At 31.6% G+C, this 1,127,586-nt stretch overlaps 8 protein-coding genes and 4 long non-coding RNA genes across 22 annotated transcripts; 6 read left to right on the forward strand and 6 right to left on the reverse strand.

Annotated features, from left to right (window-relative positions):
- Window positions 1-27,670: 27,670 nt before the first annotated feature.
- LOC126738736 (zinc finger BED domain-containing protein 3-like) lies at window positions 27,671-28,179 on the reverse strand. The gene is made up of 3 exons (XM_050444173.1): window positions 27,969-28,179; window positions 27,720-27,910; window positions 27,671-27,676 (listed from the first exon to the last, which is right to left on the reverse strand). Exons 1-3 carry the CDS (start codon window positions 28,093-28,095, stop codon window positions 27,671-27,673), a joined length of 324 nt encoding a protein of 107 aa, XP_050300130.1. The 5' UTR covers window positions 28,096-28,179.
- Window positions 28,180-44,256: 16,077 nt separating this feature from the next.
- Window positions 44,257-915,381, reverse strand: LOC126738159 (kinesin-like protein CG14535). Of its 4 annotated transcripts, XM_050443348.1 has the most exons (23): window positions 915,049-915,381; window positions 863,653-863,677; window positions 856,309-856,331; window positions 724,146-724,261; window positions 685,418-685,607; window positions 603,698-604,359; window positions 259,026-259,194; window positions 104,552-104,773; window positions 94,410-94,503; window positions 82,909-83,106; window positions 60,110-60,328; window positions 59,253-59,420; window positions 59,025-59,189; window positions 58,765-58,962; window positions 57,822-58,059; window positions 57,650-57,769; window positions 57,193-57,495; window positions 56,969-57,131; window positions 56,563-56,912; window positions 56,270-56,494; window positions 55,898-56,202; window positions 55,382-55,713; window positions 44,257-49,275 (listed from the first exon to the last, which is right to left on the reverse strand). In XM_050443348.1, the coding sequence occupies exons 4-23, from the start codon at window positions 724,256-724,258 to the stop codon at window positions 49,111-49,113; spliced, it is 4,599 nt and encodes a 1,532-aa protein (XP_050299305.1). In that variant the 5' UTR covers window positions 724,259-724,261; window positions 856,309-856,331; window positions 863,653-863,677; window positions 915,049-915,381; the 3' UTR covers window positions 44,257-49,110. The 4 variants fall into 4 exon arrangements, with proteins under 4 accessions (XP_050299305.1, XP_050299304.1, XP_050299306.1 ...); XM_050443347.1 differs by lacking the exon at window positions 863,653-863,677; XM_050443349.1 differs by lacking the exons at window positions 856,309-856,331; window positions 863,653-863,677; window positions 915,049-915,381 and adding an exon at window positions 742,225-742,334.
- LOC126738186 (uncharacterized) lies at window positions 181,028-182,155 on the forward strand. The gene is made up of 2 exons (XM_050443397.1): window positions 181,028-181,113; window positions 181,274-182,155. Coding segments are annotated over exons 1-2 (696 nt in total). The 5' UTR covers window positions 181,028-181,111; the 3' UTR covers window positions 181,968-182,155.
- Window positions 325,576-329,177, reverse strand: LOC126738181 (uncharacterized). Its single transcript, XM_050443387.1, has 2 exons — window positions 328,946-329,177; window positions 325,576-326,527 (listed from the first exon to the last, which is right to left on the reverse strand). Exons 1-2 carry the CDS (start codon window positions 328,978-328,980, stop codon window positions 325,735-325,737), a joined length of 828 nt encoding a protein of 275 aa, XP_050299344.1. The 5' UTR covers window positions 328,981-329,177; the 3' UTR covers window positions 325,576-325,734.
- LOC126738194 (uncharacterized) lies at window positions 332,974-347,646 on the forward strand. 2 transcript variants are annotated; one of them, XR_007661246.1, is made up of 7 exons: window positions 332,978-333,417; window positions 342,411-342,555; window positions 342,846-343,098; window positions 343,520-343,657; window positions 343,720-344,082; window positions 344,135-345,078; window positions 346,662-347,646. It is a non-coding gene; the product is annotated as an uncharacterized LOC126738194 (long non-coding RNA). The 2 variants fall into 2 exon arrangements; XR_007661247.1 differs by lacking the exon at window positions 346,662-347,646 and having other exon boundaries at window positions 332,974-333,417; window positions 344,135-344,518.
- On the forward strand, window positions 592,272-593,380 carry LOC126738183 (uncharacterized). Its single transcript, XM_050443390.1, has 2 exons — window positions 592,272-592,754; window positions 592,822-593,380. The coding sequence occupies exons 1-2, from the start codon at window positions 592,388-592,390 to the stop codon at window positions 593,199-593,201; spliced, it is 747 nt and encodes a 248-aa protein (XP_050299347.1). The 5' UTR covers window positions 592,272-592,387; the 3' UTR covers window positions 593,202-593,380.
- Window positions 693,181-695,356, forward strand: LOC126738195 (uncharacterized). The gene is made up of 3 exons (XR_007661248.1): window positions 693,181-693,584; window positions 694,744-694,874; window positions 695,109-695,356. It is a non-coding gene; the product is annotated as an uncharacterized LOC126738195 (long non-coding RNA).
- Window positions 718,338-720,711, reverse strand: LOC126738197 (uncharacterized). Its single transcript, XR_007661251.1, has 4 exons — window positions 720,336-720,711; window positions 719,318-719,479; window positions 719,129-719,259; window positions 718,338-718,855 (listed from the first exon to the last, which is right to left on the reverse strand). It is a non-coding gene; the product is annotated as an uncharacterized LOC126738197 (long non-coding RNA).
- Window positions 915,382-953,216: 37,835 nt separating the features above from the next.
- Window positions 953,217-1,050,766, reverse strand: LOC126738158 (ATP-binding cassette sub-family C member 10). 2 transcript variants are annotated; one of them, XM_050443344.1, is made up of 26 exons: window positions 1,050,612-1,050,766; window positions 1,024,988-1,025,148; window positions 1,024,778-1,024,925; window positions 1,010,396-1,010,545; window positions 1,010,128-1,010,338; window positions 1,009,922-1,010,075; window positions 1,009,714-1,009,842; window positions 1,006,964-1,007,129; window positions 1,006,649-1,006,734; window positions 1,006,343-1,006,566; window positions 997,658-997,895; window positions 993,960-994,228; window positions 992,622-992,888; window positions 990,740-990,857; window positions 982,053-982,290; window positions 981,690-981,874; window positions 981,282-981,550; window positions 980,080-980,207; window positions 979,867-980,020; window positions 979,627-979,759; window positions 974,629-974,802; window positions 974,025-974,231; window positions 967,618-967,840; window positions 964,929-965,120; window positions 964,600-964,843; window positions 953,217-954,887 (listed from the first exon to the last, which is right to left on the reverse strand). In XM_050443344.1, exons 2-26 carry the CDS (start codon window positions 1,025,139-1,025,141, stop codon window positions 954,639-954,641), a joined length of 4,710 nt encoding a protein of 1,569 aa, XP_050299301.1. In that variant the 5' UTR covers window positions 1,025,142-1,025,148; window positions 1,050,612-1,050,766; the 3' UTR covers window positions 953,217-954,638. The 2 variants fall into 2 exon arrangements, with proteins under 2 accessions (XP_050299301.1, XP_050299303.1); XM_050443346.1 differs by lacking the exons at window positions 1,024,778-1,024,925; window positions 1,024,988-1,025,148 and having other exon boundaries at window positions 1,050,612-1,050,757.
- On the forward strand, window positions 954,057-1,009,161 carry LOC126738196 (uncharacterized). Of its 2 annotated transcripts, XR_007661249.1 has the most exons (4): window positions 954,095-954,187; window positions 985,153-985,438; window positions 1,008,752-1,008,923; window positions 1,008,980-1,009,161. It is a non-coding gene; the product is annotated as an uncharacterized LOC126738196 (long non-coding RNA). The 2 variants fall into 2 exon arrangements; XR_007661250.1 differs by lacking the exon at window positions 985,153-985,438 and having other exon boundaries at window positions 954,057-954,187.
- Window positions 1,050,767-1,061,837: 11,071 nt separating the features above from the next.
- Window positions 1,061,838-1,064,185, forward strand: LOC126738174 (insulin-like growth factor-binding protein complex acid labile subunit). Its single transcript, XM_050443375.1, has 2 exons — window positions 1,061,838-1,061,975; window positions 1,063,022-1,064,185. The coding sequence occupies exon 2, from the start codon at window positions 1,063,037-1,063,039 to the stop codon at window positions 1,064,147-1,064,149; it is 1,113 nt and encodes a 370-aa protein (XP_050299332.1). The 5' UTR covers window positions 1,061,838-1,061,975; window positions 1,063,022-1,063,036; the 3' UTR covers window positions 1,064,150-1,064,185.
- An 11,248-nt stretch (window positions 1,064,186-1,075,433) lies between these two features.
- On the reverse strand, window positions 1,075,434-1,106,885 carry LOC126738185 (THAP domain-containing protein 1-like). 5 transcript variants are annotated; one of them, XM_050443395.1, is made up of 7 exons: window positions 1,106,404-1,106,885; window positions 1,106,203-1,106,338; window positions 1,105,884-1,106,098; window positions 1,091,239-1,091,422; window positions 1,090,923-1,091,158; window positions 1,076,102-1,076,227; window positions 1,075,434-1,075,980 (listed from the first exon to the last, which is right to left on the reverse strand). In XM_050443395.1, the coding sequence occupies exons 2-5, from the start codon at window positions 1,106,268-1,106,270 to the stop codon at window positions 1,090,930-1,090,932; spliced, it is 696 nt and encodes a 231-aa protein (XP_050299352.1). In that variant the 5' UTR covers window positions 1,106,271-1,106,338; window positions 1,106,404-1,106,885; the 3' UTR covers window positions 1,075,434-1,075,980; window positions 1,076,102-1,076,227; window positions 1,090,923-1,090,929. The 5 variants fall into 5 exon arrangements, with proteins under 5 accessions (XP_050299352.1, XP_050299349.1, XP_050299350.1 ...); XM_050443392.1 differs by having other exon boundaries at window positions 1,090,384-1,091,158; window positions 1,106,203-1,106,321; window positions 1,106,404-1,106,880; XM_050443393.1 differs by having other exon boundaries at window positions 1,090,384-1,091,158; window positions 1,106,203-1,106,342; window positions 1,106,404-1,106,880.
- Window positions 1,106,886-1,127,586: the final 20,701 nt, after the last annotated feature.

Raw genomic sequence — 1,127,586 nt, forward strand, 5'->3', positions numbered from 1 at the left:
GCAAGTACTGAATTGATGATTCAACACTTACCACAATCTCCTTCAGGTTGTTTTTGCAGTTTGAAACTAGTGCAAAGTTTAGACCCTTATTGAGAACATCATGTTCTTTCTCATTAAATGACTGAGAGGATTGATTTTCACCGGTATTAATGGGTTTTTCCTTTTGTGGTTGATCCTTCGCACTCACTAATTTTTTTAGTTTTTTGTTTAGTGAAGAAAATTTGCTAATGTATAAAATGCGACTGTGATAAAAAGTACATAGGACAAATCAGAAGATCAATTAATGTCAGATTTAAAGAACATGTAGCTAATGTGAAATATGGAAGAGTTGAAAAGTGAAGTGTGACTAAACATGTTTTAAATACTGGTCACTATGTAGGGATAGACAACTTAAAATTACCTAAACCAGTTAATAACAATAAAAAATTAGGGATTATAATTATTCCTAACAGGGATAAAGGTCCAATCTCTTATAGTTTAATTAGTGTTTAAGATTTATTTAGCCAAGCTTCATTGTTTTTTTTTCCGCTTTATTGCTTTTTCCGCTCTATTAGTTACATCATTAGTATATAAGGAGACTGTAAGTAGTTTTAGTTTAGTTTTAATCTTCTTCCGAAGATGCTTCGTTATCGAAACACGTGTCGAGATTAAAAATAAAGAGTTTTGGTTAGTGATAAAACTGTCTCGTAATTTCTGCTTGTTTATGCCTGGGAGAAAGCTTATTTAATTATTGTGTCTTCTATTATTTTGGCTTTAGTTGGTATTATAGGTATTTGTAGGCTTCATTTTCGTTCATTGACTCTAGGAGTCCTCCATTTAAGAGAGCACGCCCCTGTCTCATTTTTATTGATAAAGTAATCCGGTCGAAACTTGACATAAATGTGTTTAAAGAACTTCTAAACATCTTCAAGGCAAAACAAAGAGTTAAGCGAGATAGAGCGACTTAGCGAAACCAGAGTCGAGAATAAGATAAAGAGTTTTGGTTTTTGATAATACTGTTTTGTGATTTGAGTATTACACCAAAGGTTCCAATTATAGGACTAAAAAGGATCAGGTCTTTAGTATTTTCAATAGGGGGTGCTATATTAAGCAGACCCACAATGGGCTCAAGGCGTGCCCTTAGAAAATTCCTTATTTTATTTGTATTTTATGAGTAGATAATATTGTGTTTACCAAAAAAAATTAACTATTTTACAATATTATTAAATTAGATAGTAACTTGAGGATTGCAGAATGGATGCAAACCAGAGTCGCAGGCTTCATGTAGCAGCAAGAGAATTTCAATTCTTCTTCTTCATTTAGTTGGGTTTAATTTCGTCTGCGTATCTAATATCTGTTCGTTACACCATCTTCTGCCGCAATACCCTTTTAGCTATATAATATATATGCTTAATGATGCATGATGTGATTTTATATTTCATATATTGTTTATAAAAATAATAAATAAACTATACATTCTAATATTAATATTTTTATATAATATTAGAATAAGATAATAAAGATAATATGTATTAATATTATTTAAGCTTAGATCAAATCCATTTATTTTAATAGGACATCGTTATAAAGGTCTCATATTTTTAGGAGTTTGACATTTCATCCTCAAATTTCTTAAAATAAAATAAATATATTTATTTACTTTATATATTTATATATTTTAATTCTTAAAAAAATGAAAATATAAAATTATATTTTCACGAAGCTGTCAATTATAATTAATAATTTAGACTCAAGCAGAGCTGATGAATGATTTAATAGAAGCAATTTTATTTTTTTTTATACTTACATTATAATAATTATAGGTAATTAAGTTAAAATGGATATATTAAAGTTGTTATGATTATATAGAATAAAAAAGTCTCGTTTTAATACTACCAAATATTAATTTCAAATATTGCAACTAGGTATAAAGTAAACAATCTGGTATTATACACAAAAGTATAACGTCCCAAAAAGTAGCAAATAATTAAATTTTGTTGGTTTTGACTCTATAAAGAACCTTGTGAAAAGAAGTTACAAAATTTTGTTTTTAAGGAATGAAAGCTAGCATGGACAGTAAAATGGCAAAAAATACGTTAGTCGGGATACTCCGTGACACGAAGCAGAACAAGAAAAGACGGAACATCATATCTGCCGACACGTGTATCTGCTTTTTTTACCATTTTACTGTCCGTGCTAGCTTTTATTCTTTGAAACTGTATTGACTTAGGTTAATGTTGTATCACACAGGTAGCTTATGCTTTCTTAGTGAAGATGCTGTATTCTTCCTCTAAAACCGGAGTTAATAGTGCTAATTACACAAATTGGTTGTTTGCTCCTGTTCGTAATCCCTTATGTTATATTTTTTGTTTTCATTTTTCCATTGGTTTTCTGGTTGCCCTGCCCTAAAGAAGTCAAAAAGCAGAAACACGTGTCGGCAGGTACCATCTTTACTTGTTCTGCTTCCTGTCACGGAGTATGCCAACTAACCTATTTTTTGCCATTTTGTTTGAATTTTATAGAAATATGGGTTAGCCCAGGTAGTATTTTACCAGAAAAATTATGATAGTTGTGCACCGTTAACCGATTGCGGAATCTATAATTTACTTCAAACGATGTGTATTTTACCTATAGATTATAGGTAAAAGCTTGTAATTATAAACATACATAGATTAAGCAACTTAAGAGTTTTCTAGACTGAATAGTGCCCAGTATAGGTTAGATTTCATATAGGTTGTACCCAGCCCGCCGTTGCGATTCCTGGTATTCATTATTTTCAATCCTGGTTATTCTTAAGAAGCAATAAATGTCTAAAATCAACAGTTCTAAAGTTTATGTTTTTCAGTTATTTTTATGTCAGAGTTTTCTGTCATTGTATGCACTGTTTACATCTCCATTTATACATATTCTAAAAGTTATCATACCTTAGAAAGGCCTGCCAAAAAAGAGACATAACTTGTTGTGCAGAAGACATGATAAATAATTATGGTTCAGTTTTCTACCGATTTTCCCGAAAAGTCCGGTTTTCTTGAGCACGTGTAATTAAAGCTTGCATACAATTCACAAATATTTTATAGAGAATAAAATGTTTCTTATTATTTCCACGTATCATATTACTTCTTTTACTCGTAAAGATAACCCTATAATATATGACAAGCTATCTGACACTGTAATTTTTAGAAAGACAGAAACGGGATTTCAGATTCAATCAAATCGCAAAATCTCAAACTCAAAAAGTAATAAACTTTTACTAGATGTATAAAACTATTAATGCAAGCAAAGAGTAATGCTAGTAGTAGTATAGTATAAACAAATACATATGTACTCTATACTATAATTCCTATATGCTTCTAAAATTGATAAAACAGCTTTTGTGATAAACTCTACTGAGTTGTAGCCCCACTTTGAAGATCAATCTACAAAGAACAAGTAAATGCACTAATTATAGTTTTATATCATTCCCTGATTGCTTTTATCATAATTTATGTGACATTCTTTCTACCATCATTTATTATACAGTGCACTTGTTACCCATTATCAGCTTTTAATTTAAAGCCAAAGAAGAAACTTATGATATTTATATATAACAGAGTATAAATATCTTACATAATTATTGTGATCTATATGTAATGTTGCTTAAGGCATTTTGAGTAGTAAGTATAGTAAGTAAGTATATTGAATGTTTCTCTCCAAGTGGTCCACCTCTTAATAACATGTGAAACAAATGCAACAAATCATCCAAAATTGCAATTAGAATAATTTAATATATTCTTTTTCCAAGAGACCACACAGAAAATAAAACAAAAGTAAAAACTTCAAGTCAGGGTTTCATTAAAGTTATATATAATTTTTAAAAAGCTACACGTATTTCGCTCGTATCATCATCAGTCATAGCATCATCAGTCCTAAAAGTAAATTAAAAAATGAAAAAAGGAACGGCTATAAAATATACTAAAAAACTTTTTACCTATAATATATACACATACACCTATAACACAGATACACAGATCACATTACATACGATCAACGAATCTTTGCGTTCACGTCATCATTAAAACATGACCGACATTCATCCGATTCAATCCGCTGTCAATTCAGTGTCGTCAGTTTGAGGGTTTCTACTTCAAATAAACTATTAATTAAATTTTAAAAAGTGCTTCGTTTTCTACATTATCTAGTTAAAAAAGTTAAAGAACTCGACTATATTAATTTTAAATATACCTGCCTATTCGCTTATGATATTTGTTAACCAGATATGTTGTTAATGGTCCAAGCTAACCTCAAATCCAAAAACAGGTTCGTTGGTTCGTAAATAAAACTGATAAATGGATACAGAATTTGATTTAATCAAGCTCTCTTAATACCATATTTATGACCAGAGTAATTAAAAGTACAAAATCAAATAAAAAAATATGTATTTCTTTGGAAATAAACTAAAAATGTTATAATCATATTAATCGCAAGTTTTTTTTAATGAATCTAAAATAAAATAATGAATTGTAGTATGTAAAATATTTAATCACTTACTTTAAAAATACATATAACATTTCACTTTGGGTAAATCACTTATTAGGTTATTAATGTTTTCTAGTAATGTTTAAATTTTATTTTACATTAAATTTCAACATTTGTACAAATGTTCGTCTGATGTATTTCTATATTTTTTTATTTAATAATTTACAGGATTCACTAGAACTTTCATTACTATCACTTTCTTCATTGGTTATCTGGATAATAAGCTCTGGGACTTCTTCGATTATGACTTCACGGGCTCATCTTGAATTAGTTTGTCGGTATGACACACCTTCGCTTGCCATACTTCTGGCATACATTTTTCTAAGACTTTTTCCCTCATTTCTAAAATGTTTTCATCTGTATGCCCATCTTCATCAATATATGTATTATAATAATGTCTTGTATCTGCCCAAATCATTTCAATAGCATTGAACTGACAATGGTAGGGTGGCAATCTTAAAACTTCATGTCCATTTGCTTGTAATAATTGATCTATTTTATATTTCTTCGGTTTTTGTGTAACTTTGCTAAGCTCAACAATTCTGCCTTAAACATCTGCTTATCAAATGGAATTTCATTCTTCTCGAGCCACTCAACAATTTCACCTCTTTTCCAAGAACTTGCTTGGTTGCTTTTCCAACTCAACTGAATTATATGGAGCATTATCCATTACAATTAAAGATGGTTCTTCTAAATTTATAATTAATTGATTTTCTACCCACTTTGTAAAGTTCTCACTATTCATTTCCACATCAGTTTTGATTTACTAGCAAAAACTAAACTGGCATTTTTTATAAAACCACCTTTGTGTCCAGCATGTAATGCAATGAAGCGTTTTCCATCAAATCGACCTGGTCTATGAACACTCTTTACATTATTATCTTGCCATGATTTCATTTTGTTGCCCTTTGAGAAAATCCATGTTTCATCGAGAAAAACTAGTTGACGTGTAAATTCTGAATGTTTATTTTTCATATATTTTCTGAAAAATGCTGCTCTCATTAAAGCTATATTAGGTGTCTCCATTAGTGCTCTTCGGTTATCATCTTGTATTTAAAACCCAAATGACAAAGCAGGGTTCGTAGAGATCCATAACTTTTATCAACTATTTCTTTTTGGCATAGCTCTTCTTTAAGCCGCTGTATGGTTACATGTTTCTCTGAAAGTATAATAACAATATACAATTTTTGCCATTTTGTAAAATATATAACTTACTTTGTGCATACATATTATATACTACATTCCGAACCTCCATTTTAGTATTCTCATTCAGGTCGAGGGTTATGGTTTTTTTTCGAGACCTATTTTTTCCAGGTGTTGAAGGCAGCGCATTTTGATCTTTGGAAACTTTAATGCCGGTTACAGTTCTTAAGCTGATTTGCAGGGCATGAGTAACTCTCTATAAAGTTTTTCAGTTTCTCATATTATCAAATATTAAATAAAAATAGTATTATTTACCTCTGGGACTGCGTTTAGAGAAATAAGCGGACCATTACTATTTCTTTCAGCCTTAAAATAATCAATGAGATTCCCAACAAGGACACGTGCTTAAGAATTTAAGCCTTTTCCCGGCATGTTGAGGTTATGTTATAATAATTATAACAGAGTAGCAACTCCTGATTATTATTTAAACACTAATAAAGGTTATGAAACCAGCTATTTAGATATAATAATATAAAGAAATAAAATTGTAACCGCAAATAAGCAAACAAACTGCTGAGAATTTAAATATCAAAAAATAAAACTACAAAACAACAACGCCAATGGTCTGTGTCAAATATCGAATGTCGGAAACACGAATATTACTTTTCTTTGTTTAATATATTGCATTTATCCTTGTTTGACACATGGTTTTTAGAATACGTATTTCTTTTCGACTTAAGACATACGTTCATTAAAAATTCAGAGATTGGAGGGACACAAAGTCAATGGTCTCAAATTATGTATTTTTTTTAAACGATTACACGATGTTTCGCCCTAAGACATCGTGAGATCGGTAAAGCTATTGGATTAACACCACACATTTAAATTAAAACAAAAATAAATACATAAAAAATAAAAAATAATGCTGACGTTCACATTAAATCCGGTGTCAAAACTAAAATAAACATAATTTGAGACCATTGCCTTTGTGTCCCACCAATCTCTGCATTTTTATTATTAGGAGGACTTTTTAAGAAAAATGGACTACTTTTTTGAATTTTTTGAATACGTTTATTATTCTCTAAGTTTTCGGCGTATATTAAAGCTTCTACAATAGTATAATGATTGTCTTGAATAGATGTAAAGAACGATGACGTGAACGCAAAGATATATTGATCGAACTATAAATAGCAACAAATCTAAAGCCAGGTTAGGTTAACAATATTCACCGTAGATAAAAATAAATATATAAAAAAATAAAAAAAGTAAAATATCTTAAGTAGGGAACGATCCAGTAACCATAAGATGCATAGGCGCGCCTTAAATCCATAGGTCATCAAGTCACACAACGAACCATGACAATAATCCTAACTATATCAATAATGTATATAATATTTTAGCAATAAAAATTTAGAAGAAAAAATTTAAATTCAAACAGAGAGGCTCTTATATATGAGGTGATGTTCAAAGGTGAAAATGTCATTAACATACACAAAGACGGGGCTTTTCTTGGCTTTAGTAATTTGCATTTTTTCCAACAGGTCCAGCTTTTTTGCTTTTTGAGCATTCGTGTAAAATATGCTACTCCCTGTGTTAAAGAAATTTGATTTGTTGTTAGTTGTATTGTGAGCTGTGTAGGTCTATGCCTAGGTAATAAGTTTTTTAGCATAATTTATAAGCGTTCTTTTTGTACAATTTTAAATTTATTTTCTGGCCTGATGATGCTCCGATAAGAGCGAAACACGTGTAGCTTTTTGAAATTTATATATGTGTTTAATGAAATATAAATATGTCTTAAACATAGTGCCTAATATGCAAATACATTGATAACAATCACCTGTTGTGCCGTGATTTTCCTCTTTAAAATTTTACTTTTTATTGTTTTTTATGTAGTATTTAACTTTTTACTCTGTTTTTTTTAACTTTTTATATAGTGTTAGATATAATATATCTAGATGGTATATATATATATATATATTGCCTTGTATATATATATATATACTTGCCTTATATATATATATATATATATATATATATATATATATATATATATATATATATCTTAAGTTTCCTCTAACAACTGAAATTTACATTTCATTTTTGCTTGACTCTCGGTTCTCTTTTCTTCCCTTTTGCACACTTTTTTTCTCCTTTTTTTTTGTAATTTTTGTGCCTCTTACCTTTAGGATGTATGAGTTTTCTTTCTAACTTACACTTACAGTATCGGACAAAAATAGAGCAACGATACAGTTTTTTTCTTTTATTAAAAAAGCAAAAACGCAAGAAGAATTAAAACTCAATAAAACAAATACACTCATTAATAAACATATATTTATTACATAACATACCAAAATTCTTCCGTATAAACAAGATCATAAAAAGAAAAAGAAAAGTTAAATATTTTTATACGACAAAAATTAAGCGATGCTTACAATAAAAATAAAAGAAAACATTATCAGATTGCGCCCTTAATATTTAGTCCACAAGCCTTTATGGCTGGTATAAATAAATAAATATTTGAAAAACAGAATTTAAATATTTATTTATTTACCTTTTATTTTAAATATTTAGTTATTACCTTAACCGATAAAGCATGTAAAGTAACAACATCATCATCATTAAATTACGTTACGGTAAAAGTTTGATTAATATCTACTAACTTATTTAAATTAACCATTAACCTATATGAATTTATAAGTACCTCAATTAAAAATAAACTAAAAATTAATTTTCTTCTAAAAGATTATTGTTATCAATAAAAGTTAACGAAGAAGTCTTATCAGAGAGTAAACCTATTATTTTTGAATATTGACTTATTCAATAATATTTTTATTTATAAAACTTAAATTAAATAAATACATTTATTCATTATAAAAATAACTGTATTATTGATTCGTAAATATCATTGGCGTAAAGCATGATATCTTTAATTCTTTTTTATAATTGGTTAAAAATGGTTTAAAGGCTTAAATTTATTTTACGATTTAAATCTACTCCCGAAAATACGACAGTCCCATAAAAAAATGGAAAACGAAAAAAGGTTTTATATGTTATTTAATTTTATTATGCGGATTATGAGTCACATGTTTCAATAAATCAACCTTAATTTAAAAAAAAATATTTAATTTGATGTTAAATTTGAATATTAGTGCCACGTGTTGCTAATATCATTACTAAATAGTTATATTTGGAGATAAATATGAGGCTGAAATGTTCAATATTTTAACGATGCTATTAAATTAGTAGTTAAGGTGGCTAAAAACCAATTATCCCAATAATAGTCATAATATTTTAATATAAAAGTAAATATACATGAAACTAAATGGGATATTAATTCTATTTTCCGAAAGGTTTTAACAAAAAAGTAAAAAATATATATTATGATTTACTCGTAGATAGATAATTTTTAATTTACAATTAATAGCATGCTGCATTCATTACCAAGCCTATAATGGTACGTTAAAGTAATCATCGCAAAATGCCGACATATTATAGTCACGAATTTTTTAAGGGAAATGTATAATTTTTTAAATGAACATCCGGCTATTGTTAGGGAACCATAAAGAATACAATTTCGAATAAAGTAAAATTAAAATACATTATAAGATTTAAAGGTATATATAATATGAGCTTCCGACGTTAATAATTATTATTTTTGATATTGTACTGATTGTATAAGAGTTACCGTTTTATATTTGTCACATAAATTCGTTTTTAAAAATAAATTTACTTTTAATAATCTGTTGCAACCTTATTTCATATGAATTATGAAATTATTCTTTAAAAAAAGTATAGGAGAGCTTACTGTTAAAAAATAATATGGTTATGCTAAAGTGGTTGAATATGTATTAAACTATGGTAAAGTTGTTTAAAGTAGCGCAGATTCAATAATAATAAGAAACTTCAGTTTGCTCCGTATGTCACTAAAATCGAATTTCTTAAAAAATATATATATTAAACTGAACAACAAAAAAATGAGCAAATTTATTTTAAGGCATTAAAATTATTATAACAAGATTTGCAGTAATAAAACTTTACTTTAGGAAATTAAATTTTATGTAAGATTGCAAAACACCAGATATTCTATATATAAATCTCACATATACAGTGTGTTCGAGATAAAGATGGTGTGTCCAAGGAAGAAAAACAAATCGTGCATTTTTAAGTCTAACTCTATGCCGTTTATATGGCTTTAAAATGCAAAGTAGTACTGAAAATATGCCCAAAAAAAAAAAAATTTGCCGACTTCGTTTTTATTTCTTTCTGACGTTCGTTAACCCTTTGTTGACCCAATTTAATTTTTAATGATTTTAAGGATGTTTTTGCGAGTTATGGCCTTTTAAGAGTCATCATTTGACAATATATACTAGTTAAAATAAAAAAAATGTATACAGGGAGAGCAAAAAATTGTGGGACAAATATAGGGGAAGCAGGGGGAATGCCGCTCAGTTAAGGAAAAAACGCAATATTTTTATAAAACTTTGGTTTTTATTAAAAATAAGAACAAATGACAAAAGTTTACCTCTTTGTGTGTCAATATGTTAACAAAAAACGTAATTATAGTTTACCTAAAAACAGTAGGAAAACTTCAAAAAAAAATCAGGGTTGAGCGTCAATGCCCCTGGCTATGGGTAATACCGCTCACCCATAGGGGTAATGACGCTCAAATCTGCTTTTTTAAAAAATAACCGTATACACATATTTTTTTATAAACAAATAAAAAAAACAACCTTAAATAACTAAAATAAAGTATTTAGTCATAGTTGAGCATCACTAAACATCATCATTGTAGTTTTAGTTACAGAAATCACAGACGTATCCATCTGGAGAATCCCATCCGGTGCACATGGCATGAGTCCAGAACCCACATATGGTACAGCGATACCACATTTCATTATTTCTTCCAAATTCTTCGCAAATATTGCATTTATTATATTCATTTCCTTCCACACTCAATTCATCATCACTGTCATCGTCACAGACATTTTCAATTTGTTCATCGTCATCTGATGAACTGTCTTGCAAAACTTTGCGTTTGCAAGATGTTCCACTTTTATTTTTATTTCTATTATTTCCTGTGACTTTACTTCTTGTTTGATCTTTTCTTCCGGTCTTATTGAGTTTTTTTTTCTTGTTCGTTTCTTTCTCTTTTAATATATTTTTCATTGGAGTCGATGTTAATATGGTAGAATGTTGTTTTTTCTTCCTTTGAGCTGGCTTTGAAGTTGACGCAATAGTTGGTGGTGTTGTTGCTATCTTAGAAAAAGGAACATAAGTTTGTTTTTGTTCACCCAAAAGTGCCTGGTTAGATGGACCAGAATTGGGTGATTTATTTTTGATAGACTGGGACTTAGATGCAGCATGTACAGAAGCTTCAAGATTTTGATTTGGCGCTTCCATCAGTGGATCAGGAGCAGGAGATTCATGATCTTGGTGGTTTGACATATCAAGCGATGAACCAGTAACTGGAGATGCAGGTGCTTGATTGATCGTCATGTGATGAGTTTGCGCAGCTCCAAGATTATCGCCAGTTTCATTTTCGTTTTGAGTGGGTTGTTCTGAGTTTTGAGCCATCAGAGATGCTGCCAAGAAGTCTTGTTCAGTAAAAACATTTGGATTTAAAGGGTAGATTCCAGTAGCTCGGAATCCTGCTTCTCCTTTGCTTATGTTTGCAACTTGTGCATATGCCTTGTTAAATAAACAGGCGACGTCATATGGAGTTATTTTAGCCATTAAGTGTGTCTTCATATGCATGTTGCATTCGTGTTTATAAGCAGCTTTCAGGGGACCATAAAAAGACACATCGAGAGGTTGTGTTCTGTCAGAGCTGTGTGGTGGAATGGAAAGCATGGCGATGTGATTTTTTTTGCAATAGTTAAAAGCTGGAAGGGAGATGTGGCTGCTATGGTTATCGAGTATTACGAGTACAGGAGAATCTTCTGTAGGCTTGACATATGCTGCAAAATGTTTAAGCCACTCTACAAACAATTCCTCATTTATCCAGCTATTCTTGGAGTGGGTGTAAAATGCACCAGGCGGTCCATCCTTTTCTAGTAACGGTGTCATCCTCTGCCTGGGAAAAATAAACATTGGTGGTACGAAGTTCCCAGCCGCACTCATGGCACACATGACTGATATATTTCTGCCGCGTTCGCCGCTCGTAACTGCGCCTACTCTTCGTTGCCCTTTTTCTGCAAGCACTTTTCCCGGATCTGTGACGGTTGTGATCCCTGTTTCGTCAGCATTGTATATATTATTAGGAGGAAACCTATACTTTTCCATTAGGTCACCAAGCATTTGGTAGAAGTGAGTAATCTCTTCTTTGTTAAAAGCAGAAACCCTATTTAAACTTGTTGCTTCAGCTTTACGTACAGCAACAGAAGGGTTGCGTCGCATAAAACCTTGTACCCAATCTAACCCAGCCATTTTGCTGTTCTTATCAAAATTATTTTTGATACTGTTAATCTCTGCATACTTGTAAACGGATTTACGCAAATCTGTAACGCTTAATCCATAGTATATTGATCCCAGCAGCTTAACCTGTTCAGCTATTTCACTTTCTTGTTGTTGATTAAAAACTGGTTTACGACCCAGTCGTGGACGGCCTATGTTTTGATTCTTTAGCCTATCTCTTAATGTAGTAAATGGAATTTTATATGTTCTTGCTGCTAGTCTTTTCGACATCCCCCTTTCAATCGCAGTTCTGGCATGCAGTAGGTCTTCTTCGGTCCAAGCCGCTTTGGCAGTGGTCCTTTCACGTTTTCTGGGCATATTCTGAAAAAAAAACCTTTACTAGTGGGGTAATGACGCTCACTTGAGCGCCATAACCCCAAATGACCGTTTTATATTTGATTTAAAATATAAAATATATACAAATACAATTGCACAACAATGTCTACATTGTCACAAAACAGAATGTCTTAGTACTTTAGATAATAATACATGTGATTAAAAGTGTTGAAAATCTTGACTTACCGCTAAAAATTCCGAGCTAAAAATTAGATGAAAGCTGCCGAAAAGAAACAAACGCACTTCACTCTTACGGCTACGGAAGCAAACTGCTGTTATGGCGCTGGGCGGCACCGACATCACCCCCTCGCGTCTCAGCCCATGTGCTGTGTTTCTATGCAACGTATGTGTCAAGTAAATAGGGTGAGCGGCATTACCCCCTGAGCGCAATTACCCCTGCTTACCCTATCCCAGCAGGATTTTTAGGTGGGTTATAAATATCCCTATAGGGGCCAAAAAAACACATTTTTGTATTTTAAAATTTTCATTTTTTTTATTCATAAAAAGACAACCCGCAAAGGTAAGTATTTTAGGACGAATGATAAAGCGCAAAACAATGCTTGCACAACCCTACATTGCACATTCCACAAATAGTAGTGGTTCTACGTTCTTTTTTCTGAAGAGCACAACGAGCACATCTTCGCCGTTTCGATGTTTCTATTGGAGGACCCACATTTTTCATTACTTTTGATCTCTTTGATGGCCTTCCACAACTGTTTCTTCGAAGTTTGACTGAAGTTTGCTGTTGTCCTTCTTCGATTAGGTCCTCTGATAAGGTAAATAAAAATTTCAGTAAGGGTATCTTTTTTTGGGTACGACGTAAGTCATTATATATTACCCAGCTGTTAACAACAGCAATCATCAAAAGTCGATAAAATATTTTTTCCACCATTTGCATGAATTTCTGCCAAAGTCATACACACCACTCATCTGATCAGCCAGATCCACACCACCCATGATTTCATTGTAGTATGCAATAGCAGTGGGATATGGTACGTCAACTCACGATACAAACAATAAAGGTAAGATATTGCGCATGGTGGGCGGAGCTTCACGGCGAGGATGACGTCACCAATTGAGTGAAATGAGACGCCATTGCTTTATGTAGCATAACAAAGGCTGTTGTTTTGTATTTGTGGTGAAAAGTGCGAATTATTATAAAATAAAATATGCGTTGTGCCGTATATGGATGTAATTCTGACAATCAATTGCAAAAGAATCCTTGTGAGGTCAATTTTTTTCATTTTCCAAAGGATAAACTTGTGTGCAAGAAATGGATTCAGGCAACAAAGCGGGAAGACAAGGTTAATATAAAAACAGCATGTATTTGCTCAAAACATTTCTTGGAGACTGATTTTAAAGTCAATCTTCAGCATAGCTTGTTAAATTATACGCCAAAACGTTATCGTGGGTTGAACGATGACGCTGTCCCAACTCAGAATTTACCAGCCAGTAAAATACCATCAAAGGAACGTAGTTCCGTAATAAAAAAAAAGGGAGAGGAAACAAGTAGTAGCGGAGTTACTAAAAAGGTAAATAGTTTTTTACATATTTTTTGCTATTATTAATAATTTATTTATTTATGGTTAGTAGTTTGGATGGTGGAGAAAAAAATTATGTTAATAAAGGTGAAGGTAGTGGTAGTAGTTCCCTTTCAAATCTTCCAGAAGTAATGCCTGGTACTGACCTTGTTCCTGATTCAAATAAAACTATATGGTATTTTATTTAAAATTTTTAAATTTAGAAAATAATCATAAAATTGTATTTTTTTAGTGTTGAAACTAGTGTGACTGGTGCGGATATTAGTCAATTAGAAAAGTCAGTGGAGAGCAAAAACCAAGAAATATTCTTTTTAAAACAGAAACTCTCTGCCCAGGAGACAATTTTTTCAAAAAATCAGCTTGAAAAAATAAGATGTAACAAGCGTATACAATGGTCTGTTGCAGGGATTTTAAGGAATGTTTTTAAACTTGTAGAAGCATCAGATTTAAAGAAAAAAGATAAAGTGTGCTGTTTGTTATTTGACGAGATGAAGATTAAAAAAGAATATATTTATGATCGTGGAGAAGATGAGCTGTTAAAACCTTTTTCATATGTACAAGTTGTTGTTATGAGGGGACTTTTTAAATCAAAATAAACCAACAACCCATTTGGAAACAACCCATTTTTTTTATTACGATATGAAAATGACCTCTGAAAAGCTGCTTCACATAGTGAGATTTGTCGAATATTCTGGTAAGATTTCTATTTAAAATGTCATTCTAAGCAAACCTGTAAATCTATATATTCTTAGGATTTCATGTAGTATTAGTCGTTTCTGACTTGGGTGGTGGAAATAGAGGCTTACATAAAGAATTAAATATTACATATACAAAGGCTTACTTTAGTAATCCTTTTAATAATGAGAAAATATTTGTATTGGCAGATGTTCCACACCTATTAAAATTAATTAGAAATCATTTTGTTGATGAAGGCTTTATTATTATAGGAAAAGAAGTATTATATATATTTATTAGAATATATTAAAAATCACTAATAAAATTAGAAAAGAAACATTAAATGTCACAGAAGCTCAAAGACAAAAAGTTAAATTTGCTGCTAAACTTTTTTCTCACACCATTTCGAAAGCTATCAGCAGGTGTGGGATTTTGAGACATCTTCCACCTGATATGAATTGGCCAGAATGTGCAGATTTTTTCAAACAGGTACACCTAATACATTATAAAATTTAATTCTATTTTTATTGATTTTATTGTTGTAGGTAAATGACTGGTTTGATGTATTTAATATGAACGAGGTTGCACCAGACTCAAGAACCAGAAATAAAGCCTATGGTCTTTCAATTCAAGAGCAAAATGAAATAATCGATAAAATGTCTAAAACTATGCTCAATCTTAGAGTGACAGGGAGGAAATATTTGCTTCCATCTCAAATTGGTAATACTTTTATGAACTTTTGATTTAATATTGTATATTTTGAAAACATCTTGTCGAACTTGCATTGTCTTATTTATTTATTGTAACACGACGTTTCGGTTGGTAAGTATCTCCAACCGCTTTCAAGTTGTGTTACATTGTGTTGTTTCAAATAAAAAAGACAATGCAAGTTCGACAAGATGTTTTCACTGTACCATTGTCTACCACCTTCAAAAAACATTGTATATTTTGTCTCATAATTACAGGAATACTCATTTCAAATAATGCCCTGAAGTTATTATTGCCGGATTTACAGCGAAGATTTGGTACTCAATATATTCTCACAAGACGCATAAATCAAGATGTGTTAGACAACTTTTTTGGAGTTATTCGTGCAAAGGAAGGCCTACATGATCACCCAAATGCCTTGGAATTCAAGTATCGATTACGATCTTACATCATGGGAAAAAATGAGGGTGCCTATTCTGAATTCTCCAATGTAGAAGCGGATGATACTCCAGATTTGTCAATAAGTAAGCCAATGATCCATAAACTGGAATCTACAGATAGTCCAGTTGTAGCTGTGCATGAGGAAAATATTGACACAGAACTACAAGAACTGGAATATGATGGGCTAGAACATCTGGCTGGATTTATTTGCTATAAATTAGAGGATCCAAATTTAGAAAGACGCAATGAACCAAAATTCACTTGGACCGACCATTTAAGCGAAGGAGGTTTACGTAAGCCTTCTGATGATTTTCTCTCTAAAGTAGAGCAACTTAAAAATGTTTTTAAGTCAGTTAACGGAGCTTCCTTAATGATAACAAAAAATTATATTAACAATTTATTGCTAAAAAGTAGTCATGTTGAATGCTCAGAAAAGGTTAAAAGACTGTTTTTTAGGTCTCGAATGTATTTTCGTATTAAAGAATTAAATAGGTCCGAGTTTGTTAAATTAGGCAAACGGAAAATGTTAAAAACTGTTACTTAAATAAGTTTTTTTTTTCTAATTTTAGTTGTTTAATACTACATTGTAGCATTTTTTTATGCCCACATTTAAATCACAAAAAATCCTACACATAAATTTTAATGAGTATTTTTAGTGATCAAGAATTTAAGGATTTTATTTTGAAGCCCATTTTATTTTCCGTTAGGTACGGCAACAATGCTTTTAGTTTGAATAATACAAAGACTATCGTATCGATTTTAATGATGAATTTTACTAAGTACTAAATTTTATTTAAACTAAATTTAAGTTTTTCTTGGTATTTACATAGATTGCTTTTATCATTTTGAATAATAAAAATACATTTATTGATAGTTCTGCCCATATATTTCATGAAAATAAAGCCTAACAAGAAACAATCTTGCAGTACTATTTTCTATTAGTACTGGTGATGCGTTATTTCAGCATCTAATTTTACTTGCTGCTAGTTTTAATAAAAGTCTACTTTTTGCTTAAAATTTGTATATTTTTTAAGCTACAAAGCCAAGAGATGCGTGCATGGCGGCAGCGGATGATAGAAGAGAGAGAGAGCGACGTAAATTTCGTCACAAGCACATACTTCGAGGCGACGTTGCCGCTACATACAAAACTTCTTGATACGTAGTGAACATACCGCCGGCCATTGAAAGGTTCAACTTTCAATAAACAAATTAATCATTTAATATTTTAACTACAAAGAAAATGGCTTGACTTAAGCTAAACACAATTCATTTACAATGTTACAGAAAAAGAAAGATTAAATTAACTCAAAACTACACCTTACAACTAAAATTAATTCAGTTCTGAATTTTATAACCTTCACTATTCTAACACATTCACATGGGGAGTTTAATTAAGAGGTAACTTGAATATTCACCAACGAAATACTCTTGTCTTTTATTTGAACATATCCCCCATTTCCTCACACCTCCTCAATTGCATTGAAGTCCTCAAAAGGTAAAATCGCCAGCTTCTGGACTGCGCGCTTGAACGTTCCAGTGGAAGTTCGCACACTGACTACTCGGACTACCCCATCATTGCCTGGGTAAACTGCTATGATGCGGCCTAGCTTCCAGTTCAGAGGCGGGGTGTTGTCTTCTTTTAGTACGACCATTTCTCCAACCTTGACCTTCGCAATCTCGTGCCACTTGTTCCGTTGTTGAAGGGTGGTTAAATATTCCAAGGACCAGCGTTGCCAAATATGTTGCATCATTTGTTGCAGCATGTGGTACTTAGTAAGTCTATTGATAGGTGTTCTGGATACATCTTCTTGGGGCACGGCGTTCAGTGATGCTCCGATTAAGAAATGACCGGGTGTTAAAACTTGGAGGTCATTTGGGCTGGGCGACAAAGGAGTTAGAGGTCTAGAATTTAATACTGCTTCGACTTGACAAAAGAGCGTCGATATTTGCTCGAATGTTAGATTTCTACTACCTATTACCCGTTGGATTAAATTCTTTGCTGACTTTATTGATGACTCCCAGAGACCGCCCTGGTGAGGAGATCGTGGTGGAATAAATTGCCATTCTATTCCTGACTGAGCGCAGTAATTTCTAACTAAACTATCTCTTTCTACTTCAGCAAATGTTTGGGCAAGTTGGCTCAACTCCCTATTAGCCCCAATAAAATTGGTTCCGTTATCGGAATAGATTTTGGAACAAAACCCACGGCGCGATACGAATCTTTTCAAACAATTCAAAAAGGAAGAACTTGTTAAATCGCCAATTACCTCTATATGGACGGCCTTGGTGGCAAAACAAATAAAAAGGCACATATAACCCTTAACGATCGCCCTATTACGCAGCTTGCCATCTTTTATATTGAACGGCCCCGCGTAGTCAACTCCGCAAACGGCAAATGGCCTCTGAGGAATCAGCCGGTCACGTGGCAAGTTACCCATTTTTTGCGACAAAATCTTAGGATTAACTCTAAAACAAGTAATGCATTTGGCTAACACCTTCCGAATTTCATTTCTACCATTAATTATCCAAAAATTTTGTCGCAATGTTGCTAAAAGGAGTTGGGGACCCGCATGTAGTTGCCTTTGATGTTGATCCTTAATAACCAAGTAAGTAAAAATGTGCCCTTTGGGTAATATAATTGGAAACTTAACAGCATAAGTTTCAGAAGAGTTACGCAGGCGACCACCTACCCTAAGGATTCCCTTGTCCAAAAATGGATCTAACGTTTTCAAACTACTAGTACTAGGAACTAAGCCTCCCTTCTCTAATGCCTTAATGTCACTTGAAAACTCTTGTCCCTGAACTATTTTTATTAAGTAGTTAAACGCAGTCTCTATCTCACATAATGATAAATCTCCAATTTGCCTATCATTGGGTGCCCTTTTTTGATTACTATAAAACCTAACACACCAAGCAACCACCCGTTTTAATTTGTAAAGGCAGGAAAATCTTTTAAACAAAGTAAAATCCGATTGTACGGCAACTAAGTTAGTTTTTACTTTCCTCCGTTCGGGAGGTACTACCGAATCATCTAGTCTATATATTGGCCAGGTTTCGACATCTTGATGCAGCCATTTAGGCCCATGCCACCATAGATCGGATTGTTTTAAGAATTTAGGGTCAGCACCCCGAGATATTATATCTGCAGGGTTATCGTTTGATCTAACGTGATTCCAAATGCAATTTAAAGTTAATTTTTGAACTTCCGATACCCGATTTGCTACAAATACAGACCAGGCACTCGGCTGCTCTGCCAACCAAGCTAAGGCGATTGTGGAATCACTCCAGAGAAAGGTCCTATTTATCTCGAGTTCGATGGAGTTTTTCACCTTATTAAATAATCGAGCTAACACGAAAGTTGCACACAATTCTAGCCTGGGGAGCGATATACTTTTCAAGGGCGCTACACGAGATTTCGACGCTAATAAATGGACTACAATGTTGCCCATACTGTCTCTACTACGCAAATAAATACATGCTCCGTATGATGCTTCGCTGGCATCCGCGAAACCATGAACCTCGATTTCAACGGCATTGTCTAAGGCACATTGTCTAGGAATTTTAATATCATGCAAAAATTCTAACTGACTGTAAAATTGATTCCAACTTGTAAAAATGTCTAAGGGCACTGACTCGTCCCAATGAATATTTAATTTCCACAACCTTTGCAGTAGAATTTTAGCCCTAACTGTTATCGGACCTACTAAGCCAAGAGGATCAAAAATTTGAGAGGCCAATGATAAAATGACTCGTTTAGTGACATTTTTATTTTGTAATGATTTTGAGTTAAAAATTCTAATTCATCCGAATCAGCGCGCCAAAAAACACCCAAAGTTTTTCTGGTATTGTCATTGGTAATAAAATACCCAGAATTTTCTACTGGTAAATCAGATATTTCCTTTAGGACTTCCGGTTTATTAGATACCCATTTTCTTAATGGAAATTTATACTTATCTAATTCAAAGGTTAGAGCCTTTGCGACTTCTATAGCCTCTGAAGTCGTGTTGAAAGTTGTGATTAAATCATCAACGTAGAAATTTTTTGAAATAATAGAACTTACTATCGGTAACCTATCGCTAAGATCAATTGAAATTTGCTTTAAGCATATAGTAGCTAGATAAGACGCGGATGAAGTACCATAAGTGACCGTATTTAATCTAAAATGCTGTAATTCTGAACTTGGATGCTCGCGCCATACTATGCGCTGCAAGTCGCGGTACTCGGGATGAATATTAACCTGACGGTACATCTTTTCTACATCTGCGGTAATAACTACACTATATTTACGAAAACGGATTAAAATATCAAAAAGTTCACTTTGTACCGTTGGGCCAATTTTAAGTACGTCATTCAACGAGATGTTAGTTGTAGTTTTGGCACTCGCATCAAAAACTACACGAAGCTTAGTCGTAATACTTGAATTGTTTATTACAGCATGATGTGGCAGATAAAACGTTTTCTTGTCAGTTCTAAGGTCTTGCGCTTCTAGTCTAGTCATATGCCCTAACGATTGATACTCGTTAATAAACTCTTTATATTTCCTATCTAGGTTAGAATCTTTCCCTAATTTTTTCTCTAACAGATAGAATCGTTTCTCCGCTTGTTCGAAAGAATCTCCTAACACATTTATGTTTTCTCTTACTGGCAAACCTACACTAAACCTACCGGAATCGTCCCTAGTGACACTATTCAAAAATGAAAGTTCACATTCTTGTTCTTCCCTAGAATAAATTGGCTGATTGTCAGAACACTCTTCTACAGACCAAAATTTTTCAAGTTGGTTATGAACCTTTTCTTCAACTGACAAAAAATTGCAAAACTCTGTGTCCTGATCTATCTCTATACTATTTCTACTCTGCTTTTCGTAGAATGGCCCTGAGACTACCCAGCCTAGAACGGTTTTTTGAAGAACTGGTAAGTTTCGTCCTAACTTTATTTGTCCAGCGCAAAGCAAGTCATAAAAAAGTGAGGCGCCAATAAGTATATCTACTTTTGCGGATTGACTAAAATGTGGGTCAGCTAACTTACAATGAGCAGGAATCTTTAGATCTAAGGGGTCAAATGTTTTTCCCGGTATGCAAGCTGTGATGTTGTCTATAATTAAAAATTAAACAATAGCCGTATAATTGTTTTGCAAGGACTTAATTGTTGTTTGCGTTTGTTTCATAATGTTGGTAACATTTTGGCCTACTCCGGTAATCGGTATTCTAGTTTTTTCTACGTTGAGACCAAGTTTCAAAATTAATTCATGGGTAATTAAATTAATTTGAGATCCACTATCTAGCAGTGCCCTACAGCTCACAAAATGTCCTGCTTTATCCCTAATTTCTACCACTGTAGTGGAAAGAATGACCTGACTACTAGACTTAACTACGTTGTAAGACCCTGTTTCTTGGTTATAACAATCTAATGATGGATTTAAGGTTTCAGCACTAGACGTTGTTTGTATTGGCATGCTAGCTGACTCCCTATCAATATGCAGCAATGTATTGTGCCGCTGGCTGCACTTCCTGCACCCAAAAGACCTGCAATTTTTTAATTCGTGACTAGAACGAAGGCAATTTATACACAATTTGGCTAATTTTACCTTGTCTAGGCGTTCAGACACAGGAATTGACTTGAGACGTTCGCAATGGTACACAAAATGAGAGCCTTGACAAAACTCACATTTGACCTGACTAATATTGCCTACAGCTGGTAAGGACGAACGATACTCGACCTTATTTTGTGACTTAACGGGTTTACTTGACATGGCATAACCTACAGACTCTAAAACTCTACTTTTATTTATGAGAAAATCTAAAAAGTTGTCTAACTTTGGGTTGCCTTGAAAAGAAGCTATAGACTTCTCCTCCCATTCAAGTTTTGAGGCACTATCTAATTTTCGACTCATAAAAAATATAATAAGCCTATCCCAATTTTCTACTGGCTCTCCAAGAGCCTTCAAAGCCCTAAGGTGTTTATTTATAAGATCTACTAAGGATCTAATTAAATGAGCTTCCTTATTAATAACAGGGGTATCAAACAAAGCCTTTAGATGTGTCTGGATAATCACTGGCTTGTTAAAAAATCTTTTTTCTAATAGTTCTAAAGCGACTCTATAATTGCTACGGCTTACTTCCAAACAATCTAAAATTCTACGGGCATTTCCTTCTAATGAATCTAATAAGTAATAAAACTTTTGTATGTCGTCTAATTGTGGGTTTTTATCAACTAACGTCTGAAATGTTTCAAAGAACTGCGTCCATTTTTCGTAGTCTCCTTTGAATTTCGGTAATCCTAAACTAGGAAGTTTTGCCCCGCCAGCAACTCCCGTTAACCCAGAAGTACCTAAATCGCTATGGTTTAATCCTAATCCTATACTATTACTTTCAGTAATAGGCTCTACCTTAAATCGCTTTTTAACGCGCCTAGCCTCCGCGAGACCTTTATAATAATACGCTTCAAAATCCTGCCGTTCCTTACTTCCATCAAACGTATCGTCTAAAAGCTCAATTTCCGTATAAATCTCATCGATTTCGGTATAAATGCCTTCTATTTTTTCTACCCTAATGTCTAACTCTTCTAATTGCTCTTCCTCTACTTTATTTATAAAATCGCAAAATCTTTTTAGTTGCAAATTTAGCTGTTCTACCCTTTTGTAAAGTTTGCTTAATTTTTCTTCCGATGTGTCCTTTCGACCCATCTTTCTAAAGCAGCTACTCTTTTCAGCCTTAATTTAAAACTCTACTAAACACTTTCTACGCAAAAATCTATTTGCTGAAAACAAAGAAATAGCTTAACGTAACACGCGCGAAGAATCACTTTATTTGCTACTATGCGAAAACTCCCCGACGATCGCGATGTAAGTGTCAATGACGTCAGCTACGTTTGCGCGCGTAGGTAATCTACCTAACCTCTAAATAAAATCGATTGATTTTGTTACTAAATGGCAATAAATTCCTATATCAAATCACCAGGGGGATTAATCTACAACTACCAAAATAATACAAATGCGAATCTAGACCACTAATCTATAGGGAAAGGATACAAAGGAACGGAGACTTACACACTTTTTTGCCGCCGGCCATGCAATACGAAACGCCACAAAACACCCCGAAATCCGACTAATTTCACCAAATCCGAGCTGCGAAGGACCATTAAATGATGCGTTATTTCAGCATCTAATTTTACTTGCTGCTAGTTTTAATAAAAGTCTACTTTTTGCTTAAAATTTGTATATTTTTTAAGCTACAAAGCCAAGAGATGCGTGCATGGCGGCAGCGGATGATAGAAGAGAGAGAGAGCGACGTAAATTTCGTCACAAGCACATACTTCGAGGCGACGTTGCCGCTACATACAAAACTTCTTGATACGTAGTGAACAACTGGTTTTTTGAATTTTTCGTATTTCGAGCACAGCAGTAAAAAGATTGCAATGCTATTGTTGTGTTGACGGTGGTGCCATATTTTGCGATCTATTATGACAATTAATTTACACTTCCCCTGCGCAGTAAATTCATGAATTTTCCCCAAGTATGAAATTATACGATTAACACCGTATCTTGATTCTTTTGTCTCGCAATTAAATTCATAGAGCTACCATTTAAGTACATATATTTTTTTGTAATTTTTATAGATCGAACTCTTTCTTGCTAAGCCTTTTTTATTAGCAAATTCACCTTCATTTTATATATTTTGTAAATAGTGTCAATATTCTTGACAACAGAATGACAATATTAAATTTTTGTATATTTGGTGTAATTTAATAAATTTGGTTTTTGAGTAAATATTGTTTTACTTGTAAGTTAGCGCCAGACCGGGTCATTTATCTTTTTATAAGATATTAATTAAGTTTTCTTAATTTACTTAATTAATTACAGTTACATTTAATGAGTTATTAAATCATTAAATTTTAAATAAATTAAGTGGCGCCCTTGGGAGAAAATTAGTAAGTTAAATAAAACATATTTGTTAGATTTTTCAATATACTTTGTGTGTTTACTAACAGGTTAAACCATATTGTAGATATAAAGATCATATATAAAATATAAAAACCAAATACTTCAAAAGATCTAATATTAAAATAGTGTAACAAAATACATGGTACTTATATCGCACACAATAGTTGATATTTGCGATTATTGACATTCGTGCGTTAGTACGATTATTTATTTATATAAAAATATAATGGATATCCTAGTTAAAACTTTTGATGAGAAAAGGGTAAGGTTTTATTATAGAGTGCTTTCATTTCAAAAGAAACCACCGTTAATAACTAAAAAAAAAACACGTAAAACTAGATATATAGGGACACGTTAAATTTTATATTTGTCAAAGTTCTGTTAATTATTAGGTCAAATGGAAACATCATTGTAAGCAGCATTAAAATGTCTATTCAATAGTGCCAAAAAAAAATGAAATCGGTTAACGTACCAGCAAATAGTAATCAAAAATGTCTAAGGGAATAATGGACACTTAATCGACCTCAAACTTTTATATTTTAGATGGCTACTTTAAGCGTGATACATCGTTTTAAATAGATATAAAATATACAATATTCTATCTAACCAAACAAAAAAAAAAACAAAATCGGTTGACGTATAAGTGAATAATAAGCAAAAATGTGTGGTAACAAAAAACTTTTTTTTTTAATAACTTTAACTTTGGTAGGTCAAATAATTGCCCCATAGTGTCACACATTATTTTAAATGGCAAACAATTTTCCCTCTTACTTCGCCAAAAAAAATGATGCAAGTGAAAGCAATTTACCAGTAAAAATGTATGATAATAAACAGTTTATTTAGTCCAAATGTTTTTGTTTGGATGAAATTGGTGATGAGATACTAAACTAAAATAAATTGTATTTCCAATAAGATGGAGCTCTAATACGCTTTAACAGTTCGAGAGTGGCTAAGTGAACAGTATCTAGGGATGTGGATTGGCCGGCGTGATGCAATCGAAAGGCACGGTCGCTAGACTTAACACTGCTAGATTTTTTTCCTTCGGAGGGATTTAAAAAGCAAGGTTTATAAAACCCCACCTGAAAGTATTAATGATTTAAAGGATTAAATTGCTCGCGAATGTAGAGATATTAGTGGTTAATTAAGTCAATGTTCGTGAGGAATTCAAAACAGACTTTATTAGTGTCTCGCGAATAACGCAGAGCATATTTTGAGCACTTATAAAATAAATCTATGAACTGATTAAAGTGTTATTTTTTGAACATCTTTTTATACCCCTACTGTTTATAAGTCTTGTAATAGTCTAAGTAACTTACATTTTTTATACAGCGTTTGGTGGTAGATTTATGCCCTTTAAAATGGTGTTTCACACTATAGGATAGCAATTTGACATAATTTGACAAGTATGACGTTTACATAAAATATTTATTATCACCAGAAATTTTAGCTCACTATTCGCTAGTACGTCTTCTGATTTAATTTTGTTTGCACTATTGAATAGATATTTCAGTGCTGCTTACAATAATGTGTCACAAAATAGAGATTCTCATTTGACATATTAAAGTGAGGTTAGCTAGAGGTGAGGACATGATTGACAGAACTTTGTCAAATAGAGAATTAGACCCCCTATATACTATATATAAAGTGTTGTTTATTTGTTTAGAAGTTAGTCAGGGTGGTTTTTTTTTTAAATGAAAGCACTGTATACCAATATTATATAAAAAGGGAGAAATATAAACTAAAAAAACAGCAACAGCACATATTCTACTATAATATATTCGGAAATATATTCTATAAAAGAATTCATTGCGAATCATCATCAAAGTTGTATAAATACAAATAAGATGGTGAATTTATAAATACGATGTGTTTAAGAAATTCCTTTACGTGCTATTGGAATTTTACGATTTATTTTATACTTATATCGTAGTTTCTCACTATAGATTGAGTTTCATAACTAGACTAACTATATAGATATGTCGGCTCCATATTTAGAAATAAGTTTTAATATATAATATATGATTATTAGTAGAGATGAAACGGATATCCGGTAACTATCCGGTATCCGGCCTATCCGGTCTACATTTACTATCCGGCCGGATGCCGGATATTGGCTCAGTATCTGTCCGGATACCGGATATTTAAACAGTAACGTAAATAACAAAAAATAGTCGAACTAGACTTCTAATAGCTTTTATTAAAGATAACAAAGTCATAGAAACCATCTGAAAAACTAAATTACTCGTTATAAAACAGTAAAAACTAAAAAAAGAAAATTGTAGCTACTTAAAAGTTTTAAGTATACTAGACTAGAACAATTCAACCACATATTAAAAAAACCGCAAAGGGATCCTTAAAATTAAAAAATACATATACCTAATAGTCAAAATTAAGAAGTGATAAATTATGGTGAAAGAAAAGCAAATTTTCAGCGTTTGCCGGCAACAGGCAATTTCGCTTGTTTTCGTAAACCAAACCTGCTTCGGAAAACAGCCTCTCACTGAAAATACTGCTGCAAGGAGCTGAAAGGTATACGTTGGCAAACTTCATCAAATTGGGATACTCTTGTAAATTAGCCGACCACCAAGCGTACGGATCCCGGTTGTGATCAATTCGAACTGTCTGCAAATAACCGCCAATCTCTCTTGCAATTGGATTTTTTGCTTGATTTTGACTTTGATGACTTTGACTGTTATTTTCATGTGCTATTTCATTGAAACAATCACAAAAGGTGTCGTGGGAATCGCGAGTCACATTGGAATCAGTTTCATTTCTGCTTTTTTTAGAAGGTGGTGGTGTGGATGATGGCGATGTATCACTGCTGCTGGAGGACTCGTCGCAAGTCATTTTTAAAAACTCTAACAAGATCTTTTGTCGCGCTCTTTCAGCTTCAAGAGTCCCTAAATAGTTTGTTCTGAATCTGGGATCCAAGAAAGTTGCAATAAGATAATTCGGATCTGTAGATAATGAGCTAAAACGAGAATTAAATTTTGATTTTAAGGCAGCTCTCATATGAAGTAAATCAGCTGTTCGTTGCGCAGTCTCATCCTTGCGTAGGTATTTTTTCAATGCTGCTATAGATACGGTATTACTTCGGATATGCAGGAGAGACCAGCACTTCTGATTTTAAATATCTCTTCGAATAGCTTCAAAAGTTTGACACATTGTTCCATCAGACACCACTCATGAGTCGTTAAATTAGTCAGTGTGTCGTAATCGGCAAGATAAAGGGATATAGCACGTTTTTGTTCTAACAAGCGTTCTGACATGTAAAACGTGGAATTCTACCTCGTGCTGATATCCTGCACTAATTGATGTTCGGGTAAACTCAACTCCTTTTGAATTGCCAACAGTTTTTCTTGAGCTAACCCCGAATGATTAAAATATGTAACGAGACGTCTGCCTTTGCTTATCATTTCGATTACTTCGGGCTGTATCTTTAATGACTCAGTAACAACCCCCTGAAGCGAATGAATCAAACATCTGGCAGAACTATACTCTGCCATGCGAACACCTTTTACCATGTTTGCACCGCTGTCATGAACAAGTACATGTTTTTGGTTTTGGTGAATATCCCATCGAGCTGCAATAGCATTGAGTTCATTTGCTATGTTTTCCCCTGTGTGGGATCTGGAGAATGGTTTCATAGCAAGAACTCCGTGTTGAAGTTGAAATTCCGGAGACACCCAATGGGCTATGAAACTCAGAAACCTAGAGTTATTGTGCGCACACGTCCATATATCAGAAGTGACAGAAATTGCGACAGCATTTGAAATGCTTCCTTTGATTTTTTCAATAATTCTGTTGAAGATATCTGGAATAATTTTTTGGGTTATTTATGTGCGACTTGGTAATTCATAGCGAGGTAAAGCATGTTGAAGAAGTCTTTTAAATCCAACTCTTTCTACGATACCTAGCGGCTCATTATCTAGTGCAATCATTTCTGCAATTAAATAATGATATTTTTTTGCCTTTAAATCACTAACATTCCAAACTTGTTTTCTCTCAATGCATTCTAATAAAGTTAGCTGATTTTCTGTCGTTCTCAAAAACGAACTTGTACTAGACGCATCAGACTTCTCAAGCATGGTAGTTTCTTCTTTGCCTTTAGCTTTGTTAAGCAAAGCAAACTTCTCGGGATGTTTGGATTTTACGTGGTTAGTCATGGCGGAAGTACCTAGAATATAGGTAATTTCTAAATTTACCCGAAAATAACCAAACAAACACACACTTACCAGCCTTTTCTCCTTCTCCGCCCCGAGATATTTGAAGCTGGCACAGCAAACAGTCAGCCAACCTATTGTTGTTTTTAATTATGTCAAAATATTGCCATATTGGCGACCTTTTTGTGTTCGACGACATATTTAGAACTTCTAAACAATAAAACTATCTGCACTCTATCTACGTAGGAACTATACCGATTTTGAAACGTCACCAACAACACGCACCCGGTCAAACTACGCAGAAACTAAACTAATATAAAACCGACGCCACGACATGCCCCGGTCGATTGCCCCCGGTCGCATTTAAACATTCCGGTATAGAATTTGACACTTTGACACAGGCGAATTTGATTGGTCCATTTCAAATAATCGACTAATCACAAAGTAGTGCTGAAAACTTGCGCATTATCAATTTTTTTGTATTAAGAACAAATAATCATTTAATATCTATATTTTAATAAGAACAGTTAAGGTAGTTTGTCATAGTTTTTGGCAGATAGCATAACAATGTTTTTTTTTATGCTAGGTATATGCTGACGTTATATGAAATAACAATTAGTTATTATCTTAACATCGAACTAAGTGCTAACCCATTTTTGATACGACGTTTTTCTAATCATAAATAAAAAATGGTTCCTTCACTCAGAACACTCTAATTCATTGTACTCAAAACAATTCTTGTTAAAAGGTCTTCATAAAATGCGTTTACAGCCAAGAAAGCTTGTAAACCATAGTATACCGCTTATATCAATTATTAACCTATTACATAAATTAATGGGAAGTTTTAGCTAAGAAATATTTAGATTACCTGTATGCAAATTTTTTAGCGTTTTTAATACTGGACTGATAACGCCATGACGAAAATGCCTGTTCCTCATATTCATTCATCCATTCCACGCCATCTTTTTCATTTTTCATGTTGCCCCTATACAAATTTTCGGTAACTTTTATTAGTCTCTCCATAATTAATTAATTATTACACTCCAATATTGCACGAATTGTAACGAAGTAATATTGCACTGTAATACTGCACGAACAGAGAACGCATTAACGGATTGTTGACACGTGGTCAGCCTATTTAATAGAAAAACCGCGCCAACTACATTGCAACAATCCGATTTGTGTTTTAGCACCGTCCAACATTCTGACCCTTATTTTGGCACTTCGCATTTATTGGCGAAACAAATTCAAATCGACCAATTAAATTCGCCTGGGTGTCAAATCCTATACCGGAATGTTAAAATGCCCCCCGGTCGATATAATCGAATTTTAAACGAAAGACGTCGAATAAACCCGATTTCGATAGCAGGATCACAATTTTGTTGTATTTAAAATTTTTCATTAGTATTTATTTAAATTGTTCATTTTATACGTGTTGACAGATTGACATGGTTAATTTGGTTAATTAAAATAACAGAAAGGCATGACCAAATTAAGGTGTTAAAATCAAATTTATTATTCGTTACAAAATTCCAATATAGTATTATTTAATCGCAATACTTAAAAAACGCATAATCAAAAAGATTTACTGAAAAAAATAATTTTTGTCTGATAAATTAATTTATCATCCCATTAATTTTTAGTAGTGACTTTTTCATTGTGCCTTTACTTTAGATATTATGATTAAATATTGCAATGATGAACTTCCTTATAAAATAAAATTTAATTGCAGATAAGCTATGGCATAAATATCACCAATCCCAAAATAAAAATTTTTACGATTTTTTTCTAAACGTAGATATTTTATTTTCCCGAAAAATAACAACTTAACAAAGTTTTAATAAAATAAACAATCACTCATAATATAAATTTTAATAAATTTAAAAATGTTTTAAATTAGGTTAATTAAAAAAACATTTTAATTTTACTATGCCAAATATATATTTGATAAAATATAAATTATTTTTAGTTAATTTGTGATTCTACTTCATAAAGAAAAAACATATCTAGCCAGAAAAAAAATAGGATTTATTTTTAATTATAAAAAAAAGATAAATGTAGTTGCATAATACATAACGAGTGTCACAACGCAGAAACTTGTAAGTTACAATTTGCAAATCTTTGAGAGTAATAACAATATTTTATTTTTGTCCTAAAAAACACGTAATATTTATTTTATAGATATATTTGTAAAAAAATAAATATAATAAAATTATTATAGAAATTTATAACCATTTTCTTTTTTTTGAAAACTACATTTACCCGATACTACGTTTCATAAGTATTCTTATGATATAAGGAATTGCAGTCTTAAAAAAAACAAAAAATACAAACATAAAATTTTTTTATCACTATATTTTCTATATCAGAAAATATAATATTATTATTATACTTAATATTTGTATACTTAGGTATACTTCCGAATAAATAATATTATTAATAACCTATTGCAATAATATCAGCAAACCCAAAAAATGCTCGACTTGCTAATTTTAAGTTTAAAAAAAGAATTTGTTAACAATTATATGTTTTAGGTATTTATTATAAACAAAATAAAATAAAAAAATAAGCAACTAATATAATTGTCTTGTCTTATCTTATTGACTTGATGGCTCTGCTGCAAGGCAATTGCCAGCCCGATTTGTGTGAGATCCTACTTTATCTGGCTCTGGACCATGTAGGAGTCTCAGGATACTTTGCTGGACTGTGACTCTTTAATAAGCAAATATAACTTATGGCCTCTAGGCGTATTCTGTTTCTATCTATGGCTGTAAAACAGGGGAAATATTAGATAGGAGTATAAGATCTTATATAGGTAAAAATTAATAACGCGATTAATTGGGCACTCAAAGAAAATATGGTCCAAGTCGTCCCATGAACCACAATCACACAAAGGGTTATCTTTCATGTTAATTCGATAAAGGTGGGAGTTAGTCAAGCAATGTCCTGTACGCATTCTAATAATTATTGTGATATGTCTTCTGTCTTTATAGTTCGAGTTAACAAACCATTTTTTGTTGGTAAATGTAGGTTGTACCCTAGCATAGATGATTGTTTAACATTAAAATTTTCCATTTGTCCCTAAATGTACTTATTATTTCCTGCTTTAAAATGTTGAATATATCCTGAATATCATAGAGCATTCTTCTAGGGATGTTTAAATCAGTTCCCACTTTGGGCGGAATATCTTCCTCATTATTGCCTAATATATCTGAATGACCTGGAATCCAAGACAGTCTAATATCATAGCCATTGTTGTTAGTCATGGCAATTAATCTTTTAGTTTTAAGAACCCAATATTCAGAATTTGATGTAAAAAAAGAACCACTGAGCTTTGTAATTGCATCTTTTGAGTCTGAAAATATTATTACTCTCTTGACTTGTTGATTGATAGCGGTTTCTACAGCATCATGAATAGCAATTATTTCGGCCTTATAAATATTAACGTTATCCGGAAGACGTGACAAACATCTATAGTTCAAGGATGAAAAAATAGGGTGATTTGTAACCACGTCCAATCCTTTCAGAGCCGTTTTTGCACATGGTTTAAAAAATATCGAACCAAAATCTAGATGAGATTGTACCAAGTCAAAAAAGGCAGTCAAAAGGGTGTGTGGGTCTGCACCCCACCATACTCTACACAATGTTCGTAGGACGTTCAGTGATTTTTTTGCCTTATTTTTAATTTTTAAGATGTGAGGTGGCAACTTTAGATTCTCTTGCAATACTATTCTCAAATATTTCACATTTTGTTTAAAGCGGATAACTGAATTATTAATTTGTATGGGAGGTGGGGTGACACTTTTTCTCCCTCTAGTGAACAGGTTTAAGTCAAAAATATTTTTTTATTAATTTCTAAAACTTTAGCACCACATGATGACAATACATTTGGTCTACAATTGTCAGGGTCCAATGGATCTTTATTTGGTTTCAAAATACTAACAACATTAAATTTTTGCCAGGATATCGGTATTTCCCGTTCCATTAGGATTTTATTATAGATATTTAAAAGAATTTGTTTAGTTTTAAAGGGCAGAAATTTAATCATTTGATAGGACACATCATCCATACCTGGTGCAAATGATTTCTTTTTATTTAGGGCCAGGTTTAACTCATTTAAGAAAAAATGCAAGAAATTGTCGCCTCCATTGGCCGGAGCCAGATTGAAACTGGGGTCTATATTTATAACTGACATATTGTCTAGAATGGATTGCTTAAAATTGTCTGAAATAACATGATTAAATCTACTTATTTTAGAGTTGTTATTATTCGATTTCCTTAAAAATAAGATTTTTTTTAATACAGGTGACCACTCCCTCATAACCATCATGTCTGTCATGCCTGATTGTGACGTATGTATTTATATTGAAGATGTCATTAGTTTTTAGCCATGATTCAATTATTAAAATAATATCGGGACTTTCTTTATGCACAAGGCTATTTAAATTGTCCCTATTTTAATTAGAATTTATAGTTATCAGATTCTAGCAGATGATTTTTAGTTTATTTCTGTTAAACATAAGGGTGAGAAGCAAGGTAGGCTTTTAGGTTGAATCGGATTGAAAACTGGGATCGATATCCAGGTCAAGGTTTTGGTTATACAATATAATTTGGAATAATCTTTTATTATTTTCTGAGGTGTTTAAAATTGCATTAATAATGTGCCTGACATCATCAGGGTAAGGAGGTTCTTGTAAATCATAAGTGTGAACTGCACTAGTACTAGGCAATGATGTATTTAAATTATTTTCTGAAATTTGTGGAAAAATAGGTGCTCTAGTTTCTTTTTGAGGTCTTAAATTGGGAAACGTTAAATGTTTATTATATGCTTTTTTGTCATAACCCTTATGGATTATGCGTTTTTTCCTATTATTTTCAGTGACAACTTGTTGAAGAGATCTTTTTACAGGTGCTGTTTTTGCATGTTGTGTGCGTCTCTGTGATGGTTGGATTGTATTTTCTGAAGGGTCTTGTCTAGTTATATTGTAAGCTTGGGAATTCTGTAGGACGATATACAAATTCATCTTTTGAGATGTAGTTTTTTTTAAGTTTTTTTTAAATTCGCTAGCATTATAAAAAGTAATATTTTCAAAAACCATTAGTTTTTTAATATTTTTCTGTCTGGTATACTCTGGACAGCTTTTGTCTGTTGACTTATGGGGGTTTTTGTAATAGAAGCATTTAATTTCACAACAGGAGTGCTCCTCTTCATTGTTATTTTTTTCGTCTGCACAGGTAAAACACTTCTCTTTGCCTCTGCAATTTGTACGAGTATGTCCATAGCGCAAACATCTAAAACACTGTGTTACTAGATATATATGGATACTGATCTTTCAAGCCTATATAAATTTATAGATTTAGGAAGACAAACACCCTTAAAAGTAAAGAGGACTGACCCAGTAGGTTCATATACGGTTTCTTTATCTTTAACAATTCTACGATTCAATCTCCTGACTTCAAGAATTTCAACTGCACTATTTGTTTTAAAGCACTCTAGGAGTTCTTCTTCCCCTATTTCTAAATTTACCTGCCTGACTAACCCCTTGCATGTCACAAAATTAAAAGGAATGAAAATTTTATAGCCTTTATTGAGTACAGTTTTATTTTTTACAAAGTTATTTGCTGCTTGATAATTAATGAATTCTACAGAAATTCTATTTAGGCCGTTGTTTTTAATTTTTTTTTACATCATTAAGATTCGGGTTAAAGACATAAAGCAATTTTTATGTTATTAAACTTGCCTATACTGAAACTCACTTTTTCAGTGAATTCCAGATAAACTAAAAATGGACCGTTATCACATTGTAAATAAAGAATTGGTTCTTTTTCAAAGTTTGCCATTTGTAGAATCTTGAAGAATACCAGCATTACCTACAACATATTCCTCTAAACTTTTTACCTTAGGCAGGGTCCCTCCTCCCCCTGTATCGCTCATAATAAAAAACAGCAGATTATAAATCAGATATAGATGACAGACACAAAAACCATAAGAATATTTAACAAATTTTAATTTTCATATCATTAAAAAATGTATTTGACATTTGTGTTGGGTATTTTATAATAATATTATATCTTAGAACTGCAATGTTATTAAAATATAAACGAACTATAATATCGAATTGAAAACAAACTTTACCAAAAAAAAATGTCTATTAAATCATTCATTCTATTACTAGTATTCGCCTAAAAGGAATGGTAAAAATTTTTAATATTTACCTATATAAATATTTGTTGCACATGGTAAAAAAGTTTACAAAATTAAATTTAAAAAAGCACACTACAAATCTCATAAATTAAAAACAGATAATTTAAATTTACTCTCAGCTATATTAAAGTATAAACAAAAGTTACTCAAAAATACTATAATATGCAATTTGGTATACATTTTTCCCTTTTTGTTAAAATGCTTGAAATAACAGGAATAATCGAAATCATTTTTTTTTGCCGGGATAAACCTTTATTGCAATTTAACCAAAATCACACCTAATATTAAAAAACTAACATTGTAAAAATATTTAAATAAACCGAGTGGCAACTAATCTCTAAATTGACATATAAATGCGAATGAAATAACTCATAACTCGGTAAACGTCAACAATGTTACTTGAGTCAAAAGTTCGTCAACTAAGAAAGGTGATGTACAACAATGGCGGGAACCGAAATCACATGTACATGTGATTTCGGTTCCCGCCATTCAGGCTCAAATATAAGGGATTAGTCAGAGATTATTATTATTATTATTATTATTATTATTATTATTATTATTATTATTATTATTATTATTATATTATGTTTACAGCCAGTTAAGGCTCGCACTCCCTCTAAGAAGGGGTCCCTTTACTTATCCCAGATACCTCCGATATCAAAAGGATTAAGCTCTGTGGTCTGTGGGGGCCTTTTCGGTGCCCTTAAGTGACCTGAAATGTAAAGTTATCTCCTAGGAATTTTCGGGTGCTGCGAGCAGTTGCCAGTAGTACTGCCTTTTGCATGTGCTTATATAGATGTTCGCCAGTTCCTAGTTGTTTAAGGTATTCCAGTAGACTCTTTGGTATTACACCCGTTGTCGATATAACAATTGGGATGGTCTGAACATTATCCATTCTCCATTGCCTTCCGATTTGAATTTTTAGATCTCTCTATTTGGCGATTTTCTCAGTGTGTTTCTCTTGCAGATTATTGTTGTTCAGTATGGCTACGTCAATTAGAGTTGTTTTCCGGGAAATTTTATCTATTAAAATAAGATCTAGTCTATTACGCCTTACATGTTGATCGGTAAGTACACTGCGATCCCAATATAACTTATATCGGTCATTTTCCACTACGGGTTCTGGAGTATATTTATAATACGAACCTTCTCTGTTGTAATAAGTTCCAACTTCATTGCCAGCTCTTGATGTAAAATTTTCCCAGCTGAGTCGTGCCGTTCTTTGTATTCTGTCGCTGCAAAGGCCTGACATCCTCCTGTTATGTGCTGGATAGTCTCTGATGTTTGGCATCCATACCGGCATTTGTCGTTTTGTAGGGACGGATCTCTGACGATGTGCTTGAGATAATTTCTTGTTGGTATAACCTGATCTTGGATGGCGAGTAGAAAGCCCTCGGTTTCTGGAAACATCTTGCCTGATACCAACCAGTAGTTCGACGAAGCAGTGTCGACATGATTTTGGCTCATCTCATTAGGATGCCGCCCATGAAGGGGCTTTACCATCCAGATGCGGAGTTTTTTCTGGTCCGTATGTCGTTTGTGATTGTTTCATCATTGTATTTGTAAATTTCGTGTTCGCCCATGGCCTCGATGGTCTGGAAATTCTGTATCTGATATTCTCCTGGCTGAATTTTTCCTCGGATTATATTGAGAGTACGGCATTTATCTAGTCCAAATTGCATGCCGATGTCGTTGGAGAACTCTTCTACTATATGCAGCATTTGGTTTAGCTGGTTCCTAGTTGCAGCCATTATTTTTAAATCATCCATATACAGTAAGTGATTGAACTTTGCAATCTCGGTGGTCTCAAAGGAGGGGGCAAGGCAGAACCATAATGGGCTCAGTCTTGGAGTCCCCTTGGAAGATTTTCTGTTCGAATTGGAATGTTGTTTGTAGTTACTGCATTTTTACTCTGTACTTCCAGCTGGATCGTTGTTCTCCAAATTGTCATAGCGCTCTCTAGAAAAGACAAAGTATTACCATCAACTTTATACACTTTTAAAATGTTTATACACACAGACATACAGACACGAATGGCTTCGTGTCGTACTGAGTCGAAGGTTTTCTTATGGTCGACCTAGGCAGTAAAAATATTTCTCTTGTTGTGATATGTCTGGTTGTTGATGACAGAGTCAATAATAAGTTGTTCTTTACAGCCCGTAAAACCTTTAGCGCATCCTTTTTGTTGTGCGGCTATGATGTTGTTTTCCTCACAGTGTTGATAAATGTGCTGTGTTAAACATGAAGTGATAATTTTATACAAAGTAGGTAGGCACGTTACCGGTCGGTACTTAGACGGACCTTGTGTGTTGTTCTGGTCTTTAGGCAGTAGATAGGTTACTCCTTGCGTTAGGAACGCTGGCATTTCCTGTGGGTTAGGAATAACGTGGTTAATTAATTCTGAGAGTTTAGGATGCATACTCCGTAGTTTCTTTAGCCAAAAGTTATGAACTCCATCTGGGCCAGGTGATTTCCAATTATGCAGTTTTTGGATAATCTGGTTGACTTCCTCGATAGTGAATGATTGATGTTCCATCTGGTTATATTTATTACTGTTTTGTTTCTCTTCAGTAACCCAGCTTGCGTTGATATTGCATGTTGTTTGAGTTGCAAGTTGTTTGGCCCAAAAATCTTGAATTTGTTTCTTCGTGGGGTATTGCTTATCTGGGTGATCTGAATTTAGCTCTCTATATTGTTTTTCGGCCTTTTCAAAACGAAGATTGTCTCGTTTTCGGTTATTACTGGTCTTGTATCTTCGTAGGCGCCCTGAAAATAAGGAAAGTTTCTGTTTTAGAGTATCCACGCATTGTTGAGCTGTATTATTTTCTGGTTCATGCCGAGTGTGGATGTTGTTTCTCTGCAAAATTTCATCAACTTTCTGTTTTAGTCTGTTTGTTCGTGTACCCCTCAGATATTCTGTTAGTTGGCCGATATCTTTTCGAAACCTCTGAATTTTTCGTTGAAGTCTGGTCTCCCATGGCGGTATCGGGAGCTCGGTTCTTGCAGAGTCATTGTGGATCCTTATCTTAATCTTCGTGGTTTTATTAACTTATTATTATTATTATTATTATTATTATTATTATTATTATTATTATTATTATTATTATTATTATTATTATTATTATTATTATTATTATTATTATTATTGACCAGCGTCTTTCCAAAGCGCTTACCAAAACAAGAGCTTAAACGGTGACTGAAATTAAACTGGTAACGCTAACCTTTTTATTTTTGTACTTAGTACGGTAATTAAGTCAGATAAGTTGACACATTTTTCCGCTAATTAACATTAATTTTATCTAATCATATTATTATTTATTAGAAAACAAAATTACTGTTGACATTAACGATCGGCAATGCTTTAGTATAGATATACAAAAATGTATACGTATACGGAGACGTAGTCACAAAACACTAAACTTAACTTTTAGGACTAAAACAATTTCGGGTATATGTGTGTGTATATACATATATATATAGTGCATCCGTAAAGTAAAAAAAATTCAATAAAAATGAAGTAGAGCGTTTCTGAAAAAAATGCCCGAACGGGTCGATTTTAATATTGCGTTTAGGGTTTTTCTACGTAGAAATTAAATTTACAGGGTTACTCAGGGTATAAATAAATTGTGGTTACATAAGCAGTTTTAAACGAAAAATGATGATAAAATCTAAAATTCAAGAAATATCTATCTAAATGAAATGTTGGTATTTTAGTTTTTTATATAGACTCTAGTCACTTTCTTAGGTACGTTCAAATTATTGTCAATTTTAGCCATTATATCTGCCTCCAAATTGCCTGTGATGTCTGGATATTCTGAAATCCAATTAAGTCTAATGAAATTATATTTAGTTTAATTATATATTTTGTTAGTTAGGTCTATCAGGCTCTGTTTTAGGTTAAAAAAGTTTCCACTAAGTTTAGATATGTCACTTTATGAAACGAAAAAATTATAGCATACATATTATATGTTTATTGAAGGAAGTTTTCACAGTGTCGCTCCCACAATCCGATAGTCTTAACGAAAATTTATGTTCCATCTTTCGGATTGATACTTCACACCCTTTAATTAACCGTCTTGAAAGCATCAGAAAAATTAAACTTAAGTTATTGGTCTCCGCCGTAAACTTTGGTTTTACCTATACCTCCTTTTTTTAGAGATTTTAGGATTTTGGATCATTTACCGTATTAAACAGAAAGTTATAGCTTGGGAAAGTAGCACCTCTATATAAAGACTAAATTAGACGAAATTGCTGTAATGTATATTATAAATAGGGAGTACGATTTTTTTGCCAAAATTCTGGCCTGTGATACATCTTCGTATATACAGAGTGCTCCGAAACTATTGTGCCAAAATGTAAGGGTGCGTAGATTTTGCCAAAACAAACGTTTCTTACTTATTAATCCCTTATTTCGGTACTAATAGGTATCACAAGAAAAAAGTTAAACATAATGTACATACATAAATAATATCGATATTAAATGCCCAACTCTACCCGATTTTGAAATTAGAGACCAATCGCCGCGCGCCGGTCGCTCGCACTGCGTATGCTACTCATTTATTACTGCGTCGTGGCAATGTGTAAAAGCTAACTTAATATAAATTGTAGTGTGGCCGTTTAAAAGTTTAAAATGGAGGATTTTACATTCACTGAATCACCAGACCTACACCTAGCATTTCTATGGAAGACGCGCGTTGCGGATTTACCAAGAATGCTTTCCGCAGCGGCGCTTACCAAGCCGGGGACTATTTGCACGCATTCAAGATTGTAAGAAACCGGATCATTACGGGTAAGATTTGTTAATAAAGTGTTATTCATCTGGATTGTTTAGAGCAATGAAATATTTAATTTACATAAGCCTCACCATTTAGGGGGGAAGACACAGTGCGTGTATGGAATGAAGAGGAAATCTTATCGCAAATTGACGAATCTCCTTCCATAAGTACGCGAGCTGTAGCACACTCATTGCAAATAAACCATGTTAGGGTATGCGAGGTTTTACGCAAACAACAAGTGCATTTATTTAATTTTTAAAAGGTGCACGGTATTATCTCCATTGGGTAGAATTCGCTCAATGGTTTTTAAAACAAGCGATGCGCGACGCTGAATTTTTGTCGTTAGTGATGTTTACGGATGAAGCTGCAATTACCTGCAAAGGGATTTTCAATAGCTGCAACAGCCACGTTTGGGCTAAAGAGAACCCCCATAGCATCTGCGTGGCTTCCAACGAAATGGTGAGTGTTTATGCAGGGCTTGTTCATAATACTCTGATTGACCCGTATCTCTTGCCACCACGACGTGATTGTCAGGGGTGCACCAAACGCATGGCCTCTTATGTTTACCAGACCTGATTGTGTGCGACTTTTTTTATGGGGTCACATGAAAACCCTTGTGTACGACACTCTGGTTTAAACAGAGGAAGAGTTAGTAGAAAGGATTGTTGCGGCTGCTGCTGAAATTCAATAAATTCCGGAAGTTTTCTCAACGTATGTAGGAAGAAATGTTACGACGCTGTCACGTTTGCATTGAAGCGGGTGTTCAGAACTTAATTTTTTTTTTAAATGAAAACATGTTTTTTTTAATAAGCCCAAATATTTCTTGTGTTTTTATGTCATTTATTAACACGCTTTTCGGTACCAACACATTTCCCCGTGTCCGAGGTTGGATACCAGTGCGCGGACTTAATGTGCTATTATGACTGAACGCATGCGCCTATAAGTTAATAAGTAAAAAACGTTTGTTTTGGCGTGATCTACCTAAAATGTTACATTTTTACACAGTTTCGGCATACCCTGTATGTTATTTTGTAATATACATATGAACGTTATAGGGTGATTCGTAATCAATAAAAATTTAAAGGCTAATTTAAGAGCAAGAAGTTTTGTCCTATATTTTAAATTCACCCCTGCTGCTTTCTCTAGCAGCACTGCTTCTAGAGTGTGCACATTTCATAATATGGCATATTCCATTTTAAATATTTCTATTGGGTAATACCTAAATATGTTTGAAGTTTATTTTAAGGAAATTAATAGTCACGTGATTCATAATAATACCAAGGGAGTAACTTTCCTTTTATTACAATTAAATCAAATTGCCTTATATTAAATAATTATTGATATTAAGAAAGTTATTTATTTTTTCCAGTCAGGTATTTATTCAGTTTACTATAGCAGCGCCCATACATTCTCTAAGGAGGAGCGCCAGGACATCACGTTAAGGTTGCATCCCTCAGATCTATATTTCTAAAAGTTTCTATATCAATTAAACAGCAAAGTTCCTAAATGTAAAGCCTGTGAAAGCCCTATCGTAGCTGGACCGGACCCAAAAAAGAACTATTTTTGCGCTTAAAGTATAAGTCTGTTTTTTAATATATTAAATATCATATTGGATTACTGTTTATATATTTTCAATTCTTGTAGTTACTAATAGAAAAAACCAGGAGGCAAATATCTAATATCAGTTTTAGTTCTTTATTTTAATCTGTCATTTTTTAAATTACTTTCGGTGAACCGTAGTTAACAAAAGCTTTTCTGTTCTTATACCTCCCATCTTGTTCCCTTTTTTTCTTTCCAGTATTCAAATTTTCTCCTTTCCACCTCACCAACAAGAAAACATTTCTTACATTCCCGGCATAAATTATTTTCACCGCTAGAAACATCGCTAAAATTATTTAAATAATTACAATATCTTTTACCCTTTTATTGCTACAAACTTTAGCTAACTGACTCTTGTTTTTACCGTTAAAACAAAAAAATAATAAATGCGTTCATTTACATTTTGTTTACCACATACTTGCCAACCTAAACTGCCATTTTTGTAACTGCAGCTTTCTGGTCCTGCGTCCCAAGTCCTATTAATCCGTTTCCTTCTTGATTGGCTTGCGTCTCCACGTAACCTCTTCAGCTGACGCAATTACCTGTGGCCATTGGCCGACGGTTACGTTGAACGACTCGGCTCGAACTTCGGTTGCATCCGCCTGGGAACCTTGATCCACTAAAAGCGCTGTCACCATGTTGAGCTTGAAAAGAATCTTGGGATCCAATGAAATTAAAATTTTTCGCCAGGTTTATGGAATCTTTTGACATGGTCAGTGTCAAAATTTTCTATGATAGATTGCTGTCTGATTCCTCATATAGTCGCTCCAGTAAGGTCCTGGTCTTAAGCCTGTAATTTTTTTTTAAGAATTAGATCTAAATTGTTACCGTACTGACAATTTGCTGCAAGGTTTTTCAAACGCGTAAAATACTCTTAAACCGATTCCTCCATTGCCTGCCTGGCTTCTTGAAATGTTCTTCGTTTTTTCCACGTAACTACCTTGGGACTGAAATGTTCTGTCGGTACTTTGTTTAACTCTTCAAATTCCTTAGAGTTAGGCTTGTCTGGTAAGCACAAATCCCCGAAGAGCTTATACGTGTATAGACTTACCAAGCTATTTTGCTAAGGGCTTGGACACGACACGCGGTACTACCGTTAAAAGGTTTTACACATAATACAATAAATTGACGATTACAAATTATAGACGCCACATTTTTACCTAAAGTGGGATTCTTTATTGACTTTATGGTAATCGTAAATGCTCCCTCATAGCTCGCAGCTCCTGAATGAATCATCCCTTACCATTTTTTGATCTTATAATATAATGATTTTTTGAATAACTTCTGACATATGTTTTATTTAAAATACCTGCAAGCATTTCACGTTTACTTTTTTTACGTTTTTTTTTTGTTTCAAAAAACGTTTGTCTCTGACAAAGACAGAAATACTAACTGTTTTACCTAAACGATGAGATATGTCAAGATCTAATACCTCGAACTGATAAACATCCTTATTTGCACTCACAAAGACATTATTCAAAAGGGTTTTCTTTCTGGTTGCAGCCTTAATAGTTTACTACATGTTAAATCTTCTTGATTCTATTCATGTCTCTGAGCTTGACCTTTATTTGGCACTTCAAGGCACTATTTTCTTGCAGGTAACTGTTTATTAGTTTTTTTCTTTTCTGCATCATCATCATCAAGGAAACTGCGAGGTGGAGAGATATTTTCTATGCTTGCCCTATGCATCGTTTTGGATTCAATCTACACGAACCAGTTCGTTTTCCCCACGCTCGCATGCGTCTCATCGTCATATGGCATATGTAAATAGATATTTATTTATTTACATATGCCAGACGAACGTTGCGTAATACGCTACTGCGCAAACATCAGTCCGAGAATAGCATTGTGGAGATAGCAAACTTGCCATGTAGGATTTGGGCCACCCAGCATAGGCAATACTGTACAAACTTCTCCCCCCAGTCTCCTTCGTCGTCATCATCAGCAAAAAATACTTGATTAATTATGTTATTTTGATTCTAATTGTCAGTATTGTTATTGTTAATTTGATGTGAAATTTCTCTTTTTTCAGACGGATTTTTAAATTTGCTATTTTAAGCCATATTTTGACGAACAAACGCCTATAAGCGTCTTTCAGACATGTCATTCGAGCGAAGTCATGACGTCAGCGAATAAGATGCTTTAAGTCTTTGTTAGCAGTTTCCCGAGTCTCAAGATCGCTAATCAACTCGATATGTGTCATAAGGGCTGCTGTAAAAACAATAAAAAATTGATGTCACATTTTTTATATTTTGTTGAGTTGGGAAGCATTACATTTTTTAATTTATTTAGTTTCTCTCTTATAAAATTTTTCTGTGTTAAAAAGCTCTGAGAATGAGAAATTTGGGATAATTATTACATACTGTGATAAATAAATGAATATTTTAAGTTGATGAGCACCCAGCACTCTAGAAAGATATGCTAGAATGTACGTATTGTCTAGAACGTAAGCAAGTAGTTGAAAAGAAATAATGTACAAATCCCGCACTGCCTGGGGCTGCCCATTTAGAATCTGACAGATGTTAGATATGACATCATCCGAACCCAAAAATATATTGAGGTAAAGCTTAAGACATCGGAAGACAACCGCGTAAAGCGTTTACTCGCTAATCGTAAGGTCTTTACTCGCTAAATCGCTTTAATGTTTTGAAATGTATTTCTTCTGAAGCGGTTCAAAACAAAAAATATAATTATATCATTTTGCGCTCTGTCATCTGGTTTTATTTTAATTTTTTTCGCCTTTTCCGTTTCTTTACCTATTTTTTTATCCAGAGATTCGTTTCTTTTCAACCTTTCTTCGACCAACTTTTTACAATTTTTTTTCACTACTCTGTTGTACTCATTTACGAATGTCTTAAAACTTTCAGACACATTTTCATCCCTTTTTGAGGTTAGTTGCTTGATTTCCTTCAGTCTACGATTACAGAAAGCGTTTTTTTGGCCCGAAGTCTGCTTTAAACATGCATATATAATTTTTTTGTGCGATCGAACATAGACGTTAATTGTCCGCAATCTTTTTAAAAATTAGTTATTGTTACGTTATTGTTACATGATTAGTTACATGTTTAATATGGATGAAATAAAACACAATAAATATAATTTATTTTTATTACATGGCAAATACAGTAACTGCAATATTTTATCTAACAGCTATTTTACAAAAAGATATCAGTTTAACAATATATAATTAAATAAAAGAAAACATAAATAGAAACACGTTTTTTACACTAATTACATGGACAGACCCAAAGTCGATAAAGCCGTAATAAGAATGATTATTACATACAATAAAAAAACAATTTTTAATTATATAAAACTACTATATGTAATATACAATATAAAAAAAACATTGACACTACTCTAAGTATGTATATAAGAGGGCTACAAAAACTACTTTACACGATAATGGTACATATTATAATATCACAAATTACTGTATATTATTTTTATAGAATATATAATGCGTTATAATACAAAAAAACTTCCTACACAGCTTACATTCATAAAACATTTTAAATAAGAGAGTATTAAACAATAAGGTGACATTCAGCTAAAATCAAACAATATCTGTGTATTACAAGCAAAGTCTTGATTTTAATTACTTTTAAATACTTTTAATAATTTATTTTTTATACCCTGCATTATAGGTATAAAAAATAATACAATCAGTCTCACAAGTAGTAGAATAAACAATCCTTACAAAATTTAAATAATCTTTACACCTGACCTTAAGGAAGCCTATAAAGGAAGAACAAAATTTGATATGCAAATTTATATTTCTCTTGTGTTAAAAGTAGAATGGAATTCATGCAGCTTTTTGGTAGTGAGCATATAGATTTTTTAAAGAATAAAATATAATTTTTTTGACCATACTATGTAAAATGTAAAATCATAGAACCTATTGGACAGACAAATAATGTTGCCGATATCTTATAATTTAAATTGCATTTTTTGATAAAACCTAATTTTATGTTCAGTGTAACACTGCATTTTATTGAATTATATAATTAATAAAGTTTAGCGCCTTAAGTGTTAAATGGACAAAAAATGTAGCAGGCTTAGAATTTCAAATAAAACTGAGTTTGTTTCGAAAGGAATGCCGATGTTTCAGCCTATATTTAGGCTTATATTTAATTATCAAGGTTATTTCTGTTTAAAAAACCATTGGCCATAAATTTTTTTAATGTATAAGGACTTAAAAAGTTTATTAAAAGCTGCCAGGATTATGACTAATATTCCCTAATAGTGTTTACAGAATAGTACAATGAGTAAGATGTAAGAGAACAGCTAAATATTTCAAAAGAAAGATTGTCATCAGAGAACTCAAAAAAATACTAGTAACTGAACTCGATACGAAACAAAATAAGCCATATGAACGAAGATATTAAGTTGTCTTATCTTCAGATGAGAAGCAAGGTGTGGATCGAATGTGAAATAATTAGAGACCTATCTGAATAGACCCCATTTCAAATAGTAATATTATCAACTAATTCCTTGATCAATCACAATATTATTTATACTCATACTAATTTAATATGAATTCTAATGAATACTTTTTCTAAACGAAATAATATTAACACTTGCAGGTAAAACTGTAGGGCTTAGAGCTTATCTGCCCTATCAACTAGGACAAAGGCAAACTGTTGAACTTTCTAAAATTATAAATGCTAAATTCCAGAACCGAGAGGATGGTGTGCATCAAGGCGGACAAAAAAATACATCCATAATGCAGGCCAAGACTATTGCCAGCCCAAGTACATAATTATGAGGATTCTGACTTTAATTGGCACTATCCATTTCAGTTTATGTTCTGCAGTGAAAATGATGCGTCTGTAGACCTTTTATGGTGCATATTATAAATAGTGTCCATTAAAAAATACCTTATATATATTGGCCAATATGGAGAAAGTTTTATGGAAACCTCATTTGCCTATAATCGAAAGGAAGTATTTTTTGGCGATTCCTACCAATAACTAATATATTATTTTATTTTCTCAAATTAATCCAAAGCAATTGTTTTTGCCATTATATATAGATAAACGGACTTATTATGCTGTTTCTTCACAAAAATAAATGAGTGTGTCTGAGTAGATGCGTCATCGATGAGTGCACGCTTAGTGTACCACAGAACATATCCTTCCCATGAGATTTTTAGAACATTATTTTATTCCCAGGTTGCGCTATACGCTAAAGTGTTTTTCATGATGTTGTTGTTTTTGACCATATTTTTTTCTTCTACTTCTATGTATATTTCGTGTTTTTGGTTCACGAATACGTGAATGTAGTATACTATTTATAAACATTACTATTTATAACAAAACTATCATTGATGGCTAAATAACTTGTCAGAGCTGTGTGCTGAATTGTGCAGAAATTAAACTAGATATTTAATAAATTTCCCGTACTGAAAACCCATTTTAATCGTGGTCAGCCAGTTGCTTCAAATCATATTGTAATTTTGTTTTAATAATGGCAATAGTGGATACATATTTAAGTGAGGTAAGGAAAGAAGACAAGAAATATAAACTAATATTATTAGTTCTCTTAGAAAATCACTTTATATGAATTTTGAGTATTTTTTCTGTTTGCTTTTTTTTCTTTTAATTTAATCTGTTTCCTAAAACAGATCCTGTTTTCTAAAGTTAAAAATTATTTGGTTTAATTAAGCAATATTTATTATAGATATTGATGATCTTGAAAATCACGAAACAAAAATCACCCATTTCTTAAGATATAGCATATTTCCATTTAATTTGATCTTAAATGATAGCTCAGATACTAGAATAAGTATTATATGTAAATATATAAGTCAGGATTTCATATAAAAATTAACGTAATCCGCCAAGAAGTTTGAATAAAAATCGTTATAATAATAGACGGCGCCTCCACCATCCCGGTAGAAAAATCATCGTTCATTTTCTTAGTTACAGGTGGCGCAAAATTTTAAAGCCATATGTGCATATTGCAAATGATGTCCTCGTAGTAGGAGGGTTCTATGTTCTCTGATCTGTACTTAAAAGTCTGCGAACACTTCGCATAAAAAATAAATGTTTTAATAAAATAAAACTAAAAGTGTGTTATAATGTGTTATATAGTTTTTAATTTAATTAAGACACAAAATATGATTTTCCAGAAAAGCGACATAAACCCGTGTTTGTAAAGTTTTAACTTACTTAGTTACGGCTCTCATGCTATATTTTATTTCTTTATGCATTCACAAGTTAAAACACAATAGTTGGCAGGTATATGGACGTGGTGAATAAATTCTTCTAGCTTAATAGTACTTTACTAAAATTACCCCTACTGGAAGCAAGCGCTACCTATAGTACGTATATCTCTATACGGAGCAAAGAGCAACGATACTGCTCAGATCTCCTAATAAGTTCTGTTAAGTGCCAATTAAAATAGGAAAATTAAAAGTCATTTAATCACTCTTGCCTTATTTAGTTGTTTTTTTAAAAGGAAGAGTATTATAAGTTATGAAATTTGTAAAATTATTATAAATAAACGTGAATTAAAAGACCTCTAAGCAATTATTACATAGTGATAAGAAACAAAATAAAATCGCGTTTCAATTTGTTGCAAAAAAGAAGTTTTAACAAATTAGTTAGATCTGGTATATTGGAGCAAAAACTAGTTTTAGGATGCTAAAGAGATTCAAGCCACTTGTTCGTAATATTTGATAAATATAACACTTGATTATATAAAAAAATGAGCCACCTAAAGTTAATAGTTTTTTTCATTGTAGAGCTTCGCAAGCTATAATAGAGTTAAGTCCCAAAATATAAGAAGAAAAGAGGCAAAAATATTTGCCTGATTTTCGACCTAAGATATACATATATAAGACATTTTGCTACAACATTAATAGGCAAAAATGGCGTTTAAAAGATATTACTTCCATTTTATTCATTTTAAGTATTATATGTAAATATATAAGTCAGGATTTCATATAAAAATTAACGTAATCCGCCAAGAAGTTTGAATAAAAATCGTTATAATAATAGACGGCGCCTCCACCATCCCGGTAGAAAAATCATCGTTCATTTTCTTAGTTACAGGTGGCGCAAAATTTTAAAGCCATATGTGCATATTGCAAATGATGTCCTCGTAGTAGGAGGGTTCTATGTTCTCTGATCTGTACTTAAAAGTCTGCGAACACTTCGCATAAAAAATAAATGTTTTAATAAAATAAAACTAAAAGTGTGTTATAATGTGTTATATAGTTTTTAATTTAATTAAGACACAAAATATGATTTTCCAGAAAAGCGACATAAACCCGTGTTTGTAAAGTTTTAACTTACTTAGTTACGGCTCTCATGCTATATTTTATTTCTTTATGCATTCACAAGTTAAAACACAATAGTTGGCAGGTATATGGACGTGGTGAATAAATTCTTCTAGCTTAATAGTACTTTACTAAAATTACCCCTACTGGAAGCAAGCGCTACCTATAGTACGTATATCTCTATACGGAGCAAAGAGCAACGATACTGCTCAGATCTCCTAATAAGTTCTGTTAAGTGCCAATTAAAATAGGAAAATTAAAAGTCATTTAATCACTCTTGCCTTATTTAGTTGTTTTTTTAAAAGGAAGAGTATTATAAGTTATGAAATTTGTAAAATTATTATAAATAAACGTGAATTAAAAGACCTCTAAGCAATTATTACATAGTGATAAGAAACAAAATAAAATCGCGTTTCAATTTGTTGCAAAAAAGAAGTTTTAACAAATTAGTTAGATCTGGTATATTGGAGCAAAAACTAGTTTTAGGATGCTAAAGAGATTCAAGCCACTTGTTCGTAATATTTGATAAATATAACACTTGATTATATAAAAAAATGAGCCACCTAAAGTTAATAGTTTTTTTCATTGTAGAGCTTCGCAAGCTATAATAGAGTTAAGTCCCAAAATATAAGAAGAAAAGAGGCAAAAATATTTGCCTGATTTTCGACCTAAGATATACATATATAAGACATTTTGCTACAACATTAATAGGCAAAAATGGCGTTTAAAAGATATTACTTCCATTTTATTCAAGAATTAAAATTACCTCGTTGAACACAATTTTTAGCGAGCCCCTGTATTTTCTATATAATGGACATATGTATTGAAGGTAACAAAATATTTGAAGAATATCGCTTAATAATTAATTATAGACAGAAGAGTATACATAGTTTTTATCTGCTTATACTTAATTGTATAATATGGTCTTGGCATTGTATCAAAGAAAGAGTTTGTATATTATTGAATATTTTGTACAAGTAAGGGAGTAAAAAAATGAGTATTATTTATAGGTGCAACAAGCGTATACAGTCTACCGAGTCCTGAGATCATAAACAGATTCGTTTTGGGAATACACATTTTATAAAAATAGAGTCAGAATTAATATAAAAGAGGTTATAGAGAAATTACAAATATAGGGAAGCTTTTTAAATTCATAATTTTCTTGATTAGATGTTAACTAGTATATAAATACATTTGTAAAAAGTCTATGATAGTTTTTAATAGCAGTGGGTATAAAAGACAGATTCTTTTAACAAATTCTTTGAGAGTATGATACAATTTTATATTATTTTAGTTTTATAACACAGAATTAAAATAATTACATAATTGGCTATAAAAATCGGCTTAATTCTAAAAATGAGTCTCAGGGGGTTCGTCAATATATTTACAGGTAAAAGGATTTAGAAACCAGGAACAAAAGCTTTTTTCGTGTTTGTGCTTACATTTCCCTCGTCGATTTACATGTGAGAAACGGGTTGGTTCAGAGTCTATGGAACTGCTCTCACTATCTCTGACCTAAAATTAAAAATCCATTGCTAAATTATAATTTTTATATATAGGGAAAATACTAAATGACTTGGTAAAAGATATGTAAAAGGCAAAGCTAATATTAAGCAAAATAAGTTAAAACAGTAATATTTTTATTTTTTATTGTTCGCTAACATATGGCGTTAACAGTTAGTATTATTGTGAAGCCCCCTTAATATCTCATAGTGTGAAAGTTGCTTTACTGTTCCAATCTGAAGGCAATCTAAAATGTCATAATAGCGAATTCCATTGGAAAAAAAAATGTGTCACTAGGGCAGCACCAACACTGGTTCGGTTCAGGTAAAAAACCGCGCTGTTAGATTGCCAATGGTTATTGGATTTAGCCTCGAGGAAAAAATTCAAAAATTGGTTGTTGTTAGTTCAGGTTATGTTTTACATTACCTTCCCTTAAAATTTAGTTTTGCTTATATGCAATTATTTATCAAGTTCCCCACATAATAATCGCCATGTTTTCTACTTACGAGATAAGAACTAGAGCCGCACGACCCCACATAGCTAGTGCAGCCAGTTCCGCACGAGCTGTGGAAGGTCGTGTGGAACTGGCTGCACTCAGGGCAAAAAGTGCCACCTTGGTGCCCCTCTTGGATTACACAAAGCTGCACTAATTACACCAATGGCTTGTAAATTTTGGCCTGGTTCCGCACTCGTGCTACATTTTTTCCCCCAATAGATTTCGCTATAAGTGAATGATCCAGTTTCAAACCCTTTAAACGCCTGTTACCACTCAACCTATTTAACTCCCAGTGCTACCAACGAAAATTTGCTTAAATGCCTGATGCATCCAACCATCGTGCAACTACACAGAGCAGAGAACAGGTACATTTTCAATGATGATATACCTAAGTGTTTTTTAATCAAGTTGAGGTGAATTTTGGATGTATTATTATTTTCCAAGGTATAATTACAGTTTTAATCCTATTTTGGACATATCTATGTCATAGTTCTCAATTTTTAGAATGGGAATTTTTAGTCGGGCATTTCCATTTCCTTGTTTTCATCTAGGTTAAGATATTTATACAAATATCCTTGCACTAGTTTTTATGTATATTAGTAATTGCCCAGCCAGTTACAGAAATCATAAACTTTTAATATTTTCGTCGAATCAATCCTTACAAAAATCTTAGAGGGAGATCTGTCATGTAAGTCCCAGCAAAAATGTTACCAATTATCGAATTTCATTAAAGTACATTTCTGGTTCCAAATTTAACAACCCTGATAATCCTGTGCGACTTAGATGGGATGCTGTACCATGGACATCACATAAAAATCAAATGCAAAGTGAGCATAATTACTCAAAGGACTCTAATGCAAAAAGTCGTATTTGCAACTCAGTCCCAAGGTGTATCTCAAGCTGTATTCATTGATGTTAAGAGAGAACAGCTTTATTAAATAAACTCTTAAGTTCATTTCATGAACAAAAATCTTCAATAATCAAGATTATAATTCACCATTTTTTCAGACCTTGCTTCAGACATTGTGAATTTTGATAGTACGCCAATATCCTCCAACTTTGATTGCGCCTATTTAAAAAATAATACGGGTCATAGTGACAAATTCTTCTACTTGAGAATAATAGGGGCATTATTGTCATGGCAGGAATGTCAAGGATAACCTTACATAGGTCTGTCATGTGTATAAGTTATCTAGGCTTAAATTTCTTCTCAGAAATGAAAGAGCTCATGTTACATCTTCAAAATCGCTGTATAATGATAACAAAGGAATTTATAAACTCACAAACTTTTCGCTTTCTACATTTTAAACGTCGTGCCAGACTGTAAGTGTAGTACTTAACACATTTTTTCGAATTACCATTAGCTTGCACTCTTGAATCAGTACTTTCTAATATTCCCTTTGCATGTCCCTATTCTTGAGCTAAGCTAATCGTACAGGCGGAGTCTATGAGTGATCTAGACCCCTGCTGTGCTCTTATGTTTGATGAAACTTCTTTAATTTCTGGGATTTTTTATGAAAAAGTAAAGAATCTTTGGTTTTGAGGATTTCGTAGGATTCCTAATCAGGCAAATCATGCTTTGGTTTTTATGGTAAGGGGCCTAAGCAAACCGTACAAGATTCCTGTTTCTTATTTTTTTACAAAAAAGCCTATTAAAACTGAGACTTTAAAAAATTTATATTATATTTTATAAAAGATTTATATTGTTATAAAATAAAATATATATTCTGTTTTTATTTGCTCTTGTTAAAAAAATAATGAAAAAACATGTGTATTAAGTTGTACATATGTATTTGTGTAATATCTGGTCATTATTAATTTATTCACTATAAGAAGACAGATTTATTTTAAGAAATAGGTAGCATTTCTGTTTTTGTTATAAGAGCTAATATTTTGTTTTCCATAATATGTGATAAAATATTATAAGATATACTTTATTGTTAGGAAATATAAGGTTTTCTATCAACAAAAGCAGGCTAATGATTAAATCGTAACAATCTATTTGTTATTATACCACAAACTAAAACTACATTGAAATTAAAACTTGTAGAATTTGGATAAGCACAATTAGATACAACATTTAAAAGACAGATCATAGATCAAAATTTGGTAAAGTACATATTTTTAATTTTCCTCTAAACTGCTTGACATAGACTGCACATCTAATATTCTCACGAAGATGATGAAATATTTTTCTTTCCTCGAATATAAATGATTTGTGAGTAAGAGCACTTTCCGGCATCGGCCTTGATTGAATATTTGGGTCAAATATTCAATCTTGATTCAATATTAATCAAATATTTAATCAACGGTATCGGTAAGAGAACAGTAAATTCTTGTTTAGTTTGAAGATTGGCTCTGTTGTTATTGTTTATTTTATGATTGCAGTGTTGATAAACAAGACTAGCTGTGTCAAGTATGTATATCGAAGCGAGAGTCAAAATTCGAAATATTTTAAAATTCTGTCTATAGGATTGTCTCTAGCGATGCCATACCTGAGATGGTATTCAAAAAGAGAAAAATATACTGTCCTAGCCATTTCAACTCCCAACTCCAAGCTTACACACTTAATTGCAAAACATCCTGCAGAAAGTTTTTGCTTAATTTAAAAAGATTGTCTTCAAAACGCAGTTGACTGTCAATGTGAACTCCTAAAAATTTTATTTTAGATTTATTGTCAAGAGGATTATTTCCAACTTTTATATTTTTTATATCGTATTTAAAACTTAGTATATTATGGTAAGTCATAATGGTATTATGAAAACTCGTTTATGATACTTTAGCTATCTTTCTGTAAGTTTTTCGAAGTATGTAATCTAATTTTGTATTTTTCAAAGTATGTAATCTAAGCACTTTACACTCACTCAACTTTCTCAATGTTTCAGCAAATGTAGTCGTCAATGGTTGACGCAGTGCTATTAGAAATTCTTGTAGGTAAATCCATATGCATTACTAACCCATAAGCTGTTTTGCATATTTTTGAGCATTGTAGAGTGTATCTGGTTTTCATTACAAAAATCAATATTAAATTACCACCTGCAATAACCATTTAGCATTAGAAGAAATTTCGCACAATATAGTGTCAAGTTTATTTAAAGTCATTTATTTTAGGTGATGGAGACGATATAAACAGATGACATAAAAATTTGAATTTCCACAAAAGGATATTGAAAAATCAAAGCAACCTCTTCACACATTTCATTAAATTTATTGAAGTTTGTAAAATGTATTGATTACTTTGACAAAATTAGAGTGCCTTCATGGGTGAATTTTCTCTACAGAAAAATAAAACGGATTAATAGTTACGGATGTTATATTTTGAAGCATGATTATTAATTCTACGTTATTTTCTAGGTCATCTCTTCTGGGGGGTAAGGTGGTAGATAATTTGTAGATGTGCACCCTCCACCCGATATATTCAGAAGGGGTTTGTTAATCTAAGAGCTAATTTCAATTTGTTCATCAGAGGAATCTTTATATTTTCCAGTAGTAGTCTGAATATTATTTTTTTTTAGAGAAGTAAAACAAAAATCTATAAAATTATATATTTTTTTTTTAATGAAAATTGCGATCTTCTTTACTGTTTAGCGATATACCTTTGTTGTAGTAGTCTTAATATCTAAATTTGTCATATAAGTCCAAGAAATTTATTTTTGTTGCATACTGTCTAAGATCTGTCACCACACTCATAATTCTATTATTAATAAAGTCTATATTTTTATAAGAAAAATATGTCCTGTATTTAGCTGGTGCTGTACATATAATAAGGTTAGCGTAGAAATACATACAGTAGGCCGTAGGGTTATATCACTTAACATCAATATCAAAATTATTAACGCCAGCCAACACAACCACGAAGTCACTCATTGTCAACTCAGAAATAGAAGATTGTTGGTCATTTACAATAAAATTCCGTGAAATGTTGCATTAGGTTTGCAGACAACCTGTATAGTGTATATTATAATTTAAAGAAAACTGATTTTCATAATAAGGATAAAAATATTTCCTATATTCGTCCGTTAATACAAGAATACTGTTTTTATGTTTAGGGTCTTTATGTTTTTTATATTTAATATTGTTGTAATTTATGTTAGCCCTACAGTTATTGTTATTTCTATTGCTATGTTTATCCCCATCATGAGTAATTCTACTGCTATTCTTGTTATTTTTACTACCCCCACTATTTGCGCTGTTTTAATGTTCAGGGTTTGCAACTTACTTTTGTGCTGAACATCTTCTTTAGTTGAAACAGTTAGTTATATAAGTTAAGTCTCCCTATCATATTACCGCATTCCTCTTTGATTTCGCTCATCTCTTGTTTCAAGTAAAATTTTCTTTTTTAATTAAAATTTTCTCCGAGTAGTCTTTAATTATTAACACTGAACTAAAAAGTTTAGTCTTTAGGTTCTCACTACATACGTGACTTTCATTAAAAATATTATTTTATTTCCCCCCATCTTCAGTTTGTCTTTTAAGAAAATCTGTTTAAAACTTGGTTTTTAAAAGGTTTTATTGTATTTTCTTGCTCATAAATTTTCTTTTTAATGTTAAAAATTTTCTGTGATTCTATTTCAAAATTATTTTTTGTTACAAATACATCGTCTTAATAATCTAATGTCTTTCTTCTTAATCTCTTCATTTGTTCGTCCTTTTCCATAATCTTGCTATTAAGTCGATCTATATCGTACTTGAAATTCAGAACTTGACAGCTTAGACTTTTCTTCTAATTCCAAAAGTTTTTCACTTAATTTTCTATTTTCACAATGAATTTTCTCTATTTAAAGTTCATAAGAATTTTTTACACATGTACATTCATTGCAAAACTAGTTTTCTGGATTGTAATGTAAAATCGAATCTCCGTTGTGCTCTTATTTCCCGCAGTTTCAACAAGTGATAGATGTCGGTACATATAATTTTATTATGATTGTATAGATGGTTAAAAAATATATATGTTTAATTTTTTAAAATTTACATTATGGTAAAATCCGAAGGAGGATCTTTTTAGAATCATATTTTTCACTTAGATGTGTTTGTTATATGCTCCCTAAAATTTTTTTAACACATATGGAAACAAAAAAAAGCAGATAAGAAAAGTCTGAAAGGCCAGAAATTATTAGGATTTTTAGCTCAAATATGCTTAATACCTACACCAATTCCATATTCATACATAAAAAAACTTATTTTACGTTTTAAAGCCCTTTGAAAAAACAAAAACACATCCTCAAATATCAAAGCATTAGGAGTAAGCAGCGTTAAAATGTCTTATCAACAGTGCCCAAAAAAATAAAACGGTTGACGTACCAGCGAAAAGTGAGCTATCGTATCTCGTAATAACAAATATGACGTCATATTTTGGTATGTCAAATAGCTATCCTATAGTGTGAAAATGTCAAAAATACCATTGAATTTATGACGTATTGAATGCATTTTATATTCCCTACTTGATTATTTTGATGCCTTTTTATATTTATATTTTTGTTAATGTCTTAAATTATAACTTCTATGATTGTGATGGTAGCTTCATATTTCTTTAATACAATTAATCTCAATGATTACTTAAGGCTGGAGATTGGTTTGGCCAAGTAGGATAATATAATATTACTTCTTATATTCGCAACTTACCACGGAATCGTAGCCACTTTCAGCTCTTCGGGAAATAGCAGCCGGACTATGTTTTGAAGTTCTTGGCGTAGAGTCATGTCCAGAATCGTACTCCTCAATTTTTTGAGTAAGTTTCAATCCAGTTTCGAGACTTAGAATCGCCCGATTGACCCTTTCGGTGGACGGCAACGAACTAGGAGGTGGTATATGAGCTGTCTGTGGCTGTGAGGTTATCGAGGGTCCTGAATTCATAGAAGCTGTATTTTTTTGGTATTGCGGATCGGTACTCGACGGTGCACCTGACAGCGCACTTCTAGACGCTGTCTCTTTGAGTAAATTTGGGTTCGATGCACCTGAAAATATAGAGCTTCATTATCTATTGTAACTGATATTATAAACTGCATTTAGTAATAAAAAAAAATATCTAATTATTATATTTTTTACTATAAGTAAGCATGTAGTAAAAAATTAATAATGAGTTTACAATTAATTTCAAACCCCTCAAAATAACAAAATAATGAAAAATCTTAATCTTACCGTCGGGATGCCTTAAAAAAGCCAGATTAGTCTCCCTATTAGTTAACTTGCTATGACAATAATTTCGTCCTTGATGAAATCTACCACTCCTAACATCACAAGGTCGGCTTAAATCTTGAGTACTGGCACTTAGAAAACTATTTTCGTACCAATTCTGAACCGTGTTGGGCCTGCTTATGCTACTTCTACAATTCTCGCAGAACTTTTCTTGAACATAGGCTGGTTCTGAGTAGATACTACTATTGTCTGGTATATCTTGCTGCATGCCACCGTAAAGCATGTCATTTAAAGTAAGACTCTCGCATCTGATATTTTCAAAAAAAGGAAATATTTAAAAATATTGCTAACAAATCGTAAATTGTATGAATGTACCTCGTTAGTAACTTTGGGTGACTTCCTTCATGATGACTACTTTCTTGAGATTGAAAAGTTTCGGAGTTTCCAACCGTGGCTTTGGCCAGTCTATTACTGTAAAGCTCGTGTAATCTTGCCAGTTGGTCGAATTTCCTTCTTGTAGTATCATCATACGAAAGGTTTCCATTAGTTCGCGGATAAGGATTGTCTGGATCTTCATAGTCATCATAATACCTTTCATACCTAAAAAAAATTTTTTTAAACCTAATATTGATAATAATTGAAATATTAATTAGTTTTTAAAAACATACCTATGCCTAGGCAATATCCTCTCCAGATCTGTAAAAACACTCATTGAATCCGTAAAAGTAGAAACTACAGTCAAATTTTCTTGACTTAATATCCTTAGGGGATGATCCAAAGGATTTTCTTGGTCTACCTCGGGCAGTGGATTTTCAGACAAGCCCATACAAAGTGCAATATCTTCTTCAGTGACCTGTAGGCAACTGTCCATCATTGGTACGGGCTCTAAGGGTTCTTCAACCTCAATAATTTCAAGAACTTCATCCTCTTCATCCTGGTTACTTATTTGGTCCTTTTGGTCATTAAAATTTTGTTGTTGGTAACTTTTGTTGTACTCAGCATTAGAAAGCATTCGTTCCTAGAAGCAACCATGAATATATGATATTGCTCTACTTCTAGAAATAAATAAATTACCTTTAAAATCATATCCAAGCTCTCCAAAGACACTTCACGCGAACTTAAAGGTTGTATGATAGGCAAAGCTGGTGGGAATTCTGGTTCTTCTTCATCATCACTTTCGGACTTTTTCTGTTGGTCGTCTGTTGGAGTATCTGCCTCGAGGATTGAATTTTCTGCTCTAGAATTATTATATAAAAATATACTTATTGCCCTCTTAAAATAATAAATTTGTCACTAACCTATTAAGCTTTAACCCAGTTCTTATAACACTTTCTTCAACAATCTCATTTTTTTTACCAGAACTGATTGGCTTAAATACAGCTTCATCCTCATGGACATTTTCGGATGAACACGTTTTAAACTGAGTAAGTTCTTTGTTATCTCCTCTTCCATGTCGTGAAGAGCTTGACGCTTCTTGCTGATTTCTGGGATGAGCTGCAGGAGAAGATCCAGGCTGATATTTAGATTTTTGGATCTGAAATGTCTGGTGTTCGACCCATTTACGGATCATATGTTTTTTATGTGAGTCCATGTAACCATACCTAAAATTTAGTATGTGAATATGAAACCTTTAAAAGATTTGGAATTAAAAAAATAAGAATAAAAATATGATTAAAAAAATATTTAGATATACACTAAATTGCTTAAATTATTGTTACATTATATTGAAAAAAAAACATAGAAATATTTACTAACCCCTGCGATGCCTCGTGCGCTGTACCTTGCATGGGACCATCGATCCAAGTTTCCCGTTTTTTAATATGACAAGGTTCTTTAACCAAATGCCGTGCTTCAGCAACTTTACTTTTAGATATCCTAAAAATGTATAAGTCATAAATAGCTCGTAACATGATTAACTTACGGGTACCTGGGTCCGTCAATCCACTGTTCATCACTAGCGCCATTTACAGAATGTTTCGCGGTTTCTATGGGTTTTTTAATTGATGGTATCCTACTGGGTGATCCCTTTGACGTACTAGTATGCGCCGGCGATGTCTTGGCACTCTGACACGGAGTTTTTATTGGACGGTAGGTGGACGATTTTTCTGGCATGTCACGATCTAGTTTTGGAGATGATTTTATGGGACGCTGCTCTGCTGATGAACCTACAAACACAATTTTTACATTAAATGTTCGCAGGTATACTTTTAATGTCTATTATTTCTTATATTAAATGGAATAATATATTAAAACACGAATAATCCTATAAATTTTGAGAGATTAAGATTGAGATTTTAATTTAGAAACCATAACTAGTTACAACAATACTTTAAAACAAATATACGTTCTAACAGTATATTTGTTTCAAAGTATTGAAGTGTATGCGTTTAAGACCATTCATTTACTTCTACTACTATTATCTATAGAGTATAAAATGTTAAGAACTTTGTAAGCGTAACCTGACAGAATTCTAAAAAATTGATAAGGTTCACTTTTATGTCACTTATACTATACCCACATTTGAAGTATTGCAAGTTAAAAATGTCTCTATAAAAACACAATTTTAAGTATGTGTAAGTTTAATTCTAAGTAATTATTATTGTTAGGATTTATGTGCCCGATAAGTATAATTATTTTTATAAGATTGCTCCATATAAATTCCATATAAACCATTGCTTATAAAAAAATTACGTGTCCGTATTTTCATGTCAGTTTTTATGTTTTAGTAAATTTGAATAAAACCATGTTTTCAAACCGAAACATGATAAAATATGATTTAATAGCAAAACTTAATTAATTTCTTGAGAAATAATGATAAAATTTTATTTAATTTTTTTATTAAAATCATATTTACTATACAAAAAATATACCTCTTAGTGCTTTGCTCATTGAACATCGATTATCTCCAGAATTCAAACTAGGTATATAAACAGGAGGGTGTTCTCCATCTGTAGCATCGTCAGCCCTACCAACGTAAATTACTGTATCAGCCGATAAGTCACTACTAGATGGATCGGGTTCACTACTGGTCCCTGTTGTACGAGTTTGTTCTTCACCTGATGAACCACCTAACAAAATTAATATTTATTGCACATGATGTCTTTAAGAATTTTATTGCTAATTTATTTACCTGAGCCATTTCCAGTTGCAGTGGAGACAAATTTAATTTTTCTTCTGCGCATCCTATGAATCCTCGAAGCAAGTTGTACGGTAGTTAGTGTTTCGGCATAATTTTGTGCAAACGGCGAGACGTGAACTATCATGGCAGCATGACAGGTTAAGGAACTGAGACAGTCTGTAAAAACCAATAATATGAATACTCTGCTCCATACTCTTGCGCTTGCTAGTACTCTCTTACCTTTTAGAAGATGGGTTAGTTTATGTTCTTTGTAAGGCAAATGCTTTTGGCCATTAAAAATTGCTAACAGAATATTTCCTACGCCGGATAAAGGTATGCCTCCACTCGCTTTACCTCGTTCTGAGTTTCCCAGGTCAATAAGGTGAAGCCTTGATCTTCCTCCGGCAACTATAAATAATAAATGAAAAATGTTATTTTAGTGACTCAGTTTGATTATTTTAAGATATTCAGTAAGAACCTAGTTGTGGAAGAACATATAGATAGATCATAATAAAATATTATTTTTAATTTAGATTATATTTTACTAAAACCAGTTTTTTTGATAAAAATGATATCTTGATTACGGTCAGAAATAAGCAAGAGGCTATAGCTAATCACTTATCTGTGCATTCTTTAAATATGGTTTTAAAAGATATTACCATTTGCTTATCAGGAAATAAGAATTTTCCAAAACTCAGTTTCAAATTAAAAGCAAATTTATGCAAATACATTTTTCACCGTTGAGAATAAAGATGTCCTGGGACTGCGCTGGCGCGAACGAATTTATTATAATTGCGTCTCCTTATCTCGTCCCTCCCTCGCGGACTTCCTAAAAACTTATTCTTTCCAGTCGCTTTTTTAATCTGAAAGATTGTCCTCGTATAGGGTATGGCATCTCTCCGCTTTTGCCTGAAAAGCCTCGGGCAAGAACTGTCTCAATCTGATATACTGGATTTTGCTTTCGAGGAAATTTTATTTTGCAATTTTCAAACTCAGGTTTAAAGTGAAAAGTATGGATGCGAGAGTTTTATAACTTAATATGGAAAATTATTTTAAAAAGGTTTTGAGTTATATTACTTTAGTAAATAAGTTCTTACCTCCTCCTTTTCCAGCAACACTATATTGGTAAACATGTAGTGTAAATAAAAGGTGCGAGTCCCGAGAATCATCTCTCGATGAAGGTGTTCTTCCATCTATAGCAGCATCTAAGTAGTGTGCGGCTTTTTCTGCAGATGGCACCCTAAGCTCGCAGTGAGGAGGTTGATTGCCAAAAAGCGGGTCATCTCTAAGGTACATTCCTGGAGATTGTTCAGAGTCTGAAACAAAAATTTGCTTATAAAATGTCTTAAGTAGTGGGTTTTTGAACTTATCTTATCTACTATGTTTTAAATATTTATGTTTATGTCCCAGCTGTAGAGGACAAAAAGGGATGTAATTGCAGTTACTGTGTATTAAATAACCAAATAAATAAAAAGCATCATCTAGTGAACAAAAATTTAGCTATTTAATTGTAAAAAGGAAAAAAAAGTTATTTTTACAAGCATAAAACACAGAGCAAACCAAACGGGTAAAAAAAACTCAATAAGAGGGGCACATCAACGAAAAGATATATTCAAGAAACTCATTTATTTTAAGACTATGCATTTCAGCCACTTGTACCATAAACAGGGAGGACATGTGAGTTTTCTACAGGTTCTTAAATATCTAAGATAATAAATAACTACAGTAGGTCAAATATGATATAAGAAAAAAGTCAATGTAAAATATCCTAAAGTAATTAATTATATTTAATAAACATATATTTTATAAACACCCTGTATTCGTTTAAAAGTATCTCAATCGCCCGAGAATTATCTTACATTCTTGAGAATCTATACCCTAAACATAAATAATAAAATAAGCAGAGATTGAGAGAGACCCAAAAAAGTAAAAGAGGCAGTGAGTGCTAGCACTTCGGCTTCTAAAGAGCCATGTATATAGAGTGGTCATAGTTGACCAGGTGTGATGGTGTTTGTCCACTAGGTGGATATTAGAATGGTTGTGATTATTTTGTGCACAGGTTAATCATGTCGACATGTGAGTAATATTTTATATTGTTGTTGTATAAATCCATTACTAGAGTTTTATGGGATACCAGAGTTTGTCGCTGTTTAGCGAGGTATTACCAGGTTGTGGTCGATTGTGTAGCAATCGACAGCGATGCCCTCTGAGCGCGCAGTTCCTTCGAGTTGGTCTTGTGAGTTATAGAGGGCCCTCACTTGTCTTCTCGATTGACACATTTGGATTCTAAGATCTCGGTATATGTTATCTTAGTTTCCGAGTGTTGAGATGCTTACTGCTTAGCGGCAGTGGAGCGTCTGGGGTAGCCTTAACTATTTTAGGGGACCCTAGCTAGTCGTCGAAGAAAGAAGATATATATGTAAATTATTAGCAAACATAAAGTAACTATATTGAGGGTTATTGGCATGACTGAATCAAGGGGACCGAGGTTCCCCGGTGAGTAAACTTAATCTTTATTAGATGGGTCAGTACAGTAAATCGTAAACATTTCTGTTTCATGGTACTCTCAATCTCTTGCTGTATATATGGTGGAGCTCGCTGAATGAATTGCATTGTCAATACTCAAGTAAGTTTAATTTTAAAATACCCAAATTTTACATATTTCTTAATTTAATACGAATAATAATTTATTATCTGACTAAAAATAATAATTCAAACTTTCAATCTATATTATTTAGAAAATTTTCGTGTTTCTCTCTGTGTAGTATGTTGTGCAACAAAAGAACATTTAATTTATTCCAAAATACGGAGGAATTGTAGGTTAATGACACAGAAACTAACCCAAACATAAACAGTGAAATTCCTACGTCAGAACGCCGGCATGCTAAATGCTTTTCTGGCGCAAAATATCACCCACTTTATATATTAATGCTGTAGGTTTCGCATTGTCATCGCTATTTTTTAGAAAAAAAAAAAACATGGCTTTTTCAGCATAAACTATCAAATTTAGTTTAGATTTATCAAGTTAATTTAAATATTAATCTGCATTTTGTATTGTACTATTTAATGCTCTTCATAACTACAAAGTAAATATAATACATTTTTTTATATTTTTAACATTTACTTAAACAAATTTTTCTCCAAAGATGGGCCAGAACGCTTACTAACCAGCCACTCTGTACAAGATAAATTATTACCGTTACTGAAAATGTGCATCACCAGCTGTACCTTTATCTAAGCGTAATGGTTTCACAGTGCGACAATGCGATTTCGTAATTCTTTCACAGTTTCTGCTGGGGTCATTTTAACTAAACTTAAACGGTCGTAAAAAGGTGACACTAAAGAAAAAAATTTAAGGAATTTGAGTCTGGAGACCTCGAGAGCTTATATTAGCGAAATACATATCAAACATAAAATTTGTTAATAGTAAAATGTTTTGTGATTTGGAACGCAGATAAACGTACGTTTAATTCCTTATAGATATTTTAAAAAAGTACATTTGGTAAAACAGTTTTTTTTTAAATTTAAGATTCTTAATGAGTGAATTATCTGTTGTATGTACTCACATCATACTACTTTGATCAATTTAAATAGTACATTTATGCTCCCAAAACTCTTGAAACCTGAGTTCTCTCGGGCGACCAAGTCAGCACGCTACCTTGTCATTTTAACGGCGTTTTCGAATTTGTAAACGCCACGCATATCGCGGGGGTTAAAGATTAAATATAAACAAAGCCAGTGATGAATGACCTATCAGGTGAAGTTCACGGGCCGATCGTTCACGTCTTACAGTAGCTGTAAAAAAAATGCGTTCGAGTAAAACGTGAATCGAATTTTGTTAAATGGGTAAAGAAAAAAAGATTTAATTTACGATTGAATAGTTAGACATCAAGCTTTAAATAGAAAATTGAACTCCTTATTGATAAATACTTTTAGTAAGATATAAAGATAAATATACTTAACCTTATTGGTCATAAATCATTCTGCTGTAGGACGTCGTATTAAGGGCGACGAGCAGCAACATAAGTTAAAAGTTTTTTTGCACGAAAACTTTCTTTATACTTTTCTATTTACGAGCCTCCAGCTTTTTGTGATATGTACTGCAGGGCATTAATTTTCGCTTTGCACTACCTGTTTTATGTTTCGGAACGTTTTTAGAGCGATTACTGTCGTAAATTACACTCGCGACAATTTCCTACGTGTAAATTTTATATTAGACGACAGCGCATAATTGCATTTTAGCATTTTTGTCAGTTTATGGGTAAAAATACTATGTGGATAAAATACAATCTAAAAATAAATATGCAACGCATATCCAATTACCTTAAATTAATCATTAGTTAAACAGTTTAGTTTTTCAGCAAACATTAGCTTCAGTTACTTGAACTTGGCAATTTATTTTGCAGACGATATATTTCAGATAAATTATCGACTTTGAATAAGTAGCACGGCAAACATAAAGGCGCTGTGTGAGAATGATCATAAGAGTAATGTTATTGCAAATCGCACGCCGAATCTGAATTAAAACTATGCCTATAACCTTCCTCGGGCAAAAACATTTAAGTGTGCTTATTTTCGTATTATCTAGTAGCACAGTTTAGGCTCATTGCTAACACACACTAATTTATATACATAAATTATAAATTTTTAATTTTTACATTTTTAATTAATACATAAATAACAGTTTTGTATCACCTTGCATCTGCATATTTTAGGCATGGTGCCCAGCCCTCTGTGCTCTAGGTGTGGTGTGGCGGAAGAAACGGCATATCATTTTATAGAAGAATGCTAAACATGAGCTAGGATTAGAAGAGGAATCATGGGTACTCCCTTCCTGCCACGCGAGGAACTAAAGGACCTTAACAGAGAAGACCTGCTCTCCTTGATTGGGACTGGTGGCATGCTTAGGGAGACTAGAAAGGGTAGCGGAAAGGTCTTCCCGTCGGATCTTGTCCCTTCACCATTACTACTACTACTTTGCATCACCATGTTTTAATTCGAAAATATTCTTAAGCGTCCGCAATTCTATCTTACCTTGATTATCAATTTTCATTTTTAAAAAACTAGAAAAAAATTATTCTATCCTCTTGATTGTTTGAAATAATTACAATTACTCTAAATAATTACAATAATATTAATGGCGATGTTAATAAAGTTTACAATAAATTAATTTACTGTGAGCTTATGATGTCATAAAAGCTCCCATTGTTACATTTGCCCATGACATGCAGTAAATGTAAAAATAATATATGTTAATGTATATAACGGAAGCGATATAAGTATAATATATTTAAAGGAAATAATATAGTATAGATACGTATAATATAATAACTTAATGATAGTTTACGATAACAGTGTCAAGAATATCGCCAGTCAGAAAATTTGGATCGCCACTTTACTTTTTTGAGTGTAATAAACTTTCAACTACTGTGAAGCAAAACTTGATAATGTAGAGATAGGGCTTAATAGGTTGAACCACTGAATTATGAAGTAAACCTCACAGCAAGTCAATGAACCGACCGACACCGCAAGGATAATAGTTAAAACGTAGAAAGAAAACCGAGAAAAAAATTAGAATACAACCGTGATAAGTATTCCAGAACCATTTATATATAGTATTTATAGGCTCACTTTTACAGAGGGTTTTTCTCTAGCTAAGAAACTGAAACTCAATAAATCAGCGATCTCTACGCTCTTGGCCTATAAGCCAATGTTAAGACTGGTGAGTATAATGAGTAGTGGGCACGTGCGTCGAATCCACAAACGAGTATGAATTTTCCCTCAGGAACATATCAAACCTAATGGGAAATACTACTAGTAACAGTGCCGGTGAGATTCTGCTTAGCTGGAAGCCAAACCAATAATAAACCAAACTAACTTGGCAAAAATTACCTGATGCTGCTCAAGCACTTTACGGCACCACTAACTCAACTGAATTAAAATGGCCGAGCCGAAACTCCCTTTTACAGAGGCGACAAAACTACCAGAAATCTAGTTCTATTGCTCTTCCTTATCAAAACAAAACCATAGTAAAAAAATTAACAATTTACTTTTCCTACAAAAGGAACGAGCAGTGACAATAGCTCCAGCTCAACCCTGCTGGCTAGCATCGTCGGCAAAAACACACGTGGAGGATATCATACCCCGTCAACACCCCAAGGGGACGTCAGATAAACTCCGAAGGCTTCAGAAATCAGGCATCAAAGCCTTACCGAAAATGCTCGTGACGCTGTCATCAGAAAGACTACAACGCCACCAGGAATTTTATATTGATTTAAATCAAGCCCATAAATATACACACCAACAGATATCCGATTTCTCGTACCTGAACCTATCACACCACTCACAAAAATCTATCGCGAACGCTCATAAAAATCAGTTCCAAACATGGCGTGATAAAACATCCTATTCCGTAGGACTTTGAAGTATTCCTTGGCAATGCTGCAAGACTACAGCGCCTTCATGTCAATCAATAAGACCGAATCACGTGATCCGACTTACTCGGTCATAGTTGATCTGACACCCAAGCGAACAGATTAATCAAGCGCTGAATATCAAAAAACAAAACGTCAAGATGACTAAATGAAATCAAAATACTGGCCAACAAAAAGAAATCGACTCCGTCGAGATCAAGCCCTACGAAGGAAAAGTGGCAAGGGGTAAGTAAACAGTCGCAATAAAATTATATGAGTCACCATCACGGTCCGAACAAGTTGATCACCAATATCCGAATTCGCTCCAAAATTCCTCCAGGCTTTTCTCCTTCTATAAGTTCTGTATGGGGCTCCTGAGAATGCGAGTGCTCTTTTAGAAAACTAGTAGCATATCGCGATCAATGGACAACAGATAACCAGTGACAAAATATGAAGAACCGGTATACAGAGTGGTCCCAAACTGAAAGCATCAAACAGCAGATCGAATACGTCACAGAGTGTAAGGTCAGGTAGGGCCTGTAAGGAACAAGTCCTGGGAATGAATAGTCTCGGCATATATAAATACTTATATATCATACATTGCCACTATAATAGCCTTTTAAAGAAAACTTATTAATAAGGTACCATATTTATTACAATTAATAAATATTTATAAGAAAAGTTCTCTGGCCTCACTTAGCATGTTCTTAAAACAGAATTGACCCGTGATAGAATCGTAGTTTTACTTGAAAAATACTACTCTCAAAGGTTTGTGGCTAGTAGAGTTGGGGTTTGGCAAAGTGATGGCAAGCACTTGTTATCTCCAGAATAATTCTTTTTCTTATAAACCGAGAAGCGGTAGAGGGCATTTCAAAAACACAACCGTTATACTTATTTAACCATCCAAAAAAACTCAACGATGGCAATACCAGCACATCAAAGAGATATGCATTATGCTTTGGGAACTAAAGTATTGGTCTCTACATTGTACTACCCTTTGCAATAGAAAATGCTATGTTCTGAGCTGGTATTATGTTTAATATTCGCACAGAAGTAATTCATATTCAAGGCCCAATGACTAGGGACAGATACACGAAGTCAGACTTTGAGGAGGAGATATTGGTGGAGGTTTTCATTTTTGTGGATAATAACGTCCAACCTGAATGATCGAGAGTAGTAAATAAGTATCTGGGAGCGGAAGGCTTCAATCGGTTGGATTCGCCTGCACTGCCGTCAGAGATGTATGGGACAAAACATGCTTGGGACATGCTTTCAGGGCAGTGGCAGCACGCAAAACTCACCTAGAACTATTTAAGAACTTTTTCATGCCTCACAATATGCCACAACAGCTTATCTTTAATCTCATAGCCAGTGTGGGGACAGGCGTCTTCAAGCTCGCGTAAATCTTAGAGGTCGAAATACACATCAGGTAATAAAAAGTTTTTCACTACCTTTATTAAGAAAAACTATCAACTTATTAATTTTAATTTGTATTAACAATTAATTAAATTAATTAATAAATATTCTGATCTGTTTTTGTCGATAGAAAAATGCTTTCGGAATTTTAGGGTGATGCAAACATTCATGAATCTATGTGTAGCTCTAGACAGTAGTGCTGCATAGAAGGGTGATGGTAGGGAGAAATAACCAGCGAATAGGAATTCTAAAGAGTGGCCAGTCCTGGAGTGAAAATTAATCTTGCTTCAAAAGGTGTTGTATTAGTCGATTTGGGGCATCTGGTAGGGCTTGAGCGGAAAGGGCTTTCCATGGCGCATGATTCATGAAGGTCGCAAGATAAATTTCTTTAAAATTCTTTCTTTCTTCCCTTTATAAATTCCTCAAAAGGAACCAGAGTCTTTTTTGGCTAACGGTGTTTCGGATGATGTATTGAAGAACCATCGGGATGCGATAATGCGGAGACTATAATTATAGCCTCATTTTAGAGAGGTAGGTGCGTCTTGCTAGGATTTGCGGTCAATCTCCACTTATCCATCCAGCCGGCAGAGGATATTAAGATTAAATTGCAATTGACAAATCATTTTGCTATCTTTGGTAATTAATATACGGATCACCAAAATAACCTACCCCGTATAGTTGTGGCCTAGTGCTTATAAATTATGCAAGACATTATAATATTTAATAACTAAACATTTTATAGGACTTAAGGTACTACGGTAAAATTTTATCACTAAGTGAGTTTCGAGCCATTTAATTATCTTCAGCTATCAAAGAGTATTACGTACCTAATAAATATTTAAATTTTATAATTAGGTCTTCTAAATTCTCATTTACTTTAAACCTATCGCAAACAGTTCATAAATTAGTTATAATATGCAAACCATACTTAAAATCTTAGATATCCTCTTAAGGTAATGTAGGAAACCTTAAAATATGCTTGAAATTAATAAATTTAACTTAAGCTAAGATATTTAGCTTCAGTTTATTTATTCATAAGGTTTCGATAACTTAAAAACCAATTAAGAATTTGTGTAATTTATTAAACAAATTCAATAATAATATAAATAAATGATCAATACTAATATTTTTCATATTAGATCTCCTATTTAAAATAATACATTACTTTTTTTATGTAGATGTGTCAAGATATAATGCATGCTCGGTTTTCTAACTCCCATTGTAAAGTCTCGTTGCCTTCAGAGATCCAAAGTTACATAAGGATTAGTTTAAATTAATTTAGGCAATTATCCAAATATTATAGCGTGCTTTGTTTCATCCAGACGACTTTAGGCAGTTTCCCTCAAGTACTAGAAATTCATTAAATTCATTGCTGTTTCCCCTTAACGTTATGTCGAGATCATAAAGGTATCAAAAGGGTTATACCAAAAGACTGTTTGTTTCTGACTTCTGCATAGAAATTAGTGAGAAAATGAGACATGGAAAATTTAGAAGTATTATGTAAATAATTAAAAAATGGTTTAAAATTGTTTTTCTTTAATTACTTAATAAGGAATTACTTAAGAAGCAAATTAGATTAAAATTTATTAAGCAACTAATAAAGGAGGTCACTTTTAAGAAATACTTAAAGGCAAGTTAAATTGACTAAAGAGTTAATGTGGGGTATAAAGTTTGACAGTAAAGTAGGTACGCACTTAGTAAAGAAAATTTTTTAGCTATTCAACTCTCCGTGCTTTCATTCTTTGAAATACGAAAAATATTATTAGCTAACTGGTTGTTATTAGGCACGTACAAGGTTGTAAGTTATAGTTATGGGACTTTCCAGTTAAGACCTAGAGTTCATTATTAATTAATCCCAATAGATGTTTACATTTTTCTTAAAAACTATTTTAAAGAATCTATTGCCAATTTTAACTAAAATATTTCATTATGACATCTTAACAATGTTACATTGAGGCAATCATTTATACCGTACTTTAATATAGCACAGGTATAAATTAAGGTTTCATGATATTTGTAATAAATAGAAAATCTTGCCTTTCTAAAGAAAGTGCTTATAATAGTTCATAGCTTATTGTTAAACTGCCCAAAAAAAACTTTAATAAAATTTTAAACCATGCTTAAGCGATTTAGTATTTAATTAAAAAATCAACTGCAATCTAATAAAAGTAACCGGAAAAGTAACGATTCTGGCAAATTAAAAAATAATTAATTTGCCCTAACGCCGAAACGAGGTTATTTTAAGACGGGCAAAAAGAAAATTTTGTGGCAGAAAAAAGGGGAATTGTTTAATAAACTTTTTTTCTTAGCAGATTGGGGAGTTGGTGCCGATACGAGTCATGGCGTTTTTATAAAAGTGGCCGGAGGTATCGGTCGGAGTTGCTTTGGCAAATTTGGAAGTTGAAAGATAATATATTATGGGAGTTTTTGCAAAAGCCAGGAATAATCTTTCACTTTAACGGGCAAATTCTTAAATAAATTAGTAAGTTTTTTATTTAATTAATTTATAATTTGCTATTATTTGAACGAAGTAATTTATTATCTGTTTTAAAAACTTAGTGTACTGATTTTTGAAACAATAATAACCAGAGCAATACGATAGATAAGATCCATGTTCAAAACGCATGCGCATTGGATTTTAGTTTTATACTCTTCGGGAAGGTAGCTGTAGTAAATCGACTTCCAGTAGTCTACCTGTGGTAGAATTAAGAATTCCATTACTTAAGAGGTATTTATTATAGCTGGGAAAACATATATCAAAAAATAGAGGCTCTTCAATTTGAAGTAGACAGGGCACAGTTTGTCAAAACATGCTGCCGAAAATTCATCATCCATTATAAGGCCCAGATTTCTAAAATATTCAATACAAAGGATAAATACTACTTTTATATGAATGGTTGTAAAATTAAACTTAATGAACTTAGTCCTGACAGCCTCGGATTCAAGTATAAATTTTTTTGGCGCTTACCAACAAACAATGCTCAAAACTGGTCTTTTCAGAAAAATATTGACATCATCGATTCCCCCGCAAGAATCTTTAGGATAAAATGATGATAATAGCTAAGTGTCATCAGCATATAGATGTGCTGAGCATTGACCAATCTGAGATGATAAATCGGCAGTAAGAAGGGTAAAAAATATGAGACCCAGAATGGACTCCTGAGGTTCTCTATGTTGAAGATATTGAATATGAGACGTAGTCCCAATAAGATCCACAACCTGCCTTCTATGGTTTAAATATGTTAAGAACCACCCAAAAGCTTGATCAGAAAATTAAAAAAAGTGCAGCTTAGCAATACAAAACAAATATAACATGGTTAACAAGATCAAACGCCTTACTATAACCTACAAATACAAGATAGTAGATCCTTTATAGATATGCAGTTAGTAATTCTAGTAAGTGATGTTGCTGTACTATGAGCTATAAATCCAGATCTATCATAACGAAAACCAGTCATTCAAGCATTTTCCCAAGGATCCTCAAGAGGCTAATTGGACGTAATTCATCCAGATTACTGATATACAGATCGTGTTTTCGTTCGTTACTTATAGGAAACGGCATAGAGGCGAAATTTTGCAACGTCGCGCATGTTTGAGTGCCTGCGACAGAGCACCGCCCCGGCCGACCCGAGGACGGGATTAGTAAACATCTGACTTTCGTGGGAGTTGCGTCGTTTGGCGACAAAATGTCCCAAAATATTACGCGAAAATCCAGGAATTTTTAAAATATTTATTCTAATGCGGACTTTACAGACATGACAATGTGTAAAACCCGCATAGAATTGTAATCTTAAAATGTTTAATATGCTGTGTTTTGCATAATGAAAATTAAAGTGTTATTCTAATAAAAAATAAAATATCAACTCTGATAAAAGTATAATAAAAAAATCAGAAATAAAACTCTAATAAACAAATTTAACAACATATCATTTTTTAAATGAAAGGCCCAATAAACCGCCTTCTTTCGCTAAACAAAAACTTAACTTATTGTAAAAGCTATTTTGCACCTCCAAAAGAGTTTCAGTTAAAATGGAATTGGCACCTTCGACAATTTTATTTCGCAACTCCTCTAAATTTGTTGGCCTACTAAATTTATGCTTATAAATGGTCTGCTTAAGGTAACTTCACAGATAAAAGTCATTTGGAGACAAATCTGGAGATCTAGGAGGCCATTTAATGTCGCCAGTCCCACTAATAAGGCGGCTAGGAAAAGTATTTGTTAAAAATTCTTTTACCCTAGCTGCGTTATGAGCAGGACAACCATCTTGCTGAAAATAAACCGATCTCAGGTCTACATCAGGTAGGATTTGAATGGCAGGAAGAATTTGGTTTTGCAGCAACTCAAAGTACTTTTGGGCGTTTAAAGTGCCATCAATAAAAAATGGCCCTATAACATTGTCGCCCAAAATACCTGCCCAAACATTCAATTTCTGAGGATACTGGGTACAAAACTGAAAACTTCCGTGCTCGTTTTCCTGAAACCAATAAACAATGGAAGGATTGTGTTTGCCATGTAATGGGAAAGAAGATTTATCAGAAAACAAAATATTTTTTAAAAAATATTCGTTTTCATTTGCCTTTTCCATCATGGTTTTACAAAATTCCATTCTTTGCCTTTGGTCTTCAGGAAATATTTCCTGAGTTTTTGAATACTTGAAACATTTGTACCCATATTTTTTCCAGATACGAGCAACAGTTTAATAGTGAGCAATTAAACTGTGGCCGTGTCGAATCAAGTTCTAGTGTACTGCAAACCATTTCTTCTCGCCGTTCTATATCCTGGACCACTTCAACAGGTGGTTCTTGACGTTTTGTATGACATTTTTTACAACCTTGAAGACAAAAAGATGTCTTAAAATTTGTAACCATATTTAAAACCGTTTTTGCACAAGGAATCGGTCTATTCTCAAATGTCACTGATCTCTACATTGTACTGCCGAATTGCCTCCATAAAACCATTAAACCTCCATAAAACCAATCAATTAGTTGAACTCGTTCGGAAGGAGTATAAAGAGCCATAGTGAAAAAAACACGAAAATAACGCTCAAAAATTATTAACGCAAAGTGAGGTCTGCTGACTCCCGGTTCAAAAAATAAAAACGAAAAATTCCGCCGCCTGCAAGCGGTGTTGCCATTATTTTGGGTAATACGTAGCTCACGATAACACGATCTGTATGTAGTAGTAGTAATAGTAGGGGTGGGGAAGCTAGAGCTCGGCAAGTGGCCCTAAACAATCCCTTTTCGCCAACCACAGAATCACCCACTCATACGCATCCACTCCCAAGGCTTGAACGTTTTCCCAGTCTAGATCTTTAAGATCTTCCCATTGGAGTATTGTTGCTCCACAAGTTTTCCTCCTCAAGCAACTTGACCTATCGCAGACACCTAGTATGTGGTTTGAGGTTTTCCCCTCGGTACAGCAATTCGGACAGATTGGGCTTTCTCTTATACCAAAAAGGTGTAAATGCCTATTTGGGTAATTATGCCTTTGTCTTTGATACCTTGTCGGGTCTTTGCTAGCAGTCGCTTTGCTTTAGAGTCATCAAAATCTACCTGGGAAATCTGTTTTTACTGACAGCGAGACACGGTTAGGGGCCTAGAAAAGGGCTAATTGCCCTCGACACCCTAGTGTCCTGGGACACTCAGTCCAATGTGTGCTGCAAGTCTTTCTTGCAGCACACATGCGTCTCTGCACTCCTGGTCTAGCGCTGAGCTGGGTTTCTGGATTGCCTTGAGAGAAGCTTGACTATCAGAGTAGATGCACATCCCCCGTTACCTTCCAATGCTTCCTGTTTGTTTGCTACTTCAAGTCTAAAAAATTGTGGTATCATTCCGTAGCCGAAATGATTTCCCTGTGTTTGTTTCCATCCTGTACAGTCCGGCTCTGGTCGAATCGGTGGTTTTTATTCATGACACATCTGTGTACTATGCCTGGAAATCATTTGGCTCTTTAATTTGGTTAGTCGACAATTCTTTCTGCTGTAGTGCATTTATATGTCAGAATTGGTATATTCTTACACAGTCTGAGAGTAATAGTGATTGTCTAACTAACTAAGTATTGCGCCACTCTCCGCTATCCTTTACCTTTTTATGCGCCGCCATTGCCTCTCTCTCAATCCAGACTGAGAGCTTCGTTAGCTCAAGAAGAATATTTAGGGGCGCCGCAGTTGTTGTTCTCATGGCTCCAGTATTTCCCAAACAGACTAGTCTTCGCAATATAGTCAGTTTTTGGGCGTTGTTGACCTTCAACGCCGCGAGCTACCATACCATTGATCCTTATGAGACCCTTATTAAGTATAAAGCCACTGGAAAAAAAAATGGGGTTTTAGACCCCTAACTGATATATGTAGTGTTGGCAATGGATTTGCTAAAGCAGTTTTCCATATAATAGGATACTCACCGTTCTGTAAATTTCTTTTCATAAAGCCTTCCTCTTTTCTCATAGCCTTCGGAAAATTGCTGAATGATGCTTTTAAAAGTATCTAAACTGACTATAATGCGGTCTCAGTATCTATTAGAGTGTCTTATGTTCTTTTCAGCGCCTATTCTGGTGCTGTAAGCCACCGTCTTAAGATTACCTTATAAATAAATGTAGACTATTTATATCTGAAGATCTATGTGGTCGCGATTGTATTTCTCTCTGTAATTATTATATTGGTAAATAAAATGCTCATATTTGATTTAAATAGGCTAGTACTCGACCATACATAAACCACATAGGGTATCGGGTTACCATAATCACAGCCTCTAGCAAATTTGGAAAAGTCTTTTTATGAAATAAGTATTTCCGTTTAATATACCTGGTTAAAAAATAAAATCAACCAAATTATAACTAACAATTCCAACCCATACGTCTACATTTGCAATAACATTTTGCAATCAAATTGAGGAATTTCGGCAATCATTTAAAATTCTTCGCGCAATATTGTGAGTCCATTTAAAGCAGTTGCTTGGTTTTAAAAATCCCCTGTCTAACTCCATTACCGTCAGCGAGTCCGTCCGAGTATTCTTTTTAAAATTTAAGCAAAGTAAAAAGCCATGCCTAACAATATCTGCATAAACTGCTTAACTTAAATTATTTTATAACTGATATTATTTTCTTTACAATAATATTCGAAGCCTCCTTCACAATTTTAGAGAAGTCAATTGCTCATTAATTAACTGATTTTTAAAAAATATAAATCCGTTCAATAGATGAAAAAACTCAAGAGGAAAACTTTATTAAAAAGAGAATCTGATTGTTGAATAAAATATTTTGCCTAAAAAGATGATAGCATACGTAATACCTTCCAAAGCTCAAAAGGTAAGAGGCTAAGGACATAAGTTAACACTTTTCTTCTCACAATTATATAAAAATTACTATCTTAAAATAAAATATCCTGTACACCCTTAGTAAATAGATAATATTCTGTTATGATAAATGAATTAATGGAACACATTATGTATATTACAATAATTTTTTTTCTAATTGAAATTTGTATAATAATTTAAAATTTTTGAGTCGGCACTCAAAAACTCTTCGAAAGTTTCAGCGTACGACGCGGCAGCCGATAAAACACATCTGTGCTGTTATGAAAAGAGGGTCGAAAATATGTAATACACCTTGTAACACACCGATAAGACGTATTTTTTGGAAAATACGATGAGAAACTTGAATTAGATAGTGGCGCCCGCTTTCCCGAACTTTACCAAGAAATATTTAATTTAATTTTAAGACTCGGTCTCGAGATCGCTTTGATTGATCGGTGAAATGACTCCCTTATTATTAAATATAAATCATGGAAATTTATGAACGATGCTTTAAATCATAGCAAGAAGTTTTTGGAAGTTCAAAATTATATAAAGTTAATTTAGGAGGTTTTGACTTATTTAGGTCTGAAATAAACAATTGTTAAAAAAATGCCATGTTACTACTGCGATTGATAGATTCATTTACAATTTAATAGTATAAAGTAAGTAAATTAACAAATCTATATCAATGTAAAGTAGTAGGGTTTTTACAAATTTTAGCTAATATTAAGAATCAATGACAATACAAAGGAATCCTGTAGAAACAACAGTTAAAGAGTTAATTAAAGTAAAAAAAAAATTAAAGCTGGCAAGTCGAGATCTTCGAAATTAATATAAATTCATTCTTACTTAGTATCACGTAGAACGTAAATATTAACTGACATAACAAATACATATAACTAACACCTTGTATAGGCCACATAGCTAAGCAGTTGCAGTATTAAAAACTGGAACCAAAATCTACCTTAAAAAAATACTATAGAAGCACATTAATACCTAAGCATTTATTATTAAGCTCTTTACAGTATTGGTTAAAATATTAAATAACTATAAATAGAAAATTATTGATAATTATAGATAACATAAATAGTAAAATATAGAAATATAGAAATATATAGAAATTTGTTAAGATACCAGGCTTATTAGAAAACTCATATTTTTAGTTTTGGAATTTTCGGTTATACCAAAAGCATTATTTCCTTAATATTTAAATTTTTAGATTGTACATGAAAACCAAAGCACATTTTATATATTATTATCTAATTTATATACTTTTTAAGATATCTTAAATTTTAAGAAAAAAATTGTTTTCAGGTCGTTAAAAAATCTTAATTCTTTTCCATTTTCATTACCAATTTTTGCTCTGATTACTTAAAGCAAATTATCGACTTAAGTAACAGCTGAATAATATTTAACAAATTTTACAGGACAATTAAGCAAAAAATGTAGGTACATATTTTTAATTTTAAATATTATAAGATATTATCGCGCTTAGGATTAAAACTTAAATTAATTAGATTTGTTTAGGGTTATATATTTCGATAAATGGTAGTTTTTCAAATATTTGACAGCTTATGTTCAAATTTTAAATCTTTGGTTTATTTCTGCGTTTAAGTTATTTACCTTTTTCGGTATCGGCATACTAAAATGACAAAAATAATATATGGAAAGTATTACAAGTATGTATATATATCGCAAAGCCAAATTCTAGTATCTTACCACTTAAGAACACATCGAACAATAAATATGTTTTAAAAATCGATCATTTAATAACTTAATCACATCCTTTACCGAAGTCATATATGCTGCCTGTAGCACTTTTGCAAAATCGCATTTTTCAGCCATCACTTGGCCCTAAAGTGCACACTACTATACAATTAAACCGTAATTTATCAGAGCGCATAAAAGAAGTAAGCTAGGCAGATTAATTAAAAAATATTACAATTCTTGCACGACATATTTCAATTATTTTTAAATATAGGAAGCTATATTAAATAAATATTATGCAAATAAAGTTCATAGAACTAGCAGTTTTTGTTAGTTCTTTTGAAAAATAATTAAATTAATAATGATGTTTCAAAAAAAAAAGGATCATTTAAAAAAATAAATTATGATATAAACTCATGTTGTCGCACTTATGCAATAGTGTATGTCAAGCAGGGCGTGGATGAGGTAATTTAGGGCATTCTTAGATATGTCATCACAGAAACTTTAAAGACAATCACGTACTATTTTTTATACCCGTGCTTCAGTTCGGAGCTATAAGCTACCCGCTATAATATGATATTGGCCAACTTGGAATGTATATATATTATTTAGCTCTTGAATACATGGTATAGCTTGAATGTATAAAATACTTTACCGGGTGGTGCGTCGCCGAGCGGAACATAGGAAATCCCATGTAAATTTTAAGGGGGTCAATTATTGGCTTCCCTGTACATTTTACAGAAAAAATGTAAGATAACTTTTTGAAGAGACCAATCTGGCAAATCCTCGTGCAAAGTTTCAAAAAAATTTAATAAGCGAATCTTGAATTATTCAATTAAATGTAATTGCAAAATTACCAAATTTTCGGATCAGGTAAAACCAGACACCAGCCACCAGCAAACAATTTGTTATAAGGCTTTGTCAAATCTGACGTACAGCCGAATACAAGAAATGTTTTTTTTTCGTTTTATCAATCTCACAACCATACATACAAAGTAAGTCACGTTAAAATTACTTTTTTATCTAAACTTTCATTTAATATAACGATGACGTTAAACAACAGACGTTAGACAATAACAATAATTATTATTGATTATTAAAAAAATTATTTTATCATACTTAGAATTTAATTGAACCAATAGCAGTATCTGAAATATTTTCAATTTATTTTCCCATCAAGAAAAATAAAATAAAATACAATAACTTTTTTAAAAATAATAGAGAATTACATAAAAACATCAACTAATCAAATGTTTAAACAACCCCCATTAACAGCCAGAATGTAATAAAGAAATTTTATTACATTCTAACGAAATAGCGTTTTGTAACTGGTTTAATGCTCAAATTTTACACTTTTAAAAATGACACTTTTTAAATGACCCCATAAAAAGAAGTCATTCGGTGAAAGATCAGGTGACCTGGCTGACCAAAACATCCGGTACCGTGGACCAATAATATTGCCGTTAAAAGCAGTTTCCAAGCACTCTCTAACCATACGGGCATTATGGGCCGGGCAACCATCCATTTGGTACCAGATCATTTGATCTTCCTGAACAACTTCTTCCAAGGCGAGTCCAATTTGATTTTGAAATAAGTCCAAATAGGTTTCAGATGTTTGGTAGTCCATAAAAAAGGGTCCAATGATATGGTGTCCGATAATTCCCGGGAATACATTTGTTTTTTGGGGATATTGTGTCCGAGTATGAACAAAGCGATGTTCATTTTCTTGGCTCCAATACCGGCAATTCTGAACATTTGGTTCATTGTTGAAGGTAAATGTACATTCATCGGTAAAACAAATATTTCTTAAAAAATTCCTATCATTATTTGCTCTTTCCATCATTTCAAAACAAAATACCATTCTTCGCTCTTTATCTCTTTCCTGCAGCTCTTGATGTTTTTCGAATTTATACAAATATAATATTTGTTTTTTTAACGTGCGCAATACCGTTGTATGATGTTTATTTACCTCTTGCCCAAGAACCCCCGTACTAACCATCTTGTTTTCCTCCACACTCAGTAGAATATTAAGCTCTCTGTTCTCTCCTTCTTCGCCTCTATTTTCGATATCCTGAGTTGAACATTTAAAATTATTTATTACGGTACCTTTGGCCTTGAACTTATTGATAATATGTTTAATAGTTGAAATGGACGGAATGGGCTTGGTGGGGAAATAAACTGAAAACATTTCACATATACTGCTCTAAAACTGTTTCCCGCATAATGCCACTTAATTATGACTATTTTTTTGTCGACTGAATAATTCATACTTGTTTTCAAATATCGACTATCACTGATTTATTGACACTTTTCCTCATGTCAGTGACAATATTCATTTTACTGGTGCCCGTTTGGTTTTACCTGAACCGAAAGTTTGCTAATTTTGCAATTACATTTAATTGAATAATTTAAGATTCGCTTATTAAAATTTTTTGAAAATTTGTATAAGGGTTTACCAGATTGGTCTCTTCAAAAAGTTATCTTACATTTTTTCTATAAAATGTACAGGGAAGCCAATAATTGACTCCCTTAAAATTTATATGGGTTTTCCTATGTTCCGCTCGGCGACGCACCACCCGGTACCTATATGCACTGAAGCTGTAGTCTTTTTATTAATGTATTATCAGGTATTTAGCTCTCTACTGGTTAGGGCTAAAGTAGATATGAGAACTTTAGAACTAGCTTCTCTGATTTATGAAATATAACACGCATTGTGAATAATACGAACACATACAACACCTGAAGTTTTTGCTAAACGGTTTTAGACCATACTATGAAGCTGGCAGAATGATCACTGTAACTGCTACTACGGGTAGCAAGCCAACAGTTGCGTAAGGAAATTTTATATTAAAAATTATAATTAGAATCCCAATACCTTAATATGAGTTAAATATTTGAATCTGATAGAACTTGAAATTAACTTTTAACTCCAAACTAGTCAGGCGGTATGTCAGGTTTAAGTTTGCATTCAATGTAGACAATCACATTAATATTTGATAATTTTAAAACAGATGTTTGAATTAAACTATTTAATTTAACATATTTTTATTGTCACGTGATATTATTACTTTATATTTAATAAGAAATTTTGTAAATAAAAAACCTCACTGGTAGCATTCTTTTAAAAAGGATCTTAACCTATTAAGGCTTCTTTCCTGTCTATTTATATATTTAATATTTATAAATGTCTTAAATATTACTTTTATTACATTGTGACGGATACGTTTCACAATAATTTTAGCGCTCTACTGCACGGAGCAGAGACCCTCCTAATTTCTTGAGGGATTTTATTGTATTTCCAATCACTGGTTTGCCCAAGGGTTCGCCTTACTTTGGGAAATAAATCAAGCACCTTTTGGTTTAACACAACTTTATTAAACCCGATTAATTCATAAAATGGTCCAAAATATAGTCTACAAAACTATACGTTGTACAAATCACTACTAATAACATCTAAAAGCTTAGTTGAAACATACCGGGGAAGTACCGCCGCGAGCTATTATAAATAGCACATAAAAGATACCGATCGGCTATTGCGCGCCAAAATCGGGAGCAAAGTTCAAGACGGAGACCGACCGTGCGAAGGGCGACCGCGATATACTTTTTACTTGGTCGATCGACGACTTCATACCACAGAACACAAATATATAGAGAAGTGGTGGTTGCATACAAACTGAAAGAAATTCTTCTGACAAATCAGCTAGCGGCCTCTCGCTTGGCAGCGGAAACTGTTGTTTCCTAACAACTAACTTGACAGTTTGACTTGTCTAATTGGACCAATCGAAATGGTAGAAAGGCGTGGCCAAATTGAGGCGGGAAATCACATTTTATTTAATCTGACAATCTTATCATTTAATCGTAATATCTAAAGCAAACGCCTAATCAAAAAGGTTACTCACAGAGAAAAGAGCCTTTTTGTTTAGGTGTTAACATCAGATATTGATCTGAACAAAAATAAAACTTCAGCTTTATTTTACATATCTAAATAGGTTAATTTACTGCAATAATCTACGAGAGTGTACTAACAATAGTGTACGACATATCACCAATTGGACAAATGGAAATAAAACAATGTTTTTTTTGCTTTAATACATTTATTATTTAATTTTCCTGGAAAAAAAAATTACTTAAAATGATATGTATAATATTCAATAATTCATTATAACAGATATAAACATTATATAAACTAGAATTAATCTAAAAATGTTTAAAATTATTTTGTTAGCACTGAACTACCCTAATTTTATATAGCTTAGAAAAGGTTGTCAACATTTTTGTGCTATTTTCTCATAATACATCTAAAGGCATTCCTATTAGGTTAATAATATCCTCATTTTATTAACACATAGAGTCAATAGAGGATGAATCATTCTTATTTAATATGTACTTGTATCTGTTTCCTAAAGAAAATGTAAACAGATTTTAAAATTATTTAAATTATAATCTAAATATTAATTTTTAAAATTAATTAAAAATTCTATAACAGAGTATTATCGAAAGAAACAATATATCCATCGACAAAACAAAATAAACTCTTTCAAAATGAAAACAACTTTTTAGTATAAACATATCACTTACATAGAATATATTTGTTGGTCTTTTATAATACTAACAACATATCTTGGAACTATAATATTACTAAAAACTTAATTCAAGGATAGATGTTTACATAAAATAAAAAGAAACTCTTAAAAAAACAAGTTGTAAGAAAAACATTAATTCTGATCCATTCCGGGTGCTCAGGTCTCTTAGCCGCTATACCTATGTCTTGTCTCAGTGAACACAGGAAGTGGTATGATACGAGCAGGAAATAAAATAAAAAAATAGACAGTGCAAACCTTATAAATCAATTTACTAAATGATTCATGTAAGAAAAAGACAGAATAAATGTATAAATAAATATGTATTGTAATGTAAAGCCAGCGGTATCAGCATTATTAAAATTTGTGGAGAACTGATCAGAAGAAATTCTATAGCTCAAAGTCTTAATAATATTTACATTGCATATCCCTCTGCATGTTTTTCTTGTATTATGAACTGAAGGAAATTTAAAAAATCTTTTATTACTGTTTCTCAGAAACATTTAAAATATACATACTCTTACATCAAGGTCAGGAAAATTTCAATCAACTTTTAATTGGTGAATAGAAAATGAGAGGCCAGACATTTTGTAATATGTATTTATAATAATCAAGTTAAAAATTAAATACTTGAAAAGTGAAACTTCTTCATTGAAATCAACTGAATTTGATTTTATTAAAGACTAAAGATTGACAATACAAAAACATAATAGTAATAAATAAAATTAGATTTTCTTACCAGAAACCTGGAATTGCTTGCCGCAAATTAATTAAAATACTACTCCCAATATTGAAAGAGAACTTTTTAGAAAAAAAGTAATAAATTTAAAATAACATCCTTAAAACAAATAGCAAACTGAACCCACGCTGGCATTCATTGAAATGAAAAACAAAACAAACTCAAATGGTATGACAATGACAAATGATGTTCTATCAGTCAATGTCAACAACTGTCTGTCAGCTTCCTGTCAATTTTGCCAAGCAAGATGGCCGATATACGATTCCGATTTTCACCATACAAGTTTCATCCATGTGCTTCATACTGCATACTCATTGATTGATTTGGGATGGACGGCGACGCGCGTTATTAATACGTCACAGTTACATTACTTAAGTCTAAAGTTAGATGGCGTCACTATAATTGTTTTTAAGCCTTTTTCTATTATTGTCCTTATTACTAAAGTTGTGCTGGCCACAACATACATATAAGTACAATTAATATTCTCATTTTGAAGCCATTTAAAATAGGTAAGATAGAGCTTTAGAACTTATAGCTTTTAAATTTTATAAATTTAGGCAATTTTGCATACTCTCAGTATAGAATTTAACAGTTGAAAAAAAATCATATACATTAAAGTGGAAATAATACATCAAAATTTAGCTGTGTAAAATACATAGTTGAATTTAGCAAGGCAAAATTTAATTTTTTTATTTGGGCTAGAAATGCGACTTATTTAGCGTCGATACCTCGAAAACAATTAAAAATAGAAATTTAATATCCTTTAGGGTTGACGATAAAACTTAAAATAAAAAGCGCGATTTATTTCTCGTCTACTTAATCCTCCGATAAACTATATTTTTTGTAATAAACTATAAAAATATATCTAAAACATTCAAATCAGAAGATCTTACAGGACCATTATTGCCAATCCACCTATCACCAAACCTTTCTATAAGATAATTGAAAGAATAATAATTTGAAACTTGTCGTGTATAGTGTGGGGAGTACCATCATGATGAAACCAAACTTAGTAATTTTCTAAAGTAAGTTTTTTTTTAATTTCTTCATTCATTTATTCTATCTCCATATTCACTTTTAGGCTTTTTAAAAGAGCCAAACATATCAAGATTTTTATTTAAAGTCTTAAATAACGTATGGTGCGGTAGTTGTTGTCGCTCCGGATACATTTTTTTGGCGTTTTAATGGCATTTCTATCGTATTTATAATAATAAATTTTTAATCATATTTCACTTTTCTTCATTCATGAAAACCATAATTGGTAAAATTGTTAGTAAAATACGTGTCACTTGGTACTAGAAACATAATATAATAAATATGACAGTTTAAATATTGCCTTGTCAATTTATCACAGGCCTCCTGCGGCAAATTTAGTTTTTTCCAGAAATGCGGGTTTTTACACAAAATAAATATTATTTGTGATACATCATTAAAAAGGTAATTTTGCAGAAAATTTTAAAATGTGAAAATCCAGTATGGTGTTCAGAAAAAAAAAAGTTATTTTTTCATACATTTTTAACTATTCGTAATTTGTTTAAAAGCTTAAAACTTCTTGCCCCTATCTTACTATCTTCGTATCTCTTATAGATTCCGAGTTCTGTATATATTTTTTTAACTTACAACCCTCAACTTTAATAGCATGCTGCAAACAAGCCATTTAATACTATCATTATTCATTTTTAGTTGTATATGTTTATTATAGAGTAAGAGAAATAATAAACGTTATTATTCTGTAAAATATAAAGACTTACCATTTGAATATCCTGCTAAAAGGTCTCGAATTTGATTGGTTGGTCCGTTTATCTCCACCGCGCTAACACGCACAGAGAACCTGGCTCCAGTTTTCTGTTTCTGCTCATTAATTCCCTTAAATAACCAAGAGATGGCACAAGGGACAATGCCAAGAGTATTAGAATTTTCTGGCGTACCCAACATTGTATAGGATTTCCCTTGAAAAAAAAACAACAGTCTAAATTCATTCAAATACACATGATGTAATATCAATACTTTAAAATTGTAAATATAATCGCATAAATAAGTGCAAAAGTATGCATAACTTCTTTAAAGATACGACGGCCATGTTTCTGGTAAACACCAAAATAAATCTATATAAAGTGAGGCTCGAAGTTCATACGCGTGATTATAAAAATGCTCATAAATACGGTTTTAGAGGGGTTAATTGCGTTTTATCCGAAATTAGCCTATCCAGATAATTTTTACAGCCCGCTAGGGAGTCATTTTGTAAGCGAATATTCACGCCATAGGGCAAAATGATAGCGGGCAAGTTTATAAATCGTCATGTATTCTGAGTAGTAGGGATTAATATTAAGTAATTAAAAAGTTTTTATTTATGAGTTAGTTTCTCTTATATACATACATTAAGTATGATCCTTCTACACATTTTAGTGAGTAAGTTATTCATGTTAAAGGGATTTTTATAAATTTTTTCACTATACCTTTTAGCAAAAAGAAACAAAACTTTTTTTCTTTTTAAGTAAATTTATATTTTATGCTAAGAAAGTTAATTAACGAAAAAGTAAGGTACTTCACTAAATTCCAATCTCTTTTCCCTAAAATGTAGGCAATTTTTTTATAGAAAATTTTTTGCAGACGTAAAGCCATAAAACTTATTAACCTTCTGTAAAACTTAGATTAATAATTAGAATATACAACGTCTTGAAATTATTTTCTTTGGAATAATTTCAGTATTATAAATAAACAGCACAGATAGTTTGTAAAAATAAAATATTGAAAAATAAGATGGAATGAGAAAATTTAATAGGAAACCAACAAAGAAGTACCAAAAAAAATCAAGCTGAAAAAGCTATGAAAATAATTTGAATTTTTTTGTAAAAACCTAATATAAAAACTACCTAAAAAGCAATAAAGGGGATAAAATATTACTTGTTACTAGTATAATATTGTTAATGTTCTTTTGCAAATAAGTTTTGTCTGAGAGACTAAAGGTTCTGTAAGGTATAAATAACTTAATATAGAATTAAATTCTTAATCCTTAATTTATAGTGAAATGTAAATTCATTTTATTAATACGAGCATCAGTAGTAACACATTTGTATCAAGAGTATTAACTTCGCACAAAATAGGTGTAACTATAAAAATAATAAACAAAAGCACTATTCCTAAGATTATTTGAAGCAATAAGAAAATATGGCAACCACTTTATTTTGGTTTAGTTTAAACACAAGAAAAATAAACTTTAGACCGAGTATCGGAAAAGTCAAATAGAATAATAAACGTTGTAGCGTTTTATTTTTCTACTCCTTATGTTCACTAACGTTCCAATGATATTTCATTAATTTCAATAATTATATTAATAATTTCAGTCAACTTCTTTTATTCATATTTCTTTAAATTCACACTGTCAATGACACATTACTACTGTAACACATCACTCTCCTGGTTTAATTATCCATGCTTTCTGTTGACGGTTCGTCACTTTTCTGATTGGTCTTAATTAATGTTTTCTCTGATTGGCTGATTTTGACAGCTCAGGCGAGAGGTGGGATCGTTACTGGGTCCATTTTTCGAGGACTTGTTCCCGTGCTGCAGATAGGAGCGCACGTAAAAGGCCAGTTTTTTATTTCCGAAGTTTGTAAAGCAGGAAGTGGCCAATATGGTTTGTAATTTATAGTCCTTAATCTTGTTCCTTTAGGGAACCGTTTAATTCATAATTCTGGTGCAGGATGCCCAGGATTTTGATAGATAGAGAATGAAACTTAGCAAGGGTTTTGCTTTTCCTCTTTATTCATCTTCAATTGTTGATGGCTGCAGGCTTATGATTTCCCCGGGAAATTGTTGAAAGCGGTGGAGCTGGAGCCAGAGTTAGAACTAGTATTAGAGATTCCCAGTCCGGATAGCTGAGCTACAAATTGCATACATTCACAGCCTCGGTTTTAAAGGCTAGCCGTTCATTTCTTGGAGGAATATACGGGCCAGTTTATTCCATTTATTTAAATATTACTAATCATATTGTCTCACTTATTTAAATTTTTATTAATATACCTTTTATTTCAATTTAACATTACAAATATTTAATCAATGTTATAACTTAATACGTCAATTTCTTATCTATAATATTAGTTAATTTTTGTTCAGTATTTTTTAGTACCCTTTTTGGTAATTAAGTAGATATAACACGGTTAAGGCTGATATGCCTTAGGTAAAAAGGTTCATGAACTTTCCCCTGCGTACTACAAATATATACAAAAAACTTCAATAATTGCAATTTATTTTTCAAGTGCTGAAAACTACCTAGTAGCGAAATCATAATTTAAATGTTACTTTTGTCAAACTTATTTTAATCATATCAACATTATTCATATTTTATTTCATAATTAATTATTAACATTTATCAGATTAGAACATGAGGTGTGTACATATCTTTGATGTAAATATAATTTGGTTATATTGTTGAGATTTTTTTGCCTCTTTAAATTCACTTTATCCAGGGTCATTTAATTGTTAATTGAAACCTATATACCAAGTCTTTTTCTTAGTTTTCTTTCATATATAAAAAAAACTAAATGGCGCCCTCTTATTTAATACTTATAATCAAGTTTAGATTCTTTAATAGCCAGTCATAAGTGAACCTTTGAATAATCCCAAGCCTGAGCTACCGTCTGAAAACTCTTGGCAAAATAGTAACACTGTAAAGTTAACGCCACAACGTATTCGATTCCAAAAAGGCAATTTTATTAGAAAATACGTCTTTGTTCAAAGAAAAAATAAATTTGTTAAAAATGCCTACCAAACATACAAAAGTAAAATTAAATGTTGATATTACACGTCTTTTTAAAGAACACGCTCAATTTTACATTGGCATCATCGCCCAGACCAGCACAAGTCCCGGTATGAGCGTATCGACAGCTACAACCTCAATCATGTTATATGCCAATAAACTAAATACAGTATAAACTTGGCATCAAAACAAACAAACAAAACCCACTCCAATTAGTGCTAAACACGTAAATTTAGCGAAACTATACGAAAATTCACTTTCCTCCACGTCTTACGGCCTCATCCACAAACAACAACAGAAAACATGGTAAACTTAATGAAAACACACCTTTTAGAAGTAATATGGGAGATTCGTGAAATTCATGTACCTCTACGAAAGTATCAATTTATAGAGACCACTACACGGATGCTTGGATCTAAGAAGATATAGCCTGCTGTATAACACAAGAGTTGTTTCCTTAAATCAAACCTCTACATAAATGCACCAACCGAACTCAATGTAATATTCTTTCAAACTATAATGAGCTTGTAAAATAAAGTAGACTTTTATCAGATACAGTGGAAAAGTATTAGACCGACATTATTTGTTTAGCTAAGCCTTTGATGGTTTTAACCTGGCAAATTATTATTTTCATGACCTATTATGCCATGGAGGTTTTTGCATATATACCAAAAAATATCCAGAGTTCTAAGTCATGTATTGATAACTGTCTTACAAATGTAAAAATGTAATAATGTAATTTTTTTTTAATTAATGAAAATTATTGGTAAAAAAAAATAATGCCGCAAACATAGTTAAATTTAAAACAATGCCTGCTATATCTGAAAATAAATTTATAAAAGAAATGCTAAGCTTCAACTAAACTGAATAATTACTTACATACTAAGATATACATTCGCAATTAACTGATTTTAAAAAACTGTTGAGAAAAAAAACTATAATTAAAGATACTAGTCTATCAGAGACAGTCTTCAGTATTTTGTTCAATTTTCAAATAGTAATCCGCATATCGGTTGTAAAAACATTATTAAAAATCTTGGAGATCAGTTTAAATCAGTAAACCCAAAAGAACAGTAAAATAGTTTAGAAAATAAAATTATTACTGCTAATGAGAAATCAAAAGATATTTGGAAAGTAATAAATGTGAAGTAAAATGAAAAAATAAATAAATTTTTTTAAATTCAAGAACAGCAAATTACTTTAATAACTTTTTTGCGAATTTGCAATTAGATATACAAATATTAGATAAGAATAGAAGAAAGAAATATTAGCCAGACGTATCTGCTATAATTAATAGTATAGCAAACAGTAAAATATATGATATATTGGACCTAAGTAATATAATCATAAAAACAATAGAAGATGCTTTGGTACCCGCATTAACCATTTTGATGAATTCTTGTTTTGCTGTAGGTGATTTTTCTTTAAAACTTATGAATTAAAATATTTGTCCAATAATTAAAAAAGAAAATACAAATGAAAAATTTAATTATCCTTCAATATCAGTTGTTTTGGTTCAATCTTAAATATCTTAAATAAGCGAAATTTGGTAAAAGAGAAATGGCAGATATAGGAAAACACATTTCTAACTTGCGACTATTCTTTTTTAGGTAACGTGAAATATCCGAAATGCACTAAGCAGTGTGTGAGGTAAATGACTCAAAACTGCCTAAATTCCGGGAACATCAAGTTCAAACTCATAGGACGATAAGGTCGAAAATTCACATTAACGAGATTCTAAAGGAGTTCGTCAAAAATGCGCTGCCACTAGAGCGACTGACCTTGGAGCAGTATTTTCCTCAAATTGAAGGATTTTTAGTGGCTATATAAGACCAAGTCATTCCAACGAGGAATTATCTAAAACTTGTTGTAGGTGACCAAGCAATCGGATAGATATAAGTTACTGATAACGGATTGTACTTTATATCGTTGATCAGCGGATAAGTAATCCTAGGCCTAATTTAATTGTAATAGATACAGTTTTTAGGAACTACTCCTATTCATTTTTCTATCCTAAAAAACCTTAACTGAAGAACAAAATACAATAAACATATTGTTAAATAGACTAATTTAGAATACCCGATGATAATGAGAAGAGACATAAGTACAGACATTGATCATTATATGATCAACAGGATTAATTCCGAGTAAACTGCTACCTACATCATGCATTTTCTGAAAGTTTATAGAAAACTCTAATGTATTCTAGTTCCTACAAATGGCAAACATCTATCATATGTGCGCTGATTAGCTTTAGTTTAGTTCATTGCTAGGTAAGTCCCTACAGAGCTATTGATCCTTATGATCCTTGGATATTTGGGATTACGGTTTGTGCCTCCTGAATTAAAATTCAATACATATTAATATTAATAATGGGAAATGAGAGAACTATGGGTAATCCCAATTATTGCATCAATAACAGGAGTAATACCAAAGAGCCGGATCAAAACCTCAAAACTGCTCAACCTTTGGGAAAGCATCTATAAGCTAATGCAGAAGTCGCTATTATCGACATCTCGAATCGTCAGAAAGTTCATTGGAAACGCAGATAACGTCAGCTAGTTTAAAAATCATATGTAATTTTAGTTTAAGCGTATTATTTGTAAATAAAGGTAAAAAACAGTCCGATAACATGGAAAGGACTTTATCAGAGAGCTTCATCCTTTTGATATCTGGGATAAGTGAATGTTTCTCCCTCCCTAGGAGGGAGTGCGATTGCCGTTTAGCATGAAGTCTTAATATATATAAATCATAATAATGATAATAATATTAATAATAATAATAATAGAAGTTTATTTATTTAAAAAGAATTCTAGTTTCAAAATATTCTACTTAACTTCATAAAAATACAATTACCCATTTATTCAAAACATCGTAGTGAATACAATAAATAAAAAAGACTAAATACAATAAACTAAAATATCTTAAGAGCATGAAATTGTAACGCAGATAAAATTTTATATTTTTTTTGAGAATTTAGTAGTAAAACAGTTACATAATTAACAAACATTATTGTATATAAATCTACAACACACATTTTGATTTTGTTGTAAGTTGATATCTTAAAATCAAGAATACTAAAAATTAGAGACTTTGAAATTTGAAGCACTCCTAGCTAACTTAGATAAATGAATCGTAAAGCGAATATCAATCATCCTTAAAAATCAAATTCAGGTTTTTAAACCATCTACAACTTTAGTCTGATGAACCCACATACAAAACTTTAAATTACTCAAAAATATAAAGAATTTTGGGAGAAAATTGAAAATGATTTTAAACTCTTCTTTTGACTAATATATTTATTTATATTGAATAGGTCTTTGTCTAGAAGCCATGATGCTCCAACAACAATCATCAACAAAACTCTACATTCTGCTAGATCTACTTCAGAAAATAAGTCTGCCGTATAAGTAAGAAATAAAATACGACTTAACACAGAGTTCTGCCTTACAAGATGAAACTTAAACTAAAGGGTTCTAATGCAACTTTGAATTCCGAAAATAAGGCCAGAACAACTTTAAAATTTCATTAAATCCCTAGTATCTTAGTTGAGTAAGAAGTCAATGATCTAATGTCCAATTCAAACCTTTTTAAAAAATATAGCAGCCTGAGAAATATTAAAGCCTTTTAGATATTTTTATCCACAGATAATATCATATTAAAGATGACATATCTCAAAACAGAGGTGCCTTCAATTCTATGTCCTTTATTAAAGCTTTACTGTAAATTTAATTTTATTCTAATAGAAAAACAATATGAACGTATCTCTGGTCGAACATTTTTTTTTAACATCTAAACTCCACAATTTTTAAGCAATAAACTTTAATTTGTAGTGGTTTGCAGCCATCTTAAATCCGTTAAGATATTTATTATATATTATATCATTGTTAAAAAGTTTAAGTTATTTCCTTTCAAAGTTAACATTTTAATTAATTTTCACAAAAAAAGCTACCCACTATGAACCAATTTAGTTATTCATTGTTAATATCTAGATAAAAAAATTATTAAAACTCCTTTGCAATTTCAGGAGATCCCGGCATTATATTGAATAATTAACAGTGGGCGCGGACTATGAATATATTGCTGACAAACGACATATGCTGCGTTCTCGATTTTGATTTGTGGATATTGACTAGACCCTACCGTCATTTTGCACACATTATTTTTGCAGAATTTTGTGTTCGAATAAGCAAAAAAATTGCTATATTATAACAATAATATACTTAATTACACATTTTTATTAATATTTCCTAAAATAAATGAAGGGAAAAAGCTTAGTTTTGGTATGAATACTCATTAGATCTTGCACAAATATGTTTTCTTTTATGATATTATACTACTAGATAGAAGTATATACTAATAACTAGAAGGATGACACCAATGACACCTAAGTCGCCTATGAAAGAAACGATTTAAATTTTCTTTTTCCCAATATATGTAACCTACTTCAGACTTCTTCATCATTTTCCGCAAAAAGAGAGTTTTTAGTTTTAATATTAATTAAAAAAACGCACTGAAACCACTCAAAACATCCTTTTAAAGTAATACTGTAATTACTGTACGTGTACGAAAAAAGCACTAGAATCTAGGGACAGAAAATTCTACTTTGATTTCGGCATAATTCGGCAATTTTCAGCAGCGTTCGTGGCTATCGTTTTGATGCAAGCCTAGCGGTGTTGCCAGATTTAATTTTCTTGGTGGTTTGGTTTCGTCTTCAGTTATTGGCGATTGGCGGCTAAGACGTATTTTTGAGGTTGGTAAAAAGTGAAAATTCCAAGTCATATTTTATTAACAAAACTCTTTGTTCTTGTTTAAGGTTCGTTAATTAATTAATAACCTGCGTTAATTAATATTTTTTGATCGTAATTAGTGAATACTTAAATAACATTAAAAAAGTTTCTACCTAGTGACTTCTGACTATATATGAATATGGACAAAACATTAATTTGTGGTGATTGCAAGAAAACTTTTTCAACTCGTTCTAACTTATTTGCTCATGTGAAGATATTTCATCCAGGTTAGTTTATCAAAATATGGAGAAGATCAAAACGGAGTAAATACTCGTTAATGAAGTAAATTTTAATCCCCAAGAAGCTTCTTGTTTTTATAAACTTTTTTAGTTATTATTTTAGCTTTTTAGACATTGTTATTGTTAATAATTTTAAAATACAAAATATAAATTTATATATTAGTTGAAAATTATAAAATAAAACAACATTTTTGTTAGTTTTAGACAAACTTGAAACTATCAAGCCCAAGAAAACATATATGTACGAATGTGTTACATGCGGAAAGAATTTTAATCATATACACAATTTAAAATATCACCAGTCCAAAGTGAACATCCTGCAATAATAAGTAACATTGGCGAAGCAAAAACAAGAAAAACTTATCGTTGTGCATTGTGTTTACATACTGCTGCAAAATTAGAATTAATTGATCATTATCAATCATCCCAGGACATCAAAATCGAGAAGAAGCTACTAGAATTTAACACTATTCAGGAATTTGAGTTATGGAAAATGGATATCGAAAAATATACGAAATCATCATATGTCAAAGAACATGGTACTTATAAAAGTAAATCTTTTACTAGAACTACATTTGTGTGTCACAGATCTGGGTGCTATAAGAGCAAAGGAAAGGGTGAAAGACACTTAAAACTCCAGGGGACTAATAAAATAAATATTTTTGTCCCGCTGCAATAAAATTAACTCAGACACAGGACAAATGTAAAATAGAATTTTTAGAAACACACCTTGGCCATGAACATGACTTAGGGAATTTATTTCTTTCCAAATTGGATAAAGAAACAATAGCAGCTAAACTTGCAGCAAAAATACCAATGACTGCTATCTTAGATGAAGTAAGAGACTCTGTAGCAAGCAAAGATCTAGAACGTTTACATCTATTAACACGTAAAGATTTGTACAACATAGAACAGCAATATAACTTAAGTTCAACAGTTGTGTGCAAGTGTACAAGCCTGGGTGAATGAAGTTAAAGAGAATGGATGTGTTTTGTTGTATAAACCACAGGGTGAAATTATAGATTTGTATGATTTAAAGGAAAATGATTTTATATTGGTTATCATGAATGAAGGCCAAAACCAAATGCTAAGAAACTATGGACAATATTGTATTTGCATCGACTCAACACATGGGCTTAATGCTTATGGGTTTGAACTCCATACTTTGTTAGTACTAAATGAGATAAGGGAAGGATTTCGATGCTGTTTTTGTATTACAAACAGGTCAGATGTGGAAGCTATGAAAATATTTTTTCCGCTATTAGAAAAAAAATTGATTTTGCTATTCAACCCAGAGCATTTATGTCGGATATGGCTGATTCATACTACAATGCCTGGATTCAGGTGATGGAAGCTGCTACTTTCAGGTATATATACCTCATTTGTTTTCTTTAGTATTTAAATTGATGGGATTATGTTTTAATTTGTAGGTTGTACTGTAAGTGGCATGTAGATCGGGCTTGGAGAAAAAACTTAAGAAAGATTAATTCTAAAGAAAAAAGAGCAAATAACTAATTTTACATTTTTATAATCAAAAAAAATTAAAATTCTGCTATACCACAGTGTTTTCCCCATCATCTTCATTTTATCATTTTTTTTTAAAATATTGAAAAATAGAGAAAAAGAATCTCTACTAAAAGAATTAGCAATTATCATTGTAAGACGCCATATTGGATTTTGCAAAATCAAACAGTTCATGAAAGGGAGACCACACTTTATTTTTGTGTCAAATTTCAACCTTCTAGGTCTAATCCTTGCATATATAGGAGACTTTTTTCTTAATTTTTGGGTTCCATATGATCTAAAATGAGGTTTAAAAAAAAGGCTTTTTGCCGTCACAATGACGGCTGAATGATTTTCATATTTCAAGGTTATTTAATATCATAATTCCGATCAACCAATTAATTTATAAAAAAAACTAGTTCAAAATAATATTGCTACGGTCGATATAAATAAATTAAAACCTAAGTTATCCACATCCATGAAACAAAACAGAAAAGCCTTTAAAAACATATATAGGTCACCGAAACAGCTCACGTGAAATCTATAGCCATTCCCTGGCCACTAAAATTTTACGACATAGTAGGCAATTCTTTTAGCAAACAATGCGGACGGGTCGACCAAGCGTGCGTTCAATATGCGGCACACGTCATTCCAGGGTAGAATATTGCTGAAATTCTGGAAGACAAAACCCTATTTTATAAATAATGCCTAATAATGCTGAACGACACTTCTGTTCGTGATGAGTTCTGCATCTTTTAGCTGCGAGTTAGCATAGAAATAGCGTATTACTTGCACTGTTACCCCGTTTTCGCCCTGGTGGGATAACTTTCGCAGATTCGTTAGGGATGGGTTGAGTTTAAGATTTTCAAATTTTACGAAGACTGAGTATGTACCACTAGAAAAGGATAAGTGCTAAAAATATGGTAAACAGATTTAGACCTTGCCAGAATAAATTAAATTTAATTGGTTGAAAAAATCGTTGACGTTATTGCCGGATATACGTATACAAAATACATAGTGGATTTCGCAATTTTTACCCCTACAGAATTAAACAAGCAGAATGCTTGGAATATATAACCAAAATTCATAGGCTACATAATTTCATTCGACCTAGAGATATAAAATATATTCGAAAGGGTCGAAAAAAATATTTTATTGATTCGCCCAATGTATTTTGGATGCATGATGAAATAGATGCTTCTTGAAGCGGGATATGAAAAAATCTTATTATCACAGAAGTATCAATATTTAAATTTAGGGTTTACAATGCATCCTATTTGAATTTAAACCTATGAAATGTGCTATCTTCTAAAAGAAATTATTATGATCCAAAAACTATTTTGTGACGTGAAATTACTTTATAGGATGGTTGCTTTAATATATCATATTATATTAAAGGATAAATTAAATGGCGAACAATACGGTCTTAATATATAAACACATGCTAGACTACATATTAGTTTGAAAAAGTAGTTACTGGCTGATCGTGAAATCGATTCGCAAAGTTTCCGAATTCCTACCACGGCGAAAAGTAATACTGTATTGGATTTAGCCGTTTCCAGAGACCCGATAAGCCGTTTAAGGCCCTCTTTAGAATAAATACCGTGCCATAAAGCGAGATGTCTACTTTAGGGGATTATGGATATTTTCTCGTCGCAACCGTTACGCCAAGTTGCAAAACTTTTTCTTTTCCGAAATTTCCTTTAGAACCTGTCGACATCTAGTAATGGCCAGCAATAAATAACGTACGTATGTTTTTTTCCAAAAAGAAAAAAGGCGATTGCTATATTCAATTCTATTTTAAGTCAATAATAGCGATAGTATTTTGTTATTTTAAAATATATCGTTTACTTTAAAAATCATCAGTCACAGCTATTTTTTAAATTATTCAACAGTTTAAAATAATTTTATCCATGGAATCATTTAATATTACCGTATTTTTTTAATAGAGGAAAACTTACCTAAGCCTGCATGTCCGAAACAAAATAAGCATCCATCAGTACCATTGATCACAGCATGAATGACGTCAGTTAATGCGCTTGAGCATACCTCACTCTGTAACAAAGGAAAAATTAAGTAAGAAAACTGGTTTCCTTAAAAACCCTCAGAAGATATGACAAGTAAAATTAAACTTTATTTAAACTGAATAATGATTGTGTAAAGCTTCTGAATATTGATTTTCTATGTAATAAAAATTTAAATTCAAATTCAATATGTAAGGCACACCATTAGTAGCGCATTAAATCTTAAGAGATCTAAAATCACACAATACATACAATATGTGAATGATTACTGATGACAAGCCGCCTACACTTAACGGACGACAAAAGAGAAATTCAAAGTAAAAATAAAGTGCTGAATTATTATTATTACTATTATTATTAACAATATATGTTAACATTATATTCTTACTCAATGCTATGTGTATGGGCAGCTCAAGGTCTTGTAGTTGAATTAGTATAGAGTCGTCTGTTTCACATACTGTACTAAGAATGTGTGATGTTTCAGTCTTTCTTAAGAAAAAGGAAAGCAAATTACTAATTTGCTGAGTCAGCTGCTTCCCTATGTCGGCCATTCCTTTTCCTCTTATAGGTCGAGGTAGCGTAGTTCGTTTTACGGCACTGCGCGGTTGATGCTTATTGCGTTTTGCTAGAAGTGTTCTAGCCTTTCTTTGCAAATTTTCGATGTTCGTTTTAGTTTATCCCATGATTCCAAAAGAGTAAGTTAATGAACTGACTCTATATGTATTAGCTTGCTTTAAATAGATTTCAGCTATTAAGACTTGTTTTAAAGAGTCATCGCATTCTTGTAGTAAACTTAGTAGTCAGCTCATTCTTTCTAGTTCTATGGTCTATTCTTTGCACCCGCTCCATTCCTAGATATTTGTAGGATTCTTCTCCGTCCATAGCATTAATTATCTGACCGTTTTCTGTTTGAAGTCACCTGGTTGTCGTTTACAGTCCAAAGGTCAATTCTATTTCATAAGAGAATTTTTTCACTTTTTTAAGCATCTGTTCTAGTTGATTTGGTGTTACCACAAGAATATTTAAGTCATTCATATAAAGTAGATGGTTTACTTTACTTGTTAGTTCTCTATTATCCTTTTTTAGGCCAAGTCTGTATTTAGTTGAATTGAGTTGGCTAGAGAGTGGGTTTATAGCAAGACAGAACCAAAGTGGACTTAAGGAATTTCCCTGGAATATACCCCTACGAATAGGAATCATATTAGATGATTCCTAGAGATTCCCTTAGAGATTTATTGATGTTCGCCATGAAGCCATAGTGAATTCTAAAGAGGAAGTTATGTGGTTATCTATTTTGTACAACTTAAGCACATTAATAAGCCATTTATGCGGAATTGCATTAAAAGCTTTTCGGTAGCCAGTGTATGCTGCGAAAAGGTTTCTTTTATTGTTAAATGCCTGATTGCAACCTACGGAGTCGATAATTAGTTGTTCTTTAAACCCCATGGCACCTCTAGTACATCCTGTCTGTTGAGCCGCTATGGTGCTATTTTGATAAAAATGGCACCATAGGCAAATTCTGAGGACTCATAAGCAGTTCATTTAGAATGTCGGTCAGTTATTAATGTGTTGACTATAATTTCTTAATCTAGTAATTGTAGACGTGAACTGGGCATGGAGCAAATGTCGTTAAGTTTTCAATATTATAATAACAGAAATTTATTATTATGAAGATTTCATATCAAATGGCAATGGCACTCCCCTCTGGGAACAGAAGGAACATTCACTTATCCCAGATATTCCAGATATCAGAAGCATGAAGCTCTTATGGAGTCCTTTGCATGTTATCGGACTCTGTTCGTTGCCTATATTTATACATAATACACTTAAACAAAAATAACATATATTTCTTAACTAGTTGACGTTATCTGCGTTTCTAATGAACCTTCTGACTAGTAGCAACGACTTCTGCATTAGCTTATAGATGCTCTCATCAGGCTCTTTGGCATTATTCCTGTTGTTGTCACAATAATTTAAACTATCCGCACTTCTCTCATTTCTCATTGTCTTCGTATTTGGTATTCAATTTCTCTGTACTTAATAATCTTTTCGTTATATTTCGCTCTTATTGTTATTATTAGTTTGCTCTATTATTATTATACTCACTTGCCGTGAGTATTATCTGTCCAGTTGCAGAAATGTTAAGTTCTTTATAATAACTCTGGATGGGATGGATAATAACCTAACATTATCTATTTAAAGGTTGGATTAAGTTGTGCTGGGTTATCAGACCGTATATGCTTAAATTTTACGTATGAAATAAGGGATCCTTACCAGTTTTAATTAAAAAGAAATTATATAAACGGTTGGTGGCTGTTAAAATATAGTAATTATTATTTTAATATTTTTATACTCATTATATGAACCATAGAAAATTCACTTACGAGAAATTCTGAAGTAAAAACCAACATTTATTTAAAAAAAAATAGAATTGACACATTGGAGAGTTGTCGCATTGCAATGACGTCATTTAGTAAAAATTTTTTTTTTTGATCAAGATATGATGAATCGTATGAACATAACAAATTTTGGTTGAATCCAACAATTGTTTTGTTTTAAAATGTTCTATAGATTGTACCATTTTTACAAAATAGTGTTTCGGAAAATCGTTTAGTCCTGAATTGCTGACATTGCCTATGGGCACTCGTCATAGTGCGCCCATTGACTCACGAAGTGACAACAGTCCAGGAGGTCAAACTGCCATCTCGTATTCCAACTTTGAGGCGATACATAATATATATATATTTCTGCACTGATCACTGATGACTTCATCCCACATTGTGAAACAATCAATGATACTTAAGGTTGCATAAGGTCGGGGAAAACCAATTCTGTAAAGGTAGCAAGAAAATCTTTATTTATGGGTTGGGTGCCGGTTAATGCTGAAAGACGAAGTTTTTTTCTTTTATTTGGCCAACAGCTCTGTTAATAGTATGAGCTCGGTTGCTGCTCCCATAAAAATTTAATTTTGAAGTCTTCTAGTAGTAAAATTTAACGGTGAGCTTCGTTGTTCAGTTTCACGATTCCTTGAGTTCATTTTGTATCTACCACCATTTAACATTTTCGGTCCCATACTTTTCGCGATCCTATTAACCTCACTCACAGCAGTTGGTTGAATATTATACGTGGAGCTTAATAGCAGCCAGCCACACAAAGTTGAAATTTTGATGCTTCCTTAGATATCTTAAAAAAACTTGCAGCGATTATCTTTAAGGTGCTAAAAAGGGCCATTTCTATTTGAGAGAAATAAACAAAATTTTCTTAAAATAACTCAAAGGCATCAGGCGGTCTCCAAGGTCAACCTTGGGGAGGTTCTTATCTTATCCGGTATTGTCCTCTAGTTGTTTGAAAAACTGACTCATACTGCTATTCATAAGCCAACGCTTCTGACAGGATAAGGTTAATATCTTGACTTATCACTTTATTATTAAAATAGCTTATACACACCAGTACACAATTGTTATATTGATCCTCACAAGACATTGTTTTAAGTATTTCGATAGCATGCCCTCTAATAAATAGCTTAAGGTTAATTGCCCTTTTTTCATTATCCCCGTGGCTTTGAATTGATTTGCACTCATGCTCTTACTCGTCTAAGTTTCCCTTTAACTATTGCTTTGAAGTTGATAATTAGTGTATAATAATAATTATTTTTCCTTTTCAAGATCTTCTAGATGTTGTGAATTATTTGTTATTATTTTTGATCTCGTTCTTCTTCCTCATTGTTTTTTACTTCGATCTGCTTTTTAATTCGCCTTCTTTCATGTAAGATTTATGTGGTATGTATGATATGTGTTAGTTGTAATTTATTTCGCATAAAGTTGTTATAGGCACTGACCTCTAAAATTTCAGATTTTCAAGTGGAATTACTCTTGCTAATTGTAAATATTGGAAAATCAGATACAGCAATAAAACAAAATTATAATTATAACCACGAAAATGAACAAAAAAATAGCATAAACAAGGATGAGTTTATTGACTTAGTAAATTTGAAAATAAACAGAAAAACTTATATAATTTTATAATAATTTTATAATAATTTTTTTCATGCAGAATCACTCCCAGAAGTTTTGTGCACTTATTTACTAACACTCTATATATTGATTTTTATTTTTGTCGACTATTAAAAGATACGATCAAAACTGCGTTCCTTCTTAAAAAAAAAATAGAAAAAAATATTATTTTAAAACTCGACAACTACTTAATCAATGAATTTTTATTCAACATTTTTAGCACTTTAGAAGATATGACTTAAAACAACTCGTCCCCTTTTTTATCCAAAACCAATCAAACTTTTCAACCAGACACCGCAGCACAAAAACGAAATTCGACAAGAAACACAATACTTCCTTAATTGACGATTAATTACTGCCCTCAGGGGTGTCCCCAAATCGTCGCCCAATTATCCCCCTCGTACGCCCCCTTATTCCTTCGCGAGAAAAAAGAAAAATCGGGTATCGCTCCACTCGGTTTATTTCGCGACGATTTTCTTAATGAACACGATTGCAGCCTAATTTATTACATTGGATTGTGTCGCATTGCACCCGTGGAATTTATGCTTCAGTATTTGCCCTAAGTTAAGGCTAGGTTGCCACATGATCGGGCTTAGACTTAGCAAAAGATTGAAGAAAATAGGAGAAAGGCAGCAGTAGATTTAAGTAAAATAAATATTTTTAAAATAGTGATAAAATGTAAAAATATTCAGGATAGTATAGGTTTCTTTAAATTAACTATCCCAGATCAGAAGGAAACAACTTTAAGCTTAGTCTATTTCTTCCGTTAGTATTTTAACAACATTTATAACCACGCATAAACGTCTATACAAATCTACTGACTCCCCAGTATTTAACATTTTTAATTCTTTCATTTGTTGTTGAAATATTTTTACTACGAAACGTTTGACGCAATTTTATATTATGGTACTAAGGGAGCAAGCAGCTTCAGCCTAAACTCATCAGGTTAATCAAACTTAATTTATAAAGTTTGTTCCTTGAAGAAAAACTAAACTAAATATAAAGGTATAAAAAAAAACTATAACAATTTATTATTATTAGTAACTTTATATACATGCAAAAAATATTCTATATAATTGGAAAGAAAAGTTAAATATAGTGGCAACAATGTTAAAGTCTCAAAGCTATCCAAGATCCTATGGAAGGGTCGCAAATGTACAAGTTGTGTTCAATCTTTCTTATATTTCCAGTTCTAACTTTCGACTATAAAAGGGGGAATAGGCTTAAAAATAAATTTGAAAGTTTTATTTCTTTCTGCCTTTCTTTCTATTGCGATTTTGAAAACTCAAGCAACAACGTTAAGAGTCTTAAAAATAGATTTATTTATTAAAAGCAGATTTATTTTTTAAAACAACAAAATTATTTTAAATAAGTCAAATCTTAACACTTTAGGCAAAATGTCACGTTTAGCAAAATATTTCCGAATTTCAGCAAAAGAGATTCATTTACCAGTCCAAGAGAGGTCTATTAAAATAAAGCATTGAGGTTATTGATGTTGTATTTGATATTAACGGCGTATCGCACTTTGCTATATTATGAAAACTTTGCCTTAAGATGGCTTAGTTGATTCACTTATGCTGAGAAATTTAAGAATGTTTGATATTTAGTTTATTTCTATATTATTTTAAATTCGTTTACTCTAAGTTTTTCTTAATATATTAAATGTTTTTATGTACCTTGATGTTTGTCAAAAAAAGCAGAAATAGTTTTTGTAATTGAACCATATATAACAAAAATTTTAATGCATCACCTCCTAAAATAATACAGAAAATATTGTAGCACTTTCAACCATTCGTTAAGGTGTGAATTAAAATAATCGATGCACAAAAATAGTTACTTACAATTAACAATTAATACAATTACATTACTAAACATGATCACTTAAGGCTCCTATAAATAATTATTTATACCATATTTATTTACTATGCGATTTAAATATAGCGCCAATATTCCAAACTGATTTGAATTAAACTGTAAACTGCATCCCATCGGCGGTGGGGCTCCTTATATACTCGGCTAATCATGATTGCGGAAAATCCGCTCCCACGCGTCTCCAGAGATATCATACGATGTGCCCGCTTGTATCATTTGGGTATCACAAAGAACAGCTAATATTCGTGGCATTGCAAATATCATTACACTTCTCCGCCCTACGCTCATTCCATCTTAAAATGACCAAATATGGTGAATGTTGATATCGACAAAAAGTTCCCCTCTTACAACTGAACCTCTTGTAGAAATAACAATTAACGCTTTTGTTAAGAAAACGACATTGTAGACCTAAAGCCCACTGTAGACCCAAAGACAATTTCTAAAATGCTGCAAATTATCCTCTAGTCTAGGTTATCATGTCCTTATGTTTAGGACACTAGGATTTCTTCAGAGAATACAAAGTATCTCAAAAATATTTTTAGGCTGGCTTCTTATGTGACACCTTTTTGGTAATGTGATAGAAAATCTTTCTACCAGTCTCTCTATCAGCTATGAGTTCTTGCCAAACTCGACTTTAGACTGACAAAACTCATAAATTTTTCAGAACAGAAAACCTCAGCTATTCCTCCAGACATTTGTAAATTTTAAGCCACACAGATGTGCTAGATCATACCCAGCTGGAACAGTAAAGAGGCTTCGACACACTTCACAGGTCACACCTTACCGACTTAGCCATTAGAAGAATAGTCCATGAATTTATCGAATGTCAAATTTGACTCTCAAACCAAGTTGTCGTTGTTGTACCTCTGACCTTTGACGTTGATATACGTCCTTCATTCGATCGCTGGCATCTTGAGTGTCAATCGTCATTTAAATATGAACGACATCCATTCTACTATTCAACTCACCACCATTGTTCTTCCCGGCAACATCGGTTCTTAGCAGGTAACCAAACTTCAAATTGCATAAGAAACGCGTTCACTTCTTTAGACAACTTTAGCCAAAAAACCGATTAATGATTCTTTTCATTTATTTTACCATCTGACTGCGAGTGAAATGCAGTAGTTTAGCAACTCTAAGATCCTACTTTTTTTACCAGTTAGTGGTAAACCATTTTCCCAAATGTTGACATCGGTAGAATACTTGGCAACTTCCTTCTGACTTGGCTTCCTTTACCCTTCTTTTGCCCAGGTTAGGACTATCTGGATATTGAGATCTTCTTTTTGATATTTTATAAGATCCCCATTTTGTAAAATATCATCGACGATGCTTAACAACTTAATATCTTTTTCCTCTGCTTGCGAACAATTCTTGAGGTCTTCCAAACGAGAGGATATTCTTGCTATGACTTGCTGAATACAAGTCGACGATCGTTATTTCGCATCGTTCGTTTTTGTTTAGCGTTAGTAGAACTAGCATCTTTTAGAAAATGTTCTTATATGTATAATATAACTTATGGTATATTATTTGTTCATAACTTTCGGTCCTAGCAGCCACACCCTCCATAAGCCTCTCTAATGATTGCCTGATCAGTCACGCGAAAGTCTCTTCTAAAATCACACGCCATCATTTTACCATCCCGGAGTGCATCTAGAAATGCTTAAATTACCAAACGTTCCATGATGTTTTCCTTGACATCTAGATATGCCAGTCATACTAAACGTGCAATATCAACTTAATATTCTTGCAAGGACTCCCATGACTTTTGGCACTGATTTTTTAACTGCATGTGTTAGACATGTTCCAGGAGGCTATAACGCATTTCTAAATTCCTCACTAGCGATCGTAGTCTTCTTGTTCTAATGAATCCATTCCTTGAGGAATTGCAGCACCATCTCCTGTCAAGGTCAACGTAATGGCAGTTGTCTTCTCCCTGGATGACAAACAGTTTGCTTTTACAGCCGCCTCAAACTGACGCTGATCATTACTTCATAATGTACCATTAAATGAGGTGGTTTAAGGCGCAACAGCCCTACAGATTTCGCATTGCCACAAACTTCGTGTTTTACTATCAATTACGGAAAGTCTACAAGGCAGCTCATTGGTACTGTTGACATGTAATATTGTAATTTTTTCCTAACATCCTGGATCCTGTTCCTCCAATCAAAGTATCCGCTTCTTCAGTATAGCAATATTGCAACACTTGACCGATATCGCTTGCACCAGCAAAATCAAAGTTGTTCGTGTCATCTCCTTCCTCTAGTAATGCATTACGAAGCCGCTTATACAACTACCGTTTTATTACTGCTATATTTCCCGTCGTATCGCAGTCCCTTTACTGCAGCGCCAATATTCCGAATTGAACTTAAACTTTCTGGAATAACTGAGAGTGACGTTACCAATGTCATCACAATATGTTGAAAATATTTTCGTTGTTACTACTAAAAGCAAGCAAATCTTATAACTTTTCTATTAGGATTTGATATTTTGAGTGTTATCTTAAATTTATCATTTTGACAACCTCAGTACGAAACAACATTTTAAATCCACCTACTGAATAATATAATTAATTTAGTGTTATAATTTAAAGTATATCCAACTCGGCATTTATTAAAGAAAGGTCTAAAGAGATCGAATCAACTATATACGCTTTATAATTAATTATTGTCTCATTTGGCTTAAAGAAAAACTTCATTACTTACAACTATACCATAGATGATGTTATTCTGCCTAGATCAACTGAATTTAGAGATTTAGGGGTGATCTTTGACAGCTCTTTCTCTTTTCAACCGCATATTTTAGATAGTGTCAAGCGCAGTTATAGAATGTTGGGATATATCATCAGGAACTCGCAAAATTTTAATAATGTTCTTAGTCTAAAAATCCTGTACTTTTCTTATGTCAGATCAATATTGGAATATGCATCCCAAGTTTGGTCACCATATTATACAAATCATATTCATGAACTTGAAAATATTCAACGAAAATTTCTCAAATATCTTTGGTACAAGAGTGACGGAGTGTACCCAGAAATTGGTTTCCCACATCAGCGTTTATTGGAAAGATTTTCGTTTGCTTTGCTGGAGGATCGGCGAAAATACGCTGATTTGCAATTTTTATTTAAGTTGGTAAATAATATTATTGATTCACCAGATCTATTGCAGCAACTAAATTTTCATGTGCCTCGCATATCAGCAAGGAATACATCAACTTTTTACCTATCAAGACCTAGAACCAACATTTGTAAATTTTCTCCTCTGCGCAGAGCATGTAACATACATGACTCTGTTCTGGATCAGTGTGACATCTTTAATTGCAGTTTGTCGGAAATTAAGAGTACACTTTTCCTAGATGTTTTACTTTTAATTTACTTTGTCTATATTTCTTTTAATACCATTTGCTTGTAATTATTGATAATATTGTATTCTTTTTAATTTTCTTAAGATACCTATGTTTTGTAATTTATTGTTGTAATTTTCCCACTCATTAATTGGAATTTATTCTGTGGAGTGGTGTAAATAAATAAATAAATAAATAAATAATATATATATTTCGATTTCTAAAAAAAAAATGAGTAGGATGCTTTTTTATGAAAGTGTTTAAACTTGCTTTATCTACGAATTCAGAAGTTGTAAGTCGGTAAAATCTTTAAGCTACTGTAATTGGCGTATATCAGATCCACTTAAAACTTAGACAAATCTTAGGCTCCATTAAATATTTTCTACTTTAGTCACGTGATCTTATTTATCAGCAATATTATCTACGAACAACTGGTTTCAAGTATTCTTTGACTAGGTTATTTGTGAAATATCTTAATTTTCTTAAATATATATTATTTATTGATAAAAACTACATATAAAGTGTTTCGTTATATTCAATACCATTTTAATTTGAAGTGCCCTGTATACAGTATCTAAAACAAAGGCATACTGCCCAAACCATTTTCGATTCGGGGCATAGTTTTGCCAAATATGCGACCTTGCTCTAGTAATACTTAATTAAATCACGATCCTCCATATCATCAAGAATTCTGATTAAATTCTCCATCACGTTTAGCGAAGGAATTTTTAATCGAACCTGTCACGTTATACGGTATGGGAACAAAATATCGGCGTCGGTATTTACTTTTCCAGATTTTTCAGCATATTAAGTTTTTTACGGTATGTATGGAATCTTTTAGATTTTATTTCTTACCTGAGAATCATCTTGGCTAAATATGGCGTCAAAAGCAAACATTTTTGGTGCGGCTACACCGACCCTTCGATCTTCTGGGGCTGAAGATCCATTTAAAATGCTAGGATCTACTAATGTAACCTGCTTTTTCCGCTTGTCCAAACTAAAGAAATGATTGGATCCCCCTCCAGAATCTTGAATTGCATTTTGTATTGGATTTGGCACTCTCAGCATTACTTTCACCTGTAAAAAATGTAAACAAATGATAATTTTGTTGGATTATTGATTCTTCTATATATATATATATATATATTCTGTTATATAAAACTTTAAATTTTACAAAACAGAGGATTACGAAGTATTAATTAGTAAAAACAACACTGTGCATAAACAAAAATATATATATTTTTTATATACCAAAAACCTATTCAAATAAATATTTTACCACACATAAGTATATAAACATATGAACAATTTAATTCAGAACCAGAAAAAAGACGCGAAAAATCTCCATTTCCAAATTTTTCTCTGGTATGGCAAACGACACCCTTAGTCGTCTCATATATTCGTTTGTAAAGAGCCTAAATGAACTTTTCCCTTATCGCACCCGATCGACAGAAGCCAATTTCCGTGCAGGATCGACTCTCAAAATCAGCGTTTTCTTGCGTATGTATTCGTGTGCTAATCTCGGTTCCGATCTACGGTCTGTTTGGAAGTCTAAATCCCTGAGAAGTCAAAGTTATTATCTTAAAATTTGTCAGTTTAAGTATAGTATATCAGATATATGAGCAGATGTTCATTGAGGTTTTTTTGTTAAGATAAGAATTGAGTCTTAGTTCTTTGGCATGTAATGATAAGTTATTTCTGAATAAGGAGATTGTTTCAAGTTAGAGTTACGTTCTTAGTTAAGACTTACTTCTTCTTTGACGTCAAGGCTTTTTCCAGTTCACCTTTTGCGGTTTAGTATAACGCTGGTTAGGCGTTCAGCCTATGAATACATGATCTGTTGTAACTGCGTACTACACCCACAGAAAATCCTCCTTTAGAAAATGGAAGGAGCGTATTGGGTTGTTTTAAGGTTTTCCGCTCGATCAAAAGATGGCGCGGAACGTAATTTTACGATATGTTGCAGAAGATGTTTTGTTTTAATTAATTTACCGGTACATAAGGCACTGTGTATTTTTTAACTTGCGTTTTTCCCGATTGCCTTTTTGTTCTGGTTGCCATTGCCATCGGCATTCTTACGTCATACGTCATTTGATTTTAATATTCTCGTTGTAGACGTTTAATTGAGAAACTAAAGTAATAAAGACTATAAGCTTGTTATCCACATTAACATTTAGTGTCCAGTGCCTGTCAAACAAGATTAGTGCTCCTCACAAAATAGAAATTAGCTACCTATTTATAAATTTAATAATCTCGGGTACTCCAGTGGTGTACTTTCTCGTGTGTTGTGTTATCTAAAACTTTACTATTGACCTTGGTTATTAGCTTTTTATTATTAACATTGAATTGGTATTAAGACCATTTCACAAAATGTCTATGTTTATGGGTGACGTAAAAGCAAAACATAAATGCTATGCCCCAGGCTGCATAGAGCTATATTCTAGCCAGTTCCTTTTTCTAACAGATGCCAAATATAGATAGCAATGGATAATTAATATTAAAAATCCTTGCTTAAAAGCCACTGGTGAAATAATTTAAATAGAACACTTTGTGCCAATGATTTTGTCGCTGAATTCATTCTACCCCCAATCATCAGACGAAAACACTAAGTAAAGTCCAGTTCAGAGATCTATTAGAATCTTTGATGTGTCGCAGATGCAGCACTAAATAGTCTGTGCGCCTATGTCGTATTTATTGTCGCATGATATACATGTTTAAATGGAAAAATTTTATATAGTTTATCTATGAAATCATTTTAAATATACGTAAGACCCCATGTTTTAAATTTTTTTATTTTTCTTTCGAAAATGTCCATTTTGGGGAAGAAAATATTATCACAAGAAAATAATATAAAAAAATTGACCGCGGACTAAAATCCAAGCATCTTACACAATATTTTAAACACTTCCAGCACTCACAGACTTGTCACCTCTTTTTAGCCAGTCTATTAAATAAAGATAAAACACCTGCGTTCTGGCGACTCCTACTTTAGGCTGTGCAAGTGATTGTGGTGTATCTCTCTCTATCCCACTGATTTCGAGAATTACGGGGCCGTACCCAAATAAATTTTTGGGCTGTATTTGATTACTTTCGCAGGGATCTTTAAGAATGGGTCTATCGCCTTTAAAATAGTGTTGTTGGATGGATTTCGCCTTTAATAGTTGGGAGGGGGGAGATGTTGGTACTAAATATAGAGATGGGGTTTTCATGAGTAAGTTATTATAATAATATATCATAAAATGTATAAATAAAAAAAAAACAATAATAAAGGACACTGAATGTGGCAGCCAAAATCCCCTAATAATATAACCAGCAAATAATAATACCCACCAAATAAAAATAAATCTCAATACCCAAAAAAAGGAAATATATAAAATTTGAAGAAAAACCAAAATATTTTACCCTTTTGTGTCAAAAAGTAAACCTTTAATTAAGCAATTTGTTCCACCTATTCTCTCATCAATTATTATAAACACCCCACTGATGGCGCTAAAAACTAAACTTATTAAATTAAAATTTGTGGTTAAACTGATTTTACGTACTTAAATCTTATCTTTAAATTAAATATTATCTTGCTATCAACTATCCTGAATTTTTAGCTTTATAAAACAAAACCCAAAAATCCCGAATAATAAAATTTTAAGGCCGGACCTATGCAACTTTTCACGCTTGAGTGGCTGGATAGTGTTGTGAGCAATGGAACGTTTCCGTTTATTCTCGAAGAACGTTCGCGAACGTTCACGACATTTTTCGTGACGTTTTTTGTTGAAGAGCACAAATGAGCATGAATCCGAACGTTCCCCAAAAATGTGAACGTTCCCATAGCGTTAACGTTTGGTGTCGGTTTTCGGCAGTAACGGTCCTTTAGCAACCAGACGTGGCTAAACCGGATCGCCTCGCATTAGGTTGGTTGTCGTTCATCGTTGACAGCAATGACATCTGACATTGTTGATATTCGGAGATTTACAGATTGGTTTATTGGAAATTCATGTTATTTTTCGTGATTAATTTATGCTTTGAATTTGAAGAGTTTGCATCGGAGTAAAAAAAAAAGCGGTTTCTAGTGTTTACTGTTGAAAATGCCAAGAAGAAAGTGTCATATTTTTAACTTTTTTTTGTTAAAATCGACGGCTTCCACTTCTTTAAGTACTTCCAGTTGTATAAATACAGATATTTATCAATGTAAGTTTTCTTTTAGCAAATATAAACGGCACGCAACCCGAATGAAAGCGCATATAATGAAATGCCTAAAATGCCCATAAGAATTGAAAAAAGCCTTAAATGATGATAGTATGACTACAATTATTGCTGAATCTGACATTGCTCAAAATCAAGGTAGTACGGTAGGAGTGGTAGGAGGTAGGTAAATATCCTATTGGATGTTATGCATTTTAGTAGTACTCTGTGTTGTGTAGGTATTAGTATTTTAGGATTTATATATTGTTAGTTTTAGATGAAGGTGAAGATGCAGCTTCAGGTACTTTTACACCCACACCCAGTACCAGTTTGGGTATGTCAGCGTCAGCTACTTCCAAAAGCTCAATGGGTTTGGTTGGTTCTAGTTCAGGAAACCTGCGAGTTTTTATGGATTCCATAAACAATAAGGAAAATGTAAGTTAATAGTAGGTAGTAAATAGGTACATAACTGGTATTGGTAGTGTAGAGTGTAGTTAATAATATTTCTATATACTTACCAGGGTGTCCCAGACCTAATTAGACACTAAATATCATAGACCCTGTATATGTGAGAAAAAAAACTTAAGACAAAACATATTTATTGTAAAATTCTGTATTTAATAGTGTTTCAATTAGGTATACAGGATATCTTAAAAATACACTTTTTATTATCAACTTAATTTTTTTAAATACAAGAACCTGTGTATTTTTGTAAATTTAACTAACTTTTTTTTCTAACATATACACAGGCTGAGATATTTAGTGTCTAATTAGGTCTGGGATATCCTGTATATTAATTTATTGTTTGTATTATTAAACATTATAAGGAATTGTGTATTACCTTCTTAATGTAATTTTTAGGATATTCTTAGTCGAGCACTAGCTAAGGCCATATATGTCAGCGGTTGTCCATTAAGGCTTACTGAAATCCCCCAGTGGATTGAGTTTTTTAAGTTATGCAGACCTAGCTTTCGTTTGCCATCAAGGTTTACCTTAACAAACACTCTCTTAGATAATGAATATAAAGACATAAGCGAGAAGATTCATGAAAAATTAAGAATGTACTAACAGTAGGAATTCAATGTGATGGATGGTCTAATATAAGGTATGTTTTTTTTCTCTATACTTATGGTTATTATTAACTTTTTTATTATTGTTTATTAATTTTGAATAATTATTATAGTAGTAATATTTTATTATTAAATCTAATAACTATGTTACTTTATTATAAAATAAATTGTGTTTTTAGAAATGAGGCTGTCATAAATGTAGTGGTCACTACTCCACAACCATTACTTTTAAGAGCGTTTGCCACTGGTACTGAGCGACATACTGCTGAATTTATAAGTGAAGAATTGCAAAAAATTATAGAGCAAATTGGGTTTAATAAGGTTATTGGTCTTGTTACAGATAATGCTAGTTCTATGATTAAAGCAAGAAAAATAATTGCTGAGAGAATAAAAATTGTTGAGTAAGGCTGTATTTTACATAGCTTGAACCTATTGGCAGGAGATATCATGAATAGTAATTCTCTTATGTCACTTAAAGGATACTGCCAAAAATTATAAAAGAAGTTACGAATCTCATATTATCTTGGCCACTTTTAATAGGATTCAAATGAAAAAACGCGGTACTTTAATTTCTTTAAAATTGCCTGTGGCAACAAGATGAGGATCGATACTTGGTTGTTTAGAAAGTTTGTTAGAAAACAAATATTCTTTACAACAACTAGTTATAACTGAAGAAATTGGACAACAGTTTAGTCCACAAGTAAAAAAAAACTGTTTGGATGAAGATATATTTTGGATAAAAATTGAAAAAGTGTACAATATTCTTCGTCCATCAATTGTTACGTGGATCCATAGACTCCAAGGAGACCATATTCACCTATCTGAAGTAACCAAAGCATTTCACAGTCTTCAAAAAGTTTTTGAAATAGAAGTCCCAAAGCTCAAAATACAATCAAAATACATAACTTCCTTAAGGAGAGAAAGGAAAAAGTGGTGTCAGCTGGTGTCAACATTATGCTGCAAATATATTATATCCCAAATTTCAGGGAGATGTTTTAAGCAGAGAAGAACATTCAAAAGGTAAAAAAAACACATTAATATTAAGCTTTTTAATTTATCAAATAATAAATTCATTGCTTGAATATGATTTCATTGATTTTAATGTATTTTTTAGGAATTGACTTTATTCATTGGTTGGCAGAAAATAACCGGAACTTTCAGGATATTACCTAAAATATCTTGGTTGCGTTAGGAAAATACATGGGGAAGACCGACTACTTCGAACAAGCCTATCTTTGGAAAATGGTGGACAAAATTGATTCCAGGACATGGTGGAGTGGTTATTGCTCAAAGACATTATTGAAAACTATCGCATTAGCTATTTTAACTTTGCCACCGTCTTCGGCTGCCACTGAAAGAACTTTCAGCAAGTATTCTTTCTTGCACACAAAAAAAAGAAATCGAATAACCACTGAGGGCGGGAAAATTGGCATTTGTTGCTAAGATTAATTTAGAAACAAAATTTAAGAGTCAAAGTATAAGCTCAAATACCGGCCAGCCAAACACCTCTACCAATTTAATGGAACCGAAATCAAAAAAAATAAAACTCACTACCAAATCTGGGGCTGAAATTAATACCATTGAAGATGATTCTTCTGAGTCTGACGAGTCTGAATTTGATTTAACGGAAATTCTGAGTGATTTAAAATCAAGCGAGCGCGAGGAGGGAGAGGATAGTTCAGAGGAGAGTTCCTAAATAGGTTGTTTGAAAGTTTAACTTAATAAATAGAACATAAATAAACACAAACATTTTTAATTTCAGATATTTTCCTAACATGTTCCCTTTGCATTTTTTTCATTTATGCTCGTATGTGCTGAAAATTCTCGTTCGTGCTCGTTCATGCTCGAGGAACGTTCTCGAAAAATAAATTCTCGAGCATTTTACAACCTAGCTGGAAATGAGGTCAGATGTCTAACAAAATAGTACGTGGGCGTCTGAAGTCAAATTTTACGAACCAAATGTATAAATTTTAAAAAAATTGTTTAAAACATTTATTTATTTAATGGATTGATTAAATATCGCTTAGCATATTAATTTATGACTTTTTCCACATAAAATTTTGCGATTTAAACATGCATGCCATATGACAAGCAACACTGGCACACGGACTATTCGCGGCACATCAAAGATTCTAATAGATCTCTGAACTGGACTCAAATCAAAGGATCAAAGCACTTAGAGAGGCTAGGTTGTACCAGGTGATTCATTAACGGTGTGACGGGTTAGCATATTTCAGAATCTTTAAAACATGTTAAATAAATGTACCTGGATGTAGCTATATTTCCTAATTATTATTTTTTTGTAGTACTAAACGTAACTAATTTTATATCTAAAAAGAATATTGGTGTTTTTTCTAAATAAAATATTAAATTAAAAAAATTATTTTTTTTAGTGGATTAATAAAACTGCAGCCAAAATCGCAAGCAAATCTGAAAAACCCATAATAAAACATACAGTGCCTTTTTCTATCGGATAATGAACGAAACAAAATAGCTTCCGTATTGTACCGCAAATCGATGACGTGCCGCGCCATCTTTGGATCGAGCGGACAACTTAAAGCAACTAAACATATTCGTTCCATTAATTTTCATTTCTAAAGGGGGATGTTCCGCGACTACACTCAACCCATTATAGTAATGAATGATAAGTATATTTATGAAAGTCGATTTTAACTAATTTTCGCTGTCCTTCTGTTTGATGTCTGTGCCACGTATATGCGTGATTATGGATGTGTAAAATATCATCTTCATATAGGAGAATAACATTTCAAGGCAAGCCTTTGTGAGAGCAATTGGTAAATTGGTTTTTGGAAATAGAATATATCTTCAACAATGTTATACTTTGAATTAATTGACATATCTGCTAATAAGGTCCAGTTCTCTAAGGTATTTTAAAAATCCACGGCGAGCATAGATCTTAGACTAAAAACATTAAATATTTTATCAGATATTTTCGGTAATCGGCTAATAAATATAATAAATTTATCAAATACCTTTCTGTCTTAAGCACGTTCAAATAACTTACTAAATTAAGTAAGTCGAATTCTGTATGAAACGACTACAAAAGTCTAATTATTTCCAACCACTTTGGAACTATTATGACGTCGTTACTTCCAGATGCCCTCGATAAACTCGACTCGTGTCTCCAATTGTCTGGATAGTAGACAACTTCAATCAAACTGTACACTCTGCATGTTTACGGCATGTGTTTTAAATATTCTTAATGTCTCAGACTTTTGTTTGAAAACAAGAAAATGCAATACAAAAAATAACATATTATTATAAAATATTTCCGACCGATCTATTTATTAGATCTATTGACAGCGGACTAAAAGAGTAATTATTTTAGGAATAATTAAAATAATAAGAAAATTCTGAAAGTACCTTAGAAGATAACAGTGTACCGAAATAAACATAAACTATTTGTTTAACAATTAAAAGGGTTTTTGAGGTCACCGTTAATCTGTCTGCTTAATGTTTCCCTTCCAAACGGAGAGCCTGTTCTAGCTGTGCTTTTAACCGATAAGCATCTCCAAAACATATTTATGAAAGATAGGAATAGCATGTATTTTTAAAAAATGGTCGGCCTAATCTTTAGTGAATACCACCGACGAAGTTTGTTCATTATTTTATTACTAAATATTAAGTTATCCAGCTTAAAAGTGATACCGCAGTAAAACAGCTTACATAAGAAATACATAACTTAATCCGATTAAGTTAAACTGAAATATAGTTGTTTTTACACCTACATCTGCTTCAATTTTGAAATCAACCTCACTACAGTTCTTTAGCAGTTTCTACCAAAAACTCCTAGCCAAAATACGTTCCGATCATAAACTCTAAGGGACACATGTTCCACTTCAAGCCATCTTATCCCAAACCAACTTTATAGGTTTTAAGTTGGAATTTAAGTGCAAACTTAAACTTATACGAACTAACTCGCTCATATAAAACCGGTTTTATTTCCTTCCGACTTAACGAAAATATTACTTTGTTAGAGGCAATTTGGAGGGTCGTGGGGGGAGTTAGGACCCACTCCTCACCCTTCTTTGCCAGCTTTAAGTGCCCTATAGAGGGTTGGGTAAAGGGATATCTATTATGGTAATGGTGTCGTAAATAGAGTATATGTTTCGGATTTAAAACGGGAATTGCTTATTTTACACCAATGTAGATTAAGATTTTTATTGATCATTGTACACAATATATAACTTAATGTATATAATATGTAATATATTATATTAAATTTGCTCGAGTTTAACAATTTTTTGGTACTTGACTGGATGTTTGCACATTTGTTGAAAGTAAGTTTCTCTGACACAGAGTAAACTGAATCAGACTATCTGCAGCTAGACTTAATTTCATTTCGTCTTGATGCTACACCATTAACTTTAAATAACAGAATAAGCTTGAAAAAAATATAGAAAGGATAGTTTCGAAATGTTAAAAGGAATGTGCTCGAATTTCTTTTTTAAGGCGGTGTAGTCTTGTTTAGTTGCCAATTTTCTGACATCTAACCCGCTCTCGTAATTGGCTACTTTTCGCATCTTAGAAAAATACAAGAAAGAAATTTCACATTAAAATGAGTTGAAAATTAGTAAAAGAAAATAGGATATACGTTCGATTTTTTCCAAGAAATTTGTTACTATTCCGCTCAGACCGCTAGCTCTGAGTTACAAAAGGTACACGTACAGGTCTAACTTTTCTACTACTAACTGTAGGAGCAGATCTGATAATATCAGATCTTATTAGTCTCAAATGTAAAAACAGGGTGTCAATTTAAAAAGGTATCATCCTCTATATTTTTGCCATTGTATAAAATTTAAAAATTTCCACGTTTAATTTATTTTATAGAGGGACATTTTTAAGGTTAGTTTTTAATCAAATTGCAGCAGCTCCCTGGCGAGTGCGGACAGAATTTCTAAAATCTTTCTAAAATCATTTTAAAGGTCCTTTAATTACCTTTTCTAAAATACCACTTAGTCGATCTTTTGATTGAGCAGTTTGCGAAAAATCAAGCAAACATGATAGATTTTCTCAACTAGTACTTGCGTGATAATCATTTTAGTAACCATTGACAATATAAAATAAATAGTCAATGAAATCATAAACATGTTTTAAAATTAATTGCTAAGTTTATGGAAACTGGTTCAGTTGCAAACAAAAAAAAATTAGTAATGATCGTATTTTGGATGAAGCTGCATTACTGGAAGTTTTAGGCACCTTTAATGCAGTGGCCATGCCAGGTCAATATGTCTTACGAAACAGTCAGAAAAGCACTTAAGTTACATCAATTTTACCCGTATAAAATGTGAATTCTTCAACAGCTTTTTGATGACGATTTTGATAAAAGAATTAAGTTTTGTGAAATAATGACTAATTTTATAAACGAAAACCAAAATATTTTACAGAATATTTGCTTTACTGATGAGTGTTCATTTTTTTACATGGTCAGCAAACCAAATTATCGCTACTGGAGTAATGAAAATCCGCGAATTTTTAGAAAAGGTCATACGCAGTATTCAGGGAAGATAAATGTTTGGGCTGGTATTGAATCTGGTGGTAGAAAATCAAACTGATGCAGCGGGTAATATGATTTTGAAAAAGTTTTATTCACTTCCAAAGAAGATGGAGTTCCACCACACTATTTTTTCTAGTTAGAGAATGATTAAATGATAGATTTCCTGGCCGGTCGACCATTCCTAGTCGGATTGGTCGACGGAGGGCAATTAAATGGCCACCACGATCACCCGATTTATCACCTTTAGATTTTTTTTATTGGGGCATTTAAAATCAATTGTTTTTAAAACACAGCCTAGTAATTTAGAAGATTTAAAAAAGAAGAATCATAGCTGCGTTTAGAAAAATCCAGGCAGAAGTTTTTCAAAATGTTAGAAAGGAGTTTGAGAGCAAACTTAATAATATTTTGAACGTTTTATAAATTAAGTTACCTTTTATTACTTTTTTATGTTCTATTTCATTACAATAGTTATTAATAAAAAAAATAAATGTCTTTACGAATTTAATTTGTTTCTTATAAGAGACAAAATATTCTATATAAAAACCTTTAAAATGAGGTATCACTCGATTCCCCTTTCCATTTAAGATTTTAGAGGTTATGTTTATGAGGTATCCCCGCCAGAGAGCTGCTGCAATTTGATTGTAAACTAACCTGTTTAACTAAAAACTAAGCGTGTTTTTGGAAATTTTTAAATTTTATAAAGGGGCAGAATATATAGAGGGTGGTACCTCTTCAAATTGACACCCTGTATATTATTTATTTCAGCTTTAATTAAAATTATACTTTACTTTAAAAACACTATTTTGAAAACAAATTTTATAAAAACAAGATGTAATTTATTGAATAAAGTTTTTTTAGTTAAAATCACACTTCAACTCGTAGTTTTTCTATTGTAACTGCTCTACCTCTAGATTTCTATGGTTACATCCACGTTTGTACATATATGTAGGTGGCCCCCTTCGTTTAATTATACCGATAAATTGAAAGTGTCTACACTACCGCTTGACCGGCCGCTATAAACCAGTCGCCTCTGACCACAAACCGCCGCTCTACTACGAGCCACGTGACCTTAACGTATATCCATCTTTTCAAATCGCTAAAATATGTATAGAGGCATGTACGAAATAGCCTGGCTTCAAACCTAATTTGCTAAATTTTTAAAAACTTAGCAACTATAAATACTTATAATTTAAAATTACTTTACATAAAGGATTCTGTAATTAATATTATTATTTTTGAAACGCAAGAATTCTTAATGTACAAATAAATATCAATAAAATCCCAAGGAAATTAAAAGCATCGTGGAAAATGTAACCATTAATTGTAACTTAATTGCTGCTCTGATTTGAAGTGAAGATAAGCAGTACTATCTCGTAGCTTAAAAGATGTAGGAAGAGGAGTATTATATAAAGATAATATACACCATAGATAATTGCAAATATAGTATGGACTCAAAACGCAGTAATAAGAGGAAATTGGATTATTTCCTTTTAAGAACAGAGCAAATATTTCCAAGCGATAATACATCATTTCCATATTTCCTAGGTTGCAAAGTGTACTCAAATTTGTCAGACTCAGGCTTCTCTAGAGCATCAGACATATAATGATGAGCCATATAAGGCTTAAATCCTCACTGGCTACTATACAGAGTGCCTCCCATTAAGTCAGTTTTTTAAATAATATTTAATATACAGGGTCGGGTAAATTAGCAAACTAGTAGGCTTTTTTGTTGTTAAACAGAAAATTTAAAATCGCGTTTTCAAGAAAATGTAATTTTGTTAAATGAAACTATCATGAATGCACCTGAAGAAAATAATAATATTTTAAACAGTATAATTTGGAGCGACGAAGCTAATTTTTTAAACAAGGGTATTTTTTATCATAAAAATGTATTCTATTGAACCCAAGAAAATATTTTTCTTACTGATCTCAAAAATCCTCTTAATCAATTTAGTATAAACGTTTGGTACAGCTTAAGAGGAAACCAAATAATGTGTTTTATGATAACACTTTGACCGGAGGCCTTATAATACGCTAGTCATGACACTGGAGCGCTGGAAGATTATTTGTATAATATTAACTTGGAGGGATGGCAACAGATCTGTTTCCAAAAGGATAGAGCACCTCTCATGATATAAGAATATTACTTACTATACAGGGTGCCTCCGATTATGTCGGCACTATTGGTATCTTTGTTAATATTTAAGATACAGGGTCGGTTAAATTAGCAAACTAGTAGGATTTTTTCTGTTGATTAAAATGGTGAAAACAGAAAAAAAATTGAACATCGCGTTTTCGAGAAAATGTGAAAAATGTACTTTTGTTAAATGGAATCGCCTATATATTTTTACATAAATCAAAAGATAAGAATCTTCTTAATAAAAAAGTTTATTTACACCAATAGCCTAAACCTAAAAATAACAAAGTTATAGCGATATTAATAATTTTGTCAAATTTAGGTAAGTTGGCTTTGAAATAAATAACATCAAGTAAAACTACTAATTTACAATAAATGAGCAAAAACATCGCCATCTTGTTCAATACATTTCTGAGCACACTTAAGCACACGTCTTGTAGCCTTTAAGCTTGATCTTCTATCTATTGATACAATTATTTGCCTAATATGTGTTTGAAGTTCATCAACGGTTCTGTATTTTATTTATACACTTCATTTTTTATGTAACACCAAAAATAAAAATCTAGAGGGGTTAGGTCTGGTGACCTAGGTGGCCAACGAATCGGGCCACGTGTCGCAATCCATTTATCATCAAACAGTCTATTAAGTAATATTCTTACATCATTTAGTTGATGAGGAGGTGCTCCATCCTGTTGAAAATAGATTTGTTGCCATCTCTCCAAGTTAACATTATCCAAATAATCTTCCAGCGCTCCAGATAATATGAGATCAACATATCTCCTTCCAGTCAAAGTGCCATCATAAAACACAGGTCCTTTTACTTGGCTTCCTATTAAGCCGCACCAATACGTTACCGCACGTTTATACTAAATTGATTTTGAGGATTTCTGGGATTAGTAAGTAAAAGATTTTCTTGGGACCAATAGTGTACATTTTTACGGTTAAACATACCTTTGTTTGAAAAATTAGCTTCGTCGCTCCAAATTATACGGTTTAAAATATTATCATTACCTTCATATGCATTACGTAACCAGTTGCAAAAAGCAAGTCTTCTCTCGTTATCGCCAGGCAACAATGTTCGTACTGGTCGATACTTATATGGCACAAATTTGTGTTTCTTTAAGACCCGCCAAATTGTTACTAAGCTCACACCGTAAGCTCTTGCTAAATCTCTAGTTGAGTTTTCCATATGAGCTTCAAAATATGCCAAAATAGAAATTTCAACATCCTCGCTTACTATAAATTGGTTCCTTCTTCCAGTTCTTTTAAACACGTTTTCGTTACTTCTAAATTCTCTGTAGAGAATTAAAAAGTATCTATGGTTTAGCAAGTTACGAGTCTGGAATCTCTGGCGGTACTCTTCTAGCGCTCTGTCACTATTTTTTCGACATACAAGGTAACATTATTACATTTTTCAATATGCGTAAAAGGCATTTTACTAATTTAGATTTTACAAAAATCAAAAACTTTGCTAACATATAACTGTCAGTATTTCTTTATTTAATAAAATCTCTACGGCTACTGTCATTTTATTATTCAAACAATGATTTATTTGTTTTGCTCTCAAAAAGTTCAAGGCCAACTTGTCTAAATTTGACAAAATTTTTAATATCGCTATAATTTTGTTATTTTTAGGTTTAGGCTATTAGTGTAAAAAAACTTTTTTATTAAGAAAATTATTATCTTTTGATTTATGTAAAAATATACAGGGGATTCCATTTAACAAAAGTAAATTTTTTTACATTTTCTCGAAAACGCGATGTTCAATTTTTGTTCTGTTTTCACCATTTTAATCAACAGAAAAAATCCTACTAGTTTGCTAATTTAACTGACCCTGTATCTTAAATATTAACAAAGATACCAATAGTGCCGACTTAATCGGAGGCACCCTGTATAGACTGTTTAACGATAAATGGAACGTGGCTCGATTCGTTGGCCACCTAGATCACCAGACCTAACACATCTGGACTTATTTTTAAGGTTACTTAAAGAATAAAAAGTATCAAAAATACAAAACTGTTTATAAACTTCAAACACATATTAGACAAGTAATTGTATCAATAGATGAAAAATCAATATTAAAAGTTTTAGACGTATGCTTAAGCGTACTCAGAAATGTGGTGTTTTTGTTTTCAGTATTTTAATTAACAGAAAAAAATCTTACTGGTTTGATAATTTAACTGACCCTGTACCTTCAACATTAACAGAGATACCAATAGTACCGATTTAATAGGAAGCACCTTGTATAGGCTCGTTCATTTCTTGAATCGTCTTTGGAGCCTGACATCCAGGCAAATGTTGGATAAATGTATGAAGGTCAGAAAATAAAATTTTGGAATTGATTGCTATTATAAAATTTTGTCTAAACTGTCCTAATTTATTTTCACAAAATTGTAATGTAAAATTTGGACCTAATATTAATCAAAACAAATCAATCTTAAACTCCTAAGCTTCCTCTACACGAAAGTGTGTAAGAGTAGACAATATAAGTGATAATTATTATTAGTTAAAATATCAAGATGCATTAAACATATATAGATTTTTTTCAATTAAATAAAATATAAATTTAATAAAAAAATATTAAATATAAATAAATGTATATCTAGTTGTTTGCATTTTAATTAAATGCTCAGACCTTCAATGACTTTTTTTAATATTGCAGGCAGCATAATTTCTGAATTTCCAATACCCACCAAATACAGTACCTCATATCACTTACTCTTTTAATTTTCATGATACTACCTTGGCTACTAAGAGTTTGGTGGATTTTGCATCAAATGGTCTAAAGGGTTTTGATGCATATACCTTATTCTTTGATCTGACAAAGGCATTTGACTGTATATCAATAAAAATTCTATTTACTTAGCTATCCTACTATATCTTCTATCCATATAGCATTTTCTTTGTATGGTCATACCTTTACGACCGAATCTAATATATGATATCTGATCCTGGTTTTAAAAATACCAATGTATCTGATCAGCAGCCTCTACATCATGGAGTACAACAAAGATCAGTTCTGACCCTATTCTTTTGCCTAATATATATAAATATGATATGTTTACAAAACTCAAACAGACATGCCACAAAATTAATGTATAAAGTTTTTACGGTTATTATTTCTTGACCCAAGATCTGGGAAAGGCACACAATTTAACTAGCCTTTAATTTATTAAAATGAACCTTCCTGATAAGAAGTTTATCCAAGACTCTATCTATGGCTATTTTGCTCTTGGCTTATCCTGGTTACTTTCACTTTGTGATGTCAATTACTGTACTGAACTGGGGCCACTTCACATATGTAGAGAAAATATTTAGATTACTGGGACTGTTGTCGACTTACTCGTCGCAATGTGTATATTTGGATAGATTTTTACAGGCTTGGGAGAATCTGCTAAAGAAATAGTTATCATGAGATATGTTTTTAAAATATTGCCACTGAATCTTAGGGGGCTCAAATAACAAGGTTCTATTAGAAAATTTAAAAAACTATAAAGTAAAAAAAAACTTGTTTTTGCTTTTGAAACTAGTTGTCTAAGTCTTATAATTTACACAAAGAATTTATTTATTTTACTGTACCGAAACATCAATCTTAAAACATTCTTATACGTATTAAATGAAAATCGAATCTCATTTCAAGTCGTGCGAAGTCATGTAAAAACATTGACGTGTTGAAAATAAGATTTCTCCCTCGAATAAGTCAGAGGGGGTGCAAAACTGCCAGCTTCGAACGATTAAAGTTAACCTAAGCAGAAATGTGACAGGTAACGACCTACGGCTAAATTCAAAGTGACTGGTTTAAAATATTTATGCGATTTTGGATTATTTTTTCTTTCACGTGGGGTGGGCCTAATTTCATTGATGGGACTGTTAATGTAAGCTAAAATCATAAGAAATACAGCAATTCTGTAATGGATTGTTTTTTTTACAAACATCGTGATAAAGTATATTTTAAAATAGCTTTTTTAGATTAGTTTACATTCATATATCCTTAAACTAAGGATAAAAATAAAATTCCTATGAAACGTACTGTATATAAATAGTGTACTTCAGGATTTTCTCAGTTAACAAGCGCCCCCTTACGGGATATCACGTCATATTAATTAATTACACTAAAAGGGGTAAAACTTGAACAATACAACATCGCAAGATTACATCAGAAATACCTAGTTTAACGCTTAAGGCCTAGATTTCCCGCGGCGCGCCTTCCATAAATCTATCCCCCGTTCTGATTTACTGCCAGTTAACCGCATTTATCTGATTTTCATAATAAAAAATTATTGTTTTCGTTTGTAGTTAATTTAAGAAATGCATAACAATTATTATTGATAGCTAGTTTTATTATTCTTCATAAAAGTTATTTCAATTTTTATACTCAGACAAAATCAAACTTTTTTTTATTTTAATTAAAAAAGATTTATTACAAAATGTATTAATGTAGGTATAAATAATTATAGGTCTACAGGACTATTCACATTTAGCATTCACGTATCGGTTCTTTTCTGTCACACAGTCTTAGTTCTGAAAAAAAATATCATTTCCTTTTAATTTAAAATGACAAACTCAAACATATCTATCCATCGTCGTCATTGATTTAATGGCCAGTCTCTGTTCAATCATAATTTAAAATAATCCTATATAGAATATTTTTGTGTTTTGACTGGCGTCTTTTTATACATATTGTTTTCTATATGAGAATAATATGGAATATTAAAAATTATTATAAACTTCTAATTGTTCTCTTTTTATTATTGATTATTGATGACTCAAAATTTATATTTTATTATAGTCAAAGGTCATCTATTCAATATAAGTTAGAAATTTAGATCTTTTAATACTACGGAATTAATAACCAGTGTCTTGCTTATTTTACAAAACAACATATTAAACCTTTTTACCCTATTAACAAATGTGTTTAGAGAAAGGTAAGTGTAACGTCAAAATCCTACATCATTAAGACATCAGTGAAAAATGGATGGTAAAAAATCTTAAAAACGATGTTGTTAATAAATTTAACAAAAAATTAAAAAATCTGAAAAAGGTATATGTAATATTAGAAGTAATACTTGGTTACTTGATCATATGGATAAATTCTATTTACCATATACATAATTTAAGCTTTTACGTAATAAAAAAAAATAAATAACCATTATTTAATTATCATTATGATTTTTTGAATTAAGCTTATATGATATTGCTTAATTGCTATTAATTATCCCTAGCTAAGTCTTAATAATTCAAGAAATTTCCATAACGGATTTCTATGGGAGCGTATGATTAGTTACAAGATAATCCTTATAACCTAGGAACTATATATTCCTGGCCTGCTAACAGGGGATTGTAAGGGCGCAGTGCATTTGCAACACGTTAATTAGTAGATCAGAAAATTGCATTAACCTTGTTGTTATGTTAAATGCCGTCGTTTAAATGTTGTTGTTAATAGGGAATTTTGCGGTCTATAATAAATTTTAGTAAATGTACATGTATGCACACATAAATTAAATCATTAAAAATTATATAATGTAGTATGAATAATTTAATATATATTTATATATGAAAATTAGCAATGCTAAGGCTAGCCTTCTTATTTTCAGTACTATCTGTTTTTTCCAGCAAATCCAGATATCTGGTGGCCTTTAAATTATACTTAATAAAAAATTGACCTATATTACCTTATTAACAAATATACCTGCCTGAACATTTACCTTTTCATGATACTGGATATTTGTTTCATGCATCTAGTTCGGATTTTTATCTGACCAATATCTGCAATTATGTTGATTCATCAGAAGAAACAATTTTTTTTTAGATTAATGTTTTATTTATATTTTTTTAAATTTATTTATTGGTTTAACCGAATCATCACTTTTTTTAAGAAAAGTTCTTAACAAATTATATATAAAAAGGCAGATACTATGTATTTTCGAAAATAACATTTTATGAACACATGATCATTTATTTTAAATGATAATAACAAAAAGTTCCAAAAGTATACGTAATTGATCATGAGAATTAAACTTAACCTAAATTAAACCAATCTATAATACTGAGGCTTGAATTAAGAGAGAAATGCCAGTGAAGTCACAATCAGTACAATTTGCTAACCTGAAAAAATGGCTCAAAGTACTGTTATACATATAGTTTGTTTGATGGTAAGGCATATGGAAAATAGCATTATTTCTTATGTTTCGGCATGGAATTCGAAAATTGATGCTGTTTTGAGCAGAATAGTGTCAGTCACCCAAAACCAGTTAAATAATGGTCATAAATCCAAAAACTATCGATCATCTTTCAAACTCCTCACACTGCGCATTGCCCTTACATCCTAAAATGTCCATTTTTACATAAGAATATAAAGGCAAAACCTACAATATCAGAAAGTTATTCTGTATAGCTTCAATCCTGTCAATTTGCATCTAGTAAAACGGAGACCACACAAGAGATGAATAATTAAGCAATGACTTTACTAAGGAAATATAAGGAATTTGTACCGAAGACACACATAGTTTAGCAAAATTGCGCAAAATATATATCAATCGGCTCAATCCTCTAGAATCATCCAAAACCACTCCCAGGTCGGCAATTATTATAGACCCTCTTCATTATTCTGTAGAGTCTATTTAATAATTAGATATTATTGGCGACGCCTTTCGTGAAAATGTTATTCAATGGCATTTACTAGTATTCTGAGACATTCCATTTAGAACATACCGTGCAACCAAAGTACTAATGTTAGTCTTAAGTTTGTCACAGCTGTCCATACTCTCAATTTTTAAATAAATTTTCAGGCATCAGCAAAAAATAGTGCTTTACAGTGTTTAAAGCACTTAGATCTACTAGATATAACACAAAAAAGTATGGTACAATATGGGACACCTGAGAAATTCTGGACAGAACTGAAATCTCTTCTGAATAAACTTTTTTTTTTAATTCAACACATTGGGTTCTATCAACTAAATAAATAAGAGTCAATTTGAGAATATTCCTCAAATGTTTGCAAGATATCTTTTTGATATAAGAGTAGATTGCTGACTGTTGATCTTTGGGGAATAAACCCACGAGTCTAGTATCAAAAATTCACTTCCAATACCAATTAAAGGATGGTGTTAAAGTTCAGGAATTAATAGAAACAATAGAACACTTATTATTGTTCAGTAATCTCCAATATTATTTTGATTCCCATTCTTAAATATAGGGACTATGTAGCTGAAAAGCCACATTTCAAAGAACTTAATTTCGATGATAGACTTATTAAACAGTATGTGAAGAGGACTTACTTAGTGAGTATACGCAGCATTTTGAGAAGAAGAAACTGACATTATCTGGACCAGAGCTAAGTTTGTTTGAAAAAGACAAGATGCCTTCAAACACTTCAGCAAGGCTGAATATAACTGAATTAAATTCAGATATCTTAGGACATTTTGAGTTATCAATATTGGTATTGAGGGATCTGTCACTGTAGTAGATAGATAAATGTCTAGCAAAGAGGTTTGAGATATCATTAGCCTCTGAAGCAGTAGAGGAGTCCGGATGCATGGTATTTGGCAAGTTGTTATTGCATCTAGATGAATTAACAAATTTCGAAGATTGAGCAGAATCATCGATACTCCAGACCGACAATATAGTTTCAACAACACTCACCGGCAAGCCCTTTACATCTTGAACGAAAATGACAAAAAAGAAAATATGATTTCTTAAACTAATAGTGCGCTAACTTTTTTGCCCTGATTAATTGTTTAAGTCCAAGAAAATTGAAGTTTTTACAGATAATAACTGTACGATATACTCTAGGATATATTGGACTCCATTTTCACAATGCCATATTGCTACAGGCAGCTTATAGTCACCAAATAAGCAAAGAGAGCTACCTGGATAGGTATTTGCAATTGTTTCAACCCCAGTGCAGTGACTGGCATACATTCCTCTGGTGAACCTGAGAGATGTAAACTGCTTTGATGACCATAGTTTTAGGCCCAATAATTATGAGTGTAAAGACTTCGGTCTGTACGGTAAAGATGTTGGAGGCAAATTTGTGGAGTTTTGCACAATTTATGGTAGTATATAGATATATCTGGCCTGTTATCTAGTTTTTTAGGCTGGTGCTTTCTCAGACATAAGTATCTTTGGCTTATCATCTCTATAAATTATTAAAAGTTTCTTTTTACCTTGATCCAAACCACGCTTTAACTCGGTCATGGTCTCCTTATATATATTTTGTTGCATCTTGGTTTTATCAAAATTTACTAAATATGCAAGCTCCATAAGCTTCTGTTTATGTTTAACTACAGAATGCCATATCTGACGGTTGTTAAATATTAGACAAAGAGGTCGCTTTTCCGATTCTTATCAGCTTTTTAAGATGATTCGTGGATGCTGGATATGTGTTGCAATACCTTTACCGTGATCAATTTTATCCAGTAGCTTTAAATTCCTTACTTTAAAAAAAAATTATATTGCAAGCTCTAAAACTCAGCATATGTTCAATATCTACTTTGATAACATAACATCTACTTAATCACTTCTGCAATTGTATTGCTCTGATTTCAGTAGGACTCTGCGATAACGGCTTTGCAGCTATCGCAAAAACAAAATTCCTCATTATTCCTAATTTTGGTTTGATATTTTAAGAAGTCAGGCACCATTTCTAAGACGTTGGGCAGAAGTAGATAACGTGGCGACTATTACGTGCAGATTAGATTTTTTATTTTGTTTTGTTATTTTGCAAACAAAACTGATTGAAATTGCAATGTTTTTCCACTTAAAATAAACTTAAGGAATCATACAACAGCACAGCATACTTTTATAATTTTTGAGTGAGTTAGAACAACAGTTTTTGTTTTCAACAATTTTTACAAAAGAAAGTTATAAAAGCAAATTTTCTAAAGTCATATACATAAGAAAACATGATGAAAATATTTTCGAACTAACTTACAAAATAAATTAAACATTAATCCTTAAGAATACCTTAGAGGGAACGATTTTATTAAATTTTAATTCAAAGTTTTCCAACCTCAAGGCTTTATGTTTTTTATGTATCCATATCTGAACCAAATATCTCTCCTTTATTATGTTGTTTACCTTTAAACTTTCTATAAAATTACGTTAGCAAATTTACAATATAATAAAAAAAGTTTTTTTCATATATTTGCAAGATATGCGTCAGAGAGCACTATAGTAATTTAGGCACAATAGACTGTTTATTCAAAACATCTGGCTGCCACTCAAAAGTATTAATGCAAGCAGGGAGTTCAGGAGTTCATCCTAAAGAAAAGACAGTTAAGTTGACCCAGTTAGGATAGGATGTGTCTAATTTAAGGGGCTGCTACATCTCGAAGCTGCTGGCTGCTGGTTATAAATGGTAAATTTGATGAAGAGATTGAGATGACTAATATTTCGTCCTTTCAAAGGAGACAATGAGGGGCTTTGTGTTAAGTACTTGCAACGCTTCGGAACTAATTAACAAACTTAGAGTCCCATGTTTAAGTTCTTGGTGTCTTCGCTAAATTAAGGGTAACGGAGAAAACATTTTATTAATATTTGATATCACAACAGTTCATTAACGCCGTATGCCAAAATTAAGTTATGAAAACTAAAACGAATATTTAGGATTTTTATACTTTAATGTACAGTTATATGGTTTCTTTATCACTTCCTATTTAATACAGGTTTATCTCTTATAGGGATTTTTATACTACGTTAAACAATATTCAAAGTTGATAAGTTTTGTTTGTACATATCATTTAATAATTTTTTTTACGCAGGGTGTTACTAATTGTAACAAGTGCAACAGGGGGTTATTCTGTATTAAGAAGTAATAACGGTTTATGAATATAATAACCGCAAATCGCTTCGGTTTCCCGAGATTTCTTGTTTAAAAATCTTTATTGGTTTTTTTTTAATTTTTTTCACTACAGAATCCAAACAACACAAAAACTAAAGCAAGTGGACCACCAACAACACCTTTGTAATTGAAGTACCAATAATTTTGTTTTTACCTTTAGGGTAGCTTAAAAGGTTAACTAGATTCAAGTTAAGAAGATGAGGTTCCCATAATACCAAACTTTTCAAGGTAGTCTCACCAAATTTTGACCAAGACCGAGTTTTTTTAAGATATTATACTAATCGGCTTTATTGTCTGGTAAATAAATCCAGGTAGATATTCGGTAATTTTTTCAATGTATGCTTTCTGTAAGTATGTTACTTTCTACTGACATGGCTAAGTCGATGATAGGGGCACATTTTGCATTTTTGTTTATGTACAAAATTATATGCTTGTTATGCTGCATGTGTCTACTAGTCACAATCACTATGTTCAAATAAAGCAGATCAATTTCCATTAACAGGGATTTGGTTTTACTTGAAATATAGTAAGCTCTTGTTAATTTGTTCTATCAAATTGTTGTGTCTATTCAAGTATTATTTTAAAGCAAATATACTACATTCGTATTTTGTTGAATGGTTCCTGACTGTAAGTTTTGTACAAGTCACTTAAAATGTTTTGACTTAGAGCATTTTGATTGTAGTACCTTGTATCCAAAACCTGATCCGCGCTACGAATATCGCTGGGCCAAACATATAGAGTTCACTCCCCGTTGTCTTCAAATCTCAATATCTTATATTATACGATATGCAGTTTTCTTACTTTTTGAAACTGTGTATGAATGGCTGGGCCAAGGCTAATTTTATTTAGGTCTTTTATGAACGAATTAAGAGTAACGCAAATTGGCTAAAGGCTAAGAGTATATTTTCACAAAGAAACTATGTTTCTATAGTTTCTTCATTTCAATCACCAATATTATGTAATTCTATATTTTTTCTTTCTTCCTTCTGTCGGATTTTTGGGTCTGACAGTATTGTGATGTCGATTAAATAGGTTGTTCTCTTCTTTTTAGGACAAATATTATCTCTGGTCTCTTCTATCTGTATGAATTGGTGTGTTCACATATAATTTTTATCTAATCTATTTCTGGAGGGTTATTCAAATAAGGTTGTTGGCTTATGAGTTGATATTTTAGCGTCAACTATTGCTGAATAATTTAAGTTGACCTATTTTGCCCAACTATATATTGCTGTTGCTGCATATAGTTGACATCCACTTATTAAATAGGCTATTGTATTTGGGTGTTAAAACTTTCTGTTCATGTTTATTTTCTGTAGTTTCTTGTGGAGGTGACTTGCTCTTGAATGGCCATAGAAAACTACTTGTTTCCGAATGCATCCATTGCACTTCTTGTATTTTTTAAATCTATAGCTTATTATACTGGAATTTTCTATATTATTCAATTAACTCTATAAATACAATTAATATAAATAAATACAAGTCGTTTAATTAGAAGACAACTTTAGCTTTAAACTAAAAAAATATACTTAATATTAAAAGTATTGTTCACTCGATGGATAATTAGTTTATAAGGTAAAAAAAAACAGAATATAATAGATATGTGGTTACGTTTTATTTAAGCTTATAGAATATTTAGGCATATTATAAACAAACTTAAAAACTAAAAATAGTACAATAATTACGCTTTGTACTAGTACTAGTCTTGTGGTGTAATTGCGTTTACTGAATAATTATTAGATTGCGCCATTCCCGATTGTCTCTTTTCCTACCGGTTGTTATAAGAGTTACTCAGAAACTTTCTAACGGTTCTCGATGTTGCTAATAGAATCTACTCTTGCATTATTTTGGGTGAATTTTCGCCTCAGTTGAGCCCGTTGTTGTTGATATTATAATAAGTACCATACAAACTGCATGCATTTGCCATGGTCTTATAATTCGGCCTTTAAAATAGTTGTATTGTGCGGTCTTTTTAGTAAGATTTTCAACCATATTATTTTTGACGGGAATGATTACTTTAATAAACGTCGCTTTCTTATTCTCTTTATCTACGAGTATAATGTCTGATCGGTTATGATTCAATGCTTGATCTGTAAGGATCCTATGGTCCCAATTGAGCTTATACTGGTTGTTTCCTAGGATAAAGCTAGAAGTGTATGTTTAGTTTGCATCTTTCTCAAGTTCTTATAAACGTAGTTTAATTAATAGTTTATAATGGACAATTTTTGTACTATCATGATGCTCTTTGTAGTCAGTGACAACAAAGATTTGGCACCCTACCGTAATATGCTGAATAAATTCTGAGCCATATTTGCAGTTATTGTCATTTACGGTTTTGCCATTTATTATATATTCATGGTAGTTTCTTATTGCAATTGTTTGGCCCTAAATAGTCAAGACAAAATTCTGTTTCGAGAAACAATTATCCTGAGACCAACCAGTAGATCGACGCTGATTTATTGACACAGTCTTGATTAATCTTATATTAGTATCTCCTATGCAGTGATTTCTCCTTCAACATCTAGATTTTCTCGGTTTTGGTTAAATGATAATTACACTTATAATGTGCCATATTACGGGAGATATCTATAAATCTTGGGTACAAGCAATATTACAGTTACAGAAAACTTACAAATTATTCTTATAAATAAAACAAAGTACAACCATACAATGTGTTACCTGTAAACAAAAATCAAAATGACCATACAAATGTAAGACAAGAAGTCCGCAAAAAGACTCATGAAATTAAACATGAAGCAGAAAAGGTGCACATATAAATAACATAACTAATACTTAATTTATGCAGCAATGGATAAGGTCAAATGTTGTCATTCAGATATTCCTCAATTCCTCAATCAGTATTGAGGAATATCTGCAATAAGCCTTGGGCAGCAATATTTTATTAGGTTTCTTTTCAATTATTTTAGGTCAAGAATATTTCTTATGGAGAGAGGAACATGGTTATAGATTTTTTGGCTCAAATAAATTAATGAATGCCTAGTAGTGGTTATGGGGAGTGAAAAGTCATTCAACCAATGGGTAACATGTGGGATTTTTCGAGAAGACCTAACATACTTGTGAATCAGCGCCGATGTTTCCAAGATGAGTGTCAGGATTCTTACCGAAATAAACAGAGATCTACATGAAGCATTTAAGGTAGAGGAACAGAGCTGCCTTCTTTTGTAATAAAAATATATTATTTAATAGACCCTTGCCAGCCAAATCCCAAAATTGCAAACCATATTTGATATATGATTTTATCAAGGCAAAGAACACTGAACGAGCAACATCCTTGCCAAGCGTATGATTCACAACCTTGAGAGCAAAGCAGTCAGACGTCAACTCGGACGCTGGATTCAGAATATGATTCTTAAATTGCAGTTGACCTTCAATGGTAGTTAATATCCTTTGATAAGAGTAACAGTTTTTGGCTCTTTTAGTTTTTTAAGTGAAACTTGATGATTTTACAGTCCTATAAAAATATTTTCCACTTTCATATCATGACAACTTTGTTCGTTTTGACACTTTTAGGCTAGTGTTCTTGGTTTGCCTCTTAATTCGGTACTCTAGTATATGCTGCTTATTGCAATACCAATGAGAGTAAATTGTCTAAGAACTGAATCTATTTAAATTAAGTCAGGTCTGTAGGCTCAGGCCAGTCTCAGTATAATTTGTGCTCATTTCATAATTTGTACTTTATTTTTATGTATCGGCTTCATGGTATTCTTGTGATATGGTACCTTATATGTGCCAAAGGTTTAGTTTCTCTGTTAGCTCTTATTGGAGTATTCTGGCTACTAGATCATGTCGCTCTTTATATACTGTTGCCGCAAATGTCCTAAAATTCTTTAGATTTAAGGAAAAACTACCAAAAGGCTAGCCAGTGGTTCGATGCTGCATTGTTATTACAGAAAAACAAATTTTAGAATGATTGGTTGTTGTTTGTTTTTAAATTATTTGATTAAGTTAAGGGTGGCTTCTGGCAAAATAGGGGAATTCGGGGTTTAAAATTGCCTCCAGCTAGCCCACGAGAGTGGTGTGGGTAAACCTTACTTAACCTACCTTACCTTAATATTATTTATAAGCGCCACCTGCTTTACTACCCTCGCGCAATGATTCTCCTGAAAATCTTGCTTTAATATGGAACTGAATGTGGCCCAGAACAGAAAGCAGTAAATATCTCTAGATAATTTAAACCACACCTAATTTAGGCCCGCAAAAGGAAGTATTAAAAAGTTATCCATAAATTCAGCTTTAGTATATTGACAAATAACCTAACCTCTTATTATCAAAGTTCCAAATGTGAATGTGCCAAATGCTAAATAAAGAAATGGGTATTGTCAGATGAAATTTATAAGTTTTAAACTTCACTAGAGTTTATAAATGCAATTTATAAAAGATAAATTAAATAATAACAACCGGCGGTTTATGGTTAAATAAATATGGTACAACTTATACTATACCTCGCATATACGTATATACTCAGTTCCCAACAAAGATTATAGCAACAAGGTGCCAAAAATAATGTGCGTGGGCTTTGTTTCACACTTCTGAATGGTTATATTATTCTGTGATACCTGTGGTCCTTGTTCTCGCCCTGGTTGACGACTAGACGACCATGGGGCTCATCTGGTGTGTCTCAGGAGGGACAGTGTCTGCTGTGGTAGTTGGACAAAGTGATTCAGCCAGTACTATACTCTGTCATGGATTTCAGGATATCCAGAAGAAGCTCAAGTGTGAAGATGGGGCTCAGACCATCAAATTCTATTAAATCCTTCACAATGTCAGTGATGAATTGAACAATTAGATGAGGGAGTCTAAGTGGAAGTTATAAGGGAACAAATAGGAAAAGAAGAAGAAAGAGAAAAAAAGAAAAGAGAAAAGTGGAAAGGCCTGAAAACAAAACTACATGTGAGAAACTGAACTAAGGAATTTCTGAGGTGAGCAAAATTATATTTTTATTAAAATTTCGCTTTAAATGTTGGATGTCTTTATAAACTTAAAATTAAAATAAAAATAAATGCAAATATTTAATGGGTTATAAGAAAAATTATAAGAATAACTTGACCATGTGCCATGTGCAACTTACCTAGGTTGGAATGTGGCCTTTCTTTTGAATTTTTATGACAAAATAACACAGGAAACCTTAAAAACTCTTAAGTCTGTTTGTTTAAAACTGCCCTCGGCAAAACTTTAATTTAACTCACAAAAAAAAATCAAACCTAGATAAGGTATTTCCTTTGTAAATCCGCTCAAAGCGAAACCAGCTGAAGTCTTCAACTCTCAGCTAAAAAATGATCCATTAACCCAAATCTGTCGAAATGGATCCCCTCCAGATCTTATTATGTTTAAGTCATCTGTCAACCTTGGAATCTTACTGAAAATATAGACAATTCCTGCATGAAATAAGTAGTACTGTAAGTATGTACCAGCCACAATAGAACTTAAAGAGGTCTTAAGAAGAAAATCAATATTTGGATTTGACAGTTACTTTGTTTACTATTTTATTGAAATGAAGATTCACTACACTTTTCCTACAATAAAATTATGTGAAAAGAAAAAGCAGCAAATTCTGCTCAACTGACTATTGCAGACATCACACATAATAAAGTCTCATTCTAATTTTTAGATCGACATTGGCCAAGGCAACCGAAAGAAATCAGACACCTGTACAACCTTACAATGCAATATCAAGGTACCAACAATATCAACCTAGGCAAGATTATGCTTTAATATGAACTTGATTCCTAATAAGTAAATACTGCTATAAAACAAAATATATCTATCCATTAATGTCTATATTCTGTTCTGATATATTTATACATATATTTGCCATTTAAATACATTTGCAATAAATTGGTTATTTTCTAAACTGATCAAAATTTTATAATTATTGAAACCTATATAATTATGGTTGATTTTTCTATGGAGATTACCCTTTCTCATAAGCCCAAACCCTATTTGCTTTTGACTTTTATAACCACTAATCTAAGATTTTGATAAATGAAAGAAGCTTTATTAAATTATATTAAAATATTTCAAATTTAAATACATTGAGTTAAAGTGTTATGCTCACAAAAAAAAAATTATAATATTGTCGACCTGTAGGATCTTATTGTCGAGACTCTTATGTTGAGGGACTTTTACCTAAAACTATTGAGAGTTAACTGTTGTTAAGTCGCTTCACATATCCTTTAATGTATTTCCGAGGTTTTAGCTTTTCCAAAAAAGAATGATCGCAAGTCAGAAATTTACAAACTGACATAGTTATTTGCCGTGCTCGATATTCCCATCGTCGATCTGCGAGATTTCGCAATGAAGTCAATGTGTTTTGCTCAATCGCATTTCTCGGAGGTGTTTTTCAGCTTTTGTTAAAAGTATTCTGGCTTTGGTCTTATTCCATTTTATTATAATACTGAAGAAATATGCTAATTTAATAATATCATACTTATTTATTACTTTACCTTAGACGTTTCTGCTGGCAAAATCATTTAAAGAACAAGATGCTTGCGTATTATAAAAAAATGGAATCAGACCACCATAGCTTGCATCGGAAAGCCAGAATATTCTAATAATAATAAATGGCAAAACCGTAAGTGACAATAACTGCAAATATGGCTCTAAATTTATCCAGCATATTTCGGTAGGGCGCCCAATCTTTGTTGTCACTGACTCCAAAGAGCATCATGATAGAACAAAAATTGTCCGTTATAAACTATTAATTAAACTACGTTTATTTAGAGAAAGATGCAAACTAAACATACACTTCTAGTTCCATCCTAGGAAACAACCAGTATAAGCTCAATTGGGACCATAGGATGCTTACAGATCAAGCATTGAATCATAACCGATCAGACATTATACTCGTAGATGAAGAGAATAAGAAAGCGACGTTTATTTAAGTAATCATTCCCGTCAAAAACAATATAGTTGAAAATCTTACTAAAAAGACAGCACAATACAACTATTTTAAAGGCCGAATTATAAGACCATGGCAAATGCATGCAGTTTGTATGGTACATTTCAGCAACAACGGGCTCAATTGAGGCGAAAATTCACCCAAAATAATGCAAGAGTAGATTCTCTTAGCAACATCGAAAACCGTTAGAAAGTTTCTGAGTAACTTTTATAACAACTGGCAGGAGAAGAGACAATCGGGAATGGCTCAATCTAATAATTATTCAGTAAACGCAATTACACCACAAGACTATTACTAGTGCGAAGCGTACTTATTGTACTATTTTCAGTTTGTTTATAATATCCCTAAATATTCTATAAGCTTAAATAAAACGTAACCACATATCTATCACGTCCTGTTTTTTTTACATTATAAACTAATTATTCATCGAGTGAACAAAAAAATATGTTTTTAAATTCGTAAGAGCGATGCATAAACCAATGACACGGATGGAAACCCTCTCTAATCCATTCGAGCTTGAAAAAATACCCACCCCTTAAAATAAATTACATAGCCGCTTAACGTCAAGCAGAGTCCTTTTACTTTAAGTGATAGAATATACATATAAATGCGACAGAAACCGTATTTGGGAAGAGTGGGCGGCTCAACAAAAATTCCCTCCTATCGTTTATTTTTTAGGAGATGTATCGATTCTTGGAAGAAATTGCCTTATTAAAAAAGTTTGGTGCACATTGTTTACATTTTTGGGTTATGTATACTAGATTTGGTTGAATTCTGCAATTTTTTACATAAAAACCTCTGCAGGTTTTTATGTAGAAAAGTTTTATTAGTTTTTAAGCACAATTCTGCTGCTAGCTAGAAATATTGTAATGTAATAATATTAAAGATGTTTAATTTTCTTCTTCCTGTAAAATTCTAGAGAAAGACAAATTTTCATAAATTAGCGGTAGAAACGGAGGAAACCAAAACTTTTCTTATTTAAGTCACGCGCTTTTATAAAATATATGTAAGCCATATTTACAGAATTCCGCTAACTGGAGTTCAACTATTTGACTTACAGCATCTTGCAAACTTAAACAGACTCGTCTTAAACTTTAAGAACATTAGCAATTACTTTAAAGTTTAAATATGATAAAACATAATTAACCCAAATTAAAATTTAAACTTATTCAAAAGTTTATAACAGTAAAATAAATAGAGTAAAGTTAAAGCCAAAATTGGATCTCTCGGATAAGAAAAAAGAACAATTACAAGTGTTTAGACAATTAAAAAGTATAACGTTTAAATGCTTTTAAAATTCAATAAGCTTCTGAAAATCTAAAAGTCGACTATAAAAGTAATATAGTCATTACAGAAATAAAATCAATATTCAAATATTAATGATATTAAGAATAATGATTTGAAAATTAATCATATTTTAGTATAAATAAACATAAATTTTAATAAAAATCAAATATAAACTCCAATAAAAGTAGCAAAAATGTAAACATTATACAAAAACATAATTAAAATTCTAAATTTTTTTTTAAAAATCAAGGTTTAAACAAAGTTCTTTAGCTAAACCTATTATCTGCTATAAAATTAATTTCGTACTTCCAAAACAGTTTTTTGTGAAATAAAATTGGTCCGTTTAACAATTTTCTCTAGCAAATCCTCTAAATTTGGGTAGACCAAATTATAAATTCATGTTTGTAAAGAGTCTTCTTAAGATTATCAAGTGTTGCCATAAAAAATCTAAGGCATTAACTCAGTTGCTCTTGCAGGCCAATCTATTGGTCCGCTTCCGTCTATCCATCTACCAGGATATGTCCGATTTAAATATCATCGAACAGCAATGGTATAATAAGGAGGTGTACCATCATGTGCACTTGAAATTTTAACGACATTCCTATCAATGCACGAACAATCGTGTCTTATAATAATTGTAGATATGTACAATTCTCCATTAAGATTTTCTTGGATATAAGAGGACCAATTAATAATCGCAATAAGTTCCAACCCAGATGTTAAATTTCTCAGGATGTTGAGCATGAATTTCATGAAGTAGATGTGCATTATTTAAAAAAACGAACACTAAAAAACAGATGTTAAACACTAAATTTGATTTATTAATTATTTGTTCGGACATAATCTCACAAAATTTTAATCGTTTGTCAAAATCATCCTCGTTCAGTTGTTGTACAAGATGATTTCGTAGGGGTAAAATTTTGTATGTTTAAAATTAGAAATCTTTAAAATTTGTATCTTTAACACAAAACTGCGAATGTTCGAAAGAGAAATGCTACACACTAAATGTAAACGCCTGATGCTTACTGTAGGATCCATATTGACGAGGCCCGAAACACCAATTTCTATAGGTTCGTTTCCAACTGTCCATCGATTTGGAGCGATATGTTTATATTTTGCGACTGATCCTGTCTCTCTAAACTTTGCCACTAGCCTAATTATGTATGTATTTTCATTGAACGTGTTTCTCTGGATTCATATAATTAAATATCTGAGCTGCAACATCTACCATTTTCGTAATATAGTTCAATCTGCGATTCAGTTAAATAACTCATTCTAAAATAAAATAAAATTTAGTAATAAGTACTCCGAGATACTAAATTGAAATAAATAAACTAAATGTACTCGAAATTTGAAGAAAAAACTGCAAATTTGTTAACACAAACAGCATTCCATAGCAGAAGAAAAACTAGTACCTATTACTTACTTCGTCAAATGATAAGGTTAGAATTTACATTAACAGGTTTAAGCGATAAATCTAGAAAACATTCATATTTATGTTGGGTGATAATGGATATGTTGAAAAGAGAATTGATGACCATGAAATTGGGATATCATCTAATGTTAAACCCCATTTTCATTTCAAGGATGAGGTTCACCCATGCGTGAGGTTAAGTGACGAAGTTAAAAATAAAACACAAAAGACTGTTCCGGATAGAGACTTACCGCATATAAACTGGTTTTGGCATTTTTTCAAAAAGCAATAGATCATTTAATAAAAAGAAATATTTTTTTATTTATTCTTCTTTTCCTAATTTCTTAAAAATGGCTGAACAAAATTAAAAAAAAAAAAGATGTATTGACCTTTAAAATAAGGTATCACTTGACCCCTAATCATATTTAAGATTTTGGGGTTGAAGCTCATCTCCGCAAGGGGGTAAAATTCCAGGGGGTCAAGTTTATTATACAGGGTGTTCATTTGAAAACTTCTCACCACGAATTTATTGAAAACCACTGTTAAAAAAAAAAAACAGCCGAAATACGTCAAAAGGTTTGTCAAGGGGGACAACTTTCTAACCTAAAATTACTTCACCCCCTTTCACCCTCTGCCCCCCAGAGTCCCCTTAAAAAATTTAAATGGCAAGGGATATCGAGTAATAGCTTGTTTAAAAGGTCTTTCGAAATCATTTATTTTGACGTTTGATTTTTTTAAATCGATCGATTTGTTTTCGAAAAAATTAGAAAAATATGTGTTTATCTTAATTTGTTCAGATAGAAAACAAAAACATGAAAATATGAGTGTGTTCAAAATGTTACCCGTTAAGGTTCGCCAAATCTACAATTCGTTTATAATTTAAAACGGACACTACCAACATAAACAGCAATTCCGAAGATTAGACGTGGAAAAAACTTAATAACAACCTGAATTTTTTTCCGCATTCTTTTCATCAACACAGATATCCCGGGCGAACTGTATTTATTGTTATATCTGCTTAGTTATTTATAGTTACTAAGAAAAATAAAGAATTTATTTTGCCCTCAGTTACATTTGTAACAGTCTTGGAATAGTGAAAATTTATTTGTTGAATTGAAGACTATACTTCCAAAATGGTTTACACACTAGCCGAATAAGTGGAAATTATTCTAATGTATGGTGCCGAAAATCAATGTGCTCGGCAAACTGCCGTCACGTTTAACGCCAGACATCCGGAGAAGATAACTTCGCATAGGTATGTTTTAGACCTTGTTACTAAGTTTACTCAAACTGGATCTGTTGCAAATAAAAAACGTGATCATCGCCGAATTTTGGATGAAGCCGCTTAAGTTGAAGTTTTGGGTCATTCTGGAATAAATCCTAATACTTTATTACGCAAAATTGTTGCTGCCACTAGTATTTCATTAGGCTCTGTTCACACAGTTAAATAATAAATTTCATCCATTCAAAATGAAAATATTGCAAAAGTTAACCGAAGACGATTTCGATAGGCGAGTTGAGTTTTGTGAAAAAATGACTGAAGCGATTAATGATAATACTATCCATGTAAAGAATATCTGCTTCAGCGATGAATGCATATTTTATCTAAATGGATTTGTTAATAAGCATAACTGTAGATATTGAAGCAATGAAAATGCATTTGTAGAAGGGCATTACCCTCAAAAAATTAATGTATAGGCCGGCATTTTAGGAAATAAAGTTATTGGGCCATTATTTATTAACGTAAATTAAATTAGAGACATTTATTTGTATATGTTAGAAAATACCATCAATCCGCTTGTCACTGAATCCATTGAAAACCAAATCGATGATGATGGAAACCCTATACTTGATGAGGCTGAAATATATTTCCAGCAAGACGGCGCTCCTCCTCACTATGTTCTTCCCGTTCGGCAATGGCTAGACGACGAGTTTCCAGATAAATGGATAGGGCGAAGGGGGACTATATAATGGCCTGCTAGATCTCCTGATATAACGCCATTAGACTTTTTTCTATGGGGTCATTTGAAATCTATTATGTTTACTCCCCAACCTAAAAGTTTGGATGAACTTCGTCAACGCATCATCGACAGCTGTCATGATATCCCACATGTTTTTGAAAATGTCCGTCAGGAACTTGAACATCGCCTATAACATTGTTTGGCCAAAAACGGGCAACATTTTGAACACTTATTGAAATAAAAACTGATATTTTAATGTTTTTGTTTTCTATCTGAACAAATTAAGATAAACAAAGATTTTTCTAATTTTTAAACAAGCTATTACTCGATACCCCTTGCCATTTAAAATTTTTAAGGGGATGACCCTGAGGGGCAGAGGGTGAAAGGGGGTGAAGTAACTTTAGGTTAGAAAGTTGTCCCCCTTTTGACGACAAACCTTTTGACGTATTTCGGCGTTTTTTTTTAAACAGTGGTTTTCGATAAATCCGTGGTGGGAAATTTTTAAATGAACACCCTGTATAGTTTAAGTAAATAATTCCAGTTGATGATATGCATAAAATCTTTCTTCCTTAAAATAAAAACCGACGAGTCCAAGTGATTTTTTTTAATAAACGGTATATGAAATATCATCATTGTTTCATTTTGATTATCCCACCCTGTATATAAATGTGATATAAGAATTCGATGTGGTGCATGGCTAAATTCGTCTAATGCCAAAAATAACTCGAGTGGGAGTTCGTATAGGTACTACCTGATATTGTTGACATATAATTTCGTTTGTGGATAGAAGAAATATTCAATTCAAGGAATTAAAAGATTTTTATGACGTTTTTGAGCCTGTTTTGTCACTACTTTGAATTATTTCATAGTAAATTTTGACAGCCGGCGTCTAATTTAATCTATTTAGTTGAGTGCCAAAAAGTAGTTGTGATATAATTATCAGATATAGATTCCAATGGATCTTAATAGAAACTCGATCAGATGAAAATAATTTATTGGTATCACTACTAATCAGGATATAAACCGAAACGTTTATTAGATACAAATTATAGTTTTGGGAACCGACATATGCTGAGAAAGGCATAAACGTAAAAATTAGTTCAGACCCAAAAGACCTTTGATTCTATCAAAGGTTTTAAATCTATAGTAAATAATTACGGTATAGCATCACCACGTTGTGTGCCAAAATATCGCTACTAAAGTACTACTTATTACTATAAATTAAGAGCAGCCTGTAACAAGTTAACTATAATAAACTCAGACAGAACTCTCTTTTGTGCCACCCCAGATGCAGAATTTGCTGAAGATAAAGTTTTTATACTGCTTCACAAATGTAAAATGTTAATTATTTTTATAGTTATTGTACTGATTAGACCTTATTTTGTAGCTTAGGTTCGCTAATTAGGATTATATAGGTCCTTATATATTCAGTTTAAAGTTTTTGTCTTTAAGACCTAGTTTTAGTAATTTTTCTTGTTTGGGAAATTAGGATCCCAATTAAGTGAGCACCAATTTAATTTTTTGATTATCCTGATGGTATGAATTTTCTTATGCCGGTACACACCTACTTAAAGGGTAATTCATCCCATGTTATTGAAATCAACAATTATCGATGAAAATTATGATTTTGTTTTCAACACTTTTTTGAGTTTTTGCAAAAACGGCAAGTGGTGGCTAGACATTTTCGTTTTTAAGCTGTTCGTACGTACTACCAACAACTGGGAAACAATAAAGCTTATTATTATACTACTAGGTAGTAAATTAATGTATGAGACGTAAACTCATTTTTTTACTTGGATCAGTATAACACTCAAAGAGTTTTAAATAAGAAACATAAATGTATATAATAAAAGTTTAAGTAGGTATGCTTTATTAAATAAACATAGTGAAGCTATAAAAAATGTATTTTAAAAATAAAATATCTATATCGATAACCATAAGACTAATGGACTTTTTACAATCCAATCCGCCATCATTAACATCTAATACATCCACAAAATGGCTGTATAACATGACTACGTTATTTTCCATGTAGGTAATAAAAATGTTAATGAAACACACAAGATCATATAAAACTTTGTGGTGCACTTACGGTGGTGTCGCGCCCGTAAAATTCAAATGCGAACGTTAGAACTCTTAAAAGGTTCTATTTTTGTTTAATGGTGAATTTTTACCACATTCTTTCGAGTATATAAACCCCTTAAAGTGAAGCTTTGGAGTCCATTAAAACGATAGTTGTAACTTTTAACTGTTTATTACCTTTTGATGGCGTCGTACAGGCTTTTCTAATTTGTATACAATTTGCTGCAGATCATGAAGTTGATAATAAGGTATTCGGAATAAAATTAGATTAAGTAAAGAAGGAATTTAGGCCAAATAAATAAACCGCATTAGATCCATATACAGTGTGGTGACTTTAACTGGAATAAATTCAGTTAAAACTAACCAAATTTTATCTCGCAAAATTCCTGGGACCCGTCGATTTTTGTTTATTTTTTTTTCACATTTCAAGATAGTTTTTATATTTTTTCACCTACAGGAGGGGGGGGGATCCAAATTAACCCAAACTTTTTTTTTTCAAATGGAAAGCCACTTTATTTAAACTCTTATTGAAAAGAGCCCTTTTTCCTGATTAAATTGCCCTATTTACTTTTGTGATTATCTAAAGGAGAAATACGGAAAAAAAAACCATTAAATTATTAAAGGTCTCAAAATATTTTGTGTTGGTAAATTTTTGGCGTGTTGTTTATTTTATTGGTATCGAGACATTTCCTGACATTGTTGTAGTGTCACTGTTAATGTGAATTTCAACCAGTTCAGTTTTTAAATAAGTTAACTTATATTGAAAAAATGCCTTATTTATATGAATCCCACAAGATTGAAATCTTAACGATGATTGGTCATGGGGACAGAAGTCGTACTCAGCTAGAGGTTGTCCACTTATTCCGGCAGAAATATCCAGATTTGCCACCTATTAACCAAGGTACGGTTAGTAAAATCGAAAGGAGATTTCGAGAAGTTGGGCACGTGAGGGATGTTTCAAGACAAAGGTCTTCTGAAATCGATGAAAACACCCAATTAAATGTATTGTTAGCGATAGAAGAAAATCCGGTAACTACTGCCAGAAGACTAGCTCGCGAAAACTCTATTCATCATAAATCTGTGCTAAAAATTTTAAAAAGTGCAAACAAACGACCTTATAAAATGCAACCCGTTCAAGAGTTATTGAAAGACGATGCAGATCGCAGAGTTCAGTTCTGTGAATTAATGATGAACGCCATTGACGAAAATCGCATATCTTCGAAGTGGATCCTTTTTTCTGATGAGGCTTCATTCACCCTAAATGGCAATGTTAATAGGCAGAACTGTCGCTACTGGTCTGACGAGAACCCACACTGGGTAAGGGAAACTAATACACAATATCCCCAGAAAACTAATGTTTGGGCTGGCATAATTGGCAGGCAAGTTATAGGGCCCATATTCTTCAATGATACTTTAACTGGGGAAAGATATCTAGAATTTCTTGAACATGAACTAGTTCCAGTCTTACGTGCCTTATATCCGAGTCAGTTTGATCCAGATTTGTATGATGAAAGAATCTGGATGCAACAAGATGGTGCTCCCCCACATTATGCCCGTAATGTACGCCAGTATTTAGATGACAATTTTCCAAACAGATGGATTGGTAGAAGGGGTGCAATCGAGTGGCCAGCACATTCTCCCGATCTCACCCCACTTAATTTTTTTCTGTGGGGACATTTGAAAAGTCAAATTTATATGAGCAAACCAGGAAATCTAGACGAACTCAAAGAACGTATTAGGTAAGAAATCCAACAAATATCTCCAGAAGTGTTAGAAAATATCAGAAATGAATTTTATTATTGTCTTGGGCTTTGCCAACAAGTAAATGGTGCTTATTTTGAGCATCTTATACATTAAACGCAACTTTTAATAATTTAATGGTTTTTTTTTTTTTCGTATTACTCCTTTAGATAATCACAAAAGTAAATAGGGCAATTTAATCAAGAAAAAGGGCTCTTTTCAATGAGAGTTTAAAAAAAAGTGGCGTTCCATTTGAAAAAAAAAAGTTGGGGTTAATTTGGATCCCCCCTGTAGGTAAAAAAATACAAAAACTATCTAGAAATGTGAAAAAAAAAAACAAAAATCGACGGGTCTCAGGAATTTCGCGAGATAAATTTTGATTAGTTTTAACTGAATTTATTCCAGTTAAAGTCACCACACTGTATATGTAAAAGGTGTCCAGTTATAAATGCTGTACATACATGGGTAATGGGTATATTGGAAATAGTCAAAGATATAGGGTGTACTAAATAGAAAAAAAATTGCGCAGTCAAGTGCCTATAATTAAACTTATTTTCTTTAAACTTGGCATAACGGCGAATGTACAGGAAAAAATGCGTTTCATAAAATCCGCCATATCTTGTTTATTATAAAAGATACAATAACAAAATTTTCAGGTTGGGGGTAAGATGTGAGCGTAAATTTAAAGTTAACGTAAAAAATAATCGAGTCCACTATGTTGAAAGAGGCTGAAGACAACTTTTGTTTTTTCACATTTTCCTTTATAAATATAAAAAAAATTGCAAAATTAAGATTTCATGGTAGAAGGCATTGATATTTCTCTTTAATTTCACCATATATTGTATCACCATACATTATAGTTATTTATACCGTCTGTTTTAATTATCTGTAGCTGTGTATATTTTCAGTGTCAAATGTGTATAATTAAAAATAATAATAATAATAATAATAATTTAATAAGTAATAAAAATAAATGTGTAATAAATTAATCATGAGTATGAAAATAAATAATACGATATGTTGGAGTGTTTTATTCTTTTTTTTTCAAATCAAGCAATGTGTTTAAATAAATATCATAAGATGACAACTTATGATAGAGCTGTTTGAGCATCTGAAAAACAATTTCTGCTAATGTAAAGAAAAACAAACTTCCAGACGAAAATAAAGAAAATTTAGTGATGCAGAGCCTGGTCGAGACACCTCGTATTATTTTAAAGTGTCATCAATATCATCATCCCCATCGTGAGTGGCGCTACCACTGACTCCGCCATTTTACAAAATCATTTTATCAGTGGCTTATTCAAAAAAAATTACACAATAACTAATCCTTCATTAAAAGCCCTTTATTCAGATAAGAACCATTTTACTAACTAACTTTGTGTGATATTTAATGGTAAAAATGCCGTTTGGTATTCAGATGAAAATGGCTAGTTTGTCAAATTAGGCACAAAGTTATTCGGGAAGGTATTATTCCTGCTTTTGTATATCAATCCACGCATACTTCTTATAATATAGGCAACTGTGTTTTTTCTTTTTCATTTTGGCTTGCTGAAAATTGGTTGAGTAAAATCCATTGCAGTCACAACAATAATTTAATTATTAATAATGATAATAAATAGCATTTATTTCATACTTTGCGAAGTTCAGCATGGCTGTTTGGCCTAACCAAGTATTCAATTCAAAGATTACAAAAAAAGTCCCCAAACCTAAAAATTATTCATATAATTATAGATACAAATATGTAAATTCCCAAAAATATAGATATATACATTTTTCTACTGAACAACAAAATTCATTAATAACTAACAAAATCTGCTTAAAGCAAAAAGTAACAGAAAGCCTACAAGCATAAATAATATAAGAAAATAAGTTTAAACTAAGAATATTCCTGCATGAGCATACTCTTAAATAATTTTTTTAAATGCCTTTAAACATACGTTCAAATGACCAGCATTTTTCTGCCAAGCATATTTGCATTTAAAAGTTTCTGAGCTAAATAGGAAAATGTGCACTGAAACAAGGCGGTCTTATGTTGAGGAATTTGAAAATTTTCCGAAAAAACGTATGCTGCGATCATGGAAAGTAGTTCTATAAATATAGTTATAGCTAATAGTTTTTCATAAATATCGGTAGGCGCTTTATTTTTTCAAAACTTTAAATAAAAAGACGCAAAGTGAAGGTTTACTCTGCTTTCCATGTTAAGCCACTTCAGCTCCGAAAGCTGACGCAGTCTTAAGTCGAACACAAAACGAATTCAAGAGTTTTGAATTCCTTGATCCTTTTTTTATGAATTACGTCCAAAAACAGGTAGTAAATAAAATTTAAATAGTTACGGCTGGATAAAACTAGCGTTTCATGAAGTTAATAATCAAAAATATTTCATAACCACTCATTTAGTTTTAACACAATCGCTTCAGCGTTTCCCTTATCGTATAGATGTGTATCATCCACGTATTGGTGTATATTATAGTTTCATGCATATTTGTTTAAATCCATTGTGAAAATAACAAACAGAAGTGACCCTAAAATCGATTCTTGTTGAACTCCGAACAACACATCTATTTTATCCGACAAATTATTATTCAACATGATCCTCTGTTGTTCTACCTGCTCTACCTGTTTAGTGTTCTACCCATTAAAAATCCTTTAAAGAAAGCAACAACGCTGTCTGAAAATTCATAATATGACAGCTTAGATAAAATTAAATAATGATCGAGAACATCGATTGCACAGTCCAGTAGGATTAGGGCAAGTGTTCGTCCTATGTCCATGTCCAGTACAAAGTCATCTGTTACTTTAAGCAACGCCGTCGATATCCCATGTTGTTTTCAAAAACCCGACTGGCATATCGGAACTAAACTATTAACAATCAAAAATTTTGGAGAACACCGGCAGGAGACTAATTCCAAAGACAGGTCGGTGATCTGTCATAGTAGATACATTAGAGGCCTTTGAAGGTGGAATTACAACAGCTTCTTTCCACTGGGCTGGAAACACAGATTCTTCTAAGCAGAAATTAAAAATATCTACCAGAAATGTCACAATAAATGAACAAGAAAATGTAGCTATATCAAGGGTTAAACCATCAGAGCCACAACAACAACTTTTTGTAAAAGTTTAATATATCTTGATTTACGTTAGTTGACATTTCCCGTACGGAATTTACAAAATATGAATTAGTTTCAAGCACATTGTTTAGGCTCTGAGATACATTTGTTTAATTTTTTTTGAACATTCATATCTTGTAATGGTCTTTAAATATCCTGTTTTAAGTTATTACGATTCACGAATTCCAGATAGCCCCTTTTTTCATTTCTTACGTATATCACCTTGTCGTTTTTGTTTTTTCACCTTGTGTGAAAAAACAAAAACACCTTGTGTGTTCTTCAGCAATTTGGTGTAAATGTAGCTACTCCAAGAATTCATCGAACATGTTATGTACTTTAGTATGCTGCAAAAAATCAATATTTAACTCGCCCATTACCAATATTTCATCATTTAGTTTAAAAACATGAAATTATTTAAGATATTAAACTTTTTGTATTCTTCAAGTGATCTGAACTACAAAAACTAGAGTTTGTTCTCTTAGGATTATCTTCAAGAAAATTAATAGTTTGACATCCTAAAGTCTTTTGTCATCAATGGAGATTAAAAATCTTTCAATCCTATGTCACTCCACATTCAATATTTGAAGTAAGTTATCATATATAAGTAGAGGGAAGGTTGTTCTGGCCAACTAGTTAAATAGCATTTTTTTATGGTAAGGTATTAGTCGAGCAACCGTTACTGAAAACAGGAATGGATCCAAACAGTGGTGCTGATGTCTGCAATTCTACTGGGATTAGATTGAGATAATTACACAATTTTAGGACAAAATAGTGATGCTAAATAGTGTATAAGATGTTGAAAACTATTCAACATCAAGCCAATGACTGTTCTTCATCAATTGAATTAACCTTCAACAAGAAATAAATTATCTACTTTAATTCTTAGATATCATTGTCATTAAAAATAATAATAGGTCAGAATTTGATACTTACATAAAAGAAACAAATATTTTTAGATACATAATTACTGACCGTGACTCTAACCATTGTTTTCAACATAAAATGGCTAGCATTTCTTAGTACGTCATTTAGTCTCATTCCCTCTAAGTAGTAATAGATGCAAAAAAGAAAAAGAAATAAAGCAATTGCTTAAAAACTCTTGCTCATTTTAAAAAGATAAAAATAAGAAAATTTCCATTTTAATAGCATATAATCCAATATTATGGTAAGGATCTGGTTAGAATGGTCTATCTAGGTAAAGTTAAGAAATCTTTTAGGAAATTTAAATGAAGACTTAATTTTGTTGTGATATAATTGTGTGAATAATTGTGACGATTATGATAAGAATAATAGATGAAACACAAGACCAATAAGTAACAATTTAAAATTAGATGCATATCAAAATGTCATTCCTCGTACTGATAAATGGTCAGTCCTGTATAGTCAATTATATAGTTTAGATAATGTTTAAATCATTGAATTTTCCACTCTAATAATTAGTATATTAGGCTCCTTGTAAATAGTTATAGTTTGGTTTTATTCATTAGCAATATACATTGAGAGTAAAATAAAGAGAAGCACTTACTTTTCTGCCTACCTGAAATTTAAGACTAGCAAAATAAAAAAATCTTGATCAAGCTTTGGGAATAAAATATCATAAAAACTCAATTCACTTTAAAATATACTTAAAGTTTTACAATTCGTTGGGTGAATATTATATTGTTCTATCAGCATTTTTGGCGCGAAACATTTTGTGAATGTATTTGAATATATATTTTTTTAATTGTTCTATCAGAATTCAAAACGTTAATCTGAATTGCTTACAACCGAAGTTAAAACCGATATTAAAATGTTTTATGTGCAAAATTTAAAAAATAATTAGTATTATAATGTTCTAACAGATGAGCCAATCAGATTTCAAAGTCAACTGCTGATAGGACAATATAATATTATTTCGCACTAGTTAACATCGAGCTTTGTTTTGTAAAACCGTGTGCTGGTTTTATACGGTTTAGTGCTGTTTTTTCAGCCACTTGAAAAAAATGGACTTTGACATGGAGCCGTAAGTATAATAAATTGTTTTAATGAAATGGATTTTAGAAAAAATTGTATTTTAGTTGGTTTAACTGTAAACATTGGTTTTCCAACCTCAATTTTCCATGCGTTTTTTTCTGTTAGAACATTATAATAATATCTTTTTAAAATTTTGTGGCGTAATTGTGAACTTTAAAGCTTGCTTTTAGAACATTGTATTATTTTATTTAAGATCAATATCAGGAATGAATCAACGTGAAAGAATGAAGTATATAGAGAACAGTAATGATTCGCATCTTGATATAGACTTTGTCCCATCTGACGAAAGCGTGGAATGAATGAGAGGTTTTATGTCTAATGTTACACAGGAAAATGGTAGACAACCAAGGAGATATGCATTATTTTTAAAACTAAATTTTTGCTTTGTAGTAAAAAATTATAATTTTTTTATTTTCTTTATTGCAGATACACCTTTGCAAAGCAACTCTGAAGCACCCAAAGAAACCAATCAGCAAAATTCCGCTATTTCTGATGAAAATAAATCTATCAGAAAACGAAAACGAAAACGAAAACCTGAGATGTGGAAAATGAATATTAATTTTTGTGCCAAAGAGGAAAGGAACATAGAGATGTCAAAGATAACATCCGCAAGGGAAAAAATTTAAGAACTTTAAAAAAATGTGAGAGCAATTGCAAATTTCTGTGTGGCAATAAGATAAGTTTACCTGAACGAGAAAACATATTTTAAAAATTTTAGGAACTATACAATGATGCTAAATGGCACTTTAACGCAAAAAATACTGAAAGAATAAACAAAATACGAAAACAAACTTTACGAGAAGTATTACGTAGAAGTTTTCATTTAAATTTTATTATCACGTAGCAGATGAAAAAATTCGCGTATGCATGACATTTTTTTTTGACGACACTAGACAAGTCAACAAAGAATCATCTATTTTCATGAAAAAAAAAAAGAAAATCTTACAGGAATTCCTTTACCATCTCGTCATCCCAAGAAAACTGTTAGTAATACAAGCAAAGACTTCGTTCGACTTCACATTAGTCAACTTCCGAGAGTAGAATCTCATTATTGTCGAGCTGACACAAAAAAAAGAATATTTAGAAGGAAACCTAAGTATTAATGAGTTATATTCTTTGTACACTGAATTTTGCAATGAAAAGCAAATTGAACCTGTTACAAAGGTTGTTTACAGAAATATTTTCAACTATGAATACAACATTGTTGTGATGTGTGCGAGGAGTACCGAATAAAACAAAAATATGGTATGACTGATGAAGAAAAACAAAGATTTGAAAATCATGTACAAGGAAAAACCTCAGCGAAAATTTAACGCGATTTGGATAGATCCAACCAAGATCAAACCACTGTCAATCATATGTTTTGACCTAGAGAATGTTTTTGCACTACCGCGTTCTAATATATCCAGTTTTTTCTATAGCAGAAAACTCAACACCTACAACCTTACTGCACACTGTAATTTATACAAACAAGCGTACTGTTGTATTTGAAGCGAAGGAACGCATGGAATGATGGGAAGTGATATTGCTTCGGAATTAATTAAAATTTTAGAACGCGTTGAAGCAGCTTACCCACATATTTCAAAAATCGTTTTGTGGTCTGACTCCTCTTTACCTCAAAAGAAACACTCTATTATGAGTTTGGCTTTGATAAATTCCTAGAAAAACATCCCTCTGTTAACGAAATAGCACAGAAATTTGGAGAACCGGGACATATCAGTGTCCAGGAAGTCGATAATTTGCATAGCCAAATCGAAAGAAAACTGTCCGGTGCAGAAATATTTAGCCCTTTGGGATTACTTTGACTTCTTCTTCCTTCAGTAAATCAGAAACGACCTTTTGTAGTATTTCATATGAAAGTACAAGATTTTGGTCTATATAAAGAAGCGTCACAGGCTAAACTTTAAAAAAGTTCCTTATGCTTCAGCACGACAATTAAAATATGTGGAACTCTATCCAAACAAAATTAGTTACAAGCTTAAGCATAGTGACGACTCTTTTACCGAAGTTTCTATTACATCTCAGACTAGTACTAGGACCAAAATAAATACTTCATATAATCTTCATATAGCCTGAAGTACGATGTGCACCAGAGTCAAAAAAGCGCCTCTTACTGTTTGCCAAAGTAGCTGATCTAACAAGATTATTTAAATTTATGCCCCCTGTTGATGTAACGTTTATGAAATGTTTGTTTAAAGAATACAATAACCCGTCAGTTTTCAAAAAAAAAAAAAAAAAGTTAAACAAAAATGAATAAAATGTTATGTATCTTGGTAGTGTGACAAACATATACGGTACCTTTTTTTTTTCTTTTTGAAAACCCTGTTTACGTTTTTCTAAACAAAATATTATTAGCACTGATGAATCTTAGTTTTTTTTCTATGTTGTTAGAACATTTATTTTATTTTTGTAAATTTTCAGATATAAATACATTATTTTTGTTCTATAAATATTTATCGAAACTTTAAATAAAATCTTAAATTTAATGTGCTCCTTAAAACAACCAATAACATTCCTAGCCAAAAATTACAACAGTAACGAAAATTATTTAATCGATATTTTTAAACGCATGATTCTTTTGTTAACAAGTTACGTAACTATTTTCTCATCAGCTGTTTATTTTTCCACATATAATTTTTTGTTAACATTGTGTGGTGCCCATGAAATTGTATGAAAAATTTTAAGATTCAGATATCAATTGTCAATGTTTTGAAAAGACTGTCTCATTATTCTTTATGTTATTCATTATTCCTGTTCCTTAGTTTCCTTTAAAAACTGGGCTTTGGAACTAAAGTAACTTCTACAACACCTATCAAACAAATTTAAATTTATTTAAAAATACTTTATAGGCTTCTAATATTCTCTACAAAATATTATAATTCCAGTACAATTAAATGAACAACAAGAAAGGCTTTAAACTAAATTTTCATAAATGACAATTTTACAAATATGTAGCAAACCAAATACACTTCTAATCAATTATCTTTCGAATGCCTGATTTCTATCCTGTTGATTATTACCTTTGAGGACATACGAATCTACAGTTTATAGCGCAGATATTACGAGTCATGCCAATTTTTAAAACCAAATACAGAATGCTGTAATAAATGGCGAGCTCTTAATAAGTTAAAAGCCCAGCAGAGATTTTTTTAAAGTCGGTAAATTAAAAATTGTGAATTACTTTGAGAGTCAAATGGTTGATATTTAGAGTAGTTGTGACTTTTTCTACGTTTTGCCCAGTATTTAATTAAGTAAAGTATAAATACTTAATATTATTTTCAGTTTCATATAAATGTTCAATGTTGAACTTTTTTATTAAAGTTGTTTGCAGAAAAACGACCCATACCTCTTTAAATAGTATATTTCTTTTTCTTCTTTAATTCATGAGTGGACCGGTGAAAAAAATCCCAGCTTATTTAAGAATTAGAGATTAGTATAAAAAATACAGAATTTTGCTAAATCACCCTGTATTAGATATAAAAGGCCCTAACCATGCATTATGGGATTTTTTTAACCTCTTATTTCTATTTATGTTTGGTAAATTTGTTTGTGGAAAAAATATCTCTTCTTTAATGAAATACTACATATACATTCTATTAGCTTATCTATAAGATATAATATATTTGGTAGTCGAAAAAAGTTCAGCAGGATGTCATTTTCTTTGAGTTTATTATTATTTTCATTAGTAAACAATAGTCGCGTGCCAGACGCTCTTAAACTATCGACATGTGCGTGAAAACTTATCGTAAACAATATCGACTGTCGTATATCGATACTATGGAAAACACCTATTTAGGTTTCGTTTTGGTGTCGTTTGTTGCCATTTAAAAAAAAAAGAGCGTGAGGCTTTTCTTTAGATGGATTGAACATGCTATTTGCTTATGGTTATGGCCGTATTATGCAAAATAAAACAACTAAATCGTATTGACATATATTTTTTTATATTTAAATCTAAATGTTTTAATTAGTAAATTACTTAAAGTTTTATTAAGGTCATAACTAATCTAACAAGCAAAAGCATAATAAAAACGTCCATATAAATCAGCATTTCAGTAGTAGAATTTCTATCTTATCTAAATGCCCACTTTTTATTACGGCAGAGCTAGTTTATTACCGCTTTGTCTTGGTGGCTAATGGAAAAACCTTAAAATTATGTGGATGTATGTAATTTTTTAAATTTAATTAGTATTTTTATCGATAAATGTTTGCAGTCTTCTGAAAATAAATTTATGAAATTAGTTCTTAAATCAATTATTATAAAAAGAATATTTGTATATGTATATATAGGTAAGGCCTATCAAAATATAAATCAATTAAACTCCCTTAATAGCCAAAGCATATAGTGACTTCAAACTCAAAAACCTTATTTTGAGCAAAAAAAAGCTTAATAGTATCGAAGTCTGCTTTATAGTGGGGTAAATTAAGCCAACGTATTTATTACTCGCTTATGGAGAGTATTTAAAAAAATAAGCATAAGTGGTTATTAGACAAAAAAACTGTGTCAGGATGCAAAACTAAAAATGTAATAAGACTAAAATTGAGTCGAATGCTGTGACCAATATTAACGAAGAAAAATGTTTTTTTTTTTTAAATCTATTTTTTTATAATAATAACAACTAAAAGAAATTATATTTTAAGATTACAATAAAAAAATAATTAAATGATTTTTACAATAGCAAGCCTACCGTTAAGCCTTGAATTTCCATACAGTGTGAGTCTGTAACTTAGTAATAGTAGTTTATATACTTTTTCTTTTAAAAAAATCTCGGAGCTGTCAATGTTTTAATAGCTATTTATGTATCAAGGGCATTGTAAGGATGATAATGCCCGGAAGGTGAAAATAGTAGCTAGGTTTCGGCCTGATGTTATGAACAAAAATGATTTTAATATTAATTAAAAAATAGGGTCTACCTGTACAGGTAGGTATACGTACATACCTACCTACAGAAATTTATCAAGTGACTTGCAGTGATTATTTAGGTTTGACTTAGATGTTTCTGTCAGTTAATCAGTTGGCATTTTTTGTTTAAATATTTGCTTAAAATGGAAGAAATTCCACAAAATATAATAGAAAAGGCCACAAAAGCGACCGACAATCTTTTGCCAAGTAAATCAAGGCAACAGTATGATCGGGAGTATGGCATATTTGGTATTTGGAAAGATGCCAACGCAATTGCTAATGGCATATTTTCAGGAACTGGTAAGTTATTGATTTTATTTTAATAGGTACACATGTTTAACAAATTTTAATATTTTTAGTCGGAAAAATACAGTCCGAACTCTCTCTGGACCAAGTATTCTACGCTAAGGTCTACGTTAATGGTCTATAAAAATATAGACATCTCGCAATACCATCGTCTCATATCTTTTTTAAAAGTTAAGTCGAAAGGATATGTCCCGAAGAAGTCTAAAGTTTTGGAAGGAGAACAAATAATAACATTTATTAAGAAGGCTCCTGGTGATACCTACTTGGTACACAAAGTCATATTGATAATGGGTGTTTTTGGAGGTTTAAGACGAGATGAGTTGGTCAAAATGACCATTGATGATATTGAAGATAGAGGAACGGTCTTGGTTATAAAGGTACCAGAAACTAAAACTTCAACTTCAAAAAGTTTTACTATCATTGAAGAAGATTTAGGCGCTTTAGATTTAATAAAAAACTTTATTTCCAAAATAAAAATTACAATTTTGAAATGTCCCGAAAAATGTAGCTGATCCCACTATAGAATGGTCGGTGTTTTTTGTGATGGTAGAGGTGGCAGCACTAATGCTATTTTGTATAGTTTATAAATTGTCCATTAAAATTATTTTTGTATAAAATGGATGTTTATTCTTTATTATGAGAGAAATAAAATTGCATAAGCAATAAAATTTCCGGGCATTATCATAATGCCCGCTTATAATGCCCTAGGTGTGATAGCAGGTATTATTGCTACCATAACATATTCCGTTTTTAAGGTATTATAAATCAATAATAGATAGATAAAACATAAAAGATATTATGTCATCGATGATTTTTTAATGAGTAACCTTCATTTTTAATTGCGTATCTTTAAAGACCGTATCAAATGATATATAGCAAGTTTGAGTAATTAAATGTTTTCAATCTAATATATATTTTTTTAATTTAATGTAAATCATAAAATCTGTTTCACTAAAAAAGTTTTTCAACAAATGTTTAAAATATAATTCGTTTATTATTTCATATTATAATATAAACGTACTTGAAAAACATTTTAATGGCTTTTGCTGCTTACTTCTAAAGAGCATATCGACATACACAAAACTGCAAATATTTCATTTTTTGTGTAGTTTCCAAGATATGTAATTTATAATTTTTTCTATAAACATTTTAACTTCTATGCTGAAAATACATTTTTGTGAATAGGGCTTAAAACCATATAATTATAAGAGTATTCCTTTTTTGTAAAAATTATTTTTTTCGTAAAGAATTTTAAATTTGAAGAAAAATCTGGGATTCCATATTCGTTCAAACGCAATGCAATTAATTATTTAATTGCAAAGCACAAGATTGAAGTCTTAGTGATGATTCGATACGGAGATCAACAAAGAGAGATCAACAAAAAGAAGACAAATTTATTAGTGCATATATATACAGGGTGTTCCATTAAAAAAAACATAAGTTTGGCTTATAACTCAAAAACAGTAAATATAAACAAAAATAATCTACGCCACTGCATTCTACGGAAAAAAATCTATAAAACTGTTTTTTTACATATTTGATAAGTTAAAGAATAACCGAAATACAAGGAGGGTCCCAAAATGACGAATTTTCAAAATGTCGAATTTTTGTTAACGGCATCGTTATTTTCACGGAAAAGTAGCACACTGTCGCGAAAACCGCATCACGCTAACATTAAAAATAACGGAGATACCCCGCAAAAGTATCCAAAATGGGACACCCTGTACAGTTTTAGCAAGAAATAGTAATGGTGAAGAACAGTGTCTGGCGGATATATTTAAATATAAGTTCCTTTCCTCCAACGCCTAAAATCCCGTCATTGACGCCGGATTCTAGGACTATCCCTAAGCATGCGACGCATTATTTTCAATGAAACAGAGCGAGCCTTGCTAGTTAAGGCCTTTTAGATCTTGTGGTAGGAAGGGAGAACTCATGGTTCCTCTTCTAATCCTAGCCCACTTTTCGGGTTCGCCTATAAAATTAAATGCGGTTTTCTTTCCCACGTCACAACTAGGACAAAGCGGAGAGGGCATCACGCCTTAAAGCTTAAGATTTGTAGATGCCAGTTGAGTCTACACGTCCGCCCAAGACGTTTTTTTTTAGAGGCGGAGAACTTTCATTTGGCAACACTGCTTTTTGTGACAGCCCATCTGACAGCTCTGGGTTAGTTTGGTTTGGCAATTCATCATGAATAGACTCACGCCAGAACAACGTTTGCAAATTGTTTAAGTTTATTTTAAAAGACATGGTTGTGTTCGAGAAACATCTCAGGCATTAAGTGAGTTTTATAAGGCTCATAATCGTCCTTTGGAGCAACGTTGCAGTAAATGGTGAGCGATACAGAAAAATGATTACTAACTTTTTGTGCCTCAATTGGAAGGGGCTGCAGAAATGTGGTTTTAGCAGGATGGTGCCCCATGCCATATAGCGCCCAAACTAGCCACCTCGTTCGTGTGACTTGACACCATTAGATTATTTTCTTTGCGGCTATATTAAATCGCATGTCTGCGCTGATAAACCCGAAACACTTAAGCACTTGAAAGCCAAGACTCGGCGCGTGATTTCCGAAATACCGCCTGTATTACTGGAAACAGTATGTGCACCTCTAGATTACGCCATGTATGCACCAGTCGAGGAGGTCACATCCCCGAAATCATATTTAAATGCTAATGCAAAAAAATTATCTCTAATGTAAGAGCAAATTCAATAGTATCAATAGTATCAAAAGTTCTCCGTCTCTAAAAAAACACCCTTTCTGTGTCGGGACAGCAGCCATGCCATCCCAACTTTAGTTAAATTTGATTACAGAACTTTAGCCTGACGGCAACCGCTTTTCCTAGTCCAATTGTCTCTATTATTTTCCCATGCATAGTTGTCTAGGATATAAAAAATGTCTTTCTTAGGCCCATGGAGGTCTCGGGGCTGATTGAGCTGTAGAGGTGAGCAGAGCCTGGCGAACTTGCCCGCCGTCAAATTGCTCTCCACACGCTTCTTCCTAAAACCTAGTAGTCCTTTTGCATGCTTTGGGGATAAAGACTTCATCTCTATGCCTTTCGTATACATCCCACTGCTACGTTGTCTCGGAAAATAGCCTTCAGTTAAGGAAGAATTATGTCCAGGCCCCACTTCAGCATCCTTGGCATTAGTCTGTCCGGCCATTTTTAGTACAATAAATAGTTTTGAATTTAAAGTTAAATGTAAGTGTAAATGTGTGTACTTAAATGTAAAGTTAAATGCAGTGCTTTAATTTCAAAACAAACCATCTTTAAGAATTTTCTAGAAAAAAGCAATAATTTTGAAATTAACAGGCGGGAGATGTATTTTGCACTTATATACATATACAGAGTGATCCAGATCAGTTGAGCCATCTACCGGGTTTGGATAGCTTGCAAGAAAAAAAAAGTTTTAATGCAATTTTTAAGCCCAAAATTACGCCTTTAAAAATCGTGTTTCTTTAACGTTTTAAAATACTTTGTATAATTTCATGAACTTTAAGTATGATTCTAATAAAGACCCGTTTGAATAATTTTACAATGGAATACGTCAAACCCATTCTTATAATTTTTATACACCCTGTTTATATCATTATGTTTATTTAAGCTTTAACATTACAAGTAATAGCATTTGATCCATTACAACTCTTAAATCTTTCATTACCGTGATATATTTACTGCGAAAGTCCCACAAAGCATGAAAATACTTTAAAATAAAACGACTTAAAATAAATCTATCCCTATATTTCTATATTAGATGGACTAATGTATGGAATAAAACAAAAAAGGATAAAGCATCTCAAGATTTTTAATATCAAGTTCACAATATTAATAACCAAGATGAGAATTTAAATTTAATAAAACTTCAAAAGGAAATGGCCGAGGTTCAGTTAAGGCTCATTTAATAAAAGACGCTAAGCTACTTTAAAACTTAGATGAAGTTTTCAGGACGGCATGCCAACGCGAAGTTTTTTGCGGCACATACGGGAAATGAAGTACATAGAAGTGAGGAGTCTCTCGTCCCTTCCCGCCGTACCACTACGAGAGTAATCTTCATCGGTGACTTTAATTAAGGGTGGAAGTCACTAGACTAGAAATTGCATTGAGAGCATAACAAGTTAAGAAAAGCAAAACTTTAAAACCGCAAAGTTTTATTAGCGTCTTAAGGCACCGCGCTAATAAATATGTTAATTTAAATGAACCGAAGATGACATCAAGCTTGTGTAAGTTAAGAAATAACTAAGATAAGTGACTTATATCGTTTTATATGCATTTTGACATTCACTTAATTAACTAAGTCTGTTTAAACCTAGCTTGGTATTTCAAATGGATATTTCAGACTTATATGTTATAGTATATATTATATGAAAGGTGGTAAATATTTACCGAAAACGCTTTTTTGTTACCACCACAATGTACAGAGTGATATCTCTAAATAAAGTGTTTATTACCTTTATAGCAATAACGAGGTTTAAAAATTTCTATGAAAAATGTACAAATTATCTGTTAAAAATAATTGTTATTCAGAAAGTAAAGGGTCAAAACTAATTATCATTGCATAGGACACACTCTCATTTATAGTCAACGAACGAATACGAAACTTTTATCTGACTCATATTCACTTTTACATACCGGGTGGTGCGTCGCCGAGCGGAACATAGAAAATCCCATGTAAATTTTAAGAGGGTCAATTATTGGCTTCTCTGTACATTTTACAGAAAAAATGTAAGATAACTTTTTGAAGAGACCAATCTGGCAAACCCTCGTGCAAAGTTTCAACAAATTTTAATAAGGGAACTTGAATTATTTAATTAAATATAATTGCAAAATTACCAACAGATGTTAAATTTTCTTTAGTCTAAAGAGCTCAGAACGATCTTCGGGACAAAGTCATATGCTCCAAGAAAGGATCGTTGCGATCATAGAGTCAAAAGATACCAATCTAATAAATCTTTCTAGTCGGGTGCTTTAAACATAGAACTTAAAAACAAACCTCACCAAAAAAGACTAAAACTTTACCGCTATATAATATTGAATATCAATTATAGCATAGTTAACAATAAAGTTTATAATTTGAAAAACATACTTTAAAAAGGTTTTAAAATCTAATTACACTCTAAACTTTAAAGATGCTCGTAGGATATGGTAGGTATACCTAATACTTGTAGATTTCTCTTAAATTAAAGGAAATTATAAATTACAAATGGAACTATTATCGATTTAATTATGACTGATATTATCAATGATCAATGTAACCAAGATATATTAAAAATGTTTAGTCGTATTAATTTGACTAAAAACGATACTACGTTTTTAGAGCATTTTTTTGAGTCACAAGTTTTATTGCGAGAACTACAGGAGCAAAATAATTGTTTCAAAAAGCTATGCTAAAAACTAAATAAGAGGAACTAACTGTTAGGTTTAGTCTTTTATATTAAAAAATAAACTAGTTTAACAGAATAGGAAAGTTTGCCACTTATATTAATATCACTCTTTTATACGCCTTTACGCTAAAACTCCTTAAATACAGCTATAAAATCTCGCCCGATCGAAGAGGGCTGGCCGTGAATAAAGGGCCACTTAATTTTACCTTTAGCCGGGGGGCACCGGCTAAAATGTCCCCCCAATTCGCCCCAATTAAAGGTTGCACTTTAAACTTTGAATTTTGCTGTAAAATCGTGAGCTTTTCACATCAGGGGAACGACAACTGGTTTGTTTCTAAATTAGAAAAGGGGTGTTCGAATGAACTTAAAGTATTTTGAGCACGGACACTACGGAAAGAAAAGGACTCGAGTTATAATTGGTTCACATTTTAGATTAAGTTCTAAGTAAGTTTAAGCATTTATGGAAAATAATTAATTCAATAACTTATTAATGTTAAGGAACTTATATATACTAAAGCATTAAATTACTTAAAAATCTTTACTTTAAAACTTATTAGGACTAAGAATTAGCAGTAAATCTGGTTTTATTTCTTCGCGTTCATTTCGTGATTTAATAAATCACCCGATTAAGGTAAAAGTACAAGAATTAGTAAATAACTTAAAAAAAGAGTGGTGAAAGCTTGAATGTTTACTAACTCTTGTCATGCAAGGGTATATTTAGACTAATACAGTTTTTAAAGGGTCACTGATGGCGGCGAATTTCGGTAATGAGAGGGTTAATGCTCTGCAGGATGTAGGAGTCCTTAAATAGCATAAAAATAATTATATTAAAACTACATTATATTATACAAAATTATATTTATTAAGAGATATCTAGTTAACCACAATTTAATTGTTATATTTAATATGGAACCCTGTCCTTCGATCAAGTTTTAATTTTTTAGGTAATATTTTAAAGTAACTCGGTCAAGATTAACTCAAAAATAAACGACAACTTATTACTAGGATATGATGAATTGATAAAAAAGTTTAAAACAAAATTAATTATCGTTTTTCAGATAATCTGTCGTAAAAGTTGAGAAAAAATGCAGGGTATATTTTTTATTGCTATCTTTCTATAATAGTGACCTTACGAAATGCTATAAAAAACTTAATTCATGAAATTGTATTCCAAAGTAAATAGTCTTGAATTTTAAAAGGTACTATCTTTTTTACGTCATATGAGAGTAAGATCAGTACGGTAGTCTACGAACCATGGCGTGGTTCCCTGATTCTTAATCTAAAAGTCCAAAAATTTGCATAAGGAAGAGGTGTTATAAGTAAAAAAAGTTTCCTAAAAAAATAAAGTGAACATATTAGTAAAAATATGCAAAATAATTATTTAACTACTTTATTTTTAAAACAAAGGTATTATTGCTCTTGCTTAGGCCTATTTTAATAAAATACAACAAAGAAACAATTTATTTACTTTTATATTGGTAATATGCCAAATGAATTGGAAAATAAAAACTAATAAGGCTAGGATAGTAAACGTAAAGTTACTTTTGATAAAAATATTTTTTTGCCAGCGATAAAAAAACAAATAACTAATCTTAAAATGTTAATTTTCTAGCAAATAGGTATGAATCCCGATCTTAGCCAAACCGAGACAAAAACCTACTTTAAATAAAAACAAACTTATGCAGTGCACCCTTAGAAAATATATTTGAATTTAAATACATCAAGTATTTATTTTTTTCAATTAAAATAAACGCAATGTAGATGCTAAAGGCAAGGGCAGACAATGAACTGCAGGGGAAGGCACAGGAAGAGGCATAAAACTAAGGTGAGTTACATGAAAAAAAACTATTTACTATTATTTCAGGATGTCCAATTTAATTCACCCACAACCATTGATAAAACATCAATCAACAATGCACAAAATACAAATTGTACTTTTATTATTATTAATTAACAGATCAAAAATTTTAATACTGATACACTTATACAGATCGTGTTATCGTGAGCTACGTATTACCCAAAATAATGACAACACCGCTTGGTTGCGGCTTGCAGGCGGCGGAATTTTTCGTTTTTATTTTTTGAACCAGGAGTCAGCAGACCTCACTTTGCTATGTTACTGCACGTTGCATTAATAATTTTTGAGCGTCATTTTCGTGTTTTTTTTCACTATGGCTGATTATACCCCTTCCGAAAGAGTTCAACTAATTAAATGGTTTTATGGAGGCAATTCGGCAGTACAATGTAGAGATTTGTTTTCAGTGACATTTGAGAATAGACCGATTCCTTGTGCAAAAACGATTTAAATGTGGTTACAAATTTTGAGACATCTTTTTGTCTTCAAGATTGTAAAAATGCCACACAAAAGTGAAGAACCACCTGTTGAAGTGGTCCAGGAAATAGAACGGCGGGAAATAATCATTTGCAGTACCCTAGAACTTGATTCGACACGGTCCACTAGAAGTGTTGGAGAGAAACTGGGAATGAGCAATAAAACTGTTGCTCGTATCTGGAAAAAATATGGGTACAAATGTTTCAAGTATTCAAAAACTCAGGAAATATTTCCTGAACACCAGTGGCGAAGAATGGAATTTTGTGAAACCATGATGGAAAAGGCAAATGAAAACGAATATTTTAAAAAAAAATATTTTGTTTTCTGATGAATCTTCTTTTCCATTACATGGCAAACACAATCCTTCCATTGTTCGTTATCGGTCTCAGGAAAACGAGCACAGAAGTTTTCAGTTTCGTACCCAGTATCCTCAGAAATTGAACGTTTGGGCACGTATTTTGGGCGACAATGTTATAGGGCCATTTTTTATTGATGGCACTTTAAACGCCCACAAGTACCTTGAGTTGCTGCAAAACCAAGTTCTTCCTGCCATTCAAATCCTACCTGATGTAGATCTGGGATCGGTTTATTTTCAGCAAGATGGCTGTCCTGCTCATAACGCGACTAGGATAAAAGAATTTTTAACAAATACTTTTCCTAACTGCCTTATTAGTGGGACTGGCGATATTAAATGGCCTCCTAGATCTCTAAATTTGTCTCCAAATGACTTTTATCTGTGGGGTTACCTTAAGCAGACCATTTACAAGCATAAATTCAGTAGGCCAACAAATTTAGAGGAGTTGCGAAATAGCTTTTACGATAGGTTAAGTTTTTGTTTAGCGAAAGAAGGCGGTTTATTTGAGCCTTTTATTTAAAAAAATGATATGTTGTTAAGTTTGTTTATTGGAGTTTTATTTCTGATTTTTTATTATATTTTTATCAGAGTTGATATTTTATTTTTTATTAGAATAACGCTTTAATTTTCATTATGCAAAACTCAGCATATTAAACACTTTAAGATTACAATTCTATGCGGGTTTTACACATTGTCATGTCTGTAAAACCCGCATTAGAATAAATATTTTAAAAATGCCTGGATTTTCGCGTAATATTTTGGGACGTTTTGTCCCCAAACGACGCAACTCCCACGAAAGTCAGATGTTTACTAATCCCATCCTCGGGCCGGCTCGGGGCGGTGCTCTGTCGCAGGCACTCGTATACGCGCGACGTTGCAAAATTTCGTCTCTATGCGGTTTCCTATAAGTAACGAACGAAAACATGATCTGTATACAAAATAATACTTTAAATTGTTTTTCGCAAAGATGGCGCTTTGCAAAGTGTAGACACTTCTATATGCTTTCAGTTTATATTTTAAAGTCTTTTGTGATTTTTCTTAGTAAATTTTGTAAACTTGTGTGGTGTTATTGTGTGCAGGGGTGACCTCTTAGGTGTGTATATTGAATTGCTAGACAATATGTTACTACTCAGTATACTATTGTTATTGCAGTACATTGATCTGTTACTCTTGAACTAAACTTATTATACTATTGATTTTGCAGGTATCCTTTAGGTTTGTAAAATAATGTAATTCTCTAGCATTTATTAAGCCACGCCTTTCTACTATTCTGTTTGGAAAACTTCGCCATACTTAATTGTCAATTTAGTTGTAAGAGCTTACGTTATCAAAAAGAAGGGCTTTCCTCAGGTCAGTCATAAGTCAGATATTCTTATATGAATAAAACCATAATTTTTTGTAAAAACTTCTTGTGGTATAATAAAAAAAACTGGGCACTTTCAAAATATTAAATATTACAAATATTTTTGAATTCTTCATATTTCGTATCAACAATGCGAAGCTAGGTTTTCCGGTGCAAAAACTCTTTTATCCTATCGTTCGCCAAAGGCAATATGGAATATAGTTTACAGTGAGTTAAGAGTTGTGAAACTTTTACGGGGGGGACCGTAAACAATTGTAGCGAAATCACGACCAAAAGACATAATTCACGAATAAAACTTTTTTTATTAGCAACTGAAAAATTTTGGAGGGTATATGGGCTCCTCTGTGGCTTAAAACAAAAAGGAGCGTAAGATTTAGGATGGTGCTTAAAAGTTTTGGTAAGATTTAGTGTGTGTGGCTTAAAGAAAAAATAATGGAAAAAAAAATTAAGGAAGATGTTTTTTAATATTTTCTTTAGTTCAAAATAACTCTAGCTTTATCAAGAGATGTTTTAATTTTCTCGTAATACAGATAAAGATTACGTAAGAGTCCTATGGTTGAAACCTTTGGTGTAACTTTCAAATCACAAAACAGTCTTACCACTAACCAATACTTTTTATTTTATTTTCAACGCGTATTGCGCTATCGAAACAAACTCAGAAGATTAATAAAAATAAACTAAAACTAGTAACAAGTGCTTGTGTTTAACCCACTTAAGGCGATTATCACATGATTTATGTAAGATATGATGTCTTCGTGAAACCCCAAACAATAAACGTAGACAAGAATTTTTGATAATTTGTATTCTGCCCGTATCTATTGAATACCAGCATGAGTCATAAACAGAAATTCCGGAATTAAATCTCGAATGCAGTAGAGAGTCAAAAAGCATTTTTTTAATATTGAAATCCAAATATGGTCTAACTTGTTTTATGGTCCGAAAATTGAGATATGCCAGTTTAATACAATTATTTTTATAAGGTTTGAATCTCAAAAAGCTGTCAAAAGTATGTCCCAATTTTTTGCCTTGGAAACTGGAGTAATTGACTTTCGCCCACTCTAATAGCAAATCCAGTATCGACAATTTTTTGTCGATTTCTTAGCCACCAAAATTAGTAATTTTGTTTTACTAGAAGTAACTAAAAGAGCTTGCGCCTTTGCCTAATTTGCAAAATTCTCTATATCAACATATAGTTTAGAAATGGCACTATATAGGTGGTAAATAATTGGATCTCATTAGCATAGAATAAAGACTGGCAAAAATTCAAACATGAATACATTTTATATATGTAAATAATATATAAGAGAGGCCCTAAGATGGATCCTTCAGGTACTTCTCTATTAGCACTTTTCAAATTAGACACCATATTGTTAGCCCTTGGAAAAGTCGACTAAGACAAGGGCAGTTAATTCAGTTTTACCTGCCGCCTCGCATACCTGAATTGTTAACTTTAAAAGCGCAGTTTCAGTGCTACATTGGGGTCTAAAACCACTCTAAAATTGCGGTAGAATGCTATTTCTATTAAGGTAATCTCGAAACTGTCGATCCACCAACCTCTAAAACTCTTGAGAAAGTACACAATTTGCTTTTTAATTCGTTTGGGTTATTGGATTTAGAAATATAACATACGTTTGCCTGTTGAAGCATAGGTTAATAATGTGGGTCAGAAAAGGATCAGTGGAGGTAAGTGGATCAGTTATATGAGGACAACACCAAAGAATCATTTTAATATTTACACCATCCAGACCGAGGGCATTAGATTTAGGTTTCTAAATAATATATCGAACATTGTAGATCTCAGAAACTTTATGACAAATAAATGATGCAACACTGTCTATATTAGAATAAATGAAGTTGTTCCCTGATCTATTATAGTGGATTGACTTATGTTAATTAAAAAATAATAGCGTTTACGTCATGTTAATGTTGAGGCAACTCTGGATCCCTTTAACTATTTTGGCCTCCAAAGTTTACTCTCTTGGTTGTTTCAAATGATACACAAGAACTTTCTGCTTCTACCTATCTTTGTATCAGCTGTTATGAGCTATTGCTACTCCAGATCCTTTAAGCTTACTTGCATTCGAAAACAAAGTTGATTTATACAAGTAGGAAATAAACTCAATTTTTTATGGGTGGGTATGGAGTTGGAATTGGTAAAATATATATTGTTAATTTGTGATGCATCTTTTATCGTATTTAAGAGTGAGATAGTCTTAGCTTAAGTTTCCAATACAAGATTTTTATCTCGGTAACACTCAGTCCGAAAACCACAACGTTATTCTGTCTAAGTTAACGTTCTAATTTATTTATTTTCTCTTGCCGTTTAGCTACTTTTAAAATTGATTTACTCACTTTATTTGATACTGCCTCAATTTGTGTTTTTACTTTTTTTTTATTTCTTTCGTTTGCTCTAAATTTGCAGCTTTAATAAGACTGCAAAGTTAATCGGTAGTAATATCTTTTACAGTCTGATTACATCCTGCCATAATCCACAACTAAGTTAACCTGTGAACAGTTAACCTGCAACCTTCTTTGATTGGGACGCTTATATAGTGTTTTGGATCGTAATATAATTGATTTAAAGGCCTATGAGTCCAAAATTTTGGAGGATGGTAGTTCTTTTGATTTTATTGACTTTTACTGCACTATTTTTAAGTGTCTAAACGAAAGGCAAACAAACGTGGCTTTCACAAAATCTGTCTCGAATATTTGAAAAATTGAATGAGGCATGGAGTATTTAAGAATAGAAGTTGGATATTTGTTTTTTATTCGAAGGCAAATTTAAGGAATCAAGCTTAATGATGGTTTACTAAAATTTATTTGGCCAAGTTGCGAGGCCAAGAAATCATTTAGGAAACCCAAAAGATAAAATAAAAATATATGAAAAGTCCGGGATCTATGAGAATAATTGTCAAAGATGAGGCAAACATAAAGATCACAATCTTAGATTTAAAGATCATGTGATTTTCGCTCTGTTAGGTACACCTTTAGCCTTATAGACCAATTCTAAGTAGTAAAAAACAGAAGAGATCAAAAGCATACTCCTATAACCAAGGATTTAAGTCTTATACTTGGTTATAAGTCTAGGATCAACAGATAATAACTGAGGATGTGGAACAGAAAAGCAAGTTAAGTAAAATATTTAACTTGCTTTACTGTTCTTCATCAAAGAGCTGAGCAATAAATGTCAATTAACATACCGGTTATGAATTTTGTTTGTTGAAGAAAGTTTGAAAAAGTATGAAAAAAGTTTGCAGATTATTAGAAATTAGTCAAAAGTAGAAAGTCTATAAGTATTCAGAATATATAGCACGTTTTACCTAAGTAATATTACTTTTTAGTAAAGGTTACAATAATTTCATATATGTTTATTACACTATTATTTAGTTGATATTGCTTAATAACTGTATCTAACAAAAAAGACAAAACTAGAAAAAGGTTAGAAATAACAAAATTTGAAAATTTTTTGGATACATTTATTATTTTATTGCATTAACTAAAATATTAGACATTGATGAAAGTAATAAAAAAAGGTTAAAAATTAATAATATGCTTTAAAATTGAGTTATTAATAAAGGATGTGATGATAATTAAGGATGGAATGATTTAAATACATAAGAATTTTAGAAGTAGTAGTAATGGTGGGCAAAGAGTCAAAAGGAAGGGAAATTTAGTAAGTAAATAGAATGTTGGCAGCCAAAATTATTGCGAAGGTTTGATAATTGATTTAAGCGCATTAATTTTATTAATCTTAAGTCAATTAAAATTTAACATAAGCAGAAAACGTATTATTAAAAATGCTAATTTTCCGTTTGATCTATATGCAAACAAATCCCTAAAATGACAAAGCCTAGAGCCCGGGAGTCCCCCATCAGCCCTTGTTCTCGCCATATTATACCTTGTATTCAAAACCATCAAATCCGAAATGGTTTTCCTCGTCGAAGTATTTTCATAAATCCAATATCCCAAACAAAATTACATTTACATAATCTTCCTATTATGTCTACTGTCTTTTTCCGACCGATTTCGCTTCCTATTAGTGCTCTCTTTTCACGCTGCCCTATTTTGCATTTTCCATCACGTCGACATATATGATGTAATAAATAATATGACTACTTTTTTCGACTTGTCTGTGTCTTTATTGTCGAACCAATTTCACGTGAAAATTGATCACATATTTGGTGCAATTGAAAGTAAATTTGAAGGATATAAGTTTATATAGTAAATGATTTTAAACCAATACATTATAAGACATTGGTTTTTTTAATATAAAAACAATGTTATGAAAATAAAGTATTTTATGACTCTCCAAACTTATAACAATATTTGCTTGTATTAATTAAATAAGATATACAGGTTGGGCAATCTGTATGATTTATAGAGAAGTACTTGAAGAATAAATATGGCAACGCGCAGCCATTCATTCCGTGCACTTGTTTTTGCACTACGTCGTTGTTTTTCAATCGGACATCAGTAAGCTTTTGAGTTTGATGTATTACTGGCAATAAAATATGGGCCAAATATTACGCAAATGTTTGGTCTGTCAGGCCTGTCCAAAATATTTTTCTGATGCACGCTTTACATACATCAATGTATAACCCACGTAGAATAATCGTAAAATATTCAATTCCGTACATAGAATCGTCAAACATTAAATTTTGCAGGATTCCATATAATGGAATTAAAAATTGATGTACTCGTTTTCTTAAAACCAATATCGAACAACGGAAGAACCATGTTTCTCATTTAATAAAAAAGAAGATTCATCTGAAAATCAAATATTTTATAAAACAAATTTCACAAGAGTTCGATTCTTCTTTGCTCCTTCTCTTTATCTCCTGAGTTTTGGTAACACTTGAAGGGCAATACAAACCATTTTTTAGTCGTTCTTGCTTATGAATCCTTTCGCTAGAAGGTTCTTGCACTTTAGCATTTATAACAGTTTTGAAGACAAAATGATGTTTAAAAATTCGAAACCGCTTGTTTTTTTTCGAAAGAAAGGTATTTTAAATATAATTGAAAACAAATCTCTAACTATTTATACTACTGAATTGCCTTCATAAAACTATTTATTAATCTTAAATGTTTCGGAAGGTGTATAACTAGCCATATTTTTTTAATATCTAACATTGCAGCGTACAGTTACACAGCAAAATGAGGAATGCTGATATTATTATTGTTCTTCTGTAAAAAATAAAAAATCTATCCGCTCCTCGACGAGAGGAAGCGACGTTGCTGTTATTTCGGATAATGCGTAATCTTAAATTTCCCAACCTGTATACCTAAGTTATAATATAAGTCTATGGATGATATTTCTTTTGGTATATAGGTTGTTTTTTAAATATTTTTCAAAATTTAAAAATAATGTTTTTTGATTTTCTACTTAAATTCTAATTTTATTTAAATCTGTATTATGCATATATTGTTTTAAGAAATGAAAGAATTTACTTAAATATTTTTTTAATATTAAAAAAATATGCGACCTGATAATACTTTATTTAAGATAGCCCTCATTTTGTAAGCTAATTTGTACTAGACAGATATATTCCTTATTTAGTTGTAGCTGAACAAAATATTTTAACAAATTGTCACTAAAAACATCTATCTGAAAAAAAAGGTATATAGTCTTAGTCTTGAATTAAAATTATAATTTTAATCTTAAATTAACTCACTTGCTTTGAGATTCGCCTGCTTCTATATGTTTGTAAATTATGAATACAAAAGGTAATAAGACTTATAAAACCTTTAATTAAATTTTTTTGCTAAAAACTATTAATGTAATAAAATAATCTTAACTTTATATCTAAATCTCTTCAAACAAATAAAAGAAAACTCCTAAACATGTTACGTAAGTAAACATAAAGCATTAAAAGAGGGTATATCTTTGAAAAGATTTTTATGGCCGTCTTTATCCTAACTTTTTAGCCGCCATTTACGCACGTTTTTTATTATAAAGAGGCCCGTAGAATATAAAGGTACAAAATAACCCAAAAAACTCCGCTATCTGACTGTGCTTCATTAATTTTTTTACGAGTGAAAAAAAACGACGACCCCTAATAACTACCTTGTGAATTTTAAAATATAATAATTATATGGATTAAAACAAGCCTTAAAATATTTATAAAATTTTTTGTATCATATCATTGGTATAACGCTATAGTATATGTATTAGGGATTTTTGATTCAAATAGAAAGATGTTTACTATTGGCATTATAGAATACGTGCATGGCCATCTTCCAGATACCATTGAATATCGTACCATTTGAAATAAGCGAGTTTACATGTACCTCAGGCCTAATAGGTTAAAAAACTTTTCACAAGATAGCCAGATGTATAAATCTAGTCCAGAGTTCACATTTGGGTTCAGTCAAGCCTAAAACGAAGTGGGTATGATGATTTAAGTTTCTTGTTTTATTTACAGAAAAATGTACGTAACTTCCAAAAGTTCTAAACTTGTATTATATTTAAATTTATTTCTGAATCTGGATAATTAAATATCTTTAAATGGTAACAAATATATTTAAAAATTGTATCCATATTCTAAAGTTCTTTAAACATAAAAAAATATGTTTTAGGATTATTTAAGGTTATAGCAAATAACTTATTCCTGTACGTTGTATCTATTAATAATTTAGCTTACTTGATGAGTATGTTTAATTTCTGTTTTTTCCTTTTATTTCATAAATTTGAAAATTGCAGTATATATAATTTTTATACATTAAATATTTTCTCATTATTCAATAAATTTCAGCTATATTGTTTTTCCTTTCTATAAATTACATTTCAAAATACATAGACCATATGAACTTCATTTGCTGCAGTTCACGATAGCCCATTTAGAGTACTCGAAGAACATTAAGAGTACACTACTGTTAGTTATCTTCAGAGACAGGCTTAAAAAAACAAAATCCCGCAACAACTAAGATATTGGAAAAGGGGTAACACGGATTTAAGATCTTTATTGCATAATAATTTATTATTAGTCTAATAAGTTTTAAAATTGTCTAAAATCAAATAAAAAACGGACAAAATTGGCACAAACAATAAATATAATTTACTGGAAATTAAGTACACTCATACGGCTTTATACCTATTACAAAAAAAAACAATTTTCACGAGAAAGCCAATGAATATTTAATATGGAATATATTTCGCCATATCATCCCGACAGTCATTGGACCTAATTGAAAATAGTAATTATTGCGTTAAACAAAATAAATATTTAACAGTAATTATTATGCATTAAATTTATTCAAACACATTTAAATTAGCATATTGTATAGGTTGGTTTTACCACATTAAATTATGGTGTACTGAGGGATCACGTAAAACAGGAATGGTTTATTTAAACACGATATATGTGTAATATTAGATATAGTATTTTGATTGTGTTAGTATAACAATATTTAAACGGGGTTGTCAAATACGGAAATTCTTAATTTAAACTAGCTGTTAGCAGCTCTAGAAATATTTTTTAAGTTGTAAAACTGCGTCTTCTAATTACATATTGTTACGGTATTGGCAACGCCGCGAATACCAGCTGCACTTCGTCATTCCAGAATTATCGCGGTGATATAAAGGAACACATCACATGACATCTCTGGAGATGCGTGGAAGGTTAGCAAATTTTCAGGAACCAGAAAAATAAGGTGCCGCCGCCGCCGGGAAACTTCAGTTGGGAATATTAACGCGATATTTAAATCGGACATAAATACATAGTAGTAAACAAATATTTCTCGTAAATATGGGTGAAAAGAACTCCTTTTTATATCTTTGGCCAGTTCCCAGAGGTAAGCAGGAGCTACGCAACTTCTTGAACTTATGCGCTTACTACCAACAGCATTTGCTAACATCGCAAAACGATTAACCAGACTGACACAAGGAAAACGAAAATTCCAATGGTTCCAAGACAGACCGTATTTGGCTAAAGGAGTCTCTAGACATTAAAGAGACTAGGATAGGTTTCTTTATTTGTTCCTGCTGACCTATCGATCGACCATTTATAAAACCACAGGAGTCTTCGGGTGGACTGGTGATGAGAGTAAAACTCCGTCTCCCATACGATATGACGTCAGCATGCTACGTAGAAGAACGGATGTCATTCATAATCAAGTGCGCATATCCATTTAAGATGCCAGTGACCGGATGAAGGATGCATCTAATGTCGACGCCAAAGATTAGAGGTACAATAATGGCAACATGGCTTGATTCTATGACGCTAATAGACAGAAGAGTCTATAATCAAAATTTTAAACAATAAGCATGGTGGCTCGCTGCAAGATGCTGGTAGCCATGAACGAAGATCTTTACAGAAAACAAAAGCCGCTGAGTGGGAAAACCTTAATTTCTTTTAACTCCCTGGCTCCTTATGCTGAGCTGCGACAACTCCAATCAAGGTTAGATTTGACATTTGAGGAATTTATAGTTTATCATTCTAATGGCTAAAAGAGTCAGTACGGCGTAACTGATAAAGAGACTGGTTAAAGAAGTGTCACCTACTTATTAAAGAAGTGTCACATCAGAGACCAACCTATCAGGATGTTTGGTATGCGTTCTTTATAATGCATGGTTCTCTAAAGGAGAAGTTGCTTGAGAGTGTATAAGAAGCCTGGCATTGGGCATTGCTGGAATGCAGGCTTGATGACCTTGACTCGAATATTTAAATCGGAAATAAATAGTAGAAGATAAATACAGTCTAAATAAATATTTTTAGTAGTAGTAAGTGATATTGTTTACTGTTTAGTCGTGTAAGTGTGTAAATACCTCACAATGGTAAAAACGCTACAATATTATTAATGAAATATGACACATGAAACACCCCCACATGTCGCTCAGGTCAAGTAATATTTGGTGGAAGAGTTTCCATGACTGAATTGGTCGCGATGGTCCTATTAGTTGACCTCCATCTCCAAGATCTTCAGACCTTACACCAGTAGACTATTGTTTATGGGGCTGGTTTAAAAATGTACTAGTTTACAAGGTGCAAGTCGGCACTAGGAAAGCGTTAACTCGACGTATTTGAAATGCAGCAATGTTTGTCAAAGAAATATAAGAATCATAAAGCAGGGCCTTCGCACATGGAGTAGAGTAGAATAAGTTTAGAAGTTAATAGCGGTATTTTTGAACAATTGTTAAAACAGCGCTATAATTAACACTTTTTTAATGTAGGATATTTTATTTATTTGTAATTATGATATATTTTAAAAACAAATCAGGATCTTTAATTGCTAATCAGCTAAAAATTAGTGATAAAATGCATTTTACTTATAGGTTTAAAAGTTATAACATAATTATCTCTCAAGCGATTTTAAAACTATATCGATCAAAAATCTTTTAATTATTTTTTATTAAATTGTATGCAATAACATAGTTGCTTTTTTAAAAGTATGACACTGTAGTCAGCCACTTGAATAAAATAAAAAATATTGACAATACAAGATTAAATAAACTTTGTTGCAGACTTTAAGTTTTCACAAATAACAAAATATATATACAGAGTGGCGCATCGAAAACGAAAGAGAGGCATTTACTGACAGTTCATTTTTTTTAGTAAAACCCTCAGACCCGTCGATTTTGGTTTTGAGGGGGACACAGTTTGGTAAAAACTGCAGGGAGTAACACTTGCAGCCTCCTGGGTGGGTGCTATTACCCCTAATCTATTAAATGGAAAGTCCACTGGGTTATACCTTATTTTAAACGTCTTTCAATTCCCTTTATAATAATGTAAAATTCATGTACTTCAATTCAGCAGTCTTGTAAATTTATTGATTTAAAGCTTAAAGTAGACTTTAATTCATACATCAGATTAGTGTGTACTACTTTCCCAAAAACATTTTAGTAAAAGCACTTACTTAACTTAGTATATGGTGTGTGATTGATTCGACCAAACTTTGTTGTTAAAATACCTTTTAACGCTATATACATCAATTAACCATGGTATATTTCATGGCAGAAATGGTTGAAATTATCGAAATAACTCTTTCTCAACTTTGGCAATAATCAGAGCGCTAATAGAATTGTACAAATATTTAATGAACGACATGAGAACAGTGCCGTGCATTGAAAACAAGTTCTAGAACGTGAATGTAACTTTCGGGAAACAGGATTAGTCGCCATTAAAAAACGCAACATATAGGGCAAGTTTATGTAGATCCTACGTTAAGCATTCGCAAATTGGATACTATGTGTGGTGTAAGTGGACGTAGTATCCAACGGATTCTAAAGGCCTATAATTTTCATCTGCCTAAAATGCCCCTTGCACAAGAACTTAATGAAGACGATTTTGATCGGCGATTACAATTTTGTGAAGGTATGAGTGAACGACTTATAAATGATGAACATTTTCTATTTAATACTTGGTTTTCTGACGGACCTTTTTCTTAAATGGCGTAGTAAATCGTTATAGCTGCCGATATTGGTCCGATTTTAATCCCAGAATTTATCATGAGGTACACACACAACAGCTACAAAAATTATGGTTTAATAATTAATGGTTGGGCTGGTATTTTTCGAAATGATTTAGTTGATCCCTTTTTCTTACCTGGAAATTTGACCATTGAAATGTATTTGGAATTACTGGAAGAGGTCATAGATCCTGCATTAACTGCTATAATTGAAAATCAGACTAATCGGCGGTACATTGCAAATAGGTTAATGTTCCAACAAGATGGTGCCTCATCACATTACGCATTACGTGTTCGATATTTACATTTCCAAATCGATTGATTGGTAAAAGAGGTTCCATTAAATGGCCCCCAAGATCACCAGATTTATCGCCTTTGGATTTCTTTTTGTAGGATCACTTAAGAAGCTAAATTTATGCTACTCAGCCAATATCGATTTTTGGCATAAAATTGTGAACATTGTGAAATAAAATCTTTATTATTGCATGGAGAGTCTTGGTGATCATTTCCAACATTTACTTACCTGACGCATCAGTTCATTCTTCATCTTGGAACTACTGTTCGGCCAAATGTCTTGATCTCTAATGATGATGTATTAGTTTTATTTAAGCTTTAAATCCTTAAATCTGCAAGACTACTGAATTGAAGTCCACGAATTTAACATTATTATAGATGAAATTTAAAGACCTTTAGAACAAGCTATCATATAGCGGGTTAGAAAGGACGTGAAGACTTTTCTCCACAAATAAAATGCTTTTTATACCTTTCATTCAGTAAATAAATTCATTCATTCGTTAAGAAAAGTCTTCCGGCCCTTTCTAACCCGCTTTATTATAGCCATTCCACTTCAAGAATAGACTTCTTCTTAAAAATAAGGTATTAATTGGCCCCCATTTCTATTTAAGGCTTTAGGGGTGGTGTCACCTCCGCCCAAGAGGCTGCACATGTTTACGTGATTTTTCATCAAACTTATGTCCCTGTCGCCAACAAAATTGATGGGTCACCCTGTATATTCTAAGATGTATACAGTTTTCTAATAAAAATATCTACAAATGTTTTAATAGACAAGAGTTTTTAAAATTCAACAATTATTGCCACTACACGAATTTTAAATTGCGCGCATGTAAAATCAGCCAACTCTATTTATTTATTTATTTCAGACTATTTAAAAATCAACCCTTCGAAAATAGCACGAAACAAATAAACAAAATGGATAATATAAAATTATTTACCCACAAAACTAAACTTATGGACCTATATTTCAATGTATTTTGTCGGGGGATTTATATTTATAACACAAATATTTTCAATAAATTTTGATATAACTTTTACGTTTATGGGACCTTCCTATTGACTCATATTTTAAAATTTCATAGGCCTAAAATATAGAGGATTGTTTTTGTAGATTATTTTATATCAAATATTTGTTGCCACTATTTAGTTTAATTAAATATTAAATATAGCGTACTGTACTGAGAAGACTGACCAAATATTACAATAGTTCAATAAGAGACCTGTTAATAAAGCATTTAATGATTCATTTGAGATAGAGGTTTTAAAATAATAATAATAATATATTTCGTAGTGGCAAAAAGGGGAAAAAAACATTTTCATTTTTCTGTAAACAATTTCAGTAATATTATTAATGCCACTTCATTTATGTCAGTCTCTATTTATTAAACACTGAGATTATGATCCTAATCCATTTCCTATCTTATTTTGTCTTAGTCCATCGATGAAGAGGTTAAATCCGCTTCTTGGTTTGCTTTAAAAGAAATGAATTTAAAAAAAAGATAGCTTGAAATGAGTAGGTAAGTCTAAGTAGTAGAACTCCTTTAAGACCTCTTCAAGAATAATTCAACCCAAAACTATATTATATACCCAATTATGGATGGATGGAGTTACACTTAATTATACCCAAATCTATATTATTGAAGTTAAAAATTTGTTAATATTGCTTGCTGTAAGGGCAAATTTCCGTTTTATTAATTTAACTTACTAACGTAAAATACATTTTAATATTCCAATAGGATAATGACGGCACTTATTTGCTTTAAAAAAAAGTTTCACACTCACACGATATATTATTATTGTATATATCAGTACATTAAAGTACAATAAAGTTTAATACGATTTTAATTAATATTAAGGTAACCATAAATCAATTATGTATTTTTAGTTGACAGTTACGGCCCTATAAATATTTTTCTTATTATAAAGGGTGTTTTAATAAGAACGCAAAATTTGAATTGCGCGCCACGTTGGACAGTCACATGAATATCAGATAAAGAGATCGAAAGTTGACAGTTAAGAGAGTTAGTAAACGTTAGGAGCATTACGACCTGATTTTCAAAAATTATTCTTAAAAAAGTGATTGTTTAACTGCTACTATCCGTAAAGTACGTCCAATGATCGGTCGAAATAATGTTCCTAATTTATCTGCTGTTAAAAAAGATTGTTCAGAAAGACCAGGGATGATAATTCGTCCTCGGCTACAAGAATCTCTTCAGCGAATTCTCACTAAAAATTTACAGGTGCATGCAAAAAAATTCAACTGACTCAACAACTTATGCCAGCAGACTATGAACTGCAAAGAGAATTCACCAACTGGATACTTGAACAGCCTGCTGAGTTTAAAAACAGAATTATTTTCAGTGATAAGAACCATTTTCACCACGAAGGCTTCGTTAATAGGCAAAACAGTTATCCATAAAAAATCTGCATGGCATAATAATGCACCAACAACGTGTGACTGCATGGTGTGAATTGTGGTCTGGAGGATTAATTGGACCGTTTTTTTCGAAAGCTAATGCAGTAAATGATGGTATTGATCTTGACGACATGTGGTTTCAGCAAGACGGTGCCACATGTCATATCGCCTGTGAAACATTGGCGATCTTGCACGAGTTTGCTCCTGCTCATGCCTTTTTCCGATTTGGTTACTAGAATTGGCCTCCACGCTTTTACGATTTAACGCTTTTAAACATCTGGTTGTGGGGTTATATTTTGTTACATAATCTTCAAATGTATATTTTCCAAATCCATAAATCTTTTAATACATTGCTACAGAAAACCATGTTTTCTTCATCACTGAAATCTTGTGCTCTGACTTGAAACACCCTTTATATTAAAAATTCCTAGTAGTAAAATCTATTTTATAAAATATCACTTCCAACGGCTTATTAATTTTTATGACTTGTTGCTGTTCATAGAAAGCTTATTAAAATATAATTGTAAAATGAATAAAAATAATCTTAAATATTTAATTTTGGACTAAAATTTTGACGATTGACAGAATTCTTATCTATTTAGTTACTTTCCCCGATATTTAATATATTTTGATGGCTCACATTATTGTCCTTCTAACGCATAACATTGCGGCGTTAACTTTACAGTGTTACTATTTTGCCAAGAGTTTGCAGACGGTAGCTCAGAATTATTGGAGGCTTGGGATTGTTCGAAGGTTCACTTATGACTGGCTGTTAAAAAATATAATCTTGATTATAACTATTAAATGAGAGGGCGCCACTTAGTTTTTTTTTTTATAAATGAAAGAAAACTAAGAAAAACACTTGGTATATAGGTTTCAATTAACAATTAAATGACCCTGGATAAAGTAGATTTAAAGAGGCAAAAAAAATATCTTAACAATACAACCAAATTATATTTACATCAAAGATATGTATACACCTCATTTTCTAATCTGTTAAATGTTAATAATTTATTATGAATTAAAATATGAATAATGTTGATATGATTAAATAAAATAGGTTTGCCAAAAGTAACATTTAAATTATGATTAAGCTACTAGGTAGATTTCAGCACTTGAAAAATAAATTGCAATTATTAAAATTTCTACTATATATTCGTATTACGCAGGGGAAAGTTCATGAACCTTTTTACCTAAGGCATATTAGCCTTAACCGAGTTATATCTACTTAACTATCAAAAAAGGTACTGAAAAATACTGAACAAAAGATAACTAAAATTATAGATAAGAAATTGACGTATTAAATGATGATATTGATTAAATATTTGTAGCAATAAATTGAAATTAAAAGTATATTAATAAAAATTTAAATAAGTGAGACAAATCTATGGTTAATAATATTTAAATAAATGGAATAAACTGGCCTGTATATTCCTCCAAGAAATGAATGGCTGGCCTTCAAAATCGAGGCTGTGAATGTATGCCATTTGTAACTTAGTTATCTGGTCTGGGAATCTCTAATACTAGCTCTAACTCTGGCTCCAGCTCTATAGCTTACAGCAATTTCCCGGGGAAATCAAAATCCTGCAGCCATCAACAATTGAAGAAGAGTAAAGAGGAAAACGGAAAAGTAAAACCCTTGCTAAGTTTCATTATCTATCCATCAAAATCTCTGGCATCCTGCACCAAAATTATGAAATAAACAGTTCCCTAAAGGAACAAGATTAAGGACTATAAATTATAAACCATATTGGCCATTTCCTGCTTCACAAATTTCGGAAATAAAAAACTGGCCTTTTACGTGCGCCTCTACCTGCGACACGGGAACAAGTCCTCGAAAAATGGATGCAGTACCGACTAAATAAGCCACGACCCCACCTCTCGCCTGAGCTGTCAATGTCAATCCAATAAGAGAAAACATCAATCAAGACCAACCAGAAGAGTGACGGACCGTCAACAGAAAGCATGAATAATAAAACCAGGAGAGTGATGCGTTACAGTAGTAATGTGTCATTGACAGTGTGAATTGACAGAAAGAAATATCGATAAAAGAAGTTGACTGAAATTATTAATATAATTATTGAAATTAATGAAATATCAATGGAGCGTTAGTGAAAATAAAAGTAGAAAAATAAAACGCTACAACATTTTAGAATAAATGAAATAATTTTCGTTTTGATAAAACCATTGTAAACCTATAAAAATCCTAGATCTAATTTTTATCTACTAAAGATTATGCGAAAACCCGTAAAACTGAACTCATAAAATCACAGATGGACAAACGCGATCATAGGGGCCATCATCAGGGAAAAAACAGATTCTTCGCAATATTAGATGCTTTAAAGGCGTTTTTATTCGATCGGGCATTTCATTAGAGAAAAGGTTTACGACGTCAGATCATTTCCATTTTATAGTGCACCATTAACCTTTTCTTTTGTTCAAAATGGCGGAAGGGCCAATAAATTTAGGAATTATGACCGATAAAATAAAATAAATATAGTGGATTTTACGGGTCGAACGGATCGTTTGGTTTTTTATTACTGGGTCAATGTGACTTTTTTTGTAAATCATAATAATCTGTACTTTCCAATCACTTATTTAGAATTCTAATAATAAAACTATAACAAAAATAATAATATTAGTTTGATATTAAAATTTTTAATTAGATAGGAAAATTATCTATAAAGTGCATTCATGATCAAAGAAATATTTAAAATTCAAATTCGTTTTCTTGTTGTATTTTTCGGACATATCGATTAGTATTCGGCCATTTCAAGCATGTGGACGGGACAAATCACAAAAAAAGGATATGCGAAAAAAAATATTGCCAATTAACAAATTACCTAACAAGGTAATATTTCTTCACCAAAATTAGCATTATATATTCTTTATTAATAAGACAATATTTAAAAAAATATAAATGCAAGCAACATGTTTTTATAGTAGAGATAATAACAATAAACAACGGTTGTGGACGGGACCTCGGAAAATTCCGTATCATTTATGTTACATAAAAACACAACCAAAATTTCTGAAATGGTTGTTTTAAGAAAAAAGATATCGTTTTTAATTTTCAACAAAATACTAGTAAATCACATTGAATGATTAAGAAAGTATTTTTCTTTAAGAATTCGTAACTAAAAAATGATATTTATTGGCTGTGGACGGGACGGTTGTGGACCGGACAAAAAAACCTTAATAACTTTAGAATATTTTTTTATAATTTATTTTAGTATAAATAACAATATACTATGTAATACAACTAAATTAAAGGGAATGATAACGACGAATTAGTTCAACAATAAATAATTAATGATTATAATGTTTAGTTACAGATATCTTTCTTATATTGTTTTGATGGGTCTGACCAATTTCCAATATTTTTTCGGACACAGGCCTAAAAAAGTGGCATGATTGGAGCCCTGCAATGGGCAGGACACTTTCCCATCGAGCGGTTAACATGTTTCTGTTATCCTGAATCTTTTGGCTTGAAACGTAGATAAGATTTATATTGGTTTTACCAATAAGTGCATTAAAAAAGTCTTTGGAATTATTAATAAGTAGTTTTCTACTTTTCACCATTTCCCAGGCTACTCTTTTAAGCTTCCCTTCTACTCCGTCTACAGCCCCCTTCCCGTGAGAAGTGGCAAAGAAATTCCAAAAGCCAGATTTATCGAAATCTTCATAAATATGACATAAATTCGATAGAGTAAACTTATTTTTAAACTGTGCTGCACAGCCATCAGAAAATATCGATACAGTTCTCAAAGTACTATAGGCATTTCTTAACCAATGAACTATTTCTTTTAGAAATGCCCAGACTGCAAACTTATTATGTTATAATTAAAAATTTAAATTTTTAGTGTTGCATTTGATTCTCAAGTTTCATTTGAGAATTGTAGTAAAAATGAGAAACAAAATTAGAGAAGCTGTTATGCACTGTGATGACCCTGGTTAAATAATAAAGTAATTAATAAAAGAAATGAAATATAGTAAAATAGGATGCGGTCGGCGCAACATAAACGCTTGCGGCTTATTAGTCAGTGAGTGGGAGTGGGATAATAAATAATAAAAAAGTTGGGGACGGTGCTGGGTTTACAGATTACAAATAAAAAATAACAACAATATAAATAGATTTTACCTTGTATACGCATTAAAATAAACTGCAAAATATATTACGATATTTAGTGATCGATCCCCGTATATATTTAAGGTCGATTCGAATCTTTCCACGGCACCCCGGCCCGTTCAACAATCAATATTTGTCAGATAAAGATAGACAAGGTTGGCGCGGATAACGTGAAACAGACGAAGATACGAGATTCTCTCGATGCTGCTGGGATAGAGATACGAAGATGGTTAAATTTAGGGCGAAGTTGCGCACTTTTGAGCCTAAAAATGTGCCATTTAAATATTTTTATAAAAAATATTTAAATTTATATTTCTTGTTGAGGCGCTAGTGGTCGCTTTTGTACGTGGAAATAATGTTTCAAAGAATCAGCCATTTTCTAAGATTTTAGGTTTTAGGTAGATTTTAGGTTTGGTTCAGGGTAATAAGTTTAAGACAAACATAAATGTAGAGAACCTTAATAAAGGAAAATGATTAAATCACAAAAAATTACAATGATGATGTTAGTTAATAATAAAAAAAACGTTTATTACGTTAGGGATTGCTTGCTAGTAAGAGGAGGTACTTTTTTAAGAAAAAATATATTTAAATATGATGCTCAAATTATTATTTTTTTAATACGAAAAAAAAATTCAATTTTGGCTAGCCCTTCTTGGCAATTTAACATTGGTTCGCAATGACTACTACCCAACACCATACCAAAACCCGACATACCGTCTAGGTCTGCCAGTTTTTTATTTATTTATTAAAATAAGAAATTTTACGGCCAATCGCGGATAAATATGATAAAATAATAATAGGTGTAGTTTACTAATATGGCTCATCGAAAAATCTTAAATCCCTGGTCATAAAAATTTTAAAACAATAACTGGACAAATCGTACAATTAATTGTACCAATTTAGAGTATTAAATATTAAATAAAGTAATAATCTTCCATTAATTAACCTAGTTATATTGGGACTACCCCTATGTACCCTTTCCAAAAATTCTTTCAACAAAAGTGGTAATTGCTCCAGCATTACTGCCTATCGGTGATTATTAAACCTGCTAAACGGCCTCAACAGTCCTACCAATACCTACAATGTCCGCTGTCACAATGGAAATTTGGTACTAAGTAAAAAGTCAAGTCCGTAAATAATAACCCCAAGTTTACATCTGAATTTTCATAAAATATAATGTGTATAAATGTGACATATAGGTGAATAACAAACAACCCGTAAGTGCACTTTTATTGTGACTTGTCGACTGTAAACAAACAGCTCAATTCAAAAACATATGACTTCACAATCCTTTTCTGATCAAGATCACCCAAATTCTGATAATGAAGCTAAATTTACTTGCTTCCTATAATATTTTATTTTCACATCACTTTAGCCTGAAAACCAAATTCTATTTTTAGATGTCTCAAATTACAAACACATCTTAGTTTAGCCCGGTGAAAACTGCAAAATTTTAAGAAAAATCTTCACGAAAAATTCGCAAATAGTACTCACTAATAAAAATCCAAAATTAAAGTCTTCGTCAATCCTAAATTACTTCAATTTATTTAAAACCCTGGTTACATCACTAAGTCTAAATTTGCATGTAACAAGCATAAATGCGACTAAAAAATTCATATAAATTGAAACACTTATTACCTAACAACACTTAGTACTACTTATGTAACAATCTTATCATTTCTCTATTTGATTACGATGATATAATTTATTCGTATAGTTTAATCTTATTTTTTAAATTATAAAATCAATAAAACCCTATATATGAAGCCCTTATTCTCTAGGTCTAGTCACCAGCATAATACGAGAAGAATTCAAATAAACTTTTTAGTACCTCACCATCAATCAAAATTGATGGTGCTGTTTTTCATATAGATACGTATCAGGTCTATATCGTAGTGACCTTAAAACCTTAAGCCTTTTGTAGTTGTTGTTTTCTAAAACTTTTTTTTACGCTCTATTATATCTCTTAAGAAATTAAAATTTTTCATGTATTATGACCCATTCAAATATTATATTATTTCAGTCACTATTACTAATCTCCCAACATATAAAATAAATTTTTTACTTTCGGTTTTTTGTTAACTTCGTGTTTATCGTGTGACATCCTGGTAATATTTACTAATTTTTATTGGAAAATATAGAACGAATTTCATTCAGTGTAGTTTAATAACAGCGGCAATGCTAAAATAGATTTCACATGTCAAGCACTTGCGCCTCCGCTGACACACATAATACGTTGTCTCTCTTAGGTTTTCTATATATCTATATCTCATACAAATGTAAATAGTATGTATACTATCGGTGAAGTTGTTGTAATTTCAATTCACCACTACTGCTATTATCTTTATCATACATCTTGCGTGTATCTATCTAAAATAACTAAAATCTCTGTGGCACCGGTAAGCAATTAAGTATATATAATTAACAATATTTTTTTAGGTGCAGCAAAATCTTTGATCTAGGCAGTCCCAGACAAAGACATTTCTTCCAAAGTTCAGATAAATGCTTATTGAACGGCTTAGTTATACCTGCTAGAAGTTTTGAAAACTATATTTCATCGCTGCTTCAGTCTCTGGAAAGGTATAGATATCAGATTTTGCATGTGCTAGTACAAGGCTCAAGCTGGCAAAGGACAGCTTTCGTCTTTTTTACTTCCTCGTTCATCCCAAGAACAAACTGTCACGCAGGACCAAGATCCGGATCTGCCAAACCTACATTTGCCCAATATTCACCTATGCCTCCTCCACATGGGCAGACATCCAGCCCCGTCGCATGCAGAGGCTGCAAGCTTTCTGGAAAACCGGGTTTTCCGGATTATGTAAGACGCACCATGGTACATGCGCAACACTACCATCCTGCGAGATCTCCAAGCTCAACCCTTGGTAGATCACCTGACGAAGTTGGACAAGTATCTAGCCACCGCTTTGGGGCACCACAACCTCCTGATTCGGATCTCTCATTCACACAAGCTTCCCTCCCCAATGCCCCATATCCCCTCCCCTCCCCTGGCGATACACTACGCAGGACTAACCCTTCTGGTGCGACAGACAAACCCTCCACCTCCACCCAGGTCAGCAAACTACTTTCCCCAACGGTCAGCGAGCCAGGGACCACAAAGATGCGGCACTCATAGTGCTAGTTTTATGTGTTCTTGTACATATTTATTAGTACCTTACCTTAGATTTTAAGACCTATGATAGTATAGATTAAGTTACAATTAGTTAAATAGATATGAAAATATATATTTTAATCTAGTTAAAAATATGCCAGTTTCAAAGTAATGTGCTACTGATAAATGATTGGTAATAAAAGAGCCTATACTCAAAAAGCATCTTTATCCCTGTCCCATTAGAATGCAATAAGAAGATTTGTAAGGTTGGCAAATAACTTAAGTGTTTTAGGTTTAACTTAAAACAATTTGCTTAAATTAAATTTTGAAGTAACGTAAAGTACCATCATCACGTGGTGCATGGATGTGATATAAAACAATTAAAAAGATTATTATTGGTTTTACATGTTAGCAAGTGTTGCATTACATTTTTATTGCTCTTCCGATTTTATTTATCTTGTGGTATTTTAATTGCTCTTGCTTATTATTTACTTATCGATAACAGAGATTATATACAACCACTATTAATTTCGATCGGTAAATGTTTGTTCCCTATAAATCATTACTCAAAATCTCAAAAAAAAACTGTGCAATTTTTAAAATTTATTATTTATAATATCTATTTATGCATTACTTAATGTCTAATAATATTAAGTACCTACAATATAATTCTTTTTTAATCTATTATTGCCTAAAATATGACAAAATAATATGTATAACAGTATATTAAACTTGATTTAGCTGCCATTTCTTATTTCATTAATCCTCGCAGATGCAGGGCTATATAAATAGTAGCTACTTTAAAACTGTAGTCTTTTTTAATACTTAAAAAAAATTATGATTTTAAGAGTACAAATGTAATTAATAACTTATCTGAGGTATACTATTTGATTCGGATTTCATTATATTACTTTTTCTCTATGGCTATTTGGTTGAAAAACATTACAAGAATATTTTATTGATTTTATTAGAAAAAAATTGAATAAAGAAGAAATTAGGATATAAAATTTCACATAAAAAGAAAAAGATAATATACATTAAACTAATAGATAATAATATTTTATAATTAGATATACTCTGATAAGGATAATAAAGGTGCAAACCGCGAAAAAGAGTTAAATAATTCATGTAGGTTAAAAAAGCTTATTACGCCCTAACAAGTTCCAGGATATCTGACTCTGGGGCATTATCCCTTTGATATATCCCACGTAAAATCCCCTTGCTTCATAAATATTGATTAAAACACTCGAAAATTTACGAGAGAAAATTCTTTATTACAATTTGGGGGATAGTAGAGTTATGTTGTCGTCATTTGAATTTTGCAAAGTATAAACTGCCTAGTGTCAATAAAACAGTCTTAAGAAAACACTCACCAGAAAAACAAATATTTTAGAAATTTGATAAACGGAGCTTTTTATCTTAATCAAAAATAAAATACGTTCTATTTTGACATTTTCTTTAACGGAAACAATAATTTTTCTTTAATAACTCAGCCAAGTGCGGACAGTCAACCGTTTATTGAGTTTTTACAGGTTCGAAGGGTCAGGAATAATGGTCCCAAAGGAAATTGGACCTTTCTAAAATGGTGTTTTATTGAAGACTCATTGAATTCTGCAGTTGGGCGCCTTTCTAGAGCGATATAAAATAAAAACATCATTAACGATCGGAAAATAGTATTTTAAAACTGTGATTCAATATTATACAAGTATTAAAAAATATATTTTTTATTAATGTGTACTAGTAGCACAAGGTTGTGAAAAAATAGCAAAATCGTTTACTTTAAAACTGACATGATCTTTGAAAAAGAAATATGTAAATTTATGCACAATCCTAGGCGACGGCGGCGGTTGTAACCTGAATTAGAATTTTGAGCTCTCATTAGAGTCTAGAGGGTTAATAACACAAAGCATATTTTACGTTGTGTATTTGGTATATACACACACGTGCGCACAGACATACGATGTTATCACAAAAGCGAAACTATGCAAAGAATCCAGTGCTGCACGGATGTAGGCTTTTTCAATTAAAAATACCTTTTGTGGGCTTATCTGAAGCCGCTTGTCCGTGCCGCGAGCTGGGAAAATTCAAAATTAAAAATGCTTTTTACGAGTTTCAAATATACTGCGTGTTTTACATATTATAAGCATAGTTAAATCGATCATTCAACACCAACTGTTAAATTATAGGTTACTGAGTTAAAATAAGATTTGATCTCCCAAACAGTAAAGGCATACGTCGCCAGATTATGAGCAAATCTCACGGGCCTCATTGATAATTATTATAACACGAAGGGCAGCATGAAGGGCTCTTCTAGGGCTCTCAAGGGCCCCGCGAGCATAAACTTAACACATCGGGGCGCCGAAGAACAGCTCACCCCCTTTATTTTGCATTAAGGTGTTTACTAAGGTGGAGGTTGGGAAGTTCGTTTGATATCTTATTTGAATAACGGCTAGTTATGAGTTGAACTAAATTGGTATAGTAAAATGGAAAAGTTATTTCTATCTATTATTATATTTGTAATTAAGATGCTGGTAGCGGCTTTCTTTTTTAAATTAAGAACATACTTATTGAAGTTTAACCTATTAGCCAGACAATTCAGTACTAACTGAATGGACCGAAACTGAACCGTGTTAAGCGGTGCTAGTTTACCAATTTATTGTTGTAAAGTACCATCTTCTAATGCTGGACACTATGCACTAAAACAGTCTGTGTTGTAGAGCTTGAGTGATTTCGCTCTTTGGTCGACTGAAAACGTGCCGAGCTGCAAACTTGACATGTTTACTGATTTTATTAACGTGAACAATGAAGGAATTTATTAAAGTCGTTATAGTTCGGCACAGGCAGTGACGATTTTCGGTACTTATTTTCGCAGTTAGCAAATATTGATGAAATTAGCGGGTTTGATATTCTAAGTAAAATTTATATACAGGGTGACAATTTGAAAACGAACAGCATTTATTGTTGCTTCTACCTTACCTCCTTTTTTATACTATAATAGTATAAAAATTAAGCGAAACAATTTTTGAGGTATTTGTTGTCCTGTTACTTTCAACCTTCTGACCATGTGCATCTACCCCTAAAATTTTAAATGGGAACTTCTAGTTTTTTTACCATTTTTGTACCTTATTAAATTCGATATAAACTGCATTTATTATTTTTTTCCAAAATCGTGATTTCACAAATGAGTGAAATTTAATGTAATATCTAATTCTAAAACGGAATGCATTCATCACCTTATAGCACTTGGTTTAAAAATGCTTGTACATACCAATACTATACAGTCCAAATTCTTCTATTTACTTATATTTTGTTTTCGATATCGGCACTCCAAAACATAAATCAATTTAATTTTTTTGCCGATTCCAACAAAACAAGATTATCGTTTTGCTTACGCATAATCGGTTCGCTCCTCATTAATAGAACTCTTGGTTAAATTTAGGTAGATGTTAGACATAACTATAGAACCTCTTATAGCTCATGAGGTGGAAAATCAAAGGGACGCCAATGGAAATCTTGCTCTAGATGAACTCACTTCCAGCTGGAAGCTGCACTTCCAAAAAGACAAAGCGCCGCCGCATTATGCACGCCCAGCAAAAGAGTGGTTGGATAATTATTAGTTAGAGCAGTGGATTAGTAGGAGGGACCCATAAAATGGCTACCTATGTCACCAGATCTGACACCACTAAATTTTTTCCTATGTGGTCACTTATTAATTCATGGTATTTAAAACTCCACCAGATTCAATTCAACAATTATAACAAAGTATTGTATACGAGTGTAGAAGTATTTTACCTTAAACTCTTTAAAACATCCGAGAATAGTTTGCATACCGGCTGTACTTGTGTTTTCAACAACACTATTAGATCCTTGAAAGCATTTACAATAAACAATTTCCTTAAATAATTACGAAATTTGCAGAACGATTTTTCCCACCGCAGACTGTGTTGTTGTTACACGCTCCTTTTTTTTTTTTTATGGTAAACACAAGCACAAGAGGAAAGTCCTATGTCACTCTTGGAGTGGTGCTTGCGCGGTGCTTTGCTCCTTACCTCGCATGGACCAATATGGTGGATAAGAATACTATGTTGTAGCGATACATATACGAGTATACTATATATTGCTATCATGGCATTGATAGCAACAAATCAATACCATGATTGCGATTGAATTAATAGCAATCTGACACGATAGCAATTGAATACTGATGAAACCTGACTGGATGCGTCGCACAGTGTGTACGTTCTTTAAGCGCGGACACCGACTTTTTCTTATGAGAACCTTAAGCTAATTGTCCCTTAATCACCGTTAGCGATATTGACGCTTTGTACCACCATTTAGTGTACTATTGTGTTTTATTCTTTAAAGCGCGTTTAGGTAAGATACCAAATTTGATCACTTAAAAAGCTTTCTTTAAAACGTCTTTTCAAAATCTTATTAACCATTATTGAATAAGTAAAAAGTTGGGAAATAAAGTGCTTGTACACATATTTGCCATTTGTTTTAAATAAGTTTTTAAATTACAGTTCTAGCTTCATAGTAAATTACAGGAATATCACCATTAATTAATGCTCGAGTGGAGGAAACTTTTAGAAATCAGCTTTGAATGTGTAACAAAGAAAAATGGTTGGACTTTGGTTCTCTGAAATTTTCAAAACTCCATAAAAATAAATAGCATAGCGTATATTTTCAATTAATAAAAATAAATTTAAAAGGGCATTTTTATTAAAGATTAAACTGTGACTGATCATTTTGCTGGACTTCTTGACTGCCAATGAGGTTTACAAGGTATTGTCTGACAGCCCATGAATATGCTTTTGGTTTTCCTGAGTAACTGATAACTGATTACATAGGATTTTACGTAACCACGTAAACTAGGCTAGTAACTTTCGAAGTACAAAAGCTTAGCATACTATCTTTAATAAATTTTTTCAGTCTACCCAAGCTCTTCTTTTAAACATAATATATTAAACTAAGATCATTGTTGCTAACACTAATAGGTCATCCAGATTGTTCTTTTTCTCTAAACATCATCCACCTCCAGTTTTTGAGCATTCATGGCGTACGCCTTTTGCATCCTTAAACTTTCGTAGCATCTTTTGAGTTGTTTGGCGATTTTATTATTAAAATTCATGCTAGTTGCATTAAATTCTTTGGCAATTTATTTACCAGGCTTCATGTTTCTCACAATTTGTACTTGCATTCATCTGTTTGTTTTCGATTACACTTTTATGCTTTAATGCAATGAAAAGCAGTAGATTCTACTTCATCATACTAAAATTTACGGATACTTTCCTCTTATTTTTATCATAGTAAAAATTTGGTACAACGGTATCCGTGCAAATAATCTTTAATTAGGAGGTCTTAAAATGTAAACAGTCTGATTGTTAATGGCATATAAGAAAAAGTCAGTACAAACGATCCTCCAATAAATGAAAATAATAGAATGCAAACTAATTTTCTGTTTAGTTAAACTCGTCCTTAAACGATGCAACATGTTCAGGTATTATTAATGTAAACCCAACTTCTCTTCCTCTATCAACGACAAGACACTTCCCTCCAATAAACAATTCCATTATGTCTAATCAAATTTAGCGCGAAACTGCAGATAAAATCTTATTAATTATTCATTCGGGAGAGAGTGCAATGAAAATAAAATTTGACAGGGCCCTGGCAGTCGGAATTATAAAGGGTTTGTCCGTCGGTCAATTAGCCACTGCAAAAACACCGGTCGGATCGCGACAGGCAGCCGTTACAAAAACAATCGCAAAAAGGGTCAAAGGGTCCAAGTATGGCCGGATGGAGGAAGGGAAACGACGATGCGGTAAGATTTTTTTGTTGTTCTTTCCAGTATGTTAAATACCTGCCAGTATGTTACTGAGGGTAGATTAGAAGTGATTATTACTAAAATATGATAAAAATTTTGTAACTGTAATTTTATTTTTACTTCTTTAAGTTCTGAAAAAAAGGTTTCATCATACTAGAAAAAAAGATATAGCCTAAACATTTTGTGATTGGAAATATCATGTCATAGGATGTCCTCCTACTTAATTAGCGTCTCTACCGATGTTAAAAATATCTTGCAGATTATCGCAGATAACAAAAAATGATAGTTAGCAAAATTTTTATCAGCCGAAGATATAAGAACATTGTAAAGGTTTTTAGAGTAACTTGGCCGAAGAAGCCATATTGAAAATTGTGACCAAAAAATATCGAGAAATAAGTGTTTTCGTTGCGGAAAATGTAGTTTTAGTGGTAGTGTTTCAAAAGTTCATGTTTAGTGTAGGCAGCAAATGCAAAATTAGCAGTCTCTGATAGTAAACAAGTAGTAGGCTGTTCTAACCTAAAAATATCGAGCACGACTCAATAGACAGAAAAGTTAGGTGCTGGCTTCGAATTTATGAAGCAAAAATACGTTGATGTGGAGAAGGATATTGCTTTTCTTAAATAAACAGTTAGGTTTCTCGAAAAATCGAGTTCATCACGACGTTAAGAGCTATATCAACCATAACAGAAGATAGTAAGGCATAGCGAGCAGCAACTTCTGACTTTGGCATTGATGACAAAGATAGGGCGAGCAATGACATTGTTGATGACGATGTTTTTATTTGTAACAAAAGTCAAAATGAAAAGTTTCTGCAAAGAGAAATGATAAATGGACCTAGATAGTGAGATTAAAACCAAAAAATTGTTGCGATGTGCCCCAGAAAGTACTTCAAATTTAAGTTACCCAGAGAAAACAGTGGATTTTTGTTTCAGGTTTAGACACAAAAACAGACATACATACCAGATGTTGTACATACAATTGAAGACCTTGGGGCAATAAGGATATAAGCCACATAATATACCTGAATATTATTGGATTGTTTTCTCGAAGGACCACTCATCCAGCTATGAAACACGTTCAATTTTTAGACATATTTTTTATTTAAACTAATTACTTTTACAAGTTAAGGAAAAGGTTTAGAACTCGATAGATAATTATAATATTATATGCTCGTTCACGTTCTTGTTCTTCATGATGTAATAATAAGCCCGCTTACACCCGCACAATCCCCTCTCGCAGATGACGCTCGCTTCCCCTCTCTCTCTCTTTCATGTGCAGTGTGGTGCGGTGGCTAAGGTTTGATTTACCGAACACCGTTTCTATAGTATGCGTACGGAACAATACCAAATGACGACTTTCGCATTTCTCTAATGATTCTTAAGCAAAAAAATGTGGCATAAAATTTGCAAACTTATAGTCGTATTTATAGGTTTTCTTTTCCTTTTAACAATTTTAAAATAGTTCTCTTTTGTCAAAAATTTGTAATATAATATTTTTAATTGACATGTTCTGCACCTAGTTTCTTTTATGTCAAAAAATTTAAGTACTTGTGGCTTATATCGTTATTGTACAAAAAATATTAGCGTTATTATCTTCTTTTTTAGGAAACCAATGGAGGCATGGCAAGGGTTACAACTATTTCTAAAATAACAGAACATCCAATTGAAGCATATGATGAGAATCCTAGTACTTCAAGAGGACCTTTACCTACTCCGGAGAAGAATACACCCTCAAAAATGAAAAACTGAAACAAACCTAGGTCACAGCTACAACTGCTCGCGAGGATAAGAAATAAAGGCTCGGGAAATTGGAAAACCATGTACGTGCAAAAATGGTTGTCGCCAACTATTGGAAAGAAAGGAAATTTTTATATTCAATTCATTTTGGGACCTCGGCGACTATAATAAGCAAAATATTTACCTATTTTCGTTATTGAAATCTGTGCCCAAAAAGAGAACATATAAGAAGAAGTGTAAAAAGGAAGTATCCTCAAGAAAATTTAACATACATTATTTTGTTAAAGTTAACGGGATTAACGTAAAAATTTGCAGAGAAGAATTTATTGGAATTCATGGTCTCCAAAATTCTAAAAACAGGATACAACTTCTCTCTAAACAAATCGCAGAAGGTTGTTCAACTCCTAATTCTGACAAAAGAGGCACTTATTCTAATAGGCGAAACAAAGTAAGTTTAGAAACTTATCAATCGGTTAAAAATCACATTGATTCTATCCCTAAATACACATCACATTACAGTAGAAAAAAAATCCACAAAAAGTTTATTTGGATCATGATCTAAGTATTTCTGCTTTATGTAAAGACTACTATGTTACGTGGTGCCAGCAAAGAAATATTAAGCCAGCTTCTGAAGATAAATACAGACGTATTTTTTCAACAGAATACAATATAGGATTTAAGCTTCCAAAAAGCGACACATGTAAAACATGCGATCGGTATATGGTTGAACTTCTGAACGAAACTCTTTCTGAAGAAAAGAAGAAAGAAATTTCTGTCCAAAAAAAATTTTACCTAAAAAAAACTGCTGCTCTTCAAGATAATTTAAAAAAAGAAACTGAAATTGCAAAGGAATCTAAAGATACTTGTGTAATATCGTTTGATCTTCAACAGGCTTTACCAGTACCAAATCTGACTGTAGGGCCAACATTCTATTTAAGAAAAGCGTGGGTGTACAACTTGGGCATTCATGACTGTGGAACTGGAAAAGAGTATATGTATACGTAGTCAGAAAACACTGCTAAACGTGGAAGTGATAAAGTTGCAAGCTTTTCAGCATAATTTTCAGATCTCAGATTTCAAATTTTAGATAATTGCACCGGCCAAAATAAAAATTGGTCCATAATGTGTCTTTGGCAAAATTTGGTAAAATATGGAATATTCGAAAGTATTGAGCATAGGTATCTCATAGTTGGGCATACCCAGTTGCCAAGTGATCGCGACTTTGCTATTATTGAGAAGTACAAAAGGCATTACATGAAGTGTGCCTATGTTCCAGCCGATTGGTATAGTGCTGTTCAAAACTATAAAAGAACTAACCCTTTTAAAGTGGTTGAAATAAAGCAAAGAGATATTTTATCTTTTAAGGAACTACAAGCTCAGATTACAAAAAAGACTTTAACCGATGAAAAAGAAAAACTTCAGTTTAGCAAAATATGTTGTGCAAAATTTAATAAAAGAAATCACAATGAAATGCTCATAAAACACTGCTTCAATGAAGAGTTTAAAATCTGCAATATTGGAAAAAGGGGTCAAAAAAACGCAGTATTAATAAATCTAAATGATATAAAACAAAAATACAACGGACCTGTTCCATTAAATCCGAAAAAAATACAAAATCTGATCGAGCTTTTACCTTACATTCCCCCGGTATACATGGAATTTTGTAATGAAGTCGGTGCCGCACCAAAGGCACAACGACAAGAACTACGTACTAATATGAAGTGAAACAAATTGACGAATTTTCCGATCTTTTTAATGTATTTAACAAAAACATTTTTAATGTGCTTTTTTTTGCGACTTCGCTTAGAACTTTTTTTTTTCCAAACATTACTACCAATAAACTTTTATTAAATATAATTTTTTTTTGTAGTCCATTAAATTCCAAATGTTCACAACAAAATAACATGTAGTTTAATTTAATATAAATAAATAGTTTCGTTAAAAAAAAATTATAAAAATTAATTTTATATAAGAAAAATACGATTTTAAACAAGTATTTAGTGATTTTTTTTTAGGAAAAATGGTATAAGCCACCTTTTCTTCATATTTTTATTTTTTTTGCAAAAATTTAAAGGTCTATGTGAACCTTCTTTATTTCATACGCTAATAAACATAATGTTATTTTTTAAACTAAATGTCTTTTTTATTTAACATAATTAATCCGATTTCAGGATTTAAAAAATATTTTAAAAATTGATTTTCTCAAAACTAACGTTTTGTGGCTTTCTTGTTGCCCCAAGGTCTTCAATTCTTGGAAGCCAATATTATGAAGAAATGCATTTATGAAAAGATAGTGACAAAGCCTAAACAAATAGCGTCATTTAGGCTCGGTCTTGCTAAGGACAAAAAGAAGGTGGTGCTGAACATTCAACGTCACAACGATAACAGAGGTCCCCTAAAGTAGATCCAATAGACCGGGTAAGCCCTTGGAAGTCCATTGAAAAGGGTAGTAAGAAACAAAATGTTCCGAACAAATATTCGCCACTCCAATGTTAGATCTGCGAGGAACTGTATAGGTCAGCTAGAATCGTTTATGACTGAGAAAAACATAACAAGGCTTTCTTTATCTGAGCATTAATTAAAACAAGGTTAAATTTATTTTTATTTCTTTAAATAATTATTTCTTATGTAATTGGACTACCAGAGAAAATATTATGAGAGAAGGTTTCTCAATATTGTGAGGCAGAAAATTTGCTTATGATTTTAAACCTATTTTATAACAATAAATGAAGAAAAATGTCTGGAAAAGTTAGTCTTAGTGATTCAGGTGGCGAAAATTAGGTGCCTGTTAAGTTTTTAGGAATATATCTTGTTCCCCGTCTTCACTGAGAGGCTCACGTAGATGCTATCTCTGGGAGAATGCGCCCAACAGTTTTTCTGCTTCGTGGCCTTCAGGTGTAATATAAGTGTATATGTAGAAGTTTTGCTGTCTGTTATGTTCTATTTTACTCTGTTATGACTTATGTAATTATAGTTGGGGGAATTATAGTATAAGGTGAAGCGGCTGGATGAATTTTTTTAAATAAATAAATAAACATTATAACAATTATAAGGACACCGATATTAAAGAAACAAAGTCAGCCTTTGCAAATCATCTTTTATCGACTGGTCATAATTTTTCGGTGTCGGATGATGTAACTATATTACATGAGTGTGGAAAAGGTAAAAAACTAGATCTCCTCGAAAAGCTGGAGATTACAAGAGCTAAGAGAAGCCCAATATTAAATTGTGTCAATGATATCTTTAATTTCGAACCTAATCTCATTTTCAATAATCTCCAATATAAAAAAAAAAAATTAATCTTGTCTCATATAACGTAATTACTCGCATCCTACATCATTACCCTGGTTTGACGACAAGGTATACGCTTCGGACTTCAGTTCCAATGGTCTCTGGTTCGATCCCTGTGTTTTTTGATTTTTTTTTGTTTTTTTTTTTGGTATATTTTTTTTCATTTCATAATTGTATTTGTTTTAAATCTTTTTAAAATAATATGTAAAAAATTTACTGGATGTGATATTTGGCGTTTTAAAATTCATATTTTAGTCAATAACGATACACGCGATGGTGTAAACTTATTTTATTTTTATTTATGTTAGTGTGAGTCAGTGTGCAGTTTTTTGTATTTAGATAGGTATGTCTTTGCTGTTAATTAGCGTTCTGTTCCGTATTATTTAATTTTGTTAATTTTACTTAGGTCTGATGATGCCCTAATGCGGCGAAACGCGTAACCTTTAAATAGACGCTTGATTTATGAGACTTGGACTTTAAGTTTACTAAGTACTTTCTCCCCCCATTTGTTCATATACTTAAGTCTCTTTGAGAATATTGGATTATTATTTTGAATTTATTTTAACAAAATATTGTGTATACCTAAAACAAAAAAAAAATTTAAATTATCTAATTTTTTTTATAAACCACTAAAATTCAACTAGATATCTAGAGAGTGTTTCAACTTTTAGATTATAAAAATGTTAAAATAAGTTAAAAACATTAATTTTTAATTTGCATTAAACTATTTAAGCATTCATCAGTTATTTAATTTTATTGTTAATGTATCTTTAGCATCATTAATTACTCATTCATTTATTTTATTGTATATGCTCAATAATCTCTTATTACAAAAAAGCCAATCTAAAATATTTTTCAATTAATTTCGCCCCCTATTCTGAACAAACAAATCGCAAACACCCATCAGCACTCACTTTTAATTCGATTAAATGCAAAAATAAAACGCAAAACCGGGTACGAATTCAGACAAAAGCACTGCCTGCATAATATATACAGTTCATTTGCGCAATATTCTATTTTATAAAGGTGCATATATACTTTTTACAAAGAGACCCACCCGCTGACAGCTGATAGGATTCACAGTGAAAAATGATAGTGTACTCTTTTTATTTGCTCCTGGTTCAGTTTTTATAGATTTAGGTTTGCAAAATCAGCGCCATAATAAAAAAAATATTGTGGGAAGTGTATTTTTTTAACGTTTACATACAATAAAATAAAAGGAATAAAGAAATGTTTCATTAATGTAACTTTGTATTAATTTTATCATACTGTTTAGACATAAATGGGTTCAATCTAACATCAGCCATTTAACATCTTGTCAAAGGCATATTATCATTGTTTGCAAAGTATATTATTTAACAAGACGATTAAAAATGGTTTGGTTTATTGTGTGTTTGCATGGTGCACTGTTGAATTTTAAAGCGCAATTATTTTTTTCTCAAGTCTTTATGGTTGTTTATACCCCATCCAAAGAGTTTAAATTATTAAATAGTTTTATAGAGGTTATATTTGGCAGTACAATATATGAATTTGTTTTTTCTAATTACATTAGAAAATAAACCGGTTTCTTGCGAAAAAACAATTTTAAGCGTGGTTTTGAATTTTTTGGGCATAGCTATAGACAATAGTTAACTTGAAAAGATGTCTCGATAAGTCATATAAAAATAAAAATAATTTATTAGTATAAATGTTTGGGCAAGTAGTACCAGATATTAAGGTCCGATTTTGAAGACTATTTGGAGAACATGATTCCTTTAGCAAATTAAAAACGAAATATTGCAAAAATTTTAAAAATGAAAAATTAAATATGGCGTCTATAAGAAAAACACAAGGTATATATGATTGCCAAAAGACGCAACGTTATTTTAAAAATTTAAAAACAATATCATGTAGCATGAAAAAAGTGGCAATGCAAATATGTAAATTTCTTGAGATTGTCCATGGAAGAATAGTGGCTTTACTTAAAGAAGGCCATTCTCAAAGGTTGTGGCTAATACAGTGGGGGTTTGGCAAAGTGATTTGACTCGCACTTGGAATCGTTATCTTCAGAATAATTCTCTTAGCAATAGATGGCGTGTAACTAATCAACAACGCAACCGTTATATTCACGTAACTATTTAAAGAAACTCAATTATGGCAATACCAGTAGTCCAAAGATATATGCGTGATGCTTTGGGAGTATAAGTATCGGTCTTTACTTTGCGGAGGCGAAAACTGGTAACAAGTTTGAGGTATCGCTGAGCTATAAAAGTACCCCGACGTGCACATCTCGTATTATCCTTTGTCCAATGAAGTGCTCGCTAGGCTAATCATCTCCAATTTTTTCTTTCAAGGCAGTGACCGATGACAGATACGTGAGGGAGATTCTAGACCCTTTCATCAGATAGCGACGAGCTATTGGTAAGGCCTTCGTATTTGTGGATTATTACGCCAGATGTCACTGTATTAGCTGTAAATGAGCATCTGGAATCGAAAGGCATCCATCCTTTGGATTGACCCGCACTATCGCCAGTCATGAATCCCATGAAACATGTTCGGGAGATACTTTCCAGGATAGTGGCAGCACGCGAAAGCTAATCTAGGACTATACAAGAGTATATTCATGCTGCTCGAAGATGGCAGAATATTCCTAACAGCAGACCTCCAATCTCATAAACAGTATGAAGAAATACACGGAACTATATTTTTTTAGGAGCATTTTAGTTGTTTTCTTAATTGTAAATAATTAATTAATAGGTCTCTAATCTATTTTTGCCGTTAATAAAATTTTCCAAAATTTAGGGGGATGCAAAACTTTTCATTCCATTTGCTTAGAAAATCTAAATTAGAAAAGTATTTTAAAAATGCCTGAACGTGTGGTATTTTGTGAATCTTGATTGAAAGTAATACACTTACCCCAATCAAAGTCAAATAATGAGTAACATAATTATCAGATTTGATGTTTGAATATCAAGGTAATTCAAACAAAAAAATAAAAGTGTTTGTCAAACCCTATCAAACTATTTTATTTTTTGCAAATCGGTTAAAATAGGAACACTAAGGTGGACACACTGTATATACTAACTTAATTATAAAATAAAGCAAAATAAAATATTCATGATCAAAATAAGGTAAAAATGATTCTATAACTTATAGAATTCACGTCCCATCTTTAATCTAATTTATTACAACAAATTGAGAAAAATTTATATGTTGTTCAAAACTCATAGAAAAATAAATTTGGAATAGCTCAGCCTAAAAATTAGTAGTTTCTCGACCAAATCTATTATAAGAAAATATCTCGGATTTATTTTGTGAAATTAACATATTTAATATTGTATTAATAATTTTTAGGATTGATAGAGTATTTATGTATAGACGAAAAACTAACGTAATTCATTCTATTTACCTTTTTGCAAAAACAAGAACAAAATTCGATAAATCTAAACCAATAACAACTTCGTTGGATTTGTCGTGACCAATTGGCGAGGATTGATAGAACCCTAAGGGGTATTGTAGTGAATGAATAGAGAAACCTGTAATTTATCCTTTGAACTTTTGCCGCTTAAAGGTTTAGTTTTACTTTACAATACATATTCTTTAGCTTAGCTAGATTTTATAAAATTCATTTATAAACAATTATAAATGAATTATATAAACGCTAATATTGAAATTAAAGCCAAAAGCGTTCCAAACTGCGACACGTCGCCGGTGTGAATAAGATAATTGGTGGTTGATAGCCTTGATAATTTGGATTGCCGATTCCTAATAGATCGCAAAGACACGCCGATCGCCAATTGCGGGATTTTCGTAAACACTAATAGTGCGAGATAAAAGTGCGGTTTAGTTGGTGGGGCTCGCGATTGCGATTAACTGCAGCAGTAATATATAGAACGTTTAATTTTTTGATTTTGATTGCGATTTGGATTAGATTTCTGATGAAAGTCAATACCAGTATTAAGTATAATTATCTTAAAAGAAGAGTAAAAAGAACAATGGCTCTAATTGACATTATTAGAAAAGAAACGATGTGGAAAACACGATGTAATTACACACTACCATATCAGAATCTTAAATAGAACACCTTGTATATTCTTACTCAATATGAAAGGTCGTTTCCTCCTGATTCCAAAAATTCTATATTTGTTAGACTCTTCTCCGCGAGTTTTCAAGATATGCGACTATAATCCTGCCATAAGCACAATGTGTAGAAAAAAGAAGGGAAAAAATCAGTAGCTTTTTAATGCAACTATTGCATGATTATTATGGTAGGTTAAGTCGCATATCTAGAAAACCATTAAAGATAACTTTATCAAGCATTGAATTGAATTTTTGGAATCAGAAAAAAGGATCTGGACTTCTAAGAAAAAAGATACAGAGTTTCCTTAAAAGGATTTTTAAATTTTGGCTTGTATGTTTTTTGCCGCAACTTTAATATTTTCAAGGTAGGTCTCCATCATGAATCTTAAAAGTTATATTTTAGAGTTTTTTGCCTATAAGGTATGGTTTCTAATGTCTTAAGATTTCCAGACTTTTTGCTCTCTGTATACATTTTTTACTAGTAAAAAATTATTTGACGGCTTTAAACCTAAGCGCAAAAAGTAAACACAAAATTAAATACTTACATAGCTGCAACCATTAACGAAGAAGAAAATACATAAATGAAACTAACTTATTGACTTCTTCTACTGAAAACCTTTTTTGAAATTTTTTTTCATTGAATTTCGCCATTTCTACTAAACGACTGCAATTTGACTGGTCCATCCATCCAGCGTTGCCAGGTCTACTGTTTTAGCGGTAAATCTACCGTTTTCATGCTATAACTATCGCTCTACTGCAAAGCTATTAAAGTCTATTGTTAAAACTTTTAATCTTACGTTCAAAATAATTTTAAAAAAATATAGAAAAACATAACAGAATATTAAAAATTATACATAATAACAATATATTGTGAGCCTAAAACATGAAGTGATAGCAGCGACACTAAGTTTTTTTACCGTCTCTGTCGATTCGAGATTTTCGCTTCGGGGATACCTCCGTGTCTTAAAAAAAAGTCAGGTGATGAACACCCTCGTCTTCGCATATGACAAATAGTTATTAGATAAATTATTGGCCTTTTTTGACAAGATTAGCAGTAATTTCTAATTTGGTTCGTACACCTATTAATCATAATACATATATGTTCAATTTTTGTAGTTTAAGTTTTAGGAGGGCTAATAATAATAACAATGAGGTACGTCGAATATTATAATTTTTTTTGTTTTTTAACTTATAATAACACTAAAGGTGCATTCAGTGCAGATATTGCAGCTGAAACGTAAAGTGGTCTAAAAATTAAAAAAAAAGAATTTCCTAATATCCTAGCTCCTGAAATATCAAAAACAGAAGACTATTGGAAACTGGCCACAGAAATATTAATGTTCGGAAAAGTTGCAACTTTTAAGGCATCACAGTAGTAAAACATGCCAAAATATTGAAGTTAAAATAATACTTTTTTTCCTATAAACATGTATCCTAAAATGCACCCAGTCAGAGCTTTAGCGTGCGCAAATTACTTCAAGAAAATCGATTATTTATAACACTGGCTACAGTCATGCGTCAATTGAAAATTTACAAGTCCCCGTTTTTTTGGGTACTCTTGATATTTTCCGTACCAAATATAGTGTAATCCCAATTTTAGGGGTGGATTTGGGGCGCTTTACCCTTATGATGGCCCCCGTCTTATGTTTTTGATTAAAATCTAGCAACACGATCTGGTTTTGCTAATTTTTTGTTTTTTTCAGTTTTTTTTACAGCTAATCGTTTCCAATAAAATCGCTTGTAAACGATAGCGGAGCCTTATTAAATCCCATTAAACTATCAAATTAGAAACAAACAGGTCGGCTGTGACGATGCTTCAACTTTTATTCCTGCTTAATATCTAAGTTTTAAATTAAAATGTAGTAACAATGAAATAATAATAATGTTATAAATGAAATGGCCTTCCCTTGCGGTGATACAGCCCTTCATTCTCGTCCGCATAGAATTTCTTACGTGCCTTGAATTTCAGAGAGTGTTTCGTAAAACTTGGAAGACATTAATGATACGCTGATGGAGAATCTAAATTAAAGGCACCGACCCTGCATCATAAATTAGTCCTTTTACATATTCCCAAAAAAAAATCAAGCGGGTTGCAATCTGGGGAGCGTGAGGGCCAAGCTATTGGACCCGCTCAGCCAATCCATCGATTGGGAAAAGTACGGTCTAAATAATTGCGTACTGTTACCCGAAAATTAGGGGAGAGGGCCGTCATGCATAAGCTACATGTTCACGTACGATTAACGGCACATTTTCCAGTAAACCATGTAAGTTTTTGTCAAAAATCTAAGTAAACGTCACCATTTAAAATTCGCGGAAGAGAGAAGAATCCAATTATTTCATCTCCAACGATCCCTGCCCATACGTTCAGACTAAACTATTGCTGCTGATGTAATTGTGTGATGTCGTGCGGATTTCCGAATGCTCAAAGATGTACATTGCGAAAATTCACAACCCCCTCTCGCTTAAATTAGGCTTCGTCTGTGAAAAAGATACGGAATAAAAAATTAGGATTCCTCGTAAACATGTAAAGTGCTAAGTTGAAGAATTCCAACCGTAGCGGAAAATTTTGAGATAGCAAACCTTAAACGCGCAATCTTGTAATAAGGGTATAAGCTGAAGTGATGCAAAACCCTCCAGATACTTACATGACAAACACCCTAATCCCGCGCCATTTGTGTAGTACTTAAGCCAGGATTATCGTCAAAGCTATTTAAAATCTGCTCCTCTGTCGCTGAATTTCGGACTCCTTGTGGTCTGCTGACATCGCCTCTGGAAGTCTGAAAGCTTCCGTATTCCCGGAGGTACCAATGAGAATTTGTAAAAGTCCGCTTATTGGAGACATGGCGTTTACGAAATCTTATTGCATATAATCTTTGTGCTTCTAGCGCACTACCATCCGGTAGACCATAAATAAAATGAATGTCAGCAAGATGTTCAAATGAATATGGTTCACTTGAACATCTAATTCCATTTTAATCTTATTAAAACGAAAATTTTAACTAAGACGAAAAACACAAGAACGATAACAATAATGATTTTAAAGATATCTAAGTGACAAGAATTAAAAACGCCAGGTATTTACTTATATGACATAAAAGTTATTCAACAGAGACATAAATCTTAGCAGTCACGGCCACTTCTTTTTTCTGATTTGATAGTTTAATCGGGCTTAAAAATGCTCTACTTTCGTTTACCAGGAGTTTTGTCGAAAATGATTAATTGTATCGAAAAAATACAGAAGGCAAAAATTTTACATACATACACCATTTTTGGGATGGAAAATGTCAAGAACACCTAAAAAATTGGCGACATGCAAATTTTCAGAAGATTTGACGCATAAAGTTTGTTTCCAATAATCGATTCTCTTCAAGCAATTTGCGCAGGCTATAACTCTAAGCGGGTGCATTTTAGGACACATGTTTATAGAAAAACAAAAGTCTTATTTTGCTCTTAAAATATTTGCACAGAATTCTGTAAAATAATTATTATAACACTCTATTTATTATACTGGTTAAGGTTATGCCAAAAGGTATTCTACTCTAGAAAAAAAGTAGACTGCTATATTTCAGCATTGACAGCGAAGCATAATTTGCTTCGAGAAGCAGAATATCTTCGATCACTTATTTTCAAGGTATGCCCCGATTCCGAAAATTGCGCAAAATATTACATGTGGCAGAACAAAGACTACTGTCATAATTAAAAATGTAATTGGCCAATGGGGCTAATACTTTATGTGCGATTTTGATGACATCCAAATTTTCTTCGATAATAGATGAGTCAACGGATTTAAGTATTAGAAAACATTGGATTACTAATGCCCGATATTTTCATCAATAAATTCATTTTACTAGAAATATTAAACAAAAATATTTATATACCTAACGTTTTGTCGTTATATTTTCTATTATATTATATTAGTGTTTTTTAGAATCCATGATGCATTACCAACTTTAATTTTAACGTTAACTGAAAAACAGTTTCAAAGCACAAGATATTTACAGAGAAATCATTACCATACCATTTTTTGAGGAAAAACAGATTCCCTTTTAAAAAACCTTATTGCTTTTGTATCTGATGGAGCAAATGTTATGGTTGGACAAATAATTTAGTTTTGTCTACGCTTAAGACAGATATTCCTCACATTTTTCTTATGCAGTGGATCTGCCACAGTTTTGCTTTCTGTACATTTAACGTAATGATAATTGTATAAGAGATATTCATAATTATATTGGCACTAGTCCAAAAAGGATGACAAACTTCTTAAAGCTTTCAAAAACTTAAACAAACCAAATTCACAAAATACTGCGGGCAGAACAAGCGCACTGGTTGTCTCGGGATCCTGTTGTTTGTAGAATAAAAGAGCAATACAATGATTTAAAAATTTATTTTGTCGATGCATTTACAACTGATAAACTACAATCAGCAGAGATAGTCTTAATTACTTTACAAGATCTGCTAACTTTGGCTTCTATTAGTTTTAAAGTATATATTACGGCTATTTAATAATTTAAATAAAAAGTGTTGTCTACCGGGCCCAAATATTATAATTTTCCTTCTCGAAGGTGCACATTTATAAAATCCTTTTAGGCTTGTTGATTAAAAAACATTTTTAAGATCCTATTTTCTACATAAAATCAATGTTAAAAATCTAGACAACTACAAGCCAACTGAAGCCAATTTATATTTCGAAGCAAAGACAAGCCAATAGATTTTAAATGGAAATTCGATTACAGAAAAATCACACATTCTTTGCGTACGTTGGCTGAATTTTTATAATTTTGAAAACTTAATATTTGAAAAATGTCATTAGTAAACTCTAACTGTATTTTTGAAGGCACAGAGGAGGAATCTACAGTATCTTTAATAATGCATTTTTCAAATATAGTAGTAGAAAAGTAGTTCAAAAAATTGACAATGGAGCATGCTGATAAATTCGGATTCTTCGAAAGTAACTTAAAAGTATTTTAAATAAATGCTTGAGCTGAGCCGTATGCTGATGATACCCCGGTATATCCTCTGCTCTCAAATTTTTACTTTTTATGTGTAGTTTTGCTTCATTTTTCTGCAGATGCAAAAAGGAAATTTTGACAAATTAATTTATTGAAAACAAAGTAAATAAATTAGCTGTGCACTGTATTGTTATTACCACTCATAAAGTCTTAGGCGGTAGCAACTTTAGTTAGTTGATTATTTTTAGCAATAAAACTTTTGTTGATCATAACCATATTTTTGTGTTTATTAGCTTTTAAAATAAAAAATAATGTGTTTAATAAAAAAATCTTCTGTTTTTTCTTTAAATCTACGGCTCTTTTGATGATTGATTTAATATACCGCTTTTGTGATTTTGACCTGGCAACACTGCATCCAGCAGTTGAATCGCGATTGCTGCGGTTCGATCCAAACGGTCTGTGACTAAACGCCGACAACTAAAACGTATATATAAAACTAGAGCCGCATCAACAAAATCGTAACTTAACGCTATACATAGCTTAAATAAAATGATAATTAGTATAATCTACATGAAAATAATTTAAAAAAAAAGTATTATTTAAATAAAACAAAATTCATAACATGGATAACTAGTTAAAAATAAATAACAAAAATATTTGGGACTCTGTGAGGCTGGAAATTCGTTCTTTTAAAAATGTATATAAGCTTGACGAAAATCGGATCTGGAGCAGAATATATAATTATAATAACCTGCCAACATTATACAGGTTTGGTCATTTTAATATATGCATTTAAATTGCTCAGAAAGTTAGCAAGATACAGAAAAATGTTTGAAACCAAAGTTGTTCAGGACCGGACGGAGGGATATGTATTTGTGGAGACCATTTTGACCTTGAAGTCGTTTTGAAGATCAATTTAAGAGTGGGAATTCTATTTTTTTTGTAGCGGATTCAAAAAGAGCGGGAAATTTTATCTTCATAATGATATTTCAAACTTTTGTTATCGTAACCTTGAGGTTAAGTCAATGTGAAATTAAAAAAAACTTGATTTTTGATTACTGGTTCTGTTTTAATTAAATATTTAAAAAATACTTTAGCAACTGGATCAAGCACATATGTTTGAATAACTTTAACCATCCTGACCTTGAGATCAGTTATTTAGGTCATTTTTAGGTTCGAGTGGTTTCATTTATTAAGAACTATTTCTTTTGGGATGCTTAATTAGCCTGAGTCTCCTTGCCTCTGATGGATTTAGCTACGAAACGAATGTTTGAAGTTGCCTCCGTATGTCCTAATTAAGAAACAGCATTCTTTAAATAGCTCCACAAATAAAAATCTGTAAAGGACACATCGGGAAAGTTTGCGGGCTAGTTAGCCGGATAACCTCGTCCAACTCACCCAGCATAATTCTCGTATAAAAATTGTCGCTGTCAAAACAGCCACTGCAAAATATGGCGCTACATCATCTTGCTGGAGTATCGTTCTTCACCTCGTTTCTAAGTCTACGTATGCCAAAAGTTTTGGCAGCCTATATAAGTTTATGAAGTGTTATCCAAGATGGAAGCCAGCCTGAACAGAGTCCCGAATAAATGAAATCACTTCAACTTGAAAATGACCTTGATAATGGACCTCAAGGTCAAGATATTTAAGGTTATTTAAGTATTTTATGCTTGATTCACCCGCTTAGGCATTTTTAAAATGTTTAGTTCTAACAGTAACATTAATACCATTCTGACCTTAAATTAAGCTTGAACAATAACCTCAAGATCAAATTGATCTGCACCAATACATGGGGGACATGTATTTGTCTAATCTGAATAACTTTGCTCTCAAACATTTTTCTGTATCTCACTCGCTTTTTGAATGCATATATTAAAATCGCCCAGACGATACCTAACTAAAACAATCATAGCAACATTTTCTGTGCCAGTGACAAATAACAACTTTTATTTAGGACTCTCATGGATACAAAATTACAGCTTATTTCAAACTTAAATTGCCTCGATAAATTCACTTAAGACAAGTTCAATAGGTGGTCATTTTTATGAAAGAGCATACGAGGCCTAATGATGCTGATAAGGGTTTCAGCATTAGAAAATATTTTCCTTTTCATAAAGTCTGCATTTTTAATTTATTTTGTAAATTGTAAAATTATTTAAAATTATTTTTTGGATAAAAACTACAATCGTAAAACTAACTCGTATACGTCTTTAGAATTTTTTTAACTAAATTATTTTTTTTTCGCTTCTAGTTTTCACTATAAAAGATGTAAGAAAATGATGTAATAAAGTTGTGCAAGAGAAGTCATTCATTTTAAATTTATTGTTAGAATGAAAAGAATACCAGGGAATAAAAATCTTAATTATAAAAATATTTCCAACCATTTTTTGCTGTAAAATATTTTACTATTAAAATTCACATATGCAAGCAGTAAAAATATTGACTAAATAGTGGATTTCTTATAAAAATTTTTCTTAAAAATATATATAAATATATACGTAATATATATATATTTATTACATTATTATTATATATACATATATTATATACGTATATATATATACGGTCCTCGTCAACAAGGCGTACGGCAAAGCTAGCGTCTAAACTATAAGGCATAGAGGAAAAAGTTCTATAGCAAAGTTAAAGGGTTGGCAAAAATCAACACACAAATGCTTTCTATATAAAGTAAACCGTATATAAATACCGTATCTAGATTGACTCTTTTTCAGTTTATCTACTAAATTTTATAAATTATTAAATATACAGTGCTTTCATTTCAAAACGATCCACCCTTAATAACTTTCTTAAAAAAAAAAAAAAAACACGTTAAATTAGATATACAGGGGGACGTTTAATCACCTCCTCACCTCCAGCTAACCTCACTTTAAAATGTCAAATAGAAACCCCCATCGTGTGATACATCATAGTAAGCAGCGTAAAATTTTCTATTCAACGCTACCAAAACAAATGAAATCGGTAAATGTGTAAGCAAATAGTTAGCGAAAATGTCTAGAAATAATGAATATTTTATTTACGCCAAACTTTGGTATTTTAAATGAATACTTTTAGTGTGGTACCTACATCATTTTAAAATTCTTACATTTTTTATAATAGATCATCAAAAAAAATACAAGCAATTTAGAAGTTAAAATCTGCGGTAACAAACAGTACTAATTTAGTTCAAGCAAATTATTTATTTTTTTAAGTAAAGAATGTGTACCGTTATTTGCGAGAAAAAAAAGTGTCTTCAAAAATCATTGCAGTCTTATAACTTTGTATGTGTATTTATTTCACTTATATCTTTTGCGAAACCTACCTAATAGGTACAAAAAAACACTGCAATACCTTACATTTTTAAGGCGTCTAAAAAGCAGGCGATTTATTATTGTTAAAACTGTCAGTTTGACGTGTGCTCGCAGAACCGCGACAGCATTTAATGAAAGGTATCAAGATAAAAACGTGAGCAATAAATACGTATTAGAATTGATACGAAAATTTGAAGAGACGGGATCGATTTGCAATAAGAAAAAATATGAAAATAAAGTTGTCGATGAAGCATGCCAAGTTAAAGTATTAGGACAATTTGCTATGGATCCAACTTTGTCTATACCAAAGGCACAGATTTACAGAATACTGTAAATATTCTGTAAATCTGTGCCAAAGGCCGCAAAACTAACAAATATTTCCACTGGTTCCGTACATAAAGTTAAAAAAAAAAGAGAAGATGATCCCCATTTATTGAAGAACATTTGCTTCAGTGACGAATCGACCTTTTTTTTTAAATGGCCTGGTGAACAGACATAAGTATAGATACTGGGATAATGAAAATCCGCATGTTTTTCGGGAAGGCCATACCCAATATCCCCAAAAAATTAATGTTTGGGCAGGAATTTATGGGAATGAAATAATCGGGCCATTTTTTTGGAAGAAAATTTGACTGGCGAAATTTATTTAAACCTTTTAGAAAATGCAATATACCCTTCCATCATCCAATCTATGGAAAATCAAGTAGATCAACATGGTGCTATATTATTGAATGAAAATAATATACATTTTCAGGAGGATGGAGCTCCCGCGCACTACACTTTGGTAGTTCGAGAGTGGCTTGATGAAAATTTTCAAGAAAAGTGGATTGGCAGACGTGGTGCAATCAAATGGCCTGCGCGGTCTCCGGACCTAACCCCACGAGACTCTTTTCTTTGGGGCTACTTAAAAAGCAAAGTTTATAAAACCCCACCTGAGAGTATTGAGAATTTAAAAAATAGAATATTTCAAGAATGCAGAGAAATTAGCGGGCAGACCCTTGCCAATGTTTGTAAGGAGTTTGAAAACAGGCTTTTTTATTGTCTTGCTAATAACGGCTCGCATTTTGAACATTTAATGAAATAAATTTGTTAAACTAATTAAATTTGTTTTTCTACTCTACCGATTTACACTTTAATTGCTTCTTGGTTAAACAATTTTATTTTTTTTTACAACCATTGATAGCATAATGAATGCCCTTTAAAATAATGTATCACACCATGGGGTATCCATTTGACATACCAAAGTTTGGCGTAAATAAAATATTCATCATTTCTAGACATTTTCGCTAACTATTTGCTTACGCATTTACCGATTTCATTTTTTTTGGTACCGTTGAATATAGAATTTTGCGCTCCTTACTATGATGTATCACACGATAGGGGTTCCCATTTGACATAATAAAGTGAGGTTAGCTGGAGGTGAGGAGGTGATTGACAAAACTTCAGTAAATGCATAATTAAACGTCCTGCTGTATATCTAATTTGACGTGTTTTTTTTTTTTTTTTAAGATAGTTATTAAGGGTGGATCGTTTTGAAATGAAAGCACTGTATATAAGGCGCTCTAGCCGTTTCTAGTAGTCTTTTAGTTATTATGTTTTACATGTGTTTTTAACATTTACTCTTCAGTTGTTAATCTACAGATATAATTATATACATACAAATAAGTAATAGCTATTTATTTAAATAATTCATTGAGCAAATCTTACGAGTATAAAATCTTCATAAAAAACGGTTTATTTTATAATTTAAATTTAAAATTTCAGCAAACAATATAAATACATTTATAAAGATTTCTCACTACGTACACAAAACCATTTCACCGGCATCATAAATGACAAAACTCAGAGAGAGATATTCAGACCATGTTTGTAATATCAAACCTGAAATAATGAGAAGCCTAATCCAGTAGCAGTCCGCTTAAAGGACTTGGTAGGATTAGCGTAGTTTACATTTGTGATTACATTTTCAATCACCTAAATTTAGGCGGCATTTGTATGAGGTTTTCAAGATCATCCTTCATTTAAAATGAACAGTTAATGCTACATATTTAGTATAATTTCAATATTATTAAATTAAACAAATTGTGCACGTTTCGACGCGAGAAAGTAATATTAATTAAAAACCGCCATTCAAACTCCTCGCAATGTCTTTTCAGCCGGTAAAAAGTTAACATTGCAACATGAAAAGTACCAGTCTTAATGACTGTAAAAAAACGAACAAAGTTGTAAAAGAACAGTTTCGTTAATAAGAGCTAATTATTTTACGCAATAATGCTAAGTTTCTTGTGGATTATAACCCAGGGATGTAGACCCTTTTGGTGTTTTTTATTTATTTATTTATTTACTTCCATTAAAGTTCACCACATTTACAGAATACAAATGTGTATATATACATTTATCACTTATAAAACCAAACTATGAAATGAACTTAAGATTAATCTAAATGCAGATTTTTTAAAGAAGTTTAATGAGTAACAGAAAAAAATCTAGATTTCCTGCGTGCTAATTTACTATTGCAGAAATTCTGTTAATTGGATTCTGTAAATAATTTATGTTGTTCGGCAGAACGAAATATGGAAAAGTAAATGATTTAGGGTTGAGTAAGCTGGAACATGGATTGAGTAGAGACCAAGGCAGTGAGAGTGAAGTCTACTGATATCCATTTGATAATTAGAAGACCATATTACATTAGCATACTCAAGATTAGATCTAACCAGAGATATATACAAAGATTTACATGCAAAAATACAACTAAAATCCCTACATGATCTCCTTAAAAAGCCCAATATTATGTGTGTTTTAGATATAATATTATAAAAGTGATGAGAGAAACAAAGCTACAAGTAGATACCAAGATCCTTTATTAAAACAATATGCTTTAAAGTTGCATTATTAATTAACTATTCTATATTGTACAGACTACTTTTTCTACTAAGTCTCTTGAAGCAATATTTATTAACCTTAAGAGATATGTCATACAATTGACACCAAAAATAGATTATATTAATGTCATTTTGCAGGATTCAATATCTAGAGGAGAGCAGATCTGTCTATACAGTTTTGAATCGTCAAATAGGAGAGATTTTGACTTCACGAGAAAAACAAGATCGTTAATAAATAGATTAAACTTTAAGAAAATCGCGAACCCTATGGAACTCCTGAAGAAGACATAAAGCGTCGAGACAAGCAACCACCAATTATAATTTCCTGCTCACGATAACTTGAATATGATTTAATCCAGGATAAAAAGATGCCAGTGACGCCAAGCTTTAGCAGTTGATGAATGAACTAAAAATGAAGTTAGTTAATACGAGTATAATGCGACCACTGACAAATTCGTGTTGTTGATCATCCAAAATCTCTTAAAAAACCTTCTTTAGAATAGCCTCAACACATTGCTTCAAAAGCTCAGGAATGGACGATATGATGCTTATAGGGCGGTAATTATTACACATTGTTTTTATTTCTAGATTTAAACGTTGGACAGCTTTCAATTTTCAGGGAACTGATTTAATGAATTTGATTTAATGAATCACTAAACATTTTGTGCAAAGGGAGATAAGGACAAAAAAATAGCAGCATTCTTTCAACACGATATTAGAACTTGGATCAGGACCTGCACCCTTACTTGCATCAACTTTTAAAAATGTAGTTTCAACATCAGATATTATTATCGCTATCGGAATCAAATGAGGCATTTTGCTGGTTAGTATTATAAACAGAAGAGAAATGCAAATTTGCGAAAAGGTCCGCAATAGAAATCCCAGAACCAGCTTTAATGTCATTAAGGAGCATTACATTAGGATTCTTCGAACCCCCACATTACGGTCTGTTCTATAAACGTTATAGCTAGAATCGAGAAATTCTTCATGTCTAATATCGGAATCTAACCAGGGTTGTGTAAGAGATATGAGAGATAGTATAATCCTTAGCCTGAGCATTTGAGAAAAAGTCTTTACATTTTGATAAAAGAAGAGAACATCTTCATCTACAGCCTTTGACGGTTTGCCGACGTCTGCTGAAAATTTGCGCCAGCTATAGGATTGCGACGAGGACAAAATTCTTTTACAGCAGTGCTCACAGGCCATAGAAAGCCATGGAGTAATCCCTTAAGAAGAGATTTCTTTACGTTATTTCTGAAGGAAGCAACATCATCATTTTTGTTAAGGGCTTGACATTTGACATCACTCATACACAGTTCCTTTTCCATATAATCAATTATCTGTTGTTCAGCGTATCACGGTTACACCTTCCAAGATATAACCATTGTCTCCTCTCCCCTGCTGAGAGTGAACAGCCCTCTGCAGTACTGCTAATCATCACCTGTTGTTTTTAGGAATTAGGCTGGTTACCCAAAAGCCAATGAAGCAGGAGCGTCACTCGTTGAATTGACTGAAAGTCGCTTAGGGTTGTGAGTGATACAGAGTATTGCAAACATATTTGATCTTAATGAAAAACACTCTATTAAAATACTAGATGTTTGCTACTTTAATTTAAGTCAGCTTACGGATGGAAAATAAATGACTCAATAATAAGTCAACAGGTGCTTAACTAGTATATTATAATCTTGTAAAAGAAATTCTAGCGATCCTTGAAGTCATAGAAAATCATAAAACTTAACGTTTATCTCGAAATAATTGAATGGAGTATGAAAAATAATTGTTTTACGGAATTAAAAGAAAATATGAAATCTAAAGTCAATATATAATAAGCTCTATATTTTATTTGCTTTTTTGACTAAATCTTTCTTTCGTATATTCACCATATTCTAACTAACTTAAATTAAATTTAATTTTTTTAAGTGACAGTACTGGGATGTTGCGACTTATTTTTTTTCCATTTTCGAAACTAGGAATAAAGTAGCCACTCGTAATTAATTATTTACAAAGGATTTTAAATCATAAAAGCACGGCACCACTGACGTAATATTCAAACTACTTGTAAAACTCCTCGGCATCTTTACACGTCTAAGTTTTTTACGGCGAAACTTTTAAGACCGTATAATTAAATCGCGTATAATTAAAAGTTGAAAGTACAATAGAGTCCGATCTTTCAGTTTTTTTGTCAAGCATTTTAGTTTTTATTGTTGTTTTTAAATTATGGTTTTCTCTAATGAACAACAAGTCTAAAAGAGCTTGAAATATCTCAGGGACCATGTTTTGGCAGTTTGTTTTATGGACAATGCATAAAATTTACAGGATTGTAAAAAGTTTTTTCTGAGGAGGTAGGGACTTTGTTTTTGGTCGAGTTCATAAAAAATTAATAGCTATAGACCGTATTTTTTCACAGAAAGTGCTTAAGCAACAATTTTTATTGTAAAGAAAAAAACTAGTTCTTTTTATTTATAATGTAATATTGTATTAGTATTTAGTGTTCTTGATCTCCATTTTAAAAATGTAAGTTTTTTTATGGTTTTAATTTTTACTGCTTATTAGAAAATTTTTGACTTTGTATTCAAAATTATATATTTTTATAAACAAATTCATCATCTAGAGATTGGAAGAGCTTTGCCAATAAAATGAAAAACTTTTATATGAATACAATAGTCTCATTCCTTCTATACCGATGACTCACGTATGAACTATTTTTTCCAGACATTTGTAAGAGTAAATAATATTAAGCAAGTACTTATTTAGAGTTAATAACGCTAAAGCTTTTGTGAAATAATTAAGTGAAAACAACTTTTCCTTGACCCAAACAAAAGGCAAAAAATGTTTAACTTCTATCTTTCTTTCGTGGAAAATTTAATAATCTATAAGTTAGACATATATAGGTAACTTTTATCTGTTTCGGTTCCCTTGGGGTCTGTCTAAAGTCAGAGTAAATTACCTTCTTCCAACTGGTGTTTTTCTTTCTCTAGACGCTACCCTTATATATTATTTACCTTGCTTGGGTTTCTAACAAAAACTAAAAATACAAAGTACTAAAAAACCTAAATACTATAACGTGTAAGCAAAGACTAAAATATAAAATATTGTGTATATTACCGCGTATTATATAGGATTTCATTTCGGATACAAAATAGTCAACGCTGAATCTTAAAAAATTATTAAAAAAATAATTGCATTTCTCTGACGTTGTCCTCTAACCCCTAGAGCCCCCAAGTAAATTTTTTAATATGGAAATAGTGGTCAAAATTTTAATTTTATTAATTCGTCCTCAAGAAATATGAATAAACGTAGCTTACATTCTTCAGAAGTTAAAATTTTGCAATTTTGTTACCTGTATTTTTTTTTAATAATTCAGCTAAAGTCAAAATTATACCCATTTGTAATGACGTCATTTTTGTTTATCTTTGTTTAGCATATTCCAAACAGCGGCGACAACAAACTTTTGAAAAAAATTGGTGTCTGATGATTATTCATCTTTTATATACTAGGTTATGTGAAATATCCGTCACTGTCAATCAAAAATATTAGTTTGTCAACTTGTTCTTGAAAGTTATTTCGAAAAGTGTTAGATAATGCCTAAAAAAAGATATAATAGGTATAATGAATAATCGCAGCTGATGATTTTAAATATATTGGCTTATTTTTAACTGGAAAAGGAACAAGTCCGAAACGGAATTGCAATTCAAATTGAGAATGTGATACAGCGAGCCGCAGATGCAACAAAATTGAGCACAACAACGATCGCAAATATAAAGAAGAATTGGATAAAATCAGATCAGGATTACGCAGTTCGTATATCTTCCAAGCAAAAGACAGCAAAAACCAAAATTACAATATATTTGAAACATAGAATTCGGGATACAATTTATTCTATGTACGCCAGAAAAGAATATGTAATATTGGCAACAATAAGAGAAAAGTTCAGGGAAGAAATTGAATATTTTGAGTTTTCCATTGACTCCTTAAGAAGATGGATCAATAGTATAGGCTTCAAGTGGAAAAAATCAAATAACAGAAAATATTTGACGGACTTGCCAAATATTGGTCATAAAAGAATCAATTTTTTAAGGGAGTATATCAAAAATAGAAATGTAGGTCCGGAGGGTTTTACTCCAGTTTTCATTGACGAGACGTGGATTTTTAGCAAGGGATCATTTCGTAGTAGCTGGCAAGATGGCACCAAGCACACGGATTCAAAAATGAAAAAGTTGAAATTGAAAAAGAGTGAAGATAAAAATTATCTGGTTATCTTTTTAGATTTTTTTTTGAATAAAAACTATTGCCCTTGTAAGGGCCCTCTAACTTCCATATTTCATCTGTTTCATAGTTTCATATAATTTCTCTCTAAGACAATATGAGGAAATTTAACTCCATACACTACTCGTATGTGCATGGAACGTTACTTATTAATTATATTAAATTTAAGTTCTGAAAGAATGATTTCTAAAAGAAGAGAATCGAATTATCTTTTATTTTTAAGGTCATCGTTATATCATGGTCCACGCCGGAACCAAAGATAGCTTCATCAAGGGTGCAAATTTAATATTCAAGAGTGGATTAAAGACGGGAGATTATCATGACAATATGAACAGGAAAAACTTCGAAAACTGGTTTAAAACTCAGCTGGTTCCAAATCTTCCCCCAAAGTCATATATAATCATGGACAATGCAAGTTACCATTCTGGTTTATTAAAAGAAATCCTTTTGGACAAAGCAAAGACTGACCGAATGGTTGAAGAAAAAGAATATTGGCTTTCCAGAAAAAGCCATGAAAGATAAAATATGGAGTATTGCACGCAGAAACTGCCCTAGTGAAAAAAGTACTTCCTTGATGAATATGTTAAACCTTTAGGAGACAAAATGTTGCGACTGCCACCATATCATTGCCAGTTTAATGAAATTGAAATAGTATGGTCGGAATGTAAACGAAAATATGATCAATATATTCCTAATTTTAAGGGGTCACCTTCAGAAGTTATGACTACATGGAAAAGGGTAATAAACGAAATTTCTATAGATCATTAGCAAAAATATGTTTTTCATACAGAAAAGGTAATTGAAAAGGCTTGGGAGGCAATACAAGTGTGTGATGCCTATTACATTCTGCCACTTGTGATTACGACTGACGAAGACGACGATGACGAAGACAATATCTCTGATTTCAGTTCTGACTCTGACAATACTGACGAGATTGATTAAGCTTTTTTTGTTCTAGCAAATTTTATTTTATGATAGTCGTTTAAATATTCAATCATATCGTTGCAATTTCATTAACTTGGTAATGCAACATTGTTTTTTTGAGTTTGTATATTTTATTTTTTGGAATGGTATTTTCATTTTAATGTGTTAACATATTTCTTCAAGCAGCATTTTTTTCATGAACAAGTAAATTAAATTGTCAGTATTAAATTTTTCCCAGTGAGTTAAAATAATTTTATACCATTATTCACAATTTTTGTAAGCTCGGTTTTGTTACGTCTAATGCTCGTGCTGAATTCTACTTTTCAAATATGTTGTAGATTTGTTTTTTGCGGTCTTTTGCTTGGAAAATATATGAGCAGCGTAATCCTGATCTGATTTTATCCCATTCTTCTTTATATTTGCGATCGTTGTTGTGTTGTGCTCAATTTTGTTGCATCTGCTGCAGAGCGATCACATTCTCAATTTGAATTCCGTTTCGGACTTGTTGTTTATATCCTATTATTTATGATTAATTATAATAATATTTGTTAATTGTTAAGTTTGTTAATAATACAATAAATTAAGTAATTTTATCAAAATATACAGTAAATACCTACATATTTCGACGTCTTTATTTTTATTGTGGCATCTGTGTTTCGTTCTCAGTACTATTTTGTTTAATCTAGTCCTGGTGATATCGATAGTATTGATAACAATGATTAATATGCTGCAAGAAAGAATTAAGTTGATGCATCTTTATTATCAACAAAATAAGTCTGCTAAAGCAGCACGTGCTTTTATTGGTAGTAGATAGTGGATTTAATGGATAGATAGAAAATTGAAGAAACAGGGTTAGTACGAAACAGAAGAAATTAAGTTCAGCATCCAGTGAGAAATGAACTAGTAGAAATCGTAGTAATGAGTCATGTTGAGATAAAACCTAATATATCTGCTCGAAAAATTGCTACCGCAACTGGCGTGTCTAAAAATACCGTTCATTAGACATATAGCATGCCTACAAAATCACAGTGATACGTGAGGTAAGTTAAGATGATTTTGACCGTCGAGTACAATTTTGTGAGTATTTTAGTGATAGGTTAAATCGTGAGAGAGATCTGCTGAACAATGTCTGCTTCTCGGACGAATGAACAAGATGATAACCTTCTAGAAAATGAACGGCAGCCAAAATATGCTGCTGCAATTCGTCATTTTTTGAACGACATATTTCCTGGATGATGGATTGGCTGAAGAGGTACCGTAGAACGGCCTAATGGGCTAGATCTCCCGATCTTATCCCTTTCGATTTTTTTATTAGGTCATCTAAAACCAAGTTTTTGCCACAAAGCCTGACTTCCTTGAAGACCTTTAAAATAGAATTATTAACAAATGTCAGTTAATAACGCCCGGAATATGCGCACATGTTTTAAACCAAAATTGTAATTTTGTATGAAGGTCAACGGCGATCATTTTTAACATTTAATAAAACTATTTAAACGATCTATTTTTCAAGTTTTTTAGGGTGGACTGTTTTGTCTGGAACATCTCATAATTTAAAGTAAAAGCCTTGTTTAAAAAGTAACCAAATTAAAATATCTATTTAGGAAAATGGCATCCTTGTTGTATTGTGATAAGATTTTATTCTACAGGGTGTCCCAGCGAAAACGAAACAGAGGTATTTTTGGTATGAAAAAAAAAATTTTTTACAAAAATCTCGAACACGTCGATTTTATTTTCGAGGGGGACAACTTTTCCTTACCAAGACACCCTCATACCAGTAACCCTCTTCGAGGGGGTGGGATCACCCCTAAAATCTTAAATAGAAAGAGGGGTCGTGTGATACCTTATTTTAAAGGTCTTTTAATTCTGAATAGAACTGCCAAATTTGAAGTGGCTAAAATTTTTTATCCGGATATGACAGCTTGTCAAAATTGTAGAAACAGCGAAAATGAAAAAGGTATTTTGAACTCTGTTTTGGATAATATTTTTAAAAGAATAAGGAAGTCCTAATTTCAAAGGGGTCACTTATTAATTAAGAGGCCACCCTAATACCTGGAATCCTTTACGAGGGGTTGAAAGCACCCCTTAAATCTTAAATAGAAAAAGGGGTCGTGTCATTCCTTATTTTGAAGGCCTTTTTACTCTGAATTTAAATGGTGTCTTCTGAGTGACTAATGGATATCTTGTGGATATAAAAATAGCAAGAAATACAATCTTTACTGCCAGTAAAAATGGAGAGATAAGAAATACCTACCCTTTTCCTTTTGTATCTTTTAAATAAAACAAGTTTATTTAAATTACATCAATTTATTAAATGTTCAAATTGTGCCCCGCCTACTTCCATGCAGGAATACAGGTTTTGCTCAAAACGATGCCTGACGTTTTGTAGAACTTGAGGTGTTATCATCTGACACTCATTTATAATTCTCTGGCGTAAGTCTTCTAGGGTGTCTGGTTGGGTAGCGTAAACTTTTGTTTTTAAATGCCCCCATAAAAAAAATCTAATGGGGTTAAATCGGGTGACCTAGCTCCATTCCATAAAAGTTCCTCTCCTTCCAATCCAACGATCAGGAAATATCTCATCAAGATATTGCCTCACACCAGCGGCATAATGTGGAGGCGCTCCGTCTTGTTGGAAAACGACTTGATCATCATCAGAATGATTTTCGCCTTCCATTAATTCTACAATTCTTGGATATACGGCATTTTCCAAGAGATCTCGGTACATTTCTCCATTCAAATTTCTGGGCAGAAAAAACGGACCAACAATGGAGCCGCCCAAGATTCCCGCCCAAACATTTAACTTCTCAGGGAACTGGGTATGAACTTCACGAAACTGGCCCGGATTTGCATTTGACCAGTAGCGGCAGTTATGACGATTTACGTTGCCATTAAGAAAAAAGTACATTCATCTGAAAAGCAAATGTTGTAAATAAGACGCGGATTAACAGTTATCATATCACTAAGCGATTCACAAAATTGCACTCGTCTGTCAAAATCGTCCTTCATTCAGTTCTTGCACCAGATGAATTTTGTAAGCATGGAATTTATTATGCTTAAGTATCCTATAAACACTACTTTTGCTTACTCCTGTATTCGTCGCCAATTTTCTGACACTTTTTCTGGCTCGGCATGAAGTTGACCTAGGACAGTTATTTGCATTGCTTCATTGACAATAACAGCATTTTGAACTTCACGCTTTTTATTTAAGACACCCAGATTCCCTAAATTTAGCAACTATTTCTAGAACGTATTTTCTGTTGACTCGTTTTTCTGGATGAAGGTCATTAAATTCTTGTACCGTTCTATTGGCACAATTGTTATGCCGAAAGAAAAACTCTATCATCTCAACCCTCTCTGCAGTAGAATAAACCATTGCTAACAGTGTTTCAACACGTAAAAGACTGGGTAATAATTTAAAACTATTTAAATAAATGCTGCTTTATGAAAAAAGTACCAATGATATTTAGCGTGCTAAATAAATTCTTCAGATACTTGTGTTTGCATTTTATTTGGTATTTTGTTTTTATTTATGATATGCTGATAAGGTGTAATAACAATAATATTAACAATACTAATAAATTTTTAATCATGTTTTAATGATCTAATAAAAAAAATTGTAAGAAAGGGTTTCAGGCATAAAGGTTTATTTAAAGCATTTTTTCCAGAATTTTATTTGGCTTTCATATCCAGAAGAAATTCATCAGTCACTCAGAAGTCACCATTTAAATTTAAAGTGAAAACGCTTTGAACATAAGGTATAACACGATCCCTCTTTCTGTTTAAGATTTAAGGGGTGCTTTCAACCCCTCGTAAAGGATTCCAGGTATTAGGTGGCCTCTTAATTAATAAGTGACCCCTTCGAAAATAGGATTTCCTTGTTCTTTTTAAAATATTATCCAAAAAAGAGTCCATAATACCTTTTTCATTTTCGCTGTTTCCGCAATTTTAACAAGCTGTTTTATCCAGAGAAATAATTTTAGCCACTTCAAATTTGGCAGTTATATTCAGAATTAAAAGACCTTTAAAATAAGGTATCATACGACCCCTCTTTCCATTTAGGATTTTAGGGGTGATTCCACCCCCTCGAAGGGGGTTGCTGGTATGAGGGTGCCTTGGTAAGGAAAAGTTGTCCCCCTCAAAAATAAAATCGACGTGTCCGAGATTTTTGAAAAAAAAATTTTTTTTCATACCGAAAATAGCTCTGTTTCGTTTTCGCTGGGACACCCTGTATATGGATAACAAGTTCTAATCTGTTTTATATGTTTACACATATGTATATTTACCTCTAAGACGAAAACTTTCTTTGTAGTAGGAATGGAAGGAAAAAAGAAAAACTTTTTCAATTTGTTTTTTTTTATAGATGCAAAACAATTGTTTAGTTAATCTACAAAAACAAATACACGAATTAAATTAATTTTTAACTGTTTTTACATTAAATCTTTGGCAAATTTTGTAAAACATTGTTGCATTTACTTTCAAATTATTAAAAATACGTGAAAAAGAAGTTCATTGCTGATTCAATGATTACTGCTGATCTGAATTGCTCGAAAAAAAATTATATGAGTTACCTATTTTATTGAGTATTACATTTCTATTTACCTAGATTAAATTTATATGAAAAACATGTAGAAAAAACTGTCATACCCAATTATTAAAAACAAGCAAAGAACTTATTTTCGTATTTAGCAAAATTTTGAACTCCAGCCTTTAATAAATTTTGATTATGTAATTAAAGCCCAGTTTATGAATATAATAATCAACGCTACAAGTTGATTAAATAGATTTTTTTTATATGCCCACGATGTCAGGTATTCTTCTTAACCTTATTTAATTAAATCCAAATGGGATTTTAAATAAGCTATTGTTTATAGAAAATTACTTTTTAATAAAAATAAGTAATATTACTTAACCTCAAACAAAAAAAGTCGTTCGCAATAAGATGATGCTCACTTTGTGATGCTACCAAAAGTGGACAGTTTACATCTAATATTAGATATATTATTATAGACTTGTCTTCTAAAAATTAGTTTTTTAAAATATATTATATTATACATATATATATATATATATATATATATATATATATATTTATTTATTCATATATATCATTATTAATATAGATAATATATAAATGTCTAAACTATAGGTTGTCATTAAATGGCGGACCGCCGCGCCATAAGCAAACAAGCAGATAGGCACAGATCTCTCGGTCCCATTATAATTGAAGATTAAGCTTTGAAATGGTCGGAACTGACTGACTACGCTTCACATCAGAGCCCGTAGGATTAGGCCGATTAGGTGAAAATCATTAAAATTTTCGCAAAAGCGGCAGAAGGATACAAACATACGTAGCCGGGCGATTTATTTTCATTATTAAAATAGGGTGAAAATTAAAATGTCGGAAATGACGCGCGATTATTATTTAATTTCGTCAGACAACGGCCTTTTTGGGTGGCCGAATACTCCATTAAAACTGGCTTTATGTGACAATTTATCAAATTAGAAAATATTACGTATGTGCCGAGTAATTAGATTTATTAATTTAGATGTCAGTTAGTTGGTTAATAGTTGTTTAATTTTTATGGTATTCTTAAACAACACTTTGCATAAGTTTTATTTTGAAGGTTATTTTAGCTGTTATGTAACTTAACACTTACAAAGCCATGAAAAAAATCCATTAAAGCCATCAATCCATCTGTGTTATGAATGTGGATATTAGTAAACCTGGCAAACGTATCTGAGAAATTACCTCTTAAACCATTTTTAAATATTCTTTAAATAAATTAAACCAATATCAATTGAATTGAAATATGAACAATGCTCCTACATCACTTGCTTACCATCAGAAAGAATGTTTGTGATGCATCTGAGCATAAAAAGCAGAATTACATAAATTGAATAATATTATAGGTGTTTAATAAATGGAAATACATTCTGCCTATTCTATTTAGTTTTTAAGTATTTGATATGGTCTTGCATGCAGATCTCAAAGTTGTTTTCAATTCGACTTAGCACCAAGGACTCTATTTAAATAATTAACTGTCTTAGATATTGCTGACGATCAAGTTTTTATAAGTAGAAGTATTGTAGTGGATGTTCTTCTCTTCACTTTTTTTAAAATAAACCATTTTTGCCAATTCTCAAAAATCTTTGTGTGCTGCTATAAGTTTACGTGTTTTTGATGTTTATTTCTAAAACATGAATTTGGTGATAGTCTTTTGGCTAACCTGAAAAAGAATAACTTAGCCAGTATAGCATTTTAAAACTGACTTAGTCTTATCAAGGTATAGTTATACAAGGTTTTCTTATACTTGAACCTCTAAAAATCTTATGGGTTTAAGGCCACTGTTTTAATCCTATGTATTTTTGAAAAAAATTGATCGATAGGCGGATGTTTAATCGTACAATGTACTGTTTTTGCGTAAAAAAAATACCAAAAGTTTTGTTTTTTAAGTTCATTGTGAATATTTTTGGAATATTGTTGAAATTTGATAGGTAAAAAGCTGCCTACCAAATTTTATATGCGGGGAACATTTCTTACCAAAAATTAACAAAAAAATCTACTTCCTTTGGATAGAAAAAAAAACCGATACGGCTCTGATTTGTTTCAATTTTATTTTAAACATTGTAATTTATTTAGTAAAACGATACATTAAAAATCCAAAACCTAAATCAAAAAAATAAAATAAGAAAGCTAAATTATTTACAGTACTTGGTGGAAGCATTTTCCATTCACACGTATTTATGGAGTCTATCAACATAGACCACACTGTCAAAGAGGTATTTGTTATGGTTTAGAAGCATATGGTTTCATAATTTATATTTGGCAATGTTTGCAATCTTTCAATCGGCACTGTATACTCTTTTTAAATACTTCCAAAAAGGCCAGAAGTTTGGATCCCATTTTCTACTATTAAATGTTCACTAATAAAATTAAAAATTTTAAGGGGGTACAGTAATAGTCCAATATTTCTTCAAATAACGGTTTGAGATGACGTTAATTTCCCGAAAATCCAGCCGGATATTGGCTTCCTGGCCAGGGCGGATTTTTCTCAGATAATAAGAGCAAATCCTAAAGAAAAATTACGAAACAGACCAAGGCAATGAGGTAGGGGATTCAATGGAGCGAAGTAAACAGATTGGAAAACGTTGGCGGAATCAGAAATCGACGAGGAGACGGCCTGTGCAACCTTAAGATAGACTCTAACTTTAAGGAATATGTTCTATAATGTTTTTTGCATTGGTTTATTATATAAATATATTTATATATCTATACATAAAAATATATAAATGTATATAAATATATTATAACTTATTGCCAAGTGGCAGCATGTGACAAAGTTCCAGACTTCTTTTACATGCAAATTTATTAAATTATGTGCTACCTGACAATAAGTTTATATTTCTTTATATTATAGGTTAATTTCTTTATATTAAAAAATAAAAAACTGTATGCTATGGTGCTTTGATAGAGCTTAATCAAGTTTTTTAAACTAAGAAATCTTGGAACACAGCCTTGATATTTTATAGCAATCCGAAATTCAATAGACATCCTGATAGCGGCCCTTCGGTCATAGAGTGCATCTGATACGAACTGACCACGTGAGCATCTTTCGCAGTAAGATATTGGCCAGTAGCGTATCCAGGTTATAGGAAATTAAATAAATATTAATCAGATGCATAGATAAATAAATAAAAATATTTTTGGGATTAATGCAATTATTTTAACAAACTTAGCTTTATACATTTTATAAAGTAGAAAATTAGAAGTACCATTGAGTTGCAAATATGATGAAAATTTTGTAATTAAAAGTTTATTATTCTAGCTAAAAAACTATTGTGTGATTTTTATACTACAAAAATAAGGAGTCACAATATGTGTTTCACGGTTTGGCTCTTCCTTTTTAATCTCAGTCGGAGTCATTAGTTGGTGGGCAGCTATTTTGAGCATTTTTCGAATTTTAAGATAGCAGTGGCTGTACAACAACCAAAGGTCTACTTTAGTTAGGAATAGCGCAAGGTTTTTTAAGTAAGTGCAAGCAGTATTTAATTTTTTGTGTATATTCTTTAGGTTCTCTCCTTTGACGGTATATGGATAAAAATTCAAAGAAAAAATAATGGCTGAACATGATCACTAGAAACAACTTATACCGATTACGCTGAGAATTTTTGAAAGAGATTTAAATTCACTATACTATTAAAAAACTAAGAAAGTTCAAAATTGTTTAATACCAGGCCGGTTGATACAACTTTCCTTAATATAATATAGAGCTGTTAAATACTAATATTTTTTAATTTAAAATATAGCCATAAAAAAAGAGTGATATAAAATTATGTCTATGCAGGTGTTATCCCCATACTATAGTTATTAATTTTGAATTATGTTAACGATTATAGACTAAATTAAGAGTAATGAGTTATGCGTTAGTTAAAGTGGTTTAAGTCCGGTGTTAAATAACTTAATTCACTCCACTGAATATCATCTAGACGAAGCAAGGTGACAGTTATTGTTTGATAATATTAAAATAACTTCCACAGAATCAAGCAAAAACGGTCAAACTGTTTTATTATCAAAGATTTTATGGAAGCCTGTCTTGTTTCAGTTTGTGTCGACTAATTAATAACCCGACTCAAGTACTAGTACAGTCAATCTGTAATTAAAAAAGGCCAGAACTTTTAAAAACTATCCAAGTCGCTAATTTTTTGAGGGTCGATTGTATTCCCGAAGAAAAGCTTAAGTCCTCGGAATTGAGAGTCAACCCCTCCCCCTTTTTTGGGAAACTCAAAAAGTTTTTCAAATCGATTTTGCGGCTAAACAGTGAGTCATGCAGAAAAACTTATTGAACATAAAATGTACAGCTTCTTGTGCTCTACAACTCATCTCAAGGGCCCAAAGCTGTAGAACCAAAATTCGAAAAGTTAGAGGGCGCTAAAGTCACCAAAAATGACTTTTTTCATTTTTTCACTGAGAAACAATTTTTTTTTACCATCGCAAGGATTGCAAAAATGTAGAGGACAAAAATACCTACAAAATGCATGTCTTACTTTTTTTTTTCGATTTACTGTTTTTGAGATATAATGCATTTAATACCGAAATGTTTACTTTCGTGTATGTAGCCTGCCTCAGATGTTTGGCGAAAGCTGTTTTTCGTCGCCTAACGTTTGCGCATCATGAAACTAAAGTAGAACCTGAACAAAATTTCTTTTACCCTTCTTGACAAATTGAAGAAAGCCATGCAGATGGCGCTGTAAGTTCACGAAAATGAAATTTGCATAGATTAAATGTTCTTTAACTTGCACAAAATGAATAATTGAAGTGATTTAGTAGAAAGGGATAAGAGAAATTGGTACATGGTTTACGGAGCACCAATTACAACAAAAGCAGAGGGCGTTGCAGTTGTGAAAGTGACGTGCCTCAATAATTATGATTGCGTAATGCATATAATGATAATTGATTACTGTAGTACATGTTGATAGCATTACTTTTGCAAAATTCCATTCCCCACTTTTTTACTGCTATTCCATCATTAACTATATATTTATTTGAACACTTACCTGAATGTGAATATTTATCTTGAAACATCGTTTATGGTCGCCTGCGACCACTCGACACGACATTTCGTCCACGGATTGAATTTTTAAATTTTAAAGCATAACGAGAATACAGTGGGACAAGGTAGTTTACGAAAAATTTATTATACAATAAATAGTTCGAAAACATACAAAATTTGTTTCAATTTTTTTCGGTCTTCCTCTTCTTTTTGATTTCTTTTTTGGTGGTTCTTCAACTTCATCTAATTCTAAAGAGCAGTTGGGAGATGTATTCGACATTGATGTTCCTTCTTCGTCCATTGCATTTCCGTTCTGTGAGGGGCTTGGGTATTTTGGCAATTTGAAAACTTGTGAAGGTAAATCATCAACGTCATTCTCTTCCAAATATATTGGGGCAACGTTGCTGCAGTTTTCTCCTGCACAGTACTTACAAGCAACAGAGCATATAAGACCTGCTTTGCGACATCCGCAGGCTGCCCCGCAGTCATTCGTCTTGCATCCACAAGAAATTGCTTTCGGTATCGATTCTGGCGCTGGATCTTTCGAATTCGCTGCCGGTTTCAGTCCTTGATTTGTCTTCTCCCACCCCCATTCCAGTGGATCCATAGTGTGGCCCAACCACGACTGCACCTGCAAGTAGGCTCTGCGACTGTGGAGGTTTGCCGCTTCGACGGATGGTGGTAGCGCACATAGTTTTTGCCTGCACAAATTTCTTGTAGCGTAACTCTGACAGCTTATCTTTTTGAGTATTCCCAAGATACAGACCCACAAAAATTAAGTCATTTGGTGACTTTGGCGCCCTCTAACTTTTCGAATTTTGGTTCTACAGCTTCGGGCCCATGAGATGAATTGTAGAGCACAAAAAGCTCTACATTTTATGTTCAATAAGTTTTTCTGTATGACTCGCTGTTTAGCTGGAAAATCGATTTGAAAAACTTTTTGAGTTTCCCAAAACAGGGGGAGGGGTGAGACTCTCAATTCCGAGGACTTAAGCTTTTCTTCGGAAATAGAATCGACCCTCAAAAAATTAGCGACTTGGATAGTTTTAAAAAAAATATTACAGATTGACTGTACTATACCTACTACATCCATTATTTTGTTAGACGTAATATTACTGATTACGTCTATTAGTTATTAGGTCGATTGCATATTATCTTTAGATGGTAATATATCCGATAGTAAAACTGTAAGCTTTAGAAAGCTTAAGCATATTAATAAAGACTTACTTTTTTAATCTATATATACTGCGAATATTTTAACCAAATTAGAAATCAAACTAATATCGCTATACCTAATGAGAAGAAGAACTGAACTGGAATAGATTGTCGGGCATAATGAAAAAAAAACAGAAATTTAAGCATTGGCAAAAAAAAAGAATTCTTCCTGCCATATTTAATAGTCCTTATACGAGGCATGTTTTTAAAGTAAGTACCGTTTTTACATTACGTCGCCGCAGCACTGCAGTCGCCGTTTAGCGTATGCGCGTAGTGTTTAGCGTAGACGCCATTACGACGCCGTTTGATCGAGTCTTCGTTTGTTTATGTGATTTTAAAATGCCGCCGACTATCAAGAATCCCGCCGATTGTGAAGTGCGTGGAGTAATTCGTTTTCTCTGTGCTAAAGGCTTAAAAGCAGTTGAAACGATCAATGCAACCGCGTGCTGTGAAACTTTAAAAAAACTGCGGCGCGCAATTCAAAACAAAAGCCGTGGCATGCTGAGTGCAGGCGTCGTTTTACTCCACGATAATTCTTGTCCACATTCAGCAAATCGAACGCAAGAGCTCATCACTTCATTTGGCTGGGAACAATTGGACCATCCTCCATACAGTCCCGATCTAGCGCCTAGCGACTACCATTTGTGTCTGAAGACGCATTTGGCAGGGAAGCGTCATTCCGAACATAAAGAAGTAAAAACGTCTGTGCAGCAGTGGTTGTCCAGTCTGGCGGCAAGCTTCTTTGACGACGGCATAGAAAAGCTGGTTCCAAGATACGACTAGTGCCTTAATAATGATGGAAATTATGTAGAGAAGTAGAGGAAAGAATGCTCTTTCAGGTTAATAAAGTTTTCTTTGAAAAAATTTACTTGTTGATTTTTTATATCAAAACGGTACTTACTTTAAAAATATGCCTCAAACTATACACTTTCTACAATTCTTAGCAAATCATAAACCACCGAATTGGATACAATAAAAATCTGTTTTCGCTCTAGTTTTGGTTGTGCAACCACAATATTAAACATATCTAATGATATAATTAGGACTGCAGATGAGAGCAAATGTACAGCTTTTTAAACCACTCTTTAAAGACTTCTCTAAAGCATTTGACATTATAAACAAAGAACTCTTTTCTTCTATCTTAAATTTTGTTGGGTGTGCAGAGCACGTAATTGTAATTTTGATGGATTATCTTTCCAATGGATATTAGTTTGTTGAAACATTAGATGGCATATCAGAACATGACAGGGTGAGTTGTAGTGTTCCATATGCCTCAATTTTGGTCTCTTTATCTTTAATATTTATACTCCATCCTCCATCTAAAGATATTAATGCAGAGAAAGTCATAAATAGGGATCTTCGTAAATTGTTATTATATTAAAATCGTCATAATTTTTTTATTAACGTATCCAAGTCAAAACTTATGATTTTTGGTAAAAACAAGGGGAGTGTTGAATCTTTTATAAGCATAGATGAGTATTCGATACCATATGAGAAACTTTCAAAAAGCAAGTGGATGTCGAGTTGCGCTTTAAATTCCATATTAAAACCTGTTTAGAAAAAGCCTATACCTCACTGAAGTTACTTTCTCCTAACAGACATTTATCCTCGGAATCTTTAAAAATGTAGCTAACTGACACTATTTTAAAGCCATTTTAAGTTTTGTGATGTGGTTTACTCATCTTGTCTAGATTTCACTGAAACACAAAATATTTAACGGGTAGAAAAATCTTGCTTAAGATACATCTATGGAACTAGAAAGTACGAACCGGTCTCTCATAAACTAAAAGACTAGTGAGTGTGACTAGTGAGATATGGCGAAGAGATGCAAATTACATTTTTTAGTAGCATAGTGTTTGGTTACATCTTGTGTGTAGGTTCGGTCGATGTATGATGTACAAAGGAGATACAAAAGGAGTCCCAAAATCCAAAATTTTCAAGATCACTCTGTGGATTAAAAATTATGATAGCTGTCAAATTTTTGACCACGCCATATTTCGTTTTATAAAAAAGTAGCACAGTAATACAAAAATCGCATGCCTATATCTTCTATAACAACCGGGATAACCTACAAAAGTGTCTAAATTTGAAAATTCTGTATATTTGTTTTTTTTTGTTTTCGGAGTCAAAAGTGATCTTTTTGTTAAATTGTTTTTGACTCTATTTTGTAAATAAATGACAACATTAATATTATATATATATATCTATATGTATTGGATTGTCTGATATAATTTTGAAAATAAACATATATTATTATTAATATTATTACAAACCAAATATAAATATATTAAATTAATGTAATTAAAAGGAATATAAATTTTTTAGACCATTTTATATTTTAGAATATACTAAATATGTCAAACAAACAACAAAATTTTTTTTTTTATTTCCGCTTAGTGCACACGCCTATGTTTTGTTGGACCAATATCATCCAATATGTGAGCAAAACTTTTAATATTTTATATTGGAAGTTTCGGGTCATTCTAGCAAACCTCGTCCATCGTATTTTATTCCGTTTCAATTACGTTATTGCGGAACCTGTTTCATCCTATCTAGTTTAGTTTGAAGACTTTTGAAAATTGTTATCGTATCTCATATATATATTTTTTACAAGTTTTATTCTAGATATATGCTAAGGGAATAGGAATAGATAGAAATAGATCGATAATTGAATGAACGAGAATTTATTGTATTAAAATACAAAATCTGGTTTTATTAAAAAAATATAAAATGAGCGTTTAAATGAGAAAACTCTAGCTTTATTATATTTTCTAGCTACTTACCAAATGCCGCAATAATCTATTACTAAATCATTACTTATTTAGATTTTTTCATAATTGTTTTAAAGAAAATTCTTATTGTTTTGAGTTTTAAGGGTTAAGTTGAATGTAGGGTCAAGTAAAATCTAAACCATTTAAATATTTTTCTTTATTGTCAACATTTCAGTCTATATTAGGCCCTCTTCAAGCCGAATAGAAAAAAACAAGGCTTTTTGTTTGACAGAATAAAGAAGAATATTGGTGTATCTTTTGATGATTCCATTAACTGTCTAGTTTTTGACGATATATATCGAAGTATTGGTGTGCAAACCATGGCAATAAAAAAAGATTTAAACGGCTATATCCAACTTAATCCTCAAAACTCAAAACACTTAAATTGGGGCACTTAAATAACATATATAATTATTCAGATTCCAAAATCAATTACATAACCATTAATTTTCAGTCTTTGTTACATGAAACCGCTTAAAACCATTTATTCAAGATAAACATCATTTTAAACTGTGCCTCTCGGCCATTGTAAATAGCAACAACTCCCGTTTTCAAGTTTCACAATAGGTACTTTAACTTTCGCAAAACTACCATAAACGGTCAAGAATTCAATCTCTGTAAACCGCGCCACGTGGCCGTTTCTGGTCCGTACTGGACAATGGCTGGATTATGTCAAGCCATTTGCTTGATACGATTAACTCGTTGAAAAATGTTTGATATATTAAGGCTGCAATTGGGGAGAGCTACGGGTCAATCGGGACCCCGATTTGTCCTGGTTAAATTGAGCAAGTTTGGACCGTATCGGCTCTGTTCTGTTTTTGCCAAAATTAGTCATGAAATGCGCAATATTGTTACCTAATTGGTTCGGACGATATAACGAGGTCGATAATGAAAGAAAATTGAATTAATGGTTTTTGGGAGTTTGGTATTAAAGCTTTAATAAAGCTTTTTATTTTTTTGAAGATACAATTAAAAATAAAACATAAAAGAATAGGTTGTTGTTATAATTTGACTTATTTTCCAACCAATTCTAGTATAAATTAAGAGAAGTAATTTATAATGAAACTAAATATTGAGAAGTTTGTATAAATTATTATTATAATTAACTTAATGATTTTTAAATATGAACCTTTTATAATAAATTAACAAAAACATTTTAAATAGAGGCTTATATATATTTTAATTTTAACGAGTAATAAAAAAATTAATTTAAAAATTAACAAATATTTTATTGTAAAAATTATTCAATAATTCTAATAAGGCCAAAGTATATAATTAAATAAAGCTAAAGTTTCTTCTAAAGACCCAAGTAACATTCTCAAAAAAATAAAACATTTAAATCAAAAGTTAATTAATTTAAATATAATTAGGACGAAATAAATTAAAACAAACCAAAATCAAATACACTTAAATACAGTCTCGTCAAAATTATTTTATTTAAATCCAGTAAATAAAAATGATGTAATTAAACAAATTAACACACTTAAGAACAATAGCTGTTCAGGGTGGATGGCTTTACTTTTTGTATTATCAGAAAACACATTTATTTTTAGTTCGCCCCCTCACTCATATTATCAATTTAATTATTCACTACGAGAAAAGTTCTCGAACAGTTTAAAATATCAATTGTGTCGCCTATTGTTAAATCGGGAGATAAAAATAATATAAGTAATTATCGACCAATTAGTGAATTAAATAATTGCACAAAAGTTTTTGAGAAATACTTTAAGAAGAGGTTAATGACATGTTTGCAAAGTAAAAACATAATTCTAGAAAAAAGGTACGGTTTTCTTAATAATTTAAGTACAACCGATGCCGTATATCAACTCACTTAACAAATAACAGAAAAACAGGAAAAGAACAAACAATATATTACAGTATTTATAGATTTTGCAAGGGCTATCAATACTGTGACCTATCATCGACTTTTAGTCGCATCAACTTTCAATGGAGTAAGGGGATCAAAGTTATCTATCTGAGAGACAGCAACTTAAAAAAAATTAAGAATATATTAAGTCAACCTTAAAAAAATGTAATTTTGAAAATTGTAAATGAATCTGTTCTTTATTACGCAGAATTAAAGAATATTTTTTTCTAAAAAAACCTGGGAAAAATGTTAATGACATTGCAGTAATTGGAGTGGGTAATTTAAGAAACTGGCTAAAGACTTTTAAATTATCATTTAACCTATCAACTCGATATATTGCACGTTCACAAATCGCCCTAAATTAAATTCCCTTGATACAGAAAATAATACCCAACAGGATATTATTTAGAAAGTTTTCTACACTAAGTATTTGGGTGATATAATTGATAAATATCTAAAATGGAATCACCACATTCTAAAAACCAAAAATATTGCAAAGCTCTTACACAAATTTTACACTCTAAAACAAATTCTAAGCCAGAAATTGCTGATTGCTGTTTATAAAGCTTTGATTGTGATGTTGGGAAAAAGTTAGGTTTACGGTAAAATCAAAGGCATTAGAGATTTTTAGTAAATTTATTGATCGCTAAGTAACATCTAGATAATATAACCTTTTGAAGCCCCTTAACTAGTAAATTTATCCACGTAGCATTTATATGCTGTTTTTATGTGGGAATAACAATAATAAAGAGTATAATAATATTTGGCCTTGCCTTGATATTCCTAAAGAACTCACTAACCTATTAATCTAGAAACCTTGTACTGTACTAATTTATAAAGACTAAATAATTAGGACCTACATATTACACCTAAGAATCATTAATTAAATCTGGTATTGTTGTATGAGGTGGACTGTATCAGACCTCTCTAAAACTCTTAAATGTAATACAAAATTATTTGGGATAAATAAACTACATTCCACGAATTCATTGTACGCATGTGATATTTTTGACGTCCGATCAGTTTATCTCTTGTAAGTTTGTTGCTCTGTTTATAAAAACCCCGAACTAAATAATGCTGCAACACACAAAAATTAAAAATGTCCAAGAATAATACAAATTTAAATAAGCGTTTTATAGATTATCTTGCACTAAAAATACTCAATTAACTCTAAAAGATGTAAGAAAAATTCTACATCGAAAAACATTTAAGAAATCTTGCAGACATTGTATCTAAACAAATAATAAAAAAATTAAAGAACTAATTATTGGTGGATAGGACTAAAAGTTTAAACTCAAATACGTTAAGTTTAGTTTAGTATACTGAATGGATAGTTTAGAAAAAGTGAACATATTGGCATCATGTCAACTCATGTATAATTTTAAAAAAATCATGTTAATAGGGACATAAGGTCTCTACTAATATATTTCTACAACCATGTAATTTATATTATCTATTTTTTAATAATGTATGAATTGATTTATTAATAGTTTGAACATTCGAGCCTTCTAAATGCAAACATATAACAACTTATATCTCGAGTACCTAATGCCAACAGTTTATTTATTATTATTACTATATATTAAATATTAAATAAATGTCATGGCTTTCATTATACGCAAAAGTCTTGTGCCATTGTGTGAAAAGCTCCTTATACAGTATATAAGGAGTATATAGTATACTAGTATATAAGGAATAAGAATAATGGAAGATATTTTACTTACAGTTGTGGAAAAACTATTATTATTAAATTAAACAAATAATAGACTAAAGGCTAACCCAGAAAAGACAAATGAAAAGAAAAGAGTAGGAAGGACTAATGAAATATCCTTATTTTAATAATACAAGCCCCTTATATATATAAATTTATACATTTAAAAAATATTCTTGACTATATCTACCATTTTAATTACTCCAGGTTAAAATGTGCTATTTTTTTACTTGTTTATTTAGTTTGTGCTGTTTTTCCCAAATTTATTTATTGATTGTTGAAAATGTCTCGAGAAAACTTATCACTAGGATTATATTAAGTTTGAAACTTCTTTTTTATAACCATTTATTATAAGGCTAAGCCTTACCTTTCTTGCTACCTCGATTTCGCAGCACAACTCCGCAAGTTTTCACAGCATTGCCGATACATTATATTAATAAAATAATAGATAAATTGTTTATAAATAGATTTATTATAACTTATGTACCTTTTATCAATAAGCAATTATATTTCATATTTTTTAAACAGTCTTAAATAGTAATTTTTTAGGAATCAGTATCCGTTTTTATTAGTCTAAAAGATAGAAAACGTTTAGATATAAGTATAGTTGGTCTTTAGACTAGTATATTACGATCATTAAATAATATAGCCTTAATGTGGCCCATAATTGGAAATGTAAGTGGTTAGACACTGAAGGTCCATTACTGGAATTTTGATGGTCATACAACATGATGGTAAAAGGTAATTCGAGTCAAGAGGGCCAATATTATTGTAAAGCTGCAATCACATGTTAAGCACTTTTATCGTTGGTTATTATTTTACTGCTATTGCTGTGTTTACTGAGATCTTGTGTCGTGTTTTTTTTAGTTTTAATTTAGAGGTAAATTATGTTGCCATTATATAAAATGACCATTTTTAAAAATTCATGGGGTCAATGCAACATTAGGATGATGATGAGGTTCCATAAACACATTAGATAAAAAATCTATTAGTATTTCATCCAAATCTTTTCTAGAGAGGTAATTTTAAAGCAGTAATATTTTTAAATATCTTTTTATTGTATAAAGAATAGTAACTAATATTATACATACAGATCTTAGTTAGATTTATTTGAAAAATAATCTATTTTATTCTACTACTAGATCTTGCACGTAATATATTTGATTTGAATTGAGTGACTATGTAAATTTAAAAAATACGATGATTTTTGTTATTATATTCCACATAAATAAAAAGAAATTTAAATTACTTTCGTAACTAGTTTAACCGCTCTGGCATATTAAATAATAATGAATTAATGATAACATATGTCAATGTTGAATGAAGAGGAATAGCGAAATTTCTTTAAAATTAAATTGACTTTATTTTTGAATTAGAGACGACCACACGTTGCAAAAATTAAATAAATAGTGTAAACCACCTTTATTGGCGTCATTAAAAAAATAAATATATAAAATTGTTAATAAGTAAATTAACAAAAATATCAGGTTTGTGTTGAAAAAAACTTTTTGGATTTTTGTAAGAAAAATATTGGATGCTTATTTTTTACCATACTGTATTTATTAATTGTCAATTACCCACTTCCAATTTCTTTAAAAATACAGATTTCTCCCTTAATCGACTTTTTTTATGTAACGCTCTAATTTCATCTTATGGATATTCTATTTTGTTCCTACCAGTAAAGTATAATATTCCTAAGTCTTAATTACATTTTGGTCACAAAACAGGCAGAACTAACAATTTACAATACATGTTTTCCTTTATAGCATTGCCCCATCAACCCCTTCTTACCCGTTCGACTGCAATATAAGGCCCTTCAGCAGCGGAAAGGCACCTTTAATAACTTCCTACGGTAGAGCTGAATAGACCAAGAGCACTAATAAAGACTTTAAATCCAAAGAGTAGTCAATCAGCGGGACTTAAATTTTAAGAGGCTTACAGCTTAAGTAAGAAGTAGCTCTCGCAGTAGCGAGCCCACGATACTTCATTGACTTCATTTAATAACATGCAACTTTCTTTTGTAATAAACCGCGTTTATTATGGAAAATATTTATGGCAATATTATTTTAAGTAAGTTAAGAGCTTTTTAACATAATAGTTTTATTAATTTCATTGTTATTAATTTTCATAAACTGAAACTAAATGTCCAAATTTAATTCATTTCATGTATTCTTAATGGTTTTTGTAAGAGTTTTTTAATTTGGTCTTTTAACCTTAATATAAGAAATAATTTTATTCTTACCATATGTCTTATCATAGTTTTTACCATGTGCTTTAAAAATATAACTTTTTCTTAAGATGTCTCGTTACACCTCTTTCGATATTACCAGTATTTGATATAAATGTATATTATCAACTTAATATTTAATAGAAAGAGTGCTGTTTTTACGTAGTTCCATCGATAACAGTAATTAGAAATATTCACATTATCATGGTAATTATTTAATGTACGCAAGCTTCCTTAGGACGTTAAAAATTTCTTGTAAATAATGCTTTTTTTATTAAGCATTATGGGTAAATAATACAATATTTTTCGAAACATAATTGTGATATATTTCATCTGCCGATATTAGATTTATATATCTGACTTTTTCAGATACCAAGATAAAAAAATCAAAATAAGTCCTGTATTAATTGTAGTAATATCTAAAACATCTATCAGTTTTATAAAATATTTAGTTAATGTTTAATATTAATCAGTTATTTATATTTGATGGATGGTTATACGGTCCTTAAAACTTTGGAAATAGTTATTCAGATGTTTAGGGTATCTGAATAGATCTCAGTTGATAGTTTGGATAAAGATCGTTAATGAGAAAATTTATTTTTCAAATAAAAAAGAAACGTAATCTTTATCTAGCTAAGATTAAATGTCATTGGGTTCCAGGAACCAATATTATTGCTTCATGATTTAACCATTTATGACTTCTTCAAAATCACTCTATATTCAAATAAGGAATAATAATCTTATTGATGTAATGATTTTAAAAATAATAAAGAGGGGATCTATCATTGTTTTTAGAAGGCCATTTTACATTCAGAAAACAGATAACATACCAAATTTTATTTGTTAGAATTATATAGCATTAATTTTAGGTTTTCATAAATCGAATTTTTTTACTATATATGCTACAATTTAATATTAAGAAAACTTCAAATTAATGTTTAAATTGCCATTACTCTAAGGGTCTAAGGTAAGTCGATTGCGCAAAGAACTAAATGCAAGCCTTACGTTTTAAAAGGTTAATACCTTGTAAGACTCCGAGTAAATGAAACACAATAACGAAAAAAAAAAGCCACAGAAGCCGCAAAAAGAATAAAAGTAAAATAAAAATCGTACAGCTATAATAAAGTCCTTTCGCCATATTCATGACGGGCGTTTCAATTAGCTCTAATTCTAGAAAAAATAAAGATGAAAAAAGACGGTCTGCGGAAGAGGCCGACGGAGCAACTATACGAACTATATTCTGGTCGCGAGCAGCGTACTTCAGAGGCGTACTTTATTATATTTTTATATTTTCTTTGATTTAAACCATTTTATTTCATATTTCACTACTTGTTCGATAAAAACCGAAAATAAATGTAACAACATAATAGAATTCCTGTTATTGTTTGTGGATTAAATATGGTCTCATTATAATTTGAGCAAAATCTTATGTCTAGTACTGCTAAACCAGATGGTTTAGTGGTAAGAAATATGGAAACGTATCATCCATTTTTCTCTAAGAGACCAAACGAAAACAAAAACAAAGGTAAGGACACAAAGTCACGGTCTCATCCAATCTATATAATTTCATAAAAAAGCTTAAAAGCTACACGTGTTTCGCTCCTGTCGGAGCATCATCAGGCCTAAAAAATACATTAAGATATTTTTCTAAAAGAACGCTTATAAAACTCATTACCTAGACCTACACAGATCACATTACAACTAACAACAAAAGAGAAGCTAGGTTAAGTTAACAATTCCCACCATAGATAAAAATGTATGCTTAAAAAATAAAAGAGTAAAAATTTAAAATGTCACCAGTGGGGAACGATCCCGCAACCTTTAGATTCACAGGCTCGCGTCTAACCCATAGGCCACCAAGTAACATGATAAAACATGGAGAATACTCCGAACTATACTATTAAGTGTGAATATAAGTAAACATCTTAACAATAAAAACCAAAAATATCTAAAAACGAAAAAGAAAAGACTTTTTTTTTTAAGACAGGAAAGTCTTAAAAAAAGGTTTTAAAGGTGGGAATTGTTATAGATTGGATGAGACCGTGACTTTGTGTCCTTACCTTTGTTTTTGTAAGAAATATGGGCCAAACAAGTAGATATCATAACCTTTTATACTACGGCTAATCAGCTTCAAAAGTTATTAATAAAAAGCCAACGCTCAATATTTTACAAAATATTTTACAACTACTTAGAAGATATTTGAAACTTGCATTATACAGGGTGTTCCGTTGATCATGTTACAAACTTCTAGGGCAGATAGAAAACGTCAAAAGACAAACAAACGTTCATATAAACATGGGTCCGGAAAAGCTTCCTCAGGGAGCTAGAGCTCTTTGAAAATAACCTTAAAAAACTAGTTTTTTTTTAATAACTCCGGAACTACTTTAGCTACCGCAACCAATTTTGGGAGGTAAATTATTGTTAGTACGTTTATTCTTTTGAACCTACTAAATACAAAAAATATTTACCAGGAGCTTCAGAATCAGGGGGTATTTGGTAAATTTAGGCCCATTTCTTTAAGACTTTAATTTCTGCCCGTTTGGGCATTAGATTATGATGTTCCTATGCTTTTTACATAAAAAAGGTGCTCTTAGTAAAAGTCGGTAAATATCACCGTTTTTGTGGAAATTGACTAAAGCCAAACTAAGATACAGCACTTGAATTAATTATTTTAATATTAATAATAATGCTAATTCATTGCCACTGTCAGTATTTTTTACATAATATTAATTCCCTTTTTATTACGGTTAAGTAATGAAAGATTATACTTTTGCTGAATACGCCGATATGTGTTTAATTTATGGGGAAGTTCGATGTAATGGTAGAGCTGCTTCTCGACTATATGAAGAGCGGTTTCCCGAAAGGCGAATCCCAGCTCACACACTTTTTGAAAGGGTCAATCAACGGCTCAGGGAGACTGGCTCCGTTAAAATAAAACGCCAAGATAATGGCGCGCAAAGGAACATCCGAATCCCAGATTTTGAGGAAGAAGTGCTTCAGCGATTTGAAGATAACCCATCAGTAAGTACTCGAGCAGTAGCTGATGCGATGCATGTAAATCATGTTAGGGTATGGAACGTTGTTAATGAACAGCTTCTTCGGCCCTACCACCTGCAAAAGGTGCAATCATTAGGACCCAATGATTTTATGCCCCGCGTGAATTTTTGCCAGTGGTTTTATTATTTTTTTTTATTTGACGAGGCTTTATTTACAAAAAAAGGCATTTTTAATTCTAAGAATAATCATGTGTGGAGTGAGGAAAACCCTTATGGTATTCATTTTAGGAGCTATCAACATAAGTTTTCGGTCAATATGTGGGCCAGCATTGTTGGAGAACGCTTAATTGGTCCAATTATGTTGCCTCCTCGTTTAATGGGAAATAGTTATTTTAATTTTTTAAGAAATGTACTGCCAGAACTATTAAATGATCTGCCCCTAAATATACGACAGAGCTTATGGCTACAACACGCCGACATTTTGAGCGTGGCGGCCGACATTTTGAGCAATTAATATTTTAAATTTATTTTTGTAATACCAATCTTTAATAAAATTTGTTTACGTTTCTAAAATTGTAATTTGTTGGTTTTTATTACACTTAAAATCATTTAAACATTTTATGCCTCAAGGTAATTAAAGTGACAGTTAATTAATTTAAGTACCAATTTAATAAAGTCGCTACCTTAACTTTTTTTAAACATTTATTTTTTATTTACGCCAGATTTTTTTTTTAATTGTTTATTAATAATAATAGGTAATTCATTTTTGTATCTCATCACTTGCTTTTCGTCAATTTTCACAAAAACGGTGATATTTACCATTTACCGACTTTTACTAAGAGCACCTTTTTTATGTAAAAAGCATAGGAACATCATAATCTAATGCCCAAACGGGCAGAAATTAAAATCTTAAAGAAATGGGCCTAAATTTACCAAATACACCCCTGATTCTGAAGCCCCTGGTAAATTTTTTTTTTATTTAGTAGGTTCAAAAGAATAAACGTACTAACAATAATTTACCTCCCAAAATTGGTTGCGGTAGCTAAAGTAGTTTCGGAGCTATTAAAAAAACACTCGTTTTTAAAGGTTATTTTCAAAGAGCTCTAGCTCCCTGAGGAAGCTTTTCCGGACCCATGTTTATATGAACTTTTGTTTTTCTTTTGACGTTTTCTATCTGCCCTAGAAGTTTGTAACATGATCAACGGAACACCGATTGATGGATTGTTCTTTTAATCATTGTGTGCTTGACAACATTAAGTGGTAGTTAATTATTTTTAACCCATTTGTTTATTAAGCTAAGATCATTTTGAAGTAGAAGACCATGATATATATTGTTTATTTTAAAATATATTTTATTATCATCGGAAATAATGACATTTTTACTTTAAGGTATACATTATTTAAAAATTAATTAAAGAATAGTGGTCCAAAATTCAGCCCTGGGGCATGCCAGATGTGGGAATTATTTTGACCCAGTTTTGTGAAGTGTAAAAATGTTTTGATCAAGACTATTTATGAAAATGCTATAATCAAGTTTGTCATAAGCCTTAGAAAACCGCTGGATATGACGTGTACCTGTGGACTTCAGTTAATTGCATCAAAAATAAATTCGATGATAGTTACTAAATTCTTAATAGTTTACCTACCCTTTATGAATCCATGTTGGTAAAAATCAATCATATTTTTTTCATGCGGGAATAGAGGGTAGAATGAAGAACTCGTTAAAAACACTTATTGATAATAGTTGTTGGGCGCTAGTATTCAATTTTATTTGTATGATTCTTTTTATGTTGTACAGGAATAATTTTGGAAGCTTTTTATGAATATGGAAACATTTCTGATTTTAGAGATAAATTAAAGAGAGCACAATCAGAAACAATAAACGCTGTAATTTTAGCAGGTCCCACTATGGCTTTAGGTTTATTTATTTATATAGCACACAACACTTCTTCTTCGGTAAACATTATTATGTTGATTATGTCAGTATTACTATTGCTGTTATTTTTTGTACAGTGTATTGTATATAAGCTGTGAAAGGATTTTGCCAAATTTGCGTCAGCTATATCTTGTCTAGCTATATATCGTGTCTGTCACTCTTATGCTGATGATGCACTGGCTATAGTCACAGGCAAGTTCCTTGAGGTACTCTGTAATTCCATGCAAACCGCATGCAGGATCATCCAAAGGTGGTGCGTGAAAACGGTCCTCTCTGACAAAATAATGTCAATTCTGACAAAATAGAGAATAGGCAAAAGTATAAACATTTCACGAGGAGAAATCTTGTAGGACCAAGGCCGCCATTAATGTACCAGAAATCTCTGCACATGACGCAAGAAGTCAAGTACCTAAGGGTGTACCGGACAGTAGACTAACGAGGAGTAAACATGTCACCGAGGCAGTCAACAGGTAAACAATCGCCATCTTGTGGCAACCTCAGAGGGTAGTTGGTAGGAATAAGGGTATAAAGCCCAATATTCTGCACTGGCTATATACTGCTGTAATCGGACCTAGAATTGTGTATGGCTCGGTGATCTGGTGAACGGATCTTCAGATACTCAAAATCTAGCTAGACTACAAAGGCCGACCGATCTCGGAGTTATAGGTGCTATGGGAACTCTCACTGTGGATTCAGAGGGAGGTGCTAGGAGTGTGAGGATGGAGATGCGCCACATGGCAGCATCGACCCGGGGTATTATCACCAATGTGGTAGAGAAGAAAATGCCAACCCTGCTGACCCTCAATGCAAAACCAGGGGACACTGTATGGTTAGGAGATTTCTTTAAGGTTGACATAGCAAGCAGGAAAGAATGGCCTGATATAGGCCTCTAAATCGACCATATTGAGGCTCGACCTCAAAAGGATTTGCAAATATGTTACACAGATGGTTTGTGAGCACGTGGATGATATGCCTTCTCGCTCGGAAGACATTCGAGAGTCTTTCAAGTATTTACCTGCAGGCTGTCTTAAAGGCTATCGAAGCACTCAGCTATTTTAAAAGCCCTCCAAGCACCGAAAACCAGCTCCCAACTAGTCCAAGAATGCAGGCGCTGGACACATTGGATAGGAGAAAGATGGTTCGAATGTTTCGGTGTTAGGTTACCGGACACAGCGGAGTTGAGGGCAATGAGCCGGAGGATGCGACCAACCCGAACTTTAACTTGGACTAAGTAAGAGACACATTTCCTATAGCCTAGACAACTGGGCATGGGAAGAGACCAGAAATAAATTAAAATACAGATTAATAGCGATTGTCGACAGGCCAAAGAACTGCTTTCAAAATCCAAGTAAAGCTAGAATAGTGTGGCTGCTGTCCAGGCATAGAGGGATTATAGCAGACCTGACCGGAGTCCTAATAGGTCACTGCAGGCTCAAGCGAGATCTGCATATCTTAGGCATGGTGCACAGCCCGCTGTGCCCTAGATGTACCATGGCAGAGGATATATATTTATAGGAGAATGCGAATGATGGCCAGGATTAGGAGAGAAACCATGGGTGCTCTATTCCTGCCACAAACGCAACTAAAGGTTTTTAACCAAGGAAGCCTGCTCTCCTTCATTAGGAGGACGGATTGCCTACTTAGCGAGACTAGAGAGCGTGGTCAGCGTTAATGACATGGTTTTAGGGGTTGACAGATAGGGACACTTACAGGCTTACTCGCCGGACACTTTTTTTCCTCCCACCATTACTACTACTATAAGGGTAAGTTCCGTAATTTAACCGGTTCCTCCGGTTGTGCCAGTTACCGTTCCATAACTATACCATTTCTGAAATTTGGTTCGGTTTTGAAACGTGGTTCCTAAAAAATTTGTTGTAAATGTCAACCGAAACGACCGATGATTTTTTTGTGGTACCTTCCGCTATTCCTACGGATGTCTTGGATTAAAGGTACTTATATTCTGAACATTAACTGAACCTTCCACGGTAATTCAATAACGTCAAAGTCAAATAAATGGTTTAAAAATTATTCTTCTATAGTGTCGTAGCCTTTTACAACTAACATCTTTCTTACCTCCCTCCTAAATAACTTATAAGAAACTGTCTTACGAAGAGGTCGTGGAAGATGGTTAAATATTTTTTTACTTTCATAAAAAATTGATTTTTTGGTTAAGGAAGTAGTAGGGATTGGTAGATTTATATTATATGAGGACTGATGAATATTTTTCGATTGGATAACTATAGAATACTTCTTATGCATCAAGCAAACAGTCTCCAGTATAAATAAAGATGGAAGAGTCAAGATTTTCTGGATAATAAAGTGACCTTTACAAGACTCATGATACTTAAGAAGATACCTTTAACACAAAAACGCAAACAAGACCAAACCAACAAGAAACCAGAGCATTCCATTTCAAACTGATATTTTCAGGAACTGTAAAAATACCGCTTCTAACCGACAATTCACCAAGGTGAGGTTACGGAACTCACCCTAAGAAATTAAATACTTTTTGTCGCTATCAGAAACTAAAGAATCACAAGAAAAAATAATAATAATGTTTATATTTTTTCATCTGAAACAATTAATAGTAATTTATTTTATTGAAATAAATAACGTAGAAATCCCCCGTAGCATGCGGCCCTGCGTAACCCGGCATCGGAATTCCCGGGACATCTCCCGCTTCAATTATTGGCCTCCATCTCCTTCCGAATGCGAAGCAGTAGCAGCAGTAGCGTTCTTACTGCTTTCCTTCGGGCGATGCTATATCGCCCGAAGACTTCGACAACTCAAGACGCGAGATACATTAATAATTTGGACGATAGCGAAGTCTTTGTCGCCTGGGCCTGACGATGGAAAGAAAATCGGACGCGACATGAACGGCTGAATAATTTTAGGCAGCATTAAGATATTCTTAAATAAAATAATAAATGATAATGCAGTTAAAAAATATTAAATAAATACTTACATAATTATATTTTACTGTAAAATTTTGCCTAGGATAAATTCATTATACGGGTTTAGTAGATCAACAATTTTCGAAATAATTTCTTCAAATATATCTAACGATAAATTAAAATATATGTTTTGACAAATGGTAAGAGTTAAGACAAAAATATACAAATATTATGATAATTTATAACAATATAATTTTCACTTAAAACATTAATTTAGATTTTGAAAGGTATTTTGAATGGGTTAAAGATCAATTTACTTGTTTCTATTCTATATACACTAATCCAATTTAGAATATTACCATTTAGATTAAATCAGATGTACTAAATTTTAAGACATAAAATAATTTTAAGTATTAAATTTATGCATCCAGATAGCACTTGAATAGAGAGAGCTTAGTGGTTGTCGGTCTTAAAAAAGTCCCCTAAAATAGTATTTTTTGGAGTTGTTTTTTTAACAAGTGATACCTTTACAGATGAACAGTGAACAGGTAAACTTTTTTTTTAAATGTTGTGTATAGTGCTTATGATAGTTTCCTTATTTACTAATGTATTATTTACTATGTAATGAGACACTGTATTATTTCAACTCAATAATACACTCAAATAGCAGATCAACAGCAGTGAAATAAAAAAATTTGATAAAATCTCGCCAAAAATCCAGACTGAACTTGTGCGGTTCTCAACTGATGATGATAGTTTATCGGTACTTAAAGGACAAAAATATGTTAGGAAACACCGGTGTTTACATTAAAGAGGCATCACGGCTTGTATTATTGGACCGAACAATTAATCAGTTTACAAATAAATTTGCGTGGTTATCTAAAGAAAAAAATTATGTCAAAATAAGTGACGCTTCTGCGGATAAAGATACTTTAACAAACATAATAGGCTTACTCGAGTTTTTTTACTTAACTTTACGACAAACAAGTTCTGTTTATTTTTTATATCCTTAAGCCCCTGCTGGCTCATTTTAATAACTTTAAAAATGATTATTGTAATAGTAGCTGTAGCCTTATTACAGTAACTGAGAGTTGGTTTAGTCATAATATTGATAGCAGTGCTATAACGTAGATGATTAACTATTGATAAGAAATGATAACCAAGGTCTTAGAGGTGGTCGAATTATTGCCTATGGTTTATCTTATGAAGTTCTATGGTTAAAAGTTATTACTAATAAAGTAACACATATTTTTGGTATATTATATGGGCTTCCTATTTAATATTAAGAGTTTTTTTTTAACATTAGAGGAAAAGCGAATTGGCCTCTTTACTACTTTTAGTAATATAACATGTTTCGTTCGTTTTCATATTGATATATTTAAACAAAATAACAACCAAGCAACTTATTTTATTATGTAAAATTTTTTGTTTAAAACAGATTATAACTGAGCCTACTCGTATTATTGTTATACACTTGTTCGGCAAAGATCTTATTTTCACAAATCATGTTAGGTATTTTTTACATCAGACATAAGAAACTTTTTTGAACATTTTCTAATTAAAATTAATAATAGACTAAAAAGTCTTTTTTGTGAATTTAGTGTCACGAAATCTGTTGTGCGATCGCAAAGTGTATTTTAGGGACTCTTAAAAAATATAAATCTAAACAGCTGCCAAGGGGATGGAACAGTCTCCATTTTATTTGATATATGGAATCGAATCCATTGATGATCAGGTACATTTTGTAAACAATAGCTTAATTAGATTATTCGCTAACCATGCTTCTATTTAAATAATCGTTGTTTGAAAAAAGAAAGATTCTCGGTGGCTAACAGATAATATTAGATTTTCAGAGAAACTAAGAAATGAGGCATCAAGGGATTTTAAAAGAACTAAATTGCCCGCTAAATGGATACTATAAGTAACTTAGATAATATAGCACAACAGCCATTAGAGCGGAAAAAACCTTAAAAAAAATTAATTTGAAAATTGTTCATATAAGAATAAGTAAGCAATAAGCCATGAAGTAAGCAAAATATTGCTATCAAAGCAGAAGCAAATTCCTAATTCTGTTGCAAATATCAACAATTTCAATTCGTATTTCCTAAACGGCACTAAAGCGACGAATATCGTTAATTGTGATAAATAAATTAAGTTTTATGATCAGAATGAATTACCAATCTTACCTAAATTTTTTTTTCATACGGTTGATTGTTATGTTGTTTCTACAATTTATTACATATTAAGCCTAAAATATTTGGGATGGTTAATCTAAATGGTGCGTTCTACATAGGTAATGAATGTATAAACAGAAACTAATTTTTCAGATACTGAAAAGCAGTATTTCTGTTGCCATTGCTGAAAGTGCATAGTCCAACAGCAATGATATTTTATCACCTTAACAATCTGGACTCAGCACAAAGTATAGTTACATTTCGGCAATGACAGATGTTAGTGATGAGGTAATACGGGCTCGGAATAATGGTATTTTTGGCCTATACCAAAGTTTTTGATTTCGTTAGCTACTCAAATTTAAAGTCACTATTCCATTATATTGGCTTTTTAGTGCTACTATTTAGTCGCGTCTTATATAAGTAATCGCATTCAGTGTGATAAAATAGAATACGAGATATCTGCTTCCTTAGAAGTTAAAAATGGTGTGCCTAAATAAATATACATATAAATAAAACAAACATTAGTTTGGGGGGGGGGGGGGGGGGGGCAAGAATTGTAAGAAGTGCAAGAATTTGGGTCTTGTATTGTAGAATTTCTTTAAAAATCGTATATTGCTTTAAAATTAATATATGTATTTGCACAGGCACAGTTTAAATGAAGATAATAAAAAGCTTTTATGTCATTTGTTGGTGCTTTAACAATCTAACCAAGGTGATGTGGTTTTAGGGCTTGTGATGATGATTGTTGATTATCAGGTCAGAGGTAGACTGCAAAATCTACAAAACTCTTGTACTTGACTGATATTTGGCATTCGCAGGCGAAACGGCGTTTCCTATACACTTCGTCTTGAACATTTTTTTAATCAAATTTTAAAATATGGTAATCCGCCTTATCTTTATCAGAGAATATATCTTAGATATTTTCTATAGTAGTCATAGAGGACTATTTAAATTTAAGAAGAAATACTATTTATATTCCGAGACATAAAATACAGTTATTGTAACGATCATTTAATTAAAATTTTGCATATCCAGTGCATCCCAAAAGTTATGTCTAAATTCATTTAAAATTCAGGGGTGTGTTCAAAAAAAAAGGCTTGGACCCATCGATTTTTATTTCAAGTTGCGCATTTTTGTACGTGAAGTTTGTATATACAGGGTTGCTCAAAAATAAATTACGACCATCAGCTTCATTTTTTCAAATAAAAGCACCATTTTTTTATTTCATCTTTGAATTTCGCGTGAAATTCTACGTATGTTTCATGCATCATGTCCTATACCTAAAGTCAACAGTTACCGAAAAAAAGACGATTCATGTAACAAATAAAAAAAGAACAAACATTAAGTTAAATGTTCAAAATGGTTGCCATTCACGGCTTGACAATATCCAAGGCGATCAATAAACTCTCGTTGCACATTTTCAATCATATCCGGAGTTATGGCGCACACTTCTCTGCGAGTTCTCTCTTTCAAGTCGTCTAGATTATTTGATCTATTAACAAATACCTTCGACTTGAGGAATCCCCAGAAAAAAAAGTCCTTTGGTGTTAGGTCACCGAGACCTAGACTGGCGACCTAGCAGGCCATTCGGTGGGTCCTCTCCTTCCTATCCACCGATTGGGGAAGGTTTTATCCATAAATGTACGCACAGTGGCAGCATAGTGCGGAGGAGCGCCATCTTGCATGAAAATTAGTTCTTCGTCAGGATAGTCTGGGTCCAATGGATTTGGAAATAAAGCTAGTAATGCTGGAACTAATTTAAATTGGAGAAAATCGAGATAGACTGTCCCGTTAAAGTCTGTTCAAAGAAAAAGGGACCTATTATTCTTCCGCGCACTATTCCACACCACACATTTAGTTTTTGAGGGTACTGGGTGTTTACCTCCATCATCCAATGCGGATTTTCTATTGCCCAATATCGACAATTTTGTCTATTCACACTATCATTCAAATAAAACGTGGCTTCATCGGAAAAAATAATATTTGTTACTAAATTATTATTTAGATTGCACATGTTTTGTAAGCATTCACAAAACTCATTTTGCCTATCGAAATCGTCATCAAATAACTCTTGCACAGCAATAACTTTGTAGGGGTAATATTTGTGCTTTTTAACTATTCGGTGTACTATCGATTTCGCCATGTGTAAATTTGCCCCAATCTGCGACAGAGGAGTGCATGGATTTTCTTCCAAAGAAAGCAAAACGTCAAGTTGTTCATTTTCATCTCGAGCGGGACGACCAGAATTCGGCAGATCTCTAACATGACCGAATTCTCTAAATTTAGCCTCTATTTTACTCACCACCTTTTGACATATCGGAGAACGATCAGGATGGGTTCACGATCAGATTGGTCATTGAATAATTGAGCAGCTTGTCTTTGAGTACGTGTTCTATCACCAAACACAACCATGCACAGAATTTCTATTTTTTCTCCTTCCGTTAACTTTACCATTGTGAAAAGCGCAACTGTGCTCATTCACATCATACACTTCACACTTGACAATATCTGTTTGGCGTACAACTGTCCTACAGTTTCTATGAAAATACACGGTCACCAGCCAACAATAAAAAAACACGAATGAATCGAATTTTTGCTCTGTATAAAAATTCTCAGAGATTAGGTAACTCGTAAGGTGAACCAATAATAATGTTTGGTCGTCTTTTTTTCGATAACTGTTGACTTTATAGGACATGATGCATGAAACATACGTAGAATTCCACGCAAAATTCGAATATGAAATAAAAAAAGGTGCTTTCATTTCAAAAAATTAAGTTGATGGTCGTAATTTATTTTTGAGCAACGCTGTATATACAAACTTCACGTACAAAAATGCGCAACTTGAAATAAAAATCGACGGGTCCGAGTGTTTTTTTTTCGAACACACCCCTGAATTTTAAATAAATTTAGACATAACTTTTGGGATGCACGGTATATGAATCGACTAATAAATAATACTCCTCGTAAAAGAATAATTTTACGTTTAATAAATCAGGATATAAATTGTAACTTTTTTCCTGTAAATTAAAAAAAAAATATGTTTTTTTGAGCATATACTTATATTGTTTATTTTATAAACTGTAAGATTTGAAACTTTTTGAAATGATTGGATATATGTTGCATGCTTTAAAAAGGAAAACTATTTAAATAAATAGTCAATAAGCGTTAATAGTTATAATTTTTTTTAATGAAGTATAGGTCACAATGTCAAGACTAGAATCTGCCTTGGCAGAATTCTGAATTTGTCAATCTTTTATTTGCATCCTTTTAGTTACTAGGTTCTGATTAATTTTTGTAAACTTGTTTTGGCAAATAAGGAATATTTAGTATTATTATAAATACTGAATAAGCTCTGCCCACACACAGACTCTAAATAGAAGTACTGACCCTGGACTCCTTCTTGTTTTTGTTCTTTTTGCTAATCTATATTGATGATAAAAAAATTTTAACACTTTGTACATCATTTTGAAAAAAGGAGAGACATTAAATCCCGACCTAAACCAGAATCTTTCAAAACTTTATAGCGCTATATTTCAGAGCTCGTATCCCCGATCACTTCGTAAAGTTCGGGGCCGCGAACTTATCTATACGTGCACTCTTCAAACTACCCGAGAATTTACGAGGTATTATAAAAAGGCACAGGTGTCACAAAGAAAGCATATTTCACCCCCGAAAGCATTTTTCTCGTTGTTCTCGCCCAGCGGCACAGCGAAATTACGCCGTTGTCAACCCATGTGTCTCTTTATTATATCTCTACAGTAAAACAATTTTTCATTACCTTATTTAGCATATGCGTTGTTCAGAAATTTATGGAAAATTTTACGAGAAACTGTTATATGGAACGAGTGTTTCTTGTGCATTTTTCCCTAGAGGGAGTTAATAAAAATATTCGCAGATGGTGAAGTTCATGAGCGCGCAAAGTGTGTGTGTTTTTAAAGATTGTTTTTATTTTGGTTGAAATATTTTCTTATTATTTGCTTTTTTTTTGGTTTCATTCTAATATTTTCACATAAATCAGAAAATAAAATATTTAAATTAGTGGTAGTCTACAAACTATTATTATTTTGAACATTATGAATATATTTATAGACGCTAATAAAGAATCATACAAGTACCGCATCTAACATAATATAGGATTTCATAACTGCGCATAGTAAAAGCATGCTACTTCGAAAGCCAAGTAAAAATTTGAATCAAGTCACTTTAACCCTTTAACGATTGATTATCATCTTTCAAATAGTCATATAGGCATTGCCAGGCCAGTTTGTAAAATTCGGCAAATACTTTAGAGGTACACAAATTTCGTTCATTACCTAAATAAATATATATTTGAACCATTAGCCAAAATAAGTAATACATGTAAAATCGCAAAGTAAAATATTATTTTTTGAGGTTTATATAGTATGTAACCAATATTCAAACATATGATTAAAACTTTATATTCATCTCAATATCTTTTACCAGGGGTAGGAGCTCCAAAAACTTTATCTGTCAGTCGGGTCTTCGTGCTACTTGTCTGTAATCAAAACAGCCCCATCCAAAAATCGTCTCTCGACTACGCTCGACGCCTCCCAAATAGGAATCATCCATCCCTCGAAATTTTGCGGCCGTATGATAATTGGACCTGATTGGGGTTACCTCTGAGGTCTCACAGGATGCGTTCCTGTGTATGCGAGGGGAGTTTTTGAATAGTTAAAATGGTTGTATGAAATGATCCACTATTTAAGCGCGTCATCAAATCGAATATAGCTTAAGAAGAATAAACTATACCTAGAAAAAATCTACAAGTTGCAATTATTATTTACTTTTCCATAAAATATTGGAACTATGTTTAGATATCAATAGGGGAATATTTTCTAGGTAAAGTATTAATAAGTAGCTATGATGTATTAGCGGATTTTGTGTGAGTACATTTTCTGTGTGAAAAGATACTTCCTTAAAAAAGCTTATTTATACGACCAAATGAAATATTCATATTAATTAATGAGTCATCTGTTTTCCTTCATGGACATCAAAATCCAAATATTGGAATTAAAATGCAGTACCCTCAAACGAATGGAAATTATAAGAAGATATTTAAGAACAAGACAACTTAAATGAAGAGAAATATCCCATTTTTTTGAGACAGCAAATTATTCTTAAGTTAAAAAAAATATCCCTGATAATTAAATAGCAATTTGAATGACATTTGGGACTAGCAAGATGATGGTCCTGCTCATAATGTAATCATGGTTGGAAAATTCTTAAAGCTACCTTCAATGATCGCTTTATCAACACAAATAGAAAATTTAAATGGCTTATTAAATCTCCAAATGTTTTTTTTTTAGAATATATAACCGACAAAGTTTAGGGCACATGAACGTGTCCTATTTTAAATGAACTCAGAAATTTATTGAGGTCACTTTCGGAAGTTCTAGTTTGCCTTGTTCAGGATTGTCTTCTAGTTTATTCTTATTTGTGGGTAGTGTATACGTTAACTAATTAAAGTGTTAATAGTGTATAGAACTTTTCAATAAATAATAAATAATTTTTAAACTTATGCCTAGCCGCCTAATTCCTATACTAAAACTCCCCATAGCTGTAAGCAACTTGCCAAGTTGTACGCAGAGTGATTGATAGGGGTCTTTCAAATTAGGATTCCATTTACTGTCATATTGAATTAGACGCGAAAATAAATACCACAGGGACCGGGATATTTCTATTCCAACAAATCTGTTTAACTTGCTTGATGAAGGATAATAATATTGGGGGTTATAAATTTTAATTTTATATTGATTGAGACTTTGTGAAGTTTTAGAGCCGGGGGGCTTTAAAATTAGTTGAGATAAGAAATTAATAATTTTAAAATTAAACTGATTTTTCATTTAGTAACTAATAAAATAATTAAAAAGTTTCAAACTGGACTAAAGCAGTTCTTGCTCAATGATCCTACCCTTTTTCTGAAGTATATTTGTCTAAAGTTTTTTTCTAATGTTGAAGTCGCTTCTTTTTCCACTATCTCTCGGCTCACTTTTAATGTATTTTTATTGTATGTACTTATTATTATTGTACTAGTATCATTGTATTTTTTTCCTTATGATTTTTATATCTAATCAGTACAATATGTATAATTTTTCTAGTATTTTAAGCGGTCATGGCATGTAAGTCGCAACAGTTGTTGGTACATTGCCTGTACCTTTCGGGGTTAGGCAATACTCCTTCCTCTGCCACTGGTTTAAAACCAATCCTAATAAATTATAAATTTAGTGTGTATATTTTGTGTAGAATAAGTTTAATTAGATTTAGTAGTAATGTTATATATTAATTCTTATATAATATAATTATATAATAATTAGTTAGTAAACTATTGAATCATATTTAAGGAAAAAAAGTAAAGTAAAAATTTGCCGATGACTACCTTTAAAAGTGCTCTTTTGGTATTTGCATTAGATATGTACTAATATTAAAAACTAAAAAGTTGCTTTATATTTTAGTCACCTTTCTAATTCTTTTTATGTTTTTAAAAGAAAATTAAACACAAAATTAATTTATGTTATATTTGTATGTAAGAATAAATTGAATATATCAATTATACTTTTACTTACATACTACTTTATTGAACTGTTCTTATATTTTTTGCTTTTTTTAGATTATATTATTAATACAAAGTCATTCGATAATTCCATGCATATTTTGGTATATTTTTATGTATGCATATATATTAAAATACTAAAATAATTAATATACTCGTACCAATTATATAGTATTTAACATATACACATACAGTGAAACCTCCCGATACGGACACCTCCAATAGACGGACAACTCTCTTGAGCGGACATTTTTTTTGGTCCCATTGAAAATACACTAAATTCCCATATGCTTTAATGGACACTCTCTCGGGCGGACGCGGACACCTAAAAGTGGTCCGAAGAACCGCTAAACCTTCTCTTGAGCGGACACAGAAAAAATTTAAACACGCAATCGGGGGTTGCATTGGCGCCAGAGCCTGGGTTTTCCCCGATACGACGGTACTCCTCGCATGGCGCCGGTTTGTCGGGATGCTTTTGTGTTTTGACTGTTTTGTTAATGCATTTGGCTTTAGTTTATTGTCGTATCTTCTAGCGTTATTAGCGTAACAACCGATATGTCGTCGAAACGTAAAGTGCTAACTCTTAAAGAAGAAGTGGACGTAATTGAGATTTTTACTAAAGACAAACTAAGCGTACGCGACTTAGCAAAACGGTTTGGAATAGGAAAAACACAGGCAGTTGAGATTATTAAAAATAAGGATGTTTTATTAAGTAAGTTCCACTCAAATATAAATGTGAATGAAAAAAGAAGCTTCCTAAGAGAAGAGGGCAGAAATATTGACAGACAGTGCTATGAGCGGTTCATTAGAGCTCGAAGCAAAAACATTCCATTATCAGGTAACATACTTCAATTATTACACATATTACTGTGTATTTTACATGTGCCTATTATCTTTTTAGGTACAATTGTTAAAATGAAAGCCAAAAAAATCGCTGGTGGTTTGGGGTATAGAACTTTTAGTGCATCAGAAGGTTGGCTGCAAAAGTTTCATACCCGGCGCAACATTGCTTTTAGAACTATCAGTGGGGAGGTCGCAAGTGTGAACTCTGCCGATGTCATGACATTTTGGGAGAAAGTACCATCTATAATTAAGAACTATGCTCCCAAAAATTTATAATGCTGATGAGACTGGGCTATTTTTCCGAGCAGTGCCAAACAGGTCCCTACATTTGAAGCGAGAAAGATGTATTGGAGGTAAATTTTCAAAAGAGAGACTGACTATACTTTTTTGTGTAAATATGGAGGGACAAAAAGAAAAATCTTTAGTGATCGGAAAAACGGCGAAACCTAGAGCATTTAAACATATTAATGTGAAAGAATTGCCAGTTACTTATAGGTAGAATAAAAAAGCTTGGATGACCGGTGAACTAATGGCCGAATGGTTAAATCAATTTGATAAAAAGATGATGCGTGAAAAACGAGAAATTTTATTATTTCTCGACAATGCATGTTGTCACCCAAAGGATATAAGATTGAAAAATATTAAATTGATTTTTTTGCCTCCAAACTAAACTTCTATTATACAGCCTTTAGACTAGGGCATTATTAAGAGTTTTAAAACATTTTATAGGACAATCATTATTAAAAAACTTTTATTAGCCAAATATACTGCTGAATCAGCCCAAGAATTAGCCAGAAAAATACACGTCCTAAATGCAATTTACTTTATAAACATTGCATGGGACCAAGTGACAAAGAAAACGGTTCAAAATTGCTTTATTAAGGCTAGCATTACACACTCTAATAGTTCAGAAAATAAAGCAGAAAACCTGGAAATCTGGGAAAATGAAGATGATATTCCATTGTAACTTTTAGCTCAAATGTTGAGGAATAAGGATAATTTTGGAATGATAAACAATAATGATATCAACGAATTTTTTAATGTAGACAATGATTTAATATTGGAGCAAATTGATGACCTTCCTCTGGAGGTTTCGAATCAAGAGGAAGTAGTGGTATCATCCAATGAGTCAGAAGAAGAACACGTTGAGGAAGAAGAGGAATTGACTACCTATCAACAGGCTTTTAATATGACGCAACAGTTAAAACGCTTCACTCAGGCTAGGGGTGACCTATCTGCTCTAGATTTACTATCTAAGCTTGATCTTTATTTTCAAGATACTTTGCTCAACAAAAAAAATCGACAAACGTCTTTATTAGAATATTTTAAACATAAATAATGATCCTAATTTGTACATATGTTCCAAAATATTTACATATTATTTCTTACAAAAATCTTTATATATATGTATGTACTAGTTTAGTTTATTTTCGGTTTGTTATTTCATAAGTTTTTGTTTTGGTTTGTTTTTTAAGTTTTTTTTTGCATAATTATAATTATTTTGTAACTCTAATTATATACTTATTACCGATACTGTTTCGTAACATCATATTAAGGAAGAAACATCATCATAAACGAAGAAGGATAAGAACTTTTTTTTTAATAACTTATTTTAAGAAATCTATAATAATTATTTTAAAATATTTAATTTCCGTAAAAATGCTTTTTATTAAATAGCTACCTTTACTCTAATGAAGTACGTTAAAAAAAGAATAAAAAGTCCATAAATGGCAATATTGTTTATAATTTAAAGCATATTCTATTATTAATAAATATTTATCATGTAAATATTTATTGACGACGTCACTGATGAAGACTTCTTGTGTCGGTAGAATCAACAATGCGAGTGAGTGACGTTGCCTTTTTCTCAAATATACGAAATCTGCATTACTTACTTTGAATATTGACTTTTTTGTAGAGTATCTTCTTATATGTTATTAAAAAAATGCTTTATATTTTATTAAAGAGGAAAAGTAGTATTGGTTTGTGCCTGTCAAAATAAAAGACAATTTTTTTATGATATTAAGTTTTTTTTTGCCATTTCCACGTAAGCCTTTGGCATCATTGCATCAAAGATGTTTCAAGCAAATAAACTGCCCATATTTCCACGGCATTACTTATTCTAGACTTTTAATGTTCTTAGGGCTAGTATCATGGTAACGAATAAAAATGGCTATTATTATGTTTCAATTCTGTTGATAACATGTATATTTCAGTGCTCTTCTGAAAATAATTTTGTATATAATTTCAATTACCGGCGATCATTAATTTCCGAAAACTAAGGGTATATAATATATGATTAGTTAAATCAGTTAATATCTAAATTCATTAGTCAAAAGGTATACCCTTGAACAATAAATATGAAATATCAAGTGATAATTATTTTATTCATTTTGGCCATTATGAAATGATTCCTAATTTTATTTAAAAAAAATGTAATTTGAAAAATTTTTCCACAATACTTACCAAACATAGGTAAACCAAGTCAAACTATTTTTTCATGTCAAAATTTTTCTATAATAAATGCTTAAAATAAAATGCCTATCCACAAAAAAGAAAAGCTGTTAACCAAATAATTAAAAATATCAGTTTCTTTCGTATTAATGAAGGCTTATTTAACTTAAAACAGTAGGAAAATCATTACGTTTCATTACGTTTGAGTGAAAAAAGTTCTGAATAAAAATAATATGGTTTTATGCGGCAACAAAAGGGTCAAATTGACATTTTAAAAAGTAAAAACATGTATTTTTTATTTTAAATTTGAGAAAAAAAATATTTACATTTACACCTATTGGCAAGACAAACGCAGCACTTAATATTTTATATATAATTTCTTTAAAATTTTTGTAATGTATTAAAGACCAACTAAATAACTTGATTTTATTTGGATATTATTGAAATAACCAAAAAATTTATACCTTAGGAAAAAGGACTGGATAGTAAAGATGTATTGGTCGACAAGATTATCTGAAGCTTAGGGGTGTTGGTGAGATGGGAGGAATATATGGCCACTCTATTGGCGTTCTATTTTTTATTTTTTAGAAAATTTAAATAACCTAAATTTGATAAAGTCTCATAAACACGTATAGCACAAAACAAATAATGAATATGCCTAAGTCTATGTTTGTCGTAGAGGGCCGCCTTCTAAACAAACCTGACGATGACGTAAAACACCTATGCCTCGATCACATTTGGATTGGGGGGCCAATCAGTTTAAAAGTTGGCTCGGCGCGAAACGGCCATGATTTTGCTGTTTAATCAGATAACCGCATTGGTTTAATCCAAATTATTGCCAATCCAATTTTATAATTTTTTTATTCAAATTGAATAAGATTGAATCTACAAAAAGGTTCATTTTTTTAGTTAATAGCATAGGTATATAAGATTTAAAAAATAATGTGTTTTTAGGGGGATCAATATGACAACTTTGCTTTAAAATTTTTAATAGATATGGTACGCTCCATACATTCCTTTTCCAAACACAAATAAAGTTGTCGAAGAATACAGGGTGTCCCAGCGAAAACGAAACAGAGGTATTTTTGGTATGAAAAAAAAAATTTTTTACAAAAATCTCGAACACGTCGATTTTAATTTCGAGGGGGACAACTTTTCCTTACCAAGGCACCCTCATACCAGTAACCCTCTTCGAGGGGGTGATATCACCCCTAAAATCTTAAATAGAAAGAGGGGTCGTGTGATACCTTATTTTAAAGGTCTTTTAATTCTGAATATAACTGCCAAATTTGAAGTGGCTAAAATTTTTTATCCGGATATGACAGCTTGTCAAAATTGTAGAAACAGCGAAAATGAAAAAGGTATTTTGAACTCTGTTTTGGATAATATTTTTAAAAGAATAAGGAAGTCCTAATTTCAAAGGAGTCACTTATTAATTAAGAGGCCACCCTAATACCTGGAACCCTTTACGAGGGGTTGAAAGCACCCATTAAATCTTAAATAGAAAAAGGGGTCGCGTCATTCCTTATTTTGAAGGCCTTTTTACTCTGAATTTAAATGGTGACTTCTGAGTGACTGATGGATATCTTGTGGATATAAAAATAGCAAGAAATACAATCTTTACTGCCAGTAAAAGTGGAGAGATAAGAAATACCTACCCTTTTCCTTTTGTGTCTTTTAAATAAAACAAGTTTATTTAAATTACGTCAATTTATTAAATGTTCAAATTGTGCCCCGCCTACTTCCATGCAGGAATACAGGTTTTGCTCAAAACGATGCCTGACGTTTTGTAGAATTTCAGGTGTTATCATCTGACACTCATTTATAATTCTCTGGCGTAAGTCTTCTAGGGTGTCTGGTTGGGTAGCGTAAACTTTTGTTTTTAAATGCCCCCATAAAAAAAATCTAATGGGGTTAAATCGGGTGACTTAGCTGGTCATTCCATAAAAGGTCCTCTCCTTCCAATCCAACGATCAGGAAATATCTCATCAAGATATTGCTTCACACCAGCAGTATAATGTGGAGGCGCTCCGTCTTGTTGGAAAACGACTTGATCATCATCAGAATGATTTCCGCCTTCCATTATTTCTACTATTCTTGGATATACGGCATTTTCCAAGAGATCTCAGTACGTTTCTCCATTCAAATTTCCGGGCAGAAAAAAAGGACCAACAATGGAGCCGCCCAAGATTCCCGCCCAAACATTTAACTTTTCAGGGAACTGGGTATGAACTTCACGAAACTGGCCCGGATTTGCATTTGACCAGTAGCGGTAGTTATGACGATTTACGTTGCCATTAAGAAAAAAAGTACATTCATCTGAAAAGCAAATGTTGTAAATAAGACGCGAATTAACAGTTATCATATCACTAATCGATTCACAAAATTGCACTCGTCTGTCAAGATCGTCCTCATTCAGTTCTTGCACCAGATGAATTTTGTAAGCATGGAATTTATTATGCTTAAGTATCCTATGAACACTACTTTTGCTTACTCCTGTACTCGTCGCCAATTTTCTGACACTTATTCCTGGCTCGGCATGAAGTTGACCTAGGACAGTTATTTGCATTGCTTCATTGACAACAACAGCATTTTGAACCTCACGCTTTTTATTTAAGACACTGCCAGATTCCCTAAATTTAGCAACTATTTCTAGAACGTATTTTTTGTTGACTCGTTTGTCTGGATGAAGGTCATTAAATTCTTGTACCGTTCTATTGGCACAATTGTTATGCCGAAAGAAAAACTCTATCATCTCAACCCTCTCTGCAGTAGAATAAACCATTGCTACTAGTGTTTCAATACGTAAAAGACTGGGTAATAATTTAAAACTATTTAAATAAATGCTGCTTTATGAAAAAAGTAACAGTAATATTTAGCAAGCTAAATAAATTCGTCAGATACTTGTGTTTGCATTTTATTTGGTATTTTGTTTTTATTTATGATATGCTGATAAGGTGTAATAACAATACTAATAAATTTTTAATCATGTTTTAATGATCCAATAAAAAAAATTGTAAGAAAGGGTTTCAGGCGGAAAGGTTTATTTAAAGCATTTTTTCCAGAATTTTATTTGGCTTTTATATCCAGAAGAAATCCATCAGTCACTCAGAAGTCACCATTTAAATTTAAAGTGAAAACGCTTTCAACATAAGGTATAACACGATCCCTCTTTCTGTTTAAGATTTAAGGGGTGCTTTCAACCCCTCGTAAAGGATTCCAGGTATTAGGTGGCCTCTTCATTAATAAGTGACCCCTTCGAAAATAGGATTTCCTTGTTCTTTTAAAAATATTATCCAAAATAGAGTCCATAAAACCTTTTTCATTTTCGCTGTTTCCGCAATTTTGACAAGCTGTTTTATCCAGAGAAATAATTTTAGCCACTTCAAATTTGGCAGTTATATTCAGAATTAAAAGATCTTTAAAATAAGGTATCATACGACCCCTCTTTCCATTTAGGATTTTAGGGGTGATTCCACCCCCTCGCAGGGGGTTGCTGGTATGAAGGTGCCTTAGTAAGGAAAAGTTGTCTCCCTCAAAAATTAAATCGACGTGTCCGAGATTTTTGAAAAAAAATTTTTTTTTCATACCGAAAATAGCTCTGTTTCGTTTTCCCTGGGACACCCTGTATATATTACACACAAAAAAATGGCTTATGAACTGAGTTTGTGCAGGGTAGTTTTGGAAGGAGGGGTAAGAAAAAAAATCGTATAATTACGATTTACTCTTAAAGTCAACATGGTATCCAGAAAAGTTCCATACAAAAATTGTAGAGAATACAAGGATCTGCAACTTTTGTAAAAGTCACATTTCAACATAACTTTAAAGAAAAACACAAAACTCCGATTTTTGAATTTTTAATTTTTGGAAAAATGTTTTGATTTCTTAATAACTTGGTACAAATATTTGTTTTAGTTTCCTATATAATCACGATTTGTTTCAAAATCAAATAGTGAAAATTTTTTGAAATATTCCGTTTTTTGGTACTCAATACAAAAGTAAAATAAGCACGATTGAAAGTTTTTTATGGATAGCCCATTCAAAATCTACCATATATAGACCATACGAGGCATAAGAGTATAACCTTCGTTAACTAATAATTGCAGTGGGCTAGGTACACGATTTGTAATCAATAATGAAATATAGATTCTTGTGTATTTTTTCCCGTAGAATTTAAAGGTGTAATCATTTTTCTTATTTTATTAAAATTTAAAGAAATAATTATCAATTATTCGAAATTTTATTGTTGTAAACCTAATTTTTTGGGTTTATTACATTTTTTAGCTGTTATCTTTTTACAGTAAGTATTTTTTTAATAGAATATTTTTGAAAATTTTAAATATTTAATTCAAGAAAGCTTGTGGTTATTTAGGATACTGTATCAAATATTTGTATCTAGTTTCACAAAGATCAAATTCTTTTTTTAAAAATTAAAAACTGAAAAATCGGTTTTCCGTATTTTTCATGGAAATTTTGAGAGCACATTCTAAAGTGACATTTATAAAAGTTGCAGATCTTTGTATTCTCTACAACTTTTGTACTTTAATCGATTTGACGTCAACTTTAAGTGTAAATCGTAAGTTTGCGATTTTTCCTCCTGTCCACCTTCCAAAGTCCCTGTACAAATAAATTTCATATGAATTTTTGTTTTGTGTTTAGTATATGGTCCTCTACTATTCCCAGTTGTTTTTTCTTAGATATGAATTTTTTTGTTACAAAAAATTATAATTATATAGTTGGTCTATTATTGTTCTAACAACTTACAGACAACTAAAACAATATGATCTAAGTAATTGCTAACAATACTCATTTAGTGATTTGAATTAAAAAAAAACTGGGATAAATAAGAAGTTTAATAAAATAAAAATTCCATAATTTTATCACTCAAACATTTAGCTGACCATAAGTTTTTATTGTTTTTAATAAATTTGAGAGATGTTTATTAAATTTTCGCTATATTCATTGAGTAGTTTAGAAGTCTTTACTACTTTACTACTTTGTTTAAGCTAAAAATGCCTGCTCTTAGTCTTGAAGCAGCGGATGTAATGATAAGCCCTTTAGCTGCTATATCAAATATATTATTAAAATTTTGCGAGATTTTGTTGTTTCTTTATTGATAATAATTTTATTATACTCATAACGTGCTAATTACTCAACAATACTTAAAAGATGTAGACATTTATAATATTGGTTATACTTGCCAATGTTCTTTCCGAGAATTACTCCTCAAGAAGGCAATCATCACTTGATTTTAGGCATGCAAAGAATAATACAGGCTGTACACGTGGAGGCAACCCTCAATATTAAAAATACCCCTCTGCAGTTTTTGCTACTAACACGTTTAATTTTTTTAATAATTTAAAACCTTTTTAGCAAACTACCGCAAGAATTACAAGCCCGCATCCAGAGCAATACCTAACAATATTTAAACAGTGTAGACATTTCTGTCTTGGAATGCACAGCGTTGAGTCAGATGCGAACTCAAATAAACACGTTGGGAATATCCTTAAATGTTTTACAATATGTCCTTTTAGAGGAATGGTACCTTATTCGTCAAGAAGACATTCGTCACTTGATTTTAGATATGGCTAAAAAGATGCAAGCAATCATTTGGGCAAGTAGAGGAAACACTAGATATTAAAAATGCCCTTCAGCAGTTTTTGCTAGTTTTCATTTTTCAAAAATTTAATGTTTCTTTAGCAAACTGCCAAATTGTGTGTTTTCGTAGTGTTGTAATAAAAGAGTTTTCTTAAAAAAAAATGGTTAACTGTTAGAAATTACTTAAAACATATTGTTTTGTTGATGTGAAGGTTCTTAGAATAATTTAACATTAAAAAAAACTTATATATAAAATGTTAAGTGCTCCGTTTTTCGTTCCAGTAAGTGTATCTCACACAAATTTTTATCTAATTAAAGTAGTATAGAAATGAAATTTTTTTTTAATTATTTAAATAAAATTAGTAGTCACTATAAAATTTAGAAATAATATACATTAAATTAGAGATATAGCGGGACGAAATCGCATATACATATGTTCTCTATCTAACTAAATTGTTTATTACAAGTTATACATTGATTCTTACATGCTTTTGGCAATTTTAATACCTAACTGGCTACTATGTGTGATCTATTTAAATATCACTTTTCTAAATTTATCAAATGTTTAACATATATGTTTTTTCCTGAATTTAAATCAACTTATAATTTTTTTACCATCAGATATGTAATAACGAGATAAAATTCTCTTCTTACATCTGTTTTCTTGTCATATTAATGGTAGAATGAAAAGAAGTTGACCTAAAAAATTATAAAAAATTCCAAGCTCGAAGTTAGAGCCCTCATGAATATCACCGAAAACATCAAAATACTGTTATCCGCTATTATTTTGCATAAAACGGGAAGCCGGGAAAACTTTTTAATTTTAATGTGTCCCGAATTTTAATGCCTGAATGCAAATTCACGATCAAAATTAAAACTTTTGGCCTCCAGCGTGCCATTAACAAAAAGACTTAATTTACCTCCGTTAAAATGAGCATGTGTCTTCATTTTTCGAGATGCGATCCGGGCACCTGAGAATTCATCTCATTAAAATATATTAAAATAATTTGAATATATAGAATATTTAGCCAAACTTACCTTTCCAACTCCCGAAACTTCTCTAACTCCAATTCTTCTGAGAAGCGCAGGTGGTACCGGAGGAGGGCATTTTTGCAATGCGCCACAAAACCCTCCTGGATCCGTTTCATCAGAATTGTATCGTTTTCTTCTATGGGGCGAGGAAGAAAGATTTAGTTTTTGAGCCGCTCTGTAATAAAAGAAAAAAATTATTATATATTAATTTTTTAAGACTGTTAACCCTTGATAAAATAATTTAATTGATATAATGAATAGTTATCATAAATTAAAATAAAGGCATGCATATAAGTTATGATTTGATAATGCATATTAATTTAAAAATGTGATTTAAATGACCATGTGTTTAGTAACAAAATGCAGTTAAATACATTTTGTTGGTCTATTAATATATGGTATAATATATATTGGCTTGGAAATTTTTAAGAATTATTGGCAACGTTAATTAAGGTTAAGAATATTTTTAACGATGGGGAGATTTAAAAGCCATTAGATTTAGGTATAGAATAAAATGCAATTACTATGGGGTGAGGAAGAAAGATTTAGTTTTTGAGCCGCTCTGTAATAAAAGAAAAAAAATATTATGTATTAATTATTTGAGATTGTTAACCCTTGATAAAATAATTTAATTGATATAATGAATGGTTATCATAAATTAAGATAAAGGCATGCATATAAGTTATGATTTAATAACGCATATTAATTTAAAAATGTGATTTAAATGACAATGTGTTTAGTAACAAAATGCAGTTAAATACATTTTGTTGGTCTATTAATATGTGTTATAATATATATTGGCTTGGAAATTTTTGAAAATTATTGGCAACGTTAATTAAGATTAAGAATATTTTTAACGATGGGGAGATTTAAAAGCCATTAGATTTAGGAATAGAATAAAATGCAATTACTAGATTTATGTTAAAACATGTTTTATTATACTATCTAATAGTCCTATGGTTCGAACCTTTGGTGAGACCCTTAAATCACGAGACAGCTTTACCAATAACTAAAACTGAATTTTACTCTCGACGCGTGTCTCAATAATGTTAGTAGCATCCGGAGAAGATTGAAACTAAACGGTGTAACCCCACTGACTTTTCAACTTTAATTCTCGGACATTATTTAATCAGTAAAAAAGACCCATCACTTCTTTCCCAAAAAGAGATGTGAGTCACATTTCAGAAAATTGTCTATATTATGGGAAAAAGTTGTGCAAATTAAACAATTATTTTGGAAAAGGTAGACTACAGATTATTTGAATCGACTGCAGAACAGACCTAAGTGGAGAGTCACTTGTGATAACATTAAAGTGAATGATTTGGTATTGTGGAAAGGTGAAAAAAAGTAAACTATTTACTCACTTAACTAAACTATTTAATCAAAACTATTTATTCAAAACTATTTACAAGTGTCCTTATATACTAAAGATGTAACTAATGGAGCCAAAAATACAATGAACGAATAACCTATAGCCCTATCAAGGTGGCTTCACGGTCAAACAGAACTTATATTTTAGGGTCGGTACTAAAATTAGCTTCATTAATGAGATGATTTTTTAAAAGTAGATCTTATGTTGCCAAAAAGGCTAAAGATTTTTGCTAATCAAAAATGGTTACATATACAGGGTGTCCGGAAATCTCTCGGATTCAGACTGAAAATAAAAAAATAATATGGAAATTTCATATGAAAAATTTTTCGTATAGACCCTAAAAATCAGATCAGATCAGATTTAGAGTATCAAGTTTGAAGTGAATATTAATAATAACCTGAAAAATATACCAATTTAGGTTAATAATCACTAATACATTAGCCAATTTTCTTCATTAAACAAAATAATAAAAAAGTTGGTGAGTTTGAAGGAGAACCCATGAAAAGAAAAACCAACTAACATCGTTAAAAATCAGTTTTCTTAGTCTTTTAATAAGAAAGAACTTAATGTTCTTAATATGGGTCTTAATTTTGCACCAATTTCAAAGTGTAAATAAAAACCTAAAGGAAATAATAGTAAGTGTTAAATCATTATACACTTCAGTATTTGCCAAAGTGTTTAAAAGGTTTTGCTAGAAAAACGATTCACAACCGAATTGCAATAAATTTTACCAAATCAAAAAATACATCAGGTTCTAATATTGTTAAACGGTAAGAGAAAAATATTGTTTCTATTTAAAAGCGTGCAAGCGAAACAAGGTTCTTGTTTAAGATAAAACAGAATATTTTAAGCGAGTTGATGATTTTATTGAAAATGGCCCATATAAAGGGTGTTTGTTAAATTTTCAAATAAATTTTTTAAACGATTTTCCTATGATGAGAGCCCTGCGTATGGTGGACACATGGTGCCTCTCGGGAGGTCTCAGGATTAACCCCAAAAAAGCAGAGCTCCTACTATTCACGAGGAGACGTAACTTTGGCACGCCCCCTGTTATATCTCTAGGTGGCGTGCAGCTGCATTACTCCAGGACAGTTTGATTTCTGGGAATCAAGTTGGATCCCAAACTCTCCTGGCACGATCATGCAGACACCAGAATGAAGAAGGCCACCTGCGCGCTATGGGCCTGCAGGCGGGCTTTCGGTAATACCTGGGGTCTGTCTCCTAAGATCCTCCACTGGATCTACTCGCGCATTGTGAGACCTCTTCTCACATACGGGGCTATCGTTTGGTGGCCATGTACTGAGAAAGCGAAAATTCGTGCACAACTGGACAGAGTCCAACGTCTTGCATGTCTCAGCATAACGGGTTCCATGCGGACGGCCCCAACTAGAGCGCTTGAGACTCTGCTGAGCCTTCCGCCGCTGGACCTCGTTGTGCAATTCGAGGCAATGAGGACTGCGTACAGGCTATACGTCCTCGGCGAACTACGTGCTGGCGAGACCGGTCACGCAAAAATTTGGTCACGGGCCATACAGGAATGTCCTTCTGATGGGCAGTGACTGCATGGCTCCAGTGACTGTGGACTGCGAGGGATTCGTGAAGCATATTGCAGGCAGAGAGGAATGGCAGCATTCCAACAGACCTGCATTGCTAAATAGGGGGACCATCTGGTACACAGATGGCTCCAGAATGAATAACAGAGCTGGATCAGGGCTTATTGGTGGGATCCCACATACCAGTAGGGCATACTCGCTGGGGGAGCACGCCACTGTCTTCCAGGCCGAAGTATTCGCTGTGTTAAAATGCGGACAGAAAATCCTAAGCTGCGAACACTGCAATACAGTCGTATCAATATGCTCGGACAGCAGAGCTGCCATTAAGGCTATCACGGCCGCAAAGGTAAGCTCCAAGCTTGTACTAGAGTGCATAAAAGTCCTGAAAAAACTGGTACAGGTTAGATGCAGGGTCCAGCTCGTCTGGATACCTGGCCATGCAGGCCATGCAGGTAATAAACAAGCGGACTCTCTTGCCAGACTGGGATCCGCGAATGTGCCGATGGGGCCGGAACCCATAGTTGGTATCGCCAAATGCGTTGCGGTCGCATCAATGAAGGGTCTGCTGGACAAGTGGACCCACCGAAGATGGACTGAGTCCCCTGGTATGAGACAGGCCAAAGCGCACATAGGTGGGCCCTCTGCCTGTCTCACCAAAAATCTACTACGCCTAAAAAGACGCGAAATTCGGCTAGTGACAGGTCTTTTAACCGGTCACTGGCACTTAAGAAGCCATCTCCATACTATCGGTATTGCGGACAACCCGGAATGCCGATGGTGCTGTGAGGAGGATGAAACCGTTGACCATGTAGTCGGGGAGTGCCCAGCACTCACGCGCGCCAGGTTCAAATACTTGGGTAACACTTTCAGTGTACCGAGCGACTTTAAGTCCTTCAGACCAGAGAGCCTTATAGGTTTCTCTAAGGCCGTTGGGCTCTGGTAACCCCCGGTGGGGCATGACGGGTCCATCAGGAGACCTATATGCACAACTGCCTTGGCAGCCCACTGTTTCGTCAATTCAATTCAAGGGTGTTTTTTTTAGAGACGGAGAACTTTCATTTGGCAATACTGTTTTTTATGACAGCCGACCTGACAGTTCTGGGTTATTTTTAGATCAGTTTGGTTTGGCAATTCATCATGAACAGACTCACGCCGGAGCAACGTTTCCAAATTGTTCAAATTTATTTTGAAAGACATGATTCTATTCGAGAAACACATCGGGAATTACGTGAGTTTTATGGTGCTCATAATCGTCCTTCAGAGAGATTAATTCGAGAAACTGTTGATCGTTTTCACAATACTTTTATTCTAGTCGACAATACGCATCCCGTAAGACGCCGTACAGTGCGCACGCAACAAGCTGCTGTGCAGCATAGGGTTGATAATGATCCAAATGTGTCACTTCGTCGTCGTTTTCAACAAGTGAACTTATGTCCATCCACTTTATGGAAAATTTTGCGCAGACATCTCGGATTGCGAGCATATAAAATTCAACTTGTCCAGGAGTTTAAACCCCAGGATCATCTTTTGCGCTGTACATTAGCTGAATAGGCGGAAGGAAAGATTGCTGTTGATCCACGATTTCGTATGAAAATTTTGTTCAGTGATGAAGCACACTTTTGGTTAAATGGCTATGTAAACAAGCAGAATTGCCGAATTTAGGGGGATGAGAGTCCACGAGTTATTGGCGAAAAATCGTTACATCCAGAAAAACTAACCGTTTGGTGCGCTTTATGGGCCGGTGGAATCATTGGTCCTTATGTCTTCATAAATGCTGATGGTCAGAACGTTACAGTAAACGGTGAGCGATACAGAAACATGATAACCAACTTTTTTTTGCCTCAATTGGAAGCCGTTGTAGGCGTTGCAGAAATGTGATTTCAGCAGGATGGTTCCACGTGCCATGCAGCGCGTTAAACAATTAATTTACTGCAAGAAACATTCGAGCAACGAATAATTTCAAGGAATGGACCTGTAAACTGGCCAGCTCGTTCGTGCGACTTGACGCCATTAGATTATTTTCTTTGGGGCTATGTTAAGTCGCATGTCTACGCTGATAAACCTGAAACACTTGAACACTTGGAAGTCAACATACGACGCGTGATTGCCGAAATACAGCCTGCAGTACTGGAAAGAGTGTGTGAAAATTGGACCTCTAGATTACGCCACGTACGCGCCAACCGTGGGGGTCACATGCCCGAAATCATTTTTAAATATTAATGCCAAAAAAAATTCTTTAATATAAAAGTAAATTCATTCATATCAATAAAATATTTTGTGTTTAATTTCGATTTAAAGTTCTCCGCCTCTAAAAAAGCACCCTTTATAAAGATTTTTAAAAACCCTTTATCTAAAATGATCTCATAGGTTAAGATAGCAGTAAATGATCGCAAAAGCCTTCCTCCAGATATCCTCTCCAGATAAATTCAAGTTAAATTCAAGCTTTCGAACCCAATATTTCCAAAATTATATTGTTTAGTAAAATCTCCGGCTTAGAACATTTTAAAGTTTTTAGTAAAGAAATTCAGACCTTTGCATATTTTTTAGTAAAAAATAGCTAACAGTTTATTCTAAAAGACAATAATTTAATTTTAAGTGAATATAATCTGATTAAAAGACATACTTAAAGTTCTAAAAAATCTACGAAATTTAAAAAAAAAATAAGCAAAATTTTAACAAGGGGCTAAGAATGGTTCGGCCAAGTTACAAAATCTTTTAGGAAACCCAAAAAAATAAAATAAAGACCAATGAAAAATCCGGAATCTATGAGATTAATTTCAACGATTCTGATAACAAGTACCTGGGCAAAAAAGAAAATTAATAAATGTCGGATTTAAGAAACATGTAGTGTATATGAAATATGGAAGAGTTGGAAAGGCAAATTTGGTTTAACATGTTTTAAATAGTGGTCATTTTGTAGGGCTAGATAACTTAAAATTAGTCCAAGCAGTTAATAACAATAGAAGATAAACGTCCAATCTCTTATAGCCAATTGTATAGTTTAGTTAGGGTTTTCGCTCTACTGATTACATCTGTAGTATATGAGTCCTCTTGTAAGTTATAATCTTCTCCGGAAGATGCTAACATCCTTAGCGAAATACAAGCAGTTTATTCTCTAAGTCTATCTCACATAGTTCTTAAAAGGCATCTTTAATTCTACTTTGCTGCATTTTTAAATTCGCCGAAGTTCATTGTGAGACAAACTTTACGTAATAAAGAAAAGAAATCGGAATTTGTTAATAATAATTGTTTGTTATTTCACAAATATTTATTTTCAATCATTTCTTGTTAGAAATAAATAGAACTTTAAGAGGCAAAAAAATAAACAGTAGGCTTTATATTTAAATAAAAATAAAAATTCATCTCATTAATACCGTTAACATATTAAGATAATTTAAAAGGTTAATCGTTGTGATTTATTATTTTAATACAAGCATAAAAATGATATTAGATAGGCCAAATTGTCATACACATTTAACCAGCATATTTCAAGCTATTATCTAAACTACTTAAGGCTCTTTTTCAAAGTACTTTTTTGCGCTAAAAAACCCTAACACATATTTTAAACCCTCCGTAGATTTTTATCCGAACCCCCGCCTGTTGTAAAATAAAAACCAGATCCGAGGCTTGACTCTTTTTAAGATTGGCCCAGAAAAAAGACTTTCCCCTGTCAACTTATCTTGAATTATACCTTTACCGGTCGGCACAAGTGGCAGGAAACCCCACTTTTTGTGACGTCCGTCCTGCCAACGGAAAGCACGACCAGATTACAGCCAGGCCGGTATTAGTCAAAACGTCAGAGGAGATTTGGAAATTCGAGAGTGGCAAATCAGAAGTGAGAGAGCTTAAATACATATAGCTTATATACATAGAGCTATGTCGGAAAAAATTAAATTATTAATAAAGATGTTTTTTTTCAGGTGCAAATTTATATATTTTTTTTTAATTTGTATCTTTATATATTTGTAAGTTATATAGTATATTCGGCAACAACCTTTTTATAATACCCAACCTTTTAAGTTAATTAATTACGAAAAGTAATATTTGGTAATTATATACGTAAATGGCCTCACTTGAAAAAGGGTTTTTTTGCAAACGTTAAAAAACCATAAAATATGAGTAGCTCAAGATGTCGAGCAATAAATATGGCTTTCGAATTTATCACAGTAACGTGTGAGTGTCATATTGGGTCACAGATACCGCTGTGACAAGTCCGAAAACGAGATATACTTCTAAAACACGAGTTTGCTGTTTTTTTAGCTATAGAAAACACTATTTTTATGAAATTCGTCTAAAATACTCTCCTCCATACACTCCCTATCAAATCCTAAAAAAAAATATTTTTTTTTCGACGTCTCTTGTTTTTTATATATGAAAACTCGTCCTTAATTTTTATTGGAGACTTCATTTTTAATGATTTTTTAACGTTTTAAAAAAAAAACATATTTTAAATAAGGTTATTTATATGTATAATTACCCTATATTTTATTAAATTTAAAAAAATATTTGAAAAAAAGTTATTTTTAAATTCAGATAGTCATTTGTGAATTTAATCTACAGTGTGCCCCATAACTTCATATACGCACGTTTGAATTTTATGTTCATTACTTTAAAAAGTAGCAGATTAGCACAAACTTTTTTAGTATGGAGTTTCTGAAAGCAAAAAATTTAAATTCAATTGCAATTTTTGTGTACATCCTTGAGGGCGCTGTCAGCGACGCTCCGAAATGATAAAAACGTGCAACTTTTTTTTACCTCAGCGTATATGAGTTATTCATGAAAATCTCAGCCTTCTAATAAATATTACTTTCAAAAAATTTACCATTATCGAGTCGCTCATAGCGACCGGTTTCAAGATAATGGAATCTTTAATTTTTAATTCGGCCTAAATAAAAAAATTAATGTTAAGTTTTAAGGGTTAAGTTAGATAAGAGGTTAGTTCAATTTCAAGCCATTTAAAACTTTTCTTTCAATGACAACGTTTATTCAGGTAAAATAATGGCGTAATGGTAAGATCAAATATTATTTCTGTCAAAATTGTGGTATTTAATTAGAACCGTTAAAGCCCTTAAAAAGTTTTATAAAAAATTTCCTTTAAAAGTCGATAATGCCACGATACGAAGTTTTTTCTAACCTAAAAAAGCGGGAAATATGCGTATCTGCTGAAGACAATTTTAATATATGAAGAGTACGCCAGTGATATGTGGTTTATGTATTCAAATAGAAGGCATCCTAATTTCAAAGTTTTCAAAACCCTGTACGACAGATTTAAAGAAATCGGTTCTTTTCGTCCGTCACGAAATTTAGGAGAGCGTCCAAAAACTATCCCACCAGAGGAGAAGTAAGAAATTCTAGTTTGTGTTGCTGAAAATCCGGAAGTACCAGACATATGACCATACCACGATTAGTAAGTCAAACATTTTTAGAATATTCCATAAAAGAAAAACTGTGTCCTTACTACTTCACTCCTGTTGGCGTCTGTCACAACCACCAAACTGCCTATCGGTTTTATTTAAAACGAATTTTGTCCAGTGATGGAGCGACTTTTACTAGAATAAGACTTTAAATTTAAAAATACAAACAAAAACTTTTGAAAACAAAACGCCACTTCCAGAACGAATTTTCCAAAATAAATGCTTGGTATGCTATTATTGCTAATTACTTTATAGGACCAACAGAGTTACCACTGAATTTAAAAAGCGAACTCTATTTAGAGTTTCTAGGAAATAATTTGGAAAATCTGCCATTGCAATTACGAAGGCGTAGGATTTATAAATAGGATGGTGCTCCTGCTCACATTTGTAGACTTGTTAGAGAATATCTCGGTCAAGAATATCCTAGGGAGCCTAATGCCTTGGCCGCCTCGAAGCCCTGATCTTAACCTCTTTGACGTTACTATATGGGAAACATAGGGGTACATAAAATCAAGACACAATCGATACTCGGGAAGAGCATTTGAAAAAATACAGCAGAGCTATTTCGAAACAACATATTGTTTAATATCGGGCAGTGCTTCAATAAATGGGTAGCTAAGCGTACTGAAGTTAACGGAGACCACTTTGAGCATTAATTAAACTTAAGTAACATTGAATTCTAATTTCTTGACACCAAAAGCCCTATATTACCAAATTTTGTGGTGATGTAAATCCGGTGTGTCAGCATCACGTCTAAACTGCCCTATGGAATAATACAAAAATGAGCACGCTTATGTGTTTTTGCCCTTCGAAAGTTATAGGCATGATTTAAATCGTAAATTTTGCACCATAACGTGAATGTTGAACGTTAGACCATATGATAGTTCTTGCGCAGCACCAATTTCTTTGCGGCGATATTCGATACTACTTACACAAAGTCAATAATTCATTCTTCTTCTACGCGAACAACGCTGCCGGTTTAGGTTAGTAGTGAATGACATTTTAAAGTAAATTTTCTTTTCTCAACGAACTTGCACCGCACGTTACTCTCCTTATAAGAGCCTTTAATATATGGTATAAGGTAGTATATGCCCTCATTTTAGCCCAAAAATATTTTTAGAGGTATTATGAATTTTTAAGTAGAAATGGAAGATATGCACCTATATCACAGTAACCCAACTACCGCCTACAGTCTATTAGTACCCAACAAAAGTTGCAACAGGTAAAAAGCAACAAGTTGCTATTTTTTAACTTTTCATTTATCTCTATTATTGTTTAAAATTATAATATTAGTCACTATTCTGTTGCTTTATGCTTCTACTGGTAAGTATATCTTAATAAGTGTGAGATAATATATCAACATAGCATTTCCTATAATAAAATCAAGATGTAATTGTAGCGTTTTATTTTTTAGATTAGTTTTTCTAAATTTATTTATTATTTATTTTCACATTTAAATCCTTTACATCCTAATCCGTACTACTGAGCCAGTTTTGTGGCTGTTCCACTTGATAAAAATTGACACAAAGGTTCGCGGTCATTTCAAGTTTTAGCATTATGATATACCTGTTACTGATTCTCGTCACGATCACGGATTGTACTCACTAACCTTCATAGACATATGCCTTGTTATTTGTCACTAGATTGAACGACGTTTTAACAGGAAAGGTTTCTTTCTTTTCACTTTGGGGGCAGATGAAAGGCACACCTTTGAGATTTTCGGCTGTTTTCTCTAAATGGCTCGATTTTGGGGCTCTTTTAAGTTAATAATAGTATTAAACAAGTCTCATCAACATTTATTAGCACCGCCGAGTGATTTTTCTTAAAAATCTTTTAAATGCAGTTATAAAAAGTAAAATTCGATAATCATGTGTCACGAATTCTCGAAATTTTCTTTTGTGCACAACCCTCATGGTTGAGGTAAGCCTTTTTATCTATTTTCGTTTAAAACCTCTTTTATACCCCTATAATACCGGTGATTATAAGAAGGCTTTTGTTTGTCCAGCGTTTTCTTTTTTTGGTTTATGCAAGAATTTTGAGACTGGAATGTTGACCTAACCTCAACTGATTTTTCCTCAACTTTAACTTTTGCTATTCGCTGGATTGCGTGTTGACTAGATATTGTCCTGGATCTTTGATCGCCAACGCTGGTTTACGCTGGTTTAGCTCATGTACCTAACTAAAACTCAGCGACACCTGTTGAAGTGGCCACATAGTAATCACCTAGTAAGAGTTATCATTTTCTTATATTAACATTCTGTTTAAAACATGTTATTCACCAATTTATTTAACACTTTTCTGCTTATCCATTCATCTTTTTATGTACATATTTAACCTTATTATGATAATATTTGATAAATCTTAATAATTGGTGTAAAACAATTCTAGTTTTTTAATATTTTGACATTATTACCTTTCGCCTTGTATATTAAGTGTACATTAGAATAACAGGTATCTATTTAATCATTCGCCAAAGACAATTGATATCATGTGATATAAAACAAAATAAAAAAGGTTTTAATGCATTTTTAATGGGTTCTTGTTTCGAAATCAGAAGAGGTATTTCATATATTTTGTGTACAGATTTAATTGGGAATTTTTATAATAAACCTGATTGAAACCTAATACAAAAGTGTTCTAGTCAAAATACCTTTTTAGTATTTAAGAACAGTTAAATAGTGAGTTAATTCAAGAAGCTCCAAACAACTAAAAGGTATTGTAATTTAAATTGAGTGGCGCCTAACTTAGGTAAGTAACTATCATCCTACAACCAAAAGCCTACCAATATAGAGCTGCTGTTCGCTGTGTAGCAATATTTATTTACCTGAAACATCATTAAAAAAAAAACGCTACATAATATTTAAAAACTATTATACTATCCTAATTTAAGGTGTTATTTACTTTTTTAATATATTTAATTTATAAAAGCTTTTTAGTTGGATATAACTTAGCATATAAAAACTTATACTACCTGTTTCGCCAAAAAAAAACACACATATATTTCTACATTTACCCATGTGACCTGATATCCAGGTGTGATACTGTCGGCCCAATTGATGGATCACACCTTTTCCCTAACCTCGTGCTAAAGAGGAGCTGCAATTTTATTTTCGTAGTGCTACTATACCATGATTCTTTGGGGGATTCATTGAGTTTGTATTTTTAGAGTTATTAATATTTTTTTTAAACAATGCAAAGCAAAATTCAAATAAGAATTATTGAGATTCTCTTAATATCTATTATCTTAGAACATTGGAAGGCTAGAATTAGCATTGTCGTGGAACTATGGGAAGTTTGTTTGAATGCAACATCTTTAATGCAATGATGCGAAATGCTTATGTAGAAATGGCAAAAAACACACATTATAATGTCATAAAAATTTGTCGCCTATTTTGACAGGCTCAAAACAATACTATACCTCTTGAATAAACCATAAAGCATTTTTTTTCATAAAATATGATAAGATACTATATAAAGAAATCAACATTCAAAATTAAATGAATGTAGATTACGTATAATAGAGAAAAAGGCGACAAGATCGCAACGACGCGCCGCTCGATCGCATTGTTGATTCCACGGACACAAGTAATCTTTACCAGTGACCTCGTCAAAAAATATATACAAGATAAATATTTATTATTAATAGATAATGCTTTAAATTATAAACAATATTACCGTTTATAAACTCCTTATGCGTTTTTTTTAACGTACTTCATTAGAAAAAAGGTACTTGTGTAATAAAAAGCATTTTTATGGAATTTTATAAATATTATAGATTTCTTAATAAGTTTTTATTGTTCTACGTTTATGATGACAGTTGTCCCTTGATATGATGTTATGACAATATTGGTATTTACTTGTAAAAAGATCGGATTAAATCGCCTTTTTCCCATGGTGCGGCACAAACGGCACAAAAATACTGAAATGACTCAACCTTTTTCCCTTCTCAACCAAAAACTAAAGACAGAACATAATTTCACAAATGCCGAATGTCACAAAGTCGTTTGTCAAGATGACATTTCGCAAGCTTTTCAGCTTTTGCCTATGGTGTTGTCATTTCAACAGAAGAAGCGTTTTAGAAGCGGTTTTAGGAATAAAAATGTTAATATTTTGCTTTGAAGACATCTCTTCTTGCGTCTAGATTGACATATATCTATTTCCACTTTTTATTTTTAATGCAAAATGTCACATCATCATAGATAGCTGAATATTTCCTGTTTTGAAAACGCATGTAAACTTGACAACAGAGAATCAATGAATATGTTTGTAAACCTCTTGACCGTGTGCACATGTTGAACTTAAACAAAGTTGTTGGTGACTTTATAAATTATCTTTTCACGTTGAAAGTCTCTTGTTTTATTAAGGTGTGTAAGATCTTCCTTCTTGAAAGCATGTCTGATGTATGCTATATATCAACTTTTAAAATGTTATTATATAATATTATAATTATTTATGAAAAATCATGAGCATTTTCATAACATAAACACATTTCATAAAGTTTACAATCTACTTCTTTTAGAAGGCATTTATATTAATTTCTGCCTCAAAGTCAAATTTGTAAATGTCAACCTGACATGCAAAAACATTGCAACTATTTTTGCTGAAATAGCCTTTAGACATAGTCTTTAATATTAGCAACAAAATTTGTAAAAACCTTACGTTACACTACATAGCTGCAATGTCTACATGAAAAACAATGATCACCAGAGTTAATATTATTTTTGTTATACTTTGCCATATCATGCAATTTTATTCATACAAGCTATGCTAGCTCTTTTCTACATTTTGAAAATCTAATATCTAGTAAAGTACTTAAAAAGTAGAATTGAGAGTATTTGTAAAATATACATTTTCATTGAAGAATTTGGTTTAAAAGCTCCCATTTTTTTTAATTGCAAAAACAACTAAAAAATGTTTTTATTTTATGTTAAACTTTCTGATCTTATGCTAATATTACTAAACATATGCTTGTTCTAAATAGCATATCCATATATCTTGAGCAAAAGCACTATTTGTAAAGTCCAGTTCAGAGATCTATTAGGATCTTTGATGTGTCGCAGATGCCGCACTAACTAGTCCGTGCGCCTATGTCATATTTATTGTCGCATGATATACATGTTTAAATGGCAAAATTTTATATTGTCTATCTATGAAATCAGTTTAAATATACGTAAAATCCCATGTTTTATACTATTTTTAATTTTTCTTTCGAAAATGTCAATTTTTAGAAAGAAAATAATATCAAAAATTGACCGCGGACTAAAATCCAAGCATCTTACAAAATATTTTAAACACTTCCAGCACTCACAGAGTTGTCACCTCTTTTTAGCCAGTCTATTAAACAAAGATAAAACACCTGCGTTCTGGCGATTCCTACTTTAGGCTGTGCAAGTGGTTGTGTATCTCTCTCTATCCCACTGATTTTAAGAATTACGGGGCCGTACCCAAATGAATTTTTGGGCAGTTTTTGTATTTCTTTCGACGTGTATTTAAAGAGATCTTTAAGGATGGGTCTATCGCCTTTAAAATAATTGTTGGATGGGTTTATCACCTTTAATAGTTGGGAGGGGGGTCATGTGAGGTTATTATTTGATGTGTATTGTGTTTTGCCGGTTATGCTTTTTACACGTTCATGAAAGAAAAGAATTTTGAATTTGGCCTGTATTTGTCTAAATTTTTTGCAGTTTTTACTGTGAGGAAGTCTGTTTTTTTATTTGTGTTTGTGGATTTGTTTTGGTATTACACCTAAAGACCTTAAAATGTTTCGACCCTGGGAAAATAGGCAGGAAAATTTGGCAAATGAAGAGGAAAGTGTGTGCGGGCTTATGGAGACCGAGGGTGTATAAGAAAGACAATAAAATTTGTGATAAAAACAATAAGAGTGATCTGGTTAGTGATTTAGACTTACATAGTTCTGATAGTTCATTTTCTAGTGTTGAGGAAACAAAAAGAAGCAAGGGAAGTAGAAGCTACAGAGGAAATCAAGCAGTTTTAAAACGTAATTGTTTAAGTATAGATGCCAAACAAATTTATCTAAATATCTATAACAATCTAAGGAATGATCCTCAGTTCACAAATGATTGTAGTGCTTTGCAAAAAACAGCATTTTTAACAGGGGTTCCCTATAGTACAATATGCCTGTAAAAAAAAGGATTAAAGGCAGAATAAAAAGGAAAGATGCAGGACATTCAAACGGACTTGACACGGATATTGCCAAATTGCTAAGGAAAGGTGTGTATTCTAAATACAAAAACAATGAGGTTCTGACCATAGAGACCATTATCGGCAAGGGACAAACATTTCTCAGTCTCAACCTTGCGGAGATAGGTCCTACCTGATAAAACTTGGATTTAAGCTTAAGATGGTTAACAAAAGAGCTGCTGTAATGGAACTGTCAGGTGGTGTATAGAATATTTGAAAAAAATTAAAAAAAATTGGGAGGAAGAAAGATCCATATATTATTTAGCCGAAACATGGTATGATACATTTATGATTGATGTAGGCTTTCCATTCTCCGGGAAAAAAGTCCCTTTTTTGCCATAGTAAGAAAACCATATTTTTATTAATAAAACAAGTTTAAAATTTTGTTTTTTACAGCTTACTGTCCCTGTTTGTCCTTCAGTGACACAATAAAGACTGCTTCTTCCACCATTCTCTGGAAAATCTCTTTTTTGATATGGCAAGAAAAACACTGTTTTTATTAAGAAAACATGTCTAAAATTTTATTCAGTGACCAAACACAATAAAGACTGCTTCATCCACCATTCTCTGGGAAAAACCCTTTTTTGCTATGGTAAGAAAAACACTGTTTTTAATAAGAAAACAAGTCTAAAATTTTGTTTTTTACAGCTTACTACCCTTGTTGTCCTTCAGCGACACAATGAAGACTGCTTCTTCCTCCATTCTCTGGAAAAAAGTTTTTTGCCATAGTAAGAAAGCCCTATTTTTAGGATAGTTAAACAAGTTTAAAGTTTTGTTTTTTTCAGCTTACTGCCCCTGTTTGTCCTTCAGCGACACAACAAAGTATATAATGTAATGCTTTAGTATCCATATGCTGATGTGCGAGGTGAAGTTGGAATCCATGGCGGCAACAGAGAAACTGTTTCCTTCCTTAATGGAAGAAACTGCTAAAGAACAATGGCAAAAAAACAGAATTTAGAAAATTGTATTAACTTTTTCCAGATTCAAAAGAGTGGTTAAATTTATAGAAGTATTTAGTACCCTCACTGTAGTTTTAGGATCCAGTACTTAAAATGTAGTGTTTTGTATAAGATTTTTAGTTTTTAGTATAAGCATTTATTTTTGTTAATTTTTATCTAATCTCTCCTAATATGCATAATAACTAAATATGAGGCAAAGAAATTAATAAATATTGCATTCAGAATGTAAAGTGTGTTTTTTTTTATAAGTAAAACTTGTGTCTTTTAAACGAATAAATAATTACTTTTTATCAAAAGAAGTTGGTACTAAATAGATGTAGAGATGGGGGGTTTTCATGAGTATATTATTATAATAATATATCATAATATGAATTAATTAAAAAAAACTATAATAAAGGACATTGAATATGGCAGCCAAAATCCCCATTAATAATCACCACCATGTAAAAATAAATCTCAATTTCCAAAAAAAGGAAATATATAAAATTTGAAGACAAACCAAAACATTTTATAATTTTGTGTCAAAAAGTAAATATTTAATGCCTTAATCTACAGAATAAATGGGTGGAAGTAATTCGCATCACCTATTCTCTCATCACTTGTTATAAGGGACTGATGGCGCTAAAAACTAAACTTACTAAATTAAAATTTTTGGCTAAACTCATTTTACGTACTTAAATCTTATATTTAAATTAAATATTATCTTGCTATCAACAATCCTGAATTTCTAACTTAATAAAACTAAACCCAAAAATCCCTAGCTTTAAATACAAATAAATTTTAAGGCCGGACCTGTGCAACTTTTTACGTTTGAGTAGCTGTGACTAAGGTCAGGCGTTTAACAAAATAGTACGTAAGCGCATGTAGTCAAATTTTACGAATCAAATGTATAAATTCTTTAAAAAAATGCTTAAAACATTTATTTATTTAATGAAATAATTAAATATCGCTTAGGATATTACTTTATGACTCTTTCCACATAAAATTTTGCGATTTTAACATGCATGTCATGTGACAATACAAGCAACACCGGCACACTGACTATTCGCGGTACATCAAAGATTCTAATAGATCTCTGAACTGAACTATAGCACAAATTTCTGTAGTCTTTGTGCATTTTTTTAAAACGGATTTTTTTTTAAACAATTAAACTTAGAACAATTTTATGTATTTCATGGTAAACATAAATATTATAATATTTTCAAACCTTTTGAACAGTTTTTTAAAAATCTTTTTTTTCTTGTCCGTCCTATCGTGAACAATTATAAACTTTTTTTTATACGGCTAACTAAACATAAATGCATTATTAAAAACAGAATAACCAGTTTCAAAAATGGAAATTTGCCCAATTATTCATAACATGTTGCGATTCTATAGTCAGCATTTCGTTGGTTTGTTTCCCCTATATCCCCGTTTATTTACGTATAATACAGGAACAGCGTTATTATTCAAAACAATTTTCACTTCCCATTCATAAGAACACTGGGATTGAGCTATTAATCAATGTTTTGGCACGTTTTCAGTCTTGAAAAGCTGTGCGGCTTATATAGGTTTTAATGTATATTCAATAGAGTTTAAAATGGAATAGAATTAAAATTAAATTTCTTATAAATAAGTATATCAATGAAAAACTAATGGAAATAAATAAATAAGATGTTTTGGTCGCTTATAGAATTTTATTCAGAACCTACACGCCTTTATAATACTCTGTCATTACTTTTTATAATACTTTCACTAAAATAGTTTACATATATTTATGTGGCATAGTCAGATTTAGTTATATACATTACAAAACATTTCCAGATCCATTCAATATTTGTGTGTTTATAGAATCGTTGAACACAAAATACTTAAAACAAAAGCAAAAACATATTGTATTTTGGGAAAATATTCTTTTACCGAATTGATTTCTGTTTTAAATTCGTCTTATGTTAAATGAGAGCAAATTAAACAGCCTCACCATTCTCCAAACCCTTTCCTACACCTAGCAAGTTGTTTTCTATGCCCGATATGCGTCACTGTACAATTCTGCCACTTGAAATTGAACAACTAAATTTTATTATTAAGCTTTGCTATATGATATTGACCATGAGTATGAAGGTGGGATATGGCGGGGTGGAATAGTGTGCCACCCAAGATGGGAGACTGATTCTGTTCTGTTCTGTATTGTTTAATTTTTGACGTACATCAAATATGACAATAAAGACGTTAATGATATTCTAACTGTCATATTTGATGAATAGATTTTTTTATGTTCCTTTCAGGTGGAAATTTTATAGCTTTTTGTAGCTTTTTTCTGATTTTCCGGTGTCATGGGTTGATAAGTTATTTTACATGCTTGGAAAGATCCAATCATTATGAAGGTATACAGAGCAGAGGTCAAGTTAATTTTTCAATGATGAAACATACCTAACTCTTTTCTCATAAGGGTGAGGTGCAATTTGGATGTATTATTATTTTCCAAGGTCTAATTACAGATTCAATCCATATTTGAACATATCTATGTCACAGTTCTCAATTTTTACGACTTAATTCTTAGAGCTCCGCCAATCAAAAAGTTGAAAATTTAAATTTCTTTGTGCTCATCTAGGCTAAAACACTTACGCAAATATCCTTAATTGACTAGTTTGTATATTATTAATTTTCCAGACAGTCACATAAATAATAAATTTTTTTAATTTCTGTCGAATACATCGTTACAAAAATCTTGAATGGAAATCTGTCATTTAACCCTTTAAGTTGCACTTTAAGTCTGAGAAACTTTTTAATTGAAAATTTCTTAGTGATTTGTGATGAAAGGTCATCTAATGACAAGATTGTATTTCTTTTATATTTTTTTCTTTTCATATTATTTTTTTTGAGGTGGGAAATTATTATCTCAAAAAAATCTTAGTCGAATGACTATCTCTATGAATTTGCTGGGAAAATAATTTCCCACGTGCATGAAATTTTTAGAAAACAATCTACTAAAAAATGATTTTTATTCGAATAAGTAATCAAAAAATTATCAAAGTACGTACAAGCAAATACTAAACTAAAACTTCCATTGCTATATATTTGAAAAATTTTACAAAAACTTATGGATTTCAAATAAGGAACCGAACTTAAAATCTAGGACCTATAAATCTAAAGACCTATAGGGTAAAACAATTTTTACATAATCCGACATTACAAGTTGATCAAATTATATTGCTCCGTTTCTCCTTGGCTTTTGTACTACAGCGGGCGCATCTTCTGTAAGTTTTGATCGTTGAGGGCATATGATCGCCTACATTTGTAAGTCTGACAGTATTTTGTACGGTCTTCGTACCATCAGGGTTGTTTTTTTTGCGCTTCCTTTTGCGGGGTAAAATCCTGGTCTTTTTTTGCTGCAAAAATTGTTTGTGAGTTGGTTTACAAGCAAGGACCTAAATTTCATGTGACTTATGGGTTTTTTCTTTTGCATCTTTGCTGACAACCTATAAAGTATGTAAGAATTCACAGTACATGCTTCTAGTAAGTATAAAAATATTTTGATCCACCATCGTCTAGATTTATGATTCATATTATAAAATGACATGTATTGGTCAAAATAGTCTACTCCGCCCATATATTTATATAATAAGAAATCATTGTTGGACAATTCACAGCAATTTTTTCGCCTTTTTGGTTACGTCGCAAAACTGTGGTTTTTTCACTAGGATCATGAATTGTGGATGCAACACATACAGATTTTGTGCCTCGATCCTTCCATTTTATTACTCCGATGTTGCCAGATTGTGCGAAATCAAACTGTGATTTTTGTAAGTCTTTATCAGGTTTTAAAATATCTTTAGGGTAATATTTTCTATCTACTCGTAAGGTGCCGCACGCAAATAACTCTTTACTAAGGAGAATATCAAGAAGAGTAATACTACAAAAATAGTTGTCAAAATACAAACAGTAATATTTTCCGGCATAAGGTTCCGATAGCCTCAACACCACCTTTTCTCCCAGGCTTTGTGCTACTGTACCATCTTCATTTTTTCCGGTGTAGATATCAAAATTTAACAGATATCCACTTTCAGAGCAGCAACAAGCCCAAACTTTAAAGCCCCTTTTGGTGGGCTTCATTGGCATATACTGTTTCATACTAGACCTTCCTTTATACCCTCTCATAGACTCATCGATAGAAATATTGCGTGAAGGATTATAGCATTTCGGAAACGTAGTTTTAAGATGGTCAATCATAGGACGTAGTTTGTAGAGTTTATCAAACTGATTGTTCCTTTGGCAGGCATTTTTGTATTGTCATTGAGATGTAGGTGTCTCAAAATAAATAAAAAACCTTTTCAAAGTCATAACTCTTGCAATTCGATCTACATGAAAGTTTTCATCTTCTGACCAGTACATTTTTAAACTGGGTAGGGGGTGTATTCCCATAAATACCAAAATTCCTAGAAAAGCTTTCAACTCCGCTAGTGTAATTTTTGTAAACTCGTCATTCTTGCGCAATTGTTGAGCTTATAGATTACTTTCATCCACTATTTTTGCGAGAAAGGTATCAGGAAGAAATTTCAAAAAGATTGAAAGTGGACTGTCAGATGACATTGCCGTTTAGTCCTACATTTTCGGTAAACTGAACTTTACTTATCTCTGGAATTTCGGTATTTTTAGTCCATTCAAATTTCTTTTCAGGATTGTCCTTGGTTTTAAAACTTTGTCTGATTTCTTGCTCAATATCTTTTGTAACTTCTTCTTCTGATTCGCTGCTCTCAGACTCCAAAATTTCTGTTAAAAGTTTTTTGTACTTGGATGGGTCTGTCAGCTCGTAATCTGGGTCTGCAACGGAGTCATCCGAATCTTCTGAAAAATTATCTTCAGTAAATATTTTCTTTCCTTGGAGACGTTTTGTTCGTGAAAAACTGGAAGTTTCCGTAAGATGTAGATGGCATATCTAGTATTGCCGAAGAAGGCACAGTAAAATCTGAGCTGCTATGCTTAGAATCATTAGGAAGTTGCTGGTCTGATTCTAATATAGAGTTCCTAAAGGATACTTTAAAGTTTTTGGTCACTGACAATGGCATATTGTCTTCTGCATCTGAATCACCTTCACATTCTGAGTCAACAGCCATAGTTTCGGTGATATCTTCTTGATAAAGAAGCTCTTCTAACTGTTTATCGGACAAGTATTTGGGCTGCCACATCATGTATGGGACACAAATTACCAACTGGCGATTGCTAAAAAGACAAAATTCAACGTATTATACGTATTTTCTGCCTGGCCAATTGTCAGGCACTAATAATAATATTTTTTCTTCATAGATTAGATATTGGTAAGTATGAGAAACAGTTATTATTTGTTTTTAACAAAGATCAATAAGAAAAAAAATTAAACATATTTTCCATAAATTCCAACCTCAACTTTTTTTTAAATTTTTATCTTCAGTATGACTAAATTTAAAAACCATTTAACACGAATTTACTATAATTTAAGGCTAATGAGTACCTATAATACTATACTTACATTTTTTTAATAATATTTCAGCTTCTTTTTCACAAAAAAATCAACAAAAGGATTCAAAACATATGCAACAAGTATTTTATGCTTTTTGTGCTATATGGGGAACCACTGGGATAATAATTTCCCACCAAATGATCGTCTGTCAAGAGGAAACTTTGTCCACTGACGTATAGATGGCAGTACATACACTATAATGCACCGTAATACTTTCGGAAGATATTTTTCCAGTAAAATATTAGGCGCCTATGTTAGGCACGGTGGGAAAATAATATCCCAGTAGAACTTAAAGGGTTAAGTCCTAGTAAAAATATCAACAATTACCGAATTAGCTCTAATAACAGAGTATAATTATAGTATAACCTATTTGCTATTACCAACCTAGTCCCAAAGTGTGTCTCAAGATGTATTCATTGATGTTGCTCAACTTGCGAGAGAACATCTTTATTCAGTTAATTAAGTGGCTCTAAGTTCAATTTTAAGAAGAAAAATCTTGAAATGAATTGAGAAGAATGGTTGGTTTGGTTAAAATAACGGATGCAAATCTTATAGTTCAGTTCAGAGATCTATTAGAATCTTTGATGTACCGCAAATAGTCCGTGTGCCGGTGTTGCTTGTATTGTCACATGACATGCATCTTTAAACCGCAAAATTTTATGTGGAAAGAGTCATAAAGTATTATTCTAAGCGATATTTAATTATTTCATTAAATAAATAAATGTTTTAAGCATTTTTTTAAGAATTTATACATTTGATCCGTAAAATGTGACTGCATGTGCCCACGTACTATTTTGTTAAACGCCTGACCTTAGTCACAGCCACTCAAGCGTGAAAAGTTGCACAGGTCCGGCCTTAAAATTTATTTGTATTTAAAACTTTATTATTCGGGATTTTTGGGTTTAGTTTTATTAAGTTAGAAATTCAGGATAGTTGATAGCAAGATAATATTTAATTTAAATATAAGATTTAAGTACGTTAAATGAGTTTAACCAAAAATTTTAATTTCATAAGTTTAGTTTTTAGCGCCATCAGTCCCTTATAACAAGTCAAGTCTCTTTGCTTTGCAATATGTCAAGTTGGAATAATGTATTGACTACTGTTAACCCACTGCATAGCTTTCATCAAATAGTATTAAACAATTTTAACACTGCTTTTTCTGTTGTCAATATTAAGAAACGAAATAGAAAACTAAGTAAGTTACTACGTAACTAAAGTTATTGCCTACTTTAGCCAAGATAGTGGAACGGCTCGTTAAGGTGAGGGCGGTTTCATCTTCAAATGGATTTGGCCTATTGAGTCTTCAGCAGTTTGGCTTTCGTGAGTCTGTGAGCACAAATGATGCTATCTTTAGCTTTCTAGAGCACCTGTACAACCGACTGAATGTTGGTGAAGTTGCAGCAGCGGTATTCTGTGACTTGTCCAAGGCATTTGACTGCATGAGTCACAGAGTGCTGCTGATGAAACTGGAGCTTTATGGTTTCAGGGGAACTGCCCTTGAGTGGTTTCGTTCCTACTTATCAAATCGTGTCCAGGCTGTCAACTTTAATGGTGGTATGTCTAAGGAACTTAATATAAATGTGGGTGTTCCGCAAGGATCAGTACTTGGTCTTTTAATTTTTCTCATTTATGTGAACGATCTGCCACAACTGCAGGTAACTGGTGTGCCGATGATACCACCATCCTCTGGCACGACTCTGATGTTTCTCAAATGGAGGCCAATATACGTGCAGATTTGTTAAAAATAAAAGACTGGTGTGATGCAAATTTTTGGACATTTAATGTTTTCAAAACAAATATTCTTAAATGTAATACAAATGATATATGTTTAAATAATGAAGCCATCAACATGCCACCGTTCAGTAAGTTTTTGGGTCTTTCCATAGACAAGTTCCTTAAATTTGAAGACCATATTGTGAATGTATGTAGAAAAGTCTCATCAGGCTGCTACGCCCTAAGGGTTATTGCCACCAGTCTTAATTTCTCCATCGCCAGATCTGCATACTTCGCGATTATCGAGTCGCACCTTCGATATGGAATTTGCTTTTGGACTTCATGTTCAAATTCACTTTTTAGTTCAGTGTTTGTACTCCAAAAAGGGGCCATTAGATATCTATGTGGGGCCAAGCCTCGTGATTCATGTCGCCCGCTTTTTGTAAGTCATAATATTTTAACCCTGTGTTGTATTTTTATTTTGGAAACAGTTTGCTTAGTTTTTAGAAAATATAAACAGGAACTCCACTTAGGAAGCCACTATAATACGCGACAAAACTATTTGTTGAGGCTACCCATTCCTCATTTTGAACTTGTCCGTAGCTCTATCATATATGGAGGTAGAAAGCTGTTTAATAAACTTCCACTAGAAATAAGACAACTTAAGACTGAAAAAAGCCTACGTACAAGGAAGAAAATATTTCTTGCTAGTAAAGCGTACTAAACTATGTAGCACCTAAACTATGATGAATTTTTAATGATTAGCATTTAAGTATTTTTCAAAGTTTTACTATATAATTTTATTTTATTTTAAATTAGTTTCTCGTTTTTATTCCTTTAATGTACAGTCTATTGGCTTTGTCTACAACTTCTATGTTTATATTGACAATAAAGCATTTTTGAGTTTAATGAGAGAGTAGGTGACAAATTACTTAGGCCCATTTATTCTGTGGATTAAGGCATTAAATAGTTACTTTTTGACACAAAAGTGTAAAATGTTTTGGTTTGTCTTCAAATTTTACATATTTCCTTTTTTTGGGAATTGAGATTTATTTTTACATGGTGGTGGTTATTAATGGGGATTGTGGCTGCCATATTCAATGTCCTTTATTATAGTTTTTTTTAATTAATACATATTATGATATATTATTATAATAATATACTCATGAAAACCCCCCATCTCTATATTTAGTACCAACTTCTTTTGATAAAAAGTAAATATGTAGTCAGAAAATTGGAAGTATATTTTTTTAAATAAACTTTTACATTAGAAATCATCTGGCTGTCTATACTTTATGCCTTTAAAAGACACAAGTTTTACTTATAAAAAAAAACACACCTTACATCCCTAACATATTTATTAATTTGTTTGCCTCGTATTTAGTTATTATGCATATTAGGAGAGATTAGATAAAAATTAACAAAAATAAATGCTTATACTAAAAACTAAAAATCTTATACAAAACACTACATTTTAAGTATACTGGATCCTAAAACTACAGTGAGGATACTAAATACTTAAATACTTATAAATTTAACCACTCTTTTGAATCTGGCCCAAAAAGTTAATACAAATTTTGTAAATTCTGTTTTTTTGCCATTGTTCTTTAGCAGTTTCTTCCGTTAAGGAAGGAAACAGTTTCTCTGTTGCCGCCATGGATTCCAACTTCATCTCGCACATCAGCATATGGATTCTAAAGCATTACATTATATATACTTTATTGTGTCGCTGAAGGACAAACAGGGGCAGTAAGCTGAAAAAAACAAAACTTTAAACTTGTTTAATTAATAAAAATAGGATTTTCTTACTATGGCAAAAAAGGGATTTTTTTCCAGAGAATGGAGGAAGAAGCAGTCTTCATTGTGTTGCTGAAGGACAACAGGGGTAGTAAGCTGTAAAAAACAAAATTTTAGATTTGTTTTCTTATAAAAAACAGTGTTTTTCTTACCATAGCAAAACAGGGTTTTTCCTAGAGAATGGTGGAAGAAGCAGTCTTTATTGTATCACTGAAGGACAACAGGGGCAGTAAGCTGTAAAAAACAAAATTTTTAACTTGTTTTATTAATAAAAATATGGTTTTCTTACTATGGCAAAAAAGAGACTTTTTTCCCAGAGAATGGAAATCATACATCAATCATAAATGTATCACATCATGTTTCGGCTAAATAATATATGGATCTTTCTTCCTCCCAAATTTTTTAAATTTTCCTCAAATATTCTATACACCACCTGACAATTCCATTACAGCAGCTCTTTTGTTAACCATCTTAAGCTTAAATCCAAGTTTTATCAGGTATCTCTGCAAGGTTGAGACTGAGAAATGTTTGTCCCTTGCCGATAAGGTGTCTATATGGTCAGAACCTCATTGTTTTTGTATTTAGAATACACACCTTTCCTTAGCAATTTGGCAATATCCATGTCAAGTCCCTTTGATTGTCCTGCATCTTTCCTTTTTATTCTGTGTTTAATCCTTTTTTTACAGGCATATTGTACTATAGGGAACCCCTGTTAAAAACGCTATTTTTTGCAAAGCACTACAATCATTTGTGAACTGAGTATCATTTCTTAGATTGTTATAGATATTTAGATAAATTTATTCTTTTAAAACTGCTTGATTTCCTCTATAGCTTCTACTTCCCTTGCTTCTTTTTGCTTCCTCAATACTAGAAAATTAACTATCAGAACTATGTAAGTCTAAATCACTGCCCAGATCACTCTTTTTTTTTTTTTTCACAAATGTTATTGTCTTTCTTGTACACCCACGGCCTCCGTAAGCCCGCACAAACACTTTCCTCTTCATTTGCCAAATTTTCCTGCCTATTTTTCCAGGGTCGAAACATTTTAAGGTCTTTAGGTATAATACCAAAACAAATCCACAAACACAAATAAAAAAACACTGTTCCTCACAGTAAAAACTGCAAAAAATTTACAGGAATACAGGCCAAATTCTAAATTCTTTACTTTCATAAACGTGTAAAAAGCATAACCGGCAAAACACATCAAATAATAACCTCACATGGCCCCCCTCCCAACTATTAAAGCTGATAGACCCATCCAACAACTATTTTAAAGGCGATAGACCCATCCCTAAAGATCTCTTTAAAAACACGACGAAAATAATACAAAAACGGTCCAAAAATTTATTTGGGTACGGCCCCGTATTCTTAAATTCAGTGGGATAGAGAGAGATACACAATCACTTGCACAGCCTAAAGTAGGAATTGTCAGAACGCAGGTGTTTTATCTTTGTTTAATAGACTGGCTAAAAAGAGGTGACAAGTCTGTGAGTGCTGGAAGTGTTTAAAATATTTTGTCAGATGCTTGGATTTTAGTCCGCGGTCAATTTTTTGATATTATTTTCTTGTGATATTATTTTCTTTCTAAAAATTGACATTTTCGAAAGAAAAATAAAAAGTAGTATAAAACATGGGGTTTTACGTATATTTAAAATGATTTCATAGATAGACAATATAAAATTTTGCCATTTAAACATGTATATCATGCGACAATAAATATGACATCGGCGCACGGACTAGTTAGTGCGGCATCTGCGACACATCAAAGATTCTAATAGATCTCTGAACTGGACTTTACAAGTTCTAATTCACCAAACATCTCTCAAATTGTTTAGTCTTGTTTATTTTTTAAAATTTGCTTTCATCCTGTGCTACTTTATAATTATTATTACCTTAGAACATTGAAAGGCTAGAATTAGTAAACAACAACTTTGTTTGAGGTCAACATGTGCACACAGGCAAGGAGGGTGTTTTGTTTCCAAACATATTCATTGATTCTCTGTTGTCAAGTTTACACGCATTTTCAAAAGAGGCAGTTTTTAGCTTTATATCAACACTAACATAATAATGTTAATTGGACTTATTGATGTTAGTTTTTGGATTAAAAATAAAAAGTAGAAATAGATATTATGTTATTCTAAGCGCAAAAATAAAATCTACAAAGCAAAAAAAAATTAACATTCTTATTCCTAAAATCGCTTTTAAAAAAATGGAAATGGCAACACCTCAGACAAAAGCTGATGTCATCTTGGGAAATATCATTTTGACAAACGGCTTAAATATCGTTGTCATAACATCGTATCAAGGGATAACTGTCGTCAAAAATATAGAATAATAAAAACTTATTAGGAATTTTAGAATAATTATAAAATATTTAATTTCCATAACAATGCTTTTTATTAAATAAGTACTCTTACTCTAATAAAGTACGTTAAAAAATCGCATAAAGAGTTTATATACGGTAATATTGTTTATAACTTAAGGCATAATTTAATAATAATAAATATTTTTTTGACGGTAAAGACAAATATTCGTGTCAGTGGAATCAACAATACGGTCAGCGGATGTGCGATGTTGTTGTTTTTTTCTTTGTGAAATATGTGTATTTCATATTTCAAGTAACAAACGTATTGTTAATTTTATATTAAAATCAAATTCTATTGAAATATGTCTTACATTATTTTTTAGTTAACGCATCAACTTCTGTAATTCTGCAAATAACTTGAAATTTATATATTACGCTATACATCAGGCTTAAATTTCCCGCCACACGCCACCCAAGATAATCGCCGTCCTTGTCAATAACGACAATAAAGCTGTCAACGGAATTTCTGTCTGTTCATTAGGCAACACGCGTTTCTCTATATTTGTTTTCTGTGGTTTTGAGCATAAATAGTTTCTAAATATTTGCTATAAGATCTACTCTTTTAAATATTTGTAATTTTTTTAAGCATCTTCATACGTATCAAATAATGGAAATAATAAAGTACTGAATGCAATTCAAATTATTTATATGAAAGAAAAGATCCACCCTGTCAACAATAACAACTTCAATCAATACTGTCAAAAAAATATTCTCTGCATCAAACCAATAGGATGCGCTTTGTATACATCCGAATCCTCATCACAAGGAAAGAACAAATACGAAATAATAAACACTTATAAGCAAGAATAATAGTTCGACGAGGCGTTTATAAGAGCCACCGTCTTTGAGCAAAAAAAGATGCCGCCGATGCACCGACGTCGACGTCGCCGTCAGTCGTCGCCGCTTTTGCTTTTGACACGGATCAGCTGCTTTTTGGTGGTTGTCTAATCTGGAGTGACCTTATAGCAAGTAAAATGTCAAGATGTTTACGAAAAATTAAAACGTTTGACAGGGAAAATGCTTTAAAGATTATATATAAGAATACAGTGTATTTATTGATGCTCAAAAGATGGTATACAAGGTGTCCAAAAATGAACGTCTAAACAAAAGAAGGGAATGGTGGTCATTTGAAATCAAAATAACCGTATATATTATTATCCGATTCTTGATGGTTTAAAAGGTATTACCACTTTTCTGATTTTTATAAAAATCGCTTAATGCATCATGTACAAAATTTATATCTTAATTTAATTGTTTGTTATTTAGTGCAAGTGTGGCCATAAAGAGTCCACTCTTTTATAAATATGATTTAGATGCGTAATTATTTCTTTCAGTAGTAAGAAAAAAGTAATTTCTCACCGTGTTTAATTTTATCATACAAATTATACTTACGTTTTAAGCTACGCTGGATGAACCAGATTTACTGCAAAAAGTTAATTACTATTAGGAAAAGTTACTTATGACAAGTCTCATATGGCGAAATACTCGAGATAAGTAATACAAGTATTTTTTCAATTGACATTTTCGTTAAGCTAATGGTTTTTGGAGAAAAATCACTTATTCTTCAAGTAATTTAAAATAATGTATAAAGGGGATTATATTATTGCTAAATATTACAATAAATGTTCAAAATATGAACCACCTGCCCTAATACGGCTTAGTTTTTATGCGCCGAAAGGCTCTTTCATTGTTGATAATAACGATGGCCGATTGTTATTTTCTTTCGCAGTTTTACGTCACTGAGAAAAACAAGTTCTTAAAAATATCCCCATAGAAAAAGGTCTATGGGGTGCAAGTCAGGTGAGCGCGACAGCCGTTGGATGGTTCCTCTTCTTCCAATCCATCGATTATAAAAAGTATGGAGATGTTGCCTTACGATTCGGGCAGAGTGAGGAGAAGCTCCATTGTGATAAAGCCACATGTCTTGGCCTGTTGCCAGGGATACGTCTTTATGTAAATCGTTCAACTTATTTTGTAAGAAATGTACATAATCCTCACCGTTAAGTTTCCTGGTAATTTGCCTTCAATGATCCCAGCCCATATATTGATTGAAAAATGGTGCTGAAAACGATCATTTATCAACTTAAGATTAACATAGTCCCAATAATATACATTTTGTATGTTAAATCTTCCCGTTCTTTTAAAACTGCTTTCATAAATTAAACAAAATTTTCTGCTTTCATAACAAAATTTTCCAAAAAAATTGAGGGCCATATCTACTACGATGCAGGATTTCCCGACAAAACTAAATCCATTTTTCATAGTCAAGTGCTTGAACATATTGCACATGATAAGGACATAACAGATTCAAAATACGAACTTGATGAATTGACAGAACTGTAGATTTGGGAAGTCCCAAATGTCTTGATATGCGACGAACACTTGTTGTGGGATTGTCTGTTGAAATATCCATATCATCTTCATCGTTATCATTCCTAGACCTTCCTACTTTCTGTGGCTGACCAGGAATGTTGCCTTTTAAGTAACACTGATACAGATTTATGAACATTATGGTCAGGATAGCACTTTTGACCGAGAAAGCGTCGTTCATATTCTCAGGCAGTAGCTTGAGCATTTCCATGACAGTCCATAAACAAAGTGCATTTCTGAATTAGTTGTTTATTTTTGGTCGTACATGTGCTTTGCAGCAGTATCAATTTAGACATAGTATATAAAACTTGAAATTTATTTGAAATGAAATAAATTTGAATTATTGCACAACTATCATTTTCTGAGTAGTGAGAGCAGCAATTATGCATGCAATTAACACTTTTTATAAAGCAACATTTATAAAGAATACCAAGAAAATCCGTGAGGATATTCTTTTTATATTTTTTTTTATAGAATACATGACAGAATTTTTATAAAAAACACAAACACGGTAATAACTTTTAAATCATCAACATTCGAATAATAATTTGAGTTTGATGATTGTAAATGACATCCCCTATTGACTCCTTTCATTGTCGACGTCTACTTTTGGGACAGCCTATATAGACAATATCTTTTTAGAAAAATATTGTCTATAATTATATAATACTTTAAATAGTTAAATATATTTTTTAATATAATTGTTCATTCTAAACGTAATGATCTAATGCGAAAAAACAATAATTTTCTATTTTTATTCAACTAAAGTAAAACAACATTTAAAAATATTATAATATGTTAGTACGTTAAAAACTTATCGTTATTAGGTGCAAACTAAAAGCTAAGAACTACTCTATACTCTTATATTAGGTTACTATAGAAACCAGCCATAAGTTGCTTTATCTATGAAGATCCTATTAGATATTATACTACCCCCCGGAAGAGTCTCTTAATGTTTTGGTACTAGCTTGGCTAGATCTCTTAGTTTTATTAGTTGCACACCTAGGAACTTCTTTTTTCTCAGGGTTTCCCTTTCAACAAAATCTTTAAATGAACTAATAAAAATATTAACTATAATTTCAGATATATTAAGCTACTCCTGATCTGCAAACCACTTTCATGTAAGACCCATTCATAGGGGCGTTAGGTTTATTGATAAGAGGTCTCGTTATTTAAAATTCACACGGTATTTGGTAGATGCTATTCCTAGTTTCTATAAGGAAATCTGACTGTATTTTGAATAAAATATATTTTAAACTTGGTAAGCGAGAAATAATATGAAAGCAACAATATAGTCTAAGATTCAGAAAGTTATAAGAAGGCGTGATTTCTCTCATGTTGCACCTAATAAACTTTGGTATAGCATTACTAATGATTCTTTTAAGAAAAAGAAATCTCAAAAATATGAGTATAGAAAATTCAGAAGAATCAGCTTTAGGAAATCGTTGAAGGGACAACAATATTTTCTTAGAATACAAGGGTACTCCATCAACATAATTCATGATGGACTAAGGAACGAGAAAGTATTTTTAATTCAAACCCAACTGTTGCTCTTAGGGGTTCTTTTTTGGTGATTCGTATTTTTAAGTAAAAGATAGCTACGCTCAAGACTATCGATGACTTTATTATAACCAGTGGTAAATATTTATATGCTATAGTTTACAGTATCTCTAGTGCCAAATATTAAATGAAGTTGTTCAAAGAGGAAATCAATGCAGCTCCATGTGAACTTAAACATTGGTTTCGATATATAGATGACCTGTTTATTATATGAGAAGGCTGAATAAACTTTAGGACTTTCGGCTCCTCCTGAACAACAGTTACACTTTTTCAATTTTTATGTAGATCAGCTTTTAGATAAGGTCAGATGTAAATAAATACAAAGATGTAAAATTAAATGCAAGCAGAAAATTTCATTTCGTTAATGTTTTATACCACTCCTGAACTAGAAAATAGACCGTAAAGTAAAAAAATAGACCTGCGTTATAAAATTCATCATTATCCCATATATTTAACAAATCTTTTAAAAATTGTTATAATAGCACACCTGGAATCCTATATGTGTGTGTGTAGGGAAAGATATCGACTATAATTTTGTGAAAAGTATCAGGTTTTGCTGGCCGCCGGTCAGCAAACGTTCGCTACATGCAACTAGAAATACGTTCGGTTGTTCAGGTGGCCATTTGCAATTAGCGTACGTCCTAAGTTTATGATGCCATTTGTCGGATTTTATGGCAATACCGTATCTATGCGTTCGTGTTCGCTGGTGTTTGTTGTTGGCTGCATAAAGTTTTTGCACACATTTTGTCTGTAGGACGTTGCGATAATAAATATCGGCTTAGCTTATTATAAAATATTAATAGCATAAGAAAAGTTAATTAGATTAATATAAAATATTGATGTAAAAAAATTAACTAAAAATAAAATTGCATAAAATATTGGTCAAAAGACATTTATGGTTGCCTACTATAAAAATATTTTAGATTAGTAGACTTTCTCAATTTTCAAGAAAAGAAGTAGATATGTTTTATTTATGGTCCCCTTTATTTTAGCCTTATGAATATGACACCTAAATATTTATATTGAATTTTGTTAAGCCCTGTATAGTCTTAATATAATTGTTTTTTACATAATCCCACTCTTCCACTATAGGCTTTAGAGTAACAAATAAATTTCATAGGAGGAAAATAATACAGAATTTTTAATCACATAATCTTTCATCGTAGGTAAATTAATACTAATGGGCTAACATTTTCTCATGTGGGCGTCTGTTATATCGAAGTATATCAGTATGAAGTACGTAAGTCATCAGCGTACTCTTGAAGTCATAATACGGATTTGTTGTATATTATGGTTATTTATTTATTAAAAAAAATGATTGGTAAATAATGTGTTCAATTCTCTTATTAAAACAACTATTTTAGTTTTTAAATCTATAGTTATCTTTAGGTTTTTAAATACAACAATTGATCCATATCTCTTCTATATAACTAGATATCTTTTGCATAAGAAAAAATGAACTAAGACACTTCCGTGTCAACAGCCGACTTTAATAAAACACAATTTATAGTAAAATTTATAATAAAATATTTTGGAGGTTCTACAATTTGCTGGTTCTCCTTGTTAAAGCCTTTTATTATTGTAATATAAAGATCTAACATTCTTATTGATTGTATCAGATTTAAATTTAACATAATGGATTATGGAATGGAAGTTTTTTTCTAATTTTCTTTCAAAATTGATACATAGTAACTCTTAATGAGAAACTTAATATATTACAGATTTTTTTAGTTAGATAATTTAAGGAAAAAAAATAATTAAATAACACAAAACATCCTATTCAAATAGTCGCTGAAAAGATAACATATGCTATTTTAACATTAAACAAACCATATAAAGATCGCTTAATTTCCATTAGTGCACTTAAAACGGAATACGAAAACGAATTCTGGAATTTGCATAGAATTGAAAGCGGGCTAATGCCATCCATGTAGCTGATTCCAGCCACTGCCAACGAAAAGGCTGGCAACATATTTACCGGCAAAGGAAATAAGATACAAAGTCTTCCAGCTACTTAGTTTTGTATTGCAGGATGTAGATAAAGTATTTTATATATGCATAAGTCAGAAGGTAACTCGGAATTTATATTTATATATTCCGTATAATATATATATATATGTACATATCTACTTGTCTTTGATAAAGTTAAAACAAAATGTAAAACACGTGTCCCTGGATAGGTGTACGTACAGCCCTCCTCAAGGTGAATATAAGATATGCATATAGTAAATACGGATTAAAGTTGGAATTTTAGAATAATAGTAATTATTTTGATATTATATTTCATACTAATATTACGCAATATTGTTTATATCAATACCTTATGTTTTTGCATATTAAAAAGCATATAAAGTTAGAAAAACGCATATTTTTTTTATACGAAGTGCGCCACATTCTATCAATAAACAGTTTGGTTAAGGTTTTAGCTTGACAGCATAAAAGTAAAGCAATCATCCTGAGACTAATAGATAGTAACGAAATTCCGAAAGTCTGCTCCGGTAAGGCTTATGTAGAAGATAGAAAGAGCACTAATAGATCCAATACAAGAATTATAAGGTCGTCTTCTTGCATAGCTACCCTCTCTCCATAAACGAAAGGCTAACGAATGATTGTGATAATTTAAAATCTATTAATTGTACATCATATTCCCACAATCTAATTTTAATAATAAGAGACATATTAGACATAAAAGGGTAATTTTTTATCAACATTTTGATACTACCACATAAAGGTTAATAAACTGTACAGGGTCCTGCAACAGTGCGTCGGTCTTCCATAAAGCCTAAAACTTCATGTAGCATTTGTGGAGTTACTTGAGCAAACGCATCCCGTATTCTCTGCCGTTGTTGGATTTCTCCTATAAACAATTTCTTTTACAAAACCCCATAAAAAAAATCTAATTTTGTTAGGTCAGATGATCTGGCTGGCCAATTAATAGGTCCATTCCTTCCAATCCATTTTTCTTGAAAGTTTACATTTAAATATTCAGTGACATTTCGAGAAAAATGTGGAGGAGCTCCGTCCTGTTGAAACCGCATTCGGTTTCTAGTAATTAATGGAACATTTGCAAGTAATCTAGGTAGTTCATTTTGTAAAAATTGAAGGTACATTTCTCTATTGAGATGACCATTAAAAAAATAGGGACCGATAATGGTGCTTCCAATAATTCCACCCCACACATTTAATGACCACCTATGCTGGTAGTCGATCTGCCGCATAAAATGGGGGTTTTTGGATGAATAATAATGAAAGTTATGTCTATTTACTGATCCGTTTTTATGAAATATTGCCTCATCCTTAAATAGGACATTATTAAAAAACGTGGGGTCGTTTTGTAATTTATTTCTGCTCCAAGTACAAAATTCAAGTTGGTTTTGTATATCCCTATCAAAAAGTGCTTGATGTTCATGGATGTGGTATGGATGAAAATGATTTCTTTTTAAAATTCGTTGCACTGATCTTTTACTTATTCCAACTGCTGCTCCGATATTTGACTGACTTAGGTATGGATCTTCGGTTACCGTTAATAACACATCTAACTCTTGCTCCTGATTAGTAACAGGCCTCATTCTATCTTGCTTGGGGTAACAAACACTCCCTGTCTCCACAAATCTTGCTAGTAACCTTCTTAAAGATTTTTCTTCTGGATATCTTCTATCAGGATAGCGCGCCCCATACTTCGAGAGGCTAAGAGGCAATTCTTTTCAGATTCCCCCAACACAAATATCATGTCAACAAGTTCGTCTTTGCTAAAATGCATTTTATAAGTATGCAATTTTCGTTCAGATTAGATTTCTGAAATAAAACTCCAAATTTCTTTTACAAACAAAGTTACGGTAATTCAAATAACTGAATACTTAAGATGATTATATACATACAAAAATGATATTCTCACCAAAATGTTCAAAATTTATTTAGAGAAACAGGTGAAATATTTTGCTTGGCAACAAAAAAGGTATTAAAATACCTATTTTGTTAAGAATGCAGATTTCTTTCTGGTTCTTATTTAAACATTTTATTATCTACGGATAATTATCGTGAATATTTTAAAAACGACTTAAGATAGCTAATATGTTAACATAATAAAAAATGTTCATGTATTAAATCTTCATTAAATGGATAAAAAATATACAGGGTGTTCTATTTAAAAAAAGCGAGAAATGGAGCTTTGAAATTCGAAAAATATGATTGCTAACTACGAATACCCTGTATATGACAGAAGGAAACAATCTAAGTCAAAGTAATTCTCCATTCTTCTAGAATCGCAATTAAGTCCAATATTGACATTGAATTAACATTTCTAGTATCAAGATGAAATTAAATGATGTAATGATTTTTAGATTTTTTTTTTTTAATTATTGCAGTGAAACTGCGCATAACAAAGCAGCTATATTAAGCGCGTATACTAGGTAGCCTAAGGCGGTCTTAAAAATAAAATAAAAAGAATGGCATTCCATTTTAAAAAAATGCTGCTTATATCGCTCTACTTTTTTTTGAAGCACCCTGTATACTTCAAAATATTTTCCAGATATGCGCTGCTATCAGGTCCCAAAAATTTTTTAAGAGGTTAGAAAATTTTAACCTAATTTTTTTAGGCTTAATGGAAGACCGACGTACTGTTGCAGGACCCTGTATAATAGTTGACTTTTGATTAAAAGTAAATAAATAAGTGCGTACTTATTAAATTGTTGGTTTGGTGGAAAAAAAATAATACACTTCATCTAAATAAATTTTTAAAAGTTTAAAGATCTTGGGATATAATCCCTAATTTTTTATTTTATTGATACACTATTTCTACTCGTTTTGATAAATAATATTTTTTTTTATGATAAAACATTTAATTCTCATTTTATCGCTACAATCTTTTTATTTTCCGTTATGCTGCTTTACCTGGAAATCCGTCTAGAGCATAAATTTTAAAAAGGACATTTTATGGAGGAGCAGGCACAAAGTTAATGGTGATTGAAAAATAAAGTTAAAATAAATTAGAAGACGCTTTCGCGTACGTAGTTTCGAATGGTGCGGTTACACGAAAACAGTTCTAAGCGATATTGGTTTTACTAAAAGTTTTTGGAAATTGATTTAATATACAATACATGGTTAATTGCTAGGTATACTAAGGAAAAGTATACAATTCTTTTAGTACCTTTTGTTTGCAGTCTATAAACCAATAATTATAAAAATTATAATTCAACTATTAAAAGACTTACAATAATTAAATATCAAAGAACAAGTTTTTTAATTCTCTGCTAGTTCCTAATGAATTCATCTATTTATTGGCTGATACCTTAAAAAGGGTAACACATAAGTAATTACATTGAATAGAGCCTCTGAATATTATATCCTTATTTGTATAATAAATATGCGATTGAAAAATCGCAATGTTAGTTACAAATCCTGCTGTTCATAAAAGTTCAATTGAGTTTTGACCCTTGTCTTCACATTGGATGATTATAAAAACAAAAAATTGTAATGTTTAAGAAATTTCCATCGTAAATAGTAACTTGATAAGTCATGGTGCATGTCATTTAGTCTAAAATATGATTCCCTTTTTAATATGTTTCATAAGTTACTGTAACTATAATTTTTCCATTTTAGTAATCTCACAATTAAAATACTATTATCAAAATACTATCATTATTAATATAATAAATTATAGGGGATTGATCATGTAGAAATTACCGTTCAATAAAAAATAAGTTTGTATTAGGTGTGTTATGTTAGGTAAAAAATATTAAAAATAATGAACAAGTTAGTCTAATATGCAGTCTAAGCAGCTGCGTATTCAGGTACTTATAAAGCGAAATGAGGTTTTTTTTATGGTAAGCACAAGCACAAGAGAAAAGTCCTATGTCACTCTTGGAGTGGTGCTTGCGCGAAGATATTTGTGGGCATTTATCTTGAATCGCTGTAGGTTGTATGCGTCGGGAAATATGTGAGGTGGAAGCCCGTTCCACAAATAAGATGTTCTCCAGATGAATGAGTCCCGATACAGCGACGTCCTTGGGGTAGGCAGGTCGACTCGATGTTGATGAGCCGCAACTGCTAGACGCGTCCTTCTTGCCGGAACAGCCCTGGGTGGAATCAGGCCTGCCAGCTCAGAGGACCACTTACCGTGATAATAACGGTAAAATAAACAGAAATCAGCCACCTTTCTCCTGTGTTCCAGACTATCCAGACTCTTTGTCAGTTCTGGTTTGTCGATAGAATCCAGCAGGTTTAAACTATGCTTGGGTGCAGAGCTCCAAACATGCGAGCAATACTCGAGGAAAGGGCCTATTTGAGCATTATAAAGAGTCCGCAGCTGTTCTGGTGTATACAGTTTTTTCGTTTTGAAAAGCACTCCGAGTTTTTTGAAAGCCGCCCTGGCGACCTCGGCAACGTGGTCATGTCAGGTGTTGGTGACCTAGAAGATGTAAAGATGATTTCATTGGCAATGTTTTTCCTGCCATAACCAGCTCCGGGCCACCAAGGTTAGTCTTTATCGTAAATACTGCAGCCTGCGTTTTTTTAGCGTTAAAATTGACCAAATTGTTATCGCCCCACTCCAAGATTGTTCTAATATCGTTGTTGGTTGAAGCTACTTGTTGCTGCCTAAGATTCTGAGAACTTGCGGCTGTCGTTGGTTTGGCGGACTTAAATGTGGAAATAAGTGTGCTATCGTCCGCAAAGCTGTAGATTGGATTGACAGTGGTCCCTAGCAAATCGTTGATATATATCAAGAAAAGGGTGGGGGATAGAATGCATCCTTGAGGGACTACAGCGTTAATATTAAATTTGTCGGAGAGGTATCTATCGACGGCTACTTGGATTGTTCGTTGTTCAAGAAAACTTTTGATCCAATTCAATAATGAGTTTTGTATGCCGATTGAGGAGAGCTTGGTTAGTAGTCCCTCATGCCACACTCTGTCAAATGCCTTGGAAATGTCAAGAGCGACTGAGCGGGACTCGCCGTGCTTCTCCATGGCCTCCTTCCACAAGTGTGTGACGTAGGCCAGAAGATCGCCGGTGGATCTAAGCTTTCGGAAGCCATATTGATGATCGCTGATTAGTACAGATGATTCCAGATATCTTAACAGTTGTTGGTTGACTGCTTTCTCCATAATCTTCGATATTACTGGAACTAGTGCAATCGGGCGGTAATTGGAGGGCATCGTCTTCTTACCCTTTTTGGATACAGCTTGCACTCGAGCAGTTTTCCAGCTTGTTGGAAATTGGCCCTGCTTATACGATGCCGTGAACAGTCTACATAAGGTTCCTGAAATGCTCTTAAAAAAATTCCAAACGTCTTAATATGATGTTGGCTTTGTATAATCTGGTAGCAATAAGCATGTCTTTTGCTTTTTTACAATGTTGTACCTAACAAGATTAGTTATTAGTTGTTTGAAGTTTGGATTAGTTTCGGTCAGTCTTTAGTTTTCTGTAAATCATTTTCTCAAGAAAGTCTCTTCATCGTATTAGGGTAAAAACAGTAGAATTATCTTAAATAATTCTTATTATATATTATATATTATTTATACCGGGTGGTGCGTCGCCGAGCGGAACATAGGAAAATCCATGTAAATTTTAAGGGTGTCAATTATTGGCTTTCCTGTACATTTTATAGAAAAAATATATTGTGCAAAGTTTCAAAAAAATTTAATAAGCGAATCTTAAATTATTCAATTAAATGTATTTGCAAATTAGTAAATTTTCGGTTTAGGTAAAACCAAACGGGCACCAGCAAAATGAATATTGTCACTGACGTGAAGAAAAGTGTCAATAAATCAGTGACAGTCAATATTTGAAAACAAGTATGAATTATTCAATCGACGAAAAAATAGCCATAATTAAGTGGCATTATGCGGGAAACAAATTATTAGGTAATACTTTGAATATATTTGGTTGTGAGATTAATAAAACGAAAAAAATTCTTGTATTCGGCTGTACGTCAGATTTGAGAAAGCCTTATAACAAATTGTTTGCTGGTGGCTGGTGTCTGGTTTTACCTGAACCAAAAATTTGGTAATTTTGCAATAACATTTAACTGAATAGTTCAAGATTCGCTTATTAAAATTTTTTGAAACTTTGCACGAGGGTTACTATTGTTCCCTTCAAAAAGTTATCTTACATTTTTTCTGTAAAATGTATAGGAAAGCCAATAATTGACCTCTTTAAAATTTACACGGGATTTCCTATGTACCGCTCGGCGACGCACCAACCGGTATATATTATATATTCATATTATTCTTACTAAAAACTACCTAAGTTTAAACTTAGCCAAACTCTTCTTAAGATTAGATCTATGGTAAAATACTCCGTGGATGTATCTATCATTAGCTATGTATATTCAATGATGATCCCTAAAATATCACATAAATACACTTATAAAGTGTAGTCGCCGCCATACATAAATTATTTTTTTAACCTGTCAAAATTCCTGTTTTTTACTTCTCCTAATCATGTTGCCACCTGCCATTTACAGGGTTTGTCGGGTTTAAAAAGGTCCTTTGACAGGGGACTTTAATAAATTATATTTGTCTTCGACTATTTTTATTTTTGGGTGACAGATTCATTAAACATTCTAATTCTTATGTTAGCGATAACGTTAACGCTATAATAGACAGTTTTCGAAGATGTATAGGTTTTGACGCTTAACATAACTCTGTGCATCTATTTCGAAAACACTTTAAAATAGGTGACACATTTACCGTAAACCTAAAGATAGCAAAAAACTTTATTTCCAAGAAATTCGTTTTCTTTGTGATTTTTACTCCTTACATTTTCTAAACTCATTTTTATTTGATAGGTAAACAAACTATAGATATTTTATGAATATTTGGTCTACAATACTATATCTAATTTAATTGGGTAGCCTTATTTAAAAACTGGAAAATACCTAAAGTTACAATATGATTGAAGGTTTTGCGTCTTTAGAATCAGACTACAATTATTGTGTATGATCTTTTATTTTCCTGGATCAACATAGGGATTATTTGTTAGGATGTCCATTAGAATTATTTTGTTATCTTCATCATTAAATCTGACCCTACTTCTCTTTTTCGAATTTCAAGACATTGGAATTTAGATTTGGGTTGGTTGTGGTCAATGTTATGCAAAATTAAAAAAAAGAAATTGTTTTTTTTTATTTTGTTTTTTACCAACTGTTTCAGATAAAAGGAGACTAAACAAACTTACATTATTAATTATTATTATTTGACAATAATGTAAACAACATTAAGGCGCATGCATTTCGATATGTTTGTGGCTATGCCTATCGTCCCTAAGATAGCGGTGGGGAAATATGATAAATGACACTTCAAGGGTCATACATGTCAATTAGTGGTTACTGGTGATACTTTTAACTTTTTAATGGTTTCGAAAACTGTCTAATATAAACTTGCGTGCATAGAAATCGGCCCACTGTATACTTGTATCTTTAAATAATATTCATCAGAACAAAAAAGATTATATTGCAGAAGACGGTTTTCGGGTTACGGAGTGGCCAGCATACAGTTCTGATCTAAATCTTATCGAACATTTATGGAATGAGCTGAAACGAAAAATTGCAGTAGAATAAGAGACGTGTTAAGCATCCCACAAGAGATAATACAAAACTTAATTGGATCTTTATCTAATTGTATGAGAGATGTTATTAGCGTAACCCTCTTGGTCTCACCCGTTATTAAATAATTAAATGTTAAGATTTATTTTGTCAATAACCTTCTTTATGTTAACAATAATAAAACTTAATTTGCTTAAGAAATTAATTTTATTATGTTGAACATAGGAAGTCAAAATAAAATGCAGCAAAATATACAGGGTGTCCAGTTCAAGTGGGAAATCTCTCGGATCCAGGTAGAACATCGAAAAATAATACCGAACGTTCCTATAAAAAAAATTCCTACAGGCCTTCTTTACGAAGATACAGCCTCCTAAAGGACGCTGCTGGAAATTGGTTTTTCATAAATTACTTTTAAACTACCCGGTAGAATTTAATAAAAATTTTAGGTGATGAACACTATTAGGGACCTTTTAAAATGACATCCTTAAAATACATTTACCTTGTTTACTTTACCAGGGGCGGATTAGGTTGTACACTTTAAAGTGTATATTTTTAACACCCTGTATGTTAAAGTCTAAAAAAAAATTGGATACCTTGAACCCTAGGCTAAAAAAAAGTACACCATTTAGGTAGGTTCATTATCGATAAAATGAACCATTTTGGAGAAAAAAAGTAATAAACGAGCCAATGTTTTTTTTTTTATTTTTTTTAAATGAGATAAGTACGCCAGTCAAAGACCAGAAAATTTCGATGTAAGTCATTTATTTTAAAAAAAATACATGTTCCTTAAAATACAGTGGTGTCCTAAAAAATACTTTTACAAAATATTTCTTATTTATTATACGTTTATTTCTTTTTTGTTATTCTAAAGATAAAAACTAAACATAGAAAAACTAAAAAAATAATGTAAACCAATTGTATTGTACCTGACTTATTTATCGGAATTTTTGCATTTTTGAACGCATTATTGTTACAAACGTTGCTATACTCCAAATTTAGCAAATACCTATCATTTAAACCTAATCTTTGTCAACATATTCATCCTTTATTTGATAATATTTTTTTAATTTTTGTATTTTTTGGTAACTTTTAATTTAAATTTCGTCAACATATGGAGTTTACTTTTACTGAGTATGCAGATATGCATCTTATGTATGGTCTGGCTTGCAATGCATTGGAAGCAAAAAGATTGTACGAAGAAAGATTTCCCAATCGCATTATTCAGGATCAGAAATCATTTCAACGTGTTGATCAACGTCTAAGCGAAACTGGTAGGTTTCTGTTTTCCACTTAATGAGTGGGGCACTTTCCAATTAATACTATTAAATTTCCTTAATGCAGTTTTAGGATGTTTTGAAAAAAAAAAGAATAATGGTGGTCGGAGGAGAACAGCACGTACAGTGCAATTGGAAGAAAATATTTTAGATGCTGTAGCTGACACTCCTACAACGAGTACTCGAAAATTAGCCGCTCAGCTTCATTCGTCCAAAACAATTGTACATATGGTACTTCAAGAACAACTGTTGTACCCATATCACTTACAAAAAGTGCATGAATTACTGCCCAGAGATTTTGCTCCTAGAATACACTTCGCAAACTGGTTGTTAGATCAGCAGCGAAATAAAACTTTAAAAATAAAAACTTTATCAACACGATTCTTCTTACGGATGAAGCAGAGTTTACCAAAAATGGAATTGAAAACTTACATAACTCGCTCGTATGGGCTGATGAAAATCCCCGTGATACTATTATTTCTCATTATTGGCAATTTTTTGATTGTGCTATTTGAACTGCCACCACGTTTAAACGGAGAACTTTATTTGGAGTTCCTCCAGAACAATCTTCCAGATTTATTAGAAAATTTGCCCCTTACAACCCGCCGAGATATGTATTTTATGCATGATGGAGCCTCACCCCATTTTAGCCTTGCTGTAAGACACCACTTAAATAATACTTTTGAAAACCGTTGGATAGGTAGAGAAGGACCTGTTGCTTGGCCTCCTCGGTCTCCCGATCTAACGGCATTACATTTTTATCTATGTGGTCACCTCAAAACCTTGGTGTATTCCACCCCAGTCGATACTTCGGAAAAACTGCTCCAAAGAATTACATTTCATTGTGATAATATAAAAAACAATCTTGGGTTATTGTGGCGAGTGCAGCAGTCCTCGATTCGTCGTGCCCGCGAATGTATTAGAGTTTACGGAGTCCACGTCAAACCTACTTATGAAGTTTTTAATTATTAATTGTTTATTGCTCGTATTGAAGAATTTAACTTTTGCTTACATATTTGGTTTTTGGCATTTTTTTGTAAGTTGTTTTTTCTAATTTAAAAACATGCACTCATCATAGGTTTTTTTTTAATTATTTTGTTAACGTATTTTTTAGGACACCACTGTATTTTTAGTAACATGTATTATTTTAAATTAAATGACTTACATCGAAATTTCTCTGTTCTTTAAATAACTAGCGTACTTATCTCATTTAAAAAAAAAATTAAAAAAAAACATTGGCTCGTTTATTTTTTTTTTCTCCAAAACGGTTCATTTTATCGATAATGAACAAGAGTACCTTTTTTTTAGCCTAGGGTTCAAGGTATCAAAATTTATTTTTTTTTAGACTTTAACATACAGAGTGTTAAAAATATACGTATTAAAGTGTACAACCTAGTCCGCCCCTATTAAAATAAACAAGGTAAATGTATTTTAAGGATGTCATTTTAAGAGGTTCCGAATAGTATTCATCACCTAAAATTTTTATTAAATTCTACCGGGTAGTTTAGAAGTAATTTATGAAAAACCAATTTCCAGCAGCGTCCTTTAAATTGGTGATTTGAGAACGACTGTGTTCTATATGTAGTGTTTTGGAAGATTTGTTGACATAGTTCATTCTTACCTGCTTTGATCTAAAATATCGTGGTATTTTCATTGTTCATTTTGTTCTAAATTGGTAATCCAGAGGATCTTTCTTCAGTGTTTTTGCTAAGTAGTGTAATAACAGAGCAAAATTAAGTGTCAATTTTCGGTTCCGGATACTACGTATCAATTTGGCACCACATACTACTCGGCATCCTCATCAATTATTAAAGAACCATTAGCTACCATGAAAGAGCTACAACTAATTTAAGGGCGAAATCTTTAATGAATGTTTAAGAAGTGAAAAATTTATTTAGGAAGATTTGTTAAATTCTGCAAACGAGCAAAAAATCGACTTAATAAAATATTGGAAATATAATGGAAGAATTAGGTTAAAAAATTAAAAAATTAAGGAAAGTAATATCTTTTATTTTCATAATAGTAACTTATCGCCTTAAATAAAAATAGCACTCGTAAGAATATTTTTATTTATAGAGCATTTCTAATGTCGCTAATGCGTCAAATGTTGTCTCAAACAAAAGGATTACAACTTTTAGACAGTAACATGACTGAAAAGAAAATACAGTATGTAAAATATTTGCATCTCAAAAATAACAAATTAGTAACTTCTGTTACAATTAAGTACACTATTAATGTATCTCTTATTTTGAACAAGAAAACACAAAAAAGTAAAATTGATAGTAAGATGTATCATCAGTTTGTGTTAATAAAGAAATGCCAGCTATAAACTATACATTACTTAAATCCGGACTAATTCCATAGTAGGAATATTTCAACAAAATTTAAATACATCTGATGCGTTGATGGAAATGTACTGGTAAGACAAACTGATATTAGCAAAGTTTTTCATAAATAATAAGGACAATTTTAAATCTTATATTGAGCCTTTTTAGATATTATTTCGCATTAATTTTTTTTATACGAATGGATCGTAACGCTTTTTCCTGGCTCATATAAAAATAAAACTACTCAAATTCCAACATAGTAAATAAAGTAAGGATTAACACTGTTAAAAACCTTAATGTAGTGCATGTGAATAAAGGAAGTTTACAAAAGAGTTTTTTTTTAAGTTTTTGATTTTGTTACAGTATATTTAAGGAGATGTTTTTGTTATAATAACTCATTGCATAGTCAACTTAAATCAACTGAGTATTAATAGCTATAATTTATTTTTTAATGAAGATGCTAGATATATTTTTGTAATGGTATGATCATATATCCAAAAAATAATTTGGTATCGTACAACAAAATTATAAAAATACGCAACAACATTTTTAAGTGAAGAATAGAAAAAATAATAATAAAATAGATATAACCGCTCACTATCATCTATTTCAACAAACAAAAATTTATATTGATTAGATTTGCACAATATGTTTACAAGATTTTGAATGCTTCGGAATGGACATTTTTGATGAGGACGATGATAGAAAAATTACCTTGATTGCTTGCTAATTTTTTTCCCTACTATTAATGCTAGACCTCTGCTTGTAGGCGGTATTTGTTTCGACTATTTCTTTCTAAAAACTAAAACAAGAATAATGCGTATTAAATGAAATCGTAAAATAACGGTTTTGAAAAAAGTTTAAAATTTAAAATACTGGTCTTTCTAAATATCATGTTATTTTCCACATCACACATCTTATGTTATTTTCTTTTGAACGTTTATTATTTAGTCCTATGGTTGCGAGACAGTTTAGGCACTAACCAAAACTGTTTATTTTACTCTAGACACGTGTTTCCTTAATAATGTAAGTATCTTCAGGAGAAAATTAACACTTCGAGTTTTAATCTTATTTAATGTCGAGAGTAAAATTAAGAGTTTGGTTAGTGGTAAAACTGTCTCGTAATTTAATTTCTTATTACTTTGTAATTGGTATTTAGGGTGGGAAGTTTAAATTACATTTTCTGTCTGTTAGATAAAAAAAATTCATATATCAAATGAGTTTCTTAAAAGAAATAATATTTTTTATAAATATAATAGAAATGCCGCTGATTTTTTGTAATTCACTTAAAGTATAATTTTACGTAAAGTACATATCAAATATAAACAAAAAAATATGGACATAAAGAAAAGAGTGCCAAATAGGATAGAAAATAGGCAACTATTGAAAGCGAATTTTCTTCGAAAATCACGTGATTGTGCCACAAAACTCGTTTCGAGGGCGGGCAAGTGTGAAATTGGAAAAGCCTCGACTGGAGGAGACTTTCTCCTTTCCCCAAACCGACGAGCTTATTTTATTTTTGCCACCTTCCTTGCCGACTTTTTTGCATGACAATGACTAAATTTGAATTTGGGTTAATTTTATGAATGACGGGAGACCTTCTTTGCTTCCGAACGACAGCCCAGAAATTAGCTTTAAGAAAAAACTTGTTTCTTAAGTTGAGTAGGAGTCTCCTTTAAGTAAGTAATAAAATTGTTTTTACAGAACAAGTATTTTTAACACAAGTCATTTTTGAAATAAATTTGTAAATTAGTAAGATCTGTTAACAACTCTTATTTTAATGAAGTTTTTTTTTTAATTTAAGATATAGAATAATACGATACTTTGCGGCTTTTATATGCGTAAGTATAATTTTTACTCGCAAGTTACTCCTATTCCCCGAATTCGCCATTTTTCCTGATACTGAATAAATATAAAAGCTAAAAAGGCATTTTTGTCACTGAATATTTTAGTTAATATTGAACCGAACATTTTCAGCTCATCCGTCTTTCAATCTCTTAGACGCCCTGACAGCCTTTGGGTAAAATTTCAGACCGTCACCGACAGGTTTTTAAAGACGGAGAGCGAAATGGAATGAATTTGCCCTGGAAATAATGAAAAAATAAAAGAAATTGGATAATGGGTAATGCTTAGTCGATTTTTCCTATTCACTGCACATCGGAAGCGAATGGTTAGGATCGATTATTAACCTTTTTTGATTAAAAGGAGATTCACGAATAAATTACTTTTATCATGTAAAACTGAAATATGAAGAAATATTTAGAAATTTTTTTTTATCTTAGATCATATTCATTTTACGTTTAAACATTTAAAAAGGAAACGAAATAGTAAGTATGTCATAAACACAAATTTATCAAACATTTGGCTTGAATAATGGTAAACAGGCATTTGGTACTTTAACGTAACTTTAACTTTACGTGCCGCATAATGCAGGGTCCGATGATAAGGGCTCCGCGTATGGTGGCCCAATGGTGCCTCTCGGAAGATCTCAGGATCAACCTCAATAAAAGCAGAGCTCCTACTTTTTTTTAATTTATTTAGAATCTATGATTAAGAAATTCATGGATTGAATAAAATGCTCTCTCATAATTTTGTTTTATTTGGTAAAGCATTTCTTCTTTCTTGTCATGCCCTATTCGTGAGGAATGTTGACGATCGTCATAGCTATTTGAACTTTATTGACAGCACATTTAAACAGCTCAGTGCAGATAGCACCATACAATTTGCAGAGCTTTGCCAACCAGGAAATTCTTCTTGTATCCGGAGCTCTTTTTCCTTCTACTGTGCCCTGTGTGATGTTCTGTACCATTACGAATTCTAAGTATTCAATTTTTCGTGTTTTAAAAAAATTTTAATTTCGTGTAAGTATTATATCATTGTTTGTTATATGGTCAGTCCAAGGTATCTTCAGGATTCTTCTGTAAACCCACATATAAGAGGCCTCAATCCATTTCTCCATAGCCTTAGAATATGTCCAGCTCTCCACTTCGTATAGGAGTACTAGGTAGATGTAGCAATTTACTATTCGTTTCGGCACATGACTCAATAAACTAGTTGTTCTAAAATCTTCACATAATTGTGCATTTGGGCTTTCAAGGCAGAGCGACAAAAGTCGACATTAACCATTCATTTGGAATTCCTCCAGTGTTGTATATTTTATTAAAGAAGTGTGTAAGTATTCTACGACAATACTCTTACATGTCTTGAGAAGTTCCACTGATTGTTGTCTGGGCCCAGCGTTTTACTACTATTTACTATCCTAATAGCGTTTTGGACTTCTGAAATGATTATGTCTGGGTTTATTCTTTACTCTTTTTCTGTAAGTTTTTTTAATATAATAATTGCCTTTCAAAATAAAAATTGAAAATAAAAAAATCGTCTTAAAAACCCTTTTGGCCTATCTCAATACATAGACTCTTATGAGACCTAATATTTTTCCTTAATTTGTGGCACTCATATATATCGTGTTAAATTTTGTCATAAAGCTTTTTTATTAGTTTTTGAATGATCGTTAACCAGAAAAGAAATTTTGAAATCGAGCATATTTTGAAAACATGCTCATTTTGCGCCTAGATTTTGTTCCACAATCGACAAATGAAAAGAAATAAGTTTTCTGTTCATTTTAGAGGCAAATCGATAAAGGTACTCTGATAAAGGACCCTTGATAATCCGACTATTATGTTTAATGTTTTATCCATTTTCTCCGATTCTATGATAGATAGAATCGATTCGTTATAATGTACAGATGCCTCGTAATAACGCCTTATAACTTTTATTTGAGACCAAAAGTTGTCAGTCGCCGCCATTTTTTTCTACCAGTATATCTACCAGTTGTCTCTTTTATCTTTTTTGTGAACATTGAAAGTATTATGTAGCTAAGGTCTTCTATTTTTTGGCATTTATCGCTTATCCACTCCTCTTTGGCGTGTCTGATTTTATTTCTAATGGTTCATTGAACATTTTTATGCAATTCAGTATTTTGTGTATCTCTACGTTCCTCCATCAAGTCCAGGATATGCTGTGTCATTCAGGGTCCAAGCATTTTCTACTTCCGTATTTTTTGTAATCTACATTTTATTCCTGTATTGCCTGCTTTTCTAGATTGTATCTAGCGACATATCAGCAAGTTGTGACCGGAGTAGATATTGGCTCCAGGATATGCTTTTGCCGAGAGTATGCTGTTTCTGAATCTCTGTTTAATTAGTATGAAATCTATTTGATTTCTTATTTTCTGGAAGAGATTTCTATATGTATAGGCCCCAGGGCAGTAGTTTAAAAAGCTATTTGTTATCATCAGCTTCGTTTCCCTGCAAAATTGTACCAATCTGTCTTCTCTTTCTTTTCTATGATCAAGACCGAAGAGTCCAACAATGTCCTCATTAGATCCTCTTTCAGTTTGTTCAATCCAATCAACTTCAATGCTAGTCCCCATTTATCATAGTAATCTCAGCATTTTAAGTATATCGGAGGAAACCATCTACCTCAATCCAAAATCCACAATCTCATCGTTATCTGTGTCAGTAGTAAGAGCATATACCTGTATTATATTTATGTTGAAATTTCCTCCTTTTAATTATATAATAACTCTATCACAGTGCGAAATGCAACTGATAATATAGGGTTTCAACCTATTGCTGCTTATAATGCCCACTCCGTTCCTATAATGCTTATCATCTTTGCCGCTGTAATATACCATGTTATCAAGCAGTATAGCATTTTATTGCCCAATATTCCGACAACGTTTGTCACCTCTTAAGTCTTCAATAGCTTGGGGCAATATATTCCCTATACCTTGTCCCATATTTGTGAACTTCCTCTTTGGTCTTAAAGGAATAAGAATTTGCTCTAATAAATTTAGGAGTTCATAAAAATATTCTGCCTGGAGACTGTAATTATTCTAAAGTCCTTGTAAGCTTAGCGATAATCGGCCCTATAATCGAGGCCAGCAAGTACCCTTACTGCTTTACGCTGAAGACCAAAGACATACGTCTTATCTGTTGCATTGTCTATCCGCAAGTGTAAAACAGATGGGAGTGAAATATGGAGAAATATGCTGTTTTCAATGTAGTCTTAGATATATAAGTTTCTCAAAAGAAAGAGATGTTTGCTGAACATTTTGCAGAGTTTAACTATATGTGATTTCCAAAGCAAGTTTGAGTCCAAATAAATACCCAGGAATCTTAAATCATCTTTCCTAGTATTCTCCTTTACAGTTCTCATCATCCAGGTTCTCAATAAAAATACAGCTTGCTCTGTTTTGTCAGCATTCAAAACCAATTTATTGGCTGCAAACCACTCTTCAGCTCTCGCATCAGATATACAGGAAAAAGTGGTATCATCAACAAAAAGCGCGTATGTAGTATTGGATTAAAACCAAAACTGAACTATTTTTGCTTTCTAAGCTATTTGCAACATCTCGTTCTGTATTAAACGTGACCTGTGAAATTCAAAACGGTCCCTCTGAAGTCTTAAATTTAGGAGCATCTAATGAATTTACATTTATTTTTGGGATATTTTTTACTAACTGAGAACTGATATTTGTGAAAAATTTATACAATGTCTATGGATCAATGTAAGATGGTAGTGAGTTATCTTTTGTTACGCCTCTATGGGCATTTATGATTTTCCACATGGATTTAATAGTTGGTGAAAAATTTAATCATATTGTCACTGGCTCTGATTTTTGCATTTCTAAAAGCACTTTTACACTCGTTTTATAATTTTTTATATGCATAATATAAATTAACAATTCTGCATATATAACTATAAAGCTATTCAGGAGAATACGTAATTTTGGTGCACCACCGGCACATGTCTCCTTGGGTGGAGTGCAGTTGCAATACTTCAGAACAATTCGATTTCTGAGAATCACGTTCAATTGCAAACTGTTCCGGTAAGATCACGCAAATACCAGAATTAAGAAGGCCATCTGCGCGCTATAAGCCTGCAGAAAGGCTTTTGGCAAAAACCTAGGGTTTAACCTCTAAGATCCTTCACTGGATCTATTCACCTTATTATCAAACCTCTTCTCACATACAGAACTATCGTTTAGTGGCTATGTACAGAGAAAGCAAATATCCGGACAACTGGACAGAGTTCAGCACCTTGCATGTCTCAGCACGACGGGTTACACACCAACTAGAGTGCTAAAAACTCTATTGAGCCTTCCGCCATTGGACCTGGTGGTGCAATTCAAGGTAATGAGAACTGCGAATAAACTATATGTCTTTGGTGAACTACGGTGAGACTGAGGTAAAAATCTGGTCACAGGTCGTACGGGTGTGCCCTCTCCTTCTGATGAGCAGTGACTATATGGGTTACAAGGGTTTTGTTACCCACATCGCAAGCAGAGAGGTATGGCAGTATTCATGATCCTACACTGCCAAATAAAGCGACATCTTATGAGAAGATAGCTCCAGAATGAATAATATAGCTGGTGCAGGGTGCTGGTTCCGTGATGGAGTCGCACATATCAGCAAAGCATACTCTTTGGGGAAGCATGCTACCTACCATCTTCCAGGCTAAAGTTTTTATTGTATTGAAATGGGACAAAAAATCCTAAACTGCGGATACCGCAATATAGTTGTATCAATCTGCTCGGTAAGCAAGGATATTATTAAGGCTAGTACGGCCGAAAAGACGAGGTCCAACTTATACTGGAGTGCATAAAGGTTCTAGAGAAACTGGTAAAGATGGGTTGTAGGTTTCAGTTTGTCTGGATACCTTACTAGGATCTGTAAAACAGCCGGTGCGGTGAGGTCTGAACCCATACTCAGGATAGCTAAATGCATAGCCGCAGCAACACTAAAAAGAAATGCTGGGCAAATGTACCCTTCAAAGATGGACTGAGGCACCTGGCGGGTGCCTTTGCTTGCCTTACCAGAAATCTATATTGCTTAAAAAGACCCGAAATGCGGCTAGTGTCGAACCTCATATTACCGTTTTTTCATGGTGTAAATAGACAATATTTGGTGTTATCGGAAGTAGGAAGGTACCTCCATAAAGGAAAACCAGTTAGATTAAGGTAGGCGTCACAATTATATTAATTTAGGGTATTTCGAATATTTATTCATATATTTTATTCATGAAGATATTTTTAATGAAGTTTAATAATATTTTTATTATTAAACTTCATTATATTTTTTAATAATATTTTTTCATGAAGAACAAAGAGCAAAATTCAATGAAATAAAATAATTGTGAGAATAATTCTTACTTATTCTTAGTTTTATAAACTAAATAGTCTATAGTTGTAGTCTTGAAAAGTCAGCCGTACAATAATTTACAGGACATGGCTAAAAGCACTCTTCTAAAAATTACAACGGACTGAATTTTATTGAAGATATCTATATCACTAGTGAGCTCAACAATGATCCCTCATTTTTAAATATACAAGTAAACCGCAAGAGACCTTAAATTCCGTTATATAGGAGACTGCACAATTAACAATTTTATAATTAACCTCTTTTTTGATTGCTATTTTAAATTTACCTTTACATCTTTAAATAAATTTTAACCTATTTTCAGGGTTTTTACCCAAACATAAATTCACTGTTGACAGACTGTTCTGAAGTTGACAATGGCATGACTTTAACCTATTTTAACGCTGTGTTACTCTTTTAAAATATTGTACGTCCTTCTACATTTAGTGGTGTGTTATTTGTAGTCTCTAATCTGTTTAAATAGTGTTGTAATTTGTGAACTCCTGTGCGTAACTGACAAGTATGTACATTTTATCTCTCTATCTTTAAGATCTATCTATCTAATTTTAAAATATCTTTTTACGATATAAAAAAATAAAAAATCACATTTAACTCACTCTTAGTTAGCACTCATGATAGCTCATACGCCGAAGGCGCTCTCCTAAAATATTAACAAACATTTGCTCTGAATATGGCTACACGGTTTGATTATTTCTTAAAATTATTATGTATAAAAGGAAAGAATACAGAAATAAAATATTCGTAAGATAAAAAAAAGTAAGATATACGAAAAAAGTATTATGATTACACAATAAACATCAGTGGAAATATTTAAAAATTATGTTTTTTTCAAAACAAAAATATATAGGTCGAAAAATATATGTCAATGATAGTATGATAGTTGTTAGAGATCGAGTAATTTAAGAAAAGATAAATAATATGGACATAACATAGCATAACATTTTGATATATTTAGGAGGCGAAAAAATATCAAACATTCAACATACTCATCATACATTTCAAACTGTACGGTAACTCATATAAGGCTCAATATTTAATCACACAATCCGTGTCACCTTGTTTTTACTTCGAGCTTCCCCTCTTTCTTCCCCTATTCCCCTTTTATCCTCCCCTTGTCATTTTTGCGAGGCATCAAAGTGCGTGACGTCCATGCCTAACGCTTATATCGTTGTTTATCTTTCTTGCTGTCAAAATATTGCATTTGCAAAGGGATAATGTATTATTTTTGCCGCTTTGCGGAGAGTTTTACCGAGCGATTTAAAAAAAACACTTTCTAAAAAAATAGAAGTAACGTTAGAACATTCAAAGACTAAAAGTAGTAAATAACAACTTTGTTTGAGTTCAAAATGTGCACAGGGGCAAAGTGGGTGTTTTGTTTATAAACATATTCATCGATTCTCTGTTATCACATTTACACAATTTATCAAATTAATAGATATATCTTATTCTAAGCGCAAAAATAACATCTTCGAAGCAAAAAAATATATAAAAATGTTTATTCCTAAAACCGATTTAAAAAAAATGGAATGGCAACACCACAAGCAAAAGCTGATGTCCTTTTACGAAATGTCATCGTGTCAAACAGCTTTGTGTTAACATTAGCGTTTATAAAGTTTTGTTTCTTCTTTGGTTTTTGGTTAAAAAGGGAAAGAGGAAAAACTTGTGCCATGAGAAAAAGGCGATCGAAGCCGATCTTTTCGCAAGTAAATACCGGTACTGTCAAAACATCATATCAAGGGAGAACCGTTATCATAAACGTAGGATAATAAAAACTTATTAAGAAATCCCTTTACTCTAATCAAGTACGTTAAAAAAACCCATAAAGAGTTCATAAACAGTAAGATTGATTACAATTTATAGCAAAATCTATTATTACTAAATATTTATCATGTAAATATTTTTTGACGACGTCACTGGTAAAGATTTCTTGTGTCGGTGGAATCAACAATGCGATCGAGCGGCGTAGCAATGTTGTTGCCTTTTTCTCTAATATATGTACGTTATCTGCATTATTTTAACTTTGAATATTGACTTCTTTATAGAATATCTTATCATATTTTATTAAAGAAAATGCTTCATATTTTATAAAAGAGGAACAGTAGTATTGTTTTTTGCGTATCAAAATCCGTGTCTTTTTTCCATGTCTGCATAAGCATTTGGCATCATTACATCAGAGATGTTGCAAGTAAATAAACTGCTTATAGTTTCACGGCTAACTTTAGCCTTTCAATGTTCTAAGCAAGCAACCTTATTAGAATAATAGGTATCCTAAACGTGTGTATTAAATATCAAAATGAAATTTTTCTCAAATATTATACATGTGTTTTATGCTATTAATATAGCCTACTATATAATTAACTATAAATTTAAAATAAATATCTTAGACTTGTTTAATCGTTTAACAACAAATAAGTAATAAAGAACTAATTAACAAAATTATTTAAAAAATAATGCTTTTTTTAGTTTTCTGTAATATAATCATAAAGAAATAAAAAACAAAAAACACAAAATTCATGAAAAAACACTTTAATGGTTGCCAACTTTGTTGTTTCTTCAGCTAAAATATCTAACATTAACGTAAAATACATATAAATTGTATTTTTAAGCTACGTATATGTTACCCCTATCCACAAAAAAAACTACAACAGAAGGGAGCAAAAGGGATCCCAAAGCTGGAAAAGCTGTTACTGGAAATTCGCGCAGTCAAACTGCTAACGTCTGATTTATGACCGGCAGCTTGCCGCTGTCTCTCGCGACATTATGCAAAACTATACGGTGGCTTTCTCCGCCATCGATATTTCGGTTTCGCGATCTCAGCGCCATTTTTCTTTTGCTTCATTTGAATCGTTAGGTTTAGATGGTTAATAATGAAGAGCACCATATTTTAAATTTTGCATTACTTATTTTCTGTTCTAATGATTTGGTATCAGCAACAGATACTTACGTAAATTATGTGTTTCATTATTTCGCAAAATTAAATTAAAATATAACATAAATATTCTTTAAAATGAGTTGCAAGCCTTTAAAATATATCAACCGCTTTTTCTTATATTTAAAAGCCTTTATTATAGGGAATCTTTACATTTAATGACTTACAACAGAAAATCTGTTAAACCTTACAAAATTCTAAAAAGCGAAGTAGGAAAACTAACACAGGTATTTTACATGTACCACAAACGTGAAAAATAAAATAATATTTCATGTTTTCTAGTACTTATAATGTTAAAGTGCTAATATGGCTTTCAAGAATCATGCGCGTTTTAACAAATATTGGCAATATATGTGAAATAACAAAAAATATTATAAGAAGAAGCTTAAAAGCTAATTTACGCGACGCTATTAAACCTTTTTAATTTTGGATTTATGCATTACAACACAAATAAATCTAGATTAATATTCAATGATATATCTAAACATATGACAGCTTTAGAAAATATATAAAGCAAAAAAATATTTACACCTAACTAGATACTTTCAATTGTTCTATAATTGATCGTTGCGCTAAATTTAGATCTTTCATCCCTACATTTTAAATGTAAAAGTAAAATTTAATATTTAGAGAATATTCAATACTATTTTTACTAAATTCAGTAATATTGTTTTAATGTCAACTTCTAGAACACACTCACTAATCCACAGAAAGATCCACAGTAGTTTGATGACGTCCAGCCATCAGACAGCCATCAATTCCCTACGCACGGCGGGTTTAGTACCCGTAACTCCTACCTTCTGGTATGAGCCCTAGATTATGCTAGTTTGGTTAATCGGCCATCTGCTCTTGGCCTGGATAAATTTTTTCATCTTGGCTACCAATAGATAGGCAGCAATTCTTGTCAATAGGAGGTACAGGATAATGGTCCATAGACTGACCCTTTTAATATGGACTCCATGCGTGGTTTCAATTAGATTTCTGGCTAAGATATCGATCATGATCTGTATGTTCTTCAGCTCATCAAAATTCAGACTATCGAGTTTAAAGGGTGGCAAATCGATAGCTTTGTGGCTAACATTAAGGTTTATTGTAGATTTGGGCAGCTCAATGTTATGAAATCAGTTGTTGTTGCCCTGGTATTTTCTGATTTGAGAGTCCTGGATACAGTATGGTACAAATAGGGTTCAATTTAAGGACAAACGTACCTTGGATTGGTATATTGTCTTTATTGAGGCCACATTGCTTTATATTACGGTTTTACATGATAATCAAGTTCTCTCGCTCCAGCTTCTGGATCTTCAATGTTTTAACATGGGTTTAGATTTTTCGGCCATTTTAAGGGTAATATATATAGTAGCATTTGCACTTCACATGGCAAATTCTCAGATACTCTAAATGGGCTGTTTTCTCTAAGCATTTGGCATTTAACAGTATAAAGGACTTCATTTAGGATAAGGTATTTACTTTAAGGGCAAATTAGATGAAACATTAAATTTAAGGGTACTGACAGAGGTAATATATTACATATTTTTTCAGTTCTTTAACATATATTTCTAATATAAAGAATATTTTATTTTTCTTATTATAACCCTTAATTACGTTAATCATTTCAACAAAATGTTTTCTAGAGTAGCTAAAAATGATAATTTAGTTTTACTTAAAATAATGCTAATTAATTTAACTTTATGTATTAAAAGTTGAACTTTATGTATTAAAAGAAAGTTTTTTTTTTGAATCGTTAATTAAATTGTTAAAATTATTTAGTTTTGAAAATGTTATCGCTATTTTGATGTTATATAAGATATCGTAAGATATCTATCTATCACTTAAGAGACCAATATTTGACTTAAAAAGAAAAAAAAAGTATTTGTAATATCTATATTTATTTGTTTAACCAACAATTCTAAATTTTTAATTCTATTCTCTCAAATTCAATTGTGGGATTTTTACTTATATTCTCAAAGTGTGCATCAGATTTCCGAGCTACAGTTATTTACTTATTTAAAATAGATTTAAATGAGTTTTGACTATTTGGAATTTCTAAAATTGCTTTGTCATATTTTTTAGCACCTTCTTGGGTGAGATTATTTGTTATGATTATACTATAGAATCTAATCTCTTAATAAGTCCTCTTTTGCTATGTTTATTGAAAAGGTGATTAGTTTGCTCTATTTGTAAATTTATAGTATATTTTTGCTTTTAGGAAGTTACAAGATAAAAGGGTTTTAAGAAAAAGTTATTGTTAAAATAATGTTATTTCTAATTATTTTGATTCTCGAACTGTCACTTACTTCAAAAATTTGTACAAAAGACCAATAGTCGGCTGTATTTTGGGCATTACCAAGCTTAGTGGTAGTAGTCCCGGATTCTGGTTGATGGAAATCTTGGAGGGTTTAGTTCTGCTTCGACGAGGGTGAGGATTAGTAAAATTTCTATCTGATATCCCTTGTAGCCTAATTTTTCCTAAAGGAATCTATTTTTGTATTATTGTATTTTGGGGCTTAAATCTAGATATTCTCAAATTGACCAGTGCTGTACAGTGATAGTAGTTAGTCAGATAGATTGCAGGTACTTCAGACAATTTTTGTTTTTTGAATATTGGGTTCTGCGAAATTCTCCAAACTTGGTGTTCCTCAAAACATAAAAACGGATTTAAAAACGGCGACTTTTGTTCTGTTGAAAAGACCAAACTACCGACTGCGTTAGTTGAATGACAACTCCCGGTTTTTGGTTTAAAAAAGAAAACAAATTTATAGAGAATGTTACTACTTACAAACTAATTTGATTGAATCTAAATCTAATTCTGCTTTAAAAATTTAAAAATTAATTATATTTATAAATACTGATTGATTACATAGCATAATATAAAATAGACATAGGGTCGAAATAAGGTGAGGGTAAACTGATGACTGATAAGGAATAAATGTATACTCAAAGCAATTAAATTCATAGTTCTATAAAAAAATTTCCTAAAGTAGTCGATAGATATGGTATTGCTGTCTACGTTAGAAAATCAAATGAAAAAACATTATGAAATCGATAATTATCAATAATTTAGTTTAAAAGTTAAGTTTTCTTACTTCAAGAACATTGAGCTTTAGCAACAACTGCAGAAATAAATAAATCAAATACAAAAGAACCCAAACGTAAGTTTTGCAAACAACTTTAACAGCCACCTCATAACATTACAGCGACAAAGACATCACGGTCTAAAAGCAAGAAAAAAGTAGCGTGTACCATTTGCCCTAAAAGAAATCCCCTTCTAAACTTTTATTCGTTTCGAATTCGAAAAGAAAAATCCTTTTTCATTCCTTTAACACTGAAATTCACTCGTCTTTAGGACTTGGTTAGGAGAATAAATGTGAGTGTGTGCCACCCGATTAGTTTTTTTTTAATCTAAAAGGGCTTCTAATAAGGATTAATACTGGATTAAGTATAAAGATGTTTAACTCACCTGACTACCATTGTTAAAATTTAAATAAATAAACTCTTTGGTTTTTGAATAAATTTTGTGCCTAAAGACGCCTTTCAAGAGCTATAAAAACATTTTCGTTTTCTGCTTACACTTACTACGACTACCATAAAATAATTGATTACGGTAGTGAAGCAAAGAGCTGCTACAATTTAGGTTTTTTTTATTATTTCAATATAAAAGTGACAGTAGGTAGAAACACACTGACCTTACAAAAGCCTAAAAAATAAAAAAAAAATCTATTTTATTAGACATATACCATATGTATTTATGTCGTACAATGATATTTTAAGAACATTCAGTACTTTTCTTATTATAGGGCTTACATTTTACTAAACTAAAATGAGATGGATTTTGTGGATGTACAACGGTCTTTGAATAGGGCAAGCAGTCTTAATCCTAAGCCTTGTATTCTTAATAAAGGCATACAAATACACCGATTTTTATAGTGATTTCTTGTGTAAGAAGTAATTGGTTTTACTTTATTTACTATACATTTATTACCTGAGCTTTTAATTTTTCACCATACTAAATATTTGTTATTGTAATTTTACAAACTTTGTTGAATTGAAGACTGTTCATTGAAGATTCAACAATGCTTAATAAGGGTAGTAATTTTTTTTATTTTTAGTAACAGAAACTATAATTGCACCCAGTAATATTCATAACGCAAACGCAATCTATGTCACTTTAGCACTCATTTTTATAGCATTTCATAGGAATTTGGTTTACGTTTTTAATATTACCATGTTTACGGTAAAAGCTATTTCGGAAACGCGACTATTTATTTTCTAGCAATCTAGTCTGTGGCTTCAATATGGGATATCGGTAGAGAGTATGTAGTTGAACTGGCATTAACCATATAACTAAAAAAATACAAAACGAAACGCAAACTTCCATACTAAATACTCTAATAATAGTCAATGCCAGATGTAGCGAGATCTATCGCGAGTTTTAATTTGTCTTTTGGAATAAGTATAATAATTAATAAGAAACGATTAGACAGCAATAACAAACCTCTTTGACATTCGTGACATTCGTTTATTCGTGACATTCGTTTAACACCGGTACGGATAATATCTTTGGAAAAATGTTTGAAACTTTAAATTATATCCAATAGTAAGAAAATATATATAGTTAATAAATACCAATATAACTCTATAAAGATTATGTCAAAACCCTTAAATATTTTTCTTAGTTTTTTTTAATAAACATTGTACAACATTGAATTTTAAATTAAAGTAACTTTCCGGCTAGCTCAATTCTTCTTTGGCAATTTAGTTTTTGGTATTGTTAAAAATATTTGTCCGAATTTTTGTCATTACCGCAGATTGGATAGCCATACTAAATAAAAAAAGACCTTTCGTTTTATATCTAAACATTTAATATTATACAGGCCCATTTAAAATAATGCTTTGCTTAGAAAATGTCACAATTTTTAAAAGATTTCATACAATATAGAGCATATCTGCCTAAAAATTACTATTATCATAGATAAATTGAGTAAAATTTATCTCGTATTTCGTTTAAAATATTTTGTTATTTAAAGCCGTATTTCTCCCACAATAAGCATTTCTTTTACTTAGTTTTTTATGGAACAAAAAGTACAATTTATTTTGTTCTTAAAAATAGATTATCTGAAAGTTACTAAAATACTGAAAATTAAATGAACAATAAAAAAATAATATAAAATACAGAATTGTCCACTTAAAAATAAAAGTTATACCTCTTAATATAAACGGCAACGTGGTAACGTCAAAATTTTTAGGCTTTCTATATATACCATACCATCGATCAACAATCAATCTGTATATGTTTTTTTATTTATCTTAAATAGTTAGATATGTCTGAAAAATTCCAACTAGCACTTCCAAAATGGCAATAAATGTACAAATAAATTTATTACTGTTTATAAATACCTAGATAACTCAATGTCTCTATGTGCAACACATACATGCTCTAATATTTTTAAAATTATTTTATTTTTATTTATTTTTTTTTAAATTGAAACATAACGTTTATGGTTACCTAGACAGAAATTAAGCAATTAATGATTACAAAAACAGGGTGACCCGTAATTAATTAGACATAGGTTAATGTAGGATACCTGACAAGAAAATAAACAGTGTGAGCTCAATATCGCTTAGCAAAATGTTATTGGTTTTCGTTCTACAGGGTGTTAAAACTAATTTTTTACCAAACATTTATTGAAATATTTTGGAATCCACTGGACAGATTAACCTAAAATTTGGCGTACTCTTATTATTTGGGATGAGGAACACGAATATGATATCTATTTTGCCACTGCCACTAGATGGCGCCACATACAACAACAATGAGTGATTAAAAAGGTCATAACTTTTTTGACCTCCCTGTACGTACATTTGCGAGTGCAAATAATAAAACAGCATTTAATTCTAGTCAAAAAAGGTATATTTCTTTGATCTCCAAAAAGTAGACCGTTTTCGAAATAAACGCATTTTTTTATTAGGTTGCGTATGAACACTTAATCTAAAATTTAATTAACAACGATAAAATTAGAAAAGGCTGTTGATTATAATAATTATTCAAAATGTTCACCATCCACTAAGACACATTGTCTAATTATTTTATTTAAATTTTGCCCGACTCCAAATAATGATTCTTCTTGGGCCCTGATGGTATTGACTCCTTCCACAATCTTTTGCCACAATTCCTGACAGTTATTTATTTTATTTTTATACACAAGTGATTTCAAGTAGCCCCAGAAATAAAAATCTAAGGGATTAAGATCGCGACTACGCGCAGGCTACGGATATTCACTACCTCTACCAATCCATTTATGAGGATAAATTTCGTCCAAGTAATTTCTGACTTGCAGTGAATAATGTGCCGGTGCACCATCGTGCATATATTAACTGTCACGTCTTAAATTTAGGGGCACATCTTCCAGAAGAATTGGTAGATCATTCCTCAAGAAATTTAGATAACGTTCTCCATTAAGCTTAGCTGGCAATTTAAACGGTCCCACAATACAATCCCCAAAGATACCACACCAAATATTTATTGATAACTCATGTTGAAAATGGTGTTCTTGGAAAGCATGAGGATTTTCCATCGAATAGATATGATTGCTACGCCAATTAAAAACACCTCTCCTTGTGAACGTGGCTTCATCCGTAAATAAAATTTTATTACAAAAAAATGGATCATTCAATTGGCGCTCTCTTAAAAATTGACTGAATTGGAGTCTTGCAGGACTTTTTCCTCAAGACTTGCAGACAAGTCTTGCAAGTCTTGAGGAAAAAGATTTTGAACTGGAGTGAAACGATACGGATACAGCTTTTCTTGGCGTATAATTTTGGACAGCGAAGATTTCCTTACACCAGTGGCTGCCTCAAAACGTCTTGTGCTGGTTTCAGGATTTTTGATAACAGGAACCAAAATTTCACCTTTCATATCTGCTCCAGTTATCCTTGGTCTTCCTGCATTTACGTTTTTTGAACGAAATGAGCCCGTTTCGCCTAATATACCGTACAACGCTTTAAATATTTGATGATTTGGCTGCCTTCTATTCGGATACAAATCTAAATAACGCTGCGCTGCTCTTCGACTACGAAAATTTTCTTGAGCATATACACATACCATATCCCGCATCTGAGCTGTCTGAGCATTAGAAAAATCATTGTGACGCGGCATTTTTAAGCGAAAATAACACAACAAGAACACGAGCTTTAGCCAAATCAAAGACTTACTTATTAATACTTCACCTTGACAGGTCGTGGTTATGATGTGTTCATCCTAGGCAAAGCCTGCTTTGTAAAACTCCGATAATAATTTGTTCATACGCAACCTAATACAAAAATGTGTTTATTTCGAAAACGATTTCGAATATTTTTTTTCGATGTTTCGATTTTTCGAAACTTTTTGGAGATCAAAGAAGTTTACCTTTTTTACTAGAATTAAATGCTGTTTTATTATTTTCACTCGCAAATGTGCGTACAGGTAGGTAAAAAAGTTATGACCATTTTAATCACTGTATGTGGCGCCATCTAGTAGTAATGGGAAAATAGATATCATATTCATGTTTCTCACCCCAAATAATAGGAGTACGCCAAATTTTAGGTTAATCCGTCCAGTGGATTCCAAAATATTTCAATAAATGTTTGGTAAAAAATTAGTTTTAATACCCTGTAGAACGAGAACCAATAACATTTTGCTAAGCGATATTGAGCTCAAACGGTTTATTTTCATGTAGGATATCCTACATTAACCTATGTCCAATTAATTACGGGACACCCTGTATATACATATACTGTACACACCCGTACATATTCAAATGCTCTTCCAAATAATATATTTTCCAAATTCAAAACATCAAGTCTAGTTTCTACTTGATAAAGTCTTCTGTTTAATTTAATTTGTTAATGAATAATATTTAAATTCATATAATCAAGTATATGTGTATGAATGTTGATTTTAGCTGTCATCTAGAAACTCTTAAAAATAATATTTCCAACTCAAACTAAGCAGCTGTTAAGTTTAGTTAGCGTACTCTTTGCCAAAAAAAAGTAAAGCATTTCTTTATTTTGACACATCACATTTGAAATTATGAATTTATTTTTTCTTTAATAGTATTTTATTAGATCATTAGTAATTTGCTATTCCACTACGGATTCATTATCCTCAATACCATAATTTATATCATATATTTCACAAGTACAAGTTCAATACAAAGACATATCATGGTTTTGATTAATGGCCTAAAGAGGTCAATAGATGACCAGTTAGGATTCTGCCCTTAAACATAATAAAAGTCATATTGCATATTCTAAGGGAAATCCATACATCAAAAAGACATGAATGCCGTGTCATCATTTTAAAATATGGCCTGGCTGCTACTGAAATATTCAACAGACTGCACGAGCCCGTATTGCAAATAATATTTTTTGAATTTAAATATCCATTTTGAGTTTAGAGACTGTATCACCTATCAATAATACACATAGATTCAAAAGTTTGGCATTACCTAGTTTTTTTACGAAAAAATTCTTTAGCGTTCGTAATATTTGTGGGCTTATTTATTAATGTTTATTTTTATTATTCATCGCATATTTGTTGTTGTATATAATTTACCCTAGTCCACGTAATGTTTGTACAAAACAAAATTCCAGCTAAATGAAAATTTAATATGCTGGTTATAATCCATAGAATCTTTGATCCATGGAAATTTCTTGGATATGCGAATATATTTACTATATTAATATCCTTCATATTTGAGATAACCGGAGATTATTTCTGCATAAGCATATTTTAGGCATGTCTGTATACCGCTGAGTTCAAATAGCTGGATGTTAATAAATATGTTAACAAGAAATGTTGATATCTACAGAGTTTCCAATATAAATATAATCAATATTTTATAGAAAATTTAAGTTTCATTATTTTAGACCTACTTTCATAATAAGACCAATGACAAAATTAGTCAACTTCTGCTTTAAAGAAAACAAATTTCCATCCAGTGTTAACAAAGCAGTAACAACGCCTATTTTTAAAAAGGGGAACATCTATGAGTGAGAGAAATATCGACTTGTCTCTTTACTCCTAATTGTTTTAAAACTTGTCGAAAAAGCCATGACATATAACTAAAAACATTTATTCACTGAATTCCGGTTTGGCTTTAGGAAAAATAGACCTACTATGCTTGGAATTCTTGATCTTGTCTAACATATGTTCCATAATCTTTAATATGACACAGTATTGTTCTACTACTTAAGTAAGGCGCACTGTGTGAATCATGGCAATCTCTTGCGAAAACTTCCAGGACCGAGTGCAAGTTATGCGGGTGGCTGGGGTAGTGTCGAGGGAAAGTGTGGTTAATATTTGGGTTCCTTAAGGATCAGTTCTGAATTCCATTCTTTTTCTCATTTATATTAATGATCTTGCTTTATCTGATACCCAAGTTCCACTCTTTCCCGAGGGCGAAGGAGTGGTTTTCGGAGAATAGAATGCTGCTTAATGATGCTCACGTAATTGTGCTGCTACGAGGCAATCGCCAGTACGATTTGGAAATTAAGGAAAACCGTCGGCTATGTATATTCCCGGATCGAAACTTTCACAATACTAAATCGATCAATCATAATACTAATGCACGCTGTCGCCTCTCCCACAAAGCATCTAGTATGGCTACTGGCCTAAATAGGTTCAGCTACCATCGGCAAGGGCTAGCGAATTCTGGTACAAGAGTGAAGACTTCGTGAAGAATGATGCGGACACATGACCAACAGAATAGTCTTTTTTCTTAGGGATCTCCACGAAGAGAATAGCGTCACCAGTGTCAAGTTCCTGGGAGTTTCTTCCAACCCGCACCTTTTGTAAAGGAACCTCATTAAAATGATTAGTTGGAAGTTAGCCAGATGTCCTTTTATGCTGAGAACTTGAAGCATGAATGTAGATCTGACAGTCTTAATAAACTATATATTTCTTTAGTTTATAAACTATATATTTCTTTAGTTTATTCTTTAGTTTCTTTTAGTTATAATACTTTATATTTCTTTAAGTTTTTTGAATTTGAATCAATAATTTGTTTTTTTTTTTCTTTAAATTCTTTTTGACTTATTGCATTTGGCTAAGTGACATAAATAAATTCATTTAAACTAAATCAAATGCTGAAAGAAAAACATATGCATATGGACGAGTTAATATTTTATACGTATTAAATAATTAAATAATTTAACATTATACTTAAAATATGTTATACTAATCTATATATTTATATAATTTTCTATATATAACGACTACATAAATTAATAATAAATCTCAGAAGCTACTTTTTAATCTCCCTACTTCTTATCTCGTCATCCCAGGCAGTTGTATCCACATTTTCCACGTTTTCTATGTAGAAATTCTCCACTTTTCCATTCACATTCTTTAGGTCACGTCCGCTATTACTCTTTCTGACTTCCGTTTTCAACCTTATCTAGCCTATGGTATTATGGTATTATTGGTACTTAAAACCTGATCGCGTTTAGGACTTTCATGAGGTAGTGTTAATACTTGTTTGCGTTATTTATTATTTACATACCCAAGAAGATTATTATAACAAACTTAGCAGAAAGAAGGTTTTTAATATACGCTCAATTTACATATTGTCAACATGCATTTATACACATAAATCAGAAAAAATCAAGAATTATGTTAGTCATTCCTACACAACCCGAAATAATATAAACAGATACCCAAAAATACCAAACATAAAAAAAACTATAGGGCAACGATTTTTAGAATACTTGACCCCGAAATTTTATAACATCTTACCAAACAGCGTAAAAAATATGAATAATATTAAAAACTTTAGTAAGGTCTGTAGAAAATGTATTTATTCAAATATAGATAAATTTAATTTTTTTTAAATAGTTTTGGGAAGGGAGACTTTATTGGAGAATTTTTGTTTAGTTGTAGATTATGGTTAGTTATATTTTATATTTTTAATAAAATTTTGTGATTTCTCAGCATACACAAACAGATGTTACAACATCTAGGTGTATGTTAAAAACAATGACTGTTAACTATTATTATTGAGTATAATTAAGTTAAAAAAAAAATTTTGTTATAATATAACCAAAATGATTAATAAATTTGAATTTGAATTTGAATTTTAAATGTATAGTAGTCTTCAATATTTTGTAACCATTTTTTATTATATTTTTGTTTTAATAAAAATTAAAATTATATTATAAAACAAATCTGTAAATACTGGTCAGTGCTCGTTATTTATTCGTTCACTTAAATAAATCATTGTTGTAAAAATTATAAGATAGTTTCTTGTTAAAGGTACAACCCCTAAAATCAAAATTCTATGCACCAAAGTTACAAAACATTTTAAAAAAGTCAATAACCCACTAGTATGTAACAACCATATATGGCCAAAGTCAGCAACCTACCGCACAGTACACTGTAGAGTCATTAAGGGTAAGTGTGCGCAGTGGGAAAGTGTGCCCATGTCATATATCTTTACGAAAATAGTAGGGAACGGAGTTCCCTTGCCATGCAAATCAGTACGGCTAAATCACCTTTAAGAAACAAATGTGCGGTCGGTTATTACCGTCTTTCTTTTTCAGCCACGTGCAAAATATAAATTTTAACCAATTTCTTAAAATTTTTGGGCAATTTTCTTTTTGTGATATAGGTTGTGTATAAAGATAATTCCGGTAAGTTTTAAATTGGCGTATAGAAGGTTCAATAGAGAATTATTTACCTCCATTAAATTTTATTGTTTTTCTTATTTTTAAAATTTTTATACTTTATCGTTTTGTTGTTGTTTGGGGTAAGTGTACGCAGGGTATACGCGCGCACACTTGCCCCGTCTTCTTCCATTTACTTATATTTCTTTTTTTTTAGCAAAATGCCCCAAAATTACCAAAGAAAAAAAAACAGAAAAAACGTTAGTGACTCAAGCCCAAATAGACGAAGCGAGAAGCCTGATTGGTCAAGGTGTTAGCCAAAGAGGAGTCGCAGAACGAGTTGGAATTAGTGAGTCAGCTTTAAGAAAAAGACTGGCCTTAAAGTCTGTTGCATTTTCGCTAGGCCGCTTTAAGCTACGGTTTGTTAGAACAGTACGCGGCGCAAAACTCACATTCTGCTGAACGCTGCACACGTCCGTTGAATTCAAACGTGTGTAAATAAAGAAGAGCGTTTTGTTAAGTTCTGCTTAAGTAGGCGCACGACAGACAGCGTCGACTGTGTGCACTGAAATCAAACCGAGTTTGATTTTGACGCAGTCGTTCATTTAAGCTGAAAGTGGGCAAATAAAAAACACATTGAAAAATGGCAACCAAATTTTCTTTCGAGGAAGATGAAAAGTTGATTGATCTTGTACGAGAACATCCTCCATTGTACACTGTGAAGAGTAAAAGTTTTAAGGATAATGTTGTGAAAACTAATATATGGGAAGAAATTGGAGAAAAACTTCACAGGAAAGGTAAGGGCGTATTTATTATTATAAAAAAATAACACGTTTCATGTATTGCACATATAATATTTTGACAATAATAATATTACTCGACACGAGACACCATATTGCCTTGCCATGGTACAGCCCCAATAGTATTAAAATAGATTTTAAAGTTATCTCTAACCTCAAATGCTTCATATGATGCTCTTTTGTCGCAAGTGGCGATTAACTTTAACATACTTTCTTTTGTAAAATCCGGAAAAAAACTTTATTGGCATTTTCGTTTGAACAAGAAATTTTTGCCTTTGGAAACATGTTGTGCAATATAAAAGTAGAAACTATTATGTTGTCAGCTACCTCTGGAGCCACGGCTATGGGTGTGTAGAATATTCTAAAGTACTGACACATTATACCAAATGCATCTTTTGATGTTCTGGCCCTGGAATGTCTGTAGTTATAAATGGCTTTTGTCTTGTCATGCTTTGCTTGATTAGGTGAATATGGTTTCATAATATTTGTTGTTAAACTGAATGCCAAGTCCCCCAATATTACATGAGGTTGCTGCATATTAGTACCAGGAATAAATCTTGGAGGAGGTAAATTAAAACAGTTAACAGTAGCAATCTGCTTTCTTATGTTTGATTTTATAAATATCCCCGCATCGCCCTCTCTGCCATAGGATCCTACGTCAATTGCCACAAATCTATACCTTGCATCGACGACTGCTAGCAGAACAATTGAATGAAAGTTTTTGTAATTAAAATAGAGAGATCCTGCATTGGATGGACAACGAATTCTTATATATTTACCATCAATCGATGCACAACAATTTGGGTAATTCCATAAGCTATTAAAATCTGAAGCATTTGCCTCCATTTGTTCTTTACTAGGCTGAGGTAAATAGATATGAAGCATACGTTTACCAATACTTTGAAGAACTTGTTTTACACATATGCTAATCCAACTATGGTGAATTCTGTATTGAAAGGATAGTGACCTGTATGACTCTCCAGTTGCCAACAACCTGCAATAAAAATATTGCGCATTAGTGTACTAAAATTCTTCTTCCGATGACTTATTGTTGATTGATTTTTGATTGGTCTATAAGAGATTACTACCAAAGAAAGAGAAAGGACTACACCAAAGTCACGGGTAAAGGATCTCAAAGAACAGATGACACTGAGAACTCATTCCTGAAGAAATTTAAGCACCTCCGCTTTTTGGATTCTACATCATTGGATGAAAGAAGGTATTTACTCAAATCATTAAAATCCTTAAAATCCCTCTGCTTTGATAGTGGGAAACAATTACATTTTTTTTATTTCAGCACAATAAGTAATACCCAAGATAGCATTCAACAAGAATCGGACGTTTCGCAAGATGAAACACAATCTGAGCAGCTGGAAAAGGAAAACCATGAGGATGAAACCCAATGTGATATATAAACAGCAATATCTGAACATACTGAAACCTCAAATAGTTCAAAGCGATGTAAGGATACTGAGGAAATCAACATTGAAACTCCACAAAAAAAAGAAAACCACACATTTAAAAGACAAAAACATGATAGTTCTAAGCGAAATTAGAAAAGGACGAGAAGAAAGAACTGCTCTTTTACGCCATTTATTAGATAACGAGAAGACTGCAACCCAACCAACCGAGTCAATGGACCATGCAATACATATGTTTTTTAATAGTGTGGCATCAACAGTTTCCAAATTTTCACCAATCAATAAAGCAAAAATCAAAGCCGAAATTATGTCTCTCGTTTCAAAATATGAAATTAATGAAATTACGCAACAAGAAAATGAATTCTTTACTAATAAACAATGGTCCAATATTACATCAGCGCACCAAGGATACTATTCCGAGTCAAATTCAAATTCAGCATCAGATGCCAATTTTCGCAGCCAGACTGCCGCATCTGGGGACATCTTGAATGTTTTTTCATAAGAACCACAGTATGAACCTTTATGAATATTGTTAAACATGCATTTAACATAAATAAGTTCTATAAATAAAGTAAAAGTGCTTTATATTACTTTTATCATTTACCTTAAAGTCAAGCTGAGTTTTTCTTCTGGACTAATTGGATTTTGACGCCTGTTGTAAGGATGTTTGGTAATATCAGCTCTTATATAATCTAACACTAATTGAAATAATTCTGTGGATAGTCGAAAATATTCCCGAAATTTGTAGTCGTTTCCAAATAGTCTTTTTTCTATTGTTACTTTATAAGCCCCTTCCAAACATCTATTAGAAAACATTCGATTTTCAGTTTTGTTTTGGCGACGATAACTAAGTAAACCCGGAAGATCCAATTCATGTTCTTCTTCATCAATAAGCATCGCCAGCAAAAATTTTTTAGACATAATGATTATTCTTATATTATATACTATAAATATATGAAAATGTGACAAAATACGTTTTTCTCCATCTGCACCCACCAGCATACAATTAGGAACTAACAAAACATTTGTACGAAAACTACCCGACGCACGGTAGTTTCAGTTGAACGTTTATGCTATGCGTCGCGCAGTGTTCTAACAAACCGTAGCTTTAGACCGACATTTACTGACGAGCAAGAGCGCGAAATCGCTGAGTATTGCTTAGCTATGGACAATATGTTTTATAGTATTGCGATCCACACCTTACGCAGATTAGTTTTTCAATATGCCGAAATTATCAATATTCGTAATCGATTTACCAAAGTTTCTAAGATGGCAGGACGCGATTGGGTTGGAGAATTCCTGAAAAGACACCAGCAATTGGGGCTACGCCAATCAACGCCTACAAGTCTTGCCAGAGCGAAAGGATTCAATAAGGCTCAAGTGGATAGATTTTTCATAAATTTAAATCTGCTTTATGAAAAATATAAATTTGATGCTAGGCGTGTTTACAACATAGATGAAACTGGGATTAGCACAGTTCCAAAGAAAACACCTAGAGTAGTGTCAGCAAAGGGCAAAAAAGTAGTAGGTAAGGTTGTATCTACAGAAAGAGGCATAACAGTAACAGCGATATGTTGCATTTTTCCCAGGAAAAGGATGAAAGGTGAACTTGTTAATGCAGGGTCAACTGGCTGTGTTGGTATGGTATTCGACTCAGGATATGTATGTATGTATGTATATAATATGTATGTACTAAATCAAATAAAATAAATATACCTTTCAATGTCGTTGCTTGCATATAATACTGTATGAAAATCAGGATAGTGAAGCTAGATATTATGATTTTAAAAATAATATAAATTAATATAAATAATATATGAATAAATTATGATTTAGGTACATATGCAAATAACATTATATTGCAAATTGCGAAGATTGAACTTATATCGCTAAATAATATTTAATAAATTAAGAAGCTATTAAAAAATATAAATTAGCCAATATAATGAGTAAAATCCAAATAACAAATCATAAATCATGACATTGCTTACACATTCCTTTTATCTGGTTTGACCTGGTAACCCATTGTGCAAATTCAACAGCAGCTGACCAAGATCCAATAAATAACGTCATGAAGAAGCAAGAAATCCTGATAAAGCTGAATTTATGATGGGAAATGGAAACAGCATCTAAGATGGCTCTGGATGGTCTTGGGATGGCCCTTAAAACTAAGATCTTACTTAAGACTTGGTTTAGGACCCGACATAAGACCTTGTTTATGACATGTTTATTGTCATGGCTAGTGTCGCCATGACATAACTATGAGGTCGAATCCAAACCTCAAGCAATTAAACTTGTTAACCTGAAGACCACATCATTTGGAAAGAAAACCGAAACGCAATCTGCGGGTACCTCTTTGATGGATAATCTCATGCAGTCCCAGTTTTACAAGAATTTTCTCTAAAACTTTGCTACAACGTTGTTACAGCGAGTACGGAAATCAATCTAATCCGAAAAAGCAAGATCTTCAAATTACAGAAAACAAAATGCAACAGCAGCTCGGTATCGAAAATGCCGATAGCTAGAAAGTTGATCCTTGAGCATGTGACCAATGACGTATGTAACCAATGATATAGGAAAGACCGATAGAAAAATCACTTTATTCAGAGAGAGAGAAACAACCTGATGCCAATCAACTCTTCAATCAACGAAGAACCGCTAATGCCATCTAGGAGTTCTTACTTTTCACAAGGTCGTTAACCGACTTTACACTAGATGTCACGATCAGTACAATTTTCATACAATATTAGATTATTACATTATAAAAGCAACCAAAAAAATATAAAAAACCCTACCATTTTATAAATTTTATTTCGATTTATTATAAATTTTTGAAAAGTTTTAATTTTTAAAAGCTTTTTTAATGTTCTCTCTCGGTTATGGTTGAAAAACTTATATTTTCAAAAATCAAATAAAATGTCGCAAAATTATTGGCAACAATTATTTAAACAACAATAATTAAAAACAAAAACTGATTATGTAAAAATTTGATAAAATTTATGAAAGTTAAAGAAATAAATGAGAAACAGTCACAAAACATTTGCAGAATAGTGGCATGATAATGCTGGACATACCTACAGTGATCTTTGATGATAAAAACTTAAAAATAAATATATGCACCAGAAGAAGAAGAAGAAAGTAAATAAAGACACTTAATAACTTTTACTAATTACACCAGCCCAGAAATATTATAATTATCAATAATTCTGAGAAAATTAACTACATTACTTTCTGTGCTTAACTAAGTATTAAATATCATTGACACTAATGTTATTGATACTGATATATTAAAAAGTATCAATTTCGCAAATAATATACAAAATATCAGACACTATTTATCTCCTCTACAAGAGGAGAACAGAACGTGCGCGAGTCATATCCATGCGTGAAAAGGCTAAATAATTAGAAATGTCTTTCATAAAAGACTCCTCTTTACAACTGCTACAGTAGTACAGATCTTCTAACGGATCCTACTTTACGTAAAGTTTAAGATAGTGGGAAATAGGTAGTAGTAAGTACGAAAGTGGAAACCAAAACTTTACGTAAAAAGATGATAAGCAAACGGTAGAATCGGTAACTTACAGAAAAGACATTACACGAAAATCAGTAAAAGTAGGGCTACTCCACTTAGCATTTTATTATCCCAAGTAATAATTCACCAAGGAAAAGCAATGAAATTAATCGTGCGTTGAGACTTCTCGAGAGTAAGGATTCACACGAAAAAATTAATCCGGTTTAGTTTATACATACATTTCTTATATGGCTTTAGTTGAATAAAAATAAAACTTATTATAAAGAATTTTATTACACATTACTTCTACATTACCGGAACCGGTAAACTCATTAAAATACCGTATAGGACAAATAGTAGAGCGAGATATGAAATGTAATCAGCAAAAAAACGGCCGTATACTTGCACGCATTTGATAGAAAAAGGACACTTCGATAGCAGCACGACAGCTTGTTCGCTTAAAAGTTATTTCTTAATCAAAAAATAATATTTATGGCTCTGCGGAGTTTTTGTTTTGGAAATAATTTACTGTTTTTCTTCTATTTTTGCATGTTTACCTCGGTTTACCGTTTCTCCGATGGTCATAAGGTAGACCAATGGTCTAGACAGAACGTTATTAAGTTAGTGTTTTTTTTTACTTTAATAAAAATTATGAATTTTATTATTAACTTCAGGAATATGTAGAGATTATTTTAAATTTGCTATATCCAACTCGAATTAAAGCTACATGACCGATTTAACTTGTTTTCATAACATCCGCTACTCTTCTCGGTAACAAAAACGCATTCCATTGGCATGAATATATAGGATGTTACCTAATGTATAATAATAATATGCCATAGATTGAATATATACTATAAAACCATATATTTATTTATAGTATAAAAAAATACTTAGATGTTTAATCACTTTTCTTTTATACAAAAATATGCCACCTTCTAGGGTGCACGGGCGGTGATATCAATTCTTTCTCCGTAAAACGCCTGAGCCGCGACATACCTGCGAACAAGATGACTTGATGACCTGATAAGGGTAGACAATAAGTCAGAGACGTCTGCAGAAAACGATAAAAGAGACCGCGCTCAGCAACCCCTCTAGAAACAGCAAAAAGGCTACAGCCCGGAGGTACCCTTAAGTAACGATTATTACGTAATAAGAACGCTATGTCAAAAATATAGTCGATGGAAAGTTTCTCCTTACTAGCGCTAGTTAAGGAGTTAGATAAGACCATTAGATCCGCCTCCCATAGCTCGTCTAGGCAACCTACTTTCTCGTATCATATACAGGTCAATAAAAATGAAAGTAACGGCACTTAGTAGTATCCCTGCCAACACCAATCTATCGGTTGTCAATGTGGACAAGCTGCAGAAGTTGATGAAAGCTGGCGCCCAGACATATTCTAGTCCCTTTACTAATATTGTTTTAGCATATTCCTGGCAATCCCTAGTTTGAAATGAGATAGGAAGGGATGACGACCCTTATAGCTTACCCTCGCTGCTAAGCTTGCCTGTCGGTACAGGGCTGCGCGGAACGCACCTTCAGTACCAGGCGACTAACTGTAATAGTCCTATGGTTGGAGCCTTTGATGTGACACTCAAATTGCGAGACAGTTTTATCATTAACCAAAACTCTTTATTTTACTCTCGACACGTGTTTCGCTAAACATGATAGCATTTTCGGGAGAAGATTAAAACTAAACTAAAACTACTTACAAGTAGCCTTATATACTAATGATGTAACTAATAGAGCGGAAAATCCAATCAAGCATGACCAAAACACTAACAAAACTATACTTTGACTATAACGGGTTGGACCTTTATCTCTGTTAAGATAATTTTTTTAATTTTAGATATTTCTGAACGTTTTATGCATTTAATTTTCTATTGTTGTTAACTCTTTTAAGTAATTTCAAGTTTTCTGTTCCTACAAAGTGACCAGTATTTAAAACAAGTTCAGACAAACTTGGCTTTTCAACTCTTCCATATTTCACATAATTTACATGTTCTTGAAATCTGAAATTAACTGATCTTTTGGTTTGTCCTTTGTACTTTTTATCACAATCGTTGCAAATAATCTCATAAATCTCGAACTTTTCCTTGGTCTCTATTTTATCTTTTGAGTTTTTTAAAAGATTTCGTAACTTACCGAACTTTCATAGACCATTCTTAGACCTAAACCTTTAAAAACCCAATCAAAACCGCTCGTCAAGATAAGATCACATGGTATTGCAATGAACAAAAGTTTGCTTATTTTCAGCTTTTTAAAATGTAGTAGGTGGACCAACTGTAACAAGAGTTGCTAAGCTAGCGTGCCGAAGGCCGATGATACAGCGGCTATGAATCTATTTGATGTTTTAAGAAAAGTATTCGAGAGTGCATCGACTGCATCTAATAAAGACATAGTATTCAATATCTCTCGCCTGCAAGAATGAAATATAAAATTAACTAGTATCACCGCACCACCACAATACTCATATTAGTTGAGCCCACGACAATTCCAGAGGTAAGCTGGTATTAAGTGACCTGTTTCTAATAAAGTATAAACTTCATCATCGCTGGATAGCTTTTACCTTAAACTGTAATGCCATAACCTTTGGACTGCCGAGATTCTAGAAAGATCCATAAATCTACTTACCGTGATAGTCTGGATAGGACTCTACAAATAGGAGAAGTTAAAATACTCTGACAAGACTTGAAAGAGTACGTCACTAATACCTAAACTGTCATGATTAAGTCATACAAATTGATTAAGCCTTGCTTATTGAGATGACATCAAAACTCTAGTAGAATCTTTTTTGACACCGCCAACACGAACAGGACTGCAACAACTTCAATAAAGCAAAAAATAACAGAGAACTCACACCTTCATCGAAGCCACCTCAGTTAGGATGGATGTTCATTAGATGTGGATTAACTACTCGCCGGTCAGATAAAGTACGAAGACAAATTTAAAGTAAGTGTTTTCTGTGTTCTTTTGCTTTAAATCTTTGTAACCTGACGGTATGGCATGTTATGCTGATATTTATTCAAATCGTCTCTGGCGCCCAGATCCTTCGCCAAGGCATGGAAAGAAGTAAAGTTGCATTTCGTCTTAAACTAGAAAGTTTGGCTACTGGACCACTCTTAAAGTAGAGCTATCTAGGGAAAAATCTTGATAACCAACCCGCTTTATCCTTACCAGTATATGTATATTCCAGGAAGATTAACGAACCCTCGACACATATTTCTAAAAACTCGCTTATCTCCTAAATGTTAATCGGGTAGACCATTGGTAAAAATTAGAATGCTTACCAGAGGCTGTTCGGGAGAAGTATTGTTATCGCAACTATGGAGCATCGATTTGTACAGTTTTATTGTCCACCTAAATAATAAGACAATAGCTTATGAGTTGTGGAAATGATTTAATTTTTCCGGAAATGAGCAAATTTCAGCACCGGCTCTGAGAATGTATTCAAAAATGTTCTTCAAATAATAGAGAAACAGCATAATAAATATTGCATGTTGGTCTACACTAATAAGGCTGATATGGTGTATAGAAAATCTTTGTGATTGAAAATCTTTCTATTTGTGAATATGTATGTATGTTCCTAATATGTGTGATACTTTGCATTAGGTTTCTAGACTATGACTCACAACCAGAATTAAGACAACAATGCCACCGCGTCCTTCCACCAGAGATCCACCCCAACCATAATACGGAACACCGATCCCCTTCTTTGGCTACAATCAGATATATAATCAAAATACTCTTTCGTATTATTCTTAAAATGCGAGTAAATTATACCTATGGCTGCAATTTTTAAGTAGGTTCTCAGCTTCCTGGACAAATCGAAGGCAATTTGCAAAATATTACCGAAGAGAAGAAAGTTTCATCTGGTAACTCTTGTCACTTAAATGGCCATTTGTTTAAATTAAAACCAAGCACCGAGGCCACTGTGCAGAATATGCAACTACGAGAAGAAGACAATGAATTGAATAAATTCTCGCTGCAGTCCATCCATCCTTTGCAGGGATCTTCAGAGCATCTTCTTTCAGCGACGGTTTGTGCAACAGAAAACTACCGTGGTGTTCGCACCACCCTCTGCAAGTTACAGATACATGTTATGTTATGATTTGCTTTTTATCGCAGGGTTTATAGAGAAAAAATAACAAGCTAGATAGTTTAACAATATATTGTGGTATCAGAGTAAGCAGCTTTCAAGTACCATTGATATCTTCTTAGGGAGTCACAAACTTCTGCGTATTTTTTTTTCAAGTAGTTAGTGTAGGAACTATATTTTAAATGTACAACATCAATATTATGATGAATTCTTTCATATTTTCGCACATACAGGATCAAAATTTAAAAATTATGACCAATTGATTTTTTATCAAATTTAAATCTACTTAATCTATTTAATTTACTTTCATCGATTTTTGTTCTTTAATAAGACTACTGTAAGGAAATTCAGAGTTTCATATGAGAAAAGTAAGTAGCAAGACTCTTTATTAAACTATTTAAAAATCAGTGTCAAGTTTTCTTTCTTGCTTTTTAGGAATATGAATTTTTTTCAAAAATCAGTTAGTACTAAATATAAAACATTTTTTAATCATCAAAAATGTTAACTTTGATTCTAATAAAATAGTTCAGTTTATATTCAATTATAACATATATATAATCAAAAACTAAATGTAGGTCTCTTAAATACACTGAGAAATTTATTGCTAAGACCAAAGAAAAATTTACAACATTAATTTACATAAACTTAAAGGTAAAATACAGGAATCTAGTAAATTTATGTTGAGCAATCATTTCGGTAAGGCAGGTCGCCAAAAGGCAAGAACAAAATATATCAGCCTAAAGGTTTGGGTCACACGGAACGGTCGAGAAGACAAGACAATTATTCAGACTGGCAAATTGACGTGACGGATCGCGCCCAGGGCACCGTTTCAATGCACTTATCGCACAGATTTATTGTGGATCTGCCCCATATGGGACACGCCGAGAATAATATTGGCGAATGCGATATGGCATTACTGTCACCGGATGGTATAAATCACAGTATTAGCCTAAGTTAGAAAGCGACTAAAGGTCTCGATTTATTTGGTCGAGTAATTTTTGATACTGATCTTATTTGTTACTTCGCTTATTAATAAAATAAATATTTAAGTTTTATAGTGGCAAATTATAAAATCTAGATATAGCCCAGAGTAAACACCTCGACATAATTTTCTTCCTGAGTTGAAGACAAATTTATAATGTTATTTTAATCATATATATTTTAAAACATAATAGTCAGTTTTGTTTTCAAATAAATAAATTTAAACCACTAACATATTTTATTTTAGAAGTTTTACCAAACTTATCGAAAAGGATTTAATGAAGTTCAAACAATATCTAAATTACAAAATAAAGTATAAAAGTTAAATTTCACTTTCTAAGCATTCCACGCTTAAAACCTTAATCAAGCACATAACTGGAAACAAAATCAATCCAACTTTTAGCCAGCCACGTAGTAATTTCATCCAAAGACCCCAAAAAGGAAGTATTCACTTTTCTAATATCTATACTTTATACGAGATCTAAAACGAGAAAAGCCGAATTTAATTTCTCATTCAAAATTGGACTCGGTTGGGGCTTAAATCTATCTATCCTGTATTTGGAAAGTAAGTTTGGAGTAGTTATATACTGTAATTTGTATGGTAATTACTATCCTACGAACATTAGGGTTGGCGTTTTTTACGTCCTTCTCTGATCCGTTTACAAGAATAGAATATCTTTGAAGATCGTAAATGTTCTTACTATTATAGATATTTATAAAAGCTTATCCAGGGTAGGGACTCCAATTTGCGTGAGTAATTTGCTAGCGCTGTTGAAAAATTTTTTCTTAGATAAACGCAAAAACACGTTTACTTAACATAGATTTTTTGCGACCTCTTTGAAATGGTGCAACCTAATGAAATTTATTTTTTTTTAATGGGATGATGCCACCTGTGGCACCTTGTTGATTCATAAGTTCATAAGTTCATAAAAGAAAATAACTATATACTTTTCTTTTTAAAACAGAGAGAACTTTAAATTAAAAAATCTGTTTGGAGGTATGAAAAGTGAAAATAAATTCTTAAAAAAAATATTAATCGCTAAAAAATTATCTTTTTCTTTAATTATGCATTCAGTACTTTAACTCAGTGGGTGAAAATCAGAATCAGATTCTCGAATTTGTGACACAAGCTCATTTTAAGTTCGCACTTGGTTTCTAAAACTAATGTACTAACAAATAGATATTGGGTGTTTACTTTATCAAAGAACAGTATTCTAATAATGCCTACTTACTCTTTAATTCAGTTTATCTCACTAAAACTTGTTAATCTGTGAGAGTTAATATTAAAAAAAGGTTGATTTATTGCATTCACTTAAAGGTGATTATCTACGATGTTTTTTTTTAAATATAAAGTTAAGGGTTCATTTATTTTAAAAATAAAAGTACTCCTTCATTTTCCTTTTTTAAAAAGCATTCCTGCAAGTAAGTGGGATCTTGTTAAGAGCATCTCAGATTTTTAAAGGCGCAAAAAAATCTTATTGTTGCATTTTTCTAAAATATTTTTTTAAATAAAGTCCTATAAAATTCAGAAAGCATTCTCTATAAAGAAGCCTAAATCATATACATATGATTATAAAATAGCACTTTACATTCAAAACTTCAGTTTAGGTAGTTTCGTATGCGATTTAAGTGAAACCCGTGCCCCCGTGGATGCTTAAAACTCTGCAAAGTGCCCCAACTTTCGGCATTTCTGTTTTATAATCTAATAAAGTGACGACATAGATCATTTGGGCACCGGTGCTGAGACATCGCTGGATTACCTGGCTGGGCGCGACACGTTTTCTGAAATATCGTCTTTAGTATTAGCGAGGGAAATGAAAGAGGTTGTTGCTAAAGAAATCTCAAGTCTTATGATATTAATAACAGTCTTTTCTTAATATTTTTTAATTTCAAATATCCATAATTTTTACTTTATTCAATAGCTCTTACCTCTTTGGCTATTTCAGGTAATGCATCTCTTTCGACTATAAAAATTGGAAAAAAAATAGAATTTAAATGCATAAGAAAGTTGATGGATTAAGCTAAATTCTAAGATATAGGATACACAAAGGCAAACAGATAAATATTTACAACAAAAATTGTCTGAGGAACCGAAAAAAAACAATTAAAATCAGTTCCTACAATAGAGAGAGGATAATCAAATATAAGCAAGGTTATTTCACTTAATCCTTTACTCACAGCCAGTCCAACCTTATAATTTTAAACGGCAACCCCTACTTGTAATATTTAATCTAAAAGCTTCTGGAAAATCCTTTTAATGGTACTCTAGAATTCTATGTTTAAAATTGTAGCTTTTTTGTAAGTAATTTTATTACAAAAAAGTTACAATTAAAAAAAATTAAATTTTGTTTTGTTTGTTAATCAAACAAAACAAAATTTTTTTTTTTTTTATTACTTAATTAAATTAATAATACATTTTTTTATTATTAATTTTAGAAATATTCAAGTTGATATCCATTGTTTCCAAGATAATAATAGAATGAACCTATTTTTAACTTCCTGGCGTACATTTGAAATTTTTTGCTGGAAATAGCTCGTTGGTAGTGTGGCATCATTTATAACGTAATCGAAGTCAATCTCATTATTAAGCAAGGAAATTGACATCTTCTTATAATTCTGGAGATTAAGTGAGAGATTGTTAACTACGCCATTCATAAAGACTATGACGATCAGCTTGTAGCTGCATGCAGTCATGACGACTCTTAACTAGAGGAAAAAGTTTCATGTCATGCAAACCGTAGAAATTGACAGCGGATACTCGTAAGTTGTCATTTTTAAGAATTGTGTCTGAACGAGATTCATTTTGTTTGTTTCACATTAACGTGAAATAAAAAAAAATACTTAAATTAAAAACAAACACTCGGCAGGTATTGATGGTATTTCAGTCAAGTTATTTATGAATTTTCCAAACTCTGTAGAGTTATGTGTAATTATAAATATTTCTTTCGACAGGAGAGTTATACCTTATAGTTTGTGTACGGCTTTGGCAAAACGTCTTTTTAAAAGCGATGACACTATTGACCCTTTTTTCCCCTATTCACCCCTGTTTTTGTCCGATCTGAATGCTTCCAACTCTATGAAGAATAATCGAAAAAATTGTCAAGGTTAGAATGATTTTCTTTCTTGAAAGGCACAATTCATTAAATAGTAACATGATTAAAATACTACTGGCGATGTGGTTTCTAATCTTTTGGAGAAACTTTATTAGGGCTTAAACAGGGGAGAAATGGCTGTAGCGGTATTTTGTGATATTTTTAAGGCCTTTAATTGTGTGGATCGTAAAATACTGCTGCAAAAGCTACTTTCCTATGAATTTAGAGGATATGCTTTGATGTGGCTTGATTCCTATGTGACAAATAGAAGACAGGTGGTAAAGGGCCAACACAATGATCGTGGGGTTCCTCAAGGATCGGTTCTTGGGCCTTTATTGTTTCTCATTTACATCAACGACCTAGCGTCTCTCAATATTAATGTATCCTTTACATTATTTGCTGATGACACTACTATTATGTGACTTGGAACAAAAAACAATACATTAAAAAAAACAATAAACAATGATACTAAACTTATTAAAATTTGGTGTGACGCAAACAAGCTTTCTTCTAATATTTCCAAAACGTATATTGTGGCATTTGAGGGTATTACTACAACTCCTTCATTAAATGGGGAGCCTATAATGAATGCTTCAAATTTCTAAGAGTTTTTATTGACTCAAAATTAACATTTTAGAGCTACAATATTGCTTTTAAGGGGAAGATTGCCTCTGCTTATTATGCATTTAGAGTTGTCTGCATTGAGGTGGCTAGAAGTGTGTACTTTGTCCTAGTAAAGTCTCAGTTAAGAAATGGAATTCAATTTTGGGGCTTCGCTGGGCGGGGTCTTATTCAGTCACTTTTTGTCTTGAAGAAGCGTGCTGTGAGATATTTGGGTATAGTAGGTTTTAGAGACCACTGCAGGCTGTTATTTGTTAGAGAGGGAATACTAAAATTATCTTGTATTTTCATACTGATGACGGTAGAAATGATTCATAAAAAACACAAGAATACTAATGAGCCCAACATATATTTAACAAGATTTAATACTATCAATCTACTCTATACACCTCAAAGAGTACCCTTATAAAATACTTTATTATATATGAGGGTATTAAAATGTATAATCACTTGCCCCTGGAATGTAGTAGGATCCTGAGTAGCAAGCAGTTTAGCTGTTCTGTGAAGGATTTATTAATTAAAAAAGAATATTACTGCCTAGAAGAGTTTTATAGAGATGTTTTGTAAGTCTTGAATATTTTTTTTTTAATTTTATCGGATCTTTAAACCTACCTACCGAGTTTTTATTCTTTTTACTAGATCCGTGACATTTTTTTCTTAGCTGCAATACTATATTTTTATATTTTTTGCCTTATTTATAACTCAATATTAAAAAACAATAAAGCATATTTGATTTGAAAAAAAAATCTATAGTCCAATCTATCAAAGGCCTTAGCAAAATCTGTGTAGATTACATTAAGTTGGTATTTGCAATTTATAGCATCATATGCGTCCTGCAGAAATTATGTTAGATTAGTGACTGTTGATCTTCACTGAAAAAAACCAAGCTGTTTAGGTAAAATAAGATTTTTAGTTCGATAAAACTGGTTGCTACAGATGCAGGTTTCAAAGGCTTTAAAAAAGTTGGACAAAATAGAGATGGGGCGATAGTTCTCCTAATTTAAAGACAGGACAAATTTTTGTTTGTTTCCAGACACAACCACGTAGGAGTAAAGGAGGAGTACTTTTTGTACATGACTAAAATCAGCAAATGAAGTGAAGCTAATAGAGGCGCTACTAAAGAAAATTTCAAAAGCATTCACAATTTGCATGGGAGTAGTCAGACAAATGTTTTTTTTTAGTTCAAAATATTGGAGATTCTAGATGTGTTTTTGCTTTTTGTATAAGTTTCATTAACATTTTTTGGAATCATTATGTATAGAATTTTCAATATTTTTTATATAAGCCCTATTTATACGCTATATAGAGCTTTATAAGCATTATATTCAGCTAATTATTTAGTTCTTTTTCACCTACCATGCGGCCTAGACTTCTCTTTAAGAGCTGCCACAATTTGTGCAGTATACCAGCTGGGATAGTGATATTTATTTTCTTAACATTCATAACAAGTAAATGTAATCTGTCAAAGACATTATTTAAAATACCAGAGAAACTGGCGAAGACCTCATTCACATCATCAAATTCATAAAGAAAATTCCACTGAACCTCAGATGTAAGCTGACAGAACATGGGAAAGTTAGCCCTTTTAAAATTATAGTTCTGACGTTGATGGTTTGGTTTAAAGTTACAATTTCTATTGATTTCTGCTCTAAATAATATAACAATAGAAGGATGATAAGCGTCCTCCGAGACAAATGAAATACCATTAGCAACTCAGTGATTAAAAGCTTAGCAAGTATCAGATCGGAAATATTATCTTGTACAGAGTGATCAAATTTGGAAACTTTTGTAGGTTATCTCGGTTATTATAGAAGATAGAACCATGCGGTTTTTACATTACTCTGCTAGTTTTTCTTTATGAAACGAAATATGCCGTTATCAAAAATCTAACAGCTCTCATAGTTTTTAATCTACAGAGTGATTTTGAAAATCCTAAATTTTCAAAAATCACTCTGCAAGATTTTGTAAAATTTATAAAAATTTGTTTAAATGCTGCCCATGGCCAAATACAATTTTTAGATTGTCGTTGCTATAAATAATTCTTAGGTCGTCCTCGACAGCTTCTAGTGGCTCATACAACTGCTTCCTAAGATTCCTATACGGTTGTAATTGATTTTGCACATTTGGAATTTTATCATCTGTGAGAGAAAGGTGCTTTATCAAGATAAAGGCAACATCAGCAGAAGCGCATATTACCTTAATAGGTCTACACTTATTATCATTATCAGTCTTTTTGCCAAGTCTAAAAGCAATAAAGCCACCAGCATCAAGAGACCACTTTAGAGTCTAAGCAGTAAATGATCATAATTTTTTGTTTTCTCATTCATTGTTCTACCGAAATAGTAATAGCTCTTTCATATTTTCGATAGCAGTAAGGAAACTGCTTGTAGCAGTGTTGATAGATTTCCTTGACTTAACTCTCGCGAGATCATTTTTCAGGAGGTAATTTTTATCCTCTACTTCGCAAGGCGGTTTTTCTAAACATGTTATCTTTACTTGAAGTGCTGAAAGAAATGCGGCAACGTAGAAGATTTAATATTAGGTTCTTCTCCTTGCGACTTAGGCACCACAAAATACATGTGCGATCCTGCAACAATGTGACACGCGACTCTTTAATTGTTTGGATTTCACAGCATGGTATACAAATTGGTCCACAGCACGAATCACAAGGATATCCAAACAGCTATTTTTTAATTTCTATGGCAACACACTTAGATTCATATAGATAGCAAGTCACAATCTCAGATTTTAGATTTTGGACTCATCATATTGGCCCAATAGAATCGTAAGTGAATAAAAGAAAGATGAAGAAAATCACGAATTTTAGTGTTTTTGATAATGCTGCATATAGAACTGAATGCTGCATGCTTGTGTTTTGGTATATTAAATTTGTACTAAAATACAAGATAGACTTAAGTATCAAAAGGACATTTAAATTAATCAATAAGAACTAACGTCAATATCAATACTAAATAAAAAACCTACCATTTCAATAATAATTCAGCCATTAATGTATTCTTGAAAATATTTGGTTCTAAAGCCTAGCCTAGTCAGTAGCATTAGTTTTCCGATTTAATAAAAAAAGGAAGACTTTTGTTTATATTTAAAAAAAAAACAATATACAATTCAATGGTTTTTTTCGTTTCCGTTAGATAATCTTTTGTTTTGCCAACGACGTGATGCCGTGCACTCTGAAGTGGGTCAATCGAGTTATAGCGATGGAAAATAAGCGGCGGGTTCTCCAAGGGTCTTTCCACGTAGAGAAAATGGAATATTGATAAAAAGAAAGAAAAAAAGGTAAACCCACTAGGGAATGGCTGCGCCTTTCTTGCCGGCCGCGGTCTCAAAAGGGACGAATTCTAATAAAAAAATATAAGCAATACTAAAAGATAAATTGAAAAAAATATATGTTTTTTTCTTAATAGAAGCATTTTTTTTTAAAATAAATTTACCCTCATATAATAAAAACCAATTTGACCTTAAAGTACTTAGTAAAACATATCATATTAATGATAAATCGTTAGCCAAATTTTCGATTATCTATAATGCTCCGTCGATCAGGATATTTACTTCATAAATATTTACAGACTCGATTCCGGAAAACAATTAGAAAGCAATAAGAAAACAGCCCTCCCCAAAAAGAAAAGCTGAGAAATTATTAAATGGTGTTAGACAGATCATCGTATATCATTTCGGCTTTCAGGAAATAAATAGTCGAGCTTCTGGCCAACACAAAGAACAAAACAAGAATTATTTCGGGCATCACTCGGACGAAAAAAACAGCGAAAAGTCTGGGTACACACGAACGCTTAAGAGTAATTTATCTTTATAGCTTTGGAGGTTTGTTTTTAAAAAGTTTTGTAGGTTTTACTTTCTACTAAAACAAAAGGCCGATTTAATTTAAAAGCTTTTGTTCTAATTTTCGTTTAACTGTTAAATGCATAATGAAATGCCTAATGCATTTTTGCATATAATATTTATCCAGGGTGCGAAAGCCTGCTGTATGCGCTCTATTCATTTTAATTTTTTCATACCCATATATTTTATTAAAATTTCGCCGAAAAATGATATTGACAAAAACAGTTTTAGTTCTTAAATGTTTTGGTTTGGACATATGTAAGTAGTGGATGGAAGATGATATATTTTTGATCATCCTAATAAAAATATATATAATAATAATAATAATAATAATAATAATAATAATAATAATAATAATAATAATAATAATAATAATAATAATAATAAACAATCATAACCACAGCAAACGTAAACGCCAACTTCACCTATCGAACGTGCTAAGCAGGAATATCAACCAGATCTCACCCAGATGGGAATGCCTTGACAGCGCACGAAATAGACAGCTGCCATAAAAGAAACGATTCTGCGCATTTATTTTAGGGTAACGAATTTATATTAGGACACTATTAATTGGAGACAAAAAATCCATGAAGAGTTTTGTAGGGAATTCCCAAACCTTACTGTAACGGAGCAAATGGTGGCTGACCAATACCGTATAATTAGCCAAAACGGACTTATCCCAGAGACACGACGCAACACAATTCAAAATTTTATAGAAATGCTAATTAGAAGTCATCGGGATCGTGAAGAACAAACTGGGCCAAAAGAAGAAGTGCTTCCTGTAGAAAGAATGGGCCTACCAGAACTAACTACTCAAGAATCCGGACCAAACGATCGAAGTTCTCGAAAATAATCTGGAGTATAATGGAATTTAGAAGATCCATGATAGAATATGCCGGCTCTGACCCACTTAAAAGGCCCACACTACAATGCTAAGCTCAACGAAAAAACTTGGAACTATGATAGGTTAACATAACCATATTACTTAACACAATCATTTTACCAGAGTTTGTTGCAGATACTCAAGCCTAGATGAACGACACACGATAACCAGATGGTTGGGTAAAAAGCTTAGGGCAAAACCCCAAAAAGAACAAGTTAGAAAAAAGTACCAAACACCGGTGTGGGAGAAACGACTGCAAAAAAGATAGAGTATATTCGAGGAGATATTGGGCGACTAACTCATGCAGTAGTCGCCCAATGCAGTATGCAGCGGGAACTAGAACAAAGAAAGTGCAAAAGAAGAGTCGAGCAAATAATTTCTGAGAACAGCATAGACGCCCAATATATCGCAAAAAACACATCTGTCCAACACTGCCTAGATACACTCAAACAAAAACTTAGTATATATACTGCTCGTTTAAAACGATACAAGCAAAGTAATAAAAGAAAATAAGATAAGGCACTTTTCATCAAACAAAAAAAGACATTCTTTCGTAATCTTAATTCTAGACACCTGATAACTGCAGAAAACAATACATATCCTACTAAAGAAGTTATTCAGCAGTTCTGGAAAGACCACCTTAAAATATCGGCACAATGCAATCAACGCGCCTTTCTTCATTAATCCAAGCGTTGGATTAATGAAGAAAGAGAAAGTGTCGCTAATGTCCCTGAAATGAAACATAATCCCTTGATAACCAATGAAGCCACAAATATTATAAAAAATGCATACAATTGGAAATCACCGGGACCTGATGGAATACACAATTTCTAGATAAAGCAGTTAGGGTGTCACACACGACCAATTAACGGAGTTTTTTAATGACATATTGATTTACACAGCGATCCACTTATCTTCTGCCCTTAATAAACAGTATCCCGCAAAATACCGCCTAATTACCTGCTTGACGATGTATAAGATTCTTACTTTGTGTATTGCCCAGAGGATCTACGAGCATTGCGAACACAAGCAAATTATTGCAGATGAGCAATAGCAACTGATCATTGACTCTACGATAGGTAGTCAAGCCTATACCAAAAAAAGAAATCTTTGTATGGCTTATATAGACTATAAATCAAAGGAGAACAACACAAAGTCTCGGTCTCAAAAAATTCTTTAATTTGTTAAAATGGTGACACGTGTTTCGCGTTTTGGCAGTCATGAACTACTGCCGCATTATTGGGGTCGGAAAAATTATGACCTGTTGACAATAAATGATTGGCAAACGCTAACTTGGTCTCAACAGTATCGGTGGCTTTAAACTTGTTCACCAGACCTAGATGTTCTTGTACCTTTGTTGAAATTTTCCTCCCGGACTGTCCCACATAAATCATAGGGCAATCGCCACAATGCAAACTATAAACTCCTGATTTCGAAAGCGGGTCTGGCTTATCCAACGCAACGGTTTAACCAGATTTCGTTTTACGGAATTAGAAGTCTTAAGAGAAGGGCAAAAAGCTGGATCTTCTAAAGAAGCTAGAGATTACAAGAGCGAAGAAGAGTCCAGTTTTAACTTGCGTTAACGACGTGTTCAATGTGGACTCATTTTTAATAACATCTTGTAGTCCCCTCCTTTCTTTTCAAGCTATCGCATGAACGGTGTAGCCTAGCGGTCAACGCAGCAAACGGTAACAGTCTTGCTGCAAGGTTGTAGGCCCAAATCTCGATAGTTCGTTTTTACTTTTTTATTATTTTCTTGTATTCAAGTTCTATGTTATTGTTTTTTATATATTTGTGACGTCAGTTTTTTAAACTTATATTTTACCGTTTAGTGTGTGTGTATATTTGACCCAGTCAGGCGTGTTTTTAACCTTCTTGAGGTATACTTTTTTGTTTTACTTTAAGGTCTTTTTGTAATTTTATTTGGTTTTGTTTACATTATTTTTTAGGTCTGATGATGCTCTCAGGAACGAAACACGTGTCACCACTCTAACAAATTCAAGATTTTTTTTTTTTTGAGACCGAGACTTTGTGTTGTTCTTCTTTGATTTATTTATATCAGGGTCTCTTGGAGAATATGGACGACTTCTTTCAATTATATAGACTAAAAAAAAGCCTTTGACTCCGTGCCCCATAGTTGGCTTCTTCAGATACTATCTAAAAGATCAATCCACACTTAACTCATTTTTTAGAGCACGCAATGTCAACGTGGACTACTACTATGCAACTAAATGAAGCAACCTGCAGTATCATGACGTAAACCATCCAAATAAAAAGAGGTATATTTTAAGGAGACGCACTAAGTCCTCTTTGGTTTTGTCTGGCAATGAACTCTTATCATGAAGGATAAACTCAACTATGGATTGAAAGAACTCGTCCATTATCTCAAAGAGACCTACGTAACTAGAGAAAAAATGAAAACTCTAAGTTTCAGTCTGAAAATATCTTTTTATTAATCAGGTAAATAAAGTATCATCAGACCTTATAGCTAGATGATCTGCTAAGTACTACATCATAATGCTTTATTAGCGAAACATGTTACCTGATTAATAAAAAGATATTTTGAGACTGAGACTTATAGTTTTCATTTTTTCTCTAACTATGGATATTCTATTAAAAGCAATAATGCCGATATCATTAAAATAGACCATCTGCTTTATAGCGATGACCTTAAACTACTGGCAGCCACAAAACATCAACTGAACCAAATGCCTAAAATCTTTGATGAATTTTCCATATACATTACCATGAATTTTGGGAAGGAAAAAGTATCGAACTCTTATCCAAAAGGAATATCCAAAAAGGTAAGGTTAATCAAGGTGATTTTCAGATGAAGAATAGAAACTGGAACCAGTCAATGCAAGTAGGGGAGACTTATACTCGTAAGTACTGAGGGGTTAAACAAGCACAAAGAATCGATCATCGGACCATGAAAGAAAAACTTATAACAGAACTTCAAGAAAGGATGAGACGGGTTCTACGTACTAGACTTAATAGCAAGAATCTTCCTAAGACAATTAACACATACGCCTGTTTAGTGTTGGGCTACTCATTTAGTGTAATTACATGGATAAAATGGATATTGCCAAACAAAGAAAAATGAGAACCCTCCTTACCAAGTATAAATACCATCAACCCAGAAATGCGGTTGAGAGAACCATGCATCGTGGTATGCGAGGGAGGAAGAGGATTTTTTGATCTAGAAAAGCAATTGGAGCAACAAATTATTAATTTAAGAAATTAATTTTTTAAAAAGTTTGTGGATTCATCTCACCATGCAGCTATTTGCCAAATAGACGAGTTTAGCCTTAAACTTAAACTGAAAAATAAAGAAAATGTAATCAACCATCAAACAACAATTGACCAACATTAACGAGTTCATGCAAGAACATGTTGACAAATGTTCGTCAAATTATTAGCCGATCTCAGGACAAATGTTTCGCGAAACAAAGGGTTCACACCTTAAGTTTTGTAATTTTCGAATTTGTTTAGTTAACTATGAAGCTCTAAGTTGCTCGTTGCTTTAACTTTACGATAAGACACGTGAATATTAAAAATGATACTAATTAGATAAATAAAAAATGTTAACTTTTTTCTCTACATTACGTTCCCAAAAAATTTTATGCCATGCAAGCCCCTGTAAATCGGCTATAAGTTTTTTAAGATGTATGTTTTCAAAGGCTCCATATTTAAAAAAGCGGCATGTTGTTTTTTTATTTAAATTAGTATTTCTATTTTCTCGGTAAGAGTGTCTACTTATTAGTCCTGTTTATATTCTAATTTATTTTTCGAATGTCGCTTATAAGTGATATCGAACTTCATCATCATTATTTTACAACTTTAACATCATCTGGTGTTTATGATATATTTCTTAGTTAGTCCACAGTATATTATACTTAATTTTACAGTCGCCTCTTTAATAATAATGGTAAAATAAGAAATATGGAACCAAATGGAGAGATTTCATTATTTCTTGTTTGTAGTTAGTTTTATTATCTTCAAACTTGTCATAGTGGTTTTAGTGTATTTTACTTAAGTGCTGCCATAAGATCTGAATCGGATAAAGAGGTAATGAAAATATTGCGCAGGTAGTCTTAGTTTAATAGCTCTATTCTAATAGAAACTAGCCCTGGCAAAGTTTTATAAATGAACCTCTAAAAAACTAAAAATGAATAGTAAATTGCAAAAATTAACTACAAAGAACTTTTATACTGTTTAAGCATGGTAAAATTTTCTCACGTATTTTTTTTTAGTTCAAAAACTGTACAAAAGTATTTATTCCAGATCCTGTAGTAGAACAGATAATTTATAATAACCTAATGTAATATTTATAAAAAGGTTGAATTAGTGTTTGTTCCATAAAAACACTAAGCCCGAAAATTCTATATTTATATAAAAAATGCCTAAAGCTATTAAATTTTCCATTATGTAACTGAAAATGATTCGAAAAATTACATTTTAACAACAATATTTTAATACCTTAAATTTAGAAATTCCAACACAATACAACGATTGAAATTTATAGGCATTATCCAGTTCCCGTTTCGATATTCAAGTAATTTCATATTGCATACGCTTGAATTGAGCCGAATCAGTATTATTATTATTATTATTTTTTAGGATTTAAACTGCTCTCTATAGACCTTGCGAGCTTATTTCATATCCCATTTACCATCCTAAAATCCGTGAAATAAAGTAGGGATCCACCCGGGACCGTTGAATTTGCGTTTTGTCTGTTGGTTAGAGATTTTTTTTTCGGTTTATTTGAAAAAATAATTTAAAGTGGTATAAAAGGAGTTTTAAAGACTTGCAATGAAACGTAATATTTTTATTATGAAAATATTATTTTTTTTCAGCAGTTTTTATTATTATGCAATAACTATCAGGAACACATACATTTAAATACCTTTTTAGTTAGACTTACCAATAAATAAATTCAGTTCAATTGAAAAAAAAATCAATAAAAAGAAATATATTTTAAGGGATTGTTGAGTATTCACATAACGCAGTTAGCGTCAAAATAAACGAGCAAGAAATGTACCCCATGTTTGAAAATGTGTTTAAGAAAGGCATTTGAATAAATCTCACGCCTAATGGGCCCCGTATGAGAGCTAATATCAGTATATGCGAGTAAAAGAGAGCTTTAGCATGTTTTCTTCTTTTTTATTTTTAAAGCTGTGCTTGTGGTTAAATTGTTGTTTCGAGTTTATTTTATTGAAAAACTGTACTATGCCTTAAAATGCTTATTTTATTGTAGCTATTACTTGATAATATGATGGAATTGCATAATAAGTATTTATTGATAACAAAATTAAAATATCCATAAATTAAATTTGTAAATGAAAATCTATAAAAAACTATGCCTAAAATAGACTAAATTCAGCTGTATTGATTATTAAGTAATTGTGATTCCTAATAGTTTTTTAAAAAAATTGGCAATATATATTCCTATTGCTTCAGCATTTCCTTGGTACTTCATAATGAAATTTTAATTCTACTTCATTACATTTCTAAAAACTAATTCATTACGAATGACTAGTTCAAAATCTACTTACGAATCGACGTTTTAATATCTTTGAAGTATAATCTGATCTGCATTACCTGCATTTTATATTAATATACTTAATGAAATAATATAAGCTCAAAATATGCTAAGTAACAAAACGGTTGATAATATATGCATACATATTGAAAAACTTTTGTTTTTTATGTAACTGTTATTTTTTATTACGATTTTTAAATTGTCCAAGTTTTCAATTGTCACAATTGTTTATTTAAAAATACGGAGAAGGTAATGAAATATTTGATTTATTCCCTTGAATTGTTCCCTAGCAAATCTTAATACTGAAGTCTTCTGAATATTAACAGTATCTCATTTATTTTTTTTATTATATTTCTTAGTTATACAGTGCGTCTCTTAATTGTCCTTAGCAAATTATTAATCATTAGCGGCACTAAATACTAGTTTTTGGTCCCTAGCTCTTTTTCCAAAACTTTAAAATGGCGGCGGGATGCCATTTTGTAAAATAAAATTAAATAGTAGGGGGAGTCGTACGATAGATACATCATTTGAAAGCTCCCATTGAATGTTCCTGCTTTATGGTCCCAGAATATTAACTCATTACTTCTACCCATAGCAAAATGGCAGCCTTTCAAAATCGTATTTTTCGCATATTTAGTTTCATGTAAAATAATTGAACTTTAAATAACACATAAATGTAACTATTTCACCTTAAGATGTTAAAAATGCGCACCATTATCTTCAAGACAGTAAAGTAATCTAAATAATAAAAGATTGGAAAACTGTGCACGAGCATTTTGGAAACCGACAACATCTTTACTACGACATGCGTCCATTATTTTTTGACGTAGATCGAAAATAGATTCTGGCTGGGTGGCGTAGACTTTTTGTTTCAAGTAGCCCCATAAAAAAGTTCAAAGGTGTAAGATCGGGCGACCTGGTAGGCAACTCGGTAGGCCCTCGCTAATCTACCGATTAGTGTAGGTATTAGTCAAGTATTCTCTGCAGCAACAAAACATATCTGCTAAAATGAGGCGGTGCCCCATCTTGTTGAAAAACTATTTCCAATTCAAATTCAAGAGGATTGTCCTCAATAATCTCAAGAATCAGCAGCTCTACTACATTCAAGTAAAGTTCCCCTGTGAAATGTTGGTCTAAAAAGAGAGGCCCAACAATATGATTTCCTAATATGCCAGCCCACACATTTATTTTTTCTGGGTATTGGGTTTCATCGATCAGGATAATCTTCTGTCAATTGATGAACCATTTGAATTTTATACGGATGAAATTTATGGTTTTTAAGTACTTTTCACAGTAGCAGAAGATACATCACACGTATCATTAACTGTGGAAGTAGACTGTTGTGGATCTCTTACCATAGCTGCTATAATATCCATCTATTTTTCTTCTGGATAGCTGGGACACCATGAATTGTTCCTACTGGCAACATGACACCCGTCTCGATAAATTTCGGAATTAGTTCGCGAATATACTTTCGACATACTGGACGGTCAGAAAGCGAAGAATAAAAATTTTTGTCGTCTCATGTACATTACGATTACCACCGTAAATAAAAACAATTTCAATTTTTTCAGCAAGGGAACGTGGATTAGGCATTCTCGATTAAAGTACAAATAAAATTGCACTAAATGAAATAGTAAAAATATTCTCTCCTTTCGTTATTATTCGCTATTAAGGACTCGGAATGACACACACTTTTTTGGTTAGTTACATGCTCCGGAAACGTTAAGTGAAATAGAACAGCCCCAGTAAATTATTACGTGCCATTCTTATTGATATAATTCAATTTTTCTAAAATAAATGCGCTCTATCTCGATAACGAGATATTGGAAAAAAAAATGCATACATAATTTTTTTAGAGAAAAAATAAAAACCCTAAGTCTCGGTCTCAAAATATTTTTACTAAGCAGTACTAAGCAGGCCATCTCGTGAGCGTTATTACTAAATTATAAGGTCTGATGATACTCAGGGACTCCAAAAGATAGTGCTGGAGGCGGTTCTGAAATAACGTGGAAAACACACCCTCCGCAGCACGACTGTGCAGAGTACTGTCCAAGGAACCTGGAACTTAATTGGGGTCGCTGTCACTTCCAGATGGCGGCTTTACTACCAATGAGCGGAAGTCACTCATCTTGTGATCCTCCTAGCTGTTCTCGGGCTCCGATTCGCTTAGAGTTCGAGACTGCTAGAAGAATAATTACCTACGAGAGGATGAAATGGGCAATCAAGACATTCCCCCCCTTCAAATCTCCGGGCATGGATGGATTATATCCATGCCTTTTGCAAAACGGGGTAGAAGTACTAACCCCACCCATAGTCAGACTATTTAGGATGTCCCTTGCTCAGGGGTACGTCCCAAAGTTATGGCCTCAAGTGAAAGTCGTCTTCATTCCGAAACCCGGAAAAAGCGATTTTACAGATCCCAAATCGTACCGACCTATCAGCCTTACCACTTTTATGCTGAAGGCAATGGAGAGGCTGATTGATCGGTACCTTAAGGAAAGCATCCTGGTCAACAAACCACTGCATGTGCACCAATACGCCTATCAGGCGGGCAAATCCAAGGACCTGGCCCTACACCACCTCGTGAGGAAGGTGGAGGGTGCTCTGGGTAGTGGCAAGGCCTGTCTGGGTGCGTTTCCAGATATTAAAGGGGCGTTCGTCAACACCCTTTTCGCATTAATCTGCCAAGCACTCGAGAGCCACGGCTCAGAACCCTGTTTGGTTAGCTGAATAGAGGCCATGCTCTCGAAACGTCATGTATCTGCCCAGCTCAACAACGAGATTGTCGAAACGTTGGCGGCTAGGGGCTGCCCGCAGGGAGGAGTATTGTCCCCTACCTTGTGGTGCCTTATGGTCGACAGCCTGCTAAATTTTTTAAACAATGCTGGCCTATACACACAGGCCTACGCTGATGATCTGGTAATATTTGCCCAGGGAGAGACGCCGTCTCAATGCGGGGCCTTATGATGAGAGCCCTGCGTATGGTGGACATATGGTGCCTCTCGGCGGGTCTCAGGATTAACCCCAAAAAAAGCAGAGCTCCTACTATTCACGAGGAGACGTAACTTTGCCACGCCCCCTGTTATATCTCTAGGTGGCGCGCAGCTGCATTACTCTAGGACAGTTTGATTTCTGGGAATCAAGTTAGATCCCAAACTCTCCTGGCAAGATCATGCAGACACCAGAATGAAGAAAGCCACCTGCGCGCTATGAGCCTGCAGGCGAGCTTTCGGCAATACCTGGGGTCTGTCTCCTAAGATCCTCCACTGGATCTACTGGCACATTGTGAGACCTCTTCTCACATACGGAGCTATCGTTTGGTGGCCATGTACGAAGAAAGCGAAAATTCGTGCTCAACTGGACAGAGTCCAACGTCTTACATGTCTTAGCATAACGGGTTCCATGCGGACGGCGCCAACTAAAGCGCTTGAGACTCTGCTGAACCTTCCGCCTCTGAACCTCGTTGTTCAATTCGAGGAAATGAGGACTGCGTACAGGCTATACGTCCTCGGCGAACTACGTGTTGGCGAGACTGGTCACGCAAAAATTTGGTCACGGGCCATAAAGGAATGTCCTCTCCTTCTGATGGGCAGTGACTGCATGGCTCCAGTGACTGTGGACTGCGAGAGATTCGTGACGCACATTGCAGGCAGAAAGGAGTGGCAGCATTCCAACAGACCTGCATTGCTAAATAGGGGGACCATCTGGTACACAGATGGCTCCAGAATGAATAACAAAGCTGGATCAGGGCTTTGTGGTGGGATCTCACATACCAGTAGGGCATACTCGCTGGCGGAGCACGCCACTGTCTTCCAGGCCGAAGTATTCGCTGTATAAAATGCGGACAGAAAATCCTAAGCTGCGGACACCGCAATACAGTCGTATCAATATGCTCGGACAGCAGAGCTGCCATCAAGGCTATCACGGCCGCAAAGGTAAGCTCCAAGCTTGTACTAGAGTGCATAAAAGACCTGAAAAAACTAGTACAGGTTGGCTGCAGGGTCCAGCTCGTCTGGATACCTGGCCACGCAGGCCATGCAGGTAATGAGGAAGCGGACTCTCTTGCCAGACTGGGATCCGTGAATGTGCCGATGGGGCCGGAACCCATAGTTGGTATCGCCAAATGCGTTGCGGTCGTGTCAATGAAGGGTCTGCTGAACAAGTGGACCCACTGAAGATGAACTGAGTCCCCTGGTATGAGACAGGCCAAGGCGCACATAGGTGGGCCCTCTGCCTGTCTCACCAAAAATCTACTACGCCTAAAAAGACGCGAAATTCGGCTAGTCACAGGTCTTTTAACCGGTCACTGGCACTTAATAAGCCATCTCCATACTATCGGAATTGCGGACAACCCGGGATGCCGATGGTGCTGCGAGGAGGATGAAACCGTTGACCATGTAGTCGGGGAGTGTCCAGCACTCACGCGCGCCAGGTTCAAATACTTGGGTAACACTTTCAGTGTACCGAGTGACTTTAAGTCCTTCAGACCAGAGAGCCTTATCGGTTTCTCTAAGGCCGTTGGGCTCTGGTAAGCCCCGGTGGGGCATGACGGGTCCATTAGGAGACCTATATGCACAACTGCCTTGGCAGCCCACTGTTTCGACAATTTGACAATTCAAGGTCTGATGATACTTTTCTAAGCGAAACATGTAACCTTCGGGACATATAAAAATATTTTGAGACCGAGACTTAGGATTTTTATTTTTTCTCTACTTACGTAGTTCTCTTTGAGATAATGGACGAGTTCTTTCATTTTTGTAGGTTTTTTTGAGTTCTACACACTGTTTGAAAGAGTGAAAAAAAGTTATTTTAGAACGAAATTTTGGAAAAAGTAATGTAATTTTAGCGCCTTTTATACTGCGCATTTAATTTTACAGAAAAGATCCTGAAATTAAAATTGTAATGCTAATTTAGTTAAAAGACTAACTTTTGGCAAAGAATCAAGATTTTGCCTATTTTTGCCGAAATTGATACTTTTCAGATGACAAGTTGACTGTACTATAAGGACAAAGTTCCCCTAATACAAAAATCAAAAGATTATCAAATAAGATGCTCAAGTGAGAATTGTAATGCATTTTACGTTGGACAGACCGGTAAAATATTTTCTACGTATATCAGTGAACGTTGTAAAGAGATTGAGAAGGACGAGAGCCTAATTATGTGCACTTAAAATATCAAATTTAACTTTTGCAGAGATGTTTATACTAACAACCATAGTTTTAATCCAGCTAATGACTCTCAAGTTTTTACAGTTTGGCCATAAAAGCAATACACTTGATTTCTTGGCAATACTCGAAATAAATAAAGCTTTATAAAACAACAACCGTTACTGTGTTGATAAAATCAATCATTCTTCTATTCACCTTTTAAAAAACTTTGCGTTTTAACTTTTCATCGTTTTTAATACATTGCTCTTGCCTTTTACAATTACTTTTGTTCAGAATTTAGTAATTATTATGTTCTCCGTGAACGTTCTAATTTCCTTTTGCTTTCACCAAAAATTTTTGTGTATACCATCAGGTATCCTGGTGCTTACAGGTCTTCTCAATGTCACCTAGGTTTGAGTTTAGAATTTACTTTAAGATCCTATTCAAACCAATAATTGACGTCGCAATTCACCTTTGTCATTAGTATAAAATAAAAAATGAATAAATAAAAGTTTATTGGCATAAACTCAAGCCCTGACTTGTATTCATTTTAAAACTTTTCTGAATCCTTTTTTTTCTTGTTTCTTTATTCATCACTAATTCTTTATAGTATCCACCTAACGATGGACACTCCTGTGTCTGAAATATTTGAATGGATGGTGTGTTTTTTAATTAACCTTAATAAAATTTTGCACATTGATAACATTTACCTTAGAATACTTAAATTCAGTTTATTCATATTATCTTATTTTACATAATAAAACGTTTGTTTAAAAACATGACTTCCCTCTTGTTTGGAAAAGCGCTATTGGAACTCCACATGCTAAAGTTGTTAATCTTAAAGATTTTTCCCACCTGCGTATCATAAGTATTTTTTCAGCAGCGTCTAAGATCTTTAAAAAGATTTTGCATAAACAAATATGATTATTTTTTTAATAATAAAGTATTATCTAATACCCAGTGTGAATTTAGGCGTGGGCTAGTAAGGGTAGTAAGTACAGCGACAGCGCTTGATAAAGTAACTAATGATATTTTCGAAAGCGTAATACAAGGCAAATGATTTCTCAAAAGCTTTTCATCACGATCTAGATTCTAAAAGCACACGATCAATCATGTGCTTTTAGTATCCACACTTAAATATTTTGGGTTTCTAAAAGAGTCAGTTTTCTTGATTGGATTATACTTAAATGAAAGATATTCCTAAGATTTGATGCTCACATTGCGAGACAGTTTTACCACTAATCAAAATTCTTTATTTTTACTCTCCACACGTGTTTCGCTAACGATGTTAGCATTTTCGGGAGAAGACTAAAACAGTTGAGACTAAAGGAGTTGAAGAATCAAGTGTGGCTGAACATATTTTAAATATGGTCACTTTGTAGGGATAGATAACTTAAAATTACTTAAACCAGTAAATAACAATAGAAAATTAGATGCATATAAAAGTCTAACAATATTCAAAAATCAAAAAAACAATCTTAACAGGGATAAAGGTTCAATCCTTTATAGTCAATTATATAGTTTGGTTAGTGTTTAAGATTTATTTGCTCATAGTTCATTGCTTTTCCGCTCTATTAGTTACAGCATTGGTATATAAAATTTGTAAGTAATTTTAGTTTAATTTTAATCTTTAATCTCGATGTTAGCGAAACACGTGTCGAGAGTAAAAATAAAGAGTTTTGGTTAGTGGTAAAACTGTCTCGTAATTTTATCTTTAATTCTATCTATCTTTTATCTCTAAAGCTAGTCTTTGTGAAAAACTCAATATTTTGTCCGGTCTAACTTCAGATCTATATTAGAGCCATTGCTTTTTATAATTTACACTTCCGAGATTCTTTTAAAAGGGTCTTTTAAAAATTCTTAACGATTTAGTTGCTGAAATTTCAGACATTTTAAATGAGGAGCTTAACTAATTTAGCGAATTATCTCATGAACATAATTTAAACTTAAATTCGAAAAATTTAAACCTAATGGCTTTTAAAAATTAAAATGGAGTGGAGCAGCTCAAATCAAATATAAACATCTATATATACAATAGAAAACTACAATTGTCGATATCGCTCGCAGTCGGGATGTTTGCGTTGATTGTCAACTACGATTTAGCAAAAGGCATTTTCTAGGTTGACAATTCTTTTTGTACAAATAAGCATTTATTTATTTTAAATTTAGAAGAATGTTAACAGATGCGTTTATCCTTTTAGGCTTTAATTACTGTAATTTTTTAATACTTAACTTGCCTTGATATGCTTCATAAGAATATGATACAGATAATGCTGAATACTTCTGCTCATTTTCTTTTTGTCTTAAAATAAATGATTATATATCTCAAAAAATTATTGATATTAAATAGCTTCATATTGAAAATAGAAACATCATTTATATCATTTCACCTATAAAATTTTAGCTAATTGTGATCGCAATTTGAATATCTTGCACAATGTATTTAAACCACATCTGTAAACATTAGACGTAAGAATAAGTATTCTCAGCGTCGCGTATAATAGTTTATACTAGGTATTTACATATACCGCAATAAACTTATTTAACTTAGTTCCCAAAAAATTCTGATTACCTAACCTTAAAAAATTTAAGCTCAAAACAATTTTTTTGGTATTACAAATCAAATGCTGGTAGGTACGTGATATGCAAAGATATTTTAAGCCCAATATGCATGACTATTGCTAGTTTCTCCTCCAACAATAAGAACTAAGTACAGTAGGTGCTTAAGCCTCTACTCATTATAAACTTAACTGCTATATTGTTCTTTTCAAATATTATAGATTTTTAACATCTATAGATATAAGGAAGAAAATTATAAATTAATCGATTCGAAATTAGTTTCTATAAGTATTATTACAAATATATATATATATATATATATATATATATATATTGTGACAAAAATAACGTACATTACATTATAATTAGGATAACTACTCGCACTTATTTGAGCTTAGGGACAGGGAGCTACAAAAATTTAGAATTAACTTAGAATAGAGAATACCTAATTAATTGACTGAAAGGTGCGAAAGTCTCTGTTAATTGTTTTGATGTTTTTTAAAGTATTCTTTTTATTACCTTAACTAATTTTTTAATTACAAATCTGTTTTTATTTACCAAGTAATCAAGATTTTGCAGTAAAAATTACGTATTGAATTAAAAAAAAATAAATACATCAAAGAATTTCTAATGTAAGCTAAATAATCTAATAGCGAACCGCACTTTATAATAAGACTATTTGACGACTTTGTTAAAAATAGTTAATTATATCAATATAAGTCTCGTACATCCGTCCAAACTTATCCGGTTTGAAATGAAGCTCTCACCATCGGATCATAAGCGAGATCGTATAAAATAAAATCGGCTTAAAAATACGGCAATAAATTGCAATTACACACATGATTTGACTGCATAAACACGCTCACTTTATTTTTTATAGTGTGTAATTACGCGCGGCAATATCAAAAAATTAGTTTTCGGAAATTATTAGCCAGTTAAAAAAGTGTGTTGCTCGGTTATGGGTATTACGAGGATTTTTTTTAAATTAAATGGCGATTTCTTAAAAAGAAATTTAAGAATGAAATATGGAGATTTCTTAAGATTCATTGGGTGTGTCCTTACTCTTTATTAATATGAAAAAGACTATGTAGACTCGTATATTACTATAATATAATTTAAAAGCATAATTGATCGCATTATTCTTCTTTCTTATAGCTATGATGTTTGCTATTCGCAACTTCTAGAGCCTTAATATAATTTAGAGCCAATTCTTCTTTTATTCTCTCGATATATTTTTTCTTGACGTTGGAACTAAGTTTTTCGGTCACGTCCATCTCCTTATTGGCCTTTTCTTCATTAGTTGCCTAGTTATTAAATTAGCTCCGGACTTTTAGGGTGTTTAGTTCGCCAGGCCCTTTCTTTCGGCTTCCTTTTTATTTTTATTTCGGATTGGAAGCGGGCAATTTAAGAAAGGGTTGTAGTAAAAATTTCATGAACTTTCGATATAACTGTTTTTTTTTTTAATGTTACATTACACATACGGTATTGTCAATATTATTTTGGATTATAGATTGTATTGCACCGTTTTCATTTTTTTTTTCAAAAAACGCGGTTGTGTCAGATTAAGAACTATATTTGTCATTTGTCTAATAAATAAAATCATAATATTGGAAGCTCTTAAAAATCTATGCACAAAAAATAGGGGCGTGAAAAAATATTATAAACATTTTAGAGATATTAAAGAGAGATTATAATATAATAATAGTTTTTAGAATAAAGTTTTTACAGAGCAAATTAATAGTAAAAAAAGAGATGATCATATCTAAAATCCATTGAAGTACAAATAATAATATAATAAATATAATAATAATAATAATAATAATAATAATAATAATAATAATAATAATAAGGGTTCCTAATTACCTCCAAGCTGGTGGGCCATGGAAACTTTCCCGGAGCCTGAGCCCGGGTAATCCAACCCGGTGGATGGCAAAGGGTGAGGCTCACACGACAGGGAGAACACCGTGTTTCAGGCTAACCCCCTGCTACACGTGAATTATGGTTCCAAGAACACAGAACACAGCCTCGGACGAGCGCTGTAACGGTCGAGGATGGCGCGGGAACCCTACGCTCGACCAACCCATTGAAGACCCCGCTACGAACAATGACCTACCTGCACTCGTGAACACCCAAGAACATGTCGCTCAACCTGCTAACCGTGTTTTAGTGACAAATCAGCCACTAACCACCATAGCAGGAAAACCCCGGTAGCGTATGCAGTGGAGAAACGATTTCAGTAGGAATAAGACTGTTACTACAACGTGCTTTTGCCGAAATACACCCAGATCTGGCACAATTATCTGAGCAAAGGCTAATCGATCAAAAGCGAGTAATAATCAATAATGGACGCCTATCAAGGGAGCTGCTGGAAGCACTTAAGAACGAGGCCTCCCATCCTATTGAGCCTCGAGAAGATCATAATATTCAAGCAGCAATACCAGCAGGAGCCGCGCAACCAGATCCAAATACTCCACCATCACCGGATCGAATAGTACAAAACCAAGACTCCGGTGATAATACTCAGTTGGAGAAGGTAAGGAGTTATTTCATTGATAGAATTTTCAGGTATGGAGCCTACAAAGCAAATCCTAAGAAAAAATGCAGCAGACAACTTGCTATCGTGGTAAACTTATTAGATACGGCAATGCTTCCACAATATCTGGAAGAACATAACACCTTTAATGAGCTGCATACTGCTCCTGTAACCGCTATCAGAATGAATAAATCGGACGTCCGAAACCACTCGGATACAAACTACACAACAGAACATGTCCGACCTTGGGAAAGGCGATTAAACAACAAAATAACCAAACTTAGAAAAGATATTGGCCAACTCACCGCCTAGATTCAAGGACAAAGAAACAGTAAGTTAACCAAGCAAGTCGAGAGTGTTATGCGGCAAAACAAAACCCATGCCACATATAACCCTCCCAATCATAATATAGCAGAAATTTTAGACACTCTTAAACAAAAACTAAGCGTTGCTGCACAACGACTTCAAAGATATAAAGAATCTAACCTTAAGAAAACATCCAATAGGCTGTTTCAGAACAACAAAAAACAGTTTTATCGGAGGCTTAGAAAGGTCAGCAATAACGACAGCGGTAAAGCACCATCTAAACGACAACTCAGGGAATTTTGGGAGTCAATCTGGTCCGTACCTACAACTCATAATGTCGAAGCACCCTGGATACAAAAAGAGATTGACAGAATGGAAGAACTAAGACCAATGGACGAGCCGATGATATCGCCTGAGCTGTTGAGGCAGATAGTGGAGAATTCCTTCAACTGGAAAGCAGCTGGTAACGACCGAATTCATAACTTTTTCTACAAACGGTTTAAATAAACTCATACACATTTAGCTCGTCATTTCAACATATTTTTGCAGGAACCAACCACAATACCAACTTTCATTGCGCAAGGACTAACATATTTGCTGCCAAAAAATAACGATACCGAAAATCCTGCAAATTATATGCAGAAGCAGAGAAACTTATACTATTAAACCGCCTTTATAGATTACCGTAAGTCTGTCGATACCGTTCCACACACTTGGCTGCTTAAGGTCCTTGAGATTTATAAAGTCGCTCCACCGCTTATCAATTTATTAAAACATATGATGGGTTTCTGGACCACACAGTTGAATCTTAACTGCAGAAATTAAATTTTAGCGATTGAGCCTATTAAAATACAACAAGGCCTTTTTCAGAAAGATTCCCTGAGTACCCTCTGGTTTTGTCTGGCTCTGAATCCCCTCTCCCATATGCTTAATCAAAGTCAACATGGATTTACCGTTAAAGATAATAGGGAAAACCTATATAATATTACACATCTAATGTACATGGATGATATCAAAGTCGAAGCTGGAACATCAACGCATGTCAACTCATTGCTGAACAATTGAAATATTTTCCCACGACATTAAAATGAGCTTTGGTATCGATAAATGCAAAACTCAAACAGTTATCAAAGATAAACACAATACCAACAACTTACAAGATGGAAGTCTCATTCCGGCTATGGAAGAAGGGGAAACTTATAAGTACTTGGGCGTACATCAGTCAGCCCATACAGAGCACAAGAAAATGAAGCACAACCTCCAAAAGGAATATATCAATCGTCTTAAGCAAATTTTAAAAACTAAACTGCATGGTAAGAACATGGTTAAAGCGGTTAATACCTACGCTATCCCTATCTTAACGTATTCTTTTGGAGTCATTAGGTGGACAAAGACTGATATAGAGGAGATTGAGAGGAAGACCAGAACAAACCTCACGACGTTTCCATGAAAACCAATAAGCGTCATCCGCAGAGTGCCGTAGAACAAACTACGGTACTTCGACATATGGGAGGAAGAGGAATGACCGATATAGAGAAGCAGCTAATTCAGCCAATTAGTAACTCAAGACCACTTCAAGTACAGGAGCTTGAGCTACCTCTACACCATCGCACCGAACAAGCAAAAATGCAAGTTTGGATGGGAAAACCACTACATGGAAGGCATGCTCACAAATTCAATAAAAGTATGTCGACATAGCGGCGTCGAACTACTGGTTGACTTCGAGACAGCTTTTCCCCGAAACTGAAGCGTTTATTGAATAAATGCAGATAACATCAACTAGTTTAAAAAAGATATTATGTACTTTTACTCTAAGTTTATTATTTGTAAATAAAGTTATAAAACTGTCCGATCACATGGAAAGGACTCCACCAGAGCTTCATCCGTCTGATATCTAAGATATCTGGGAGAAGTGAACAATTTTTCTACCCCAGGGGGGAGTGCGATTGCCATTTGGCATGAAATCTGATAATAATATAATTAATAATAATAACAATAATAATAATATGTTTATTATTTATCAAAATAATACAATATAAATTATATTTAATAAACAAGTGCTAAAACTAATTAATTATATGGTAACTAACAAGCTTTTAAGGACTATTTAAGAAAATAGTGCCTGAATTCTACAGATTACATTTACTTAACAATAAATTACATAACATTATTGACATTAAGTCGTAAAGAAGAGCTTAAAGCAAAAGAAAAAACATCAATACCAGAAGGTTAGAGGAAGAATCTCTCCTATACTTTGGTATATCCTTTAAGGAGACTCAAAGAATTCATTCAGTTTGGTGTTGAAGAATATTCAACAAACAAAAAAAAAACACACGTACCGAATCCGACATCCGAGTGGTATTTGATTTGTTAGAAGATCCTTCCGCCTAATGTTAAGGTTATGCAGATTCCTTCGAAATTTGACTGTTTTTAACAATTATGGAGGTATTTTAAACTTAAGAATTTTATAAAAAAAGCAGAGTGTATTTAAGTCTCGTCGGTAGTGCATACTCAACCAGTTTGCTTCAGTTAACTTATGAGATATGTATCCATTTCCTAACATAAAAGTTACTGTTCTTTAAATCTTAGTCTATTATCGATAATAAGCCCTAAATTTTTAGCAGATGTTTTAAACGATATAGCCTTATTATTTAAATGCAAATTTAATTTTTCCAAGATATATGCCCGGTGATTATCACTACAGAAAAGAATGGCAATTGATTTAGTAGGAGAGCAGCTTTTGGGCCTCAAGGTATAACATATTTACCTCAGAACTTTTGAACGAAAAGTAAAGCTGCGTGTCATTTGCATAGCAATGATGTTTGCAGGGTGTTAGATTATTAGTGATTTGTCATGTACAAAGAGCATATAATAACGAGCTCAAAATGCTACCGTAGGGTACTCCCAATGTGACAGCAAGTATATCAGATACTCTACCATTAAGTATAACCTTTTGCTTACGGTTAGATAAAAAAGATGTATCTTATGGTTTACCATATGAAAAGCCTTTGTGAATTCTAGGAGTACCGTAACTGTAGCCTGATTATTGTCAAGAGCCTTAAATATATTGTCAGTTACTTGTGACAGAGCAGTGGCACAACTATAACCTCTACGGAATTCAGATTGATTCTCGGGCAACAGATTGTTTTGGTTAAATATTCCAATATTTGGCTCTCCATAACTTCTTTAGTTTTTTTAAAAATACTGGAAGAATAGACATAGAACGAATCTGATTTAATTTCGTTGAATTTTTTATTTTAGGAAGAGGTATGACATGGATTCTTTCTATTGATCAGGGAAATAGCTTTTTTGAAAACAGACATTTATAATATGAGTAAGTGGATGAAGAATAGCAGGACAACATTATAAGATTTATATTTAGATGGTCAGCCCCAAATAATTTACTTTTTATAGTGCTTAAGATCCTTATAACAGTATTTTGCTTTATTAATTTAAATTGAAACTCGTTTAATGTGATTCTATATTCTTTAAAGAACCTGATAAAATCCTAACCTGGACTATTTGCATTGTTATTGTTTATGCTGGTAAGAAATGTACTTAATTCATCCACATTTTGTAAGGATATGGGCAATTGTTTATTTTTTCTTATAAGATATGTTATTTTTTTTTAGTTTAGTTTTTTTTTCTGGTCTAATTGCACTGGTAATAACATTGCGGTATTGCTTATACCTATCCCAGTCTGCTTGTTCTTTCGAGTTTATTTAAAGTTAATTCTAATTTTTATTTCTACTAAATTTATTTAAAGCCTTGTTACGAAGCCTCTGCAAGTCGAATGTTGGGAGTAATCCAAGATTTTAAAACTAAAAAGTTTATGTTAAAATCATCTATTAATAAAATTAAGTAATTTTTAAAGAAATAATTAGTCATAACGTTTTCAAGGATAGAGTAAAATAAATTTAAGTCCCCCTTAGGAGGTCGATATAAATTACTTATTAAACGCCTTCCCCTCCCTATTTCAAGTTCAACCCAAATATGTTCTATAAAATTATTGGTTTCCCTTGAAAGAACACGAAAATTAATAATTGACTTTAGGTAAAGCGCAACACCACCACCTGTTACCATTAGGTCCTGCCTAACAATGGACCTTCTACCAATCCCGAAAATGTTTGGAATGACTATTGCCGAATAATCTAGGTAACTATTAAGGCACAATTTATTGTCAGTGTCAAGTATGCGTCAAATCAATTTGGTAATGTAAAGCGTGGTTGACATCTCGTACGTATTCAAGTAGTTTGTAAAATTGAAGCTACAACAGGTGTTGCGCGATCAACAGCGAATATTACTCCTATCGTAAACGGCCCTACCATGGAAATTTTGATAAAAAAAACAAACAGGCTTTAACAAGACAAATTTATATATGAAAATATATAAATAGACACCAAACTTTAAAATAAAAGCCTTTTAATCAAATGAGAGTCAATTTACTAACTGTGGATTATATTTGATTGTAAAGATACCATTTATTGGTCAGATGAAAATCCACAATTAGATGGTTAAGGTAGGTACCATGTTCGATTTGAATTTATCGTCTGGTTAGGTATTGTAGATGACTGGACTTTTTTTTAATGAGAACTTAAATTCCGAAATATTTGAACCTCTAAAAAAACGACGGCTTATTTGAACACTTACCTTAATATTAACATAATATTCGTTCGTTTGCATTATTCCTTCTATGAGCAATATTAATTTAAAGTAATAATTAATAGAAATATTAAAGCCGACTATCATGAAATCTTCATTTTGGTAAATCTGACTTGACCAAACATGGTAAGAGAGCATTATTGAAAGGAAATTGAAAAATGCAAAAATTTAACATGAAGATTTCATAAGAGAAACAAAAGTTGATTTCGGTCTGATTCAACATATTGGGCATAGATTATATTTTATTTTCAAAATCTCAGTAATTTCTTACCCCCATCCTAAAAAATTACTTGTATCTCTTATAATAAGCAAGAGATAAAAGATAAAATATATATAAATATATATAAAATGCACCATGAACACCCTGTATAGTAAATGCCTAGAAGATCAGTATTTTACTAAATATTTCCTTGCTTAATTTGTAAAATAAAAATTAACTTAATATTTTGAAGGTTTAACATAATTTCAATGAGAAATAAATTTAATAATAACTAATATATATCGTTCGCATTTTAGTTAAAGCGGCTACTGTACCTAGAGTACATAGAGTACAGTCTCTCTATTTGTACTAGTACTACTATTAAAAATTCCAAATTCTTCAGAATCTTAAATAAATTTAAATTTTTAATGTCCTAACTCTATAAAATTAAAAAAAGGAAACTGGAGGCACATTGATTGGCAAGTTTTCAAAACGAACGAAGGTGATGCGTATTCATGTCCAGAAAAAAGGGCAGCTATTTTACATAACAAACAGTTAAAACAGCAGTTCGTTTTAACCAGCAAAATACGAAAATTTAAATAAACTCATTTTCCCGTTTCGCTTTTACAGCCTAACAAATCAACACACGCTATGCTTTTTGGCCATCCGTGAAATGAACCAGGTTAATTTTTTTTGTTGAATGATTATTACCAATTTTTATTTTGGTTACGATTAATGCTTATTTATTTATATGCCCTAATTTTTGTATATGTAAAAGTAAGCAATCAAAGAAAACTGGAAAAATTATATAGAAAATGACAAGCAGAATAAAATATCCTATTTCGGGTAAATAAAAATCGGATAACAATATTTTTAATTTTAAGTAATAATTATATATCTGATAGCAAATAAAGTTATTTTAAACTCTGAACTATTTAAATGAATTATAATGAATACCAGGCCTACTTAATACGTTCTCGATGCAAGAAAATAAGCAAGACTTCAGTTTAGAATTGACTTAAACGAATCGTTTTTATGTAAACTAAAAACAAGTAAATTTAACTAAACTATAAAACCAAAAATAGTCAATGTAGTGTTTACAACATATCAAATCATTTCCAATTCTTCGCTTAAAAAAAAGTATCAATTTACTGTCGACAATGTAGACACTACATTGAAATCAATGGAATATTTATTGAATATTAAATTGCTACAAATAGCAAAATAAGGATAACGACAATAAACGACAATACTATGATCGCTGAATAACTTTGACAAAAATTATTTTTTAGTATTTGACTTAAGCAGGCTATATAAAAGGCTATACTAGTCCTACAAATTTATAATTTTTGTATCAGAATTCGTACAATAATAAGATAATATATTAATTGCTTAATTGCGTAATATATATAATAGTAGTATTAAATAAAATAATTTAAAACGTAAAAAATTAAAGTTTTTATAGTTGAATAATTTTTATTTTTATCTAAAATAGTTTTGTTAACAGGCAAAAAAAAAATAAGTTCACCACCAAATCCTTAATGTGAGAATAGTGGGCACTCAAGGATGTTGTTGTTTATATAAGGTGTCCCAAAATAATGATTAAATTTCAGATAAACTAAGATCCAAAACGTCTAAATTTTAAAGATACTGAGTGTTAGGATAAAGACGTGATTTTTGTAAATATTTTTGAAACAGGTTAAAATTTTTAAATAGAATTTGGTACAAGTTCCAAACTTTTTATACTCTATTCAACTAAGTAAAACTAGGTTTTTCAATTTCTCATAATTTGAACTACAGAATTTGAAGGTCTGAACTTTTTTAAGTAAATAAGGTACTTTCGTTACAACTCTCTAGAACTCGCCATTTTCGAGAAAAATGCTTTTGAAAATGTCATTACATTTTTTTTTTAAATTACAATCGAAGTGCAAACAAATAAATGGCCTTGGAACCCAATGTTTGTTTCTGTTTATGGGTAAATAATAACTAAATGTCAATAATTTGACAACTTTTAATTTTAAGTATTAATGGCTAATTCAAATTGGCGTTTTAAAACTTATGTTATGAGGTGTTTTCAAATAGAGAATTTGCAGTAATTGTAGTGGCATAGTTGGGGAAGCGGTACAAGAGTATCGTAAAAGGTTTCCTAACCCTTCGGTACTTCATCGTCAAATTATTTAAAAGCCGCTTAATTTAATTGAAGATACATCGAAAAGGAGTATTCGAACCGTTTCGAGACTAGTATATACGCCGAGCCATATTAATACAAATCATTTTCCTTTTATTTTACAATTTTATCACTATCATTGTCATATTAATACAGGAACAAGTCCAAGATTTTCTTTAGTTAATTAATTAATTAAATTACTCTAACCTATTCTTCTAAAAGTCCTTTAAATAAATAGATCAATATAATTATTAGTCAACACAAAATACCTTATAAATCCTCAGAAAGCTTCCTAGGTGTTCTCTTCAACTAAATGATATTGTTCCCACAACTTTTTACTGTTTTGCGTGTAATCAAATAAATGTGTTTGTAAAGCAACACATCACCTTGCTCGGCGACGACAAGGTGTGTGATACTAAACTACACACTTTTCTATCCGACTGAAATTACAGCAAGGCTAAGCGCAAATGGTTTTTGAAACTTACCTTGAAAACATTTTAGACGATTCTGAATGTTTAAAATCAGCTTCATTTTCAGAAGGACAAAACACCAGCTTACTATGGTGTCAATGTTAGAAACTGGCTGCACGAAGGATTGGTACCTTATGATATATAGGGTATCTCTTAAAGAGTGTTAATCAGCTTTTTAATAATAACTTAAACAATATTGTAGACATTTTTATGAAATTTGGTACATGCATCAAGACGCATTTTTTGATGTGTAAAAAATATTTTCTCTATCAGTGGTATTCTTACAGGTCTTCTATTGAATATTTTTAGTAAAAAAATACTACGCCACTACTTTTTCTTAAAATAAAAATTATTTTTAAAATCCTCAATCATTTTTTAGAAAATTTGATCACTTGGTTTTTTTCGTCCAACGCATGGTTTTTGCTTAAAAAAAAATAAAAACAATTTTACTTCCCTAAAAATCTGATGTGGTGTGAAAATGTTTGGTCGTCGATTGCAAGTAAATTAAGAGATTAGATCTTCTACAAGAAGTATGAAAAGTTAAAAAATTTAAATAATATAAGAAATACTCATATTTTCAACTCGATTAAAAAGTAAATGGGAGTACAAAAGTGCTCTTAAGTGCCGTAACACATCTTTAACGCAAATAAAGTCGCAGCATCGCCTATGCATGTTTCTTATTGCTCGTTGCTATGGGTAACGAGCTGTGATTTTAAATGTCAAATTGTTAAAAACCATCACAGTACTATTTTTCTGAATATCAGTAATTATACCAAGAAGAAATGACAGCAATGCATTTCGTATATGGCCTCGCCGATGGTAACGCAACAGAAGCCAGATGTATTTATCAAGAAGGGTATCCGGATCGTGTATCAGGATCGTGTCCTATCAGATAGCCGTAGCTTTCCAAATATTCATCGTCAACTTAGGGAAGCTGGTTGTTTCAAGACAGATACTCCGGAAGGTAGACCTCAAACCGTCAGAATCTCTAAAATTGAGAACGCGGTGCTACAAGCAACAGAAGAACACCCTAAGACAAGTACAAGAAAGATCGCTAGAACTCTGCATATCTGACATCAAATTGTTTGGAGCTTTTTGGTTGATTTTTTTTATACCCATACCATATTTTAAGAGTTCAGGCATTACTTCCTGTAGATTTTCCGCAGCAAGTGAACTTCTGTCAGTGGCATCTCCAAAATATTATACTAAATCCGCAGTTTGAGTCACAGATTTTCACAGATGAAGCAACTTTTTCTCGGAAAGCTATTCAAAATTTTCACAACAATCATTTGTGGGCAGAAGAAAACGCCTTGATGGTCGGTCATATTTACAGTTTCTCAAAGAAGAGGTGCCCGGGCTTCTTGAAGATGCCCGACCGAAGAAGTGCGACTTCCGTTTATTTTAGTTTAATTATCTGAAACCATTTAAATACCGTTTATCGGAATCGATGGATCGGTTGCGGAGGACCACAACAATGTCCAGCAAGATCCCCCGATCTCAATAGCCTAGATTTCTTTTTAATACTTAAAACTCTAGTTTATAAAAATAATACCCGTAAATACTCTAGAATATTTAAGAAACCGAATAGTTGCCTCGTGTGAAACTATACGAAATACGCCGGGAATATTTGAACGTGTGCGTAATTCCATGCGTAGACGAGCGGAAGCTCGTATACTTAGTGAAGGTGGCCATTTTCAAAAATTTTTGTAATCAGTGTAATTAAGGTAAAGTATAATTGAGCCGTTGATTTAAGCTTAGTTTCATAAAATTAAATAAAACTCGTTTTTTGCATTGAAAACCCTGTTATTTACAAAGTGAAATTAGGTAAGTATTTCTGAACTAATTGCCAATTGATATTAATCAAACTTAATAGCTCAAAAAATAAAAAAAAAATTAATGGAATTTAACACCAACAACTTATTTTTTAAGAAACAGCGACTTTATTTGCGTTAAATAAAGGCGCGTTACGGCACTTTTTTACTCCAATTTACTTTTTAAAAGCGTTAAAAACACGAGTGTTTCTTAAATTATTAAATTTTTTTAACTTTTCATACTTTTTGTAATAAATCTGATCCCTTAATTTTCTTGCAATCGACGACCAAACATTTTCACACCGCATCAGATTTTTAGGGAAGTAAAAAATTATTTTTATTTTTTTAAGCGAAAACCACCACCACGAAAAAATCAAGAGATCAATTTTACTAAAAAGTAATTGAGGATTTTAAAAATAATTTTTATTTTAGCTAAAACAATGGCGTACTATTTTTTTCAATAAAAATATTCAATAGAAGACCTGTAGGGACGCCACTGGTAGAGAAAATAGTTTTTTTGCACATCAAAAAATGCGTCTTGGTGCATAGAATACATGTACGCAATTTTATAAAAATGTGTACAATATTGTTTAAGTTATTATTAAAAAGCTGATTTTTTTTAAAACTTTAACACCCTGTATCTCAAAAGTTAAGACGTTTAGGACATAGGTTTATAGGAACTATTTTCTTTAAATGGGTCCAGGAATCACCCTCTTAAATATTAGCACGTCTTTAAGGAACACTCTGTATAAATACGTAGATTGGAAGACGTGGCCCTATTGCGTGACCACCTCATTCGCCGGACTTAAAACCATTAGATTACTATTTTTGGGATCATATAAAAGATACAGTATATGCAATAGAAGTTGACAGCGAAAAGGCTTTTAGTGAAAGTTTGGTGGAAAATCAAATTCAAAAAACTCATTTTTGCCGGCCCCGGCAGCGCGGTGGGTATATACCTGCCTAGCAGTCGTGTGGCCCTGGGTTCGAGTCCCAGACTTGGCATGGTCGTTTGTGATGTCCGATTTAGTTTAAGTACTAAAAAATTATATATAGAGGTTTTTCGTGACTAAATGTGCTCAGCACAAGGTCAATAAATTAAAAACAAAAAAAAAACCCATTTCGAACTTTCACGTGCATCACATACGATTACCAGTAGAGCTCGAATTTTTCCTTTGTGAGCAAGGCAACCTTACTTTATTAAGCACCTTATTTAGAATTTCAAGTGTAACCTTTCATTAGAATATTATGTACAAGCTATACAAATGATCATTTTATTTTGTCTTTTATTAATAAAAGGATTTGTGTAATCCAGGCAAAAACGATTTTCCATTAACAAAATTAAAAATAGTCAAATTATTGACATTTACTTGTTGTTTACTCAGCAATGCAAACAAAACGCATCATTAGCTTCCAAGGCTAACTAACTATCCGCACCTCGATTGTAAACGTTACATTAAAAAAAATATATTTTTAATGAAATTTTTTTGAGTTTTAGCTAGGGTTAATAAGATAACTTAATTTATTTAAAAAAATTCAGATTTTTAAATTGTGTAGCACAAATAATGAAAAATCGACAAACAACTATAAAATATCCTAAAGTAATTTAATATATTTAATAAACGTAAATTTTATAATCACCCTGTATGCGTTTAAAAGTGTCCCAATCGCCCGAGAATTATCTAATATCCTTGTCGACATGTGAGTAATATTTTATATTGTTGTTGCATCCATCCAAGTCCATGGCTAGAGTTTTATGGTATACCAGAGTTTGTCGCTGTTTAGCAAGGTATTACCAGGTTGTGGTCGATTGTGTAGCAATCGACAGGGATGCCCTCTGAGCGCGCAGTTCCTTCGAGTTGGTCTTGTGAGTTATAGAGGGCCCTCACTTGTCTTCTCGATTGACACATTTGGATTCTAAGATCTCGGTATATGTTATTTTAGTTTCCGAGTGTTGAGATGCATACTGCTTAGCGGCAGTGGAGCGTCTGGGGTAGCCTTAACTATTTTAGGGGACACTAGCTAGTCGTCGAAGAAAGAAGATATATATATATGTAAATTATTAGCAAACTTAAAGTAACTATATTGATGGTTGTTGGGTTGTTGGCATGACTGAATTAAGGGGACCGAGGTTCCCCGGTGGGTAAACTTAATCTTTAGAAGATGGGTCAGTACAGTAAATCGTAAACATTTTTGTTTCATGGTACTCTCAATCTCTTGCTGTATACATGGTGGAGCTCGCTGAATGAATTGCATTGTCAATACTTACGTAAGTTTAATTTTAAAATACTCAAATTTTACACAACAATATTAGGGGCAATTTTTTCCCACACTTCCCCCTTGTGATACCAACCCCCGACGACAATGCAATATTAATTTTTAATTCGTTAAATAAAGCAGAAAAACTTTAGGAGTCGGAAAACCGCCATTACCTCTTCATCTTTAACACTCTATATCTTAAAAACTAAGACGTTTTGGACTCTACTTTATATCAAATTTTAACCTTATTTTGGGTCATAGAATACGGGGCTAAAATATTAACGTATAAATGTCTAATTTTGGGACACCCTGTATAAGTCGCCTAATATACATCCTTGGATATATAATAACCTTGGAAAAGTTAATAAGGTGCTCTGGTCTAGGACATTTTATGTCACTGGGAAACCTGTACGTATTTCCTAAATATTTAAACCTTGTCTTATTCCAACTGATCCATTTGCGGAGTATCCAGCTCTTTAGAAACTCAACAGTTATATACTTGACTATGCCATTTATAGATTTGGATTGTACTATCACTATCGCAGCTCATAGTTACCAGCATTACCTGAGTAGTCAGGCACTCAGATAAGCTGAAGCCCTTCTTGTTGATTATTCTAAAACCCAAAGATATTTTTGAAATTCACTAAAATAAATATTTTACAGCAAATTTGATCCATAGACTTACTAGTTTACGACGCACAAATTTGATATTTGATTTAAATATTTTATACAAATTTTGTAAGCAGCCGTCAAAAAAATGCCATATTTTTTCCACGTCACTTTTTTTGGAATTAAAATTAATTGTCTACTTTAGCAGTGACGTGTGAGTAGGCTTGCTATTGAATATTTTTAAAGGAATTACGGTAAGGTTATTGACATTTTAGAAAACTATTAGCTTGCAAGTAAGTATATTTTACTTATAGGCTTATAGACAGAAATTTATATGAGGCTATTCGGTCATCAGTTCCTCTAGGCATATGCCATACAGATCAAACAAAGTTTAATTCTCATAGCCTGATATTTCACATCACCCAAAATATTCGACTAGTTCGAAAATCTAATTGAAGTTTCTGCCTCTATACACATATACACAGGATTTTCTTACCTTCTTTGTCTGATCAAATTAAATTATTTTAAAGAACTTTGAAGAGCATGGATGTAGTTTTTAAGTTAATAATTTACCAAGCCCGTTTGTTCCGACTCTCTGTAGAATGAAATTTTATTACCTAATGAAAATGACAAATCTTTTCACAATTCTTTTAGAAAAAAATATGTTTTCGAATAAACATATGTATATTAATTTAAATTGATTTATATAATTATTATATTTATATTATTTCTTTAGTTATTTTTTCTAAATTAATTTTTTATTTATTTTACAAAATAAGAATTATTTTTAATTTCTTTGCATCCCTATTTACATTTAAATCTTAGAATTATTATATTTTATTTATTAATGTTATCGTCTGCGTTTTTATTAATTCAATTAACGTATTTTTATGATTTATTAACTAAAATTCGACATACGCACACACGTGTGATAGTGCTAAAACAATAAACATATCAATAGGAAAATTAGGTTAATATCAAACGAAATTTTACAAAGCAATGGTATTTATTAGGTCCGGCAATAATTTAATTACCACCCTGAAACCATAATGGCCCTAAACAAGTCAATTATGGTCTAAAAACAAAAACCAATAATAAACGGGGAGGTTTGGGTTAATTACGCTAAAATTTTAGGTAAACGTCGGCGGGTCCTAAACAAAGCATTTTCACTAATAAAGCGCTGATGTAGTTAACTTGTTATATAATATGTAAATTTTCCACGTACTATAGCACAATAGCACTATTGTTGCAGCTGTAGTAGCTCTATTATAGTATGGGTGCTACCAAAAGTAATATTATGTATTTATAGGTTAGTGTCGATGAAGTGAAAACAGGCAACGGGAAACTTAGGGGCACACAATTTTAGCAAGTAGATGTCTTATTTTTTTTTGTTGCTTTTCAGACACAGTCTTAAATTTGAATGAGATTAGTCAAAACGATATTTTAAAAGCAATTTCTAAATTATAACCTAAAAGATCATGCAGTCCTGATAAGATATTACCGTATGTATTTAAAGCATGTAAGGAGTTTTTGATTCTTGGAAATCATTTTTAAGGCAATATTAAATACTCAAATGTCTAAAACCACAAAGCACAAAACATAATGATATAAAAGAATTCGGACCTGTGGCATTTATATGTATGTACTAACAGTAAAATATTTAAATCAATACTTCACAACAAGATTTATAATCATGTCTTTATTGCAGAGGAGAGGCATGGTTTTAGAAAAAAACGATCGACGGTTACAAATTTGGCTTCCTTTACAAAGCATGTTAATTCTGCCTTAGATAGTAACATTCAGGTTGACGTAATATATACAGATTTTGCTAAAGCCTTTGATCGGGTGAGTCACGATGTTCTTTTCCAAAAGCTTTCCTGGTTTGGACTTTCAGAAAAAGCTCTTAATTTATCAACTTCATACCTAAACAATCGAAAACAGTACGTGGTTTGCAGAGGATGCATGCCTGATCAAGATCAATATCAAAGATATCAATCTTTTTAATATATTCGGGCGTACCATAGGGCTCGAACCTCGAACCTTTGTTTTTTGATGTTCTTATTAATGATATGCCAAAATCTATAAGTTATTCGTTTTTTCTTTTTTTTTTTTGGAGATGATTACAAAAAAATTAGCGTTAGAAGGAATGTGATTTACTTCGGAAAGATTTAGACAAGTCTCTAATTAAAAAAAGTGTCAGAAATTAGGGGCCTTAAAGTAATTTTTGATCCCGAACTAAAATTTAACAAACACATTGAATTTATTACTTTAAAGGCATATCAATAATAGGGTTTGTGGTTTGAAGCTCTCATGGTTTTTAAAATGAAAGAACTTTGATAATTCTTTATAATGCATATGTTAGAAGTTGTTTGGAATTTTGTTCTATTATATGGAGTACTTTTTATGCAATGTATAAAAATACAATTGAAAAAACATAAAAAAAGTTTTTTAAGTTCCTTTGTTATTAAAAACATACTGTATACTATTTTAATATCCCATATTAGTTTAAATTTAATTTCTAATTATAAGTTAAATTTGAAAAATATTTGAAAAAAGAAGAAAAATGGAAGGAGAAGTATTTTTGTATAAGTTAATAGCACCAAATAGATTGTCCCTATCTTGTTATTCAGTAAAACTTTGTGGTGTTCTGTCTTACCCGATAAGGCACCATTTCACTTTCAAGGTTCCCTTGGCTGTCTTGGCCAAAATAGCTTGTTGTACAGAATGTGTTTGTTGGTAAATATTGAGTTAAGAGAAATAGATATATTCGAAATGGGTTTAAATAAATTTTGCTTAAAAGTCTTAAGTAAGTTGTAGTTACTAGTATTCCTATTATCAATATAAACTTTTTTTTGTTGTATATTTTGTAAGTCGGTTCATATCTTATTTAGTCGGTGCCTTATGCATACATTTTTGTTATTATGTACATTTATAGCTATATAAATAAATATAATATATTATTCGGCAAAAGCCTGTTGATTGGTCAGTAAATAAATAATTAGTGTGCTGTAAATCCATAAAAACACCTCAACTCTTTTAAACACAATTAATTTAAAAATGTTCATTAGTTCAAAAAAAATGTGTAAATAAAATTATATTAATTGTTTTTTGGTTTCTAGCAAAAAAGTGTCCTACGTTTTTTAACAATATTCAATTCCACGGTTTGGACGTCACTGGTAGAAATTTAATAAATTCTTTTACGTTAAAATATGATCTTTAACAACTTAATAAGTTAAAAAATTAATATGAATCTTTAAGAGCACTTAGAATATAGCAAAATATTTTTTTCTTAAAATTTCAACTGCCTGTAGCTTTAAAATAATGAATTTCGGCTTAAATATGTTCATATAATTTTTTTCTTGAAACTGAAAGATTTACACCCTGTAATATTGGGAAGGCCACTTTAAAACAAATAAACTGTAAGAAAGAATGCCAGATCACCTAAATAAAGTCTAGAAATCTCGATAAACCCTCTAGCAAAAGGACAAAGACAGTAACTCTGAAAACGAAATTGCGATTCAAACTGCTAAAGTAAACACTTCGTTTAAGAGTCCCTCTTGCTATTCGAAAAGGGCAAATCTTAGTTCCTCGTACGCGCTTCTATTTTTGTTTCGTTATTACCTTTTCGGTTTGTTCAAATAGGACGCTAAAATTGTAAAGCATTATAAAATGTTTCGATTTTTCCACTCAAGTTTTTCTGACAGCAAAATTTAGAAACTTATGATTTTTTCAATTTAACCGAGAAAATTATAAAATTTGCGCTGCTAAAGCAATGAAACAATTAATATTCGGGAAGGAAATACAATATTATAATTTCTTTAAGAGAAGCTCTAAGCCTTTTTTCAAATATTAAAAGACAGGGATATGAAAAGGGAAAATATTCTTTCAAATGAAGTAGGGCATAAAATTACAGCAATACATACAAAATATATGTCATAAAAGCAGACCATGTTATAATAGATAATCCAGACTTTAAAAGTTAGATTTTACTATTCTACAAATAATAATAACAGTAAAATAATGTTTATTTATTTTTTTTATTTTATTTTTTTTATATGATATTTATTTACATAAAGATATGGTGATAATAATAACATTTTTTATTGCATATTACCTCAGCATTTTTTTTTATTTGCTTTTTTGTTGATTAAATAAAAACAATCACATTTTTATTTCATATAATTCATATTAAATGTTTTAAAATTTATAGGTATGAAATAATATAAAGTGATTTATGTAATACGAAATTATATTATATGAAAAGGATCAAGAACTTATCGGCACGAAGAATCTGTTTTTGTTTCTTTTTCTACAAAAGCTTTGTTTTAGAAGCTTATGCTTAACATTTGAGAGATATAGTTTTCTCCGGTTTTTCATCGTGATTATACTGGACTACAACTAATTGATAGTTAGATTACCATTTTACGAGTAATATGGTCATGCTTCCTGATTCCATGCATTAATCGACAGCATATGTTCTGTACGCTTTGTAATTTTCTGTTTATCGAGAGCTGTAAGATATGGACCGTACATAAAGTCGCCTTAGTTAAAATGTTAGAGTACTAATGAAAATTATAGAGCACTAAATTCTGAAAGTGTGCTTTGAATATTCTATAGTTAATACTGGATTAAAAAATTTTATGTAGAGCCTTTTATTTTTAATTTTAGAAAATTTAGATTATGTTCAGCAGATAATTCTTTAATAATTTGAAGATCAGCGTTTATTTTATGGGGCACTTCTCCCGATTTGTTATAATCAAAAGAGACAGATTTGGGCGTCATCGGCGTATGCTTGTGTTTTAGAGTATTTAAGTGGAAGAATTATACAGTGTGGTGACTTTAACTGGAATAAATTCAGTTAAAACTAATCAAAATTTATCTCGCAAAATTCCTGAGACCCGTCAATTTTTGTTTATTTTTTTCACATTTCAAGATAGTTTTTGTATTCTTTCACCTACTGGAGGGGTCCAAATTAACCCCAAATTTTTTTTTTAATGGAAAGCTACTTTTTTTAAGCTCTCATTGAATAGAGCCCTTTTTCTTGATTAAATTGCCCTATTTACTTTTGTGATTATCTAAAGGCGAAATACTATCTAAAGGCGAAAAAAAACCATTAAATTATTAAAAGTTGCGTTTAATGTATAAGATGCTTAAAATGAGCACCATTTACTTGTTGGTAAAGCCCAAGACGATAACAAAATTCATTTCTGACATTTTCTAACACTTCTGGATACATTTGTCGGATTTCTTGCCTAATACGTTCTTTGAGTTCGTCTAGTTTTCCTGGTTTGCTCATATAAATTTGACTTTTGAAATGTCCCCACAGAAAAAAATCAAGTGGGGTGAGATCGGGAGAACGTGCCGGCCACTCGATTGCACCCCTTCTACCAATCTATCCGTCTGAAAAATTGTCATCTAAATACTGGCGTACATTACGGGCATAATGTGGGGGAGCACCATCTTGTTGCATCCAGATTCTTTCATCATATAAATCTGGATCAAACTGACTCGGATATAAGGCACGTAAGACTGGAACTAGTTCATGTTCAAGAAATTCTAGATATCTTTCCTTCTGGGTTCTCGTCAGACCAGTAGCGACAGTTCTGCTTATTAACATGGCCATTTAGGGTGAATGTAGCCTCATCAGAAAAAAGGATCCACTCCGAAGATATACGATTTTCGTCAATGGCGTTCATCATTAATTCACAGAACTGAACTCTGCGATCTGGATCGTCTTCCAATAACTCTTGAACGGGTTGCATTTTATAAGGTCGTTTGTTTGCACTTTTTAAAATTTTTAGCACAGATTTATGATGAATAGAGTTTTCGCGAGCTACACTTCTGGCTGCAGTTACCGGATTTTCTTCCATCGCGAACAATACATTTAATTTGGTGTTTTCATCGACTTTAGAAGACCTTTGTCTTGACCCCCCCTCACGTGCCCAACTTCTCGAAATCTTCTTTCGATTTTACTAACCGTACCTTCGTTATAAGGTGGCAAATCTGGATATTTCTGCCTGACTAAGTGGACAACCTCTGGCTGAGTACGACTTCTGCCCCCATAACCTATCATCATTAAGATTTGAATCTTGTGGGATTCAGATAAATAAGGCATTTTTTCAATATAAGTTAACTTATTTAACAACTGGTTGAAATTCACTTTAACAGTGACACTACAACAATGTCAGGAAATGTCTCGATACCAATAAAATAAACAAACACGCCAAAAATTTACCAACACAAATATTTCGTTTTTATTTTTTTTTTGTATTTCTCCTTTAGATAATCCCAAAAGTAAATAGGGCAATTTAATCAGGAAAAAGGGCTCTTTTCAATGAGAGTTTAAAAAAGTGGCTTTCCATATGAAAAAAAAAGTTTGGGTTAATTTGGACTCCCCCTGTAGGTGCAAAAATACAAAAACTATTTTGAAATGTGAAAAAAAATAAACAAAAATCGACTGGTCTCAGGAATTTTGCCAGATAAAATTTGATTAGTTTTAACTGAATTTATTCCAGTTAATGTCACCACACTGTATAGTATAAATGATAAAGGGAAGCGGTACAGCTTCTTGTGGCACACCCGACAGAATATACAATGCATTTAACGTGATTTGACCACCTTTTAGGACCGTTTGCTTAAAAATGAATTCTCTAATTAAAAGGAATAGATGTCGATACCATAATATTTTAGCTTAGCTAACAAAGGCCTAGCTATCAAAGGTCTTGGAAAAGTCAAGGAGTACCAAAATATTTATGTAGCCTTCATCGCAGGCCCTAAAAATATCATCAAGCAATTGCTAAAGAGATACTATCCTTAAATTCTCTCAAAATCCACATTGATTATCAGGCAGGATTTTGTTAACAGCAAAATAAAAGAATATTTGGTTATAAAGAATTCGCTCAAATTTTTTTGAAACTGTGGGATGAATACTTATATACCTAACACAGAAAAAATAAAGAGCTGACTATTCTTTGGTAGCTGGTTTCCCAGAGTCGTTTTCCAGATTGTTGGAACTCGTTTCTTTTCTATAGCCGTGTTAACAATATGTAAAATTATATGATCTATTGAAGAGCTGCATATTTTTAGTATTTATGCATTAATTTGATCTGGACCGATAGTGTTAGCTCGGAAGTTATGTAGAGCGGAATATTTCTGGGTTGATAATATGGATATAATATACAATTTGATTATTTGGGATATTTAATATGGATTGGAAAATAAATTAAATTAAAGTTAAATAATTTATCTTAATAAATTAATATATATACCTTGCATTCAAATTTTAATATAAATAATGTTTAACTTAATAACTAATTAAGAATATATTACTTTTGTGCCAACTATATTCAGATAGTAAAAGCATAAGGTAAAAACAATGTGGAGTGTTTTATATTGAAAATTATTTGTTTCTTATTATAATGTAGGACATAAACAACAAATAACTTGTATTTTTTTTAATTTCCCATTAGACATACATATTGTTTGATCTGTTGGTTAAATACTAATCGGATGTTGTGGCAGAGATGCAGGCGGAGAAAAACAAAAAAAAACGAACTAAGCAGTATCTGTTGACGGAACCAAGTTATGGTCACTAACTTTTTCATACAATTTTGCATAGCAAATATTTTTAGCTAGTGATGTTTTACAAAAAGGAGTATTCATTAATTGATCCGTTTTTATGAGTATACACTTTAATTTTCATATAAAGCCTAACGAGATGCAGAGACATTATAATACGCTTAAAATTATAAGATTTTTAACTATTACTGTCTTTTTACAATACATTTGGCCATATTGAAAAGGCTTATGCGTATTATACTAAGACTAATTTTTATTAAACTTGCATCATCAAATTTTTTTTTATCTCTAAGCTCTAGGTTTTTGAGTAAAAAAATTAGTACATCGTATTATTTCTAATAACATAATATAGTAAGGCGCAGGAATATTTTTATTATTTTATTATACAAAGTGTCTGCGAAAGGGTGAGAAATCTCGAAACTTGAGATACTATAGACCACAATATGTGAATTAACTCAAACATACCTTACTCTAAAACTTTGCGAGATGCACTGTGTCAAAGTTACAATTTTAATTTATATTCTTCCTTATTCATTAAAAAGAATTTCAGATTTTGGCATAAAAGTCGGCATACGTACAGCTGAATTTAAAGAAAATGTTTTAGATGCTGTCCAAATGTAGCTCCAGTATTTTAAGTTCCCAAATGTACAGTAAATACTATTTTTTAAAAGCAACTGAACCCATCTGCAAAAAGTACATGGTTTAGTCGCGAACTTTTGAAAAACAAGACAATGGATTTACTTCGTTAATAGTATTTTCGGAAGCAGCAGGATTTCAAAGGAATGGGCGAATAACTAGCATATTCTTTACATTTGTACAGACGAAAATCCTCATGGAATACGAAAACCCCACCACCATAGAAGAAGTACAATTTTAAATTAATATATAGGCAGGAATAATTGGACAATATTTAATAGGACCCGTTGAGTTACCACCTAGACTAAATGATCTTGGACTAAGGATCTTACATTACAAATATGCATGATGGCGCATGATGCGCATGGCATGATGAATTTATGCATAATGGCGCGACATCTCATTTAAGTGTATTAGTTAGAGAGCATCTAAATAGTGTTCATTCAGACCAGTGGCTGGGCCGATCAGGACTTGTGTCGTGGCCGGCTAGATCGCCAGACTTAAATTATATGGATTTCTTCTTCTGAGCTGATTTAAACCGACGCGTTTACGATATGCTAATGGAAACTGAAGGATCTTCGATAAAGAATTTTCTACCATAGCCAGGAAATAAAAAATAAAATCCCGATAATTTGTAGTAATATCTTAAAACCCATTAACTTTAGACACTTTTAATAAATGGACCAAGTCAAATTATTTTGTTCAGTAAGAATCTCGACTTTATGAGAGAAGAATAAACACTTAAAATTAAAAATTATGTTCAACTCTTTAATAAATTTGTAATAAAATTTCTCTTACCTTTTTGTCACAACAAAAGCTATTTTTATGACATAAAATTGAAGTCTTCGTCTCATGGATTATCATATTCCTTGTGTATTTCTTATTGTCTTATAAATGAGTATATTTCGATCCATCCACATTTTCAAGTAGAGTGGAATTCGTGGTTAAGAAAAACCAAATTTAAAGATCTACAGTAAATTAAAAAGTATTGAATATCATATTGAAAACGAGCACTGAAGATTCCGGGTGGATTTTCCCCATAAGATTTTTATATATTTACATAAAAACGGTAAGTACTTTTTAATTAAAGTATATTAATGGAATAGTATTTTTTTCGTAAAAAAATATGACCATTACCCATATGCATCCCCAATGATAAATATAAAATTCCTAACTGTATATCAAAAAATGGACAATAACTACCTCTTAATTGTTACCATATTTCATTTGCATATTTAGTTCAGAGCAATAAACAAATTATCAGTTTGTAATAAAAACTTAATACGAAATTTATTACTTTTCTTATTTTTTAGTAATTTCTATAAACCATATTTTAAGCTGTTAATTAACTTCCGGGCGTCTTAGAATACCAATACTAAAAGTTTAGTTACTTTCTCGTTCTTCCCGAAAATAGCACAGCGTGCAATTTGATAAATGCTTATGCCCTTGTAAATTAAATAAAGCCAAATTAAATTTGTCATTTTACCTTTTATACTTTTTTAATAAATTGCATATTATAGTTGATAATTCGCTTTAAAAAATAACACTGAATTTAAGAACCTCAGCAGCTGACAGCTAAGAGGCTATTTATAAGTAACCCCTAAATAAAGCATAAATATATGCTTGCTTAAAAAGTACCGGAAAAATCAGATCTGTCTATATAATATATCGTATTAAAAGCTGCATTATTTATAAATCCTGCATATTTAAAAATATTTTAAAATTATATAATTTTTAGTTATTATATGCCGGTTATTATCGACTCGAACTTCCGCTTAGCATAATGTTAACTTTACTGCTAAGTTATAACTGTAAAATATTATTTTATTACCTTTCTTCTTTCGTTAGGGAGACGTCGCTGTTGGTGGCCATTTTTTTCTTGTCCCTGCTTTCACTAAGCACTTTGTCAATTAACGGAGTCAGTTATAAAGTTTTTTATTTTTACGGAAACGAAAACTTAACTTTCAAAAAACAATATAGCATATATAAGTCTATAAACTTGATAAAACACTTTTAAAAACGTGCAACCTAAAAAAAGATTCAAAATAAATAGATTATAACTACCAATCTATTAAATTAATTTAATATTATATTATTATTGATTAGCATCCTCGTAACGCAAGAAAAATGTTTTTTTTAAATAATTACTACTTTTTTTTAATCTTCATTAAGAAAAAAACAGTAGCTTCAATTTAAATGTAAATTGGTCTAAACGCGCTAGATGGAGATAATTATTTCCAGGAAACCTATAGATAAAAAGAAGATTTAAAAGATTCATAAAAACGGCTTTTTAATTTGTGTTAAGTTTTAGTAATATAAGCTCTTTATAACAAAATACATGGCAACATGTATATTAGTATTTAAGATATATATGAAGAAACTTCCCTAGATTTGTAAAATAAGATGTTTTTCTTAACTGTTAAAATATAGGTGTTAACTTTTTAAATGTTATCAGTAGGCTATACAGATCAATATATATGTAACTTCAAAGAAATTATGTAGATATGTTAAAATAAAGCATTTGTAAAAATATTTTAATTCAAGATATTATTTAATTTTTTTTCTGATAACATAAATGTGTCGACGTTTCTTATGTCTTTACTTATTTTAATACAGACCATTACATACTTTTTAAGACCTTAACTTGGAGTTTTTTTTTATTGTACTTTTGAACTATTGAAACATCTTTTTAGGGAAAGTGAAATTTTTCTTAGAATGTTAATTTTATATATTATAAAAGGTTTTTCAATATGAACACAAAATTTAAATACCAGCATTTTTGAGAGTCGTAATGTCACATGATTCTGACGTGTTACTTCGAAAGTTGAGAAATGGGAATTAGTAAACCTGGACCATTTCGCGGTAAGTCAAGTGATTACCGAGAAAAATGTGTAATTGCTATTATTTGTAAACTGCGTCCAATATTCGGTTGTAAATCCTAATTCAGTTAATGTGAAAAAAGCACTGGTTTGGCTAGTAATGTGAAACATGTGATACAAACTCGTCGAGGTCGTTTAAAACAAAACATCATGAGAGTTTGCGAGAGTATGACAGAAAGTCTGCCATCAGGCACAAAAATTCGATGTTTCAACAGGCACTCCTCAGTGAATTCTCACTAGGTTTACAGGTGCATGCCTACAAAATTTAACTGACTCAACAACTTCTGCCAGCAGACTATAAACAGCGAACGGAATTCACTAATTAAATCATTGAGGGATCTAGTCATTTTGCAAACAAAACCATGTTCAATGATAAGGCCCATTTTCACCTCGATGGCTTCGTTAATAGGCAAAACTATTGCATTTGGGGCTTAGAAAATTAACGAATGCAATGCATCTATAATATGGCATGCATTCTGATCTGGAGGAATAATTGTACCATTCTTCTTCAAAAACGAACAAGGTAATGTACTACGGTGAATGACGAACGTTATCGTGCTATGATAAAATAGTTTCTTGCCTTACTTGGAAGCTATTGATCTTGTCGACATCTTTTCTTTTTCAGGATGGTGCCACATATTCTACTGCGCATAAAATATTGAAGATCTCTCACGAGCTTACTCCTGGTTGTATCATTTCCTGATTTGGTGCCTAGAATTGCTCTCCAAGCTTTTGCGATTTAACGCCCCTAGACTTCTGACTGTGGGGTTATCTGAAATTACAGGATTATGCCAATAATCCTACAACCATCGAAGTATTGAAAGCCCAAATTAGACGCTGGATCAATTAAATACCACCACATGTAAACAATAATGTGATTGAAAACATATTTTGTTGCATGCCTAATTTCTAAATGTATAATTCTTAAATCAATAAGTATTTCAATAATTTCCTACAGAAAAACCATGTTTTATTAAATACTGCAATTTTGCGCTTTGATTGAAACACCCTTTATAAGATAATTTATTTAAACCTGTTCCTAGTTTTTTATGCATTGCTTTTAATTATATACCTACATAGCCAAATGTTACTACGGTGCTTTAAAATTATTTTTCTTTTGTTTTTCTTTGATCTTACACATACGAGTATATCCCACTCACAGACAAATTTATAAATAGATCTTGCGAGTCCAAAGCAAAATTTAAATAAGTAGCTTATTCAAATTTCTTTTGTACATATGCCCAGGGCCAGAAGAAGAAGGTACATATACAGCATTTTTTTCTTTTTTTTTTGATTATATGAAACTGCTGCGGAGAAAATGCTAAAAATATGAAACAAGTATACCTTTTAACTAAAACTTTAAAGCATATTTGTAATTGAAAATAAGGAAACACTTATATTTAAGCTTTTGTTTTCTAGAGTTTTAGATAATGCAGGTCTGAGAACTTTTTAAAATACATTTAGCCATTAAAAGAGTTAAATAGCACTTTGTTTGTATCAGTTTCAAATTGCTTTGTAATGCATTTTTTGCTTTGTGTGGTACTTTCAAAGAAAAAGTTAAATAAAGAGCCTTGTTTTCTATATTTTAAAAATGAAAAAAAATCTTTATGTTTAGTAAAGTAATTACTTGATTTTCTTAAAGAACCCGAAACAAAAGTATTTGTAAAAGACCAAATCTTATAAGTTTCTTATATACTTTCTATTGATAGCTATTTTAAAAATTGCTGCAAATTTTCTAGCAAGTTATTTGTATTATGCCCTGTAGATTTCATTTGCCTGGAAATACTCTAAACATACTTTTATTTTTTTAGCAATTTTTCGAATTTAATTTTTAAAATCTTTGGAACATTGTCTTGGTGGAACACATGGTACTTAAGGATGTCATTTGGTTTTATAATAATGTTTATTGAAAAATTTTTAAATCAACTCTATATTTCTTAAGTATTGACGCCATTTAAAAAAAAAAGCTTTTATTTTTATTTGCTATTAAATGATAAAATATGTACAACAAAAATTAACTGTAATATGACAGAGATATAAATGAAAGATGTTACTGACTAGTAGAAAACAAAACGCCAACAAAAATTAATTTTTAAAATAAATTATTAAAAACAAATACAAAATATTTTGTATATATTTCTGTAATAAAAAAAATAAATTATTGTTTGTTTTGAATGACTTGTTCTCTTTAAGTTAAAATGAAAAAAATTGAAATTAAATAGAAAGAAATATAAAACAAAAAGAAAGAAAATACCAACAGAAATGTTGTGAAACACACAAAAGCATATATTTAATAGTGTTTTTCCTTTTAGTTCGCAATTTGGAATAAAATGTATTTATTAGTTAAATTTTGGACAAAAATATTTGTTTCAATAAAATTTAGAATATTTTATTAAAATAATAAAAAAAACATTGTCTTAAGTATTTTGTATTATTTTAAAGCAGTTAATTTTAAATAAAAACCTAAAATTTTGAAACTAAAGAACCAATTCCCCAATAAAAATTAAAATTAATCCTCATTTTAAAAGTTAAAAAGAAGATGAAATTACACGAATAGGCAAAAATTACTGTTTCCAAAATAGCACGTTAATTTTATTTAAACTCACATAATAATTAAATATTACCAGTATTTATTAAACAAACGAACTAATAACAGAAAATATAAACATTAACAACACGAAACTTCCAATATTCTACATATTTTTCCGACAACAAAAACTACACGTACTTTTCCGCGCGCGTTTTAAAACATTGCGCCCCCGAAATGCGGTTGCTGCTGCTTTTGACGTCGCGACGTCCGTCCCGCAACTAGCGTCTTCTTCAGCGAAGCGTCGTCGTCTCCACCACGTCAAGGTGCATCGCCGACGGTGCGCAATAAAAGGTATTCTGGACGAATATTAATTGTCCAACAAAGGACCTTCCTGTGCCCCGTACGCTTGATGGATTGAACGCTGCGTCGGATGTGGACAGTGTAATGGAGAGTACATTATTATGGATCTATCCGTTTGATTTGTGTACCTACAATACTGGTTTGGAGATGTTGAATAGTCGTATTTGGCAAATGTTGACTTAGACATAACCGATTCCGTTATAGTTTTATTAAGGTTAATTGGTTAGAATATTTTAAATATAATAAAAAAATCATAGGAGCTCATTGCACAAAATACAAAACTATAGAGAAGTGGTGGTTGCATAGAAACTGGTAGCAAATCATCTGACAAATCTGCTAGCGTCCTCTCGCTTCATAATGGAGACTATCATAAATATCTTGACAGTTTGACGTGCCCAATTAGACCGATAAAAATGGCAGAAAGACGTGGCTAAATTAAAGCGGGAAAATTAAATTTAACCTAATAAGAAATCTTATAATTTTATTACTTAATCGGAATATCTAAAGCAAACGCCAAATCAAAAAGGTTACTGATAGCAAATTAGGCCTCTTTGATGTGGTGTTAATATCAGATATTGATCATGATAAAACCATTTAGTTTCTCATTAATATAATGTAATTTATTATAGCAAACATTTTATAAATTAGAAATAATCTGAATATGTTTAAAAATATTATAACAGGGTGTCAATGAAATAGTGTAGAAAAATTAGGAAGGTACTCGTACTCCCTTACTTTTTTGCTAAAAATAGCAGAAAAAGTTTAATTTATAAAATTTGTAAGAAAAATTCTCTGCCATAAATTTTGACGTTAAATCAAATTGTGATATTAAAAAATTATTTAGAAAACCAAAAAGAGTAATTTTTGTAAGAATAGGAGATTTTTTCGTGAATAACTCTATTGGGGTTATTTTTTTGCAACGTCGATTCATTTTTTGTGAGTTACATATTTTTCCTACAAAAAAGGTACTTTTGTTGCATTCAGCAGCGGTTTTCGAGAAAATGGCTTTGATGGGTTGTTAACTGGTTAACCAAACTTATGAAAACTGTGGCATTTCAAAAGTAATCTAATAGTTATGCAATAATCAACTAAACAATCAAAATTTCATGATTTTTAAAAAAAATCTTATAGTTTTAAAAAATAAAATAAACCAAATCCCAAAATTCTTTATTAAATGCATACTTATTTAATTCATTGATGGTATGCGGTCTTATCACTTTATTTATTTTGCATGTAAGGAAAAAAAATTGCTCTAATTCACCAGTAGTTTTGTCAGTTTATTGTTGTTAAAGTTTGCGTAACCGTAGAAATTGACATATTATGGGATACACTGTGCGTGAACTGGCAGATATGCATTTTATTTATGGAAGAGCCAACGGAAACGATCTTTTGGCTAAACGCTTGTATATCCAAAAATAACCAAATCGCAGACCATCTCCTCACCAGATATTTACGAGAATTCATCAGCACCTAAGCGACACAGGTTCATTTAAACCCAAAAACCAAGACCGTGGACGCAATTTGACGGTACGGACACAATTTGACGGTACCTAAATGTTGAAAAGCGCATTTTAGGACATGTACAAGAAGATCCGGGGATATCTGCGAAAAGAATTGCAGCGCGGGAAACCGTGAGTCGCTATATTGTATGGATGACTTTTTATACTCAAATCCTGTTATCACGTCACATCCAAAGGGTACAAACTCTGGCTCCAAAAGACTATCCCGCTCAAGTCATCTTCTGTGCTTGGTTATTAAGAAAACTGGTATAAAAACCCCTTTTTTTCGCAAATTTTTTATGCACGGATGAAGCTGAGTTTACCAGAAATGGAATTTCCAAATATCATAATACACATCACAGACAAATGGACACATCATGGACAGACAAAAATCCTCATGCTGTTGTAGAAAGTCGACACCAAATTTGATTCTCAGTTAACGTTTGGGCGAAAATTGCACGGTTAATTTTACACATTTTGAAAACACCAATTTCTTATATTATTAAACCATTTAGGCTAAATAATCAAAGTAACTTTTAAAAAGTAGATTTAAAAAAAAATAAAAAGTAATTTTTTAATACGTGATCTACCAGCACTCTAAGGAGGTTCCCATAGCATAGTAGCAAATTATGTATTTCATACATGATGTTCCACAGGGTACATAGACTATGAAGAAGAATAAGAGCAGATGTCTGCATTGAAATAAATACTGGTCACTTTGAACATTTACTATGAATGAATTAAGGTATGCACTTTTTTAATAAAAAAAATTAGATTTTTTAATTAATTGTTTAATAACTACTTGGGGACTTTTGAAACGCCATCAGTTTTATAAGGTAATGTTGATTAACTAGCTAACAGCCCATCAGAGCAAACTCTTTGCCTTTAATTTTTTTGAAAACCATCGATCTGATCGATGTGCAACCAGAGTATCTTTTTTGTAGGAACAGTTATGTACTCTTTCCGATTTTACAAATAATTTTTCAATATCACTAATTGATTTAGGGTCAAAATTTATGAAGGAGAATTTTTGTTGAAATATTATCTCGTTTTAAGCCTACAATTTTTTGAAAAGAACTGCATTTAAATTCAGTCTTTCAGTGCCCCAAACTTCCTTAATATGCATTTTCCGCCCTATATTACTATCACCCTCTGATTTTTTTAGACAATTTCATCGACACCCTGTAAAAATTAGAATTATTTTAACAATGCTCAAAAGTATGTTGTTATCACTGAACTACTCTAAACCAAACATATATTATATATACCTTAGCTTAGGTATCAATAATTTTCTTTTCACACAACTAAAGACATTACTAATATGTTAATAATATCCCTACTTTAATTACACAAACATAGATCTAATTTTTTTTTCTCTTCCCTAAAGAAAAATTAAATAGATTTTAATAACTAACTGAAGATTCTATAGCAGTATCTTTTCTAGAAAAAACAGTTTATCTATCAGCAATACAAGATAAACTCTTTAAAAATAAAAACAACTTATTATAGTATTCAAATTCAAAAAATGTTTTATCGTATAAGGAGTGTATTTATATTCTCAAAGCTGTAGGGAAAAAACAGACAAAAAAATTAACAAAATGAATTTACAAAGAACAAATATTAGAGTTAAGTCTATCGCTAATCAAATGAGTTAGACAAAAAGTAGACAAGTATGATGCAATGTAGTTTTTGGTAATAAAGTAATCAGTATAATACCTAAACATCTTTAAGAACAAGTATTCAAACTCAGTATTCTCTAGTCTTCATAAAATTCACTAAAGCTATAATATGCCTTGCTCAATGAAAATGTCTTAACTCATTTACTAAATCGCTTATCATTTCTACTAGTAATAGTAATATTCTTATATTCTAAAGGCAAGCGATTGTAATTTTGATCCCCTCATAGATGATTGAAAGTGTCGTAAGAGCCCTTTTGGAGATGCATAGACCCAAGTTTTTAGAATTAAATTTTGTTGTATGTGTATTAGTATAAAACTCATCAACCACTCTCTACTTTTTATAAACCAACTTTGAAGTTAATAAAAAACAAAAATACACATCAATGCCAGTATCCGTTCCTAAGTAAGTAAATACAGAATAACATAACTTATATTACTTGTGAAAACCAAAACACTGTCAAAGTCATTATTAAATGTTTGCACCGCGCAAATACGCTATTCACTAGTACGTGCTTAACGATTGCGTAAGCAGCTCCAGACGCGAATAAAATCTTTAGTAGCTCTTCATCTCTCTTACTGTCGATGCGTTCGATCTCTGTATACGAAATATATCCCGATATAATTTCTAAAAATAGTAAAAAGGTTAAATATTGGCTTTTTTACTAGCAGTTTTTCTCTGTACTCCCAAGTGTTGTTAAAAGTGGAAGTAATTTTAGAATTAGAAGTTTCCTGTACCCTTAAATGTAAGTGTTGGGTAAATAAGTGTGAAGTATTATGCATTTGAAGTAGTGTTGTGTAAGAAACGGATTTTTTTTTAAATATTAAAGGGATGTCAAGAAGTAACCCTTATGTGTGTTTTAATGTAACTTTTGACTTTCCTGGGATAAAATTCAACCTATGGTTGTGGTCCTTCGAAGTCAATACTAGAATCAGTTATGCGGTTCTACGTGGTGTAACATTAAGTGTTTCACTCCCCTTAGATATTAAGGATTCAGGAAAACCCTACCCCTCCAACTTGCATAATATATGTTTGGTGATAATATAAACAAGCAAACACATTCATTCTGATCCATTCTGACTGCTCACCTCTTTAAGTCTTTAGAACAAAGCAAGTGATATGATATGAGTATGAAATAAAATTTAGAAAAAGGCAGTGCAAACTTTATAATTAAATTTGCTAAATGTTTCATGTATAAATTAATGATGAAACAAATGTTTAAATAAATACGTATTGTAGCGAAAAGTCTGAAGTGTCAGCATTATTAAAATTTGTTGGAGAAATAAACATTCAGAACAAATTCTATAGCTCTAAGTCTTAATAAAATTTACATTGCATATCTTACTCCATGTACTTCTTCTAATGAAATTTGAGGAAAATTAAAAAAAAAATCTTTTATTACTATGGTTATCAGAACCATTTAGTATGTACATAATCTTACATGATGGATATTATTCGGGGGAGAACTGCTGCCTGGCGTCTTCCCGAAATAGCGGGAGACACAATTGTTTAATTGTGCAACTAGAGAGTACTAGTAGACTGTACTTATTTAATTTTTATCTTTATCGAAGGACCACAGATATATACGGCGCTAAACCAATTAACTTAATAAATATAACAAACTTGTACTATTAAAAATATGCTCATTTATTAGATCCAAAGATAGGAAAATAGAACAGCGAGCAATAAGGCAGTTATTAAATAGAGGCTGTCTTTCAGTACACTTAATTTAATCCTATTTACACTGTTTTGCTTTTTATCAGAAAATTTCACTTATTTCTGACTAATTTAATTACAATGGGTTAAGTACTTTAATCTATGGCAAAAGATAGTTTTCACTGGTTTTAGAGCATAGGCGATATAGGGAGTCGGTTACTATAAGTGTGTAAAGATAGGATCCGTTTTAGGGTTATTATGAAGAGAAAGAGAGAGATAACTGTTACATAGATATACATACATAAAGATATATACATATATGAAAACAAGCGAAATAATTTGACAAAAGATGTTCCATCCTTTAGTCAATATGACCAACGTCATTTCCGTCAACCTCCTGTCAATGTTACCACGCAAGATGGTCGACCTACAATTCACACATACAAGCTTCATTTATGTGCTAACATCGCAAAAAAAAATAACTTTTCTACTACAGCGCCTAAAGAGCTACTGCCTTTCCAAACTATCTAGGAATTATAAGTTTACCTTTTTAATGCATAATTGTTATTAACGTAACTAGTACGCAAACACTAAATTTGATATTAAATTTATATATTTTTTTAAATTATTAAAGACAAATAAAATTCCCATAATTTTTTTTTGCAGGCAAACCATAGAAGTCATACTAAACATTATTAAATCCTGGGCTTCATATTTTTTGATGAAGAAAAAAAAAAGAATAAAAAAGGAAAAAATATAAAATATCATACTGCTCTAAATCCCTGGATCAAATCCGCTTATTGTTATATATATTTTTATACTTTTGCAAAGTCTGTTGGGTTACAATTAAAACCCTTTCTCAGTAATATTACTTTTATAAAAAGTTTTATAATAGTAATTTTAATTTTTTAAACAAAAATATTTTAATAAATTTTTTAATTATAAGTTAAAATAATTCTACATATAAGATGTAATTTTTATTTATTTAATATACTGTTAATATGTTGTTTAATATGTGTCGGATATTTCACAGGGTGATTTTTAAGTATGTTTAAGGTAAAAAATGTCTATACATGTTCCAAAAATTCCTACGTCTACGTCTGCTTGATTTCCAAGATACAGGGTAACAAAGATTAATTTTTATTTTTGTTTTTTCGGCATGAATTCCTAAATAAGGACGATTTCTGAACGAAAATTGGTATCTAATTTGAATGTTTTCCTAATTCACCTCTTATTTGTATAAGGCCCTATCTACGAATGTTTTATAAAATAATTTAGGACTATTTAAGCCATTGAAAATAACTTTCAATGGCTCCTGATATTTTGTACAATCTTGTATTATATTTTGCTGAAAGAAATAAAATCATTAATCATTTTCACTCGAAAAGGGTACCAGATGTTAAAGGTACGCTAGGAGGAACCGTTTAAAAATATTTAAATTTGAAATAAGGGAGGCATGTAATTTAAAAACTTAAAAAAATTTCAATAAGAAAAAAGATCAAGAAAGCTGCCCCACAACGACCCTGTCTTTGCCAGATTATTTTAGTCGATATATATTCGTTTAAATTTGTACTAATAAATTTATTCAAGATTTACAAATGATGCAGTATCTTGTTGATGAAACCAGTCCTTATTATTGTTACCATTTTATTAGAGACTTAGTCTGATAAATTGGTTAAAAGATTTAATTTTGGCTCACGCTAAGCAAAACAACTAGGGTAACTGTCTATAACCATTCCCATTAACTTGTCGTGTTTCTATCCATATAAGAGTATAAAGGAATTATACAAGAGTATACCCAATCCAACCCAACCCACATTTACCTTGAAAAATTATTACTAAGAGACCAAGACTAAAACCTTTCAGGAGTATGTCATCCTAGCAATCTTAAATAATGAATATTGTAAGTCATCTAGCCTAGTAGATCAGCTGGCGGTTTTGATTGAACGGAAAGATCAAATTTAAGATGAAAGCAATGAAATCAAAATGTAAATACGTTAATATTACTTCATTATTCTCATAGTTTTTGTACTGTTTTTCTACTATATTTTGTAGTTAAATTGGATGTTAGTAATTTTTAGTAGTTCATATTGTTTGATACCCTTATGTGAGTCCTAAGTTAGGTGTTTCTATCTAATGATCTAACTTAGTCACAGTTATAAATTGTAGTAAATTAAATTTTCTAGACTTTGTTGATGCTTGCTTTGATTATTTACACCAACTAATGCTCCATAATCAAAAATAGTTTAGAAGGTTCTAAGCATTTCCAAAATAATATCCATGGATCTTTAAAGAGGACCGTAGCTTTTAAGTTTTATTTAATTATGCTGTTTATCTTGAAACAATTCAACGACAGCATTTTTTATACATCGTGGTTAATGGGTGTTTAATAGAAAATATAATTTATTTTATAAATTTAAGGCCCTTGAGTTGACACAAACTACAAGATAAAGAACTTTAGTCTTTTTACACACTAGAGCCATAATCAAAATCTACTGATATTGTTATGTGATTTGTGTTTAAAACATAACGTAGTTAGGGATATATCTTCTTGTATTTATTCCTTGTTTTGCAAATATTTTTAATTTATACAAATATATCCAGATGCGGTTTTTACTATACTCAAAGCTTGTGTTTTTTAATCTTTAAATATACTGTGTTATTTAGAAATTGAAATAGCCGATAGTAATTGAAAAGTCTTAAAAAGAATGTACAATATTTTTCAAGTTGAAATATATTGCTCCCTAGCATAGTAATTGTCAAACACATATTATTCTGTTTTACAGGATCTTGTGCACTTCTTTTTCCGCAACCTAGCTCGTTTAATTTCTATTATTTATTATAAAATTAATTTTTAAATAAAAACAGATGTAACCTTCTGTCCCAGGTCTTATTAAGATCCATTGTTTTTTTTGTCTTATTTGTTAACTGAGAAAGTGGGCCAATATAACATCACATAAGCATTAAAATAATATATAAAAAGGATGGTGACAAACTTTCGTCTATTTATATATACAGTGCATCCCAAAAGTTATGTCTAAATTCATTTAAAATTCAGAGGTGTGTTCAAAAAAAAAACACTCGGACCCGTCGATTTTTATTTCAAGCTGCGCATTTTTGTACGTGAAGTTTGTTTATACAGGGTTGCTCAAAAATAAATTACGACCATCAACTTAATTTTTTCAAATGAAAGCACCTTTTTTTTTATTTCATTTTTGAATTTCGCGTGGAATTCTACGTATGTTTCATGCATCATGTCCTATACCTAAAGTCCAGAGTTATTGAAAAAAAGACGACCAAACATTAGTGTTGAAGTTCACCTTACGAGTCACCTTATCTCTGAGAGCAAAGTTGCGGTTTTCACAGTGGTAAAGTTAACGGAACGAGAAAAAAAAGAAATTCTGTGCATGGTTGGGTTTGGTGATAGAGCACGTACTCAAAGAAAAGCTGCTCAATTATTCAATGAAATCCATCCTGATCGTCCTCCGATATGTCAAAAGGTGGTGAGTAGAATAGAAGCTAAATTTAGAGAATTCGGTCATGTTAGAGATCTGCCGGAATCTGGTCGTCCTGCTCGAGATGAAAATAAACAACTTAACGTTTTGCTTTCTTTGGAAGAAAATCCATGCACTCCTCTGTCGCAGATTGGGGCAAATTTACACATGGCGAAATCTATAGTTCACCGAATAGTTAAAAAGCACAAATATCACCCCTACAAAGTTATTCCTGTGCAAGAGTTATTTGATGACGATTTCGATAGGCGAAATGAATTTTGTGAACGCTTACAAAACAGGTGCAATCTAAATAATAATTTAGTAACAAATATTATTTTTTCCTATGAAGCCACGTTCTGTTTGAATGGTAGTGTGAACAGACAAAATTGTCGGTATTGGGCAACAGAAAATCCGCATTGGATGATGGAGGTAAACACCCAGTACCCTCAAAAACTAAATGTGTGGTGTGGAATAAAGCGCGGAAGAGTAATAGGTCCCTTTTTCTTTGAACAAACTTTAACGGGACAAGTGTATCTCGATTTTATCCAATTTGAATTAGTTCCAGCATTACTAGCTTTATTTCCAAATCCATTGGGCCCAGACTATCCTGACGAAGAACTAATTTTCCAGCAAGATGGCGCTCCTCCGCACTATGCTGCCACTGTGCGTACATTTTTGGATGAAACCTTTCTCAATCGATGGATAGGAAGGAGAGGACCTATCGAATGGCCTGCTAGGTCGCCTGACTTAACACCAATGGACTTTTTTTTGTGGGGATACCCCAAGTCGAAAGTATTTGTTAATAGGTATTTGTTAATAGACGACTTAAAAGAGAGAATTTGCAGAGAAGTGCGCGCCATAACTCCGGAAATGATGAAAATGTGCAACGAAACTTTATTGATCGCCTTGGATATTGTCAAGCCGTAAATGGCAACCATTTTGAACAATTAACTTAATTTTTGTTCTTTTTTTATTTGTTACATGAATCTTTTTTTCGATAACTGTTGACTTTATGTATAGGACATGATGCATGAAACATACGTAGAATTCCACGTAAAATTCAAAGATGAAATAAAAAAAGGTGCTTTCATTTGAAAAAATTAAGTTAATGGTCGTAATTTATTTTTGAGCAACCCTGTATATGCAAACTTTACGTACAAAAATGCGCAACTTGAAATAAAAATAGAGAGGTCCGAGCGTTTTTTGTTTCGAACACACCCCTGAATTTTAAATGAATTTAGACATAACTTTTGGGATGCACTGTATATGTAGAGTTTTAAAAAATATCGATAAAGCAACTAAAGAGAGGAAGCAACTACAATAAGAGGCAAGAAGAATAAAAATGACATAAAAAAATCAACAACAAAAATATCTTTGAAGTTAAAAAAAATGATTTTAATATAGTAACATAAAGAAAACAGAAGCAATATTTCAATTAATACAGTTAATGCACAAGCGCATTCAGTCAATTTAAATGATTTTCGGAATGTAAATAAAAAAAAAATTAATAGCTCAATGCAAAACACCATAAACATTTGTGTTTATCTTCAATTTGACAACGCCATAGTATTTTGATATAAAATTACACAATGTTGCCAATTTTTTTTTAAGAAAACTTTAATAGGACCATCGGATTTATTTAAAAAAGTTACAAAAAATCGATTTTATATCTTAAAAATGTTTTCTAGTGATTGAGTTTTCGGAGTGATTCACTATATTGGCTCCTAATTGGTTTCAATTTTTATCATTTCTAGTGTACCTCAAGTAGGATACTGCTCCCTAACAATCCTATCTTATTGAAAATAAGCTAGTTATTACGTTAAATGAAAATAAGCTAGTTATTTGGGTGTAAATTCTCCTAAAAAATTGATACTTTTTAGTCATAATAGTTCAGTTGTAGTAATGAGTATCCAAATGCTTTTTTAGATAGGATATTGAAAAAAAGAAACACGCTGAGAGATAAAACCGCAGTTCTTGGGTATATAAAAAATGAATTATACCTCAAGTAAATTATTGTATTTAAGATTTATTGAACTTCATCAATCTTCTAAATACGTTAATTAGTCTATTTCTTTCTTTTTTTTAATAGTTGAGCGTATGAGATTGAGTACTTTCTCAATCGATTTTTACTATAAAAGTGACTTAATACCAATAACATAAGTAACTTAGCCAAATGCTGTGTTTTAAGTTGAGAAATAGGATAAAAAAAGTATTAGCTATAATACTTTTTGGAAGAGACAATTATGGTTGTTTATTGTTTATTAGATAGATTGTTAGCTTAAAATAATATTTTCATACTTGTAAGTATTTATTTCAAAATAATAATATCTAAAAAAATCAGATAAAGGTATAAATATAAAAAAGAGATATAAGAAAATCTCATAACATGAAAACAAACGAACAAAATGTCAAACCTATATATTTTAAGTTCAATCTAATAAAAAGAAATTATGACTCGCAGCAAATTTTGTTTTTTTTGACATATTTTTATTTTTATTACAAGAGTCAAAAATACATTATAAGTACAGTTTTTTTCAGAAAAATCATTGCAACTCTCTAATTGCTGAGACCCTTCTACGCAATGCCAATAAGTCCTAATGATCCAGAGCGACAGCCCTAAGAAACCCGGAAGGGTTAAAACCTTTTGTCCCTTAAGTGAAGTAATGAAATTCTTGAGGATAATGAGGGGGGCTCTTGTGTTCTTAAGTACAAATTTCATCGGCCAGTTTGACATATTCGGCAGCCCACGCAAGGATAAGATTTTGAAGATTTTATTAGGAAGGGTCTTCATGCTTGGGGTTTACTGGGATGATGGTCTATTAGCTATTTCAATTTGAGCCTGTTATAATAACACGTCACTAGCAATAATGGTTTAAATTTACTTAAGCAATGTATGGTGTTTATTATAGTTAAAGTAATAATGGTTTGTTAGCAAATTAGAGTTAATATGACCCCTGGGAATCATAATTAGCATGAAACTGCAGATGTAATAGGTTATATTATCTGGCTATTATTACACTAGGGTTTTGGTAACAAATTAGTAAATAGCAGTAATTATCATACAAAACAAAATGATTTATCAAAAAATTACATCAGATTGCTTAGCAGAAAAGCAGTAAAAATATTATAATTTATAAATACCAAATAATGTCATATATTATTTAACAAAGGATTTTTCATTAATACAGAAAAATTAATGACTTACTTAAAACTAATTTTTTGATTCAATTCAAATGATTTACATCATTATTTGTATTTTGAGCCATGCAATAAAACAGAGAATGAAATAATTTGAAAGATTCTTTTATAGACTGAAACTGTTTGGTACCGAGATCCTTGGTCCGCGGATGCTTGCAAATTTGAACCAAAGAGAAATTAGAACTGCAGAAATCTAATATGGCAGCTTTATCACTCGCCTGCGAAATACTACAACTTGGCTGAGCAGGATAAAAACTTCAAATTAAAATAATAACAGGATTTCCAATCAGATACCGCATACTGAGGTAACCTGTATAAAAGGTTTATATACCACAAGTTATTTATAGACTCTGTAAAAAGAGTATCTGAATCAGCCATCTAGACGGTTTTTCATGCAAGGTGCCGTCGGCGTCTATTGGTGTCTTAGAACATTGACAGGCTAAAATTAGTATTGCCGCGGAATTATGGGCAGTTTGTTTGCTTGCAACATCTCTGATGCAATGATGCCAAATGCTTTTGTAGAAATGGCAAAAAAGATGTTTTAATCATAAAAATTCGTCACTTATTTGACAGGCACAGAACAATACTACTGTTCCTCTTTAACAAAATATAAAGCATTTTTTTTAATAACATAGTATTATGAAAATGTAAATACGTTAATTATTCTCCTAGTTTTTGTACAATTTTATTAGTATTCTGTAGTTAAAGTTGATTCGTAGAGTTTCTTTAGGGTTCTACTTACGTTTGGTTTATTATTTTTATCTATAGTGTTTAGTTTTTAAGTAGTTCATCTTGCTCGAGAGCCCCAATTTAGGTTATTTAGGTTATATTATTGTAAATCCCTGTAGTTCTAATTTTCTAGAATTTGTATACTTGCTTGCTTTGACTGTCAGTATTCTCCTAAAATTATTGGTCTCTTTGGGCAAAAACAATGAAGATAATTCTAAATATTTCGAAACTGCTCCATCGAGTTTTAAAAAAACGCGCTTCATGACAATTCATTTAGTTTTAATTGTTTAGTTAGTTTTTACCTTGGAAACAATTAAACGACAGTCAAGGCGAGTTAGGTTAGTGTTTTTGATGTTGACAATAAAAGTGTGTTCCCGAATTTCGTTACAATTGGTTTTAGAGGTAAAGGATATTTGGAAGCTCATTTTAGTGGATGCCTTTAACAAGAAGTCAGGCGAAGATGGAAACCGAGAAATTGATGGAGCTGCTATTAAGGAAGTCTGATGAGCAAAAAGTAGAACAAGAAGAACGAGACCGTAAACAGAAGGAAGAACAAGAAGAGCGAGACAAAAAACAGGAAGATTTACTAAAGACAATTAATTCTGACCTCAAGAAGGAAAATGAAGACCTAATAAGGACCATAAAAGATGACCTAAAGAAAGAATGAAGACCTGATTCGAACCATGAAAGATGACTTACCTAATTTAAAAAATAATCTTAAAAAGGAGCAGGAGGAACGAGTTTTACAACTTAAAGAAGATCTGGAGAAGAATCGGAAACAATTAATGACTTACTTTAAAGCAGCGGTAGAAGAAGAATTGGGGCAAGTACAAAAAAAGATCCAAGAACTTAAGATGAAAGTAAAACGAACTCCTCTTCATTCCGATTCCTGGACAAACTTTTATTTTGGATACCGATGCAAGTAATGTTGGAATTGGGGCCGTTCTATCGCAAAAATATGAAGATGGTGAGCAAGTGATAGCTTATTTCAGTAAAACGTTATCAAAACCAGAAAGAAACTACTGTGTCACCAGACGAGAGCTATTGGCAGCAGTAGAAGCTATTGAACATTTCCATAAATATTTGTATGGTCAACGATTTATCCTTAGAACTGACCATGCTTCGTTGAAATGGCTGTTCAGTTTAAAAACCCCGAAGGACAAATAGCAAGGTGGCTTCAACGATTACAAGAGTATGACTTTACAATAGAACATAGGAAAGGTGAATATCATCAAAATGCCGATGCTTTATCGAGAAGACCCTGTATTGAAACATGTCAACATGGTTTTAAAAAGGAATCAAAACAGCATCCAGAGATATTTACTTGTAATCGTATTGGCCTTCACAGTTCTAAAGAGTGGGATGTAGCTAGTTTAATCCAAGATCATTGTGATGACCCAGCATTTGGTCTTATTTACGAACTGAAATGTCGAGAAATTTTTTGAAAACCAGAATGGAAAGATATTTCTGACAAATCTCCAGAACTAAAAGCTTATTGGTCTTAATGGAATTCATTGGTTATAAAAGATGGATTGTTAAAAAGAGTCTGGGAGAGCGTAGATGGAAAAGAAAAGACATATCTGACAGTCCTTCCTCGAAAACGGATTCCGGAAGTTCTTGAAGCTGTTCATGGCGGTGTCGGCGGAGGACATTTTGGAGTTAGTAAGACCTTGGCAAAAGTTAGAGAACGGTTTTACTGGCTGAACAGTCATCAAGAAGTTGAACGCTGGTGCCGACAGTGTGAGCAGTGTTCGTCAAGCAAGGGCCCAAGGACCCGGACAAGAGTAAAGATGATGCAGTATCTTGTTGGTGCATCCTTTGAACGAATTGCCATAGGCGTAGCAGGACCCTTTCCTACTAGTAGCTCCGGAAACCGATATGCTCTTGTTGCTATGGATTACTTTATAAGTGGCCCGAGGTCTATCCGATTCCAAACCAAGAAGCAACGACAGTAGCTGAAGTGCTGTTCCAGAACTGGATTTGTCGTTTTGGTGTACCCAGAGAGATACATTCAGTCCAAGGAAGGAACTTTGAGTCACAATTATTTCAACAAGTATGCCAGTTGCTGGTAATCAATAAGACCCGTACAACCCCACTACACCCTTAGTCTGATGGAATGGTTGAAAGATTTAACCGCACATTTGAAACCTATTTGAGGGTGGTGGTAAACTCTAAGCAAACCGACTGGGATACCTGTATACAACCATTCCTATTGGCATATCGCTCTTCTATCCACAAGTCAACTGGAAAAAGCCCGGCAAAAGTTGTCTACGATGATGAACTTCGTTTACCTTTGGACATTATTACTGGAAGACCCCATAAGTCTGAAACCCTTGAGGAGTACGTCGACCATTTACAAGAGCATTTACAAATTGTTCACGAACAAGCACGGGATAAACTTCATCTAGAAAATAACAGAATGAAATCACGTTATGACATAAAGGCAAATTCTACCGGTTTTAATCCTGGGGATAAAGTATGGGTATACAATCCACGGAGGATGAAGGGCAAGTCACCAAAGCTCCAGAAGGATTGGGAAGGTCCATTCAACGTGGTCACCAGAATCAACGACGTGGTGTACCGTATCCAGCGACATCCGACAACGAAAATGAAAATTGTAAACATCGTCCGGCTAGCGCGCTATCATGACTCAGGTGGTCCCTTGTTTGGTCGGGACGATCAGACTTAAGAGGAGAGCAGTATTATGAAAATGTAAATACGTTAATTATTCTCCTAGTTTTTGTACAATTTTATTAGTATTCTGTAGTTAAAGTTGATTCGTAGGGTCTCTTTAGGGTTCTACTTACGTTTGGTTTATTATTTTTATCTATAGTGTTTGGTTTTTAAGTAGTTCATCTTGTTCGAGAGCCCCATTTTCGCCCAAATTTAGGTTATTTAGGTTATATTATTGTAAATCCCTGTAGTTCTAATTTTCTAGAATTTGTATACTTGCTTGCTTTGAGTGTCAGTATTCTCCTAAAATTATTGGTCTCTTTGGGCAAAAACAATGAAGATAATTCTAAATATTTCGAAACTGTTCCATCGGGTTTTAAAAAGGACGCGATTCATGATAATTCATTCAGTTTTAATTGTTTAGTCAGTTTTTACCTTGGAAACAATTAAACGACAGTCAAGGTGAGTGAGCTTAGTGTTTTTGACGTTGACAATAAAAGTGTGTTCCCGAATTTCGTTACAATATGATAAGATATTCTATAACGAAGTCAATATTCAAAGTAAAACAGATGCAGATTACGTATATTTGCAAAAAAGACAACAACATCGCAACGCCGCTAGATCCCATTGTTGATTCCACCGATACACGAATTCTTTACCAGCGACGTCGTCAAAAAATATTACAAGATAAATATTTATTAATAAAAGATTATGTCTTAAAGTATAAAAAATATTACCGTTTATGAACTTTTCATGTATTTTTTAAATGTATTTCATTAAAGGTCTAATAAAAAGCATTTTTATGGAAATTAGATATTTTATAATTATTATAGATTAATTTTCATTATTCTACGTTTATGATGTCGTTTCTCCTTTGATATGATGTTAAGACCGTATCGATATTTACTTTTACTTGTGAAAAGATTGGCTTGAATCGCCTTTTCTCCATGGTGAGGTACAAACGGCATAAGTTTTTACCAATGTAACAGTTGCCAAAAACACTTAAATGCGTCATTTTTCGTTTTTCAACCAAAAACTAAAAAAAAACACAGACTTCACAAATGCCGTATGTAAACACAAAGTCGTTATGCTGTGCAAATATCAATCTTTTTTTGCCTTGAAAGATGATATTTTTACGCCTAAAATAAGATATTCCTATTTCCATTTTTTATTTTTAAACCAAAATCTAACACTAATAATGTATGTGTTTATATATAGCTGACAATTGCCTCTTTTAAAAATGTCTGTAAACTTGATAACAGAGAATCGGCGAATATCTTTGTAAACAAAGCACTTCCCTTGCCCCTGTGCACATGTTGAACTCAAACAAAGTGATTGGTTACTAATTCTACTGTTTTAATGTTCTAAGATTGGTGTATATATCTATATGTAGTACCTATTAAGAGTAAAGCTTTGGTAAATCATCTTACAAAAACTAATAGTTCTCCGTGCATAACTGCAGTGCTGAATGCTTGTTACAATTTGTGTTATTGACTTCTTCAATGAAACGCGTATTTCTTTGTGCATTTATGAGACAAGATCTTATTAAAACTCTAAAAAGCATTATTTTATTAACAATAATATTTATTTTATGAAAAGTTGTTTAGAGTTTTCTATACGCTATCAAACTAAATGGGTTACTAAGCATTCGTTGCATCTGTAATGCTATATACAGGCATAGAATACGTTTCCAAAAGGCAAATAATAAACACAGGAAACTGCACTGTTTAAATATTCTGAATCCTGACTTGTCGACCTAACTAAATAATTAACAGGAAAATATATAAAGTGTAGGTCGAGTCAGTGTGTCTAAAAATATGCACCCGTTGTCGATTGCTGCAGAGTTGAGCAGAAGCGAAAACGAAGTGAAATATTAATATCTGACGGGCATTTGCAATTCTGACAACGAAACGCCATTAAGCCACTGAATTATAAATGTACCACCTGGAAATCACTACCAGCAATATTATGCAGTAGTAGACGCGTCAAAACTTTGAAACCTGAAATTGATCGTCAAAGGGCACTTGAGATTTACAGTTGATTATGTTCTTCAAAAAATCTAAATAAGGACTAATAAGGCAACTAGTTTCATTAAAAAATCAATAAAATACTAGAAATTATCTCAAAGGAATAAATTAAAAGAAATAATTGAATATCATAAAGCGTAACAGAAGCAACTAAATTGTGCTTCAAATTACTAAATCGATGTATGTACTTACGTAAATTTCAGTATACGTAATAATTATTAAAAATTAATTTTTTTTACTAAAAAAGCTTTTAATAGAGTTTTAATAGCAGTGCGTATTTTGAGCTGTATTATATCACCCTTGAGTACATCTTCTTGCCATTGAAGTCTATCCTAAGAAGTTAAAACACTTAAAATTCTGATGTAAAATCGGGGGTGTTAATGTCGATAAAGAGGATATGAGCCCGCTAGAGAGCGTATTCTAAGCTTATATTTAAATTTATTGAAATGCAAATTAGAATCCTGGTTTATATACCAAAAAAAAGTACAAAACTTTTTCTTCCTATAGATACACCACCAGTAAAGGCTAAATTAAATTAATAATTAAATTAAATTAAATTAAATAAAGGCGAAATTTATTCATTAGGATTATTATAATTTTGTTTAACTTTTATTGGATATAGGTCAAAAGCTACTTCAGCCGATCAATTATATATTTTTTTCGCGTTTCGATCTCTATGAAATCATTCTCAGGACTCTAAAAGATACATAAAAACTAAATAAAATCATTAAATAAAAAATCATTGAACCAGTTTTGCACACTTAAAATGACACTGAATAAAATTAATTATGGTGAAAAATTGGTAACGAAACTTAACTAAAAAAAACTAACACTCAACACAATTTTTAAACCTTTTAAAGTTAAAAGCAAAAGGACATAATAAATATCGTTAGGAAGATTCTATCAAAACGAAAAACTAAATATGCACTTAAATATACAACACAAGAAATTATAGATCCTTTAATGCTCTACAGTTTTCATTTTTTTTTGTTATTCTATCTTTGTTCGAAGATGAATTTTAGCAATAGCTTTGAGATAATTGTTTTAAGCCGCTAATCTCCTTATCAATTCTTTACAAAAGAAAAGAACACTACATTGATAAGGTTTGTTATTATATATTCATATACCTGGGGACTCACATAGCATTGGATCTTAGGATATGTACAAGTGTTTTATTTATATTTTTCTTAGTTTATTTTATTTATTTTTTCTTCTGCTTTTTTAATTTTCTTAGTTTATTTAATATTATTTTCTCTTCTCTTTTTTATTTTTTTCTAGTTTATCCAGCTAATTAGGTTAAAGTCGTCAACTCATTGCAAGACTTTTAATTACCATCAAATAATGTCTTACTATCATTGGATGTTATTTCCCTGTTTGCAAATATTCCAACGGACCTTGTCATTGTAATTTTAGCGAGAAGGTGTGACATAATATTGTAAAAAAGTCGTAAAAGCCTTTATTTTGAACTTTGATTAAAGAAAATTAAAATCGAGCTTTGCATAAAAACCTCTTTTGCCTGTATACATACCAAATATTTTAGTCGCGTTATGTATTTGGGTCATATTATCTTAGTCGTTTTATGTTCATTGACGATTTTACGTTACTCTTTGCTTAATAAGTACTATTTTAATTGTGTACATGTGTTCTTCTTGTAGTTATTTTATTTATACTTATTAGTTAAGTTCTTGTTGATTTTATAATTTTATATTTTTAAAATTGATTAGTATAGGTAAATTAATAGAACTACTTAAGATAAAACTTACATAGCACTAATTATTAGAGCAAGACCGAAGAACGAAGAAACGCTTCGCGCTGGCGCATTCGTTGCTTTAGTAGATGTCTTCTTTTTCATAGTTAAGCAATGTCGCAAGACTGTAAATGTGCCTTAACTGTTTCATTTAATAATTTTTTTTTCTACTTATTTGTATTTTCAGCATTTATTGAATAAACTATTTTTGAATTTGAATAAGTGCCGGTGCACATATCTGCAAGAAGTTTTCAATTCAAACCTCTTAAATTTCGTATTGCAAACCAATTATTTCAATTTTACTGGACAGATATAACAACAAGATTTTGGACTAGGTATGGGTAATTATTTATTACGTATTTGGTCCGACATCATTATTGAACATTAAAAAATATGCACTGATCAATTACCTTTTAAATTATCATTTTGCCAACGATTCGTTGATGACATTATTACTAACATACCTGCTGATTAAATTGGTGTTCTTTATTCTAGTTTTCATTCAATATTGCAATTTACGATCGAGATAGAGTCTTACAACTCACTCCCTTTCCTTATTACTTAATTTATTAGAATTAACCAAAACGCAATAAAAATAGATTGGTACCAAAAACTAATATTCTCAGACAGGTTTTTAAACTATAAATAATCACTCTGAAACAAAAAAAGTATATTGTAAAAACAGAAATTATTGTAAAAATTTCACAAGAAAACTTAATGACGATAATATTAACATTGCTTTTAAGAATAAAACCACCACCAAACAGTGCAAAGTTATTTTTATTTTTAATTTAATTGATCTGGGAAAATTCCATGCCTTAGTGAATTAATGCATTACTTTATTACATTATTAAAAAAGTTATCTATGAAATTCCATGTTGTGAATGCGATGGTGTCAAACGTCAAAGTACAAAACCTCATGTACTTATTAACAGTCATTTAAAAGCCTCTTTTGCTAAGCATTTTGAAAACTTCCACCATCCATTTGATTTTGAAAAAACAAAAATTTTATCTATATAGCCAAATTATAAAAAGAAACTACTAAGTGAAATGATTAAAATTAAAAAATACCCAAGTAGCCATAATAAAAAACAGGACGTTGACAGTCTAAGTAATGCTTATTTCAACCTAATTAGCAATATGCTTTTATTCGATGTTTTCCCTTCACGCAAAATGAAGACAGTGTGAACTTCAGCTTTAAAGTAGGTGTCCAAAACAAGGATCTTTTTAGCTAGCTAAAAGAGACGAACGTATGGCCGGCTGGTGCTGTAGTGGATGAATGGAGGATGGGTCTATTACTACCGTTAAATTCTCCACCGGGCAGCTAATAAAACCTTAACTCCCAAACCTGTCTCAAATCAGCTCAATATGCTTCAAATTGGTTCAGATAAAGATGCCGTAGCTGCATCTAAGTCATTTGGGCAAGAAAATGTCAGCTTTAAACTTGTAGAGAAGGCCAACGATGATGATGGACAGCATAATATGGACCCTATGACTCCTCCAGTAGTGCGACTATACCAAAAATCTGATGCGGAAAATGGACGGTACCTGTTGGCTAGACTGAGAGACCCCACCATCATAAAAACTCTTAGGCTCTACTTGGCATACCTCTATGACCAGCCTTCCAACGTCTGTCTTGAAGGCCACACCAAGACCAGTGTCAAGCTAATGCTAGCCTCGGAGGGCCTACTTACTAACATAGACTCCCTCCGACGCTTGTATATCCGTTTCCACGACGTCTATGGAATTGGTGCAGCCGAAGTGGAGGAAGACCTCTTCGCTTTTGGATCCTTTAATTTTTTCAAAAAATACGAGAAAGTCAATCTAATTATTTTTCCAGTGGTTCCTCATCTAGGAACAAAAATTTTTAAATAACGTGACGCGACCAGAGGATCATGCACCCTCTGATAAATCGGATGATAGCAAGCTTAGCGTATTTCTGCTTAACATTCAGTCCTTAAGACACAAAACTAATGAATTATTTCTTTTATTAGAAGAGCTAAATTTTCCAGAAATAGCTATAACCGAACACTGGCTAAACATTGATGAACCTGTTTTTGTTCAAAATTACACTACAATAGCAAGATTTAATAGAACTAATTTATCTCATGGGGGCACTATGATTATGTCTATAAACAACGATTTTTCACCGGTAACTAAGTTTGATAACTTTTTATCAGAAAAAGTATTTGAATTTTCCATAGTTTACCATAATACATACGACCTCTATATCATTTGTGTATATAGAACACCTGACGCTGATTTACAGACTTTCCTTCAAAAACTACTAAGCTTGCTAGAATCCTTGCCTCCCTACTTCACCTGAGGACCTTAATCACTACTTTGTTAATGTAGCTAAAAATCTAATGGCTACCATAACATCTTCTCACGATCCTCGTTCATATCTTCAAATGAAAATTTACACAGCTTCTTTTTTACCCCCATTATATCAACAGAGCTTCAAACTACAATAAATGAAATAAAAAACAAATCATCATTTGCTACAGATAGGCTCACTCTCAAAATGTTTTCCAATCTGCCAAATTGCACCTTAATCCATCTAACAAACTTAATTAACAAGTCATTCCAAAATGGAGTCTTTCCTACATGCCTTAAGACTGCAATAATTATTCATTTGCATAAGGGAAGAGATAAACAACAAGCTTTAAACTATCGCCCAATCACACTCCTTCTCACTTTATCAAAGATCATTGAACGGCTGGTTAAAAAAAGGCTCTTATCGTTTCAGTTTAAATATAAAATTTTTACTCCTCACCAATTTGGATTCTTGAGTAACAAGTGCACAAATGATGCTATGTTTTCTGTCTTTAATAGTGTTTACACCAGTATAAATAATAATCATTCAACAGCAATAATATTTTGTGATTTCTCCAAGGCTTTTGATTGTTTAAACCATAACATCTTAATTGACAAATTGAATCACTATGGGTTCAGAGGAACGCCCCTTGAGTGGTTTAAATCGTATCTCAGTTACAGATATCAGCTTGTCAAGGTTGATACGACGAAGTCTTCTTGCAAACCAATAGAATGTGGTGTACCTCAAGGTTCAGTCCTGGGCCCTATTTTGTTTCTGATCTTTATAAATGACATGGCCAAACATCAGTGGCAAAATCTGTCTTTTTGCTGACGATACTAGCTTTACATGGAGCAATCCGGATGCTAGGGCGCTACATGCTACTATTTCTAATGACTTAATTACCATTAAATCGTGGTGCGATTCTAATCTTCTGTGCCTAAATGTCTCAAAAACTAAAGTCTTATCATATAAAACTACTATTCAACCCTTTGTACCTAACAACACCAGTTTTGTTTGGATGTCGTTGAATCTGTGAAGTTCTTGGGACTTAATTTTGCCTACTCCCTAAAATGGGACTTGCATATTGATGCCTTATATAAAAAATTAAGTTCAGCGTGTTTTGCCTTAAGATCAGTTTCCAGGGAATTAAGTTTTCAAACATCAAGAACAGTTTATTATGCCCTTTTTGAGTCACATCTACGTTACTCCATTCTGGGGCACATGCGGTGTGACTCAATTTGAGCGCATCTTTAAACTCCAAAAGAGGGCAGTTCGGTTGGACTTAATAGCAGAGCTCACTGTCAAGAAATCTTTAAAAAATATAAGATACTTACTCTTCCCTTTTTATTCATATTGGAATCTATTTGCTTAGTACGCACACATAAGTCAGAAATGCCAAGTAGGCCGTCTCACAATTATTCACTTCGCAACGCAGTGATCTTTAGTGTGCATCTTTATCTGCAAACCCCTTGGTCCGAATTAGTAAAAAGCTCTATTCTATACAGAGTCAAAAAGACGCATAATCATTTGCCTTTGGAAATTAAATCAATTACTTCTTTTCCTCGATTTCGTAATGCTTTGAAGGCGTACTTTCTGGAAAAAGCCTTGTACGCAGTGGAGGATTTTTTTCTAGGATAACTTTTTGGGTATCTCACACACACTGGCTCTTTTTATATCTTAAAATATAGAATATATTAGTTTTTAGTAAGTAAATTGCACTTTCATTCTGTATTTAATTAATTTACTCTTATTGACTATTGCGTTTATTTTTATTGACATTTTATACATCATGATGTATATTGACCAGGTACATTGTTTTTGTACAGTTTTGCATGTATTTATTTTGTTTTTATATGTTTTTTTTTTATTAGCTTTGTCTACAAAATTTTGTAATTTTTTGACAATAAAGCATATGATTGATTGAATATAAATGTAAAAAAAAATAAAAATAGGAGGAAAAAACTAAGAACACTTTGTACATGTATATGCAGTTTTTCGTTTTGATAGAATCTTCCTAATGATATTTATTGTGACCATCTTGTTTTTAAATTTGGAAGGTTTAGAAATTGTGTTGAGTGTTAGTTTTTTTTAATTTTAGTTAAGTTTTGTAACCAATTTTTCAAAATAATTCATTTTTATCAATGTTGTTTTAATTGTATAAAACTGGTTTAATGGTTTTTAATTTAATGATTTTATTTATTTTTTAAGTATCTTTTATTGAGTCCTGATAATGATATCATAGAGATCGAAGACTTACTCGGTTAATATTTTAGAATTTAAAAGTTTTTATTTTTATACCAGTTTATTTGCGACAACCGTCACCGCGTTTAAAGTATTTTCTTATAATTTGTTGATAATATCGGTTTTAATGAAGTTCTGTTTCTCTATTCAGTATTGAAAATTAGAAACTATTAATAAATACGATAATATTGGTTTAACCTTTTTGTAAAATTATCATTGATATCATCATCGATATTTTTATAGGAAAATATTTTCTTTGGTAAATTCATTTCTTTTTTATTTTCATTTTTCTTTAAAGGTATAAGAATATTTAGGAAATTTTTTTTTAATAAAATAAAGAACATTATCTCAAAAAGATCCAGAAACAAAGTCCAACAACCAATGTCATTAATGTATGCCATTTAAATTTTGCTAATTTTAGTCGTTTGAAACGGGCACGCTATCCGAGCTTGGCATTCTTTAATTTACTCTAAATACAAAACTGATGCGTTCGGTTTTGGTGAGTTATGGCGTATTTTGCAAGATAGATGGGCCGTTTTAAAACGCGCGCTTTCGAAAAGAATGCCGCCATCGCCACTATAGATGCGGCCATGTTTGTTTGGATGCCTGATGACTTTTAAACAAGGCCCGGGTTTTTAGTTGGACCATGTTATTTTCTGCCAACATGCAATTTTGGGTGATTTTAATTCGTATTGCGATTTGTTTTACTTCATATAACATGTATACTTTTTCGCTATATAACCTTTAATATAAGAGATTTAGTAAAAGTCTGCAGACAATTTTATTATTGAATTGAAATATTGTTTGTAATAAAATAAGGTTTATAAACACAAATATGATATCAGTAGGCCTCAAATCAATGACTTACAAGTGCAAAATAAGTAATTACACTACCGCTCAAAAGTATTTGCCCACCATGTATTCTTTTTAATATTTTAAATTAGATACAAAAATCTTATCTTTATACCTATATTTAGATTGTATCTCTTTTGTAAATTGCATATATGCTTAAACAGCATACCTATGAACTATGGTTCGTTGAAAAACACTGAGTATTTAAAAATAGTCTTGCAAATAACAATGTAGTGAAAATATGCCCTTCTTCTAAAAAACGAATCTATTTACAGCTCGTTTCCGATGAAATTTAAAACATTTAAAGGTGTTTAGTCTTCAAAAATTGATTTTGTGTAACATTGGTAAATAATTTCGCTTGCTTATTGACGATTGTCACCGTTTCTTTGCTGGTTTTTCAACATTCTTTAAAATGGCTAAAACAAAATAGTTATCGGTAGAAACAAAAGGTATTATCATTGGACTTTATAAGGCTGGAAAGACTAACCGTCAAATTTCGACGGATTTGGGAATTCCAAGGCGGACTGTTGATGATAATGTTAGGAAATTCACCAGAGAAGGGACTATTAGCAACAAACCTCGATCGGGAAGGCCAAAGGCAACAAGTTCAAAGCAGGATTTAATTATTATAATTACAAGCAAACGCAATAGACGCCTTACCGCCCCTGAAATCACAGCAAAAATCAACAAGGAGCGTAAAAAAGCGGTCAGTGTTTCGATAGTAAAACGGCGACTTTATAATGCTGGTCTTAAAGGACGTTTAGCTGTATCAAAACCGCTACTGAAGGATGTTCATAAGAAGAAAAGACTTGAGTGGGCTCAATCACACAAAGAATGGACCATTGATGACTGGAAGAAAGTTTTCTGGAGTGACGAGTCGAAATTCGAGATTTTTGGAACGAAGAGGCGACTTTTTGTTCGCCGTTATGCCAATGAAAGGGTCGTTGAGAACTGTACGGTGTTCTCAGTTAAACACGGTGGTGGTTCGGTGATGGTGTGGGGTTGTTCCAGAGGATCTGCAGTGGGCGATCTAATTAAAATAAAGGGAATTCTTCGAAAAGAGGGGTACAAAACAATTTTAAGTGACAATGTGCTTCCTTCTGGTACTCGAATAATTGGGGAAAACTTCATCTTTCAACATGACAATGACCCCAAGCACACGTCGAAATTGTGCAAGCAATATTTAGGTCAATTACAAAGGCAACATCTTCTGAAAGTTATGGTATGGCCCCCATAATCACCGGACCTCAATCAAGTGCGAAAATTATGCCCCACATCAAAAGAAGACTTGTGGAGGATCATCCAAGAAGAGTGGCACAAGATACCTCAGGAAACTTTGGACAAATTAATTAGAAGACTTCCGAAACTCTGTGAAGCTGTTATTAAAAATCGAGGTGGACATAATTGTAGATGAATCCAAAATTTGATTTTCTTAAATTTAATTAAATGAAAAATGTATTGTTTATATTCATTTTGTTATAAATAAACTGTTTCATAAGAATAACTGGTGGGTTTATTATTTTTAGTTATAACTTAAAAACAGTCATATGTGGGCAAATACTTTTGAGTGGTAGTGTATGTATTTAGTAATCAATGATTGTCCCTTTAACAAAAAAATTAAAAAATGCTGATGTGGTATATTCAGTCCACAAATACTCGACCTCAATAGCATTGTTGTGTGTGAAGTGTAATATTAATAAATTAAACTTGGTAAAATATTTCTTTGTAAAAACGCTGATCTTATATTTTTGCTATATTCGCAAGATAAAAATATAGACCCAAAACACCAGCCTTACATTTTAACAATTAGTTGGCTTATATCTAAGTAGAATATCCTTCAAAAGATATGATTTGAAAACTATGCTTTATCAGCGTTGCTATTGAAAACATAAGTAAAGATTTACTAAAAACCACTTTAGTATCTCGAGTCTAAACATTCATAAAATTCGATCTGAATTTCGGGTTCTTTCGGGTAAAGAAATTTGACATTGTTCAACTAATAAAAGCTGTTTATGGCTTAAAACGTCAGGTATTACCTAAAGTTAATTAGACAGTATGTTAAAGATAGTGAAAATAAATTACTTAGAATTAACATTATAATTGGTTTCTTTTTATTCGAAAATCCTGCACAGTATTTTTCTCTTTTTATTGCCTTTGTTTTTTTTTTTAAATAAGAACTAGTTCTTCAACAAAATTTATTTTTTCTGCAAAAGAAGTGACTAGTAAAAAGTAATTTTAAAGTAATAATCATCACACCAATAAAGAATTATAGGAAATGCGCATTGCAGTATGATCCAGAATAATAATAATTTAGTTTTTTTAAACTTTTACTTTCAGGATGATCAGAGAGATCAGAGCAATCTTTTTGTAAACATGTAATTTTGCAAGTTTTTCGATATTTTTCAGATACCAATACACGAATATAATCACAAAGCTTAAGAGTAAGAATAGAAAAATATGCCTAATCCATTCAGATTAAAATTATTATACATATAGTAATTATTCTAAATATTTAATTTAATAATGTTAGCAACCAAGAATATACAAGGTGTTCTCCGGTATTCGAGAATTATCTCGTCCGTCGCCCAGACAAAAGGTGCAACAAGCATCTCAAAAGATCCGTAGAAAGTTAGTACTAGCGAATATTCTGGAATAATGCCCTACCTAACATATAACGACACCCTATTTTGTTAATAAGAAAAGTATGTTATTTATTTTTAACGATTTTGTTAGAATTCTATATAGGAAAATGGCACGAAGAGAGATCACACCAGCTCAAATTGGTCATTTAAGGAAAAATACAAATTGTACAAACTGTTTAAAATAAAAATATGACTTTTATAATACGTAAATTTGCCCAGTATTGTAAAAAAAAATCATTATTTATGCAAAAAAAAATTAAAAACTTCACTTTAGCAACCAATAAAAGAAAAAAAATCAAATCAAAAGGAGCTTTAATTCTTCTACATCAAAATATTTTATGAATAAAAAGAAAAAGTTGATTTACTGAACGTCCTATTAGCTGATGTAGAACATTGTGTGCTTTTCCGAGTACTAAATGTCATATGTGGTGAAGTGCTGAATAAAGAAACTGGACAACTTTGTTGTTGGCTAAAGTATATATTGGCAATTTTAATAGACATAGTGTTGTTATACGTGATGTGTTACGGTCCATGACATGTTAAATGTTTACAGAAATGGAACATAAGCCGTATTCTTTTATAAATTTAACATAAGTAATTGCTTGTAATCTACCGATCTAAAATATTTTGTAATGATGCAGCGTTGTTGATCTAAGTTACGTCAAAGCCAAAAACATCAATAATATTTGAAACACGTGCTAAACATATATGCCCTTAAGGTAAGCCTTAATCCCTATTATGAAAAAAAATCGTAGTTAGTTCAATAAACCGATAAATAATAAGCACTTTTACAAAACAAATTATACATATACATAATTAATTATGCTGCTCTGGCATTAGTCCAAACTATTTGCAATAGAAACGTTAAAACTGTTTAAAAATTAACTGGAAAATCAAGTTTAACGGAGTGCTAAGAGTTCATTATACACCCTTTTGCCCTCTATTGGGGTTACTAAATAAATGAATAGGTCAGGTCTACTTAGCCACAAATGATTAGCTTGATGCTAACGTTTGCTGTGTTGCCAGTATTGCTGGTAAAATCATAGAGAGTTAGCTCTTTACGTTTTGGTATTATATTTAACAGGGTGTTTCTTAACCTATACGCATAAACTTGGGAAATTATTGCTAATGATAAATAATGACTAATAGTGAAAAAAAAATTAAGTAAAATATTTTTAGTTTCTGAGATAATTCTTTTTTTTTTCACAAAAATGTAATAACTTTATCAGGTGGAATTTTGTTTTCAAATTAAGAAGTAAACAAGTCCAGATGATGTTTATTATGTTTAGTAGTACCTACTTTGCTATCAGTTGATACAGTTGTAGTCATATTTCGTTTTTTATTAAAATTATGCCGCATAATTTTTCAAATGAGGAACTAACGGACATGTTACTGGCATACAGGAAATCAATCAAGACAAAACAGTATGGCTGCAGCTAATCTTTATGCACAAAGGTTTCCTCATAGGTATCATCTGTCGCGTGAAGCTTTTTTGCGTGTGGTTCAGCGGGGTAGAGACTGGAAATTTGCGGCCGAGGCCAGGGCAACTTGGTGGAGCCATTAGACCTAGGCGCATTATAAATCTGGAGAATTTGAATTTAGATATCATCGAAGAGCATCCTGACATAAGCACTAGAACAATTGCAACGCAATTTGGATTATCACCAGTCACAGTTTGGCAAATTTTAAGGCATGAATTACTGTATCCATTTCACGTCCAAAGGGTACAAGCTTTACTTCCAAGGGATCATGCGCCTCGCGTAAACTTTTGCGAGTAGTTGTTACATCAGCAGCAGTTAAACCCAAACTTTACCAGGAACATTTCAGCTACGGATGAAGCAATTTTCACACGTAATGGTATTCACAATTTTCGCAACACGCATTTTTGGGCAGTTGAAAATCCGCATGCCATTCGGCGAACAAACTTTCAACAACGATTTTTAGTAAATGTGTGGGCTGGAATTGTTAACGGAATACTTATTGGCCCTTTCATTTTGGATAATGGTCTAACTGGTGCTCTTTATTTACAATTCTTGCGACAAAATTTGCCGGTACTCTTTGAAGAAGTCCCTTTCACATTAGGTAGAATTTGTGGTCTCTTCACGATGCTGCTGCACCATATTTTGCGCGACCAGTGCGACGGTATTTGGATCGAATGTGTCCCGAACGATGGATAGGCCGAGGTGGTCCAATTGGATGGCCTCCTCGATCACCCGACCTTCATCCGCTTGACTTTTATTTTTAGGGCCACCTAAAATCTCTGGTGTATGTAACCGAAGTTGACAATGAACAAGAATTAAGAAATCGGATATTTGCTGCCGCCGAGGAAATTCGACTACAACCTGGATTAGCTGCTGTCTGCAACTCTTGGATTAGGCGTGCTCAATTATGTATTGAAAGTCATGGAAATAACTTCGAACAGTCACTATAATATTTAAATAAACATTTATTTTGGAGAATTTACGTTTTTTTTTTTAATTTTAATTAATAAGTCATTTATCTCCGTAACTAAAACTATTTTACCAAATTTTTTTTTCACTATTAGTCATTATTTGCCGTAAGCAATAATTTCCCAAGTTTATGCGTATAGGTTAAGAAACACCCTGTATATATATATATATATATATATATATATATATATATATATAACTTAAGACATCGCAATATTTCAAAAACTAAATATGTATCCAGAAAATGTTTTATATGAAGTTTGAATGGTTTACAGAGGGCCATAAAATGACGTCATTGGTTTGATCTTGAGTGGACGTCTTCAAGGTCAAATGAAGGTCAACTTCACTTTTTTGTATAGAAACCTCTATTTTTTTTAGTATCTCATTTAGCGTTAAAAAATAAGTAACTTTCATTTGACACTTTTTTACATGCGACCTCTCCTTTTCAAGATATTAATTCTTGATTATTTTACGAGTTTTTTCCTTGACAAAGACATTTGCCCTTGTAGGTAGTATCTGATGATCTATCAAAAGGAGTAAAAGTATCTTATGATAGAATTTTATTATCAACAGAATCGAAAACATGAAAATAAAACGTACAATCCAAAGTCCAAATAAAAGAAATTGAAATAAAAAAAGTCAAAAAAATATTTTAATAAATGTTCAAAGTGTTGACCTTCCACTTCTATACATTTTTCGACTCGCTTTCTAAACGATCAATGAACAGAGTTCAACATCTGTGGAGTTATCTGCCGCAAACCTTCGTGATTCGCAGCTTCATATTTTCGGGAGTCGTTGGTGAAACGCGATATACGATCTCCTTCAAATAACCCCATAGAAAAAAATCTAAGGGCGTCAAATCAGGTGACCGTGGCAGCCAGTGGACTACTCCACCGCGACCTTCCCAATGTCCATTAAAGTCACGATCCAACACTTGGCACGCAACGCGCGAATAATTTGCAGGACAACCATCATGCTGGTACCATACATACTTAGTCTCACACACAAGTCTCAAAGCACACATCTTCCAAAAATACTGGTAAAATCTCCAGCAAAAAATTACGGTATTTTTGGCCTGTAAGTTAACCAATAACCATTAATAAAATAAGGTCCTATGACTTCATCATTGATGATGCCATACCAGACATTCACAGACCATGGCCGCTGATATTCTATTGCTCGAAACCACCTGGGATTTTCAATTGCCCAATAATGCATGTTATAACGATTAACTACACTACAGTTTGTAAATAAAGCTTCATCGATGATCAAGACGCGCAGAAAGAAATTGTTATTTTCATGCAACTGATTTTGGGCCCATTCACAAAACAACTCTCGATTTTGGAAATTATTCCCGTTAAGCTCTTGATGTAACGACAAGTGATACGGATGAAACTTGTGGCGTTTCAAAATTCTCAGGACATTTGTTTTGGAGATTCCAGAAGCAGAAGAAATTGATCGTAAGCTGACTCCAGAATTATGGGCAACTGCAGCTAAGACGGCAATTTTTATAATTATTTTGACTGGTAATGCTTCTCTTTCGTGATCAATTTATCGTTCTCACACTTCCATCTTCTATAAAGTGGTTCACTACACGATAAAATGATGCTCGCGATGGAAGTCGCCGTTGAGGATGTCGCATGGTATACAGTTTAATGGCTCTATTAATATTCCGTTCAGATTCACCATAGATATGGACCATTTCAACTTTTTTATTTATTGTTAGACATTCCATAGTCACTCAACAAAATAGTCAAATACTTGATAACTGAGCGAATACTGTGAACCAAAATAATCTCTCATTTACTTTATTCATCAGTATTTGTTTACAATCGCCTGAAATATCTGGAATAAACACGTGAGATCTATTCACTATAGAAAATTTTCGCATCATAACAACTTGCATTGATTATTGATCGACAATGCCTTGTCACAACAATATTGAAGAATTGCTGAACCACAGCTATTCCTGTTTCTAATGTCATTATCAAGGAAAAAATTCGTAAAAGAATCCAGAATTAATATCTTAAAAAGGAGAGGTCGCATGTAAAAAAGTGTCAGACGAAAGTTACTTAGTTTTTAAAGTTAAATCAGATACTTAAAAAAAAAAGAGGTTTTTATGCAAAAAAGTAAAGTTGACCTTCATTTGACCTTGAAGACGTCCACTCACTCGACGTCAAACCAATGACGTCATTTTATGGCCCTCTGAAAACCATTCAAACTTCACATGAAACATTTTCTGGATACATATTTAGTTTTCGAGATATTGCGATATCTCAAGGTAAATGGACCACCCTGTATATATATATATATATATATAAATTTAAAAGAAAACAAAAATCTCTTGTATACTTATTATTTGCTTTAACAATTTTTGTATAATTTGCTATTTTATTCCGAAATTTCAAATATTTAAATTTACCATTATCGATTTTTTTTAGTTAACAATGAAGTTAAATGTCTAAATAATTCGAATTATGTATAAAAAAATGAAAATTACAAATAGCTATTAATCGTGATTTTATATCATACATCTACATAGCAAAAAGGAATTTTCAGATAACATTTTAAGAGGTAGAAAACAGAAATCATTTGTATTTTAGCATATATAAACTGGCAACAAAGCAACAAAAATTAAGCCGTCCAACTTAGTACCTATTCCAACAGTAGCGTTTGCTAAAATCGAGTTAGCCAGGAAAGTGCAAGGGTTTCCCCTGGGATATGTCATTCGGACGTCATGTTTATATTAAGCTAGTGAAACGGCAACGGTTGTGTTTCAAGTGCCCAATTTCTGTAATATTTCAGCATATAACGTGTGGTCTAGTAATGTGTTTTGCCCGAAAAGAGGTTGTAAAATTCAGAATTGAAAGAGTAGCTATTTTTTGAGTAGATATTTTAATATATTAGTTGAAAACAATTAGGTACCCAAAAAAAATATTTTTATTATAGTTAAGGAATTTGATGATCCGCGTATGAAATATTTACTTTTCTACTTTTTGAAGTGGAAAAAAATTAATTATTATCAAACATTTATAAAAGACAACGAATTTTAAAAATCAAATTTTACACATTTACTGGCATCTTCCTCAATTTTACCGAAAGAAACCAATTTTATGAAAATTACTTCAACTAAAAGAAAAAACTTCAATTATTATGTTAAATGAAGATAAATGCATAGCTACTTGTTCGGTTAATTTTAGTAAATTATGAATTCCTTTGCTGAAAAGGGAGGTAGAACAGGACATTTTTAAAATTAGTTAAATAATGGAAATTTATTATATTCATCATTTTCTATTTCTGAATTATATTGGGTTGACATTCTCTAACATATTTAAAAAAAAAGTAACCTTTAATATATCTGCTTTTCGAGTTACTTTATCAAGGTTAAACAAATGTCAAAAAATTTAAAAATTTCTGATCTAGTATTATTGAAAGAATCAAAAAAAGACTAGAATTCGACAATCGCTAAAAAACGGTTAAATCTTCCCCAAAAATGCTAACATCCTTAGCAAGAGTTTTGATTAGGGGTGAAACTATTTTTTTATTTAATTGACACTAAAGGTTTCAACCATATAATTATAATACCACTTATCTTTATACCGTTTTGTAACACTAAAGGTTTCAACCATATAATTATAATGCAACTTATCTTTATACCGTTTTGTGATTTAAGCTTTATAATATCTTAAGAAGTGAATTTGCATTATCGAGTTTTACTCGATTCACTCACTCACTCACTCACTCAGTATCACCTCCACACTGTCCTTCCGTGCTTAGTATACAGGTTGGCAAATAGAAGACTATACATAGGCATTATAAATGGCAACACCGCTTCTCGCTTAACTATTAAGCATGAAAGGACAGTGTAGAGTTGATAAATTCGGCAACGCAAGTTCACTTCTTAAGATATTATAGAGCTTAAATCACAAAATAGTATAAAGATAAATTCTATCATCGTTAAATAGTTAACACCTTTAGGGTGATTTAAATCAAAAACCAGTTTTACCACTAATCAAAACGCCTTATTTTACTCTCAACAGGTATTTAGCTAAGGATGTTAGCATTTTTGGGGAAGATTAAAAATGGTTTTAGCTGTTGTCTAATTCTAGTCCAATATAATTCAGAAATAGAAAATAGATAAATATGATAAATTTCCATTAAGCAACTAATTTTAAAAATGCCTTGTTTTACCTCCCTTTTCAGCAAAGATATCAATATATTACTAAAATAAACCGAACAAGTAGCTACGCATTTACCTTCATTTTACATAATAATTGCAGTTACTTCTTTTAACTGGCGTAATTTTCGTAAATTTGGTGCTTTTGGGTAAAATTGAGGAAACGACCAGGAAATGTTGTGCAAAATTTGATTTTTAAAATTCGTTATCTTTTTTAAATGTTTTATGTTTATTAGTTTTTAACTTAATATTACAATAACTTGTTTGGGTACCTAATTGTTTCGAACTGATATATTTAAATAGTATGTTTTTCAGTTGTGGCATTTTTAATATTATACATATATTTAATTTTTTTAAAATAAATATTGATATAAAAAGTAATTTAATATCCAACAAAATAAAAGTTAGAACTACTTAATTTTTTTACGTTACTTTAAAAAAATGTAAAATTTATCTTAATATTGCCAAATAATTTATTTCAATTTCATGAAATATAAAACCGTAACCTTAGATGATCTTTAATAGACGTTATAAACCGACAAACAACGAATTAAATTTTAATTAAAAAATTAAATGATGGCACGTCCAGGGATACACAAAGCTGAGCGTTTTCATTATCACTCCACAAGCAACACAAATTGGCAGAAAAACTTAAAACTGAAGTCGAAATAATTGCGGAAAGCGGTGGCGAAGGGGGTCGGAGACATAAAGCAGCCTTCCGCGAGTGATGCCGTAATGAAAGGGTCCCCCGAACCATCAGCGGCATTTAAATTAAAATGCAGATTTTCGGTGGCTCAGTCGCTGAAATAAAGCTGCCGCTGTAGTAGTGTGGAAAGTGATTAAAGAAAATTGCCATGAGGTCTCGACACCACTCCATAAACTTGTACCACCTGTTTTATCTCATTGTTTCTATGCGTAAAATTTCTTCATTTCTTTCTTTCTATAAGAAAAAAAGCCCAACAAAGATATATTGAAGAAAGATAAAAGTAGTTCCGACTGGCTAGTAAAACTAATAGGATGCAATTTACTGGGTTAGTTTATTTAGTGTATCTTATGTTTAAAGTTTTAAAACTTCGTCAAGAAAGAAGAATCAAGTAATTTCTTCTGAAATTGCATCTTTTAGATAAAAAAAAACAAATTATCAGTAAACGATTTATATTTACATACATTTTGACGCCGACTAAACATCAGGTACCAGAAAGTACTTCGCTAAAAAAACTTAAGTTGATTCTGCTTAAAGATATTAAACAGAATCGGTCTAAATATGTATCAGGCATTGAATTTCATGAGTCAATAGTGCAATTACTTCTTATCGGATTGGAATTTAGGCTTTGTTCTCCTTTTGAAGAAATTAAACTAATACGCGTCTAATTTCGAAAATTTTATATTTTCTTTTAATAAACAGAGAGATTAAAGAGCTCTCAGAAACTATGTCCTATTTCTTAAATACCAGCGTACCAACTTTATTATTTATAGTGACAACGAAAATGTACCTAAGTCAAAAATTTCATATTAAGCTCTGACAACAGTTAAGAATTTTTAAGCGATAATCATTATTAACCACACAGGAACCATCCAGTTACAGGAACACACTTAGATCAGGAATACATTATGTCCGAAATACATAGTATTTATTGACAACGTTAAATTATAAAAATTTTACCTGACTCACGTTGACTGTCTAATTCACGTCTGTCATGTTGAACTACTATTTAAGCGTGGCAAGGTCTAGCATAGCTTTTCAACTTAACCACTGATTAAAAAAAAAACAAGTATAATATTATCATACAATGAGCGAACAGTACAGGCGACCTTCTAAAAGTATAATATATGTATTTAAAGCTTAATAAAATATGAATATTAAGATACACAGTTAGCTGAAATGTAAAGGTAGTTTTTTCAGTTTATAATTTTAGAATAAGAAAGACGACGGCAATGTGATAACGCAATTAGTCTTTCTGCAAAATAATATTTTCTTTTTTACTTTAATTTAATTTTACTTAAAGATGGAGCCGATTTGATCTCACAAGGTATAAAATTAAAAAGTTTGAAAGCATTATAGCTAAAGGATCTTTGAAACCAGGTAGTCCTATGTTTTGAAACCGTACAGAACTCTCTGGTTAAGAAAACATGCTTATGTCTATCACTTCCCTTGATTAATTTAGAACGTAGATAACTTGGACACTCCGTGCTGGTAATTTTAAAAACAATTACAGTCATATACAGCTTAAACTTTTATTTTAAATTAAGGCAACCAGATTTGCGCAATAGGCGTGTTATGTGATCAAACTTTCTGTGAGAGTAGCAATCCCGTAGGCCAGAGTTCTGTAGCCTTTCAGTAAATGCAGGCCAATAAACAATATTGCCATAGGTTAAGTGAGAAAGTATTAAGGAGTTAGTTAATCTAAGCTTTATGTCCTTAGTAAAGTATTCTTTGTAGATATATATCAGTCGCAACTTGGCGAGCGACGACAGCAGGAGATCTGACACATGATACTCAAAACGAGGATCATTATCAAGATCCATTCCTATATTTTTTGCCTACATTGAGTGGTCAAGAGAGGTCCCATTTAACTTAATATTAAAGTTGTGGTTAGTCTCAATGGCTTCCTTATTTTTCCAAAATAGGCATTTTAGTTTTTAAAGTATTTAAACGGGGACCATGAGCTCTTGAAATTTCAAAAATATTATTTAAGTTATGATTTTTAAGTTGAGAAGCGTGACCAATATTATCAAATTTAAATGAATGGTAAATCTGCAGGTAATCCACGTACTGATGCAACTTACGATTTTTGATACGAGTAGGAAAATCAGAAGTATATGCTAAGAATAAAAAAGGTCCCAAGATACTCCCCTGAGGCACCCCTCTAGTATTATTTATCGACAAAGGCAATCGCATCATTATACAGACTATATTAGCACAGTTTTTTTTTTAAAGAGTATCGTGCTGTAAAGCGTCAAATGCTTTACCATAGTCAAGGAGTACTAAGCAGCTGGCATTGACTTCATTGGCAGCCCTAAGTAAATCATCTGTCACACCAATTAAAGCAGTAATTGTGCTATAACAAGTAGGAAAGCCTGACTGAGTAGTACATTATTGCTGCCTATGGAGACCAATAATTAACAGAAAACAAGCACGTACCCAAAATCTATAAAATTTATCTACCAGAATTTACAACGTAAATTGTGTTCCAAATTTAAACAAAATAAACTGGAATTATGAATTTCGTTCGTTTTGTTTTTGATCTCGTTCCTCTTGTTCTTGTCTTTATCTTTTATCACGTTTTTTTGTTCTTTTTTAAGACCTGTTTTTAGGTTCAGTAAGTTTCCTTTAATAACACTCATGAGATTTTATTATTTTCTATGTCGCTCTTCAATTTCTATCTTCAGGTCGTCCCTCATAGTCTTAATCAGATTTTGATGTTTATTTTCTCGTCCCTCTTGCTGTTTCTTATCTTATTCCTCTTGTTCTTCTCACTGTTTATAGTTTGGTATATCTTACCTATTTACCTATCTTTTTGGACCTTATATCGTTCCTCTTATTCTTCCCTCTGTTAACGATGTTTCTCTTTGTTTCTAATATCTTGTTTTTTAATTTCTGAAACTTCTTTAAAAGCAACTCCATTAATTGCATGATCTGTATATTGAAAGCTTAGGAAGACACTCCTGTTTGACTCTCAATCACTTGTTCCATATAATGTATATTTTTGAATTTACATAGCAAATATTAAAAACCCGATTTTTCACAAGATAAATCAATATTAGTTTATAATTATGTTTTACCCTTAATGCGAAATTTATGCGGATTTGGTCAAATGGGCTGAAGTTATGGCAGCCATACCTTTCTGTATACCAGGCCTACTTTCTTACCATCTCTAAAACAACTATTCTAAATTTGTTAATGATGAAGTGTTGTTTAAGAAGTATAAAGCTTTTTTGCTTTTTACGAATTTCAACAAGCCAATTTTGTAGTAGCGCCATTGCTATAGCTATTGCTTTATGTATATGATGTATGATGTTGCACCTATAAACTGTCAGTTGCTTAAAAATATCTCTTAGACCATTATTAAAACCATAATTTAAGTTTAAAGAACATCATATAAACCCAAATTGGTAAGCTTTGTCCCTATGAAAATTAACAAAATAATTTGTAAATCGAGTTTTTTTCTAATTATTAGTAAGTTCTAACGAAGAGTACAAAGTTACTTTAAAGATACAATAAAGGTTTCAACTATATACATGCTTTACCATTAATCGTACATCATCGCCGCTAGTACTATACATTTATCGTGACTTAGGTACCAACTTATATCTTAAAATTTAGTAATTTTTAGCCTCTTCAAAGTTTCTTTATTATTCTTCATGGTTTAATAGAATACATTATTTCAATTTTTGTATTATTTTGCCTTTATTTTGTAGTTTAAGTTTATTTAGGTTTCTACTTACGAATAGCTTTATATATTCACCACGCAGAATCTAGTTAATGGTAGTTAATCTTGTTTGAGGGCCCCGTTTAAGCCTCCAGGATATTTTATTGTTAATCCTGGCACTTTAAACTTTCTAGACTTTGTGTGCTTGCTTGCTTTAACTGTCAGTGTTTTCTTAAAATCATTTACCTTTATCGGCAAAAACAATTTACAAACGTATTTCCAAATTATTCTCTCTGAATCTTTAAGAAAGATTGTGTTTGGTGACATTTTAATCAGTTTTGTTATGTATCTTGAAAATAATTGAATGATCTTCAAGGCGAATGAGATATAAGTTGTAATCTCACGATACCAATAAAAATAATATAATGCTACCGTAAAAGTGTAATTGTCATTTTTGTTACATTATGTATATGTAATCCAGGATGAAATATAGATATGCACTAATTGACATATTCGAGGCAGTAAAACCACCTGACTTAAGTTCAGCCCATTTTTTTTTCAATGAGGTCATTTAAAAGAAAAAGCCTACTAACCTCCAAATTAAAATATATGGAATATAGATTCGCCCAATTAATCATCATACGTCAATACTTCAAGATTATTTTGTAAGGATAGAAAACGAATTTTTACAGCTATAAATTAAACAATCTATTAATTTTGGATTATTTCCTATATTTTATGTGTGAGGAATCGTAGTTCCGTTTTATAGGGGAGTAAGAATGAAGATAGGGCAGACGTCTATGCCCTATAGACTAAATTATGCATTACATCAAAATCTAAACTTTGTATTTTTATTAATATGGCACGAATTTTTACTTAAATAGGAATCTTTATATATGCATATATACCAAAAAAAAATAATAACAAAATTATTAAGCCAACCATATTACGGTGTAATAATATTTATACGGATTCTCTCCGGTTGAAAAAAATAATCTTTTCACCGTCAAAGCATCGTATAAGTGTGATTTAAGTTGGGGGGATCGGCCTTATGTGACAAAGAAAATCCGCGAATATGACAAAAGAAAAAGAAAGAAAACGCTTTTATTACACGTTATTACAGTAGTATTTTCAGCTTAGACTGGTCCACAGGACGGGCTAAGATGATAATAGTCTTTTATGAATTCTTTCCATGACTTTGATACGTTTACATCAAAGGAATAGGCAAAATTTTTTTCAAAAACTAGAAAATTAAGTTTTTATTTAATATTTTTAAAAATATAATTGAATATTTGTGCATAAATAATCCGTTAATTACTAAAATTATTAATAAAAGCTAAGAAAAATCATTATATTAAAGATATTTCTTATTGATCACTTGCTATATTATACACTATATGAATAGTTATATTTAAATTGCAAAAAAAGTCAGAAAATATGATATAAACATACGTTGTAAACATATGCACCGAGAAAAAAAATTAACGTTCAAAAGACACCACAGGACGGCAAGTATGAGCGAACCAGAAAAATAATGAAGCCACACGTATGTAGAATGGACTTTTGCAAAATTTACGTGTATAATCCTCAAGGTAAGGCTGAAAATCCCAGCTCTCCCGGCCTTACAACGATAAATTTGCATTTCAAGGGGATTTCTACGAAGTAGATGGTATTTTAGCATGTATGTATTACATGAATGCATATACGCTATTCTAAAGCAACAGCTATATTGAAAGCTGCTAATTACAATAATAAATTTTTAAATATAAAACAAAGGAAATTTTATAAACTCTACTTTTGACAATGATTAAAATGAAATTTAAGCCCGATGACATTTTAAATATTGGCGTACATAAAATGTGTTAACTAATACTTATAATATTAGTCTCTTAAATATTATGTCTAAAAATAATAATTCTTAGGATTGCCTTTGCAGGGATAAATAGAGTTAGAGTAAATAGAGTTATACTGGATTTTTAGGACCTATTAAGACAAAGTTTAAGCGTGATAAATCACTCTTAATTTTAAACACTAACTCAAATACTGTGTTTTCTTTAGTTGTTGAGCAATATACTCACATTCACTAATTCTGATAACCATTATTTTTTGATAACTATTACAAACATAAAAATATTATATGGTACAAGGAAAGCTACTAGATTCTTTAGCTAATTTTGAAGGCTGAATTAATAAAGATGAAACCGAGGTTTGAGTCCTAACAATAAAATATAAGTAAAATTTAAACAAGAATCTAATCTTAATCGATATAAAATACTTTATTTAATTGATACAAGTATATCTATTTTTTTACCTTTTCTTTTTTTTTTCTTTTTGATAATAATTGAATCAAATCGGAATAGTTTTTTTACTATTTAGAAATAAGAAAAATAACACAAATAATATGCTTTTTGAGATTTAACAATAAATAACTACTATTTATCATGAATAAATATACTTTTCTGGAAATCGGAGTGTACTGCGATTTTAAAACCGATACCCATGCGACTCAGCTTATGCCATACAAGCCGTGTAAAGATAAAATATTAAAAATATCAGTATGATTGCAATAATGCCTAAAAAAACTTGATAGGTAATGGGTAAGATGTATGAATCAGCGCTGGGGCAAGGTAGAACCAAAGTCTATATATTTTTAGACTTTGCTAGAACCATAAAAGAGGCAATACTAAAACTAACATATTTTAAATATTAGGAATTTGGCAGCAGTTTTTCTCATACAGTTACTTTGTTTTTTTTTTTGAGAAACATAAACTGTTAAAGAATCATCATACACAATGTCTTCTTAAAACAGCAATGATAAAACAGGCACATCACACGGTCAATATTTTAATTTTAATGGTAGCATGTTTCTATACTAATGTACACGTTTTAATCGGGCATAGCGGCATGGTACCTCCATAGGTTTTAACTTTTTGTGTACTTCTATGACTTTATATATTAACAAATTTATTTTTAAGCAAACAATTTTATTTTCAAATTTTTCTAATGGTAATGGATCGCCCTAATTTCATAATGAGATTCTAAACATAATGACCATGTCAAAATTTTAAATTTTAATCTAGCCAAGTTTAAATACTCATGGTTTTTGAAAGACTTGAAGCACCATACCGAATTAAGTTATGCAGGCTATTAAAGTGATTGAAACTTAAAGTCTATGTTTAAATGAAATTGGAGTGATACATTACCATAAAAAAAATTTGAAAATAAAGCTGTTTACTTAAAAAAAATTGTTAATAAAAAGTAGCCATATTCAGAATATTGCTTTCAATTAAAGGACGTAAAATCAAAAAAGTGTAAAGTATTTGATGTGTTAAACGCAACATAAGTCTATGTTGTGTCATTGTATTTACGTCATAAAAATCAATTTAAAAAGCCACAGTTACTTTTGTTAACACCCTTATCTAAGAAATTTTCAATAGGAATTTTTAAATACTAAATAAGAAATGAAATACAGAGATCAATAGACAAAAAATATATAAATATGTATAGGTTTCATGATTATTATGGAAATAAGTTTTCTTATTATTTTTATTTTATATAGTGTGTCCAAAAAGTTTGAAAAAATATCTATATAAAAATATAACTAATGTTCTGTAAAAGTTAAATTTTACTCAATTACCACTTCTGAACGGTTTTTCTCAATAACAATGGGTGTAACTTCACCCCTTATAGTTGTTTTGAAGGTATCTATATTTCAAGTTAATTCATTTTTATTATTTTTAAACAAAAATTACACAAGAATTTAAAGCATTTAGTTTTAAAATTAATGATTTTCAGCAAACGAAGCCATTTCTTTTAATCACTATTGATTTTATTTAGAGCTATGAGCAAGCCTGATATGTCAAAAGATAGATACACTTAAGAGTCGTCTGCGTATTTTTGCAATATAGAATTTAATAGGCAGTTCTCCATATCAACTACATAAATAGAAAAAAGTTCTTTATTTCAACCACATAAATAGGATTCATAGTATCAAAGGTTTTACTAAAGTCCAGCAGGGTTAAACACGTTATTTCTTTAATGTCATTTTTGGCTTCGATGTCATTAATCATGCGTGGTAGTACTAAATGATATTCGGAAATCTAATTAACCATCTGGGATTATTTTTAACTTATAGCCAAACTCCGAAAATTCATAAATAGAGTGGGCAGCAAAATTAACGCACCAGTACTATATTTTGAAAAAAAAATATTGTTATATTGTTAAAATAATTTTGTGGCTAAATTAATTATATTCTTATTCTAATGTAATAAAAGAATTAACAATTATTAAGAAAAATTTCAAAAGAACGTAAAAAAAGTATAGAAAAAAAAAACAAGAAAATTAAAAAGAATATTAACATTAATAAAAATAATTAAAAACGGGTATTTCCTTCCCTATTCTGAATAACAGCGCGGCCCCGATTATTTATGCTTAAAATTATGGGTCTTATCTCTTTTTGATCCAAATGATTTCATGTTTGGACAATATCGCCAGTGAATTCATACAAAGTGTTAGGAAGTTCTTGAAAATGGCAGTAGATCATGTCCCAAACATTCTCAATTGGACTAAGATGATAAGGACAATTTGCTGGCCAATCCATAGTTTCAATTCCAACATCATTAAAATAATTTTGAACAATCTGAGCAACATGCGGTCTAGCATTATCCTGCTGAAACAAAACATTCTCACCAATGTAAGGGCCAAATGGTATCACATGTTCTTGCAGGATCTCCCTTATTTACTAATCATCTATTAAACTGCCATTATTAACTACTACCAAGTCAGTACGAGCAGTTAAAAAGACTAAAACATACCTGACCTTTCACCAAATAAGCTGGTATTTTGGAAGTTACATTGGGTATATCTTTCATTTGGTCTTCGATAAACTCTTATACGTCTATCTGAGTTGTAGAGACAAATTCTGGTTTCTGACCAAAGAACTCTTTCCCAGTCTTCATTAACCCAATCAATGTGTTCCCTAGCAAAAGTTAACTATGCTCTAGGATGCTCTGTGGTCAAAGCTAGTTCTCGCGTTGGGATTCTTGGTCCCCGATTAGATTCAGCTAGGTGTCGACGAACAGTATCAGTTGAAATTCTGAGTCCATCTGCTTACAGGAAGCAGATGGACTGTGAAATAATTGTGTGTAATAAATGTGACAGAATTGCTGTGTCTGCAGCAATCTTTCTGTCACAAACCTTTGTCTTAAAGCAGAGAGTCTTAGGAAACGGTCTTGAACTTGTGTAGTTATGCGATGTCTGCCTTGAACAGGTCTTCTTAAGTACTGACCTGTCTCCCTATAATGCTCAATCATATGGGGAACAAATGTGTGAGATACACCAAATCTCTCTCCAATTCTTCGAAAGCTCCATCCCTCTTCCAGTAAAATGACTGCCTGCGCACATTCTTCGGCCGTCAAATTTCTTGCTTGACATTTCGTAATAAATACTATACTTCACTGTACCTCACAAATATAAATTTTCAGTACAAATGATAAATTTTACCAATAAGACTTACAAGCAAAAAAAAGGTATGTTAATTTAAATTTTATCTGTAATTCCAACAAAATTAAAATGAGACTTTAATACTTCGAGTAAAATACCCACCTGTATAAATTTAGAATATCTATAAAATGGCATTTTAAAACAAAAATAAATATTTCCATTTTTTGAAAATTTCCAAGATAATTCGAAATAATGTAGTTGTGCGTTAATTTTGCTGGCCAGTGTATGATATCTAAAATGTTTAATACCATTAATAAAATGCTGATAGGTCTAATATCTTTAAAACTTTGAGGAGATAGCACTTTATGTAAGGGGACAATAATAGCTTTCTTCTATTTACTTGGAAATTTATTTTGAAAAATACAACAATTATTAATAATTACAAAAGGTTTTAGGCAGTAACGAAGTCATACCCTAAGATCTTTAATAGAAATTACATCAATTATTACATTTGTTTCAACCTTTTTCATAATATGTATAGCTTTCTCTTTATTTATTAATTTTAAGTTTTTCTGGATTTATATTTTTTTATTAGTAAGATTGAAATTGATTTTATTCAATAGATGATAATGAAATGTAATAATGTAAGTTTTTCTATATAAAAGATTCGATGCACAAAAATATTATACACGTACACACTAAACATGATCACTTACTAGAAATATTTATTTTTTACTGTTAATGTTGATTTAAAAGTCTCGCCCATATTCTTGAACTTGAACTAACCAGACTGCCCTCCTAGCGGCGAAGGCTGCTTATACATTAGATAGAATATGGTTTCGAAGGATTCGCTAACCCTCTATGTGACTCCAGAGATATCATGCGGTTTACCCGCTTGCGTCATCGCGATAATACCGGACTGAGGGAGAACAGCTGATATATTCGTAGTATTATCAGTATCATTACACTGGCTCTTCCCGAAGCTCATTCCATCCCAAAATGCTCTAAAAGATTATAAAAAAAACTTATTAAAACATGATCTTTCGTAGAAAAAAATAACCCACGCTGTTGTCCAAAGAATGATGCTGAGAAGTATAACAGCACAAAACATTGACACGATTGTCAATCTGAAAACCCTTTTAAAGATACAGCTGACGTAGGTTCCCCAGAATATGGAACGGTTCCTGGCGAGCAATCGAATTTTAGATGGTATGGAAGACAGAGTTCTCTCTCCGCCACTATTCAAGTTGAAAAATAGTTCTCGTTTTCTTGATTCCAACCATCAAAAAAACAAAATTTTGTTGTCTTTTAAAGGGACACCTCCCATTGTACTGACCTATCAAAGCTTTCTGTTTCCTCTGCAGCCAATCCGTTCCCTCTTACTTATTTTTTACTCAATTATTGTTTGTCTTTACACTCAAAGATATTTTCCTGATACACCAGTATGGATTTCCCTTAGCAACTCTAGATATTTAGGCACAACGATTTGCTTTCGTTTCTCTTTGCCGTCATGCTTAACTATTTTCCGCCGCAAGAGCCCATCTTCAAGAACCATCATTGGTCTTCTAAAGGATTCCTATTTTGTAAATTAATACCAAGTATCATCGCGCATGGAGTTTCTTAGGACTGAGTATTTTTCTTCCTTGTCCGCTAACAATGTCTGGAGGTGTCTGATCATGATCTTCTTAGTAGGACACCTGCATTTCTATGAATTCTCCCTGCTTGGTATATGCATCTTGCCACTTAACGGTTAAATTAAACTGCATTTTTACACTGAAGGCGTAATTTGATAGGAGAATAGTCAGTTCACAGCAGGAACTTCCTTTCATAGAAGTATTTGTAGAAATGATCTATTGCGTTGAAAACTCTCGGCGGGTGATGTATTTGGACAGCGTCTTCCTGAAAACGCCAATAACTTTTTAAATTTAGTTACCATTGGATTTGGGAGCCCGGCTCCTATACCCACCTTGCTAGTATCATTTTCTAATACAAATTTTCCTTCAGGTAAGAAGTGGCTTGAGATACCCGTTAAGATGATCAAAATCTTCTTGTCAGTGTGAAACTATTACAATTATTCTTTACCCTCTGTCAACCTGATCAATGGCTTTGTCGATGTTGGCAAATCCCTCTACATATTGTTGATAGTAAGTGCATAATTCAAATAAGCTGCATAGCCTATGTCTTTAAGAACTGGCCTATTGTTAGAGAAAAAATAAAAAACTCCAAGTCTCAGTCTCAAAACAATGTTTTAAGACTTGGAGTTTTTTATTTTTTCTCTAGTTACGTAGGTCTCTTTGAGATGATGGACGAGTTCTTTCAAAATGGCCCTTTGCCTTGTCAACCGCAACCTTTTACAAGAAAACGAAGTGACTCAGATATTGCATAGCTTTTTGAAATATATGATAATAATTTGAGCTCTTCTTTATTCCAGAACCTTATAGCTTTAGGAACACTTGTTCTATATTTTTTATGTAAATTTCAGACGTTTCAAAGTGGCAGGAACATGGCACATTCCAAATAGTATCACGTTACATTGCCATAACCCAGCACCCAGCGCAAAAGCCATTTTTTCCTGAACTTCAGGGGTTAACTAAACTTGGCAGTATCCACTGTGGAAATCTAGCATGGAAAAGATTTGCGATCCAGCCAGAGTTTTCCAAGTATCATACATGCTAGCAAAATCGATGTCCTTTTTATTTAGTCACGTTACTAAGGTAATCTAGGCAGAATCTAGTCGAGCCATATTTCTTCTTTATCAGCAGATGGAGCTCCTATTACTGTTATTAGTATTTTATTACTAAGTTGAATTCTTAAAAGAAGTAAGTTACCACCGGTAACGGACATGCTAAATATGATACATTCCTTGGCGTTACTCTTAACAATGTTATTAGCCTCCTCTCTCTTGGCTCATGATAGTCTTCAAGCCGTCTGCCAGGTAGGGAGAGTATTTTCCATACTATGTTGGTTCTCCTTTTCTTTCCAGCGTCAAAAACATCTGAACATCTATGAAGTTAATTTCTAAGCACCTGTTTTTGCTCCGGCCTTAGAGTTGTGCCTGACGATGATACGAGCCGTTCAAATTTTCTCGAAATGGCTTCCCGGTTGGTTTCTACAGTGAAACTGCATAGCAGTTGCCTAAATCGATGCCCTTTAATAATAATGTAGGATATTGATTGGCATTCATTGCCCCCACAGGAATATTCTTTTTAGCACGTGCAAGGATCTTTCTGGCTGCCATTACTTGACCAACAGCCTCGTCATGACTTTTACCTTATCCATGGTCTTGCTACCTCAACGTAACGTTTTAAAACACCTTATTCTTTCCTCCGAAAATAAGACACTGTTTTTCATTTCATCAAGTAAAACAAGTTTTTTATGGCCTATCTTTAGAATTCCCACTTAAAACTTATTTCAAAGCATTTGATGTCCATTATGTCTGCCCCGCTGATCACCTTTTCCGCAATCTCAACCACTATGATAGGATGTTCAAATGTGGCTTTTCCTATTGTAAACGTGACGGTTGTTACATCAACGACATTCGCTCGATCTCCTGTCGCTGTTAGTAGACGCCATTTTGATACCTTTCGAGACGCCGATTCTTTGCTGCAGAGTTTGCTCCCTATCCATTTATCTGGAAACTCGTCGTCTGAAATATATTTCTAGCAAGACGGAGCCCCTCCTCACTATGTTCTTTCCGTTCGGCAATGGCTAGACGACGAGTTATAATAATTTTTTTGTCTTCTATCTGAAAAAATTAAGATCAACAAAGATTTTTCTAATTTTCTCGAAAACGAATCGACCAATTTAAAAAAATCAAACGTCAAAATAAAAGACTTCAAAAGACCTTTTAAACAAGCTATTACTCGATACCCCTTGCTATTTAAAATTAGGGGATGATCCTGGGGGCAGAGGGTGAAAGGGGGTGAAGTAATTTTAGGTTAGAAAGTTGTACCCCTTGACAAACCTTTTGACGTATTTCGGCGTTTTTTTTTAAACAGTGGTTTTCGATAAATCCGTGGTGGAAAGTTTCCAAACGAACACCCTGTATAAGAGTGTTAAGGATAAATAGATTTACGTAGCATAAATTTTAATAACTAGTTTGGTATGAAAAATATTAAATATTTATAACATGGTATACCTTAACAAAATACAAAAAAATTAATCGAGTAGAAATTACAATTATAAAATATAAATTAATTTAATTTTTTTTCTTATTAATCGAAAAATTAACAATTTTTGCAATTAAGTTAAAACTAAAATAAGGTATAAGGAGTTCTATATTATGAAAAGACAAGCAACTTGACACCAATGTGGTATAAAGCAAAGCTGTGTCATATTTAATATGAAGTATGCGAGCTGTCTTTTCATCTGAAGTCCTCATTATGTTGACATAATTCATGTTTCTTAAAATAGCAATTTTCAATTAACTTTTACATGCAAGTAAATGTAACGTCTGTGGCGGCCAGTAAAAGTAAATCATATTTTGGTTATGTTTTTGTAAAGGTTTATGACGGTTTGAGACCTTTAATGAATTTACATTCTAATCGGCCAGCACATATTTAAGGAAAACATTTTATTTAATTAATCCTAATAATTTTTTTATTAATTTATTTGATAGTGACATTCTTAAAATATTATGGTAAATAATTATTACTTTGAATTTACGTCATTTTGTAACTCTGTCTTAATTTAATTATTTTTTTAATGCACGTGTCTGCAGTTTTGAATAACTAAACTTAAAAAAAATCGAAAACGAAAATCGAGGCAAAAATTATGGCAAAAATTTTATAACTTTAGGAAGTTAGCAACAGAGTCAGAAACGAATATCAAATTTTTACAATAGCCCAGATAAGTTTTGTCCACAATATATATTTTTTCTATATTTAAGGATTTAATCTGATTTTATACTGCTAAAATAAAGTTAAAAGAAAAACTATAATTACATATAGAGAAAAGGAGTGTAAATTTAATTTGGTTTGATTACCGGCGTAAGTAAGATCAGCTAACGAACGGCTGGGGAGGAAAGATATAAAGAGGAAAGGTATGTATAACACTTGTCATCGCATTATCTTTAATATTTTAAAATATGACATAAGTAATAATAGTTATATAAGTTTTATATATTTTTTAAGAAAAACGAGCCCTTTTAGTAAAAAGGTTAATTTTTGCAGCTTTAGATTATTGTCACGAATGACATAATATTATAGTGACAACGTTAAAAACTAGTACCGCTTATAAAAGTTTCCTATCTTAATTTATGAAGTATGCTTTTTGATGGCACCACAGATTCTCATTTCGTCACAAAAGCAAAAATAGCTATTCTTGCACTATTCACAAAATGAAGCTATTCCTTTATCAAAAAATATGTCGATATGTATTTTTTTAATCGCGTAAGCATATTCGACTTAAAAGTATTAAACCAAAAATATTTGTTCAATAAGATTTTTAAGTTGAATATTTTTAAATGTTAATTTTCATATATTAGCCAAATAAAAAATACAGGCTATTTGGATTTTTAATGCATAGAGACATTGCAGTCTAAAATCATATTTACATTTATAAAAAATCCAACAATTATTAAAATATTAACCTTTGGGATAATACTAAAAATTTTTTTTGGTAAATGTAAATAGTATTTCCGTGATTTTGAAACAAGAACAGGGTCTAGTAATAATCAGAGTTACATGGTTATGTAGTCGTGACATACTGTTGTAGTGTACCTACAAAATTTTGGTCTTATATTGCATTATTGCTTCATAGCCACGTATAAATATAATATGACTTTCAATATATCTTTCTAGAAAGCAGTTGCGAAAATTCGACGCTCGCTGGTATGTCTATGTTACATCAAAAGTACATCGCACGAGAGATTAAACATCTAGAAACTAACTCAACATTACATTAGAGGCACATATCTACTGGTAGCTATGGACACATTCTAAATAATCGCAGTTTTTAGTATACTTCGTAACATTCAGTGCTTTTATTTCACAACAAACCACTCTTTATAGTAAAAAAAAATAAGTTGTGTGACACATTATTGTAAGCAGCACTGAGGTGTCTATTCAACAGCGTCAAAAAAAAATGAATTGGTTGACGTACCAGCGAACAGCAACCAAAAATGTCTGGGAACAATTATATAATTAACGAGGACCACCATTCAGTAAACAACATCTGCTTCAGTGACAAGGCAACTTTTTTTCTAATTGGACTGATAAACCGGGCATGAGTGTAGATACTGGGGTAATCCATACTTTTTACGAGAGGATCATACTCAGTATCCTAAAAAAAATTAATGTATGAGCAGGAATTTGTGGTAGCGAAATCATCGAGCCATTTTTTTTTGAAGAAAATTTATAATAGACCTTTCAATCATCCAATATTTGGAAAACCAAGTAGATGAAAATGGTGTTGGAATACTAACCGAAAATAATTTGTATTTACAAGACTGAACTCCCTCGCACTACGCTTGACAGCTCGAGAGTGGATTAATAAACAGTTTCCAGTGATGTGGATTGGCAGACGTGGTGCAATTAAATAGCCCACACGGTCGCCAGACTTAACGCCACTAGATTTTTTCCTTCGGGGGTTTTTAAAAAGCAAAGTTTATATAACCCCACCTGAAAATATTAATGAATTGAAGGATTGAATTACTCGTGAATGTAGACATATTAGCGGTTAAACATTACCCAATGTTCGTGAAGAATTACAAAACAGACTTTATGACTGTTACTCGAATAACGGAGCAGATTTTGAGCATTTAATAAAATAAATTCTGTAAACTGATTAATTTGTTTATTTTTTAAACGCCTTTTTATACCCTTACTGCTTATACAGTGCTTTCATTTCAAAACGATCCACAATATTCATTATTTCTAGACATTTTCGCTAACTATTTGCTTACACATTTACCGATTTCATTTTTTTTGGTACCGTTGAATAGAGAATTTTACGCTGCTTACCATGATGTATCACACGATGGGGGTTCCCATTTGACATATTAAAGTAAGGTTAGCTGGAGGTGAGGAGGTGATTGACAGAACTTCAGTAAATGCATAATTAAACGTCCCTCTGTATATCTAATTTGACGAGTTTTTTTTTTTTTTTTTTTTTTTTTAAGAAAATTATTACGGGTGGATCGTTTTTGAAATAAAAGCACTGTATATATTTTTATACAGATCGTGTTATCGTGAGCTACGTATTACCCAAAATAATGGCAACACCGCTTGGTTGCGGCTTGTAGGCGGCGGAATTTTTCGTTTTTATTTTTTGAACCGGAAGTCAGCAGACCTCACTTTGCTGTGTTACTGCACGTTGTATTATTAATTTTTGAGCGTTATTTTCCTGTTTTTTCCATTATGGCTGTTTATACCCCTTCCGAAAGAGTTCAACTAATTAAATGGTTTTATGGAGGCAATTCGGCAGTACAATGTAGAGATTTGTTTTCACTGTCATTTGAGAATAGGCCGATTCCTTGTGCAAAAACGGTTTTAAATGTGGTTACAAATTTGGGACATCTTTTTGTCTTCAATATTGTAAAAAATGCCACACAAAAGGTCAAGAACGACCTTTAAAAGTGGTCCAGGATATAGAACGGTAGGAAGAAATGGTTTGCAGAACCCTAGAACTTGATTCGACACGGTCCACTAGAAATGTTGGAGAGGAGCTGGGAATGAGCAATAAAACTATTGCTCGTATCTGGAAAAAATATGGGTACAAATGTTTCAAGTATTCAAAAACTCAGGAAATATTTCCTGAAGACTAGTGGCGAAGAATGGAATTTTGTGAAACCATGATGAAAAAGGCAAATAAAAACGAATATTTAAAAAAAAATATTTTGTATTCTGATAAATCTTCTTTTCCATTACATGGCAAATACAATCCTTCCATTGTTCATTATTGGTCTCAGGAAAACGAGCACAGAAGTTCTCAGTTTCGTACACAGAATCCTCAGAAATTGAATGTTTGGGCAGGTATTTTGGGCGACAATGCACAATCCTTCCATTGTTCGTTATTGGTCTCAGGAAAACGAGCACAGAAGTTTTCAGTTTCGTACCCAGTATCCTCAGAAATTGAATGTTTGGGCAGGTATTTTGGGCGACAATGTTATAGGGCCATTTTTTATTGATGGCACTTTAAACGCCCAAAAGTACCTTGAGTTGCTGCAAAACCAAGTTCTTCCTGCCATTCAAATCCTACCTGATGTAGACCTGGGATCGGTTTATTTTCAGCAAGATGACTGTCCTGCTCACAACGCGGCTAGGGTAAAAGAATTTTTAACAAATACTTTTCCTAACCGCCTTATTGGTGGGACTGGCGATATTAAATGGTCTCCTAGATCTCCAGATTTGTCTCCAAATGACTTTTATCTGTGGGGTTACCTTAAGCAGACCATTTACAAGCATGAATTTAGTAGGCCAACAAATTTAGAGGAGTTGCGAAATAAAATTATCGAAGGTGCCAATTCCATTTTACTTGAAACTCTTTTGGAGGTGCGAAATAGCTTTTACGATAGGTTAAGTTTTTGTTTAGCGAAAGAAGGCAATTTATTTGAGCCTTTTATTTAAAAAATTATATGTTGTTAAGTTTGTTTATCAGAGTTTTTATTCTGATTTTTTATTATATTTTTATCAGGGTTGATATTTTATTTTTTATTAGAATAACGCTTTAATTTTCATTATGCAAAATACAGCATATTAAACATTTTAACATTATAATTCTATGCAGGTTTTACACATTGTCATGTCTGTAAAACCCGCATTAGAATAAATATTTTAAAAATGCTTAGATTTTCGCGTATTATTTTGGGACATTTTGTCGCCAAACGACGCAGCTCCCAGGAAAGTCAGATGTTTACTAATCCCGTTCTCGGGCCGGCCGGGGCGGTGCTCTGTCGCAGGCACTCTTATAAGTAACGAACGAAAACACGATCTGTATACCGCTGGGTGGTAGATTGTATGCCCCTTAAAATGATGTGCCCTAAAATATATGCCTAAAAATGTATGCCCCTTGAAAGCACTAAAAATGTCAGTTAATAATAAAATATAAATTATTACCAGACATTTTAGCTCACTATTCGCTGGTACTGTACGATTTAATTTTTTTTGGCACTGTTGAATAGACATGTTAATGTTACTTAAAATGATGTGTCACATGATGCGGATTCCCATTGAATATATCAAAGTGAGGTTAGCTTGAGCTGAGGAGATGACTAACAGAATATTGTCAAGTATAAAACTTAACGTCATCCTGTATAGCTAGATTGACTTTTTTTTATTTATTTACTTTTTTTTAACAGTGATTATTAGTTATTAAATATATAGTAATTAAGGGTCGTTCGTTTTGAAATTAAAGCACTGTATGTATGTACATGTACTGAAAATTTTTAAAATATTTACCCTCGTATTACGTAGTTAGAACAAAGTTCATGATTGTTAATTTCATTATATTTGTCCTATAGTTAAGAAAACTGCGAGCAATGATAAATATATGTGATGCGTTGCATAAATTAAGAATATTATGGTAACAATTTTTAGTATTGCCTAGTATAGTATTAGGTTTTATTGGTTATCTATTCTCATACCCTTGAAAATAATAATTTTTATCCAGATTGTACAATATAATAGGGATTCATGAGGCATCTAGTTCTTAACTGATTAAAGTATTTTAATGTAGCTTAAAATTGATGAAGTAAATTAAGTAGTTTCGATAAGCTAGACGATCTGCTAATATGAGAATTTGTAATTTTCGTTTATATAATTGTTCGCGATCAAATTCAAACTCTCAATTAGTTTTTATGCAATAATTTAAAAACACCATTTCTAGTACATTAATTCTTTAGCTTCAAATCCTATGATTTATATTTGCCTAGGAACATCGCGGTGGTATTAGTATGGTTATTTAACAGCGCGTAAAATACGAGAAATGCATAACAATTTGCGATTTGTCAATTTAGTTTTTAACATTCTCGTGACGTGCTTTATGAGTGACTAAATTTAATTTTATTGTAAGTATTGATATTTTTAGCATCGGCATCATATTTAAGGTATCCTAATTTCAAAATTATCTTTACAGAAATTTGGATTTCCTTATAAACTAAATGCTCTTAAAATTCAGACAACGTAACTTTAAAATGGCTCTTTATATAGTAAGATCCTTTACAACGAATTTCGAATGATTTTTATTTAAACGTTGGTAGTTAGAGCACTCTTTCGCAGTTTCAATCCGTCCACTATCCCAATTCTAGGGTATTTCCGCATTAGCTTTGTTAAGCTGAACCGCATTTTTAGAAGAAAATCCCGGAAAATCCTAGCGAACATAGGAGAACAGGTGAACGTTTTCTCTGACTGAGCTCATTTGCCGAAAATCTGGCGCAAATCTTCCTACTACCGGGCGATAACGATGTTATCTACCGATTCATTTCCTGCCTTGTTTAAAACGAGAGACGAGCTTCGACTTAGCCGGCTTTAGTTTTGCTAGACTGCCAGCGGTTTATCCCTTTTCCAGACCGAAGAAATAGTGAATGCATAAAAATCATTTAAAAGTTTTGTTAAATATAATAGAGAGAAGCGGAAACCATTATATTATAAATGTATCTTTAGTTAACTATACCAGTTCAATAACTTTGTTTGTTCACTGAATATTTGAGAAAATATGTAATTTCGCGGGTGAAATTCTCGCACGAAAAAATCCTAACAAAGAGATGGCCGGCACCGTCGCCATACTCTCGGTAAAATGAAATTTATTAACTAAAGGAAAGCATTCTAGCTTGTGATTGTGATGTCTGCTGGACATAAGTTCGCGACAATATGTACTGCAATATTGCAGAATCTTTGATTGTAAATGTTTTAGGTAAAAATCTTAATTAAAATTCCATAGACAATTTTCGTAATTAAAATAAAGTTAAAGACAACCATAAAAGATTATAATTTATTGCAGTTGGACAAAAATCACAGAAATTAAATTCTAATTGTAGATCTAAAAGCTTAAATAAATGTTAGGAATAGTTATTCTTGAAATATTTCTACAAGCAATATAATTTTAAACTATTTGATTCAAAACTTCAAATTTATTAAGTATAACTTGCTGTTGCTGTATATTTTGTAAAATTTTATTTAATTTGATACAACATAATTTAGAAATCAGCACTAAGCAACAAATATTTATAATAAGGTCAAATAAATATAATAACTTACTATTACATATAATTTTTTACTGTATGATTTTCTTAATGTTATAATTAAAAATATAAAGTTAGTTAAAATATAAGATATAATATAATTAAACAAACCAACCCCATATACACTACATATTAATAAATTTATAAAATTTATACTTATGACTATAATTTACTTATTAACTTAAGATAAAAAACTTAAACCCTTACAAAAATATCAAATTATAAACATTAGTCACAATTACGAAATTTCAATGCGTGTTTTTAATTCAAAACGAAGCACCCTTAATACCTTCTTCTGTCACAACTGGGAACACCCATCGTGTGACACATCATTGTAAGCAGCACTAAAATGTTTATAAAACAGTGCCAAAAAAATTGGAATAATGTACCAGCGAATAGTGAGCTAAAATGTCTTGCAATAATGAATATTTTATCGACGGCATATTTTGAAATCGCAAACGGCTATCCTATAGTGTGATAAATTATTTTAAAACTTTAAGTGTCGTACGTTCTCATACTTTGAATGCTGATTTAATTTTCGATCACTATGCAATAGTTTGTGACGTCAGGTTTAAGGTTGAAAATGAACAAATAAAATATAGGTCTTACCGCAATTTTAGGTTTTTGGACGAGAATGATTTTCTTGCTGATCTAGAAGAAATAAATTGAGATAATATTTACCATATAGCAACGTTTGTTCCTTATTTGAGACACATGCCCTATTAACTACCTCAAGGATTTCTAAACCTTATACTCCATGATTTACCGAAAGCGTTAAACTCTTTATAAAATACAAAAATAAAGCGTTATCGAGATTTAAAAAGTCTAAGAGTTTACCTGATTGGCTATTCTACAAGCAACTACGAAATTCGGTGGTGGGGATGATTAGGCGGGAAAAGAAAGCATATTTGGAACTTCATCAAAAGATATTGCTGCTCTAAAATTAAAAAATTAAAAAAAAATAAATGATTATTTTTCATCAGTTTATAGTCCTTCAGATAACTGCCCAATGACAGTCGAATATTTTCTTAATCATACATTTAGTCCTGATCTCCAGTTCTTATCGCTTAGCCACTGAAGCAGAAATTTCAAAAATAGTTTTAGACCTCAAATCTACTGCCTGTGGTAGTGACTGCATCTCAGCGAATATGCTCCAACATTGTATTCATCATCTTACTCTTCACTTGACTCATGTTATAAACTCCCGTTTGGAAAGAGGTTGATTTCCTAATGTTTGGAAGCCTTCTCTTATAATGCCTTTAGCTAAAATCAGCAGTCCAAAGGACTACTGCGACCTTAGACCTATATCCATTATTCCAGTAATTTCGAAAGTTTTGGAAAAGTTTATTCAGCCACAGATTTCTGATTTCTTTATCACAAATAACATAATCCCGCAAGGCCAGTCTGGTTTCCGAAAGCGGCACAGCACCACATCTGCCTTGTTAAAAGTTACTCAAGAAATCATTGAGGCTTTGGATAGAGATGATACTACGGCGCTCGTATTGCTTGACTTTTCTAAAGCTTTCGATGCGTTGGATCACAGCCTGCTTTTAGCAAAATTGACCTATTATAGATTCAATAATAATTCATTAAACTTCTTTAGGTCGTACCTTTCTGAAAGAAAACTACTGTGGTGGTATTAGAAAATCAAGCTCAGTCAAACCGCTTTTATATAACTTCTGGGGTACCACAAGGATCTGTCTTGGGTCATCTTATTTCTAATGTACATAGCAGACATGTATAAGGCTGTTAAATATTGCAGTATTCAGGGCTTTGCGAATGATAGGCAAATTTATTATTCTTTTAAATCTGATGACGTATTGGAGGGTTTTAGTATAATAAATGAAGATTTGTCATGTGTTTCAACTTCCTCGTCAAGCAATAATTTAAAATGAAATCCTAGCAAGTGTTCTGTAATGTATTCTCTTCAAAAAATAAGAAAAAAATTGTCTTGGATATTTTACAACTATTTGTGGGGGGAACGCAACTAAAAATAGTTGATAACATTAAGAATCTTGGTGTAATTTTCGAGAGACTTGAGATTCAAAATGCATGTTTCTGACATAATTAAAAAATCCTATTTTGCGCTCAAACCATTGTACGCTAATAGAAGTATCATCAGTACGCAAGAAATTATGCGAGTCCTTAGTACTTCCTATTATGAACTACTGTAACATTGTTTACGTTCCTTATTTAGATAAAGTTACCCTGTATCGTTTGCAGAAGCTTCAAAATCAGTGCTGTAGATTCATTTTTAACTTAAGAAAATATGACAGAGTTTCAGAAAAAATGTGTACACTTGGATGGTTGCATGTAGAGAATCTTTATCTTCATCAGTTGGCCGTTTTTGTGCATCGATTGTTTGGTACATCCTCCCCTGCTTACCTTTGTGAAAAATTCAGTTTTCAAAGAGATGTGCACGACGTTAATCTAAAATGTATAAGTAAATTATCGGCTCTTCATTTTCATTCTGCCTTATTTCACAGATGTTTTCTTTTTAATGCTGTTTCGGTGTATAATGAACTTCCGAATTCACTTAAGTGCATGTCTATTGCTGGTTTTAAAGTAAAATCAAAGTCGCATTTTCTCACGTTACAGATGGGCATACAATCTCTCACCCAACGGTTTATAAAAAATGCAAGTTTATAGACTTATAAAGAGTAAGGTTGTAAAAAACAAAGTTATATGTAAATTTTTTGGCCATTTAAAATAATGTGTTACACTATGAGGCAACCATTTGACCTACCAATGTTTAAGTTAATAAAATATCTTTTATTACCACACATTTTTGCTTACTTTTCGCTTCTACGTCAAACCAATTTTGTTTTTTTCAGTTTGGTTAGATAAAAGATTGCACGCCCTTAAAAATTATGTATCACACTTCAGCTTGGCAGCCATTTAAAATACAAAAGTTTGAGGTCGATAAAATATTTATTATTCCCAGAAATTTTTGGTCACTATTCACTGGTACGTCAACCGATTTAATTTTTGTTGGCACTGTTACAGAGATATTTTAATGTTGCTTTGAATAATGTAAGCAGCATTAAAATATCTTTGGAGGTTCCCATTTGACATATCAAAGTGAGGTTAGCTCGAGGTGAGTAGGTGCTTGACAGAACTTTATCTAATATAAAATTAAACATCCCCCTGTATATCTAAATTAAAGTGTTTCTTTTAAGAAGTTATTAAGGTTGGATATATTTATTTGTATTTCGCACTTAATTACATAGATGTGATTTTTTCTCTCTAATTTTGAAGTGTTTTTTTTTTGTTTCCGTAACTATAGTCAAATACTTCCACAGTAATTCCGAGACTTACCATAATAGAATAGACTTGATCTTTTGGCATCCATATTAAGAATTTGCTGATTTCGTCTTTTCTTACCTATAATTAAAAAAATATTAAAAGATTAGTATAACAAATCACATGTATAACTAAGACACATAAAAATAAATAAATTTGTTCCTTACAAAACTTATTTTAATTTTTATTGTATTTCTCTCATACGTATTGTACATAAAACTATAACAGTTTTATATCTCCTAAGCGTATTTAACTCTTTAAATAGTTAAAGTATAATAAAAAAATAGAGTTCATCTTTAATTATTGGACTGCCACGCCATAAAATTTTAATCGTTTTTAAGAAATCAGTCAGAATATTCAACGCAAACATTTTCCAAACAAAACTTACATAAGGAGCATACAAAGTATGCTTCCTTAATAACCCGACACGAAACTTAGATTACTTTAGTGATAAACATCGAAAGCCCCTCGCAGTAGGGTTTTAATCAAAACCCGCAAACTGGGTCACACACTTCAGATCTTTATGTAAATAGATCTTGAAAATTTTTAAATGAAGTTTACTGAAAGGGGCTGATCAGTAAAGCAGTGTCTAATTTTTGTGTCAACACTCCCGAATATATTTTGGAGTTAACAATATAATGTTAATTAAATACAGCCTATTGTAAAATTTATAGGTAGTGCCGGTAAGATTTGGTGTTATTTAGAATTATCATTACATTGTCATAGCGCTCTTTAGTTTTTCTTGGGATAATATTAAAAGATGTATTTTGATAATACAGTTAATGGCAAGTCGTTAAATTGCTTAATTATTGCTTTAAAGTATTTAACTTTTAGCCAAAACAGGTAAGAGTAAGATTATAACAAGGGTAAGAATTACATTACCACATAACATTGGGATAAGTCAAATCTTTTAAATATTAGTAAAGCTATTATCAGTTTTGTCAAAAAAATTTACATGGACTAGCTAGGACAATACACATGGTACTTCCAGTTATGTAAGCACTATTGATATTTTTGTTGGTTTGTATTTAAGTTGGCTTTAAAACATAAAAATAATATTAAGTAAACGTACTTAATTTCCAATTAATAAGCACAGACATCGCTTTTATCTTATTCTATATATTTCTGAGAACCGTCTGTAAAGTAAACCGTTTGTAAAGTAATCGTAAGAACACGTCTTGTAGCTTTTCGGATTGATTTTACATTGAACCAATTTTTTACCTAACATGTGTTTTAAGATCATCAACAATTCTGTTTTTTTATACCTTGGTAGCCAATGAATGAATGTAGCCGGGACACGTGTCACAATCCATTTATTGTTAAATGGTATATCAAGTAATAGTCTTATGTCATTTAGTTGGTGGGGAGGTGCTCCATCTAATTAAAAATAGATTTGTTGCCGCCTCTGCAAGTTAACATTATCTAAATAATCTTCCAGTACTCCAGATATTATGAGGTCAACATGTGTCTGTCAGGTCAAGTTTTCATCATAAGACACAGATTCTATTATTTGATTCCTATTAAGCCGATTTTGAGGTTTTCTGGAATCAGTAAGAAAAGGATTTTCTTGGGGCCAGTAGTGTATATTTTTACGGTTAAATATTCGTTTATTGAAAGATTCACCCAACAGATTTTTATGCAATAAAACGTTACACCTGTTTACAAAGAGCCTCTTCGAGAACTTATTACACGATATACTTTTCCTTTTAAGTTTCATTTTAACGCAGATAATTTCTTGATCACATCAAAAATTTACAGTTTAGATACAATATAAGATTCACTAATAGCAAGTAAGGGGGCCTTGGCTTTGGGTTCTACCTGTAACTTACTTCTTTATATCTTTTCTAAAATACTTTATTACAAGAGTTAAACTTAAGAGCATGTGAGATTAAAAAAAATAAATAATAAATATATATCCAATTCCCTATTATTAACCTATTACGGGCGTTAATTCTCTCTTTTACAATAAACATTAAATTCAATAAAAAAAATACTAGGTTACTGACCCTTACGTGGCAGGAAGAGAATTAAAAAAAAGAATGGCAAGATTATGGAGGCCCCATCTACAGTCGGATGGGGTGGGTTATTAATAGTTAGAGAGAGGATGCCACCTAATTAAACACCATAATGCCAACAAAAAGATGTCAATTCTATTCTCTTATTTCCCTGAGATCCAACCTTAAGCACGAACAATCAACTCCCAAATTGCAACTATTCAGCTGGTCGGAAGACGTTGATTTTTTTAAAAGAAAGGAAAAAAATATAACTATTAAAAAAAAAACTATTAAAGTCCTTAATTGTCCTATACAAATCTAGTTGACAGCCACACTCTGTATGCAGGTAATAGGATTACAGAAACCTTGTTTCAAAATACTATGCTGTATATTTTAACCCTAGTTAACAGTTGGATAAAGGTAAAATGCAATAAAATAATAGTATTCTAAATAGAGGATGCTGCTACAATGTTAGCTAAAAAAAACAAGAGAATTGTTGATAAAAAACTAGAATTAAATACAGACGCGAGGTTAAGCTGTGCTTAAATAATTACAACCATATAAGTGAAGAAATATTGATACAATTTACAATGTTTAAGACCACTACATAATATATCAATTTAGTCAATTAAAGCGCAATTCACTGTGAGTGCATGACGTCATAAGCTCCCAATGTTACATTTACGCATGACATATCATAAGTAATAAATGTATAATTTCATAATAAAGTGTAATGAAATATAATATTGAATATATAATATGAAATATAAATTAAAAAAATTAGCAATAATAGAGAAGTAAAGAGCATTACGATACCAGTAAATCCGTGTCACCAACCAAGTAGAGTCAAGCTACTCTACGTACCCCTTTTGTGAGTATGCTTCGAACCACAGTGAAGCAGCCACATTGAATAGTGTAGCCACAGCGGAATAGGACTCTCCAAATAGTGGTCACCGGGTTGATCCTTAAAGTCTGGCTGTACGACTTTAAGTACTCACAATAAGTGGATGAACCGACCCACAAGGCAGGGACAGGACGATTAACAGTGGTAAACTCCAAAGTTAAAGTTTTAAAAAAAAAGGATTTTCTACCTCTAGTTCAACAAATCTAAGCGCCCAGACAGATCACTCTGTATGGCCAAATAACTCCAGCAATAGCAAAACCTCTAAAGTAACAGTAATTCTTCCTCCGATAGCTGCCGATGGAGTTGGTAGCCCTCTTCCAAAGAATCTAAGTCCAGTGAGCCTATGTTAAGGCTGGCGAATGAAATGAGTAGTGGGCCCCCGCTTCGAATCCTCAAATGAGTATGGATTTCCCCTTAATTATATCAAACATCAAGTCAAATGAGAAATACCACTTGTAACAGCGCCGGTTAGATTCCGCTTAACTGGGAGCCCCGGCAACAACGAACCTAACTTAATTGGCAAAAATTACCGCACGCTGCTCAAGCACTTTCTGACACTATTAACTCGACTGAACTAAGATGGCCGAATCGAAACTCCCTATTTATGGAGACAACAAAACTAACGGAAATCTGATGCTATCCCTCTTTCTCGTGAAAGCAAACTATAGAAAAAAAAACAACCCATTTACATCTGCCACAAGAGTGACGAGTAGTGACAACAGCTTCAGCTCAATCCCGTTGTCAAGCATCGCCGGCGGAAACACAACATACATGTGGAAGACGTCATACCCAGGTCAACACAAACAAGAGGACGTAAGACTCAGTAGGCATCAGAAACCCGGCATCAAAGCCCTACCGGAAATGACGGTCACAGGCATCGCTGCCAATAATTTTCAGGGAGACCACGGTGCTACCAGAAATTGTGTCATTATTGTATTTATTTAAATAAATTCCAAAGAGAAATCTATCGCGATGGGCCAAATATCATGTGATCAAGAATCAGTTCCAAACGTGGCGTGACAATTCGTAAGATTTTAGGGTATTCCTTGGCAACGCTGTGAGTACTACAGCGCCCACATGGTCCAGTCAGCAAAACCCAGTTACGTGAACTTAGCTAACAGGCTCCGAATGTCAAAACAATCGTCAAGATGAAATCAAAACATTGGCCCCCAAAAGAACTCCTCTCCCCGAGATGAAATCTTACAAAACAAGGTGAACGGGAGAATGCCCAGAGGTAAGTAAATAGTCACAATAAAATTACAAGTCGCCATCACATTCCGAACGATTCGATCCCAAACGCTAGGGCTCTCAACACTCTCACTCCACAAATTCTGTATAGGAGTTATAGGATAACAATGAAATTCCCCTTTTAGAAAACAAACAGAATATCGCGACCAATCAACAAGAGATAACCAGTGAGAAAATACGGAATACCGGCACAACAAAGTGGTACCAAACTGAAACCAGCGAAGCCAAACAGATCAGACACATCACAGGGTGCAAAGTCACAGCGAACTCGTAAGGGACAAATTCAGGAAACGCTTAGTCTCGAGGTAATGTTTTACATTGCCACTATAATGGTGTGTCTGATGATGTTTGATCATGTTTATTGAGCAAATTAGACAATTGCAAAATATCCTATATTACGAGTATAATATTAGAGGTTATTAGCACCTCCACATGATGTCATAATTTGGTACATTAAATTGCAAACTATTAGGAAATAAGTGGGTCTTTATATTAAGCAAGTGGTGAAATACTAAAAAGGGTGCTGACTTGTAAATGTGTATGGATGTAATTATATATACTTTTGGTTTGAACTTTTAATATAGATTTTGACTTTAAAAGATGTGGTTTTACTAACGTCGCGCGGTATGTGCTAACAAAATTATAAACAAAAACCCGTGTGGTAAAAATTAGGTGAAAACGAACTTATCTTAAGTGCGTGAATTCTTCTGTTAGTTTATTTTGTGATCATAACAATGGGTAAAGATCAGTCTAAAGAAAAGGAGGAAATAATCATTGCTCAATCAGGAAATAGTGACGGTACCACAGCAAATACAAGTACTGGACTTTCTGTCATGGAAGTTATCGAAGTTGTGAGTGTAACAGCTTTAGTGTTGGCCATCGGATGGTACCGCTACCGAAAATCTAAAAGGGCTCTCAGAACACAAATAACAAGAGAGATCGCGAGGAGCCAGGAGATTGCATAAAAAGGGTTAAACTGGTCGTTCCACACCGGGACCAGCACCGAGGAAACGTTCCTTGCAGTTGCGCAATGCGGCTAGGGCGCAACGAGGGATACAAGGAGTAACAGAACACTGGGACTCAACTACCGGCGATGTTATAACTTCAGAAACGATAAAATGTATATAGAATAAGTAGTAAGTCAACTTTATATTTTTAATAATAAGAGGTATTATTTAATTGCATATTATATATATTTTTTTGGGGTATATTGTTATATAGCTTATATTATAATAATTTTAAACTTATGAGCGCCGAATTTATAGAGTTTTTAGATATAGTTGAAAAGTTTAAAAGTACATTGAAAAAAGAACCTTAGGCTCGTAGAGAATCAGTCGATAGGAATAAAAAATTACAAGATGAGCTTAAAGGGTTAGAAAATAATTTTATAGAAATAAAACAAAACTTTAACAAAAACATTCGTAGTAACCAAGTCATAGTAGATGTCAAAAGAATAGCTGCTGATATTAAATTTAAATTTAGTTTGTGTAGGGAAATAATACTAACTAGATTAAAAGAAATAGAAAGCCTAGAAAAACAGACTAATGAAGCTAACGTCTTAAGTGTAGAGAAAAGTGACAAAAGTATTGTGTTAGAAATAGCCAGTAATAAATTACAGGTAGGAAATATTAATTCTGGATCTAAAAAAGACATTGTAAGAGAACCCTTAAACATGACTGAAAAATTCGATTTAAAAACCGCTTGTTCATTACTACCTAACATGGATGATACGGACGATACCACCAAACAGCTAATCGATGGTATTGAGCTTTATAATGGCATGTTAGATAATAATGGAAAAGAAATGTTAATTAAATATGTTTTGAAAATAAAATTATCTCAAAATGCTAAACTAAACTTAAAATCACAATACGCAACGACAAACGAATTAATTAGGGATATTAAGGTTCATTTGCTTACTAAGCAATCGGCAACTACACTTAACACTTTATTAGTTAATACCAAGCAGGAAAATAAAACTATACAAGAATACGGCAAGAAAATTGAGCAACTTATGTTAGACCTCACTTTATCTCAGGCAGTTGATGAAAATTCTGTACCCATTCTGAAACAAATTAACGAAAGAACCGCAATTAACACTTTTACAAACGGTTTAAGAAATACCGCGACCTAAAAACCATAGTTAAAGCAAGAAATTACGAAACCCTAAGGGATGCAATAGACAGGGCTCTGAATGAAGAGTTAATCAAATGTTCGTCAGACGGATCAGGAAATATTTCTTACTTTAAAGGTCCAAATCATAAGGGTTCTAGATTTTAAACAAACTCTCGAGGAAGAGGTTACCAAAACTTTAATTTTAACCGAGGTATGCCTAATAACCCTGCAAATAATAATCGGTACAATGGCTTCAGCTCTAACAATAATAGTAATTTTAGACATAATAATAACAATAATATGACACGAGGTAGAGGATTTTTTCCAAATTCAAATCGCCGACCTCAGCGAAATTCCTATTATAGGATGCATCTTCCTCGTCAGGTAATAATAGGATGTATTTTGCCGAAAATACCCAAGATCCTGTTACTACTAATAGTAACGTAAATAATTCCCAAGAAAATGAAACGATGTTTTTTCGATTATAGAAATGTAAATAGTATGAGTGTATTAAATTACATTAGAGTAAAGTATGGTATGAATGAAATTTTACTTTTGTGTGATACTGGTGCGAGTATGAGTTGTTTATTTTCTAAGTATCTCGCGAAAGGAGATATTGTAAATAGTCAAAATAAAATGTACATAAAAGGAATCTCGGGTTCCACATTATCTTAAGGATCAGCAAAAATTTTATTAAACATAAACAATGAAAATATATGTCACGAGTTCATTGTAATAGAAGCGTTTGATGACACTATACATGGTGTGCTAGGTTCAGATTTCTTTACAAAATTTGACGCTAATATTAACTATGAAAAATTTTTATTTTCATTCTGGCACAATGAAAAACAACTTTATTTACCACTAGAAACTAAATACAATAAATTCTATACAATTATTCCGCCAAGATGCGAAATAATAAAATATTGTTTTACAGGAATAAAGCAAGAATGTTTACTTTTAAATGAGGAGGTATGTAAGGGGGTTATTAATAAGGTCAAAGAGAATTTATTAATAAGGTACTGTATTTATAGTCAATAAATATTCAATTACAACTTAGCAGATATAACTTATTTGACAACTTCAATCTTTTATAACAAGAAAGGTAGAGGCACTTAGTAATCCTCGATTTCTGAAAGTCCCTAAACAGAATTGACCCGTTACAAGCATTCATTAAAACAGTCAGCCAAATTTCAGATAAGCTACTATGTTGCAATTATTTCTAGCAAGAGAGATTCTCCTTAGGACTCTCTAATATAGTTTTTAAGCCCCTACAGTTCTAAAAATCCCAGTGGATTCTAATCGCATTCACCATCTAGTTCCTTGATAATGTAAAATTTTGTTGCGGTTCAATTCTCATGAAATTCTCAGTGAAGTTTGTATAACTAGCAACAACATTTAAATGTGCCAATGAGAAATTAGATGAACCCTTTTGAAAAATTATTTGAAAAAGCAATACATTATAAAATATCCTGCAGCTTTTTTGAGAAGGAAACTTCCATTGCTTTGCCCATAAATTAAGCAAAAAAAGTAAGGTAATAATTAAATTATTAGTCACAGTGATTTGAATACGTTGCTATTATCAACATTATCATAAAGAACCATATTAAAAAGGCACCGAAGTAAACCCGTGTCTATTATAATAGAATTTGCTTACCATTATAATTGGTAGTTAAATTTAAACCAGAATGCCTTCTTTAAGTTAACTAATATTGGACAGGGACGCCGTATTTAACATAAAAATATGATTTTATTTGATAGTAATACCATCGCTATAAAATCCGTAACAAATCAAGTCAATAATACGTAAGTACTAAAAAACTAATTAGAATAAAAAATCGATTCTAGGAATTCTATTAAAATAAATTTAGGTTTAAAAATATAAAAATCTTAGTTTCTTGATAGGAAATTTATTGTTGAAAATATTTATAATATACAGAGTATCATCCAGTATCTAAAAGTCACTGTTGGGTTCCTTCATGTAGTTATTATTAACTGCACAAGTTTTATAAGAAGTCGAAAAAATACTCAACGTACTTGGAAATGGGAATTCGCGTGCATTTTGCTCGTTTATTACAAGAAGGTTTTATTTACCAGGAAATATATGACTCCGCGGGAGCCAGTAGTCGTTGGGAACAAGAAATTTTACGATTTAATGGTAAAATTAATAAATATTTTACATTTTCGATCTATTTTTGGATATTTTAATACAGGCCTTGCAGCATCCGATTCAAACTAAAACATTCTTATAGATTCATTTGCTTTTATCTCTTCCAAATTCTCATCTAATAAACAACTAAAGGAATACGCCTGAGTCCTCATACAGGACTATATAAATTGACTTTTCATCTGGAGGATTGAAAACAGGGAGCAAAGTATACGGAAACATTCTGACAAATCCGGGGATCCTCCAGGGCCTTTGCGAATATTGGCTTCGTTTGTGTGAAATCGGCTTTAGCGGTGCGGTTCCGTAGATCGATTGTTCCTCTTGATTATATAGAGAGGCGTTGATCTTGAATACAGAATAAGTGTTTGAGGTAAGTAAATTATTTTTTTTTCATTTATTGATTTAAAAGACTTTTAAGGCTAATTTATAGCTAAACATATGGCCCAAAAAAATATTTTTATAGATCTTTTAGGATAAATTTAAAAATAGTTAAAAATCAGTTTCTAATTAATCTCATTAAGATTTATCAAAAGTTGTAAATGATTAAACATATATTTAAGAAATTTCTACTTTCTCTTATACTTAATCCAAAAATTAAACAAAGAAATAAGAAATACTTAAATCTCTAAATTCACAAATCCGAATTAGAGTAAATGCCAGAAACGTTTCTTTTAAGAGATACAACGGCTCTCAGAAACGCGCGACTGCCGGTAAAAAGTGTCATAAATAAGTGTTCATCTTGAGGGGCACTAAAAGACGTTCTCAAATTAGGAATTTGTTTTTGGGGGAGCTTAGGGGTGCAGAGAGGTTGAGATTAATGGGGGGAGAAATACCTTTACCTTTTATTTCAGTGATATTACTGTTATTAGTTTATATAACTGCTAGTGTTCTACCATAGTAATAAATATATAAAATCCTGCCGAATTTACTTTAAAGATATATTTTTCTATAATATAAGCATCTTTTAAAACTATGTAATAGTTTTAGTAGCAAGGCATACCACAAACTTTTGCTAAAAAAATTGAGACTATGCCAATGATTTTTTAATTTTCAAAATTATTTTTATTAAGGCTAGAGATAATTTAAAATTGTTTTTTTAAGTCGTCTCGTAAATTATAAGCAAGTCTCAGAAAATTGCAAATAATAAGCTGAATTTTACAAAGGGGTGAAAATTTATTCAATGAATAAACCAAAGTTTAAGGTGCAGCACTACAAGTAATACAAGAATTTTGGTTCCTAAAGTATTGTAAATCATTCGCGATTAAATCTAATAGGGCAGTCGAGACTTCTGCTGACTAGCAGCTACATAATCTTTAATATTGCTCTTACATCTGGCTAAGACCATTAGCAATAAAAGTTTTTCATTTATGTGGCAGACTTGTCCAGCCATGCTAAGACCTACGAGTTTGCCAATATATTATTGACTGAAACTAGTTTGTGAAACATATCCATTACATTTTGCAGCAGTTCTGCGAGCAAGGCAGCACGCAATAATGTTGTATGTGAACTCTAATTAATTTTATTACAGCACAACCCTAATTTTGCCCATAACAAACAAACATTTAGCGATGCAATGCTAAAGTAAGACTAAGCATAGCTTTTTTCGACGTATCACAAAATCGTAAAAGTTGACATTTGAACTTTTTCTGCAAAAGCAAAGCGGGGCAAAGAAATATCCGACAATGTAGAGAGCTCTATTTTAAATTGAGCCCTATGCTCAAATGTGTTATAACAGTTGTAAGAAACACACAACATTTTAGTAAGATTTAGAAAAGGTATTCCTGCAATTTTGGGCATAAACAATAGTTATCTTTAGATGTTTAATATTAAGTTGCAGTATTAAAGGCAACTCGCACCCTAGCTATAGTTTTTTCTATTTTTATAAGACTTTGATGAGGTAGGTAATAGAAATTTGCTGGCTTTTAATTTTAACATGATATATGATGCAAATAACCATTGTGAAAATATTTTTATATCATTTTAGAAAAAACACTGAGAAACTTGTAGATACCATTTTTCTTAAGATTTTTATACAGGGTGTCCCGGTTCATGTGGGAAATCTCTCGGATCAAGGTAGAAAATCGAAAAATAATACCAAACGTTCCTATAAAAAAATTCCTACAGGCCTTCTTTACGAAGATACAGCCTCCTAAAGGACGCTGCTGGAAATTGGATTTTCATAAATTACTTTTAAACTACCCGGTAGAATTTAATAAAAATTTTAGGAGATGAACTCTATTAGGGACCTCTTAAAATGACATCCTTAAAATACATTTACCTTGTTTACTTTACCAGGGGCGGACTGGCAGTGCAATCAGGTTGATCCGGTTAGCTTCAAACATGATCTTTTTTTATAGTAACAGGAACACGTTTACTGGTGCAGGATTATGAAATCAATCATCTTAAAACTAATGATTGGATGTACGGTATAAAAATTTTTATTTATGATATAAGAGGGCATCCATGTACCAGGTTCAGGAATAACGAACAGATCCAAGCGAAAAAAAGGTTTGTTTTAGTGGAACCCAGTTTACACTACGCAAGCGAAAATTATATAAAGAAAAATAATCCTTTAACAAATGATTTAATCGAATACACTTTATACAAGCATAATGAAAATATTCACTAGGACTTTAAGAGATAAGCTCAGGACACAGAATTTTAGAAAAGCAGTTATTTGTCTGAAAGGGATTCGATATTTTAAAATTTTTAAATTGAGTTTGACTGGGACGACTTGAACTGAACTAATTCCAATGCATTACACTGCTTTTCTAAGAACTGTTTTATGTCCTTTTCAGTTCATTTGATTTTATAAGATAGATCTTATTGTAAGGAACTTTTTAGTTTTTGTAACATAATATTACATTCAAAAACACCAATCCTCTACAAGAAGCTCTAATATTCTTTCTCAATTTTCAGAAATTACCTCTGAAATATTTCAAAAATCTTTAAACCTTTATTTCTATTATGGAAAAGTTTTTTTTCCATAATAGAAATATAAACTTGCCAATATGATAAAGTCAAAAGTCTTTTATTTTGATACAAATTTACCAAAGTTTTAAAGGCTATGAATAATTTATCTGTAGTTTGCATGGATTTAATTAAGTTTAATGACTTACCCTGTACAAATAAGATTAGGCAGTGAAACTATTATTATTATTATTATTTGCCAATAAGGAATTATTATAAAGTAAAAAGTTTTAAAAATACATTTTTACATATCACCATTGAAATTTGCTAATTTTGCAATTACATTGAATTGAATAATTCACGATTCGCTTATTACATTTTTTTTAAACTTTGCACAAGGGTTTACCAGATTGGTCTCTTCAAAAAGTTATCTCACATTTTTTCTATAATATGTACAGGGAAGCCAATAATTTTCCCCCTTAAAATTTACATGGATTTTCCTATGTTCCGCTCGGCGACGCACCACCCAGTATGTAGCTATTTTTAATAATTTATTATTGTTATCTCGATAAATAAGAAATTATGACTTGCATTATTTGGAAACAACTTACAAATTATTTCTTTCTTGTTTTAAAACAAAATTTATAAATACCTTTTCTTACAATTTTTTTTGTCTTGAAATGTTCAATTATCCAAATAATTTCGTTATAAAGTGAATTCAATTTAGAGTATATACAGTGTGTCCAAGATAAGGATGTCTATCTTGGAGGAGGTTAAATTAATTAGAGAAAAGTTGCGCATTTTAGAGCCTAACAATACGCCGTTTAGAAAGTTTTAAAATTTTGAGTAATTCCGGAGACATTCGAGAAAAACCGAAATTTGTCGATTTCGTTTTTATTTTTTTCTAGTGTTATTTAAAGAGATATGGAAAAACAAAAGACAATTTCTTATGGCCACTTTTTATGCTCTAAAAAATAACATTGCGAGATTTTTCGTACGACGTTTCGTTTCGAAGAAACCATCATCAACTTAATTTTTTTATATGGCGCGTAAAAAAAGTACACACTGTATAAAATAGAATATTTTTTTACGATTACAACGATGTATGACACAATATGTTTCTATAATATTTAAATTGTAAAAAAATATTTTTTATTAAATTTCGATAGTTTTGATGTAGTAGGCTGTGAAATATTGACGTTGAGAAAATGTCAAAATTAAATAAAAATTAAATGTCAAAGTAGTTTTTATTATAAACATTTTTTATTCTTTTTATCTTAAGTGAAGTAAATAGTTTTAATTATTTGATAAATTTAGTTGACATTGTGTTTTTGAACTCGATTTTTTTTGTTACAAAATGGAAGACGCTTTTTTACCTGAGGAAAAGTTTGATATGTTGAAATGTTATATCCTATGCTACAGCAATGCCGTTGAAGCTGGTCGTATGTATTTAAATAACTATCCAGACAGGAAACAACCTAGTACAAAAATTTTCGGACGATTGGTTTTCAATATTAAGCAGTATGGTGCGTTTAAGAAGCCAGTATTGTCAAGAAATAAGCCCTGCAATGAAGAAGAAGAAATTAATGTGGTATTAGCTGTAACTGAAAATCCGGAAATATCTGTTAGAAAATTGAAAATACCACTGGAATACCAAAATCTACTGCCCATTTCATTTTGAAAAAATATAAATACCACACGTTTAAATTCAGAATCTGTCAAGGCCTCAGACCTGGTGACGAAGAAAGGCGCATAATATTTTCTGAATGGTACACAAGGAAGTGTCAGGAGGATGAAACATTTCCCCATGGGATTATCTGGTCCGACGAGAGCATGGTTACAATTGGTCAAGAAAGATAATCCCCGAGTACACCTAATGGCTAAACATCAGCACCGTTTCGGTTTTAATATGTGGGTTGGCATTTTTGGAACAGATTTAATAGTCCCTTTTTTTACAACAATCCCTTAGGAGCGGTATCGCAACTTATTGGAACGCGATTTGGAAGAATCCTTGGACAACTTACCGCTTGCCAAGGTTAGAAACTGTTGGTTTCAGCAGGATGGTGCGCCCGCACACAATGCCCTAATCGTGCGAGAGTATCTATCGAACAGATTTCCGAAAAAAATGGATAGGAACACATTCAACAGTTCCGTGGCCTCCTCGTTCCCCAGACATAACTCCGCTCGACTTTTTCTCTGGGGCTATTGCAAAAATTATGTTTATAGTCGTGTTTTTGAATCAGCTGAGGAGAATAGTTACCCAGCATTACACCTGATATGTTAAGAAGTATTTTAAACTCGACTGTTAAAAGATGTTATCTGTGTTTGGAGAATAATGGTAATTTGTTTGAACATTTATGACTATGATTTAAATTAGTATTTTTGGGTTTCTAGTAGGTAGTTTTTTAATTTAATAATATGTTTAATTCTTTAAAATAATCACGTGACCTAGCTACGTGACGGTATATGAATAAAGTTTTTAAGTTGTCAATGAGGTGATTTTTATTTAGTATTTCAAGATATGAGTAATAGCAGTCTACTACACCATACTCAGCGTCATAATTTCTTCGCCTACTACATCTAAACCATCGGAATTTAATAAACATCCAATTTTTAACATTTAAATATTGTAGAAACATAATGTGTCATACATCGTTGTAATCGTAAAAAAATATGCTATTTTATACAGGGTATACTTTTTTTACGCGCCATATAAAAAAATTAAGTTGATGATGGTTTCTTCGAAACGAAACGTCGTACGAAAAATCTCTCAATGTTATTTTTTAGAGCTTAAAAAGTAGCCATGAGAAAGTGTCTTTTGTTTTTTCATATCTCCCTAAATAGCGCCAGAAAAAAATAAAAACGAAATCGGTAAATTTCGTTTTTATTAAAAGTTTTTCACGAATATCACCGGAACTACTCAAAATTTTAAAACTTTCTAAACGACGTATTATTAGGCTCTAAAATGCGCATTTTTTTTCTAATTTAATCAACCTCGTATCTCCTATAGCTGCCGAGATCCCTATGATAGACATCCTTATCTTGGACACACTGTATATCTTAAAATGTTTCTTATTAATTTTTTGACAATATGAGCCATCAGTTTCTAAAATTCTTTGTTATTCTTTAACTTGCTACTCTATCTTACTGTTCTAGTCGGTTCATGTCGAGGATTCACTAACTTGACTTTGTGTGTTCATCTTAAGGAAATGGTGTCACCAGAGAGTGAAAGGATTACAGATAACATGCTTTTATTTTAGTCGCTTAAGGTGTTGCGCTTCCATAAATCTTCGAGTGGGGATAACATAGGTTGACAATGATATTTTTAAACGCATCTCGATTTTCAGGTAAAACATGCAGATGATCAATAGTTTTCTCAATCATGCAAACGCAGTAACATTTAACTAGGGCAATTTTGTTGTGGTTTTGTAGCGGTTTATTTTTCTACTCCTTATGTTCACTAACGCTCCATTGATATTTCATTAATTTCAATAATTACATTAATAATTTCAGTCAACTTTCCTGGTTTAATTATCCATGCTATCTGTTGACGATCCGTCACTTTTCTGATTGGTCTTAATGAATGTTTTCTCTGAGTGGCTGATATAATGACAGCTCAAGCGAGAGGTTGGGTCGTTACTTATTTAGTCGGTACTGCATCCATTTTTCGATGACTTGTTCCCGTGTTGCAGGTAGAAGCGCACGTAAAAGGCCAGTTTTTTATTTTTGAAGTGTAAAGCAGAAAGTGGCCAATATGGTTTATAATTTATACTCCTTAATCTTGTTCCTTTAGAGAACCGTTTAATTCATAATTCTGGTGCAGGATGCCCAAGATTTTGATGGATAGATAATGAAACTTAGCAAGGGGAGTGTGTCACATTTTAAACGCCATTCATTTTTATCGATAGTGAATACAATGGCAACCGTTGTTTTAGGGTTTTACTTTTCCGTATACCTCTTTATTCTTCTCCAATTGATGATAGCTGCAGGATTTTGATTTCCCCGGGAAATTAATGGAAGCGGTGGAGCTGAAGCTAGAGTTAGAGCTAGTATTAAAGATTCCCAGTCCGGATAGCTAAGCTACAAATGGCATACATTCACAGCCTCGATTTTGAAGGCTAGCCGTTCATTTTTTGGAGGAATATACAGACCAGTTTATTCCATTTATTTAAATATTACTAACCATAGATTTGTCTCACTTATTTAAATTTTTATTAATATACCTTTAATTTTAATTTATTGCTACAAATATTTAATCAATGTCATAATTTAATACGTCAATTTCTTATCTATAATATTAATTATTTTTTTGTTCAGTATTTTTCAGTACCCTTTTTGGTAGTTAAGTAGATATAACTCGGTTAAGGCTGATATGCCATAAGTAAAAAGGTTCACGAACTTTCTCCTGCATAATACAAATATATACTAAAAACTTTAATAATTGCAATTTATTTTTCAAGTGCTGAAATCTACCTAGTAGGGAAATCATAATTTAATTGTTACTTTTGTCAAATTTATTTTAATCATATCAACATTATTCATATTTTAATTCATAATAAATTATTAACATTTAACAGATTAGAACATGAGGTGTATACATATCTTTGATGTAAATATAATTTGGTTGTATTGTTAAGATTTTTTTTTGCCTCTTTAAATCTACTTTATCCAGGGTCATTTAATTGTTAATTGAAACCTATATACCAAGTCTTTTTCTTAGTTTTCTTTTGTTGAAAAAACTAAGTGGTACCCTCTTATGTAATAGTTATGATCAAGTTTATATTCTTTAATAGCCAGTGATAAGTGAACCTTCGAACAATCCCAAGCCTCCAATAATTCTGAGCTATAGTCTGCAAACTCTTGGCAAAATAGTAACACTGTGAAGTTAACGCCACAGTTTCACAGCAAAAACAGTGATAGTATAGGTTTTGTATTTTCAATTTAAAAAATATTTCATTATGATTCTAATAAACTTCTGTGCAAAAGACTAGATGATGTCTAGTTTAGTCCACAAATAAAATTGAAATAAGCCTTGGAGGTGCAAAAAATCAATAATACCACCTTTAAAAAGTTGATTTGACAAATTGAAAATTTAAAAGTTTTTAGTATAAGTAGTAATGAGCATCTACAAAAAGTGAAATACTCACTAAATTTTGGGTGATGGTTTATTTTATTTAATTTAATATTTAATATATTAGAACTCTTATTTTTTTTAGCTAAGACTCTATAGTCAAATACGTAAGTTGGTTCTCACAGGCTGTAGGTAAGCGCAGTACGGACCAAGTATCTGTATGATTTTTAATTTAAAAATTAGCGTATCAATAAGATACATTTATGTCGTTACAGCAGAATTTTAAATTGAGGAAGATTTGAAGTAAGCTATTTTAAGGCATAAAATAGAAAAAACTACTTTAGACGATCAATTTATATATTTGGTTCAACGGTTTCATCTCTATGAGATTATTCGCAGGACTCTAACAGATACATAAAAACATAAATAAAATCATACATTTTGGCATAATTACAACGGTTAAATTTTTGCTCATAGTAAAAGTAATAAATAATGGCTCAATTTAAAACTGTTTTCTGTGTGCGAAAATTTTACCTTTTATTTATTCCAGAATGTATGATTTTCTTTATATTTTTGTAGTTCTGAGAATTCGGTCTTTATGAGATCGAAACATCCACCAAAATAAATAAATTGACCGTCTGAAGTAAATTTTTTTAACCTGCACTCAAAAAAAAAATTAATGAAGCTTACAAATTGATGAACAGGAAAAATAATTTCAATTGAAATAAAATAAAACCTATAGGAAAATATTTAGTAGTTGCTTTCAATTTATCTAATTTTTTTATAAATTTTTTAATACAAGAATATTTTATATAGTGTGGCTTTAAAAGGAGTTATAACATCAAACTTCATATTTTAAACAACCACAGCAACCCCGCAGTATTTGTTTTATTTTTAAATTTTAACATGAAATTCTAGATTAATTTGAGGCTAAACAGTATTTATTAAAATAATATGCTGGAGACAAAAAAATTAAAAGCAACTTTAATAAAAAACGCGTATCTGCAGCAACTGTTTGAAGTGACCAACATTAAGTACTTAACAAAACCATAGCCCGAACTGTGACTGGCGATATGTATATTTATTACTATATCTCTGATGCACCCTTATAATTCCTTAACATTTTGAGACCGAACTAGCTTGTTTGTATTTTTCTTAATGCAGCTGCATAGAAAATAGTCTAATGGATTAAAGTACAGAGATCTATCCGGCCATTTCACAGCCCCTCCCTCTCCCTACCCACTTTGTGGACACTGAGTATTTTTTTCAATAAATACAGAGTGGGTTTCTTAAGACCAGTCACGATAATTTTATTTATAACTTCGCCGCTTGTATAGAAATATAGCTTCATCTATATATTATTTTCGTCATAGTATCACAGAATCCTATGCAATTTTCTAGATTATTTTTAAGAAGTTTTTGTAGGAAACTTTAAAGGAAAGATAGTGCTATTTTTTTACATATCTTAATATTAAATTTTTATTAAATAGTTCAAATTGTCTTTTATTAAATTTTCGTTAATTAGGCTTCAAACCTCTCGCTGATTCCTTTATGTATTACCATAATTTGCTATTATTAAAATTTCAGTTCGTTGCTGTTGTTAAATACATCATTTTTTATTAGAATTTTCAATTTTATACAATGCCAAATGTGTAAATTGGTCACATTTTAATATTCAATAAGACGAAAATGGTTAGCATTTTACGTAGAATCGAAATGGAAAAAACAATAGTTCTATATGAAAAAATAAATTTGCTTATTATATATAACTCCTCTTTAATTTTTTGCATAAAAAAATAAAAATCGACGGGTCCGACAATTTTTCAGAAATATACAGGGTTGTTTCGAGAAAATTTTAATATTCCATTCTTTCAAAAAACTGTGTATGAAAGACGATATATTATTTTCTATACATGCTCTTAAAGCACAAAATAAAAGAAGTACTCCATTAGTTTTATAACAATCCAAGTCTTTTCTTAAGTGGAGAAAGAATGTATGCTTTTAAAAAGATATCGTGGTATTATTATTTTTTGCTTTTTTTTTTTAATTTTAGAATTGTAAACGATGTCTATTTTTTGCAGCGTTGAATGATATATTTTTAAAAGACATCTGAGTTTGCACTCGGAGCAAAGTAAAATCACCACAGTGGGTAAATTAGGGCTCTAATGGACAGGATGTTAAAATAACGAGGGAGGGAATGAAAATTATTGCTAAACAGTTCGTAAAACACAGTGGCGACATTCCATTTGTCGGTTCAGCAACATTCAGTAATTTTCTGCAACAAAAAAGAAAGCTGAGCGAGTTTAAATGAGAAAAGATGAAAATTCATGCTCCATGCGTAAATTAATTTTTTTTAATAAAATGGCAAAATAAAAACAAAAATTGTTCTTTAAATTCTGGTTTCGAATAGTAAAGGTCTATTTAAAGACCTTTAGGCAAATGCCAAGTCAGCAGAAAAATAGCTTGCCGGTCCCCCTTATTATTTTTAGCATTTTTCGTTAAGGAGTTTTAACTGCGTGAAGTTCAATAGTCCGTACGCTCTTCGTTTTTGCCACTCGTCCGTAACTTCAATAACTCCAAACTTTAGTGTTTAATTTAAGACAGGGAGTTTTCGCAAAAAATACCTTAAAGGAGTTGCTTAAAACTTTTATATATGTTTATGAATGCTTATGATTTTAAAATATTAAAAACATGATGTTTTAATACATTTTCGCAATAAAATAAGAATATTTAAATTACCAGGGAAACGTATAAAAAATCAAACATTTTAAAACAAATATCTTAGGTATGTAGTATTAACATAATAAAATTTAAGAAGTTAAACGGTATTTTCAAAATTACAATTTTCCTATATTCAATAATACCTCTTAAAGACTTAAAGAAAACCAAAGAGCTACTGAATCATAATCAGAAAGAACAGCAATCACAAATACGATATACAGGGTGTTTCATTAATATTGCGAAAAAAATCAGGAGTTTCCTTGCTTGAAAATAATACAAAAGTCCCTATAAACCTATGTCCGCAAACGCTTAATTTTTAAGATACAGGGTGTTAAAGTTTTAGTTTTATTTTTTTTTCTTAATAGTTTCATTAGTTATGCAGATATTTGAACTAAAACTGGCATCTAGGGGTTTTTTGATATGGTAAATTCAAATTTAATGTTACGAGGGTTCTCACTTGTAGAGGGCGCTTCATATACAGTTTTTTATACTTTTTTAAGCGTGATAATTTTCTTATGGTTGCTTCAATATTTATTTTTTACAAAAAAATTAATTTATCTATCATTTTGACGTAAAAAAGATATCTTGGTCAAAGTCGCTACGAGTCAGCGTTTTCGAGATTTTTGGAATTAAAATAATAAATGCATTACATTTTAACGTTTAAGATTCGAGATATCATCAGCTTGGAATATAGAATCTGGAGTTTTCATTCAGTATTCAATGCTCTTTTAAAACTTCAAAATAAATGTCAATATTTTATTAAGTTTAATTTTATATTTTTTTGTTACAATAATTTTTTATTTAGTGAAAAAAATACCCAAAGTTCTTTCAACAAATATCTACTTTTAAAAAAGCCACTTGGTGGAACATAAGTTATACCAGTTGTTCAAAATGTGAATCCATCACTGCAATACAGGCCTCGACGCATCGATTGGCGAACTCAAATATTCCGAGTGTGTTTAATTTTTTCCCAGGATGCGAAAATATGATTTCGTAATTTTTCCACAGTCTACTGGGGCTGTATAAACCAAATGTTTAAGACACCAAAGGAAAAAGTCCAAGGAATTAAGGTCTGGAGATCTGGAAGGCTAACGTTCAGTTCCTCCTCGGCAACGATTCGGATACACTGTGTTCAAACATTTGCTTTACATTGCGTTACATTGGCAATCTTAACTGCAATGGAACATTCTCCAAAAGTATGGGCAATTCGTGTTCGAGAAAATGACAATAAACTTCTCCAGTAAGCCTCAATGGCAAAAAGAATGGGCCTATGAAATGGTCTGCAACAATTCCAACCCATACGTTAAGAGAAAATTGATGTTGATGACGGCCTTCTAAAATTGCATGTGGATTCTTATCCGCCCATAGGTGATTATTGTGAAAGTTCATTATGGCTTCTCTGGAAAAATTTGCTTCATCCGTGAATAATATTTGTAGAGTAAAAAATCAGTCGGTAATAATGCTTGTACCCGCCGGATACGAAAAAGGTATAGAAAGTTATTCTTTAAAATTCTGAAAATCGTAGTAGGGCTTACATTTAAGTTTAAAGTAATCTTTCTAATGCTTGTTGCAGGATTTGCCTCAATTTCATGAAGCACATTTTCTTCTACTCGTGAAGTTGCTACTGTGCACGGTCTCATGTTACCAGTAGCTGCTAGTGAATTGCCGTTGGCCAAACCATAAACAAAATGCATATCGTACATCTCACTATTTGTGTAAACCATCCAAAAATTAATAATTTAAAAATTATTAAACCCGTTTAGTATAATGGATAAATGGGTACTAAATGTACGTACGTTACAGGCCTTTTCATACATATTTTTTGTAGTATGTCTGTTGCCTTTAGGAATTTGTTATACACAACATTCCTTTTACCTTTATTATTTAAATTTTTTTAAGGAATTTCACGCAACTTAAAAAAAACAATTATTGTGACTTTCTAAATATGAAATCTAAATCTAAATATGAAATATCTCGATAATGATGGTTTGTAGCGACTTCGACCAAGATACCTTTTTTCTGTAAAAATAATAGATAAATCTACTTTTTTATAAAAAAAATAAAATAATTTAAGCAATAAAAAAACCCCAGATGCCAATTTTTATTCAAATATCTGCATAACTACCAAAATTTATTAAGAAAAAACAAAAATAAAATTTTAACACCATGTATCTTAGAAATTAAGCATTTGCGGACATAGATTTATAGGGTCTTTTTTTATATTTAAACAAGGAAATTCCCTTTGAATTTTTTCGCAATATTAATGAAACGCCCTGTGTATATACAGGGTTTAAAATAATTATTATTTTTATTTAACTCTAGTATCTCTACTTTAAAAGGGAAAATAAAACATTTACATTAACAAAAAGTTTCTGTTTGTTATTACCCGTACCCGTCAATGTATTACAGGTGAGTTAAATTGGTTGTTTCGAATATTTTGTATTTATCAATTTCGGATGTGAAATAATATATATTTGCTAAATATTAATATACTGGTTCAGAAATTGAAAATGACGCATTCTCCAAAATAATAGCAACACTGCTTTATGTCATCGATGAGGTGGCGTCTCCGATCAACTAATAGGTATTTGGTGTTTTTATTTTTTAGAGAGTAACAATAATAATATTGACATCCCTCAGTTTATTGTGTGACTGCACGCTGCACTGTTGGATTTTAAAAAGTTATTTTTTCCCTAAGTTATTGTGGCTATTTATACTTCTTCTAAAAGAGTTCAATACGATCAAATAGAACTGTGCATGGACCATAAAACATTTACCAATATTTGGAAAAGATATAAGCAGAAGTAAAACAAATAATGTTCTAACTTTATTTTTGTCTAGTGTTTTTTTAACTTTTAAGATAGTATATTTTATGTTTTATTAGAATAACGATTTAATTTTCATTAGGCAAGACACAATATAATAAACATTTTGAGTTCACGATTCCATGTGGATTATACAATGATGTATAAACCCTGGATCAGACTTTCGAGATCGAAACTTTCTCGTAATATTTTGCAAAATTTGCAATCTCGTTACCACCATCAAAGTCAGAAGTCTACTAACGTCATACTGAAAAGGGACGATGTAGTAGGTAAGTAGCAAAGTGCACACAAATAAAATGCATGTAGGCGCGTCACCGTATATTGCCTTTAAGCACCTTTCTATGCATAGTGATGAATTCCCCAACCTGTATAGCACTTGCAATATATGGATTGGAGTTGATTGGTTTTTATCAGTTTTATTGGTCTTTTTTTAGTTCTTCTATTTTAAAGATCTACTGCCATTCTAGTTCATCATGAAACTTAATTTTAGAGGAAAAAATTAGGTGTACTAAAAATTAAATAATGATTGCAGTTTGCTGCTCTAATTCTTAATAACTTTAAACTTTTATTAAAATCCTAGTGGATGCCATAAATACAAAAATTAGTAGACACTTTCAATATTAACCAGAAAAAAAAAGTATAAAAAAAAATTTTAATTACAAACTAACCAGGAAAACCAAAATTAACCGACTATGAAAATAATTATTAGAAATGAAAAAATAAGCTTCAATTGCTAATATTATTGCAATATTTCCTTATTAAGTGTATATGTAGAATTATTGTTAATTGCTTAAAAACAAGGATCCATACAAAAGTGTTTTGATAAGTATTTACACATGCCTGTAAGTAACTTATAAATAAAGAAACTTACAAATTCAGGAAAAACGTTATAATTTTAAAATTTGTATCTTTGAATTATAAAGAATTTTAAAACATTTCTGACAGTCATTGCTAAAACTACACCAAAAAGTATTCTTTTACCCTTTTCTTCAAATGTCTTTTAACCGATTTGCCTCAACGAAAATGTATACGTATAATTAGTCGTGCACCCTAATGAATTGAAGGCGGGTATTTTACGAAATAAAATTAAGATTTTTAGCTCTTTTAGAGACTTTCAATGGTATTTACTTTTGTATTTGATATAACTCTGGGGACCGCCTAATGAAATTTTTCTTTAATTCGCTCTGGTTGTAGAAAATAATTGTTTCATTTTTCAGTGCCTGCGCTTTTTATTGTTTTTTTTTAATAAATAAATTATAAAGACTCTGTATAATTAGTAAATAGATATAGAAATTTAAATAAGGGATTTATTGATATTTAAAACTATTGAATATTGATAATAACTATAGCGATTTGTAGGTCCCTATTTCAACAAAGACACAATAGAGTTCATATTTTTATTGTCCCTAACCCACTTTAAAACTTAGGTGAAAAATTTTCGAAAAATTAGAAATGCCGCAATGTTCAAAAGATATTTCCCAATCAATCTATAGCACTACGTCTCCAATAACACTTAATCACAAAAAATATCCGTTATTTCAGGCCTTAAATTTATTTTATGTATTATGTCTGCTTTTAAGGATATGATAGAATCATTAGGTAGGTATAATAGTTACCTACTCCTTATTATCAACACAATAATAAATTTAATGAAATATATATAATGTTAATTTAATTATACTCATCCACAGAATAGGGAATAAAGAATTTACTTAAATTTTACAGATTTTATAGGTTCTATATTAAATATCGTAAATTGTGCATGAGTTGGAAGATAAAATAACAATGGCAACCAAATACTGGGCTGAAATTTAAGTCACCTGCCATAGCCGCAAATCACCAGCATAAAAGTCTTTTTATAACGAGATGACTGATTGAACAATAACTTAAAGAATGTTAAAGAAAAGCAGCGTAATAGAGAACTATACCTAATTATGAAATATATTTATGCCAGTCTTAAACTGAAGTTAGGCTATATTGAATTAAAAAATGATAGATAGATTCATACTGGCCTATATATGCCTTCGGTTAGGTCGCCACTATTGATATACTAGTTAATATTTAAGATACAGGGTCAGTTAAATTACAGAAAACTAATAGCATTTTTTCTGTCGACTAAAAAAGTCCGAAAAAAAGTTACAATATTTGAGGATTTCTAAGATCAGTAAGGAAAAAATGTTCTTAGAACCAATAGTTCTTAGAACCGATATTTTTCCAGTTATGTGTCTTTTGTATTATTTTTGTAAGCAATTCTACAGTTGTTTTGTAATCTCATTTTTCTTGGATGTAATTATAATTACTTCTTTCTTGTTTAATCCACTTGCCCGATTCGTTATCGAATATCTCTTCCCACCATATTCCTTTCCAGAATCGTGCTATAACCTCAGTATTTAGAAGAGTTATATTTGTTATTTAGGTTGATCCTAAATTCCTATAAAATATTTTTTTATATCTGTTAAAAGATAAGTTGTGATTCTTGTTTATTACATTTCTTATATTTATGTAAACAATTTGTATTTCCTTTTAATTTTTCTGTTTTTTTTTTAATTCGTTACACTATATATATTGAGTTAATCTTCCTGTCTTAATTTTAAGTTTAATTAGAAGATTTAAGTTGAATATTTTTTGTCCACTACATTTTAAAGCAGTTATTGCAACTGTATAAGTATGTAGATCTTCAAGTGAACATTTTTAATAAGGTAGCTATTTCAGATTTTTTCATTCCCGATTATAATTAGGATATTGCTATTTAACTTATAGGTAAGATGAGGTAAGTACGGCTTTTTTGTAGGATCACAATATCATCAGCCACAATAGTATATTTGTTTTCATTTCCTTATATAGGTTTTCAGTTAGATCATAAGGAACATTAACTGTTTTATTTTCTGGCGCGGGTAAACTACAGATATTTTTGTTTTCTTCTGCTTCTGTTATTTTGATTTCATTTACAATATTATTTTAACAATTTTTATATATCAGTTTTGTGAATGATTCTTGCCACTTTTTCTTTGATCTTTTTTTAATAAGGTGGTGATAGTCGTATTTTGGTTGACTAGTCGTTGGGTTTATACACATCTTTTAAGCTTAGAGCAAACAAGTTGCTAGAGTGAAAATATTGCACTAAAAAAATTCATAAAATTGTAAATCTATGACCTGTCTTAATTTTTTCAATTGAGTAACTTGGGTTCATTTCTCTGGAGTTTATTTTTATGTTTATTGATGAAAGTAAGGGTTTTTTCTTTTTAAAAGATGTAAATAGTTCAAAATCTCCTGATCCTGGAGATCAAATAATATTGAGTTAGGCTAAAAGTTATATATTTATTATTTATCTTTTTGGATGTTAAATATAAGTGAACGTTTAAGTTGTATATTTCAGATATTACATGTATTTCTTAAACATATTTTTACAATACTCATTATTTTTCCTACATCTTCGTCTTGGAGTAGATAAGTAAATTTCTATTATTTTTAGTATTTTTTTTCTTTTTAAGACGAATTTTTTTGCTGTTTTAATTTTTACCAAGGCTCTACCCCACTCGTTAGGTTATCTTGTCGTGAATCTCATGTGGTGTCATTCTTATATTCGTCGAAGTACATGGGCCGCATAATTTCCCATTTCCCTAGATGATATGTTGCCAGGGACTTTTTTAATAGTCCTAAGAAACATCTCTTATATAGTTTCCAATACCCCGACAGATATTGTTTTGGTTTTAATATGCTAAATTCTATTTAACTCTATAGAAAGATCTCTGTCTTTTAAGTATTTCACAGCATCTTTTGTGCAGAAATTGTCATCAGCTTAAACAAAAACTTCTATAATTTGACATGTTCTATCATGGTTGTTTCTAATAATATTGTTTGATTTATATGCCATAATTATTCTATCCGTATATTTTTGCTGGTCGTTTAAGGTGATATCGGTATCGGTGCTTGTCACATCCGGTAGATGATGCTTATACCATTTATCATAAGTATTAATTTTGTTTCTATATTGCCCGGTGCAAATATGGGCAGATGCTATTGTGATGGTTCAAGTACTCTAATGTTGCCAGCTTCAAACACTTGGCCACAGTGATCAGTATGCTTTTCTTATTCTGGGCAAATACTGCATTTTTCCAGTATCAATATGGATTGTAAGTATTTCTTTTTTGTAATATTTAGTTCTTAAAGGTCCTTTAATTTTTTTTTTCGGTAACCATCCAAATGTTCTGCTCCTTACTTATTGTAAGCCTATTAATAGAAATTTATGAATTACCCGTGCCTTTCCATATTTACCCAGTTGTTTTTCAAATCCTTAATGGCTGCCGTATTAGTCTCGGTTTTAAGGGTTTTCGTATTACCTATTAGAGCTTTGTTTCTTTATAATTGCTTATTTCTAATAGCTTCATTTTGTTTTTATTGTATTTTGCTCGTTATTAGATTTTCACAAAACCACTTTAGTTACTTAATATAAAATGGCCTAAACTTACAAATGTGATGATATAAGATACATATTTCAAGTTGCTTTAATCACCTCCGTCTCTGCATAATCATTATTATTATTATGGCTGTGAGTTAAATGTGTATTTTGTGATAAGTGGCTTACAATATGAGTATGTTTTGTTTTTATTAATTGGATAATTTTTTTGATAAACATTACCTTTTAAACTATTGACTAATAATATTAAGAAAGAAATTATTAAAGTAGGGTAAATGATTAAAAAACAAAAATAAATTGGTTATTCACCCTGTAAGATTTTTTCCTCGACTGTTTCTCATATCCTGCCAATTACGGGCAAAGGATCTCCCACTGTTCGTATGAAATCCTGCCAAGAGATAAATGTCCTGCGACCGCATGAATGTATGGTTCCGCTCACTGATTCCAGCAAATAAAATATATTATTGCTATTGCCGTGACCGTTTATGTGTCCGTCGTATAAAAGCAAAATGCTGCTTGCTACTGCCCGAGATAATAATCATACAGTTATTATGAACTACGGGGGTTTCTTTAAAGTTTTATTGTTACTTTTATTCACTTGATGTACCATGGTAATATTTTATTTTAGCAGCAACCTGGGTTTTTTATTACGATTGGTACTATATGATTCTAAATGAGGCTTAAATCAAAAATAAACATTACCTGGAAACATAATTATTTTATGTTCCTATAATTCTCAAAATGTATAAAAATCCTTTAGTTTGAGCTAAGCTTACTTTTATTATTTTTCTTATTAAATTTATTTACAAAAATCCTAATATACTAATTATTACAATTTTTATATGTACATCTCAGTAATAAAAGGAAAACATCAAAGCTTTAAATTTTTATACTTTTTCAGAAACTCTAAACCTTCTGATAAAATGTGGTCACTTTAGTTTTGTCGAAAAATAAGACTTGTGTATTTTATTAAACCCTAAAATTGACATTAGACCAAAAAAATAGTATTGCTTCATTGTAGTGCTTTATGTCGCTAAATTGGCCATTTTGTGAAGTCTGTGTCACAAATTAGTCCAACCAAGTAAAAAAAAATAATAAACTAAAACCACCAGTTTAAATTCATGTTATGATGCCTACTTGCCTGTTGGTAAGAAGATGCTAGTTGATAATATTTTAATGATTTTTTGCCAAAAATGTTTATAATTTTTTGGTGGTATATAATTTCGGGAACACATCCAGGGTGGTCCAGTTTAAACGCCGTTAATTTTATTACGAGATAGAGAATTTAAAAAGAAATAGACTTTCATTATAAAACTTTTCTCAAAAATGTTTAATAACAAAGATACAGAGCGTTAAAGTAAAGAATAATTGTTTATTTATTAAGCCTATAGAATAGTAGTTTGCTGTCAATTTTACACTTGATAACGGTTGGAGATACTTACCAACCGAAACGTCGTGTTACATTTAATAAATAAGACAATGCAAGTTCGACAAGATGTTTTCATTTAAGGCACTGTTTTTAAAATATCTTAGTAAAGCAAATCTTATGTGGTCGTATATTGTTACTATTGTATTCAAGTAAATACATTTTATTGGTAAGTTTTTAACTCAGTTCTACCTTCGAACCTTTAGCAGGTCATCATTAGTGCACACAAGTGACGACAATAAATTAAGATGATATTAATAAATAAAAAATATTTTTTAATTTCTCGTAAATTTTTTTTCTAAGAAAATTCCAAAGACTTTTGAATACAAACATGAACTAACAAAATCATGATTAACATTTCAAAAATTAAAATAATACAACTATGATGCATTAACGACCTAACACATATTAAATTGAGAAAGTCAAATAAATAAGACAAATTAATCAAAGCAATTTATTAATAAAAAGCTTAGCTGAGCGCTTTCGGCGTATGAGCCATCATCAGTGCTAATTGAAAATGAGTTGGGTGATATATGCGTAAAAAATATTATAGCTAAAGGTGCATAAATGAAATGTACTCACTTGTCAGTTAAGCTCAGAAGTTTTCTATGGTGGGAACACATCACATTGATAGTATCAAAATTATTCTAAGGAACCTAGTACATTTAAAAACACATTGTTTTTTTTTAGTGGTAAACACAAGCACAAGAGGAAATTCCTATGTCACTCTTGGAGTGGTTCTTGCGCGAAGATATTTGTGGGCGTATATCTTGAATCGCTGTAGGTTGTATGCGTCGGGAAATATGTTCTCCAGATGAATGAGTCCCGATACAGGGACGTCCTTGGGGTAGGCAGGTGGACTCGATGTTGATGAGCCGCAACTGCTAGACGCGTCCTTCTTGCCGGAACAGCCCTGGGTGGAATCAGGCCTGCCAGCTCAGAGGAGCACTTACCGTGATAATAACGGTAGAATAAACAGAGATCAGCCACCTTTCTCCTGTGCTCCAGACTATCCAGACTCTTTGTCAGTTCTGGTTTGTCGATAGAACGAATAGCTCTCTTCTGTATAGAATCCAGCAGGTTTAAACTATGTTTGGGTACTGAGCTCCAGACATGCGAGCAATACTCGAGGGAAGGGCGTATTTGAGCTTTATAAAAAGTCAGCAGCTGTTCTGGTGTATACAGTTTTTTCGTTTTGAAAAGCACTCCGAGTTTTTTGGAAGCCGCCCTGGCGACCTCGGCAACGTGGTCATGCCATGACATGACCTCGACTCCTAGAAGATGTAAAGATGATTTCATTGGCAATGTTTTCCCCGCCATAACAGGCTCCGGGCCACCAAGGTTAGTCTTTATCGTAAATACTGCAGCCTGCGTTTTTTTAGCGTTAAAATTGATCAGATTGTTACCGCTCCACTCCAAGATTGCTCTAATATTGTTGTTGATTGAAGCTACTTGTTGCTGCCTAAGATTCTGAGAACTTGCGGCTGTCGTTGATTTGGCGGACTTAAATATGGAAATAAGTGTGCTATCGTCCGCAAAGCTGTAGATTGGATTGACAGTGGTTCCTAGCAAATCGTTGATATATATATATCAAGAAAAGGGTGGGGGACAGAATGCATCCTTGAGGGACTCCAGCTTAAGACTATACTTAATACTATACAGAACACTAAACAGGGGGGCACGTTAGTGTCTTTCGTGTTTTATTTATATTTTATTGTAGTTCTTAGATGGCGGGAAATACTATATTAAAATAGGTTAACCTAAAGTCAACTTCACTTTAAAATCAATATTATACGAACCTGTCAGTGGTTCGCATAATAGAGTGGTAGTAGCTACAAACCGGTCTAGATGTCCTTATCATAAATGGTATGCGGTAGTATAAGTTGGTGATAAATTGGTGACACAAATTAGACAACAACAGTCAATTTTTCTTCGGGTAAGAAAATTTTTATCTATTTAACGATGTAAAAGCAAACTTGTTAATTAGAAAATTTACCAATGTTTATAAAATTTGTAGTTATACAATCTCCTATGTAATGGAACGTAAGTTCTGCGGAGATTTACTTGTATATTTAAATAAGAGGGATTTTTGATGAGCTCATTGGTGATATAAATATCTTCAAGAAAATCTAGTCGGTTGTAGTTTTTAGAGGTAACCTGTTGGAGAATTTTGGAATTAGACTTTGGACTAAAATTATGGTTATTAGATTTTATATGTTCCCCAAATGGAGAAGAGGGTCTACTTAAGTGCTCGGCTATGCGTGTTTTTAAGGGTCTAAAAGTCCGTCTCACATATGAACAATCAGAAAAATCACACTGCAGTCTGTAAATACCACCTTTTGATAATATGTCAAGTTTATCCTTGGTATTGATCAAAATCGAACCCAATTATTTTTAGTTTTATAAGAAATTTGTAATTCTGATTGGTGTTTAATGACCTGAATTGGTGTGAATGTTTTGAAAGACTTACAGCTTTCTGCCCTAAACTTGGTGTCAAAAATTTTACTAATTTTGTAAAGAAACTAACAGGCTCAGAATTGCCTAATAATTATCTATTGGTTTCTTTTAATGTAACTAATCTTATTACTATAGTTCCTCAATCTTAAAGTGTGAATATCATTAAAAATATATAACAATAGGACAAAATAAATAACAATAATCTTATTTCCCTAATAACATTACTTAACCACTGTCTTTCTTAAGATTTTTTCCTTTTCAATAATACGTTTTACCAATAGCTGGATGGCTTGGCTATGGGCATTTGCTTATCTCCATTTTTGGCCGAGGTCTTTATGGATCACTTGGAATCAAATTTTATATTGACTGATAACAATAAACAGATTTTCAATTGGTACAGATATGTTGACGGTTGTCTGATACACACATAATTTTAAATGTTTCCAACCACCCTCACCAACCAAAAATGGCTGCTTTTAGTTGTTACATTTACTGTCTTTTAAACATTCCTCTATCTCCTTCTAATTTTCAAAATGAAATAAATATTCCTAAACAAATTGCTCATAATAACAACTATGACCCCAACCTAATTTATATTTTAATCAAAAAAATCCAATTAGCCAAGTGAGTACATTCTATTTATGCACCTTTAGCTATAATGTTTTTTACGCATATAACACTCAATTTATTTTCAACAATCCATTTTAAAAAATAAATTACTTTGAATACATCTGGTTTGATTAATTTGTATTATCCTTCGAGCAACACAGCCACTTCCCTCTTCTAAATAAATAAGAGGTGAATATCCGGTTTCTAAGATTCTGTTATAAGTTATTAAAATTTGGCCTATTTAATGATGTATGGCACACTACCTATCCCATGTTTCTTTTACTTTGCTTGATTTTTATTTTATGCAATTTTTTTGTTTTAAGAAATCTTAGGAAATAATGCGATTGTTATATATCGATTCAAGATTCCTTATTATAGAATATTTTTTTTTAATTATTTTGTGCAAATTGTAAAAATATTTGTATTTAATATTGTCGACGAAAATACGCACATTGTTTTGCAAACCTGTAACTTTACAGATCTTGCGCAATACATACCAAATGCATTGACAAAAATTGGAAAGATGTCATGGTAGTATGTACATACGCATACCTGCACGTACGCTTTGTAAAACAGCTAACCGTTAACAGCCTTATAAATATCGAACGCCAGTCATTTTGTGCAGTAATTATTTAATTACATATTTTAATAGACTTTAAATTTATATAAACTGTAAGTGCCTGATATGAAAGGAATGATAAAATGCCATATTGCCGGTTTTAGATAATCTTTATCACTAATGTCACTAATAAAACTTGTTATAGTACAAAAAGATTTAAGAAATCCCGATCGGTAACTAAACGTTATGCTTTTATGTCCTGTCAATGTCTTTGGCAACCAATGCGTCTTATAAAGCCATTTTAACAGGACCCTCCTGAGCCTATGTCCATTTACATTGTTGGACTAGAAAAAAACGTAAATGAAAATTTGAAAAAAGAAACTTGGCTGAAGTGAAATAACAATAGCTATCAGATACGATTGTCTCACTATCCTTTACTTTATAGTTTATGTGATTACCACAGATGTAAATAGCTAAATTTAAAGAAAAGTACAAAAAGTTTTAATATTAAAATTGAAATTTTAAGTTTTTTATACATAAAAGTTAATATACGAAATTCACAAAATCAAAATTGCATAACATATTAAAGGGCAAACAAAATTTTTATTATCGTTTTATTTAATTAAAAGTACAAGTTTAGTGCAAATGAATACCGCACATTGCATACAATTCGGACTGCCGAGCTTTGAACTCGATTCCAGTCTAAAAAAAAACAGAAAATTCGGTGATGGCCCTCGAAAATTTGGTCGTTGAAAAGTTCGTTATTTTTAATAAAGTGCGAAAAAAGGGTTGCATGCAGTATTTGGGCCTGAATAATTGGTTTTGTTTTTTATTGCTCAGCAGTGTGAATTCAAACGCCAAAGATACGTAATTTTTGCAATTAGTCATATTTGATGAATTATAGCTTAAATATATGAATAAATTTTGTTTCAGATTTAAAAAAAAAATTAATTATAAAGATTAAGCCATAGATTGGTCAAGGTACAAATTTTTACAAAACAATAAACGTCCCTTTTTGTTAATTCTGTATGTCAATAAAAGTTTGTAAAATATTTTTTTTTTTCTGGTCTTATAGTAATAGTAAGTAATGCTGAAGGTAATTAAAAACTATTTTAATATTAAGGAAATTATTTCTTTAAATTTTGAATTGCTTAAAATATTACATATTGTATGTTAAAAAAAAGTCCCGGATCCTCTTAATAATTCGTGAATGCGCTCTATGATCTAAAAGTATCCCCTATAAAATTTATAGATCTCCTTTAGATCTATATTAGGAAGATAATTTTGCATATACTGGAGGCATCGCAACAGTAGAAAAGACCAAAGTTACAATTTTTGTAAATAAACTTGTGTATATTTTAGGTACTCTCTATGCAAAATGTTAACACAATTTTATGTAACATATTAGGCTATAACTAACTTCAATAGATTTAAATATACAATTGCTTAAAAAATTGTTATGTAAAATTTAGTATACATAAAACATAATAACCCAGAAAAAAGAAACGATACAAAAAAGTCTTTAAACAATAAACCTATTTAATTACATCTCCAGCCTTGTCGCATACACTTAAATGCAGGCGAAGAAAGTAGTCTAGGGGTGTAAGATCAGGACTTCTTACTGGCCATTCAATTTCCCATGATTTGGAAAAGTTGCATCTGAGAATCTAGTAATGTTAAATTAAAATTAGTATTAGCATCTCTTCCTATTTCTGGGACTATCTGATTTTCGAGCAAGTCTAATATCAGATGGTATTTAAATTATAAGTGGAACAAACTCAATAAAAAGTGGACCTGTTATCCTATTACTAAGTATAAGTGTCCAAATATTTACCTTTTTAGGATACTGGGTATGTGTTTCACGCATCCAGTGTGGAATTTCATCTGACCAACAGCTGCATTATGTCGATTTACTGCCCCATTTAGCATAAATGACGATTCATCATAAAAAAATATTTTTTTAAAAATCGATTTTCTTCTTAGTTTTGTACCATGATATCACAAAGTTCTGAGCGGCGGCGGTTTAAATGATATTCAAATAATTCCTGTACTAAGGTGATCTCATAAGTATTTAAGAGCGTTAATATACAGCGTGCCGACGTTGGGTAAAATATATTAGCTATAGAACGGATAAAGAAATTGGGACCGAACAAATTGCATGTATTGTTCTAACAGTAGTTTTTTTATTCCGTATTACTTTGAACTCCTGGCCGTCTTTAACGGGCAAAAATATTCTTCACAGAATCAGAATCACAACTTGCATGAAAATCATTATTCTTCTTAGTTTATTATTTTATAGGGTGGTTATTTTTTATATACGTTGTTTGCGTTACATGTTTTAAATTCCTTGTTTGTTTTATATGCATATTAAATTTGCATGTTTTATTTTTAAAAAATATTGTAGTATTTTTATTTTATTATATTTTTATTTTTAAAATATGAACTTTAAAACGAATAAAAAATAACAGTTCGCTGTTTTACTTCGTGGACTAATAATAAAAAATTCAAGTAAGTATATATGAAATCTTCTTTTTTCATAATTATTATTTAACTATTTCTTGAAGCTAAGTATTTTGTCCCCTAAATCTAAATATTTTATCTCCGGTATCTTGTGGTTATTTTTACCTTACCCTTTTTATTTTATATGGGTAATTAATTTTTTTTATTTCATATTTTCATTTTTACATGAAGTATTTTCTATTTTGTTCAATAAACTCTGAAAGGGTTTAGTAGTAAAAATATAGCAAATGATACGTTAAATGTTGACTGATTTATTTACTTTTTTATCCCGTAACGGAATATATAGTTTGCAGGTAAATAAAGAACAATAAGTTAAAAAGAACGTCCTCTATAAATTGAAGCAGTTGAATATACAAAAAAAGAAGGCCTATTTTGGAGCAGAAAATAAATAATTTGCGCAAAGACATTTTAAATATTTGGAGTCATGTGTTCGGGAAACATAAAAATTATAGTAACTACTTTTGCCTTACAAGATAACCTAATCCACAAAATTTGGAATCTTCAGCCATAAAATTTTTTTAACTTTTTTAAAATTTTTCTGATTTTTTTAACAGATCAGCAATTTATATAGGATTGATTAACATATTACAAAATCTTTGAAAGTTTAGTAGCAGAATTTATGATGAAACCCAGAAATATGGTGGAGCAATTTAATAACCTAATTTGTAACCATATTGGACGTTTTTTACTGTAGCGAAATGGAGTCAAAAAAAAGGTAAATATAGAAGTGTAGGTTATTTATATGATATAAGTGTTCTTATTTAGAGGCTTTACCTATTGGTTTAGTTAGAGAAAAAGGCATTGCAGAAATTAAGTCTCTTTTTGCAGCAAGGCATATGACCCCGAAAGAAAAAAAATAATATTTTGGAAACGTAAAACCAGAAAAATTATTTTAAATAAAAATCATAAATGTTTTTTTTTTCAAAAAAAATGAACCAACTTTTCATAACTAGACCAAGGTATTGTATTTTATATATTTGGACCAACAGTGGGAACAAAAAGCGAAAAACATTTTTTTTGATTAGGAGATTTGGAATAATATGATTTCAAGATTAAAAACTTTTAACGAAAGTGTTCTTCCGGAATTGGTAAACAGCAGACTAAGAAAAAACCTGCCCATAAGAGAATTTTAGCTATTGATTTTGTAATGATTTTTAATATATACAGGCTTTAAAAGAATTCTGAGCGTTAACGTTTTTGATTTTGTCTTTAAAACTTTTTACTATGTTAACCAAAAAGAGATTCAATCATATCTGATAGATATTTTCTAATGTTCATAAAGCCTTTTTGGAAGGCAGGCACTTATATGCTGTGTAAAATACAAGACCTAATATATAACAAATTTTCTGGATTGCCTTTGCTTACAAAGACTAAGAGAATTAAGTTATAAGCAATGGTCTTTAGAATTTGTATATTATTATGTCATAATGCAGTATATATTTTAATATTATCGGCATAATAGTGTTGTTTAAATAATAAAAATATTATTAAATTTTTTGATCAAAAGTTTTTGTTTGAAAGAAACCAAAGAGCTTTGCGGCACATGTGCACAACTTTATCAAAGTTAGTTTTTTCCATTCTAGCACACAGTCTAATATCGGCCGCGCATGCTCTTTCTTCTAAGTCCACAAAAGATAATATTTTAATTAAAATATCATGACCTATACAATAGTATCATATACATACCGGGGGTCAATTTCAAAAGTTTTAATGCGAATATCTAGCAAAACATAAAAGTTGAGAAAACAGCGTTTGGAATAACTCTCATAAAGGTTGGGATCACTAGAATTATTATATTTTTGCCTCAGGGTGATATTCTGCATCACTCCCTTTCTCCTACCTTAAATTAAAGGTTTGATTGAGTAGTATTCATCTGCACAAGAAATGCTTCTTTATGATAATATAAATTATTTATCAATATATATCATATTAATACTGCTTGTTTTTATTAAAAATATATTTCTTTATTATTTCTAATATCACTATAATGCAAATTGAAATATAAATGAAAATAATGCCGGGTACGGATCCCGACCGGGTGGATTCCGTGATTTTTTTCGCCACGATCGGCCCAAAATATATTACATTAATGACTATTAAAAAACGCATCACAGGCTCATAGCTTAGGGTTAAGATAAAAAAAAACTAAAGCCTTTTCAACTAACATTTTTAACGAAATAATTGAACACAAGCTGTATTTAGTCTTCTATTGAATTAGATTTTTAGATTTTGAGTAATTTACGGATGTATTTCGTAAAGCATATAGATAACTTTTAAGTGTTATTTACAAGTATAATGGACTTAAATTTACAAAAATACGTCAAGAGAATGCTAGATTCACTTATTTATAATGGTAGTTTAAAAAAATAATCGAAGTTTAAGTATCAGCTTAAAACAGTGATTCTTTCAAATTAGACGAACTAATAAACATCGGCTGCTATATTCGTTTATCTGTTACGTATATGTATGTCTCATGTAGTTTCAAACTACAATTTATGCTAAATATTTTTAATTATTGATGATTTCATGTGTGCCAAGTTTCTATTATCACCGTACTGTAACTTTAAATATGATTATCTTTGTTAATCTTAAGGCTAATTTTGGTGTTGGAATTTTGATAGTAGTTTTGTTAAGTTTTATTATTAAGAGTCTCACGGACCTATACTACTATAATTGTGTTTTGTTAAAGGAAGCCAATCTTTCTCATTTAATTATATCTTACACAACATACAATAACACAATACATAATCCATATTTTATTATATGAAATATATTGTTTTAAATACGTCTACCTAAATATTTCCATGAATATTAACTGGTTGTTCCAAAAGAAAACTATTTCGATACAACTCTAAGCAATATTTCCTCGATGTATGGACGCAGAATCCCAACGTCCTTATCGCAAGGCAAATAACCGGTAGCGGGTGGCGCCGATCACAGCCGATTTGCATGATGAAAATTTGTGCTTCATAAAATTATATTGTTAAAATATTAAATATGTTTAATGTTAAAAAGAAAAAACATGAAATATTATTATTACGCCTCCCCCCTTAAAACCAAACTCACGAGCCGCCACTGGTGGAGTCTTGAAATATTGTAGACGATATTGAGAAAGTTTTCATCATAAGAAGTGCTATTCTTTATTTCTCAGAAAGTGGCATATTAATAAAATATTATTAAAACTAATTTATAAATTAATTGAAGTGTGAATGTTTTGTTTATAGTAAATTTAACATATTAATTTTTTAAACCATTGTATCTTTTAATCTGCTGACCTATAATATTACCTATTATAGTTATAGCGTATAGTACGTAAAGTTATATTAACATTTTGCGTAGAATTGTATAAAAAATATACCATTTCATTTCCACAATATTTTCTCCTGTATATGCAAAGTTATACTTCCAAATTCTCTATTCAACGGTACTAAATAAAATGAAATCGGTTAATGTGTAAGCAAATAGTTAGCGAAAATATCTAGGAGTAATAAATATTTTATTTACGCCAAATTTTAGTATGTCAAATGGCTACCCCATGGTGTGATACATTATTTTAAAGGGCATTCATTACGCTATCAATGGTTGTAAAAAAAATAAAATTGATTGACCAAGAAGTAATTAAAGTATAAATCGGCAGGGTAGAAAAACAAATTTAATTAGTTTAAAAAATTAATTTTATTAAATGTTCAAAATGCGCGCCGTTATTAGCAAGACAATAAAAAAGCATATTTTCAAACTCCTTACGAACATTGGCAAGGGTCTGCCCGCTAATTTCTCTGTATTCTTGAAATATTCTATTTTTTAAATTCTCAATACTCTCAGGTGGGGTTTTATAAACTTAAGCTTTAAGTAGCCCCAAAGAAAGAAGTCTAGTGGGGTTAGGTCCGGAGACCGCGCAGGCCATTCGATTGCACCACGTCTGCCAATCCACTTTTGTCAAAAATTTTCATCAAGCCACTCTCGAACTACCAAAGTGTAGTACGCGGGAGCTCCATCCTGCTGAAAATGTATATTATTTTCATTCAATAATATAGCACCATGTTGATCTACTTGATTTTCCATAGATTGGATGATGATGGAAATTTAAATTCATTTAAAATACCAAAGTTTGGCGTAAATAAAATATTCATTATTTCTAGACATTTTCGCTAACTATTTGCTTACACATTTACCGATTTAATTTTTTTTTGGTACCGTTAAATAGAGAATTTTACGCTGCTTACTATGATGTATCACACGATGGGGATTCCCATTTGAAAGTGAGGTTAGCTGGAGGTGAGGAGGTGATTGACAGAACTTCAGTAAATGCATAATTAAACGTCCCCCGGTATATCTAATTTGACGTGTTTTTTTTTTTAGAAAGTTATTAAGGGTAGATTGTTTTGAAATGAAAGCACTGTATAATTTAGTGATTAATAAATATTTACCATAATTTTACCACAGCAGGAAAAGTTTTTCCCTATTGTTGTGATGATGGGACAAATGTTAGTTTGTATTTCAATTGGTTTAAATTGGAAAGTACATATCAATCTAAACTTATCTATACAGTTTTATTATGTGCCAAAACTTATGTTATACAATTATTGTTATTTATATTCATTACTTACTATTAATGCCATTATTTCTTTTACTTGTTCCTTTTTACCTATATTATGTCCTTATCAATTTAAAATTATTACATCCCTATAAGCATATAGCGAATTATTATATGATATACACATATACATAAATATATATTAAATATGTCCCTCCATATACGAATTGTATTAGTATGCAGTGCGGAGAAATCTCCTCCTGGGTGGCACGGCACAAGCAGACGAGTTCGGATGGAACGAATATATTGTGCTGCTGAGAAAATTAGTCTCAGATGCGACAGCGAACACTACGTGTACAACACCGAATTTATTGGAAACATGTTTGACATGGTAATTTTTCACCAGGGCGGTGTGTTTTGACAGCGCCCGAAACGGTTTTGGGCTTGGAACAAAAAATTTAGACCTTTACGTCTGGGTAATATAAAGTAGAAATTTTTATTTCTGTTAATTTTATTTTTGGAAGAAAATGCTAGTAACAGGGGTAAGAATTTTTGACCAGAGTAAATTTGACGTTTCATAAAAAATATCACAGATCTAAACTGAATTGCGAAAGGATGATAACAATTCAAATGTTAATTACTTAAAATTAAAAAAAAGAAGGTTCTTTATTAATATATAATGGCACTTTTGTGATCACAAACTCTCGTTTTTCAAATTCGCCAGTATTAAAACATACAAAATAGTTAATGATCTATTATATTTAAGCTAAATAAAATAAGCAAAAATAAGTTAAGACTAGAGTAAAGAAGAATCTTTATTCGGAAAATCACTATAACTAACTGGAAATCTATAATTTAGGAACATCCAAACGAAAAAAAAAAGCACAAATGTGTAAATCAAAAACAGAACTTGACTTGATTTTATAATAAATTTCTGTACAGCCTAACAGCCGGATGTTTCTATCTATTAAAAAAATATAATACTTGTAATTATATTTTTTTATTTATTTTCTAAAGAAATTAAAAAAAATATATATATTTTCTAGCGTGATTTGATTGTTATATAACAATATAAATTACACTTTTTTAGAGCGTCATTTTTTACTATATATGTTGGTAAATGATGATAGGATCTTTTTATAGTTTTTTATTTCTCATATTACATTTAAATCTAGTATACTGAAGTAGTTCTTTTAAATAAGGTAAGTTAGGGCAAGATCGCACGGACTATAGATTAGTTGAAATTTACCTGATCATAGTATCGTAAAATGATTTTAAAAATAAGTCACAATCTATGGGTTTCAACTTTAATATTATGTAAGCAAAGAGTTCGCTGGGTGGAACTTAATACTTGTTAATAGGAAAAATTATAAAAAAATAAAATAAAAAAAATACAATAGCTCGAACTTGCCCCGGGGGAAAAGGGCAAGATCGGACAACTTGCTAAAAAATTATAATATAAGTCTGTAAAGAACACCCTCGGGGTAACATCGAATTCTGAACAAGCCCCTGGCAAATTTCTTCCTATTTAAACCGTACATTTATAGTCGTATAATTTTTGTATGTGTTCGATCTTACCCCGTATTTAAATAAAAACAGCCCTATAAAACTAGAATACAGTAGCAATCTTTATTTTTAGAAAAAATACAAAGTTAAAATGTTAAGCAATATTAAATCCGCTAAAATCTACGTTAAATTCGAAATGATTTTCCTCATTCTGTAGAGGGTCCGGTAAGAACATTTCTAGGTTTTCATAGATTATAATGTCAATATCTGTCAGTTTTAGGACAAACAAATTTTTTGAGTTCTTCTTTAAATCTTAAAAACTTCACAACACATTCGCACTGAACTTTGTTTATTTCTACGATTTTTCCCGCATAATATTTTACAGTCTTCTTGCTACAGTATTTGACTAATATCCAAGCATTTAATTTAAAGTTTTCCAATTCATCTCTCTGTTCTTCGTCAAGGAAATCTAAATCGTTATCAGACTCTTCATACAATGGTTCTATACTACTTTCGCTGCTAGTGCTTTCTGAGCTTCCACACTTTTGGTTTCTAGGCTTCTTAGTTCTTTGTGTTGGGCACTTCGTGCTGCATTCTAACATCTGATCTACATCTCTATGCGTTTTTTTTCTGATTTTAGCATTTATGGGATTCTGTTTCACGGTTGCAAGTAGGAGGTCTTCAAAAGAAACATTTGTTGGTCCAGACTGTCCCTCAGATATTTCCCCGTCAGTCGTGATTTTAGGTGAAGCACTGCTTGGCCCTGCATCTAATATATCCCTGCCCAGAATGGCATTATTACCATTCGCTTTGTCAGTTACGCCTACACCGGCATTCTTTATATTTTCAAACTTATATTATTCCATTTTTTCCGCACTTTTTCGGAAAATATTTTCTTTGGCAATTTATCGCCTTGATTCTGTCTTTGCCAAGTAACTAATTCTTAGTCCCAAGATGTTTTAAATGACCTAAATACAGCCAGGTCAAGGGGCTGCAAAAGGTGCGAGGTATGCGACGGAAGCTTTAAAATAGTTATACCATTTTCCTGTGCAAGAGTTACTACCGTATTGTCTACGTGCGTACTGTGTCCATCATATATAAGTAAAATCGGTCGTAGCCCACCCAGTGCAGGAATTAACGTTTTCTTAATGAAGTCGACAAAAATGTCAGTCTCCATCCAACCATTACTGCTAGCAGCGTATGCTACATCTGTTTCGCCGTCTCGATCTGCCATCCACTGTTCCCATACATTCTTGCCGTTAAAGATAATTAAAGGGGGCGCTTTGTCACCAACAGCATTCACAGCAGACAAAATTGTAACGTTCTCTCTTCCGGGACCACTGGTAACACGGGAACAAGCTACACCTCTTGCACCAACTACCTTTGTTTTAGATGGATCTATAGACAAGCTCGTCTCATCTAAATTCCAAATTTGCTGTGGAAGATCATTTAATTTTAAGTCAATTAAAACTGTCTCAAATATAAATAAAATAAAATACTCGTTGATTATAAAAGGATCGGTCATTTTCTTTCTCCAATATTCCACCGCCTGGGGCTTTTTAATGGAAAGTTTATGTCGTTGTTTAAAATTAATAAACCAGTCGGCACCTGGCATATTATTTTTAAAAGGAGTCTTATTGTTATTTTTTGTTACGTACTCAGCTACAATAAACAAAGCTTCCTTTCTTGAGAGACCAAACCCCCATTTCTCAAGTATTTTAAGACCATTTGCCAAAATCCTTTCATGTTCTAAGGAAATTGCCAAGTTCCTTCCCAGCGTTTGGCTTTTTAACCCATAGGTTCCTTTAGAATGATCATGCAGTGTTGAATTTGGGATGTGATAGTTTTTTGATGCACCGTGGAGGGTTATTAATCCCCCTTCTAATTCATGAATGGCTCTCGCAAGGTCCTCCTTGGTGTACTTTTTCCCCCTGTCGGATTTTCTTACATATTTTCGAACCATCGTCAGACCTGTAACAAAAAATCAATGCTGTAGACGTATTGGGGCAAGATCGGAAAAAGTTATTCGAACTTGCCCCTTACTTCTACATACGGGGAAAGATCGAACCAACTCATAATAACACTCCTAATTGAGGTTATGATTTACTAATCCAAACAGTTTATAAAGATAGACCTTTCACAGCAGAGATTACCTATATAATGTTAATAACTTACCTTTTGAAGCAAAGTTTGGCGAAGAAGGTAAGTACAAATACATAAATTAAACCAAAAAAACACAAAACTGTATGTAGTTTACACGAAACACCTTAAAACAAAACGTTGTCTTGTCGAGCACTGCGTGCTATTGTTTGTTTCACGCGGAGAATGATTCCCGCGCTGTTGCTACAACAATATGACTTTTGGAGGCTGCGTTTGGACTTGCCCCTTGTCCGATCATACCCCAACTTACCTTACCTAGTTCTTTAGAACATTGAATACACTAGAACAACATTGGCTGTATAAAATTGATCGCAATATCTACACAGGAGGCAGGGGGAATATTTTGTTGATAAACATGCTTAGTATTCTATTCCGTGTTGTCAGTAATTAATCAATTTTAACAAAAGAAAATAAGGTGATATAAATTATTATAATTAGCAGACTCTGAGTTGCATTCTTTATTACAAAACAAAGAAAGACTATACTTGGATTACCGAACAGATCGAGTGGTCACGTGATCGTTGAGATTGTATTTATTTTTTTGTTAATTTGTTAATTTGTTTGTTAAGAAATAATAGCTGACGCGCCACATACACCCCCATTGTCACCCCCCAAGAAAAGAGTACGAAAACATTTGACCATTGCTGAAAAGTGAATGGAAATGAAAGGAAGTGATTATGAACGTATATAAAACATGTGATCCGACGAGCATCCAGCATACAACAAAGGCAAAAAGGCCAGTTTACAGTAGAAGCAGCAGGTAATAAATATTTTTTAATATACAGTGTGTCCCAGGATGAGCGAATTTATACGTGAAAATGACAAAAAATGTTGTGGTTAAAATTTGACCGTTTGGCATCCAGCCCTGCTTGATTAAAAAATAAAATTTAGCATATTAATATTTTTTTAAATCAAGCTTGCCTTGATACGAACATTTTTTAAATTTTATAAGTAGGTAAAGTGGAGGGTAAAGTAGTAATTCTAGGCAAGATATAAAAAAGTTTATGAGGAAAGGTTGTTTAGAATGCAAAATTATGCCCGAATACCGCATTTCATAACCATAGACCTACTTTGATTTTTACATTTTGTGTACCAATGATTTTTTTTTATTCATATTTAAATATTAGAGATTGAAATTTGTAAAAATCAAAGTAGGCCTATGGCTATGAAATTCGGTATTCGGGCATAATTTTGATTTTAAACAACTTTTTCTTATAAACTTTCTTTACATCATGCCTAGAAATACTACTTTACCTACTCATAAAATTTTAAAAATGCTCGTACCACCATTTTGATTTTTAAAAAATAAAAATATGCTAAATTTCAATTTTTAATCAAGCAGGGCTGGATGCCAAACGGTCAAATTTCAACTACAAATTTACAAAGCGAAGCTGTACTGTAAAATAATTTAAAATAAGTAGGCATAATTCTCTTCGTCTAAATCTGCCAAGGTTGCATCGATGGGCGGGCCTATATTGCGCGCACATCATTTACTCCATCTGTTCGGTAATCCGACTATAACATTCGTTTAATAACCAAAACTATTTTGTACTATATTTATACTAATTAGTAATAATAATTAATATTTTTAATTTACACTCTTTAAATCGTCAAATTTCCACACAGAAGGGCAACGCTGTAAATATCGCCCGGAAATATTCTCTCAATAAAGGTATTCGGCAACTACGCTCATTGTTTACGTTTAGATGGTGTACCTTTCGTACGGTAAGAAAAAAGATATGTTGTGTGATTTCAGTGCGTTTTTCTAATTAATAATAAATTGAGAAAACAGAAACTCAAATCGCTCCCTTCACAGGCGATTTAGGCACAGTATAACAATAAACTTTATTATTTATTGTTATACTATGATTTAGGTGTCAATGTTATAATATTATAAAAAACGATATATTTGTGAAGTATCTAGTCAGTATTAGATTCCAACTTGGCCTTTTGCCTGCAACCCATTTATAGTCCGCGCCCGCTGTTATTTAATCTATATAACGCCCGTATCTCCTAGAATTCCCAAGAAATTTTAATATGTTTTTGTCCAGATATTAACAATAAATAACTTACTTCTTTGGAAGTTATAGCCGTTTATACTTTTTAAGATTTAACAATTGAATAATTTTTTACCAAAAAAACTTTTGTTGCAGAGGCTTGCAACCATTTCCATTTAGATATTTATTATATACTATTCTAGAAAAAAGTTTTACTCAAATCTCTATTCTACGTTTCCAAGTTATTTTTTTTATTAAGTTTTTTGTTAAGAATATTTTTTAATTCTGAAAAATTTTAGTCTTAAAACGAAGTTGATGTCTTAAAACATACAGTAGTGTATATTATAAGTAAGTAAATAAAAACAGTTAAAGTACATTTTAAAGCTGTTTATTAAACCTATTTTTTTGAAACATCATTTTTATACGTTTTCTATTGATAACTCTAGAATTTGGGACACGCTTTTCAAAGTCAAAAATGCATGAAAAATTAAAGAAAGTTCAAACCAAGCAAAAGCATTTTTTTTACCTTGATTATTTATAGCTCCAAATATACGTGAGTCAAAGACTAGAGAAATACGTAACTCTTTTTTATTGACTTCTTTTCTTCCTTTAGATAATAGATTTTGCATCAAGGTATCCTTAAATGAGTACTATTAAGGTATCTGATAACAACTCTATCAGAGCTAGTTCACTAAAGGTGGCTTTCTGGTTGACGATCTTTTCCTGCATTTTCACATCTTTCTTATATCTAGGATTATAATGGACATAAAATATGAAAAGCATAGAAATTAGTTGTAAGTGTTTTTAATAATTAATATACCAGCGGTAAGTAAGTAATCACGCTAAAAGTAACAGAGAATAGTCTCTTTTAGCAAGAAAAAAAAAGCCTTGAACGTAGATAATGCAACTTGAATATATAATAACCCGATACAAGATTAGGTTCGAGAGATTGAATGAAGATAAAACAGAATCATGGAAATATGCAGTTGCCAATGCCATATTTTAAGAGTCTATATGATATGGCAATTATAATTACCTAAGGTAAAAAAAAATAAATTTAAAATCCCACACCATGTCATGTATAATAAATGTCCATTCGTTATCAAACACAATGTAAAAAAAAAAAAATGTACGCTATGCTAGGCTACTACTGTACCTTAAGATTATCAAAGGGAAATTTACATGTCAAAGCTACTCGACCTAGCAAGGCGATGGGGTCAGAACCTCCTCCGATAATATTTTTGTCGAAGACTGAATTCCAGCTTCGTCGATCCGTCCTGCTATCTTATCGGTAAGTCTCTGTTTCCTTTTGTGAAAACTCGGAAAAGTCGATTTTAATATTGAGAAATGCGACGAATCTATAAGTGGGATCTCTTGAGGGGAACAGGGAAGCGACGAAGAAACAGAACGGCTGTTTTAAATGTTAATCGCGAAAATTTACTTAGTTTTCTTTGTGAGAATTTTTATATTGTGGAGGCTAATTTAATATATTAAACGAGGATTATTTTAAAAAATATAATTTTTTACTAATATTAAAAGACTAAAATATTTCTGAAGATAGTTAGATATTATTCTAAGTGACTATATGGTTTATTAACAGAAGCAAAAACATAAAGGTTATCCCACGCTTCATATCACCCTCACCCCAGACAAATACACAGATCCAAAAATAAAACTGTTTCTGATGAAGATACACATTTGGATTCTGCGACACGTTGTTTTACAAATTAAATAACATTAATCATTTGATTTACGGCACATTTACCACCACTCTCATTTTAAGACAAATGAGAGTTTTCGTATAGTACTAAATAAAGGTAAAGCAATTAAACATAAAATATTTTTAATAATTTGCAATATGTATAAAATTTATTTAGCTAAGAAATGTTCTTAATTCACAATTTGTAAAAATAAGACGCCAATAATTTAATAACAATTTTTTTATATATAAATCCAATATAACTAAATTTACCAATTTCAGTTAATTACACAATGGGTTGACTTTAATGAAATAAAAGCAACAAATTTTAAAGTTTCGTTATAAATGCAAAAAGGAAATTTACTGATCTAATTTAAAAACTCGTCTATATTATTAAGATGCAAAAGCTGGCTTGGGGGGAAAGGGGAGATCAAAGTTAGGAAGAAAAAGATAAGAACAGGACGTATGTCAAATGAAACGTGCCATACGAATACAAATGAGATGTGCGCTTCTATGTCTCTAGGTAGTTACGAGATGCTGACTTATTTTTGGAGAAAGGTAAACTTGTGTTTGGCAATGAGAAGGCAAACAATGGCGAACTTTTAAAGCATTTTAAGTAAAATGAAAAGTGTAAATTTAAAAAACATTTTTATTTGTTTTTGCTTATACTATTAATTTTTAATACTAACTTTTATTAATTTTAAATGTTTTAACATAAACGACATGATTAAAACAAGAACACATTTTTCACGCTACGAACGTAAACGTTCATCAAACCACGGATAAATTTATAGGATAACAAATATGATGTAAAAAGAAAAGTTCTTGTAGCTTAATTGAATATAATCTAATTTTAAACTAAATACTAAGGTTTAAACTTTTAATCATACTTTGCAATCATTTATAAGATTCAGAAACAACACCTGGATTAGTGAGATATATTTTTGATAAGAAATATGTCATTCCGGTTACTTATCATACTGCAGGTTAAGCATAAATTCAGTAGTAATACTTTTATCTTATTAAGATGAGCTGGATAACCCGTATGTCCAAATTTTATTCTAATTATAAAAATTGTAATTCGCCTAGATATATTTAAAACATTTAGCTTTTCATCAATCAAACAATCATATGCTTTATTGTCAAAAAATTATAACATTTTGTAGACGAAGCTAATAAAAAAAAACATATGAAAACAAAACACAAAAAAAAATAAAAATAAATATACAAACAAAATAAATACATGCCAAACTGTACAAAAACAATGTACCTGGTCAATATACATCATGATGTATAAAATGTCCATTAAAATATACACAATAGTCAATAACAGTAAATTAATTAAATACAGAATGAAAGTGCAATTTATTTACTAAAAAAAACTAATATATTTTCTATTTTAAGATATAAAAAGAGCCAGTGTGTGTGTGATACCCAAAAAGTTATCCTAGAAAAAAAATCCTCCACTGTGTACAAGGCTTTTTCCAGAAAGTATGCCTTCAAAGCATTATGAAATCGAGGAAAATGAGTAATTGATTTAATTTCCAAAGGCAAATGATTATGTATCTTTTTGGCTCTGTATAGAATAGAGCTTTTTACCAACTCGGACCGAGGGGTTTGCAGATAAAGATCATGCACTGCGTTGCAAAGTGAATAATTTTGAGACGGCCTACTTGGCATTTCTGACTTATGTTTGCGTACTAAGCAAATAGATTCAAATATAAATAAAGAGGGAAGAGTAAGTATCTTATATTTTTTAAAGATTTCTTGACAGTGAGCTCTGCTATTAAGTCCAAGCAGATGCCGAACTGCTCTCTTTTGGAGTTTAAAGATGCGCTCAAATTGAGTCACACCGCATGTGCCCCAGAATGGAAGGGCGTAACGTATATGTGACTCAAAAAGGGCATAGTAAACTGTTCTTGATGTTTGAAAACTTAATTCCCTGGAAACTGATCTTAAGGCAAAACATGCTGAACTTAATTTTTTATATAAGGCATCAATATGCCAGTCCCATTTTAGGGAGAAGTCAACATTAAGTCCCAAGAACTTCACAGATTCAACGACGTCCAAACTAGTGTTGTTAAGTACAAAGGGTTGAATAGTAGTTTTATATGATACGACTTTAGTTTTTGAGACATTTAGGCACAGAAGATTAGAATCGCACCACGATTTAATGGTAATTAAGTCTTTAGAAATAGTAGCATGTAGTGCCCTAGCATCCGGATTGCTCCATATAAAGCTAGTATCGTCAGCAAAAAGACAGATTTTGCCACTGATGTTAAGATTGGCCATGTCATTTATAAAGATCAGAAACAAAATAGGGCCCAGGACTGAACCTTGAGGTACCCCACATTTTATTGGTTTGCAAGAAGACTTCGTCGTATCAACCTTTACAAGCTGATTTCTGTAACTGAGATACGATTTCAACCACTCAAGGGGCGTTCCTCTGAACCCATAGTGATTCAATTTGTCAATTAAGATGTTATGGTTTACACAATCAAAAGCCTTAGAGAAATCACAAAAAATTGTTGCTGTTGAATGATTATTATTTATACTGGTGTTAACACTATTAAAGAGAGAAAACATAGCATCATTTGTGCACTTGTTACTCAAGAATCCAAATTGGTGAGGAGTAAGAATTTTATACTTAAACAGAAACGATAAGAGCCTTTTTTTAACCAATCGTTCAATGATCTTTGATAAAGTGGGAAGGAGTGCGATTGGGCGATAGTTTAAAGCTTGTTGTTTATCTCCTCCCTTATGCAAATGAATAATTATTGCAGTCTTAAGGCAGGTAGGAAAGACTCCATTTTGGAATGACTTGTTAATTAAGTTTGTTAGATGGATTAAGGTGCAATTTGGCAGATTGGAAAATATTTTGAGATTGAGCCCATCTGTACCAGATGATGATTTGTTTTTTATTTCATTTATTGTAGTTTGAAGCTCTGTTGGTACAATGAGGGTAAAAAAAAGCTGTGTAAATTTTCATTTGGGAGATCGTGAGAAGGTGTTAAAGTAGCCATTAGATTTTTAGCTACATTAACAAAGTAGTGATTAAGATCCCTAGGTGAAGTAGGCTTTCTTAGGATAGTGCTAGATGAAGAAGTCTTATTTCTTAATTTATTTACAATAGATCATGTTTCTTTAGCAACATTACTTGATGCGTCCATCCATCATAGGTCTAAGAGGAAACGACTTATCTGGAATACTTGATAAAGACTTTATAAAACTAGAAAATTCACTATCTATATCGTCAGAAAGAAAATCCCAATCAGCCGTTTGCCATAAGTTCTTGAATTGAAAGAAATTATTTTTGCCAAATTCATACCAGTATTATAAAGGTAACGTTATATTATAAGTAGTAACTGACAATATCTTGTAGGCGACTGCTTACCAATACCATTCCAAATATCATTCCATTTAGTAAATTATATGTTTTATTAATGTTGTGACTAGATCCAAGTGAGTCTAGTATAGGCATTCCATTACTAATACTATCTTTTATCAGCTAGCCAGCAACTTTATTTCAGGTGGTGCCTGTATGAGCCTTAACCCAACAGAAAAATTTTATACGATGAATCTCATATGATTAGATGAGCTTTTTACGACCATATTCAATATCTTTTCTTAATAGATTGTAGCATAGATCTAGGGTAACAAAACTCTTTGTATCAATGTATTGCAGCATAAAATTAAGTGCTTCTCTAATTGCAATGATTCACTTGAAAATATGGCAAAAAGGGTATGTTCTGTGTAAAAAAGTAAATGTGTGTAAATAATAAATTTGTAGTTTTTATACTAGTAAATGCTACTCCATTGCCTTCTGCAGTTTTTAAAGCATGCGTATAAATATTCAAGCATTTATAAATAATAATTTCTGACCTTACAATGTTTTTATTATAGATATGTTAAATTATTGGTAAAAAAATCTTTTACTGAAAATAAAAGATTTCCTAAAATATGTTAATTTTGATTTGCTTTTTCCATCATGGTTTTACAAAGTTCTATTTTTTTGTCACTGGTCTGGGAAATATTTCTTGAGTTTTGGAATATTTTAAACATTTGTACTCATGTTTTTTCAAATACAGGTATCAATTTTATGGTCCATAACAGGATATGGACCATAAAATTGATAACCTCCTCTGCAACATTTCTACTTCAGTTGCATTGAATACAGTTCTAGAGCACTACAATTTTCTTCAGTTGTTCTTACTCCTGGATCTTTTCGATAGAAGTATATTAAACTTTAATGCGGCATTTATGACAATCTTAAAGACAAAAGGATGTCTCAAAATTCGAAACCATATTTAAAATTGCTTTTTCGCAAGGAATCGTTTTATTCTCAATGCAGCGTGCACTCCGATATTATATCTAAAAAAATAAAAACAGCAAAAAATTAGAAGACCGGAGGCAGCCGATCAGTGAGAGAAAACAGTGTTGCTATTATTTTGGACAATGCGTAATCTTTCTAATTCCCTTACCTGTATAAGTTTGAATTCAATTCCATCGGTAATTTCAAAAACAACATAAGGCGATCCGTGCTTACAACATGGCGGAAAGTGTGATAAAGCATGAAAGTATCAGTACCAAACATATGGTTGACTTATGGACAGGGTGTCCCGTTTTCGGTACTTTTGCGGGATATCTCCGTTATTTTTAGAGATAGAGAGTTGCGCTTTTCGTGACACTTTTCCGTAAAACTAAAGATGGCGTCAACAAAATTTTTGACGTCAACAAAAGATACAGAGCATTTTTTAAAAATTTGCATTTTGGGACCTCCATCGTATCTCCGTTATCTTTAAAGTTTTTGTAGAAACTCATTATTATAGACTTTTTTCCGTAGAACCTAGTGATGTAGATATATTTTTTTTTTGATTAATAGTTTTTGAGTTATAACTTAAAGTTATATTTTTTTAAATGGAACACCCTATATATTTATAGTTCATAATATTGGCCTTATTTTTACCTTTTTTAAAACATATAACAGTATGGACTTATTTTCAAAAAAGCTTTGGAACTATATTTCCATAGATAAGTTAAAAGCCGTTATATGACTACCTACCAATTTCTAATGTTGTAATTTTATGCTTGTTAGATATCCAGAGAGAAGGCAACCGTTTTTTTGTATATTTGCTCGTTTAAAGGACAATTTACTTCAGCACGGATCTTTTGTTCAGCTGCGTCCTAAAGCATACAATAAAGAAACTAGGGAAGAAGAAGAAATAGATGTTTAAGGTTATATAGAAGCGACACCCTCGAGCTCATGCAGAAAAATCAAAAATGAAATTGGAGTGCCAAAAACTGACGCACAACGGATCTTAAAAAAAATATAAGTTACATACATATAAATTTAACATAGTTCAACATTTACATCCTGGCGATGCCGAGCGCCAGACGCTATTTTGCCAATAGTATTTGCAGCAAATTGATGCCAACAACTTATTTAGCAGACTCGTTATCTTGTCTGATAAATACTTTTTTCAAGTACGGGCATTTTTAACTGACATAATACTCGAAACTGGCATGCAAAAAATCGTCATTTAATATTTGAAAGAGCACAACAAGGACACTTTGGAGTTGGAGTGTCTTGTTTTATTTTGGGAAAACAAATAGTAAACCGAATTTTTGAAGGGGGTCTTACAACACATAGGTATTTAGACATACTTGAGGATGTTATTCCAGAACTCCTGGAAAATATCCTTCAAGCCCAATGTAACGCTGTCTACCTACAACAAGATAATACCCCAAGTTATAACTCTGGGCTAGTAAGGGCATTTCTTGAAAATAACTTTCCTCAAAGATGGATAGGTACCAACGGACCTGTTAGATGACCTCCACGGTCCCCCGATCTCTTGATTTTAGATTTTTTTATGGGAGTATATACAAAATTAAATGTATAAAAGACAATGCAATAATTTAATGGAACTTCAAGACGCAATTCATTTAGACGCATTTCATTTGGGTTATAACTGAAAAACTATTAATCAAAAAAATATATATATCTCTACACCACTGAATTCTACGGAAAAAAATCTATAAGAATGTGTTTTTACTTTTACACAAACTTCAAAAATTACGGAAATACGAGAAGGGCCCCAAAATGCAAACATTTCAAAAATGCCCTGTATCTTAAAAAATAAAAGGGCTATGAAAATTTTGTTAAGAGTATCGTTAGTTTTACGAAAAAGTAGTACAGTATCGCCAAAACCGCATCTCTAAAAATAACGGAGATATCCCGCAAAATGGGACACCCTGTACTAAGTGCGAAGAATTAATCTAATCGCAGTTTGAATGATAACGCAAAATGTTACGGCTAATGTGATTAATCCGGATATTGTATGTAATAACAGGTAAATATTCATATTAGGCAGCAAGTTTGGCGAATATAATTAATACGTGGTTATATATATTACCCGGAGAATATATATAATAACCACCTCATACATACGGTTACATATATGTTAACCGTAACATATACGTAATCTAAGAACCAAGGAGGCAACATTTTACTGTATCATGCGGGGCATAGAAAGAAAGGAGCGAACGAGTATGCAGCATTTTAAATGATTATTTTGAAAATTTTGTACATAATCGAAAATACTGTCCAGTTCGCAGGCATTCGTTTTTGCCTTCTGATACGCATTTTGGCCGAATAAAACGTATATTTAAAAAACACGGACGAATGTATGTTCCCGACGAGTACCATACCTTGGTTCTAAAACCAAGTATTAGTTTTCAATACTGTGTTAGAATAATATCCAAGCCAAGCCGGGAAATTCAGGATTACAAATGTTGGTAGCCTACATGGTATAAAAAAACGCAGTAACTAAAGAATCGGCAAAACTAAAGATACCAAAGGCCCAAAAAACCCAATTAAAAAATATAATATAGTAACAGTATCAAAGCGTATGATTATATAGATGGTTTGACGTCCCATATTTTCGTAGTTAGAAACTCGTCTAAACCAAAACCCTGCGTACACGTCAGATAGAATACCAATAATCATTAACAAAATTAAGGATACTAAAAACGTCATGCGGTATATTCCAGATGTCGGAATTTCGGAATGATATATGCAACTGGCTTACAACATATTCTGATACGGAGGGTTAACCTGTGGGTCCAAATAATATTATTTAGCGTTTTCAAGTTTATGTTTTATAGTACGAGTATATCAAAGTTTAATTTATCTTTTTTAATTTGCTGTACATTTCAATTGCTTGAAATAAAAAGATTTATAAAAAACATTAAAAATTATGCTTCGATTCGAGAACAACATAAATCCCACAGTTTAAAAAATTAATAACAAAAAATCTAAATGATCTTAATTCGCCTTTTGCCTTCCAACAGTACATATTTCTAACCTATAATATTTAATAGCATAAATTTAAACATCAAATGCAAATAATTTTTAAATTAAAACTAAATTTAAAATATATTTCAAAATTTATTAATTCGTTTGCATTTTTTGTTTTACCATATTATTTTCAGATTTTGAAATGATCACAAACAGATGTAAAAAACATTAAAATTTTTACATAAAATGAAATAAATTGAGTGTAGTGGAAAAGAAACTGAAACAAGTAAAATAGATTAATACAACAATATTTAGCACTCCAGAATCAGGTCATTAATACAAGAAAGTTTTAAGAGTACATTCTCAATATACTCTACACGAGTATACTCACTATTTATAAGACTCGTCAGTTTCGAATGGAATGTAGAAAATGTATGTATAAAATTATTTACCAGATAATTTAAATATCTTGTACCAATATTGTTAAAAAAATATAACATCTTGCTATTAAAAATAGAGATTAAAGATTTAAATCTAGATATAACAAATCAGACTTAATTACAAAAGGCTGTCGTATGACACATGCCTCATAAGAAGTTTTTTAATCAAAAAAAAAATAAAATAATTAATTAGACTTGTTCTTACTTGTCTATTAGAACTTAATATCAAGAAATTCTAAGAAATATACATAAACTACAATAATAATAATAATAATAATAATTGGTATTAGTAACAGTTGATAGAACTGTTATAGTAGAAAGATTATAACAGCTATATACTATATATAATTAATTAATAAGGATCAGAAGTCTGGATTACTATTTCACATCGTATTGTCAATAACTTAATAATATCGGGAATACCGAGTCGAAAATAATAAGCAAACTTGTCGAAAGAACTGAAAAACATGTGGCACCTAGCAAATATCACTACAGTAATAATAATAATAATAATCATGAATACTCATTTTATACTGGTAAAATATCAGCTATAAAACAATAAGTACTCCAGTGACATCTCTCGGAAGCTGTATAAAGCATTAGATCCAGAATTCCTTCTGTGAATTCCTGTGTGAGAGCGAAAAGTTTAGCCGGCTTCGGAATACAGGGATCTTCTCCGAGATTCAATAGAGTTTGTATAATAAAGATTTAGAAATAAATTACTGTTGGATTTCTTCTCAGTTTTTTAGTAGTAATTTTTAATCATTGCTTTCATATTTAATTTTAATCATTTTTGTTACGAAAATTTAACAGTAATATAATATAAATGTTTGAAGAAAAAATATGAATATTAAAATTAAAACTAAGTAGTAAGAAGCTTATTTACGTAATACGGTTTTTGTGAAATCGAGATAAATCAAAATAGATGACAGTTTAATTCTTAGCAGCTGGTTTATGTAAGTGCTTATTTGAAAAGTTACTAATGAGAATTTAAACTCATAATTAGGCTCAAATAAACTGTTTAAACTCTAAACAGATTTGTTATTTAGAAATAGTTGACCTTTACTCATTTCAAATCTTACACTCTTGCCCAAATGTAGTAAAGTCACGTGTCATCAATCAACGATTTTAGGCTTAAGAGGGAGTGCTTGCATGCCAATGCATTCCCCCATAGGCGCACGTGCATCTTATCGCACAGATAATTCTAATGCCCTGGCGCTAATTTTAATGCCTTCGGGCACACAACACTATGGGGTGACAAATAGTCATAGTCGGACTTAGGGAGACCTTATCATAATATCATCACGAAGCGTATTTATAATATTGCCAAAGCAAGAGCCAATGTGGGGGGGTTGTAGTACAGTATCTGGATATGGGGTGCAACACGTACACATACTCCTTTTATAACAAGTGTCTTAAATTATAAATTTGACTTATATTTATACAATTTAAATGTAAGTTTTAAACTTTTTTGTAAAATTTTTATTTAAATATACCACAATGTAGAATCTGATAATTTTTCCATTTGCAATAAATGATGGATTTTACATAACTTACATTTTCAAGGGGCTCTTTTGCAACTTTTTTAAGAGGGAAAATAAGAAAGAGTAAGCGAGAAACTAAGAAAGAAAGTAAGAAAAAAATAAACCAAACTTTAGATATGCTAAATATAAAATAACCTAATAATATATTAAATATAAACTAAAGAGAAAATAACCACCAATATGCTACAGAATAATATGCAAAACAGCAAGAAATAGTAAATATTTAAGTACCACAAGCTAAAGTTCTTATCGACAACGATGCAGAATTTCGTTGAAAAGTCCTCGCAGAATTTATTTTTACATCTTCAACATTCGAACATCTAATAATCTACAGTAAGGCTACAGGCAGGTCATCGAAGCAATGGATGCTAAAGAGACCTAAATATATAGGAGTAAAGCAAACCCAAAGAATAGATCATCGAGATATACAGAAGTCATTAGCAAGCAAGTTTATTCAAGGAACTAGGCGTCCCCCTCCCCCTTAAAAAATATAAAACGATTTGGACATCTATTTACTGCAATCCTTTGGTATTGTGTGATGGACAATGATAATTTGCAAATGAAAGCCAGATTTTAACAAAGGCTAAAAAATATAATCCAGGCTTTGTCCAAGCCACATTGCTGAGATGTTTGAGGACAAGAGGATTGCCATATTGGCAAACAACTACATTAACAAATTTGTAGTTGTTAATTGAGTTTTTTAAACAATGGTTGAAATATCATAGCTACAGAGTTTCAGTTTTAATCTCATCACTGTATCGAGTCAGTTACAGTAGAAAGGTGGACTGGAAAACCACTACGTAGACGGCACGTTAGCCAAATTTGATAGAAGTATTTCGACATCGCAGAGTCAAACTGGTTGATCTCGGGAAAGCTTTCCCCTGAAGCTAAAGAATTTTTACTAGTTTTATAAGAAGTTATTTTAGTTAAAGGCCGTGAAAATTTAGTTGCAGGTGGCCAAGCAATACAGATTGATACTTGAATGCTAGGATGTGAAACTTTGAAGTCATACAGCATTTTACGAAGGGTTGTCGGATGGCAAGAGAATATAAATAGCGACACAATTTAGTAGCGAGAAAACTTTATTAGGAGCAGGAAAACCAAATCTTTTAGCAGATAAGGTACCATATTAGAAATATATCATGGATCTGATACTTAAAAATAAAGAACACAAATTTTACTGTACAACAATTGTACCGGACTGTACTTAGAAAATAGCGGCCCATACACGGGCGGATCATCGGCCATATCTGACACCTGGCGAGCCAAATTCGTAAAGATAGTGGTGCGTTAATGGTTAATGATCAGCCAGGTACAGCGCGATAACAATTTCGTACAAATTAAATCTGCAGGTTCTAACTCGCCAGCTACATCTTGTCGTTAGTGGGTACGCGCGAATAATAATGATATACATTTATTAAATATTATCATCATAGGTGAGTGGACACGAGGAATTTTAACGGAATTTATAGAAATGTATAGAAGTCATACTTGCTTATAGCAAATAAAAGCAAAAGAATATACCAAAAAAAATCTGAAAAATCGTGCTTATGATGAGCTAGTACGTTATTGCCAGGCTTACTTTGCAAACGTAGATCGTGGCTTTGTGACAAAAAAATACAAAATATGCGAGTTGCATTTCGAAAAGAGGTAAATAAAGTGAAAGAATCTTAAAGAAGTGGCATCTCTAGCGAAGATGTGTACGTACCAACACTTTGTAAGTATTTTAGGTCTCTTTTGCTGTTAAACAAAATAATCAGTTTTTTTTATTTATAGGTAGTGCGATTTGCTCTTATTTACCATAGACCAAGACACTCTATTAGATAGCATTTCAAACATTGGATCGCCCACTACAAATTCAAATGATAATGAAGAAGAAAATATTGGTGTCGACGAATCTTTATAAACGGTGAATCAGAAAGCAAGAGACAAGAAGTAAGTTAATTAATATATTACTGAAATATAAAATATAAATAAGTCATGTGAACAACTCAAAAAACATTTAAGCTCTCCCTTGGAAAATTATATCATGCTGCCATTCCACTTCACCGAGTTCATTAAGATATTCCAAATACTTTTGTCGATTATTTATTGCTTCCAACGGAACACTTTTCATTGAATTTGGCTAAAGTATAACAAGGCTATTATGCGTATTTCTTCTTCAGTCTCCTTCAATAATTTTGTGATTATTGAGATCTTCAGCATCCACTAATGATGGAGTTATATAAGAATGACTGCTTTTTCTTAAAAAATTATGTAGCATACAGATTGCTAAAGTAACAAATATTGCTTTTTGGAAATCAATACATATTTTTGTGTGTAGAATTTTAAATCGAGATTCCATAAAATCGAAAGCATTTTCAACCACATTTCGACATCTGGAAATACGGTAATTATAAATATGTCTTTCATTCGTCAAATTTCTCTGAGAAAATGGCTTTAAAATGTGTTCATGTAGAGCAAAAGCTTCATCTCCAACTATGACAAAATTTAATTTCTCGTCGTTTTCATCGTTGTTTGGGAATTATAGTTCGTCCTTCACTGGTATGTCGTAAAACTTTGTTGACAATATCACTCCACCATCAGATAATATTCTTTGCTTTCCTACATCAACGTATACGAATTCGTAATTGGAATTAACTAATGCCATCAGCACAATGCTATAAAAATTTTTGTAATTATAATATTGAGCTCCTGATAAAGCCGGACGTTCAATCCGAATATGTTTTCCATCGAGTGCTCCACCACAATTTATCATCTGCCAACGATTTTTGAAACCTTGCACAATTTCTATCCATTTTTGTTTTGTAGTCGGAAACTAAAACATGAAAAAATGCAAAAATTAACATTCGCATCAGTCAATTATCTTGACTATCTCTCATTTTAAAAATGTTTACCATAATGTTCCAACAGATTTGTATGAAATGCACTAACAAGAATAGATTTGTAGGTTTTTAAGACACCAGCTACATCTTCTAGTAGACTTTCATCGCAAAAAAGAAGGGCCAACGACAATGCAACAGAATTAAAGAAATTCATGAATGTCTGTTCCACGACTTTATCGCAAAAAGTGGAGGTTGATGAATTTATGGCGATTGCTATAAATATCACAGCGAAACTGAAGAAGATGTCATCAGAACAAGCATATTAATCGGAGTCATTAATTAGTCAAATAATTACAAATGGCTTGTTCAATGAGTTAACAAGAACAACAGTTGTCACCGATATGTCTCTTGCCATTCGTTCTAATCACTCAAGATCTACATCTTCTGCTGGAAGCCATTCTACAGATTTAAGTGATTTTTATTTCAATGCGACAAGATTGTATAATCTTTGAATAACAGTTTTATTATTGACAAAAATGTACCTTTTTATTTACTTTAAAAAACTTAGTTAGTATTCTTTTCGCAATATTTCTAAATTAAAGTTTCTTTCTTACCTTCATATATTTTTCTTTCAATACAATATATATAACTTGACAGGTCTCTGGTATGAGCTGCCCTAAAGTTTGAGCTGCAATGCATGTAGAAAATTTTAAGTCTTCGTACGATCTTCCAGTAGATAATCCGCCCGTGTATGGGCCGCTATTAGCGGGTAAGTAGCAATAGACCTAGCTTAATTTTAATAGATAAGGTTTCTAGGAAAACAACTCTTATTGATATTGCAAATCAAAGCGACACAAACTCGAGAGGGAAATAAAATGAAAATATCGTTAAATATAAAGACTTACAGATTTAAGAACACCAGATTCGAAGACAATGGGAAATAAATGTCAAGACTGCAACAATTGCTATATCAATAATAGTAGTAACTCTAAGTAGGACGCGCCGACTCAGTGAAGACCGCGCATTGGGAGTGTAGGCGTAGCTCTAGCTCCCCCACCCTTACTACTACTACTACTACAAGCTCTAAGTGATATGATCGAGAACATTAAGCGACTACACCTACAAAGTGATCTAGAAAAAGCTCCTGAGCAAATTACAAGGTCTACTCCATATGTGAACTTAGCTTTAGCTTTATTATTTGTCATTATACTAACTGCAATCTCTACAAGGCTTGGTACCTTTGATATCTGAGAGCGGTGCATGGGTCCTCCAAATTAGGTGGAAGTCGGATGCTGTTATCTGGCATCCGACGAACAACTAGATTAACTAATTTCTAACTTACGATCATTCTTTCTTAGAAAGGCTTATGCGAACGACTCAAACCTGCCTAAATTTTATAAGGTTTAGGTGCAAAGCCATCACAGTACCTATCAGAAGTTTGAAATTTGGATTGGAAAACATGGAAGGCATAGTAACGAATTTTGGCTGGAATACATCGACATAGCAGCGTCTACGCACTAGTTGATCTCGGGACAGCTTTTCCCTGAGACTGAAGGGTTTTTTTGACAGATGTAATAACGGATGTGAAATAACTGCTCTAATAAGTATAGTTACCGGTGATAAACTTGCATTAATGCTACTATATGTTGAACGCTGATCAAAGAAAAATATTTATAGCAAGCAAAAGAAAAGAGAACGATGAAACCCAATAAACTAAGGAAAATAATGAGATCGCAGTACTAGCAGCAGTTACTACGAAAAATTTTATTTAAAATATTTACAAATCCACTTGTTTGTTTTTGAAAAGTTACTTTGGATTTAAAAATTCTAAAGACAGTATTTTAATGATACTGATAGGGCACAAATCTTAGCAATATCGCATGTCCTAACGCAACACAAATCTGCCCCTGTTTTGTGGTCTGCGAGGTGTCTTGATCTAACGTCGTTTGATTTGCTTTCCATGACTATACGTCATGATAATTCTATGGATGAAACCTTTGGTGTAACACTCAAATTACAAGACAATTTTACCACTAGCCAAAACTCTTTATTTTATTCTCGACACGTGTTTCGCTAACGAAGTTAGCATCTTCGGGAGAAAAATAAAGCTCAAAAATGGGTAGTTTGTTTAAAAATTGGGTTTCTAAGACCCCAAAATGTAAAGTAAGTTGATAAGTGTATTGAAATTGGAGGTTATCATTTTGAATATCTGTTTAATTGGACAATTTAAAGTATATTCATATTTTATATCTATTATTACAATTGCTGTTATATTGAGACATAATTAAAGGAGAAAATATTAGATACTGTATATTATTAAGTTATGAATAGATTATTTTTCTATTTTTATGACTCTTTTAGGACGGTGGCTGTAATATATAATAATTGTTGATAAGCTGATCAAAAAAAAGTTTAATGGATCTTACTAATAATTTTCCTTCTAATAAAACATTTACTTATTATAAAGAAATTTATTAACCAAAACACTTTTACCTATGAAATACATCAACTTATAAGACACGAGACCAATAATAGTTTATTATAATTTTAAAACAAGAAATAGATAATCATACAACCAATAACACTAAATGAACGTGTCAGAGGTAACATCGTAAGCTAAAAGTGACAAAACGAGTCGTCTGTTTCTGCACAATCTGTGAGAATCTAATCTCGTGACGCCTGAGGCTTATAACCTGGTGTTAAACGAATGCATTTCTTGTTGCACTTTAGCATCATACCATCGGCGGACAAAGAGTAATCAGGGTCAGAGGTCTTCCGTACAGACCGCCCGTAGCTTTGGATACAGAACACGATTTTCGCGGCTCCTCAGCCACAGAAACATCTTGTATAAATAATGGCCTGATAAATGGCTGTTTGCAATCGCTTGATAGCCGCACAGAATGGGCTATTAATCTCGCAATTATATCGAAATACTTTTTTTTCTCTCTGGTTCCTTCAGGAAACACGAGCCCCGCTGTGACTCAGATATGGATTCTTTTACCGTTACTTTTATTGTCCCTCTTTTTTGCTTCATTTTTCAATAACTGAAGTATCATGGACACTTAATTTATATAAAACATACGGGGTGTTACTGAATAAGATGCTGATTCTTAAGGGTGTAAATCCTCGGTGATTTTAAGAAAAAAAGTTTAAATAAAGCTAGGTGCTAAGATTCTTAACTTTCGAGCTATAGGATGTTAAAATCTTAAAAAAAAAAATAATTTCTTTATCATAACTTTAATACCTTTTCAGATATATTTGTGAAATTTAGTACACACTCTCAGTGCACACTCACTCAAGTGTTCGTACAGGAACATAGACTAAATCTTTATGAAAAATATGTGCGCAACTCCTCCGAAACTTTTTTTTTTACTTTTTTTGTCCAACATGCGATTACCGCGGAAAAAAAAACATTTTTAGGCATGGTCAATTTAATATTAAAAAAAAATTAAAATAATTTATCTTATAAACATGTGCATGCATTATTTTACTGTTAAATTTAAAAAAAAACGTGAACAAATATGAAAATAGTTTAGATTAGCTGCTAAAAGTAGCATTTATGCATGCTTCAGCTCTTCTCCTCATTAAGCTTCAAACCCTTTGAAAAAAGCTTTTATGTGGTTTCTCATTTCCTCTTGGGTATGTACTGGAGTGCTGTAAACCAGCGTCTTAAGATGTCCTCACAAGAAAAAATCGAGGCTTTTTATATCTGAGGATTTAAGCCTTCATTTGTGATTCTTCACGCTCTATTTAACAATTATTGTAATGCTAATTAAAACATTCCCATACCTGGAGACTGAAGTGGGTAGGTGCACCATCATAAACCACATACGATGTCGCGTAAAAATACAGACGTCCTCTAGCAAATAATAATATATATTTATTTAGCAACATGTGCTACATACATAACCAGAACATAAATATTAAAAATATACGTAACATACTTAAATTGCTAAACGTTGCATTCCACCTTATTTGCGAACTATCGGCAATCGATGATACTGCTGAGGTAGCAACACGTGGTCGGCTGTAGATCTTTCGTGCATGTTACGACACACGTTTTTTTTTTCTGGCTGGGTCTAAGGTAAACAGGGCATCTCGGTCCTGGGAGACTATTAGGTATTGCCCCGAAATTCCATGGACAATCTCAGCCTCCCGGTTCTTCCAGAAATACCCCGTTAAGAAGTCATAACCTAGATGTGGTGCAAGTCGAATAACAAATAGAGTTTAGCAAATACAACATTTTGTATAAAACAGCAAACAAAAAAATAAAATAAAAATCAAAAATGTTACTCCCTCAGTTATAAACTAAATTTTGAAGACAATTTCTCCCAATTTGCTTCAAAATAATACAGATTTCAATAAAAAAATAAAAGAAATCAAATGTTACTAGGACAACAAGTGTTCTCTCACTAGTTTTTTAAAAGCATTCAGAGTTGTACATTCCTTAATAAAATCAGGTAACATATTAAAACCGGATAAACCTTTATAAATTACAGAATTGAGCATTTGACTAGAATTACACCTATCTAATAAAGTAAAGTTAGAGGAATGAGGTATGACATAATTATGTACATCACAATGACACGGGTGTATATCTGTTGCATTTCAAAATAGTTTTAATTGCTCGATTCTGCACCAGCTGTTATTGGTCGATTTTAAACTTAGGTTAATTATAAAGAAGTGATGAACAAAACTCAAGGTGAGATGCTGCTATGTTAATATATAACAATAATCTGGTAGTCAGTGACAAATTCTGTTCTACCCTTGAAATAAAACCTACTTTTTTTGAATACTTTCGACTTATGTAATCGAAATGTACGTGAAAATTTAAATAACGGTCGGTAAATCCTGTTCAATAAACTGGCGATAATTATTTTCTTTGAATCTACTTGGTAAAAAATAATGCTCAATTCAATAATCACCAATAATTCCAGACCATACACTGAAAATTGCTCTTGATTGTGGGATTTCGTAAGGTTTTCTTTAGCCCAAAAAGTGTTACTGTAAAATTTCCTTATGATGTTTTTGGAAAAATAAGCTTCGTACGTGAATTTAATTTTGACTTCAAATTGGGGATTATTGCCAATTATTTAAAGAAACCATTGGCAGAAATGTATTCGTAATAGAAAATCCCGAGAAAGTAGGGCCTGAACTCTTTGAATACGATAAGAATATAGTGTATAAATCATTAAGAATTCATCACAGTAAAACATATACTCAATTTTTCTAGTACTTATTTCAGAGTTTTCTTCAACTGAATTTAAAATAGCTTCTTCGATTTACGGTGTCTATACAGTATTACATGCCCCTTCTTTTTAGGTACTTTTTTGATTCAAAACATTTCGTTTCACATAAATTTCTGTGAGTTCCTAAAAACGTTTGCGCATCCAGAAGTTATCTATTTGGAAAACGCTCTTGCCATAATCGTCTGGTTCCAAATGCATTGCCGTCAGCGTGCCTGTACAGGCAATAGATATCAGCAAACTCAGCATTTATGAAGTTTACCATAATAGTTATACGTTATTAAAATATGAGTTAAATGAACATCCATGAACTAAATTGAATATGTGTAAAAACTGTTTGGCATTATTTACGTATTTTGTCACCGCTATTGCTTTCTTAATAATATTGTTACTTTCCCATGGCTGCCTAGATTTTTGTGTAATATTTTAAGTACTCATGAAATGGGCATATTTGTAGTTATTGGTATATATTAATAAAAAAAAACGGTTCAGAATTTTGATATACTTATAATAAAGTAATAAATTTGTATTTAAATTCTGTAGTGAGATAATCTTTAAGGTTATTTATTTAAAAATCTTAACAAAGATTTGAAAGTTGTCATCTTAATAATCAAATTTGGGAGACCCTGTATGAATTTTTTATAAAAACTATGCAATATTAAAGTACCGCTAGACTTCTATAATTAGAGTTATACTGTAATTATAAAATAATGTACATTTATTTATATTTTTACAAATATTTATGAAATAATGAAATTTAATTTTTTTTACTAATAAGTTACGATGTATAAAAAAATTGTTATTCTTTTTTTTTCGCGAAAATCGCATGCAGGACGAAAAGTCAAAAAATGAAATTTCTCCTGAAATAAATGGGAATTATTAAAATAGTTTTTATTTCACGGAAAAGCAGTGGCGTACATAAAAGTTTTCATTGGTTAAACGTTAAAAAAATTCCCTACATCAAAAAATGGCTGTTGATACTCAGACACTCTCTCTGTATATTATATTACTAAATTTAATCAATACATTTAAGAAATTACTAATTACTAAAGTTATGATGCAGAAACGATTTTTTTGTCAAGATTTTAACAATTTGTAACTCAAAAGTTAAAGAGTTTAGGATAGCTTTATTTGAACTGTTTATCCTAAAAGCACCTTAGCCAAGGATTAACATCCTGATTATTATTAATAAGATTATTAAAAATATTATTTCTAATTAATATTGTATGTAATTACTATCCTTTGATAGTATTCTATTATTGACCGCGGTTCGTAGTATCTTATTAGATCAGCATTGCTATTTCCTTAAAGAAAATTTAATATAATTTCTTTTTTAGGTTTGTATATTGTAATTATATTCCTTATTATATATCTAAATTACAAAAGTGATATTTAATCTTATAGACTGGATGCCCAAATTGTGAGGTTCTAAATATCCAAATAAAATAAAAATTTTTCGTAATTTTTTTATTATTCATATATTTTTAGCATACATTTTTATATACAGTGTGACCCATTTGTTTTCGGGTCACCAAAACACAAAAGTTTATTTTTGGTGCGATTTTGCTCGGGTTTTTTTTAAATGTTAGGTCCAGAAAAACTGCATCATTATAACAAAAAAAAATTCTGCCATGCAAATTCCAAGGCCTACTAATGTCAGTTTTTAGGGGCAAAATTTTAAGAAACCATGTTAGGCATTTTTTTAGCAAAAAATTGTGCACACCACTGGATTCGGCATCGCCCAAAACGGCCTTATACCAAATTTCACCAAAAAATATTAAATAATAACAATTTTATTATAAAAAAAAAGAAATGCGCTTTACTTCTAAATTGTCTCTAAAAATTATTGAAATATTAAATTGTCACATTTGACATCTAACTGTCAAAAGTGGTAATAGAACGTGTTTAGATAGTATTAGTAATCATGGAAAATTTAAATTTAAGAGAAAATATTGAAATTGTTCGTCTTGTTAGTGGTAACACGCGTTCGATGAGAGAAGCTGCCAGAGAATTTAATATTAGGCATCCTGATAGACCAGTAAGTCTAAGTACTGTACAACGTGTTACAAGGTTATAAAATTTTCAATGAAACAGGATCTGTTTCGAAAAATCTACTTAAAAATAGACATAATGGACGGCGTGGGCTCAGAAGAAATGAAAATTACATTTTGGAATATTTTAACGGCAATTCTTGAAGTAGTGTCAGAACGGCAAGTTTGGTCCTTAACATCCCCAGAGAAAGTATAAGAAGATGTTTGCAACAAAATAACATAAAAGCATTTAAGCCAAAATTTTTGCACACCTTAGAGGATGGTGACCAGGCAAGAGGATTAGAGTTTTGCTATTGTAATATTTAAACAACAGAAACTTTCTAGATGAAACTTCCTTTTTAGCGATGAAGCCACTTTTACCACAAATGGCGTAGTCTCCAATCAATTGCCGCGACTGGTCCGTGCAGAATCCAGAATTTATAATAAATGCAAGGAGACAGTATTCGCAAAAAATTTACGTTTGGTGTGGAATACTAAGCGACAAAATTATTGGCCCTTTTTTCTTTAATGGTAATTTGAATACAATTGAATTTTTGAATTTTCTTGAGAATGAATTTTCGAACGCATTAGAAGATTTACCCTTAAGATATCACCTTAATTTGAAGTTTCGATTAGATAGTTGTCCTGTCCATAATGCTTGTTTAGTAAGAGACTGGTTAAATCAACATTTTGAAAACTGTTGGATAGGACGAAACAGTCCTTTCGTTGAGTCGCCACCGAGATCCCCTGACTTAACGCCACTCGATTTTTTTCTCTGGGGCTTACTTAAAGAAAAAGTGTACAAATCAAGACCTCAAAATTTAGAAGATCTACAAGTCAGAATAATCCAGGTTTGTTCAGAAATTACTTCAGAGCAACTCCGTAAAGTTATTTTAAATGTAGGCAAAAGGAATGTAAAATGCATAGAAAACAATGGTGGTAGAAATTTGAAAAATTTAGTAGCGGTTAATTTTTAATTTTTTTGTTTGTTGTTTTTATTTTATTTGTATTTATTTTTGTTAGTTTATTGTTTGTTTTTATTTGTATTTAGTTTGGAATTATTATTTGCTTGTATTATCTTTGTTCAATTTGTTTTTTTCATGGCTATCTACACATTTTTAAATGTAAATAAATGCATAATATCCCTTTTTATTTTTTGTTATAAAATTGTTATTACTTAATATTTTTTGGTGAAATTTGGTATAAGGCCGTTTTGGGGGATGCCAAATCCAGTGGTGTGCACAACTTTTTGCTAAAAAATGCCTAGTATGGATTCTTAAAATTTGGCCCTTAAAAACTGACATTAGTAGGCCTTGGAATTTGCATGGCAGAATTTTTTTTGTTATAATGATGCAGTTTTTCTGGATCTAACATTTAAAAAAAACCCAAGCAAAATCGCACCAAAAATAAACTTTTTATCAGGGTGACCCGAAAACAAATGGGTCACACTGTATGTGTGTACTTTTTTCAGGGTATTAAGCGTTTTTGTGCCCGGTCAATGCCAAATTTTAAAATTTTATTCTTAATTATAGTTAATTTGAAAATTTGTCTAAATATTAATAATTATTTTTTAAATCTTATTAATTATACAGGGTGTCCCAAAATTAGTGGACGAAACGCGAACCCTGTATTCTTTGGTCAAAAATAACCTCACTTTTTCCTATATCGGCAAACGCCCCCCAAGGGAGCTACGCCCCTTTTAAAGGGGGCACCTGAAGATGGTTTTTTCCACTTATTTTCGAAACGAGTAAATATAAAAATTTGAAATTTTGGTATTGTCCCAATTTTGATATGCTGAATAGTTGTCATTTCATAATTTTCATTATTTAGTCAGGTGCGTATCATTTAGGGGCTGAGCCTAAAAAAATATCTAAAAAAAAATTGTGTGCAAAGTTTTTGTTTTTTTTTTTTTAATTTTAAAGAATTGAAGTTTTTTACGTAAAAAAGTACCTTTTGGTCAATAACTCTATGAGTTACCATTTTCGAGGAAAACGCATTTAAAAATAACGCATTTAAAAATAACGCTGCATAGTATTATTTTCACTACCAATTTTTATGAAAACTTAGTAGCAGGCTTTGGAAAAAATTGACATACGGCATAATGACATTAACATTTGTTGTAATTGATTAGTTGTCATTTTGCATTCAAATTGTTAATATCTTTTTAACTATGGAAGACTTTTCGACCCGTGAAAAAGTAGATATTCATTTTATGTATGAGTTTTGCAATGGAAACGCACATGCCGCTGCACGAGAGTATCGGCGGAGGTTTCCTGCAAGAAGGCTTCCACATTGGAAAGTTTTTGTTAGAATTCATAGAAATTTACTTGAATATGAATCCTTTGAACGTACTCGAGGGCAAGGAAGACCAATTGCAAATGATGGTTATGGGGAAGTACTGAATTTAATTGAAGAAAATCCTCAAATATCATTGAGAACCTTAGAAGAGATTACCAATATCCCAAAGTCAAATGTAAGTAAAATTAAATATGATAAATAAATAATTAAGTACCTTATTTGTTATGCAACAAATTAAATTTAAAGTACTTATAACTGAAAATTGAGATTGGTATAAATAGTGTTGTTATTAATTATTATCGTCGGATCGCATTAAATTCATTTTAAAATACTCTAATTACTATTATTATTATTATTTACTTGGATAAGTCTTATCACAAACATCAAACACCCTAAAACAAATCCTTTTGACGACTAACTGGAATGTTTAGCGGCTTACTCAGGTTTAGGCTTATTTCCTATGCAATTTAAAATATTTAAAAATAATTTTAGATTGGAAGAATGACTAAGATGTTAGGGTACCATCCTTTCCATTATAAAAGGGTTCAGGAGTTAGAAGAAGAAGATTTTCCAGCTCGAGTAGACTTTTGTCATTGGATTTTAAATCACCCAAATCTTCGTCAAATTTTTGGAGCATCGAGAATCTGAGAGTAGTTCGACTAACTAACTTTCAGCATAGATTTTCCTTTAACGTATGAGCGGGTTTGATAGGAGATAAATTGATAGGCCCAATTATTTTGCCACACAGGTTAACTGGTCGTCATTATTTAAATTTTTTTCAAAACAATCTCAGAAATTTACTGGACGATGTTCCCATAGAAACTCGGCTGGAAAGGATTTTTCAGCACGATGGGGCACCAGCTCACTACAGCCGACAGGTGAGAAACTGGCTGGACAATAATTTTACAGGCAGATGGATAGGCCGAGGTGGTCCAATAAACTAGCCTGCACGATCGCCCGACCTTAATCCTCTGGATTATTATCTTTGGGGTAATATGTGCAATATTATTTATGCCACCGAAATTGATACTCCAGAAGAGCTTCAGAGGCAAATTCTCGCAGCTGCAGGCCAAATAAGAGAAAACCGATTTGAAATTCTTAGATCGACCCAAAACATTCAAAAAAGATCCAGGTTATGCATTCAGGAAAACGGAAACTTGTTTGAATATTTGCCTCAAATAAATTAGTATTTTTATCTGTTTGCAATTTTATTTGTCAATTCACTTTTGAAGCGTGCTATTGAATTTTAATAAAAATTGTTATTAATAATACTATACAGCGTTATTTTTAAATGCGTTTTTCTCGAAAATGATAATTCCTAGCGCTATTGACCAACAGGTACTTTTTTACGTAAAAAGCTTTAAATTTTTAAAAGTTAAAGAAAAAAAAACACAAACGTTGCAAACAATTTTTTTTAAGTATTTTTTTAGGCTCACCCCCTAAATGACACGCACCTGACTAAATAATGAAAATTATGAAATGACAACTAAATTCAGCATATCAAAATTAGGAAAATACCAAAATTTAAAATTTTTATATTTACCCGTTTCGAAAATAAGTGGAAAAAACCATCTTCAGGTGCCCCCTTTAAAAGGGGCGTAGCTCCCTTGGGGGGCATTTGCCGATATATATTTATAGGAAAAAGTGAGGTTATTTTTGATCAAAGAATACAGGGTTCGCGTTTCGTCCACTAATTTTGGGACACCCTGTATTGATAGCGTATAACAACTCCAAACTAATATTATTGGGAAGCTGATGCCTGCCTTTTAGTCTGAATTTGTATAGAATAATGTACACAATATTTTTACTGATATGTGAATTATTAAACGTTATTATTACTAATGTAATTATCGAGTTTAAGTCATACGACTCATTCTAAGGGAAAAATTTACTCGTCCCTCTATCAAGATATCAAAAGGATCAAGCTCGAATGAGGATCTTTTTATGTTATCGAGCTCTATTTGACTCGGAGGCAGGATTATTTCTCATATATCTGATGATACATTTGATCTAAGCGAGTAGCACTAGTAATATTTACTAAGACCTAGATGCTTAACATTTTCTAGAAAAGTCCAAGGGCTGATATCAATAGTAGACAATATAGATCGCAGCTGTCATTTTCAAGAATAGTTTACGAAACATAATTATTCTCAGGAAGATAATCGGCATAGGAAGCTTAAATTCCCTGGGATGTTCTGGGTGGAGTAACTTGCCTACTATTTCTAAACGTTTCTTATATTTTTTTGCAGTAACATGTTGGATTCTTTCATGGGCTTGGCAACCTATCGGCGTTTGTCAGTTTGCACCTAGGAATTTTTAATGATATTATAATGAATTCAGGAACACACTCATCTATACTTACTCCAGTAATTCTCTTTTATGTCAGGAACACACCTTTATTAATAACGTCAAAAACTCTAAGCTGACCTGCATTGACTGTCGTTTAATTGTTTCTAAGGATTGTAAACCACAGAACTGATAAAAATATAACGAAATGCAATTTCTTTTAAAGACCCATGGAACAATTTAGGAATGTTGAAAGAATTTTCTTCATTGTTTTGAGAAGCATCATTCTCATCACAATAAGTAGTTCTATAGTGTAGTGAACATGAGTGTAGTAATCTAATATAAAAAGCAAAATTAACAGTTAATATTCTTATGTTGAAATATGAGGAAAATACTATTAATAGTTAAAGGAATAACACGAAAAAAAACTAGAAAATTTCAAATAAACATCACTGTTGTTCAAACAATTATATAAACATTAAAATTAAATTACAAGCCAGAAAACCAATTACAAAGATAAAATCAAAACAAAACTTCACTACCGGTATTTTGCACTTGTTATTTTCTTTCTCAAAGATAATCAGTTTTATATAATATAAAATAAAATACGATTTAATAATAACTCTTAGAATGTAATGAGAAAGCCAATAACGTTCTCGCAGAAAAAAATCTTTGCAAACTATCTGCCGGAAGTAATTGTTACAACATTAAACACCCAATAACTAAAGATTGTTTGAATTGCAGACGCAAAAGAAACAGGTAATATGAGCTTTGCATCTTACCTTTACACCAAGCTACTATTTTTGTTAAGATTTGAATTTAGGAGTATTACTTTAAGGTTTAGAAAATTTAAGATGTCTAAATAAAATTAATAGAAACAATTTATAAAAGTAGTTTTGGAAACGCCTATAATATGTTTAAATGAATTTTTTTAGTATTTACTTGCTGGTGGTGTATCTACTTGGATAACATACATCTTCTGAACGTTGCTTAATTAACCATTCTTCTATCTTTTATAGCTCTACTACTATTAAAATGGTCTATCAAGTACAGTTCGAATAAAATTATTAACTTGATATTAATCAAGCATTAAAGAAATAACTTGCATGCTAAACATCATTTCACGTCTTTCAAAGTCTATTAATAGACAAACCATATATGGAAATCCGCATATTTATTTATAAAGTTTTTAAATAAGCTTAAAAATTATTTATCCAAAGCTTTATAGCAAGAATTGCTATTGAAATAGCAAAAATTGGTTAACTTTTTTGATTTTGATTTTTGACTCTACATGTGGATTTGTAGTAAATGAATACTATTTTTATTACATCTACTTCTTGTGTTTCCATTTAAAAATACTAAGAGAGAGAAAAAGTAACAAGTTCTTAAAACTTATAGTCATATTTTTGTTTAGTGCTTCAAATTAGACGAGATGTGATAGATTTTACAAAATTTTACTAATTACAGCAATGCTCAACTATTAAAACTAAAAAACATTTATTTATAATGGTTACATACTTAATTTCAAACAGTAAGACAGAATAAATATAAGGAGATTTTTTATTCTTAAATTTTTAAAAATTTTGAAAAGGATGATTTTGGCGAAGACTTATATGTGATGACAAGATATTTGGTCTAATAACTATAAGACGTAAAAGTTCTTAAAAGGTTTAGTTATTAGAATTAAAATACCATTATAGTGTTAAAAAAATGATTTTTTTCTTTTGACCCATTTAATTTAATTTAATTAAGTTAACCTTTAACTGCTCGCACTGGTGTAAAAAATACACCAAATTGGCGCCAGCCGCTGCCGATTCCATCCGATCACTTTTTCGGCGTCACCGAGCTAGCTATGCTTCGCTCCATGTGTCTTCCAAATGCAGTGCCAATACGGTTTTGATCGCCTAAGTAGAAGGTCGAATATCCCGAGAAGTTTGTCGTAGTGTACAGAATACACCAACGCGAGTAATTATGTAAGTACAATAGAATAATATATTTTTTAGTTTTTCAACAAAAAATCGTTTATTTTGAAGTGTGTGCATATGTAAATATTAGTAATGGATTTGTTTTGAGTGTGATTAAATAAAAATTTAAATAAGTTGAAAGATAGGTATGTAGTTTAAAAGTAAAAATCTAATTGTGAGTACAAGATTACCTATGTTGGTGCCACGAAGGTACCTATACACGTTTGTATATTTAATTTATATATTTTTTATTTTCAGGCATCGAATAAAGATAAAAAATCCAAAAAGCTTAACCCAAGATGAATTGGAAGCTGTGGCCCAGGTTATATCTGATACGGATTCCGAAGAAGAAATTGGCAAGGAAGGTGACATATCTGATAAAAATGAAGATATAGAGGAAGATAAATACAATTCAAACTCCGAACAAGAAATAAGCGAGCAAGAAGAACAAGATGAAGTGGAAGATGATCAAAGTTCAGGCTCCGAAGATGTTCCTCTCTCCGTGTTAGTGGCCAATAGAAAAGGTCAGTATGTTGGCAAGGATAAAACAACTATTTGGTATAAAAGTTACCCTATGTGTAAATCTACTAAACCCAAAAGCAAAAATATAATAAAATTACTACCAGGGCCAAAGCAATGCGCCCGTGACATAACTGATGATATGAGTGAACATATCATTGAGTATACCAATTTGGAAATTTCAAAAGTTCGGGCAAATTTTAATCGAGAAAGAGACGCAAAGGACGTCACAAAAACGAAAATGCTTGCTTTTATCGGGTTATTGTTTTTATCTGGATGTAAGAAGCAAAATCACATTAATTTTTTGGAATTATGGACGAAGGACGGAACCGGATCAGAAATATTTTGAGCTTGCATGAATTATTAAAGATTTTTTTTTCCTTGCAAATATTAGATTTGATGACAAAGGAACAAGGAACAAAAGAAAAAAAACCGATAAGCTGGCCCCGGTGCGATTTATTTTGGACAAATTTGTTTATAATTCAGGAAAAAACTACTCTCTTGGTGAATTTATGACCATAGATGAATTGCATTTAGAGGGAGGTGCAGCTTTGTCCAGTACATACCCAACAAACCTGCCAAATATGGGTTGAAGGTGTTTGTGATGCTAAAACTTTTTATGTCAGTAAATTAGAGCTCTACTATTGAAAACGACCAGACGCGACGGTCAATACAATCAATTAAACTCGCCAACAGCCATAGTTCACCGATTGTTGGAAGAACAGAAAGGAAGTAACCGGAATTTAACTTGCGACAATTGGTATTCAAGTTACCCTTTGGCACTGGAGCTGTTACAAGATAAAATAACATTTATCGGGAAAAAAAATAAACGGGAGCTGCCAATAGAGTTTTTGCCAAATAAGAATAGATTGGTTGGGTCATCCATTTTCGGATTTCAAAAGGATGTAACCATAGTTTCAAGTGTCCAAAAAAAAAAATAAATGCGTTGTTTTGATTTCTACTATGCACGACGACTCTTCCATTGACCCAGATACCAACAAACCTGAAATTATATTGGATTATAATATCACAAAGGGAGGTGTGGACACAGTGGACAAAATGTGCAAGATTTGTCTGAAAGAGCTGCAATATCTACTTTACCTATAGATATCAGACATTTTCTATCTAGGTATAGAAAAGCTCAAGTAAACGACGCAGAGGAAGAGCCACTCAGAAAAATTAGAGGAAGATGCTTCACCTGCGGAAGAAAAAAGAATCAATCAGTGTGTAAAGAACACAGTGATAACGTAATTACATCCCATAAATGTAAGGAAGGCGGCTCTGGCAGTGAATAGATAACTTTTTTTGTTCGTGTTGTTAAAATATATTTTTTTAGTTTACTTTTTGTGTAGTATTATTTCTGTTTATTCTTACTAATTTTTTGCCAAAAATATGCCACTTAAATTAGGCAATTATCTATTACACGTATATTTATAATTCATAGAGTAAATAAAATAAAACAAAAATAAATTTAAACCATAAAATGCAATGGTGTACAAAGTACACGGCGCGAGTACTAGCGTGAAAAAAAAGTGTGCGAGTAGATAAAGAGTAAAAGAGCTAATGTTTAATAAATAAAAATGTAATTTTTATTAATGTTTAAGAATATATTATATAATCGAAAATCTAGATCGAAGTAAATTCAGATGTTTAAAATAGGAAAAAAAACAAACCATAAACTGATACTTTGGGATCTGTTTAGGTATCGTCGAAGTTTTACTGCTATTTTGATTAATAAAATTATATTAGATATCTGCCATTTTTAAATTTTCAATTTATACCTTTTTTATAAAGTACCAGCACAAGCCACGATTAAATATCTTACTTCCGGACTTATTAATAAATGGGCAAAAGCACGCGTGACAATTAGAAAATGTCCCGGTAAAAAAATAAGAGAGGGTGCGAACAATGGTCTTGTGGACCTTACCACTTTTGATTTTAAGTAAGATAATGCCCGTAAAAAATAAAACCTTTTGAGCACGAACTCTGGTTGGTTTAGGGCCAGTGAAGTGTGTGAGATTGATGGGTTTGGGAGAAAGGCGTGGATTAGGTAATATTCAGGTTGCTTGGTAAAAAATCGATAATAATGCTATTGCTTAAATTATTGTAAATTAAATCTTAATGCTTGCAATAAAAAAAGATGAGAATATAGAAGAAAGATATTCTGATAATGTTATTAGCAAAACCAAAGCTTGCATTCAATTAATAAGTTGTGGTACTCACTTTTTTCTCTTCTTAAACCTTTGTAGATTACAATTAGGAAAAAACGGGGACAACTGAAATTAACCGATTAAGTAGAGCAATATTATCAGTGGTGACATAAAATGCAGAAAATATTATCTTAAATGTGTGGAAATACGGAAAAATATCATCATGTTACTACCGACAATACCGTACTAAATAACTGCGTTGACACATTACTTTTATTTATAAATTTGCTATAGATGTAATTAAATAATTTAATCTGCTTTACTTAGAGACATAGCAGCAAGTATAAATTAATAATTATATTGTAGTGCGACGTTGTATTTTTTAATTCTTATATTTGAATCCCTCTACCTTAAGTGATAATTTATTATATAATATGTTTAGTTTATATATTAAAATAAGTTTAGATTTTTAATATTTCTTTACGCAATTGTTCTATTTTACTTAGACATTTTTTTGAATCTGTTATTTGTTTATTATGTATATACCATAATAAGCGCATTTACGAATTTTTACTATTTTGGTTTTGTTTGAAAAAAACATATATTTAATTAAATTTAAGGCAGAAAAAAAATACACACCAGACTGTTAATAAGTTAAATTTTTATTTTTTAGTAGTATGCTTATTTATTAGTTTAGTATTTAATACGGTTTAAAGATATAATTTTAAAACTATTAAATGTTTCTCCATTAGGGCAACTGTAGATAATTCATTTATTTGAAATCACTTTGTTGTTTGGAATTCAGTGATTTAGTAACCATAAAGTCACTTATCTAAGGCTAAAACTGGAACCAGTTTATTTATTTCAGAATAATATAGTCAGTGTTTTCTAAATTAATAAAGTCACATATTTAGAGAAATGTTTTTAAATATACAGGGTAGGCCAAGTTAAACGTGTCTTATTATAAAAGTATTGCAAGAGGATCTCTGTGACTCTAACTGCAATATAACAAATATTATAAAAAATTTGAAACTAAAATATATAGTTCCTTTTTTATTTTTAATACTTCAGCTAAAAATATAGACATAAATAAGTCATAAGAAGGAAATAGTTAATATGTATACCATTAACATAATTACGAAAGTAAATTATATTAATAAAATAATTATGACAAAGCTAGTTAAAAAATATATAGTTAGTTGAAAAAAGGACTAATCTAATAACACTAAAGTGAATGAAATCTGAATTGTTTAATATCTCGTATTACATATAAATAATAAAATACATAATACATACAAAAATTTTAAAAAAAATTTTGATGCATACATATATTTAAATCCGTAACCATGTATTAATATTACGTATAAGGGAAATCATATATTTTTACATCTATACGCCATACTTTTATACACGCAAACATCAGTCAATTTGTCAAAAAAAGCTTCGTGTTGATGCGACGTAGAAATCTACTTTTATATATGGTCGACTTTATTGGCTCTTCAGATAATTAAAAATAACTTCAGATATGTCGTTTTACAGCGATGGAAAACTTTTGATTAATACTCGCGTACTTCTAGGGTGGCATAAATAATATGAGCCTGATAAGCAGCGAAGAAACGAAATAAATTATCGGAAGAAATACATGCGACCACGTTTTAGTTATTAAATTTAATGAATGAATAATAAATAGTAATTTAATTAAGTAAAATATATGTATCTATTTATTTACCTTCATTCACGCTTACAATATTTGCAGAATACAAAGGTTTATGTCTACATTTATCATTTAAGAAACTAAACTTTTAGACTGACTTAAGAATAACTTAATTGCAGATATTTAATGAAATTTAATAAGTAACAGAAAAAGTCAAGATTTTCTGCGTTCTTGTTGACTGTTGCACAAACTCTGTTGACTGGATTCTGTAAATAATATATTGTTCGGCGGAAAGAAACATTGATAAGTAAATGATTTCAGGTTAAAATAAGGAACATGGATTTAGAACCTTCAAAGGACAACATACATCGTAGTACTCTCTTTTACTTGACAAGGGATTTTCGTGATATATATGATATAGTCGGCTTAGTAAAAAGATTTACTTAATATATGTTTTAATCCTATTGATAGTTATGAGAGCATAGTATATAAGCAAACTCAAGATTAAATCTGACACATTTTGGATTACAGGAGCGCATTAACATAAACAGTTTTAAATTGTTAGGAGATATTTTGACCTCAGGAAACAAGATGGTTTATAAATCGATAAAACAGGACAGGACCGAGATATGAACCTTGTGGAACCCCTTGTGAAGCCTTAAAGTATTGAGACAAGCAATCACTTCTATGGTTATAATAGGGAATGGTTAACATTGTCATAGGTTAAGCATTATGTATGTTACCGTATTATGTCACTATTTTAGTAAACATCAATTTAGAAAATACGATCTTTTAGTAGATATTTATTAAAATAGTGACGTAATACTTAACAAAATAGGTAACTAAGAATTTTTTTTAATACATAATACCTACTCTAGACTAGGTCTATTTGAAATAAACTTTAACTTTACTTAGATATACTCTGTACTATCCTTAAATTAATAATATACTTTTTTTTTAGTTATTTATTTAGTTTACTTAAAAATTATTTTTAAACCTCATTTTATTTTAATTATATTTCTATTAAGCTACTATTTTTGGATATTTTAACTTTTAATATCTACTCTTGACATTGATCATGTAATGTTTTTGTGCTTTCTTTTGCTATAAAATACGTAAGGTAAAAACTTCTAAATTCTTATTTATTTGTAAGTTGAGTTTAATTAATAAGTGAACGCAAGGCTTGTTATTTCTATTTCTTAGAGTAGATATAAGAATGTCTAATCTATTCGATCTAATCTATTCACGTGCCCATTATATACTATACAATATTACTTTAATAATTATTTAATGAAAATTTTATAAGTTAACAATTTATTTTTAGTAAATTCCTATTTCATCATTCTAATTTAATTCTTCCTTTAAGATTTTTTTTTACAGAATCATTCTTTAGAAAAGTTTAACCTTTGTTAACAGTAATTAAATTTACTATCCATTATAACAAAAAAATAAAATTATCACATTAACATTGCAAACATATAAGATGACATATTTATGTAAATATAGGAATATTTATGAATATTAAGGGTAGTGTGGACTGAACTGCGCTTATACGTAACCTAAAATACATAAACGAAATGAAGTGTGCATGTGGTTCTTCCTGGTAAGTCATACTAAAACTAATATAAGTATGTACATACTAAACACAGTATTTTTTAAATCTAATTTATTAAAAATAAGTATATTAAAACGTTTAAATAAATATTGACCTGTTATAATAAAATATTTTATTATAACAGGTCGAGATCATAAGTGATTTTTTAAAAATTAAATAAGAATCATCAATCAACATTTTTATTCATTAATCGGAATAGTTAATTAAAAATAATTTTTATTAAATATTGTCATTGCTAGTTATTATTACCATGATTATTAAAAATTGTAAATAATTTTTTTTATTATAATATTTTTACAGACATGACAATGTGTAAAACCCGCATAGAATTGTAATCTTAAAATGTTTAATATGCTGTGTTTTGCATAATGAAAATTAAAGCGTTAATCTAATAAAAAATAAAATATCAACTCTGATAAAAATATAATAAAAAATCAGAAATAAAACTCTAATAAACAAACTTAACCACATATAATTTTTTAAATAAAAGGCTCAAATAAACCGCTTTCTTTCGCTAAACAAAAACTTAACCTATCGTAAAAGCTATTTCGCACCTCCAAAAGAGTTTCAGGTAAAATGGAATTGGCACCTTCGACAATTTTATTTCGCAACTCCTCTAAATTTGTTGGCCTTCTAAATTCATGCTTGTAAATGGTCTGCTTAAGGTAACCCCATAGATAAAAGTCATTTGGAGACAAATCTGGAGATCTAGGAGGCCATTTAATATCGCCAGTCCCACTAATAAGGCGTTAGGAAAAGTATTTGTTAAAAATTCTTTTACCCTAGCCGCGTTATGAGCAGGACAGCCATCTTGCTGAAAATAAACCGATCCTAGGTCTACATCAGGTAGGATTTGAATGGCTGGAAGAAATTGGTTTTGCAGCAACTCAATGTACTTTTGGGCGTTTAAAGTGCCATCAATAAAAAATGGCCCTATAACATTGTCGCCCAAAATACCTGCCCAAACATTCAATTTCTGAGGATACTGGGTACGAAACTGAAAACCAATGAGACCAATAACGAACAATGGAAGGATTGTGTTTGCCATGTAATGGAAAAGAAGATTCATCAGAAAACAAAATATTTTTTAAAAAATATTCGTTTTAATAATAATAAAAATAATAATAAATATTTTTTATTTGCATAGAAGAAACAAAAAAAATACAAGTTTACAAAATCTAGCAATAAATTTACGCAAATAAAAGGCCTACAAATTTAGAATTCTGCCATGGCAGATTCTGGTCTTTAACATTGTGGCCCCACACTTCATTAAAAAAAAATGGTAATTTCAGTAACGCTCATTAACGCTTAACTAATAACTGATTAAATACAGCTTTTTCTTTAATCATATACCTAATAAACCTACATATAAGAGTTCTAAATTCCAAATTTGACAGTTTAACATCAAGCAAAACAATACACACTGCAAATACCCAAAAAACCGATTAAATTTTTTGTTAAATAACAAAAAATAGAAAAATTATTGCAGACAATAAATAGATAAATAAAATGATCCCAATACCAAAAATTGTAATAAATTACTCAAGAAAACAACCATTCAAGTTAAAAAGTTAAAAAAAAAGAACTTAAATTATATATTTTAAATTATATACCCTGCTGATTCATTAGATTTACAATCACCCTCCTACGAAAAGTATTACAAGAAATTAATAATTGGTCCGGATCCAAATTTAAAGAATTTATTTGATAAGCAAAATTGTAAGAAAATGATCGTTTAAATAACTGTGTTTTATGTCTCGGAATGAGAATAGTATTTCTTCTTAAATTTAAATGGTGTACATCATTTCTAAAAGTTATTTTTTGATAGAGATAGGGCGGACTACGATATATTAGAATTTTATAAAAAAATGTTAAAGAATGAGCAATTCTTCGATTATGCATATTAAGCCATCCAAGTTCGTGAAGTTTATGGGAAATGCGGTTTCTCCTACGAATGCCAAATATTAGTCGAATGCAAGAGTTTTGGAGCTTTTGCAGTCTACCCCTATCCTCATAATCAAGACACCAGCCATACACTACATCACAGTAATTACATTGTGAAAGGACCAATGAATCACATAAAAGCTTCTTAATATCTTTACTTAAATAGTGTCTATGCAAATAAATTAATTTCAAAGCAAGATATGCCTTTTTAAGAATATTAGACACGTGATGTTTAAAACGAATATTATTATCTACTATAAGGCCCAAACTCTTACATTTGTCAACAACTGGAATTCTTTCGTCCCCCAATTTAATGTTTATACCATTTAAAATATTATTTACATTAGTTCGATTACCTATGAACATTATAGATGACTTCAAAGGATTTAATTTTAATAAATGCCTTGAAGAAACATCACAAATAGCCTGTAAATCTTGATTAATTTTAAACTCAGCCATTTTAAAATCTCCTGGTAAAAATGAATAATATAACTGCGTGTCGTCTGCGTAAAAATGATGGGCACAATGCTTTAATTGAAGATAAAATCTAGACGTGTAAATGATAAAAAACAAGGGTCCCAAAATACTACCCTGAGGCACACCACTTTCAACTTCCAAAGGATCAGATATGTCGTTATCTATTTTAACACGTTGAATCCTATTATTTAAATAAGAGGCAATTAAATTAATAGCAGCATCAGAAAAGCCAATATAATGAAACAAAGACTTTTAAATTGAGTGGCTAACGAAATCAAAAGCTTTAGTATAATTCAACAACACCAGAGCAGAAATCTTACCCTCATCTCTAGCCCGAATTACGTCATCAATAACGTCCGCCATAGCCGAAGTACAACTATAATTTGTTCTAAATCCAGATTGCTTAGGTGGTAAAATATCATTATTATTAAGAAAGCTACGAATTTGAGAGTCTAGAATGCGTTCGAGAATTTTTGAAAACGTTGGTAAAATACTGATAGACCTAAATTGACTAAAATCTGTTGGATTATGCACTTTCGGCAATGGCAACACAAAGGCTTCTTTCCAGCATTTGGGAAAGTAGTTTTTATTAATACACTCGTTAACAATATGTAAAATAAATGGTATAATAAAAGGACAGCATAGTTGAATTAACGTAATATTAAGATTATCCACCCCGAATGCTTTAGACTTAATACGTAATATAATTGCAGAAATAGTATTATAATCAGTGGGATGAAAAGAAAACTTATTTAAGGTTGGTAATGCATTCTGATCATAAAAATTAATTAACTCATCACAATTATCAATATTTGTCACTCTTGTACTATCTATAAAATATGAATTGAAATTGTTGGTATTTAAGAAAGATTTAGGAATTTGCTTCTGCTTTGATGGCAATATTTTTCTTAGTTCACGCCACTTGTCCTTGTATGTACAATTCTCAAATTTATCACTATAAAAAGCCCTTTTTTCCGCTCTAATCGCTGTTGTTGTATAGTTTCTAAGCTGTTTGTAATAATTCCATTTAGCTGGCAGTTTAGTTGTTTTAAAATCTTTTAATGCCTTATTTCTTAATTTTTGCAATAGTTTAATATTATCTGTCAGCCACGGAGAATCTTTTTTTTTTCGAACAACTATAGTTTTAATAGGAGCATGCTTGTCGAATAATTTGAGTAAATTGTTGTTTAAAAAATGTATCTTATCATCTATGGATTCGAATTCATATATTAAATGAAATGGAACAGCCTCCAAATCCTCTTGAAAGTTGTTTAGGTTTATATCTTTTAAGGATCTATAAGATACAATGTGCGGTTGTACAATAGACTCCGTCACATTAAATTCACAAAAAACGCCAAAATGGTCAGAAAATGTAGAGCTTATTATGCCAGATTTCAAAATGCCAACATGATTTGTAAAAATAAGATCTATAATTGAACTAGTGTTGTTGGTCATACGAGTATGCTCGGTTATAAGTTGCTTCATATCAAAAGTTTCACACAAAGAAATAAGCTGAGTTGCATGACTGTAATTTAATTTAGATATATCAATGTTAAAATCACCTAGACACGTTATATTATTAAAATTTGAAAAAATGTCAATTAATGTTTCCTCTAAAGTTAAAAAAAAACTCTGAATATTTGAACTTGGAGGCCTATAGACTATGCCGAAAATGTATGGCTCCTTACTAATAAAAATTTTTACCCATAAACTTTCAAAAAAATCATGACTTTCAGATAAAATAATTTCATATGATAAACCATTCCGGACATAGGCAACAATACCACCACCCCTAAGATTTTGACGATCATTTCTTATCAATTGATAATTACTGATCTGTATTGCACTACTATCAATATTAAGACTAAGCCAACTTTCGGTGACCGCAATCAGGCTAAAGTCCTTTTTACAATAATCATTCTTAAAATCCTCAAAATGAGCCAGCAGGGATCTACAGTTAATATGTGCTATTTTTAACGACATAAAATATTGCAATTAGTTATAAGTTTTTAGGAATAATATATACTTAGTTGTTGCAGATTTAGGTACTTACTAGTTATGCACTTGTAATAAATTGATATATCTGTATAAAATAAAAGCTGAAGTTCTCTGGTTATAAAAAAAAAATCTTATCTAAGAAACTATCTAACTCCGTATATTCCTAAGTACAATAAACACCCACACCAAAACAAAAAGAAAAAAAAAACTAGTTTGTCGTAAAGTTAAACAAAAAGAGTTTAGTAAGCCAATCATATATAAAAAAGTACCTGATGTTTCGGACTTGTTCTTAAGTTATTCAGTCCCAACATTGCTTTTAAGGTTGATTAAATCACTTTCCGAGACTACACGATGCACCGAACCATCACTTGTTTTGACATAAACATTGCCACTAGACACCCACGCAAATTTGTTTGTAAAAAGGTTTATTGCTCGGTCTAATAAAGTAAGCCGTAATTTAGTGAGGTCCTCCTTAATGTAAACACCGGTGTTTTTTAATATTTTTCTGCTTTTGAGTACCGACAAACGGACATCAGCAGTAGAAAACCGTACAAGCACTGCCGGCGGTTTACGGCCCGGAATTTTTGGCGAAATTCTGTGACATTTTTTTATTTCGCTACCGTTAACCTGCAATTTTAGTTTATTATTTAATATAGACAGTACGGTTTCTCGGACATTTTCATTTCGGTCATGTTTGATGCCAAATATACGGACATTGTTGCTGCGCATTGTTTGTTCTTGATTGTCTAGTAGAGTTCTAAGTTGACAGTTCTCTTCCTCCATCCGACTTAACCCTACTTTAAGGGCTGCGATTTCTTGGTTTTGAGCTTCTAGCTGTTCATCAAATTTTTCTCTTACTAATGCAGCTACTTTCGCAGCTATTTCAGAGAGAAATTTATCGTTAAACACACTAGAAATTATGGATTTTATTTCTCTCACATCTGTTGTTGAGAAACCCATTTTGGCGGGAAGTGATAGTGGATGCCTTGAATGCAGTTAACTATTACAAACCCTGGACACAAACACTCAAAAACAAGTCAATCGTATGAAAAGGCTATTGCTCGCCCCTAACTGTATTATCTTGTAAAAAAACAACTTTAAAAACACTATTTTGAGAGGATTTTTGAAGAGCGACAAACACTACGTTCTCTCTACTGGAGCGTCATCTATCGTTGATCTATTTTCATTTGCTTTTTCCATCATGGTTTCACAAAATTCCATTCTTCGCCACTGGTCTTCAGGAAATATTTCCTGAGTTTTTGAATACTTGAAACATTTGTACCCATATTTTTTCCAGATACGAGCAACATTTTTATTGCTCATTCCCAGTTCCTCTCCAACACTTCTAGTGGACCGTGTCGAATCAAGTTCTAGGGTACTGCAAACCATTTCTTCCTGCCGTTCTATATCCTGGACCACTTCAACAGGTGGTTCTTGGCGTTTTGTGCGCCATTTTTTACAATCTTGAAGACAAAAAGATGTCTCAAAATTTGTAACCACATTTAAAACCGTTTTTGCACAAGGAATCGGTCTATTCTCAAATGTCACTGAAAACAAATCTCTACACTGTACTGCCGAATTGCCTCCATAAAACCATTTAATTAGTTAAACTCTTTCGGAAGGGGTATAAACAGCCATAGTGAAAAAAACTCGAAAATAACGCTCAAAAATTATTAATGCAACGTGCAGTAACACAGCAAAGTGAGGTCTGCTGACTCCCGGTTCAAAAAATAAAAATAAAATTCCGCCGGCTGCAAGCCGCAACCAAGCGGTGTTGCCATTATTTTGAGTAATACGTAGCTCACGATAACACGATCTGTATATCGTCACCCTAATATTACAAGGTTGTATGTAACATTTCCAGGGAAATTTGGTTTCTAATATCACAAAGTTCCATGTGGTGAGCCCTACACTATAATTTTGGAAATAAATTTAAAGCTCACATAGAACTCTGGTAATATAAGGAAAACCAAAGGTGTATACCTAAAATTATGACAAATGGATATATCATAGTTGTAAGTTAAACATAGAACCTTAGAATATAAATATTTAATAAAATAAATATTACAGGGTTCTATGTACTAACATAGAACCCTGCAAATGTAGGGATATGTTGCTTTGTTTATAATTCATTTTAAAACGTTTCTCGGAGCAGAGCAAGTGTTTGTTGAGAAGTTTATTTAAAAATATGGGATTAAATGAGACTGATATTAGTGATGGCTACGGTTATAATTCTGACCAAGACAAGGAATATACATTGCCTGAAAAATCAAACAAGAAAAAAGAATGCAGGTAAGATTTTTTAAATTTTTATTTTAGCTATGTAAGCTTAGGTTTTTGAATTTTTAATCTACTTTGTTTACTTTTTCACTTTTTATTGATTTTAGAATTAAAACTCGTGGTCGTTATATTAACATTCCAACCCGATCCAGTAGCAGTGAAAGCGAATGTGAAGAGTCAGACTTAGAAAGCCATTTAACTAGGTATATAAGTTATCATATTACTTTTTGGTTCTTAACTTATTGTTATGTTATATGTATATTACTTTAACCATTTTAAATTTTCTGTATAGTCAAGGAAAACGCAATAATGTAAATTTATGTTTTGTTTTAGAAACAATCCTGACTGCTCTACTAGCTCGTATAAGGCTTCTAATTCTGCAATACAATTTAAAGTAAACAGCAAATTTGAGATAAAATCTTCTCATCCGTCTTCTGTTCGGCTGCAAACAAATTTTAATAAGTAAAAAATTGTTATTGTTTTATTTGGTTTTTTAAAACGATTTTTTTACAAGATATTAGCAAATTTTAAATTATTTCCAACAAAGTTTTAAATTCTTGTTTTAGAAATGTTCCCGGTTGTTCCACTACGTTAACGCTAAACACCTCAAAACAAAAAGTGCCCTCAGTAGAAGATGAAAATATTGAAGACCCTGAAACAGAATATTATAATTTCCCATAACGCAGTAACCTCACATGATACTACGGATTCTAAAGAAGATAATTTGATAAATGAGACAAACAAAAAGTTAACATGCAAAAGACAAAAAAATACATCCGAATGGGAATGCAATATAAGAAAAACTAAATTTGATCGGGGCCTTGAATATATTTCTTCGCGAAAAAAGGTCGTTCCCGCCAGGGAGATTAAAAACAAAAAAGATTGTTTACAAAAATGCTTATTTAAATGCTCTCGAATAATAAGCGATTAACAACGAAAGAAGATTTTTAAAAATTATTATCTGCTTTCAGCTGTTGAAAAAAAGAACTATATTTTAAACACTACTAAAGTTGATAGTCCCTGGCGGAGAAGGAAAGGAAAAAAGCCTGATAATTCAAGAATAAAGAGAACCTTAAGATATTATTTTGAGTTAAATGGTCAACCAATTAAAGTTTGCAAAGACTTTTATACAGGAACTTTATGTATAAGTCAGAAACCAATTTATACAGCTCACAAAAATAAAACGGTGACTCACACATTGACTAAAAGTATACAGGGAAAACATCAGAAAAGGGTAACGTCACCTGAAGCTATAGATTTTGTTAAAGAGCACATAAACTTGGTTCCTCGTGCGGAATTACATTATTGTCGCAAGAACAGTAACAAAGAATATGTCGAAAGTGGATTAAGCATTAAAAAATTATATGAACTTTATGTGGATTTGGCAAAAGAACGCGAGAAAGCTCCAGTTTCATTTTCTGTTTATAGGAAAATATTCTGCAATAATTTTAACATTGCTTTTCATAAGCCACGCAAAGACAGATGTGATACGTGCGAGGAAATAAAACTAAAAAAAAATAGAAAATAAGATGGATGACAGTTTGGAAAAAAAATATGCTGATCATTTCAATGAAAAAGAGTACATGAGAAACGAAAAACAAAAAGACAAGGATAGTGAAATCCCAATACTGTGCTTTGATCTAGAAAACGTTTTAACATGCCCAAAAGCTGACATAAAAAACTTTTTTTATAAAAGTAAACTAAATGTTTCCAATATGACTGGACACCTCTCCATAGGCAAAAAAGTATACTGTGCTGTGTGGAGCGAAGCTTTACATGGAAGAAAGGGAAATGACATTGCAAGTGCGGTTTACAAAATACTTGATAAAGTTATACAGGACAATCCAGAATTTACAGAAATTATTTTGTGGAGCGACAGCTGCGTTCCGCAAAATAGAAATAGTCTCATGAGTTATGGCCTTAGTCACCCTTCTAAAACAGAACAACCTATCAAAAATGACAATGAAATTTTCTGTTCCTGGTCATGCTTGTATCCAAGAAGTAGATGCAATCCACAGCTCAATCGAAAGGTCATTAAATAAGGTAGAATACTATTCTCCTTTATCTCTTTTACGACACCTTTTAAAAGTAAACCTCCATAATCCATATACAATTATCCAAATGAAACAAGAAGATTTTATAGACTTTCAGTCTTTTTCAAGCCAACTCAACTACAATGCTGTGCCATTTTCAAAAGTAGTTTCTTTGCAGTTTTCTAGATCGTTTTTCGAACTCAAGTATAAAGATACCTTTAACCCCATAGAAAAATTTAAATCTCTAAATGTACATCAAAGAAAATTGAGAAAGGGGCATGTTACAGCTGAAATAAAACAACTAATTATTTCCTATGTTTTTTTTCAATAAATAATTTTTTGAAGAAAATGTTGTTTTTTTTGGAATTTTATGTCAAAATAATTTATTTTTACTGTCCATTTAATTTTCTTGTTTAATAAAAAAGAAAAGTACTTAATCGTTTGCGTCTTAGGTAAGTCCTTTTTGTTAAATCGATTTTTCCTAAATTATCACAATTGTTACATACAACCTTGTAATATTAGGGTGACGATATATTAAAGTTTTAAATAGTAGAAGTATGAATTTGGTAATCATCAGCAAAACTTCAGAAATATATAGAGACAAAAATAGAGAGCTTCAATATAGAACCCTAGAAACTATTTTATTTTAATAGGAAAAACCTTGGAAAATCTTAATACATCATCATTTACAACTCGAGCACAATCTACGCGATCTTATATATGAGGGATATGATCTAAAAAATTAACAGGCTTTGCCGAAAACCGAAAATGGTATTACTTTGTGAAAAGTGTATGGTGATCTATGGTATCAAATACTTAACTTAGATTTAAAAGTGTTAAGCATGTTATATCAATTACATTTTATTTAAAACTAATATTATTAGTAAAACTTGGTATAGCTCTAAGAGATATATGATTATGACTAAAGCTTGAAGGGCAGTAGAGAATGATTTTTAAATTAGACCCACAGTCAGCTAATTTATTATATCTGGGACGTTTTAAGATTCTTAAACTGGGAATTAAACTTATATTATTGTATAAAATGTATTAAATTCATTAAAAGTATTCGTATTATATTAGCTAAGCTTTTCTAATGACGTCGAATTTATCAATTTTACGGTATTTGAAAAAAATTATTAAAGTTATAAGTCCTATATGATTATTAGGAATATATTAGGAAACTTAGGAATTGCATTTCTCTATAATTCAGCAAAATATAGCGTTTTTCCAAAAGTTGTTTCCCATTTTTAAGGAGATTTATTTAAAAAAAATATTTTTTCGCTTTTAATTTTTTAAATTATTTTTTTCTTGATTTTTTTTTAATTTACATTTAAATTTTTATAGTAATTTACTTTTTAGTATCTTTTAATTGCCTATAAAATGCCAAATTAGTGGCCTTTTTTGTCGTATACCGGGTGACCTAATAAGACTGTTCCTCGACCATATCTGGGGAACCGTTCGTCGTATGACTTTGGGTTAAAAAAATTATAGGGTAAATTGGCCATGAAAAATTGCTGGAAAATATTTTCAATTTTTAAAAATGACTACTAGAAGGCGTAACTGCCACCTTTCAGAATTTTCACATCTTTAAAGACAACCAGTTTATCTATTATTTTCGTTAAAAATAAGTTATTTTAAAAATAAAGATGGGCGTTCAATTATTTTTGTAATAACCTGCTTTAACTCGTTAACGGTTTAACCAATTTTAACAAATTTAATATCATTGAAAAGAGCATACCTTGGGCAATAATAATCGATGAAAATGTCAATAATTTAGTTAAATCCTTCTCCGCCAGGGCGCTAGTCTTAACATCATGATACAAAATTTTAAAAAAATCAAATCGAACGATATGTTCTTCTACTTTTCTAAATCTCGTTCCTAACCTCTAATATGGAGAATATGAGATTTATGAATCTTTCACTAGGTCACAGGTGTAAAGAGGGAGAGACTTGACTGTGACTGTAACTCTACCTGCCTGTTTTAACTAAACTTTGACCGTCTGACTTATTATAACTGACTTATTGACTGATAACAGCTTGTTTTACTTAGCGGGTATAAGTGTATCTTTTATAAACAAGAAATGTGCAAAAGGGCTTTAGACCTAAGAACCTGATAGTTTCACGGCAATTTAAGGTTTATATTTGTGATCTTTAAAAGTTTATAGTGCTTAAAATTAACCACATCAAATTGATTGTTTTATGACCTGTGGAAACCTAGGTAATAATGCTGTCCTTAAAGTTATGAACATAAACTAAATAAAAATAAATATACCTGGATGACAAACGGGTGTTTTTGGGTTATTTCCCAACAAAAATCTCGAAATTCTTACTTCTTGTTTAAAAATTAAATCTGAAACCCAAGTAGATATACTATATCCAAGGTCAATCAAATACAATATCAAAATCAAAATAAGATAAAAATGCTTAAATTGTATATTTACCTTTATTATCATTTATAATCAAATCAGCTCAATATCAGGGGTAACAATTAACAACCTTACTTCACTACTAACATTTAATAGAAACATCCGCAGAAAAAATCTGGTTATGCCAAAATTATATTTTTTCTCAATTCAATATTTGTATCCTAAATAAATCGTAAACACCAAGATTTTTAAATTCTTGCAAGATGATCCCTCCCCAACCATCCTCTGACCTTGAAAAACCAATAACATTTTTCTTTATAACGCTAAGGTTATTACTCAAATCAATAACCTTAACAAAAACATTTTAAATAAAATCATATTTTACTTGTAAATAAAATTATTGCTTTGTCCTAATATTAATCAGTTTCAACGTCAAATCAATTGGCTCGGCCTATTCCTAACCTATTCCATTGGACTCTAAGGCAAATATTTAACACAGGAATCTTTAGATATTGCCTTTTGGAATGATTTCATTAAATATTTTTTAACATCCGGATTTAACCTGTCTTAATTTGCATCCTGCGGAAGGATTAGGGTTATAGTCTTTGCATTACGGCCAACTTTCCGCAAGGATAAGATTGGAAGAATTAGGCATGCCATCTGGAACATCGGTTTTTTTTAGAGCTCCAGGCCATATCATAAAAGAATTCAGTAAACTAACTATTTCTAACATGACCGAATTCTCTAAATTTAGCCTCTATTCTACTCACTACCTTTTGACATATCGGACGACGATCAGGATGGATTTAATTGAATAATTGAGCAGCATCTCTTTGAGTACGTGTTCTATCACCAAACCCAACCATGCACAGAATTTCTATTTTTTCTCGTTTCGTTAACTTTGTCATTGTGAAAACTGTTGACTTTAGGTATAGGACATGATGCATGAAACACGTAGAATTCCACGCAAAATTCAAAAATGAAATAAAAACAGGTGCTTTCATTTGAAAAAATTAAGTTGATGGTCGTAACTTATTTTTGAGCAATCCTGTATATACAAAGTTCATGTACAAAAATGCGCAACTTGAAATAAAAATCGACGGGTCCGGGCATTTTTTTTTCGAACACACCCCTGAATTTTAAATGAATTTAGACATTACTTTTGGGATGCACTGTATAATTTTAAAGGGACTTTCTATAATAATATTAAATCAGTTCACATGCTTTAATCCCTTTGGAGCAACATGAATGTTCTGATAAAGTCCAGTTCAGAGATCTATTAGAAACTTTGGTGTGTCGCAGATGCCGCACTAGTCCGTACGCCGATGTCGCATTTATTGTCGCATGATATACATGTTTAAATGGCAAAATTTTATATAGTTTATATATGAAATAATTTTAAATATACGTAAAACCCCATGTTTTACACTATTTTTTATTTTTCTTTCGAAAATGTTAATTTTTAGAAAGAAAATAATATCAAAAAATTGACCGCGGACTAAAATCCAACCATCTTACAAAATATTTTAAACACTTCCAGCACTCACAGACTTCTCACCTCTTTTTAGCCAGTCTATTAAACAAAGATAAAACACCTGCGTTCTGGCGATTCCTACTTTAGGCTGTGCAAGTGTTTGTGTATCTCTCTCTATCCCACTGATTTTAAGGATTACGGGGCCGTACCCAAATAAATTTTTGGGCTGTTTTTGGATTACTTTCGTGGTGTTTTTAAAGAGATCTTTACGGATGGGTCTATCGCCTTTAAAATAGTTGTTGGATGGGTCTGTCACCTTTAATAGTTGGGAGGGGGATCATGTGAAGTTATTGTTATTTGATGGGTTTCGCCGGTTTTGCTTTTTACACGTTTATAAAAGTGGAGAATTTAGAATTTGGCCTGTATTCGTCTTAATTTTTTGCAGTTTTTACTGTGAGAAAGTGTGTTTTTCTTATTTGTGTTTGTGGATTTGTTTTGGTATTATACCTAAAGACCTTGGACCTAATTTGTTTCGACCCTGGGAAAATAGGCAGGAAAATTTGGCAAATAAAATGTCTATAACAATCTAAAAAATGATCCTTAGTTCACAAATTATTGTAGTGCTTTGCAAAAATAGCATTTTTAACAGGGGTTCCCTATAGTACAATATGCTATTTTGTAAGAAAATGAATTAAATACATATTATAAACACCCCACTGATGCCGTTAAAAACTAAAATTATTTAATTAAAATTTTTGTTTAAACTGATTTTACGTACTTAAATCTTATAATCTTTTAAAATCTAAAATTTTATATCTGTAAATTAAATATTATCTTGCTATCAACTATCCAGCTTTATAAAACTAAACCCAAAAATCCGGAATAATAAAATTTTAAATACAAATAAATTTTAACGCCGGACCTGTGCAACTTTTCACTCTTGAGTGGCTGGGCTCAGACATCTGACAAAATAGTACGTGGACGCCTGAAGTCAAATCTTACGAATCAAATATATAAATTAAAAAAAAAATTAAATTGTTTAAAACATTTATTTATTAAATGGAATGATTAAATATCGCTTAGAATATTACTATATGACTCTTTCCACACAAAATTTTGCGATTTAAACATGCATGCCATGTGACAATACAAGCAACACCGACACACGGACTATGCGGCACACGAAAGATTCTAATAGATCTCTGAACTGGACTTTAACATAAGTTTTTTAATGATTTCTTTTTTTAGACTCACAGTTGCCACTTTAACATCTTATTCATTTTGTAGCTAAATGTTTAATAGTTTTAAGAAAATTGATCGATCCTTGGCCTTTAAAGATTAATTAATCTCATCTGCCCAACATTTAATGTTAAAAACAAGATTTTGAAAAACAGTTTTCACTGTCTTCTTTGCATGTATTTTTTCTTTACGAAATCATTCCATTTATTTTTTTTAGGATTTAAGGTCATGGTGTTTAAACTAGCCCCCTGGCTAAATTAACTATGTTTCAGTCAATTATTATTACCCAAGGAATTCTCTTTTAAATGATATCAAATTTGTTAAAATTGGTCTAACCGTTAGGAAGTTAAAGAAGGATTATTGCAAAAAAATTGAACCCTCACCACCATCTTATTTTTGAAAAAATGTTTCTTGCGAACATGATAAATAAACTAGTGCTTGTTTAAAATGTAGATTTTCAGAAATTGAGAATATTTTCTATCGATTCTTCATGATTGATTTACCCCATATTTTTTTTTACCATTAAGTTATACGACGTACGGTTTTTGAGATATGGCGGAGGAACAGTTTTTTTGGGTCAGACGGTATATGTATTATGAGTTTTGTCTCCTACTTTTACTAAATATTTAATTTTACTTTATTATAAATTTAAAAAAAAATGGTTGGCAAAAAAATTAATTATATGTTTAATATATTACGTATTACTTATTATAAGGAAAGAAAAGATTACATTTTCAAAGAATACAAATTTTAAAGTTCGTTAGTTTCTTTTCTTTATTATGAAAAGACTTCTGAAATACACATGAATACACTTAAAACCATTATATTTTTTCGTGGTTTTATAAGCCCGTTGTAACTTATTTTATATTAATACAATAGGTTCAAATACTACATAATTTTTGATTAAAAAGTACAGTTAATAATAAAGTAATTAAAACAAAAAGGTAATTATAATATGGCGTTGTTTACAAAAGGATCTTCCCTATCTACTATACCCTTTCGAATGAACTGAAATGTTAAACAGGGATGTTTTAGACATTTGCATAAGAATAGAAGTGGGTTACACAGTTAAGAGCTTTATTCAGAGGGTTTAAATCGTAAATTCAATATTAGATATCAACCTCCAAAATGCAAAGTGGCTAATAGACCAAGAGCAGAAGCTCCCATAAAAGATTAATTTGATAAAAACAGGAGATTTTTAAGAAATTACTCCTAAAAAAATCGTTACTAGAAAAAATAATTTAATATCATTTTGCTCAATTTTTCGTTAGTACCACAGCAATCACATCAATTTAATAGGATCTGTTTGGAATATACGTCAATTGCAAGCATTTAAAGACATGTCTATATTTTTTAATTTACATGTTAAATGCAACATATATAATATTTGCGGCACCATCTAACTGTTATTCAATCAACGTTCCTAATTATATATTGTCTATAGCGTAAATATTGTCAATATTTTCGGCGACTTTTTAATTTGGTTTAGAATTGAGAAGCTTAAATTCAAATTAAATTTTGGATTATATTATTACATTACCTTAAAATAAGCTATGATTTCTTCTTTTAATATCGTTATATACATATATATATACATATTTCGTTATTTTAAGAGTCTAAAGTATCTGTATGAAACTTTGATTAAGCGTTTTTATTAGGTTCACTTCACTATGAAATTTATTACTATAATTATATCTAAGACAACTCGTAGATTCTGCAAAGCATTTGATAATTTATAGGTTTTTCTAGCAAAGTTTTAGAAATTGGTTGAAGTTAGTTGTAGACTTTGGTAACTTTTTAAGAATAGATATTAGCCTTAAGATATTTAAATATATTGGGTAACACAGCAAAAAAGGAACCACTTAATAACTATTTTACTCTTTAAGATAAACAAATGAAATTTGGTAAATCGATGGGATTGTTATAAGAGCATCTTATGACATATTCAGTTGTTTTTCGTCGGTTCCAGCTCAACCAGAAGTGACATTAACTTTATTATTTTAAATAGGACAATTAAGATATTATTATGTATTTTGATAGAAAATAATATTTTGAGAATAATCATACTCAGACAAAAACTCATTTTTTTAAATTTTAAAATAGCGTGCCATGAATGTCGCCATGAATCACGGAAAAGTAATCTTCGTTACGTTTTATGACTTAAATCTTTTACACGCCTATTTAAAATGCCCAAACCGTTAATTTTGGCAATTTCTTTATTTTCTTAGATACCACATTATTGGACACAAGCACTTTTTAAATGCGGTTTCTTTTTCCCAATGATTTCATATGATTATTTTTTAAATCGCTTAATAAATAAGCCCATAAGAAGAAAACAACTACATCACATAAGTAAACGCATTTAATTAGTAAAAATAACAGAAAAGGCTTTGATTTCTTAAATAGGAGGCTGTGTTTGGAAGCGTTCTTTAATTAATTTTCAAATGACATAATACATTATATTTTGTCAAGCGCAATTGTTATTTATTATTTGAATAAATTTGCCTCAATTTTTTGAAAAAATGTTTTTCACTAATATTGGAAATGTTTATAAATAAAATATAAGGTTTGTTATGCCGTACGTTATATTGCCGCGCATACCTACTTTCGTTAAATAAAAAGGTGGTCATTTCGAACAATACATGTAAAAAGTTTTATATTAAAATAATTTATAAACCTAATGTTTTTCCTGTTTATTTACCGTTTGTGTGTAACTAAGGTATGCAATATGACGTTCTACAAAATATGATGCGTTATATTAGTTGAAAAAAGAATAGAAAGCCCTGCCATTACAAAGCCTCCCGATTATTGATTAAGTCAAAGTCATCTGTGCTTTTTTTATTGACTTTAATTATTAAATTTGTTATTTTTTTTAATTTATTTATTAATCGATTTAAAAAATTTTAAAAATTATTAATAATAAAAAAGTTATTAAGTGTTCCATTTTTTTCTGCATCATCCGGTATATACCATTTAAAATTTTCAAGACCTAAATGGTCAACCTTGATTTTAGAAATTGTCTGAAAAACTGAAAGAAAAAAATTTAAATAAAACTATTATACACATTATTTCGTTAAATACTATAAAATTTATTTACTTCGGCGCTAAAATAAAAAAATTATTAGACAAGAAGACACTTAAGCTGCCACACTTTTAAAATCAAATAGTAATGAGAAAGGTTACTTTGCAAACTATTTTTACTGCACCAAAAATCCCAATTCTTAAATTAAAAAAAAAAAGGTTTCTAAGCCTTTACAGATAAAAACAACTTAAGTTTTTTTGCATCAACCCCTGCATTTTTTATGTTAAAGTCTATTTCATTATTAGAAAAAATTGTAATTGACTGCTTTATCCAGATAAGATATTAGGCATAAAAGAGTCAAAATGCCCGGCACTAACTTTATTCTTATCTAACTTTTTAACGTTTGAATTTTTATATTCATATATAGATCGTGTTATCGTGAGCTACGTTTTACCCAAAATAATAGCAACACCGATTGGTTGCGGCTTGCAGGCGGCGGAATTTTTCGTTTTTATTTTTTGAACCGGGAGTCAGCAGATCTCACTTTACTGTGTTACTGCACGTTGCATTAATAATTTTTGAGCGTTATTTTTGTGTTTTTTTCACTATGGCTGTTTATACCCCTTCCGAAAGAGTTCAACTAATTAAATGATTTTATGGAGGCAATTCAGCAGTACAATATAGAGACTTGCTTTCAGTGACATTTGAGAATAGACCAATTCCTTGTGCAAAAACGGTTTTAAATGTGGTTACAAATTTTGAGACATCTTTTTGTCTTCAAGATTGTAAAAAATGCCACACAAAACGTCAAGAACCACCTGTTAAAGTGGTCCAGGATATAGAACGGCGGGAAGAAATGGTTTGCAGTACCCTAGAACTTGATTCGACACGGTCCACTAGAAGTGTTGGAGAGGAACTGGAAATGAGCAATAAAACTGTTGCTCGTATCTGGAAAAACTATGGGTACAAATGTTTCAAGTATTCAAAAACTCAGGAAATATTTCATGAAAACCAGTGGCGAAGAATGAAATTTTGTGAAACCATGATGGAAAAGGCAAATGAAAACGAATATTTTTTAAAAAATATCTTGTTTTCTGATGAATCTTCTTTTCCATTACATGGTAAACACAATTCTTCCATTGTTCGTTATTGGTCCCAGGAAAACAAGCACAGAAGTTTTCAGTTTCGTACCCAGTATCCTCAGAAATTGAATGTTTGGGCAGGTATTTTGGGCGACAATGTTATAGGGCCATTTTTTATTGATGGCACTTTAAACACCCAAAAGTACCTGCAAAATTAAGTTCTTCCTGCCATTCAAATCCTACCTATTGTATACCTGGGATCGGTTTATTTTCAGCAAGATGGCTGTCCTGCTCATAACGCGGCTAGGGTAAAAGAATTTTTAACAAATACTTTTCCTAACCGCCTTATTAGTGGGACTGGCGATATTAAATGGCCTCCTAGATCTCCAGATTTGTCTCCAAATGACTTTTATCTGTGGGGTTACCTTAAGCAGACCATTTACAAGCATGAATTTAGTAGGCCAACAAATTATTTGAGCCTTTTATTTAAAAAATGATATGTTGTTAAGTTTGTTTATTAGAGTTTTATTTCTGATTTTTTATTATATTTTTATCAGAGTTGATATTTTATTTTTTATTAGAATAACGCTTTAATTTTCATTATGCAAAACACAGCATATTAAACATTTTAAGATTACAATTTTATGCGGGTTTTACACATTGTCATATCTGTAAAACCCGCATTAGAATAAATATTTTAAAAATGCCTGGATTTTCGCGTAATATTTTGGGACATTGTGTCGCCAAACGACTCAGCTCCCACGAAAGTCAGATGTTTACTAATCTCGTTCTCGGGCCGGCCGGGGCAGTGCTCTGTCGCAGGCACTCGTACACGCGCGACGTTGCAAAATTTCGCCTCTATGCGGTTTCCTATAAGTAACGAACGAAAACACGATCTGTATTTCAATGAGTTGCGTAAAATATTTAATTGATACACTATTGAACACCGATAGTTAAATTACTGTCAGGGATATGTATATTTTTCAAAATTATTCTGTCAATCTCCCGGCCTATTACTTGTCGGTAATTTAAGTATTAACCCAGAAAACAAATATTTTCCTGGTGGTTAGAAACTTACGAAATCCTGAGAGCGTTAACTGCACAAAGCGAAATGCGAAAATTCGGTGAGCGATAAATAGAAGATACAACGGCAATTCTATACATTTAAATTAGGTTTAATGTGAAGAACATTTACTTAATTAAGGATCTAAAAAATGCGAGTCAGAAAAAGTGTTTCGGTGTATCCCAGGATTGCTTTCTGAATAATTCAGTTATTGTTATCAGATATAAGTTGGGGTAGTTTCGCCTCGGTGATTGTAACATAACGGGTTGTTTGCTGGAATGATGCTATGAATTTACATTTTTTGTTTTAACTTATCTCGTTAAACATGATTTTTTAAATATACTTTAAAGATATATTTTGTTGAAGTAATATCTTATGTAAAATATCAATAATATTAATAATATTATACAGGGTGATTGACGATCGATGGTACGTTAGCTGTATATGGAAAACCGAACGAAGCATTTTTCTGAAAATTTGGTAGCCATGATAACAGAAAATGCTCTGCACTGCATTGTAGCCCTTTACATAGAAAATTGCATCTTTGGTTTTTTAAATAGAACACCCTATATATTTTTAGATATTTGGATTCCCTGCTTCATTTTGAGTCTTTTTTATATATCTCTTCCAAAAAAAAAAATTGAGTGTTGTGTGTTAGAAGCCAAGGAATAACTAGCTGCTTATTTCTGAGCTATTTAGGTTTCTTAAAAGCTCAAACTTTCACTTTAAGAGGCCATCTTCATATAGCCTGATTTAATCATTATACAGGTTCGTCGAAAATTAAATTAATATCTTTTATTTATTAAAATGGCGAAAAGTTAAAGACCCTAGATTTTATATTATATTCTAATGGACATATAAAATACCCTAACGGCGTTTTTGAAATAAATAATTATTTTCAAGAAATTTGATAATTTTAAACATTTGTATTTTTTATATTACCTACTTAGCCATAAAAGTTTCATAATGGTTTAATAAATAAGATATCAAGTTAACATATTAACAATGTCTTTTATGATCCAAATGAATATAATGGAAGATAATAATAAATATCTAAAAATATATTGTTGCCATTTTACTATATAAGCGACAATGCTGCAGTAATGATAATATTTTAGACCGATAGAGCATTCTCTGTTACTATGGCTACCAAATATTCAGAAAAATGCTACGTTTTGTTTTCCATATACTGCTAACGTACCATCGGACGTCAATCACCCTGTATAATTATAATTATTATAATATTATTCCCTAAACTAGCTTTTTAAACCTCAATTATAATTTTACACAGAAAACGATAAATTATTATTACCGTAATTTTATGCGCATATTATTTATTCTTTTTTTATAACATAACTTTATAACTTCTTTATTTTCAAAATAACAGGTATATCTGTATAAAGTTGCACGATAGCATATACCTCCGCTCCCTAAGATAAAAACTACTTTGTTGTAAATCGTAAAAAGAAAACGACCACGTAGTTCTTTATGCCGCCCACTGGTATGTAATCTATCTAAATGTAAAATGTTATTTCTGATGCTATTTGGTTTAATTTTATTAGCCGTTTTACCAGGAAAATTCAAAAACAAAAATTGTATCGTCTTTCACAGTGAGAAGAGAAACATCATAAAACTGTATTCTTGTTAAACGATATATATATAAATTATATATATATATATATATATATATATATATATATATATATATATATATATATATATCGTTTAACAAGTACGCAATATAAATAAATATAATATATATATATATATATATATATATATATATATATATATACGATGTATGTAAGATAACTTTTTGAATAGACCAATCTGGCAAACCCTTATGCAAAGTTTCAAAAAAATTTAATAAGCGAATCTTGAATTATTCATTTAAATGTAATTGCAAAATTAGCAAATTTTTGGTTCATGTAAAACCAAACGGGCACCAGTAAAATGAATATTGTCACTGACGTGAGGAAAAGTGTCAATAAATCAGTGACAGTCCATATTTGAAAACAAGTATGAATTATTCAATCGACGAAAATATAGCCATAATTAAGTGGCATTATTCGGGTTTAACAGTTTTAGAGCAGTATCTGAAATATTTTCAGTTAATTTCCCCATCAAGCTCATTCCGTCTATTTCAACTATTAAACGTATTGTCAATAAGTTCGACTCCAAAGGTACCTTAATAAATAATTTTAAATGTTCAACTCAGGATATCGAAAATAGAGCCGAAGAAAGAGAGAACAGAGATCTTAATATTCTACTGAGTGTGGAGGAAAACAAAATGGTTAGTACGAGGGTTCTTGGGCAAGAGGTAAATAAACATCCTACAACGGTATTGCGCACTTTAAAAAAACACAAATATTATTCGTATAAATTCGAAAATCATCAAGAGCTGCAGGAAGGAGATGAAGAGCGAAGAATGGCATTTTGTTTTGAAATGATGCAAATAATGATAAGAAATTTTTAAGAAATATTTGTTTTACCGATGAATGTACATTTATCCTCAATAATGAACCAAATGTTAAGAATTGCCGGTATTGGAGCCAAGAAAATTAACATTGCTTTGTTCATACACGGACACAATATCCCCAAAAAACAAATGTATCCGTGGGAATTATCAGACACCATATCATTGGACCCTTTTTATAGACTATAACCTAACAGCTGAAACCTATTTTAAAATCAAATTGGACCCGCCTTGGAAGAAGTTGTTCAGGAAGATTAAATGATCTGGTGAAGATTAAATGAAATGAATGGATGGTTGTCTGGCCCATAATACCCGTATGGTTAGAAAGTGCTTGGAAAATGCTTTTAACGGCAATATTATTGGTCCACGGTACCGGATACTTTGGCCAGCCAGGTCACCTGATATTTCACCGAATAACTTCTTTTTGTGGGGTCATTTGAAAAGTTTCATTCATAAAAGTGTAAAATTTGAGAATCTAAACCAGTTATAAAACGCTATTTCGTTAGAATATAATAAAATTTCAAATATTAAATAATTATAAAAATATAAATATAGATTTAAAATAGAAAGAAAATGTGCTATATTACGTAAGACAACAAAATCTTGTGTACAAGCATCCTAAAAACTAAAAAATTTCAAATTTCAAACAAACATAACATCTAAAACACTTTACCATAAAATTTACACACATTACCAAAATTAATCATAACAAAACAGATTGAGAAAAAAAAAAGCATCTTATTGATAAATTTCATTAAAAAATAAGTAAAGCTGTCAATAAAATAGAATTTAGAAGAAGTAAATTAAATCATTTAACAGGAAACAAAACTAAAACACTAAAATGATGTCAGAGCACAGGTTAAAAGGTATCATTAAAAAAATCGTCAAGGCTATAATATGCCCTGGATAATAAAAGTGATTTTAATTCCTTTTTGAATCTCTTAACTTCTAAAATTTGTCTGATACATAGAGGAACATGGTTGTAAATTTTTTGCTAAGGTATATAAGTGAGTTCTTCGTGAGGGAGGATGTAGGGATTGGTAAGGGAAAATCGTTAACCTGGCGAGTCATATGACCAGTGTTAGAGGGAGGTTTAGGTCATTTATGAATAAGAGTAGCTGTTTCTAAGATAAAAAGAGAAAAAAGAGTTAGGATTTTTTGAGATATAAAGAGAGGTTTACAAGAATCTCTTAACCCAGCGGAACATAGGTATCTAACTGCCTTTTTTTGAATCACAAAAATTATGTTTAATAATCCCTTGTTGCTTAAACCCCAAAAAGGCAAGCCATAACGAAGGTGGGACTCAATAAGAGAAAAGTACACTGAACGTGCAACTACCCCTCCCAGCTCATGCCCCGCCATTCTTACTGCAAAGCATCCAGAGGATAATTTTGATGCAAGATTTAGGATATGATCTTCGAAGCGAAGGCGACCATCAATGGTAATACCAAGGAACTTACAGCTTTCTTTGTTTTGCAAGGGGGAGTTTTCACTAAACATAAGGCCCTGAACGTCACACTTAAATCCCATAATAAAGGTTTTGCCCACATAAAATACAAGCCTGTTTGCAGCACACCACTCCGATAAAATCTTAAGATCCTTAAAAAATATAAAAAAATATTTCTTGTATTCGGCTGTACGTCAGATTTGACAAAGCCTTATAACAAATTGTTTTCTGGTGGCTGGTGTCTGGTTTTACCTGAACCGAAAATTTGGTAATTTTGCAATTACATTTGAATTGAATAATTCGAGATTCGCTTATTAAAATTTTTTTTAATATGAATTTTCCACTGCGTAAAAAATTATAATCTGTATCAATATCGTTAATTTCATTTCATGAAATGACCGTAACTGATTTGCCTTTTTTCTTGCATTTGTTTTTATGAAGCAAATAGAAATTAATTTTCGCCTCATCTGAAAAAAAATCACTGTAAAGCTATAAGACTTACTATTAATTATAACTCAAGATAGTAAAACGTTAAAAGGATTACTTTATTTTCATACATTATAAGAAGATTAAGGCATCAATCGCTTAAACTGGCCCGTACTATCGCCAGAGATGAATCCCGTAGAACATGCTTTTCAGGGCAGTTGCAGCACGCATGAACCCACCTACTATTATACATATAAGACCTTGTTCATGCTGAGAGAATGGCACAATATTTTTCAATCCTTCTCTATCTTAAATCTCAGAGACAGTATGAGCAGGCGTCTCCAAGCTTGCATAAAGGCGAGAGATGGAAATTTCATGATGGGCGAGAGGTAAAAAGTTTATCCGTATCTTTATTAAGAAGTTTGTTAATTCTAATTTTTATTAAAAAATAACGTTATGTTAAACAAAAAACCTAAAAATAATAGTCTCTTTTACAAGCACTTTAGTTATTTTCCTAATTTAAACTTATTTGTACAATTAATACGTTATGGGAGTTACCGATAAAGACAGACAAACTCTATAGGCAAGGTAACAATCTAAAAGCTTCCTAAAATATATCTATAAAGAATCCAAAAAAATATCTGCCAACGTTTCTATAATATGGGGGGAAAAGTAAAATATTAAAATAGCTAACGTGTTTTTACTAACGCCTCAAACACCCTTACATACTAAGTTGTACACACTATGTTACAAATTGTATCTTAGGACCTATCCATTTGGCAACAATAGAACTTTTTTCTTTTATAATAAATGTGGCCATGAGAAAATTCTGGAAAATATTTCCTAGTTCCGTATTCTGCCTTTAGAGAGCCTAACAAAAAATTAAATAAAAAAAAACATACTTTTTTTCTGAAACCTTATATTTTAACCTATACCTTTAATTAGATATATCCTACTGTTAAAAAGCGTACAAAAATCAAAATTATTTTGGTTCAAGGCTCCTTGTCATATGAACGTGGGTAACTGTACAATAACCTATTAGAAGTGTAATCACTAAAATCGGGGTAAATTCTAAATCACTTATTTAATTTTAGTAATTTCAAATTTGTTTGCAAGATCAATAAAGCTGTTTTAAATGCCCGATCTCAGCGCTACTCTATTATAGTTCTTAATAAAACAGCTTGAGGGCGCAGTTTGTAATAATTCTAATTGTTTTCATTTTACTTCAAGAGTAATTTAACGGTTTATTTTTGACATATTTGAAAAGTAGATAAAATTTGAAAAAATAATGTGAAATCCGGACCTTGATATCAGTCTAATAGTCATTTTAAAGTTATAGCGAATTAGGATTTTTCTACGCACCGAGTCAAAACCTATGTACCGCCAACTAGCCTTTAACTTGAAGTTGAAAGCCTTTTTTGCTGCACATTTTACGGGCAACATTTTTTATTCATTTTTTTTTCAATATGATCAATACTTTCTGAGTTATTTGCATTTAAACTGTTGGTCATTTTGTTTGATAAAAAAAAATTATCAAAATCATGTTCGGCATCGCAAAAATCATAAAATAAAATGTTTTAAGCCATTTTGCTAACTTTTGTACTTTTTGTTCTTAACGAATTCTGTGCATAGCAAAATGAGGTATGCCGATATTATTATTGTCTTAGAATATTGAATACACTAGAATAAACGTTGGCTGCTTGGGATTGAGCGCAATATCTACACAGGGGACAGAGGGGATATTTTGTTGATAAACATGCTTAGTATTCGATGTTGCTAGTGATTACTCAATTTTAACAGAAGAAAATAAATTGAATATATTATTATAACTAGCAGAAACTAAATTGCATTCTTTATTATAAAGCAAAGGAAAAAGTGAAATCCGTTTAATAACCAAAACTATTTTGTACTATATTTACACTAAACACTAAAAATAATCAGTATTTTTAATTTGGATTCTTTAAATCACCAAATTTCCACACACAGCGGCAACGCTGTAGATTTTGTCCAAATATATTCTTGCGATAAAGGTATTTGGCAACTGTGCTCGTTGTTTACTTTTGGATGGTGCACCTTTCCTACTGTATTAGCACAGTCTAACAGTTGAAATCTATATACTTTGGTATTAGTATTAAAAGGATGTTTTGAGTGGTTTGAGTGCGCTTTTTTAATTAATATTAAGACTAAAAACTCTCTTTTTACTGAAAAATGATAAAGAAGTCTGAAGTGGGTCACATACATTGGAAAAAAGGAAATTCAAATCGTTTCTTTCACAGGCGAGTTAGGCGTCAATGGTGTCATATTTCTAGGTTATAATACAAGACGACATAATATTTGTGAAGTATCTATTAAGTTGCATACCAATATATTAATAAAAATGTGTAATTAAGTATATTATTATAATCTAGCAAATGTATTCTATTCAAACTCGAAATGCCGCAAAATTAATGTGTGCAAAAATTAAGGTAGTGTCGTCGATATCCAGCGAACAGAATCGAGAACGCAGCATAAGTCGTTCGCCAGTAATATATTTATAGTCGGCGCCCATTATTATTTAATTAATATAATGCCCGTATCTCCTGGAATTCCAAAGGTGTTTTAATAATTTTTTATCTAGATATTAACAATGGATAACTAAATCGGTTTATAGTGGGTATAAACCGTGACAAACTAAGGTTTTTTCTCAAAAATAATTAAAAGCTTAACTTCCAAACGATTTGAATTAAAAAATTTTCTGAAATATATGTAAACGAATTTGAGATGGTTGCAAACTTCTACAAACAAAAGTTTTTTAATTAAAAATTATTGAGTTAGATGTTTTAAACGGGTATACCTGCCAAAGGATATGAATAAAATTTTTTCTTATTGCCGTTAGGAGTTACATGTATTTTATTTTTATACATTATATTTTTTAACATCTAACAATTTAATAATGTTTTACCAAAAAACTTTTTTGTAGAGGTTTGCAACCATCTCTAGTGCGTTTGGATATTTATTATAGAAAAAAGATTAATTCAAATCCTTTAGGAGTCTTTTTCATTTCTTTAGCATTCGACTTTTTAAGTCATTTTCACAAAAAAACTTGAGTTTGTAAAGGGTTTATAACCACTATAAATCGATTTAGTTATTGATTGTTTATATCTGCACAAAAAAACATTAAAATTCCTTGGGAATTTCAGGAGATACGGGCATTATATCGATTAAATAACAGCGGGCGCAGACTATAAATAGGTCGCTGGCAAACGGCATATGTCGTTATATTCGGATTTAATTTTAATAAATGATCTTCCGATAGTGCGTTAAGAGTTTTAAGATCTATGTTTAGTCTAAAATTTGCCTCTACAGCATCCTCCGGCTTAAACGAGTATATTAATTGTGTGTCATCGGCGTAAAAATGATATTTACAAAACTTTAAGGATGCTATAAAATTAGACGTATACATGGTAAAAAGAAGAGGGCCCAAGACAGTTCCCTGAGGAACACCAGCAAAAATAGACATAAGTTTGGAAAATGTACTATCAAACGTTACTCTTTGCGTCCTTTTACTTAAAAACGACTTAACCAAAGCTTGGGCATTAACACCAAAACCACAATAAGATAATATGGCTAGTAAAATATCATAATTTAGCATATCAAAAGCACGAGAATAATCCAGGAGCACCAATACGCTTGCCTTACTCTCGTCTTGTGCACCAGTAATTTTATTCGTAACATCCGCAAGTGCTGTCGTACAGCTGTGACCACGGCGAAATCCTGATTATTTTTCTGGCAAAAGATTGTTGGACCACACGAAGCCTGAAATTTGGGACGCCATAACCTTTTCCAGAATTTTAGATATAGATGGTAAAATAGAAATGGATTTAAGTTGACTATAGGTCTCAGGATTACTCACTTTAGGAAGCGGAACCACTATAGCAGATTTCCAATCACTTGGAAAAACTGAATCTCGTAAACAACAATTTATTAAGTGGGTCAGGTAAGGTATAACAAAGGGGCAGCATAATATTAGAAAAGTGCTATTAATATTGTCACTTCCACATGCAGTTGACTTCATGTTAAGTATAATATTAGAAATAGTTTCCTCAGTAACCTGAGTAAAATTAAATTCCTTATTTGTTTTTTTGTTTTTTTTATAAAAATCCAACAGTTCAGGTTTTGGAGAAATAGTAGAGTTAGCTGCATTGACAAATTGTGTGTTGATTTCATTAAGATTTCTTAGCTGATCTGGTATTGTATTTATTTTTTTATTTATGATGCCAACTTTTTTTAATTCCGCCCATTTTTCTTTTGCATTACAATTTGAAAGCTTAATATTTAGATATGTTTTTTTTTCAGCTCGAAATGCTGATGTAAATGTATTCCGAAGCTGTTTATAGTATTCCCAATGTTCTGGCAAACATGAATGACGAAAGCGATTAAGTGCATCAGTCCTTAACTTTTTTAATAATTTCAAATTATCCGTGAACCACGGGCAGTATGGTTTTTTATTGTTTGTTTTTCTAGTTTTAAGAGGAGCATGTGCATTAAGTAGGGCTGTTAATTTTGACGTAATAAAATTAACTTTTTTATCAACTGTATCTAAGTTATAAATTTCATTTCAAGCGATCATTTCTAAATCCATTTGAAATGTAGCCAAATTAATTTTTTTTTAATTTTTATAAACCACTGTCGAGCTCGGTGGAGCCTCATTTTGAAAAGGAATGTTACATCTTGTGAGAAGATGATCCGAAATATTAAGATCTTTTACTTCAGTATTAATTTTAAAATCACTATCAAAACAGATTAAATCTATAATACTTTGGGTTTTTTTAGTCAATCTAGTTGGCTCAGAAACATATTGACTTAGATTAAAAGTGTGTAAAATATTATTTAATGTACTGGTGTTTGCAGAACTGTCATCCAAGAAATCAATATTAAAATCACCCAAGCACAATATTTTATCGGTAGTTGTAAAAAACTGTAAAAGAGTATCCTCAAAGCAAGCAAAGAACTCATTACAATTGGTATTGGGTGGCCTGTATATTACCCCTATCAAAAGACTTGAGCCATCAACAAGAACCTTAATCCAGATATGCTCCAGAAAATTTAATGTTTGATTTATACATAATTTATATTTTAGGAAACTTTTCATATAAACAGCCACTCCTCCCCCTCGCGAAGGTCTGTCTTGTCTGATTAGCAGATAACCATCAATATTTATGGAATTATTAGCAATATTATTAGACAACCAGGTCTCAGTAATGGCAAAAATATCATAACTGTAATTAGATATGTGGTCATTTAGATATCATCGAATGAGTTCAGCAACGATCTAACATTTAAGTGTCCAACCTTTAACATATTATAAAAATTTTATTATTACTACTTAAGTCTATAACCAAATAACAAGCAAAAAGAAAAACTAGAATATGAAAAAATCTGTGAAACAAGGCATTATACTATAGCCGCTCTGTAGTTAATCTACCTACAATAGAATTATCTTAAAAAAAACATTTAGTAGAACAAAATATACATATGTTTAAATATTCATTAACAAAATAATATTGGAGATAACTTGCTTATTACTCTCTTGACTGGGATTTTGTAAACTTACTTATTAAGTATTAACAATAAAAAAGTTTTAGCAGTTTCAGTTTAATTACCCTAAAAATTATACTTAAATTAGCCCCATCACACACCCACAAAAGCTACGGTAAATTTTAACTTTAAAATGTATTGTCACCATTTGGAAAAATAATTAATAGAATAATATACCTCATGAATTCTAGCTGCTTTCTGAGCGTTGGAGCCTTGCTAAATCTGCCTCAGACATAATTCTAGTCACAGAGTTATCTGCGCACCTCACTAACACATTTCCACTCCATACCCAGGTATTTTTTTCACCAAAAGTTAGCTTAGCCCGATTGAACAATGAGAGCCGTAATTTTGTTAAGTCTTCACATATGTGTATTCCGGAGTTTTTTAATGATTTGCGGAATTTTAATATCGACAAACGTGCATCGTAAGATGCAAACCGAACTAATACTGGCGGCGGTTTATTGTTGGGGACTTTAACGGCGATACGGTGACACTTTTTTATGTCGAAGTCCGAGATATTTACTTTAAGGTGATCCTTAAAGATACGGAGCGTTTTTTGACGTATATTTTCGCCGGGTTCACTTTTAATCCCAAAAATTCGTATATTTTTGTTACGATTAGACTGTTCCAGCATATCTAATTTAACATGAAGATTGGTGTTTTCCTCCTTTAGGACAGTTAGATCTTCTTTCAGGGCCGTTATTTCCTCTCTCTGTAGCCTCAGTTGCTCCTCAAACTTTTTAGATACAATAGAAGCATTTTTTTCGGCCAAATCTGACAAGAATTTTTCATTTAAAACACTACTTATTATTGTTTTTATTTCTCGGATGTCTACTGATGACAGACCCATTTTGGCGGCAAACACATAAAAGATGCAATCTCAATTTATGGGGTTTATGCAACGTTAATCCTGGTGAAAATACAAAAAACAGCAGACCAGAGCACCAAAGAATCACTTAAATTGCTATCACTTAGTAGGTAACTTTTTAAACCTTAGTTATAATCAAAACTTTACAGAGCAACCACGAGCCTGTGTTACTTAAGCGCCATCATATTTATTTAATAAATATACAGTGAATTTACGATAAAAAAAACAATTTATTTAAAATTTGGGTGTTTCTTCTTTATATTTCTTTCATACGTCAAATAGCATTATCAATTGAGCATTTTTTTGGAACAAAACTGTCTATACAGTAGAAACTATGGCGTCAACATTTATTTTTTTTAATAGAACACCCATTATATCATTACATTTTATACACGACCATTCTATAACAATATTTTTTGTATAGCATGCCATATGCCTAAAGTTATTTGTCAAATTTGACATAATAGACTAATGGAACATAATGACATTAAAAACAAAAAATTATACAATATGTATTACAACTGATATTTAATTTATTGTCCACTTCCAAACAGTTAACATAAAAAATATGACAAGAATAAAACAGTATGACATAAAAAATACGTCCTAGGTTCGTATTTTTTATGTCATATTTATGTCCACACGTTCATTGTAATAAAATTAATGTATTTATTACGTACTTTAGGATACGTAGTTAGTACATACATTACATACGTCCTGCGAAAATTTATAAATGTACATATAAATACTTGTTTTAGCTACTATGAATAATAGAAGAATAAATAAATATATAAATTCTTTAAGACAATAAACATTTTCTTAATACATTTAAATTTATTTGTACTCTTCACTCAGTGATAGGAACCATCCACTAGGACTTAAGTCAATTCATGGTAAGAGCATATTTACTAATTTTAGATGTAATGAAATCTTTAATTGATATATTGATATATTGATTCTTATTTTAAAATATTATTTTAAGGTGCAGCACTAAAAGCAGGGATTGGAAGCTCAAAGAAAATTGGAGACTGTATTTCACAATGGTTGCGTTAATTTCTATTTCCTTAACACGTTGAGCCCCGCGTGCCCACCGGTAGGCATTTGGATTTTACTTCCAGGGACCAAATTTTCATTCTGGATATTTTTTGTTAATAGTTATTTTTTTGCAGTTTATGTTGTTTGTGGATCAATACTCTAGTGGACACTAGCTTTAATGTGTTTATTTGTTTCAGAGTTAAGCAAATATGGCTAAGAAATATCTATCGGATCAGGAGTTAGAAAAGGAGCTGGAGAATCTGTCCGACGACGAGTCAAGAGATATAATAGAAGACGAAATTACCAGATTTTCAGATGATTCGCTCATAGATAAAGATTTTATTCCTGTTGAAAGTGATCTATCATCCGATAACGATTCATCCGGTAATAATTCAGATAATTCTGCCATATTATTATCCGAAGACGAAGATCTAGACGATAACGTATCTCTAGCGATTTTAACTACTAAGCAAAAATGGGATCACGTTTAAGGACACCGACTGTCTTTCAGTGAAAGCCCTCAGAATGTTGATGTTGTTCCAGCTGTTAGTGCAGACTTTGCAGGGAAAGAACCAACTGAATTCTTTAACTATTTTATCGACGATGAGATGGTTAATCTATTTGTGACTGAAACCAATAGGTTTGCTTTACAGCGAATTGCTGCGGCAATAGCAGATCCAAACCGGAAGGCCAAGGTGCCGAAATAGGTGGATACCAATCCCGTGGAAATGCAAAAATTTTTTGGCATTATATTATGGATGGGCCTTCTTCCAATGCCTCAGTTATGGGATTATTGGTCAACCAAATCGTTGTACCAAAATCGCATACCCACAATTATGAGTAGAGACAGATTTGAAGGTATTTTGGTATTTGGTATTAAGGTATTACACCTGGGATTTCAAAGTTTATACCGGCAGAGAAAAATCAAGTGAATTTGCAGTTTCTGAAAAGGTAGTCATGGAATTGATGGAAGGTCTTTTGGACAGTGGCCGCACACTTTACACTGACAACTGGTACACGAGCGTATTATTAGCCAAAAGACTGATTGACCGAAAAACGCATTAAGTTGGTACAATTAGAGCAAACCGCAAAGGTAGTCCTCAGAAAGTAATAAAGGAAAAGTTGAATCGAGGTGGAATTGTAGCTCGGCAAGATAATGACAAAACTGTAATCCTGAAGTGGAAGGATAAGAGAGACGTCATCATGCTAAGCACCAAACACGATGATTCTACCGTTACTTTAGCAAAGAAAGGAAAGGAAGTTATTAAACCGAAAGTAATTATTGACTATAATCAGGGCAAAGCCTTTATCGACTTGTCGGATCAAATATCAGCATACGCGCCTTTTCTAAGGCGAACTTCAAAATGGACAAACGCCTAGTGTTTCATCTCGTTACTGCTAAAACAATCTTTACAATAAAATAAATAAAAAAAAATCAGCATCACCAATTTCAAAGAAGAGGAAGTTTCATGTCTCATTTGAAAACGACGAAAAACTTAATACTGTTTCTCGTCCTTCCACGTCAAGAACGCAACGCTGCACGTTGAAGTAAGTGGAAGGCCAAAAACGAGTTACTCGAAAGAGATGCACTAAATGCTCCAGCACCATGTCAATGGCTCACAATGTTGCGTACGCCCGAAAAAATGCGAAAAAGGTCAATACAATTTGTGTACCGTGTAATATTCCTCTTTGTATTACTTGCTTCCAAAAACATTTGGCTGAAAACTTTAGTGTCAGCAATTTCTTTGTGGCAGTGTGTATTTCGTCAAACGTTAGGTCGTTTAAGTAAAATTTATTATATTTAGGTTAGTTATTTTTATGGTATTTTAAGTTTTGGTTACATAAGAAAACGACTGTTTTTTAATGACAATTTATTTTTAAGTTTTAAGAGTATTTTTTCTGTTTGAAGGTAATATAATATGGTATATTAACTCAAATGTTGTTTTTTTCCACTCTTATAAACTAAATACCTAAACTATCCAAACTGCCCAACCCAATATATTTTTTGGCTCATCCTGGGACCAGACCGTCGTTTGGTATAGGCAGAATCAATGTAATCCATGCCACAGAACACAAAGAGGAAAAATTCTTGGTCTGTTTTCTATGATCCATGCTCACGGGTGAGCACGCGGTCCTTGAATAAGCGATGCGATGTGCCCACCGGTGGGCATGTGGTCCCAGAAAGCAAACTCGAAATGCCCAACGGTGGGCACGCGGAGCTCAATGTGTTAAATGTTGATTTCTTGTTTTGTGGACATATACAATTTCTCTCATATTAATAATTTTTTTATATAATCAACATATTTTCAGTTTTTATAAATAGGTTTCTTTTCCGGCGAAAACATTATACCACACAAGAAAAGAAGCATATATGAATACGCCATATTTTACATGACATAAAATGTCCTAAAACTACGTACATATGACGTAAAATCCTGCGGAAAGTAGACGTCCTATATATGACCATAGTACGTAATATGTCTTTTGAGGTACGTACTGAGTACGTACAAAATACGTCTTTAGTACGTATCTGTGCTGTTTGGGTTTACTTCAATGCATCTTTAAAGTCGGTAAGTAACTTCCAATTGCACATTTTCAATCATTTGCGGATCGATTAGTCTAATTTCTCGTCAAATTCTTTGCTTTAAATTATCAACATTATTTAATGTATGCACATAAACCTTGGACTTTAAATAGCCCTGTAAGAAAGAATCTAATGGGGTTATATGCGGGGATCTTGGTAGCCACTTAATTGGTCCTCTTCGTTCAATCTATCTTTAGGAAAAGTTGCATCAAGAAATTATCGAAGGGCGATGGTAAAGTCAGGAGGTACCTCGTTCCTAGATATGTTAGCCTCTCGTGGATCGGGTATTAAGACAACTAAGGCAGAGATAAGTTTAAACTGTAAAAAGTCGAAGTAACGCTCTCTGACACTCCAAGCATCATGAGTATTTCAATTTGTTCTTTCTTAGATAAATTCATTTTAAAAAAATGATCCGTGAAATGACAACTAATATGACAATTATACTCACAAATGCATAAACCATTATCAAGTAGCTTCTTAAATTGGAAACTATTCCAAAATAATATGATCTTCTTATTTTCTACTTAAGTCACATAAAAAATTAATGTTGGTGACCTAAATTTATATTGCAAAGGACACATTAAATCAAATGAACAGCAAAATAGACATTAGTTGCAATAAATCAATAATACATTTTTATGTTTTACTTTCATATGTTTCGCTAGTCTGTTACGTCATATTTGACAAACCATTAACTTAAGGCATATGGTTTGCAATACAAAAAGTATTTACAATATTTTCTAGAATTGTGAAACGTCATAATATACAAGCGGTTCTATTTAAAAAAATTAATGTTGTTACCAAAGTTTCTACTTGAGGCACCTTGTATCAAAATTTTTTATTTAAAAAAATACGCAAGTGACAATACTGATCGATGTGTTCAAAAAATTAAAAAAAAAAAAAAATTCCTGAATTTTAAATACATTTGGTTCTTTTATCGTGAATAACTTCTTAAAGTACAAAAATCTATAATTTTAATTGTGATAAATTAATAAATATAAACTTATTATGAACTTTAGTAATAGTTAAATCAAAACTTTAAACACTAATTCTTAAGCCCGCTGAACCAGCTCAAATATGTGCATATTTAAAGTTTTGTTTTTTATAATTTGAAGAACTGTCTTTTCAACATCGTTGGTAGGTAATAGTGGTAATACAAAAACTCCCTATTATAAAATGACATATAATTAGTCTGTCCAAGACGTGCAATTTATATCCGCAATGTTTTCACCGTAAAATATGGGTCTGATCGGTGCTAACTGCATAAAACAGTAAAATCAAGACAGAGACCGAGAAAATGGGCTGAAAGAGGATGAAAAGGTGGCATAACCGAAGCGAAAGATCTCAGAAAACAAAAGCGTGTATATATGCAACAACGGTATATCTTGATGTAAACAAGCCAAATTGTATAAATTATGCATATTTGCCCGAGGTGTGAATATAATATTGGTAGATTATGAGCATAAGAATTTAAATAATTTTTTTACCATTTTTAAGAAAAGTTAGATAGTTTTGACGCACGTTAGTGTATGTTGGCTTTTTTCCCTTTTTTATGAATCGACTGGCTTTGTTATGATAAGAAAGTAGGCTTTGTTAAAAATAAAGCCCAAAGTATTCAGATTTATAGTTACGCCACTGTTGATTCTGATTATAGAAGCATCAGCATATTTGTCTTTTTTTTAATTTTTACTGAAATAAAGTTATTTTGTGCAGATAATTCAAGAAGCGCGTTTTATTTTAATAGTTTATGAATAGCTTATGGGCCCAGGCGTCGCGAAGCCAAGATATAACCTTCGAAATTTGATACCGTGTTTTTTTTTAGTATAATTATCGTGATCAAGTAAAATGTAGATCGAGTATCGTGATCGAGTACAACAAGAATGGCTGCAAATTTTATAGTGAATGTTCCTAAGATAAAAGGACGGGAAAACTATGATGATTGGGCGTTTGCCGCGCAAAACTTTCTGGTTTTAGAAGGCCTAACTAAATGTATATCAGAAGTTGTGACAGACTGTGATGATAAGGCAAAAGCTAAGTTAATCCTGACGATCGACTCTTCTTTATATGTTCACATAAGGGATGCCACTACAACTGTTGATTTATGGGACAGATTAAAGGCTCTATTTGACGATAAAGGATTTGCCAGAAAAATATCATTGCTCAGGAATCTAATTTCATTACGACTAGAAAACTGTGACTCCATGGGTAGCTATGTAAATAAAGTTGTTGAAACCGGGCACAGATTGCGAGGTACAGGTTTTAACATAAATGATGAGTGGATTGGTTCTTTATTATTAGCGGGATTGCCAGAAAAATTTTCGCCAATGTTTATGGCAATTTTCAGAATTCACAATCAGTACCGATTTAATAAAGAACAAACTATTAAACATGGAAGTTGACGTCGGCAGTAGTAGCAGTGCTTTTAAGAGTAAGCAAAATTGGCGTAATAAACAAAACACTAAGAAACAATCGAAATCGGATGCCGATGCCAATAAAAAGATGTAAACAATTTGGAGTGTAAACAATTTGGCCATTATCAAAATAAATTTCCAATGTGAAAAAAAACTTCACATGCGTTTAGTGCCGTATTTTTAAGTGGGTCATTTAGCAGATCAGATTGGTATGTAGATTCGGGTGCGAGTGTGCATTTAACTGCCAATAAACGGTGGTTGGAAAATATCACTAGCTCAGAAATCATGCAAAAAATTATGATTGCTGAAGAGACGAATATACCTGTAAGCTGTTTAGGTGATGCAATGTTGACAACTGTTGTAGGAAGTGATAATTATGAGATAACTGTTAAAAACGTTTTGTGTGTTCCTGAATTGGCAACAAATTTGTTGTCCGTTAGTGAGCTGATAAAAAATGGTAATGTTGTCTAATTTATAGATAGTTGCTGCAAAATTTATAATAAACATGGTGACTTAGTCGGAAGAGCTGATCTGACAAATGGAGTTATTAGATTAAATAATTTAAACTCAGATAAATGTTTATTATTAACGTCCACAGTGGCAACAGGCGAAATTTGGCATCGACGTTTTGAGCACATTGCTTACCTGAACAAAATGAAGGATGGAATTGTCGATGGACTTACCACAAGTTGGACAGTTTGGACTTACGTCCAAGTATGATACAAATTGGGCAGCAAAATTGTAAAATATGTTGCGAAGGTAAGCAAGCTAAATTACCATATAAAAATAAGGGGCATAGAGCTAGAGAATTTTTAGAGATAATACACATAGATGTATGTGGCCCGATGGAAACAACCTCGCTTGGCTACTGAAAATATTTTTTGATTTTTAAAGATGACTTTAGCCTAATGACATTTGTTTGTTTTTTGAGAACTAATGACCAGGTTTTCAATTGTTTCAAAAATTTTAAGGCTTTAGTAGAGAATCAAAAAAGGAAACAGATAAAAACTCTTAGATCAGACAAGTGGTGAGTTTTGTTGTAAGGAGATAAAAAACTTTCTAGATAGGAATGGGATAATACATCAGAGAACGAACCCTTATAGTCCACAACAAAACGGGTTGTCTGAGAGAATGAATAGAACTATCATTGAAAAATCGAAGTAAATGCTTTATGATGCTAACTTGGGTAAGCAGTTCATACTGCAGTTTACTTACGTAATCGGTCATTAGCTACTGGACTTGATAAAACTCCGTATGAGTTATGGACGGACAGGAAACCAGATGTTAAAAATATAAGGATTTTTGGTAGCTTCGTGATGGTTCACGTTCCCAAGGAGAAGCGTTTGAAATGGGATAGAAAGGCCAAGAAATGTATTTTTGTGGGATATGATGATGAAGTAAAAGGATATCGGGTGTATAGTCCAAAGAAAAATACAATTTTTACCAGCCGAGATGTAGTGATTATGGAAGAAACCAGAGAAGAAATAGGCATTCCCATAGAAAGTTCTGTAAATATACCAATAATTGATAAAGTTGAAGAAATCTCAATTTCAGTGGGAGAATCAAGTAACTATGAGATATCTGAGAACGATAAAGTTTTATCAGATAGTTCTGGTGAAGTATGGGAGAATGCTGAAATGGTTGAAGATGAAGTTCCAAGTGTGTTGAGAAGATCAGAACGGATACCAAAACCAAGGAGCTACTTGTGCACAGACAATATTGAACTAAGCATAGATCCAGTGACTATAGAAGAGGCATTAATAGGAGTAGATGGTGAAAACTGGAGGAAGGCTATTCACGAAGAGATGCAGTCTTTAGAGGAAAACCAAGCTTGGGAGTTGGTTGACATTCCGAAAGATGGAACTATAGTGCAGTGCAAGTGGGTGTTAAAAAAGAAAATTGATAGTGAAAACAATGTGCAATATAGAGCGAGACTGGTGGCAAAGGGATTTACGCAAAAAAGAGGTATAGATTTTGATGAAACTTTTTCACCTGTAGTATGTTACTCTATTCTTAGATTGTTGTTTGCACTTTAGATATAACATATCTAGACGTTACGACTGCGTTTTTAAATGGTATTTTGGAAGAAACTGTATTTATGATGTTACCTAAATAAAACAACTGAATGTAAGAACAAAGTTCTAAAATTAAAGAAAGCCATTTACGGTCTTAAACAGTCTGCTAGAGCTTGGTATACTAGGGTTGATGTATGTCATACAAATTTAGGATATAAAAAATCTGAACAAGAAATTTGTTTATATACTAAAATAAAAGATAACTGTTATAACGCTGTACGTTGATGATTTCTTTATTTTTTCGAATGATAAAATTGAGACAAATAATTTGAAATTGGAACTAGGGGAGCATTTTAATATAAAAGGTTTAAGGCAGGTAAAGTAATGTCTTGCAATGAGGGTTAACAATGGTAAAAATACTAATGAATTTTTTTTAGATCAAGAACAATATATTAATCAGGTATTAAAACGATTTAATATGTTAGATTGTAAAAATATGAGTACGCCTATGGAAGTCAATGTTAATCTTATTAAAAATCAAAATCCTTGTACGGCCGAATTGCCGTATCAACAACTTATTGGTTGTTTAATGTATCTTGCCATTTAACCCGACCTGACAAAGCAAAATTAGAAGGTTTTGTTGATGCCGATTGGGGTAGTGATTTAACAGAACTTAAATCATACACGGGATTTTGTTTTAAGCTTTTTGGTTCTGCAATATCATGGGAATCTAGAAAACAACGAACTGTCGCTTTGTCAAAAGTACAAGTCAAGAGTGTTACAGAAGTTTCAAAAGAAGCGATTTATTTAAGAAGTTTAATAGCTGAGTTAACAGGCGTATGTAACTCTATTAGGTTGTTTAATGACAATCAAAGTGTAATTAACTTGTCTGCAAATCAAATGTATCATAAGAGGTCAAAGCATATTGACACACGTCATCATTTTATTCGGGACATTATAGCAGAAAACTTAGTAAAGCTTGAGTATTTACAAACAGCTGATATGCCAGCAGATGTTTTTACAAAGAGTTTAAGTAGTATTAAACATTACAATTTTTTAAGTTTTCTTGGTATAAAAAATAAGGCTTAGATTAAGTTTGAGTAATAGTTTGTGCTAGTGGGAGTGTTGGAAATAAAGCCCAAAGTATTCAGATTTATAGTTACGCCACTATTGTTTCTGATTATAGAAGCATCAGCATATTTGTCTTCTTTATATTTTTACTACTGAAATAAAGTTAGTCTGTGCAGATAATTCAAGAAGCGCGTTTTATTTTAGTAGGCTTAAAATTAACTTAAATACTAAATACTAATACATAAAACTTAATATTATTAATCTTAAATCGAGTTATTCTTCTTACATTTATCCTATTAAAATAAACACAAAAATTAAAAAGAAACTATTAAGAAGTTTTAAGAAAAATTACAATAATATTTAAAATGAATATTTATTAACATATACTGCTTACTAGACCTAGTATTAAGGCTTTAAAGTTTAAAAATTTTTAAAATTATGTATTAGTTTGAGATTTGCTGTACAAAAGTTCTAACAAGCTTTAATAGAGAGTAATTTTTGCTTGCTGCTTAAAAGTCTTGTGTAGATGTAAAGACGTAGATCCTCAAATAACGAGGTATTTAGGCAAATAGGTATTAAAAGCAATTCTTTGCATAATAACTGATGATATGAGAATAATTTTAAAGCATTAATTGCGAATAAGATAGCGATATGGATCTAAATGCAAAAAGATACTTTCTTAACATAAAATGATTAATAAAGGATTCCTAAATATCAGAAACTTTAAAATATTAAAAAAAAATATTTAAATATATATTTGAAAATGAAGTAATGATATTATAAAAGATCATTATTAAAATCCAATTCAAAAATTTCTTTGGCTGCTTTTAAAAAATAAAAAAAAAATATATAAATACGCCACGGACTAAGTTATAAAAATCAAATTTTATAATAGCAAAATAAAAAAAGAGATGCTAGTCAGTTCCCCTTCTTAAAACTGTGTAATACCTTCTAAACCAGATTGAACTGAACTAGAACAGCTGACTTGATACTTCTACAGTAGATAGCTGTTGCATCCTAAGGAAGTTCTAGAAAGTCATCATTATTACGAAGACGTGGTAGACATTTATCGTTTTTATGTATAATATTAGGTAAAAAATTCCATTCATATTATTTTGTCCTCTTAATAAATTTTTATGATTAGCAAATCTTTTTTGAATATCTTAAACTTTCGACCTCAAAAGTCGAAGTAAGGATAAAATGTAATTCTATAATTAAGAAAATATTTATTTTAATTTGTATTTAAAAAAACATATTATTATAACTAAACTCAAGATCATAATAAATAAATCCCAAATAAGAAAAATAGATTTCAGGCGAAATACAATTTGTTCTTTTGTAAAAATGAAACAAATTGAGTGAATAAATTTAATATTATAAGTGTGTTATTGGGTCATATACCCGATAAAACATATAGTAAGTTATTAAACCAGAATATTTCATGTGATATTTAGATACTTTTTTCAGATAATTGTTCAATAGTTAAAAGTGCTTAATATTTTCTGAATAAATTTAGTTTTCTATATATTTGTCAGAGCAAAAATTTGGTTGTCATAAAATCTGACATTTTTTAAAACTGAAATTCCTAAACAACAAGTACGTTGGGAAAAAGCGAAACAAATCAGAAAATTGAATTTTTTATTAATAGTAAAATTATAAGAAAATTAGCCGAAACTTGGTTTTAACGAATTTATTCTAAAACTCTCCTAATAAGCAACAACGGTATATGAATCGGCATAAATCAGATTAAAATTTCCTGATGATATTTCTCACGTGCAATATTCTTTTAATACTCGGTAGTTTTGAATCACGAAACCCAATTATATCACTATAAAGATGACTAAAATTATGGGAAAAAAACCGTCGAAGTACTGTTTTAATCGCTTTAAATGATATTTAAATAAGCTCTGATCTTATAAAATAATGAAGAAGTTTAATTTGCAGTTGTTAATTTGGCGTGGGAAAAAAATGTAGCGTAAGGAATACTTTAGACAATACAAATAATTAAAGAGAAAAAAACATGAATATAAGTTGATTCAAAAATGTTTGGTTATATATTATAATTAGCTTTTATTTAGAAAGATAATGTTTTTAGAAACATTTGTTTACTTAATTGTGATATCCTAAGAAAGTAAAACATGTCGTATATTAATTGAGTGCTTTTAGACGGAACCAACAAAATTACAATTTAAAGTCAAGATTATAAACAATTAGTTCGATTATTTTACAAACAAAAAATATAAACTTAATAAGCTGATGAGTAATTTGCTGTGAGTACATGCTTGATTTTAAAATGCCTAGCGACTATGGAAATCAAGGGTAAATTACAAGCTTTGTATGGAAATTTGGGTATTTCATCAAGTTATTTATTTTCTTGGGTCTTTAGATAATTTTGACTTCTAAATTATTCCCACGGTCGTTAAAAGAAACCACTTTTTATGACATGACATTCGTGATTTATGTTGGAAGAAACTAAACATAGGTCAAAACTATGGAAAAAACTAATCATAGGTCAACGGACATCTAGTAAAAGATCTGCAATCTGACGTTGTAAATGAAAAGAGTGCATTCCTGAGATGTAAATGGTGTGAAAAGTATATCTGGAAAGCTATAGAATATCTTAAAGTCTATTTTAGTAAATGCCTTTGACAAGAAGTCATGCCCAGTTAGAGGCTAAAAAAATTAATAGAGATGCTATATAAGAGGCTTAAGGAAAAAGAAGAAGAACAAGACTCTTAACAAAAAGAACAACATGAACGAAGTCATAAACAAAAAAAGAGATAAGAGACAAATAGAAGAACAAGAGGAGCAATACTAACAAGAGAAACGAAATTCACAAAATCAAAAGGATCTTAAGACGAAATAAAGAGAGTCAATGATTTACCTTTTAGTCACAGTTAAAGATGAATTTAAATAAATGCGTAAAAAATATAAAAATTATAAACAAGAGTAAAGCGTATTTCTTTTTACTCCGACCTCTGAACGTTTAACCGTTAGTTGAGTTGTTAAATTAGTTTCACACCGCTGCCAGAGGAAACCGCTGAGATAACGGAGAAAAGGCAATTAATCCCCAGCTTTGTTTGATAAGAGAAACCACAGAAATACTAAGAATACTGCCTTAACTTGAGGATTAGCCTAATTTCAATGTACTCGACCGAACCTTAGAGATGGTGAAGACCGTCTAAATACAGCAAGTGTTCCAGTTTCGAGAGCAAGTTTCTATAAATTATTTTATTGATGGAGTTCGAGATCCAAATGCTAATCATGCTCTAAAGATGGCTCATTATAAAAATAGTTCCGAGGCTGTGGCCAGGAACTGATGTAAAAGCTAGCTTTTCAAGTAACTGGAAGGCAGACCAAGGAACGACATATTAGAACATTGGAAAATGACAGCAGTTGGATTTGTATTAAACGCTAATGCGTCAAACATCAGACAGATCTAGTCTAGTAACTAGGAAATATTCCATTAATCAGTTTTTTAAAACACAATCTGGCTGGGTGCTACCAAGAGAGACGCTTAAAAATAAACCACTTCCCACATCCGGGTAAGAGCTTGGTAGTACCGGAAAAAAATATACTGCAAAAAGTAAGTTTTCATTTTTAACTCAATTTACCTAAGAACCACTGGTTTACCGTCCGAATCCCAAGAAACAACCAAGTGTTGCGCGAGATTTCGTTGAAGGCATAGAAATTGAACAATGTGATTGGAGAGATACAAAAAGCCTGTTAACATCGTTGTGCAGCAATGCATGCGCGAAGGTTCGACGTGGGCAGTTGAGTTGAGTGGATTGTATTGGCCTTTAGGTAGCAGACGGCGAAAGAGGCAAATATTAATGATTTTTGGCAAGACGTGCCTAATTAAAGAAATACGAATAAAAGACGGTTTATCGCGTATTAAACGACGAGTAATATAACAAACTCAGACGGGATTTATTGTTATAATCACGTTAAGTTTAGGCCAAGATGCGACATTAATTATTTATATTTAAGGCGTGAATTAAATGTACTTTCGTGTGTTAGCTGCTGTAGCCGTAAGATTTTGGTTGTTTGTCGTGGAAGTGTAAATCCAAAAATTGTCAAACATTTCTCTTTCCTGATGCCAGTTCGTTATTAATTTATTTTACATTTACACTAAATAATTATATAAATTACTTTCTGAAATCCCACCTCTATTGTCACACTCTAGACAACGATATAAAGAAAACCTATATGTCATACAAATATGAAGCCGCATATCGTAGTTCACTGTAAAAGTTCACCACTACCAAAGTTAATCCGATAGTTAGCATATGAAAAGGATTTCGATCTTTGGACTACATAAAACCAAATATTGGCTTAACAGCTATAAAGAGAATATCAGAGTCCTTAAGTAATCTTGGTTGGTGCACTTTTTAATAATACTTCAATAAGTGACCCGAAAGGTTTCTCTGCTGGTGTCCTGTTTGAGATCTGGGTGGCTACCCACCATGATGTTTCTAGAGAGATCATGAACGAAACTTTGAATCACAAATATTACAACAAGTATAGCGCTTTCTGGAAATCAATGAGACCTGCAAAGTTTTCTCGTTCAGTTTGTCATTCTCAGTTTGTAAAATTCTAAACCTATTTTAGAATTGTAGTAAACTTTTAACAAAATTAGATGGGATATATACAATGATTTCTTTGGACATTATTACTGGTAGATCCAACAAAGCTGAAACCATTAAGAAGTACTTCGACCATCTACGAGAGCGTAGCATCCATGCATAGGCATGGAAATAATTTTGAAATATAAGAACGATAGTCACCAAAGCAAGAAGGATTTGGAAGATTTAGATATTGTGCTGTTATTTTCTAGTTTAAAATAGTCAGTTAAGTTTATTTAGCATTTTACTTACTATCACTACTATATTTTTACCTATAGGGTCTAATTTTTAATATTTCGTTTTGTTTGAAAATCTAATTTAGATTATTTAATTGTAAATCCTGTCGAAGTCTAAATTTTCTTTGTGTACTTGCTTGCTTTGATATTCTCTTAAGATTATTAGTTTCCATATGCAAAAGCAATGTAGAAACTTCTCAGGATTTTCATAGTTTTTTAAACAGAATCGCTGCAAATTTTAATTAATATGGTTATTTTGGAAATAATTGAACCGTAGACAGGCAAGTTAAATATCAATATTATCAATAAAAAGAGTATGTACCTGGGTTAGATAAATATGCTCTGAACAATATAATGCATACAAAAAATTTGGTTCTTTTAATTTAGTTTATGTTTATTTTTTTATCGTGTAATATTTTCAAAATTTTTCATTGAATATTTTTAATGAAAAACAAAATAAACTATTTAGTGATAATAACCGTACAAGCCTAGTAAATCTTGTTTTTTTTTTCATTTTATAACAAGTACATTATTTTTTCATTGAAAATATTTATAGAAATAATTAGGATATTAAAATTAACAGTCAATTTTATATTATAAATAAGAAAATATGCACCAATATGTTAAAATTTTCTTCAAGGGTTATCCAGCGAGACATCTGTAAGATTTATTCCGAAAGTACTTAGTAATAGCCGAGATTACAGTCATTCCCACGCCAGATTGAAACGTAATTTTAGTAGTAAGTCGGTTTTAATTGATGCAGTGAATAAATAGTTGCCAGAATCTCTATATTATGAATAAGATGGATATATAGGAGAAGGTATATGTCTTAATAAAATATTGTATATATCCCGCGAAGCATTATTGCGAAAGGTATATTAATCGAGGCATATACTCAGACAGAGCAATATGAAATATATTATAGGTTTTGTAATATTTGTAATTCAAAGTGATTAGGACTAAGAATTATAAAGTTTTAACTAAAGTTATATCAAGAACGGTCAAATATATCTCTGAAAATATAAATTTTCGTGAAAAAAGTTTAAACAAAAGTTTCATGGAATTCAAAAAGGAACTAAACGGTCACCTCAAATTTGTACGAACTTTTTATTATTGAACTTTTGGTAATGAACTTTTCATTAATTTTTTAGGTCAATTATCGTCTAAGCGATATTTTCTGCCCAGAAAAGTTGATGTTAAAATTATATAATCTATAACAATACATTTTATCCTAAAATATTAAAAATAGGAATAAAATATTCAAATTTTTAAAGTATAATTCAAAATTGGAATTATTTCATTCATTCACTTGTTAAATCATTTTTTACCTTTGTTAATATTTAAGATACAGCGTCGGGTAAATTTGAAAACTAGGATTTTTTCGATAGATTAAAATAATGAATAGAGAAAAAAAACAAACATTGCGTTTTAGAAAAAATGTAAAAGTTTACTTTTGTTAAATAGAATCTTTAGATATTAATAATTTTGCCAAATTTAGGCAAGTTGGATTTAAACTTTCTTTTAGAGCAAAACAAATAAATCATTGTTTGAATAATAAAATGACAGTAGCTACAGGAAGGAGCATTTTCCCGTCAGCTAAAGAATGTAAGAATATTAGTTAATAAACTGTTTAACGATAAATGGATTGGTGGCCCGATTCGTTGGCCACCTAGGTTATTAGACCTAACCCCTCTACTTTTATTTTTTGAGTTAAATAATGAATGAAGTGTTTCAACACAAAATACAAAACCATTGATAGACTGAAAAAACATATCAGACAAATATTGAAATCAATAGATCAAAGATCAATCTTAAAAGCTACAAGATGCGTAATTAAGTGTTCTCAGAAATTTATTGAACAAGATGGCGATGTTTTTGCTCATTTATTATAAATTAAGTAGGTTTACTAGATGTTAATTTTATATTTTAAAGTTAACTTGCCTAAATTTGGCAAAATTATTTATATCGCTGTAACTTTACTATTTTTAGATTTAGTATAATATAAACTTTGTTAGTAAAGAAAATATTTTTTTGAATTATGAAAAATATATTGAGGATTCCATTTAATCAACTTATTCTTATATTTTCTCGAAAACGCAATGTTAATTTTTTGCTGTTTTTACGATTTTAAGCAGCAGAAAGAATCCCACTAATATTTTTAAATATTACGCTTTACTAGGTAAAGCTAGTTTGGTAAAATATTAAAAATATATAAAATGTTTATTCCTTTTAAATGTATACTGACACTAGTAATACAAGTTTCACGAACAACATATATACTAAATATAACTCAACTCGTACTATGAACAACTGAAAGATACAGCCATAGGTAACTGCCTCTTTCTCTTCCTAGCAAATCTCTTCATGAACCGTTTTGAGTTAAATGCAAAAAATATATTTAAATACTTCCACGGATAAGATATGTGGATGATGTGTTGTTGATATGTGTTCGACAAAAGCAAATGCAATATTAGAATAACTCCATAACTTGTAGCGTCTTATTTATTTTTTGGTTGCATATTAATGTAATAGTTTAATATTGTATGAAGATAGGACTGAATACGACATCTAGTGTAAAGTCGGTTAATGACCTTGTAAAAAAATCAGAACTCCTAGATGGCGTTAGCGGTTATGCGCTTTGAGTGTTAAGCAATTTATTGGAATCAGGTTGTTTTTATCTTTCTCTCTGACTAACATAATTTTTCTATATGCCTGTCTTTATCATTGGTCACCTACGGGATGCTCAAGAATCAACTTTTTACGTATTGGCAATTTCGATACCGGGCTGCCATTGTTTTTTATGTAATTTGAATACCTTGCTTTTAGGATTAGATTGATTTTCGTACTCGCTACAACTTCAAGCTAAGTAAGGCAACGTTGTATTGTCAATTCGTGTCAAACTGGGCCTACGTGGGATTATCCATCAAAGAGGTACCCGGAAATTGCATTTTGGCTTTCCTTCCAAATTCTGTAATCTTCAGGTTAACAAGATTAATTGCTTAAGGTTTGAATTCAACCTCATGGTTACTTTATGGTGACACTAGCCATGGAATGGGAAAGACCACTTTAATAAACTTTAGAAAAGACTCTCCAACATCTTGAGGTAAGCTTGATTCCTATTCTTTACAAAAAGTTTTCTCCTGGTTTTTAAAGCCGCCATTTTTGAAGTCTCATGTGTTAAGTTTAGGATCTTAAGTAAGGTCTTATGCAAGATTTTATTCAAGATCATAAGTCAGATTTTAAGCCAGATCTTATGCAGGGTCTCGAGCCTGATCTTAAGCTAAGTCTTAAGCGAAGTATTAAGTCTTAAGGGCCATCCCAAGACCATCCCGAGCCATCTTAGGTGAGATTCCCATTTCCCATCATAAATAGCTTTATCATCCCTTGCCTTATTGTCTAGTGTCTAAAGCTTTTTGGAAATTTGCACTGTAATGTAAATTGCACATCGACTGAAAAAATATTTTTTTTAATACCTTTTAATTTAATTATCCTCTTCTTAATACAACCTTATTTGAAAGTAACCGCACTGAAAGGTATATTTGTTTTTATTTGATTTAATACATATTGTACAGTGAGTGGTAGGTTACTTACTGACTTTGACCAAACGGTAGTTACATACTAGCGGGTTATTGATTTCTTTTTAAGTTTTATAACCTTGCCGCATAGAGTTTTGATTTCAAGGTTTGTTATTAACAAGAACAACCAAGTAAACAAGAACAATGAACATTGACTAATATTTGCAAATTTTTATAATATTGTATTAGTAATTGAAGCATATTTTGTGTGACTATGTGTTATATTTTTTTACATCCATTCGTTTTTATGAGAACTAATTTGCCAGTTAAAGGTTCTTACAACTGCACTTTAAATAAACACTCCAAACTGGAGAGCTCCTACAATTTACAAGGTAAGCATCTCTAGAATAATTTATTACAACCGACCACCAATTAATATTCTCCAGACTGAAAAGCTGCCGTTAGCATATATGCCATTCTAATAAAGACTTTCAACATCAATAATTTTTCAAAAAAAAAAAAGAAAAATCTTATAAAAAGTGGTCACAGACTTTTTTCCATGGATTAAATTTACTTTTGAACAAGAAACAAATAACCAACTTCCATTCCTAGATATTCTTGTCATTAAAAATAATAATCAGTTATTATCACTAGCGACTCTAACCATTGTTTTGAATATAAAATGCCTAGCATGCATTTCTTGGTACATCGTTTGGTCTCATTTCCAACAGATCAAGTACCAACAGATTTAATGAAGAAAAAAAAACAATTAAAAAAATTGCTGGGGTCAGTGGTTATGACGATAGGATTATTAATAAGCTGATTAAAAGACACAGATTTGAAGTGAATCTTAAAAACTCAATAAGCAAACTGCGACGAAAGTATCATATGATCCTATGTTAGCGAGAGTCTTTGATAGGGTTTTCAAAGAAAAGAGAAAAAGAATTTTTAGGTCTTAGACCTAAAAATTTTTAAAGTTTGAAATGTGAAAAGTAATAAAAATAAATGAAAGGAGTAAGCAACGGAGTTTATCCCTTTAACAAAAACATAATATCTACTTAAAATTAGTTAACTTTATTAAAAAGCATAAGAAGTATGCAGCGTTTACTACATAGTGGTGACAAAAGGTAGAACTAGGTTCTAATTTTTTATTTAGTCTCGTGTTTTGGTTTTATTAGAAACTAATTAAAAACGCACCACGCCACCTTAAAGCTATATTTCAGCACCCAAGATAAAATAAAAATATTTTTATTATATTTATATTCATCAATTAGGTTTTTTTTCGTCCAGATATATAATTTGTTTGATTCTCATAAGGTAGTTTCTGTATATGAAGTTTTTGTCTTATTTTTAGATAAAAATGCAGCTGGTTAAATATTGCGATGTAATTTCGGAACACTGTGTATAAGTTCCTAACCAAATTGAAACGACTTATGGCAAAATGTGAAATAGTGGAATCTAAAGAGGTCCAAGCTTGTTATTATGAGAATTACTGGCAACACAAAGCTAGCGATTGTAGTGGAAATTTACACTCTAAGTCAACTGCGTAGTAAGTTGTGCTACGAGTCTACTAACGTCCTCTCTGTAGGTAATCCCTCAACACCGTACTTTAAAAGGTTTTTATTAAAATGTTTAGTTTCGTTTATACTTATATTTTTGATTTTATGGCTAATGATGCTCTAGCTAGAGCGAAACACATTATTATATGTTGTGAGACCATCACTCTGTGTTTTCTTTGTTTTCGCCAGTTAATGTAACCGGTAAATAATTGTTATAATTACTTTTAAATATATAGGAAATTAGACATAGATTTTTATTATATTTTCTGTGAACGTTTCAATAATAGACCAGTCTCGTCTCGCCATAGTGTTTTTCTTTAGTTATCATAGATGTTACATTTATATGAGCTTTGATTACTTCTTTTTAATTTTATAATGTATTTCTAGTATTATATTATATTTCTAGTATTATTATATTAAGCATAAGTTTTCTTTTATAGAAAGTGAACAGTTTCAGGTTTTAGAAATCTTAACTAGAATTTATAGGTGAAATAAAATTTAAAATAAATAGTCCAAACTGCAAGAAATAAATATGTTATTTAAATCGCTTATTTCAAAGCTTTTATAAAAACTACTAACTATAAAAAGTTGTACTAAATTGCAATAGTTGACTTGTCTTTTAACGATCCAATATTTTTTCCAATGTTTCACAAAACATATTTGATTCCTCAGGGCGCAAAAAATGTAACAATTTACAAATATTTTAAGAAATCAGCTATAGCTCTTTCAAGTTATAAGTAAAAAATTGTTTCAAGAATTTTGAAAAGTTGTGCATAAAATTTAAAATATATAAAGAAAGCAGAAAAAGTAATTTCACGAACTAATGTAGAAAATCTTGCAACCCTAAAATAAATTATTAAAAATATTTCTTATGACATATACACTTTATGACTACCTCATAGGCTACCACAAGGCTTATGCTTAAGCATCAATAATTGTTTTTAATTTTGGCATAGGAACATAGATTAACATTAAAATTTTAAAATCAGATCTGATTATATTTTTTATCTAGATGCCTTTCAAATCGAACTTGTGGTCTAAAGGTCATTAATGAACGATGTGTTATGGCATTTTTGAGCGCCTATTATAACACTTATTGAAATTCGCCTAATATAAGTCAGCCATAAGCCTTTTTTTGTAACCTAATTTACATGTATATTTTATAAAAACTCTCAAATTTTAATTTAATATTATTTACAAAATATTTAATAACACCGTATGGAATAACTTTTTGACCTGCCTGCAAAAATGCTACTTATTTTTATGGGCCTTTTATCATAATAAAAAAATATTATTAAGAATATGAAATGTAGGTGTCACCCATTTCCATAAAATGCCTGTTACCGCTGTGTCATACAGTTAATGGGTCATAATCATGTTATGGTCATAATTTTTAGGTTGACGCGGTTTTTGACTTTTTATTATTTACGGTCGTAATTTTTATTAGTCGGTCATGCAAACCTCTTAAGAATTCCTCTTTTAATATTTTGAAAGTCATTAATTTTATGTATTAAATATTTATCTTTAGAATCGATTTCAAAAAATTATGATAATCTAAAATTTTATTGAAATATATTGTACAGTATTATACATACATTTAACACAAATTCAGTGATTTTTAAATTTTAATTTTTACTGATTGTTTTTTATTTTTCGTAGCAATCTAAAATAAAGTTTTTCTTATTTTGTAATATTTTTTTTTTAGATATGTAATATATTAATTTATTTTGCAAAATATTGCAACTTGTAGTCAAAACAGATCAAATGCAACGAGTTAGTCTACCCATTGCATGCAGGCTATATAATTAGTTATAAGGAAACATAGATATAGAAAAATTTTACATAAATATTAAATATGATAAATAGACGAAATTCTTTATTTATTTTAATAGTATAAAAAAAAATTAGTCCTGGTTACTTATTCTTACTATTTATATTATATTTAGTTTTTACATAATTTATAATTCTGTTTACACGGACAACAAGTCTAATGAAAACATCTTGTCGAACTTCCATTGTCTTATTTATTTAATGTAATCAATTTAATGGAATCAACAATAAGTTTATTGTTAAGTTTCTTATTGTTGATACTAGTTTGTCCACAATAACACCTACAATTTAACCCATGTTAAAAATAATTCTACGCTCCTATTATAAATGTGTTTTAATTATAACTTAAGAAACCTAGACTTAGTGTCCTGAGGATGACTTAATTTAAGTCGAAACGTCGACATTTAGGTAAACAGGTTTCTGTTTTATTTCTGACCCCACCCAACAACCCTCCGCAATATTGAAGATATTGGGTCACAAACACGAAATTGAAAATATACGATTTACCTCCATTAAATTTTCTTAAAAGGACAAATTCAGTCAAAATTGATATAAAACGTATTTCAAATGTCGGAGACACCACAATTACAATTTAATCTTACTATGCTATAAAAAAACACTTGAAAGGTCTAGGACACTCTTTCAAAAACACTTCCAGATACAGTTGCTGATTTTATTAAAACGTAATAGTAAATTTATTTTTTTGAATTAAAACTGTAACATAGCGAAAACAACTTTTTTTTTGTTAATTAAATATATTTACCTATCTTTTATAATAAATAAATTACGTGTAACCTATAGTATAACATCAAACTGAAAAAAGTGCCATCAGTACATCTCACTTTTATTCATAAATCATTGGCTGTAACTTTGAGTCTGACTAATTTTAAAATAAATAAAAAATTTATAATATTTCAAAAGTTATACTAATTAATATACAGTCACAAATATAATTATGTTAATATACTATCGTAAGACTTAAAATACTTTATAATCAAAAATCATTTAACTATAGATACTTACCAATTTAATAATTTTTCTGTGATGTTGCAATGAACAGGCAGCCCTAATAATTTTTTGGTGTATCATTATATATATCCTTTAAGGTTTATATTTTCTTATGAATATGTGTATACATATACCCGATTTTAAATCTTACGAAAAAAATAATGAATGCCAAAACTCTGAAAAATCAAATACTAATAGACTTTGTATTTGATTATCGGGAAAGCCAAAATAAAATATGATGCGGTAGTATCAAATCGGTTCCCATTACCTCCCAAATACGATAAAACCACTAGTTTTAGAGATATTTAGCACTTTTTTGCTTACACAGAGTTTAATTCAGAATGATGGTCGTATATTGGATAATTTGCCCTAAGCCGAAAACGCTCTATTTTTATTAACGTTATACAAGTTTAATTATTTCCCACAGTGGTATGTTTAAGTTTTCACATTTGGGTTTCTTTGATATAAATACAGGCAAATTGTAATATAAATTTAAATTTATATGAAGCTTACCAAAAATCTCGAAAAACTATTAATCAAATAGATATTTATTAAAATATCTATTGCACTGCCTAATGATCGTTCCCATTGAGGTATAAATTTAATCCACACTGAATGTGCGTATATGTGATGAAAACAGATAGCGTTTACTTTATACGTATTTGTATTTAAATAATCCCCTTTATTTGTATGTGTTAAAAGGCTGGTAGTTATCATTAGAGCAGTAATGATATAAATAATTAGTTACATCCAAGTGATATGTACGGAGAAATTAAAAAATCTTTTTATCATAATCAGAAATATGTATCTTTTGAATGTCGTTTATCATAAGTTTAACTTAAGAATTATAATAATTTAAAAATGTACCTAAGACCTGTATTTAGCAAGAAAAATCAGCCTACTTAATTATTGACAAAACATAGCGAATTCCTAATAAGCTTAGAACTTAATATTCTTATTAATTTATGAATTCATTTAATTAAAATATTAAGCCGTTTGTGTCCAATTTACTTTATAAAGTTTTAAACCTAATATAAAACACATATGTACGTGCTTCTCAAATGTTTGTTCATTTATTAACACCCGCATAGTATATTATTAATACACTATAAATACAGGGTGGCCATTTGAAAACGAAACAGAGCCTATTTTGGGTCCCTCAGAACATTTGCGAAAAAATCCTCGGACCCGTAAATTTTTGATTCAAGGGAGAACCATATTTTTGCTAGTTTCGCCCTCCTGAGGGCCAAGCCCTAGCGGGGGTGACAAGGGCCCCCAAAAATTTAAATGGAACCGTATTTTGAAGGTATTTTTTTGTGGATTATAACCCTAAAGTTTTAAATCGTTACTATTTGCCTAGTCGATACAGAGTTAATAAAAGTTACAAAAACATTTCAACATTTTTTATGAAAAAAAATGCTTGTAAATTTAGCAGTTAAATAAATACAAAAAATTTTGTTCTCCTACATTGTGAACCGTACTTTCTCTTGTTTTTTTTTAATACCCGTAGATATCTATGCCAATTCTGCAAGAGAACTCTTGGTTATTGCTAAGACTGTTATTATAGCAACATTTTGAAGTTTAATAGTGGTTGTCAATTACTGCTGTCAGATCATAGTGTGTCAAACAAATAGCTATGTAAAATTAGTTAGTTACAACATTGAGTGAGATAATGGTTTATTCACTTGCTGAAAGAGTTGAAATAATTTCTCTTTCTTTGCGAACAATAAAAATGCTAATAGAACTGCCTAGCTCTTTAACACACTACAACACCCTAATCGACAGGACCATCACAAGTACATTTTAGAATTGGTTCAAAAATTTAGGAAAACTGGGTCTGTGGCTAATAAAAAGCGCGAAATGGATAATCCAGTGGTGAATGAAGCTCAGAAGTAGCTATTTTAGGCCATATTGTGCAAGATCCTACACTGAGCATAAGGAAGTTATCAACTGTGTCTTAAAAAAAAAAAGTTTCATCCCTACAAAATACATCTCGTACAAGAACTAAACGAAGACGATTTTGATAGGCGAGTACAATTTTGTGAAACTATATCTGAACAAGCCGCCAATGATCCACACTTTCTATTTAATGTATGTTTTTCTGACGAATGCTCCTTTTTCCTAAACGGTACTGTGAATCGTCACGACTGTCGCTATTGGGCTGACTCAAATCCCAGAATATTTCGTGAGGTGCATACACAACATCCTGAAAAATTAAATGCTTGGGCTGGCATTTTTGGTAAAGATATCATAGGCCCCTTTTTTTTACCTGGCAATTTAACAGGAGAGATGTACCTGGAGTTATTAGAAAATACAATTCATCCAGCATTAGTGGAGATACTAGAAAATAACAACGAGTACTTGGAAAATCGTCTAGTATTTCAGCAAGATGGGGCGCCACCCCACTATGCTTCAAGGGTTCGTCAATATTTGGACCAAACGTTTCCAGGACAATGGATTGGAAGAAGAGGAGCTATTGAATGGCCTCCTCGTTTCTCGGACTTAAGCCCGTTAGATTTTTTTTATGGGGCCATTTAAAAACTAAAATTTATGCTCATGTCAGCCAACATCGCTAGACCATTTGTGACAAAGAATAATTGATGAATGTCGTCAAACCACCCCAGAAGTTTTGCAAAATGTACGGGAAAGGTTTGAATAAAACCTGTATTATTGTATGGAAGTCGAAGGCCAACATTTTGAACATCAACTGATTTTATCTTTAAGCCCTTTATTTAAAATTATACTTTTTAAAATTTTTTTGTAACTTTTATTAGCCCCTGTATCGACTAGGCAAATAGTAACGATTTAAAACTTTAGGGTTATAATCCACATAAAAATACCCTCAAAATAAGGTATCACTTGACCCCCCGTTCCATTTAAAATTTTGGGGGCCCTTGTCACCTCCGCTAGGGCTTTGCCCTCAGGAGGGCGAAACTAGCAAAAAAATTTTTCCCCAATATAGACCCAAAATAGGCTCTGTTTCGTTTTCAAATGGTCACCCTGTATACAATTTAATACACGATAATTAACAGCACATAAAAAAATCACAGCGTCAATATGCAAAAATATTTTGACTTAACGATACGTGGCTTAATTTAAAACTTGATATTAATTGAGATAAGAGCGGTTTTAAGAATACACTTATTTTTCTTTTTTATGATAATTCAAAAAAAAATCTATAAAAATTGATATTTGGAGTTTATTTGAAGAAAAATTCGTTTTCAAGGTTTATTAAACTTGTTCAAACTTGGTTATCGTTTATATTATATTGAAGTCCCCAAAGTTGTAGTTGTATTGATCATTGTAGTTGCACTCTACTAAGCTATTATAACTTTTAAGTTTTTTTTTCTAGATAGGCTTTGTGAAAATAAAAGTAGTATAATAAAGGATATGGTTGCTATAAAACCTTCGTGTTCTTATTTGGATAATAACTGTTAAATATTTTCAGATAATTTTTTTTCACATCAACAATGCTCAGGCACACTTTGTTTCCAAACGCAGATGCATGGGAGTGTATATAGTGTACATACGGGCAAGAAAATGTTAATCAAGGCCCTTACATGATATTTAGAATCCAATTTAAATAATTCCAGATTTTAAAATTTTTAAGAATCTCTCCGACAATTGGTCTAATAAAAATAATACAGGGTGCTTTAAAACTTTGGATCAAGAAAAGAAAATCTAATCTGCTTGGTAGAAAATATTGAAATAGTTGTAACACGTGTTGTCTTAGAACATTGAAAGGCTAGAATTAGGAAACAACTTTGTCTGAGTTCAACATGAGCACATGGGCAAGGTGCGTGTTTTGTTTACAAACATATTTTCCGTTTTTCTATTGTCAAGTTTACACACATTTTCAAAAGAGGAAATTTTCAGATATCAACACATATAATAATGTTAATTTAAGTTATCGGTATTAGATTTTGGATTAAAAATAAAAAGTAGAAATAGGTATATCTTATTTTAAGCGTAAATGCTTTTTATTGGATAGGTAACATTTTCTCTAATGAAGTATGTTAAGAAAACGCATAAAGTGTTCATAAACGGTGACACTGTATATAATTTGAAGCATAAACTATTATGAATAACGACGTCACTGGTAAAGATCTTTGTGTCAGTGGAATCAATAATGCGATTGAGCGGCGTTGCGATGTCGTTGCCTTTTTCTCAAATATACGTAATCTGCATTAATTTTACTTTGAATAATAACTACTTTATAAAATACGTTTTCATATGTTATTAAAGAATAAGAGGAAGAGTAATATTGTTTTGTTGCTCTTAAAATAAGTGACAAATTTTTATGATATTATAAAGTATTTTTTTGTCATGTCTACATGAGCATTTGGCATCATCAGATATGTTGCAAGCAAACAAACTACCCATAGTTCCGCGACAATGCTAATTCTAGCCTTTCAATTTTCTAAGCGTGTTGTTGCAAATGAAGTAGGCAAATTATCTAATAATTTTATCCGTATCATTTAAAATCTGTACAAAATTTATTGGAAGTGGATTTAATACCCAGCTTGAAATTTGCATGTTTTTAACGCGGCTAAATTCGTGCCGACCCATTATTTTAAAGAAAATGTTGTTTACTGATAAAGTGATGAGATATCATTTATATATAAAGTTTTAGAAACATGCATGGAAATTAGAAAATTAGACCTGACACATTACCTTTAGTAATATAAAACAAAGTAATCAGTAACAGTTTATTGGACTCATTCGAACGACGTATAGATTTCTATCGTAACGTCGAACTTTAAACTTTAATAATATTTTTAAAAACTTAATGACCAATATACCGGGTGGCGCATCGAAAACGAAACAGAGCCAATTACGGGCAGTCCATTAATTTAAAAAAAAAACGCTCAGACCCGTCGATTTTATTTTCAAGGGGGACACTTAATAATCATAAAATCACTTTTCCACCTACAACCCCCTAAGCGGGGGTGGCACTACCCCTAGAATCTTAAATGGTAAGGGGGGTCGAGTGATACCTCATTGGAAAGGTCTTTTAATTTTCTTTACAAGGGTACTTGGTTTGACGCAATTTAAGTAAGTACTGTTTAAAATTTTCGCATTTAAACTTTAAAAGGTAATTTTAAACATTTTTACTTTATCATAGAATACTAAAGGTACTTTTAAGAAAAACAATGCCAGGCAGTAGGACAAAACCATCAAGTATTATGAAATTATGAGACAAAAAATGAGATGGCTCTATCATATTACAGAATATTTTGACCTTAGGTCTAGACATTTAAAAAATTATCGCAAAAATACATTTAAAAAGAATTTGCTTTAGTTGACTATCTCAATCACAGACCACGTTGGTATTAATATTAATTTATTTACGACAGGTAATAAATATCATTAGAATAATACGGATGAACTAGAGAACGGGTCAGCCAAAAAATTTTACAAATATTTGTAAAATTTTCTTGTTGACCAAAACTAAAAATTGTATTATTCTCAATTTATTCTAAATGTAGTACGCTGTTAAAAAGGTGATTTATTGTGCGAAACTTTATTTTTTTTAGGTAATACCTATTTTTAAAAATAAAAATGGTGCATACAACGGCAGAAAGAGTTGAAATAATTGAATTATTTTTTGGAAATAATCAATGTGCTAATAGAACGGCGAAATTATTTAATAAGCGACATGAACAGCAAGGTGCAGCGAAAGTATGTATTGGAGCTTCTTTCCAAATTTCAAGAAACTGGATCAGTGGCGAATCGCAAACGCAATATTGAAAATCCCGTAAGAAATGAAAGTATGGAAGTGGCTGTACTAGGACATATTAATCTAGATCCTACATTAAGTACCCTTACATTCCCATCAATTGGGAACTGTCACAGGTATTAGTCGACGTAGTATCCAAAGAACTCTAAAAGCTCATAAGTTTCATCCGTACAAAATACATCTTGTGCAAGAGCTGAATGAAGATGATTTCGATCGGCGATCACAATTTAGTGAAATTATGTTGAGTGAACGAATTATTAATGACCAACATTTTTTGTTTAATACGTGTTTCTCTGATGAAAGCTCTTTTTTCCTGAATGGCTTGGTCATAACTGCCGATATTGATCCGACAATTTTCCTAGAGTGTATCGTGAGGTACACACCCAATACCCACAAAAGTTAAATGTCTGGGCTGGTATCTTTGATGATAATTTAGTTGGTCCATTTTTTTCAACTGGAAATCTGACAGGTGAAATGTACTTAGAGCTATTACAACAGGCCATTGATCCAGCATTGACAGCTATATTTGAAACTCAAAATGACAGATACGATGAGGATAGATTGATGTTTCAGCAGGATGGTGCCCCACCACATTATACGTTATTCGTGCGAGAATATTTGGATCGGAAGTTTCCAGGACGATGGATTGGAAGAAGAGGTGCTATTGAATAGCCTCCACGATCGCCGGATTTATCACCTCTAGACTTTTTTCTTTGGGGTCACTTAAAAAGCAAAGTTTATGAGACTGAACACACTTCGTTAGAAGATTTACAAGGCAATAAAAATTTTAAAATCAACTTGTTACTTTGCTTATTATTGTTTTTGGTATATTTGTTTGAAAATAGAATATAAAAAAAAATAAATAAATATCATTTATCGTAACGTCGAACTTTAATACTTTTCCAAACCAAATTACCAAGATATATGTTTTAGGTAAAATGGATCATCAGCATAATTTTTTTTCTCCTGATTTAATCCTCTTTTAAACAAAAATTTTAAAAGTAAAGAAATAGTCCATACTTGCAGTGGAGTCGTAGGTTAAGGTAAAATGAAAATCCTTCAGTCTCCCTCCACTTTATTAAACATTTAGTTAGCCTAAAATTCCCTACATGTTTCGGACACAGTGGTGTCCATCATCAGGGGTACTGTCTTTTTATCTCTAACATAATATAAAAACATTCACGGCAGCAGCAATAATAGTCTCAATCTTAAACAAACGAACAATGTACGACACTCTACTGACTACTACTGCTCTATGAAACTCTACTCAGACTAAAGGATTTTCATTTTACCTTAAAAATTTTAAAATCAACCTAAATTTTCATAAGTAATCTTCCTATTTGTAATGCAAGCCTTAATCATTATTTTTGACAGTATTATTGCTATATAGTAAACTATATTTTTGCATAAAGAGGCTGTAATATTTCAACGTATTATTAATTAGCAAATACCTCGTATTCTTTACTTAGATTAATATTTATTATAATTTTAATTCATCTTCTGATTTAGTTTTAGTTAAAAGCTATTTAAAGCTACTACAAAAAAGCTACACTAATAGATTAGGTGGGTGTTAATACACGATAATGGTTAAATAAAATGTATAAAAATAAAAAGTCAATATTCTTCAATGGCTTGCAAGTTCGACCGATGTTTTGCCCATTGACCCCTAGTTCAAGAGTAAAGAAAAGTTACTAAAATTATTGAACTCGTTTACTAAAACGGACTTAAATAAGTTTGCAACTTCACGAATAAGTCATAAACCTTGGATCCATTGATTGATTTTTTCGACCAATAAAAAAAAATCTACCACCAATTTGGATTTCCTAGTGGTTTAGTATTTCAGATTAGTCTTGATAGCCTCATATTTAGTAATTTAATACAGTATTGGCCATAATAGTTGGAACTTTTGAAAATGTATTATATTTTGTGTGCCTTTTAATTAGCATTTTATTTTCTTTTATAAAGTAGTTGTATACGAAAAACTAGTGTTAATTAATTTAAATGTTGACAAAAATTCAGCACCAGTAACAGTTCGGAATAAAAATTTTAAAAAAGCTGGACAAAATACTTGGAACTAAATGATTTTTATTCAAAAACAACATAAAACATAACTTATTGAAACCATAATATTATAATTAATATTTGGTATGGTAACCCTTAGCATTAATTACTGCCTGCATTCTTCTGGGCATTGATTCAATCAAATTTTCAATTATTTGTCTGTCAATGTGAGTCCAGGCTTCAACAAGCTTATGAAATAGTTCATCAGCATTTTTGACTATTCCAGATGCCCGAATTTTACGATCCAGATGTTCTCATCAATTTTCAGTTGGGTTTAAGTCTGGACTCTGGGCCGGCCACTTTAAAACTGTGATCTTTTCTTGGTCCAACCATTCTTTTACCAATTTTGACGAATGTTTTGGATCGTTATCATGCTGGAATACAAAATTTACTGGCATAGACTCAAATGTGTAATGCTCCATTATATTTCGCAAAATATCCCGATACATAAATCAATCCATTTTCCCCACAATTTTATGTATTGGCCCAGTACCATACCAAGAAAAGCATCCCCATACTATCACATTACCACCTCCATGTTTAACCGTAGGTCGGATAAACTTTTTCTTGAGTCTTTGACCTTTCGGTCATCTTACATGAAGTATTCCATCACTGGAAAACAGATTGAACTTAGATTCGTCACTGAATAGCACTTTTTCCAATCTTGTACAGTCCAGTTAAGATGATCCATTGCAAATTGTAGGCGTAACTTGACATTTTTCTTCCGCAGCAAAGGTTTTTTAGCAGGTCTGTAGCTGTTAGGTCCACCAGAACACAATCGCCTTCTTACCGTTCTTGCAGAGACATTGGAAGGCTCACCTTCATTTAATTTTTGTAAAATTTTGGAGGATGACAAAAATGGGTCATTCTGGGAAATATTTAAAATTCGCCTATCTACACGGGCAGTCGTGGCTTTAGGTCTTCCAGTGCTCTTACCTGGTACCACATTTCCAAATATACGATATTTCTTAATTATCCGTGATACGGTGTTCTTAGGAACGTTTAGTCTTTGAGCAATATTACGCTGCCTAACACCCTGATTGTAAAAATTTAAAATTCTTTGGCGAATGTCGCTGGAATAGGCCTCGCCTTTTTCCCATGGTAACACAAAATAAAATAAATAAAAAGAACCCACTTGCATACTGGTGTGTCAAAGACTGCCTGTAAAATACATCTTTTATAAAAAGTTCGAAGCATTTTGTCCAGCACACAAAAATTTAAAGTATTTTTTATAGTCTGAAACAAGATAAGGTTGAAATTCTGGTATGCTTTTTTGTTTACTTATAAATATGTTTATTGATTGGATGTACAATAATAAAATATAAAATTGAACATTGGAAAAATTTTACATTTTTAAAAGTTCCAACTTTTATGGCCAATACTGTATATTGTCGAATGAAATTGTACTCACTGAAATGTGAACACTTCTAGAAATGAAACACTAGAATTTTATAGGGTGATGGTATTTTTGAAGTATTCATGATGTATTCTTAGATTATCTGAGAACCGAGAGCAATATATCAAGCTGGGCACTTGCAATAAGCGATCCACTTTATGTTAAGATTAAAATTGCTTAGATTACTATTTTGGGCACAGATGTAAATAGCTCCGCACTATCCTAGTGCGCACTAGGATAGTGCGGAGCTATTTACATCTGTGATTATGGGTCTAGTTCTTATTTTATACATCCTAACATAACTGATCGGTATGTTAATTAAAACTAGAATCACTATTTCATACACGATTCATATTCTTTGGACAAACATGGTATAAATAAATAAAATAAATCACAGTAGCATGCTTTAAATTATTATTTAACATCTCAAAAACAAATTGTATGACATTGTTTCTCGTAGCTGCAAACCGTCCATAGTAAAACGGAAATTTATATAAATATAGTGTAATATTAATTTTGATGTAGCCTAAATAATGAATTAGCTAAAACTAAGGAAAACGCAGTGTCCTTTTTTGCTTCATGAAACTCAGATATAATAAATGCTTGTTACTGGGCGAATTCTTAAAATACCAACGATAAGAATCTAATATACGAGTACGAACTTCCGCATGTCATTTAATTTTAATTACTTATAAACTTTATGCTAAACAAGCTGATTTTTATTTCAATGTCAATATTATCTTAAAATTTGATATACAGAGACTACCTAAAAAAAAAACATTTTTTGATAACCTTCATTTGATATTTATGTAAAACCAAAGCAGATTTTGATAATATGATTTCTTCAGACTGTTTATCAATAATTTTTCTTCATAATCTTTTCTTTTTAAAATCTTTTCGTATTCGGTATTATTTCGAATTAATTTCGTATTTCAGTAATTTCGTGACATAATTTGTTACATTTCCATGTCTTAATTTGTCATCATTTTTGTTACATAATTCACAATTCCACAATTCCACTGACTGCTTAATATAAATTTTTCAACTACCAACCAATTCGTTTATTACTATTTAAAATTTTTTTATCTAGCTAACAAAAAATCAATACATAAAGAATCAAAAAAATACTTTAAAACTAAACTTTTTCCTACACGTCAGATGAAATTGTAAAAATACTAAAGGTATTATTACTATCAGAAGCTAGGTTTTTCATTTTAGCAATAATCCAATTATTAAACAAATAAACTGATTTTACTTCGAAACTTTTTTGTGTTGAATAATTAGCTGTTTATGCTAATTTACAAATTATTTCAACTCATTTTGGTGAGTAAGCCACTATTGGGTTCTTATTCTGCAGCCTACAGACGTTTTTTCCACAATTAGCAGATGAGGGTACAGTGTTTGAAAATTATTAAACCTTTTAAATCTAACAAAAATTATGTAGTGAATTGCAGAAATTATTAAGCATTTTCTAAAAAAAAGACTATGGAAATTCGCATGAATACAATGCCGCGAAGTTCTTTTACCAACGGCACACTTACAAATATATTTCGATAAAAAGTGTTCGCCGAATTAATGATCAAATTTCATGAAATAAGTTCTATTTATAGCTAAAAGACGCAGCTTCGAAGATAGTATTGATGCAAATTGCAACATGTAGTATGCGTGACTTGTATAATTTATCAACGCACATAGTGCCACTATTATAAGATTTCACGAAGGTAAAAACTAAATGAAAACGACTTGTACTTTTGTGAAGCTACATCTAAATTCTTATCTGTTGTATTATTCTGTTATAAAAAAATTTAGTCAGCCGCTAGTATTATCGTTACTGGAAGGATTCGAATTTACCGATTTTTCACAAAACTCATAAGCTAGAAATATTGAAAGTATATTTGCAACAAATTCTATTATATGTTCTGTTTTGCTTTTTGAAATTGAACAAGAAATATGTACAAAATTTATTAAAAAATACCACTAATTCAGACATAACAAATATCCTATCGAAATATAAAATTTACTCCAAAAAAATAGTAACTGATTGTTCAGCAAAACAACTGAATATAGTCGCCTTCGCTCTTATCGTGCGGGTTCAAAGGTCACCACATAATATGAATCAAATTGAAAAATATTTCGTTAAATGAAATAGTACGTGCGAAAATAAAAAAATATGCTTAACAGCATATATTTTTGGTCTTTTCAGCGATTTTGCAATTGAAAGAAGTTCGGATTTGAGCATATATGGCAAGGGATTCTGATTTTCTTTTACTAACCATTCATAAATTTCTCTTTTTCTCCAACTTCCATTTGGTTGTTTATTCAAAATTCTTGAATGATACGACGCATTGTCTAATACTATTAAGGAGGGTTCTTGCAAGTTCGGTATTAACTGTTCCTATAACCATTCTTCAAACATTTCGCAATTCATATTGTCATGATAATCCATACTTTTAGACTTAGAACTAGAAGAAAAAATTAAACTTGCACCTGGAACGAATCCCGTTGAAGACCCGGCATGTAAAATAATAAATCGTTTTCCCTGATCACATCCTTTTTTTCTTTTCACGCTTTTCACAGATTCATCTTGCCAAGATTTTATTCCACTCCCGTTTGAAAATATCCAAGTTTCATCTTAGAATACCACTTTCCTTAACTTTGATTTTTCATTTTGTGTATATTGTCTTAAAAATCCTATTCGTTAGCTCACAATATTTGGTAGTTCACACAAATATCTTCTATTGCAGTCTTTTTTATAGCGGAAACCTATGCTTTTAATTAATTATGATAAAGCAGAAAGTCCAATTTCCAAAGTGCCGCGTTGCTTTAAAACATCCCTCAGAAATGGCAGCGTTATATTTATTTTTAGCCTATATAGTTCATAAATCCTATCCCTTACTTCCATTTTTACACATTCACTTAAATCTTCAGTCTTCGGCTTCTTCCTTTTACACTTTTTTTCCTTCTTGGGAATAAGATTGTTCTTGTTTTCATATACAACCTTTTGCACCATTCTTAAACTAATTCCAAGCACTTTAGCTACTTCTTGTACATTCTTAGGCAACCCTTTATTTTCTTTTTCGTTCTCGAAGTAATTAATAACATTAAGTACCATTTTTTGTCTTGAGGATTTAGAAATCCACAAAAAGGCTTTTTCTTTTCCATAATTTGAAATTTAAATTATCTTGTGACAAATAATGTCATCCGTCAATCGAAACGAGACAGGCATATTTGTTATGAAAGTAATTGTTTTAGAACCACTGACATTTATTATTTTATCTTCTTTTGATACATTAACGCTGCATATATCTGTTTCGTTTATCTGACACGTTGTAGTTAAAAAACGTTGTTGCGCAAATTGAAATGAAACGTAACTACAAAAGTTGATAATCCGATACACCCGCACGATAAGAGCGATTTTGACTAAAGCCTCCTTGGTCACCAATTTCTGATCGGTTTTTATATTTTACGCCAAACGTATTCTGGGTATTTCAAAATTTTATATTTTTTAAAAGACTGGCTCGATTTTGAGAAGTTATGCAACAACATATAGGAAATAAATTAACTGCTATACAAGGTTTAAATTCAATTTCTACTTAACCGATATTTTTAAAGATACTTAAAAATTATAAACCAAGTTTTCAAATTTTGCCTATCGTATCGACCGAAAGCTTTTTCACAATTTACTACAAGAATTCCTTACTATATTTTTTTAACTTTTACTTCTGCACTATTACCATATGATAAATTATTTCCAAGACACCCCTCTAAATATCAAAATCACCGTTCTATAATTGTCGCAGCCCTACAAGACGTAGGGCACTGCTGGCAGTCGCTTTTCAATTGAAACTTGACTTATTACTAGCGACGTTGACAGATGGGATGTCGACAACTTAAGAAAGGTTAACAAATGGCTAAACACTTATTAATTTTTTAGAGTGATAGGAATTAATTTGTTTTACTTAAAAATAGATAGGGCATATTATAAATAGTTTGTCAAAAAGAAATTTTCTAAAGCTCAATTGAACAAAGTAATATTTTAATAAAATAGCAAGAGGATATAAAACCCTTCAGAACAAGCGTATCTAGCTGGAAAAAGAAAATAATGAGTCCCTGAATTAAGGGATAAAAATGATTTTTATAGTCGTTAAGGTTGGCAGAGCCTTGGATGTCAGTATTGGAAATAATTAGACAAATCACTGCTATTGTATTGGGGAGGACCAAAAGAAAAAAAATAATCTCTTTCTTATTCTGAACATTACCTTTATTTTAAAAATTAAAATAGAGCAAGTTTAGTTCTAAAAATGAGATCAGATCTAAGTGTGGGCAATATATGTAAAAGTGTACAATAAAGACATGTATATCAACGAAACCCTTACAAAGTCTAATCGCGCACTGTTTAAAAGTATGGTCAATATAAAAAGAAAAAAAACGTAAAGTATTTGTGGGTTAGGGATGAGATTTTCACTTCCTGTTCCTTTAGCAGATCGAATTATCTCTCGATTTTTTCTGTAAACTACATATTCTTAATCAATAAAATCATAATGGTCATAGATACATGGCTGTATATAGATCAGGGTCAATCTAAAAAGAAATTGATAGCCTCAGATTAAATAACTTAGAATTAAAACCAAGCTAGTATCTTCACTCTATATATATATACAGGGTGTTCATTTGAAAATTTCCCACCATGGATTTATCGAAAACCACTGTTTTAAAAAAAACGCCGAAATACGTCAAAAGGTTTGTCAAGGGGGACAACTTTCTAACCTAAAATTACTTCACCTTCTTTCACCCTCTGCCCCCCCCCCGTGGTCATCCCCTTAAAAATTTTAAATGGCAAGGGGTATCGAGTAATAGCTTGTTTAAAAGGTCTTTCGAAGTCTTTTATTTTGACGTTTGATTTTTTTAAATCGGTCTCATTTTCGCGAAAATTAGAAAAATCTTTGTTTATCTTAATTTTACACTATTAAAGTTTTTTTTTTCGTTTTAGGGTTTAGCCGCAATCGAGCACCGCGATATTAAATGGATACCCTGTATATATACATTATAAATAGTGCATCTTTTTGCATCCAAAATGCTTTAAACATATCAGAAGTTTTTCCTACTAGCAGGGTCGGAAATTGATATGCTTTTATTGGTGGTGATTACTTTAGTATATGGGATGCTTATTCCATTCCAACGCAAGAAGAAACCACAGTAGCTGAAGTGTTGTTCCAGAACTAGATATGCGGATCCTCAGAGATACATTCCTTTAAAAGAAGGAACTTTTAATTAAGTATTCCAATCTGTATGTCAGTTGCTGGGAATCAGTGAGATCCGCTTAAGCCCTCCATATCTTTAGTCTTATGAAATGGTTAAACGATTTAATCGTATTTTGGAAACCTATTTAAGAATTGTAGTAAACTGTAAGTAAACGAACTGCCTAAATACAACCATTTCTATTGGCATATTGTTCTACGTGTTCTTTTATCTACGTGTTTACTAGAAAAGCTCAGAAAAAATGTCTTCGGTGATGAACTTCACGAAAATAACAAAATGATTTTACGTTTTGACATAAAGGCGAATTGTAGTGGTCTTAATCCTGAAGACAATGCCTGGTTATATCATCCACGGAGGCCAAAAGGCAAGTCACCGAAGTTCCGAAACGTGGTATACCAGATCTACCGACGTCGGACCAACGATATTAGGTTTAGAATATAATATTTAGGATCCTATTTATCTTTAGTTTAATATTTTTACTTATAGTGTCTGGTTTTTAAGGATGTCATCTTGTTTAAGGATCCCATTTTGGCCCCAATTTAGATTATTTTAATGTAAATTTTGGTATTTTAAATGTTCTAGATTTTGTATACTTACTTGCTATTATTATCAGTATTCTCTTAAAATTATTGATCTCTATCGGCAAAAAATAATACAAATTTCTAAGGATTTCCGAATAGTTCTATGGGCATTTAAGAGGGACCGCGTTTCATGATATTTTAATTAGTTTTGATGTTTACCTTGGAAATAATTAAGCGACACATTATTTATTTAAACTTTACAGATTATTTGAGAACACTAAGCGGGATAATCTAAGAAGCTCTTCTATTAATAAAAAAAAAAATATTTTTTCGAAAAGAATATATCAGAATCTGAATAAATTTATACCATTCCAAGGGCATACAAATCGAAAAAAAATACCCACCATGGTAATAACGGAAATATTACGAATTTAAAAAAAAAAGATTAAGAAAAAAAGTACAAAAAATCTAATAATCTTACAAATAACTCAAATTTTATCTATATTAGAATTAAAGTTAAGAGTGACATTACAGGTGCTTATAAAAAATACATAAAAAGATAGAAAAAAATATCGAGTAATTCTAATAGCTTCTAGAGATAATTGTTTAACAAAGTCATTGATTCCTCTAATATTATACAAAAATTAGGAAATATTCGAGTAAGTATATTGCTGGCAGTTTTGCTTCACATCTTTCTCGTATTTTTCAATTAAATTCCTTCCATCCTGAATTTTTTTCTAACAATTCCTTTGATAAATACTACTCTGTTGGTGAAAAGCGTTTCTGCGGACGATATTAAAATCGCAGTAAAAAAAATTAAACCTTAAAAATATGTTGGGCCAAGTAAGATACCTCTGTATATTTTAAAAGGATTCATTCATTTTTTTGGAGCTTTTTCAATTAAATTTTTCTCAATAATATTTAACTTAACATTGGAGAAAAAACTTACACAAATACATGGAAAACCTCAAAAAGACTTCCTATCTTAATCATTAAAAGTGGAGACGAAACTGTTTTAAGACTTGTGGTTTTAAGATGTTATTCAAGTTAAATATTTAAATCGATATTATATAGCAAGATTTGTAATCACATAGTTTTTGGTTTATCACTGAAAAACAATAGGGTCTTGTGCACAAGAAGTCAACAGTTACAAACTTGCCTACATTTTTACAAAAACGGAATGATGTTGACTCTGACAGGTAGATGTTAGTAGATTTTTGCTCTTCGATAGAGTTAACCACGATATTTTGTTAAGAAAATTACATTGCTTTGGTTTATCACAGATTTTTCTGCAGTTGTTTACTTCATTTTTAAAATCAAGAGTTCAGTATGTTGTATAGTATAGAAGTTATATATTGACATTTTGTAACTTTATCAGGGGTTCTCAAGTACCTAACCTAAAGTCATTACTTTTGTTAACTCCTATAAATGTTGTGAGAGTTAATTATTTGTGGATGGTTTATAATTTTACAGAGCAATTAATAGTACGAGAGACTGCGAGCTTCTTCAGCATGTCTAAGATAAAGTAATACTTTGGTAAAACAAATTATATTTGAATATTTGCCGTGAAATTTACGAGAAAAAATGTGTGCAATTTATTCACAGTATAAAATGGGTACCAATCTTTTAAAATATAGAAATAAAAGACTTAGGGGTCGTTTTTGACGAAAAATTAAATTTCAAGATTCATAATGACACGGCTGTTAATAAGATATTTAAGGTTTAAGGATTTATAATTCGTTATGGCTCTAATTTTAGTAACTTTAAAAATCATTATTACTCTCTATAATGTCTATGTTCATTCATTATGGAATATTCATTAAAGGTTTGGTATCCCTTCTACTTGGAAAAAATTTTAAAGAGGGTTGAATTTGATTTTTGCGTTATTTATATTATAAAACACGTGGCGAGCGTTTTACTGGTATATCTTGTTAACAGAATTTCGCAGAATATAATTTAAAGAAAACTTACTTCTAGAAGAACTATGACCTGCTTACTGTTTACACATAAAATTATTTATTCTTTGAAAAACTATTGTTAACGATAAACATTTATCAAAATAGAAATATAAAAGCTTTTTATAAAACTAAAACAATATAGGTGGAAAATCGATAATTTTCAGAATGTCTAATGACGCAAATCTACTAATTAATATTGAAATATTTTCTGAGACATTTATGCAGTTTTAAAAAATCATCTCTAATGAATAATATTGTCAGGTTTTTTTTCTTTGTTTTCATAGTTTTGTTATAGGTAATTTAACAAGTTATCTGGAAGGAAGATCTTTTTTTGTAATATACAGGGTGTTTGGCGGAGGGTTAGCCAAACTTGGTGGGCATATAGAAAGGCTCAGATAGAAGATATTTTCTTAATAAACTTGTGTTCTAAAGGTCTCGGGTTTTTTTATATCATTGATTTTGTGTTATTTTCAGGATTTTCAAAAAATTATGCCTTTTGACATTTTTTTCAGCATATTTTTCACGTTTTTTTTTACATTTGTATTTAGTCTGTAATGTATCCTGAATCTAAAAAAATCAATATCAAGTACAAATAATACCGAAATAATTCGTTTTGAGCTTAAAAAGTTAATACAAGTAGCAAAAAAAGTTATAAAAGGTAACTTTAACTTGACGCAAAAAAAAAACTAAAATCTATCAAGATGTTCAGGTAGTTTTAAAAATATCTCCAGTTAATACTCTTTTCAATGATATACGATGTGTATCTAACCCCCTAACCTAAGCCGACTAACTTGCCACAATTCATGACTTTAAAGGACAATAAAGTAAAAAAAAATATTTTTTTTAATTTTATGTATGTAAAATATCCTAAGGTAATTTAATATATTTAATAAACGTATATTTAGTATAACACCCTGTATTCGTTTATAAGTGTCTCAACCGCCCGAGAATTATCTTACATCCTTGAAAATCTATACCCTAAGCATAAATAATAATAATAATAAGCAGAGATTGAGAGAGACCCAGAAAAGAAAAGAGGCAGTGAGTGCTAGCACTTCGCCTTATAAAGAGCCTTGTATATAGAGTGATCATAGTTGACCAGGTGTGGTGGTGTTTGTCCACTAGGTGGATATTAGAATGGTTGTGATTGTTTTGTGCACAGGTTAATCGACATGTGAGTAATATTTTATATTGTTGTTGTATAAGTCCATGGCTAGAGTTTTATAGTATACCAGAGTTTGTCGCTGTTTAGCGAGGTATTACCAGATTGTGGTCGATTGTGTAGCAATCGACAGGGATGCCCTCTGCGCGCAGTTCCTTCGAGTTGGTCTTGTGAGTTATAGAGGGCCCTTACTTGTCTTCTCGATTGACACAATTGGATTCTAAGATCTCGGTACATGTTATCTTAGTTTCCGAGTGTTGAGATGCTTACTGCTTAGCGGCAGTGGAGCGTCTGGGGTAGCCATAACTATTTTAGGGGACACTAGCTAGTCGTCGAAGAAAGAAGATATATATGGAAATTAATAGCAAATATATAGTAACTATATTGATGGTTGTTGGCATGACTGAATCAAGGGGATCGAGGTTCCCCGGTGAGTAAACTTAATCTTTATTAGATGGGTCAGTACAGTAAATCGTAAACATTTTTGTTTCATGGTACTCTCAATCTCTTGCTGTATACATGGTGGAGCTCGCTGAATGAATTGCATTATCAATACTCACGTAAGTTTAATTTTAAAATACCCAAATTTTACATGTATTTATTTCAAAATTACAAATTTTATTAAAACTGCGCTCCCCTGGCTCTAATACATGCCCTACGTCGCCGTCGCATTTCCACTGTCGTAAGACGAAGCCGCATCTCTTTTCTGATAGTTTGAAAAGCGGCATCGATTCTTTGAATGGTCAAATGAGGAGATCGTGGAACATGCTATGGGATTGTTGTTGTGATAACAACAATATGTGCTACATATTGTTGTTGTCATTTGACATTTGTCGTGGTGTAACTTTTTAGCTTTCTTACGTACCCAAGTCGTGAATTTAGTATTGTATCGTTTCTGTAGTTGTTATTGTTATTGTTAATACTGTTGTTATTGTTGCTGTTAATTGAGTTTTTATATAGTTTTTATGACTTTCCTTAATTTTGTATCATTATCGCTACAATGGCTGCATACACTACCGAAGAATACGCCGATATTGTCTTTGCTTATGGAAGAGCCAATGGTAATACACGAGAAGCACAAAGAATTTATGAGGAGCAATACCCCAATAGGCGTGTGCCCCACCACGACACTTTTGCTAACACTTTTCGTCGATTAAGGGAAACAGGCAATCTAAATTTTCAAGAACCGAGGACCAATCGGAGGCAGTATGATGTGGCTGTAGATGAAAACGTAATTCGCACATTCGATGAGGATCCCACCACTAGTACAAGGAAAGTAGCTACAGATCTGAACATTTCTACATGGAAAGCATGGTCAGTTGTCAAGGCAGAAGGAAGGCATCCTTTCCATTACACCCCAGTGCAAGGTAATTTCATACTACATCAACAACTTAATTCCGCAATTTTTACTGGCATCGTGATACGAGATTCTAGGTCTTCTACAAGCCGACTATGAGCGACGGGTACAATTTTGCCGCTTTTTGCTTCACGCAGACGTTGAAAATGGACACTTTTTAAAAAGCATCTTATGGACAGATGAATCAACATTTACACATGCGGGGATATTTAACCAACATAATTTACATTATTGGGAAAACAAAAACGTAAATACGCATTTGACTAGAGCCAAGTCTTTCCAAACAAGATTCAGTGTTTGGGCAGGTGTGATTGGGAGACACCTCATCGGTCCACACTACTTGCCGAGAAACCTCAACGGGGACAATTACTTACATTTTTTACAAAATGATCTCCCACAATTATTGGCTGATATACGCATATTTAATGAAGACGGGGCCAATCGTCTTCCAGAATGACGGGTGTCCTGCACACTATCGGGTCGCCATTAGAGAATTTCTGGACAATACTTTTCCCAATTCGTGGATCGGAAGAGCAGGTCCCATCGCATGGACTCCACGGTCCCCTGATTTAACCCCTCTCGATTTTTACGTATGGGGACGTGCGAAAGAACTCGCGTAGGAGGTAGAAATTGACAATCGAGACCACTTAATTCAAAGAATCAATGCCGCTTTTCTAACCGTCAGAGAAGAGATGCAACTTCGCCTTATGATAGTAGAAATCCGACGGCGATGTAGGGCATGTATAAGAGCCAGGGGAGCGCAGTTTCAACAAAATTTGTAATTTTGAAATAAATACATAAAATTTTAAAGTCATGAATTGTGGCAAGTTAGTCGGCTTTATGTTACACATCGTATATCATTGAAAAGAGTATTAACTGGAGATGTTTTTAAAACTACCTGAACATCTTGATAGATTTTAGTTTTTTTTTTGCGTCTAACGTAACCTAAAGGTATCTTTAAGTTAAAGTTACCTTTCATAACTTTTTTTGCTACTTGTATTAACTTTTTGAGCTCAAAACGAATTATTTCGGTATTATTTGTACTTGATATTGATTTTTTTAGATTCAGGATATATTACAGACTAAATACTAATGTAAACAAAACATGAAAAATATGCTGAAAAAATTTAAAGATGTCAAAAGGCATAATTTTTTGAAAATCCTGAAAATAACACAAAATCAATGATATAAAAAAACCCGAGACTTAGACTATATGCCCAACAAGTTTGGTTAACCGTCCGCCAAACCCCCTGTATAGTAGTTACTTAATATATTTTTCTTAGTTAGTATCATCGTATTTAGTGGTGTTGTCTGTAGGTTGCATAAACCGTTTTCATTTAATTTTAATTTGCTGTTCTTATTTTGCAAAGTTAACAAAACCGGCCTTTAGTGTAAAATGTTTAATAAAGGAAATTTCATTATCAAATCTAATAAATCTATTTTACCTTAAATAAGTACGTAAACAATTTTTTTTTTCTGTTTAGTAATTATGCATATGTGATATTTCTTCCGGCATTATTTATTAACTATATACTTTTTAAATTTATTGATGTGTAATACATATTAAAATATGAATTAGTCTAAGAAACATAAGCATATATCAGCTGTCCTTTTGGTAATATTGTATTTTGGGTCTGCAATTTGTTTTTGCTGAATGTTACAAGAATATATGTGCATAAAATGCACTTAGTAAATAAAACTATTTTTGAAAATTTTTGCTAATTTATATTTGTCCAACTAAATACCTCATAGCATTTGTTATGAACGAAAAAAAATCCATTCCATTTTTAAACAACATCGATATTTTGACGTGCTCTATCTGCTAAGAGTTTGGCATCTAAGAGTTTGACATCTATTCATTGGACACCATCTCAATCAATGTAATAAGACGAAGGACGTAGAATGAAAATGAATAAATTTCCTCTACAAAAAAAATATCACAATATTCCTAAATATGAAAAAGAATTAGTTAGGCGTTATGTTTCAATTAAAGAAGTCGAACCCGTATATTCGACGATATGGCGTAATCTTTTGCCCATCAATCCTCAATAACAAGACACGGCATTTTTACAACATTTTAGCCAGCGTTGATAGCACCATAAAAAATGCTCGAAAATCGAAACCTATAAAATCTTATAAGTTATAATAAAACTTTTTTATGTTCCAACGCCCGTTCCCATTAGCACATAACTACGCGTCACTTTTTATGTCTCACGATGACAACTTATACTCATCCGCTCTAAACAGAGCTAATAAAACTGGTTGTAAATTGCTTTTCTCGCTAGTTATAAATGTTTGATAAGTTTTCAATTATGAGTAGACTGTAAAAAATTAGTTTTATTACTCATTTGCTACTGTTTGCGTGAATTGTGTACAATGACCTTAAACATTGAAGATCTATTAAGCCTAATATTGACATTTGCAAAATAGTCGCCCACTCCAAGACGAAAGCCTATGGTCATCTGGACCTATCAAGACATTATTGCAATCTGTTTTTAAAGCAAACAAATTTACGTCACATTGATTCAAGTGCATAGGTAATAATATTTCAGTAAGAAAGAATAAGTTGACTATCTTATCCGTAATCAAAACTATAATGTCGGCAAGGTCGGTAGACAGACGGCTTAAAGATTGAAATTTAATAAATTCCTACATTCAAAAAAGTAGTCCATTTTTCTTTGAGACCTTTTAGTAGACGTCCTAGTTCGGACGGTAAGGGTACTGAAAGTCAACGGTATCAGTGTATTTGTAAGTAGAAATCAATTCTCGAAGTGGAGTGGCTATGTTTTTTTTTTCATTACTTTTGTTTGTTTTCATAAAAATTCTCGCTGGCCACATTACTATCTATAGTTGGTATTGATTGGGAACATGAATATGGTAGAGCAGGTACAGTTTTGGTATATATAAGAGATTTCACTGAATTTTTGGTCTCAAGATGTTATAAAAAATAATCGCTCAGAAATTTTATGAATCCTCTTCAAAGAAAATAGAATAAAATAGTTATTTATATAACAGGTGTGCAAAATGATCCTTTTTTTTACGAATGGGAAATTTGTCATGAAAGTCCCATGAATAAAAAAAAGCGGATTTTACACACATATAATTTTTTTAACTACCAAAGAAAACACTAAGAAAAATTAAAAAATACCAAATTAATTTACACATTAGTGCGTAAAAAACCGTCCACAAAATGTTTAAGTCAAATTACTTTGTACGCACTAGTACCTAAAAAAGTCTACTACGCACTTTCTAAAAGACTTTTTTAGACACTAGTGCGTAAAAAGTAAAACCTTATAAACTCTGGGAAGTGTATTAAGTAAGTACTTTTACTACGCACGGTAGTAGAAAAAATATTTTACACGTTATATTTATAATCATTGTTGCATACGTATGACTTAAATCAAATAATTATTGGGCCGATTTAGAGTGGACTCACTAGTACAATCCTTTTGTATCCCATTTTATGTTGTTATACTAATTTTGTCTTAATTGGTTTTTTTTTTTTAGATACCTGACTATTTAATAGTTAAATGAAAAGTTAATGGGGACTTTTTTTGACAGTTTTTTGATAGAAAATTATTTTATAGTTGATACACCTCTTGAACGCATTGAGTACATTAACCGTATTAATAAAGGCTTGCAATGTTTAATAAAGACAATACATATTATAAATCTTTATGACTTTCACACACCGGTAAGAACCTCGAATTATCAAAAAAAAAAGCACATATCAGGTAGATCGCTATCGATACATGGCATACTTTCCAAAATTTTGAGCCTTTTTGATAGGTGTCCCTCAGGGATCAATTTTAAGGCCACTACTTCATAAATAGATACTAAAATCAAGCAAGTTTCTGTTCACTATTACGCTGACCTCACTCGGTTCTATATATTTTTTCGTCTAGTTATTTAAAAGGCAAACTAACACATAATCTTAATATTCTTAGGAATGTTTCATTAAATTTGCTTTAACCCTATCTAGAAAATGAAAGAAACCAGCGGATAGTGAATAAAAATGTCGGTCAATAATGAATATTTTATCGACCTCAAACTTTTTTATCTGAAGTGGCTACCCTAAGTGTGATGCATCATCTTAACGAGCATACAATTTTCTATTTAACCAAACCGAAAAAATAAAATCGGTTGACGTATAAGTGAATAGTGAGCAAAAATGTAAGGTAATAAAAAAAAATATCAACTTAAACTTTGGTAGGTCAAATGGTTGCCGCTAGTGTCACACATTATTTTAAATGGCAAACAATTTTCCACCTTACTTATGGTAACGAAATCACACTCCTTAAAAATACAATATATCCTTTAATTGTCCAATCTTTAGAAAACCAAGTGGATGAAAATGGTGTTAGGATACAAGATGAAAATAATTTGTATTTCCAATAAGTCAAGCTTCCTGGCACTACGATTTGAGAGTTTGAGAGTGGCTTAATAAACGGTTTCCAAAGATACTAGCAGGCGTGGTGCAATTCAATAGCTTGCATGTTCGCCAGACTTAACATCACTAGATTTTTTCCTTTGACGGTATTTAAAAAGCAAAGTTTATAAAACCACACCTGAAAAAATTATTGATTGAAAGGATCAATTCGATCCTTGCAGTCAATAATATCGATGCTCGCAAATGTAGCAATATTAGTGAACAAACACTTGCCAATGTTTGTAAGGAATTTCAAAATAGACTTTATTTTTGTCTGGTGAATAACGGAGCACATTTTAAGCATTTAATAAAATAAATTCAGTGAACTGATCAAATTGTTTATTTTAAACAACTTTTTACACCCTTACTGTTTGTTAGTCTATATATATAGGATAACCGTTTGACATGCTAAAGAATGACGTTGATAAAAATATTCCTAATATAATAATAAATTACCAAAGATTTTTGGTTACTATTCGCTGGTACGTCAACCGAGTTAATTTGTTGACACTGTTGAATAGATATTTTAATGCTGCTTACAATGATGTGTTACATGATGGGGGTTCCTATTTGACATATCAAAGTGAGGTTAGCTGGAGATAAGGAGGTGAATGACGGAACTTTGTTAAATACTAAATACAAACACTTATACAGTCTCAAGCAGTGTGGATTAAGATGTAGATTTGACATTTCCAAGTCATCTGAAGTAATATTCTATTTTTAGGCTATTACAAAATACTTAATTAATTTAGAAAGCGCTATGTACTAGTTTAGTACTATCGCAATTTAATTCAATATCGCACTCTTACGTTAATCTTAAAATCTTATTATTTAATTATAATTAAATTATTATTGATGATAATATTATCGGACAACTAATAAATACAAGATAAAAACTGAAAATTAAGGTCAAGATACCGAAACTTTTATAAAAGGTTTATTTTAAAATGCAAAAAATTTCTTTTAATACACTCATCGGCAAAAGTATGGCACCGCTACTATTTTATAAATTTGAAATTTAATAGCAATATTGCAACTAGGCATTTGGAAGCATTAAGAAATTTCTACAAATCAAAATCAGTCAACATAAACATTCAATAAATATTTTTGGACTATTTGCAAACTCTTGTTAGCAAGGCTTTTTTTTCTGTATTACAGTATACAGATATAATCATTCAAACCTCGCCTATAGAAAATAGTCTATGAGCTGAAGCGAGAGGGGACATATGGAGTACGCATGAGACAGACAGAGGGAACAATACATGCCGTTTCCAAATTAATACTTTTGGCAACATTGATATTTCTGCCGCACGGCTCTCCGCTGCTCATCGAAAAACGAGACTATTCTTATCCCCACCACACTGCACCGCCGATATGAGATTGCATTTTAAACGTTTAACGTTATTTTTATTCCTAGCTTCCTGCTTAATCAGCAAAGATTAAATTTAAAATCGCTCGCTATTTTCTTGTAAAATGTGTTCTCTTGAGGAAAAAAAGTAAATTATTAAGTGGTATTAGGCCGGCAGTTCTGTCGATGAAATATCAGGCAGAATTGGATTCACGTTCGAAAATCGGCCCATTTCCATACGCAGCACAATTTTTGCAATTATCCATAGGTTTGAAACCTTTGGGTGCTTGCAAAATTGCAGGAAATGCTACGCAAATGCAACCTGTTGTTAGACTACTAGGCAAAAAAAGGGAGCTTCGAGAGGTTAATGTTTGTGCTGTTGCTGAAATCAACTTTCCTTGCAATAGTACAACCACTGCCAAAGAAACGGGTATTGAGCGTTTAAGGGTTAGAAGAATTTTAAAAAGAAATAAGTACAAGTGCTATAAGTTGCAAAAAACCCAAAAAAATTTCTCCCACAGGACCATGAGAGACGGATAGAATTTTGCCATGAAGTATTAAAAAGGGCAAATCGGGACGAAATGTTTATTAGTAACATTTTGTTTTCAGATGAGTCCTCTTTCTCTATTTGTGGTAAACATAATGCGTCCATTACAGTGGGTTATTCGAGGGAAAATAAGCACATAAGCATACCAACACGTACACAATACACTCAAAAGTTCTTTAATGTATGGGCTGGCATTTTAGATAATTCAATTATAGGCCCTTTTTTATCGATGGAAACCTTAATGCCAACAAATACCCTAGTCTTTTGAGGGCTCAATATCAATTTAGAACAAGTTTGGTTTCAACAGGATGGTTGTCCCGCTAATAACACATTAGTGGTACGTCAATTTCTCGAAACGTCTTTCCCTAATCAAACAGTCAGTGGAAACGGTACTACTAAATGGCCCGCCAGAAACCCCGATTTAGCCCTCAATGATTTTTTTCTTTGGGAATACCTAAAAGAACAAATTTATAGACACGAAAATGAACGGGCTACTAATTTAGAAGAGCTTTGTGTTAAAATTAGGCAAGCATTTAATAGTATCTCTATTGAAATGTTGTCGAACACGAGAAGGTCGTTTTATGATCGATTGACGTACTGCACTGCTAAACAGGGTGGCCTTTTTGAACCTGACATATGATAATTTTAATTTAATATTATCAAATTTACTTAATTTTTTGCTTTATTTTGAATTATTTTTTTATTTCCTGTCCAATATTTAGTTAGTTTATGTTTACAACATTATTGCAGTCGGTTTTTAGTTTATTTTTTGCTGTTAGGACAGCCAGCAGCAAAGACTCAAACGAAATATTTTTTTTTTTTTAATTTGGCACAGAGCAGTACATTCCCACTTGAACGTCTTAAGAATACTGAAAGGGTTTCGGGCTTCGGCGGTGTCCGCTGCTTGGAGTATGTTGTCACAACGTTGCCAGACCTACCGCGATATATAATTCCTATAGGCGAAGTTAGAATGATCATATCTGTATGAGTTAATCTATGTTAAAAGTAGGGAATAGTGAAAAAATTTACTGGAGCTGAAATTTCGGCGTTTACAAGGGCAAAAATGATTACTTTACACCAAAAAGGTTTATCGCGGCATCAAATTGCTGCTCGTTGAAATATTGATAGTATTATTAGATATTATATTAGTATTATTAAATATTGTTATTCAAAGATTTAAAGAAACGGGCGATGTTGCTTCGCGAGCTAGAAGTGCTTCAGTGAGCAAAAAGATCGTTATCTTGCTCAATATGCACATAGAAACTGCTCATCTCCTATTAGAGTGGTAAAATTTCAGTTTCAACGCATGAACAATCGTGTTATATCAAGTCGTACGGTTTCAGAAGACTTATTAATATTGGACATTATCTCAGGCGGCCATTGATAGTACCACAATTAAATCACCAACAAAGACAAGTATCTTCATATGGGCTAGGTAGGGAGACAACATCGTCTTAATACTGCTCTTGAAGTTGCTCCATATCAAGGTCTTAGTGAAATATTTTGGGATGGAGGAATTTTTTACAATCTAGGCACAGAAATCATTCACATTCCACAAATAATGAAAGTGCATTTTTACTTGGAAAATGTCATAAAGCCTGTTATTTATCCATTAAGGCAAGAGATCGGCAACAATTTTGTCTTGATGAACGATAACACCCATTCGCATAGAGCTACGATAGTTCAAATGGCATTAAATGAAGCTGAAATACCAGATTAGATTGGCCGCCACTGTCGTCGGATGTGTATTCCCATTGAACATATTTGGGACTACCTCTCTAGAGCCATTAACCGTAGAAATAATCCACGAAGAAGCCGCCAAGAGCTTATTTTAGCAGCTCAAGAAGAATGGGTTAATTTTCCACAGGACACTATTAATAATATTATAATTGGCAGGCAGCGTAGAGTTGGGACCTTAATTAGTAGTCGAAGAAACAATACTAGCTGTTAATTGGACAATGTTTACATTAAGTTTTTGAAGATTTATTACTTTTCTGTTTTCCTTAAACATTAATTTATTAATGTAATTGTTATTACTTTAAAAAAAAATATCTTTATCCAAAAACATTTTGCTGTGCCTTTTTTCATGTACATTTGTCCAATCATCCTTCCAGATTCTTTTTGCAAAAGTATTTAACTTAATGCGTATGTCACAATAAAAAATAAATAGGAGATGTAAGACTTTTGCCGTTACAGATAAAATATGCTTAACAGTAATAGAAAATTATCAGACAACATTTGTGGCATAACTTTCAAGCTTTTAAAAATGCCTTAGCAGCTGTTCATCAATTTAATGCTAATCAATTTAGGTCATAATATCAATATAAGGTTATATCACTTTAGGTTTACCAATCTCTTTAACTCAATTTCACTGATTAGTTAATTTTTATATTAGTATTGTTTAAATTTGACAAATTACGGACAACGTTTTTTCAGTTCCAGATAATTTTTGAATTATATCGCATTTTTATTTTTTTTTTCTAAAAGGAAACCTTTATTAAAAATTGGTTGCATACTTAAAATAAAGTATTTAATATTAGTTTGCCTTTTCACCTAACTTTTTTGTTTTTTTCATTAATTAATGAAGTTTAATGTCCCTAAAGTGAAATGAAAAAAATGTGTCTCAGGGTTAAGATTCCAAACAAAACTAATTTTATTTCAGAAGTGCCGACGTTTTGGCCTTTAGTTAAGCCATCTTCTAACACGCTACAGTTTTCAATAGTTAAATAAACCAATAAATGAATAAATAAATAAATTAAAACAATAAATAAAAAAAACTATAATAATGTATAAAGTTACAGGTAGATGATACCATTTTAGCCTATCCTCATGAAAATATTCCCACCTTTTAACTTTCTTTAATAAATACTAATTACATCTTCAAATCACTATGGCGTGGTGTAATAAACCGACAGCTTTTGGGAGAATGAATAACTAACTATCTGCCTTCTTATGCCACAGTCTACAATTCTGCAATAGTCAAGGGTTTACATTGCATACCATGTCCCATTAGTAATTCAGAATTTCACGAAAAGAATACAATAATAATTAAGAATTTACCCAAACAAAACAATTATCCTACTTCCTTTGTGAATATAATTTTTACCAATTTTCATATAAATAAGCAAGTTTCTTGCTTCACAGAATGTGAACAAGTAAAATATTTTTAGTTTCTGTTCATCAAAGGACTTTTTAATAGATGGAGAAATACTATCATGAAAAAAGCACCCAATGTTAAACTTGTATTTTATAATACAAAATTAATAGGCTCTATTTTTACTAAATCAAAAGACCCTATCCCTAAACAACTATCTTCTAAGTTAATTTACAAGGTTGACTGTTGTAACTGTAGTAAGATTTATAATGGATAAATTAGACAATCCATCAAAAGCATCATTACAAATGAGTGAGCACAAGTACGATTGCAATATAATCCACAAAGATAAAAAGGAAAATATGGCTTTGATACAACATAATTTTTCATTACGTCATAATTTTGATTTTTTTTTAAGTTAAGATCTTGTATAGGGAAGTAATTTTTTTCAAGCGAATTGTTATTCTTTAAAATTTGATTCATTTATACAAACAACATAGTAAAGTGTAGAACAGACACCCAAAACTTTAGTACCTAATATCAGTTGATGTGCATCTATAAAATGCAGGGTCGTAATTCTTATTACACAATAAAACAAAATTTCCTATCTTCTCAAAATTTCGCTTATAAGATTCTCGCTAAAAACATTCAGAGATATGGTATCACTGGTGCATAGCTCGATGGATTTCAAATGCAGTCAAAAGCTTTTGAGTGTATTTGCGAGCTGTTTTGTTTTGTCCTTTAAATTGTGGTGTTTTTTTATTTTTTTTAACGAATGTTGATGTAAAGACCAACACTTCATAATATTTTCTTATTTTATAAGTATACTTAATACTATTTTTTGCTGTACATATTCACAATTAAAAAACTTGCCTTCTCCTCTTCTTTTTTATTTTGTTTGTAAATTACAATCTATATAAATATGATGTAGACATAAAAAATATTACTGTTTTTTATTTAATGTTTTAATTAATTTATTTATTTATTTAACTATAACATGTCATTAACAGACCTAAAGATGGCGGAAATAAAGGTCAAAATGTCGTCATTTCTTCTGAAATAAAATCAGTTTTATTTGAAGTCCTAAACTTGTGACACTTTCTTTCCTTTTTTTTCAATAATATTTAATTATAGAAATATATTCATTTCACCTTATTAACTTCTATCAATTTTCATTAATTTTTTTTTCTACTTATTATATATTCTTGTTAGGTTTTTTATTTAGAATTTAATAATTTAATCCTTTACCACAAGCTTATTTTTTAATTGATAGTCACATTATATGGGTATATAATTTTTAGTAAAGTTAATAAACATTTGTATATGTCAATATTGATTTTGTTTTAATTATTTGAAAACATTAGTATTATTTAATTTTGTTTATTTTTTCAACTAGTAAATAATTTATTAACGGTTTTTTTTTAGTTTTAAAAACATTAGATATAATGTTTTTTGTATCTATTTATTTTAAACACTTTGCATTATGTTTCGATTAGAAATATTTCTTATTGAGAGCATCAAGTACATTTACTTACCTTGCAAAAAAAGCAGCGGCAGCACTAGCTTGAGCTAAATTATTACCAACAGTATTTACAGCGTAAACATATTTAGTTTCCGCGTATACTCCGAATAAACCAGCACTGTCACACACTAAGTTTTGCTGATGATAGGCCATTCCTCTAAGCTGTGGAATGGCATGTGGACCGTTTACCATAAATGGGCTAGTATTAAGAGCTTGAGGACTTAAAGTTATCGGATTCTTAGCCACGACTGGCTGAATATTCTTTTGTTTAACATTTCTAGAAGCGCTTTGCGGCAATTTACTTTTACTGGCGCTTCTTGTACTAGGAAGCGCCTTTGACGAAGTTTCAAGAGGCATATTTTTGGCGCGCGAATTAAGAGCAATCTTTGGGCGCGTGATACGTCGCGAAACGGCTCCGGGATTCTCCGGGTTTGCTCCGGTTAACGTTGCGGTAGGCACTGATAGAGTTCCGTGTTTCGAGCGTCCATTCAGGGCCGCCGAAGAGGTCTGATGCTCCCACTCTCGGTCGTGTACTCTTCCGCAAGAAGAAGTCTTCGTTGTCGCCGTGGTCGTCAGGTGGTGAGGATTGTTAATTTGTTGATGAGGTTGGCCATTCATGTTACGTTCATATGCAGACGGCACGTAGTCGGTTTTTTTAATTAGATCTAGGTCAACCTGGAAGAAATAAAAATAGGACGTAATAAAGCATGGACCTTTAAATTATTTAAAATTTATAGCATTCCTAGCGATCCCAGATAAATCCGGGTATTTGTATTGACTAGAATCTTTTTTAGACTATCAATTGTATGTAGCAGTATAATAATATATAAATATATTTTAACAAAATTATTACATAATTAGAATTTCCACACATATTCCTAATGTAAATTGTATTTTGGTAAACACATTTTATATAGATTTATAAACATTTCGGTAAATTAAAAGAAATGCACATAAAGTTTCAGTGAAGACATGCTTTGCACATTATAAGACACATTTATGAGTAGGGCCATGAAATATTAAAGCATAGTTTTTAATTAATTTTGATAAAGTTTTATAATTCTTGATACATTTTTTATAGCTACTTAGCGCATTGATAAATTTGGATTCTAAAAACGTAGCAAATCATTTAATGCAATTGAGGTTAATATATAAACAATTTTGGAGCACTTTTAGTTGTATATAATTTCATGCACAATATATTTTACTCTGTCGTTTTTTTTTCAGGTAAATAGGCATACAGACTAATAATATAGAAACCGACATTAAACATTTCAGAGTAGTAAAGACATTGAGTTTAGTATGTTTTGTCTTTTTTTCATATTTTCACTTTAAATACACAATTTTGTATAAAATCTAATTAATATAAGTTATTTCAATGCAGACACCCGCCAACTAAAAGTCCCTACCTTAATCCAGACTCAATTTGTTATTTGTATATCAAAACTAAAAAATTTCTAACTAAAATAGCATGAATTTGAGAACGTATATATCAGATTCCTACATTTTTAATAAGTAGTAAACAAAGTAGTGCTCTTTTCATTTAAATCATTATACCCTTAGATCATTGAGAGGCTAGAATTAGTATTGCCGTGGAACTATCGGCAGTTTGTTTGCTTGCAACATCTCTGATGCGATGATGCCAAATGCTTATGCAGAAATACCAGAAAAATATTTCATATTATCATAAAAATTGGTCACTTATTTTGACACGCACAAAACCAGACTACTGTTTCTCGTTAATAAAATATGAAGCATTTTCTTAATAAAATATCATAAGATACTCTATAAAGAAGTCAATATTTAATAAATGCAGGTAACGTCCCTATATTAGAGAAAAGGGGAACAACATCGCAACGCCACTTGATCGCATTGTTGATTCCACCGACACAAGGAATCGTTACCAGTGACGTCGTCAAAAAATATTTACATGATTTTCAACCAAAAACCAAAGAAAAAACACAGAACTTTACAAATGCCGAATTTAAAAATAAAGCCGTTTGACAAGTTAACATTTTGCAAGATGCCATCAGTTTCTGCTTGCACACCGTAAATTCAATTTTTAAATAAAAATGTAATAGTTTTGCTTTAAAGATGTTATTTTTGTGCGAATAAGATATATCTATTTCTCCTTTTTATTTTTAATCCAAAATCTAACACCAATAAGTTAAATTAACATTATTATATGCGTTGATATATAGCTGAAAATTTCCTCTTTTGAAAATATGTGTAAACTTGACAACAGAGAATCGATGAATGTGTTTATAAACAAAACACCCTCCTTAATCCTGTGCATATGTTGAGCTCAAGCAAAGTTGTTGTTTACTAATTCTAGTCTTTCAATATTCTAAGATTATACCTGGTTTACACCAGCATATTAATTGAATTTAGACCTAAATACAATTAGCATCTTATTATAACCTCAATCATAGCCTCAACTTAACTTCTGTAAAAACCAAATTATTATTTTAACAATAATTATAGTTTTGGCAGTAAAGCTAAAATAGATATAGTCAAAGTCTCCTTAAATTAAATATCGACGGCTCGCGTATATCCTCATAGACGCAAAAAATCTAGGTATATTTTTGGAGAAGGTAAGGGATTTTATTCTCTAAAATTAATAAACTTTCGTTTAGAAAGTTTATTGATTTTAGTAAGTAAGGAAAGTAAGTTCGTTTTGAAATTAAATGCTTTAATTTCAAAACGAACCACCCTTAATAACTTCTTAAAATTAAAAAAAAAAAAACACGCCAATCTAGATATACGGGATATTAAGGGGGACGCTTAATTTTATATTTGATAAAGTTCTGTCATTCACCTCCTAACCTACAGCTAACCGCACTTTGATATGTCAAATAGAAACTCTCATTGTGTAACACAGCCTTGCAAGAACCATTAAAGTGTTTACTCAATAGTGTCAAAAAAAACTAACTCAGTTGACATACCACCGAATAGTGAGCTAAAATGTCTGGTAATAGTAAATATTTTATCGACGTCATACTTTGGTATGTCAAATGGCTATCCTATAGTATCATACATCATTTTAAAGGGCATACAATTTACCACCCAACGGTGTATAAAAATATAAGCTTATAAACTTATAAACAGTAAGGTTATAAAAAGATAGACAATTAAATTATCGGACAATTTAATTAGTTCAGGATATATTTTATTAAGTGAGCATGATGGGCTTCGTTACTCGCGAGACAATATTAAAGTCCGTTTTAAAATTATTCACGAACATTGGAAAGTATTTGTCCGCTAATATCTCTACATTTGCAAATAATTCGATCCTTTAAATCATTATTATTTCCAGGTAGAGTTTTAAAAACTTTGTTTTTTAAATACCCCTAAAGATAAAAAATCTAGTGGGGTCTTAAGTCTGGCGACCGTGCGGGCTATTTAAATGTACCACGCCTGCCAATGGAAACTGGAAACTGTTCATTAAGCCACTCTCGAACTGTTAAAGCCTAGTGCGGAGCTTCAGCTTGTTGAGCTTCATCTAGTTGAAAATACAAATTCATTTAGTATCCCAACACCATTTTCAACCACAGAAGCAGATGTTTTTTACTTAACGGGGGTCCTCATCAATTCACTGACACATCAATTCGCAAAATTCAATTATCCTATCGAAATCGTCTTCTAGTTGTTGAGAGATTTGAATTTTGTAGGGAAAGAACTTTTTTTTCAAAATTTTGTATACGGAACCTGTTGAAATATTAGTTAACTCTGTGACTTTAAGAATAGATAATATTGGATCCATTACGAATTGTCCCAGTACCGCAATTTGCATGCTTCATTAACAACCCTTTTTCCAGTACAATTTTTATTGTAAACAAATCCCATTTCCTCAAACTTTTTTACCAATTCTAGTACATATTTATGGCTTACGTTCTTGCTTGGATGTCAATAATATTGAACAATAATAATCAACTGGTTTTTGAACGTATTAAATATGCTAGTTACTGCAATATTATTCTTGTATCTTGCATTATTTCCAGACATTTTTAGTCACTTTTCGCTGGTACGCCAACCGATTTATTTTTTTTGGCACTGTTCTAAAGACATTTAAACGCTGTATACAATGATGTTTCACACGATGGAGGTTCACCATTTGATGTATGGAAGTGAGGTTAGCTAGAGTTGAGGAGGTGATTAACAGAATTTTGTCAAACATAAAATAAGCGTTCTCCTGTATATCTAGATTGACGTGGTTAAACTCTTAGTGATAAATACAAAAGACAACAGGCGCAAATGCAATATTAAATTTAAATTTAAAATACGATAATTACTAATAGACTACAAAAGCGTAAAAAATAGTGTGATGATCTCTGCCAGACCAGGAGGTGAAGCTCGCCTCGTTTAAGTTGTGACCGCCATTTTTATGAATAATATAATACACTTGAATAACTCATACATAGACCACAGTTTGGCAATACTAAATATCAAGGATATGTCTTAACAATGTGTAATGAGTTCTTAGAAGGCACGAATAATAATTTTTAAATTTTTTGTTCATGCGTAGATTGATATCTTTATTGTTTGAACATTTTTTTATTAATTCCAGATAGTTACAAGATATATAATTACCAATTTCTGTTATACTTAAAAGATTAATAAAAGACGTTTATTATTACTATTTAAAGACTAGTCGATTTATATAAGTTTTTGATAACATATTTGATATTGGAAGTATTTAAATATAATTGATATTTGCCTAACCATTTCTTAACCGTGGACATACCTCGTTTAACAATAGTTTCTATAGGGTACCATGTATCACCTCTGAACAATATGATAGTCTTGTCTGCGTGAGATATAATTTAACCGCTTGTGTTCAAAGAAAGTAATGAATTAGTGTATAAAATAAATAAAATGAGACCTAAAACTGCACATTGTGGGACACCAACTTTAATTGAAATGCTTTCACTTATGCAATATATTATTATAATGATTTGCTCACGATTAGTAAGGTACTTAGTAAAAATATTTGGTACTGTAACTTTCACTCCATAGAAGTCAAGAACTGTTAAAAGCCTTTTGTGATTCAGCGTGTCAACCGCTTTTCGTATATCTAAAAATATTCCTAAAGATTTTCGTCCAATATCAAGATTTTTTATAAATTCATTCTATATTATATTGCATTGTCTGTACTTTAACTTCTTAGAATTCCATTTAGTTTAAATTATTAAAATTGCTTTAATTATTAGAATTAATTAGACGAGATTTAAAAGATTCTTCAAAAATTAAAAAAATATACACTTTCGATATATTTTGTTTCCCTAATGGCTTAAAGTCTAATTTCAAGAACCATAGTTGAAACGTTCATATATAAGATAGCTAGTTCGGTTAGCATAGCTATATTAGTTTAATTATTTGCCGATCTGTTACCCGTTTAAAATATTTTTTTAGGGTCATAATAATAATGTTATTATTATCGAAAAAATTATCCATTTATCAAAAAGACACACACAAGTATTGCAGTATAAACAAAAATGCAAAATCCACAGTGTCTTAGTACTGTATCATAGAATAATAATGTAACGATATTGGAAATGCGAAGAATATTAGCTGATTCTCCGACATTCTGGAATTACACAAGTGACACACTGCACGACCTCTCTGGAAACACGTGGAAGGTCACCGAATCTGTCAGAATTATGATCACCCGAGTATATGAGAAGCGGCGTCGCCGCTGGGAGTCAGTTAATCGTTCAGTGCAGTGCAGTTTAAAATATTGGCGAGATATTTAAATCGGACATAAATTGTAGTAAATAAATATGATGAAAATAAATATTTTAAGTAGTCGTAAGTAGTCATGTGTAAGTATAAAAATAAATCAGTTGGTAATTTTCTTACATTGATTGTTTAGCAAATTGACAGCTAACGAACAAAAAAAACGCTATATATAAAACGCTGTCAGGTATGGGGTGTGAATTGTACGTTAGTCAACTGGATATTGGTGAGTGAAAAATAAATGAACGGTGGTAGTGAACTGAAGTAAGGTGTGCAAAAATGCCAAAGGTAGTGGATTTAAGAATTGCTAAGCTGAAAATGGAGCTGGAGAAAAGGCACTGCTATACGATGAGACTTGCGGGAACGGCTTTGTAACGCAATATTTAAAGAAGGTGATGTCCCGGACAACTTTATTTTTGCTAGTGCAAATGATATCGGTGAAATGTTGTAGGGATTACAAAAATAATTGCTGGAAAGTTCTACAAAATTAGAATATTGGACATCAAAATTATCGATGAGCTGCCTCGTAGACTTTAGCGTCAGTTTGAAGCGGATGCAAGAGCAAACCATTAGCCATCCAGGAAGGCTACTGCCCTTACATTGGCCTTGAGAGAAGATACTGCTGCCGTCCTGCACAGAATGACCAGGAAGTGTACAAACACTTGAAGAATTTAAAGCCAATATTGCACGTTTCAGCAATACTTCGACAAGTTGCGCTGTGAAAATCAAACTTACGTTTTTAATAGTGGGAAGAAAGGAAGGATTAACATAGTCCAGCACAAAATGAATACAGGAAATGCTAAACCTATCCGACAATTCTGGTGAAAAGAGAAAAAGTTGATCAGAGACTGGCTTCGACCAAATTCTGTGTAAATTACCGGCAGCTTAATAACGTGACTAAAAAAAACAGCAATCTTTTTCCTTATATTGATGACACCTTGGAAGACCTGAGAAGTAGATACTGGTAAGTTGATTGACCCCTGAAGTGGGAGAAGACGTCTTTGACGGTGGACGCTAGATTATTGCAATTTAACGTGATGCTATTAGGACAATGCTCCTGCCACTTTTGAACGGCTGATGAAAACGAATTTAAGAGAACTGTCCTGGAGACTTGCGTGGTTTAGTTTAATGACAATATTATGGTAGGAAAAATCTATGAGAAGTGTTCATGAGGCTAGGAGATTCTGGACTTAAGTTGAGCCCAAAGAAATGTCATATGTTTTAAAAAGAGTTAATATAAAGAGTCAATAAGTTGCGGTTAATAAGTCAAAGGTCCAGACTGTCAAAGATTCGCTAGTTCCTAAAGACAAACTTGAGCTACTCAGCTTCTTGGGATTATGCACTTACTACCGATGCTATGTAGGAGGATTTGCAACATTGCCAAGCCGTTAACTAGGCTGACAAGAAATACGAAATTTACAATGGACCCAAAAGAGACTCTGACAAGCGCACCTATCCTGAGCTATCCCCTACCTGAACGAAAATTTATACTGGATTCCGACGCTAATAATGTGAGCATAGGAGCTGTGTTATCTCAAATACAAGATGGTCAAGAAGAAAAAGTCAGCCCAAGGTAGATCGCAATTATTGCATTACTCGCCGAGATTTGCTAGTGTTGTAGAGCACAAGTACGTCCACAAGTACGTCTATGGGAGAAAGTTGCTGCTGCGAACTAACCGTGCAGCTTTAAAATAACACATTTGTTTGCACATGTTTAGAAATCTGGAGGATTAAGTGGCAAGATGGGTAGAGAGGCTATAGGAACTTTAACCCTAAACATCGTGCAGGGAAAATCAGTACAATATGGAAAATCTTGGAAACTTTGAAAGGATTTCTATTGATGCTTGTGGTCCGTTAAGAGTCAGGGAATAAATATATGGTGATCGTGATGGACTACTTCAGCAAATGGGTTAAGGCGTGTCTTTAGAGCTACATTCAGACTAAGGTCAAAATTTTGAACTTAGCTTATTCAGTCTTGTTAGAATATCTGAAAATGTTTAGAGTCAAAAGAAAGGAGAACGAGAACGATTGCATTATACTTCCAGTCAAATGGTTAGGTAAAACGAGTGATTAGGACTATTAAACCGTAATTATTAATAACGTATTTGGCCAAAGATACTAGGATTGAGTTTCCTCACTTTTTCTGCTGGCTTATTAATCAACCATTTATGAAAGCACATGCAAGTCACCGGCTCGCTCTCCTATGCAATCTAAACTTTCGTTCCCCGCCAGGAACCGACGTTGCCGGGGAGGACCACGTCAGCGCGCTAGGTAGAAGAATGAATGTCATTCTTTATCAGGTGTAAATGTATATTTGAAATTTTAGCGATCGAATAAAAGACATATATGATATCAATTTTAAAAATCAAAGGTACAGCAACGGTGACTTAGTTTGGCTTTATGATATTAAGAGACGGAAGGCTCTGTCACTTACACTTTAGACATCGTGGGATGGGCCATAGAAAGTGCTGGAATTTGTCAACGATATTATTTGCAGAATCTCGAGTATTGAACTAACTGGCTCCCTATTACGGAAACCACAAAGACGCTGAGCTGCGGCAAACCCAGTCAGAGTCGGATTTGATATTCTATGAATTTATAGCTCATCATACTAACAGCTGAAATAGTCGGTATGGCGTGAACTGTGAAGTGTAGCATAATCTTTTTGCTGCTTTAACTTAGTATGCTGTGGCGTATTGTGTATCTAAGAATTTATAAATGTCTGGAGAAGTAGTTAAAGCTTTTCGTATAAGGTTTCGGAAAATTATTAGCTATGTCGGTTTCCCTGGAGAAAACCATTGATTGCTATTTCTACGAAAGGTTCACTTACAAGAATAGATGTTGCCGCTATCGACACCCACCACCTTTGGAATCATTTCGGAATAAAATGAGCTTAAGCAGTTCGGAATATTAATAGTCAATAATGCGTTGCTGCAGCTGCTTTTCAGTAATAATCGGCTTTGAGTAAATGAAAGTTTTCAGATGGACCCAGTAGCTGAAACCTAATGAATTAAGATCTGATGATCTTGCTGGCCATGCTTGTGGACCATCAAGTCCTATCTAACGTTTCTCAAAAAATTGGTTTAAATGATTCCTCACCGCTAGCGGAAAATAAGCTGGTGCACCATCATGCATAAAATACATGATCTACCTCTATACTATAGAAACATCCTTTAAAAGTGCTGTCAGATCATGTATTAGAAAAATAAAGTAAGTTTCATCATTTAGCCTAAAATGTTTATTATTATAAGAAATAAGTGAATTTTCGAAAGGTTTAAAATTAACTTTAGGGGTAGACAAATTGGATGTGATATGAATGCAGGAGTTAAGTATGAAGAGTCATTCACACAGAATGGCGACTCACGTTTTCCAGCGCTGCAATTTTCCTAATCCCCGGATCTTCCTCTACAGATGCTAAAATGCGCATCTCAAAATCATGTTTACGTACATAGAAATTACGTCCACGGTCTTGAACCCAGATTAAATGAACCTGCGTCTCTTAGGCGCTGATGAATTCTCACAAATATCCGGTGATCCAGCCTCTCCGATTTGGATATTTTTGAACATACAAGCATTTAGCCAAAAGACCTTTTCCGATCGCTTTCCATAAATAAAATGCATATCTGCCAGTTTACGCACAATGAATTCCATAATTTGTCAAATTTTACATTCACGCATACTTCAACAAAAATAAACTGACGAAAGTACTTATGAACCAAAAGATTTTTTTGCGTACATGCAAAATAATAGTAATAAGACCGCATACCCTCAATGAATCAAATAGGTATGCATTTAATAAAGAATTTTGATATTTGGTCTATTTAGTTTTTTAAAATTATAAAATAATAAAAAAATCATGACATTTTAATTTTTTTAAAATTATTTGATAACTGCTTGATTACTTTTGAAACGACATAAATTTTATAACTTTATCTTGATTAACCAGTTAGCAACTCATTAGAGCAAACTTTTTACCTTCAATTTTTCCGGCAACTATCGCTCTGGGTGATGTGCCTTAAAAGTGCCTTTTTTATAGGAAAAAGTATGTAGTTTTTAAAAAATTAATCCACTGCTGAAAAGTTATTCACGAAAAAACCCCCTGAGGTACAGCGATATCTCAGCAGTTGTTTTATATTAATATGGAAGGTTGATATGCAGTCTTCTCTACCCAATGTACAAGACACGCGTCTTACATTTTAAATTATGAAACAAATAAGTATTTAGGTATTTTAAAAAGTCTTATATTAAGGATCCCTATGATTTTTTAAAATTAGACGAAATTTTATTGAATGTATGAAAAAATTAAAAACTGTAATTGTAAAGCATATCAACTCATTTACAAACTTCTCCTGAGATGTCGGTCTTCATCCAAGATAAGCGTAGTTAGCCTTAATAACAAGCAAACTAAAAATATTAATAGTACATCATTTTAGAATAGAGAAAAGCATCTTATCATTACTTGCGGGTCTAGAGCTGCTCTAATTGTACCGACCAGGCAGTGCTAGTAGCTTGGGATGTAATATTTGGATTACGTAATCCTTCGTGGTAGCGAGCAGAGAATTGGGCTATGTGAATAGGTAAATGTCTCTCACTCGTGCTGTTTTTGTATATGCAAGTAGTGTACAAATTACCAGATATTACTACGATAGGGTAGCGCGCATCGCAAGTTTCAGTCGTGGCTTCGTTTAAATATTATTATTCAAAGATGGTATTGATTTCAAATATATTATTTTATTAATAACTTGAAATATTACCATGGGTAATAAAAAAGTACAACCAGAAAAGAAGTCTTTATGCAAAATGATCCTCAAGGACGCGTGAGTCCGCAATTATACTTTGGTTTATTATTTACTAACAGCTACCGTTTGCCATTCGCAAAACCTGATGAATCATATAAAGAGAAGAAAAATGGCACGCATTCAATTAAGCATTTATGCCCAGGCGAATCCATTATGCCATCCTTATAAATCAGGCGATAATTGAATCATGCCGCAGTTAAACTAAGAACAGGAGACAAAATAGGAAATGGAGTAAAAACGCGCCTGTGGGACCGGCTCTTTATTCCCCCTGTTGTTTTCCCTTTCTTTGCGTCGCATGGCATTTTGACAAATCTGTTTGTATGATAGTGAAAAAGTGTATATTTTGTTGTTGCGGCGAGGTTTGTGCTTTGCTTTTCCTTCGCAGGACAGGCTATTTCCTGTTAAATTTGTCTTCTTAATTTTGCTATGACTTATATAATTTTTTGTGTGTAGAAGTTTGACTTCTGAGTTGAGCTTTTAGTAATACAATATTTTATTATATTATTAGATATAACATAACTATTTTTTAAATTAATAAATATTAAATTTAATTTTTATAGGATCATAATAATGATGTAAATTAATGATAATATTTTATCAACTGCAAGTATATTAATATGTAAATGTAAATATGTTAATTATTCTCATAATTTTTATTTTGTTTTGCTCTTATTTTGTAGTGTATTAGTAAAGTTAGTCATGTTTAGTATAATATTCTTAAGTGTAAGGTTAGCTATCAGTAGATTTAGAGTTGTTTGAGGGCTTCAATTAAGGATGGTTTATTGTAAATTTTAGTACTTTACTTACATAATTTTTTGATTTAACTGTGGAAACTTTTTTTCGAATAATTCCTTAGGTCTTTAGAAGTAACCGGGTTTGACTACGCACAATATTTTAATCAGTTTTGTTTTTTTTTTTTGACAAATTTAAACGTAGATGGTTAACAAGAAGCAGGCAAAAGTTATTTAAAAGTTAGGCAAAGGTTATTTGACATCGTTAATAAAAAGAGTGTGTGTCTGACCTAAGTGTGTTTCAGAAAAAGTGTATTTTTTTAATTACGTTACAATATTTATAAAATTGCTTTGTTACTATATAAACCTTTAGTAAAGTTCAGGCTTTTTAAAATGATATATAAACAGCAATAGAAATCCTAAAAATTTTGTGAAACTTGCTTATAGCTCATCAGATATTTGAATTATCACGAGTCGCGATAAAATTTATAATATCTTAGGAGTGTGATAAGCTTTAAATCCTGCGATAAAATATCAAAGATATAACTCATAAGATACTTGTATATTAGACGTTTTGAATTTAGAAACTCGAAAAAATAGTTTTTTGATAATGGCGCTTTATCAAACAATTTTTTGTTACTTTAAAAATAATTGAATTATAAACTCCCGAATTCTTGAATAATTTATGACATAATTTATGAACCACCAAGATTACATGGTCTTTTGATTTTCCTATAAAGAGTTATAAGGTATAAGAGATGTGATCGTTAGGCGATGACTATAAAAAACAAGTAATTTAGTTTAAAATAGGTTTAATATGTGCATTTATAAAAATGGTGCAGTTTTCAAAAACACTTTATAAAAATTAATTCTGATAAAGGACAGCAACAGCAGGAGAGTTTGTTTTAGGAAAATTGTAACATTTAGGGGAATATGGATTATACAGTATTAATAGTATTTAATAATAAGTGTTTTATATTTAATTTACAGAAAAGAAATTGTTCTTAAAAATTACACAGTGGTTAGTTGTCAGATTTGCCAGAAAAGTAAATAAATATGAGATTGGAATGTAAGTTTACAATTACTTGTGAAAATAAAATGAGAAAATTATGGCATATATGGTGGCCCATGAAAAACCAGCAAGGTTTGGGGTCCTTTTTTACAAGATTTAAAAAAATGCTTTACTGGATTCTATTTACTGAATATTTTAGGTGTGTAAGTAAAAAGTTGTTTTTAAACTATCAAAAATCAGTCAACAATTCGACTTTATCTTCAGTAAACAAGTTGATGTGAATTAGTTATTTCTGTGCTTTTCTTTCAATTCGATAAAAATGGTTTATTCTATTGCGGAGAGAGTGGAAATTATTGAATTAGACTTTATAATCAATCAATGTGCGAAACTAATGGCAACTTTGTTTAATGAGAGACATGTAGATAAACACGTATATCATGGTTACATCCTAGAGTTGGTGGCAAAACTTCGAGAAACCGGTTCAATGGCAAATAAAAAATGAAATATTCAAAATCCAGTGATAAATGAGGCAGTAGCAGTGTTCTCGGTGAAGTTAGTATGAACCCTATACTAAGTACCAGAAAACTTTTTCATGTAACGGGAGTCTGGTGGCGGATCACTGTACAGAAAATTCTAAAATATAATAAATGGCACTTATATAAAACAGCTATTTACTTTTTTATGAAATAATGTCCGAACTAATTTCAAATAATCCCAACTATCTTTTAAATGTTTGCTTCTCAGACGAATGTTGATTTTTTCTCAATGGCACTGTCAATCGTCATAATTGTCGGTACTGGTCCGACACGAATCCAAGGATCTACCATGAAGTTCATACTCAACACCCTCAAAAATTAAATGTTTGCATTGGTATTTTTGGTAATCACATAATTGGACCATTTTTCTTACCGGGAAATTTAAATGAAAATACGTACTTAGACCCTTTGCTTTAATTTAAATCTATGCTGGGTTGGGTTGAGTTCGGTTGGGTTGGGTTTGTAATGCCCTTAATCCAGCATAGATTTAAATTATGGAAAACGACCAAAGGCACCATACGATATTTCAATAAGATGGGGCTCTTCCCCATTATGCATTACTAGTACGGCAGTTTCTGGATAAAACATTTCCCGGTAGATGGATTGGGAGAAGTTAGGGTGAAGAGCCTTTTTGTGACGACATCTGAAATCGAAAATTTATGCCACCCAACCTGAATGAGATTTACGGAACCGCATTATTCATGAATGCCTGAGAAATTTCTCTGGAAGCCGCAGCTCAAATTTAAAAAATAAAGCACTATTGTGAAGAAAATTGAATATCCTTTCAAAAGATGTATCACAAGACACCTCTTGACACACCATTATTAAATAAAGGTGAATGTTGCCCCCGCTAAGGGGTTGAAGTTGTGGAGTTAAAAATATAAACAAAAAATCCTTTTTTCTAAAATCAAAAATTGACGAATCCGAGCATTTTTTATTTTTTTTTTTTTAAAAGAGCCCCAAACCTTGCGCCGGACTGTTTTCGATGGGCCACCCAAGCTTCATTACAGTTTGCAACCAAGTGTTGCAGCTGAGCAAACTTTTACACTATAAATCAAAATTGAAATCTAATACATGATTTTTCCATTTCTCATAATCTTACACTAATACTAAAATAAAACACTTTTTTACTCTTTGGATACTTAAAAAAAATGCCAAAATTATTTTCGATATTTAATTACTGCTGTACTATTTACGATCTCAGTCTGGATATGCCACAATAAATAAATGTATTTATAAGTAGGTTATACAATCAGATGCAACGGAAAAAATTTTCGTCAAGACTTAAGTGTTATATAGTTTTTATTTTTTTGTCCTATTCGGATTATTTTTTTTAGCAGACTGTCTATAATTATATAAATTTTAATTCATACACTCAATTTTTTAATAAAATTTTGAATTTGACTTATACGGGGTTAATCAAAGGGTGGTTTCTTTACCCTAACTTTGAAACATTCTGTGGAATAATTTAGTTACCAAATTTTCATAACACCTTGTTTTTCGGTTACAACCATGTCCTCTAACCAATTTGTGTTTTGGTTTATGTTAAAATGTGCCTTGGTTCTTAAGAGCGAAATGAATTTTCCACCCACAATTCACTACCTTTTCAAATATCATTATATTTAGGTGTTATTTTTTAATACGACGAGGTGCCTTTAGTGCGATTACACTAATTCTATCATAATATCGACATTAATATTTATATCGACGTCCCAGTAGCACTGTATACGGAAGTTAAAAAAACGTTATAAATTACGATCTAGTTTTAGATGTATATGCGACCTATTTCTGGTCGCATTGAAAGTGGACCTCCATGAGCATGACTGGAGCAGATTTTAATGCTTGTGGTATTGCGAAAACTCGTAGCGTCTGACCCACCCACAGTGAGCGGCTATGAACAGTGTCGGTACCCAGGAATCTCACAACTGATCTGTCCGTCAGCCCTAGAGATTATGGGAAAAGCAAAAATTCGACTAAATGGCTAGAGACACTCATGAACAATGCATACGCGGCTACTATTACCGCAGGAGATGAAGAAGCAGAATAACTGCATGAAGACATAAACTTCGACATGTGACTTCGCGACCTCTAATTCTCCTGTCAAGCATATCCCAAATCTGTTCTATAGAGTTGAGATCTAGCGAACACACTGACCAAGACATTTTATTGATACTAACTTCTTCTAGGTATTGCCTGACACACATTGCAAAATGTGGCCGCGGATTATTTGGCATTAGTATAAATTCATTATCGATATATTAAGAAAATGGTACTAAGTAATTCGCTAATATCTCCTCAATATAGCAATGTGCAGTCAACGAACTATTCAGTGTGAGACTCTGGGGATATTCTAGATATGAACCTCGTGAACCATGGCCTACGCGGGGCTGAAAGCGCAGTCCGCAAATCTCTCTCCACTTTGACTTTTTGTTCTCTCTTGTCTGATGAGTTCACACAGTATCTCGACTCATCCGTAAAAAGAACATTACTCTATTGCCCCAAATCCCAATATAAATATTTCCTGTCTACCCATTCTGTGACGTGAAATTAGTTTGGGCCCAGTTGCTGACTTTGCAAACCAAACTCATGTAATCTTCGACGAACTGCAAATACACTCTCATTGTTGCCTCGAACCTCATGAAGCCGATTTCTTATGTGCAGCGCTGTTAAATGATGATTCCGTAAAGGGGAATTCAAGGAAAATTCAGAAACCCACTTTTATTGACAACGTCAAGAAATTTAACCTGAGTCGCGTTTACTATCGGTTAATTGTTTCCAATGTAAAAACTAACTAAACAATAAAACATAATTAAACTGACATGAAACGCAGTTCCTTTTAAATACACATGGAATAATTTAGATGTTTAGAATTTTCTACATCGTTTTTGTCAATGCAGACCAACAATTTCACAAGAATACTGAGAGTCAAAGCAACAAATTCTCTAAAATGTACAACACGAAAATTTACAATAATATAACGTAAATTGGAGCCCTCAAACAAGACGAGCTATTAAAAAACAAGAAACTATAGGTGAAAATAGTAAACTAAGCATAAGTAGACTGAAAATAGAATAGAATAATAGATAATACGAGCAGAAAATTACAGAAACTTCGAGTATAATTAACGTATTTACATTTTCATTATACTATATAAGAGTGAAAAAATTACAACGCCCTTTTCTATCAGTATATTAGTTTGTTGCATAATACAAGTATATTAACTGAATAGTGTTTGCAAGTTACTATAGTAGTGTATGTCAAATATACAGAGTGTCCCTGAAGAGTCCGTACAACATTCTAACGTTCTACCAGATAGAGTAGCACAGGTTAAAAAATGTCGATTTAACCTAACTTCCTTTAGTCTAAAAAATTTGATAATGACCGATATACAATGTGTTAAATTTGAAAAAATAAATCACATTTTTCTTAATATTTTTCGATGGCCCTTATGAATGATCACAAATTTTAGTGATCGTGGGTTTTTTAGGGTAAGAATCTTAAATGTATTAACGGTTTAGGTGTACAAAATAAAGCATTCGATTACAGTTCAGAAAACTCTTTTTTTACGCTTGCTTAAAAAGCTTGCTTAAAAAGGGTTTATTGTGTAGATGGGCACAAAAATCAACAGTTTTCGTAAAAAACCCATCTTAATGATGATGCAAAAGGTAAAGTTGATACAAATTAGAATTAATTGAAAGAGAGAGTTGACAGCTAATGCAGTGCAGTTGAAAATAAGTCAATTTTAATAAACTTAGTACAACAAGTAAGTACATGTTATTAATAAATGAGATACAGGGTATTTTTATATTTTCTTAAAATTTTCTATTGCTCCTATTAAGTTTTAGGAATTTTTGTATTTGACTTCTTTTTGAAATGAGAAAACCAAATTTATTAACGCTTTACTTGTATTTTCTACAAGGATGCAACAAGAAACATTAGTATGACTTTTTATGATTTTAGTAATACTAAATAAAAATAAAATTTCTACTGAAAATAGACAATCTTGCTGAATGCAATCAATAGCTAATTTTGTTCAATTAATTTTTTAATTAATTGAACTGCCTTAAAAGCTGTTCAAAATAAATACCCTTAAAGCTTTCGTATAAATGACATTTTAACTCTAACTTAGTTTTTTTGATTTTTTTTGTGTTCCAATTACTAATAATCTATGTGGTGGTATTTTTTCCATAAATGGCTACTGATGGATACAGTAATGCCGAAATGACTATATATTAGTAGTATATAGATTTTCTCAGGGAAATGGTCAAGAATTTGTAAGGATGTACCGCGATAGGTTTTTGAATAGATGCACACCCAACCACCAAACTTTTCACGTACCTAAAGACGTCTTCGTGAGACAATAACGTTTGCTCCCGTTATGACTGATTTTGGATAATCTAACTACATAAGAACCTCTTGGAATAGAAACACGATTTTTTTCAAAATACATTATCACTATTATTGGAGAATTTAACTTTAGTGAAGAAATATGTAGCTAATACAGGGGGCTTCTTTATTATTCTGCTTATGTTTGAGCCTTCTTACATTAGCAGTATTCAAATGGAATATTACACCAATGGATTATTTGCTCTGGGGCACCCTAGTAAAGTAGTTACAAATTTTTTATTTAGTATTATCTTATTGTTTTATTGGTACTCTGTCAACAATAGCGATGATCTGTGGTGACGAATTGAGTGGAGCACAAATCATTTTAGAACTACTGCAAAAGTACATCAATTTTCTGCACAGAATTAATCTTTGCATGCACGTAGGTGGTGATCAGGTGGTGATCACTTCTTTGAAGGCAGTTAAATATTGTAGATCTTTTGTAATCTTTTCGTATGGTATTTTTATTTACGAGTTTATAAGTTTTTACAAAAATCTTTAACACATATTGTAGAAAAAGTAATAAGAAGTTTCTACTTTTCGAATTTACATTTTATAAAAAACCTTACCGACATATCGAAGGTCTATCCTTTTAAAGAAGAACAGGTAGGAAAAAATATTTTTCAAACAAAAAGTGAGTGACATACCGTGGAACAAAAAGGTTTTAGCGATGTAACTATAATCTAATGCCAGCTTATGGCGATCTCTAGAAGATACACATAAATCATTAATAAATTTAAATTTCTCATATCAAAGAAACCCCGATAAAAAAATAAATGTAAGTTAAAATTTAAAGAGAGCAATCTAAAATAATTAAGAAAAATGTGATTTATTGGTAATTATTTAAGATCCTGTATGTCGATTATTATCAAGTTTTGGGCAAGTTAGGTTAAGTTGACTTACTTTTACTTGTACTTTATCTGATAGAATATTGTACAGACCCTTTAGGGACACCCTATATTTATTTAACATTTCCTTAGATAATTTACAATGATGACAAACTATGAAAAATGATAAATTGTATACATTAGTCTTTATTTAAATCAAAAATTATAAGAAAGTATACTTTATATATTAAATATAAATGTAGTTCCCATTTAAAAAATATAACTTATGATATGTAACAAAAATAACAAGTGTCTTGAACAAACTATATATATTTATACATTTGATCCGATATACCCTGTATCTGACTATTGGGAAAGTCAACTAAAATAAAAACATGTATTCGGTGTAGGTACTAAAATAGCATCTTATTACAATTCTGTTTAATTTTCTATTTAATAAACTCAAGCTTTAGTTTTTCTATGAATTTATTATAGTTAATCTCCTCTTCTAGAACTAATTAGACAGATAATTTTATTTCTTATGTAATGATTATACAGTCAGTCAAAATGAAACTCGTACACCTAAGGTGTCTTTTACATTCTGTACAAATAACGTGCAAAATATTTCTAACTATAGAACAAAGAAACAAAATCTATAAGAACAAAATCTACGAGCCACAGTAAAGCACGGAGGTGGTTCAGTCATGGTCTGGGGGTGTATGTCAGCTGCAGGTCCTGGAAATCTACATTTTATAGAGGGTATAATGGATAATAACATGTATAGGCAAGCGCCCGAAAATTCCGAATTGAGAAAAAATTTAAATTCTACCAGGACAATGATCCAAAGCATGAGGCACAGAAAGTAAAGAATTGGTTGCTCCATAACTGTCCAAAAGTACTTGAAACTCCACCGCAGAGTCCAGATATTAATGTCATTGAAAACTTATGGTCACATTTGAAAGTTGCTATAAAATACCATGAAATTTCAAACAAAGAGCAATTAAAAGTAGTGATTCAAGAAGAATGGTCTAAAATATCACCCGAATATTGTGAAAAATTGATGCAATCAATGCCCAATCGTTTAGCAGATGTTATAAAAAATAAAGGACTTCCAACAAAATATTAATCTCTTTTTTATTTTTTTTTCCTGTATATTTTTAATGGTGTACGAGTTTCATTTTGAGTTGTAAAATTGATTGTAAATTTAATTTTCTCATTTTTCTTAAAACTTCTTTTTGTGAAAAATATATTTTTACTTTTATTTTGTCTTTCAAAGGCCATCATATAAAATGTATATATTATTTTTTTTATGTAAGTAAAAAATATTTTTTTGTAAACAAATAAATAAAATGTAAGGGGTGTACGAGTTTCATTTTGACTGACTGTATATATCTCTGAAATAAACAATTGTATAATTTAACTTTTGAACGTCATTTTTAATTTTATAAATCAATTTTGCTTTCTCTAACTCAAGAATTTGCCTAGTGTAGTTTATTTTTATTGCGTTTCATATTAAAGTCACTTTTTCATAAGTTGTGCAACTAAACACACGTGGCTCGAATAACCTTAAACTGTTTTTACAACCCTATTTTGCACCAATTTGGTTATTCATTTTTGAGTTTTTAAAACGTTTAGATTTTAACTGTAAATATAAGTTGGTCGTTGGCTATACGTTAATAAATTAACTTAAAATCAAGTAGATCGGTGCCTTCTCAAGCGTTGTTTAAAATTTTACTTTCGATGATATTTGAGAAATAGTAAATTCCTAAACTAAATAATTAATTGTGGTTAATATGATGGGTACTTGCAGACAACAGCTATAATATATATATAGCTGTAATATATATATATATATTATAGTAGTGATAACTATTCACCATGATGGCTTGCATCATTTTGCTCAAGATTCTAAATACTATTTTATTTGCAGAAAATTAAGCTCTGATCAAACCAAATTTGGCAACGAATTTCACTTTACTGGCATACTACTGCTTTATGCCAAAAAAAATCGCGGGCCTTAAATCCGTTGCGAAATAGCCATCATTAAACAAAAACATAAATTATTAAAAAAAACTTGATTTTGCTTCAAATTATATTTTTAATGTCAATCGAACTAAACGTCATACTTACCACCATTACTTTTAAAAAACAAATTTAGTTAGGACAGCCTTTAAAAATGCAATTTTAATAGTTGTTTAGGTTTTAAAATTTAATGGCCGACCACGTTTTCCAGCAAGTCAGCTTTAAACATGGCGTCGTAGTATAGTAGGTATCAACACAATCTCAGTTGTGAGACATCTAAAAAATTTACTAAATTTAAGCAATGATTTGCCAAACAACTAACTTTATACCCCAAAAAGCAACCGATGTTGCAAAACTGTTGCTGCACGACCAAAAAACGACTGTTAAAACCTTTTCTTCTGCCATCTAAATTGTCAGTTGTCAATTGTCATATAATCTTTTGTTTATATTAAAAATGTTTATGTTTTAACTAAAAAATCTTAAGATTAGGTTTAGTATTACAAGGTTGGGTAGACGACAATAAAATGTTTGACGTAACCATAGTTAAAAGATAAAAATTTTTAGAATGTCGTTCTTATTCCCAAAATATTTACTATTTCCATTTCGATCGGATAAACGTTGTAATGATGACGTCGCTTAACTAAAGTCAAGATCAACATTAAGACGACATAGTCCAGTAATTTGGAAAAAGTCATTTCCTAAGTAACCAATTTTCACACGAGATGCATCGTCAATTTTGATGCATTATGTGGTTGTCGTCGGTAAAACGCTACTTGGGATCGTTCAAACTTTCTAAAGATCAGCATTTTTTGGCGATGCTAATTCAATAGTTATATAAATGAAGTGGTAAATGTAATAACTATTTATTGTAAACATTTTAAAGTGTTCTGATGTTTTATTCTGCTTTTAGGTTAGTCTAAATATTTCAGCAACCTAATAAGTTATACAATTAAAGGTATTCATTTAAATAAATTCTACCTCTGAAGCTTCATTTCCCTTCTGTAACAGAAAACCAGTTAAAGATAGCAACGTCGTGTCAGGTCTTTTACTACAAGATGTAACTAAATATTTTGCCAGACATATCTCCGAAATTTAAAATGTAAATTCGAAGGTGTCACATTTCGCGTTCAAGGCGCAAGATGCACGACAAACGGAGGATAGTGCATTTTGCCTTTTTATTCCGTTCCTAAAAGTGTAAATAGATGGTAATGACATGCTGTAAGGGATAAGACGAATGACTTCTACAAAGTTGAGAGAGCTGTACTATTATAAAAATTTAAATGTCGCAGTCTCATATTAAAACCTTTTTCCGCAGGTGCTATATTAAGAAAAAATATTTTAGATAATAAAACTCTGTTGTCAAATGAATTGCAACAGAGAAAAGGCGAAATCCGCAGATTGATAGGTGTATATTTCAACAGTGGCGTTCAAAGCTCTGTCGATAATCCTTCAATAAGAGTTTGGAAAGGGCGCACATATCTGACGCTAAGATTGATTGATGGAACTTCACTGATTGAGCCCTATAGGGAAAAGAATTGCAATAATAGTTGGATTAAGAACTCGACGGACATGGGCTATTTATATGCCTTAAGTGGAAACAATAAGTCTCTTGTGGGTTTAAAAAGGGAACAGATGAAACTTAATAAATGTTATTACTCTAATTTTAAATACCTTAGATTTTTATAGTTCCTACTTATTATACATGCGTTAAACTCAATTATTTACTTGTTAATAAAACTTTAGTAAAAATCTTATTTTAACAATATTAGCAAAGAAATGGGAACTAATAAATAACCCTATAAGATTATTCCAAATATAACAAGCCATAAAATTTACCTTTATTTTGCAAAAAGGAATAAGCTTTTTGACATACTATCACTACAAAATTAAACTGTATAATTAAAAAAATGACATAGGTTTTTATCTGATTATGATTACATTTCTAGTAGAAAATTCACATAGTGAAGTTCAATAATTTTGCTGCTGCAAGCACGACATTAACGAATATTTAAATTATGCTTTTAACGAGATAATTAAGGAAATTTTGACCATGGTGTCTCAGCCAATCTGTAGAGCATTACGCACGCTGCTTTTGTAAAAGTTTTAAAAATACTTCTGAAATCTAAAATTTAGTTTCATTAGTTTTTAACAGCTTAAAAATAGTGGTATATAAAACTTGCCAAGTTTCGACTCCTTCATTTTATTGGTAATCCATGACATATGTACTGTTATGTATTTGCCAAGTTTACTCTAAATATTTTATCATTTAAATAAAAGTAGAGTAACTATTGATACATGTTAATATATTTTCACGTGCAATATTTCACGTGTTGCTTTAAGGAAAATATGTAAAATTTGCGACACTCTATATATATAAGTACTGCTAGCGCTTATCAAAGTTTTAAAGTACGAACTATACTAAAATCGATCAACTTCTATAAAAAAGCGAACCCAAATTAAATAATAAAAGTTTTTTGTATAGAAGAAATCTATGATCTTTCGACAATCTGCAAAGTTATTTTTTACAGAAAATTTAAAATATCTGAAAAACTATTTCCTTTAGGTATAAGTTATATCATATATATAATTTATTTAGATTTTTACATAGATATTAAAACTATAATAATATAAAGTATGTTCCATTGAAATTAGCGAAGGTAATATAAAATAATTCGCTATAAGTCGAAATGCCAAAACTATAAATATATTTTAGTTGTATGTTCCCTTTACATTGCTTATTTATTTATTTCATCTATTAGTGTTAACAAGTAAAAATTACTCTTACACGAGTTAAAAAAAAAAGAAAATTCACAAAAGCAATATTCTAAAAAGAAAAAATACAATAAAACTTTTACACAGCACAATAAAAAACAAATATTCACATATAAAATGACGCAATATTAACAGAGTAAAACCAAAAAATAACACAGAACACAAAGCAAAGTCCAACCAGCTTACATATTAGTAAAATTGAACCGGAGGTATTATTTTTTTCCTCAAGAGAGTAAAAGGCATGTTCAATTAAATAGTTCCCAATCTTGACCTTGAATGCAACAAGAAACAGGTCCCTTACATAGAGAGGCAACACATTAAAAAACTGAATTCTTCGATATTACTGCACCAAGGATCTATGGTTTCTAGATTGGTGAGAATGAATATCAGCATGAGTCATAAGCCACGAATGGTGCCCCTGGCATACAGTAAGCATTGCAAGATATGGGCACACGGTAACCTAAGAATACCTAGCGTCTTGAATTCCAACTTGCAGCATTCTCTGTAGTCGAGACCAGCAATTACTCTCACGCTTCCAAGTTAAACCTGTATCCAATATGATAAACGGAAGGTTAGTATTTCATTTAGAGCTTGACGACAAGGACCGCAGTCGGAAGAGAAAAAAGTATATTCTTGGTTTTATTCAAGCATAACCGATTTTACACGGCCCATTCTTTAAGTCCAGTCCATGACTGATCAGCCGTAATGCCAAAACTAGATAGACTACTGTCAATAATTAAAGATGTTGTGTCATCAGCATATAGAGCTTCTAGAAATTTGGCGAAGTGTTGCAAATGTGAAAAAGCATTTACAGATAAATGCAAGTTTGTCGACTGTGATGGCTGTAGGCAACAATTCCATTATGAATGTTCAGATCTGACTAGTTCGGAGATCAGAGTCACAGAATTGAAGAATAAACGTAGTTTAAAATATTTTTGTACTCTCTGCCTTGAGGGTTTAAAGCTCATCCCGGTTCTTCAGAGGCGTATTGAATCTTTGAAGGGAAAACTTAGCTCATTAGAAGCCAACATGACCACCCAGTTTAGTGAGGTTATTGATAAAGTAAGTGATCTGCACAATAACCAACAGCAAGTCAATAATATAGCACCTAGTACTTCTCAATCCCAGGTCAACGTCAGCAATGATTTAATGCAAGAGGTCGCGGATCGACAGAGGAGAATGAATATTATCATGCTGTTTAATATAGAAATCTTACCCCACACTTTAGAAATTACCTAAATATTTAATCTTCTAAGCTCAGTTACTGGCAAGCAAGTGCATGTCTCAGAAGTAATTAAGTTGGACAGACCAAATAGTAAAGGTTGTAAATGTCTCAAGATAGTTCTATCAAACAATTCTGATGTAACCAATGTACTAAAGAACCGAAAGAGGTTTAGCTCTGCTAAGGCGGTTTACGTTGAGGCTGACCTCACTCCTAGTCAGAGAAGTGGTCTGCAAAAGGTCAAGGACGTACTTGAGCATCGGCGATCCAATGGAGAAACAAATCTGTACATTAAGTTTGAGAATCCTTCCAGCACTTCACATCTACGTCTTTGTTATCAAAATGTACTTGGCCTCCGCACCAAGACTGATAAGCTTTATACAGGGATCTCCGTGTGCGATTTTGACATCATTGCCTTCACCAAAACGTGGCTTCAACTAGATATTTTCGACTCTGAATTGTGTCCAGAAACATTTAGAGTGCTCAGATCTGACAGACAGCTGAATAGAGTGGCCGCTACTCGTGGTGGTGGCTGCTTGGTCGCAGCTTCTCACAACATCCACCTAGAGAGGGTTATCTTGGAAGACATCCTTAACTCCACACCACTTATACATATTTTAAGTTGTAAGCTCACTTATGGTTATTTTGTATTTTATTTATTTGTAATCTATGTCCCTCCTTGCACAACCGAGAGAGACTTTGAGACCTTGTGTGAAACAATTATGTCACTGAATCTGGTCCACACAAAATGCGTTATGATTGTTGGAGATTTTAATGTTCCGTCCTATCAGACAACCGAAGCTAGCAGTGTCAAGTGCAAGCTTTTGACCAACCTATGCGAGATCCTTGGTCTTAAGCAGTTTAACAATATTCCAAATGTTAATAATAGGCTTCTTAACTTGGTTTTTTCAAATTTCGACGTCAGTGTAATCAAAAGTATATCACCGCTTATTGACGAAGATTTGCATCATCCTGCTTTGACAATTTCTTTTAAATTGGCTTCCCCTCATATATATAATCCTTCTATAAGTTCAAATAATCTACAGCAGTTTAACTTCAGAAAAGCAGACTTTCCACTCATGTATAATTTGTTGCTTGATACAGACTGGTTGTCCGTCTTGCAGTCTTCTGACGTTGACAGCGCTTGCAAGGAACTTTAAAAAAAACTTGATTCAGCTTTTGCTGCTTCGCCACCTTTAAAACAACGAAGACGACGGCGATTTCCAGTGTGGTTTTTAAAACAAATTATTTCTAATATCTTTAAGAAGGAAAAAGCATATCGTGATTATAGATCTTCTCCAACTGAATTTAATCTTTCCAGATGCAACAGGCTTCGTCAGACAGTAAAATCTCAAGCCCGTGACGCCTATAACTCATTTGTGACCCAAGCCGAGGAGAACATTGTCACTGATACCTCATCGTTTTGGTGTTTTGTTAGAGCTAAGAAAGGTCACTCTTCACTTCCGTCTATCATGTGCGATGCCAATGGATATTCTTTTCAAAAAAACAGAAAATATTGTGCCAGCTTTTGCCAAACTTTTTCAGAATGCCTATAAAGATCCAATCAACCTCGCAGAAACCTATCCTCCTTCTAATTCCTCAGACCTCATTGACATTCTTTCATCAATTACTACTGAGGAAATTATTGCTGTTAGTCGGAGGCTAAAAAACAAGTTGACAGCCGGTCCAGATGGTGTTCCAAGTTTTGTGGCTAAAGACTGCATGTTTGTCCTTTGTCAGCCTTTATGTTATATTTTTAACCTTATTTTGAAAACTGGCAAATTTCCAGGCGTCTGGAAATGTGCTAAAGTAACACCAATTCACAAAAAAGACGATATAAACAGAATAGACAACTACCGACCTATCTCCATACTTTGCAATTTTTCCATAACTTTTGAAACTGTTGTTTATAACAGAATTCTTCCCCAAGTTTAATCACTACTCTCTATAGATCAGCACGGTTTTATTCCTAACCTCTGTAATGTGACTCATTTTATTTCTTCAGCCCTCGATAGAAAAAGTCAGGTTGATGTGGGGTATACTGATTTCAGTAAGGCTTTCGATCAGATAAATCATAGTATTCTGCTGGAAAAATTGAACAAGCAAGTCGTCAGACCTTATTGACGGTCTACAGTTTGTTGAGGTGGAAGGTTGCAGATCTAATACCTTTGTTTCAACTTCTAGAGTCCCACAGGGATCCGATCTCGGCCCACTTCTTTTTATCTTTTATATTAATGATCTTATAGAATTGATTTCCTGCGTTAGACTAGCTTATGCTGATGATCTGAAAATATTCTGGTGTGTCAATAGTATCTTGGACTGCTTGTTCTTACAGTAACTTGGACCTAATTAGGGGGTGGTGCAGTCGAAATTAGTTATGTCTTAACATCTCGAAATGCTGTGTGATCTCCTTTCACCGAACCAAGGATCCTGTTTTGTTTAATTACAATATAGACAATCAAATCCTCTGTAGAAGTACTTCTATTAAAGATCTAGGGGTTGTATTAAACAGACAGTGACCTCCTCGTTGAAACTTCTGGGTTTTGTCATTCGAAATAGTCGTCTCTTTAACAACTCAAACTCAATTGAGTTTTCCTTTATACTTTTCCTTTGTTAGATCAAGACTGGAATACGGTTCCTTGGTGTGGTGTCCTTTCTATGAATGCCATGTTGGCTACATCGAGAGTGTTCAGAGAAGGGTTTTAAAGTTTCCTATGCTTCGTGAGGATGGAATATATCCTGTTAGGGGACATGATCATGTTCTGATGTTAGGTAGATTTAATCTGCAATCTCTGGCCATGAGGAGAACAATTTATCTTGTAACATTCTTATGGAAGTTGGTCAATAATCAAATAAATTCTTCTCCTCTCTTGAACGATATTCTATTTCATGTACCACGATTTGCTTCTGGAGCAAATATTACTTTTGCTTTAGATCGCGCCAGAACTAACATTAGGTTTCAGGATCCCGTATATTAAATGTGCAGAATTTTTAATTCACTATCATCAACCTGTGACATATTTGTATGCTCCATAAAGGATCTAGATTTGTCTCTGACAAACCAACAGTTACCATAATTCCTTTTCTCTTCCTTTTTTCCTTTGTCCCATGAATCCCTTTCTTTGTTCATTCTAATGTTACTATAGTAATTTAAGTTTTCCTTATTTTTCTTTCTTTTTGTTATTTAATTTATAGTAATTTAATACTTGTTTACACTTTCAAAACATTAATTGTAGATTTTCCTGTAACTGGGCTTTGCCTGTTGGAAATAAACTGCTAAATAAATAAATAAATAAATATAGATAAAATACCGACTTAATATTACAGCTGGGTAGATCATTGATATACACAAGGAATAAAATAGGCCCAAGGACCGATCCCTGTAGTACACCATGAGTCAACAATAAACTGTGAGATCTATCACCTTCAAAATGGACATATTGACTTCCATTAGTCAAGTAAGACTGGAGCAGGTTAATGCTTAAATTATCAAACTCATAGTAATCGAGCTTCTTAAGAAGTATACCATGCTCCACACAATCGAAAGCGCTCGACAGGTCGTAAAAAGTGGCCTGAGAGTACACACCTCTTTCAAAACCGTCTAGAATTTTATCACACGGATCCCTGACTGCTGAATTAGTGGAGTATTGATAATTAAAACCATGTCGCTTTATATAGAACAGGAAAAAACTTTCCAAGTAGTCCTTAATTTGGCCTTTCAACAGAATTTCTAGAATTTTATCAAAAATTGGGACCAGAGAAATTGGACGATAGTTCTCAGAGTCCGACTTTGAACCTTTTTTGAATTGGCATCGCTTTTGCGATGTTGAGACAATTAGGAAAAGTACCCTATGTAATAGCCAAGTTAGAAAATCTTGCCAAGGGAACAATAATCAAATATTTTACGGTTTTAATGACCAGCATACTGAAGTCATATAGATTTCTATTTCAGCTGTTATTCATAGCATTAATCGCTTGGCGTACTTGATTAAAGGCAACTTCACTAAAAGCAAAGTCATTCAAATATGTCAAAGGGTCATTAGAAGGCGGGCGCAGTGATTGTTTTAATGTGGTTGAAGAATTCACAAATGTTTCATTAAAGTAACAAGCATTTATTTCTTTTGGTATTATCTCTTGAACGTTATTTTGAAAAGACCTTATAACTTTCCGCATAGCCTGAGAGACGGATTACTTGTTTGGCTTATGAATTTATCATTTTCCTCCACTTTTGCACTATGCAGGTTATCCATTAATATTGTAATTAAAAATTAATTTAGCAACATAAAATTATAATTTTTTTTTATTCTCTGTTTTCTGGATGGCTTTGCTATAGGATTTTGTCACTTTTTGGTTACGTGATGCGTCTGAGAATCAAAATCTTGTAGACTTATAAAATCTTTTAGAATAAAATTAAATACATTTTATAAACTAATCGGTTATAGTAATACAAATAAACTTTAGGATATGTTATGTACACTCGTTTTGCACATTCGCACAAAGAGTTACGCATAAGGAATAATATAGGTAGGGTTAACTTAACACTATATTCAAACCTATTAATATCTTTACTATATATTTCTTTCGAAAATTTGTAATATAGTTTAATAAGAATATACAATAGAGGTGTTACTCGCATTACACGCAAAAGAGAAGGAATATCACTTAATTCTGAAATATTGCCATTACATTGGGAAGTCGTACTTAATCCCATTTTATGAGACATTTTCTTTAAGTTACCATGACCTGTAATGATTTTACTTTTTCTGAGACTGAAAGTTGGAATTAATCTAGTAGTTCAAATACTTCTTTTTTTTCAAAAAAATCCTCGAATTCATCGATTAGTATTTTTATTTGCGCTGTTTTTTATTGAAAACAAAGTTATCGTATGATGTTATCGACGATTTTTAAAATAGTAACCTCAATTTTTTATTGCGTATTTTTACACAGCGTATCAAGTTATACAAAGTTGCAAAATTGAAAGTTCATGTGATTAAACATTTTTAAGATAATTAAATTTTTTTTTAGTTTAATATAAATTATAAGATTTGTTTTACTTAAAAAGTTTTTTAACAAATCTTTAAAATCTAGTCCTAGTTTAACAAATCTTTAAAATCCAGTAATGTTATCGATGTATTTTTTTAAAATGGCTTTTATTGCATATTTCTAAAGAGCATATCGACTTATACAAAATTGTCAAATTTCAGGTTTTTTATGGCTAACGATTTCCAAAATAATGGGACACCTTCTTTCCAAAAAAAAACCAAAATATACTCAACATTTTGTTTGTAAGTTTTCAAAATGCATTTACTATTTGGCAATACCCTAAACGTACTTGAAACTCGTTTTGAATATTTCTTATAATTCCTGGAGAAATTATTCTACACTCATGCCTTATGGTGATTTTCTACTCCTCATTGTTTGGAGGCTTGGGAACATAAACTTTAGAATTAAAATATCTCCACAGGAAAAAATCTTAAGGAATTAGATCGAGTGATCTTGGTGGCCATTAGAAAGATCCTTTTCTACCAATTCACCTGCCTGGAAATATAGTATCCAAATAGTATCGAAGAGTACGTGCAAAAGGAGGCTCTAGTTGAAACCAGATGTTCCCATTTGGCACATCAGCTTCTTTTTGATCAGAGAACAAAGCAGCTAGATTTAAAATTACTTAATTTGTTTGATAATTTCTTATCAGTCTGTAATAAAATTAGTTATTTTTGTAAAAACTGTCTTACTCCATTTAGTTTTTAAAGAAAACTGGGTCTGTAACTTGCTGGCCTACAATTCTTGCCAAAATATTTACTTTCTCTGGGTATTCAGGGTGACGTTGCCTCATCCAACATGGATTTTCTTTTGCACAATAACGGTTTTCACGATTTATTTCTCCGTTCACCATAAAAGTATTATTCTGCAGTAGTCCCACAAATTGTCCGCAACATTCGATTCTTCTATCTGTATCCTCTTTATTAAGTTTCTGTTAGTTCAAAGAAATTTAATTTTTGTGCTTTCAGAATCTTTACTACTGAAGACTGACTCACTTACACGGACCGGATAGTAACACATTAGTTTTGAGATTTTCCTTAAGCACAGATTTACGAGAAATAGTTAGTTGTTCTTCTAACGTCGCCATTTTTTCGAAACTAATTTTTAATTTTGCTTACAGTACCTTGCTATATCGGTGATAAATCAGGATATATGTTTTTGAATAAGTCCATTACCTCCTTTTGGGTTCTTGTTCTATTTCCGGATCCAGTCATTAAGGTTTCAATCGTGTGCGTTTCAGTTAAATAGGGCAAAAAAAAAAGATTTTTCACTCAAGACAAGTCTTTTACCAATGTTAAAATTTACTTTTGTTACTGTTTAAATGAATATGGATTGCCACATTTTCTCCAAATTTAAAAAATTCCTTACGACAAAAAAATGGTTACAAAAAAGCAATACTCGTTGTATAAGTTTATACAACTAATATAAATAAATTCAAAAAACTATTCACAATAATGTACAATTTTACAGTATTATCCAGTGAAACAAAGTGTTTAATTTTTTTAAATAAAAAATAATAATGTATATATTTTAGAAACTACTGGTCACAAAAATTTGACATTTGGTAGTTTTGTATAAGTCGATATGTTCTTTAGAAATAAGCAATAAAAGTCATTTAAAGAAAATCATCGATAACATTATGATATTTGTTTACATTTTGGGACACACTGTATATTAATTTCGACATAAATCGTTAAAAATGTTCAAAACGATTTTCAAGTACGTTTAGAATAATATTATATAGTAAATGGACTACATTTTAAATATCTGTTAAAAAACTTTTGAATAAAACAGATCTAATAACTAATTTATTCCAAATTACAGACTCAAACTCTATTTAAATACCGGTGTTGCCATAAGTCTAACCTTGAAATAATCGCTGTTATTATTTTTTGCATAATTGCTGGTATTCTTAATGAGCAAATATCGTAAAGTTTCACTGACTCTAAATGACTGCATAAGACATTGTATTTCCAATAATAACGGTGTGTCTCTTAGCCCAAGCAAATATTGTTTCTTTGCGCATACAATAGTTCTGTTTAGTTATACATATTTCAGATTAAAATACTTTATTATAAATTGGTGTAATATTAAGGTTAATATTAATACAAACGCTTGAACCTGCGGACTTCGACGTCATGTGGTTCAAAATAATAGCCAGTGGTGCCACGAAATTTATCTGCTGTATCTACAGACCACCAAGCGACACCCAATATAGACGGCTCTTTTTGAACCTGGTTGGTTGCATAAACCATCTGCAAATTGACTACCCAAGCGCAGAAATCATCGTTATCGGTGATTTTAACGTTTACAATATCAACTGGCTGCGCTTCTGCAACAAGAACGACGATAAAGGCCGAGAAGCTGAGCTATTTGCGGGCTTACGCAGCTTGTGGAGGAACCTACCAGAATCCTCGATCAAGACGGCGAGTTCGCGAGTCTCCTAGATCTGGTCTTGGCTTCAGACCCTGACTCGTACACAGTATCAGTACATGCCCTCCTAGGAACATCGGACCACAAATTGATAACAGTCTCTTGCCACTTGGAGGTTAAAACGCAGGATCCTCCGATGCCGCGGAAGGCATGGCACTATAAATCAGCAGAGTGGAACCATCTTCGAGAATTTTATCACTCATTCCCTTGGAAAGAAGTCTGCTTTAGAACCAATAACATCTCACAATGTGCAAACCAAATTACAGATCTTGATCTTGGCAGAAATGGAAGCTTATATCCCTTTTTCTACTAAATGCGGATCAAACAATAAGCAATGGTTTAACCTGAAATGCAAAAAGGCAGTAAACACTAAAAACGCAGCATATCGCAAATGGCGTTTATCCTTCCATCGAAAATCGGAGGCACTTTTTAGCCTCCAGAAATAGCTGCAAGCGAATTATTGATGAATGCAAAGAGAGTCACAACAACAGGATCAAAAACAAACTGCCAAACTGCCCAAATGGAACAAGATCCTTCTGAGCGGTATCGAAAGCCGTTAGTCAAGGATTTACTAAGTCGGCCTTACCACCCCTAACAGCAGATGATGGTTCTACCGCGGTAACAGCAAGGGAAAAATCCAACTTACTGCATAAACTCTTCGCGTTCAATTCTACTCTGCACTCGCAAGGCAAAACACCGCCATATTTGCCAAGGGTGAATTCATCGATGGGAGAAATGTCGTTTCCCCAACGAATTATAAATAAAATTCTTAAAAGCGTAGACACCAACAAAGCTTCTGGACCCGATGGAATTCCAGCCCTAATACTAAAACGTTGTGCAGACGAATTGACTCCTCCCTTATGTAGACTGTTCAAGGCATCGTATAAACAGGGCCAATTTCCAACAAGCTAGAAAACTGCTCGAGTGCAAGCTGTACCCAAAAAAGGTAAGAAGACGATGCCCTCCAATTACCGCCCGATTGCACTAGTTTCAGTAATATCGAAGATTATGGAGAAAGCAGTCAACGAACAAGTTGTTGTTAAGATATATGGAATCATCTGGACTAATCAGCGATCATCAATACGGCTTCCGAAAGCTTAGATCCACCAGCGATCTTCTGGCCTACGTCACACACTTGTGGACGGAGGCCATGGAGAAGCACGGCGAGTCCCGCTCAGTCGCTCTTGACATTTCCAAGGCATTTGACAGAGTGTGGCATGAGGGACTACTAACCAAGCTCTCCTCAATCGGCATACAAAACTCACTATTGAATTGGATCAAAAGTTTTCTTGAACAACGAACAATCCAAGTAGCCGTCGATGGATACCTCTCTGACAAATTTAACATTACCGCTGGAGTCCCTCAAGGATGCATTCTATCCCCCGCCCTTTTCTTGGTATATATCAACGATTTGCTAGAAATCACTGTCAATCCAATCTATAGCTTTGCGGACGATAGCACACTTATTTTCACATTTAAGTCCGCCAAACCAATGACAGCCGCAAGTTCTCAGAATCTTAGGCAGCAACAAGTAGCTTCAACCAACAACGATATTAGAGCAATCTTGGAGTAGGGCGATAACAATTTTAGACGCAGGCTGTAGTATTTACGATGAATACTAACCTTGGTGGCCCGGAGCTGGTTATGGCAGGGAAAACTTTGCCAATGAAATCATCTTTACATCTTCTAGGAGTCAAGGTCACCAACAGTGTGTCCTGGCATGACCACGTTGCCGAGGTCGCCAGGGCGGCTTCCAAAAAACTCGGAGTGCTTTTCAAAACGAAAAAACTGTATACACCAGAACAGCTGCTGACTCTTTATAAGGCTCAAATACGCCCCTCCCTCGAGTATTGCTCGCATGTCTGGAGCTCTGCACCCAAGCATAGTTTAAACCTGCTGGATTCTATACAGAAGAGAGCTATTCGTCTTATCGACAAACCAGAAATGACAAAGAGTCTGGATACTCTGGAGTACAGGAGAAAGGTGGCCGATCTCTGTTTATTCTACCGTTATTATCACGGTAAGTGCTCCTCTGAGCTGGCAGGCCTGATTCCACCCAGGGCTGTTCCGGCAAGAAGGACGTGTCTAGCAGTTGCGGCTCATCAACATCGAGTCCACCTGCCTACCCCAAGGACGTCGCTGTATCGGGACTCATTCATCTGAAGAACATCTTATTTGTGGAACGGGCTTCCACCTCACATATTTTCCGATGCATACAACCTACAGCGATTCAAGATAAATGCCCACAAATATCTTCGCGCAAGCACCACTCCAAGAGTGACATAGGACTTTCCTCTTGTGCTTGTGTTTACCATAAAGAAAAAACTAGGGCTACATAAAGCCCTAGACTTAATATTACATATCCCTCAGCAGTAAAAATGAAGCAATTTTTATTCGAACGCTACACTATAATTTTATTTTTAAAAAGCCACACTCGTATTCATAGTCATACTTTTTACATAGATCCAGCAGTAGGAACAGGGTGCCTGTGATGAATATGATTAGTACCGACCTATTGGTATTTTTATTAGTATTTTATATTCATACTAATAAAATATAGGGTTGAGTAAATTAGCTATTTTTTCTGCAGATTAAAATGGCGAAAACAGAAAACAAATTGAACATCGCGTTTTCGAGAAAAATTAAAAAATATACTTGTGTTAAACGGATTTTCCTGTAAGTCTTTACATACATCAAAGGAAAATAATTTTCCTAATAAAAAAGTGTATTTAAACTAATAGCCTAAATCTAAAAAAAAAAATAAGTTATGTTAATATTAATAATAAATAAAAGTTTAAAAAATTTAAAAGAACAGGCTTTTATTGCTAATCGGACTAAAATGTAGAAAATAATTTTTAATTACAAAGAGTTTTTATGACTTTAGTAGAAGGTCAGACAATCAATTATAAAAATCATAAAAAAATTTAAGTTATTAACAGAATGATTCAAATCAAATTAAAAAGCGTCGGGTGCATTTTACTTCGTTTTCATAACTCTTCTCTCATAGATAGTTGCCAATAGAATACCTAAATTTTATTATGATTTTTATTTGAGGTAATTAATTATGATTGATTGTCCAATCTTCTACTACTGTAATAAAAATTCTTTGTAATTAAAAATTATTTTCTACTTTTTAGTTTGATTAGCAATAAAAGCGTGTTCTTTTAGTTTTTTTTTTAACTTTTATTTATTATCTTGTTGAAAACATCTCCTATTACTTGAACACTTTTAGAGGCGGCGGCATGTTCAAACTTTTCATAATCTTATTATTAAAATCGATAAAATGAATGTTAACTGAAAAAGTATGCTAATTTTATAAATAGAAAATACAATGAATTTAACGTACAATTAAGCAAAATTCTGCTAACCGTCCGACTGACTATAGACAGACCCATTGAAATGTCATTGATCACATATTGTTTTTGAACATTAACCAAAATTGTGGGTCAGTGTAAATAAAAAAAAAAAATAATCCTGGCAGTCCTAATAAGGATAATGGGATCTGTTATCAAATTATTGCATTGAAAGATGTCGTCCATTTTTTCAAAGAGACCTAGATTCAATAATCTAAAGGAAACTACCCAAAGTCCCTGTCTTAAAAGTATTTATTAATTCTAGCAATAGGTTACACGTGTTTCGCTCATATTAAGAGCATCATCAGACCTAAAAATTAAAAACAAAAAAACTAAAAACAATAACCACCTTAAAGTTAGATAAAATTTGTACCTTAAAAATCGACTACAAACAGTACATGCTTTACGGTCATATTACACACACACACTAAATAAAATAAATTCTTAGGAATGTAATACCCCACAGGTTTGTAAAAAACCAAAACAACTAAATTAAAATTGATAAAATGCAAAAATATAAAATTATTGTCCTAGAGTGAGATTCAAACATACTGCTAGTCTCGAAAAACACATCAGTTAAACAATGTAAACAATCACAACTGATGCATTATCAGAAACAGTAAAATTGTGGCCCGAAACCAATAAATGTGTAGCAAAGGCCGACTCAATAGTATCAGTGTCTCTAAACTTATTCACCAGACTCAAGCGTTCTTGTATTCTAGTGGAAATTCTTCTACCTGACTGACCTACATAAATAGCGGGACAGTCGGCACACTGTAAGCTATAAACCCCAGATTTAGATAGACGGTCTTGTTCATCTACTAGTCTTACCAAATTTCTTTTTAACGAATTTGAAGTTTTAAAAGCAACAGATATGTGGAGGCGCTTAAAGAACTTAGCCAGCTGATGTAAGATACCTCCAAAGTACGTTAAACATCTAAAGTTTTTGTTACGTTCCTTCTTTTCCTGCAAATATGATAAGTGAGTTTGTACTTATTATAATATTTAAAGAAAATTTTATTTAAGCTTGAAATTGGGAATTTATTATTAATAGCGATAGATTTTATGATGTTAAAATGTTTTTGAAATGCTGCGTTAGACATGAGTAATTTTAATAATCTGTAATATGCATAAGCAAAGAAATAAATGCAGCAAATTTATGTTGTCCAGGATAAAGAGAGTCAAGTTGAATGATGTCCGTTGTGGTTGGTTTTCTATAGACTTCAAAGGAAATGCTATTGTCCTTTCTTTGCAAAAGTAAGTCAAAAAATGGAAGACATTGATTTACCTCCCTTTCCAGTGTAAGAGTTATATTTTTGTGTAGGGAGTTGATAAACGTTAAAAATTTGGGCAAATCATTATCGTTAATTCCCCAAACGAGACAAACATCGTCAACGTACCTCTTGTAGGCAATGATAAACTAAGAAAATTTACTAGCCATTATTTTCTTTTCTTATTTTATCTAACTTTAAGGTTGTTATTGTATTTAGTTTCTTTTGTCTTTAATTTTTAGGTCTGATAATGCTCTTAATATAAGCGAAGCACGTGTAACCTATATTAATTATAGGATAGAATTAATAAATACTTTTGAGACCGAGACTTTGTGTAGTTCCCTTTAGAATATTAAATTATAATTGCATTGTCATCGTTTCTTGATAGGCGTGCAAAGCTTCACGTTGATCAGACTTTTAGAAACCAGGGAAAATTAAGCTCAAAGATTCCGTTACATAGATACAACCCGAGCTAATAAAAGTGTGTTGAAAATAATAAAGTTATTAATGGTAATCTTAATAATTTTACCAAATTTAGGCAAGTTTTCTTGGAGCTTTTTGAGAGGAAATCAAAAAAGAAAGACTTGCTTTTTGCAATTGGTTACGTAATGCCTATTAAATAAATGATAATATTTTAAACTACGTAATTTAGAGCGACGAAGCTAATTTATCAAACAAAGGTATGCTTAACCATAAAAATGTGACCTACTGGTCCCAAGAAAATTTTTTTCTCCTTGATCCAAGGAATGCAAATAATAGAACCTGTGTTTTATGATAACACTTTGACTGGAGGGAGATATGTTGACCTTATAATATCTGGGGTGCTAGAAGATTATATGGATAATGTTAACTTAGAGACACGGTAACAAATCGAGTTTAATATATTTTTCAATATACAGGGAACTCTATTTAACAAATTTTCAATATTTTTTTCTGTTTTCTCCATTTTAATGAGAAAAAAGAAAAAATCCTACTAGTTTACTAATTTAACCGATCTTGTATCGTAAATATTAACACAGATACCAATAGTACGGACTTAATCAGAGGCATCCTGTATATTACAAGGGAAGAAAGGTATTTGTCTAATAAATCACATATTAGATTAATTTAACAAAAATACGCACATAATTTGAACAACTTGTTTTGTTATACGTCACATACGATTTAAATATAAATAAATTTAAATATATATAATAAATAAAAGCCATTTGTATGAATTTTTTTTTGGCTAGTGGCCTTAAATTTTTATAATAAGAGTCCAATAAGGATATATTAGGTTTTATACAGCCAACTGCTAATTTTATTCAAAAGCTATTCGTCTTCCCGATGCCAAACCTCAATCACAAATTTCTGTGGCAGAAGAGATCTACGTTAAGCTAACAGTATTTCACAACATAAATATGACTTGAGCTGCTGTGGTCAAATTATTAATTTCTTAAATGTATGCAATTTCTATATTTTTGAGAAAGAAAAACAATATGTTAATATAATGTATACAGTAAAGGAGATATTCCTTTAAATCTTTTTCTTAAATAAAAATATATCTGACACTAAGACTTTTTATTCTTCAGGTAATAGATCATATTCTACCACCCTCGAATGGGGCTATAAAATAAAGAAAATCTCCAAGCTAGTGCCTAAAGTCAAAAAGGAATCATAATCCGTTTTAGCCATAACTCGACGAGGGGGGCGACGGTGTGCGTAAAATCGCATTTTCTGCCTTCCTCGTGTGAAGGAATTGATGTTTCGGAATGAAAATAATATTTGGGGTGGTTTATGGGGAAAGTTTGGCTTGAGGGGGATTGTTTTCTGATTGGAATTAGGATGAAATAAAGTATGCGGATCAAAGCGTTTCAAGGTCTAAATTCTTTTTTAAGTTATTATTTGAGGTCCCAACAACGGACTCGATAATTATTAATAAATAAAAGATTAAGTGAAATTTTATGAAAAATTTAAAATAACGTCCCTTTATTTTATACAGGGTGTCCGGAAAAAGGAGGCCAATCCGCCGGCCAATATATTCAATATACAGGGCGTCAAAATGAGAAATATAAAATCGTTTTTTTGATGTAAGTCGACTGTTTCATGAGGTATTAAATTAAAATTTGGTGTAAGGGTGTTTTTTGAAACGAGAAATAGAAATCCGTTCACGGATTTGCTACCTACGGATTGCAAAACTTTTTTGGACCCCTGTATAATAAAGTTCTAGTAAAAAATTCTGATTACCCAATCTTTTCTTGTAAAAAAAGTATTCTTAGTAAATGTCGGCCTGAGAATCCGTTTATTAGATATCTTCATTTAAAAATCTAGATATTTCCTTCAAAACAAATTGGCTGACCTCGGGCACCAGTAACTTTTTACGTCCTCTTAAAGTGACAAATTTAAACGCTTCTGATGCTCTTAACATGCTTCTCAATTACTCCTAAATCTACATTTTTTAAATACATGTTTGTATTTGGTGTGTTTTTTTACAACTTATAAAACCATACCATAATGGCCATAGTGGCTCATAGACCAAGAAATGTACCTTTTTCGAAATGGCGGATATGGTTTTGATGTTTGGTAAGTTTTAAATATTATTGTTAACAGTAAATACCTGTGAATTCTCAACTAGGAAAATGTTACTCTAATGCTAGCTTAGCCGCTAGCACTATGCCCAGACATTCCCAAACTGATTTCATCCCAAAAGAAAATATTTTTTAAATCTGATTAACCGCCTAAGGGATACTGGAAGTTTCAGCGAAAGATGGTTCAACCAGGGTAAGAGGAAGAAATTTTAAGAATTGTCGAAGAATCACCAACCATTAGTACTAGAGTTTTTGCTGAACAGATGAGAAATATTGGGAAAACCGAGACACATAATATTTTACGGAGTCAACAACTTCACCCATTTCATTTTCAAAAAGTACAGGGTCTTTTACCCGGCGATCCCGAGGAAAGACTTGGTTTTTGTAGATGGTTATGTGAAATGAATAATAGAAATGTGGATTTTACAAAGGCGATTCTGTTTACTGACGAAGCCACGTTCACACATATGTGCTGAAGAGAAACCTAGGGCCATAGTTGAGACACATCATCAAGTAAATTTTAATGTGTGGGCAGGTGTTATGGATAACTTTCTTTTAAGACCTGTCATTTTACCGGGTAATTTGATTGGTGATTCATTTCTATTTCTACAATACTGCCCGATTTGCTTGATGATTTGCCTCTAAATTTAAGACAAAATCTTTCGTTTCAACTCGACGCGACGGTGCTCCGGCTCATTTTGCTATAAATGGGATATAGGAACTATTTACATCAAGTATTTCATAATCGCTGGATTGGTCGGGGTTGAGATGCTCCTGTTCCGTGGCCACCCCGTTTGCCCGACCTTACACCTTTGGATTTTTCAGTCTAAGGATGTATGAAAGACTTTCTGTATATGGTTCCGATTTTAAACGAGGATCATTTAAAGGAAAGAATCATTGCAGCTAGAGAGCATTTCAAGTTGAAACCAAATATTTTTCAAAGCCTTAGATTTTCTTTAATAAAGAGGGCTCGTATGCGTATACAAATGAATGGAGGTCACGTAGAACAAATAATTTAGGGTCATTATTCTATGATTTTTAATATAATATGTAATTTAGCATTAATTTACAAAAAAATTATGTACGTTTATTTTGTTAACTTCTTAAAATGTATCTAGATTTTAAAATTAAGATATCTAATAAACTGATTCTCAGGCCGACATTTACTAAGAATACTTTTTTTACAAGAAAAGATTGGATAATTAGATTTTTTTGCTAGAACCTTATTATACAAAAGGGGTACAAAAAAGTTTTGGTATTTTTAACACATGCAATATACCGCAGGTGGCACCCTCTGCAAGGTATAGCGAATCCGTGAATGGAATTCAATTTCTCTTTCCAAAAAACCCCCTCACACCAAATTTTAATTTAATATCTTATGAAACACTTGACTTACTTGAGAAAAAGGATTTTATATTTCTCATTTTGACGCTCTGTATATTGAATACCGAACGCCCAATTAAAAAATGGCATAAAGAAAGTCGTATTTATTTGGTCCACCCTATATGTGGCCGGCAGATTCCGGACACCATGTATATAACCATTTAGATTTTTGCGCAATCAATGTTTGATGGATTTTCAAGAAAATCAGTTGTTAGTAGTATCGGGTATTCGTAATATCGCAATAGATATATTTAATTATTATTCGTATGTATGGTATTAAAGTATACTTTTAAGTTTTATCACGTACCTAACTCACGGATTTAATAAGAATATAAATTATAAATATAGACGACAATGGATATAGAATTTTTTGGTTTAGACGTGACAAATGTTTCAAAAACTTTTAACGAGGCAAAAATTGTTATACTTCAACAATAGATCTTGAAAACTATTTATATGATTTTTTGTTTGCGTATAGAAATAAATAGTTTTTAAAAGATATTTAGAAAGATATAGTTTTCAAAACTATTTTTATCCTTGCCAAATAAATTTAGTGATTGTGCTTATTTCGAAAAAGCCATACATATTAATTTAATATTAAAATAAAGATTTAATATTAAGTTTGGACTAATGAAAATATAGTTGTAATAATAAAATAATACACCGGTAAATTTTATTAAATTTCAATCAATGGACACCGCAGTCTATTAAAAAGGTAAATAGATTAGGTCAACATATAATGACATCATCTTTAAAATTAGTATTTGATCGTATCTCACATAAAATTAGGGAATGTAAGAGATCCAAATTAAAAGAACGGCAAGAATCTCAACTCGTATATTTACGAATGAATGACTTCTAGCATTTTATAATTATGGTATAATTAATTAAAAAAAAAAATTATATTTAATACATTCGTATTATTATACATAGTAGTTAATCTAGAGGGTTAGGAAGGGCGGGAAGACTTTTTTCTACAAATGAAAATGAAAATCTTTTAGTCAAGAGATAAATAAAAAAATAATAATGAAAAAATTTAATTAAGAATATATCTCAAGAAAAAATAAATTTTAAAGTCTGATGATAAATAGTGAACTCAACGAAATACCTACATTGCTCTTGACTAAAAGATTGGCAATTTCATTTGTGGAGGAAAATTCTGCTAGCTTATAGCCAAGCCAATATTATTAACATATTGATTTCCTTTTAAGAAAGAATTTCTACTTATAAATATATAAAACCACTATATTTTTTTTATAAAGCAGCTATTAAACGGAATTAAGACGTCTATTATTAGATTTTTTTTCGAATAATTATGTTGTTGTTACCTTTAATAAAATTCGCTAAATTGCAGCCGTTACCTGTTTCCATATTTATGTGAGAAAAGAAGTAATTGTTAAAAACTATTATCATAAACAAGTTTTTTAATGCTCCTAAAAATTCTGATATGTATTTGGTTAGTGAGTTCTTTATTGCCTTCTAACTTAAACTTATTACTTCTAATTTTTGTTATTAATAAAAATAACAGCTGTGATAAGAATATGATAGATTTATCAAAATTGTAAATAGTTTAAGCTAAAATTCAAAGATAGTTCCTTAACAAGGAAAGGTTAATAAAGGGTAATTAATTTTTGTTTCCGTAACCTTCTAAGAAATAGAAAATTATAGTTTTAGAGGAACAAAGTGTATATAGTATTTAATAAGTTCCAATTATCAAACCTTTAGTCCTTACAATTTAATTTCATAATATACTCATATGCCCTTTAATAATTTACAATACAAAAATATATGTATACAGGGTGTTTTTTATATATTGCAACAAAATTCAGGAACGTGTTCTTTGGACAAGAATTTGCAAAAAAGTTCCTATAAATATAGGTCCTAAACCTTTTAGATTTTGAGCTACAGAGTGGTAAAGTTTTAACAAAAAAATTATTTTTTTTCGATAACTTAAATACCCCTCTAGATATTTGTCGAAAGATTGGTATGCAGGGTCTGTGTATCCAGATCCATTTACCAATATACTTTTAACATTTTTATGTTCTCCAGTGGCATGTGTGCGGGTTTTCCGCTGAATACTTTTATAAAGAAAAATGGCACGCCACTGGTTTTTCTTGTATTAAAAAATATTTTTTAATTCCCGGTTTTATTTGCAACATTTTTAATCCCTTGAACTTTGTCTGTTAGATGCACGGTTTTCGCACAAAAAATTAAAAAACATTTTTCTACTTTGACTGATCGCTAAAATTAATTTTTTCTATGATCGCTATAAAAAGTAAGTTTTTTTTTTAATTTTATTTAAAATTTCATTGTAGTTCATAATATGTCACTTTATTTAACGTGTTAAAACAAGTGACATATGAGTAACGTGTTAATATTTTACGCTTCTAAAATAGCGAAGTAGCCTGTGAACATAATTATTTTTAACGTAACTACGGACAACGCTGCCGTAATGATAATCACATTCTTGTTTAAGAGTTTAATCTTTTTACCACATTCTTCCTCTGCCTACGATAAAGTTGATATTTGTAAGATTTTGTGATATTTTAAATTTTAAATCATAGTCACTGTCCGCCAGTTGACAAGATTAATTTGTTTAAAAAATGGCTAACAATTACACAAATAATGAAATCTGCTATATGCACTTCATTTATGGACTGGCTAACGGAAACGCACGAGAAGCCTTGCGTATTTATGCTGAACGTTATCCGAATCGTGTTATTCCTCATCACTCCATGTTTACGCGTTTACACCAACGTCTAAGTGAAACCGGCAGCTTTAAAAAACTCACCGCTGAAAACGGACATCCCCGAACAGTTACTCCTCAAATTGAAGAACAGGTGCTCAATGGATTCGAGGAAGATCCCACCACAAGCACTAGGAAAATTGCTCAGACGGTACACATTAGTAACTTTACAGTTTGGAATATTCTTAAAAGAAACTTTACTTTTATACCCGTATCATATTCAGAGGGTGCAGGCACTTTTGCCAGGCGATTTTCCGAAAAGAAAGGTTTTGTGTCGTTGGATGCAAGAACGCATAAGGCAAGATGCACCATTTATAAGAAAAATACTTTTCACCGATGAGGCTAATTTCTCCAGGGACGCAATTATGAACTTGAACAATAACCACATATGGCATTATGAGAACCCACATGCTGTGGCAGAAAACCGTCATCGGCACTAGTTTTCACTTAATGTATGGGTCGACATTATTGAAAACTTTCTCATCGGTCCATTTTTTTTACCAGCACGGTTGACTGGACAAGTGTATCAAGAATTTCTTGAAAATTAATTACCAGCGATGCTAGAAGATATTCCCATTCAGCTGAGACAGCAAATGTTTTTTTACATGACGATGCTTCAGCCCATTTTAGTTTAGTGGCTCGGCAGTATTTGGATATTACGTATCCAAATCGTTGGATAGGTCGGGGAAGTATTCACCCTTGGCCCCCACGGTCTCCCGACTTAAATCCGCTGGATTTTTTTTTGTGGGGCCACCTTAAATCACTGGTTTATAGAAATCCAATTGATAATGTGGAGGAATTGCCTAGTCGCATTATAACGTCTTGTGACATAATTCGGCAGACACCAGAAATTTTTGAACGTGTCCGCCAATCAATGCGACGTCGATTAGATGCTTGTATTGATGTTGGAGGAGCACACTTTGAACAACTTTTGTAAAAATAATAATGTTACTTAAATAAATAATAAAAAATTAAATATTTTTTTATTACTTAAAAACTTGTATTTTAAATTAAAGATTGTAGAAGCAAAAGTTTTAAATCCTCAATTACAATTTAATAAATTGAGCTGGCTTTTGTACTAAATTAATTATTAAAAATTTGATTATTTATTATTAAAATGCAATAAACTAAAAAAAAATGAATAATTAATAGAATAAAGAAATCTGAGCAACATGTCCATGGTTTTTAATTTTTTGTGCAAAAACTGTGCATCTAAGTCCAGGGGATCAAAAATGTTGCAAATAAAACCTTTTTTTAATTTAATTAATTAAATTTAAAGATATTTTTTAATACAAGAAAAAACTAGTGGCGTACCTTTTTTCTTTATAAAAGTATTTAGCGGGAAACCCGCACACACGCCACTGGAGAACATAAAAATGTTAAAAGTATGTTGGTAAATAGCTCTGGATACACAGACCCTACATACCAATCTTTGGACAAATATCTACAAGGGTATTTAAGTTATCGAAAAAAAATAATTTTTTTGTTAAAACTTTACCACTCTGTAGCTCAAAATCTAAACGGTTTAGGAACTATGTTTATAGGAACTTTTTTGCGAATTTTTGTCCAAAGAACACGTTCCTGAGTTTTGTCGCAATATATAAAAAACACCTTGTATAATACACACTGCATGAATAAAAGTAAATATAAATTCCCAGTGGTTCATCTCTAGTAATTCAGAAAAATGCAAATGAATATCAAAATACAAAGAATGAAATGCTGAATACGCCTCAACTATGGCGTTATCGATCATATACAAACCCTACTGAATTTGAATTGAATTTTTGGCATTAGGAGATTTACTTCTTCCTAGCAAAGCATAAAAAATACTATAACCAGGTGAAACACCGGAAATTAATATGAAGAAAGTTCATTGACATTTTTAATATTGAATTTTAAGGAAACGAGTTTACTAGTTAGTGGTTAGTGAAATTTAATTTGCTTTTCCTGCATAAATATAAAAGCAACCCGTTATATCATCAATATTTTAAGTAGGATTCACATGTGTTTCCTAACCTGAATAACGATCACATACTGATATTATTAAGTTTCCTTTTGCAAAGCCGTGTTGCCGCTACATAGATCAAGAGAGCAGAAAAATAATACAGGTACGAGTATAACAGAAAGTTTGCTTTAATTCTGTTCATTTTATTAAGAAATTGTGAGAAGCCGTAGCCTTAATATCTATTTTAAAAACATAAGACCTTAGAACATTAAATACACCAGAATAAATATTGGCTGCTTTGGATTGAACGCAACATCTACACAGGGGGCAGAGGAGATATCTCGTTGATAAACATGCTTAACATTCCATGTTACCAGTGATTATACAATTTTAACAGAAGAAAATAAAATGATATAATAAACTATTATAATTAACAGAAACTGAGTTGCATTCTTTATTATAAAGCAAAAGAAACAGTGAAACTCGTTTAATAACCAAAACTGTTTTAAACTATATTTACACTAAACATCAATAATAATAAATATTTTTAATTTGGGTTCTTTAAGTCACCAAATTTCCACACATAACGGCAACGCTGTAGATTTTGCCCACAAATATTCTCGCAATAAAGGTATTTGGCAACTGCGCTCTTTGTTTACTTTTGGATGGTGCACCTTTCGTACAGCATTAGTATTAAAAAGATTTCTTGAGTAGTTTCAGTGCATTTTTCCAATAATTATTAAAACTAAAAACTCTTTTTGCTGAAAGATGATAAAGAAGTCTGAACTGGGTAACAAATATTGGAAAAAAGGAAATTCAGATCATTCATTTTACAGGCGAGTTAGATGTCAATGGTGTCATCCTTCTAGGTCGGTTTGGTTGGTTTGGTTTGTGGTTTTAATGGCTTCTACTACGAGACAATCTGCCAGCACGATTTAGAGATTCGGGAAAACTGTCGGGTATGGACCCTGTTCCCCGAACCGATACTTTCACAATTTTTAATACTGAAATGCACGGTGACGCCTACCCTACGATGCATCCGGCATCATCCGGCCTGGCTACCGGCGTAAATAGGTTCAGCTACCACTGGCAAAGGGCAAGGGCAGAAAAGGGTCTAGAAAGGGTTCCAAAGGATAGGAAAGGAAAGAACGACCACGTGTTGACTGGGTGCAGGATGACGCGGAAGTGGGCTTGATACTTTCACTAAATTTACTTCTTAAAGGCACGTTATATCCAACGGCAAAGAGTAGAAAAGGGTTTAGGAAAGGAATCCGAAGGATAGGAAAGGAATAAAACGGCCACGTGTTGACTGGGTGAAGGATGACGCGAAAGTGATCCTTCTAATCAATATAATTTCCGTATCTCCTGGAATTCCAAAGGCGTTTTAATGATTTTTTGTTAAGAAATTAACAACCTTTTTAGTTTCTTTAACATTCGACTTTTTAAGTAATTTTTACAAAAAAAAATTTAGTTTGTAGAGGTTTATAACCACTATAAATCGATTTAGTTATTGATTGTTAATATCTGGACAAAAAAATATTAAAATTCCTTGGGAATTTCAGGAGATACGGGCTATTATTATACTGATTAAATAACAGCGGGCGCGGACTATAAATAGGTTGCTGCGTTCTAGATTTTGATTGCTGAATATTGATCGGGCGATAGCTTCACAGATATGAAAATATCTAAAAAAACAACACAAAGTGGCAACATCAGATAGCATGTTTCAATTCCGCCGTCGATCTCGGCACCATAGTAAAAATAAAGCGCCGTGATTGGTTACCTGAGGGAGTGCTGAGATCGTGGTCGGAAATAACTGCTGAGTGCTGAGATCAATGGCGGAACCTAAAGTGCTTTTTTTGCATAGAAACAATGCTTCAATGAAATACGTAGCCTGCAATGTAAAATTACTACTATTTTATTAATAGCACTTTAGAGAAAAGCAAAATTAGTTTAACAAGATACCCATAATAACTGCACAACATCATCAGTTAAATAAAAAACCATGCAATATGTAATTGTTAGCAAGATTTTATTACCATATTATAGGTAAAGAATAAAAAATTGCCATTTTGAAAACAAAAACTGAAATGTAAAAATCAATAAAAATCAAAAATAAATACAAGTCAGTGTCCTGTTGTATTTGGCACATTATTTTCAACATTAAGCTGCAAATTTCGAGGTATTTTGGGTTTTTTTCTTTTCAGTGATTAACCTTTTGAAGAACGGCCACCTGCGAAACGTTTTGTTCCTTGGATAGAAGTCATCCTTCGACTTATTGTTGTAGGTTGTACTCTAATTGCGGCTCTAGTTGTATGTTTTCTAGGAAGATAACTACCAGCAGTAGCTAAGAAAGAATCCCAAGCAGAACGTGTCGAAATTTTTTTTTAGCGTTGCTTGCAAACATTTATTATTTTTGGGCAACTGCCATATGTATTATAGTGAGCCTATGTATTATATGTATTATAGTAAGTTAAAAAATTCTGTAAATTTTTTTTAAGAATCCTTATAATCTTCTTCTAAGTTGTTTGCCATTGTACTTAAATTCGGTGGATCAATATCTATGCTTCTTTCATTGGGGGGTGTAATTTGAGATGGTTGAGATTTGGAAGTAGATGTTGATGCAATTTCTGGAGTTCTTAATGGCTGATATAATGAGACTGGCATAACATTTTCTTCGCCAAAGGCAAGTTTGGCCATTAGATATTTTGACTGAGCAGTTAAAGCCGGTGAATTAGGAAAATTTTCTTGAAAATGTTCATAAACTTCTGCTTGGTGTTTGCAAAATTTGCCGAATTTTCCCATTTTGCAAAAGCAAAATATCAGTGTAACCTGAACATCGTACATGATTTCTAGGTTACTTTTGCTTGGTACATTGTAGGAATTTGCATTCAACTTAACTATGTCTCATTTTTTTAAATAGGAGCATTTAAGTAATTGATGTCGCAAAAGAAAAGCTGTTTTTACTTGTCGATTCTTGGAATAATCACGAAGCCTTCTTTTGTAATATTTCTCCATACCTGTGCAAACAAATTCAACCAAGGAAACTGCATTATAAGCTTTGTTTCTTAACAACACAATGTCTTTGAAAAGTCTAACATTGACTTCACTAAAATTGTTAGTGTGATGACCATGCTGCAAAAAATTTCTGAATGCAAGCGACCAATCTTCCCGTATTTTTCAATAATTGGAAATATATATTATCAACTTTGGATAACGTAAAACTACTGCAGAAGTTTCAGGAACGTCATTACTTTCTCCTATACAAAGGCAATAGGCTTTAAATGCACTAAACTCTGATGATGCTGTTAAGATATCCCTAAAGAGTTTGTACAACATTTGTCTATGTTCTTTAAGTATATCATTGTTTTTATCCCACAGCCAACGCCAGACAGATTGACACACGTGAAATCGGTATAACAAAGCTTTTGAATCTGGCCAAACCAAGGCAATAGCTTGTCTCTCTGACTCACTGTCATCAGTAATTAATATTTTGGGATATTGTTGACAATTAAATGCTGTTGGCATTGTACGTTTCAGTAAACTGCAACCAGCTACATAATCCTCGGTGCGTTGACCTTTTGTTATAATGACAGCTAGAGGCACTGTTCCTATCTGACAAGACGTCAAAACAAACGTCAGTGTGTGGCTTTCAGAGTCGCAAGAAGATGTGCTGTCCATAAAAGCAATATCTTTTGCAAACGGCAATTTGTGGGCCCTTTGCATTATAGGAGTAATTATTACAATTGCAAATGGTTCCTCCTGAATTTCCACTATTATATCTTGCTCTTTATAACTATTACTCTTTTTACGAAGAATCTGAAATTTAAATTAATATTAATTTAATTAATCAACGACTAAAACTACCACTTACTTCAATTATCCCGGGTCCTGTTCTTGGGCCTAAATTAGAAGCTCTCCACTGATTGTACCAATTATATACTGTATGTTTTGGGGGATTCAATGAGGAACAAGCAATAGATATTGAATTTTCACCTTCTTCTAACTCTAATTTAGACTCATGCAAGCTAATTGCTTCTTTTACTCCAAGACCATCGTCAAAATATGTTTCAAATATTTCTTTTATGTTTTTTGCTGGTCTTAAATACGAATACGATTCCGAAGTGTCATAGTGGTTATGTGCCTGCTTAAATTCTATTAGACCTGGCAATCCATCCTTAAAAATAAGAAAAATTGTATTATAATGAAGGTTACCTGAAAAAGTATATATGTTGCATTTTGCAGTTGATTTTCCTCTATATGGTCATGCCATTGTTCATTACTATCGCAGGGACATTTTTAAATAGAGGACCAACAAGAATATCATGTCAATTGACTTAGTTTTAGTTTTTTTAATAAAGAAATTACCAGGTAAGCATCGAAAAACTAAATACCTAGGTATGTATAATTTTGCCTTACCTACCTAATAACAAATCTATCTGACTTAATGCACTTTTGAACATTCCAGTTTATTTTACTCAACAAACTATACTCTTTTACCCATTTGCGCAAGTCCTGTTCATTTTTTATATCACTTCGAATACACTTATTATCATCATCAACGCAAAAGTTACGAAACGATATAGGTAGGAACTTTTCCATAATAATAATTGTTTATTATTACTAACTTAACATTAAAAACACACTGCACAAAACACAAAGTACACTGTTGATAGGTATGTTAATTCTAACCACCATCTCAGCACTTTACAATTAGTTCCGACCACGATCTCAACACTCGCTCAGGCAACCAATCAGAACGCTTTATTTTTACTACGGTGCCGAGATCGACGGCGGAATTGAAACATGACATCGGATAGTGCATTATAAACATAGAGGTATTTTACGTTGCCAAGTCGCAATTTTTTTCATTATTTTTTTGTCAGAAATCTTTTTTTATTCTGAAAAATTTGTTGATAACTCTCAAAGTATATATTATTAGTCAGCAAATAAACGAAACTTTTAAAGAGTACATTTTTTACCAGTAACAAAATACAACACATTAAAAAAATATGTAGTGGATTAAGAAAATTATATATTGAATGGAAAATTAGAAAGTCGATTTAACATCATTTTCTGAGAGGTGGTGAACTCAAACAATCTCGCCTATGGTTTGCAGCTAGGCTTATTCTAGGCATTCAATGTTCTAAGCATAAGACTCAAGTTTGTATTGATGTCCAAACTGGTAATGAGGAACTTTCTTATACCACGTTATCGATTTGATTAATATATATAAAATATATCAAAAATTAAAAATTTGATCTGTTTCGTTTTTATTTCAAAGAACATATATTATTTAGGCTTTTTAAAATAAAAAATAAAAATTGAAAGTAAAAAATATAAAAAGCATTTTTATAAAAGCCGTATTAAGATTTAAAAGATTCTCCTCCAATGACTTTGCCATATCTCATGTGTATGTGGTCTGGCAAGTGTCCCATTTGGCCACCCTGACACCCCTGCAACTCATCCTTATTTACCTTATTTGATTTTCCACCCCTGCGTTAAATCTCCGAAACTCTAATTCACTTATTCCGCGCCATATGTTGTTCGTTAACATTTATTGGGTTGGCAAAAAGAATATCTGTATAATCTAAAACCTCAATGTACAAAAGCAAAGTATTACACAATTGACCTATTGTGCATACTCATAAAGTTATCTGCAGCAGGTTGTGGTAATTGTATTACATATCGGTTGATTACTCATATATTTTTATTTTCTGATTTACTCGTTTCCTTACCTGAAAAAGTCTTCCTATCTTATTCATTCTGACAAACCTTAAGTCATATATAATATCATCGATATTTATAATACAAATAAAATATTACATTTAACAAGTTTAAATACTATTACAAATGTATAATATTATAAAACGGTTAGTTATAAAAAAATTAGTTACATTAACTGCCTACTATAGATTCATAACAATTTAAGAAACCTATTTTATAGCTTCTTTAATTAAATACAGTCTTTTAATTCTCTAAAGCATATATGGGCTCTGTATTTCAAATATAACTTACGCTACTTACTTAGCAGCCTTACAGAGATTCCATTCTCAGAACTTAAGTACCTCGACGGCACGAAATGGGGACCCTTTTAACTTTTATTTACCCCGTCCAGTTCGAAAAAGCAGAATGGCTTTAAAAATGGCTGCAAAATTGCATGTCTAAGGCACATCGCATTGCATCGTCTAGCTAGAATGCCGTCCTCGCAATTTTCCCGAAGAAAAGCCACATAAACGCATACTTAGCGTAATTGACTCTGCTATTTATCAATCTATGATATAATAGAAATGGCTTTTAGGGTATATTACCTCGGATGGGTTTATTTTTGCTATTAATACTTTACGTTAATCACACTAGAGGGATAGGAAAACAGTGATGACAGGAGATACCGGCAGAATCCTCCCACCTACACCCACGGCAGTGACTTTTATCCCTCGCCCCAAAAGTTTAACACCCCAAGCTGATATCTTGTGCAATCAACATACTCCCCACTTGCCGATAACGAATTGCTGAGCATGCAGATTATTTAGAAAATATAGGGTCGGACTAACATAAAAGTTAATTTTTCTTCAAGTTGATGCATAAAATTATTTTCATTAAAAAAACAAGATGTTAAGGATTAATACAAAAGCTTAAAGTGAGTAACAGTTAAACAGCATTATTTTGACCATGATTTCCCTCCCTCTCTATATATATACACGTCTATGTTTCAAGAGCGGGCTACTAAAAATTAAATTACCATTTTATAGTTTTGTTTAAACAAGTAAAAATGAATAAAGGAAAACTTACAAGTACTAGAAATAGTCTAGTACTTGTAAGTTTTCACTTACTAAAATCTTTACTACTCCTAAGAAATAAGAACATTTGCAGATAGATTCGCTCAAACGAGAACTGATAATAAGTAGTGAGTGTAAAGATGAAGGTAGTATGAAAATGACTTAAAGAAGAAATTTATTTTCCAATGTTCATCTCTAGAAGACTAATTTTGTGCAGTTCGTATTAACTTGGCAAAATGCTCTTCAAGAGATCCAGGTCTTAGAATTCATAAAAAGATTCTAAGGGTTTCTAATTTTTGTATTATAAAGGCTGCTGTAAGAGAGCCTTTAAGTTTATTACCAAGGTAATAAGGTACTACTATAATACCAAGTCTTAAATACCTTAATGCATATGTGCCAATGTTACATAAGCTAGTAGCGTATGAAACAGTCTTTATTGTTGTTATTTAGGATATCAAACTGCTTGTGTGTAGTAACAAGAATAATTATTATTGTTAATATAATAATACTCATTATTGTTGTTACTTATACACAAGCAGTTTTATATCCTCAAAAACGAATTAACCAAATGGAAACATAAAAAAACTTTGCCCTGAAGAAGGTCTTAAGTCGGCTGAAACTTTGGGATTAAAAGAAAAAAGTTTTGAAGAACTTGGATTTTAATTAACCCCTTATCCAACTTAACCCTTAAAAGTTAAACTGGCTTACTAAAGCAAAACACATATTTTTTTAAAATTCTATTAATGTTTTCTATAGCATCTTCCTATCAATTCTATAATAATATAGAATAAAATAACTCGAAAATGAAAATGAAATGAAAAAATTCGGCAATGCTTAAGAAAAAATAAAATATCCACCCCTGTTTTGTATCGTATTTTTTCTTTTAACGTTTCCTACTACCGACACTTAATTAAAAAAACACGTATTAAGTACAAGTACACTTAAAACATTGTTCGAAAGGAAAGAATAATCATAAAGACTTCAAAGAAAAAAGCCGACAATGAATTTTAGGAAATTTACATGTAAAGAATGGTACTTTTTAATTTAATATTAAATATCATTTTCGTGCCTTGGTTTTCTTGAATCAAAATACTATTTTATATTTTTTTTGTGTTATGAAATTAAAAAAACTATTTTAAATTAAAAAAAACCTACAATGAGATCAAAGCACTAAAACCTCTTGTCTTTTGAAAAATCTTCCTCCATTATAGAGATTCGTGGACAGAACTCAAGAAATTCAAAACAAAATGGCAATATTGGACGTCAACACTATCGACAAGCTGACCTGTACACCTTTAGCAGTGGTAATACAATACTATGTATAAAAACGGATGTCATTTCCATTCAAGATGTAATTGCACATTCAAGTGTGCATTTTCATTCGAGATGCTAGCATTTTCAATCGGATGAAGGATGCATATGATGTAAATGCCAAAGAACGGAGGTACAATAATGGTACCGCGCGTAGAGGCGGATCCTTGGTGGCGATCTCCAACTCCATTAAATCGAAGAAAGCTGATCTTGCAATCATACACAATTTATGACTATCTACAGATGTTGTAGGTGTAAAATTACTATTAACTATTTTATACTTTATCTACTTGTTGTCTACATCCCACCTTCCACTTGTGACAGCGACTTCGAGGCTGTGAGTTATTGTTGTATATTAATAATCTCCTTAGATCTACTTGTTGCTAAACGACCTATTGTTCTTGAAGACTTTAATGGTCTCACGTTTTATATGAATCAAGCTTTAAATAATAAAAGCAACCTACTAAATAAGTTCTTTGAAATTCTTGAACTTAGACACTACAACCGAACATAAATCGTAGTTTTCTTGATTTGGTCTTTGCAAATGTTTATATTGAAGTGAGCAAGAATGAGATTCCATTACTGAATGACGACTTGCATCAAGCTTGTGAAAGCTGCTCTACCTCACATTTCAAATACTACAATACAAAAAAATCTTCCTCAATTTAACTTTAGGTATGCCAACTTTCCACTTATGTATAATTTAATACTGGGTGCTGACTGGTCCACGGTTTTATGTTGTTACCTGTTATAATGTTGCTGCATGATGTAGTGAATTTTACAAAATCCTTCACAACATCTTTGCTGCATCAACTCCTCCAGAAACATCAGGGACATAGTCGGTTTCGGCGGTAATTTGGTTTTCCAAAAATATAATTAATAGTTTTTTTAAAAAGGAGAAAGCATATCAGAGTTTTAAATATCGTATCGTACGATAGCTATCACCGCAAATTTAACTCTTTACACCAAACAATAAATTATCAAGCTCAGGAGGTCTTTAAAGTCCATATAATTAGAGCAGAGGAAGCAATCTTTGAAGATCCTCTCTCTTTTTTTGGTCTTTGGCAAGAAAAGGCCAGTATTTGTTTCCAGCAACAGTTTTCGATTCTTTTGGAAGGAGTTTCCAGGGTACTGCTAATATTGTTTCAGCATTTGCATATTTTTTTCAGACTGCATATAAAGATTCTAACCAAGCAGATGAAACCTATTCCTACTCTTGTTCCTCGGATTATGTTGAAGTTTCTTTATTAATTTTTGCTGATAAAGTTGCAGCTGCAGGTAAGACATTAATAAATAAAATGACCGCAGGACCAGATGAAATTTCTAGTTTCATAGCTAAAGATTGTGGATTTATTTTATCTAACGCTTTATGTCATCTTATCTCATCCATTTGTAACCTAATCCTTAAAACCAGCCAGTTTCTCTTTATTTGGAAAATTGCAAAAGTACTCCCCATACGCTAGAAAGATGACTTACAGTATACTAAAAATTATCGTCCCATATCCATTTTGTGTAACTTTTCCAAAATCTTTGACATTATTATATACAATTCCATATTTCCTCAAGTTCAATCGAAACTATAGATAGATCGTAATGTTTTTTTTTACTAAAAGATCATGTACAGCCAATTTTGGTAGCTTATCCTGATTTCTCTTCTCTGCCCTTGATGAAAGAAGCCAAGTTGCTGTAAAATATACTAACTTTAAGAGAGCCTTTGACCAAATAGATTACTACATCTTACTGAGAAAGTTGAGGAAACTGTTTAGTTTTTCTAAAGCTTACTGCTTTGTCATCATCTTATTTCATTGTTCACCAATAATTTGTCAAAATAGAAGGCTACAAATTAAAATCCTTTATGCCTACCTCAGGAGTTCCACAGGGGTTCAAACTAGATACACTAGGGGAGACCGGGGACAATTGAAACAATTTCTAAATATTTATTTTTAACTCTTAGAGAAAATCATATTTACAGCTAAAAAATTTTTTACAAGGGCATTTACTAATTCCTTGTATATTTTAAATCAGGTTATTTTACTTATTATATAATGCCTGTAAGATATTAAAGGAAACATATAGCCTTGTATATTGTTTCAATTGTCCCGGAGACGGGGACAGTTTAAACACATACCAGGGACAGTTGAAACACCATTAAGAATAAACGAAATATTTATTTTAATACATTCAATTTAGAAATACAAAGAAAAAACATTGATACATATAATTTTTACACTTAAATAAAACCAAATTTTTTATTTAAAAGTTTTAAACAACATAATAATTATCCTAATGCTGAAATAAACATAAATTAGCAAAGTAGAATATTTATTCTGATATGCAGTTATGACAGATATACAAATCTTTTTGACGAGTGCATTCTACATGTGACCATTGGTGGCAATCAATGCATTGCACCCATTTTTCCCCTGAACGGCTATTTCTATATGATTCCAAACATACTAGACAAAAACAGTCTTCATTGTCACTGCTGCTATCGTCACGACTATTCTGTTGATGAGTTTTTTTGGACACTGGTATTTTTGATGTATTTTTTGGATCACCAGTTTTTTTTTTCACTTTCTTCTTGTTTTTTGCTTCATATTCTTGTTGAATAGCATCTTTTTCTGGTGTGTCCGTATTAATGGTGGATTTTCTACTTTTGCGTTTCCCTGTAGTTTTCCGAGGAAGAGCTTTTGGTAACGGCCTTATTAGCTCAGGTGAAAACACATCCAAAGAGAGGTTAGAGGCTGACTGGACACCTGTAGATGCAACTGGAGGCAGGGTGCTTGGTGGCTCTAACGAAACACTTCCGCTCGTTGGCGCTCTTGGAGAGTTAGAATTTACTAATTTTGGAAAAGAATCAGTGCTGCTTAAATCTTTATTCTCTCTTGAACCTACTGCCTGGACTTCTTGGGGGATATTTAACTGCAAATTTTCGTGAGCAGGTCTGTCAGTTACATATGATGGAGCAAAATCTAAAGCCGTAAAAATATCTCGATTAAACGGCCATATACCAGTAAACTGGAATCCAGCAACAATATTAGATTGTGTTAAACCCATAGAGAGACTCTGTTTAACGATGCTGGGGATGTCATAAATTGTCATCGTTTTGCCTAGGTTGTTTCTCATCCAAGAATCGCAAGTTGAATTTACAGCTTTTTCAAATGGACCAGAAATCGATCGATCCAAAGATTGTAGTTTATGTGAACAGTGTGGAGGAAATGAGAGGACAACAATGCCGTTTTCTTTGCAAAAGTCCAAGCATGGTATGCTTACATGAGATTGATGGTTATCTATTAAAAGCAAAACTTTATTTTCAATTGAACTGTTGGTATGTTTTTGAAAGTGTCCTAAGTATAGCAAGAATTCATCTTCTTGCATCCGTCCACTAGCATTTCCTGCTCCAATGCACCCAGGTGGACCGTCACGAACGAAATGATCCTGATATCTTAATCTTGGAAAGATAAATATTGGTGGGATGATATTTCCAATTGCATTTACCGCTATTGCCACTGTAACCAAAATGCCACGTTTTCCTGATGTAAGTGTCCCCACCTGTTTGCGTCCCTTTTCTGCTACGATTTTAGCAGGTACCGTCGTAAAACCGGTTTTGTCTATATTATAAATGTCCTTCGCTATATTTTTGAAAGTGTCTTAAGTATAGCAAGAATTCATCTTCTTGCATCCGTCCACTAGCATTTCCTGCTCCAATGCACCCAGGTGGACCGTCACGAACGAAATGATTCTGATATCTTAATCTTGGAAAGATAAATATTGGTGGGATGATATTTCCAATTGCATTTACCGCTATTGCCACTGTAACGAAAATGCCACGTTCTTCTGATGTAAGTGCCCCTACCTGTTTGCGTCCCTTTTCTGCTACGATTTTAGCAGGTTTTTGTACCGTCGTAAAACCGGTTTCGTCTATATTATAAATGTCCTTCGCTTGGAATTTATATCTGTCTATTACCGTGGCAAGATTGTCAAAGAAAAGTTGTACATTTGTTGGGTTAAAACTGGTCGCTCTTGAAAGGCTTGTAGCCTGGGGACAACGGATTGATAGTTCAGGATTACGTTTCATAAGCCCGGAAAACCAATCTTCTCCTGCCAATGAGTTTTTAGTCCATGTATTCGGCATATTCAATGAATATTTTACGGCTATTTGGTAGGCCAGTTTACGTATTTCTTTTGGCGATAGACCGTAAAATATTTGAGATGCCTTTATTATGTATTTAAGAAGAGATTTTCCCTGCTCAATGTTAAATACTCGTCGTACGCACCTATATCCCATTGTTATAGTTTCAGTGGACCCTTGTTCAATAGATTTTTTCTTTTTCTTAATAAATCTGCCTAATGTAACATGTTTCAGTTCGAACAAATCTGCCGCAGACCTTACGGATGCTCCATTTTCAATAACCTCCCTATACGAATTTTCGTAAACCAAGTTGGATTTGGTACCTCTATTTGTTTTCCTGACCCTTTCACGTGGCATTCTATAACAAAATAATAGCCCTCAGAGAGTTTGTTACAATCAGTTAATCAGTTTACGCAAAAATAATACCAAAAGCCTTCTATAAATTATGTTTCAACCGTCCCCGTAACATTATTTACATCTTGTTTCAATTGTCTCCTTTAGGTTTTTTTTTTGCAAAATATTATTTTTCTTTAAACTCTTTAATTAAAACTAACAAGTTTAGGCTGCTAAACCTAAGCACAAACATAAAAAAATTGATTAAAAACAAAAAAGTGGTGTACTTACACTTAAATTTATTTTTTCCACACTTTTTAGATGAAACGTTAAAATTACTTTGTTGACATAAAATAAGAGAGCCGAGCGCAAACACTCCCACTTTGCTCAACTGCTAGTTTCACACTGTCGAGCAGAAATGTGGAATTAGTCAAACGTTGTGAGGCTGCGTACACGAGTTTTTACCTTCGCGTCTAAAAAAAATGGCTACTGTTTCAACCGTCCCCTGTTTCAATTGTCCCCGGTCTCCCCTACTGTTCAATCCGTATGTCAATGACCTGATTTCAAGTATCTCTTGTTGCAGACTAGCCTAAGCTGAAAATGTGCTGGTATGTCGCGGACGAGCTAGATTGCTCATTGCTACAAAGCAATATCAACCTGGTTAAGAATTGGTGTGATCGCAATCATCTAAATCTTAACGTTTCTAAATGCTGTGTTAAATCTTATCATCAAATCAAAACCCCAATAAAACTTAACTATATACGTTGCCAATTTGACTTTATGCAGAACGAAATTGTTAAAGGACCTTGAAATTATTTTTGACGATAGGCCTACATTCATCCCTTATATTAATTATATAGTAGCTGCTTCCTTAAGACTATTAGGGTTTATTATTCGGAACTGCAGGCTTTTTAATAATTAAGTTTTTTTTGATAGTGCTCTATTTCACGGCTGATTTGGTATCCATTTTATAACTGCCATATTAACTCCTTGAATATATTTAAAGGTGCTTTTTGAAATATCTTATTTTTAGAGAGGATGGTGCCTATCCATTTAAAAGTTATAATAACAATCATCTGTTATCCTGGTTCTTAAAAGCTCTTGTTTTGAGGAGAGACAGACTCACTCTGTGGCATTCTTATGAAAATTTCTCAATGGCCACATATTCTCCAACTCTTCTTGGTCACATTTCCTTGCAGGTGCTGCCCCCTTTCTCCGGATATTATTTTTTGCTCTTGATTGTGCCAGAAGTAACATTAAATATCAAGATCCTATTTTTATAATGTGCAAAAACTTCAACAAATTTGCTTTTACCTGTGATATCTTTCAATGCTCTCTGAGGCACCTAGTTTCACAGTTGATCATGAAGATTGTTACACAGTGAGTTGGGGAGTCGCTGCAGCATAGTTTGACTTTATCTCTTTCTGTTCTGTATGTAAATTTTTTTGTAAGAATATTTATTTTGCAATTTAATTTCAACTTTGGCTCAGTTAAAAAATTTAATCCAGAGTTTTTTTTGTTAGTTTTTAGTACCTTATGTGTTATATTTTACCACTGCTAATTTTTATTTTCCTGTATTTGGGCTCTGGCCTGTTAAAAAAATTAACATAAATAAATTAACAAATAGTGTGCCCTTCTCTAGATTTCTAAAGGTGAGAGAAAAAAGTAAACGATTAAGAGAGAAAGGGAAAGAAAAAGAGAGAAACCATGCAACTCACGACTCCACTCACACAGTACACCTCGGCGATACTGACTGTAATGAAAAAATAGACTGAAATTTGACCATATGAAATTTTCCAAATTTTTTTATTTAGTGGATGAAAAGGTGCTTATTAAGTGCATTTTTATTACCTTTAAACAATTCCTAATCAAATCACGTACACAAAATTATAATTCTTACCTTCAAAAATAACTTTGAATTGCATATTTATGTAGGAAATATGTAGAGTATTTGATTTTAAAAAAAATCAGATTTCAACATGCCATTGAAATCCTATAAAATAAAGTTTGTATTATTTTAATATCATTAACCATTTTTAAACGACGAAGTAGACCGAAAATCAGCAAAACTGCAGAATAGCCTTGTGTGTAAAAATATGAATATAGGTGGCTAGGAAATTTTGTTGTTTAATCTTTTATTTCACAAAAAAACAAATTTCACATAAAAAAATATAATGGTTATTAAGTTTGTTTTTATGAATGTAAAGATCATTCTTTTAAAAGTACATACTTTTTAACGTCCACTAAACAGATATTAAGCTATTTGAAAGACCGGAAGTGGTAGCCAATAGATATCCGGCACCAATTTTTTATTATAGGAAATGAGAAGCAATATTTTTAAGACACAATTAAGCCATAAATTGTCAATCCTCTGTGTGGGCTCTTTGTCGGAAACTTATTCCGACAAGGGGTAAAGATTTTAAAGTTAGATAATATATTTAAATAGTATACTCACGTATATATAAATAAATAATAGATTTCAAAAATTACTTTTTCTATGATACATTTTAAAACACTTAGAAAGAAAGGGGGATATTAAATTTATCAGGAGTCAACTAAAGCGCAAAAAATGGCCCATTAAGCACTTAGTGGCGGAAATCGGAGAAAAGGAAATAAAATATTTCAGCTCGGTTCCTGATAGGCCACGTAACGAGGCCTGCAAGAAAATTGTCGTCTTTTTAGAACACATTCAAGTCCATCGAGTAAGTCGCTGGAGGCATTATGGATATTGCATGAGGTTGAGCCAGCATCTCAAGAAAGAATACACATACAAAGATCATAACTTAAGACTGAAAAGGGGTTAGTATTAATTAATTAAATATGCGTCGCCCTTCTAGACTATAAGTAATATTTTAAATTTACACACAACTCTTTAGACCAAAAATGCATTTCTAGAGAAGTGTTTTTTGTCTATGTCAAGTCCCGGTTGTTTTACAGGTGATTAATAAGTTTTAATAATTAATTAATAAAGCTATAAGTTGCTTTTTTTTAAATCATTAAACGCGAATAAAACCTTGTTTGAAAAAAACAGAAAGTTAACACGGAAAGTTCAAAATCAAGTGATATTTCGTCAGTCAAAAAAGCAGAGAAAACAAGGATGCTGCTTGACGACATGTGTTTGTTAATGAAATAAATATTAAAATATCAAATCAAATCAAAATGGTTTATTTGTCAAAATTTACAGTTTTATAGGTCAATAAAAATTACAAGGAAAAAAAAATTACATTGACAAATAGGACTATTCTCTCGATTATAAAACCGTTTTCCCTAGTGAGCACAAGCAAAGAAGGGATGAAAAAGCCCTTTACAATTTACAAAAACAATTTTACAAAAATAAAAATAACGTTTTTATATAGGAATGCAAAGTAAGATATACAATTAATTAACCTAAGATTTTAAGACAGGCAGCGGCAGTGCGACAACGGACGAGCGCAAATCTCATGTCCACTGGTCTGTAGCTGATTGGAAGAAAGTCGTATTTAGTGATAAATCTAAATATAATTTATTCAGGACTGATGGAGTGATGTACATCAGACGAACAAAGATTAAACAAAAAGTACATTTGCCTCACAGTTAAACATGGAGGGGGAAATATTCTTGTATGGGGATGTTTCTCGGCTCGTGGCATGGGACCCATAGTAAGAATAGTGGGCAAAATGGATCGTTTCATGTACAAAGACATTCTGCAAACACATTAAGTGCCATATATGGATGAAGTCATGCCAGTAACAGCCATATTTCAGCATGACAACGATCCAAAACATACTTCTCAATTTGTTAAGAGGTGGCTATCCGATAAAAAAATAAATGTAATGGTCTGGCCATCTCAATCGCCAGACCTAAACTCTATAGAGAATTTATCGCATTACATTGACACCAAAATCAAGCACCTAACATGCCCTAATACAAATATTCTCTTTGAAATAGTGGAAAACGCTTGGACAGAAGTGAACAATGACTATATTATGAAATTAATTGATTTCATGCCAAGACGATGTGCAAATGTTAAAAACGAGAAGGGGTACTACACGAAATATTGAATTGATTTTAATTTAGTTGGGTTATATTTTTTTTAGAATCAAAACTATTTTTTGTTACTATATTTTTGAATAATAAATTTGCATAAAACAATTTGGTGTTTTATTTATTATGATACAAAAAATATGATAATATGAAAATATAAACAGGCTCTAACTATTCTTGTAAATAATATATAAACCCTACTCATAAAATAGATACTAAAAGATATATAACAGGAAAGTTCAATGTTGCTATCTTTTTGCACAATACGGTACGTATGTATGTTACGGAAAAATAAAGAATAAAACTAAAAACGGAATTTTAAAATATAATCTCCGAACATTCCGTTGAAAATTAGCATATTAAATACACATGTATATCTTATGTTACATGTTACTATTTCTTGTATTATGTTATTATACGCATTATTACATTTTATATATCACCCTATTTGAATTAATTGCCAATTCTTTGTTCCATAAGTAGTTTAGATTTTATTTGACCAGAGAAAGCTCCCAAGGGCATTTGCTTTATGTCATTGTTTAAGCCATTCCACATTTGAACACTTACTTATAGGAACGTGGAAATGCTGCACTTCTATGCAATGGTACGATAAAAACGTTGTTATTTCGTGTGGCATGCGCATGTTCGAATTCTTGAAACTAACTTTTCAAATAAAATGATGTTACATATGTAGCTTTCTTCTATTGTTCATATTTAATATTTTATTATAATTGAGATAAGACGATATGTGGTTTCTGTAGGGGGATACTATAAGAAATCTCTTTTATAAAATATAAAAAATAAAAAGGATACTTAGCATCTTATTAGTAATATGTATTTATGTAACTGATTCACATCCTATTCTTGCCGTCCTTAATATTGTAAAAATAATCCTGCCTTTGGGCTATTCAAGGAGCAAAAGAAAACTGCCTTTATCCCTTAATCTAATATTCATGTTATAAGTTTACGGAGTCTTTGACCCAGGCAGCCCTCGCCTTATTCTGGTGTGACAACTTTTTATAGAGTCTAACCGCAAAAGTGATGGACCACTGCTTAAGTCGATCCCCTTTTTTAAGAAAAAACCTCCGAGGGATACTTGATTACTTTTAAAGTGGTTTTTCCATAAAAGACAGGAGTAAGGTCATAAAATTATTGTTTTGAAGCTGGGGTGGAAAACAGAGGGTTTATAAGGTTAAGGGGAGATGACTAAATGCGCTACATAATTTATTAATAAAATCAACTCAAAAGAAGTTGTCATATATCTTTTACTCGATTTTTAATTTATTCTAAAATTAAATACCTTCTGTAATAAAAGCTTTAATATCTTTTTATTTCTAACCAACTTTTTGATCTCTGGTTCCCAGGAAAATTCTTGCAGTGACTAATAAGGCAAATCCCTGTCATAACAACAAAAATATCCCCCTATGTGGGGACTGGAATATTCTTTTCAATCTCTGTACCAAATGTGACAGCATATAACATCTATGAGAGGGGTGCACCATGCTATCAAATTAAAAAGGGCAGACATAATATATGACTTTCAATTAAAATAGCTTTGGCTGTTTAATTTGGATGAATTAGGTTTATTTGTCATTGTAAAACGGGCGCGTATCGGACCGTGGTAGTTTTGTTATTCGTATTTTTAATATTACATAAACGGGATATCTATGAAAAAAAAAATCAAAAAAACTACAATGACGCTATTTTAATAATAATATAACCTATTAAATACAAAGTCGAATAATTTCTTAATTTATTTATAAAAAAGTCTTTTTGTGGTGAAGTATTCAATAATGTTTATTAAAAATACTGCTATGCAATACTGAATTTAAAAAGACTTTGTTTTTGAAAAAAATGCTACCAGCTCTGTCTTGTTTTGTGTTTAAAAATAATATATTTTCTTATAAACCTGATCAGAATTATATTCCTTAATTGACAAACGAACTTAAGACCAAGACTTGTTTCAGTATAAAAAAAATCTACTTATAATCTCGATATATTAACATCATCTGACCTCATCATCCAGCCCCAAAAACATAAGCACTAGCCACAAAGCCTTCCTGTTATCTAACAACGCATCGCACAATTTTAAATTGCTATTAAATATTGCAGATAGTAGCTCAGAATTATTGGAGGCTGGGCGTTTGTCAGTTAAGATTTAAATAAGTCACAGTCTGTTAAAACTAAGAAAATTTATAATTGACTATGCTATGGCAATAAGAGGCAACAGTTCCCAACAATAACTCATTTAATTTACATAATCCTATTTACATTTTAAACGGTCTAAAAATAAAATCATCAATGATTACTCTTTATAAAATGGAAATATCAAATATAGTGGCAGGTGAAGTTAAATATAACTAATGACTATTAATATGGCAACGTTGCACGTAATACGAATGCAGGGTTTCGATTTTTATCTGATTTATTTAAATGATTTTATATTATTTTTAAAACTGTAAAATAATTTAAATAATTATCTGTAGTATTTTAATACATTGTGATCCTCGGTAAAGATCTGTGAGGAAATAGTCTCTATTGTTTGCAACAAGCAAAATTTCGACTATCCTCACGTGTTTGGTCACATTACGAGTGTCGATAAAAATATACGCGATCAGGTCAAAAACACTGTTTGCTGAGCATGTCAATTTGCGGTGTTGCCGACTTGCTAGTAAAGTCTCTAGGTCCAGAATAGAGTGTGAATCAATGTGCGCAAAATATGCAAAGCCAATTTTTCCAAAAATACGTGCAGCATTCGTGGTAAAGTATACAAAACGGTCTGTTTCTGATTTTAACAAAATCTGTGCCGAGACAAGAAAGAAGAAAAGTCATGACTGGACTTGCAATTAATGCAGCGAAATCAGGTTCAGGTGTCGTGAATCCTTTCATTTGCAAGAGGCCGATTAAATTATTCAGCCATCAAAATAATATACTTAGGCCGTTTAAAACTCTGTATCCTGTCTTGCTTCAACTTGTAATGGTTCGGTCTCGGTCGGAGACGTCACTATCTGTTTCCTGGAATAACTTACGGACTGAAATTCAAGATAAGTTAGTTAACAAACAAACTATTAATATGGGAGATGTAGCATTATAAATTTTACAAATTTTGAATGCTCTTACTGAGCAAAACCATATAGCTCACTGATTTAGTCACGGAAATGCAACAACTAAAACCTTCAGTCACACACGAAGAAGATTTTTTTTTAGTTATGGGAATTACGGGAAGAGATTGACGTATTAAGAAATCTATCCATGATCCAGGAACAAATTCTCAGAAGAATGTCGAAGACGATGTTTATTGTAAAATCTAGGATCGCAACTCTAATAATCTATTATATTTCTATGTTCCGGAAAGCAATCAAATGATGATGATAGGAAAAAGATTGGAGACCGTTTTACCAAAATAAATGTACAGTGCAATCAGCGAATTTTAAATCATCTTATTTGGGTAAACACGCTAATAATAAAATAAGACCTCTCAAAGTTACTCTATTTAATCCAGCTATTGCATCGCTATGTTTAAAAGATAAAGGTCTTTTAAACAACAAGTAAATTTAACAATTTTGCAGCGCCATGAAATTGCGTATGAAGAGCTTGAAGTCAGGTCTGCTACTGAAGAGAACTTGTGTGTCCGTTATATTATGGGATGCCAAAGGTCTTGAAAAATATCCACAAAAGACAAAAACATTCAAAAAACTAAATATTAATTTTCACGACATTGATGGTGTTCGCATGAAAATTACCGAATTTCACCATAGTGTTAACTCTTCCGCTTATTATATTTTATTGATTGTCATGTCCCGACTTACTGCTGATAATACTGATGCTGAATTGGGATGACTTTAACTTTATGGTGATAAAAAGATTGTTCTAACTGCAGTTTATATTCCACCGGCGCGGCGTCGCCTATATTATTATATCTATGACGCATTTGCTTACACTATGTTCGAGGTAGCCTGTACTTCTCCGGAATGTGAAATGCTGGTTTGTGTTAACTTTCATTTATCGGATGCTAATTGTTCCAGGCCAAGCTATGTGTAGACAGTTTGCATAAAACAACCGCAGCAAATTGTCTGTACTTAGTCTGCAATTATTCTTAGTAAAAGCACTAAAATCTCAGTAATAAGTAATTTTCTTAACTAATACGGAAAGTTTTTAGTGTTTTTTTTTTTACAAACATTGGGGGTAGAAGTCTCAATTGCGTCCGAAGCACAACGTTACACAGCGTTACCTAGCTTATGAGTTACCACGCACTGTTCTTATTCTGTAATCTCAAAAATGATTATTGTTATTTAGATTTTAAAAACTGTGATTACTATTCTATGAATAACTTTTTGGCCTCTATTCCTTGAGAATATGAGTTTGAAACAACCGATATTAAGTTAAATAAGTGTGACAACTATTTTTAAGTGTTCTCTACTATGCCCGTTAAAATCTCGATATTAATTCTATTAACATAACATTCTCATCATTTTTCCTTTCCTTTGATTCAGGTTGTTTTTCAGACTACTGGACAATAAGTTTCTTGAGTTCGATATATAAGAGTGGGAATAGAAATGACATTGCCAACTACAGTGGCGTAAGTTTAATCTAAAATTCCCAAAATTATTGATAGCCTTTTTGCCAGAGCGTCTCTCATAGCGTAGACGGGCCATAATTATACATAAGCAACACAGTTTTTCTAAGGACAAATCTACCATAAATAATTTGCCTACTATCAGCAGAACTCATCGAACGCTTTTGAGAACCATTGTCAGATGAAGCGCATTTACACTGACTTCTCAAAGGCGTTTAACAGAGTGAGCCACGGAGATCTACTTCTGAAGTTACATACGATGAACCTGGATGATAGTTTTTTAAAGTGGATTGATGGATTTTGGTCGAATCGTATTCAATTGGGTATAAATAACATAATCTTTAACGAAATTAAAATCTTTTCCAGTGTACCTGAGGGCTGCCGTTCGGGCCCTATTTTATTCTTTTTATTTAGTAATGACCTTTGTTGTGTTATACGTCACTCGACATTTTTATTATTTGCAAACAACCTAAAATTGTACAAGGTGATAAAATTCGTAATTAATGCGCCACTTTTACAAGCTGACGTTGAGAGTATTTTTTATGTTAAAAGATTTACATCCTTTTATTCTAACAATGTGGAAGCAATTGAAGATGTTCAAAAAGCCTTTCTTCATTTCCTGACCTTCAAGGTTGACATTAAAATTTACCAAAATTTTCAAATTAATTATAAGATAACAGAGTATATATTTAAATCGATAGTCTTAGCAAGAATATTCGTAGCTGAACTGGTTCAAAATTAAATGGAATACATTTAATATTTAATATAGAAGAATCCTGCTATGTTTCGTTTGCCTTTCCATCATACTAATTATGGTTTTTTGCCTCCAATCACCATAATGATGAGAGCATTTAATGAGCTTAATTTTGACCCCTTCTCGACTCTGTTAATTCATTTTAATTAGCATAAAAAATCTGAAGGGCTAACGTTGTCTATAGCGTTATGTTTTACGTTTTTGTATTTTTTGCTTTTTTATATTTTTTGCCATGGTTATTTTTATAATAAATAATTATTGTCGGATTCTTTACCACTTATTGTTTTTGTTATTATTATGTATTTATATTATATTCTTGTAAATTAGCTTTATCATTGAAATAAATAGATAAGTAAAAATGTCTTATTCCATTTATATTTAAATAAAAATAACAAAATATATACCACAGGGAAAGTTCATGAACCGTAGTTGGCGGATGTAGTAATAAAAACTATTACTAAATTATAAAATTATAAAATTTTGCCCAAACTGTTACAAATATCCAAATATACAAATCACCAAAATCAGTTGCATGAAAAATCATACTCTATAGAGTGCACTATTGAGCGAGGTGAGAAAATTAGGGACACACAACCCAAGGTTATTGGCTATGTGTCCTTATCTTACCAACTACCTCAATCATCAAATACAGCCACTTCACTAATAATTATCAATGTTTTCAAAATAAAAAAAGGTTTAAATGAAGAATGATAAAATAATTAAAATCGAAGAGCTGGCCGGAATTATCTTAGTCTTCAGTCGGCAACACGTCGAGCTTCATCCAGACAAGTGTGGTACATCACAAAACTTTAAACCATTACACCCTCAAGGCACTGGTAAGAATAAAAACCAATATTTGAAAAAATGGGAATAAAAAAGAAACAGAAAAGAAAAAAAACCTTAGGTAAGTTTCTAATTAAATCTGGGTCATTCTACTTTCGAATTTACTAAATTGTGGCTTAATAAGGTAAAAGAGCTTTCAACAAATCAAATAAAAATAAAATCAACAAATAAAATTGGTAAGCCAAATTTTAGGTGACTTACATTATCTTATTTTTTGGATGGGCGATAAAGTTCAACGTGTGCTCCTATCAACATACGGGAACTAAATCCGTGAAAAGATAGAAATAGGAAATCCACACCTATCATGCCAAGAGAAAGATTCCATTTCACACCCAAAGCAGACAAACGTCAAGTTAGCCACGTATAGACATTGAAGGGGAGCGGACTGCAATACATCAAGAATAAGATAAGAACACTGATTAATTTAAGATGAGTAATAACAATATATTTTAGTTATATATACCTTTAAAAATTGATGTATCTACTTAGTAAAGAAAAATAATTTATAATATGATTTATTTGAGTAATAAATGAAGCATTTGTCTTAAAATGCTATAAAAGAAATCCCTTGACTTGGATCTAAAACACGTAATCACTGTGCTAATTCAATGTATACAGATCATGTTATCGTGAGCTACGTATTACCCAAAATAATGGCAACACCGCTGGGTTGCGGCTTGCAGGCAGTGGAATTTTTTGTTTTTATTTTTTGAACCGGTGAGTCAGCAGACTTCACTTTGCTGTGTTACTGTTGCATTAATAATTTTTGAGCGTTATTTTCGTGTTTTTTTACTATGGCTGTTTATACCCCTTCCGAAAGAGTTCAACTAATTAAATGATTTTATGGAGGCAATTCGGCAGTACAATGTAGAGATTTGTTTTCAGTGACATTTGAGAATAGACCGATTCCTTGTGCAAAAACGGTTTTAAATGTGGTTACAAATTTTGAGACATCTTTTTGTCTTCAAGATTGTAAAAAATCCCACACAAAACGTCAAGAACCACCTGTTGAAGTGGTTCAGGATATAGAACGGCGGGAAGAAATGGTTTGCAGTATCCTAGAACTTGATTCGACACGGTCCACTAGAAGTGTTGGAAAGGAACTGGGAATGAGCAATAAAACTGTTGCTCGTATCTGGAAAAAATATGGGTACAAATGATTCAAGTATTCAAAAACTCAGGAAATATTTCCTGAAGACCAGTGGCGAAGAATGGAGTTTTGTGAAACCATGATGAAAAAGGCAAATGAAAACGAATATTTTTTTAAAATATTTTGTTTTCTGATGAATCATCTTTTCCATTACATGGCAAACACAATCATTCCATTGTTCCTTATTGGTCTCAGGAAAACGAGCACAGAAGTTTTTAGTTTCGTAGCCAGTATCCTCAGAAATTGGAGGTTTGGGCAGGTATTTTGGGCGATAATGTTATAGGGTCATTTTTTATTGATAACACTTTAAACGCCCAAAAGTACCTTGAGTTGCTGCAAAACCAAGTTCTTCCTGCCATTCAAATCCTACCTGATGTAGACCTGGGATTGGTTTATTTTCAGCAAGATGGCTGTCCTGCTCATAACGCGACTAGGGTAAAAGAATTTTTAACAAATACTTTTCCTAACCGCCTTATTAGTGGGACTGACGATATTAAATGGCCTCCTAGATCTCCACATTTGTCTCCAAATGACTTTTACCTGTGGGATTACCTTAAGCAGACCATTTACAACAAATTTAGAGGAGTTACGAAATAAAATTGTCGAAGGTGCCAATTCCATTTTACCTGAAACTCTTGGAGGAGCGAAATAGCTTTTACGATAGGTTAAGTTTTTGTTTAGCGAAAGAAGGCGGTTTATTTGAGCCTTTTATTTAAAAAATGATATGTTGTTAACTTTGTTTATTAGAGTTTTATTTCTGATTTTTTATTATATTTTTATCAGAGTTGATATTTTATTTTTTATTAGAATAACGCTTCAATTTTCATTACGCAAAACACAGCATATTAAACATTTTAAGATTACAATTCTATGCGGGTTTTACAAATTGTCATGTCTGTAAAACCCGCATTAGAATAAATATTTTAAAAATGCCTGGATTTTCGCGTAATATTTTGGGACATTTTGTCGGCAAACGATGCAGCTCCCGAGAAAGTCAAATGTTTACTAATCCCGTCCTTGGGCCGGTCGGGGCGGTGCTCTGTCGCAGACACTCGTACACACGCGACGTTGCAAAATTTCGCATCTATGCGGTTTCCTATAAGTAACGAACGAAAACACGATCTGTACAGTACTGTCACAGCATAAAGAAACCAGCAGTCTCACTCCGCTCGAAAATGTAAGCGAACTAATAGCATCCTTAGCCATGCCGCAGTCATGTTCTCCGGATGCCGAGCTCACTGTTTATCGAACTGTGTTCATAGGTGTATCGCCTAGTTCAGCGCAGTACTTAGTGACTATTTTAATAGCATTTTTACAAAGCGTAGCGTTTTTTATCAAAACTTTTGTATTAAAAGAGGGGTATGTCAAAAATTATTAATGAAGCAAAATAATTGACTTTGCCAAAGTTTTTAATAGCTGCAAATTTGGCTGTATGGCTTAAATAACATAATTATAATTATTATTATAAGCATCAATTAAAGTTGCAGCAATGTAATATTTTTTTTTGGATTTTTAAGGACATTATTTATATTTCTGCCATTTTAACAGTATTGCCATATTTAAAAGAGTTGCAAAATTGTATACTTTTACTTTAGTTGGTACTTAATAATATAACAAAAATTCGCAGATGTTAGAATTGTTTTGAATTGTTGCCAACTATTTGTCTTTATTTATTGGCCTAAGAGTGTCTATTTGTTTTGAAATATTACTTTATTTGTATAATTAGTGATCCTTAAACTACTATGTAGTCAGATGTTAATCTAAAAGCGTTACTATACAGGGTGTTAATTAAGTATGTACCATAAATTATTTAACAGGCGATTGTTTGAGTAATTTTAAGACAAAAAGTTCATATGAACATAGGTCCGCAAGTTCTCTGGCGGTGTTATTTATAACATTAAGGAGCTAATTTACCCCTAACATGATTAAATTTATTAGGTCCAGTGTAATCTCGAACGGGACCTGAAGAAATATTTGTGGCAAAAAAATTGGGGCACCTCAATTTTGTGCCATTTTTAATATGTTATTTGATTTACTCAAATACAAATACAACTTTTTCGTATCTCGCTTATTTTTCGAGAAAAAAAAAGGCCACTTAATTGCATATCCCTGGATCACACAAGGAATTTGGGGAAAAGTTTCATTTGGAATTTATTATTAACTAAGCAAGATACGAAAAAAATTCAAGAGACAGAAAAGTTTTATTTGTATAATCCACAGAACATAATAAAAATTGCGCAAAAGTCAGTGGCATATATTTTAGTTGTTGTTAAATTTTAACACCCTGTATATTGAGAACTAAGAATTTCTAGACATATGCTTATATGAACTTTTTGTTTTAAAATTACTCAAAGAATGGTCTCTTAAATTTATGGTACATACCTAATTAACTTCCTGCACGTATTCTTCTATATCGTCGTTGTTAGATGTAGAAATGCGATGTTTATTTTTGTTTAAATATTTTGTTAATGTATGAACTTTATTTTTATTAAAAAATCAATATTTGTACTATGTAGGTATTTTTATTTTACAAGATAATAACATCTAAAAAAATGTTTAAGTCCGGCTCTAGCCAAGGCAAAAGCCGCGTGGACCGTAGCGAGTGTCAGCGGCATCCCTACTATAAGCAAAAATGCCTCGCCTGCGTTAGTACACATGCACCGAACTCGCTTATTCAAGCCAATGTATTTTTATTGAAGTGCGACTGCTGGTTTCTTTATGCTGTGGTACTGTATTACTAAATTAGTTAAATGACTAGAGGCCTGTTATGGTTATTCTACCTTATATAAATAATGTGACTGGCGCTGGAAATCTCAAACATCAACCGATTTACTGGACTCTGCCTTCCATCTATAGGGAACAGCTTACACACATCACAGCCCATCTGAGGTAAGCATCTCTTATACATACATTGACCATAATTACATTGAAACAGTACTTTTATCGGGCTAGTCGTAAAGTAAAGTACAAACACTTTTTGGAACATTCAACTATAGGAATAGGAGCAAAACTCGAAGATATTAAGAAAGTTATCGAATATTTCTTGAATTTTTTTTACCTAGCTCAAAGCTTCAAAGAAAGCGGTAAGATGCTATTATAGCATACATTAATGTTAAAGCTTCTGACCCACGACAAGGTTGATATCTTTACCGGCTTCTTTGAAGAAGAGATATACGTATCCAAGTTTCCAAAAAAAATCACAATAACTCAAAGATTGCGGTATTTAAATGTTAATAGAACTGAGTTATAGAACATCAATTCTTAGTCGTCACTTTTTTTTCTGCTACAAACACGAAACAATCCTCGATAGCCAGTTTGGTTTCAGACTCAAAAACTCCACGGCCCATGCAACCAGCTAGCTTGCATTCCAAATTCTCTTTGGAGCAAATAACAAACTGTTCATAAAGGCTGGGTCTTTTGATAATTCTAAGGTTTTGGTTTAGAAGATCTTGTAAGATTTTTTACTGGATAAACTTGCCATTACCAATTTTTTTTGAACTACTTTGTTAAACAAGTTAATTCTTTGCTAAGTAATAATTTCTTATATATCGTCTTTATTAACCGTGTTAAGAGCAGCAGGTCCGTAAAGTTCCCTATTATACCCTCCACTTATGTCATATCAATATGCACAAACTATCACTTTTGCAAACTAACACATTGCTGTAGTTTGCTGATAACTACAGTGAATATAAACATATCCGATAAGAAATCCTATATTAAATGGAATTACAAAACTTTTTATTGGTGCCTTTGATGGGAAACTAGAAGTAAAGGCTAGAGAGCCTATAGCCTTTTGTGAAGGTGGTGAAAATAATTCTATCCGGTCATCTGAAATAGAGCACCACCTGATGTCTACTCAAACCAATGGTATCGCCCTTTGACCTTAAATTTAAATTAACCTGAAGATTTTACAAAATTCTATGAACCAAGCTGTTCCAATAGCCAGGCACTGAGCTAAATTAACATTTAAAGCAGCTGCGTAATTTTCTGCATTTCTATCTTGTGTTAAATACTAAATCGTTATAATTTAATAGTTAAAATAAATTCATATAGTTCCTTTTTTTTACAAATGTTTAATTTAATTAATGAAAACCTATATTCATAAAAATTCATAAAAATGTTTTTTTTTGATAAATAGATATGCATCTATTTCTATTTAAGATCGATATTTATTTTACCAAGAATGCGGTAAATGATCTTCGTTTAGATTTATTTTACAATTTTCGGATTTTTTAAATCAACCTTAAACTTAGCCCTAAACCCTTAAATAAGAGTGCAAATTACCCAGAAAAAATAAGCCATACATTTTTAACTAATATATATTTAGTTGATAAATCCCAATGAAAATTTTAAAAGATAAAGGCATTAAGCCCATAAATAGGTTTTTAAGATCTCCTGTTTTTTTAGCTTTTAAGTATCTTATTTTAGTTCAGTTCATTTTCTAGCTTGGCATACTTCTATAAGCTAGATTCCTAGAAGCACCTTTTTCCATTATTTTGTTCTAGTAATTTCTTTTTAATTTACTAATTTCTTCTTTTGTAGGTTTAGTTATAGACTATTAAAAATCTAGATTGTTGGGAGTTTGGTCCCTATTTCAGTAGCTTAATAGGTCCTAATTACGCCATTAGTGTTCTTTATATCACATCTTATATTTTATTAAGGAATTTCTTATAATAATATCTATAATTTCTTTTAAATACTTGATTCTACCACTTATAGTGTTTTGTAGCTCAATTTCAATTTCAATTTGAATATGTTATAATAGATATATAGAATATATAGGAAAAGTAAAATTGGTAGTTTATTGTTCCTGCAAAATGGAAATATTGGAGCTGATGAGTAACATAGATTTGTTAAAAAGTATTGTAAAATATTTGTAGTTGTTATGCTTCTTGCTAAGTTGTTTTTTTATGGTTTACAACATTTCTGATATTGCCTTAAAGATAGCCTATTATAGGCCAAAACGTCGGCAATAATTAAATTTGAAACTTAAGTTTTACTTGACCTTACATCTCAAAAACTTAAAAAACCATAACAACAAAATTAAGTAGCAAAAATTACCAAATTTACAGATTTTCTGTTTTAACTTCTCTTCATTATTTCTTATGGATATATTCTCTTTTATTTTTTTTCTTTTTTATCGCTGCCCTGCACTAAAAAACCGATACCCGATAACCTTATACTTTGTAGTAATTTTTGTGATTAATGTTGATTTGTGCTATTTTGTATTTATTGGTTGTACCAGATAGTAAACATTATAGATTGGAGTCTCTGAATTGGAAACCGCAGTCGTTGGCTGCATCTTATGATAGACTTAAGTCAAAGATAATTATACTAACGATACTTATAATTATACTTAGTTTACCATTATTTTCTTTGCTTAAGTCTATGATGTCCCAACATCAAAAATATACCAAGGAAGTATTTAATTATTGCTATTGATCTGCAGTAATAACTATTGGTTTGCTGATTTTCACCATTACCATCCCATTCGTAGTAAAGCTTGGCCACATTTTTAATTACTAAAAAAGCACTGACGTTACATCGTCTACCATCAATTATTTTCCTATCTTAAAATGTAATACACTTTATTGCTCAAAAAAATTAAAATTCCCATTCCATAGAAGTCGATCGTTTTTCAAAAAATTAGGAATGCCGCACGCGTATCGCTCCTTGTCGCCGGCAAGTTAAATAAAGTCAGCGCCCCCGCTTTTAATTTTCAAAGATCTACTCCAGGAATGCGAGACACGAGATCAAAGACACGGAGTTGATTTATAACTTCATCAGCAGGGACATAATTAATATTTTCCCCACCATCATTTGGGATATTAATTTGTTAATGATTTTAAAGCGGTTTAATCATTTTTATGAGTTTTCTTTAACGTGTTACCGTTAACTCTATAGTTTCGTTATTTATGAATTTTCCGCATTCACTTGTAATACGCATAAAAGTATGTATGTGCTTCTTAAATCGTACAAAATAGTAATTAACGAAGAAATTTGCCTAATCTTGCAATGATGGCCACTCAAGCGATAAATCATCCCAGGATGACGAAGCAAACGCACTTTCCCCAAAAACAATTATACCCTCCAAAATTGGAAAAAATATGGAATGCACAAGTCATTAAAATCAATAGCCAGGATCGCGATTTACCCTTACTTTAATAGGAAAGGTATTTTTTATAATAGTTATATCTTAAAAATATATAACAAGCAGCACTACTTAAAAATAAGAAGGATGTTTTTTGTACTAGATGCTGCTTTTTTATTTTGAAAAAACTGTATTTCAGAATTAAGATGAAATCGATTAACTTATAAAATTTAAAATAAATTTAAAAAATCTCAACTCAATTATCAAACAATCGCATTCAAATATGAAATTTGATCAGAAAAACTTGGCTATGCATTTTACATAATTTTGTAGCTGGGCAATCAGCGATCGACAAACAACAGGTTCGATGAATTGTACATTTAATCAACTTTGAAACCGTCACCCGCAGTGAAGAAATTAAATTAATTAAAACATTTTCGGGTACAATAAACAACGGGCTGGCTGCAAAAGGCCCAAATAATTTTTTAGCTGCGCCTATAAATTTCAGCAGAATTGTTTTGTTACTGATTTTGGCAATGAGTTATTAAAGTGTCTGTGAAATTGCGAAAAATTGATCTACTAAATATACTAGCTTGTAAAACTGTAATGATTTTATGTATCGTATAACTTACATTAATTTAATTATTTTACACAAATATCTTAGCATTATTAGAAATATTATGTAAAAAAATCAAAAAGAGAATAGATAGATTAGATAATAGTATTTTATTATTCTTAATATTTTCTAATAGTTTTAATAGTTTTCTAAAGAATTGTAATAAGGACTTCTTCCTGACCAATTTACAGCTTAAATACGAATATTATAAATATTATGACAAAAAAGCAATTTCAAAAATGTTAAATAAATTATACATTTTAGATTATTTACCGTTATTTATGTTCAAATTTTATTATCAGCTAGTAGCATAATTTTAAGTTGACCTTTAATTTAACGGAAACTATAAGTATGAACGCAAGTATTAGTACCTCACGAACTAAAGATGTAGGACAAATTATGGTTTTGTAAGTATAATGCGAGAGCATACATTTGTATCACTATAGGACGGAACAATGTTGGATAAAGGACGTTGCCTGAATTAGGTGCTTGTAGTCGTTTAATACATGAGTTGGTTATAGCAAAATCATCAGCTCTTAAGCTAAGCTAATCTTAAATCAAAGAAGTTGAGATTGAAGATTATATACTTTTTTAATATTACTAAAGTTAAGATACTTGCTTGTTTGGCCTATGAAATGTTTAAAAGTAGAGACTTAAGGCTGAATAGAATTTATAGTGTTATAACTGAGTAAGTAGTTATTAATTGGTATTGATGTGCAATAATAACTATTGTTTTACTGATTTTCACCATTAGCATCCTATTCGTAATAAAGCTAAGTCACATTTTTTATTACTAAAAAAGCACTGACATTATATCGTCTACCGTAAGAGAGTAAAGAGAAACCGAAATCTACATCAACATCCTTAGTGGTTTCACCGATATCTGCCGTGGTTGAACGTGCTTTATCCCAATTAACCTTCATTTGAGGTTATTTCAAGCAAAGCTATTGAAAATTTTATCCATATTTAAAGATAAACGAGCCTTAGAATACAAATTTTCAGTTTTAATACTGTTGCATTAAATAACTTTTTTTATTTTTAATGTACTGGCTTATAAGCAATCTAAGCTTAAAAAAATAGATTACAGAGATTTGTAGTAAACTCATAGTTTAAAATAGCTGTGGGCTATTACCCTTACGCACTACAATGAAAGACCCACTTCTTTATTAATAATAAAGAGGCTATCCTAGAGAAAAAACTAACAAAACATGAATTGTTCTAAGCTTCCTGCATCCTGTCCTCCATTAATAAGACAATTTCTTCTTGTTTTCTAAAATCTTTTCTACCAATCTCGCCTAATTCTCTCTTAGATTTTCCCTAAGTTTACTTTTGAAATGGGTAAATTTGGCGGAATTTTCTTTCACTTTTGCAGAGTTTTCTTCCATTTTTGCAATATTTTCTAGGAATCCTTTTTTTAAACCTTCCTCTATCATCGCAGAATTTTCTAGCAATTCTTTTTTTTAAGCCTTGCAATAATTCACCGATATAGTTTGCACCAGCAAAAACAAAGTTCTTTGAATCATGTGCCTTCTTTAAATGATGCATTAAGAAGCCTCTTTTCCAACTTTATTTCCTATCGAATAGTAGTCCTTTTCCAACAGCTCTCTTTTTAGGTCAGTAACCTTTGAATCCAACTTAACATTTTCATACACTTGTCCGATTTATGTTATTATTTATTTTCACCGATATCCAGTTAACTAACGTCACCAATAACGTAACAATTCATAGACCACATCATTCACATGAATGCCACACATTCATAAATGTAGCGTTTTCCCGTTCCTTAGGTGTGAATTAAAACAATCGGAAATAGTCAACTAGTTTATTTACACACTTGACTATGAAAACACAATCACCTACGATTACTGAAGATATTTATTTTAACTCTAGTTATTTATTGTTTAACTACTTAAATTTTGCGCCATTTTTACACCGTGCGGCTCCTTATATACTTGGCAGAACGCTATTCCGAAAGATTCCCACCTAATCTTCGAATTGTCGTGCGGTGACAACTTATATCATTGCGAAATGAAGCAAAGTGAATATGTTAGTTTTGCGATCAGACTATCAAAACTAGTTAAATATTTAAAATTGCTTTAGGCCTTAAACGTAAAACAAATAAAGTATAAAATAAACCTCATCTTAATAGTAAACATGTCATATCAGATTATTCACGACTTATTACGGTCAATTAGAAACGGTTATTACGCATAACGCGAACGTCTTTTATCTGCTACTTAGTCTTTATCTTCCATCTGAAATATGCTAATGTAATATTGCTCTCATCCAGTTAACAAACACTGAAGAATTACAAAAAAAAATTTGACCTATCCCTTGGGATTAGACTATAAGTCCTATACTATTTATTAATAATTTAAATAGGATTTGTTTCTTTTAAAATGTTAATTATAAGAGGAAAAAATGTATTTCATATTTTAAAATAACATTTTAAATATACATACTTTATGTAAAGCTGGTGCGGAGGCGAACAAGTTGAAAAAAGAGACATAATTATGCTACACGATCAGCAAATTTCTTACATCTTAATTAAATCTTAATGTATGTATATGGAGTTAGTTATATCGTATTAGCATTATTCGGTCATTAAGGCTGAAGAATGATTTATATAAATTAAATATCCTTAATAGAAAGCAATTTTATATTTTTGATTTTTTTACTTTATTTAGGACTCGTTAGTTTCCTGGTTCCTTTTTCAGATAACTTGTTGTTGATAATTACTGTTAATCAAATTGAAATTCGAACAGTTATTCCGAGCTTATAATTGATATACTTCAAGGTGGGAAAGATACTTGTTTACAAATCTATAAAAAATCTGAAAATAGTTTATTAATCCTGGAGAACTAGAGTTGTTGATGTAGATTTTAAAAAGAAGTTTAATTACTTTCTCAAAACCAATTTTTTATTTTGTAAATTTTTTCTCATTAGAGAAGTGCGTTATAAAACATTATTCACCTTATTGAATATTGGATTACCTGGATTACTATGCGAAAGATGCTGCTGAGTATTTTTTTTGGGCATTCCAATTTTTTTTTTCAAAGGTTCATTTTTTTTAAATTGCTGCTTCAATGTAGTACTTCTTTGACAAGCGGCATCAACTATAGAGAGGTGCATCAATGAACTATATTAATGAACAAATATTTATATTTACTTAAAATAAGCAGAACTATAATTCATAAATTTAGCCAGACAATGTCTGCACTATTAACGACATTTTTAGACCGATTCAATTTTTCTATCTTTAAAACAAAAACTGTTTTAAGTTTAAAAGTTATAAGACCAAGTTTAATTAGGGTTCTACTTACATTTAGTGCTTGAGCAATGTAAGGCTAAACCATTTTCCAAAAAATGTTTTGTTTAGTCGGAAGGGTACGGTCCACAGAATATTTTTAAATAAAAAATATTTTAGATAACTAATATTTTGTAGTAAAAAATTTAAAAGTGTAAGGGCTGTTATGTCTCTATCCCGATCCCAACCTAATAAATTTCTACCCTATTCATAATAATTGTCGAAAGTTTAATGTAATTATTGCATCCGACGTGGCTCTTATACAATAATTGATTTTATACTAAATATCTAATATAAATAATAGACGATGGGGAGAAAAGTTACTATACTTGCCGGCACAAAATTCCGCCACCCTGAAATATTGGCCAAGTTTGATGTTTTATAATTTTTTTATTTTTTATCAGATTCTCACGATTTTGCCATCAGTTTTTAGATACATTTGTTGTGATTTTTTAAAATCATTTTGTAAACTAGCATTTTTCGATTAGGCTATATTATACAGGAGTAAAACAAACTGTTGTTTTTCTTCTCGTAATTTCAAAAAACCTTGTAGGAAAATTAAGGTGGATAATTATGTTTACATACTGTTCCTTGTAATCTTTGATGTATTCTAAACATTTCAATTTTGGATTCATTCCATTATCTCATTTCTGCTGCGAGCTGCAAATTTTTTATTAAAACGCTGATTTGAAGCTTATTTTTGATAATTAATGTCAAGTTTTCGGTTAAAAATTATCGACGTTGGCTAAGGATGCAATTAATGTGACATAAAGTTTGACAGTGTTACTATTATAATTTGTTGTGTGTCAATATGGTATTAACTCTAGCAGACGTGGGTAAAATTGTTGCGTTAATAGAGGATGGCCGTAGCAAAAGTTATGTCGCCTGTACTCTGAGATTTCCGCGGTCTACAGTTCGAGATGCCTGGAATAGGTATTTACACCTGGCATTTATGCCTGGAATAGGACGGGAATTTTTACTAGACGACAAGGCTCTGGCAGAAGGAGAATGACCACTACAGCTGATGATCACTTTGTCACCATTAGTTCTTTAAGAGATCGATGATCTACTGCTGTGTGTCTAAAAAATGACTTGCGAATACTTAATGGAGTAAGTGTAAGTGAAAGAACGATACGTAGAAGATTAGCAGAAGCTGGACTTTATTCACGAAGGCCAGCAAGATGTCCACAATTACTTCCTCGGCATCGACAACATCGACTGAGGTTTGCAAGATCGCATTTTGAGTGGACTCTAGAACAGTGGGCAAACGTACTATTCACAGATGAATCCAGGGTTTGTTTAAGGACGCCGGATGGTCGTGAGCGGGTATACAGACGTAGAAATGAAAGATATGCTGACTGCACCATTTCAGAACAAATCTCATATCGTGGCGGTTCAGTCATGATTTGGGTATTTCTACCGAAGCACGCACCAATCTTGTATTTATTAAAAATGGAGCTTTAACCGCCCACCGTTACATTGAGGAAATCCTTCAAGAAGTTGTTGTCCCATTTGCTCCATTCATTGGGAACCAATTTACATTAATGCATGATAATGCTAGGCCTCACGTTGCACATGTAGTGAGCGAATATCTGGATGAAGTTGGACTCCCAAGATTGGAATGGCCCGCATGTAGCCGCATGTGCCCGGATCTCAACCTAATAGAACATCTTTGGGATCAACTTAAAAGGGCCGTTCGTCGTCGTCCTGTACAACCACAAACCTTGCAAGACTTATGACTAGCGCTGATCGAAGAATATGAGGCTATTCCTCAAGAAAGAATAAGGAACCTTATTCATTCGATGCCGCGAAGACTGCAAGCTGTTATTGCTGCGAGAGGAGGAAATACACGCTATTAAAATTGTTTTTTTTTAATTAACCTTATGATATACCTAGTGTTTGTTTCTCCTAATAAAAATACGCTTCAAATCAGCGTTTTAATAAAAAATTTGCAGCTCGCAGCAGAAATGAGATAATGGAATATAATCAAAAATCGAAATGTTTAGAATACATCAAAGATTACAAGGAACAGTATGTAAACAGAATTATCCACCTTAATTTTCCTACAGGGTCTTTTGAAATTACGAGAAAAAACAACAGTTTGTCTTACTCCTGTATAATATAGCCTAATCGAGTGTGCGGGTGTATAAAGAATTTAAAACAAAAAAAAATTAAAGTAAATGAAACATAAATCCAAATACCCCTCTCGCCTTAAAACCCCTTACGTTCTAAAATAATATCTTAGAAATGAAACTTAGAAAAGAAATTATCTCTACAAGCTGGCAACGCTGCAGTAATATTAGTTTATATCTTATATCTCCTGAATAAGTTATGTCAACTTTAAGAACATTATCATACAACAGATTTTGGCTCCGTTTAGTCCTTAATTTTAGTTATTTTATTAAAAATCCTAATAACTGATGCGTTTACTTTGAAATTATTGGCATCCATAGGCAGAAACAATTTAGAAACTTCTTAGCATTTTTAAATTATTCCACAAGTTTTTCAAAAAGATCACATGTCCTTTAACCTTTTAATCAATTTTGTTGTAATCTTTAAAACAAATATAGGTAAACGCTCAACGCAAATTAAGTAAAGAGTTTTGTTATCTAACGCTGAGAATAAGAAAAATGTGTTCGTGCTATTGTTATTTATGAAAAATTAGCCCCATGCTAAGAAATATATTTACTTTTTCAGCCAAAATCTGTGCATCAAACTGACAGACGAAACGAAGTAATTTATTTTGCTCTTAGTGGATTTCAAAACTTTGGCTATGGTTTATCGTCTGATGATCGTCAGATATATTCTTCATGTAACTATTTTACAATGCAATCCAATTACAACTTTATAATTTTCATATGCATACATGTTTAAGGCCCAAATGATAATTTAAAGATTCTGTTAACAAAAAAAAAGAATTTAAATTTACTAAAGGCTAATATGTCTTACCCAACCGACAAGGTTAAAACTAGAAACTAACAGACAGATACAGAGAAAGCCGGCCGGTCGTATTTCGGGCATTTATTTCGCTTACCTTTGATATTAATCTAGGATTGATCCAGGCAGTTTTGACATCATTATCCAGAAGTCGGAATGGAGTCTTTGAGATAAGCCGTTGCTGGTGAGTGTCTTGTCCAGACATGGACGTTGACATGGCCGCAGATTGCAGGTTTTTACTTGTACAATCCTCGTTAATGGTGTCTTTTGTTGAATTGGATGACCGACTAGATGAAAATATATATGTTAATTATAAAAAATATTAAATATAAGAATATAAACATTCAAAAAGAAATATAACGTTTTGTATATTGTCTTACTCGTACACATTACAAAATATTACAACAATTTTTTTTTAATTTACAGTGTGTTTCTTTACGTCTTCTGTTTAATATTTTTCTCGACATTTCGTTTAACCTTAAATGGTTGTTATTGTAAATATAAAAAACTTAAAGTCACAAAAAAAGATAAGTTTCCTTTTAAGTTTTAATCAATGTTTCAATAAATATTTTTAGAAATTCTTAGAATGTAGTACATTCAAACTATTCACAAGCCACTACATTATCTGCGACTTAAATTTAAAATGAAATTCAAATATTTGTTAATCTATACCTGCAATTTTGTTTCCCCTTTTATATGTTCAATAGTTATCTCTTCTTTATCTCAATATTCTCAAATATTAATGGATTTGAGCCCAATAGAAATTATATGTATTATAAAATCATATAAGAAATATTTTGATGTTTTACATACTTCCTTTAGCTTAGCTAATTTATTTCATCAGTAACAAAAATGATATGGTTAATACAGGTGTTCCAAAAATATACTGATAAGCTTCAAGAGGTGGTAGGGGTCATTAAAATAAATATTTTGTGTCTTGTAAACCTATGTCCTTAGAAAGACTGGAACACTAATACGTCCTAGTAGAACTGATCGGGCAAGTGTTCAGGTTGAAGAAGAAGTATTACACCATGTCGAAGATAACTAATCTCTAGGTGTTCGTGCAATTGCACAGCAGATAGGATCATCTAGGAATTGAGTACATCGAGTCCTCCAGGAATAACTTTTCTACTCTTTTCATTTACAACGCGTAAAAGTCATAAATCCTGAAAATTATCCACTCCAATTGACTTTTTGTCAATGGCTTTTGAATCGTACCGAGCCTGATTTGGGAAGAATATTGTTTTCAGATGAGGCATGTTTTACGCGCCGATCGATTGGAAGAGGGGGTCCCATTGCCTGGCCCACGCGTTCTTCTTATCTCAACCCCGTAGATTTTTTTTCTTTGGAGTTATCTGAAATGTTTGGCCTACGAAACACCTATTCCTAATGAGGAAGATCTGCTAGCAAGAATAATGGGTGGCTAATTCAATAAAAGCTATTCCCGGAATGTTTCAAAGAATTCGCAATGACCGAATAGTGCAATCTTTGTGTTGAAGCAAATGGTCGGCATTTTGAACGACTATTATAAGCAATAATTTATTTATCAATAAACAAAATAATGATTAAACTGTACTGCAAATAGCGATTCAATTAATAAGCAAAATAATAGTACGAAAAAGCATTTTTGCTTTAGGGCCCAAACGACTTATTTGCGGACATATGTTTACTGGATAAAAAATATTTGTTTGGATGTTCCCGACTTATGTTATTAAGTCCACTATGTCTAAATAACTAACGTCTAATTCATAGCCCACACCTGACACAAATGTAATGTTTTTCCCGTTCGTTAGGTGTGAATTAAAACAATCGGAAATAGTCAACTAATTTATTTACACACTTGACTACGAAAACACGATCACTTACGACTACTGGAGACATTTATTTTAACTTTAGTTATTTACTGCTTAATTATTTAAATTTAGCGCAAATATTACTTCGCTGAACTGACAACTAGGCTCCTTATATACTTGACAGAACACTATTCCGGAAGATTCCTAGTTAATCTTCGAGATGTCGTGCGGTGTACAACTTAGATTATTATGAAATGAAGTTATGTTACTTTGGGATCAGAGTGTCAAAACTATTAAGTTGGCTACTTTCAATTGCTTAAGGCATTAAAAATATAAAAAATTAGGTATAAAATAAATCTTATCTTAATAGTAAACATGTCATATCGGGTTATTCACAACTTATTACGGTCAATTAGAAACGGTTATTACGCATAACGCGAACGTCTTTTATCTGCCACTTAGTCTTTATTTTTCATCTGAAATATAACATATTAAAATTAACATTATTATATGTAACACTCCTCTCAACCAGTTAACAAATATTAAAAAATTATAAAACCAATTTGATCTGTCCCTCTGGTCATTACCACCCGTCGAAGTTTATCTGTCTGTAGGCATTATGAAATACCAAGCCTCTTACAAGTCTTATACTATTAGTCTGATACTTGTATACTGAGTTAAGTTGACCAACGTCAATCAACCCTCATTCAACCCCAACTCATCTTAACAACCCCTTTAGTCCATATATTGACCTATTTTGGTTTGCATTTTTACGTACGTCACAAAAACAGGTGTTTTTAACAAAAAACGTCTTTTTGACAAAATTGGTAATCAAAATGGTAGATTAAAACGGTAACGTCTATGTTAATTTAAAAAAATACTTTATGCGTATGGTGATTGACAGTTTTTATACGTATAATTATTTCAAACACTTCCACCGTGAATCTGCTGGAATTTAAAGAACTCTTGAATTTCTTTAAAATAAAGACATTTATATAAGGATACGAGTAATGAAAATATTCATTTATTATCAAAATTTATGCAAAAAGTTCATGGACCAATGTACCAAATGTAACACATGTTTCAAAATAACTTTTTAAGTATCCTTTAATTAAGTTTAGCATTTAAAAACTAATTTTTATAAAAAAAAACCTTTTACTTTATTTTCTATCTCGCCCTATAAGTCCCTAAGGGTATCGACCCGACTGATGGGTTATTTGGGGGGAAAACAAGTTAAAGATCTGTAGATGATTTATAGCAAGGAACGTATTCTTACGTGACTTAAATTTTAAATTGTTTTATTGTTTTTTTCGTTATACCCTCCCGTTCAGCCGACTAGGCCTCTCTGTAATTTGACCCAAAATATTTTTCGATTTGATTAATGTAGAATGTTGCAGGACTCGCATATGCTGATGCGAGGAGACGAGGGTTGAAAGATAAGTCGAATTTCAAAGGACTTCTAAAGATTATTACTAGATAGATATGGCCAGCATAGAAATAAATATATATTTTAATATAAAGAAATAGAACAATTCATAATATATTTTAAAAAAAATTAAAACTGGATATTTAGCGCATGTACTAAGTATACGCTAATGCCGCCTATATCGCCACACTTTTAAGAATATTTCAGACACGCGCTATCATGTCCCAAAAAAAAATTTGCAGGTTAGAAAATGTAAACCTTTTTTTCTTTACGCTTTATGGAAGACCGGCACACTGTCGCCGGACCCTGTATAGATGGCGCCACCAGCAATATTTTGATTTTTCTTGAAATCCGTAATTTTTTAGATTTAGTATAATTTTTTTTAATGTACATTGCGGAAATAGTTTTGGCTAAAAAGGTATACTTTAAAAATCTCGCTAAGATTCATCCTTTTTGAGATATTTACATTTAAAGTTTTTAATGCACTCAAAAGAAAAATTGCATTCATACTTTACTATTTACGTCGCTTTATTCCACTTCAAATGAATGATAAAATATAAAAGATAAATGACCTCGATTTGTCTCAATATATGTTAAATTCTTTTTATGAAGCATCACCGAATCTTAAACTTAAAATATAATTGCTCAGTTCGAAATGACTCGCTGCAGTTTGAATTTTACTAATAATTGTTTTCTTGTAGTGATTGTATTTTCATAAACAATTTCGTGTATCTAATGTCTTAAATTAGCAAAACTTAACTCAAACATAGAAAACAATAACCATTAGTTAAAAGACTATATATACAGAGACAGAACTTTTGATAAAATTATGTGTTTAAAATGTAATAAAAGTTTTTTACACTTTTAAATTGTGACGTACGTTTGCACTGATGATGGTTATTTATTAGCCGAAAGCGCTTTACTATTAGCTGATTGAAAATACAGGGTGTACGGAACCTAGACGCAATCCTTTAAGGGGGTGATCGCTGACTTAATTTCAAACATTCTAAGCTAAATATGTGTAGGCCGAAATTTCTTTATAAATTTTTTATGGCAATTTTTGCATTTTTCTCAAAAAATATCAAAATTTCACACTTAAACGGTAATAGAACGCAAGTTACAATTAGTATCGGAGTTTCAAAGTTTATTTTGTTTTGTCTAATGTGTATTAATAAAAAAAAGATCAATTCCAAGCTTCTGTGTAAACTTATAGAAAAAATAGAGATATTGAAACGCCCTTAATTTTTAGATATCACTCATGCCGATGCCTGGCCAATTCTCAGAATTATGGCCTCTTTTGTGCGGCAGGTCTTGTAAACAAAAATTATTAGACTGAGACCTCTCATAAGCCTACTAAGCATTAGAGCCCCGATTGTGGGGTTATTTTAGGTTTTAATGTTAAATAAAACACAATTTTGTTTAAACTATTTATTGTTCATGTTCAAAATGCAATCCATTATTTCTAATACAGGCACGATCCCTTTTTGTTACTTCGGTGGTGGTTACTCTTATGGTCATATCTTCTTTCATCCTGTCAAATGCTTCATTTATTTTGCGAATCAACTCTTCTCTTGTTCTTATTTCGGTGGTATATACAAGCTCCTTTGCCCGGTCCCATATGAAAAAATCCAACGGAGTTAGGTCAGACGATCGAGGAGGCCAAGGAAAGGCTCCGCCTCTACCGATCCAACCGTCCGGAAAACAGTCGTCTAAGTAATTCCTGACAGCCAAGGACCAATGCGCTGGACAACCATCTTGCTGAAAGATTATTGGTCTTTCTCGTTCTAATAATCTAGCTTCCTCTAGAAGAACGGTGATATTATTTTGTAGAAAATCTAAATAGTTGGCACCATTTAAATTCTCTGGTAGAAAATGTGGCCCAATAACAGTCCTGCCTATTACTCCGGCCCACACATTGACCGAAAATCTGTTCTGAAATGATTTTTGTTTTTTCCAGTGCGGATTTGCATCTTTGGCAGCCCATTCGTGGAGGTTGTGGAAATTGGTAATACCCTCCCTGGAAAAATTGGACTCGTCTGTCCACAAGATACTTCTTAAGAATAACGGGTCCTCGATGTCCATGTTCAATAAAAAGCGGCAGAACTGAATTCGTCTTGCAGGGTCTTCTTCTTGTAAGCCCTGCACCCCGTACCATGAAAGGGATACTGTCCATCTTTCTTCATGGTCGTCCACACCTTCCATCTAGAAAGGCCAAGGTCTTCAGCTACTTTTCTGACGCTTGCAGTAGGGTCTGCGGTAAAAGCTTCCAGTATTTGCTCCTCAATCTCTACATTATTATGGCCAGGGTTGAATCCAATCCTTCCAATTCCCAATGCCAACTTCAGTAATACGGCGAAAGGTGTTTTGAAACACCCTGAAGTTTGGTAACGTCCGATCTGGATAACGTTCCGTACAAGCGTCGTGCCAAGGCTCTATTACCGTTAGCGCGTCCATATGTGAAGACAATGTTAGCGTACTCTTGGTTGGTAAATTCCATTTTACAATACTGTTTAATAAAACGGGCAGAAACTCGATTTAAAAAACAGTGGATGCAGTCAGTACGAAGTTAATAATCTTACAAAATTAGAGGCGAGAGTGAAACTAAACAACAAGAGGCTAAAATCACACGTTTTTATTTATTAAGCGAGTACCTAACTTGTAACCCCCACCCCAAAGTGCCTACTAGGTACCCCTTACCATACAGTATCTACTATTAGGTACCTCTGCTTAATTTTGTTTTTATTACTTTTCATCTACCTGAATATTTACCTGAACTGTCATGGAAAACCAACATAATAGAAAACCAATCCAGTAAGTTTTGTTTACATGACCTGCCGCACAAAAGAGGCCATAATTCTGAGAATTGGCCAAGCATCGGCATGAGTGATATCTTAAAATAAAGGGCAGAAGCTAGGCATATTTTTAGAGAGGTTTGAACGACGAAAGTATTTTCATAACAATTATTTAAACATAAAACAAAGCATTTTTATTTTAACTCCATATTTATTTTTTACGTTTCAATATCTATATTTTTTCTAATAAGTTTACACAGAAGCTTAAAATTGATCATATTTTTATTAATACACATTAGACAAAACAAAATAAACTTTGAAACTCCGATACTAATTGTAACTTGCGCTCTATTACCGTTTAAGTGTGAAATTTTGGTATTTCTTGAGAAAAATGCAAAAATTGCCATAAAAAATTTATAAACAAATTTTGACCTACACATATTTAGCTTAAAATGTTTGAAATTAAGTCAGCTATCACCCCCTTAAAGGATTGCATCTAGCTTCCGGACACCCTGTATATACACGTAATACAAATTTCTTCCCGCATTTCATTAGTTCTACCTGTACACAGTCACTCTTGCAAGTTTTAAAGAAAAATTGTCTTTAAAACAATCAAAAAATTTGGTATTAAAAAAGTTTCCTTATGCATCCATTGCAAAATATTATTTTAAAAACCTACAGCGCCTCCTCTACAATAGTAGCGAAATTACGAATCGAAAAAGCTCAGATTCTCGACAAGAAAACGAAATGAAGACTATCGATCGCTGTAAGCCTGCCGGCTTTCGAAAACTTTTAGCTATAAGGTTCGTGCGTCAGATGGCGCTAAAGGCACGAATACGGAACAGGATATTATAATTGATTGTATGTTTTATAACGACAAATAAATACTTACACATATACAGTGAATGGCGAAAATATGGAACAAATTCAATTAAAAATAAATAAGGGCGTGTTCGAAAAAACGCCCGCACACGTCGATTAATGTTTAATTAAAAATTAAAGAGTATTTTAATTAATTTAACTAATTGTATATGTATTTTTAGTATTCAGATCATCTAAATTGTGCGGTTTCTCTTTATAAATTTATGATTTTAAATTCTCCTAAAGAAAAAAATCCAGGAGTGTAAGATCTAAAATTCTACTTATTTACTGTACCATTTAAACAAACCGGGGGTTCATCACTAAATTTCCATCAATTTTTTACAAAATTCTGCGATCAGGATCATCATCGTTTAGCTCTTGAAGTAATCTAAGTTTATATGATACTTGTCTTTCTTCACTACACGCAAAGTTCGTTGGCTAACAACATTATTTGAGGCTACTTCAGACAACGAATTAAGGGGATTATCTTCCACTATTAATAAAATATCCAATCTTTTATTAGTATTTTCATTAATTTCTGGCCGTATATGATTTTTTACTGTTTCTGTTTCTCTAAATTTTTTTTCAATTTTACGTACTGTAATTATTGTAATGGGCATTTCCGGATATTTTACATTAAACAAATTACAAACTTCTTGAGTTCGTTGTTTTTTTCCTTATCCAATAAAAATTAAAATTTAAATTCGTTGGGTTTCATTTAAAAGAACCATATTAAGGGAACTACAGACAAAATAACATATATGGACAACTGGACATATGGTCATATGTACCATTATTTCATAATTCGCGCCATTTACCACCCTACTGACTAGTACACAGAAAAAACACTATTATACAGTATTATATTCAGAACATATCAAAATAGTTATTCACTTAAAATATATTGTTATTATGTAAATGATTCTATATTTTTAAAACTAAGGGTAATCTGTACTTCTTTGAAAATCACAGAAATTATTGTGTTTAAAGCTTATGTAATCAAGGAAAAATTTGCAGTGTTTATTGCAATGGAAACTAAAGTTAGGCGAAATTAAAAGTGTCGTAGGGTGAATGTCAATGTTCTCTTCGCCTTAAACAATACTGTGATCGCCGCAATATCGTTACCATTATTTCAATGCGACCTATATTCAATTTAACCTTAGGTAAAATTAAAAACGCCCCACTTTCATTTCGGTATTCGGCAATGCCGGCGTGGAACAACAGGCTTCGGTTTAGGTCCTAAATGCTTGTGTGTATCGGTGTGTGTGTATCGGTTCCTCTGTCAATACATAATTATTTTATTCTGTGAGTACATTATTTTTTATATAATACCTAATATGAATAATTTGCTGGTGTTCTAGGGGTTGGACTCCTTGAAACAAATCTTTGCAGGTAAGTTAAATTATATGCTATTTTTCTCTAGAAAAAAGGTTGTATAGCTAATCATGCAGTAATCCAGCTAGTGTTTATTACTTTATATTTTATACATATTTTTTATATTTATATATCCAGTATGTTCTAACATTTTTGATTTTACACAAAATTTTAGATACAAATCACGTGTGGCATATCATACCTACCATACAAGGAGGCCCAACAAAAAGTTACCACCCGCGTTTTTCAGCCATTTTAAAAAAAAAATAGTTTGCCAATCGATTGAAGACTCTAAGGGGACAAATTTATTTGGTACTTTTAACCCCTTAACTCTAACCCCCACGTGGGGGGTGACCATCAACCCAAAAATCTTAAATGGGGAGGGGGGTCGAGTGATATTTTATTTAGGCGAAATATCTCGAAAACAGTTTGGGGTTTGATGTATTTCATGATGTTTTTTTCTATGATATTTATACAATTTTGATTTCTTTTGAAAATTGAAATTGAAATTTTTGATTTGATTAGGTTTACCTGAAAATTTTAGTTAAACCAGAAGTATTCTTCATAGGTATTACAATAGGTATTAAAGGTATATATTACAGGTAGATCACATTGTAGGTATCATGTTTTCAAAATATTTTGCCCTAAAATCTTAAAATGACATTTTCAAAAATTTCAAAAAAGTCTTTATTATGATAATATAGGTTAGGTAATGTCGGAAGTTTAATTAACTACGTTAGGGTAAAGACAATTACCAACTTTTAGCAATATTTTTTTTTTTTGGAAATCAATAACTAAAGAGTTGGTGCCACATAGTGCAAGGATTTTTTAATGTAATTATTCTATTTTTAGAAAATGGGATAACTTTAAATGACTTTATAAATTTAAATGAGGAAGAATTAAACATTTTAATTCCATCAAGGGGCTTAAGGGTTAATGCTAGTTTAGCTTAGGGCCAATTTTTCAATAGAGGCTTATCCCAACCCAACCCAAGACTTGACAATCGGGTGAGGGATAAACCTCTATTAAAAAACCGGGTCTTAATGTGTTTAAATGCCAAATTTTAGTGCTGCTTTTAATTATTATTGCTTGGCATTTAGTTATCTGTGCCTTGGCTAAAAAAAACATTGTGCTCATCAAGTAAATTTAATAATTGATTGGAATTTAAATATTTTAGATTCTAAAGTAGCGTTGCAAATCGCATCCCTGCCGCGTATCTTCCCACCAAAAGGTCGCTCGAGATTGGGAAAAGAACACTGGAAGTATACCACGAATGAATCTGTGGAAGGAATAATTATCCATGCTACAGTAAGTCACAACTTTTATCATTAAAATAAAAGGCAGGTGATTGTTGATTGACTTGCACGACAGGTCTGATTTTTTTTTTCAAAGACAATTAATTAATTAATTAATTTTTAAACTTTAAAATTTTTGTTATTTATTTTTTTTTTAATAAATTAAATAAAATAAAATTATTTTATTTAATTTTTTTATTTTAAATTATTTTTAATAAATGTATTTTATAAACTTTTTTTATTTTAGGCACCAGGAGATATAGAAAGTAAAATACAAACTCAAATTGATAAAGCTGCTAGAAGAAAAGTACATAGGGAAGTGCAACCCTATTTAATAGTTGAAGGCCCACAATTGACCGACATCAGGAATACGTATGTTGTAATAATTGATAAAATTCATTAATCTGCTTGGAATTTTGAGAATTTGATGGAATGGTTGATTTGATTTAAGAATAATACATTCTAAATTTTATAATAAATATTTAATTAATAATTTACTTTTGTTTATTTTTATACTTATTGGGAAAAAAACAAAATTTTGTAAAATATCCACTTCAATTTTTGAGCAGTGTATTTAAAAAGCTATATTTGTTACAGTTTTCGAGATTCCGATAGGACCATTACATTTATTATAGCCTGTGTTATTACCCCAAAAAATAATGTTATGTTTGTAAAAAAGAGGTTAATAAAAAAGATAACCTTATATATTTTTGTTTGATTTGATTAAAAACTCCTGTCCTTCAGCTCAGGGCTTGAATTTTCGACTCCTCTCAAATTTCGTTCGTATGGAACTAAGTCAAAATTGTATAAAAATTAACGATTCGTATTTCAAAATATAAATATCTGGATCGTTAATTGGTATGCGATTTTTGACTTGGTTTGCATACGACGATATTTGAATGGATTTGACAATCCAAGCCCAAATATTATTCAAATAGACTTTAAACTAATATTCAGTCAATAAAACACTCGCATTTAAAGTATTTTATTATAATAAACACTACGTGAAATTAAATCAACTGTGGGATAAGGTTGTTTAAATGAGTCTCTACTTCAAGTTAAAAAATAATAATTTTTGTTACAAAAAATATTAGATTTATTTATAAAAGAGTTCATATTAATGTAATTTACACCTACCATTTGCTCAAGATGATACCTATTCTAATAAATCAGACTTTTCATTGCTTTTAATATAGTCATTAATTAAAAGCCAACGAAATTCAATGATTTCTTATGTTAGTTTAATTACGTTTCGATATTGTTTAAATAGGATCAGAATTTACTTCAATGATTCTTATGTTTGAACTAATTTCAAGTAGATATGCACAAATAAAAGTAAGATATTCATTTATTTAATCGTAAATGTCATTCAGGTATTGCAAATACAGTACTCCATTGACTCAATGTGTATCCCATTCATACTATGAAAGTGTTTTCTGTGTGTATGTTACGTGCTCCAAACGATTAGCGATCACCTGCAAAGCGGGCAATATTCAAAATTCAGTTAGGCGGAGGCAGTCGTATATAACGTATATGGTGTTCGAAAATTTTCCACGTGTGAATTTGTTTTTCGATTTTCAAGTTTTCATTATTTAATCAATTGATTTTGTTGTAAATCAATGCTCTATTGTGTATTATAAGACATGAATCCATTACTTTGATAAATACATAACATTTATTGTACAATTTCAATACTAAATTGTTAAGTTTTCAATATGGACAAAATGACATAGTATGTCATTTTGTCCGTTATAATTTAACATGCTAAAAGTTATCATTATATTTATTCGCTTACAGGTAACAGTGCTAGTATGCCGCGCGACTATAAAAGAAAAACCAATCGACAATCTTGAAGTGACCTGTCCATGAAAAATGAAATCGAGGCTGTTCAGCAAAATAAAATGGGTTGGCTTTTAGCCTCCAAGACATTTGGTGTTCCCCAGGCGACCCTTAGACGACATGCATTAGGAAAGAACAAATCATTAAATGCCACTGATAAAGGATTAGGCAGATTCAAACCTACTTTTCCCCCTGAAATTGAAAGGCAGCCAGTTAATCATTTAAAATTACTAGAAACACGACGTTTTGCTTTAACTCGTAAAGACGTTCAAAACTTAGCTTTCCAGTTGGCCGAAAAAAATAAATTTGCCCATATTTTCAATCTAGAAAAACAAAGAATGGTTAACCGGATAGAATGGTTAACTGGACAAGAATGGCTAACCGGATTTTTAAATAGGAATAAAGATATTTCAGTACGCAAACCAGAACCGACTTCAGCGGCTAGGGCTCAGGCGTTTAATAAACCGCAGGTTAAGAAATTCTTTAGGGCATATCAAGAACTGTTGGATACACACAACTTTTCACCAGATAGAATTTATAATATGGATGAATCGGGTCTGTCCACGGTTCAGAGACCACAGAAAATTTTAGCAACAGCTGGTCGGAAGCAAGTCGGATGCTTAACAAGTGCTGAGCGTGGATCTCATGTTAGTGTTGTTTGTTGCATGAATGCAACAGGCTCTTATATTCCACCATGTTTAATATTCCCGAGGAAAAATTTTAAAAATGAGCTTTTGGATGGAGCTCCAACTGGCACTCTTGGAATTGCACAGGAATCGGGCTGGATGATCACAGATTTATTTTTCAAATGGCTCAAACACTTTCAAACCTATGCAAAGCCTAATCTTAGTGAAAAGCTTCTCCTCATCCTCGATGGTCATGCTAGTCACAAAGGATTAGAATCACTGACATATGGACAAGACAATGGTATAGTCATATTATGTCTGCCACCACATTGCACCCATTGGATGCAACCTTTGGATGTATGCTTTTATGGACCTTTAAAAACCTACTTTAATCAGGAAATATCAAAGTGGTTAAAGCTTCATCCAGGTCGCGTAGTGACTCATCTGCAGAATGGGAATTTATTTAATCAGGCATATGGCAAATCCGCTACCGTGCAAAATGCTTGCCAAGGATTTAAAAACACTGGTCTTTGGCCTATTGCTTCCGATATCTTTCCAGAATACATGTTTCAGCCTGCCGAGACAACAAATGTTCCAATAATGACTCCTGAACCTATGTCCGTAGAGATATCAGCAAGCTCAAGATCTGATAATAATGAAACTGCTTCTACCCTACCAGATAAAATAATCCATGATACAGAGAAGCCTGGACCCTCTAAAGATGATTTGCTCGTTCCGCTCGAAGTTTTATCACCTATACCGCAAGGAAGTCAGAGGTCAAGGAAAGAGAAGACCAAAGAAGCAACAAACTCATTTAGTCTTCACTTCTACGCCAAATATGGTGGAGGTAAAACACTCAAGTATCACAAATATATATAAAACACTAAAAGTATCACAAGTGATACGCAAATTGATGAAGACGATTGCCCTTGTATATATTGCAACGACCTGTATTCGCGTTCGAAACCTGGTGAGAACTGGTTACGATGTAAAGTATGTTCACAGTGGGCTCATGCTATTTGCGCCGACGTGCCTCAAAAGACAAAAATGTTTATTTGCGAACTATGTATTCCTGAAGCAAAGTAGTTTTGGTGTATGTCATTTTATCCATAGAACATATGTCATTTTGTCCATTTAGTATGGACAAAATGGTTTTCTGTTACATTTTAGTGTTTAGCTTTTAACTTTTTATACCTTTACAATTATTTGCAAAATATTATGTTACATGAAAAGTTGATGTGTCAAAAATATTTGTTACATATTTTGACCTTCTTCACTGTTTAAATTAAAGTTTTATGGAGCAATATGAAAACTGAATGTCATTTTGTCCATAGTTCCCCTACTTTAAATACACGCTGACACAAAGCATATTTTACAATTTTTTTACCATTACAATATACTTTTTATACCTTAAGTAATGCTTGTTTTTTATTAGATACTGAAACGATTTTAAGTGCATTTTTTGACGTGTATCATATGTTTTCAGAAAAAAGGATTTAAAAAGTAAAATTTATCATAAAGGTAAATCCATTTTTTCTATTAGTAGAACTATTTACTATTTACTATTTAGGAGAATAGGTTTTAGAGACTTTTAAATTCATAAAAACAGCAATTTTCAAAACCGTGTATCTTAGAAACTGCAAAATAAAATTATAGCATGTAAAACATCAAAATGTTTATAATTTTGCGTTGAATCTAAAAATGTAATCACAAACAGGGTTTTCCATGTGAAATAAGAAAGTTGGTATTCACCACGGCTACAGGAGACACCCTGTATATAAATTTTTTGTTGAAAAAATGCGCAACCAAAAATTTTAATCGACGTGTGCGAGCGTGTTTTGAACATGCCCTAATTTATATTTTATTGAATTTGTTCCATATTTTTCTCGTTTACTGTATATATTTATTTGTATGTTAATCTAATTTATAACGAATAACGGAATTACCAGAGAAGTTATCTATAATATTATAAACAAGTTAATAATTTTTATTTAGAAAGCATTATTTATGAATAATTGTAATACTTTTTTAAAGAAAACTTCACAATTTAATTTATCACAACTTCCTTATTTTATAAACGCAATATCATCTAAAATTCACCTAAAATCCCTCGTTTATGTTACTTTACATAATATAATTTATTTATACAACGCAAAATGGGTTATACTAAAGGCATTACTTGAGACTCGCTTTATAATACAAAGCTTTCTTGGCATATCGTGGCAGCTTCACAAAGACCCAGCAAGAAAACTAGCCTTATACCATTTGAGATTCGCCTTTAGACTGTTTAGATTAGAGATGTTAAATCACGCGGAAGTAATTCGTTTGAAGGTTCGAATCTTGACATGATGAAAAATCTGCACACATTTTTACAGACTATAGGTAATATAGTTAATATGTAATATATTAATAGAAAATGCGATTTTTTATGGAGATTTCAGGTAAAAAGTCAACTATAAATCTTTTAACAATAATGCCCATATCAAATATATGTATTAATTTAAATTAAAAAAAAAATTAATTACATCTTACAAATAGTTTGTTTATGGAAATCTATATACATAATACATAATTTTAAATATATAGTGTAGGTGTAATTTTAATTAATTTATAATGCTTTTAATATTTTGCCGACAATTATTACAATAATTTTACTAAACGTGACAACACTATTAAGTAAAAGACTGTTAAGTAAAAGACGGACGCGGGGAATCACTCGCGAATGAGAACTATAAAGACGACGACGATATATGTAAGAAGTAAAAGACGAGTGATTTATATTAATTAAGATGATATTTGTAAAAGATGATGATATTTGTGTAACACGACTATATATTATTTAATTATAAGCAGTTTTTCTTGTGTCCGACTTTTATAATATACCCTAGACAACGTTAAGAATCCTACATATATATCAAATTTGCCACATAAAATGTTAGTCTTTTAGTATTCAGTTTAATATTTCGTCACTTTTCTTCGATTATTTACATCTTTAGCTAATTGTAAACGTATTTGAATCATTTTTTTTTAAATATTTTGGTAAAACAATTAGTTTATTTCTGAGATTTTTTGATCACTTTGAACAAAAAACGATCAGTCAAGCAGTACCTACCACTATTTTTTGCCAATAAATACTTCCTGTCCCTAAAATACTTTCTGCCCCTAAAATACTTTCTCTTTATTCCGAATTATCATTTAATGATGTAGTACGCAAACATTCTAGAAACAATATTTTACCCAATTTGAATTCATTAATAGCCTGCTTTCGAAAAAAAAAAATGGAGTCTTAATTTAATTTAAAAATGTATGTATTATTCGCTTTAGAACGATCTAGATCTTTAAACATATATGCATTTACTTTTACTTATTCTTTACAGCTGTAAAAAGTATTTATTGGTTTGTTTATTACCTCAATAATGAAAGCACTGTATTGGTTTTATATTGACCTTTCGACTAACAGATTACTGTAATGACCCTAATCTAATAGCCTATACAATCTTTAGTAGATTTTGGTATAGACTTACAGTTAAAATGTACTTATATAATACAGAGCGTTCGAAGATAATATACGAAGCTGACTTATCTTGATATAGATCTATTATAGATATATAAGTGTTGACTTGTGTGCTTTCTGTTCTTTAAGTTTTATCTTTAATTTATATAAATTATATTATATGAATCAGCAGCAACTTGCAGATTACTAGTTGATAACGATAATATATTTTAATATGCTTTTAATTATTAATGTATAACTTTAACCCTTAACCACAGAGAGCCGGTCAATTTGACCGGAGAGCAATTCCAAATAGTGAAATTCGTTGCATCCCCATCCTTCTCGCGCATAGGCGTGTATGTACCTTTTCAGTATTTTTTATTCAGTTTGGTGATGTTAGTCAAACAGTCGGTAGCGTGCGCCTCCAACTGAACTGAATAGCAACGTTGAAAGTTCGAGAAATACCGGGGGTCTGTTTGAACGTAATATTTTTTGAAGACTTACTTTATTATTTTTCTGTGGTTTTTAGGTTTTTTAATTGAGTATAGACTGTAATCCGGGACCCTCAAAGAGGGTAAAATATCGGGATGCCAATTATGAGGAGACTTTGCTTAAATCGGCCGAGGAAGAGGATCCTGGTAGAGTCTTCGAAACTGATGACGATTATATACCATCGGATCATGATACGGACTCGGAAAATTAAATTTATGAAGGACAGGACAGCGAACATGAAACTTAAATTGAAGTTTCAGAACCATTTCCCGGTGGTAATTACTATTAAGGCAAGAATCGTTTTAAATAGTCGAAAGATTCTGCAGTTCCTAAAAACACGCGAACTTTGCAACATAACATTGTGGTCAAATGTCCAGGTCTTAAATTATGTCTATAGGGCAGATCCTGAGCAGGTATAGAATCTTTTATTTACGGAGTTAATTTTAAATGTTGTTCTTGAATCGACTAATGCTGAATTGTTAAAAGAGCGCCAGAAATACAAGAATTCCGCAAGTAACTGCGATATTCGTGACTTGAATCTAGTGGAACTAAAAGCATTTCTGGGATTGCTTATTTATTCATCCATTTTTAAATCCAACCTTGAACGGATACGATCTATTTTCGCCACAAATGGAACTGGACGAGAAATTTTTAGGGGCGTGATGAATTCCAATCGATTTGCCATACTTCTATCTTGTTTAAGATTCGATAATGCTAAAACTAGAGAGGAGCAAAAAAAACAAGATCCTGTGACTGCCATTTCTGAAGTTTTTAATAACTTTATCTTAAATTGTCAAGAAGCTTATACTGTAGGGACATGTGTTTGTATTGAATGAAATGCTCGTTTCCTTTCGCGGTAGATGCAAATTATGCAAAAAAATGTTTATGCCAGCAAAACCCTGCAAATATGGCCTAAAAATTATGTGTTTGACGGATGCGAGAACACAATACCTTTAAAGTGCCTATATATATGCAGGAAAAGATTCTGACGGCTATTTTTGAGGGAGGGGGAAACGAAAATTTTCCAAACCTACTCAGGTGGTAGCAACCCTTGCCAAGCCTATTTATAATACCAATAGGAACATCACGGCAGATAATTGATTTTCTTCCATTGAAGTAATAAGTTTTTAAGATTAACTTACAACTAAAAACATAAATAAATGTGAGATGCCGCCTTAATTCTTGCCAAATAATAAAAAAGAGGTTGGTTCCAGTCTCTATGGCTGTACTAGTGATACAACCTTATGATCTTTTGTCCCCAAAAAAAATAGAGCTGTATTAATAATCTCTTCCATGCACCATAACCAAAGTACTGATGATGACACAGGGAAACCGGAAATTATTTCTTTCTGCAACGTGACTAAAGGGGAGTAGATGGTTTAGACCAAAAATGCAGTGTCTACTCTTTAAGTCGCAGAACTACTAGATGGCCAATGGCAATTTTTTTTAGATTATTAGATGTAGCTTCTGTCAACTCATATTTCCTTTATCAGTCATATCGGGATAATCTTCGAATAGATCGATATGATTTTTGTGAACGACTAGCAAGACTTTTGGTAACTTCCCATATGAAATGCTGATCTAAAAATGTGTATATTGGGCGAGAAATTAAAATGGCCATTAAACGAATTCTCAGATTGGATGACATAGAACAGAGTCTAGAGACCATAGAAGGAGAAAAATTAAAGACGAGGACGACTTTCCGAAAATGTCCCTCAAAAAAGGAACGAAAAACATTTCATGTCTGTATAATGTGTAGGACTCCAATATGCATGGAAGGAGAGTTTGCAAAGAATGTTCAATATAACAAAAGTCTCGAAAGTTTACCTGTTGCAGAAATTTATGTGTCAAACATTTTTCATTTAATATTATCGTTTTTTTATTTATAAAAGTTTATATTTACTATTTTTTTTATTAAAGTCATTTTTCAGTTTTAATTTTTTTTATATAAACAGATTTTGTTAGATAGGACAAAATTACTAGAATAAATGCATTTTCAAGAGTATGCTTTTTTTCATTTAGATATTTTCAAAACTGAATTAAGTTTAAGTAAGAATGATAAAATAACTAATCTGTACAGAAAAAAGTAAAAAATTAAAAAAAACTGTAAAAAAAATGCAAGTTTTTTTTGTCCAGATCTCGTTAAAATAGACCGGTAGTCTGTCGTTATGTCCCACAAACAGGGTTTCTGTGGTTAAGAGTTAAAGCATTTCTACAAGATGAAAGAAACGCACCAAGCTTCAATTGAGTATTGTACTCGTATAAATTATTTAAAAAAACCAAAAGTTCCTATGCAATTTTTATTTGTTTTTAAAATATGGCGTAATTACAAATAAACAAAAATTTTCTAGATTAAAATGATTTTAACTGTAGCGCAGTATTAACAAATGTTCAAAAATAAAGCGATCCATTCTCTAAACACATTCTACTAGGTCTGTGAAGGGCCCTTATTGATTTTCTAAGATTCATGTCTTTCTTTTCCCAAGACTATCGCATTCCTAATGCGTCGAATTAGGGCCTCCCGAGTGTCGACTTTCACTTTGTCACCTCATTTTTAAATGAGCTCTATAAACAATAGTCCAGTGGCGTAAGAGCTGGAGATCTTGAACAGACAGGATCGCAGCAACCAATCCATAGTCCTGAAACGCCTCGACCAAATATTGCTGGATCTGATGAGCGAAATATGCGGGAGCTCCATCTTGCTGACAATACATTTGCAATCTGACCTTTAGAATAACTTCCTATAATTTTCTTAAAAAAAAAATAAGTAGTTCTCTTCTCTGAGTCAAATTTTTTTAAATGCGTGGGCCAAATATTTAACTATCGATCATACCACATCACACGTTTTCTGAAAACTTTTGCTGGAAATTAGTTTCGACTGTTGCATGTGAATTTTCGTTTGATCATACATGAGTGTTGTGAGTGTAATTTATGTCCTCACGGACATGTTGCTTGCTCTTTTCTGTAGATTGACCAACTGAGTAGCAAGTCTTAAAGAGTTGGTTACTACATCATCTTTAACCAAATTCAAAAAATTTTCAATTTCTTATAAACCTTGTTAAGTGGCTGGTGTAGATATTATGTTAGTAATGCGAGTTCCGGTTTTGCAAAATTTCTTACAAACAAAAAACCAAACTTAAATAGATATGTGGCATTTTATACAAAATAAAAATACGACAAAATATAACACGTTCAATACAATGACACGGATACTAACACATGTTAGAACAACAAAACGAACTAAACAATCCATACCTTGCATTTGTCATAAGAAGCCGTAAGCTATTTAAAATATTTTATTTCTCTATATTTAAGAACAAATTAAAATGGGATAAGAACAAATGAGTTTTTAAAATTATTTTCACGTGTACCATACACACCTAGAATTCATTCTTCTCGACTCATCCTTAATGTTTCGTTCTCTCTCCTTTTGTTACTTTTTTGCTAATTTTACTTATTTTTAGTTAACATAAGTTTTCTTTAAAGTTTAAGGTAATTAATAATTAGTTCGGTAATACTTTGTTTATTTTGGTTTATTTACATTGATGTTGCATCTAAAAGTTCACCCGGTATAACGCACGCGTTTCTTGCTCAATTGTTAATATTTAAACTCGACCTGTCTTACATTTCCTTACTCTCTTACTCCAATGTCCCTTCCATAAAACCTTGCTCTTTTATCCTACTTTACCTTATGGGCTCCTCGGGGCGAGAGGAGTAAGCTATTTGACCGAGGTCATCCGCCAAAAACTTAAAAATACGGAATATGTGTGCTATATCGGAAAGCAGTAATACTACAGCAATTATTGGATCGGTACCTAAATCCCCTGCGAGATAATACCGAAGTGCATCACGTCTTTGTCGATTTAATGAAAGCTGATTGGGGTGTTCCTTATATCAAATCATCAATCAACATCCTTTACTTCACTTATTACTAGGGTAAGTCGAGTCATTTTTTTTCCTTTCACGTTAAATTGAAGCTATTAGTGCATGAAGGTGTTAACTCACTTTTTTGCAAAAAATGCCGAAAATGATATGCATGAAAGTGTTAACTTATTTTCTTGCGTTAGTAATGACTTCGGTTCATAGATGTCGCTAGAAACTTTAAAAACTGAAGTTTAAAACACGCCAACCCAAGTTTTGTCTGAAATAGTCGGAGCAAGAAGGTGTTAACTCTTAATAATTGTACAAGAAGGGGTTAACTGCTGAGTTAGCGCCTTCTTCCACAATAAACTAGTACGAAATTGTTTGTTTACATTACGTACGTGTTATTTTGGTGGTGCTGCACAACTGTTCAAATGAAGTGAATTTTTGTATTTATTGTGTTCCGCAAAAAGAGTAAGTCGTATTTACATTATTTACTGAATATTATCGGTAATTTAAACTAAGCTGATAATATAAATCATAAACATTCTTTTACACATGACCTTGAAATGAAAAAATATGTAAATAACACTAGGAATTTAATTTTAGTTGTAATAATACTCTGTAATGGGTGAATTTCATGGAAGAACTAGTCTAATTATTAAGCTAGCTATAAATGCTGCTAAAATAAGTGACAACGAAACAGAGAGCGATGACGATCCATTTTTAGATTCTGGTTCAGACTACACCCCAGAATCTGATTTATTTTGTGTGAATAGAAGCTTTTTAATTTTTAGAACAAGACAAAAGGCAAACAAAAACTCTTATTGACCTACATGACCCCATTCAAATTATGGAAAATGAACTGAAAAATAATATAACTGAAGAAGTAGAACAACAGATTACTGGTAAGATTTTTTTTTAACTTGATAAATAGCTAAGCAATTTTGTACATTATTTTGGCCATAAGAGTTGTTTGTTCTCGTAAATAAATATTTTTGGAAATCGTAGGAGAATAAAGAATATATATGACGCTGAAGTTAACCCATCACAGGTTACTGGTAAGATTAAAAAAATAAATAAATAATAGGTTTTTTAAGATTATTTATTTAAATATGGTACCTGCTTGTAGTAAGCTATTAGATGACATGAAAATATACAGGGTGTTTCATTTAAAATAAGAGAGATTTTTATATTTAAAGTTGGGCATGTTTGGCCTTTCAAAAAAAACACCCTGTATAACAAAATGAATAATTTTACATAGCACGCATATCAAAGTAACTTTATTTTACTTCTGATGATAAAAATTAAGTCTGTATTCAAAATTTAGGTGCTAAATTTTAATATTAAAGAGATGCGTGTAAATTCTAAATTTTTAACAAAATTTGATTTATCTCCTAAACTATTAGTTTTTGGCATATTAAACCATTATCAAAAAAGATTGGTAATTACGCAAAGAATTCAAAAATGTTTTGCAAGACAGGGTGTTCCATTTAAAAAAATTAACTTTTGTAGTGCCCTGCTTTTTCGGAGCACTCTGTATAGTCCAAAATATTTTTAAAACGTGAAGAATGCTTAACCAAATAATAGTCCAGGAGCACGTCATCGATAAATAATATCATCAATGCATAATACTACTCCGCGCTTTGAAAAACTCACCCTGTACTATTCATTACCTACCACTGATGAGAAAAACGTCTACCTCTTTGGTTGTCTCAAACCATTCGATGTTAAGCAACCAAGTAGTATAAATGCTGTTCGCCAAAAATCTTTCAGATATTTTGTAACTTTACATAGAAAATCAAAACAAGTCTGGAAAAGTGCGTTTTTAAAACTATTTAATGTCGGAAGAAAAAAATTAGAGCATATTCGTAATCAAATTTCTCAGGGACAAGCTATTCCAGCTAAAGATAAGAGGGGTTGCCATATGACCCGAAAGAATCAAACACCCAACGAGCAGCTTGACATAGTTCGTCAACATATTAAATCATTTCCTACAGAAATGTCGCATTATTCGCGAAATAAAAATGAACATCGCCTGTACTTGCTATGCTATCAACAAACAAAATGTATGAACTATACAAGAACCAATATTCTGAACAAAATCTACAGTGTGTCAAAAATAATAGATATAGACAATTTTTGTGTCCGAATTTAATTTTGGTTTTGGATCTCCAAAATCAGATACCTGTAAGATTTGCGACTCTAACGGAAATAATGACGAACACGTTAGGCGCTACAAGGCAGCATTTGAAGAACAGAAGAAGGACAGAAATTTGGCTCATGAAGGTACCGTTCTATACATAAATTTTGATATGCAAAAAACATTGCCCTTACCAAAGCTCTCTACTAGTGTTTCCTTTTATCTTCGACAAGTGTGGCTATATAATTTGAGGATTCATTGTGTAAGTAAAGGTGATAATTCTGGTAATGGGTTTTTTCACCTTTGGACTGAGGATAAAGGTGGAAAAGGCCCAGAAGGAGTTGGAAGCAGTATTTTATCATTCTTACAAATCATTAATATTGAAAGTGACCATTTAGTGGCCTGGAGCGATTCTGCAGGTGGACAAAATAAGAACTTTTTTATAGTTTGTTTATGGCATTATCTAGTCCATCAAGGAATTTTTTAAGTTATCGACCATAAGTTTCCCGAGGTTGGCCACAGTTTCATGGATATTGATAGAGACTTTGGGACTGTCGAAAAAGTTATCCGGAAAGCTCAAAATATTTATACAGTAGACCAGTACATGACGTTAATGAGGGAAGCTAGAAAAAGAAATCCGTTTGTGTTAACTAAAATGGAAGATAAAAGTTAAATTTGTTTGACAAAAAGAAATGTAACAAGGGAGAAAAGATACTTTTCCGCAATGTAAGATGGATAAGAGTTGTTAAATTTGGAACAACGAAATATAGATATTCACTTGATGAGAAGGAAGAGTGGCAAGAAGTAGATATTATTAAACACAAATCGACCCGCATAACAGGCCAAAACGAAAATATGTTGGTTCCATTAAATAAATTAAAACCCATAGCAACCGAAAAATTTGATAACATTCAAGAGCAGCTTCCATTTATTCCGGAAAATTTACGGGGATTTTATATGAGCTTATATCGATCTGAAAGTGATTAATATTGAGTACCTATCCATTTTTGTATTTACTGATTACCATTTATTGTATTTTTTTCTATTAATAAAATGTGTTAATCCTTTCTTTATTTGTCATTATTTCGAATAATACAATAAATGGTTGTGCATAAATGTGCTAACTCAATTTTTTTGTAAAAAAAAAATAAAAAACACATCTAAAACCAAAAAAAATATATAAAAGCTAATCTATACTTTTAAAGTTACTTCTATTATCTGCCTATTTACGCACACTGATTTTAATTTGATTTTAAACAAAAAAACCTCTGACAACATAACTTTAACCCTTAATATCTCAGAACTATTAAAAAGTGACTTGGCACCTTCATCCACTAATAGCTTCAATTGTGTCTCTTCTAATTTTGTTTCTATTTTATTCCGCTCATTACATAGTCACTAAGGGTGTACGTCGAAAACAGAAGGATCACTTTATTTCAGTGTGACTGGAGCAGTGTCCCTATTTTTTTACCCTCTGGCCTTGATATCTTGATAAATAATTAAGATTGAAACAACCTTGATTTAGGTAATTAAACATATATTATAAACTAGCCCGAAACACTCAATATGCTATAGAATGTAGTTTAGCTCATTCTGCAGCTTAACTTTTCAGTAAAACTTAAAGAAATGTAAATTGATCTTCATAAAAATGTCATTTAAAAAATAAAAAATGTATCCTACATTCAGTCCTACTAATTTTTACCAGACTGTTAAATTTAAGTGCTCTTTTTAAGTATTTCCTTCATTCCCTTCGTATCTGACATATCTGCAGCCTACATCTCGATTCATAAAACGCCATCTGGATCTTTCTGTTTTAAATAGGGACCTTTCTTTTATACCAAGAGTTTTTAAGCATAAAACGCCCCGTCTAGAGATACCAATCTGACATCCTTTCTGTCAGTTTACGTATATGAATGTATTACATATAAAAAAAGGTCTTTTGAATACTGAGCGAAATTACATAAGTAAAAATTTGTATGGGACGGAATGAAAGGATTTGCAAATGGGTATTTTTTGCGCTTATTTACGTATACCAAGCAACTAGCGTGAAGATAAAATAAAAATTAAAATCATTCTGATATTTATTATACAAGATAATTAATAAAGATAGGTATACTTTTTATAGCAACTATAACTAGTTATAATTTCTTCTGTTTTTGTACTATTTTGTTAATATTTTGTTGCCTCACTAGTTAAGTTCATTATAATTTCTAGATATAACTACTAGTTTCAGATTTTTACGAGTTTATGCTCCTGCAAGGCTATTAACGTCATTTTATTTATCCTCGTAGTTTAAAAATTCAAAATTGTATGTACTTGCTGTGAAAGCCGAGTTAAAAAACAAGCAAAGAACGAAACAAGCAATAAGGAGAATCATTTAATAAAGAAAATAAAACATGGCGTATAGCAGTAAAAAAGACTTACACAAGGAAAATACACTTTACATAGCAAAACGACGTAAATTTTCTTAACAATTAAAGAGACAATGCGTGATAGGACGGGTACTAATGTTTATTCTATGGTTACTGTCGAATGCATGTTGTGTAGTTTTGGATTTTTGAAAATCATTGTTTTTTAAGATTTATGTTTATTAGTTCTTTTTGGTAATGATCTACAGGTTTCATCTATGAAAAATTTACGATAAGTATAAGGAATTTTATATATTGCATTTTTATTAAATTCATTTTTAATTGAAAGGTTTAGTTTTTGTTAATAAACATCGTAATGTGTTTTGTGATTTAAAAATAGTTCTTATATTAATTTTTTTAGCAATTCTTTTTATCTTATGAGAAAAAATGGTAATATAAGATTTGTCGTAAAAGTTGGTTGATTCAATTTTATACGTGGATTATTAAACTCTTTAAAGCAATTTTCCAAAAATTCTTTGGGATAATTATTTTGTATTAAGATATTTTTAATAAAATCTTTTTCAGTTGTTTAATATTGATACAAATAATGTTTGCACGGTCATATAACTTTTTTACCTTTCCTCTTTTTACTATTATTGGATGATAAGAATTAAAATTAAGATATCTGTTAGTAAGAGTTGGTTTACGGTAAATTCTAGTTTCAAAATTGTGTAAATCTTTTTTAATTAAAATATCATGAAAATGAAGCTGACCATCAGCCTCCTTTTTAAAAGTAAATTTTATAGTAGATTGTTTAGAGTTAATGTAATTTAAAAAATGTATAAGATCTATTTCGTTATGGTGATATATTAAAAAAATATCATCAATATATCGCCACCATATTTTAGGTTTTAAAAAGGAAGAGAATTTGGAAGGAGTTTTAAAGTTATTATTTAGCAGAAGATTTGCAAGATAAGTATATTTTGTTTTTTTTTTTATTTAATTTAATTTTACTTTAATTACTTTGATAACGGTAGTAAATATAACTACCGAAATGTTGGTTCAAATTAGGTATTTTTTTTAAATGTAGGTCGTTGTTTTTATCGTTTTTTTATTTTTAATATTCATAACAAAGTTAGGTAGGATATTGAAAAGAAGAAACATGCTCAGAGATTAATAGATTAAACCTCAGCTCCTAGGTATATAAAAATCTATTGTACCTTAAGTAAATTATTGTATTTAAAAATTATTGAAATTAAATTAAGTATATCGAACGGTATCATTATAGATTTGAGTTCATATTTCTTTTAAATACGTGAATAAGTCTATTTTCTTCTTCTTTTCAATTTTTGAGCGTGTGAGATAGTAATTTCTAAATTGATTTTTGGTATAAGTGACGCAATACCCAATAAAATAAGTAACTCATTATGAATTCGTCACAATAATACAGACTTTACTTACAGAATTCCGCGGCATCTAGCAATAATTTGTTTGTAATTAAATTGGTACTTCTGCACTATTGCAGTTAATACAGTTAATACTGTATGATCGTCGAATACACCGGCTTGCCATTATAGCCATAAAGAAAAGTTTGATATGTTATAACAAGCTACATTTTATGCCTCAAAAATACTGTTGATCCAGTAGTAATGTATCTTAAAAATGTTTCAGACATGGTTGCTATGTTGGCTCGAAATTTAAGAAAAGTTAGTGAAAAAAAAGTTTTCCAAGCTGATATCGGAGAAGTCAAAATAAAACACTATTCAGTGGAAGAAATATAATAGAAAGTAAGAGACATACCATCCAAAAATATTATTTATGTAAGAAAGTGATAAATGTATTAAAGTTCTATAGTTATTCTGTCAACTATCATCATGATAATGAGATAAGGGTCTAATCAAGACTTGCTTTCGACCTACTCCACAGTTACAACCACATGTTGTCAATATATACAATATAGTTTATTTTAAAGATATACTTTAAAATAAACATTTTCTACATTGATTATGGCTTAAAATATAATAAATAATTTTCAAAGAAAAACAAGTCATCTTTGATTTTATTTCCGGGCGCGTAGTGTTCGTGAGGAGTTCTAATTAACGAAGAAATCGAAAAGGTAAAACATGAAGCTCAAAAAGTTTTGGGAAAAACTCAGATAAATATACCAAGGTTCAAAATTCCTTGCTTTAAAATATGTGATATGACAAACTAGACGATTCAGTCTTGTTTTGATTTCAGTTTTGTAAATTTCTTGAAGCTCAGAATACGTCTATATACCAAGAAAATATAAATTTAAGAGATCTTGTCTATAAAAAGATGAGAACTGGGGCAATAATAGAATGTGATCCTAAAATATGGAGGCTCATGAAAGCTTCTGAAAGCAGGTCATTTGTGTGTTGGACGATCATCATCGCGTAGAGTTTTCGATTATGTAAAAGTGTTTATCGGATGTTGCGGATCACCCTTTTAGTAATTGTACATCTAATGTACTTAAATATAATAATTGCTTGAATGTCAATAATAGGTTAAATTTGTCACTTGATATCTGCCATTCTGTTTTCGATATTGAGAAATGTGCAGTTATCCAAAGAGCCTTAAATACTGAAAAAAATAAGATTAATCTAGATAATGATCATTTGTAGCAATCACAGCAACCCAATAGTTATCTTAAGGCTAATTCATTTGATACAATACAAATATTGCGTCAAAATATACAATTTCTTAGAAATAACATCGATATTCTGGGAGAGCATCTTCTGCAACTCAACGCAGACGTTGTGTGCCTATCGGAGCACTGAATGGCAAAAAAGCAATAAGTTTGCCAAATTATTCATTAGTTAGTGGATTTTGCAGGTCTAAATGTAAAAATGGGGGCATTACCCTATTTCTTAAGGATTGCTTCTGTTCTATTGTAAAGATTGGTATATGGAAAATATTAGTAGTACAGAAAATTCTTAAGGTTTATGGTGTAGATGTGTCTTTCCATAATGATGTCATGATGTCATTTAGGATTTTTTGGTATTTATCGGTCTCTATTTTTGAATGTAGATTAATTTTTATCTGAGCTTCATAAATCCTTAGAATCAAATGTTAAGAATAGTAGAAATGGAAGGAAATTGTTTTATGCCGTGACTTACGTATTAACTTATTAGAGCATTCTGTTCACAGAAATGAACTTTTAAGTATTATGGTTTTTAACGGTACTACGTACTACATTGATGTTCCCACAAGATATGCGTTAGGGAGGGGTTGCGCTATAGATTACATTTGTAGTAACGCTCGTAAGATGGTCAAGAATATAAAAGTAGATGTTAATGGTTTATCTGACTATTTTTCTCAGATATTGCAACTTGGGGTGAATATTTCTTTAAACAGAAATGTGAAGTTTGCTTACAAACGTTTGTTTAATAAAGAAAATATTAATACCTTGGCTTCTATTTTAAATATAGAGTCATGTAGTCCGGTACATAAGGCTGATGAAGTGGATAATGCATTTTAAGTTCTTGGTGATATCTTAACTACATGTATTAATAGCGCTGTTCCAGTGAAGAAAGTTTTGTATGGTAAAAATAATAAAAAACCTTGGCTTAGTCAAGGCATACGTATCTCGAGTTGTAATTTAAAATTTTTATAAAAAGTATAAGAGAGTATATAAAAAGGTTGTTGAAAGTGCAAAGGGGATGCACAACGAGCTGCTATAGAATAAGTATTTGTAAATACTCCTCAACATCTGTACTTAAACCAACCTGCTGATAATCGATTTTTAGTTCCATACAATAATAAAACGTTGTTTTTCTTAGTAAATCAGTAAATACATTTGATGTTTTAAAGATAATACGTTCACTAAAAAAACGCATGCTTTTGGCTTGGACGGTGTTTCAACCAATATTATTAAATTTGCATCAGAATGATTAATCGAACCACTGATTTCTGTAATAAATATTTCTCTTAAATCGGGCACGTTCTCAAGAATTTTTAAGACAGCACGACTCATTTCCTTGCTTAAGAAAGGTGATAGCAATTTGTTTGATAATAATTACCTTATTTCTCTACTAAATCCAGTCTCAAAGATTCTTGAGAGAGCTGTTTTTGAGCTAAGTAAAGTCTTTTTTGTGTTCGTATGAGGTTCTTACGGATTTTGAACAACGGCCTTACTAAGGGTAACGGTACTGGCTCTGCGGTATTTTATAAATACCTAGATCCCAACAAAAAATTGTATTCCTCTTATTATGGACTTAAGCAAGTCTTTTGATTTGACAGATCATTCAGTTCTACTTTTGCAATGCAATCATTATGGTCTTAGAGGCTTGGTTGGTGTTTGATTAAACTCTTATCTTAGTAATAAATCTCAGATTATTGAGATTAGGGCTCAGAGATCTACTTGCCTTCCCGTGAAAATTGGTGTGCCGCAGTGCTCTGTGCTGCGCCCTTTACTATACTTAATTTTTGTAAATTATTTACCTACAATTGTAGATAATTCAACAGCTTTGGTTATGTTTGCCGATGGTAATAGTTATATTTGTAATGATAATTCTGTCTGTGAAGTAAAACAAAGATTGTGCGCCATACTTTGAGCATGTTTGGTATCATGGCATTGGTTTCTTAAAAACAAGTTGCGGCCGACCTCGGTAGCACTGGGGGCAAGAATTCGCGATGCGATCGTGTGATCTCAGGTTCGAATCCTGGCATGGGGCATGGTGTTTGTCTTACAAAAATAAAAACTCCTGGTTCGGAACCAACGTTAAATTGTAGGTCGATAATAAACAACAAAATTAGGCAGCCGCCGAAATACAGCGCGAATCCATCGTAAATGAAAAAGAAGGAGAAGAACAAGTTGCGTTAAAACTCAGATAAAACGGTTATTATTAATTTTAATCACGAACATCGGAAATACATGAAAGTTTCTTAGTTAGAACCCAAAATCAAGGGAAAACTATCGCTCAAATAACAAAACCCTAACTAAAGTGTTAGGGTTTCACATTGACTTTGCTTTAAACTGAAACTGTTCTAACTTGTGTCCTTAACTTAATGCAATTTGTTTAGCTATTTTTCATCTTAGAGATCTTTCTAACCAAATTACTATTTTGTCGTATTACTTTGCTTATCTTGTATCGCACATAAAATATGGACTGTTTAAAAAGAATCCTCGTTACATGGGTGTAAAAGTATTCAATAACTTACCTATTCATGTAAGGAACATTAATTTTTCTATGTTTAAAAATAATATTTTAGAGTTTCTAATAGCTTCGGGACCATATAACTTAGAGGAATCCTTAATAATGAATTTGACCTGATCTTAAATAAGCTTGAATTTGAAGCATTTTACATATATATATTTTTCCTCACTTGCATTGTATTGTCTATACCAAAAATTTTAAATTAATGCTAATAAGTATGTTTAATTTTTTTCTCTCTTCTTCTGACGTTTTCCATGCCATTTACTGTATTGGTTATATGAAATAAAAACTTTATTTATTTATTTATTTATTACTTCATGATCACTTTTCAATTTTCACAGGTGTTTCCTATTTTTATTAATAGCGTAGGTCCTATCAACATAATTAATTAGTACCTTTTAATTAAATATATACCTAGTAAATAAAATAAACAATACGATTGTCTCTAGCCTAAATGTCTCCAGTCCAGTTAGTAACGAAAAATGACAAATACAGCAGATTTTAAATGGTCTAGCGGCGATTAAATGATATTAACAGGAAAGACACTAGTACCCTCCTGGAGCCGTCATTTAAAGTCTTGCTTTTTAGATTCTATTATGCTCAAGCAAACCTTTAAAGAATTATGAAAACTGTAATATGTGAATTGATTTGGGAAACGTGCCGATTTTATTTAGATCATTTTTCTAAGTGGATCCTAAGTTTCCCAGAGAAAAACAAACTTCTTCAAAAAAGCATGTTTCAGAAATAATATACAAATCAGACGGGCAAATCCACGGACCTGGCCCTACACCACCTTGTGAGGAAGGTGGAGGGTGCTCTGGCTAGTGGCAAGGCCTGTCTGGGTGCGTTTCTAGACATTGAAGGGGCGTTCGACAACACCCCTTTCGCATTAATCTGCCAAGCACTCGAGAGCCGCGGCTCAGAACCCTGTTTGGTTAGCTGGATAGAGGCCATGCTCTCGAAACGTCATGTATCTGCCCAGCTCAATAACGAGATTGTCGAAACGTTGGCGGCTAGAGGCTGCCCGCAGGGAGGAGTATTGTCCCCTACCTTGTGGTGCCTTGTGGTCGACAGCCTGATAAATCTTTTAAACAATGCTGGCCTATACACACAGGCCTACGCTGATGATCTGGTAATCCTTTGCCCGGGGAAAGACGCCGTCTCAATGCGAGGCCCTATGATGAGAGCCCTGCGTATGGTGGACATATGGTGCCTCTCGGGGGGTCTTAGGATTAACCCCAAAAAAGCAGAGCTCCTACTATTCACGAGGAGACGTAACTTTGGCACGCCCCCTGTTATATCTCTAGGTGGCGTGCAGCTGCATTACTCCAGGACAGTTCGATTTCTGGGAATTAGGTTAGATTTCAAACTCTCCTGGTACGATCATGCAGACACCAGAATGAAGAAGGCCACCTGCGCGCTATGGGCCTGCAGGCGGGCTTTCGGCAATACCTGGGGTCTGTCTCCTAAGATCCTGCACTGGATCTACTCGCGCATTGTGAGACCTCTCCTCACATACGGGGCTATCGTTTGGTGGTCATGTACGGAGAAAGCGAAAATTAGTGCTCAACTGGACAGAGTCCAACGTCTTGCATGTCTCAGCATAACGGGTTCCATGCGGACGGCGCCAACTAGAGCGCTCGAGGCTCTGCTGAGTCTTCCGCCTCTGGACCTCGTTGTGCCATTCAAGGCAATGGGAACTGCGTACAGGCTATACGTCCTCGGCGAACTACGTGCTGGCGAGACCGGTCACGCAAAAATTTGGTCACGGACCATACAGGAATGTCCTCTCCTTCTGATGGGCAGTGACTGCATGGCTCCAGTGACTGTGGACTGCGAGGGATTCGTGATGCACATTGCAGGTAGAGAGGAGTGGCAGCATTCCAACAGACCTGCATTGCTAAATAGGGGGACCATCTGGTACACAGATGGCTCCAGAATAAATAACAGAGCTGGATTAGGGCTTTGTGGTGGGATCCCACATACCAGTAGGGCATACTCGCTGGGGGAGCACGCCACTTCCAGGCCAAAGTATTCGCTGTATTAAAATGCGGACAAAAAATCCTAGGCTGCGGACACCGCAATACAGTCGTATCAATATGCTCGGACAGTAGAGCTGCCATTAAGGCTATCACGGCCGCAAAGGTAAGCTCCAAGCTTGTGCATAAAAGTCCTGAAAAAACTGGTGAACCTGCACCGGCTGCAGGGTCAAGCTCGTCTGGATACCTGGCCACGTAGGCCACGCAGGTAATGAGGAAGCGGACTCTCTTGCCAGACTGGGATCCGCGAATGTGCCGATGGGGCCGGAACCCATAGTTGGTATCGCCAAATGCGTTGCGGTCGCGTCATGAAGGGTCTGCTGGACAAGTGGACCCACCGAAGATGGACTCGTCGGAAGAGTCCCCTGGTATGAGACAGGCCAAAGGGCACATAGGTGGGCCCTCTGCCTGTCTCACCAAAAATCTACTACGCCTAAAAAGACGCAAAATTCGGCTAGTGGCAGGTCTTTTAACCGGTCACTGGCACTTAAGAAGCCATCTCCATACTATCGGTATTGCGGACAATCCGGAATGCCGATGGTGCTGCGAGGAGGATGAAACCGTTGACCATGTAGTCGGGGAGTGCCCAGTACTCACGCGCGCCAGGTTCAAATACTTGGGTAACATTTTCAGTGTACCGAGTGACTTTAAATCCTTCAGACCAGAAAGCCTTATCGGTTTCTCTAAGGCCCTTAGGCTCTGGTAACCCCCGGTGGGGGATGACGAGTCCATTAGAAGACCTATATGCATAACTGCCTTGGCAGCCCACTGTTTTGACAATTCAATTCAATATACAAAAAACAAACTATATCCTACCACAGAATCATACAATAACCTTAGAACATTGAAAGGCTAGAAGTAGCATGCCGTGGAACTATGGGCAAATTTGTTTGCTTGCAACATCTCTGATACAATGATGCCAAATGCTTATAGAGAAATGGCAAAAATCACTTTCTAATATCATTAAAGTTTTCAGTTTTTTCCGAAAACTTAAAACAATACTACTGCTCCCCTTTAATAAAATATCAAGCATTTTTTAAAAATAAATTTGATAAGATACTCTATATCGAAGTCAATATACGTTAAATAAATGAAAATAAAGTACGAAGCAACGAGAAAACGTTAATGGCATCGCAACGCCGCTCGAACGCATTGTTGACGCCACCGATACAAGCACTCTCTACCAGTGACGTCGTCAACAAATATTTACCTGATAAATTTTTATTAATTATTATAGAGTTTAAATATAAGTAATATTACCATTTATGAGCTATTTATGTGTTTTTTTAACGGACTTCGTTAGAGGAAGGTCCTAATAAAAGGCAGCATTTTTGTCAAGGCATTTTTATGGAAATAAAATATTTTATTAATATAATATTATAGATTTCTTAATAAATCATGTTTTAAGACACAAATTTTTAACATTTTGCAAAATTTTATTATAATTATTATGTTATACAAAACTCAGTTTTACATCACTTACTTTAAATCACATAATATATACTTCTATGATGCTGACTTTTTCAAAGGGACAGTATTGCTTCAGCGGAAAGAGTTAAAACTACAAGGAGGTTCAAATTGTGAAGGAGTTGCAGGTTTTTTATAGGTTATAAGATTTTTATTATGAGTATTTAGCCTGTACAATGGTTTTGAGACATTTAACAGTGACCTATATAATACCTAATACCAATTATTATATCAGATTAATTTATACTAAAAAACAAAGCTTACCTAAGAATAAAGACTATGTACAATAGATTAGATTAGATAGTTTATTAGTAGTAATATACAAACAAGTACTTTTACAAGTCAAATAAAATATGTAATATATGTAATATTTCTTAAGTATTTTAATAATAACTTGAGACATCTAATTCAATTTCTTTGGCGCAAATTTGTTTGTTGCAATCTTCCATAATTTGGTGATAAGTGATTTAGCTTTTAAAAAGTCCTCAGGATATCATTTTCAATTTACCCTAGAGTAATATACATAAAAATATAGTATTACCAATATTAAAAAGAAAAAATTAAAAAAATTTATTTTATTATAAAGAATCTTTGAAATATCATACATTTGATTAATTGCATTTAATTACAAATATAACACAATAAAATACTATATCACTTTTAAATAAGATATATAGAATAAGATGATACATGGCATAAAAGTCTTATTTGTACTTAGAGAAAGAATTGAACAATAATTTTTAAATTTGCTATAATGATGTCTATTTTGAGTGTATTTTTACCTTTTCCTTGGCAGAGTCAGGGAATGTGTAGCAGTTAAACAAAAACGGATTGGATGGGAAATAGTAATTGTTGACCTAGACAGTAACTATTAATCTCAGATGCAGTTATTGTTGATGGTGAGTGATCAGATCTGTAATTATACAAAATTTGGTGTATCAAGAATATTAATTTATTTTAATTATCCATACTTGTCTATATTAGCTTCACTGTTTGTACTATATACCATTTTGGAAGCTAAAGAAGTTTTTGCACTCTTCAGGAAAACTACCCTTGCAGCTTTGAAGGGTAAATCACTTGGTAAATTAACTGAATTATCGGCTGCTGTGTTTTTAACCAGTGCATCAGAAATCCTAGTAAAAAAATAGTTTTACACACATACCTAATTTAATAAGTATTAGGTATAAATAAAGCTTATATGAGTAACACTAATACTTTTTGTGACGATTTTTTTATACTAGAAAAATATATTTAAAAAAAGTTACCTTTAAGGTAGAGCTGATTTTTTTAATAAAGTCTGGCTACTGATAATATTATCTTCCTTATATAATAAATCACTTCTAAGGATGTGATCTGAACAAATATATTCTTTTTAATTGTGTTGATTTCGACTAATGAAATCCATTGTTCCCTTTGGGCATATATTAGGCAATTTATAATAAGTATTTGATATTTAATCAAAAAGCAAAAAAAATTACAGTAATAAATTAATATGTGGTGCCAATTACTATATATATATTATTATTATAAGTTGCAATATGGTAAAACAAAAAAAAATTATCAACCAAATTTTAGGGAAAGACAAAATTAATTATACATAGATATCAATATCTAAATAAATTTCAAAATTCTTTAAAGGCAATAAAAAATTAGTAATTTCATCTATCTACCTAATGTCTATATTAAAAAACATAACTATATATAGATAGGTATATGGGTATTATGCCATCTTTCTGCCAAAACAACAAAAAAAACATAAAATCCTGCAATAAAACCAGGGACAAAATTCTAGTTTTATAATCTTTATAGCCTATTGATAGATGAATATGTTGAAAAATATATTTAGATTTAAAAATATAAATATTTTGGTATTTTACACACACTTTCACATTCAAGTTTTTATTAGGTTTATATCTATAAGATCCCCTATTCTACGTTTATGATGATGGTTACCCCATGATGTGATGTTATGAAAGTATCGGTACTTACTTGTGAAAAGATCGGCTTGAATCACCTTTTTATCATGATGCGGCACAAACGACACAAGTTTTTGCCATCCTAGCAATTTAAAAAAACACTAAAATGTGGCCTTTTTCCTTTTGAAACCAAAAAATTAAAGAAAATACACGAATCTCGAACATAAACAAAAAGCCGTTTGACAGATGACACTATGCGTATGGCTCAGGCGCTTAAGTTCCGGTGTTGTCGCTTCAAATTTTTTAGAAACGGTTTTAGGGATAAGAATGTTAATAATTTTGTTATTTTTTTGCTTAAGGATATTATATTTATTCTTAAAATAGGTTAATTGTAGTATTTATATTTTTTAATTTAAATTTTCCTATAAAATACAACACAAGTAAGTTAAATTAACGTTATAATGGTTGTTAAAATATAGCATAAAATTTCCTCCGTTAGAAATTCGCGTCGACTTGACAACAGAGAATCGGCAAATATGTTTGTAAACAACACACCCCTCTGGCCCCTGTGCACATGTTGGACTCAAACAAAGTTGTTGTTTACTAATTCTAGCCTTTCAATGTTCTAAGACAATAACGTAATTAAAGACATATAATTGCTGTATATAAGTTAATCTGTTTATTTACACATCAAAATAAAAATTACCAGAAATTTAAAAAAATACAATTAAATACCTTAGATCTACCTTAGATTCATTCATTATGTAGCATCAAATATCAGAATGTATCATATCATATTAATAAGTAATATAAAATTGTTTAATAAAAATCTAAAGATAATATTCCGTTGCATAAAGATGATTTCACTCTAATGTTTTCCTAATAAATATTGAATATTTTACACTTTTTTTGTTATAACTATTTTAAGAGAAATAACTTGCACAATGAAAATTGTTTTTAATGATTTAATTTTAGTAGCTTTAGATAATTCATTCACCAAACTAAATAGGTACATAATAAGTTATAATAGAAAACAAGTATATATGTAACTCAATACTATTAATTATTGTATATATATTCATATTATTTATTTTTTAAATAAAGATTTTGAAATTTAATTCAATTTAATAAGTAATAAAGAATTTGTCAGGGTGGGTTCAGTCAACAGGTTTGAGAATGATTAATTTTATATGATTTTTTAAAAAGCTTTTTCATTTGTAATAAATTACGCAAAACCTTAAAATTAGTCTCCGTAAGCAAAGGGTATTTAATTAGTTAGCAGAATTTGAAAAGGCATGTAAAGTTTAAAAGACTCCAGGAGTATCTAATTTGTAAATATTGGTAAGAATTGGTGCTGTCGTTTCCCAGAAATATAAAAATTCCAAGCAAAGTGTAGCTTATTTTAGTAAAACACTATCAAAAACAGAAAAAAATTGATGACAGTTGTTGGCAGTAGTAAAAGCTATATACAGGTCCGAAAATTAAACATTTCGCATTGTATAAAATAATGGCAATACAGCTTCCTCTCTTCAATGAGGGAAAGCCTTCGGTCGTCTAATAGTTACTTTAGGTACTTAGTAAATTTTTAACCTATTATGGCTTAAACAGCCATACTCCTTCTAAAAAAGGTCAAATTATTAAATGATTTTTTGATGAACTAAATTTTTGAGAAACGAGTTCCTTGAGAAGAAGCAATTTTAAATGTGGTTTCGAATTTTGAGATATCTTTCTGTTTTTTGCTACCATAAATGCCATAGTAAAGTGCAAAAACCTTCTACCAAAAGTGTGCAGGATCAAGAATGAAAGAAGTAATTTGTAGTGCCCTAGAAGTGAACACGATCAAGTAAAAGTTACGTACGATTATTAAGATCAAGAAATTGTGGAGAACAACTGGGTATAGACCATATTACGGTTATCAGTATTTGGAAAAACATGGATACAAATATTTCAACTACCAGGAGATATTTCCCGAAGAGCAGTGCGAAGCATAGAATTTTGTAAAACCACGATAAAAAAAGCAAGTGAAAATTAAAAATTTTGTACGACTTACTCTATTTTCAGTTAAATATTCTTTTTCATTACAGAGGAACTAGAATCCTTCCGTTGTTCGATATAGGTCTCAGGAAAATAAGTGCCGTCCACAGTCCATTCTGCGTGTACTTAGCATCCTCAAAAATTTAATGTTTGGACTGGTATTTTGGGCGGCTACATTATAGGGTCACTTCTTATATTGCTGCCTTATATTGCTGCAAAACTAAGCAGGCATAAAGTTATGCCTGCTATTTAAATACTCCCTGACTTGGATTAGGATTGATTTATTTTTGACAAGATGGCTGCCGCGGTTATAATGAGGGTAAAGTAAAACAATTTTTAACAAATATTTTCCTAAACTCCTCCTAAAAATCTCCAGATTTGTTCCGAAATTACTTTTATCTTTGGGGCTATTTTAAGGAGCCTATTTACAAATACAAATTTAGTAGGCCAATAAATTTAGAGGAGCGCCAATTCCATTTTACCAGAAACTCTTTTAGAAGTTTAAAACGGCTTTTATGAAAGATTAGTTAAAAAGAATAATTTTCGTTAAGTTTATTTTTAGGAGTTTTAATTTTATTTTTATATAGTGTTTAAATTTTTCCATTTTTATTAAAGTTTATATCTTTTTAGAATAACGCTTTAATTTTATTGATGAAATACGCACTATAATAATCATTATGAGATTACGATTCTATGTGGGTTGTATACTAATGTAGGTGAATCCTGCATCAAAAAATATTTTAGAAGTGCTTCAGCCTTCGCGCTATATTTGCTTGTATCTAAAGCAATTTCTCTCATCAAAGTTAGACGTTTACTAAGGCAGCTTACAGACAGGCGAGTAGCAGAGCACCCGAAATGCATGCGTGTGCATTGCCATAATTCGCTTTTAAGTACCTCACGTAATGATCGATTTCCCAACCTGTATACCCGCCAAAAAATATTTATATGTAACGTTTCAATTTAAGAACTATTTTGCTTTTCTGAAATAGTTGTTTCAGTCTAATGGGCAAAATGGTGTGTATAATACTGTGGAGAAATAGTGGACAGAAAAGGCCAACATTACAGGATAGTACATGGGGAAAACGACAAGGCTAAAATCCTTGAGGGGTACTAGATTGAAATCATGGTATGGAAAAAAATTCATTATTGTAAAATTACGTCTATATCCTATCTCTAAAAAATCTTATAAGTAACTATTCTAGTGCTATAAAATTACAGGATTTAAGTAGATCCCAGTTAAAGCAGTCTCTCCATCATATAAACCTCAATTCTTTAGTTGAAATTATAACTTCAAGTGATTTGTACTGTACCGTACTTGAATTCTAAACTCTTTGACAAATATGACTTTCTGTTTACTTACTTATTTAATTAAATTAAAAAGAAGAGCATGCAAGACTATCTCATAATCTAAATAATTAAAAATAACGACACCCAATAGTTTAGCAGCCGCATGCTGTTGAAAAGTTCCATAATTAAGGGAAAACACATTTTCGTAATATAACTTCATTAAATCAGCGTTAATCACAAATAACTGCCTTATTTTCACCAGCATCGTACGGCGTGTTATGCCAATGATTTATGCTGGCTTGTTTTCATGTTTTCATTAAAATTTTAAAATAATTATCCCCTAAGGGATGGCCGTTTAGTGTTTACAAAAAAAAAAGGATGAAAGAGAGATGAGAAATAATTATCAACGTGCATGTTTCTAGAGTTCACGCATGCATAATTCGTATGCAGTGGATGGAATTAATTTGGTGAATAAGTTTAATGAGTCTTATTGAATTACGTTTTCTAATTACTATATTTATATTTAAACTCTTAATTAGTTTTTTTTATAAGGCAAATTTACCTGGGTCCATTATTATTATTTGCTGGCATGGGCGTAGGGATCCTGGGAGGTGCCACAGGTATAGGGGTTGCTCGCCTTCTTATTGGATGAAACTGTCGGTGAGCCCCTTCCATTTTCTAAAAAAATAAATTTTAATCGTATAAAAACTGTTTATTAAATAAGTATTATTATTATTATTATTAATTATTATACTCTGTATAATTGTTACAATGAAATTTTTGATATGTTTTCTAGACATTCACCTAAACGAAATATTAGTCATTCTTACGCAAATTAGCTTCATATTGTAGAGTCCTTTAAACGCATGACTTTTAATGGTTCTATTTCATTGCAATTAAAAGTTGAAAATGTTACTACATTTAAATTACATAGTATAAAAATGACGTAACAATTTCGTTCAGATAAAAATTTTTTAAATTATTATTGGCAGCTATACTACAGTTATCAAAAACATTACCATTAACCAAAAGTCTTTATTTTGTTTTCGACACGTATAGGACCATTTGCAACTTAAATCTGCTTGTTTGGTTTCCTTGTATTTTAATCAAAATAAATCTATTATATCGTCGAACATCTATATATGATATCTTTATACGTCAATCACTACAGGGTGACAATTTAAAAACTTGAAATGGCCATATAATGAATGAATGTTAAATAACAGTTTCTGTAAAACAAATATACTTCGGCCTGACATTTTGGCATGGATGTGTTTCGCTAAAATGTTGAGCTATCCTTAAGAAACATTTATCATGGGTATCATATATGAAAATAATGTCTGCTCGTTCAGCTATGCTGTACACCATTCTTAAAGATAAGAAGTGCTGTTTTTTGTTTGAACTGATCTGAAAAACAAGTGTTCTTAAAATAATAATATTAGTATAAGTTACTTTTAAAGTAGATTTTGTGAAAATAAAATGCGAACATTTCTTCTCAAAGAATTTTTTCGCGTTTCTTTCTTTGCAAAAGAACCATAGTAATTAAGCCAATAAGTTCTCTATTTTGTTGGATTGGTCACTTTTATAGTAAAAATCAATTTAGAAAATAGTATCTCACAAGCTCAAATATTGAAAAGAAGAAAATAGACTTATTCACGTATGTAGAATGATATGAATGGTATAAATATGAACTCTTTAACCTTTCATTATATTTAACTTAATTAAATTATTTTAAGTTAAAAAAAATTAAAAACCTATTTATTTAATAAAAAGACCTAATTTTTTTAAAATCTTTTGTTTACCCCTTTTACTCTGGTTCTTAATCCAACTTTGATAAACTGCTCACATAAACCAATATAACATACATACATACATACTTGATATACAGATCGTGTTATCGTGAGCTACGTATTGCCGAAAATAATGGCAACACCGCTTGGTTGCGGCTTGCAGGCGGCGGAATTTTTCGTTTTTATTTTTTGAACCGGGAGTCAGCAGACCTCACTTTGCTGTGTTACTGCACGTTACATTAATAATTTTTGAGCGTTATTTTCGTGTTTTTTTCACTATGGCTGTTTATACCCCTTCCGAAAGAGTTTAACTAATTAAATGGTTTTATGGAGGCAATTCGGCAGTACAATGTAGAGATTTGTTTTCCGTGACATTTGAGAATAGACCGATTCCTTGTGCAAAAACGGTTTTAAATGTGGTTACAAATTTTGAGACATCTTTTTGTCTTCAAGATTGTAAAAAATGCCACACAAAACGTCAAGAACCACCTGTTGAAGTGGTCCAGGATATAGAACGGCGGGAAGAAATGGTTTGCAGTACCCTAGAACTTGATTCGACACAGTCCACTAGAAGTGTTGGAGAGGAACTGGGAATGAGCAATAAAACTGTTGCTCGTATCTGGAAAAAATATGGGTACAAATGTTTCAAGTATTTAAAAACTCAGGAAATATTTCCTAAAGACCAGTGGCGAAGAATGGAATTTTGTGAAACCATGATGGAAAAGGAAAATGAAAACGAATATTTTTTTAAAAATATTTTGTTTTCTGATGAATCTTCTTTTCCGTTACACGGCAAACACAATCCTTCCAGTAATAGTCTCAGGAAAACGAGCACAGAAGTTTTCAGTTTCGTACCCAGTATCCTCAGAAATTGAATGTTTGGGCGACAATGTTATAGGGCCATTTTTTATTGATGGCACGTTAAACGCCCAAAAGTACCTTGAGTTGCTGCAAAACCAAGTTCTTCCTGCCATTCAAATCCTACCTGATGTAGACCTGGGATCGCTTTATTTTTAGCAAGATGGCTGTCCTGCTCATAACGCGGCTAGGGTAAAAGAATTTTTAACAACTACTTTTCCTAACCGCCTTATTAGTGGGACTGGCGATATTAAATTGCCTCCTAGATCTCCAGATTTGTCTCCAAATGACTTTTATCTGTGGAGTTACCTTAAGAAGACCATTTACAAGCATGAATTTAGTAGGCCAACAAATTTAGAGGAGTTGCGAAATAAAATTGTCGAAGGTGCCAATTCCATTTTACTTGAAACTCTTTTGGAGGTGCGAAATAGCTTTTAGGATAGGTTAAGTTTTTGTTTAGCGAAAGAAGGCGGTTTATTTGAGCCTTTTATTTAAAAAATGATATGTTGTTAATTTTGTTTATTAGAGTTTTATTTCTGATTTTTTATTATATTTTTATCAGAGTTGATATTCTATTTTTTATTAGAATAACGCTTTAATTTTCATTATGCAAAACACAGCATATTAAACATTTTAAGATTACAATTCTATGCGGGTTTTACACATTGTCATGTCTGTAAAACCCGTATAAGAATAAATATTTAAAAAATGCCTGAATTTTCGCGTAATATTTTGGGACATTTTGTCGCCAAACGACGCAGCTCCCACGAAAGTCAGATGTTGACGAATCCCGTCCTCGGGCCAGTGTTGCCAGGTGACTCGAAGCTTTTTACGGTAGGTAGGACCGGAAAAATACGGTAGAAAACGGGAGATATACGATGAAGATTAAAGATGTCAAATTGGTTGTTTTTACATGAAGTGACGGTCTGTTTAAATGCCTTTTTATAATTGTACGTTCAGTTGTAAATACGTTTTACCAGAAAATAATTACAAAATAAAAAAAAACATAATTAAAAAAAAAATTAATGCAGAAAAACCTCAAAAACTAAGCCTAAATTAAGTGAAAACAAAACTAAACATAAAAAATAAAGTAACAGAAACACTTAATTAAAAAAAAAAACGACTATAAGATCTCGTCATTATCAGAGTCCTACTCGTAAATGTCTTTAGTTAGCAGTTTGCGCCCATCATTTTCAACATTAAAGCTATAGCAACTTCCGTCGGAATCAACTAATCTCTTACTATGTAATAGTCCCTCAATGGTTTTTGTGTTTAATCTATTTCTCTGCTTATTTTTTAATATATTGACAACCGAAAAAATTCTCTCGACATTTGCACTAGAATGCGGTAAGGTCAATATATTAAAAGTAAGGATAAATTGGGGAACATATTCAATCCATTTCCATAATTTATCTTACTTACTTCAGACCAAAATTCTAATATGTTGTTAAATTCAGGCAACTCGGTGTTTCTTAATAGTCTCCACTCATTATCTTATGATTGAAGATCGCCCTGATTTATTTATTTAAGTATTTGCAATAGAATTAATTTTTTTGCTTCGCACGCAATCAGGATTTATGAACTGTAAATCTTCCAGGATATTATTTTTCAAAGGAAACCTTTTTAATAATTGGTCCAGAGCCTCTATATAAATTTCTAAACACTTTAACTTTACAAATTCTAAATCATTTTTATCTACAGTAGAAGTAGAAATGTCAGAACCAAAATACATCTCTTCAATGGGCAACATATTTCTCGGATTTTTATGGTCTATATCGAATATTGCAGTTTTATCAATAATGTCTCTTTTTATAAAACAGTCCAAAATAGTTTTTATGACGGATTGATGTTTGAAGATATGTAACTAATTTGTGGTGATTCTGGCTGCATTTTCAGGTTTAAGTTATTAAAATATGGAAGAACATAATTTAAAAATTGCAAAAAGAGTTAATTTTTTTGATTTTTCAGAGAGGTTAAAATATTGGATGCTTGATCGTCTGTTGGACTATTGTAAGAGACGTCTGTAAAAAACAATATAAGTACATTGTACTGTTCTAGAACCCTACGTATAACAGCAAGTAATGACATTCATCTTGTTTGAGATGAATGCAAAATTTTGTGTATTTTAACTTGGGCGAACTCCTGAAATTGTTTTAGTTCAGATACCCGTTTTGGACTATTACTAAAATAGTCATATATATCCCTTGTTAACTGTTCAACATAATATAGAATTTTTGCACAAGCATAAGACGCAACTAAATGGAAACTATGACATATACATTTTAAAATAAAAAGGTTAGGTATAGATTCCGAAAATCGCGCTGCAACTAAATTGTAACGTCACATCATTACATTAGCTCCGTCAGCTGCAAAACCGATCATATTTTATTTGTAATCGATGTTATTTTTATTAAAAAAATCTGTAATTTGATTAAAGAGGCCCTCGGCATTTGCATTTTCGACTTCTAACAGACTTAGGAAAGAATCTTGAATTGCTTTATCATAAAACACCCTAACTACTAGACATAACTGTTTTGTACAAGTACGGTCAGTTGATTCATCATATATTAAACTAAATATCTTAATTTTTAACATGGAAATAAGTTTTTTATTGGAAAAACGGCCTAGTACATGTTTAATAATGTTTGTCGTTTTAGTACGAGCACACTATTATGTTCTTGGCTATGTTGGAGTCTGGAAAGATTGACTGCAATAAATTCGGCATGTGGTTCATAATGCGCATGGGTAAATTGTGTTTAACAACAAAATCACATTTCTTAGCAGCTTATTTCTGCATCTTTTACTGCATTATGCGTAGATGCATGTCCTAAAAAACAAGTCAAGCTTCTCTCAGTTTTTTTGCTTTTACAGTTATCTGAGTGCTTTTTTCCAACAGCATGCCTTTCTAGTTGTATTTTGCCTGATTTAATATCTACGTGACATGCAGAACAGTAAGAAAAATATTCTCCCTATAAAATTCTTTGCTATTTTTACATAAAAAAAAACTCTATAAGAATTATACCTTTTTACTTTTTTCAAGTCAGCCTTTAAAATTACTTTCTTCTTTCCATGAAATCTTATAATTTTGGGAATATTTTCTTTTCTTTACAACTTTGGCACTAGTATCACTGGTACTGGAATCACTGTCAGACATTATTATATTAATATTAATAAATATTCACTCGATAATATAACGCAACATAAACCACCAACTTGAAAAGCGCATACATTAATACCGATTATCGTCTCGGGTCTCGGCAGGGTCAGGCGTCGATCGGATTGGCGTATTTCACCAATGTCTTTTTGTGTGAATCCCCGCAAGCCCAAGTTGCAGCTCGCAGTAATAATCCTAGCTGCCACGCTGCCAGTAACACTCGCACGTCATAGACGCGCGAATATATGTTTAGTTTCACATTTTCTTTAAAAAATCAAAGACAGAAAAAAATAAATAGGCAAATATTTATTGTTTTATGTTACATCCTTTAAATTAAAAATGCGGTAGAATCTGTAGTTAAAATGGTAGGGCGGTAGATCGAGGTGGAAAATGGTAGATCTACCGTAAAACAAGACCTGGCAGCACTGCCTTGGGCCGGCCGGGGCTGTGCTCTGTCGCAGGCACTCGTACACGCGCGACGTTGCAAAATTTCGCCTCTATGCGGTTTCCTATAAGTAACGAACGAAAACACGATCTGTATTTAGAATTATTAAGAGACATGAGCCGTCATCTTGAACATTTAAATAAATAAAAAACAATTTCAAAAATGTGTTTATTATTTTCCTTGATAAACGAAGAAAAATTGTATGAAATGTGGCTTTCTATGATATCATTGGAAAGCATTGTTCAAGCGTTTCCAGAAGATGTATTACACGATTTTTCTTTATATTTAAGATTTTGCATATAAAGGTGAAATAATATGCTTGTTTTTGTTTCCCCTTTATTTAAAAAAAACTGTTTTTAGCGGTTTTTATTCAGTTTTTTGTTCATAATATAAAGCAATCAGTCAATTCCACGAGACATTTTGTATAGTATAACACAATATATCAACAGAGAGATTAAACCCAAACTGCAAATAATTTAATTGAAATTGAAAGACTCTTTTAACAGCAAAAAATTAATGCCTGCAAACGGCCGAAATGTGTCTCCACTTTTGTCAACAAAAAACTTTAATAATAATTTTTTTCGCAAAAGATTAAGATAAGATAAACATTGTTCCAACATTTTTAAAGGGCATTAGCAAAGATTAGTATAGTTCAGTAAACAGTTTTACAACTTTGGTTAATTTTAAAGATTTATTACCATAAAAGAAAACGTTTTTTCACTTTTGGCCGATAGTGTATGGCCAATTCAAGTTTTTAAATTGCCACTCTTTATATGAACATATTTTATTTAGAATATATTACGTGGTTAAGTTATATGCTGGTCACTTTACAAAAACAACTGCATGAACGTCAATCTATATAGAGAAACCTAATTCAGTTTTACGGACTAACTAGGTAATATATTTGGGATGTCATAGACCTCATTGTGTTATGGACTGGAAATCCTTTTATTTAGGGGAGGGCTTTATAGTAGGACTGAATTTTTTTTTTGTGGAAAGCATCCAGTAAACCTACTACGTAAGGTTTCAATATTTTGTAAATATTTTAAAAAGTATAACACTAAAAACTGCGTTTTAAAAGAAGTTTCTTTTCCTATAATAAAAGACATTCTTAACGAGTTAAAAGACAACCAATGGCTTTCGTTCTTTTAATATTTTTTTTGAATTTTATTTTAGATATCTTTTTCTTCGTGCGCCGTTTACATAATGTTATTTCGAGATAATTCTAAATTTGGTAATTTATAATTATCTCGGCATAACAATATTTTTAATGGTATTATTGTATCGGTAAATCGAGTGCAGTATCAACAAGACTTCGAAATAGTCCTTCGAAGGTTTTAATTGTTAAAAATATTATACCTGGTATTATGTAGGGTAAGTAATAAGCATTAATTCTTACTTTCCATAGTCCAAGGAACCACAAAAAATAAGTTTTTAATATTAAAATGTAATACATCAAGCTACAATACGTATGGGTGGTGGTCTATCATATTTTGCATGTTTAAAGGAATTAAAAAGTAAGAATAGAAAAGTGAAATTTGTTTTTTTAGGTTTTAGAGGCTTTTAAATTCAGCAGCGGTTTTTAAAACCGCGTATCTTAGAAACAGTTGAATAAATGTATGGCATGTGATACATCAAAATATTTATAATTTTGTGTTGATGTTTCATTTAAAATAAGAAAGTCGGTATTGATTACGGCTACATGAGACACCCTGTATACAAAATGTTTCTTGAAAAAAATGCGCAACCAAAAATATTAATCGACGTATGCGAGCGTTTTTTCGAACATCCTTATTTATTTTTTATTGAATTTGTTCCATATTTTTGCCGTTTACTATTTATGATCCGATTAAATTAAGATAATATTACACAAAAATTAATCTATATAGTTATGTTATTATTGTTATCTTATGATGATAAATACTAAAAAGGTTAAAATATAAAAGATGTCTAAGTACAAATTAATTTAGGTAAAAGAGAGCTTAGAAACAAATTTTGAAAACCGTAACCGGTTGTTAGTAATGTGAGTCATGGCTTATAGTTATCCTATTAATTCCTCGTTGAGTTGAGTTAGGTTTATGTTTTTCAGGACTGTGTGGTTGCTATTGAAATGAGTAAGAGTATGAAGCATAGGATAAAACATTTGCACATCCTGTGACTTTCTGTTCAAGTATAAGTTAATTACGAGAAGCTAGAGGGCCTAAAAATTACATAAGGGAGACCATACATCTTAATGATACATTAATGAACCATTAATGAATGATATATTAATGAACCGAAAATTTGCTAATTTTGCAATTACATTTAATTGAATAATTCAAGATTCGCTTAATAAAATTATTTGAAACTTTGCACGACGGTTTACCAGGTTGGTCTCTTGAAAAAGTTATCTTACATTTTTTCTAGAAAATGTACAGGGAAGCCAATAATTGACCCCCTTAAAATTTACATGGGTTTTCCTATGTTCTTCTCGGCAACGCACCACCCGGTATATAACTTAAGGACAGATTGACAAAGCAGGAGACGATAAAGGAAGGTATAAAATGTTTGATAAATGGCCAACCTTATGATCCTTCAATAATCTTAAGCATTGTAAATGGAAAAATTGAAAGTAGTTCTACACTCATATTAAAACGTAATTTTTAAACACATTCCTTTCAGTAACATTTCCTACAAAAATACACTTTTATTTCAGGAACACACATTCGAGCAGAATTAGAAGAATGAGAGCCCTTTGAAAATTTGGAAAAAAATCATTTGTCGACCTCGTTTTTGGGATCAAAAATTGAGCCGTAAAATATTTTATATTGGTCAAACAAAAAAAAAAATTGTCGAAAAAAATGTCATGAAACGCTTATAAAAACCCGTGGATTATATTGAAAATGATTAGAATTTCCTAAACTGTTTTTGCCAATGGAGCCAAAAAATGTAAGAGAACACTGATTGTCAAAGTAAGCAAGAATTCAAAGTTCGAAAATTTAAACTACCAGAATTAACAATAAAATAATCTAAATTGAGGCCCAAATATGTCCCTTAAACAAGATAAACCTAAAGCATAGAGATAAGAATATTAACTAGACCTAAGCGAAAATCTAAATAAACCTAACTTATTAACCTAAACTATGAAATAAAAGCAAAAACATAATTATAAAAAATATGCGAACGTATTTAGATTTAAATAGCATAATAAATAAATATATGTTTGTTTGCAAATTATATACAATTTAGTTGGAGGCTTGTTAAATAATCAACTTGGAACCATACTTTTGAAATAAAGTCCAAAAACTAAAAATTATTTTCATTAAGGTACCACAAAATTAATATTTTCAAAAAATACCAATTTTTACCTCTGTCTAAAAAGTTTTCCATACGTAGAAAGAAATGCTTGAAAGAAATTAAAGAAAAATTACTTTTTACATATAAATGTAATTATAAAAATAGATGGAGAAATAGATGTATGTAAATATTTTACATCTATTTCGCATAGTAAAAATTGGTATTTTCTAAGCACATTTTATCTATTTATGAGATATACTCTATTTGTCATAAGGGCACAGATTAAATATAACAGTTTTTACTATTACATTTTTTGGTGTGACTTAACACTCGAAGCACAAAAATAGTAAACCGGTTCAGTTCATACGTACACATTAAACAGAATGACAAGATTTACTAATCGTGCCAATTTTCAGATAATAATAATAATAATAATAATGTTTATTTTCAAATGCAATATAACAAAAGAAATACAAGTAAATTTAATAAACATCGGAAATAAATACATAATGCCCGCAGCCCTCAGGAGCTAGTACGCTGTGCGAGGACTTGCTGGTATTTTTTTTCGCCTTAATATAAACCTAAATTGCAAAACAAAACAAACAATCTAAACTATGAATCTATTGCAATTGCAATGCTATTTTCAACGCACAAAAATTAATTAAAACTCATAAATCTAATCAAAAAAAAAAAAAAATCAAACAATTTAACAAAACATTTTTATAACAGGATTACCAAACTAAAGACCTACTGTATTTTGTAGTCCTTTGAAAAACTGTTATTACCGTACTGCACCTAAGCAAAACACAGATCAAGATTAAATTTAAAGGACCATATAAGTGGACATGTTAATTTCTAATATTTACCAAACCATTAATAAGCTGTCTATTTTGAAGGATAATAATTTTTTTGATCCTACTTTTAACCAATCCCAATGAGTTGCTACCTAGAATAACACCTCTCATTTCTACTGGTAAAAAATTATAACATCTGGCAAGAAGATAAGTAAAACAATGTTGCCCTATTGTCTTTCTAGCTCTAGTGGCTTGTGAGGAATTCTGTTGACGATTTCTTGTATTATACTGATGGGTAATTAATTAAATGTTTGACTTATATTTGTGTAAATATGTTAAAATATTAAAAAAAAAATATTTGACGATTATAGAAGTTTTTTTATTTTACTGTACAGTAGATCTGAGGAATATAGTCTAAATTTTTTATGAATAATTTTAATGATACTATTCTGAACGATTTTTTCTAGACATTTAAAAAAAATAAAGATAGATAGACAGACAGACTGGCCTCCTAGCGGCTCCTTACATATGTCAGAGAATTATTGTTATTTCTTCCCAGAGCATATATCGAGACTTGTTAATAGAAAAAAATATTAAAGTCAGATTTGCCAAATAAAATAATGTCGAACTACCGACTTGTGAAGATAACAACCTGCGATCCGTAGCCAGTCACCGACCTAGAAATTCTCTATGTTAATTCTCTCTAAAAACTGTCGGTCCTTGCCCCTACACTCCATAATAATTATTAATCATGCATGTTCTATTCATTTCCGGATACGATTTACTCTTTCCAATATTTACTTCTCAATAATGGATCATGTTGCATATCAGTTCGAACGTCGAATACTTTAGCACTAATAAATTAGAAGCAATACTAATTAAAAAAGCTTTATGGCTTTTATGATGACGCCGCAGTCGCCAGTCACTTAGAAACTAATGTAAACAAATACCTTAATTTCAATCCAAATATTATTGTTTGACTATTGAAAATATCTGGAGCCGACATATACATTAGCTAAACTGCTCTGGAAAATTTGCTAATCTTCTGTCTCCCAAGGTGTCCCATCTCCCAAGATGCTCGCTTGTAGCTTCGGCTTTAGTTGGTGGACAGAAATTCCCAAATATGTTATTGTATATTATTATAAAATTATATTATTATTATTATAAAAAACAATAAATTAAACGTATGTAAATTAGATATATTTATTAAATAGAAGTAGTAATTTATAAACGTTTCTAAGATAACTTTTAATTTTTTTCATTATATATTTTTAATAACTAATGTAAAATATCCTAAAGTAATTTATTATATTTAATAAACGTATATTTTATAAACACCCTGTATTCATTCATAAGTGTCTCAACCGCCCGAGAATTATCGTACATCCTTGAAAATCTATACCCTAAACATAAATAATAATATAAGCAGAGATTGAGAGAGACCCAAAGAAGTAAAAGAGTCAGCGAGTGCTAGCACTTCGGCTTATAAAGATCCATGTATATAGAGTGATCATAGTTGACCAGGTACGGTGGTGTTTGTCCACTAGGTGGATATTAGAATGGTTGTGGTTGTTTTGTGCACAGGTTAATCATGTCGACATGTGAGTAATATTTTATATTGTTGTTGTATAAGTCCATGGCTAGAGTTTTATGGTATACCAGAGTTTGTCGCTGTTTAGCGAGGTATTACCAGGTTGTGGTCGATTGTGTAGCAATCGACAGGGATGCTCTCTGAGCGCGCAGTTCCTTCGAGTTGGTCTTGTGAGTTATAGAGGGCCCTCACTTGTCTTCTCGATTGACACATTTGGATTCTAAGATCTCGGTATATGTTATCTTAGTTTCCGAGTGTTGAGATGCTTACTGCTTAGCGGCAGTGGAGCGTCTGGGGTAGCCTTAACTATTTTAGGGGACACTAGCTAGTCGTCGAAGAAAGAAGACATATATATGTAAATTATAAGCAAACATAAAGTAACTATATTGATGGTTGTTGGCATGACTGAATCAAGGGGACCGAGGTTCCCCGGTGAGTAAACTTAATCTTTATTAGATAAGTCAGTACAGTAAATCGTAAACATTTTTGTTTCATGGTACTCTCAATCTCTTGCTGTATACATGGTGGAGCTCGCTGAATGAATTGCATTGTCAATACTCACGTAAGTTTAATTTTAAAAATACCCAAATTTTACACTAAGATATTGGAAAATATAAATATACGTAAAAAAGCATAAATTAAAAATATGGTGTTTAAAAATAAATTTGCAAAAAAGGTACTTGTAGTGTTATTATTTTTTCATATAAAATAAAACCACTGAACTAAAAAAATATATATTTTTCTAATATCTCATCAGCACGTTGTAGCTAATCGAAAACCATTTCTTTCAAATCAAACAAAATGCTATTTCTTATATAAACTCACGCCAAAAAAAAGGTCTATCTGCCTTTGAGCCGAGCTAAAGACCAAATAATATGGCGAGTAATCCGATCCTAATTTTGAATAAGGGTACTAAACAGTTAAAGATAAACAAAGTAAAGTTAAACAAGCCCTCAAACAAAGTTTTAGGGCTTCAAAGAGACCTGAATAGAGACAAAGAGGGTGCGTGTTTTATACACGGAGGGTTGTATTTGGTCAATTCAATTAAATTGAATGTTAGCTGAAACATGTGATGTTGAAAAATAATCTCTTTTAAAATAATAAAAGCATAAGCCTTATTGTTAACATTAATATTAAAGTCCCTATTCCTAATTATTTTAAGACAAAAGTCCTTTCAACTTGGCTCCCTTTATGGCACGCGCCAAATCCAATTATAAGATAATATACGATCCGTAAAATTCTGAAAACCAAGCAAACAAACGCCGTTTCCCGTTCCAAACTATTTCTGGAAACCGTAAAAAAAAAAGAAAAGTACGAAACAACACGGAGCCAGAAAGAGAGATAAAATCGAAAATGGCCTTTCTCATTACGTACAGTTATTTGTCTTTTACATGCATCCATTGGCTGATGCGAACTCGGACGCTAATTTTATTTCGCAAAGATCATCTCAAGGAGTTTTGGGATGAAGGGTATTTTACGAGATTAATGTTTATTTCAATTATTATAATCTAGTACAAATATTAAATAGTCGAATAAGATAATATTAAATAGAATATAAATTTCTTTGCTTTTAGTCAACATGATATGACAGAATGACATATAACATTATACAGCTATACATATAGTCAAAATCGCTCTTATCGTGCGGGTGTATCGGATTATCAACGACAAACTTTTGTAGTTTCATTTCAATTTGCGCAACAACGTTTTTTAACTACAACGCATCAGATAAACGAAACAGTTATATGCAGCGTTAATGTATCAAAAGAAGATAAAATGATAAATGTCAGTGGTTCTAAAACAATTATTTCCATAACAAACATGCCTGTCTCGTTTCGATTGACGGATGACATTATTTGTCACAAGATAATTTAAATTTCAAATTATGGAAAAGAAAAAGCCTTTTTGTGGATTTCTAAATCCTCAAGCCAAAAAAATGGTACTTAATGTTATTAATTACTTCAAGAACGAAAAAGAAAATAAAGGGTTGCCTAAGAATGTACAAGAAGAAGTAGCTAAAGCGCTTGGAATTAGTTTAAGAATGGTGCAAAAGGTTGTATATGAAAACAAGAACAATCTTATTCCCAAGAAGGAAAAAAAGTGTAAAAGGAAGAAGCCGAAGACTGAAGAGTTAAGTGAATGTGTAAAAATGGAAGTAAGGGATAGGATTTATGAATTATATAGGCTAAAAACAAATATAACGCTGCCATTTCTGAGGGATGTTTTAAAGCAACGCGGCACTTTGGAAATTGGACTTTCTGCTTTATCAAAATTAATTAAAAGCATAGGTTTTCGCTATAAAAAAGACTGCAACAGAAGATATTTGTGTGAACTACCAAATATTGTGAGCCAACGAATAGGATTTTTAAGACAATATACACAAAATGAAAAATCAAAGTTAAGGAAAGTGGTATTCTTAGATGAAACTTGGATATTTTCAAACGGGAGTGGAATAAAATCTTGGCAAGATGAATCTGTGAAAAGCGTGAAAAGAAAAAAAGGATGTGTTCAGGGAACACGGTTTATTATTTTACATCACGGGTCTTCAACGGGATTCGTTCCAGGTGCAAGTTTAATTTTTTCTTCTAAGTCTAAAAGTATGGATTATCATGACAATATGAATTGCGAAATGTTTCAAAAATGGTTAAAGGAACAGTTAATACCGAACTTGCAAGAACCTTCCTTAATAGTATTAGACAATGCCTCGTATCATTCAAGAATTTTGAATAAACAACCAAATGGAAGTTGGAGAAAAAGCGAAATTTATGAATTAGTACAGTCAATCTGTAATTTTTTTTTTTAAACTATCCAAGTCGCTAATTTTTTGAGGGTCGATTCTATTTCCGAAGAAAAGCTTAAGTCCTCAGAATTGAGAGTCTCACCACCCCTCTTTTTTGGGAAACTCAAAAAGTTTTTCAAATCGATTTTCCAGCTAAACAGCGAGTCATACAGAAAAACTTATTGAACATAAAATGTAGAGGTTTTTGTGCTCTACAATTCATCTCGTGGGCCCGAAGCTGTAGAACCAAAATTCGAAGTTAGAGGGCGCCAAAGTCACCAAAAATATATACTTTTATATATACTTTTTTAATTTTTTCACTGATAAACAATTTTTTTTTTTACTATCGCAAGGATTGCAAAAATGTAGAGGACAAAAATACCTACAAAATGCATGTCTTACTTTTTTTTTCGATTAACCGTTTTCGAGATACAAGGATTAAAATGTCGTGTAGTGCTTCGCGAGGATGAAAAAAAAGCAGCTGCTCGCTGGACCGCTGTCCCCCTTTCCACTCCCACTCTCCCCGTATCTACTCTCCTCCATCAGCTGATCCGGCAGTGGCTAATTTACAGTTTTGACGTAAACTTCAAAAAAAATTTAAAAATTCAATGCGTGGACGAAATGTCGTGTCGAGTGGTCGCAGGCGACCATAAACGATGTTTCAAGATAAATATTCACATTCAGGTAAGTGTTCAAATAAATATATAGTGATATGTTAATGATGGAATAGCAGTAAAAAAGTGGGGAATGGAATTTTGCAAAAGTAATGCTATCAACATGTACTATGCAATTATTCAGTAATCAATTATCATTACATGCATTAAGTAACCATAATTATTGAGGCACGTCACTTTCACAACTGCAACGCCCTCTGCTTTTGTTGTAATTGGTGCTCCGTAAACCATGTACCAATTTCTCTTATCCCTTTCTACTAAATCACTTCAAATATTCATTTTGTGCAAGTTAAAGAACATTTAATCTATGCAAATTTCATTTTCGTGGACTTACAGCGCCATGCATGGCTTTTTTCAATTTGTCAAGAAGGGTAAAAGAAATTTTGTTCAGGTTCTACTTTAATTTCATGATGCACAAACGTTAGGCGACGAAAAACAGCTTTCGCCAAACATCTGAGGCAGGCTACATACACGAAAGTAAACATTTCGGTATTAAATGCATTATATCTCAAAAACGGTAAATCGAAAAAAAAAGTAAGACATGCATTTTGTAGGTATTTTTGTCCTCTACATTTTTGCAATCCTTGCGATGGTTAAAAAAAATTGTTTCTCAGTGAAAAAATGAAAAAAGTCATTTTTGGTGACTTTGGCGCCCTCTAACTTTTCGAATTTTGGTTCTACAGCTTCGGGCCCATGAGACGAATTGTAGAGCACAAAAAGCTCTACATTTTATGTTCAATAAGTTTTTCTGTATGACTCACTGTTTAGCCGCAAAATCGATTTGAAAAACTTTTTGAGTTTCCCAAAAAAGGGGGGGGGTTGACTCTCAATTCCGAGGACGTAAGCTTTTCTTCGGAAATACAATCGACCCTCAAAAAATAAGCGACTTGGATAGTTTTTAAAAGTTCTGGCCTTTTTTAATTACAGATTGACTGTACTAAATAGTTAGTAAAAGAAAATCAGAATCCCTTGCCATATATGCTAAAATCCGAACTTCTTTCAATTGCAAAATCGCTAAAAAGACCAAAAATATATGCTGTTGACGAAATAGTACGTGAATATGGCCATGAAGTTTTAAGATTGCCACCATACCATTGTCAGTTTAATGCCATTGAGCTTATATGGGCAGGGTCAAAATCTTATTATGAGAAGTATGTGAGTGCTGGGCTTAGATCTGACCAGGATGAAGCTGTTTGGAATAAGGCATTGAATCACATCACAAAGGAATATTGGCGGAAATCAGTGGATCACACAGAAAACATTATTAGAATGTGGTGGAAGAGAGAAAAAGTACTCGATATCCAACTTGAACCATTGATCATTGCTCCATTTGAAGTAGATTCGGAAAATGACGAAGAGTTTTCCGACTCTGTTAGTGATAATGATAGTTATAATTTTAGTCAAATTTGTTATTTCATTTTTACACATTAACTTAAATCTTCAGTCTTCGGCTTCTTCCTTTTACACTTTGTTTCCTGCTTGGAAATAAGATTGTTCTTGTTTTCATATACAACCTTTTGCACCATTCTAAACTAATTCCAAGCGCTTTAGCTACTTCTTCTTGTACATTCTAAGCAATCCCTTATTTTCTTTTTTGTTATTAAAATAATTAGTTTTTTTTTGCATTTCGTTTTTATTATTTAGGTATGAATAAAAAGTACAAATTTTTTTTTTAAACAAAGCTAAGTAAATAAATTGGTGAATGCGCTGGGAGATAGATATGCCCGGCGCATTCTCCGTTTTTTTAATAGTTAGTTTCAATCTTTTTTTGCCTTGTAATGTGTAAATAAATAAATATTCATAAGAAAACGACATTTTAAAGAACTGTCGTAGCTCCCCTCGTATTTATCTTTTTAAAAAAAGCTAAGTAAATAAATTGGTAAACGCTTTAACTGATATAAAAGAAAAGATAACACAACTTTTTTAATTTTCTGTGCATCAACGTATAGATTGGGTCGAACGACAAATAATAAATCATAAAATTAAAATGTCATTTTAAAAGTGAGATTGTAACATGAACTTGCCTTTAAACAAAGAAAGTAGTTTTCTGGTCTCTGACTGCACTGCATCACACACAATACAAATTAATTGTTTGTCATTATACCAAAATGTATAGTTTCCCAATAATTATTACAAAAAAACACAATCACACATAAACAAAGAAGAAGACAAGATCAAATAATCGTTAAAAATTAGACGCTGTGCCCTGAAGTCGACAAATTAGTATGTTATGCACATACATAGGGTCATGCTAAATCTACTAATTTCTCAAAAATTTAGGTAACAACCATTTTTAAATAAAATATGTACAATTTTAATGAAAGGCTAGGGAGGCATTTTTGCTCTCATAAAAAAATATAAAATGCTTAGATTTAGATATTATTGGGTAAAGAAAAATTGTTATTGAGAATTCCGTCTATTTCGGACAATTTTTCAAAAAAGAAGTAAATATTATGTGTGACAACTTAGCAGAATAACTGGGATTCTAGGCATATACCGATGAGGCGTATACCTAACGGGCTTTATACTTATGGGCTTTTTCACGTCATGAAAGGAAATAACCAACGTATGTTTTACATGTCGAATCTCGAATACGTAGTATTCCGCAGAAATTTTTACGGCGTTAAAGGCATCACGTCAGTTAATAATTATGATCTAAGGTGTATACGCGGCTTTAATATGTCATATGACGGCGTTCAATGTATTGTCAAACTCTCAAGGAAATAACATTTTGGCAGCCACTGATTTTTCAATTTAATTCATATTACGTGGTGACCTTTGAACCCGCACGATAAGAGCGAAGGCGACTATACTAGTTTTTGAGGTAAAAAACGTTAAATTATGAGATCTTTATTGAAATATTCCTATTCATTGTTAGCCAATATCCATAACTTATGAATAACACTACGGAACAAAAAAAAATCTGCGGCATTAATTTTGTTAATTATTTTTATAAACACTTAGATTAGTCATGCACAGTATGTATTTACTTTTTTTAGATTGGCTCTCGTTCTTGAGATAAAGGGGATAAGATAAGAAATAATTGGATTTTTTTTTAATTCACAAATAAATTTTGTTATCAGATTACATATTTATGTTAAATCTTGAAGAAATTGGGTCTAGGTCTTGTGTAGAATTTTTGCGATACTGGAATCAAGGAGGACATAAAGGGCTTGAATTTGGAGTGCCAATGATATGGACTGAGCCAACTAATCATTTCAATAATTGTTATTTTTATGCAGTGAATGTGAAATGTATTAACCGGTATACAAAAACTTACTTGGGTTTATTCTAATGTGGAATCGGCTAAACTCCCAGTATTGCACAGCGATTATTTGTCAATTCCACTGTTTTCCAGATCATCTACTACAAACTGTGATGACGTTAAAATGTTACGAGATGTCAAACAATCAAACAAGCGACAGTAAAAGTGAGTTCAAAGAAACTAGTTTTACAAAACAAGGACTTTCTCAAGAAAAGTTCAATAACTTGGTTCGTAATTTAAATTTATCAAAAAAATCGGCCGAAATTCTAGCTTCCAGACTAACAAAAAAAAAAACACTTCAACGTCTTCAAACTGGTGTTACTATTACATCGTTTAGGACCAGGGAGCAATACCTTGTTTGTTGTTTTGCCAAAGAAGAGAGTCTTGTATTTTGTAACAATGTTTCCAAACTCTTAATTAATATGGGCCTTCCCAAATATAAGTCGCAATATTGGAGGCTTTTTATAAATAGCTCAAAAAGAAATCTAAAATGTGTATTGCTGCACAATAGAAATATAGTTGATTGGATTCCAATCGGTTATACTACTAAACTAAAAGGAGAATATCAAAATATTATAATTGTTTTAGAAAAGATTTTATAAGCACAACATTTGATTTGCCTATGGGATAGTCGAGCAAAGAATGAACATTGGAATAGAAAGGTTTGGCCTTTAAGAGAAGCCAGGGAGGTAGGAAAAAAATGTGGTTCATGAACCACTAATAAACAGAGACAATATCCTTCTTAAACTACTTCACATCAAGCTTGGCCTAATAAAACAATTTATCAAAGCTCTTGATAAGACTGGTGACTTTTAAATATGTGTGTCAAAACTTTACAGCTCCTAGTACTCTTATAAAAGACACTGAATTCATAAACCATATGACAGAAATTGAATCTGATGCATGGCTAAGCTTTGTTTTAGTAGTCAAAAATTTTTTGGTAAGTGACAAAGCACCAGAATATCCAGAATTAGTTGCTAAAATGCTACAATATTTTAAGAGATTAGATTGCGCATTAAATTGCATTTTGTGCACAGTCATTTGGACAATAACGAATAACCTGGGTGATTACAGTGAAGAACAAGGAGAACGGTTCCACCAGGACATTAGGATAATGGAAGAAATATACCGAGGTCGATGGGACAGCCATATGATGGCAGACTACTGCTGGTCCTTGGTAAGGGAATGTCCTAAGCAAAAACATGCTACAAAATCCTAGAGGAAAAGTTTTTTATAATCTTTTTATTTTTTGAGTAAAGGGAATACATATTTTTAGTTTTTGCATCATTTTTAAAAAAGAGTTCAATATTTTTTTATCTAAATATATTGGCATTTTTATTTAGGTTTTTTCAGTAAAATAGTTATAAGTCACTATCTCAAAAATTAGAGCCAATTTTACAAATCTGATATTAATTTAGTACTTAGCACACTAGTCTTATAAAAAATTAACTTTAACCTTTTACAGCCGCAGAATCACTGTTGCCCAGTGTAATATACAATTTATATAAGGTGTCCGAGTTTTCACTAAATATTCTTAAGATTAATAAAAAGGTTCTAGGAACATGAAAGAAAAAATCAAAAAAATTAAATGAAATAGAATACATTGATTCTGCTATTATATGCATTTATTTTTGAGCTTAAAACTAGTGCAGGCCAAATTAGCAATCATTTAAATTAGGGTCCAAGGATAATTTGTACAATAATATTATACTTGAAATAATGCAGACATAGTCAAAGTTTACAGAATAAATGCAAATTAGTAAAATATAAAATATAATAAAATGTTTTATTCTGTAAATTTTGGCACAGTCATATCATTTTGGTATGGTAACTCACGATTGTGTATGACTCTACGAAAAATCATATTTTCTCCTTCCCTTTTTCATAGACTAAAAATAAAATGATAACAGTTGTTCTGAATTATCTGCTTTTTTTTGTAGCTAAATCAAAGTATGGATAAAAAGATTGTAAAACTAGTCGGATAATTACTTGGAATATTTGTGTCTATCAGAAAAATTTAATTTACAATTTCAAAATTAAAAAAAAACGTTTGCTAAAGAAAAAAAATTAAATCTTTTAACATCAAGTGAAAATGATTTCCTATTTAACAATAAAATACATTATCTTTTCAACTCTTTAATCAGCATAATAAGAATGGATCCGTTACCTTTTGGCTTATAAAATTTTCCTTTTTTTTCTGCTAAATGATTGGTAGTATATTTCGAAATGAAATGAAAAATATTACTGAATTTATTTTAATAAACATTACTGTTTACTCATATGAATCATTAATTTCAGCCTCTCGTTATAAACTCTAACTTTGTTATAAATCACTTATTTAATCATAATCTTAATTTAGAACAACTCTTGCCTTAAATACTATAAAACTTTCTTTAAGAAACCCTAACCCCTAAATAATCTAAAGAGAAATCGTGTAAATTATAAATAGCGGCAAAAAATAGAAAGATCCCAAACTGAGATGTTATTAGTTAATATTTTAAATAAGTTAAATTAGTTCTAATATTCAGTGCCTCAGAATATATTAACTATATCAGTATACATATTATAATAATATTAAGCTTATCAGAGAAAAGATTCTACCACATCGTACACCAAATTATACTAAGTACTAAGCCCAGATTTGATCAGAAAACAGCAATTATCTCATTCCATTTATACCACTAACATTAAATAGCCTTACATGCAAGTATTGAACTAAAACAATATGATCTAATATATTTTTTCTACTACCGTGCGTAAAGTGCTTACCACACTTCCCAGGGTGTGTAAACTTTCACTTTTTACGCACTAGTGCCAAACAAAGTCTTTTAATTCCACTTTTTTTATTCATGGGAATTGTCGTTCATCAGAAAAGGCTCATTTTACACACTTGGAACTATTTTAAAGGAGACTTGCGGCAAATTTTATCTGGAGAGGTATTTTTAATTATGAACCTTTGCTATGTGGTAACTGAAGATCTTTCAAAAACAGAAGTTCTGTAAACGGGATAATTATTGAATCTGTATATTATTCTATGAAGCAAAATAACTGAGTGAAAGAAATGCTTCTCATACATTCTAAGCCCGTGTTAGTTCCTTAGTTTAGCTGATACTGCTTGCTCTCTACCGCACAGATCCCCACTCAATATCACACAGTGGTTTTGTGGTAGTTGAATGCGGGTGCGAAAGTAAATGTTTAAATAACAATTTTAAAATTAGTAAAGGCCCTCCCTATACACTTACATATGTGGCCAGTAAACCGTAAAAAAACTAGGTTACAAATTAAAATTTTGTAACCTAGTTCTACTAAAAAGCAACACCTGGGATACACTTATCTTGATTCAGTTGACCTAGAGATTCCAAAAGATGGTCTGGCTTAAAAGATTTGTGAAACTGCATATCATTTGCATATAATAATAATTTGCATAGTGTTTTGCCACCTCGGATGTGTACTGTGAAAAATAAAGGCTCTAAGATTGAACCGAAAAACATAGTTGCTTAGAATCAAGAACTTTGCCATTAACGCTGACCTTTCGACTTTTATTCTGTAGATAACTTGCAAAACCTTTACAAGACGATCAAGGCCCAAATATTTTAAAATTGCTAGAAGAAGCGTGTGATATATTCTATTATCTCTTAAATAGTCATGGGGGATTAAAATAGTCAATTTATAATTTTCTATAAAATGGAAAATATTATGTGTTACTTTTAAAAGCGCTGTTAAAAAGCTATATCCTAGTTGAAACCCGGATTGTATTGTGATAATTAGTTATACTGTCGAACATGGTCCCTTATTTAATTATTAAGGGTTTCTTCTAAAATTTTCAATAAAGTTGGAAGAACACTAACTGTCACACTTCCGACTCAAATGGAACCTATATTTACCTTCGGTAGAGAAATTACATGGAAGCATTTTCATTTGTCAGGGAAATATGTTCTGTCTACAGAAAAGTTTAAAAGGTGTGTAATTATAAAGAATATTAATGGACACTCATATAGTATTATGTCAATTTCACTATCGCCATATCCGATAGCCTTGGATTTTATTAAAAATAAAGCATCTTTAACGTCCTCTGTAGTCGCAAATCCATAATTAAATGAATTGTTATTTGAATAAAAATTTAATCAATCTGAGTCTGGAACAAATTGAAGAATGATTACAAAATAGTTATTTATATCCTTTGTTGACCAACAACGATTGAGAATAATGTTATTAACTTTTCCATGAATCTGATAAGCTTTCACTCTTCTTTCACTCAGTGAAAGCTTATTCGAGCAGATCTCTCATAAAGTTTTACACTTCTGCATTCAATCGAATTTGACTTTTGTTGCGAAAACCACAATACTGTCAAAGTCACAATTAAATATTTGCACCAAATACGCTATTCACTAATAAGTACGAATCATGCTTAAGGATTGCGTAAGCAGTTCCAGACGTGAAGGAAGTCTTTAGTAGCTCTTTATCTCTCACGCTGTCGATGCGCTCAATCTCTGTATAAGAAATATTTCCCGGAATTTCTAAAAATAGTAAAAAGTTTCAATATTCGCTTTTTTACTAGCAGTTCTTCTCTGTACTCTAAGTGTTGTTAAAAGTGGAAGTGATTTTAGGACTAGAAGTTTGCTGTACCCTTAAATGTAAGTGTTGGCTAAATAAGTGTGAAGTATTATGCATTTGAAGTAGTGCTGTGTAAAAAACGGATTTTTTTACAATATTAAAGGGATGTAAACAATTAACCCTTAAGTGTACTTTAATGTAATGCCTTTCCTGGGGTAAAATTCAACCTATGGTTGTGGTCCTTCGAAGTCAATAGTAGAATTAGTTACGCGGTTCTACGTGGTGCAACATTAAGTGTTGCACACCCCTTAGATGTTGTGGCTGCAGGAAGATCCTACCCCTCCAACTTTTAAGATACCTTTTCTACCCTCTTTTATTGCGGTTGTATACTTTCTTAGCTATTTATAAGCTTTCTAGTCTTAAGTGAATTTACTTTTATTATAGTTAGTTAAAGCTTTATTTTTAAGTGACATAAGGTATTTTCAATCGAACGATTTTTTTTAGTTATAAGAGTTGATCAGTCGTCAGTAATACGTCAACATTAGTTTCTTTGATTTCTCGATATAGGCTTTGAAGCAGTTTTATTAAGCAAGTTTCTTTCCTGTTTCAAGACAAAATATAAGACCAGTGACACATATATTGTTTATAATTTAAGCTGATTTATTATCTTTTAACACAGACTTAAGTTTTTGTACATTGTTTTTAAGTTTATGGTTGTCTTTTGTAATCTCGGATATCATTTCTGGTAAAACTTTGGTGCGTTTAATTTCATAGTTCTGGATTCTGTACGTTTTTCTGCTGTATTAAAAAGTATGACGTTCCATTTTGTTCCACAGAATGCTCTTTAATTGCAATTGCTTGCAGAATGCTCTTCAATTGCTTCTGCTTCGATCGCAAAGAAGAACTACGAGTTATCGAAACAGTACAGGCATTGCAGTTTCAGGGTGACTTATTCTCCGCCATTATTTGGGCTTCCTTCTCTGTTATATTTCTACATAAAACCTGAAAAAGACCTTTACAAGAGTGGCATATTGTAACGATTTTTGCGATAGGTTTAATTTAAAAATCACAGCTTTTCGGAAGTATGATTTTGTTCAAATGCCCGAAAAAAAAAGTTAAAGATCGCTGCAGTTCCTTTATCGGCGTATTACCGTACCAGTATAACGGTCAATTGATGCCTATGCGACTATTAACACCAATATTCATGCATAAAAAATATATTTAAATTAAACTCCAATGCTGTACAGCATAATCTTGATAGCACTTTCAAACTTATTTTATTGCTGACTTGATTTACTAAATTTATTCAGAAGGAACTATAAGCAAAAGGTAAAATCTTCTGCAGTTATTAGGACAAGTATCTTTAAATTGATAATTAAATTAAATTAATAGGATAATCGGACCCATTATTAGTAGAATGAGATACAATTAAATATTATACTTCCAAATTAGAAAATACTATTTGCATAAGAAAAAAAAAATTTTTAATTAATTTTATAAAAAAAAGTATCTTAAATTTAAAAAAAAGGCACCTGAAAACTTTTATATGCACATAGCCGGCACAGGATATAGTAACCTAATAACTGATACCATTTCTGAAGACCAAATATTCAATATTTTTATAGTCTAAATATTTAGATTTAATTAATTTTCTCGAAAACCATAAACAATTCTAACCCATTCCACAAAATGTAAACATAGTTTACTAACAAATATAGTACCTATAAATCTTGTGTATTTTAAGCACCATCCTCCAAACTATAGCGGTAACGAGAATGGTAAGTCCCTAAACGAACCATCGACCATTCCGCAACATAATGCATTCTTGAAGTAATGAAATGAATACACAAGCATGTAACGTAACCTATATGCAAAATACCGTATAATGTGAGGAGAGTTCATTTCAAGGAAACGGCACATTTATGGCGCTATTTTGAGATGCGATAGGCAAAGTACTAAAGCAAAGCATCATTTTATTATGCATCTGACAATATAAGTGGAAATAATTTGATATAAATCATTAATTTTTATTGTTAAGTAAGAAGGCTATAAATTTCTCGGAAGTGTTGATGATTACGTTAAGACAATGGGTTTAAAGTTTTCAATAATATGCTTTTTGACATTAACAAATAGAATTAAATAAAAAAAGCCTTAAGGTATTTAACTAGTTAAATTTTAATTGTATTTAATTTTAAGATATAAATTAATACATGAAAATACAATATAATACCTTTACTATAAAAAAATCAAAAAATATACTAGATCATAAAGAAAATGACAGTGCTTTTGCTTTGATACAACAAGCAACATTCCAAATTGAAAAAAATTAATTAATATTCTTAGAGCACTAAAAATAAATATGTTTTTATTGTATAATAATAATATTGTATAATAATATATTGTATGTATGCATTCGAAACGTAAACTTAGCATCACCGATAATTTCTTGTAGAGGATGAGACATTATGTAATCAATTAAATTTATTTCGCAATGTCTTGTGGAATTGTAGAATCCAAAAATAATGTTGGGATGTTCTTATATTATTTACGCATAAAATATAGTTTAAAGAAAGAGTTTCATTTAAAAGAATATATTTATGATTACAAGTTAAAATAAAGCACTTAAATTATAATAAGACTTCATGTTTATGAGTTAGCTCTTAGAAGGTGGTTATGTTAATAAGTATTTTTGCAAAATATAGGATGTAAGTTGCAAAGAAATACGTACGTATCTAGTAAGTAACTAAGTGTGTTATTTTAGTTTCTCCAAATTTAGATTTATATAGTGTAATTAATCTAAAATACAATTAATCTAAAAAGTATGTTTGTAAGTATTCGTTTTTCGGAAGATCTTTTTTAATACGATTATTCATATACTTTTTTTTAATACAGCAATTTAATAATCCCATATTTCTGAAAGACCTAAAATAATTGTATACATTTAAGTCATTACATTATGCTATTTTTTTTAATGTTTTTTAAATTTACCGGGAAAAGGTTTATATTATCAAACAGTAATGTAAAATAACTTCATTTTAAAAAACTAAACATAGATCTATTTTATGAGTAACTTTCTTGTTTCATACGCAAGTTATCAAGAAACAGAAAAAAGACATTTGCTCACTTAAAATTTAAATATGTATTTATTAATTTTCATTACCTTATAAATTCTATATTCTATATCTAGAATTGAACTTATTATTATCAAAAACTTTAAGTCATATTGCAACCTACTGTAAAAATCTTGATTTGAGTACCATCTTAAAAATGTTAAGGAAAAATTTTTAGAACTGAAAAAGAGAAAAAAAATTACTCTAATGCTGTTACAAATATAGGGTGTTCCTAAACGGTCTTTAAAAAACTTCATCGCATATTCTTAAAATCAAAATAGGCCGACTTCAAGCAAGCTAGCGTAGTTAACTCTGGAATGCTACACTTATTTCCGACTCTGCATCTGCTACACAGGGGTACAACCGTACCCCAAATAAAACACGTCGTATTTTAGAAAAACGAAAAATTTATTCACTTATAGAAAAATAATAACTTAAACCGAGTCTCTAAGAATACTTTTAATGCACATCCATAATAAAATGTTTATGCGGAACACACTGAGCATATTTTTTTTTGGATGTTGCAAACACACGAACTTTTTGCATACAGCACAGCTTACTCTCGATTTTCGATCCTCTCTTCTGGGACAAAGCACACACCTACCCACTGTTGTTGTAAGCCTAGTAGGTACTTCTTCTGAAGTGGTTATCTTGAGGATCCTACATATAGTTTCACGGAGTTCGCGCCTCAAAGTTGGAGCTTCCAAACGACTTGAATAATTTCTGGTAACTTGGTCGTAAATGGCTCATCACCTTTTTCGTGCATTGTCAAAAGCATAATTACTGCTTTTTCAGCACTTTTGGATGGACAGTATGATAACAGTGTCAGATGTCCACTGTAGCAAAACATGGCAGAATTTTGATTCCTTTCTTTGAGTTCCAAAAACGACTCAGGAATTTCTTTTTTTTTTCTTCTCACAGTACCAACAATGGTAATTTTCCTCTCCAAAAGATGTTTCGCGGTCTCAATAGAACTAAACCAGTTATCCATGGTCAAGTTCCTATTTGTTCCTTGGACAGAACTGGTTAGCTTATTACAGTAATACTGAGCTACAGGAACATCAGTTGGTGTGGAACCTTTTTCTATATAAATTTCAGCATCAAGTGCAAAAGCTGTTTTGGCATCACAGGACAACACAATTTTGATTCCGTATTTATTGGGCTTTGTAGGGATGTAAATCTTAAAAGACATCACCCTCCAAAACCAACCAATTGTTCATCAATTGTAATATATTCTGAAGGAGTATATAGGTTTTTCATTTTAACGATTGACCTCTCAAGTACCTCTCGAAAAGCTGCAAGCTTATCAGTTTCTTTTCTTTTAGCTCTGGACTGCTTATCATCAAAGCGAAGAGAGTTTATCAAAAACCTGAAACGTGCCTCGGGCATGGTAGCAGGGAATATTGGAATTCCTGTGTCTTTATCAAATAGTTCCTTGGTCAAAACTCCGGCCATTTTCATAACACCGGCATAATAAAATAGCCCGAAAAGTGCTTGGAGTTCAATGCTGTTTGTATCCTTAGTCCAAGAGGGTCCTTACCTACTGGCGTAATAACAGGTGCATCAGTATCTTGGTCATCGTTCTTATTTGAATATTTTAATCGTTGAATTTGGATCTCGTTATTAGTATATTGGGTAATTTTATCGAGATTTTTTTGAGTGAAACATAATTTCCAAGCTTCAGTTCCCGATGTTATATGTTTTGCTTCGTTTTTGTTTCCAGGTAAATGCAAAACCAGATTTCGTTTTGGTGTACGATGAATTGCGCCTTTCTTACCTGACCACATAAGACCATTTTTACCCCTTAATTTGGTAGGCACTGGTAAAATTTCCACCATATCTCTCTTTATCGCCTGTATTTCTGCCAATGGTATATTGTCATCTTCCTCCTCGCTGTCATCCGAAAAACTGTCTGAATCAGATTCATAGAGAATGCGATGAATTTCTCCGACATCTTCAGGCTTTGTTAGGTCGAAGAACTTTTTCTGCCCAGCCATTATTCGTGCGGCCTAACAAAGAAAATCAATATAAACTTAAAAATCAAAGAAAAATATAATAACCTAAAAAAAAAACTTTAAACTATTTTCAAAGTATTATAGACATATTTTAGAAATATTTAAAAAAAAAAGATACTTACTCATGTAATAATAATCACCAAAATCTACTGAGAAGCGAAATAATCACAGAGTATATTTAACCTAAACTGCTACACTGGGGTACGCGCTAACCCCAAATATCACAAATCTCGAAAAGAAAAAACCGTGTGCCAATGTCAATTGTCGCACGCGAACTGACTTGCTGCGTCTTGAAACTAATAAGACGTCGGCGTTCGTTCCCCCGCCCACTTCTATTTAACTTGAAATATGATTAATGATGGGGTACATTAGTATATACATGGGGTACAAGTAGCATTCCAGGGTTAAGTTTAAAAAATTGAATTTTTTAAAATGTATGTTATTTAACTTAAAAAATTTTATTCAGGTTTTTTTTTGGAATGCAAAAACCGAATATACACACCCTTTCACTGTGGCCATTAGAGGACGCTTCACACTGTGGTTCTAATAGCTTAAAATATGTATAGCTTTTTTTTAGTATATTTTCTTAGGTTTTTGTAAAAAAAGCAATTTCCTCATGAATTGTAAACAAAGAGCCCTTTAAAAACCACTAAAGTTAGCCTATTTCATGATAAGTTGGTTTTTAGAGGTTCGATTTCGCAACGAGATATTCAAATATTTGAAATAAGGAAATTAAGATGTTTTATTTAAGTATGTAAGCAATTTTTATGTTGGCCAGTATTTCTCCGCTGCATCAATAGACGCATTGTGGGATATGTTATGCTTAATAAGTAGATTTTAAATTTTGGGTCTCGGGATGTTTATTCGAGGCTTGTTATCTTTTCGAGATATTATCGAGAAAGAAAAGTTAGTCATAAGGTGCTCTTGCAATCAATCGATTTAAGTAGATTAAAATATATTAAACAACTTAATTTGACACGAGCGTATTATTTAAGGTGTTGATAGAGCAGCGGTAACATAATAACGCTCAATCCGAAGAGACTAGACGGGTATAAGTACATAAGTGTTTGTTTGTTTTATTTTACCGGCGGATTTTATTAAGTGCCTAAAAAAATTACAAGTTTATCAGACAATAACTGTTTGTATATTAATCATAATTGTTTCTGTGGTTTTGACTAGTATTTTACGAACTATGAGCAAGAAAAATAAAAGTTGTCGTAGTTCTTCTTTCTCATCATCGAAAACAAGTTTTAATATCTCCAAAAACGACAGTAATTATGATGGTTGATATAGCAGGAAATCTAGATGAAAATCTCAAAGACAGTTAAGGAAACGTTTCCCGTCTTGTGAAAGTCAACGCTTCACACCACAACTAAAGAAAACTATAAGAAGGGCGAATTCGAAAGAAAGTACAGCAAGTAATTTAATTATTGCTGATCAAAAGAAAAAGATTAAAGACTTAGAAAATATTGTGAAGATTTGTCTAACCGAAAAATTCCAGATAACTCAAAGTGCATAAAATATTCGTTCAGATTGCATAACAGAATTTTCTCCAGATTTAATAGGAATGAGTGCCATTAAGTGAGTTGAAAAGACAGATTAATTAAAATCTATTAATAATTGGGATGAAAAATTAATTGTGTACCACATACAATCACGCTTAAAAGGCTTATCAAAAACATGGTATAACAATTTGGACGAACATGAATATACAGGGGCAGAATGGAAAACAATAATTATTAATGCATTTCTGGACCAACAAGATTTTCCGTCTACTTTGAAAAATGTTATTGGCTTAGTAAAAAATCCCAAGCAAATATGGACAGAATATTTTTTTTATTATATACGTTAATAATATAAAATCTTGTTTAGGTTACACTAAATTTCTATTATACGCCGATGATCTTAAAATCTACTGTACAATATTTAACATCGCCGACTGCCTTAAAATCCAAAGTGATCTGGATCGACTACGAGCCTACTCTAATAAAAATAGTCTCTTTTTTAACATTAAAAAATGTCAAAGCATAACCTTTTCAAGAAATAAAATAATCTATATAAAATAAATAATATAATAAAATAATCTAATAAAGTGAACTACGTACGTGATTTGGGAATTACATTGGACTCTAAACTGGTGTTTAACATTTATATTGATCTTATAGTAACAGAATCTTCTAGATTGTAGGGTTATATTTTCCGTAAATGTGAAATATTTTCTGGTTCTCGAGCTATTAAATGTTTATTTAATACATTTATTCTTGGCAAATTGAACTGGAAGCATTATATGGAACCCTAGGTATGGAATTTACATTGATCGAGTGGAGAGCATGCAAAACAAATGTTTAAGATTTATTTTTTTTAAAACCCACTTTCGTTCATATCAAGATGTCAATTTAATTCGAGAGCATTTTGACGTGATTTCACTTTTCGACAGACGTTTGATAACTTCTTGATACATAGCTTCATAATCACAAATTGTTAGTGCTACAAATAACTGATGTTTCGTCTTTATATAAATTAATGAATTATCATCTGAACACTAATCCTATTTTGTCACTTTTTAAGTTTAACATTTCTCAAGTCAACATCACAAAAAGCGAATTATTTTTTATTCCATTCAGGAAAATAAATTATGGTCAGAACTCTCCATTATGTAGAATAACAAGAAGTTATAATTTGTACTGCCGTTTATTAGACGTTTTTAACATGTCACTTAATGCAGTTAAAAATACGTAAAAGCGAAATATTGTCTTGGGAGTTTATGAGGCTAATGTAGAAATATAGCATTAAAAAATTACTTTTTTTAAGTCTTTTATATTCAAATTATTTCGATTTATGTACTTAACCATTTTGTCTTTATATTATTCTTAATAAAATAGTATATTTCAGTGAGTTAAGATAGGTTTGTGGAAACGTTTTTGGGCTTGTAGCCTGTTGTATCCGTGTATGGTCACCAAATAAATAAATAAATATTATTTTACAAAAAAGGAATTACTTCGCGCCTGTAATATTAAGGAAAAATATGCTGTGGCTATACTAATTAATGGGATCGATGATAGTGCAATTCAAAATGGTGCCAAAGCTGGAAGATATTCTGAACGCGACTTGTTCAAAAAATATTTATTAGGCCTTGCTTTTACATAAGAACAAAAACCTAAAGAAAACACGTACTTCAATAAATTTGATAAGAAATTTTATTAAAAGCAGTCAATGACCAGTGGTTCCTTTTGTTAGAGAATACGTCCCTAATACTGGGAAACCTAATGTTAAGAAGTCTAAGTGCTTTACTTCCGGCAAAAAGGACAGAGACTGTCGTCAGCCCAAAGTGGAATGCATCAGATGTAAGAAATTGGACCATACTATCACTATTTGTTATCGAAACCGACCGTGTAATTTAAAGAAGATGTTTACTCGTGAAGCTTCAATATTATGAGGTAACTTGTAAAGTAAACGGAGTTAGCTGCAACGGACTCATTGATACAGGATGTAATGTAGTTTAATACGTGCCGCCTCACATGGAAACCTTGAATATTATCACACTGGCTATGGCGGTGAAACTGCTTTTGCTGTGGGTACGGCAAAGGTAAATCTGGAAATTTATTTAATTTATGTTACTGTTTCTGTCCTTATCATGCCTGAATTATGAAAAACAGTATGTGTCAGTTATGATTGGACAGACAGTTTTAAATAATAATGTAATGGTCATAAGACGAGTCTTTGGTAGCATTGGCTGACTGTAAGCAATCTTTTTGTTGGCCAGTATTTCTCTGCTTCATCAATAAACCCTTTTGGAATATGTTATGCTTAATAAGTAGATTGAAGCTTTTGGGTCTCGGGATCTTATTCGAGGCTCAAGAATGGTCATAAGCTGCTCTTCCAATCATTTGATTTAAAAAAATTAAAATATATCAGAACATTTAATTTGAGACGGGCGTATTATATAAGGTGTTAATAATCACAAAAATTAATTTATTAAACAATACGGATTTTATAAAAATTAATTGTTTAGTCGTTTACATAGCTTTATAAATCACGCTAATATACTCTTGTTAAACTTTGACAACATTTCAACTTTTATTGCTTTCTTGATCATTTGTCATAGCCGCTGTACAATATATCAATGTGGAATATACCGATATGTTACTGTTACGTCTTTGGTTAATATCGAGACAATTGTTACGAGTGACTAAAGGAATACTACTAAGGAAAGCTTTCCAAATCGTCCTGTTCCAAGCCATCTAACATTTTCTGCAATAAGATGACGTTTTCGAAAGACTGATCGCTTAGCTCCCAATACTGCCGAATATGGAAGGCAGTGTTTTGTGAGGGCTTCTGAACTTCTAAAACGTGTTTAAGAGAATCCGGGACTAAGCACCAAGCAAACAGATATGGAAATAGGAGTATCTAAAAATGCCGTTATGAGAGTGACCAAAGAACAGATAAGGCGCCAGCCAGTTCAAGATCTCTTACCCCAAGATCATACAATGCATTTCAATGTTTATAATTTTATTCATGTATAAAGAAAAATACTTTACTGCCGGATTTATTGGAAGATCTACCTTTTCAATTTCGCAGAGGCCTGTGGCTTATGCAAGATGGTGCTCAATCACATTTTTCATTAAATATCGGAAATTATTTGAATAGTGGATACCCACATACGTGGTTAGGTAACGGTAACGATGCCTCCGTAAATTGGCCTCCATGTTTGACAGATTTTACTCCTTTGGATTTTTTTCTGGGAACATATTAAGTCCGTGGTATCTAAGACAAAAGTGAATAATGAAGATGATCTACAGCAACGCATTCAAGACGTATCAATAATTTCGTGCTCAAATAAAACAATTAAACTTTGCTATTTAAAATTTTTGATAATGTTGGTCCCATAACAAATATCTAAAAACCGCAATAGTCGCAAGACAGGTAACTTACTGTACTAACTACTTAGCTTTTAACAAAAGGGCCTTTGTTGCTCCAAATTGATAAAAAAATTGTCTTTTTGAATAAAAAAGTAAGCAAAGAAACTACGCTAAGAAAAAAGTTATTACATTTTAAACCGTGCAAAATTAAAAATGCAGTGTGAAACGCCCTCTGATAGCCACACTGAAAGGGTGTGCATATTCGAATTTCACATACCAAAAAATCCTTAAATATATTTTTTTATAGTAATACGTTAAAAAGTGTTCAACATTTAAAAAAAAATTGATTTTTATTTTTTAACTTTACCATCGTGTATTTTAAAATCGTAGCACTATCGACCTAAGGTGAGTTGCAATAAATCGGCCTATTTTGATATTAAAAATATGTGGTGAGATTTTGTAAAGAACTTTTGGGGACACCCTGTATACATTAAAAATATTAGATGAGATAGAAGAACATTGATAAAAAACACCGAATTATCGTGATGATATGTTATTTAAATTTTAAACAATATCAGTATACTAGCTAGAACGTTGCACCAACTTTAAACAAAGGTATATAGGAAAATAAAATTTCTGAATTCGTACTACTATTTTTTTTCGCCTAGTATAATTGATTATTATGCAACTAATTAATAATATGCAAAATTTATTGATTAAAGATAATAACAAATACAAATAACTAGTATATATTATAAGAGCCATAGCTCCTAAATTAAAAAGCATTTGGGTTACTTGGGTGGCATTATAATCATTAGTAGCATACACATTTTAAGACAAACTATAATGTATAATAATCTTGACGATTTAGAATGATACAGTAAAGTCCTTCTGTGCTCTGAGAACTAAATTTAAAATCATTCACTTGAGTTTAGTAGCAATTAAAAAGTGGTTTTGTGCGGACTGATTTATTAATGTCAGTACCTATAAATAGAGACCATTTTAAGATATTTAAAAAGGCAAATTTGTATTTCTAATCAATCACAAATTGTTAGTGCTACATATTTAGTGAAAAGAAGATATAGTAATATAAAACGATTTACTAGCTAATAAATAGTTTCATTACATATGATAATGCTTTGTTGGTACATTAATTGTACTAATGCAGCTGTTTTTAGATCATATATTGCCCGAACACAGAATTTTCATCAAAATTTACCAAAGGTTGACTATATAAAATTGCTAAAAGTGCTTTTTTCAATTTTATTTTAATTTTAACACACTCTATTTTGAAAATAACACACTTTCGACCATCGGTGTCCCATCTTAAACTACTTTTCTATAGTTCCTGTATATGCTCTTGCATTTTTGGACCAGTTAAAGGGGGACACTCTGTATTACAGAGACTAAAAATAAAAATCAATTCATATCATGGTACTCTGCGCGAAGTTGATAGTGTGACTGTTTCAAGCCAAAGGTCTTGGAGATGTCAACCCATAAATCAACGGAATCGCGCCAGTCTCACTAGCTTGAGCTCAGGGATATGTCACTTCACAGTAGCAAAATCAATAGCAAAATGGTTTATTTACTGATGAATCGTGCTTTGGCTTGTATCCATATTCTCGAAGAATAGGTGTATTAAGGACACAAGAAATCAATTCCACATACACAGGAAGTTGACAGTTACAGAGGAGGCACAGATATTGTATGGGCAGGAATTTCTCTTGGGAGTCGAACTGAGCTCGTTCTTTTGGATCGTTTCTTGTTAGAAGACTGCTTATTTAGAAATGTTTTAGAATTTAATGCTGCTTAATACGCCCCAAATATTGGTGTAAATATTTTATTTTAATGCATGCTAATGCCACTTTACAGACAGCTAGAATAACACGACATTTTTTTCAGAGTAAAGCAAAAAATTCATGTTTTTCTAGTCAGCTCAATCACATGATCACAATCCTATAGAGCATACCTAGAATATGCGTTTGCAAAGAGTTCTTTAGGACCAGAATCAGTTTCAAGACCGAGATTAGCTGTTCCAAGCTCTTCAACAGTGTTGGATAGCAATTCCCCAAGAAGATCTGAATAGCTTAATTCTTAGCATGAAAAGAGGTTGCAGAGCCTTAATAAATGCAACAAGAGGTCGTATTCTAGATTAACTTTTTCTTTTATAATTTTTCTGTACATTTTTGAATACACATTTTTTGTCATTTTGCATATATTGTAAATAAATTTTTATTTTTTGAGCGAAGATTAGTATTTTGACATCACGGCATCGTTAATTTAATTTATAAGGTATCTCTACTTACAATGATTATAAAAAATATTTAATGTGAAACTTTAGAACCAGTTTGTATTTAAAATAATTCTATATCCCTAGATTTTAAGTATATGTGTATGTCAATTTCTGAGAATAATCACATTTCTTATGCACACATTTTCTTTCATAATGCAGTTTGTTTACCTTTGGACGTTATTATTAGGAGATTCAACAAGGTTAAAACACTTAAGGAATACGTTGACTATCTACAAGAGCGTTTGCACATGATTCATGAAGAAGCACGGGATAAGTTTTACCTAAAAAGTATCTGAATGAAATCACGTTATTACATAAAGACGAATTCTACCGGTTTTAAACCCGGGGACAGAGTCTGATTATATAATTCACTGAGAACGAATGGTAAGTCACCAAAGCTCCAGAAGGATTAGATAGGTGTGTTCATGTGGTCACCAGAACCAATGACGTGGTGTATCGGATCCACGGACGTCTAATGACAAAGATGAAAATTGTAAACATTATCCGGCTAGCGCCTTATCATGACTCAGGTAGGAGGTGATACGATGAAACTTGAGAGGGTAGCAGTATTATGAAAATATAAATACGTTAAATTACTTTTCATAGGTAATGAAAAATGCAAATATATTTAATTATTTCAATTAATTTTCATAGGTACACTGTTTTGCTCGTATTTTGCAGCTTAAGTTTATTTAGGGTTTATTTTCTTAAATTCACCTATAGTGTCTAGTTTTTGGTAGTTCATCTTATTATGCGGACAGAAAATCCTAAGCTGCGGACACCGCAATACAGTCGTATCAATATGCTCGGACAGCAGAGCTGCCATTAAGGCTATCACGGCCGCAAAGGTAAGCTCCAAGCTTGTACTAGAGAGCATAAAAGTCCTAAAAAAACTGGTACAGGTTGGATGCAGGGTCCAGCTGGTCTGGATAACTGGCCATGCAGGCCATGCAGGTAATGAACAAGCGGACTCTCTTGCCAGACTGGGATCCGCGAATGTGCCGATGGGGCCGGAACCCATAGTTGGTATCGCCAAATGCGTTGCGGTCGCATCAATAAAGGGTCTGCTGGACAAGTGGACCCACCGAAGATGGACTGAGTTCCCTGGTATGAGACAGGCCAAAGCGCACATAGATGGGCTCTCTGCCTTTCTCACCAAAAATCTACTACGCCTAAAAAGACGCGAAATTCGGCTAGTGACAGGTCTTTTAACCGGTCACTGGCACTTAAGAAGCCATCTCCATACTATCGGTATTGCGGACAACCCAGAATGCCGATGGTGCTGTGAGGAGGATGAAACCGTTGACCATGTAGTCGAGGAGTGCCCAGCACTCACGCGCGCCAGGTTCAAATACTTGGGTAACACTTTCAGTGTACCGAGCGACTTTAAGTCCTTCAGACCAGAAACCTTCAGGTTTCTCTAAGGCCGTTGGGCTCTGGTAACCCCCGGTGGGGCATGACGGGTCCATCAGGAGACCTATATGCACAACTGCCTTGGCAGCCCACTGTTTCGTCAATTCAATTCAAAGTTAAATTATTGTAAATCGTCGTAGTATGAATCGTAGTATTCTTGCTTGCTTTAACTGTCAGTATTCTTTTGAAATTATTAGTCTTCATCAGCAAAAACAAGGTAGAAAATTCCAAACATTTATAAATTATTTCATGCAACTTTAAAAGGGACCGCGTTTCGTAACATTTTAATAGGTTTTGTTTATCTTGGAAACAAAAATTAAACGACAGTCAACGCGAGTCAAATTAAACTTTTGTCGTTGTAAATAAAAACTGGCATGAAAGAATATCTCTGGAGTAAGTGTATTCCAGAATAAGATTACAGTATATACCTACAGATATTCTAAAATATAGCTGTACCAGAAATTTTGACCGCAAGTCAAAAATAGGTAGAAAAACTTTTCCACGAATATTTACAAATTTTACTTTTAATTCCTTAATATATTTCTCTTAAAGGTAGGCAATAACACTGCAGGAGGCATCAACATCGCAGGCATCGTAGGCAACAACATCGCAACGCCGCTCGATCGCATTTTTGATTCCACCGACACAAGTACCTTTACCAGTGACGTCGTTAAAAAATAAATTTACGTGAAAAAAATTTTTTATTAATAGATTACACTCTAAATTATAAAAAATATTACCGTTTATGAAATCTTTCTCTGATGGTGCGGAATAAACGGGACAAGTTTTTACTATTGTAACAATTTATAAAAACACTGAAATGACTCAACCTTTTTCCCTTTTCAACCAAAAACTAAAGAAAAAAAACAGAACTTCACAAATGCCGAACGTAAACATAAAGCCGTTTGTCAAAATGACATCAGCGTTTGTCTGCAGTGTTGCCATTTCAATTTTCTTAGAAGCGGTTTTAGGAATAAGAATGTCAATATTTTTTTTTGCTTTGAATATGTTATTTTTGCGCTTAGAATAACATATACCTATTTCTACTTTTTATTTTTAATCCAGAATTTAACACCATTAAAACTCTTTTGAAAATGTGTGTAAACTTGACAACAGAGAATCGATGAATATGTTTGTAAACAAAATACCCCTCTTGCCCCTGTGCACATGTTGAACTCAAACAAAGTTATTGTTTACTAATTTGAGTCTTTCAATGTTCTAAGGAATACTAAACTATTAATTATGGAGTTTATGGATTGCACAAGAATATGCTGTTTAATATTTTCTTCGCTTTCTTATAAGTAGCAATACGCTTCTTAAACTTAGTGTTTACGAAGGTTAGGTCATATACAAATATAAACTTCATTTAACTAAAAAAATTATATATCATTAAAAAGTACTGTTATCTAAGTCTGATTTTGTTTTAATTTTTTTTTTTTATTTTGTCATCAAGGTAGTATTGGTTCAATACCTTTTTATAATTATTATGAAGTAGTACAAAAAAATTGTAAGGTTTGATAATCTAAAAACAACCGTTGGTTTTTCCTGTTACCAGTTACATGTTCCTGCTGTTCTGGACACAATGAGAATTTACCTTTTGAACTTTTACAATTACCGCTGCAACCTGCTATTTCGAGAGTTTTTTCTAGCCTCGCCGGAATTAACGAAAATATGAAAAGAACTCGACTTCTCCCTTTAAAAAGTTACCGTAGGCAACGAACAGAGAGCCGAACAAAGTGAGCAGAAGAGAGACGATGGTTTATTTTTCAGAAACAAAAATAAAGTTTTATAAGAGGAAAGAATGGAAAATGTAGAAGTAAAGTTTTATTTTTGTTTGCAAATTTATCTATTTAAATTTGCTTCTTAAAACCACTAATGGAAGTAGACTTAGAATAATATTAATCCTAAAAGTGCTCTAATACCCTCCTTGTATTAAACTCAGTTTTTTTTTTTAATATTAAAACGTTTTTTTCTATTGCTTTTTACTAAAAGCATCGCGAATGTTTATATCTTTTAATGTAAAACGAATTAAGAAATAAGACTAACTTTAAAAATAAGATTTTAAAACTGTGTTTTTAATAAATTGCCATAACAACCTGATATTAACGCGACCTAGTTAACTTGACACTGCAAGTTTTAGGTTTATTCAAATACAAATGACTTATTGGGTCTGACATACTAAATGTATATGCATTTTGAATGGAAATCGTATCTGCGACTGCGGCTATCAAAAGAATTCGGACAAAAAGCTACAAGTCATATTGCCAAAAGCTCAATAACAAAAGATGAATTGAGCTGTGGTCACTATTGTAATTGAAAATTTAATGTTGTACAATCACAAAAAGATATTAAACAAGTTTAAGGATTGTTACATGATCTTTAAAGTTATTTTAGCATTGAATAATTATATTTTCTTATAACTAGTTATCATTTTAAGTAGTTTACTCCTTAAAGTGCAAGGATTGCAGCGCAGTATACATTACTTAATCTAGTAGAAAAATCCTTATACGCATTAAAGAATATTTTTTTTTATTTTTGAAAAAGCCATCAAATTAGCGTTTATTTACCATTTACTAGCCTCTACACATGTTTCTTCGGGGGTGGGAGCTGAAGTGCTTCATAAATGGGTAAACATTAGGGCAAGGTAAGAATGTTAACCTTCTGGAGAAAAGGAAAATCACAAAGGCAAAAAAAGAGTCCTGTTCTTATGCGTCTGAATGACGTTTTTACTTTCGAGCAAATTTAACTTTTATAGCTATTTATGTATTAAGGACATTGTAAGAATGATAATGCCCGGAAGGTGGAAATAGTAGGTGGATATAATAGGTTTCCGCCTGATGGGCATTAGAGTATAACATTGCCCGTGGTGCTTTATGTTTCACCTAAAAATTGATTTTTTATGAACAAAAATAATTTTAATATTAATTAAAAAATTCTTTTGCCAGTTAAATCAAGGCAACAGTATGATCCGGAGTATGGCATATTTGGTATTTGGAAAGATACCAACGTAATTGTTTAAATAACCGAAACCGTTCTAATAACATATTTTTAGGAACTGGTAAGTTATTGATTTTATTTTAATAGGTACATATGTTTAACAAATTTTAATATTTTTAGTCGGAAAAATACAGTCCGAACTCTCTCTGGACCAAGTATTCTACCCTAAGGTCTACGTTTATGGTCTATAAAAATATAGACATCTCGCAATACCATCGTCTCATATCTTTTTTAAAAGTTAAGTCGAAAGGATATGTCCCGAAGAAGTCTAAAGTTTTGGAAGGAGAACAAATAATAAAATTTATTAAGAAGGCTCCTGATGATATCTACTTGGTACATAAAGTCATATTGGTAATGGGTGTTTTTGGAGGTTTAACACGAGATGAGTTGGTCAAAATGACCGTTGGTGATATTGAAGATAGAGGAACGGTCTTGGTTATAAAGGTACCAGAAACTAAAAATTGAACTTCAAAAAGTTTTACTATCATTGAAGAAGATTTAGGCGCTTTAAATTTAATAAAATAGTACGCAGCAATAAGACCAGCTGGAATAAAGGAGCGAAGATTCTTTCTTACCTATAGAAAGAGTAGCTGTACAGTACAATCTATTGGAAAAAATACCATAGGAAGCGTCCCAACATTGATCGCAAAATTTTTAAAACTAGATAATGCAGAAGCTTATACCGGCCACTGTTTGTGTCGCATATCGTCAACTTTACTTGTTGAGGCAGGTGCTTGGTTTGGAATGCTAAAACAACATGGGAAATGGAAAAGCTCTTCAGTAGCTGAAGGATATATAGAAGAAAGTATTTCATCCAAAAATAAAGTAGCCAAAATGATTGTCCATTCAGTTAATTCCGACGTTAATTCCGTATCGACTATTGAAAACTCTTTAATGGACAATTTACAACCTATACAAAATAGCGTTAGTGCTGCCATCTCTACCATCACAAAAAACACCGACCATACTACATTTTCCGGGACATTTCAAAATTGTAATTTTTATTTTGGAAATAAAGTTTAATTTTTAGTATTTAAAGAAACATTATTTTTTGTATAAAATGGATGTTTATTCTTTATTATGAGAGAAATAAAATTGGATAAGCAATAAAATTTCCGGGCATTATCATAATGCCCGCTTATAGCCCTAGGTGTGATAACAGGTATTATTGCTACCATAACATATTCCGTTTCTAAGGTATTATAAATCAATAATAGATAGGTAAAACATAAATAATTTAATTTATCTCTTATCTTTGATAACTTTTAAGACATTTATGTATTTTAGTATTAGGTCTACACAGCCAATGAGTGTTACAACCATATTTTTAATCTTGTGGTACCAAGTTCGATTCTTCGGTTCTCAAAGTCCATGTTTTTGGTTTCTACTTTTTTAATTTTTTGTTATTATTTTTTAAAATTATAATGTTTATGGCTTTTGAAAGCTTTTTGGTGTTTTTCATTTAAATTTTTAGTTTTATTTTGACTAATATTTTTGACTTTAGGCCTGAAAAATGTTTAGTCTATTATTATATGTTGTGAGTCCATGACTTTGTGTTTTCTTTGTTTTTATTAATTTTGTATGTTGATATCTTTGACAAAAATGGATGAGATTTTTATATATGTTATATAGTCCACTTGTCTTACTTAAGTGTCGAATGGAACTTTCTCGTTCATTTTAAAGCAAAAATAGCAAGCAATACACTTCCTAATAATCCTGTTTTCAATTAATCTAAACTTCTACACATAGGACAATATCTAGAAAGCTAATTTAACGCAAATCGACATAGTAATATATAAATAAAATCGTACATCCCCTATTAATATAAAAAACTGTGTATGTAGTACATTAAATATTAATTATAAATAAACTAAATTTGTTTTGTCAAAGAAATTATTTGCAGAACAACTCAATAACTAATAAAATTCTCTTATTTGTTTAATAATTTTTGGTCCAGAGCTAAACAATATAAATTTAAATTTGTAATGAAAAAACAATGTATTATCTTTTTTAAATTTTATAAAAACGAAAAAGGGTTTATTTCTAGCCTTTATTCTTTATATTTATTTAAGCAGCTTAGCCATTGCTACAATTTTTAAACTTAATGTTGTTTGTTTTATAAAAATTATTATTTAATGATATTTATTATGGTGCAACGAACTTCAACTTTTTAAATCTCATAATTTACTCACCACCGCGATTGTAAAAAGATATCAAAAGCATGAGATTGTAGCCTATAAAGTAAGATAGTCCTAATAAGAGTTCATCCAATTATTCGGCTGGCCTTCATAATAAGCTACAAAGAATACAAAAAAAGAGTAGCTGCATTTATACAGAAATTTCACTTAAATTGGAAGTTTCTACTTATTTTTTGTTATAAATATGTACAATCCGTATAATGAGTTATTTTTTAAGTAATAAGACAAAAATATTGAATCGTACCCTATCGCAATTAATTTGTATTAGTACGGAGTATGTCAAGATAACCATGGTATTATACTGTAATTATTTTTATGTATATTATTTTATTTAAGATAAACCTGAAGATGCTTCTATTAAATATTGCTACATAAAAGTAAAAACGTTACTTATTTTCTATTCGGGGGAGAGCTAGCTGGCTTCTTCAAGTAGAGGGAAAGAAAATTGTTTAAAGGATCATAGTTATTACGAGGATCAACCAATTAACGTTACAAGTGAAACAAACTTGGACAATACAAAGTATGCTCATTTATTAGCTCTAAAATAGAAAAAAATTAAATAGATTTACAGTCTAACAAGTGTAAGTTTTGGACTCATTTTGCTGTTTTTTTTATAATTGTTAGCTTTTGATGATTGCTTTTGTGACCTCTAAGAACAATTAGAAATTAATTATGTTCTTAAAACAAGACTTTTATCTTTATGACAAGGCATGGTATTGTTGGGCTTTCTGTATATTCCAACATGGTCCTAGTTTGTACTGTTTTACTTTTATTTTGTAGGTTTATTAGTTACGTTAGTTTTTAATAATAAATTATTTCTGAAGACCCAATTTCGGCTCTAATTCAAGTATTTTGATGTTTTTGAAAGTGGTAGACAATGATAATGTAGAAACAAGTAGTCGGACTGTATTGTCTTTCTTTTCGTTCAACACGACGTTTCGGTCGTTAAGTACCTCCGACCGTTATCAAGTCTGACTGACTACACTCAATAACAATCGGAGATACTTACCGACCGAAACGTCGTGTTGCACGAAAACAAAGACAATGTCAGTCCGACTACCTGTTTCTAAGTATTTTGATCATTTTATCATAAATATCTGTGGTTAACATTTTAAGTTCTATGTTGTTGGTTATCATTTTAAGTTGTAAGTTGCTTTGACTTCTTAACTTGCAGCATCTTATGAAATTAGTATTGGCTCCATCAGCTAAAACAATGTAAAATGTTCCAAGTATTTCTAAATTATTCCATGGCCTTTAAAAGGGTTCGTGACATTTTAATCAGTTTTATTGTTTATTTTGTAAATAATGTAACGTTAAGGTGAAAGCATTGTAACCTAAGGTTGATTAAAATAAGTGGGTTTTGTGCTGAGTATCATTATCATATAACGAAAAGGTTATAATGTTACCTAAACACTTTATTTCATATTAATTATTAGTGTTTTAATGATGCAGCAGTTTAAAATGATTTTTAGATTTTTTTGTATATTTAGGAAGCTTATCTTAACGACTGGATTAGGTTGGACCAAATTGGGGTATAATTATGGTTTAATATTGGTAAACTAATTAATTTTTCTAAATAGACTAATAACACTTGTGGCAAAAATTAGGGTACAAAAATAATTTGTATCATTGGCATTGTGTAAAAGGTTTTTATTAATTATTTTTACCTACCAAAAAAGTTATTTGTTATTGTTATGTGAGAGGCTTTTATTGAAAAGTTCGACCTAATAATTGAAACAAACTCCTATAAATCCCTTATTAGTACTATTGCAACTCTTAGCACATTAATTAAAAAAATTGCAAAATACAGGCATATTAAGCAATTAACATTAAACTATTAATATTACATATTATATATATATATATATATATATATATATTAAGCAATTAACATTAAACTATTAATATTACATATTATATATATATATATATATATATAGCCAACAAGTTGGATACTATTTAATTTTTTTGAATAGCTGAAAAGTTTTTAAATTAAGAAAAATCTGTTTAGAGGCATGAAAATTTAGAACAAAATATCCCGACATTAAATGCGTATCTTATTTATCTTGACAAGGTGATTAATTACTATAAAATGACCTAATTGCCCCAAAATTATGTACATGTCAAGTACTTTAACGATAAAATAGTATGCACTTAACAGAAAGTTTAAAAATCGAGAGTAACTTAGGATTATGGTGTATGTTACAAAACAGTACACTATATAAAATACTCAGGATAGCAATGGTTTAAGTCTAAGTGTATAGGACCCAGAATTAAACTCTGGGAACCGATATGTTTGATTTGATAACCTTTACTTCAAGATAGAGTCAACAGATATCATTAAAAAAGGGTGCAGGCAGTTTTGTCGAAAGCAAAGTACTAAAGTTTTTTAAAGAGCAGATCGTAAACTGACTGTTTGAATCAATTGCTTAATTCAGACTGGCCTAAGCCATAGAAGAAGGTGGTAATATAAGCCAGCTTCAAAACCCCTTACAATATTTTCAATTTGAAGTTTTGAAGAACTGCTATTTCAAAATAAAGCAGTTTTTTCTCAATTTCCTTGATTTATTTATATGATCAAGAAAGGAAAACTAGCTTTGAATATTTGTGTATTTTCACCCACATTCGTAATATAACTAAATCTCGGACTTTCGCACTGCACCCATCAATCGTTACTAAGCAGCCTGATCTTTTTGTCAGCCAAGCCTAAGCTTTTTTTTATATTTTTTTGTCGGCCATTCTTTCTAACTTCATCATAATATAATTAACCGTCAATACTATGGCCCATAGAATACAATTTCCAATTTTCATACTAATAAAACTTATTAAAAAGAATTGAAAATTACAGTAAATTAATGGTTTATCTAAAACCAAATTACTATGTACATTAGTTCAATTATCATGTTTAACCCTCTCCTAAGCTATTTAATCAAGTAATGATTGCATTGATAGCTCTATGTGTGGTCTATGTGTTCCGTAGTATTAGGCGACTGTATTTCGCAAGTGATATTTATTATTCAAATTTACAACACGCCAAATATACCTTAATCATCTAATCTATTCTAATAACATTATTAACATTTACCCATAAGGCAAGTTAAGGCGATCAAAGCATGCAAATTAGTTTTTTAAAGCGAAAATTAGAGCACGTAAATAACTTATATGTGTTCTGCATTATGCAAAATGTTTCTAGATCGGATTCGAAATAAATAGTTTTACGTTATTTGTTGGCCGATAGCCTATATAACACAAGACATTGTGTTTGCGAGCTTGTATCCAATTAAGAAATTTATTAATTATTTTTGATTATTGTTATAAGGTGTGAGAGGTTTTTGGTAAAATATATGCCTAAAAATGAAAATGAATTCACATAAATCCTTTATTAGAAGTATTATAACTTTAAGCATATTAGATTAAAAAATTGCAAAATGAACGAATAATAAACAATTACTAGCGCATTTGAGAAAAAAAACATTAATTACTTATAAAGGGTATTTCAATAAGAGCGCATGATTTTAGTATTTAATAAAATATGGTTTTCTGTAGCAAAGTATTGAAATATTTATTGATTTAAAATATATAAATTTGGGAATTATGTATGAAATAAAATATCTTGTAATTGTCACGGGTTTGCGTTTGCTGATATATGCGTACCCTTTTAACGATAGCAATTTCAATACCGTTATTGTATACATGTGGTGGTACTTTATTGATACAGCATTTAATTTTGGCTTCCAATGCTTTTATGGTTGCAGGCCTATTGGCATAAGCCTGTGACTTCAGATAACCCCACAGCCACATGTCTATTAAATTGCACGAGCGTGGAAGCTATAATTCTGGTCACCAAATCCGAAAATGACACGACCAGGAGGAAACTCGTGCAAGATCATCAATTTTGCACGGGCGGCATGACATGCAGCACCGTGTACTTCAGAAATTACATATCGTCAAAGCTTCCAAATGTAGCACAAGAATCTATGTTATCATATCACGAATATGTTCGCTATGCATCGTTACGCATTTCTGCGTTTTTTAAAAAAAGCAGTTAGTACGTCGAGGTTGCATTACTTTCTGCCGAATTATTCAAATTCAAAGTTTTATTAAGTAAACTATAAATTCAGTAATACAAAAAATAACAATATCAAACTCATTAACTGGTACAATATAAACCTAATAGTAGATGTTACATTAAATACTTAAACAACTAAGAATTTAATTCTATCTGTATTTAACTATACTTTGAATCATTTTAACAGATTTAAAATTATTCAAAGTTATACCAAAAAGCATCTGAACATCATTGAACCAATTGCATGCTATATATATATGGGCTCTTTCTTGGCGAAATTGGTGCCATGAGTGTCAAGACAAAATACGCTGTGTCTTCACCACTACCATCAACAAAACTCCCACGAACAGCAGATAGCTGGAAAGACTGCATCAAATCTTGAAAGCGATACCTGCTGACTAAAACCCAGTACATATACAATCCAGCTTAAAACTAACATTTACACGATCTACGTATAATTTGCGTATGCCGAGATCTACCTACAGCGAGAGACTTGCAAATGCAAACTGCTAACTTTTGATAAACGAAAGCTTCATGGTGATTTAATTTTTACATTCAGAATCTTTTACAAATATTTGGGCTGTGATCTAAACGAACTATTCGAAAGAAATCAGGACATTAGACTTAGCGGCACACTTTGAAATTAAAAAACAGATGTATAAAACAAAAACACGTCAAATGTTTTTGCCTAATAGAGTGTTCGATGTTTGGAATTCGTTACCCGTAGATGTCATAACTGCTCCTTCTGTAAACTGTTTTAAAAATCGTCTGGACAAATTGGACATGTTTAGTGTTTAAATTTGGAAGCTGACATTTGAAGATTTATTAAAATATATTGTAATACCTACTTAGTTTATAGAGTTATACAAAAAGGAAAATTCTTGGCTTTTATCTAACAAAATAATAATAAAAATAAAAATAATAATAATAATAATAATAAAAATAATAATAATAATAATAAATAAGGAATCTTCCAAGGGGACTCACTGAGCCCATTATGGTTCTGCCTTGCTATGAACCCTCTTTCGAACCGTCTTAGCTCTACCAACTATGGGTTTAGCATCCGAGATAATAACACCGAGATTGCAAAGTTAAATCACTTACTGTATATGGATGATTTAAAACTAATGGCTGCAACTAGGAACCAGCTAAACCAAATGCTGCAGATAGTAAAAGTTCTCCAACAACATCGGCATGCAATTTGGACTAGATAAATGCCGTACTCTCAATATAATCCGAGGAAAAATTCAACCAGGAGAATATCAGATGCAGAATTTCCAGACCATCGAGGCCATGGGCGAACACGAAATTTACAAATACTTGGGGATGAAACAATCACAAACGATTGAACAACAAACAATGAAATGCGAACTGACTAACGAGTTTGTGAAAAGGGTAAGACAAGTTTTGAGAACCAATCTCAACAGCAAAAATATGTTTAAGGCACTTAACTCCTACGTATGTTCAGCTCTTGGTTATTCTTTTGGGGTAATTAATTGGAGTAGGACAGACATAGAAAGGCTACAAAGAAAAGTGAGGACCCTACTTACTAAAACGCACAACCACCACCCTCGAAGGGCAACTGAAAGAACAATGCTTTCCCGCCATCTTGGAGGAAGAGGATTAATAGATCTGGGTAAACAACTTGAAAAACAAAATCACTAACTTAAGATCCTATTTTTACAGGCAAGGAGAAAATTCCATGTTGCATCGCGCAATAAATCAAATAGATGATTCCACTCCTCTACAACTTAAGAGCGAGGAAGCGCGCAGCTACCATCATACGGACCAGGAAAAACTCCGCATCTGGATGGAGAAGCCCCTTCATGGGCGGCATCCTAATGAGATCAGCCAAAATCATGTCGACACTGCTTCGTCGAACTATTGGTTGGTATCAGGCAAGATGTTTCCAGAAATCGAGGGCTTTCTACTCGCCATCCAAGATCAATCCAACACATAACAGGAGGATGTCAGGCCTTTGCAGCGACAGAATATAAAGAACGGCACGACTCAGCTGGGAATATTTTACATCAAGAGCTGGCAATTAAGTTGGAACTTATTACAACAGAGAAGGTTCCGTATTATAAATATACTCCAGAACCCGTAGTGGAAAATGACCGATATAAGTTATATTGGGACCGCAGTGTACTTACCGATCAACATGTAAGGCATAATAGACCAGATCTTATTTTAATAGATAAAATTTCCAGGAAAACAACTCTAATTGACGTAGCCATACCGAACAACAATAATCTGCAAGAGAAACACACTGAGAAAATCGCCAAATACAGAGATCTAGAAATTCAAATCGGAAGGCAATGGAGAATGGATAGTGTTCAAACCATCCCAACTGTTATATCGACAACGGGTGTAATACCAAAGAGTCTACTGGAATACCTTAAACAACTAGGAACTTGCGAACATCTATATAAGCACATGCAAAAGGCAGTACTACTGGCAACTGCTCGCAGCACCCGAAAATTCCAAAAAAAATTCCAAAGGAGATAACTCTACATTTCAGGTCACTTAAGGACACCGAAAAGGCCCCCCACAGACAACAGAGCTTAATCCTTTTGATATCGGAGGTATCTGGGATAAGTAAATGATCCCCCCCCCTTAGAAGGAGTGCGAGCCTTAACTGCCTGTAAATAATAATAATAATAATAATAATAATAATAATAATAATAATAATAATAATAATAATAATAATAATAATAATAATAATAATAATAATAATAATAATAATAATAATAATAATAATAATAATAATAATAATAATAATAATAATAATAATAATAATAATAATAGTAATGATAATAATAATAATAATATTCATAATATATTTGTAAAAATTTCGTTAAACTGATTCCAGCCTGTAAAGATGCATTGCATAATTAGGAAACCATGCTAGAGAGGCATACAGTACACTTGATTTTACTAAGGAGTTAAACAAAATTGTCCTGCTTGAAGTATTAGAAAATAAATCTGTTGATCTTATAATGAAGCGTAGGGTCTTTAAAGAAGATCTTATGATGGTATCTTTATGAATATAGAAGATAAGCTTTTTATCAATACAGACCCCTCGGTCACGAACAGTCAATCTTATCTTTGAGCAAGGAAATAAATAAGGGAGTCTGTTAATTTCACACCACTCATAAACCCTATCAAGATCAACCGGAAGCTGCATGGAGTGATGGCGACGCTTAACAAGACGAAAAATCTTCATGTCATCCGCAAATAGTAGAAACTCACTGCCGATACTCGTGGAATTGTCATTGATAAAAATCAAAAACAAAAATGGAGCAATATTGCTTCCCTGAGGGTCACCACTTGAGGCAATGTAATTAGATGATCTCAAAAAAAATTGAAGTCCACAAATTGCAGTGTATCTACTAGATAGGAAATGAACAACTTTATTGTTCATGAAGACCCATTTTAAAAATCTTTTTCCAAAAAATTCCATGGTTCAATCTATCGAAGGCCTTAGCAAAATCTATGTAGATTACACCAAATTAGTATTTGCAGTTTATAGCCTCATGTGCGCTCCACAGAAATGATGCTCGATTAGTGACAGTTGATATACACTGAAAAAAAAACATACTAAATAGGTAAAATAAGATGCTTAATTTAATGAAACAGGTTGCTACAAATGCAGGTCTTAAAGACTTTAGAAAAGTTAAACAAAATAGAGATTGATCGATAGTTCTCGACCATATTTCTGGTTCCTGACTTAAAGACAGGGCCAATTTTTGCTTGTTTTCAGATTTTGGAACGTACGTAGTGACAAATTTAAAATCATACACAGAGGTTCAGCGAAAGCAGAAACACAATCACGTGAGAGAAAAGAGGGAACGCTGTCAAACCCTGCAATCTCTTTATTTTTTAGTTTTTTTAAAGATGATAATATATTCACATAACTTAATTTATTCCCAAAATATACATAGATATGAATATTTTGAGAAGCAGAAAAAGCTCTAAAATCAGCAGACTGGTGCTGTTAAAGATGCTACCGAAGAAATTTGCAAAAGTATTTACAATTTGCGAGGGAGTAAATAGATAATTGTTATTATAGTTCAAAATATTGGTGATTCTAGATGTGTTTTTTGCTTTTTGTATACATTTTTTGGGATTATGATGTATACAATTTTTAGTATTTGCCATAAAAACCCTACACGCTACAGCATTATAGGGCATTATGGATTTTCGCAAGGCCTTAGAAGCACTTAAATCTTTTTCTCTCTTTAGTTCTCCTAAACTGCTCCATTAACATCATCAATTCATGAAGAAAATTCCACTAAACATCAGATAAAGCTAATATAGCATGGGAAAATTTACCTTTCTAAAATTATAGTTGAGACTTTAAGAGTTTGATTTAAAGTTATATATGCTCTAAATGATATAGTAATAGAGGGATCCTCTGGGATAAATAAGACACCACCATTAACAGCGCATGAGAGATTAGCAAGTATCAGCTCAAGGATGTTGGCCTGTATATTACAAATATTATTAAATTAATACAGATTAGAAAATGCCAAAATCTCATGCAGCAATGCCACCTTTGTATTAACAATTGTCTTTATATTGATGTTAAAATCACCCATGATTAAAATGTTCTCCTGGTTTTGTATACATTTAAGAATGGAGATATAGTCAAACAAGAACCTGTAATTTTAAATTGGAGAATTAGGTAGCACATAAATAATAAATAATAGATATATGCTAAAAATTATTTAAAGAAAAAAATTCTAGGCTACAAAATATAATAAAATACAAAATTAAACCAAATACGTTACTCAATAGATAGCGAGTTAAATAGTAAATTTAACTTCATAATAGCAGCTAAACTGCTACCAATTTAAAATTATACAGAAAAATGGTCATGGTACCTCTATACAGGGTGTTTCAAAAGTCATGATCCAAACTGAAAGGGGGGGTAGGGGAGGCTATTTGGAATCACAATAACCCCCTATGTTGTTATCCGATTTTTTATGGTTTAGAAGTTATAGCTGTTTTTCACTTTTTTGCTATAATTTACTTCTGGCTTAAAAAAATATTTTTTTTTATTGTCTGGGGCTTTATTTTTTAAATATATTTTTTTAGTATTTTATTTAAAAAATGTCAAGTCTTTTTAATAAAAGTATATCATAAAAAAATTGTATTATCGCTGCAGAAAATCATATTTAATTTTTTTGTGGTTTCTTTAAAAACAAATTTTACCGTTTTAATGAGGCACCACAGTACAGAAAGGCGCTGTAAGAATTTAAACCAATATTTTAAAAATTCTTACAACTTATAGCCTTTCAATAGAAATGTTTAACTTAAAGGTCTTTATCTGTTTAATATAAGTTAAGTATATTTTTAGAAAAATGGAACGTAAAAGAAATAAAAGCTAAAATAAAACTTCGAATATTTCATTGGCATTTATTTAAAAAAGATGTTCAAAATGGCCGCCGCCGGCTCTTATACACAAACGACATCGTCTTATAAATTTTTTTTTTAAGTTTCTAAATGCTCGAGCATTGTTTCGTAAGCTTGTTGCTGCATCTCGCAGTTTTTGACAAAGCTGATTTTCAGTATTATTTTCCGTTTGGTATACGTTTTTAAAGTATCCCCATAAAAAATAGTCAAGAGGATTAGGATCAGGTGAGCGCGGCGGCCACGATACCACTCCTCCTCTGCCTATCCAACGACCTGGTAAGCACCATTTAGATAGTCTCTGACTATTCGTGCACTATGCGCTGGCGCTCCGTCGTGATGCAGCCACATTCTTGCCCGTAATGCCAGAGGTACATTAATATAAAAGAGGCATATTAAATATACCAAGTCTTTGAAATGAAGACTCATTCGAAGGACCACAAAATGCAGTCAAAAAAGTCCGGGTCTTGCAGACAGCGTCGAAGCATTTCTCTGCAAAATGCTACTCTAGGCGCGTAGTCACGGGGTAAGAGGGCTTGACACGTTGCACGTGGTATGCTGGTTGTTCCTCCGCAACATGCGATGTATCGTAGCTATAGCCAATCCAGTAGCTCTAGAAATTCTACGAATACTTGTAGAAGGGTCCGCCTCTATCAAAGCAAGCACCTCTTCATCATCCAACCGCGGTCTGCCTATTTGTTGCACATTACCAGGTATTTCTCCCCGCAAATCTGAGTTATGTACTCGTATAAACACTCTGATCGGGAAAGCGTTCACGATCCGGATAACGATCACGATACTGCCTTGCAGCAAGGCGAGCGTTCCCACTGCACAATCCATAAATTGTAATGCATTTCAGCATATTCCCGTGGGGTATACCGATTCGGCATCTCGATGCAGATTAATTATTAATTTAATGCTATAATAGGTCAGAAAACACAAAAAAAATCGATTAACACAGAAGTTTAAGACAGAATTAGCTAAAGACAAACAGAAAATACCAACAATAGTCGGTTTGGCTATTTAAAATGGTCCATGTGAGAATATCATTTTTGTTTGTCCAATTTGATCAAGCGCACCAAATTTGTGGTATGCAAGCAAAAAATGTGGTATGATTTTATTTCTTTGACGTTTCATTTTTCTAAAAATTTTCTTAACTTACATTGATCAAATAATAAACACTATAAGGTAAATGTTTTTATTGAAAGACTAGAAATAGTAGGAAGTTTTTAAACATTGGTTTAAATTCCTGTAGGTCTTTGTGTACTGTGTAGTGCTTCATTAAATTGTTAAAATTCATTTTTGAAGAATCCAAAAACAAACTAAACAATATTTTCTGCAGCGAAACAAAAAAAAATTACACTACACTTTTATTAAAAAAACTCGACATTTGTTGGAATAAAAAAAAATTATATTAAAAAAATAAAGCCCCAGACATAGAAAAAAATAATTTTTTAAGCCAGAAGTAAATTACAGAAAAAAACTGAAAAACAGCTATAACTTCTAAACCATCAAAAATCGGATAACAACATGGGGGGTTATTGTGATTCCAAATAGCCTTCCCTACCCCCCCTTACAGTTTGGACCATGACTTTTGAAACACCCCATTGTATAAATACCAATAGTTTTAAATATTGGTTTTAAACTTTACTGCAACATCTGCAAAAAAATCAGTATATTTTGACTTCAACCGGTAAAATTTTTAGAACATATGTGTGTCTGTAATTAAAAGAAATTTTCGAGGCAAGAATTTAAACATGGTTACACAAAGTAGGGTTTCTCGAGTATATATTGGTAATCAAATCAAATAGCAAATATTAAAATAGCAATTAATATCATATGTGTCCATATAGAAGAAGTAATAGTGGTGTCATTTGAAAAAAAAATTTTGGGTAGTTTTTACAGGATGCATTTGTTGGGGGTAGTTTTTTTAAGTAATTTTGGATAGTGGTCCTATAGCTATTAAAAATACATTTTTTTACAATTTTATATTAAAAAATAAAAAAAATTACAGCCTGTGACGTTGTTTGTGAGACACCCTATATATAATAACATTAATATAAAATAAGTTAAAAAATAGAGAACCATAGAACACCGTTATATTAAATAAAAATTTTAATTATTTTTTATGTATTTAAATATTATTATAGTTTATCATAGTTTATTTGGTAACATCAAAACAGACATAACGTATTTTTTAAAAAAGAATAATGTTTTTAACAAAATCTGACATTAAAAACTTATGAAATATTTAAAGAAAAAAACAATGAACTTTTGTAAATTGTCTTTTACCTGGCTTTAAATATTATAATTTTCTAACCAAACAAAACTTTTCAATGGAGACATTTATAAGCTAATTTTTCAAGAAAAATACTCCCCAAAAGCCACATTCGCGTCGTTTTTATCGAGATAAATAAGGGAGATGCAATGGTACGTTGGGGTTTTATCGCATGATATGTGATATGGCCCTATGCACTTAATTTCCTTTTCGGCTCCATCCGTCCTTTAGAACGTTAAAGAGTAGAAAATAGGTCCTGCTGCGATGGATAAATATTCATTTGTATAATTCTGGGTGTAACCCCTTTCGATTCAGTGGGGGATGATTACTTAGAGGGTTGTTTTATTCGGGTTTTATGTGTATAGGTTAATTTTTGGTCTTGAAGTAATAGATATTATAAAATGTAAAAATACTTTTGTAGCATAATATTGACAGTGATTGTTCTTAGTATACAGGGTGTCCCAGCGAAAACGAAACAGAGCTATTTTCGGTATGAAAAAAAAATTTTTTTTCAAAAATCTCGGACACGTCGATTTTATTTTTGAGGGGGACAACTTTTCCTTACCAAGGCACCCTCATACCAGCAACCCCCTTCGAGGGGGTGGAATCACCCCTAAAATCCTAAATGAAAAGAGGAGTCGTATGAGACCTTATTTTAAAGGTCTTTTAATTCTGAATATAACTGCCAAATTTGAAGTGGCTAAAATTATTTCTCTGGATAAAACAGCTTGTCAAAATTGCGGAAACAGCGAAAATGAAAAAGGTATTATGGACTCTTTTTTGGATAATATTTTTAAAAGAACAAGGAAATCCTATTTTCGAAGGGGTCACTTATTAATTAAGAGGCCACCCAATACCTGGAATCCTTTACAAGGGGTTGAAAGCACCCCTTAAATCTTAAACAGAAAGAGGGATCGTGTTATACCTTATATTGAAAGCGTTTTCACTTTAAATTTAAATGGTGACTTCTGAGTGACTGATGGATTTCTTCTGGATATGAAAGCCAAATAAAATTCTGGAAAAAATGCTTTAAATAAACCTTTATGCCTGAAACCCTTTCTTACAATTTTTTTTATTGGATCATTAAAACATGATTAAAAATTTATTAGTATTGTTAATATTATTGTTATTAAACCTTATCAGCATATCATAAATAAAAACAAAATACCAAATAAAATGCAAACACAAGTATCTGAAGAATTTATTTAGCTTGCTAAATATCACTGGTACTTTTTTCATAAAGCAGCATTTATTTAAATAGTTTTAAATTATTACCCAGTCTTTTACGTGTTGAAACACTGTTAGCAATGGTTTATTCTACTGCAGAGAGGGTTGAGATGATAGAGTTTTTCTTTCGGCATAACAATTGTGCCAATAGAACGGTACAAGAATTTAATGACCTTCATTCACAAAAACGAGTCAACAGAAAATACGTTCTAGAAATAGTTACTAAATTTAGGGAATCTGGCAGTGTCTTAAATAAAAAGCGTGAGGTTCAAAATGCTGTTGTTGTCAATGAAGCAATGCAAATAACTGTCCTAGGTCAACTTCATGCCGAGCCAGGAATAAGTGTCAGAAAATTGGCGACGAGTACAGGAGTAAGCAAAAGTGGTGTTCATAGGATACTTAAGCATAATAAATTCCATGCTTACAAAATTCATCTGGTGCAAGAACTGAATGAGGACGATTTTGACAGACGAGTGCAATTTTGTGAATTTCTTAGTGATATGATAACTGTTAATCCGCGTCTTATTTACAACATTTGCTTTTCAGATGAATGTACTTTTTTTCTTAATGACAACGTAAATCGTCATAACTGCCGCTACTGGTCAAATGCAAATCCGGGCCAGTTTCGTGAAGTTCATACCCAGTTCCCTGAGAAGTTAAATGTTTGGGCGGGAATCTTGGGCGGCTCCAATGTTGGTCCGTTTTTTCTGCCCGGAAATTTGAATGGAGAAATGTACCGAGATCTCTTGGAAAATGCCGTATATCCAAGAAGAGTAGAAATAATGGAAGGCGGAAATCATTCTGATGATGATCAAGTCGTTTTCCAACAAGACGGAGCGCCTCCACATTATGCTGCTGGTGTGAGGCAATATTTGATGAGATATTTCCTCATCGTTGGATTGGAAGGAGAGGACCTTTTATGGAATGGCCAGCTAGGTCACCCGCTTTAACCTTATTAGATTTTTTTTTATGGGGGCATTTAAAAACAAAAGTTTACGCTACCCAACTAGACACCCTAGAAGACTTACGCCAGAGGATTATAAATGAGTGTCAGATGATAACACCTGGGAGTTCTACAAAACGCCAGGCATCGTTTTGAGCAAAACCTGTATTCCTGCATGGAAGTAGGCGGGGCACAATTTGAACATTTAATAAATTGACGTAATTTAAATAAACTTGTTTTATTTAAAAGACACAAAAGGAAAAGGGTAGGTATTTCTTATCTCTCCACTTTTACTGGCAGTAAAGATTGTATTTCTTGCTATTTTTATATCCACAAGATATCCATCAGTCACTCAGAAGTCACCATTTAAATTCAGAGTAAAAAGGCCTTCAAAATAAGGAATGACACGACCCCTTTTTCTATTTAAGATTTAAAGGGTGCTTTCAACCCCTCGTAAAGGGTTCCAGGTATTAGGGTGGCCTCTTAACTAATAAGTGACCCCTTTGAAATTAGGACTTCCTTATTCTTTTAAAAATATTATCCAAAACAGAATTCAAAATACCTTTTTCATTTTCGGTGTTTCTACAATTTTGACAAGCTGTCATATAAGGTATCACACGACCCCTCTTTCTATTTTAGATTTTAGGGGTGATTCCACCCTCTCGAAGAGGGTTACTGGTATGAGGGTACCTTGGTAAGGAAAAGTTGTCCCCCTCGAAAATAAAATCGACGTGTTCGAGATTTTTGTAAAAAAAATTTTTTTTCATACCAAAAATACCTCTGTTTCGTTTTCGCTGGGACACCCTGTATAGTGAAATATATATCTATGAAAAATATTATTGAAATAATGTACCGTAAAATGGGGTTACTTTGGCACTTTGACAGTTTGTCACATGTTTAGATAATATATATTTTTTTATACCGGGTGGTGCGTCGCCAAGCGGAACATAGGAAATCCCATGTTAATTTTAAGGGGGTCAACTATTGGCTTCCCTGTACATTTTACAGAAAAAATGTAAGATAACTTATTGAAGAGACTAATCTGGCAAACCCTCGTGCAAAGTTTCAAAAAATTTTATAAAGTGAATCTTGAATTATTCAACTAAATTTAATGTAATTGCAAAATCACCAAATTTTCGGTTTAGGTAAAACCAGACACCAGGAGGAGGAGCAATTACTTAAAAAGACATTAGTGATAGTGAGCGATTGGGGGCTTCCATTTTCAAAGGCCGGTAATCTATACGAAGGTTGGACAAAAGAAGGTCCTCCTGGAACAGTCTATAGCCACACATCTAGAAGCTGGTTCGATATGTATCAATTTGAAAAGTGGTTTTTCAAAATTCTTTTACCTAAAGTTAGAGAGATTGACAATCCTGGAAAGAAAATTGTTGTCGGGGGGAAGCGTCTTATTTCTCACCTACTGTAATAAAAGCTTGTTAGGAAAACAATATCTATATGACAGCGTTCCCACCAAATAGCACCCATTTGATGCAACCACTAGACGTTTAGACACTGCGTGTTTGTACCAATGAAAAAAAAAAATGGAGGAGGATTTTGGACAAATGGCGCAGTAAAACAAAATCCAGTGCTTCAATTTCAACAATGATAATGTCTCAAACAATTTAAAATCTGGGTTTAGGGTCAAAGGACTCCTTTGTCCTTTTGATCCCCAGGAACTTCTGAAAAGAATTCCAGACCGTCCTTTAGAAAGATCACCCGAAAATGCCCAGGAGGCTCTAAGTGGAAGCCTAATTGAATTGCTGCAAGACATTTGCAAATATATGTTTCGTTTTATGTTTAAGTTTAAAGTTTGTTTTAGTTGGAATAATAAATGAGTTTATTAAAAAATCGCCTTTTATCTTTAATATAAAAATGAGATATTTTGATCGAATTCAATGGTCCTCTTGGTTTCTTTAAACAGCTCGAAGGCTTTAAACACCCCCAACATTAATGTGAACCGGATTTTAACATACTGCTAAAGTAATCCCAAAAATACATTTATTTATATTTATTTTTTTTCTCTGATATGGGTTAATCACAAATTCGGGCGATCTACTGTCAGTTGGACACAAGAGATAAATGAATTTTGAAAAATTTTCCAAGCGAATTTGGATTTATAATACCAAAATAGGTCGAAACCTGCCAAAATAACCGCGTTTTACGGTATATTTCAACCTCGGATAACTTAAAATCTGCGTTGTCTCATCTATTAGGCCACACATATAATACATTTATTAGACTTGTAACGTGAAATACTGATCATAAATATAAGTATTTTGCGTAGCTAATAATAATGATATACTATACTAATAAATCGAGTTATCAGTTCGTCAAGTCAGACCAAAATCCCACTAATGCTGCCAAAACATTCCAGATTTTTTGTCCACTCTTTGACAGATGACAAGATAGGTGCTGTCTAAAAAGGCAACTTTTTTTGAACATATTTCCAGTTTAACGACATGTACCGTGCACGCGTACACATCCAGAATCTGGTTTCGAAAACTGTTCGACTGTGAGTCATGTGACCGACAAAATTTACGACTTTTATACGGTATTAAAAGTCGACCCGCCGGTAATGTATACCAGATATCGGGGGTTAGGACCTATTAAACAGAATTTGTCGCTCTAGGAGTGGTTCATTATAAGTAAATTTTATACTTTTGAAAGATTTATATTAATGCATTATTTGAAATTTTAAGCTCTTCAATAAGTACTTTGAATGAAGTTGAGTTGTTAAAAACCCTTTTTTAACAATAGTTTAATCTAAGTATATTTACAAAAAAAAGATAGTAAATAATTAATTAAAAAGAAATATAGTGATAGGTTTTAAGAGTGACGAATATAGAAATCATTTTAAATTTAAGTTTAAAATTCATAAACGGCTTTCATTGGGAATCTTTTTCTTATAGTTGCAACGAAGCGTATTGCTGCATACGACTGGTTTTGATTTTGATAAAGTTTTTTTTGATTTGTGATGCGTGTCACATTTATTACGCCGAGTAATAAATACGACCCACTAATAAAATAGTAAATATGAGGATTCATTGTGGCTTGTTCATTTTTCTTTTTATTCATAGTTTTTCAAGAACATTTTAGCAGCTTTATCCTTTTTACTTTCAAAGGCTGAACTGCATAATAATATTTATTTTACTTTGCTTACATCTTTCTTATAAAACTCTATAATGAAATTAATATTTTCCGTAACCTTAGAACATTGAAAGACTAGATTTAGCATTTCCGTGGAACTATGATGGGCAGTTTGTTTGCTTACAACATCTCTGATACGATGCCAAATGCTTATGTAGAAATTACAAAAAAAAAACACTTTATAATATCATAAAATTTGGCACTTATTTTGACAGGCACAAAACAATGCTATTGATTCCCTTCAATAAAATAATATAAAATACTTTATAAAAAAAGTGTATATTTAAAGTTAAATAAACGTAGATAGTGTATATTGGAGACAAGGGCAACAACATCGCAACGCCGCTCGATCGCATTGCTGATCCTACCAACATAAGGTATCTTTATCAGTGACATCGTCAAAAAGTATTTATATTCTAAATATTTATTAATAAGTTATTATGCCTCAAATACAAACAATATTACCGTGTATGAACTCTTCATGCGTTTTTTTAACAAACTTTATTTGAGTAAAAGCGTATTTAATCAAAAGCATCTTATAAAAATTATATATTTTGTAATGATTATAGTATATTTCCTAATAATTCATGTTTTAATATACAATTTATAACATTTTATTATGCGATTTTTCTGCAAAGGCAATCAAAAAAAATAAAATCAGTCCTGTTAATAAAACCACGGATAAAACTCGAGTTTTTTATTCCTTGTAGCCTACTAATAAATAAGTATTTTCAAAAAAAAATATTTTAATTTAAAAATATAAAGATTCTTGTATTTTACACACACTTCACACTCAAGTTTTTATTTCGGTTTATTTTTATCATCCCTATTTTATGTTAATGATAAAGATTCTACCTTGATATGATGCTATAACAGTATCGGTATTTACTTGTGAAAAGCCGCCTTTTTTCCATAAAGCGGCACAAACAGCACATGTTTTTACCATCGTAACAGTTCAGGTAAGCACTCAAATAAGTTTTTCAACCAAAAACGAGAGAAAGAAAAAACACAGAAGTTTACAAATCCCGATTGAAAACAGAAAGCTTTTTAACAAGATGACATTTCGCATATTTGCTTGCGATATTACCATTCCAAATTTTTTTGAAGTGGGTTTTAAAAGAAAAATGGTAATGTTTTTTTGGTTTGAAGATGACATTTTTGCTATTAAAATAGGTTATATCTATTTCTACTTTTATTGTTAATCCAAAAGCAAACACACATAAGTTAAATTAACATTATAATATAAGTTAATATATAGCTGAAAATTGCGTCTTTTGAAAATGTGTGTAAACTTAATAAAAACCCCTTTGCCACTGAGCACATGTTGAACGGAAACGAAGTTGTTGTTTACTAATTCTAGTCTTTCAATGTGCTAATATTGGATTTTGCAGCCAATCCTAATTGAAATAGACAAAATAGCTTTGAGCTTCACCAGTGGCACAAAACAGTCAGCTCTTAGTACATCCTGTACATATCTGAAGACTGCAGCTGTCATCTATATTATACTTAAGTAAGTATCTGTCGTTATAGTCATTTATAACTTAAGAACCACACTACAGAACCGTGTGAAAATTTACACAGTTATTAGTTTTTATGCTCCAAAGGTTACAGGTATGGCTTTATTTGCTAACTTCCTGTCAATTTCGCAATGACAATTGGCTGTTCATTATTGTAAAACAGCTGATCCAACTTACGCGGTGCCCTCAGGCGAACTACTTAATTGAAATCGGTAAGGTGAAAACCAGTTGAAACTAAATGCATCGTAACCACCATGATACCTTCACATTATTAACAAATTTATATATTTGGAATGGAAATGGTGGATTTATTCACCCTGCACCCTCTTCAAGCAATGTTAGCTTCCCGCAATCTTCTTCCGCGCAAGCGGAGCTGCGAGCCTAGGCTAGTTTAATATATACAAATTAAATCATTTTAATTTAACAAAAAATTTAACCTCAAAATGCAATACTTCTATGTCTTAAAAAGTATTTATACAAATCGAAACTAGCTAGAAACTAAGTTTTTTATTTAAATTCGATTAATGTTTATAAACGAGGTTTAGTAAATTAATATCTGATGTCTATTAACTTTATAACGTTGTCAAAGAATACGTAAAATTAAAGAGGAGAAATTACCATTTATTATATGGCACCGCTCCAAAAATTGTTAAACGGAGATTTTTTACGAGTATCCCAAAGGAAACCCGACTATCACCAAACGAAGGAAAGCCAGTAGTGATACACGGGGGCTGTTGCTGATTAAACTCAGCGGCTTTGGAATTTATTTTATAGCCGTTCTTAAATGTCTTAGACACGTGACTTGGAATTGAGGATAATGCCGCTTTCTCGACTCCCTGACGGTACGACGGAATAGATAAAACTGTTTTAATAGATTTCATTCTGTTGGACTAGACAGTTTGATCAATTTGTAGTTTTTTTGCCAGTCATATAAATTGCTTTAAGAATTTAAATAAGGGGTGATTTGTATGTAAAATAGGAGGCTTGCTTGAATGTTGATTTCTTACTAAGCTTCGTAAATTAAATGGGTGAATAAAATAAAGTAAATAGTTCTGTCAAGTATGCTTATTTTACAGTAAAATTATGTTAGGTTGAGCAAATTACATTATGGCTCGATTAATAAATGTTTTCGAACACAAAGTTTAAAAAAAATATATTTTCAGTGTAATTCTTTTCTTAAGTATAACGGTAAAAATCCGAGGACATCAGCCTTAATCAGAATGGATATGTATACGAAAGGCGCATTAATGAACGGCTCGGGTTAACTAGATTTAAAAGAGTTACCGGTTATTTGTTTAGCGAACAACTGACAAAGGTATTTATTTGCTTTTTTTGGTAGTTCATATTTCTTTCTGTATTCCCGGAAAGCCTTAACCGCTAAGAAAATAAGCTGGTTTATTATTAGAATAATTGGAGGCGCTTGTTGGGCAAACTTTCGAAGTTAACTTTTGATTTTTATAAGCAAATATATTAAAGAACGAAGAATAAATATTTTTTTTTTACTTTTTTTAGAACCAAAAAGTTTTGATTTAAAAAGATAGCGACTGAAATTAGCCTCTCATTGCTAAAGAAGATCCTTGCAAATATATTGAAATAGATAGGCTTGTACTTGTATATTTCATTTGCATTTTTATATTGAATATAGGGTAACAATTTAAAAACTTGAAATAGCTATATGGCCATTTCAAGTTTTTAAATTGTTAAAATATATATTAGGAACGAAAAACTGAATAAAAAAACGCTTATAACAGTTTCTATAAAGTAAAGAGGGAATAAATATTATTTCACTTTTATCTGCAACCCCTTGAACAGGGTAAGATACATACATAAAATCTTAAATAGAAGATTTTAGGGATCTCCATTTAGGATTTTAGGGATATATCCCAAGGGGGGTCGAGTGATACATCTTAAAGCTCTTGAAAAATGAAATGATTTTTTTGAATTTTTTTAGGGTTCCCAGAATAAATATGTTTTAAGGACGTCTCAAAGTTTTAACGAAAGGAATCGGTCAGGGTCAAAGGCAGGTCAAAACGTAAGCCGAGTATGTTCGCCAACTAGTAGCCAAATTTGAAGAAACTGGTTCTGTCGCCATTAAAAATATAAATCAATTGAAATTATTTAATAAAACAGTGCAAATTGAAATTATGAGTGACTTTTCAATAAATTCAACTTTAACAACTCGTCAGACAGCTGTAGCAACTTAATTCGTGAATCAATAAGAAATGTACTTAAATTTCATAAGTTTTATCCCTAGAAACTACAAATACTGCAAGAACTTGGAGATGACGACTCGTACAGAAGAATTCAATTTTGTGAAGTAATGACAGATAGAATTAAACTCTAGTTAAAAATATTTGCTTAAGTGATAAGTGTACCTTCGCTTAAGAGGGCATATTAATACGCACAAGAACCCACACGTATTTAGAAAAAAATATACCCAGTATTTTAATCAAAAATCGGTATCAGATTAAATCGGTATAAGGAGATTTTAAAATTTTATTTTAACTGAAGACCAGAATTATTTTCACAATATTAGATTTATTAATTAAGCTTCAGTTTTTCTTGGGCATGTTAACAAGTACATTGTCTTCGTTGAATAGATAGAAATCGGGGAAATAATCACAGTATTGTTTTTTATTGCACCTTTACTCATTATGGAAAATACAACTGTTCAGCTCAACTTTAATATTTCCTTAGTAATAAGTAGTCTGGAAAATCTAATTGATGGTAATCCATTTTTGTAAAAGGGTCTTACTAACGTTTAACAACATAGGGCTCCACCACACTACTTTTTCCTTTGCTTGCACTGAGACAGGCATGTTTAAGACCAAGATGGATGATATTGGTGTTGCTCGAATCGTAAGAACGGTTGAATTTGAAGAAGATATGCCTCAGCGAGTTACCGATGAACCATCAAATAACACACGTGACGTCGCTAAGAATATGAATACGAGTAACGCTTCTGTCTGGCGGGTACTACACGAGCCACAACTCCATTCTTACCACTTCCAGAAAGTTCAAGGTATGACTGCAGCCGATTATCATCCTAGAGTTCAATTTTGTCGATGGCTTCTGGATCACATTATTGCACAACCAAATTTTTTACGTTATGTTTTGTGGACCGATGAAGCGTCTTTAACAAGAGACGGTATTTTTAATAGTAGGAATAGCCATGTTTGGGACGAAGAAAATCCTTATGCAATTTTTCCAAGAAAACATCAGAATCGTTGGTCTGTCAACGTATGGGCAGTCATTGAATGAATATTTAATTGGGCCATACCTTCTACCCGAACGGTTAGCAGGACCTATTTATCTGCGTTTCTTGGAGGAAGTTCTCCCAGAACTCCTTGAAAATATTCCACTAAACGTTAGACAGCAAATGTGGTTTCAGCCTGATGGAGCGCTGGCTCACTTTGCTGTACAAGTACGCGAGTATTTGGCTCAGCGGTTTGGGCACCGTTGGATTGCCAGAGGTGGAGCAGTTTCTTGGCCTCCTAGTTCACCCGATTTAACATCGCTCGATTTTTTCTTGTGGGGACATGGAAAGTCTTTAGTCTACGAAACTCCAGTAGAATCAGAGCTAGACTTAATTGGACGAATAATAGCAGCATTTGAAATCATTCAAAACCAGGATCAAATTTTTAGTGTAGTCCGCCGAAATCATGTGCGGCGTTTAAATCGGTGTATTGAGGTTGGAGGAAGACATTTTAAACAATTGTTGGGATAGTATCATATACAAAAGGTAAAAATAAATGCATCAGATCCTATTTAGGTAATTAATATTTTTTTCTAAATTTAGGGCCATCTTAGGGCGGTAGTGGCGTAATGACGCAATTCCGGACATGGGTTCCTATACTCAAATGGATTCTTCTGTTGCACTGAACAACCCCTAGAAGTTTGATCCCATAGTTCTGAAACACCCTGTATTATAACGTCACAAAAATAATCAAGCCTATTTACATCTAATTAGTTTTTTCTATTTATGTTAAAAGCCATTCAAAGATTAGACAGTCAACGCAATTCAGATAAAAGTTTTTAATCTTATATTAAAAATTAAAAAAAGCGTGTTCCTAATGTAAAAGATTATTCTTGGCATAAGTGTTTCAGAAAAAATGTATGGCCAAATATGGTCTTAAGTTCCGTTACTGTTGGTGTCAAAACTCAAGCTACTCGGACTACCATAATCAAGCAATTAATGGCATTAATCTTGAAGAAATTTATTGAGGAGCAAAATAGAAAATAGAAACAAGACCATAAAGTAAAATGAGATACGAAACAGGCAGAATAATAAAAGGAACGAGACCGCAAACAAGAAGAATAATTTAACCAGAAGAAGAGGACTGAGGCCAGTAAATCCTGACTTAATAAATCCTATAAGAGATGATCTGAGGAAACGAAATAAGTTTTAGAAAAATATTTAAAAAAAAAAGACACTTATAAGAACGCCTGTTTGATAATTAAATGAAGAAAAATGATGAAAAAAGCTTACTGAATTTAATACCAGATCTTAAAAAAAGTATAAAATAAGCATTCAAATACAAAGCAAAATAGAAAAATCGAGATGGAAAACAAGAACTAAGATTTAGGATTTCAAGAGATCTTTGAAAAGAAGCAAAGAACTCTAATTGCCAACTTTAAAGTAACAATACAGTTTTGACTGTGTTTCTAGTTACTAGGTTCTGAAAAAAGTTAAAATGATATGAAAAAATACGTTTCTACTACGGCTAAATTGTTAAGTACTTAAGTTTTTGCTTTTATTAAGAACAATAGAAAGAAAATTTTTATTAGAAGGATACAAAGGTGGACGAAAAATGCATGATTAATTTTCAGGAGATTGTATTTTAGAACCTAAGCATTTTTAGATCCCTTACTTTTTTTTCATATTTAAACAAATAATGGAATGGAAATTTAATCGTGCATTTTTTGAAAAATCGTGGTTTATATACAAAGTGTTAAATCCTAATGATGGACATGTTATATGTCCGAAGCATGTCCGATTAATATTATTTTTTAAATCAATTTAGTGGAGGATGACCACTAAATTAATTTAAAATGAGGAAGTATCGTTAGTTACATATTTTTTAATCATACCATTGGACGTTACTAGATATTCACCGCCTTGTACATTTGTACAATCTGAGAATTTTAAAAGGCACATAAATGATGCTCGTACTATTGGAGTACCAAAATGAAAAAAATTATTTGAACATCTAGTCACTTAAATCACCAGAGCACTAAATATTAGTCATCAAACTATTTGAGGTATTCACACATTATTCTTAACGTAAAACTCAAATAGTTCAATAGCTTTTGCTTTATTTATTAGTTGAAGTGTTTTATTAAAAGCTAGTAGAAACCATTTTTTCTTCCAAAAATAACTTTGTTGCATTTGTTGATCTAAAACTTTTGTTTCCAATCGTATGTAATATATATGTAGGTAGGCTGACACAATTTTGTAATCTAATTCGATAAGTTTTTTAGAATGCATATTTTAATACGAAGATAGATCAGGGAGTGGTATAGTTATGGCTTCTAACACCAGACTTAAGCAGTAATTTTTTTTCTGTAGTCATTTCGGAGTTCTAGTCAATCAAATATTTCTGAATAATGTAAATAAGATAATTCATGACTTTTATACCAGTATCTCTCTATACTGTTTTCTTTAGGCAACAAATCAATAAACATACTCTATTAAGCAACAATATTTAGGACCACATGTATATTAAGTATGTTAAATTGACATCATGCGCTAAAAATATTATTAATTATTAAATTAATTATTATAATAATAATTTATTATTAATTAATTATTATATTATTAAATTATAATTAGATGAATCTAATAAAGGGGATTTTAGTAACAACGCAAGATTTGCACGCTATGTTTGACAGTCATAATGTAACATAATTATGACGTGACAGTTCGAAAGCTGACAGATGGGAGTTAGTAAACATAAAGCATTACATGATAGAATAACGCGTCCTGATTGTTAATACTTATTATCATTATAGTGATTGCTTAGTTGCCACTATTCGTAAAGTTCCAAGTTCCAATGATCGGTCGAAATAATGTTCCCACTTCATCTACTGCGAAAAGAATAATCGCAAAACGTACTAGTTCAGTGAGTCATGTGACACGATACGAACTTCTAGAGGTCGTTCAGAACAAACATTATGGCAGTTTACGAGAATGAGACTGAAAGGTCAAAAACGTCAGTTCATCAATGGGCACAAGAATTGGATATTTCAACATGTACTTGTCAGCGAATTCTCGTACAAATTTAGTTGGCTTAATAATTTCTGGCAGCAGACCATGAACAGCGAACAAAAATCACCAATTCAATTCTTGAGCAACCTGCACATTTTGCAAACAAAATCCTTTTCAGTGATGAGGCCCATTTTTACCTTGATGGATTCAGGAATTTATTTTGATACTTTTTAAACCGATATACGGTGGGGAGAACGATGAACGGGGCTCTAAAAAGGGGTTCTAAAAAAGTAAAAACTAACGCAACAAGCGCCCTCCGCCGAAGACACGAAAGCTGTATCGATGACTCGAATGTTTTAAATTTCATGTCAGTATGTCAATTGGTTCAGGACCTATGAGAAAAAAACGATAAATCAAATAATACTTTGACACCTTGTATTTTAGTTACTATTAAAGTTAGGGTAAGGCAAGTTGACCTCAAACACATTATTTTGACGTAAGGAATCTACTGTTGTTCTATGTCCCATTATTTTCGGGACACCCTGTATATAATCACCAAAGATAGTAGTAAATTTTAAAAATATTATTACATTTAATTCTTTTCGCCGGTCATTCTACATATTTTCCAAAGGGAAATATGTAAGTGAAAGGGAAATAGTGAAATTATGAGTTGGGTTGGGTTGAAATGGATTGGTTTGGGATAAATTGGGTTGTAAATGACCGATTAATGTAGCAAATTTATATTAATACAAACGATTTTATTATATTCTCCAAGCTTGCTGCCTATTATGAATATTTACCGGTTATTATATACAATATACAATATTAATTACATTATCCGTAACAATGTCTATATTTTTTTCGGTTATTAGAATTATAACTAAAATACATTCCAAATGTAATTAGGCTGCTTAGCTTATATATCAGTATTTAACACTAATCAAAAAAACCAATGGTTTGTCATTTCTGACACACTCTATACAAAATTATAATTACCTATTCCCTCATAAATATACGGCAACAGTTTGAAGCAATAAATTTAACGACATTACTGTACTAAGGAACTGCTGTATGGTACTTAAAAGCCTCAAAGGCAATAACATAAGACGTATTAAAATTTAAAACCTACCACATCTTTCTTAACTTTTTTCAATAGCTGACATTTATATGCCCACAATTGTCGTTAAGAATGTAATCGCGATATATTTTTGATAAAAACTCGCTTTTCTTGGAAATAAAATTTAATTAAGAGAAATTTGCCTTGTTATTTTTTTAGAGCTAAAGAAGTTTAAAACGAGACATTGCTTACAAGATTCCAGAAATAAATCCCTAAAGAATTCTTGGAAGAGTATTCTCAATTGAAAACATTTGGAAATGCTTCCTCATTAATTTTAAGCAGACGGTTCTTGCTTAGCATTTCTTTTTTTTTTAGATATAAGGTAAATTTTATTAGACTACAAAACTTACAAAAAAGAATAAACAGTAATAAATAATAAGTAGTATGATAAAATATTTTAAGGCTTAAATACTATATACCGTTAGAAAATATGAAAATTGTGTTTTAATGTGTTAGGGAGACAGAGTGACATAAAGTGATTGGTCTGTAAAAATATCAAATATTGTCTTTTATTTTTTTATATTTTTGTCCTCTAGAAAATAGTTTATTAACACCCAAGGTCTATTATTTACACATTCAGTGTCGCATACTAAAATATTTTACACTCTCTCCGAATTTTTTAATAAGTTAAATTAAAATCAACTGATAAAACTGTAACCATAACAAACACATCCCTGAAAAGACTAAAAACATTGAGTTAAAATTCTAACTTAAATGTAAGCAATTGGATCTTGGACCTGGTGTTGAGGATTATAGGCATTTAACCCTCAACCGCATTGAGATAATTACATTTTTTAATACTAATACCGCAGTCTAACAAAGAAAGTTGAAATCTATATACTTTGCTAATACTATATGAACAGTACACCATCCAAGCGTAAACGAGCACAGTTGCCAAATACCTTTACCGAAAGACTCTCTCCAGACAAATTTACAGTATTGCCGTTCTGTGCAAAAAATCGGCGATTTAAATTAATTATTATGAATATTAATTAGTATTAGGGATAAATAAAATTATTTAAAAAAATAGTTATTCAATGTGCTAGGAAGAAACCCGTTTAGTAATATTACTTGAGCTTATTTTCTTCGTTTTGTAAGGTAAGTTATACTCGGATATATGCAATGTTTAATAAACGTTCAAATATTTACAAAGTAAAATGCATAATCCCGTCACTTTAATCTAACCTCTTTTAGTTATTATTTTAATTTAAAATACAATAATTAAAAATACAATACTTTAAAATACAATACAATGTACAATTTAAAGTACAATTTTCCAAAAAATGTCCACCGGTAAACTGCCTATGCTAAATTGTAAAGATTGGTAACTGGGGTTGTAAGATTTTAAGGAGTTATTTAAATATTCAAATCTGTATATAATAGTATTAAGTTGTCATAATAAATTTTAGTTCACTACTATAATTACTTTGAGTGGGGCCCTCATGTCATGTTTTGCCTATTTTACTTTTATTTCTGTAGATTGCACAGCAAAGATGAATAGTCGATAGACATTCTGGGCCACCAACTTAAGAAGGATTTTTGTGCGTGTCTTATATACGACTTGGTACGTTTTTGGTAACTCTCATTGGTTTGCGAGCTAAAAATTATGATTTGTACTTGATCCTAATTTAAAAAAGGATATTTTTTTAGGGTTTATTTAACTTTTTCCTATTTTTTTTTGTGTTGGCTTGTTTCGCTTGTAGATTTATCCTGAACTCCAATTCACCCTTTGGGTAAGACTGTGTCTTTTGGAATTCTGCGATGCCTGGTATACGTGGCTTGACAGATAGTTGAGTTGAGACATTTGGATCTTTTGGATTCTGATCAGCTGTTTTTCCTGATTGTGACGAGCAAATTTAGAACATCTTACTTCTGTAGTGAAGGAACCACTTACAAGAAAAATGGCGGCTGTTCGATGTCTGCAGAGGAAAGCAGCTTAACACCAGCTAAGTACCTGAGATTTAATTTAATAGTAAATAGACATATATTATATAACTTTTTTTAAATTGTCCGCCGATAATTTATTTTATTTTAAATTGAATATTATTGACTGCATTTGAACCTCTCCTTCGTTAATTACTTACCTTGTAGAGTTTCAGTTTATTAAATGAAGTCTAGTGCAGGAGATTTGGGACTTGTTTTTAAGAATCGCAGTTTTGATGCAATAAATGCAATTAGGAATCTGAAAGACAGTTATATCAGTAAAAGACAAATAGAGGGTTGAGACTTTTGTCTCTTTAAACCCTAGGGGAGTTTGAACCGGCTATTTGGTATATTAAGTATTAGCATTATAAATTAGTCGAATAATTTTACAAGTCATTTTAATTTTCGAGAAAATGTAAGCATTTACTGATCCTTGATAGGATAATTCAACTTTCGAACAACGCGCTTTACTGATATTTCGTCCATGTCGACTTTATTTAAAAAATTAAATTCTATGTTTTTTTCTTAGATGAACTTGTAGCATCCAAAACTTTTTCGATGTAATGTACTTGTAATGTATTGTAATGTACTGTAATGTAACTTGGAGAAAAGATATTCTGCTTTAGTGTACTTCCACTCTTCAGTATTAAGTTTTAAAAAATCCAACTCTTCGCCACTAAAAGATCCTAAGTCTGAGCTACTGTCTTTGCAAAGATCTTTTTCTTTAATATTTTCATTTTCGCACAAAAACTTTTGCTATAGGTTTTCTTTCCCTTCCTAATCATAGCTTTAGTTTTCTTATAGTGCCTTTTTGGCTTTTAGTTCTTTTTTGCGTTTCCTAGCTATTTGTTCCTTCCTGGTTGTTCCTCTGTTTCATTTTTCTTTGGTATTTTTGTTATAATTCTTGTTTTTCTGAGTTTTCGATCAGTGTTTTTTTAATGCGTGGTGCTGCTTTTGAAAGTGGTAGTATTAGTTTAGGACTTCCAGAATATTCATGTTTTGAATATTTAATTTATAATCTTTCTCTAAAGCCACATCTGTTTTGTCTGATTCCAGTTTGGATTGCAAGTCTATAGTAGAGAACTATATATAACAATATCCAATGAAGGGCGCATCTCCTGATCTGTAACATAGGCTCGCAGAAAGTCGATATCTGTGAAAGTATTTTCATTTAAGGGATAAATACCGGTGCATTTAAAACTACTGCTAATATATCATGGAGTAAGTGCCTTCCCTTTGCCTCATTTGAAAGTCCATTTTCAAAGTTGACGTTTATTTAAAATCAATTTCATCTACTTGAAAAGACCGTATTTTATACATGAAATGAAATATATCAAATCAAATCAAATAAATCTTGTGGAGCGCCAAATCAAAAGGCTATTTTGCTTTAGCGCTCCACAAGAATTAAAACTTTGTGAATACGAATACATCTCAAATTTTATCTATTAGTAAAAAATACTTGGAAAAGATGTAAATTGTGTTCTGAAGAAGTATGTATTTTTTATTTTCGTTGTATTTCGTGTATACTGATATAAAATAATTATAAATAAGATAAAAAATAGGTGTAATATAAGGAAAATAATGAAAGGAATATATAAATAACATATGTAATTGAAAAAAATGTCTTTCATTCTGTTCTAGAATATTAGAATAAATGCTAAAGACGCTATACATTTTATTTAATTTAAATATTGAAATGAATGACATGAAAAAATATGGGTGACTGCTGTTTTAATGTGATTCCCTGAAAATAAAATAAACAGGTTTGAGGATTTCTTATATTTGTAAATTGAAAATAAAACATGCTTGCTCGTCTGTTTGATGGGCCATCTAGATAATAGGCTGCATTCAGCACTTAATGCTAAGCTCACAAACACACTCTTACGTCACAACACAATTTTATATCAAGAAAACACTCTCTTTATTGTCGTTAGATCCTACTATTTATCCCTTTGCATTGTCTTTAAGAAAAGCCTGATTAAAACTGCTTAAAATATTACAAAACCTGGCCTATTTTAAATAATCGCGAAACAAAAAAACGTTTGAAATATTATATTGGTTTTGCTAATAGGTGCTAATGATTTTTTAAGAAAATATTTACAATTTAAGGAAGCAGTTACATAAACTCCGAAGAATTAAAACTTTAAGGATTTATAAATCAAGAGATTACTAGATTTACACCAACATAAACTAAAACGATACTTAATTGGCGATCAAGTAAAATTAGATAATAGAAACTATATCGTATAGCTAAAAGTATTAAGTGAACCGTAAATGAAACCCTTAGTTAACTACTAATTAGTAGACAAATAATAAAAATGTTCATAATGTTTACGTTTATAATAATATAAAACGTAACTCAATTCTTTATTATGTAATCTCAATAATTTATTGAAAAAATAATTACCTTTAATGTAGCGCGTATCTACTTCATAATTTTAGGCATATTTTTAATAGATAAATTTTATAACTGGGCCATACAAATTTTGCATGTGACGTCCCGAGATGTCAGATGTCAGATAGATGTCTACCTGTTCATTATTGTTATATTTCGATTGTTTATTGTAGTTAAAAAAAATTGAAATATTTTTAATACGTAACATAAACGTCCCAATCACTTAATTGTCGACATAACTATCAAGCTTAAAGATATAACTTCATGCAATCCTTTTTGATATTGTTTTAAAAAACCTCAGGCTTGGCTCATCATTTACAACTACGTCAAACACAATATTTAATGTATCGTATCCCTTTTATACTTGATACGAACTAAAAGTCGTTCCAGTAAAAGGATAGAACAAAGGAGTTCAACCTAAGCTGTCGGATTAGAAATGATGTATCACGTAGCTGAAACACTCCTGCTGTGTTTTACATAAAAAAGCTCACCTGTGATCTTTCCTTTTATAGAATTATGTACGCATTTTTGTCACACGACAAATGAAGGCTATACTCGCAAATCATGCAGGTGCAATATTTATAATAGAAATGTGTTAAGTATAATTATTTATAGTGCTGTAAAATATTACTAAAAATGTGACAAATGGAAAAAATCGACAAATTGAAAGAGTAGCAAAGTTCCTTTTTATTTTTTTTTTATTTAAACTTTTTTGTTTTTCTTTTTCCTTATTTTTAAAATATTTTCAAACTCAATGTTATTTTTAGGATAATATACAGGAAGAGGAATCGATCCTTTTACATAGAGAGGTGCCTAAAGGCAAAATATGGCAACGCGCACGCATGCATTTGGTGCGTTCTTCTACACACCTGCTCCGTCGTTGTTTTTTAGTACGACATTAGTAGGCGTCTGATTTTGATGGGATATTACTTGCAATAAAATTTCGCAAAATATTACGCAAAAGTTTAATTTATTCTAAAATATCTTTCTGATGCAGGATTTACATACATCAGTGTACAACCCACATAGAATCGTAATTTGAATATACTTATTATGCTGTGTGCTGCATATTAAAACTGACCGTAATATTCTAATAAATAATAAATTTATATTCTCATAAAAAAAGAAAAATATGAACACTATAGAAAAATAAAATTAAAACTTCGGTAACAGGAATTTTTTAGAAGCTCTTAAATTGCTGGGAACAGGAAATCAATTATAAAGCCAAAGAATTTTCTATTTTTATTACTTCTATATACTAAGGTAAGGTACTAAGTTTACTGAGATGTTGAATAAGCTGGTCTATACAAGGTGTTTACTATAAAAACCGCCAAACTTTAAGAGGTGACATTAGACAAGTCATTTGCAACAAAAAAGTCGTATAGCATTTTTTTGAAAAGTTGTTAGTTCTTCTGGTATTTAACATTTTTTGATTTTATCAAATTTCTTTGTTTTTTTTTCATATAAACAAGAATATCTCCGTTATTCTTACCACCACATAAAAATTAGATATACCATCTGAAAGAGAATTAAATTTGCTATAAGATGGGTCTATTTAAGTTTTTGAGTAATACCGGGTATTATCAGAAGTTAAATATAACATTTGGAAAATGCGCAAAATTAGTGGTATCTTCTTCGTTGTCGTTTTTCTAAAATTTAATAATGACACAAATAAGACATGTTTTTTTTTTCAGTAAAAACTACTGCATTTAATATGCTTTGCAATGATATACTTACTTTTATGATAGCTATTTGTTTTTACAGCAATATCATGGGCAAAAGAAAGAAAACCACAAAAATTAAAAATTTTCAAATTTTATATTTCTTGATCTTTTGAGCACCAATGCGGTGAGTGCTTGTAGATCTATCTTCCCTAACACAACAATTCCACAAATTCCCATTAGAGAAGCCGTAAACAAATATTATATCGCGATATTCATTCTTTAAGAAAAAAGGCAGGTTTTTCTTCTTTTGTAAATGGCAATGAATCTGCAAGAAAAGGAAATTCACAAACCATGTATTACTTGATTTTAAAACAAAAGCATAGATATATACAATTTCACAAGAACTGTCATTAAAATTTCATTTCGACTTAAAGTAGTTAAATTTAATTTAAACGTGCTTAAAAGAATAATGCCTAGTTTCACAAACATTGAATATCGGGACATCTCATTTATTTACGGTGTCGCAAATGGAAACTCGCGGGAGGCAGCAAGGGAGTATGCGCTTCGTTTTCCTAATAGACCGCAACCCCATAGAAGTACATTTGCAGAAGTGTTCAGACGCTGTGGGGAAACTGGTTCCTTTCGAGGTTTGCGGATTAGAGAAGGTGGTCAAAATGGTCAACGCTGGAGACAAGAACCTGCGATTATGAGAGCTGTGATAGAAGATAGATCTAGAAGTACTCGCTGCATTAAGGATTCACCATTTCGCTGTACATAGAATTCTTAAAAAAAAAATTTACATCCGTTTCATTTGAAAAAAGTCCAGGATTTATTGCCAGTGGATGGTGAGGTGAGGCTTCAATACTATAGGTGGTACTTATATAAGTTGCAAGAGTGGGGAACAGATCAAATATTTTAGACAGATGAAGCAACATTTACAAGAGCCGGAATAATGAATTTAAGAAATAACCATATATGGCATACAGAAAACCCTCATGCGACCGTTGTTTCACATTTTCAGCATGAGATAAGGGTCAACGTATGGATAGGATTAATGAGAGGTCGCCTTTTCGGGCCTGTAATACTTCCTGATCGGCTCAATTCCAATGAGTTTTTAAATTTATTAAATAAAGACTTGTTGACTTTCTGAAAGAAATCCCCTTAGCCGCTAGAGAGGAACTTTGGTTTCAAATGGACGGATGCCCAGCCATAATGGCAGAATTGTGCAAAATTCCTTGAATCAATGCTTTGGGGAGAAATGGATGGGAAGATACGGTCCGGTAAGATGACCCCGCTTAGAAGCCCTGACCTTAGGCCCCTTGACTTTTATGTCTGAGGCACATTAAAATCTAATGTTTATAGTATTAACATTAATACTCGAGACGAACTAATTAATCGAATTAGTATGTGTTGCAATGAAATGCGATAAAAACGCGTTGAACTTGAACGGGTTGTTGATAGTGTCAGAAGAAGGTGCATCAAATGTATTAAACAAGAGGGAAGACATTTTGAACAATTGATATAATTTTATGTTTGTTTAATGAAACTTTGATTTTTTAATTTTGGTTAATCAAGAAATATAAAATTTGAAAATTTTCAATTTTTGTGGTTTTCTTTCTTTTGCCTATGATATTGCTGTGAAAAGAAATAGCTATCACAAAAGTAAGTATATCATTGGAAAGCATATTAGATGCAGTAGTTTTTCCTGACAAAAAAAATGTCCCGATTTATCAAATGTTAGAAAAACGACAACGAAGAAGATTAATTTTGCATATTTCCCAAATGTTACATTTAACTTCTGATAATACACCCGGTATAAAAAATTACTGAAAAACTTAAATATACCCATCTTATAGCAAATTTAATTCTCTTTCAGGTATATCTAAATTTTATGTGGTGGTAAGAATAACGGAGATATTCTTGTTTATATGAAAAAAAAAACAAAGAAAAAATGTTAAATACCAGAAGAACTAACAACTTTTCGAAAAAATGTTTTACGACTATTTGTTGCGTGTTTGAATGACTTGTTTAATCACCTCTTAAAGTTTGGCGGTTTTTATAGTAGACACCTTGTATATGCTTTAGTATTTCTACAGGATTGTCTTTGACTAATGTTCCTACATTTTCGATTATATTGATTATTGTTTCAGCCTATAAAAATCGTACAATTTAATTCAAGATCTGAACTACTGTTCTGAAAATTTCGTCTTATGCATAAAAATCATCTAAATTGTTATTTGCAAACACATCCAGATTTCAATAGGTACAACAAATTATAAAATAAATCGAAGAATTTTACGTGTAGCTTTTGATTCAATATTGTTATGCTCTTAAAGGAAATATGGATGAGTGTCACGTCCGGAAACTGTGTACTGCATCTCATTTCTCTCATTTCTCGGGTTATTCTAAGATAAAATATATTTAAAAATAATACAGTTTTCGCAAAAAAGTGTCATAGCTCACACTGTCTTGGATTATATGAAGAAGAGATGAAAACTTCAAAAAAAAGCATTGGATAGATATTTTTATGAAGAAAGACAAAAGACATTATTAATAAAAGTTAGGTTCATATAATTATTAAACAACGCCTCTAATTTTTGTTTCAAACACACCAATAAATTCTACATAAAAATATCTATCCAAAGCAGTTTTCACAGTTTTTTCTATTTAATACAGGATTCGAGCTATGACAGTGCCCTAAAAAGTTAAATTTTTCGTTTTTGTCTGTATTTTAGTCGCTAAATTAGTTAACTAAATTTTTCTTGCAGCATCATAAGCTTTACACAAAAAAGGCAGAGAGTTCCAAATACATTATTTCTTTTAAAAAAACCATGATACTTTGTAATTACAACCAAAATGCGACCCAGTGGTGTATCTTACGAGATGAATTCAAAGGGTTTTTGGACTTAGTAAGCCCATACTGTTAATTTACCAACTCAGGTAAAAATGCGTTTCATTACCTAAAAATAAAAGGATGTTTAGTTCATCATGACAAATCACTTTCATATAATTTCTAGAAATATTATTATAATTTGATTGAGTGTCTATAACTGCTCGCAACAAAATATTTTAAAATTCACTGAAGCCTTGACAGTTTTTCAAATATATGCACTACGAGGTCTATATTTATAAGTAATTATTATAAAATCAGTTCTGACTTATATATATTTACTAATACTTTTGCGCCAATTTACCATTATCATCCTTGGCGTGAAATAATATAACTGATATATAAATTCATAAAAAATATTTATATATAAATTGAGCAAAACTTTATATTATTTATATGGCCAATACAATTTATTAAAAAAAGTTTAAGATAAAATAAAACATATACAAAAAAAAAAGGAAAGGTCCTCCTTAGTGCTGTTTTGAGAACTTTAATTTATCAAAACAGCACTCTTAAGCGATCCATAAAAATAAAATTGAACCAACTTCAAAGTGCTCATAATTTACCTACACCTTGTTCCAGAAACCCGCCACGGGATCCTAAAATCCTGAAATCCACAAATTATGTGTAATAAACCACCATACCGCTAAGAGCAACAGTAGTAAACCTTTTGAGTGAGCCTCTGTTTCGAATCAAAATAAACTGATTGCAGCAAGTGCGAGTGAGTGAGATGGAAAGGAAAATGCCTTTCATCGGTTCAGGTATTTTATTTAGGTTTTCCAAAAATTTATAGAGTTACCGATTTAATTATAGAAGTCGGATACATGAGTATACAGTTAAGATATTCTAAAATAATAGTAAAAAATAAATAGTAAATAAAATACGAATGAATTTCTTAAATTTTTTTCAATTAAAAAACAAATTAATTTTAGGAAACCTTTTTTTTAAGTAATCAGAATAAATTTTAAAATTTACAAATATATATAAATATATACCTTAATAAGTAAAACTAACAGATAAAGTAGTATATAATTTCTTACGCAATTTATGCTTTTTGATCAAGATAAAGTTAAAAATTTGAGTTGAAAAACAACGAAAAGCTAAAAGGTCTGCATTTTATATTAAAAAAAAATAATACCATATATCAGTTGGTTATTTTTATTTATAAATCTGGGCTTTCACACATACGTTTCGTAACTTTTTTTTTAACATTATTTTAATTGACAAGATATATTCAGTAGTAGCTCATTTAATAACATAAATATTTATACACATATATTTTTATATATTTTTGTCTTCTTTTTTTTTTAATTTTTAATTTTTTTTTGAGTGTATATTTTGATTTTGGCTGTTAGCTTAATAGTTTATTTTAGTGGCTATATATGCATATATATGTATGTTTGATTCATTTGTGATGCTTATAGTATATACTGAAACATGCGAGGAATTATGGATCGAGTTGAAATATGTGATTACGACTTATATGGTTAGTGTTATATTTATAGACCTCCGAAGGGCGGAGTGGGGGAGTTTTTGGACAATTTTGAGAAGAGGTTGGCTGATTCTCAACCAGTTGATATAATCTGTGCGGGTGATATTAATTTAAATCTGTTGAATTTGGGTGATCAGAACATTTCTAGTTTCTTTGAATATGTTGAGTCTTTAAATTTGCGACAGTAAATTGAATGGAACCTACCAGAGTTACGGACACGACATCGGCACTTTTAGATATAATTTTGATCCCAGATGGAGAGTCGAGTTTTGAATCTGGTGTTAAAGATGTTGGCATTTTTGATAATTTTCTGACATATTGCAATATTAAAACTAAAAAAAAAACAAAAAAACCTGTATGTTTTCAGTCTAGAAATCTTAAGAACATTAATAAAGAATTATTGAATGAGTCTTTAAATCTTACGCCCTTTCATAATATAATTTATTTACAAACTGTTAATGAAAAGGTTGCGGTTCTTAATAATTTTTTAATTAATATATTTGATGTTTTGGCGCCTGTGGTTTAATTTAAGTTTAAAAAACAAAAACCACCATGGTTAACTTTTACTATTAAAAAAATTATAACCTTAAAAGACACGGCATATAAAAAATACCAAAAGACAAAAACTAATGCAAACTGGAATTCCTACAAACAAATTAAAAATCAAACTAATGTTGCAATTCGTCAAGAGAAGAGACAGTACCTTGGTCATGCGGTGTCCTCTAGTTTTAATAACAAAAAACTTTTTTGGCAAAAGCTTAAAAAACTTAACATTTATTCTAATAATATAGCCAGCCAAATACCTGAGCATTTAAATATTCCTAACAATATAAATAATCATTTTATTCAAGCATCAGTACAAAATAACCCAATAGATGTAGAACTTTTAGAGTTTTACAGAAACAATCAAAAACTTGAGATGCTAACAATTAAATTTAATTTTCGTGTCGTATCCACCGATGTTGTGCGAAAGTATTTATTTGAAATAAAGTCGCTTGCTACCGGGGCGGATCAAATAAATCTTGATATGTTGCTATTGTGTGTGGATACGATTTTGCCGTATATAGTTCATATTGTCAATTCTTGTATTTTGAAAAATTATTTTCCTGATGTTTGGAAGGTGTCAAAGATTTATACACTTTAAAAAAAAAACATGAATGATTACAATGATCTTAGGCCCATAAGTATATTGCCAGTTTTATCCAAGATTATGGAGAAGATAATGAATGCTCAGATAAGGGAGTATCTTGGTTCCCACAAAATCTTACCAGAATATCAATCAGGGTTTAGATCGGGGTTTGGCTGTACAACAGCACTTTTGAAAATTACAGATGATATAATTGAAGCCACTGATCCTGGAAAATCTACTGTACTAGTGCTGCTAGAATCAATCACAAACTGCTTTATGAGATTTTGAGCTATGTGGGGTTTGACTATAATGCACTTTCTCTCATTAAAAATTATTTAACAAACCGAAAACAGTTTGTTGAAACCAGCAAAGGTGTATCATCCGAAGGTACACTGGTGTGTGGGGTACCACAAGGCTCTATCCTGGGGCCAATTTTGTTCTGCATTTATACTTGTAACCTTACTAGTTGCCTAAAACATTGCAAAGCTCATTTGTATGGAGATGATACACAACTATATTTTTCATTTTTTCCTAAGCAAAAACAAAGTGCTACCAGCAAAATTAATAACGATCTGGAACGATTGATTAGTATTTCTATTAAACACAATTTAGTAATAAATGCATCAAAATCAAACTTTTTAATTTTTGGTAAGGATCGGAGAGCACTTAAAGAAGATCTAATTTTAATGGCTTCTGCGGAACAACTTCCGCATTCTGATTGTTCTCGTAATTTGGGGCTTTATATTGACACCGACCTTCGATACAAACAGCATGTAAGTAAATGTATTCAATTAGGCTATGCAAATTTAAAAAGGTTGTTTCCATCTGGGCATTTACTTTCAATATCACAAAAAATAAACTTATGTGATGCACTAGTGCTGAGTCATTTTAATTTTGCTGACGTAGTGTATGGGCCTTGCTTGGATCAAACAGATAAAGACAGAATACAACGCGTTCAAAAATCTTGTTTACGATTTATATACGGTATTCGTCGCCGCGAACCGGTAAGCTACAAACTGCGTGCAACCAAATGGCTCTCTATGGAATGTCGAAGGAAGTTACATGCTGCAAGTTTATTCCATTCGGTAATACATTCTAATTGTCCCTCGTATTTGACAAACAAAATTCGATTTCGAACGGATGTTCGAACGGATTCAAAAAATTATCATTAGGCGGATTTAAGTTTTTTTATAAGAAATTTTTACAAGAATAAAATGTTTCCCTGTTAAATTTTTATCGCATTGATTTGGCACTTAGGGTTATTGTGTTGCTATAGTAGTTGTTATTACACTAGTAATGTCAATATACATATATGTGTATGGCGTGTGTGTGGAATAGTATAGGATTGTGTTATGAGTAATATATAGATAATATGGTATTATTTTGTAAAGATGTATATTTACAGATAATTTTGAAGCAGCCATTGAAAATACCATAATAAATTAATAGAAGAGTTAATTTAACGAAGAAAATAATTCATTTACGAAAAAGAATACAGGGAGTTCGGAACATGGCTGGAATTTTATTAAATGTACTTCGCAGCTACTCTGGACATGAAAGAGTTTATCTTAATATATTTTTTATGACGAGTAAGTTAGTTATGAGTATTTCATCGTAGGTTGTTATGAGATGCGCATAAATTGCATGTTAATGTATTCCATCTATAGCGTACTAGACTAAAAGTAAAAAGCAATTATGATTTAGTTCTTTTTAGTTTCAGGCTAAATTAATGTGCGCATGACCTGGTTTTGAATTAGACTGATTTGAATAATTTTCATTTTTAAATCTCATCATAGTTTAGTGAAAGTTACCAATTAAGAAAAATCTCTATGTTGCAAATATTTGCAACTGGAAATAAGGGTGATAAAAGGCGCTCTTAAAATATTTGCACTGAATTTTGTAATACCCTGTATAATAAAAGGTTTTTGATTAGGCATGTGTAATTTCCTTTCTTTAGTAGAAAGTTATATTATAATAAAATACTACATATGATATATTCACATTTCCACGGTATAACATAATTAATATTAATCTCGTTAAAAATATGCTAGACCTGGCGGATGTTATTATAAAGAATTACCATGTTTTTTTAAAGATTGGGCAAAAATAAAACCTTATTTTGTCTGCTAATATATTTAGTTATGACTTGAGATTTAAACAGATAAAAAAAAATATTGACCGGGCTGCTACGTTTGGTAAAATATAAAACAGTTTATTCAGCAGATTAAAGGTTTTTACTACGTAGCTTTACCGTAAATATTATTTCATACAGTTCTTCATTCAATAAATTCTGATTCGAGGGCAGCAAAAATATATTTAATATCATCGAATTTTTAAAAGCCTTATTTCTCTTTGGTGTTTTAGACTTTGGTAAAGAATATAAATATTATGGTGGGTTTGCATTTAAGTCATTATTTTTAAGAGCATATTTCTTACTAATAAATCATGTCTTACGATATGAAACTGACTTACGTAATAATTTTTTGAGACACATGACAAAACTATTTTTTTGTTAAATAAATAAACTACTAAACTTTAAAGACCTTCCAATCAGCATTATTTTTTATGAAATTTATTCAGTCATGAACTTTGTGTTTTTTGTATTTAACGCTAAACTTAGTAGAAATCTTTAACCCTTGAGATCATTGATTAATTTTAATTTTTGACAGCTTTTATCTTCATTTATTAGGAAAGTTAAATTCTGATTTTGTTATTATTTATCAAATTATTTCATATAATTTTTTGTTAAAAATTTAAAGTTAATCAGAATAATAAAACATTATAATAATAAAGAATTACTCTTTCCATAAAAAGTAAAGCTTATGGCTGTGATGCGATTAATATTATATTAATTCAGATTTGTTGCCCATTTATTGTCCCCTTTGTGCTTCACATAATAAACGAATGTTTGAAAAATTCAGTATTTCCAAATATGTGGAAACACGCCTTAGTCACGCCTTTGGCCAAAATAGCTCAACCAAAGGAACTTAAAGATCTCCGATCAATAAGCATTCTTGCCGTTCTTTCCAAAATTCTCAAAAAGTTGCAAATAATCAAGCCCGAGTATTTTTGAACAGTCATGAAATTTTGCCACTCAAACAATCAGGGTTTCGTTAAGGATATAGCTGTGCTACGGCTATGGCTGACGTTATGACGACAGATGACATTTTCCGAGCGTGGGATCAAGGGGAGTTTACTGCTTTAATTTTACTTGACTACATAAAGGCATTCGACTTAATTAATCATAGGATTTTATTATCAATTTTAAGTTATATAGGATTTTCAAGAGATGCAATAATATTTTTTAAATCATTTTTGGGTAATCGCAGCCAACAGATCGTTTTGAATGGTATAAAATCTAACTCAGCACCTTTTTCAATAGGTGTTCCTCAGGGAAGTATCCTGAGGCCATTGTTGTACACAATTTATATATGTCCATTTAAAGATTATTTAAAATGTTGTAGCTACCATTTGTATGCGGACGACACCCAACTCTATCTTCACTTTCATTCAAATAATACAGAAATTGCCAATAGAAATATAAATTTGGATTTAAAAAGTATAATAGTAATCTCAACGTATCACTATCTAAAGATAAACCCTTCAAAATCATCCATTACTGTATTCGAAGGAGATAAAAATAATAGATTGAGAGTTAGCAAAAAGCCTAATATACAAATTAACAACGTCGCCATTCCATTAACTAACACGTCCAAATCATTGGGACTTGTTATTGACTCTGATCTTCGGTTTCGGTTTTTTTAAAAAAACATCTATGTGACTCCTTAGTGCTATCCAACTTTAACCACTGTGACACAGTATATGGCCCATGTTTGGATCAGTTTGATTCTCGTAGAATTCAGAAAGTACAAAATGCGTGCCTTCGCCTTATTTTTGGGATACGCCGCAGAAATTGGATCTCTCATAAGCTTATAGACATCGGCTGGCTTAATATGTATCACCGCAGAAAACTATACTTCATTTCGTTGGGCTACCAGGTAATAAAATTTAAATCTCCCTAATAGTTGTATGATAGAGCAGATTTTAGAATTAACAACAATAGTCGTAACTTACGCAATTTACATCTTCTTACTATTCCTCGACACAGAAAAGAAATTTTTAAACGAAGCTTTTCATATAATTTGGCTTTCAGTTTGAATTCCTTGAAGATTACATCATTTGATCTGGCCTGTTCTACTTTTCAAAGAAAAACTTAAGACATTCTGTTTTTACGTCAGTAAATAAAGTTGGTCTTTTATTTTGATTTTGATTTTTTGTGCGATGTCGCTGAATGTGTTTTTGTATTTTTAAGTTTCAACTGTTAATCTATAATTTGAAATATTGGTACTGGTTTTAGAGCAAATTTTTTTAATGATATATTTTTTACATATTTTTAGAGAGCGCCTAAACAGTATCTGGTCTGCGTACCAGAACCACGGACCACCTTTTATTTTTCATAGACATTGTGTATTTCTTAATTTTTATATTGTATTTTGTACTTGTTTTTGAAAAGTAATAAATTTCGTTTATTATTATTATTTATTATTAATTTCATGGAAATAACTGCCTTACTTTACTGCAAGCACTACAATATGCAAACTAGAAGTGATAGTTTCTCTTTTAAATGTATATAGTTATTAATTTATACAGGGTGATTGATGGTTGATGGTACCTTAGACGTTTACGGAGAACGAAAATGGAATTTTTTCGAAAATTTGGCATCATGGATTTTAGCTGGTGATCTAACGAATAAAATTATATTTTAAATATATATTTTAAATGGAATACTGTAAGAAAAACACCCGGTACATTAATTAAATTATATTTATTTAAATTGGTACAAAACGGAATCTTCGCTTTAAGCTACTTTCACGGTCTTTTCTCGACTGCCTAAAAAACTACCTACCATGCCTATTCAAAAGGCTCAACAGGATCACTGTAATATGATATCTACAAACAAACAGACTCTTATTTATTGGTTCTTAGAATTAACCGGTCCACTTGTGAAGAGTGTTTTACTTAGGCATGAACATATAAATTCAATAATTATAACAATACCCTGTATATTATTTTATTTTCCGATCCGCTATCACTTTATGATTATTTTTGTATAAGTTGTTCCTATATCTGTATTTAGTGGTTTTCGAGAAATTAATAATTTTTTTAATTTTTTGACCAAAACAGCTCCAAATAAATTTTTATTACTACGGCACTGGAACGCGCAGAAAATTGAAATTATAAACATAATTTAGAGAAGTATTGTACATTAGTTTTCACTATAAAAATTTGTTCTACGTTATACAGGGATTAAATTAGTGATTTTATTACTATATATCAAAATTGTGATATGTGTGCATTTATTTAAACACACTGCATATTATAACATATTCTAAAAGAAAATTGAAATGCCTTTCTAACTAGGTATCATGTTCCTATATCTAATTAGTTCGTTTTCTGAAATAAAAGCAATGTTCTGTAAAAATCTGAATATTTTGACATATTTGCTTTAGGTGGCCATGAAAGGTCATGACGCAATAATGCTATGCTATTGATTTTTGACAGTTACATTTAGTTGATTAATAGTAAATACCCTTGTGTGTTTTTTTGGAATAGTGACCTAAGAATTCATTAAAATGGAAAGAAATAGTTATTCAAATGAAGAATTTTGATAAATCTATTTATTATTCATGGGCAACGTGACAAAATTGTAGCAAGAACGCATGCAGAAAGTTCAACGAAATGTACCCCAATTTACAAAAAATGGATAAAAGAAAATTTGTACGAATACAAAATAACTTTATACAATTTGGTTCACAACTTAAAAATCATAGAAGTTTACCCAAGCCTGTAACGTCTGATGAGGACAAGATCGTGAATGTTATTCTGTGCAAAAAATTCTGGACGCCAATAATATGCATCCCTTTAAATTTTCAAAAGTACATCAGCTGAAACTGGATGATTACCAACGTCGCGTTCGACATTGTGAGACACTTCTGACATGCACTCAAGAGGATCCAAACTTTCTAAAAAAAATAATATGGACAGATGAAGCAATTTTTTCTAGAGAAGGTATTTTTAGTAAAGAAATCAACATTTTTGGGCTAATCAAAATCCACATGCGGTTAAGGAAATGGGATTTCAAGAAAAATTTAGTTTTAATGTTTTTTGTTTACTAAAAGACAATCAAATAGCTTTTTTCATTTACGACGGGTCATTAAAATCCCATAAATACCTTCAGATTTTGCGCTCAATAGTAGAAGATTTTCTGGAAAATTTAACGCTTGAAGATTATCGCACTTGCTGGTTCCAATTGGATGGGGCACCCGCTTATTGCACTGAGGAGGTGACACGTGAGTTATTTGAGAAATTCGATAACCGCTGGTTTAGGCATTTGGGACCATGGGATTGGCAAGATCACCTTGATCTTACACTACTTGATTTTTACTTGGGGTAATTTGAAGCAAATGGTATACTAAGTAAGCAAATGATAAGACACCGGTAAACAGTAAACAGGAACTACCTCAACGACTTATTAATTGCATTAGTCAACAAGATCCTTCTGAAATACAACGACAATACATGCTGTAAAATGTAGGATTTTGAAGTGCTAAGAAGTTAATGGCAATCATTTTGAAAATTTATTGTAAATTACTTATAATCTTACGCAAACTAATTAAATCATTCTTAAGTTATGAAACAAGTTGTATAAAGTTATTTTGTATTCGCACAAATTTTCTTTGATCCATTTTTTGTAAATTAGGGTACATTTCGTTGAACTTTCGGCTTGTTCTTGCTACAATTTTGTCCCAATAATAAATAGATTCATCAAAACTTCATTTGAATAACTATTTCTTTCCATTTTAATTAATTTTTAAGTAACTATTTTAAACAAACACCCACGTGTATTACTATTATTGATCAACTCAATGTAACTGCCAAACGGCAATAGCATAGCATTGTTTCGTCATGACCTTTCATGGCCACCTAAAGCAAATATGTCAAATTATTTTAATATGTTATTGTTTTCGAATATATTCAAAAACAATATTGATTGTTTGATAATAATGTTTGTTTTATCTTATTAGATTAAGAAGTATTGGAATAATTTTTAGTCATAATAACCCATGATATGAATTTTCGACTTTTCGGTTTCCGGCTGCCTTTGATAATTAAATATGAAATTTGACAATGTGTTGCTTGGTCGAAAGATCTTTTGTTATATTAAAAAAAATAGAGCGACGCCGGGAAAAATGCACAAAATATGTATTTTTTTTTCCTTTTTTGTTTTTTTTTTATAAAATACCAAATATAATTGAATTAAGTATTACCTTTTAAAAATAGAAAATCAATATTCTTATTATTGATTGTCGTCGAGTTTAAACGAAGCTGCAGAGAACCGCATAGTAGATATAAAATATCATCATTTTCAAAAATAAATCACATCAAAATAATTTACTTGAAATAGTTTATTTTCTAGGTTTAGGTTTGTTTCAGGATTTTGTTAACGTGTCACAATCATTCTTCGAAAGAATTTCATAATAAAGATTGTTTAATAAATTTATAAATATATAATATTGATGAGATAAATGATTTATATCAAAATAATATACAGGGTGTCTCACGACGAATAGACGCGATCGATATTTCGGAAACTAATTTTTCAAAAATTTTGAAAATTTGGCAACATGGCAGAGTCGATGGGGGCTACACAACTAAAATATTTTGACAGTTGTGACGTTTCCGGTTATACCGGAAGTAGGTGTCAACTTCGTTATTTTAAATGAAACATCCTGTATATTTTTACTTTTTTGGCTTTTACGTGAAATTCTAAGTATATTTTGTGTATAATGTCCTATACCTAAGTGTAACCGTTTTTGACATATTTTTAATTTCATGTGAAAAACTATGTTTATAAGCCCTAACATAATTACCGATTACTCCCTTTTAGTAGCTTTTATTTATTGGTTAGTTTTGGTTTTATTTTAGAGGAAGGACCACTTTAAAAGACTATTTTAAAATTTGGCTAAAAAAAAGATACAGGGTGGTCAAAAACTAGCATTAAAAATTAAAATGAAAAAATCATTAAAAGTCAATTTTTTTAAATGAAAACCCCCTATTTTTATAATTTTTTCATAAAGATAATTAAAAATAAGGTTAACTTTGTATAAGGTTATCTAGTCCAAAAATTGATAGTTTCCGAAATATTGGCAGTTTAAATTTGGCCTAATATTAAAAGCCGTATAATAACACGGCTCAAGGATTGTTGATTAGTTGGGCATGACGGTTGTCATAGTAACCGCTAGAAGCGGCAGTAAGACAATGGATTATATGCATTAAATTTATAAGTTACTTGCTATTTAAGTTTTCTTCGTAAAAGTATAATTTAATTAAAAAGTGTACATTTCTGTTATAATCCATTATCTTACTGCCGCTTCTAGCGGTTACTATGACAACCGTCATGCCCAACTAATCAACAATCCTTGAGCCGTGTTATTATACGGCTTTTAATATTAGGCCAAATTTAAACTGCCAATATTTCGGAAACTATCAATTTTTGGACTAGATAACCTTATACAAAGTTAACCTTATTTTTAATTATCTTTATGAAAAAATTATAAAAATAGGGGGTTTCCATTTAAAAAAATTGACTTTTAATGATTTTTTCATTTTAATTTTTAATGCTAGTTTTTGACCACCCTGTATCTTTTTTTTAGCCAAATTTTAAAATAGTCTTTTAAAGTGGTCCTTCCTCTAAAATAAAACCAAAACTAACCAATAAATAAAGGTACTAAAAGGGAGTAATCGGTAATTATGTTAGGGCTTATAAACATAGTTTTTCACATGAAATTAAAAATATGTCAAAAACGGTTACACTTAGGTATAGGACATTATACAAAAAATATACTTAGAATTTCACGTAAAAGCCAAAAAAGTAAAAATATACAGGATGTTCCATTTAAAATTACGAAGTTGACACCTACTTCCGGTATAACCGGAAACGTCACAACTGTCAAAATATTTTAGTTGTGTAGCCCCCCTCGACAGTGCCATGTTGCCAAATTTTCAAAATTTTTGAAAAATTAGTTTCCGAAATATCGATCGCGTCTATTCGTCGTGAGACACCCTGTATAATAAATATTTTAAAATAATCATTTTCGCTCCACAGAGAATGTTGAGTAAAAACTGTTCGAAACAAATTAGAAATCTATTAAATTAGTTTAAATAATGACAAATACACGATTATTTTACTTGAACATTATTTTTTAATTTTTTACTTATTTAATATATTACATTACAATATAATACTTTTGGTGACGTTTATTACAATTGTACCTGAATCTCTAAAATAATTAATTAAAATATTTCCCCTGTGAACAACACTCCTTTCGGTTCTAAGTTACTCCATTACTGGAAACAACATCAACATGAAAGCCAGCTTAACCACAAAAAATAATATATTCCAACATAAGTTTTTGTATAAGTTATTAACGAGGAGACTACAGGTAATTATTTTAAAGTCTTGCTTATTTTCCTTCCGTCTCCTTGGAAAAAATTTTGTCAAGACCTGTCAAAGACACTTATGTATCAACTTACCCGCCGATTTAGAAATTCTGTATTCTGTATTCTTTTTCCCATTCTGTATTCCTTTTTTCTTAAGACAATTAAAAATAGATAATTGAATTTTAAAAGATGAGCTTATATTTTGAATATACTTTATTACAAACAAAGGGTAAAATATTTGTTTCCTTTATATGTTGCCATATACGCCCCATTCTTGATTCGCATAAGCAGGCATTCATGCACTCACTTAATACTATAACGAATGCCTGTCTAATTTTTCGGGTATACAGAGCTTTGAAACATGTTTTAATGGCTTTTTACTGGGCTAAAGGAAGTGCGGTAATGGCATCTTTTAAACATTTTCCCGTTTTATTTTATATTCTTTCCTAATGTCGGTGGTGTCTAATTCTAATTTTTTATTCTTAAAAGTGGATAACTAATAAGGATATAAATTGAATATGAAAATAACCATAATACATATTAATATATCCCACATTAAAACCATAATGTACCCGTTCCAGATATTTAGCTTGCCAACGTAATATATTCAGTTTTGTTTGGTGGTGTCCAATTTTTTTTTCGTCTTTTTATGTTACGAACGTCAAGTAAATATTTATATCTCAGATTTCGGCTATAACTGCATCAGAAATTATGTATTTGTAATTTATAACCATCTTCATTAAAATGCCGAAACATTGATCGCCGAACCTACATTACATACAAACAGTGCGGCTCTTGACGCCTCCTCCCCTCTTATCTTTTGAATGCGTTTATATAAAAATTTGAAATTTGGCACACATCATTAGCACCCTAAATACTACTTTTTGGTCCTTATCTCATTTTGCAAAACAAAAAATTTTTTTTTCGAAATTTTGAAAAATAAAATTAAATAGAATGGAGAATGAGGTCCATTCTATCTAATTGGAATTTTATGTAAACGCACTCAAAAGATATAATAAATGTAGGCAGAAGTACACAAAAAAATAAATTAGAGAAAACTCTGAACGAATGCTGTTTATGCAAATTGTTTTTTTTTTTCATTATTTTAATTTGCTCGGCAAGTCATAACTTTATTAAAACTCGGAAAGTATTGAAAAAAATCATGCAAACAAGTTATAGACATCTTGGCACCAATATACTCATTATTATTGTGTGTTAGAAAAGTAGTTGTCTTGTTTTTCCAGATTGGGCTATAAATAGGTGATTGACAAAAACATCCTTAACTGTTTTTTCTTTTTTTACATTTTGTTGGCTCACCATACAAAAATACTTTTTAACAATAACAATAATAATTATAAACGTAATTTAAATATTAAAAATGTTATTATCAATCGTAGTGCATTATTTTCATGGTCCTTCTTCGGATCGCAGAAAGTTCGCCTAAGACTTCGAGGTTTGCTTTATAATTTTTGTGGACATTTTCCTCATCAGCATTTTGTAAATACTCCTTGCTCCGTAAGATTTAACACAGTTTAAGCAATAATTGTCGCAATTGTTACAAGAGTAAATATTAAGAAAGTACAAAACTTAGCTATAAAATAAAACTAAATTAACAGAAGATAAAAGTTTCATTAAAAATGCGAAAATAATTCAACATATGCTTAAAAAAAATAGATTTTATAAAAACTGAATATTAAACAATATAAAAAAAAACAAAACAATTCTTAAAAAAATTACTATATTCTATATTAATTTTAATATTAAAATTTTTTTGCACTATTAATGAAAAGCCAAAAGTTACAACAATCATTTACCATTTCCTGGTTTATTGAATGACGTATCGTATTTTTTTGTAATGAACATGCCATTTTTCTGGTAACAATTTTATGAATTCATCAGGATCAATTAATTTCTCTCTGCTTTTTAATTCCTTTCTCATTTTCCTTAAAAATATTTACATCTTTTTTAGGAAAGTGCAATTCGCATACATGAGTACCTTTTTTATTGCAATCAAATACCTATTTTCGGCACTTTTAAAATGTATGTTTCTGTATAAACGACGCATAAACGACATTGATGCGAAACAGTTTTTGGTATATAAAATTTGAAATATAGATATATGAAGAAAATCATAGTTATATAAAAAATCAGTTCGCCTGAGGCCACACGACTGAAGTAAAACTGTTTTAACTTCATTCATATGTATATACAGGGTGTTTCCTAACTACGGTACGAAACTATACAGGGTGAATCGTTAGGTCGTTTTATGAAAAAAAGTTCCTATGAACGTATGTCGGGAGTTGCTTTGTTTCTGAGATACAGGGCGATGAAGGTTCAAAAAAATAACGGTATTTTAAAAATACTATAACTATCCTTAAACCGATTTGGTTGAAATTTCGTGCAGTTATTTGAAGTTATAAGATGCTTATTTAGCTGTAACTAGATTGAAATTATTAGGTCCAGTGGCGTGTCAGTGGGCACCACATGCTTATTGTTGAGAAAAAAACAAGGCCAATAATTCTTTTGCAGCTTTTTATTTATTTTTGTATTTAAGCAACTAAAAATACAACTTTTTCGTATCTTATATTATCTTCATATCTGGCTTTGTTTTCAAAAAAAAAATTTAAAGTATCTTTAACTCATTCAAATTCAAACGATTTGTCATTGAGTGTCTGACACACTTAAAAATACCTGGAGTATCCCTTATGATATTGCAATTGACAGTTATCCGATTCCTCAAGTCATTCACATCTAGAACAGGAGTTTTTTAAACAAGAGCCTTCAGATGGCCCCATAAATAGTAATCCAGGGGATTCATATCAGGACTGCGAGCCGGCCAATTTTGAGGTCCTGCACGTCCAATCCAGCAATTAGGGTAGATGACGTCGAGATGCTGACGAGCAAGAACACTGAAATGAGCTGGAGCCCCGTCGTGCATAAACCACATGTTGACTCTTACTTGTAGGGGTACTTCTTCTAATAAAGTGGGTAAATGGTGTTGCAAGAAATCCGTGTAGGATTCACCCGTTAATCTTGCCGGATGGGCCAATTAGGTAGTCACCAATAATTCCTATCCAAACGTTCAGCGAAAATTGTTGCTGAAAATGAGTTTCTCTAATAACGTGGGGATTTTCGTCGGCCCAAAAATGATCATTGTGAAAGTTCATAATAGCATCTCTTGAAAAATTTGCCTCGTCCGTAAATAAAATATTTGGTAGGAAATTATTATTGTGTGCCATCGTATGAATCAACCACCTGCAAAACAGTAATCTTGGATGAAAATCCCGAGGCAGTAGAGCTTGTACACGGTGTATGTGATATGGATGCAGAAGGTTTCTTTTTAGAACTTTCCAAACGGTTTTTGAACTGACTTCAAGCTGCAGTGCAATCTTCCTGATATTATTGGAAGGATCTGCTTCTATCGCGTCAAGTATAGCTTCTTTCAGTTCAGGCGTTGTTATAGTTTCTGGTCTTCCACCACGCATATTTTTATTAAAACTCCCAGTTTCACATAATCTTGCATGTAGTTTTCTAAGTGTTTTTGCACATAGAATTACTTGTTAGGATATCTGTCCTGGTAAATTCTTCGTGCTTCTTCCGCATTTCCATTTGCTAATCCATAAATAAAGTGCATGTCGGTCATTTCATGGCTAGTAAAATTATTCATGATGGAGTAATGAATCACTGCTAATTGACAGCTGAATTTTACTTATAGTAATTCTATCACTGTCAGCTTGTCTCCAAAGCAGATAGGTACAAAGGACGTACTTAAATGGACTTGCCAATTATTTTTCATAAGAAGCAATGTATTTGTTATTTTGTTGTATTTCAAAAATCTGATAATAAAAATCGTAGAAGTTGAATGTTTATTATCATAGTAAACAAGACACAAGAGACCAAAAAGTCGTGCAGTCGTTGGACGGTGAACATTTTGCTTATGTTCTTTAAGGTCGAAATTGTTTATCGAATTAATTGGTTTTTATTTCATGTTGTCATCCATGGATAATTTTTAGAATGAATTAAAGATACTTTAATTTTGTTTTCTCGAAAACAAAGCCAGATATGAAGATAATAAGATAAGATACGAAAAGGTTGTATTTTTAGTTGCTTAAATACAAAAATAAATAAAAAGCTGCAAAACAATTAATTATTGGCCTTGTTTTTTTCTCAACATGAAGCATGTGGTGCCCACTGACACACCATTAAACCTAATAATTTCAATCTAGTTACAGCTAAATAAGCGTCTTATAACTTCAAATAACTGCACCAAATTTCAACCAAATCGGTTTAAGGATAGTTATAGTATTTTTAAAATACCGTTATTTTTTTGAACATTCATCGCCCTGTATCTCAGAAACAAAGCAACTCCCGACATACGTTCATAGGAACTTTTTTTCATAAAACGACCTAACGATTCGCCTTGTATAGTTTCGTACCGTAGTTAGGAAACACCCTGTATATTATATGTATATACAACGTATATACTCTCTTTTGCCCCTACAGTAATATACTCAAGCGTGCATAAAAAGTTTTACTATAACCATAAGAAAATATATATGTAACTATTAAGAAGTCCTCTTTTGCTAATCATCTCCTTTACTTCAAACGTAATTTTATTTAAGACATGAACATAAAAGACTTACATCAAAACATTAAGATTAAAAGTTTTATCATCATTAGAGATAATGGAAAACCTTTGATAAATCCAGAATTGCTCTGTGTAAATGAAAGATTTACATTCAAGAACTTATTGACTTATCGGAATTCGGTACACATTTCTTACTATATGATACTGGGTTCTTTGATAATACGTAGATGTCATTACTCTCGTATTTGAAAACTTTAATGATGTTTTGTATTCGTGTAAAAAATTATCGGCAACTAAGATAAAGAGTGGTTCTTTTAATTTATCTTAATTTTGATATTTAAAATTAATAAGTATTCCAATTACCAACTACAGACCTATTTCAGTCATAAATAATTTTTCTAAATTGTTTTAAAAGTGCCTTAAGCAACGATTAGTCGAATTTTTTGAAAAAAAAAATTATATGTTAACCAATTTGGATTTCAAAAGAATAGATCTACGGAAGACGCTAGGTTTACACTAATTAAAAATGTTTATTCCCACAATGCTAATAATAAAAAGACTCTAGCAATCTTCTTAGATTTAACAAATGCGTTTGACACGCGCACAATATTCTTTTTGAGAGGTTAGAAAAAGTTGGGATAAGGCGGAGGGCACTGCTTCTAATAAAAAATTATTTAACTGGTAGGAAACAGAAAGTGAAAATTAACAATGTTTATAACGAATATGCGACCACTACGACTTTTTCTGGCTTACATAAATGAAATTGGTAACATATTAAGAAATTGCAATGTGGCATCATATGCTGATGGCACAGCTCTGTTATTTTCAGCTAACAATTGGAATGAAGTATATGATCGGGCAGAGTTGGGGTTGGACAAAATTTACCGTTGGCTAGGTTTAAGTAAACTGAAATTAAATTTTGAAAAAATAAATGCAGATCAAGCGAAAGATGAATATTTAATACTCCATGTGTCAACTTGTAATAAAACCAAAAACTTAAACTGTGTCTAAATTAAGAAAGTCAATAAAATAAAATATTTGGGTATAATTATAGATAAAAACTTAAAATGGAATGAACATGCTGTCTTTTTGAATTCTAAAATTAGAAAATTATGTTACAAATTTATTCAGTAATTATTTATTTATTAGTAATTCATTTTGCTGTAGATTTGTTACATGTTTTCTGCCTAACGTATATAATATGCTGCCATGTTCTATTATTTATGAAAGGTGATTCCAAGACTAGAACACCAATAAAATTATTTATTCTGCAAAACAAGACAACATTTGCAATTTTTTTTTGTATTTGAATCTCAATGTCTCTATTTAATGTCCACTTTTTCGTTTTTCTGTTGGCTCCTTTGTCGTCTGGCCATGCGCATCATTTTGTAAACAGAGAGTGAATCGGTGCACACAAATTGATTATCAATTTAGGCTCGATCATTCTCCTCAAAACAAAAAATAAAATAAGTAGGTATATAGGTATTTATTTAGATTTATTTAGCTTTAATTATTGGGCAAAATATTGTTTATTCTACTTATAAGTTATAGTTATAATTATGAAGTCTGGAGGTATGCAGATGGCTCTCTCAATGTTGCTTTTATGTTAAAAAGTTTAACAAAAAATATTACTCATTTGTGCTCGCTTACATAAACCAACATATTTTAAAATTTTCCGCCGATTTATTTGTAAATGCTTTCTTTGTCAAACTTGACTATACTCTTAGATCTGCAAAAAACCTAGTAAAAATGTTTAGATTTAGAGCCCTCAAAGTTATAATGAACAATCTTCTTTTTAATAATATGTTTTATTCAGCTTATATACAAATTAGAAGCCTTAATCAACTTTTAAGAAGAAACTTATTAAGTTATGCAAAATATCATAGAAGAAATAGTATATTTCATCAACATTTAAAAATTCTTCCCATTACCAGCTAGTCATTCATCGCTAAAAAACTATAATTTCTACATTCATATTTATCTATATTCATTACAGGCATCATTCTTAGATGATTCACTTCACGATGCCATTTTCAACAATAATATCAACAGCATTCATTAACTTTATGGAAATCACTGATTCAAAATTACCATTCTATTGGTTACAATATACTTAGCTTTAAAATTTTTAAATTGCACCTCTTAATAAAAACCCTACAATAAACAACTTAAATTTTGGTAATAATGTAATAAAAGATGATGTATACACCACATTTTTTTATTAATTTCTTTTAATACAAAATATCTTTAGGACAACAATAGTAATCTTTTACATAAAATTTAAAAATTATCACTCTAGCGGGACAGATCCATCACTAAATCCTTCATTTCACATTTAAAAAAATCACTTACGACCTTTGGAAAAAGGCTTGTTGTCCGTAAAATATCTTTCATAATCTCAGGAGCTTCTTATAAAATCACATGTAAATTTTTGTGAAATACTTGTATCAGAGAATACTCCTGTCCATCAACCAAAATTATTCTTTTTAGGAGACTTAGGCTCAGAAATATTCACTATATTTTGTGGTATTATTATTGTAGATCTTGGTGTTCCGGGGTTCCTTTTAGAATTTTCCCTCCGTGAAAGTTTCTGCGTGAAAAATTCTCAGTTAGCCTTCTGAACTTCTAAGATAATAAAAATTTAGGAGACTACATCGTATATTTAGAAGGCTAATGTCATTGTCGTACGGGTCGGTATTATAAGAATGGCAGTTAACTTCATTATATGTATTTAATAATTTTTATTTCCTTTAGACAAGCAGCCAAGACGAATGGAAAACTGCAAAACATACTTTGCATTTTATATTTGCAATAGCGCTATGATAAGAAGCTTATCGAGCTTTTAAACACGATATGCTCGCCGGTAATGAATTCCATTCACCCTAAAGCGCTTAAGTTTTTAAAGGTCCTTTCATACATCTTTAAGATGGTTTAAAAATGTATATTTGCAAGAAAATATTTGCACATTTTAAATATTAAACATTAAAGTTTTAGAAAATCAATTTGAGAAAAATCGTTTTGCAACCTTTAATCTATCTATTTTTTATCAAAAAAAGTAAATTTCTATAGGTTTGTCAAACTTAGTTCTTTAAACCATATGATTTTAATTACAAAAATAAAAATGCCATTTTAAAAATAAACGTAAATTCAAAAAGCCTTAAAATTTGTTTAAAGTTAAAAAAGAGATTATTTATAACGTAGGCGATTAATCAATATGGACAGGCGAATTCATAAGTTTATTATATCATTAAAAATAGAACGTCCGCAAAATAAAGTTAAATGAAAACGAAGAACTGATAATTTATTTATGCACCTTAGATAAGCGTGTAAGATTTGAAAACCGAAATTTTAACTTAGCATGAGCACCAAAGGATATAAGAAAAAACACCTTACGTAAAAAACGCCAACAAACAAAAAGATTCTTTATACGTTACCACCTAAGTGTATAAATTTTCATAGTTAATCAATAAAATTTTCATAGGCTCTTCAAATTATTAAATTTCTATCGATGAATCGTATTAGATTTACAGTTCAAAACTATTAACATATTTTAGAAATTGTGGCTAAACAAAATAAAACTGGAAACTTGGATTAAATATATTATTGCAAACATATATAACTGTTCTTGACTATAACCTGATGAAATAATAATCCATAATTATATTAAAACCTTGAAGCTATACAGGTATATAAAGCGACTAGAAGAATTTTAAGGTTATTTATAGCTTTTTAAACATTTTTTCTGTAAGCAAAGCTATAAATTTTAATTTTTGTACAATCAAACTATAAACTTTATCACAAAACAGTTTTATCACCAACACAAATTCTTTTTTTTACTTTCGACATGTATTTCTATAGCATCTGCGAAAGAAGATTAAAACTCTCTCAGATTGTAATAAAGAGTTTTTTTAAGTGATAAAACTGTTTAGTGATTTGCGTATCACACCAATGACTAAACTATAAACATAGTGAGTATTATTCAAAGCTATCCATCTCAATACACTAAAAATTATGGTAAAAGACCTATGGAGTATTATTTTATTTGAATGCTTTCCACCATGAAATCTATAAATAAAATCAGCATTTAATGTATAAAAATGTACGACATTTTGAGTTCTGATAAACTAGATAAACTAAACTAATCAGTTAATTTTTGTGTGTTAGCCGCTATATGAATTACTTAGTTCATAGTCCAAAAAATATATGAGGAGAAAACATCATAAAACCCGTATAATAAAGTATTATCTAAATAATTACTTAGACTGGGATTGCCAAAGGTTATTATATTATCTTAATATGAAAAAGCAAATGACAGTATGTCATTAAGGTAAGCAACACAATGCCGCAAATCTCTCCTACAGATCAAGCAAATATTAAAGAGTTTTTTTATCAGTTAACTATAAAATCAGTAATTAAATACGAGAGGTGATCAACACCTGTAGACAGTAAATACATATTACTAGAGTGATCAAATTTAAGATTCCATAAAGGCGTTGCAAACTCTTTTTGCAAATATCTTTAAAACTAAAATTTTGGGTACTATCTTTTCACAGTACATTTTAGACCTGTACGTAGTTCTGGGTTTTTCTTCTACTTTGTCAGGCAAAAATAGAAACCAGGTAAATCAAATTCTCTTTCCAAACAAAATTTGTCCTAAATATGATTAACCAAATGTTAGTTCAGGATATTATTAAGTATCTTTAAATAGCGTTCAACTCGTCCGAAATACGGTGCTATATAGCCGGATTTTTATGTAGTTTTATATTAGAGAGTCGCGTACATGCTACACATCTAGTAGATAAACTTATCTAATGCAGTAAAGCATATGTGTCTAATAGTATCTTATAAAGCATTTGTCTTATTTTACTGTACTGGATCAAATTATATTAATTTAGGCTTAAGATGCTAAAATTACTTGTCAATCATAAAAAATACCTATTATGCACAATACTCATAAAATATTTTTGGAGGAGTTTCGACTAAAATCGATAAACTCTTTAGAGAAAAGAAGTGTCTTGTGTTTTGATAAATGTTTAGAAAAAATACAAGATGAGAGTTCTTTATAATTTAGAGCATTATTTCACGTCTTTTTATTTATTCAATATGCACATTCAATCTGTAGAGCCGACCAGATCAATATGTTGTTTGTGGAGATACTCCGCGTGGTTCTAACAAATTAATTTGTAATGGTTATTTAAAACATATAATAGTTGCTTAAAATATTTACACATACAATATTACCACTGATCTGAAGAAAATCAATAAATAATACACCCTTCAAATATTACGCTCTTTTAAAGAAATTAGTTTATTTTCATAAAATTTCCCTAAATGGTATAGTAATAATGAAAATATACGGTCAACATTATTCCTCTTTTATTTCAAACATATGGCCTCTGGTAGCGATTACTCCCTGTATAATTATCATTAATATAAAAAGCCGGTTCGAATGTGATTTGCTTGATGAAGAAATAATTCTCAGGGGTACCAGGCTGCTTTGCACAAGTCACGCAGTACCATATATGGGTGCCCTAAGTGCCTTGCAGTACACGCTATAAATTGCTTTTCATTGACCAAGAAGTTTTCTTCTTTAACAGCTGACACGGTATTATTTTCGATTTGATTATTTTAGCAAACAATTGAACAGAAAGTAAAAAACTAGTTTATGTATAACATCATTTTTGATGGACGTATTATTTATTGACTCTTCATTATTCTCAATTAGTAAATCTGTGAGGATATCATAAATCAACTCATTTAAGGAGGATTCAAAATCGCAATGACATACCTGAAAAAAATAGCAAGTACTTTGTATAAAATGGTTTTGTCCAACCGATTTATTTATTTTTTTGGCATTGTTAAATAGACATGTTAATAAAGTCATACGATGGGGGTTCCCACTTGACAGAACTTGGTCAAATATAAAATTAAACGCATCCCTGTATATATAAAGAATATCTAAATTGACGTTTTTTTTTCCTTTTTTTTTAGGAAGTTATTAAGGGTGGTTCATTTTAAAATGAAGCACTATAAATATATATAAATAAATAAATAAATAAGTAGATAAATAATGTCTTTATTTGTACTTTTCAATAGTGTACATAGGCGAAGTCTAGCCAAAGGCTAACCTACTTAACCTATTTAAAAGATGTAAGCATATCTAAATTATTTTAGATAGCACAACAGAAGAAAAAAATTAACATTTGTAATGGTAACACTGATATTAATATAAAAATATACACCCACTGGTCTATAAAAATCAAAAAATTATAAAATATGAAATACCTACTGACAATTTAGCTATTCTGTTTTGTTAAAAAATGCAGCTTTAGTTTTTTCTTGAAACCCGCTACTGACATTTCTTTTATAGGATTCGGAACAAGGTCATTGTAAATTGCCACAGCATTATACAGAAAACTACGACGAAAAAAGGCTGTTTGATATCTAGGAAATGACAACTTATTTATAAATCTCAAATTTGCTTTATGTAAATTTTTCCGAAAAGTAAGTTTTTTGCGAAGGTAGGGAGGAGTAGACGACGCTAGCAGTCTATGCACAAAAACCGCCAATTGCAAATAGAATAGATTCTCCACGCGCAGCCAATTAAATTCACACAGCCTTGCAGAGACTCTATCATACTTTCTCAGTCCATAAATAAATCGGCAGCATTGATTTTGCAGCTTTTGCAAACGGTACGCAGTGATTTTGTCTAGACATGGAAAATAAACAATATTGCAGTAATTCATAATAGGTAATATTAAAGACTCACACCGTTTTTTCCTTACCTTAAAATGAATTATATTTCTGTTTGCATACAATGGCTTTAAAGAATAGTATGATTTTTTAATAACATTAGAAACGTGTAACTTTAAGCGCAATTCATCATCCAAAAGCAATCCAAGATTTTTTGCACATTTGACCATACTTAGCTGATTACCTTCCACAAAAAGCTTTAAACCGTCCAATTCAAATCTTTTATTGTTCTTAGAAGTAAAGCGCATAACACAACACTTTGAAGGATTGAGTTTTAAATTATTTTGAGAGGAAAAGAAGGAAATTCTAGAAAGATCGTCGTTTATTCTATTTAATGCCTCCAATACAGATTCAGCTTTAAAAGAATGATAAATGTGCATATCATCCGCGAACCCCTGGATCTGGCAGTATTTTACAACTTTAAACAAATCAGAACCATCAGAAATAAGAAAGTTCCCAAAACAGATCCCTGAGGTACTCCAGATTTTATATATTTGATATTTGAAAAAGTCTGATCTTCCAAGACCACCATAGCCTATAGGAAAAGAAGGCTATTCCATAGCCTTTTGTTGGATAAGTAGGATTTAAAAAAAACATTTGCGAAACATTATCAAAGCCGTAATAAGCCAATTTTGGAAAAGCAAATGATGATCCAAGGTGTAAAATGCTTTGGAAAAATCAAGCATTATAAGTGCTGTGGAGTCACCTTTATCCATTGCAGAAATTATCTCTTGGGTAACGTTTAGTAAGACAAATGTCGTGCTATGTTGTTTTCTAAACCCAGATTGCTTATGCGGAATAATATTATTGGAGGTGAGAAAGTCATAAATTTGCGGCTGTATAAACTTTTCCAAAACTTTAGCGATCACCGGGATAATTGAAATTGGTCTAAGGTCGCTGAAATTAGTTAGCTGGATTATTAATTTTAGCCAAAGGTGTTAAGAGAGAAATTTTCCACATACCCGGGAAATACCCAGCTTCTAGGCAACAGTTTATAATATGCGTAATATGTGGAGATAGCTTTGGAATAGTGTTGCAACATTAACGCTGATATTGAATCACAACCGTGTGCATTTGATTTTAGGCTTAAGACTATTTTAGAAATTTCCTCAACTTTGGCTAATCGAAATGACAAATTTAGATCATGCTTAAACTGTTTGTTCTGAAAATTAGCAACTTCTTCGGGGCAACTATCTAACGGGCTATAAATTGAAGCAAAATAGTCATTAATTTTGTTTGGATCTCGGAGATTTAAAGGAATAGAACGACTAGAGACATTTTTTTAGACTTAGACTATTAATAGCTCTCCATAACTGTTTACTATCTCTGATGTTCTGATGAAATTGCAGATAATTTCTTTTTTCTCGCCTAAACATTCCCACCACAAGATTATGCATCTGTGTATAATATGCTCAATCCGTCAAATTTTTAGATTTTTTAAAACTTGACAATGCCTTTTTTTTTTCTTTTATAAAAAGCTGCACATTTGCAGTTATCCACGGGGTATAAGGCTTAGAAATTTTTGACGTTGTAAAGGGTGCATGTCTATCAAATAATGAGCAAATATTACTAGTAAGATATTGAATTTTATCGTCTAGATTATTGATATAGTACACATTATCCCACAAAATTTTATTCAGGTCCTTATAAAAATCATTTTTATTAAAATGTTTAAAATTATGATAGAGTTTCGTTTTTATCTCCCTACTCCGTGCCGCAATCTCGATACTACAGAATATAGCTTGATGGTCACTAATTAGATCAGCGTTAAGTACTGCTGTACTTGTAACATTTGAGGGTTCATTAAAATAGATAACATCAATAAGTGTTTGTGCCATAGCAGCAATACGAGTAGGCTTATTTATTAACTGAGTAAAATCATAAGCTGTAAGACAATCAAGTAAAATATTATTTGTAAAATGATTAACATTAACATCACCCAGGATAATAATATTCTCATACTGCAGACATGCATGTGATAATATATTATTATACTCTATTTCAGAAGTGTGTAGAGCAATAAAACCTCATTAGGTATGCAAAAGTGGTACCTGGTGATCCACCAATATTTTATACCACTACCTTAGTTGGGTATTAGTTTCAATGTAAAATTCTTTCTTTTCGTTGATTGCAGGTAGTGCCACCCGGTTTTGGGTCAATTTATGAGTTTTGCCCATTGTTACCCACTGATAAACATTGAAAACGGTTCGCCAAAGGCGTGCAACTGGGACTTGTTTTTTACCTTATAATTAATGTACTTAAATGCTATTTTATTTTAGAAAGTTATTTTTGTTTAAATGGAATAATATATTTTTTTCACAAATTTATTGAACATAATATGTAGAGTAAAACAGTTGAAAATGTCACTTTTGGATCTGGCACTTTTTGAACAGTGTATAACAATTTTAAATTATAATAGATTCTAGTCTTCTTCGTCATCTGACGAACTGTCATCACCTCTTGACATTATAATTAAAGGATCGACTGTCTGATCGATGAGGTTGTCAAGATCCCACATTTTGTCCTCTTGCTTAATTACATGCTGGACTGCTTTTCGCCAATTCTCTGGATTAAAGATAGGTACCTATACAAAAGGATTAAAAGTATTTATTTAGTATTTAATCTCTTTCAAAATAAAGGCATTTAATCCGTGAAAATTAAATTCATAAATATTATAAGTACCTGCGCCTATGAACTACCACGAAATGTAGCCAAACAGAACGGAATTCCCCAGTTTATTGCTCTATACACTTCTGAAATAGAGTATAAAACATTCAACACAACGCCCTAAATCTGACCTTGGTGGTCTATAGACTGTTCCAACAAGAAAAATTATTTTGCCTATATTTACTTTAATAAACAAACACTCTAAATCATCAGAAAAGTCAATGTCAGCAAAAACTAAAGAGCTTTCAAAAATTTGTCGTACCTAGACAGCCACGTCCCCACCCCTACCACGTCCATTCTTTACAAATAATTTGTAGTTCGGGATCAGAAGATTGTGAGCCTCAGAATCGCTCAGCCAGCTTTCAGAAATACACATAATGTCAGTATTGGTTAACGTAATTAAATTTACAAAATGATCAAAGCCTGTAAACAGTGATCGGACATTTAGATGCCCAGAATTAACATTTTTAACCGTATTAGCTTCCATATCAGTTTACCAAAAATACACAGCAGACCAACAAATTATACCAAAACAAAAGAAAAACAAATCAAATTAAAAAAAGGAAAAAACTTCTAAATTAGGTTAAATTTCTTATATTTCTTAAATTAGGTTAAATGGGCACAAGTATGAAATCTAAGAAAAAATAAACAAAAAGAAGTTTATCACGTTTAAAACTATTACATATATTTTATAGCCTTAAATCTTTGTTTTACAACTTTAAAATAGATTACCACTTGATGTTATGGCACTCCTTTAACAATTTATACCGCCCAGGTACCCAGTAACAAACAAATAAACCCGGCACTACCGGATAGGTCTGGTGCAAAGATTACCTATCACACTGTGGCAAATTTCCCATAGCATTATTTAAAAGAATATAACTTTTGTACAGTCCTTAAGCAGTTCTGTTTAGATGAGCGGATCTAAAGGAAGGTTTTTTTTAAATTTCTAAAAATTGCTACTTTTGATGAATTTTTTGAAGCTTGATGTTTTAACTAGGCTCATTCGATTCAAAAAACGAAAATAAGAAAAAGCCATCCAATTTATGAAATTCCGCCAATAGATGCCGAGATATCGGCCTTTAAATTTGAGATTTTTTATTTTTCGGGTATCGTTTCATGTTCACCGATTTTATTTCTCGATATCAAACTAATTATACTAGGGTATCGTGTTATAATGATACATAAGCAGATCCGAAGGAGCAGATAAGTTACTTTGCACAAAAAATACATATATTAAATGTTAATAAATTACTTGATCTGTGAGAACTCTCACCTTGTATCTTATCTATATTCGGTAGGGCATAAATTTAATTAAAATACAAATACATAATACAAATCAAGATTAAGATTTAATTTTTTTAAATTTTAAAGCTGACTGATTTTAATTTATTGAAATGTTAGCATGCCATAGATGTAATTTTGCATTTGTAGTGTTTTACTCAGTAAACCATTTTTAAAAAGGTTTGCGTTATTTTTTATTTGATTTATGTTGTAGAGTATGTAGCTTATATTTTACCTGGAATGTTCATTCTGACGTAGTCAGACACAAAAAGATAAATTTCACCGTCATAGTTACCGTTGATTTTTTATTTTTAAACAAAGAAAAAACATAAAATTTTAATCAATTCATACATTTTCACTTATCAACACAAAAATATTTTATTGTCTTTTGTTTAGAGAAAATACAGATAAGCCTCGACAATTTAAATATATATTAGTAGCTTATCGCCATTTAAGATTAATATGAATTCGTCCTACACCACATTAAATGATGATAAACCATACATTCTTATAAGAATGCTCAAAGAATATAAGTCATATTTAGAATATATGATACATAGCTATGAATATTAGGAATAATTCTGTTAGCCTGTAACCCTGTAATATAGTATTACAAACCCCTTTAATACATTTCACCTTTAAATTTAATTAATTTTATCAGTTGCTAAGCATTTTAACCAGAGTACCAGTAGTAGTAGTTAGACGCAGCGTGTCATCTTTGGAGTGACTTGCATATCTTAAAATCAGATATGTCAAATTACTTTTGACCTATCTAGTTTAGTGGGTATTTTTTATTACACTTTAATTACACTTTATGGTATCAGTGTAGTTTCCCTGACCGTAAATTCTTCCTTTGTGGAATATTAAAATTATAATATTATATAGTATACTAACTATAATTTTTTTCTATAAATTCTCTGACATCGAAAAAAAAAGATTATAGAAAACATTGATAAGGTTAAAGGCAAGTGTAACTACTTTTTCATGTTTTTTTTTAATTTTTATTCTAAAAGAACTCACAAATTTATTATTGAAATCTTAATTAAATTATGACTTCTGCGTTAAATAATAACGCTAATAAAAGGTACCGCATGTATTTCATGAAACAATGCGCCTAGAGCATCGCGTCGTTTTTTTATTATTTTACAACAATTTTAAAAATTTGTCATCGATTTAAACAAATTTTTATGTTTTTTATCTTAGACATTTTTACTTGATAATAAAAGAAAATGTTCCCTTATATTCTGCAATAAATTTTCTAAGAAGTACCTAATAAATTCTAGAGATTTTGTTGCCACACAAAGCTGTCGTACGTAAAATGCTTATAAGATAAAATATACACTATCGGACAAAAGCAGAGAAACTTCTAAAAATTCTTTGATTTACGGAAACCATGTATTTAAATTAAATATTTACTACAAATATTGTAGTTCTCAACAACTGCGTTTTTTTACCGCATTTTACATGCCTCTTATCAGTTGTTTATTTACAATAAAAGAATTCAAATATTTTCGGATGGACATAAGTAGAGAAACCTAAATATCAATCGTCCAAATTTAGTATTTAGTTCGCTTTACGTGAGTTCTGTTGATAGTTTTGCATAGTTTTTTTAATCAACATGCCTCGCGGAAGATATTTGTCTGAAGACCTTCGTAGAAAAATAGTTGATGCACACAAGAGTGGTATACGACAAGTGGACATTAGTAAAACGCTTAATTTGCATAAGTCCGTTGTTAGCAAGACAATTTCTAATTTTAAAACACGAAATTCAACAAAAAGCATGAAAAAAAGTGGCCGCCCAAGAAAAACAACCAAACACATGGAAATGATGATAAAAAGAATTGCCCAGTCTGATCCTCACAAATCAGCAAATAAAATTTTAAGTGAATTACCTGGTGTTAATGTTAGTTCTAAGACCATACAAAGACGACTGAGGGAAGGAGGATTATTTAGTAGAAGAGCCGCTAAAAAGCCGTTTATTAGCAAGAAGAATCAGAAGGCCCGACTCAACTTTGCACAAAAATATTTGCATTGGACAACCAACGACTGGAAAAAAGTTCTTTTTACTGATGAAAGTAAGTTCAATTTGTTTGGGTCCGATGGAATCTCATGGGTACATCGACCACAAGGCAAAAGATTCGATCCAAGATATACACAGCCTACGGTAAAGCATGGTGGTGGCTCCTGCATGGTATGGGGTTGCTTCTCTGGGTTCGGTACAGGACCATTACACATCATTGAGGGTATCATGGATCGATTTGTGTATTTAGACATCCTACAAAATGTAATGCTACCCTTTGCTGAGGATAATTTACCTTTGACTTGGATATTCCTACAAGATAACGACCCCAAACATAAATCAAAGGTTGTCAAAGATTGGTTTTTATCGGAAAATATTAGGGTTATGGACTTTCCTGCGCAAAGTCCCGATCTTAACCCGATTGAAAACCTCTGGGAGGAACTAGACCGGCGTGTAAGGCAACATCAGATCAGTAATAAAAATGATCTTATAAAAGTTTTACAAGATTCCTGGAATTCTATTGGAGAGGAAACCATTATGAAACTGTTGGAATCCATGCCAAATCGATGCCGCGAGGTGATTGCCAATAAGGGATACTCTACTTACTATTAATTTTTCTAAGATAGAAATAAGAAATAACTTGTACTTTTGGAATAAAATTTAGTTTCTCTACTTTTGTCTCATAAATATTTTGTTTAATTAAATTAAATCTTAGGATTTTCTTCTACAATTTATTTTACTTTATACAAATTAAGTCTTAACAATTATTGTTGATTTTCATTATGTGTAGAACTGCATTAGTTTTGAAGTATTCAAATAAAACGCAAATTTAAAAAGTTTCTCTACTTTTGTCCGATAGTGTACCTACACTTTCTATACCTACACTTTATCATTTCACACCGATTAACCAATTTAGAGTTAACATTTAAGTCAAAACAAATCTAATTTTTCCTTACTGATTAATTTTAGCATATATATACAAAATGGTTCACAGTCTAAAAATCTAGATTTTCGCAGTTTACCTCTAAATAAAACTCTTGCTTAGGCAAATTTTTGCAAAAATCAATTTTTCTTTTTCCTTTATTAGTTGTGCCAACTAGTGACCGTTTTAGGAACCTAAATATAATTTCTAGCAATTCCTTTTTTATGACCTCTTTAAACTACAATATATATGACCGAGAGCCACCAGACCTTTTAGTGGTCGGTACTTGCATCACATCCGGTACTTGCAAAGAACTCTACAAGCGTGTATAAAGTAAGTAGTATTAGTATCTAGTAGAATATTATAGTATGTAATTATTCTCTGTATATAACCAAATTTATTGCATATAAGATGCGCATGCACTAGACTAGAGTAATAATTACTTGCTCTTCCGATCGGAAGGTGAAATATATGGCGGCTAAAAATGGAGCCGCGTCAAAGGCAGCGAACCATTTATTTAGATATTCATTCATTTATTGTTGGATATTTATTTTCATGTATTATTTTAAACGAGTGATACTACATGTTATGGTTACTTGTATTTGGCAAATTTGCTATTAGGTATGCGGAATTATTAAATATCGCATAGCCTAATGCAGATACTAAGGAACTTTAAATTTGCGATTTATTTAATAAACGAAAAATGTGTACCTAAGTACATACGGATATCAAAGTTTATTTGTACTTTCCTTACTTATAAGTAGGCAGCTAGTATAATTAATTGAACTTAGACAGATACCTGCTAAGTATACTAAAGTAAATATGTTCTATAAGTGAACTTACTGGACAATTATTAAAAATTAAAATAAAAAACACATAGAAAACCTAGCATTAATTTTTTATAAAACGTTTCCCTATATAAATAAAAAAACTAAACCCTAAACCGCCTCTCAAATTATTACAAATGGCTTCCACTTGACATGTCACCCCCAAAACACACAAAATTATACCGTAAAAGTAGACAAATGTATTTAATACAAATAATGGCCAACTGCCAGCCCAGCAACGTTATTACCCTGTGCAAACATAGCCAAAATCCATTGTTAGGGATTTCGTCAACAAAGCAAAATAATTGAAATTAGGTAATTAGAGGTACAACCCCTCTAAAATAAATAGAGGCTTTTGGTAATTTGTAAGGCTCAACCCCCTCCTCCCAGTAATATTAACGTATATACAGGGTATCCCCTAAATAACGGTAAATAATTTAAAAGCAGATTCCTTAAAAAAAAATACAAGCTCGTACTGGAGTGGATAAAGGTACCTGGAGGAACTGATAAAGGTGGGCTGCAGGATTCAGCTTTTCTGTGGACTACTTTACTAGAATTTGCGAAACGGCCGGTGGTGTCTGAATCCATAATCAGTATAGCTAAATGTCTAGCAGTTGCACCAATGAAAATGTCTGATGAATAGATGGGCCATCTGAATATGAACGGAAACACCTGGCATGAGACAGGCTAAGCAAGCTAAGGCGTACATGAACAGGCTCTCTGCTTGTGTCACCAGAAATCTACTGTGCTTAAAAAGTAAATTTCGTCTGGTGACGGGTCTCTAAACACTGGCATTTAAGGCGCCATCTCCACACCATCAGCATTGCATATAACTCAGAATGCTGGTAGCCTTGGGAGGACGAAATTGCATTGCATTTATTTGACATTTAATTTATAATTTGTCAACAAATATTTTTTTACCGTAATGTACTCGTTTAAGTGCATAAAGTATTTTTGATTTTTTTTATGTTTTCTTCGGTAGTATACAAAATTTTGTATGTAACACGTGGGTAAAAAATCCCCTTTATTTTAGTGTTTATTTATGGGAATTGAACTGTAGTCGAATAAGCCGTAGGCGAATGCGACAATTTTTTTGCTACTACCGTGCGTAAAGTACTTACTTTACACACTGCCCAGGGTATGTAAAGTTTCACTTTTTAGGCACTAGTGTCTAGTGCACTAGTGCGTAAAAACACTTTTTGTACCGTAAAGTCTTATAAGTGCGTAAAGTACACTGATATTTTAATTTTTTTTTAGTGTTTTCTTTTTAAAGAACACAATTGTGTTAAAGTCGACTAACCTATTTCTAAGATACAGGGTGTTTTTAACGGAAACATTTAAATATTCCCCCCCCCCCCATCACTTTATTTTCAGATTATCATCTACTATAAAGATCAAGTATTTTTTTGTTAGGTTAGTAAATCGAAATTCACAAAAACTTTACTTTTTTAAATAAAAAGATCACAAATACGCCTCCTAGCGGTCATTTTATAAACTTAAAAATTTCAGGTTTTGCTCTTGGCCGTTTTAGTAATAATACTTTTAACCGTAAGCCTCTACGATGAGTACGTTCCGAGATTAAGTACCTCGCAGTCTTAGTTGGCCACCCTGTACAAATATTAATTGAAGAAAGGTTTTTAGATTATGAAGACTTTGTTTAGTTCTGAAATATTGTAATTTTTAAGTTTTTTATATAAATATCTATAAATTTTCATAAATAAAATTTTCCAAGGAACTGAATAGTACATAAAATCATTAATTAATAATTAAATAAAAATTAAACCAGGACTTTTTGGTAAGTTGCAAGCTGAAAATTTAATAATTCACTCCAGTCTAATTCTCCGTGAAGGATTGCCAGTTACAAATTTCCTAAAATAGAAAGTTAAGTAATGGCAATTCAGGTTGCTGCTATCTTCATTCATCTTTGTCAGTTGGCAGTTAATAAGTAAAGAGTAATATAATTTAGTAATTTACTAGACTAAGAGAGATTAGCAATTGTACCAGAACTTTGTTATGATCTCTATAGTTTAGTTTTCAACTTAAGCATAATTTAAAAAAAACGGTATATAACTTTGTTATTATAAATATTAATTTTTCTTTTATAGTTCAATTCTGTCAAATTATTCATACCTAACTACACGCCACTGTCATTATATTTTAGTAACCATTATTCACTATGGACCATATGCACTATGTACTTTGTCTATGTATAGACTGAGCCTGGTGCCTTTTTGTATAAGTTTGCTAGACCTCGTATAAAGTTTTGTATTATTTCGGGCCAGTTAATACATAAAAGGGATTTGCAAACTTACTGCTAATAGAAAGCGGTCTATTATATGTAGTGAAAAGTGAGAAATTGGGCTTAAAGTCAAGCCGTGCAAAATCCGATACCGACGAGGAATAACGGTGTGGATTGTTGGGGTAGGAGATTTATATCCAATATTATATTTATTGAGTCTAGTGATGTGCATAAAATTGAGTTATATTGAGTTTGTAATAATCGCTTGTTTCGGTATAAACCTTCTTAATTAGGTGTCCAAGTTTTTATATTTTAAAATATTGCTTGTTGCGTAAAGCCAAAAAAGCTATTATTATTTAACTAGGTTTAATATTAACCCAAGACGAATGTCTATACTTTAAAACTTATATTGTCTTAAAGCTGTATATTATATCTCGAAAGAACCTAGAATCAGATACTATAGCAGATTAAAATCATTTCTATTTTCCGTGAATCTGTTCATGTCGACAAGAAAAAACCTCTGGGGAGGGTAACATTAGGAAAATTGGTTCTACTGACGGAAAAAACTCGTTGTATATACTGGAAAATTGCTTTGGAAAATTTATAACAGCCTCGGGCCTAAGGAAAATGATATTCGTTATACATGAGGTAAATGCGACCGTTTTATTATGCAGTTAGGTTTTCGAAAATGAAATTTCTTGGTTTTGCATTACCGGTGTTCTACATTTTTCTTTACTACTTGTTAATATGGTGGTAATTTTGTTCTTATATCTATAACATTAAAATTTTAAATAACAATAAAATAACTTGTCAACAATTAAGCAAGAACTAATAAAACAAATGATTGTCCTTTTTAAAATAAATTAAGTATTTTTGTGCTGAATTCGATCTAAATGTTTAACAGAATACTAGGAATTCCACTTATAAGCTCTGAAATTTTAAATTTTATTAAAATAGGTATAATAAAATACTTAACAATAATAATACCATATAACCACAATAATACACTTTTTTAATTCACAAAATCAGAAGTTATATCTTGATATAGGTATTTTTAATTTATAAAATTTACTTCTTAGATTTTACAATTTCCTATATCCTTTCCTATACCATTTTCCCAACTTTCTATAGGTCTATCTAAGGTTTGATCTGTTTATCTGTACTGTAATACTGAGGCAAAATAATGTCAAAAAAAATCGTTAAAAATGAAAGAATAGACACTTCACTAGATGATTTATAACAATACAATAATCAAAGACATACTTTATGAAAGTGTGCGATTCTATAGCTTGATAAAGTAGTAGAATTGGGTCAAGGTTAAGACAAAAATAAAATCTCTATATTTTTAAAAAATTCTAAACCTAATTTTTGTTTATATATATTAATACGAATACTATGTTTTCCTCCAAAAAAGTATTAATTTGGAGTTTAAAAGGCTTTTGGAAGATTAATCAATATCGCTATTGAATTTTAGATTTATTGTCAAGATGTTTATACATTTTTGTAATAATTTTAGAAATTGCGTTCATTGGTCTTTATAAATTAATAAAATTTCTTATTTGTAGAAATTTAGTATCAGTTAAAGGATTTTTTTTTCAAACGTTGATGAATCTCATATTAATATTTATTCATAAAAATATATTTTTTTTCGAATACGAATTACAGTCAAATAAATTGTTTTAAAAAACTAAAACAAATATTAAAAATAGACTTGAAAATAGGTTTATTCATTTTTGTTAACTTGAAAAAAAAATTAAAAAATAATTAAATGAATATTTATTTCATTGCCTTACTTTTTATACAACATTCGTTATAGCAATTCTTAAAACAAAACTAAGCCTTATTTGACTAGTTCATATTTTATATTGAATTGAGACATTTTCTGTGATATACGATACCAATCCCAATTATTTCTCCTCTGGAAACTACTCGCAATAACATGAGATGTTATTAACAATATTTTTCTATTATTAATAATAGGAAGCTTGCCGATTCTCCGGCATCTAAGGTTTTCTCGTACATGGTTACTTTTCGAAATTCAGAAAAATTTAAGAAAAAAGACCTAACATTGCAAGGGGGAAAAAAGCCTTTCACCTTGGTTAGAAACGGTCAAAAGGTTGTCGGATTTACGGCCAGATCGAAAATTAAAAAACAAAATAGAGGTGTGAGCGGATTATTGTCAGAATGCGTGTGCTAAATTTCAAACAAATCTGATAGAAGGTTCTATATAATCTGATATGTTTTTTACGCTTTTATCATTTTACGGTGTACATTGTACATGCTTCGTAGATTCGTTCATTCGACTATTCTTTGTAGATTTTCACATTTTGTGCATTTAAGCAGTTTTTGAGGGATGACGCCACATACCAATCTTAACAAAGTGAGATTAACTTTGGTTACATTGACGTTTTTTCAGCTTTATTTACAACTCGTTAAATTTATTTTACTAACTAAAATCGAAATATTATCTTAATTAATGTCAGAATAATACAGAGTGAATATGCATGAACTTGAAAGTGTGCGTGAACTTACTAACTTAAGTATGTCAAATCAACTTTGACTCAGTTCCATATTAAATTGAAATTTTTTTTCCGAAAGCGAAACCTGAAAAAAAAATGCATTTTTGAGAATGTGAAAAATGTTTTTTTGTTAAATGGAATCCCCTATAAATTTTCACATAAATCAAAATAAAATATGTTTTTTAATAAAAAACTGAAAATAACAAAATTGTAGGGATATTAATATTTTTGCCAAATTAACGCAAGTTGGATTTTAATTTTTTAAAAGCGTAACAAATAAATCATTGTTTGAATAATAAAATGACAGTAGCTATAGAAATTTAATAAAATAAATAAATACTGGTAGTTACACGTAAGTGATCACAGGTTTGTGATTTAAGTAAAATCTAAATTAAAAATAGTGACAGAGCGCTAGAAAAGCAATGATTTCAGACTTGTAACTTGCCAAACCAAAGATTTTTAAGAAAATCTCAACAGAAAATTTAGAAGCAATGAAGACGTATTTAAAAGAGCTAGAAAAAAACAATTTATATTGCGAAGGGTTGTTGGGTGGGGTCAGAAATAAAACAGAAACTTGTTTACCTAAATTAAGTCCTCCTCAAACACTAAGTCTAGGTTTCTTTAGTTATAATTTAAACACATTTATAAAATGAGCGTAGAATTATTTTTAACATGGGTTAAATTGTCGGTGTTATTGTGGGCAAACTAGAATCAACAATAATGAATCAACAATTATTCTTAATTCTAGTTTGCCTAGTCTTTTAATTCTACGCTCCTTTTATAAATGTGTTTTAATTATAACTAAAGAAACCCAGACTTAGTGTCCTGAGGATGACTTAATATAAGTCGAAACGTTGACATTTAGGTAAACAGGTTTCTGTTTTATTTCTGACCCCACCCAACAACCCTCCGCAATATTGAAGATATTGGGTCACAAACACGAAACTGAAAATAACCAATTTATAGCAAGCGAAGATGGTAAAATTTCTACTTAGGCAGATTATGAAGCTCATATGTAAAACTTAATTACAAATTAAGCCAGAGCTTATGGTCTGAGCATAGTAATAATATGGCGGGTCTTAAAGAAACACAAATTTGTGCCATATCGGTCTGGCGATAGACATATTTTTCAAACAAAGGCATGTTTATTCGTAAAAACCTACATACGTCGGTCCCAGGAAAATATTTTTCTTACTGATCTCAGAAATCCTCAAAATCAGTGTAGTATGACGTTTGGAGCACCTCCCCATCAACTAAATAATGTATGAATATTTTTTAATAGACTGTTTTACGATAAACGTATTGCGACACGTGGCCCGATTTGTTGGCCACCTAGGTCACCAGATCTAACGCCTCTTGACTTTAATTTTCGATTACATAAAGAATTAAGTAATTGGATCAACAGATAAAAGAACAACCTTAAAGGCTTCAAAACGCGTGCATAAATGCGCTTAAAAATGTATTGAACTATATGGCCAAGATTTTGCTTATTTATTGTAAATTAGGTGTCTTTACTTGATTTTAATTTTATATTTCAAAGCCAACTTGCCTAAATTTGGTAAAATTATTAGTATCGCTTTAGCTTTGTTATTTTTAGGTTTAGGCTATTAGTGTAAATAAACTTCTTTATTGGGATTTTTTTTTTATTTACGTAAAAATATACAAGAAATTCCATTTTATATAAGTACATTGTTCACGTTTTTTTTTAAACATGATATTAAAGGTTCATTGTTTTCACCATCCTTATCAACAGAAAAAATCCCTGTGTATTAAATATCAACAAATATATCAATAGTGCAAAGTTAATGGGAGGCATCATGTATAGGGTGTATAGGGAAAAAGAATAATTAGGAAAAAAGGTTTCCTTATAGGACATATTTATGATTTTTGTATGGTGTGTCCGAGTCGCCTGACATTTTTGACAAAACTTTAATATGTGAAAAACAGACTGAGATATAGGCCATTATACATAAAAGCTATTTAGATTCTAATGTAAGATCCAACAAGATTTTTGTAGTTTTAGAAATATTTCTTCTAATTTTAAAATGTAGAAATGCCGCGTTTGTAATGTAGGGTAAGAAAAAATGTAAACAAGTTTGTTGGTTATTTCAAAAATGTTATTAACAAAAATAGGTTTTTTCTTCAAAACACTATTAGGTTCTGGCAATTAATCTATACGGTTAAATGTAAAAAAAAATATTTTTTTTATTAAATTAGGATTTAATATATCATTAAAAGCAAAGGTTCAAGAAAAATATTGTTTGATTAACTTTACTTAGTAGATAGATTGTATAAGTTCGGAACTTCTTTAGAGCTCTCAAATAAAGAATTGAAGAACATTGCCGCAAAGTTTAAAGTCGTCATAAATATGTATGAAAATTTATATAAATTTTTTTAGTAGTCTTGAATAATCGTATTTAACATGTAGGTACTTGAAAATAAATTAGTTCTCTATTTTTGTGATCGTGTGTTTTAATTCATACCTTAACGAACGGCGAAAAACGCTATTTTAATATTATAGATATTTTTAATATTTTTATATCCGGTTTTACGCTTAAATCCTTGAAAAACAAGTTTTAAACGTTTTCATATTTAAAAATAATAATGTTCCGAATCCGATCATTAGGATTTTAGAAACTACTAAAAATTAAGTTAAAGGCAAAAATCTGCTTACTTTTTGATTTCATAAAAAACAAAAAAACTTATATTCTAAGTTATCATAAACATTAATAGTAACGTTATTTATTTTCTATATACTCGATAATCGCATGGGATATTTTACAATGTCCGAAGGGCATTTATCGTACGCTTGATTGTTTTAGCACCTTTCAAATGTATACGAGCCGTTATGTGAGCTTGCGGGGTGTTTTTTACCAGCAATTTATGGGAGCCGAATAAACAGTACCCACTACACTACACCGCCCGTAGAGTAGTCTGGAACGCGCCTCTCTTTTGATAAGATCTCAATTGGAGCGATGAGAGGCTGCCCTCAGGAGCACGGCTACAGCGGCGGAGTTAATATATTTAAATTTATAATGTATTTAAAGCAAATATAAATTTCTATTTGGAAAGAAATAATTGTAATTGTGAATCAACCATTGCATTGTATAGACTCGAAAGATTTTGAACGTTTTATCGTGTTTATATTAACATTTGAGAGTTGGCCAGTTGAGAGAAAGTCCATAAGGACAACTTTCCACAGTTGACCTAGTGCTGTTATACTCAAAGCAGAACCTGGATTTTTGTTTTTATTGAATTTTTATAAATAATTTATAAAACATTTTTTTTAATAAAATATTATACAACTGTAAGGGTTTTTTAAGGTAGTGTATCTATGTTATTACGAGAAACATTATTATACTATTATGATTAGTATCACTACATGGTAAACATGTATTATCTGCACAAAGAATTATTATTCCATAATTAACGAACAGACTATCACATTAATTTATTTATAAATTATCAACACTAAAAGCTATATTAGTAAATCCACTTTAATACCGAAACCGAATACCGAAACTAAAACGAAAAAACAAATTATTATTCACTCTAAAAATGCAATTCTATAATTAGTTGGAATCATCGATTTTACATTTTTATTTTGATAAGGCTTTATTTTTAGACACTGTGGTAGGTCATTTCACATTTTTGGTCCAGTGCAAATATGTCTTTGTTAAGCTTAGCTATTAGGAGAACATTTTGAAGAGCTGCATTTCTAGTATTTTTGTTATGGCTTATACTGCATTTATAATATGGAGTGTTAAGCATAAATTGAATGGCTGACTTAATATAAAGTTGTTCAATTATTAATATTTTACTATTTTTACAAACCAACTCGTGAAGGATATTCCCCACACGATTAACCCGTAATTCATTACCGACTTTACCAGAGCACAATATACCATTTTTAAGGTATTACAAGGTAGCCAATTATGGAGTTCATAAAACTTATATAAAAGCTTTCATACTTTCGGTGTCACATAACTTATGTGATCTTTCCAACTTACATTTTCCTGAAACAGAACACCCAAATACTTCACATAAACATTTCGACGTGTCTAACTTGCATTTAAAATTATGGCAAATAATATGTTGTGCATCCGGTAGAGTAACAGTTGATAAGGTAAAAGTAACAAATTTTGTTTTCTCAACATTCAAGGAAAGCAAACTTTCATCTAAAAATATTTTTATACTTTGCACGACTCTTTCAGCTTTTTGAGATGCCAATTCCTATGAGGAATCACTGGCGATTACCACAGTGTAATCTGCGAAACAGAATATAGAACAACTTCCCACTGCGGTCAAGATGGTATTTATATAAAGGTAATATTTATATAACAGTACTGGCCCAAGGATTGTTCCCTGAAAGCAAATTGGTTTTTCCCAAGTATGCTTTTCAAATTACTATTAAAATTATATTATTATGTTTTAAATTATTATGCTATTTTAAAAACAAGGAGAACTTATATTTAATACATTTTTCAATAATTTTGCTGATGGAACTAAATAGTGCAATATAGTTTAAACAACTTATAACCCTGTTTATGGAGACGAACAATAACAGCGTATTGTAAAATTGTAAAAAAAGGCACCAGAAAACTCTATTTATTATATGGTTTCATGGATTTAGGAGTGTTATATATGGTTTGCTTTTATAATCTCTGCTATGATGCCATCCTGTCCAGACGAAACACCATTCTTTAGAATATTAATTTGTATTATTAGTTCTTTGTTTGTTATAGAGGAGAAATAAAACGATTCAGAACTAATATTTCTTTTTACCTTTAGGAATTTTTTGGAACCAAGCCTTTTAATTTTCTTAGCTAAACTTTAGCTGATGGTGCTAAAATGTCTATTATTATTATCCTATCTTATGCAAATGGTCTTGAGTCAGTTATCTAAGTATTTTCAGAATTTATTAAAATTTTTATTTCAGAGCTACTCGCAAGGTGGTCTCTCTAAAGGTTTTCCAAAATTTATTAGGATCTTTTAAGTTTCGCTTAATTTGCACACTATAGTAAAAATATTTAGCTTTTTTTACTCATTTTGAGATTGTGTTTCTATATTCTTTACATTTATTAAGATTAACTACATTATTTTTTATTTAAAGTACACTCTTTTTTTTTATTTATTTCTATTACAAATTGACTTAAGGAGACCACCAGTAATCCAGGGTCTTTTAAAAGATTTGCTTTTAATTTTCACAGTTTAATAAAAAATTTTATTTGTTCTACAAATTTATTTGTTGCTATGTTTGCATCATTATTCTGCAGAACACCATCCCACTGTTCATCAGTGATAAGCTCAAAAAGTCTATTAAAATAATTTTTTTATGCTTTTTTCTTTTTTTTTGTTGGCAATTAGAGTTTATGTTTAACAGAATGGGATAGTGATCCGTGAAGCTACCTAATAGCATTAATGGATTAATTTCAGAGAGTAACCTATTCTTAATTTTAATAAAGATATGGTCTATCCATGTCTTTGTTGTATCTGTCTCTCGTCTCACTTCATTAATAGAACTAAGGACGCCACTGACATGAAAATATACAGGGTGTTTCATTTAAAATAAGAGAGATTTTTATATTTAAAGTTGGGCAAGTTTGGCCTTTCAAAAAAAACACCCTGTAACAAAATGAATAATTTTACATAGCACGCATATCAAAGTAACTTTATTTTACTTCTGATGATAAAAATTTAGTCTGTATTCAAAATTTAGGTGCTAAATTTTAATATTAAAGAGATGCGTGCAAATTCTAAATTTTTAACAAAATTTGATTTATCTCCTAAACTATTCATTTTTGGCATATTAAACCATTATCAAAAAAGATTGGTAATTACGCAAAGAATTCAAAAATGTTTTGCAATACAGGGTATTCCATTTAAAAAAATTAACTTTTGTAGTGCCCTGCTTTTTCGGAACACCCTGTATAGTCCAAAATATTTTTAAAATGTGAAGAATGCTTAACCAAATAATAGTCCAGGAGCACGTCATCGATAAATAATATCATCAATGCATAATACTACTCCGCGCTTTGAAAAACTCACCCTGTATATTCTGTTTATTTTGGTACTTCTCTAGCGTACTTAAATAATTCCCTTTTAGAGCTTAATAATAATTGATAATTCCCTTCATTCAGATATATCTTATTGATTTCACTCTGTAGACCACACTTTGCAACTGTTGTAACCTTTTTTGACTTATTTTAAAATGAAATATTACTTTTTTAACATAAACGTGTTAAGTTTTACGAGAGTGGGGCTATTCCCTTTATTGTTTAGCCAGTAGTACTCAGTGATATTATTTCGACTCGTAGGCGCTTTCAGAGCGGTATCTACCATTTGTACAACTTTCACAGGGTCTGGGTCCCCTTAAGCAGGGATCCCATAAATAATAACATTGTTAATTGGATCCATATTTTTCAAGGCCGTCTAACCTGCATTGCAAAGTCTGCACGCGTTGCTTCAAAGCGACATTCTCATCCCTGAGTCTTTAAAATATCCTCCGAGATTGCTTTTTAACAATCGAAGGAGTCTGACATGTGTTGAACTGAAGCCTCAAGACCGCTCATTTTTTGTCAATAGCCTGCTTAAATGGACTTAGGGGCTTTTGAATTGTGTCTCTGATTATACTTTTAATTTATATATAAAGTGAAGAGGTCTGAGAATACTTCTCTGTGGTAAAAACATGACATGACTATTTAGTTCAGTAAAAAGATTTTCATTAAACCAACAAAACGGTATTTTATATATTCTTTTTTTAATAAACTATCTTTATCTATAATTTCCAAAGTTCCAGGAACAGATTCTTTTAAAAAAAGTCAATGCTTCCCAATGATACCATAGAAAGCCATATTTCTAACAATTCTTCCCTATTTATCAAGGAAAACAATAAATGAAAATAATTTTTTTGAAATTTATTACTATTTAATTAAATATTTAAGATGATGGCTACTGATATACTGGCATATCTCCTATGAATTCTAAACATGTCAAGCTCGTAGGTATTTTGCCTCGGTTTATTTGTTGCGTTTTTTTTTTTAAGAAAAAAAGCGTTGTTTATAAATATTTGCATTTTATTATCACAGCATTTTTTTTTAAATATCGTGACCTACTATTATTATTTTAAAATCAGTTTAAACGAAAAGCGGCACTTCTTATCTTTAACAATGGTGTACAGCATAGCTGAAGGTGTAGACAATAGCTTTGTTCGCGGTGACAGTTATGTACTAGTTCAGAGTTACTTCGCATGTGCATTGTTGAAAAGAACGTTCGCGGTCACCAGTCCTGAACTTCTAGTTCGAAATCCTGCCGTTCGCGAATGTTTTGTTACTTATTCAGGATCGATCTGTAACTAGTTCAATCGATCCTTGTACTCCTTATTAGAATTTTAAGTTCTGCACTTGCGCAGTAGATTTTTAATGACATATTTGATGTATGTCGACTATTTATTCTTTTTGCGTTTTCTGATAAGTGGTTCTTATTTTATTTAATTTTTAAATTTCAAACAAATAATAGTTTCTATTACAAATAATAATTGCTTGCCCTACTGTTTTTTATTTGTTTCATGGATTTGTTTGTTGCTTAAGTAGCAATTCCTGCTTTACTTAAATTGATTTTGTTCTAGATTAGTTGTCCATGATAAAATTGCCAAGTCTGATCGTTTATGTTCTAGTGATTAGGAGAGCCTGTTAGAAGTTACCGAAGTTCCCAAAAATGTTGGATATTTGAAAAACATTGTCCCACAATTTGATGATAACCTGTATTTTCAACACTTTCGAATGGGCTCCGCACTGACTGATGAACTGGCAGATCGTATGGCTGCATCCTCATATTATAAGAAACAGGAAGAAGACTCAGGAAAAATATCTTTATTAAAATTTATTAGAGTATTTCTAAGCCATTTCTCTGTTTTACATATTTACTGTTTAAGGAAAAAAAAACTCTTTCATAAACAATACAATGGAAAAATATAACGTACACAAAACACAAATATAGGCTATACTAACTCAAACAAATTTAGATATTGACAGTCCGTGGATCGTTCGCGGCTGAAATAAATTCCAAACCGGTTATGAATCACGCATGCGCATATGGATGAAGAGTTCCTGACTGATCGGTAGTTATATTCCGTAAGGTTTAGCCCTCTAGACTGAAGAATCCAGTTTTGTGAAATAATGGGAGATAGAATTAGGATAGAACCTCGACTAGTCAAAAATATTTTATTCAGGGATAAATGTACATTTTATTTAAATGAGCATGTTAATAAGCAAAACTGCCGTTCCTGAAATGACGAGAACCCATACGTATTTAGAGAAGGGCGTATGCAGCACCCCCAGGTAATTAATGCTTCGGCTGGTATATTGAGAGGGTGGTATTATCGGCCTAATATTCATACCAGGAAATTTAAATGGCGACATGTATACTGAAATTTTATAGAGGTCTATCCAACCACTAATAGTGCGGGAATTAAAAAATCAGAGAGACATACACGCGAAAAATTACTTTTAGAAGACTACAATTTCAACGGGAGAGAGCACCTCCTCGTTATTATTTAGTTCCCATTAGACAATGGTTAGATGATCAATCTCCTAACCAGTGGATTGAAAGAAAAGATCCTATTGAATGACCACCTAGATCCTCGGAACTAGCACCTTTTTTTGTGGGGCACCTAAAATCTGTGATAACGGAAATCATTTTTAACATTTAATTAAATAATAGTAAAAATGTCAAAATAGGGCTTTTATTTATTGTTTTCCTTGATAAACAAAGAAGAATTTTTTCCGCTATGTGACTTTCTATGGTTTCATTGAAAAGCATTTTTCAAGAGTTTATAATGGTAAGATAATGTGCTTGTTTTTTTCCCTCGTTTTAGAAAAACTGTTTTTAGCGTTTTATTCAGTTTTTTGCTCCTAACATATGGAAAATACATATATAAAATAAAATAAATTTATTGAAGTAAAACTTCTTTACGCTCGCTTGAGTTGGAGAGTAAGCTGGCGAATGCGTTACGTAAAGTGTGATCGGGCGAGGCGAACGGTAGTTGAGAGGGAGATATAAGTTAGTGGAGATAGAAAGAGAGAGGCTTACGGTTCGTATATTATTGTAGGAGCAAAAGAGAGTATATACATATATATATTATATACACTACCGCTCAAAAGTATTTGCCCACCATGTATTGTTTTTAATATTTTAAATTAGATACAAAAATCTTATCTGTATACCTTTATTTAGATTGTATCTCTTTCGTAAATTGCATATATACTTAAACAGCTAACCGTCAAATTTCGACGGATTTGGGAATTCCAAGGCGAACTGTCGATTATAATGTTAGGAAATTCACCAGAGAACGAACTATTAGCAACAAACCTCGATCGGGAAGGCCAAAGGCAACAAGTTCAAAGGAGGATTTAAATATTATAATTACAAGCAAACGTAATAGACGCCTTACCGCCCCTGAAATCACAGCAAAAATCAACAAGGAGCGTAAAAAAGCGGTCAGTGTTTCGACAGTAAAACGGCGACTTTATAATGCTGGTCTTATAAAGGACGTTTAGCTGTATCAAAACCGTTACTGAAGGATGTTAATAAGAAAAAAAGACTCGAGTGGGCCCAATCACACAAAGAATGGACCATTAATGACTGGAAGAAAGTTCTCTGGAGTGACGAGTCGAAATTCGACTTTTTTGGGAACGAAGAGGCGAGTTTTTATTCGCCGTTATGTCAATGAAAGCGTCGCTGAGAACTGTACGGTGGCCTCAGTTAAACACGGTGGTGGTTCGGTGATGGTGTGGGGTTGTTTCGGAGGATCTGTAGTGGGCGATCTAATTAGAATAGAGGGAATTCTTCGAAAAGAGGGTTACAAAACAATTTTAAGTGACAATGTACTTCCTTCTGGTATTCAAATAATTGGGGAAAACTTCATCTTTCAACATGACAATGACCCCAAGTACACGTCAAAATTGTGCAAGCAATATTTAGGTTAATTACAAAGGCAACATCTTCTGAAAGTTATGGTATGGCCCCCACAATCACCGAACCTCAATCCTATCGAATTACTGTGGGATGAAATGGATAGACAAGTGCGAAAATCATGCCCCACATCAAAAGAAGACTTGTGGAGGATTATCCAAGAAGAGTGGCACAAGATACCTCAGGAAACTTTAGACAAATTAATTAGAAGACTACCGAAACTCTGTGAAGCTGTTATTAAAAATCGAGATAAATGAATCCAAAATTTTATTTTCTTAAATTTAATTAGTTGAAAAATGTATTGTTTATATTCATTTTGTTATAAATAAACCGTTTCATAAGAATAACTGATGGGTTTATTATTTTTAGTTATAACTTTAAAACAGTCATATGTGGGCAAATACTTTTGAGCGTAGTGTACATATTAATGAAACTAAAGTACATATAATGAAAAAAAGTTTTACTTCAGTCGTGTGGTCTCGAGCGCACTATGTTTTTCTTTATTTGATTTACTTATAATTAAGGTATTTAGATGCGGCATAGTTTTTCCTGAAATATATTTCGTATCTTCGGTGAGCTTTTAAAGTACGCAAAGTTAACAATTTCCCTTCCCAATTTTCCACACAGAATCCTGCAACTGATGCCCTAAACTGGTTATAACAATTCAAAATCAGATTAAGACTATAAAATACTAGATTTGTTAAAGTAACAAAACAAGTTCTTTTTAAGACTTATTTAAATTTTTCGAATATAATACGGTCCTGATTTATAAAATTTCGCAACCCGCTAGATTAATTTTGGTACATGCAAACCGCATCGTGACGAAGTGGTTTTTTTAAGGCACGGGCGGCATTTAGTCTGGCAGAATCCGATTCGTGGCGCAGGCTAAATCTTTTTAAAGAAAGGTCGAACTCATTTTTCAGGATTACGTCACAAGATTAACGTCAGAAATGGGCCACCAACTTTTTTCTTCTTCGTTCCGGGATTAACGGCTTGTGACAGTTTGACATACAATTATTGAGCCTACGTAAAGTATAACAGGTGTTGATTCAGAGGTTATATTTATATATATATTTTTAAATAAATAGATATTTATTTTTTATACAAAATATAATAAAAAATAAATTTCTCCGTTCTACCTTTTTCTATTTGCAATAATTGTGATTCTGCTCTATCTATGACAAAACTATAAAGTTGTCATATTGGACTTATAAAATAGAAAAATGCCTTACCAATATTGTTTCAAGTTTTAAGTCAATCATTGTATTAGAGATGATTTAAAGGACAAAGAATTGACAAATTTAAATCCCCACCAATATACAGCGTATCCACTTACTACAAACAAGTATATTTTATAATGTTTTTTTTTTATCTCCAGGGTCTTGACAGATAAAGTGATATTAAAATGTATATTGGTAATTTTCGTCATTCCAAATAAAGGAGCCGAAGACTTAGTAATCAATCTTAAATTACCTTATATTTTATCTACGGCAGTGTCTCATTTTATTATTTAATTTCCTTTTCCGTATAAAAATTATAAAAACTCACATACGTACTTGTGGCAGGTTGATTCTTTCATTTGAGTCATTATTAATATGGTTAAACGTATTTTAGATTATTTATTCACATTAAATTAGGTAGAATTGTTTTCTTATTAAAGAAAGTGCTTCTGCAAAAACAATAAAAATTAAATAAAAAGTAAAGCGTGAACAGTGAATAAGTTATTTCTTAAAATAACATTTAATATCATACTATTTGTGAACAGCGATTTTGGAAAACCATTGTTGGTTTCATCAATGCTTTATCATTTAAAAAAAGTAACCTTAAAAACCTCAATCACAATTAAATTTAACTAGCAGAAATATTGTATGCTTTCAAATCAAAATATGTATATAAATTGCTTCTTCTTATATATAAATAGATGATCCCGAGAATTATAAATATGTAATGACCGTACTTCTCATTGTATTCAGTTGACAGACGATTGTTATCGCGGATCTATTATCCCGAATCTTAATCCATAGAAGTTAAGATAATGGGGCTTTATTCGCTTAATTGTTGTTTGTTTTTATTCATAAAAATATTATAATTCCTGCCAGAGCAGTTTATTTACAATTGTCGACTTAAGTAATAGCTTTGTGCGGGCAAAACAATTTCTTTATTTTTATTTTGATGAAGTCGCCTGGTATTGATGAAATTAAAGCCAAAATTCTAAAAGAAATTCGAAATGAGATAGCATATCCCCTAGCCTACATAATAAACAATTCTTTTGAGTATAGTATCTTTCCAATCTTAAAAAATTGTCGTAATTATACAACTGCATAAAACTGACTCGGAAGAAGACGTTAATAACTATAGACTTATCTTGTTACTTTCGAATATCGCAAAAATATATGAAAAAATCTTAAAGAAACGGTTAATATCTATCTTACCAAAATACTCTGTTCTTTCGGATAAACAGTTCGGATTTCGAGAAAAAATATCAACGGAAAATACTATTCTCCAATTAAGGAATTACCTATATGACAACTTGGATAAATCAAAACCATCACTGTGCTAATTAAAAACTAATTAATGGTATGGCTTATAAACTAATTAAAAGCTACCTAAGCAATAGAAAGCAACTTCAAAATAAATTATATGACTTACTTAAAATGAGTACTTTGGTACAAATAATAAGCTACACAGATAATACTGCCATATTTTACTCTGGTGAGATAGACACAGACATTTTGGTACCCGAAGCAGAAACAATGAAATATTTGGGCGTAACATTAGACAGATTCTTAAAATGGGATATACATTCATCTGAAGTAACAAATAACATTAGAAGACTATTATCTAAATTTAAACTACTTAAAGAATTTTTGGATCTAGAACACTTCAATTATATTTTGCTTTAGTACAATCACACTTAACCTATGGACTTAGCGGATGGGGTGGAATAAGAAACTGTCATATGCTTGAAGTTGTCCAGAAATGGATAATAAAAATTATATATGATAAAAATAAACTGTTTTCTTTCAATCGGCTTTTTGCTTACACTGGCATATTTGATTTTCGGCAATTATATGTGCAGAAATTGCTAATGAACCTGCATAAAGAAGACATCTGTTGAAAATGTAATTCATTCCTATGCAACTCGAGCTCAGAATCAGAATGCATTAGTACCCCGAAGTAGAAAAACTATTGGTCAGCGATACAGTAAGCATTACATTTTACAAATCCTTAACTTTGTTCCCCAAAATATCAGAGATAAATTAAATAACAAAAATTTTAAAATGTATGTTGGAAATTGGATACATCAGATGGAGAGAGAAAGATTTAATAATGTAATAAATAATACATAAAGTAACTAAACTAAAAAATTGCTGATCTCAGAAATTAAATTATTACAAAAAAAAACTATTGAACAAGACATATAGAGTTAAATACTGAACACGTCAAAATCTAAATTACCTGTAGCTACGACCCAAGTCCGTAAACCAATTGTTATTATTATTCTTTATTTTTATCTGCGTTTATTTTTGTTATTATTATGTATAGGTGTCATTCGAGGTTCAAGTCGAAAAGCTAAAACTATTTGTAAAACCAAAAATAAAATGTCAATTAATTTATACACTTTTCATCTTAAATTTAGGTATCAAAAAATATAGCTTTATCAACATTTTATTATTGACGGATTAGATACTAATTATATGTGCTTAGTATGTCTGGTCTTAAGTCGTTAGTGCACTTGACCATGCTTAAGTTACTTGAAATTCCAACTTTTTTTTAATGAAAAAAATATAGCGGTCTTTTAACTGAATCCTTTATTATTTTTTCAAATAAAAAAATTTTGATTTAAAAAAGATTCTTAAATAAAAAAAACATATTTGTTTTTCTGGTATATTAAGACCAATTTCAAACTCAGCTAAATTTTTTAAATTGAAACACCTTTTTCAATAAGAATTAAACTCAGTCATTAAGATATTACAAATAAGTGAGCTTAAGGAATTAAGGAAATTAGAGCATAATAAATATGTTATAATCAATTAATCCTAATACTTGACAATAAATATAATAAGCAACTTTTAATAGTGTTTTCTTTCCTTATCTGTAAAACTACATTATAAGTATGCATTTAATGCAAAAATTTAATCTAAAGCTTGTGTTTTCAGCTAATATTTTCTATATATGTATCTATAGTTCAGTTAAGAGATCTATTAGAATCTTTGATGTGCCGCGAATAGTCCGTGTGCCGGTGTTGCTTGTATTGTCACATGACATGCATGTTTAAATCGCAAAATTTTATGTAAAAAGAGTCATAAAGTAATATTCGATTAAGCGATATTTAATCATTCCATTAAATAAATAAATGTTTTAAGCTTTTTTTCAGAATTTATACATTTGATTCGTAAAATTTGACTACATGCGCCCACGTACTATTTTGTTAGACGTCTGACATCAGTCACAGCCACTCAAGCGTGAAAAGTTGCACAGGTCCGGCCTTAATATGTATTTGTATTTAAAACTTTATTATTCGAGATTTTTGGGTTTAGTTTTATTAAGTTAGAAATTGAAGATTGTTGATAGCAAGATAATATTTAATTTAACTATAAGATTTAAGTACGTAAAATAAGTTTAACCAAAAATTTTAATTTAATAAGTTTAGTTTTTAGCGCCATCAGTGGGGTGTTTATAACAAGTGATGAGAGAACAGGTGGTACGAATTACTTAGGCCCATTTATATTGTGGATTAAGGCATTAAAGATTTACTTTTTGACACAAAAGGGTAAAATGTTTTGGTTTGTCTTCAAATTTTATATATTTTCTTTTTTTGGGTATTGGGATTCATTTTTACTTGGTTGTGATTATTAATGGGGATTTTGGCTGCCATATTCAATATCCTTTATTATTGCTTTTTTTTAATTAATACATATTATGATATATTATTATAATTATATACTCATGAAAACCCTCATCTCTATATTTAGTACTAATTTCTTTTGATAAAAAGTAATTATGTAGTCAGAAAAGTGGAAAATTATTTTTTTAAATAAACTTTTACACTAAAAATCATCTAGCTGTCTATATCTTATGAGTGTAAAAGACACAAGTTTTACTTATAAAAAAAACACACACACTTTACATCCTGAATGTAATATTTATTAATTTGTTTATCTCATATTTAGTTATTGTGCATATTAGGAGAGATTAGATGAAAATTAACAAAAATAAATGCTTATACTAAAAATACAAAACACTACATTTACAAGTATACTGGATCTTAAAACTATAGTGAGGATACTAAATACTTTTAAAGATTTAACCACTCATTTGAATCTGCCCCAAAGAGTTAATACAATTTTCTAAATTCTGTTTTTTTGCCTTTGTTCTTTAGCAGTTTCTTCCATTAAGGAAGGAAACATTTTCTCTGTTGCCGCTATGGATTCCAACTTCATATCGCACATCAACATATGGATAATAAAGCATTACATTATATATACTTAATTGTGTCGCTGAAGGACAAACAGGGGCAGTAAGCTGTAAAAAACAAAATTTTAGACTTGTTTTCTTAATAAAAACAGTATTTTTCTTACCATAGCAAAAAAAGGGTTTTCCCAGAGAATGATGGAAGAAGCAGTCTTTATTGTATCACTTAAGGGCAAACAGGGGTAGTAAGCTGTAAAAAACAAAATTTTAAACTTGTTTAATTAATAAAAATGGAAAGAGAATGGAAATCATACATCAATCATAAATGTATCATACCATGTTTCGGCTAAATAATATATGGATCTTTCTTCCTCCCAAAACTTTTTAATTTTCTTCAAATATTCTATAAACTAGCTGACAGTTCCATTACAGCAGCTCTTTTGTTAACCATGTTAAGCTTAAATCCAAGTTTTATCAAGGATCTTCGCAAGGTTGAGACTAACAAATGTTTGTCCCTTGCCGATAAGGTGTCCTTAATCATCTCTATGGTCAGAACCTCATTGTTTTTGTATGTAGAATACACACCTTTAGCAATTTGGCAATATCCGTGTCAAGTCCCTTTGATTATCCTGCATCTTTGCTTTTAAGTCTGTCTTTAATCCCTTTTTTTACAGGCATATTGTACTATAGGTAACCCCTGTTAAAAACGTTTTTTGCAAAGCACTACAATCATTTGTGAACTGAGGCTCATTCCTTAGATTGTTATTGACGTTTAGATAAATTTGTTTGGCGTCTGTACTTAAACAATTAAGTTTTAAAACTGCTTGATTTTCCCCTGTAGCTTCTACTTCCCTTGCTTCTTTTTGCTTCCTCAACACTATAAAATGAACTATCAGACCTATGTAAGTCTAAATCACTGTCCAGATCACTCTTATAGTTTTCATCACAAATGTTATTGTCTTTCTTGTGCACCCACGGTCTCTATAAGCCCACACAAACACTTTCCTTTTCATTTGCCAAATTTTCCTGCCTATTTTCCCAGGGTCGAAACATTTTAAGGTCTTTAGGTATAATGCCAAAACAAATCCACAAACACAAATAAAAACAATACACACTTCCTCACAGTAAAAACTGCAAAAAATTTAAACGAATATAGGCCAACTTCTAAATTATTCACATTCACAAACGTGTAAAAAGCAAAACCGGCAAAACTCATCAAATAATAATACCCTCACATGACCCCCCTCCCAACTATTAAAGGTGATAGACCCATCCAACAACTATTTTAAAGGCGATAGACTCATGCTTAAAGATCTCTTTAAAAATACGACGAAAGTAATACAAAAACAGCCGAAAAATTTATTTGGGTACGGCCCCGTAATCTTCAAAATCAGTGAGATAGAGAGAGATACAAAATCACTTGCACAGTCTGAAGTAGGAATCGCCAGAACGCAGGTGTTTTATCTTTGTTTAATAGACTGGCTAAAAAGAGGTGACAAGTCTGTGAGTTGAGTGCTGGAAGTGTTTCAAATATTTTCTAAGATGCTTGGATTTTAGTCGGCGGTCAATTTTTTTATATTATTTTCTTGTGATATTATTTTAGAAAGAAAAATAAAAAATACCATAAAACATGGGGTTTTAAATATATTTAAAATGATTTCATAGATAAACAATATAAAATGTTGCCATTTAAACATGTATATCATGCGACAATAAATACGACATAGGCGTACGGACTAGTTACTGCGGCATCTGCGACACATCAAAGATTCTAATGGATCTCTGAACTGGACTTTACTATCGTTGTTTTTGCCATTTTTAGTTATCATGAATACTATACTAACTTTTTCATATTAATTCTTAATAACCTAATAAAAAATAAAAATTATAAAATAATAATTATTTAAAATTATTTACTTTCAAAACCACATCTATCCAGAGAATCAATGTTTGAAAGTTGATAGTATATTTATGTCATTGCAAATTGTTTCCGGCATACCCCAAAAATTTCTTTTAATCCTCTTACAATATTCCATGTATACACTAAATCTTAACAGAGCACTAAAGAAATAATATTCACTACTATAAAGATGATAGGCGGGTATACTATTCTTTAAAAACAAAATGTTAGGTAGTCGTGTAAATGTAAGAACGATGATTTATACAGTTTGAAATGTATGTGCAACTCTCATGCATTTCATTTATTTGAATACATATAAGTGGTGTGTATTGGTTTTTGGGCCAGAAACGATGTACCTAGTACTGAAATTAAAATAATATTATAACTAGAAATATTGGTTTAAAAGTTAGAGAAAATGTAATAAACCTTATTATTTTTAATAATCAAATGCAGTTTAATAAATATTAATATTAAGTAAGTTTTTGAAGTATTATATAAGTTTATAAAATAAAACTATATACTTATTGTATACAACAAGAATTTCTTTGGCATATGTGCAGGTAATGGCGAAGTCTAGCTACAGTAGCTACTTTAAAAAATTCTGTTCTAAATTCTTCATGATATCTCATTGTGGCAACTAATGATTTTAAATAGTAGTTTCGAAGCTATGAACATAAATGTACACTATTATTGTCATTTCTTTTATTATAAACTCCTAAAAGATGTGAGCTTCAATACTCAAATCTTAAATGGGGAATCAGTAGGTACTAGATCTACATTGTCACGACCGTACTTATTAAATTTTACCTATGCAAGAAAGCCTTTGAGAATCTTAATCCTCTAGTTTTGATAATGAGAAATGGATAGGGTAGGTTTGATACTTATATGGGAAATGGCTCGAATTAAAAGTTAAATAAATTTTGTGTCGATATATTTACGCATAAAAAGTAGCAGTCCTAAAATAGTAGTATATACAGTGCTTTCATTTCAAAACAATCCACCCTTAAAAACTTTCTTCAAAAAAAAAAAAAAAACATGTCAAATTAGATATACAGGGGGACGTTTAATTATGCATTTACTGAAGTTCTGTCAATCACCTCCTCACCTCCAGCTGACCTCACTTTAATATGTCAAATGGGAACCCCCATCGTGTGATACATCATAGTAAGCAGCGTAAAATTCTCTATTCAACGGTACCAAAAAAAAAATTAAATCGGTAAATGTGTAAGCAAATAGTTAGCGAAAATGTCTAGAAATAATAAATATTTTATTTACGCCAAACTTTGGTATTTTAAATGAATACTTTTAGTATGGTACCTACATCATTTTAAAATTCTTACATTTATTATAATAGATCATCAAAAAAAAAATACAAGCAATTTAGAAGTTAAAATGTGTGGTAACAAACAGTACATTTAGTTTAAGCAAATTATTTATTTTTTTTAAGTAAGGAATGTGTACCGTTATTTGCGAGAAAAAAGAGTGTTTTCAAATTTTTTGCAAAAATCTTTGCAGTCTTATAACTTTGTATGTGTATTTATTTCACTTATATTTTTTGCGAAACCTACCTAATAGGTACAAAAAAACACTGCAATACCTTACATTTTTAAAGCGTTTAAAAAGCAGGCGATTTATTAATGTTAAAACTGTCAGTTTGTAGCGTGCAATTTTTCAATTTTAGTTAAAATAGTGAGTTAATAAAATGGTGTATACGCTAGCCGAAAGAATAGAAATAATTTTCCTTTATGGACCTCAAGATCGGTGTGCTTTACCCTTTCATCATCCAATCTATGGAAAATCAAGTAGATCAACATGGTGCTATATTATTGAATGAAAATAATATACATTTTCAGCAGGATGGAGCTCCCGCGCACTACACTTTGGTAGTTCAAGAGTGGCTTGATGAAAATTTTCGAGAAAAGTGGATTGACAGGCGTGGTACAATCGAATGGCCTGCGCGGTCTCCGGACCTAACCCCACTAGACTTTTTTCTGTGGGGCTACTTAAAAAGCAAAGTTTATAAAACCCCACCTGAGAGTATTGAGAATTTAAAAAATAGAATATTTCAAGAATGCAGAGAAATTAGCGGGCAGACCCTTGCCAATGTTCGTAAGGAGTTTGAAAATAGGCTTTTTTATTATCTTGCTAATTACGGCACGCATTTTGAACATTTAATAAAATAAATTTGTTAAACTAATTAAATTTTTTTTCTACCCTACCAATTTACTCTTTAATTGCCTCTTGGTCAATCAATTTTATCTTTTTTACAACCATTGATAGCATAATGAATGCCCTTTAAAATAATGTATCACACCATGGGGTAGCCATTTGACATACCAAAGTTTGGCGTAAATAAAATATTCATTATTTCTAGACATTTTCGCTAAATTAAAGTGAGGCTGGAGGTGCGGAGGTGATTGAAAGAACTTCAGTAAATGCATAATTAAACGTCCCCCTGTATATCTAATTTGACGTGTTTTTTTTTTTTTTTTTTTTTTAAGAAAGTTATTAAGGGTGGATTGTTTCGAAATGAAAGCACTGTATAGTACGTAAAGAACATAGTTCTATGTTCCAATATCATACCATTTTTTAATTTAGAATTTAAGTCTATCCAATTCAAAGCTAAATCTTTTACTTACCACTCAGGTTATATAATGAATATCTGAAAAGAAAATAAATATTTTAATATATTTTATATTACAATATATTAAAATTACATTTAATTACAAAAGTAATACAACACATCATTTTTACGTGACATGCTCTTAAATTATGATAGAGGTTATAATAAATTTCACTTAATTTATGTTTGTCATTAATGTTAAAAAATACATACCGGGTGACAATTTGAAAACGAACCGCATTTATTATTATCCTTACCAATGATAGTATGAAAATTAGGCGAAACACGTCAATTTACATATCAAGGAGGACAGTTTTTAAGGCATTTGTTGTCGTGTAACTTTTGACCTGTCATTGTAATTGTAACCCTGTATATAATCATTTTCTTTAAACCTCAATCAAAATATACTTTTTTTTATTTTTCTCTTATGTCGCTAGTAAAATAAGAAACGTGATTTAATAATAAAAAAAAATTAAAAAGTACGGTCGGGTATTGATATTCTCGGTAACAACGAAGTCAAAACCAAGGAAAACGTGGTCTTAATGAAAATAATCACGAGGAACTATGTAAACAACGCCGTGCTTAATTACAAATATAAAATCTATTAGTGCGCTGCTGCGTTCGTTTAGGTTAAGGAAATGGCTTACATTTACAATATTAAGGCCTTTTAGATGCAGCTGTACCTATATAAGCCAACTATATAAGAGTTGAAATAGAGATTTTTATATTTCTATCAAGTCTTTTAAAACTTTGTTTTTACGGATTTTCTACGAATCTCGAGATGTAGGATTTGATAAAACTTGTTATTACTGCTATTTTATTTTAAATTAATAAATATTCATATTTGATTTTGATTAAAAATTATATTTGTTCATAAAAAAAATGTAAAGTAATTTCCGTTTTAAACACATTTTTATTAAATAAATACTTTGAATTTGACACATACGCCTAGAAGAACATATAAAATGGAATATATTTGAATGGGAAATCTTCCTTTTCCGTTTTTGTTCAGAGCGCCGCAACTATAGCAATATTAACATTTTAAGCACATTTTGATATTTAATCGTTGCTATTAGTATATTATGTTTAATAATACAACACTGATTTGCTTACTATCAGAATAATTTTTTGAATAGTTTTTCTGCCTAACTTTGCATAGTTTGATAATGGTAGTTTTCCAGCTCTTAAAATTTTTTATTTCAATAACTACATAGAGTATTATCATCTTTGAGTCTGTTGATTCTTAAACTTTGGCCAAAGAAAACGTATAAAAAATAAATACTGTGCATGAAGGAATTGTGTCTTTAATTTTATATAAAATATGTATCTAATATTTTATGCATGATTCAACTAATTTTAAAAAATTCTGTATTTATTTATCCTTTATTTTAATTATTTTAATTAATATTATTCATTTTATCGAAAAAGGATTATTTTAATATAAATTCAAAACCGTGATCATTTTCATTAATTTTATAGGGGATCTCACTAAATTTATTCATATTTTGGAACTCGATAAATAAGCGTACAGTATTTATACAAACAGTATTTGTACAAATACATATAATATTTTACAAACTTGTTTTATAAGATGTTTACTTCTAAACTTGCTTTAAAAATTATAATTTAGTAATTGTCTATAAACTTGTATCTGTTTAAGTATGCATAATTGTAATAACATAAATGCATATTCAAGGAGGTTTGTCAAAAGCGGATATTTTTATATTATAGTTTTTATGAAGCAGGTAAAGAAGAAACAGTTCAGCTCTTATACATTTTCCTTTCTTAATATTTAATTATTATTTGTTTTTTAATACCCTTATACAACCATCTTGAAAACTAATTACGTAATGCATTTCATTATTTGCCATCAAGTTAGTGTTTATACGCCGACATCTTTAAAATAGGTGCTAATTTAAAAATCAGGCAAAAAAAAATAATAATAATTACACAATAACTATTAATAAAAAATTTTGTTTTATTTAGATGAAATAAAAAATCTGAAAAATTGTGTATGGGAATTTAATTAATATTAAATAAAGCAAAAATATAAATTTAAAACAATTATTAAAAAGTTCTTTAAGCATTGCTCCACCCAAAATAAAATAGCTGCTAGTAATGTACTTGCTTTTATTTGTCAAATATAATAAACTTTAATAGCACATTAAATTTACGCTGAAGTGCGATTGACAATATAATCATAGAAGTAGCAACTAATAGTTAATTTAATTATATTTCCTCAATGTCTTAAGAAAATATCATAAATTTTCAAAAATATGCACACATCTCTATTACAAAAAGAGATTACTATTAGTCTGTAAAATATTATTTATTAATGAATGTTTTGAAACTTTAATTAAAAATAATTTATTCAAAATTAATATATTTTTTAAACAAGCAATAAAAGTAAGATATGATATCGTGTTTTAGCCTGATCGTCAAACTGGTTACCGTCTAGTTGAATAATAAAATGTAACCCTGCATATATAGTTAGAACTTTTTTTAACAGATACATATTTGCAAAACATAATAGTTTTAGATATGCTATAAAAAAATTGCATTCTTTTACCGAAATGATATTTCTTATAGGTCATAAGAAACTAAATTATGAGGGACCGTATACCATTATCAATCACGTAAAAAACATTTTAATATACTAATTTAGACTCTCCCGAAACTTAATAAATTTCTTTATGGTCCATACATGGAAATCCATAAAGAAACAGGTGCACGATAATGAGTTTTCCACTTAGATATGCCTTACGTAACTTGCATAACCATGGTCTCTGCTGGCACCAAAACTAATGCTTTTGATATATTACACAACTTAATATAGGAAGATTTACGTTTTCGTTAAACATCCTTTGCATTTTGAATTATGAATTAATTTTCGGCCGTATAAAATTATATTGTTAACGGCGGGGTGCCACGTACCACGAATATTGAACAAAATGTTTAACCCTTTCATATTATGACTTTACGTACCTTACAGAAATTAGAGATTTAAGTACAAAGCTGATAATACTCGTATATACAGTGCTTTTCTTTGAAGTCCCCCCCCCCAATTTATTTTTTGAACGGGTCAAAAAAAATGTTTGAAACTTGGCATAAGTAAATTGGTCTATAGATAATATTTTTCACTGTAAACTAGGTAGTTGTAAATTCCAAGATGGCGGCTGGGCGACATCTTGAGAAAAATTTTTAAATAGAAAGGGGGGTCGTGTGGTACCTCATTTTAAAGGTCTCAATGAGTACTTTATAACCCTGAAATATTAGACCCATATCTTAACTCGTTTCAAAATGGCGGCCTAATGAAAAAGTATTTTTTTTATTTTAACGTTTTACGTTTTTATGATTTTTGAATAGGTAAAAATCAGTGTACGAAAATAAATGCGTCACTATTTTGTTTTGACATAAAAAACGACAGTTCTAGATGTCAAAATAACACATAAGCGCCATCTTGAATAAATGCATTAAATAGAAATCTTGTGTTACCTCATTTAAAAGGTTTATCAAAAACCTAAAAATCAATTTCTGCAACATCAGAGACCTAAACACCAATATTAATGTAGTACACCAACACCGGCAATCAAATAAGCCTCACATTCTGGCATTGGCAAAAACAAAGGTGAAACCTTCAACAACAAATGTTCACCTCATTTATCCTGGATACGATCTACACACCCGATTTCGACTAAACTTTGGATTGGCAGTACTTGTCAAGAACGATTTGAGTTGCCAGCGGAAGGAAACGCTTGAGCCTGCGGACTTCGACGTCATGTGGTTCAAAATAATAGCCAGTGGTGCCACGAAATTTATCTGCTGTATCTACAGACCACCAAGCGACACCCAATATAGACGGCTCTTTTTGAACCTGGTTGATTGCATTAACCATCTGCAAATTGACCACCCAAGCGCAGAAATCATCGTCATGGGTGATTTTAACGTCCACAATATCAACTGGCTGCGCTTCTGCAACAAGAACGACAATAAAGGACGAGAAGCTGAGCTATTTGCCACCATATGCGGGCTTACGCAGCTTGTGGAGGAACCTACCAGAATCCCCGATCAAGACGGCGAGTTCGCGAGCCTCCTAGATCTGGTCTTGGCTTCAGACCCTGACTCGTACACTGTATCAGTACATGCCCCCCTAGGAACATCAGACCACAAATTGATAACAGTCTCTTGCCAGTTGGAGGTTAAAACGCAGGATCCTTCGATGTCGCAGAAGGTATGGCACTATAAATCAGCAGAGTGGAATCATCTTCGGGAATTTCATCGCTCATTCCCTTGGAAAGAAGTCTGCTTTAGAACCAATAACATCTCAGAATGTGCAAACCAAATTACAGAGACGATCTTGGCAGGAATGGAAGCTTATATCCCTTTTTCTACTAAATGCAGATCAAACAACAAGCAACGGTTCAACCCGAATTGCAAAAAGGCAGTAGGCACTAAGAACTCAGCATACCGCAAATGGCGTCAACATCCTTCCATCGAAAATCGGAGGAACTTTTTAGCCTCCAGAAATAGCTGCAAGCGAATTATTGATGAATGCAAAGAGAGTCACAACAACAGGATCAAAAACAAACTGGTAAACTGCCCAAATGGAACAAGATCTGGTCGGTATCGAAAGCTGTTAGTCAAGGATTTGCTAAGTCGGCCTTGCCACCCCTAACAGCAGATGACGGTTCTATCGCGGTAACAGCAAGGGAAAAAGCCAACTTACTGGGTAAACTCTTCGCGTCCAATTCTACTCTGCACTCGCAAGGCAAAACACAGCCATACTTGCTAAGGGTGAATTCATCGATGGGAGAAATTTCGTTTCCCCAACGAATTATAAATAAAATTCTTAAAAGCGTAGACACCAACAAAGCTTCTGGACCCGATGGAATTCCAGCCCTAATACTAAAACGTGGTGCAGACGAATTGACTCCTCCTTTATGTAGACTGTTCACGGCATCGTATTAGCAGGGCCAATTTCCAACAAGCTGGAAAACTGCTCGAGTGCAAGTTGTACCCAAAAAGGGTAAGAAGACGATGCCCTCCAATTACCGCCCGATTGCACTAGTTCCAGTAATATCGAAGATTATGGAGAAAGCAGTCAACCAACAACTGTTAAGATATCTGGAATCCTCTGGACTAATCAGCGATCATCAATACGGCTTCCGAAAGCTTAGATCCACCGGCGATCTTCTGGCTTACGTCACACACTTGTGGACAGAGGCCATGGAAAAGCACGGCGAGTCCCGCTCAGTCGCTCTTGACATTTCCAAGGCATTTGACAGAGTGTGGCATGAGGGACTACTAACCAAGCTCTCCTCAATCGGCATACAAAACTCATTATTGAATTGGATCAAAAGTTTTCTTGAACAACGAACAATCCAAGTAGCCGTCGATGGATACCTTTCCGACAAATTTAACATTAACGCTGGAGTCCCTCAAGGATGCATTCTATCCCCCACCCTGTTATATATCAACGATTTGCTAGGAACCACTGTCAATCCAATCTACAGCTTTGCGAACGATAGCACACTTATTTCCACATTTAAGTCCGCCAAACCAACGACAGCCGCAAGTTCTCAGAATCTTAGGCAACTAGCTTCAAGTAGCTTCAACCAACAACGGTATTAGAGCAATCTTGGAGTGGGGCGGTAACAATCTGGTAAATTTTAACGCTAAAAAAACGCAGGCTGCAGTATTTACGATGAAGACTAACCTTGGTGGCCCGGAGCTGGTTATGGCAGGGAAAACATTGCCAATGAAATCATCTTTACATCTTCTAGGAGTCGAGGTCACCAACAGTGTGTCCTGGCATGACCACGTTGCCGAGGTCGCCAGGGCGGCTTCCAAAAAACTCGGAGTGCTTTTCAAAACGAAAAAACTGTATACACCAGAAGAGCTGCTGACTCTTTATAAGGCTCAAATACGCCCTTCCCTCGAGTATTGCTCGCATGTCTGGAGCTCTGCACCCAAGCATAGCTTAAACCTGCTGGATTCTATATAGAAGAGAGCTATTCGTCTTATCGACAAACCAGAACTGACAAGGAGTCTGGATAGTCTGGAGCACAGGAAAAAGGTGGCTGATCTCTGTTTATTCTACCGTTATTATCACGGTAAGTGCTCCTCTGAGCTGGCAGGCCTGATTCCACCCAGGGCTGTTCCAGCAAGAAGGACGCGTCTAGCAGTTGCGGCTCATCAACATCGAGTCCACCTGCCTACCCCAAGGACGTCGCTGTATCGAAACTCATTCATCTGGAGAACATCTTCTTTGTGGAACGGGCTTCCACCTCACATATTTCCCGACGCATACAACCTACAGCGATTCAAGATAAATGCCCACGAATATCTTCGCGCAAGCACCACTCCAAGAGTGACATAGGACTTTCCTCTTGTGCTTATGTTTACCACAAAAAAAATTGTATGTATTGTATGTATCTTGGAAACTCTAAGAGATAGAAAAATATTTAAATGGGGAAAGTTGTAGGGCATTAAATTACCAATTTAGTGCCGCTTTCAGATGGATTTTATCTTTTTGCGATTTTGAAATATTTGTAAAAAATCAAAAAGTTGCATTTTTGAAAAAGAGCTGTATTTTTTTTATTTCAACATATTTTTAAAATTTGTAAAAGCATTATTAGGACAACTTTTTAAGGCCAACCTGAATTAAGTTTTTGTTTTCGACGTTTCGGTTCTGAGCTTCCATCCTCAACTTCTTTTTTTCTTAGGGCGGCCATTTTGTTTTTTGCTAAATTGAAAAGATCTTTTTTTCCCTCTAAAATGATGTATACCACTTTATGAAAATATTTTATGTTTACGTCAAAAAATTAAATAGTTTATTTTCTAATCTATTCTTCGTTCAATACTATTCTATTCATTCGCTTCCTTCAATGCGGCATAAAGGCTATGACCTATTTATTTGGGTTTAGAATTTAGTTTTATTCTAGTTTAGATTTTTTAATTTAACTTTTAAGTGAATTTTTTAATTTAACTATTAATTGTTGTACAAAGACCGACTACCGACGCTATCATAGTAACTTATAGTGGCTGCCTGAGATAAATTGCATAAATGCTTAATATATTTTTGAAACAAATAAAAACAGACTTACTATTATTATTATCACAATTTAAGTAAATAGTAAAAAATATTTGAAATGTTCAGTTTAGACATGAATTAGTAATTCTAATTTTTTTTACAAAAATTACTTTTTTTGATTTTTTTTTTTAATTTTCCTTATGTAAATCATATCTTGCATCGGTATTTTTACAAAGAAGGAAAAGTATATTTTAGAACATTTTCCTAATTTGTTGACAAAATTCGTCTCATATAGTAAATAAAATACCATAAATTTCTTGGTCTTACCTTGGTATAGAAACACCTGTGTGTGCTACAAACAAAAAAAAACAGATTATAACATACATAGAATTATGAAATATACATATGTTAAGATTATTTTGACATAATATTTATGAAAGTCAATTATTTTTCCTAGGATTACATTTAGTTCGGACAGTAATGTAGTTTTAGCCTAATTACTATTCCAAGGTACTTGGCTTGTGAAACTTTATTAATCTGGTCATTACTTTTATAATTGAGGATGGAGGTTTAATAACTTCACTCAATGAAAGAGCTATATAATTGGTCCTAGTGAGATTTATTGAAAATTTTTACATTCAAAGAACTTACTTGTTTATTACTTTCCATTGGGTCGCTCTCCAAATATCTTTAATAAAAATTAATGCAGTATCATCATCGAAGTTCATTTTTGGTTACAGGGCTAAGAAACATTAAGTATTCAAGTAGTTATCAAAATCCAGTGAATAATTTTTTCCATTTCTACACTTACAGATGTAAGTGTAGTTCAGTATTGTAGTTTATGAATTGATGATTTGAATTGATGATGTTTATAATTGATGGTTTATAAAACTCTTTATAATTTATCCCTAAGTTTAATGGAAGTGATCAAACCCATTAACGTTTTCACCTTTTTAAAAAAAATGTCAACAATATATTCAGTTTAAGATTCTTTCATTACTTACAGGTATATTGGTAAAAAGTTATTTATAGCAATTTCTAGATCATTCATACTTACCACATTTAACCAAGTTTTATTTTTTACCAAGAATTTTAATTGATTTAGATTAATTATCATAGGGTAATAGTCAGTAACAGCAAAAGAAATGTTATTTTTAATAAATGTTAACCTTTCAAAAGCTGTTACCAATAAATTTCGCAGCTGACTAGAAATAAGCATAATCTCATATCAGTTTTCACTGTTAAAATCTGCATTATTATAATAGATATTAGAACCCGGTATATTATAATGATCTATTTATATTTAAAAATTTAAAATATTTTTCTCTAAAAGAAAACCATAACTCGTAAAGATTTTATTTAACAATTCTTATGTTTAAATGCAATATATTTAACAACTTAGTGTCTCTAGAAATGTATTCAATCAGTTTAATTTCATCTACCATCTGGGCAATATGTGAATCCAGGGATGAGTCTTTCAAAATTCCATCATGAATTCTTAAAACCATTTCACTTAAAGGAATAGAATAGTTGATCCTACTTCTTATATTTCCCAAATTGTACTAAGTTAATGAGCATGCTTAACAATCACAACATGGTTAGTTTTAAATGTTTTTTTAACATTTACTAGTTGAGAGTTATTGCACTTCAACCATTGTACTGCACTGTGTAGACCTAAACATTTAGCACATTCCTATCACATTTATTACTTTTTTGACGAAAACCTTGACCGGTAAAACAATGTGTTTCGCTAAGATCTTTAAACACTGAAAAATTCCGAGGCAAGAATCACTTGTAGAATTGATCATCATCAATCTCTTTTTGGCATTTGAGGCAAGTTATCTTATTCCCCTTTATTAATATAATTCTTAAGATTTTGAAAGAAATATCAGGATACATGAATAACAACCTAACTTTAAATCTTTGCGTTTTGTCTTAAGGCCAATACCACAGATGTAAATAGCTCCGCGGAATATAATAGAGAATATAATAGAGTATAATAGAGCTCTGCTGAGCTATTTATATCTGTGCTAATACACTGACTTTATTACACAATAAACTTAGGGTATTGACCTTAAAAAAAAATTTCAATATACCTTTATTTACTAGGGTTAAGTTACCATTACCAAAGTTTACAGAATATATATTTATATTTATATAGTATATTCTATAAACTTTGCCATTACACTACACAAATATAATATTATTGCGTAAATTTTAATGGTTCCTAATAGAAAACCCATTAAAAAAACTGAGAACAGACAGAGAATCAGCACAAGCTGATAGCATATTAGTTTTTCAGTATAATTTGTATATTATATAGCTTGTAACAACAATATTACAAACTGTATAATCTTAATTGGATCGTTAATTAAAAAAATTCTATTAGTCGCTATGTTTAAATGTCATTCTTCAGTAAAACTGCAACCATTCCCCCATGAAATGTCTACTGCATTTACCAGGAAAAAGAGAAAATATGCCACGCGAAAATTCATCGCCACTGACAGCTTCATTCGAAAACAACTAAAAATCGTCCGATCACGTGTACCACACGTGTTTATTCGTATTCGGTTGATTGGTATATTTTCAATTTGAAATATAAGTAACATAAGTCGGTGGCGTTTACGAGCTCTTTCGTCGACCAAACCTAATGGTGGTTTCGTGATTTTTGTTAGATTCGGTTATTTGATTAAAGCTGACAGGTTTTGAGATACAAAGGGGACATTTGATGTACTTTTAAGTATTTTTAAAATCGATTTTTATAAAGGATCTTTCAACAATCATAATCTTAACACCATCTCTTTCATCAAACGTTTTATACACAATGTATATATATAGGCTCAAGTATTTTTTAAAGAACTTCGCCTCCAGTCGTAAGACCTTTTACGGCATGTTGCCCCTTCATAATCAATGACGGTCGAGCAATGTATAAAGCAGGCTTGGTATCGGTACCGAATGGCCATAGAACCGAAATTTATAGATATTTTTCAACCGAGATTCCCAAGATACAACTTAACACAATTTATATTATACATAGGTTTATACCGCAAAAGAGGTGCGCATTGAGATATGAAGATGCTGACATGTTATTATTTAGACTAGTGATCAGAAAAAGGTGTATAATAAGGTAATTTTTGTCTATAGAGTGACCGCCTAAAGTTCCGCGTAAATTCGATAAAAATTAGAGACATGATTTTTTGAGAAAACGCTCGGACCCGTCGATTTTTATTTTAAGTTGTGCATTATTTCACATAAATTTTTGTATATAGGGTGGAACAAAAAAACAGATATGACGTAATCGGTAATTTTTTAAATGGAATGCTATATTTTCTATTGCTTTTATGAAATATAGGCGAAATTCCAAGCAAGTTTCGTATAACACACCTTACCTCAAAACTCAACTGCTTCCGAAATATTTACATTTGGTAGATTACAGTATATTTACATTCGATAAGGTATGTTATACGAAACTTGCTTGGAATTTTGCCTATATTTCATAAATGCAATAAAAAAATATAGCATTTTATTTAAAAAAATGACCGATGACGTCATATATTTTTTTTGTTCCACCCTGTATACAAAAATTTATGTGAAATAATGCACAACTTAAAATAAAAATCGACGGGTCCGAGCGTTTTCGCAAAAAATCATGTCTCTAATTTTTATCGAATTTATGCAGAACTTTAGGCGGTCACTCTATAATATTTCCTAGAACGTTAAAAAACATAAAAAATTATTAGTAATGAAATATAAAATAAATGTTAAGGATTAAACAGTTATAAAATATTACATCTAAAAACAAATGTGTCAAGTTTCTCATTTGTAACTTTGCGGATTGATTAAGATTTTAAAGGATTAGTTAGATTTTCAAATTTTCTCAGCAAGTAATTCCATTTTGCTATGCAACAGCTTTATATTATATAACCTTATAAGAAATTATCTAACTTACTTCAATCATCTTATCAACTACTTTTTCACACTGAATGCACTGTTCAGATATTTTATTTTTGGATCAGAGATTCTTTTTTTTTGCTCGTATTTATGATATAAAACTGCTAAACAATCTATTATAAATTCTGCTACTTAAAATGTAATCGAAAGCAATAATCATTTCGCACCGAAAATGCAAAATAATGGTTTAATAAAAACAGGCTTATTCTAAAATAGTTTTTAATATTAATTTAATACTAATATTGAATATACTCTCTTCTTACAACGTGCATGTACTCTACTAAAGTAAGTACATTTATAAACAGCTAGACAAACCCTTTGTGATTAAGGAAATAGACCACTGGGACAGAATTTTCTCGGCTTAGGCAAGACGGCTACTCACTATGGCAGTAGGAGTTTAGCTAGTTTGAGACTAATTCAAAGACAAAACTACTGAGAGGATCTCGCGGGCCTAGCCAAAGAACAAAACAGGCCAGAGATAATTCCATAAAATATAGGCAGCCATGGTGCTGCCAGAAGGGCAATCTAACTTGTAATAAATCGGACCAGCAACAAACTCAAAGGCCCAGAACCAACATCCATAAAACCTAGAAAAGGAACATCAGACACTCGTTAGAACGAGAGCATAAAAACAACTAGAAAACTGGGCGGCTAAACAACTTTTGGGTAGCCTGCCCTTCAGGAAGGTGGAGAAGATACTGGGTCACTCCAGGAAATATCCTAATGCTCACAGGCCATGCACTCTTTAGGAAAGACCTACACAGAGTGGGGAAAGTAGATACATCGTTCTGAGGTTGGGGTGAAGAGTAAAAAAATAAAAATCTCTTCTTAAAAACTTCTGCGAAGCATTTAACCAGAGCAAAGTCAAAACCTCACCAAAGTGGATAAGAACCACACCACTGGGCAAAATACTCGACTTCCTAGAAGCAACAGAACTGAACATGTAGGAGTAAATCTATGACACACGATAGGACTACAACAGAGCAGACCGCAGTGCAGGGAACCGACTGGTGCCACCCAGCAGGGTGGAAGTTTTAGTGGGTAACTGGTCACGGAGTCCCACACTACCGGATGTTTAAGAACTACCGGTCTTCATAAAGAATTTCTTCGCCGACAAAAAAAATGTTCAAACTAGTCGCGCGCCGATACAAGTTTATAAAAATGTCTGTTTACATAATCGATAAGAAAAAACAAAAATGTTACTACTCAGGAAGTTGGGCACTAACTTTAATTGATAGATATGCATTTTTTTTGATATTCAATTTCAGTAAAACGTATTTTGTAAATCGCCTATAGGTTTGAAAAATATGAACATTTATATGATTGGAAAAAAAAGAAACTTTGCGAAATAGTTGTTTATAGTTTAGCGGAAGATAACTTTTTCTGTAATGATACACAAATCTCTGAAGTATTAAGTTATATTGCTTAGTACAAGTTGATGGTATTTTCGATTGACTAATTAAATATTTAGACTGTTTTTAATTTAGAACATTGAAAGAGTAAAATCAATAAACAACTTTGTGTGAGTTCAATATATGCTATGTTTACAAAAATCTTGACCGATTCTCTGTTGTCAACTTATTTGTATTTGATTTTGGATTAAAAATTAAAAGTAAAGCAGCTTGTAATAAGTTTGGACTGGCAACACAAGCAAAAGCTCAGTGATGCGCGAAATGTCATCTTGTCGAATGGATTTGTGTTTTTACTCGGCATTTGTAAAGCTCTGTAATAGTTTTTGATAGAAAAAGCAAAAAGGTGCCCTATTTGAGTGTTTTCCTAAATTGATGATGTACTAAATATTTATTAACGACGTCACTGGTAAAAATTCATTGTGTGGATAGTATCAACAATGTGAGCGAGGGGCGTTACGATAATATTGCAATTTTCAATAATACATGTTATCTATCTTCATTTAACATCGACTAGTAACTTCTTGATAGAGTATCGTATCATATTTTATTTTTTAAAATGCTTCATATTTTTTAAGGCGAATAGTAGTACTATTTTGAGCCTGTCAAGTGTTTTTTTTTCATTTCTTTATAAGCGTTTGGCATCATTGCATCAGAGATGTTGCAAGCAAACAAACTGCGAATAGTTCCACAGCAATGCTGGCCTTTGAATGCTCTAAGGTTTTTTTAAGGATAAAATAGAATTAGAATTATTTTTAATTTTATTTAAAGAATATGTATGTATCATTTTATTTACAACGGAATACCAGTTTATTTTGCTCAGGCCGCAACAAAGCATTGCAGAAAATAAAATCCGTATATCCACATACGAGTACTTGTTTCCAAACTGCCTGTACAATACCTGCTGCGAGGGGTGTGAGTAAACTGATTCGACAGTTCGAGACTTGGCTTCGGACCTGGCGGCTCGCGGCTTGCTGAGTCCATTCGCTGTTTGTCGTCCAGCGAGGCGGAGTAGCCCAAATCATGCTTCATCTCAACTGCTAAATTAGCTTTAACATAATAATGCATGTAAGCACCCAGACTTAAAAATGCCGTTTATAAAAACCAAAAAATTTCGCAAAAAGTTTGTCTCGAAGCATGCATTGTAAACAGTGATCGAGTTTTCTGGTCAAAATGCAGTCGTATTTTGATGAAATAATTCGCCTATACAAATTTATATTATATTTATATGGTATAAATAATATCTAGATATCAATTAAATTTTCTGAATAATTTTAAAAGATTTGTAAATAGAAGTCTATTCTTGAAGTGGACTGGCTATAATATAGCGGGGAAGGGCGGGCAAATTTGTGGACAAAAGTCTTCCCACTCTTCCAAACCTACTAAATTATAAAGGAGTTATACATACATATATATTACATTTTCATTATTAAACTTTTGCAACTACAATAAAGCCATGGTAATTTTATTTTAGCATTGTAGATTATTTATAATTTAGATTACTTATTAGCGCCCAAGAAGTTAACAACAAGGGTATTCTTTTAAGTGCTTTTATAAAAACGCGTACTTTTCATTAATTTAAATTTAAAACATGTCTTATTATTTCACAAATTCAGAATATGTTACCCTGCAGTTAATATAATGGTCAATTAAAAATCATATTTCTAAGCAGAATAACCTTTTTTGTTTATATTTAATGCTTTTCTTTGGCCTATTCAAGGTAAACAAGTAATTTAAATATTACAATGCCCGGTCACTTTTAAAGACCCATGGAACAATTTAGAAATGATTAGAATTTTCTACATTGTTTTTGCCGAAAAAAACAATAATTTCAAGAGAATAGTCTAATTTTTAAATTACTAATAGTCAAAGCAAGCAAGTATATGAATTCTAGAGAATTTATGCTACAAGGACTTACAATATTATGACCTAAATAACCTAAGCTGGAGCCCAAAAGGACCCCTTATACAACATGAAATACAAAAGACTACACTATAGCTGAAAATAATAAACTAAAAGTAGGTAAAATCCTAAATATTTACATTTTCATAACGATATAAAGTAGCTTTTTCTCTGTAACCACCGAATATGGTTAACTAATTTATTTACACTAGAGTTGGCCGATTCGAGTGTTTATTTCGATGTGAATCATACGAATCATACTAACTTAATTATTCGTATTAAAAGATTCGTATTATTCGTACTAAAATTAAATCATAGATATATACGATACGCCTTGACATATGCCCTCACATACGGCATATTGTGCATTTGTATAAATATATTTATATAATATGATACTAACAGTACGAATACGATTAATACGATACATACGAATTGCGATTGCCCATACAACCTAAACGCAGTCGGTAGATCTAGGACTTTTCAGAGCGATACGAATTTATTTGAATACGAAAAGCTTTTTACGATTCGTATGAGTCGATAGTACATACAGTGAGATTCGTATCACTAGTACGAATCATATGAATACGACTCATCGCTAGTTTACACAATCCACCACGAGAGCTCGCTCACTCACAACTGCTAGAAATATATATTTTTACTGTATTTATTTTTAACTATCTCCCGACTATTTAAATTTCGGCCAATATTCCAAATTTTACTTCACTGAACTGACTTCCTAATGATGACCCGGCTACTTATATATTCGGCAGAACGCTATTCCATAAGATTCTCGCTAGGTTTTTACGCGCCTACAGAGATGTCGTCCAGTGTGCTCGCTTGTGTCATTTCAAAATGACAAAGAACAGGTGGGACCGGCATCATTATCAATATCGATACACTGCCCCTTCTCTAAGCTCATTTCAGCCCAAAATAGTTCCAAAGGTAGTGGATGTCGATATCAGCAGAAGATTCTGCTCTTGCAACTGGTCTTGTAGAAATAACAATCAACGATTTGCTTTAAATATCTACATTAAGGAGTATAACAGCACACCAGAAGTGCCAGAGCATACTCGGCTGGTGCAGTAAAGAGTCTTGCTGTACTTTACAGATCACGCTATATGGACTCTCTCAGCCATTAGAACGATGATCCTTGATTTCATCAAATCAGAAAAGCCTGATTAGATTTGCCGCAGTTTAACATCTTCGTAATTTCCATAATAACAAGCCAGTTTCCTTGATTCCAAGCGTCTTATAAATGTTCTGGAATGAACTGGATTCAAAATGTTGTCCTTGTTTTTTCAAAGGTACACCAAATCGACAGATCTATTCTTTTGTTAAGGCGTCGGCGATTGTAGAAGCTTCCTGGTTTGGTAGACGGTACGCCTCACTCCATTGGCTAAAATAGTCCATCACGATCACGATGTACTTATTCCTTGCTTCTGATTCCAGAAACTGCCTAAAAACGTCAATAGCAAATCCTTCAAAGAGACTTCCTATTTTGTATTGACGTATCAAATCCTACTGCATTTTCTGCTGCCCAGTATCTGACACACATAGAACGGATTTCCTACGCCAATCCCTTATGACTACCTTGCTATTGAACCAGTAAAATCTTTCCCTCACAAGTTCTTTGTTACTATAAGGTGTCTTCCTGACAAACCGGCATGGATTATTTTGTCGTCGTGGTCAACCATTTTCCGCTTTAAAGTCATCTTCCAAAATTAGAGAGTTCCATTGTACTCAATATATCTACACATTAAGAACATACTAGACAACTTCTTCCCAAGTTGGTTTCTCCCTTCGTTAATCAGTGTATCATTTTTGGTGATTCATTCTCTTGCAGTACATAAGAGTTTTCGTGGCCTTATTTGTGTTGTTTATTACATGCTTTTTATAGCTGAGTTTTTTATCTAGGGTCACTTCTAGATATTTGACCTCATCCTCGAGTCGCAGCTATTCGCCAAAAAGCACTAGGTCTCTAATGGGGCCTGGTTTCCTCTTTTTTTGTAAAGGCAACTAGGGTGGTTTTTCTGGAAGAACAACTAGTTGTTCAGCAGCGGTGAGAGTACACTTCCTATGATGTTCCCTGTACACTTTGGCTTTTACTTTGCCTTGTATCATTTATACTGTAATATTTTTAAATGTATTAAAAATGGCAAATCTTAGTTTTACGCCGACGAAACGCAGTATGCCCTGAATCATCTGTAAATTGTATAAATTCTGATTTATAATTTTTTTTAGATATCTCCAATGATCATGTTCTTAAACTTATTCCTAATAAAGCTTTATATTTTGACAACTATAACCAAGTCACTCTGTAACATTTTGATAAATAATATCGCTTTACCAGCCTCTGATTTCTGTAATTGTTTAGGACTAGTCATGAATTCTACATTAGAATTTACAGATCATATCACGTCAAAATTTTGATTGGCCTACTCGCATCAAAAACTTATTTACGATTAAAAAAACTTTCTATAACTCTGTACTTGCAAAATTGCGTGTGAATCTTTAATACGAAGCCATTTTAACCATTGTAGTAATATTAACCACTCATGTCTTAATAGTTTTAATCAATACAGAGTACAAGAAATTCATTCATTCATTTGGAGACTTCCGATTTAAGAGAAAGTAACACTAACTTTTTTATGTTAAATGGGACATTTGGTATATTATTACGTATTTTGATAAAAAAAATATATTCTGAGAACAATGATACAATTGCATTTTTTTGTTATATATGTTTTAAAATTACTCATAAAAAAATATTTTTTATGAGTAATTTTGAAATATTTGTTATGTTGAAATCGTAATATTATAAGTAAAATGTTAAAATAGCGTTAAAATTTTTGATGTTTAATCAAGTAATTACAGAAAAAAAGTTCATTATATTTTATTACTTGAATCTTTGAAATATTACAAAATGGGAAAGTCTTTATCTCCAAGAAAAATGCATGTAGGTCACTTAGTCAAATGATTTATCCATGCAATGAATTATGCATCATCAGATACAGAACATCACAAAAAACAAATACGTTCAACAAATAAAACTCAAAAAACTACCCGTTATTGGGAATAAAAACATCAATAAATAAACGAATTCAATCAAAAGAACAATTTTTTTAACAATATTTTTATTTAGGTAACTGAATGGCTGCATTTTTATAGGGTTCATCGCTGAACCAAGAAGTATTTCTTAGTATCTTTTATAAATATTTTAAGTACAATTATATGCTTTAAAAAAATATTAATATTTAACTGATAGTAAGCCATATTGCACCGAATATAATAAGAATATAATAACACGAAAGGACTCTTTGTTACAATATAAACTATACCTGGGTATATATTTATTGTAGCTATAACCTGGTATTGAGTGTGTCATAATAATAAGAATTTGAAAATCGGTAAAGAAATTATTGAGCTTAAGAAATCAGAAAAACGCAATATATTAAAAAAAAACAGGGAACATGAAAAACACTGAGATTTATTTTAAGTCCACGAAAATCGACTTCCGAGGGAACTGAACCGAAGAGCCAAACTACATAGGAGTTATAGCCTGGGGTGGTATATAAAATAGCAAAAGGCCCTGTTTCAAGCTAAGAAAAGTATCTCAAAAGGTATAAGTTGTGGTTAAAAAGAAAAGTTTTCTAATAGTATATACGGGCCCTTTTTAAAGTAAGTGACCCGAAAAGAGCCAAGTGGCGCGCTCGTTTTTAAATTCATGTTTAAAACACGTAGGATTTTTTGAAAATGTAGTTCGAAAATACATGCTTTATGTTAAAAATCTCTTTTTTTGTAGATTTATAGAGGGTATTACAAAATCCGGTGTAAATATTTTAAGAGCGTATTGTTGGAGTTAAAATAAGATATTTTTTTCCTATAAACATGTATCCTAAAATGGCCCCAAAATCTTTCTCAAATCGATTATTTGGAATCGTAAGTACAATTATGCATCAACTCTTGTGAAAATTTGCATGTCTTCGTTTTTTGAGTGATCTTTTTATTTTCCATCTCAAAAATGGTGTAGTAAGCTAAGTCCAATTTTAGGGAAGGATTCAGAGGAACTTACCCTTCGGATGGCCCATATCTTATGTTTCCTATAAGAAATTTAAGAATTTAGCTAGAAACTAGATGGTGTTAGTTAGCAATGAATAAATCTAAGATTTTTGTCTCTTGCATTTTTTGATATAATTAAGCGTTTCGAGAAAATCGCTGATAAACGAAAAAGGAGCTAGAAAGAGAGAAAACGAAGTGGACTGTGACTATTTTAATATTTGAAAATTAAATTAATTTTATCAAAAAATCCAAACAACGATAATCTTAAGATTTCTTCATCGCTGATTACACGGTGTCTTAGATTTTAAAATTTCTTATTGGAAACATAAGATATGAGCCATGAAAAAAGTAAGCCCTGTATAATTAAAATTTTATATAATTATGTTTTTTCAGAAACTTAAAATATCAATTAATTATTTATTCAATCAACACCCCCTAGATATAAGCGGTGATTCTACACTAAGGTAAGCACACTAACTTAAATTATATAATCAGGGGTTTATTTCTGCACTAACATTTTTATTTACCCTACCAAACAAAGTAGTTAGATGAGTTGAGGGACAGATTTCTCCTTTTATTGTCCGACAAATGACTTCATACATTATAACATGTAAATTACTACAAATTTTATTGTTTCAAGGTTGTAATTTGACAGTTTTATGACAAACAGTCGCGTTCGTTCTACAATAGCGCGCCCGTCGCGGCTTGGGACGCTAAAATAGAGAGCTTTTGCAACTAAAATTAAATACAGTATTTTATTAGCTAAATAAAACCCAAAAATATACTAACATTCTATGATTCGTTCTATCTGTTACAATGATTTATTCCGACAGACACATAAGAAGAAGACAACCTCAATCTGAAAATTAGAAGATGATGGGAATAAAATGATGTTTTTTCGATATAATTGAATACATTACGAGAGAAAAACACAATTTCCAGTTGATCGAAACACTATTTAGAAAATGAAACGCTAATATAGGAAATAAGTAAAAAACATCAAATATTATTTTAAATACCTGAAATGTAAAATAAATAAAGCAAAAACCTAAAATAAAATACAAAAATAATCCAAAAGGTTTAAAGATTTACTGTATGTCGTTTTAGTTGTAATTGCTGGGTACCTCGGTCATTCAAAAAAATATGAACTTGCGGTTTTTGCGAAGTTAAAAAAAGCTGAAAACTAATTTTTGTGTAGAATTCATGATAAGTAAAAAAAAATCAGAGGCGTCGTTTAAAAGTTATAGCTTTTTTACATAGCACACCATATATTTAATGTCAATAAAGTTGTCTTAAGTACTTTAATTTTAAACAAATGTGCTAAAAAAACTTACTTTATATAAACTTTAACTCAAAACTAATAGTTGGCCATGAAACTTATGGAAAAAAGTTTTAAAGCAAAATGTAACTTATTAACAAATTAAAAATATTTGTTAAATTTATTAAATAAATTTAAATTTCCAGTAGAATATTAGCAGGATTTTGATAATATTTATTTTTTAGGCGACTTAATAAAAATCTTAAACTGAAAGGTCAGGCATGCTACCTTACTGGATCAATAGTTGAGAACTTTAACGATCCTGGAATATCTCAAATAAAAATTTGTTTGACCTTTAAGCATTCTGAACAGGGCTATTGCTATGGTCAGGTTTATTTAATATGTTTTACTAAAATAAACAAAACTATATTATATCACAATTAAATCATGATTAAATTAAAAATATAGAGTAATTTCTTAAAGTATCATATATTTGTTACACACAATAATATTATAATTTTATTAATGGTTGTTCATGGAAAATATAAAATTGACCAGAAATGCTGCATTCTGCTCCGGTAATTTTTCTGTATGTACTTTTTTGTTCCTCTTGTCCTTTGTTTTATAATCTTTTGGCACCGATTATGGTTTTCACAGAAATTTCTTGAATCCTTGTAGATTATTATTAGGTACAATAGGTCTAAGCTCTTAAAAAAATCTAAAATTTAACTGAGTTTATTTTGTTTTTATTAGAATTTAAAGCTTGTTTTAGGAATTGCATGGCTTGTTAACTATTTGGGTTTGTTCACTTTGTTTCTTAGACTTATTGTTTGAAAAAAGTTGATAAATTATTTCAAAGTATAATATCCTCTTCTTAAGTATTGTGGATAGTTGTTTATATAAAATCTCTGAGAAATAGCTACAAATACAATTTTTAATACGAGGAAAAATGTCATGTATAGCTTACTATTTTTTTAAGCTGTGCTCTTTTAGTTTCCATTCAATTACAGTGAGTTTCTTTCTGTTTTGCCCATAGAAATTATGATTTTCCGCAAAAGGATTTTTTGCAGCATTTTTGTTATTTACTTTTGAACTGATGGAAAAAGTGACAGTCGATCGCTGGTTCTTGATCCTGAGGATGATTGTGGATGTTACCGATACGAAATTTTCTACTTTTTTCCTGTAATATTAACAGAATTTAGTTCTGGCATTTGCATTATTTACTTACTTTAGCATTTTATGCGTGTTTTGAGTTTAAAGTTTAATTTCTTTCCCGATTGTAACAAGTTGATTTGAAACATCCTACCCTGCAGTGGCTAGAACCTCCTACAAGAGTAGAGGCGACTAATTGGTTGCTACACCCGATTGCCGCTTAAAACCAGCTAAGTACCCAAGCTTTTAATCAACAGTAAATAGACATCTATTGTTTCACTTATTTGTTTTTTTTCTACATACATATAAGTAATTTTATTTTAAAGGTTATATTGTTGACTATAATCTGTCATTAGTTCATTACTTACCTTATAGAGTTTTTTTTTGTTAAGTATATTTAAATTGCATGAGTCATTGGTACTACCTGTAAAGTACATATCATGATACTTCGCTATAACGATAGAGGTGAAATAAAGTAAAATTGCATCAAATATTCAAGCGGTAGCTACTAGAATTTACGATGACTTACTTATTTAATAAGTAAGAAAGTAGTTGAAAAGGTAATAATAAATTTATTTAAAAGTATGTTGACTAGAGTTAAGGTCGTATCACAAAAGTAGCTTATGCTTCCTTAGTCAAATACTATATTTTTCCTTTAAAATCATTTATATCCCTTTAATCACATTTCTCCTCATGTTCTCTAGTATTCTGGTTGGTCAGCCCTGAAAAGCCAGTAAGCAGAAAGACAAATCGGCAATATCACTTTTGTTTTTGCTATTATCTATCTTGCGAAATATCTTGACGAACCTATCCTTTTTTAATTTTTTGATCATGCTACCTTACTTTCTTTAAAACTATTAACTCGGGTTACAGTTGTATCACACATATAGCTTGTGTTTCTTGTAGATGCTGTATTTTCACTTGAAAACCAAAAGTAATACAGCTGATTACACAAACTGGTTGTTCGCTTCTGTTTGTGATTCTTTATAAATTTATTCTCATCTTTTCGTTTGATTGTCTGATTGTACTGCTCTGAAGAAGGCAATTATCAAACACACCATATGCCTATGCAAATTTTAATATGATTTAATATCAATTTATTGATAAAGGAACATCTCGGTTAGAATTACACATAAATTCAGATACACATAGATTCAGAAGTTTGGCATCACCATAAATTTCCGAAAGTTTTTTTCTTCGGCAAAAATAAACTAGAAATCTATTAATTGATTAATTTTAATAAAAAAAAAACAATTAAAATGTTTGTAAAAAAAACTTTATTACTCTTAAGATTTGTTTAAGTATAGGGTTATTTTGAATACAAATTAAAAAATTGATAGTTATATTTTAATAAGGGTACTGGAAACCTTTTTAATATGGTGTATTTTCACATCTAGGGTTTATGCAAGCTTGGAGACGCCAGCCCATACTGTCCATTAGATTGGAGATATCCTGATAAGGAATATTGTTCCATTCTTCCCGAACAGCATGAACAAGCTCTTGTACAATCCTAGATGCGTTTCTGAGTGTTGGCATGTAACTAGTTAACAACAGAACCGTTATATTGATTTAACCATCCGAAGAAACTTAACTATGTCGAAACCAGCACTTCAAAGAAATATGCGTGATGCAATTCAAGTTTCTAATATATTTTTGCCGATAAAAAACACTTTCGAAAATTTTAGATGATGCAAAACTTCTGACTCTATGTGTAGTTCCAAAGCAACCCACTTTATGCAAACATTTTAATATTAATATATACCTCGGTAAAGAGTTAATGATAACTCAAGAAATCCGTTCATGTACATATCATAATCATAAATAACTCGAAGTAGCTACTCGTGATTTCAAAAAACGCACTTTTGCAATTTCTTTATCGCATATCGTTCGTTCCTTTATGTGCACCATAACTCTCTATATTATTAAGGGAAACCAAAGACCATAAAGTCTCTAGAACGGAAACGACGAAAATTAAAGCTCAACTTAATGATGTTACAAGTTCATAAAGTTGAAACTAATCAGTTAGTTTGGGTTCGATATGCATCGTTTTAGAAGACATACGTTTTGGGTTTAAGGTCATTTATTTAATATTTTGCTTATAATTTATCGGTCTTGATATTGTTGCTTGAAGCTGAATTCGAGATTTTTAATATTTTTTTATTTATTTATTCACCACACCCATTAGTTAATAAATTTATCTAGGATACATAGTACAACTTAAAATAAAATTAGATATTGCATTAATATTTTAAACCTATAAATACCAACCTAAAAATAGGTTGCAAAAGTCAAACATTGCTACAACTTCTCATTTATTTAATAATTCTAAACAAAGCGCACATAGAATCTTAAAGAAACACCTAAATTAGGGTTTGGCGATTGACCAAGCCTTACAGATCTTAAAATGAAAACAAACTGTTTAACATAAGTTCTACTAGAACAATCAATGTAGTCTTGTATTTATTGGAGATAGAGTCAGATTAATTAAAGTAATTTACCACCCCATTAATAATTTTGCAAAAATTCCTTGACTCTCTTTTCTATCTACCAACTTAAAAAGTGCAAATAGAACAAGTTATGTAACAAGTTAGCATTATAGTGATAATCTTCAGGAGGAAAAATCTTTTTGCAACCTGCTCCAGTTTATGGATATTCCACACATATAGTCGTCTCCAGACAGATGATGGATGGCTTAAAGGTTTGTAAAGTCCGTTGTAAATTGTCATTTTCTTGTTATAAAAATAAGTGTTTCATCTATTTTTTTAGATTTGATAGATTTATATCGATATCATTTCTTAAGCTATCCCTCCAATCTGAACAAATTAAATTTCAATTTTATATCATTAACGAACACATTAGTTCAGAAGCACATTAAATTATCTGCAAACCACAGAATTTGGTAAAACTGGAAGCACACATAAATATCATTAAAATACATATATTAAATAAGAGATGTTCTAAATAAGCGCCTTAAGATCTTTTAACTTTTACGATTAAGGAGCTTTCGGATTGCCAATTCACCTTCACAAACTACCGTTTAATCCAGACCCAGCTAATACCATAATCTATACCAAGTCAGTATAGATTATGTGAACTTTCCCACCACTATCGAGGGTATCTAACAAGAATGTAGTGCTAATAAGTTGAGCTTTGTCGAACTATCAGACTAAACTATATTGCTGAAAAGTTATCGTTGAACCCAGCACTGATGTAAATTTCTTCAAATAATGTTGACTTTACACTTAAGTTGGCTCTGTTATCAGCCCTATATTATATAGAGATGAAAACCTAGTCTTTCAATAACGATATAGAAACGCAATCACCAACCACTGCTGAATGATTTTGGATTTGCAAATCTCCTTATATATTGATGGCATTCAGATATAAAAATTTTTTTTGTTTATTTTTCTTCTAACTTTGAAGCCATTTTTATCAATATTAAAAACCATTTTCTGAACAAATTTTAATTTATTGAATCAAGAACTAGCCTTTAAACTGATTAGTTTAAAGACGGGCTATTCCGGTCAAATGCAAAATTTCTGCCGAATTATTAATTATTCGTGTAACTTTTTTTTCAACTGTTTTTGGTCTTTTAATTAAGTCATATTTAAAATTATGATTTTTTTTTGGTTTTTTTAATTCTCCTACCATTTAGCTATTATTTAGTCTTTAGGAAATATAAAGAGTAGCCATATTACTATATGTTCCTTTAAAGGCTTGTTTGAAAGCCTTTATTTTAATTGTCATAAAAGATTTTATGTTTTCAAGGCTTAGTAAGAAACAAGTTCTCAGGTTTTCATTTCATCATAAACGCTATGTATGAGACCAGATATTTGATAAACATAATATTTTATTTTTTATTACTGGCATTTCAGCCTCCACAACTATAATATAGTTTACACCATGGATGCACAGACCGCGGCCCGCGCGCCGCATATAATACTGGTGGCCCGCCATAAAACAAAAAAAAATTGTTCGAAAAGTAATTTGAATCTCGCGCGCGCGCTATTTGAATCTAGCGCCCAAAAATGCTAAGTCAAGCAACATCGCTTGCCGCCTTTATATAAAGTTCAAAATAGTAGAGAAATCAAGAATTTTCTAGCGCGATGTGAGCAAGCGAGATAGCAATAGTCCCGAATTCCCGATTGCTCGCGTAGAATTCTAGGTAGATACACGAAGCTTCCAAAGTCGCAGCGACCGCGACTGAATGGTTTTAATTTGAATGAAGCATCAACAGAAAGAAATATGCGCGAAAATACAAAGCGAAGTAATAAGTGATTGAGAATATGACAATGTGCAGTTTAATGGTGTTTTGGGGAGCCAATAGTTCTAGTGTAGATTTTAACTCGACTAGCCGGTGTCATATATTTTGATCCACAATCAATCTGTTGCAGTGTTAACCCATCAAGTGCCGTGTATAATTGAATTGTGAAATCGTAAGTAAAACTCTGTTATTAATAAGTGTTTCGCTACCTATGTAATCGATTTTAACTAAATTTAGCTTTAATGTTGACGAAATATTAAAATAAAATAAATAAATTACTATTTTTTTTTCAGAATTTCTGTATCTATAATAACTACATAATTATTTCAGATATAAAATCTCTATTAAAATATTAAAATTTCTGAGGAATACTATTTAATCAATTATTTTTGATAAATTAAAAAAGGATGGGTAATTTAAGTAGGTACTGTAATTGTTTTTAGGTGCTGTGTTAATCCCTCCAAAATTAGAACGCAACATGGAGAAGCCAGGACCTAGTAAAAAACGTAAGGTTGAAGATGAAAATCGCCAGTTTCAAGAAATTTGGACTGAGAAATACTTTTTTGTATGGTCAAATTACAAAGTCGCTTGTTAAATTTGCAAGAATTCTGTTGCGATTGCATGGAATATAATGTAAAAAGGCACTATGAAACGCAGCATCCTTCTTTTTCCAAGTTTACAGGCGAATTAAGAAAGCAGAAAATGTTGTCTTTAAAACGGGAGCTCATTGGTCAGCAAGCTATATTTACAAAACTTTCAAGATTCAGAAACAGAAAATACTTATGAAATTTCTCGCAAAGCGAAGTCGCCCTTTCAATCATGGCGATTTTGTAAAAGAATGCCTAGAAATTGCCGCTAAGAAAATGTGTCCAGAAGCAGCAAAAAAGTTTAGATGTGCAGAGAAAATTTAACTAAATCGTATGACTATCCAAAGACAAATTATGTCTTTGTCAGGTTAATGCGGAACAATTAATTGAAAAAGCTAAGATCATTCAATCTTTTTCATTAGCACTCGACAAATCCACTGATATTAGTTCCACAGCTCAACTTCTCGTATTCATACGAGGTGTTATTCAAGATTTTGAAGTCTTAGAAAAGTTGTTAGGAATGTGTTAATTGAAAGGTCAAACCAAAGGAGTTGATATACTCAATGTTTTTTTGGATGAGTGTTCAAAAACTGATTTGGACTTTATTATCTTAGTTTACTAATTATTATATAGGAGTTGCGACAGACAGTGCTCCTTCGATGATTGGTGTCAATTCCGGGCTAGTTACTTTGCTGAAAAAGCATCTGCAAGATAAAAACATAAACGCTGAAGATCTCGTGCAGTTTCACTGCATTATACACCATAAAGCCCTCTGTTCTAACAAAATTTAATTTCAAAATATCATGAAAGTGGTAGCTTCGACTGTAAATTTCATAAAATTACAAAGACTCAATCACAGACAATTCAAACAATTCCTTAATGATATCGAAAGCGAATATGGCGATTTACTGTATTATACCTATAGAAGTAAGGTGACTAAGAAATTGGAATATTTCTGGCGAAAAAGCAAAGGGATGTTCCGTAACTTAAAAATGCTGATTGGTTGTGTGATTTGGCTTTTTTAGTTATCATTAAAAACAATTTGAATGTCTTGAACACACGGCTTCAAGGCAAAAATCAACTGATATCCCAGCTCTACGCTCATATATCATCCTTTCATTGCAAGCTGACACTTTTCAGATCACAATTGAATTCTGAAAATTACAATCATTTTCCGAATTAAAGAAAATGGCTGAAAAATTCAACAAAACTGCGATTAATTTCAGTTAGAAAAACTAGATATTTTGATTCAATCTTTTTAAAAGAGATTTTCGGAGTTTAAAAAAGTGAAACCTCTGTTGGACATAGTTAGCAATCCTTTCACAATTTCAGTTGAAATTGCGCCAGAGTCATAACAGTTAGAAATTATTGACATTTAAAACGACCAAGATTTATGCAACAAATTCAACGAAAGTCAACTTTTACCGCTGCATTGATAAAAATATGTACAAAGAGTTGCGCATAAACACTATGAAATGTGCCAGCTTATTTGGTTCTACCTATATATGTGAACAAATTTTTCAATACTAAATAATAATAAAACAAAAAATCGAAACCGCCTTGCAAATGAAAGTTTGGAAGCAGTTTTACGTGTTGCTTCAAGTAAAATTGAGCCCAATGTAAAAAAGATTGTAAGCACTATGCTGTGCCACGCATCAAATTAAGAAATTCTTTTTCAATTTTAATAAATTTTTATCAATTCTTTATTGTTTTTATTTACCTGTATTTCTGGCGGCCGGCCCGCCATCAGTTCATGATTTGCTCAAGTGACCCCTAGTCTTAATAAGTCTGTGCAACCATGGTTTACACGGTATAAAATCATTAACTTTAGAAACACTATTCCTAACTGTATTTAAATGAATTTCGAGGCTTCTTTTTACTACTGTTCTGTAGGTAGGATAATCTGTAACTTTTATCGTTACGATAGGATCAGGTTCAAACTACGACGTCGAATGACGAAAAATGTAAAAAGAGGATTTAATTAATTTTAATGCATTTATTTTAATTTCTTAACGTATTTTAACATCTCGTATATTTCTCAATGTACTAAATAAAGTTTTTTTTCTCAAAAGCTGATACAATTTGGAGTGTACCAGCTGTAGCTCTGAGTCTGCTTTATCAACTGAGTCTATCAGAGTGTAGAGCTATCAGATATTTGGAGTTAGTGACGTTACATATTGAAGGTGAAAGTCACAAGCAGTTACCAATATCGTTTCCACCGCATTGGCGCGCGGCTTCAATGATACCGGGGTAAGTCAAGAATAGCATAAATTGTCAATGATGGAAGCGCTGTTCAAGTGTTGTGAAAAAACTATTTTTGTGTGGTGTGTTTTAATTTATTTCATATTTCATTGTTGTGAAAAACTTAAAGTATTTATCGTTATTGATAGACATAAAATATGGTGTTTCGATAAATGTGTTTTCAAATTGGAAAATGAAGAACAAGAAAAATCCACTGTAAAAGAAAAAATAAAAGATATTGAAACAGTTAACAGACTTTTGGAACAGAACATAAAGCACCTTACCGTAGAAAAGAACAAACTAGAGGTAGAAAACCAGAGACTAGGACGCTCATCCCTGGGGCATCTTACTGAACCTACCTGCAACCAACTAAGGATCAATTTCGGCAATAGAGAGGCCAATCTCTCTTCTTTATCGCTGCCAAAACTATCCAGCAAGAACAAAAGAGGTAGAGTTTATGTTCTTTGTGATGAAAACGGTAGAAAAATAAGTAAGCAAATCTATGCGTCTATCAAATCTGAATGCATGGTTGAAACCCTAATAAAACCGGGTGCAGTTTTAGTGAGGTAATAAATAATGCAAATAAGTCAATAAAGAATTTTACTGAAAATGAATTTGTTGTAATTATAGCGGGTTCAAATGATTTTTAAAACAAAAAATACCCCAAGTTTAGAAATATACTTAATTTTATTAACTTGTGTAAAAATACTAATTTTATATTTACTTCTATTCCCACAAAAAATTATAATAATTTTGTTTGGGAAAAAAATTGTAGATTTAATCTAAAATTAGAAAAATTTGTTTATTGACATTAATGTGGCAAGAGATTTTAAAATAAATAGCTTAAAGTATGCAAACAAAATAATTTATACTACAAGAAAAAAATGTAAAAGGCAAAGAAGATTAATTTTTATAAAAACAGTTGAGTTTAGCAGTGATGATGCACAAATTGCGGGTGAATGTATTGAGACAGTTACAATAAACGATAATGTAGACGATCTAAAAGATGTTTTTATGGACGAAACGGGCATAGATTTAAATAAAAATAGTAGTAATTATAAAGGTACTATTGACTCAAATTCTCTTAACATTCCAACTTCTCGTATATCAAAAAATAATCTGACTCATAATATTGGTTTAAATGATCAAAAACTTATAGAAGGAAAGAATAAACCTAAAACCGATAACCTAAAGAATAAAGACAGAAAAAAGTTTTTTCGTGCCAGAGTCCACTCAATTATGTGACCTCATTATTTTAAGTCTAAACATACGTAGTATAAGGAGAAAAGTAAATTTATTAAATGTATTTTTGAATAAAGTATTACCCAAAGTTCTGTGCTTAAATGAATCGTGGTTGTTTGAGGAAGAGGCTAGTGCATACTTCTTGGATAATTTTAATCTAATTAGTTTTTCCTGTAGAAAGAAATCAGGAGGTGGTGGCACTGCAATTTATATTGATCACAATTTTAAACCAAACCTATTTTTTCTAAAACAATAAATAGTGTTGAGGGGCACTGTGAATTTTCCTGTGCTGGAATGTCATCGGCTAAGTGTGAGTTGACTATTGTTAGCATTTATAGATCACCAAACGCTGACTTGAATTTTTTTTTCGATGGAATATACAGGCTTCTAACGGAACTTTACGAAAAGGATAAAAAAATAATTGTTTGTGGTGATTATCATTCATCAAAATATCAAGAGCTAAAAAATATATTTTTGTCGTTTAATATTATCTCACATGGGTCAGAATATACCAGAGTAAGTAATAAGGGTGCAAGACAGATAGACTATATTTGCTCTAATTATGATAGTAGCGAAATTTGCATTGATCTAAAAAAGTGTGAGTTCTCTGATCATCACGCCCTTTTACTGAAACTTAGAAATTCTTTAGAAAATATTAAGGATTTTGGTGAAGTACTTAGAAGAAGCTTTAATGATATAAATTTGAGAATATTTCGCGATGGTTTACTTTCAGAAGATTGCTCAAACGTTTATGAATGCCAGGATGTATGACATATTTTTCAAGATTTTCTTTCGATATTTTGATGCCAGTTTTCCATTAAAAAAGCAGCACCTGTATTCTAGAAGGGTTTATTGGATGACTCCCGAAATGAGTAAGTGGTCACAAAGTATAAGAGATTGTTATTCTCTTTATAAAAGAACAGGTTCCCAGATTATTTTGGATAAATACAAATGGGAAAAAAAGAATACCAAAATTTTAAAAATAATTATCGTAAGGCACTTAATGACAATATAATCCAGAATTCTCAAAATAAGTCTAAAAGTATGTGGCGTCTCATAAATAAAGGATTGCGGTCTAGTACGAATAAAGAAGCTCTTACTCTATCACACAAAAATAAAATTGTTCAAAAACCTAATTTAGTGGCTGAAATATTTGGGAATAACTTTGGGCAAGTGAATATCAGCAAAGTCTTGAACAAAGTTATAGATCATTAACCCAAGAACGTTCATTATGATGTTTTCACTGTGAAATTAGATAAAAATATACAAGACACTATGTATCTAAGTTTCTGTACACCCGAAGAAGTTACAGGTATTATAATGCGTTTCCCACCTAAATATTCAACGGGCATTGATGAAATACCGGCAGCCACAATAAAAATAGTTTCTGACATAATATGTTATCCATTGGCACAAATCTTGAATGCATGTTTCGAGCTAGCGGTGTTTTCTGATGCGTTAAAAAAAGCCAAAGTTATCCCGATCTATAAAAACAAAAGCGATAAACAGGACTGCAATAATTACAGACCTGTTTCTCTTTTATCTGTGTTCTCAAAAATAATAGAAAGAGCATTATATGATAGGTTACTTCACTTTTTGCAATAAAAAAAGTTTTTTTCTCCGAACCAGTTTGATTTTTTACCTAAAAAGTTAAAGAGTTACGTTTTCACGAGTATTCGATATTTCCTTAGGTGTTCCTCAGGGATCTATATTGAGGCCTGTTTTATTTATATTGTTTGTAAATCAGATAAGTGAAGTAATAAGCTCTAATTCAATTTCTTGTATTCTTATTGCCGAAAATAAATCCATACTGGTAAAGAAAACAAGCATTACCATAACCTCAATGTCAAGACGGTGTCGCCAGGATAGGCTGAAAGTTAATATCTCGAAAACAAATATTGTCTCATACAGACATCACGATAGGTCGTCTTATGCATTCTTAGAGGGTAAGAGTATTCTTCAGGTTCCAGAAGTTTCTGGGAGTGTTAATTGATCGGGAACTTTCCTGGAGAGGGGAAATTGAAGCGTTAACCGGGAAAATTCACAGAGCTTGTTATGTAAATAAGGTATTTGAGAGACCAGTTGTGTTTGGACTCTTTATTATCGCACTATTAAGCATAAATGTATAATGAATTATTCAGTACAGTTTAATATATTGGTACAACTCAGCTGGTTCAGATAAAGTCATATTAGCCCAAAAAAGAAAGAAAAATCCCTTTTATTCACTTGATGAATTTTATAACCACATATCGTAGACACTACACTCACGCCTGTTTTAAATTAGCGGTTTGGAGTCAATTATTGTTATGGTTCTTTGTATGTATTGTGTTTCTTGTTTATTTATTTGATTAACTTATGCAGATGGGTAGTTGTAATAGTATTATATGATATATTGCAAACTTCTGCTTTAATTATTTTACAATTGTGATGTTTCTATTGAAACTGATGACAAATAAACCTTGTTATTATCATTATTATTATTATTATTATTATTATTATTATTATTATTATTATTATTATTATTATTATTATTATTATTTTTAATTTTGGTATGAAATGAATGATATAAAAAATGAACATGTCTAGGTGAAAACCAATTTACTAGCCAAAGGCAAAGGCCAAGTAAATCCTTGACTGAAAGCTACTTTTACACGTTGTAATAGTTTAATTAATTTGATTGAATTGATTAAAAGTCCTATTCTAATATAATAACCTTAATGATCATCTGGAACCAAAGCACTTTATGATATTTTTGAGGTTTTTGTAAGTAAACGTTGGAATAAATGTAAAAGTTGAACAAACTGACCGCCGGCAACATTGCATTAAGTACACCATCAATGCTATTCCGTTAACAAGCAACGTTCGGACGGGCGCTTCTTTATGAAGATCGTTATCGTTGCGTCCATCGCATCCCATTTACCGTCCATTGAAGCTGAACAATGCGTAGGGCCATTTTAAAAATTAGAGATTGCAACGGACCCGAATGCGACTGCCGCTGGAGTTATCAGTCGCTTTTTTCAGATTGGTGAATTGTTGACTAATGAAAGTAATGGCTTAGGAAGAGCTGATAAAATAACAGGGGCCAAAATAGAAAAAAGATGTGTGTTTTCAATTTTTATCAACTTAGTTTGTGAAATTCGTGTGAATGTTCTACATTCTATTTGGTCAAATTATAAGGTTTATACTTGGACGCATATTAGGCACCTCAAATAAGTTTTTTTTAGGATAGTTCTCTGTTGTAAGATATATTCACCTTTAGTTTAGGCCCAATAGATCTTTCGAGGGCCTATTTTCGAAGGACGTGATTTTTGGCTGTTTTAAAAAAGTGACTGGGCTGTGAACCACCGGCACCGGTCAAAAATGAAAATCGGAAAAATTGAAGTTCAACATTCGAAACTCTATGAAAAACGAAAAATGCATTTATTTACGACACTTAAATAAGCAAAAAAAGTAAAGTACATGTTAAAGAAGTAATAGAGCAATGACTCTACTTTGGATTAACAATTCATTCATCATCATCATCCACATCGGTATCGCAATGTTTGCACGTGAAATACGAACGTGTCATTTTACGAACGCGCCTTTCTGGGGTACTTCAAGTGGACAGGCCGAGCACATGAGTTGCATTTGATGGAGTTGTTAGGAGTTATCAGGAGGACATCACTGACCGAAGAAATATCTGTAAAACGGTTGGAAACTTCTTTCACTCACGTGATAGGTAAGCGTGCTCTTATCAACTCTATGGGCTCGCATGGCTTTTTTCTTTAATAAATTATCTTTAATGGCATCCAACAACGCATTAAACTTTATTTCTTTGGATACGGCAGCCTTTTTTGGTGTTCCAGGGGTTGTTTGTAAGATTGACATGGCTAAAAATCAAAAAAAATAAACATCAACGTGACACAAATAGAGTGATATTACATAAAAACACTCTGTTTTAATATATCGAATGATTGCACAGTTCTGGTACAACTTTAGCATGAAATATGGGTGTTTCATAACCCAGCGACCAAGATGGCTCATAACCCAGCCATGACTGCAATTTAAGAAATGTCAAAACCAAAATACTCACAATCTCAATAAGACATAAACTAATATTGGATCGAAATATAGAATCAAAACCCTCAACAAATATGCATAACATTTACCGTTTAGGCACAAAGTCAGCAAATTGGATAGCACTTTACAAATAATCCAAAAACTTCGCGATCAATTGTCGGTACCACGTCTGCAGCGGTCACAAGCAATCTGACTGTTTGTATACTTTGTATATAAATTGGCTCCTGATAAAATACAAGCTTACACAGAAAGATGGCGACATCGGTCAATGAGGGAAAAAAAATACTGATGGTTCACTACTCAGCCCGGTTCACAACCCAACCCTCTCATATCATCAGCAAAGATAATTAGAAAGGCCAGAGCCCTGATAAACACTAATAGTCTTATAATTTTATTTGATAAATTTCGACAACAACCAAAAACCGTAATGTAGTGTATGTCTAAAAGCATTACACTGTATATTTAGCATTCAAATTCGAATTCAAACGAGAAAATTTAATAATCACAAAAATCAATTAAATAGTTAAAACTACTTATCGAAAAATATGTATATATTAAGTATTATTTTAAGTGCATCTCAGTATAAAATTAAAATAATATATTGATGATATTATAATTTGCAGCTGAATAGTCAATACCATCAAAATAACAACATATGGCATACAGATTTATAAAAATCTCGATCCATTCAGAATTTTAATATCACCACGTCCCAAACTTAGTAATGGACGCTGTTCTTTGCAGCCAACTCAATAAAAATAAAAATCTGGTATGGCGTAACTTATCGATAACATAAAAACTTTCTCTGATATCAGATATTGTACGACAAAATAATATGGTGTCGTGCATTCCTGACACGGTGCTTGCAATTGCGCGATTTACGATTAGTGCTATTATTGTGCCTGTAAATCATTTGTACGGCCAGTTCTTATAAATTACGAACGTTTATATATTTTAACAGTGTCGTATCTAAAAATATTAAATAGAATAATAAATGTATAAAATAATATACTTTAGGCAGATGATTAGAAAGATAAAAAATTAACAACAACAACATAAAGAGCATAATTATGATTTGTGCCAATTTTAGAGACATTATCTAATAATACACTTATCAAGTTATTCGACAGAAATTCCTAAAAAAAAAGGAAACTAATTGAACATGATATGAGCAACACACATGAGGTATTTTTTTAAGAATACTGAGTTTTTTTATTCAAACGCAGAAACATTGTTTCTTAGTTGAATAAAAATTTTTAGTTTTTACGCAAGCAGATAAAAAAAAAATCATCTAAAATGATTCTCTGAATCATTCTTATATTTTAATTAACAAAATCGTGACATCAAAATGGTATGCGTCGTTGTATTTTACATGTATAATATATTATAATAAAGTACCGACAGTAATATCGGGGCTTCTGACACTGAATTAAAGAGAGTCTATTAGAATTTAGACATGAAAGTTTCGGTATTTTACTAGTTTATTATTTTAAAAAGAAAAAAAGCGGGCGTCGGCATCATGCCTTATGTGCCTTTACAACAAAAATGTAAAATCTATCATCAGTGTTGCCTTCTACAGAAACAAAAATATTTTGGCCCTTGGTGTCCATATGAAGATTTTTGACAAAAGATCAAAGTTAGAAAACTCGTATAAGAGAACAACATGGCCTAATTGCAACTATAGATGTTTTTGGTGCGCAAATTTTTTTATGTTTTTTTATAAAAGTGGCACTATTTCACTTGTGAAGTGTTCTACGAGAGAAAGGATAAAATTTAACTATGTATTCTTTAGGTAAATTCGAAAAGAAAATGTTTTATGAATATGAATCTGCAAATGCTTCCTTAACGAGAAATATTTTTATTATTTGATGATTGCTGTCGCTTACTGAATTTAAATCCTTTAGACTGAGGACATTTCTGAGGACAGATGAAAAGTTTAGTGTATGCATGGTATATGAACAGTTCACATAACAGGGCTAAACTGCTTTGTGAAATTAGTAATATTGCTAACGTTCTAAGTAACAACGTCATAATAACACTATTAAATGGGTTAGATTATACTTCCAATGTAAAGGTGTATTCTTTCAGCACCTATTATGAACAGTTATTTTCATAAGTAGTATTATTAGCATAAGTAAGTCAAGTTATTTGGAGGTTTTGCTATAATCTGAGTATTGAGTTAAGATAGATACTACGTAGTTATGAATACAGCTTTTGGATACTTACACTTTTATACTCTTTTTTTCTTTTTTTTCTAACGTTTTTTTCATTTCTGGTACTTTCTAGTTATCTACTCCTACGAAATAGTGAAATATGTGTAGATACTCTTTTAAAGGATTTTTAATGGGAGTGTAATGGGTAGGTTTTTAGTAAATATTAGTAATAGTAATTGTTTCTTGCAGCAGTCAGTTTGGAGAATTTATAGCTATGGTTTCCGAAATAATACTATAGAACTAATATTTTTTCCCTGGCTAAACTATCTTATATTGTGGATCAAGAAATTACAATAGATTTCTTACTTTCTTTTATTGAACACATTAATAAAATGGTATTCAGGGCTCTTTGGAATTTATGACATGCTATATATATTATTTTATTAATCCAGCATTCGTAAAGCAAATTAACTAAATTTATGCCTGCTGGCCTATTTAGAAGTTATTCTTAAAAATCACCAGATTTGGTGGACTGTCCTTAATTATTAATGTTATAGGTATTTCTGTTTCAGCAAGACAGGCAATAACTTTTTAAGCATTTACGTTTATAAGGACACTAATCTTGGCTTAAATTATTTTATCTTAAGAACTACTAAATTGGCATATTGTCTTCCGGCTAACACCGACCTATTCGAAAAGTTATAAGTGTTTGTGAGTTGTGTTAGAAATGTTTCATAAATATATTGGATAATAAATATACTAATAAAAAATAAATTTATAATTCATGATTATTGTAATGATTATATTTATTTATGTTGTTGCTAGACATTTTGTATGTACTTGATAATTTAGGATTTTATCTTTTTATTTCTTGTAAGTATATGTAGTAAAGTAGTATATGGTGTTTTCAAGATATAATCGATATTTTTTAAATACCGTTATTCTTAAAATGCAGCTGTACCCAAACATAAATACATGTGGACCAGAAGTAAATTTGTAAACTAACAAGTCGCGCATTCCAACGTAAAGAAGAAAAAAAGCAGACGCAGACGCCCGCCGTATCAGTCTTAAAATGGAAACGAACTACCAGACCAGCTTACCAGCTAAAGCGGAGCCACTATTTTATCTGACCATTATTTTAAATGATGGCAACTGAAAGAAAGCTTTGTGCAGGTAACAAGAAAATAAAATTAAAACGGCAAAACCAAAAATATAAAAATAAATAGCTAAAAATAAAGCAAAATAATATACCTATATAAGTATTATACAATTTTTTGTGGTTATATGTTTTCACCAAAATTATCTTGAATTTTATTGCCTGAAACATATAATAGAAATTACCATAGCAACTACTCAAAACGAAAAAGGAGCTACAATAAGCTTCTCCATAAGCTTACATTCCACGTATTTTATAATTAAACAAAAATATTATATAATTACAATATATAGACTTTCGCCTTATTCGTACAGTTCTATAAAAAAAAAAATAATAATTTTTTTTTGTGTTGGTATCCTCAGAAAAAAAATTTAACATTTAAATGTTAAGAATTCCTTATCAGCGCATATAAAATTTGCGCCTATTTTTATCTGTCTTAGTTAAAATTTTAGCGAAAAATTTTACATTCATCTGAAATAACCTTCCTCAATTAACGTTACGGCCCTACCGATTTCAACTTTATTTAGGTACACTCTACGATATATTCTTCTACCTAGCTATCAATATTCATGTTTTTACTAAATGTTTTCGCTAAAATTTTTCGCTAAAATTTTAACTAAGACAGATAAAAATAGGCGCAAATTTTATATGCGCTGATAAGGAATTCTTAACATTTAAATGTTAAATTTTTTTTCTGAGGATACCAACACAAAAAAAAATTATTATTTTTTTTTTGTTGGTATCCTCAGAAAAAAAATTTAACATTTAAATGTTAAGAATTCCTTATCAGCGCATATAAAATTTGCGCCTATTTTTATCTGTCTTAGTTAAAATTTTAGCGAAAAATTTTAGCGAAAACATTTAGTAAAAACATGAATATTGATAGCTAGGTAGAAGAATATATCGTAGAGTGTACCTAAATAAAGTTGAAATCGGTAGGGCCGTAACGTTAATTGAGGAAGGTTATTTCAGATGAAGAGTCGCAGAAATTATGAATGTGAGTCGAGCCGCTATAAACAGAGCATGGACTCGGTATTGAATTTATGGCATTATCAGAAGAAGGCCCTATCCTCAACGTCAAAGGGCTACATCAGCTCGATAAGACCGTTTATTAAGTCTGTGGGCGTTAAGAGGCCGTCTAGAGTGCTTCGTTAACATCAGAGCATCGAAGAGCTCGAAGAATTTTTACCAGTACATCGTCATTGAATATCGTCATTATCATTGAAATTGATAGATTCTGCTTACATCACAACGATGAACGAGTTCGGGTATGGCGGCAAACAAGTGGGCGGTATTTGGACTCAGCTATGCAAGAAACTATTCGGTTTGGCGGAGGGTCAATTAGGGTGAGAGGGTCATTGGGGTGGTATATGTTTAAATGGGCACACCGACTTAGTGGTAATTGCAAGCGGTTCCTTAACGGCCTTACGTTACTTAAAAGAAATTTTAACACAACACGTAATTCCTTTTGCGAATAATATAGGAGCAGGTTTCATTTTACAACACGATAATGCCACACGTTGCTAGGATAACAACTTTTTTAAATGATCATAATAAGGCGGTTATGGAACAGCCGGCTAACAATCCAGATCTCAATCCCATTGAACATTTGCGGGATACATTGGCACGAACATTATTGGAGCGGCAACCTATACAAACCAACCACCAATTTCAAAAACTTCCTAATCAAGAATAGGAACAACTACCCCAGAAACTTAAATAAGAGTATGCCTAGTCAGTCGTTGTGCTGAAGATATCACAGGGTATACTTACTTAATAATAGTTTTAAGATACTGCCTTATTAATAGGTAAAAAAAAATAAGATCATTATTTATTAAGTTATTGAAATATGATTTTTTTATTCCTAAATAACTTATCCGAAAGGTATAAGACATTACAATTTTAACACTTATCTTTCACAAATAAAGAAGAAAACGATAAATTATTATATACTATATAAAATTTTACATACCAGATCGAAATTTATAACAATTTGAAATAAAATAAGTAAACTGCAATCAGGATTAATGTTTTAGAAAATATTCTTAAGGAATTTTATTATTAAAATTGTTTATTTCTCTAGAAATTTTTAATTTTTTTTTAAAATATAATATAGTTTACTTAATAGGGTTAATTGCTATTTACTTACTGCGAATTCTAAATTGGTTCATGTAACCATGTTCATCAAAAATTAAAAAAGCTTTATAATTTGTAATATATTTCTTTTATTTATATTTAATATAGTTTGAATTAAAGCTATTATCTCAAACACGTTAGAATTCATCACTATCTATACATACATAGTGGAAGAATTAGCACAATAATTAATAACATTGTTAGAATTTTAATTTAACAAAACTTATGATGATTAATATTAATATTTTTCCTAACTGTTTACATTACTGACTATAGATTATTGTTTTTTTCATTTTTTGTACTATATTAATAAAAACTATAGTTTAGAGATATTTCAACTAAAAATAATATGTATCAGTAAAAATTGTTAAATAATATTTTGTAATATTTTTGTTAATATTTACTTTATAGTTTTTTTTTCAAACAAATTATTTATAAGTAATATATTATGTTTTAATTAAAATATTTAGTTATATACCTATTTCAGATGTTCTTTTCAAGACCTAATTCGATAATTTTTTTAAGTTAAAAAATGCTGATTTTAGACTCCCAGAATATTTATAACAACAAAAACACGCAAACTATTCAACAGAGCGCACAACGGGCATATGGAAAGAATACCACACAACCTTAACCGAATACAACAAACGAATCCGAAAAGTAAAAACTGCATCATGGAGGAAGTACTGCGAATGTTGATGGTTAAAATCACCACTATTGCAACAAGACTCCAGAAAATTCTATTTAAGGATTTGATTAAATCAGTGGGCACACTCAAAAACCCTAATGGAAGCTACACCAATTCTGGGAAAGAAACTATAATTCTCTTCACTCATCTCCCGGAATCAGTTAAAATTAAACCAAATAATAACCTTCCAAACCTGGGTTACCAAACTTCCAGGGCACGAAGGGAATAATGGGATGTTGTAAAAGAAATGATAATCTATGAAAAATAGAATAAGCGGTAGACTCTTTGAAAGCTTACAAAGCACCTTGATAAGATTGCTCCTATGCAAGAGAATATATAGGCCAATTACTCTTACATCTAGTGTAATGAAAACAATTCAAAAACTGATAAAAAGACCTATCACGAAAAGGTTTTCTTTAAGAGAACCCAGTACATAAAAGCCAATATGCCTACGAATCAAGCAGATCTTTGTTAAGCTTTGTCAAGACATTGACATAAACAAAACCATTGATAGATGATTGGTAGCAAATTTCTGCTAACTACGAAACACTGTAGGCCCCACGTGCACATCCTTCCACATACCTTCTCACTAGCCTATGCTAGGCATAGTGGTTTAGTATTTTTTAGACTCTTGTATCAGTCGCATTAAGGGCGAATTTTAAATCGTCCAAGTCTAAAAGGCCAGTTGTTACGAATTACGTAGTATTTGCAAAAGGTCTCGCAGACCAATTAAAACAAATTGCGTGCTTCCTAGGAGGATGGATAGACGTTGTACTAGTGGTACGGGTCGGAGTAAATGCGTAAATCTGTCTGACAAAATACAAACAATGCTGCGTCCCGAGAATTAAGATTTATACTTATCTGATCAAGATCCAAATTATGTTATTCCAGAAAGTGAAGACTCTAGCGATGAAGAATTGCGTTTAGACAGAGAACTTTTAGAACTTCTTTATGAACCTCTGGATAATCAACAGCAAACTAGATCCGATGATCCCTTAATGAACACAACCCCGAAACGAACATATTCTAGGGAAAACATCGTTTTCAGTGGCAAGCGAAGGAAAACATAACATTATCAAAGGGTTGCCATGTCTAATGGCATATGGCCGTAGTCTGGGAAATAGTATATAATAGAATCAATTTATCTAAATATTTTAAGAGTATTTTATATACTTATCATGTATTCACTTTCTTAATTTTTTTCCACATAGTTATATTATGATATGTATTTTGTTAGAATTATTTGGCCTTATCTTCCTGATGCTTTAGAACGTGCCATCAGCAGCAGAAAATGATCCTATGGGGTGGGTCATTCAAATAAAGACAGTTTAAAAACATAACAATCAGGAATATAGTTTTATGTTATAAAATAGGGTTAATATAGCCTCCTTTTCAAGCTGTTAAAGGACAAAACTTATTGTAGCAAACAAAATAAACTTAACATATATGAATAAAATAGAAAAGAATTTTGGAAAAACAAAATATCAAGGGTCAAGCATTAAAATGAATACACTTGCTAAGTGTTTAATAAATATTAATTTTTACTATCACGACTTGTGATAAAATCTTCGAAAGAGTTCAAAAAGAAAATGGGACGAAATTTTTTCTTTGTTCGCTATTAGTCCTAGAAAAACAAGCAAAGGAGCTTTCATGATATCTATTATCCTCAAAATTTATTTGGTTTTTATTTCAAATTCATTACCCAAAAGTATCTAGACCTACTATTCAAACTACTACTACAATTTTGACGAACCTACGAGCAGAAGGACTTTGTGAAAAAATTAACTCGAGAGTTATTAAAATCATATTAAATGAAAATTCATGACGATTCAGAAATTCAAAAATTATTTCACGATTATTTTCGAAGAACAAAAAAAATCAAAAATATCAAGAAAAAGAAACCGTTAACACCAAAGGAACCTTTGTTCAGCTTGCTATGAAGATAAGTACTACTCATTTATTTTTTTTAACTTGTAATTTGTTATAATACAATTCAATCAAGTATAAGAGATAGATAAATAATTTTCTCATACTCAAACTAGAGTAAAAGAATATACTTACTACTAGTAGTAAGTTACTACTACTTACTAGTAAGTCACAGTAGAGGACTATGCATATGAGCATCCTAAAATTGGGTATGATTTTATGTTATTGTCAGTTTGGAGCGAGTCCAACGCAGATTTCTAACATATTTAAATTATATTGCATATGGCATGAGTCCTATAATTTGAATGCTAAAATAGGTTTTTACGTTAGCTCTTATAGGTAATCAGATGTTACTTCAGAATCAGTTATTTTATTCACTAGAACATAGACGCCACTACATAACAGAGTGGAATAAAGTGAAATATTGAAATTAATATTTTTTTATGTTCCTAAACCCTCACCCCGAAAATCAGAAATATTTTATAATCCGACAAGGCGAAAGAATATATGTATGTAAGAGTTCACCATTAAATAGAATATGTCATAGTTATAATATATAACTGTAGTTTAGCATAGATAAGCGTATATGTGTTTGAAGATTTTTTATATTTATATAGGAAAAGTTCTGTTCTGTAATTGTAGAGTTATGTCATTTCAATTGTTACTAGTTGCATTACTTAAACATTTGTGTACTTATTTAGCTATTTGTTAATTGGTTTTGTAACAGTAACTTGAGTTTATTAAATAAATATAATAAAACATTCTAAAAATATTAAATATTTCAGGTAATGTAATATGTTCAAAATTATTTTCTTATTTACACTGCTCATATTTTCTTCAATTAAATTTTACTTTATTAAAAAAGGAAAAAAACAAAATCATCCCTAATTGAAATACTAGGACTGTATACCTAAAAAAAAGAGTACATTAATTGTTACCTTTTTTTAGATATACATATATTTAATTTAAGCAATAAATGATATGAACTAACTAAATAAATTACTAATTATCAGGCATGCATTTAAATCTGCTAAAATTATTATTTTTAATTTATCAAACAACAGTTTTCTTTCTAAAAATAAAAAATATATGCACTAAAATAAAAAACTTTAGCATGTATATTTAAAATACAGAATAAAAAATCCATGTTTGTGTTTAAACAACATATATATTAAATTTCAAATTATTTTATTAAAACCTAAAATATCTCTCTTGCTGCGAAATGTTTTAATTTATAAAAAAGCTATTATTATACTAACCCGTTAATTTCCCCGTTAATTTCTAAAATAAAAAGCTTTAAATTTAATAGGTTACAAATTTTCCAATATATACTAAATAACCTTTTCTCAGACTTTTTCTGTTGTATCTCGAACGCAACATAAAAATTTAATTTAGTATGCGTGGTATTTAACATATTGATTATTTTTCGGGAGCATAAAATTGTATCCCATTATATGTATGCAACGTATTGCACAGAGCCGTGAAAGAGTTTGCTGGCAGACGTTAATCTTTTTGCCATTATCGAAACAATGGCGCTTTTAATATTATTCGTTACTTTAATATGCTTTTGTTAAGTCAAACACGTAACATTTTTGGTATTAGTTTTTTAAAATAAATAAATAGAAACAATAAAATAGTCAAAGTAATTAATATGGTCTAAGTTCCGTCTGTATAGAAGCTTATAAGGAATAGATACTATCTTTGATATTAAGGATAATTCACATAAAATGTATTTTCTTTAACAAATCGTAGAATAATTTTCCTGGCTACTAGTACATAGGAATGCTAATGTTAATTAGAATGATTATAAATGGGAAAAGCCAGAGGCAACGTTGTTCGAAGAATTGATACGTTTGATACATTTTTTAGTATCCGTAATCGTTTTGGGATCTCAAATAATATTGCAAAATTAAGAACCATTGAAGGTAACTATCCCTGATCAAGATCAATTTGTAGCATTGCAATTTTAAAGAATCTCTACTTCAAGGGCATCTTTCGATTAATCTCCTACGAGTCAAGTTTTTGGGTTAAAAAAACAATAAGAGGATTAATTTATAGGATTGAAGTAGTACTTCCTTTCTAAGTGAGTAAATTGTCACCAATAAAATCCTGAATTATAATTAGGTTTAATATCCTTGTCAAGGCAAATTTACTAACCCTTACAAAAAAAATTAATCGATATAAAATTGGAGTATTTTTTGTCCCTGCAAGCTTTCAAATATGGAGACATGGATATAAAATTGCAAATCATTAGAATACTTCCATAACCTCCTTAATGTGGCAGTTAGTTAATCAAATTAAGTCACTAGATAAATTATCATCAAAGTAACCATTATTACTAAACAGTATCTCCTTGCCTTGAGAGAATTACATCAAGAACTTATAAATAACACAATTTGAAGTATATCTAGACAATATTAAAATGTCAATGATAATAGAAATTGACTTTATATTTACTTCAACTAAATTCTGTCAATGATCTTTGCGCATTGAAAATGCTTATGATGCGATTAGAAGATATTAAAATCCTATTTTCTGCAATCTTTTAAAATAAATGTCTCAACTTTGAATAATTCTTGTATACCATATCATAACATTATATAACATAAATTAAGCACATAATAGAGCTATATCTCGTTATTGTTATTTCTGTACCTTGGTAGAAAAAGGGCCAATGTCCAAATTTCCCATATTTGAGTTATAGGCATAGGAAGTTAGTTTATTAATGACTTAACATTATTGAAAAGGCCTATGTCCAATTCTAGTTAATAGAAAAAAAGCCAATCTCTAGACTTAGGCCTTTTCAATATATTAGAAGAATAAATTAAATGGCCAAAGTCCATAATATGGACATTGGCCCTTTTGTATTATTTTATTTAGGAGATTGGCCTTAAGATTTTAATGCGTACCTAGTTTTTATAACCTCAAATTTTTAGTGTAATTTATTATATTATTAGTAAACTGTGTTCTGTGTTTGAATAATGTGAAATTATCAAAATGAGCAAAAGGACCCTGGAAATTTTGCAGAGATGAATATAAGACAAAAAAAGGAATCCTACAAAGGGCAAAAGAGCTAAAGAAGCCATGCGAATGTAAACTAAAATGTTGGCAGAAAATTGAAGATGTCCAAAGGCAGAATCTATTTAGAGATTTCTACAATTTATCAAAGCATGGTCAAGATCAGTTTATAGCGGAAATTGTTAAGGAATGTGCAAAATTTAGAGAACGACAAAGAAAATCAGCTGATTAAAGCTAGTCAAAGAAACTTTTCAAGAAAGTACTTTCTCACAAATGAAGATCACAGGAATTTGGAGGTTTGTCAGAAAATGTACCTAAATACTTTTGATTTGACCCTTAAAAAAGTGAGAGTAATTGTCGAAAAAAAAAGATTAAATGATTCAAATATTTCCTCTTCAGACGGTCGGGGAAAACATCAAAATCATTATAAAGTTACTGAGGAAAAAAGAGATTTTATTAAATCACATATTAATAGTTTTCCTACATACAACAGTCATTACTCTAGAGAGAGAGGACATCAAAATAATATTTAAGTCCCGATCTTTCAATTGCCCAAATGTATCGACTTTACATTCAGTATTGCGAGGAACAAAACATAAGCCCCGAAAAAGAGTCACTTTACAGCAGATTTTTATTGAAGAATTCAACTTTTCATTTCATGCCCCTGCGAATGACACTTGCTGTAAATGTGACAGTTTAAATGTAAAGTTAAAGACATTTGATGGTAAAAATTTTACAGAAGAAGAAGAAAAAACTAAAATTGAAGTTTTGGAACAAAGAAACGCTCACTTAAACCTCTCTGAAATGGCTTACAAACTTAAGTCACTAGATAAAGAAAACAGCAAGAAAGACATCAAATTTGTTGTTGCATCATTCGACCTACAAAAGTGCTTACCTACACCATATTTGCGTAATGGCGTTTCTTTTTATAAAAGACAACTCTGGACTTATAATTTAACTGTTCATCAGACTTCAACTGCCGGCAATTTGGGAATTTGATATTTATGGGAAGAGACAATTGCTGCTCATGGAGGTCAAGAAATTGCTTCATGCGTCCGAAAATATATCTTGTCATTACCAAAGGAAACGGAAGTTTTAAATTTTTATAGTGATTCATGTTCGGGGGAAAACAGAAATATTTTTATGTGTACTATGATGAGCTATGTCTTGAAAGAATGTCAAGATCTAGGACATAATTTCCAAGAAACAACCACAAATTTATGGAGCCTGGTCATACTCATATGGAGGCCGACAAAATCCATGCAGCAATCGAAATATGCAAGAAGAAAACGACTGCTGAAATAGAAGTCCCCCATGACTGGACTAATTTTATAAGAACTGTGCGCCGAAATCCACCCCTACAAGTTAAGGAAATGTTACAAAAAGACTTCAGATTTTTTACAAAACGAGCTTTAACGATAGTGAAGAGTTTAAGGTTGTTGACCTGAGAAGAGGTTCTGTACGAAACCGTCCTGCGATTCTGGATATTGATGTGCCTAAACCTATAAATCAAGAACATTTACCATTGGCAGATCTTAAAATCAAAGATTTGTTAGATTTGCTGCCTTACATTAGCGATCATAACAAACCATTTTATCAGAAATTAAAAAGATCTTCCGACTTAAATGTTGAAGATATACAAGCCTACAGACCCTGAGCATGAAGAAAATAATTAACTTTCTCTGTTATTTTAGTGTAGGTATCATAAGCAGTAAAGATTTATGGCCACAGAAAATTAATTTTCTATTGCTAAAAAATACGAATTTTGTATAAATAAAGATTATTTTCGTAATTGAGATTGTTTTATTGTAGCAAAAAGGCCGATGTCCATTAGCTCTTTAATACCGCCTTGGCCAATGTCCGCGCTTAGGGGCCAATGTTCGTACTGCTTTTCGATTCTTTGGGTCAATGTCCATTTTTTTTGCAATTTAGAAGACTAACAATACATTTTCAAAAAGAATCCCTTCTTAATATTTAAAATCCCAAAAATAAGTAAAGTTCATTAACCCTGTTTTTCTCAGCTGAACAGCTGAAATGGACATTGGCCTTTATTCTACCAAAGTACAGATTTAACTCATTATAATAACAGATTTTACGTGTTCAATTTTTGTATTGATTTTTTTACTTATGTGGTTCCTATAAAATTATTGGTGTCTATAATACGCAACGGATAAAAAATATTTTTAATATATTGTTTTAAAAATATATATTTTTAATTATCTTTTTTTTTGAGTTTTTCGGTGTTTCTCTGGACTGAAAAAGCCAATAAGCAAGCACCCGTATCAGCAAATACCACCTTTATTTTTTCTTTAAGTTTTTAAAAAGTCAAAAAATTCAATTAGCAAAACAACCAAAAAATCCGTTATCAGTAAAAAAACACAGACTTAATCAGTTAACCTTAAAGAAGTTTGCTATTATATATTTTATAATGTATCTAGTATCTTTTGCAGAGGATTTTTGAAGTGTCATTTATGTTATTTTAGATTGTAGGCTTGTAGGACATCAAATTCCAATGTCCACGAATAAGTCGTCCTAAGACAATTTAATTGGATCTGAACGAATATCGTGGGTATATTATTCAGTCTAACGAATGTAAAGATTTTATTTGTAAGTAGAAGTCCATTCTTAAAGTGGAGTGGCTATAATATAGTGGGTTGGGAAGGGCTTCTTCTTTCTTTTCTCCACAAATAAAATTGCCAATTTTTTGTCAAGAGTTGACTCTTTCCGCCCATCCCAACCTGCTATAGTAAAGATTTTATTTATTAAGAATAGTCTTTAACCAAAATATTTTAATGAAATAACAATCGAAAGCATAAACCAAAGTTCTTAAAAGAAGATAATTTTAAAAAGACTAACTCGTTCATCATCCGTAAATTAATTGTAACTTTATGAAAGGAAACAACTGCGGCATAATACAAAATTTAAATAATAAAATTAAAAGAATCAAAGAATCCCATTAGACCTCATCCCAAAGACTTCAAAACCTTAGCTGTAAGATTGTGCTATAAGCTTTATACAATTTTGTTAATGCTAGTATTAAAGTCGATTTTGCAGCGTTTTACAAATTATTTTGTAACTTAAAAACGAATTAATACCTTAAATATGTAATAAAAACGGCGACTTTTCTAACTTATTCGTGTTGGTAAAATTTATTTTTTTAAGAAAGTATAAGTGGAACTGGCTAGTTAAAATATATTTAAGAAATTTTTTAGGTTTTCATTGTGGACTATTTATTTTACATATTGTCGGTGATTAAATTATATTATTTTGTATTAAAAAATATATAAGAAATAATCATAATAATTTCAGCTTGTATAAACTCTAAAAATGCATTAAATTTTATGAACCAGAATAATTTCAAATATTGTTTAGTAAAATAATACGCATTTTTCTAATACTGGCCAGACAAAAAAAATCACCATAATGTGGGCATTTACATCGGAAATGAGGGTTAAAAGCCAAACCGCGAAAGCGATTCGATTTTTCACGCCAATAACGGCTCGTTAACTTTAAATAGATTGAATTGGGCCTGAACGGCCTATAAATCTAAATTTACAGCCGGTAAAAATCAAGCTTAACAAATTAAATTCACTGACAATATAAATAAAATAGAGCCTAACGAGAGAACCATACATACAATCTTGATTTAAAGCATACAAATACATAGGCAAGAATAAGGATACTACACGTATTTACATTAAAAAAATAATCAGTTTTAAATGGATCAGTTAACGTTTAAAGTTCGATTTAAAGAAAGCTCTATTTTAGGACAAATATACCGTGTGTTAACAAAGTCCCGAACCCTCTTAATATTCGTGAACGCGCCATTTTTTCAAAAAGTGTCCCAAATATTAAAATCTAGGTTTTTTTTTAGATCTACTTTAGGAAGCTAACTTTGCATATACGGGAGGCATTATAGCAGTAGTAGAGGCTTCAAGATCGGCTGAATTTTAACACAAGTTTATGTAACATATGCTATGCCCAACTTTAACAGTTTAAAAAATGCAATGGTTTAACAAATTATTATGTAAAATTTATTATAAATAAGAAATGTAAATACCACCCATAAAAAAACGATACAAAAAAAGCATTTAAACAATAAACATATTTAATTTAAATGTTGAAAATAGCCCCCTTGAACGGTTTGACAATGTCCCGAATTTTGGTAAAAAGCATTTGCTACGTTTTCTAATATATCGGGAGTTATCAATTCATATTCTGCTCTAATTATGTTTTGTATTAGTAGTAGTACCTCAGAGGACGTAGTTTAAGCGTGTGAGATCAGGGCTTCTTGTTAGCCATTTAATTTCACGTCTGCCAATTGAACTATTTGGAAAACTCGTATTTAAGAATCTTCATGCATTAACTCCAAAATAAAGAGAGGCGCCATCTTGTTGAAATCATATTTAATAAAAATTGACATTAGCATTTGGTACAATCTGATTTTTCAGCAAATCGATATATCGGGTAGCATTTAAATTATCCGCAATAAAAAAGGATTTATTATTCTATTACCAAATATACCTGCCCAAACATTTTTTAACCGATTTTCGTAATATTTTTGAAATCACAATGATATTATAAAATAATTTCTATACTAACGTGATTTTATAATTATTAAGATTTTTTTTCAAAATATAAATAATTATTATTTGCTATTTCTTTTAACCTATGTATCTTTTATTCTGTTGAAGTTATAATAATATAATTATTGAAGGTATATTTATAATTTTTATGTGGACACTTTTTGGTTAAAGTTCAAGAATAAAAAAAGAATATAAAGTTTAAGTTCATGAATTATTAAGGAAGTCCGGAACGCGTATTGGCATTCTCTACTACGATAGGACACAGGCCTAAAAATTACAGCGTCGAAACGCAGTAGAAGATGCCAGACATAGTTGCCCGAAAAACGTTGGCCATTCTCTAATGCGATTGGACGCATATCTAAAATTTAAGCATCGAAGCACAGTAGAAGGTGCCAGATATCTTAAATGACATAAAATTTTAACATTGGCTACTTTATTAGGCCGCAATGGTCTTTGCCGGCGTTTGGTGCGTTTGTTGCATTTGGCGGCAACGCTGTGATTTTATTTGCACGCTAGACAGGAATTAACGTGTGTAGAGTAGAGGGTATATAGTTATTTGTGAATTATGGAGGAAAGTGTTCGAAAATTGCTAATTCAGTTTTGCAATAATACCAAAAGCAAATTAATTCAATTTACTTTTAACGAAGATTTTAATTTTATTTGTGAGTTCCGTACTGCTTTTGATGAGAACGAAAAATGTCCGTCAACATTTTGTAACAAGATAATAACCCAATTCGGAGACGTTAAGAGCACAAATTGGATTGTTCGTTATTCATTTCCTAATGTGCAGCGCCTTAAGTTTCGAAAGGTTTATGTTTGTCAACATAGTTCATAAAGGAAAACACTGAAACGTAAGAGAAATGACACTAGGATTCGTGATAAAAACTGCAAGGCCCAAATCGATATTAAAATTAAAATAACAACCCGGAACAGTATAAAGAAAGATATTTTGTCAGAAGTCCTGAATACCATTATAAAGGTAAGTTATAACTGTAATACTACAAAAAAAGTGGAAAAATATTACTTTTTAAATAATTATTGCGTTTTTTTTTAAGGTAAATTATCAACACAGCCATAGAGTTAATGTGGCCGAAGCTTATAGTTTTCTTAGAATGGCTAAGAAAGTTAAACAAAAATTCACTGGTTATTTCGAGGACGGTATGGGGCCAGCAGCTGCTAAAGCATTTCATGAAGTTCTTTTTTTTAGAAAGCTTCAATTTCCAAGAAGCTCTTGCTAACGCAAAATTGAATCCCACCGATCGGCAAATAAAACATTTGTATAATAAATGGAGGTAAGAGTATATTATTATCCATTTTAAGGCTTCATGTTGATACAAAATATTTATCTGTATCGTTAAGGAACTTTTTTACCTTAGAAACATTAACTGTACAGGGTGTTTCATTAATATTACAAAAAAATTCAGGATGAGTTTCCTTGTTTAAAAATAAGAAAAAAAGTTCATATGAACCTAAGTTCGAAAATAAAATATGTTATAACGGTTAAAGCAAACATAGACATTTTATATGTTTTTAAAATGAGAAAGAAAAGAAGAATCCAATTTTTTTACTAATATACAGGGTTGTTCCATATAAAATAACAAAGTTGACTGTCATTTCTTTATGTCAGTGGCGGATCTACGTACCAAGTTAGGATGGGGTAATCAAGTTTCAAAAGTTCTTTTTACTACTTAATACAGGCATTAGGTGAATAAAACACAGATATTTAAATACGTTAAAAGAAAAAAATAGTAATGTACCTAATATGTGAGCTTTTAATTAGCCAACAAATTATTATTTATTATATTTTCTTATAGAAAACAAGTCTTTGGGATGGGCTAGGGGGTAGTTACCCCCTTTACCCCCTCCCTGGATTCGCGCTTGGTTTATGTTCCGATAATAATTTGTTTTTTGGTAAAAAATAAATTAAAAGATGTTTTAGAAAAAATATCGGATTTCAAACATAAGAGAAAGACATTAGGTAAAATTAATTTGGATCCAGATATTATTTCCAATTTTAAATTTCCATTATTAGTTACGATATGGAAAAAAAAAATTACAGGTATAAATATTATATCTTTAATGACAAACAACATAATTTAACGAAGGAACATTTGAAACAGTATTTAGTAGTTTTTTAGGCTGATTAGATTATAATTTGTTGCAGTTTTAGTTTGTATTTGAAATGTCTTTTGTTTGAATTACTTACGTTTTTTTTTCTATAAAAATAAATGCTATATTAAAGATTTTATATTTTTTATTTATAAAGATAAGAAACTGTATGGTAAACGATAATTTTTTTTTTGTTTTTTTTTGTTGCTTTTTTGGCATTCTTCTTGCTTTTTTCACGAAATATTTAGCTTTCTTAAGAACTTTTTTTTTATTTATTTTTGCTTATAAATCCGGTCTTTAGTTATGACTCTATAAATAGGTAAAAACATAAATGTAGTTGGCGCTACTTACAGGTAGAGGCCAAACTAATATAAAATTTAAATTTCTTATGTCAAAAAAACTGTAGATAAAAAAATTTACTAAAATATTTCAAAAGTTATCTATCAAAAACAAAAATTACACCTTGTATATTTAATAATATCTTGATTATTTTAGAACTGACAATTTCGGTACACGGAGTGAAGAGAGTATATTTGAAGTACTTTGCAAGAACAAAGCTGCACTAAAAGCTAAAGGTGCTAAAATTATTCTGAAGGACAATCCATTATTAATCGTAGTTTTAACTCCCATTATGAGGCAAACGCATTTTCAGAAATTTTCAAAAGAAATTGTATTTGTTGATTTCAGCGGGTCATGTGACCAAATAAATACATGCGTTACATTTATGTACACAGGCATCAAAGTTGGTGCAGTTCCTTTAGCGTGCATATTTCATACATCGCAGAGCGAGAGTAATTACACCCTAGCTTTTAACACTCCTAAAGAACATTTATCTACCAAAGGATTTGGTGGTTTAGGATACCCACTGGTCTTTATGATTGATGATAGTCCTAGTGAACGGAATGCTCTAAAATCAGTTTTTCCTTCTTCTCATTTGTTCCTCTGCTTATTTCATCATGCAAAGCATTCTGGTGGTGGATTTGGCCATCTAAAAATGGTATTTTAAAAGAGCATAGAAGACCTATAATAAAAATGCTTCAAACTATAATTTATTCATCTTGCATTGAAGAAGCTGAATATGAATATAACAAAATGTTGAATGATGAGCGATGTAAAAAATATCCTTTGCTTTTAACCCATGTCGTTTCTATTTGGGAAAGAAGAGTCGAATGGTGTTTATGTTTGAGAAAAGATTTTATTAAAAAAGGTAATAATACAAACAATTAAGTAGAGGCCTCTATAAGAATATTTAAAGATATTGTTCTTCAGCGCTGTAAAGCATTCAATGGTTGTGCCCTTGTTGAGTTTATAGTTACTGTTTTTGAAAGTTATCATAAAAAAGCATTTACTCGAATTTGCTAATTCTAGACGAAGTCAACCCAAATTACTTTATTTAAAATTCTCCCAAAAGGCAAAGAACCTAAATGTTTATCAAATTGATGCACAAACATTTAGAGTTTGTTCGGCAAACGACAGCCTTCTATTTTATACGGTATACACAGATATAGCACTCTGTGATTGTCCCTTTGGCGTAGGAGGTCGATTTTGCAAGCATTTGTGTGCAGCCCAAGAACAGTTTTCATTAGTCATTGATACTTCGCCATTATTAAGCTATGATGATAGAATTTTACTGGTAAAATTGGCCTTAGGAGATGAAGCAAATGTAAATTTTTACAATGATATGGACATAACTACAGAATGCAATAAATCAATTTCAAGTACACAATATAATATGAGTATGATGGATTTAAACGATAATTGGCAATCCATGGAATTGAAGGAAATAAAAAATTATGATGCAAGTTCAAGCAATATTTTATGTATCCAAGAAACAGATGCTTTAAAAGATAATTTTATTAAATCTTAGATATAGCTGTTAAAAACCCCACACCTGATGTAATTGAAGCTATGCACAAAACTAACATTACACTAAATAAAGTACAGTCCAAGACAGAAGTGCAATCCTGCATTATTAATATAGCAGGCAAATTAAATAAAAGGTATGGTAGACAAATTGGGGTACAACCTAGTTCTACGGCCAGACGTAAAAATCGAGATGGTTTGAAGAGTGGTTCTAAAAGAATTCAATCAGGGAGACCCTCAAACGTCGAAAATAAACGAGTATCAAAAAACAAAAGAAATCTTTCAGTTAATATCAATAAAAATACCTAAAATGCCAAAGGTCATTAATTTAAAGAGGTTAAGTATTTTTTTATTTGTAAAAATGTATTTTTAGCTTAAATTAGTTGTTTTTTTTATTTATTTAACAACAAGATTTCCAAAAACACTGTCCCTATTTACAAGATAAAAATCACTTTGTCAACAGGTCTTTCGCTACAGCATTCATTTTTATAATTAAATTGGAGAGTCAAATTTTGAGATATGCGTCCAATCGCAGTAGAGAATGGCCAACGTTTTTCGGCGTACTATGTCTGGCATCTTCTGCTGCATTTCGACGCTCTAATTTTTAGGCCAGCGTCCTATCCTAGTAGAGAATGCCAATACGCGTCCGGGACTTTGTTAACGCACGGTAAATAGTAAAATAATGCATCTCTAGTAGTAATATTATCAGTAATGTAGTAATAATATTATAGTAATAATATATAATGAGTTTTATTTAACCTCAAAAGAATCGCACTTTCTCTATTATATTTTTATTTGAATTTATCTTAACGTTTACCGGTTGTAGATTATACAGGGTGTTCATTTGAAACCTTCTCACCACGGATATATCGAAAACCACTGTTTAAGAAAAGAACGCCGAAATACGTCAAAGGGTTTGTCAAGGGGGACAACTTTCTAACCTAAAATTACTTCACCCCCTTTCACCCATTGCCCCCCAGGGTCATCCCCTTAAAAATTTTAAATGGCAAGGGGTATCGAGTAATAGCTTGTTTAAAAGGTCTTTGGAAGTCTTTTATTTTGACGTTTGATTTTTTTAAATCGGTCGAATAATCTTTGTTCATCTTAAACTGTTCAGATAGAAAACAAAAACATGAAAATATCAGTTTTTATTTTAATAGGTAAGTGTTCAAAATTTTGCCCGTTTTTGGCCAAACAATGATATAGGCGATGTTCAAATTCCTGACGGACGTTTTCAAAAACATGAGGGATATCATGGCAGCTGTCGATGTTGCGTTGACGAAGTTCATCCAAACTTTCAGGTTGGGGAGTAAACACAATAGATTTTAAATGACCCCATAGAAAAAAGACTAACGGCGTTATATCAGGAGATCTAGCAGGCCATTCTATAGGCCCCCTTCGCCCTATCCATTTATCTGGAAACTCGTCGTCTAGCCATTGCCGAACGCGAAGAACATAGTGAGGAGGAGCGCCGTCTTATCCGTTCCATTATCATCGATTTGTTTTTCAATGGATTCAGTGATAAGCGGATTGATGGTATTTTCCAACATATCCAAATAAATGTCTTCATTAAAATTTCCGTTAATAAATAATGGCCCAATCACTTTATTTCCTAAAATGCCTGCCCATACATTAATTTTTTGAGGGTACTGGGTATGCCCTTCTACAAATGCATGAGGATTTTTATTGCTTCAATTTCTACAGTTATGCTTATTAACAAATCCATTTAGATAAAATGTGCATTTATCGCTGAAGCAGATATTCTTTACATGAATAGTATTATCATTAATGGCTTCAGTCATTTTTTCACAAAACTCAACTCGCCTATCGAAATCGTCTTCGGTAGGTTTTGTAACTGTAAGTTTGGTAACTGTGTGAACAGAGCTAATGAAATACTAGTGGCAGCAATAATTTTGCGTAATGAAGTATTAGGATTTATTCCAAAATGACCCAAAACTTCAACTTCATCCAAAATTCGCCGATGATCACGTTTTTTATTTACAACAGATCCAGTTTCAGTAAACTTAGTAACAAGGTTCAAAACATACCTATGCGAAGTTATCTTCTCCAGATATCTGGCGTTAAACGTGACGGCAGTTTGCCGAGCACATTGATTTTGGGCACCATAAATTGGAATAATTTCCACTCTTTCGGCTAGTGTGAACCATTTTGGAAGTAAAATCTTCAATTCAACGAATAAAGTTTCACTATTCCAAGACTGTCACAAATATAACTGACGGCAAAATAAATTCTTTATTTTCCTTAGCAACTATAAATAACTAAGCAGGTATAACAATAAATACAGTTCGCCCAGGATATCTGTGTTGATGGAAAGAATGCGGAAAAAATTCAGGTTGTTATTTAGTTTTTTCCACGTCTAATCTTCGGAATTGCTGTTTATGTTGGTAGTTTCCGTTTTAAATTATAAACGAATTGTAGATTTGGCAAACTCTAACGGGCAACATTTTAAACACTTATTGAAATAAAAACTGATATTTCATGTTGTTTTTTCTACTTGAACAAATTAAGATAAACAAAGATTTTTCTAATTTTCTCGAAAACGAATCGACCGATTTAAAAAAATCAAACGTCAAAATAAAACACTTCGAAAGACCTTTTAAACAAGCTATTACGCGATACCCCTTGCCATTTAAAATTTTTAAGGGGATGATCGTGGGGGGCAGAGGGTGAAAGGGGGTGAAGTAATTTTAGTTTAGAAAGTTGTCAGTGTTGATAAACTTTTTAACGTATTTCGGCGTTTTTTTTTAAACAGTAGTTTTCGATAAATCCGTGGTGGAAAGTTTTCAAATGAACACCCTGTCTAATTTTGACACTCCTTTCTGGTCCACACTCTCGCCAGGATTAAACTTTTGTATCACAAACATACTGTTTTTATTGATAATGCCATTTTAAAAAACTTCCACCGATTCGCGTTGACTGTTGTTTAATTGTTTCCAAAGTGATCAATTGTTCCAAAACTGATTAAAATTTTATGAATCGCGGTCCTTTTTGAGGCCCATGGAACAGTCAGATAGAACAGAACAGGACCAGAGACCATTAATTTGAAGAGAATACTTACATTCAAAACAAATCTAAAGAATTTAAACTAAAAGGACTTAGTACTCTAAATAACCTAAATATTTCTGGTACATCTGTAGGAAAATTCGGTCATTGCTGGGATGTTTCTATTGTCTGATATTTCTAGCAAGTTTTCTGCATGTTTCTGTGTTATTAGAATACACACTAAAGAAAAACATTGTTAGAATAAAGGACAAATGCGATATGTTATTTCATTCAAGGATCTTAAATTGTAATGTCCAGCAATTTATACGAGTTAATCTAGTAAAGAAATTAAATATAAGCTTGGTGAAGAGGTTTAGGGGAAGTTCCTATAAGGCTAAACCTACCTTTGCTAACCATCTGCTATCTTCGAGTAACTCTTTTTCTGTCATGAAACTACTTTATTACACTAGTGTGAAAAGAGTATTAAACTGGATCTTTTGAAAGAGTTAGAGATAACTAGGGCCAAGGGAATACTTTAACTTTTCACTGGAGCGCTGGTTTGCGTGGTTGAAGGTTCAGACTTGGTCTAGTCAATTATTTAAGCATTTTATTTTTTACTTTAGTTTTTAACTTTTTGGGTTTTTTGTACAAATCAATAATACTATTTTAACGATGGAATGTTTCAGTATCCCAAATCTATCCGTGATACAAATGTTTAAAGGTTGCTGTTTAAAGATGTAATTTTTAGAAGCAGTTGATCAGGTCCTTTTTTTATTATGAATGGTAAATTAAGTAAGTAGTAACACTTTATTATTTTATATCTGATGATTCCTCTAGGAACGAAAGAGGTGATAACCTATTTTCTTTTAAGACTTTTACCCAAATTATAGTTTTCTTACAGTAACTAAATAAGTAAAACTCTTAAAAAAAAAGGATGACTACTTTCAATCACATAGATCTATACTGCATTATTTTGATAAATTGCTCTATATTAAATCTTTATAAAAGCATTATACTGTACTTTAATTTCAGAACGAAAATTAACTAACCTCACTTTTATCTGTCAAATGGGAACCTTTTTCGTGTGACACATCATTGTAAGCATGATTAAAATGTCTGTTCAATAGTACCAGCGAATAGTGAGGTGAAATCTCTGGTAAAAATGAATATCTCATCGACGTACTTTGGTATGTCAAATGGCTATCCTATAGTGTGATACATCAGGGCATATAATCAACGGTGTATAAAAAAAGAAAGTTTATAGACTTATAAACAGTAATGGTGTAAAAAAGAGTTTAAAAGAAGAAAAAATAGTGTAAAAAAGAGTTTAAAAAATAAACAATCTAATTAGTTCACAAATAAATTGAAGTATTTTTTTAAGAAAGCATTAAGGATGGTTCGTTTTGAAATGAAAGCACTTCATAGGAATTTACATAATAATGACAACTCTATAGCTATAGAAATTTTTTCGATACACTGTATAATTCTTTATATGTTCTAATTTATTTGCACCTTAGTATTATGGAAAATAAAATTTTTAAACAGTAAAAAACAAATAATTTAACTGGTGCTCCGATATATTTGTATTTATATGGATTCTTAAATATTACTTAATATCGCATTGAGTTTCTCTTTAGTAGAAAAGTATGGGTTATATATGATTTTATATATAGATTTAAATATTTTTTTTTCATTTAACGATCCAAATAAGGTTATATGATTTGTAATAATGTTGGATTTAGGGATTAATAAAATAAAAGCCGAATACTATTTAAACTTGTCGACGTTTCTCAAAAAATATTTGCATCTTCAGAGCAAATTTCAAATTTTTTTACTTCACCAAAATTTTAAATTGTCCTAAAGATTCAAACATATTTTGTGAAACGTCGGCAAATTTAAATAGGATTAGACTTCTATTTTCTTGATTTCTAAACCAAACATTTTATATATAGACTTAATATCTAGAAATCTTAATTTCTTAACTACTTTGCAACTTTTCAAGAGACACTGGTCGGTTCCTAAGCTTAAAGATAATTCTCAATGTATATTCTTTTATTCAAATATTAGCTATAAGAACGTAAAACCGGTCCTTAACAATATTATAGTTCTAACTTTACCGCATATCAAATGTACTACTTGATTCATGTATTTAAGTTTAGCTTCAATTTAGGCTTTAATGCTTTAGTCTCTTTATATTAAGAACGTTTATTGCTATACAATACTATACATAATTTAATTTTGTTGTTTTGTCAACTTTGAAAAAAAAATCCCTACAATGTCAATAAAATTACTGTAATAAGTTTACTGTTACATTTTCCAATTATTCCAGCATATTTTTTTGTATTCCTTCTGTATTTAATTTTTCAAAGCATATTCGCGGATCAACTGCTATAATTAAAAGTTCACTAAGTAATTTAGTTAATTATTTTCAACTTTTAGTTACCGGCATTTCTTATATTCTATAGGCCTATAAAGGTTCTTAATAGGCTTTAATTTTTAAACAAAACAATAAGAAAATGCATTAATTATTTTTAAATAAATTATCCAGTAAATTAAACTGCCAATAAGGTAAAATTAAATAATTGTTTGCTTTTAATAATATTGTAACGATTTTAGGTTAAATAATCAAGGTTTAGTGTAACAATTAATACTAATTTGTTATGCATTTTGTCAAATTATTAATTATTATACATCAATTGTAGATTAACGATAAATTGAAGTTTGATATAAATTAATTTTCTATTTTATTCATATGTTTTTTCTAAAGATTATTGAAATAAACTTTTAATAATTACTACAAACATCTAAATTTAAAGTAAACTAATATTTACCGTAATTTACTCTAATTTTACATTAATTAGCTTATCGATTTTTTTATGATTTTCCTATGAATTTGCTTTAATTTTTTACGAATTACTTTAATATTCCTAAAATTTGCAAAGGTCGTTAAATAATTACCTTAAAGATGAATCTTGCAATAAGGTAAATTTTAAAAATTACTCCAACGGTTTTCAGTAATCTGCATCATCCTTTAGTTTTAAAACGTTAAAACACAACAAATAAATAAACAAAAACTAAAATGTTTGAGGAAGAACTATGCAAACTAAATCGAGATGTCTTTTAAAACGCATAATTCTGATTCGTACAAATCTCTTAAAACACTAAAGAAAAAAATACAGTTTAAAAAAAATCCGCACCGAAATCCAAAAACCGGAAAACCTGAATCATTTAAAAAATATGTTCGTGCACTTCGACTACGCGTAAATATCGAGATCGCGACAAGACCGAACGCTCGCGTTCCGGCAAATGCTCTGTCTGTTGAATCGCCGGGAGACGGGAGTTTAACATTTGGGACTACATGCTGCAGATTGGCGGCCGTTTGGTCAAAGAACAGGCGCATAGGATTGTTTGTCGGTACACGAGGGCACTACAAATTAGGTACTATGAGTTAACATGGGACAACATGGGCATGGGGTTCGCTTTGTTTATGATTTATACCATTCTCCCATACAGAAGGTGGTAGCTGAAAAGGTGCAAGGTCAAGGTGTCGAATTGCATATGCTCGAAAAGGTGCACGAGTTGAAAAAAGATCTATTAAAAAGGGGGTTAAGATGGGTTTTTGGTTATTTTTTCAAGTAATTTAAATGTAAAAAAAGAAGAAACACTAAAAATTTAGCACATTTAGTACTAAAAAAAATAATATTAAAAGCAAACAATAAACTTATATTAAAAACAAACTCCTATAGCTTAAATATAATAATATTTAAGGTAAATAGTGGTAAATAATTTAAGAGCAGATTCCTTTTAAAAAAAAATCAGGTAAAGTTAAATTTCCCTTGTGCGAAAGTCGAAGACAGCCAAGATACAGGGTAATAAACTTAATGTATTTTGTTTTAATTTTGGCCATAAATTTTGCATTTATTCTTCGTTTTTAACAAAACTTGGAATATTTTTCTTATATGGCAAATCATAAAATTAGGTATGTCAAGGCGCCAATAGCAAAAATTTTTTTTAATTCTGTAATTTTTTTAAATTTGGCAAAATTATTTTCTTTATTTAAAATATGCATCTATGCTTTTGATTTTGATTTAATGATGGAATATGATTTTGACATACTTGGGGTTTCAGAAACAAGACTTACTCCACAGGACGATACATTGCTTTTTAATATTCCTGGTTAGAATTTTATCATAGAATTTTCTTGGAGGATATCTTAAGTATGTCAGTATCATTTTATGACAGTATCATATTTTTTGGAGTTTTAAACATAGATCTTTTAAGACAAACAGGCTTAAAAACTTAGTTAAAAACTCTATCGAACTTCATCAAAAAATAAGAGATCCGACTTGAATCAACGCTGCTTCAAATACAGCTACTCTCTTGGACGTAATAATTAATCAAAAATAAAACTCTAAATTGAGTTGGTATACTATACATATTTACCTCCCCGAGATAATATTGAATAACAAAACAAAAATAAAATATAAAATTATGATTATACACTAATATCATTTATAAGTATGTTTTAAAATGATTTCAAATTTCTCTTAGATGTTTTAATATTTCTAATGCATACTTTTATATTGGAAAAATTTATTTCTTAGCCTATCCGGCAACTTAATCTTTTAAAATATCAATTTTTTTGCCTTAAAAACGCACCAATAGCAAACATTAAAATTTTACAAATATTAAATTTTTAAGAAACTGCGAAAATGCCTTCTTTGGTGTAGATAAACCAACGGTAAACAGAAAAATTTTAAATAAACTTACATAGTAATTATTATTTACGATGGGCTTTTCTCTCGTGCATACCTGAAGCCAGAGATGAAGGTTAAAACTGCGCTTTCTAATCTCTGCTATATACAAATGATCTATCAAAATTTAAATGATCAAACCTCAATCATATTATTTTCTTCTTCTCTACTAACACATGAGCATTCTGTCTTTCATTCTGTCATCAAGAAGTTATCAAATAGTCAAAAATGAATCCAGATATATCAGCACTTAAAAACCCAAAAAGTAGTTGGTAGAAAATCGAGTCATATTAAAATTTCCTCAATAGTTCTTCACAAACTGGTATATTGCTGCTGTATATTTGATGTATAAACCGTATATTTTTGACGTAATTGAACATAGAGCAAAAAACAAATTTGGCCTAGAAAGCAATTACAACTTTCGAAGGTTTTTCAGGTAAAGGTCTTATATTTTGAAAACAAACGGCAATGGCAAGCCAATTATTTCCTGCGTCATGCCTCTGCAAACTCTTTCTTTTTTTAAAAGGAAAAGTTAAGTTAATAATTAAAATAAACAAAATTTGTATAATGTGACCTAATTGTAAGCGAAACTAAATATTAAGAACTAAATTCAAAAGTCATTAGAAATGCTATTTTTTATTATCAGCTAAAGTTTGTTTCTATATTAAAACTGAATAAAAAACATTGTCTTACAAAAAAAATATTATGTTGGACTTAAAATGATCTTGAATAAAACGTTGAATAAAAATAGAGCTGAACTTTAATGCAATGTAGTTGGTATCAAATTATCATAATTATATTATAAAAACTACCTTATAATGAATTACTTTGACTATATCCTGAAGAGCCCCAAAGCCATTTATTTTGATCTTTATCATTTTAACTTCTTTTATACTTCTAGTCTATGTTCCACTAGGACTCCTGCCGTGGATACCTTTTTTAGATTAGGTAAATAGCTACAGTCATAAAATAGGATAGTCGTTACTAAAATCCGATTCTAAAAATCCTACAAATTATTAATATAACTAATTAGACTTATTTAAGACCTTTTAAAGGCTAAAATAATAAAGGCTACTGTTTTTAAGGTACGTATTTTTTATTAATGGCAATAATCTGAGATTTATATTACTGAATTTATGTAAAACCAAGATAATAATTTTTGAAGTAAAATAAATTATGCAGAACATTTCTGCTGGTAACCAGAAGTGCTTGCCTTCATCATCTAGATACTTTGCATTGGATTTGCCTTGTCCAAAGGCTTCCTTATCTCACTGCAATAATAAAATTTATATATTTGTATCTAGGTGCATTATAGGGACACTATAAAAACAATAACAGTTTATTATCTAAACTGAAAACATAATAATGAGCCTCACAATCTTATATCGAATATTTGACAAAATATGATAACCTTCTCAAGAGGCACATCTATAATAATACAACAATAACAAAGGAAATAAAATGTGAAGTTTATAATTGGTAATTTTTATGCAGGTTCCAAAAGATTGAAACTAAAGTTGAACATCGGTACTGGTCGCTAATTTCTACAAAAATAATAACTTTCGCAGCTAATTAACAATTTAATTATTGAGTCCTAATCTAAATCAAATTTAAAAAATCTGTTAAATTGTTTTTTCAATTAATTAAAATTAAATAAGGGTTCATTAGAAAAAAAACTATTTGAGAACTGACTATAAACTAAAGGGTCAGACCAAGCTTCGATTACTCGCCCCATCATGACAAAACCAGAACATTATTGTTAGGTATGCGATAGGGGTAGTTTCGCGTATATACTACAGAGATATAGAACAAAAGTGTACACACATTTCACACTGAAAGGCTCTACTTGCCTGAATATATAGAGAAAAGAACCACCCCTTGCACTTCGGTTGGCCAGTGGCGGGGATAATCTTGTTTTATTAATAATTTTATAAAATCGAGCAAAATGAAAATATGCTGGATATACTGGATAGTTTCGATCATATTTAAGGTATATTAATAAATAATTGATAATACTTCAAACATTCATATTAAAAGTTAATCTTTCTGTGTAACGAAAAACAGTTTTTTACATTAGCTCAGGTTATTTTTAATAAGTAATACGTATTAGAAGGGCATGATAAACAGGCCAAAATTGTTCAGCGGTAATTGGGAACAAAAGTAATAGATGAAAAAATATTTTTTTTTTAACTAAACAACCCGTGTATAATACAACTACCCTGGAGCATAGAAGATATTGTTTAATATAAATAACACTATAAAGTAACCATTGATATAGCATCTTATAACATGAGAGCTATTATAATATTGCGTTCGCGATTTCGCTACAGAAAATTATCTTTACTGATTATTGTAGCATTTATCCTCTCGCATCCTGTATTCTAGAAATAGTACAATGATCTATCATCTCAATCTGAAATATTTGCCACATAATAAGAAACTGAAAAAACTAGTTAATGATTTTTTCTTTTAAATATTATTGTTGCGTTTTTACCATTCATTAGGTGCGAATTAAAACAATTGATGCACAACTCTACTCTAACATAACGCGAATCATCCTCGAGTCCAAGTTATCAAGTCGAGTTTGGCAATTAAAAAATTTCTCAGATACTCAGCAAACAACTCCTCCTCTAGAGAACCCAAGGCGTTTTACACATCAGGTATTACTCTAGGTTTCCAGAACTTTATATAGCCCATTCCAGGATTTTGAAATTTCAGTGACAGGCCCATTGCTTCTCTTAGTAGTTGTAGCGTTTTGTAACTGGTTTAGATTCTCAAATTTCATAGTTTTATAAATGACACTTTTTAAATGACCCACAAAAAAAAGTCATTCGGTGAAAGATCAGTTGACCTGGCTGGCCAAAGCATCCGGTACCGTGGATCAATAATATTGCCGTTAAATGTATTTTCCAAACACTCTCTAAACATAAGGGCATTATGGGGCGGACATCCATTTGGTACCAGATCATTTGATCTTCCTGAACAACTTCTTCCAAGGCGGATTCAATTTGATTTTGAAATAAGTCCAAATAGGTTTCAGCTGTTAGGTTATAGTCCATAAAAAAGGGTCTATTGATATGGTGTCCGATAATTCCCACGAATACATTTGTTTTTTGGTGATATTGTGTCCGAGTATGAACAAAGTGATGTTAATTTTCTTGGCTCCAATACAATTCTGTACATTTTGTTCGTTGTCGAGGGTAAATGTACATTCATCGGTAAAACAAATATTTGTTAAGAAATTCCTATCATTATTTGCTCTTTCCATAATTTCAAAACAAAATGCCACTCTTCGCTCTTTATCTCCTTCCTGCAGCTCTTGATGTTTTTTGAAATTATACGCATAATATTTGTGTTTTTTTAAAGTGCGCAATACCATTGTATGATGTTTATTTACCTCTTACCCAAGAACCCCCGTACTAACCATCTTGTTTTCCTCCACACTCAGTAGAATATTAAGATCTCTGTTCTCTCTTTCTTCGGCTCTATTTTTGATATCCTTAGCATTAGCAGAGTTTAGCATTTACAATTATTTATTACGGTACATTTGGACTCAAACTTATTGACAATACTTTTAATAGTTATACGCTAATGTCCGCGGGTTCTTTTAATGAAATTTTAAATTTATTACAAAAAAGCCTTCAAAAACAAGATATCATTTTGATAAAAGCTATTTCGCCAAAAGAGAAACTTATGGTTACATTAAGGTAAGTGAAAAACAGACATTCATGTTTACTTTTAATAAAATTATTTATAATTAATTATAACTACAAATTACGAAAGATAATACATAATTGATTAAAATCAATAAAGGAATTATCACTGTAATGTGAGCTCTGTACATCCAATTTAAAATTATTTGGAATTTTTCTTAATTCTGGAACCAATGATAACAAAAACATTGTATTCTCGTCATAATTAATTTGTGGACGGCTACTTTCGTTGGATAATTTATTTTTTATTACATTAAGGAAAGCATTTTTTTCTTCAACTTCTTTTAAAATTTTACGCCGTTTGGGTATATGTTTTATTCCATTTGCTTCGTTTTGTGTATCTTCATTATCGCCGGTAGTGATTTCTTCTTCTACTTCGGTTTCCTCAAGGCTTGACATTGTGGCTTTAGCCACAGTTTGTAAAAAACTTAATTGATTAAAAAAAACATATTGTTTTCTGTTTTTTGCACCTGATCCCGATTTTAAGTTTTTTTATTTAAGGAGCTCTCTGCTATAGCTATCTCTTACGCTTTTCCATTTCCGCTGAGCGACAGTGGCTGAAATCATAAAATAAAAATGTTAAAAAATTAAAATTATTTTTTAGGTATCTAGCTACTGGATGGTCAATGATGGAACTGCATTTTAATTATAGATTTGGTGTTTCAACTGTTAGTGAAATTATAAAAGGAGTTTGTCATGTAATTTGGAAAATATAAAGACAAAATGCAACCCAAATCCAACGAAGGAAGACTAGCTAAAAGTTGCTCAAGGATTTTATAAACATGCCAATTTTCCAAATTGTGTAGGTGCGATAGATGTTAAACACATCGGAGTTATAAAGCCAAATAATAGCGGATCCATGTTTTATAATTATAAGCATTTCTTCTCTATTTTGTTACTGGCAGTATGTGATGCTAATTACCGATTTTTGTACGTGGATGTTGGAGCATATGGAAAATCTTCTGCTTCTACTGTGTTTAAAAGTTCAACTCTTCATAAAAGACTAATGGAAAATATATTAAATATTCCGGATCATGCTAAACTAGAGGGTTCTAACATTGAATCACCATACGTCATTATAGGTGATGAAGGGTTTGGAATCACACCATTTTTGCTACGACCTTATGGCGGAAATTTGTTGCCAATCAAGAAAAAAGTTTATAACTATCGACTATGCCGAGCTAAACATTATATTGAATGTACCTTCGGTATATTGGCTAATAAATGGCGAATTTTTCACAGACCTTTAAATGTTGCTGTTCCACTTGCGGAAGATATAATAAAATCCTGTTGCGTACTTCACAATTTTGTGAGAGAGCGAGATGGATACAACTTTGATGATACTTTAAGCATCGAGGGTGAGGGCTTAGAAGATATGACTGTTAATTCAGCACAAGGAGGTAGAACAGCCAATGGAATTCGAGACAATTTTGCAAATTACTTCATGAATGAAGGTCAAGTGCCTGTCATGGCAAATCAACAAAAAAAAATATGGTTTTTAATACCCAATTATTATTATTTATCTTTAACTCAATCATAATAAATTAAAGATATACATACCTATGTTATTTTTTTCTATTGTTTCCTTGGTATCAAAATCTTCCACGAAAACTTTTATCACTCGCTCCCACGCATTTTTTTTTAGCAATTTTATCGCTATACTCATTTAATTTATGGTCCCAAATAACGGGTTCCCCTTCGATGGCGCTTATAAAGTACTCTGTATTGCACTCAAAATTAATTATTTTGATTTTTTCAATTTTTCTTCTTTAAAAAAAAATCACGCTACAAATAGTCGCCCGGTATGAACGTATCAATTCAAACTAGTGTTCTGCTAACCAAATAAAACGTATCGAGTGGTCGGCCGGTGGCGGGAGGCGCGGCGTTTAGTGGCGTGGCGAGCGAAACGCTCCGTCTGAAAACGCGCATTTAAAACAATAAATTGCTAAAAGTGGACACTGGTGGCGGACACCGGTGTTTCGGTGGTGCAAAAGGAGTCTTATTGAATTTATTTTAAAATTCCTACTAGCATCGTAGCACCGACAGCTCCTTATATATCTGCCAGACCACTTTTCCGAAAGATTCGCTTACCTTTCACGCGTCTTAAAAGATGTCGTGCGGTGCCCGCCTGCGTTACCGCAATGAATCCGGATGAATGACGAAGAACAGCTGACATTCGCGGCAGTGCCAATATCTTTACAATATTATAATATCAGTCTTGTCCCAGAGAATTGATAAGACTATGGATTATATCTATCTATATCCTTGTAAAAGAAAAATATATTTTAAATAACTCTCATAAACTTAGCCCTTTTTTTGAACGAAACAGATTTTCTCAAGGTCGGCAGCTTACTATTTTAATAATCGAGATCTTTAATAAAATAAATTTCTCTGTGTTTAAATCTATATCAGTGTCATAGGTATCTTAGCACTTAGCCTTATGTGTAGGCGTTGATTTTGCTTGTTCCTTCTGGATAATTCCAGTCAGAACTTCTTTTATTTTTCTTTAATTATACTAGTTGCAGGTAAATTGGGTCTACCACGGACCTATGTTACTAAAGTGGTAATTTTATTAATTTACAGTACCATTGTTATTGCGCATAGGTCAACCGGGCTTCGGTATTTTGAGTACCAATTTTTTTTGCTTTTATCATTCTTATTACTCATTAATGAGTATTAGTATTGGATGTCCCAAAAATATACCGAAAAACTTCAAGGGGTGGTAGGGGACATCAAAAAAATATTTTTTATCGAGTAAATATGTCCACAAATAAGCCGTTTAGGCTCTAGACAAAAAAATTAGATAATAGAAAATTAGGCAAAAAAACTATTTTTGGTACTATTATTTTAAGCATTCATGGAAATTGCCGCATGAGCTGTAGGCCAATAAAATTTCCACTCATAAAAAAAGGATCATTTTACACACTGAAATGTATATATTATATGTTTATGGTACATAAATGTGTAATAATTTTTTGAACAAATACATTCATTACATATTTTTTATCAAGGCTGACGTATGAATATTTCAAGCCGTAAAGTTTTTAATAGAAGTAATTGTAACTCAGAGAGTGGTAAATGACCGCAGCAACCATTGTCATTGAGCGCACTTTTGCCGAACTAATATTATAAATGCAAAAATTAAATACAAAGGTTGCAAAATATATTATGTAATATCTAAAAATTACTTATCTTGTTTTATTTTGTGTATTTTCGTCATCCAGCATATTTTTTTAGTTCCTTTTAGCCTCACTTTAGTTTGCAAATAATTTTTACAATAGTTACAACACGCACCCGCAGTCATAACAAAAGCTACTACGAGTACTTTATCCAACTTGAATTCAGACTAAAGTGCCAAGAGGGTAGATGGTTATTCATTCACTACCGCATTTCGCAAAATGTCTCGGCAAGATGGCTTCGATAAGAGTGGTGAGACTATTATATTATACAGGGTCTGAAATGTAATAAAAGCCAACTTAAATAAGGAAATATATTATTATTATAAACCAACACAGCAGTGAAAGGGTTGATAAAACTAAAACTTTTAAGCTAAAATTTGGAAAATTCAAGGTTCAATATTAGTAAGACAAATAATAACGCTTGTTTGTGCAAATAATTTTTTAGAGAAGACCCGCTGCCACGTTCGGATGACTGGAAAATAATCATTTTAACAGTTCTTCATCTGTTAAGAAAAAACATTATTAGGTTCGTTGTTTCACCACCTTTCACACCAAAAAGTATTGATTTTACTTTGACTCCTCAATTCCTAAAACATTGTATGTAAAATGAAATAAATTTTGGAAAAATAGATAAAGTGTTAAAATTTTTTAAAAAAGTCGAAACGTGTTTTGTTGAAACCGATGTTATAATATCACAGCCTAGAGTGGGCAGATCATGCTCGAACGTAGCCATAATTTATTTAATAAAGGTTGTGAACTCTTATGGTTTATGTCATACGATTCCGCCTTTTCTGTCCTGCTGATAGTAACTACGCCTCTTATTAGCCAATTAAAACCTTAAAAAATTAAAACAAATTATAATTTTCAGCAATTTCTTCTTGCTATCTATTTCTTCAAGAAATTTGTAGAATATAAATTACCTCGCCACTCTTAATAAAACTCCTTATACATGTTATTATATTTTATATTTAAGAACACATTATATTTTATATTAAAAATTATGTTATTATTATCTCATTTGCAATAAGAAATATGCGTTATGAATTCCAAAATTTATCGAATTTGACTAAAGTTTAAGAAAAAATTTTTCCTGTTTGTTAGGTGTAAATTAAAATAATCCAAGATCTTCAACTAATTTATTTACACACTTACACTACGAAAACATGCTCACTCACAACTACTAGAAATGTTTATTTTTGGCTCAAGACCTCATTCCAGGATATTTGCAGTTTCAGTGACTAAAACTATTGGTTTATCTTTAGGACCCTAAGGAGTCTTAGGGATAAACCAAACATTTCCATTCCATCTTGAATAGAAATGCGTACTTGATTGCGAATGAGAATAAATCCATCCTCCTATGCAGCCCACTGACATAATCCTCCTCGACAACATCAGTTCCTGGCGGGCAACCAAACTTCAAGTCACCTGAAAGACAGAGTTCTCTTCCTATCACTATTCGAGCCGGAGACTCGCCTATGCTTTCAAGAGGAACTTATCCCAATCTTTTTGGAAGCTAGAGACTACTTTAGCCAAATATCGATTAATGTTTCTATTCATTCGTTTCACCATGCTATCTGACTCCAGGTGTAATACAGTAGTTCTCGTTTTCTTGATTCCTTACAGATATTCTGGAATAAGCTGGATTCAAAGTTTCGTCCTTGGTTTAAATGTAGCTCTAAAGGTACAGCAAATCAGCAGATCTATTCTTTTATTAGGACGTAGAAGATAGTAGAGGTTTCCTGGTTTGGTAGAGGGTATGCGTCAACCCATTTGCTGAAATAGTTCATCACGACCACGATGGGCTTATTCTCTGCTTCTGAAAACGGACCAGCAACGTCAATAGCAATCCTTTTAAAGGCACTCCCCACGTTGTACTAGCGCATCTAAGCCTTCTGCTTTCTCTGTAGCCTAATATTTGTCACACAGTATAATCTTTCCCTTACTTTTTACGGTTTTTGTTACTCCAAGATATCCTCCTGACACACTTAGAAGGATTTCCTCTAACAACTCCAAAATTTGACATTTAGGCACAACGATTCGCCTTATTTCCTCTTTGCCGTCGTGGTCAAGCATTTTGAGCCTCAAGAGTACTTCTTCCAAGATTAGAAAGTTCCATTGTGCCCAATATGATTTCATATTAGCAGAATTTTTGGCAATTTCTTTTGAAGTTGGCTTCTTTCCTTCTTTTATACAGGTTAGGACTACCTGGATATCTGGATCTTTCTCTTGGCTTCATTTAAAAATCAAAATTGAGATTAGTCTGAAAATAAAGAAATCTTTTTGCGTCCTTTATCCGAGTTTGTGGAATAGAAGTTGAAAAACACTTTTTGAATTTTCTGTTGAGAAACAGCCCTTACCAGGAAGTGATGACTTAACATATCAGCTTTAATAGTCCTATCCCGTAGCCTTTCCATATTGCCAAGTAACTGCTATAAGATTATGAACGTTGTTGCTGCTATAAGATTATGAACTCGATAAGATTTCAATAGGTTAGGTTAAAAAGGGCAGGATAATGTTACATTTAAACAAGGTAACTCCTGGCACCCTACTGCAATAGTAACATTAGAGTTCATTTCGAATTCCAAAGTTTACAGAATTACACCTACAGAATTAATACATAAATATGTAGAAATTTTTTTGTTACAATCAATGCAATATCTCTCGCCGTCACTGTAATATCTCCGAAGAAAAGAAATCACTTTAAAAAAATAAGCTATTCCGCGTCGGTTCCCCATCGGGCCTTATTACCCCCTTTAGCCGTTGGTGCGAATTAAAAATTTTCACTTCGAAAGGGTTTTTTCGAGGACCTGACGACGCAGTATATTCACGTTTGGCGTCGTCGCTGCCGTGCCTCTGTTCTCTGTTTTCTTCTGTTCCCTTCAGCCCGAAGAGTCATTCAAAACGGGCGTACAATAAAAGTCAGAAAGTGGATGGTTTGCTACTGGTAGGCAAAATATGGACTCTTATATAAGGGTATTGCTGATGCTTTGGGATAGAGAGCTTTTGAATTAATGATCTTTAATAAATACCCCAACATTGCATATATTTAGGAGTTAAAATTCTAAAAATTACGGATTACAAATCAGCAAGTTTATATTTGTAGTTCCATGAATAAAAATGGTCGTTATCTAGTTTTTATTACTTTTTAGCAAATTCTCTATACTATAATTTTTATGCTTTTATAAATATAAAAGCATAAAAAAGTGCTATTAGAACTTATTAGAGTTTTACGTAAAAATTATTCTTAAATGAAATGTTTATTGGTTTTCCATATTAAGCTATTTAAATTCAATTTACGCAATGATTAATACACTTTTGTAAATAAAACTTGTCTTAATTTTTTTTCAACTAAACTAATGTCTTATTTTTTTTCAATATAACTAAAATAAGGAAAATAAATAAAATTATAGTAGTTGCATCTTGATAAAAATAATTAGATATTATTGTTCTCATATCGTCAATTAAGGTTACGAGAGCTTCAAGTTGTAAAAAGCTATATTTTTTCAGGTTTTTCAAAAATCAGACTCTGTCTTTATTTTTCTCGTATCTATGTCTCTGTCTGTCTTTTTATCTGTGTGTGTGTGTGTGTGTAAGCATGAATAGTATCGTCGTATGGATAGTATGGTACATTAGTATGCATTTGCCTGCAATATCTTCTATATACAAAAAAGTATAGCTTAGAGTTCTCTGACCTTACTCCCTTGAGAAGGGCACTTTAAAACTCGCTAGTGAGACAATACAATAAGCTAATTTCTGCCAAAATATAATAAAGAGGGTATGGTAGTCTGGCGAAAAATTATTAAGTAAATATCCTCTTTTTTATTTATTGTTTTTTTTTGAGGTTCATACATATTCACTAATTTTTTCACTTTATAAGATAGACGGTCGAGATTCAACAAAAAATGTTTTTTATATGTACAAATCTATCCTCAATTAGTACCAAATACTGTACACTATTGAATACACTTTCAAAAGGACACCTTTAATTAAATAATTCATCAATAAAAAGTCGATACGCGATTTATGCTAGAGTATCGCGTACCACAAACTCTAAATTACCTAATATGAATTTTTGGGTTTAAAAGCTCAAAGTTAAAATCGATTGCTTTCAATTTAATAAATTGGCAAAAATCTCAAAATCACATTGAAAAAAAAACTATTTACAAATCTGACTATATAATTAAAACGTGTTGATTAATACTTAAACACGCCAATTTTTCCACACAAAGAAAACTAGGTAAATTAAGAAATGGCTAAGCTACATAATAATATATTTCCTAATTAGAGCTCAAATAGCCAAAAGATCAGTATGGAGAGCAAAACCTGAGAAAACCAACTATAATTAAAGTTTTCAGATTATTAGTTGCATATCTAATCAAGATATTCTGAAAATAGTACCGGTGTTAAATAGACGTGGTAATTGTCATAAAAAACAAGCTTAGTGCATCGAACGAAGACTTGCTTTTAAGTAAAACTCAGTGTAATATAGTATAGGTATAAACCATAGCAATGCTAAAATTTAATTAACAAATTTATTAGTCAACATTTTTACATAGATTTTAAGTAATATTATTCAAATTCAAATTCAAAACGTTTATTTGCCAATATCAAAAATTACAAAACAGTTTTACTTATGATGTAAGTGAAGTTAGCAAATAGAAATGTATCTCAATTATAAAAACCGTTTCTCAAAAGTACCTCTGCAAGAGGCACTTTGAAGTGATACATCCTTAAGAAAAAGCAGCAAAAAAGGAAACAAAATAACAAGAAAACAAAAAAAACTTATGTAAGAATATCTTTTCGATACATTTTATTAGTGATAGCTTGAAAAAATTAAAAAAAAATACAATTTATTTATATTTATGTACACAGGGCAGGGGTAGGCGGCGACTGAATCAGGGAAGTGCGGGAGAGGAAACACATCCAATATATATGAATATAAATAATATGATACAGGTATGTCTTGCTAAATGCGAAACGAAAATATAAGTGTAGACTTGACCCAGTACAGCTACATGAATATGACACAACTTGAACGAAAAGAGACTGGAAAAAATCCAATTGAGACATATTTAATTATTAGGCATCATACTGAGACTGCATAAGCGTATTTTTTATACTTAAGATATGGGGTAATATGATATGTTTTTGATTTCCCTAACTGAACTGCAAAGCTCTGGTAACACTACGGGCGTAAAGAAGAAACTGTGGAAATTCTCATTTGCAATGGAAAGATATGAAAGTGGATCATGGGAAGGAGTTATGGTACTCATTAAATTATTTGCCACATTTACAAAATAATCATTAAGGTTCTCAGATGAGTGGAGATAGTAAGTGATAGTAAGTGGAGATATGATGATGATAGTAAGATAAGATAATAAAGATAGTAAGTGGAGATAGTATTCGACAAAGAAGGCTTGTTTCTCAAAGCATTAACAATCGACCATGTTTCCTTAGCCACATTTTTAGATTTAGCCAGTCTTCTATTATAGTAAATATCCTTGGCGGCTTTTAAAGTTCTCTGATAAATCTTTTTGTAAAGTCTTACTTATTCATGAAAAAAATGCTATCTGAAAATTTCTTAAGATGAGATAATAAGCGCATGTTCTTAGGAGATGTACGCAAGCCTTGGGTAGACCAGGGGTTATGTTGCTTCTTTTTAAGAGGTCTCAAAGGAAAGGATTTGTGAGAAAGACTAGATAGCGTTTTTACAAATCTAGAAAATTCTGAATCAACGTCGTCAGAGAGAATATTCCAGTCAGTTGATTGACAAAGGTGCCTAAAATGTAAAAAAAATTTATCCGAGAAAATACGTTCTAATTTGCGTAGAACATTTTTACTTTTAGATTTAGTTATGGAAAACTTTGTTAATACTGCTTCATGGTCTGAGAAACCTGAGCTTAAGACAGTACAATCGACGAAATCTGGCTCAAAGGAAGATACGACATAATCTATTGCACTAGAGCTGGTTTTAGTTATTCTGGTAGGTGATTTAATGTGCATGATTAAGCCAAAAGAGTCGAAAATGGACTGGAGAGATTCTTGAGCTGCACACACACTGGAAAAATCAATGTTTAGGTCGCCACATAAAATGAGTTTGCTTTTTAACGGCAGAGACTCAAGCAAGCTTAGTAATTTTTGGAAAAAAACATTTACCTCAGCAGTTCTGTAAATACAAACAACGTAAAGATCAAAATTATTACTGTAGACAATGGAAAATTCAAATATTTTTTCAGAAACTAAATTATCGAACTTGGTTACCATTGAAAAGTCGTTGCTAGTAGAAATATCACAGTACCTCCATGAGTTAGATTTGTTCTATCAAATCTGGCAACTGTAGTGTAATTATCCACCATCACAGGCTCACCAACATGCAACCAATGTTCAGTTATGGCAACGATTTCTGGAAAATGAAGCTCTTCTAGTAAAAGAAATAAATCATTAGTTTTATGTCTTAAGGACTGAATATTTAGAGAGAAAATACTAAGCTTGTCATTGTCCAGTATTTCAGAGGGTGCTTGATCCTCTGTTCACGTCAAGTCATTTAAAATTTTTTATTCCTGGCGGGAGATCCACCAGAATAATAATTGCTATGACTCTCTCTGATTTTTTGAAGGCGTAGCAGCTTTTCTAATGAGAAGAAGGACCTGAAGGAAGGCTGATAGATCTGCTTCAACTTCAGTTGGACCAATACCATAGGCATCATGGTAGCGAAAGTAGAGCCTCCGCAAAGAGTCCACGTCACCAGGAAGTCCCTCTGATGCAAGTGCCAATCGGATGCTAGTGTTGGTATGTCCTTCAAAACACACACTGGAGGGTTGATCATGCAGATAGGTAAGGAATAGCTTAAGAGTTTTTAAGCTGGAAGGGTCTCTCAGTCTGGCCAATAAATAGCGACCATCAGTCGCATCTGAGTCTCTTGATAGCCGCACTATTGGTGGAGTCAACTGGTCCATATTTGCTGCTTTATTCGCTACTGAATTATTATCGATGACAAAATCAACCTTTATTAATTCTGTTGCAAGGGATTTAGAGGCAGCAATGGCCTCTCTATCAGAACTAATTTTCAAAGATTGAACCTCTCTGGATATTGAAGCAGATGTTGATGGAACTGAGCAATGTGGCAGGTTATAACTGTCTGGAGAGTGAGGCTTAGACATGAATTTATGAGAGTGCCCGGTGGCCACATACTAATATCCTTCAGCCGCTTTAAGTGATTTAAGTTCTGCACACCAATTTCGAAGTCGGAATGTGCAATGTCCTTGGTTTTTAGCATTGGGAAACATCGGATAAAGTCCGTCCCAGTTTTTCTTTGATGAAGAGTGCAAGCTGATTTCTGGTATACGGAGGTGTGATATTTGATACAACCACGTAATGCCATTCATCTTTGTACGTTGTGTTGTCCTTCGGTGACGTCGGAACCTCCGGGTCTGGTTTTTCTGTATGATCAGTCTGGCAGGCTATCGTCCTTTTAGTTACAGGTTGGTAACTTTTAACATTAGATTTTTCTTTAGCTAATTGTTCTATGGTGCGAGCCATTTGTTTAACATCTTTCTTCAGATTCACTACTTCACTTTTTAACTCTTCATTGGAAGAATCATAAAATCATATAAAATATTCTATTTTCAAATTAATCTTATTTTCGATTATATGGGAAACACAATCCTTTCGTTCGATATTGGTCTCGGGAAAATGAAGTTTTCAATTCCGTACTCAGTATCCTCAATTGATTGTTTTTGTGAGGCTTGTAATTTGAGCTGTCTATGATGCTTATAATACGGTAATCCTAAAAGAATTTTAAATAACCAACTCTTCCGGTCTTAATAGTGAGACTGACGATATTAAATGGCCTTTTAGGTCTCTGCATTTGTCCCCAAAGCACTTTTATTTTTGAGTTATCTTAAGGAGACTATTTACAAATACGAATTTAGTAAGCCAACAAATTTAAAGGAGTTGCTAGAAAAAATTTATGTGAAAGATGTACCAATTCCATTTCACCAGAAAGTCTTTTGAAAGTACTAAATATATTTTGAAATACGCTTTATGAAAATTTAAATACGTTGTGATATGCTCCAAAGCTGTGTAATGTTTGCTGTTATTTTGTAATTTAAGTTTAATCAATGAAATTTATTTAAGTTTCTCCTGAATTTGGTACCCAGTTAACCCGAGTTAGGTAAAAGTTGTCGTTATCAGTAAAAAGAGTTTGTTCCTGACGTAAAAGATGCGCTCTGTCTGTATACGTCTAGACAAGAAGGTATTCCTAAGTTCTGATATAATAGATTAAGTTATTGTTTAGTCAAAAAAGGAGGTCTGTTTGAATAATTTATTTTTAGACTTAATTTTTGTTAAGTTTATTTTTAGTTTTAGGGATTTTAATTTTAATGTGTATAGTATTTAAATTTTGTACTTTTACTAAAGTTTTTAGTTTATTTTTATTAGAATATTATATTTTATATTTTCATTATGGAATACATATCATAATAAACATTTTGAGTTTACGATTCTCTGTGGGTTGTACGGTGATGCATGTAAAACCTGAATCAGAAAAATTTCGTGTAGTCAGATTCTTACTAACGTGTAACGTGGTAGTGAAAATTAACGACCTAATAGGCGAGTAGGATGATCCGAAATGCATGTGTAAGGTTACCATATTTCGCCTTTAGGCACCTCTCTATGCTTATCGATCGATTCTCCATCCTCTATTTAATTTTATGTATTTGGAAACTCACGTAACATTTTCTTATGTACGTGTAATTTGTTTATGTATTTTTATTAAAGTAGTCATTTCTTTGATGGCTAAGAAAACGTAAAAGTAAGTTCTTCTTTTATACATAAGTCGAAAATAAATAAGTGTAGTAACTGATTTAAAAAAAAGCAAATGGTTCTTGCGTTCCCTTAAATGGTGGCTCTGTCACATCATATTAAACCAGCCCCTAATTTCTATTTTAAGAAAAATTTCAGCCTTGCAAACCATAACATATCCAAAGCCGATTTTAGTAGAAGAAAATAAAGCCAGTACTATTTTGGAGTCGGAAGTGCTAAGAATTAAAAATAATTTAAAATTACCACATAACAGATAATGATAAAAAGTAAGTATTGTTAAACTTGTTTACACAAATATAGTTGATAGTTCTAATTCAAAATACTGCCAATCTATCAAAAACGTACACTATTTGATAATTATTAAATTGACATAACACTTATATCTTACTTTTAAGGGTCGAGAAGAGTTATAATTACAATAAAAATATTATTATTCCAGCTATAATAGCTGTTCAGGCAAAAACCTATATATAAGTTAGACGTGACAACGTTGCGCTTTATGTGAATAATTCGGTTCGACGAAGCCAGCGCGGCGGACGGGGGTGTGTGCTACTACGTGAACCAAGATGTCGGTTGAGCTTGTATTTTGCTCCGTGTTAATTTTCCATTTTTGTATGTTTTTAATGGAATAAAAGTAGTGCCAACCTATACAGTCCATTATTACTTTGAACCAGCCCAAAACATGGTCCTTCGAGCCGGATTTTTTGATGGTAAGAAGCCTGGAAACTGGTATTAAATTGGTTTAAACTTGGCTGTGCAGACACGTCACGTAATCGGCGTAGCCCGTTGAAGAGCAGAGGACAACCAGTGGCGACTCGTGAATGGCGTGGAGTAAGACTTTTTAAATTAAAAAAAAAAAAAATTGGGTAGTTTTTTGTAATTATTTGTGTCAAAAAAAAAAAAAAATGTCTGACCTAGCCCAATTAAAGTCAAAAAGAGGTGTTCTCAAAGGCCAGCTTACTCGCTTTTTAAATTATTTTGAAAGTGTTAAAAAAGAAAATGAAATTTTGGGCAATGATGTTCTGTGCCAATTGCGAGTAAGATTGGAAAAAATTGAGCCACTTTTTGACGATTTTAATGAAGTGCAAATTCAAATTGAATTGTTAGATACCTCCGATTCAGGGGATATAGAGAGAGAAAATTTTGAGCAAAAATTTTTTGATTTAATAGGGGCTGTGAAAAACTGTTTAAATTTCCATAATGAATTAGAAATGCCAGAGGCCTCGGCAGATGCTCGTAGTAATAATAGTAGTAACAGGTTTCGAAACAATAATTTAAATTGTGGTAATTCTAATGAGTTTCTATCCTTGGTAAAACTTCCACCCATAAAAATACCAACGTTTGATGGTAGATATGATCATTGGCTAGAGTTTAGGGATACGTACCTTGCGTTGGTTCATGAGAATAACTCCTTATCAGAGATACAAAAATTTTATTATTTGCGCGAAAGCTTAGAAAAAGAGGCCGCGGAAGCCATTAAATCAATAAATGTATCTGCAAATAATTATCAGATCGCTTGGCAATTTATTACAGAACGTTATGAAAGAAAACATTTAATTATCCATAACCATCTTCACGATTTATTCGAATATCCTAAAATTCATAAAGAATCACACGTAGAGTTACGAAATATATGCGATTCCTTTATAAAACATTTAAAAGCCTTGAAGGTATTGGGGGAAAACACCGATTCATGGGATCGCTTAATAATCTATATTATCTGTAATAAACTTGATGTAATTACAAGGCGCGATTGGGAAAATTATAAATGTGTAGGTGATTTGCCTACTTTTGATGATATGGTTTGTTTTCTGAGACAAAAAAGCGAACTTTTAGAAAAAATGCACTATTTTAAAACCTCTAAAAGTAGTTCAGAAATTGTAACTTCTAAAAAACCTACGCGTAGCTGTGGTTTAGCAGCGACAGATGATATGCAACCTGAGGTAACGTATAAATGTTATTTTTGTGAAGGTACACACGCAATTTTTCGTTGTGATGATTTTTTAAAACTCCCTGTCGTTGAGCGCATTTCAGAGGTTAAACGTTTAAAACTGTGTTTAATATGTTTGCGTAACTCTCACCAAGCGTGGAAATGTAAAATGCGTAAATGTTTTAAATGCAAAGGTGCGCATAACACAATTTTACATTTACCAGCTAAAAAAGAAAATTTACAATTTAATTCGCCAAATACAAATAATGCGACAAATAATTCAAATCCAAGAGACGCCACTGTTCCATCGTCATCAACAGCCGCTTTGAACGCCATCGCGATCGGACCCGAAGCCCGCGTCGAGAACGACAGGTGCCACGAGAACGACGATGTCACGCTGGTCACCGGAATAGAGGATTGCGACGTTGCACGATTGTGCAGTTCTTCCCAGATATTACTATCGACGGTCGTTGTAAATTTAAAGAGTTTTGACGGTAAGTTTTATGAAGCGCGTGCGTTGTTGGACAGTGGATCGCAGTCTAATTTTATGTCTACGAAAATGTGTAAACTACTGAGTGCAAGGCCACAAAAAATTGAGCATGTTGTAAAAGGAGTAGGGCAAACTATAACAAACATAAATAAAAGAGTAAGTGTTGAGTTAAGCTCTAAAAATGTTGAATTTATTACGCGCTTAGACTGTTTGGTTGTGGCTGATATTATTTGTAAACTACCTAGTATAAGTTTTAAAAAAGAAAATTTAAAAATTCCGAGTAATTTTTATTTAGCGGATCCTCGATTTAATGTCTCAAATGAAATCGATCTTTTATTAGGTTCGGATGTTTTTTGGAGAATTTTAAGGCCCGGCTATCATACTTTGGGTCCGGACTTGCCCATATTAAAAAATACGGTGTTTGGGTGGGTCGTTGCAGGTAAATTGACTTTAACGGATAAGAACTTGGGCAAAACGATAAGTTGTTTATCCTTAATTGAATCAGAGAAGCCTTTAGACGATACACTTACTAAATTTTGGGAAATTGAAGAGGTAAAGTTATCCAAAGAAAAGTTTACCGAGGAAGAAAGGTACTGCGAGGATTTTTTTGAGAAAACGGTTAAAAGAGATGCAACTGGTAGATATGTGGTAAAAATACCATTTAAGCAAGAAATTGAAAACCTGGGATCTTCGAGAGACAAAGCTTTACACAGATTTGATTTGCTGGAAGGGAAACTATCAAAAAATAAGGATTTGAAACAAGAATATTCGCAATTTATGTTGGAATACCAAGATTTAAACCATATGTCAGAGGTGGACTTCCAGAATTATGAAGGATATTTCCTTCCCCATCATGCGGTGCTTAAAACTACCAGTGTTACCACAAAATGCAGGGTGGTATTTGATTCTTCTTGTAAAACGAATAATAATTTATCGCTGAATGATGTGCAATACGTGGGTCCCACTCTCCAACACGACATATTCTCAATTTTAAGTAGATTCCGTTTACATAAATATGTAATGACTGCAGATGTGTCTAAGATGTTTAGGCAAATTTTAATAGCACCTGAGCAGCGCAAATATCAAAAAATATTCTGGCGGGCTAATAATAATGAAGAATTGAAAGTCTTTTCACTAAACACCGTTACTTATGGTAACGCGTCGTCGCCATATTTGGCTGTAAAATGCCTGTTTCACTTGGCTGCTCAAAATGAAAAGGAATTTCCTCAGGTTGCCAGCATAATAAGAAGAGATTTTTTCATGGATGACCTCTTGACAGGCGCCAGTGACAGAAATGAAATTTTGAGTTTACAAAAAAATATAACTAAAATTTTAAACTCTGCGGGTTTTCAACTTAGGAAATGGTTATGTAATGATAAGGCCATCTTAAAGGAGTTTGAGCTCTTCAGTGATTTAGATAATAGTGTGGTGAATATTGGCGAAGGAGAGCAAAATAAGACATTAGGCGTTTATTGGGACTCCAACGATGACATTATTACCTATAAGGTAAATATTTGCAATGCATTGCCTCTAAAAATAATATCCAAAAGATCCATCCTGTCAGTAGTTTGCCAAGTGTTCGATCCGTTAGGCTTGGTAGGACCTATCATAATCAAGGCCAAACTTATTATTCAAGAGCTTTGGAAGGCAAAAGTCGGATGGGATGATGAAGTTCCTTGTGCAATCTTGAAATTATGGTCCGATTTCCAAGAGGATTTGGATTATATAAACTCTATTAGAATTCCGAGACAAACAGTTTTTTCTGACTATGTTAGATTGGAGCTACATGGATTCAGCGATGCTTCCGAAAGGGCCTATGGCGCTTGCCTGTATATTCGTTGCATTATGCCCTCAAATGTTTTTATTTCAACCTTGTTATGCGCAAAATCGCGAGTTGCTCCAATTAAACAGATAAGCTTGCCTCGTTTAGAGTTGTGTGGTTCTCTTCTTCTGGCAATTTTATACCACAAAACAGATGAAACACTGGAGTTAAGGTTTGATCAGAAATACTTTTGGACAGATTCCCGAATTGTTTTAGCGTGGATCAGGGATACCCCTGGACGTTGGAAGACATTTGTAGCGAATCGGGTAAGTGAGATACAGTCTCTAACCAAGGATGGTTCTTGGGCTCATGTTAAGTCGTTGGAAAATCCAGCCGATTTATTATCCAGAGGAAGTTCGTCCAAGCTATTAATTAACAATGAATTATGGTGGAGTGGTCCAGAGTGGCTGAAAACAGATAGTAGCCTATGGGAGTGTCCCAGTGTCCAGAATATTGATGTGGTTCCAGAAGAACGCAAGACTTTATCAGGTTTGGTAGTCGACGGTGAAGAATCTGTGCTGAACTGCTTGTTAAATAGATTTTCTTCCTTTAGATTAATCTACAGAGTCTTAGCTTATGTTTTAAGATTTGTTTTTAACATAAAATGTAAACAAAATAAACAAAAACGCTCAGGTCCTCTAACCTCTGATGAGATTACCGCAGCTCAGAATTTGTTAGTGATGCATGTTCAGAAACAAATGTTTTCAAAAGAGTACCAATGTTTAGTCTCGAATAAGCCGCTTTCTAAAAGTAGTAAAATTTTATCTCTTAATCCCTTTTTAAAAGACAATTTAATTCGCGTAGGTGGTAGATTAAGAAACTCTGACCAACCATTTGCAAGAAAGTACCCCGTGATTCTGCCAAATGATCATATTTTAACCAAATTGATACTTACCTATGAGCATGAACGCCTCTTACATTGTGGGGTTCAGATGTTGCTTTGCTCTATTAGAGAAAATTATTGGCCTGTATCGGGTAGGAAAAATTATAAGGCTGTTATTAAAAAGTGTTATAAATGTTTTAAGGCCAATCCTAAGCCAATAAAATATCTTATGGGTGACTTGCCTAGCATACGTGTAAACGATTTTGTTGTTTTTTCAAACGTGGGTACCGACTTCGGTGGTCCTTTTATTCTGAAGGATAGAAAATCTCGAGGTGCCAAATTTTCAAAGGCCTATATATGCCTGTTTGTTTGTATGTCGGTAAAAGCGGTTCACATTGAACTCGTTACAGAGTTAACTACCGAGGCCTTTCTTGCTGCATTTAAAAGATTTGTAAGCCGAAGAGGAAGGCCAGTTAATATCTATTCAGATAATGGCACAAACTACACCGGCGCGAATAATGAGCTTATAAAATTGTACGATTTTTTAAAACAAAATTTTAACGAAATTTCGAATAAGTTCTCTGATGAAAGGGTTAACTGGCATTTCATCCCGGCAAGGTCGCCAAGTTTCGGAGGTATCTGGGAGGCAGGCATTAAATGCGCGAAAACTCATATTAAAAGAGTAGTAGGTAATAACTCGTTGACATTCGAAGAATTTGTTACGGTACTGACACAAATAGAGGGTGTTCTCAATTCGCGTCCGCTTTGCCCGATGACGTCAGATCCAGATGATTTATCAGCCCTGACACCATCCCACTTTCTAATTGGCAGGCAGTTGACCGCATTACCAGAACCAAGTTTAACCAATATACCAGAAAACAGGCTGAAGAAATGGCAGTTGTTGCAGTCTATGGTGCAGCATTACTGGTGCCGATGGCACAAAGAATATCTGTCTGAGTTACAGACACGAGTGAAGTGGCGACAGAAGTTTCCTGAGATGTTACAAGTGGGCTCGTTAGTCCTACTCAAGGAAGATAATATGCCTAGTCTTTCTTGGCCTTTGGGTCGCATCGTACAACTTTGTCCTGGGTCTGATGGTGAAACAAGAGTAGTTAAGGTAATGGTGCGTGATAAAATACTCTCCCGAGCAGTGAATCGCGTGTGTATTCTACCATCAGAAACGAAATAAACTTAAATTCAAGCAAAATAACTTGTATTTCTTTTCTCTTAGTTAATTTTGGAAATGTTTTTGAGTTGCGGTGATAGGTAAATAATAAACTGTCTATACGTACTATCACATTTATTTTATTATGTCACTAGTAGATACTGTGTTTATGTTTAGTTAGTACTATATGTTTAGCATATTCATTAACGTTGCGTTAAGGTTGATAGAATGGGCTAAGCATAATTAATTAAGTTAACTGTACTTTTGTTACTGATTTATTAAATTTAGCTATATAGGTTTAGTTTAATTGCTTCCTTAGAAGTACCTATTACACAGAATCTTATCTAATTTTTTTTGAAAGTTAATGCTGTTTGTTGAAAGTATGGGTACTTTCAAGGCGGGCGGTGTATGTTCAGGCAAAAACCTATATATAAGTTAGACGTGACAACGTTGCGCTTTATGTGAATAATTCGGTTCGACGAAGCCAGCGCGGCGGACGGGGGTGTGTGCTACTACGTGAACCAAGATGTCGGTTGAGCTTGTATTTTGCTCCGTGTTAATTTTCCATTTTTGTATGTTTTTAATGGAATAAAAGTAGTGCCAACCTATACAGTCCATTATTACTTTGAACCAGCCCAAAACAATAGCTCTATCACCGATCTGTCGCTTTATCACCAGTAATGTATTTATTACGTACATTTTATTAATACACTTGTGACAATAAAAATATTAGAGGAGAAGGAGAAATATTAGATTTAATATCCATAAAACGCTTTGTCGTTAACGTTTTACGCTAGAACTGTCTAATTTTCCATTAGAATAAAAAAGACAAGACGAAAATATGCAAGGTGGACGTGTAGGCACTTTCACGTCAGAGCTCTTTGTCAAACCATGCGAGAATGGAAGATTCAAAAAATCATGCATATTTTAGATAATGGCAGCTCTACGGGGTTAATTATTATTATCCCTTGTTTTCTGTTTCATCGAGTAAGATATATTGCAGATCATTGTTATTTATGCTAGGTACTGATTAATACACTTATGTTTAATTAAAAAAATACTTTAATAAATATATTAAGTATGTTGAGAAAAGCACTTATAATATGCTAAATATCTACAAAGGTATTAAAAGACAAATACAAATTTGGAAAATATTAAAATTAAATACCTCTAAATTCATTTTGGAAACACTTATAAACATTAATTTCATAAAAATACAATTTATCGTTTTGCTCACTTTGTAGCCATTTTTTCCTCTTGGGGTTCATCATTATGCTCAAATAAACCTCAGCCTGTAGCCATTGCTCCTGCATATAGTTTTTCTGGAACACAGACAGGATTTAAGTCAGGGGCTTGTGCAGACCTTGGAAACATCTAAATATTATGCTGCTGCGAAAAGCTTCAAGCGGTTCTTGCAACATGCGAACGTCTGTCTCTATTTCTGTAATGCGTGGACGAACATTGGGTTTCATAATTTGATCCAAATATTTGTTTTCTGTTAAAAAATCCTTCAATGGAAACCATATTAGTCCGAAAACCTATCGAAGGTCCAGCCCAAACCATCAAAGTCCCGCTATAGGGGATTGGGATTAACATTGAAGTTTCGTAATGCCTGAGGGCGAATATATCCATCATCTTTAGGTTCTGTTGTACTAGTAGCTTCTGCAACGTATAGGATGTTCATATTAACCTGTATCATACCAGCAGCTCGTAACTGTATTTTACAATCAAGATATTGCCTATGTATGTTGACTATGTTGAACACACAATTAAAACAAATTCTCACTACTAAATGTCGATGCACCGTTGTATGTTGAGACTTGGTATATGTCTCAACTTTAAAATTTTAGAGGCACATTGGTTGATTACAAGACCATAGATTTACACAATGAAACACAATAATGGGTACACCATTCTCTATGGAAAGCATGTGGATTTTCCATCGAACAATCATTCATTATTGCGCCAATTAAAAACTCTCTCTTTCGAAATAACCAAGGCTTTATCCATCAATATTTTTTTGTGTAACATGAAACTTCTGAACAACTTGGATTTTCTTCCCAAAAAAATTACATCGAGAAAAGACATTTTAGAAATAAATGTTGCACACAGTTTTATGTTAATATTTTCCATAAAATTTTATTTTTGCCATTTATTTGCTAAAAATTCCAAACATTTTGATGTATCACCTTTATTCACCTGTTTTTAAGTTTTTATTTTTCATTTTAAAAATATTTTAAATTCAAAAAATATGCGTTTCAGTAAACAGTTTTTTTTTCGCAATATATTTTATGAATGTCCTATTAGAATGTAATATTTTTATAATTTTTACATTTTACAAATTTTGACATTGCTTCAAGATGTGCCTTTACTGTCGGATAATCAAATTTAAGTTTCTTTTAATTTTTTTACGAAATGGGCTATTTAAGCGAAAAGCACAAGATTGAAATCCTAATGATGATTGGGTACGGCGGTAGAACAAGAACCCAAAATGAAGTTTTGCATTTATTCAGACAGAAGTATCCTGATTTACCACCCAAATCTCAAAGTACTATAAGCAAGATTGAAAAACAGTTTCGGGAAAATGGTCACGTAAGAACAATAACTAGCTCTCGTCGATCTGCGCTTAAAGAAGACACCAAAATAAATGTGTTATTAGCCATTGAAGAAACTCCTTATATTCCCACTAGGCAGGTAGCGTGCAAAGCAGAAAAATTTCATCCCTATAAACTAGCAATTCTCCAGGAACTCAATGAGGAGGATGCAGATAAAAGAATTAAATTTTGTGGTGAACAATTTATGGACTTAATGCAGAATAATAATCTTATTACAGAAAATATTTTCTTTTCCAATGAGATTTTATGCGGAACGGAGAAGTAAATCGTCAAAACTGCCGTTATTAGGCACAAAAAAGGCCATGTTGGATGAGGCAACGCCAGACTCAACATCCAGAAAAAGTAAATATTTGGGCAGGAATTCTAGGTCAGCAAGTTATGGCCCTTTAAAGATAATTTAAATGGAGCAAGGTACTTACAGTTTTTATAAGAAGAACTAATTCCAAATCTAGCTGTTCTATTCCCTGATCCAATAGAAGCTGATATGTCGAATAGAAACATATAGTTTCAGCAAGATGGTGCGCCTCCCCATTTTGCAAGATCTGTTCGAAACTATCTGGATACTCTTTTTCCAGGCAGATGGATTGGCAGGAGAGGACCTTTTGAATGGTCTCCAAGATCGCCCGATTTGACTCCTCTGAATTTTTTCCTATGGGGATATTTGAAATCCAAAGTTGATGTGACCAAGCCGGCTAATATTGAGAAGTTGAAAACTAGAATAAGGCAAGAGTATCGAAAGATTTCTCCAGAATGCATAAGAAACGTTCAAAATGAATTTGTAGTACATTCCAGAAATATAATAACATATAGGGTGTCCCAAATAACAAAGTTGGTATTAGCCCCGCCTATATGGCACACCCTGTATAAAAACTTTTTATTGTAAAAAATGCGTAACTTACAATCTCAATTGACGTGTCCGAGCGTTTTTCCGAACACGTCCCCATTTACTTATTATCGAATTTATTCCAAGTTACAGACTCGCACTGTATATTTGCTAGGCCTAATAGGTTTGACATTTAATTTGATTGACAGCTTGGTTAATTTTAGAAAAAACTTACTACTACTAAATAGCGATCAATAAGGTTTTAATAAAATGTACTTGTTGTAATTGTAAATATAAATAACGTAGTAAAATAATAAAAAATATTAAAATTAATTAAAAAATTAATTTAATATTAAAATAAATTTTCTCTAAGTGTGAAGGGTTGATTGAGTATATTAAATAAATTTGATGCATATTAAAACAAGCAATAACATTTACCGTTTTTAACTGAATAAAAATATAACTGTTTTTTTCCCAATTTTATACTTTTAAATTCTTAGGTAGGTTATACCAACCAAGTATACCAATTTTAACTTATAACAAAAAAATGTTGTTTATAAGTTATGTAAATTACAAATTAAGCATATTTTCTGAATTACTTTGCATTTTGGTTATGAAAGATGATACCAAAGATGATAAGACGCATCAACTTGAAATCTCCCAGAGATATTAAAGGACTCAGTCTGGGCTTAAAGTTATAAATTATAAAATAGCAGAAGTAATTAAAAATAAAACATTTATAACATGGTTTCGTTCCAGAAACAGTATATTTCCGACCTGCCTTATTTTCCATGTTTCTAGGCGTTGCTTTATTTTAACATTCTAGTCCATGCAGCAAAGTTAATCTGTAGAATAAACTGAATAGGTTTTTTTGTTTTGGTCTGCTTATTTATTTATATTATGTTCACCCGAGAGGTAATTGCATATTACTCAGAGGACGCGAAGGATATAGTGAATTATCTGTATCAATTAAACTTTTTAAGCTCATAAAACAATTAAAATTATAAAAAAATATTTTCTTTGAAACACCATATAATTATAAAATCAGCTCATAATATAACGGTCAATCATTCTCTCAAAAATCCCACATACAAGATACACAATTCCCTACAAGAAAAACCTTAAATGACCGTCATCACTAAATCTTAATTTGAAAGAAACATGACATAATGGGCATATAGACAAGCAGGGAGATTCCAACATGGCATTAAGCCGTTGTAGTAACATCAAATTACGAACCTAGGTCCCATTATTATTATTAGACACGGTGTTTTACATAATCGACCCATGGACTAAACCGTTGGTTAAAGGTAGGTGGGCAGTAGACGGCTTTCACGGCTAATTTTTTTTTGTGAGCACTGTTGTTTTAGATAAAGATTTAATGCATGTATAATAATATCGTCTACGTTATGATGTATGCACCGAATTTTACTAATGTCTCCAGCGGTTGACTAATGAGCAAAGAAAATTGGAAATGTTATTTATATCTATCTGATTGATTTTAGTTATTTATTTATATTATTTTTAGTTTATTATTCATTCAAGCAATATGCTTAGCAAAATTATAATATTTTACTTTATTTGGGAGTTTTTTCAACAAGAGTTTTTTAAGAAATTGGAGTCACATCATATGTTTGGATCTATATATTATTTTTGTTAATTTGAAAATTATTTCAAATATGTTAAAATTATAGATACGCACACCAGAACTATTATGTCAACTACCTATCTGGACCCAAGTGCAATGAAATAAGTATTTAATAATATTCTTAACATTGCTCAAGTGCTCAAATAAACTTCTGGCGCTATTTCGAGCAACTCATTCCGGTTTACCCTTACTTGAGAACTATTGTGAGTAAAATTGAAGAGTAACTTAAAACTCATAAACATTTAAAAAATATTGGTAGACAAAAGCACCTATCGGTAAGCGAGTATGCAAAACTGGATATTCTACCAAATTATAAAGAATTACCTATCGTACACCGTGTTAAATACATTTACGTGGCATTTTTTTAAAAGATGTTATAGGTAAATTATTATTGCTACACAGCGAAAGGCAGCTCTATATTGGTAGGCCTTTGGTTGTAGGTTAATAAATACTTACCACATTGCCATAAATCAAGAATAAGTTAGGCGCCACTCAATTTAAATTACAATACCTTTTAATTGTTTGGAGCCACTTGAATTGAGAAACATTAACTCATAATTTAACTGTTTTTAAATACTGAAAAGATATTTTGAACAGAACAAGACTTTTGTATCAGGTTTCAATCAGGTTTATTATAAAAAATCCCAATCAAATATGTACCCAAAATATATGAAATAACTCTTCTGATTCAGAAATAAGAACCAAATTAAAAATGCATTGAAACCCTTTTTATTATTTTTTATACCGCATAATATCGATTTTCTTTGGCCAAAGATTAAATAGATACTGAATTTTAATGTACAATATATGTATATACAAGGCGAAAAGTAATAATGTCAAAATATTGAATAATTAGTAATCAGAATTGTTTCACATTAAATATTAAGATTTAGAAAATAATTGCATTTAAGAAGTTTAACTAATATATATATAAAAAATGTATGGATCAGCAGAAAAGTTTGAAATAAATGCTGTTAAGATAATCAAAGTTTTTTTTTATGGTAAACACAAGCACAAAAGGAAAGTCCTATGTCACTCTTGGAGTGGTGCTTGCGCGAAGATATTTGTGGGCATTTATCTTGAATTGCTGTAGGTTGTATACGTCGGGAAATATGTGAGGTGGAAGCCCGTTCCACAAAGAAGATGTTCTCCAGATGAATGAGTCCCGATACAGCGACGTCCTTGAAGTAGGCAGGTGGACTCGATGTTGATGAGCCGCAACTGCTAGACGCGTCCTTCTTGCCGGAACAGCCCTGGGTGGAATCAGGCCTGCCAGCTCAGAGGAGCACTTACCGTGATAATAACGGTAGAATGAACAGAGATCAGCCACCTTTCTCCTGTACTCCAGACTATCCAGACTCTTTGTCAGTTCTGGTTTGTCGATAAGACGAATAGCTCTCTTCTGTATAGAATCCAGCAGGTTTAAACTATGCTTGGGTGCAGAGCTCCAGACATGCGAGCCACACTCGAGGGAAGGGCGTATTTGAGCCTTATAAAGAGTCAGCAGCTATTCTGGTGTATACAGTTTTTTCGTTTTGAAAAGCACTCCGAGTTTTTTGGAAGCCGCCCTGGCGACCTCGGCAACGTGGTCATGCCAGGACACACTGTTGAAGATGTAAAGATGATTTCATTGGCAATTTTTTCCCTGCCATAACCAGCTCCGGGCCACCAAGGTTAGTCTTCATCGTAAATACTGCAGCCTGCGTTTTTTTAGCGTTAAAATTGACCAGATTGTTACCGCCCCACTCCAAGATTGCTCTAATATCGTTGTTGGTTGAAGCTACTTGTTGCTGCCTAAGATTCTGAGAACTTGCGGCTGTCGTTGGTTTGGCGGACTTAAAAGTGGAAATAAGTGTGCTATCGTCCGCAAAGCTGTAGATTGGATTGACAGTGGTTCCTAGCAAATCGTTGATATATATCAAGAAAAGGGTGGGGGATAGAATGAATCATTGAGGGACTCCAGTGTTAATGTTAAATTTGTCGGAGAGGTATCCATCGACGGCTATTTGGATTGTTCGTTGTTCAAGAAAACTTTTGATCCAATTCAATAATGAGTTTTGTATGCCAATTGAGAGCCTGGTTAGTAGTCCCTCATGCCACACTCTGTCAAATGCCTTGGAAATGTCAAGAGCGACTGAGCGGGACTCGCCGTGCTTCTTCATGGCCTCCGTTCACAAGTGTGTGACATAAGCCAGAAGATCGCCGGTGGATCTAAGCTTCCGGAAGCCGTATTGATAATCGCTGATTAGTCCAGATGATTCCAGATATCTTAACAGTTGTTGGTTGACTGCTTTTTCCATAATCTTCGATATTACTGGAACTAGTGCAATCGGGCGGTAATTGTAGGGCATCGTCTTCTTACCCTTTTTTCGTACAGCTTGCACTCGAGCAATTTTCCAACTTGTTGGAAATTGGCTCTGCTTATACGATGCCGTGAGACATAAGGGAGGAGTCAATTCGTCTGCACAACGTTTTAGTATTAGGGCTGGAATTCCATCGGGTCCAGAAGCTTTGTTGGTATCTACGCTTTTAAGAATTTTATTTATAATTCGTTGGGGAAACGAAATTTCTCCCATCGATGAATTCACCCTTGGCAAATATGGCGGTGTTTTGCCTTGCGAGTGCAGAGTAGAATTGGATGCGAAGAGTTTACCCAGTAGAGCGTATGAGGGTTTTTCACAAAAGAAAGTTTTGAAAACACGTGACACGTGACTATCGAATTTGACTTTACTATAACAGCATTTAAAAGATTTTAAGAAATAATCACTCGGCGGTGTTAAATATTGTTGATGATACTTCTTTAAGACATAATTAAATTAAAAGGAGCCCCAAAATTGAGCCAATTACAGAAAACACCCGAAAAGGTCTTTACAGGTATGCCTTCCACCTGCCCTCAAAGTGAAAAGAAACAAACCGTTCCTGTTAAAAGCATCGTTTAACTGAGTGACATGTGATAAGGCATCTGTCTATGATGAATAGTGACTAGAGTCCATGATCATTTGTATCGATTTTCATCAAGTGGAACCACGAACTTAATAAATATATCTGGACTGCCAATTCAATGAAAAGTAAATGACCACTACTAGGCGGCCGCCATTTTGCGTAATTGTGTCCTTTCGATGTTGGTCACTCTGGCAAATTTTAGTAGTGCCAATTGTAGAAAAACAAAGCAATTAAAGTTTTTGGAAGTTATGTTTACAAATACAAAATAGAAAGCTATATTTAGTTAAGAATTTAAGAGAGTTGCCTTATTTTCTTGTACATCTTTAAGAATTTCGTTAAAATTTATGAAAGAAGGTAATCCTCACCTAAAATGCGACAAAGTTTCAATTAACTTGAGATAGTTGCATGCACTTTAAAATATTTGTTTTATTATTCTGCTAATTTTGAATCTAAACTTAAACTTGAATGTTATAAATCCCAATATCATGAAAATTATGATCTTCATTTAAATTTTTGCTTAGTATTTACTTAACAAATTCAGTTAAAAACACTTTTATTTTCTTCCTATTTATACTATTACGACTTTAGCTTTTCTTATGTACAGTGTTTTCACATTAATAGAGACAACCATCTATAAAAATCAAAATATAGATGGTTTTATAAGGGTTTGTAATTAGCAAGCCATTATTTAGTATATTTTTTGTTGGCAACACTGAAAATGTTTAGAGTGACCAACATCAAAAGGACACAACCATTATAATAATGGCGGCTACCAGGCAATTGTCATTTTTCGATATCGTGGCCATATGCATTAGCAGTCCAGGTATTTTATATTTGGTTCGTGAGTGGAAGATAGTATGGGTGAGGCTAAATTCACATTGGTACGTAATTACGTATACGTGAGGCTGTCAAGCCTATCCGTAACTTTTATCCACTAGAGACAAGCGTATCCGTGAAATTACGCTATATTTTTACTAGAGTTTTTGTCGTTTCCAGTTTTGACCTCTCACAATTGCTTCAACCTATACGTATGCCTTGATTGTAAAGGGGTTCTCGAATCCCATAAAGGCCATTAAAGTTAAACTATTGTCCTCATTGGCGCAACGCTCGAAGGTAAAACCCTGGTTATCCTCCATATATCCTAGGGAGCCTTGGTGCTCCAAATAATTTTGGCACTGACTATTAATTAAAAAGTCGCAATAGTCACATTTAAAATATGTGGAACCCGGGGTCGAACCCAAACTCGACATTCTAAAAAGAATGGCACAAAATAGCTATTAAAAAAATGTGATAAAAATTCAAAAATAACAAAAAAAAACTAATAGTACAACGGGCCAAAAATACGAAATGAAGTTCGAATTAACCAACTTCTATTCGTGCTTCACGTATGTACATAAAACCTTCTGGGTCTCTTATTGGCTGATAGCAATCACGCAGTCTAACGGATCCGTAATTACGTATCAATGTGGATTCAGGCTTATGGTGTGAGTTTGGATATTGACATAATAGTAGGGCTGTAAAGGATTTAAATGAGAAAGTTAATAATAAATAAATTTAGAAAAACTAGTCAAAAAAAAAGGCTACAATCTACTATACACTCTTGGAAGATAAGTAAGTCTTATGTTATATGTCACAAAACAGTTTTAAAAATTCTAAATTCAACAAGAAACAGAGATCCTAATTATTGATTACAATTTTGCAAAACCATAATGCATTTGGTTGATCATAGTCAAATACTTTTAGACTGGGTGTTATTTTCAGACGAAACTACTTTTACTATTAATAGAGAGGAACGTAGATACATGCTGATGTCGTTTTAAAGTGTAAGCCAAAATCCTATCCTATAGCAAATATCTATCGCATGGCTTTTCTTTTTAGCAAACCAGCACAATTGTCGTTGCTATGCCGATATAAATCTATAATGCGTGGTCCAGCAGCAAACACAACATCAAACAAAAACCAACGTGTGGGCTAGAATCATTGGAGATCAAATTACTGGCCCAATATTTTTTGAACAATTTAACTATGCTGACAGATATCTTGAATTTTTACAAAAAATACTAATAGCAGAATTAACACCTTTCCTACTAAAATGGAACATTTTTACGAACAAATTACTTTTATTAAGATGGTGCACTTCCTCATTATGCTGCTAATGTACGATAATTTCTTAATTTTTTTTCCGCAATAGATGGATTAGACGAAGTTTATATCCTTTACGAAAAACGTACATATTATTACTTTTCATCATGGTTTAAAACTAACAGGTACTTTAACAGTACTAAAAATGTTTCAATTGGATATAAAAAATTAAAAAGAAATGGAATTTTTTATTAAATTAATGACTATCCAAATGTTAAAATAGCATTAGTACAAGGTGGCGGAAGGGGTATCTTTTAAGGTAGGTAAATCCTGACCTAACCCCTTGTGGGGTGACTCAGGTAATTTTTTAGCGATTGATCACTTTCTCAAGATGAAAACTAGGCATTTATAACGTCGGTATATTTTGTTTTTAATTTTCATACCAATTTTCAGTTTTTATTTAATTTACAGTCAAGAGTTAATGTTTCAAAACGAAACGTACACCGCCAATTTCCTTTTTAAAAGAGCTTTTGAACAAAGTGCCACAATCAAACACTGACATCATCCCATTTAAAAAAATTTTTTAGGGTCAGGTTTCACCCTCTTGCAGGGGTTAATTTTTTTTTAATATTTTAAAGGTGCAACTACTTAAATTCAATATTTTATAAAATAAAAGTAAAACCAATTATTTTTATTTTAGAAACTTATCAATAAGTTAAAATCTTACCATAATATTCATTTTTTCAACTTTTGAGAACCTATTAAATATTAAGTTTGTATTCAATATTAATAACAGTAGTATTATAGATACAAAGATTATTAGTAATTTTATTTTTGACTTTGCCTAATTAGATCAAAATGAATTTAGTAGAAAAGAGTAAAGTAATAAGTGATTATTGATGAAAATTATTGTTAATACCAGCGTCAAAAGAGAGACACAATTCAAGGTCAAAAATTAACAAATTAATAAAATTTATGGTAACTAAATCACTTAAAGATATTTACATATACCAGAATGTGTATAACTAAAAACAAACTTTTCATTTAAGTAATGATATCCTGCAAATTAATTAAACATCATTGCAGACAAATCATTTGTCGGAAAAACTTGATTAATGTGATTTAAGAGTAATTTAATTATTATAGTAATTATTATATATTACAGAATAGGATTAATGAAACAAACAAATACAAAACATTTCCAAATGCATACATATTTCCATTATTCAAAAATTCAAAGTATTATATAACTTTTTCTTGGGAGTTTCCAGTAGAACCAAAATTAAGATAAACACTTAAAAGACATTGACCATTAAAGGGTACAAGAAAAAATAAATCTAAATAATTTTTTAAAGAAAATAAACTAATGCAAGCTTTCGCAAATTTACTTGCCTGGTGTATTTTTCTTGCGAGGCGTTCGCTAAGCAGGTTAGGTCTGAGCATATCTTATGTACTTATCGAGCATTTTGTCAGAGCCTGATCCGATTGAGCAGTATAAGGTAAATTTCATCTGCTCCTGGTGATTTATTTAGAGCATACTTGATGCTTTCATTAATTACAAATTTTTGCAACGGTTCTTCAATCAGTTTTGCTTCGCCTATTATGTGTCTCTCTGTGAGACATATTGGCCTGTTCTGATTGTTAATAATAGTAGAGCTTGGAAAATAGGTAGAGGTAACTTGTCCAAGGAGCTATTTTATAATATTCTTCAGTATTTTATTTATTCGTAAATTTATTTTTATAAGTCAATAAGATTTGCAAAAAAACTTCGAATAAAATATTCGAATATTCCTTTTTCTTCATGGAGAATATCTACTTAATTTTAGTTTAATTAGCAGATAGAAAAGAAATATATTAACAGTATCTCGTAGTAACTTATGAAACTATTAGTACAAGATACGACATTTGTATGCAGATGGAAATTGTAAGAATATCAAAGATTTTCATCAGATACTGTAAAAAATATGTAAACATATTTAAAAAATATATAAACATATTTTTTCAGTATTAAGAAGACTCTTATACAGTGCTTTTCTTTAATGTCCCTCCCCCTCTTTATTTTTTGAATGGATCAATTCAAAATATTGAAACTTAAGGTAATGCAATTGATGAATGAATACTATGTTTTAAAGCAAAATTGACAGATGAAAATTTCAAGATGGCTGCTGGGCGCCATCGTGGAAAAAAATGTAACGGAAAAGGTGGAAAGGATTTAACTTAATAAATATATATCGAATAAATATATTGACTTCAATTGAGAAGATGCTAGAAATGATTTCCTTAAGCTTCTTGACACAAGAACAGTCGGTCTAAAATTTCACACCATTAACATTTTCAAATACACTAACATTGATATTACTACAATTAATATTCGTCATTATCCGTCGTAAATCCAAAACTGAAGCAGGATCTGTTTCGTACACCTTTTGGGTCAAATAGCCCCATAAAAAAGTCTAGAGGTGTCAAATCTGGCGAGCGAGCTGGGCATTCCACAGGTCCTCGACGGCCAATCCAACGACCGGGGAAATTGTTTTCTAAATAGTTCAGAACTTGCCTGGAGTAGTGTGGTGAAGCTAAATCTTGCTGGAATACATATATGTACTATTCATTTCATATACACAATCGAATTCATTAGGATTCGTTTCGACAATTTCGGTGATTAGAGGTTCAATAGTATTTTTCAGCATATCCAAATACAGTTCAATGAGTTTCCATGAATAGAGGCCCCACAATATGGTTTCCCAATATCCCTGCCGAAACGTTTATTTTTTCTGGATGAGTATGAGTTTTCCGGAGACGTCAATTTTGTCTATGAACATTACCGTCAAGAAAAAATGTACATTCGTCACTAAAACAAATATTATGGAGATAGGTCGGATGCCGATTTTCGTCATGTTTCGCAGAATTCTGTTCTTCGATCAAGCTTATCTTCAGTTAACTGGTGTACCATTTGGATTTTGTACGGATGATACTAGTTCCTTTTCAAAAGTCTTAGTCAGTCAGTTGAAGGACAAACCTCATGTTCATTCGCGACGGAGGAAGTTGATTGTTGGGTATTAACTATCATCTCATCAATTATTTGAACTTGCTTTTCTTCCGAAATGGACGGACGTCCTGGGAGCTTTTTATCATTTACACTACCAGTAGTTGCAAATTTAGATACGAGTTCCCGTAAATATTTTCTACAAATAGGACGATTTGGGAAGCGATTGTTGAAAATCCTTTCGGTTTCGTGAACGTAACGCGTCACACCGTAAATAAAAATCGCTTCAATTTTTTCTTCCAATGGACGAGAATTGACCATTTTAAACTACTACCACTAAAACCGAAAATCAAATGAGAATATTTTAACTGCACAATGATATTTATTTTCGTACTGATATTTTTGTCACTATCAACAAAAAAAAACCAAAACAAACTTTTATCGAAATTATCGCTGTCGCTGAGAACATGACAGAATAACAATTATTTGTAGAGATAAGCATGTCAGTGTTTTGGTATTGAGGTAATTATTAAATGTACCACCATTTTGTAGTAGGTAGAGATATTGAATTTATATTTTAGGGTTATAAAGTACTCGTCAGGAGCTCCAAAATGATGTGTCACAAGACCACCCTTTCCATTTGATTTTTTTCCAAGATGACGCCCAGCAGCCATCTTGAAATTTTCATCTGTCAATTTTGCTTTAAAACGTAGTATTCATTCATCAATTACATTACCTCAAGTTTTAATATTTTGAATTGATCCGTTTAAAGAAATAAAGAGGGGTGGGGGACATTAAAGAACAGCACTGTATATTTCTTTAGAAAGCTTGTATAAAATAAAAATAACTTCATTGGCCTCAAATGAACTTTTATTTGCTCCCTCTGGCTCCAACTAACCAGATGATCCCTATACCTGCGCTGCGTAGTCGAAAACTTAAAAAAGTCATAAAATGAAGCCGTTCGAGTGTTGCCAGAGTAAAAGTTGTTCCGCTCGGTGACAATTTGACATGTTATACGGCACATCGGCGAGGATTATCTTGTATTACATGCACCCAATTCCCCTAAATTAATCACCCCACGTCTGCCGGTATCGTGTTCATAAATTTTGCTTTTCTGGGCTATTTTCGTAACCTTTCGTATAAACAGAACGTCACTAGATGTTAAAACAAGACAACAGACGTGACTTTGATGATGGAATGCAGTACACTGATTACTGATGCTTATTTCGATACAATATAATAAAACACAGAATAATTAATTTAGGATGCTTTTTGGTGGTATGCAGAAAGAGCATAAGCAATAGGTAGATAATTTGCAAATTAAAAAAAAAACTTCTTAGCTAAAATAGTTTATTATAAAATTACCTACAAAATTATTGAATACAATTCTAATATGATATAAATACTGAAATTAAACTTTAACAATAAATCTATGCATTATAGTTTTTGGAAGGATGTATATATGAGTAATTAAATACATGCGACTTGATACTGGAATATTATACCGGGTGACACAGAAAAAAGGGAACACATAACTTTTTTACTTCTCAAGATAAACTAATGAAATTTGGTATATTGATGGACTTGTTATACGAGCATCATTTGAAATATTCATTTGTTTTCCGTCACTTCCTATTTAACCGGAAGTAAGAGCAACTTTTTTATTTTAAATGAGTTACCTGGTATATTATTACGTATTTCGATCGAAAATAATATACTGAGAACAGTGATACTACATTTGCTACTTTTTGTTTTATACTTATAGAAAAAACCTTTTTTTTATATAAATTAAATTTTAATTTTGATCAAGTAATCACGGAATAAATAGCTTTCATTGCATTTTATGGCTTAAATCTTTCACATGCCTATTTAAAATATCCAAACCAGTAATTTTGGCAGTTACTTTATTTTTTTTAATAGCACATTATTGGGAACAATCAATTTTAAAATAATTTTTTGTTCATATAAGCCCATAAGAAGAAAAAAATTGAATCATATAAATAAACGCATTTAATTAATAGAAGTCGCATAGAACGCTTGTTTTGACGCGTTCTTCAATTATTTTTTAATTGACATAATACATACATGACGTCTTGTCAAGTGCAATTATTATTTGTCATTGAAATAAATTTGCCGCAGTTTTTTTAAAGAATTTTAGTGTTTACTAATATTTGAAATGTTTACTGACTGTAGTTTTGAAAAACTGCCTTTCAAAAGTGGTGTAAAATGTGGTATTTAAAAAAAATAAAGGAAATGCCAAAAACACTGGTTTGGAAATTTTAAATAGGCGTGTAAAAGATTCAGGTAATGAAACACAATGAATATTATTTTTCTGTGATAACTTGATTAAAAATTAAAATTTTCAACTCTATTTCAAAATTCAAAAAAAATAATTTTTTTATGACTATAAAACAAAAAGTGGCAATGTATCCTTGTTCTCAGAATATTATTTTCTATCAAAATAAGTAATAATATACCAAATGTCCCAATTAAAATAAAAAGTTAAAGTCCTTCCTGTTAAACCGGAAGTGGCGAAAAATAACAGAGTATGTCAAAAGATGCTCTTATAAATATTCTATCGATATACCAATTTTCATTATTTGTTTATCTTGTAAAGTAAAACAGTTATTAAGTTAGTGTTTCCATTTTCCTGTGTCACACGGATATGATACAATGACAAGTAAAATTATATTATTTCATTTACAAACTATATTTATCAATATTTTCATTAATATATATTATTTTATTTAATCATCTAAGAATCACTATTATTAACTAATTGGTAGAAATAACCAGAAGGTTCACTCAGTAAATTGTCAGGCGTATCGAATTGAACTATTGCGCCATCACTCAATACTAAAATTCTATCAGAGTCTAAGATGCTGTCTATTCTATGAGCGATGGTTATCACAGTACTTTTTCTAAATGCTGACCGCAAGGTTTGTTGTACTTGACGATCGGTTTCTTGATCTACGTTTGCCGTAGCTTCGTCTATACAGAGTATCTGAAAATATTTGGCTAGGTTGAGATAAAACACAAATCTTAAATGTCATATAGCAACATATTTTCAAGGACTATAAGTAGGTGGGTGGCAGCATCCATAAATCATCTTTGAAAAAGAAGGCAAATAGGAAAATATTTACATATATAAAAAAATATCCTAAAGGCTTTATAAAAAAAAGTTTATAGAGCCTAAAGATAAATATTTTTGAACATTTGGCAGCATAAAAAATATAAATATTGGCTAGCGATTTAACGATATAAAATATTTTTAGAGATGCAACATTGCCGGTTTTTTAAAAAAGTTGAATCTTTTTTGATATTATAAATGGAATACCCTGAATACTAGCATTCTTCGATCCGTAAGTACTTATAGCATGTTTTTTTCTAGATATTATCGTATATCTATTTTTTACAGTTTTCAGGATTTTTTAATTTAAAATATTTTTTTTTCATTATTTTTTATTTAAGACATACCTCCAATTAAATATTTTTAATACTGTATCTGCATTCGTAAAAACTTGAAATTCTGAGTATAGGATCTCAAGGTCCTCTGTATGATTTTTTTTTAATGAAACACCTTGTATACTATTATACAGGGTGTTCATTTGAAAACTTCCCACCACGGATTTATCGAAAACCCACTGTTTAAAAAAAACGCCGAAATACATCAAAAGGTTTCTCAAGAGGGACAACTTCTAACCTAAAATTACTTCACCCCCTTTCACCCTCTGCCCTCCAGGGTCATCCCCTTAAAAATTTTAAATGGTAAGGGGTATCGAGTAATAGCTTGTTTAAAAGGTCTTTCGAAGTCTTTTATTTTGACGTTTGATTTTTTTAAATCGGTCGATTCGTTTTCGATAAAATTAGAAAAATCTTTGTTTATCCTAATTTGTTCAGATAGAAAACAAAAACATGAAAATATCAGTTTTTATTTTAATAAGTGTTCAAAATGTTGCCCGTTAGGGTTTGCCAAATCTACAATTCGTTTATAATTTAAAACGGAAACTACCAACATAAACAGCAATTCCGAAGATTAGACGTGGAAAAAACTAAATAACAACCTGAATTTTTTTCCGCATTCTTTTCATCAACACAGATATCCTGGGCGAACTGTATTTATTGTTCTACCTGCTTAGTTATCTATAGTTGCTAAGGAAAATAAAGAATTTATTTTGCCGTCAGTTACATTTGTGATAGTCTTGGAATAGTGATAATTTATTTGTTGAATTGAAGATTTTACTTCTAAAATGGTTTACATACTAGCCGAAAGAGTGGAAAATTTTCTAATTTATGGTGCCCAAAATCAATGTGCTCGGCAAACTGCCGTCACGTTTAACGCCAGACATCCGGAGAAGATCACTTCGCATAGGTATGTTTTGGACCTTGTTTACTGAAACTAGATCTGTTGCAAATAAAAAACGTGATCATCGGCGAATTTTGGATGAAGCCGCTCAAGTTAAAGTTTTGGGTCATTTTGGAATAAATCCTAATACTTCATTACGCAAAATTGTTGCTGCTACTGGTATTTCATTAGGCTCTGTTCGCATAGTTGCCAAACGTCATAAATTTCATCCATTCAAAATGAAAATATTGCAAGAGTTAACCGAAGACGATTTTGATAGGCGAGTTGAGTTTTGTGAAAAATGACTGAAGCGATTAATGATAATACTATTCATGTAAAGAATATCTGCTTCAGCGATGAATGTACATTTTATCTAAATGGATTTGTTAATAAGCATAACTGTAGATATTGGAGCAATGAAAATCCTCATGCATTTGTAGAAGGGCATACCCAGTACCCTCAAAAAATTAATGTATGGGCAGGCATTTTAGGAAATAAAGTGATTGGGCCATTATTTATTAACGGAAATTTAAATGGACACATTTATTTGGATATGTTGGAAAATACCATCAATCCGCTTATCACTAAATCCATTGAAAACCAAATCGATGATGATGGAAACCCTATACTTGATGAGGCTGAAATATATTTCCAGCAAGACGGCGCTGCTCCTCACTATGTTCTTCCCATTCGGCAATGGCTAGACGACGAGTTTCCAGATAAATGAATAGGGCAAAGGGGGCCTATAGATTGGCCTGCTAGATCTCCTGATATAACGCCGTTAGACTTTTTTCTATGGGGTCATTTGAAATCTATTGTATTTACTCCCCAACCTGAAAGTTTGGATGAACTTCGTCAACGCATTATCGACAGCTGCCATGATATCCCACAACATATTTTTAAAAATGTCCGTCAGGAATTTGAACATTCCCTATATCATTGTTTGGCCAAAAACGGGCAACATTTTGAACAATTATTGAAATAAGAACTGATATTTTCATGTTTTTGTTTTCTATCTGAATAAATTAAGATAAACAAAGATTTTTCTAATTTTCTCGAAAACGAATCGACCGATTTAAAAAAATCAGACGACAAACTAAAAGACTTCGAAATACCTTTTAAACAAGCTATTACTCGATACCCCTTGCCATTTAAAATTTTTAAGAGGATGACCCTGGGGTGCAATGGGTGAAAGGGGGTGAAGTAATTTTAGGTTAGAAAGTTGTCCCCCTTGACAAACCTTTTGACGTATTTCGGCGTTCTTTTTTAAAAAATGGTTTTCGATAAATCCGTGGTGGGAAGTTTCCAAATGAACACCCTGTATATTCTGAAAACTTTTAAAATCTCGTTCCTATGGTGAGTATTAATCTAAATACTAAGTTTCCGATAATAAAACAAAGTTTCTTTAAAAATAAAAATTTAGCAAAATATAAATATTTATCGCAGATAAATGGATAAATCGCATAAAAAAACCATAATTAAAAATACATTATGAATCAGTTATTTATTCTTCATATGACCAAAATACTACAGAAGGTTTAATGAATGTTTCTCGATAAACCACCAATAGTTAAGAGAATATTATTAATTATGGGTTAAAACTGAAAGCGGCAAGGCAGCCTAAGCCACTAACTTCTGATGAAAACAACATGAATGAAATATGTTTACGTCTTTCTCCAAGCTTCAAAAACTGAGACTAAGAAAATAACTAAGACTTTATTAATGTTTCTATTTACGGATTCTTGACAATCATAAGAGCACCATTATGAAAAATCATCAAATTAAAGGCCACAACTGAATCTCTAAGAATACGGATTCAAAAATCTTTGGAAGACGATCGCAATTTTGCACATTTACTATAAAAATTATGAAACGTTATATTGTGTTTTTGCACTATTAGGATATATGTTAGGATATTATCCTATAATTAATATGCTTAAAAATTGTAATCATAGGCATGAAATATCGATTTTAATTATCATATTTCATAGCTATCTGCGATAAATGCTTACATTATGGTCAATTTCGATATTTAAAGATTATTTTAATTTTTGGAACCTAAGTATGTAGGTTCAAAAACAAATATTATTTAATTAAAATAGATTTCGGTTCTTTCGAGTCTTTCAGAATATACAAGTGTTTCATAAAAAACTTTTAGACATTTCTAAATTCACAGGTAAGATCTCTAATTTTAAGGAAACCTGTATATTTAAAAAATATTTTCTTAAACAAAACCGATGCAGAAGACCTGCTACACCAAGAATAAATATTATTTACGATATAGTATTTTCTAAAATGATATTTATTTAAATAGTGACATAATACCAAAAAATAGGTAACTAGTATAATTACGTGGTGGTCACAGTTAGACGGTAGTCAAAGAAAAAACACAAGGCAAAAATAAAGAACTAAAATAAAATACCACAGATGCCTTAGTCCTAAAAATCAATTATTTTCGTAATATTAAGTTATTAAGTTTGTTATTTAGGGGTTATTATTATTAAAAAATAAATGAATATAATGTATAATATTTATATTGAAATATCTTGCATAAGGTTTAGTTATTTAAATAAACTATATTTATTTAAAAGGCTGCTGTTGATATGACTCAGGCCCATTTTCCTTTATAAAAAAGGGATTAATTTTCAACAGGTTTGTTACCCAATTACAGGAAAGAATATTAAAAAAAGAATAAAAATGCTTAACATTCTATGTACTTAAACATACTAGAAAGAATCTGCATCACCTATCTACTTTATACTTTCTATAATAGACCTTAAACTGTCCACATGCACCGTTCATGTAAATTATTATTAATATAATTCTGTGAAAATGTTCTAACTTTTTCACAATCTTTCTGAATAGCAGCAGCATCTTTAGAAAAATTTAATTTTCCAGCGATCTACCAAATTACACAGAAAATAAAGAACAAGCGGCCTTTAATATCGCCTTCCAAACGGAATTAGAATAATAATTAATTGACTAATATATGCCAAGTTATACATATAAAAGTCTTACCAGTTATACAAATTAGTACTGTGACAAATACAACATTATTTGATACCTCCAAGATAGTTATTTAAAAGATAAATAAAAAATTATATATAAAAAAAAAATTTAAAGAATAAAATTATTAGAGGAAGATAGTTAACTACACAAAAATATTTTCCGTATTAGGTAAATGGCAACATATCAAATCAAATCAAGACAGTTTTATTACCATTTGGAAATATAAAAAATTACATAAATAATATGCTCTTAAAGATTAAACAATAATTAATCACTATTTATCATGACTAAATATACTTTTCTGGTAATCGGAGTGTACTGCAATTTTTTAAAGCCGATACCTATGCGACTCTACTTCATAGATGAATTACACTGGTGGCCAAAAGTAGATTAACAACTACTTATTTTTCAAATTTGTTTATATCACGGTTTAGGAAATGATAAATTAGGTGGGACAGTACCTAATTAAAAAACAACGGAGTCTATTTGTAATGTTTAATTATATTTAAACTATTTATTCGTAATACCCAATTTTATTATAAAAAAAATTAAAAAACTAAACAATTTTCAAGTGGCCAAAATTAAATTGACAAATTCAAAGCTTACTAAAATAAAAATAATTATAGAAAATTTAAAGTGTTTTATTCAATAATGCTTTAAATAGCCTTTATTTCTTCTCACTTCCACCAACCTTTTGGGCATTGACCTAATTAAATTGTCAATATAGGACGTGTCAATGGATATCCAGCATGCCTTCAAAGCTTCAAAAAGTTCTTGTTTATTTTTGAAATTTTTACATCGGATGTGACGATCAATGTAATCCCAAATGTTCTCGATCGGATTTAGGTCCGGTGACTGTGACGGCCATTTGATAACATTAATTTTTTCTTGGGTCAACCATTGCTTAACGACCTTGGATGCGTGTTTCGGATCGTTATCATGTTGAAAGTAGTGGTTGAGTGGCATAACTTCATCAGCGTAAGGTACCATAACATCCTGCAGTATGTCTTTATACATGAAACGATCCATCGTGCCTTCTATCAAGTGTAGTGGACCCATCCCATAGCCCGAAAAACAACCCCACACCATCACGGAACCACCTCAATGCTTGACTGTGGACACCGTAGATTTGGGATCATACCTTTGGTTCACAGGACGCCTAACATATCTTTTGCCATCCGAATTAATCAAATTGAACTTTGATTCATCACTAAAAATAATATTTTTTCCATTCGGAGACTGTTCAGTGACTATGTTCTCGAGCAAAGCTCAATCGCGCCCGTACGTTTTTTAAACTTAGCAGTGGTTTCTTTGCAGGGCGTCTTGTTTTTAAATCACTATATTGAAGTCTCCTTCTAATGGTACGACAACTAACTGAACCCACACCTTCTTCTTCCAAATGCAGTTTGATTTCTTTTGAAGTTCCAAATGGGTCAAGTTTTGCTTTTTTCAAAATTAATTTGTCAACACGACTAGTGGTCTTCTTTGGTCAGCCAGTTTTTTTTAGAGGAACAACACTTCCACGGAGATTAAAATTTTTTATTACTTGACTTACTGTTGCCCTCAAAAGAGAAAATTTTCGAGCAATATCCGCCTGTTTAACCCCTTTCCGGTAATCGTGAATTATTCGCATCTAATATCGATCGATAATACCACGTTTTTCAAAACTAATAGAAAGAAAAGTCAAATCAACAGAAACCAACGCATAAAACTCAGAGACTGAATGAATATGTTGTTTGTCAATCCAATTTTGGCCACCTAGCAGTCAAACAAAATTATTGGAATTTGATAAAAAAATATTGAGAGCTTCAGATAAAATATATCCATAAACATGGAATTTGTCAATCTACTTTTGGCCACCAGTGTATATGTAGTCGATAAGCGAGTTCACACCAACACGTGATCCGTAACGTAAGATGGCTGCACATTAAATTTGTAGAGTGATAGCTAAAATGTAAATATATCCTACCATTTTTCTAGCTATTTTGATAATTTTTTATTTGTTGTGATGAGAAGTTTAAATTAATTAAAGTTTTAGTTGTAAGTCACATCACAGACATAAAGACATACATCATAATAAAGTTAATTAGTTCATAGGTAGATAGATATTGGTGTACATTTTTATACACAAAAGATTTATTGTTTTTTGTTTTCTTTTCGTAGTTAAATATTTTTTGTGCTTTAGTAATGATTCAATATGCAACATTAAATCTTCATTCGTAGATTTACTAATCAAAAAAAGCTAAACCTACAACATACAGAATCATTAGTACTTTTTTGCAGTTTTTATATATTTTTTAGATTAAGCAACTGAAAATACAACTTTTTGATCTCTCGTATTTTTCTCATAATTTTTACTATGAAGATTACTAGAAACATTCAACTTCTGGGACTTTTACTATCAGATTTTGGTGCATACCACAAATTATGCTTTTCATAATAATTTATTGCCAGAAAAGTCCAAACAAGTATCTGTACCGGGTTGTCTTTTATATTTAGACAAAGCCTAACTCGGTTATTATACGAGGTGGAAAAAAAAGTTTTATATAAAAGTTGTAGGGTTTACCTTAAATCGCCAGGAAATGTTATAAAATATAATACAGGGGTATCGCAAAGTTAATAAAAAATACACAGTTCATTTTTTTTAAATGGAACCCCTTGTATATTTTTACATTACATAAAAGACATTTTTTTTCTGATTTCAAAAATATATAATATGTTAATATTTGGTTTAGCCGTTTTCCCAATATTTATCTTTAAAAAATTAAAAAATAAAACAACTGTTTACCCGAATCCCCGTTGCTATGGTGTTTATCGGTAACAATAAAATAAATAATGTTATTTGTTGGGCTGTCACTGTCAATGTTTCTGCTAATTCTTTTGAATATGGGTTATACCGAAGAAGAAAAGTTTGAAATTATGAGGTTGTTTTACAAAAACAACAATAATGTTGCTCGAGCGCAAGCTGAATATCACCGTATTCATCCCGAAATGAGAGTTCCTGCTAGGTCCACTTTTTATTACACTGAAAGGAGTATGAGAAACCACAAAAATCTACAAAGAAAGAAACGAACAGTTTTAGCTAACGCGGATGAAGAACTACAAATTTTATTATATTTTCAAGGTAAAAAGTTATTTTATATTTAAGAGCCTTATAAGAATTATAATTTATGCTTTGATTTTTGTAGAAAAACCATATTTATCAACCGTAGATGCTAGTAGACACTTTCAATGCTCTAGATCTAAGATTCAAAGAGTTCTTCAGAAATATGGATATTATCCTTACAAATTGATGCCAGTACAAAAATTAACAAATAATCATGAAATAAGAAGGCTAACATACTGTAATCAGATGTTAGATATAAAAAACGTAGATAACGATATCTTTAATAAAATCTTGTGGACGGATGAAGCTGTATTTACAACAGCAGGGATTTATAATAGAAAAAATACTCACATGTGGGCACCAGCAAATCCTCACGCATACGTCGAAATAAAAAAACAGGGCAGAATGTCATTAAATGTGTGGTGTGGTATCCTTAGAAACCAAATAATTGGACCCATTATATTTTAAGGATCTTTGACTGGAAATAGGTATTTGCGGTTTCTAGAAAATGAGATTGAAGCTTTATTAGAAGAAATACCTTTAAGAGAATATACCAATATTATATGGCATCAAGATGGCGTTCCGCCTCATAACTTTAGGCCAGTAAGGATTTTTTTAAATAATCGTTTTATTCAGTGGATTGGAACCCATGGTACCATTAACGCGCCACCAAACAGCCCTGATTTGACTCGTCTAGATAGTTTTTTATGGGGGTATCTTAAAAATGAAGTTTATAAGGAAAGAAGTGAAAATTTGGAGGAATTAAGGGAAAAAATTCAAAGAAGTATAAACTCCTTAAATGAAGAACACCCTGAATATATTTCAAATGCTCTGTTAAAACTGGACAAAGATTATAGAAACTGCGTTGAAAATAATGGCGGCCATATACAACATTTGTAAATATTTAAAGAAACAAGGCTCAAAGGTTTTTTTTTTCAAAAAACCAAATTTTTTTAAAAATGATGAATTAAATATTAACATTTTATATATTTTTGAAATTAGAAAAAAAATGTCTTTCATTTAAAGTAAAAATATACAAGGGGTTCCATTTAAAAAAAAATTAACTTTGTGTTTTTTATTAACTTTGCGATACCCCTGTATTATATTTTATAACATTTCCTGGCGATTTAAGGTAAACCCTATAACTTTTATATCAAACTTTTTTTTCCACCTCGTATAGTAACCGAGCCAGGCTCTGTCTAAATATAAAAGACAACCCTGTACACACCACAGTGATACTACTGTCATAACATTAAAATTAAAAAACAGCCAACGTACATTTCAGCATTAATAAAATTATACAATGAACCCAAGAAGTTTACTTATGGATTAGCAAATGAGAATGTGAAAGAAACAGGGAGAATTAACCGGGACAAACATCCTAATAGAATAATTTCATGTGCTAAAATATTTAGAACGGGACATGTAATATTTTCTGAAACTTTCAATAAAAACACAGGTTGTGAAAAACTAGAATGCCTGCCCTAGAAAACGTTATACCTAATGGGTTAGGAAAAGATCTTTCAAATAGTACCACATATCAGCTCCTCAATACATTGTACCATGATATCAGCTTGAAAAACCGTTGGGAAGGTTCAATATTAAAAACCTTTAAGTTGATATAGAATATATGTTATAGACTATATTTTTGCACGACTGTTGTATGTTTTGTTTCGCATTTTTTTTTGTTTATGTTTATGTGAATAGTTTGCATTTTCGGCTGAAGATACTTTAAGTTATACCTTAATTCATTTAAAACATGACTGTTAGATGGCGCCTTGATATACAAGTGAAAACAAGATAGGTAAACTTCATTTATTCCTTTATGTCCTAATAAACGGATACATTTTTAATATTTTTGTAATGTACCTTAAAAATAAAAATTAAATCACATATATTTTTCTATAGGTATTTGGAGCAATTTTGAGATTTCGTTTTTTAGTAATAGCATTCTATTTAATTTTTTTTGTCATTATGTATCATAAAGTTAAGAGTGGAGTACATTTGGTTTTAGAATATAATTTTCTATTGTATAAACGTATTCGTCTTAAAAATAAAATAGAGGGTTAGACACCTCATGCAATCTCTATTTATGGTTGCTCTGACTTCTATAAGCATTGTATTCATAGGTTCAGGAATTTGTTAGATTCGACGTGTTATTTTGTTTAAATTCCTAATTGTTTGTATGAATTTATAATAAATAGCTCTGTAAATTACTTTTACTACAAAACACTTATATATGTATGTTTTTCTTACCTTAGCATTATGCAGTACAGCCCTAGCTAAACAGATCAATTGTTTCTGCCCCACCGAAAGGTTAGCTCCTCCGCCCTCTACTGCACTGTTTAAACCCCCTATACTTTTTATAGTTGCTTCTAAATTAACTTTCGATAAAGCGCTCCAAATTTCTGGTTCTCGAAACGTCCGCAGGGGATCCAAGTTTTCCTTAATGGTTCCGCTAAAGAGAAAAGGATCTTGAGGAATGCAAAAGAGTTTTGATCTGTAAAAAAAAATATAATGTATTTTTTTTATATAAAAATGTATAATTTGTACTTAATCGTTACATATAATTCTTATGTTCTTACCTTAAGGCTGGTATCGATATTCTTGCGACGTTTACAGTATCAATACATATTTCACCTTCAGAGATTTCCACCATTCTGAACAAAGCCGAGATAATAGAGCTCTTACCTGAGCCTGTGCGTCCTACTATGCCAATCTTTTCCGATGGTCTCGTTTCAAAAGTAATATGTTTTAGGGATAACTTTAGATGGTCTCTGTAAAATATTTAATAATAAAATGGGGAGAAAATAGCAAAATTATACAACTACACTCTGTGTCATATTTTTAAAGTAAATGTGATTCATGGATTGTAATGTGTTAAAAAAGTCAAAACTATAACAAATTTAAATCGATGCAAATTAATTTGGTGTATATGGTTAACCTTATTTACGTTATAGAATGTGATTATCCAAAAGTGAAAATTTTACATAATAATAACAAGTTATATAATTTTAGAATCATTTAAGGTAACATATACAGTGCGGCTCTTAATTGTCCCCCCCCCCTCTCTTATCTTTTGAATGCGTTGATATAAAAAATTGAAATTTGGTACACATCATAAGCAACCTAAATACTATTTTTTGGCCCCTAGCTCATTTTGCAAAACTACAAAATGGCGGCGGGACGCCATTTTGAAAAACAAAATTAAATAAAAAGGGGGATCATACGATACATCGTTTAAAAGCTCCCACTGAATGCTTTATGATCCTAGAATATTAAGTCATTACTTCTGCCCATAGCAAAATGGCAGCCTTTCAAAATCTTATTTTTCACATTTTTATTTCCATTTAAAATAATTAAACTTTAGGTAACACAGAAATGTAACTATTTCACTACAAAATAAGTTGAAAATGTGCACCATTAACTTCAAGACAATAAAATAATCTATTGGATTTGAATTTACGAATTGGAATTCTCGAACATTTTGGGAAGTGGCAAAATCAATATTGCGACATGCATCAATTATTCTTTGACGTAGATCGAAGATAGATTCTGCCTGGGTGACTTGACTTTTTGTCAAACAGATAATATTGTATCTCTGAAAGTCTATTATAAATATTGAACGAAATCAAATGAAAGGAGGCATTCGTGGCAATATTCTGTAGGAAAGGAAATTTTACTATAGATGATATACCATGATAGATGCGTAAACTTGTATTTACAAACGTGTGTTTTTTTTTAATAATTTTGTTTGTGTTCTGTTTTCCTTTCGAACCACTCCGTGAGTTTAAAGGCAGGGGTTACAAGTTTCATTAAAATAAATATGTAAATTTTTATAATAATTTAAGGTACGTTTACGGAGTTCTAATTTTGTTTAGGTCCTTAGATTTTATAAAAAATCCTAAAAAATAGCTTACTGGGTTGCTACATGTAACGAACATTTGCTTTAAATGTTAAAATGAAAATAGATTTTATATTTCACATTTTAAGACTTTTTTATTTCCTTTAACTAATATAAAGGTATTAGGTTTGCTGATGCTACGGCATAAAAGCAGAGATCATCGGATCATCTTATAAATAGTAATAAATAGTAATTATCTCAAAAAATTTAAATTGAAAAAAGTATGACAACCTAAAAAATGTGATGGTCAAAGACAAATGTGCTAAATATCAGTTTTTGTAGGTTTATTAAACTGAGACTTATCTTCACTAAACGTGGTTACAATTTTATACACAGACCGCCTGACATATACTGTTAGACAATTTGCTTATCTTATTTCATAAGCACTAGAGCACCTCAATAATGATCCCGATACTATTAATTGATGATCGATTTAATCATAACTAATTTTCTACTAAAGTTAATAATTAGCCTTTAAAGAATACTAATTTTTTCGTTGCCTTACCCTAAAGAGTTCAGTAAGTAGTAAAGGGTAGTTGACTCTTGGAAATTGTAATTTTAACTTTTTTCACAACTTCTACAATTATAACGCATATTTTTTTTAATCATTATTAAAAGCTACTATGTAAACTAAAAGGTCTTATTACAGGGATTCCTTCATATTTTCATAATGAAATTGATGGGTTTATTCCACTTTTTCATTTACATTTGCGTTATTCCCAAAATTAACGAGTTCCCTAACTACTCAGTTATGTTCCTAACAGAATATAAATGTTTTGTCACAGTCTAAAGCTAATATTTTTAGTGTATTGACTTCTACTAAAAGTACTTATATTATATACAGTGCTTTCATTTCAAAACGATCCATCCTTAATCACTTTAAAAAATTTAAAAAAAAAAAATAAAAAAACACATTAAATTAGATATAGAGGGGGACGTTTATTATGCATTTACTGAAGTTCTGTTCTGTCAATCATCTCCTCATCTCCAGCTAACCTCACTTTAATATGTCAAATGGGAACCCCCATCGTGTGATACATCATAGTAAGCAGCGTAAAATTCTCTATTCAACGGCACCAAAAAAAAAATGAAATCGGTAAATGTGTAAGCAAATAGTTAGCGAAAATGTCTAGAAATAATGAATATTTCATTTACGCCAAACTTGTGAAACTGAATTGTTGAACAACAAATGAAAAATAAAAATCTAAATAGAAAATAAAATAAAAATATGGCTTTACACATAATTCAATACAGACAGTACGAAGGAGTTTCATAAAAAAAGTTTTTTTTTTAAATAAGAATACCTCTTAAAAAGTTTTAAAATAACAAAATTTAAGAAAATAAATTCTAAAAATTCTTTTAATACTTACCTGTATTTTAAAGAAACGTTATTAAAACTAACCACGCCCTGACTGGGCCACGCGAAAGGTGGCTCAATAAGACAATTAGCTGATTCTAAAGGAATTTCATTGATGTACCCATTAACTCTTTCAACAGCAATCATTTCCCTTTCCGTTTCAGTAAACGCATTAACCACGCCGCTTAATAAACCTGTTACTGTTAAGGCATAAGATATCGCTAAGCCAATAAAACCTATAAAAAATTTAAGATTACATTATCAATATCACAAATAAAGTTAGTTTTAACTGCCATTAGTTAAAATTAAATATGTATAGTGTGTTCACTAAATATACGGCAAAAATTTAAGGGATTCTTTCTTGGACTATTCCAAGGATATTTTGTCCTTTTATGATTTTCGATAGGAAACTTTGTTTCGAAGATATGGGACAAAAAAGAATTTTGACAAAAACAATTATTTATTACCAAAAATTACATGTAATGTTTCTTAATTTTTTTTTTTATGGTAAACACAAGCACAAGAGGAAAGTCCTATGTCACTCTTGGAGTGGTGCTTGCGCGAAGATATTTGTGGGCATTTATCTTGAATCGCTGTAGGTTGTATGCGTCGGGAAATATGTGAGGTGGAAGCCCGTTCCACAAAGAAGATGTTCTCCAGATGAATGAGTCCCGATACAGCGACGTCCTTGGGGTAGGCAGGTGGACTCGATGTTGATAAGCCGCAACTGCTAGACGCGTCCTTCTTGCCGGAACAGCCCTGGGTGGAATCAGGCCTGCCAGCTCAGAGGAGCACTTACCGTGATAATAACGGTAGAATAAACAGAGATCAGCCACCTTTCTCCTGTGCTCCAGACTATCCAGACTCTTTGTCAGTTCTGGTTTATCGATAAGACGAATAGCTCTCTTCTGTATAGAATCTAGCAGGTTTAAACTATGCGTGGGTGCAGAGCTCCAGACATGCGAGCAATACTCAAGGGAAGGGCGTATTTGAGCCTTATAAAGAGTCAGCAGCTGTTCTGGTGTATACAGTTTTTTCGTTTTGAAAAGCACTCCGAGTTTTTTGGAAGCCGCCCTGGCGACCTCGGCAACGTGGTCATGCCAAGACACACTGTTGGTGACCTCGACTCCTAGAAGATGTAAAGATGATTTGATTGGCAATGTTTTCCCTGCCATAACCAGCTCCGGGCCACCAAGGTTAGTCTTCATCGTAAATACTGCAGCATGCGTTTTTTTAGCGTTAAAACTGACCAAATTGTTATCGCCCCACTCCAAGATTGCTCTAATATCGTTGTTGGTTAAAGCTACTTGTTGCTGCCTAAGATTCTGAGAACTTGCGGTTGTCGTTGGTTTGGCGGACTTAAATGTGGAAATAAGTGTGCTATCGTCCGCAAAGCTGTAGATTGGATTGACAGTGATTCCTAGCAAATCGTTGATATATACCAAGAAAAGGGTGGGGGATAGAATGCATCCTTGAGGGACTCCTGCGTTAATGTTAAATTTGTCGGAGAGGTATCCATCGACAGCTACTTGGATTGTTCATTGTTCAAGAAAACTTTTGATCCAATTCAATAATGAGTTTTGTATGCCGATTGAGGAGAGCTTGGTTAGTAGTCCCTGATGCCACACTCTGTCAAATGCCTTGGAAATGTCAAGAGCGACTGAGCGGGACTCGCCGTGCTTCTCCATGGCCTCCGTCCACAAGTGTGTGACGTAGGCCAGAAGATCGCCGGTGGATCTAAGCTTTCGGAAGCCTTATTGATGATCGCTGATTAGTCCAGATGATTCCAGATATCTCAACAGTTGTTGGTTGACTGCTTTGTCCATAATCTTCGATATTACTGGAACTAGTGCAATCGGGCGGTAATTGGAGGGCATCGTCTTCTTACCCTTTTTGGGTACAGCTTGCACTCGAGCAGTTTACCAGCTTGTTGGAAATTGGCCCTGCTTATACGATGCCGTGAACAGTCTACATAAGGGAGGAGTCAAATAGTCTGCACAACGTTTTAGTATTAGGGCTGGAATTCCATCGGGTCCAGTAGCTTTGTTGGTGTCTACGCTTTTAAGAATTTTATTTATAATTCGTTGGGGAAACGAAATTTCTCCCATCGATGAATTCATCCTTGGCAAATATGGCGGTGGTTTGCCTTGCGAGTGCAGAGTAGATTTGGACGCGAAGAGTTTACCCAGTAAGTTGGCTTTTTCCCTTGCTGTTACCGCGATAGAACCATCATCTGCTGTTAGGGGTGGCAAGGCCGACTTAGCAAATCCTTGACTAATGGCTTTCGATACCGACCAGAAAGATCTTGTTCCATTTGGGCAGTTTAGCAGTTTGTTTTTGATCCTGTTGTTGTCTACAAGAACTATTAAAAATCATTACCTCACGCTCGGATGCAAGAATTCAATCTGCTCCACATTGGCTTCCAAATTCTTTCAAAAACACCAGGATCGTTTCTGATTTCGTTACATCCGATTTCTCAAATCTTCTACATCTTCCACTGGAGTAGTATAACCTTGATGAACCTTTATGCGTAGCAGCGATCTCCGTATGTTTTACTGTGAAAAATACCGAGGCAAAATGCCAAAATGTGCATAAACCACATTGCATTTCTTGTAGCCAGTGGTACATCGTTTAGAAACTGAGGTAGCCTTTGTTGTACACCTCGCCGGTAAGTCGTCCTGGCAGAAATACCGGTCCAATTAGGAAATCACCTACAATTCGCACCTAAACGTTTAACGAGAACTGATATTGAAAGCGATCTACAAGCATCTCATGTGGATTTTTTCCTGTCCAAACATGGTTATTGGAAAAATTCCTTACTGTATTTCTCCAGAAACTGGCTTCGTCGGTAAAAAGAATAATGAATTAGTAGTTGAGGGACTTGAATTAATGTATGCAAAATCCATTGATAGAATGCAATACGTGAAAGAAAATCTGCAGGAAGAAGTGCCTGAACGCGTGTACGTAGTATGGGTACAACAAATATTCTCTAAGAATTTTCCAAATAGTCCCGTTACTACCATGGCCAGAACATTTTCTCTTCTAGTTCTACCGTTTATTATTGTACTGTTATTGGCCTTCCTAATCCTCCATTTCGCTTTAATGTTCCTGTTTTACGAATTCGTTGATGAATATCTTGGAAGGTTATTTTATTAGGCACATTACGATTAGGAAATCGTCCACGGTACAAACGACTAGTTTCTAATCTATTACCATCAGCAAGTCCATAAATTTATTGCATGTCAGCCATCTCGGCGATCGTATAGCCATTCATGATAGACGACTTCACTAACAAGACTTTAAGTCTTAAACCCAGAAAATACAAGTCTACATTTTTCAAAAATTTTGACACTGATTGACAAACTTAAGTGTTTTCGACTACCTTAATTAACCACTAGAAGATACCAACGAAATTGTTATATTTTTCATTACTTTGTAAGTTCAGTGTAGTACACTATACTTTTAGCTACGTTTCGGCTACGTTAATAATTTTAAAACTACCAATCCAATGAATAATCCCTTAGAATTTTGCCGCGTGTGTGGAAAACACCCTCTATAAATAGTCACTACTTTTATCTTTCTGTCATAGCAATCTAATATTTGTATATAATACTAGAAAAGGTTTCAGGATCAGCCACAAACCATCAATTTACCTTAACGGCGCAATTTGCCTTGTATTTAAATAAAATTAATGTAAATTTAATTTTCAACTAATTTAGTTGAAAATGAAATCAGTTGCTCATTAAATAATCAGCAACTTTATGAGAATTAATCTACTTGGGCTAGATATAGATACAGCATAAAAATATATACTAATGAAGGGATCCAGATAAAAACACAATTATTTTAAAGTGACAACGCTATATGAAAAAAAGAATATACAGGGTGATTCATTAAGAATGGGCAATCTCTGAACTGGAGATACTACACACCAAAATATGGCGATTGAGCTTAACATGTCTTATACAAATATTGCAGGTTTACGAGATACAGGGTATCTAAAGTTGGAATTTTAATTTGAAATTTCTTAATAATTTGGGGATTTTAAACAGAATCGTCACGAAAATTGGCGACTTTATTTGTTTTGAGATGAAAATTACGAATTTTGTGGTGAATAGCATTAATTATACAGGGCCCTGTTACTTAGGTAAATTAGAATATATCTTTTTTGCCTAATCAGTTAAGGCTAAAACGACTAGAAAATCTAAAAAACAGGTCAATATTGAATAAAAAAGGTACTCTTGTTTATTTCATGTAACTCTATCAGTTTTTAAGTTATTTGCATTTTAAATATTTAGCGTAAAAAATCCTAAGCCACCGTTATTACATTGGCTTAATAGAAATTTATTCTTTTAAATTACTACTATGCTGGGTAACAATAGTAAAGACAACAAATAACAGTCACTAACAATATTAAAAGAAAACTTCAAAGTAAATGCTCAAAATGCCCGCCTTCCACTTTAGTACAATTTGTAAGGCGTCTCCTTAAAGATCTTTGAATATTAAATAACATTTGTCGATTATTTTTGATAATATTAGTAGCTTCTTGAATTTTCTGTCGTCATTCTTCGATGGAATTAATTGTATCTTTGTAAGCCATGTCCTTGTGTAACCTATTGAGAAGTCTAGAGGGTTTAGGTCTGGACTTCTAGGTGGCCAAACAAATTCACTGCCACGCCCAATCCACCGGTGAGGAAATTGTTCATTCAGGTATCGCCGTACTGGTAGAGATGAAATGTGGCGGCACCCAGTCTTGCATAAATCACATGTTCCGCCTTATGTGGTACATCTTCTAGTAGTGGGTTTAACTGTTGTTCAAGGTAGCTTAAATAGAGGGGCCTCTTCAGATTAGGAGTAAGTTCAAAAAACCAATAAAAAAACCAGATATCACATCACACCAAATATTTACTTTAAAGTCATGCTGAAAATGTCGTTCCTTTAGAGCATGTGGATTTTCGAGTCCAACAAATGATTGTTTTTCCAATTAAAAACACCTCGTCTAGTAAATGTCGCCTCATCGATGAAAAAAAGATCACTAAGAAATTACTGGTTTTCGGATCTAGCATAAATTGAGCAAACTGTGGGCGAACTGGTAAATCTTGAAGTAGCAAATTTTGGACAGGAGTATAGTGATATGGACGGAGATTCTCTTTCTTTAAAATTCTCCAGATAGACGATTGGCTTATTCCTGTTGCCGTACTGGATTTTCCGAAATACGAGCTAAAACCTTTTCTTCATCATCGACATTGATATTTTTTAGAGCATCATTTAAGGTTTTAGGACGAAAACACCCTGTTTCGCCCAGGCGGGTATAAATACGTCTGAACAGTTTGTGATTGTGTTGTCTTCGATTTGGATATAATTTTAAATACCTTCTGGCTGCACCAAGTCCACTATAATTTGACTGAGCAAAAACGCAAATCATAACACGCATTTCACTGTTGGAATATTTATTATAAGTGGCATAAGTGCTGACACAAGCCTACTTGAAAAAAAAGTCAATGTATTAACAGTGGTTAGGATTCTTTACGCTGAACGTGTAAAATGCAAATAACTTAAAAACTGATAGAGTTACATGAAATAAACAAGAGTATCTTTTTTATTCAAAACTGAACGACCTTTTAGATTTTCTAGTCGTTTTAGCCATAACTGATTAGGCAAAAAAGATATGTTTTAATTTACCTACGTAACAGGGTGTAACTAACGCCCTGTATAAATAATGCTAAATTCATCACAGGATCTGTAATTTTCATGTCAAAACACATATGAAGTCGGCAATTTTAAAGACGTTATTGCTTAAAATCACTAAATAATTAAGAAATTTCAAATTTAAATTCCAATTTAAATTCCCTGCATCTCGTAAACCTGCAACATTTGTATAAGACATCTTAAGCTCAATCGCCATATTTTGGTGTGTAGTATCTCCAGTCCAGAGGTTGCCCATTCTTAATGAATTACCCTGTATACATAATTCCGGGATACTTAGTGTATTTGAAACTTAGAAAATGATCTCAGTAAATATTAACCTTGTTAAGAAGAAAATTAGAATTACTACTACTGGATATACCGCTTATTTAAATTGTTAGAAAATAAATAAATGACAAATCAGTCAAAGAAAAAATTAAATCGGTATTATGTAATTGAACATTTATAGAGACTTATAAATTAAAGACGGAAAATTAAAGTGTAATTATAATTTTCGAGCAAAAAATTAAAATGTTTAAAAATCAGTAAGATGGGTGAGTTCATCAAAGAAACGCTGATAAATACGATTTCTGTGAAAATTATCAAGGAGTTAGAGATAAGAAAGTGAAGCTTTTGTGGAAACTAAAATCAATAAAAATAACTTTTACAATCAATATACGATAAATTTAAAATGTTTTGTTATATAAATTTAGAATTTATATTAAATTAACTTACCAGGATTAGCAACATCATACTGATGCTGTATTACAGCAATAAAGCTGACTCCGGCAATGATAGTAACGCCTATAAACTGTAAACGGAGGCCTAACCATCGGATAGCAACCTGTGAAGCAAACTGGGCTTTAATGTTTGCGTCCACGTGATGCTCATTTTCTCTTTTAAATCTTTGGTTTGCACGCATTGCATTTATGGTGGTCAGGCCTTAAAAAATATTTACGATAAATTTATTATTTATTTCATAAGAGATTAGAATGTTTAATAACTTATTAGATATATTAAAAAAAAGAATAAAGTTAATGAATCTCTATGCTAGTTTTGCTATATTTTGTAAAATAGCATTAGTTTTATAAATCGCAACCGTTTAAGAAAAAGTATTTAGTGAACTTTGCATCAAAAATATATTAAATGAATCTCTGAATGGCTAGGCTAAAATATTATATCAGCTCTTATTTAAACTGATTTAGATATTGAATTTTTTAGTGTCGATAGTGTTACGAAATATAAAAAAAAATTATTGTAAAATCATGGTGGTTTCACCGTTTTTATAACATTTTTAAAAAGCGGTATGTTTTACAAGAAGCGTAAACTAAAAATGTACCTTGTAATGTTTCATTAAAATGGCTATATATAGGCGACAAGGTAACACTCGTGATCCTTTTAAGCTCCCTAGAAGTCAGTCTATAGTAATGTTGAAGCCAGTGGTAGATAGGAATTAAAGGAACTAAAAGTACACATATCCAAGGAAGGCCGTAGACTGTAATACCAATTGAGCCTAAAAAAAAAATCTTAAAGGTCTTTGTATTATAATGAAATCTCTAAGAATTTCAAAATTGGTATATTTAGGTAAAAACACTATAATACCTGGAAAATAGCACGGTTTAAGGAAAGTGTAATTTCTGGGTAAATCAATATTCACTACATCCGCTACATCCATTTTTTACATTTATTTCGTACATTTCTCAAATTTTCAAGATTTAATCCTATAATACTTGATTATTTAGTACTTATTATTTATAATTATTTGGTGCATGTTTTTTTAATTCTGTCGATTAAAACTTAATTGGAAGTTGCTTAAATTTTTTTAAATTTGTAAAGTTAATATTTTTAAAATTTTAATTTGATATCTTTTTAATTGTGAAATTCATTAAGTACCTACGAAATATATTCTAGTCAAAATATTGAGACTTGGATACAAAGTATGGGATATGCTTCCATCCCAGAGAAAGTTGAGGTGTACTTTATGGGAATGTTGCACTGTACGATGAATGTTTTGCAGAATAAAGTACTAGATCGTGAGCTTCTTTATTATGAAGACCGACAAGTGAAACTACAAAATTGAAACTCAAAATAGAAGATCCAGTATGAATCTATTTTTATGATTGGAAGCTGTTGCCGCAGCTCTACAAACTATAAAAAATATATATATCAATATTTCACCTTGGTATATTTCAGGCAACAAGGGTTAACTTCGTAACGTAATATAGGAAAATATTCATAGTAGATGCAGGTAGAATTTGTAGGCCGCAACATCATATAAATAAATAAAGATTTAAAAAGCCGAAATTATAGGATTCATTATCGGCTGATGGATTATATCATATTCCATATTTTTTTGGTAAGGCATATACAGAAACTAAAAAGAGATCTGAGATTGCAAATAAGGAATAAGTTAGGTCGCATATTATGCGTTTTTATTGCTGGTACTAGTAAGCAAATTCTCTCTTTGAGTAAGGTAAACTAAAAATAAATAGGGATATAATATATAAAGATACTATGTTATGAGAGGCGATCGATATCTGCAAGAAAAAATGCAAGTTTTCTTGATTTCTTTAAAATGTTCTAATATTTTAGTATAACTAAATAAACATATATGAATTTAAATCGTTATATCATAATTTATCTTAAAACGGTTTAAATAAAGTTACTAAAACTAACATAGCTATTTAAATTGTGGTTAAAATTAATTTAAAAGATTATATTATAAATATTATTACAAAATTAATAAATAATGTCTTTAATACTGGTGTGTATCCCAACGAATTAAAAAAGAATAAAATTACTCCAATATTTAAATCCGGTGACAAAGATCAGATGAATAACTACAGACCCATTACTGTTGTTAACACCCTATCAAAAATACTTCAAAAAATTATTAAAAAAAGAATCACGTCTTTTATAAACAAAAATACATTGGTGGATAGTCATTATCAATATACTCTCACGGCAACATTTGATTTTATTAGCTATATCTCAAAGTCCCTAGATAGGAGGGAAATTGTAGTTGTGGTATTCATTGACCTACAAAAGGCCTTTGACGTAGTAAGTTTCGATATTTTGTTAAAAAAGTTAAGGGTCATGGGATTTGGAAACCTCCTTTTAAATCTAATTCAGAGCTACTTATACGACAGAAGTCAATGTGTTTCCTGGGAGGGTGAAGCTAGTGAATTGGCTTCAAAGAGGTATGGAGTGCCTTAAGGCTCTATATTAGGGCCCTTATTGTATATTTTGTACGTTTTGAATTTGAGATGTGCCAACCTGCGAGCTCGATATTTTGCGTTTGCGCATATTACGGCTCTTGTATATACAGGAGGAACTAAACAAGAGTTGGCACAACTTATTAATGCTGATCTGAGTTTGTACTATAAATGGCTAGTTTTCAACAGGTTAAAAATTAATGTAGACAAAACCAAATATATGATCTTCAAATAAAAAAAACAAATAAGTAGGTAATATTTAACTAAACATAAATGGGATCAACCTGGAGAAAGCTACCTTTATGAGTTTATAAATCTGTCCACCTTAGATATTTATTGCCTATATGGGGAACCTATTCCAAGACTAAACTTGACAATATTCAAATATTACAAAATAGGGTCCTTAAACTATTATTTCAGTATGATATACTTACTAATACAAAGTCGCTTTATAAAGAGCTTAAAGTTTTTATATTAAATAAGTTAATGGAGTTTGAAAAATGTAAACTCATGTATAAAATTATATACAAAAAATTAAAATGTAATACAACTGTTACATTCTTAAATGACGTTCATAGACACAATACCAGAGGTCAGTTAAATTTATATGTCATTTATAACAGAACGATAATTGGATTGAATAGCCTAATGTACTCTGCATCTAAAGCATTTAATAGGCTACCTACACTACCGCTCAAAAGTCTTTGCCCACATATGACCGTTTTAAAGTTATAACTAAAAATAATAAACCTATCAGTTATTCTTATGAAACGGTTTATTTATAACAAAATGAATATAAACAATACATTTTTCAATTTTTAAATCAAATTTTCGATTCATCTACATGTCCGCCTCGATTTATAATAACAGCTTCACAGAGTTTCGGTAGTCTTCTAATTAATTTGTCCAAAGTTTCCTGAGGTATCTTGTGCCACTCTTCTTGGATGATCCTCCACAAGTCTTCTTTTGATGTGGGGCATGATTTTCGCACTTGTCTATCCAGTTCATCCCACAGTAATTCGATAGGATTGAGGTCCTGTGATTGTGGGGGCCATACCATAACTTTCAGAAGATGTTGCCTTTGTAATTGACCTAAATATTGCTTGCACAATTTCGACGTGTGCTTGGGGTCATTTTCATGTTGAAAGATGAAGATTTCATCAAATAATTCGAGTACTAGAAGGAAGTACATTGTCACTTAAAATTGTTTTGTAACCCTCTTTTCGAAGAATTCCCTCTATTCTAATTAGATCGCCCACTGCAGATCCTCCGAAACAACCCTACACCATCACTGAACCACCACCGTGTTTAACTGAGGCCACCACAGTTCTCAGCGACCCCTTCATTGGCATAACGGCAACCAAAAACTCGCCTCTTCGTTCCAAAAACCTCGAATTTCGACTCGTCACTCCAGACTTTTCTTCTTATTAACATCCTTCAATAGCGGTTTTGATATAGCTAAACGTCCTTTAAGACCAGCATTATAAAGTCGCCGTTTTACTGTCGAAACACTGACCGCTTTTTTACGCTCCTTGTTGATTTTTGCTGTGATTTCAGGAGCGGTAGGGCGTCTATTGCGTTTGGTTGTAATTATAATATTTAAATCCTCCTTTGAACTTGTTGCCTTTGGCCTTCCCGATCGAGGTTTGTTACTAATAGTCCCTTCTCTGGTGAATTTCCTACATTATAATCGACAGTCCGCCTTGGAATTCCCAAATCCGTCGAAATTTGACGGTTAGTCTTTCCAGCCTTATGAAGTCCAATGATAATACCTTTTGTTTCTACCGGATAACTCTTTTGTTTTAGCCATTTTAAAGAATGTTGAAAAACCAGGTAAGAAACGGTGACAATCGTCAATAAGCAAGCGAAATTATTTACCAATGTTACACAAAATCAATTCTTGAAGACTAAACACCTTTAAATGTTTCAAATTTGATCGGAAACGAGCTGTAAATAGATTAATTTTTTAGAAAAAGTGCATATTTTCACTACATTGTTTGTTATTTGCAAGACTATTTTTAAATACTCAGTGTTTTTCAACGAACCATAGTTGATAGGTATGCTGTTTAGGCATATATGCAATTTACAAAAGAGGTACAATCTAAATATAGGTATAAATATAAGATTTTTGTATCTAATTTAAAATATTAAAAAGAATACATGGTGGGCAAATACTTTTTACCGGTAGTGTAATAATTTGAGAAATATTCAAAACTTTTGTAATAAAACTAAAAGAATACTTTTCTAGTTAATCGGAATAATTGTGTGGCTACTTTTTCTAAAATTTATTTATAGCAATCTACTTACAATTTATTTGTATATACCTATCTGCGATTCTTGTGTACACTCTTTTTAATTGTTATTCTTATTTTTCGAGGCCAGCGCTATAAGCACTGTTTAGAGATTAGGTGTAGAAAATTGTATGTAATATTTTTAAGTAATATAAAAGTGTCAAAAAAAATCAAAATTGATAATTATTTAAAAAATCTTTATTAAAATCACCATTCATCATTTTTTTCATTAAGTATTACTTAAATTCAAGTATTATTTAAGTTTTTTTGACCATTCTAAGCATTCCTGAAATTTCTAAAAAGGGAAACTGCGAAGCCTATTACTCGCTCAAAGAGAGAGTAAAGTTTGTCTTTGATACAAAAGCTGGTTATATTTATAGTTTTAATATAAACGAGTTTACGCATCCATGTTCTTGATATACATTTTTAAAACAAACTATATTAATCGTTTTTATATCATTATACTGTGAACCAAAAACCTTATTTGATCACAAAGAAGTACCAGATATTAATGACATATGCTATAGAGTTATTATTATTATTGATAAAACTGATAGGTTTTATTAAACTATAACGTTGATTATCGCAATTTTATAACTTTAAGTGTTAAACAGATTTATAGTTAAGGTATATGATATTGTGCACATTTAGCTAAAGGCTGTTCAATTTTAATCATTTTTTGGGATGGTCCTTGTTACATAAAAACTTAATTGTTATTAAATGGATAAGATTTATTTTAATTTTTGGATTACATGAACAACCGTGTACATGCCAACAAAAAATAGATACATTGCATAAAATTTGAAATAAAATGGATTAAAAATTACTTACCTAATAAACCAAAAAACTGAGCTAATAAAATATTCAAGATAAATGGAAGGGAGTCGTCGACGGTGTACATGTCACTCGAGAATCTGTTTAAAATGCGTCCTAGGGGCGTGATGTCGAAAAACGTCGTTTTAGCCTAAAGGGAAATTTAAACATAAATTGAAGGGTAATAAAAAGTTTTTTTTTATTGAAATATTAAGGCTTTTTTAGGTAACTTTAAATAAATATTTAAAAAAATCTTACCCTTACAACAGATTTTAGCAACAACTTATGAAACTTAGTAGCTGCAATAATGCCTCCATAGGCAAATAAAAATGCTCTTATTAATGTAAACAGAGTATTAGCTGCAGCTAACTCTATGTAGAGTTTTAAAAAAGAGCTGGTATCTGAAGCTGCACTATAATTAAAAGTAACAATTATAACATAAATTTGGAACCACATATAATTATTTCTTACCCAAAAGTTTGTAACAATATGTCATCAGTATCTTTTAGGTATAACGGTAATGTCTTGTTAGTATGGTTAGTTGTCTCAGAGTTGCTAACCCACTCTGCTAGCCACCAATCCGTTAAATTTCTAGAAATCTAGATGAAACGAATTAGGTTTCTTTTTGCAGGAATATTTTTGCGATTAGAAAATTTTTAAATGTTTTAAATCAATATTGATCATGCAGGTAATATATTAAATTTTTAATATTTTTATAAACTTTGCATTGCAGTGAGGTGTATTTTGCATTTTAGGTTTGATAATGTTTATTTCTCTAAACGTAACATGTTACCTAAAATTTATTTCATTATATTGTTGTGCATACATTTGTGTTTTATATTGTCCTAATTGCTACATATACAGAGTGAGTATTTTAAAGCGTTACAATGCGATATGTCAAAACGGCTGCAATTTTTTTTACATTTTGGTGACTTCATAAGTATACAGGGAACAAATTTTATGATATTTTTGGTATTTTTTACTTTAGGGTCACTTTCTTATTTTAGATAGTAACAATTATATATATATATATATATATATATATATATATATATATATATATATATATATATATATATATATATATATATATATATATATATATATATATATATATATATATATATATAAACATCGAATCTACATCAAATAAGAAGTCTGTTTTTAAAAAAATGTTCTACTGGTTATGGAATTATAATCGGACGGTTATTTATAACGGAAGTATTTTAATAAAATAAAAAAATTATTTAAATAATTAGAGCCATTGCCACAGAAATTCTTTGTGTTTATTTAAAACATAAGAATTTTGCATCCTATTGACAACTAAATTATGTTTAAAAAGTAGAAACATGTCAAAATTTTGTGACATACATAAATAAAAGCATATCCGTATAGTCCACAAAATCCACCCACATCTGTTTTTGGAATCTCCTAGTTTACCCGAATTAGACGCACATTTTTCAATAAAGTATGTGTATTAAATCTTTTAGTAGCAATAGCATTATTAAGATTCAAAATTGTCATTTATTTATATGACTTAAACGAGATCTTTTAGGCTCAATTTGTCATTAAGTAAGAAATAGAAAACACATGTGTTATTTAAGTTTTTATAAAAATTATATTAAATTTCAAACCTCCTTTAAATTTCCTGTTTAAGTATAAAAAAATCTTACCTGCATTAATGTAATCGCTAAAAATATCGATATGCATAACAAATGGCCCACAGCTTTCCAGTAAGAAGAATAAACACTAAAACTCAAACTGCCTGTTTCACTAATTTCAGCATTTAATATACTATCGTTGTCTTTTTCTTCTTTATTATTATCAGTTATTGTAGTCTTTTCTAATATAGAGTTGGAATGAGAAGAGCGAATGCTCTCCCCTAATTCTAAATCTATTGTAAGGGAGTCATCGATATCTGGGAGTACTTCAGAAGGTTTTCCTAGAAACAATAAAGACATACATGACAACGTGTAATATTTAAAATAATAAAGCGTTTCTTAATTGGGTTAAATGAGCTTAATTAGTTTCCTAGACTTAAATAATGGTTTGATATTTTTCCTTATCAAAGACAACTTTACCTATTTTTTTAATAACACCATTTTCCAATGTTGCAATCCTATCCGCATATATTAAAAAGTGAATGTGATGAGTACACAAAATTCTGGTTTTATCTTTAAGTAACCCCAAAAGACAATGTTGAAATATGTGCTTTGCAACTTGGCGATCTACAGCCGATAGAATATCATCCAATAAGTAGATTGATCTAAAAATATATATAAATTATAATTTTCAATAAAACGAACAATATTTATAGACCTATAGTTTTCTATATATGTTATTATAAAAAGTTTCTCTTAAATTAAAATAGTCCAACTAACGTAACCCATATGAGTTTATAATTTTATTAAAAACTCACCATGATCTATTTATTATAGACTTACTTGTCTTGATATACTGCTCTTGCCAATGCAACCCTTGACTTTTGGCCTCCAGATAAAGTCATACCTCCTTCTCCTACACCGGTCATATCTCCATTAGGTAGCATTTCAATATCATCCAGAAGACCACACGAAAAAATCACATTTTGATACTTTTGTTCTTCATAAGGTTTTCCAAAAAGAATGTTGTCTTTTAAAGTGCCTCTTTGCAGCCAGGGCTGTTGGGCTACATAGCCAAAACCTTTAAGATTTATTTTTTTTTGAAAAGCTCATAGTAGCAAAGTTTAAATATAATAAGTGGAGATGCCTTTTCTCCTTTTTGAGTTATAACTCACAATTAAGATATATCACAGTAGTATAAATATAAATATTGTCTCGTTTTGTCTATGGTAAATAATGTCTGGTTATATATTGAAAATATTTATAACACATTGTCAGCCCTTGGATGAATATTTACTGGAGGTATGAAAAGGATCTTTAGATAGATAAGATAGAAAATCACCATAATTGTGCACACCTCTCGTTTAAAATAACTGTTAGTAAATGGTAGAAGGTTTAACGCAAACTAAGCGATAAATAATCAAGAAATATATCATAATAGGGGCACTACAGTATAACAATATAAAGCGGTAGATTAGAAAAACTGCATATATTAACAGCACACATTAATAATTATAAAATTATAGAAAAAAATAAATACAATAATATCATATTTCTTGTATATAAGTCATTTAGAAAGTTTTCGATTTAACTAACAACCTAATTAATACACGAAACAAAAATTATATTTAATGGATTAATCATTGATTTCCGTGAATAGAGGTATCTATGTTAAAACAAAGTTCTTAACATCCAGAAACCAAGCATACCTAAACGAGATCTGTATTCTATCATGACATTAAATAAAGTACTAAAAAAATGCATGTCATTTAAGATATAATGATGCCGATAAGCTTAAGGCCTTGCAAGAACTAACACAAAATGCCACGAAATAAAAAAAATAAATGGGCAAAAGATCTGAAGATAATAATAATCTTTTTAATAGATTGACATACAATATTTCTGAATATTATTTAGGAGTAGGCAAACTAACATCAAAGAAAAAAAAACTTTAAATCAAATAGCATATTTATATTGCAACCGAACTTGCCAGAATTTAATTGTCTGACTGATGTTTAATAATGATTTAAAAATCTAATCACTGAAGTATATAGATTTATTTTGTATGTATATAACAAAAAACAACGGACCATATGTTTGGTCACTCCGCTTCCCAGAGATAGTCCTCGATGTTTTTATCTAGAGAACAGTAAAAAATTGCGCGGAGGGTCAAAACTACATTTGACGAACTTAAGTTTAGTCAGTAGGGAAAGCCACCCATGAAGAATTACTACGCAGGTGCGAGAAATGTCTAGAAGCGATTTTAGTTTGACCATTTGATAAGATAATTTTTGTAACTCTTTATTCTATTTAAATAGTTTCTTTTGTAATAACTAGTTAATTTTAGTTATTTTGCACATAGATTCAAGATTCTTAAAGTTTTGTATAATTCTCTTGACAGTACTTAGTAATGGTTTCTTTTTCCCCAAAATAGGGTCTCAATAGACATGTGCTTCAAATAGCTTTATATAACATTCTTCGTAAATAATACATAAATAATATATATTATTGAAAATTTGCAAATTTCAAGTAGTAAGATTGTTTCAACACTTGATTGTTTTCTAATGCCGCCATGACTAACTAATACAATTTAGAAATCATATAGTATTTTTACTATAGCAAAATATTAAATTGTAAATATTTCAAAAACTACAAATTTTTGAAATAGGTAGATTTATATATACAAAGTTATCCTTATTTTTAATGCTTAATACGATGAAATTATAAAAATAGAGAATTTTCATTTGAAAATATGTCACATTTTAACATACATATTTAATTTGATTTTTACAGGCATAGCGTCAAGTAAACATAGTAAACTTTGACCGAGTATATTTATGTTACCATATGGTGATCTGTAAATACAAATAATATAGAGATCATAAACCTTATTGTAGACGATGAAAAATTCAAGAGAACAACTTGTTTAGATAAAAAACTATCGAACTTGGTTACTGACTGTTCTCATTGTTAGTTAGTGTTCTCATTGAAATTGCATTTTTCCTTTCAACTAACAAAAAAAATGTGACATGTGATACATCATTGAATTTGTAATAAAAAATGGAATCAGATACAGGGTGTACTTTCTTTTCGCGCCATATAAAAAAATAAAGTTGATGATGGTTTCTCGAAAACGAAACGTCGGTGTTGGATATAAAATTTAAAAGCACCAATGAGAAAGTGTCAACAGTGTCAATGAGAAAGTGTCAATAGTTTTTTGATATCTTTTAAAATAAAGCCAGGAAAAAATAAAATCGATATTGGCAAATTTCCGTTTTTTCCAAATATCTCAGCAGGCCATGGAAATTTTTGAAGTTTCTCAATGGCATGTAAATACGCTTCAAAGTGCACAATTTTTTCCTAATTTAATCGAAGCTGTATCTCCAACGCGTACAGAGATCCCCATGCTTAGGATCCTTATTTTGGACACCCTGTATATATATCTATATAATACATCTATTTTATACACACTAGAGGAACAAGAAACACACTAAGGTTACTATCATCAAATAAATCATCTACATAATTTTCAGTTTTGCTCTGCTAATAACTCAATGTGAAATGTTCCGATGTGAATCCCAATTATTGGAAATTAAGGAAATGGAATAATTTTTCCAGAAGTCAATTACCAGATGCTCTGTTAAAAAAAAACACTGTTTGCTTTAAATCATTTATTTTTGTTGAAAGCAAGCCATATGGTGCCTGGATTAAAAATTTCATTCAAAAAATATTTTTTTCACAAAAAGAACGTAGTTTAAGCGTAAACGTTAAAAGATGAATAATTTATATTATCACGTAGATTATCAAACGCAGTTTACGAATTAAAGGTATGCCCTTGATTTCGATTGAATAAAACATGGTATATTCGATATGAGTATAACATAAATAAATATTAGTTTTATGCTTAGTAGTTTCGTATATAAAATATATTTTAATTTTTTAGAGACACCTTCCAATAATAATGTTAAGAAATTTAGTATATCTATTATAAGTTGAATAATCGTAAAAAACTATCAAAAGTACCAAAGCAAAACCCGATATACCGGAGAGAGTCTTCGAGAACTGATTGAGAGTTTATTTCGCAAGCGGAAATTACAAATATCACGGAATTGCCAGATTTTCGCACTATAACTAGTAGTAGTACTGAGTAAGCCTGCGTGTGCACTATCAAGATCAAAGGAGGCAAAGATACTGCGCCCCAAGCCGCTGACGCCGCTTACCTCTCACAGGTAAATTATGGATATTCCCAATTTTTAAACAGTTGCTTTTACAGCATGTGGCCTTCCGATTTATTGATAATAGTTTTTCGAATGATTTTCTATTTCAATTTTTATTGTTTTACCATTTCATTTTAAGTTAGTTTTCAATTTTAGTATTTCGTGTTCCGTTCTATTAATTGTTACAAATTATTTTAAATTGAGGAGTATGTTGCATCGAGAACTGGTGATGTTAATATTGGTCAAGAATTTTTATACAATAAGTTCTTACATATGCTAATCCAATATATTTTTCAAAGTTTAAAACTAGAAGGTGGTCAGTCGGAACATGCTATTGTTACGCGAATTGAAGAATTAACTTTAATTTCGTATTGTACAATTTATGAATTTGTGAAGGTGAGGATTATCCAAAATTATTCTTTAAGGAAAAAAGGTGATCCACAAACACCACATAATTGATAATACTGAATAAAGAAAACATTTTTACCTAATAAGACACCATTAATGATTAGTCCTAATGAAAAATGTAGCTCTAACCAGGTCTGGCTTTCAGACTTTTAAATATTGGTAAGTATTTATTTTAGCATTATGCTTAAATAAAAAGATACATTTTATAATAATACATTGAACTAAGAAAGGTCGATTTAAAAGTCAAGTCAAAAAAGTTTATTACCAAAAAAAAAAGTTACAAATATAATTACATGAGAAAAAAAAATTTTGCAATTTTTGGAAACTGCTTCGCGATTATATAAAACCGACAGCACAACTTACGTCAAACAGGCCTTAACAAGAAAATGACATTACAAACTATCTTATTGAAACTGAAAAGATTATAAATAAACACAAAAAAATTCCTAATTTACCTAAAAAAGAACATAACTAAAATGGGCAGAAACAAAAATGGTAAAGCAATTTGGCTGGCATGCGACGGAAGGCAACAAGAAAAGACAAAAGAGAACTACAAAAGAAAGATTGAACAGGCCAGCTTATCTTTGGTCTCAGTTGATTTTGCAGTTATATTAAACATACTACTTCAAGGAGTCAAGAAGTATTTGCTTAACCTTGGTGTAAAATTTATTAAGTGACAAATCTTTAATATTATTTGGAAAGTTATTCCACATTGTAACTCCGACAACCGAAAATGACTTGTGGAAGTTACTTGTTCTATGCTGAGGTATTCTAAAACTTCCAGCATTACGAGTATTGTATAAATGCGAGAAAGTAGTTATTTAAATAAAGGGGTTGACCCGTTTTTGTTATTTTATATATAAAGGCATATAAGTGTAATTTTCTTCTCCTTTCCATATTTTAAATAGAATTTATGTTTAAATAAGATGTGATATGCTCCCGATAGGCAGTGCCATAAGAAAATCTTACACAGCTATTTTGCAATTTTTGTATAAACCTAGAAAGCTCAGATGTTATAGAATTAGAATATAAGTTTTCACCGTAGTCGAGTAAGGAAAGAATAAGGCTATTGCAGAGAAAACATTTAGTTTTACTCTTTAAGACATTTTTTAATCTGTACAGATTTCTGAGACGCATATAACCTATATTTAATTTATTTTTAATGTATGTCTCAAAACAAAGGTTAAAATCTAAAGTCAATCCTAATATTTTTACTTCATTTACAACTGGAATTTTTTCTATGTTTAGTATATCCGATTTAATTTTTTGCTCAGAAATATTTAAATTTAAGAAATTTAATGGCATGAGAATCAGCAGCGTATTGTTGTAATTAACAATGTGCAATACAATTATGCATATCCGCAACATAAATCAAAAATAAGAGAGATCCCAGTATGGAGCCCTGAGGAACACCAATTTTTAAGTCAAGATATTTTGACTGCCCCAAACTTCCATTGCTGGTTTTTAGCAACACCGAATGTGATCTATTTTTAAAATAGGAATCAAAAAAAGAAACTGTGGATTCGGAACAACCAAAATATCCTAACTTTGCAAGGAGCATTGAGTAATTTATTATATCGAATGCTTTGCTAAAATCAAGCACCGTCATGCAAGTACTTTGTTTATGTTCTTCGTTAAGTCTTATATTATCTAATATTCCCACCAGACTAGTAGTTGTACTATAAATTATATAATTCCTTCTAAATCCTGATTGCATGCCTGGAAGTATACCAAATGAGTTAACAAAATTATAAAGTTGTTGCTGAATATGCTTTTTTAGAATTTTAGAAACTACTGATAAAATACTTATAGGCCTTATGTCTTTTAGTTCTTTTGGATTAGAGATTTTTGAAATGGGTCTTATAAGTGCTTTTTTCCGGATTTCGGGATATACATTTGTAAGAATGCAAGTATTTAAAATGTTTAGAAGTGCTTATTTACAAAAAGGTAGGCAAAGCTTGATATCATTTATACAAAGTCCGTCAGCTCCTATAGCATTTGTGATTTTAATTATACTGTTAACGCTTTCTTCATCAAGAATACTTAAACTTAATTTCTGATTGTCATTATTCCATTTATTTTCATTGTAAAAATTTAATTTGGCTTGTGATATATTATTGTTAATTTGGTTAACGCATTGAGAAAAATAATTATTTAGCGCTTCTGGTTACTAAAATTAGAAGGCAAATCGGTATTCTTTGATTTAGTTATATGTAGTTTATTAGCATTTTTCCACAAATCACAATTTTTTTATAGAAAGTGTGTTAAAATATATTTTTTTCCCGCTGAATAGCATGTTTTGTATAGTTTCGCAATTGCCTATAATGGTTTAAATTTAACTCAGTCTTTTTTTAAATATTTTTGCAGCGCTTTATCTCGTAGGCTCATAAGCAATTTAATATTGTCAGTTATCCAGGGAGTAAATGGTTTATTTTTCATAGTTTTAGTCTTAATTGGCGCATGTTTGTCAACTAAATAAAGTATATTGTTGTTAAAAGCCACAAGTTTATCGTTAACGGAATTTAGGTAATAGATATTATCCCAATTAAGTCTTAAAGCGTAATGCTCAAATAAATCCGTAATAATAACACTATAATTCCTACATTTCATTTTAAAATGTCCCTCTTTACTTTTAGAAAAATTCATGACAACAGAATACTAAATTGTGATCACTAATGGTTTCTGGCAAAGGCAACTAACCGACTCCATTAATTGGGACACGTTTATTTATAATAATGACATCAAGTCGGGTACTTGTATTGTTAGATGTATTCCATCTTGTAGGCTCGGTTATTACTTGATTTAAATCAAATGTATTTAAGAGTGCTAAAAATCTGTCAGAAAGTCTACACTTCTTTAATGAATTAATATTAATATCCCTCATAAAAACCACATGATCAAATAAAAGAACAATATTTGTAAATAGATCCTCAAGGACATCAAGAAAACTGTTGAAAACCCACCGCCACTCCCTAATCGATCTTTCCTGACGAAATTATAACCCTCAATTTGATGTGCCAAGTTATCAGTATAAGCCGCCGTCAACCAGATCTCAGTTAATCCCAAAATGTCAAAATTATTATCAGTTATATAATTTTACAAATTTCTTCGAATCCAGTATTAAGGGACCGTATGTACTGTAAATGGTTCGTATTAAAACTAAACTGGCCATTGCCGCCATCATCATTCATTACAAAAAACAAGATTGTTCCTATTACCCTCTGTTAGCACCCCACGCAAATGCCATGCCCCCGAAAAATAACTAGCTAACCTAGCCATATCCATAAAAGATAAGACTAAGAATAACATTAAAAAAAATGCCACCACAGATAAAACTATGCTTAAAACATATAAAAAAAACAAAAATTAATTTAAATGCCTAATAGAGTCGGGTATTCCAAATATAAATTTAGTTTGTATAGAACCCATGAAAAATGTTAAGCTTTAACCTTATAAACTAGTAACTGGATTAAATTTTCCTTTTAACCACAGGCTTCTTACTATACTACTTACTATGCTATTACAGATCGACAAAAAGAAAATTAATTGGCTTCTGCCAAAAATTAAAAAAAAAAATAAATAAATAATAGCATTCTTTTATCATACCTGAAATTTATTTTTATTTTAGAAACAAAAAAAGAAAAATGTGACATTATTAATTCATTCTAAAAATTAACAGAAAACAAAAAACATATCAGACCAATAAAAAATTAAATTAAAGAAAATTAGCGCATAGCCAAATAATGTTCTATATAATAGGTAATATTTTTCTTAAATTATAATTAACATAATATGGTTAGGTTATAAATCTGCGTTGAGATGGAAAAAAAATATATGCGTACTGCATATATAAAAAAATAATAATAATAGTACCTACTTGAAAATATCCGGAAAGTAATACACCCTCACTTATAACTGCACTGGAACTACACTCTGAAGATCCGCTTCCGAAGAAATTTCCACCTTTTTGTTTTCAGACACAAACACTTTTGTTTGCACCGTTTTTTGTCCAACACGAATTTTTAGTTGCGTTTTTATATAACTTAGCCTTTTCCGAGGTTAAAAGTTCCGTGATTAGAATCTTAGTATCTTTAAAATGTTTTTTATTGTAGAATACTACATCGCGGAGCCACCGCTGACACACGGGCAGAACGAAACAACTACTGGCCTTGGTTTATCAGGTGTAGTATTCGACTTTTGGGGCCCTATATGGTAATAAATATTTAGGTTATTTTTGTCCATACTGATGCCTATCTTACTAAACAAATTAATTATACATATATCATTGTAAATCCATGTTTGGCTTTTCCTCGATACCGTGAACAAGCAAGCTGTTCTGGTTGAGGTTAGGTATACTTGTAGGTTTTTCCATCACAGCTTTGACGTCATTAATGTCAGTTTTTAGTTGACTTAAGGTACTTAGTACCAATTGCTCAAAATCCTGAAACTTTTTATTAAGAGTTACCAGGGCTTCATTTTCACTGGGCAACTAAAGCTAAAAAATAACTTTTTTGGAACAATTTAGTTGTTAGTAATAACTACTTTATTACTCTAATGGTTTGCTTTTGAAAAATGACATCCAGTATAATTTTTTTATTTCCTAAAAAACTAGTAGAGACGGTACTGCAAAACAGACTCTCTATTATTTAAATCGCTGTTTACATAGCTGCATAGATAAGTTGTGATCCTATTCTTTTCCTTTACAGTTCCTACTTCCTTCGTATTATTTTTAACGGGATTTGAAAGCTAGATGTTTAATGATAATAATAATAAAATTTTCAAATTGTTTAATATTAACAAATTCAATATTAAACATTGAATTTTAATAACTGCATCTGGCCTTTCATAAAATATTAATAATTACTTTAACTTAATTTAAATTACTCTATATCTAACTATTATTACCTGAGTCAATTTGGCTGATTGAAATTTCACCAGAGTGCACAGCCAGCTCTGCTAATATTGCCGACAGAATAGACGATTTTCCGCATCCAACTGGACCCATAATACCAATAAATTCTCCCTGTAAAAGGACAGTTATGACACACTCCCACTAATACGGATCTGGATTTACGATAAGGAACGGGACAGAATTAGATTAAGTTAAACCGAAATTCGGAGATATAACATAATTTTACAATTCGCAACCTGTCTACGATAGCGTCTAGTAACATGTAGAAATGTATCAGATTTCCGTTAAGAATGGCTCTCAGCTATATGTCGGTAGTATTTGCCATAAGGTCTGGGTATAGCCAGAAATAAATTATTATCATTCAAATTATTAATAAGCCTTGAAAAATAATGCTAGATATTATTTTTAACTTTTTAGAACGACCGCAGCTTCTGTGGAGATTAAGATTTTAGGATTTTTATAAAAAATTTTCTACGTAAAGCGACTAGAAATAACGGAAATCATAACATCCAAATCTTTATACTTTTTTTTAAATTTAATATTTTGTCGTATCTGCTAAAATGAAGCGTTTTGAAAATGAATTCTAATTCCAGATTTGTTTGCTAGAATTTAAAAAGCTACTTCTCGTTAAAAAACAGAGTTTCTTACTATACAGGGTATTTTTAAAGCTGAATCATTTATTTTAACACCTTAAAACCGTTAAAATGATTTAATCTACCAAAAATCACGTATATAAAACTTACATCACAATATTGAAAATTATTTTTTTAAATCTTTATTAAGTTAATTGGTTTGCTTTATCTTGAACTGTTATGGCTCTAGTACTCATTATTGATTCGTCTTCGACCATTTCTAAAATGTCTTAATTTATAACATTTCAGGCTAAGCAGCTCTTTTAGCGTCGCCACCTCGTTGTTCCTCCTCCTTTAAAAACCTGTGTCATGAAGTCTAATAGCTAAATTTATAAACATACGTTATGTCCACTAGTAGTATTCATTAACATTTTTCCGCACAAAATATTCAGACAAATGAAATATGCACTGTTAAAAGACTGGTACAACTGATCGAATCAAAAATTCGTACTGAAAACCATACAATAAAATAAATTTTGTTAAACAGTAAAAGCAGTAAGCAAAAAACGGTATTTTTCCATATTTTTAATGTTTTACTATCTGTTTTATTATGCAACTTGTATACGAGATTTTTGAAATATCAACTCCATTTGATGAGTCCTACTAATTATACAAGGAGATAAAATAAATGACATAACTTTGAAAATACCCTGTATATATTATTGCAAGTTTTTCTCGAAAATGTTAAATGTATATATGTACGTATAAGTTTAGCTAATAGTAAAGCTGAGTAAATGTTTAAAAGCTAGCAAAGCCCTTTTATGCCAGAATATTTCAGATGGATTAATAATTAATTTAGTAAATAGAAATCGGCGCCTCAGTGTAATAAAGTTACATTATGGTATGTTGAAAATTTTTGCGAAAATATTACAAAATATTGCTGAAATGATTTTAATACCTAAATAAACTTTTTTTTTACTTTACTACTTTTCTGTTTTAATACCGACACCCTATATAGAAGAAATGTGCATGCTGAGTGCATACGGGATGATTTTACAACTAACAATGAGTCAAAGGTATATCTTTTATAGGTTATGGATTAAAAAAATCACTTTAATTTACTAAGCAATTACGGTATTTAAGAAATTAATGAACTTTAAAAAAATACCTAAATTAATGTTATTTTTTGTTGTTGAATTGGGTGACTATTTTATTACATATAATAGATTTTTTTCCTATTAGACTACCGCAGAAAACAAAATTATCTTGACATTAATTAACATTATATCTTTTTATTTCTTACCTTTCTAACTTTCAAATTGATACCTCTCAAATAGAACTTTTCAGGGCTTATGTTACTGGAACTCTGACCGTCATCAAAAGCAACTTTTCTGGAACTTTTCCCAACGCCTTTTCCTTTTAACGATTTCTTAGGATTGTGTCCGTGCAAATTAATCTTTTCCTCAGCAGTTAGCTCCTTGCCATAATTAAAGCCGGCATTTTGAAGAACTATATCATATAGATCTTCCTGTAATGGTTCGTAAAAAGCTGCTAGGTTCATGTCCGGAAGCTGAAAATTTAATTAATTAGTAGGTTATTTTAGGTTAAAATAAAAATACAACTAAGCAAATATGGATTAAGTCTTAAGTAGTAGAAGCTATCGCAAAACTTTAGTAGGAAAAGACCATTATAAAAGTAAAATAAATTATCCCAAATTTCAGTTCCCGAATATCAATTTTCCCGAATTGTAATTGTCCCGAATATTTTTTCCCGCACTCCTATTTCAAAAAAAAAGTGTCATTAATGACCTTTTAAATTCCCGACGCCAATAAAAATAGGCGTTTTTCTTTAAATAAAATTGTTGTATGGAAGTAACCTAACCCAACCGTGAATAAATTTTATTACTAGTTAAAATACTATTTCTCGAGAAAATAGCTGTTCGGGAGAAATAACAGTCGCTAAACTGGTCATTCGGGAAAATGACAATTCGGGAATCAGCATTCGGAAAAGCGGACGGGATCGACAAATACGTAAACATATGATACATCTTTTCAAACATTTATTGGCTTTTTTTATTTCATGTCTTATAATTTTTCAGTATGACAATGAGAACAATTTAAGTTAATAGGTTTGAAGCAACAAAAATGAAAAGGAAATGTTTTGCTTTGAAGTTTCCAATATATTTAAGAGGAGAAATTAAAAACTTTACAAACGTTTTTAACATTGTATTAAATATTAATTATTAATTTAATTTTGTGTTTGATATTTGGCTATAGGTCAACTGGTTTTTATAAGGAATAACGGCAAACTTTTCAATCTAAATGACAAGATTCTTGGATTATGGCTTTTTTTACTGCTAATAGCATAAAAGGAATAAATGGCAAAGAGCTATAATAATATGTAATTTTAACTAAAATAACTTCAATATCTCAAAATTTTTAGGATTTAAAATTTAATGCGTATTTAAGCATTTGCAAGAAAGGCACTTTCCTCATACTTAGGTCACAATCACTTTATTATGCGTATAAGACTTGTAGAATTTAGAGAGTAAATTAACAATTAAAAAGTCAAATTTTAAATTTGGATAAATATATATTGATATCTCATTTCTAGTAACTAAACATTCCTTTGACTTTTTTACCTGTAAAAGTTTTTGAATCCGCTTGATACTGACCCACGCCTCCATCATTCCATTGAGTACCCAAGGAAAGGCATTTAATGGGGAAATAAGCATATTAAGCAAGGCGACTGCCGTAAACACCCGGGCAGCTGTAAGTTTATTGCCGAGTAAAGTATACGTTACAAATGTCAAAATGCAAATAATGACTGGAGTAGTTGCCCAAAAATACACACAAAGAGCATCAAGATATTTTCTACCCTTTAGGTATTTTAATTCTTGGTTTCTAATTCCTAAAATATAATATATTTTAATCAAATTATACAAATAAAAAGAAAAACTTTAGAGTAATGCTAACGAAGAAATTATAGAAAATGTTGGTTTATAATTTATTGCATATAAACTCTATTTTATTGGCTTGCAAACGTTAATGCCTTTAAAAAATGCACAGTTTAATTTTATTTTCAGGTACTATATTTCGGACAAAACACACAGATTAAATTCCGAATTGGTGTAGACTAATCCGGATTATAATATTAAAATATTCTGGCGGATTAAAGATATATATTTTGCAGATCTCAGAGAGCATGAATAATTTTCCCTACCTTTGTAAATCCGCCTGAAATGTATCGATTTCATTAATTTTGGGTAAAGGGTCGTAGACCCTCTTACTTATTTAACACGTATTTTAACATAGATATTTTGGTTTATTACTTCTTATTAGTCGTTTTTATTACTACGCAAATAAATTGTATTTTTAAATATAACTAAAAAAATAAGTTTTAACTAAAAAAAATGACGCTTCTGCTGCAATTTTTAGTATTGATATTATGAATGAGGCGCAAGGACATTTTCAAAAATAATTTTAAAGAATACTCCTTTTACTTTTTCAATTTTAGATCTTTTCTTTAAATTAACACAAAAATCTTTAAATAGCGTAAAAAAAAACTTTAATTTGCAATTAAAATAAAGTGTAAAATACTTAAAGTGAGAAAACGAAGAATAATTTCTAACATTAGTGTTCACTGCTACCTAGAGCAAAATCTAGTTGATCTTTTTTCGCAACAGTATTAGGCGTGTGATAGAACTCCGCCTAGTCAAACATTTGAAGGAGACCCACTTGATGTCAGCTAATGGGCCCCAAAATGATTGCCTAGATGGTCCCAAGCCCATAGAATAAGAAGGAAATGAGCTGGGAGAGGTCGCACCGCTGTTCGCCATAACCTATGAGGAAACAGGGCCGAGCCTTAGATAGAGCCATCCGGAGAGGTATCAACGTAACAACCAGTTTCAGGCACTTGCTTCGGTCGTCGTTTAGTATAGGAGGCCCACCTTTGCCCAGCCAGCGTAGGGGGCTGCTCTTTCAATTTGCGAAAAATATCGATAATGCCAGATGGCACCTGTGGTAGGAATCTGATGCATTTATCATGGAGATACTGTTGCGGCTGCCGGATCCTCTTGAAAGGAAAAGTCTTGACCACGTCAACTCGTGCAAGGCCGAGCGGCGCAACTCTTCTTTAATTTCTCAAATACATCATTCCAACAAAACATTTACACACATAAGCACACGCACTATGTGCAAAGCATGACAACATATCATCACTCAAACATAACTATGAATTCGCAGAAAAAGGAATTATTAAGTTCGCCGTCAGCAACTCAGAAGCTAAAGAAAGCGAAAACTCTTCGACCAGGGCAAATTGTGTTTTAACCAGGCGGAAGATAATGCTACGGAAGCCGTAAAGTTAAAACATCATAAGCGTAAAAAGAAGCCACCGAGAAACCGCAACCGCCCGAAGAGGCAGATGAAAAAGGAGGAGTGTGGAATCAACTAAGAGGGACGAACAGTTCCACGAGGATGAACTTCAGCTCCGACAAATCCTCTTGTAGAAGGCAGCTCCCAAAGCAACACCCAAGCCTCGACCAGCAGGCAACATTCCGGAAGTCGCCACCTACTGAAGAAGCGTGGACCAAGAGCAAGAGATGCAGGGCAAGAGGCGCAAAAACCAAATCCAATCATCCTACCCACGGCTCCTGCCGCTGTCAGGAAACTACACACCCAAGAGGCTCAGGCCGGGATATCAGAGAAGGTGACACCCAACACAGGCGCCCCTAGCAAAAAGAGCCAAATTACAAAAGACACTTTACCTGACTGCCAACATAACAATCTTAGGCAACAGCCCAGGTCTATCCCCCAAAACAAGATTACCGACAGACCTCGGTGACCCGACCGATCTGTCTCTTGTCCCAAGGAGGGACATCCAGTCAAGACATCCAAGAGAGATAAATAGCTCAGCCAGGTGCGGCACCTACAGCGAAGCAGTTAACGGAGTAAACCGGGTCGCTTTTAGATCGTACAGAAAAGGATGAGGGTCACCAAAGAGGATGCTGACCTTGAGGAAACTTCATCATTGAGATGAGGAGGAGCAAGGCCGAGCTTTACTCCCGAAACTGCGTTCTTAAAGAGATGGGCTGGTTTCTGGTTACAACGGAGGATGAGTCTTCAAGAGACTGACTTCTGAACTCCTGCAAATCACTGACCCACACACCTTCAAAGCGATGAGGTCATCTAACGCCCCATGCCCGGTGGAGATAGCCTTCACTCTGAGGACATCGGAGATCCTTAGCATACAAAACAAGGCATTAAGCGTCCTTAGCCGAAAACATCTGATGGCGGAAGAAGAGACCGAAAGGTTTAACGTTCACTTCATGGTGAGCAGGAATGTTGCCGGTCGACTCGAGAAGGCCAGGTGGACACTCTTCTTCGTATTGGTCACTGTTTGAGCTTTTCGAGTAATCGTTCGCCGGAGCGCCCGCTAGGCCAAACCGAAACCAGCAGGCCACCAGAACGGAAGCCTTAGCCGAGTAAGGGCCATCCCTACACCCATCGATATCTTTCCTGGCGTAGTTAAAGATAAGTCAAATCAATCTCCAACGTTGTCCACATGCCTCCACCGAATTGGCGATCATCATGACTGGTGACAAATTGTATTAATACAAAAACCTTACTTTATATGCTGCCAAATCTCAGAAATGTTTAACAACTTACTCAGATATATATTAGCAGAATAATTTTTGCAGTAGCTAACACATATCTTAAGATTTATGTTAGAAGATCCCCTTCTTCATTTAGTATTTTTGGTAAAGTTCTTTTTTGGCAAATTCTAATAAAGGTTGTTCAAAAAGGTTTAAAAAATCTACATTTAAAAATTCAGTGTTCACCTATCACGGTGCCATTTGAAAAAAAAAATGAAATGCAAAACATTTATTAATAACGTTATTACGTAATAACGTAATAACTAACATAACGTTACTTATTTTGAATATTTTTGTAGGGAATATGAAAAATAAAATACTATCAAAATCCACAGTTATTTAACGAAATTTTACGTCTTTAATATATTAATTATCAATTAGCAATCAAATAGCAATTTCTTGTTAAACTGACATAAAACGTAAAATGATGTGCGCTTACGTAAAATATATTTGTTGTGCTTAAAAAACAAAGATGTTCTAGGCTTATGTTTATATTATTCATCATGCTAATCATAATAAATTTCTTCAAAATAATCTATTTTAAATGGAATAGAACTAATTAGCTAATGTAGATCTATGCATTTTTTTTCTAAAAAACGTAATATTTATTTATGTCGTAAATATTATTAGTATTATAAGTTTATATGATACTAAATATACGACACAACTCTAAATAACTGACTTACGTGATATTTGTTTAATAAAATGTTCTTCCCAAACATAAAGTTTTACGGCTTTAATTCCTCGTAAAATCTCAGTGATAGCTTTTACTCTGCTGTCCTTTTTCTCCATCAATTTAGTACTTAATTCTCCGATTTTGTTTGCAATGACTTTGTTTACAGGGATTAAAATTACGCTGAAAATTACGCCAGCCAGAAAGGCGATCCCCACCTGGCTATAAAGCAAGTACAAAGTAACGGCGAGCTAAAAGTTTTTGATAAAAATAATACATTTTTTACAAGCTTAAATATTCGATGTTTTTTATGTGCAGGAAAATTATATATAACATAAATATTTTTTCTTTGTAAATTAAAAAAAAAATAAGTAAAATTTAAAGAGATAACATTTCTTAACGCTTTTATGATACTATTTCGTTTCTATGTGCCATGTATTTAAATATACATCATGTCCCAAAAATATCCCACAAACTTTAAGGGTAACAAACATATACTATAAATAAACCCTTTGGGCTGTAGGTCGTAAAAACCTTTTGCAATAGCAACTGGTTTTAACATGACGAGGTACTTCCAAATTTCGGTGTAAACAAGCATCGGTATTTAGATCAGCAATTTTCTTGACGATATATTGGAAGAGGAGTTATATAGGAGTTTATTAAGAGGAGTTATCAAAGCCAGGCTCACGCTTTTTTGATATCTCTAGATTTTTTCTTTGGGTTCGTCTAAAATGAATCTATGAAAAACCTGTTCGTAAGGAGTATGAGCTGTCAACATGAATAATGGCGATTTGTTCGCATGGGCAACTATTAGAGGCATTTTTCAAACGTTTCATGAGTTAATAAGCTGAGGGTGCAATCTTTGTATTAATAGTTGTTTTGTTCTACAGCCACACGGTTTATTTATGGCCATGTTGCAAAAACAGAAATGTTGGTCCCATAAAGTGTATTTTCGAAACACCCTACATAAGTAAAGAAAATCGGATTTACAGCCGCAACATTCGACCGTTTAATTTAAACAAACAGCGTTATTCGCGGTTTGCGGAGGTATACAGTAGTGGCCAAAATTACCTTAGAAGTACGCTTAGAAGCTCTTTTACTTAAAAACTTTCGGTTTTTTAAGAATAATTGGTAATCTTATAATGTACGTGCAGTATCTGAAATTTTCTAACATAATTCTTCTCTAGTATTTACTATGTCTTAATAAAACAGGATCTTGCTATGATCCCACCTACAAAAATTGAGCGGATTAAAAGTTAGAAAAAAGAATACGCGGGCCAATGACTCTGGCTCCTTCAACATATCCAGCGATCAAAGATTTTAAAAAAGAAGAACTTATTAAGATTTTTGATCATCCAGATCCGCTCTCAAAATCCGGTTTATCAGCTCCAAGGTGCCAACTGTCTTGTTCTTTATGTAGGAAATTCGGTTACGGTAGAAGCGAGCATTTTCCAATCTGAGTGCGAAATTGCTTTTTAATAAATTTTGCAGAATTAACGAACACAACAAAGCCAAATACCAAATTTTTGAAAAATATTTGATTTTTAGGAAGTTATCAGAAAACATCAAATCAAAAGATGTGATTTTTCCATATACCATTAATTACATACGGTGCATATTAAATCGCTTTGAAGCAGAGTGCCGAGAACACTGATATTAAATTCGGTTATTATCGAGACTAATTAGGCAGGTTAGGTGCGCATTACCTAAGAGACGACTATAAAAGATTCAAAAATTAATAAAAATTATTATAGATTGCAAAAAAAAAATATTTCTAAAGGAACATCTTAGCATCCACCCAAGAAATAACACTAAAAGTATACAAGCACAAGAGATAAAAATCTAGGTCAAAAAACAAACCCCTTAAGAAAAAAATAAGGTTATGAATTATTTCAAACCAAAAGGGACTAAAAGAATTTTATTCGTCGAAAGTTAAACAGTCTTAGAAAAGTTGTTGTACTAACAAAAATACGAAAGCCCATCGAACGATTTATTTGTTATGATCCAAGGAAAATAAGAAAGTAGTTTTCTCGAGATACGCGAATTCTACGACGATGTCGTGATAAGGCATATAAATTAGGCTCATTTTATTACATCTCTTGTTTGTTTTTCCTTGAAGGATATTGACCCAATAATGGAATTTAATGTTATAATTTGTTTGTTTAAATTACTTTTAATTTTATTGTAAAAAAAATTAAATAAGATGTAAGAAAATTTTTGAAGAATTTGAATTTATAAGTATAGAATTTACGTCTCATGCAATTGGAAATAAATATTTTATAGTATGTTTATAACGACCACGATCCAATAATATCACTTAATTATTCTTTAAGAATGTTAAGTCTCTTATATTCTCTTTCAGGCCACTATACCAGTTGTTACATAATTTAAAAATGTGTTAGATTCAAGAAGAACCAAGTTCCAACATAGAAAAAACTTTAGAACTCAACTTAAATAACTAACTTATTACTAATAAGTTACCTTAAATACAATTAAAACCAAAGTTAGTATATTATAGGGATTACAATTTATACTGACAAGAAATGATTTAAACAGAGATGCGTTAAATATTTCTTGGCAACAAATATATATACAAGGTGTCCCAATTAAAACTATCCACCCTAAAGGGTGGTGAGGAGCAGTTGCCCCTCTAAAAAAATACTTGGACCCGTCGATTTTTATTTTTAGGGGGACACATTTTAAGCGTATTTTCATCTTCGCCACTTCATCCTCTGGTGAACTGGAATAAGTCCAATCAGAAGGAATCATTTTAAAAATGTGTTTTAATTTGAACAGGACCAATTTTTTGCTGCAGTATTACTCGGGTTGAGATAAGAACAAGAAAGTTTTTAGGATTTTTAAGAAATACTAAATGTAATTAATAATATTTTGTCCAAAGAATAATTTATTTCTATAATGTTTCTATATGTTCCAAATGTTCGCCGTTTACTTCCATGCAGTGATACAATCGAGCTTCAATATCCTCTCGAACCCTTTAAAATGTTTAAAGTGTTCGCTGACGGCATTCAACTACGAATTGTTGTCTTAAATCCTCAAGTGATTCTGGCTTCACCTTATAAAAAACTGATTTTAATCAGGTGATCGTGCCGGCCAGTCTATTACCTCTTCTTCCAATCCATCGACCAGGAACCTACCAGAAATATATATAGAAAATCTCTTATAAGACGAGCGTAGTGAGAAGCTGCTCCATCTTGTTAAAAGACTAGCTAGCTGGTCTACGACTAAATCTGGGTCATTTTCCAAAATCTCTGTAATCTGGGGATTGATGGCATTTTCAAGTAAATTTAAGTAAGTTTCACCATTTAAATTGGCCTGTATGACAAAAGTTCCAACAATATGATTGTTTAGAATTCCCGTCCATATATTTAGTTTTAGGACACTGGGTATGTGTTACGTTAGTGTCGCTCCAGTACCTTCAGTTGTGATTGTTTACTTCTCCATTTAAGCAAAACGTCGCTTCGTCAGAAAAACAAACATTTTATAATGATAATTCATGGTTGTTCAATTTTTTCGAAATATGTTGACAAAACTTTACTCTATTTCGTTTAGTACCTGATCCAACTGAAATTTTTAAGGTTTATGTGATGTTAAAGTTCGGTGAACGCTACTTCGGGATAAGCCTGAATCTATAGGTGTTTCTCTGAGGGAGTTAGTTGGGCCATAGCAACATGGCCAAGGACTACAACTTCAAGGTTTTCATTTCGTACAGGTCTTACCCTTTTACATTTTTTGTTGCCAACTGATCCGGTTTCTGCAAGTTTTCTCTACAATTCGAACACACTTTTATAGGTCAAAGAATGTTCAGGATGAATTTCATCAAAACTTGCAGGTGCAGCTCTCGCGCAATTATTGTTTGTAATGTGAAAAAGCATTAATTTCAATTATTTCTTGTAAGTGTTTAAGGCTTCAATGTATGAAATACAATGATTGGTAGGTATTAAAAAATTATAATTATATTTCTGTGGGGACTTGACATTCTTTTTTGTTATTATTGTTATTGCTTGTAAAGTAAATACCTCAATAAATTTTACAGGAATAATAAATTTTATTTTAGAATTATTATTATTATTATTAAATTAAGCTAACTGATACCTTATTTATTTTGTAAAATAAATTAAGGTATCAGTTTGTTCTTCTTTTTCTTTACAATGTTTAAGAGTTAATTTTGTTTATTTGACAAGCTGTCATTTTAACCGGAATAACAATGAGGCCTCGAACTTGGCAGTTGTGCTCAAGGCCAAAAAGATAGTTTATCAGTCAACACCTCATTCCATTTAACATTGTAGGGGTGAATCCCCGCTTAGTTCCATTAAAAATAAAACAAGTTAAAAGGAAAGCATAATATACACCCTCTTTAACGTATAATATTAAACTTCTAATAAAGCTTTGAGGCAAAACACATTGGGCACATAATACACATAACCAAAACTCCAGTATTGAAAATTGTACAGAAAATCGCGAAATTATACCAAACGTATTATATTAAGAGAAAAAGAAGCATAATATGTTTTAAACAGCTTTTACTTTAAAAAGTTTTGGGAGAAAATTATTTTGGCAATCTGTTAAAAAGTTACAACTGACACCTAAAACTTGTAGAAAACAGTAATATTAATCTTTCGCAATTAAATAAACCTGAAGAAGTCAACCTACAATGCGTTCTATTGAATAATTGGTGTATTTTAATAGGATTTACCAACTACATCTAGTCCAACTTCTATAAAACCTAAAGAGAAATAAAATTTAACATATATGAAACATACATACGTAGAGATGATATATCTCGTCCATTACCAGCTTTTATAAACGGAAAATTCAAAAGTTACAAGAGACCTGCATAAGTAAAATGTTTAATATGGAAAATAGAAGAGATTTTCATACAGTGTGGTGACTTTAACTGTTTTAACTTAAACAGTTAAAACTAATCAAATTTTATCTCGCAAATTTCCTGAGACCCGTCGATTTTTGTTTATTTTTTTTCACATTTCAAGATAGTTTTTGTATTTTTTCACCTACAGGGGGTGTCCAAATTAACCCAAACTTTTTTTTTCAAATGGAAAGCCACTTTTTTTAAACTCTCGTTGATAAGAGCCCTTTTTCTTGATTAAATTGCCCTATTTACTTTTGTGATTATCTAAAGGAGAAATACGAAAAACAAAAAAAAAAACATTAAATTATTAAAAGTCTCGAAATATTTTGTGTTGGTAAATTTTTGGCGTGTTTGTTTATTTTATTGGTATCGAGACATTTCCTGACATTGTTGTAGTGTCACTGTTAAAGTGAATTTCAACCAGTTGTTAAATAAGTTAACTTATATTGAAAAAAAAGCCTTATTTATCCGAATCCCACAAGATTGAAATCTTAATGAGGATTGGTTATGGGGACAGAAGTCGTACTCAGCTAGAGGTTGTCCACTTATTCAGGCAGAAATATCCAGATTTGCCACCTATTAACCAAGGTACGGTTAGTAAAATCGAAAGCAGACTTCGAGAAGTTGGGCACGTGAGGGATGATTCAAGACAAAGGTCTTCTAAAATCGATGAAAACACCCAATTAAATGTATTGTTAGCGATGGAAGAAAATCCGGTAACTGCAGCCAGAAGAGTAGCTCGGGAAAACACTATTCATCATAAATCTGTGCTAAAAATTTTAAAAAGTTCAAACAAACGACCTTATAAAATGCGACCCGGTCAAGAGTTATTGGAAGACGATCCAGATCGCAGAGTTCAGTTCTGTGAATTAATGATGAACGCCATTGACGAAAATCGCATATCTTCGGAGTGGATCCTTTTTTCTGATGAGGCTACATTCACCCTAAATGGCCATGTTAATAAGCAGAACTGTCGCTACTGCTCTGACGAGAACCCACACTGGGTAAGGGAAACTAATACACAATATCCCCAGAAAACTAATGTTTGGGCTGGCATAATTGGCACGCAAGTTATAGGGCCCATATTCTTCAATGATACTTTAACTGGGGAAAGATATCTAGAATTTCTTGAACATGAACTAGTTCCAGTCTTACGTGCCTTATATCCGAGTCAGTTCGATCCAGATTTGTATGATGAAAGAATCTGGATGCAACAAGATGGTGCTCCCCCACATTATGCCCGTAATGTACGCCAGTATTTATATGACAATTTTCCAAACAGATGGATTGGTATTTAGATGACAATTTTCCAAACAGATGGATTGGTAGAAGGGGTGCAATCTAGTGGCCGGCACGTTCTCCCTATCTCACCCCACTTGATTTTTTTCTGTGGGGACATTTGAAAAGTCAAATTTATATGAGCAAACCAGGAAACCTAGACGAACTCAAAGAACGTATTAGGCAAGAAATCCGACAAATATCTCCAAAAGTGTTAGAAAATGTCAGAAACGAATTTTATTATCGTCTTGGGCTTTGCCAACAAGTAAATGGTGCTCATTTTGAGCATCTTATACATTAAACGCAACTTTTAATAATTTAATGGTTTTTTTTTCGTATTTCTCCTTTAGATAATCACAAAAGTAAATAGGGCAATTTAATCAAGAAAAAGGGCTCTTTTCAATGAGAGTTTCAAAAAAGTGGCTTTCCATTTGAAAAAAAAAAGTTGGGGTCAATTTGGACCCCCCCTGTAGGTGAAAAAATACAAAAACTATCTTAAAATGTGAAAAAAAATAAACAAAAATCGACGGGTCTCAGGAATTTTGCGAGATAAATTTTGATTATGTTTTAACTGAATTTATTTCAGTTAAAGTCACCACACTGTATGTACTCTTTTGTTTTTAAAATAATTAAAGCTAAAAAACCGGATTATTTATAGAGCTGTCTACCTTTATTATATGAGGGTGGTCCCAAAAATAGCGGTAGTTATTCGAAAACTATCACTGTATTAGAATTACAACATTTATATAGCATATGTTTTAAGTTTGAAGACGCGACGTTACTTAGTATTTGTTTGAAAGCAATCAATAGTGAACTTTTTCAGTGAATTTGTGAAAATGGAGAAAATTAGACAGCGTTATGTGGTACATTACTTCTCTTGTAATGACTCAGCCCAACCAATATAAAAAGTGAACTGGACACTCACTCAGGGTAGGAGTGTGCTCTTCCATTTACAACATTAAAATATTAAGAAGCAAGGTTTAAACGAGGCCGTTCGAGCTGTTAAGACGAGCTCGCAGTGTTCGATCAATGAGGTAACGACTCCAGAAATGTACAAGATAATCATAGGCATTTTAAAAGGTGCAGTACATTGCATATTATCTGAAAATTTAGACATGAGAAAGCTGTGTGCAAGGTGGGTGGCGCGTTTGTTCATACTCAAGCAAAAATAGTGTTATAAAGATATTTCAAATGAAGGTTTAGCGAAGTTTCACAGCAACAAAGCTACATTTTCTTGTTGTTTCATAACCACGGATGATATGTAGGTCCATCACTTCACACCCAAGTCAAATGACAATGAACTGAAAAGGAAGAGCCGGCTACAAAAAGTCTGTTTCATCTGTAGGCAAGGTCATTGCATCGGTTTTTTTGATACGCACAAGGGATAATTTTCAGTGACTATCTTGAAAAACGAAAACTATCAACGCGAGTATTATGCCGACTTTGCAAAGTTTAAATGAAGAAATCAAGCAAAAACTTGGCTGATAAGAAAGTGTTGTTTCATTAAGACCATGCAACAGATTACAAATTCGTTATTGCAATAGTCAAAATCAATAATGAATAAAGTCGAAATTGCTACCTCAGGCAACCTATTTGCCAGACTTAGCACCATTCGATTATTTTCTGTTTCCAAGCTTGAAAAAATGCCTAAGTGGTCAAAGAATTTCCAACAATGAAGAAATGATGTATTGAGCTTATTGAATATCGCTAGGAAAAATGTATAGAGGTGAAAGAAGATTATTCTATGGAATTCGGAAATAAAAAATTCGAAGTTACCGAGAGGTCAATTGAGAAAGAGTAATTGAGCGAGTAATTGAGCTGGGCAGAAAGATATTTTAATTTAGAAACGGAGATATTTTATTAATAGATTTCTGCCCCCTTCTGTCGTAATTTGACATATTATGGCAAAAAGCTATAGAATTATAGATGCATTATCAAGGTAATTAGTTGCAGTAATTAAATGTAATGCAATATTAGTTATATCTCATTACATTACCATTTGTTCGAAATTAAAATCTCTTAAATTTGAAAATCTTTATGGATGAAAAAGAAGTGATTGAAAATTCGTTTTCAAACAAATTCCGGAAACTTATTCAAAGATCATTTGGCAGAATATATGTATGTAAAATTAAATCGAGATGGTAACCTATTTTCAAGATCTAAAAAACTGTTCGCGAAAAGTGTTAATAGAAATGAAGCCATTGGAAACTCTTTTGCATTTTAAGGATTTACCTGAGACTTCAACCGGTGAAGCTGCTTTTAGAAACTACTTAGGACTCTAAGATGCGGTTAAACTTTTGTAATCATTTTACTCAACCTTGTTAGTTTTTCATAGTTTATCATCTCTATAAACTTTTAAGTCGAAAAAACTCAAATTATCGGAGTAACTATGTTAAAAGGATTTTAAAGAAACTTTTGTATTTAAATTCTTATTGACTTTGAGAAAAGGCAGAGAACTAATAAGATTCCTGCTCTGTTCGTACAATTTAACTGATGACACTTTCTGAAATAAATAAGATTGAAATGACTTACCTGAAAAGGTATACTCCATAAAGCATGAAAACTAGGACACGAATTCACAATTCTATCTGTATCAGTCGACATAAAATTGACAATTTCTCCCACAGAAAATTGACTATGTAACTTGGAAGTGTTGACACTTAATGTCTTTTTATAGATCATTGTTACAATAGCTGATCGCATTCGAAAACTTACTTTTGCTATGAGAAAGTTAAAGTGACAGTCGCATAGAGCACCTAAGGTTAAGAATGAATTTGTAGACAATATCAATAAGATCATTCTTCTATTTTTCGAAGATGAACATTTCTGTAAACTTACCTATTAATGTTGTACTTAAGAGCCCAAAAGCATACAAATATCCCCAAGATATATTTTCTTGTTTGTCTTCAATAAAACTAATTAATCTGTAAATAATAAAATTAAGCAAGAGTAATAATTGGTATAATACAGAAACTAGGACAATTGTATGAGAATCTTAAAATATTTTTTTTATCATTGTTTAAACTTGATACATTATTTAAACAGACAATAGAAGATCATTAATAAGAAAACATACTAAAAAAACTAAATTACAAGTTAATCCTATATTTTACTAATTTAAATTTATACTGTTTTTATATTTTTGATCAGTACCTATTTAAAAGCATAGGACCACCAAATCCAGCAAAATCTGCAATCAGCTTTAAAATTCCAACGCTATAAAATTCGACCCAAAACACTTTGTGAAGGCCTTTAAGTAGTGTGTAGTTCGGTTTTTCTATTAAGGTTTCCTCTACTAGAGGTAGTTCTTGTAGATTATCTAAAATTAAAGAAATTGTAATCGCAGATTGATAAGTGAATTTATGTAATGCTGTTTTAACATATATTATAGTTTTCTTAAGACTAATTTACTAAATCCAAATTACAATATTTTTACATGCGAGAACATGCAAACTTTGTCTAAATCATATCAACTGTGTAAAAATTAAATTTAAAAATTGCTAATACATTATTTTAATAAAATAAACTTTCTAACTTAACACTATACACAGAAATATTTATAAATATTATCCAACTCAGCAAAACAACCAGCTTAAACATTCGAAATAACTAACAATACCGAAAAAATATTCGAAATATCACACAATAAACAGTATGTGATGGCATATACTGAGCAGGATAAGATTGAAAGTTGGATTATAAAACTATTAGGTGGGAAGCACAAATAACCGCTAATAATAATATTAATAATAAAAGGCTTAATGACCCTATATCAAACCAGAATAACACATATCGATCTAAAAAAAAAATTGAGAATTTCTGAAATGCTCAACTAATAACACAAGGGGAACCTCCATACAACTTGTTTAGGTAACGAACGACAAATGTTAAATACCTATAACCAAATTGAGCACGCGAAAAAGAATTAAAAAACAATAGTCAACACAACACCAACTAACTATTCCATTAAATAATGTTCTCTTAAATCTTCAAAATATACCAAATTTTCTTAGATAGATTCCCTGTCAGCCACTACACTCAAAATCTATCAAGATATTACCAGTAACTGGACTACGTACATTGTACAAACCAATTACATTTTGCATTAAAAAAACGCATATAAAGCGATCCAGCAGATTGGATACACAAGGGGCACCATGGTCTGCAAAAAGCAACTGGTATTCATTTGTGTTGTCTGACATTAAAGAGAGGAACATTCCCTTTCATAGAATATCCTGAGAACCACGTTACCTCCAGATATGGAAGAAAAAAGAATGGTAGACATAGGCAAACAACTAGATCAATAAATTTTTAATTTGCGATCATCCTTTTTTCCATTCTTTTTTCATTCATTTTTTTGTTTTTACAAGTCCACTTTTACTACAGATATAACGAAAAAATAGACCCTTACTCTAATGTCGTATGTCGGGATTTGCCATTACATTAGAAAAAATAGAAATAGATCGATTTCATGTGACAAAAAATTTAAATGTGGTTTTGAATTTTAAGACAGGAAATAGTTTGTAGTGCCCTAGAAGTGGATTCAATACAATCGGGTAGAAGAGTTAAAAATGAACTGGATCACCATACACTATTAAAATTATATTCGGGGGAGAACTGTTACCTGAATAATAGCCTGGCTTTTTTCCAAAATTAAGGGGCACACAATTGTTTAATTGTGTCCTGGAGAGTACTAGTAAACTGCATTTATTTACTTTTTATCTTCTTTGGAAGACCACAGCTTATATGACCCTGAACCAACTAACTTAATGAACAAATCAAACTTGTCCAATAAGGTAATACTTTAAAGCTAGGAAAATAGATAGGAAATTGAACTGAGGAATTTGAAATGTTCAGAAGGGCAGGTGTAAACCTATGGATTGTCTTTGCTGTTTTTACGTAGACTTAATTTAATCTTATTTACACTTACTTTTGTTTCAGAGCAGGTAACTTCACTCACTTCAAAGTAACCAATATGGAATAATGCCTCGACTCACGCACTACTTCTCAGCGACATTGACCCAACCTAACTCTGTATTGCAACTCTTGAACCAATAATTGTTGATCAAGAGTCTGAAGTCGCCCGTATTAGGGTTTAAAAAGTAAAGGAAAGGTAACTTTCTTTCTAAACTTTTACCGTGTAGCTTTTTACCAGCTTGTTTTACTTAGTGGCTGCAAAAGTGCTCATTAAGTGCCCATATCATCAAAAAGGGATGAGAAAAAGATCCTAGGACTTAAGAGGCTCACAGTTTCATGAGAATTTATGGGTTATCCGTTATACTTATAATACTAGCGTTTAAGAGTTACCACTTGAACTTGATTGTTTTATGACCAGTGGGAACCTTCTCGAGATCGACGATGTCCTTAAAATTGTGAATATAAATCAAATTAGAATAAATTCATCTTGATGACAGAAAAAAACATTGTTGTTTCCCAACAACCAGTATTTAGAAAGAATATGGATACAAATGTTTTAAATATTCCAAAACTCGGGTGATATTTTCCGAAGTCAAGTGGTGAATAATTGCATTTTGTGAAACAAAATTTGCAAAATTTTTTTTTACGAAATTCTCTATTTTTGATTAATCTTTTTTTCCATTACAGAGGAATCCATCCGTTGTTCGATACGGATCTAGGGAAAATGAACACATTTTTCAATTTCGTACTCACTATCCTTAAAAATTAAATGTTTCGGCTAGTATTTTAAACGGTACTTCAGGCGCGCAAAAGTAGTCTTACTGGAAAACAGCGATGCATAGCCATGCAAATAGCAGAGCGCACTGAACAAATGCGTGCGCGTTACCATATTTCGTCTTTAAATACCTCTCTACACGTACTGATTGATTCTCCAACCTGTATATCTATGTGCGTGTACGAATATTTAACCACAAAACATTACTTACTTTCTGATTGCTCTCGAAGTCTCTTTTGTTCATTCTGTTCACAAAGAGCTTTGTCAAGCTTTCCACTAATGGTAGAACACGTTAATGGCAATGGCAAATCGTAAAGATCCTCTGAACTTTTTAACTGATCTAAAATATTAACAATTTTTAGATATCAATAATTATTTTAGAATGAATTTGCTTTTATCATTTATTTACCATTCATTACCTTTAACTCCCTTTTCCATTAATGGTTCCACCCAAGAAAATAATAGCTTTGATAGACAAGTGGTATTTTCCAATGCAACTCCTAAATATGACGGATCTCCATCCTCTCTAAATCTCAAATATGCACTGCTTAAAAGGGGTTGATTTTCTCCTATCTGGAAATAATTTATATATATTTCACCATATACAGCCGTTACTTAAGCCTACCTCAGTATAGGAATCTGCAAAGCTCAAATAAGTTGTGTCTCCTACACCGGGGATCATTGACAAGGCATAAAATACTTGGACAATTAGGTAACAGATGCTCATTCCGAATGCCAAATAGTTACTGTATAAGGGTCTATCGGGCATTACTGAATATTTAAGAATAAGGTAATGACTACGTAGAGATATAACTGTTAAAACAAAAATTAGCGACCTAAAAATAATCATTTGAAATTTAATTCATTTACCCAAAAGACCTTACAGTGCTTACCATAAAACACAAATAATTATAGGGCCTCTTGGACTCATTCCTAACTTTTTTCTTAATACCAAGTTATAAAGAAAATGTATAAACCAGGTTATTCCCTGTACAGCACTCATAAAATAGGCAACTATTGGTATATTTTCAGATGTTCTAAATCTATAAAAATGAAGTGTGTGACAGAGAAATAAATTAGTTTAAAAATACAATATATCCGACGTAAATATGACAACGTTACATAATACATAAAATTAAAGGAATAACTATTGCAGAGTTTCATAGCACAATGATTTTTATAGGTTATAAATTAAGAAGTTTTAATTAAGTTTCAATCAGCGAGTATATTAAAGGAACGTCAATACGACTAATAGGAGTCAATTTAAACCTCTAGACCAACTTATATTATCAATGTCAAAAAAAATGTATGTCTGAGCAGTATTTTTTTGTTTCTTCTCGTTCTTTACGAGCACTTAATAATTATAAATAATAATATAATTAATAATTATAGCTATTTCATAATTTTTAAAATATGGTTTTGTACTGATGTGATAAGATTTTAGAAAAGTTTATTAAACGAAATACTGATACATTTAATATTTTTGAATAAGATTTTGAAAGGCTGCCATTTTGTTGTGGATAGAAGTAATGACTTAATATTCTAGGACCATAAAGCATTCAGTGGGAGCTTTCAAACGATGTGTCGCATGACCTCCCTTTCTATTTTATTTTAAGCGCCATTTTGAAGTTTTTCAAAATAAGCTAGAGACCAAAAAGTAGTATTTAGGTTGCAAATGATGTGTGCCGAATTTTAATTTTTTATATAAACGCATTCAAAAGATAAGAGGGAGGGGGGACAATTAAGAACCGCACTGTATATTAATTTTAAATTACGATTCGAGATACGTATGCCCTAAGTAAGCCAAGTTTTTTTTTAATTTTTACCATACGAAACTTTCTTTAAGGAAAAAGCGCTATCATCAAGCACTCCATCGAAGTAATTTACTGAAATCCACGATTCTCTATTTAATAAAGACTTCAAAGCATTCCAGAAGAAATTTATATTCTTCACGATAAAACCTATATATATACCTACGACGATAATACCTACTTTTACATACTTGACTATATTTAAACTATTACTACAAGTACAAATTTCATTTATAGTGGAACCTATCCGTGACGCATATTTTGTAGCGACATCAATATGACACATAATGCTTTATATCTAATTAGTTATATTCAAAAGTATTATATCATCATTTCTATAAACAAAATTCTCTACAAAAAGTAACCCTACAACATAACTTTTCCACTTTAACAATTATTACAATTTTACTCCGAAAATCTCTGCAGATCAGGTAGAAAAAATATACATCCGAAGATGGCTAAATACAAAAAAATTTATCAATTAACCCTTTCACTGCTAAGTTAGCTTTTTACGCCGTGCCGGCCGCATATTCGTAAATACCCGACGTATAATCCACCCGAAGTAGTTTCGTTACATAGCAGACGCATCAGACTTATTACCTGACGTGTGATCCACTCGAACTAGCTTTATTATATACCAGACGTATCAAACTTATGTAACTGACGCGTTATTTGCTGTATAATAAAATTAGAAGATAAATTAAAAAAAAGGAATTTTTTTAGTAGTAAGTAAAAGTATTATAAATACTTCATTTCTAATTTCATTACCTTTACACTTATTTTTCACTTACATTTCTTACTAATTTCATTTATTTCGGAATCAATGAAGAATTAAAAAAAAATTTTGAAAACCAAAATTGTTCACTTTTATTAAAATTTAAAATATTCCTAGGTAAAGTTGGGTCACCCTGAATAAACAAAACTTTTTAGGCTCAATTTTAGACAGATGTATTTTTTTGATTTATTGATTCCCAAAGCTATATTTTTTGCAACACATGTTTTCAGACAAGGTGGAGACTTGGTATTTCTTTTCTTTATGCCTCCTATTTTGATGTATCATTTGCCTACTTTTATTCAGCTATTTTTTTACATAATTTTCGTCCTTTTCCTCGCATCCACATATCGACCGCGTCAATTTTCATGAAATTTTTGCTTAAAAAAAAAAAACAGTTTTTTATAAACCCATACACTCCTTGAGAAGTATAATAATATGATATATTATGTATCACTACAAAACAGACCTAATTCCTAAATAACAAAAAATTCCTAAATACTAAAAGACCCGTAAAGTAAACAAAAATCTATCAACATCAAAGATGCCAAGATTGTATCTTGTTTTCCTTGCATCCCATGCCTAATTTATAGTCCTAATTATATTATCCTTTTTGTTTATTAAGCTTTATAATTATTATCTAATTGATCTTCTTAATTACGCCAGTTACGAAAATTCCCGAGTTAGCTATATTTACCTAGAATTTTACTTACCTCGACATCTTCTTTTGACCTAAATTTGGTCATAATACATTGAATACCTTTCTGAATTATTGCGTTATCCTCATAGTTTTTTGGTAGATCATCTAAATCACGCATTTTTTATTTTATGTCTACTATCTACTTTCGGAAAACACGTGTTACTTGTTCACAGCCTTGAATTTGAAACCCAAATAAATGATTAAAAATTAAAAGACAAAACACAACACAAAAGATAAATAACAGACGTGTCGTCATGATATGTCAGGTATTTACCTAACGATGTTCGGGCGCAGCCGAAATATCTCGAGTCCATAACGCGTCGGGTATTTACGAATATGCGTGCCGGCCGTGCGGCACTTTCTAGCCCGAAACGCATATCTACGTCCGGAGCAGCGTATGGCTAATTTAAATTAGTATTTTTTTTATTTATTTATATATTATATTTATTTTACCAGCTTGTAGAACTCGCCAAAAAAAAAGTTGAGTTACTCTCACTGAAATACTCAACTTTGAAAACACCCTGATATAAGTTAAAAATTTGTAAAACACCTTTTTAATTTTTTTTTTGCTAGGGAATAAAAAAAACATATTCCATGCAAAAAATTTATAATAACAAAAACTCAAATTTATAAACAAAATAAACAACTAAACAAAAAATATACATTCTGGGAGGTTAGAAAAACATAAAAAAACTTTATAAATTCCTATGATATTTTACAAAAGTCAGTAATATTTACAGGAATGGTATCTTTCGAAACAAATCAAAAGGCAAAGCGTCACATCGCATAGTGCACACATGTAACACGTATCGCTTGTTTTTCCATGTTTTGAACGCACAATGCATTTTCTTTGTGCAAATTTTTTGGCAGTGGTTGCGGGAATCATGGAAACAAAATGACGCTCAGTTAGTCGTAAAGGGTTATCTCCATCTGCTGACCTTCTTCCACTTCTGCTGTACTGCTGTGGAAGATGATGTGCTTCTAAAATCTGCTTTATGAGCTGCCCTTGAAAATCTAGCAGATGTTTTTACCGGTTACCATTTTGTAAACAGCATGTGAGTTCAATAAACTTAAGTCCAGTAAATGAAAAAAAAGTTTTTTGTACCACTTTACGGTTTTACGTACGCATTCTACCGAACTCTATATTCAATTTCTCCTGACTTTGGGTTTTTAGACAGATTCGGTAAATTTCTCCTATTTTTCCTGACGGTTCCACATGCGTTTGTCTTATTTTTATGTAAATAGGTAAACAATGCGGGACTTGTATACCAGTTGTCTACGTACAACGAATGACCTTTGCTCAAATATCGCTCAAGAAAAGTTAGAACAATATTACCAGATATTCCAATATCCTTGTCAAGATATTCATTTTTTTTTATTTCTGTTGCAGCTCCGACATAAATAATAAAGTCTAAAACGTACCCCGTTTCACAGTCACATAGAAGAAAAAATTTTATTCCAAACCGATGTCGTTTGGAAGGTATGTATTGCTTGAAAAATACCCGTCCCTTGAACAGCAGCAAGGTTTCGTCTATGCATAAGTTTTGACACGGATATAAGGTTTTAGTAAATACATCCCTCAAATGGTCAATGATGTATCTTAGTTTCCATAAAACGTCATTCTCCGGTTTTTTGTTATTATCTGTAAAATGTAACATTCGAAGAAGCAAAAGGAATCTATCCCTGGGCATTATTTGCGAAAAAATAGGAGTAGCTAAAAGTTTGTCATTCGTCCAATAACTATTTATTGAATTTTTTGTCACTTGCGACATAAGAAAATTTGTTGCTATAAAGCAGTAAATTTCGCTGGAATCGGTATTTTTCCAACGATTTACCCTCGAACTTTTGGATAACTCTGTATTTTCTGTAACGAATATGGAGCAAAGGTTTGTTTGATCCGCGACGTATTGGGTTACATTTTCATCAAAAAATATTTTGAAACAATCCAGTGCCGTACTAGACATGTCTAACAAGGGAATCTGACAGCCAGACATACTGTTATCAAAATTATGTACTACAGGAGACAGATCAGATGATTTCCAAATGTAATCTGATTTAAATTTTTTAGTGGGTACAACCAGATCTTCTTCTTCCGACTCGGAATCAGATGAGGATATAATACTCGGTAAATTATCTTCTTCCACGTAATTTTGCTTACTTGAAGTACTTGGACCAGCAGTAGGTTCACTGTCGTCTTACCAGCCATAATCGCCTGAATTGCTGACGACATCATCATCTTCACTTTCGCTGTTAGCCAGAATTTGATACAACTCATCGTCCGTATAAAATTTTGGTTTAAATGGCATTTTGAAACAGCAAAACGATAACCTCCCTTCAATAATTCAATCAGCATACTAAACAAACAAGATCGAGACGGTTCGCACAAGTTGAAAAGTAACCCCACCCCCCACTGAAATATTTCGGCGCGTGGATGGCTCTAGGCGGTTCCAATGCGTCTTTAAATATCACCATTTTAATCCTGTTTATACGGCCAGAGGAGCTTGTCGTTAAATAATTTCTTTGACGCAACCGTTTATATACGTCAGGAGCAATTTTATACATACCGTATATATACGCCTGGAGCAGTTAAAGGGTTAATTATGCATAGACATTTTTACAGCACAAACCTAAAATGATTTTTCGATGGTACTAAAACGTTTTATATAACAATCTTTACCAGTAGAAAAGCAGCAAACCTTAAAAAAATATTAGTGCAACACCACCATTTTTATATTTAGACCTACAAAGCTACTAATCAATTAATTAATTTAATTATTTTATTAAACAGGTACATTTATTTACTAATATTTATTGTTACTATAATAATGAAACAAAAAATTCTACATTATACATAGTGAAAAACCACCATATTTAAAAATGCGATGGCCTTTTCTAAATATACTTAAGCAATCAAATGGAACACCATTAATATTTAAAAAAAATTAAAAATACAACTAATACTTAAAAGCTTATTATTATATATTAATAAATAGTGATATAATTGCGATGTATTTATATAAATAAGAAGCATATTATACTCGTATTAGGATTAAGATAGAAGAAAAAAATATATATGTATAACCAAAAAAGATTTTATTTTGCATTTTTTATTAGAAACTTAAACAAGTACTGGAAGTAATTTAAAGTATACTTTAAGAAATAGCAGGGCAAGGCATTTAAATATTTGCTGATCCTGTATGAGAAAGATCTTTGAAACATGGCAGTATTATTCTGAGGTATTCTAAGAAGAGTACTTCTACGAATATTTCAGTTATGTAAATTAGTTCGATATATGACTTTTATAGTGAGATATAAAGGTGCATTTAATTTAAGAAGTGCAGGAGTGTAAGAAATGTCTTACAATTATTGATGACCAGGATAGATCTGCAAAATTACTAGTTCTCTAATTTGAATTAAGCACAAACCTGGCACGGCTGTTCTCCATTCTTTGGAAACGATTATTTTGCAGCACTGTCAGACAAAGGCCGTTAACAAATCTTTATATTCATATCTCATATTAAAATCTCATCAAATCTCATATCAGACAAAATGAATGCTTCACATGAAATTGCTTTCATTTTTTTACTAAATGTGGTTCTGTAATTATATAATCATTTTAAATTAGAAAATGATTTTAGCACTACACTATAAACATGTTGCTTAAAGCTTATAAATTTGTTTAACTTATTGCTTTAAATTCTTTTGCCCTCTACTGCTCGGATAGATACACATGGTCTGCATTGAGTTGTAGAAAATGCACTCCTACAATATCAATTTTATTTCTAGAACATTGTATATTTTGGTGAAATATGTTTTGCTGTATCAAATAAATTAGCTTTAAGATAATTGTTATCTTACTGTGTTTGTTGTGATATAACTTATCATCATCTAGATTAAATTTATTATTCCTACTAGTAAAAGATCTCTAGAAAACTGCACATTTCTCAATATCTAAAACAGAATAGCAGATGCGATAAATTATTTAAATTACTGTTAGTATTTAAGCAACTGTTACATTTAAACATATTAGATCTACACGTCGCACAAACCGAACCCACTTCACAGGCATTCGCTCTACGCCCAAAACCTTGAAACTTAAAACATCTTAACAGTCTCATATAATCGAAAGTTCTTCACGATGCTGACAATCCAACACACAATAAGTTACTTCCATAAAGAGCCTCCATGTTGTTGTCACAGTCTGTTATATATCTCTAATTTTTTTTAATATTTCATATCTTGTTTTAATTCATATCTTCAAAGCATATAGAGGCATTTTGAGCTTAAAGAGTATTTTCAAAATCTGAATCGTCTAGTTTTTCAAATTTATTTATAGCAAATTTTAAAGCAAGGAATTTCGGACCTTGGTATATTTTGGTACTCCCAAGACTTTTTGAGCTTCCTGTTTTACTTTTTTGATTTCTACTTTAGATTTCACCTAAGTAGGACTCCTTAATTTTACAAGCTTTTAAACCTGTAATTCCTAGTTTCTTAGAAAGAGAAATCGTCCCTTAACTAAGACCACCGACTCCATTGCATTTTGTATAGTCATCATAGTTTACTTTGTGTAAACAAGGTCCAGTAGTTAGCTTCGGTTAATATAAGTATTTCAACAATACCTTTCTTGCGTTTGTTGTTGATTCAATACACAATGCGTTGTAACCTTAATTATGTTTAAGAATATACGAGGTGTGGCAATTAAGTTCCGGGAATTTAGTTACAACTCGGGAACTAGCCACACTGTGTCATTTGTAAACATATGCCTGGAAAGAAGGGATCTACCTTGCTTTAGTTCCAGTCGAACTTTGATGTCGATAGCAGCGTTTGGTTTGTGTTTTATGGCTTTTTTCGAATGTAACTTTTTTATTTATAATTTTTAGTGAAATCTGGCAAAAAACCCTCGGAAATCCTCCATAAATTGCAGGTGGTTTATGGCGTTTATGTCGAATACGCGAGTGTTTTAATAGGCAAAGCGGTTCAAGGAGGAGCGTGAATCGGTAAATGACGATCCACATGAAGGAGCTCCCATCACCTCTCTTACCGACGCGAACTGGAACCGGTCGACCGTTTGCGCGCGCTGATCAAATCTGAAACTATTCGTCTGAAGCTATTCGTGCGTTGCCTGATAAGCTGAACATCAACAAAGAAACTGTTAGCAAAATCTTACATGAGAATTTAAACACGCGAAAAATGTGCGAAAAGATGGTGCCAAACTTCTCACACATGAGCAGAAACACATGCGAAAATCGATCTGCAAGGGATTTGTTGTCCCGCATTCAGAGCGACGGCAGAGATTGGATGAGTCGGGTAGTCACTGGATATGAGACCTGGATTTTTGAATATCACCCTGAGACCCGTAAATAGTCAGTAATAGGTGGAAAAGGGTGGAGAGCGGCCAACGAAAGCAAGGATGATCAAGTCACGACTTAAGGCAATGTTGATCGTTTTTTTCGATATTCGCGTCAGTCATCGTCAATATGTTCCTGAGGGTCAAACAGTGACTGGACAGTTCTATGTTGGTATCCTAGAGCGGCTGCGGGCACACATTTTCCGTGTACGGAACCAACTCACCGAAAACGGCTGGATATTGCACCACGACAACGCGCCAGCCCATTCCTTGTTCATTGTGCAAGAGTTTTTAGCAAAAAAAAGGCATTTCAACGTTGCCACACCCACCCTATAGTCCCGATATCGCCCTCTGTGACTTACTCATCATGGCGGTGTACCGGAGGTCAAGGAAGCTGTAACCATGGTGCTGAATAGGTTAACTTCGAAGGATTACCAAGGGTGCTTCCAATCATGGTAGCCACGTTGGAATGGTTGTGTAGAGTTAGAAGGAGACTATTTTGAAGGTCAATTATAAAATATCGTATACTTATCAGAGCATTAAATACGAGCAAATACAACAACAGGGCGCCCGATTTGCAGTCTAAACTTTCATAGCGCATTCTGTGTTCAGAATAAGTCTTATAAACATAAAAAAACACAAAAGTTTCTCAATATATGTTTATAAACATAAATCGAGAAACGTTTCGTTTTCGAATCATAGGAAGCTTAAGTTTTAAGAAGAATTTTTGGCGAGCTCCATATTCTCGGTAAAGTTGTTAAAATAATAATACTCGCGCTAGCATCTGGCCACCACATTCTTTCGACCTCACCCCTGTCTACTTCTTAAGTTGAAGTTATTAATACAGTTTAGTCGAGACCACTTCATTTTAAGGATAGAGTAAGCATGTAAAACTTGAGACAATATGAATTTCATACGCCATGCGACTGACTCACTTAAGCACAGATCCCTAAAATAATGAAGCTAGAGGAGGTCATATATCGTTTATTTGGCAAAAAAAAACTAATACACGTTATACAACGAGGGTTACTTAATAATTACCATATTACATTAAAAAATTAATAAATAAGTTAATATAAAATACCTATATATACTTTTTCTCACCTACACACACTATACAATTACCACAAACATATGTATATTACATAAACATAAGCAAGACACAAATTAGACAAACCAACTAAAAACTTTTTTTAGAAATAAGTGGTTTATTATACTAAATTTACAATTAAATGAAGTCCTTTTAAAAATCTTTACACGTTTTATTTTTTTACTGGCAACATATTGTATTTGTTAAGACCATTAAAAAATAATGAATTTTGAACACGTTCTTGGACATATAAAAATTATTTCTCGATCGTGTGTTATGATCATGTATTTCGGCAGAGAATATGACTACTTAACAGATAATGTGGAGAATCTTATGGACAAATGTCCATAGTAGTGTCCATACTAGTATTATGCACATGGCCCTATTTTACAACTTTGAAGTCGGCACAACTCATCTTGTTTTAATCACAATAGTACACTAGAAAAATAATTAAAGTTAGAAAAGATTGTAAGTATGTTTTTTTGTTTACAAGTTTAAGTAAGGTGACTATCTAGATAAATAACAAACTTCACATGAAATCTTCTTAATGACCTCAAGTGCATGACCTTTAAAATTTAAGTGCCAATCTATGTATATGCCTAAGTGCACTAAGTATTTTATTTTTGTTACACATTTAATCGAATGTTCTCCTATTTTTAATACGCTTTTATTAGCTCGGGTTGTATCTATGTTTTTATGTATGTACGTATGAAACAGAACCTTTGAGCTTAATTTTCACTGCTTTCTAAAAGTCTGATCTGTCTGAATTTGATAAGAGTTTCCTATTATCCTTTTTTTAATCCTCTGTAGGAGAGTAAGAGAGATGGGGCTAGGGCGCGATCTGCGCATGCCTGCACTCTCAGAGTTACTCCTATTGATTTCTGGAGTCTACAACTTACTCTTTCGAACTTGCTTGGGCAGCATAGTTGCATTCTCACCTTGTTTATTCCTTACACATGCGTGGGTACTAATAAGTCATAAACGCAGGTTACTCTAATTAATAATCGTAAATGATGTAATATGATAACCGTGATTTACAAAGGATTCAATTAAATACAACAAAATAATCAGAACATAAATTTCGAAATTATTTTACGGAGCAAAATTTGGCAAGTAAATAAGGAATTTACCGTGACCAAAATACTTTAATTCATAAAGTTTTATTTATTAAAGTGCAATAAACGAATATGAATTAAAATAAATAATAGTTTAAAAAAACTAAAAAAACACGCTTTTATTGGATTGATAGTCCGACGAGATAATAAAAAAATATTTTCTACTTTTTAGTTACGACTAGCAATAAAAGCGTGTTCTTTTAGTTTTTTTTTAACTATTATTTATTATATTTAATCGGCTGGTAAGTGTCTGTAAAAGCATTCCTTTGCTATTATCGTATATTTTGTTTTAAAGATGTCAACCTTTAAATCATTTAAATTACACCACTCATAGACCGATTTTAATATATTATTTAATTTAAGCTCATGTGTGTTTGATGTAGTAAAATAAATTAAAGCATCATCTTAGAACATTGAAAGACTAGAATTAGTAAACAACAACTTTGTTTGAGTCCAACATGTGCACAGGGGCAAGAGGGGTGTTTTATTTACAAACATATGAGCCGATTCTCTGTTGTCAAGTCGACACAAATTTCCAACGGAGGAAATTTTTAGCTATATTTTAACAAACATTATAACGTTAATTTAACTTATTTCTGTTATATTTTATAGGAAAATTTAAAATAAAAAGTATAAATACTACAATTAACCTATTTTAAGAATAAATATAATATCCTTAAGCAAAAAAAAAAACAAAATTATTAACATTCTTATCCCTAAAACTGCTTCTAAAAAATTTGAAGCGACAACACCGGAGCTTAAGCGCCTAAACCATACGCGTTGTGTCATCTGTCAAACGGCTTTTTGTTTATATTCGAGATTCGTGTATTTTCTTTAATTTTTGGTTTAAAAAGGAAAAAAGGCCACGTTTTAGTGTTTTTTTAAATTGCTAGGATGGCAAAAACTTGTGTCGTTTGTGCCGCATCATGATAAAAACGTGATTCAAGCCGATCTTTTCACAAGTAAGTACCGATACTTTCATAACATCACATCATGGGGTAACCATCATCATAAACGTAGAATAGGGGATCTTATAGATATAAACCTAATATATGTGAAAGTGTGCGTAAAATACCAACTTTATTTTTTTCAACAAATATTTTTTTGAACATATTCATCTATTAATAGGCTATAAAAGATATAAAACTAGAATTTTGTCCCTGGTTTTATTACAGGATTTTATGTTTTTTTTTGTTGTTTTGGCAGAAAAAATGCATAATACCTATGTATTTATCTATATATAGTTTGATATCTATGTATAAAGTTAATTTTGTCTTTCTTTAAAATTTGTTCCATAATTTTTTTTTTTTTTTACCTTATTGCAACTTACAATAATATATTTAGTAATTGGCACCACATATTAATTTATTACTGTAATTTTTTTCTGCTTTTTGATTAAATATCAAATACTTATTATAGATTGCCCAATGATTATGCCCAAAGGGAACAATGGGTTTCATTAATGGAAATCAACACATTTAAAAAGAACATATTTGTTTGTTCAGATCACATCCTTAGAAGTGATATAAGGGAGATAATATTATCAGTAGCCAGACTTTATTAAAAAAAAATCAGCTCTACCTCAAAGGTAATTTTTTTAAATATATTTTTCTAGTATATTTATAGGTATGAGTATATTTTACCTTAGAATTATTGATAAAGGTTTGCATGCTTTTATTTACTACATTATGTAAGCTAAAAAAACCACCTTTTAAAACTTGTGCTTGGGCTATGTTGTAAAACATACAGCTTCTTCACAAAAAGTATTAGTGTTACTCATATAAGATTTATTTATACCTAATACTTATTAAATTAGGTATGTGTGTAAAACTATTTTTTTACTGGGATTTCTGATGCACTGGTTAAAAACACAGCAGCCAATAATTCAGTTAATTTACCAAGTGATTTACCCTTCAAAGCTACAGGGGTAGCTTTCCTGAAGAGTGCAAAAACTTCTTTAGCTTTCAAAATGGTATATAGTACAAACAGTGAAGCTAATATACTTACTTAGACACGTATGGATAATTAAAATAGATTAATATTCTTGATACACCAAATTTTGTATAATTACAGATCTGATCATTCATCATCAACAATAACTGCATCTGAGAATTATAGTTCTACAGTAACCGTGGAGTCTAGGTCAACAATTACTATTTCTCATCCAAGCCGTTTTTGTTTAACTGCTACACATTCCCTGACTCTGCCAAGGTAAAGGTTTAAATACACTCAAAATAGACTACTAGTTTTATGCCATGTATCATCCTATTCTATATATCTTATTTAAAAGTGATATGGTATTTTATTGTATTATATTTGTTTAATTAAATGCAATTAATCAAATGTATGACATTACAAAGATTCTCTATAATAACATACATTTTATTGATCAATTGGATTATCATAATACATTTTTTTAATTTTTTCTTTTTAATTTTGGTAATACTATATTTTTATGTATATTATTCTAGGGTTAAATTAAAAATGATATCCTGAGGACCTAAGCACTGATGATTCCACCGTTTCAAGAGCTTAATCACTTGTCACCAGATTATGGAAAAAAATAAAGAACAAAAAATTAAAATTCGAAGATTGCATCAAGCAAATTTGCGCCAAAGAAATTGAATTAGATGTCTCAAGTCATTATCAAAATACTTACATGAAATAATAACATGATTTTATGGAAAAGCCCAACATACTACATATTTTATTTGACTTGTAAAAGCACTTGTTTGTATATTACTACTAATAAACTCTCTAATCTAATCTATTGTACATAGTCTTTATTCTTAGCTTTGTTTTTTAGTATAAATTAATATGATATAATATTTGGTATTAGGTATTATATAGGTCACTATTAAATGTCTCAAAACCATTATACAGGCTAAATACTCATAATAAAAATCTTATAACCTACAAAAAACCCGCAACTCCTTCACAATTTGAACATCCTTGTAGTTTTAACTTTTTCCGCTGAAGCAATACTGTCCCTTTGAAAAAGTCAGCAGCATAGAAGTATATATTATGTGATGTAAGTAAGTGATGTAAAACTGAGTTTTGTCCAATATAACAATAACAATAAAATTTTGCAAAATGTTAAAAATTTGTGTCTTAAAACATGATTTATTAAGAAATCTATAATATTATATTAATAAAATATTTAATTTCCATAAAAATGCTTTGACAAAAATGCTGCCTTTCATTAGGACCTTCCTCTAATGAAGTCCAATAAAAAAACACATAAATAGCTCATAAATGGTAATATTACTTATACTCAAACTCTTTAATTATTAATTAATAAAAATTTATCAGGTAAATATTTGTTGACGACGTCACTGGTAAAGAGTGCTTGTATCTGTGACATAAACAATGCGATCGAGCGGCGTTGCGATGCCATTACCGTTTTCTCGTTTCTTCGTACTTTATTTTCATTTACTTAACTTATATTGACTTCGATATAGAGTATCTTATCAAATTTATTTTTAAAAAATGCTTGATATTTTATTAAAGGGGAGCAGTAGTATTGTTTTGTGCCTTCGGAAACAACTGAAAATTTGTATGATATTATAAAGTGATTTTTGCCATTTCTCTATAAGCACTTGGCATCATTGCATCAGAAATGTTGCAAGCAAACAAACCTGCCCATAGTTCCACGGCATGCTACTTCTAGCCTTTCAATGTTCTAAGAGCATCATCTTCAAAAAGATAAGTTGTGCATTCTTTAACATAATCTTAATCATTAATAAATTAAATCATAATCATTAATATGTATTACAAAGAGCAATGGTTTTAACACACTACCCTATGGAACGCCATATTTATTTATTAATGGTTCTGATACAACATTATTAATTTTTAATACTTGTTATATAATAAACCACTCCAAAACAACCCTCTCTAAATATTTAACGCTCAGTATTTCAAAAATTCTGAACACAGAATGCGCTGTTAAATTTTGGACACTGCACTTCGGAACACCCTGTACTTATATTGACGCTGGCTAAAAAAAAATGAAGCATAATATTTTTTAGTCTTATAATTGATTCGAAAAAAATCTCATGTTATATTGCAAATTCTTAAAAAATCTTTTAATCACTCAACCGTTCCTTTATGATTTTGGGAATTCACCTCGCTAAAAGGTTGGTCTAATTTAGTTTAAAACCGGATTAGCCTTAACTTTTGTTTTAACCTTATAAAATTAGCTTAGGAAATAACGTTCTTCTTACATATTTTCTATAAGAAGCCAAAAATAAAAGTCGGGACGTTTTCAAATTTACACCATTTATAGGTAAAATCACGCTTTCAGTTTCATACTGTATATTTAAAAAACTAAAATTAAAAAGAAAATTAGCATTATCTTAAATTACGTATACCTTCATAATTTATGGGTAAAAAAATAATATAAAATATAATAATTAAGTATTTTTTTTTAAATCCTACCTAAAAATATATATCTGCAGCAAAGGTAAAAAAGCAAGCAAAACGCACAAAAAACATCTTAATTTGATAGCTATCAGTTGGGCTCTTCCTCTAGCTACAAAACTATCCGATTTTCCTATGTAGTAACTAGAAAACATCGCTAAAAGACCTAAAAATTAATTAAATTTTTTTGTGTAAATATAAAACATTAGTGATTGACATTTTTTATACCTAAAACAGGAATATCTATAAAAATTTGTTGAAAACAAATACCGATGTCTCTCCTCTGGATGTTCCATACTTGAAATCCTTCTTCGCCGCATAATCTTGAAATGTTAAAATAGTAGCTTTGAGCGCTATCTCGTGGATATTCGCTGAACTCCATTTAAAATCTGAAAATTTTAAACAGGCATGGATTCCCAGTATTTATAGGAGATAGGAGGATGGGTTTAAGGTTCAAAGCTTCAAAGACCGAGGCTCTTTTGCCAGGTTAAGGCTTCTCTTTCCAGCCCCACAAAAATTGCTTTTTAGAGGTTTTGGATAAATCGTTTCATTTGGACACCATTGCACTTTTCGGCTTAATTTTTATATTTCAAATAAACGTTTGATACATGCCTAAAACTATTTGAGAAGTGTAGTAAAAATTAAGAGATATATGAATTTTTCAATTAAATATTGGCTTACTTCAAGGCAATTTAAAATATACACCCCACAAAAATTATCGCATCACTAATATTTTAAGATATTTTTAATATTTTTTGGGACAATCTGTATAAGTATTAGCTTAAAAGATATTTCTAGTTTCTTATCATGGACAAAAAATGATCGGAATTTCTTACATATTTTTTTGAAGCAAAAATGCTCGCGTAGATTATTCCTGTGTTGGCGAATGCATTGACACAGCATAAAGAAACCAGCAGTCTCACTCCGCTCGAAAATGTAAGCGAACTTATAGCATCCTTAGCCATGCCGCAGCCATGTTCTCCGGATGCCGAGCTCACTGTTTATCGAACTGTGTTCATAGGTGTATCGCCTAGTTCAGCTCCGTACTTAGTGACTATTTTAATAGCATTTTTACAAAGCGTAGCGTTTTTTATAAAAACTTTTGTATTAAAAGAGGGGTATGTCAAAAATTATTAATGAAGCAAAATAATTGACTTTGCCAAAGTTTTTAATAGCTGCAAATTTGGCTGTATGGCTTAAATAACATAATTAAGCATCAATTAAAGTTGCAGCAATGTAATTTTTTTTTTTTGATTTTTAAGGACATTATTTATATTTCTGCCATTTTAACAGTGTTGCTATATTTAAAAGAGTTGCAAAATTGTATACTTTTACTTTAGTTGGTACTTAATAATATAACAAAAATTCGCAGATGTTAGAATTGTTTTGAATTGTTGCCAACTATTTATCTATATTTATTGGCCTAAGAGTTTCTATTTGTTTTGAAATATTACTTTATTTGTATAATTAGTTATCCTTAAACTACTATGTAGTCAGATGTTAATCTAAAAGCGTTACTATACAGGGTGTTAATTAAGTATGTACCATAAATTATTTAACAGGCGATTGTTTGAGTAATTTTAAGACAAAAAGTTCATATGAACATAGGTCCGCAAGTTCTCTGGCGGTGTTATTTATAACATTAAGGAGCTAATTTACCCCTAATATGATTAAATTTATTAGGTTCAGTGTAATCTCGAACGGGACCTGAAGAAATATTTGTGGCAAAAAAATTGGGGCACCTGAATTTTGTGCCATTTTTAATATGTTATTTGATTTACTCAAATACAAATACAACTTTTTCGTATCTCGCTTATTTTTCGAGAAAAAAAAAGTCCACTTAATTGCATATCCCTGGATCACACAAGGAATTTGGGGAAAAGTTTAATTTGGAATTTATTATTAACTAAGCAAGATACGAAAAAAATTTAAGAGACAAAAAAGTTTTGTTTGTATAATCCACAGAACATAATAAAAATTGCGCAAAAGTCAGTGGCATATATTTTAGTTGTTGTTAAATTTTAACACCCTGTATATTGAGAACGAAGAATTTCTGGACATATGTTTATATGAACTTTTTGTTTTAAAATTACTCAAAGAATGGTCTCTAAATTTATGGTACATACCTAATTAACTTTCTGCATGTTTTCTTCTATATCGTCGTTGTTATACTCTATTTCAGAAGTGTATAGAGCAATAAACTGGGGAATTCCGTTCTGTTTGGCTACATTTCGCGGTAGTTCATAGGCGCAGGTACTTATAATATTTATGAATTTAATTTTCACGGATTAAATGCCTTTATTTTGAAAGAGATTAAATACTAAATAAATACTTTTAATCCTTTTGTATAGGTACCTATCTTTTAACGCTTTGTAACATGCAAAAATGGGGTCAGGTAATATATACAGACTATAAATACTTTTAAATCATATTTTAAACGTTAGTAGTCACTGCTACGCTGTAGTGTAATCACAGTATTATTATCCCAATATTTAAAAAATGGAGGTATTCAGTCCAACGAAAAGATGTACTAAAAATTCTCCACTATCGCTGAGTGAAAAAGTTATTATTTTAAATGTACATGATTGCATAAAACACGATTACCCTAGTTTTACTGTGCAAGAAATTGTTGAAAAATGTTCTCGAATGAGTGGAATTGGAAAGTCCACCATTTTCAAATTGTTGCGGGAAATAAAAGTAGCAGGTCAAGTGGAATCTCCCAAGCAAAAGCCAGGACGACCTACAAAAGTCCTTGATAAAAATGCTAAATGTATAATTCGAAGAAAAGTTCACTCTTTTTATTTTAAAAAGGAAATACCCACCCTAGACAACATTTTAATGGAGCTTGGCCGAGATGACAGTATTCCGTTGATAAGTAGAAAACTTTTATGGAAAACTTTAAAAAATATGGATTTTGCCTGGGAAAAGCATAACCGCAAAGCACTTTTACTGGAGAGCGACGAAATTGTTTGTTGGAGACGACAATACTTGAGAAGTATCAAGCAGTACCGCAGGGAGCAAAAGAAAGTTTTTTATCTTGATGAGACGTGGATTAACGAAGGTTATATAGTCCAAAAAATGTGGCAAGACAAAAATATAACCAGTGCTCGCCAAGCTTTCATAGAAGGCCTGTCTACGAGTATTAAAGTACCTTCGGGAAAAGGAAAAAGACTTATAATCACACATATTGGAAGCGAAGAGGGATTTTTAAAAGAAGGTCTGCTAACCTTTGAGTCGACTCGCACAGGACCATGAAGACATGAACTCAGACGTTTCCGAGGACTATTTTGGTGAAATGATAAAATGATTCTTCCGGCTAATTCGGTGGTGGTTATGGATAACGCAAGCTATCATTCACGGCGAATAGAGAAGACGCCAACTTCAAGTTGGAGAAAGCAAGAAATTATCGATTGGCTGACTGCAAAAGGTATTGCGTTTGAAGCAAATTTGATAAAAAAAGAACTGCTGGCAATAGCAAACTTACACAAAACTCGTTTCTTGAAATACGCCGTGGAAGATATAGCCGAAAAATATAATATAACTGTACTGCGCTTACCGCCATATCATTGCGAACTAAATCCTATAGAACTGATATGGGCGCAGGTAAAAGGATTTGTAGCAAGACAAAACACGACTTTTAAAATGAAAGATGTTAAGCTACTGTTTGATCAAGCCATTACGGAAGCGACACCAGAGAATTGGCGAAAAGCAGTCCAGCATGTAATTAAGCAAGAGGACAAAATGTGGGATCTTGACAACCTCATCGATCAGACAGTCGATCCTTTAATTATAATGTTAAGAGGTGATGACAGTTCGTCAGATGACGAAGAAGACTACAATCTATTATAATTTAAAATTGTTATACACTGTTTAAAAAGTGCCAGATCCAAAAGTGACATTTTCAACTGTTTTACTCTACATATTATGTTCAATAAATTTGTGAAAAAAATATATTATTCCATTTAAACAAAAGTAACTTTCTAAAATAAAATAGCATTTAAGTACATTAATTATAAGGTAAAAAACAAGTCCCAGTTGCACGCCTTTGGCGAACCGTTTTCAATGTTTATCAGTGGGTAACAATGGGCAAAACTCATAAATTGACCCAAAACCGGGTGGCACTACCTGCAATCAACGAAAAGAAAGAATTTTACATTGAAACTAATACCCAACTAAGGTAGTGGCATAAAATATTGGTGGATCACCAGGTACCACTTTTGCATACCTAATGAGGTTTTATTGCTCTACACACTTCTGAAATAGAGTATAGATGTAGAAATGCGATGTTTATTTTTGTTTAAATATTTTGTTAATGTATGAACTTTATTTATATTAAAAAATCAATATTTGTACTATGTAGGTATTTTTATTTTACAAGATAATAACATCTAAAAAAATGTTTAAGTCCGGCTCTAGCCAAGGCAAAAGCCGCGTGGACCGTAGCGAGTGTCAGCGGCATCCCTACCATAAGCAAAAATGCCTCGCCTGCGTTAGTACACATGCACCGAACTCGCTTATTCAAGTCAATGTATTTTTATTGAAGTGCGACTGCTGGTTTCTTTATGCTGTGGCATTGAGATCGAAAACGTTCTAAGCAAATAGTGTTATTCTAAAGTGAAAATTTCAATTTATTGTTAATAATGGATGTGCCTGAACGTTTAACAATATAATGTGACTAATGAAGAAGCCGCTAGAATCATTGCGCTCATTGAAGATGGCCGCAGTCAAAGATATGTCACTCGGATAATGGGAGTTCAACAAAGCACCATATCCAGAGTTGTTAATCGCTACCAAGAAACAGGACAAGTATCCAGACGACCCGGACAAGGCCGCAGAAGGGTAACTTCGGCAGTAGATGATCGTTACTTAAGGTTAACGGCTTTAAGAATTAGGCATACCACCTCTAGAGGACTGCAAACAGATCTGTTGGCTGCTCGTAATGTCCGAATAAGCCTACAGACAGTTCGAAATAGGCTGAGAGAAGCAGATTTACGAGCCAGAGGTCCATGTCTTACCAGAGAACATCGAGTAGCAAGATTGCAATTTGCGTGTTCTCTAGCAAATTGGAATATTCAAGATTGGTCCAATATTTTATTCACGGATGAATCAAGATTTTGTCTATATTCATCGGATAGGCGTGTACCAGTATATAGGCGACGTGGTGAACGGCACGATCAGGTTAATTTTTGTCAAACTGAAAGCTTCGGCGGTGGCTCTATCATGGTTTGGGGAGGAATTTCTTTTGAGGGTCCCACGGAGCTAGTACCTGTGAATGATGGAAGACTAAATGCTGACAGGTACATAACTGATATCCTAGAACCCCATGTAGTGCCCTATATGGCATATATCGGTGATAATTCTGTGCTAATGCATGCTAATGCTCGTCCACACGCTGCTAGAGTTGTTCGGCAATACTTAGAAGAGGTCGAGATACCCACCCTAAATTGGCCTGCACGTAGCCCGGACCTTAATGCGATAGAACATGTCTGACCATCTAGGATAGCAAATTCAGCAACATCCAGCACCAATAAGAACACTAGATGATCTTCAAAATGTTCTTTTTGACTTCTGGGCAAATGTGCCGCAAGAATACCTCCAGAACCTGTTTAGAAGCCTTCGAAGACGAATGGAAGCTGTAATTGGAGCCAGGGGCGGTAACACACGCTATTAGAAATTCATTGGCTTAAATAAAGTTAATTTTTTTGTATACATGTTTTGTAATTTTTTTTTGATTTTTGTATGTTTTGGTAAATCAAAATGTTTGTCCTCTGTAGATTGAACTGATTTAAAATAAATGTTGCAAAAGTCGTATTATTTGGTGATTTAATTATCAATATCAAAAAAATTTTAAAAAACAGGCAAAAAATTTAAAATATTTAAGTGATGCGATAATTTTTGTGAGGTGTGTATAATAATAGACTTCACACCATATTTTAAAGTAGTTTTAGGCATACAGCAAACCTTTTTCTCTAGGTTGGTACAAAAAATAATTAAAAAAAAAATTACATTCGCAAAAAAAAAACGATATATCCTCAACCCTTCCAAGTGCACTTTTAACCGCCACGACGCGACGTGGCGTCCTCTAGGGATTATTTAACTACTTCGGTTTTAACGTAGCGTTTTTGCGTTATTTTTCTGTTTCAGGTTGTCAGGCCCGTATTATATTTTATTCAAATGATGCATTTTGAAGCAATATAATGATGACGAGGTCAAATAATGTTAAGTTATATACATATAAACAATTTCTTAAACAGAAATTATTATTTTTATAAATATAAAGCATTTTACTAGTGTGTACTTGATTCGTTTTTTTTTAATTTGATATAAGACTAATGTAGCTATTTAGTAGTTTTATTTAGTAAGGCCTGTACTTATAGTTATTTCTAAGTCTTTTATTTTCTTTTAATAAAGATGTGAACTTAATACCAATACTTTTGAAGTCATGCATAAAATTTGTTTAGCAGACAAATAAGTAAAGTGAAGTGACGTAGTGACATTTACATATTATTTAATTTCTAATGTAGCGAAGGTTTTCGGGCCAGTATTTTATTTTATTTACCTAAATAATGCATTTTTTAAATGTCTGCAACACCAAATTATACTTTCGATTTTATGGAAAAATTTTATTAATTAACTTAATATTTAGCAGAAAAAGGGTTGACGTGTTCTGTCAAATATGGTATTAGTTTAATTTAAATTCTTTTTTTTTGTTTGACTTAATGCTTCTTAGTTCTTGGGACAGCCTTTATATTTTGATATCTATTTAAGTCTTCCATTCTCAATTTGATATATTATTATACAGATCGTGTTTTCGTTCGTTACTTATAGGAAACCGCATAGAGGCCAAATTTTGCAACGTCTCACGTGTACGAGTGCCTGCGACAGAGCACCGCCCCGGCCGGCCCGAGCCGAGGACGGGATTAGTAAACATCTGACTTTCGTGGGAGCTGCGTCGTTTGGCGACAAAATGTCCCAAAATATTACGCGAAAATCCAGGCATTTTTAAAATATTTATTCTAATGCGGGTTTTACAGACATGACAATGTGTAAAACCCGCATAGAATTGTAATCTTAAAATGTTTAATATGCTGTGTTTTGCATAATGAAAATTAAAGCGTCATTCTAATAAAAAATAAAATATCAACTCTGATAAAAATATAATAAAAAATCAGAAATAAAACTCTAATAAACTAACTTAACAACATATCATTTTTTAAATAAAAGGCTCAAACGACGAATGTATCCAAAAAACCTTCTTTCGCTAAACAAAAACTTAACCTATCGTAAAAGCTATTTCGCACCTCCAAAAGAGTTTCAGGTAAAATGGAATTAATGTATTAATTATGACAAAAGTCATTTGGAGACAAATCTGGAGATCTAGGAGGCCATTTAATATCGCCAGTCTTACTAGTAAGGCGGTTAGGAAAAGTATTTGTTAAAAATTCTTTTACCCTAGCCGCGTTATGAGCAGGACAGCCATCTTGCTGAAAATAAACCGATCCCAGGTCTACATCAGGTAGGATTTGAATGGCAGGAAGAACTTGTTTTTGCAGCAACTCAAGGTACTTTTGGGCGTTTAAAGTGCCATCAATAAAAAATTGCCCTATAACATTGTCGCCCAAAATACCTGCCCAAACATTCAATTTCTGAGGATACTGGGTACGAAACTGAAAACTTCTGTGCTCGTTTTCCTGAGACCAATAACAAACAATGGAAGGATTGTGTTTGCCATGTAATGGAAAAGAAGATTCATCAGAAAACAAAATATTTTTTAAAAAATATTCGTTTTCATTTGCCTTTTCCATCATGGTTTCACAAAATTCCATTTTCCGCCACTGGTCTTCAGGAAATATTTCCTGAGTTTTTGAATACTTGAAACATTTGTACCCATATTTTTTCCAGATACGAACAACAGTTTTATTGCTCATTCCCAGTTCCTCTCCAACACTTCTAGTGGACCGTGTCGAATCAAGTTCTAGGGTACTGCAAACCATTTCTTCCCGCCGTTCTATATCCTGGACCACTTCAACAGGTGGTTCTTGACGTTTTGTGTGGCATTTTTTACAATCTTGACAAAAGATGTCTTAAAATTTGTAACCACATTTAAAACGTTTTTGCACAAGGAATCGGTCTATTCTCAAATGTCACTGAAAACAAATATCTACATTGTACTGCCGAATTGCCTCCATTTAATTAGTTGAACTCTTTCGGAAGGGGTATAAACAGCCATAGTGAAAAAAAACACGAAAATAACGCTCAAAAATTATTAATGCAACGTGCAGTAACACAGCAAAGTGAGGTCTGCTGACTCCCGGTTTAAAAAATAAAAACGAAAAATTCCGCCGCCTGCAAGCCGCAACCAAGCGGTGTTGCCATTATTTTGGAGAATACGTAGCTCACGATAACACGATCTGTATATTTCTCAGCCACTTAAGTTCCTAAAAAAATCAAATTTTAAACATCACTTTAAGTGACCATCTTTATTAACTTTCCATAGCCTAATTAAATCAGCAATATACAGGGTCATTGAAAATTAAATTAATTTTTTTTATTTAATAAAATAGTAAAAAGTCTATAAGGTATTTTTTTTATAGACATTTAATTTATTTTAAAACATTCCTATACCCACGTATTTACTTCTAAACCGTAGCTACCCAAGTAGCCACGTTTTAGAAGTAAATACTTATTTTCCTGAAATCTGATAATTTTAAACATTTTTATTTTGTAAATTACTTAATTTTCATAGCTAGCTAGGTAACTGAAATGTCACAATCCACATAATCTTATTTATACTAAAAAATACTTCGTCGGTTATACGCAAAAGCACAGTATAAAGAACAAGACAGTAGGTTCACTCTCTTGCGGCCGTTTGAAGTAGGGACTTCTAAACAGTGCCGACTTTTTTTACGCGGTCGTTAATCATTATTTAGTTTCGACGGCAATCCTTTACGATACGGGGGGTGTTTGAAACATTTTTAATAAGGAATATTTTCGTACATCGCGGCGGGCAGCGTGTAATATATGGAATTTTTTGAAATTAAAGGCACTTTGTATTATTGTTAAAATGAAATTGAAAGAATATTATTAAGTATCTCTTTTGAACAAATAACTGTAAGAAAAACACTTGGTAGATAGCTTTAAAATTAAGTTTATTAGAATGTACACAATTAAATCTTAGCTTTACGTTCCTTTCATGCTCTTTTCTTAACTGACCAAGAAACTACCTACCTAATATTACATACACTTAATTAATAATAACTTCGTTAATATACCCATTTTTTAAATATTTAATAAAATTTACATAATAATGTGATAACAACACTCAGCATATGGAACTCGGTAAGAGTGAAATATAAAAAGGCAGTTAAATAAAAAAAACTTATTAAATGCCTAATTATTTGCTTTTTAAATAAAGGATGAAAGAACAAACCACTAAAATTCAAATAAAACGAAAATAGGTGTTTTACAACCTAGAATTCATATAAATATTCAAAATAAATATAGTTTTACATTGGGGATTATAGTACACATCAATATTTTGAAACTTAAACCCTTAAAAACCACCCTTAATGACGAAAAAAATGCAGTTTTAAGTATAGTTAGACGGTATAAGTGGCTAAAATTTATATCATTCAAATGATTGCAATGCAACTAATAATAAATCGGATAGCTTTCACTATTAAAAACCACCACTAATAACAGAATATTACCAAAAATTTTGCATTTTTTTAGATTAAAATCACGATTTAAAAAAAATATGTACTCTAAATCGCTCACACTTTTTGAATTTTTTTGTAGGATCTCAATTTTTCGAGATATTTAAGAAATACTGAAGAAAAGCGTGTATTTTTTTCTGTAAACTAATCCATTTTTATTTAAAAAAAAATGTATATCCCCTTTTACTCCTGCAGCCATCTACGCAACATATCGCCGGCATTTTTAAAGTACAAAATTTCCGCACAACGCTATTATAGTTCTAATATTGAAGACGCCCCTGTATAACGCAGTCGCCACCGGGCAGCAAAAAAGAGTAGCATCAGAAAGCGAGTGAGAAAGGCAACATTTTGGGCGGCGCTTAGAGTGATCCTTCTATTCTAGTTTATGTTCGGTGGCAAAAGTAACAAAAGATAAAAAAAAAATTAATGAGAATTTTTGGAAATGGCTACAATTATGCTCTAAATATTTTTTATAAAATAGTTTTCTGGTGGATACATGCGTCGCTCCTCTAATTTCGCTTTCATCTAGCTCTTTAAAATAGGTAATAACTCGCTGACATAACTCTTCTTTACTGTTTACTGGTGTTGCGTACATTCTTTCCTTTATATTATCTGACAAATAAATCAAAGGGTGTCAGATGGCGATCTTGCTTGCCAATCCTGTCATCAAACATGCAGTTCTCTTGTTGCACCACAGTGAGGCAGGGCTCCGTCAAGTTGAAACCGGCAAGTACGAAAATCTTGCAGTGGCAGATTTTCCAAAAAATTTCTTACAACACTTAAAATTGGCGAAATTTATTGGTTTGTCATAAATTAAAAGATTTACTTCATTATCTTTTAAAAGGCAAAATATCTTAAAACTTAATTTTTCTTGAAAACCCATTTCTTTTGTTGCGTGTGGATTTAATTTAGCCTAAAAATAATCATCGTTTCTATTGAAAATTCCCTCCCTGAAAAATTTTGCTTTGTTAGTCCAAATAATATTTCTTAGAAAGTCAGCATCTTCATTAATATGGATTAAAATGTTTTCACAGAATTCTACCCTTTTCAAAGCCTGCACTTTCGTGAACTTCTATGAATGCATTTTAGGATTGGCTAATATTTTTTTAATTGAATAATAAAACAACAAACCTAAATCATCCTTAGCACATCTAATTGAAGCTTGCGGATATGCAGTGAAATATGCCAATACATTCATAATATTATCTTCTTCATGGCTACCTGGCTTTGTTTCATTTAATTCAGGTTTTAATTTAGTCATAAACAAAATTATTTTGTAACCTTTCAAACTTTCGTCGATTTATTGATGGTAGATTATTTGATCATATTATTCATGGAAAATCAATAGTTTCATCAAAACCTGATTTAAGTAGTTAATATCTTCCATTTTAGACTTTTTAATTAAGTTTATCATAAAACACAATTATGCCATTTTCATGGTTAACTAAGTAATTTACAAAATAAAAATGTTTAAAAAAGATTATCAAATTTCATGAAAATGAGTATTTATTTCTAAGACACCACTATTTAGGTATAGGAATAAGATATATTAAATTAAAGGTATTTTAACTGTTCATTAAAATATAAAATAAAATATAAGGTATTCAATTTAAAAAAATGGACTTTTCGCCATTTTAGTACATGAAAGATATTATATACGCAAAATTATTTTATTTCTCAAAAACCGCTAGATATAGATATAGGAAAGTACGATTACAAAAGACTCAAAACTCTTAAGTTTATGCCAATAAAAATTCTTCACACTATACATTTATTTCAATGTGATGTTTCTACTATCCATACTTCTAGATTTCCTAGAATCCACAAGTTCGAGTAAATACTTCATAAAAAATCTGTCAATTGATCTTTTATTTTATCACAAAATACTTATTTTTTTTTTATTTTTATTTTAGAAGCGCTTTAATTTTGGTTAAGTTTCACGTAAACATTTAAATAATATAATATTTAAAATTTTAAATATAACATTTAAAAAAATATAATATAATATTTTTTTTCTTAAAATTAAAATTCTTTTTTTTTTATGATTTTAATAGTTTATTACAGCATGGGACGATTCTTTCACAATATAATTCTCTAAATAATAATAAAGTCACTTTTTTCAATTTAGTTTCATGTTTCCAACTTAATTGTTCATAATGGCGGAGATAGGAGATACAAAAATTCCTTATTTAAACATGGCGATTTATAATACAATAATTTTATCCCGAATAACTGCCTTAAAGAATGTTTCATTTGAAAATAAAACGGTATACGATAAAACTGTTTTATACCGAAGAATATATAGGCACTATACAACTGTTTGACTAGTAATAATAATATTGAGATTCACGAAAACTAGAGGTTGCCAGATCTTATATGGTACCTAATAAAAATTTAAACTTTTAAAACAGCTGATAAATATTTAATAGTAGGCGTTCTCGAAAACACTGATCCGGTTGACCCAATCATCAGCTGATATCACATATCTTTTTTCAATAGTGTTCATTAAAGAAAGATGCAAGATAATCAGCTTATGATTGGGTTAATCGCATCAGTGTTTCCGAAAACGCCTAGTAATAGTAGAGCGCTCCATAGTAATATCAAATATTATAGCTAAAGGCAAATAGATAGCTCATCTAAATTGAACGCCGCCGCCGTGAATCGCTCGGAGATAACAATGCCGGTAACCCTCGTGACGTCAAAAACTACAGTTCTAATAAATGGGAATATCCAATTATCTGTCACTTGTCAAAAATATCCAATTATCACTCACTATTACGTCATGTAAATCTAGCATATTGTAGTTTGTAACGTCACAAATCGTACAACATTGCTCTGATGAAAATAGGCCATCCTCTTAGTTTTAGTATAATGTCCTTGGTATTCACCTCTACCTTATTTCGCGCATGCACTTCATAGGTTGAAAACGTTAAAATTTAAAGCAAAAAAAAGACATCCTCATATCAATCATCTTGTCGCGCGGGCATATAGAATATGAGGGAAGTGTTCCTATTGGTTGGATTTTATAGCTTCAAAATATGTGGAGAGTAGGAGAGTTAAATAACTGATTCGTTTTCGGTATAATCTGTGCTAACTACTCACTATACCTACCTATTTTAAGAAAAGAGTTTTATAATTTTTTAAAACGCAAGAGAGAATGGGGGTTTACATTATTCTAAAAGAATATCGTTGACGTCATATATTTTTTTTAAATACAATGCAGGTAAAATTTTCTTCCAACTATAACATTTTTAGGTCAACGTGACAACCATGCTCCAAAAAGTTCAAGGACAAAGCGATATCATGATCATGGCATTATAGGGCTGTTTAAGGTGGTTGTGTGGAACTGGCGGCACTATACAACCTTTATAGAATCTCTTACATCCTAACCTCAAAAGTGAATGTATTTATTATTGTTATTGTGTTATCGCCTGAGATTTTAATTTTGCCTTTGTGTATAATAATAATTTTTTATACAATATAAGTTATGTTTAAAATAGTCGAGACTATTGAAAAGGGAAATAAAAAATTCACTGTTGTTCCCATGCGTTGGGAACAATGTGGAACCCTGTTTTGGCCCAAAAAATTTGCATATAAGTATCAATAGGAACTTTTATGTATTGGCAGGCCGTCAATGTTAAAGTTAAGGGAAATCGATTCTATGTTAGAAATATTCGGCAATGGCTCCAGTGCCTCACTCAGTACCGAGATAAAGCCATTGTGCCAGTAAGTGCCATTTTCTAAGGAAACTAGAATTATCGATTTGGAAGTTCTCAGTATTGTTCGGGGATCTTTTGGAGGAAATTTGGAATAGCTTCATTCCATATGGTAAAAAGCTCCCTTAATGCTGAATGTGTAATATTATAAGAGGTTGCCCAAGTAATAAGCCGCTTTCTAATTTCAATTTTTTTCTCAGTTTCAGAAAGCAATTTTGACCAGCAATTATCAAAAGAAGTATCCTCAGATTCCAGATTTATAATATCCATACTATTACTATTATTTGTGGATAATAGTAATAGTATGGATTTGTGGGATCGAAGAAATTATGTTCTCAAGCTCTGTGGTATCAGGCCTACTTCCATTAAAATTAGAACAAACAATCTTTGGATTACTTGCAAGAATTTGTTGATATTTTTTTTACAAGCTCTTTTAATATTGCCACTGCGGTTGTTAATTTTTTTCCACTGAGAATTCATCATTAAGTATTATTATTTTAATTAAATTTGTCACCCATTAAAATAAAATATTTTAGTGCAAAAGTGAGGTTACGGCATTCACTTCACTCTTATAACGCAGATCTGAGAACAAATTTATTCTGTCAGACACTGTTTTATCCTATAAGGCATTTATAAAAAAGAATGTCGTATAGTATATAAAGTTCACGTATAAAAGTGTTTTATTATGTTTTATTATTTTTATTTTTGTTCAATTCAATGCTATAAAATATTTATTATACAACACTATACAGCTTTTATAAGACAAGCTTAAGTAACTATTTTATTGTGCTCTAATATAGTATATTATAGAACTCTTATACAATAGGTATACAGGTCTTATAAAATTATATTTTAGATATTGTATAAAACTTGCTTATAACGTATTATATCATTTTAAAAGAAATTATCGTATATTGCGTTATAGGATATATCGTAAAAGCCACTATAAAACCATTTAATACAACAATTTTATTTATAAAACAAAATTATCGCAACAAAAGGCTTAATAAAAACAAACAGTCCCTAAAACAACGCTATTCGATTGTTATACAATAATTCGGTTCTTTTAGAATTTCATTTTGCTAGTTAGGCTGTATATAAGCGTGTGTAAGGGCATCACTAAAAAATCAAGCTGCCATTGGATCCGTGTACAGATCGCTTATCAATGGCCTAAAATATGTTCAAATAAAAAAATATCGTATAGTATAGCGTAAGCTATATTCTCTATTTTGGACGTTTCCTTTTTGCATTCAAGTCATGTTTTTGTTTTTTTTTTCTATATTAATCATCCATATTTAACATCTCTTTAAAACAACTTAGACCAATAACTATTGGCGTGAGTAGTAAGCATGTCGATTTTTGTATTCCTATCTATCTCATACACTGCTGCCGCGCCGCTGTAAGAAAGCCAAAAACCGTAATTTTATAATAAACCAGCCCTGGAATATAACTTTTGCCGGTTCAAGAATGTCTCTGCTATATCGGCCGCCGTAAAATAATTTCTTCCTCGCCTCTCAATGCTGCCCCGCAGCAGCTAGACGAAAGGATAGGTAGCGGAGCCTTAAAGGTTTTAAACCAAAAGCACAGATGTAAATAGCTCCGCACCTTGTGGAGCTATTTAAATCTGTGCAAAAGATTTTATGTCATTAAAATTTAAGTTAAGTGAACATTCGTATACTAAAATAAATATCTATCAAATCTGTTTGGCATCAATTATGTACTTTGTCACTGCCATTGTTTTTCCATTACTGTCTAGATTTTTTTTTGTAATAATTTAGATACTCATGAAACGGGCATATTTGTCGTTTTTGATAAATATCTTAATAATAATCCAGTAAATTTATATACTTGTAATAAAGTAATTTATTGGTATTTCAATTTCATTGTGATACTAAGATACCTAGGGCAAATATGATTAGTACATCTTAAGTCTCATTAAAAAGTAGCACGGTGTCGCGAAAACCGCATCTCTCTGTCCTTTATATTATATCCGGTATAATAACTTTAGTTTGAGTGGTCATATCCGAATGTGGTTTTCACCAAACTGTTAACATGTGTCCCAAAACGCATTCCCTCAGAGCTACAACCCGCGCCAATTACTTAAAGAAAATCGATTTTTAGTAATCGTAACTACAATTATACACAAATCTTTTGAAAATTTGCATTTCCTTATTTTTTGGATGCTCTTTTTATTTTCCGTCTCAAAAATGGGGTAAATTCAATTTTAGGATTCAATTTTAGGATTCAAGGATTCAGGGAAGCTTACCGTTCTGATGAATCCCCCCTATCTTATATTTCCTATAGGAAATGTAAAAATCTAGTAACAGCATCTAATTACCCATAAAAAAAAATATAACATTTTTGTCTTGCACTTTTTTGATATACATAATTATAAGAGTTTTTATCAAATCGCTGATAAATGAAAGGAAAGTATTATTACTGATTAATCTACTAAATTAGAAAAAACGAAGTGGACTGTGACTTTTATTTTTTGTCAAATCAAATAAATTTTATCCAATAAAATATTATATATATATATATTTTATCAAATAAAAAATGCAAAAAACGATAATTTTAGATTTTTTCATGGCTAATAAAATGGTGTTCTATAGACGAATTAGATAATTTTCAAATTTCTTATTGGAAACATAAGATCTGGACCGTCAAAAGGGTAAGCCCCCTGAATCCTTTCATAAAATTGGGTTTACACCATGTTTGGGACAGCAAATGTCGAGAGATCCCAAAACAATTAGGACTTTCTAAAGATTCGACGTATAACTAGTAGTCAGCTCAAATCTTCAAAATCAACAATTCAATTAATCGATTTTCTTCTGCGGGCGGTAAGGGGTAATAATTGGTATACGAAAATTTGTTATAAAATAGGGAATATGTGTGCTGAATCTTATTTTGCAACTCAATTTCTTTCTTAGAGAAAAAAATATTATGTATAAATTCATAAGGGTGAACCTGAAAGCTCTGAGGTAAAGTAAACTGTGCGGTAAGGGGTATTGTATGGTATACAACAATTTGTTTTATTGTTTTTATATATATAGGGACTATGTGTGCTTAATATTATTGTACAACTCGATTTGTTCCTGATAATTTAGCAGATGCGTTATTAATTAAAATGCATTAATATACCCGCCAAAGGGGTGCGAAGTGGTTGGGGTGAAACTACCGCTGACCCTTAGAAGATAAAAAGATATTGTATTTTACCTCAGGCAGGAGGTTTGTACCGGGTGTACAACTAAGAAAGGTCGCCGGCCATATCTGAGTAACTCATCGCACAGCGTAGGGAAAAAAATATTTCTGATAAAAGCGGCAAAAAGGAATTGCTAGAAATTATTTACTTAAAATTATTAAGTTCATACGATGACCGCTAGGGGGCGTAATACAACATTGAAATAGAAAAAATTGGTTTTATTGAAAATATTCAAAGTAAATGCTATAGAGAAGAATGATGCCATTTTGAAGTATGATAAATTCTAAACATTTTTTATTTCAAACTTTTTTAACCAATTTTTACGAGCCTGCTTTTGTTTTCAAGAATAATTATCAGGCTTTTATGTGGTATAATTTCTTAGCCGTTTTAGTTGTTGAGCGCTAGAGGGCGGTTTGTGTTATTTTGAACTTTTTCAGCGATTTTCTGGCAAATATTAAATACAACGATGTAATTTTTTTCATTTAGGCTAAAACAGCATGAAAAAACATAAAAACTAGCGCAAACCGCGACTTGATATCTTATTTTATTCCGAAATTATAAATTAAAATGTTTTTGAACAATGAAATCTGTCGCCGCGCTGGCATTATTGCGTCACATAGTCAATAGTAAGCTTTGGAAACAAATGAATTTGATAAATATTTTCGGGGCCATGATAAAACGCTTATGATCGATGTCCAATGTAACGTCGAAGACGAAGTTTTTGAAATCATTTAAGTTTATAAAAATGCCAAACGTAATTCCAAACGACACAGCTTTTGATATGCTAGCAGTGTATTTTGAGTTAATGCAAAATGCACGCATGGCAGCCCGTATATATGCACAAAGACATCCTGACAGAAGACACTATAATCATAGAGTCTTTACCGGTTTAGCTACCAGGCTAAGAAATACTGAGAAATAATGAAATACTAATTATTCGCGGCAATATTCATCGAAGACGAAGGCGAGGGCGCATAGAGGCAAACGTTATAAATATGTTGGCATATATTGAAATAAACCCTCACATAAGCATCCGAAATATTTCTAGGGAATTGGAAATGTCCGTCGGTACAGTAGAAAATATTCTGAAAGAGCACATATACCTATTTTTGTTTGTTACAACACTAATAAGCATCCTAACATCTTATATTTATTGTTTTTTACTTAGACTTCATCCATATCACGTGGTTCTGCACCAAGCGCTTCTCGAAAGAGACATTTGATAACAGACTCAATTTCTGTCATTGGCTGTTGAACATGGTTACAGAAGATACCTGATTTACCTCAAAGATATTATGGACGGACGAGGCATCATTTAGCAGTGATGGTGGTGTAAACCTGCATAATCTGCATTATTGGGCAGAAGAAAATCCCAGTTGAATCCGCGAGACTCAACACGTCGATTTGGAAACAAGGGAGCAAATAATTTTCCAACATGATGGTTGCCCTGCACATTTTGCAGTTCAAGTTCGTCAATACTTAACCAGGCAGTATCGTTTGTGGAAAGGAAGAGGAAGTATATTTCCTTGACCTGCTCGATCCCCAGATCTGACTGTCCTAGATTTTTATCTGTGGGGAAGGATTAAAGATTTAGTTTTTGCCACCCCACCCACAACACAGAACGACATGCAGGACCAACTGCAATAAATTCCTTATGCACAGCAGAAATCCAGACAGCGGTTCTGTCAACATAACAGAACGACTTCGACTGTGTATTTAAAATGAAGGAAAACACTTTGAGCATCTAGGACACCATTAAAAATATAAAATAATTTATTTATTAGAAAAATTTGAGTTCTGGTAAATAAAATAAGATATCGAGTTGAGGTTTGCGCCAGTTTTTATGTTTTTTCATGCTCTTTTAGCCTAAATGAAAAAAATTACATCGTTGTATTTAATATTTGCCAGAAAATCGCTGAAAGTCCAAAATAACACAAACCGCCCTCTAGCGCTCAACAAAACAACTAAAACGGCTAAGTAATTATACCACATAAAAGCCTGATAATTATTATTCTTGAAAACAAAAGCAAGCTCGTTAAAATTGGTTAGGCCAATCAAAAGTTATCAACAATTTTAGATATAAATATTCAACCCTAGGTGGGCCTATTATTAGACAGATTAAAAAAAAAAGTTTGAAATAAAAAATGTTTAGAATTTATCATACTTCAAAATGGCATCATTCTTCTCAAGGATTCACTTTGAATATTTTCATTAAAACCAATTTTTTCTATTTCAATGTTGTATTACGCCACCTAGCGGTCATCGTACGAACTTGTAAATAATTTCCAACGATTTCTCTTTGCCGCTTTTATAAGAAATATTTTTTTCCCTATGCTGTGGGATGACTAGTTACTGAGATATGGCCGGCGACCTCTCTTAGTTGTACACCCGGTACATAAAATTTTGGCTGCCAAAATAGCTGCTAGCTTCACACAAAATCAAATTGACTGCTGAAACTTTTGGCTGCCAAAAATTGGCTGCTAACTTCACACCAGTTGCCATGAATGCGTTGAAAGTTTTAAGTTTTAATCAATTTATCACGGAAAATATTATTCATTGGATTTTATTACTTGAATCTTTTACACGCCTATTTAAAATTTCCAAACCAGTATTTTTGACATTTAAATTATTATTTTAAATAGCACCTTATAATGAACAACGACTTTTTTGAAATACAGTCAGTTAACATTTCAGATATTAGTTAGCACTAAAATTGCACTCGACAAAATGTTATGTATTATGTCAATTGAAAAATATTTGAAGAAGGCGTCAAAACGCAGCCTTCTATTCAAGAAATCAAAGCCTTTTAATTAAATTTGTTTATTTATGTGACTTAGTTTTTTCTAATTAGGCTTATTAATTATCAACCGATTTAAAAACTAACCATATCGAATTATACGGAAAAAAAACTGCATTTCAAAAGTGGTTGTTCCCAATAATGTGATATTTAAAAAAATAAAGTAAATGCCAAAATTATTGGTTTGGACATTTTAAATAGACGTGTAAAAGATTTAAGTTGCAATTTATGCAATGAAATATATTTTTCTGTGATTACTTGATTAAAAATTAACTTTCAACACATTTATGGTAGCATTTGAAATTCATTACATTCTCATTTCCTCTTAGACTCATCAAAATTAAACAAAAAAAACCATGGTCTACTAAAAGCTTACGCTTGTCTTCTAAAAATATACGCTCCTTATCACACTTAAAAAAATTCTCAGACAGTGTGTTCTTCCACGATTACGTAAGGTTGTACAAAAAAATTTACCATAAAACAATAAAGGCAGCCAAGGACCTCTATTATAATAAAAGGATTTCTAATTCTGCAAATGTTGGTAAGGAGACTTGGTCTATTGTTAATGATTTAAGGGATAAGGCTTCTCTATCTATCAAATCCTAACCTTCACCGGATAACTTAAACAACTACTTTATAAATGTAGCGAAAAATCTCATGAATACCGTAACTCCTTCCCACGATCCTCTCTCATATCTCGCTAATGAGAATTTACATAATTTCTTTCTTACACCCATAGCATTAGAAGAACTACGCAGCACAATAAAAGACATTAAAAACAAATCTTCATCTGGGGCTGATGGTCTAACGCTCGAAATGTTTTCAAATCTCCCGGATATCACTTTAAACCATCTTACCAACTTGATTAATATGTCTCTTCAGATTGGAATCTTTCCAAGCTGCCTTAAGACGGCAATTATTATTCCTTTACATAAAGGGGGCGAGAAGGATCAATGTTCGAACTACCGCCCAATTGCACTTTTCCCAACATTATCGAAGATTATTGAAAGACTGGTAAAGAAACGACTTTTATCCTTTTTGCTTAAATATAAAATTATAACCCCGCATCAGTTCGGATTCTTAAGTAACAAGGGCACCAATGACGCTATGTTGTCCCTCTTTAATAATATATACTCCAGCCTAAACAGCCATCTCTCTACAGCAACAATTTTCTGTGATTTCTCTAAAGCTTTCGACTGTGTAAACCATAATATCCTAATTAATAAATTGCAGCACTATGGAATTAGAGGAACACCTCTCGAGTGGTTCATGTCATACCTGAACAACAGTTTGTTAGGGTTGATTCGATGACGTCTTCGTGCAAGCCAATAGAATGCGGGGTACCTCAGGACTCAGTTCTAGGCCCTATTTTGTTTCTTCTATTTATAAATAATATTGCTAATCTGGACATAAATGGTAAAATTTGTCTCTTTGCGGACGATACTAGTTTTTCTTGGAGCAACTTAAATATGGTGGGTCTTCGTAGAACCATATCTCGTGACCTAGTCACCATTAAATCGTCGTGCGATTCAAATCTCTTGTGCCTTAACGTCTCAAAAACTAGAGTATTATCATTTAGCGGTGCGTTGCAACCTTTTGTAATTAATAACAACAGAATGGAGGTCGTTGATTCCGTAAAGTTCTTGGGACTGATGGTAGACAACTTTTTAAAATGGGATATCCACATCGATTACTTATCCAAAAAATTAAGTTCTGCATGTTTTGCTCTGAGATCAGTATCCAGGGAGCTAAGTTTGGCAACGGCTATAACAGTTTATTATGCCCTGTTTGAGTCGCACCTCCGATATGCCCTTCCGTTTTGGGGTACGTGTGGTGCGACTCAATTTGAACGCATATTTAAGCTACAAAAGAGAGCTATACGCTATTCATTAAGACTAAATTACAGAACTCACTGCCAGGAATATTTTAAAAAATTTAAAATACTAACTCTTCCTTCCTTATTTATATTTGAATATATTATGTAAACAAATTAGTAGTTTGCTAATAATGTTTTTGTAAACAACTGCCTTTTGCCGACTTTGTATACAAGTGAATGTATATATATTTTATAGATTTTAAGGAAATGCGACCTAAACAATTTATAAAATTGTTAAGTTTTTTGTATGTTTTGTTGTATTTTTTATTTTTATATATTTGTATTTTTTGTTTCGTCTTTGTGTATATTTTGTTTGTATGATTTATTTAAATAATAGCTTTGTCGATAAAATTTTAAATTTTATGATAATAAAGCATTGATTGATTGAACATATTGAAATAACTTGTCAAGTGGAGCAAATTCCAAGACAACGCCCTCTAGCAGATTTTAGCAAAAACTGACAGTAATATTTTGTCGGTATAAAATTAAATCAATTTAATCAATAAAGGAACTAAAATCCGTCCACCCACTCAATATAAAAAGACCACTTTATTATTGTGGTAAATTTTTGTTAAATGTTAAACTTTTTTGTGTGAAAATTTTTGTAGATTATTAGGATATTTAGGGATGCCCGTTATTGGAAGTTTCTAGGAAAAAATTGAATTTTGAGTTTTAAAGTAGCTGTAGCGCCCTCTAGCGGTTGAGCAATGACCTTGAAAACATTTTCCAACTTTTTTTAAGCCACTTTTATAAAAAAAATTGTCTAAGATTTCATTATTATTATATTATTGTTCCATGATTATCCATGGCTGTAGATACCTACAGCTGATTACCTCGCTTAAATGGCCACAGGGTACAAATTTATAAAAATAACAAAGGCAACAATAACAACTTTAAAAACTAAGTTGATATAAGATATTCTTTTTAGAATCACCCAATGAGTTATTAACACTGAATTAATAAACTCTCTGTATAAAGATCTTAGAACATTGAAAGACTAGAATTAGTAAACAACAACTTTGTTTGAGTCCAACATGTGCACAGGGGCAAGAGGGGTGTTTTATTTACAAACATATGAGCCGATTCTCTGTTGTCAAGTCGACACAAATTTCCAACGGAGGAAATTTTTAGCTATATTTTAACAAACATTATAACGTTAATTTAACTTATTTCTGTTATATTTTATAGGAAAATTTAAAATAAAAAGTATAAATACTACAATTAACCTATTTTAAGAATAAATATAATATCCTTAAGCAAAAAAAAAACAAAATTATTAACATTCTTATCCCTAAAACTGCTTCTAAAAAATTTGAAGCGACAACACCGGAGCTTAAGCGCCTAAACCATACGCGTTGTGTCATCTGTCAAACGGCTTTTTGTTTATATTCGAGATTCGTGTATTTTCTTTAATTTTTGGTTTAAAAAGGAAAAAAGGCCACGTTTTAGTGTTTTTTTAAATTGCTAGGATGGCAAAAACTTGTGTCGTTTGTGCCGCATCATGATAAAAACGTGATTCAAGCCGATCTTTTCACAAGTAAGTACCGATACTTTCATAACATCACATCATGGGGTAACCATCATCATAAACGTAGAATAGGGGATCTTATAGATATAAACCTAATATATGTGAAAGTGTGCGTAAAATACCAACTTTATTTTTTTCAACAAATATTTTTTTGAACATATTCATCTATTAATAGGCTATAAAAGATATAAAACTAGAATTTTGTCCCTGGTTTTATTACAGGATTTTATGTTTTTTTTTGTTGTTTTGGCAGAAAAAATGCATAATACCTATGTATTTATCTATATATAGTTTGATATCTATGTATAAAGTTAATTTTGTCTTTCTTTAAAATTTGTTCCATAATTTTTTTTTTTTTTACCTTATTGCAACTTACAATAATATATTTAGTAATTGGCACCACATATTAATTTATTACTGTAATTTTTTTCTGCTTTTTGATTAAATATCAAATACTTATTATAGATTGCCCAATGATTATGCCCAAAGGGAACAATGGGTTTCATTAATGGAAATCAACACATTTAAAAAGAACATATTTGTTTGTTCAGATCACATCCTTAGAAGTGATATAAGGGAGATAATATTATCAGTAGCCAGACTTTATTAAAAAAAAATCAGCTCTACCTCAAAGGTAATTTTTTTAAATATATTTTTCTAGTATATTTATAGGTATGAGTATATTTTACCTTAGAATTATTGATAAAGGTTTGCATGCTTTTATTTACTACATTATGTAAGCTAAAAAAACCACCTTTTAAAACTTGTGCTTGGGCTATGTTGTAAAACATACAGCTTCTTCACAAAAAGTATTAGTGTTACTCATATAAGATTTATTTATACCTAATACTTATTAAATTAGGTATGTGTGTAAAACTATTTTTTTACTGGGATTTCTGATGCACTGGTTAAAAACACAGCAGCCAATAATTCAGTTAATTTACCAAGTGATTTACCCTTCAAAGCTACAGGGGTAGCTTTCCTGAAGAGTGCAAAAACTTCTTTAGCTTTCAAAATGGTATATAGTACAAACAGTGAAGCTAATATACTTACTTAGACACGTATGGATAATTAAAATAGATTAATATTCTTGATACACCAAATTTTGTATAATTACAGATCTGATCATTCATCATCAACAATAACTGCATCTGAGAATTATAGTTCTACAGTAACCGTGGAGTCTAGGTCAACAATTACTATTTCTCATCCAAGCCGTTTTTGTTTAACTGCTACACATTCCCTGACTCTGCCAAGGTAAAGGTTTAAATACACTCAAAATAGACTACTAGTTTTATGCCATGTATCATCCTATTCTATATATCTTATTTAAAAGTGATATGGTATTTTATTGTATTATATTTGTTTAATTAAATGCAATTAATCAAATGTATGACATTACAAAGATTCTCTATAATAACATACATTTTATTGATCAATTGGATTATCATAATACATTTTTTTAATTTTTTCTTTTTAATTTTGGTAATACTATATTTTTATGTATATTATTCTAGGGTTAAATTAAAAATGATATCCTGAGGACCTAAGCACTGATGATTCCACCGTTTCAAGAGCTTAATCACTTGTCACCAGATTATGGAAAAAAATAAAGAACAAAAAATTAAAATTCGAAGATTGCATCAAGCAAATTTGCGCCAAAGAAATTGAATTAGATGTCTCAAGTCATTATCAAAATACTTACATGAAATAATAACATGATTTTATGGAAAAGCCCAACATACTACATATTTTATTTGACTTGTAAAAGCACTTGTTTGTATATTACTACTAATAAACTCTCTAATCTAATCTATTGTACATAGTCTTTATTCTTAGCTTTGTTTTTTAGTATAAATTAATATGATATAATATTTGGTATTAGGTATTATATAGGTCACTATTAAATGTCTCAAAACCATTATACAGGCTAAATACTCATAATAAAAATCTTATAACCTACAAAAAACCTGCAACTCCTTCACAATTTGAACATCCTTGTAGTTTTAACTTTTTCCGCTGAAGCAATACTGTCCCTTTGAAAAAGTCAGCAGCATAGAAGTATATATTATGTGATGTAAGTAAGTGATGTAAAACTGAGTTTTGTCCAATATAACAATAACAATAAAATTTTGCAAAATGTTAAAAATTTGTGTCTTAAAACATGATTTATTAAGAAATCTATAATATTATATTAATAAAATATTTAATTTCCATAAAAATGCTTTGACAAAAATGCTGCCTTTCATTAGGACCTTCCTCTAATGAAGTCCAATAAAAAAAACACATAAATAGCTCATAAATGGTAATATTACTTATACTCAAACTCTTTAATTATTAATTAATAAAAATTTATCAGGTAAATATTTGTTGACGACGTCACTGGTAAAGAGTGCTTGTATCTGTGACATAAACAATGCGATCGAGCGGCGTTGCGATGCCATTACCGTTTTCTCGTTTCTTCGTACTTTATTTTCATTTACTTAACTTATATTGACTTCGATATAGAGTATCTTATCAAATTTATTTTTAAAAAATGCTTGATATTTTATTAAAGGGGAGCAGTAGTATTGTTTTGTGCCTTCGGAAACAACTGAAAATTTGTATGATATTATAAAGTGATTTTTGCCATTTCTCTATAAGCACTTGGCATCATTGCATCAGAGATGTTGCAAGCAAACAAACCTGCCCATAGTTCCACGGCATGCTACTTCTAGCCTTTCAATGTTCTAAGATAAAGATTAATGTTTATTACTGAACTTGGCAACACCACATTCTATCTATTCATAATGTAATATTCTTTGTAATGTTCTTAAATAATTATTAGATATGAGAATATGACAGGTTTGAGTGAACCTGTTGAATGATACTCACTTTTATATAATATATTCTTTGAAGAATGGAATATTAAGACAAACAATAATGAACCTAGGAATCAAATACAAATATTTTGATTGAATAATTGAATAAGTTTTTTATTGATTAAAATACATAAATTATATAAAATTTAGTCTTACCCTTTGGTTTATTCAATAGAACACAAATGTTTACCACATTTAAAGCATCAAATTTGATGAATTTCGAAACCCAAGTATGTAAAAAGTCATATAAAAATCAAAATTAAATTTTCGTTTACATTTCTAGGTTAAAAATTGACTGACTGCACAGCTGATTCAGCCCAATGACATCATAACCATAACAAAATGTAGAACAAAAGAAAAAGCTGAAAACTGTAAATCATAGTCCGATTGAAAGGCGGAAACTTTTAAAATAGAATAACAGATGGTGCTGCAAACAAAACAAGAATCGTCTGTGTATCATGAAAGGTGTACTTCTAAGAAACACTGAGATTGTTTTTACATTTGTTATTATACAGGGTGTCCGGAAGCTAGATGCAATCCTTTAAGGGGGTGATAGCTGACTTAATTTCAAATATTTTATGCTTAATATGTGTAGGTCGAAATTTGTTTATAAATTTTTTATGGCAATTTTTGCATTTTTCTCAAGAAATACCAAAATTTCACACTTAAACGGTAATAGAGCGCAAGTTACAATTAGTATCGGAGTTTCAAAGTTTATTTTGTTTTGTCTAATGTGTATTAATAAAAATACGATCAATTTCAAGCTTCTGTATAAACTTATTAGAAAAAATAGAGATATTGAAACGAAAAAAATAAATATGGAGTTAAAATAAAAATGCTTTGTTTTATGTTTAAATAATTGTTATGAAAATGCTTTCGTCGTTCAAACCTCTCTAAAAATATGCCTAGCTTCTGCCCTTTATTTTAAGATATCACTCATGCCGATGCCTGGCCAATTCTCAGAATTATGGCCTCTTTTGTGAGGCAGGTCATGTAAACAAAACTTACTGGATTGGTTTTCTATTATGGGACAGTTCAGGTAAACATCCAGGTAAATAAAAAGTAATAAAAACAAAATTAAGCAGAGGTACCTAATAGTAGATACTGTAGGGTAAGGGGTACCTAGTAGGTACTTTAGGGTGGGGGTTACAAGTTAGGTACTCGCTTAATAAATAAAAACGTGTAATTTTAGCCTCTTGTTGTTTAGTTTCACTCTCGCCTCTAATTTTGTAAGATTATCAACTTCGTTCTGATTGCATCCACTGTTTTTTTAAATCGAGTTTCTGCCCGTTTTATTAAACAGTATTGTAAAATGGAATTTACCAACCAAGAGTACGCTGACATTGTCTTCACATATGGACGCGCTAACGGTAATGGAGCTTTGGCACGACGCTTGTACCAGGAACGTTATCCAGATCTGAGGTTACCAAACTTCAGGGTGTTTCAAAACACCTTTCGCCTTCTTACTGAAGTTGGCATTGGGAATAATCCGGCACGTGGAGTCAACCCTGGCCATAATAATGTAGAGATTGAGGAGCAAATACTGGAAGCTTTTACCGCAGACCCTACTGCAAGCGTCAGAAAAGTAGCTGAAGACCTTGGCCATTCTAGATGGAAGGTGTGGACGACCATGAAGAAAGATGGACAGTATCCCTTTCATGGTACGGGGGTGCAGGGCTTACAAGAAGAAGACCCGACCCTGCAAGACGAATTCAGTTCTGCCGCTTTTTATTGAACATGGACATCGAGGACCCGTTATTATAAGTATCTTGTGGACAGACGAGTCCAATTTTTCCAGGGAGGGTATTACCAACTTCTACAACCTCCACGAATGGGCTGCCAAAGATGCAAATCTGCACTGGAAAAAACAAAAATCATTTCAGAACAGATTTTCGGTCAATGTGTGGGCCGGAGTAATGGGCAGGACTATTATTGGGCCACATTTTCTACCAGAGAATTTAAATGGTGCCAACTATTTAGATTTTCTACAAAATGATATCCCCGTTCTTCTAGACGAAGCTGGATTATTGGAACGAGAAAGACCAATAATCTTTCAGCAAGATGGTTGTCAAGCGCATTGGTCCTTGGCTGTCAGGAATTACTTAGACGACTGTTTTCCGGACGGTTGGATCGGTAGAGGCGGAACCTTTCCTTGGCCTCCTCTTTCGCCTGACCTAACTCCGTTGGATTTTTTCATATGGGGCCGGGCAAAGGAGCTTGTATACACCACCGAAATAAGAACAAGAGAAGAGTTGATTCGCAAAATAAATGAATCATTTGACAGGATGAAAAAAGATATGACCATAAGAGTAACCACCACCGAAGTAACAAAAAGGGCTCGTGCCTGTATTAGAAATAATGGATTGCATTTTGAACATAAACAATAAATAGTTCAAACAAAATTGTGTTTTATTTAAAATTAAAACCTAAAATAACTCCACAATCGGGGCTCTAATGCTTAGTAGGCTTATAAGAGGTCTCAGTCTAATAATTTTTGTTTACATGACCTGCCGCACAAAAGAGGCCATAATTCTGAGAATTGGCCAGGCATCGGCATGAGTGATATCTAAAAATAAAGGGCGTTTCAATGTCTCTATTTTTTCTATAAGTTTACACAGAAGCTTGGAATTGATTGTATTTTTATTAATACACATTAGATAAAACAAAATAAACTTTGAAACTCCGATACTAATTGTAACTTGCGCTCTATTACCGTTTAAGTGTGAAATTTTGGTATTTCTTGAGAAAAATGCAAAAATTGCCATAAAAAATTTATAAACAAATTTCGACCTACACATATTTAGCTTAAAATGTTTGAAATTAAGTCAGCTATCACCCCCTTAAAGGATTGCATCTAGCTTCCGGACACCCCGTATATGTTGAAATATATATATGTGTGAAAAAATACGCAACTCTAGTTTTAAGCAAGAAATATTTTCCAAACCCGAAAAAAAAATTTTGTACGACTTTTGAGCATTACAAAATAAACAAAACTAGTTTTGCGCAATTTAAAATGCACAAAACTAGTTTTGAATATTTGTAAATGACCAGCTCTAATTCTGCTTTTTTTATTCAATTAGCGCCAGCATGGGAATAAATTAGATATAAAGTTGGAAATGGTATTTAAATTAAAAATATTCTAACAAATACAAAATCAAATAAATAATTATTCTTTGGTAAGTATCCAGTTAATTTAAAAGTATTATTTATTTAAACAAGAGCTTGAATGATGAATTTAGAATTACAGAGGACATTTTTCTTTCGACAAGAGCATGATTTGCTAATACACTTTTTAATGCACATACATGAAATAAATCCTTGTTTAGACCCTGATATATTGGTTGATGCTGTTCTAAGTGATATTTCTTTGTCAGTGTTGTCGCCAAAATTGTTGTTCTCTATTATCTATATAAATATTAATATCAGCCAACTGAAACTCGTTTCTACAAAAATGTTTTTGTAAAATTCCAGACTTTGTTGCTAATTTGTAAAACCCATCATCAATTGATTGAACAACTGCCATTACATTTCGTGGTGCTAATCTGCCACGATCCACGTCTGGTATGCGTACAAGGACATTGTCGCCAACTGAGGCTGGTTTAAATCTTTTATTTGATTGTGCGAGCATTAAATTGGCTTGTACTTCCAAACCTCTTTTAACATTTTCACGATTCGTAATTATATCGCAGGAACGTTGGCAAAGAAAACATTGAAACTCTGATTCCAATTCGTTGTTAACTTTTAAAATGCTGCAGGCAGCATGAATTTTTCCTTCAATTCCTCCAGCAATTTTCCACGATGGTGTTAGGCTTTTGACACACAGTACATAACGAAAGTTCATTTTCGTTTCTCGTGTTTTCAATGGCTATATTAACTTTAGAAGTTTCTTCTTCTCCTTTTTCTCTATCTTGAATAAAATCCTGCACTTCATTATCCGCCATATTTTTTAAATCGATAATAGAAAGTTGCACTTCGGTATCATCCATATTATCCTTGTTGACTCTAAGAACTTGCACTTTACTATTTGCCATATTTTCCCTATAAATCATAGAAACTTGCATGTCATGTTCAACTGTTTCGGTTTCATCTATAGATCCTATAGTATTTTGAAGTTCGTTGCTTTCATTTAACAGTTTTTCCAGATCGTCTTCAGTTTCCAAAGAAGCAACTAAATCTTGGGGCAAGTCAGTATCCTTTAAACCATTTCTCTGGGCGCAACCAAATATAGCCTCGTATGGGGATCGCTTAATTGCACTGTGGTAGCTTCTATTTTTTTTTGACTGGACGAAACACAGTCCATCGGCCCAGTGTTTTGTATTTTCATCGGACATCCAACATATAAGAGCATCTCGCACATCTCTGTTACACCGTTCCACAGAACCTTGACTCTGTGAGTGGCGCGGTTTTCCGTGAACGATTTTCAAATGTGGCCACTGTCATCTTAAATTATTAATGACCTGATTGGAAAATTCATGGCCATTTTCAGAATGAAGTATTGACGGAGCTCCAAATAAACAAAAAATTTCTATTAGGTTTCTGGCAGTTTCTACAGCAGTTTTATTTTTCATTGGGCGTAGAACACAAAACTTAGTCAAATGGTCTTGATAGTTCAAGATGAATTTGTAGTCTCCATCTGGGTCGGGCTGCATATCAATAAGATCAACTTGGCACCGAGAATCCATTAGTTTACTTAAAATAGGCTTAACAACGATTCCCTTTCTAGGTGCCGTTTTTTTCAGTTGACATATTTCACACAGTTTTAGGTATATGTTAATAGTTTCTCTAGTAATGTTTGCGTATTTTTTCTTTAGCTCTTCTTCCAATGCTGAAACAAAGTGCGTGCGTTATAAAAAAACTTCTAGATTGAGATCTAACGTGCCGGTACCGGTGGCATATTTATATCTATCACACGCTATCGCTCATCCCGAGAGCCGAACTTAGTTTCTTATCTATCACATGTCATGCCAAACGCGCCTTCATAACTATCACCTGTAATCGCTAAATAAACTGTATTTTAATTTCCTAGTGAAAACAAGACAAGCGCTCTCCACTACGTGACTTCAACTCGACGTTCAGTCCAGTCACAGGTATATGTGTCTCTCTCGATGGCATCGTATGTGCACAATATTTATTAATGATTGATAATTCAATCTATCGTTAGCTTTGTGTTCTTGCCGATAGGGGTCAGTATAGGACAACAATTTAAAAAAAATGTGTTTATGCAGGATTTCTTCGAGGAAAATAGTAAACAAGAAAAATAAAAAAAAAGGAAAATAAAAACTGTTGTGGTCTTACTGCCAGTACTGCCAATTTATGAAGGGCAGAACAGCACGTTTTATTTTTATTTTTGGGCCTGGTTTTTAAGTTAACATCAAAAACAAAAAAAAAACAAAAAATGGCGATGTTATGCCCTAGATATAGAAAATGCTTTAAGATTTATTAATATCATATTTTTGAATTTAGCACTTATTTTACACTCAGAACGAGTAATCTTGCATGAAAGAGTCTAATATAGGTAGACAGCAGCCTTGCCAGCAGCCAGGTGTTCTCACCTCCAGAGTAAAAGAGGCACCCTTTTTATGAATATTATGAATGATGACATATTATTGGAAATTTGTTATTCCAAACTCGATTTTTGTATCCTATTATACAGGGTGTAAATAAATTTAAGTGCAAAAAAAATCAGGGGGTGATTCTAGGGTAAATTTTAAAAAAACAATTTTAGATGAACGCATATGTATGTCCTAAAAGTCCTAACTTTTGAGATACAGGATGGTAAATATTTAAGAACAACATATGTTTTTTTATAATATTTGTGAAACCCCTGTAGATATTATAATATAATTTGGTATGCATTTTCTGTGCATCCACCCTGTATCTCAAAAGTTAGGACTTCTAGGACATACGTTCATATAAAGTTTTTTTCTTAAAATTAACCCAAGAGTCACACCCTGAATTTTTTCGTACTTATTTATTTACACCTTGTATAGCACCAGAGTATAAAAGTACACCTATAGTACTATACAGGGTGTCATTGAAATGGTGTAAAAAAATTCGGGGGGTGATAGTACTCCTAAAAATTTTAAAAAAAGTTCCTATAACTATAGGGCGGAAAATGCATATTAAGGGAGTTAGGGGCACTGAAAGGGTAAATTTAAAAAACGGTTTTTTGAAATTGTAGGCTTAAAAAACGAGATAAAATTTCGAAAAAAAATCCTCTGCCATAAATTTTGACCCAAAATCAAATGGTGATACTGAAAAATAATTTGGAAAATCGGAAAGGGTAGTTTTTGCAAGGGTAGGGGGTTAATTCGTGAATAACTTTTTTTAGGTTATTTTCTTCGCAACGTGGGTTCATTTTTTAAAAACTACATACTTTTTCCTACAAAAAAGGTACTCTTGTTGCACATCGCCCAGAACGATGGTTTTCGAGAAAATTGAAGGCAAAAAGTTTGCTCTGATGGGCTGCTAACTGGTTAAACAACATAAACCTATGAAAGTTATGGGGTTTCAAAAGTAAACACGTAGTTATTAAATAATTAATTGAAAAATCTAAATTTTATGATTTTTAAAACATCTTATTGCTTTAAAAAACGAAATAAACCAATTACCAAAATTCCTTATTAAATGCATACTTATTTGATTCATTAGCCTAGTTTACCCCGCGAGTACCAAATATTCAGTACGCGGACTAAAACCTCTACATATTCTCAAACCTATTAAGTCACAATTTGGAATAATTTACGTGTAAACTTGTCAACTCGCGCACGTTGAGTTTGAGAATAGGGGATTGGGTCCGCGTATTGAATATTTGGTACTCGCGGTGTAAACTAGGCTAATGAATCAAATAAGTATGCATTTAATAAGGAATTTTGGTAATTGGTTTATTTCGTTTTTTTAAAGCAATACGATGTTTTAAAAATCATGAAATTTAGATTTTTCAATTAACTATTTAATAACTACTTGTTTACTTTTGAAACCCCATAACTTTCATAAGTTTATGTTTTTTAACCAGTTAGCAGCCCATCAGAGCAAACTTTTTGCCTTCAATTTTCTCGAAAACCATCGTTCTGGGCGATGTGCAACAAGAGTACCTTTTTTGTAGGAAAAAGTATGTAGTTTTTAAAAAATGAACCCACGTTGCGAAGAAAATAACCTAAAAAAAGTTATTCACGAATTAACCCCCTACCCTTGCAAAAACTACCCTTTCCGATTTTCCAAATTATTTTTCAGTATCACCATTTGATTTTGGGTCAAAATTTATGGCAGAGGATTTTTTTTCGAAATTTTATCTCGTTTTTTAAGCCTACAATTTCAAAAAACCGTTTTTTAAATTTACCCTTTCAGTGCCCCTAACTCCCTTAATATGCATTTTCCACCCTATAGTTATAGGAACTTTTTTTAAAATTTTTAGGAGTACTATCACCTTCCGAATTTTTTTACACCATTTCAATGACACCCTGTATATCAAAATAATAACGACAATAATCTCTCAAGTTTTATTTCACATGAAACTATCAAATAAAATAATAAAAAACAACAAAACTTTTTAAACATTTAGAAACATCTGAATAGAAACAGCAAAATAACGGTAAAACTTATACAGGTTGTCTCAAAATTGGTAAAAAAAACTTAAGGGGGTTATTCTTTATTCAAATAAAGGGTAATTTGTTGTATAAACATTAGGGAGATATCGGATTAATAAAGGTTAGTTACTTTTAATTACGTTGACTTTTGACACAACATTTATACAACAAACTACCCTTTATTTTGAACAAAAAATTGCCTCTTAATTCTTTCGCATTTTTTTTTAATAACCTACATACTATTCATATATTATACAAATATAAGAACCTGACATTATTTAGCTATTTTTCTAGCTCCTAGAGCTCGATTTTGCGTGACACAACTTTTAAGGCTATGAGGAGCTAGATTTTCGTTATTGGTTGATTTGTTCGGTTTTTTTCCACACTGAAATCGTCTTCTTCCTGTAAATTTGGTCTTTCTCCTTGCTACACTTGTGGGTTGGACAGAAATTTTAGTACCTTTTCTAGTTGTGTGTACCACTTTCCTATTTAAAGATGAACAGCAGGGTTTAAAGGCTGTGTGCAATCTACTCGAAGAGACGACGAACTGTTAATATTTTTTTGTAGTTGCCTGTGACGCTCTGTGACCTCAGTTTTTTCAATATCTTGTTCCCCTGGGTGCCCAATATTAACAACAAAATCGTTACTGGGCTCTACATTCCGGCTTTCTTTTATGGGTAAGGTACACTCTGTTCTACATCAGTTACATATTCTTTTAGTAGAAGGGGTTTAGGCAAATTAGAAGGGGGTTGGTTCCTAGTCGCTATTTTATAGATAATGTATTTCTGTTCCGAAAGAACAGTGCAGGCATTCGTAATATTATATTTTTTAATGACCGCCGATTGATGCATTTAATCGGAAAGACAACATTTTTGGCGATCGCATGTGCTAGTTAAAGAGGCGCGTTTGCAAAACGTGATAGATAAGAACTGCGTTCGGGCATCGCTCGCTTTGCAATAGAGTGTGACAGATATAAATATGCGTACCGGTGTCCGAATAAATCCCGGTAATAAGACGTTATAGGTAACCAATAACCTAAATATTAGCTTATTGGTTGCTAATAATTTTAACTAACCTTATAAGTTATTGTTAATTCTTGTCGTTATCCTACAATTTCCTGGCATTTGTTTGGAATACCGGTAGCGGGAGGCATATTTACTAAATTAATTTAATATTGTACAACTCAAGTACCGCCCGGACGCACCATAGCGTGCCGTCCTATTGGCTAGACAAGCCGTTAAAAACAGCTACATATTTCAGGATTCTATTAGGTGATTTAGTTTACAAATTAGTTTGTGTTGGTTTTAGTTCTAAATTAGTCCAGGTTGGTTTTGATAAGCTTAAGTTAGTTTTTTTGATTATTCGACACGCTAAATCAAAACAAACCAGATCAAACCAACTTAAGGTAATCAAACCAACCTGAACTAACCCAAACTATAATGAATAATATTAATTAATTAATAATATTATAATTTGTAAACTGAACCAGCCAATAGGATCTTGTAATATGTAGCTGTTTTTAACGGCTTGTCTAGCCAATGGGGCGGTACTTGCATTGTACACTATTAACATTAGATTTAGTAAATAATTAGTGTTGTTCCGAGACATACCTTTATGCCGTTTATGACCTGTAGAAATATGTGCCTGGTGAACGATAGGAAACACTTCATCCGTGAAAACAAAATATAGTATGGCATCAGAATCTTCTTTGCGTTTTTTAACATTTTTTTCTTTCCACGCCACTTATATTTATTATATCAAAACGCTTTATTCTTCTGTACTGTTTAGCAGATAGGGGCTTTGATTGGGCTTTGCACAAATTTGCCTCTTTTACATCATTAAGTATAGTGAGGTAATGATCTTTCCCCATAAGATTATGTTTTTAAGTACCTGAAGCCTCCAATAACCGAACTAATTGTGACTCGAATTCAGCTTGCATTTTTATAGAGGTAAATGGTTAAATATCGTACTTAAAATAATTGTGATATTTATAATTTCACGAGCACAAACGAAATAAATTCAAAACAACATAAACATAACCTTACTTTTTAGCTGGGTTTGGGAGGCTGCAAAATAAGAAACTAGTGCTGATAACACAGAACTAGTTCTGTTCATCTGCGCAAAACTAGTTTTGTTTATTTTAAAATGCTCAATAGTCGTATAAAATATTTTTTTCGGGTTTGGAAAAATATTTCTTGCTCAAAACTAGAATTGCGTATATTTTTCGGGCAATGCCCGAATTCGACTATTGAGCGTAACATATACACTTTTCTCCTATATTTAATAATAATAACAATTCGTGACTCTAAAATTATGAAACAATGGGGAATAGAGTTGAAAAGCTTTGTATATTATAAGGAAAACCTCGTTCTTAAATAGATGTTCGACGTAGAGGAGGTGTTATCAAATCTAATATTTGTATTATGTATGTACATGTGATCTATAAATAATTTTATTGTAAAAGTGTCTTATAAAATATTAACCTATTATAAAAAGATGCACAGTGCACAGTATATCTTTATCTCATTATTTCTTTATTCTAAAAAAATTTTTACATTTTTTTTAAGCATTAGTGCGTAAGGTAATTTGGTATTTTTGATTTTCTTTTATGTTTTCTTCGATAGTAAAAAATTTTTTGTATGTTACACGTGTGTAAATCCCCTTTTTTTATTCATGGAAAATACTTTGGGAAGACAAGATGATGAGATTTTTTTCTTCCAAATTGCTATACGACGTAGAATAGCTGTTTTTCAATTTGTAATAAAAAAATAATTAAAAAATAAACTTCTTTAAAAGATGTTTGGTTAGAAAAAATCTCTCAAAATGTGTGTTTAATAACGGTTCTATTCTCCGTAGTTTTGTTCAAATCCAACTGTACGCTTAAATAATTTCTTAAAATAAAATGGCAAAAATGTTTTATTCCCTAAAAATCTTAAACAACCTGTTAAAATACATTTTTTTAATCCGAAATATCCTATTAAAAAAATTCGTTATTGATAGAAAATAAGCAGAATTCCATTCATTTTCACCGTCTTTTAGTTCTCCCTTTGAGAAATTCTAATTATTGGAGGAAAGTTTTACATAGTCCAGAAAAATATGAAGCTATAGTTAATTCTATAAAGACATCACATGACATACTTTACAAAATATCCAAACAGTACCACAATTGCACAAAAAAACAAACAACATCTTAAAACTCGTAGAAAAAAAAACTTCTAAATCCTTGTGGAAGTATATTTAACTAACGTAAAGAAAAAACAAATATTGAAATATTGAAGAATGAATAAATGACTTCTCCAAATTTTTCTGTAATAATCAATATTGCTAAAAATATATGAAGGTCAAGGAAATATCGGAACATAGTACCCCATGTCCTATTGTCTTTAGAGAATCCACTACTTTTGGGGTTGTTTAACCATAAAATAACTTCAGTCCAATAAAGCACTTAGCATATTAATTCAAAAATTTACAAACTGTATTAAATCAGATTGCTTCTATAATAAGGTACTCAATTAACTTTTTTTAATATTCGCACAAATTTTAATACTGGAAATAAATTGAAATAATTGGCGGATTCAGAGTCAGTGTTAGTGCATTTTATCTTTAAATGGAGTAAGTGACAGAATATTAATATTATTTTGCCATTTATCGATTTTTTTCCAGTGTAACTAAAACTCTCCTATGTTTAGATATATTTAAATACCTAATTCATTTAAAAAAAAAAAAAAAAACATCCTTCAAGTTCACTGCTTATAAAAATGCCTAATTAACATATTGACCCTACTACACAAAAAGTGTCATAATAATAATTATTCCTACTGAATCCGGATAGTAATTTAACAATTTGTGGCAGGCAGAATTGGATAAAGTGTAGTAGGAGTAACTTGTCTTAATGTTTTTTTTTGTAAAAATTGGGTTTGTGTGAAATTTTCAGGTAAGCGTATAATTTAAAATAACAAAAAATCATTTTGTGTTAAGAATATTTATAAGTTATATATTTTGTTGGGTATAACGTTACTTTTAGAGTAAAAATCAATTTAGGAAATACTATCTCACACGCTCAAATATTAAAAAGAAAAAGAAATATGTCTTTAATGATATTTTTCGTTATAATTAATTTAAGTTCAATAAATCTTAAATACAATAATTTACTTGAGGTAGGTATAATAGATTTTTTTATATACTTACTGAGATAATTTTGAATAAGAGATCTAAAACCAAAGATATATCTTTACATAATAAACTATTCAAATCAAATATAAGATATAATGTATTAATTCGGTAATTTTAAATGAAAAAATTAAAAACTGAATACAAACTTCATGCAGCACAAATATTTTGCATTTTTGTTAAGTTTGTTTACAATTTTATTTAAAAAGAAGAAATATATAGAAAATGTATTTTTTGTATGCAATAAACGGGACTAAAAACTTACGTAAAATTATTTTAAAAAAAATGCCTAATAAAAAGTTAACTATTACTTAAATTAATAATCAATCTTCTGTTAGTTTGCTGTAACCTGTAACTAGTGCAGTACTTTTATTAATCTAAAACTCGCAAATCTTTATGACTTTGAGCTTTATTTAAGAGAAAAATATGAGAAACAAAACTGATAGGGGTCGATAGATAACATATAGAAAGAGGTTTAATTTTCTGGCACTTAATAGCCAACTAGGTTGTCAATCATCATGTTATTATGATCTTCCTTATAAATAACGTAAAACATTAATAATTGTATTTGACAGTAGACGCTATAGGCGCTAAAGAACAATAAAAACTGATTTTGGCAGGAAACCTCTCTCTATAGTAACTCAGGTTAAAAAGTTAGATTTTTAGGTAAAAATATATAAATGAAAAATAAAAATATGTAAAGACCGAATAAATAAAAATGCAGCGGTATTAACCTAAATATATAATTTTTTTTAATTATTAATATAAAAAAATTATTAATGAGTGTTTTATGATTAATTTTTTTTTCAGATAGAGCTCTTAACCATGACCGAAGAGTTCCTAGGTCTAGTAATTTTACTCATTATCTGGGGTACCCCGTTTTCTGGTGCACAAGTTTGTGACTACCAATCCAAAACTAACACATATGTTTGTGAAAAGGTTATCTATCAGTTTCCGAATATGTATTACGGAAAGTTTAATTTGAAATGCGAGGACTGTCAAATTAAGAAATTCACAAATGATACTTTTCCTTACGAGAACCTGCTTGTAAGTTTTAATATATCGGATAGTGGAATACAAAATCTGGGACCAAAAAGTTTCAGCTACTTTGAAAACCTTGAATATCTTTTCTTGGATCATAATGATATACGGAATATTCAACCAGAGACTTTTGTTAATTTGAAGAAACTCTTTGAATTGCATTTGGAATTTAACAGCTTGGAGATTGTAAGACCACATACATTTAGAGGAATGAGTAGTTCTACCGTAAATGTCTCATACAATTTTATTACGAATTTAACTGATAACACCTTTAAATATAGTACAGGTTTGTTAAGTTTAGATATTTCTCATAATAATATTTCATACCTTGAAGCAAATAGTTTAAGAGGATTGGAAGATCTTGAAGTATTAAACTTAAATGGCAACAATATCTGTTACCTACCACTTGGTCTTTTTAAATGGACAAAAGCATTACAGCATTTAAATTTGGCTAACAACAAACTTCAAACTTTAGAATATGGATCATTTTCTGGATTAAGGAGCCTTAAATATTTATCTCTCGCTCAAAATATTTTTAATATTTTCGAGTCTGGACCATTGCTTTCGACTAGAGCGTTAATAACATTAGATATAAGCGGTAATGGACTATCTATGTTTTCTCCATCAGAGTTATATACCGATGTTCCATCATTAAAGGTATTGTATTTCGAAGACAATATTTTCACTTGCGAACAACTCAAGGATGTTATACGTTTTTTAAGAGAAAAAAGTATTCAAACTGAGAACAACATTTTAAGGCTTGAAATGCTTAACATTGATGGAATAGCTTGTGTAAACGGTATTCCTTTTGGCCTTTTTGGAAGAAAAGATATTCCGTTAGACACATTTTTGCGTAATTCTAGTAATCAAGCTAAAAATTTAAGGAATTGTAACTAGTATAAGAAATACATCTAATAAATATGATTAATAATATTATGTTTTATTTCATTTTAAGTTTTATATATTTTTTATATGGCATATATATTAAAGTATAAAATTCATTGATACCTAGATAGTAACGGTAACCTTGGCCCTCAAGAATCACTCTTATTATAGTGTGTTTCTAAACACTCCAATACGGGTGCGAGAGCTAGGGATTAAGTAGGCAATAAATTAGGCATTAAAACAATTAAGTAGTTATTAACGCAGCGTAGTGGGCGAGCATATTTGACTTAGCTTAAAATGAACCGAATAATATAATAATAAACAGAAGGCACAAGCTCTAGTTGTGCCTTCTGTCTTTTTTGAATCGAATTTAACGGTTTAGATCGGTCGTACCAGCTCGCGGGTAGTTGGAGGATGGCAGTTGGTATTCAGAAAGAAAGCGAATTCAATTTATTTTAATAAAACCCTTAAGTTTTCGGTTAACGTGGCCCAAACATTTCAGAAAATCGTCTCACAGGAGAGAACTACTTATTATTTTGCGAAATGAGTTAAGCATCTAAAAAAGCATTATTAGAAGAAGTTCCTCTAAACAGCAGAGTTCCTGCACATTTTGCTCATCAATTCAAGCAATACTCAGACAAAGAGTTTCCAGGACTATGGATTGGTCGCAGTGCTCCTATTAGTTCAAGATCTCCAGACCTCTTTATTATTATTATCACGTGTATATTAAATTATTTTCATGTGTATGATACGTACCTAGAGTTTGGTGCGTTTTTCCCGACTCACCCTGTACTTCTAAATGTTTCAAAAATTGAAGATATATTCGTCTTTGCTTTAACCTTTACTTTTGCCATTTCGCACCAAATTTTTCCCAAGTGTTTAGTTCAGTGAAAATTTCTAAAAAAGTAAATTATATCGTTGGAAAAGAACTGAGAAATAAACAGTAAAAACTTTGAAGTGCAAATGTAAACAACAAAAATGAGAAATTGATTCTAAGAAGAAGAATCTTTCGTGTTAAATCTGTAAATAGCAAAAGACACAGATTTCCTGATTTCTTACGAGGTTACAAAAAAATGTTTTTGCTGCCACTGAAGAATTAGCGGCGTCTACCGACAGCAGATTCCAGCTATGACAACCGCAAGGTGTGAAAAATGGGATTTATATTTAATATTCGAGTTTTGACTCCATTATTTATGCCTACCATATTTGCGCCATTGTCGTATCCTTGGCCACGACAGTTTTGAATATTTAAGTCATTCTTTTTTAGCTCTCCTAGTATTGCATGACTTGTTGTCTCACATACAGCACGAAATCCAATAAAGTGCTCTTCTATTATGCCCGTTGCTGTATTACAAAATCTTAAGATCACAGCCATTTGTTCTACTTTACTAGTCTCGAGTGCTGTCAAGTAAAAAAGAATAGTATTTGGCTTCTTTTACTTTGCAAATAACTTCACTAATGACCGTTTTTGACATCAATGTGATCAATTCATTTTGTATATCGTGGCTTAAATAATTATGCTTAAGTTGCTTATCAATAATGCGTCTCATATATTCTAAGTAGTAAGTAGGATCAAATTTTGATATCAATTTAAATAAATCGATGAAGTTTCCACAATTTCTAGTGTCACCATCCGTCTTTATAGATTTTCTGTGACCTCTAAATGCGAGATTATGAGACGCTAAGAAGTTAATGATATCGATTAATCTCTCAAACAAATTATACCAACGTTTTTGAGGTTCACGAATAAGCCTTTCGTTTTCTTTGTCAGTTGTTTTTCCGTGTTTTATGACATTCTCTAATGTTATCCCTTGGAACATCAGTGCTATATTCTTTCGTATTTTCATGGCTTTGTAAAATACTGCTTAAATGTTTCCAGTCACAGCATCCTCCCTGTACCATCTGACTTTGTGAATTACCAAAAAGTCTGCATAGGAAACAATATACTTTATTTTTAAAATTTGAAAAAACTAACTAGCGTCGATGTTGAATCGACCCGTTGAAAGATGACGACCTAGAAAATTGCCTAAGGTCGTCATCTTTGGGATAATCTTTATCGCCATTATTTAATTGTTGTAAGGGGCTGTTTTGAACTATATCACGACGCTGAACATTTGATATGGGCATCGACCACATTCCTGGATCAAAAGCATCAAATACTTGTTTAATTGCGTCACTCGGATCGCTGCTAATTGGTGAAGAACAAATTTTCATTTTCGTGATCTAGAATCTTTATATTGCTCTCGGGCAACAGTGCTTCCCAAATTGAGAGGAATCTCAATCTCAAACATGGCTGAATGTATTTTAGAAGTCGAGGCAATCATTAGTAATAAGAAAAAAAATACGAAGGTGATTTGGCATTTTTTATTGATTTTTAAAATTGCATTTTGGTTAAATAAATACTTGAAATAGCTTGGAAATTGTAAGTTCATCGATTTCTAACGATTGGTCATTCGTGATTAATCGGTTAATACATCCTAAACCTTATTTTGTAATTTTCCAATAGTTGTTATATTTTTTACAACAAAACTATGGATGACCAAATGAGGAAAATGAATGACCAATTCTCCTGAGGTGATTCTACATCGATTTAAAAAAAAACCTTGATTTGAAGCAAGTGGGATGGCAACTTTGTTTGTTAAATTATTTCTGAAAAATTGAATTGTCTATAAAAAAAAATAATGACCTAACGAAATCTCAAAGTGATCGTTCATGACCTAACGATTACAATTTTTTTTTGTAATTATTTACGAAAAGTGGGAGGCTAACTTTATGGAGCCGACTGTAAGGCCGTGGGCTGTGGCCCACGTCGCCCACGCCCTACGCCGCCTCTGCTTAAGCATATGGATAAATTGGGATTTAAATTTTAAAGGTCATGCACTTGAGGTCATTAAGAAGATTTCATATGAGGTTTATTATTTATTTAGATGTTCACCTAACTTAACAATTATTTCTAAAAAGAATTTCATGTTGGTGTTTGTCTCGTTTTTGTTTGTATAATATTCATAATATTCATATTATGTTTGTTGTAATTGATATCTATTAATTATTCAATTTTTATTAAAATGTAATATGGTAATTAGTAAGTAGCCTCGTTATATAACTTCTATTAGTTTTTTTTTTGACTAAATAAAAAAATATATATATATGTTTTGTGTATGGGCTTTTCCACACACGGTATTCTGGGTTGTAATTTTTTCTTCAATAAAACACCAATTTTTCGGTAAATAAGTGTAATTAGAAGAATGAAATAAAGCACTGCACTAACCGTACAATTCTGTTATTGTATAAAATATACAAACAAAAATTTTACAAAGTAAAATTCTGATTCTAAACGAATCTTATGTTATATACTGTTTAATGACCTGGCCTAACTATTTGTCGGCTTTAGTAAGGAAATTGAATAAGCGGTTTTAAGAAATTAAATCTAATAACTCTGTTTATAAAGCTAAGAATGCCACCTGTAATAAAATATTAAATTTATATCATGCGGCTGGCGCGGCGACTAAATAAATTATAGTCTAAACAATATATATATATTTTTTTATTATATATACTATATATATATGAAAATATTATTTTTTTATTAATATAAAAAAAATATTTACTCGATTCTTTTGAAATTTGCCAGTATTACTTGTTGTATTAAGAGGTTAATTTAGCCCTAATTAAATTAAAATTATAAGGTCCAGTGGCGTCCCGGGGGACATCTTAGCAAATATTATTGGCAAAAAATGTACGCCACTGCCTTTTTTTCAACTTTAATATTTGTTGTTTGATTAAGCATTTAAAAATACAACTTTTTCGTCTCTTGTATTTTTTTCGTATCTCACTTTGATTCCGACAAAAAAATAAATACCGTTTTATTGCATGCCACTGGACAAAATTGGTTTATTAATTTTTGGTAAAAAAAACACAGATGCCATAAAAAACAAAAAATCATTTTTGCATGGAGGTTTAACATTGACAAGTGTCAAGAATTGTCAAGAATACAAATGGCATTATAAGAATGTCTGTCTATCGAAAACCTGCCCATATTGGCCATATACTAGACATACCTACCCATACTGGACAATACCTACATTTTGATTCCAATCATTCTGGTTCGACTAAAGTTGGAATCATCAGGTCTCTGTACAACCGAGCTGTAACCATCTGCAATAACGACGCAGACTTTAAGGCGGAAGTAGCACATCTTACTAAAGATCTGCAGCAGAATGGTTATCCCAAAAAAACTTATCCAGAAAACTATCCAGAGGTCGATGGCGAAGGGAACCAGAACCAAGCAAGAGGATGAGTCAACTGGGCTTCTCGCAATCCCCTATATAAAAGGTACATCCTAGAAAATCGGACGAAATGCTAAGAAGTTTAATCTAAAAACCGCCTTTAGATCTGGCAATACAATAAGAAGTTCTGTTTCCAAAACAAAGCCAGAATCTACAGCAGACACCAAAAACTGCATCTACCAGATCCCTTGTGAGTGTGGCGACTCATATGTTGGCGAAACCAAAAGGCAGTTAGGACCAAGGAACATCGCAAATGGACGACCATTGGAGAAGTAGCCAGATCAGGCATTGCTGAACATGCTTGGACAAACAGCCATAACATTGACTGGTCTGAAACAAAAATCCTAAAGAAGGAATCACACTGGTGAAAAAGGGAATTTCTGGAAGCTGCCTACATAACGCAAGACCTTCAGTCTTCAGCCAACCCAGTGTGGATGTTCCTAACATATGGAGACCTCTTCTAGCAGACGCTCTCTTCACGCATCATCCGCATTCACACCTCATTGATCCCATTAATCATATATAAGCCTGCAGAATAGGAAATTGTTTTAGTTTACACTTGATAACGGTCGCAGATACTTACCGACCGAAACGTCGTGTTGTACCAAAAACAAAGACAGTGTCAGTCCGACTACCTGTTTCTACATTTAATTTTTCTTAAAATTAAAATGATTTTTAAAATCCTCAATCACTTTTTAGCAAATGTAAATTCTTTGTTTTTTTTTTCGTCGACGCATGGTTTTTGCTTAAAAACTATTTTATTCCTCTAAAAATCTGATGTGAAAATGTTTGTTCGTCGATTGCAAGCAAATTAAGGGGATTATTATATTATATTAATTATTACAATTATATCATTACAAGAAGTATGAAAAGTTAAAAAATTTAAGAAATACTCATGTTTTTAACGCGTTTGAAAAGTAAATGGGAGAAAAAAGTGCTGTAACTCGTTTTTACTTAACGCAAATAAAGTCGAGGAGTCACCTATGCATGTTTCTTCTTTCTGTGATTTTAAATCTCAAATTTGTCTTTATCTAGTTATGCATGAATAAATGACGTTTTTATACATAAACATCGATGATGGCAATAGCTGTTGTCTTAAAAAGTAAGTTGTTGGTGTTAAATACCATTAAATGTTTTTTTTAATTTGAGCTATTGAGCATGATTAACGTCAATTAGTTCTTAGTTCAGAAATCCCTACCTAATTTTACTATGAAAACAACAGGGTTTTATTTAATTTTATGAAACTAAGCTTAAATGAACGGCGCAAACGTACTTTATCTTAATTACACGAATTACAAAAATTGTCGAAAATGGCCACCCTCACTAAGTAGGCATGCTTTCGCTCGTCTACGCATGGAATTACGCATACGTTCAAATATTCCCTTATTTCGTCTTATCTCAATCTGCGGATTTAGTATTCTGGAGATACCACTGACAGAAGGTCACTCGCTGCGAAAAATCTCCGGGAAGTAATGCCTGTACTCTTAAAATATGGTATGGGTATAATAAAAAATTAACCAAAATGCGCCAAACAATTTGATGACAGGTATGCAGAGTTCCAGCGATCTTCTTCGTAGTCATCTTTTCAGGTGTTCTTCGATTGCTTCTTTCAGGTGTTCTTCGTTTGCTTGTAGCACCGCGTTCTTAATTTCAGGGGTTCTGATAGTTCGAGCTCTACTTTCCGGAGTACCTTTCTTGAAACAAGCAGTTTCCTTAAGTCGACGATAAATATTTGAAAAGATACTACTATCTGGTAGGACACGATTTAGATACCTTTCCTGATTAATACGTCTGACTTCTGTTGCGTTACCATCGGCAAGGCCATATACAAAATGCATTGCTGCCATTTCTTCATTGGTATAATTTGCCATTACTGACATTCAAAAAAATAGCGTGGAAACGCAATTACTTCAATAAATAGTTAAAAATCAAATAAATGACGCGCTGTGATGGTTTTTAACAATTTAACATTTAAAATCACAGCTTGTTGCCCATAGCAACGAGCAATAAGAAACATGCATAGGCGATTCCGCGACTTTATTTGCATTAAATAAAGACGCGTTACGGAACTTTTTTACTCCCAATCACTTTTTAAACGCGTTAAAAACGTAAGTATTTCTTAAATTATTTAATTTTTTAACTTTTCGTACTTCTTGTAATAAATCTGGTCTCTTATTTGCTTGCAATCGACGAACAAACATTTTCAGATTTTAAGGGAAGTAAAATTGGTTTAAGGAACAGCAGTGGCGTAGTATTTTTTTCACTAAAAATAATAATAATAATCATAATAATAATAATGTCTTTTTATTTAAATCCAAAAAACAAATACATACATAGTTAATCAAACATAGAAAATAATGGCAAAGTCTAGCTCTAGGGCTACTCCTACTCAACCATTAAAAATAGATAGCATAGAAGAAGAAAAAGATACAAGAAGGGGTATACTGCCGGAATTAAATGCCCAAGTTCCTTGCACAGGAAAAGGGAAGGGGGCGTGCAGCAAACTCAGAATAAAAATACACAGGTCATTGGTGCAATAAAACATGATTTTTCAACTTGAAGACTTTGATGAGATTGAACATATTTAGTTATATTTGCGCTTGAAAAAGGAAAGAACGAAATTTAAATTTGAATTTATTAATATTTACAATTTTAAAGTGGTTAGGAATATGGTTGTAGAGTTTAATAGCATTAAATGCAAATGACGTTTTAAATAGAGCAGTTTTAAATTTGGGCATAGTAAGTGATTCTTTGCTTCTTACATTTAAATGATGAACATTGTTTCTTGGAATAAATTTACTCTTGAGTTTTTTTTGTAGAAGAGGTCTTAGAAGTGCCGGTGATAATTTTTTAAACAAAATTCGCAAGATGAAAATTTCATCCGTTGTAACAGATGGCTGACAAAACAAATTGGCTGACATATTCAGCCAATTTGTTTCTGATATTTTATGCGATATTTGGTCTCCCTTTTTAATGCCATATATTAACCTACAACAAGAGTTTTGCATTTTCTGAATTCTTTGTTATTCTAATAACCGCAAACAATGCGTATATATAAAATAACATTACGCATAATGACTAAGAACAAGAGACTCACAGAGTAGCTTTTTTTAATTTAAAATTAAGTGAGTGTCTCTGAATAAAAATTAATTTTAGGGCCGAAAAGGTTTTTTTGTTCAACTGTTTGACATATTTGCTAAAACGAAGATCTTCGTCCATATGTAAACCTAAATTTCTCACGGAAGCTACAAAAGGAAGTATGACCCCTTCTAGGTTAATATTAACATTATTTTTGACAATCATTTTATTTTTTTTACTTGCAAAACATAGAAGCTTGGATTTGTTGAAGTTAAGTTGTAGATTGTGTTCGTTAGACAGATACCTAATGGTTTCTAAGTCGTGATTAACACGCTGTGTTGCATCAGCAAAGTTGGTGGCATCAAAGTTATATACCAGTTGCGTATCGTCAGCAAAGGCGATAGCTGTACAAAAATTAGTAGAACGAAGAATATCAGCGGTGTATATTATAAAAAGCAAAGGAGATAGAATAGAGCCTCGAGGAACAGCGGAATGAATACTTAGGGTTTGAGAAGAAGTTCCATTGTATGTTACTTTCTGAAATCTATTATTAAGAAAAGATTAGATAATATTTAAAGAAGCATCTGAGCACCCATAATAATGCAGTTTGGAACAAAAGAGTGCATGGTCCAGGATATCAAAAGCCTTAGAATAATCTAATAATATTAAGAGACTGGCCAGGCCTTTATCGTTAGACTCCAAAATATTATCAGTTACAGACACAAGCGCTGCTGCTGTATTTGACCCTTTTAAAAAGCCACATTGGTTTTCAGGTATTATGTGACTTTCGATTAAAAAACTATATAATCGGTTGTATAAAATCTTTTCATAAAATTTAGATAGTACTGGCAAATGCTAATTATACGCAGTTCGGACAAGGAAGTTGGATTAGCAATTTTGGCTAGAGGTTTACCAATAGCGGTCTTCCAAGAAAAAGGAAAATATTGCCTTTCGATACCACAATTAATTATGTGTAATATGTAAGTATCGACTAAAGGGCTGCATAGTTTTAACATAAAACCAGAAATATCGTCGGTTCCTCACAAATTGGTTTTTATTGCATAAATAGCATTATGAATTTCCTCAATAGTAGAAAGTGAAAAATTAAAAGAAAAATTTTCGTTTAATTTATTACTGTTATAAAAGTCGATTCTTTCTTTTCCTTTAGTAGAAATATTTCGTAGGAACGATCCAAAAAAATTGTTAATGGAATCAGGGTTAGATAAATGTGGTGGTAAATTATAATTTTTTTTTGGTCTTAGCATTCATATTAGAAAGAGTCTTCCACATTTTGGCTGGATTGTTTTGCGAACATAGATATTCAATATACTGTTTTTTTGATTCTCTAACCACTCTAAGTAATTGCGGCACTGTTTATATCTTATACGATCATATTGTTTGAGTGACTTTGTTTAAATTTGCCCAACGCTGCGTTGCGTCGTTTTTGTGCTGCGACTACCTCATTATTCAGCCAGGCTAGTTTTTTTAAAACTCGAATATTTCTTAGTGGAGCATAAATATCAAAAATATTTAGAAGAGTTTTATTAAATATTTCAATTTTTTTGAAATTTGAAAAACCAGTTGGCTGAATGCAAGTCATGCTGAAAGGTTAGTTCATAGTTAACATTTTTTGATAACATCTATATGTGATAAATTTTGCTGGAGGTTTAGGAGATTTTAATTTATATTCGACAAAAACTAACTTATGATCAGACAAATTATCTGTTGATAATGTTCCACAAGAAACGACATAATCATAAATATTCAATAGGGACGCCACTGACAGAGAAATTTTTTTGCACATCAAAAAATGCGTCTTGTTGCATAGAATACATGTACCAAATTTGATAAAAAATGTCTACAATATTGTTTAAGTTATTATTGAAAAACTATTTTTTTTTGAAAACTTTAACGATCTGTATCTGTATCTCAAAAGTTAAGACGTTTAGGACATATATTCATAGGAACTTTTTTTTAATGGGTCCAGAGATTACCCTTAAAAATTAGCACGTCTTTACGGAACACTCTGTATATATATTTATGCACTTGTTACCGACGCTATGTGGAGGGATTTGCCACCATCGCAAAACCATTGACCAGGCTGACAGAAGCAGAACGAAAATTGCAACGGTCCCAAGACTGTCAGACAGCCTAGTCCATCGTCGATGATACTAAGTAAAAATGAAATCTTAAACAGACCAAGAGAAAGATCTCGATATTTACAATGGTGCAGGAAATGCTTTGTACGGGCAAGTACTAAGTGAAGGCTTTAAAACATCAGTTCAAGAGAAAAGTATCTTTCAAAGGATTGCTATTGACGTTGCTGGTCCGTTTCCTGAATCGAAAGCAGGGATTAAGTACATGGTGGTCGTGATAGACTGGGATAGCTTTGTAGCATTTGTTTCTGCAGACTTATATATCGGCCACGATTGAAAGCACAGACTAGAACAAAGATGGGAAGAGAACTCCGTCTCCCATGCAATCTGAAGTTTCCGCCGAAGGACTACGACAGTGAGCTGCGTAGAAGAATGCATGTCATTCATAATCATGTGCACACTTCCACTCAAGATGTCTGTAATCATATGAAAGACGCATATGATGTCAATGTCAACAACGATGTTCTTTACAGAATACAGAAGCCGCCGAGGGGTAAAGCTCCAGTCTAATGTTCGAAACGTTCCACATCTTGTAAGGCAGGGTTGTCATAAATGAACAGAATAACTGAATCATAAAATGTTAAGAAGTCATCAAAATGGCCACTAAATGTCGGCAAATCAATTTTTGAACATTTTATGCTAGGCATTTGCCCAGTATGAGAAGCATTGACATTCTGAAGAGAAACGTCCATCATCATTATCACGCACTTTTAACCGTATTTAAATTTCATAAAATTCATACAACTTTCTTCAACTTTTGGGTGTGTTCAATACTTTTTTAAGTGAAAATAATTGTCCACAAAATTATAAATAAGATTTTCAAAACGACTTAGCTGACCCTTACAATTAGTCCTTTTTCTTTATAAAATTTTAGTTCGATCTCAGTCGCCATTTTAATGTTTTTTGAAGAAATAAAATTAAGCGATAAAAGAATTTGTTTTAAAAGATACCCAACAACTCAAGTAAAACTCTACTATCTACTCTATACGATCTGATGCTTGAACATGAGCTTTTCAGTTTTCCAGTATCACCACCATCAACCCAAGATTAATCGGCTGTACGTCAACAAAAAACGCCGTACTTCGTCACCCTCCACTTAGTCCGCTCCGTCTACGTACTGGCTGAGCAGGAACGGGACTCCTCGACACAAGCTTATTTCTAGGGATAATGAATGCGAGTATGATGGAAAAGTTCGTTGATTATCTTTATATTTATTAACCGCTGATAACTTTAGGTCAAATGACCAATGGACCGTAATGTTATGCTCTGTGGGTGCTGAATCAGAGATTAGAGAATATCTTTATAATAACATGTGTTTATTATGAACAATTGTCATCTAAATGATAAGAAAAATATCAACTCTCTCTTTACAGCATCTGTAATACACTAAACATTACTTTTTAGATATGAAGCCTCCACAAGCAAATACTTATAAACTCATTATATTATATGATCTTATATTGATTTTATAAGTATATGTCCACAAGCGCCAACAGAACTCTGAACCGTCGCAAGAATGTAATATTAACCAGAAGCGAAAATGGGTATGTGACGTTATAATAGCAGGAAATTTAAAATTCGAGTATGGCGTCAGATTTAAATTTCGATCTACTATACCGTGCGCTTCAAATTGGTGGAAAATGTCTCATTTTTTCTGCCATATTAAATAAAGTCCTTCGTTAATAACTTTTTTTATTTTCGTATTATAATTTCTGAATTCCCATACATTTTCTACTAGATCCATAAATCCGGCTTTCAGAAATTAAATAAAAAATATTTACAAAATGTATTACTATAATATTAAAATATATTATCGGAAAAAAATCAAGTTATACAATGAAATTAGCATTTATACATCTTTGTGAAAGCATTAAATAAAATATCAAAATTCGTCTGAACTTCACAATGTGTAAACTTACAACTTAATATAGTTAGGAATTTTGTTGTATAAAGAGCAAAGTTTGCAAAGTAGAATATATACTGGGTGACGCAAAAGCTTACAGTAAATGTATAAAGGTCAATAAAAATTTATTAAAATCACCAAGGAATCACCCGTTCTTCAGAAAAAAATATAAATCAACTATCAACAAATTAAATAACTATCAACAAATTAGCAATGAGAAAGACAATAAGTAAATATGTTACAAGTGATATTACAGGGGTTACCGTTCCAAAATTTCTCATCCATTGAAACTGCTGGAACTCTTTTCTCTTAGGTTTGGCATCAGTTTTAGAGTTTTAATATTAAGGTTGTCAAAAAGTATATCCAGAAATAAGATGAAGTCTGCTATGTGTTGAGCTTTACGGGGCAATTCACTTTGGTCTAGAAATAGAAAGCATATTTTGAAGTATTAATTTTTAAAATCAATTAAAAAAATAAAACCTTTTTTGCTACATTGCCCATGTAGGATCCTATTGAATACAATATATTAGTAATAACTAACCTGGGTGCAGTATTCAACCTTCATTTTATTCATTTTTGGAGATATTATTTGTCAACTTGGTGCGCATTCTATTGTCGGCTGTTGTCCTACCATCAAAACTGTTCAGTTCTTCATAATCATCATAGTCTGAAAATAGATATTTTTGAATGGAATGTGTAAATTTTTTATTCAAATAAAAAGATACAATCTTTTTGATTTCAAATAATATCATACATGATGTGTTTTAGCCACACAGCAGTGGTGTCAGTCTAAGAGACACATTACTTAGTTAAGTGTAATATTTTTTTACTATGGTAAATTAATAATTTAGGATAGCGGGTTGGGAAGACTTTTCTCCACAAATGAAAATGCGTTTTTCATGTAGATATCACAGCTATGTAGTGTAAGTCTGATGATGATGAGTGAACTCATCAAAATGCATAACTCTTGACAAAAAGATTGTCATTTTCATTTGTGGAGAAGTCTTCCCGCCCTTCCCAACCCGCTATATTATAACCACTCCACTTTAAGAATGGACTTCTACTTACAAATAATTTAAGAGCTTAGTTTAACCCAAGCAGCTTATCATTATTAATTAAGCACAAGCATAATTAAGCTTCTAGGTTACCACCTCTGGTTACACTTGGTATAAAGACCATTCTAACTTATCTTGTATTTATTAAGCTTGGAAGGCATGGCATCTGGTTTAGGATTATTGCTTAAGAATCTGAACTCAAGTATTAAACATATTGGGCCTGTTTATAAAACCAGGAAATCTGCTGTGTCTTTTGTTGTTCATAGAATTACACAACAGCTTCTTAGAATCAATTTCTCACTTTTGTCATTTACATTTGCACCTAAGAAATAGCAATGTCGCCAATGTCTTTATTCGATTCAAAGTTTTTACTATATTTTTTTTCATTTCTTATATTTAAAATATAATTTAATTCTTTTTTAGAGAATTTCCTTCAGGAATTCACCTAAATAAAAAAAAGCAACGACACCAATTTTTGGGCAAAATATGAGATCAAAACGATTTTAATAATATTTTTTCGCAAAATATGATTAATAAATAAAAGTTAGTTTCGGTAAAAAAAATCGAATTTCGACAGCAAAGGACAATAATTTCACTCGTGTGGTGACCATAAAAATGAAAGGTGGTGTATTGAAGAGAAGTATCACCAGAGTAGCGTTGTTGCCAACAGAGTGAACTCAATAGACTTAAATAGACTGTTAGTGTTAATTCATTTCTTTATTAGTATTAGTTTAGTTAATTAGTCTATTTAGTTTAAATCGTTTGTTTTCTTTAATTGAAAGTCCAGCCTTTCAAGGGGGCGATTATGTTAAGTCATACTTCTATTTAATCAAGGCATTTTTAATTTTGTTAACTTCGGCAACGCCGGTTTTCTTTGTCATTGTGCGAGAGAGAGAGAGAGAGTCTTGTTTTGTACGGTAAGGTGCTGCATTGCTGCTCTCGCGGCAAAATGGCTGGAATTCTCCATTTCACGTGTAAATAAAAATTGAATATCCACGAGTGGTGTTTACTTCCCTCAAATAAGATAGGAAAACCCCCTCAAGTCTAATGATGGAATGCGAGATATTTTTTCCCCAAATATTACTTATGTATATTTAAAGATAATCTAAATGAAATATCATAAAAGAAAACTCGTTATTTAAGTAATGACAGATTTTTATTATAAACTTCATTAATATATACAGTGCCGGCCAAAAGTAGAGAAACTTTTAATTTATTTTCTAATTTAATAATCTATTCAAAATTTTTGTGCCACCATGTATTAAAAATGTTTATCTTAGCCTAAGCCATAAATTCATACCAAAATAGTTTGAATATTTATTACAGGAATGTAAATAGTTACATAGTCACATAGTGCCTATCCAGCAGCTTTATGCCAGCCTAGCTCTTTTTAGTTTATAAATATAAGTTACTCCTAGTTTTAGTCATTCTTATTGTACCTAAGCTACTGTACTCTGTATCGTACTTTCATATATTTTGTTTTTAAAAACAATCTTTCGCCACACAAATCTATAATTGGCGCAGTCGGTAGGATTGTGTCCGGTGTATGTGTTTTTCGTCACGATAAAAAACTTTCACCGTGGTGGTTTCAACCCTTTAGACGCAATCCGAAAGAACCAGTGTGGTGCTGAAAGTGGTGCAGAGGCGCAGGCAATACAGAATCGGAAAAGGTTAGTGTCACATCCTTTTTGCCCCTATTCCACCCTCTGTTTAAGGTTTCAATAGGGATAATTTTAGGTTCTACCTATTGTATTGTAGCTATAGTCCATTTAATGATAATGAGTTAATGAAGCACATTTTTGAATCTATTCAGGAAAAACTTATCGGTAGAGCTGAAGTTCTTGTCGGGAACAGAGCAGAAATTAACAATTAGGAGGATCTAAAAAATTCTTTAAGACAATGCTTCTCAGATAGACGAGACCTTGATTGTTTAATACAAGAGCTCACTAGAGCTAGACCATTCAGAAATGAAAACTTATTAAATTTTGGAAATCGTTTACAACTTCTAAGAAGCAGTGTCGCACAGCGTATTAGCAATGATATAACAATTGCTACACAAGAAAAAACCTATCAAATTAAACATCATGATAAAACTGCGTTAAATACATCTATTGCTGGTTGTACGGGAACTTTGAAAAACAACATGCATCTTAAAAAACCAGAATCCTTGGAAGATGCAATGGCTTATGTAATCGAATTCGAAAACTTCGAACGTTTATATGGCCATACAAGCATCAATGGAAACAATAATTATCAAAATAAATATAATAATCAAAGACAATTTCAAAGTAACCAACCTTTTTATAATAATAATAATTTTGGAAATAATTTTCCAAATCAAAACCAGTTTCCACATCAAAATAATTTTCCCACTAATTATAACCATTTTGCAAACAATAGTTCTAATAACTTCAATAATAATAAACAATTCTCAACTAATCCACAATGGCCTTGTCAACCTATTGACATAAGACCCAGAAATTTACCTCCACGAAGATTACCAACAAACGAAGAAGTTTTTGGTAAACCAAAAAATGTTTTTAAGCCTAATCAAATTCCAGAACATTTACTACCTAAACCTGAACCAATGTCAACAACTTCAAGAAACCCTACAATTCAAAGTGCAAGATTTAATTCTAAAAATCATTTTGCACAATACAAAGGTCACCAAAAACCTCACTATGTTGTAGAGGAAGTCTACAATCAAGACTATAATGAAGAATACTTACCTGAATATTCTCAACAAAAAGTATATTCTCAAAATGAATATTTTAATGACTATAATTATTATTCTGATAATAATTATGAATCTAATGACTCACAGAATACTTCTTTTAAAAATACGGACTCTGAACATTTTACTCAGGATCATCTAACAAATCAACAAAGTTGATAGAAATTAATATTTCATCAAACAATTCACTCCCCTATGTAACACTAAAAAATCTAAACATTAAGCTTTTAATCGACACTGGCAGTAGCAAATCTATCTTAAAACCCACAATAGCAGAAAAATATTTCCCCCAATGTATATATAATAATAAAAACACTATCAAAACTGCCTTAGGTAGCCAACAAACTCTTTGTCAAGCTACGTTACCTCTTTTTAAGGAATATAATATAAACGATGAAATAGATTGTATTTTATTTGACTTTCATGACTTTTATGACAGAATTATTGGTCTTTCTGACTTAAGAAAGCTAAATTTAAACATTGACCTTATTAATAAAGTCTTAATAGGTCACTGTATTAGTATTCCGTTTTGTTATCGTCAACCAGATGATGTAAACTTTTCTTTATCAGTAAACACACGAGAAACTTGTAAAAAGGCTTCCAGTAAGCATTTACGAAGGCGACATAATAATAAAACCTAGGACAATAAATGAACTTTTTATCCCACATATTTTATCTTATGCTGAGAACGGTTTTGCCCCTGTTGAACTTGAAAACCAGACGGACAAAACAATAGACATTGTTCTTACAAAACCGCTAACAGTAGAACCTTTTAATAGTGGTAATTATGAAATGTTTTCCTTTGATAATATTTTTAATAACGATAAATCCACTAGTAAAAGTGCAAAGTGTAACATCAAGGACTTCATTAGAACTGACCACATGAATTCAGAAGAAAAAAAAGAAATTTTAAAGTTATGTCAAGAATATTCAGACATTTTTCATAAACCGGGAGACCAATTAACATTTACATCACATGTTAAACATGAAATAAAAACAACGAACGAAATACCTATACATACTAAATCCTATAGATATCCTCATATTCACAAAAATAAGGTTAGGAAACAAATAGCTGAAATGCTAGATAAGGAAATAATACGTCCATCATCAAGCCCATGGAGCTCTCCAATATGGATTGTGCCCAAAAAACTTGACGCTTCGAATAAACGAAAATGGAGACTAGTAATCGACTATCGGAAAATTAATGATAAAACAATCGATTATAGATGGCCAATACCAAACATAAATGATATCTTAGATAAATTAGGACGGTCACAATACTTTACAACACTAGATCTCGCAAGTGGTTTCCATCAAATCGAAATGGACGAAAATTCAATTCAAAAAACAGCCTTTACTGTGGAAGATGGCCATTTTGAATTCGTTCGTATGCCATTCGGATTAAAAAATGCACCAGCAACATTTCAACGTGCGATGGATGAAATCTTAAAGAAACTACGTAAAATATGCATGGTTTATATTGACGATCTAATAATTTTTAGCACAAGCCTACAAGAACATATTCAAAATTTAAAACTTGTATTTGCCAAATTGCGAGAAGCGGGATTAAAAATTCAACTAGACAAAAGCGAATTTTTAAGAAAAGAAGTCGATTTCTTAGGACACGTAGTAACACCCGAAGGCATTAAACCAAACCCGAAAAAAATCGAAGCTATTCAAAAATTTCCTATCCCTAAAACTCAAAAACAAATAAAATCTTTCTTAGGAATTTTAGGCTACTATAGGAAATTTAGCAAAAATTTTGCCAAACTAACCAAACCCATGACTCATTGCTTAAAGAAAAACGAAAGGGTAATTCACACTAAAGAATTCATAGATTGCTTCCAAACCTGTAAGAATATATTAACCTCCGAACCTGTTTTAGCTTACCCCAATTTTGAAAAACCCTTTGAACTTATTACAGATGCTTCTAATTATGCTATAGGTGCTATTTTATCACAAGATGGACATCCTGTAAGCTATGCATCACGAACACTAAACCCTGCGGAAATTAATTACTCCACAATTGAAAAAGAGTTACTCGCAGTAGTTTGGGGATGCAAATACTTCAGACCTTATCTATTTGGCAACAAATTTACGGTCATAACAGACCACAAACCGCTACAATGGATATTTTCTTTAAAAGAACCAAATAGTCGCTTAGTACGATGGCGCCTTAAACTTGAGGAATATGATTATTTCATTAAGTATCAAAAAGGCAAATCAAATACTGCAGCAGATTTTCTCTCTAGAAACCCTGTTGACCTAAATGCTGTAGAGACAGCCTCAATCGATAATAATCCAGGTGATATTGACGAAATTATCGATGAACTTTTACAACACTCAGAAAAACTTCCAGACCTAGATCCAGAAACTTTAGCCAAATTCTAGGAATGCAGAAACCAAAAATAAACATAATATCTGATTTTACTATTTCAAAAAGATCTATTCCAAAATCATCAACTCCACTGGAAGAACAAGAAAATTCAGATGATCTCGAAACTGTGCACACATCATTAGAAAACCCTATTTTTAATTTACCAATCTCAGAAAGGACACTCAATACCTATAAAAAACAAATAGTCATCACTGTAGGAGATATATCGAGCTTAACTTGTAAAGTAGAACAAATCTTTGAAAATAATATGTAACATTTCCAAAAATAGAACCTGGAGGAGACATTGTTAAATTCTTGAAAAATTACATAAATCCCAAAAACCTTTATGCCTTGTTTTTCAGAAATGAAGAATTTAGCAAACTTCTCACAATAACCTTACAAAATTACTTTGTTAACACAGCCTATAAATTTGTACAATGTTCAACAATGTTACAAGACATTGAAACGTCAGAAGAACAACAAATGAAACTCACTCTATATCACACCACAAAAACATGTCATCGAGGCATAACCGAAATGAAAAAAGCATTATGCCATAGATTTTATTGGCCTAGTATGATTATGGATATAGAAAGATACGTTAACTCATGTGATATTTGCCAAAAGAATAAATATGACAGAGATCCCCCTGTAATCAAATTTAATTTAACACCGAGTACAACAAAACCGTTTGAACAAATTCACATCGACACCTTCAAAATAGATAATCATAATTTTCTTACTATCATCGACGCTTTTTCTCGCTATGCACAAGCTTACCATTTAAGTAGTGTTACAGGAACAGCTGTAATTAAAAACCTTTTAACATTTGTTACACATCATGGCTTGCCACTTCAAATTACGTGTGACAGAGGAAAGAATTTAAAAATAAAGATCTTGAAGATTTCTGTTCTCTTTATAAAATCCAACTCCATTACACTACAGCAAAAAACAGCAACTCAAATTCACCTGTGGAACGCTTTCATTCCACTTAGATAATAGAACATTATCGTTGCCTTAAAGATTCAAATAAATTTACCCCAGAACAACTGGTAAAAAGAGCCTTACTAGGATATAATAACTCCATACATAGTGTTACAAAGTTCACTCCATTTGAAATTATTAAAGGTCATATAAATAATACTAATCCTTTTGACCTTAATGATCACGTAATAATTTCTGATTACATACAGAATCATAAAGAAAACTGCAAAAAACTTTATGCAAGAATTTCTAATTCAAATCAAGAAATAAAAGAAAATATTATAAACAAACGAAATGACAAAAGAAACGACCCTCCTGAACATCATATTAATGAACCAGCGTACATTAAAACCAAATTTCGTAGTAAAGCACTACCCAAATTTGTAAAAACAAACGTAAATGATCAAACACCTATAAAATTATTAACTACAAAAGGTGTTTACCATAAAGGGTCTGCAAGAAAACCAAAATCTAAACATGTTGTTCCTTTGCAGGAGCATGATGACCTTAACAAAGACAATATTGACGTTGGGCCTTCTACTTCAGCTAATCAGCAGTGAAGATATCCAACTAACAACCATTAAGAATCCTATACTTCCTATTGAATTAGGACACGCACGAATTATATATAATAAACACGTATTTTTACACTATGTAGATTTAGATATTATACATGTACAATTAGAAAAACTAGTGAGCTCCTTCAATATTTTAAGTTCTAACATATTACATAAAAACGATACTAACACACATATCTTATCTTATCAAGGTCTAACAGAAAGTCTACTTTCTAGAACCGAATATTTAATAGATATAATTAAGAATAAAGTAAACAATCTTATCCCTCATAAAACAGCTAAAAGAGGCCTTTTTAATATTGTAGGTAGCGCAGAAAAATGGTTATTCGGGACATTAGATTCTGAAGAAGGAAAAAGATTTGATCAAGCTATCACAGCTTTACAACAAAATCAGAAAAACATTATTTAACATTTAAATGTTCAAATGTCATTATCAAAACATCTTATCGAACACTTCAACAAATCTCTTTCCATAATCGAACAAAACCAAATAAAACTTCAAAAAGGAATTGAATTTGTCTGGGAAATTTTAAAAGACTCTTTAAAAGATGCGCATGAATACTTTATGATCGAAGGATTGCTTTCCCAAATCAATTTGGATTGTCAAAACCTAATTAATTTTCTTGACAACCTAGAAGATGCCATTCTTTTTGCTAAGTTGAACTCTTTACATTACTCTATTATTTCTGTATCCGAGTTAAATGAAACATTAAGCTACCTGAGAGCGAATTATGATCGAGACACTGTACCAAACTTCATTCTTTAATCTTAATCTTAATTCTTTAATCTTTCAATATTCTTTCATTCTACCAATTTATTGGAACACAAGTTTTATTCTCAAAGGATAGGATAATATTTTCAATTCAAATACCCTTATTAAAGCCTGAAACATATACCTTTCACCATATCTATCCTACTCCTCAAAACCATACCATTATCATCCCTAAATACCCCTATGTGGCACAAACACAGAACAATATCCAATATGAAAAAGATTCTTGCCCCGAAATTGAAGGAATATTCTACTGTAAAGAAGTCTTTCACGAAGAAGATAGTTGTATTGCCCAGCTTATGAAAAATCTACCTCCAACCTCTTGCCAGTTTAGTAATCTACACCTGAAACAACCTCTAGTTGAGCAAATAACTAGAACTGAAGTCTTGGTGATTCCCGAACAAGAGGTCCAAGCCTTTACAAAATGTGGCTCAGACAAGTACCTGTCAATTAACGCACCAACTCTCATTACAATTCCACATCCTTGTGAAGTCTCCATTGGAACCAGAAAGTTTATCAACGATATTCGTATAAATCAAGGAAAACCGTTAATTCTCCCAGAACTTCATCCAGAACCTAAGCTACTGTACTCTGTATCGTACTTTAATATATTTGGTTTTTAAAAACAATCTTTCGCCACACAAATCTATAATTAAATAGTAAACAATGTTTTTTTTACTTGAGGACATAAATAGAGAAACTTTTTGTATTAAATATTTTAAATTAAATAGGTCTCGTTTGAAGCAGTTCGTTTTCGATTGTGAAGAAGCCTATTTAGTTTTAAAATGCCTCGAAGTATAAATTTATCTGAACAAATAAAACTTATAATTGAGAAGCACAATGCGGGAGTGAAACAAGTAACAATCGCTAGAGAACTTGATCTTCATAAAAGTGTCATTTGTAAACAAATCAAATTGTGGCAAACTAGAGGCACTACTGCCAGCATCTCTAAGCCAGGTAGACCCAAAAAAACAACATCTGCAACTGACAAGCTAATTAGACGATGTTCTATAAGAAATCCATTTTTCTCCGCCGAAGATATAAAAAAGGCATATCCCAGCATTTCCCTTTCAGTCCGATCTATTCGAAGACGTTTATGTGACGCTAACTTAAAAGCCAGGAGACCGGTAAAAAAAAACCTTTCATTTCAACGAAAAATAGACAAACTCGTTTAAGATGCGCAAAATAACACTTATATTGGACCTATAGTCAATGGAAAACCGTTTTATGGTCAGATGAAAGTATTTGGGTCAGATGGTATGAGATGGGTTAGACGTCCCGACAATGAAAAATTCAACCCAAAGTACACTATTCCCACAATCAAACATGGAGGCGGTAATGTGTTGGTGTTGGGATGTTTTTCCGGGCATGGCGTTGGTCCACTGGTGAGAATAGGTGGGATCATGAATAGCCAATATTATCTAAACATCTTAAGGTTAATATGCTTCCCTACGCCGAGGATAATTTGCCGTTAATTTGGAAATTCCAGCATGATAACGACCCCAAGCACACTTCTAAAATTGTTAAAAATTTCCTAACCTCTCAACAAATTCAAGTTCTGAAGGGGCCAGCTCATAGTCCAGATTTAAATCCCATCGAGAACTTGTGGGAGCACCTAGACAAAAAAGTTCGACAAAAAAATCCGAAATAAAGACGAATTATTCCAAGTCCTAAAAGAAGCATGGAGTGAAATTTCCGGAGATATTATACACAATCTTCTTGAATCTATGCCAAGACGGTGTAGTTAAATTGTGAAGAATAACGGTTATGCCACAAAGTATTAGTGTGCTTTTATCCACATTTTGTATTATAACATAATTATGTCATAAAAATAAAAAGTTTCTCCATTTTTGTCCTTAGAAAAAATAAATTTTGTTTGCATATTTTGTAATAAATTATTTGTTTTCAATTTTTTTTCTAATTATTTTCGTCACTACTAGATATAACCATAAACATTATTTACAATTACTTCGAATTAGTTTTTATAAGAAAAAAATAAAAATATTAAAAGTTTCTCCACTTTTGGCCGGCACTGTATAATATGTAGGTATGGTTTTTTATTATTAAGGTGACCAAAACCACAACCTTCTTTATCTAAAGTAAAGTAAAGTATGAGTAAAGATGGCTGTGCCAAAACTTAAGTGCTAAAGGTCTCATCAACGTATTTTAGTAGCTACGTTTCACATTATGAATTTAAAAAGCTTTTGACATACAATACTAACTGAAAATATTTATTCATTAAAATTTTTTTTAAATATTCAAATTCAAATTCAAATTTATTAATCATTTTGGTTATATTATAACAATTTTTAACTTAATTATATTCAATAATAATAGTTAACAGTCATTGTTTTTAACATACACCTAGATGTTGTAACATCTGTTTGTGTATGCTGAGAAATCACAAAATTTTAGTAATAATATAAAATATAACTAACCATAATCTACAACTAAACAAAAAACAAAAATTCTCCAATAAAACTTCCCTTCCCAAAACTATTTAAAAAAATTAAATTTATCTATATTTGAATAAATAAATTTTCTACAGACCTTACTAAAGTTTTTAATATTATTTATATTTTTTAAGCTGTTTGGTAAGATGTTATAAAATTTCGGGGACAAGTATCCTAAAAATCGTTGCCCTATAGTTTTTTTTATGTTTGGTATTTTTAGGTGTCTGTTTATATTATTTCGGGTTGTGTAGGAATGACTAACATAATTCTTGATTTTTTCTGATTTATGTGTATAAATGCATGTTGACAATATGTAAATTGAGCGTATATTAAAAATTTCTTCAGAATATAATTGTTGTGTAGGAAATCTTTTTTGTTTTTTGTATATAACTTTTAAAATAAAGTTTTGTACTACATTAAGTTGTTTTAAACAATTCTTGTATAGACCTCCCCAGACAATCACCCCATACCTTAACAAGGACTCAACCAAGGATTTATAAATTAAAATTAGTAGTTTTTCATTTAAGATATTTCTCAAAATATGAAATCGATAAATAAGTTTACGGATGTTTTGTGTTAATTTTAGAATGTGTTGGTCCCATTTTAAATGTTTATCCACAATGATACCCAGATATTTAGTAAATGAAACTTCCTTGATATCAATTAATTCAAGTTTAATTTGTTGAAAACTGGGGCGATTAGCAGCTGTTATAGAAAATGCAATATAGTTTGTTTTTTGACTATTGAGACTTAATTTAAAAGAATCCAGCCAGTTCTTGACTGTTGCTAGACCAAGTTCTGCAGTTTTTTTTGTGTCTCCCCAAGAAATTCCGTGAAACACCGCAACCGTGTCATCTGCATATGATATCAGTGACCCGTCATGAATTTTAAGATTGGTAAGAGCGTTAATATAAGTTATAAAGAGTATAGGTCCAATAACTGTTCCTTGTGGAATTCCAATTTTTATATAAGATGGTTCACTAATCTCATTATTTATTTTTAAAGACTGTTTTCTGTCCCCCAAGTAACTTTCAATATTATGATACAAATATTATGATACAAATTAAGTGTTTTTTTATTTTGATATGATATTCCTTGTTTTTTATGAAGCATTTTTTCCAATGCTGTTATAGAATAATATAAAGCTTTTTAAAAGTTATAATTACGGTGGTGAAATTTGGCATTTTAAATTTTTGTCACACTATACCGGCTGGTGCAGGAAATCCCATATAAATTATACTTTTAAATATTGGCTCCCCTGTGTATTTTATAGAAACACTGTATTAAACTTTTTTAAAATTCGAGTAAGATAAGCCATCATACGAAATTTCATTTTGCCATATTGTGTCCTGTTCTTTTTTTAACTTCATTTCTTCTCAATAAGTCTTATATTAAAAATAGCTTTTTAAGATAGGTCTTATAAACTGTAAAATATGTCCATTTAATGGGTCTTGGTCTATACAGTGAGCAGAGGGTGTTATAAATAAATCTGGAATGTTTAATCTCCTTACAGAAGCTGAAATTAGTTTTATTAAAATGTCAGGGTATGAAAAGTGTGGCCATATAATAACACTTTCTGCCACTTTACATACTTTTACCACATTTCTTACAGGTTTTGTAAGTTTTTTCTAGTTAGTAACATAGACAATATGAAGAGGCTTCATTCAGGGCACTAGCATATGCATTGCAATTTACTGTTTCTGATAGTTTCTTGCTAAAAAATCCAGCAATATATTCAACTACATAAATTAAATAAACATAAATCAGAAATAAAAATATTTTCAATATTGCGGAGGGTTGTTGGGTGGGGTCAGGAATAAAACAGAAACCTGTTTACCTAAATGTCGACGTTTCGACTTATATTAAGTCATCCTCAGGACACTGAAACGGATTCAAGTAATTACAGAGATAAAACAAAGTAATTTCAAGGACATAAAAAACACTATTAAAATAAATGTTCTTTAAGTTACAAAAATTAAAACAACAAAAAACAAAAACCACGACACAGTTAAAATTACATTCAGGTACAATCCGTTAAAAGAAATTAAAAAAAAAAAAAAACAGTATAAAATTAATTTTTTTTTTCTATTTTTTTTTTTTTTTTTTTTTTTTTTTTTTCTTTCTAGCAGAACACTCCTTCAATCAACAACACCAATTTGATTTTAACAGCACTCGGATCATTGGCAGAGAATCAAATTATAAAAAAAGAATTTTACTTGAAATGGTTAATATAAAAAAGTATAAAGAAAGCATAAATAAAAAACAAGACACCGATGATCTAAATGCAAGTTACTATAATTTAATTAATTTACTACCAAAAAGACAAAACTAAAACATAAAATTTATTTTTGTCAAAGAGCGTATGTCCCAAATTTAGATCACACGGTGTATTAACAAATTAAGTTTCTGGTTTTGAACGTATAGATACCATACATCTTCCTTATCTACTAATCCTTAACTTATCAACATAACATTGAATCATAAAAATTAAATAAATAAACGCTCGGAAGAATAAAAACATTTGTTTCTTGGCTTATTGTTGATTCTAGTTTGCCCACAGTAACACCTACAATTTAACTCATGTTAAAAATAACTCTACGCTCCTATTTTAATTATAACTTAAGAAACCTAGACTTAGGTAAGAGGTGTAATATATATAAAAAAAAAAAGAAAAATAGAAAAAAAAAAAATTTATACTGTTTTTTTTTTTTTTAATTTCTTTTAACGGATTGTACCTGAATGTAATTTTAACTGTGTCGTGGTTTTTGTTTTTTGTTGTTTTAATTTTTGTAACTTAAAGAACATTTATTTTAATAGTGTTTTTTATGTCCTTGAAATTACTTTGTTTTATCTCTGTAATTACTTGAATCCATTTCAGTGTCCTGAGGATGACTTAATATAAGTCGAAACGTCGACATTTAGGTAAACAGGTTTCTGTTTTATTTCTGACCCCACCCAACAACCCTCCGCAATATTGAAGATATTGGGTCACAAACACGAAATTGAAAAAAATATTTTCTTCTGTTTCTTCACTTAAATAATCTAGTGTATAATTCTTTGTTTTAGAATTGACATTTAATATGCTCGCGTGACCTTGTACTAAACATTTAGCTGTCAGGAGAAATAATTTCTACATGCACCACAAGCATTTTCAAAATGCCGAGGTATGGCATTGTTGACCCATCATTTCTTCATATTGCAGAAAAAAACATATTGTATGATATTGACAGATATTGTATCATGCATGTTTCAATTAAATCATCATATAAATTTCGAACACTTATTAAACAAATAATTAAATCGATGAAATCAGTTTTTTGGGTTGAAGATAAAGTGAACTTAAATACTTTGAAAATGAGTTTATAAATTTTAAAACAAATTCTTTATTATTTCTTGAAACTGGATTTTCCGACTGGGTAATCTTATAAAAATTCCTACTATTTAAAAAATCGAATACGTCGTTTACTTTTTTACAAAATGAAATCGAAAGCATAAGCCATGCTTACACTAAAGGTTTGGACAGTTAGTTTCACTTTCATTACTTCATTTGTGTAATTAATGTGTCTTGTGTGTAGACTTGGAGCACAACGAAGTCCTGCCTCATTTTGTAAATTAACTTAACTTTTAAACAAAACCCATTTAATTCTTTTACCCTTGCCATCCAACAACCAACCCCAATCCCCCATAGTATGTCTTACTAATTTTACCACATGACATCCATCTAACATGTAAATCTTCTCTTTGGTAATAGGGTTGACAAAGAATGACTTTGTATATCAGGGTATTTTAAGTAGCTCCTAGTACCTGGCATATAGCAAAGTTAGAAGCACAACCATCCAAAGTTAATGTTTTAATAATAATACATACCAGTATTCTGAAGTTAGTAGAAGCAATTCTATCCATGTTGGCTTTTTCCTCAGCTATCACTGATTCAATTAAAAAATATGCAACAGGCACTCCACCTAGCATTAATTTCTGCAAACATAAACTCTAAAGCATTTTTAGCTTGTGGTAGATTGTCATTTGTATCAAGTGTGGTACCCATGTCTATCTACATAATCAACATGCCTACTACCAGTCCATTGAACATGCTTTCGAATAGATATTTCATTTATAACAACTTAATGGGTTAAGCCGCCTTCCTTTTGCCCGTTCAGCGACAACTTAGCATCAACTGAACTACACCATTGGTTAATGTCCTTGGACGAGCCAAGGAATCCTTTCCATACATGCTTCTAATAAAGTCATATATTAGAAGCATGTATGGAAATGCTATTGGCTTTTGAGTATTGTAATAAAAATGAACGCGAAGGTGTAAGGGTAAACACCAAAATATTTTAAAATTAGTGCAAACCAAACCACTAAACATTTGCTGCTATTAAGAGATGCCTTCTCAAAACTAGTACTTGTATTTTACATTTGCATAGAAGAAATGTTTTGCTTTTTGTTCAGTTCTTTCAACAAAGCATTAAGTTTCTTGATTTGAGCTCTTTGTCGTCTAATTTTTCGTTGATGATATTTAGCCATCATTCTATATTTAAGGACAGTGTCATGTGCTATATTCCAAAATCTGTCTCGTGTTTGCTCATTGTTCATATCTGATTTTTTGAAATCTCCAAAATAAACTGGGCCTCGCATTCTCCTAAAATATATATTTATTAAAAATATGCATATTTTCATATTGAAAAAAAAAAATTAAAAATCTTTAACACATTAAAATACCTTTTTAGAGCTGGATTAGCTGCAGTTGGTAGAGCATAATGGATTTCTTGAACATTTGCAGCTAATGCAGGTAGCTCTTCAATCTGCTCCTCTTCAACCTGCTCCTCAATTTGGTCCACCTCTATTCGATCTCCAACATTATCATTTGAAAAAACAACTACAGTAGTTTCAGGTGGCTGGTTTTCTAATTATAAAAAAGGTTGAAGAAATAATTTGACATACTATACAAATAATTTATATGTCAATAATAAAACAAATATAATTTAATAATATATACTTTTAAAAGCAACTTTTAAAATATTTGCATAAATTGTTTATATTGAGTTCCCTAGAAAAAACATGTTTGTTTGTCAGGCAAGAATAATGTTTATTTACTGACAGTTTCTCTTGTGCTTCAAAGTCGTGATAAAAGGATCATAAAAATAACTGCGACAAAATTAGAGCAACTTTATAACAAACTGGTTTTAATATTGTATGAGAAACTGTGCAGTTTTTAAAATATGCCGCGTAGTGTGCATTATTCGCTGGACCTAAAACAAAAAATTGTTGATGCCTATTTATTTGGAAAAAAAAGCAACTATGGATATCAACTACATTGATCAACTACATAATAGACAGGTTCAAATATGTTATTATAGTGGAAAACATAATGCTGCCTTACGAGGAATGGGAAATTCTCCTTAAAATTCACATTTCAACGTGACAACAACCCCAAACGCACCACGAAAATTGTAAAAGGGTGGTTTACTAAGCAAAAAAATTAATGTTTTAAAGTGGCCACCGCAATCGCCAGGCCTAAATTCCATAGAGAATTGATGGGAAATAGTAGAAAAACGTGTTCGTCAATCACAAATACATAATACTGATGATTTGTTTGAAGAAGTCCATTTAGCGTAGAATTCCATAGATGAAGACGTAATAAACAATCTGGTAGCTTCAATGCCAAAGAGATACGATGAAGTCATTAGAAACAATGGATACTGGATAAAATATTGATTTTTGTAGTTTTATGTTCAGTTTAATTTGGTAAAAATATAAAGTTGCTCTAATTTTGTTGTGATGAAAAATCTTTATTTTAGTTATTTTACCTGTGTTACAATTAAACTTTATTTAAAAATGAATTGGGAGTTCATTGTGAAGCAGTCCAAAGCGACGTCCGACTCAAATATCGCTCTGCATTTATTGCTTTTAGCGACGGTAAAATTTACGTCTTTTAGTTAAGTTCTATATTAAAATAAAGCCTAAAGTTTATGTGTTCGTTTGTTTGGTGTGTAATTAGTCAAAAACCATAATTAGTGCTTGTTTAAATCACGAAAAAACCATAGTGTAACTATTTGTTCAATAAAACCTGTGTTGTCAGTTCTTAAAAAAAAATATGCAAATTGCTCTCCTATTGTTTGATGAATACCATCCTATTGGAATATCTACAGTGCTGTGCTTATGGTATGCAGAAAAGCCTGACATTAATTTTTACCTGGCCCTTAATATCAAAGCTGTGGTTGACTAACTAGATGGCATTGTACAAATTTTTGTACAATTAGTTGATGATAAATATACAGGATGGACTGCAAATTTAGATTTAGGTACTGGGCTAATAAGGCCTATGTGTACTACTGCTGCGTTGTTTGTAACAATTTATTTCACCCTGTTTAGAAAGGGATTTTAGAACCCACAAAAAAATAGATAAACAAAAAATCTTTTGTTCCCGACAATGTGAAGAGACTGGTTTTGGAAAAGGCTCTTCTTATATCATCGTTTATCATGTGTAAATAAATAAACAAACACAAATTCGGGAATGTCGGATGAGGAACTAAGTGATAAGTGCCTTAAAGGTAAGCGAAGTTGTCCGGAAAACTATTTTAAATGTGTTTCCTGTTTATATTCACAAAAAATGCTTAAATATAACGCCTTCATAAGTAAAATGCATGCCTCTCCAAAAGAGAGTCCTATTATTAATATGCGATCATTGTAAAATATTAATAGCAAAAATGCCTTCTATGATGAAATTAATGAAAGAAATGAAGGATATAGAAGACATTAAATGTGAAATAGTCATCTAAAAAGGAGTCATAAGCAACAATTGTACAACACCGCCAACAGGATAAAGTAAACAATACCTCAAACTTGCCTACAATTGTTATTAAACCCAAAGTTCACAAAAAACCAGAATGGAACTTCAATCATCAATAAACCCTACAAACTTGAATCTTGCAATTAGAAATATTAAAGAAACAAAAAATGGAAAAATTATAGTTAAATGTGATACAAAACATGACATAAATCTATTCAAGAAGAAAGCTGAAACAAAACTTTAAGAAAACTTTGAAATAGAGGTACCAAGAAAAATTTTTCCAAGAAAAAAACTGAAAATATTTATTCGTTAAAAATTTTTTTAAAATATTATGATACAAATTAAGTGTTTTTTTATTTTGATATGATATTCCTTGTTTTTTATGAAGCATTTTTTCCAATGCTGTTATAGAATAATATAAAGCTTTTTAAAAGTTATAATTACGGTGGTGAAATTTGGCATTTTAAATTGTCACACTATACCGGGTGGTGCAGGAAATCCCATATAAATTAAACTTTTAAATATTGGCTCCCCTGTGTATTTTATAGAAACACTGTATTAAACTTTTTTAAACTTCGAGTAAGATAAGCCATCATACGAAATTTCATTTTGCCATATTGTGTCCTGTTCTTTTTTTAACTTCATTTCTTCTCAACAAGTCTTATATTAAAAATAGCTTTTTAAGATAGGTCTTATAAACTGTAAAATATGTCCATTTAACGGGTCTTGGTCTATACAGTGAGCAGAGGGTGTTATAAATAAATCTGGAATGTTTAATCTCCTTACAGAAGCTGAAATTAGTTTTATTAAAATGTCAGGGTATGAAAAGTGTGGCCATACACTTTCTGCCACTTTACATACTTTTACCACATCTCTTACAGGTTTTACCAAGAAAAATTTCACCTAAAATAAAAGTTGTTGGGTATACAGGCGTAGATTCATTTGAACATATAGAAGGTAAAATTCGTTTAAAAATAAACAAAGCAAAGTTATATATGCTGAATGCAGATAGTCTCTTGAATCAGATGTTAAATAATGAGAAAATATACATAGGATGGGAACGTCTACCAGTTTATGAAGATTAAACAATTTTGCGATGTTTTAATTGTCAGGGTTTTCATCATAAGAGCGGAAAATGTATAAAGAATGAAATATGTGGTAACTGTGCGGAAGATCATGGTACCAATGCATGTGATCAGCTAAGAAAGTTATGTATAAACTACCAAGGGGCCAATGAGAAATATAAACTCCAACTTATCACAAATCATAGAGCATTCGACCAAGAATGTCCATCTCTAAAATACCATATGAAGGGATTAAAAAACAAGATTGATTATCAATTTATAATAAATGATATTTAATGCTCAGGATGATATATTAGAAGAAATAAATAAAGAAAATGGGACTCTAGGTGGAATGGTGGATCAAGAAAGGTTAGAAAATTTAAAGGGTAAGAAGTATGATGTTAACTTATTCATTTTAATATTAGAAGCTTAAATAGGAACATTGAAAACTTAATTACTTACTTGGAAACATATAAATTACATTTTATTGATATTATTGTGCTTTCTGAAACCTTTCAAATTGATTCGATAAACAATTTTAATATACCAGACTACAGAGTTTTATATAATAATGCTAAGTATAATAAAAATGATGGTGTTGTTATACTAGTAAAAAATAATTTGAGTGTTGATTTTTCTTTCACTCAGTTGATTAACTCAAAAGCAACTCTAAGTAGAATAAATTTTGAAGTAAATGGCACAACTCTTGGATTAACAGCAATATACAAGCCTCCACCCATTTTAAGGACAGATTTTATGATTAAGTGATTTATTAACATACTTTGAGACAATAACTTTTTCTAAAATCGAAATTTTTGTTGGAGACATCAATCTAAATATTTTAGAACAAAATGATAATTATGTTGCTAATTATCTTTCTATGGTGAACTCATTAAGCTTCAAGTCATATATTAACTCAGTCACAAGCTTCTTTCAAAAACTTGCCTAAATCACTTGTTTATCAATCAAAAAATAAAATCTAATAATTTACAACTAAATTCATATGTAACTGAAGCAGATATAACAGATCATAGCCCAATAATGTTTCTTGTTAGTCGAATAGCAGAAAAGCAATATAATTTAATAAATTCTTACAATGACATTAAAACTAAATTGGATATTCCTAAGTTTAGATGACTACTACAAGATTTTGATTAATCAATGGTGATGAATAATCATGACTCAGAGATGGCAACAATAATTTTCTTTGCAAGTTACTAACAATTATTAATAAACGCTTCACAAACCTAGAATATAAAGCACAAAAAACATAAAAAAATAAAAGATTGGATTAGTAATGGTATTATTACATCAATTGAAAGTAGAGACCAAATGAAAAAAAAATTATTGAAAAAATTTGATACCCAATTAGATAAAGAATAAAGAATATAGAAATAAATTAAATAAAGTCATACATAAACACAAAAATTAATATTAAAGGAACAAAATTGAAAATAACAAGGGTAATATGAGAAAGTTGTATTTCGAAATAATAAATCCATACTATTACATATACTAAACCTTATATTTAACATACATATATAATAAATTTTACATATACTTAACCTTATATTAGAAACTGGTAAAATACCCCTAGAATTTAGAACATCGGTAATAACACCTATTCAAAAATCATTCATTAATAATTACAGGCCTATCAGCCTTATAAGTAATTTTGCGAAACTGATAGATTTATAAACATTAGACTAATGAATTTCTTAAGAACAAATAATGTTTTATCCTCAAGTCAATATGGATTTCTTGAGGGGTGCAGTACAGAAGATGCCATGCATCAACTAATAACTGAGGTAGTAAATAATTTAAATTCAAACAGAAAATGTTTGGCTATCAAAACTCTTTAAATTCCTTAAACGTAGTGCAAAACTATATTTTAAAAGTTGTGTTTGAAAAAAATAAGCTCTACTCAGCAAATCTGTTATACTCCAGCGACATTTATGATGTTCGATTAATCTATGTATTAGAGGTATGCTGCTTTATTAAAAAAAATAACGAAAAAAATAACTATGTAATGCATTCTTATAATACCAGAAATTGCGTCAACAAACACTTAGTTATACAAAAAATTAACACAAATTTGAGCAAGAGATCTTTAAACTATCTTGCACGAAAAATTTTTAATTTAATTCCAAACATCAAGAGTGTTTATAGGTTCAAAACATTTAAAAAATTATGTAAAAACTTTATTTTCGAAAATAGAACAAAACAAGAACTCTTCATCTAGGTTAGATTTTTGTGAAAGTGAGTTAGGGTTGGGGGTTGGATGATGTGTATTCATTTGTATGTTTTGTTATTGTGGCTCTTTATTTTTGTAATGGTTAGGGTATACTTTATTAATTTTTTTTTCGTAAAAACAGTTGGGAGCACATGCAGAGATATTCGGTTATCTAGGTGCATAATTTTGTATGTCTATGTTATTCATTATATTTATGTATGTGGATATATGAAGTAAAATAAATAAATAAATATTCCTAGATCTTGCAAAGGCCTTTGATACTGTGCCTCATAATACACTTCTTAATGTTCTTGAAAGATATGGAATTCGAGGTACTGCTTTGGAGTTGTTTTCAAGTAATTTATCAGGGCGACTACAAATGGTTAAGCCCAATAAAATCCTGTGACAAACAGGCACTTAAGACTGGCATTCTACAAAGAACAGTTTTAGGCCCAGGGTACAGGTGGATGGTCTACTAGTATCTTATGCAGATGATACAACCATTATGATTTCAGGAGAGTCTTGGATTATTGTCAAAGATAAATCTGTAAATAATTTAACTATAATAAAAAATTGGCTTCAAACATTTAAATTATCCTTAAACTTAGCTAAAACAACATACATAGCCTTTTCACTATAGAACACATTATAGTTCTATTTTAGTAAATAATCACTGTAAAGAAACTTCATTGACAAGTTATCTTCGAGTTGTAATTGATAAGTTTGTGAAATGGCAACCACACATTGATTATCTTTCCAACAAAATTTAAAAACTAATTCATAAATTTTACTTATTGAGGGAATTTTTAAATACTAAGGCTTTAATAATGTTGTATAAAGCATTTGTGAATAAATTATAAGATGTGGTATATTGGTGTGGGAAGGACTTTATAATAACTGGCTGTACAAATTAAATATAATACAAAAATATATTTTAAATATTATTTAAAAAAAAAATTGATTGTACCCTACGCATTTACTATTTAATAGAGATATTTTTAACATTGGATCCATTAACACTATCACAATGTGTTCTTATATACCTAATTGACATAATTTAAAGTCTTTTAAGGTAAAATGAAAATCCTGCAGTCTCCCTCCACTTATTTAAATAATTAAATAAGTGAAGGGAGACTGCAGGATTTTCATTTTGTTAAATTGCCCTCACTTTTATTATTTACAGAACACCGGTTAAAGATTGAAACCTCATTCTGTAGAAGTAATTCGATTGGGGGAGGTACTGCAATATTCGTTTGTGAAGATTTCTATGAAGTAGCATACTTTTGTAGTGTACTTGATTATAACAATTTGATAGTGGAAAATGAATTCGAGTTCTCACTGGTGTTTGGTAAATTGTTCAATATTCATGTGCTATGTATATGTAGGCCGCCTTACGGTAGAATTCCGGACTTTCTTTGGTTGGAGATTTTGCTTTCCATTTTGCCAGTGAAATCAAGGGTATCAGAGATTTTGATATTAATTATTTAGTTAAGGATTCTTTACATATTTAATGCCTGCAATCTGAAATATTTTATTCTTTTATTTTTAAAAATGTTGGTAGAGGATCCAACCCATATAATGAATTTATCTAGTACTCTGAGTGATTATTTTTCTGTAAATTTTAATGAGAGTAATTCTTGCATTACGGCTGTAGTACTGTCTGCCTTATCAGATCATGAAGCTATTTTATCTGTTGTAACTTAAGCATTAAGAATACTAAAATCATTAAAAGGGGAAGGATATATAGTAAAGCAAATTGTATTAAGTTTAAAACGGATTGCAATAAAATTAATTGGGAAGTAATGAAGAACTCCTCTGACCCCCTAAATGAATTTAACATTAAACTAGGATCAAAATATACAATCACTTGCCTCTAGAATATAAAAATATTAGTAATGATAAGCGATTTAGTAAGTTGGTTAAGATATTTTAAGCATATACAAGTAAAGCATATTACAGCTTGGATGAATTTTATGAGGACTTAAGATGACTGTGATAAAATACTTATTTTGTTGTCTATGGCATGTATGTATTGTTTTCACTATTTTATTGCAAACAAATGTTTTATTAGTTTATCATTATCAGTGTTAAGAATTGTTTGTCTTTGTCAATCGATTTTATTTATTTTTTTGTTTGTTTTTATATCTGTATTGGTTTTATCATTTTGACAATTTTAGTGTGTGTATTTTTTTCTCAGCTTTGTAAATAAAACTGTAATACACTCTTTATACAATAAAGCATTTTTCGAATTTGAATTTAAAACATATAAACTATAACATGCTACTTAAACTTAAATGATTTAATGATTGGAAACAAATAATGCTAAGGTGACAAAATCTTTTATGAATAAAGTTGCATTATTTGTGGAAAAAGCAACTAACCAAAAAAACAGTTTACTACACCAAGCAGAAAAAACTTAAACCATGGATTACCACAGGCCTTATCTTACCACTGAGGAAACGCAATAAAGTGAAAAAAATACTTTTAAAGAATAACAATTTGAAAAATAATACTGTTTGTATAAATTAAAGAAACAAAGCCCAAATAAATTTTCATCAACATGATTTCAAAAGATATACCGGATCATTTCACCTGTATATGATTAATCCATTAATACATATTATAATCAATCTTATATTTACATCGGGCACTGTCCCCGAATGTTTTAAAACCTCAGCTGTTACTTCCATCAAAAGAGCTGGTGAAAGATCACAAATTACAAATTTTGGTCCAACTAGTGTGATTACAAATTTTGCCCAAATTTTTGAAAAATGACTAAAAGAATGACTCTCTAAATTCTTGCCTGACAATAACATTTTATCTAAAAACCAATTCAGATTCCGCACAGGTATTAGTACTTCGGACGCTATACTCCTGGTCACAAGAACCATAATGAAACACCTCTATAAAGAAAAAAAGTGCCTTGCAACATTTCTTGATCTAGAGAAGGCTTTTGACACAGTACCTCATGAGAACCTTCTTAATGTCCTAAATATTTATGGTGTCAGAGGGGTTGTGTTTGAAGTTTTGAAGAGTTATCTGGCGGGCAAAAAACAGATGACTTTAAGATTAATAATATCTATAGTGATCCCTCAGAGATGCTGATAGGCGTACCACAGGATACCGTTCCTGGGCCACTACTTTTCTTGGTCTATATAAATTCTACAACAGATATCTTACTTGAAAATGGTATGGTGGTTTCTTATGCTGACAATACTGTGGTCATTTTTGTGGGTGACACTTGGGTACAGGTGCATGAAAAAAGATCTTTAGGTTTAAGATTAATCAAAAATTGGCTAGATTCTTTCAAACTTACATTAGATGTTGACAAAACCAACTACATAGCTTTCTCCCTAATAAATGCCAATCATCTTAATTTAATAGCATCTATGTAAATGCATTTGAGAATGAAATAAGGGATGTACAATTTACTAAATATTTAGGAGTAATCATCGACCAGAACCACAAGTGGAAACAACATGCGTTAAGACTCCGTTTATTAAATGTTGTGAGACTGTGACTTTGTGTTTTTCTTTGTTTTCGTCAATTTTGTATGTTAGTCTCTTAGAGAATAATGGATGAGATTTTGAATTTTTAGAAAGGATAAAGTGTTTCAAACATACCTACTTTACAGTGAAAGAATACTGGCAATTTGATCTTTATATATTTTATTAAGTGTTTGTTCTTTTATATATGAAAACCCTGAAATAGATGTATATGATTCTTAGTATACCAGGTTAGAGTTGAAGGAAACTTACAGATTCTCAATAGTACTACCAACCTAAACCTTAGGTCATTTTACTACCTTATTAATATACAACATTTTACCGCTAACAGTAAGGATGACAGAGAACAGCAAAGCTTTTAATAAGAAATGTATCACTTTCATAGCTCATAATTTCCAAAAGCTTTCAACATTATTCTGAATTGTTTTTCTTGATTCAAAGTAATAAAACTTCTACAATGTGCAAAGCTTAAACAATAAAGTTCTGGAGCAATTCCAATTTTTTCTCCACAATCTTATTGCTAACCAGTAACCTACTTGATGAGAGTATAATAACAAAATTTCTTTTGTTATTTCAGGAGACTTTAATTTTAACTTTAGTAATCCTGATTACCATGGCGTGATGGCCTTGCTTGGACTAATGCAGACCTTTGCTCTAATACCTTACATTAACTCTCATTATGGATTGGTTCCCAAAAAATCAATGGAAATGGCCATTCATAGTGCAAACAATATATCATGGAGAATCTTGAGGGCCAGTGTAGCTGGACTGTACTTTGATTTGTCCAAGGCATTTGACACCATTGACCATTCTTTACTGCTGGACATCCTGGAACGGTATGGCATCAGGGGTGCATCATCTAAATTACTCAGTTCACATCTAGAACAAAGAAGAGGTGTGCCTTAGGGTTCAATCTTGGGACCTGAGCTCTTCCTATTATATGTCAATGGTTTGCCTGAGCTGTTCCCTTCTGATATGATTTGTCAATTCGCCGACGACACATCATTTATAGTTGCCAGGAGGACAGAGGCAGATCTTTCATGGTATGAAAAAATTTCATGCTACTCAACTGCAGTGGAGTGCATGAGGACCTCGTGTCTGGACAGGAAGTTGTCTTTGAACTCTAGTAAAATGGGGTTGATTAATTTTTCGAAGGCCACAGTTATCCCAGAATCTCTACTTGTGTGATCTGGTGGCCAGTCAATTCCTGTAGCCAATAGTATTAAATTTTTAGGAATACACATTGACCCCAATTTAAATTTGGAGAAACATACTAAGAACCTTTATTCCAGATTAGCTAGCTTGTGTGGATTAATTAGAAGATTAAGGGATGTAGTGTCTGAGGTATCTCTTCCTTGAGGATACCTTGAGGTATCCTCGCCTTTTTTATTTCAGACAAATACAGCCGATCCTACAATATGGTATTTGTTTCTGGGGATCAACAAGAGGAGCTCTTGATATATTTAGAATGCAAAAGCATATCATTTGTTGTTTATTAGGCCTGACCTACAGAACTTCCTGTAGACCTTACATCAGCATACTAAAAATACTCACCCTTCCCTTCTTATACTTTTCTTCCTTGGTGTTCATGAAAAAACACAATCATTTGTTTGTTGAAAATAGGGCAATGTAAGCTGAGGATGTGATTATAATTACATGACATAGAAGGGATCTTTACATTCCATTGCATAATTCAGCCTACTATGAAAGGGGTTCTCATTATATGGCCATCAGGGCTTATAGAATGCTACCTGCTGATATTAGAAGCATTGAATCTACAGTCCAATTTAAAAAAGCTGTTTACCACTGGTTGCAGACTAAATTGTAACTTATGTTAGATATTTAGAATATTTATTTTGAATTTTGCTATTTTGTTTATATAAGGCTATTGCCTCTATAAAACCTAGATAAGAAAAATTAATGTATCCTATGGGAGCTAGATCCTCCTTTGTATGATGTTGCTTTGCCATCCTGTATAAGATTTTGTCGGAAAATAAAGGATATTATTATCTTTTTTTTTTAATTCAATTATCCAGCTAATTAAGTTTTGTTATGAGTTTGAGCAAATGGTGCACAACTATATCTTATTTTAATATTTATCCAGTTAGTTTTTATTGTTAAACTCTTAGTATTATGGTTATTATGAAGACATGCAAGTCTTAGTCACCAAAATAGGAGAGACATTGGACGTAGCTATAGAAAAAAACACTTTTATAGCATACCGGTTGGGAAAGGAACCTACCAAAAGTTCTCCTATTAAAGTTTGTTTTGAGAATTTAAAAACAAAAGAGGGCCTTTTTAAATCAAAAAAGAGATATCAGCTAAACTCAAAGGATTTAGGATATAGAAACCACCACAAAATATATATGAACCATGACTTAACAAAAGAAAATATCAAGCTATTTACAGCTGCTAGGGCATTTAAAAAGCAGCATGAATATAAATACCTATGGATTAGCAATGGTACGATATTTCTAAGAAAGAACGACACATCGAAAGTCATACTTGTTCACTCCGAAAAGAAATTGGAAAACTAATAAGGCCTCAAACGAAAATAAAGGTAGTGTATATGAATATTCAAAGCATTCGAAATAAAATCGATGAAATTAAATGTGACCTGATCAACAATCCCTGTGATATTCTAGCTTTCTCAGAAACTTGGATAAATGAAAATGAGACATTTTTTTATGATTTAAACAACTACACCCCTATACATTCATGCAGAGATGGCAGAGGGGGCGGAGCAACAGTGTATATAAAAAACACATTAAAGTGTCGTGAAGTGGAAAAGTCAAAACCGAATGAAAGTGTTAACTGGGTTTGTGTATGTGTTGGCGAGTCTAATTTAAAGGTTAGTGTAATATATAAGCCACCCTCTTATAATAACTTAGAGTTCCTAAAAGATTTAGAGAAAATTTTAATAAAGTATCCCAAAAAGCATGTTATTGTTGGTGATTTTAATATTGACTTGTTAAAAAGTTCTGCATTGGTCACTAATTATAAAAATTTGTTAATTGAAAATAATTTTAAAATAAATAATGAAATTATGTATGAAAACGCTACAAGAGTCGCAGAGCGAAGTCATACTATTATAGATCATGTTTTGTCAGAGAGCAGCTCGAATTTAATCGAAAACCTAAATGTTAGTTCTTGTTCTTTTGCTGATCATAAGAAATTGTTATTTTATATAAATTATGCCACCAAAGAATATAAACCAAAGATAAAATATATGATTAGCAGCATTGATTATAAAAAATTTGTGTATAAATTTAAACAAAATATTCAAAATGTAAGCATATCATCATTTCAGGAACTGACCGATTTGATCCAGAAATCAAAAAATGAAGCTCAATGCATTAAATCACTTAGGATAAGAGAAAATAATACATGGATCAATGAGGAGGTGCTAGAAATGATGAAAAAACGCGACTTTATATACAAACGAAAAATAAAAAACCCTGGTAGTGCGTTATATGATCAAGAATTTCGTACAATTAAAAACAAAATAACAAATAAAATAAAAGCATTAAAAAATCAGTATTTTTGCAAAGAATGGGAACATGCAGGCGGCAGTCAAAAAAAACAGTGGCAATTCATAAACAAGTTTTTTAAAAATAAATCAAACACTACTCAAATAAATTCTCTTACCTTAAATGGAACAATTGTAAAAGAAAAAAAAGATATTGTTAATTGTTTAAACAAACATTTTTCCCAAGTCGGATAGAGTATTGTGAATAAACTTGTAAACCAGACTCAACATATTGATGACGAAAATATATTTGATGAAGTTAACTGTGATAGTATGTTGAATGTTTCACCAACAAATTGTGATGAGGTTTGTGAAATCATCATGGGATTAAGGCGGAATTGTTCTCCAGGCGAGGATGGCATAACAGTGTTGGACATAATTAATTTAAAAGATTATGTTATAAATATATTAGCGAAACTAATAAATAATGTCTTTAACACTGGTGTGTATCCCAATGAATTAAAAAAAAATAAAATTACTCCCATATTTAAATCTGGCGATAAGGATCAAATGAATAACTATAGACCCATTACTGTTGTTAATACTTTATCAAAAATAATAGAAAAAATTATTAAAAAAAGAGTAATGTCTTTTGTACATAAAAATACATTGCTGGATAGTCATCAGTATGGTTTTATTCAAAATAGCAGTACTCTTTCGGCAACATTTGACTTTATTAGTTGTATTTCAAAGTCCCTAGATAGCAAAAAAATTGTAGTTGTGGTATTCATTGATTTACAGAAAGCCTTTGATGTAGTAAGTTTTGATATTTTATTAAAAAAGCTTAGGCTCATGGGATTTGGAAAACTCTTTTTGAAACTGATTCAAACCTACTTACAAGATAGAAGTCAATATGTTTACTGGGAGGGAGTAGCTAGTGAATTGTTTTCGAATAAATATGGAGTGCCTCAAGGCTCTGTATTGGGACCCTTATTATATCTTTTATACGTATTAAGTCTAAAATTTGCCAGGTTACGTGCTCGATATTTTACTTTTGCAGATGATACGGCCCTTGTATATGAAGGTGAAAATGAAGAGGAGTTAGCGCAATTTATCAATGCTGATCTGAGCTTGTACTTTAAATGGCTAGTTTACAACAGGTTAAAAATAAATGTCGACAAAACCAAATAAATGCTGTTTAAACAAAAAAACAAACAAGTAAATAATATTCAACTAAACATAAATGGAATTAGCCTAGAGAAAGTTGCCTCCATTAAATATCTTGGTTTAAATATTGATCAAGCATTGACTTGGCAAAATCACATAAACAAAATTACATCCAAAATAAATTCTATGATACCCTGTATATATAAAAGCCGAAGCTACCTAACAAATAATACAAAAATGAATATCTATAATGCTTTCTTTTTGTCCCACTTTAGATATTTGATGCCTATATGGGGAACATGTTCTAAAACAAAATTTGACAATATCCAAATTTTACAAAATAAGGTCCTTAAAATATTGTTTCAATATAATATACTTACAAATACAGATTTTCTATATAGGGAGCTTAAAGTTTTTAAATTGAATCAGTTAATGGAGTTCGAAAAATGTAAACTCATATATAAAATTATAAACAAAAAAATTAAATGCAATATAAATTTTACATTCTCAAACGACGTTCATAGACGCAATACCAGAGGTCAATTAAATTTATATATTAGTTACAATAGAACAATGATTGGAATGAATAGCCCAATATATTCTGCATCTAAAGCATTTAATAGGCTACCTAATGATTTAAGAAATATTCAAATATTTAAAACATTTGTTACAAAACTCAAAGAATATTTTTCTATTTAATCAGTCAAGTTATAAAATTAGTATAAAATTAGTTATGTAATGAGATACCTTATTTATAATTTACTTTACATTATAATTAATTAATATAACCTACCTATGATTATTGTGTACACTAGTTTCATATGTGAATTTTTGTATTAATCTCGAGGCCAGAGCTACAAGCACTGTTTAGAGACTTATTATAAATAGAATAATATGTATATTATTGAGTAATATAAAATTGTTTTCAAAAAAAAAATTATGGTACATACAGAAATTAGGTTTTCTAGGTACCTAATATAATTGTAACATGTACATAACAATTTAATTTTGGTAACAGATGAGTATGAATATATATGAGTATGATTAAACTTTAATGATTTAAAAAGTTGCTCTAATTTTGTCTGACATGTATACTCAAGTCTATATTTTATATATTATGCATTTGAAACCTTACCTTCTAAAACTTTATCCAAATTCTGCAAATCTTTTGGGAAACTAAAGACAGAAGGAACAACACCTTTTTTGAGCATTCTGTTTCCATGAATATTAAGCTCATAATCTGACTCCAAGAAATGTTTTTCACAAATTGATGCATTTTTCGGGTTGTAGTCTTTTCTTTTTATTGCATGTAGCCAAGCTTTACGTAAATTAACATCAGTTAACGGTATCCTGAATCAAATGTTATTTTTAATTAATATTAAAAACAAACAAATCTCACCAATATTTGCAATAAAAAACTTAAAAACAGTCAAATATAATTTGAACTATTATACCTATGAAATTTGCTTCCTCCTTTTTTCCACCTGTTTGTACAGTTTAGGGCAGCACAAGAATGAACCATTTTCTCCTAATTTCAAGCTTCATTCGTACCACATAACACAAATATATAGCACTAGAAGGCAAACACTCCTAACTTAACAAATAAACGTATAGTATAGGAAATCATTTAAAATAACGACTCTCAACCTACTCACCTACTTTTGCCCAAATTAGCTCCTACTTTTTCTCGCACCTCTTTCTCATACGTCGAAGCCAAACGCACAAAATATTAACCTACGGAGATAGAAAAGAATCCTTTACCACCAGGTCAATTGAAAAGATTAGTTCCCGGCCGAACCACGAAGTGAGGGCGCTTCCTCTGGATTATCTATTTTTCATGGCTCCTCCCACTCCCGCTCGGGAATCCCGAAATTGGAGTCGTTTGGTTGTTTTTCGGTTTTGTTGTTGTTTGTTTGTCTTTTTGCAAATTGCGAACTTTTGTGATTTATGTTTTTCGGGTTCTTCCATCGATTTTCTTTAGTATTATTTAATTAGACATTTTAGACTATTTGTGATAGCGATACTACGTGGGTGATCATCCAATCCACTTTGGTTTTCTAAGTAGGAAAGTGTAAATAGGTATCTACCTACTATTAGGTTTGATTTTACTTATATTTTACTCCCTATTACCTATTGTTTATGCCTAAAATTTAAAATTATAGTTTAATTATAAATTAGTTCCTTTCTTTTGCTTGCTTAGTCATCATACAAAAAATAATAAATTTTTGTAGAAATAAATTGGTATTTAGGGAACATAATGCAAATGTAGAATTTATAAATGCAAGACACAAGCAGGGCCGAGCCTAGGGTATTTGCCGCCCGGGTGCAAGAGCTAATTTTGCCGCCCCTTCTGCAGTGATTTTTATAAAAAGTGTTTTAAAAAATGCTCTTACCAAAGTACAACGTTTAACAAAAAGGGTGTAATCAAAAAATCATATTGAATTAAATTCCAAACTCACATATATTAATCAATATATCGATATTATCTATACAAAAAATATACATAAAAGCATATATTATTTACTTATATAAGTATTTCTATATTAATATGTAATAACATCGATATAAACACCTAAAGAAAATATATTTTACTTACATACTAATTTAAAGAAATTAAAAAAAAGTAATTAGAACCCTGGTTTAAATGCTAAGATTTACTTTTCTTGCCTTTTTATATGCAAATTCCCTAATTAGGTCGGTAACATCTAAATTAGAAACAATGTCTTCCTCAATACTTATTATTGATAAATTTGATAGTCTTGATTCATTGTGGATCTTAAGTAGTTTTTTATAAATTTTAGTTTGGAAAATGAGCGTTCCCCATGAGCTACAGTGACTGGCATTGTTAAAAATATTCTTAAAGCTACGAACAAATTTGGAAATATGCCTTTCAAATCGTTAGCAACCAGATATATTAATATTTCTTTGGCCGAGAAAATATTTCTATCATTATTGTAAATTGATAATAGGTCGATTTCATTATAGAGGTCCTATCCATTTATGTCCATATTTTTTGTTTCAGGGTCAGTTAATTTAGCTTCTAAATTCTTACAATAGGTCATTATTTCGGGTTTGGAAAATGCTTTCAAATTGTTTAAAAAACCAAATAATTCAATATATTTTTGTAAATCGTGAAATCTCTCATCCAATTTTGAGGTTGAAATATCGAGAATATTAAAAAAAAAATTTACTTTAAAATTTATTTCTGGAGATTAGATTGGCTCATCCTTGTGTTCATAATCAAAAAACGTTTTTTTTTCCTTGGTCTTATTGAGTGAATGGCTGGAAAGGAAATTTCGGCGTCTACTTCTTCCGCAATTTTCTTAGATTCATTTATCATGTCTAAAAACCCGTTTTCCGATCTCATTTGTGTAAAAAATAATTTTATTTCTTTTAGCATCTGTACAGCTTCTGGTAAAATAACATTAGACTTTTGCAGTGTTTTGCTTACTATATTCATTTTTGCCAAAATGTTGTACCAAATAACTAATGAACAAATAAATTTAAATGATTTTATTTTATTTATTAGGGACATTGCAATATTCTTTGTTTCATTATCTCTGCTTTCATCATTAAAAAGCGTAAACAGAGCATCATACACTTTTTCTAACTCAAATCTAAGAGTTTTTATTGCCTCAATACGGCTTTCCCAGCGGGTATCCGATAAGGGCTTTAGTGTTAGCCTGGGCAGCTCTTTTAAGAGAGCATTCCATCTGTAACTTGAGGCCGAAAAAAAGACATATATTTCCTGAATAATGCTAAAAAAATTAGTTACTTCTAGAGAGCTTTTTGCGGCATCATTAACTACTAAATTTAAGCTATGGGCGGCACAGGGTACAAAAAAGGCTCTAGGATTAATATTTAAAAATTTTTTTGTAGGCCAGTGTGCTTGCCTTTCATGTTTGCTCCGTTGTCATAGCCCTGACCTCTCATATCGGCAATATCAATATCCAGTTCTTTTAAATAATTGAATAAAAAATCTGCTAACCCTTGACCAGTAGTGTTTGTAGGTTTACAAAATCCTAAAAAATGTTCTCGAATTTCTATACTTTTAGAACAATCATCAATAAAAACGAATCTAACAATAATGGTAATTTGTTCTTGGTGACTAACGTCAGGTGTACAGTCAAGAATGATTGAGAAATATTTGCATAATTTTAAACATTCAGCAATACACTTTTTTACTTTTTCTCCTATTAAAAAAATCAATTCATTTTGTATTTTATCTCCCAAATAATGCGGCATTTTGTTCCCATCTTTTTGGCCTCTATCAATATGTTCGGCCATTACAGAATCAAATTTTGCAATCGTCTCAATTAATTTCAGAAAATTACCGTTACCCTTATCAAATAGTTTTTGACTATTACCCCTAAAAGTTAAATTTTGTCCAGCTAAAAACTGGATAACAGATATTATTCTCTCTAAAATCGAAGTCCATCTTTTTTTTTCCATTTGAAATAAATTTTGATTGATAGAGTCCACAGTTAAAACTTTTTCTATTGATTTTTTTAATTCAAGCCATTTCCTAACACTTTCAAAATGCCCCTTACTGGTTTCGAGTCTTTCTAAAGTCCGAGATAAATGTCGCCAGTCACTATAGCCATTCCCCTCATTAAAACTATTATCAGAAACTTTAAATATTTTACAAGGAAAACAGTACACTGAATCTTTAGATTTTGAGTAAATAAGCCAGGTTCTAGGAACTTTTTCATTGTAGCAGTAAGCAAGCAAAGCTTTCAAAGTAAGCAGCGCTAAAACATATATTTAAATTATTAATGGGATAATTAATATTTTTAATTTGAACAGGTCCTATTCTTAAAATCAATAATCTAATATTATCCGTTAATATTTCGGGCCAATATGCTGGATCTTTAAATCGTTCTTCACTTACCTGAATAGCTTCAATGTTCTCAGTTTACGTATTTGCTGGCGTATTCGTCGAGTGATCATCTTGTTTCAGTTCATCTCCTGATGGTTGTTGATCTCCATCATTTGGTTGTTCTACATCGGCATCGGCTTCAGTTGACGTCAAAGGTTGAACATCCGGCCTTTGGCTTGTTGAAGGTTGAGGTTGTACCGGTTGAGGGTTCGTTGATGACGCAAAAAACTTTTTTAACGAACCTGCTAACCGCCTGTCATCTTCCTCCTTTTCTAGCTTCCTTTTTCGGTATTGGGAACCAGAAAGCCTGTTTCGACCATCAGCCATCTAAATCAACAAATATTTTTTTTAGAATTGGCACAAAAATCAGACATTACTTTTTTCAATGAAAAATTGCTTAAGGCATGAAGTTCTAAATATTTGGAAGATATTAATAAAATATTTTAAACTTACCGTTAACAACACACACACAATTTTTATATAAAATGTATTAAAAATATACACAATAATCGACAAGTCGCTTTAAAACTCGCAAATTAAAATAAATTAAAAACAAAAGGGTGGGACTTTCTAAACATTACACCCCCGCTTATTTCTGCAGCTCCAAAATACATATTATTTATTACCCAAAAGTATTGAAATACCGCAAGAAATAAATTTCGAGGAATTACTTTTGGTGGTACTTTACGCGACTCTTTTAATTACGCCGCCCTTATAACATCATTAGCACCGGCCGCCCTGGCTGAACCCACCATAATTGCGGTGCTATTGTTTTTATTACCTGGTCCTGGTACCTATTTATTTATCTATATAGATTATTCTTATTATAGCAACGATTCGGGGAACAATGCTCGGTTTCAGTAAACATTGTATTCTGTTGGCGCCTTAATTATAAGTTTTAAATTTTATAATTTTTTGTTATTCATAATTTTTTTTTCATTACTTGGCGCTTTTTTATTTTATTTTTCGGATATTTTGCCACCTCACCCCTTGCACCCCCGGCACGGCTCGGCCCTGGACACAAGACAGTATAAAAATTGTAAATTAAACGTTCCAGGGACATTTTTTAATTTTGTTGTAAGCGACCCAATATCAAGACTGTTCTATCTCATACCAAGAGTTTGCTATAAAGGAAAATTAATGAAAATTTTGGACGAGATTTTAAAAAGCAAAATGGATTCATTTAAATTTCTTAATTGTCCAAATCACCCTCAACAGGATGCACTTCTTAGAAAAATTATAATTAAATGTTGCATATTTTGGTGGTGCAAGAGGATAAATAAAATTTATAGGGGCATTGATGAAAAATTTAAATATCTAGTAAAATCAAAATCTTCTGCGTTCAACTTTCACCCTGTAAAACTGCATGCCTATAACATGCATAAACAATTAGAAAAGAGAAGAACGAAAAAGTAGTTCTTACATCCATTTATTATAATAAATAGATACTTTTTCATAATGTGTTTTATTTAAACCCATCCCAATTTGATAATTTTCTTCTAGTTTCTTGTCAGTAAAATTGTTGTTACGTTGCACCTATTTCATGTGTAATCCTTTTTTATTTAGGTATAAAAAATGGTTGTAATAAAAAGGTCTGGGTTGACAAAAAATACTTTTACTCTTTTTTTTTTTAATTCTGATAGTTTGCTTTCGATTTAATTTAGTTAACGTTTACAGGGTAATTCTTTCTATTTCATACAATGGCTAACTTTTAATGCTGATTAAGAATCTTAAAAAAAAAACAATTGCACGTCGCGATTTTAAAATATAGTATATAATTTAAATATTTTATTACCTAATATTTTGAAAAAAAAATTCAATGGGACACCCTTTATAATGTTTTTCCAATCAAAAGATGAATTCTTCCTGATTTCAAATATTTAGTGTTTATATACCAAAATTTTTAAAAAAGGTTTAAAATTAAAAAGAAAAAAAATTTTTGGTTTTATCGCGATGTTCAATTGTTTTTTTTGTTGCCACTTTATTAATCAACATAAAAAAAAATTAAAATTTAAACCTTATATTTTTAAACAAAAAAAATGCCATTGTATGAAATATAAAAATCACTTCGTACATAATGTAGATACTTTTACATTTAATTAATCGATTCAAATCGAATTTAAACTGAATTGGTCCAAAATTAAGTGCGTGAAAATAATCACGAATACAATACATTTAAATTGGCACCAATTCAGTTAAAATTCTTTAAAAAGCGATTTTAAAATAAACTATAATAGATATCATGCTTTCAAAATTCCCGCTAATGCGATCACCACGCCATGCGAAATAAATGCGGTTCGGCCGGGAACTAATCTTTTATGATTTGAGGTTAGCATTGCAGTTCCCCTTCTATTTTCCCTGGGTTAATATTTTGTGGCCAAACGATCACACGACGCGTAATGAGTGGGGATCTGTCCATTCTATAAAGCCGGCGCTAGACGATGCTACGAACACCCTCAAATGTTGGACGCTTGATAGTGTGTCGCATCGTGTGGCCGACCTTTTTATTAACGATCGAACGATTCGAACGAATATTTGTTACACGATTCGTCAGAAGCAAGTGATTTTTTCAGCAGGCACAACATGCTCTGAGTGGTCAGTGTTCGCTATTAATTGGCTCGTCTATTGTTTTTTTGTATTTACAATGGAATGGAACAATGAACTAGTTATGGAATTTATTTCCTTATATGAAAAGCATGCAGTCCTTTGGAATCTGAAACATCCAAATCATAAAAACCGAAACCGTTTAAATGACGCATGGTAAGAGATCAGTAATGAATTTAACATTGATGTGGCCATTGAGGAATTAAGAAAAAAAGGAGTCGCTTATGGCAACGCAAGTTCGAGGTTCTGACAACTGGATCTGAACAAAAACATGTTACAAAACCAACGTTGTTCGCATATGATGCTATTGACCGCTTCATTAGAGTCATAGAAACGAAAACACCGTCACTGAATTCTGAGGTATTTTTATTGGTAATAATTATTTATGCGGGGTGCACCATTAGTCGATAATTATCCTATTACATATCACGTACATTTATAATATTTTTGGATTCCACATTTCGTATATGATGTTCTATGTACTTAAACTTAATTGATTTTTAAATATTAGCAGTTGCAAATCCACCCCTTGGCACTTTTGACACGCTGTGAAATTTAAACTGATTATCTGAACTATCTTAACTATTCATATGCTAGTTTTTGACACTAATCTGTGAATTTAATAGGAGGCTGAAATTTTATCAGATATTAGGTATGTACACTAAATTAAACTGTTTAGATTTTACAGCATGTTAAAAGTACAAAAAGCTCTATTTTTTATCTTTGGAATAATTACAGTTTAATGATGCCACATTTATTTAAAATATAAAATAATATTTTTACAAATTTAATACTCAATTAATGTAATCTTGCCATTTAACTGCCCCGTTGGTTATAAAATTTTCCGCAAACTCTTTTCGGATATGTTGTGCATCCTGTGACGTTTTTCTGGGTATGGTGGAAAGTGGGGTAAGCGATGAAGTTTTGATATCTTCGCGCCATGTGCCAGAATGGAAAAGCCCATCTTCTTCATAATCTAAACTGCCTTGTGGAGTATATATATATCTGCCTAGGTGTATTACTTTGCCGCAGAAAATTATGAAATAGTGCACATGTCATGCAAATTATAGCAGTTTTTTCAGGCTGTAACAACATCGGTTTTCTAAAAACACGGAAAACAAATGACAAGATTCCAAATACGTTTTCTGCGATTCTTCGTGCGCGACTCAGACGGTAATTAAATGTTCGTTCAATGCTGCCTTTAGCATGATTTCGCGCATACGGTTTTAAAAGTGAGCTACCAAGACGGAATGCGTCGTCCCCTTAAAAAATATATGGTATGTCCTTGTGATGTCCTGGTAGAGGTTTGTTTGGCGGTAGTAACAGTTCTTTAAGTATCATTTTACGATAAAGTGTGGATGCAAAGACTCCAGCATCGTTCATTCGTCCTTGGGCACCGACATCAATAAATGTAAAACAGTAGTCTGCATCAACCAATGCTAAAAATATGATGCTGAACGTTTTTTTATAATTAAAAAATGTAGATTCCCTATTAAACGGAGCTTGCAGTAAAACATGTTTGCCATCAATGGCACCCACACAGTAGAGAAAATGTTATCGCTGATAAAATCCATAAGCTATCTTTTATCAATCTTCCTCTGTTTGCGGTAACTGAAAATAACACAAGAAATATCTCAACTATTTATGGACATAAAGACATATAAACTATCCCACCATCACTAGAACGATTATTATAACTATCTTAAACTACTTTTCTTATGTATGAGTATTATTTTTTTTCGAAAACCCAGATCGAAGATGATTCCCAGAATGAGCAGGAGGTATCGAATGACGAAAAATAGGAAATAAGTCAAGCCAGTAGCGGCCATGTACAAGACATCCATACAACTTTTGCAGTTCCTCAAAGCACTTCCGGATCTAAAAGAAAGACATTCCCTAAATCTTTCCAATTAAATTAATATATCTAAACCTTTAAAGCAAGTGACTGATTCTTTGACAACTCTTACCACAAAATCAAAAACTGCAGATACACCTCGCGATGCACTTGCATTATATGGAGAACTGTTAACTTCGAAACTTCAAAGACTGAGAGAACTCAACTTATTTTACAAAATAAAATAAATAATCTGATTTTCGAAGGAGAACTTCATGGAATTGAAAATTCTAGTGCTACTGTGCGTTACCTTATCTTTCCCACAAATAAAACACAACTCTATCCTCCATCAAATATGTTTCCACGATATTTGAATGTAACCAAAAATACTTGGATGCTTATTAACAAAATAAACTATGTATAAAAGTACTAAATGGTGTTTCTTACCCGTATTTCATCGTTTGGGACTTCAATAGGAGCCTAATAAACATCGGAGACGATGTGGCTTATGGACTGATCTGATATTTTAAATAGTTATCTTAGGCTGGTAAATGGGTCGCCACTATCCAAAAATCGTAGAGTAACTGCTAAAAGGTCGTGTCGACGGTCTTGTTGTGGGATACTTTTTCTCAAATTAGTATCTTCTTTTTTTTTGGTCCAATTTTATTTAAAAGATATTCAAAGTCTTCTGCTGACATTCTACAAAAATTCTCAAATTTCCTGAAGGTTTCTTCAGTAAATCTTGTAGCATAACTGAGCCATATTATATCTAAAACAAATGTTGCTGCAGAAAATGGTAATAGCAATAATTATTATGTAGATATAGGTAGATCTAGGTCAGATAGAGAATAATATGTACTTACCGATCTCTCCTCTTATGTAAGGAAACATCCACCACCTTTTAGTACGTCTACGTTTCTTTTTATCAATTAATAATTTGGTACAGGACAGTGCTACAACAATTGCAGGTGGAGCTGTAATTGCATCTTCATTCTCCATTTTGTTCAAACTTCCAACTACACACACATACCATCAACCCAGAAGGTTTGAACCAAATTAATTTGGATCAAATATCTGACCCGCCGTGTAGCAGATCAAATTGCCGCATCTTTTATCGAATCTATTTGAGAAACATTCGGTACAACGTTGGAACCAAATGTTTACAGCATCGTGTGATGCTTGCTTTATGTCAGTGACACGAACGTAATATACGTAGACTGCTAATGCATATGGCCACAATACCCAAAAATTACCACTGCTTGGTGGCCGCCATTTTTATAGTGGTTGTGTCATTTTGATGTTGGTCACTCTGAACATTTTCAGTGTCGCCAACAAAAAATATATTAAATAATGATAGTGAAGTTGACGACGCTGACGTTTGACGTATGACCTGTCGCGAACTAAATTAATTTTTTTCATTGACATTGTTTTTAAATATTGATTCTAAATAACATTTTCAATTATGAGTATAACGGATTGCCTAGTTTTAGCGATTTGTAAACGATGCTTGCTTATATCGTCTGCAACAGGCGATGTAGCTTCCTCCTTATTTAACACGTGGATAATGTATCACCATCCCTATTTAAACGTATTTGGTTCACTGTTTCTCAAACCCAAATTATTGTAAATTGTGAAAGTCTGTCATGTTTGTTTATGATAAAGTCCAGTTCAGAGATCTATTAAAATCTTTGATGTGTCGCAGATGCCGCACTAACTAGTCCGTGCGCCTATGTCGTATTTATTGTCGCATGATATACAGCTTTAAATGCCACAACTTTATATAGTTCATCTATGAAATCATTTTAAATATACGTAAAACCTCATATTTTACACTATTTTTTATTTTTCTTTAGAAAATATTAATTTTTAGAAAGAAAATAATATCAAAAAATTGACCGCGGACTAAAATCCAAGCATGTTATAAAATATTTTACACTGCCAGCACTCACAGATTTCTCACCTCTTTTTAGCCAGTATATTAAACAAAGATAAAACACCTGCGTTCTGGCGATTTCTACTTTAGGCTGTGCAAGTGATTGTGACACGAACTTAAAAATATACCTGGACTGCTAATGCATATGGCCACGATACCTATAAATGACCACTGCATGGTGGCCGCCATTTTTATAGTGGTTGTGTCCTTTTGATGTTGGTCACAAATTTTTAGTGTTGCCAACAAAAAATATATTAAATAACGGTAATGAAGTTGACATTTGCCGTGTGAGTATAGCGGATTGTCTAGTTTTTGACGATTTGTAAACGACGCTTGGGTATATCGTCTGGAACAGGCGATGCATAGTATTGCAACTTATAGGGAAATCAGGACAAAAATCATTATTCAACTATAAGTTAAAGTAACCATTTTTTGGTTTTATTTATACATGGACACTTTTACCAACAACCTATCAAATTATAGTTTGAATAGGAATTGATGTCTTTATACAGGGTGAAACAAATGAAGACAAAAATCATTATCTAATTAAAAGTTAAAGTAACCAATTTTTTGGTTTTATTTATATTATGAATACTTTTACCAACAACCTATCAAATTATACATAATTTGAATAGAAATTGGTGTCTTTATACAGGGTGAAAGAAAAAGAAGTTATTTACAACACTAAACGTCTTCGGGTACATTATCATTTTCTCACCTTTTACTTGCCATGTTTTTAATTGTAGCGTAATATTTTAATTAATAGCGATAGGCGATGTGCAATACACACTCAAAAAAACGAATCCAGCAATGAAGTGTCGATAGCCCAAAGCGATAGTTTTCAGCATTTGGTGTTCTTTGAAGCACTGAGTCCTGGTTCATTTGGCTTGGTGTGGCTCCACAAATAATGCACCTGGATGTAGAACAGGTTTCTGAAAGGATATTGGCCACACTACCGTCAAACATAGTGAATAACATTTCGTAAGAAACATTTCCATTTTTTTCTGAAATAAAAAGATTGTAATTATTAAGATTAGTTATTAATGACTCAATTTCGCCATGAACAGTTCGAACAACATCTGAAGTTTCTATTGTAAATTTAAATGCAATTGGTCGAAAATACATTATTGATGATGAACGTGGGATAGACCATATACTTTCTCCATTTTCATTATCAATTAATCTAAGAGGAACTAATGCGACAAGAAACATTACTCATCTGTTGACAAACTATCTTAATTTAAAATTTTTGTCAGAATGTATTATAATATCCTGAATTTTTAAAATACTCTCTGCAGTTTTATTTAGAAGCTCTTGAAGATTAACTTTAGCTGAAGTGCCAGTCACAATAATTTGCGAGGGTAAAAATGTTTTTTTACATTCAAATAGAGTGCGATAGCTCGGAAAACAGTTTGTATGCAAAGAATTAATCTTAGTATATTATATCTCTCAACCAAAAGGTTTAGGTCGTGGTAAAGTGCTAAGGCGTCTTCAGGTGTTCATTTTTTTGCCTCTGAATGAATTTCCTTTCGTTGAGAATTAATCCTCTCTGCCGCAAAACATATTTCTTCTGGCGTATAATTTGTCAACAACTCTTGTACTCTGCGCAATTTGGTTCTTTTTGATGCAGCTTTAAAAGGCACATGCGGTCTTCCACGACTAGGTCTTGGTTGAGGATCCACTTCCATGTCAGTTGCTTCAGTTGGAATATTTGGTTGAAGATAGAGTAAATGAAGAGAAAAATCCACATTCTTTCTAACGAAACAGAAAATAGCTTGCTGCTATTTAGCGGCTTTGCTTCAATGTCAGTTGAACAATTATCTAATGCAAAATAAGTTTTGTTTCCATTATTCCTGATGCCTTTTTATTTTTTTCGCAACTTAGCCATTTTTCATACAGGATTGTATTAGGTATGGTTTTTTCTAAAAAACAAAAATTCCGATGGGTGTCATTTAAAAGCAAACACTTTGGAGGATTGATCCTAAAAATTATATGAAACAACTTTAAACTACTTTTTGTAAATCTTGATGAAAGTGAGAAAAAGGGTATTTTAAAACTTTTAATTATATATCTGGAGAAGACTTAACATGAAAATGGTTGTTTGGGATCATTAAAAACCCCTATTTGTGGACTGTATATCACTTTATTTACTTAAATATTGATTTATTTGCTGGACAAAACAAATGCGTGCATTCTCACTTTCGGACGACAAGAGACAGACTTATGCAATGTTGTCACGTTTAAAGCGTTTTAATTTTTACAGAAAAGAGTTGGCCATAACATGCCGCCCGCCTTGAAAGTACAAAGTACTTTCAATAAGAAAAAACTAAACTAAATTTTAATTATTACAACTTAAAAAACAAACAGATAATTTTTTTTTAACTGTGCTTACTCACTACTTTCTTTTATAGAACTGGATTTAAAATTAATCTTAAAAATATTTTCCTAATTCTAAACGAACATTCTTAATCTAAAGGTAAAACACATATTCGATTAACGGCACGAGTTATTGTGCTGTTGCGAGTTTTTATGTCCACTACTCGGATTATATTTTCTTTTCCCGGATAAGTTTTCACTATTTTACCCAATTGCCACTTTAACGGGGGTAAATTTTCGTCCTTAATAAGTACAAGAGTCCCAATTTTTAAGTGGATATGTGCATTTTGCTTCCACTTAACTCGAGTCTGTAGTTCCGACAAGTATTCCCGTTGCCATCGCTGCCAGAAGTGTTGCATCATATGTTGAATGTGCTGCCATTTAGACAACCGGTTTTCAGGAATAGTGCGAAGATCTTGTTCTGGAAGACCCGTGATGGTTCTTCCAATTAGGAAATGCGCCGGGGTTAGTGCTTCTAAATCGTCTGGGTCCTGAGTAACCGGACACAGGGGACGCGAGTTCAGTATTCCTTCAATTTGAGTCAAGATAGTAGAAAATTCTTCGAACGTAAGTCTTGCCTCACCAATAACCCTTTTAACATGATGTTTAACACTCTTTATTCCGGCTTCCCATAAACCACCGAAACTGGGAGAGCGAGCCGGTATAAAATGCCACCGAATTTGCTCTTTGGCAGCGTTATTTGAAATACAGTTTAAATTATTATTTAAAAATTCATATAAATGTATGATTTCATTGTTTGCTCCTACATAGTTCAATCCATTATCGGAATATATGTTAGTAGGTCTACCCCGTCTGCTAATAAATCTTTTTAATGCAGAGATAAATGCTTCTGTAGTGAGACTAGATACAATTTCAATATGCACAGCTTTCGTGCTCATGCATATAAATAAGCAGATGTAAGCCTTAACAATTTTTGCCCCACGCGTAACTCTATCTTTCAAAAGAAAAGGACCACCAAAATCCGTACCAACATTTGAGAACACAGTAAAAGGACTTACACGGACCTTAGGAAGGTCTCCCATTAAATACTGATTAGAGTCCTTCGGACAGGCTCTAAAGCAGGTTATACATTTCCTGATAATACCTTTACAGGCATTTCGCCCAGAGATCAGCCAGTACCTTTCCCGAATAGAAGATAATAAGGCTTGAACGCCACAATGAAGTAAACGCGTATGTTCATGTCTCAAAATTGAATTAGTTAAAATATGACTACTGGGTAAGATAATTGGGTGTTTTTTATCATAAGATTGATCTGAATGCCTAATCCTACCACCTACTCGTAATATACCATTTTCAAAAAATGGATTAAGTGATAATATTTTACTAGACTTGTGAATTTCTTTACCTTGACTTAAATTGGCGTATTCTTGAGCAAAACTTTCAATTTGCACATTCTTGATTAAAAGAAGTAACGCTTCATTTAATTCTTGTGGCTGTAAAGGACCACAGGTTTTGGTCATTTTATCAACTTTCAAATTAGAAACAAACCGTAAAATATATGCAGTTACACGTAGCAATGTTGTAAGAGAAGAGAATTTTGAAATTAAATTAATTATTTCACTACTTGAACTTAATACAAGGCAAGAAACGCTACGCTTTTCTGGAATTACAGCCATATCAAGCACAGAAAATTTTAAACTCCATTCAGAATTGGGTTTTAAAAGCCAGTCAGGACCATGCCACCATAAATTAGAATTACTTAAAAGTTCAACAGAAGTACCACGTGACAGCAGATCAGCTGGATTATCAATTGACATAACATGATTCCAATCTTGAAAATTTGTAAGACTTCTTATTTCGCTTACCCGGTTGGCTACAAATGTCTTAAATTTATTAGATTCATTTCTTATCCAAGACAAAGTTATTTGGGAATCAGTCCAATAATAGAAGTTATTAAACTTTATTTCCAACGACTCTGTAATTTTTTTAACTAAATTAGCTAATAATAGCGCTCCACACAGTTCCAATCTTGGTAAACTAAGTTGTTTTAAAGGAGCGACCCTTGATTTTGCGCATAGCAAAGTTGAACTATAAGTCCCAAATGGTGCTAAACATCGTATGTACAGGCATGCCCCATAGGCCTTAATGGAGGCATCAGAAAAGCCATGTAATTCGATTTCAACATAACTTGAGATTATTGAACATCTTGGAATCTTAATTTCAGCAATTAAAGGTAAGTTTTTATAAAATTTTAGCCAGGTATTAATAATTTCAATTGGAATATCGTCATCCCAACCAACTTTAAGTTTCCAGAGATCTTGCATAAAAAGTTTAGCAATGATTATTACTGGGCCCAATAAACCTAAGGGATCGAATATTTGACAAATTACAGATAAAATTCCCCTTTTTGTTACCTTGTTTAAATCCTTAGAAGAGTTAGCCCCCAAATTCAATTTATAACATATTAGATCCTTATTAGCATCCCAAAATATGCCCAAGGTTTTATTTGCTTCATTCTCACCTATATTTAAAATATTTACATCCAAATCTTTATTAGTTTTAAATTCGGCCAAACTTTCCTTACAATTACACAGAAATTTTCTTAATTCAAATCCATAATTTTTTAATAAATCAACAATATTAGCTTGTGCAATTAACAATTCATCTTTAGACTCAAAACCTGTTAGGAGATCATCCATATAAAAATCTCTTTCAATTATTTTGGACGCAACCGGAAATTTAGCTTTGTTCTCTTCTGCGATTTGAAATAAGCACCTTACTGCAAGATATGGTGCCGAAGCAGTACCATATGTTACGGTATTCAATTTATAAATCTTTATCTTTTCATTGCTATTTGACCTCCAAAAAATCTTTTGATATTCCCTATCATTAAAATCTACCCAAATCTGACGATACATTTTGGAGATATCACCCGTCATAACATAAGAATGAACTCTAAATCTACCTAAAATAGCAAAAACATCCTGTTGCAACGTAGGCCCTACAAACTGAGCATCGTTTAGCGACAAACCTGTAGTCGACTTTGCCGATGCGTCAAAGACGACTCTACATTTTGTGGTTAGACTGTCATTCTTTATTATAGCATGATGTGGAATATAATACCCAACATTAATATTTTTATCATCGATCTCTGACATATGGCTCATTTCAATATATTCCGTCATAAATTTGACATAATCTTTTTTTAAATCTGGATTCTTCTCTAATTTATTTTCTAAAAGTTTAAATCGTCTTAGAGCCATGTCATGGGATTCCCCTAATTCACATAAATTTCTCTTAAATGGAATTTTAACAATAAACTTTCCATCATCATCTCGAGAAATTGAATTTTTAAAATATTCCTGACAGTACTTTTCAGACTCGCTAAAATTATGTTTATGCTTCACTAATTCTTCTATCTCCCAAAATTTAACTAAGTTTTTGTCTAATGATTCTTCTAAATTAACACTCAAACAATTTATTGAAACTGAAGAAAAGGTAGTATTTAAATTCCCTGCAATAATAAACCCGAACTCTGTTTCTTGCAAACTTGGTAAATTAACCCCGAGACGGAAGTGCCTTGCCTTAATTATTTTCCAAAAGAGATCAGATCCTAATAAAACTTCTATATCCCCAGAAATATTAAAATTTGGATCGGCTAGTACTATATCATCAGGTATCTTTAAATTTTGCTTCTCAAAAGACATCCTCGGTAATTTATCTGTTATTTCAGAAATTACTAAACAATTTAAATTTTCTTTAAAGGCATTATAACAAGAATTTATATTAATATTTACTTGACCTTTAATATTAGTTAGTAGTTGCCCTACACCTTTAACTGCATGATTAATTTTTGACTGCTTTAAATTTAATTTAGTACATAAATTTTCCGTAATAAAATTACTTTGCGAACCGCTATCTAATAAGGCACGCACTACAACGGATTTATCTTTATTTGTTAAACGTATTAATGCAGTTGACAACAGAACCTGAGAAAACTCTCCTAACGATGAAGTCTTGGCAACACCGCATTGGGTGATATTTGGATGGAGCGTAGTAGTCAGCGAGGCCAACGGCGGTTCCTGGAATTGTTGATTTTCTGCAGCTTCACCTGAATTGGCATGGGAGTTATTTTCACCATCGGTAGTGTTAAAGGACTGAGTATTAGAATTTTTAAATGTTTCTAAATGGAGTAATGAATTGTGTGGTTTTTTACACTTAAAACAATTGTATTTATTACATTTCCAGGAGGGATGAGAAGCACGTAGACAATTTAGACAGAGTTTTAACCTTTTTGCTTCTTTTATACGATCTTCAATATTTAGATTTAAAAAGGACTGACATTTAAAAATCGAATGGTTAGCATTACAATATGAACATTTAAATTTTTTATCATTAGTAGTGTTGTTAGTTGATACATGGGTGGTGGAAGTTTGCCTCTTAAACATCTTATTACTCGTATTTGTTTTATTATATTTTACATCTGTTAAATTGCAAGACAGTTCAATTTTTTCAAGCATCTCACACTTTAATTTAAGAAAATTATTTAAATCTTCCATTGTAGGCAAATCACCCATGTATTTATAGGTTTCCCAATCACGACGTGTAACATAATCAAATTTACTACACATTATATATATAATTAATCTATCCCATGTCTCAGTTTTTTCCCCAAGACAATTCAATGCCCTTAAGTGCTTCGTTATATTGTCATATAAATTCCTAATTTCAACATATGATTCTTTTAATATTTGAGGATATTCAAATATGGCACGAATATGGCTATGAACTATAATTTTTTTATTTTCAAACCTCTCTATTAAAAAATTCCATGCAATTGGATAATTCAAAGAAGAAATTTCAATAGATTTAATTATTTCTAACACGGAGTCACTCAGCGAAGACCTTAAATAATAAAACTTTTGAATGGGACTGAGCGAAGAATTAGTATCGACTAAGGCAACAAACGTGTCTTTAAATTCAAGCCAATTACTGTACTTTCCATCAAATGTTGGCAGCCTAATTGGAGGCAATTTAATTAAAGGTTGATTATTATAAGAATTTGGCATTACATTATTATTTTGAGAGACATTACTTTGTCTTGATAAATTCGACTGAGCACCAGATACGGAACCATTTAAGTCATTATTAAATTTCTTACAAAATGCTTTCGTTTCACTAATTAATTCAAAATATTTTTTCTCAAACGAATCTCTCTCAGTTTCGTCGGTCTCAATATAGTCAGAATCTTCATTACAGTTTTCTGATTCTATTTGAAATTGAATATCATTAAATTCTTCCCTAACAGGTAACATTTTTTCTAAGCGCGATTCTAAATTTATTATAATGTTTTCATCTACATTTTCTTTATTCATTGATTCGAAAAAATGCTTAAACCTACTTAATTTGGATTTAATTAAACCTCTTTGGGCTTTTAACTTGGCAAGATTAGACATAATTCACAAAATAAGTTGACTCAAACTGAAAGATACCTACTAAAAATATTAAATCTTACTCGAACCACCGGTGCAAATATATTTCTCCGCGATTCCTCCAACTGTTTATTTGTAATTCATCATGGCTAATTGCACAGGAGAACCAACCAATCACGGGGTGCTACCTTTCTGCCGTCGCCGTCCGCTATCTGCCTCTCGCTCGCTCTTTTACGTCACCGCTCACCAATTATTCTATAATCTTCTGCTTCACGTCAACTCTCGGAATTTGCTGGTGCGAATGAATGCCGTGCCTCTTGTCGTCTTAATAATTATAATATTTTTATAGAATATGTAGCTTTACTCACTTTATTTATTTAACTACATATCCTGCTCGATTGGACCAATGTTTGGGATCATTAAAAACCCCTATTTGTGGACGGTATATCACTTTATTTACTTAAATATTGATTTATTTGCTGGACAAAACATTGCGTGCATTCTCACTTTCGGACGACAAGAGACAGACTTATGCAATGTTGTCACGTTTAAAGCGTTTTAATTTTTACAGAAAAGAGTTGGCCATAACAATGGTAACTTACCTTCGAAAATGTTGTTCATACTTCAGTTTACAAATTAAAAATATATTAACTTTAAAACACTAGTGCAAACTACAACAATTTAATTTTAAACTAAACTTCTAAAAATAACCACAAATCTTTATCGGTATAAAATGTTTTTATTATGCAAAAATTCCTGAATAAAAAAAGTTGAAGGTACCTGCCTTATCTTACTCGGGTATTTTGCTAAACATGACACCAAGAATGTTTTCAAAATTAAATACTTTATTTGTGCATTTTTGTCCATTGGTTGCAACACTGTGCGATGTATCTTTCTCCTTATTTAATACGTGAATAATGTATCACCATCTTTATTTAAAGGTATTTGGTTCAGTTTGTTCAGAATTGTCCGTCTGTGACCTATGTTGTTTATAATAGAATAATATATTGAGTTGTAGACAGAATAATATATTTTTTCTATATAAACCCTTTATAATGACAAACCCTCATAAAATCATCTATATTTTGATTCTTATACAGGGTGATTGATGGTTGATGGTACCTTAGACGTTTACGGAGAACGGAAAATATTTTTTTTTTGAAAATTTGGCAACGTGGGTTTTAGCTGATGATCTAACGATTACAAATATTTTTAGAGATGCAGCGTTGCCGCTTATACCAAAAAGTAGTAGCAACTTTGTTATTTTAAATGGAATACCCTGTATATTTTTTTATTTTCCGATCCGCTATCACTTTATGATTGGTTCTGTATAAGGTGTTCCTATACCTATCTTTAGTGGTTTTCGAGAAATTAATTATTTTCTTTATTTTTTACGAAAACATAGATCCAAATAAATTTGTATTACTACGGCACTGGAACGCGCAGAACCTTGGAATATTTTGACATATTTGCTTTAGTTGGCCATGAAAGGTCATGATGAAACAATGCTATGCTATTGATGTTTGACAGTGACATTTAGTTGATTAATAGTAAATACGCTTGGGTATTTTTTTAAAATAGTGACCTAAAAAATAAAAATTCATTAAAATGGAAAGAAATAGTTATTCAAATGAAGTTTTGATGAATATATTTATTATTCATGGACAATGTGACAAAATTGTAGCAAGAACATGCAGAAAGTTCAAAGAAATGTACCCGAATTTACAAAAAATGGATAACATACATTTAATTACTCTATGAATCCTCATTAATCATTAATATGAGCAGTCAGGAGATGACTCAAAAGATAACAAACAACGCAATAACGCATATTGTTCTTAACTTCCCAGTAGTATTAACCCTCATTAATGTGAAAACGGTATCAATTTTTTTATAAGGTGCAAATTTAATTAAATAATGCAAATTGATTGATAATATGGAGGAAATGGAGAACGTGTTGGATCGTTCGGCAAATGTATTAAAAATAAGTAAAATGACTAAGATGAAATATTATTAATGATTACATGATGAACTATTAAAAAAAAGTGTATAATTCTCTATTCTTTCAAAATAAATTCCATTCTCTTAGACACCATATCAAACTACAAATACACAATGAATATAAGTTGTATATATCAAACACTAAAAGGAATATTTCTGTAGATCCATCTAGCTTTTGGAATTTTATTGGTTCTAAGAAGGCTGGCACCAGCATTCCTGGTATGATGAGGCTACCCGATGACATGGTAATCAAAGACCCACAAGCTTTTGCAGTGCTTTTGCACTGTTCTTTGGTGAGGCATTTATACAATGCTAAGTTTTTGGCCTTCAAGCAAGATGGCATATATCCAGTTAGAGGGTTTGATCATCGGCAACTATTGGAACGCTTCGATCTACATCCATTACATCTCAGAAGAATGATCTCTGAAAAGTTCCTGCATGGGTTACTGAATGGATTAATTGATAGTCCTGTACTTCTCTCTGGTGTACATTTCATGGTGCCTAGGCCTAATGCTAGACATCCCCTAACATTCTTTCTGCCAAAGCCTCATACTAACATCCTGTTGAAATCTCCGCTATATACAAAGTGTTATATGCATAATTTGTTCGTTGAGTTGTATTTTTTTGGTTACCATATTACTCATAATTGTCTTTTGTATTGGGATTTTCCTGTTGGACAATAAATGAATAAATACATACAATATGTGCTACATTTAATCGGATCTGTCACATGTGTAATATAAATTTCTCTTTAGCTTGATCATTACTCTTGGGATTAAGACCCATGTGTTTAAGTTATAGCTACTAGGCATATTGCAGTTAATTTAATTTTGTTGAATATGTTATTGTCTTGTTAAACTTTTATAATTGGGTTTTTATATCATATTAATAGTTATTTGTTTGTAATTTTTTGGATAACTTTTGAGATTGCAACTTTACTTTTTTACTTTTCTTTTATTTTTTTAGGTTTGTTTTGTGTTTTTTTTTCTTTAAACTATATTTTTCATTGTTTTGCAACTGTTTCCCTGTTATTGGGCAAATTGCTTGTTGGAAATAAAGGCTTATTATTATTATTATATAAATAAAAACAAAGTAATAATACTTATAATAATAATGCACTGGTGTAAACTAATAATTCATAATACCTAAATAGGTTTACTAGCAGTATATAACAAGTCCATTTCTAAAAAGAAAAAAGAAAGTTGGTGACTGAAGCTGTACCTAACCAATTCACTTAAAAAAACCCAAATTTATCTAAATTTAAGAATATATACTTCCTACACCTCTTATTAAACTTTTCCACATTCTGAGCTTGTCAATGTCTTTGGGAGAATATTATAGAACTTTGGAGCTAAAAATCTTATGAATCTATGCCCTAAATTTTTATGAATGTTTGGTATTTTTAAATGTCTGTAAATATTATTTCTTGTGTAATGTTGGTTATTTACATATGTTTTAAAGTGATTTGATTTGTGTGCATAGATACATGTAAAAATATAAAAGTGGAAAATAAGTTTGCGTATATTACTAGTCAATTTTAGGATATGTTGATCCCATTTTAGGTGCTTATCAACAATAACACAAAGATACCTGACATGTGGTACCTCATTAATAGGAGTTTTCTCTAAGGTAATATGGTCAAATTGAGGTCGATTAACTGATGATGCGGTGAAGGCTATATAATAATTAGTTTTTTGGCTGTTCAGACTTAAATCAAATCAAATTTTATTCAAATTTAAATATTCATACAATACATTTGAATTCTTTATAGACATTGTCTTTTTTATCAAAAATTTTGTTTAATTGGCACCTAGAGGT

Source organism: Anthonomus grandis, chromosome 7 (genome assembly GCF_022605725.1).
Source record: "Anthonomus grandis grandis chromosome 7, icAntGran1.3, whole genome shotgun sequence".
Classification (NCBI taxonomy): Eukaryota; Metazoa; Arthropoda; class Insecta; order Coleoptera; family Curculionidae; genus Anthonomus; species Anthonomus grandis.

What these genes read in the sequence shown, in the direction of transcription:
- LOC126738736 (XM_050444173.1), bottom strand. Translation starts at nt 28,095, where the DNA reads ATGTCGTCGAACACAAAAAGGTCGCCAATATGGCAATATTTTGACATA. An exon ending in CGGAGAAGGAGAAAAGGCTG is followed by an intron (nt 27,911 to 27,968) that starts GTAAGTGTGTGT and finishes CCTATATTCTAG; the next exon opens with GTACTTCCGCCATGACTAAC.
- LOC126738181 (XM_050443387.1), bottom strand. Translation starts at nt 328,980, where the DNA reads ATGGGTTACCAGGTCAAACCAGATAAAAGGAATGT. An exon ending in AAACCAGATAAAAGGAATGT is followed by an intron (nt 326,528 to 328,945) that starts GTAAGCAATGTC and finishes TTTTTATTGCAG; the next exon opens with GTTGTTGGCAACTGGAGAGT.
- LOC126738183 (XM_050443390.1), top strand. Translation starts at nt 592,388, where the DNA reads ATGGCTGCATACACTACCGAAGAATACGCCGATATTGTCTTTGCTTAT. An exon ending in CCATTACACCCCAGTGCAAG is followed by an intron (nt 592,755 to 592,821) that starts GTAATTTCATAC and finishes ACGAGATTCTAG; the next exon opens with GTCTTCTACAAGCCGACTAT.
- LOC126738159 (XM_050443347.1), bottom strand. Translation starts at nt 724,258, where the DNA reads ATGGAAGGGGCTCACCGACAGTTTCATCCAATAAGAAGGCGAGCAACC. An exon ending in ATCCTAGATTAATATCAAAG is followed by an intron (nt 604,360 to 685,417) that starts GTAAGCGAAATA and finishes TATTTCTTCCAG; the next exon opens with GTTGACCTAGATCTAATTAA. An exon ending in GCCGCTGCTTTTTTTGCAAG is followed by an intron (nt 259,195 to 603,697) that starts GTAAGTAAATGT and finishes CTTTTATTACAG; the next exon opens with AGCGGCTCAAAAACTAAATC.
- LOC126738158 (XM_050443344.1), bottom strand. Translation starts at nt 1,025,141, where the DNA reads ATGGAGTTCAGCGAATATCCACGAGATAGCGCTCAAAGCTACTATTTT. An exon ending in ACTTCGAGAGCAATCAGAAA is followed by an intron (nt 1,007,130 to 1,009,713) that starts GTAAGTAATGTT and finishes CTTTAATTTTAG; the next exon opens with ATAATCTACAAGAACTACCT. An exon ending in AATCAGCCAAATTGACTCAG is followed by an intron (nt 982,291 to 990,739) that starts GTAATAATAGTT and finishes TAAATCTTAAAG; the next exon opens with GTTTTGGCTATGTAGCCCAA.
- LOC126738174 (XM_050443375.1), top strand. Translation starts at nt 1,063,037, where the DNA reads ATGACCGAAGAGTTCCTAGGTCTAGTAATTTTACTCATTATCTGGGGT.
- LOC126738185 (XM_050443395.1), bottom strand. Translation starts at nt 1,106,270, where the DNA reads ATGGTTCATTCTTGTGCTGCCCTAAACTGTACAAACAGGTGGAAAAAA. An exon ending in GGAGGAAGCAAATTTCATAG is followed by an intron (nt 1,106,099 to 1,106,202) that starts GTATAATAGTTC and finishes CATTTGATTCAG; the next exon opens with GATACCGTTAACTGATGTTA. An exon ending in GCTAATCCAGCTCTAAAAAG is followed by an intron (nt 1,091,159 to 1,091,238) that starts GTATTTTAATGT and finishes TATATATTTTAG; the next exon opens with GAGAATGCGAGGCCCAGTTT.